The sequence below is a fragment of the Bufo bufo genome, chromosome 1, assembly GCF_905171765.1.
Source record: "Bufo bufo chromosome 1, aBufBuf1.1, whole genome shotgun sequence".
In the NCBI taxonomy this organism is placed as follows: Eukaryota; Metazoa; Chordata; class Amphibia; order Anura; family Bufonidae; genus Bufo; species Bufo bufo.
Genome location: NC_053389.1, coordinates 633,884,960 through 635,038,392, shown reverse-complemented (window position 1 = coordinate 635,038,392; position 1,153,433 = coordinate 633,884,960). Strand labels below are relative to the sequence as shown.

Genomic DNA, 1,153,433 nt, shown 5'->3' with positions numbered 1-1,153,433 from the left:
TCCCGCTTTTGCTACGCTGTTGGCTCGGTCTCACCACTGCCTCTTCCTCTGAACTCTGAAAGCCAGTGGCACGACCTTCATTCCATGTGGGGTCTAGGACCTCATCGTCCCCTGCATCGTCTTCCACCCAGTCTTCCTCCCTGACCTCCTTTTCGGTCTGCACACTGCAGAAAGACGACGCAGTTGGCACCTGTGTTTTGTCATCATCAGAGACGTGCTGAGGTGGTATTCCCATGTCCTCATCAGGAAACATAAGTGGTTGTGCGTCAGTGCATTCTATGTCTTCCATTCCTGGGGAAGGGCTAGGTGGATGCCCTTGGGAAACCCTGCCAGCAGAGTCTTCAAACAGCATAAGAGACTGCTGCATGACTTGAGACTCAGACAGGTTCCCCGATATGCACGGGGCTGATGTGACAGACTGATGGGCATGGGTTTCAGGCGCCACCTGTGCGCTTTCTGCAGAAGACTGGGTGGGAGATAATGTGAACCTGCTGGATCCACTGTCGGCCACCCAATTGACTAGCGCCTGTACTTGCTCAGGCCTTACCATCCTTAGAACGGCATTAGGCCCGACCAAATATCGCTGTCGATTCTGGCGGCTACTGGGACCGGAGGTAGTAGGTTCAGTAGGACGTGTAGCTGTGGCAGAACGGCCACGTCCTCTCTCTGCACCAGAGGCTCCACCAACACCACCACCGCAACCATGACCGCGTCCCTTATTAGATGTTTGCCTCATAGTTAGAGTTCACAAAGCAAAGTAAAAATTGGTTAAGTATGTTAAAAATAATTAACTGCCAATATAAACCCTGATGTAGGGTATTGCACAAAAAAATTTTTTTGAACTCTATATGACAGCAGTATTTGTGGCCTAAATGTGACTGTATTCGGTGTACGTTAAATCCAAAATGATCAGTATATGAACACACGGTTTATTTAAACCGCAGTAAACGAATGGCCGTATTTGTGGCCTAAATGTGACTGTATTCTATGTGCGTTAAATTCAAAATGAGCAGTATATGAACACACTGTTTATTTCAACCGCAGTAAACAAATGGCCGTATTTGTGGCCTAAATGTGACTGTCACCTATGCACGTGTAATCTAAGATGACCAGTATATGAACACACGGTTTATTTCAACCGCAGTAAACGAATGGCCGTATTTGTTGCCTAAATGTGACTGTATTCTATGTACGTTAAATTCAAAATGAGCAGTATATAAACACACGGTTTATTTAAACCGCAGTAAACGAATGTCCGTATTTGTGGCCTAAATGTGACTGTCACCTATGCACGTGTAATCAAAGATGACCAGTATATGAAAAATATATTTTTTTTAAGCACAGTCAGCAAAAAAGCTGTATTTCTGGACTAGCAGACATGCAGATAGATAGTGCTGCACCAGCATGTCTGCATAAAATGGCTGCCGATTAGGTATTCATAGTGACAAACTGAAGTAAAAAAAAAAAGCGTTTTCAACAGAAGTTGGCTCAGTGCGGGCTTAAAAAAACTGTGCACTGCACCCACAAAACACATTGGATTGAGATCGCTGAGTTATAAGGCAGTTCTTCTTAGTATTTATCCCTGATCTGTCCCTGACAGCAGCAGCATCCTCCCCTACACTAAGAATAGCAGAGTGATGTGCAGCGCTACGTGACTCAGCCTTATATAGAGGCTGGGTCACATGCTGCAGTTGGCCAATCACAGCCATGCCAATAGTAGGCATGGCTGTGATGGTTTCTAAGGGCACACAGTTAAACGCTTGTTGATTGGCAGCCTTTCAAAAAGCGCCATAAAAATCGCCGAACACCGAACACGAACCCGAACTTTTATGTAAATGTTCGTGTTCGGGTCCGGGTCCAAAAAAAGCTAAAGTTCGGTACGAACCCGAACTTTACAGTTCGGGTTCGCTCAACTCTAATCTTAAGTGATTCCACCTCCATTTGAATAGTGGTGTCCCGGGGTTGAAATTCACATTGACGGCATCAATGGAAGAGTTACAATTCCTTGATGTACGTGTATACATTGAGAATGGAGAAATCAGGACTGATCTCTTCCAAAAAGTGACCGACAAAAACACATTATTGATATATGACAGTAATCATACCCGACGCATGGTTGATTCTTTACCATGGAGCCAATTGTTACGTGTACGAAGAATAGTATTGGATGATGACAGATTCCTTACCAGAACAGATGAGATGTTCAGGAAGTTTATGAGAAGGGGTTATCCTCGCACCTTACTGCAGAGGACTAGGAGTAAAGTTTTGGCGGTCAATCGTGAAACGGTTTTGAGTGGATCCACACGGACAGGGACTGAGAACAGGATTCCTTTTGTGTCCATCTTCAGTAGCGATAGTGGTGCGATATCTAATATCCTCAGGAAGGATTGGCATATTCTCCATCGAGGAATGCCTGATACGAGGGAATTTGCATCGCCCCCGATGATGGCATACAGAAGGAGTGTCTGTATACGGGACAGAATAGTCAAATCCGATGTGGGCGGAGCTAGGACAGAAAAACAGACTTTATTGGCACCTAGGAAAACTGGTAATTTTCCATGTTTATCATGCTGTAACTGCAGTGGGATCATGAAAGGTGATGTATTTACCCATCCATATAGTGGGAAAACCTTCAAGATTAGGGAATACTACACCTGTAGATCCAGAGATGTAGTCTACATGATACAGTGCCCCTGTAGCTACATTTATGTGGGAGAAACCACTATGGAGCTCAGGGAGCGAATAAATAAACACAAGAGTACCATTAGGAAGGCCATGATAAAAAAAACGGTAGCAAAACACTTCATTGACTCCGGGCACTCCATTAACCAGCTCCGTTTTCGTGCAATAGATTCTGTGGGGCCATTAAGGAGGGGAGGTGATAAAAATAAATTACTCAGGAGGAAGGAATTGAAATGGATCCACACTTTGAGATCGCTACAGCCCTGTGGGCTGAATTTAGAGTTTAATGTAGCCAGTATTGATTAGGTTGGTGGATGATCCTCATCAGTGTTCTGTATGGATAGTGTTTTTATGATATTCTATAGGGGGCTGAGGTCCCACCCATGCTAGGATCCTTTTTTTAAAAAAAAAAGAGCAGATTTGACTATATCATGCATCACCATTTAATATATCCATGCACGATACACCTGTTGCCTGGTGCAGTGTAATATGTTCTATACAGCGCTCAATCTGTATGATAATAGTATAAGATGACAGTTATTTACACTGCATTTATGGTTTGATCAGTATCCACTGTGATACGCTGTGGATATTAAGCATATATGTTGTCCCAGGGTGTTTCAGTTGTGGCCATAAATTATGGTTGCTTCATACGTGGTCCCTACTCACTGACGCGGCTGCATCCCCTATAGGTAACGCGACGCCTAGCTCCATGTCTGCGCGGGCGAGCGGGGCTGAGTCTCTATGATGCTGTGGTCAGCTGTTTCTGACGTCGGCTATCGCGGGACTTTGCTCCGGGCGCGTGTGTGTGACGTGGAGCGGGGCCAGTCGCTACATGGACATGCGCAGTGTGGTTTTGAGGACGCGGACCACAGCTGAAACCATTGCGGATAAGGAGAGGGTAACTACAGGTTATGTGATTAGTATGGGAGTCTGTGTGCAGAGAGGTAATGGGATGGGTGGATGATATGGCTATGATTGGTTCTGACAATTGTGGGTGTTCCTGGGTGTGGGTTTTTATAAGCAATTTTGCCATATGTTTTTTATGCTTGACAAAGGCTGTTGTACAGCCGAAACGTTGCTGATTTTTTGTATGCTGTGAAGCTCTAATAAAGATGGAATGATGGGAGATGCTGCCACCGCTGTTTGATTTTCACGTATTCTCTGGCTCATTAGATCCGCGGCTGGTGCGGGGCCGTTTCAACTCCCTACAACAAGGACGGACCGTTGAGTGCTGCTCCTGCACTTTTGTTTCTACTGTTATGGGGATGTCTGTGGATGACACTGTTGTGGGGATATCTGTGGATGACACACTGTTATGGGCATATCTGTGGATGACACATACTGTATATAGCATCTTATGCTATATATGTGTCATCCACAGATATCTCCATACCAGTGCCATCCACAGATATCCCCCATAAGTGCCCTCCACAGATCCCCTATAACAGTGCCCTCCACAGATCCCCCATAACAGTGCCCTACACAGATCCCCCATAACAGTGCCCTACACAGATCCCCCATAACAGTGCCCTCCACAGATCCCCCCACAACAGTGCCCTCCATAGATATCCCCATAAGTGCCTTCTAGTAATGTATCAGTGGGGAGGGAGGAAGCGGGGACACTTGCGGCGGGGCCAGTGCAGTGCCCGGCGCTATGCACACACCAGGGGCAGCTCCTACCTTCTGAGAGTTCTGCTGCAGGACATTTTGCTCTACGGTCATGGCCCAGCTCCTCCCCACGCTTTTTCTGCTGCTGCTGCTGAGATGCAGAGCACGAGGCAGCGGCTTCGGAGTGAGCGGCTGTCAGGGCAGTGGGGAGGGCACATGGTTCATGCACTGCGGGGGGTCCACGAGCCGGGAAGACGAGCCTCAACCACACCGCAACTGCTGCTACACAAGTCTCCCGAACGGCGGCCACTTCACCACTCCCACTCCTCACATGGCCGGCAGTGGGCAGCCGAACTAGAGCACCGCTCCCCGCCCTGCTGTGCTGCCTGTGCGTGACATCTCTCCCTCCGTCATGCGCCTCCTGCCCTGCCTGCCTGCTTCATTCATAAAGTGGGAGGAGCAGGCAGACGGGGCAGGAGGCACATGACAGACATGTTTTTGACACACTCACTCACTGACTGTTGGGCGCTCGCATTTTGCAAGCAGCTTGAGCGGCCCACCCACGCAGCTTAGTTAGACGGAAGGGAACACTGACTGCAGGGTCCAGGGGGGTCCACAGGCGGCCGGGCCCGCTCGCAACTGCAACCCCTGTATGTACACCACTGCATTCTGGGGCTTTGGAACCAACTATGGTCTCCAGTACCAATTTTTTCAACTTACAATGGTTGTCCCAGAATTAATCTGTGGTGGTGTAGAAACAGGGAGCATATACAGTAATCAATTAACCTGAATTCTGAACACACTTAGCTTTATAGTTTGCTCGTTTATTTTGTTCTTTTGCTTTAAATACACGTATTACTAGTATTAAGTATTAACATTATGGCAATATGCCACCTGCAATGGCAGACCTGTTGTTGAAGTAACACTGTGTAGTTTTTTATTCAAACTCATGGGGATTTTTCATAGCATGAAATTGAATTTTAACTAGTTGGTTTCTGTTGTTCTTTTGCTCTTTTAGCTTTGTTTGTTAGGCTCTGTGTGACATTGCAGGTTGCCTCATGACACGGTATGATTATTGCAAATTTACAATGACTGTTATTTATTTCAAGCAGAATTTCAATGCAGTTGTCCTATGAGCAAACACAACTGTACCAGAAATACATGATCTGTAATTGTCGACCCCCACAACATTTACACTGCTACAATGTGCTTCTCTGTGCGCATAGTATGTCATTTGGAAACCTTGTACAACTGCAAAAAAGGGAACTTTGTACAAACCGGATTCCCAAAAAGTTGGGACACTATACAAATCGTGAATAAAAACTGAATGCAATGATGTGGAGGTGCCAACTTCTAATATTTTATTCAGAATAGAACATAAATCACGGAACAAAAGTTTAAACTGAGAAAATGTACCATTTTAAGGGAGAAATATGTTGAATCAGAATTTCATGGTGTCAACAAATCCCCAAAAATTGGGACAAGGCCGTTTTCACCACTGTGTGGCATCTCCCCTTCTTCTTACAACACTCAACAGACGTCTGGGGACCGAGGAGACCAGTTTCTCAAGTTTAGAAATAGGAATGCTCTCCCATTCTTGTCTAATACAAGCCTCTAACTGTTCAATCGTCTTGGGCCTTCTTTGTTGCACCTTCCTCTTTATGATGCGCCAAACGTTCTCTATAGGTGAAAGATCTGGACTGCAGACTGGCCATTTCAGTACCCGGATCCTTCTCCTACGCAGCCATGATGTTGTGATTGATGCAGAATGTGGTCTGGCATTATCTTGTTGAAAAATGCAGGGTCTTCCCTGAAAGAGATGACGTCTGGATGGGAGCATATGTTGTTCTAGAACCTGAATATATTTTTCTGCATTGATGGTGCCTTTCCAGACATGCAAGCTGCCCATGCCACATGCACTCATGCAACCCCATACCATCAGAGATGCAGGCTTCTGAACTGAGCGTTGATAACAACTTGGGTTGTTCTTGTCCTCTTTGGTCCGGATGACATGGCGTCCCAGATTTCCAAAAAGAACTTCGAATCGTGACTCGTCTGACCACAGAACAGTCATCCATTTTGCCACACTCCATTTTAAATGATCCCTGGCCCAGTGAAAACGCCTGAGCTTGTGGATCTTGCTTAGAAATGGCTTCTTCTTTGCACTGTAGAGTTTCAGCTGGCAACGGCGGATGGCACGGTGGATTGTGTTCACTGACAATGGTTTCTGGAAGTATTCCTGAGCCCATTCTGTGATTTCCTTTACAGTAGCATTCCTGTTTGTGGTGCAGTGTCGTTTAAGGGCCCGGAGATCACGGGCATCCAGTATGGTTTTACGGCCTTGACCCTTACGCACAGAGATTGTTCCAGATTCTCTGAATCTTCGGATGATGTTATGCACAGTTGATGATGATAGATGCAAAGTCTTTGCAATTTTTCACTGGGTAACACCTTTCTGATATTGCTCCACTATCTTTCTGCGCAACATTGTGGGAATTGGTGATCCTCTACCCATCTTGGCTTCTGAGAGACACTGCCACTCTGAGAAGCTCTTTTTATACCCAATCATGTTGCCAATTGACCTAATTAGTGTTAATTGGTCTTCCAGCTCTTCGTTATGCTCAAATTTACTTTTTCCAGCCTCTTATTGCTACTTGTCCCAACTTTTTTGGGATTTGTTGACACCGTGAAAATTGGAATCAACGTATTTTTCCTTTAAAATGATACATTTACTCGGATTAAACGTTTGATCTGTCATCTACGTTCTATTACAAATAAAATATTGACATTTGCCATCACCACATCATTGCATTCAGTTTTTATTCACAATTTGTTTAGTGTCCCAACTTTTTTGGAATCCGGTTTGTATCAGTGTTTAGCATTTTTATATATCCTATTCATAAAGAAGTTACTTAGGAATATGAATTCTGTTAAAGGAGTTGTTCAGGATTTTACAAGTGGTGACTTAGCCTACTACTATCTGATTGGCAGGATTCAACACCCTGCACCCCGCCGATCAGCTGCTACCATGTAGGACCAGTGCTAGAAGTTGGCGCCGGAACTACATAGCTCTGTCCACTGTGTCCTGGATAGGGCTGGGTACTGCAATACTACTCCTATTTACTTCAGAGGGAGAAGTCCTGCAGTAACCAGGTCTACCCAATACACAGTGGATGGAGCTGTGTAGTTCTGACTTCTGTCACTAGTAGATATTGTGGAACATCTGAATCTTTCTCTGGTTTTGGGGATTAAAATTTCCTGCAAGCCAGGAGTTTCAGTAGATTAGGAAATGTTGTGGAACATCCCAACTAGTGGTTTAATATAGACTTAAAATACCTAACAATTGGCTGCATAAAAAAAAAAGGGGGGGGGGGGAGTTAACACAGAGAAAAAAAATACCCCAAAACTGTTTGTGCAACTACTTTTACAAGTAAAAAACCTAAAATTCATAAGCAAATCCCCAAAAATGCACAAGCAAAAAACACCCAATGAAAATTATGTGTTACCTGTTTTTATGTGTATTTGGCCCAGATTGTACCCTTTACATTGCAAAGGGTAAAATCTTCAATAATAATTAAGCACAAAGAATTAATAAGCTGCATATCTTAAAATCTGAACTGCAGGTCAGTTTACTCACGTCTGTGTAGATAAGAATAAATAAAAAATCTACTTAGGCTATTTTCACACTCGCGTTTTGGGCGGATCCGTCATGGATCTGCAAAAACGGATCCGTTACAAAAATACAACCGCATGCATCCGTCATGAATGGATCCGTTTGTATTATTTATAAAATAACTAAGACGGATCCGTCATGAACTCCATTGAAAGTCAATGGGAGAAGAATCCGTTTTCTTTTGTGCCAGATTGTGTCAGTGGAAACGGATCCGTCCCCATTGACTTACATTGTGTGCCAGGAAGGATCCATTTGGCTCTGTTTCGTCAAGCGGACAGCAAAACGCTGCAGGCAATGTTTTGGTGTCTGCCTCCAGAGCGGAATGGAGACTGAACGGAGGCAAACTGATGCATTCTGAGTGGATCCTTTTTCATTCAGAATGCTTTAGGGCAAAACTGATTCATTTTGGACCTCTTGTGAGAGCCCATGACGGATCTAACAAACGGAAAGCAAAAACGCGAGTTTGAAAGTAGCCTTAGCTTGTACTGAGGATAGGTCATCAATATCAAATTCTTGGATAACCCTTTTAAATAAAGAAGCGATGACAAATCAATGATGAAGTTGTAAACTGAGATATGGAACCCAGAGGAATATATATATATTACACTATGCTTGATATGGGAGTTCAGTTATATAGTGAGTATACCTAAGGCATTTCGTAATTTCAGAATTGCTTTGCTACATTCATAATCTTGGCTGGAACAAATGATAACTATAATTTTCAACAGACTGTCTCTTCCATTCCCAGTGGTATACATTCTAGCAGTAAGAAAGGACAATGAACACTGCTGATTTATCTCACGCAGTCATATTAGTCATACTGAACAATAGCCATAGTATAATCTCTCAGAATTAAAAGCCTACTGGTCAACCACACAATGAATGAAAATAAGAAAAATAGGAGTCTACGATAAATCTACAATGCATATCCCAATGCTATCTCCTTACAGACACCTTTGTATTTAAAGAATAACTAACCTTTTATATAACTCCTGCACCAACCTGCTATGCAGAGTTTTAGCTGAGTAGAGTGGAAGTGAAAGTCTCCTCTGTGGGGCAATTGTGGTAGCTTTGGCCCTTTTGATGGATCTGAGGCTACCACAACAATAGTTCCAATGCAGAACTGCCTATTGCAGGGCTCCATAGGAGTGTACTGAATGTCCCATAGGCTGCAATGGTAATTCATTGCAGTCTATGGGAGAAGCGTTCTAACTAGAGATGAGCGACAGAGTGTGGATGGTGGCGGCAGTAGTGGCCCCATGAAAGAGTCTGGAAGGTGGTGGTGACAGTAGTGGCCCCATGACAGAGTGGGGATGGTGGCAGCAGCAGTAGTGACCCCATGACAGAGTAGGGATGTGGGAGCAGCAGTAGTGGCCCCGTGACAAAGTGGGAAAGGTGGTTGCAGTAGCAGCAGTGGCAGTAGTGGTCCTATAACAGAGTGGGGAAGGTGGCAGAGACAGTGACAGTAGTGGCCACACAACAGATTGGGGAGGCAGCCGGAGTGGCAGTAATCTGTTAACATTACTGTTTATTTTTCAGTTCTTCTGATTTGTCAGAAGAACTGAAAACTAAAAACAAAAAACAAAAATGAATCCTGTATTTTGAGCATCCATAATGCCTCTTTTAGATGGTCAGTCTTTGGTCATTGTTTTGCATCAGTATTAGATCAGTATGTGTAAGCCAAAAACAGGAGTGGGTCCAAAACAGAGATAAAATGTAGTAGAATTATTTTCATCTCATCTGTGTTTTGCACCCACTCCTGCTTTTGAATTTCTAATTTTGATCAAATATTGATGCAAAACACTGACCAAATAATGACCTTCTGAAAGAGGCCATATGCTCAATTTGCATCCGTTTTGACCATTTACATCTGAAATTAGGTTTTTCTTTTAACAATGGCCTTTTTCAGATGGTCAGTATTTGGTCAGTGTTTTGCATCAGTAATTGTAAGCCAAAAACAAGAGTGGGTCCAAAACAAATAAAATGTAATGAAATTATTTGCTTCTCTTGTGTGTTTTGGACCCACTCCTGCTTTTGGCTTACAAATTCTGATCAAATACTGACCGCCTGAAAGAAGCCATATGGATGCTCAAAATACAGGATCCTTTTTTCTGTTCTTCTGACAGTTTCAGTCCATATTGTATTGCTTCCAGCTCACTCTTAATTGACCACCAGCGTGCACCGAACTAAACAGGTGAGACCTCAATGAATTGTATGACAGTTTAGAAGAAGGGAAAAATAAACTATGATGTTATCAAGGACAAACAGGGACAATAGTGGCCCCATAACAGAGTGGGTATATGGGCCAACAGAAGTGGCAGTAACAGGGACGATAGTGGCCACAATAGTGGAGGGGGGCAACAGCAGTGGCATACAGCATACGATGGTGGCAGGTCACAGTAATAGCAGAACCCAGCAACAGCAGTGTAATAGAAAGGTCTGGTGGCATGCATATCCTTTTTAAAGAATGGAACATGTACATATGAGTGGGTCAAGAAGCCCCTTTGTACAAATGGCAGTAAAGGCAGCAGATGGGTGGTTATCAGACAGGTGGCAGCAGCACATGGCCAGAAGTAACGGCCCATTTTCCAGTGTGGTAGCACACTACAGTATGATCATCAGAATGATCTATTCTATTGCATCAGGCATCGGTGTCTGGAAACCATGGTAGATCCATGCCTGATTCATCTTTATGAAGATTAGTCACTCAACATTTTAAGAGGATGGGCGAGTTCTCTTAGGGGTAAATGTTCTGTCTTTATACACGTTCGCACAGTGTGCAGACTGACATTCAGCATAAACCATTCCTGTCTTCCAAATAAGAGGACTGTTCTTTGCAGTCTAACTTGTTTATTGGTCGACAGATTGTATTCCCTGCGCGATGCACGTGAGTGAGAGATTGTACAAGTGTGCGGTAAAACTACAAGAATACAAATAAAATGTATAAGTATAACATATAGAATAGCATGTACTGTAACATTTGCATTAACACTGAAGCACATGGTAAAATGGCTGCCTGTACATAAGATTACATGTCTAGCTAACAGTAGCAAGAACTCCCAGAGTAACAATTACAACTGACTGAACAGCTCTGCATAACATAATATCCCTGAAACAAAGGTAGATTTCTCACCATATATGCTTTTACAAGGATGGTGGAGTTTGAGAAGGAGATATGCAGAAAGACAGCTCTGATGATGTCTCCTGATGACTGGAGACTTCCCAGGATGCTTTGCACTCCCACAATGCTTTGCACCACTCACAATGCAGCAGTCTTTGTAATAGAAAAAACTAAGTGTAATACAACTTAACACTGCTAGATGGTGCTATAACCACACTAATCATTACAGAAATACTAAAACTAAAGAAGATGTGATCTGTAATCATTCTCTAACTCTGCTGGGCAGAACACTCCCCGTCTGGTGTCAACAGACACCACTACTGAATCCTTCTTTCTTAGCAACCCATTTTGGTCAATGGTGGGATTAACTTCATCAAAGTGCTATTCTTGGAGACTGTTTAACCTTTGCTGCGGTAGTCTATTCCTTAGCATGACATTCGCATTGTATCGTGTAAATTATTATGTTCTTGGACCTTTCAGTGGTAAAGGCGTGTTTGCAGTGATGCCAACTTTTGCAGGGCTTCTGGCTCACAGGTAATGCCGACTTGTAAGATTGAGCTATATGAACTACACAGGCTATAGCACAAACGAGCAACGTCCAGGTGGAGAACCTGTCGAAACTATGGGATTTGAGTTGGTAGTCCGAAGTCACTGTACGTAGAACAGATACTTCAGGTCGGACTTCTTCATCTGCATCTAGATCTACCAATTCGAATGTGTCGGATCCGATGCTGTAAGACGTTGAACGGTACAGGAATGCAGGACCCGTAAACCATGTTGTGTCCTTAACCCCTTTGTGACCATTAATACACCTTTTTAATGACATAAACAAAGGGGGTTTTAGCTAAACAACTGGCTTTAATCAATCATTATATGTACTTAAAATGGTGCATTAAAAACTATAACTTGTCCTGCAAAAAATAAGACTTCATACAAGTACATTGATGAAAAAACAAAAAAGGTCTAGATCTTGGAATGCAATAAAAAAAAAATTAACATGGTCACTAAGGGGTTAAGGTGGCTTGGTGCGACGGATCTAGTCGCGCGGTCCGCAGGATTATGCTGTGTAGGCACGTAGTGCCACTGTTTAGGACAAGGGAATCTCAGGTTCCTTAGGACCCGATTGCAGACGTAGACGTAAAAGCTAGTAAAAAAATATGGATGGGCACTCGTATGTGGAAATATAGGACACTATTTATTCATATAACATATAATATAATAAAATCACAATATAATAAAACAGCAATGTATTAAAACACAGTTGGAGAAATTGGTATAGAAACCGTTTGGGCAGGGGCTGGTATACTCTATTTGCAGTTTTGTATCTATAATTTAATCCATTTACAATTACTCATGTAAAACATTCCATTCTTGTATTAAAATCCTTAATGCAGGAAGTCCTTTGTGTTTTTTTCTCAATATGTACTACTGCTGCCATTTATTCGATAAAAACAATACATGTCATTCAATACCATATATAGATAAAATTTAGACAATATAAAATCTAATTTTATATTTTTTATACATTTTTTATAGTCTAAATTTTATCTATATATGGTATTGAATGACATGTATTGTTTTTATCGAATAAATGGCAGCAGTAGTACATATTGAGAAAAAAACACAAAGGACTTCCTGCATTAAGGATTTTAATACAAGAATGGAATGTTTTACATGAGTAATTGTAAATTGATTAAATTATAGATACAAAACTGCAAATAGAGTAGAAAAAAACGCACCTTTATGGAAAATATGGCACTGAAACCGCAAACAAGCTGCAGGGATCTGATCCAGACCGTTTTTTTGGATACAATTAAGATCCAGATCGGATCGTTTGAGAGACCAACAATCAGTATAAATCACACTGACCTATGGAATTGGGGTATGCCACTGAGGAAGGGGAAAGCGTCTCCCCGAAACGCGTTTGGCGTAAAACCTTGGATGAATACCCTGCTTTTTTATGGAATCTAGTGCACTATAAAGAAAAAGAAATCTTACCACCATACAACAAAAGACCTCAACACGTCATCTACCAGCGCCTGGAATCGAAAGTCCGTGATCCTCACATTGGACTAAGCTCTTAGAATCAGCTGTTAGAGACACGTGGGACGCGAGCAACTCCATAGCCGGGACGCCAGCGTATAGAACGGAGTAAAGACTTACCCGCAAGTCCCATTAAACTAACAACACAGGCGAAGGTAAGCCCACACGAGTGGGTAAAATTTTATGAGGCATTACATCAGGATACTAGAAGGGGAAGTAACGAACTGTACTTAGTCATGTACTAAGGATTTCTCTTGTCAGCAATTGAACTCTGATAAATTGCAACAGCATACAGCTAATATAACAGGAACTGGATACAGTTTATAAAGAGTGTCAAGTGCGGAAGAAATATCAGACACATGGAGCGCTCTTTGTATATTTATCTTCGGATACACCTTGCATTGACATAGGACAGTACTAATGTCCAGCGGTATATCAGCACAATAGTGCGATTTTTTATGAAATATAGGACTGATTTGTGTCATCACTCTCACAATTGGTGCGTTTTTTTAAGGATTGGTGTGTGTAATTTTGTATGAAGTTTGCAGGAGAAACACTACCCAAGTAAGCGGAGGCTGGTCACGCCATTTTTTTCTCTCCAAATCCAATAGTACTTATCAAACATCCAGGACCTATTGGGCCCACGCTGGGGAAACCAGAGAGAGAGATTTGGAGTTACCAGCCCCTGCCCAAACGGTTTCTATACCAATTTCTCCAACTGTGTTTTAATACATTGCTGTTTTATTATATTGTGATTTTATTATATTATATGTTATATGAATAAATAGTGTCCTATATTTCCACATACGAGTGCCCATCCGTATTTTTTTACTATTTATATCCAACTTTGAGGGGTGTCTCAAATTTTGGTTGGTGCACCTACCCTGAAAGAACAGAGGTGAGCGGATCCCACTTTTTTTCTAGACGTAAAAGCGTCTGGTTTCGTTGCAAAAATATCTTAGGACTACCTTTCTGTCTGTGTAAAACTCAACTTCCTCGATTTCCAGGTTCATTCCTGTTATTATAAGTTCAGCCAACTCCACTGTAAGCACAGCAGCGCAGAGCTCCAGTCTGGGAATCGTGTGTTCGCAGAGTGGTGCTAGTTTCGTCCGGCTCATGACAAACCCTATGTGGCATTGTTCTTTGACATAAATGGTCTTTAGGAATGCTACGGCAGCAATTGCCTTGACTGAAGCATCGCAGAAGATAAACAGTCTTTGCATCTTGAATTCAGTAGATGGCACGGAAGCATATGGTCGTGCCACATGAAGGCTGGACAAAGCTTCGAGAGACTTCCTTCAACCTGTCCACGGGTCTTTTTTCTCAATGGGAAGCAGATCATCCCAATCAGACATCTCTGCGGTGAAGTCTCTTAACATCATTTTGCCTTGGATAGTAACAGGCGGTACGAATCCCAGAGGATCATATAAGCTGTTTATGGTGGACAGAACTCTGTGTGAAGGGCTTTTCTTCCTTGCTGATTTGGAAGGTGAATGTATCTGCCTTTTAAATCCCAGAGCAAACCGAGGCTCCGCTGCATGGGAAGGGAGTCGGTGCTAAGATCCAAGTCTTTTAGATCACTTGAATGGTCTTGGAGTGAGAAGGCCTCCATTAACTCACGGCTGTTGGAGGCGATTTTGGAGCGAGCATCTTTTAAGCTCTTTTTAGGAGTCTGATTGCAGTCTCGTTTGTGGGTGTGGATTTCAAGCAGTCGTCTACGTAGAAATCTTTTTCCACAAACCATCTGACATCTGACCCATACTTTGCTTCACCCTCTCGGGCTGAATGTCTGAGACCGTAGTTGGTGACTGCAAGGGAAGGACTGTTTCCGAAGATGTGCACTCTCATTCGGTACTTTACAATGTCTTCATTGGGGTCGTTGTTGCAGTACCAGAAGAACCTCAAGTAGTTTCTATGTTCTTCCTTGATGAGGAAACAGTGGAACATCTGTTGTATGTCGGCCATTAATGCGACGAAATCTCTGCAGAAGCGGAGAAGTACCTCTAGAAGTCTGTTGTTGGGGTCTCGACCAGACAGTAAGACATAATTTTGCGAGACGCCTTCGCAGCTGGCGCTCGAGTTGAATACTACTCGTATCTGCCCTGTTTTTTTTTTGGATGATACACACCGAATATGGGTAAGTACCAACACTCCTCGGAGTCTTGAAGCGTGGGTGCTTTTTCTGCATGGTTGTTCTGAAATATTCTTTCCATGAAGATAAAGAAATGTTCTCACATCTCTGATGTCCTCTGAAGTTTATATTTGAGTGAGATAAATCGACTGTAGACAAGTTCTTTGTTGTTAGATAAGTGTTGTCTCCGGGGTTTAAACGGTAAAGGTGCGACCCAGCTTTTTGACTTGTCTTTTACTATTCCTTGATCCATGATATCCAAAAACAACCTGTTTTCTCTTGTCCTGTGGAAGACTGTGCACCCTAAGTGATCTTGCTCACCATCGCAGACATGGTCTTCACAGGAGGGATATGTGAAAGGACAAGGCACAGGAGCGCTGTGTGGCAATTCTTTTATCAGGAAACTGCTTTGACATGGCTGGAATAGGGAAGGATGTCCATTTTCAAGTGTGTTGGTGAGCATACTGTTGACTGAGGTCGGCATGTGTGCTCCTCCTAGACAGACATCTCCTATGATGACCCATCCTAAGTCAAGTCTCTGGGCGTATGGAGCGTTTTGGGGTCGTTAATCTGTCCTCTAGCCTTATGAACTCGTAGTATGTCTCTTCCAAGGAATAAGATTATCGGGGCTTTTGGGTCCAGTGCTGATGTCAGGTGAGCTATAAGCCTCAGGTGGCGGTGGTATGCCGCTACCTCTGCTGTAGGTATCTCAGACCGGTTGTCAATGTGATTGCACTCCAGTATGGTTGGCAGGGACAGGCAGGTCTGACAATCTATGGACTCCAACTTGTTCCCAGTTGCCTTCCTTCCTGCCGTCTCAACGGTACCAGCACATGTCCTTAAGGAGTAGGAAGAACCGGGCCCTACGATATTGAAGGTGTCGAAGAAGGTGGATTTAGCTAAAGACCTGTTGCTTTGATCATCTAAGATTACATATACCTTGATCACCTTATCTCGGTGGTCGACCAGATAAACTCTAATAAAAAATAAATATATCACCAGTCCGCAAAAATTGCTATGCAGCAGGTCCGAAAAGTGATGTGGGTTCAATCACGTTATAAACAGGTACAATATATGGGGTTCGGACCGCGCTTCTAGTCCAGGTCAGTGTGCAAGTTCTTAGTCCTTCTTACTTCTTCGTTCACAAAGAGAGCCTGAGGGCTGCAAATATCCCTTAAGTAGATATCCTGCAACCAATGGAATTATAATAGTGTAAGTCCGTATGTGACAGTAACCTGCATTGCACTGATTATACTCACAAGATGTGTATCACACAAAGCGTAAATGTAATCCCTCCGTGGTAAGTGCAACTTACCACGGAGGGATTACATTTACGCTTTGTGTGATACACATCTTGTGAGTATAATCAGTGCAATGCAGGTTACTGTCACATACGGACTTACACTATTATAATTCCATTGGTTGCAGGATATCTACTTAAGGGATATTTGCAGCCCTCAGGCTCTCTTTGTGAACGAAGAAGTAAGAAGGACTAAGAACTTGCACACTGACCTGGACTAGAAGCGCGGTCCGAACCCCATATATTGGACCAGATAAACTCTGACAAGGCAGATTTTTTAGCAGGACTTCCCTTCTATGAGTCCTTTACATTAGATCTCTGTACGGTGAGAAGTGACTACTGCGGTGTCTATGTCAGTGTCTATCTGCTTTTGCTTGGGATGATACCTGAGAGGGTGGTCCAGGGTGTAAAGCCGTGTTGTGTTCCCTGCTACCGCATTCTGTGCATGTCACACTGGCCTTACAGTTCCTAGCGAAGTGCGATGTAGTGCAGCACCTGAAGCAGATGTTGTTTTCTTTGAGGAATTCTTTGCGGTCCTCTAAAGACTTCTCCCTAAAGGCTCTGCATTTTAGTAGAGGATGTTTTCTTGTGCAGGGGGCACTCTTTGGCAAGATCTTTGAGTTTGTTCTCTTCTTGAGAAGACTTAAACGGCCTGTAAGGAGTACCTGTGGAGTACCTGTGGAGGTGTTTTATGAGGTTTGACACCAGGGGTAGTGGAACATGACAATATAAAGTAAAAACTGGGATTGTTTCTGGTCCTCGCCTGTTGAGTAACAAAGTCTACAAACACCACAAAGGGGGCGGGGGGAATGGTACATTATGAAACTGTTTATAATGGGAACCATGCGTGATCCACTTCTCTTGTAGATTATAAGGGAGTTTTTGGACAATCGGATTGACACCTCTGGCGGTGTCCAGGAATGCTAGCTCTGGCAGATCTCCTTCTGCCTGAGCAACCTGTACCTCTGTTAACAAGTCGCTGAGTTCCCTGAGCTTCTGGTGACCCCTACCCACTATTCTGGGAAAATTATCAATTCTCTTATATAAAGCATTTTCTATAGCTTTTATTGACCCATGTGAAGATAAAAGAGAGATAGGAGGCAGCGCCTCATGTGTGGTGTTGTATAATAATTGGTAAAAAAGGTAAGTAGAAACTCTTACCAGACGATGTTGTGAGGAGTCACAACACCTATATGAAGCTTGTGCTGATTTTTCCGAAGGCGTGCGGAGTGCCTGCGCTGCCGCCTAGGTTCCAGCCCGTGCTTTGGAAGCATTCGTCGGGGAGAAATATCGTTGCAGAGGTAAAAAGAAACTGAACCTTTAGGATGGCGCTGTCAGCAGGAGTCAGAAGCAGGTAAGTATTGATAACACAATACTTTTTATTTACAGTCAACGCGTTTCAGGGGCGGAGAGCCCCCTTCATCAGGACAATATACAACATAAAACAGCATTCACATGTAGCAGTTATTTAAACTCAAAAAAGGCGTGTGAGGCCAAGCAAGGTGGAGCAAGGGGAGGGGGCGGGGAGTGGGCGTGTGTCTCCCCGCCCCCCTCCCCTTGCTCCACCTTGCTTGGCCTCACGCGCCTTTTTTGAGTTTAAATAACCGCTACATGTGAATGCTGTTTTATGTTGTATATTGTCCTGATGAAGGGGGCTCTCCGCCCCTGAAACGAGTTGACTGTAAATAAAAAGTATTGTGTTATCAATACTTACCTGCTTCTGACTCCTGCTGACAGCGCCATCCTAAAGGTTCAGTTTCTTTTTACTTCTGCAATTTTATTGACCCATAACACTTATCAAGTCTTTCCCACACCATCTTTAGGCCTTTGCACGGATAGTTTATGCTAATGTCTCTGATTCTTTTGGCATGTTCAGCAGACTCGCTTCCGAGCCACTTTACCAAGAGATCTGACTCCTCACTGTAGGAAAGATCTTAGTCCCTTATGGCGTCCTAGAAGGAGGCTCGCCATGCCCTGTAGTTCTCGGGGAGATCGGTGAACTTTATAAGTCCTTTGGTAGCCAGCTCCTGTTCAGCAAAGAACTTAGCGAAGTCCATGGCGGCCTGTTAGCGCCAATACTACCTTGTGTTTTGTTGTTATGCGGCATGTGTGGTGTATCACCATACCTTTGAGGGGTTTCTGCCTTAGGAAAGTCTGTATAATACCGTTCTGATGGGAAGGTTGTCCTTTTAAGTCAAAGCAAAAAATGTAGCTTTCGTTCTGTACGGCAGTAGTTGCGGTCAGCATCTCTTTGTCGCATAATGTCCTGCTCGAGGTACTGTGGTTCAAAGTAGGATCTTTGACACTCTGTATAAGCTGGCTGATATACTGGATCATAGTTGTCATCTGTCATGGGATGCTGATGGACATATTCTGAGACGCACTATGCTGGATCTTGTTGATTTAGGTCTGGCTCAAGTACTTCGCTGTATTTCTCAGATTCGGGGAACTCCATGGCTTCTAGGAACTCTGCTTTGGCTACTGCACTTGCCGCTTCTTTCTCTGCTGTGTGCTTTTCTAGTGATGCTTGCAGGCATGCTGTTTTTTTCTTTAGTTGCATTTCTTGTGCAGCAAAGATAGACCTTACTTTTGCAGCCATTTCTTTTATTGAGGACTTGCTAGAGCGTCTTGCTTGTGACCTGGTCCTAAATGATGATGCCTGGCTAGTGGATATTGGGTGCCAGTTTGCTGGCTGCAACCATGTACGCAGGACCGTGTGACTTATGGTGGCTCCGTATAGTCAGATCCACTATCGCTGGTGACTAGCATCTGTTTTACTGTTCTGTTTTCATACACGTTCTCACAGTGTGCAGTCTGACATTCAGCATAAACCATTCCTGTCTTCCAAATAAGAGGACTGTTCTTTGTAGTCTAGATATGCAGAAGGACAGCTCTACTGATGTGTCCTGGTGACTGGAGACTACCCAGGATGCTTTGCACTCCCACAATGCTTTGCACCACCCACAATGCAGCAGTCTTTGTAATAGGAAAATCAAAGTGTAATACAACTTACTAACCACATTAATTACTACAGAAATACCAAAACTGAGGCAGACGTGATCTGTAATGATTCTATAACTCTGCTGGGCAGAACAGTAACTATGGCCCCGCAGCACTGGACACCCGATCTGATGCCACACTACTGGCCGGGCAGAAAAGAATGCCCATGGCAAACTTCTCCAGTTGTGGCCACAATTCAAGCTTGCATGCCCAGTAGTTCAGGGGAGCTTGGATCATGGGTTACAGGGTGCAGTACAAGTATGCCACCACCTGCTATTTGAGGTTCTGCTGCATGTCCTGCTGCTGCTGGGTGGTTTGTTCAGTAGGTGGCTGAAGAAAACTGCTCATCATAGACTCCAGACTGGAGTTGCTGCATATGGAGCTGGTGCTGCTCCAGCCTCCCCCTCCCTCATTGCAGTGGAGTGTGAGCGTAGAGGGTCCCCCCTGGTCAGACCTTCGTGAGGATGGGCGATGGTGCTTGTAGGCAATGACCAACTGACCATATAGCAATTCTCTGTAGTAGTCCATTTTTGCATCCCTCTCAGAAGGTCTAAAAAAATGTAGTGGGGTAGTGGTAGACCGGTAGTGGGGATCTAACATTGTCGATAGCTAGTAGTCATCCCTCTGCCGAATCGTGACAATGCGGCTGTCATTAAGCATACAAGAAAGCATGCATCTGGCCATTTGCACAAGGGACTTGGAGGGTCTCCCTTCCTCCATCTCCACTGCATACTGCCATGGTCAGTTGGGGTCATCTGCGCCGTCTTCATTGTCGCCCTCCAGCTCCTCCTGCTTCTTTCCTGTCACTTGGGCAGATAAACCACCTAGTTGTGTATAGAATTCCTGGGCGTTTATGCCCTCCTCCTCATCCTCCTTAGGAATCAGGTGGCCTCGAGATGTGGGTGCCACGTCTTCTGTACCCTCGCCAATCAGATCTGTCAGCATTCTCTCCAGGATGTGAAGGAGTCGAATGACATGATTCATCACGTAGTTCTGCTGACTGACAAATAAAGTGGCCTCTTTAAAGGGCCTGAGCAAATGGCATGTGTCATGCATGAGCTACAACTGAATAATGTGGAAGTCCTCCCTGATGCAGATCAGACAAACTGTTCTTCCTGTTATCAGTAACCATGGTTCATATCTCCAGTTGGCAAAGAGACAGCCAGTGTTTGAGGTCTTTATTGATGATGCTTAGCAGTTCCTCCGTCGGCCAGGCTGACCAGGTGCTGAACCACTTGACAACACCTAGCTTTGCATAGGTGATATGCTGGAGGACCACTGTGAACTGTGCCTACATTGGAGGATGAGGAGGCAAAAGAGGACATTGGCGCAGAAATCCCAGCATTACAATGCGTAGCCAGCATTTCCATCACCTGGTCAAGTTGCTGGTGTTCCTAATCCGGAACCACATTTGCCCAGTGGACTGTGAACCACATTTGTTTGTCCTTGTCCATAATTGCAACTCCATACGTCAGCGCTGGCATGAACTCTACCAGACACTGAGAGGCCCAAGAACTGACCCACCTTCTTGTCGACTTGCATGTGCAGGGCTGGTACAGCTTTTTTGGAGAAGCAATGTCAACTTGGGACTCTCCACCTTGGCTGGGCACAAGCCATCAGTTCTCTGAAATGTGCAGAGTCCACTACATGGAAAGGAAGGGACAGTAGTGCCATCAACTTGGCCAGGTGCATGTTCAGCTTATGAACCGTGGGATGAGTGCACGCATACTGTTGTCTGTTGAAACAAGTGAGGAGGAGGAGGAGCATCAGGAGGTATAGATGACGGTGAAGTTGATGGAAGGACCGGCAGCCTTCTTCTGCTGATGTTGGCAAGCCCTGACAGATGGAGAGGGGGTGCGGGCCGGCGGGAGATGTAGCGATCGCTGCATTAGGCTGTAAGACTAAATGACTGGTACAGTTTTCCCACGACATTTTATGGTGACGCTCCATGTGTTGAAGCTGGGTCGTCGTGCCAACATTAGCACTCTGACCGTGCCTCAACTTCTGCCCACATATCCTACATACCGCATGTCCCCCAGCGACTTGCTGAAAAATTTCCACACTGCCAAGTATGGTATTTTCCCTCCACCACTGCGTGATGCCTGCTAGTGAGTTTCTTACAGGTAGTCTCCTGAGTAGCAGAGAGTGTACCTCTCCTGCGTTTGGCTGCTGATCTCCCACTGCTTTAACCCTGCTGTCTCCTGGGCAAGCTGCCATCCTGCTGTTCCACGGGCACGCTTCCACTTTGCTGTCTCATAGGTACTCTGCCACTCTCTCCCCTTGATGATGGCGATGCCCCCTCTTCACCCGGCTCCCACGTGCATTTCACAACATTGTCATCTACATCGATTTGTTCCTCACTATTGTCGTGCTCACCTGTCACCGCAGCGGACCTCTCATGCTAGTCTATGCTGGCCTGTAACTTCCGACTGTCCTCAAAAAGCTCATCCTCTCTGATGAGCACAGCAGAACCCTCGGCATACCTTACTTGGCTAGCAGAAGGAGCAGAAAAATCATGAGACAGGTTCATGACAGGTGAGAGCACAGAGGCAGTTCCTGGGCCATGCCACCTAAGCATGGAATCAGAGGAACCCACTAATTCCTGGCTGTGTGTATCTGTTTTCACCTGAGATGATGTTGAGTGAGTGAGTGAGTGAACCATTCCAGTACAGCTGGATTTTTGTTCAAAACACGACCAGAGGATGACAGTGGCAACTCTGGCCTATTGCTGCAGCTGCTGCTACTGCAAACCCTTCTTCTGCTGATATTTGTGCCAGCAACAGCTACTACATTTTTGCCACTGCCAATTTCTTTGGATGGCCCAGGCAACTGTCTGTCGGCCAAAGTGTACAGTAACTGTATCAGTAATGTAACAGATTAAAGGGGTTTTGTCATCACATACAATGGCGGCATATTGATAGGATATGACCCCATTGTCTGATAGGTGTGGGTCCTGTCTCTGGGACTCGCACCTACAACTAGAACAGAGTGGGGAAATGAATGAAGCGCGCACTGCGCATGAGCAGCCGCCCTCCATTCATTTCAACAGGGCCGCCGAAAACAGCCAAGCGCTGGCTCGGCTATTTCCGTCTGCCCCATATAAATGAATGAGAGCAGGGGCCGTGCGTGCGTTCCCATTCACTTGTATTGAAGCAGCGGGGAGCAGTGCTTGGTGGTGGATGGACCCCGGGAAACCCAGAGTCCTCCAGCCACAGTTATCCCCGCTTTGTTCTCCTTGTAGGTGCAGGTCCTAGAGGTGGGACCCGCACCTATCAGACAATGGAGGCATATCTTAGCGATACGCCCCCATTATATGTGATGGGAATAGTATGAATCAAATAACCTGACCCAAGAGTGAGTCAAAAAGAGCCACCCCATAAATGCACATCCGACAATAAGGGAGTATTAAAAATGTATATAAAGTTTATTAGACACAACAACAGACACGCATTAAAAATTGTATACAATATAGAACAAAGTGCGGTATGCAATTAAATATATGTAACCGACACACACAGGTCCACTGGATTACCACAAATAGATATATGCGTTATCAACCAGCATATAAAGCAATACAATGGGTCCCATAAAGCAAATGTAAGGTGAGGTAAGACCACTAGAAATGAGGATAAAGACAGACCAACATGAGGTCAGATATCAAGAGCCAAACCTACGTAGCCAGCTGGTACAGTGGACCTGGAAACATGAGAAGCGCCCAACGCGTATCGCCGGAGCAATCCGGCTTCCTCAGGGGTGACACATTTCTAGTGGTCTTACCTCACCTTACATTTGCTTTATGGGACCCATTGTATTGCTTTATATGTGTCACGGCTGGGGATGGGGGAAACCCTCAGCCGGGCGATGTCTCTTTGAAGTATAGCTGTTAGGCCAGGATAGGAATCAGGGAGCTGGTCACCTCCTATCACATCCCTAATTCTGACCCTGTCTCCTAGCCGTATGAGCCGACCCTGATGGTGGGAGGGCTCATACACTGGAACCTATAATTCCTACTAGCCCTCAGGGTGGCCCTGGACTAGGAGAAGGGTAAGACGACCTGTTCCTCCATGACACGGAGCAACAGGAGTATCACTGGCCAAGCTATAAAGGAGAAGGGGAACATATACAGACATATGGCAAGTAGTTGAAACTAGTATCACACCTACCTGCCACAGACACACAGCCTGGAACCCGTGCACAAGTGCTGCAGTCCACAACAACATAGACGGACACAGCACACACCAAACATCACACAGGAACCCAGGAACCATACGCTGCAATAAACATAAAGACACCACTAGACATATAATATAAAAGAACAATAATGTCTAACATAAGTTTATGACCACAAGGGTGGCCCTCACTGGCAGATGGTAAATACAAGGAGGGTGCCTCCAGCTTACAATCAAGGCTGGAGTACCCCTCAGACATCAGCTCTCAACTGAGGCTTTATAGCCCAAAGTAGCCACACCCATACTCAGACACACCCAGTGTTCACACAGAAAGAAGGAAGTTAACCCTTCCTACACCAGGCAAGGTAGTGAAGCTACTTAAAGGGAAAAGCACATAAACACACTCATACTCAGACACACCCAGTGTTCACACAGAAAGAAGGAAGTTAACCCTTCCTACACCAGGCAAGGTAGTGAAGCTACTTAAAGGGAAAAGCACATAAACACACTCACCTGTTACCGCCGGCAACGGCATGCGTGGCAATCATGTCTTAAGGAACAGCCAGCAGGCCGAGACACTGCCACCACATGCACACAACACCAGACGTTGCCGCGGACAACCACAAGAGAAGGGAGGTGTCACAGTGCACACAAACACAACCTCGTGCACAACAAACAGACATACAAAGTGCATACATACACACACACCAAACCAGGTGTAACCGCATGCATTTGACAGCAAGCTGCCCAGCACCAGCTCAGGCTGCTAAACTGCCACATACATTATGTTGCCAGCGGCAACCACAGGGGAGGCAACATACTACAGCCCTCAACCTGTGATTGACGACAAGACAAGACCGCAGGCAACTGCCTGCGGTTCCAGAGTCACGACCATGACCATGGGTCGTGACACTATGCTGGTTGATAACGCATACATCTATTTGTGGTAATCCAGTGGACCTGTGTGTTTCGGTTACATATATTTCATTGCATACCGCACTTTGTTCTATATTGTATACAATTTTTTTATGCGTGTCTGTTGTTGTGTCTAATAAACTTTATATACATTTTTAATACTCCCTTATTGTCAGATGTGCATTTATGGGGTGGCTCTTTTTGACTCACTCTTGGGTCAGGTTATTTGTTATATGCAGCTATACCACCCTTTGCACTCCCTGAATTATTTGGTGTGCCCCCTGTCTCTTTAATCATGGGAATAGTATGAATGCTGCAGCAGCTGAACAAGATAAACGCTGCAATATATTAGACCACCTGTTGAGACTAAGTGTACTTTCACACTAGTGGCAAGGAACTTCGGTAGGCTGTTCCGGCAGGCTGTTCCCATTATAGTAAAAGGTGCCCGGAGTGGTAGTCCTGTAGTCCGGGGGCACGTGTGCACTAGCAGCAGCAAAGATCCAACAGGCTTTTCACCCAGGCTGTTCACCCGCCGGAACAGCCTGCCGGAGTCTTTGTCGCTAGTGTGAAACTAGCCTAATGGTCCATTCACATGTCTGCAAAATGGGTCCGCATCCATTCCGCAAAAAAATAGAACATGTCCAATTCCTGTCCGCAATTGCGGACAAGAAAAGGCATTTTCTATGAGAGTGCCGGCAATGTGCGGGCCGCAAAATGCGGAACGCAAATTTCCGCTGTCCGTGTCTTGCAAAACACATACGGATGTGTGAATGGACCCTAAGTCTAACGCACAGTAACTGTATGTATAAGGCCTCTTTCACACTTGCGTTGTCCGGATCCGGCGTGTACTCCACTTGCCGGAATTACACGCCGGATCCGGAAAAACGCAAGTGTACTGAAAGCATTTGAAGACGGAACCGTCTTCCAAATGCGTTCAGTGTTACTATGGCACCCAGGACGCTATTAAAGAATCCTGATCAGGATTATCCCCATACATTCTGAATGGAGTGAAATCCGTTCAGGATGCATCAGGATGTCTTCAGTTCCGGAACGGAACGTTTTTTGGCCGGAGAAAATACCGCAGCATGCTGCGCTTTTTGCTCCGGCCAAAAATCCGGAACACTTGCCGCAAGGCCGGATCCGGAATTAATGCCCATTGAAAGGCATTGATCCGGATCCGGCCTTAAGCTAAACGTCGTTTCGGCGCATTGCCGGAGCCGACATTTAGCTTTTTCAGAGTGGTTACCATGGCTGCCAAGACGCTAAAGTCCTGGCAGCCATGGTAAAGTGTAGCGGGGAGCGGGGGAGCAGTATACTTACAGTCCGTGCGGCTCCCGGGGCGCTCCAGAGTGACGTCAGAGCGCCCCATGCGCATGGATGACGTGTCCAATGCGATCACATGATCCATGCGCTTGGGGCGCCCTGACGTCACTCTGGAGCGCCCCGGGAGCCGCACGGACGGTAAGTATGCTGCTCCCCCGCTCCCCGCTACACTTTACCATGGCTGCCAGGACTTTAGCGTCTTGGCAGCCATGGTAACCACTCTGAAAAAGCTAAATGTCGGCTCCGGCAATGCGCCGAAACGACGTTTAGCTTAAGGCCGGATCCGGATCAATGCCTTTCAATGGGCAGTAATTCCGGATCCGGCCTTGCGGCAAGTGTTCCGGATTTTTGGCCGGAGCAAAAAGCGCAGCATGCTGCGGTATTTTCTCCGGCCAAAAAACGTTCCGTTCCGGAACTGAAGACATCCTGATGCATCCTGAATGGATTTCACTCCATTCAGAATGTATGGGGATAATCCTGATCAGGATTCTTCCGGCATAGAGCCCCGACGACGGAACTCTATGCCGGAAGACAAGAACGCAAGTGTGAAAGAGCCCTAACAGAACATATTAAGTAAGAATGGTGCAGCAGTTGAACAAGATGCACAGGACAATTATACTTACCCTGTCCATCCCTATGCTCTCCCTACAGTCTCAAAAAAACTCTCCCTATGATCTCTCTGCACTATCCCTTCACTCTCCAATATTCTTTCTTAACTGTTTTCTGCAATACTGTCCCTAGTGCATGAGCGCTTGACATGTCTGTCCCTAAACTCAACTTGAGGCTTTTTATAGGGGTGTGACATCACAGGGGATGGCTATCTGCTGATTAGCTAGCTGCATGGCATTATGGGTCATATTATGTTCCGGGGCTTCTTGCTCTATGTGCAGCAGCCATTTTAGGAAAAAATCTAATTTGTTACCATGAAGTCAGAGGAAATTCGCCTTTGTGGTAAATCTTTCCTAAACTTCGGATCGAATTCTGCTTCAGATGCTTCAATTTGCTCAACACTAGTTCTAACGATCGGATGTTTAAGTCTCCTATTTTAGTTTAATTCAAATCACCCCCTTTACATATGTTAAGACAAATAAACAATAAAAATAAAGATAATATATTTCCGCATCCCAAGATGCCTGTACTATGAAAATTAAATTAAATTTTTCAATTTTTTTTTTTTCAGTATTAAAGCACAAGAAAATCTTTACAAATGTGGTATTGTTGTAATCATATGGACCGAGAGAATGAAGGGATTAGTTTTATTGCATAGGGAAGCCGTAAAAACGAAACCCATAAAACTGTGGTGGGATTGAGTTTTTTCCCCAATTCCATCCCATTTGGATTTTTTTCCAGTCTCTCACAAGATCATATGCAACATAAAATGGTGTCATTAAAAAGTGCAACTTGTCCCACAAAAAACAGGCCCTCATACAGCTGTGTGAATAAAAAAATAAAAAAAGTTATCGCTCCAGGAAGGCAGGGAGTAAAAAATGAAAATGCAAATATGGAAAATGGCCCAATGTTACAATGACAGCTCATGCCGCTGCTGTCCTGTACGAAGTTGGTTGCTTTTGTGTGAATGTGGACTAGTATTCAGTGTAAGGGCTCATGCAGACGAACGTATTTTCTTTCCGTGTCCGTTCCATTTTTTTTTGCGGATCATATACAAATACAGTCCCTGAGGTCACATGACCCCGGCACTCAGCTCCCGGCACTTCCTCCTCCCAGGCCCTCAGATCAGATGGTACATTGTACCTGTCCAGCCTAGTCTGCATACTATGCATCTGGCAACAAAGGAAACCAGACTTCACATGACCCCTACTGCGGTGATGTGATCCAGGTTTGATCATGTGACCCTTCTCACAGATTTTTTTATACTGATTTATTTATTGAGTATAAATAATTCTTAGGTTTGACCATTTGAACGACCAATGTCTTAGTGTATTTTATCTATATGCATGTTTATTTAACTATTTTGGTCTGCATTTGGTGTTTCTTCTTGGGGGACCACACCCCTGGACCACCCCCAAACCCCCCTGACCTTTGACTACTTTTTTTTTTTATTTTTTTTTATGTCTATATACAGTCAGGTACATAAATATTGGGACATCGACACAATTCTAACATTTTTGGCTCTATACACCACCAGAATGGATTCAAAATTCAAAATGAAACGAACAAGATGTGCTTAAGGCTACTTTCACACTTGCGTTATTCTTTTCCGGCATAGAGTTCCGTCACAGGGGCTCTATACCGGAAAAGAACTGATCAGTTTCATCCCCATGCATTCTGAATGGAGAGTAATCCGTTCAGTTTGCATCAGGATGTCTTTAGTTCAGTCGTTTTGACTGATCAGGCAAAAGAGAAAACCGCAGCATGCTACGGTTTTCTCTCCGGCGAAAAAAACTGAAGACTTGCCTGAACGCCGGATCCGGCATTTTTTCCCATAGGAATGAATTAGCGCCGGATACGGCATTCAGAATACCGGAATGCCGGATCCGTCGTTCCAGCATGAGCATGCGCAGATCGGTAAAAATGTGAAAAAATGTACAAGACGGATCCGTCGGTCCGCATGACAAGCGGAGAGACGGATCCGTCCTTGCAATGCATTTGTGAGACGGATCCGCACCCAGATCCGTCTCACAAATGCTTTCAGTCAGCGGCAGATTGGCGGAGCCGGATCACACTGCCGCAAGTGTGAAAGTAGCGTTAACTGCAGACTTTCAGCTTTAATTTGAGGGTATTTACATCCAAATCATGTTAACAGTGTAGGTATTAAAACAGTTTGCATATGTGCCTCCCACTTGTTAAGGGACCAAAAGTAATGGGACAATTGGTTTATCAGCTGTTCCATGGCCAGGTGTGTGTTATTCCCTCATTATCTCAATTACAATGAGCAGATAAAAGCTCTAGAGTTGATTTCAAGTGTGCTATTTGCATTTAGAATCAGATGCTGTCAACTCTCAAGATGAGATCCAAAGAGCTGTCATTATAAGTGAAGCAAGCCATCATTAGGCTGAAAAAAACATAACAAACCCATCAGACAGATAGAAAAAACATTAGGCGTGGCCAAAACAACTGTTTGGAACATTCTTAAAAAGAAGGAACGCATCGGTGAGCTAGGCAACACCAAAAGACCCGGAAGACCGCAAAAAACAACTGTGGTGGATGACTGAAGAACTCTTTCCCTGGTGAAGAAAACACCCTTTACAACAGTTGACCAGATCAACAACACTCCCCAGGAGGTAGGTGTATGTGTGTCAAAGTCAACAATCAAGAGAAGACTTCACTAGAGTGAATACAGAGGGTTCACCACAAGATGTAAACCATTGGTGAGCCTCAAAAACAGGAAGGCCATATTAGAGTTTGCCAAACGACATCTAAAAAAGCCTTCACAGTTCTGGAACAACATCCTATGGACAGATGAGACCAAGATCAACTTGTACCAGAGTGATGGGAAGAGAATAGTATGGAGAAGGAAAGGAACTGCTCATGATCCTAAGCATACCACCTCATCAGTGAAGCATGGTGGTGGTAGTGTCTTGGCGTGGGCATGTATGGCTGCCAATGGAACTGGTTCTCTTGTATTTATTGATGACGTGACTGCTGACAAAAGCAGCAGGATGAATTCTGAAGTGTTTCAGGCAATATTATCTGCTCATATTCAGCCAAATGCTTCCGAACTCATTGGACGGCGCTTCACAGTGCAGATGGACAATGACCCAAAGCATACTGCAAAAGCAACCAAAGAGTTTTTTAAGGGAAAGAAGTGGAAGGTTATGCAATGGCCAAGTCAATCGCCTGACCTGAATCCGATTGAGCATGCATTTCACTTGCTGAAGACAAAACTGAAGGGAAAATGCCCCAAGAACAAGCAGGAACTGAAGACAGTTGGAGTAGAGGCCTGGCAGAGCATCACCAGGGATGAAACCCAGCGTCTGGTGATGTCTATGCATTCCAGACTTCAGGCCGTTATCCACTGCAAAGGATTTGCAACCAAGTATTAAAAAGTGAAAGTTTGATTTATGATTATTATTGTGTCCCATTACTTTTGGTCCCTTAACAAGTGGGAGGCACATATGCAAACTGTTGTAATTCCTACACCGTTCACCTGATTTGGATGTAAATACCCTCAAATTAAAGCTGACAGTCTGCAGTTAAAGCACATCTTCTTTGTTTCATTTCAAAACCATTGTGGTGGTGTGTAGAGCCAAAAATGTTAGAATTGTGTCGATGTCCCAATATTTATGGACCTGACTGTATACCTGCTTTAAGTGTTAATATGTTATACATGCAGTTTTTACCTGATGAAGGGGAGATAACTTCCTGAAACGCATTGCATCTTTCTGCTTAATAAACTACTGACAACCCACATCAATCTGTATCTTCCGGCTGGTTCCTTGCGCCGAGATATGTTTTCATGAATGTGTTTACTAAGATCTGTGGAGGGCATTTCTGTGACTATCCTATTTAGAGGAATAGAACTGGTTTTCAGTCACAAAACTTTGGGCATCAAATCTCCCATATTTGAATCTACCTTTATGTTCTACCTTTTTCTTTCAGCAATTTAGATTATGAAATGTCATCTAGCAACCTCATTCTGCAGCATAGATAACTGAATCAATTCTCATCAAATCGAAATTCACCCAAATTTAGGAATTAACCCAAAGGTGAAACTGCATTTAAAGTAAGAAACAAGAGAGACAAAATATGAGCCCTAGTAGACCTGAGAGTGCTATACACAAATTTTCCAGTCCTTCTACTGGATCCACTTTTGGCTTTGGCTCAAAAAACTACATCGAAAACTAAATTGGTGCTTTTCCAACACAGAAAACTCTTTAAGCATTTGTATTACTGTGCACAAGTGCTGGTAAATTAACCACCTCAGCCCCTAGGGCTTAAACACCCTGAAAGACCAGGCCACTTTTTACACTTCTGACCTACACTACTTTCACCGTTTATTGCTCGGTCATGCAACTTACCACCCAAATGAATTTTACCTCCTTTTCTTCTCACTAATAGAGCTTTCATTTGGTGGTATTTCATTGCTGCTGACATTTTTACTTTTTTGTTATTAATCGAAATTTAACGATTTTTTAGCAAAAAAATGACATTTTTCACTTTCAGTTGTAAAATTTTGCAAAAAAAATGAGATCCATATATAAATTTTGCTCTAAATCTATTGTTCTACATGTCTTTGATAGAAAAAAAATGTTTGGGTAAAAAAAAAATGGTTTGGGTAAAAGTTATAGCGTTTACAAACTTTGGTACAAAAATGTGAATTTCCGCTTTTTGAAGCAGCTCTGACTTTCTGAGCACCTGTCATGTTTCCTGAGGTTCTACAATGGCCAGACAGTACAAACACCCCACAAATGACCCCATTTCGGAAAGTAGACACCCTAAGGTATTCGCTGATGGGCATAGTGAGTTCATAGAACTTTTTATTTTTTGTCACAAGTTTGAAATCAAATTCTGTAAAAAATGACCAGTGAAATCCGAAAGGTGCTCTTTGGAATATGGGCCCCTTTGCCCACCTAGGCTGCAAAAAAGTGTCACACATCTGGTATCTCCGTATTCAGGAGAAGTTGGGGAATGTGTTTTGGGGTGTCTTTTTACATATACCCATGCTGGGTGAGATAAATATCTTGGTCAAATGCCAACTTTGTTTAAAAAAATTGGAAAAGTTGTCTTTTGCCAAGATATTTCTCTCACCCAGCATGGGTATATGTAAAATGACACCCCAAAACACATTGCCCAACTTCTCCTGAATACGGAGATACCAGATGTGTGACACTTTTTTGCAGCCTAGGTGGGCAAAGGGGCCCATATTCCAAAGAGCACCTTTCGGATTTCACTGGTCATTTTTTACAGAATTTGATTTCAAACTCCTTACCACACATTTGGGCCCCTAGAATGCCAGGGCAGTATAACTACCCCACAAGTGACCCCATTTTGGAAAGAAGAGACCCCAAGGTATTCGCTGATGGGCATAGTGAGTTCATGGAAGTTTTTATTTTTTGTCACAAGTTAGTGGAATATGAGACTTTGTATGAAAAAAAAAAAATCATCATTTTCCACTAACTTGTGACAAAAAATAAAAAATTCTAGGAACTTGTCATGCCCCTCACGGAATACCTTGGGGTGTCTTCTTTCCAAAATGGGGTCACTTGTGGGGTAGTTATACTGCCCTGGCATTTTCCAGGGGCCCTAATGTGTAGTAAGTAGGTAAATGACCTGTGAAATCCGAAAGGTGCTCTTTGGAATGGGGGCCCCTTTGCCCACCTAGGCTGCAAAAAAGTGTCACACATGTGGTATCTACGTATTCAGGAGAAGTTGGGGAATGTGTTTTGGGGTGTCATTTTACATATACCCATGCTGGGTGAGAGAAATATCTTGGCAAAAGACAACTTTTCCCATTTTTTTATACAAAGTTGGCATTTGACCAAGATATTTATCTCACCCAGCATGGGTATATGTAAAATGACACCCCAAAACACATTCCCCAACTTCTCCTGAATACGGAGATACCACATGTGTGACACTTTTTTGCAGCCTAGGTGGGCAAAGGTGCCCAAATTCCTTTTAGGAGGGCATTTTTAGACATTTGGATACCAGACTTCTTCTCACGCTTTGGGGCCCCTAAAATGCCAGGGCAGTATAAATACCCCACATGTGACCCCATTTTGGAAAGAAGACACCCCAAGGTATCCAATGAGGGACATGACGAGTTCATAGAAAAAAAAAAATTTGGCACAAGTTAGTGGAAATTTATTTTTTTGATTTTTTTCTCACAAAGTCTCCCTTTCCGCTAACTTGGGACAAAAATTTCAATCTTTCATGGACTCAATATGCCCCTCAGCGAATACCTTGGGGTGTCTTCTTTCCAAAATGGTGTTATTTGTGGGGTGTTTGTACTGCCCTGGCATTTGAGGGTCTCCGCAATCATTACATGTATGCCCAGCATTAGGAGTTTCTGCTATTCTCCTTATATTGAGCATACAGGTAATGAGATTTTTTTTTTTTCCGTTCAGCCTCTGGGCTGAAAGAAAAAAATGAACGGCACAGATTTCTTCATTCGTATCGATCAATGTGGATGAAAAAATCTCTGCCAAAAAAAGAAAAAGCAGGGGAAAGGCGTCTGCCAGGACATAGGAGCTCCGCCCAACATCCATACCCACTTAGCTCGTATGCCCTGGCAAACCAGATTTCTCCATTCACATCAATCGATGTGGATGAATAAATCATTGCCGGGATTTTTTTTTATATATACAAAGTGTTTGCCAAAGTATATGAACACCGCCACCTCCTCAGCTCATATGCCTTGGCAAACGTATCTTTTACTGCAGAGGAGAAATCTCGTCTTGCAGCACCGCATACACCGACTTGCATGTAATCTGACAGCAGCGCAATGCTTCTGTCCAAATGCACATCAGTGCTGCAGCTAGTCGATCGGTTGGTCCACCTGGAAGGTAAAAAAAAAAAAAGAAAAAACCAGGCTGCAACGCAATAAATTTATTAACTTTTGAACAGAACATATTAAACTTTTTTTTAACTTTTTTAACTGAACGTTAACTTTTTTACTTACCGGTATTTTTTTTTTACCTTTATAGAACAAACCTCTCCTTCCCCATGGGACAATGTGCAAAGCGCAAATCGCCCAAAGATGTGGCGAAGTACGTTATGCACTTTATCCCAGGTGAAAGGAGAGGTTTGCAGCAGCTGTGAGTAAAAGGGCCCTAATAGCCCTGTGTGCCTGTCCTGTGAGATGCAATCCCTATGCTAGGTGTACCTGTGTGTGGTACTTCCGGAAACACTCACCAAAGCATAGGGCAGGGTGGTCAGGACAGTCAGGACCGAAATAGCGGGTGTCACGCCTTATTCCACTCCTGCTACAGACACGACATCTTTTTCGGGGTGACGGTTGGGTTGAGGTACCAGGAACGACACTGGGGAAATTTCGCTCGTGTAGACGGCTAACTACACTGGTGGATGGGGCCACGGAACCTCCTGGATACAGGAGGTTCTCGATGATCTCTTCCTGGAATTTGAGGAAGGATCCTGTTCTCCCAGCCTTACTGTAGAGAACAAAACTATTATACAGCGCCAATTGAATTAAATATACAGACACCTTCTTATACCAGCGTCTGGTTCTGCGGGAAACTAAATACGGAGACAACATCTGGTCATTGAAGTCCACCCCTCCCATGAGCGCATTATAGTCGTGGACACAGAGGGGCTTTTCAATGACACGGGTTGCTCGCTCAATTTGTATTGTCGTGTCTGCGTGAATGGAGGAGAGCATGTAAACGTCACGCTTGTCTCTCCATTTCACCGCGAGCAGTTCTTCGTTACACAAGGCAGCCCTCTCCCCCCTTGCAAGACGGGTGGTAACGAGCCGTTTTGGGAAGCCCACGCGACTAGTTCGCGCGGTGCCACAGGCGCAAATCCGTTCTAGAAACAAATGCCTAAAGAGGGCCACACTTGTGTAAAAATTGTCCACATAAAGATGGTACCCCTTGCCGAATAAGGGTGACACCAAGTCCCAGACTGTCTTCCCACTGCTCCCCAGGTAGTCAGGGCAACCGACCGGCTCCAGGGTCTGATCTTTTCCCTCATAGATCCGAAATTTGTGGGTATAGCCTGTGGCCCTTTCACAGAGCTTATACAATTTGACCCCATACCGGGCACGCTTGCTTGGGATGTATTGTTTGAAGCCAAGGCGCCCGGTAAAATGTATTAGGGACTCGTCTACGCAGATGTTTTGCTCGGGGGTATACAAATCTGCAAATTTCTGGTTGAAATGGTCTATGAGGGGCCGAATTTTGTGGAGCCGGTCAAAAGCTGGGTGGCCTCTGGGACGGGAGGTGGTGTTGTCGCTAAAATGCAGGAAACGGAGGATGGCCTCAAATCGTGCCCTGGACATAGCAGCAGAGAACATGGGCATGTGATGAATCGGGTTCGTGGACCAATATGACCGCAATTCATGCTTTTTAGTTAGACCCATGTTGAGGAGAAGGCCCAAAAAAAAATTTATTTCGGAAACTTGGACTGGTTTCCACCGGAAAGGCTGGGCATAAAAGCTTCCCGGGTTGGCGGATATAAATTGTGTGGCATACCGGTTTGTCTCTGCCACGACTAAGTCCAAGAGCTCCGCAGTCAAGAACAGCTCAAAAAATCCCAGGGCCGAACCGATTTGAGCCGTCTCAACCCGAACTCCAGACTGGGCGGTGAAAGGGGGAACTAATGGTGCGGCTGAAGTTGGTGACTGCCAATCAGGGTTTGCCAGCACCTCAGGGATTCTAGGGGCTCTACGGGCCTGTCTGTGCGGTGGCTGCGACGGGGTAACTACTGCACGTGCCACCGTACCAGCTTCAACTGCCCTTCTGGTGCTCGCCACGTCACCATGTTGTACGGCAGTGCTGTTACTAGGTCCAGGGAGGGCTGCGCTGCTGGTGTATGCCTCACCATGTGATCCGGCAGCGACAGCCCCACTCTGCTGCTCTTGAAGCGGATCCTGCATAACCTGTGGTCTAGCGACACGGGGCCTCGTACGCCTGGTGCTATCAGGGACCTCCACCTCCTCGTCCGAACTTTGGGTCAGAGAGCCGCTGCTTTCCACAGGTTCATTCGTCAGATGAGGGTTCCCACTCCTCATCCGACTGGGTCAGAATCCTGTAGGCCTCTTCAGAAGAATACCCCCTGTTTGACATTTTGGACTACTAAATTTAGGGGTATTCCCTGAGACTACCCAAGAAAAAAAGCAAGCCTGTCTTACAAAGGGGAGGCTAGCAAAGTACCGGAGGCCGCTGCGGTTGATAAAAAATATCAAAACTGATTTTTTTATCGCCGCAGTGCGTGTAAAATGAATGTGCAGTGATCAAAAAAATATATATTTTTTGTCACTGCGGTGGGGCGGGCGTGGGTGAACGCACGTGTGGGCGACCGATCAGGCCTGATCGGGCAAACACTGCGTTTTGGGTGGAGGGCGAGCTAAGGTGACACTAATACTATTATAGATCTGACCGTGATCAGTTTTGATCACTTACAGATACTATAAAAGTACAAATGCTGATTAGCGATACGCTAAACAGCGAATAAGTGACTGCGGTGCGGTGGGCTGGGCGCTAACTCACGCTAAACTACCTAACCAAGGGGCCTAAACTATCCCTAAAACCTAACAGCCAATACTAGTGAAAAAAAAAAGTGACAGTTTACACTGATCACTTTTTTTCCTTTCACTAGTGATTGACAGGGGCGATCAAAGGGGTGATTAAAGGGTTAATTGGGGTGCAGGGGGCTGATCTGGGGCTACAGTGAAGTGTTTGGTGTACTCACAGTTCAGTCTGCTCCTCTGCTGGATCCAACCGACGAAAAGGACCAGCAGAGGAGCAGAGAAGCCATATAACAGATCATATTTACTAATATGATCTGTTATATGACTTGTGATTGGATTTTTTGAAAATCGCCAGCCTGCCAGCCAATGATCGTTGCTGGCAGGCTGGTGACGAACTTGTTCTTTAACTTTTGCCGGCCCGCGATGCGCATGCGCGGGCCGGCTTTGAGCGAAATCTCGCGTCTCGTGACGTGTATATGCGTGACTGTGCGCAGCGCTGCCACCTCCGGAACGCGAATCTGTGTTAGGCGGTCCGGAGGTGGTTAAAGAGGTTGTCTCACCTGAGACATTGGTAGCATACCACTAGGATACGCCACCAATGTCAAATAGGTGCGGGTCATTTCTATGGGATTTCCGAAAATAGCCAAGCTTGCTTGCTCTGCTTTTTTCAGAACTTCCACAGAAATAAATGAAGAGCACACTGCGCATGTGCCATGTTGTCTCCTTCATTTCGAGGGCTCGTTTTAGAGATGGGTGCAGGTTTCAGAGGTGAGACCTGGATCTATCTGACTTTGATGGCGTATCCTACTGATATATCATCAAAGTCCCAGATGACATAACTCTTTTTATTGTATATAAGTTCAATGTGCCATTGCCATTATTTTTTTATCTATATGTATATAATTTTTTATTTTAATCTACAGAATAATGTAGACATTTGCAAAAACTGAAAGGATGAAACATATCAAAATGATCATTCTGTATTCTATACTTTAGCTACAAATCTTTTGTATTCGGCGGTAAACTTGAACAGGCAATTTGCCGCTATGAGCACATGCAAATTGAAGGCAAGTGACTGACATTATGAACGACTGATGTTTTCTAGATGAAAGTGATTAGAAAAACTTGAAATGTTTTAGACTACAAACACAGTTTGTATCAAAGCAAAAGCAATGTGTACATGGCCTCTTCAGAACCTGATGTAAGTATGTGTAGTCTTGACATCAGAAAGCTAGTGAGAATTATGCCTTTGCTATCATGTTTTTTTGGAAAGTACACTCAATTCAGTGGTGATATACAGCTGTGCTTGTGGGTTTTATTCGCAATAAATTATTTTAATTCACTGCAGGGGTTGCATGTTATGTGGACAACATTCAACTTTAACCTGTAGATATACAGTCCACCAATACAGTATATAGATTTTTTTAATGATAAGTATTTTATTATTACTTTTAGAGATGAGTGAAGTTTTGAAATTTGATTTGTTCCGAATTAATTTGTCATGAATCGCTACAAATCAGGTATACCCAGGCCTCTCTGCCTTAGCTTATGGCCACACGGAGCGTCCATGCTGCGGACAGGTTGCGGCCATGCTGCTGTGAAGAACCACGCAACAAATTAGCCTGCAGCTGCCTTTCATTTAATAATGAAGACCACACTGTATAGTCCTTCTTCATTGTTAATGACCACGTACCTTTAATATACCTTTAAAAGGGGGCTGTTGCTGTTATGGGGTTTGGCTGTTTATGAGGAGGCACAATATGCAAATTATTGTTGTTTTTGCCTTCATTATCCTGCAGGTTATTTGCAATAGGAAAAAGGTTAATGGTGCACTGATGTAGTACACCAAGTGATACCTTCTGGCGCAAAGACACGACCTCAGTGGATAGATAAAAGGGTCTTTAATTGATGATTGACAACGCGTTTCGGAGTTGGTACACTCCTTTTTCAAGTCTAAGAAATCACAGATATAGAGGGGTTTTTTTTTTTGGGTACAGAAGAAAAAATTGATGAAAAAAATATATATAAATAAAATAAAATGTATACACATAATCATTATATTAAAATGAATTAGGAATAAATGTGCACGTAAAAAATCTGTGCACGTATAAAAGTCTAAATAAAACAAAAAGCAAAAGCACTAAACTTTTTATATAATGATTAATGATTATGTGTATACATTTTATTTTATTTTATTTATATATATATATATATTTTTTATCTATTTTTTCTTCTGTACCAAAAAAAAAACCCCTCTAAATCTGTGATTTCTTAGACTTGAAAAAGGAGTGTACCAACTCCGAAACGCGTTGTCAATCATCAATTAAAGACCCTTTTATCTATCCACTGAGGTCGTGTCTTTTCGCCAGAAGGTATCAATTGGTGTACTACATCAGTGCACCATTAACCTTTTTCCTATTGCAATTCATATCATTCCTCTGGAGACTTGGCTACTCCACCTACGAGGACTGAGAAGATACCCGCTGCACCGACCCCTTTGTCCTCACGAGTGTTGTGCCTACGTATGCACAACACCAGAAGGTGAGCATAACTCTTGATGTTTTGATTTCATATATTGATTATTGAACCTATTACCCTATGAGCGCCTTCCTATCTTTTTTCGCCACAATCACTGCAGGTTATTTGACAGTAAACACTAAATAATTAATCTGGCATACCCACTACTCCAACACCAGCGCTCTCCTGCCCTACAGGTGGGAGTCCTTTTTCTGCCATCTGCTCTTCCTCCTTTTCTACATCATCTAATATTGATAAGAATATGTCATCAGGAACATCCAGCTCCTCCTCCTTCTGCATCTTTCTGATTTTTCTAGGACATGGAGACTTTGACGGCAAAAGATGAAGATGGTCATCATTGAGACTTGGCCCCCCTAAGGGTGCGGATTGGATGGTATTGGTTGGCACGCTAGCACCGGAGAAATAAAGGCTTCCATCTTATTGGAATTGAATTACATATCTTAGTTTACGGCTGATGTAGGAATAAGTAAATGTAGGAATAAATAAATAAGTCTGATGCGGAATAAGTCTCACTGCACTCTCCCTGCACTGTCCCTGCAGTCTCCCTACACTCTCCCTGCAGTCTCCCTCTCCAATATTCTTCTACTAATCGTTTTCAGCAACACTGTCCCTATCGTATGAGTGCTTGCCACCTCTCTTTCTATACTCAGCTCACATGACAATGGCGGAGACTGCGCGGGATGAGGGTTTTATATGGCTGTGACACGGGGATGTCTATCTGCGGATTGGCTGGCTGAACGGCATTATGGTTGATCTTGCATTCCCGGGCTTGTCTTCTCTAAATTTTAGTTTTGCTATGTAACACATGCAACTGCCATTTTAGGAAAACCTGATTCGTTAACATGAAGTGTGAGAAAATTTGGATTCACTTCGAATCTAAGTTTTCCTAAACATTGGACCGAATTCCACTTTGGATGCTTACTTCACTCAACACTAATTACTTTTCAATAAGTAGACATTGGTTAACATATTTTGATATCTTTATTAATTCAAGATCACTTTACAATAATTTTCTGCGTATTTAAGAGCTCTCAAATTACCACAAATAGAAAAACAATAAACTATTATACTTACTTAAATTTTTTTCTGATTCTCCTTTGTACCCTATCCCCAGGGACCCTGCCTCTTTGTTTCTGAAAATTTTCATTGTGATGTGGCATCCACCATATACAATTGACATTATTAAGGCAGGTGACAGAGTGACATCACTAAGCCAGGTGATGTAGTGACATTAATGAGGCAGGCAGACACTAATTGTTGCAGTCATTAGTGTTGATCGAGCACCATAGTGCTCGGGGGCTTGGGCCGAACACATCGGGATGTTCAGGTGCTCGACTGAGCACCCGAGTATAATGGAAGGACCAGAGCAATGGGAGAACCCGAGCATTAAACCAGGTACCCCCTGCTCTTAATAGGGGAGGGTGCCTGGTTCATAGGAAAATGTAAGAAATTGATGGAACCACCACTGAAATGGTTCTGGAATAGCATGGGGAGGATGTATGGAGACATCTTGGACTCCCAGGTCGCTGCTGGGAACGATGTTGTCCGATTAGTACACCACTTTTACAGACTGAAAATAATATGCACAAAACCAAAGATAAAATCGATTTTTGAGGAAAAATTGTTAGGAAACATTTTTTTCCTGTATATTTACTTGTATATAAAGTGCAAGTTCAGCCAAAAATGTTGTTGATTTTCGGAACTGGGGCAATTATTAAGAGGGACGGCCAGTGGCATCCGTATTGCGCCGCTAGAGGTGAAATTCATGGACCGGCGCAAGACAAACCACAGTGAAAGCATTTGCCAAGAATGTTTTCATTAATCAACAACGAAAGTCGGAGGTTTGAAGACGATCCAACAGGTGATCCGGCGGCATTATTCCCATGACTAGAGATGTCCCGAACTATTCGCCGGCGAATAGTTCCCGGCGAACATCGCTTGTTCGCCGCGGCGGGCGAACATATGCGATGTTCGGTCCGCCCCCTATTCGTCATCATTGTGTAAACTTTGACCCTGTACCTTACAGTCAGCAGACACATTCCAGCCAATCAGCAGCATACCCTCCCTCCCAGACCCTCCCACCTCCTGGACAGCATCCATTTTAGATTCATTCGGAAGCTGCAGTGTCACAAATTTGACTTGACTTGCAGTGAGTCACACCCCGTCCCCCTTTACCACGTGACGGCGCGACGTGCTTGCATGCTTGCGATGGGGTGTCACCCGCGGGTCGCGGGTGACACCCCATCAGACTGGTGTCACCCGGTGCGGCCCGTACCCACCACACCCCCCTCGCAACCATTAGTAACTCAGATCTAAGTTGTAATCGCAATGTGATTAATATAACCTGTATTAATAGCATTGTGATTAAAACTTAGATCTGAGTTCCTAATGGTTGTATTGCTAGAATTGACGAATATAGCACTATATTCTCAATCTTTGTTATATTCTAGCAATACAACCATTAGGAACTCAGATCTAAGTTGTAATCGCAATGCGATTAATATAGGTTAAATTAATCGCATTGCAAATTTAACTTACCACACTCTGCGTCAACTACGTAATTTTCCATGGGAGTTTTGCCATGGATCCCCCTCCGGCATGCCACAGTCCAGGTGTTATTCCCATTGAAACAACTTCTCCATCACTATTGTGGCCAGAAAGAGTCCCTGTGGGTTTTAAAATTCGCCTGTCTATTGAAGTCTATGGCGGTTTGCCCGGTTCGCCCGTTCGCGAACATTTGCGGAAAACTGAAAAATTGATGTTTGCGACATCTCTACCCATGACCCGCCGAGCAGTTTCTGGGAAACCAAAGTCTTTGGGTTCCGGGGGGAGTATGGTTGCAAAACTGAAACTTAAACTAATTGACGGAAGGGCACCACCAGGAGTGGAGCCTGCGGCTTAATTTTACTCAACACGGCAAACCTCACCCGGCCTGGACACGGAGAGGATTGACAGATTGATAGCTCTTTCTTAATTCTGTAGATGGTGGTGCTTGGCCATTCTGAGTTGGTGGAGCGATTTGTCTGGTTAATTCCGATAACCAACGAGACCCCTCCGTGCTAATTAGTTACGTGACCCCCGGTGGTGAGGATTGTGTTGACTAGACCCTTATGGGAGAATGCCTTCTGCTTAGCTGACCATCAAAAAAATTATGGTTGAGGGCCTGCAGGTGAGCTGACCATCGCAAACATTATGGGCGAAGGCCTGAAGCCGCTTTGTTGACTCTATATAACTTCTGCCTGATAGCACGTCCCCGTGACATCGAAGATCCATTTGGATGTCTGCCCTATCAACTTTTGATCTTCTTTTATGCGACTAACATGTGACCACGGGTAACGGGGAATCAGTGTTCGATTCCAGAGAGGGAGCCTGAGAAACGTCTATAACATCCAAGAAAGGCAAGAGGGCGGCGCGCAAATTACCCACTCCTGACTGTCAGAAGAGGACACCGTCTATTAAAAAATTAAATTTATGTCACAGAAATTTTTTAGAAGCGCACACGTTACACAGCAGATGTGGGCCTGGTAAGGTCACTGTCAGAAGCGGACACCGTCTACGGAATAAGTGCACTGGATGTCACTGATATTTTAGGGATGCGCATACTTTTAACAGGAGATGTGGCGCGGATAATTAAACTGTCCGCAGCGGACACTGTCTACGGAAAAAGTGTACTAGATGTCACTGATATTTTAGGGATGATCACACTTTAAACAGGAGATGTGGCGCGGATAATTTAACTGTCCACAACGGCCTATTACACGGTATTTTGCGCAGGATGGGCTAAAAATATATATTGCTGCTGTCACACACAATAGTCCTTAAAAGTACTTTTGGGTCTCTAAAATTCTTTTTGTGTACAAATCTTCCTATTACACTTCCTACACTGTCTGTCCCTTCCTATGCACAGCTCTCCCTAACACTGAGCAATTTAGTGCAGGTTGCGCTACAAACATAGAATATGACCCATTGTTTAAATCACATTTTTATGTTTAACATATTTTTAAATAATTTTCTATGTTATTTTTAATTTTATATGAATGTCTATATTTAAACAAAAACACATAAAATCCTGCACTTTTCTCACTGGCCATTAAGTCTAATTCTTGGTCTGTGCAGATCACTTTACTATATTTTAGTGCTTATCTGTCATTCTTATCCTGCCTGTAATGATAGTTCACAATAGTTGAAACGCTTATCTATTCTTTCCTTGTACAATGACCTCTGCACAGGTCAAATAGCATGCCCACAAAAATCTTCCATAGAAGTCAAGGAGGTTCCCTTCAGTCCATTGTGTCTATGGACCATGGGGCTGGTGTAAAGCCAGAATGCTTTCTAAATGCTGCTAAGAACAGCTCAGGGAAAATGGTCACCCCCATAATCATGTTCAGGAAATAGAATAAATGAATCTGCAATCAGAAAATAAAAACTGATTAGAAAAAACAGGATGAGTGTTGCATCTGGTTTTAACTGGCAGGTACATTTTTTTGACACATTTTCTTTAAAAGACTAGAAGAAATGATAATTAAGAGTTCTTGCACGGCAAGACCATTTACTGTTATCTCAGATATACAGTAGGTGAACCCGATTTTGTGTCAATCTCGCTGTATTTCTCGGCGAGATTGAGCACATACGAGCCCCATCGCGGGAGCCAGCGCCGAGCTGGCTTGCCGCGATGGAGACAGAGCCGTCATAGAAGCGACGGGAGATCCGACTTGGATTCCCGCCAATTCTACACGTGTGCGGCGTTTGTTATGAATCCTGAGGGGGAAGTCCCCGCCGGATTTTAAATAAAAATCCGGCCTGGGTCCCGCCCTCAGGAGCATACCGGGCCCTTAGGTCTGTTATGGGTTGTAAGGAGAGCCCCCCCTACGCCGAAAAAAACGGCGTAGGGGGTCCCCCTACAATCCATACCAGACCCGTATCCAAAGCACGCTACCCGGCCAGCCAGGAAGGGAGTGGGGACGAGCGAGCGCCCCCCCCCCCTCCTGAGCCGTACCAGGCTGCATGCCCTCAACATGGGGGGTTGGGTGCTCTGGGGCAGGGGGCGCACTGCGGCCCCCCCACCTCAGAGCACCCTGTCCCCATGTTGATGAGGACAGGGCCCCTTCCCGACAACCCTGGCCGTTGGTTGTCGGGGTATGCGGGCGGGAGGCTTATCGGAATCTGGGAGCCCCCTTTAATAAGGGGGCCCCCAGATACCGGCCCCCCACCCTAAGTGAATGAGTATGGGGTACATCGTACCCCTACCCATTCACCTGCAAGAAAATTGGTAAAAACACAAATAAACCACACAGTGTATTAAAATATTTTATTTTTCTGCTCCGGAGGCCGCCCCCTGTCTTCTTTATTAGCTCTTTTACCAGGGGGGGGCTCTTCTTCTTCCGATATCCCGACGGGTCTTCTCCGCTATCCGGGGGGGTCTTCTCAACTCTCCGGGGTTCTCCTTCTGTCTTCTCCTTCTGTCTTGTTGTCTCCTTCTGTCTTCTGTCTCCGGGGTTCTCCTTCTGTTTTCGCCTCTCTCTGTTGTTGACTCGGCGCACCCCGGTTCTTCGTCTCGCGAGACTCAGCGCACCCCGATTCTTCGTCTCGCGAGACGAAGAACCGGGGTGCGCCGAGTCAACAACAGAGAGAGGCGAAAACAGAAGGAGAACCCCGGAGACAGAAGACAGAAGGAGACAACAAGACAGAAGGAGAAGACAGAAGGAGACAACAAGACAGAAGGAGAAGACAGAAGGAGAACCCCGGAGAGTTGAGAAGACCCCCCCGGATAGCGGAGAAGACCCGTCGGGATATCGGAAGAAGAAGAGCCCCCCCCTGGTAAAAGAGCTAATAAAGAAGACAGGGGGCGGCCTCCGGAGCAGAAAAATAAAATATTTTAATACACTGTGTGGTTTATTTGTGTTTTTACCACTTTTCTTGCAGGTGAATGGGTAGGGGTACGATGTACCCCATACTCATTCACTTAGGGTGGGGGGCCGGTATCTGGGGGCCCCCTTATTAAAGGGGGCTCCCAGATTCCGATAAGCCTCCCGCCCGCATACCCCGACAACCAACGGCCAGGGTTGTCGGGAAGGGGCCCTGTCCTTATCAACATGGGGACAGGGTGCTCTGAGGTGGGGGGGCCGCAGTGCGCCCCCTGCCCCAGAGCACCCAACCCCCCATGTTGAGGGCATGCAGCCTGGTACGGCTCAGGAGGGGGGGGGGGGCGCTCGCTCGTCCCCACTCCCTTCCTGGCTGGCCGGGTAGCGTGCTTTGGATACGGGTCTGGTATGGATTGTAGGGGGACCCCCTACGCCATTTTTTTCGGCGTAGGGGGGGCTCTCCTTACAACCCATAACAGACCTAAGGGCCCGGTATGCTCCTGAGGGCGGGACCCAGGCCGGATATTTATTTAAAATCCGGCGGGGACTTCCCCCTCAGGATTCATAACAAACGCCGCACACGTGTAGAATTGGCGGGAATCCAAGTCGGATCTCCCGTCGCTTCTATGACGCGCTTGCTGGGATGTGCTGTCACTATCCCAGTGAGTGCGAGATCTCGGCACCATGTTGCCGAGTATCAGCGCGACGCTGTCGTGCTAAAAACACAATGTCAGAAACACCTACTGTATATTCTTATTATTATAGCCAAATTTACCACCCTAACTTCTCCCACAGTTTTTACACTACATAGACAGTAATATACCGAAACGTGCGGATTGTTCCCGATTGGTGTGCTATTACTTTGTGGAACGTTTCGCCGAATGGTTCACGAAATATCAGTGTTTTTGTGGCAAAATTGGTCCCATAGGAATGAATGTCGGAATGTTCAAGACTAGAGTGGGAGCTGACAAAAGCTAGAACTGAAAAATCAGGACGTGATTTCTAAACTGCCACCACGCCCTCATTTTCAATCCCACCTACACAAATCGTATATCAAAACGTTCAGCTACCCCTGCTGCCACAAAAAAAATGTCCACGGCTAAGCCATAGTCCTGATAGTTTTCACAATATGACCATTTGTTTGCAACTCACGCCGCCCATTGACATTTATTGAAACTCCACTCTAGCCACCTCAAATTTGAAGGGCAATTTCTAAACTGCGACTGTGCCTTCATTTTGCATCAAAATGTAGGTCTGGGTGCTGTAGGATTTATAATTTTTAAACTACAACCATTTGAAGATGGCAACAGCCAGTGAAGTGAGCAAGTTGGAGCAGTTTGTTTTTAACCGCTCTTCTCTGCCCTTGCTATAGAGTGAGTTGCCATAGTAACCCAGGTGTGTGAGCAGCCACCAGAGTGACAAAAGCTACAGTGTGAGCTGAAAAATCAGGACATGATTTCTAAACTGCCACCACTCCCTCATTTTCCAGCCCACCTACACAAATCAGCTGCTAATGTTTTTATAAATGTATGTTTTAATGTAACTGTGAAGCACTTTGGGCAACAACATTGCAATTAAATGTGCTATATAAATAAATAAAAGTTGAAATGCATTTCCCACTCTATCAAGCTTGCCATGTGCACTTTTTAAATTTGATCAATCAATTTTTTTAGTGTAATGTTTACTCTTTACTCACTCCAAACACTCCACACAGTTATTCTGCCCACTCCATAGTTACTCTGCCCAGTCCAACCTTTCCACAGTTACTCCAGCCACTCCAACTACACAACATTTACTAAAGCAACTCCACCCAGTTACTCCGCCCACTCCAGTTGTAGTCTACTGGTGGAGGCAAGAACACTTCACACAATTTCCCCAGAAATTGTAGCTTTTCTAGATATAGCTGTTCCCTTGTATGAATTGGTCTATGATGTTTCATTTACCTCCAGCTGTTAAATAGGGCTAAACATCAGAACATGAAGATGTGATGGCAGTGTCATATTGAATAATTAATAGTCAGATAGCCTTGTTGTCATTAACCTGAGGGTCTATACCTGTTTTCCATTTGCCAGAGTTGTACATAGTGCCAGGGACCTGGTACTTTTTGGGTGCTACATCTGAAGAGTGTCCAAGGGAGGCAAACTGATACCATGAGGTCATGCGACCACACTGCTGACTAGTGATTGGTCCAAGAGAGTGGAAACTACCTTGTACCAAAACTGACAAAACTGAGCAATGGCATGTAGAGTAGAGTAGTATTGGGCTGGTAACATGCAGTGGAAAAGTGAGGACTGCACCTGCTGGATGTTGTGTCAATTGAAATTTTTTTGCAAAGTAACCATATCCCATCTCACCCTTGTCACTTTCCTATGACATGGACATGGACATCAGAGAGGCTACACTTTTTGCTGTTTGTTTCTAAACAGTGCAGCTGCTGAAGAGACACACTAGATGCTTCTCAATCCAGTGAGCAATTTACATTGTAATTACTTAAAAGAAGACAATTCACTTAGTTGTTGATTGATGTGTCATTTTCTTTAACCCATTCAAGCGACAGCCAGTTTGGACCAAATGCCAGAGCCCCATTTTTCAAATCTCACATGTGTCAGTTTATCTGGTAGTAACTTAGGAACAATTTTACTTATCTAAGCCATTCTGAGATTGTTTTCTTGTGACACATCATACTTAATGTTAGTGGTAAATTTGAATTGAGACGTTTTATCTTTATGCATAAAAAAATCCCAAATTTGCAGAAAATGTGGAAAAATTAGCTATTTTCAAAATTTGAATTTCTTGGCTTTTAGGATTGATAGTGATACTTCATAAAATAGTTATTACTTAACATTCCCCATATGTCTACTTTATGTTTGCATCATTTTGTAAATGTCATTTTATATTTTCAAGAAGTTAGAAGGCTTAGAAATTTAGAAGTGAAATTGATTGTTACTCAGTGTTGCTTCCTAAGTGGACAGTTTGATTTCACAGAAGTGTGATTGACTTGGAGTTACATTGTGTTGTTTAAGTGTTCCCTTTATTTTTTTGAGCAGTGTATATATATATATATATATATATATATATAAAAAAAAAAAAATTTAAGCTTTTATTAAGACAGATAAGCAAACTGTGTTGCTGTCTCATGTCTGGTATCTAAGTAAGGGAGCGTTGGCCAGTCAGAGTCGGAGCACTCATTGATCATGCTGATGTCACAGGTCACATGATGCCAGTCATGTCACATGACCTGGAAGTGTTGCCAGTTTAAACTGGCAATCTGCTGGCCACGGGTTGCCTTGATTGGTTTCTAATACTTGGATTGCCTCACTAGCCTTTATTTGCTGCCCTTATTTCTGGATCCCTGACCACTGTTTTGTACCCCAACCTCCTGCATTTGATCAGATTTTGTGGTTTTAACATATGGCTACCCCTGGTTTGTGTTGCTCGTTCCAATTCCGGTTTGCACTCTCCTGGTATTGACGTCGGCTTGGTACATTTTGGTTCTGATTTATGTCCACTGTGCCATTCTTTTATTAGTCATTTGTTATTTTGTCTCCCTTTGTACCCTTTCCTGACTTGGGCCCTGCATGTATATAGGAAAGGGACTGCCAACCAGTTGTGGGCTGCCATTTAGGGAAAATGAATTGTGCAATTAGGTACGGACAGTGCTAGGCAAGAGTACAGGGCTCAATGTTCCCTACCATGACAATTGTCTCTATATGGAAGCTTTAGAAAAACAGGGATGATTGTAGTTGCCAAAATGCATCTCTCACTTTTAATATTCTGATATGGGTAAAAATTCTTAAGTGGGGGTAATATCACAATGGGGTTGTCATCTTCAGATTAGAGGGCTGCTTAAGGCCAATTTATCATGGAAGTAACTGTTATTGCAGAAGGAAACTGCTGTGCAATAAATTTTCCCGTAAAAGGGTTGTGCCACCATTTAATGTTACTTTAATATCATTTAGTATGAAAACTTGTTACTTTTGGAATTTATTTTCTGCTACAAAAATGCACCAGTTGTGAGATATTCTTTTTACTTCATTATAATGGCAGCTCCTTTATAGTAACATGCACATCCACCTACGGAGGTGGTCGCACATGCTCAGTTCCATCCTTGTCCTTCCACCAGACACAGCTACTGTTAGATGCTTTGACAGTTATAGGGAAAGAGATGGAGCAGAAAGGACACATCCCTTGAGAAAGGATACTCCCACCCTTAGCTGCCAACCTGAAGAGAATCTAGCAAGTTATTGAAACAATGAATGGTTAGCGCTCTGGATCTATGTGAGGTACAGTGCTGGTTCTAGCTTTGTTAGAGATTTTTATGTACAGTATAATTTCTGATTTTTATTTTTAAAAATAATCATGGCATGACCCTTTTAGGAACCTTTGAAGGAAAAATTCTAAGAATTGCCCAGTTAAACCAGCAAACCTCTATCTGATTTGATGGCAGTGGGTTAATAAAATAGTTCTCAATCAGATTTCAACCACTATTACAACCACCAGATTATAAGAGGGCACCAGGTCCTCCATCACTTTGGGGACCTAGAGGGTCTCCACCACCCACTGTTGCTGCCTATAAATTTATTCTATCGGTCCCACTCTCAAATCTATCTGTTAAATGTAATGTTCCTATAAGAAGATATACACAGTACAACTTAGGAATCTGCTAATCTAAAGAAACGTCTATCAAAATTTAAAGATAAACACAATGTTCTAGCTACATCTCTGACCTTCACTAATTCACTAGTGGTGTATACACTGCTCAACTCTGGGACATTAGTGAAACTTGTCATAGTGAAACTGGGCTCCCTTGTGACGTCATTAATCCTATCCAACTCAGAAGAGGCTCCATAACTCCCTTAGACTTCAACATAAAGGGGCCATACACATGCATGGTCACCTCTCTTATATGTGGTTCAGCCAGGTTCTGAGGGTAGGTTGCGTTTCCCCCTCAAAGGCTTTTTCCCATGAACCACCAAACTTAATCCAGCCCTGACTGCACCCCATCATCATTAAAAAAGTATTTGCCATTTCCACAAACAAATTTTGTATTGGAAGCCAAGACAGTTGACAGCCAAGATATTATGAAGCAGAAAAGTACTCTACAGAGGGGAGGACCATGTGTTATCAGGTCACTAGTCTTAAGGAGCACAGCTGATTCAAGCTTACATGGCATTTCTGGCGCTTCGTCTTCACATCCTTTACTGTGTAATGGCTAGAATATCTAAGCAATACAAGGATATAAATCATTGCACCCAGGAAATATAAGTAGTCAACTGCAAGTCAGCACACACCATACATAACGCTTTTCTGTTTTTAAGCAATACATAAGTCCATCAGCAGCTAATGTCAAATTGTTGACAAAAGTACTTAGTGGTTTTTCAGTTTCCCTGGCCAAAAATGAAAGGCTTAAATGTTATGTCATCTTGTATGCTGGTCTATTAATCAGAGAGGGGCAGATTTACTAATCCTATCTAATATTTAGACAGTGTAATCTTAATGTGCCTAACACTTTTGCCTTAGCCAAGCATGTATATGTTTTCAATCAGGAGAGACAAGAAGCCTGCTGTCAGGCACCTCTGTTGGCTGTTCACCTTCCAACATAACAAAAGATTTGGGCATTAACCCCTCCACACAATATGATGGTACATCATAATGTATGAGGGGATATATTGAGCGGACCTCTGCAGCAGGCCCATTGCATACACGGCGGGTGCCGGCTGTATCATACAGCTGGCACCAGTCCGCACTGACAGCGGCAATCGCGCCGCCCCGTTATTTAACCCCTCAGGTGCCATGATTAACACTGATCGTGGCACTTATGAGTGCAGGCAGAGTGCAGGCAGAGTGATGTGGCTTCCTTTGCATTCCGATCGGAGCCCCCGCAGTGAAATTGTGGGGCCCTGTTTGGTTGCCATGGCAGCCTAGACGCTGCTGAAGCGATCCAGGCCTGCCATGGCTTTCTCCATACTGAGCTATGCACGAGGCATAGCTCAGAATGGAGAGTGTAAAAATCCTATTCGCCCTAATAGAGATCTATTAGGGTGAATAGGAGAGGGGATCAAAAAATCCCATGTACTAGGCCCCTAAGGGGTCTAATATTTATCAAAAAAAGTAAAAAAAAACAACAAAAAAACCCACTAGTATATTAAAAGTTTAAATCACCTCCCTTTCCCAATTTTACATATAAAAATATTAGGTATCGCTGCGTCTGAAAATGTCTGAACTATTAAAATATTTTTAAAATCTCCTGTACGGTGAACGCTGTAATGGGAAAAAAATAAAAAACACGCGATTAGCCAATTTTTTTTCATCTTGTCCCCCTCCAAAAATGAACAGTGACCAAAAAGATGTACATATCACAAAAAAGAAAAGTAAGTAATACCAAATAATACCAATTAAAAATATTGTTCATTATGCAAAAACACAAGCCCTCATACAGCTCTGTAGACCGAAATGTAAAAAAGTTATGGCTGTCAGAATATGGTAATGTAAATACATTTTAGATTTTTTTCAAAGGTTTTTATTTTTTTTAAAAGTAGTAAAAAAGAAAGACTATACAAGTCTGGTATTGCCACATTCGTATTGAGCCAAAGAATAAGGATGTCAGGTCATTTGTAGCGTACAGTGAACACTGTGATGTCAAAACCCCAAAAACTTTGTCAGAATTCAATTTTGCCACACAAAGAATTTTGTTCCTGTTTTCCAATACAAGACATGGTAAATTAAATGGTGGCATTAAAAAATGCATTGTGTCCTGCAAAAAAGAAGCCCTCATATAGCTATGTAAATGGAAACTGAAAAAAGTTATGGTTATTGGAACGTGGGGAGGAAATATCCAAAATGGAAAAATGAAAATAGGTCTTGACATTAAGGGGTTAAAATGCTGACATCACCAGGTGTTAACATGCTTATATCATCTGTTTGGAGAGAGATAGTCCAGTCAGTCCCACCAAAATGGCACCAGTTTCAACCAACAATAGCTTAATGTGTTTAGGGGCCTTTGCACCAGATGGTGTTTGCAACTTTTTTACACCAGAAAAGTGGTGTAGGGAAACGATAAGGCGACAGTGAAAAACGGACAAGTGATGTACACAAGTCATTTTTAAGACCAATGGTAGTCTATGGGGTTATTCACACGGCAGTTTTTTTTGACTGTCAGTGAAAAAAGGACCTAAAAAAATAGAACATGTTCTATCTTGTCCGTTTTTAACTGACTGCCGCCATGCAATTGAATGGCTCAATTTTTAACGTCCATTTCTCAGAAAGGCATCGGTGAAATAAACGTCCGTTAAAAATGTCTGTGTGCATGTAGCCTAAATCACCTCCTTGGTTTGTTTTTAGAAATAGTGTGTTTTTTTAATCAAATTGTGCATGTGGCGTGGTGTTTTTCCCCATCATTTTCTGCATTTTCTGTTGGTTTTGTCCCATAGACATCCATTGTTTTATCAGCCCTGCTTGAAAGACTCAAGAGGCAAGGTGTGTTGCAATTTTAATGGTGTTTTTTTTTTACATACTTTCCTATATAAAGAGGCAAGATTTGCAAAATAAGATGCCATTAAAAGCTGCATGTGCTCACACACTAAAATGCCACAGAATCCCTTCCAAAACGGACAAAAGTAGTAAAAAAAATGCAGCATACATTAAGCATTTTATAAAAGAAAATAAGAAAAGAAAAAACACAATGTGCTGTAGCACCCAGAAGGTTTGATTTCCTTAGTGCAGAAAAATACATTTGAAGAATCTTCTTAAAGCATGTTCTTATAGAAAACCTGTTGTAAGAAAATAAATCATCAGATGTTTTTTAACAGTATAAGTAATTTCTTGTAGTATATGTCAATACATCTTTATATAAACTGAATTTTAAGTTGACCAAAAAGAGTAAGAATACAGTAAAATTGCTGTTTGTGTGTAAATTACATGTCACTCAAGCTGTGCCCTAAAGGGACTTTGTGTAATTTAAAAAATCATGCAAGTAATATATTGCTGGAATAAAGTCTGCGGAGACTGTAGACTGCTCTGGTATGCATAGCTTTGAAACTCAATAAGAGCAAATAAAATTCAGAAGCAAGGAATAGTTGGATGCAGAAGGACATGTTTATAATTTGTTAGACCTGTCTGTTCTCTGATGAATATATCTTGCTAGCTGTATAAATTATTTTCTATACGGCGGAGCACTTTAAAACAAGACATATTATTGAGATCTCATGCTGAGTAAAAAAAACTGAATATGGATCAATTCTATCTGGCGTACTAATGCTTCACGCAATAAAATAAAGCCGTAAAGTTGCCTACGTAACTGCAGGCAAAAATGCGGAAATATATTTATTTTCAAACAAACTGTTATACAAAATATACTGTGAATTTCAAAGATATTTATTGTGCATGCTATTTCTAAGACTGTGGATACATGGTGATCATGTCAGTGATTCCAGTGTAGATTTTAAAGTAACATCTGGCCACAAAAAGATGCTGTGAAAACTGTGAACAAAAGCACACCAAATAGCACTATAAAACACCATTTTTGAATTCACTAGATATAGTCAAAGGAGAATATCATGTGCAGTGCCCCAGCAGGACTACTGCAGAGGTTTAACTAATACGAAACAGTTAATGCAGTATTATTGAGATAAATTTTGTGATATGTTGTGTTTCATGTTAATTCAGTAGCATTGTACCAGCAATCTAACTGTTAATCTTTGGCAGACAGTTCGGATTACCAGGTGATGGACTAGGTCCACCCCCTGGTTAGTGAAAGTCTGGTCTGAGGAAAACTACAGGAAAGACTTATATGTGTAGAATTCCTGCAGAACCAAGGCCTAAGCTCAAAGAACCCCTTTCTCTAGGCCTCCAGCTGCCAGAAAAGCTTAATTATCAGAGTACCCCTGAAATGGAAGGAGACTAGACATCTTGGAAAGTCCAGAACTCACAAGGCCATTCAGTGGTCTCAGACAGCAAGGAATCTTGCATGTTTATGTCAGAAAGGCTTTGGTGCTGTGGAGAGGAAATACTGCTAAAGCATTCCCCATAGTTTGAGACATGTTGGCCAGCCGTATCTAAGTTCTTTACCCCTCAGTCCAGGAACTGCAGAACTAGTTAATAAGAACCTCATTGCATGCCTGTGGTTCTGCTGAAAGACTGTAAAGCGTTCTTAGTGAGAAAGAGAATAAAGTAGTGCTACCATCATTCTTCCTTCTACACTGCTACTGAGAGAGGATTGCACTGTGATATACTTTGGAACTGTGCTTTTGCTGCTTTTCGTACTGTCAACTTCAGTAAAGAGAAGCTACATTTATTGCAGTCATGCATTTTTGTTTGCAGCATTTTTGGATTCTTTGGCTGTTCTAGAATTATTTTGCTAAATGCAGCATGCACTAGGTATGGCATTGTTTACCACCCATAGATCTAAAATGTAACCAAAACTTCAACATACGTGAAAAAAACTATATGGGCTGCATTCACAAATACAGTTTTTGAAATAGGTTTTGGTTATTTTTATACACTGCTGAGAGGATGATAATGTTAAACAACTTCAATACAATTCTGACAATTTTACAAACTTATTTTAGGGAGCAACAATACTCTAAAATGAGAAACAAATAATACATACCAAAATAAGTGCTTGGAAATATTACCAATCTCATGACATAATTAAAAAAAGTGTAGTGTTCCACGAAATACACCTGATTTACACACTTATGTGTTGAACAGATCCAAAACAAGAATTAGACTTGGGATACATTAGGAACTCCAAAAGAGATACTGTAAAGGCTGAATGTATGCATAGGTCTCTATACACTGTATAGGTGTGCGCCTAAAATGTTTTCTAGCATTCACACAACTTTGCATAAATCAATAGTGTAAGCCCCTATAAGAACTATCTTAGCAGAGATAAGGGTCTTGTTCTACAGTTACCAGTTGTCCTTCCTACCTCTTCCTAAACTAACTTACTTTCTGAAATTCTGCTGAATCCATCTCAAGATGGACCAACTCACAGAGGTATCAGATTACACTGGTCGATAGAAGTCTATGTAGGTGGGTGGAGCAGTGAGCAGGAGAAAGAAATATAGCCAAAGATCTGGCACCAACTAGACTTCTGTCTCAGCCCAAGTGCTTTATTAATATCCATACAGGTCAGTACTTCTCTAGTATGCCACCCACCCCCATGATTCTGGAGCTGCTTCTGAGTGAGGATAAGAAGTTTAGGCAGGGCTGGGACAAGGCCATTTGGTGCCCAGGGCGAAGATGGCAAACTGCGCCCCCCCCCCCCCGGTTTTAAGAAAAAAATTAGTTTGTTATTTGTATTACATTATTTTCTTACTTTTTACAGTCTGTGTGTGAGTAGCAGCTAGTGAAGGCAGGCTCCTCGTGGCTTGTTCTTCACGCGCCGACACAGCTCCCTGTAGGCTGCGCGAGTCCTCCCTCTCTCACCTCACACCTCGCCTCCGGCGTGAGCCGCGTGACGTCACACGGCGCACGCCGGTGGTATCAACCAAATGAATCCTCCATGGGGGGGGGGGGGGGAGGAAACGCAGAGGAGGAAAGGGAGCCCGAGCCAGGAGCGCAGTCGGCACAAAATTCATAGGGGGAGAGAAGGAGCAGCGCTGACATGGCTGGTGTGGACGGTGTAGGCGGGTGCAGGAGCGCACTCAGCACAGCAAGCACAGCAAGTGGCTAATGTGGTACAGTGAAGCTGTACACTGCTGGCACTTAACCTGCGCCCCCCTCCTGTCCGCAAATGGTAGCGCCCAGGGCACCCGCTCCTTCGGCCCCTGCCTTGTACCGGCCCTGAGTTTAGGAATCAGATTCTCCTCTGCTTTCTATGTGCGGTGGATGGGAGCTAGTCTACACCCACCCGATTTTGAAGAATTGCAAATAAAAAATACAATATACAGAGGAGAAAACTGATAACAAATGCCAGATACAAGTACACACTGTACTATTGATTAATGTAAAGTTTTCTAAAATATTAGGTGCACTTTATTTTAATATTTGGTTTACTCACATTTATACAACAAGCTATCTTTCTATCATAAACTTATTGCGCTATGCCTTAGGAGTGCCATTGTCTCAAGCCAAATCTTTTCACAATGCAATACATTATAGACAGGCACATAAAGCACTTACTCCAAAGGTTCAAGTGTAATTGCCCATAAAGCATATAATCTATATAGATATGTCACATGGGCTGAAACAGTCATGCTAGAGAAACATAACATTATTTCTATCCAGTGCCAAAAATCTATATATAATGAATAGCCTGGGTACTGCTATATGTATATATGACATGCTCAAAATACATACCAATGTAATTCATGTATTTAGAATTATCTCTCCACTGTCTATTGGTAACAATAAAATGATGGTCATTATATTGTTAATAAATGCCCTGAGCATTTGTAAATGGTAGTGGCAGAGCAAGCTTTTATAGAGCTGCACTTGTTCTTCAGAGACAGAGCTATCATTACTGGATAGTGAGATCAATGATAAGCCAATATGCCTCAGTTCCCAGTGAATATTATTAGCGACATCTGAAAAATGCTGCTGTTCAGCTTGGAAATCATGTTGCTTCTGCCTGACTGTAGTTGGTATTAATGAGCACACCAGATTGCCTGAGCGTATCCTAACTTTACCTCTAAAGCAGGAGAATTTTGCTGTACTTTAAGCACATGGATGTTAAGTATTAGTATATAGTAGTATATGATTCAAAGTTCATTACAGTACAATCATACCTGGTAGGATACAAATAATTTTATTACTGTTATTCAGTTTATTACTGCATTATAATTCAGTTGACCAAGACAATCATGGAAAAATTTGCACTTTGTCAAGTACTCCAATATGCAACTTATATGTGTGTTTAAGCACAAGCACACATAATCTAGGGCCTCTTCAATGTCATATTTTCTTATGAAATTAGCATATTTCACATATAACAAACATTGTCCCTGAATGTTTCATTTGATATTATGGCAACCAGACATGAAGTAATAAAATTTTGTGATATGTAATACATTCACATAAACAGTTTTTATAGGCTCCTTTTTCATTGTTCATTGTTGTCTAATTAGAGACTGCATATTCCTTTCTGATATTGGATTGTCAAAGCTGAGCCACGCACATACTTTCTTTATACAGGTATACTCTGATACAGTGCATTCGGAAAGCCTTCAGACCCTTTCAGTGGCGTGCCTAGAGTGTTTGGCACCCGGGGCAGGTCCTTTCTCTGTCACTTTCCCCCAATACTTAAAAAAATTGTACCCCCTCACAGTAGAATTGCCTTCATTGTACAACCTTCACAGTAGTTTTGTACATATGAATGACCCCTCACAGTAGTTATGCCCACATTGTGCCCTCTCACAGTAGTTATGCCCTCTATGCCCCTTTCACAGTAATAATCCCCATTGTGCCCCCTTCACAGTAATAATGCCCATTGTGCCCCCTTCACAGTAATAATGCCCATTGTGCCCCCTTCACAGTAATAATGCCCATTGATCCCCCTTCACAGTAATAATGCCCATTGTTCCCCCTTAATAGTAGTAATGCTCACTGTGTTAGTAATGCCCTCTGTGCCCCCTCTATAGTAGAAATCTCCATTGTGCCCCCTTCACAGTAATAATGCTCTCTCTGCCCCCTTCATTGTAGTAATGCCCTCTGGCTCTGTTCCTCGTCCATAGTAGAAATGGCCATTGTGCCCCTTCACATTAGTAATGCACTCTGTGCCCCCTCCATAGTAGTAATGCCCTCTGTACCCCCTCCATAGTAATAAAGTCCTCTGTGCCCCCTCTGTATAAAAAACAAAACACAGTAACTACTCACCTTGTCCTGTTCCTGAAGCTCACATACCTCTCTTCCCTGCAGGCACAGATATCTCTGAAGCACAAAGTGGGTGGAGCTTATGCATATTTCTGGGCTGCAGGCTAGACCCACACAGCACAGGCAGGCAGTGCGATCTGTGCCTGCAGGCTGAATGGTGGAGCGGGGAGAAGTCTTCCTGTTTCACCATTCTGTGCGCCACTGGCCTGAAGGAGGGCAGGAGCGTGTGGAGCTGAGCAGTGAGTGACATGACCCAGCTCCCAGCGCTCTAGCAATGAGCGCTTCCATCTGTATTGATGGAAGCGCTCATAGCTTCTGGCAGCCCCCTGAGAACCAGCACCTGGGGAGGATCGCCACTGGACCTTTTTACATCTTTCCATTTTTTCATTTTGTTATTTTGTGGCCTTAATGAAAATGTGAATTTTAACATTTTTTGCAAATTTATTAAAAAAGAAAATCTAAAATTTTGCATGTACATAAGCGTTCAGATCCTTTGCTATGACACTTGAAATTCAGCTCTGGAGGTCTCCCATTTCTCTTTAATATCTGTTTCTACACCTTGATTGGAGTCCATTTGTGGTAAATTCAGTTGTTTGGACATTATTTGGAAAGGCACTGCCCTTTCTATATAAGGTCTCATAGCTGACAATTCATATCAGAGCAAAACACAAATTACCTGTAGAGCTCAGAGACATCATTGTTTGGCGATACAGATCCTGAGAATGGTACCATAAAATTTATGCTGCACAGAAAGTGTCCAAGAGTACAATAGCTTCTATTAGTCTTAAATGAAAGAAGTTTGGAACCACCAGGACTCCTCCTAGAGCTATTTGACCCACCAAACTAAGAGGACCTTGGTAAGAGAGGTGACCCAAAACTCAATGGTCACTTTGGCCGAGCTCCAAAGATCCTGACTGCAGATAGGAGAAACTTCTAGAAAGGTCAACCATCAGTGCAGTATTTCTCCAATCTAGACTTTATGGTAGAGTTGCCAGAAAGAAGCCTTTCCTTAGTAAAAACACTAATAAAAGTTTGCAAGAAAGTACCTAAAGGACTCTCAGACTGTAAGAAACAAGAATATCTAGTCTAATGAAACCAAGATTGAACTTTTAGCATCAATTTTAAGCATTGCATCAGGAGGAAACAAGGCATTTCTCATTACTTGCCCAATACCATCCCTATAGTAAAGCACAGTGGTGGCAACTGTGGGGTTTTTTGGCAGCTTGGTCAGGGAAACTGCTCAGAAAAACTGAATGGACCAAAATACATAGACAGTCATAATAAAAACCTGATTCAGAGTGCTCTGGACCTCAGACTGGGCTGTAGTTTTACCTTCCAAAAAGACAATGACCCTAACCACACAGCCAAGACAACACAGGAGTGACTTAGGGTCAACTCTATGAATGTCCTTCAGTGGCCCAGCCAAAGCCCTGACTTGAACCCAATCAAACATCTCTGTAGAGACCTGAAAATGGCTGACCACCGACAGTCCCCATCCAACCTGATAGAGATTGAGAGGATTTGCAGAAAAGAATGGCAAAAAACACCAAAATCACGGTGTGTAGAATGTTGTTTTTTAAATCAAAATACTGATTGTTTCTTTCACCTTTAATTACAATATTCCTTGTGGTGAGTTAGGGATAGTTAGGTAACATATACAAACCCCCACTCTGCTGCGGTGGCTGCATTCCTGAGTGATTATCTAAGAGAAATGCTTACTACACACTGGACATCCTTAGGAGGAGGCACTGAGAATATAATCCAATTAGGACATTGTGTGTCACTATCTCTCTCTTGTACTATGTGGCTTCAGCCATGTGTTACAGGGCTAGTGTGGTGACAGGAGCTCCCCCATTGTGTAGGTCAGGTGATTTATTATTATTTATTCTATATATGATTTGTTTGCTTTACTTTAATTAATCACACTTAGTAAATATGTTATCCCTTAGCCTGTGTAAGCCTATTTTTTCTCAGATCTTCAAATTCACATTAAAACATCAGGTGTCCAAGCAGACTGGAGGTTGTAATGGCTACCAAAGGTGCTTCAACTAAGTATTGAGTAAAGGATGTGAATACTTATGTTAATGCAACATTTTAGTTTTATCTTTTAAATAAATTAACAAAGATTTCTGTTTTCATTTTGTCATTATGGGGTATGAATGAAGAATGATGGGGAAATGTTAAAATTTTTTAGTTTAGCACAAGTTTAGCACATACCAAAATGTGAAACGTTTGTGATTTTTCCTCGGATTAATTACTTAAAATAGTGGCCACCATTTTACAGTTCAAAAGAAAGAGATTAAGGCATCTGCCACCAAAAATGGATAATTTTTGGACATTTTCATAATTTAAAGTCTGACAGTGTGGTATGTTGTCAAATAGGCTATTTGTTACCACCAGCTACCATCCATTTACCCATAACCATATGTGTTACTGTCATTTTAATGCTGTCTTGGCTTTAAAAAGCTTGAAATGGTTTGCATACAGTTCTAGGACACCTAACTTTTCAGGACAATTGGGGTACCTTTTATTAAGACCCAATTTATTCAGACCAAATCAAATCTGACAACCAGACTTGAAACTATTTTTTAGAAATTTGCTCATCTCTATTAAAGAGTATGTAAAATTTGTGCACAATGAACAAGACTGATAAAACTTTTTTGTTGCTTTATGTTTTTTAAAGTGATGTTGCCAACACCGAATACGTAAAGCAAGTCATATTTCAGGGCCCATCGCCCTAACTAGGTACAAAGGAAACAGTAAAATGGCAATGGCAGTTGTGCTATATTTACACATGAACAAAAGAATCAAATATCAGCATCTCTTTACTTGTATATCATTTTATAGACTAGAATTATTCAAGGAGAGCTGAGCCAGAACACAACACTGAAAAGTAAATTGTTGTGGGTATTTTGCTATATTGAAAACTAATTTCACAGGATATAAAGAAAAATATGATGTGTGTATGCAATACCAAGAGTGTAAAATATGCAACCACAAGACAACACTTCATAAACAGGGTCTATGGTTTCAGCAGCACAGACTCTTTTAATATGATGGAATAAAAAGTAAAAATATTTGGACACAAGTAACATTATTACACTTTACTGCTTTGTGTATGTTTTTTATGAGTTACTGCCCCTGTTATTCAAATGTAGTAGCATAATTAGACTCCTGTATTAGACTGATCAGTAATACACAGTAATTGCGTGCCCCACAGTAGTTTCATAATTACTGCATTATGATAACTTTCAGTATTACAACTATGATATCTGATAGGGGTGTTGTGTTTTAATGCATATACACTATTGAAAAGTAGGCGGACAACTAACTATCACGCTTTTTTATGAGCTAAAAAAAATTGCATTAATATGGAATTATCTTACATCTGTAGCTACAACCACTTCCTCTAGTCTGGGATGGATTCTTGACAAGATTTTGGAGTGTGCCTGGGGGAATTTGGACCTTTTCAGACAAATGAGCATTTGTGAAATCTGGTACTGACTTGTATTTGGCATTCCAGTTCATCCCAAAACTGTTTGAGGCAAGGACATTGTGCAAGCCATATTAGTTCTTCCACACCAAAGTTATGAAACCTTGTCTTTATGGATCTTGCTTTGAGCACTTGGAAACAGTCCTGAAATACAAAAAGGGTCATCCCCAAACTGTTCCCACATAGTTGGAAGCAAAAAAAAAATTCTAAAATGTTCTTGTATGCTGTAGTAACATTACTCTTCCCTGGAAAAAAGGAACCAAGCACAAACAGCCTCAAATAATTATACCCTCTCCACCATTTCTTACAGTAGGCACTCTGCATTCTAATAGGTAGCATTTTCCAAGCATCTGCCAAGCACAGATTTATTAATCATAATTTATTGCTGCAGGGAACATACTTCCAATTCTCCAGAGATCAGTAGTTGTGTTTTACACAACTTCATTAGGTTCATTACCTTTAGAAGATAAGTCCTGAGTCTATTTAAACTTTTATACGGGGGCAAAGCAAACGGTTGCTACTGTCTAGTATACATTAGATCATGCAGAATTTAGAATGAGACTTGATTGCACTGTACTGTGTTTTATTGGATCTTCAGCATTAAAATACTTCCGCTGTCTTTTATTATAGCCACACATAATATTTGATAGGAAGTAATTAATTATCATCTGCAATGCAAACTTTTAAGAAGTCAGTTTAATTAGGATCCTAGTTTATTTATATTTATGTCTATCTCTCTTGGAATAACAGTTACTTTTAATTCTCATTAAGCATAGCAGTGTCATGGGACAATTGGTATTAAATCCTTAATTACTTTGAAATTTTATGGTTTATAATATATTCTAAATTATAGTTTTAATCAACCAAAGCTTTGTCGAAGGGGTAGCAGATTGCTGAGTAAAAGCATTCTTAGGATTTGAAAAGTTTATGGACAATTATTTTTACATTTCATTTATTGGATCCAAAACAATATAAATTGGTTTATATTAATGCTATATTGATGTTACTTGGGTGTAAAGCAATGTAAACTATTTAAATATTCATTCTTAGTTTTATTATTTTTCACCTTTCATGGGTAAAAGTTTAGAGATGTTCATGGTTGAGAGCCATGTAGGCCATATGTACTGCAGTTTATGCACAAGTAGACCTCATACACAATGTATGAATTGTGCAGACCTGTAAAATAGCAACCATAGAAGTGCCTTCTTATGCCTCTGATTTCATATGGGGGATAAAGAGTTATTTTGTACCAGCTCCCATTAAAATTAGACATAACATTATGGAGGTATTCTCCACTAAAAGCATTGCTTTGAAGGAATACTATCTGTGAAGTATGATGCCATACATTCTCATATACTGTTTCATATAGGGTGCATGAGTCCATTCACTTATACAATTTGCGGTTCCAAATGACACAATGCTCAGATAATGACTAAAATAAATCAGATAATTTGTAAATGTAGTTAGTTTGATTTCTGCTATTAGTGATCTCATTGCTTGACTTCAGTGTAAAAAAGATCAGATTTTATCCATACTGGCAATAAAATGTGGCATCAGTTTCATTATGTTACAGTTGTGAGTGCAGTCAACCAATTTGCAATGAAATGTCAAAGGTCTAGTCAAACCAATTAATGTATATCACATAATTAGTTGAGTAAGCTCCTCCTATGTTCAAAGTGTCACATTATGTGAGTATAAATAGAGTTGAGCGAACACCTGGATGTTCGGGTTCGACGAGTTCGGCCGAACTTTCGAAAAATGTTCGGGTTCGGGATCCGAACTCGACCCGAACTTCATCCCGAACCCGAACCCCATAGAAGTCAATGGGGACCCGAACTTTTGGGCACTAAAAAGGCTGTAAAACACACCCGGAAAGGGCTAGAGGGCTGCAAAAGGCAGCAAAATGTAGTTAAATCCCCTGCAAACAAATGTAGATAGGGAAATGATGAGTTAACATAAAATAAATAAAAATTAAACAATATTAATTGGAGTGAGGTCCCATAGCACAGAATCAGGCTTCAAGTCACCCACCAATGGAGAAGGTCACTTACTATTATTTTGACCACAGCACCCAGACAAAGGAGAGAGGTCCCACAGCAGAGAACCAGGCATCATATCACCCACCACAGGAGTAGGCCACCATTTAGTTACTTTGACCCCTACACCCAGACGGAGGAGAGAGGTTACACAGCAGAGAATCAGGCATTTAGATCACCGACCACAGGAGTAGGCCACCATTGAATCAGACCCCGGCAACCATGTCAGATGGCACAAGCATAAGCTTTATATCAATCAGCACAGGAGAAGGCGACTTTGACAGACTTTGACCCCTACACCCGGACGGAGGAGAGAGGTTTCAAAGCAGAGAATCAGGCATTTAGATCACCCACCACAGGAGTAGGCCCCAATTTAATGGGACCCCGGCAACCATGTCAGATGGCACAACCATCAGCTTCATATCAATCAGCACAGGAGAAGGCGACTTTGAAAGACTTTGACCCCTACACCCAGACGGAGGAGAGAGGTTTCACAGCAGAGAATCAGGCATTTAGATCACCCACCACAGGAGTAGGCCCCCATTGAATCAGACCCTGGCAACCATGTCAGATGGCACAACCATCAGCTTTATATCAATCAGCACAGGAGAAGGCGACTTTGAAAGACTTTGACCCCTACACCCAGATGGAGGAGAGAGGTTTAACAGCAGAGAATCAGGCATCATATCAACCACCACAGGAGAAGCCACCATTTAGTTACTTTGACCCCTGCACCCAGGAAGAGGAGAGAGGCACCACAGCACATATTCTGGCATCATATCAGCCACCACAGGAGAAGCCACCATTGAGTTACTTTGACCCCCGCACCCAGGAAGAGGAGAGAGGCACCACAGCACATATTCTGGCATCATATCAGCCACCACAGGAGAAGCCACCATTGAGTTACTTTGACCCCCGCACCCAGGAAGAGGAGAGAGGCACCACAGCACATATTCTGGCATCATATCAGCCACCACAGGAGAAGCCACCATTGAGTTACTTTGACCCCTGCACCCAGGAAGAGGAGAGAGGCCCCACAGCACATATTCTGGCATCATATCAGCCACCACAGGAGAAGCCACCATTTAGTTACTTTGACCCCTTCACCCAAACAGAGGAGAGAGGTTCCACATCAGAGAATCAGGCATCATATCAACCACCACAGGAGTAGGCCACAATTTAATGGGACCCCGGCAACCATGTCAGATGGCACAACCATCAGCTTCATATCAATCAGCACTGGAGAAGGCGACTTTGAAAGACTTTGACCCCTACACCCAGACGGAGGAGAGAGGTTTCACAGCAGAGAATCAGGCATTTAGATCACCCACCACAGGAGTAGGCCCCCATTGAATCAGACCCTGGCAACCATGTCAGATGGCACAACCATCAGCTTTATATCAATCAGCACAGGAGAAGCCACCATTGAGTTACTTTGACCCCTGCACCCAGGAAGAGGAGAGAGGCCCCACAGCACATATTCTGGCATCATATCAGCCACCACAGGAGAAGCCACCATTGAGTTACTTTGACCCCCGCACCCAGGAAGAGGAGAGAGGCACCACAGCACATATTCTGGCATCATATCAGCCACCACAGGAGAAGCCACCATTTAGTTACTTTGACCCCTGCACCCAGGAAGAGGAGAGAGGCACCACAGCACATATTCTGGCATCATATCAGCCACCACAGGAGAAGCCACCATTTAGTTACTTTGACCCCTGCACCCAGGAAGAGGAGAGAGGCACCACAGCACATATTCTGGCATCATATCAGCCACCACAGGAGAAGCCACGATTGAGTTACTTTGACCCCTGCACCCAGGAAGAGGAGAGAGGCCCCACAGCACATATTCTGGCATCATACTAACCACCACAGGAGAAGCCACCATTGAGTTACTTTGACCCCTGCACCCAGGAAGAGGAGAGAGGCCCCACAGCACATATTCTGGCATCATATCAGCCACCACAGGAGAAGCCACCATTTAGTTACTTTGACCCCTGCACCCAGGAAGAGGAGAGAGGCCCCACAGCACATATTCTGGCATCATATCAGCCACCACAGGAGAAGCCACCATTTAGTTACTTTGACCCCTGCACCCAGGAAGAGGAGAGAGGCACCACAGCACATATTCTGGCATCATATCAGCCACCACAGGAGAAGCCACCATTGAGTTACTTTGACCCCTGCACCCAGGAAGAGGAGAGAGGCCCCACAGCACATATTCTGGCATCATATCAGCCACCACAGGAGAAGCCACCATTGAGTTACTTTGACCCCCGCACCCAGGAAGAGGAGAGAGGCACCACAGCACATATTCAGGCATCATATCACACACCACAGGAGAAGGCCTCTTTCAGTGATTTAGGCCTTTGGACCCAGACAGAGGAGAGAGGCACCACAGCACATATTCTGGCATCATATCAGCCACCACAGGAGAAGCCACCATTGAGTTACTTTGACCCCTGCACCCAGGAAGAGGAGAGAGGCCCCACAGCACATATTCTGGCATCATATCAGCCACCACAGGAGAAGCCACCATTTAGTTACTTTGACCCCTGCACCCAGGAAGAGGAGAGAGGCACCACAGCACATATTCTGGCATCATATCAGCCACCACAGGAGTAGGCCACAATTTAGTTTATTTGACCCCTGCACCCAGGAAGAGGAGAGAGGCCCCACAGCACATATTCTGGCATCATATCACACACCACAGGAGAAGGCCTCTTTCAGTGATTTAGGCCTTTGGACCCAGACAGAGGAGAGAGGTCAGAGATTAGCTTCATATCCCCCAGCACAGCAGAAGACCGCTTTATTTGACTTAGGCCTCAGCACCCAGACAGAAGACAGAGGTAGCATGGCAGAGGTTATGGCTTCATGTCACCCGTTAGTTTAACCGGCCACTTTCATCTGGTTAGGCCCCGGCGCCCAGACAGAGAAGAGTTTCATTCAACTGTGGGTTTCATAAAATTTGTATCAAATAAAGAAGTGGCCCGTAGCACAACAAGACATGTTTTAGGCAGTTAATAAGGACTACTCTGCACAAGGGAGGGACAGGTCCTGTGGGATCCATGCCTGGTTCATCTTTATGAAGGTCAGCTTGTCCACGTTGGCTGTGGACAGGCGGCTGCGCTTGTCAGTAATGACGCCCCCTGCCGTGCTGAATACGCGTTCAGATAAAACGCTGGCCGCCGGGCAGGAAAGCACCTCCAAGGCATAACATGCTAACTCTGGCCACGTGGACAACTTCGAAACCCAGTAGTTGAATGGGGCCGAACCATCCGTCAGGATGTGGAGGGGTGTGCAGACATACTGTTCAACCATGTTAGTGAAATGCTGCCTCCTGCTAACACGTTCCGTATCAGGTGTCGGTGCAGATAGCTGTGGCGTGGAGACAAAACTTTTCCACATTTCTGCCATGCTAACCCTGCCCTCAGATGAGCTGGCCGTGACACAGCTGCGTTGGCGACCTCTTGCCACTCCTCTGCCTTCACCTTCCACCTGTTCCCCTGTGACATGTGGGAATGCTCTCAAGAGCGCCTCTATCAGCGTGCGCTTGTACTCGCGCATCTTACGGTCGCGCTCCAGTTCAGGAATTAAAGTGGGCACATTGTCTTTATACCGGGGATCCAGCAGGGTGGCCACCCAGTAGTCTGCACACGTTAAAACGTGGGCAACTCTGCTGTCGTTGCGCAGGCATTGGAGCATATATTCGCTCATGTGGGCCAGGCTACCCATGGGTAAGGACAAGCTGTCCTCTGTGGGAGGCGTATCGTCATCGTCCACCGTATCCCCCCAGCCACGCACCAGTGATGGGCCTGGGCTGCCACCCCGCTGTGAACTTGCGTCATCCTCGTCCCCCTCCACCTCCTCCTCCTCATCCTCCTCGTCCTCCAGTACAGTGCCTTGGCTGGCGACTTGTGAACCTGTCCTCTGCTGCTTAAACAAACCTCCCTCTGAGCCACTTCGAACAGACTGGCCCGAAAGTGTTAGAAACGAGCCCTCATCCTCCTCCACCTGGGCCACCTCCTCTAACATCATTGCCCTAAGTGTTTTCTCAAGGAGACATAGAAGTGGTATTGTACCGCTGATAACAGTGTCATCGCCACTGGCCATGTTGGTGGAGTACTCGAAACAGCGCAGCAGGGCACACAGGTCTCGCATGGAGGCCCAATCATTGGTGGTGAAGTGGTGCTGTTCGGCAGTATGACTGACGCGAGCGTGCTGCAGCTGAAACTCCACTATGGCCTGCTGCTGCTCGCACAGTCTCTCCAGCATGTGCAAGGTGGAGTTCCACCGGGTGGGCACGTCGCATATGAGGCGGTGAGCGGGAAGGCCGAAGTTCCGCTGTAGCGCAGACAGGCGAGCAGCGGCAGGATGTGAACGGCGGAAGCGCGCACAGACGGCCCGCACTTTATGCAGCAGCTCTGACATGTTGGGGTAGTGGTGAATGAACCTCTGCACCACCAAGTTCAGCACATGCGCCAGGCAAGGGATGTGCGTCAAACCGGCTAGTCCCAGAGCTGCCACGAGATTTCGCCCATTATCGCATACCACCAGGCCTGGCTTGAGGCCCACCGGCAGAAACCACTCGTCGGTCTGTTGTTCAATACCCCGCCACAACTCCTGTGCGGTGTGGGGCCTGTCCCCCAAACATATGAGTTTCAGAATGGCCTGCTGACGTTTACTCCGGGCTGTGCTGAAGTTGGTGGTGAAGGTGTGTGGCTGACCGGATGAGCTGGTGGAAGCAGTGGAGGAGGAAGCCGAGTAGGAGGAGAAGGCTACAGGAGGCAGAGAATGATGCCCTGCGATCCTAGGGGGCGGAAGGACGTGCGCCAAGGAACTGTCCGCCGGGGGCCCAGCCGCCACTACATTCATCCAGTGTGCAGTTAGTGAGATATAGCGTCCCTGGCCGTGCTTACTGGTCCACGTATCTGTGGTTAGGTGGACCTTGCCACAAATGGCGTTGCGCAGTGCACACTTGATTTTATCGGACACTTGCATGTGCAGGGAAGGCACGGCTGTCTTGGAGAAGTAGTGGCGGCTGGGAACCACATACTGCGGGACAGCCATGGCCATCAGCTTTTTGAAGCTGTCTGTGTCCACCAGCCGGAATGACAGCATTTCAAAGGCCAGCAGTTTAGAAATGCTGGCGTTCAGGCCAAGGGCTCGAGGGTGACTCGGGGGGAATTTGCGCTTCCTCTCTAAGGTTTGAGATATTGAGAGCTGAACGCTGCTGTGTGATATAGTGGAGACGCTAGTTGACGGTGGCGGTGGTGGTGGTGTCGGTGGCACATCCTCTGTTTGCTGCTCGGCAGGTGGCAACATTCCTCTCGAGGCGGAAGCCGAGGCAGCAGCGGTAGAGGGAGCAGGGGGAGCCTCAGCGAGTGCCTGGTTTTTAAGGTGTGTACCCCACTGCAGTTCATGCTTTGCATGTAGATGCCTGGTCATGCAGGTTGTGCTGAGGTTCAGAACGTTAATGCCTCGCCTCAGGCTCTGATGGCAGAGCGTGCAAGTCACTCGGGTCTTGTCGGTAGGACATTGTTTAAAGAAGTGCCATGCCAGGGAACTCTTTGAAGCTGCCTTTGTGGGGCTGGGTCCCTGTTGGCGATGTCCAGTAGCAGGCGAACTCTGGGGGCGGCGGCTCGTCTGCTTTGGCCCCCTGCTCCCTCTTTGGCTTCGCTGTTGTCTCGGTCTCACCACTACCTCTTCCTCTGAACTGTGAAAGTCATCGCCACGACCTTCAGTCCATGTGGGGTCTAAGACCTCATCGTCCTCTGCATCGTCTTCCACCCAGTCTCCCTCCCTGACCTCCTCCTGTTCAGTCTGCACACTGCAAAAAGACGCGGCAGTGGGCACCTGTGTTTCGTCATCATCAGAGAGTCGGTGACTCTGCTGTGGTGGTATTCCCATGTCCTCTTCATCTGGAGACATAAGTGGTTGTGCGTCAGTGCATGGTATGTCTTCCTCCACTGGGGAAGGGCTAGGTGGACGCCCCTGGGAAACCCTGGAAGCAGAGTCTTCAAACAGAAGAAGAGACTGCTGCATAACTTGTGGCTCAGACCGTTTCCCTGATATGCTTGGGGGTGATGTGACAGACTGATGGGCTTGGTTTTCAGGTGCCACCTGTGCGCTTTCCGCAGAAGACTGGGTGGAAGACCATGTGGTGAACGTGCTGGAAGCACTGTCGGCCACCCAATCGATTAATGCCTGTACCTGCTCAGGCCTTACCATCCTAAGAGCGGCATTGTGCCCCACGAGATATTGCGGTACATTCTGCCGGCTAGTTGAGGGAGTTCGTTCCCTACTGTGTGCGCCTGGGGCCGAACGGCCACGTCCTCTACCAGCAACAGAGGCTCCACGGACACCACCACGACCGCGTCCTCGTCCCTTAATAGTATTTTTCTTCATTGTTGCGATTCAACTCGCACCACAATGAAATATATTATTTTTTATAAGCAAAATCCCCTCACTGGAATACTTTCAGTCTTTTGACTGTATGGATTACAGATGGAATGACTGTTATATGTGAGTACCGCTTTCTTTGACAGATTCTAGTATGGGTACATATATGTTTTCCCAACCCCAGCACATTAGTTTGCTAATTCCAGATGTATGAAACGCAGGACTAACTGTATCTAGTATATTGAACGCCAGATAAACTAACTTGGCCTTTTTTAAATAAAAAAAATTCCCTCACTGGAATACTTTCAGTCTTTTGACTGTATGGATTACAGATGGAATGACTGTTATATGTGAGTACCGCTTTCTTTGACAGATTCTAGTATGGGTACATATATGTTTTCCCAACCCCAGCAAATTAGTTTGCTAATTCCAGATGTATGAAACGCAGGCCTAACTGTATCTAGTATATTGAACGCCAGATAAACTAACTTGGCCTTTTTTAAATAAAAAAAATTCCCTCACTGGAATACTTTCAGTCTTTTGACTGTATGGATTACAGATGGAATGACTGTTATATGTGAGTACCGCTTTCTTTGACAGATTCTAGTATGGGTACATATATGTTTTCCCAACCCCAGCACATTAGTTTGCTAATTCCAGATGTATGAAACGCAGGCCTAACTGTATCTAGTATATTGAACGCCAGATAAACTAACTTGGCCTTTTTTAAATAAAAAAAAAATTCCCTCACTGGAATACTTTCAGTCTTTTGACTGTATGGATTACAGATGGAATGACTGTTATATGTGAGTACCGCTTTCTTTGACAGATTCTAGTATGGGTACATATATGTTTTCCCAACCCCAGCAAATTAGTTTGCTAATTCCAGATGTATGAAACGCAGGCCTAACTGTATCTAGTATATTGAACGCCAGATAAACTAACTTGGCCTTTTTTAAATAAAAAAAATTCCCTCACTGGAATACTTTCAGTCTTTTGACTGTATGGATTACAGATGGAATGACTGTTATATGTGAGTACCGCTTTCTTTGACAGATTCTAGTATGGGTACATATATGTTTTCCCAACCCCAGCAAATTAGTTTGCTAATTTCAGATGTATGAAACGCAGGCCTAACTGTATCTAGTATATTGAACGCCAGATAAACTAACTTGGCCTTTTTTAAATAAAAAAAATTCCCTCACTGGAATACTTTCAGTCTTTTGACTGTATGGATTACAGATGGAATGACTGTTATATGTGAGTACCGCTTTCTTTGACAGATTCTAGTATGGGTACATATATGTTTTCCCAACCCCAGCACATTAGTTTGCTAATTCCAGATGTATGAAACGCAGGCCTAACTGTATCTAGTATATTGAACGCCAGATAAACTAACTTGGCCTTTTTTAAATAAAAAAAATTCCCTCACTGGAATACTTTCAGTCTTTTGACTGTATGGATTACAGATGGAATGACTGTTATATGTGAGTACCGCTTTCTTTGACAGATTCTAGTATGGGTACATATATGTTTTCCCAACCCCAGCACATTAGTTTGCTAATTCCAGATGTATGAAACGCAGGCCTAACTGTATCTAGTATATTAAACGCCAGATAAACTAACTTGGCCTTTTTTAAATAAAAAAAAATTCCCTCACTGGAATACTTTCAGTCTTTTGACTGTATGGATTACAGATGGAATGACTGTTATATGTGAGTACCGCTTTCTTTGACAGATTCTAGTATGGGTACATATATGTTTTCCCAACCCCAGCACATTAGTTTGCTAATTCCAGATGTATGAAACGCAGGCCTAACTGTATCTAGTATATTGAACGCCAGATAAACTAACTTGGCCTTTTTTAAATAAAAAAAATTCCCTCACTGGAATACTTTCAGTCTTTTGACTGTATGGATTACAGATGGAATGACTGTTATATGTGAGTACCGCTTTCTTTGACAGATTCTAGTATGGGTACATATATGTTTTCCCAACCCCAGCAAATTAGTTTGCTAATTCCAGATGTATGAAACGCAGGCCTAACTGTATCTAGTATATTGAACGCCAGATAAACTAACTTGGCCTTTTTTAAATAAAAAAAATTCCCTCACTGGAATACTTTCAGTCTTTTGACTGTATGGATTACAGATGGAATGACTGTTATATGTGAGTACCGCTTTCTTTGACAGATTCTAGTATGGGTACATATATGTTTTCCCAACCCCAGCAAATTAGTTTGCTAATTCCAGATGTATGAAACGCAGGCCTAACTGTATCTAGTATATTGAACGCCAGATAAACTAACTTGGCCTTTTTTAAATAAAAAAAATTCCCTCACTGGAATACTTTCAGTCTTTTGACTGTATGGATTACAGATGGAATGACTGTTATATGTGAGTACCGCTTTCTTTGACAGATTCTAGTATGGGTACATATATGTTTTCCCAACCCCAGCACATTAGTTTGCTAATTCCAGATGTATGAAACGCAGGCCTAACTGTATCTAGTATATTGAACGCCAGATAAACTAACTTGGCCTTTTTTAAATAAAAAAAATTCCCTCACTGGAATACTTTCAGTCTTTTGACTGTATGGATTACAGATGGAATGACTGTTATATGTGAGTACCGCTTTCTTTGACAGATTCTAGTATGGGTACATATATGTTTTCCCAACCCCAGCACATTAGTTTGCTAATTCCAGATGTATGAAACGCAGGCCTAACTGTATCTAGTATATTGAACGCCAGATAAACTAACTTGGCCTTTTTTAAATAAAAAAAATTCCCTCACTGGAATACTTTCAGTCTTTTGACTGTATGGATTACAGATGGAATGACTGTTATATGTGAGTACCCGCTTTCTTTGACAGATTCTAGTATGGGTACATATATGTTTTCCCAACCCCAGCACATTAGTTTGCTAATTCCAGATGTATGAAACGCAGGCCTAACTGTATCTAGTATATTGAACGCCAGATAAACTAACTTGGCCTTTTTTAAATAAAAAAAAAATTCCCTCACTGGAATACTTTATGGCTTTTCACTGTATGGATTACAGGTGGACTGGTATTAGTAGGGGTGACACAAGCACACCCAAGTCCCTGATGTAGGATTTCTATGGCACAGACCACTATTACAAGTGATTAATGGACGTTGGGAGAGATTGTGCTGCAGCACTAGTCCCAAGATGGCCGCCGCCTATCAGCCCAGTAACATGTGCCACAAAATGGTCTGCACAACCTTTAAAAAAAATAGCCTTGGACTGTGCTGCTAAATCGCTATTGGTCTGAATCCCAGGTGTAGATGTCTGACTTGTTTGGAGCTTTGGAATGCACACTGTGGCAGCTTCTGCTGCAGCACTACAAGTCGCAAAATGGCGGCCGGCGGTCAGCCCGGGTACATGTGGATGGAAAAATCACTCTGGCCACTCTAAAAATAGCCAATCCCTATCAAAAAAGCAGCTCAGCTGCAGTTGTTCAGATGAATCACAGGTGGAGGAGAGAAATTTGCTTCCAGTTATTCAATTATCCCTGCCTATTCTCGCCCTAGCATCAGCTGCGTCTAACCCTGTTCTATTCACATCGGGAGTGAGCACGTCCCGACGTGCGCACAAGCTTATAAGAGGCTGAGTCACATGCTGCACTTGGCCAATCACAGCCTTGCCAATAGTAGGCATGGCTGCGATGGCATCTTAGGGCAAGTAGTATGATGCATGTTGATTGGCTGCTTTGCAGCCTTTCAAAATGCGCCAAAATACATGCCGAACGACGAACCCGAACCCGAACTTTTACGAAAAAGTTCGGGTTCGGGTCCGTGTCACGAACACCCCAAAATTCGGTACGGACCCGAACTATGCTCGAACTGTTCGCTCAACACTAAGTATAAATACACCTGAGTCTGAAACACTACTAAGCAAGCAACATGAAGATCAAGGAGCTCTCCAGACAAGTTATATAGTGGAGAAGTATAGATTAGGGTTGGCTTAATATATAAAAATATTCCTTTAAACTCCCATGGAGCACTAAAAAAATCCAGCATAATAAAATAGAAAGAATATAGCACAGCTACTAACCTGATAAGAGAAGGCCACCCACCAAAACTCACAGACCAGACATGGAGGGCATTAATCAGAGATTTAACAAAGATACCAATGACAACACTAATGGAGCTCCAAAGATCCGCAGTGGAGATTGAAGTATCTCTCCGTAGGACCACTATAATCCATTCATTCCACAGGGTAAGACTTTATGAAAGTGTAGCCAGAAAAAAGTCATTGCTTAAAGAAAAGCTTTGGAAAACATGTATAGATTTCACCAAACAGCACATGGCAGACTCCCTAAATAGATAGAAGAAAGTTCTGTGGTCAGTTGAGAGTAAAACTGAACTTTTTAGCTTTAATGGGAAACTACGTGTGACGATCCAATTGATAATTTTAGCATCACTTGGAGTCTGCTGTACACCAACACAACCCATCTAAGCTGAGAGAGTTGAAGCGGTTTTGCCTAAAAAAATGGGTAGAAATCCGGGAGTCTTGTGGTGTCAATGTGCTAAGCTAATAGAGACATAGCCCAAGAGAACTTGTACCTGTAAAAGCATATATTAGCATGACAAAGTAATGACTTTCAGGGGGGTGAATACCTGTGCACAAGATTTTTCTTAAATATTGTTTGTGTTACAGTAATAATATTTTGCAACCTAAAAGTGGTAGGAGGTTTTTGTAAATCAAATGGTACAACTCCCCAAAAATTCAATTTTAAGTCTCTGTCTATATTACAGGGAGTGCAGAATTATTAGGCAAGTTGTATTTTTGAGGATTAATTTTATTATTGAACAACAACCATGTTCTCAATGAACCCAAAAAACTCATTAATATCAAAGCTGAATATTTTTGGAAGTAGTTTTTAGTTTGTTTTTAGTATTAGCTATTTTAGGGGGATATCTGTGTGTGCAGGTGACTATTACTGTGCATAATTATTAGGCAACTTAACAAAAAACAAATATATACCCATTTCAATTATTTATTTTTACCAGTGAAACCAATATAACACCTCAACATTCACAAATATACATTTCTGACATTCAAAAACAAAACAAAAACAAATCAGTGACCAATATAGCCACCTTTCTTTGCAAGGACACTCAAAAGCCTGCCATCCATGGATTCTGTCAGTGTTTTGATCTGTTCACCATCAACATTGCGTGCAGCAGCAACCACAGCCTCCCAGACACTGTTCAGAGAGGTGTACTGTTTTCCCTCCTTGTAAATCTCACATTTGATGATGAACCACAGGTTCTCAATGGGGTTCAGATCAGGTGAACAAGGAGGCCATGTCATTAGATTTTCTTCTTTTATACCCTTTCTTGCCAGCCACGCTGTGGAGTACTTGGACACGTGTGATGGTGCATTGTCCTGCATGAAAATCATGTTTTTCTTGAAGGATGCAGACTTCTTCCTGTACCACTGCTTGAAGAAGGTGTCTTCCAGAAACTGGCAGTAGGACTGGGAGTTGAGCTTGACTCCATCCTCAACCCGAAAAGGCCCCACAAGCTCATCTTTGATGATACCAGCCCAAACCAGTACTCCACCTCCACCTTGCTGGCGTCTGAGTCGGACTGGAGCTCTCTGCCCTTTACCAATCCAGCCACGGGCCCATCCATCTGGCCCATCAAGACTCACTCTCATTTCATCAGTCCATAAAACCTTAGAAAAATCAGTCTTGAGATATTTCTTGGCCCAGTCTTGACGTTTCAGCTTGTGTGTCTTGTTCAGTGGTGGTCGTCTTTCAGCCTTTCTTACCTTGGCCATGTCTCTGAGTATTGCACACCTTGTGCTTTTGGGCACTCCAGTGATGTTGCAGCTCTGAAATATGGCCAAACTGGTGGCAAGTGGCATCTTGGCAGCTGCACGCTTGACTTTTCTCAGTTCATGGGCAGTTATTTTGCACCTTGGTTTTTCCACACGCTTCTTGCGACCCTGTTGACTATTTTGAATGAAACGCTTGATTGTTCGATGATCACGCTTCAGAAGCTTTGCAATTTTAAGAGTGCTGCATCCCTCTGCAAGATATCTCACTATTTTTGACTTTTCTGAGCCTGTCAAGTCCTTCTTTTGACCCATTTTGCCAAAGGAAAGGAAGTTGCCTAATAATTATGCACACCTAATATAGGGTGTTGATGTCATTAGACCACACCCCTTCTCATTACAGAGATGCACATCACCTAATATGCTAAATTGGTAGTAGGCTTTCGAGCCTATACAGCTTGGAGTAAGACAACATGCATAAAGAGGATGATGTGGTCAAAATACTCATTTGCCTAATAATTCTGCACACAGTGTATATAGATATTGTTTAGTAGCAGCAACTCTTGCAAACTGCTGATCAGTGAGAGTGTCAAGTGTCAAACCCCCGCGTTTCTGATTTTGATGTCTTATCTTAAAGGGGATTTCCCATCTCAGAAAAAGGGGGCATATCGCTGGGATATGCCCCCATTGTCTGATAGGTGCAGGGAACTCGCACCTACAATGAGAACGGAGCGGGGAAATGAATGTAGGGAGCACTGGACATGCTCAGCTACCCTCCATTCATTTCTATGGGGCCGCCGAAAATAGTTTTGTTTTCCGTCTGCCCCACTATTTCCATCTGCCCCATAGAGATGAATGGGAGCACGGGCCATGCATGCGCGGTGCGCTCCCATTCACTTCTATGGGAGCAGCGATTGGTGGTGGACAGCTGTCCCCGCTCTGTTCTCGTTGTAGGTGCGGGTCCCAGCGGTGGGACCCGCACCTATCAGACAATGGGGGCATATCCTAGCGATATGCCCCCATTGTTTGAGATGGAAATACCCCTTTAAGGATAGGTCATCAATATCTGTAGCCCAGAACACTCCTTTAACATCATCCATAAAATAGAGAAATAAATAGGGCAGCGCTCACCACTGTAGATCCATTAAAATTAATTCTTTATTAGTGCAAAATACTTCAATCCAGCAGACCGGGGCTGCACACATTCCTCCCACACATAGTAGCAGCGACTGCCATTTCGCGCAAGCACGTGCTTCTTCAGGCCACTGACGTCAGCGCGTAATCTCGCGCTGCCTTTAAACACCCAGAGGGGCGGTTGCCATGGGCACACATGATGCCACCGCACCTCAATTTGGCTATTTAGACAACACAGTATTGTGATATTAAAAACAAATAAGCAGTGGTTTCCTATAGAAAGACACTTAGGTCATTTCAGTCATTCAATCCTAGTTGACCAAACGCTCCTGTGCGGAGGATCCACCTGGCTTCCGTTTGTAATAACAAGTTGTGTCTGTCCCGACCTAGTGGTGGGTTAGGAACCATCTCGATACCAGCAAACCTCAGAGTTAAACAACTCCCGCCATGCACTTCTCTCATGTGTTTGATGGACCTAGGACAGCCTTTTCCTGATTGTATAGAGTTAATATGTTCCCAAACCCCAAATCAACAGACACCTGATCATCTTCCCTACATAAAAATGGCCAGTTGGCCACATTGGCATGTGAGTAAGTAAACTACAAATATACTCCTACATATTATAAAGCTATTAACCCTATGATGACCACCTCCAAAATCTAACACTTTCCTTTGTGAGTTAAACTTACAAAAGGAACAGTTCCTGCACTTAAAGTTCCCCTTGGGCCTGCTATCTCGTAGCCAATTATTCCTTGTTTCATCTACAAAGCGATTTTATCCTTAATGGTGTGGCTCCTCCTGAATGTTATTAGTGGTTTCTCCTCCACATACTCAGCAAAAATAGTGTCCCTTCTCAAAATGTCCCAATTGTTGTATATGGCCCTATGTATACAATCTGCCATAGGGCTAAACTTAAAAGGAAAACACGAATCTCTTCTGATGGTTCTCACTAATATTTCTCGTGTGTCCCTTTTTATTATGCTGCTTATTACTACAAGTTAATAAGTCATATTGGGAAAATTCACCAGCCTTTTGCATAGCAGTGTCTAGCATCCTCTCGTGTAGCCTCTGTTCATAAGACGTATTTTTAACTCTAGGGCCTGTTCATGATTACCTTCTAGAGTGCTGTTAATGCATTTAAAGGGAATCTGTCACCTCCAAAAACTATCCCAAGCCGCCAGCAGTACCTGAGAGTAGCCAGCAGCGTCTTTTATCACCTGCCCGCATGATTTTCTAGTCATGCTTGAAGTCAAGGGGGCAGCGGGCCTCCTTGCTTCAAGTCAAGGTAACCGCACCCCCTTCCCTGCCCCTTCACTGTGACTGACAGCTGGCTGTTCGGCAAAGGCAGTCGAACTGTCGTGCATAAGCACTGTCAGTCACATCGAAGGGACAGGGAAGGGGCACGGTTATCTTGACTTGAAGCAAGGAGGCTGCTGCCCCCTTGACTTCAAGCATGACTAGAAAATCACGCGGGCAGGGGATAAAAGAATGTTTTCTGAGCTTTTGCTTCATCTGCCTTCAGGAAGAAAACAATTGTCGTAAACACGCTGCTGGCTACTCTCAGGTACTGCTGGCGGCTTGGGAACATTTTTGGAGGTGACAGGTTCCCTTTAAGTCTGAAGAATTGTCCATAAGGACATCAGGACATCAGGATGCTATCAGGATGAAATCTGTTGTGTAGCAAGGAATTGGTCGCCGTGGGTTTACGATAACCCCTAGTGACCAACTCGTCACCCACAACCACAACAGCCACATCCAAAAATTCTAGGCTAAGGCCACCAAAATTGAGGGTAAAATACATTCCCATGTCATTGCTCTCACTCAAAAATGTCACAAATTCCACCCACTGGGCCTCAGTGCCTGACCACACCATGAAGATGTCATCCACATAAAGCAAAAAAAGGTTTATATCACACAAATAAGGATTGCTAGTAGTGAACACACCTATCCTTAAGTCTAGCGAGATAGATATTGGCAAACGTACAAGATACGAGAGTCCCCATGGCGGTACCATGTTTTTGTTTGTACCACTGATTCCCAAACCTAAGCACATTATTGGTTAAAATAAAAAAAGGGCCTCCTTAATAAAGTCACAAAACAATCCACTTTTGCCAACATTCTCCAGATCGTCGAGAGCAGCTGTAACACCTGCCCCATGTGGAATGCAGGTGTATAGGCTCTCGACATCCAGGGAAACCAAGCTATAACCCTCCAGCCAGTGAAAATCTTTCAATGCCAGGAGGAAGTCATTGGTATCATTTAAATATGCAGGGGCACTAGTGAATAGGGGCCTCAGCAACCAATCAACATATTTAGAAATAGGCTCAGTCACCGAGCCAATCCCCGCCACAATGGAGAGGCCAGGGGGCTTGGCTCAGCGACTTAAGGATTTTTGGTAAAAGATACAGTCCTGATCAATAGTTTAAGACCACTTGAAAAATGGCAAAAAAAATCATATTTAGCATGGCTGGATCTTAACAAGGTTCCAAGTAGAGCTTCAACATGCAACAAGAAGAAATGGGAGTGAGACAAAACATTTTTTGAGCATTCAATTTAATGAAAACAACGAATAAACTGAAACAGGCTGTTTTTCAGCTGATCAAAAGTTTAGGACCACACCTTCCCCAAAAAAACTAAACCCCCCCAAAACAGAAATCCATCTTCCAAACATGAACTCAGTAATGAGTAGCTCCGCCGTTATTGTTTATCACTTACAAAATTCGTTTCGGCATGCTTGATGCAAGCGTTTCCATGAGGTGAGTGGGAACATTTCTCCAAGTGGTGAAGACGGCCGCACGAAGGCCAACTACTCTCTGGAACTGTTGTCCATTTTTGTAAACTTCCCTTGCCATCCATCCCCAAAGGTTCTCAATTGGATTTAGATCAGGGGAACACGCAGGATGGGCCAAAAGAGTGATGTTATTCTCCTGGAAGAAGTCCCTTCTCCTGCGGGCATTGTGTATTGTAGCATTGTCCTGTTGAAAAACCCAGTCGTTACCAGATAGACGAGGGCCCTCAGTCATAAGGAATGCTCTCTGCAACATCTGGACATAGTCAGCGGCCGTTTGACAACCCTGCACTTCCTGAAGCTCCATTGTTCCACTGAAGGAAAAAGCACCCCAGACCATTATGGCGCCCCCTCCACTGTGGCGCATAGAAAACATCTCAGGTGAGATCTGCTTGTCATGCCAGTAACGTTGGAAACCATCAGGACCATCAAGGTAAAAAAAATTCTCATCAGAGAATAAAACTTTTTTCCACCTTTGAATGTCCCATGTTTGGTGCTCTCTTGCAAAGTCCAAACGAGCAGTTCTGTGGCGTTCAAGGAGACGAGGTCTTTGAAGACGTTTTTTGTTTTTAAAGCCCTTCAGTCTCAGATGCCGTCTGATGGTTATTGAGCTGCAGTCAGCACCAGTAAGGGCCCTAATTTGGGTCGAGGATCGTCCAGTGTCTAGACGGACAGCCAATTGGAACCTCCGACTCAGTGCTGATGACATTTTTTTGGGTCTTCCACTTGACTGTTTTGTTCCATAACCCTCAGGATCTTTTAAGAAATTCCAAATGACTGTCTTACTGCGTCCCACCTCAGCAGCGATGGCGCGCTGTGAGAGACCCTGCTTATGCAGTTCAACAACCTGACCACGTTCAAAAAGGGAGAGTTTTTTTGCCTTTGCCATCACAACGTGTGACTACCTGGCAGAAAATGATAATGAATCCACATCTTTTTTACACAGATTTGGCCTTTTAATGGCATGTGGTCCTAAAATTTGGATCAGCTGAAAGACAGCCTGTTTCAGTTTAATCGTTATTTTCAATTAATTGAATGCTCAAAAAATGTTTTGTCTCACTCTCATCTCTTCTTGATGCATGTTGAAGCTCTACTTGGAACCTTGTTAAGATCCAACAATGTAAAATATGATTTTTTGCCATTTTTCAAGTGGTCTTAAACTTTTGATCAGGACTTTACCAACATAATTTAGCGGGAAACAGTGGTACTAACTTCTCGGCCATTTGGCTCGAGATTAAATCTTTTATAGCATATTTCTGGAGTAAACCCCTAAGTTGTTGTTGTATACCTGCCACGAGGTCCTCCCGTATCATCTCATAAGTCTGACCATCTTTTAATTGTCTCAGGGCTTCCATTATATAGTATTCCTTGGTCATCAACACCACATTGCCCCCCTTGTCCGCCGGTTTCACCACTTTGTCCTCATGGGCCCTAATCCAGTCTAACGCAAATTTTTCCTCCTTGTTGATATTATCACAAGCAATAGGGTATAATAATGTTTTTTTGTCTTTTAGGACCTGGTGGCGAAAGATTTCAATACTACTACCGGCGGGAATGGGGGGGGGGGAAATGTGGACCTAATCCCCCGGTCAAATCTACCATATGGGGGTTTGGTAGAACCCCCTTCATTCTAGGACTCAATACTCAAATCTCTACCAGCTAGGAACTCCAAGCATGACACCTCCTCTTCATCTACCTTAGTACAAATGTTAAAACCCAGGGTCTCCCCCTGTCTGTTTTGGACTATCTTCTGTGGTACATCTTTAAACATTTTTATAGGTACATTTTGCGGACTGACTTAAACAAATCAGTTTCAAAACCCACAGGATCGAATTGCTCAACGAGGCTGTATCCAAGCCCCCGATTGAGGTCCGAGATACAGCCCGGAAGCAACTTGTATCCCGTGAGGTTAACCACAACATTTCCTTCTCTATTAATCAGGTCGGACTCCATGGATGACTTCACTGTCTCCATAAGACTTGTTTTTTCCTGCGGGCTGACTTTCTGACCGTCCTTTGCCTTTCTCCGGCCCCTTCTGACACTCCATCTAAAGGGACTGGATCCTTTGTTGTATTGATTGGTAAGATTGTTTAAATCATCAGACAGACTCGAATCTGAGTCCGTGGTCCAATATTCGCTCCTAGTGTGATGTTGTTGTCTCTTCTTATATTGCTTCTTCCTGTTCCAATCAAAGATTCTCCTCATGTCGTAGTCCTGTTCATCCCTCAGGAATTTATCTTTTTTTCTTTCTTTCACTTCCGCCTGTGTAATTACCAACTTCTTGTTCAATTTTTATCAAAACTCTGTACTCCTTTAACATTAGTTTACTGCTAATATATTTCATATTTTTAATTTTTTTTGTGAATATAGCCTAACAGACATCTTAAAAAGGTAGTCCCACAAATTTTTTTATACTCTGACCTGGTAGAAAGGTACATGATGTAAATTTTTGTGAAGATAATTTTATTGGTGACTGTGAGTTATAACCTCCCTTCTGATCCTTAGCTGTGTCATATAACCAACACTCTGCCTTCAGACTGATACAGGACAGGAAGTCAGTTATTTCTCTATTCACTCCTATAATATTGAGCTTCCCATAGGAATACATAGAGAAACTGACTTCCTGTCCACACATAAGATGCTGTGTTATTTGGAAAGTCAGAGTGCAGGTCACATGACACAGTCACTGGTAAGAAAATTACCTTCAATACAGTTTACAACATGTACCTTTCTAACAGGTCAGAGAATAAAAAAATGTGTGGGAGTGAAGTGTATGAAGTGACAGGAATGGATACTGGTGCTAAAAACAAGCACACCTAAAGTTTTAGGATTAACATGGAGTTAGGCCTTAAGCTAAAATTAGGCAAACACTCAATGTCTTTGTTCTTAGAATTCCTATGTTACCTACTGCTATACGAGTGAAAACACCTACGCACTGTGTGCACAATTATTAGCCAAATGAGTATTTTGACCATATCATTTATACCAAGCCGTATAAATTTGCATGCCTATTGGATTGAAGCATATCAGGTGATGTGTATTTGTGTAATGAGGGAGGGTGTGACCTAAGGAGATCAAGACCCTATATCAAGGTGTGCATAATTATTTTACTTTGGCTAAATGGGTCAAAAAAGAGATTTCACTTACTGAAAATTCAAAAAATTGTTAAAAGTCTTTCAGAGAGATGCAGCACTCCTGAAATTGAGACGTGATCACAAAACCACCAAACATTTTGCTGCAAATAGTCAACAGGGTTGCACGAAATATGTTAAGAAAAAAAGACGCAATTTAATTGCCAACCAAAGATTTCAGAAGACTCAAACGTGAAGCGACCAGGAACCCGTTATCCTCCAATGCAGTCATATTCAAGAACTGCAACATCCCTGGAGTGCCCAGAAGTACAAGGTTGTTCAGTGCTCAGAGACATGACCAAGGTAAGAAAGCCTGAAACCCGATCACTACTGAACAAGACAAATAAGCTGAAACATCAAGACTAGGCCAAGAAATATCTGAAGACAGGATTTTTCAAAGGTTTTATTGACAAATGAGATGAGAGTGACTCTTAATAATCAGATGGATGGGCCCCTGGCTGGATCAGTAATGGGCACAGAGCTACACTTCGACTCAGACACCAGCAAAGTGGAGCTAGGATGCTGCTATGGGCTGGTATTATTAAAGATGACCTAGTTGTACCTTTTCATGTTGAAGATGGACTCAAAATGAACCTACTGCCGTTTTTTAGAAGACACTTTCTTCAAGTAGTGGTACAGGAAAAAGTCTCCATCTTTCAAGAAAACCATGATTTTTATGCAGGACAATGCTACATCACATGCATCGAAGTACTGCACTGCATGGCTAGCCAGTAAACGCCTTAAAGAATAATGACATGGCCCCCTTCCTTACCTAACCTAAAGCTTATTGAGAACTTGTGGGCCCTTCCTAAATAGGAGATTTACAGTGAAGAAAAACAGTACACCTCTCTAAACACTGTCTGGAAGGCTGTTGTTGCTGCTGAAAAAAAGATGATCGTCAACAGATTAAGAAACTGAAAGGCTCCACAAATGGAAGGCTTATGACTGTTATTGATAAGAAGGGTGGCTATACTGGTCACAGATTTTTCTGGAAAATGTAAGAAATGTTTATTTGTAAATTTTGAGTTATTATTCTCACTTTAACAGATGGAAAAAAAATATTGAAATGGGAAAATGTTCATTTTTAATTTAGTTATATAATAATTCTTCACACTAATAGTTGCCCAAATTCTGCACACATATACTATATATTCTTCTAAGAAAGCCGAAACCTCACTTTTACTTTCTTAAATATTCAGGTTTGAGTTTTATTAACATTTCAGCACTGTAGTTGTTCAATAATAAAATTAATCCTCAGAAATGCAACTTGCCTAATCGTTTTGCACAGTGTAGAATTGTATTAATAAATAACTGCACTTTATATTTACACTACGTCCAATTGAGCAGATACTTACTATTGAAGATACTGATTCTGTTCTTTCAAATACATCCAGAATGTATTTGGAGAAAACTGATTTTACTTTAAGAAACGTTAATATTATTATTTATCATCTCATGTTTCAACCGTCGATACAGCTTTCTAGAAATGTAAAAAAAAACACTCAAACCATAATATAAGAAAATCATATACCTTAACTATAACTTGAGAGTGGATTGTGGGCCCCTCTTGCACTCTGAGCGCTTGAAAGGTATTAAAAAACCAAACATGGTTAGATTATTGGCTTTATTCCTGCAATGTTTTACAAATTTCTCTCCCATTCAGTTTTCATGATTATCAAGCTACTATATATATATATTTTACAGTTTCAGAGTTTGGTCTATAACAGTGTTATTTCAAGTATGTAATAATTCAAAGCAGAAATTTTCCATGAATCTCAAATCCATCAGGAGTGGTATTTAGAACTAATCTAAAATAGGGTATTTTTGCTTGGGGTGGTGCTTTTATGTGTGCATTATATCTATATCTTTTTCTTTTAACATGTTTTTCTCACTGATAATTTTAATCCAACATTATATAAGCATTTTAATGCTAATTTATTTGAAACAAACACAGGAACGATGTATACATTTGCAGTTCATTGATTAAGTCATAAAATATGGGCTTTGTGTAGCTTATACGAAAAGTGAGAAATTACACTTTTTCCTATTAAAATTACTTTACTTTGAAGTGTTGTATAACCATTTTCAAAAGTGTTTTCCATACTATGGAAGCAAAATGTAGTGTTATATGGAGTGCCTGGTATGGCACCATAGAGACTGTGTGCTTCTCTAAGACCTCTGTGCATTTGGATCTACATATGGAGTTCTGTGCTTCTGTATCTACAAACAGTATGGAGCTTTGTGTACTTGGATTTATATGACACACAAGTCCAATGTAAACCTTCATAGACACACTTCTTCCCACATATCGTAGAACTGTTTCAATGGTGTACAACACAGAGATAACCACAGTTTTCTAGATGTGGTAGTGGTGCAACTTTCTTTCCCTCTACTACTGACTAATGTGAAAGTATTAAAAGTAAAACACAGAATTCACTTTGATTGTAACATATACTGTATTAACTCTAACCAAGTGTAAGGAATCTAGCCTCTTAGATCATGCAAAATAGTTAATGTCATAAAACTGGAGTATGAGCAATAAAACATTTCGCAAGACAAGAGGCCAACTTGTCATAAAGGAAGTCTAAACTGTGAAAGTAGCAGTTTAATATTAGGTCACCTTTTATTAACTACCCGGTCACAGCTGACAAGGTGTATATGGTTGGGTGTATCATCATAGCCGTCGTGTTACTCAGTGATGATGATACACATTTGTATGCCATGGTAGTGGCTCATTTTAGAGTAGATATAGTAAACTCTATTGTCATTGTGTATATAAAATCTTAACCATTGGGGCAGGGTCACTTTGATATTCATATCTAATACTATAGACTATTAAAAATCAGGTACCACCATGTGCTTCATATTGTTAGCTAAAAATCTTACTTTCAACATTGATAGATACCTCCTTAACACTTTCAGGATGATGATGAATATAATTTTTCATGCAAATGTCCTTTTATAATTTATTTTCTTCAACCAAAATGTTTTCTAGCAAACCAATTGTTTCACTATTCTGTGTCTAGAGATACCAGATGTGTCCTTTACTCAGAATGCATAGTTGCTTTACCGCTCAAGAACAAAGGAAGTTTCCTGCATTTTTGTCCCTGCATTGTTGTCCCAGTGCTCCCTACAGGACATCCGCTGTATATGTGTGGGGAATGTCCAGTCTTTAAATATGGCGCCCGCACTGCTTGATTGCAGTGATTGCCTCAAAACCTGAGACTTACTCTGTAGACAGGTACAGAAGTCTTATTGAGAGTAACAGAAATCACTTGATGTAGTGATTTCCTCAAAAGGTTGTGCAACAAATATTAAGTTAAGGCTACCATCATTTTTTGCCCAGGCCAGGTTCATTAGTTTAATTTGTAAATTATTCTGTTGAACCACAATTCAAAAGCAGTGTTTGATTTTCCTTAGATGATTTTCAGTAAATTTTTATTTATGATTACCTTTGTCAGTCTCAGGTTATTTCAGTGACCATTTGGGGTTTTTCTTTCTCTTTAACGGAAGGGTACCAACAATTTTATATATGTGTATGTAAACGGAAAAATAAAAATGTTATGGTTCTGGGAAGGCAGGGAATAAAAAATAAATACACAACAATGGGAAATCACCTGGTCCTGAAGGGGATACAGTCCCTACTTTAAGCACTGCATTTTTTTCTGACATGGAGATCATCATCTCGAGGGAGGTAGACTGACATTGTGTTACTCTGATCGCTTTAATGGCGGCAAGCTATGAAGAGCAATCTGCCTTTAAAGTAAGGATTTAGATTTACGGGCTGCATGGGGCATGGTCATTTAGGACATAAATCTAATAGATTGAAAGGGTTAAAACAGTGTTTGCATAGGACAAGGGTTCTGCTAATAATCAGACCATACTATTACTTTGGAGAAGTTGAATGTTGTATTGAAACAAATGAAATTTATGTTGGTGGATTTCTTACCTGTCCCCCAAATGTTTTCTAACAGCAAATGGGGGGAGGAAGGAGAATTCAACATGCTGGATTTCTATCATCTACAAAATACTAGAAGATTCCCTTTGATTCTGAAGTTACACAATCTTGAAATAAATAAATAAAAATCCATAAGATAGCTAAACTATAAAACAATGACACATTTTAATAATGATTACTATAACAAATCCTTCCCGACCAAAAATTCAGATTCCAGACAAATCTGATTGTTTTGTGGCAGCCTCCATTTACAGTTCAGAAGACAGAGAAGAATGCACCTGCAACCAAAAAGGGATAATTTGTGAATCATGTTTTATTTTCAAAATAAAGGGGGATATTTATCAACCGGGTGTAAAGTAGAACTGGCTTAGTTGCCCATAGCAACCAATCAGATTCCACCTTTAATTTTGCTATGGACAACTAAGCCAGTTCTACTTTACACCAGTTTGATAAGTCTCCCCCAAATCTGACAGTGCAGTGTTATTCATCACATAGTTTTTTACCACCATCCATTTACCCATTGCCATATATGTCACCGTCACTTTGTTATTACTAATGCTGTTTTTGTATTAAAATTGCTTGAAAGGCGCTGTATACAGTCCTAGGAGACCTCAGACTGCCATACACAACTTTTCATGGCATCGTGATCACTTCTGATGTGTGTCAAATGTTTTCATACTCAAATTCGCCAACTGATTTGTTAGAATCAGACCAAAATCAAATGTCTATTACGGAGTGAGTATCCCATGCGTGCCTGTGGTGAGGGGAGTATTTTTTTTTTTGCTTTGTTAGCACTACATGGAGTTAGGTGGGTGGTGGGGATTAAATAAACTAAGGGCACAACGGGATGCATTATATATACTGAGGGCACTTGGGAGGGGAATATATCTAGAGAAGGCACTTTAGGTGGGGCATTATATAAACTAAGGCACACTACAGAGGGGTGTTATTTATGCTTGGAGCACTATGGGGGGCATTATATATACTAGGATTACTATGGAGGTCGTTATGTACAGTCATGGCTAAAAGTTTTGAGAATGATACAAATATTAGTTTTCACAAAGTTTGCTGCTAAACTGCTTTTAGATCTTTGTTTCAGTTGTTTCTGTGATGTAGTGAAATATAATTACATGCACGTTTCAAAGGCTTTTATCGACAATTACATGACATTTATACAAAGAGTCAGTATTTGCAGTGTTGGCCCTTCTTTTTCAGGACCTCTGCAATTCGACTGGGCATGCTCTCAATTAACTTCTGGCCCAATTCCTGACTGATAGCAACCTATTCTTTCATAATCACTTCTTGGAGTTTGACAGAATTAGTGGGTTTTTGTTTGTCCACCCGCCTCTTGAGGATTGACCACAAGTTCTCAATGGGATTAAGATCTGGGGAGTTTCCAGGCCATGGACCCAAAATGTCAACGTTTTGGTCCCCGAGCCACTTAGTTATCACTTTTGCCTTATGGCACGGTGCTCCATCGTGCTGGAAAATGCATTGTTCTTCACCAAACTGTTGTTGGATTGTTGGAAGAAGTTGCTGTTGGAGAGTGTTTTGGTACCATTCTTTATTCTTGGCTGTGTTTTTGGGCAAAATTGTGAGTGAGCCCACTCCCTTGGATGAGAAGCAACCTCACACATGAATGGTCTTAGGATGCTTTACTGTTGGCATGACACAGGACTGATGGTAGCGCTCACCTTTTCTTCTCCGGACAAGCCTTTTTCCAGATGCCCCAAACAATCGGAAAGAGGCTTCATCTGAGAATATGACTTTGCCCCAGTCCTCAGCAGTCCATTCACCATACTTTCTGCAGAAGATCAATCTGTCCCTGATGTTTTTTTTGGAGAGAAGTGGCTTCTTTGCTGCCCTTCTTGACACCAGGCCATCTTCCAAAAGTTTTCGCCTCACTGTGCGTGCAGATGCGCTCACACCTGCCTGCTGCCATTCCTGAGCAAGCTCTGCACTGGTGGCACACCAATCCCGCAGCTGAATCCTCTTTAGGAGACAATCCTGGCGCTTGCTGGACTTTCTTGGATGCCCTGAAGCCTTCTTAACAAGAATTTAACCTCTTACCTTGAAGTTCTTGATGATCCTATAAATTGTTGATTGAGGTGCAATCTTAGTAGCCACAATTTTTATGCAACGCAATTATGGCTGCACGCGTTTCTTTGCAGGTCACCATGGTTAACAATGGAAGAACAATGATTTCAAGCATCACCCTCCTTTTAACATGTCAAGTCTGCCATTTTAACCCAATCAGCCTGACATAATGATCTCCAGTCTTGTGCTCGTCAACATTCTCACCTGAGTTAACAAGACGATTACTGAAATGATCTCAGCAGGTCCTTTAATGACAGCAATGAAATGCAGTGGAAAGTTTTTTTTGGGATTAAGTTAATTTTCATGGCAAAGAAGGACTATGCAATTCATCTGATCACTCTTCATAACATTCTGGTGTATATGCAAATTGCTATTATAAAAACTTAAGCAGCAACTTTTCCAATTTCCAATATTTATGTAATTCTCTAAACTTTTGGCCACGACTGTATACTGAGGGCACTAGAGAGGGGCATTATTTATAATAGGTGCACTATAGGGACCATTATATTTTCTGGGGGCACTACAGAGGGGCATTCTTTATACTGGGGGCACCGTGGGGACATTATATTTACTGTGGGCACTATAGAAGGGCATTTTTAATACTGGGGCTCCATTGGGGCCATTAGAAAAAAATGTATATATCAATTTTCTTTTCAAGTAAATTAACAAGTAAATGATGTCGCCTTGTCTGTTGGACAGATAAAGACATCAAATAAAGATATATCTTACTCTCTTTTTTATGTGCCCAGTGTATTTTTTTTATCACTCCTTTTAGACAAACTGAACCATTTTGGCTAATATTACAGCAGACCTTCCCTTGATGACATACATTATTTGCTTTTTTGTTATTGTCGAGAATGCAGAGCTCAATATGTTGTTTGAGAATACTTCATATTTTACAGTTTAATTCCAACCCTACAGAAATCCACTCACCATGGTGGGTTGTATAGAATAATACACTCATCCCTACTACACCTCTGTATCCTCACTGTTACAGATTAGCTGACAAGAACATGTCTGTGCATCTAATGGATCTTAGAATTCCAATAGGGAGAGACATTAGTTCTCAAACAAGCAGATACAAGCAGTGTAACATGCCCAACATAAATCTATAGCGCTGATACAGACGCTTTCTTTGCTTTCTAATGCTGATGGGTATTAATTTGTGCCAGCAGAAATCATTTTTAAGAAGCCGTAGTAAAGCTGTGTGCCTGATCAGAATGCCAAATTGTTTTTAAGCCCCAGCTGCTAATGAAAACTGTCAGTCATGATTAAACATACAGCTCTTCAGTAAATTATGTCACTTGTAAATCGGTGGCATATTCAAACTACCGCTGAATGGGAGCAGAATACCAAAGTCTTGTGATTACAGGCAGAGACACTAGGAACATCTGCACTGATGAAGAGACTGCTCACACTCCTATTAGAATAAGTGCCCTCTTTTGTGTTGGGTTTTATATTAATAATTGTCTTTTGTTGTTTATATAATTTATTCTAATCCAGCAACACTATATAAATGTAGTCATAAAAAACTGATTCTACGTACATTGAAGCCCTAAGAAACAGACTCACCATACATTAATTATTTCATAGTCATTAGGAAATACATGCTTTTCTTTTATTGGGTTTATTTTATGAATACATTTTTCATTCATGAATTGCTTGTTGGGACATCTGTAGTTGGCTGTGATACACGTGAAAGGGACTGGTTGGCTATCTAGCGTATAAATGCTGATGGCAGACCACAGAATTGTCGGCATTTGGGTGGTGTGTGATTGGAAAGGTATGTGGCTACGGCTATTTGTTATTTTTAGTAGCATGCAACTTTGAGAATGTCATAAAATCTCATTAAATCCCTTTGATATGACATTAAGCATTGTAAAATTCGATTCGGCTGCTTTGCCAAATTTTGCAAAAAAATGTGCATTTCTTTGTAAGTAGTGGGTGCAATGACGTCTGAATGGAGCCCTACAGGGGGGTGATCACCCCATATAGACTCCCTGATCACCCCCCTGTAAGGCTCCATTCAGACGTCCGTATGTGTTTTGCGGATCCGTGGATCCGCGGATCCGCAAAACACATACGGACGTCTGAATGGAGCCTTACAGGGGGGTGATCAATGACAGGGGGGTGATCAGATTGTCTATATGGGGTGATCACCCCCCTGTCATTGATCAACCCCCTGTAAGGCTCCATTCAGACGTCCGTATGTGTTTTGCGGATCCACGGATCCGCAAAACACATACGGACGTCTGAATGGAGCCTTAAAGGGGGGTGATCACCCCATATAGACTCCCTGATCACCCCCCTGTCATTGATCACCCCCCTGTAAGGCTCCATTCAGACGTCCAAACTACTTCTCACGCTTTAGGTCCCCTAAAGTGCCAGGGCAGTATAAAGAAGACACCCCAAGGTATTACGTGATGGGCATAGTGAGTTCATGGAAGGTTTTTTTTTTGTAACAAGTTAGTGGAATATGAGACTTTGTAAGAAAAAAAATAAAAAAAATAAATCATCATTTTCCGCTAACTTGTGCCAAAAATAAATATTCTAGGAACTCGCCATACCCCTCACGGAATACCTTGGGGTGTCTTATTTCCAAAATGGGGTCACTTGTGGGGTATTTATACTGCCCTGGCATTTTAGGGGCCCTAAAGCGTGAGAAATAGTTTGGAATCCAAATGCGTAAAAAATGCCCTGTGAAATCCTAAAGGTGCTCTTTAGAATTTGGGCCCCTTTGCGCACCTAGGCTGCAAAAAAGTGTCACACATGTGGTATCGCCGTACTCAGGAGAAGTTGGGCAATGTGTTTTGGGGTGTCTTTTTACATATACCCATGATGGGTGAGAGAAATATCTCTCTAAAATGACAACTTTGAATAAAAAAATGGGAAAAGTTGACTTTTAGAGAGATATTTCTCTCACCCAGCATGGGTATATGTAAAAATGCACCCCAAAACACATTGCCCTACTTCTTATGAGTACGGCGATACCACATGTGTGACACTTTTTTGCAGCCTAGGTGCCCAAAGGGGCCCAAATTCTAAAGAGCACCTTTAGGATTTCACAGGGCATTTTTTAGGCATTTGGATTCCAGACTTCTTCTCACGCTTTAGGTCCCCTAAAATGCCAGGGCAGTATAAATACCCCACAAGTGACCCCATTTTGGAAAGAAGACACCCCAAGGTATTTTGTGAGGGGCATAGTAAGTTCATGGAATTTTTTTTTTTGTCACAAGTTAATGGAATAGGAGACTTTGTAAGAAAAAAAAAATCATCATTTTCCGCTAACTTGTGACAAAAAATAAAAACTTCTATGAACTCACTATGCCCATCAGCGAATACCTTAGTGTGTCTACTTTCCGAAATAGGGTCATTTGTGGGGTGTTGTTACTGTCTGGGCATTGTAGAACCTCAGGAAACATGACAGGTGCTCAGAAAGTCAGAGCTGCTTCAAAATGCGGAAATTCACATTTTTGTACCATAGTTTGTAAACGCTATAACTTTTGCGCAAACCAATAAATATACACTTATTGCATTTTTTTTTATCAAAGACACGTAGAACAATAAATTTAGAGAAAAAATGATATAGAAATGTAGTTTTATTTGAAAAATTTTACAACTGAAAGTGAAAAATGTCATTTTTTTGCAAATATTTCGGTCAATTTCGATTAATAACAAAAAAAGTAAAAATGTCAGCAGCAATGAAATACCACCAAAAGAAAGCTGTATTTGTGAGAAGAAAAGGAGGTAAAATTAATTTGGGTGGTAAGTTGTATGACCGAGCAATAAACCGTGAAAGTAGTGTAGTGCAGAATTGTAAAAAGTGGTCTGGTCATTAAGGGGGTTTAAGCTAGGGGAGCTGAGGTGGTTAAAGAGTAAAATTGAAAAATTAAAATGCAAATCGTATTTATCTTATCCATTTGATTGCAAAGAGCCAGCCGCCATCTTGATTAAAGATCCAACGCCTGGAGACATCATACGTCACCGCGCATGGCATTTTGCACGAGATCTTCAATCAAGATGGTGGCGACAGGCTCTTTACACTCAAACGGATGAAGTAAGTATGATTTTTTTTACCGCCATTTCAGGGAAAATCGATTCACTACCACAAAGCACGAGGAAATTCAACTTCGCGGCAGATTACATTTCTCGTGAAATTCACAACACTAACTATAATAATAAAATGTTTCAGAAAAAAATCTCAACAAAGATTCAACAAAGAACTCAGTGTCAACCAGTATTCCAATCGACTATATCCCCAGTTTAATATGATGATCCTCCCACTATGTACAAGTCACTAATAAAAATCAAAGCTTGTGCTTTGAACACCCACTGATGCGAAATCCGGTGTAGTGTATCTGCTTGAAGCTTGGAGTGGTGGTCGCGCATGCATGAGGCCGCTCTTTTCACACATTGGGGGAGATTTATCAAATTTTGTGTAAAGGAAAATGGGCTTAGTTGCCCATAGCAACCAATCAGATTCCACCTTTCATTTCCTAAAAAAGCTCTGAAGAATGAAAGGTGGAACCTGATTGGTTGCTATGGGCAACTAAGCCAGTTTTCCTTTACACCAATTTAGATAATTCTCTCACACAATCTTCATATGTTCTATGATCTACAGTATATATATATATATATATATATATATACACACACATTTCATATATATATATTTATATATATATATATATATGGAAACAAAAGGGTTAAAGAGAATCTGTCCCCACGATTTCAGACTACCATCTGCAGTAATATATGAGTGGTACTGCACATAAGAAGCCCTTTCTTCCTCCGCTGGAAGCACTCAAAGCTGCAGTGAAATGCATGGTCCGGACTGCTGTCCTACACTAATATAACGGACTAATGGACAGTGTATTTTAGTGCAGCTTTAAACACTGGCAGTGGGGGAAGGGGAATAGTAGGAAAATAACAAATAGAAATCTGGATTCTTCTGAGCTGTTATAAGGAAAGAGCAGAAGCTGAAGGGACACACTTTCTGATAAAGGACACGGCTCCGGCACTTACCAGTCTGAAATATATCTAGCAGAACCATTGGAGCAACAAATGGAGATCTCTGGACCCATGTGAGGTGCACGGCCAGTTCTAGCTTTGTTAGAAAGAGATTGTCATGTACTACAGTATATGATGTCTGATTTTCATTTCCATCATGGCATAACCCCTTTAAGTATTGAATTTTTTTTGCCTTTTTCCCATCTAAATCATTAAACAATATATATCTATGTATGTATCTTTATATCTAACCAAAAATCTGAAGAACTATGGGGGTCATTCATTAAACAGAAATATGTCTATATTGGGCGTATTTCTGGTGCACAGGACCTTTGCACCACAATCTGTGACTTTTCCCCTCTCACGGCAGGTCTAAAGGGGGCGTGCTATAGGCAGGGAAGGGGACGGGATGATAGGCCTGTCTCATTTACCATTTTCTACGCTTGTTTTAGGCGTAGAAAATGGACTAAATGTAAGACAGCAAGGAAGCTAGCTTACATTTAGACTAGCACGGGATCCTCCGAAGTTATGTATAGGCTGGCACCACGGCCAGCACAGGGCCTTATTAAGACCAGCGTCTAAAACTCCAGTCTTAATAAATGTGTATCTATCTATCTATCTATCTATCTATCTATCTATCTATCTATCTATCTATCTATCTATCTATTTATCTATCTACCTCTCTCTCTGTCTATCTACTATAATACTTGGAAAGAAGACCTGTAAATTGTATCAGTAGAGTGAATTTTGTGGTCTCTGAACATAAAGTGCTCCTATAAGAGCAAAATAACATGCCATGTGGGGACGCTTTTTTTTTCTTACTGAAGAACATATTGATTTTCCAGTACCATTTACTATTACATCAGTAGTTCTGTAGCTAAAGTGCCTAAGTATAGGAAAGATCACAGATTTCAAAGTGCAAATCCACAGCCTTGATAACATTTTTTTCAGCACCTGCCACTATTTTCAGCATTCCCATGGGGTCAAAGATCCGGCATTACATATTTAGTTTGTAATGAATAATTCAGACTTGTCTGATGGTATGCTACCGTATCATCCAAGCCCAGGTATTTCTGCAGAGATTTATTTCATGATCCTGTTTGATATATTCTGTTTTGTAGAAGGTAGAAAGCTGCATAGCACTTCAAAAAATGTTCAACTATAATAATTATAGGACCTGGATTTTTTATATTATAGAAACCGATATTATTGATATATAATGTTAATATGATAACTGTTCTTTCATTTAATAATACCAGAACCAATGAAAACTTCACAACCCTCCTTATAAATCAACTAGATCCATCAGGATTCAGTAAGATCTGTTCAAAAAAGAATCTTAAAAGTCTAAAAAATACAATGTCTTTTCAAATAATTGGGGTCATTTATCAAACGTGTGTAAAGTAGAACTGGCTTAGTCACCCATAGCAACCAATCAGATCCCACCTTTCATTTTTCACAGCTCCTTTGGAAAATGAAAGGTGGAATCTGATTGGTTGCTATGGGCAACTAAGCCAGTTCTACTTTACACCAGTTTGATAAATGACCCCAAATATGTTGTATGTTTCTGAAAATTTGAAGGATCTTTTTACCGTTTCTGCAAAGAAGCAAATGTTTCATCTATGACATCTTATCAATAGTTTTACTTGCAGTGTCATGGTCTATATAAGAATTATTTTCTCTCCTAGATAAATATTAACAGCGACGGAGTCTGCGTTTGTTGTGAAATGCAACATCAGACGTCTGGTTGTAGTAACCCTGGAGAAACCCTGAAACTCAATCCTTTGCAGGAGTGCAGTGCTGTGCGATTGACTCTTAAGGTAAGCCAAACTCAATGCTTGACATGTCTATATAGTACCTCAGCCAACAGTGAAAAGTAGATGGATTTACAGGCACTTATTCCTTTTGGATGGGAGGGTTAACATAGTTAGCAACTTCTGCCAACTTTTGTCAAAGTGGGAAAACTATTTCACCGACTAGCAGCATAGAACTTTTCAGTGCGTTGATGATGACATTAGAGCCTAAAAGGGGAGATCTGCTGGTAGGATACAATTGGTACATTGGTACAATCTGGTAGGATACAATTCTCTAGTATTTCCTATTTTCCAATACAAGTTATGATAAATTAAATTACATTGACCATTGACCAAAAAATACAACTTGTCCTGGAAAAAAAAAATGAATGGAACAGAAAATTAAAAACCTGCAGCTCTTGGAAGGTGGGAAAGAAAAACAAAACCGCAAAAGCAAAAACTGGCTGCGTACCTAAGGGCCTGATAAGGGTTATACAGGTATCTGCAGAAAAACATCTGTTATAGTTTTACTTTACTGCACTAAGACAATACACTGATATAATAGATTGTAAGGTTGTAAGGAGAATAACTTCAAACAATAAAAAAAATATATAAGACGGCAACTTAAGCAATATTTCGATACAGTTGCCAGCCATAAGATCTACTTTGTCTTGAATGACAGAGTTACAGCATGTTAATCACATCCCTGACATCAACGTGGACTCAATACCTATAACTCTTGAAGCTGTTTATAGGATGAGGAATACTGTGTGGACTGCTGTTCAACAGCTGTATTGTGTTTGTATTATTTATGGATGTGTAATGGTAGCTAATCTTATCTTTAAAGTGACAGACAATATATCCTCCACAAAAGATGATACATCTAAATGGAAAATACATGGAGTCAGTTGTGTAATATGTTTTCAATTGAAATGTGTGCTTTTTACTGGTAGCAGAATATGTTTCTTGTACAGAATAGGCTATGTGTATACCAGGGATCAGCAATCTCCTGCACTCCAGCTGTTGTAAAACTACAACTCCCAGCATGCACACTTGCTCAGCCTTTAAAATAAGAAATCAGATTTACTAAACTTGCAGATGGTAAAAACGTTAAATGGCTGTCTACACCTGCAGCAGATTTATCACAGGCGCTCAGGCTGGATGATAGATGTGGTGCAGGGATAGACACTTTTGACGAACTCTATACCAACTATGGTTGGCTTATTTTAAAGGCACAATTTTAGACCACAATCGTGTAGCAATGTGTCGCAATTGATGAAAAATGTTGAATCTTTATTCTTAAGCCACACCCTTCCCCACAAAGCCACATCCTTTTCCTGTTATGCCACATGCATTTTCAGACTAGGCACAGAAATGTGCGTTAAGGTCTCATGCACATGACCGTGTCCCTATTGTGGTCTGTAAACCATGGATACCTTCCATCTGCATTTCACTCCCATCATGAAAAATGAAACAAGACAGACAAGGATAGGATATGTTCTATAATTTACAGGATGGACATACGGATGAGCTGCAAATATTTTTTTTTTCATAGTTTTCACTTTTATTTTTTTAAGTATTAAAACATAAGTAAACGTATACAAAATTGGTATCTCTGTAATCATACTGACCCGGAGGATGAAGGGAACAGGTCACTTTTACTGGATAAAGGAACACTAAAAGCAAAATTCATAAAAAACTATGGCAGATTCACAATTTTGTTTCCAATTTCACCCCATTTGGATTTTTCCAGCTGCCTACTACATCTTGTGCAACATTAAATGGTGCCATAATAAAGTGCAACTTGGCCTGCAAAAGCAAGCCCTGACACGGCTATGTGAACAGAAAAAAATAAAATAAAAAGTTATGGATCCAGGAAGATAGGGACTAAAAACAAAAATGCAAAATCCCAGGGCCTGGAAAAGGGTATACAATGAGAAGTCACAGGTTTGGTACACTTATTAAGAGAATAAACAAATGTATTAATTTTTTGTAATTTTTTTCCATTTAAAGACACCTTTTTTCCATTGAAGAAATGCTTGGAATTTTTTTTTTTTATATATTTTTAGCCATTTAATGGGACTATAACAGACAATCTTTTGTTCATTTCTAAAATACATAGCACTATTCCTGTAGTACAATGTATTTTATTGTCAGTGCTATACTGACATACACCAGCAGGCTGCGCAGGAGAGGCGCAGCCTGCTGGGAAATGCTGGAGGCAAGCCCCGGGCCTTCACTAGGCTCTGGCCTGCCTACATTTACATCAGCATCTGACCACAATCTCATTTGTGGGGTGCTGCTAGGAGACAGACGGAGTCTGCTCCATTTGTAACCGCTTACATGTCACGGGAGCTAATGCTCACAGCATATAAGAAAAACACCCCAGATTGGCGTTCCTGACAGTCTGAGCCATTAGATCAGGAAGGCGGCTTTCATGGGAGAGCCAAGCCCCAACTCTCCGCTGCACAGGAGACCCATGCTGTACTTAGATGGGCCGCTGTAAAAAGGCAGCAGCCCAGCCTAAGGCCTCTCAGTGACCACCGTAAAAAGGCATATTAGTGGTCACTAAAGGGTTGAAGTTGGCTACAATTGTTCATTTAACACTAGTGTTGATCGTAGCCATGTTGGCTACTGACATTACAGTGATTGGCTAGCTGGAACGCGTTTTTGGGGGCTATATAGCACCCGATGACATGTGTTCGGCTCAGTGTTAGTCAGGGAGAGCTGTGCTGAAGAAGGGAAAGATAGTGTAGTGAGCGAATATATATATTTTTTTATTGAAAAATTTGTCAGAGGCCCAAAAGTCCTTTTAAGGACTATTGTTGTGTGTGGCAGCAGCAATATATATTTTTAGCGCAATCTGCGCTAAATTTCTAAAACTTTACAGACCCAAAAGTCATTTTAAGGACTATTGTGTGTGTGTCATGGTCTTACCTTCTTGCTGTTCTCCTTCGTTTGACATGTGCTGGCGGCCATCTTGGTTTCTGGGTTTCTTGTAGCCTTCCACCCTGCGGCTCCTCCTTCCCACTGGGAGGAGCTGGATGCCTAGCTCATATATATAGGAGGTCTGTGGCTTCAGTTCCTTGCTTGGCCCTCCTGTGTTCACATGCTTCTAAGACTGCTGCTGCTTCTGGTTCCTGATCCTGGCTTCGTCTGACTACCCTGCTGGTTCCTGATCCTGGCTTCGTCTGACTACCCTGCTGGTTCCTGATCCTGGCTTCGTCTGACTACCCTTCTGGTTCCTGATCTCTGGCCTCTCAAAGACTCTGCTTCGGTTTCACCATTCGTTTGGACTTTTGCTTTACAGCTTTATTTTCAATAAAGCCTTCTTATTTTCACTTATCTCTTGTTGTACGTCTGGTTCATGGTTCCGTGACAGTGTGGCAGCAATATCTATTTTTAGCACATCCTGCGCTAAATAGTGTGCAATAGTTAGGCCGCTGCAGACAGCGACATTATCTGCGCTACATCTCCTTTGTAACGTGTGCGCATCCCAAAAATATCTGTGACATCCAGTGTACTTTTTCCGTAGAATGTGTCCGCTGCGGACAGTGACATTACATGCATTACATCTCCTGTGTAACGTGTGCGCATCCAAAAAATATCTGTGACATCCAGTGTACTTTTTCCGAAGATGGTGTCCGCTGTGGACAGTGACATTACCTGGGGTACATCTCCTGTGTAATGTTACCACATACCAAATACCTGTGACATTACCTGTAATTTTTTATTAGCCGCTGGTGACATCAGTGAAATTATCTGCAGTATTTTTCCTGTGTAACGTTTCCACATCCCAAATACCTGTGACATTCCCTGTAATTTTATATTAGCCACTGCTGACATCAGCGACATTATCTGCGGTATTTCTCCTGTGCAAAGTTTCCACATCCCAAAAATACCTGTGACATTCCCCGTAATTTTTTATTAGCCGCTGGTGATATCAGTAAAAATATCTGCGTTATTTATCCTGTGTAACATTTCCACATCCCAAATACCTGTGACATTCCCTGCATCTTTATATTAGCCACTGCTGACATTAGCGACATTATCTGCAATATTTCTCCTGTGTAACGTTTCCACATCCCAAATACCTGTAACATTCCCTGTCATTTTTTATTAGTCGCTGCTGACATCAGCGACATTATCCACATCCCAAATACCTTTAAAAAAAAAAATTGTGCATACACTTACAAATCCTACGCTACTGTACGTTTGACATACTTTCAAGCATATATCACATTTAAAATGAAGAAGGCGAGCAGTAAGGGATGGGGAAGTAGCCGTGATGCTGATGGTGCAAACAGAGGCCGTGGCCCTTGGCGCGGAGAAACTGTGCCTGCTGCCAGAGCACAAGAAAAACAGTCATCCACGATACCTTGCTTCATGTCCCAGTTTGCAGGGCGGCGCAGGACACCACTCTTGAAGTCAGACCAGTGCGACCAGGTGGTCAGTTGGATTGCAGCAGATAATGCTTCAGTCAGTTAAGCACCACCCGGTCTTCCTCCAAGTCCAGTCTTGATACTCCTTCCTCCCACCATGGAGAGTCTGTCGAAACAAGTGATGCCACACTCGGATATTCAGAGGTCTTCTTTTCCACGCCATTCCTGGATTTGGCCCTCTCGCCAAGCACGCTTGAAGAGGGACAGATCTTGTGCCCTGATTCCCAAACTCTTGAGCGGTGACGGTGGGGATCGGCAATTACTGTTTAATGAGCTGGATGATGATGAGACACAGTTCCCAATAACTCAACAGCAATTACTGTCTCAAGAGGTTGAGGAAGAGGATGAGACACAGTTGTCAATCACTGAGGTTGTGGTTAGGTCAACAAGTCAGATGGATCACCTGAGTGAGGAAGTGGAAGAGGAGGTGGTGGACGATGAAGTCACTGACCCAACCTGGGAAGGTGGAAAGCCGAGCGAGGACAGCAGTACAGAGGGGGAGGGATCTGCAGCACAGCAACAGGCTGGAAGAGGTAGTGGGGTGGCAAAAGGGAGAAGGCTGGCCACACCAAAAAGGCCCGCAACTGTTCCACGGAGCACCCCCTTGCGGAAATCTCCCTTGCCAAGGGGTAGGTGTTCTGCATTCTGGTGCTTTTTTAAAGGGTTTCTATACTCTGAAATTCTGTTATGTAGCTGACTGACATTAGCGGTGTGCTAATGTCAGCAGTTCATAACAGTGTTCTTCATACTTTTGTCCCTGCTGCCGTTCTCCTAAAAAACACAATTTTAAAATATGCTAATGAGCCTTTAGGTACTATGAGGGCGTTGATTCAGCACCTAGAGGCTCGGTCTACTAACAATTTATCCCGCCCAGGTCCTCCATTTAGCCTACCCCACTCCTCTTGAGTGACTTCCGAGTTAGCTGGATCGCTGAAAAAAGCCGGCACCAGGAGCGCGTCCTTCACTCACTGCGCCTGCACCGAATACAGAAGTGGACGGCGCAGGCGCGGGATTTCTTCAGCGTTCCAGCTAACTCGGACGTCACTCAAGAGGAGTGGGGTAGGCTAAATGGAGGACCTGGGCGGGATAAATTGTTAGTAGACCGAGCCTCTAGGTGCTGAATCAATGCCCTCATAGCACCTAGAGGCTAATTAGCATATTTTAAAAGTTTTTTTTTTTAGGAGAACGGCAGCAGGGAGAAAAGTATAAAGAGCACTGTTATGTACTGTGGATTGTATGTGGCTTACACATGTTAATAGGTTACTTTGGGTGAACTTACAGCTCTTCCATTAGTATGCGGTCTCTATACCCAATGTCTGTGACCCCTTTTCCCTGTTAGTCCGGTATATGTGAGGGTGGTTGATTTCGGCCCCATCACACGGGGCGCCCCACCACCCCCTTTTACCTTGTGCCTTTATGTCATACTTATTGTTATTAAATGTGTCTTTAATAAACTACATATATTTTATATGTGTTCTCTCTTATTCTATATGGGGTTATTGGTCTTTTTTCGTTGGTTGACTTTATATTAGGCTGCCTTTTCCATGACCCACGCATTTTGGACAACACTGATTACTGGTTGTCAACCCTTCTCGACACCCGCTACAAAGAGAACTTCTCATCTCTCATTCCTGTGGTGGAGAGGACGAGTAAAATGGTGCAATACCAGAAGGTCCTTGTGAAAAAATTGCTCCAAAAATTTCCATCTGACAATGCTGGCGGCAGAGTCCGTAGTTCCTTGGCCAACCGAGGAGGGAAAACAAAGGGAACACATAGCAGTTCAAACAGAGGCAGGGCAACACTCTCCAAAGCCTGGGACATTTTTATGACACCCCGCCAGCACCCTCACCCTGATGCGCGGCCTAGTGTCACAAGGAGGGAAAAATTTTGGAAGCTGGTGAAGGAATACATAGCGGACCGTGTTAGCGTCCTCAATGATCCCTCAGTGCCTTACAACTACTGGGTGTCCAAGCTGGACACGTGACACGAACTGGCGCTCTATGCCTTGGAGGTGCTGGCCTGCGCTGCCATCAGCGTTTTGTCTGAGTGGGTATTTAGTGCTGCTGGTGGCATTAAAACAGATAAGTCTATCTGCCTGTCAACTGAAAATGCTGACAGGTTGACTCTTATAAAAATGAACAAGGCCTGGATTGACTATGACTTCTCTACTCCACCAGAGGAAAGCAGCTGAACATAAAGGCACTTTAAATGTGGCTTTTATGGTGTATTGAATACACTGTATTACCATGCACCCCTTCCACCACAAACAAGGGTATATGGTTGAATCTTCCTTTTCTCCTCCTCCTTTTCCATCATATCAATATGCTTATTTGTTGCATATAATGCCCTCACATATATGCCCTTCGCATATAATGTTTTACAGGGTCAGCTCAGCTGCAGGCCCTCGCATATAATTTTTTAGAGGGTATAGGGACTGGGCATCCGCGTTTCCCTGCAACCGGCCTGCCCTGTGTTCCACTGTAAATTTAATGTTCTGTAGGGAAAGGAGCCACTTGAGAGGGGAGTAGTCCGTCACCAGGTGGAATTTTCTCCCCAACAAATGATAACGGAGAGACTCGAGTGCCCACTTGATAGCCAGGCACTCTTTCTCCACTATACTGTACCTGGTCTCGGCTGGGGTGAGCTTACAGCTACGGAAGACAACAGGATGCTCCTTCCCGTTGGCTTCCTGACATAGTACAGCACCGAGGCCTACTTCAGAGGCATCGTTCTGTACTATAAAGTGGTCTAGAGATTCCGGGGTACCTGTTGCACACAGTTTCCTGGCATATAGCCACTGACGGTAACCACAATTAGTGTCCATGGGCTCAACCCGATGAGGACAGTCAGCCCTTACATGGCCAGGTTACTGACACTGCCAGCAGACTAACGGAGCCAGGCCCATAGTGGGTACATCCCAGGTGGGTTTCATCGGCTCAAATCTCCGGGCCTGGGGTGGAGATTTCCGGAGTTTGACTGCCCCCCGCCCTAAACCCCCCCCTGTAGATTCTTAGTAGCTGCATAGCGTTCCACCAGGTTCACCATCTCTAAGGCATTGCCAGGAGACACCTGGCCGATCCAGTGCTGGAAAGTGGGTGGCAAAGCCCTCCAGAACATATCAGCTAATAGTCGATCCAGCATAGCCATGGGACTCAGCACATCAGGCTGTAGCCACTTTTCCAAGAGGTGAAATAAGTCATAATACTGGGGTCTCGTGGGCTCAGCCGTGTTAAACCCCCACTTATGTACCCGCTGGGCCCAGACCAACACATTCACCCCCAGTCTTGCCAGAATTTCATCCTTTACTTTCTGGTAGTCGGCCGCTTGATCGTCCGAAAAGTCAAAATACACCCGCTGACAATCGGATGCCAGGAACGAAGCGACGAACTCAACCCACTGGTCTCGGGGTAGTTTCTCCCTTGTGGCCACCTTCTCGTACATCGCCAGGAAGGTTTCAATGTCATCTAAGGGTGTCATCTTGGTGATTTCCGCACGGACCGCATTCCGGACATCATGGACGCTTTGGGATGTTCCTGCCGTTTGTATAGCCATCACGTGTTGTAACAGCAGCTGGTTTGTTTCTTGCTGCTGCCTGTTAGCCTCCCTTTGTTGCAGGTTGGTTTCTCTCTGCTGCTGGTTAGCCTCCACAAGAGCCTTCATTATGGCCTCCATTTTATCGAGGGTCACGGGTTGAAATATAGTGGGTTTAATTCAAGACATACAACCGAGCCCAGAGCAAAAATGATGCACTTGCCCACATCCTCCACCAATTGGGGGGTTTCGCTCTGGTAGATAGGGTAAACGGACTCAGTACAGAGGCAAAAGACAAGTTCTTAACGCAAACCTTCAGTGTTTTATTCACACATGAGACAAATGCACAAAACAATGCGTTACTTTGCAGTCTTGGCGTTTACTTCACACACAATGGAAAGTACATCTTGGGGTTACTTCACACAAATTGGAAAGTTCATATAAGACAAGTCCTCGGCCCATGGGTCTCAGCCCTCCAACCTGGCACCAAGCCTCAGATCCCAACACAGAGATCCTGCTGCTGAGCCCAGCTGCCTTTTTAAGGACAGCCAGGTGCTGCCAAAATCCCGGAACGGCAAATAAAATCCAGTCTGGTATTTGACCCCACCTGGCAGCAAATCAGCCCAGCTGCACACGCTGAAAGGAAAATACCTGTTCTCCCAGATCATTCCCCTCACTGTGTCACAATATATATATATATATATATATATATATATATATATATATATATATAGAGAGAGAGAGAGAGAGAGAGAAGAAAATAAAAAAAGCAGCACACATTAAACGCGGGTGCAAGTCCTTATAGGGGCCTGTGGCCAAGGTCCCAAGTACATATAGAAGAAAAAAGGCAGCACTCCAGATTAGTGAAAAAAAGTGGATGGTTTATTCACCCATCTAGCAGCAACGTTTCAGCTCTCTCATTGGAGCCTTTGTCTAGCTGAATAACATGTGCATAGTGGCATATATACAGACACTCAGGTCAGCATTTACAATGATAGGCTAGTCAAAGATTTGTATGTGAAACCCACAGACAGAAACACTTTATTACGCTTCGAGAGTCACCACCCTAGACCCATGATTAGGTCACTTCCATTTAGCCAATTGCTCAGAGTCAAGAAAATAGTGCAAGATCCCACTTCAATAGACATTAGGCTGCAAGAAATGGGGTCTAAATTCCGGACGCGTGGATACCCAAAAAAACTGATCCAAGAACATCTAGGCAGAATTAAGCCCCTCACCAAAGAGGCCATTAGGGAGGGATTAGGTGATACTACACGTTCTAAAGCCCGTATTCCCTTTGTGTCAGAGTTTAGCACCAATAGTGATAACATTTCAGCCATTTTAAAAAAGCACTGGAAAATATTGACAAGTAATTTTGAGAATGTTGAAGAATTCTAATCTTTGCCTTTATGTTAATACCGGAGAAGTCGAAGTCTGGGTGACAGACTGGTCAAGTCTGACATAGGCTCATCTAGGGAAACCTGTGAGACATACTTTGGATCCCCCCGTAAAGGGTGTTTCCCATGTTATAATTGTGTAAATTGCAATCTGATGTTACGGGGCGATTCATTTGTTCACCTAATTTCTGGTCAAATGATCAAAATCAAACAATATCTAACATGTGACTCGTCCCATGTTATTTATTTGTTGACTTGCCCTTGTCATCTTCTATATATAGGTGAAACTACTTGGGACGTACTTGACTCAACCAACATAGGTATTCCATTAGGAAACAATAAATGGATCTTCCCGTTTCAAAACATTTCACTGAGGCTAAACATTCAGAAAGGGATTTACAGTTTAGAATTTTGGAACAGATACCTCTTCTGAGACGAGGTGGTGACAGGACCAAATTATTGAAGAGAAGAGAACTTTTTTGGATTTATACTTTAGGGACTCTGAAGCCACAGGGTCTAAATGTAGAATTCAGGGTCATTTAGTCACCAGTTGTGTATGTGCTCTTTACTTGTATTCTTTGTAGGGAAAACAACATGTGCTATATGTTTAACTGTGTTCCCCCTTTTTTTGTAGGACAACAATTTTGTCTCTATTGTCAGGAATGGTCACGTTTGGTGGAGACTGGAGGAACTTTGCAGGCGATCCATTAATACATGTTATAAAATATCCATTTTGGTTGGGATACCACTTTATTGGAATTCATGAATAGTGACAATCCCTGTCTGTGACTCTGTGTCTCTCTAGTCCCAATTGGGACTTGAGTGACACTGACTCCTGACGGATTGGTTTGTCCGTTAGTTATACACTATATTATATCATGTAATGCTCCGATGCAGTCTATCCGTGACTCCCCCCGCCTAGGGAGGGAATCAGGATTACATCATTGTGTTCTCTGATCCCCATACCTAGTGCGGTGGGATTTTGACATGGAGCGGACATGCTGACAGGTCTGGACAGTGAGGTATATACGGTCTGACACTCCGTGATGCCCCCCTGATACAGACATTCCGGTACGGAGACTGGTGGTTTCCCGCCGATCTTCCGTTTGTGGATTTTGTCTGCTGAAAACTGCGGAGCTTTGGACACTTTGAGTGTGTCTTTGCAATTCTGTATAGGGAGCTTGGTGGCCTGTATGGGCATGAGCATGCGCCCTGCTAGAAAGTTAGATAGCGGCCATCTTTAATGTGGTTCCAATATTCTCCTATAGTACTACGTGTCTCGCGAGAGCACATGGAGCGGCGCATGCGCAGACCGCCCTTCCGGACGCCAGCAGGCTCCACTATGTCTCCATGACTTAACGTGACTCATCCAAAGTTTTTTAAGGTTTTAATCAACTTGTGATTGTTATGCACTGTGTACACTTTATACGTTGATTGGTAATCATGTATGTTTATTGATTTTTCCACTGTACGGATCACGTTATGCACTTTATATGACGATGTTCACAATCAATTTAGATATAATCATGATGATAGATGAATTGTACTTTTAATATTGCTATATTTTTGATGCACTTGCACTTTATTACTTAATCATTGATTTGTGATTATGAAATTGTTTGCAATATTTATGTATGACACCGTGCACATGTTATTCAGCTAGACAAAGGCTCCAATGAGAGAGCTGAAACGTTGCTGCTAGATGGGTGAATAAACCATCCACTTTTTTTCACTAATCTGCAGTGCTGCCTTTTTTCTTCTACAGTATATATATATACACTGCTCAACAAAATAAAGGGAACACAAAAATAACACATCCTAGATCTGAATTAATTAAATATTCTTCTGAAATACTTTGTTCTTTACATAGTTAAATGTGCTGACAACAAAATCACACAAAAATAAAAAAATGGAAATCAAATTTTTCAACCCATGGAGGTCTGGATTTGGAGTCACAACAGGCTGATCCAACTTTGATGTAATGTCCTTAAAACAAGTCAAAATGAGGCTCAGTAGTGTGTGTGGCCTCCACGTGCCTGTATGACCTCCCTACAATGCCTGTGCATGCTCCTGTTTAGGTGGCGGACGGTCTCCTGAGGGATCTCCTCCCAGACCTGGACTAAAGCATCTCCCAACTCCTGGACAGTCTGTGGTGCAACGTGGCGTTGGTGGATAGAGCGAGACATGATGTCCCAGATGTGCTCAATTGGATTCAGGTCTGGGGAACGGGCGGGCCAGTCCATAGCATCAATGCCTTCATCTTGCAGGAACTGCTGACACACTCCAGCCACATGAGGTCTAGCATTGTCTTGCATTAGTTGGAACCCAGGGCCAACCGCACCAGCATATGGTCTCACAAGGGGTCTGAGGATCTCATCTCGGTACCTAATGGCAGTCAGGCTACCTCTGGCGAGCACATGGAGGGCTGCCCTCCAAAGAAATGACACCCCACACCATTACTGACCCAATGCCAAACCGGTCATGCTGGAGTATGTTGCAGGCAGCAGAACGTTCTCCACGGCATCTCCAGACTCTGTCACGTATGTCACATGTGCTCAGTGTGAACCTGCTTTCATCTGTGAAGAGCACAGGGCACCAGTGGCGAATTTGCCAATCTTGGTGTTCTCTGGCAAATACCAAACATCCTGCACGGTGTTGGGCTGTAAGCACAACCCCCACCTGTGGACGTCGGGCCCTCATATCACCCTCATGGAGTCTGTTTCTGACCGTTTGAACAGACACATGCACATTTGTGGCCTGCTGGAGGTCATTTTGCAGGGCTCTGGCAGTGCTCCTCCTGTTCCTCCTTGCACAAAGGCAGAGGTAGCGGTCCTGCTGCTGGGTTGTTGCCCTCCTACGGCCTCCTCCACATCTCCTGATGTACTGGCCTGCCTCCTGGTAGCGCCTCCATGCTCTGGACACTACGCTGACAGACACAGCAAACCTTCTTGCCACAGCTCGCATTGATGTGCCATCCTGGATAAGCTGCACTACCTGAGCCACTTGTGTGGGTTGTAGACTCTGTCTCATGCTACCACTAGAGTGAAAGCACCGCCAGCATTCAAAAGTGACCAAAACATCAGCCAGGAAGCATAGGAACTGAGAAGTGGTCTGTGTTCACCACCTGCAGAACTACTCCTTTATTGGGGTTGTCTTGCTAATTGCCTATAATTTCCACCTGTTGTCTATCCCATTTGCACAACAGCATGTGAAATTGATTGTCACTCAGTGTTGCTTCCTAAGTGGACAGTTTGATTTCACAGAAGTGTGATTGACTTGGAGTTACATTGTGTTGTTTAAGTGTTCCCTTTATTTTTTTGAGCAGTGTATATATATATATATATATATATATACACACATCTCTTCAAATAGTGGTGAAAGAAATTGTGGGGGCATAACACACCATAGGTATCTATGGGCTATAGGTGAGGGGCTATTTTCTATTCAGGGAAGAAGTGGTGAACAAAAGCTAAATGCAATGCTTCCTAGGAGATGACAGTACACGATGAGCTGCTGCCCACCCACCGAAAGGAATGATAGTCCTCCAGATGTGTAAGAGAGTGTTAAACTTGGGGGTTAACACATTTAGATTCCCCTTGCCAGTATAGGAAACTGTGTAATGTGTAATCGCGTATATATTGTGGGTTTGCAGTTATCTGTTCATTCCATTGGTGAAGATTAGTTTCCATAATACAAAGATAGGCTGTAAGTCATGAGGATTGTTATTGCTTCAATGTTTCAATTACAAAGAGACAATTAATTTTGTCCATCACAGGGTTCATATCAATAATGCTTGGCTAACAGGTTTTTATTGTTCGCTTTCTTGACATACACGTACCTGAAAGATAAAGACTTGTTTATTCGGTGTGATTTCTCAAGGGCATTTCTTTACGTGAGAGCAAAATCTAATAATGTGAACTTGCTTGACCAGGATATTTGTGTCTGTGGCTTCTATAACAATGGATTGCACACCTGTCCCCAGAAGCAAGGAGAAGATTAATTTTGGCCAGGGCTTTATTCTTTATTCCATTACAACAGCATTTCTAACTAGAATATGATCTGTTTCCTCTTATATGTTAATTAGCTGATTTATTTCCTGTAGACTAATAGCATTTTGGCAAAGTAGTTATTAAAGGAGTTAGGCCAAGATTGATGTGAAAATTAAAATCAGACATCATATAGTATATGATAATCCCTAACAAAGCTAGAACCAGCCCTGTACCCAACATGGATGCAGAGTTCTCCCCATTAATTGCTATTCTACATTTATATTAATCTGGCAGCTCAAGGGGAGTGTCTTTTCTGCTGCAGATCAGGGGGCGTGTCTTTTCTGCTGGGGCTTTCTGCCTATCACAGCTCAGGAGGTGTGTCTTTCATGTACAGATCTCTCCCTATCACAGCTCAGGAGGTGTGTCTTTCATGTGCAGGTCTCTCCCTTTCACAGCTCAGGAGGCAGTTGAAGGATGAAACTGAGCATGTGCTGCCTTCTCAGTGACCAGGTCAAAGAAAAAATATAAAGAACAAACAGCAGGTGGCGCTATACAGATACATTTCATTGAATAACTCAGTGGCTATTTAACATTTTTAATTACTTGCAATTACAAAAGTGTTCAGATCCAGGTGCTGGTTTGAAAAACATAGAATGTTTTTCATGGGAAAACTCCTTTAACATACAAAGGTCTTTCTTCAAGAGATATAAGGAAAGGCTGCTGTTCAGTACAGCAGTACATAGTAGTAAGTACAGTATTTAATATTGAGTGTATAGATTATTCAGGTTATAGTGAACAAAACATTTGTTCTGCATTGTATTAGACAGTACAGTGGTCTTGTATATTGTTTGTGATGCATGGAATAATTCACCATAGATTATATGGGTTTAGGAGACTTTAATACTGTCAGACAACAGCACCAATTGATTTAGGCCCTCAAATAATTCATTAGAAAACTAACATCCGGCTAATTCTTTGTTACAAGAGGATTAACATTTAGTCGCTATTCAGTGAGCTGTCAAGCTCTGGTTGTGCTTATGTTTGTCTTTTATCTCAGCGTCTTCCTGAGTAGTGAACATTTCAGTTGCCATGGTTTAGCTGAAATCTAGGATGAGAAGTGAATTTGTTTGTTGACATGAAGAGGCCTGAGTTACTTTTCATTTTGAAAAATGGAAAGTGTCTCACAGCCAGAATACACCAGATCTTATGTGCATTCACCTACACACGGGTGGGGGTGAATGCACATAAGATTCACACAAATTTCTCTGCGGATTTCTGTGTAATTATGCAGCATATCCACGCCAATAATGTCTAATTGTGGATTTGATGTGGTTTTGCCTAAAATCTCACCTTTCCATTGAAAAGGGTGAAATCAGCATCTAAATCGCAATCATAATTGACATGCTATTTATTTTTAAAAAACGTGGGGAAGGTCAATTTCCACATAAGAAAAATCTGCAAAGAGTACATGATATTAGTGTAATCTCATACACTATGCACAGGAATGCACAGGGAAAAACACACATATTCCGCAGCGTGTAGATGGCCTTATGGGTCTTTTGTGGCAAGGATGCCGTAACCACTTGTGAACAGTGATCAGTGCAACGTTCAGATGTTGCAGTCATAAGCAGCATATACAGTGTATACAGTATACTGTGGATTTTCCCCAGATTTGCATGTAGAAAATCCATAGTAATTGCAGTAGCAGAAAAGAGGAAAGAGACAGTATACTGCTAAAGATGGATCTGGATAGATTGAAGTCTGGGGCAGATGAGGTTTAACACTGAGAAATGTAAGGTTATGCACATTTGATGTTCTGTCTTCATACATGTTCACACAGTGTGCAGTCTGACATTCAGCATAAATCATTCCTGTCTTCCAAATAAGAGGACTGTTAGTCTAACTAACTTTGTAGTCTAACTTATTTATTAGTAAAACAAGAGTATTTGATTGATAAAACTACAAGAATACAAATAGCATGTATCAGTATAAAGTATAGATAGCATGTACTATAACATTAACAGTCATTAGTGAAAGCAAATGGAAAAATGGCTGCCTGTACATAGGATTACATGTCTAGCTAACAGTAGAAACAACTCCCTGAGTAACAATTAAAACTAGCTGAACAGCTCTGCATAACATAATATCCCTGAAACAAAGGTAGATCTCTCACCAGATATGCTTCTACAAGGATGGTGGAGTTAAAGAAGGAGATATGCAGAAGGACAGCTCTGCTGATGTGCCCTGGTGATAGAAGGCTTCTCTTTCCCAGGATGCTTTGCACTCCCACGATGCTTTGCACCACCCACAATGCAGCAGTCTTTTAACAAGAAAAACAAAGTGTAATACAATTTAACACCGCTAGATGGTGCTATAATCACATTAATCACTACAGAAATGCCAAAACCCTGGCAAAGTGAAATAGAATCATATTCTAACCCTGCTGGGCAGAACATTGGAAGTGATGCTAATGTCTGTAAGAGTCCATTCACACGTCCGTAACGTGTTTTGCCGATCCACGGATTCGCAAAACACAGACACGGCAATGTGCGTTCCACATTTTGTGGACCGCACATCTCCGACACTAATAGAATATGCCTATTCTTGTCCGCAATTGCGGACAAGAATAGGACATGTTCTATTTTTTTCGGGAACGGAAATGCGGACCCGAAATGTGGAACTAAATTGTGGACGTGTGAATGGGGGCTTAACTGCTGCAGAATATGTCAGCGCTATATCAATGAGTATAATAAATAAAAAAAATTGGAAGAAAAATACATGGCACCACTACATACTGGAAGAAAAATACATGGCACCACTACATTGTAAATGATAAAACACTGGTTAATAGTGACACTTAAATGGACTTAGGAATTTTAGTGAACTGCAAACTAAACTGTAGAAACCAGTGTCAGGCAGCTGCTGCCAAGGCCAATAAGATTATGGGGTGCATCAAAACCGGCCTAGATGCACGTAATGAGAACATAGGGGTTAATTTTTCAAACTGGTGTAAAGTACAACTGGCTTAGTTGCTCATAAAATCCAATCACATTCCACCTTTCATTTTCCAAAGGAGCTGTCAAAAATGAAAGGTGGAATCTGATTGGTTGCTATAGGCAACTAAGCCAGTTCTACTTTACACCAGTTTGATAAATTACCCCAATAGCCCTGCCACTTGACAAATCACTGGTCAGACCACACATGGAGTACTGTGTACAGTTCTGGGCTCCTGTAAACAAGGCAGACATAGCAGAGCTGGAGATGGTTCAGAGGAAGGCAACTAAAGTAATAACTGGAATGGGTGGACTACAGTACCCAGAAAGATTATCAACATTAGGGTTATTCACTTTAGAAAAAAGACGACTGAGGGGAGATCTAATTACTATGTATAAATATATCAGGGGTCAGTACAGAGATCTATCCCATCATCTATTTATCCCCAGGACTGTGACTGTGATGAGAGGACATCCTCTGCGTCTGGAGGAAAGAAGGTTTGTACACAAACATAGAAAAGGATTCTTTATGGTAAGAGCAGTGAGACTATGGAACTCTCTGCCTGAGGAGGTGGTGATGGTGAGTACAATAAAGGAATTCAAGAGGGGCCTGGATGTATTTCTGGAGTGTAATAATATTACAGGCTATAGCTACTAGAGAGGGGTCGTTGATCCAGGGAGTTATTCTGATTGGAGTCGGGAAGGAATTTCCCCCCCCCCCCCCCCCCTAAAATGAGGAAAATTGGCTTCTACCTTATGGGTTTTTTCCCTTCCTCTGGATCAACTTGCAGGATAACAAGATGAACTAGATGGACGACTGTCTTTTTTCAGCCTTACAAACTATGGTACTAGATTGGGATATATTTTGATATACATATTGCACTTGAAATGATTATAATATGGTGCACATTAAATTGCAGAGAAACACTATAGGCTTAGCACACTGTGATAATACTATGATGTTTCCACTTCATCTCAGGCATGATGATTGATTCTGCTATTGTTGGACTGTTTATATTTTAACAAAATCCAGAAAGCTACATTGCCAACCTGCTCTTCCAATGTTAGCAGTCTGTCACACCTTGCCAGTTTGTATAACCTCAATCAGGGGAGTTATTATGTACACTACATTGTAGTGGTAATCCAATTTCAGGTGATTACAACATCTTAATGTTTCTGCTAATGAGGGAGATTACTAAGGTACTCGAGTAAAAGAAGAATGCCAGTTTTTGGCACAGATTTTGGCAGATGAAATCAATATCGTCTTTACTTGGCTGCCAACCGATTACATTTTAGTCGAACTTAGAAGCATCACAGGGAATCTGTTCCAAATGTCTAAGAAAGTAAGATGTAGTATGCTTACAACAAAGTGGAACAGCTTCTAAGTGTATCCGTACCTTAGAACCAAAGGAGCTACAGTAACTTGTATTTATTTTGTAGTCCTTGGCAAAAATGCTACATTGTTTCCTAAAAAAAAAAATTGATGAGGGTACAACCAAATGAAACAAAAATATAAAAAAACACAAAATAAAATAATAATGGAGAGTGCAAGACCCTCGTCTATGAAGAGAGCAGTGGACCCATGACCACCATTTCACCACAGTTATGCAGCCACTCCCCCTACAGGTGCTATAAATGCAAAACCCTTTATGTACCTACTCCACCAGGGAGTTTCATCTGTGCAGTGTGTTATTAAACAGGCAGTTTGTTACCACTGGCTATCATACGGTTAACCATAGCCATATGTGTCACTGTCACTTTGACATTACTAATCATACTTTGTTGTTAAAGAGCTTATTGGAGTTAAATGCTGTCCTAGGAAACATCAGAGTGTTATAGATGGCATATCAGGGCACCTTCGATTCTGGTAGAATTTATTCTGACCAAATGAAATCTGATGGCCATTTCGATTGAATTGGACCTCAAACGCATTTCACGAAATTTGCTTCTCTCTAGTCTTGACTTGGGATGAACAAACTTGATGTTTTCAAGTTCAGGTTCGCCATTCAGGTTTGGTGGCAATTCCCGTTATGGATTTGGTTATCACAGAATATAATGGAATTCTATGATGGCGCACGATGGAAGCCTTTAAGAAGCATTTCGTTTTGCATTCTGTCCTAATAGAAGTGTATGGGCAGCATAATGAATTCAGACGGTTTTTCGTTATGCAGGAGTCCTAAATGTATTATGACGGAATGCAAAACATAATAATTCTTAAAGCCTTCCATGGTACATTCCGTCATTGAATTCCGTTATATTCCGTGATAACTGAATCCATAACGGAATTGCCACGGAACTCGAACACGGAACACAAACTTGAAAACATCAAGTTCGCTCATCCCTAGTCATGACCACTAACTTACATCAACTCCACCACATAGGCACATGAAAAATGTCTTCTGCAGGTCAATTTTCAACACACCAGTTGTGATTTATGATCATTTGTGCATGTGAAAGATTTTCCTATGGCCTCATGCACATGTCCATGTCTGTAACAAAAGGGTCAGTGGTGAAGGATCTGTGTTTTGGCTGCATATCCATTTTTTGCTTTCCATGTGTCATCTGTATGCCATGGAAATTGCTAGGCTTAAAATTACTTTCCGGAGCATATTCTAGCAACCATTGGTGAAAACTATGGACCAAACACGGATGGCATTCATCTTGTGTCCATTGGCATCATGGACCCATAGACTATAATGTGTTTGATGGATCCATAATCACGGACAAAAATAGGGCATGCTTTCATGATGTCATCGCCTACGTGCAGTCCATGGAATACGACTGATGTGTACATGTGCTATCCATAGAGATCACATACAGCACAAGTCCATGAGTCACTGACATGTAAAAGAAGGACTGGTTCACATCTACAGTACGTGGAGGTTTCCATTCTTCTGATCCATCAGAGGAACTGAAAAATGAAAAATAAGTAATCTGTTTTAATCCCTATTTCTTTGAGTGGGCATCATTGGTGCTCACTTTGCATCCATCAGAAGTACACACACAAAAAATTTTTTTTTTATAAACTCATCTGTTTTAGTTTGAGGATCGGTTGTACTCAGATTACATTCATTTGTGTCAGCTTTGTCAGACATCATTTACTTTTGACGGGAGTAAAAATACCGCAGGCAGGACTTTGTCTCCTGCAAAAACTAACTGATGTCTGACGGAACTGACATCACCTGATGCGAACTGAGCACAACTGATGCTCAAAATAAGACAGATCATTTTTTTTCCATTCTTAACTTCCTCAACTTCACAACAGAAAGCTCAATGCAGATGTGAACTGACCTTTATACTGGCATAATTTAGACAATTTGGGGGTCATTTATTAAGACCGGTGCTTTAGACACTGGTCTTAATAAGCCCTTTAGCTGGTGGTGGATCCGCCGAAGTTATGTAGAGATGCCGGCCTTTAAATAATATAATAATAATATTTATTTATATAGCACCAACATATTCCGCAGCGCTTTACAGTTTAAGGGTTCATGCACAAATAATTATGCAGCTTGGGAGAAGTCTTCAAGCTGGGATTGAGAGATTCCCAGAGGGAGTGATTGGTGACTCTGGCTGCTGCATTAAGAATAAATTGGAGAGGGGGAGGCCAATTAATAGTGAGTTACAGTAATCGAGGTGGGAATGGATCAGGGCAACAATGAGAGTTTTTGTGGTTTCCATAGTGAGAAAAGAGCGGATTTTAGAGATATTTTTGAGGTGCAGGTGACATAAGCAGACGAGAGATTGAATATAGGGGGTGAAGGAAAGATCAGCGTCAAATATAACACCGTGACAGCGGGCATGCTGCCCAGGAGTTCTGGTAGTGCCACACACTGAGGGAGATATCAGGTTTAGGTAGTTTAGTAGGTGAAGAGAAGACAAGAAGTTCAGTTTTTGAAAGATTGTTTCACATAGAGAGAGGACATGATGTTAGAGACAGTGGGCAGACAATAATACAGCAGGGGTGATGTCCGAGGATGAAGTGTATAGTTGGGTGTCATCAGCATAGAGATGGTACTGGAAACTAAATCTGCTGATGGTCTGTCCAGTTGGGGCTACGTAGAGAGAGAACAGGAGAAGTCCAAGGACTGAACCCCTAAATGTAAGCCAGCTTTCTTGCTGGCTTAAATTTAGACCATTTTCTACATGTAAAACAGGTGTAGAAAATTATGAATGAGAAGGGCCTACCAACCCGTTCTCTTTCCCACTCACTTTTTCAGACCTGGCATGAGCGGGAAAAAATTGCAGATTGCGGTGCAAATAACCCTTGCTCCGCAATCTGCCCCAGAAGTAGGCCTAATATAGGAGTATTTCTGATAGTAAACGATCCCCTTTGTGTTTTACATTCCGGGTGTTGGTTCTAGACATGGGCCTAATCCCTGCTGGCTCTAGTTTCCAGAAGTGTACCATTTGTGTTCTTAATCTGGATAGAACTTTGTGGATATGAGAACAATTGATTGCTGTAGTGGTGGTAACTAACGAGAACAAGGTAGAAAGGTAGTTACAATTACTTAATTAGAGACAAAAAGTATGTTTTTTTATTTAGTTTTTAAAAAAAATTCTGGGGCAACCTGTAAATTATATGCATTTTGTGCACATGAATAAAAAGCACAGTCACTCATACATGACCTCACAAAGAATGTCTCTGTTCAGACCTAGGATACCCAGCAAGGTACTGCATATTAAAGACTAACACTATATTGTACCATCTCAGTCTGAATTTCCTGCGACAGCTCTCTCAGCTGGAAGTCTGAAAGAGAAATAGATTTACAGCCTTCCTTCATAACCCCGGTATTATTCAAACTAAAACGTCAACATTTTGTAATTTATTAAAGCTTCCGTAAAGAATTTGTCTTTTGTAGAACAGAAGGAAAACCGTAAGATATATTTCAAGTCCATGTCATATAAAATGAATACAAAAAGTTTCTTTTGTTAAAGAAACAATAGCGTTTGGAGATTTTGCTGCCATCCCAAAAGCCGCTGAAGTTTTAAATCATCCATAAAAAACCCTATCTGTAGGAAAGCTGGTTATTAAGAAAATAGAACTTGAGACAGAAAGCTCACTTGTCTGTGTCACCCACAATGTGTTCTTGGTGAAGGATGATTGTTATCTGCTCATTGTTGCTGTCCTAGATCTGTCTGCAGCTTTCAATGTAGCCTATCCTGGGACTTTTCTAAATTATCCTCTGACCTCAGTGGATGTACTCACTTCGGTAGCAGTATGATAAACTTCTGTCTGTGTAACTGCAGGCATACATTGGTATATGTTTTCATGTCCACAAATGCAGTAATAATATCACCTCTGCTAGTATTCTTTTGTCAGTCATATAGTAGAAAAAAGCTACACATTTTTTCAGTATAGAACATACCTTGTGTCTTGAATCTGAACAGCAGTCATTGATGAGCATCTGTCAGCAGGATCAACCCCATTAAAAAGGCTCTTTTGAGAATACAGATTTTTTTTTTAGCAGCTGTACTCACCTGTAGTTACTGGTATGAAGGACGAAACCGACGCGCTGAGAAGTGTTTGCTAAGAACACACCTTCAACATAGCACCATGTGTCTGGTCCTTCCTTCCAGTGAGTACGGATGAGAGGTGAGCTCCAAGGCAGGCACAGACGACAGCTGTGATCAATAGAATACGTATATACTAATTGACAAGGCTGATAAAGCAGAGAATTCTCGAGGAGGCTCCTGGGGGGCCACACCAGGCGCTTCTCCCAGTCGATCGCCTTGGTGGTGGGGGCGCTGAGGAAGGAGGGCCGGGTGACGGTCTGGAAGAGCTCGTCCGGGCCCGGCAGCTTCTGGGCAGACAGAGGCCTCTTCACCGCCGCTGCCTTCACCTCCTCGGCCTCTTCCGAGCTGCTGTCCGAGCTGGAGCTGCCATAAGCGGCAAAGTAACTGATAAAGCAGAGAGCAGAGCTTCCATACAGCTCCTACTCTCTACTCTGCATTCTAACTCAGGCCATCCTGCTGTCAATAGGACTCCAAGTAAAGGAATCTGACAGCAGCCATTTAAATTTCTCTACTGATCACCCCCTGGACAAAACGAGCCATTATACATTATTAAAGGGAGTCTGTCAGCTACTTAACACGTATTACACTGCCATGACTCACTGTAAGACAGCCCATGGTCCTTCCTTATGTCACCGTCTCTGCTCTCTGAAATCTTGCGCCAGCTCACTTCTCTGCTGGGCCCAGCTGCCCTTTAATGGGTAGTGTACGGCACATGCCTAGGTCCACCACGGACGTGAGCTGGCAAGAGATTTCAGGGAGCAGAGACAGTAACACTTTTTCAATATATTGGCCCTCAGACCTTCTGGAGTCACCACATTCGTGGAATGGATATCTGTCAGAGGACAATAAAACTGTCACACTCCTTACCTATAGCTGCTATAACAATTTACTACTACAGCTTTTTGTTTCCTCCTCCACTTATATTGATCTGCTTTACATCACTTGTCTCATCTACCTCAGTATTCCCATGCACTTTTGTATATAACAATGTGAATCTTCAAATACTTTGTTATGAGATGCTCAATGAAGGGACCTGAGTAGTCTCCAAGTCTAAAATCTTCGAGATTCAAAAATATTGCAAAACTATGGAAAAGAAAATCTCAAATCAGTAATAACCAGAATATTCAATGACATGCTCAGTGTGCTAGCTCATTGCAAATGCAGTGCTCCTGTAAGACTAGAGTAGATACACTCTGTGAACACTGTAGGACAATCACAAAGTACATTTGCTGAAGTATGGCAAGAACCCACCATTACCACTGCCGACAATGTTGAAACCTGCTGAGAATGTAATGGTCGGGTTTCAGAACATTAATTATAGGCTGGCCTTGGTCGCTCCTCATTATATGATATGCCAACAGTTACTCTTTTCTTCTCTAAGCATCCTAACAATACAGAGCAGAGATATACTGTCCAGCCATTTTTCCATTACAGAATAGGAATTTTCCTATGTTCATGTAAAATTATGGTGCTGACCATAACCATTGATAATGATGAAAAATGTATTTAAACTTCAAACAGAGAAGTCTGTTAGTCTGTATACGGTATGTTTCTATTTTATCAAAATGATGTGACTCCATCAGGTTACCTACCCAGCAGTTATGCCCATTGGAGTATGTGATTTACATACTATGTAGCACACCCCATCTTCTGTATGGCATCACATGCCCATTGAGAAACAGGGCACAGTTACTGAACTACACTAGGTTGTACTTAGCCATGATGAGTGCATCTTGACAGCCACACTTCCTTGGTGGAGGTACAATGCCTGATAAATGTGTCATTCCTGCAAACCATCATTCATTTCAATGCTGTTTAGTCAGGAAAATGGGGTAAATGATTTGATAAATTGTCAACAGTTTGCCCACCCTAAAATGTGATAATACTTTAATCACCTGTGCAGACGCAACACAATGTTACTAATGTCTTAAAAGGGGTTGTTGGACTTCAGCAAATGGCATTTATCATGTAGAGTGAGTTAATACAAGACACTAATGTTTTGTGATTGTCCATATTGCTTCCTTTGATGGCTGGATTCATTGAGTGTCTCCAGGAATATATTAAAAATATTTAATGTAAAAGAGATATATATACAGTGGATATAAAAAGTCTACACACCCTGTTTAAATGTCAGGTTTCTGTGATGTAAAAATGTGACCTATAAACTGTGCAACTCAATTGAAAAACAAACTGAAATCTTTTAGGTAGAGGGAAGAAAATATATAAAAATTAAATAATATGGTTGCATAAGTGTGCACACCCTTAAACTAATACTTTGTTTAAGCACCTTTTGATTTTATTACAGCACTCAGTCTTTTTGGGTATGTGTCTATCAGCATGGCACATTTTGACTTGGCAAGATTTGCCCACTCTTCTTTGCAAAAACACTCCAAATCTGTCAGATTGCGAGGGCATCTCCTGTGCACAGCCCTCTTCAGATCACCCCACAGATTTTCAATCGGATTCAGGTCTGGGCTCTGGCTGGGCCATTCCAAAACTTTAATCTTCTTCTGGTGAAGCCATTCCTTTGTTGATTTGGATATATGCTTTGGATCGTTGTCATGCTGAAAGATGAAGTTCCTCTTCATGTTCAGCTTTCTAGCAGAAGCCTGAAGGTTTTGTGCCAATATTGACTGGTATTTGGAACTGTTCATAATTCCCTTTAGCTTAACTAAGGCCCCAGTTCCAGCTGAAGAAAAACAGCCCTTTTCCCACATGCTTTTGGGAGACTTCAGATGTGTTTTTGCAAAATGTAGCCTGGCTTGGATGTTTTTCTTTGTATGAAAAGGCTTTCGTCTTGCCACTCTCATATGATAAATACTGTCTTTGGGCGTGGACTCCCTAATTGTTGAATGGATTAGGCAGTGGCTGAGGGACAGACAACAGAGGGTTGTAAACAATGGAGTATATTCAGACCATGGTCTTGTTACCAGTGGGGTACCTCAGGGATCTGTTCTGGGACCCATATTGTTTAATATCTTTATCAGAGAAATTTCAGAAGGCCTCGATGGTAAGGTGTGTCTTTTTGCTGATGACACAAAGATTTGTAACAGGGTTGATGTTCCTGGAGGGATACATCAAATGGAAAAGGATTTAGGAAAACTAGAGGAATGGTCAAAAATCTGGCAACTAAAATTTTATGTTGATAAGTGCAAGATAATGCACCTGGGGCGTAAAAACCCAAGAGCAGAATATAAAATCAGTGATACAGTCCTAACCTCAGTATCTGAGGAAAGGGATTTAGGGATCATTATTTCAGAAGACTTAAAGGTAGGCAGACAATGTCATAGAGCAGCAGGAAATGCTAGCAGAATGCTTGGGTGTATAGGGAGAGGCATTACCAGTAGAAAGAGGGAGGTGCTCATGCCTCTCTACAGAGCACTAATGAGACCTAATTTGGGGTATTGTGCGCAGTACTGGAGACCATATCTCCAGAAGGATATTGATACTTTGGAAAGAGTTCAGAGAAGAGCTACTAAACTGATACATGGATTGCAGGATAAAACTTACCAGGAAAGATTAAAGGACCTTAACATGTATAGCTTGGAAGAAAGACGAGACAGAGGGGATATGATAGAAACTTTTAAATACATAAAGGGAATCAATAAGGTAAAAGAGGAGAGACTATTTAAAAGAAGAAAAACTGCTAAGAGAGAACATAGTTTTAAATTAGAGGGGCAAAGGGTTAAAAGTAATATCAGGAAGTATTACTTTACTGAGAGAGTAGTGGATGCATGGAATAGCCTTCCTGCAGAAGTGGTAGCTGCAAATACAGTGAAGGAGTTTAAGCATGCATGGGATAGGCATAAGGCCATCCTTCATATAAGATAGGGCCAGGGGCTAGTCATAGTATTCAGTATATTGGGCAGACTAAATGGGCCAAATGGTTCTTATCTGCCGACACAGTCTATATTTCTATGTTTCTATTATTGTTGTCACATGTACCACACAGCCAGTACTTGCCAGATATTCCTGCAGCTCCTTAAATGTTGCTGTAGGCTTCTTGGTAGCCTCCCAGACCAGTTTTCTTCTCGTCTTTTCATCAATTTTGGAGGGATGTCCAGTTCTTGGTAATGTCACTGTTGTGCCATATTTTCTCCACTTGATGATGACTGTCTTCACTGTATTCCATGGTATATCTAATACCTTGGAAATTCTTTTGTACCCTTCTCCTGACTGATACCTTTTAACAATGAGATCCCTCTGATGCTTAGGAAGCTATCTGTGGACCATGGCTTTTGCTGTGGGATGCGGCTAAGAAAATTTCAGAAAAGACCAACTAGAGCAGCTGAACTTTATTTGGGGTTAATCAGAGGCACTTTAAATGATGGCAGGTGTATGCTGACTCCTATTTAACATGATTTTGAATGTGATTGCTTAATTCTGAACACAGCTACATCCCCAGTTATAAGAGGGTGTGCACAATTATGCAACCACATTATTATTATTTTTTTTTTGTTTTCTTCCCTCCACCTAAAAGATTTCAGTATGTTTTTTTAAATTAAGTGGTACAGTTTATAGGTTACATTAAAGGTGGAAAAAGTTCTGAAATGATTAATCTTTGTCTCATTTTTTTACAGCACAGAAACCTGACATTTTAACAGGGGTGTGTAGACTTTTTATGTCCACTGTATATATGGATCCATAGTAAATGCAAGAGACTGTATTAGAGCCTAAAAAATCAATGCAAAAGTTTGATAAACTGCTATAGCAGACAACATGCGCTATAATAAACTCAATCAGCTGGTGTTCACACTATATCATTTCACACACTCCCCGCCAATCAGCTTTTTGAGAAGGCCCCAGTGCTTGCAGTAGCTCCACAGCCTTCTTGCTGCTTTCCCTAGTCCAGTGATGACACCTTCATCGATCACGTGGCCTAGGCGCAGCTCAACCCCATAAAAGTGAATGGGGCTGAGCGCGATACCAAGCACAGCCGCTATACAATGTACGGCACTGTGCTTGGTAAGCTGCGATAAGACCACAGCACTCACAGGAGCAATGCTGCCTTGTCAAAAAGCTGATCACAGGGGTCCCGGGTGTTGGACCCCCACCGATCAGATACTGAGGACCTATCCTGAGGATAGTTCATCAGTGTTAGGATAGTTCATCAGTGTTAAAGTCTCGGAAAACCCTTTTAAATACATTGAATTTTGGAGAAATAATACATTTTAGTAATGTGGTGCAAGGATTTGATATATTTTGTGTATGATGTACATTCCTGTGAATGAATATCTCCTCTCAGGAAAAGAACCATATCAGTGTAATATTCTCACTGTAGGGGATTATGAAATAAAGCAGCATGGTAGATTTAATTAACAGTTTGACTGGGATTTGCACTGGGGAAGGAGCTCTCAGTTTTGTTCCTGTTTGGTTTTGTTTGGCTATTAAATTTTATTCATGAATTATGAGAAACACAGTAGCTGGAAGTATATAGAAGATAAACCAGTTACCATGGTGTATACAATATACTGATATTCTCCAGTCAAACTGCATGAATAGTATATTTGCACTGTATGTGAACACTATTTTATATTTTACATTTGGAATTAATTATGATTTAATTGCATAAATATTAACTTCTGGCAAACTTAACTTATTGCAGTAATCTGATCCAGGAAAACTATCTGTTTTCATAGTAGACGTTCAGCTAAGCTCTGTGGACTGTGGCAGTCTACAAACTTGTCAACAGTTCCAATAACAAACTGCAGAATTCTGAATGCAGCTCTGGGATAAGACAGACATTATACAGGGAGTACATAACTGAGGGTGAGGAAAAAATAACTCAATATCCTGTTGTCCTTCAGAATATTCAGGAATAGTCCGTAACCCATTAATATTCTGATGAAAAATAAGACATGAGCATATTCTACACAAATCAAATTTGTTATGAATTTCTCAGAAGAAATTTTTGTGGATATGAAACTTTTGTGATTCGCCCAGCACAAAGTGTTTAATAGGACAGAGAAGACATCTGCCACCAAAAAGGGATAGTAAAGTGTGTTTATCCATACCCATATATATAGGGGTAGACTGGGAATTTAAAGTGGCCCTTAAAAAAATAATAATTTGCCCCATATTGTAGGGGGGTCTAAATTTACAGAAGGAGTGGCAACACAAGTAGGCAGGGTCAGCAACACCATAGCAGAAAATACCATCCCAGCAGAAACATATACCACAGTGCATCACAGTATATTGCCCAAAAGCCGGCCCTCTGTGGCGGCCAGGCATGTGCGGTCACTGCTCAGGTACTTTGTTAATTCTCACAGTATTAATTACCGCTGACATCTTAATATGTACTTGGCCAGTGACAAAGAAGGGGGATTGGGTGACCCCCTGGACATCAGCCCACCAGGATATTTCCTTGTAAGGTCTATGGCCAATCTGCCCCTGCATGTGTGTCAATATCACTTAGACATTACTTATGCTATCTTGGCGCTCAAGAGTTTCAAAGGGTTTGGCTACACCAGAAGATCTCTCAACTTTTCCAAACAAGTAGGACACTTTTGATTTGAACCAAAATTATTTAGACTGAATCAAATCTGATGACTTAATTGACCGAATCAGACCCAAAACTAATTTTGGGAAATGTGCTTATCTCTAAACATACTATACAGGCATTGCCCTTCAGTTAGAATACAGTAGTGTGTTACAGTAGCCAGCATTCTGATAATTGACTGCATATATAGACTACTGTGTGTTGATAAACCAAGAAGCTTTGCAACTTGTTTGTGGTTACTTATGCAAACATTTTTATGACATTTTGCATTTTTGTACCACTAACTCCAGATTTGAAAGTGGATTGGAAAGTGGGCGTAGTTAGCTATGTTACCGCAACTTTTTTTTAAAAAGTATCAAAGGATGCTCAATCTGACTCCAGCAGGGGCGTGGCATGCAAATACTGGAGTAACATATCTAGGGAAACGTGTCATGTTTAAAGATGTGCCAGATTTATCAATTAATTTGCTGTGTTAGCTAAAAAAGATTTTTTTTTTTAAATTAATAAAACATAATTTAAAGTGTCACTGCAGATTGAAATAAAAGAAAACTTTTGATATGTCATAGCAACATATCAAAGGTATCAAATGCTCACCGAGTGCACGCTCTCCTCTCTGCAGGAGATAGAAGGGAGATGGACTCTATAGAAAGTCTATGGGCCTGTTTCAATTCCATCTCCTGCAACAAAGAGAGATCGCTATGTGAGCGTCTTCTCTCTACTCGTTCTAGCAATCAGTGGGGGTCTCACAACTTGGAGTTCCACATATCAAAACCTGTGATATGTCACTATGACATATCAAATTCTTTTAGTGCAGTGACACTTTAAAGGGAGTCAGCAACTTCAGCCATACAAAACTGTGTGTTGACAGCACTAGTTAGGTGCTGGGGAGAGCTGGACAAACATATCTTTTGTTGAGCTTTTATTACCAGAAGTACTGTGAATATTAATTTAAAGGCCCACTTCACGTACGTCCAGCGATCCGATTCAGTTCCCCTCCGGCTTAAAGTATATAACACCAAGGAGGAATCGAAGCTACAACCAATCCCATACTTGACATCCAGCACATGAGTTGTGATGACAGATGCCAAACAATGCCGGAAAAAGAAATGCTGCATGCTCAGTTTTTCTGTCTGGCATCAGTGGATAGATCTGCCTAAAATAACTTGTGGAACTCAACTTATAAAAATAAAAGTGGGCCTTATTTTGACAGCTTTTGTTGCTGCAAGTGCCCAGGAGGTTGGGCTTCTTTGTGAAGTGCTATTGGCTCTCTACATTGAGCTGCTTGATATCCCTCTAGTGCAGGGGTGCATAAAGTTTTCTGGGTGGAGGCCACATTGCCAGACTGAACCTATGACAAGGGCCGAAAATAAAATTTAAAGGGGTATTACCAACTAAAACATGGTATTTATGGCATATTTAACATACAGTAATGTCTGGTTACACTTCCAGGACTCCCATCTAATGGGAGAATACATGAAAAATACATGTGAGCCACAAGACATAGACATAAATGTATGTCACCAGATGGTTGGGGGCCGCACAGAATGGTAACAAGGGCCGCAGGTTGTGCACCCCTGCTCTAGTGGATAGGAGCTGAGTTGCAGTTTGCCGGTACAGCCACTTCATGATAGACCCTGTCTTCTGCTCCTGGCTGCGTCCACTGTTATGTTTCTGGCACTGACTTGTGCCGCAAACAACTGGTGGTGCCGGATGTCAAATCCCACCGTTCTGATATTGATGACCTGTTCGCATAATAGGAAATCAATATCTAAAAGGCGGACAACCCTTTTAAGGGAAGTATTAATGGTTTTTCATTATAATGAATCCCATCTTGTTGTTGGTTTCACTGTACCTGAATTTTACTTCCATCGTCTAAAATAAAAATCTGTCATAGCCAATTTAACTGCCATTAGGTAATCACAGAAATTACAAGCCAATGGAAAATCAATGTTATTCTTTCTTATTTATCTGTCCTGATAACAGTAGTGTTACACCTCTTTTTGAATCCATCACATGTGATTATGTTTGTTTAATGGACTGCTCTAAACTGAGAACGATTGGTCAATGAATGTATAATTCATACTCAAGGACTCTGTAATTATATTTTCTCAGGATTGTAAAACTAAAGTACATAGAGGTGTGCAGGTCTTTTGTTGTACTTCACAAAGGGTCAAGGATATCATTTTTAGTCTTCTCTTCTATCGGACTGATTTTCACACAATTGTTTAATCAGACACTGATTATTCAGCTATGATAATTCCACCCATAAATTGTTAACATTCATATCTGGAAGGTTGCATCAATAGCTTTTATTATCACAGATGACAATAGCAATTTTATGAATGGGACACGTATGTATTAAACTTTTACTTGAAGCCCGCAGTAACAAAAGTGGAATAGAAAATATCAGAGCAGGTTCTTTGCTTCTTTTGTTTCTCATCCCCTCATGTAAAGTATTTTTAGTTGTACTTTGAGGAGGTACAAAATGAGAGAGACCTACTCTAGGTTTAGGTTCTGGATCTTTTGCAAGTACAGATTCTAAATAAGTGATTCATTTTATAGGGCTCCTCGAATGGGGAGTTTATGGCTACTTTTCACCCACAGTAGCTAAAAGCAGCATAAGTAATGCACTTAAGTAAGCATATCATCTACCCATATGATACAGAGACATTTAACCAATAAAATACAGTGTACTAGCTCTCTATTGCAGTGCATTTTGTCGGTTACAATATGACTGACATAATGTCTATTAGGACCACCATAAATTGTTATTGATAAATGATGATATAGCTATTCAATCTTACTAAGAAAACCACTAAGATGCATTCAGGCAATTTTAACCATATTTTCCTGAAATCAAGAATAATTTTGTAAGGCAGTAATTATACAGCAAAATAATGCCCTTAAACTCATTGTTGTCTTTATAAAATGGATAAACTAGATAGATAAATAAACATGTAGCAATCCGAATCTTGACATTTTAAGGGGTGGCGCAGTGCCTCCTGTCTTCTTTTTACATAACATGGTCAGTGTTGAGCAAGTCTCCACTGCTATGTAAACAGAAGACAGAGGAGCGTTGCTAAGGCTCAAAATGGGCCACTTTGGAGCTATTTTTCTAATAGAAATGTACAATTTCAGTAATTGAAGTATATTACACAAATAAAAATAGAACCGCCGTTACACTTTAATATTGATGACCTATTCTCAGGATAGGTCATCAATATTAGGTTGGCGTTGGTTCGACTCCCGACACCCCTGCCAATCAGCTGTTTGAAGAAGTCACTGTGCTCATGTAATTACAGTGTACTGCTGCTGCAAAGTAGACGGTACACAGGTCATTTTGAAGAAGAACCAGTTCTTGCACAAGTACCATGATCCCTTCAAACTGCTGATTGTGGGGCTGCCAGGACATAACCCCCCTGAGAATAGGTAATCAATATTAAACCCTTGCACAACCCCTTTAATGAGTTAAACAGTTGCAATGGCTTTCAAAGGCTTTTGTGGCATGAGTGGCAGAGTCAAATTAGAGACTGTTCCATCTGTAAATAGTTATAATATACATATAATATACACATACACACTACAATAAAGATGGTTTGCACAAATAATTACATTCAAATTAGTAATATTTAAGGTAAAATAGAAAAACGTATTTTCCATTGTATGAAGTATTCATTATTTGATGCCACTATATTTCTTCAGAGGTGCAGAAGAAGATCACATCCTGTATAGGAAACATCTAACCTGAGTTGATAAAATTGTTTCATAGGATCCTCAGGGGCAGGCTGTATGCCACTGCTGTTTGTTTAGCCAGTTAAAGAGCAAATTAATGCACAGTTACTGCAGTGTATTTGGTAGAGCATTATACATGTAAATTGGATTTACCTATATTACCCTACACTGGAGAAATAGGTATGAATCAGTGTATTCATGAGAGGCATGTGACCCTTTCCTCACTTCTCTTCCCCTTTTCCGTGATGGATCACTTAGTTGCTGTGCATCTGCTTAGGCTTCTTTCACCCTGCTGGCAGGAGTTCCAGCAGAGTATAGTCTACCAGAGCTCTCTGGACCGAATATTGCCAGATGTTACCAGAATGCTCGCCAGCCCCATTGACTACAGTGGGTTCTGGTAAAGATCCAGACACTACTACCGACTAGTGCCGCTGCACTATTTGAAGGCTGATATTACCCAAAATGCACACAATTTTAGGTCCGTTTTGACTATTTGGCGAGTGGACCTGTCCCTTTACTATGCTGCCCTTAATTGTTGCAGCATAAGCTGATAGCAGATTCACTGCAAACAATGTATATAGTTTAATATCTGACCAAGTGAATTCTGTTCAGTTCTCAATATACACATAGTATACACAACTAGTGTTAGAAATATAGAAAAGTACGTGCAATTATTTATACATTTTGTTTTTGCTTTTGATCCAGAATATGGGTTTCCTATTGTTTGAAATAGTTTTGCATGTATTTATTCCTTTATTTTTTCATTAATTATGTTTCTGTGCTTACCAGTATTGTATCTATCAATGCACACAGCCAAAGCTGCAGGAAACCAATAGGTTCTACTTGGCAATTAAAAGCAACACAAGCTATTTCAAGTTATGTGATTTTCCTGTAAGCATACATGCAAAACTTTTAATTTAAAATTCTCTCTTAATTTAAAGGATGCCATGGGATGAAAGTAAATTGACCATGCGGTTATTAGCATCTCAGTACAAGCTGTGATGAAAGATGGAAAACTATAATTTTATTATTTTGCCAGAAGCCTAGATCTCTACATCCCAATATGGTATAAGCAATGGCATGGGAGAGAATGACAGGGCTTAGTGGGAAACAAAAATCTGCTTTAAAATTATATGGGACACACACAGCACATTGTCCTGTTTTGATAATTTATGCCCAAGTTCCTGGACTTAGTAACTAAGCGTACTATAACATATATTTGTACTGAACATTTAAGCAGATTGGCGTGAAAAGTTTGAAAAGAAGCCAATTAGAAAAATGAACTTCTGTGAAAAATGCAGAAAGAATGAAATTAATCATTCTGGTTCTCAGAGGAGTTTCTGGCCCCATCAGCAGTGGAGGAAAGACTTCAGTGGAGCAGAAACTTGTAGTCATTACTGCTGACTCAAGGAATTCAGAATCCCCAGATCCTAACCCTTGTCTTCTTAATCATACTTTTAAACTACTCCAGATAGAAGATGAGGAGCTGTGGGTATTCAAATTAATAGAGGAGTGTGACTTCTGCTATTGTAAAAATGAAACTCTAAGAGCAGATAGATTTGCACCAATTGCATAATGTGTCAGACAACCCCTTTATTGCACACCTGTAGTGCGGTGACATCTCTTTCAGCATCCAATACGCTGCAACTTTGTAATTTTTATGCAGTAGAAATATAGACCTTGAGTTGAAACACCTGGCAGCCAGTGGCGCACATAGAGAAGTAGGGGCCCCATAGCAAGGATCACACCAGGCCCCCACACAGGACAGAAGGGCTTCTGCCTAAACCCTTTTTTAATGACCCTTGGGCCATTCTCTCACTGCCTCATTTGCTAAAAGTTGTTTCTTTAGAGGGTAGAGTCCTGACCAAGTTTTCACCTCTAGTAGAAGAGGAGATGATCCCAACTAAGACTGGGCCCCCTCTTGCCCTGGGCCACATAGCAGTCGCATGGTCTGCCTCTATGGTAGTTACGCCCCTGCTGGCAGCTTATTTTGGGATGACTTGTTTGTTCCATTATTAGGTTATTTTTATTTTTATTAAATGGATTATTAATGGATTTTGGTGGTCTTGCATAGTTTACTTATTGAACTTTATATATAATATATAAAGATTTGTTTCTGTTCTGATTCTATTCATTCGGCCCTCAAATTCCATTCAGTCTGAATAAAGTCAACCCGAACTCAAAGTACCCAATTGACCTGAAAAGCCATGTGTGATACTCTGAACTGAACTAGAACTGTATTCAACCCCTTTTAAGCTCTTTAACACCTAGGGATGGCAACAGCTGGAGATGGCAACAGCTGGAGATGGCAATAGCGGCGCTACTCTCCTGCTAACGTGCAGCACTGTGTCCAGGATGTGCAAGTGAAGAATTGTCTGCAAATGGCAAACATTACTATACATCGAAAAATGTTGTAAGGACTTAACATTTAGCTATTCCATTTCTCAACCCTATGCTGCTCATTGTTTTCCCCAGAGGCCCGGAGTTGACTGTGGCTTTGACACAGACCGGAAGACGTTGAAGACAGACATGAGAATGTAAACTTAAGCAGGGTAGGTGAGTTGGTTTATGGACTGGGCTAGCGAAGCTCACTAGGATACCGCTTCCCAGCCTGCTAGTCACAAATGTTCAATCATCACTCAAGAATAAACTGGACAAACCGAGACTCAGGCTTACAACAGGTCGTCAAATTAAGAACTGTTGAGTTTTTTTTTATTGAAAGCTGGCTTCATAGCAGCGTACTGGACAGTCGGCTATCATGTTATCATGTTACAAGGGCTAACAGTGCAGCATGCATACTGCACAGCCACGTCACTCAAAAGAAAGGACGGGAGACTGTGTGTGTTTGGGAATGACTGATTGTGCACCAATTCAGCTACTGTTAAACACTTATGCTCTCGTGATGTGGAGTTCACGATGGTAAGATTCACACTCCTTGGGAATTTTCTATGGTCAGTATAGCGGCTGTTTACATTCTTCCACAGAGTGATGCTAAGCTAGCCGCTAACTACATCGGTGGATGCTATTAGCAAGCAGCAGTCTCATCACCTCAGACTCTCTGACTGATGTAAATGAATATGCAATATCGGTCACTAGATTCATCAAGATGTGTGTAGTTGATGTGACTGGAATAAAATAAAGTGCACAATCCCAAATAATAATAATAATTTAAAAAAAACGATTGATGAACAGTGACGTCCGCAGTCTGCTGAAAGCACGTACACAACTTTCAAATCTGGGAACAACGAAGAACTTAAGCTGCGAGACGTAACCAGAAGATTGCCATCAAGGTGGCAAAAGATAAGGACAGTACTCAAACAAGGAGAGGGAGAGTAGTGGTAGTGCGTGCTGCAGTGAGCTCTAAACAGTAGATATAGACAGAGTACCAGCATAAGCGATAGGAGTTTTTAAGACACATGTATAGTATAAGAATAAAAGTGAAGTTTTAATGACCACGGATATAGGTTAGACAATATGAAAATAGGTATTATTGTCTGAAGGCTATTGGTATGAAAGTAATTCATACCTCTCAATTGTCAGGGTCATTGTTGTAATAGCACTCACAACTGGTTACAGACAAGGTGAGAAGAGCACAGGGTCTGGATTCAGAAAGCAAGAGGTCCACATGGCATTCCAGGTCAGGTTCTGAAAGTGTGTGCCAGCCAGCTTGCTGCCATCTTCACAGACATGTTTAGCCTTTCCCTAACACAGTCTATCATTGCTACCTGCTTAAAAGCCACAACCACCATCCCTGTCCCAAAGAAACCCATCATCAAATGTATGAATGACTATCATTTTCCAGGGTCAACGTCCCCAGCAAGTAATGGGTGAGGGTGTCTGGAACATGGCCGCCATCTTGAAAGCCACCATATTGGATCAAGGGCAAATTTTTCCAATTGGAATGAGGTCGTGTAGCATATCAAACAAGACCAGAATTTCATTACTGCAATCAGATTTGCAATATCTCTTGTAGTTCAAAAGTTATCATCACAGAAATTTACAACAACGGTAACATCCCTGTGATGCACAACTATATGACGCATTCAATGTGTTGTCCCTGGTGCTGAACACAGACGTTTGAAGTTTTGAACTTTCTGTGTTACTACTGAGGTATTCAGATATTTAATTTTCCCTTTCGTTTTGGAAATTAATGCGTTTCCTGTAACTTTTGACTCACCCTCTATTGCTGTCATACTTATAGTCATGTACCACTTTGAAAGACTGATCGTAGCTCATATAAGAAGTCTTACTAGCACTCTGGACCCCTGTCCGTTCGCCTATTGCACAGATCTACTGATGATGCAGTCTTCTTGATAATGTATACCACACTCAGTCTATATGGAGCAAACACCCTAGTCAGAATGCTGTCTTCAATACCATCATCCAGTTTATACAGATCTCCAAACTGATAATTCATACATTGTGCAACTGCACAATGGACATCCTCACCTGCACACCACAGTCTGTTAGGATGGGTCACCATACCATGCCCACCAGACTGCGTCCTCGCACCCATGCTCTACACATGATACACTTATGATTACATTGCAAAACATTGTTATACCATCATCAATTTGCACATGATATAACTGTAATTGGCAACAATGATTAGGGAGGAAGTAAAGCTTCTTACAGAGTGGTGCACTGACAGCAACCTCTTCTTCAATGTTAGTAAAGCCAGGGAGATGATTGTCGTTGAGACAATGATGGAAAAGGTGAGCTGTTTCAAGTTCTTTGGTGTCCATATGCCTGAGGATCTTACCTGGTCACTTAACACATCACACATTGTCAATAGGCCCAACAATGCCTTCACTTTGTCCAAAGGCTGAGAAGAGTCAACATGCCACAATAGATCTTCTGCAACTTCTACAGATGCACAGGGGAGAGCATTTTGATCAGTTGCATCACAGTCTTGTTATGAAGCGCTATTGCTGCTGGACATAGGGCCCTGCGGGGGAAGGTGAAAACTGGACCTGTATGTTATCACAGCTGCCTACACCCATACTGGACATTTACAATAAGGGATGTTTAAGGAAAGCCCACAACATTTCATCGGATCATACACACTGTAGCCATTTTTTGTTTCAGCCTCTGCCATATGGAAAGCGGTGCCGGAACATCTGTGCCAGAACCATTCTATACTTTTTTTTTTAGCCAGCTGTTAAATTGGTCGCTCCAGCAGTACTAGAACATGAATACACAATGCAGACTGTTACTGATCTAACCTTGATCCTTGCCATTCTGCTTAGCTCATATACACTGAGCTCTATCAGCTCAAGGGAGTGTATGTATATCGCACTTTAACCCCTTCAAGACAGAACAATTTTTCACCTTACGGACCCGGCCAAATTTTTTGAAATCTGACGTGTCGCTTTATGTGGTAATAACTCTGAAATGCTTTTACTTATCCAAGCCATTCTGAGATTTTCTCATGACACATTGTACTTCATGACAGCTGTAAATCTGAGTCAATATATTTCACCTTTATTTACAGTATATAAAAAAAAGTTGGTAGCATGGATGGGAGTCAGCAGGGTGGCGGCATTGGGAGGTCGGGAGCCAAACGTGCCCGCGGAAGACCGCCACCTTTCCTGCCAGAAAAGTAGTGGTGTAGGGGTTCTCGGAGGCAGCAGCGGTAGCAGTCAGTCAGTGCGTAGTTTTGGGGATAAAATCACCTACTCGGCGGAGATGAGCATGGCCATTTGCCGAATCTGTAGGCAGAAGATGAAGCGTGTCCAGGGTGCTAATGTTGGGAGCACAGCCGTGCGTTAACATATGCAGCGTCACCATAAAGTGGCCTGGGAGAACTGTGGCTCCGATGTGGTGGTCCAGCCTTCCAGAGCAACTGCTGCATCACCCAGTGGTACGCTCCCAATTTCAAGCAGTCAAGGCTCCACCTCCTCAGTCGAAGAGAGCTGTCTGTCCTTCCCATCATCTACCGGTTCTGATACTCTTGCTCCTTGCCCTCCTACTCCTAGTAAGTCATTTAGTCAGTAATCGATCACCGAAGCGATTGTCAAGGGACAACAGTATGCATGCACTCCCTCCTTTTCCAAGTAGTGGACTCTGCACCTTTTAGAGAACTGATGGCTTGTGCCGAGCCAAGGTGGAGAGTCCCAAGCCATCATTTCTTTGCCAAAAAGGCAGTACCAGCCCTGCACACACATGTAGAACAGAAGGTGGGCCAGTCCTTGAGCCTGTCGGTGTCCACCAAAGTGCATGGCAGAGCTGACGTGTGGAGCTGTATCTACGGCCAGTGACAATACATGTCCTTTATGGCCTACTGGGTGAATGTGGTTCCTGCACAGCCACACCAGCAACTTGGCTGGGTGATACAGCTTCCGCCTCCACGTTCTCATGCCGTTGGTCCTGCGACAATGTCCGCCTCTGCCTTCTCATCCTCCACCGTGTCCTCAGCCTCCACTACAGGGACAATTCACAGTGCCCCTTCAGCATCCCACATGTGCAGGGCACGGCGGTGTCATGCTGTTCTGCACCTTGTTTTCATGGGCGAACAGAGTCACACAGGGGAAGAACTGCTCCGTGTCCTTCATCAAGAAATCGAATCCTGGCTTTCTCTATGACAACTCAAAATCGGAACCATGGTGACCGACAACGTGAAGAACATGGTGTTGGCGCTGCGTCAAGAAGGCCTGGGCCATGCGCCCTGCATGGCACACGTGTTCAATCTGGTTGTCAAGCGGTTCTTGAAGGCTTCCACCCATCTGAGAGACATCCTAAAAATGGCCAGGAAACTTTGCATGCACTTCAGCCACTCGTACACCGCAAAGCACACCCTCATTGAGCTGCAGCGGCAGAACAGCATCTCCCAACATAAGCTGATATGTGACGCTTACACCCGTTGGAATTCCACCCTCCATTTGTTGGACTGACTATACGAACAAAGAAAGGCCATAAATGACTTATTGATGATCCAAGTGGACAGGAGTACTCCCCTGTGTAACTTTGATGTCAGCCAGTGGCAGCTCATGCATGACACCTTCCGTTTGCTCAGGCCCTTTGAGGAGGCCACATTATTTGTCAGTCGCCAGGACTATGGGATGAACAATGTCATTCCACTGCTTCATGTCCTGGAACAGATGCTGGTAAATCTGGCTGGTCAGGGGATCTCACGGCCACATGAGCCCTGTGGGGGCTGAACTGGAGGAGGAGGAGGACATTGAAGCACAAGCAACAGGAGAGAAGGAGCAGGAGTAGCCAGAGGAGCTACACAGCAATGAAGAAGAGGAGGCAGAGGACCCAGACACACCGTGGCAGTATGCAGTGGAGATGGAGGCAGGGAGTCCCTCTGAGTCACTTGCACAAATGGCCCGATGCATGCTCACTTGCTTGCTTAGTGGCAGCCGAATTGTCAGCATTCGGCAGAGGGATGACTTCTGGCGCTCCACCTTGTTGGACCCTCGCTACCGGTCAAATATGGGGGCCTTTTTTACATCCACTGAGAAGGAGGAGAAACTGAACTACTATAGAGACATAGTATGTAGTCAGTTGGCCGCTGCCTATCTGCGCCATCGTCCATCCTCTCGCAGGTTTTACCGGGGGGGGGGGGAAGCCCTCTGCACTCACATTCCTCTGCCATGGCTGTTGTGGGTGGGTGGGGGGGTGGGGGGTAGGAGCAGTTCCAGCTCTATCAGCAGCAACTTGAGTCTAGAATCGCTGATGAGCAGCTTTCTTAACCCACCTAGTGAAGAAACTACTCCCCACCAGCAGCAGCAGCTACACCCAGAGCAGGACCTGAACCAGCAGGTGGTGGCATACTTGGACAGCACCCTGCCACCCCACATTGAAGATCCGCTGGACTACTGAGCATCCAAACTGGATTTGTGGCCCAACTGGCAGAGTTTGCCCTGGAAAAGTTGTCCTGCCTGGCCAATAGTGTGGCATCAGAGCGGGTGTTTAGTGCGGCAGGGGCCATAGTTACCCCAAGAAAATCTCACCTGTCCACCCAAAATGTGGAGAGACTGACCTTTGTCAAGATGAATCAGGCGTGGATCAGCCAGGATTTCCACCCACTAATGCCTTGATGTATCAGACTAGATCATCGATGGTGCCACACCAACACTTTGACAAAATAGGCCGGTTTCTTCTGGCTACCTGCCTCAGCTACTATTCTGATGCTGCCATCCACCTGATGCCACCTATATCAGTGGTCCTACTTACACCCACGATCATCAGCGGGTACTGTTATTGCCACCCACCTTCCCACTCTGTCACCAGATCACTCTGTGGTCTTCTGATGCTGCTGCCACCTCCACACTATGTCAACTTGCCACTTTGTGGTCTTCTGATGCTGCTGCCACCTCCACACTATGTCACCTTGCCACTCTGTGGTCTCCTCATACTGCTGCCACCTCCACACTATGTCACCTCACCACTATGTGGCCTCCTGAGGCTGCTGCCACCTCCACAGTCTGTCATTGTCCCGCACTGTGGTCTCATTATGCTGCTGCAACCTCCACACTATGTCACCTTGACACTCTGTGGTCTCCTGATGCTGCTGCCACTCCACACTATGTCATCATGCCACTCTGTGGTCTCCTCATGCTGCTGCCACCTCCACACTATGTCACCTTGCCACTCTGTGGTCTCCTCATGCTGCTGCCACCCCCACACTATGTCACCTTGACACTGTGCTTCCTCCTGATGCTGCTACCAACTCCACACTATGTCACCTTGCCACTCTGTGGTCTCCTCACGCTGTTGTCACCTCCACACTATGTCACTTATGTTACTGATGCTTCCACCACCTCCACACCATCATTGTGTCACTCTGTGGCCTCCTCCTGATGCTGCTGCTGCCACCTCCACACTGTCATTGTGCCGGTCTGTGGCCTCCTCATGCTGCTTAAATCTCACCACTATGTCATAGGGCCACTATGTTTACTTCTCATGCTGTTCCCACCCTCTCCACTTTATGATTAGCCCACTATTTTGCCTTTCGGCTTGGCTGACATCATGATTTATTTGACCTTTCTTTTGATTTGTCAGAAGGAAGGAAAAATGAGATGCACAAGGGATCCTGTCTGTCTAGCAGCTGTAAGGCCTTTATGGTCCCATCAGCTTATGATTTGGTACTGAAAAGCAGGAGTGGGTACAAAACACAGAAGACATGCAAATATTCCATTCATGTGTCATCTCTGCTTTGGATCCACTCCTGTTTTTTGGTCTTTAGCAATACTGATGGATTACTGACCAAATGCTGACCAAGTGAAGGTGGATGCTCCACAGACAGGATCCGTTTTTTGGGGGTTATTGTTCTGACGGATCAGAGGAAGGGCAAAATAATCAATGACAATAACACAAACTTACTGCTGACGACGGTGTAAAAGGAGTGCACTTCTTGGCGCTAACATCGACCTGTAAGGCTTAGTTCATATTTGAGTTATTTGGTCAGTTTTGGCCCCGTGACCGCCCAAATAAGTGAAGCGTGCAGTGATTCTAAGAGCGAGGCCTGTCATTTGCATGTCATACTGACTCACAGTATTATTTCACTACCACAGCAGACTCCCTATGCGTGTTACTGCAAGGCACAGTGTTCTAAACCACTATAAAGGCTCTCTGTAGCCAGGAAATAGCAGTTTTTAACGTGATTCGCTGCAAATAAATTCGTATTGAAGCAAATTATTTTTTTTTTAAATTGGCGAACCAGCCGAATCGAATTTTTGAAAAATTCAAGAAGGGTGAACAACCGGTAATCGGTGTTGTCCAAAATGCGTAAAATGCGTGGGTCACGGGAAAGGCAGCCTAACATAAAGTCAGCCACGTGAGCCAGAGTCCGAACAGGCAAGACTTCGGTGTCGTCATCAGGAGGATGACTCTCAATCTCCTCATCCTCTTCCTCCTCTTCCGCCCATCCATGCTGAACAGATGGAATTAAACTTAGATGGGTACTACCCTCTGTAGTGCAGGCAACTGTCTCCTGCTCCTGCTCCTCCTCATCATAATCCAATTTGCGCTAAGAAGACGAACTGAGGGTGGTATGGCTATCACCCTGTGTAATGTCTTCCCCCATTTTCACCTCTTCCACATGCAAAGGGTCGGCATTAATTGTGAGCAGCGAACGTTTGAGTAGAAACAGAAGTGGGATGGTGACGCTGATAATAGCGTTATCGCCGCTCACTATCTGTGTTGATTCCTCAAAGTTTCTTAAAACCTCACAGGGGTCAGACATCCATTCCCACTCCTCGCTTGTGAAAAGCGAAAGCTGACTGGAAATGCGACGACCATGTTGCAGATGGTATTTTTCTACTACCCTCTGCTGCTCACAAAGTCTGGCCAAAATGTGAAACGTTAAGATCCAGTGCGTTCTCACGTCGCACAACAGTCGGTTAACTGGCAATTGTGAGTGCTGCTGCAGCGTTGACAGACCGGCGGAAGCTGTCGATGACTTACGGAAATGGGCACACACGCGGCGCACCTTCACCAGTAGCTCAGGTAAATTGGGGTAGGTTTAGAGAAACCGCTGAACCACTAAGTTGAAGACATGGGCTAGGCATGGGATGTGTGTGAGCTTGCCGAGCTCCAAAGCCGCCACCAAGTTACAGCCATTATCAGACACAACCATGCCTGGTTCTAGGTTGAGTGGCAAGACCCACAGCTCAGTCTGGTCTCTTATCCCGCTCTGTGGCAGTGTGCTGTTTGTCACCTAAGCAGATCAGCTTAAGCACGGCCTGTTGACGCTTCCCCACTGCAGTGCTACACTGCTTCCATCTACCGACTGATTGCTGACTGTTGCTGCAAGAAGATAATTCTGAGGTGGAAGAGGAGAAGTGGGGGTTGGAGACACTAATGTAGGTGGTGGCAGAAACCCTGATGAAATTAGGGCCTGCAATCCTTGGCGTCGGTAGCACCTGTGCCATCCCAGTGTACGACTCCCGGCCTCCACAACGTTCACCCAGTGTGCCGTCAGGGAAATGTAGCGTCCCTGGCAGAAAGAATTGTCCATGTGTCAGTGGTTAAGTGGACCTTCCCAGTAACTGCGTTGGTCAGGGCACTGGTGATGTTATGGGACACATGCTCGTGTAAGGCGGGCATGGCACACCGTGAAAAATAGTCGCGGACGGGACTGTGTAATGACGGATGGCCACTGACATCAGGCTGTGGAAGGCCTCAGTGTCCACAAGCCTAAATGGCAACATTTCCAGGGCCAGTAATTTGGAAATTTGCACACTTAGTGCTATGGCCTGTGGGTGGCTGGGTATTTGTGCTTGCATTCAAATGCCTGGGGTAAGGACATTTGTACGCTGCGCTGGGACACGAAAGTGGATGTGGTCCAGGTGCAGGGCGGGAGGCATCTGGGCCTGTGCCTTCGACAGGGGATTGGCCAGCACATAACACAGGAGAAGAGGAGGCAGTGGTGTGACCCGCAGACACAGATTGTGGACCCAGGCTTTGATGCCATGTGGTGGATCATGCTGGTGGTGGTGAGGTCGCTAGTGTTCACGCCCCTGCTCATTTTTGTATGGCACAGGTTGCAAATTACAATTCTTTTGTCGTCTGCACTTTCCTCCAAAAAGCGCCAGACTGCAGAACACCTAACCCTTTTCAAGGGAGATTTCCGCAACGGTGTGCTCCGGGAAACAGTTGCGGGCCTGTTTGGTGTGGCCCGCCTTCTCTGCGTGCACCATCAGCATCATAGCAACTTCCCTGTCCCATACTGCTCGCCTTCTTCATATTAAATGTTATAGATGCCTGAAAGTATGTCACACGTACAGTAGCGTAGGATTTGTAAGTGAATGCTCAAAAAAATTTAAAAAGGTATTTGGGATGTGGAAACGTCACACAGGAGTTATACCGCAGATAATGTTAATGCTTTCACCACCGGCTAATAAAAAATTACAGGGAATGTCACAGGTAATTGGGATGTGGAAACGATACACAGGAGAAATACCGCAGATAATGTCGCTGATGTCACCAGCGGCTAATAAAAAATTACAGGGAATCTCACAGGTATTTGGAATGTGGAACTGCTACACAGGAGATGTACCGCAAGTAATGTCATTGTTCGCAGCAGACACGTCTACGGAAAAAGTACACTGGATGTCACTGAAATTTTTTGGACATGTTACACAGGAGATGTAGTGTTGATTATGTCGCTGTCTGCAGCGGCCTAACTATTGCACGCTATTTAAAAATAGATATTGCTGCCACACACAATAGTCCTTAAAAGGAATTTTGGGTCTGTAAAGTTTTAGCAATTTACCGCAGGTGTCGCTATAAATATATATTGCTGTTGCCACACACAACAGTAGTCCTTAAAAGGACTTTTGGGTCTGTAAAGTTTTAGCAATTTAGCGCATGTTGCTCTAAAAATATATATTGCTGCTGCCACACACAACAATAGTCCTTAAAAGGACTTTTGGGTCTCTGACAAGTTTTTAAACGTAAAAAAAAAAATTCACTCCCTACACTATCTTTCCCTTCTTCAGCACAGCTCTCTGAGCCGAACACGTGTCATTGGGTGCTATATAGCGTTCCTGCCAGCCAATCATTGTAATGGCAGTAACCAACATGGCTAAGGCATTACAGTGAAGGGCAGTACTTACCTGCACGTGTTTTGTGCCGAGCACTAGTGTTCGGCCGAGCATGCTCGATCAACACTAATATATATATATATATATATATAGAAGATGAAAAAACGGACAGCACTCCAGGTAAAAGTTAATGGTGTTTATTCACCCATGTGGATGGCAACGTTTCAGCTCATACAAGAGCCTTTGTCAAGCAATGAACACAATACAAAAGGGGGTATATATAGGCCAACCCCTATGACATCACAGTGTAATCAATTAACAGCCAAATACAATTAAGTGCAAATAGTACATATGTAATACATAAAAATTTTAATATAGCAGTGTAAAATACAGAGATAAATCAGTAGTATATATCAAATACATTATAAAGTGAATGCATAATCGCAAATAAGTGCATAGAGATAAATTGGTTAATCAATACATATCAGGTGTGTACTAGAATGTATAATAAGTGGGAGGGACAAAACGATGCTGCCAAAGGGAGGAGGAGCGATGACATACCCAATGTCGCCATCCGTGCCACACATGTCGACCACCGCCACGTCCGGCGTTCAGGTGGATGCAGTGCGCAGGCGCCAAGTCGCGTGAGGGGTAAGATGTAACTTCCTCACATGACGTAACCGGAGCATGCGCATAAGTGTAAAAAGCTATGTCGGCCATCTTGGAAGTGGTAAAAACCTCAAATGGGAAAAAAGCGCAGACAATAGACCGCATCAAAGACGCGATGTAGTGTGATAAGTAACGGTGAAAATATGCGCAAGATGACAATAAAGGAACACTTAAATCAAACAGGAAAAAGGTAACTAATGTTGATCACTGTGTGTGCGCATAGCCTGATAATGAACAGAGTAGCGCAAAACGGAATAAATACCGTTTTCCCTTATTGTGTATCCATAAGGGACAGAGAAAAAAGAGTGCATACATAAGATGCAACCCGTTTCCCAAATGCGCCATTTGAAGCAATGCACCAAGCAACAAAAATGCTGCGGGCATGCCACAAAAAGGCCCACAGTTCCCAATGGACACACATTCAATATAGGACACACATTATACAGCGCAATGCACCAAGTATGAAAAAAGTATGAAGAAAGTGTGACCAAAGCAAAAAACAACATAAACACTGCATGGAAACATGTAGGCAAATACGGAACATATCGGGTACGTCTCACTTCTCCAACCCGCAGCATCATTCTTGTCTGTGCAAAAAAGAAGAGAATAAAATTAAGAAACTGGCTTAATAGTGTTCATAATACACTAAATACCCTCAAAAAGTAGACACATATCGCACACATAACAATTGTGGGGCAAACCGCTCCTCTAAACATATAACCCCGGATTGTAATCCGCATTAAGACCATTGGGTCTCAAGCTGTTGAGGGTATAGATCCAAAAAAGCTCTCTTTTCCTAAGGATCAACACCCTGTTGCCCCCACGTCTAGGCATGGGAATGTGGTCAATAGCCCAAGATTTAAGATCTCTTTCGGAGTGTTGAAGCTCCGTGAAATGTTTGGCAACAGGGAGGTCCTTTCTTTTTTTGCGTATGGACAATCGATGATTGTTCAACCGCGTTCTGAGATCCGTCGACGTTTCACCCACATACAATAATTTACACGGACAAATCAAGACGTAAATTACATAGTTTGAATTGCATGTAAGGTGAAATCGAATAGGGTAAGAAACTCCAGTGGTGGGATGGACAAAGGTAGAACCCCTACCCATATATTTGCAGTCAATACAACATAAACAGGGGAAACTACCCTTGCCATGTGTGATTAAGGAGGTTTGAACAGACTTGGACCTAGGCCCAATGTCTGCTCTGACAAGTTGGTCACGCAGATTCCTAGATCGACAGAAAGAGAAGAGGGGAGGGGATCTAAATTCTAAGATCTCACTGTGACAACCACCCAGGATCCCCCAATGTCGCTTGATAATGCGATTAATGGCCTCACTTTTATATATATACACACATAGGTAGATATATGAGTAAACAGATAGTAGTGGCAGGTAACAAACATCCTTTTTAAAATCACACTGCACTGTTGGATTTTTTAAAATGTTTTTTTTTTTTTAAATGATCCCTTTGTGGTTTCAAATATCTGCTAGTGTTTATACACATAATGGTGCCGGAAGAAGCAATGGCTTGCAGCCCAAAAATGATCCTGCCCATGTTTATACACAAAATGGCATTAGACGATATAGCTTATATACACTGATCAAAAAAATTAAGGGAACACAAAAATAACACATCCTAGATCTGAATTAATTAAATATTCTTCTGAAATACTTTGTTCTTTACATAGTTGAATGTGCTGACAACAAAATCACACAAAAAAATAAATAAAATGGAAATAAAATTTTTCAACCCATGGAGGTCTGGATTTGGAGTCACACTCAAAATTTAAGTGGAAAAACACACTACAGGCTGATCTAACTTTGATGTAATGTCCTTAAAACAAGTCAAAATGAGGCTCAGTAGTGTGTGTGGCCTCCACGTGCCTGTATGACCTCCCTACAATGCCTGTGCATGCTCCTGATGAGGTGGCGGACGGTCTCCTGAGGGATCTCCTCCCAGACCTGGACTAAAGCATCTGCCAACTCCTGGACAGTCTGTGGTGCAACATGACATTGGTGGATAGAGCGAGACATGATGTCCCAGATGTGCTCAATTGGATTCAGGTCTGGGGAACGGGCGGGCCAGTCCATAGCATCAATGCCTTTGTTTTGCAGGAACTACTGACACACTCCAGCCACATGAGGTCTAGCATTGTCTTGCATTAGGAGGAACCCAGGGCCAACCGCACCAGCATATGGTCTCAAAAGGGGTCTGAGGATCTCATCTCGGTACCTAATGGCAGTCAGGCTACCTCTAGCGAGCACATGGAGGGCTGTGCGGCCCTCCAAAGAAATGCCACCCCACACCATTACTGACCCAATGCCAAACCGTTCATGCTGGAGGATGTTGCAGGCAGCAGAACGTTCTCCACGGCATCTCCAGACTCTGTCACGTCTGTCACATGTGCTCAGTGTGAACCTGCTTTCATCTGTGAAGAGCACAGGGCGCCAGTTGCGAATTTGCAAATCTTTGTGTTCTCTGGCAAATGCCAAACGTCCTGCACGGTGTTGGGCTGTAAGCACAACCCCCACTTGTGGACGTCGGGCCCTCATATCACCCTCATGGAGTCTGTTTCTGACCGTTTGAGCAGACACATGCACATTTGTGGCCTGCTGGAGGTCATTTTGCAGGGCTCTGGCAGTGCTCCTCCTGTTCCTTCTTGCACAAAGGCGGAGGTAGCGGTCCTGCTGCTGGGTTGTTGCTCTCCTACAGCCTCCTCCACGTCTCCTGATGTACTGGCCTGTCTCCTGGTAGCGCCTCCATGCTCTGGACACTACGCTGACAGACACAGCAAACCTTCTTGCCACAGCTCGCATTGATGTGCCATCCTGGATAAGCTGCACTACCTGAGCCACTTGTGTGGGTTGTAGACTCCGTCTCATGCTACCACTAGAGTGAAAGCACCGCCAGCATTCAAAAGTGACCAAAACATCAGCCAGGAAGCATAGGAACTGAGAAGTGGTCAGGTCACCACCTGCAGAACCACTCCTTTATTGGGGGTGTCTTGCTAATTGCCTAAAATTTCCACCTGTTGTCTATCCCATTTGCACAACAGCATGTGAAATTGATTGTCACTCAGTGTTGCTTCCTAAGTGGACAGTTTGATTTCACAGAAGTGTGATTGACTTGGAGTTACATTGTGTTGTTTAAGTGTTCCCTTTATTTTTTTGAGCAGTGTATATTCACTATACTGTGCAGGGTAGGGTTCCCAGCATAATAAACAAGGCAGGAGACGTGCAGGAGTAGTAGATGTTGCACCAACTGCAGCACAGTATGAAACATGATGGACAGGCAGACAGCTTCAGTGGCATCATTGAGCCAGTGATAAATGGCCAGACCGCATTGTGAGGAATGGCAGAGATGTATGAAAAAGAAAATCCTCATGGTCGTTTTTTGATTCATTTTTACAAATGTAATGCTTTCCATGCTGTCTCTCTTTCTAACTCTCTATCTGATAGAAAAGGTATTTAAAAATATGTGTTTTCCAACTATCTAGCAATATCTTCTGGCTATTTAGTCATTTCTCATGAATTAGTCTAAAGGCCCCTCTACATGGACAAATGATTAGGGCAATTATTGAGAAGTAAAATTCCTAAAAACGTTCCATACCTGGTAACTGTCCTGTGTCATGGTGCCGCTTATTACCTGATAACCGAGCAAACACTTGTTTAGCGGGTGTAAGCATTGTTTATTTGGACACCAAAATCATTATTTCTGGGCAGCAGATTGTTTCATGTAAACAGTGATCCGTTATCCAGAAAGCTGTATGGAGATGTAGCGATCACATACAGCAAGTGATCCTTCAACTCCATACAGAGGAGATGATTGCTGCATGTCACTGCAGCTCTGACGTCCTCTGATGAGCATGTACTTCTCAGGAACAAAGGGTTCATTCCTGATAATCACCTGTTGACTCAGTCTATGGAAAGGGGCTTTAAGTTATATAACCAGCCCTTTCTGTGTCTTTGAAACTGTTCTGAAGAATTATATCTGCTCTGACTTCTTAATGGAAAAGACACTGTAAAGCATACGTTTCAGTACCACGGACAGCTAATTTTCACTCAGATAAAGTGTGATTGAAACAGATTCATATCAAAGGCACAAAACAGTTTTAAAAATCTGGTGTATGCTTTTCCCCCCCTATCTTTAGTTTGACTAATATACAGTAGATAGAGTCTATAGCACCAAAGAAAGAGTGGCGCAATGCAGTTCTATTAAAATAAATAATTAGCATCACATTAAGGCTACTTTCACACTCGCGTTTGGTGCGGATCCGTCATGGATCTGCACAAACCCATCCGTTCAGATAATACAACCGCATGCATACGTTCAGAACGGATCCGTTTGTATTATCTTTAACATAACCAAAATTGTTCTGTCTTGAACACCATTGAAAGTCAATGGGGGATGGATCCGTTTTCTATTGTGCCATATTGTGTCAGTGAAAGCGGATCCGTCTCCATTTACTTACATTGTGTGTCAGGGCGGATCCGTTTGACATCGTTTTGTCAGACAGACACCAAAACGCTGCAAGCAGCATTTTGGTGTCCGCCCCCAAAGTGGATTGGAGGCAGAATGGAGCCAAACTGAGCCAAACTGATGCATTCTGAGCGGACCCTAGTGTTGAGCGCGAATATTCGAATAGCAAATATTTATCGCGAAAATAGCAACTTTGCTAATTCGTGAATATTTCGAATATAGTGCTATATATTTGCTATATCGAATATTCGTCATTTTTAAACATCTGAAAACATTATTCCTCCCTGCTTCTTTCTTGTGGGTCAATGAGTCATTGGCCCACAAGCAACTTAAGCAGGAAGGAATAATGTTTTCATATGGACAAAAATGATGAATATTCTAAAATATGAATATATACCAATATAGCGAATATATTCGTTATTTAGAATATTTGTTTTTTATTATTTTAAATGTGTACTGTTATTCTACTTCAGCATACTCCTCCTGACAAGCGTCCCCATCACCATGGGAATGCCTGTGGGTTAGAAAATACCATCGGATCTGAGTTTTCCCTGAGATAGTGAAAACTCCGATCCGATGGTATATTCTAACCCACAGGCGTTCCCATGGTGACGGGGACGCTTGTCGGGGAGGAGTATGCCAAAGTGGAATAACAGTACACATTGAAAAAAAAAAGATGAATATTCTAAATAACGAATATATTCGCAATATTGCTATAAGTTCGTTTTTTAGAATATTCGTCATATTCTAAAACAAGAATATATAGCAATATAGTATATATTCGTAAAATACACATATAGACTGCAATTTAGGTAATATAGTGCTATAAATGTTTTTTCATAGTCGTAATTTTTTTTCTTTTATGAACTTCAGATTTGAAGAAAAATTACAACTTTGAAAAAAAAGGTTATAGCATTATATTAGCTAAATTGCAGTCTATATGTGTATGTTACGAATATTCGCTATATTGCTATATATTAATTTTTTTGAATATTCGTCATATTCTAAAACAAGAATATATAGCAATATAGTGAATATTCGCTAAATACAAATATAGAGCAATTTAGCTAATATAGTGCTATAATCAAATTTTTTTTATAGTCTTATTTTTTTTCTCTCTTCTGAACTTCAGATTTGGAAAAAGTTTACACTATTAAAAGAAAATATTATAGAACTATATTAGCTAAGGGCTCTTTCACACCTGCGTTATTGTCTTCCGGCATAGAGTTCCGTCGTCGGGGCTCTATGCCGGAAGAATCCTGATCAGGATTATCCTAATGCATTCTGAATGGAGAGAAATCCGTTCAGGATGCATCAGGATGTCTTCAGTTCCGGTACGGAACGTTTTTTGGCCGGAGAAAATACCGCAGCATGCTGCGCTTTTTGCTCCGGCCAAAAATCCGGAACACTTGCCGCAAGGCCGGATCCGGGATTAATGCCCATTGAAAGGCATTGATCCGGATCCGCCCTTAAGCTAAACGTTGTTTCGGCGCATTGCCGGAGCCGACATTTAGCTTTTTCAGAGTGGTTACCATGGCTGCCGGGACGCTAAAGTCCTGACAGCCATGGTAAGTGTAGTGGGGAGCGGGGGAGCAGTGTACTTACCTTCCGTGCGGCTCCCCGGGCGCTCCAGAGTGACGTCAGGGCGCCCCAAGCGCATGGATCACGTGATCACATGGATCACGTCATCCATGCGCATGGGGCGCTCTGACGTCATTCTGGAGCGCCCCGGGAGCCGCACGGACTGTAAGTATACCGCTCCCCCGCTCCCCGCTCCTACTATGGCAACCAGGACTTTAATAGCGTCCTGGGTGCCATAGTAACACTGAAAGCATTTGGAAGACGGCTCCGTCTTCAAATGCTTTCAGTACACTTGCGTTGTTACGGATCCAGCAGGCACCTCCGGCAATGGAAGTGCATGCCGGATCCCAACAACGCAAGTGTGAAAGAGGCCTTAGCTAAATTGATCTGTTTGTATTTTCTCGAATATTCGCTATATTGCTATATATTCTTGTTTTAGAATATGACGAATATTCTTAAAACGAATATATAGCACTATATTTACTGCTATATATTCTTTTTTGATCAACTTCGCATTACTCTATTTTTACAATTTAGATTAATCGCAATCGCGAAAATAATCTCGAATACGAATATTCGCGAATATGAATCAAATATGAAACGAATATTCTAGCAAATATTCGCGAAATATTGCGAATTAGAATATGGGACCTGCCGCTCATCACTAGCAGATCCTTATCCATTCAGAATGCATTAAGGGCAAAACTGATCCATTTTGGACCGCTTGTGAGATCCCTGAACGGATCTCACAAACAGAAACCAAAACGCCAGTGTGAAAGTAGTCTAAGATAGTTACAGCTTTGCATACAGTATATTATCACACTCTTACTTACGCTAATTTCACACTAGCGTTTTTGATGGATCCGGCAGGGCTCAGTAAAAACTCTTCCATTACTGATAATTAGAGATGAGCAACTTGAAGCTGACAAAGTGGAATTGGTTTAGAATTTCAGAAAAATTTTGATTCACAACGAATGCGAATTTCCTCACGCTCCGTGGTAACGAATCACTATTTTCCTAAAATGGCTACACGTGTGAGGACTGAGGACATGGGGCATGGAAATCTGGGAAGGAGGGATCACCCAGATTGACATGCCTGCATGCAGCCAATTAGCAGGCAGCCAGCCTACAAATACGGCAGCCATTTTAGATTCTGCCATTGTCCAGCGTTCAGTGTGCAGGGACAGACGTGTGAAGGCACTAGGGGCAGCAATTGGAGAAACATCATTGTGAAAAAAAAAAAGACAGAAAAAACGATTTATAAGTGCAGGGAAAGGATAGGGAGGAATCATTTCAAAGCATCTTAGTGCAGGGAGAGACGACAGAAGGCGCTAGGGACATTGATAGTAAAGTGATTTACAAGTGCAGGGAATGATTATTTGGGTATCCAAATAATCCTTAGTGGCTTATATCTTAGTATATTATTCAGTACGACAAGAAAAATATATATGCATTTCACTTCTGCAGTTATTTCTGGTGAAAGAGTATAGTGGCGTATTTCAGTAACAAAGAAAAATATATACGCACTGCACTGTTGCAGTTATTTCTGGTGAAAGCATATAGGGGCGTATTTCAGTAAAAAAAATATAAATATATATGTAATGCACTGTTGCAGTTATTTCAGGTGAAAGCGTATAAGGGAATATTTCCGTACGACAAGAAAAATATTTACTCACTTCACTCTTTATTTTTTTACTTGTCAAAGCGTATAGTGGCCAATTTCAGTCCAACAAGAAAAATATATTCTCAGGTCACTTCTGAAGTTATTTCTGGTGAACGCGTATAGGGGCGTATTTCAGTTAAACAAGAAAAATATATTCTCACTTCACAGTTGCAGTTATATCTGGTAAAGCCTTTACTGCCGTATTGCAGTAGAAAAAGAAATATACATTCGTCATTCGCTGGTGCACCTACATCTTGAAAAACTTTTAGTGACGTATATCAGTAGAAAATAAAATATGCATTCTCCATTCGCTGCTGCACTAATATCTTGAAAAACCTTTATTGACGTATATCAGTAGAAAAATAAAAATATATTCAGCGTTCACTGTTGAAGTTATATATTATGTGGTAAAGCCTTTAGTGGCATATTTCAGTAGAAAAATAAAGATATATTCAGCGCTGCAGTTATATGTGGGAAAGTCCTTTTTGCGGTATGGAAACCTCATGAGGACCGTACCTCACTCTTCCAGCACAGAGCTACTTCCTCTGCTACATTCAGATTACTCCGCCTCAGGTGCCGTTGTTTTTTTTAAACTGACAGCCTATAACCCTCTGCTGAAAAGCCTTTACAAAAAATCTTGTATTCCGCATTAACCGCTGCACTTATATGCGGTAAAATATTTTTTTTTATTATTATTTCGGTGGACCAAAAATCTTGTATTCAGCATTAAGCGCTGCACTTATATGCCGTAAACTATTTTTTTAATTATTTCGGTGGACAAAAAATATTGTATTCAGCATTAAGCGCTGCAGTTATATGCAGTAAAATATTTTTTTAATTATTTCGGTGGACAATAAATTTTGTATTCAGCATTAAGCGCTGCACTTATATACGGTAAAATCTTTTTTGAATTATTTGGGTGGACAAAAAAATCTTATATTCAGCATTAAGCACTGCATTTATATGCGGTAAAATCTCTTTTGAATTATTTGGGTGGACAAAAAATCTTGCATTCTGCGTTAAGTGCTGCACTTATATGCGTTAAAATCTTTTTTTCATTATTTTGGTGGAAATACAAATTTCCACCTCCTCGATTAACTTCCTCATCTCTTCATTAGCATCGGACACACTAACTTTACACCCCCCTTCCCCCCAGCTATATAGATAAGTTGTGCAAGCACCACCTAGGGGCAAAAAAAGGTAAATGACACTGACAGTCTGTTAAAGGGAATTACAGCTTGATACCACAATACATTTGATATGACATTTAGCAAGAGTTTAAAGTGCCCACATATAGCACATAGTGGGACACTGCATCAAGATGAATCAGGCGTGGATCAGCCAGGATTTCCACACACCAATGCCTGATGCATCAGACTAGATCATCCATGGTCCCACACCAACAATTTGACAAAAGATACCAGTTTCTTCTGGCTACCTGCTTCAGCTACTATTCTGATGCTGTTACCCGCCTGATGCCACATATCTGATGCCAAGTGCTCCTTCTTTCACCCACCATCTTCAGTGGGTACTGTTATTGCCACCTACCTCCACAGTATGTCACCTTGCCACTCTGTGGCCTCCTGATGCTGCCGCCACCTCCAGATTCTGTCATTGTGCCGCTCTGTGATCTCCTCATGCTGCTGCCATCTTCAGACTCTGTCATTGTGCCACTCTGTGGCCTCCTGATGCTGCCGCCACCTTCAGACTCTGTCATTGTGCCGCTCTGTGGTCTCCTCATGCTGCTTTCACCTCACCACTATGTCATAGGTCCACTCTCATGCTGTTCCCACCCTCCCCACTTCATGACTGGTCCACTATTTTGGTTTTTGGCCTGGCTTACATCATCCTTTATTTGACACTTCTTCTGATCTGTCAGAAGAAAGGAAAAACGAGACGCACAACTGATCTTGTCTGTGTAGCAGCTTTAAGGCCTGTATGGACCCATCAGTATTGGCTTATGATTTGGTAGCCAAAAGCAGAAGTGGGTAGAAAACACAGAAGACATGCAAATATTCCATTCACGTGTCATTGTCATCTCTGTTTTAGATCCACTCCGATTTTTTTTTGCTTTTAGCAATACTGATGGATTATTGAGCAAATGCTGATTGAGTGAAGGCGTATGCTCCACAGACAGGATCCGTTTTTTCTGGGTAATTGTTCTGACGGATTAGAGAATGGGGAAAATTAATCAGTGACGTCAACACTAACTTACTGCTGACACCCTCTCGACTCTGCAGGGGAGCTCTACTTGTATAAGCGTTTAATAGAACAGGTTCTGTAGACATCTATGTGGAATCAGCTGACAAGGGTGTAAAAGGACTGCACTTCTTCTTGGCGCTAACATCGACCTGTAAGGCTGAGTTGATATTTTAGTTATTTGGTCAGTTTTGGCCCCGTGACCGCCCAAATAAGTGAAGTGTGCAGTGATTCTAAGAGCGACGTCTGTCATCTGCATGTCATGCTGACTCACAGTATTGTTTCACTACCAAAGCAGACTCCCTATGTGTGTTACTGCAAGGCACAGTGCTCTACACCACTATAAAGGCTCTCAGCAGCCAGGAAATAGCTGTTTTTTAACGTAATTCGATGCAAATTTATTTGGATCGAACCAAAAATTCGGCCAACTGGTGAATCAAATTTTTGAAAAATTCGCTCATCTCTACTGATAATATAACCATCTGCATCCGTTATGAATGTATCCGGTTGTATTATCTTTAACATATCCAAGATGGATCCGTCATGAACTCCATTGAAAGTCAATGGGGGACAGATCCGTTTTCTATTGTGTCAGAGAAAACGGATCCCTCCCCATTGACTTGCATGGTGGGTCATGACGTTTTGCTCCGCATCTCATGATGGGAAGCAAAATGCAGCATGCTGCTTTTTGCTCTCCGGTATGAGAATGGAACGGAATGCATTTTGGAGCATTCTGTTCTGTTCAGTTACGTTTTATCTCCATTGACAATGAATGGGGACAAAACTGAAGCGTTTTTTTTCCAGTATTTAGACCCTATGACTAGGGATGAGCGAACCTGAACTGTATAGACAGGTTCGGGTTCGGTGTTCGGCGCTTTCTTGGCGCTTTTTGAAAGGCTGCAAAGCAGCCAATCAACAAGCGTCATACTACTTGGCCCAAGAGGCCATCACAGCCATGCCCACTATTGGCATGGCTGTGATTGGCCAGTGCACCATGTGACCCAGCCTCTATTTAAGCTGGAGTCACGTAGCGCCGCACGTCACTCTGCTATGATCAGTATAGGGAGAGGTTGCAGCTGCAACGTTAGGGCGAGATTAGGCAGATTAACTCCTCCAAAAGACTTCATTCTGTGATCGATCTGCAGCTGTGGATCATTGAAGTGCTATTATTGACTTGTTCACTTATTTGAGGCTGCCCAGAGCGTTTTTAGATCACTTATTTTCTGGGGTGATCGGCGGCCATTTTGTGACTTGTGGTGCGCCAGCACGAGCTATCACCAAGTGTATTTAACCATCGATAGTGTGGTTATTTTGTGCTATATCCTACATCAGCTGCAGGCTGAGCCTGTGTCACCAAAGTGCATTTAACCATCAACAGTCTGGTTATTTTTTGGCCATATACTACATCAGCTGCAGGCTGAGCCTGTGTCACCCAAGTGCATTTAACCATCAACAGTCTGATTATTTTTTGGCCATATACTACATCAGCTGCAGGCTGAGCCTGTGTCGCCCAAGTGTATTTAACCATCGATAGTGTGGTTATTTTGTGCTATATCCTACATCAGCTGCAGGCTGAGCCTGTGTCACCCAAGTGCATTTAACCATCAACAGTCTGATTATTTTTTGGCCATATACTACATCAGCTGCAGGCTGAGCCTGTGTCACCCAAGTGCATTTAACCATCAACAGTCTGATTATTTTTTGGCCATATACTACATCTGGTGCAGGCTGAGCCTGTCACCCAAGTGCATTTAACCATCAACAGTGTGGTTATTTTTTGGCCATATATTACATCAGGGGCAAGTTGAGCCTGTCACCCAGCGCCTAAAAAATAGACCTGACATTTCTATTCAACCAAATCTGCACAGTTTTAGCTGGTCAAGTTATTTGTAGTGACCGTAAAAGCAGACTTTTTCTTCTGGGTTGAAAAAGCATTCCCAAATTTGCCATTCTGAAAATAACTAGTTTGTGGTATTTGAGGCCTACTTGAAATCTATCCCAAAAAGAAAATCTTACATTGAAGGTATTGATAGTGTCATTCAGAAAAACCTAAGACACACGCTAGCGTGCTGATAGAAGTGTCATTCTGTGATTAAACCTATAACTGTCACACAGCGCAAAAAAAAACAGGTCTCACATCTCTATTCAACCAAATCTGCACAGTTTTAGCTGGTCAAGTTATTTGTAGTGACCGTAAAAGCAGACTTTTTGTTCTGGGTTGAAAAAGCATTCCCAAATTTGCCATTCTCAAAATAACTAGTTTGTGGTATTTGAGGCCTACTTGAAATCTATCCCAAAAAGAAAATCTTACATTGAAGGTATTGATAGTGTCATTCAGAAAAACCTAAGACACACGCTAGCGTGCTGATAGAAGTGTCATTCTGTGATTAAACCTATAACTGTCACACAGCGCAAAAAAAAACAGGTCTCACATCTCTATTCAACCAAATCTGCACAGTTTTAGCTGGTCAAGTTATTTGTACTGACCGTAAAAGCAGACTTTTTTTTCTGGGTTGAAAAAGCATTCCCAAATTTGCCATTCTGAAAATAACTAGTTTGTGGTATTTGAGGCCTACTTGAAATCTATCCCAAAATGAAAATCTTACATTGAAGGTATTGATAGTGTCATTCAGAAAAACCTAAGACACACGCTAGCGTGCTGATAGAAGTGTCATTCTGTGATTAAACCTATAACTGTCACACAGCGCAAAAAAAAACAGGTCTCACATCTCTATTCAACCAAATCTGACATTTAGGCCCCGGCACCCAGACAGAGGAGAGCGGTCCCGTAACAGAGAATCTGGCCTTATGTCAGCGCTCTCCTCTGTCTGGGTGCCGGGGCCTAAATGTGTGACAGTGGCCTGTTCCAGTGGTGGGTGACGTGAAGCCTGATTCTCTGCTATGACATGAAGACTGATTCTGCGCTGACATGAAGCCAGATTCTCTGCTATGGCATGAAGAGACTGATTCTCTGCTGACATGAAGCCAGATTCTTTGCTATGGCATGAAGAGACTGATTCTCTGCTGACGTGAAGCCAGATTCTCTGCTATGGGACCTCTGTCCAATTGATATTGGTTCATTTTAATTTTTTTAATTTTAATTTTAATTCATTTCCCTATCCACATTTGTTTGCAGGGGATTTACCTACATGTTGCTGCCTTTTGCAGCCCTCTAGCTCTTTCCTGGGCTGTTTTACAGCCTTTTTAGTGCCCAAAAGTTCGGGTCCCCATTGACTTCAATGGGGTTCGGGTTCGGGACGAAGTTCCGAACATTTACGGGAAGTTCGGCCGAACTTCTCGAACCCGAACATCCAGGTGTTCGCTCAACTCTACCTATGACGGATCTCAATACCAGAAAGAACCATTTTTCTTTAAGATATATTCCAATGTTTCTTATAGTCACTTGCATTGTTGATCTCTGTGGTGTGTAGAAATGACAGCCTGACCATTTAATGGATCTGTCAGGTGTTATTTTTTAATGGAAGTGAAGGAGGAGGCAGCATGGAGGCAGCATGGTCAGAATTAACATATATACAGCATATAATTTATCTATATCTATCTATCTATCTATCTATTTATCTATCTATCTATTGTATATATATAAAATGCCGCACCGGGAAAGTAAAACAAAAAAAGGAAAAAAGTGGGTGCACAGCCCAAACGGGATACAGCTTACCCAATATGAAAAATCCAAAAAGCAGGCAGCACTCCAAGGTAAAGGTGAGAAAATTTGCAAGACTTTATTCACCCATGTGACAAGGCAACGTTTCAGCTCAGTATGAGCCTTTCTCAGGCAAAATTACAAAACCAAGTGAGCAGTATATATAGGGTGAAAAACACGTGACACACAATTGGATCAACCTGTGTTCAATTATGCAAATGAGATAAATCACTCCCAAAATAAAAATCTAGACCTTGCTCATACATACTGTATATGCACATACATAGTGGTAATACATGCAGTAAAAATAAGATTTTATTTTTACAATTTATATAAAACAATAAATATCCAATAGATGTATACATTGCTGTGTAAAGTGCATCAGTGCAAATAAACATGATTAGGTATCATAAAGTGTCAAATGTGATCAATAAAAACAAGGAAGGGGGAGGGATCAGGGATGCAATATAGACCTGCTGATCAGATGGGATGCGGCCTCATGTAAACAAAACCACCGTTCCCGGCGTACCTGTGATTGCATCACGCATGCCCAGAGTCGCGTGTATGACAACCGGAGTCATCTGATCTTAATGAGCCCACCGCGCATGCGCCATAGTGTATTTTTCACTCCAGTGGCCACATTGGAAGAGGGCTACAGGTAACATGTCACCCGGCACGCACGTTGGTCTTCGACACACCCAATAGCCCCACAGAACATCCAGGCCGAGCAACCATGCATATCCTAACAGGAAAAAAACAAGGACTACATGGACATAACGGTAAAAGAGCACACCGCCAGGTGTGGCCCATTCACCACCCGAGAAAAAAGGGGCAGAGCCGCGCATGACAGTGCGACAGCCCTACCGCTACATCCGGATGTCCAGTCCCATAGCACCCCAGAGGGTTCTCCTCAAATTAATCATACTATGACGTATGTCAACTCATAATAAGATTGTACTAATATATTCATAACACAACTTGGGCATGCTATACAGTAAACAAATAATACATAACTAAAGGGTGTCACATTCACTATCTGTCAGCATAAAACACTGATTATTCCTGATCTCCATCCAGGTGCGGATTAAGTGCATGATAGGCCTAGGGCTGTCTACCCAACTTGGTCCCCTCCCTCCATTTTAGTTTCTTTTTTTTTTTTTTGTATGAAGAGGCTGCGGTGCTTCGTGAGCGCCACAGACTCTTCCTAGGCCATATGACATCTTCAGACTAAAAAAAATACCCCAAATTGAGTCCTAAACTGAAAAATTTGGTCACCAAATTTAAAATACATATTATTATAATAAAAAAGACATGGGGGAGAATACAGCACCACATACCTCTTACATCCAGTGACATCTCCTGTCATGTAGACCTTCTCTTTCCTCTTCTCCTCCATTTGACCCAGACCACCATGGCAAATTATTTCAGCCACATCTCGTCTCTACAGTTTGTAACACAGACACGTTAGATTTCTAAATTTTTCCATCAACCTCCCCATCCTGTTGTCCCCACAGTGTCATCCTGCTGCCACCCCCAATACCTGTGCCTGTTGTGCCCCCCAATGCCCCAGGTACTATACTGCTGAAAAAATAGTGACCCTAATAGACATAATTGGAGTCATTTATCAAACTGGTGTAAAGTAGAACTGGATTTCCAAAAGAGCTGTCAAAAATGAATGGTGGAACCTGATTGGCTGCTATGGGCAACTAAGCCAGTTCTGCTTTACACCAGTTTAATAAATTACCCCAAGTGTTCCTATAGTGCCCACAGCAGCTATAATGTCCCCTAGAGTGCCCCGAGTGATAATAACACCCTCTATTGTGCTCCAGGCAATAATCCCTGTATAGTGTCCCCAAAAATAATAGAATTGCCCCTACAGTGCCTCCCCAATAGCAACACCTCCATATAGTAATTTCCACCACACTGCCCCCCCATAGTAATTTCCCCCCACACAGTAATTTCCCCCAAACTGCCCCCATATAGTAGTTTTCCCCCACACAGTAATTTCCCCTACATAGTAATTTCTACCACACTGTCCCTACATAGTAATTTGCCCCCACACTGCCCCATATAGTAATTTGCCCCCACATAGTAGTCCCTCCCATAATAATTTTCCCCCACATAGTAATTTGCCCCCACACTGCCCCATATAGTAATTTGCCCCCATATAGTATTCCCTCCCATAATAATTTTGCCCCACACTGCCCCCCACATTTCCCCCCCGATGTACTCGATATCTCTTCACTAATATGTCCTCCTATGTGTCCCCCCCCCACATGTTCCCCAAAGTAGGCACATGAAATAAAAAAATGAAAAGCTAAATACTCACCTCTGTCCAGGGCCAGGTGCTTGCTCGCAGAGGAGGGCAGAATGAGGCAGGTGTGCACACGTCACCGGCACAGGCACGCAATGACATCATCACGCCCGCCTGCGCCGGGATTTCACTACTGCATAGGCCTCGGGCCTACTAAGCCTGAAGCCTATGGCGGTGATCGGCGACGGGACAGGGAGCTATGCGCTCCCGTGCCCTGCTGCAGTATGTGGGTGTTCGGGGCGGCGTTGAGCCCCCCAGCGGTGCTGGGCCCGGGGATGCCGACCCGAACGTCACTATTGTAATCCGCCACTGTCTCCATCCCTCTTCCATAGTTCATCTAGGGAAAGAAAGAAAAAAAGTACGAGTATAGCCAATAAATAAAAATCATGTTAAAAACATATACTCCTCCTAATATTACTACCTATACACCAGTGGGCATGTCAATCAAATGCCAGGAGCAAAGGGCAGGCCACACAATCCCTATATCTCTGACAACTAAAATGTAATGTTGATAAGTGCAAGATAATGCACCTGGGGCGTAAAAACCCAAGAGCAGAATATAAAATCTGTGATACAGTCCTAACCTTAGTATCTGAGGAAAGGGATTTAGGGGTCATTATTTCAGAAGACTTAAAGGTAGGCAGACAATGTCATAGAGCAGCAGGAAGTGCTAGCAGAATGCTTGGGTGTATAGGGAGAGGAATTACCAGTAGAAAGAGGGAGGTGCTCCTGCCGCTCTACAGAGCACTAGTGAGACCTCATTTGGAGTATTGTGCGCAGTACTGGAGACCATATCTCCAGAAGGATATTGATACTTTGGAAAGAGTTCAGAGAAGAGCTACTAAACTGGTACATGGATTGCAGGATAAAACTTACCAGGAAAGATTAAAGGACCATAACATGTATAGCTTGGAAGAAAGACGAGACAGAGGGGATATGATAGAAACTTTTAAATACATAAAGGGAATCAACAAGGTAAAAGAGGAGAGAATATTTAAAAGAAGAAAAACTGCTACAAGAGGACATAGTTTTAAATTAGAGGGGCAAAGGTTTAAAAGTAATATCAGGAAGTATTACTTTACTGAGAGAGTAGTGGATGCATGGAATAGCCTTCCTGCAGAAGTGGTAGCTGCAAATACAGTGAAGGAGTTTAAGCATGCATGGGATAGGCATAAGGCCATCCTTCATATAAGATAGGGCCAGCGGCTATTCATAGTATTCAGTATATTGGGCAGACTAGATGGGCCAAATGGTTCTTATCTGCCGACACAGTCTATGTTTCTATATGCTTGTGATCCTAAAATTCACATTGAGGCCATTAGGCCTAAGGCTGTTTAGTTTATAAATCCATTGTAACTATTCTCTCTGGAGGAGATAAATCCTAATGCCCCCTCTTCTGGGCATGGGGACATGATCCACTATCCAGCATCTAAGATCTTTCTCTTTGTGTTTTAATTCCAAAAAATGTCTGGATACTGGTAAATCAAGGTGATTTTTTCTGATGGTATTGCGGTGATTGTTCAACCGTGTTTTTAAATCAGTGGAGGTCTCGCCAACATAAAGTAGATTGTGTATATATATATACACTGCTCAAAAAAATAAAGGGAACACAAAAATAACACATCCTAGATCTGAATTAATTAAATATTCTTCAGAAATACTTTGTTCGTTACATAGTTGAATGTGCTGACAACAAAATCACACAAAAAAAAAAAATGGAAATCAAATTTTTTAACCCATGGAGGTCTGGATTTGGAGTCAGCCTCAAAATTAAAGTGGAAAAACACACTACAGGCTGATCCAACTTTGATGTAATGTGCTTAAAACAAGTCAAAATGAGGCTCAGTAGTGTGTGTGGCCTCCACATGCCTGTATGACCTCCCTACAATGCCTGTGCATGCTCCTGATGAGGTGGCGGACGGTCTCCTGAGGGATCTCCTCTCAGACCTGGACTAAAGCATCTGCCAACTCCTGGACAGTCTGTGGTGCAACGTGATGTTGGTGGATAGAGCGAGACATGATGTCCCAGATGTGCTCAATTGGATTCAGGTCTGGGGAACGGGCGGGCCAGTCCATAGCATCAATGCCTTTGTCTTGCAGGAACTGCTGACACACTCCAGCCACATGAGGTCTAGCATTGTCTTGCATTAGGAGGAACTCAGGGCCAACCGCACCAGCATATGGTCTCACAAGGGGTCTGAGGATCTCATCTCGGTACCTAATGGCAGTCAGGCTACCTCTCGCGAGCACATGGAGGGCTGTGCGGCCCTCCAAAGAAATGCCACCCCACACCATTACTGACCCAATGCCAAACCGGTCATGCTGGAGGATGTTGCAGGCAGCAGAACGTTCTCCACGGCGTCTCCAGACTCTGTCACGTCTGTCACATGTGCTCAGTGTGAACCTGCTTTCATCTGTGAAGAGCACAGGGCGCCAGTGGCGAATTTGCCAATCTTGGTGTTTTCTGGCAAATGCCAAACGTCCTGCACGGTGTTGGGCTGTAAGCACAACCCCCACCTGTGGACGTCGGGCCCTCATATCACCCTCATGGAGTCTGTTTCTGACCGTTTGAGCAGACAAATGCACATTGTGGCCTGCTGGAGGTCATTTTGCAGGTCTCTGGCAGTGCTCCTCCTGTTCCTCCTTGCACAAAGGCGGAGGTAGCGGTCCTGCTGCTGGGTTGTTGCCCTCCTACGGCCTATTCCACGTCTCCTGATGTACTGGCCTGTCTCCTGGTAGCGCCTCCATGCTCTGGACACTACGCTACGCTGACAGACACAGCAAACCTTCTTGCCACAGCTCGCATTGATGTGCCATCCTGGATAAGCTGCACTACCTAAGCCACTTGTGTGGGTTGTAGACTCCGTCTCATGCTACCACTAGAGTGAAAGCACCGGCAGCATTCAAAAGTGACCAAAACATCAGCCAGGGAGCATAGGAACTGAGAAGTGGTAAGGTCACCACCTGCAGAACCACTTCTTTATTGGGGGTGTCTTGCTAATTGCCTATAATTTCCACCTGTTGTCTATCCCATTTGCACAACAGCATGTGAAATTGATTGTCACTCAGTGTTGCTTCCTAAGTGGACAGTTTGATTTTACAGAAGTGTGATTGACTTGGAGTTACATTGTGTTGTTTAAGTGTTCCCTTTATTTTTTTGAGCAGTGTGTATATATATATATATATATATATATAAATCTAATAAAAAATATATATTTCTGATTTACAAATTTTTGAAACTCTTGGCTATGCAGCTTCAGAAACAAAAAACTGTCATAAATGTTAAGTTAAATACGGTATGTTAAATAAAATAATGCAGAGTGATCTCCCCAGTCTCTTTTACAAGCATCCAGCACGTGACCACTGCAGCCAGTCAAATACTATAGCAGTCTTGTGCCGAACTACAGGCTTCAATGCTCAACGATTGAAGCCAGTATTACAGCAAATGACCAGTGAGGCGACTGATTGTCAGCAGCAGTCACATGATAGATATTTGGGAATAAAGACATATAAAACGGCTGGGGCATCCATGCTGAATCAATGGGTGATGGAAGAGGTAATCAGTATTTCTCTTTTTAATATTTTAGGACATTTGGGATTTTTATGAGAAGTTGGAAAACCCCTTTGAGCAGCAAGCGCTGATGCTCTTTTTGCATTACTTACAAGTTAATATAATATATTTGCATTTTTTTTACCAAGACATTTATGTAGCGAAAGTTTTCCTTAGTTAAAAAATAAATGTTAACTAAAACTAAATGAAGACACAAATACACTAAATTATAGATATGTAGTCGGTTCTCTATGAGAAGTATGTTGAACATATGAAGCAAAAACATGCATAAATGGCAGCAAATATACAAAAAAAATTTTATGAAATGTTCCTAAGAGATGCCAGTATTTTACTCATTTCTAGTTAATACAACTTGATAACTACATGCAACTCAGAGTACGCAGCTCGCATGTCCTGTACTTAAGTAGCCCTATTTAGAGAATCCTTTCAAACTTCTTAAACCAGTGGCACAGCATCTCTCACAAGTGTTACAACAATTAACATCGGCTCAAAGGAGCAAGTGCTGCAATTATAATTCCTTAAGAAAAATTTAAGTTGAAACACATCTGTCCTTGAATGCCAAGTGAAAGGTGTGTGTAGTAATTTCATGGGTGGAAAAGCTTTACAGCTCATTATCTTGGTTCAGATTATTGTGATGTTAGAAATGAGTCTCTGTAATTGAAGTCAACCAAGGATAAAAGTTGTTTTCAAACTCTAAAGATGGAAGCCGCTCAGCCAATCAATAGCCATAGTTAAGCAGAATCATTTTACTGATCAATTGCTGCAATGGCTTTATAGCTGTATAACCATTAGATTGCTATTATTCTAATTAACTCCTATAGCACTGTAGAGTGAAGAAGACATTTCTCTGTAGTAATTAAACATGGAATTGTGAAGTTTTATCTGTGCCTTGTGAGCTTATTATGGATTTTATTATGTGTCCAGCATCAGAACCATGTTTATGGATGATATGAGTGGTGACTTCTCAGAGAAGTGTGGAAAGTGCTGTTTAATGCATGTTATTAGATACTGATTTAGCTAGTTTCACATCTGTGGCACAGCTATCCGGCAGGCTGCTCCAGCAGAGAACAGCCTGCTGGAGTATTCCGGATCTGGCATTGTGTCCGGATAGTGTCGTCTGCCCGCAGGATCCCATTATAGCCAGATCCAGCTGCTTCCTACATTCGGGCATACAAAAAAAACCTGCAAGCAGCAGTTTTTGTCTGGCCAATTGCTGGATTTCCCTGCCGAAACAGCCTACCGGAGAGCTGTGCTGCAGATGTAAGTCTAGCCTTACATCAAGGTCTGGCCTCAAAGCTTCTTACTAATGATAATTATTTAATGAACGCAAATAGCTTTAAACATCTAATAAAACAATGCAATCCTACAAATGACATTCACTAACAGTGAAGAAGACAAATCAAACCAAATATCACTTGGTTTGGTTCAAAAGCCATTTTTGCAATTCTATTAATTAAGACTTCTGTCTATTTTATTATTTCTAAATTTTAAAAATGTTCTGCGCTGTACCTCATGGATGAAATTGCTACTTGTTCTACGTTGTTTCTAGGATTCAAAAAAATCCCAAAATAGACTATTGATTAACTTGTGTTTTTATTTTTTAACGTATTTTTAAAGAATTTTTGATTGCTATTTTTAATTTTCAATGTGAATATATATATAAAAAAAAACATAAAACCCTACAGTTTTCATACTGGCCAGTAAGGCCTTGTTCACTCATCAATTTTTGATCAGTTATTGTGAGCCAAAACCAGGTGCGGGTCAAAAACACAGAGCAGTTGCAGATCTTTTCATTATACACTCACCTAAAGAATTATTAGGAACACCTGTTCTATTTCTCATTAATGCAATTATCTAGTCAACCAATCACATGGCAGTTGCTTCAATGCATTTAGGGGGGTGCTCCTGGTCAAGACAATCTCCTGAACTCCAAACTGAATGTCAGAATGGGAAAGAAAGGTGATTTAAGCAATTTTGAGCGTGGCATGGTTGTTGGTGCCAGACGGGCCGGTCGGAGTATTTCACAATCTGCTCAGTTACTGGGATTTTCACGCACAACCATTTCTAGGGTTTACAAAGAATGGTGTGAAAAGGGAAAAACATCCAGTATGCGGCAGTCCTGTAGGCAAAAATGCCTTGTGGATGCTAGAGGTCAGAGGAGAATGGGCCGACTAATTCAAGCTGATAGAAGAGCAACGTTGACTGAAATAACCACTCGTTACAACCGAGGTATGCAGCAAAGCATTTGTGAAGCCACAACACGCACAACCTTGAGGCGGATGGGCTACAACAGCAGAAGACCCCACTGGGTACCACTCATCTCCACTGCAAATAGGAAAAAGAGGCTACAATTTGCAAGAGCTCACCAAAATTGGACTGTTGAAGACTGGAAAAATGTTGCCTGGTCTGATGAGTCTCGATTTCTGTTGAGACATTCAAATGGTAGAGTCCGAATTTGGCGTAAACAGAATGAGAACATGTATCCATCCTCTGATGGCTACTTCCAGCAGGATAATGCACCATGTCACAAAGCTCGAATCATTTCAAATTGGTTTCTTGAACATGGCAATGAGTTCACTGTACTAAAATGGCACCCACAGTCACCAGATCTCAACCCAATAGAGCATCTTTGGGATGTGGTGGAACGGGAGCTTCGTGCCCTGGATGTGCATCCCTCAAATCTCCATCAACTGCAAGATGCTATCCTATCAATATGGGCCAACCTTTCTAAAGAATGCTATCAGCACCTTGTTGAATCAATGCCACGTAGAATTAAGGCAGTTCTGAAGGCAAAAGGGGGTCCAACACCGTATTAGTATGGTGTTCCTAATAATTCTTTAGGTGAGTGTATGTTATCTCTGTGTAGCCTCCACTCTTGGATTTGGCTCTCAAAAACTGAAGGAAATAACTGATAAACTAACTGACATGTGGACAAGGCCTAAGCCTAATAATAGGCGCCACTTCTTGGTGTGTACAGAATACTTTACTGCAGTTAACTGCTTATCTGTAATTCTAATCCTACCTGTAATAATATCACCTCTTTGTATAGATAATACAGGATCCACCGTTCACAGTAGGTGATTCTCAAAGCTTCTCTATTCTTTCCATATATGACCTCTGCACAGGTCACAGAGCAAGCCTAGAAAACTCTCCTATAGAAGTCAATGAGGTCCCCTCCTGACCATTGTGTCTATGGCTTATGTAACTGTTGTAAAGCAAATTTTTTAATGCTTTGGAAATGCTGTTAAGAACAGCTAAGGGAAGATGCCAGTCCCTATAATTATGCTCAGGAAATAGAATCGGAAAATCCATAATCGGAAAATAAAATCAAACTAGAAAAAAGGGATGTGTGTTGCTTTCTGGTTTTAACTGGCAGATAAAAATTTTGGTGACACATTTCCTTTAAATAAATTGTTCCTATAATTTACTGATATTGTATGTTGTATGTTCTGAGTGAATTACTTGGGGCCCATAAAATATGTTTTCTTGTTGATACTCTTTCCCCATGCAAAGTCCTAATTAAGAGGATCCCAAACATCTGTGTCTAGGGAACCATTCTTTTTTCTCCTTCTGCCCCATACAGAGAATAATACACAAGAATACATCCATAGCAAATCAATAGTGCTGTCTGATGTAGTATTTACCATAGATGTACTCAGAGGGCATCAATTCTGAGAACCAACTTTGAAGCAAAATGTAACGTTTTGAATGATACCATTAGAGTCTAGGTTTTTAGCGCTTTCAGTTTGGTAAAATAATTTGAAATGATTCACCAAAAAGCTTGCCAAAAATAAATGGAACTGAATGCTTATACAAACGATAGGTCTCACATTGACTTCCACTGAAAACAATTTACATTTTTGACTGAACTTTTTAATATATTTGAGTCAAATGTATACTAATATATTTGTCAACCATACAGTATGTCAAGGGCTCTCTTTGGTATACATATGGCTAATGATAGTCTAGCGCAGGGATGCTCAACCTGCAGCCCTGCAGCTGTTGCAAAACTACAACTCCCAGCATGCCATAATAGCTTTAGACTGTCCAGGCATGCTGGTAGTTGTAGTTTTGCAAGAGATGGAGGGCCGCAGGTTGGGCGCCCCTGGTCTAGAGCCCAAACCTGATGTGTATCTAGCCCAATGATGGTTATGTAAATCTAAGATGTAACATGCATGATACATTTAAGGAAATCAGAAGGCATGAGAGATGAGCACGAACTAGACATTCGTTTGAACTACAGTGAATCCTCACCAGTCCTTATCCAGACCAGTTGCATCATTGTCCTCTTTTCTGAGAAGACCACGATTCAATGCAATTATAGGTGGTTGTTAGAGATAAGAAAATTGATTCTTAACTAATCGGATTTGACCCAAAGTGTGAACTTTGGAGAGAGAGCATTTTGGTGGGTTTACACAGGCCAAATAGCAGACAATTATTATAAAGGAAGTATTTTTTCCCGACAACTGTCTGCTCCTTCAGTGGGGATGAAACTCTACATTTACATGCAGCGATCTCCTCCACAGTATGAGGACAAGTGGTTGCTATTGCCATCACCCGTCTTTATACAGCTGCATTGTATCTGAGCAGCAGGGTGCTGTTTAAACAGATTATCGGGAACGAGCGCTTTCAGGAATGTTTATCCCCTATAATCTCCCTCACTATCAGGCAATGTAAACCCACCATTAGAGAGAGGGAGTGATAGAGAGAAAACATTAATAAAAGGAGACTTCAGAGTATCACACACAAATATTTAATAGTTTAAAATAGATACAGATAGTTGTGGTGCTTAATGGTAGGGGTCGATCTATAAGTAATACATAGTAACATAGTTTATAAGGCTGAAAAAAGACTTCTGTCCATCCAGTTCAGCCTGTACTAGTAGTAAGTAAGTAACCACAGCACTCAGGTAGATGTGATGCAAAAGGGATTTTTTTTATTAGAAACCTTCCAGTATGACTATAGTGTAGGCCAACACAAATGTTTCAGTCCATTCCTGGACCTTGTTCATGGCCAAAGATGAAAGCACAAAATGCGGGGAGTCTGTTGGCAGATACTTCAGCACGCTCCCCACACTATTCACCGAAACACTAGTGTCGGCCTAAAGGAGTTCATGTGCCGTGGTTACTTACTATTATATACAAATATTCAGGTCAATATGAACACTTTTGATTCAGGTAGAATTGATTTAGATCCAATTTGAACTTTAATCAAATTTTTTCGGTCATCTCAAGTGGTTTTAATAAAGAGGTTTCTCTTAGTTACCTATTATTCAGTTTGACTTCAGTGGCTAGTAAAAACATTTACTATGAAAACTTTTTCAACATCCATACAAGACATGCTTTAATTAATACTTGTACTTTCTCCAGAGATTATTCTATATTTGCTCAGTTAATACCATGGGATGAGCCCCCCCCCCCCCCATCAATCCTGTTAAAAGGATCATCCCATGAAAAGTATTACTATGTAGTGAATAGAGCATTCCAAATGAAGCAACACTGCAACATACATGTAAGGCTACATGCGCACGAACGTTGTTTGTTTCCGTGTCCGTTCCATTTTTTATGTCCGTTCCGTGGCCCAGCAAAAAAATAGAACATGTCCTATTCTTGTCCGTTTTAGGCATTGTTACAATGGATCCGCAAAAAAAAAAAACGGATGGCATAAGTTTTTTTTTTTGGAGGATCCGCAATTTGCGGACCACAAAACACATACGATCGTGTGTATGTACCCTAAAAAATGTTTTCTACTTTTTCCTCTCGTTCAGTTGTAGACCAATATGCTTAGCTGGCATAGTGCTCTGATAATAAGGCAGATTAAGTGGTCCCTTTCATTCATTCATACCTACTTCTAAATTCCTAGAAATATATAACTATCTCTCTGTAGATAGTGAAAAAGGAAATTGGGGGTGGCATTACATAACATATGTATCTCTGGGGATATATGCGAGGAACTATTATCTATGCAGTGAAGGAAGGTGTCACGACGGGGAGTGGGGGAAACCCCCCACCGTGCGGTGTCAGAGGGTAAAGGGGATCAGCCTGGCCAAAAGGAGGAATAAGGGAGCAGGTCACCTCCTACTGCGTCCCTAATCCTCTCCCTGACTCCTCACTGTATGAGTGGACCCCGATGGTAGGACGACTCATACTCAGGATACCTAGAAACCCTAAGTCGCCCTGGTAATCCGCAGGGGGAGAGACAACCTGTTCATCCCAGTCATGGAGGAACAGGAGTCTCTATCTGAGGCCAGGCTGCAAGGAATGGGGAACACATACAGCATATGGAGATGGCAGGTAAGCGAAACCAGCAACACACTTACCTGCCACAGACACACTGACTGGAACCCGTGCACAAGTGCTGATGTCCACACAAACATTAAGGACACAGCACACACCACAAACCACACAGGGACCCAGGACACCCATAGCTGCAATAAACATAAGACACCATAAAAAAATCTTCTATCTTCTGTCACCACAAGGGTGGCCCTCACTGGACAGATGCCATATGAAGACCAGGAGGATAACTCCAGCATACACCATAGCTGGAGTACCCCTCAGCTTCAGGCATCCAGCAGAGGCCAAATAGCCCAAGCAGCCATACCCACACACATATAAACCCAGTGTTAAAACACTAGGAAGGGAGTTAACCCTTTCAACACCAGACAAGGGGAGGAAGCCACATAAAGGGGAAGTGCACATACAAGCATAGAAAAGCTACACGTTGCCGCAGGCAACAACATGCGTGGCAACCATGTCACAGCAATCACCCAGAAGGCCGAGACACTGCCACCACATGCACACACAGCAACACGTTGCCGCGGGCAACTGCAAGTGTAGCAACAGTGTCACAGCGCACACCATAGGCCGTGACAGAAGGGGTTAGAAAGAGCAAACTGCAATACATACTGGGAGATTTAGGTTTGTCACATGCATTTGCCTCATATAATAAGCTGATGCCTGCCCACGGAAAGGGAAGAAAGTTTTCGAGATCAACAGTTAGTTGTTAAAAATGAGTGGGTTAAAAATCTGTTTTAAAATTGTGGAATAATGCATTTAAATATGTAGAGCATATGTGAGTGAACAAGATCATTGCACTTATGCTGTAATCATAAATGCAGATTTAAAAGTGAAGAATTTTAACATCATTCACCAACATATGCTTTATGATTAGATACGTTTACATACGGTCTTAAGAAGACAGCTAAAGTTAGGTACTTAGTCAAGCAGAAAATCAAGATATAAGCTAATAAAGTAGACACTATGCTCTGCACAAAATCTTGCAGGAATCGACTAGGCACGAAAAAATGTTTTTCCTAATTAAATTGAGCTAACTGAGAGATTATGCAAATAGTCTCTTTGCAGCTGAAAATTATGTTTGAGGAAATGTACAGTGAATAAACAAATTTGATTCCAAAAATGACTAATTTGCACTACTTCTCAAGTCAGACAGACTTTTCTCTTGTATATTGAGCAAGGAGGGATGCAAATTTGTTTGAAACTATGTAAATTGACATAAATTTGTGCTTATTCTGTCTAAAAAAATCTCTAATCAAGCAATCTTTCTGCATAAGTTATTTATAAGCTCCCTTTACGTTTTGTTGGATTGAGAGCATTTCTAAGTAGTGGTAGGTCACTATTTAGCTCTAATAGCAAGGTAACTAACAACTGGGATCAGAAGGTTTATATCTTGAAGCTTTTGTTTTGGTCATAGTATACTCTGTTTAATTATATTAATCATAGTTGGCATCCATCAAAATTTGAATGGGCGTAATGTGACACTCTATGGATCAGTACAATTATTATACCAATAACAAATATGTTTTATTTACGTTTTTTCTATTTTTGCATAATAGGACATTTTTTGGAAAAAAAAATAGATTTTATGACGCATTTTAAGAGCCATAACTTTTACATCTTTACGCCATATGTGGGCATATTTTTTGCTAGACAAGTGATCTTTACAAAATCTTTTTGGGGTACATATAAATTATTGATGGGGTTGGGCAAATAGAATAAAACACAGCATACTCCCACAGCGCCATTAAGATCCCATAGTATGGAATAGCATACCTCCCCAGCAGTGCCAAACAAATCCCACAGTGCAACATGAAATACTATCTCTACAGCACCAAATATTAAACAATTTAGACAGCACTCCAAATTTGGTTAATTGATTTATATTTTTATTACCCGGAAATAGTGGTCCTTTTTGAAATAAACAAGATACATGATTCTAATGAGAAAACGGATCCCATTTACTCCTTGGGATAAAAAATTCTGGCTATATAAATTCATAATAGCAAGGATTATAATGAAGAAAACATGCATAAGCATTAAATACATCAATTGCATCAGACATCAGAACAAGCTGGACCACTAGATGAAATGTACAACAGATTGAGTAAGAGAGGGGAGATAGTATAAAGACAAGGGCACTAGATATATACACTAGCTTACCTAGTTATGCTCTCATATGAATAATTGAAGCACGCTAGTCCGCTCTTTAAATAGGCGGATTCGCGCCATGTAACCGGTGCTCGAAGTCTCGCGATATTGCGAGTGTGTCACTATCGGGCGCCGGCCTAGTCAAGTGATGTGTGGTTTGGTTTGTCTGTGCGCGCATGCGCACAAGAACCGGATGGCAGTCGACGGCCATTTTGGAGTAGGGAAAATCGCTCTATCCACGCATGCGCATAAGAGCCGGATAACAGGCAGCGGCCATCTTGGGGTAGGGAAAATCGCTAATGTATTGAAAAGTAATATGGATCTATTGCCTTAAAAAAATTGGCATAATAAGCACAAATTGCTTGTGTGGCATGGCTTAAATTGGGAATAACTTTATAGGAATAAGAATATGTGATGGGTCAATTGATTTTTGACCACATAGCCCAAGGGGAGCAATATTACATGATTTGGAATATCATGGTGTGAGGACACCATGATATAAAGTTTGTAACTCTATGAGTAATGTTAGCTCCTGAAGCTAGATGTGATCGCAAAAAGTTATAATATGGCCGCGTGGGTTAGGTGGTGCTGAAGCATATTTCTGCATATACGTATACAGGTACTTGTATGTATGAGAGCCCTAGTAAAGAGTCGGTGAGCATATGTCAGTCAAACCGTAAGGGAAATGTGAAGTTAGAGGAGTAAAAGTAAGACCTCAGTGGTACAGTTGTTCAACATGGTTAGAGTGTGAACACAGGCATCACATAAGACATACACCAACAACAGGGTCGGGTATACAAACCCAACAGGCTAGGGCGTGCTTCACGGGTGTCGCAACCCGTTATTAGACGGCTTTGGCCCTAGAATAAAATATAAGAAAAAAATGTTAGCATTAACGAAGAGGATGAATTTTTCAATACTCTAAAACATAATCTCTATAAAGACCATTGGGTTCAAGGGTGTTGAGACGTCGGATCCACGACATCTCTCTCTCCTGTAATTGCAGCTCATGTTTGCCCCCTCGTCTTAGAGGGGGTATCCAGTCAATAACCTGGAATCGAAGTTGACTGACTGCGTGGTTGTGTGTAATGAAATGTTGTACCAAGGGGGCCTCTAACTTGACAGTGCGTATGTTTGATTTGTGTTGAGATATGCGTTCTTTGATTTTTTGAATTGTTTCTCCGACGTATCCTAGGCCACATGGGCATTTGATTAGGTACACTACATCGTTAGAAAGGCAGGAATAGTGTCCATTAATGTTGTATGCCTTTCTGATAGATGGATGTATGAAGGTAGGGCCCTTTGTGATGTTACCACATTGTGCACAAGACAGGCAAGGTTATGTTCCTTTGATAACAGAGCCAGTGATTGTGCTTTGTATGCTGTGTATCTTATTGGAACCAAGGTCAGATCGCACAATTCTGTCTTTGATATTTTTTGCCCTCTTGTATGACATTAGATGTTTGTTTTGAAATATATTGAGAAAGTTATTTGATAATACGGACCAATGTTTGTATATGATCCGTTTAATATCAGGGCTTAGATGAGAAACGCATGGGATACGTGTCTGTGGGTGGTCAAGTCTGGGAGGTCTGGGTTTGAGTAGATCAGTTCTGGAAAGATGAGTCGTTCTCTCAATGTCGTCTTCTAAAACGTGTTGTGGAAATCCTCTGTTGAGGAATTTATTGGACATTTCTAGAAGTCGGGAATTGGCGATATTTGGATCCGGCACAATACGTTTGACTCGCATGAGTTGTGAACGTGGCAAAGAGCGGATGAGTCTAGGAGGGTGAAATGAATTGTGCCTTAGAAGGCTGTTCCTATCTGTGGGTTTAGTATAAAGATCTGTATGTAATGTGTTATTTCTTACCTTGAGTAGAACGTCCAGAAAAGAGATCTCGGTGTCGCTGCAAGCCAAGGAGAGAGAGATGGAATCTGTGGCCGAGTCAATGGTTCTGTAGAATGTATACAAATCTTCTGATGGACCCTGCCAAATACAGAAGATATCGTCGATATATCTGTACCAACATTTCACATGTTTGCAAAACAGCTCATTAGATTCTAAATTCTACCTGTACTGTTTGCGGAGGATATGGACGGCACATGTCTATGCGCTCAGTTTACACAGAGTTGGATCAGTGATTTCCATCAGTGATTGTGAGCCAAAACCAAGAGCGGAGGCTACACAGATATAAGGTATAATGGAAATATTTGCTTCTGTTCTGTGTTTTTGACCCGCACCTGGTTTTAACTCACAATAACTGATCAAAATCACAGAACACTGATGTGTGAACTATGCCTTACAAGATTGTATTTCTGTAAAGCTGGGTTTACATGGTGTTTTGTGTTACTTTTTAAAAACACATAAAAAATGCATTAGAAGAAATAAGTGCATGTTTCTTCATATGCATTTATTATTTTATTTGTGGGTAAAACATGTTAAATCAATGTGTTTCACCTGTAAATATTGCATAGGCAATTACCATATTTATTCAACATGTTCCAATTGTTAAAATAAATGTAACTGCAGTAAAAACACATAAGTTTTTGGTGCGTCTCTAAAGGGATCCTGTCATCAACTTTACGCTGCCCAAATTAATGGCAGTATAAAGGAGAGACAGGTGAGTTGATTTCAGCGTTCTGTCATTTAAAAGTTAAAAGTAAGTGGTTGCCGAGAACCAACATCACAATCATTGCAGACTGGGCCATAAAAAGAGTCACGGCCACCTGAGAAGAGTCCTGGTTATTCATGAGCTCCTGCTCTCCTGCCCACCTGCTGATGATGACAGTCTTCTACCTAGTTTTCTCCCTTTCTCTCTAGGAGAGAACTGCCAATCATCAGCAGATGGGTGAGAGAGCAGGAGATTAGGATTAACCAGGACTCTTCTCAAGTAGATTTGACTCTTTTCAAGGCCTGGGCTGCAATGATTATGATGCTATTTCTAAGCAACCACTTACTTTTAGCTCATGAGTGACACACCGCTCAAATCAGCATTTCTGTCACTATTTTATGCTGCCCTCAGTGAGATCAGCATAAAGTTGATGATAGGTTCACTTTAAAAGGCACCAAAACAGCAATGTGAAAACTCACCCTAAAAAAATGAAATGCACAATTGTCTGGCAAGATATCACTTTTGTGAGAGAATACAATCCACAAACACAATCTAGATATATACATGTACCTTCATTTTATGAGTGCCTGAAAACGGAATATTTTTTCTCCATAACGATCCTAATGATTACACTTTGAAGTAAGGTCAGTCATTAAAACACATTTCCACATTTGACATTTCAATTCAATTATCCAGATACTCTGTGTCTTTCGAGAGGCAATGTTTTCCCCCTCTAAATAGCAGTTGCTGATGCTTTGCAAACTTGATTGCATGATAATAATTTAAATTTAAGAAATGCATTTGCTCAATAAGAGTTTTTCAAGCAGAAAGCATTGTATTAAATTGTTGTAAGTGTTTGAAATTGATCATGTTTTGCTTGGTGGAGAGTGAAAATAGTAAACCGCATACAATATCCCAGCATAGTAAATTATATCCTGAAGGAGTTCGTGGGAGGCTGGATAATACAAAGCTGCTGTTCCACTCATTATTTCCACTGTTTGCCAAAATGTTTTCCCACTAGGTGAGATGGAGGACCAGGAGGACTTTTAACCTTTAAAAACGTAGATGCTTTAAAACCTGCTGAGCTAAATGGATCTGTTTCACATCACAACACACTTGTGCATTTCACTTCTGGCTCATAAGAGGCAGCTAGACCAGTCAGGTAAACTGTTTTTCTCATGACGTGTACAGATCTGTCCAATGTCACACTTAGTGGTCATGATTAGGCTTTATATAGTATTAAATCCTCCACATTCTTGTCACGAAACTCTCTAGTTTATATAATTGGGTCCTTTCATTCAGTATAATGATTAAGTTTTGTATTATAAGCTTTTTTTATTATTAAAAACATTTATAAAACAAATATTATTAAATATTATTATTTAGTATTACTATTATATTATTAGCATTATCATTATTTTTAAACCTTTATTTTAAACCTTTAAGGCTACTCTCTCACGTTTTGGGCAGATCCGTCATGGATCTGCAAAAACGGATCCGTTACAATAATACAACCACATGCATCCGTCATGAATGGATCCATATGTATTATCTGTAACTGTCACGCCGGTGACAGGTTTAAGAAGGTCTGAAAGAATATCTGCACATTAGTTATCTGAAAGCCTCTTTTGGTTTCACTTTGTCTGTGTGTTGCTGGTATGTCCACACCCCCTGTTCAGGTATGGATCATGTGACCTTCACCTCCCCCTATTTAGTCTGACTTTACCCATCACTCCTTGCTCTGGATAGCTTCATTTGGTTTTTGGAAGAGCTGGAGTGTGGTTCGTGGTGAAGTCCTGTTCGTCCATCATCCATCAGCCTCAGAAGTTAAGTGTTCCGCTTGTTGTGTTTTGTATTCCCCCCCACCTTTGTTGTTTACTAGGCCTCGGCGAGACGCTGGTTCCTTCACCAGGGAAGGAGCGGGTTGTCTCTGCCCTGTCATTACTATTAGGGCATCTGAGGGCCACCAGGGTTTTCTAGGTTCCTGTGTATGGACATCTCTACCATCGAGAGGTGCCCATACGGATAGGAGTTAGGGCCAGGAGCAGGGTTTTATAGGTGGTGACCCTTTTCCTTCCCTAGCGGTGAGGCCTAGTGTCTTTTCCCTTCCTTCTTGTTGTTTTTTGGTGTTCTCCCCTACAACATCCGTGACAGTAACATAGCCAAGACGGATCCGTCATGAACTCCATTGAAAGTCAACGGGAAAAGGATCCATCTTCTAGTGTGCCAGATTGTGTCAGAGAAAACGGATCTGTCCCCATTGACTTACATTGTGTGCCAGGACGGATCCGTTTGGCTCAGTTTCGTGAAGCGGACAGCAAAACGCTGCAGGTCTCAGCTCTCTAGCACGTACCGTTCCTGAGCTATTCCCAAAATATGCATTACCCAATAGAAGCTTGTCACATGACCCTTATCAGCCAATTGAAGCTTGCAGGCCCTTAAGTCTCCATATATACACAGTTTTACACCAGGTTTCCATAACAACCTAGCCATTTTTCTTCAGTGCTGTAGGTCAGCTTTAAAGGAGCAGGGTGATGTGGATGACACTGTTAAGGGAGCGGAGTGCTGTGCAGATCACAGTCGAGGGGGCAGGTAGGGTGGCCATTCAGGCCATCCTCAAAAGACAGGTCCAGCTAAGCCATGCCCCCAACCCGGTTAGGCCATCCCTGCTCCCACTCCTCAGCCGACGGGGATTGAAAAAATGAAGGTGAAAATCAACTTCTGTAATCTGCAACAGTGGGAGGGAGGGTGACTCCCTGTTCAAAAGGACATCCCTGTGTCCGTCTAGGCTCTGTGCTGGACGGAGGACAGGGAGTCTGAAAGCCAGAATGTCAGGCCTAAAACCAGACCTCTGGCCACCCTAGGGGCAGGCTGCTGTGGAGGTCACAGTTAAGGGGACGGTTTGCTATGGAGGTCAGTATTAAGGGGCAGATTGCTGTAGAGGCCACCGTTAAGGGGGCGGGGTACTGTGGAGAACACGAATAAAGGGGCGGCCACTGTGGAGAACACAGTTAAGGGAGTGGGGTGCTGTAAAGTTCACTGTTTTGGGGGTGGGGCCCTGTGGAGGTCACATTTTTAAGGAGGGTGGGGCACCATGAAGGTCACTGTTATGGGAAACAGTTAATAAAAGCCCCTTTGTAACAAATCCAATAAACACAAAAACAGACCAACAATTCATACTCAGGAAGCACTGGGTACTTTCTCTAGTAATGATAGATATATATATATATATATATATATATATATACAGTACAGACCAAAAGTTTGGACACACCTTCTCATTCAAAGAGTTTTCTTTATTTTCATGACTATGAAGGCATCAAAACTATGAATTAACACATGTACATAGCAAACAAGTGTGAAACAACTGAAAATATGTCATATTCTAGGTTCTTCAAAGTAGCCACCTTTTGCTTTGATTACTGCTTTGCACACTCTTGGCATTCTCTTGATGAGCTTCAAGAGGTAGTCACCTGAAATGGTCTTCCAACAGTCTTAAAGGAGTTCCCACTGATGCTTAGCATTTGTTGGCCCTTTTGCCTTCACTCTGCGGTCCAGCTCACCCCAAACCATCTCGATTGGGTTCAGGTCCGGTGACTGTGGTCAAATAGCCCTTACTTTCAAAGTTTTCCCAATTTTTTGGCTGACTGACTGACCTTCATTTCTTAAAGTAATGATGGCCACTCGTTTTTATTTACCTAGCTGCTTTTTTCTTGCCATAATACAAATTATAACAGTCTATTCAGTAGGACTATCATCTGTGTATCCACCTGACTTCTCCTCAACGCAACTGATGGTCCCAACCCCATTTATTTGGCAAGAATTCCCACTTATTAAACCTGACAGGGCACACCTGTGAAGTAAAAACCATTTCAGGGGACTACCTCTTGAAGCTTATCAAGAGAATGCCAAGAGTGTGCAAAGCAGTAATCAAAGCAAAAGGTGGCTACTTTGAAGAACCTAGAATATGACATATTTTCAGTTGTTTCACACTTGTTTGTTATGTATATAATTCCACATGTGTTAATTCATAGTTTTGATGCCTTCAGTGTAAATCTACAATTTTCATAGTCATGAAAATAAAGAAAACTCTTTGAATGAGAAGGTGTGTCCAAACTTTTGGTCTGTAATGTATATATATATATATACACTCACCTAAAGAATTATTAGGAACACCATACTAATACGGTGTTGGACCCTCTTTTGCCTTTAGAACTGCCTTAATTCTACGTGGCATTGATTCCACAAGGTGCTGATAGCATTCTTTAGAAATGTTGGCCCATATTGATAGGATATCATCTTGCAGTTGATGGAGATTTGAGGGATGCACATCCAGGGCACGAAGCTCCCGTTCCACCACATCCCAAAGATGCTCTATTGGGTTGAGATCTGGTGACTGTGGGGGCTATTTTAGTACAGTGAACTCATTGTCATGTTCAAGAAACCAATTTGAAATGATTCGAGCTTTGTGACATGGTGCATTATCCTGCTGGAAGTAGCCATCAGAGGATGGATACATGTTCTCATTCTGTTTACGCCAAATTCGGACTCTACCATTTGAATGTCTCAACAGAAATCGAGACTCATCAGACCAGGCAAAATTTTTCCAGTCTTCAACAGTCCAATTTTGGTGAGCTCGTGCAAATTGTAGCCTCTTTTTCCTATTTGTAGTGGAGATGAGTGGTACCCGGTGGGGTCTTCTGCTGTTGTAGCCCATCTGCCTCAAGGTTGTGCGTGTTGTGGCTTCACAAATGCTTTGCTGCATACCTCGGTTGTAACGAGTGGTTATTTCAGTCAACGTTGCTCTTCTATCAGCTTGAATCAGTCGGCCCATTCTCCTCTGACCTCTAGCATCCACAAGGCATTTTCGCCCACACGACTGCCGCATACTGGATGTTTTTTCCCTTTTCACACCATTCTTTGTAAACCCTAGAAATGGTTGTGCGTGAAAATCCCAGTAACTGAGCAGATTGTGAAATACTCCGACCGGCCCGTCTGGCACCAACAACCATGCCACGCTCAAAATTGCTTAACCACCTCCGGACCGCCTAACGCAGGATCGCGTTCCGGAGGTGGCAGCCCTGCGCAGAGTCACGCATATATGCGTCATCTCGCGATGGCCGAGATTTCCTGTGAACGCGCGCACACAGGCGCGCGCGCTCACAGGAACGGAAGGTAAGAGAGTTGATCTCCAGCCTGCCAGCGGCGATCGTTCGCTGGCAGGCTGGAGATGTGTTTTTTTTAATCCCTAACAGGTATATTAGACGCTGTTTTGATAACAGCGTCTAATATACCTGCTACCTGGTCCTCTGGTGGTCCCCTTTGTTTGGATCGACCACCAGAGGATACAGGTAGCTCAGTAAAGTAGCACCAAGCACCACTACACTACACTACACCCCCCCCCCGTCACTTATTAACCCCTTATTAGCCCCTGATCACCCCTGATCACCCCATATAGACTCCCTGATCACCCCCCGGTCATTGATTACCCCCCTGTCATTGATCAACCCCCTGTAAAGCTCCATTCAGACGTCCGCATGATTTTTACGGATCCACTGATAGATGGATCGGATCCGCAAAACGCATCCGGACGTCTGAATGAAGCCTTACACGGGCGTGATCAATGACTGTGGTGATCACCCCATATAGACTCCCTGATCACCCCCCTGTCATTGATTACCCCCCTGTAAAGCTCCATTCAGATGTCCGCATGATTTTTACGGATGCACTGATAGATGGATCGGATCCGCAAAACGCATCCGGACGTCTGAATGAAGCCTTACAGGGGCATGATCAATGACTGTGGTTATCACCCCATACAGGGAGTGCAGAATTATTAGGCAAGTTGTATTTTTGAGGATTAATTTTATTATTAAACAACAACCATGTTCTCAATGAACCCAAAAAACTCATTAATATCAAAGCTGAATATTTTTGGAAGTAGTTTTTAGTTTGTTTTTAGTTTTAGCTATTTTAGGGGGATATCTGTGTGTGCAGGTGACTATTACTGTGCATAATTAGTAGGCAACTTAACAAAAAACAAATATATACCCATTTCAATTATTTATTTTTACCAGTGAAACCAATATAACATCTCAACATTCACAAATATACATTTCTGACATTCAAAAACAAAACAAAAACAAATCAGTGACCAATATAGGCACCTTTCTTTGCAAGGACACTCAAAAGCCTGCCATCCATGGATTCTGTCAGTGTTTTGATCTGTTCACCATCAACATTGCGTGCAGCAGCAACCACAGCCTCCCAGACACTGTTCAGAGAGGTGTACTGTTTTCCCTCCTTGTAAATCTCACATTTGATGATGGACCACAGGTTCTCAATGGGGTTCAGATCAGGTGAACAAGGAGGCCATGTCATTAGATTTTCTTCTTTTATACCCTTTCTTGCCAGCCACGCTGTGGAGTACTTGGACGCGTGTGATGGAGCATTGTCCTGCATGAAAATCATGCATTCCTGTACCACTGCTTGAAGAAGGTGTCTTCCAGAAACTGGCAGTAGGACTGGGAGTTGAGCTTGACTCCATCCTCAACCCGAAAAGGCTCCACAAGCTCATCTTTGATGATACCAGCCCAAACCAGTACTCCACCTCCACCTTGCTGGCGTCTGAGTCGGACTGGAGCTCTCTGCCCTTTACCAATCCAGCCACGGGCCCATCCATCTGGCCCATCAAGACTCACTTTCATTTCATCAGTCCATAAAACCTTAGAAAAATCAGTCTTGAGATATTTCTTGGCCCAGTCTTGACGTTTCAGCTTGTGTGTCTTGTTCAGTGGTGGTCGTCTTTCAGCCTTTCTTACCTTGGCCATGTCTCTGAGTATTGCACACCTTGTGCTTTTGGGCACTCCAGTGATGTTGCAGCTCTGAAATATGGCCAAACTGGTGGCAAGTGGCATCTTGGCAGCTGCACGCTTGACTTTTCTCAGTTCATGGGCAGTTATTTTGCACCTTGGTTTTTCCACACGCTTCTTGCGACCCTGTTGACTATTTTGAATGAAACGCTTGATTGTTCGATGATCACGCTTCAGAAGCTTTGCAATTTTAAGAGTGCTGCATCCCTCTGCAAGATATCTCACTATTTTTGACTTTTCTGAGCCTGTCAAGTCCTTCTTTTGACCCATTTTGCCAAAGGAAAGGAAGTTGCCCTAATAATTATGCACACCTAATATAGGGTGTTGATGTCATTAGACCACACCCCTTCTCATTACAGAGATGCACATCACCTAATATGCTTAATTGGTAGTAGGCTTTCGAGCCTATACAGCTTGGAGTAAGACAACATGCATAAAGAGGATGATGTGGTCAAAATACTCATTTGCCTAATAATTCTGCACGCAGTGTATAGACTCCCTGATCACCCCCCTGTCATTGATTACCCCCCTGTAAAGCTCCATTCAGATGTCCGCATGATTTTTACGGATGCACTGATAGATGGATCGGATCCGCAAAACGCATCCGGACGTCTGAATGAAGCCTTACAGGGGCATGATCAATGACTGTGGTTATCACCCCATATAGACTCCCTGATCACCCCCCTGTCATTGATCACCCCCCCTGTCATTGATTACCCCCCTGTAAAGCTCCATTCAGATGTCCGCATGATTTTTACGGATGCACTGATAGATGGATCGGATCCGCAAAACGCATCCGGACGTCTGAATGAAGCCTTACAGGGGCATGATCAATGACTGTGGTTATCACCCCATATAGACTCCCTGATCACCCCCCTGTCATTGATTACCCCCCTGTAAAGCTCCATTCAGATGTCCGCATGATTTTTACGGATGCACTGATAGATGGATCGGATCCGCAAAACGCATCCGGACGTCTGAATGAAGCCTTACAGGGGCATGATCAATGACTGTGGTTATCACCCCATATAGACTCCCTGATCACCCCCCTGTCATTGATCACCCCCCCTGTCATTGATTACCCCCCTGTAAAGCTCCATTCAGATGTCCGCATGATTTTTACGGATGCACTGATAGATGGATCGGATCCGCAAAACGCATACGGACGTCTGAATGAAGCCTTACACGGGCGTGATCAATGACTGTGGTTATCACCCCATATAGACTCCGAGGAAAAAAGGAGACAATGCGGCAGCACTCTGCAAATCAGACAAAGTACAACAATGCTTACAAAAATTATGGTGCTAATACTACGCTTAAAAAGCGAGATGCTTGGTCAATGCATTTTGTACAAAACCATCTAAGCCCGTATGCCAAACGTCAAGGCGATCTCTGTTACACGGGTCCTAACACTAAATACTACCTGTTATGCGCCATAATGACCGCCATAAAATTCAGGGAGTGTTGGACCCACATGTGGGTCCAACACTCCCTGAATTTTATGGCGGTCATTATGGCGCATAACAGGTAGTATTTAGTGTTAGGACCCGTGTAACAGAGATCGCCTTGACGTTTGGCATACGGGCTTAGATGGTTTTGTACAAAATGCATTGACCAAGCATCTCGCTTTTTAAGCGTAGTATTAGCACCATAATTTTTGTAAGCATTGTTGTACTTTGTCTGATTTGCAGAGTGCTGCCGCATTGTCTCCTTTTTTCCTCTAGGTCTTTGCCATGGCGGCGTGCACCTGCGCACTGGGAGGTGCTGACTAACCCTCTTTTTTTGCCCATATAGACTCCCTGATCACCCCCCTGTCATTGATCACCCCCCTGTCATTGATCACCCCCCTGTCATTGATCACCCCCCCTGTCATTGATCACCCTCTGTAAGGCTCCATTCAGACATTTTTTTGGCCCAAGTTAGCGGAATTATTATTTTTTTTCTTACAAAGTCTCATATTCCACTAACTTGTGTCAAAAAATAAAATCTCACATGAACTCACCATACCCCTCACGGAATCCAAATGCTAAAATTTTTTTAGACATTTATATTCCAGACTTCTTCTCACGCTTTAGGGCCCCTAGAATGCCAGGGCAGTATAAATACCCCACATGTGACCCCATTTCGGAAAGAAGACACCCCCAGGTATTCCGTGAGGGGCATATTGAGTCCATGAAAGATTGAAATTTGTGTCCCAAGTTAGCGGAACGGGAGACTTTGTGAGAAAAAAATTAAAAATATCAATTTCCGCTAATTTGTGCCAAAAAAAATAAATTTCTATGAACTCGCCATGCCCCTCATTGAATACCTTGGGGTGTCTTCTTTCCAAAATGGGGTCACATGTGGGGTATTTATACTGCCCTGGCATTCTAGGGGCCCCAAAGCGTGAGAAGAATTCTGGTATCCAAATGTCTAAAAATGCCCTCCTAAAAGGAATTTGGGCACCTTTGCGCATCTAGGCTGCAAAAAAGTGTCACACATCTGGTATCGCCGTACTCAGGAGAAGTTGGGGAATGTGTTTGGGGTGTCATTTTACATATACCCATGCTGGGTGAGATAAATATCTTGGTCAAATGCCAACTTTGTATAAAAAAATGGGAAAAGTTGTCTTTTGCCAAGATATTTCTCTCACCCAGCAAGGGTATATGTAAAATGACACCCCAAAACACATTCCCCAACTTCTTCTGAATACGGCGATGCCACATGTGTGACACTTTTTTGCAGCCTAGGTGGGCAAAGGGGCCCATATTCCAAAGAGCACCTTTAGGATTTCACAGGTCATTTACCTACTTACCACACATTAGGGCCCCTGGAAAATGCCAGGGCAGTATAACTACCCCACAAATGACCCCATTTTGGAAAGAAGACACCCCAAGGTATTCCGTGAGGGGCATGGCGAGTTCCTAGAATTTTTTATTTTTTGTCACAAGTTAGTGGAAAATGCTGATTTTTTTATTTATTTATTTTTTTCATACAAAGTCTCATATTCCACTAACTTGTGACAAAAAATAAAAACTTCCATGAACTCACTATGCCCATCAGCGAATACCTTGGGGTCTCTTCTTTCCAAAATGGGGTCACTTGTGGGGTAGTTATACTGGGTATATGTAAAAAGACACCTGAGTACGGAGATACCAGATGTGTGACACTTTTTGCAGCCTAGGTGGGCAAAGGGGCCCATATTCCAAAGAGCACCTTTCGGATTTCTCAGGTCATTTTTTACAGAATTTGATTTCAAACTCCTTAACACACATTTGGGCCCCTAGAATGCCAGGGCAGTATAACTACCCCACAAGTGACCCCATTTTGGAAAGAAGAGACCCCAAGGTATTCGCTGATGGGCATAGTGAGTTCATGGAAGTTTTTATTTTTTGTCACAAGTTAGTGGAATATGAGACTTTGTATGAAAAAAAAATAAAAATAAAAAAATCATCATATTCCACTAACTTGTGACAAAAAATAAAAAATTCTAGGAACTTGCCATGCCCCTCACGGAATAACTTGGGGTGTCTTCTTTCCAAAATGGGGTCACTTGTGGGGTAGTTATACTGCCCTGGCATTCTAGGGGCCCAAATGTGTGGTAAGGAGTTTGAAATCAAATTCTGTAAAAAATGACCTGTGAAATCCGAAAGGTGCTCTTTGGAATATGGGCCCCTTTGCCCACCTAGGCTGCAAAAAAGTGTCACACATCTGGTATATCCGTACTCAGGAGAAGTTGGGGAATGTGTTTTGGGGTGTCATTTTTCATATACCCATGCTGGGTGAGAGAAATATCTTGGCAAAAGACAACTTTTCCCATTTTTTTATACAAAGTTGGCATTTGACCAAGATATTTATCTCACCCAGCATGGGTATATGTAAAAAGACACCCCAAAACACATTCCTCAACTTCTCCTGAATACAGAGATACCAGATGTGTGACACTTTTTTGCAGCCTAGGTGGGCAAAGGGGCCCATATTCCAAAGAGCACCTTTCGGATTTCACTCGTCATTTTTTACAGAATTTGATTTCAAACTCCTTACCACACATTTGGGCCCCTAGAATGCCAGGGCAGTATAACTACCCCACAAGTGACCCCATTTTGGAAAGAAGAGACCCCAAGGTATTCGCTGATGGGCATAGTGAGTTCATGGAAGTTTTTATTTTTTGTCACAAGCTAGTGGAATATGAGACTTTGTATGGAAAAAATAAAATAAAAAAAATCATCATTTTCCACTAACTTGTGACAAAAAATAAAAAATTCTAGGAACTTGCCATGCCCCTCACGGAATACCTTGGGGTGTCTTCTTTCCAAAATGGGGTCACTTGTGGGGTAGTTATACTGCCCTGGCATTCTAGGGGCCCAAATGTGTGGTAAGGAGTTTGAAATCAAATTCTGTAAAAAATGACCTGTGAAATCCGAAAGGTGCTCTTTGGAATATGGGCCCCTTTGCCCACCTAGGCTGCAAAAAAGTGTCACACATCTGGTATCTCCGTACTCAGGAGAAGTTGGGGAATGTGTTTTGGGGTGTCATTTTACATATACCCATGCTGGGTGAGAGAAATATCTTGGCAAAAGACAACTTTTCCCATTTTTTTGTACAAAGTTGGCATTTGACCAAGATATTTATCTCACCCAGCATGGGTATATGTAAAAAGACACCCCAAAACACATTCCTCAACTTCTCCTGAATACAGAGATACCAGATGTGTGACACTTTTTTGCAGCCTAGGTGGGCAAAGGGGCCCATATTCCAAAGAGCACCTTTCGGATTTCACTGGTCATTTTTTACAGAATTTGATTTCAAACTCCTTACCACACATTTGGGCCCCTAGAATGCCAGGGCAGTATAACTACCCCACAAGTGACCCCATTTTGGAAAGAAGAGACCCCAAGGTATTCGCTGATGGGCATAGTGAGTTCATAGAACTTTTTATTTTTTGTCACAAGTTAGTGGAATATGAGACTTTGTAAGAAAAAAAAAAAAATCATCATTTTCCGCTAACTTGTGACAAAAAATAAAAAGTTCTATGAACTCACTATGCCCATCAGCGAATACCTTAGGGTGTGTACTTTCCTAAATGGGGTCATTTGTGGGGTGTTTGTACTGTCTGGGCATTGTAGAACCTCAGGAAACATGACAGGTGCTCAGAAAGTCAGAGCTGCTTCAAAAAGCGGAAATTCACATTTTTGTACCATAGTTTGTAAACGCTATAACTTTTACCCAAACCATTTTTTTTTTACCCAAACATTTTTTTTTTATCAAAGACATGTAGAACAATAAATTTAGAGCAAAATTTATATATGGATGTAGTTTTTTTTGCAAAATTTTACAACTGAAAGTGAAAAATGTCATTTTTTTGCAAAAAAATCGTTAAATTTCGATTAATAACAAAAAAAGTAAAAATGTCAGCAGCAATGAAATACCACCAAATGAAAGCTCTATTAGTGAAAAGAAAAGGAGGTAAAATTCATTTGGGTGGTAAGTTGCATGACCGAGCAATAAATGGTGAAATTAGTGTAGGTCAGAAGTGTAAAAAGTGGCCTGGTCTTTCAGGGTGTTTAAGCACTGGGGGCTGAAGTGGTTAAATCACCTTTCTTTCCCATTCTGACATTCAGTTTGGAGTTCAGGAAATTGTCTTGACCAGGACCACACCCCTAAATGCATTGAAGCAACTGCCATGTGATTGGTTGACTAGATAATTGCATTAATGAGAAATAGAACAGGTGTTCCTAATAATTCTTTAGGTGAGTGTATATATATAGTTTAATAAGGCTTAAAGGGTTTCTGTCACCCCGCAAAACTCATATTTTTTTTTTTGGATAGTTAGATTCCTCATAGTGCGATATAGGAGAATATAATGCTCTTACTTACTTTCATGCGGCCGATTCTTTATAAAACGAACTTTTATAATATGTAAATGAGGGCTCTACCAGCAAGTAGGGCGTCTACTTGCTGGTAGCTGCTGCAGAAATCCGCCCCCTCGCCGTGTTGATTGACAGGGCCAGCCGTGATCTCCTCCTCCGGCCGGCCCTGTCAGTAATTCAAAAATCGCGCGCCTCGCGTCATTCGGCGCAGGCGCTCTGAGATGAGGAGGCTCGTATCCTCAGCACTCCCTCAGTGCGCCTGCGCCGATGACGTCTTCTCTTTCGGTGATGTCATCGGCGCAGGCGCACTGAGGGAGTGCTGAGGATACGAGCCTCCTCATCTCAGAGCGCCTGCGCCGAATGACGCGAGGCGCGCGATTTTTGAATTACTGACAGGGCCGGCCGGAGGAGGAGATCACGGCTGGCCCTGTCAATCAACACGGCGAGGGGGCGGATTTCTGCAGCAGCTACCAGCAAGTAGACGCCCTACTTGCTAGTAGAGCCCTCATTTACATATTATAAAAGTTCGTTTTATAAAGAATCGGCCGCATGAAAGTAAGTAAGAGCATTATATTCTCCTATATCGCACTATGAGGAATCTAACTATCCAAAAAAAAAATAATGAGTTTTGCGGGGTGACAGAAACCCTTTAATAGAAACTGTTTATATATATATATTTATTACCCAGGTGTATATTTATCTACAGTATATAAATATTTTCTAAAGCTATTTCTTACCTAGAAATACTCCATTGTCTTTGGTCCAATTTCCAATTACAGAGGAGAAAACATTCAGAATATTAAGGAAAGCATGAAAAGCAGGGCCAGCAATACCATACTGTGGCACATTATACCACCCTAACAGAGCCAAATACCACAGTCCATCACAAAAAACTGCAAGCTGCACAAAATACATCCCCAAAAACCTCCACTGGCCGGCCCCCTGGGTATCGACCCACCGTGAAATTTCCCTATAAGGTCTATGGCCTATCTGTCCCTGGACCCAGAACGAGAATACTTGTCCTAAAGGGCCGTTACTTTGTGTCCCAGAAAGAGCAGTCTCGTCCTGCGGTCTTTCCCCTGCCCCAAGTATGGTGCCACGATCAATCAGCAGGGGCCTGACAGTAGAACCCCTGCTGCATCCACCAGCATCTGTGATAACGCCAATGCCGGTGGATTAACTCCTTATAAGCCATGGTCAGCGCTGACCGCGGCATATGGAAGGTTCAGGCTCCCTCTTCTGATCCATTGGGTCCCCATCACCGCAGCAGTTGCCATGACAGTCCCAAGCCTTTCAAAGGCCTTGGGGGCCAGCAGCTACAGAGGCCTATGCAGCCCAGCCCCCAGGCTGGGTCTCATAGGCAAACTATCAGTGTATTACACTGTGTAATACATTGATAATTAATGCAGTACAATACAGATGTATTGTTCTGCTTTGAAACAGGGATCAGACCCTGAAATGTTGGACAAAAATAAAAATTTCAAAAGTGAAATAAAGGTGTTTTTAGCCATAAGAAAAAATGTACGTTTCAAGTGAAAAAAAAAATACCTTTCCCATAAAATGAGACATATAAAATAGTAAAAAATAAAAAAACACAAAACAGACATATTAGGTATCACCGTGTCCGTGACAACCCGCTCTATAAAAAAAATCACATGATCCACCCCATACCATAAATACTGTAAAAAAGCTATTTTTGGTCATCTTATATCACAAAAAGTGTAATACCAAGCGATCAAAAAGTCATATGTACCCAAAATAATACCAATCAAACCATCATCTCATCCCGAAAAAATCACCCAAAAAATGAAAAGATATGGTTTTTAGAAAATGGAGACACTAAAACATCATGTTTAGGTTTCAAAAATGTTCTTATTCTGTAAAACCAACGTATATTAGAAAATACATATTCGATTTTGCCACGTCTGTAACAACCTGCTCTATAAAAATATAACGTGATCCAACCCGTCAGGTGAACACCGTGAAAAAATTAAAACTGTGCCAAAAATATCTGTTTGTCACCTTACATCACAAAAAGTGTAATACCAAATGATCAAAAAGTCATATGTGTCCCCAAATGGTACCATTCAAACCGTCATCTCATCATGCAAAAAATGAAACCCTACCTACTGCAATCTCCCAAAACATAAAAAAAAATATGGCTTTCAGAAAATGGAGACACAAAAACATGATTGTTTTACTTTCAAAAAACTTTTATTGTATACAACCAAAATAAATATAAACAAAGAGACAAATTAGGTATCGCCGCATCTGTAACAACCTACTCTATAAAAAATATCACATTAATTACCCTGTCAGGTGAAAACCTTGAAAAAATAAAATAAAAACCATGCCAAAATAAATACGTTTTTTGTTACCTTGCATCACAAAAAGTGTAATACCAAACAATTAAAAAGTCATATGTACCCCAAAATAGTACTAATCAAACTACAACCTTATGCCAGGATAACATAAGATAATCACCCCTGAAAAAAATATATAGCTTTCAGAAAAAGGAGACACAAAATATGATTTTTTCCCCCAAAATGCTTTATAATGTAAAACTAAAAAATTTAAAATAAAATAAAACGTTGACATATTTGATATTGTTGCGTCCATAACAACCTGCTCTATAAAAATTGCACATGATCTAACCTGTCAGGTAAACGCCTTAAAAAAATATTAGAATTGTGCCAGAACAGCCATTTTTTGGTTTCCTTGCCTCACAAAAAGTGTAACAGAGCAATTAAAAATCATATGTACCCCAAAATTTTGTCAATAAAACTGTCACCCTATCCCGCAATTTCCAAAATGAGGTTACTTTTTTGGAGTTTGTACTCTAGGGTGCATCAGGGGGTCTTTAAATGTCATATGCCAAATTAAAATTATCACAGTGAAATCTGCCCTCCAAAATCCATTTCATGCTCCTTTCCTTCTGCTCCCTGCCGTGTGCCCATACAGCAGTTTACGACCATCTGGGGTCTTTCTGTAAATTGCAGAATCAGGGTAATGAATATTGAGTTTTGTTTGGCTGTTAACCCTTGATGTGTTACAGAAAAAAAATGAATTACAAAGGAAAATCTGCCAAAAAAGTGAAATTTACAAATGTCATCTCCTTTTTCCTTAAATTTTTGTGGAACACCTACAGTAAAAGGTTAACAACATTTGTAAAATCAGTTTTAAATAGCTTGAGGGGTTTAGTTTCAATGTGGTCATTTATGGATGGTTTCCACTATGATAGCTCCACACAGTGACTTCATAACTGAAGTGGTCCTTAAAAAAGTGGGTTTTGGAAATTTCTTAAAAATTAAAAAAATTTGCTTCTAAAATTCTAAGCCTTATAAGATCCTAAAAAATAAAATGACAAAATGATGCAAACATGAAAGTGGACATATTGAAAATGTAAAGTATCACTATCTGCCTTAAAAGCAGAGAAATAGAAAATTCTTCCTGATTTTCACAAAATTTCGGATTTGTTAATAAATAAAGTTTAATTATATTGAGTAAAATTTTTCACTATCATGAAGTACAATGTATAATGAGAAAACAATCTCAGAATGGTTTGGATAAGTACAGTAAAAGCATTTTGAAGTTATTACCATATAAAGTAACACATTCCAAAAAACAACCTGGTCCTTTAGGTGAAAAATAGCAAGGTCCTTAAGATGTTAAAGGCCCCCATACATCAATGTATTGTTGTCTGAACCCACAGTTGAATTTCATTAAAATTCACGTTTTCCTCCATCATTCCGCACTCAATATAAAAAGTATAAGAAAGTGAAAACAGAATGTAAGAAATTTTTGCATATTTATTCAAAAGGAAAAACTAAAAGGGAAATGGGAGGCCCCCAGAGCTAAATTTCAATTGTCATAGAAAAGGGTCTGAATAATTATATCCATATTGACATGGATATAATTATTCAGACCCTTTTCTATGACAATTGAAATTTAGCTCTGGGGGCCTCCCATTTCCCTTGATCATCTTTGACATGCATCTACACTAGAGATGAGCGAATTTCTCAAAGATTCGATTCAGCCGATTCGCAAAATTTTCCAAAAAATATTCTGTTCGATCCGAATTTATTCGTGGCAAATCGCGATAAAAAATGCTATTTTCTGGCTGCAGAGAGCCTTTATAGTGGTGTAGAACACTGTGCCTTGCAGTAACATGCATAGGGAGTCTGCTGTGGTAGTGAAACAATACTGTGAGTCAGTATGACATGCAGATGACAGGCGTCGCTCTTTGAATCATTGCACACTTCACTTATTTGGGCAGTTACGGTGCCAAAACTGACCAAATATCTCAAGTGTGAACTCAGCCTTACAGGTAGATGTTAGCGTCAAGAAGAAGTGCGCTCCTTTTACGCCGTCGGCAGCTGATTCCACATAGATGTCTACAGAACCTGCTCTATTAAACGCTTAAGTAAAGCCCCCCCGACAGAGTGGAGAGGATCTCAGCAGAAAGTCTGTGTTGACGTCACTGATTATTTTGCCCTTCCTCTGATCTGTCAGAACAATAACCCCCAAAAAACGAATCCTGTCTGTGGAGCATCCGCCTTCACTCGGTCAGCCTTTGTTCAGTAATCCATCAGTATTGCTAAAGCCAAAATAAACAGGAGTAGATCCAAAACAGAGATGACACGTGAATGGAATATTTGCATGTCTTCTGTGTTTTGTACCCACTCCTGCTTTTGGCTACCGAATCATAAGCCAATTCTGATGCAAAATAGGGACCATGTCATGCAGGCCTTACAGCTGTTACATAAACAGGATCCATTGTGCGTCTAATTTTTCCTTCCTTCTGACAGATCAGAAGAAGGGTCAAATAAATGATGATGTCAACCAGGCCGAAAGGCAAAATAGTGGCCCAGTCATGTAGTGGGGAGGGTGGGACCAGCATGAGAAGTCCACATAGTGCCCCTATTACATAGTGGTGAGGTGGACGCAGCATGAGGAGACCACAGAGAGGCCCAATGACAGAGTCTCGAGGAGGCAGCAGCATCAGGATGAGGCCACAGAGTGGTAAATATATATTTTTTACTAACCCTGTAGATGTGGTAAACTTAGACAGGCTGTCTAGACCTACACCAGATTTATCACAGGGGATTAGGCTGGATGCTAAATGTGGTGCAGAGATAGACACCTTTGACTAATTATATACCAACTATTGTTTGGCTTGCTTTGAGACCAAATTTTACGCCAGAAATGTGGTGCAATTTTGGCTGAGTGGGGGAAAAAGGGGTTATGTACGGGTTCAGCTCTGAAACCAGACAACCCCATTAACGCAGACAGAATTAAACTTTTCCAATTTGCAATTTGAGAATGCATACAATTACAGTGTTGTTCAGATAATATGGAGAATGTGAGAAGGGATGGAAGAAGACTATGAAGGAGTTTTGGTGTATTTTGAATTGCAGGAAAGAGTATAATTTGCCTTTCAGTCTTTCATAATGGATTTGTGCTTTGTGCATGCTTTTTATGATATCACACACATTTCAGCAAGGTAAAAAACTATTTACAATCTTTAGGTTATATCTGCCGCTGAGTGCTATATTTGTAAACCCATCAACATCTTTTTAAACGTCAGCAAGTTCCATTGTTACTTCCATACACATCCTGGCTTTGTTCATCTGAGGCAATGAAACATTCTATTGATCTGTGAAGAGAAAGACTTGGTGACAATTTAGAAAATAAGCAAAAATACAGTCACAGAGTAATCAAGCACTCTGGTCATCTTCACCGAATCCAGCTTGGTTAAGTGGAGCAAAATTGTTAAAATTGAAGACCAAGCTTTTCCAATGTAACATTTTCTTTAAAATCTAAAAGCGTTTGTGAAGTGCCCCCTGAAAAACAACTGACCTTTGCTGTGTTGTATTCAATGGTAGGTAGCTGGGAGAGGCATTGACACATCCTTATAATGGGAATTCTGTAGGATTTTTTTGGTTCCTTATACAATTACAATGGTCATGTATTAAATCCTCTTCAAAAATATATATTACTTAGATGTAGCAAGACTTTACAATAAGGTTCAGTTCACACTATCCTTGTGGCTTCCTTTCTAAACAAAGTCATGATAGGTAGAATGGATTAGTTTTCAAATGGAATTCTGCTAATCTTTACAGAGCTTGTTGGATCTTAATGGGGTTGTTAAAGAGAACCATGAAAATGTAGTGCAATGTGCAGGCAGCATGTTATAGAGCAGGAAGAACTGATATATAGTTTTATGGTGATAGATCAGCATAACTTGTATTTTATTCATCTAAATATTTGCTCATTCTGAACTAATTAGTGTTCATCAAGCATGCTCGGCCGAACACCAGTTCGACTCCAGCATTGCATTGCTCGGCACATCGCGGTGTTCGGCCGAATACCATGTGTGCTAGAGCACTATGCTCGAGTCTCCTTCCCGCACGTTTGTTGGCTGTCACTCACTGTAATGCCGTAGCCATGTTGGTTACTGGCTTTAGAGTGATTGGCTGTCCGGAATGCGTCATCGGGTACTATAAAGCACCCGATGACAGGTGGTTCGGCCAGTCTTAGTCAGGGAGAGCTGTGCTGTAGAAGGGACAGATAGTGTAGGGAATTTAATAAAAAATTTTTGTTAGGCAGGGTTGGTGTTAGAGACCCAAAAGTCCTTTTAAGAACTATTGTTGTGTCTGGCAGCAATATATATTTTTAGCGCAACCTGTGCTAAATTGCATGCAATTGTTTGGCTGTTGCATTATCGCCACATTACCTGCGCTACATCTCCTGTATAACGTTAGCCCATCCTAAATATCAGTGACATTCAGTCAAATTTTTTCATTGCTGGTGGCAGCGATATTTCCTGTGCTACATCTCCTGTATAACATTAGCTCATCCTAAATATTAGTGACATTCAGTAAAAAAATGTCGTTGCTGGATGCAGCGACATTACCTGCACTACATCTCCAGTATAACGTTAGTGCATCCTAAATATTAGTGACATTCAGTAAATAAATGTCGTTGCTGGATGCAGCGACATTTCCTGTGCTACATCTCCTGTATAACATTTGCCCATCCTAAATATCAGTGACATTCAGTCTAATTTATTTGTGCATACACTTACAAAACCTGCGCTTATGTACGTGTGACATACTTGCAAGCATATATACCATTTAATATGCGGAAGGCGAGCAGTAAGGGACGGGGAAATGGCCGTGCTGCTGATGGTGCACGCAGAGGCTGTGACCTTGTGCGCAGTGAAACTGTGCCTGCTGCCAGAGCACAAGAAACACACTCATACACGATACCTAGCTTCATGTCCCAGTTTGCAGTGCGGCGTAGGACACCACTCTCGACATCACAGCAGTGCGATCAGGTGGTCGGTTGGATTGCAGCAGATAATGCTTCCAGTCAGTTAAGCACCACCCTGTCTTCCACAAAGTCCAGTCTCAGTAGCCAACAGAATCCTCTCTCTGATTCTCCTTCCTCCCACCATGGAGAGTCTTTGCAAACAAGTGATCCTACACTCGGATATTCCGAGGAGCTCTTTTCATCGCCATTCATTAATTTGGGCCTCTCGCCAAGCCCGCTTGAAGAGGGACATGAGGAGATCTTGTGCCCTGATTCCTAAACTCTTGAGCATCCACAGTCAAAAGAAGATGGCGGTGGGGAATGGCAATTAGTGTTTCACGATGGATGATGAGGATGAGACACAGTTGTCAATAAGTGAGGTTGTTGTTAGCTCAACAAGTCAGGAGGATGACCAGAGTGAGGAAGTGGAAGAGGAGGTGGTGGACGATTAAATCACTGACCCAGCCTGGGAAGGTGGCAAGCCGAGCAAGGATGGCAGTACAGAGGTGGAGGGATCCGCAGCACCGCAACGCCTTCTCCGTTATGCCACCCCACTGCCTTTTCCAGCTTATACAAAACAAACTTTATACACTAAAACTAGAGTTAATTTCTCATGCTAGGTTTTTAGCTGCAGTCCTAAAAGCAGGAAGATAGGTCCACTCTTCCTATAGTTCAAACATGTAAAAAGGAATATAAAGTATTAGGTCCATGCTATGCACTTAAGTAGAAACTTGCAAAAAAACTACAGATTTTTCAGGTGGCTCCTTCACTTGATCTTCAGTTTATTTTGTCTTTTCTTACCACCTTTTCAATCTCTGTGCCGACAAGTAACGAGCATATTCATTTCCTCCACAGTATATAGACTGACCTGCGGCCACCGCTTTCATACACTCCTTTAAAGAGGAAACCAACCTAAGAGAAGACCCATAGGTAAAAGCATTCGGTATACTTCATTATATTATATATTATATTATTTCTCTCAGACAAAGCAGGAGCGAAACCCGGGTCGGGCAGCTTTTTTTTATTGTATATGCGATGTTGAAAGAGAAAGCTCTGTGAGTATAATAAAGTATACCGAATGCTTTTACCTACGAGTCTTCTCTATGTTGGTTTCCTCTTTAAAGGAGTGTATGAAAGTGGTCGCCGCAGGTCAATCTATATACTGTAGAGGAAATAAATATGCTCACTGCTGGTCGTGGTCGGTACAGAGATTAAAAAGGTGATCAGAAAAGACAAAATAAACAGAAGATCAAGTGAAGGACCCACCTGAAAAATCAGTCATTTTTGTGCAAGTTTCTACTTAAGTGCATAGCATGGACCTAATACTTTATATTCCTTTTTACATGTTTAAACTATAGGAAGTGTGGACCTATCTTCCTGCTTTTAGGACTGCAGCTAAAAACGTAGCACGAGAAATTAACACCAGTTTTAGTGTATAAAGTTTGTTTTGTATAGGCTGGAAGAGGCAGTGGGGGTGGCAAAACGGAGATGTTTCCCAAAGCACCCCCTTGCTGAAATCTCCCTTGCCAAGGGGTAGGTGTTCCGCAGTCTGATGCTTTTTTGATGAAAGTGCGTACGATAAAAGAATTGTCATTTGCAACCTGTTCCATGCCAAAATGAGCAGAGGCGTGAACACTAGCAACCTCACCACCACCAGCATGATCTGCCACATGGCATCAAAGCACCATAATAGGTGGGCCGAACGTCTGGGTCCACAATCGGTGTCTGCGGGTCACACCACTGCCTCCTCTTCCCCTGTGTTACGTGCATTTAAGCCTGCTAGTTACACCTGATGTTCGCGCATGATTAAGGGGCTGTGACCCCCGAAACGTCGCGCATGAACTAGTGTGGTACAGCTCAGCGCCCTTTGAACAAAAAGTTCCTGCGAGCCATATACAGTATGTCTTTTATCAAGAAGAATAAAGCTTCAAATATATTGAAGATACTTCTGAAGCGTGAGTAACTTTTTCCTCATACGCTTGATCATAATACCAATGAATGGTGGCTGAATTGTATGTGAGAAACTGCAAGTATAGAGTCAAAAAGAGACTTGTTTGTCAGCCTATTATTTGCACACAGGGGCTTTGATTGAATTTATTTGCTGACCAATCCCCTGTCCATCCTTCTGTGTCCCAGCGCAGCGTCCAAATGTCCTTACCCCAGGCCTTTGAACTCAAGTGAAAATACCCAGCGACCAACCCATAGGCCACAGCATTAAATGCGCACCTCTCCAAATTGCTGGCCCTGGAAATGTTGCTATTTAGGCTTGTGGACACTGAAGCTTTTCGGAGAATGATGGCGACGGCCATCCCTCGTTACTCAGTCCTCAGCCGCCACTATTTTTACTGGTGTCCCGTCCCTGCCTTACCAGCATGTGTCCCATAACATCACCCGTGCCATGACCAAAGCAGTTATTGGGAAAGTCCACTTAACGACTGACACATTGACAAGTACGCCAGGGACTCTACATTTCCCTGACGGCACACTGGGTGAAAGTTGTGGAGGCTGGGAGCGAGTCGTACCCTGGGATGGCACAGGTGCTACCAACGCCAAGGATTGCGGGCCCTACTTCCATCAGGATTTCCTCCACCACTTACATTAGTGGCTGCAACCCCCCCTTCTCCTCCTCAACCTCCTCCTCCACCTCCTCCTCCACTTCCACCTCTGACTTGTCATCTTGCAGCACCAGTCAGCCATCAGTCAGTAGCTGGAAGCAGTGTAGCACTGCAGTGGGGAAGCGGCAACAGGCTTCGCTGAAACTTATTTGCTTAGGTGACAAACAGCAAACTCACTCCGTCACACGCCTGCTGCTCCCACTTTATTAATGAAGCAGGCGGAGCAGGCGCGTGATGGAGTGAATGACGTTATGCTGCCGGCCGGCCTGCTACGCTAGGTTGATAGTGAGTACTACTTCAGAGGATTGCGCTACTTTAACAAAGATAACCCACTGGTTAAAAGGATTAAATGACTACACTTGTGGGGCCCGGTGTAATAGAGTACAGTGACTGCACCGGGACCTGCCACGATTGCAACATCAAGCCCCAACCCCTCCTCCCTGCTAATACATCGCAGGCCGCTCTGTGCAGCATAGCGACCGGCGATGTATCAGTGTCAGCGCACCATTCGCTTAATAAAAATTGTTAATTTTGTAAATGTTAAAATTAAATTGTCTAAAGACAGGAACCCATTTCCATGCCCTATTAGGACCTCCTAGAGACAGTTTTTCACTTGGTATCTTCTTTTATGAACCAGAACACACAACATAGTGGACTTTGTTCATATATTTCATAGCTGACCAGATATGTCTTCCAATAGAGCTGATTGCTAGGGCATTAGAGGAGTTGAACCAATAAGGTTCAGCTAATTACCACTCCGGTTTCTGTTTAAGAACAGAATTTTTCTATGCGACAACCTCTTCAATGGTCTATAATTTCGTCATTTTAATAACTTAAACCTGACAAATCAGTGCATGGAAGAGAATCCGACAGGAAATAGCAAATATCCAAACAGCAAGAAAGAAAAAAAAGAAAGCATTTCTTCCACACTTAAATAACAATGAAGCCTTTATTGTCACAAGTTACAGACGCTCACGCCTTTCAAACAATAAAATCCATGCTCTGACTGAATCACTATTGAAGTGAAGTATTAGGCTCAGTTCACACTTCACTTATTTGGTCAGTTATTCTCATCAGTTATTGTCAGCACAAAGCAGGTGCAGGTCAAAACCACAGAACAGGTGCAGATCTATTAATGATACCTAATCCGAGAGTAGGCTTCACTCCTGAATTTACCTCATAATAAATTATGGAAATAGCTGACCAAATAACAGAAGTGTGAACTCCGCCTAACAGGTCAATGTTAGCGTCAACTCTAATTTATTGGTGTGGACATAACTGTGCAGTGGCCCAAGATTCAAGTAGTGGTCCAGTGACAGTGGGGAGGGTGTCAGCAGTAAGGCTGTGTTCACATTACTGTTTATTTTTCCATTTTTCTTATCCATCAGAACAGCCCCAAAAAAGCAGATCCTGCAGTTTGAGCATCTGCCTTCAAACCGTCAGTATTTGGTCAGTATTTCATCAGTATTGCTAAGACATAAACAGGAGTGGGTCCAAAACAGAGATAACATGTGATGGAAATATTTGCATGTCTTCTGCGTTTTGGACCCATTCCTGCTTTTGGCTTCAAAATAATGATCAAATCCTGATGCAAAATACTGACCGTGTGATAGAATGGATGCCCAAACATCAGGACGGTTTATTTATTTATTTATTTTCAGTTTTTCTGACGGATCAGGCTGCAAGCATGTGGCATCAGATGAGTGACAGCAACAGAATAGTGTCAGGGGCACGTGGGTGTAAGTAATGGGCCATTTTTCACAGTGTTCCAGTGTGGCAGCACACTACAGTCAGATCATTACTGCCAGAATGATCTAGTCTGTTGTATCAGACACCGGTGTCTGTGCTTTGCATAGGTGGTATGCTGGAGGAACTCTCTGAGCCTACAGTGGTTGCTGAGGACAAGCTGCAGGATGAGGAGGCAGAGGAGTACATAGGGGCAGAAATCCCATGATTACAACACAGAGGCGCATTGCCATCACCTGGCCACAGTTGCTGGTGTGCCTGGGCCAGAACCACATTTACCCAGTGGGCTGTAAAGTACATATATAGTCCTTGACCATAGTTACAGCTCCACACTTCAGCACTGGCATGAACTGTACCAAATGCCGACAGGCTCAAGGACTGGCCCACCTTTTGATTAACATATGTGTGCAGGGCTGGTACAGCTTCTTTAGAGAAGTAATGACTGCATGGCACTCTCCACTTTGTGAGTCCACAATATGGAAATGGAGAGACTGTAGTACCAACAACATGGGCAGGTGCACGTTCAGCTTCTGCAACGTTGAAAAAGTCTACGCATACTGTTATCTTATTGTCATTGTCTTGTTGATCGATTGCTGGCTAAACATGTGATGCGGAGTAGGAGCATCAGGAGCAATAGACGAAGGGAAGGAACGACAGCTCGAGGTTGAGGAGCCCTGACTGTGGGGAAGGCGGTTGCTTTGTTAGGCTGTACCATTACATTCATGCCATGGTTTTCCAGGGCCACTTTATGGTGACGCTACATGTGTTGATGCAGGGCTTTAGTGTCAACATTAGCACTCTGACCGCGTTTCACCTTATGCCCACAAATCCTGCATACCACCACGCTAATGTCCTCCAGCGACTTGAGAAAAAAATTACCACACGGCCGAGTATGGCATTTTACCCTCACCACTCCTTGTTGACTGCCTGCTGCTGTGTTTATGAACCCATGCACCGCTAGTTCTTTCCAGACGGGTTGGCTCCTGAGTAGCAGTCCACCCCGGGTGACTCATCGGCATGCTGCTATACTGCTGCTGTCTCATGGGCCTGCTGCTACCCTCACCCAATGATGATGATGCCCCCTCTTCACCCGGCTCCCACGTACGATCGGCTACATCATCATCCAGTACTGTCTGGTCGCCACTTATGTCACCCTCACCAGTCTGATCGCAACGTCTCTGACAGCATGCAACACGTTCTCCCACCCAACTGTCATGATCGGTAGTTGCACGCCTAAGGGAGGACTCAGCAGACCTATCCTCCAAGTCTGTGCTGGACTGTAGCTGCTGCCTGAAAAGTGGAGCAGAGCCGGCAGCATGCATTAGTTCCCGAGCAGAAGGAGCAGCAAAAGAAAGAGGCAGTTGCAGGACAGGTGAGGGCACAAAGGTTGTTCCTGGGCCACGCCAACTAAGTGTGGTGTTAGAGTAACCCATTGATTCTTTGCTGCGTGTATCTGTTGTCCCCAGAGATGATGTTGAAGAGCGAGTCAATAGTGTTGAGCATAAATATTCGAATATCGAATATTATTCGTGAATATCACCACTTCGAGAATTTGCAAATATTTAGAATATAGTGCTATATATTCGTTATATCGAATATTCTGCATTTTTTTTCCATCTGAACACGATTCCTCTCTGCTTCTTGCTTGTGGGCCAATGAGAAGGAAGCAATTTCAAGTTCACAACAATACTTAGTGCACCAATCAGTAATCTATAGTCAGACCTGCTAAAATGTGAAGTTGCACGTAGTGCGATAAAATATTCTAATCACTGCTGATTAGCGCAATCGCGAATATATTTGAGCACTTGACTCTATCTGCATATAAAGCTATTCTAATTTTCTGCCGTGCCAACCATTTTCTCCATTCTCAGGAGAAACTCATGAAACTTCTAGCAGCTTGAAAAACGTAGCCAAAGTGACCCACGCCTGTATTTCATGTTACGAATTCGCATTACGTGATTTTTACATTACCGATTTTTCGCATTCAATAAAATAATCTCAAATTCGCGGAATTCGCGAATATATGATGAATATTCTACAAAATATTTGTGAAATATCGCAAATTTGAATATAGCCCCTGCCGCTCATCACTACGAGTAAACCATTCCAGTACAGCTGGATTGCAGTGGTAGCTGTGGCCTGCTGCTGCTGCTAGCACCACCCCTTCTTCTGCTGCTACTTGTGCTGGCTACAGCAACATTTTTGCCACTGCCCATTTCTTTTGAGCGACAGGCAACTGTCTGTTAGCCATAGTGTGAGATTAAGTATGAGTGGTGCAGCACATGGAATAGAAAAACACACCTATATATTAGACCGCCTGTTGGCAATGAGTCTGATGCACAGTAAATCTATGGATAACAGAACAGATTAAGATGAAGCAGATGAACAAGATGCACAGGGTGATTACACTTAGTCTGCACTGTCCCTGCAGTCTCCCCATGATCTCCTTATGCTCCTGCTACAGTGTATAAAAACTCTCCGTATGATCTCCCTACACTGTCCCTGCACTGTCCTTATCCAATATTCTACAATTAAAAGCTCTGTTGACCACTGTCCATAGCATTTGGCATGTCTGTCCTTATGCTCAGATCACAGTAAAATGGCACAGACCAAGTGGGATGAGGCTTTCATAGGGCTGTGACGTCACAGGGGATGGCTATCGGCTGATTGATCGGCTGCACTGCATTATGGTTCATAACGTGTTCTAACATTTGCAAAGACAGGTGCACTCTGCGGTCTTACTAAACTCTCATACTGATGTTAAAATTGAGAGATTGTAACTCCAATTTAAATGTGCCTGTTTTCCATCCACAGGCTACATTTAGGTGCACCTGCGAGGCCTGGGCCATATCAGCCTGTCTTTAGTGGGACTCGCAGACTCCTCCCTCCTCCCATTGCAAGCATGGCTACATGCTGGAGGTAACTGGTGAGTTGGCTATGAGTTGGACCTTACACTCCTGAAATTTGCCCACTGGCTCCTGGTATTGCCCATACGGCACAGGTAAGTGAGTGTTAGGTCCGAAGCTACTTGATAAACTTTGGCGCGGTGCTCAGGCTCAGACATGTCCTCCACAGTAGGATATGTTGGCTAATCTCTCAATTTTACCATTAGTATGAGGGTTTAGTAAACCGCAGAGTGCACCTGTCTTTGTAAATGTTATTATATTATTATATTGGTTATCACATCCACATAATTGATATCTTGTGTAGGATGTCTATTGTGGTACTTGTGGTCCGCTGCGGGCATCCTCCACTGTTTGCATTTTTGCTGGGGATCGCCGTTAGCAATGGGCTACAAGTGCAGGATTTGCTCCCCTGTACACACATGCACAACTGCATATGGGTTTGATCACTTCCTGCCTGTTTAACACCACGCCATTTTTTCTGTTGGTTCATAACGTGTTCCTGGGCTTCTTACTTTACTTTGTAACACATGTAGCCGCCATTTTAGGAAAAAAGTGTGAGGAAATTTGGATTTGTGGCGAATTGAATTTTTCCAGAAATTGGAATCGAATTCAATTCGTTTCACTAGATATAAATATGATTTAAACTTTTTAAATGTTTTTTTCTTGGTTTTTATCATTTTGATATTTTTAGTTGGGTAATTATGTGTAAACTATGCATGTTTAGAAGTATGTAATTCTGCATATGCTTTGCCTCATTTTTTAATTTTCATTCTTTTGAGACTGCAAATAATGTGTGTTACACTGAAGTTATGGTTTATAAGCCTAGGTCTAGAAGTAAGGATGCTACCTATAACAGTTCATGGATCATAATTTAGAGAAGGTCTCTTATAATTCTAATACTTGCTCCTTTAATTTATCATCATAAGAAATCACTTTATTAAATATTCAGCGCAGGAACTATAACTATAAAAGAGCATGGTGGGTGGTATGAAAGTGGGAGTCGATGAGCCATAATCACTACATTAAGAGAGCATTTGTTGAGAGAGGCTTACCACTATTCCATTTTTCCTTTTATCTTGAAATAATTATCTAATTTATTCCTATGACCTTTTTTTAACATGGTTTAATATTTAAAGTAGGGTCATAAATCAGACAACATCCAAGCACAGATATTCTTTGTTTTCTACTTTCATTCTAAGTACAATATGTATTGTGTATACATACAGGAAGAAGGCATTGTTTTTAACAGGTCCAGTGGCGGTTTGAAAACTTAAAAATCTAAAAGTGGCTTCATATTGTAGGTGGATTTAAAGAGGACCTTTCATCTGTTTAACCCTAGTCTAATTAGGGTCTTACCTTATAGGGCGGCCCCCACTGATGTCATCTCACTTTTTTTTCTTTTTTTTTTCAAAGACCCCCGTTTGTCCGCTGTTGTCCCCCATTGATTTCGGCACCTTATATTCTAATTAGCCGACTTGGTTATACTAAGCGGAGACTGGAGTGGTTCTCTTCTCCCTGTCTGTGAGTGCATCTAATCAGAGTGCACCGCTCATAGCCAGGGAGGAGCTCATTCTCCCTGGCTATGAGTGGTGTGCTCTGATTGGATGCACTCACAGCCAGGGAGAAGAGAACTGCTCCAGTCTCCGCCTGGTATAACCAAGTTGGCTAATTAGAATATAAGGTGCCGAAATCAAGAGGGGACAACAGCGGACTAATGGGTGGTCTGGTGGTCTTTGAAAAAAAAAAAGATGACATCGGTAGGGACCGCCCTATAAGGTAAGACCCTAATTAGACTAGGGCTAAACAGATGAAAGGTCCTCTTTAAATTGGCAGAAGGTGCACCATTTTATATAGAGCCCTATAATGATATGTGGAGTCTGATCATATAGTCTCATAGTGAGAAAAAGATCACCATAACTATGTATAGAGACTAGTGAGATATGGAGCACCAGAATTATGCACGCAACTGTGTCCGTTTTGTGGTCCACAAACTGAGGATCCGCAAAATATAGATGTGGTCTGTGTCCTTTCCACATCTGTATGTCCATTCTGTAAAAGGATAGAACATGTCCTATACTTGTCCAGAAAATGTAGACCACGGACCCATTGAAGTCAATGGGTCTTCAAAAAATGCGGATGCAACACAAACGGTATCCATATTTTGCAGGTCTGCAATTTGTAGACCGCAAAATACATCCGGTTGTGTACATGAGGCTTTATAGTAACATGGAGCATTTTTATTATACATAGACCCCTATAGAAGGACTGTATATAGCACCCTATCTGAAAACCTCTTCACCAAAAAAAGGAGCACTATTAGATCATGTGATCAGGCAGAGGTTGTGGCTTGTATGTAAACTCTGCACTTCTTATTAAAATTGTAAAAAAATAGTGCAATGTCTGCACTACTATTGATGCCACATACTGTAGCGCACTGGCTCATGAGTCTTCAAATAACACACAGACAGGAAATGCTGAGCTACTCAATCATTTGTTGGGGTAGATGGCCTTCTGACATCAAAAACCGATTGGTAAAGTCAGTGGTCAGTCTGCCAATCACTTGTAATCCAAAGGAATTTTCATTGGACTTTTTGATGTGGTATATGTATACATAATCATGCATGTCACAGCACAGTGACCTCTCTTCAGAGGTTTCATTGTAATCTGGTGGTCTCATTGTTATTAGGAATAAGTCTACAATCAATTAATGCACAGATGTAGTAGTATTGCTGTAGATCAGTCATTGGGTGCACATTCACCAGACTCTTCTATGTACAAACAGCAAGAATAGAATAAAGACAACAGCCCACTTCCACAGGATGCATATGTTCACCCATGCTAGTTCAAATTTATTTTATAAGTGCAATATTACAGGAATATAATGTTATGACTACGTCGACAGTTCTTCTAAACCTAGCATAGATCATCATGGGATTCCATGGTGATCTCAGGTTCCCTGGAACAATCAAGTATGGGGTTTGGAGGCTATTATATGGACATCTTGAAATCAGCCTATTACACATGCCATCTGGCACAAAAAAATGTAATGAAATAAGGCTAAATGCATATTAAAGGGGTTCTTCGGGCTACACATACTAATGATCTATCCTCTGGATAGGTCATCAATGTCATAATGATGGGGGTCCAACACCCAGCACCCCCACCTGTCAGTGTATTGACCTGAAAGCAGACAGCTCTGTTCACTGTGTAGTGGCCATGTCGGATACTACAGTTCAGCCTCCATGAAAGTGGTGGGGGTCTGACTGTTACCTGCAGCCATGGTTCCAGGGAATAATGAGTGTATGGAGCTGGAAAACCACACTGTGTAGTAGCCATTCTAGGGTACTGCAGCTCAGCCTCCATTTACTTGAATAGGAGCATCAGCTGAGTGGTGGAGATGTAGAGTATCGAAACCCCATGATCTGACATTGATGACCTATCCTGAGGACAGATCATCAATATCTATAGCCTAGAAAATCCCTTTAATGTTGTTATATGAGACCATTATTTGAAGGAAGACATTCTCCCTACGAACTTAATAGTGTTATTCTATCACATCAAGCAAATATCACACTAACCACAAGTGTCTCTTTCTCCACTTCTGGACAGCCTCTTAAATTACTACCTATTTATCCCATCAATATAAAAATACAGATTTGTTTAGCACAGTTTGCAGTCTCAACTTTCTTGTCTTGATTCTGATGACCGAAATCAGAGCGTCTTAATCATCCACTTAAAGTAAAGTGAGATGTAAGTTATGCGGTTTTATTAAACTGATTTTAAATCACTTCATGAAATTGCCAAGATATTTATGTTGTGTCAAGTGGATTGGCTTATTATAGCACCGTAGTATGCTATACATGAATAATCACACCAGTTATACCGAGTCCTGAATGTTCTTCCAGCTTAATCACAACGTTTAAGAATATGCATTGGTGACATTCATGCTTAAAGTTGTTTTATTGTGTCTTAGATTGTGTATTCTGCATTCTATTTTTTAATTAATTTGAGATCAAATTTCCCCAGTAACTGGGCATAGGATGGATGTTTTTTAATTATCTGAAAGATCATAAAAGAAAGGGAATAGAAAAGTATTCACGCTGGGGAAGAGATGCCAAGTGCTGAAGCCAGGTTTCAATGAACATTACAAATTCTATGAGCTTTTCAATCCAGCAGAGGGTAAAATGAGTCACAGTTTCAATGTGGATGATCTGAGCGTGTTTTGCATTATTATTCTAACTCTTATCGAAATAAACAGATTAAATGACTTTAGAAAAAAAAAAAAGAAATTTATTTAGAATGGATCTTGTATTAACTCTATTTTTTCCAGCCAAGGCAAAAGCAGAGGAGTGAAGATACTGATATCGATTTTATAGTAATTTTCATTTAGGCTTTGGCATTTGAGATTACACTAGTCATATAATTTATAATTAAAATAATATAACTGAATAACTAAAAATACCATTAGTATTCAACACTAAAGGTATGGTTTTCCGAAATACTACCTGTACCATGAGCCACACAAGAAAGGCGGCGAGAGATTACAGAGGTTAACAAGTGGCTAAAAAACTGGTGTAAGAAAGAGGGGTTTGGGGTCCTGGAGAACTGGGCCGACTTCTCTGTCGGCTACATGCTCTATTGTTGGGATGCTTGAAAAATAAGGAAGAAGTCCAGCTTCCAAAAAAATGACGTTCTTTATTCCAATACACACAAAGACATAGAAAGTCCAACATAGCAAACAGGTCTACGCATTTTGGATCCTCTGATACTGATCCTTACTCATGACAAATTTGTTGCTGACTGGCTAGGATCTTACATAGCGGAAATCCTGCGGATCACAGGTGACTGCGATCAGCAAGAATGAGCACACATATCACGCCCCCTGTTCAGATGCCAAATATAGATAGAAATAAAAATTTGGATGCACTGACTGTACATGTTAAATCTAAAATACTTTATGGAAAGGAATCAGTAATGCAGGATTAAATCGTGTTTACGGTTTAATCCTGTTGGAACACGGGAACCCATACAAAAAATCCAATAGATTCCCTGTTCAAAAGTTTCCGCTTATAATCCCTACCTCTGGTGGGAGGATTAACCCTCTCCAGGGCTTGAACCTGGAATCCTGCAGTGTTGCCCTGATGTGAAACCGCAAACTGAAGACTGACCGCTGAGACATTTCTAACTTTTGTATGTGGAATGTCAGAAAGGTGTTTGCATAGTCTCACTTTTAAACTCTTAGTAGTACAGCCAACATATTGAAGACCGCATATAGAACAAGTGATGCAATACACCACATAACTAGTGTTACAATTAACATATTGTTTTAAATCAAAAGTGTTATGTGTGGCCGTAGAATATATCGAGAAGCCCATTTGTATGAAATTGCAACATGTACAAATGCAATGACCGCACTTAAAAGTACCCTTGTGTCTCAACCAAGTAAACTTGTTGTTAGTATTTTTGTCGCTGTCAGAAAAAAGACTAGGACTGATCTTTTGTGCTAAGGTAGGCGCACGGCGAGCAATGCATTTGACACCAATAGAGGTGATGCCAGACCATTGCTCGTCCCAATTAAGGACAGATAAATACTTTCTGACAATGCGACAAATCTGCGGGAATTCAATACTGTAATTGGTGACAAATGAAGGAATACTCTGAGCAGTCTTATCATAATGTTTGTACTGACATGATTTATTATCGGATCGTGTGGTCTCCGGAAAAACCAGACTATCTCTAGACTTAGTGAATATGTTTGCCTTTGCACAATTGAGGGTCCAAGGGGGATATTTGCGTTCTATGAGTCTATTGGCCACGACCTCCATCTCCTTTTTAAATATATCATATTTGAAGCAATTTTGTTTGGCCCGAATAAACTCTCCTTTAGGAACATTGTGCACTACATGCGGGGGATGGCAAGATGTAGCCATAAGAGTGGTATTGCCAGCCGTATCCTTGTGGAACGTGCTGGAAAAAACCTGCTGTGTGACGAAATCACCCTCAAGAGACAAATCAAGAAAAGCAGTGGTGGAGGTACAATGTGAAATAGAAAACTTCAAATGGCACAGATTATTATTGAGAAAGCTCCCAAAAGAGGGCACGGCCGCACAATCGCCCGACCATACAAACAGCAGGTCGTCGATGTAACGGTCGTACCATCTCAGGGAGCCACTCCAAGGATTCTCTGGCGAAAATAATGAATGGCACTCCCACCACGCCAAATAAATATTTGCCATAGAGGGAGAAAATTTCGCCCCCATGGAAACTCCTGTCAATTGCAGAAAATAATATTGGGCAAACATAAAGACATTGTGTTTTAGCAGAAACCACACGACCGGACAAATATAATCCTGAAAAGCTGGAGAAAAATCAAATAAATATTTAAAAACCAGCTGATGGAGACAATGGCTAAATCATGGGGAATCACAGTATATAAAGATGTAACGTCTGCTGTAATCCAAGAAAAATGCTGTTCCCATTTGAAATAAAAAAACGCTTGTAATACCGCTCGGGTATCCTTCAAGTAACCAGGTATAGATTGGACCAAAGGCTGCAGGATGCTATCTACCCAAGCGGACAGCCTCTAAGAAAAGGAGCCAATGCCTGCGACTATTGGCCTCATGGCTGGTGGAAAGCCACCCTTATGAATTTTAGGTAAGGAATGGAAAATTGAAATAACTGGGTGTTGAATAAACATAAAATCCAGTTGTTTTTGATTAATAAAACCATTGTTGGGATGGGCTGCACCTCAAAGGGGGAGAGGCAGCAGTTTTGAGGAAGAAGATGGGTAGAAGGTTGGAGGAGTGTTTAAACTAGGGATTGGGGGGGAGGGTATTTACGTTATTGGAGGGGAAGATAGTGCAGATAGAGACCTGGGGCAAGGTAATGGAACTGGGGGGAGAATGGAAGGAGGGACTAGAACAGTTCTTAAGGAAAGGTGTAGGGTAAAAAATATACCTAAACCTCTTAATTGTATGTATACTAATGCTCCAAAGTCATTCTGTTATGCATTCGGTCATAGAATTGTGTTATGGTCCGTGGTAACGGAATCCATAACACAATTCACCTTTTATCACCAAACGAAGTGTGAATGAATTTCATAAGCGTAAATTCGCTCATCTCTAGCACTCACCTTCTGGAGTTGTGTGTAATAGGCACAACACATTTAAAGGAGCTTTTTTTAAAAGCTATCCCCTTACCACTGGGTAACTGTTAGATCGATGGAGGTCCTACTGTCAGGCATGAAAACTACTGCTCCATTCATCTCTATGGGAGTCCCAAAAGTAGCCAAGCACTATACTCATCTGTCCTTGGAATGCTTGTAGAAATGAATGGAGTTGTAGTTCGTTTACCAAAACTGCTGCTCCTTTCATGTTGGGGGGATCCAAGTGGTATGAGGTACCCATCCTCATGATCAGTCAGGGCCCAAGAAGTAGGTCGCCCACTGATCTAATAGTTATCCCTTATCTCATGGATAGGAATTGACTTTCAGCAGTTGGAATACCCCTTTAAACAACTGTATTGCAACAGTCAAGTAGTGGGATATGCGTCTGTATCCATGAGCTGGTATAATGATAGTGCAGCAATTGGTTCCTTGGAAGTCATGATCTGTACTGCTGGCACTACAATAGTTGTAATCAAACAACTTTTGACTTTATTGGATGTTCAGACAACCTGTTTTATATGCAGGCTGCCTATTTCAACAGGTTAGGTCAAGATTGCAGTATCACATTACAAAGCTCCATATTCAAGAAAATAAATAGAATTAACAACAGTATATATTTCATATAATGGCCTGGAGGGTAAAAACATTACATTCACGAAACAGTAAAAAGTGCTAAAAGTACCAATTTGGTAGCGATGACAAAGGAACACACTTCTGTTGCTTGGCACTCATGGGATTCACTGGTTCATACAATATCTGGTCCAGATGTCAAGTTTATTAAATATATGAATAATTTGTTTCTAGAAGCCTGGACTGAAACCAAGTGGAAAAACTGAGGATGTCCAAGGAAAGGTCTCTCAGATAATAAAAATTAGGGCTTCTTAAGGCAGCTTTTTGTAGAATAATTGTGTAAGATTATGTAGCTTAATCAAAGGGTCTTTCAGATTGTTCCATGGTAGTGTGTTGTATGGCAAGAGACAAGCAAGATTAAGACATGCAGTATATGTATATATGTATGTGCTTGAATACCAATTACTTAAATAGAGATTGGGACATGTGGTATATTTAGAGACATATTTTTTGCCAGAGTAATTGCTAATTACTTGAAATTAATCACAGCATGTTATGTGTCAGAACCATTGCTCATTTGACTACGACTCTAAATTCACATGGATGATAATTAGTTATTGATGGTTTGGATATGTTTGTAATGACTGCAATACTGTATAAAGACTGGAATATATAACTAATGAGTAGGAGATAAATGGTTTACTCTGGGCGACAAACTCTGGCTAGTGCCTACTGCTAATCACAAGCAGTAAATGTTAGAAACTGACTGGAGATTAGTTGACAAGTGAATTAATGCCCAAAGTGACCTCTCAATAGCCTTGGCAAAGTGGACTAGTTTAGTCATGACTTTTGCACAAGGTCCTTAAAAACTCCTGAACACACTTAGGTTGATTCCTATGGTCCCATTTACAGCTGATGGGAGCAATGGAAATAGCTTAGTGAACAAAGGATGGTACATGCTGGTCTTGCTCAACAGTTTATAATTTGGGACTCTTGTTTGTCTGCAATGGTAGGAGGTAAGACCATAACATTACTACTGTTTGATTGATAGTTTATAAAGTAATGTGATACTACAGGGAGTGCAGAATTATTAGGCAAGTTGTATTTTTGAGGATTAATTTTATTATTGAACAACAACCATGTTCTCAATGAACCCAAAAAACTCATTAATATCAAAGCTGAATATTTTTGGAAGTAGTTTTTAGTTTGTTTTTAGTTTTAGCTATTTTAGGGGGATATCTGTGTGTGCAGGTGACTATTACTGTGCATAATTATTAGGCAACTTAACAAAAAACAAATATATACCCATTTCAATTATTTATTTTTACCAGTGAAACCAATATAACATCTCAACATTCACAAATATACATTTCTGACATTCAAAAACAAAACAAAAACAAATCAGTGACCAATATAGCCACCTTTCTTTGCAAGGACACTCAAAAGCCTGCCATCCATGGATTCTGTCAGTGTTTTGATCTGTTCACCATCAACATTGCGTGCAGCAGCAACCACAGCCTCCCAGACACTGTTCAGAGAGGTGTACTGTTTTCCCTCCTTGTAAATCTCACATTTGATGATGGACCACAGGTTCTCAATGGGGTTCAGATCAGGTGAACAAGGAGGCCATGTCATTAGATTTTCTTCTTTTATACCCTTTCTTGCCAGCCACGCTGTGGAGTACTTGGACGCGTGTGATGGAGCATTGTCCTGCATGAAAATCATGTTTTTCTTGAAGGATGCAGACTTCTTCCTGTACCACTGCTTGAAGAAGGTGTCTTCCAGAAACTGGCAGTAGGACTGGGAGTTGAGCTTGACTCCATCCTCAACCCGAAAAGGCCCCACAAGCTCATCTTTGATGATACCAGCCCAAACCAGTACTCCACCTTCACCTTGCTGGCGTCTGAGTCGGACTGGAGCTCTCTGCCCTTTACCAATCCAGCTACGGGCCCATCCATCTGGCCCATCAAGACTCACTCTCATTTCATCAGTCCATAAAACCTTAGAAAAATCAGTCTTGAGATATTTCTTGGCCCAGTCTTGACGTTTCAGCTTGTGTGTCTTGTTCAGTGGTGGTCGTCTTTCAGCCTTACTTACCTTGGCCATGTCTCTGAGTATTGCACACCTTGTGCTTTTGGGCACTCCAGTGATGTTGCAGCTCTGAAATATGGCCAAACTGGTGGCAAGTGGCATCTTGGCAGCTGCACGCTTGACTTTTCTCAGTTCATGGGCAGTTATTTTGCGCCTTGGTTTTTCCACACGCTTCTTGCGACCCTGTTGACTATTTTGAATGAAACGCTTGATTGTTCGATGATCACGCTTCAGAAGCTTTGCAATTTTAAGAGTGCTGCATCCCTCTGCAAGATATCTCACTATTTTTGACTTTTCTGAGCCTGTCAAGTCCTTCTTTTGACCCATTTTGCCAAAGGAAAGGAAGTTGCCTAATAATTATGCACACCTAATATAGGGTGTTGATGTCATTAGACCACACCCCTTCTCATTACAGAGATGCACATCACCTAATATGCTTAATTAGTAGTAGGCTTTCGAGCCTATACAGCTTGGAGTAAGACAACATGCATAAAGAGGATGATGTGGTCAAAATACTCATTTGCCTAATAATTCTGCACGCAGTGTATATTACATAGTTGAGTCACTTTATTATGACCACTTCCTACTTTCGTTATCATCAGCACATATGTCATGAAGGAAGTCACATGTAGTGAGCTGGCTTGGGGTGTTTGATAGGCTGTCTGCACACATATCCCTTGTTGCTGTCATTGGTAAAAGGGAAAATTTATCAGAGTTGCTTAAAGGGATGCTTATTGGCATTCAAGCCAAGCATGGCAGTGTTTAGGAAACTATGCTGTTTGTGAACTGCTCACATGCTGCTGTGGGAAAGTGTATCATGAGAGAAAAAAATGGCACCACTGTGAGTAAACAGCATTGAAACTGTGGAGCACCACGTGCCATTGATGTGAGAGGCAACGTCGGCTATGAAGGAGCCCGATGACAGACCAACACACTACAGTGAAGCAACCCACCACCAAAATGAACCAGGGAGCTATCAAATGTTCAAATGTGTGTCTGAAACAACAGTTCAGCAAACCCTACTGTGTATGGGGCTCTGAAGCAGCCTGATGGTCACTGCACCTCTGCTATTAAAGTTTGATGAGTCCCATTTTCTACTTCATCAAACAAATGGATGTTGACGTGTATGGGCCCACTCATCCATGTGGAAGACACTCTCAACCGATTTGGGTATGAATCTATTCTTGCAAATCACATATGACCATACTTGCTGATTGTCTTCTCTGGAACAGATGGGAACTTCCAGCAAGACAATGCAAAGTGTCACATGGCTAGTAATGTCTGACATTGGTCGGAAGAGCATGACCAACACATCCAAGTACTACCCTGACCCACTTATTCCCCAGAATTGAACCCAATTAAGCATCTGTGGGACCATCTCAATCGTTCGCGCTATGGATCTTCACCCACACACCCTCCAGCAGCTGTGGGAAGCACTGTAGTCAGCATGGCTCCAGATACCTGTGAAAACCTACCAGGAACTATTTGATTCACTAATGCCCATCTAGCTGCTGTCCATGCTGCACACGGGGATTACTCTGGATATCAGGTCATAATAATGTGACTCGACTGTGTATTTTCCCCTTATACCCTGCACCAACATGCTATGCCAGGCCTTATCGACAGGCAGGAGTAGAGATATGTGCTCACTTCAGGGTATATTGTGGAAATCGGAATCTGTACACCCCGTACAGTCAGGGAAAAAAGGCGATAAGGCATTCTTCAGATACATAAATGAAAAAAGGAAACTAAAACAAGGAATTACCAAATTAAAAACAAAAGAAGGAAGGTATATGGAAGAAGATAAAGAACTAGCTGACTGCCTCAATGAATACTTCTGTTCAGTTTTTACAAAGGAAAATGAAGGAAAAGGACCTCAGTTAGGAAAGAAGACTAATTAATATTTTTATGCATGTGTCTTTACAGAGGAAGAGGTTCTAAGTCAGCTGTCTAAAATTAGTACAAATAAGTCACAGGGGCCTTATGGGATACACCCAAAGCTATTAAAAGAGCTCAGCGGTGAACTAGCAAAACCATTAACAGATTTATTTAACCAATCACTGGCAACAGGAGTCGTCCCAGAAGATTGGAAATTAGCAAATGTTGTGCCCATTCACAAGAAAGGTAGTAGGGAGGAATCGGGCAACTATAGACCAGTAAGCCTGACATCAATAGTGGGGAAATTAATGGAAACCATACTTAAGGAGAGGATTGTGGAATATCTAAAATCCCATGGATTGAAAGATGAAAAACAGCATGGGTTTACTTCAGGGAGATCATGTCAAACTAATCTTGTTGATTTTTTTGATTGGGTGACTAAAATAATAGATGGAGGAGGTGCAGTAGACATCGCTTATCTAGACTTTAGTAAGGCTTGGGATACTGTCCCACATAGAAGGCTTATCAATAAATTGCAGTCTTTGGGCTTGGACTCCCATATTGTTGAATGGATTAGGCAGTGGCTGAGGGACAGGCAACAGAGGGTTCTAGTCAATGGAGTATATTCAGACCAAGGTCTTGTTACCAGTGGGGTACCTCAGGGATCTGTTCTGGGACCCATATTGTTTAATATCTTTATCAGCGAAATTGCAGAAGGCCTCAATGGTAAGGTGTGTCTTTTTGCTGATGACACAAAGATTTGTAACAGGGTTGATGTTCCTGGAGGGATACACCAAATGGAAAAGGATTTAGGAAAACTAGAGGAATGGTCAAAAATCTGGCAACTAAAATTTAATGTTGATAAGTGCAAGATAATGCACCTGGGGCGTAAAAACCCAAGAGCAGAATATAAAATCAGTGATACAGTCCTAACCTCAGTATCTGAGGAAAGAGATTTAGGGGTCATTATTTCAGAAGACTTAAAGGTAGGAAGACAATGTCATAGAGCAGCAGGAAATGCTAGCAGAATGCTTGGGTGTATAGGGAGAGGCATTACCAGTAGAAAAAGGGAGGTGCTCATGCCGCTCTACAGAGCACTAGTGATACCTCATTTGGAGTATTGTGCTCAGTACTGGAGACCTTGGGCCAGATTTATCATTAGCTCAGGTCAGAATAATGGAGTGAAAAAGTCCCAAAAAAAGTCCTAAACGTTAAAACTGCGCACAAATTTGTGACTTTTTTCTGCTCTGCACTATGCTCGCCAGTTTTCTGAAAGTGGGCGTGTTTTCTTATGTAAATGAATCTCTAGACAGATTTACTATTGTGACTATTTAAAAAGTCGCAATTTCACTCCAGTGAGGACCATGCTTATCTTATGAGACGTTTTAATAGAACATGCGACTTTTTCATAAAAACGTGCGACTTTTTCGTAAAGATGTACGACTTTTGTAAAGCTGCTTACTGGCGGATAAACTGCTACCGTCAAACCACATTTATTACAGTCTTAAAGGGCCGATCATAAATCTGACTTGGCTAAAACTGACTTTAGCCATATGTTAAAGTGGAGTGAGCTGTCAGAGTAATGATAAATCTGGCCCCATATCTCCAGAAGGATATTGTTACTTTGGAGAGAGTTCAGAGAAGAGCTACTAAACTGGTACATGGATTGCAGGATAAAACTTACCAGGAAAGATTAAAGGACCTTAACATGTATAGCTTGGAAGAAAGATGAGACAGGGGGGATATGATAGAAACGTTTAAATACATAAATGGAATCAACAAGGTAAAAGAGGAGAGAATATTTAAAAGAAGAAAAACTGCTACAAGAGGACATCGTTTTAAATTAGAGGGGCAAAGGTTTAAAAGTAATATTAGGAAGTATTACTTTACTGAGAGAGTAGTGGATGCATGGAATAGCCTTCCTGCAGAAGTGATAGCTGCTAATATAGTGAAGGAGTTTAAGCATGCATGGGATAGGCATAAGGCCATCCTTCATATAAGATAGGGCCAGGGGCTATCCATAGTATTCAGTATATTGGGCAGACTAGATGGGCCAAATGGTTCTTATCTGCCGACACATTCTATGTTTCTATATATGGCTACAGTGTACGGATTCTGTGTGCTCTGCAGTAAAATGCTCTTCAGAAAGTCCTGAACTTCGGGGTCTGATTTGCTAGTAAAACAATAAAATCAATTAATAGAATATATTACCAAAATATTTTTAGAGCATTTGTAACAGTTTACAATTTTTTAAAATGTCTAGGTAACACAGGATAGCTACTTTATAGGGCTGTGTTCACACTACCATCAAGAGTTACGTTTGGAGCCTCCATTTGCAGTTCAGTCAGACTTGAAGGGAAGAATAGTGCTGCATGCAACTCTGTTCTTTCCATCAAAATTACAGACAACATGACAGAGCCTGAATTACCTTATTATAAGTTATTTGGGTCTGTCAGGCATTGTTGAGTCCTGTCTAGTGTTGATCTAGCACCAAAGTGCTCGGGTGCTCTGGCCGAACAGATCGGGATGCTCTACTGAGCACCCGAGCACAATGGAAGAACCCAAGCATTAAACAAGGCACCCACTGCTCTGAAGAGGAGTGAGTGTCTGATTTACAGAAAAAGGTTAGAAATTGATGGAAACACCACCAAAATGGTTTGGAAACAGCATGTTTCTACAGTTTCTACAGCATGTTTCTACAGATGACATACAATAGACAACCACGCAAAGGCTATATGCCAAAAGCCAGGTATATGCAAGCCAACAATCTATCCATGAGACAGATACAGTCAGTATACCTTACAATGGCAGCCTTGTGCACTATGAGAGATTCAAAACCACCTTTTTATTTTTTTCCTCAGATAGGAATATTTACGATCTATCACTCATAAACGTTCAATCCCATCATCATCAGATTTTATTGCATACTTTCTTATCAAGTTCTATAATTCCTAAACGTTCCATCCTGAATGATGCATTCCAAACCAGCTCTCATCTGACTGAGAGCCAGTAAGCCTCAAAGTTGCTTCATATCCGTTGGATGGCTCGGGTGGACCTGCGCACCTAGATCATTATCATTAGGGTGACAAAAAGTTTTCTGATTGTCCTAACATAATATTATTCAATAACCTTTCTATACAGTTTTGTCATGTAAACTCATTTGCATAAACATGAGCATATGGGAAAGACATGCAACTGAGCAGAATCTGCCTTGTTTTTCAGCTGAAAAACCATTTGCATGAAAAATTTGCAATAAAAATTTGCGATTACAATATTCGAGATCTACACTACTCATGAACAGCACCATCTATTGGATTCATAGTCTTGTCATAAGACTATGAAACTAATAGATGTTGCTGTTCATAAGTCATGAACAACGCCATCTATTGGATTCATAGTCTTATGATAAGACTATGAATCCACTAGATGGCACTGTTCATGAGTCATGAACAGCACCATCTATTGGATTCATAGTCTTGTCATAAGACTATGAAACCAATTGATAGCGATGTTCATAACTTGTAATTTGATCTAATATGTACCTTTGAATGTAAATGTGCAAATTATATTAAAACCTAATAAAACATATAAAAAAAAAAGACTATGAAACTAATAGATGGCGCTGTTCATAAGTCATCAACAGCACCATCTATTGGATTCATAGTCTATTCATAAGACTATAAATCCAATAAATGGCGCTGTTCATGAGTAGTGTTGATCGCGAATATTCTAATCGCGAATTTTTATCGTGAATTTTCCATGTAAATGGTGTTTCAGCTGAAAAAAAAAGGCAGATTCATCTAATTTGCATATACCCGGGATTATGCAAATGAGTTTAAGTTACAAAACTGTATAGAAAGGTTATTGACTATTATGTTAGGAATCAGAAAACTTTTTGTCACCCTAATGATGATAATCTAGGTGCGCAGGTCCACTCAAGCCATCCAACAGTTGTCACGGATGGTGTACAGGAAACAAGACAATGCAATACAATAATGACTCACTGGATCCACAACTAAGGAACAAAAGGGAGACCCCTACATGAGACCTGCCACTCTCCCTAATTGCTCAGCCTATGCGAACACCCCAAAGGTGGATGGGCGCATATCCACGTACCTCGGCTATCTAATACCTGAAGACCCTACAATAGTGAGGGGACACGACCACCGGCTCCCTAAACAGACACGGAGGGAGCCAGGGTCACCTGAAAATCCAGCAGACAGAAAATCACAAATAAAGGAACAGCACTTATCTTGCAGAGGACTGGGAAATAGAAACAGCAAGCACACACACTCCAGGAAGTTGTATAAGCCACAACCTAATGCATCATGGGGAGGAACTTAAAGGGAAGCAATCAGTCCAACTGCATGACAGCTGAGATAGACTAACGAGATAAGGAACTTAACCAAAACAAAGAAACTCAAGGAGGAGGATCTGGAAAGCTCCTGTCAGAGCTTCTCAACTGTCTGGTTGTGACAGTACCCCTCCCTCTACGAGTGGACTCCGGACACTCAGGGCCCACCTTCTCAGGATGGGACCTATGGAAAGCCCTGATGAGACGAGTGGCCTTAATGTCCGTCACTGGGACCCACATCCTCTCCTCAGGACCATAACCCTCCCAATGAACGAGGTACTGGAGGGAACCGCGGACAAGACGAGAATCCACAATCCTAGAGACCTGAAATTCAAGATTTCCATCAACCATAATTGGAGGAGGAGGCAAAGGCGAGGGTACAATAGGTTGAACATAAGGTTTCAATAAGGACTTATGAAAAACATTATGGATCTTCCAAGTCTGAGGAAGATCAAGACGGTAGGCAACAGGATTGATGACAGACAGGATCTTGTAAGGCCCAATAAACCTAGGACCCAACTTCCAAGAGGGAACCTTCAATTTGATATTCTTGGTAGACAACCACACCAGATCACCAACATTCAGGTCCGGACCAGGCACACGTCTCTTATCTGCCACACGCTTATATCTCTCACTCATGCTCTTTAGATTATCCTGAATCTTTTGCCAAATAGATGACAAAGACGAGGAGAATCTGTCCTCATCAGGTAAACCAGAAGACCCCTCTCCCGAGAAAGTCCCAAACTGCGGATGAAACCCATATGCACCAAAAAATGGTGACTTATCAGAGGACTCCTGACGACGGTTATTTAAAGCAAACTCAGCAAGGGACAAAAAAGAACACCAATCCTCCTGATTCTCCGCCACAAAAAAACAGCGCAGATATGTCTCCAGATTCTGATTGACGCGCTCTGTCTGGCCATTCGACCGCGGGTGGAAAGCAGAAGAGGACAACCGAACCCCCAAGCGAGAACAGAAAGCCTTCCAGAATCTGGAAACAAACTGCGTGCCCCTATCAGAGACTATGTCTGAAGGAATACCATGCAATTTGACAATGTGGTCAATAAATGCCTGCGCCAGCGTCTTAGCATTGGGCAAACCAGGAAAAGGGATGAAATGCACCATTTTGCTAAAACGGTCCACCACCACCAGAATCACAGTCTTCCCCGAGGAACGAGGCAAGTCCGTTATGAAGTCCATGGACAGATGTGTCCAAGGACAGGAAGGAATGGGTAAGGGAAGGAGAGGACCTGATGGCCGTGAATGAGGGACTTTGGCACGAGCGCAAGTCTCGCAAGCTGCCACAAAACCCTCAACCGACTTACGAAGCGCAGGCCACCAGAATCTCCGAGCGATGAGATCCAGTGTGGCTCTTGCCCCCGGGTGCCCAGCAAGGACCGTATCGTGGTGTTCCTTAAAAATCTTGTGTCTCAAAGCGAGAGGCACAAACAACCTCCCAGGAGGACAAAGATCAGGAGCCTCTGATTGGGCTGCCTGCACCTCTGCCTCTAATTCAGGAAAAAGAGCAGAGACCACCACACCTTCAGCCAAAATGGGACCCGGGTCTTCAAAATTCACACCTCCCGGAAAACAACGTGACAGGGCATCTGCCTTCACATTCTTAACCCCAGGGCGGAACGTGACAACAAAATTAAACCTTGAAAAGAACAAAGACCATCTGGCCTGTCTCGGGTTCAGATGCTTGGCTGACTCCAAGTAGGCCAGATTTTTATGGTCAGTAAACACGGTAATAGGGTGTCTGGCTCCCTCTAGCCAATGGCATCATTCCTCAAAAGCCAACTTGATGGCCAACAATTCCCTATCTCCCACATCATAATTTCTCTCTGCGGAGGAGAGTTTCTTCGAGAAAAAGGCACATGGTTGCCATTTGGCAGGAGAGGAACCCTGAGACAAGACCGCACCCCCCCCCCCCTACCTCAGAAGTATCAACCTCAACTATGAAGGGTAACGAAATATCAGGTTGTACCAGGATGGGAGCGGAAGCAAAACTCTCCTTGATATTAGAAAAGGCCTTACGCGCCTCTACCGACCAGGAAGAAAAATCTTCCCCCTTTCTGGTCATATCAGTGAGTGGTTTAACAACAGAGGAATAATTCAAAATAAATTTCCTGTAATAATTGGCAAAGCCCAAAAAACGCATCAGCGCCTTCTGATTCTCAGAAAGCTCCCACTCAAGCACAGCGCGGACCTTCTCGGGGTCCATGCGAAAACCAGAAGCGAAGAGAAGAAACCCCAGAAATTGAATTTCTGGAACCGCAAACATACATTTTTCCAGTTTCGCGTATAATTTATTCTCCCGCAGGATGAGCAAGACCTGACGTAAATGTTCCTTATGAGTCTTGAAATCAGGAGAAAAAATCAAAATGTCATCCAAATACACTAATACAAATTTTCCCATTAAATGATAAAAAATGCTGTTGACGAAATGCTGAAAAACGGCTGGGGCATTCATCAAACCAAAAGGCATAACCAAATTCTCAAAATGGCCCTCAGGGGTATTGAAAGCCGTCTTCCATTCGTCTCCTTCTCTGACCCTGACCAGGTTGTATGCCCCTCTTAGGTCTAATTTGGAAAAGACTTTAGCCCCAACAACCTGGTTAAACAGGTCCGGGATCAGAGGAAGCGGATAAGGGTCACGAATAGTGATACTGTTCAGCTCACTGAAATCCAGACAAGGTCTTAAAGAACCATCTTTTTTCTTAACAAAGAAAAAACCAGCGGCAACAGGTGACTTCGAGGGTCGTATGTATCCTTTTCTCAGACTCTCAGAGATATAAGCACGCATAGCGACCCTCTCAGGTTGGGAAAGATTGTATAAACGAGATTTAGGCAGCTTGGCGCCTGGGATGAGATTAATAGGGCAATCGTACTCCCTGTGCGGGGGCAAATCCTGAACTCCACTCTCAGAGAAGACATCCGAAAATTCAGAGAGGAAAGGTGGTACAGTCTTAGTAGAAACCTCAGAAACAGATGTCATGAGGCAATTCTCTCTGCAAAAGTCACTCCAACCATTTATTTGCCTCGCTTGCCAATCAATGGTGGGGTAATGTTTAGTGAGCCAGGGTAGCCCCAACACTAGAGGAGTAGGCAAACCGCTAAGGACGAAACATGACACATCCTCAACATAAGCATCACTCACAATTAAACGGATATTGTGAACTATGCCCTTTAATGATCTCTGAGAAAGTGGAGCTGAATCAATAGCAAAAACAGGAATATCCTTTCCCAAAGTGCATACCTGGAAACCATGAGTTATTGCAAATTGATTATCAATGAGGTTGACAGCTGCTCCACTATCCACAAAAATCTCACAAAAAATGCTCTTGCTCTCTAGCGCCACCCTAGCAGGCAGGACAAAACGGGAACTACAAGCAAACGGAAAACCTTCAATTTCCGCCTCAACCCTGCCAATAGTAACAGACGGAACATTGTTAAAATATTTTTTCCTTTTTGTTTCTTTATTACTCCCAGACGACTGCCTGAATCTCCTAGAGGGACAAACATTTGCCAAATGATTTATACCTCCACAACAAAAACAAACCCTCCCATGCGGGCTGAATCTTCTATTGTCAGAGGCAATCAACCCCAGTTGCATGGGCTCCTGCTCAGAAGGGGCTGACAGCGACTGAGACCCCTGCGCACAGAAAGAGACCGCTGCACTGTCCCGAGACTGTCACGAGGGTATCAAGAGCCACGTCTGACTCCGTTATACCCGGGGTCAGGAGGTCGCAGCGGGTGGCTGCGCGCTCTATATCTAAAGATCACGTTGTTTCTTAGTGATTGTTTTCTGTGTTTGCCTTGCTATCCTTTTTGTCTCAATCAGGGATCCGTAGCTTCTCCTCCTCAGCTGTTTCTTGTCTGCCACTCCCAACCTCCTTATATTCTCCCCTCACACTTCTCTAGTTGCCAGTTATAGAGCTTCCTGCCTGGACATCTATACTGACCCACTGGAGTTGTGAATCCTGGTTGTCGTTCCAGAGTGCTACCCTCCGGATCCCTGTTGGGCTTCTTGTTGTCTCCTGTTGTCGCCCACCTGGGATTATATGTTGAGTTTGTATGGTCTGTCCTTCCCTTGGTGTTTTCCTTTAGAGCTAGTGGTGCGGACTAGTGTTCCCACCGCCCTGTTCACTATCTAGGGCTCAGCTTAGGGAAAGCCAGGGCTTTAGGCACGTGATCGGCGTACGGGTGAGGAACCCGTCTAGGGACGTCAGGGCAGCCAGGTGCCAGCCGCTAGGTGAGTCAGGGGTCACCACCTTCCCTCTCACTTGGGCAGGGCCTTCCTTGTTCCCTCCCTCTGCGTCACGTATGTGATAGTCACGCCGACCGTGATAGGGACTGAGTATGACAGGAAGGAGAGATCTCTCCTCTCTCTCTAAGACGCCTGTCAATACGAACGGCCTGAGACATAGCAGAATCCAAGGAGGTAGGTCTCTCATGAAAGGCAAATGCATCTTTCAATCCCTCTGAAAGACCATGGCAAAATTGACTTCGGAGTGCAGCATCATTCCAACCAGTATCAGCTGCCCATCTCCGAAATTCTGAGCAGTATATCTCTGCGGAATGTTTACCCTGGCATAACAGATGTAGTCTAGACTCAGCCAGAGCAATACGATCCGGATCATCATATATCTGACCTAGGGCTAAAAAGAATTCATCCACTGAACGGAGGGGCCGTGCCCCCTCCGGCAGCGAAAAGGCCCAGGATTGAGCTCGAATAACCAAGTCAGGGGGCACACCACATAATAAACGGAGTGCAAAAGGCGGTGAAAGGGAACATATAAGGTGGTTCTAGTGACTCTCTCTTGGGTCAATACCGTTTAATGCCCAGGATTGAGCGTTACCCCTGAGCAGCGATATAATGATCCCCACCCTCCGTTCTTCATCACCAGAGGAATGGGGAAGAAGGCGAAAATGGAGTTTGCAAGCCTCTCTAAAACGCACAAAATACTCACTACCCCCGGAGAACGTATCCAGGAGCGAGATCTTAGGCTCAGAACAAACTCCATGAACGCAAGCTGAACCGGTCACTTGAAACTGAGAAAAAGTCTTACGGAGATCAGCTACCTCCAATGAAAGACCCTGGAAGCGCTCAGCCAAAAGTGAAACCGGATCCATGCTTGAGACGGTTTAGGCGGCTTATAATGTCACGGATGGTGTACAGGAAACAAGACAATGCAATACAATAATGACTCACTGGATCCACAACTAAGGAACAAAAGGGAGACCCCTACATGAGACCTGCCACTCTCCCTAATTGCTCAGCCTATGCGAACACCCCAAAGGTGGATGGGCGCATATCCACGTACCTCGGCTATCTAATACCTGAAGACCCTACAATAGTGAGGGGACACGACCACCGGCTCCCTACACAGACACAGAGGGAGCCAGGGTCACCTGAAAATCCAGCAGACAGAAAATCACAAATAAAGGAACAGCACTTATCTTGCAGAGGACTGGGAAATAGAAACAGCAAGCACACACACTCCAGGAAGTTGTATAAGCCGCAACCTAATGCATCATGGGGAGGAACTTAAAGGGAAGCAATCAGTCCAACTGCATGACAGCTGAGATAGACTAACGAGATAAGGAACTTAACCAAAACAAAGAAACTCAAGGAGGAGGATCTGGAAAGCTCCTGTCAGAGCTTCTCAACTGTCTGGTTGTGACAACAGTTATGAAGCAACTTTGAGGCTTAATAGCTCTCAGTCAGATGAAAGCTGGTTTGGAATGCCTCAGACAGGATGGAACGTTTAGGAGTGATAGAACTTGATAAGAAAGTATGCAATAAAGTCTGATGATGATGGGATGGAACGTTTATGAGTGATAGATCGTAAATATTCCAATCTGAGAAAAAGAAAGAAAAAGAAAGCTGGTTTTGAATGTCTCATAGTGCACAAGGCTGCCATTGTAAGATATGCTGACTTACTTTTGAGCGCGAATATTTGAATCGCGAATATCGCCACTTCGAGAATATTTAGAATATAGTGCTATATATTCGTATTCGCAAATAGTGTTTAATATTCTAATCGCGAATTTATTGCGAATATATTACATTGCTGATTTTCGCAATGAAGTAAACAATGACTGGAGATCATGAATTCTCGAATTTGCTAATTTATGGTGAATATTCAGCTAAAAATTTGTAAAATATTGCAAATTCGAATATTGCCTATGCCTCTCATCACTATGCTAACTGTATCTGTTATGGATAGATTGTTGGCTTGCACATACCTGGCTTTTGGCATATAGCCTCTGTGTGGTTGTCTATTGTATGTCATAGGTAATGGGAGTCCAAGATGCATCCAGACATCCTCTTAATGCTGTTTTCAAACCATTTCGGTGGTGTTTCCATCAATTTCTAACCTTTTTCTGTGAACCAGACACCCTCTCTTCTTCAGAGCAAGGGGTTCCTGGCTTAATGCTCAGTCTCCCATTGATTTTCATTGTGTTCAATTGTGTTCGAGCATAAACAGTATTCGGCCGAACACTGCGATGTGCCGAGCATAGCGATGCTCGAGCCGAACTACTGTTCAGCCGAGCATCCTCGCTCAACATTAATCCTGTTGTATGATTGATCTCGCTCTACATAGTGTTCCTTTTTATAATCGAAACCATGACTGAAGTGTGAATACACTCTAATTAGTTACATAACACATCTACTCTTTGAGGTTTTGAGGACTAGAAGCACCTCTGAAAACCGAAATGTGTAACTCAATGATACAAAAGTAAGTAGTCAGAAAATGAAATGGCACAAACATGACAAATATTCTTCTTATGCTGTTGTTAATAACATATAGCAAAATACCATGCAGAAGGTTGAATGGGCATAGATTTCAAAGTGATTTTTTCCCCCAACATCCTAAGTAGAGATGAGCAATTTGCCGAATTTTACAAAAAAATTTGCTTTGTGATGAACTACTTCGTCATGAAGCGTATTTTTTTGTAAGTAGTAGGTGCAATGACAGGGAGCTGCGATAGCGCTCCCCCCGTTATTGTACCCCTCAGATTCGGCTTTAATACATGATCGCTGCATCTGAGTGTAAAAACAGTGGGAAATTAATTTTTATCAAACTTACCACGTCTATTTGCTCGCAAGGGGCTGGCCGCCACCATCTTGCTTGAAGACCTACTGCGAAATCTCACGCGGTGCGAGATTACGTCATCATGCCGGCGGACGTGGTGACGTATAACGGGATTTCGGCCAAGATCTTCAATCAAGATGGCGACTGGCGGCCCATCGATTTAACTTCAGGTTAAATCGATTCGCTTACACGAAGCACGAGGAATTTTGGCTTTGAGGCGAATCGAATTTATCCTGAAATTCAAATCGAATTCTACTTCATGGGATTCGATTCGCTCATCTCTAATCCTAAGCATAAAACTATTTTTTATGACTGTATTGTGCCACATATAGTTGTATTATGAAGAAATTAAGCCTTTAATTCAGTTTTAATGTTCATTGGGATTATCTTGATCCTGTAAATATTAGTGTGATCCATCACTGTTTTCTTCCCATCCTGTTGTTTATTAATATAATAACTGAAGTGAGAGGGAACTAAGCTTTATTATCTGTTCTAAGAGATGCAAATAAATCCTCAACAACCTTATGACCCTTAACCAGGAATCACGTTCCTAGCAACCAGCATATGATTAACGGATTACTCATCACAAGGAATAATAGCTCTTTAATAACACTCATGTCACAACAGATTATCTTGAATCTGTATGAATGTTTAAAGAGTTGAATGAATATAAAATTTAATCTTTAGATATCCTCAAAAATGTTGATATTACCTTCAAATTACCCTGCGTGGACATATGCTTTGAAAAGAAAGTTGTGTACTTCCTTAAATTTTCCGCATTCTGATACTGTCCATGCTGATAGGACAGCATCAGAACACTGAAAAAGACTCTTGAGGGTTAGAACTTGAGGTTAGAGATGAGCAAATCGATTCTATACTATTCAAATTCATTACGAATTTGTCCAAAGATTCTAGTTTCTGCAATTCTGAAAGTTTTGTGACTCTTCCCACAGGGCTGTCATCATTTTACAGATCAGAAGATAGAAAAAAGTATCTGCCACCAACAAGTGATCATTTTAAACTGTTTATTAATTTAAAGCAAAATGTGACAATGCAGCCTGTTTGTGAACACCATCTACCATGTTTACCCATAGCCATTCATGTTGCTGTCACTTTGAAAGTACTAATGCTGTCTTGGCGATAAAGAACCTAACAAGGGTTGGATATAGTCCTAGGAGACCTCAAAGTGTCAGAAACAAGTTTTCAGGTCAATTGGAGCTGTTATCAACAATATTAGTAGAACCACTTTGCCAACCAACCAACCAACCAGTTTGACTTTAGGCCAGACCTAAGGGTGTTATTCTGGCAGTCCCCTGGTTTTCTCCCTTTAGGCCCGATGCAGAGATCTGGACTTCCCTACATGGGATCCCCCAGGCTGCTACCTCTTGAAACAGTCTCGGTATGGTTGGCTCCTGACCCATGGGGATGAGAGACACAGGTGAGTGGCATCGGGGGAATAGGCAATACATGTAGTCAGGAATCAGGCTGAGATTAAAGCAAGAAGAGTTTGTGCGAATCCATGAAACAATCCAAAAAATAGGGCAGGCAGAAGAGGATCAGTACAGTGTAGAGGCACAAGGTCAGGTACCAGACAGACAAACAAACAAACAGATAAAGCTCTTTTACAGGCTTTAATTTACACACAGGAAGCCAGCACCTGTGCTCACAGGACAGAGGTGACCATGAATTGTTCATTGTAATAAGAGTACTTTTGAAATGGGTTGAATTTATTTAGATTGAATCTAATCTGATGGCAAATTCATTTGAATGTGACCTGAAATGAATAGAAGGAATGATTAAGAATAGAGGAATGATTTGTAAGGCCTGAAAAACCTTTCATTAATTACTGAAGCACAGTGACAATTTAATCAAATGGTTTATGATTCCAGCAAGTAAGTTATTTATATTTTAAAAGCAAGTTATTCAGATTTCTAATATACTTTCTGTATCAACTCTTTATGGTTCACAAGATCTATGCTTGCTATCATTTAATAAGAACCTTCTCTGTTAAATGGGTTTTCAGGGTGTTTGATATTGATGACCTATCCTCAGGGTAGAGAAAAATAACAAAATGAAAGCAGCATCAATATCCCTCAAGACCTCCAAAATCAGCTGTAGATCCAAAACAGCCGCTCCAATTCAATAGTGTAAAAACGAAGAAGTCGGCAGCATATCCTCCAAGATTTTTTTTTATAAAAAAAAGGGTCCAATGCAGGTATAATATGCAAAAATAGTACAACGATTCGACTAATCCATAGTCTTTTCTTGAAAAAGACTATGGATTAGTCGAAATGTTGCACTATTCTCAGGATAGGTCATCAATATCAGATCGGTGGGGATCCAACTCCCAGCACCCCTGCCGATTAGCTGTTTGAAGAGGCCGCGGTGCTGCAGTGAGTGCTGCATCCTCTTCCTAGACAAGTGACATTAGGTTCATCAGTCACTCGACCTATGTTAAAATCCATCCCATTCAATGAGGCCGAGTAGCAATACCAAGCATAGCGGCTATACAGGGAGTGCAGAATTATTAGGCAAGTTGTATTTTTGAGGATTCATTTTATTATTGAACAACAACCATGTTCTCAATGAACCCAAAAAACTCATTAATATCAAAGCTGAATATTTTTGGAAGTAGTTTTTAGTTTGTTTTTAGTTTTAGCTATTTTAGGGGGATATCTGTGTGTACAGGTGACTATTACTGTGCATAATTATTAGGCAACTTAACAAAAAACAAATATATACCCATTTCAATTATTTATTTTTACCAGTAAAACCAATATAACTTCTCAACATTCACAAATATACATTTTTGACATTCAAAAACAAAACAAAAACAAATCAGTGACCAATATAGCCACCTTTCTTTGCAAGGACACTCAAAAGCCTGCCATCCATGGATTCTGTCAGTGTTTTGATCTGTTCACCATCAACATTGCGTGCAGCAGCAACCACAGCCTCCCAGACACTGTTCAGAGAGGTGTACTGTTTTCCCTCCTTGTAAATCTCACATTTGATGATGGACCACAGGTTCTCAATGGGGTTCAGATCAGGTGAACAAGGAGGCCATGTCATTAGATTTTCTTCTTTTATACCCTTTCTTGCCAGCCACGCTGTGGAGTACTTGGACGCGTGTGATGGAGCATTGTCCTGCATGAAAATCATGTTTTTCTTGAAGGATGCAGACTTCTTCCTGTACCACTGCTTGAAGAAGGTGTCTTCCAGAAACTGGCAGTAGGACTGGGAGTTGAGCTTGACTCCATCCTCAACCCGAAAAGGCCCCACAAGCTCATCTTTGATGATACCAGCCCAAACCAGTACTCCACCTCCACCTTGCTGGCGTCTGAGTCGGACTGGAGCTCTCTGCCCTTTACCAATCCAGCCACGGGCCCATCCATCTGGCCCATCAAGACTCACTCTCATTTCATCAGTCCATAAAACCTTAGAAAAATCAGTCTTGAGATATTTCTTGGCCCAGTCTTGACGTTTCAGCTTGTGTGTCTTGTTCAGGTGGTGGTCGTCTTTCAGCCTTTCTTACCTTGGGCATGTCTCTGAGTATTGCACACCTTGTGCTTTTGGGCACTCCAGTGATGTTGCAGCTCTGAAATATGGCCAAACTGGTGGCAAGTGGCATCTTGGCAGCTGCACGCTTGACTTTTCTCAGTTTATGGGCAGTTATTTTGCGCCTTGGTTTTTCCACACGCTTCTTGCGACCCTGTTGACTATTTTGAATGAAACGCTTGATTGTTCGATGATCACGCTTCAGAAGCTTTGCAATTTTAGGAGTGCTGCATCCCTCTGCAAGATATCTCACTATTTTTGACTTTTCTGAGCCTGTCAAGTCCTTCTTTTGACCCATTTTGCCAAAGGAAAGGAAGTTGCCTAATAATTATGCACACCTAATATAGGGTGTTGATGTCATTAGACCACACCCCTTCTCATTACAGAGATGCACATCACCTAATATGCTTAATTGGTAGTAGGCTTTCGAGCCTATACAGCTTGGAGTAAGACAACGTGCATAAAGAGGATGATGTGGTCAAAATACTCATTTGCCTAATAATTCTGCACGCAGTGTACAATGGATAGCTGCTTTGTAAGCTGGTCTCCTCAAACAGCTGATCAGCCAGGGTGCAGGGTGTCAGACCTCCGCCGTTCTGATACTGCTCATGCACAAGACTGTATGTATTTTGCGTTTCACAAAAAACGGATCAGCAAAAAATAGGGATGACGTTCGTGTGCATTTCGCATTTTGTGGAACGGAACAGGTGGCCCCTAATAGAACAGTATTATCCTTGTCCATAATGCGGACAATAATAGGACATGTTCTATTTTTTTGCGAAACGGAAATACGGACATACGGAAACGGAATGCACACGGAGTACCTTCCATTTTTTTCGGACCCATTGAAATGAATGGTTCAGTTTACGGGGCACAAAAAAAACGGAACGGACGCAGAAAGAAAATACATTTGTTTGCTTGAGCCCTAAGGGATAGTTCATCAATATCAAACCCCTTTAACTTCCAGAAGATAAATAATGATCCAAGTCAAGTAATTACATAGGTGCACCACTTGATATAGCACACTTATCATAGCTCTGTTATGTACCTAGGGGAGTAGTACATGGTCTGAACAGCATTGCTAATTAGGAGCACCATGGTGGCTCAGTGATAGCATTGTTTTCTTGTAGTGTTGGGTGCCAGGGTTCTGATGAAGGACAGCAGCATGGGCTTTGTCACACACTCCATAATGCCACCACCTTCATACAGGTTGATTCAGAATTTAGATTGTGACCTTCAATGGACAGGAACTGATGTAAGTGATACTCTCTTTACAGCACTGCAGATATGTCAGTAAAATGTACGTAAGCACACTACAAATTAATTATAAATAAAAAATATATAGTTATTAGTGTTGGGCAAGCATACTCGGCCGAACACTTTTTTACTCTAGCACCGCGTGTGCTCGAGCGCGATGCTTGAGTCTCTTCGCCGCACGTTTGTTGGCTGCTACGCAGCCAATAAACGTGCGCGGAGGTATTGGCACTCACTTTAATGCCGTAGCCCCCCGTTGACACCTGGTTCGGCTCAGTCGTAGTCAGGGAGAGCTGCAGCAGAAGGGACAGATAGTGTAGGGACAGGAATTTTTTTTTTTTTTTAGGCAGGTTTTACTGGTGAAAGGTGTTCGAGACCCAAAAGTAATTTTAAGAACTATTGTTTTATATCGCTGCCATATATATTATTAGCGCAACCGGCGCTAAATTGTGTGCAATTATTTGGCTGCTGCTGACAGTGGCACAATCTCTGCTACATCTGTTGTGTTACATTTGCGCTGTGAAATTCAGCGCAATTGTTTGGCCGCTGGTGACAGAGACATTACCTGCGCTACATCTCCTGTATAACATTTGCCCATCCTAAATATCAGTGACATTAAGTCTCATTTTTTCGCCGCTGTTAACAGCGACATTATTAAACAAAAAAGGGATCCAAGAAGATTCAGCAGAATCACGTTTCTGAATCAAATCAAGTAAAGTATAAAGAATAAACGTGACTTAAAAAATACCTTTAATGATAGAGTAATGGGTATTGGTACGGCGGTACCTAATAACTAATAGTGAGTGATGTAATCCTCCAGCGGAGAAAAAAATTGAATGGCAACGGGAGAAAGAAAAATCAAAAAGAGGATGATCAGGGGACCACAGGGGATACTAACCCTGTAAAACCCTAGTCTATCCTCAGCCCAGGGTTGCCCCCTAGTGGTGGAGGTTCCCTGTTCCCATGCCTACTCCTAGAGTATCCCTGTTAAAACCCTATAGATATGGGATATAACAAATACCAAAAAGATAGAAAATCAACAAAAATAGTGATATATACACTCACCTATAGAATTATTAGGAACACCATACTAATACGGTGTTGGACCCCCTTTTGCCTTCAGAACTGCCTTAATTCTACGTGGCATTGATTCAACAAGGTGCTGATAGCATTCCTTAGAAATGTTGGCCCACATTGATAGGATAGCATCTTGCAGTTGATGGAGATTTAAGGAATGCACATCCAGGGCACGAAGCTCCCGTTCCACCACATCCCAAAGATGCTCTATTGGGTTGAGATCTGGTGACTGTGGGGGCCATTTTAGTACAGTGAACTCATTGTCATGTTCACGAAACCAATTTGAAATGATTCGAGCTTTGTGACATGGTGCATCATCCTGCTGGAAGTAGCCATCAGAGGATGGATACATGTTCTCATTCTGTTTACGGCAAATTCGGACTCCACCATTTGAATGTCTCAACAGAAATCGAGACTCATCAGACCAGGCAACATTTTTCCAGTCTTCAACAGTCCAATTTTGGTGAGCTCGTGCAAATTGTAGCCTCTTTTTCCTATTTGTAGTGGAGACGAGTGGTACCTGGTGGGGTCTTCTGCTGTTGTAGCCCATCCGCCTCAAGGTTGTGTGTGTTGTGGCTTCACAAATGCTTTGCTGCATACCTCGGTTGTAACGAGTGGTTATTTCAGTCAACGTTGCTCTTCTATCAGCTTGAATCAGTCGGCCCATTCTCCTCTGACCTCTAGCATCCACAAGGCATTTTTGCCCACAGGACTGCCGCATACTGGATGTTTTTCCCTTTTCACACCATTCTTTGTAAACCCTAGAAATGGTTGTGCGTGAAAATCCCAGTAACTGAGCAGATTGTGAAATACTCAGACCGGCCCGTCTGGCACCAACAACCATGCCACGCTCAAAATTGCTTAAATCACCTTTCTTTCCCATTCTGACATTCAGTTTGGAGTTCAGGAGATTGCCTTGACCAGGACCACACCCCTAAATGCATTGAAGCAACTGCCAAGTGATTGGTTGACTAGATAATTGCATTAATGAGAAATAGAACAGGTGTTCCTAATAATTCTTTAGGTCAGTGTAGATATAACATTACCTGCGCTACATCTCCTGTATAAAGTTTGCGCATCCTAAATATCAGTGACATTCAGTTTAATTTTTTAAGCGCTGGTGACAGCGATATTACCTGCGCTACATCTCCTGTATAACATTTGCCCATCCTAAATATCAGTGACATTAAGTCTAATTTTTCGCCGCTGTTAACAGTGACATTATCTGCGCTACATCTCCTGTATAAAGTTTGCCCATCCTAAATATCAGTGACATTCAGTTAAATTTTTTCGGCACTGGTGACAGCGACATTACCTGCACTACATCTCCTCTATAACGTTTGCACATCCTAAATATCAGTGACATTCAGTTTAATATTTTTGCTGCTATTGACAGCGACATTACCTGCGCTACATGTCCTGTATAACGTTTGCGCATCCTAAATATCAGTGATATTCAGTTTAATTTCTCGCCGCTGGTGACAGCAAAATTACCTGCGCTACATCTCCTGTATAACGTTTGCGCATCCTAAATATCTGTGACATTCAGTCTAATTTATTTGCGCATACACTTACAAAACCTGCGCTACTGTACGTGTGAAATACTTGCAATCATATATACCATTTAATATGCAGAAGGTGAGCAGTAAGGGACGAGGAAGTGGTCGTGCTGCGGATGGTGCACGCAGAGGTCATGGCCAAGGGCGCGGTGAAACTGTGCCTGCTGCCAGAGCATAAGAAACACACTCATTCACGATACCTAGCTTCATGTCCCAGTTTGCAGGGTGGCACAGGACACCACTCTCGAAGTCACAGCAGTGCGACCAGGTGGTTGGTTGGATTACAGCAGATAATGCTTCCAGTCGGTTGAGTACCACCCTGTCTACCACAAAGTCCAGTCTCAGTAGCCAAAAGTCTGGTCAACAGAATCCTCACCCTTCCTCCCACCATGGAGAGTCTTGGCAAACAAGTGACTCCACACTCGGATATTCCAAGGAGCTGTTTTCATCGCCATCCCTTGATTTGGCCCTCTCGCCAAGCCCGCTTGAAGAGGGACATGAGGAGATATTGTGCACTGATTCCCAAACTCTTCAGCATCCACAGTCAGAAAAAGATGACGTGGGGAACGGCAATTAGTGTTTCACGAGGTGGATGATGATGATGAGACACAGTTGCCAATAAGTCAACCACAATTAGTGTCTCAAGAGGTTCATGATGAGGATAAGACACAGTTGTCAATAAGTGAGGTTCTTGTTAGGTCAACAAGTCAGGAGGATGACCAGAGTGAGGAAGTGGAAGAGGAGGTGGTGGACGATGAAATCACTGAACCAACCTGGGAAGGGTGCAAGTCGAGCCAGGACAGCAGTACAGAGGGCGAGGGATCTGCAGCACCGCAACAGGCTTGAAGAGGCAGTGGGGTGGCAAAAGGGAGAAAACAGGCCACACCAAACAGTCCCACAACTGTTCCGAGGAGCACCCCCTTGCAGAAATCTCTTTTGCCAAGGGGTAGGTGTTCCACAGTCTGGCGCTTTTTTGAGGAAAGTGCGGACGATAAAAGAATTCTCATTTGCAACCTGTGCCGTACCAAAATGAGCAGGGGCGTGAACACTAGCAACCTCACCACCACCAGCATGATCCGCCACATGGCATCAAAGCACCCTAATAGGTGGGCCGAACGCTTGGTTCCACAATCAGTGTCTGCGGGTCACACACTTCCTCCTCTTTCCCTGTGTTACGTGCTGGCCAATCCCCTGTCCAAGACGCAGGCCCGGATGCCTGGCGCCCTGCACCTGGAACTTCACAAGCACCATCAGCTAGCACATCCACTTCTGTGTCCCAGCGCAGAGTACAGATGTCCATACCCCAGGCCTTTGAAAAAAAGCGCAAATACCCAGCCACCCAGCCACCCACCCACAGGCCATAGCACTAAATGCGCACCTTTCCAAATTGCTGGCCCTGGAAATTTTGCCATTTAGGCTTGTAGACTCTGAGGCTTTCCGCAGCCTGATGGCGGCGGCGGTCCCTCGTTACTCAGGCCCCAGCAGCCACTATTTTTCCCGTTGTGCCATCCCCGCCTTACACCAACATGTGTCATGTAGCCTCACCCGTGCCCTGACCAACGCAGTTATTGGGAAGGTCCACTTAACTACTGACACATGGACAAGTACTTTTGACCAGGGACGCTACATTTCCCTGACGACACACTGGGTGAATGTTGTGGAGGCTGGGAGCAAGTTGTACCCTGGGATAGCACAGGTTCTACCGACGCCAAGGATTGCGGGCCCTACTTCCATCAGGATTTCCACAACCACCTACATTAGTGGCTGCAACCTCCCCTTCTCCTCCTCCACCTTCTCCTAAACTTCCACCTCTGAATTGTCATCTTGCAGCACCAGTCAGCCATCAGTCAGTAGCTGGAAGCAGTGTAGCACTGCAGTGGGGAAGCGGCGACAGGCTTCGCTGAAACTAATTTGATTAGGTGACAAACAGCACACTGCCGCAGAGCTGTGGCAGGGTATAAGGGACCAGACTGAGCTGTGGCTCTCACTACTCAACCTACAACCAGGCATGGTTGTGTATAATAATGGCCGCAACTTGGTGGCGGCTTTGGAGCTTGGCAAGCTCACACACATACCATGCCTAGCCCACGTGTTAAACTTAGTGGTTCAGCGGTTTCTCAAAACCTACCCCAATTTGCCTGAGCTACTGCTGAAGGTGCGCTGCGTGTGTGCCCATTTCTGAAAGCCATCTACAGCTGCCGCCCATCTAGCAATGCTGCAGCAGCTCTTGCAATTGCCAGCCCACCGACTGTTGTGCGATGTGAGCTCGTGCTAGAACTCGACATTCCATATGTTGGCCAGGCTTTGTGAGCAAAAGAGCGCATTAGTGGAATACCAGCGTCGCCTTTCCAGTCAGCTTCCGCTCTTTAAAAGCAACGAGTGGTCATGGATGTCTGACCTCTGTGAGGTTTTACGCAACTTTGAGGAATCAACACAGATGGTGAGCAGAGATGCCGCTATTATCAGCGTAACCATCCCACTTCTGTGTCTACTGAAACACTCGCTGCTCACAATGAAGGCGGATGCTTTGCATGTGGAAGAGGTGGAAATGGGTGAAGACAGTACACAGGGTGACAGGGAGACCACCCTCCGTTCGTCTTCTCAGCACAAATTGGATGATGATGATGAGAAGGAGCAGGAGACAGTTGTCTCCCCTACAGTGGGTAGTACCCATAGCAGGTTTATTCCATCTGTTCAGAGTGGATGGGCCGAAGAGGAGGAAGAGGATGAGGAGATTGAGAGTCATCCTCCTGATGGGGACAGCGAAGTTTTGTCTGTTGGGACTCTTGCACACATGGCTGACTTTGTTATGTTGCCATTCCCATGACCCTCGAATTATATGCATTTTGGCCAACAACGATTACTGGTTGTTCACCCTTCTTGACCCCTGCTACAAAGAGAACTTCTCATTTCTCATTCCTGTGGTGGAGAGGACTAGCAAAATAGTGCAATACCAGAAGGTCCTTGTGGAAAAATTGCTCAAAAAATGTGGCTTTTATGGTGTATTGAATACACTGTATTCCCATGCACCCCTTCCAACACAAAAAAGGGTATATAATTCAATCTTACTTTTCTCGTCCTCCTCCATCATATCAACATGCTTATTAGGCTTCCCTCGCTCGTAATGTTTTAGAGCGTCAGCTCAGCAGCACACCCTCACCCCTAATGTTTTAGAGGGTCACCAGCAGGCCCTCGTCCATAATGTTTTAGATGGTCAGATCAGCAGCAGGCCCTCGCCCCAAATGTTTTAGAGGGTCAGCTCAGCAGCAGACCCTCACCCCTAATTTTTTAGATGATCATAGCAGCAGCAAGCAGGCCCTCACCCCTAATGTTTTTTATGATCCCCTCAGCAGCAGACCCTTACCCCTAATGTTTTAGATGGTCAGATCAGCATCAGACCCTCACCCCTAATGTTTTAGATGGTCAGATCAGCAGCAGACCCTCACCCCAAATTTTTTAGATGGTCAGCTCAGCAGCAGGCCTTCGTTCCTAATGTTTTAGATGGGCAGCTCATCAGAATACCCTCCCCCTAATGTTTTAGAAGGTCAGATCAGCATCAGACCCTCATCCCAAATTTTTTAGATGGTCAGCTCGGCAGCAGACTGTAACGGCATGCAAGGGTATGCTCCAAACTACGAACGGAACCTCGCGAATAGCTGCTAGCAGACGAATAGGAAACGCACCCAAGCGGCTTACACTCCTAGCAATCAGTCTCTAACAGCATACAGTAAATCCCCCCAAGAACTAGACCAAGCTCCGTGTTGAGGGTAAAGCAGTGGACAGCCAGAGTTGTGTGTTTATTGTTCTTATATAACATTGTTACACACTAGTACCACCCACAGGGTTTTGTAAAAACAACCAATAAACACGTACAATACAGTAAAACACTCCCACACAAAATCCTCCCCTCTGCCTATGATACAATTACCTTACACAATGGGTTGATGTAATTATCACAGGCAGGAGAATACACAATGTCTTCTGTCCTGGAGACAACCGAGGAGTAATTCAATTATCTCTCGGGACAAAAGGAAGTCGCCAATACACACGTGGAGACAATAGGACAGACATCACTACTCAAATATACAATGTCACAATCATTACAGTAAACACAGACATTTAGCATATCCCAAAATGGCACGAATTAGACCAGGGGTTCAAAAGTTAGTAAAAGTCCTTTGTGAACATAGGAAGCATGGCTTTTCTGCCAAAAAAAAACAGTTTTTACAGAGTTAGGCTGTGTGAGATAATTGGCTTAACTCAGTGTGGTAAGCCAACTAGGTACAGAAAATACCTCTATTTACAACAGAAAAACTACACAAAAAAACATAACTCCTATCAAACTGAACAGAACCCCCACATTCAACTTATCCCCAGATGGCTTGGATATGAGCGCTCAATATATCCGAACAGAGCTCAGATGCCACAAACACAGTCAACTCGCCATGGGGTTTAATTTTAGCATGGGCTGATGAGAGGGCCCATAATCCTGGGGCAAGAGGCTGGCAACCAGGCTTCTCCAGCACCCAGTGGTGAGGTTAGTTTCGCCACATTTCTTCCATTTTCCAAACAGACTAACAGGGTATCTGACTTTCTGCCGGTCAGTGCCCTTGTTAGTTCCGCAGCCCACCCACAAAATAGAAACAGCAGTACAGCCCACCCACAATAAATGGTTACTACATCTGAGCAAGGGATAAACTTGTCCATGTCCATGTGCCTCACTACGGCTGTGTGGGGGACTGGAAGACTGCCTTGGTGGGTTGCTGAGTGGGCAGAGACCAGCGGTACCACGGAAGAAGTCTGGTTGTAGCCTGGTTGTTGGAGGGGGAGACCGACTGTCTCCCCTTTAGATAAACCACCATGCTGCTGTGGCGGGGGACCGACTGTCTCCCCTTTGGCTAAACAGCCCTGTTGCTGGGGGACAGGACCGACTGTCCCTACCCCCTGTGCTGTGAGTGCAGAGACCACGGTCTCATCTGCACGGTTGTGGGGCTTACTGTCTCCCCCTGGTACGTTAAGCTGCCGCTGGGGAATGGAGACTGGGCTCCCAATTCCCAACAAATCCTTCTGTTGCTGTGGGATGGAGACTGGGCTCCCAATTCCCAACAACTCAATCTGCTGCTGGTGGACAGGACCGATTATCTCTGCCCCCTGTAACTCAGCCTGCCGCTCGGGAATGGAGACTGGGCTCCCAATTCCCAATAAATCACACGGCCGCTGGGGAATGGAGACTGGGCTCCCAATTCCCTGTAAATCACCCGGCCGCTGGGGAATGGAGACTGGGCTCCCAATTCCCTGCAATTCACACTGCCAATAGGGAGAGGGGGTAACAAGCTCCTCTCCCATACATACTTCCAGCCTCTGGGGAGGGAGACCGACTGTCTCCGCTCCCAATACAGTATCCTGTTGCTGGGGAAAGGAGACTGGGCTCTCTATTCCCTGTAGGACACTTTGCCGCTGAGGAATGGAGACTGGCTCCCAATTCCCTGCAATTCACACTGCCAATAGGGAGAGGGGGTAACAAGCTCCTCTCCCATACATACTTTCAGCCTCTGGGGAGAGAGACCAACTGTCTCCGCTCCCAATACAGTGTCCTGTTGCTGGGGAATGGAGACTGGGCACCCAATTCCCTGCAGGACCGTTGGATAGACCTCGGTCCCACCTCCACCGGCCACCTGGGGTTCTTCCCAGTAAATCTCCACAATATCTGCCCAGCTGAATGGGTCTGGATCAGGGTCTGTCATCTTGCTGTCCTGCTGAGCCTTCCCAATGGAGTGGAAGAGATCTCGGTAGTCCTGCTCCAGTTCCCACTCCAGGGTTGCTAGGTGAGCCAGGTCTTTCTCTACCTCATGGGCGTCATCCCAATCCTGCCTAGCCTCCCTCTCATAGAAAATGTCCTGAAGTCTGGACTGTGCAGGGCTCCCGAAGTCAGGCTCTGCAAAGGACTCCCATAACAAGCCAGGACCATCAAACTCCTCTCCCTCTGGCTTGTCATGCTCAGCTGTCCAGGGTATATACTGTGCCATATACCACCAGAGTGCCTGGTAGGCATCCTCCTGCCATAGCTCCTGCCAAACCCGGTGCTCTAGTTCCTTTACCCATTCCTTCGGGGGCTGCTCTCCCAGGAAGGGCATCCGCAGGGCCACTTGCTTCTGCAATCGCTGCTCTTCACTGGGGAGACACTCGCCTCGCTGGTATTGTACATTATCCTGGGCCTGGTACCAGATGCCTTTCCTTAATGCATCCCGGCCATCCAGGTCTTCCTCATCGTATGCCACTGTTGGTTCCATCCTGCTGCTATCAGGGTAACTGGACTGGGACATGCGTTGCCCTCAAATTGTAATTCCAGGGAATAATGTTACTTTGTAGCTGTCCTTCTGGGCTGTGAGAACGATCCAGCCACTTGCCACCAATTGTAACGGCATACAAGGGTATGCTCGAAACTATGAACGGAACCTCACGAATAGCTGCTAGCAGACGAATAGGAAATGCACCCAAGCGGCCTACATTCCTAGCAATCAGTCTCTAACAGCATACAGTAAATCCCCCCCAAGAACGATACCAAGCTCCGTGTTGAGGGTAAGGGCTCATTCAGACGGCCGTATGCTGTCCGCAAAAATACTGAATGCTATCCGTTTTTTTGCGGATCCGTAAAAAAAATGAAACATGTCCTATACTTGTCCGTGAAAATCAGGACATGGCCCCATTGAAGTCTATGGGTCCGCAAAAATACTGAATGCTATCCGTTTTTTTGCAGATCCGTTTTTTTGCGTATAATAGAGTATAACACTCCCACACAAAATCCTCCCCTCTGCCTGTTATACAATTACCTTACACAATGGGTTGATATAATTATCACAGGCAAGAGAATACACAATGTCTTCTGTCCTGGAGACAACTGAGGAGTAATTCAATTATCTCTCAGGACAAAAGGAAATCGCCAATACACACGTGGAGACAATAGGACAGACATCACTACTCAAATATACAATGTCACAACCATTACAGTAAACACAGACATTTAACATATCCCAAAATGGCACGAATTAGACCAGGGGTTCAAAAGTTAGTAAAAATCCTTTGTGAACAAAGGAAGCATGGCTTTTCTGCCCAAAACCAGTTTTTACAGAGTTAGGCTGTGTGAGATAATTGGCTTAACTGGGTGTGGTAAGCCAACTAGGTACAGAAAATACCTCTATTCACAACAGCAAAACTACACAAAAATACATAACTCCTATCAAACTGAACAGAAACCCCACATTCAACTTATCCCCAGATGGCTTGCATCTGAGCGCTCAATATATCCGAACAGCGCTCAGATGCCACAAACACAGTCAACTCGCTATGGGGTTTAAGTTTAGCATGGGCTGATGAGATGGCCCATAATCCTGGGGCAAGAGGCTGGCAACCAGGCTTCTCCAGCACCCAGTGGTGAGGTTGGTTTCGCCACACAGACCCTCACCCCTAATTTTTTAAATGGTCATATCAGCAGCAGGCCCTCGTCCCTAATGTTTTAGAAGGTCTGCTCAGCAGCAGACCCTCACCCCTAATGTTTTAGAAGGTCAGATCAGCAGTAGACCCTCACCCCTAATGTTTTAGATGGTCAGATTAGCAGAAGACCCTCACCCCTAATTTTTTAGATGGTTAGCTAAGCAGCAGACCCTCACCCCTAATTTTTTAGATGGTCAGATCAGCAGCAGGCCCTCGCCCCTAATGTTTTAGGGGGTCACCAGCAGGCCCTTGCTCCTAATGTTTTTGAGGGTCACCAGCAGGCCATCAATCATAATTTATCAAGGGTGTGTATAATGCCCTCATTTATATGTAATAAAAGGTGGATTTGTGTGCCGGTTCCTTGCAATTTTTGGCAGCCCTTTCACTTAGCGGATATGCTTTATACACTCACCTAAAGAATTATTAGGAACACCTGTTCTATTTCTCATTAATGCAATTATCTAGTCAACCAATCACATGGCAGTTGCTTCAATGCATTTAGGTATGTGGTCCTGGTCAAGACAATCTCCTGAACTCCAAACTGTATGTCAGAATGGGAAAGAAAGGTGATTTAAGCAATTTTGAGCGTGGCATGGTTGTTGGTGCCAGACGGGCCGGTCTGAGTATTTCACAATCTGCTCAGTTACTGGGATTTTCACGCACAACCATTTCTAGGGTTTACAAAGAATGGTGTGAAAAGGGAAAAACATCCAGTATGCGGCAGTACTGTGGGCAAAAATGCCTTGTGGATGCTAGAGGTCAGAGGAGAATGGGCCGACTGATTCAAGCTGATAGAAGAGCAACGTTGACTGAAATAACCATTCGTTACAACCGAGGTATGCAGCAAAGCATTTGTGAAGCCACAACATGCACAACCTTGAGGCGGATGGGCTACAACAGCAGAAGACCCCACCGGGTACCACTCACCTCCACTACAAATAGGAAAAAGAGGCTACAATTTGCACGAGCTCACCAAAATTGGACTGTTGAAGACTGGAAAAATGTTGCCTGGTCTGATGAGTCTCGATTTCTGTTGAGACATTCAAATGGTAGAGTCCGAATTTGGCGTAAACAGAATGAGAACATGTATCCAACATGCCTTGTTACCACTGTGCAGGCTGGTGGTGGTGGTGTAATGGTGTGGGGGATGTTTTCTCGGCACACTTTAGGCCCCTTAGTGCCAATTGGGCATCGTTTAAATGCCACAGGCTACCTGAGCATTGTTTCTGACCATGTCCATCCCTTCATGACCACCATGTACCCATCCTCTGATGGCTACTTCCAGCAGGATAATGCACCATGTCACAAAGCTCAAATCATTTCAAATTGGTTTCTTGAACATGACAATGAGTTCACTGTACTAAATTGGCCCCCACAGTGACCAGATCCTAACCCAATAGAGCATCTTTGGGATGTGGTGGAACAGGAGCTTCGTGCCCTGGATGTGCATCCCTCAAATCTCCATCAACTGCAAGATGCTATCCTATCAATATGGGCCAACATTTCTAAAGAATGCTATCAGCACCTTGTGGAATCAATGCCACGTAGAATTAAGGCAGTTCTGAAGGCAAAAGGGGGTCCAACACCGTATTAGTATGGTGTTCCTAATAATTCTTTAGGTGAGTGTAAGTGTAGGAGTCCCACTACATGAACAATTGTACCACAATGTGAATGAGGCCCTCCTTTATGTGATATACAGGTTGTATCGGAGTGCCTCTTCCTTGTAATTTTTGGCAGCACTTGCACTTTATATACAAGTAAATATACAGGAAAGAATGTTTCCTAACAATTCTTCCTCTAAAATCGATTTTATCTTCAGTTTGGTGTGTATTATTGTCAGTCTGTAAAAGTGGCTTACTACTCGGACAACATCATTCCCAGCAGCGACTTGGGAGTCCAAGATGCATCCAGACATCCTCCCCATGCTGTTCCCGAACCATTTCAGTGGTGTTTCCATCAATTTATTACCTTTTCCTATGAACCAGACACCCTCCCCTCTTCAGAGCAGGGAGTGCCTGGTTTAATGCTCGGGTTCTCCCATTGACTTCCATTGTGCTCGGGTGCTCGGTAGAGCACCTGAGCATCCCGAGGTGTTCTACTCGAGCATCCGAGCACTTTGGTGTTAAATTGGTTCTGTGTAGAGATGAACTAATTGGAATTATCCAACCCAAATGTTGTAAAAATTCAAGATGGATCCAAATCCAAAATTTTGGTGATTTGATTAAAGAGAATTTTGGAGGGGAGAGAGAAATGTTTTTTTTGTGTAAGAGACAAGAGAGAAAAAATTAGCCCTAGGAGACCTGAGGGTGTCAGACACCCATTCTCAGGCCAATTGAAGTACTTTTTGATTCAGATAGAATTGATTTGTACCCGAATCAAATCAGTCGACTGGTTCAGCCAAATCATACTCAAATCGAATTTCAAGAGATTGGCAGATCTCTAGTAGTATAGAAAAGATCCAGCAGCTCAAAAGCAAGAAGTGCCTGTAAACCGCAACCAAATGTGCCATAAAATAGTTGTCCATATATTTTTTATCTCCATTGAATTTTTTTCGCATAAGTTTTAAAGGCCATCACGCTACATAGGAATATGTCTTGACATTCTGTTACATAATACAGTAAGATACTGTATGGTTTGCAAAAGAGAAGTAGGAAGGAAGCAATCCTGTTACTAGCAGATTGGGAGCATGCAATCTTCTGTGCCCTTACCGTAATATCCATGACTAGTAGAGAGACAAGTCTACACCGCTATGCTTCATTACATATAATGTATTCGAAGGTGTCCTTTGCTTCTAAACCTGTCCTGCATGCCGCTCTCTGGGACACATTGAGTGCAGTCAAGCAAGAGTTTATCATCTGCAGGTTACATCATGATACTGAGCAGTACAGTGCATTTCAAGTCATCTTGCCCTTCAGAGAGTTGTATAATTCCTTGCACAGCAAATTGTTTCATGATATGCTTAAAATGAAGTAAGTAAGCCCTTGAGGCAGCTATTAAGCATACTGAGAAGCTGGTCTGGTCCACATTACTGCTCTGCATTCAGTTCAGGTCATAATTATATGTGTGTCTGCTTTAGAAAAATCATCTGCGATGTTCACGCATAAAGAACATAGTTGTCTTTTCATTCTGTTGTCTTTAAATGCAATTATATACAGTATCTGTCCTTATGTGACTGATCAGCCCTGAAGAAAAATGATAGAACCACTCTCTATATCAGTTATCTCCTGCTATTGTAGAACCTCTCTATTGTATCATTACAGTCTGATTTTTTTTTCTACCATTCCCTGCATCTTTGGCGACCCCATGTCTTCATCCTGGATACCCCAGTAAGATCAGGGTAACACAGAGAGAACAAAGAAGACAAGGGGGTCACTCTTGTCAGGGTGGCAGTTCCACTTCTAGGCCAGGGAAAGAGGAGGGATACTGTAGGGTGTTTTACTGGGGTTGTTTTCAATTGGAAGTTTTATAACGACAAATAAAAGTTACGTTTTATGGGGTAATGTTGTTTTTGCTCTGATGATATTTACAGGATATTTACAATGCCTCTTACTTGATATCCTGACTTTGCTGATAAGTGACTGGTCGGATCTGTGATTCCCATGTGCGACCTCAGCAAGATGGACGTAGAAATAAGGAAAAGAACAAACAGCAGGTGGTGGCATATAGATAGATTTTTATTGAATAATTCAGTGGCGACACTAATTAAAAATAAAAAAAAGTAGAATATTTCTAGTGGGACAACCCCTTTAAGGGTGGTGTCTTACACAGTTTTTTTGTGCAGTTTTCAAAGCAGTTTTTTTCAGCTAAAGCCAGCTGAAAACACCCCAGATTGGTAATAAATATTGGATTCCAGGGCCTCCCTGAGACCCCTTTCTGAATGAATGGAGTAGTAGTGCACACGCTGTTCACTTCTTCATTCATTTCTATGGGACTGACATAAACAGTGCTCAGTCCGATAGAAGTGAATGGAGCAGTGGAGTGACGTACGCACTGCCACTTTATTCAGACAGGAGACTCAGTAAGCCTCCATTTTCAGTATCTCTGGCAGGAGGAAGGGGAAGGGGTTTCACCAGTTGGACCCCGAGCGATTCAATATTTATCGCCTGTTATGCGGGCAGGATATAAAAACATTTTATGGGATACCCCCTTTAATTGATTGCAGTTCTTTCAGGACACTTCCACATGACAATATTTTGGCCAGTATCTAGCATCTGAATAGAAACACAATCAGATAGAAAATATAGACAGATTCATGTCTCTTCTGTGTTTTACACTCGTATTGGTTTATATATATATATACTGATGACCAATCCTGACCAAATACTGACCATGGAAGGCGTGGTCTTTCTGTGGTACCCTTTTTATCTAAAGCAGTATAGAAAACCTCAGATAATAAATACAAAATTATCTGCTACGCTTATGTTCATGTCATCTTGCATAAAACACAATTCATAAATGAATAAATAAAATGAATAAAAGACAGCGATAAATATGGACTATTAGTTAAAACATAATAGATAGCTGCCTGGTGACCAATTATTAAAATACATTAATAAAGCAATGCTGTAAAATACAGTCAAAACATCATCAATTTAATGATGCAGCACTCCCTTGAAACAACAATTTTTCTGTAGAAACTATTAGAATCTTTTATTTTCATTTTCTCAACTATGTGAGACTCTATATTATGTCAAATCAGTTGTGTCTTTATACATTTGTATGGTATATTTATATACTGTGTGTGTATATATATATATATATATATATATACCGTATATATATATACTGTATTGAAAATCAGTAAAGCTGCAGTGATGATCACAGTTTGTTTTGTTGGAATTCTGAAAGCTGATTAGCATCGCCATGGTAACCATAAACATAATACTTATGGCTGATTAGCATGATCTTTTGCAGCAATTATGTCGCATAATTCATGTCTTCAAAGTGAAATGCTAATTGTTTTCTCTTGTGTTATTGCAGTGTAACCTTTCACTGCAGGAAAGGCAGGTGTGTCCTACTTCTGTACGTGAGAGAGCGCTCTTGTCATTAGCAGCCAAGAGTCTCATGTCGGTATACAGTCTGCCAAGTAATATGACAGAACCGTCTAGAAATGCTAGCGTAATAGTTCAGTGTTCAGAGTTTAAAAAACTAACAAAAAAAAAATTTCTCCAGCAGAGATGAGTAAATCCATTATAAAATTTGGACATTCAACCAACTTAAATGTTACAAAAAGTTCGAGTTTGAAGTAATTCATATTTTTGTCAGACAGAGAGACAGTTTTCCTGACAATCGGGCACTTGCGATTTGGACCGAATTTATTCATGCCCAAATTGAATCAGACAACTGATTCTCCTGATTAAATCGAATGTGAAGACATTTGCTCATCTTTATTTTGCAGCCATGAAAAATAAATTGGATTGTGCTCTAGATATCTTATATGCAATAGCTGTGTGCTCTTGTTCTTGTAAATGCCATCAAGGAGAGGAGGGGAGTGGTGGTGGAAATGGGAATAGTAGTAGCTTAATGAATGTTCTTCACTAATAGAGGTAGACACAGACTGGCAAGTAACAGTAAATGCTTCTGTCTGTATTACACAGGAACAAAGAATAATGCATGTTGGAGTCTACCATGCCGATACTTTTTTCTGTAAAATCGGTTGACAGTTGTGCTTATCCTATGCAGATTCATCTGACTGCAGATATCACCAGCACGGCCACATTGAGTCCAACATAAATGTAATCTATGTATATGGCCAGGTTAGCATTAGCAAGAAGGTGTTATGTATTTACATGTAGAATATATTTGGTTAGGCTACTTTCACACTCGCGTTTGATGCGGATCAGTCATGGATCTGCACAGACGGTTCCGTTCAGATAATACAACCATCTGCATCCGTTCAGAACAGATCCATTTGTATTATCTTTAACATAGCCAAGACGGATCCGTCTTGAACACCATTGAAAGTCATTGGAGGACGGATCAGTTTTCTAATGTGCCAGAATGTGTCATTGGCTCAGTTTCTTCAGACGGACACCAAAGCGGAATGGAGACGGAACGGAGGCAAACTGATGCATTCTGAGCGGATCCTTGTCCATTCAGAATGCATTAGGGCAAAACTGATCTGTTTTGGACCGCTTGTGAGAGCCCTGAATGGATCTCACTAATGGAAAGCCAAAACGCCAGTGTGAAAGTAGCCTCAAAGCCAATCACTATCAGATCAGTGAGGGTTGATCACACGGTTCAGCTGTTTGAAGAGACTCTTCATTGTTTATGTCGAATTCACTTGAACGGGACAAAGTTGCAATATGCCGCACCACCGCTACTAAGTGGATAACATGCAGGTAGGTGGTCCCATGTAAACAATAGGACTCTTCAAACTGCTGATTGCTGGGATGCCAAGAATCAGACCTCAACCAGTCTCTTAGACAATCAATATCCTAAGCCCAGGAAATTCCATTTAAATACTTATATAAACTCAGAAATGTTGAAATGAACTATAAGGCAGCCAAATCATAGGAATTGGATGAAATGTAAAGTCATGTGTGATACACAACGCAGTTTAGCTTTCCACACATGACTTCACATCTTTGTTTTGTGTGAAATGAATGGACAGTAGTGGTAAAAACAACTTAAAGCAACAATCTCCAGGAATAAATATTTTTAGGAGGCTCTTGTCAGACTATTGTTGTGATGGAAATCCTTTACTTTTGCAGGATGGAATGAAAGGAAAAAATAATAATGGTAAAACTGTCATATTTTTCCTCATAATAAATAATGTCTGTACGGAGGCATACATGCTCGGTTAACTTGAGTCGATCATATTTGTTTATTTGCTGTGGTAAAAAGAAATACCTGACTCTAGGTAGGCCTCCTCTCTGATGCTGGGGACTAGAGTGATTGTAACTGAGTTGCATTTGTCCAAAATTCTACAAACTTAATATTTTGTCAAATCAGAGACAAGAGGGTAGACCGCAGAGTACAGACATTTTCAGGCCAAGTGCAGCACTTTCAATCTGGGTAGAATCAATTTTGACCTGAATCAAATCAATAAACCAGTTCAGCCAAATCGAATTTTGAATGATTCACTACTCATCTCTACTGGAGACCTCAGCTGCTATGAGACTGTGCTCAGGAGGCTTCATGTAGGTGCTGATCTCTGTATCTCTGCTGCTTTTAAATGTGTTTGTCAGGACAATCGTGGATATACTGTATATCAGTGTTATACAATACATTCCAGAACATAGCATCTTAAATTACTACAATGCAATGCGATCCTATCAGTGCTAAGTAAATCAGGACGGGAGCTCTCGCAGACGCACGCTGCGAGTTCAACGCATTGAACTCGCTCGTGTGAAACCAGTCTTAATAAAGCTATTATAAAGGTGCATGATCCTTCCACTGCATCTTCATATTTTGTTGATTATGTTTGGATAGGGCTACATTAGTCAGATAGAGCTCAAAAGAGTATAATTGAATCTTTGAAAAGGGTCATGCAGAAACGGACACTGCCAGAAGAGGTGCAAAGGTGTTTCCTTAGTGAATGGACACTTCAGGCAGTACCTAGTTTTGCATAGTCCATGGGCATGCATGAAGGCTCTTAGGGGCATGCCCTCTGAATGGCCATCCATACCAAGTCTTTGTGCACATTGATTTAATTTGTTAGACATTGGCATGGTAACTAGAGATGAGCAAAGTTATTGAGAATTTGATTTGGATGGTTTGCCGAATTTCACCAAGAAATTCGCTCTATGACAAATTATGTCGTCATGAAGCTCATTTCTTTGTATGCAGGGAAACGCAACTCTGTCCCCCGTCATTAAACCCCTCAGATACCGCTTTCATCGCTGATCGCAGCATCTAAGATTAACATTAAGGGCTTTTAAGGGTTAATCCAGTAAAAATAAATGGGGAAAAAAAATACTCCCCTTATCCATTTGATAATGTAGCAGCCATCTTGATTGAAGACACCATGAGAGATTTTGCGCAGTATCTTTAATCAAGATGGCCGTGGCTGCCTCTTCATGCTCAAATGGATGAAGTGAGTATGAATTTTTTTTTGTTTTTACCGCCATTTCAGGGAAAATTATTTGGTACCACGAAGCACGAGGAAATCCGGCTTTGTGGCGAATCAAATTTGTCCTGAAATTCAAATCAAATTCCACTTCTGATACTTCGATTCGCTCAACACTAATGGTAACCTTATCAATAGCATGTTGGGGCTGTTGTCTCTGTTTGGGTGGAAAGGGCCTCTCTGCACTCTCACAACCATCATTTCTTTCCATGTAGAGAGTCAGTTTCCCAGTAAAGCTGAATTCACAGAGAAAAATGAATAAAATTTTTATGATAATATGCTGTCATTGTCTTGTACAGAACCGTGATATGTCAGTGTCTGGAGGTCAGTGGTAAGGGGTTAAGATCTGAATAAGCGACAGTGCAAACTAATTAATCCCTCACTGAATAGATAGCAAGTGACAGCTGCTATTATCAGACCAATTAAATATGTTTGCAGTCCCGTCACATGCATTAGTAAGATAAAACCTGATGGTTTTCCTTGCATCTTTTACAGGACCTGTTGTTCAGCGTGTGTGCTTTGAATATCATCTCTACAATTGTCTGTGCCTTGGCTACAGCGATGTGCTGCATGCAGATGGTTTCTGCTGATGTTCTACAACTGGTGAGTGATATAGATACACAGAACCATTGCTGAGCTTAACCTTTTAATGACTAGGCCTGAAAAGGCCTTATTTATTTTTCACACCGTTTGTGTTTCACACTAAATATCCTGATAAATGAATTCTTCAGATTATTACAGCCATGTGGATGCCTAATATGTGTAGTTTTTTTTTAATTATTATTATTATTATTTAATGTGTGCACGATAACATTTATTTTATGCTAAATAATGTTAAATAAAGTTTTAGCTTTTTTGTGTTTTTTAATTTTTTATTTACTGTTACAATTTTTTATAATATTTTTTCAGCATCCCATTTTAGGATTACTATTTTATAACCTTATTTCTAACATAATGTATTAGCATAATCCTGCATGCTAATATATTATGTAATGTGTCATTGTGACACAGGCTGCTATTAGGGTTACACTATGTAGCTTAAGACTGAGGCCCTGCATTGTACTTATTTACAATGTATATGTGAATATTCTATGTAATTTTATTTGCTATACGTTTCGAGGTCACTGTATGTATTCTAGTTCCTATCCTAAACTGTAACAGTGATGTTACTGGGAGAGGGAGCTGTAGGGCTGCAATGATTACTCGATTAAATTGAGTAACTCGACACAAAAAATTCTCGATGCAAATTTTTTGCATCGCAGATTTGTTTGTCATGTGACCACAGAGCGTGAGTGAAGCGCTGCACTGGATCCTGACACATCATCAGGACTGTGTGACGTCAGGACAACAGTGCAGAGCGCGAAGAAGAAGAGGCTAAGGAGCTGAGGAGTGTTGGCGGTGCCCCTACAGGAGAGGTAAGTATTAAAGTGGCACTGGGGACTGATGGCTAGAAGCAGAGGGCACAGAGGACTGATGGCATGGGGGGCTGATGGCACAAAGTACTAAAGGCATGGGGGTGGTGGCACAGAAGACTGACGGCACAGAGTACTGATGTCTGGCATGGGGGGGTGATGGCACAGAGTACAGCTGGCATGGGGGGACTGATGGCACAGTACTCACTGCATGGGGGTGATGGCACAGAGTACTGCTTCCATGAGGGGGCTGATGGCACAGTACTTATGGCATAGGGGGCGATGGCACAGAGTACTGCTGGCATTGGGGGTGATGGCACAGAGTACTGATGGCATGGGGAAGCTGATGGTACAGAGGACTGATGGCATGGGGAAGCTGATGGCACAGAGGACTGATGGCATTGGGGGTGATGGCACAGAGTACTGATGGCATGGGGGAAGCTGATGGCACAGAGGACTGATGACACTTGGGGGGAGCTTATGTCATGGGGGGGCTGATGGTGCTGAGGACTGATGGGGGTGTCTGATGATGGCACGGGGGGGCTGATGAGTTTTTATAAAGAAAAATGTTCTTTTAATTAGTTTTTTTTTCTTATTAGATACTCGATTAATCATTGGATTAATCAATAGAATAGTTTATTACTAAAATGATCAATAGCTGCAGCCCTACGGAGCTGAAAATTGGAGCTGTTAAAATGGAATGTGTGCAATGTGCAAGTTGCTCTAGTTGCTCTAGCTGCTACAGTATAACTGCTGCTGATTTGGTAGGGCCCTGGTTGAGGAATGTACTTGAGAGTCCACCAAAGCTTCGAACAATAGGTCCGGTAGAGAGAGTGGCATATTGGTCTACAGTGTGAGGCCTGAAGGACCTGCTATTACCTGCACTCAGCACCCTACACATTCACAGTGAATTTCATTCAACATAGAGTTTGTCACTTATTAGAAAATAAACTACTCACTGTTCATACATATTCAGTAGCTCTTGGCCAAAAGCTTGTTTGGCTGGCAGCTATCTCTCCCAACCCTGTACACATGCCCATTCAGCCATAGCTTTTGTCTTTGATAACATAAAGATCAGGCATATTGAAATTTAACAGCCCAGTCATTATGTTCCCTGACATCTACCATTAAGTGGAGATCAAAGAGGTTCCATATGTTACCAAGATCGCCAGGTCCACCAGAGGTATATAAGTGAGTAAAATAAATAAATAGGTACATCTAATGTGTATGGTCAACTTTAGGGCCCATTGACACATCCACAAATTGCGGATCTGTAAAACACGGACACCTGCCATGTGCGTTCCGTATTTTGTGGACCGAACATGGCCGGCACTATGATAGAAATACCTTTTCTTGTCTGTGGCTACGAACAAGAATAGGATATGTTCTATTTTTTTTGAGGGGCCACAGAACAGAATTGCGAAACGGATGCGGACCCATTTTGCGGACGTGTGAATAGACCCTTACTCAGCATTGTTACCATTTCTAAATATCCTGTATCAACATCCTGAGGGTTAAGATGGCCTTAGTGTTATATTATTTCTACAATTTAATATCACAACATCAAATGGCATTGCATCATAGCTTTAATAAAACCCAATTCTCTCTGTCTCAAGGAGAGAGAGAAATTTCTGCAACATATTCTGCTTTGTGCAGAAGTCACCCTCTGGAGCTATTACATGTATGGTTGGAATCATGAGTATCATACTAAACCTAAAACTACTTACCAGGCCTCACCTGGACTTGCCACTTGAAACATAGGTTCAGTCCAGGTGCAGCCCAGCAATTATCAGTAACAAGGGTGCCGTACCCATGGCTCCAACAACTCATGTAATAGCACACTTAAAAGAATAAAACAATTGATTTAGTTGAAATGAAGGTTCTAGGTAGGGCTGATTACTTTGAGACTAAAGGTGGATTTAGACGAACCAATAATCATCCAAATTATTGGGAACGACCAATCACCCGATGAACTAGCAAAATGCTTGTGCTACCCTCCCAACCAGGGACAGATTAGCCATAGACCTTACAGGGAAATTTCCTGATGGGCCGATGCCCAGGGGGCCGCCTAAGCCCTCCTCACGGCAGGCCTGTGGAAGTTTTTGGGGATGTATTTTGTGCTGCTGGCATAATTATTTTGTGATGGACAGTGGTATTTGGCTCTGTTGGGGTGGTATAATGTGCCACAATATGGTATTGCTAGCCCTGCCTACACTTGTGTTGGCCCTGCCTTCCATCAATTTGGACCCGACTACAAAACAGGGCCACTTTTAGTATTTTTTCCAGGGCCACTTTGAATTCCCAGTCCGCTCCTGTTCCCAATTCCATCAGCCCGTCTATACCCACCTGCAAAATCAGCAGCAGAAAATTATAATTTAGTGGTGGTTTTTTAGAGATAGAGTATTAACAGTTTTTGGTTGAGGTTTCTCTGCTTCTATGAAATCCACAATCAAATTTGCTTCCAAGAAGTAACATGTCACTTCTCAAGCGTTTTTCAAATCAGCTGTTAAATAAACCTCTGCCATTTTACATTGTATGCACAAGGTGGAGTTTTTAACATTAAAGTCAATGGGCGAACTGTTTCTGAGTTTGGGATTTGGATTTAGCAGTGGAATATGTCAATTTTCTGCTGCTGAATCAGTGGCAGATTTTCGCCTCGTGAACATACCCTGAAAGTTCTAAGCAAAGCATAAAAATTTAAGTAAAACAAAACATAAGAGTATTAGTTACTGGTTCTAAGTGAGAGAATTAAAGAAAACATAATAAAGAGAAAATAAAATCTTGGTTACTGCTCTGTATGTTCTTGTAAGCTAATTACTTCCTCTAAATTGCATAACCAGGCAGCAGTTGGTTGATGTGCGCTCAGATGCATTGCTGTTCCTTCTGCCCATGGTAATTTTAAACATCAAGAGAGCACTTTGGTCTGCAAAAGAACCATTTACATATGTGATGTTTGTTTAGTCTCTTGCTTAAGAATTCTTATTGTCCAGCATCTGCTGGTATTGTCTTCCCAATTATTGTAATTCTTTCCTAATCCCCAAGCACAGTTTACCGGAATCTAAATGAGGGCTTCTCTTCTTGGTTGCCGGCAATTTTTCTTATTCCAGTGCATGTTGCCTTCCCAGTGGATCATGTGTTCACCAGTTGTTGCATCTGTTATGAGACCACATAGCACACACTACAGATTTTTAAGCAGCAGACAATAAGAATGGTTTAGAAATTAATATTTTCTGTCTGCGTGTCAACATTTTATTAGAATTTTGTGTTTTCAAATATTCTTGCTAAAAAATTCTGATACCACCACTGTGTAGATAATTTTCAATCAATATGGATATTAAGAACAATTTATTCATTTTTCAGTGGGAAAAAAGCAAAAACATAAATAAGAAAAACATATTGACATATTTTTCATGTATTTGTCTTCCTATATAATACACAGAGAATGCTATGATTTGAAAAAATGGTATGAGTTCGTCCTGAATTTCCCAAAACAAACCCAAATATTTTTTTTGAGGGGGGGGAGTGAGCACCTAGTATGCCACTGTTGGGTTTCTTGGCAATATATATGCATTATCTGGGGGGTACTCTTTCTTGTTATGGAAGTGGCTAGTATATGTGTAAAGTATTGTCAGGTTTCTGTGAAAGATATTCAAATTCGCTTTCTCAAAAAAATAAATAAAACAAACAAACAATAATCTTATCTCATGCCAGCTGAATTAAGATATGTGAATTTGCATATATTCTTTCTAGAAAACAAGAGTAATGTCACCTGCATACAATACTCATCATGGTTATTTTTTGGTCTCCCTCAAAGAGTACCCCAGCTCAAGATCATTCAGCCAAGCAAGGCAGGTTTTCCTTGATGCATTCTGGTTTTCTCAATTCGGTGTACCTGAAGTGAATCTTAAAAGTTTTATATTATGGATCCGAACAATGCATCGAAAGTAAAAAAAAAAAAAAGAATGTTTCAAAAATGTTTATCATAATTCCCTATTTATTTTTATACAAAAACTGTGTGACATTATGTGTGACATTTTTGTGTTTTCATTTTCATGTTTTTTTTTTTTTCAAACAGTTCATTTGTCCATTTGTACCTTTCATATTTCTCATAGACCTTTGGCTAACATCTGGATCTGACATTTTTACCACAAAAAACTCACCAAAAACTCAATTAGAAAAATCGTCCCTAAAAATGCAAAAATTATTTTTTGTGTGAATCCAACCTCATATTGACATTGAATTTACACTCCTGTACCATTCATCAAAATGGAGCCTGCAGAAATCCATTTGCTTGCCGCCTAAACAACCCCATTAAGATAAATTGAAATGAAGGTGCAGAAATAGGGGCAACAAATCTGCTGTGTGAATTTACAGTCAGGTCCATAAATATTGGGACATCGACACAATTGTAACATTTTTGGCTCTATACACCACCACAATGGATTTGAAATGAAACAAACAAGATGTGCTTTAACTGCAGACTGTCAGCTTTAATTTGAGGGTATTTACATTCATATCAGGTGAACAGTGTAGGAATTACAACAGTTTGCATATGTGTCTCCCACTTCTTAAGGAACCAAAAGTAATGGGACAGAATAATAATCAAAAATCAAACTTTCACTTTTGAATACTTGGTTGCAAATTCTTTGCAGTCAATTACAGCCTGAAGTCTGGAACGCATAGACATCACCAGATGCTGGGTTTCATCACTGGTGATGCTCTGCCAGGCCTCTACTGCAACTGTCTTCAGTTCCTGCTTGTTCTTGGGGCATTTTCCCTTCAGTTTTTTCTTCAGCAAGTGATTGACTTGGCCATTGCATAACATTCCACTTCTTTCCCTTAAAAAAACTCTTTGGTTGCTTTTGCAGTATGCTTTGGGTCATTGTCCATCTGCACTGTGAAGCGCCGTCCAATGAGTTCTGAAGCATTTGGCTGAATATGAGCAGATAATATTGCCGGAAACACTTCAGAATTCATCCTGCTGCTTTTGTCAGCAGGCACATCATCAATAAATACAAGAGAACCAGTTCCATTGGCAGCCATACATGCCACGCCATGACACTACCACCACCATGCTTCACTGATGAGGTGGTATGCTTAGGATCATGAGCAGTTCCTTTCCTTCTCCATACTCTTCTCTTCCCATCACTCTAGTACAAGTTGATCTTGGTCTCATCTGTCCATAGGATATTGTTCCAGAACTGTGAAGGCTTTTTGAGATGTTATTTGACAAACTCAAATCTGACCTTCCTGTTTTTGAGGATCACCAATGGTTTAAATCTTGTGGTGAACCCTCTGTATTCACTCTGGTGAAGTCTTCTCTTGATTGTTGACTTTGACACACATACACCTACCTCCTGGAGAGTGTTCTTGATCTGGCCAACTGTTGTGAAGGGTGTTTTCTTCACCAGGGAAAGAATTCTTCAGTCATCCACCACAGTTGTTTTCCGTGGTCTTCCGGGTCTTTTGGTGTTGCTGAGCTCACCGGTGCGTTCCTTCTTTTTAAGAATGTTCCAAACAGTTGTTTTGGCCACGCCTAATGTTTTTGCTATCTCTCTGATGGGTTTGTTTTGGTTTTTTCAGCCTAATGATGGCTTGCTTCACTGATAGTGACAGCTCTTTGGATCTCATCTTGAGAGTTGACAGCAACAGATTCCAAATGCAAATAGCACACTTGAAATGAACTCTGGACCTTTTATCTGCTCATTGTAATTGGAATAATAAGGGAATAACACACACCTGGCCGTGGAACAGCTGAGAAGCCAATTGTCCCATTACTTTTGGTCCCTTAACAAGTGGGAGGCACATATGCAAACTGTTATAATTCCTAAACCGTTCACCTGATTTGGATGTAAATACCCTCAAATTAAAGCTGACAGTCTGCAGTTAAAGCACATCTTGTTTGTTTCATTTCAAATCCATTGTGGTGGTGTATAGAGCCAAAAATGTTACAATTGTGTCGATGTCCCAATATTTATGGACCTGACTGTATATCCAGTCAATGGCAATTAGTGTCTCAAGAGGTTGATGATGAGGATGAGACACAGTTTTCAATAAGTGAGGTTCTTGTTAGGTCAACAAGTCAGGAGGATGAGCAGAGTGAGGAAGTGGAAGAGGATGTGGTGGACGATGAAGTCACTGACCTAACCTGGGAAGGTTGCAAGCCGATCAAGGACAGCAGTACAGAGGGGGAGGGATCCGCAGCACCGCAACAGGCTGGAAGAGGCAGTGGGGTGGCAAAAGGGAGAAGGCGGGCCACACAAAATAGGCTCGCAACTGTTCCCTGGAGCAAACCCTTGTGGAAATCACCCTTGCCAAGGGCTAGGTGTTCCCGCAGTCTGTCGCTTTTTTGAGAAACCTGTGCCGAACCAAAATGAGCAGAGGCGTGAAAACTAGCAACCTAACCACCACCAGCATGATCCGCCACCTGGCATCAAAGCACCCTAATAGGTGGGCCACAATCAGTGTCTGCGGGTCACACCACTGCCTCCTCTTCCCCTGTGTTACGTGCTGGCCAATCCCCTGTCCAAGACGCAGGCCCGGATGTCTCCCCCCCCCCTGCACCTGGACCTTTGCAAGCACCATCAGCTAGCACATCCACTTCTGTGTCCCATCGCAGTGTACAGATGTCCATACCCCAGGCCTTTGAACGAGAGCACAAACACCCAGCCACCCACCCACAGGCTATAGCACTAAATGCGCACCTTTCCAAATTGCTGGCCCCTTTAAATGTTGCCATTTAGGCTTGCGGACACTGAGGCTTTCCACAGCCTGATGGTGGCGGCGGCCCCTCGATACTCAGTCACCAGCAGCCACTATTTTCCCAGTGTGCCGTCCCCGCCTTACACCAGCATGTGTCCTGTAACATCACCCGTGCCCTGACCAATGCAGTTATTGGGAAAGTCCACTTAACGACTGACACATGGACAAGTGCTTGTGGCCAGGGACGCTACATTTCCCTGATGGCACACTGGGTGAACGTTGTGGAGGCCGGGAGCGAGTCATACCCTGGCATGGCACAGGTGCTACAGACATCAAGGATTGCGGGCCCCCTTCTCCTCCTCCACTTCCACCTCTGAATTATCATCTTGCAGCACCAGTCACCCATCAGTTAGCAGCTATAAGCAGTGTAGCACTGCAGTGGGGAAGCAGCAATAGGACGTGCCTAAACTAATATGTTTAGGTGACAAACAGCACACCACTGCAGAGCTATGGCAGGGTATAAGGGACCAGACTGAGCTGTGGCTCTCGCCACTTAACCTACAACCAGGCTTGGTTGTGTCTGATAATGGCTGTAACTTGGTGGCGGGTTTGGAGCTCGGCAAGCTCACACACATACCATGCCTAGCCCACGTGTTCAACTTAGTGGTTCAGCGGTTTCTCAAAACCTGCCCCTATTTGCTTGAGCTACTGGTGAAGGTGCGCCGCATGTATGCCCATTTCCGAAAGTCATCTACAGCTGCTGCTGGTCTGGCAACGCTGCAGCAGCGCTTTTAATTGCTAGCTCAGCGACTGCTGTGCGACGTGAGCACGCGGTGGAACTCCACGTTACACATGTTGACCAGACTTCATGAGCAGCAGAGGGCAGTAGTGGAATACCAGCTGCAACATGGTCGTTGCCTTTCCAGTCAGCTTCCTCTCTTCACAAGCGACGAGTGGGCATGGATGTCTGACCTCTGTAAGGTTTTACGCAACTTTGAGGAATCAACACAGATGATAAGCGGCGATGCCGCTATCATCAGCGTAACCATCCCACTTCTGTGTCTACTAAAATGCTCGCTGCTCACAATGAAGGAGGACGCTTTGCATGTGGAAGAGGCAGAAACGGGGTCAGACCGTACACAGGGTAATTGCCAGACCACCCTCCGATCGTCTTTTCAGCGTGAATTGTATGATGAGGAGGAGGAGGAGCAGGAGACGGTGGCCTCGGCTGCAAAGGGTAGTACCCACAGCAGGTTTATTCCATCTGTTCAGTGTGGATGGGCTGAAGAGGAGGAAGAGGATGAGGATATTGAGAGTCATCCTCCTGATGAGGACAGCAAAGTCATCTCTGTTGGGATTCTGGCAGACAGGGCTGACTTTGTTATGCTGCCTTTCCCGTGACCCTCGCATAATACGCATTTTGGCCAACACCGATTGCTGGTTGTTCACCCTTCTTGACCCCCGCTACAAAGAAAACTTCTCATTTCTCATTCCTGTGGTGGGGAGGCCTAGCAAAATGGTGCAATACCAGAAGGTCCTTGTGGAAAAATTGCTCCACAAATTTCCAGCTGACAACACTGGCAGCAGAGTACGTAGTTCCTTGGGCAACCGAGGAGGGGAGACAAGGGGAACACACAGAAGTTCCAAGAGAGGCAATGACACCCCACAGCAACCTCACCCTGATGTGCGGCCTAGTGTCACAAGGAGATAAAAGTTTTGGAAGATGGTGAAGGAGTACGTAGCCGACCGTCTAAGCGTCCTCAATAATTCCTCTGTGCCTTACAACTTTTGGGTGTCCAAGCTGGACATGTGGCACTAAAACTTGCGCTCTATGCCTTGGAGGTGCTGGCCTGCTCTGCCACCAGCGTTTTGTCAGTGCAGGTATTTTGTTCTGCCGAGTGCATTATAACTGATAAGTGCATCCGACTGTCAACTGAAAATGCTGACATGTTGACTATTATCAAAATGAACAAGGCCTGGATTGCCCCTAACTTCTCTACTCCACCAGACGAAAGCCGCTGAACATAAAGGCACTTTAAATGTGGCTTTTATGGTGTATTGGCAAAAAAGGTTATATGGCTCAATCTTCCTTTTCTCATCCTCCTCCTCCTCTTACATCATATCAACATACTTATTAGGTTGCCCTCGCTCCTAATGTTTTAGAGGGTCAGCTCAGCAGCAGGCCCTCAACCATAATTTTTTTGATGGTCAGCTCAGCAGGAGGCCCTCAATAATTTTTTTTGATGGTCAGCTCAGCAGTAGGCTCTCAACCATATTTTTTTTCTATGGTCTGCTCAGCAGCAGTCTGTCACGGTAGATGGGGATAAGAGGAACACCAAGAAAACAGGAAACAGGAAAACAGACTAGGCCCCAAAGCTAGGGAGGAGGGAATGGTAACATCCTAACAATCCCTGAGCCTCTCCCTGACTGCTGACAGTATGAGCAAGTCCTGATGGTGAACAAACTCATACGCTGGATCCTAAACCCTGCTGACACTGTAGAAAACTCTAACTTCAGGATCCACAAACAACCAGTATAGAGCTCCAGAAGGAAAATATCAACCGCAAAGTCAGCAGTAAGAGGCGGACTTAAATAGAGCCTCTTAAACAGCTAATGCGCAGAACCTGTGGAGAGGTGAAATCCTGCCCACAACAACAAACAGAAAGGAAACACAGATAGACTCACGTGCTGCAAGTCTATCCAATCTTCTCAGATCCCTCACAGGACAGGCAGTTACAATACCTCCCTTCTACAGGTGACCTCCGGGCACCCAGGGCCGACCTTTTGCGGGTGCGCCCTGTGAAAAGCCTTCAGAAGGCGACTAACACTGACATCAGTCGCCGGAACCCACATTCTTTCTTCAGGACTTTAACCCTTCCAATGTACGAGGTACTGAAGGGAACAACGAAAAAATACGCAAGTTAACTATTCTGGAGATCTGAAACTCCACATAACCATCTAACAAGACAGGAGGAGGTGGCAAGGGAGATGGTTCAGCAGGTTCCACATAGTTTTTCAGCAAACACCTGTGAAAAATATTATGGATCTTCCAAGCCTGCGGAAGTTCGAGACAAAACGCAACCGGATTAATAATGGCAGAGATCTTGTAAGGACCAATAAATCTTGGGCCCAACTTCCAAGAGGGTACCTTCAGCTTAATGTTCTTAGTGGACAACCACACCAAATCACCCACACACAGGTCTGGACCAGTCATATGTCTCTAGTGAGCAATAGGAGGTACTGAAGAACGTCTATCAGAACTTCTCAAAGATCTGGCGGTGACAATACCGCTGCAGAGCTTTGGCAGAGGATAAGAGACCAGACTGAGCTGTGGCTCTCGCCACTCAACCTAGAACCAGGCATGGTTGTATCTGATAATGGCTGTAACTTGGTGGCGGCTTTGGAGCTCAGCAAGTTCACACACATACCATGCCTAGCCCACGTCTTCAACTTAGTGGTTCAGCGGTTTCTCAAAACCTACCCAAATTTGCTTGAGCTACTGGTGAAGGTGTGCCGTGTGTGTGCCCATTTCCGCAAGTCATCTACAGCTTCCCCCGGTCTGTCAACGCTGCAGCAGCTCTTGCAATTGCCAGCTCACCGACTGTTGTGCAACGTGAGCACGCGCTGAAACTCGACGTTCCACATGTTGGTCAGGCTTTGTGAGCAGCATAGGGCAGTAGTGGAATACCAGCTTCAACATGGTCGTCGCCTTTCCAGTCAGCTTCCGCTCTTCACAAGCGAGGAGTGGGCATGGATGTCTGACCTCTGTGAGGTTTTAAGAAACTTTGAGGAATCAACAAAGATAGTGAACGGCGATAACGCTATTATCAGCGTCACCATCCCACTTCTGTGTCTACTCAAACAGTTAAACTCATGATGATGACAACAAAGTCATGCCTGTTGGGACTTTGGCACACATGGCTGACTTTATGTTAGGCTGCATTTCCCGTGACCCACGCGTTTTACGCATTTTGGACAACACCGATTACTGGTTGTTCACCCTTCTCGACCTCAACAACAAAGAGAACTTCTTATCTCTCATTCCTGTGGTGAAGAGGACGAGCAAAATGGTGCAATACCAGAAGGTCCTTGTGGAAAAATTGCTCCAACAATTTCCAGCTGGCAATGCTGGCGGCAGAATAAGTAGTTCCTTGGGCAACCGAGGAGGGGAGGGGAGGGGAACACAACAGCAGTTCCAACAGAGGCATGGCAACACTCTTCAAAGCCTGGGACAGTTTCATGACACCCCGTCAGCACCTTTACCCTGATGTGTGGCCTAATGTCACAAGGAGGGCAAAGGATGGTAAAGGCATAAGTAGCAGACCGTGTCAGCGTCCTTAATGATCCCATCCCTCTGTGCCTTACAACTACTGGGTGTGCAAGCTGGACATGTGGCACAAACTGTTGCTCTACGCCTTGGAGGTGCTGGCCTGCCCTGCCACCAGCGTTTTGTCAGAGCAGGTATTTTGTGCTGCTGGGGGCATAAAATGCTGACAGGTTGCCTCTTATCAAAATGAACAAGGCCTGGATTGCCCGTGACTTCTCTACTCCACCAGAGGAAAGCGGCTGAACATAAAGGCACTTTAAATGTGTTTTTTATAATGTACTGAATACACTATATTCCCATACACCCCTTTCACCACAAAAAAGGGTATATGGTTCAATCTTCCTTTTCTCATCCTCCTCCTCTTCATATCAACATGCTTATTAGTCTGCCGTCGCTCCTAATTGTTGTAGAGGGCCAGCTCACCTGCAGGCCCTCACCTACAATCTTTTTGATGGCCATCTTACCTGCAGGCCCTCGCATATAATATTTTAGAGGGTCAGCTCACCAGCAGGCCCTCACCTACAATCTTTTAGAGGGTTAGCTCACCAGCAGGCCCTCACCTACAATCTTTTAGAGGGTCAGCTCACCTGCAGGCCCCCTCATATAATGTTTTTGAGGGTCAGCTCACCAGCAGGCCCTCAACCATAATGTTTTACAGGGTCAGCTCACTAGCAGACCCTTACCTACAATCTTTTAGAGGGTCAGCTCACCAGCAGGCCCTCACCTACAATCTTTAAGAGGGTCAGCTCACCTGCAGGCCCTCACATATAAAGTTTTTGAGGGTCAGCTCACCAGCAGGCCCTCAATCATAATGTTTTACAGGGTCAGCTCACCAGCAGGTCCTCGCCCATAATTTTTTTAATGGTCAGCTCAGCAGCAGGCACTCGCCCATAATTTTTTCGATGCTTAGATCAGCAGCAGGCACTCGCCCCTAATGTTTTAGAGAGTCAGCTCTGCAGCAGAACCTCACCCCTAATGTTTTAGATGGTCAGCTCAGCAGCAGACCCTTCCCCGTATTGTTTGAGAGGGTCACCAGCAGGCCATAAATTATTATTTTTCAAGGGTGTATGATTCCCTCCTTTATGTGTAATAAAGGGTGTATTGGAGTGCCGGTTCCTTGTAATTTCTGGAAGCCCTTTCACTTAGTGCATAGGCTTTATGAGTGTAGGAGTCCCACTACCTGAATGATTGTACCACAATGTGAATGAGGCCTTCCATTATGTGATATACAGGTTGTTTTGGAGGGCCTCTTCCTTGTAATTTTTGGCAGCACTTGCACTTTATATACAAGTAATACACAGGAAAGAATGTTTCCTAACAATTTTTCCTCTAAAATCGATTATTGTCAGTCTGTAAAAGTGGCGTACTACTCGGTCAACATCGTTCCCATCGGAGACCTGGGAGTCCAAGATGCATCCAGACATCCTCCCCTTGCTGTTCCTGAACCATTTCTGTGGTGTTTCCATCAATTTCTGACCTTTTCCTATGAACCAGACACCCTCCCCTCTTCAGAGCTGGGTGTGCCTGGTTTAATGCTCGGGTTCTCCCATTGACTTCCATTGTGCTTGGGTGCTCTGTAGAGCACCCGAGCATCCCGTGTTGTTTGACCCGAGCACCTGAACACCCGAGCACTTTGGTGCTCGATCAACACTATCAGTTAGCCTTCTGCCAATTGACAAGATACGCAGCCTGTGACAGATTAGTATTGTACTCAGCAGCTCTAAAGACCTTCCTACTCATCAATGTATTTTACCCTTTTCCCTATCACGTCTTTGAGGAAAGCAGCCTCAAAAATGTTTCAATGTAGTAACATGCTACTTCTGGAGCATTTTTTAAATCTGAGTAAAAATATACGCCCATGTGCAATAGGGCATCATTTGGAAGCTGTTTGGTATCATTTTAAACATTTAATACTCAGCGTAAAAAGCCCATTTTACAGGACCAAATCCACAGCGTTTTTTGGCCATGTGAGCATAGCCTTATTCTTTGTACTGCAGACACAGCAGGAATAACACAAGAATAGCAGTGTGGACTTATTACTGGACTACCATGCTGTGTAATTGTCAAAGCTCACCTATGTGGAGGTACAGAAAATCAATAACACTTATCGACTATCTCTTGGTTAAATAGGACTTTCTCATTTACTTAACTCAGTCTCAGTGTTATAATGGTGCAGTGTTCCTAAACAGACATAAATTGTTTACCTTCTTAATATTCATTGATTTCCAGTGGAGTAAACCCTCCAAAGCATTGATAATAAAAGTGATTTACATTGCTAAATAAGATGCTTCAAATACAGGGCTGTAGTTATAGCTGGTGCCGCCCTAGGCATCAAGTCTGAATACTTTCTATCAGGGTCCAAATTGACAGAAGGTGGTCCTACGCAAGTAGCCGGGTCAACTCAGGTATGTGGGGCTACCATAAAAGGGCAGTATATTGTGCAGCATAACCAAATAATAATAATAATAATAATAATATTTATTTCTATAGCGCCACCATATTCCGCAGCGCTTTACAATTTCATAGGGTTCATGTACAAAACAAAAGTAACTGACTAATATACAACTGAAACACTAAGAGTCAGGGCCCTTCTCGCAAGAGCTTACAATCTATACAATATACTGTCCAACCAGCACCACATACCGCAGCGCAGCATGATAACCTGCCCCAACAGAACCAAATACCACAGGGCAGTACAATATACTGCCCCAGCAAAATCAAATATTAAAGCGCAGCACAATATACTGCCCCAGAAGTACTATATACAACAGCGCAGCACGATAAACTGCACCAGCAGCACCAAATACCACAGGACAGGACAAATACTGTCCCAGCAGAACCAAATACCACAATGCAGCACAATATACTGCCCCAGCAGTAGAAGATACCTCCCCAGAAGCTGCCCTCCTGTGGTGGCCTATGCCAGCTGCCACGTTCTGTCCTCCTCCTCCTCCAGTATTCTCTAAGATATGGAGCAGGTGGCTGAAGAGGTTGGACCTTGGTCACAGAAGCGAGAAAAGTTGCAGATTGCGGTGGAACTAACCATTGCACAGCAATCTGTGCCTGAAATACGCCTAATGTAGGCGTATTTCAGCTTCATAAATGACCCCCAAAGTTCTCAGATTTGGCACCTAATTGTGTATGTTTAATATTGATCAATACACGTCTTGTCTGGTTTCAGATTGCAAGATTTTAGAACACAATAGAAATTAGGAAGTAAGAAGTTATGGATATTTCACCCAACCCTATATTTCTTGACACATAGATGCTAAATAAATGTAAAGCTATGTGCATTGCTGAAAATATAAATCCATTTAACCGTGCCTTTTTAACAAAACAAAAGAATGAACAAGATATCAGTATATAAGCATATAAAATATCAGTTATACATTCTCTGCTGAACTTTGCAATTACTAAAAAGGTGCACTTTATAAGTCACAGATGAGGGGTTTAAAATGACAGTGTTTCATATTCATAATCTTTCAAATGAGGTTGAACTTTGGGAATATGTAAATATATCCTACAGATATCTGCATACAGAACATATGTATGATACTTCATCATGAAGATTAAAAGCATCCTTAGCAATAATGTCTCCTGCACAAACCCTCTGTGGGGGTATAAATCAGTCAGATCTCTTCAGGGCGTTTGCAGGTTTTTAGTAAGATCATTCCTCTTCTCAAAGTCATCTTATTATTATTAAAACCACACTATGAACTTTTGACTTTACGCATTACATGGAAAACAATTTACCTTTTGCTCAGAATTTATTACGATAAATTAAGTTGAACATTTTTGAGTGTAGTGCACAGTAAATACAACGGTAATGTGGGATGTGCTGGTCTTTCTAATAGTTCATAATCCAAATGTTTTTCAAAGTCAAAGGACAGGTTTTTCTACATATAGTAAACCCTTTTATGACTCAAGGTCTAGAGGTTAATTAACCAGTAGTGTTGATCACGAATATTCGAATTTAGAATTTTTATTGCGAATATAGGTACTTCGAAAATTTGCGATTATTTCGAATATAGTTATATATATTCGTAATTTCGAATATTAAATTTTTTTTTTATTTTTCTTTTTTTTTCCAGATTTTTTATATAATTGTTTCGTTTTTTTTATCAGTACACATGATCCCTCACTGCTTCTAGCTTGTGGGCCAATAAGAAGGCTGCAATATACTTGACTTTAGGAGTAGTAGTGTTTGCAAATTTTGCTCTATATTAGTTTTTTTTGAATATTCGCTATATTGCTAAATATTCTTGTTTTAGAATATTACGAATATTCGAAAAAACAAAGTTATAGCAATATAGAGAATATTCGAAAATAATTGAATATAGAGCAATTTAGCTAATATAGTGCTATAATCTTCTTTGTCTAATAGTTGTAAATTGAAAAATTCGCAATAAAAAATTAGAATCCGAAAATTCGAATTCAAAAAATTCGCATATTACACAATCATTACCTTTCCAATTTTTTGAGTAAAAAAAAAATTGTGCATTTTCGAATTTGCGAATTTTTGACGAATATTCTACAAAATATTTGCGAAATATCGCGAATTCGAATATGACCCCTGCCGCTCATCACTATTAACCAGTGAGTCATTCTAGTGCAAGGGTACAATTAGCTGTCCAGTGCTTAACCATCATACTGTATATTGCTTTACGGCAGACACAAGATTAGTGAAAGTCCTATTGTACAAGAGCTGATGGAAAGTGGATGGTTTCTTTAACAATTGACCAAAGGTTACATAGAAAGAGCCTCATAATCAAATTAAAACACTGTAAGCGCTTCACTAATGGTGCTTGCTCTTGATATCTTAGGTCAGGTGGGTCTTGCGTTCTCCTTCCCAGTATCCATCTCTTTGAAAGGAGATATCAGCTTGTCCTTTGACCTTGTGCATCCTCCGTTTAAAGTGTGCTGTTTGCAGAGATTAAAACCATTGGGATGAAACTATCCATAAAGTAGGGACATGGTACTTATCGGGGTTGGGAGCCAACATGTTCACCAGCTCCATGAGCTTTATCGGAGATGCCAGTGTAGTGGGAACTGATTTCTAGTTGACCATATTTATAATAAGTGGCTAAAAAAGCCACCACAGCCATTTTAAGTGTAGTGAATGAGAAGGATTTACAACTAAACGTTTTAGAATGTATCTGCCATTCTTACAAAAAGGTGGAAAAGTGATCTAATTTTATAAAGTGGTTCTGCCCTAGAGCCTCCCTTACTCTATCACAGTAGGGCACCTCCATCACAGATTCCATCATATTTGATGAAAATAATAGCACTGCATGCAGCCCTATTTTTTCTGGTAGTGGTACAATGACAAACACCATGAAGGGACCAGACAGACCCCATTGTAAGTCAGGGGGGTTCTTTGGACTCCATTGGTGATCATTGTGTGACAGATCCATCCATAAATTCAGTTTTTCTGCTCCTATGATGAAACAGAAAAATGAAATTTAAAATGCAGATGGGAACTCTTTGTGGACAAACACTTTGAACCTGAAATCCAATAGTGCCACAGAAGAAAATGACAAATGAAGATAAGTGTGAAGAATAAAACTAGTCATTAAACTAGTCTACTAGCTAGATTATATTTTTTTAGAAATTATTGAAAGCCACAAATGAAAAATGTATTGTGGTAAAGTGCACGGTAAAGTAATGGAAGGGGTATATGTCCCACCGAGGTAAGGGAGGTAAATAAAATCCAGATGGAACTGGCTTCAGAAAACGTAGTTGCTAGAGCTATTTTTGTTAAAGTTCATGGGCTGGATTTTTTTTGGAATGGGAAGGTAGGTTTGGTAGTGGGTAGTGTTGGTTGAGCACCAAAGTGCTTGTGTGCTCTGGTGCTCGAGTAGAACACTTCCCGATGCTTGGGTGCTCTACAGAGCACCCGAGCACAATGGAAGTCAATGGGAGAACCCGAGCATTAAACTGTAGTTCGGCTTAGGAGTCCCTGCTCTGAGTCCATATATAGCTACATTATAGCCAAGAATCTTAACCACTACACTATACAGCTGCATGGGCAGTTATAAAAAAAAAAAAAAGAGACTTCTGCTATTACTAGTAGTAAGTATTCCTATACAGCAGTCTCATTTAAAATGAGAAGTCTCATTTAAAAAAAAAATTGTTGTAACTGGCCATGCAGCTGTATAGTGTAGTGGTTAATATTCTGGGCTGTAATGTAGAAGGTTATGAGTTTGAATTCTGTGATAAACTTTTCAGAAATTGCTTTATTATAAATATATTCCCAAATACCTTTCATTAGTTATGATGGCTCATTTTGTCTAGGGAGCAATCTTCAGGAGAAATAAAATGGCCGCCCTCCTATTAGTACACAGAAAACCTAATCACACAGGAGGACATGCTACTTCAGAGCAGTGAGCCAAAGAGCTGCCTCATATTTTTCTATGATCCTGAATACAGTTTTTTTTTTAATTCAGATAATTTTTATTGGTTTTTCAAGAAAAATTGTAATACAATTACAATATAAACCCTCCATTCCCACCCAACCCCCCCCCCCCCCCCCCCCCCCAAGTGCACGACCATCAGCAGGCAACAGTATTAAGTCTATAATTGCAATTGGAAAGTCCATCTGGAGGCATCTTAGTCCATTCTCTTCTAAACGAATCCGCTGTTTCACAGAGCTTCTGCACTGCCAAATAAGCAACCATGTATTATATCAGCACCGACATCCTATCACAGTTCACTTACACATATCTGACCATTCACACATCATTCACTTCCATCCCTACCATTTCTCTCACCAGGCTCGGACTGGCCCACAGGGGTACAGGGGAATCCCCCGGTGGGCCCCTGAGCAAGGTGGGCCCCTAGTCTCCCACCCCCTGCACAAGTGGCACCTTACACAGTAGCCTTACTGCACTACAGACATCTATTCTATGTACAGCTCCTCCACCAGCCGGTGTTCATATAAAAAACTTGTTAGATTATTTATTGTATTTGAATGTGCCCGTACGGTGGGCCCTAGGTACCCCAGTCCAACACTGTCTCTCACACCCTACTGACAAATCTTCTGACAGATTGTAATGCATAATCCACGAGGACCATATTTCCTCAAATATTTTCCCCGAATTTCTTTTCAAGTAAACATATTCTTCTAATTTAACCAATGTATGCACCCTCCCTACCACTTCCTGAATCGTAGGAGCTGTTTCATCAATCCAGTGGAATGCTATACACTTTCTTGCTTGGTACAATACCTTCATGACAGCAACCTTTTTTTTAAGCATGTTTCTAGGCACTGTCACATAGCCCAGCAAACATGTCAACGGTTTAATTTCCAGATTGATTTTAAAGATCTTACTTATAAGTTCCACTATTTCAACCCAATACCTTATCCTGAATACAGTTTAATATGATCTTTAGCTACAGTAAATCTCTGTAGAAATGGAGTTCATGAGAAGGCATGAAGTACAGAGAGGAGGGTGGGTGTGATGTGGATAATAAGCAGCAGCACTTGTATGCAGTCTCCATTACCACAGTCTGTCCTGTTCGTCCTCTCGATACTTCATGTCTCCTTGTGAGCTCCATTCCTACATAGATTCAGTTAAAGTTCTTATAATATGTATTCAGGATCATAAACCCCTGACAAGTAGGAAAAGAGGATGAGGCAGCTCTATACCCCAGTGCTCGGAAGTAACTTTTCCTGCAGTGAAATTAGGACAGGTGCTATGTGTATTAATAGGACAGCAACCATTTTGTTTCTCCTAATGATTGTCCCTAAACAAAATGAGCCATTACAGCTAATGAAAGGTATTTGGGAATATATTTACAATAAAGTCATATTTAAGTATTTTAATTTTCTAAATTCTCAGAGAACCCCTTTAATGATCACAAAAAATTTCCATCAACTGTTTCAGTAAAAAGTGCTGCAACAATTAGAAAACAGTGTAAGTATAACTTAGGCTTAATTTGAATGAAATTTTTTTTATATTACAGGCATCATGGAAATTATAGCAAATATGTTTTTTCTCAAAACTCTACATGACTTCTATCTTCTCATTTTTTTTGCACAATGGTAATTCATAGATGAAAAGTAGATCAACCATGTCTTTCTCAGATAGGTCTTACATTTTCTGCGTATCTCCTTAAATTAAATCCTATTATTTCAAATTACAGGGTATTATGAGGAAACAGAACAGCCTTAACCTTTTCCTAGCAACCTTAATTATAGTCATCATCATAGATAATTGCTGTAGGAAAAGGGAAGATAAAAGCAGTTACTGTGTTGGGTAACAACACATTATTTTTTTGTTACTTGAAGACATATTGATGGATTTAGGTCCAGGTTTATTTTAAAACAAGTGCTACTTGAGTTGCATTACAAAATAACATTTGATTGCAGACTGTGCATAGCAATAGTGTTGAAACTGTACGCCTACACTCCTGCAGTCCCAGGTATCTGATGCTTTACGTTTTGACTGAAAACACTAAGGGATATGCATATAATTTTCTCTGCTTGTGTTACAATATCCTGCCAAGAGTTAATATTGCTGCTTACAATTAAAATGCCTTGACTACACTATACAATATACTGTATATATACCACATTGTGCTTTTTTTGTGTGTTTTAGACTTATTTTTGTAGTTTGCTTCCTGCAATGTCTAAATGAAAAGTACAAAAATATATTTTCTGTTTTAAAATAAACTTTTATATGCTGTACTTACACAATGTTAAGCTTAGGTAATATTAATAATTTCATTAAATTTATATTAAAATATATTAACTAGGAAACGTGAAAAAAGGAGCATTAAATTTTTTTATTCTTTCACATGCGTTTCTTTCCATCCTCCATCCTGTAGTTGCCCAAATCACTCTAATTAGTACTAAGTTAGAATAAGTCGAAATGTAAGTTTACAAAAACCTTTGTAAAAGGGTAACACTCATCCATTGGGGGACAAGTGCAGAAGCGCCCAAATCAGGGTTTTCCTGCATATCCCACTTCCTAGCTTTCAAATTGGTTATACAAATGTAAAGGAAGAACAGTGGAGCAGATTTATTAACACTAATAGTAAATAGTGTAAACTTAGGGGGTCATTTATTATCCACTGCGGATATAACTTTGGCAGATCCACCGCCAGATATAGGGGTTATTAAAGCCATTATTTTAAACGCCTGTCTTAATAAATGACCCCCTTAGTCTAAAACTGTGATAGGTCTATCACAGTGGCTCATGCTGGTTGATAAATCTGGTACCTTTTCCCGATGGCTAGTCCAACTTTAAACAATTTATTTGTTGGCTTAGTTTTACCCCAAAAATTGCCCAAAATATTGGTATTTTTGTTTGGCATATTTAAACCATGTCCCTTTTCCCCGCCAAGTCACATCCTATTTTCCTTAAATCAAGTCCCCTTGACAGACAAGGTGTAAAACAAGTGTTATCTTGTTTAAACACTTCATAAATGCAGTGTAGGTCACATACACCAGTTTTTGGCCTACAGTACATCTCACACTAATAGATCACTCGTTGCACATTTGATCACTCCAGTCTCTGCTCTGTAGACATTCAAAGACTTGAGCTATCTTGCTGTAGACTGTAACCAGCCTTTGAGTGGGATACTTGTTCAGTCTTGATAAACATGAGAGTAGGTCCTGACAGTCCATTTTTTCAGCATTTTGTACATTTTTCCAGGGATTCTTGAAGTTTCATAGAAAAGACTATGGAGAAAATGCCACAAAATAACACCATGCCTAGAGCAACCTGCATTTTACCAAAACCTCAAAAATGTAAAAAAAACGAAATCTTGTGTATGTAGACCTTTTTCAAATTTTGCTATAGACTTTAACATTTAGTCAAAAAAGGTGCAAAAATGTAGTGAAAAATGCCACTCATCAAAATACTATGGCGAAGATTTATCAAATCTGGTGCAAAATGAAAATGTAGTTGCCCATAGCAACCAATCAGAGTGATCCTTTCATTTTCCAAAAGAGCTCTTAAAATGTAAGGTGGAATCTGATTGGTTGCTATGAGCAACTAAGCCAGTTTTCCTTTGCACCAGTTTTGATAAATCTCCCCTATGTGTGTGATTCCAACCAAAGGCTATGTTCACGAGTAGTACATACAGTGGCTTGCCTAAGGTGTTTGGCACCCAAGGCAGGTCCTTTCTTTGGCACTCCCCATTGTGCCCCTCTCACAGTAGTTATCCTTTAATTGTGCCCTCCTCACAATAATCATGTCCTCTCTATGCCCCTTCACAGTAGTTAGGGCCACATGTGCCCCCCCCCCCCTCACATTAGGTATCCCTTTATTTTGCCCCTTCACAGTAGTTATGCCCTCATTATGTCCCCCTCACTGTAGTTCCACCCTCTCTTTGCACCCTTCAGAGTAGTTATGCCCTCATTGTGTCCCTTCACAGTAGTTATGCCCACATTGTGCCCCCTCACAGTAATGTCCTCATTGTGCCCCCTCGCAGTAGTTATGCCCTCATTGTGCCCCCTCACAGTAGATGTGCCCTCTCTGTGCCCCCCTCACAGTAGATGTGCCCTCTCTGTGCCCCTTCACAGTAGTAATGCCATCACTGTGCCCCCACTCATAGTAGATATGCCCTCTCTGTGCCCCTTCACAGTAGTAATGACCTCTCTGCACCCCTCAATGTTAATTAAAAAAAAAAACTGTAAGTACTCACCTTGTCCCGTTTCTGATGATCAGATCCCCTCCAGCACTCGCCTGCAGGCACAGATCGTGCTGCAACACTGTTTTGGAGGAGTGCACAGGCAGATTTGCGGGCTCCTGCTAACAGTCCAGTAGTGCAATCTGTGCCTGCAGGGCTGAATGGTGAAGCAGCCGGCCTTGAGGTGGGAAGGAGCTCAGGGAGATGAGCAGTCAGTAAGGGAAAGGACCGCCAGCCCCCTGGCCTTCAAGCAATGAGCACTTCATGCACCCCCTGATAGATGGCATCCGGGGCGGACCACCCTCCCCTCCCTATTGGCACGCCTCTGAGTATATCTTTTGCAGAAATTTCTGCTAATGTCATTCATCCAGTTGCAGAGATTTCTGAGATGCATCTGCCATGTGTCAACATACCTGCAAACCAAATTCACAGGTCAGTATTTTGCATCAGTATATGTAAGCCGAAACCACTAGTGTGTCCAAAACACAGAAGAGGTACAAATATTACTCATATCCATATGAAATTAAGAATTTTTAAATGTGTTGTCCCACTAAAAATATTCTACAATTTTCAAGCCATCACCTAGATCTGAATACTTTTGTATTGTATGCAATTAAGTAAAAATTTAGTATAGCCATTGAGTTATTCAATGCTGTTTGCTCTTTATCTATATTCTCTATTAGTGTTGATCACGAATATTTGAATTTCGAATATTTATCGTGAATATAGGTACTTCGAAAATTCGCAAATATATCGAATATAGTGATATATATTCTTAATTTCGAATATTCAATTTTTTTTACACATGATCCCTCCCTGCTTCTAGCTTGTGGGCCAATGAGAAGGCTGCAGTATATTTGACTTTAGGAGTAGTGTTGTTTGCGAATTTTCATAATGCGAATTTTCGTAATGCGAATTTTTATTGCGATTTTTTCAACTTACAACTATTAGACAAAGAAGATTATAGCACTATATTAGCTAAATTGCTCTATATTAGTTATTTTTTTCGAATATTCGCTATATTGCTATAACTTCGTTTTTTTGAATATTCTAAAACAAGAATGTATAGCAATATAGCGAATATTCGAAAAAAAACTAATATAGAGCAATTTAGCTAGCTAATATAGTGCTATAATCTTCTTTTTCTAATAGTTGTAATTTTTTTCCAATCTGAACTTCAGATGAGAAAAAAATTACAACTATTAGACAAAGAAGATTATAGCACTATATTAGCTAAATTGCTCTATATTCGTTTTTTTTCGAATATTCGCTATATATTGCTATATATTCTTGTTTTAGAATATTACGAATATTCAAAAAAATGAAGTTATAGCAATATAGCGAATATTCAAAAAAAAACTAATATAGAGCAATTTAGCTAATATAGTGAAATAATCTTCTTTGTCTAATAGTTGTAAGTTGAAAAATTTGCAATAAAATTCGCATTACTAAAATTCGCATTACGAAAATATGCATATTACACGATCATTACCTTGTCTATTTTTGGAGTAAAAAAAATCGTAGAATATAACGAATATTCGAATTTACGAATATTATACAAAATATTTGCGAAATATCGCGAATTCGAATATGACCCCTGCCGCTCATCACTATTCTCTATCTAGTTCACTGAGGTGGATGCACATGCTCCGTTCCATCCTTCAACTGCCATCAGGTGGAGCAGACAGGACACCCCCAGAGAAAGTACACACACCCTCAGCTGCCAGTTTGAAATAAATCTATCAGAGCAAATCTATCAGAGCAATGAATTAGGGACAGCTCTGGATCCATGTGAGATACAGGACTGGTTCTAGCTTTGTTAGAAAGAGATTATAATGTACTATATGATGTCGGATTTTCACATTAATCATGAGATAATCCCTTTAACTGCCTACATACATACATTCTTAATTACAAGTGAAAAATTTGTTTAACCCCTTTATGGATATATCAAGGTTCCATTATAAACAGTTTTGGCCATGATTTTCTGATTTTTTTTAGCTAGAAACTGAGAGGATACTCTTAAGAGTAGGTCATGGTGCTGACAATAAAGCTGGCAGCATTCATTTTACTCTGACAGCCATATGTCACACTTACAACCTCACTTTACTTTATTTTTATTATAGTTACTTTATTAAATTCTGGCCCCTCCACCTCATAGTTGTCACAATGTTAAAGAAATGTCCAGGGAAACTTTGCTGTAGATTCAGTGTATAAAAGTCAATTATATGTAATACTAGCTTTATTAAATACAAACATATAAAGCCAACTGCATACATTTTTATAAAATTCTAAACATGGGTATTGGTTCAAGATTAATGACAAAGTAGCCTTTCCAACCCAAAACTATACCTGATCTGCCCCATTAAAAATATTAAACCATTAATGAATTTAATAGGTCATGTGGTATTCCTAAGTATAAAATAATGCAATATTTTATTGTACATTCTGTCTAGGATTGGATATAGGGAGAGTGAAAAATTCACTTATTTTGGAGCTGTCCCAAGTTGCATGTTTACTGGTATGAAATTGTAGAAATAATAGAAACAATTTTTAATGTTAGATTGGAATTGGACCCATTGTTTGGTATTTTTTGCTATATTGGTAAAAGGATACTAGAAATGAAAAAGAAAAAAGCAATAATGTTTTTGTTATTTGTAGCCAGGAAGGCTATATGAAAGAATTGGATTACAAAGGAACCCCCTAATGTGATGACTTGGAAATCCTTGGTAAATTATTTTCTAAAAAGTGAAAAAGATTGGTGTAGAAAAAATTGAAAGGTTGATTGGAGGCATGATTGAAACATGATAGATAAAAAGATGTTTCCACATTTATTTAATTATTTATTTTTTATTTATTTTGGGTGAATCCTCTCCCATCTTTAATCCCTTAATGACCGGGCCATTTTGCACCTTCGTGACCAGGCTTATTTTTGAAAATCTGACATATATCACTTTATGTGGTAATAACTTTGGAACACTTTTACTTATCCAGGCCATTCCGAGACTGTTTTCTCGTGACACATTGTACTTCTTGACAGTCATAAGTTTGAGTACATTTATTTCACCTTAAATAAAAGTTGAGACTACTGAGCTAACAGATAGTCTGTCAAGAAAAGACTTTAGAATTTATTTCACCTTATTTCACCTTTATTAATGTGACAATATCTTTTCTTATTTATTTAAGTTTTACACAATAATAGCATTTTTGAAACAAAAAAAAATGTTTTAGTGTCTCCATAGTCTGAGAGCCATAGCTTTTTTATTTTTTCGACGATTGTCTTAGGTAGGGTATAATTTTTTCGTCAGATGAGGTGACGGTTTGATTGGTACTATTTTGGGGGGCATACGCCCTTTTGATCACTTGGTTTTGCACCTTTTGTGATGGTAGGTGACATAAAATGGCACTGTTTTTATTTTATTTATTTTATACGGTGTTCACTTGAGGGGTTAGGTCATGTGATATTTTTATAGAGCTGGTTGTTATGGACGCTGCGATACCAAACATGTTTAGTGTATTTTCTTTTCTTCATGTTTTCCCAATTATAAATGTGCATATATGGGAAAATGTTAGATTTTTTTTGGTACTTTTTTCATTTTTTTTACACTTTTTTTTTATACTTTTTTGACTCAGACCCACTTGGTTCTTGAAGATCCAGTGGGTCTGATGGCTCTACAATACACTGCAGTACACTGTATGGTGTACTGCAGTGTATTTTCATTCACAGTAAGGCCTCTTGCACAAGACCATATGTATTTTGCAGTCTGCAAAAAACGGATCCGCAAAAACTACAGATGACATCCATGTACATTCCGTATTATCCTTGTCTGTAATGCGGACAATAATAGGACATGTTCTATTTTTTTGCGGAACGGAAATACGGAAATGGAATGCACACAAAGTACCTTCCGTTTTTTTTGTGGACCCATTGAAATGAACAGTTCCGTATTAGGTCCGCAAAAAAAAATGAACGGACACGGAATGAAATTACATTCGTGTGCAAGAGGCATAAGCCTGATCAGACTTCTGCCTCTGGCAGGACCCTGTCAGGCTTGCATACCATGACAAGTCTGGATGCCTGTGTAAGGCGTCCAGTTGCCATGGCAACCATCGGGACGCTGCCACAGCAGAGCAGCATCCCGATGAGAGGGGGGAAGAAGGGAGCTTCCTCCCTGTTAACCCCCTCCATACAGCGGTCCCTACGGACCGCGGCATTGAAGGGGATAAACGACCGACATCAATGCCAGCACCAATGTCCGCTGTTACAGTAGATTGTCAGCTGTATGTTACAGCTGACAATCTACTACCGCTCAGCCATCCTGAATAATTGTGGGGGGCAGGGAGGGGTGGTGGGGTTGGCCCCCTAATTTTTACCTCGTCCCACTCGGCCATCCTGAAGGGGGGGGTGATTGGGGCACAGTAAACACAGCAGCGCAGCCTCGATCTCCTCAACACTCACTGAGGAGATCGGAGCTGCACTGCTGAACGCTGCGATTGGTCAGGCAAATCTGACTGACCAATTTACAGCGATCCAAAGGCAGGGATCTCTGTGATTGATCCCCTGCTGGGTGCCCGGACAGCTCAGCTGGCCATAGTACCCATTTTGATGCCAGTGTCACCGCAAGTACACTTGGGGTGACACTTTGATCTCATGACGTACTGTGCATGTCATGATGCGGTAACTAACACCACATCATGATGTACACAGTACGTCATTAGTCACTAAGGGGTTAACCCCTTCCCGACTGCAATCCGTTTATATACGTGATATTTGCACATGCCCCGTGCAGCTATCACGTCTATAAACATCAAGCCAGTTCTTTAATCCAAGCGCTGCAAAGCGCTTGGATTAAAGCTTCTGCCCCTGCCCTGCTGCTGTCACGGACAGCACACAGTTCAGTAATGCCGGCGAGGGACCAATCAGAGTGGCCCCTTGCTGGCAATTAATCCGAGGGGTTAGTCTGTGCAGACTAACCAATCGGATCGCGGCAGTAAAAAAATGCCGGTTTCAGGCTCTGATCTGCGCTCTGCACAAAGGGGCCCCGATCTGTGCCCCTCCAAGCCCTTGCTGCCCCTTTATGCCCCCGATCTGTGCCCCCCCGATCTGTGCCCCTCTCCTGCCTCCTGCACTCATCTCCTGCCTCCTGCCATGATGCGGTCCGCCCCCTCCCCGCCCCATACATTCCTCCTGCCCCAGCCTCCCTCAATGTCCCTCAATTTTGGCGGCCGAACACCCCCCCCTTTCCAGCGCTGCCCCCCGGTCCCCCTGCTGTGTTTGATGGCGGCGGCTCCATTCCTGAGCCGCCGCCATCAGCAGAGAGTGTCAGCTCTATGCTGACACTCTGCTGTAACCCCATAGATGCCGCGGCAGCAGCATTCATGGGGTTAATAGAGGGAGGGGGCTCCCTCTCTCCACCATCGGGGCTGCTGCGCTTGCCATGGCAACCGGACGCTTTGCAAAAGCATCCGCTGTTGCCACCTACAGGGCATCTGATTGTATTATACTTTGCAATGCAAGAGCATTTCAAAGTATAGTACAGCCATCAGCCCCACTGGATCTTCAAGATCCAAGAGGGACTCTCTAAAAAAATTTTTGAAAATAATAAAAGTAAAAATAAATTAATAAATAAAAATGTAAAATACACATTTTAGGTATCACCGCGTCCGTAACGACCGTCTCTATAAATATATCACATGATAGACCCCATCCGATAAACACCATAAAAAAATAAATACAAAAAATGTGTAAAAAAAGCCATTTTTGTCACCTTACATCACAAAAAGTGCAACAGTAAGCGATCAAAAAGGCTTATGACCCCCAAAATAGTACCAATCAAACCGTCACCTCATCCTGCGAAAAATTATACCCTATTTAAGACAATCGCCCAAAAAATAAAAGAGCTATGGCTCTCAGACTATGGAGAAACTAAAACATCATTTTTTTGGTTTCAGAAATGCTATTATATAAAACTTAAATAAATAAAAAAGAGTATACATATTAGGTTTTGCCATGTCCGTAACGATCTGCTCTATAAAACTGTCACATGAGCCAACCCCTCAGATAAACGCTGTAAAAATAAATAAATAAAAACTGTTCCAAAACAGCCAATTTTATGGTCACCTTGCCCCATAAAGTGTAATAATGAATGATCAAAAAATCCTATGTACCCAAAAATGGTACCAATAAAACCTCAACTCTTTCTGCAAAAAAAGAGCCCCTGCACAAGACGATCGGCAGAAACATAAAAAAAATATGGCGTTCAGAATATGGACACACAAAAACATAATTTATTTTTCAAAAATGCTTCATTATGCAAAACTGAAACAAACCAACAAAGAAAGTAGACATATTTGATATCATTGCGTCCGTAACAACCTGCTCTATAAAAATAGCACATGATCTACCCTGTCAGATGAATCTTGTAAAAAAAAACTAAAAAAAAAAGGTGCCAAAACAGCCATTTTTCAGTTACCTTGTCTCACAAAAAACTTAATATAGGGCAATTAAAAATCATATGTGCAAAAATTGCATACACAGAAGAAGGAAGATAGGTGGCATGGTAGGGGGGGAGGGAGGGGGAGTTCTTTCAATAGTTAGAGTACAACAGTTCATCAAAAAGGTTTACTAAGCATAAACAATTTAAAGATGCCTTGCAACTGATCAATAAAGTTCACTCAGAGGGGGCATCATGGTAATGGTACTGCAGATATAACTGTACAATGTACTTGAAAAGGTTATATATATGGATAATTGGAAATATGGAAATATGTAATGGAATTTTATGATGTACCAATGTAACAATTTTTGGAAAAACCGAAATAAAACTATTTGGTTTAAAAAAAAAATCATATGTACCCCAAAATGGTACCAATAAAACTGGCACCTTATCCCCTAGTTTCCAAAATAGGGTCACTTTTTGGGAGTTTCTACTGTATCAGGGGGGCTTTAAATGGGACAAGACATCTAAAACCAGTCCAGCAAAATCTGCCTTCCAAAAACCATGTGGCGCTCCTTTCCTTCTGCGCCCTGCCGTGCGCCCTTACATCAGTTTACGACCACATGTGGGGTGTTTCTGTAAACCGCAGAATCAGGGTAATAAATATTGAGTTTTGTTTGGCTGTTAACCCTCAATGTGTTAAAGAAAAAAATTTAATAAAATGGAAAATCTGCCAAAAAAGTGAAATTTAGAAATTTCATCTCCATTTTCCTTTAATTCTTGTGGAACACCTAAAGGGTTAACAAAGTTTGTAAAATCAGTTTTGAGTTACTTGAGGGGTGTAGTTTCTACAATGAGGTCATTTATGGGTGGTTTCCACTTTGTAAGCCCCACAAAGTGACTTCAGACCTGAACTGGTCCTTAAAAAGTGGGTTTTGGAAATTTTCTTAAAAATTGGAAGAATTGCTTCTAAACTTCTAAGCCTTCTAACGTCGCCAAAAAATAAAATGACATTTCCAAAATGATGCCAACATAAAGTAGACATATGGGAAATGTTAAGTAATAAATATTTTATTAAGTATGACTTTCTGTTTTAGAAGCAGAGAAATGTAAATTTAGAAAATTGTGAATTTTTCAAAAATTTTGGTAAATTTGGGATTTTTTCATAAATAAAGGTGAAATATATTGACTCTAATTTTTGACTATCATGAAGTACAATATGTCACGAGAAAACAATCTCAAAATGGCTTGGATAAATAAAAGTGTTCCAAAGTTATTACCACATAAAGTGACGCATGTCAGATTTGTAAATTTTGACCTGGACACTGGGGCATCAATGACCCTTGGTCATGAAAGGGTTAATATAGTGGGGTAAGGGGTGTTAAGTATATGTATAATTGTATTGGTGGTACTTTGTATAATTAAGAGAAAAAATTCTAAACATAAGTGTTGGTTCATGATTAATCACAAAGTAGTCCTTCCAACCCAAAACTATACTTCATCTGTATGTTTAAAGATATTAGACTATTACTGAATTTAACTGTTTGTGTGGTATTTTTGGTAAAGATACAGTTATCAAATAAGTTCATAAAACAGTGTGTATATATATATATACACTCACCTAAAGAATTATTAGGAACACCTGTTCTATCTCTCATTAATGCAATTATCTAGTCAACCAATCACATGGCAGTTGCTTCAATGCATTTAGGGGTGTGGTCCTGGTCAAGACAATCTCCTGAACTCCAAACTGAATGTCAGAATGGGAAAGAAAGGTGATTTAAGCAATTTTGAGCGTGGCATGGTTGTTGGTGCCAGACGGGCCAGTCTGAGTATTTCACAATCTGCTCAGTTACTGGGATTTTCACGCACAACCATTTCTAGGGTTTACAAGGAATGGTGTGAAAAGGGAAAAACATCCAGTATGCGGCAGTCCTGTGGGCGAAAATGCCTTGTTGATGCTAGAGGTCAGAGGAGAATGGGCCGACTGATTCAAGCTGATAGAAGAGCAACGTTGACTGAAATAACCACTCGTTACAACCGAGGTATGCAGCAAAGAATTTGTGAAGCCACAATACGCACAACCTTGAGGCGGATGGGCTACAACAACAGAAGACCCCACCGGGTACCACTCATCTCAGGAAAAAGAGGCTACAATTTACACGAACTCACCAAAATTGGACTGTTGGAGACTGGAAAAATGTTGCCTGGTCTGATGAGTCTCGATTTCTGTTGAGACATTCAAATGGTAGAGTCCGAATTTGGCATAAACAGAATGAGAACATGTATCCATCATGCCTTGTTACCACTGTGCAGGCTGGTGGTGGTGGTGTAATCGTGTGGGGGATGTTTTCTGGGCACACTTTAGGCCCCTTAGTGCCAATTGGGCATCGTTTAAATGCCATGGGCTACCTGAGCATTGTCTCTGACCATGTCCATCCCTTCATGACCACCATGTACCCATCCTCTGATGGCTACTTCCAGCAGGATAATGCACCATGTCAACCCAATAGAGCATCTTTGGGATGTGGTGGAACGGGAGCTTCGTGCCCTGGATGTGCATCCCTCAAATCTCCATCAACTGCAAGATGCTATCCCATTAATATGGGCTAACATTTCTAAAGAATGCTATCAGCACCTTGTTGAATCAATGCCACGTAGAATTAAGGCAGTTCTGAAGGCAAAAGGGGGTCCAACACCGTATTAGTATGGTGTTCCTAATAATTCTTTAGGTGAGTGTATATATATATATATATATATATATATATACATATAGTGACACAGTGAGGGGAATGGTCTGAAAAAAATGGTATTTTCCTCCAAGCATATGCTGCTGGACTGATTTGCAACCAGGTGGGGTCAAATATCGGACTGGATTTTAATTGCCGATCCGGGTTTTTGGCAACACCTGGCTGTCCTTAAATAGGCAGGTGGGCTCAGCAGCAGGATCTCTGTGTTGGGATCTGAGGCTTGGTGCCAGGTTGGAGGTCTGAGACCCATGGGCCGAGGAAACAGGCCCCCTAAAGCCTGCCGTGGACTGCTGGAGGCAGAACTGACATCAAGGTGACTTGTCTTATATGAACTTTCCAATTTGTGTGAAGTAACACCAAGATGCATTTTCCAGTGTGTGTGAAGTAAACACCAAGACTGCAAAGTAACGCATTGTTTTGTGCATTTGCCTCAAGTGTGAATAAACACTGAAGTTTTGCGTTAAGAACTTGTCTTTTGCCTCTGTACTGCGTTCGCTTACCCTATCTACCAGAACGAAACCACACAATATATATATATATATATATATATATAAAGAAATAAGTACACCGCAGCACATCCGTCTGGTGAAAAGTGGTGGGATCCTTTATTCACCCAGGTAGCGACGTTTCGGTCCGCTTACTGGGACCATTTTCAAGCAATGCATACATTACAATTGTGGGTTTTTATGTGGTCATCTCAATTTACATACATAAGTGGTACTTAAACAAAATAGTGCAAATAAAATACAATACATTTTGAGTACATACATCCGAACATCATATAAGAGAGACAATGCAGTCAAATGCATGAATACATGTAGTTCAGATATAGGAAACCATCAGTGCATAAAATATATACTTATAACACTAAAGTGATGATCAGAATTAAATAATTGTCACCTGTAAATGTGACGTTGTAGGAGGGCCTGGTATGGAATCGGGCAAGCTCAGGTTACAGGTGGACACAGGGTTCCATGCTGTGTCTCGTGGATGCGGCGTCCCGGAACTAGATTTGCGCATGTCCGTGACGTCGTTGAAAAGGCGGTCACGTGTTCACAATGGTGTGTCACATGATCGCCGCGTCACCGGCACCATAAACAAGGTGTTACGATATCAATACAAAGTAGCATCTAAGGTCAAATGTCATTCAGGAGGCTTTTCCCAGGGTACAGGATCGGGTGATGTGCTATCAAACGATGCACTATCACTCGGGTTATGTAAATGAGGGAGGAGGGGACAGCATCTGCTGATGCCCTAACATTCCCTACATTAACCCTTACCGGGCAAAAGACTTCCAGAATTGACCATAACAAAAGAGGAAAACGCATACAAGAGACGCATTAATGTGATTACAAAAGAAAATGCAATGTAGTCCGGGATGAACCGCGCATATCCAGAACATCTGTCCTCCTGCTGAGCTGAACCCTTCCATCCATAGGTCCTATATGTGGAATAAAAAAGTGAAGAATGTGAATAATAAAAAAATATATATTATCCAAATATATTTTGGTTAAAAACATAACAAATTTCTCATTACTGGGATCGACAAGGATACAAGAACGTGTCATCATATGAATAACCAAGGTTTGTACTCTACATTTAGGCCGTTCGGCTTAATAGATTGTAATTTAAAGATCCACTCGGATTCACGCTTTTTAAGCATTTTAATGCGGTTACCTCCTGTGCGTGGCAATGGGACATGGTCTAGGATCATGAACTTGAGATCGCTTTCCCCATGTCCCATATTCGCAAAGTGATAGGAGACTGGCAAATCTTTTCGCTTTTTTCGTATCGAAAAGCGATGCTGATTAAAGCGGGATTTGAAGTCACATGTAGTTTCACCTACATATAAAAGCTTGCAGGGACACCATAGAACATATATAACGTAACAAGAATCACAAGTCAAATAAAATTTAAGTGGATATGAGACTCCAGTGTCCGGATGGATGAAATCACGTCCCTTCACCATGTACTTACAATTTACACAGTGAAGGCACGGATAACTGCCACACTTTTTGGGAACTAAAAATGACTGATGTACACCTTTTTGCGAGCCTATGTCATTTTTGACTAGTTTATCCTTAAGATTACTAGCCCTCTTATATGACATTATAGGTCTATTATTAAGTTCAGGGATATTTTTGTGTTCGGTGCCTAAAATTGGCCAGTGTTTATTGATAATTTTACCTACATGTGTACTGGCTTCACAAAAGGTGGAAACGAAGGGTATTTTTTGGGATTGGTCCCTCTTTGTACCATGAAAAAGATCCCTTCTTTCTCTCTGGTTGATGCGGCTTAATTGTTGTTGTAGGACTGATACTGGATAATGTCTCTGTCTGAATGATTGTGTCATTTTGTTTAAAGTGCTGTCAAGCGTATTAGTATCACTTACTATCCTCTTGACTCTAGTAAATTGGCTATACGGTAGTGACCGCACCATCGTCCGCGGATGAGCACTGTCATACCTCAGGACGGTGTTGCGGTCAGTAGGCTTCGTATAGACCTCGGTTTTTAGCAATGTCCCAATACGTTTGATATTAACATCCAGAAAATGCAGCTCACTAGTGGAACTTTCCAAAGTGAACTGTATATCCGGAACCAAACTGTTCAAGTATGTATGAAACATGTGTAGTTCGGCAGCTGTGCCCGTCCAGATGACAAAAATATCATCTATGTATCTCCACCACCTCAGCACATGGCTGAAGTGGTGGGACACATAGACGTACTGTTCCTCCAAATGAGAGACGACCATGTTGGCGTACGTGGGGGCCACATTCGTCCCCATGGCCGTCCCCCTGACCTGCATATAATAATCATCACCAAAAAGGAAATAATTATTATACAGGATCAGCCGTAACAATCCAAGAAAAAAAGTTTGAGCCTCAGTAGAATAGTTAGAATGTGCTAGGGCCGATTCTACCACTGCTAAACCGATGTTATGCTGTATAGAGGTATACAGACTGACGATGTCGAAGGAGGCCAATATGGCGTCCTCCGGCATCTTCACGTCTGCTAACCTGCTAAGAAAATCCGTAGTATCCTTAATGTAAGATTTAGATGTAATTACATATTCCTGAAGAATTTTGTCTAGAAAAATAGATGCGTTGCTTAAGAGAGAACCACGGCCAGAAACAATAGGTCTGCCGGGTGGGCACTGTAAACTTTTATGGATCTTAGGTAACAGGTAAAATAAAGGAGTAACTGGAAAATCTATAAGCAAAAACTCGTTCAGCTGTTCGTCAATCAGGCCTGTTTGTGTGTATGTATGTAACAGCAATTTTAATTCCCGTTGGATATCAAATTTGGGGTCTCTTTGGAGTTTGACATATACTGCAGGATCAGACAATTGGCGGGCTACCTCTGCCATGTACATAGAAGTGTCCATGACCACTACCGCACCACCCTTGTCAGCAGATTTGATGGTGAGGGAGTGGTCATGGATCAACTGATTTAATGCTTGCAATTCCTGTCTGGTCATATTCGGATGCTGAATGCGGTCACAGAGCCCTGATTGTTTTAGCTCCTGTATGTCTCGCAGTACTGCATCCAAAAATACATCAAAGGCTTTAGAGGATATTTGGGGGGAAAATTTAATTTATTTAAAGTGATCCTCATGTTCAAAAATCTCATTAAATGGGGAGTGAACAGAACTCTATTTCATTTCTGCAACTGCAGATCCACCGATTCCCAACCTCCTGTTCTGTCACCCATGATGGTCACACCACTTCTCACAGTACCTTATGTACAATGTGCATTTTGCAGTCTGACATTTCCTGCTTGTCCAGCCTGCCATTGAATTGTCCAGCGCTGCTCACGTGACCATCCTGGCTAATCTGAGGGCAGCGGGAACTATGAAATGCACAGTGTGCATTAGGTAGTGTGAGAAGTGGTACAGCCATCTTGGATGGCACAACAGGAGTGTGGGAATCGACTGATCTGCAGCTAAAAAGATGAAAAGGAGGGCAAAGGAGGGCTATTTTTTCTTGAACCAGAGGGCCAATTGAAAGTTTTCACAACACAATTTTATCAATAATAGGTCATTCAAGCAAAATATTAAATATCTTAACCTTTTACATCTCTAGTCATAATGTGTCAGCTTTGAATATCCAATACATTGAGAAAGGATCTTTTACAAATGTTTAAATATTCAAAGCAGGGACTAAAATATTTTTGAAAATATGACAAACAATATGCACACAATGCTCCACATAGACTAGGAGGCCATATCGGAGATTGCATAAATTGGGCTGTTACTAATTTTAAGAATCCCCACTTGGTTAAACTGCTATGAATACTGACTTCCCTTAACACTACTTACTAAAAATTAAAGGGTTTGTCCAAAATGTATCTTTTTTTTTTTTTATAACACCCCCCCACCTCCTGCAGTAGGACTTGTGAAGGGAGCTATATTTACCTTCTCTCCGCTGCTTGGTTCTGTCTCTGTTGGTCCTGAGCTGTCTTCATTGCACTTCTGGTCCCCGCATGTAAACTTTCAGTTCTTTGGCTGCAACCATGCAGTTTGCAGTTGACCCCATCCATGTGGAAGCTGACAGACAGAGGCTGGAAGTTCAGTGAAGAGACCCTGGTAACCAAGGAATAAAAAAAAATGATAAATATTGAATAGCCCCTTTAACCACCTCCGGACCGCTGTACGCACAGACGCGTCCTGGAGGTGGTTGTTTCATTCCGAGTGGACGCGCCGGCGCGTCTTCTCGCGAGACGCGAGATTTCGGTCACAGCCGGCCCGCGCATGCGCATCGCGGGCCGGCAAAAGTTCGAGGAGAGTTGCATCAGCAACCTGCCAGCCAATGATCGTCGCTGGCAGGTTGCTGATTTTTAAAAAATCGAATCACAAACCAGATAACAGATCATATTAGTAAATATGATCTGTTATATGGCTTCTCTGCTCCTGTGCTGGTCCTTTTCGTCGGTTGGATCCAGCACAGGAGCAGACTTCACAGTGAGTACACCAAACAGCACACCTTAGCCCCAGATCACCCCCTTGCACCCCAATTAACCCTTTGATCACCCCTTTGATCGCCCCTGTCAATCACTAGTGAAAGGAAAAAAAGTGATCAGTGTAAACTGTCACTTTTTTTTTTTCACTGGTATTGGCTGTTAGGTTTTAGGGATAGTTTAGGCCCCTTGGTTAGGTAGTTAGCGTCAGTTAGCGCCCACCCCACCACACCGCAGTCACTTTTATTCGCTGATTAGCGTATCGCTAATCAGCATTTGTACTTTTATAGTATCTGTAAGTGATCAAAACTGATCACGGTCAGATCTATAATAGTATTAGTGTCACTTTAGTTCGCCCTCCACCCAAAACGCAGTGTTTGCCCGATCAGGCCTGATCGGTCGCCCACACGTGCGTTCACCCACGCCCGCCCCACCGCAGTGACAAAAAATTATTATTTTTTGATCACTGCACATTCACTTTACACGCACTGCGGCGATAAAAAAATCAGTTTTGATATTTTTTATCAACCGCAGCGGCCTCCGGTACTTCGCTAGCCTCCCCTTTGTAAGACAGGTTTGCTTTTTTTCTTGGGTAGTCTCAGGGAATACCCCTAAATTTAGTAGTCCAAAATGTCAAACAGGGGGTATTCTTCTGAAGAGGCCTACAGGATTCTGACCCAGTCGGATGAGGAGTGGGAACCCTCATCTGACGAATCTAGCGGGTCAGAATATGAACCTGTAGAAAGCAGTGGCTCTCTGACCCAAAGTTCGGACGAGGAGGTTGAGGTCCCTGGCAGCACCAGGCGTACCCGGCCCCGTGTCGCTAGACCACAGGTTACGCAGGATCCGCTTCAAGAGCAGCAGAGTGGGGCTGTCGCTGCCGGATCACGTGGTGAGGCATACACCAGCAGCGCAGCCCTTCCTGGACCTAGTACCAGCACTGCCGTACAACCTGGTGAAGTAGCGAGCACCAGAAGGGCAGTTGAAGCTGGTACGGTGGCACGTGCAGTAGTTACCCCGTCGCAGCCACCGCGCAGACAGGCCCGTAGACCCCCTAGAGTCCCTGAGGTGCTGGCAAACCCTGATTGGCAGTCACCAACTTCAGCCGCACCTGTAGTTCCCCCTTTCACCGCCCAGTCTGGAGTTCGGGTTGAGACGGCTCAAATCGCTTCGGCCCTGGGATTTTTTGAGCTGTTCTTGACTGCGGAGCTCTTGGACTTAGTCGTGGCAGAGACCAACCAATATGCCACACAATTTATAACCGCAAACCCGGAAAGCTATTATGCCCAGCCTTTCCGGTGGAAACCAGTCCAAGTTTCCGAACTTAAAATTTTTCTGGGCCTTCTCCTCAACATGGGCCTGACAAAAAAGCATGAATTGCGGTCATATTGGTCCACGAACCCAATTCATCACATGCCCATGTTCTCTGCTGCTATGTCCAGGACACGATTTGAGACCATCCTGCGTTTTCTGCATTTTAGCGACAACACCACCTCCCGTCCCAGAGGCCACCCAGCTTTTGACCGGCTCCACAAAATTCGGCCCCTCATAGACCATTTCAACCAGAAATTTGCAGATTTGTATACCCCTGAGCAAAACATCTGCGTAGACGAGTCCCTAATACATTTTACCGGGCGCCTTGGCTTCAAACAATACATCCCAAGCAAGCGTGCCCGGTATGGGGTCAAATTGTATAAGCTCTGTGAAAGGGCCACAGGCTATACCCACAAATTTCGGATCTATGAGGGAAAAGATCAGACCCTGGAGCCGGTCGGTTGCCCTGACTACCTGGGGAGCAGTGGGAAGACAGTCTGGGACTTGGTGTCACCCTTATTCGGCAAGGGGTACCATCTTTATGTGGACAATTTTTACACAAGTGTGGCCCTCTTTAGGCATTTGTTTCTAGAACGGATTTGCGCCTGTGGCACCGCGCGAACTAGTCGCGTGGGCTTCCCCCAACGGCTTGTAACCACCCGTCTTGCAAGGGGGGAGAGGGCTGCCTTGTGTAACGAAGAACTGCTCGCGGTGAAATGGAGAGACAAGCGTGACGTTTACATGCTCTCCTCCATTCACGCAGACACGACAATCCAAATTGAAAGGGCAACCCGTGTCATTGAAAAGCCCCTCTCAGTCCACGACTATAATGCGCTCATGGGAGGGGTGGACTTCAATGACCAGATGTTGGCTCCCTATTTAGTTTCCCGCAGAACCAGACGCTGGTATAAGAAGGTGTCTGTATATTTAATTCAATTGGCGCTGTACAATAGTTTTGTTCTCTACAGTAAGGCTGGGAGAACAGGATCCTTCCTCAAATTCCAGGAAGAGATCATCGCGAACCTCCTTTACCCAGGAGGTTCCGTGGCCCCATCCACCAGTGTAGTTAGCCGTCTACACGAGCGACATTTCCCCAGTGTCGTTGCTGGTACCTCAACCCAACCGCCACCCCGAAAAAAATGTCGTGTCTGTAGCAGGAGTGGAATAAGGCGTGACACCCGCTATTTCTGTCCTGACTGCCCTGACCACCCTGCCCTATGCTTAGGTGAGTGTTTCCGGAAGTACCACACACAGGTACACCTAGCATAGGGATTGCATCTCACAGGACAGGCACACAGGGCTATTAGGGCCCTTTTACTCACAGCTGCTGCAAACCTCTCCTTTCACCTGGGATAAAGTGCATAACGTACTTCGCCACATCTTTGGGCGATTTGCGCTTTGCACATTGTCCCATGGGGAAGGAGAGGTTTGTTCTATAAAGGTAAAAAAAACTAAACAAAAAAAAAATTACCGGTAAGTAAAAAAGTTACAAAAGTTAAAAAAAGTTAATATGTTCTGTTCTAAAGTTAATAAAGTTATTGCTTTGCGGCCTGGTTTTTTCTTTTTTGTTTTGTTTTTTTTTACCTTTCAGGTGGACCAACCGATCGACCAGCTGCAGCACTGATGTGCATTCGGACAGAAGCATTGTGCTGCTGTCAGATTACACGCAAGTCGGTGTATGCGGCGCTGCAAGACGAGATTTCTCCTCTGCAGTAAAAGATACGTTTGCCGAGGCATATGAGCTGAGGAGGTGGCGGTGTTCATATACTTTGGCAAACACTTTGTATATATAAAAAAAAAAATCCCGGCAATGATTTATTCATCCACATCGATTGATGTGAATGGAGAAATCGGGTTTGCCAGGGCATACGAGCTAAGTGGGCATGGATGTTGGGCGGAGCTCCTATGTCCTGGCAGACGCCTTTCCCCTCCTTTTTCTTTTTTTGGCAGAGATTTTTTCATCCACATTGATTGATGCGAATGAAGAAATCTGTGCCGTTCATTTTTTTCTTTCAGCCCAGAGGCTGAACGGAAAAAAAAAATCTCATTACCCGTATGCTCAATATAAGGAGAATAGCAGAAACTCCTAATGCTGGGCATACATGTAATGATTGCGGAGACCCTCAAATGCCAGGGCAGTACAAACACCCCACAAATAACACCATTTTGGAAAGAAGACACCCCAAGGTATTCGCTGAGGGGCATATTGAGTCCATGAAAGATTGAAATTTTTGTCCCAAGTTAGCGGAAAGGGAGACTTTGTGAGAAAAAAAATAAAAAAATCAATTTCCGCTAACTTGTGCCAAAATTTTTTTTTTTCTATGAACTCGCCATGCCCCTCATTGAATACCTTGGGGTGTCTTCTTTCCAAAATGGGGTCACATGTGGGGTATTTATACTGCCCTGGCATTTTAGGGGCCCCAAAGCGTGAGAAGAAGTCTGGTATCCAAATGTCTAAAAATGCCCTCCTAAAAGGAATTTGGGCCCCTTTGCCCACCTAGGCTGCAAAAAAGTGTCACACATGTGGTATCTCCGTATTCAGTAGAAGTTGGTGAATGTGTTTTGGGGTGTCATTTTACATATACCCATGCTGGGTGAGATAAATATCTTGGTCAAATGCCAACTTTGTATAAAAAAATGGGAAAAGTTGTCTTTTGCCAAGATATTTCTCTCACCCAGCATGGGTATATGTAAAATGACACCACAAAACACATTCCCCAACTTCTCCCGAGTACGGCGATACCAGATGTGTGACACTTTTTTGCAGCCTAGGTGGGCAAAGGGGCCCACATTCCAAAGAGCACCTTTCGGATTTCACAGGTCATTTACCTACTTACCACACATTAGGGCCCCTGGAAAATGCCAGGGCAGTATAACTACCCCACAAGTGACCCTATTTTGGAAAGAAGACACCCCAAGGTATTCCGTGAGGGGCATGGCGAGTTCCTAGAATTTTTTATTTTTTGTCACAAGTTAGTGGAAAATTATGATTTTTTTTTTTTTTTTTTTTTTACATACAAAGTCTCATATTCCACTAACTTGTGACAAAAAATAAAAACTTCCATGAACTCACTATGCCCATCAGCGAATACCTTGGGATGTCTTCTTTCCAAAATGGGGTCACTTGTGGGGTAGTTATACTGCCCTGGCATTCTAGGGGCCCAAATGTGTGGTAAGGAGTTTGAAATCAAATTCTGTAAGAAATGACGAGTGAAATCCGAAAGGTGCTCTTTGGAATATGGGCCCCTTTGCCCACCTAGGCTGCAAAAAAGTGTCACACATCTGGTATCTCCGTACTCAGTAGAAGTTGGGGAATGTGTTTTGGGGTGTCATTTTACATATACCCATGCTGGGTGAGAGAAATATCTTGGCAAAAGACAACTTTTCCCATTTTTTTATACAAAGTTGGCATTTGACCAAGATATTTATCTCACCCAGCATGGGTATATGTAAAAAGACACCCCAAAACACATTCCCCAACTTCTACTGAATAAGGAGATACCAGATGTGTGACACTTTTTTGCAGCCTAGGTGGGCAAAGGGGCCCATATTCCAAAGAGCACCTTTCGGATTTCACTCGTCATTTTTTACAGAATTTGATTTCAAACTCCTTACCACACATTTGGGCCCCTAGAATGCCAGGGCAGTATAACTACCCCACAAGTGACCCCATTTTGGAAAGAAGACACCCCAAGGTATTTCGTGAGGGGCATGGCGAGTTCCTAGAATTTTTTATTTTTTGTCACAAGTTAGTGGAAAATGATGATTTTTTTTTTTTTTTTTTTTTTCATACAAAGTCTCATATTCCACTAACTTGTGACAAAAAATAAAAACTTCCATGAACTCGCCATGCCCATCAGTGAATACCTTGGGGTGTCTTCTTTCCAAAATGGGGTCACTTGTGGGGTAGTTATACTGCCCTGGCATTCTAGGGGCCCAAATGTGTGGTAAGGAGTTTGAAATCAAATTCTGTAAAAAATGACGAGTGAAATCCGAAAGGTGCTCTTTGGAATATGGGCCCCTTTGCCCACCTAGGCTGCAAAAAAGTGTCACACATCTGGTATCTCCGTACTCAGTAGAAGTTGGGGAATGTGTTTTGGGGTGTCATTTTACATATACCCATGCTGGGTGAGAGAAATATCTTGGCAAAAGACAACTTTTCCCATTTTTTTATACAAAGTTGGCATTTGACCAAGATATTTCTCTCACCCAGCATGGGTATATGTAAAATGACACCCCAAAACACATTCCCCAACTTCTACTGAATACGGAGATACCAGATGTGTGACACTTTTTTGCAGCCTAGGTGGGCAAAGGGGCCCATATTCCAAAGAGCACCTTTCGGATTTCACTCGTCATTTTTTACAGAATTTGATTTCAAACTCCTTACCACACATTTGGGCCCCTAGAATACCAGGGCAGTAGAACTACCCCACAAGTGACCCCATTTTGGAAAGAAGAGACCCCAAGGTATTCGCTGATGGGCATAGTGAGTTCATAGAACTTTTTATTTTTTGTCACAAGTTAGTGGAATATGAGACTTTGTAATAAAAAAAAAAAAAAAAAAAAAAATCATCATTTTCCGCTAACTTGTGACAAAAAATAAAAAGTTCTATGAACTCACTATGCCCATCAGTGAATACCTTAGGGTGTGTACTTTCCGAAATGGGGTCATTTGTGGGGTGTTTGTACTGTCTGGCCATTGTAGAACCTCAGGAAACATGACAGGTGCTCAGAAAGTCAGAGCTGCTTCAAAAAGCGGAAATTCACATTTTTGTACCATAGTTTGTAAACGCTATAACTTTTACCCAAACCATTTTTTTTTTACCCAAACATTTTTTTTTTATCAAAGACATGTAGGACAATAAATTTAGAGCAAAATTTATATATGGATCTTGTTTTTTTTGCAAAATTTTACAACTGAAAGTGAAAAATGTCATTTTTTTGCAAAAAAATCGTTAAATTTCGATTAATAACAAAAAAAGTAAAAATGTCAGCAGCAATGAAATACCACCAAATGAAAGCTCTATTAGTGAGAAGAAAAGGAGGCAAAATTCATTTGGGTGGTAAGTTGCATGACCGAGCAATAAATGGTGAAAGTAGTGTAGGTCAGAAGTGTAAAAAGTGGCCTGGTCTTTCAGGGTGTTTAAGCACTGGGGGCTGAGGTGGTTAAACTGAGATGTGATGCCTTTATGCTTCTGTTAAACCACTTCACTATCCTCCCTCAATTCCACCTTCCCCCAAGGACACTTTCACATGATCAATATTTGGTCAGTATTTTTTATCAGTATTTGTAAAGGCTCATGCACACGAATGTATTTTCTTTCCGTGTCCGTTCCATTTTTTTTGCAGACCGTATGCAGAACCATTCATTTCAATGGGTCTGCAAAAAAATTGGAAGTTACTTCGTGTGCATTCCGTTTCCGTATGTCCGTATTTCCAAAAAAATAGAACATGTCCTATTATTGTCCGCATTAGGCCTCTTGTACACGACCGTATGGATTTTGCGTATGCAAGAGGCCTTATGGACAAGGATAGGACTGTTGTATTAGGGGCCAGCTGTTCTGTTCCACAAAATACGGAATGCACACGGATATCATCCGTATTTTTTGGGGACCTCAAAATACATACAGTCATGTGCATGAGGCCTAAGATTGAGTTCACACTTTAGTTATTTGATCAGTTATTTCCATCAGTTATTATGAACCAAAACCAGTTGCGGGTCAAAGACACAGAACAGGTGCAAATTTTTCCATTATACCTTATCTCTGAGTAGGCTTCACTCCTGGTTTTGGCTCACAATAAGGGCTCGTTTACACGACCGTATGGCTTTTTCAGTGTTTTGCGGGCCGTTTTTAACGGATCAATTTTTCCTTTTTTTGTTTCAGTAGTGTTTCCGGTTCCGTTTCGTTTTTCCGTTCCATTTTTCTATATGACCTATACAGTATACAGTAATTACATAGAAAAAATTAGGCTGGGCATAACATTTTTAATAGATGGTTCCGCAAAAACGGAACGGATACGGAAGACATACGGAGTACATTCCGTATGCGTTATATTTTTTTGTGGACCCATTGACCTGAATAGAGCCACGGAATGTGATTTGCGGGCAATAATAGGACATGTTCTATCTTTGAATGGAATGGAAAAACGGAATGCATACAGAGTACATTCCATTTTTTTGCGGAGCCATTGAAATGAATGGTTCTGTATACGGAACGCAAAAAACGGCCCGTATACGGAACGCAAAAAACGTTTGTGTGAACAAGCCCTAACTGATGGAAATAACTGATCATATAACTGAAGTGTGAACTCAGCCCACGGATGCCTGATAACACATGGTAATAAAGTACCAGAAAAGTGTATGACATTAGACAAATCTCATGTACACTTAGTTTTTTTCTGAAGTTGACCTGCTGGGCAGATTTCGATATCTGCAGCATGTCAATTGTCGTTGCATTTTTTTTGTGTGGATTTCACCCTTCTCAATGGAAGTGTGAGATCTGTGGCAAAACTGCACCAAAAAGCACATGAAAACCACATAAACAACGCACCAATGCTGTGATTAATAGTCCCGATTTATGTGCATTTTATTGTGCCGTTTTGGTGCAGATTTCTTGCAGATTTTTCGTGCAGATTATGTACAGTATGTTTTTTTTCTGCCCGGATTTTTGTGTGGAAAAACTCCAGCATAATACAGCACCAGCAACGTCTATGAGATTAGACAAATTGCATGTACACTTTGCTTCTTTCTTCTGAGTGGAAATTGACTTAACGTTTGGATTTAGAAATTGGCAGCATGTCATGTTGGCAGTTTAGTGCAGATTTAACCCTTTTCAATGAATGGTGAGATCTGTGACAAAACAACATCAAATATACACCAAAAACTCAAAGTAAGGCCTCATGCACACGACAGTTGTTTTTTGCGCCTGCAAATTGTGCGTCTGCTAAAAAAACGGATGCGGCATCCGTTTTTTTGGGAGGATCCGTTTTTTTTCCACAGATCCCTTGTAATAAATGCCTATCCTTGTCCGCAAATGTGAAAAAAGTAGGACATGCACTATTTTTTTTGCTGAAGTGAAACACGGACAACGGACGCGGAACACAAACGGATGAACTATCAGCATTTTTTGGCTGACCCATTGAAATGAATGGGTCCCAATCCTATCCGCAAAAAAAACGGAACGGAGGCCGAGAAAAACAACTGTTGTGTGCATGAGGCCTAACACACAGAAAACCACACAAAAAATGGCATAATCTGCACTTTATGCAGGAGCACTAAATGCTTGATCCTTCTACCAACTCACACCCTTCCATGCTCTGTCCATACCATTTAGGACAGGTTGAGAAAAAATGCCTTATAATTTGGTAGCTAGACTACAGTACCAAGAGTTGAGTTGATTAGTAGAAAACAACTCAAAAAATCTGGACACCAAATATTGACTACCCGGCTCCAGAGATCTATTGAGCCTTTAGGGTGTACATAAAAATGTGGATTAGATGTAAGAAATAGAAACACTTCTAGATTCTAAAGTTCATGGTTTCTAGAAGTAAACTAGACCCCATTTTCTTGTAATGCACCGCTTCTCGTTCTTTCTTTTTGATCTAGTTCTTTGCTGTCCATAATTTCCTCTTTACCATAAATACTCATGATCACCTTCCACTAATTCATGTTAAAAATGTAATGTATCTTCATGGCAATGGTGTTATAGAACGCTCAGAACAGCTGAAATCTCATAAAAGGTGCAGGTGGTATTAGATGGGAAATGGTCTGCTTATGCCTTCTTACTGTGACTGTAGATCACAGTTATGCAAGCGACCAACAGCACAAACATGAATGCAACAGTTCAAACACACTACTCAGTTTTGCCTATAGCAAATATTATTAGCTCACTTCTTTCTTGAGGCAAGAGTTAAAGATCCAGCCTGCAAGAATCCACTGAAAGTGACATGACAACAGAACCTTGCCTACGGGAGAAGCTGTGAAACCATGTTTTTCGATTGACTTCAGCTGTGATTTTTTTTCTCCACTGCTGAGCATGAGAAGCGGGGTCAGAGGGTTCACACTTCATTTGATCTTCAGATCTTCCGTGCAGTACTGTGTACTACTGTGGTTACATTTGCCAACAGGCTCATTAGGCTTCTGTTTTCTCATATAATTGAAAGTGTTTGCATTACTGTCTTTACCCCTCAACTTCTGATATTCTCACGTTCCAGAGCCTATTGCAAAACATAAATGGTATGGATCGAGACCAGTGGAGCATGGATAATGAAGTTACACTGATAATGGCTAATAGAAACAATTTTAATTTGCAATATTAGCTACAAGAATGATAAGATTTGTGTAAATGACTGTGGATTAAATTAACACTGAGAGCACGAAACACACGTTCTATAGTAAATAGATAATTCCTTTTCTGAAAGTATTAATAGAGTGGAATAAGTATTTTTCAGGCTCCTTAGAAAATAAGAACGTTAATTTGTTGGCTGTTTTATTCGCAGTGCTATGGTTGTTGCTATAGACAATGTATGGTACAATGTATGTTATTTCCATTAGATTTCAAATTTGGCAGCAGAAGTAGTGGTGAATGTCCAAATTATGTCTCTTATATAAATCTAAAAGGTCTACCTTGTTTTTTTTCCAGTTTTTACCGCACAGAGGACACTCCACCAACATGGACTGTATGATGGCACATGGGACAATTCTTCATCAAACCTTGGATTTTGATGAGTTTATTCCACCAATTCCACCTCCTCCATACTATCCACCAGAGTATACTTGCACACCAGTCATGGAAGTACAAAGGTGAATTGAGATTTATTCATTTTTTTTGTCTATTCATTTGTTGCCCTGTAGATTAGATTTATGCATCTGTCAGGAGTTTTATGTTTCTCATTTATTTATTTTTTATCAGCCTTAGCCTTTTATTAGCCTCATTCAGATGGCTGCATTGTCTTAGTTCCATATTTAAGCTGTAAATCCTGATAAGATGCTGGTTTAGTGACCAAACCTTGCAGTGTCATAGTTCTCTGTTAGTTTGGATCATTCAACAAGTGGATAAGGTTCACGCACAACCTTATCAATGTTCCACAACTTATTGTTTTCAGCTTAATGGAGTCTAAATTGTAACTAGAGATGAGCGAATTTCTCAAAAATTCGAATCGGCCGGGTTGCCGAATTTACCGAAAAAATTTGGTTCGATCCAAATTTATTTGTGGCGAATTGGTTAAAAAATGCCTACTTCCTGGCTGCAGAGAGCCTTTATAGTATATAACACTGTGCCCTGCAGTAACACACATAGGGAGTCTGCTGTGGTAGTGAAACAATACTGTGAGTCAGTATGACATATAGAGACAGGCGTCGCTTTTAGAATCACTGCACACTTCACTTATTTGGGCAGTTACGGGGCCAAAACTGACTAAATAACTCAAGTATGAACTCAGCCTTACAGGTAGATATTAGCGCCAGGTATAAAGAACCGTGCAGGGGCCCAAGATCCATGAAAGAGCGCACTCCTTTTACACCAATTCACTGATTCCACATAGATGTCTGCAGAACCTGTTCTATTAAACACTTATACAAGTAGAGCCCCCCCGACAAAGTGAAGTGGGTGTCAGCAGTAAGTTTGTGTTGATGTCCCTGATTATTTTGCCCTTCCTCTGATTCCTCAGAACAATAACCCCCAAAAAACATATCCTGTCTGTGGAACATCCGCCTTCACTCAGCATTTGTCAGTAATCCATCAGTATTGCTAAAGCTAAAAAAAACAGGAGTGGATCCAAAACAGAGATGACACGTGAATGTAATATTTGCATGTCTTCTGTGTTTTGTACCCACTCCTGCTTTTGGCTACCAAATCATAAGCCAATTCTGATGCAAAATAGGGACCATGTCATGCAGGCCTTACAGCTGTTACATAGACAGGATCCGTTGTGTGTCTCATTTTTCCTTCCTTCTGACAGATCAGAAAAAGGGTCAAATAAATGATGATGTCAGCCAGGCCGAAAGGCAAAATAGTGGCCCAGTCATGAAGTGGGGAGGGTGGGAACAGCATGAGAAGTCTACAGAGTTGCACTATGACATAGTGGTGAGGTGGAAGCAGCATAAGGAGACCACAGTGTGGCCCAATGACAGAGTCTGGAGGTGGCAGCAGCATCAGAAGGAAGCCACAGAGTGGCACAATGACAGTGGGGAGGTGGCAGCAGCAGCATCAGGAGGCCACAGAGTGGCACAATGTAACGGTCACTCCCAGGCTAGGTGTTAGAAGGTCGGAGAGGCTGTCTGCAGGTGATGTCATCTGACAGCCTCTTTTAATTTCACTTTGTTGTTGATGGTAATGACCACACCTCTAGTCAGGTGCAGAATAGTGGTCATTACTATTTAAGTCTGGCTACTCTCTTCACTCCTTGCGGTGTATAGCTTTATTTGCAAGTGGAAGAGCTGGTGTGTGTTGTCTCCTCTGGTGTTCCTGCTCTTTCTTCTACTTCAGGAGTTAAGTGTCTCAATCCTTTGTATTTGTTTTGTGTTGTTTACCCTTCCTTCTGGTATCTGGTCTGAGTCAAGAGCCCTGTTCCTTCAGCTTAAGGAACGGGTCATCTTTGGGCCCTATCACTACCTCAGGGCATTACAGGGTAGTCAGGCTTTAGGTTCCAGTGAATGAACGGTCCTACCACTGAGGTTCGTTCATTCGGTTAGCAGTCAGGGATAGGATTAGGATTTATTAGGTGGTGACCCTTTTCCTCTCCCTAGCTTCTAGGCCAGATACCTTCCCCCATCCCCCTCTTGTGTTTGGTGTGGTGTTCCCTCCCACACCTCGTCGTTACACACAATGACAGAGTGTGGAGGTGGCGGCAGCAGCATCAGGAGGAGGCCACAGAATGGCACAATGACAGTGTGGAAGTGGCAGCAGAAGCAGCATCAGGAGGAGGCCACAGGGTAGCACAATGACAGTGTGGAGGTGGCAGCAGCAGCATCAGGAGGCCACAGAGTGGCACAATGAGAGAATGGGGAGGTGGGTGACAATACCAGTACCAGCTGAAGATGGTGGTGAAAGAAGAAGCACTTGATATCAGATGTGTGGCATCAGGCTGGTGGCAGCATCAGAATAGTAGCTGAGGCAGGGAGCCAGAAGAAACCAGTCTCTTTTGTCAAAGTATATAAATGTAGTATAGTTCGAACACTCACATACGGGCATATGGAACGAAAATCATTAATAAAACATTTAATAAACATCTAAATGCAATACAATAAAAACATCAGAATGCAAATAAAACTGAAAATAAAGATGGAAATATAAATATCTGGATGTTGGTGTGGCCCCATGCACGATCTAGTCTGATGCATTAGGCATTGGGGGGTGGAAATCTTGGCTGATCCACACCTGATTCATCTTGACTAGGGTCAGTCTCTCCACATTTTGGGTGGACAGACGAGTGGGGTAACTATGGGGTAACTACTAACTTCTTGGGGTAACTATGGCCCCCGTCGCACTAAACACCCGCTCTGATGCTATACTACTGGCCAGGCAGGAAAGCTTTTCCAGGGCAAACTCTGCCAATTGCGGCCACAAATCCAGTTTGGCTGCCCAGTAGTCCAGCGGATCTTCAATGTGGGGTGGCAGGGTGCTGTCCAAGTATGCCACCACCTGCTGGTTCAGGTCCTGCTCCAGGTCTAGCTGATGCTGCTGGTAAGTAGTTTCTTCACTAGGCAGGAGAAGAAAGTTGCTCATCAGCAACTCTAGATTCAAGTTGCAGCTGATGGAGCCATGGCAGAGGAACGTGAGTGCAGAGACCTGCGAGAGGATGGACGATGGCGCAGATAAGCAGGGGCCAACTGTAAAAAAAGGCCCCCATTTTGGACCTGTAGCAAGGGTCCAACAAGGTGGACAGCCAGAAGTCATCCCTCTGCCGAATGCTGACAATTCGCTGTCCCTACGCAAGCAAGTGAGCATGCATCGGGCCATTTTTGCAAGGGACTCGCAGTGACTCCCTGCCTCCATCTCCACTGCATACTGCCACGGTGTGTCTGGGTCCTCTGCCTCGTCTTTCTCATTGCCCTGTAGCTCTTCTGGATGCTCCTGCTCCTTCTCTCCTGTCACCTGTGTATAAAAACCACCCATTTCGCTACACAATGCTTGTGCTCCAATGTCCTTTTCCTCCTCCAGTTCAGGCCCCACAGGGCTCATGTGGCCGTGAGATCTAGGCGCCACGTCTCCAGTCCCCTGACCAGCCAGATTTACTAGCATCTGTTCCACGACATGAAGCAGTGGAATGAAGTTGTTCATCCCATAGTCCTGGCAACTGACAAATAACGTGGCCTCCTCAAAGGGCCTGAGCAGACGGCAGGTGTCACGTATGAGCTGCCACTGACTGACATAGTTAAACAGGGGAGTACTCCTGTCCGCTTGGATGATCAAGAAATCGTTTATGGCCTTTCTTTGTTCTTATAGTCGGTCCAACATATGGAGGGTGGAATTCCAATGGGTGGAAACGTCGCACATCAGCCTATGTAGGGGGATGCCGTTCTGCCGCTGCAGCCCAAGGAGGGTGTACGAGTGGCTGAAGTGCATGCAAAGTTTCCTGGCCATTTTTAGGATGTCTTGCAGATGGGTGGAAGACTTCAGCAACTGCTTGACAACCAGATGTGTTCCATGCAGGGCGCATGGATCATCCCACCTTGACGCACCCCCGACCCCATGTTCTTCCTGTTGTCGGTCACAATGGTTCCGATTTTGAGTTGTCGCAAAGAAAGCCAGGATTCGATTTCTTGATGAAGGACATGGAGCAGTTCCTCCCCTGTGTGACTCCGTTCGAGGTGCAGAACAGCGTGACACTACCGTGCCCTGCACATGTGGTATGCTAGAGGAGCACTGTGAATTGTTCCTGCAGTGGAGGCTGAGGACACGGTGGTGGATGAGGAGGCAGAGGCGGACATTGTCGCAGGACCAACGGCATGAAAAGCTGCGTCACCTGGCAAAGTTGCTGGTGTGGCTGTGCAGGAACCACATTCATCCAGTGGGCCGTAAAGGCCATGTATTGTCCCTGACCGTAGTTACAGCCCCACACATCGGCTCTGCCATGAACTTTGGCAGACACCGACAGGCTCAAGAACTGGCCCACCTTCTGTGTGCAGGGCTGGTACTGCCTTTTTGGCAAATAAATGACAGCTGGGGACTCTCCACCTCGGCTTGGTACAAGCTATCAGTTCTCTGAAAGGTGCAGAGTCCACCACTTGAAAAGGGAGGGACTGCAGCACCAGCAACTCGGCCAGGAGCACATTTAGCTTCTACTCCGTTGGATGAGTGCACGCATACTGTTCTCTCTTGGCAATCACTTCGGTGATCGATTGCTGACGGAATGACTGACAAGGAGTAGGAGGAGGAGCAGGTGCATCAGGACCAGCAGATGATGGGAAAGACAGACAGCAACCTTTGGCTGAGGTGGTAGAGCCCTGACTGCCTAAAATCTGTTTTGTGCCACTAGGTGATGGAGCAGTTGCTGTGGCAGGCTGGACCACCACATTGGAGCCACTGTTCTCCCAGGCCACTTTCTGATGACGGTGCATATGTTGACACAGGGCCGTGGTGCCAACATTGGCACCCTGGCCACGCTTCACCTTCTGCCCACAGATTCTACAAATGGCCATGTTCACCTCCTTTGGTGGCTTAACAAAATACTGCCACACCGCCAAGTAGGTGATTTTACCCCTAACACTCCGCACTGACTTCCTGCTACCGCCGCTGCTTCCGTCAACCCCTGCACCACTATTTTCTGGGCAGGTAGGCTCCTGCGAAGTGGTTGGTCTGCCCCAGGCAAGTTTGGCTCCCGACCTCCCACTGCTGCCACCCTGCTGACTCCTAGCCACGCTAGCGACTTGCTGGCTCCGCCACTGCCTCACGGGCAAGCTGCCACCCTCTTCTCCCGATGATGATGAAGCCCCTAATTCACCCGGCTCCCAAGTGCGATCAGCTACATCATCATCAGTACTGTCTGCACGTCACTGATGTCTTCCTCAACGGTCTCTGGGTCAGGAGCCTGACCGCTCACAACACCATCTCCCATGCCAGTCTCCTCATCACTACTTGCCCGCCTACCGGAGGAAGCGGCGGATGTCTCCTCCACATCTTGGCTGGCCAGTAGCTGCTGACTGTCCTCTAGTAGCTTGTCCTTGCTGTATAGTGGAGCTGAGCCCACAGCATATAATACTTGTCTGACTGAGGAAACAGAAAAGGACAGAGCCAGGTTGAGGACAGGTGAGGGCACAGGGCCTGCTCCTGGGCCATGCCAACTAAGGGTTGTGTCTGACGAACCCACCGACTCTTGGCTAGTGGTGTCTGATGTCACTTGGGAAGAAGTGGATGACCGAGTCAACCATTCAAGAACCGCTGGGTTGCTGGTCAAGACACAACTGCTAGATGACACCAGGAGCTCAGGCCTCTTGCTGCGACTCCTGCTGCCATGCCCCCTTACTCTGCTGCGACCTGTGCCTGCGCCAGAAACATTTAGGCCCGTGCCACTCCCCTGTGCAGAGCCTGGCACTTCTCTGCCTAACATACTGTTAGATCAAAAAAATAAATAAAAAGGAAATTAAAACACCCCAAAAGAGTCAGTTATTTTCTCACCTCACCACACGACAGCTAATAAGCCCTTTTTTTCACTAATACACGCCAAAGGAGGCTTTAGAAGTAGAGTTGAGCGAACACCTGGATGTTCGAGAAGTTCGGCCGAACTTCCCGGAAATGTTCGGGTTCGGGATCCGAATCCGACCCGAACTTCGTCCCGAACCCGAACCCCATTGAAGTCAATGGGGACCCGAACTTTTGGGCACTAAAAAGGCTGTAAAACAGCCCAGGAAAGAGCTAGAGGGCTGCAAAAGGCAGCAACATGTAGGTAAATCCCCTGCAAACAAATGTGGATAGGGAAATGAATTAAAATTAAAATTAAAAAAATAAAAATTAACCAATATCAATTGGACAGAGGTCCCATAGCAGAGAATCTGGCTTCACGTCAGCAGAGAATCAGTCTCTTCATGCCATAGCAAAGAATCTGGCTTCATGTCAGCAGAGAATCAGTCTCTTCATGCCATAGCAGAGAATCTGGCTTCATGTCAGCACAGAATCAGTCTTCATGTCATAGCAGAGAATCAGGCTTCACGTCACCCACCACTGGAACAGGCCACTGTCACATATTTAGGCCCTGGCACCCAGACAGAGGAGAGAGGTCCCGTAACAGAGAATCTGGCCTTATGTCAGCACAGAATCAGTCTTCATGTCATAGCAGAGAATCAGGCTTCACGTCACCCACCACTGGAACAGGCCACTGTAACATATTTAGGCCCAGGCACCCAGGCAGAGGAGAGAAGTCCCGTAACAGAGAATCTGGCCTTATGTCAGCACAGAATCAGTCTTCATGTCATAGCAGAGAATCAGGCTTCACGTCACCCACCACTGGAACAGGCCACTGTCACATATTTAGGCCCCGGCACCCAGACAGAGGAGAGAGGTCCCGTAACAGATAATCTGGCCTTATGTCAGCGCAGAATCAGTCTTCATGTCATAGCAGAGAATCAGGCTTCACGTCACCCACCACTGGAACAGGTCACTGTCACACATTTAGGCCCCGGCACCCAGACAGAGGAGAGAGGTCCCGTAACAGAGAATCTGGCCTTATGTCAGCGCAGAATCAGTCTTCATGTCATAGCAGAGAATCAGGCTTCACGTCACCCACCACTGGAACAGGCCACTGTCACACATTTAGGCCCCGGCACCCAGACAGAGGAGAGAGGTCCCGTAACAGAGAATCTGGCCTTATTTCAGCACAGAATCAGTCTTCATGTCATAGCAGAGAATCAGGCTTCACGTCACCCACCACTGGAACAGGCCACTGTCACATATTTAGGCCCCGGCACCCAGACAGAGGAGAGAGGTCCCGTAACAGAGAATCTGGCCTTATGTCAGCACAGAATCAGTCTTCATGTCATAGCAGAGAATCAGGCTTCACGTCACCCACCACTGGAACAGGCCACTGTAACATATTTAGGCCCAGGCACCCAGGCAGAGGAGAGAGGTCCCGTAACAGAGAATCTGGCCTTATGTCAGCACAGAATCAGTCTTAATGTCATAGCAGAGAATCAGGCTTCACGTCACCCACCACTGGAACATGCCACTGTCACATATTTAGGCCCCGGCACCCAGACAGAGGAGAGAGGTCCCGTAACAGAGAATCTGGCCTTATGTCAGTGCAGAATCAGTCTTCATGTCATAGCAGAGAATCAGGCTTCACGTCACCCACCACTGGAACAGGTCACTGTCACACATTTAGGCCCCGGCACCCAGACAGAGGAGAGAGGTCCCGTAACAGAGAATCTGGCCTTATGTCAGCGCAGAATCAGTCTTCATGTCATAGCAGAGAATCAGGCTTCACGTCACCCACCACTGGAACAGGCCACTGTCACATATTTAGGCCCCGGCACCCAGACAGAGGAGAGAGGTCCCGTAACAGAGAATCTGGCCTTATTTCAGCACAGAATCAGTCTTCATGTCATAGCAGAGAATCAGGCTTCACGTCACCCACCACTGAAACAGGCCACTGTCACATATTTAGGCCCCGGCACCCAGACAGAGGAGAGAGGTCCCGTAACAGAGAATCTGGCCTTATGTCAGCACAGAATCAGTCTTCATGTCATAGCAGAGAATCAGGCTTCACGTCACCCACCACTGGAACAGGCCACTGTAACATATTTAGGCCCAGGCACCCAGGCAGAGGAGAGAGGTCCCGTAACAGAGAATCTGGCCTTATGTCAGCACAGAATCAGTCTTCACGTCACCCACCACTGGAACAGGCCACTGTCACATATTTAGGCCCCGGCACCCAGACAGAGGAGAGAGGACCCGTAACAGAGAATCTGGCCTTATGTCAGCACAGAATCAGTCTTCATGTCATAGCAGAGAATCAGGCTTCACGTCACCCACCACTGGAACAGGCCACTGTCACATATTTAGGCCCAGGCACCCAGGCAGAGGAGAGAGGTCCCGTAACAGAGAATCTGGCCTTATGTCAGCACAGAATCAGTCTTCATGTCATAGCAGAGAATCAGGCTTCACATTACCCACCACTGGAACAGGCCACTGTCACATATTTAGGCCCCGGCACCCAGACAGAGGAGAGAGGTCCCGTAACAGAGAATCTGGCCTTATGTCAGCGCAGAATCAGTCTTCATGTCATAGCAGAGAATCAGGCTTCATGTCACCCACCACTGGAACAGGCCACTGTCACATATTTAGGCCCAGGCACCCAGGCAGAGGAGAGAGGTCCCGTAACAGAGAATCTGGCCTTATGTCAGCACAGAATCAGTCTTCATGTCATAGCAGAGAAGCAGGCTTCACGTCACCCACCACTGGAACAGGCCACTGTCACACATTTAGGCCCAGGCACCCAGGCAGAGGAGAGAGGTCCCATAACAGAGAATCTGGCCTTATGTCAGCACAGAATCAGTCTTCATGTCATAGCAGAGAATCAGGCTTCACGTCACCCACCACTGGAACAGGCCACTGTCACACATTTAGGCCCCGGCACCCAGACAGAGGAGAGGTTCATTCAACTTTGGGTTGCCCCGCAATATAATGGTAAAATGAAAATAAAAATAGGATTGAATGAGGAAGTGCCCTGGAGTAGAATAATATATTGTTAAGGGGAGGTAGTTAATATCTAATCTGCACAAGGGATGGACAGGTCCCGTGGGATCCATGCCTGGTTCATTTTTATGAACGTCAGCTTGTCCACATTGGCTGTAGACAGGCGGCTGCGTTTGTCTGTAATGACGCCCCCTGCCGTGCTGAATACACGTTCAGACAAAACGCTGGCCGCCGGGCAGGCCAGCACCTCCAAGGCATAAAAGGCTAGCTCTGGCCACGTGGACAATTTGGAGACCCAGAAGTTGAATGGGGCCGAACCATCAGTCAGTACGTGGAGGGGTGTGCACAGGTACTGTTCCACCGTGTTAGTGAAATGTTGCCTCCTGCTAACACGTTCCGTATCAGGTGGTGGTGCAGTTAGCTGTGGCGTGGTGACAAAACTTTTCCACATCTCTGCCATGCTAACCCTGCCCTCAGAGGAGCTGGCCGTGACACAGATGCCTTGGTGACCTCTTGCTCCTCCTCTGCCTTCGCCTTGGGCTTCCACTGGTTCCCTTGTGACATTTGGGAATGCTCTCAGTAGCGCGTCTACCAACGTGCGCTTGTACTCGCGCATCTTCCTATCACGCTCCAGTGTAGGAAGTAAGGTGGGCACATTGTCTTTGTACCGGGGATCAAGCAGGGTGGCAACCCAGTAGTCCGCACACGTTAAAATGTGGGCAACTCTGCTGTCGTTGCGCAGGCACTGCAGCATGTAGTCGCTCATGTGTGCCAGGCTGCCCAGAGGTAAGGACAAGCTGTCCTCTGTGGGAGGCGTATCGTCATCGTCCTGAGTTTCCCCCCAGCCACGCACCAGTGATGGGCCCGAGCTGCTTTGGGTGCCACCCCGCTGTGAACATGCTTCATCCTCATCCTCCTCCACCTCCTCCTCATCCTCGTCCTCCTCGTCCTCCAGTAGTGGGCCCTGTCTGGCCACATTTGTACCTGGCCTCTGGTGTTGCAAAAAACCTCCCTCTGAGTCACTTTGAAGAGACTGGCCTGAAAGTGCTAAAAATGACCCCTCTTCCTCCTCTTCCTCCTGGGCCACCTCCTCTTCCATCATCGCCCCAAGTGTTTTCTCAAGGAGACATAGAAGTGGTATTGTAACGCTGATAACGGCGTCATCGCCACTGGCCATGTTGGTGGAGTACTCGAAACAGCGCAACAGGGCACACAGGTCTCGCATGGAGGCCCAGTCATTGGTGGTGAAGTGGTGCTGTTCCGCAGTGCGACTGACCCGTGCGTGCAGCAGCTGAAACTCCACTATGGCCTGCTGCTGCTCGTACAGTCTGTCCAGCATGTGCAAGGTGGAGTTCCACCTGGTGGGCACATCGCATATGAGGCGGTGAGCGGGAAGGCCGAAGTTACGCTGTAGCACAGACAGGCGTGCAGCAGCAGGGTGTGAACGCCGGAAGCGCGAACAGACGGCCCGCACTTTATGCAGCAGCTCTGACATGTCGGGGTAGTTGCGAATGAACTTCTGCACCACCAAATTCAGCACATGCGCCAGGCAAGGGATGTGCGTCAAACCGGCTAGTCCCAGAGCTGCAACGAGATTTCGCCCATTATCGCACACCACCAGGCCGGGCTTGAGGCTCACCGGCAGCAACCACTCGTCGGTCTGTTGTTCTATACCCCGCCACAACTCCTGTGCGGTGTGGGGCCTGTCCCCCAAACATATGAGTTTCAGAACGGCCTGCTGACGTTTACCCCGGGCTGTGCTGAAGTTGGTGGTGAAGGTGTGTGGCTGACTGGATGAGCAGGTGGAAGAAGAGGAGGAGGAAGCTGAGTAGGAGGAGGAGGAGACAGGAGGCAAAGAATGTTGCCCTGCGATCCTTGGCGGCGGAAGGACGTGCGCCAAACAGCTCTCCGCCTGGGGCCCAGCCGATACTACATTTACCCAGTGTGCAGTTAGGGAGATATAGCATCCCTGGCCGTGCTTACTGGTCCACGTATCTGTGGTTAGGTGCACCTTGCCACAGATGGCGTTGCACAGTGCACACTTGATTTTATCTGACACTTGGTTGTGCAGGGAAGGCACGGCTCTCTTGGAGAAGTAGTGGCGGCTTGGAACAACATACTGTGGACAGCAAGCGACATGAGCTGTTTGAAGCTGTCTGTGTCCACCAGCCTAAATGACAGCATTTCATAGGCCAGTAGTTTAGAAATGCTGGCATTCAGGGCCAGGGATCGAGGGTGGCTAGGTGGGAATTTACGCTTTCTCTCAAATGTTTGTGAGATGGAGAGCTGAACGCTGCCATGTGACATGGTTGAGATGCTTGGTGACACAGGTGGTGGTGTTGGTGGTACATCCCATGTTTGCTGGGCGGCAGGTGCCAACGTTTCTCCAGAGGCGGAGGAAGAGGCCGAGGCGGCGGCAGCAGCAGAAGAGGCCGAGGTGGCAGCAGCAGAAGCGGTAGCAGGGGGAGCCTGAGTGACTTCTTTGTTTTTAAGGTGTTTACTCCACTGCAGTTCATGCTTTGCATGCAGGTGCCTGGTCATGCAGGTTGTGCTAAGGTTCAGAACATTAATGCCTCGCTTCAGGCTCTGATGGCACAGCTTGCAAACCACTCGGGTCTTGTCGTCAGCACATTGTTTAAAGAAGTGCCATGCCAGGGAACTCCGTGAAGCTGCCTTTGGGGTGCTCGGTCCCAGATGGCGGCGGTCAGTAGCAGGCGGAGTCTCTTGGCGGCGGGTATTCTGATTTTGCCCACTGCTCCCTCTTTTGCTACGCTGTTGGCTCGGTCTCACCACTGCCTCTTCCTCCGAACTCTGAAAGTCAGTGGCACGACCTTCATTCCATGTGGGGTCTAGGACCTCATCATCCCCTGCATCGTCTTCCACCCAGTCTTGATCCCTGACCTCCTGTTCAGTCTGCACACTTCAGAAAGACGCAGCAGTTGGCACCTGTGTTTCGTCATCATCAGAGACGTGCTGAGGTGGTATTCCCATGTCCTCATCATCAAGAAACATAAGTGGTTGTGCGTTAGTGCATTCTATCTCTTCCACCCCTGGGGAAGGGCTAGGTGAATGCCCTTGGGAAACCCTGGCAGCAGAGTCTTCAAACAGCATAAGAGACTGCTGCATAACTTGAGGCTCAGACAGTTTCCCTGATATGCATGGGGGTGATGTGACAGACTGATGGGCTTGGTTTTCATGCCCCATCTGTGCGCTTTCTGCAGAAGACTGGGTGGGAGATAATGTGAACGTGCTGGATGCACTGTCGGCCACCCAATTGACTAATGCCTGTACCTGCTCAGGCCTTACCATCCTTAGAACGGCATTGGGCCCCACCAAATATCACTGTAAATTCTTCTGGCTGGTGGGACCTGAGGTAGTTGGTTCACTAGGACGTGTGGCTGTGGCAGAACGGCCACGTCCTCTCCCAGCACCAGAAGGTCCACTAACACCACCACGAACATGTCCACGTCCGCGTCCCTTATTAGATGTTTTCATCATTGTTCCCGTTCACCACAATTTTGAAAATGGCAAATTTGGGAATAGTTTTTCAACCCAGAACAAAAACTGTGCTTTTACGGTCACTACAAATAATTTGACCAGCTTAAACTGTTTTTTACGTTTAATCACAGAATTAGACTTGTATCTGCACGGTAGCATGTGGGTGTTAAGTTTTTCTGAATGACACTATCAGCACCTTGAATCTAAGATATCCTTTTTGGGATAGATTTCAAGTAGGCCTCATATAGCATAAACTACTTATTTTGAGAATGTCAAATTTGGGAATAGTTTTTCAACCCAGAACAAAAACTGTGCTATTACGGTCACTACAAATAACTTGACCAGCTTAAACAGTACAGATTTGTTTGAATAGAAATGTGAGGCCTATTTTTTTTTGCGCTGTGTGACAGGTATAGGTTTAATCACAGAATTAGAATTGTATCTGCACGGTAGCGTGTGTGTTAAGTTTTTCTGAATGACACTATCAGCACCTTGAATCTAAGATATCCTTTTTGGGATAGATTTCAAGTAGGCCTGATATAGCATAAACTACTTATTTTGAGAATGTCAAATTTGGGAATAGTTTTTCAACCCAGAACAAAAACTGTGCTTTTACGGTCACTACAAATAATTTGACCAGCTCAAACAGTACAGATTTGGTTGAATAGAAATGTGAGGCCTATTTTTTTTTGCGCTGTGTGACAGGTATACGTTTAATCACAGAATTAGACTTGTATCTGCACGGTAGCGTGTGTGTTAAGTTTTTCTGAATGACACTATAAGCACCTTGAATCTAAGATATCCTTTTTGGGATAGATTTCAAGTAGGCCTGATATAGCATAAACTACTTATTTTGAGAATGTCAAATTTGGGAATAGTTTTTCAACCCAGAACAAAAACTGTGCTTTTACGGTCACTACAAATAACTTGACCAGCTCAAACAGTACAGATTTGGTTGAATAGAAATGTGAGACCTATTTTTTTTTGCGCTGTGTGACAGGTATACGTTTAATCACAGAATTAGACTTGTATCTGCACGGTAGCGTGTGTGTTAAGTTTTTCTGAATGACACTATCAGCACCTTGAATCTAAGATATCCTTTTTGGGATAGATTTCAAGTAGGCCTCATATAGCATAAACTACTTAGTTATTTTGAGAATGTCAAATTTGGGAATAGTTTTTCACCCCAGAACAAAAACTGTGCTTTTACGGTCACTACAAATAACTTGACCAGCTCAAACAGTACAGATTTGGTTGAATAGAAATGTGAGGCCTATTTTTTTTTGCGCTGTGTGACAGGTATACGTTTAATCACAGAATTAGACTTGTATCTGCACGGTAGCGTGTGTGTTAAGTTTTTCTGAATGACACTATCAGCACCTTGAATCTAAGATATCCTTTTTGGGATAGATTTCAAGTAGGCCTCATATAGCATAAACTACTTAGTTATTTTGAGAATGTCAAATTTGGGAATAGTTTTTCAACCCAGAACAAAATCTGTGCTTTTACAGTCACTACAAATAACTTGACCAGCTAAAACAGTACAGATTTGGTTGAATAGAAATGTCAGGTCTATTTTTTAGGCGCTGGGTGACAGGCTCAACTTGCCCCTGATGTAGTATATGGCCAAAAAATAACCGCACTATTGATGGTTAAATGCACTTGGGTGACACAGGCTCAGCCTGCACCTGATGTAGTATATGGCCAAAAATTAACCACACTGTTGATGGTTAAATGCACTTGGGTGACACAGGCTCAGCCTGCACCTGATGTAGTATATGGCCAAAAATTAACCACACTGTTGATGGTTAAATGCACTTGGGTGACACAGGCTCAGCCTGCACCTGATGTAGTATATGGCCAAAAAATAACCACACTGTTGATGGTTAAATGCACTTGGGTGACACAGGCTCAGCCTGCACCTAATGTAGTATATGGCCAAAAAATAACCAGACTGTTTATGGTTAAATGCACTTCGGTGACATAGGCTCAGCCTGCAGCTGATGTAGGATATAGCAAAAAATAACCACACTATTGATGGTTAAAAGCACTTGGTGGTAGCTTGTGCTGGCGCACCACAAGCCACAAAATGGCCGCCGATCACCCCAGAAAAAAGTGATCTAAAAACGCTCTGGGCAAAAAGTGATCTAAAAACGCTCTGGGCAATTCAATATTAGCACTTCAATGATCCACAGCTGGAGATCGATCACAGAATGAAGTCTTTTGGAGGAGTTAATCTGCCTAATCTCGCCCTAACGTCGCAGCAGCAACCTCTCCCTATGCTTGAATCAGCAGAGTGACGTGCAGCGCTACGTGACCCAAGCTTATATAGAGGCTGGGTCACATGCTGCACTGGCCAATCACAGCCATGCCAATAGTAGGCAAGGCTGTGATGGCCTCTTGGGGCAAGTAGTATGACGCTTGTTGATTGGCTGCTTTGCAGCCTTTCAAAAAGCGCCAAGAAAGCGCCGAACACCGAACCCGGACTTTTACGAAAATGTATATACATAGTGTGCTGTCTGCATCCGCATTTCCGGATGTCCTATTATTTTCCGCAAAAGCGGATAAGAATAGGCAGTTCTATGGGGGTGTATTACGGACATGTGAATGGACCCTAATACTGATCCTGATGTTCTTACAACCAAATAACAAAACCACTTAACCATTGCCAGGCCTACAATTAACAGTGTAGCTTATGCTAAATTCTGCATAAGGACTTATGCACACGAATGTGTGCACCCCCTGCCCATGCTATGGACTACAAATAGCGTTCCACAATGCACGGCCACCAGCTGTGTGCCCACCATTTGTGGATGCGGACCTATTTACTAGAATGGGTCCTCAATCCGCAAGATTCAGTCCTAACCGCAAAAAAATAGTGCCTCCTCTCTGCAGCAGTCTCTATCTGGCGGATTGCGGACCCATTCAAGTGAGTGCGTCCACATCAGTGATACGGAGTGCACATGGGCCAGAATACTGGCACAGGCCGAATATGTTCGTGTGCATGAGCTCTGAGGCTGATTTTACACTCTGGGGGATATTTACAGTATCATAAGGGGAATTTCCAAAGTCAATTTTGCAGGAGTCCATATTGATGTAATTTAGTTTAATAAATTTGGTGCATCTTTAAGTCTAACACTTCTTTGTGAGATGTTAATACCTTTTTCCATGCCCCCCCTTTTACTGGAGTAAGATTGTAACAATTTTTGCAACTTGAAAAGTTGCAGTGGATACATATGGTTTAACTCAGTTTCACATGCTAACTACAGCCACTGTACCACCATTTTCCCCCAATTGAAACTAAACTCAAGCGGTGAAAACAAAATGCAAATTGGTGAAAAATCTTTGTGCTAATAAGAGGATTTTCCCTTTTTTAACAAGATAAGACATTTTTTCTGACATTTTCCCATTAGGCATCTCTATGGAAGTTGAAAACGGCCAGAATAAAATGCCTATTTAACATTTTACAAAAAAAAAAAGCTGCGGAAAACACCATACAAATTCATTTTTTTTAACCACCGAATAAAAACTGTCCAACTCATATAACGCATTCAAAATTGAATTTCATCCGAATTTTAGGAAACATTTCCTCAAACTTCATTGTAACAAATCTTTTTTTTTTTCAGTGTAGGGAGATCATAGGGAGAGTTTTTACACACAGTAGGGAGAGAATAGGGAGATTTCAGCGATAGTGCAGGGAATAATCTGAAGCTGAAGTGATCTATATGAGACAGCACAGTTTGAATCAATCCCTGTGCAGGGCACAGAGTTATCTACTTGAACAGTGTCCACCTTGTTTAATAGATAATCAATTATATTAGACCTTGATTCTCAAATTCGGGTTAATATACTGTCTTGTTCTACTGTTAGTGGTGTGTCTACATTGTCTAATAGATAAACAATTCTATTATGCCTTAAATCTAAAATTGGGGTGAATAAGTTGTCTATTTCTACTGTTATTGGGGTGTCCACCTGTCACAGTAACTGTTTCACTACCAGAAAGGACTAGCTATGCGTGTTTCCGTGATGTACACCAAGATACACTCTTCTTGCAGGCCGGGATATAGCTGAATTAATGTACTTTGTGATTAATTAATTGATTCAGAACAAAGAGAATTTCTTGAATAAATTTGGTGAAGCATCCAAATCGAAATTTGGAAAACTTCGCTCATCTCTAATAACAAGCTCTATTGCAGTCAGTTTTCAGGAAAATGACCAAATACACTGCATAATGTGTCTATCCATAGATCATCTTCAACCCAAACTCTTGACACTGGAAATTGTTCCTCATATTTTATAAGCAGCCATCCATCTTGCACGTGCTTGGATTCCCCAGGTGGTATTTTACAGTTAAGGAAATTAGGAAGAACGTTCTTCTGCTTCACAGAGAGAAGATAAACAATTATTTATCTGGAATTTATTAGGGCACAATTTATTGGTGCATAACTAAAAAACCAATAACTATAACTGCAGTCATCTAGAGATGAAAGACGTTAAACCTGTATTTATGGGAAAACATTTCTTCCTTAATGACAGTCCAATTCCTTTATAGTTGGGATAAATTAAAGAGTGCTGGATACATTGAGATAGTGATGAAGTGATAAATACAGTCATTGAGCACACAGGTAAATCTGCTTTATTAGCAGTCATCACACATGCAGACAAAGTAACTGCTTGAATCAATTTTTAAGTGTATTAATGGAAGTTTTCCTCCCTAGAGGGCTTCACCTGGACTTCCCACATTCACCTTTCAGTGCTTTGTATGAAGTGTCCATAAACAGTCCGGGTATTCTGTATCCATCTGAGCTGCCACCTCCATATGAAGCTGTGGTTGGACAAACTCCTGCAAGTCAGGTAAGAAACTCATGTAATATTGTTTAATTAAGTACAACTCCCTAGTAAAGCAGTTTTATCACTGTATAGAAAACACTTAAGGGGCCATTTATTAAGACCGGCATTTTAGACACCGGTCTTAATAAGCCCTTTAGCTGGCGGTGGATCTGATGAAGTTAAAGAGACGCCGGCCTATACATAACTTCGGCGCATCCACCGCTGGGCTAAATGCAAGCCAGCTTCCTTAAATTTAGGTCATTTTTTATGCCTAAAACAGGCATAGAAAATGATGAATGAGCTAGGCCTGCCAGCCCGATCCCTTCCCTGCCCATGCCACACCCACTTTTTAAGACCTGGCGTCAGCGGGGAATAGTCACAGATTGCGGCAATCTGCACCAGAAATACACCCAATATAGGAGTATTTCTTATAGTAAATGACCCCCTTAGTGGAGATTAGAACATTTACATGTAATACTATGTAATGATCCTGTCTATAGTCCACTGAAGAAAAAGAAAGAGCACATGCCTGCTTGAAGCAAAAAGTTCTCATTTCATAACAGTAAAATCCAGAGATGCAACGTTTCACGTTTACATAAGCCTTTTTAAAGCATGCAAACACAATGACCAATGTGATTCTGTAGCCACTTCCTCTTCTCTGTGAGTCACTTATATTCTTCACATGCCCCACTCTGCGAAGTGTACAATTTCATCTCAATTTTTATTTAAATCTAGTGCGTCTAGAAATAACTCTGTTTTTATGATATTACAAAAGCTTGAGTCAGATTACTAATTTCTGCCCAACTTGGAGGACATGATACCTGGGACCTAGGTGATAAGTGCTGGGGGCTTACTCCTCTCAATAGAACTGTCCTGTACTGAACATTAAAAGAATCTGTGAATCCAAGACTTGCTACATTACTTGGATTATCACAGAAAATTGAACTGTAGAGTTCGATGGACTATGTTGCACACTTTCGAAGCGGAGCATGATCTTCTTTATTTGAGGATATACATTAAACAAGAGGAACACCTTAGGTATTTTAGCATTAGTTTTAGATGTGCAAGATCATATGCCCAAAATCGCCCTTTATCTCCATTCTCCCCATGAAGCCTTGGGTAAGAACAGCCTGGAAAACTGAAGCATTAAAACATCTAAGGACACTTCAATAACTTTTTTGTTGCTGACTTCTCCCTTCTTAAAACCACAGAGCACATTCCTTTTACCATGAAATCTTTTCTTCTATATATTTAATATATGGGATGCCACAGTAGAGGATTTATCATTTCATCTCCTGTCTCATGAGAGAATCTTTAAACTGAATATGTGACAAAGCTTCCAATTAGGGATGACCGAATCACTTGGAACCAAAACCGATTTCGGTAAAATGTTTTTAACAGTAAAAATTAATTATTGAAGTTATTACCCGAAGTCTCGCGAGACTTTGCAAAGTAATAACTTCTGCTCATCGGAGCCAATACATTCTAATACTGTACAGAACGCTCGCTCCGTACAGTATTCTAACGAAGTTTTATGCAAATCGACTTCAGATGTTTCATCCGAAGTCGATTCGCTCATCCCTACTTCCAATACTGTAATGCTATATATGCTACACAATATTACTTTCTGTATTCCTATTCAATATATAGACTATGCCAATCATAATTACCTTAACCCCTTAATGATCGGGCCATTTCGGACCTTCATGACCAGGCTGATTTTTGGAAATCTGACATGTCACTTTATGTGGTAATAACAAGGGATGAGCGAATCGACTTCAGATGAAACATCCGAAGTTGATTCACATAAAACTTCGTTTCAATACTGTACGGAGCGAGCTCATCCCTAGTAATAACTTATGCATGCTTTTACTTATTCAAGCCATTCTGAGACAGTTTTTGTGACACATTTTACTTCATGTTAATGGTAAATTTGAGTTGATATAAACCACCTTTATTTATAAAAACATCCTAAATTTACAGAAAAAAAAATAAATTCAAAACTTTAATTTCTCAGCTTTTAAGGCAGATCACAAAATAGTTATTACTTTACATTTCCCATATGTCTACCTTATGTTGGCATCATTTTGAAAATGCCATTTACATGTTTTAGGACATTAGAAGGTTAAGGATTTTATAAGCAATTCTTAAAATTTTTAAGACATTTTCCTAAACCCACTTTTTTAGGGCTCATTCAGGCGGCCGTATGTTTTGTTCCGCACCTGTTGCGCATTTTTACGGAACTGTGTGGATCCATTCATTTCAACGGGGCCGCAAAAGATGTGGACAGCACACCGTGTGCTGTCCGCATCCTTTGCTCCGTTTCGCGGCCCCGCAACAAATATGGAGCATATCCTATTCTTGTCTGCAATTGCGGACAAGAATAGGTATTTTCTATGAGAGTGAAGGCCATGTGCGGTCCACAAATTGCAGTTGTAAAGCTAAAATGTTATTGTGTAAAGATTGTTACAAAATACCATTTTTGTTAAGGAAATGGTAGAAAAGAGTCTGTAGTTAAAGATCCAAAGCAACAACAAATATCACATTAGTTGTGCCATCATTTATTAACCTATTCAAGTCAATTTTTATGTTAAACGTGTTTTTTTAACTTTTTTATGTTTTGTTTTTTTCATCTATCATGTCTATAATCTACAGTACCAAAAAATCCTGAAAACTATCTTTTTTCACTGTGGCCACTGAGCTTCAAATTAAGCTGACACCCATGTTCTGTAGAGATCACTTTTCAGCAGTCATCTCATCATACTCACAGTCAGGATCACAATGATAGATGCTATCTATATATGGATAACACTACATCACACAATTTACAATACGTGATCATCACCGCTAATCTCCTCCCCCTCCCTGCACAATGACCTCTGTACAGATCACAAAGCGTGCCTGGAAAAAAAGTCCCATAGAAATCAATGTTGCTGCTCTAAAGCATATTTCTAACTCCTGTTAGTGCAGGGTCAGGCAAGATGGCTACCCCACAATCATCTCCCAAAAAAATAGTATAAAAAATCTCCAATTAGAAAGTAAAAATCGATTGCAGATAAAGAATGTTTATTTTTGTCTGATTTAAATGGTAAAACCCTATAGCAATGTGATATGATGATACCTTCCCTTTACTCTCTCTAATAAACACATGGAGATCTGCAAAAAATATGGATAACATCCGTGTGATGTCCGTGTGGAATCCGTATTTTTTTTGCTGACCCATTGTAACAATGCCTATTCTTGTCTGCAAGACGGACAAGGATAGGACTTGTCCTATCTTTTTTGTTGGACATACGGATCCAGATAGCACACAGAGTGCTATCCGTTTTTTTGCGGACCCATTGAAATAAATGTGTTCGTGTGCATTCCACAAAAAATGCAGATTGGATGTGGAGCAAAAATACGGTTGTGTGAGTGGGGCCGGACAATTTGCTAGTATTAGATGCAATAGGGAGTGGAGTTTTAGGGTAGCAGTGAAGAGCCAGCTCTAAAGGTATGAAGCCAGTTTTACTGTTCTGAGGACCCAATGAATCAGATAACATGCATTTGTTTTTATTCATCAATGAACAAAGGATTATTTTCAACCAATGGAAATATTTTTGGATGAAGTAAAGATAATTTCCCCCCGGATTATACATTTTTATTTATTTCACTACATTTCTTAACACCCGCCAATAATTTTTGTGATAATTAATGATTGATGTACATGATTTATTGCTAGTTTTATATTTCATTGTGAAATGACGTGAAATTAAATAACCCAGGGGGGCATAATCTTCACTTGATCCATGGTTCTCAGCATTGAAAAAATATTCCATCCTTTTATCTTAACCGCCTCACGACCGCCTAACGCAGGGATGCGTCCTGCGGGCGGTCGTTTTGTTCCTCTTCGACGCATCGGCTAGTCATCTCGCGAGACGCGAGATTTCATGTGAACGCGCGCACGCAGGACAGCACGTTCACGGGATCGGAAGGTAAACGAGCTGATTTACAGCCTGCCAGCGGCGATCATTCGCTGGCGGGCTGTAGATCCGATTTTTTTAACCCCAGAAAGGTATATTAGACGCTGTTTTGTTAACAGCGTCTGATATACCTGCTACCTGGTCCTCTGGTGGTCCCCTTTTGCTTGGATCGACCACCAGAGGACACAGGCAGCTCTGTAAGTAGCAGCAATCACCACACTACACTACACCCCCCCCCTGTCACTTATTAACCCCTTATTAACCCCTGATCACCCCATATAGACTCCCTGATCACCCCCCTGTCATTGATCACCCCCCTGTAAGGCTCCATTCAGACGTCCGTATGTGTTTTGCAGATACGGATCCGCAAAACACGGACACCGGCAATGTGCTTTCCGCATTTTGCGGATCCGCACATTGCCAGAACTATATAGAAAATGCCTTTTCTTGTCTGCAATTGCAGACAAGAATAGGACATGTTCTATAGGCTCTACAAAAAATGCAGTGTTCGCCCAATCAGGCCTGATCTTGTGCGCACACTTGTGTTCAGTCCGCCCCACCGCAGTGACAGAATAAAAAAATTTCTGATCACTGCAAAAACACCGTAAAATCGCTGCGGCGCTATAAAGATCACTTTTAAGGGGCATGGCGAGTTCATAGAAGATTTTTTTTTTTTGCCACAAGTTAGCGGAAATTTATTTATTTATTTATTTTTTCTTACAAAGTCTCATATTCCACTAACTTGTGACAAAAAATAAAATCTCACATGAACTCACCATACCCCTCACGGAATCCAAATGCCTAAAAATGTTTAGACTTTATATTCCAGACTTCTTCTCACGCTTTAGGGCCCCTAAAATGCCAGGGCAGTATAAATACCCCACATGTGACCCTATTTTGGAAAGAAGACAGCCTAAGGTATTTCGTGAGGGGCATGGCGAGTTCATGTAAAATTTAATTTTTTGTGACAAGTTAGCTGAAAGGGAGAATTTGTGAGAAAAAATATATATATCAATTTCCCCTAACTTGTGCCAAAAAAAAAAAAACTTCTATGAACTCGCCATGCCCCTCACAGAATACCTTGGGGTGTCTTCTTTCCAAAATGGGGTCACATGTGGGGTATTTATACTGCACTGGCATTTTAGGGGCCCTAAAGCGTGAGAAGAAGTCTGGAATCCAAATGCTTAAAAATGCCCTCCTAAAAGGTACTCATTGGAATTTGGGCCCCTTTGCGCACCTAGGCTGCAAAAAAGTGTCACACATGTGGTATCGCCGTACTCAGGAGAAGTAGGGCAATGTTTTTTGGGGTGTATTTTTACATATACCCATGCTGGGTGAGAGAAATATCTCTGTAAAATGACAACTTTGTATAAAAAAAATGGGAAAAGTTGTCTTTTACAGAGATATTTCTCTCACCCAGCATGGGTATATGTAAAAATACACGCCAAAACACATTGCCCTACTTCTCCTGAGTACGGCAATACCACATGTGTGACACTTTTTTGCAGCCTAGGTGCGCAAAGGGGCCCAAATTCCAAAGAGTATCTTTACGATTTCACAGAGCATTTTTTACGCATTTGGATTCCAAACTACTTCTCACCCTTTAGGGCCCCTAAAATGCCAGGGCAGTATAAATACCCCACAAGTGACCCCATTTTGGAAAGAAGACACCCCAAGGTATTCTGTGAGGGGTATGGTGAGTTCATGTAAAATTTTATTTTTTGTCACAAGTTAATGGAATATGAGACTTTGTAAGAAAAAATAAATAAATAAATAAATCATTTTCCGCTAACTTGTGACAAAAAATAAAAACTTCCATGAACTCACTATGCCCATCAGCGAATACCTTAGGGTGTCTACTTTCCGAAATGGGGTCATTTGTGGGGTGTTTCTACTGTCTGGGCATTGTAGGACCTCAGGAAGCATGACAGGTGCTCAGAAAGTCAAAGTGCGTAAATTCACATTTTTTGCACCATAGTTGTAAACGCTATAACTTTTACCCAAACCAATAAATATACACTTATTGCATTTTTTTTTATCAAAGACATGTAGAACAATAAAGTTTGAGAAAAATTTATATAGAAATGTAGTTATATTTGAAAAATTTTACAACAGAAAGTGAAAAATGTCATTTTTTTGCAAAAATTCGGTCAATTTCGATTAATAACAAAAAAATGTAAAAATGTCAGCAGCAATGAAATACCACCAAATGAAAGCTCTATTAGTGAGAAGAAAAGGAGGTAAAATTCATTTGGGTGGTAAGTTGTATGACCGAGCAATAAACCGTGAAAGTAGCGTAGTGCAGAATTGTTAAAAGTGGTCTGGTCATTAAGGGGGTTTAAGCTAGGGGGGCTGAAGTAGTTAATAAATATTACTGCTGCCTTTAGCACATACACGATTTTTATCCTTTATGGGATAATACTCCAATATACACTCACCTAAAGAATTATTAGTAACACCTGTTCTATTTCTCATTAATGCAATTATCTAGTCAACCAATCACATGGCAGTTGCTTCAATGCATTTAGGGGGGTGGTCCTGGTCAAGACAATCTCCTGAACTCCAAACTGAATGTCAGGATGGTAAAGAAAGGTGATTTAAGCAATTTTGAGCGTGGCATGGTTGTTGGTGCCAGACAGGCCGGTCTGAGTATTTCACAATCTGCTCAGTTACTTACAAAGGATGGTGTGAAAAGGGAAAAACATCCAGTATGCGGCAGTCCTGTGGGCAAAAATGCCTTGTGGATGCTAGAGGTCAGAGGAGAATGGGCCGACTGATTCAAGCTGATAGAAGAGCAACGTTGACTGAAATAACCACTCGTTACAACTGAGGTATGCAGCAAAGCATTTGTGAAGCCACAACACGCACAACCTTGAGGCGGATGGGCTACAACAGCAGAAGATCCCACCGGGTGCCACTCATCTCCACTACAAATAGGAAAAAGAGGCTACAATTTGCACGAACTCGCCAAAATTGGACTGTTGAAGACTGGAAAAATGTTGCCTGGTCTGATGAGTCTCGATTTCTGTTGAGACATTCAAATGGTAGAGTCCGAATTTGGCGTAAACAGAATGAGAACATGTATCCATCCTCTGATGGCTACTTCCAGCAGGATAATGCACCATGTCACAAAGCTCGAATCATTTCAAATTGGTTTCTTGAACATGGCAATGAGTTCACTGTACTAAAATGGCCCCCACAGTCACCAGATCTCAACCCAATAGAGCATCTTTGGGATGTGGTGGAACGGGAGCTTCGTGCCCTGGATGTGCATCCCTTAAATCTCCATCATCTGCAAGATGCTATCCTATCAATATGGGCCAACATTTCTAAAGAATGCTATCAGCACCTTGTTGAATCAATGCCACGTAGAATTAAGGCAGTTCTGAAGGAAAAAGGGGGGCCAACTCCGTATTAGTATGGTGGTCCTAATAATTCTTTAGGTGAGTGTAGATACTACTATCAACAAACTGTACCAAAATAGTCTGACCATACAGTGACCAAGTAATACTACCACAGCCCAAATCACAGTTCAGGGAAGGCAGGTTGACATTTGGGGCACAAATCCCTGACGTCCAAAGCTCATGATGACAAATGTAGACACCTGAATGATAGATAAAAACATTTTATCAGAACATTTTGTATTCTGTTTGTTATCATGAGAATTTATCTTTCTCACAAATGCACATTAAATTTTTTATTTTTTTACTGATTGGGCTATTTATAAAATGTTTTAGTTAATTTGGTATTTAGCTATACTGGATGTACGGTAGATTGAGAGTTCTATAAATGCTTCATTCACTCATTTGAAGTGTCATGCAAACAACAGCAGAAAACACATTGAGTGTGAATTATCATGTCAGATTAGCTTCATGAATATTCTGAAGATAAACATTTTTGTTCTGTACATCAATGCAGCAATGTTTTAATGCTCCCTGTTAATTTTCCTCCTTATATCGACTCTCACTGTCCTCACCTGACAGAACGATGATGTAGCATATCAGTCTTAAGGCTACATTCACACATCCGTGGAACATGGTCCGTGGGATACCGGACTGGCATCCTCTTTAGTGCAGGAGCGCACGGCTTCATTGGTTGCTATGACGCCGTGCACTTTGTGCTGCCGCCGCAGTACAGTATGATCTATGCGAGTGTATTACAGTACTGCAGTAGCGGCACGAAGTGCACGGCGTCATAGCAACCAATGACGCCGTGCGCTCATGCACTAAGCAGGATGCCAGTCCGGTATCTCACGGACCGTGTTCCACGGACATGTGAATGAAGCCTACTGTGCTCTCTCCGAAGCCAGGACCCAGACTCCCATTGCTTCATCCAGTCACAGCACCACACACACACAGTACATTCTACTTTCCTGTGAGCAGCCGGATCCCCTATCACTCCATGTGGTTTCTCCTGCACTCCCTCTCTATTTCATTATGCTAACCCTTTTATAAGATTTGCTACAGTGACACCTACTGTCCAGTGTGAACATTGCAGCATTAACAACACCATATACAGTTTTTTTTCTTAAGTGAGAAATACATATACAATAAAAGAACTCGATCTACAAATGGTTGTACTAAGCTCACCCCTCTTACAGGCCCACTCATCTCTGCTCAACAAGGCACTTAACTTTGGTCTTTTGTTTCCACTCAACAATGTGCCACTGCATGACCAATACAGGATAATTCTTTGAAATGATCACTACTCGTGGTGGACCGGGAACTTAAAGTCGTCCTGGAAAAAAATTAAATGTGGTCCCACATGTTAAGTGGGTTCAAACTGACAAAAGGTGGGGCAACACAAGTAGGCAGGGCACACACAAACCACAAGTAGGAGAGTACTAGCAAAACCATAGTGCAGCACAAAATGCCACCCCAGCAAAACTGAATACCACAGTGCAGCACAAAATAATATCTCTGCAAAACTAAATGCCACGGAGCAGCATAAAATACTGCCTCCACAGGACCAAACACCACAGTCCAACACAAAATGCTGCCTCTGCAGAACCAAATTCCACAGTGCAGCACAAAATACTGCTTCCATAGGACCAAATACCACAGCCCAACACAAAATACTGCCTCCACAGGACCAAATACCACAGTGCAGCATAAAATACTGCCTTAACAGGACCAAATACCATAGTGCAACACAAAATACTGCCTTAACAGAACCAAATACCATAGTGCAGCACAAAATACTGCCTCCACAGGACCAAATACCACAGGCCAACACAAAATACTGCCTCCACAGGACCAAATACCACAGTCCAACACAAAATAATGCCTCCACAGGACCAAATACCACAGTGCAGCATAAAATACTGCCTCCACAGGACCAAATACCACAGGCCAACACAAAATACTGCCTCTGCAGAACCAAATACCACAGTGCAGCACAAAATACTGCCTCCACAGGACCAAATACCACAGTGCAGCATAAAATACTGCCTCCACAGGACCAAATACCACAGTGCAGCATAAAATACTGCCTCCACAGGACCAAATACCATGGCCCAACACAAAATACTGCCTCCACAGGACCAAACACCACAGTCCAACACAAAATGCTGCCTCTGCAGAACCAAATTCCACAGTGCAGCACAAAATACTGCTTCCATAGGACCAAATACCACAGCCCAACACAAAATACTGCCTCCACAGGACCAAATACCACAGTGCAACACAAAATGCTGCCTTAACAGAACCAAATACCATAGTGCAGCACAAAATACTGCCTCCACAGGACCAAATACCACAGTGCAGCATAAAATACTGCCTTAACAGGACCAAATACCATAGTGCAACACAAAATACTGCCTTAACAGAACCAAATACCATAGTGCAGCACAAAATACTGCCTCCACAGGACCAAATACCACAGGCCAACACAAAATACTGCCTCCACAGGACCAAATACCACAGTCCAACACAAAATAATGCCTCCACAGGACCAAATACCACAGTGCAGCATAAAATACTGCCTCCACAGGACCAAATACCACAGGCCAACACAAAATACTGCCTCTGCAGAACCAAATACCACAGTGCAGCACAAAATACTGCCTCCACAGGACCAAATACCACAGTGCAGCATAAAATACTGCCTCCACAGGACCAAATACCACAGTGCAGCATAAAATACTGCCTCCACAGGACCAAATACCATGGCCCAACACAAAATACTGCCTCCACAGGACCAAACACCACAGTCCAACACAAAATGCTGCCTCTGCAGAACCAAATTCCACAGTGCAGCACAAAATACTGCTTCCATAGGACCAAATACCACAGCCCAACACAAAATACTGCCTCCACAGGACCAAATACCACAGTGCAACACAAAATACTGCCTTAACAGAACCAAATACCATAGTGCAGCACAAAATACTGCCTCCACAGGACCAAATACCACAGTGCAGCATAAAATACCGCCTTAACAGGACCAAATACCATAGTGCAACACAAAATACTGCCTTAACAGAACCAAATACCATAGTGCAGCACAAAATACTGCCTCCACAGGACCAAATACCACAGTGCAGCATAAAATACTGCCTTAACAGGACCAAATACCATAGTGCAACACAAAATACTGCCTTAACAGAACCAAATACCATAGTGCAGCACAAAATACTGCCTCCACAGGACCAAATACCACAGGCCAACACAAAATACTGCCTCCACAGGACCAAATACCACAGTCCAACACAAAATAATGCCTCCACAGGACCAAATACCACAGTGCAGCATAAAATACTGCCTCCACAGGACCAAATACCACAGGCCAACACAAAATACTGCCTCTGCAGAACCAAATACCACAGTGCAGCACAAAATACTGCCTCCACAGGACCAAATACCACAGTGCAGCATAAAATACTGCCTCCACAGGACCAAATACCACAGTGCAGCATAAAATACTGCCTCCACAGGACCAAATACCACGGCCCAACACAAAATACTGCCTACACAGTACCAAATACCATAGTGCAGCATAAAATACTGCCTCCACAGGACCAAATACCATAGTGCAGCACAAAATACTGTATCCACAGGACTAAATACCACAGTGCAGCATAAGATACTGCCTCCACAGGACCCAATACCACAGCCTAACACAAAATACTGCCTCTGCAGAACCAAATACCACAGTGCAGCACAAAATGCTGCCTCCACAGGACCAAATACCAGGCCCAACACAAAATACTGCCTCTGCAGAACCAAATACCACAGTGCATCACAAATACTGCCTCCACAAGACCAAATACCACAGTGCAGCACAAAATGATGACTCCACAGGACCAAATACCACTGTGCAACCCAAAATACTGCCTCCAGAAGACCAAATACCACAGTGCAGCATAAAATACTGCCTCCACAGGACCAAATACCACAGTGCAACACAAAATACTGCCTCCACAGGACCAAATACCACAGTCCAACACAAAATACTGCCTCCACAGGACCAAATACCACAGTCCAACACAAAATACTGCCTCCACAGGACCAAATACCACAGTGCAGCATAAAATACTGCCTCCACAGGACCAAATACCACAGCCCAACACAAAATACTGCCTCTGCAGAACCAAATACCACAGTGCAGCACAAAATACTGCCTCCACAGGACCAAATACCACAGTGCAGCACAAAATACTGCCTCCATAGGACCAAATACCATAGTGCAGCCCAAAACACTGCCTCCAGAAGACCAAATACCACAGTGCAGCATAAAATACTGCCTCCACAGAACCAAATACCATAGTGCAGCACAAAATACTGTATCCACAGGACTAAATACCACAGTGCAGCATAAAATACTGCCTCCACAGGACCCAATACCACAGCCTAACACATAATACTGCCTCTGCAGAACCAAATACCACAGTGCAGCACAAAATGCTGCCTCCACAGGACCAAATACCAGGCCCAACACAAAATACTGCCTCTGCAGAACCAAATACCACAGTGCATCACAAATACTGCCTCCACAGGACCAAATACCACAGTGCAGCACAAAATACTGCCTCCAGAAGACCAAATACCACAGTGCAGCATAAAATACTGCCTCCACAGGACCAAATACCATAGTGCAGCACAAAATACTGCCTCCACAGGACCAAATTCCACCGTGCACACCAAAATACTGCCACTACAAGACAAAAAACCCACAGTGCAGCACATAATTCTGCCTCCACAGGACCAAATACTACAGCCCAACACAAAATACTGCCTCTGCAGAACCAATTACCACCGTGCAGCCCAAAATACTGCCTCCACAGGACCAAATACCACAGTGCAGCACAAAATACTGCCTCCACAGGACCAAATACCACAGCGCAGCACAAAATACTACCTCCAGAGGACCAAATACCACAGCCCAACACAAATTACTGCCTCTGCAGAACCAAATACCACAGTGCAGCACAAAATACTGGCTCCACAGGACCAAATACCACAGTGCAGCACAAAATAATATCTCTGCAAAACTAAATGTCACGGAGCAGCATAAAATACTGCCTCCACAGGACCAAACACCACAGTCCAACACAAAATGCTGCCTCTGCAGAACCAAATTCCACAGTGCAGCACAAAATACTGCTTCCATAGGACCAAATACCACAGCCCAACACAAAATACTGCCTCCACAGGACCAAATACCACAGTGCAACACAAAATACTGCCTTAACAGAACCAAATACCATAGTGCAGCACAAAATACTGCCTCCACAGGACCAAATACCACAGTGCAGCATAAAATACTGCCTTAACAGGACCAAATACCATAGTGCAACACAAAATACTGCCTTAACAGAACCAAATACCATAGTGCAGCACAAAATACTGCCTCCACAGGACCAAATACCACAGTGCAGCATAAAATACTGCCTTAACAGGACCAAATACCATAGTGCAACACAAAATACTGCCTTAACAGAACCAAATACCATAGTGCAGCACAAAATACTGCCTCCACAGGACCAAATACCACAGGCCAACACAAAATACTGCCTCCACAGGACCAAATACCACAGTCCAACACAAAATAATGCCTCCACAGGACCAAATACCACAGTGCAGCATAAAATACTGCCTCCACAGGACCAAATACCACAGGCCAACACAAAATACTGCCTCTGCAGAACCAAATACCACAGTGCAGCACAAAATACTGCCTCCACAGGACCAAATACCACGGCCCAACACAAAATACTGCCTACACAGTACCAAATACCATAGTGCAGCATAAAATACTGCCTCCACAGGACCAAATACCATAGTGCAGCACAAAATACTGTATCCACAGGACTAAATACCACAGTGCAGCATAAGATACTGCCTCCACAGGACCCAATACCACAGCCTAACACAAAATACTGCCTCTGCAGAACCAAATACCACAGTGCAGCACAAAATGCTGCCTCCACAGGACCAAATACCAGGCCCAACACAAAATACTGCCTCTGCAGAACCAAATACCACAGTGCATCACAAATACTGCCTCCACAAGACCAAATACCACAGTGCAGCACAAAATGCTGCCTCCACAGGACCAAATACCAGGCCCAACACAAAATACTGCCTCTGCAGAACCAAATACCACAGTGCATCACAAATACTGCCTCCACAAGACCAAATACCACAGTGCAGCACAAAATGATGGCTCCACAGGACCAAATACCACTGTGCAACCCAAAATACTGCCTCCAGAAGACCAAATACCACAGTGCAGCATAAAATACTGCCTCCACAGGACCAAATACCACAGTGCAACACAAAATACTGCCTCCACAGGACCAAATACCACAGTCCAACACAAAATACTGCCTCCACAGGACCAAATACCACAGTCCAACACAAAATACTGCCTCCACAGGACCAAATACCACAGTGCAGCATAAAATACTGCCTCCACAGGACCAAATACCACAGCCCAACACAAAATACTGCCTCTGCAGAACCAAATACCGCAGTGCAGCACAAAATACTGCCTACAAAGGACCAAATACCACAGTGCAGCACAAAATACTGCCTCCATAGGACCAAATACCATAGTGCAGCCCAAAACACTGCCTCCAGAAGACCAAATACCACAGTGCAGCATAAAATACTGCCTCCACAGGGCCAAATACCATAGTGCAGCACAAAATACTGTATCCACAGGACTAAATACCACAGTGCAGCATAAAATACTGCCTCCACAGGACCCAATACCACAGCCTAACACACAATACTGCCTCTGCAGAACCAAATACCACAGTGCAGCACAAAATGCTGCCTCCACAGGACCAAATACCAGGCCCAACACAAAATACTGCCTCTGCAGAACCAAATACCACAGTGCATCACAAATACTGCCTCCACAGGACCAAATACCACAGTGCAGCACAAAATACTGCCTCCAGAAGACCAAATACCACAGTGCAGCATAAAATACTGCCTCCACAGGACCAAATACCATAGTGCAGCACAAAATACTGCCTCCGCAGGACCAAATTCCACCGTGCACACCAAAATACTGCCACTACAAGACAAAAAAAACACAGTGCAGCACATAATTCTGCCTCCACAGGACCAAATACTACAGCCCAACACAAAATACTGCCTCTGCAGAACCAATTACCACCGTGCAGCCCAAAATACTGCCTCCACAGGACCAAATACCACAGTGCAGCACAAAATACTGCCTCCACAGGACCAAATACCACAGCGCAGCACAAAATACTACCTCCAGAGGACCAAATACCACAGCCCAACACAAATTACTGCCTCTGCAGAACCAAATACCAAAGTGCAGCACAAAATACTGGCTCCACAGGACCAAATACCATAGTGCAGCACAAAATACTGGCTCCACAGGACCAAATACCATAGTGCAGCACAAAATTCTGCCTCCACAGGACCAAATACCACTGTGCAGCCCAAAATACTGCCTCCACAGGACCAAATACCACAGTGCAGCACAAAATACTACCTCTGCAGAACCAAATACCACAGTGCAGCACAAAATACTGCCTCCACAGGACCAAATACCACTGTGCAGCACAAAATACTGCCTCTGCAGCACAAAATATTTTTAAAACCATATACCATAGTACAGCACAAAATACTGCCACCTGCGCCACAGTATGAAACTGTATCATCATCCTGAGGATGAATTAATATTCACAGCATCAGATCGTTATGTACCTGTCTGGTGGCCATGAGGAGGCCGTAGCTGGCCCCCTGGCATCGGCCCACCAGGAAATTGCAAATTGCACTGCAAATTACTATAACCTATATCATGTCATACTTGAAAAGGTGACATATTTTCTATATTTGCAAATTTATGTGTATGCAATCAAGAAATCTCTGAAAAGGTTTTCTGGATAATCACATAATATTGGTTTATCATACATAATTGGAATTGATGAACAGAATCCGATGAATTAGCCCAGTATTACACATTAATGTAAAGGCCCCTTTACACATATCGATAATCGTTTAAAAAAACATAATTTTGTGATTATACGTTCCCTCTAATTAAACAATCAAGTGGTAGCAGCTTGACGCATAAAAGCATTGCTGGTATGAGAAAGATTTGAGCAGACCATGCAGTGATTGCTCGTGCCAGGCAGATTGGTTTCTGTGTCTCTGAAACTGCTGATTTTCTGAGATTTGAGAATTGAAATGATAGATTCTAGCTGGCAGGACTCTCGACAGCAACTCACAAAACCAAGCAGAATTCTAAATGTGCACCTGGATGAGAGTGCCAGTAAAACCCAAAAAACTTTATACACATTATCAGGGCATGTTTTAGACAAAGTGTGGCCCTGGGCAAAATTTTAAGTGGGGCCCTAAATTAAATATTGCACAAGCACACAGTGATATATAGCCTGCCTGCGCAGATTGCAGATAAGTATGGCTTTTCCACGCAGATTCTCGTGCAGCGAAACTCTAGCGTAATACAGTACCAGCAAGACATTAGACAAATCTCATGTACATTTTGCTTCTTTGTTCGTTGTGCAAAGTGACCTGTCATGTGGATTTAGAAATCCGCAGAATGTCATGTATATATTGTAATTATCAATTATTATCAAATAATACTACTACAGTATACCAGGACCAAATGTTCCCACTATAAATTGATTAAATATAAATTAATAAGTTGTGAAGTTGATAGAATTGAAAAAGAAGGTTTATCTAGTCCAACTTCCACACTAAAAATGAAAACTAATTGTACAAAGGCCAGTATTACCAATAATACCACTATATGGGGCATCATAACCACTACCATACCACTACTAAATAGTATACTGCAAGGGGGTGCAGATGATCAACACTCTTTAATGCTCTGACACCTCTGGGCGCAAATACGACCAAAATAGGATGGAATAGATTTTTCTATATTGGTAACAAAATAAAAAAATAAGAAAAATCTATTCCTTCCTATTGTGGTCGTGTTTGCGCTTAGAGGTGTCAGAACATTGCACAGTGTCGACCGTTTGCACCCCCTTGCTTATACTATTCACTTTCCTCCGGAGGGTTAGCTACCCCTTGTTTTGAGGACCTAACGACACTGGCAGCACCGACCAATTGCACCTACATACCTTTCACTAGGTGTTGTGCCAATGATTGCACAACACCTAAAGGTGAGCATAATAATCTAGTTTTTATCCTAATTTATCATACATATCACCCGATAAGGGCCTTTCCCCTTTTTATTTTGCCACAGTTTGCATTACCACTACTGAGTAACTGAATAATATTAACATAGTCTTACTGAACAAAAATCACTACACAAAGACCAATATTACCACCATACAGTGACTATAAAGTGTAGATACTAGTGTTGATCGAGCACCAAAGTGCTCGGGTGCTTGAGTAGAACACTTTGGGATGCTCGAGTTCTCTACAGAGCACCCAAGCACAATGGGAGAACCCGAGCATTAAAGGGTTTCTACCATCAGAATTACTGTTATGTAGCTGACTGACAGTAGCGATGTGCCAATGTCAGCACTGCATAACAGTATGTTTTTTACATTTCTCCCTGCAGCCGTTCTGATAAAACAAGCACTTTTATAATATGCTAATGAGCCTCTAGGTGCTATGTGGGCGTAGAATCAGCACCTAGAGGCTCCGTCTACTCACTCTATATCCCGCCCAGGTCCCCTGTTCTGCCTGCCCCTCTTGATTGATGTCACGGTTCGCAGCATTGCTGATGAAATCCCGCGCCTGCGCTGTTCACTTCTGTAATCAGAGCAGGCGCAGTGAGTCAAGGCCGCTCCCCTGGTGCCGGCTTCCTCACTGTGACATAGTCAGCGCAGGGGCAGTGAGGAATCCGGCACCAGGAGCGCATTATTCACTCACTGCGCCTGCGCCGAATACAGAAGTGAACGGCACAGGCGCGGGATTTCGTCAGCAATGCTGCCAACCGTGACATCAATCAACCAGCTGATTGGCTCATTAGCATATTATAAAAGTGCTTGTTTTAGCAGAACGGCTGCAGGGGGGAATGTAAAAAACATACTGTTATGTAGTGCTGACATTAGCACATCGCTACTGTCAGTCAGCTACATAACAATAATTCTGATGGTAGAAACCCTTTAAACCAGGCACTCCCTGCTCTGAAAGGGGAGGGTATCTGGTTCATAGGAAAAGGTCAGAAATTGATGGAAACACCACTGAAATGGTTCAGGAACAGCATGGGGAGGATGTCTTGACGCATCTTGGACTCCCAGGTCGCTGCTGGGAACGATGTTGTCCGAGTAGTACGTCACTTTTACAGACTGACAATAATACACACAAAACTGAAGATAAAATCGATTTTAGAGGAAAAAATTTTAGGAAACATTCTTTCTTGTATATCTACTTGTATATAAAGTGCAAGTGAAAGGGCTTCCAAAAATTACAAGGAACTGGCACTACAATACACCCTTTATTACACATAAAGGAGGGCATCATACACACCCTTGAAAAATTATTATTGCTGGACTGCTGGTGACCCTCAAAAACATTAGGAGCAAGGGCCTGCTGGTGACCCTCTAAAACATTAGGGACGAAGGCCTGCTGCTGATCTAACCATCTGAAACATTAGGGGCGAGGGCCTGCTGCTGATCTGACCATCTAAAACATTATGGGCGAGGGCCTGCTGTTGACTCTCTAAAACATTAGGGGTGAGAGTCTGCTGCTGAGCTGACCCTCTAAAACATTCGGAGCGAGGGCAGCCTAATAAGCATCTTGATATGATGGAGGAGGAGGATGAGAAAAGGAAGATTGAACCATATACCCTTTTTAGTGATGGAAGGGGTGCATGGGAATACCATGTATTCAATACACCATAAAAGCCACATTTAAAGTGCCTTTATGTTCAGCGCTTTCCTCTGGTGGAGTAGAGAAGTCAGGGGCAATCCAGGCCTTGTTTATTTTGAGAAGAGTCAACTTGTCAGCATTTTCAGTTGACAGGCGGATGCGCTTATCATTTATTATGCCCCCAGCAGCACTAAATACCCGCTCTGACAAAACGCTGGCGGCAGGGCAGGCCAGCAGCTTCAAGGCTCAGAGGTGTAGAGCGCCAGTTCATGCCAAGTGTCCAGCTTGGACACCCAGTAGTTGTAAGGCACAGAGAGATCACTGAGGACGCTGACTTGGTCTGCTACATACTCCACCATCTTCCAAAACTTTTTCCTCCTTGTGACACTAGGCCATGCATCAGGGTGAGGGTGCTGACAGGGTGTCATGAAACTATCTCATGCCTTGGAGAATGTTGCCCTGCCTCTGTTGGAAATGCTGTGTGTTCCTCTCATCTTCCCTCCTGGGTTGCCCAAGGAACTATGTATTCTGCCGCCAGTGTTGTCAGCTGGAAATATTTGGAGCAATTTTTCCACAAGGACCTTCTGGTATTGCACCATTTTGCTAGTCCTCTCCACCACAGGAATGAGAGATGAGAAGTTCTCTTTATAGCGGGGGTTGAGAAGGGTGAAGAAATCGGTGTTGGCCAAAATGCGTATAACGCGAGGGTCACGGGAAAGGCAGCATAACATAAAGTCAGCCATGTGTGCCATAGTCCCAACAGACAAGACTTCACTGTCCTCATCGGGAGGATGACTCTCAATCTCCTCATTCTATTCCTCCTCTTTGGCCTATCCACGCTGAACAGATGGAATAAATCTGCTATGGGTACTACCCTCTGTAGCGGAGGCAACCAAATCCTGCTCCTCTTCCTCCTCCTCATCATCATCCAATTTGCGCTGAGAAGACGAACTGAGGGTGGTCTGGCTATCAACCTGTGTACTGTCTTCCCCTATTTTCCACCTCATCCACATGCAAAGCGTCCGCCTTCATTGTGAGCAGAGAGCGTTTCAGTTGACACAGGGGAAGGGGAGGAGAAGGGGGGGTTGCAGCCACTAATGTAGGTGGTGGTGGAAATCCTGATGGAAGTAGGGCCCGCCATCCTTGGCGTCAGTAGCACCTGTGCCATCCCAGGGTACGACTCGCTCGCGGCCTCCACAAGGTTCAGCCAGTGTTCCGACAGTGTGCCCCAGTGTGCCGGGAAAAATAGTGGCGGCTGGGGACTGAGTAATGAGGGACGGCTACCGCCATCAGGCTGCGGAAAGCCTGTGTCCACAAGTCTAAATGGCAACATTTCCAGGGCCAGCAATTTGGAAAGGTGTGCATTTAGTGCTATGGCCTGTGGGTGGGTGGCTGGGTATTTGCACTTTGGTTCAAAGGCCTGGGGTATAGACATCTGTACGCTGCACTGGGACACAGAAGTGGATGTGCTAGATGATGGTGCTTGCAAAGATCCAGATGCAGGGCGGTATGCATACGGGCCTGCGTCTTGGACAGGGGATTGGCCAGTATGTAACACAGGGAAAGAGGAGGCAGTGGTGTGACCCACAGACACTGATTTTTGACCCAGGAAATTGATCCACCTATTAGGGTGCTTTAATGCCATGTTGCGGATCATGCTGGTGGTGGTGAGATTGCTAGTGTTCACAAAACCCCTACTCATTTTTGTACGGCACATGTTGCAAATGACAATTCATTTATAGTCCGCACTTTCCTCAAAAAAGCGCCAGACTGCGGAACAACTAGCCCTTGACAAGGGAGATTGGGGTGGGCTCCCAGGAACAGTTGCAAGCCTGTTTGGTGTGGCCCACCTTCTCCCTTTTGCTACCCCACTGCCTCTTCCAGCCTGTTGCGGGGCTGCGTATCCCTCCCCCTCTGTACTGTTGTCCTCGCTCGGCTTGCCACCTTCCCAGGTTGGGTCAGTGATTTTTTCATCCACCACCTCCTCTTCCACTTCCTCACTCTGGTCATCCTCCTGACTTGTTTACCTAACAACAACCTCACTTATTGACAACTGTGTCTCATCCTCATCATCAACCTCTTGAAACACTAATTGTCGTTGACTTATTGGCAACAGTGTCTCATCATCATCATCCACCTCATGAAACACTAATTGCCGCTCCCCACCGTCATCTTTTTCTGACTGTTGATGCTCAAGAGTTTGGGAATCAGTGCACAAGATCCCCTCATGTCTCTCTTGAAGCGGGCTTGGCGAGAGGGCCAAATCAAGAAATGGCGATGAAAAGAGCTCCTCGGAATATCTGAGTGTGGAATCAGTTGTTTGCCAAGACTCTCCATTGTGGGATGAAGGAGGATCAGGGTGAGGACTCTGTTAACCAGACTTTTGGCTACCGAGACTGGATTTTGTGGAAGACAGAGTGGTGCTTAACCAACTGGAAGCATTACCTGTGCAATTCAACCAACCACCTGGTCGCACTGGTGTGACTTCGAGAGTGGTGTCCTGCACCGCCCTGCAAACTCGGACATGAAGCTAGGTATCGTGAATGAGTGTGTTTCTTGTGCTCTGGCAGCAGGAACAGTTTCACCGCGCCCAGGGCGATGTCCTCTGCATGCACCATCAGCAGAACGGCCACTTCCTCGTCCCTTACTGCTCGCCTTGAGCATATTAAATGGTATATATGAGAAGAACATACAAACTCCATGCAGATCTTATCCCTGGTTGAATTCAAACCTATGACCCTAGTGCTGCAGGGCACTAGTGCTAACCACTGAGCCACTGTTCTGCTCCATATTACAGATGTAGCTGAGCTAAACTTGGTTACGTGTTAAGTAAAAAATGGCACAAAAAAGTTAACTAACTCTTTTAATGTACAGTACAGACCAAAAGTTTGGACACACCTTCTCATTCAAAGAGTTTTCTTTATTTTCATGACTATGAAAATTGTAGATTCACACTGAAGGCATCAAAACTATGAATTAACACATGTGGAATTATATATATAACAAACAGGTGTGAAAAAACTGAAAATATGTCATATTCTAGGTTCTTCAAATAGCCACCTTTTGCTTTGATTATTGCTTTGCACACTCTTGGCATTCTCTTGATGAGCTTCAAGAGGTAGTCCCCTGAAATGGTTTTCACTTCACAGGTGTGCCCTGTCAGGTTTAATAAGTGGAATTTCTTGCCTTATAAATGGGGTTGGGACCATCATTTGCGTTGAGGAGAAGTCAGGTGGATACACAGCTGATAGTCCTACTGAAAAGACTGTTAGAATTTGTATTATGGCAAGAAAAAAGCAGCTAAGTAAAGAAAAACGAGTGGCCATCATTACTTTAAGAAATGAAGGTCAGTCAGTCATCCAAAAAATGGTGAAAACTTTGAAAGTAAGGGTTATTTGACCATGAAGGAGAGTGATGGGGTGCTGTGCCAGATGACCTGGCCTCCACAGTCACCGGACCTGAACCCAATCGAGATGGTTTGGGGTGAGCTGGACTGCAGAGTGAAGGCAAAAGGGCCAACAAGTGCTAAGCATCACTGGGAACTCCTTCAAGACTGTTGGAAGACCATTTCAGGGGACTACCTCTTGAAGCTCATCAAGAGAATGCCAAGAGTGTGCAAAGCAGTAATCAAAGCAAAAGGTGGCTACTTTGAAGAACCTAGAATATGACATATTTTCAGTTGTTTCACATTTGTTTGTTATGTATATAATTCCACATGTGTTAATTCATAGTTTTGATGCCTTCATAGTCATGAAAATAAAGAAAACTCTTTGAATGAGAAGGTGTGTCCAAACTTTTGGTCTATACTGCATTTCAATGGCTTTTGTCACAAGATAGGACAGAGTCAATTTTAGCTTGGCTACATCTGTATATTATTGTATTATATAAAATTGTGCCCATATGCACTTACATTTATTTTAAAGCTATAGATCATAGGTTTTACATAGTCTAAATATATATCTATATCAAAATCTAGTTGAACATTTAAAAGAAATTGTCTCGGTGTATAATATTGATGATCTATCCTCAGGATCGGTGGGGGTCCAACACCAGGAATCCCTGCTGATTAGCTGTTTGAGGAGGCTGTGGCGCTCTGGTCAGTTCCATGACCTCTTTGCATCTTATCAAACACAGCGCCGTCCATTGGATAGGGCTGTGCTTGGTATTGCAGTACAGTCCCATTCATTTGAATGTGAATGAGCTGCACCTAGGCCACATGACAGATGAATGTGACATCACAGTCCTAAAAACAGGCTGCAGCACTCACCAGAGCGTCACAGCTTCTTTAAACAGCTGATTGGCAGCATGCTGGGAGTTGGACCCCCACCAATCAACTATTGATGGCCCATCTTGAGGTTAGGCCACCAATATGAAAATCTCTGACCACCCCTTTAATTTCAGACTTCTGTTAAAGTAATTTCTATGATTCAGAGCATGTATATTACTAGATTATAACTAGTTTACATTTAAAGTAGGCTTCAGTAATAAATAAACTATTCCCCAAATTAACACAGCTCAGTTTAATATCCCACTATCCTCTGCACCAAAATATTCAATTTTCAGCTTCATGTTCCTCAGAAATGTGGAGCGCAACGTCTGCTTAATAGAATTGGTCATGCGTGGTATCACATCAGACATCTTGTCCAAACTTGTACAACACGTTTCAGTGTCCATATTTCGATATGCAGACAGTGACTGTTGATTATACCGTATTTGTAGAAATTGTCATTACTGATTTAGAATGAGTTGTAAAACCATTTTCTCTCCCTTCTGACTTTGTGGGAAGACACGTATTGGTGTAGAATTCCACAGGAACTGGAAGCTCTCTTCCTAATAGCTTTAAAATAGCATGTCACATTTAGTTTTATGAAAGGCCAAATTTAAATTAAGTCCTGGACACAAGTGCTGGCTGGGAAGTGATTGATGACTTTTCGTGGGATCTGCCACCGGTTTTATGAGATGTCGGATGCTTAAGTGTGCTCAGACTGAGCTGGGATGATGCTTTCTGCCAAACATGACATCTTCTGTGTTTCCTTTTGACCTTGTAACGGCGCATTTTGTGTTTTATTTATAACTGCTCTATAGAGTGAGAATAGTTGAGGACCTATTTTAGTTTTATGTCACTGTCATGAAGCTTTCATTGTTTTCCTATATAATTTTAAGCAGGTTAGTAATTGTTGTACCATAAATGCCTAAGATAGTTAAAGGGGTATTCCCATGGCAGTCAGTTATGGCATAAACTGTTTATATTCCATACATATCTAAGGTGGGAATATCCCTTTAAAACATGCAGAGCTTTACAATGTGTATAAAGGGTTAATCCAATGCACCATTGTTGATTCTATTACTACTGGTTAAAATAAGTCTCAATGACTTATTAGAAAGAATAATACATGGCTATGATTATTACCTGCTTTAACACATTTCTCAAATAAGGAAAAAAATTATGGGGGAAATTTATCAAACTGGTGTAAAGTAAAACTGGCTTAGTTGCCCATAGCAACAAATCAGATTCCATCTTTCATTTTTCAAAGCTCCTTTGGAAAATGAAAGATGGAATCTGATTGGTTGCTATGGGCAACTAAGCCAATTATACTTTACACCAGATTGATAAATGACCCCTATGTTTATATTGATTTGTCTACATTCAATCTCCATACACATGTTACCCTCAGTTTTACGAGGCAGGGTTATTGTTTGGGTTGAAAAGCTATACCTAGCCTTTCACTTAAATGGGTGTCTCACTAGATACAGTATGCTGAACATTTTTTTCAAACAGCACGCAGTAGCCACTGAGTTATTTAAAAAAAAAATCTATGTGTAATTCAATATAATGTATAGCTCCACCTGCTGTTTGTTCTTTTCTTTATTTTTCTGTCCACCTTGCTGAGGTGGATGCATATGCTGACTTCCATCCTTCAACTGCCACCAGTTCTATCTACTGTTAGAAGCTGTGACAGTTACAGGAGAAAGCTGCAGCAGAAAGGACATGCCCCCCTGAGAAAGAACAACAACCCCCTGAGCTGTGATAGGGAGATAACTGCAGAAAAAAGGACATGCCTCCTGAGATAGGACACACCCCTTAATAAGGGCAAGGCCCTCTAAACTGCCAGCCTGAAATAAATCTAGCAGAGCAAGTGGAGCAATTACGCTGGCCCTTCTCAGGCAGCAATAATTAGTGAAAAACATACAGATTTTAGCGCTGTTCCACTTGCTTTATTAGGTGCAGCACAAGCCAAAATAGAAGTCCTCTCAATGATGTGCACACACTCTGGAGTCCTCGGTATTCATTAGCTGCCATTAAATAATATGGTGGACATGTAAAACATAAAATTCAGATGCTTTTGAAAATGTCTTTGGTTAAACATAGTTAATTAAAAAAAACTACAGTACTGGTCACAACAATAATACATTGAATGAAAAAGACTCCTGCATTCAACCCAGTAGGAGGTTTTTAGGGTTAGATTTTGCTTTCAGTTTAATTTTGTTTTAAAAATCTTTTTATTGTTTTGTCGGCAAATAAATTTAGAATGCTGGAGTTTCCTGAATATATCAATTGAAACTTCAAGCTATTTGTTATTTGATGTCTTTTGGCATTTATCATAGTTTATTTCTTTATTTATCAATGTAATCATTTATGTAATGCAAGGCACCAACGAAACAGACCAGTGAGGATGAAGTCAAAAGGGTCTATTAACAAAATAAACAAAGTCCAGGTAAACTTCACTGGGCAAATATCAGGCAAACAAAAAACGAAGGAAAGCCAGGAGTAGCCCCGATCCGTGCATAAGTCTCTGTGCAACTTGCCAGGTAAACGGATGCGTCACGGAAAGTCCCGGGTGCTGGGTCCCACTGGAACGGACGGAGTCCCAGCAATCTTCAGTCAGTAGCTAGCAGTACTGATCTGCACCTGGATAAGGAAGGATAACAGTGGGCACTGACCGACCTGGGAGGCACTGCCTGCTAACAAATCCCAGGGCGCCAAGTGTCTACTCCCCATAGGTCATGATCCTGCCCTACACCTGTGTACAAGGCTTTGGTCGGTCATTAGTCAATTAGACCAATGCCGGCCCCTCTAATCTACTTTGAACTTGCGGCCAGGTGCTATTCCCTTCGCTGGTCGGCGAAGCGCATAAGAAGCGGGTACGCGCAACCGCGTATCCCCTTGCGAACCCGTTTTTGAACGTACACGCGGATGCACGTCAGGCTCTGCGAGAGTGCGCAAGCGTGTCAACATGGACAGCGGAATGGAATCCGCAACAGGCACCGGAGACGAGCTCGACTGCAGCGCACTGCCACTAGCCCGGCCAAGCTGTCCCCGAAAGTCATGCGGTCTTCCCCTCCGGCGCACATGCGAACGCATCCCCGCGTCGGTTCACAAAGGGGTCGGAGCTGGTGTATCAATTGGGACACGCGTAACCTGTCCCGCAGCTCCATGAGGACCCTTTTTGGTCACACCGGTGTGCGAGACAGGTGAGGATCTTACAATTTATACCTATGCATTATTGTGATCACCAGTGTTATATAATAATTAAAGGGGTTATCAAACACTATAAAAGTGTCCCCCAATATGCCGGGCCCCTCACAATGAATATACTTACCTGGCTCCCCGCTCCCTGCGTTGGTCTCCACACCGTTGCTGCAGTTTCTCCCCGCGATGCTAGGGAGGCTTGTCCCCGTCGCAGCCTGCCATTGGCTGCTCCCCCCGACACTGGATGTTTTCATCTGTGCACGGGGAGTAAACTACAACAACAAAACAAAAACATCAAGAACTCTCATTGTTCCCCTGATCCATTCCTACCTCGACTCCTGTAACTTAATATTAATTGGCATCTGGTTGTAGCAGGGTTTAGCTAGACTACAAGCACCCTCATTGCCACCGTCACTAATCTCATGCCCACTGCCCTCACGCTTCCCCCTGTAGGGCGGCGCCACCAGAATATGACCACATAATCCATGGACACCAGGGTTGTGCTACAGTACTTTACTAAGAAACCTGAATAAAAGTGATTGCCTAATAATAATTTTCACAGTGTAATGCAGTAATACCTTTGGTATGTTGTCAAAAAGTACTGAAGACAACTTCAAATTGTTCATAACTAGCAATGCTTCTACTGTATAAGAAATAATTTTGCTTTATTGATTAGAATTGGTTGATCTGAGAATATTGCAGCATTCATCAAAAAAATCTCAAAGTTAATTATAATTTGGAGCCATGTAATAGGGATCAAGTTTCTGAGTGCTACCATATAGAAAAGGAAGGAAAATTCATCTGAACTGAAGATACAAATTGTGTAAATGAGAGCAGAATCTAAGTAGACAGCAACTATGTTTCTTTTTGGATGATTTATGAGGCCAGTAGGGTGCAATATCTGATTATCTAGTACACATCAGTGCCTGCAGCGGCTTAATTTTTCAGATTTTTCTCCTTTTAACACTCCTTACATTTCCAGTGTTGCCAAAGTTTTAATTTCCATAAAATCTAAATAGGAAATGCTGCACATAATGTCACATTGATGTTAGATGCAGGGAGCTCTGACATTCAAGTTCTATGTGCTTGTAGCACTGAGCTCAAATTATGCAAATTCATATCATGCTAGTATAAATCCACAGTAATATAGCAGAACACTCACAGTCTAGTCAAAATTACCAGCAAGTGCACAAAATTAATCAGGGATAAATGCCAAATGAGACAGTCTATAGCCATGGGTAAGGGCCTGTTGTTCTACAAAATATGCCATACACCATACATGTCTAATCGGTCCAACTCATGTAACCCTGATTCCATCAGGTGAACCATTAACTGCATCCAGAAGGAGAAATGAGTACAATATTTCTGCACATATACATAGCTCTTTTCATTGAAGTCTCTGGGAGTTACGAAAACTGTTGTGTAAACTTGTTTCAAATATAACTTAAGAAGAAGCATAAAGCCCCATTAGGTAGATAAAACAACTGGTTCCATTGATAAAGGCTCCTCCAATGATGTAATAATTCATCACTACTCAACTGTTGTCTACCCATCCCCATCTGCCTTTTTATAACCTTTTCCTTACCTTTCTTCTCCTATCTTTTCTCTCAATGGTAGAAAAATGTTATTTATAGCACTTATACTCATTTTTTAGGGGGAGTACTCAGTCTGTCTTTAAAGATAACATACACAAAATTGCTGTTGTGCTTTATTTCTTTATTATACAGTAATACTACATTCATGGTCTAAGTCATTCAGTGACTTTTTTTAATTTCAGAAGGACATCATATACTGGAACAAGATAGGCAGTCTTAAGATCTGATACCACAACTGAAATGTAACTGCTCCTAGGCCTTAAGTCTATCTCTGTATTTACAGTATATCCACTAACTATTTGGGTGCAAGTGAAATTCTTCAATAGAGAAACTATTGATCTTTACATTGCATTGATGAGAGTTCACAAGTATCTACTGTAAGGTAGATAATGCTAAGCATCCATTAAGGTGTTGCTTTCGAGAGAAACTAGCATCACGGTTGATTTTTGGCACTATGTCTTTGCTATGTAAATCCTTCCAGCTCATAGTGGATAATAAATTGTATAAACCATGTAAAGTCCCTTTCTGAATAGAAACTGGTTGACTGTACCCACCTGTAGCTTGTTTTCCCCTTTTCCACCAGGCTAAATTTGAAAAGTATGTGGAGGTTCAGAGCGAGCCAAACAAGTACCAAGTGGCCACACTGCTGATTAGTGATTGGTCCGAGAGATTCTTAATTACACAGCTACCAGTTACATTGACGGGGGTTCCATGTCTAACCAAATAGAGGCGAGTAGAGTAAGGTAGAGCCAGTACCCTGAAGTGGAAAAGTGTCTTATATTTCTTCAAGTCCTCCTCTGTAGCATCTATTAAAAGGGGACTGTGATGGTGTAGCGGTCAGATGAGGAAAAGACTGCAGGGCAGGGTTCAAATACAGAACAGCAGACAAGGAGGCTGAAGTAGATACCGGCTTTATTAAAGGACAAAATATAATGGCCGGAAAATTGGATTAACAGTATTGTGCCGATGCACCAGAGGCGCAATCGACAAATTACAGGAACAGTGTTAACAGGTTTACATAAATTTTCAGGAAGGATAACTGAACTTGGCATCTACAAAAATGAGCTCCAAACAGCAAACACATAAAAATGCAGGCTACTCTCCTCTAATATTTTCCTGTCTGCCCCTGCTACCCAGGGCACGTTTATACAACGCACTGACTAAAGTTTCCTGCTGTATGCCCTACCACAGATTAGCACCGGTGCACACTCACAGTTCTGCAGGTTAGCTGCTTGTCTTGGTCTGGTATGTGTAGGCAGGTGCAGTCTGGCTCCTGATTTGGTCGCTTACTTGTCCCAGCACGGTCTTTTCCTCGCTCTGTCTGGACTGCAGGTACATCCAGTATTCACTAAGTGAAGTACCGCACTCCGTATTGGCTGGTCCCCGCAAGGACTTTGTAGTCGTAACTCAATAGTAGAAAATTGCGGCACACAGCTTCTTAGACTTGCAATTATTCAAGGTTTTATTATATAGTATCACTTTACATCGTTAACATGATCCAGTTACAATCCCCATGTCATAATGGTAGTCACAATCGGTGAGTATAATGACCGAGCGTTTTGGCCAGAGTGGCCTTCTTCAGCGGTCAAAATCTATAATTAAAGTTACTATAAAGATAATGAGTGACCTAATTGCAAATGGGAAATATATATATATAAAAAAATTTCATGGAAAAAATGGTTACAAAAGCATGTATAATTAGAGGATGCAGAAGATACACTTGTCAAATTATCATACATGTATGTAGCTCCCAATATATTGTGCTAAATATCAGTGAGAAACATAAAAAAACTGCAAAAATAATGCAAGGGGCGAATGAATGTAAAAAAAAAGGGTGGGCGGAGGAAAGAACAGGTAATTGAGTAATATGAGGATACAGTGGTCAGCATGTGGAGGCACGGTGATCAAAAAGGGCACCATGAAGAGTTACGGAGATAATATGGCAGGGTCATAGAAGTGCAGATCAATGTCATGGTCAAAAGCACTACAAGAGGAAGTTATAGGAGCAATATAGCGGGGTCACAGAAGTGCAAGAAAGGTCATGCTGACCACTATATCCTCATATTACTTAATTACCTGTTCTTTCCTCCGCCCACCCTTTTTTTACATTCATTCGCCCCTTGCAGTTTTTTTGCAGTTTTTTTATGTTTCTCACTGATATTTAGCACAATATATTGGGAGCTACATACATGTATGATAGTTTGACAAGTGTATCTTCATTTTTTATCGCGCGGGTGCAATGTGTTTTGCACGCGAGTGATAAAAATCTGAATGTGGTACCCAGACCCGTAGATTGTATTATTTTCCCTTATAACATGGTTATAAGGGAAAATAATAGCATTCTGAATGCAGAATGCATAGTACAATAGGGCTGGAGGAGTTAAAAATAAAATTAAAATAATTTAACTCACCTTAAACCACTTGTTCGCGCAGCCAGCATCTCTTCTGTCTTCTTCTTTGATGAATAGGACCTTTGATGACGTTACTGCTCTCATCACATGGTCCATCACATGATCTTTTACCATGGTGATGGATCATGTGACGGACCATGTGATGAGCGTAGTGACGTCATCAAAGGTCCTATTCCTCAAAGAAGAAGACAGAAGAGATGCCGGCTGCGCGAACAAGTGGATTAAGGTGAGTTAAATGGAGAAAAAAAATATTTTAACCCCTCCAGCCCTATTGTACTATGCATTCTGTATTCAGATTGCTATTATTTTCCCTTATAACCATGTTATAAGGGAAAATAATAAAGATCGGGTCCCCATCCTGATCGTCTCCTAGCAACCGTGCGTGAAAATCGCACCGCATCCGCACTTGCTTGCGGATGCTTGCGATTTTCACGCAGCCCCATTCACTTCTATGGGGCCTGCGTTGCGTGAAAAACGCACAATATAGAACATGCTGCGATTTTCACGTAACGCAAAAGTGATGCGTGAAAATCACCGCTTATGTGCACAGCCCCATAGAAATGAATGGGTCCGGATTCAGTGCGAGTGCAATGCGTTCACCTCACGCATTGCACCCACGCGGAAATCTCGCCCGTGTGAAAGAGGCCTTACAGTCTGTGTGAAACCTTATCACTAGCAATACAGCGTCATCTAACTTGGTGTTTCTAAGAGCTGACCCTTACAATGGCATAATGATGTGTCTCTACTACCACATGGAGACTCTAATGGCATCAGAGCACAAATGTGATGGTTGCAAATTGTCTTGTCGGTAACCCTGCTCATAAACCTGAATGATTTCAGTGATAGTCACACAACACTATTTACTGCATAGCATAGGCCATAAAAGAAAATTATTCTAAAGTCTTGTTCATCCACCAATTTATGCAATGTGAACCGAAACGCGACAACACACAACGTTTCCAAGGCAGAAATCTAGTATTAAGACCAGTTAAAGCAACCCCAAGGCAGTTATGTTTCATTACATGCCAACAAGAGGAAATAGACAACTATATATTGTGTAAGATTTCGGCAACCACAGATTATTCCCCAGACGCAGTTTAAGGACATTGCCTGCAGAAAGCTATTTGAGTTGGCGGGAGTCCAGTTTCCTATACTACAGACAGTAGTCCATTTCCATACGCAATATATGGGCTGATTGCTTGCACTTCTGGCTCCAGAACAATTCTCAGCTTTCCTTCATTTTATTTTTTGCCGGCTTCTATTTTTTCATGATGACATTTTTAACAGCACTTCTTCAATCTCGACAATTCATATGCCACATCTGCTGATTTCCTCTGATGTGTTCAAATCAATACCACTTTCTTGATTGAGAACACAGGGGCTATTTCCTACATTCACACTGCAAAATTTAAATAGGATTGCCTATGAAGTGATCCTATACTTAACCTGCATCAGTGTCTAGCTGAAGGACTGGATGAGACCTATTTACAATAAGTAGTTCAAAATGCTTTATGTCTTTCTTTTCAGCTTTTCATGACTCCCTTCTTTTATAATCTGAGCAGAGCTGTTGTAAATGACCTTGTAAAGGAACACATTCACTGCCTGTTTTAGGTTTTATTTAACCTCCTGCTGCTCAGGGATGCTTCTCACCAACAATTTCTATTCCTATCTAGTGAATGTTACTTTTACGATAATGAGATATCTGTCTAAGGGTAAGATTAGTCACAGTTTTGCCTTTTCTTGCTCTGTCCCAATGACATGGTTATACAACTCGATAGTAAAGTTAGATTCCATTTTCCATGTCACCATATAACAGTACCCCCCTATTTGAAGCAAGACTGCATAGAAAGTGATACAATTTACTGAACTCCTGTGTTCGTATGTTGAATATAATGTGTAATATTCATTTTATTCAAGGGTAGGTCTGATCCCTAAATAATCATGCATCACTGTGTCAAAGACACTGTACTCTCTTCTTTCTTAATCAAAATTCCTATTTAACATGGTTAATAATACAGAATCTGTAGGGGATCCTATGATATGTCCCTCTATATTGGAGCCAAAGATTTACATAGGTTGAAAAACGACACAGGCTCTTCAAGTTCAATCTTTCTCAGATCAATTATACATTAACTGTTAAATTAATTATAATCCTCAATGCTGTTTGCTATTAGATAAGCATCTATCCTATCCCTTTTTTTAAATGCTGACATAAGCCTGCATTACACTGGCCAGTAGTCGGCCAGATAATTGCTAACGAGCCCTGCAGGTACAGATCAGGAGGAGGAGCCCGGGAATCTGCCTGTGCCCTCCTCCCACACAGGGCTGCAGCATGATCTGTGCCTGCAGGGGAGTTCTGGAAAGGATCTGATCATCAGGAATGGGACAAGGTGAGTAGTTACTGTTTTTTTGTTGTTTTTTTAAAAATTAACATTAAGGGGTCATATTGAAGGAATTACTACTGTGAAGGGGGCACAGAGAGGGCATAACTACTGTGAGGTGCAAAAAACAAAGGGGGGTCCAAAGTGAGGGGGGGCCCAGTCAGTTCTAGCTACTCTTAGGTGTTTTTTTTCCAAGCTGAACAAGTCCAATTTATTCTATTTAAAAATCTAGTCACCCATCTCTGAACCCTTTCTAACTCTATTACATCCTTTATAATATTCAAGGTTTGGCCTCACAAGGTATTTATAAAGGGGTAATATTACATTGCGATCACAGGTTTTTATCTCTGTTTTTATACAACATAAAATCTTATTTGCTTTTGCAGTTGCTGCCTGACTTAGTTTACTTGTAACCAGAGTACACAAGTCTTTTTATTGTTCTATTGTCCCCAGTTGTATCCCATGTAATGTGTATACAGCCATACAATTACTGTGGTCCAGGTGCACTACTTTATATTTATCAATATACTGGTACAGCATCGGACCGCCTCCTGTCCTGTTACAAAAGAGTCTAAGAAGATGAGATGAGCCTTAGACAGAGTATGTTTGAAAAAATGCACATTCTTCTGGAAGGCAAAATGGTCCAGGTCGACCTCAGCGTCAGACAAACTTGAAGTCCAAGTCCCTTTAAGAGCCCCTTAAAGAAGTACTTAGATATTCATGGACTATCCTCAGGATAGGTCATCAATATCAAATTGGTGGGGGTTTGATAACCAGCACTGATTAGTTATTTAGGGCATCCACCAGGAGATGAAAGGCTCCATCTGCTGTGTAGTTTCCAGTGTTATCATACTTATAGAAACAGAGAAACATAGAATGTGTCGGCAGATAAGAACCATTTGGCCCATCTAGTCTGCCCAATATACTGAATACTGCAGTTCAGCTCCTATCACTTGAATAGGAATAAGCAGCCATACCCCAGCACAGCCAACACACTGTGGATGGAACCTTTTGCTTCCACTTTTATCCACTGTATAGTTTCCAGCACTGGTGGCTGCCCAAAACAACCAATAAATAGGGGGTCTTGGGTCTTGGACAGCCACCAATCTGAAGATAGTCCATCAGAAAGTACTGGAAAACTCTTTTAAGAAATGTGCTTTCTGATTGTCAAGCTGAGAGTGGAGTAGAATTGGAGAGCTATTGGGGTTCTCCTGAAGTCAAAGAGTAGAAAAGGTGTGGTAAGATATCTATCAAGAGTCGACCATTCTTAATATATAGCACTTAAGGCTGATTTGCCACATAAACCACTGTCACTAATCTATCCAACAGAATCAATTCATGTGTACACTAAGTGTTGTCATCAGTCGTGGACCTGGATGGGCATCCGGCTCCTATTTCATGACAGACACTTGTGCGACCTTCCTTGAATTTCTGTTTCCATTCATACACACTTCTTCATGACAAAACACTTTCTCCATACTGTGCCCAAAATCTTCAATAAATATATAATCGGCTCCAGACACACCCTCAGACCACAAAAATAAATCAATGCATGCTGCTCTTCTTTCGTGCATATCAGAAGTGGGGCAGCCATTACATCTTGCACTGCAGTCACAAATGAACTGACATAGAAAATTCAAACCCGCATAGCAGTAACTAGGGAGATTATGTTGAAAAACGATAGATTTATCTTTTATGAGAGTTGTTTAAAATAAATTCTAGAGATAGGGTGCTGATAATTCTTGACTCACCCTTGTGTGTGGGTGTATAAATATATTTTAGCGTAACATAGAAATTGATATACGTGTATGTTAAACTATCTTATTGTGGCGTGGTGTGGTCTTTGGTGCACTGTGGAGACCTTTAGGGGAGGTGGTTGACATGCTAATATATAACATTTGGGTAAGATGGAACATATTGAAAGGCAGGATGGAGGAGGGGGATTGAACTTTCAAGGGAGAGGAACTTACAACTCAGCGTTGAACTGGGGGATTGTAGCAGCCAATCTCCATAGCTGGTTGTCCCGCACTGCTGATGCTGCTTTTAAAAACTACTATTAGCAACATCACTAGTGCGCTTGTACAGCTACCAGCTATACCAATAACACAGGAGGTTCCTTCCCCCAGCAGAAGCAGGAAGTAGGGAGCAACTGTGTTGTGAAAGAGCAAGATGTACAAGCCCTTTAATTTTTATTGCTGATTTAACTACTCGAAGACTTGGCCAGAATAGTTCCCGTAATGTACTTATATAAGTCCTTTTGGAGTATATTCATTAGAGGTGTGCTTAGTTCTACTGTACATTCCACCCCCCCCCCCCCCCAAAAAAAAAAGAGATAAATTTGTTTTTGCAAACATTGCCTGTGTAAGATAAACTTCAATTTGCATATAGAAAATATTTTTTTTTCTAAAATGAGTTAGTTTTTTTATGAAAAGCATCAGTACTTCTCACATAAAAAAGAAAAACATCTCTCTGAGAATGTTACATAATTACATAGTTAATACAGTTGAAAAAAGACATAAGTCCATCAATTTTAACCAAGGGATAGGTGGGGACGCGAATCCCAGAAGGAAGTGAGACTCAGATTTCTACACATTTTTATAAGCATTAATGTTGTTTACTTTTAAGAATTAATCTAAACCCTTTTTAAAACTGTCCACTGTTCCTGCTGTGACCACGTCCTGAGGAAGTCTATTCCACAGATTCACAGTTCTTACAGTAAAGTAGCTTTGACGCTTCCAGAGACTGAACTTTTTCCTCTCCAATCGGAGGCAGTGCCCCCTTGTCTTTTGAGCGCATTTTATATGGAACAGTTTTTCCATGGAACAGTATTTTTGTATGGCTCATTTATATATTTGTATAGGTTAATCATGTCCCCCCTTAGACATCTCTTCTCAAGACTAAATAAATTAAATTCTTTTAATCTTTTTTCATAACTAAGACCCTCCATGCCCCTTATCAGTTTAGTCGCTCTCCTCTGTACTTTTTCCAGCTGTAGTGCGTCCTTTTTATGGACTGGTGCCCAGAACTGAACTGCATATTCCAGATGAGGCAGCACCAACGCTTTGTAAAGTGGTAATATTAGATCCCTGCCCCGCGAGTCCATGCCTCGTTTAATTCATGACAATATCCTGGTGGCCTTAGAAGCAGCTGATTGACATTGTATGCTGTAATTTAATCTACCATCCACAAGGACACCCAAATCTTTCTCTATAAGTGACTCTCCCAGTGTTACATCACCTAGGACATATGAAGCACAGAGATTATTACTACCAAGATGCATAACTTTACATTTGTCCACATTGAACCTCATTTGCCAAGTTGATGCCCAATCACTCAGTATTCAAGTCAGCTTGTAGTATATGGACATCTTCCATAGACTGTACAGTTCTACATAGCTTAGTATCATCTGCAAAAATAGAAATAGTGCTATTAATCTCGTCCTCGATATAATATCATATCATATCATTAAATAATAAAGGGCTCAGCACTGAACCTTGGGGTACACCACTTATAACCTGGGACCATTCTGAATAGGAATCGTTGACCACAACTCTCTGGACACGGTCCTTCAGCCAGTTTTCAATCCAATTACAAACTATACTTTCCAAGCCTATAGACCTTACTTTACATATTAAACGTCTAGGAGGGACAGTATCAAAAGCCTTTGCAAAATCCAGAAACACTACATCTAGGGATGAGCGAACCTGAACTGTATAGTTCGGGTTCGTACCGAATTTTGGGGTGTCCGTGACACGGACCCGAACCCGAACATTTTCGTAAAAGTCCGGGTTCGGTGTTCGGCGCTTTCTTGGCGCTTTTTGAAAGGCTGCAAAGCAGCCAATCAACAAGCGTCATACTACTTGCCCCAAGAGGCCATCACAGCCTTGCCTACTATTGGCATGGCTGTGATTGGCCAGTGCAGCATGTAACCCAGCCTCTATATAAGCTTGGGTCACGTAGCGCTGCACGTCACTCTGCTGATTCAAGCATAGGTAGAGGTTGCTGCTGCGACGTTAGGGCGAGATTAGGCAGATTAACTCCTCCAAAAGACTTAATTCAGTGATCGATCTCCAGCTGTGGATCATTGAAGTGCTGATATTGAATTGCTCACTTTTTTTAGGCTGCCCAGAGCTTTTTTATATCACTTTTTTTCTGGGGTGATCGGCGGCCATTTTCTGGCTTGTGGTGCGTCAGCACAAGCTACCACCAAGTGCATTTAACCATCAATAGTGTGGTTATTTTTTGCTATATCCTACATCAGCAGCAGCTTGAGCCTGTGTCACCCAAGTGCATTTAACCATCAACAGTGTGGTTATTTTTTGGCCATATACTACATCAGGTGCAGGCTGAGCCTGTGTCACCCAAGTGCATTTAACCATCAATAGTGTGGTTATTTTTTGTCCATATACTACATCAGGGGCAAGTTGAGCTTGTCACCCAGCGCCTAAAAAATAGCCCTGACATTTATATTCCTCCAAATCAGTACTGTTTTAGCTGGTCAAGTTATTTGTAGTGACCGTAAAAGCACAGTTTTTGTTCTGGGTTGAAAAACTATTCCCAAATTTGCCATTCTCAAAATTAGTAGTTTCTGCTATATCAGGCCTACTTTAAATCTATCCCAAAAAGGGTATATTAGATTCAAGGTGCTGATAGTGTCATTCTGAAAAACTTAACACACACGCTACAGTGCAGATACAAGTCTAATTCTGTGATTAAAGGTATACCTGTCACCCAGGGCCTAAAAAATAGCCCTGACATTTATATTCCTCCAAATCAGTACTGTTTTAGCTGGTCAAGTTATTTGTAGTGACCGTAAAAGCACAGTTTTTGTTCTGGGTTGAAAAACTATTCCCAAATTTGCCATTCTCAAAATTAGTAGTTTCTGCTATATCAGGCCTACTTTAAATCTATCCCAAAAAGGGTATATTAGATTCAAGGTGCTGATAGTGTCATTCTGAAAAACTTAACACACACGCTACAGTGCAGATACAAGTCTAATTCTGTGATTAAAGGTATACCTGTCACACAGCGCCTAAAAAATAGCCCTGACATTTATATTCCTCCAAATCAGTACTGTTTTAGATGGTCAAATTATTTGTAGTGACCGTAAAAGCACAGTTTTTGTTCTGGGTTGAAAAAGTATTCCCAAATTTGCCATTTTCTAAATTGGTAGTTTCTGCTATATCAGGCCTACCTTAAATCTATCCCAAAAAGGGTATATTAGATTCAAGGTGCTGATAGTGTCATTCTGAAAAACTTAACACACACGCTACAGTGCAGATACAAGTCTAATTCTGTGATTAAAGGTATACCTGTCACACAGCGCCTAAAAAATAGCCCTGACATTTATATTCCTCCAAATCAGTACTGTTTTAGATGGTCAAATTATTTGTAGTGACCGTAAAAGCACAGTTTTTGTTCTGGGTTGAAAAAGTATTCCCAAATTTGCCATTTTCAAAATTGTGGTGAACCGGAACAATGAGGAAAACATCTAGTAAGGGACACGGACGTGGACATGGTCGTGGTGGTGTTAGTGGACCCTCTGGTGCTGGGAGAGGACGTGGCCGTTCTGCCACAGCCACACGTGCTAGTGTACCAACTACCTCAGGTCCCAGTAGCCGCCAGAATTTACAGGGATATTTGGTGGGGCCCAATGCCATTCTAAGGATGGTAAGGCCTGAGCAGGTACAGGCATTAGTCAATTGGGTGGCCGACAGTGCATCCAGCACGTTCACATTATCTCCCACCCAGTCTTCTGCAGAAAGCGCACAGATGGCGCATGAAAACCAAGCCCATCAGTCTGTCACATCACCCCCATGCATATCAGGGAAACTGTCTGAGCCTCAAGTTATGCAGCAGTCTCTTATGCTGTTTGAAGACTCTGCTGCCAGGGTTTCCCAAGGGCATCCACCTAGCCCTTCCCCAGGGGTGGAAGAGATAGAATGCACTAACGCACAACCACTTATGTTTCCTGATGATGAGGACATGGGAATACCACCTCAGCACGTCTCTGATGATGACGAAACACAGGTGCTAACTGCTGCGTCTTTCTGCTGTGTGCAGACTGAACAGGAGGTCAGGGATCAAGACTGGGTGGAAGACGATGCAGGGGACAATGAGGTCCTAGACCCCACATGGAATGAAGGTCGTGCCACTGACTTTCACAGTTCGGAGGAAATGGCAGTGGTGAGACCGAGCCAACAGCGTATCAAAAGAGGGAGCAGTGGGCAAAATCAGAACACCCGCCGCCAAGAGACTCCGCCTGCTACTGACCGCCGCCATCTGGGACCGAGCACCCCAAAGGCAGCTTCAAGGAGTTCCCTGGCATGGCACTTCTTCAAACAATGTGCTGACGACAAGACCCAAGTGGTTTTCACGCTGTGCCATCAGAGCCTGAAGCGAGGCATTAACGTTCTGAACCTTAGCACAACCTGCATGACCAGGCACCTGCATGCAAAGCATGAACTGCAGTGGAGTAAACACCTTAAAAACAAGGAAGTCACTCAGGCTCCCCCTGCTACCTCTTCTGCTGCTGCCGCCTCGGCCTCTTCTGCTGCTGCAGCCTCGGCCTCTTCCTCCGCCTCTGGAGGAACGTTGGCACCTGCCGCCCAGCAAACATGGGATGTACCACCAACACCACCACCTGCGTCACCAAGCATCTCAACCATGTCACACGGCAGCGTTCAGCTCTCCATCTCACAAACATTTGAGAGAAAGCGTAAATTCCCACCTAGCCACCCTCGATCCCTGGCCCTGAATGCCAGCATTTCTAAACTACTGGCCTATGAAATGCTGTCATTTAGGCTGGTGGACACAGACAGCTTCAAACAGCTCATGTCGCTTGCTGTCCCACAGTATGTTGTTCCCAGCCGCCACTACTTCTCCAAGAGAGCCGTGCCTTCCCTGCACAACCAAGTGTCCGATAAAATCAAGTGTGCACTGCGCAACGCCATCTGTGGCAAGGTCCACCTAACCACAGATACGTGGACCAGTAAGCACGGCCAGGGACGCTATATCTCCCTAACTGCACACTGGGTAAATGTAGTGGTGGCTGGGCCCCAGGCGGAGAGCTGTTTGGCGCACGTCCTTCCGCCGCCAAGGATCGCAGGGCAACATTCTTTGCCTCCTGTCTCCTCCTCCTCCTACTCAGCTTCCTCCTCCTCTTCTTCCACCTGCTCATCCAGTCAGCCACACACCTTCACCACCAACTTCAGCACAGCTCGGGGTAAACGTCAGCAGGCCGTTCTAAAACTCATATGTTTTGGGGGACAGGCCCCACACCGCACAGGAGCTGTGGCGGGGTATAGAACAACAGACCGACGAGTGGTTGCTGCCGGTGAGCCTCAAGCCCGGCCTGGTGGTGTGCGATAATGGGCGAAATCTCGTTGCAGCTCTGGGACTAGCCGGTTTGACGCACATCCCTTGCCTGGCGCATGTGCTGAATTTGGTGGTGCAGAAGTTCATTCGCAACTACCCCGACATGTCAGAGCTGCTGCATAAAGTGCGGGCCGTCTGTTCGCGCTTCCGGCATTCACACCCTGCCGCTGCTCGCCTGTCTGCGCTACAGCGTAACTTCGGCCTTCCCGGTCACCGCCTCATATGCGACGTGCCCACCAGGTGGAACTCCACCTTGCACATGCTGGACAGACTGTGCGAGCAGCAGCAGGCCATAGTGGAGTTTCAGCTGCAGCACGCACGGGTCAGTCGCACTGCGGAACAGCACCACTTCACCACCAATGACTGGGCCTCCATGCGAGACCTGTGTGCCCTGTTGCGCTGTTTCGAGTACTCCACCAACATGGCCAGTGGCGATGACGCCGTTATCAGCGTTACAATACCACTTCTATGTCTCCTTGAGAAAACACTTAGGGCGATGATGGAAGAAGAGGTGGCCCAGGAGGAAGAGGAGGAAGAGGGGTCATTTTTAGCACTTTCAGGCCAGTCTCTTCGAAGTGACTCAGAGGGAGGTTTTTTGCAACAGCAGAGGCCAGGTACAAATGTGGCCAGACAGGGCCCACTACTGGAGGACGAGGAGGACGAGGATGAGGAGGAGGTGGAGGAGGATGAGGATGAGGATGAAGCATGTTCACAGCGGGGTGGCACCCAAAGCAGCTCGGGCCCATCACTGGTGCGTGGCTGGGGGGAAACACAGGACGATGACGATACGCCTCCCACAGAGGACAGCTTGTCCTTACATCTGGGCAGCCTGGCACACATGAGCGACTACATGCTGCAGTGCCTGCGCAACGACAGCAGAGTTGCCCACATTTTAACGTGTGCGGACTACTCGGTTGCCACCCTGCTGGATCCCCGGTACAAAGACAATGTGCCCACCTTACCTCCTACACTAGAGCGTGATAGGAAGATGCGCGAGTACAAGCGCACGTTGGTAGACGCGCTACTGAGAGCATTCCCAAATGTCACAGGGGAACCAGTGGAAGCCCAAGGCGAAGGCAGAGGAGGAGCAAGAGGTCGCCAACGCAGCTGTGTCACGGCTAGCTCCTCTGAGGGCAGGGTTAGCATGGCAGAGATGTGGAAAAGTTTTATCACCACGCCACAGCTAACTGCACCACCACCTGATACGGAACGTGTTAGCAGGAGGCAACATTTCACTAACATGGTGGAACAGTACCTGTGCACACCCCTCCACGTACTGACTGATGGTTCAGCCCCATTCAACTTCTGGGTCTCCAAATTGTCCACGTGGCCAGAGCTAGCCTTTTATGCCTTGGAGGTGCTGGCCTGCCCGGCAGCCAGCGTTTTGTCTGAACGTGTATTCAGCACGGCAGGGGGCGTCATTACAGACAAACGCAGCCGCCTGTCTACAGCCAATGTGGACAAGCTGACGTTCATAAAAAGGAACCAGGCATGGATCCCACAGGACCTGTCCATCCCTTGTGCAGATTAGACATTAACTACCTCCCCTTAACAATATATTATTGTACTCCAGGGCACTTCCTCATTCAATCCTATTTTTATTTTTATTTTACCATTATATTGCGGGGCAACCCAAAGTTGAATGAACCTCTCCTCTGTCTGGGTGCCGGGGCCTAAATATGTGACAGTGGCCTGTTCCAGTGGTGGGTGACGTGAAGCCTGATTTTCTGCTATAACATGAAGACTGATTCTGTGCTGACATGAAGCCAGATTCTCTGTCACGGGACCTCTCTCCTCTGCCTGGGTGCCTGGGCCTAAATATGTGACAGTGGCCTGTTCCAGTGGTGGATGACGTGAAGTCTGATTCTCTGCTATGACATGAAGACTGATTCTGTGCTGACATGAAGGCTGTCACTACCCGAGCTTTGAGACGTTCTCACAGCTCTGTTTCTCCACCCCTGTGATGATGTCACTACTAGAGCTTGGAGGAGTTCTCACTGCTCTGTTTCTCCGCCCCTGTGATGAAGTCTTTACTTTCTGTTTCCTTCCTCCCAGTTGTTCCTCCTGCGTTTGATTTCCCTGCCTTTAAATCACCCCTCCTCCTATTGTAGGGCGTGGATTATATTTCTCATTTCAGTTGTAGCTCTTGCTTGAGTATTTTCACTTGTAAGGTATCAGTTCACTGGACCTGTGTTCTGCTGCAGCAAGCACTCCGGATATTGCCAGCTGTCCTTGGATCCGTCTTCTCTGCGGCTGCAGCTCCTTCAGCTAAGTGTGCAGACATTGTTGTGTACCTGGTTATTTTCTGACTGGATCTGAGGTGGCCACGGTTCCCTCCATATACTGAGCAGGGCACCGGTGGCCGTGCCCCTTCCACTATTGTAGGGGTTACAGTGGTCATCAGTCTTAGGTACGCGGGCATGCCTCGTTCCGCCATTTGGATCCGGGCATGTGCTTTAGCAGCATAGGGAGAGCTTTGAGGGTCTGACAGGGGTCACCCTTTATCCTCCCTAGTTTGGGTCCGGTCAGTAGCTCTTTTTACTGTGTATACTCTTGTTGCTCACATACAGCCGTGACAAAGGCAGATTCTCTGTTACGGGACCTCTCTCCTCTGCCTGGGTGCCTGGGCCTAAATATGTGACAGTGGCCTGTTCCAGTGGTGGGTGACGTGAAGCCTGATTCTCTGCTATGACATGAAGACTGATTCTCTGCTGACATGAAGCCTGAATCTCTGTTACGGGACCTCTCTCCTCTGTCTGGGTGCCAGGGCCTAAATGTGTGACAGTGGCCTCTTCCAGTGGTGGGTGACGTAAAGCCTAATTCTCTGCTATAACATGAAGACTGATTCTGTGCTGACATGAAGCCAGATTCTCTGTTACGGGACCTCTCTCCTCTGCCTGGGTGCCTGGGCCTAAATATGTGACAGTGGCCTGTTCCAGTGGTGGGTGACGTGAAGCCTGATTCTCTGCTATGACATGAAGACTGATTCTCTGCTGACATGAAGCCTGAATCTCTGTTACGGGACCTCTCTCCTCTGTCTGGGTGAAAGGGCCTAAATGTGTGACAGTGGCCTCTTCCAGTGGTGGGTGACGTGAAGCCTGATTCTCTGCTATGACATGAAGACTGATTCTGTGCTGACATGAAACCAGATTCTCTGTTACGGGACCTCTCTCCTCTGCCTGGGTGCCTGGGCCTAAATATGTGACAGTGGCCTGTTCCAGTGGTGGGTGACGTGAAGCCTGATTCTCTGCTATGACATGAAGACTGATTCTCTGCTGACATGAAGCCTGAATCTCTGTTACGGGACCTCTCTCCTCTGTCTGGGTGCCAGGGCCTAAATGTGTGACAGTGGCCTCTTCCAGTGGTGGGTGACGTGAAGCCTGATTCTCTGCTATAACATGAAGACTGATTCTGTGCTGACATGAAGCCAGATTCTCTGTTACGGGACCTCTCTCCTCTGCCTGGGTGCCTGGGCCTAAATATGTGACAGTGGCCTGTTCCAGTGGTGGGTGACGTGAAGCCTGATTCTCTGCTATAACATGAAGACTGATTCTGTGCTGACATGAAGCCAGATTCTCTGTTACGGGACCTCTCTCCTCTGCCTGGGTGCCTGGGCCTAAATATGTGACAGTGGCCTGTTCCAGTGGTGGGTGACGTGAAGCCTGATTCTCTGCTATGACATGAAGACTTATTCTCTGCTGACATGAAGCCTGAATCTCTGTTACGGGACCTCTCTCCTCTGCCTGGGTGCCTGGGCCTAAATATGTGACAGTGGCCTGTTCCAGTGGTGGGTGACGTGAAGCCTGATTCTCTGCTATGACATGAAGACTGATTCTCTGCTGACATGAAGCCAGATTCTCTGCTATGGCATGAAGAGACTGATTCTCTGCTGACATGAAGCCAGATTCTCTGCTATGGCATGAAGAGACTGATTCTCTGCTGATGTGAAGCCAGATTCTCTGCTATGGGACCTCTGTCCAATTGATTTTGGTTAATTTTTTTATTTTTTATTTTTATTTTAATTCATTTCCCTATCCACATTTGTTTGCAGGGGATTTACCTACATGTTGCTGGGCTATTTTACAGCCTTTTTAGTGCCGAAAAGTTTGGGTTCCCATTGACTTCAATGGGGTTCGGGTTCGGGACGAAGTTCGGGTCGGGTTCGGATCCCGAACCCGAAAATTTCCGGGAAGTTCGGCCGAACTTCTCGAACCCGAACATCCAGGTGTTCGCTCAACTCTAACTACATCCACAACCGCCCCTTTGTCCAGGCTACTACTCACCTCCTCATAAAAACAAATCAGGTTAGTCTGACAACTTCTGTCCTTGGTAAACCCATGTTGGTTATCACTTATAATATTATTTACAGTCACATACTCCTGTATATAGTCCCTTAAGAGTCATTCAAGCATTTTTCCCACAACAGAAGTTAAGCTAACTAGTCTATAATTACCTGTGAAGGACCTAGATCCTTTTTTTAATATGGGCACCACGTGTGCCTTGCGCCAATCACTGTACCAGTACCTAGAGAATCTTTAAAAATTATAAACTGGGGCACAGCAATGACTGAACTGAGCTCTTTAAGCACTCTTGGGTGTAATCCATCTGGACCCGGAGCCTTGTTCACATTTACCCTATTTAACTTGCCTTGGACCATATCTATAGTTAGCCAATTGAGTATATTACTGGATGTTCTAACAGCACCAGCACCACAGATATCAGCTACTTTCTCTTCCTTTGTATATACAGAGCTAAAAGACCCATTTAGTAACCCTGCATTTTCCTTATCTTCAGTGACTACCCCCCCCCCCTCCTTTACCATTATTTAGTGGACCTACCTGCTCAGACGTAGGTTTTTTAGCATTTATGTATTTAAAGATTTTTTGGGGATTTGTTTTGCTCTTTTTTGTTACCTGCTGTTTGTTTTGTATTTTTGCTAATTTTATCTCCTTTTTACAGATTTTATTAAGCCCTTTGTAATCTTCAAACGCTCCAGCTAACCCCTCAGATTTGTATTTTTAAATCCCCTTTTTTGTCTTTTATTGCCCTTTTTACAGTAGCTATAAGCCATGGGGGGTTTAATTTTAGCTGTTTATACTTGTTACCTAAAGGAAATTTTTTTTTTTGTGCAATTACTCAATGTGGATTTAAAGCTCTCCCATTTATCCTCAGTATTATTATGTGACAGTAGCTGCTCCCAGTCTATGCCCTGAAATGCAGCCCTCAACGCAGGGAAATTAGCCTTTTTCAAATTAAGTGTCTTTGCTCTGTCTGACAGAGTTTGCTTCTTATAGTTTAGGGGGAATATAATTATATTGTGGTCACTATTACCTAGTGTTTCTCGAACAGTAACATTACCAACAAGTTCTGCATCATTAGAGATTACCAGATCCAACAGAGCATTGCCCCTAGAGGGAGCTTCTACAAACTGGCCCATAAAGTGGTCCTGCAGCAAGTTGAGGAATCTTCTCCCCTTTGCGGTTGAGACAGAATCATGTCCCCAATCAATGTCTGGGAATATCTCCGATTATAACCACTGTACCAGCCTGTGCAGCCCACTCTATTTGGTTATACAGTTGCGTTTCTATCTCCTCTGTGATGTTTTGGGGACTATAGATTACACCAAGTATTATTTTTTCGGTGTTTATATCCCTTTGAACTTCCACCCATAAGGTTTCCACATCCTCACCATCCTCACACACAATTGCCTCTTTCATACTTGTTTTCAGATCACTCCTCACATACAGGCACACACCACCTCCTTTTCTATTGACCCTATCTTTCCTAAATAGTGTAAAACCCTTAATATTTACAGCCCAGTCATGCGAAGAATCCAACCATGTCTCAGCCACACCAACGAGATCTGTGTGTTCTTCTAGTACCATAGCCTCCAGCTTCCCCATTTTGCTAGCTAGACTTCTGGCACTTGTGAAAATATATTTCAAATTACTATTACCTGTAAAGTTAATATCCATGATTTTTGGGTTAACTTGGTTGATGTTTGTATGTAACAGGTTCTTGTTACCAGCAGTTCTATTTTTCATAAGTGTATTGTTATGCCCAGTCTTCTCCCTACTTCCCTTGCTAACCCCAGCCCCCACTAAATCCGCACTGTCCCCTTCTGTATCCCACTCTCTATCTACCCTATCTACCCCCTTATTAGTATGATACCCCACCCTCCCCCCAGATCCTAGTTTAAAAGCTCCTCCAGCCGTCTAACCATTTTTTCCCCCAGGGCAGTTGTACCCTCCCCATTAAGGTGCAGCCCGTCCCTACTGTAGAGCCTGTAACCGGCAGAGAAGTCAGCCCAGTTCTCCATGAACCCAAACCTTTCCTTCCTGCACCAGCTACTGAGCCACTTATTTAACTCCCTAAGCTCCCATTGTCTCTCTGGTGACGCTCGTGGCACTGGTAGTATTTCTGAAAACACTACCTTGGAGGTCCTGGACTTGAGCTTCTCTCCTAGTTCCCTAAAATCATTTTTAAGGACCTTCCATCTCCCCCTGACTTTGTCATTGGTGCCTATATGTACCATGACCGCCGGGTCTTCCCCAGCCCCACCCAGAAATCTGTCAATCCGATCCGCAATATGCCAAACCCGAGCACCCAGCAGACAACACACTGTTTGAAATTCACGGTCTCGGTGACAGATGACCCTGTCTGTCCTCCTAATAATAGAGTCCCCTAGTGTCATAAATCATGGACACTTCTTTCCTGTCTAAAACCAACCAGGCATAGTAACCATCAACACCTTTGGTCATTGAGATATTTCCACATTCTCATGACTTCAGCAGTCAGTCTTCCTTGTTCTATGAGAAGATAGAAAGACTGATAAATCAGCACAAAGAGATTTTCCAACTTGTTAGAAATATTGAGTGTTTTTCATTGGCAGATGCACTCTGTCTCCTCAAAACTGATTTTAGAGAACCCATCTGCAGATGTATTTGTGTTCTATTTGTTCTTTGTTTTTCACTTTTTTCTTTTAATTTGGATCAGCTTATTGTTCAGTAATACAAATAGGTTAGTGTGCCATATTTTAAATCTGGCACATCCCCTTTAAAGGAGACTGCTTATTGTTTTTTAATGTGTAGAGAGCTTAAAGTGTGACTGTCATTTAATTTTTTTAATGTGTAGAGGCAGTGTGTATTTTTCTAATACAATTTATTTAGGAAATATGTTAATTTTTATTAGCAAACTTTACTGTATGTAAAATTAGCAAGACTAACATAATATGTCTTCGGCATTCTAGGAAGACATACTAGGAAAACATACAAACTTTATAGCAAAACATACAGTATAAAGCAGGGTAACACATTTCAGAATATGCTCTGTAGACAATCTCGATTTTTATTTAAAATAACATTCCTCTATAACTTGTTATATGAAAGGATGGCAGATGTATTCTAACTAACCTTATAGAAAGCTATAAAAAAGTATTATTTTCCTGTTCTCACAGGATGATCTGTTCTGCGCCATCAGACCACCCGTGAAGTTAATCTTTCTTGTTACATAAAGCTGCAGTAGTTATATCCTACTAAGTTCCTACTCATCTACTCAGAATTATAGTATTTTCATACTTAGATGTTACTTTTTTTCTTTTGTTGCAAGCAGTGAGAATTCTTTAGAATGAAAATTATCAGAATTAAAGTTACAGTTCCAAATTCTTAAATGCATGTATGTGTTACATATGGAAACTGGACATGTTTGAAATAAGATGAAAAATATTGATGTTCAGGAACTTAGACCCTATTTCTTCCACATGCAGAGTTGCCTGAACAAGTACAGCACTGCTCAGAGATTTATTTTAAAGCTGATATCCATTTAAAACATAAAACTGGATGTAGTTTAGAAAATTTATTGTTAGAACCGCAGCCAGTGTTTACTTGCCATTTTCTGTTATTTTCTGGTGGCCATCTTTGCAGTAGACACCATGGGAAATTCAGCCATATTATTTTTATTATTACGCTCAGAAGAAAAGTAGAAGACTGTTTTGTAGTGTAATATTGTTGGTGTAACAGAACTGAAAATAGATGTATGAGTGTGCTCCTACAGTATGGGTGTTACACTCAGGGTGCATCACCCTCTGTGCTACATCTGTATTCAACTGCAACTGTCACTTTTCCCCAGACATCAGTTTGTAGTGGCCATACTTACTTTGTATGTAAAGACCTCTTTAAGATAGTCCAGTCCCAAAACAGGTTGGTTTTATGAAGTCCATGCCACTAGCGCCTCCAAAACAAAATCCCACTGGTTCTTCTAGTATCCAGTCCTATTGGTTGTCAACTTTAAATTAGCTTCTTAGAAATGTACATAACTGTTCCTGTTAGTTGTCCTAAAAAAGCCACAGCAACAACATAAAAAAAATCTGTAAAATAAATAAAATACTAAAATACATCAAACTGTGGCTGGTGCTCTAACTTAAATCCCCCTTAACTTTCATAACTGTCCTACTTCAGAAGTGCCACTGATTTCAATGGTACATTGTTCTACTGGCATGAAATCAATGGAAAGTCCCCAAAACAGCATTGAAGTTGAATGTGAATGTCAATGGTACGGGCAGTGGTTGTGGACCTACTGTGCCAATTAGTCCAAAGTCAGGCAGGCAGCAGTAGGACAATCCGACAAAAAAAGCTAAGGTCAGAGCAGACTTCTGGGAGACATCTGATTATCAGGTTGGAGTTCAGTGCAGAGACTGATATCTTTGCTGTTAAATAAAGAGAGAGACTAAGTAGACTAAATATCAGGCACCCTCCTAATGGTGGGGGCTCCTAAAATATATAAGAACAGCAAAGCATTGGCTGAGAACGCACTTGGATGTGCACTTACTCGCTTTCTGCCTCTTAAAGGGTCAGCATGTGCATGTCCAAATGCTCCGTAAGGAGTAGGTCAGGAGGCCTACCAGAAGATGTGCAAACAGCATTTTGAAAAGGATGCTGGCAGCTGGGAATGTTGTCGGCAGGAGAGAAAGGCAGGATCGTGGCAGGGCAGGAAGCAAGGCCATGGTGGGCACTGCCACCATAAGTCGTACAATTATAGTGCAATAAGAATATAAAAATAGAACCCAATAAGTGTATGTACCTAAATAGAGTTACCTCTTCCTACGAGTGAGTGCTCTGTTCTTATGTTCCTTTTTTTCATAGTAAATTGAAAATATTGGAGAGTACTCTGTTAACACAACTATCAACTACTATGTTACACATAGTTGGGCTGCTTTCCTGTCTTTAATATAATATTCCCTCTTAGGATGGTTTAAAGGGGCTGTATAGGATTGGAAAAACATGGCTGCTTTCTTGCAGTAACAGCACCACACTTGTCTATGGATTGTGTCTGGTATTGCAGATCAGGTTCATTAAAGGGGTTGTGTCACCTCAGACTTTGATGTCAATCATTAGGATATACCATTAAAGTCAGATAGATGCCAGTCACACCTTTGAAACCCGCACCTATCTCCAGAATGGGCTCCTGAAAGTGAAGGAGAGCACACCATGCATGCACGGCATGCTCTTCATTTATATCAGTCCTGCCATGTTGGCTTGAAACAATAAATGAATATAGAAGTCTTATACCCCTCCCATACGTATGAACCATCCCTGAGCGACCTCCAAGAAACTCTCAATTAAATATTTAAAGCGTTCAACAGTAAAACACTTGACATACTGTAACCATTTACAATCAGTCAATTTTATGTATTATAGACTATATATTATCTAATCAAAGTACAACAGCAGGAGACTTTTACTACTCCCCGGAGGAAAGGGCCATTTATTCAATTTTGCTGTTCTTGACAATACCTTAGCAATGGTTAAAAATAGAAAAGCCATAATATACGGTAGATTAGGAAATGCCACCAAATGAAAATGATTAATGCACATTTAAATGTCACCATATTTTAAAACTGCATAATGTGCAGAAAGTTCTCAGGAAGCTCAGAGGAATTGACCGTCTGTCACAAGAACGGTTCATGCACATCTACAGAAAATAACTTAAACATAAAAAATATTTAAAAGATGAATGAAAACAGTTAATTCATAAAACTCATTGAGACACATGTCAATGCACACATGTACGGTAGATGTTCACATTCCAGATGAAAGTTATGCCTGTAAAACTGTCCTTTGATACATTAGGCTACTTTTACATCTGCATTTTTAATTCAGGTTTTGAGATCCGGCAGAAGATCACACTGGCTTTAAGCTTTTCCCCTGCCAGATCCTTACTACCGTCTGAAGACACACGCCCGGCTCCATTCACAATGATGGGGAGCGGTAGAGATACGGCCGTAGCACGGCAAATATGCAGAGAAAAATACCGCTGCATGTATCATTTCAACTTTGGAAGGAAATATTATACAAATGATGATTTATTATGGCCAGCAGCCCCCAAAAGTTAAAAAAAGATTTTTATCAATGGAATTTTGAATTACTTGGTACATATAAAACGACTGTTAACATATGTACTTTTATTGCAGGATCTACAGTATCATGCTAGATATTAGCAGATATTAACCCTTTAGTGACCAGCCTGTTTGGGGCTTTAGTGACCAAGTAATTTTTTTCATTTTTTTTTTCATTGGCACATTCCAAGGAATGGAAGTCAAAGCAGGCTTCATATCTTCAATAGATATGTCTAGTCCAGGCCAGACTTGACATTTACAATCTGCTTACATATACAGAAAAGCAGAAGGGATGCAAGTGCATAATGTAGGCTACAGACAGTAAAAGGACATGTGCAGCATGTAACAGCTGCAGCAGACCATAATCAGAACCAGGGAATCCCCACAACCTACAGAATGCTGTACAGACTGGGTAGAACAAGATTCACCCTGATTTGACAACTGTATTTACCGTAAGGCTTCAGATTTAGGGAGACACTTCCACTTCAAGAAAACTTGATAGATTTATTCTCTATGTCAGCATGATTACAACAATACCAAATACATATAGTTTTTGTAAAAAAGTTTTACTACTTTTGTACCATAATTAACAGGGGGGTGTAGCTAAAGGCTCATGGGCCCTGGCGCAAGAATTCAGCTTGGGACCCCCTTCCCTCAGTGTTTTGTGGCAAGGGGCAGAATGGACCTAGCCTTTCTGCTGCCTGAGACAAAAATTTAAACGGCACCCCCCGCCCCCCATGCCCAATTCTCAAACTAACCCATTCCGTCAAGTCCGACTGTTAGACCAGACACACAAGCAAGTTGAATGTGATATACTCTCAGCATGTATCAGTGTGAGGTCCCGTTCTGGCCTCCTTCCTCTGACAGGATCGCATAGCATTATACTGATTTATAATCCTGTATAACCCTTAGTCCTGAAATCTACTGAATTACACTAACACAATGCTGTCAGTGTAATACAATAGATTTCAGGACTCTAAGGGTTGCACAGGATAATAATCAGTATAATGCTCTGCCAGAGGCCAGAACAGTACTGCTTACTGACACATGCTGCGAGTTTATCGTATTCAGCAATATGTGTGTCTGGCCTTAAAAAAAATACTTGGCAAACAAAACATACAGTGCTACATAATATAAAGGGTAATACATTGCCACATACCTCTTACATCCTGTGATGTCTCTTCTGATGTACAGTAGACATTCTCTTTCATTATCATCTCCATTCAGACCAGAACGCCATGTTGATTTCTTTCAGCCATCTCATCTCTTCAGAGTTTGACAAACAGACATCTTAGTTTCCTCCCACCTTCTGAACATCCCATCTTGTGCCTGCTGTGCTCCCCAATCCTATACTGCAGAAACAATGCCCCTGAAAATACTACAACACACAGATAGTGCCCCTTTAATAATTATTGGCACACAAAACCCTAAAAAATAACTGCGCCCAGCAAATAGTGTCCCTGACACTAATAGTGTAAATATAATTTCCCCTAAAAATAATTGTTTTAAGCGGATAATGTACCAGGGTGCAACCCACAGTAATAGTGCCCCCAAAAGTTCCACAAATAGAAATAATTATTATTATAGTGCAATTAGTGTTAACAGTGCCCCCAATAGAAATAATGCCCTCATTGTGCCAATGTTAGTAATCATGTTCCCCATAGTCCCCCAGTAGTAATAATTCTCCTTATAATGTGTGCCAGTAGAAAAATGACCACTAATGTATTCCAGTTCAAAAATACCCCCTTATAATGTGCACAAGTACAAAAAAAATCCCCTTATTATGTGCGTCATCACAAAAAATACCCCTATAATGTGCACCCCCTTATAATGTGCGCCAGTGCAAATACCCCTTAAAATGTGCCAGTACAAAAAATACCCCCTTATAATGCACATGAGTAGAAAAATACCCCTTTACAATGTGTTCTAGGACAAAAAATACCCCCTTATAATGTGTGCCAGTGCAAAAAATACCCCCTTATAATGTGTACCAGTACAAAAGATACCCCCTTATAATGTGTGCCAGTACAAAAAATACTCCTTTATATTGTGCACTAGTATAAAAAATACCCCTTTATAATGTGTGCTACCACAAAAAATACCCGTATAATGTGCACCTCCTTATAATGTGAAACAGTGCTAATACCCCCTTACAATGTGCATCAGTACAAAATATACCCCCTTATAATCTTCACCAGTACAAAAAAGCCCCTTTATAATGTGTGCCAGCGCAAACAATACCCCCTTATATTGTGTGCTAGTGCAATAAATACCACTTTACAATGTGGACTAGTACAAAAAATACCCACTTATAACGTGAGCCAGTGCAAAAAAAAATGCCCATTTATAATGTGTGCCCGTGCAAAAAATACCCCCTTATAATGTGCGCCAGTACATAAACTACCCCATTATAATGTGCGCTAGTACAAAAAATACCCCCTTATAATGTGCGCCAGTACATAAACTACCCCATTATAATGTGCGCTAGTACAAAAAATACCCCCTTATAATGTGCGCCAGTACATAAACTACCCCATTATAATGTGCACTAGTACAAAAAATACCCCCTTATAATGTGCGCCAGTACATAAACTACCCCATTATAATGTGCACTAGTACAAAAAATACCCCCTTATAATGTGCACCCAGCACAAAAAATACCCCCTGATAAGGCATGCCAGTGCAAAAAATACTCCCATGTAATGCCCCTATTGAGTGCCCCCAGTAGATGTCCTCATAGTGCTCCCCCCCCCCCACATGGTGGCCCAACATCATGGTGCAAAATAAATAAATAAATATATAAACTCAAATACTCACATCTGCTGTCAGTGATGCGTTGCAGGCCTGGCTTGTTTCCTAAGCTGTATGTTGCCAGGCTCAGGTGTCGCGATGATTATTACATACGTCATTGCGCCGCCTTTGTGACCTGTAGGCCTGAAGCCTATCAAAGGTAACGGTGGGGTAGGGAGACATTGCTTCCATGCCCTGCGACAGTATCTAATATAATCAACGCTGTGCTACTGGCAAGGGAGTCCCTGTGGAACCCCTGGCTTAGGGGCCTGGTCACAGATGCAACCACTGTGACCCCAAAAGCTACACCACTTACTAAACCTTTTTACATATACTATGTTACATTTTCAGATTCTTTGTTGGCTGCTGCTAAGCAAAGAACTGAAAATATGCTCCTTGTAATGTTTTAAACTGAAATAACCACTTACCTTCTCTGATCCCATTAATGGGAAAATCCTCTGATGTGTCATGGATATATCAGAAGAAGTTTTAGATGGATTTAGCATTGCCTATAGCCTTCAATCCACTTTGGAGCTAGCAGAGATTTCCACCACTGGGAAAAAAAATGTTTAATGACTACAATGACATTTGTGGTTTGAAAACCAATGATAATTCAAAAAGGCTTCTAACATTGAAATCTTCTGATATGCTGCTATCAATGTCAGAAGATGTTTTTAGTGGGAATTTGTTCTATCAAAGCATACACTATCTACACCATTCTGATTGCTAAATAAAAACCTGTATATAATGATGCACACCTTTAAATAATAAATATATATATATATATATATATATATATAAAGGAAGAAAAATGGCGGCACTGGCACAAGTAGGAGAAAACGGGTGCACGTCTCAGGGGGATTAGACTTACAGCCCCAATCAATGGATCCAGAAAAAAGAGCGGCACTCCGGTAGATAAAAGCAAAGTGAACCCTTTATTCACACAGGTGGTGCAACGTTTCGGCTCCAAGCATGAGCCTTCTTCAAGCAAAGACACAACTCAAATGGTGACAAATATATAGGGGAATCAATCATCATACAAAGCATGTGATCACAGACCACCCAGTGGGTGTGTTACAAATCATGTCAAAATAAATGGTAAGTAAATACAGTGTATAATAATGAAAAAGATGAATCATCAATTAAGAAGCATGTCCATGCATGCTATATACATCAAAATACAAATATGTGCATTGAGTACAGTGAATAAAATCATGAAATATATCCATACAATTCATAAACGTAGATAGTGCAGGGGGAGGAGCAAAGCGGTGGGGCCGCACACATACCAAGCCAGCAGGGAGACCCATTCAGTGTCGCCATGTCGGCGTTGTTGACATCCTATTGCGCAGGCGTGGTCAGGCACCAATAGCGGGTATAGGGCATACAGGGAGCGCGACGCATCATCACAGAAGGACGGCACCCCTACGTCATGTAGACGTCATTCCTGGTCTGCCGGGATGTTGCGCATGCTCAGTAGAGATCATAGTCACAAAGCGCCATCTTGGTGACTGGAAACTCATCAATAATCATACCCCTGTATTTCGCATCAAACCTAAACCAAATTAGGGCATCAGAGGCCTCAAAAGGTCACAAGGCTCCCAAATAAACGGGTGCCAACATGTCCAACCCTGTGAGAGATCCACCACAACTGCGGGATCCGCAGTATCTGCAGGGCTCTCTCCACAGGTATCAAGCCATCATTACAGCCCAGGAGGGATCTCCTCATATAGGTACTCATATGCTACAGGGTGATAGAAGAACAATAAATATTTTAACCAACAAGGGCTGTCATGTCACAAATACCCGTCCCGCGGTGCCTGCCAAGACCGGCAAAAACCTAAATCAAAGATGTCATTAAAAGAACGACAACAAAAATACAAAATGCAGTCGAGTGGTCCCCTCCTGAGGTATACTGCACGCACACCATCCGTATGATCCATCCCCCACAGTGTAAGGTGTGAGTGATCTGGAACGAAAAAAAGAAAATGTTAGGGCGAGAATAAATAGAGTTATGTAACTCTTCAAGTATGTACACTGATGACAGAACAACATCCCATAAAACAAAAAGGGGGCAAACCTACCCTTACAGAGCATCCCCAAAGTTATAGTCGACATTCAGGCCCTTAGGTTTCAGGCTGTCCAACTTGTGGATCCAGCTGAGCTCTCTAAGCTTTAGTGTCCTGGACCTGTCACCACCCCGCCTAGGTTGGGGTATGTGATCAAGGATCCAGCACCTCAAGTCACCTTCTCTATGCTTGGCCTCAGTAAAGTGCTTGGATACCGGTAGATCCAACCGTTTTTTCCGGATACTGAGGCGGTGATTGTTGAGGCGAGTCTTCAATTCAGTTGTCGTCTCGCCCACGTAAAGCAAATTACATGGGCAAGATAAAACATAGACGACATGGTTTGAATCACAGGTCAGATGAAAAAAAATACTGTGAATCGCACCAGTGGTGGGGTGTACGAAATTCCTCCCTTTGCGAATGTACTTGCAATTGACGCAGTTCAGACAGGGAAAACACCCCTGGCCGGACTGCGTCAACTTGGTTTGTCTCAAGGATCCCTTGGGGCCAAGATCGGCTTTGACCAATTGATCCCGTAGATTTCTAGACCTACGGTAGGATAATAATGGCGGACTTGAAAATTCAGGGATGTCCCTAAAGCATGAGCCAAGCAGACCCCAATGTTTATTGAGGATCCTGTTAATAGAGGGGCTAAGTTCAGTATACACTGAAACAAACGGAATCCTTTCCTTGTTGCGGACGGTGCTCCGCTGTGTCAATACTTCAGTCCTACCTAGGGTGCGAACCCTGTCCATGTGTTCCCTTAGTAGTCGTTTGGGGTAACCCCTAGCCTGGAACCTATTGGCCATGGAATCCAGGGTCGCATCAAGTTTAGCCTCATCTGATACCACACGTTTGACCCGGAGAAATTGGGAGAAAGGCAATGACTGGATCATTCTCCTAGGATGGGAACTGTTATAGCACAGAAAGGTGTTAGTGTCGGTGGGTTTCGTGTATAATTCAGTATACAATCTACCCTCGCTGAAAACCACCCGGGTGTCCAAAAACTGGATCTCAGTTCTGGAATGAACGAGGGTAAATTGTAAATCAGGATCATGACTGTTCAGAAAACCATGAAAATTCAATAAGTCAGTCTCAGAACCTGTCCATATGAGGAAGATGTCGTCAATGTATCTCCACCACCTCAGCACATGGCCGAAGTGGTGGGACACATAGACGACATCCTCCTCATAGCACCGCATGAAAATATTTGCATACGTGGGGGCCACGTGAGACCCCATGGCCACGCCTCTTTCTTGTAAGTAGAATGTATCCCTGAAAAGAAAATAGTTGTACTGTAAAACAATCCTGAGCAAATCGATTATAAACTCAGAAGCTTGAGGAGTATAGGTTGATGTCCTCAACATTCGTTCAACCGCTTTGATGCCCCTTTCATGCACAATGGATGTGTATAATGAGGTCACATCAAAGGATGCAAGTACAGCCTGAGACACCTGTGTCAGATCAACATCCTGAAGTTTTAACAAAAAGTCAGATGTGTCACGTATATAGGATGATCCCCCTGTGGAGAAATCCCGCAAGACCTTATCCAAAAAGATCGCTATGCCGCTGAAGATAGAGTCAGAACCCGAGACAATGGGTCGTCCCGGGGGATCGATGAGGGTCTTGTGGATCTTCGGCAGCACATAAATCACAGGAGTGACCGGATGTGCTACCTCAAGAAACTCACAAAGACCCCCATCGATGACACCAGCGGTCATAGCTTCCCTGAGACATCTGCGGATAATATCCGCTATCATGAATTTGGGATCAGAATCCAGAATCCTATATACCTGTGGGTCACTCAGTTGTCGTGTAATTTCCTGTACATATTTGGAAGTGTCCATAACCACGACCGCACCCCCCTTGTCAGCTGGTTTTAGGGTAAGGGTGGGGTCGGATCTAAGGGACTCCAAAGCCTCAATCTCAGTGGTAGTCAGATTAGGGCGTCTGAAGTCACGGTCTCCCTGAGAGGAGAACCGCAGCTCAGAAATACCCTGTCTGACAGCACTGATGTAGGCATCCACTGAGGGTTCATTAATCATAGGTACAAAATTACTTTTAGGAAATAGATTGAGGGATCCAAGAGTGAAATCACTCATCTGAGATCTCACAATTGTGTTCTTTTTGTGAAACCATATTTTCAACTTAATACGGCGAAAGAAAGAGAATAAACTGGATTCTAGTTCAAACCAGTTCACAGGTGCACTGGGACAAAATGAAAATCCCTTGGACAGGACACTCACTTGAGCTGGAGTCAGTTCCTTGGAAGATAAATTGACGACTGTCACTTCCTCCTCCCTGTGGTCATCTTGGTTGCCATTGATCGAGTTTTGCTGTTGCGTACTCGCCCTTGACTTTCCGTGTCTACGGCCACCTCTTCTGATGCGTCGCCGCGTCTCTCCGGCATCTGTGGACCCTGGTCTAAAAAAGACTGTCCAACGTTGGAGGATGCCTGGGCTGTTTTCCTACGTCTTCTGTTGTCTTTTTGTTGCGTGTTGTATTGTCTGTCGGCCTGCCAGTTGTAGACATTGCCCTTTTTGTAGTCATCCGTATCCCTACACCATTTGACCCTTTTGTTCTCCTCAGAGTCCAATTGAAACTGCTTCATGTGAGAAGAAAAGTCATCCATATATTTGGTGAGGTCTTCAGGGGACAAAAGAGACTGTAAACAAGCTTCAATATCACCCAATTCACAATTCAGAGTGGATAGTTCATGTTGCAAATACTCAATGTTGAGCAAAATAAAGTCCAAAGAATACCTATTTGATAAAGCTTCAAACTTTTTGCAAAACATGGAATTGCCAAAAAACAAATTGGGTCGAATATTGGATCGCATCCCTCTGGGGATCTTCTCCGTTCTGTGATACTCGCCAAGTGTCGTCATATGAAGGCGAAGAGACAATATGCGTTTAGAGAGATTCTCATACTTGCGTTTTAATTCCTTGGTCGAGGGGGTGTTCAGAAAGGCGGCATCTCCCCCTATGCCTTGCAGGATGCGTTCAGTGTCCTCCACAGTGTACATACAACCACTGGATGAAGCGGGTTCAGATGTAGACATAGTAAACAGCAGTAAGTCAGGAAAAACGAAGCAAAAAAAAATGCAAAAAGATAAGCCGTGCTCAGCCAATAAGCCAAGTTATAAAGGAAGAAAAATGGCGGCACTGGCACAAGTAGGAGAAAACGGGTGCACGTCTCAGGGGGATTAGACTTACAGCCCCAATCAATGGATCCAGAAAAAAGAGCGGCACTCCGGTAGATAAAAGCAAAGTGAACCCTTTATTCACACAGGTGGTGCAACGTTTCGGCTCCAAGCATGAGCCTTCTTCAAGCAAAGACACAACTCAAATGGTGACAAATATATAGGGGAATCAATCATCATACAAAGCATGTGATCACAGACCACCCAGTGGGTGTGTTACAAATCATGTCAAAATAAATGGTAAGTAAATACAGTGTATAATAATGAAAAAGATGAATCATCAATTAAGAAGCATGTCCATGCATGCTATATACATCAAAATACAAATATGTGCATTGAGTACAGTGAATAAAATCATGAAATATATCCATACAATTCATAAACGTAGATAGTGCAGGGGGAGGAGCAAAGCGGTGGGGCCGCACACATACCAAGCCAGCAGGGAGACCCATTCAGTGTCGCCATGTCGGCGTTGTTGACATCCTATTGCGCAGGCGTGGTCAGGCACCAATAGCGGGTATAGGGCATACAGGGAGCGCGACGCATCATCACAGAAGGACGGCACCCCTACGTCATGTAGACGTCATTCCTGGTCTGCCGGGATGTTGCGCATGCTCAGTAGAGATCATAGTCACAAAGCGCCATCTTGGTGACTGGAAACTCATCAATAATCATACCCCTGTATTTCGCATCAAACCTAAACCAAATTAGGGCATCAGAGGCCTCAAAAGGTCACAAGGCTCCCAAATAAACGGGTGCCAACATGTCCAACCCTGTGAGAGATCCACCACAACTGCGGGATCCGCAGTATCTGCAGGGCTCTCTCCACAGGTATCAAGCCATCATTACAGCCCAGGAGGGATCTCCTCATATAGGTACTCATATGCTACAGGGTGATAGAAGAACAATAAATATTTTAACCAACAAGGGCTGTCATGTCACAAATACCCGTCCCGCGGTGCCTGCCAAGACCGGCAAAAACCTAAATCAAAGATGTCATTAAAAGAACGACAACAAAAATACAAAATGCAGTCGAGTGGTCCCCTCCTGAGGTATACTGCACGCACACCATCCGTATGATCCATCCCCCACAGTGTAAGGTGTGAGTGATCTGGAACGAAAAAAAGAAAATGTTAGGGCGAGAATAAATAGAGTTATGTAACTCTTCAAGTATGTACACTGATGACAGAACAACATCCCATAAAACAAAAAGGGGGCAAACCTACCCTTACAGAGCATCCCCAAAGTTATAGTCGACATTCAGGCCCTTTATTAGGCCCTTTCTAGTCCGCCATTATTATCCTACCGTAGGTCTAGAAATCTACGGGATCAATTGGTCAAAGCCGATCTTGGCCCCAAGGGATCCTTGAGACAAACCAAGTTGACGCAGTCCGGCCAGGGGTGTTTTCCCTGTCTGAACTGCGTCAATTGCAAGTACATTCGCAAAGGGAGGAATTTCGTACACCCCACCACTGGTGCGATTCACAGTATTTTATTTCATCTGACCTGTGATTCAAACCATGTCGTCTATGTTTTATCTTGCCCATGTAATTTGCTTTACGTGGGCGAGACGACAACTGAATTGAAGACTCGCCTCAACAATCACCGCCTCAGTATCCGGAAAAAACGGTTGGATCTACCGGTATCCAAGCACTTTACTGAGGCCAAGCATAGAGAAGGTGACTTGAGGTGCTGGATCCTTGATCACATACCCCAACCTAGGCGGGGTGGTGACAGGTCCAGGACACTAAAGCTTAGAGAGCTCAGCTGGATCCACAAGTTGGACAGCCTGAAACCTAAGGGCCTGAATGTCGACTATAACTTTGGGGATGCTCTGTAAGGGTAGGTTTGCCCCCTTTTTGTTTTATGGGATGTTGTTCTGTCATCAGTGTACATACTTGAAGAGTTACATAACTCTATTTATTCTCGCCCTAACATTTTCTTTTTTTCGTTCCAGATCACTCACACCTTACACTGTGGGGGATGGATCATACGGATGGTGTGCGTGCAGTATACCTCAGGAGGGGACCACTCGACTGCATTTTGTATTTTTGTTGTCGTTCTTTTAATGACATCTTTGATTTAGGTTTTTGCCGGTCTTGGCAGGCACCGCGGGACGGGTATTTGTGACATGACAGCCCTTGTTGGTTAAAATATTTATTGTTCTTCTATCACCCTGTAGCATATGAGTACCTATATGAGGAGATCCCTCCTGGGCTGTAATGATGGCTTGATACCTGTGGAGAGAGCCCTGCAGATACTGCGGATCCCGCAGTTGTGGTGGATCTCTCACAGGGTTGGACATGTTGGCACCCGTTTATTTGGGAGCCTTGTGACCTTTTGAGGCCTCTGATGCCCTAATTTGGTTTAGGTTTGATGCGAAATACAGGGGTATGATTATTGATGAGTTTCCAGTCACCAAGATGGCGCTTTGTGACTATGATCTCTACTGAGCATGCGCAACATCCCGGCAGACCAGGAATGACGTCTACATGACGTAGGGGTGCCGTCCTTCTGTGATGATGCGTCGCGCTCCCTGTATGCCCTATACCCGCTATTGGTGCCTGACCACGCCTGCGCAATAGGATGTCAACAACGCCGACATGGCGACACTGAATGGGTCTCCCTGCTGGCTTGGTATGTGTGCGGCCCCACCGCTTTGCTCCTCCCCCTGCACTATCTACGTTTATGAATTGTATGGATATATTTCATGATTTTATTCACTGTACTCAATGCACATATTTGTATTTTGATGTATATAGCATGCATGGACATGCTTCTTAATTGATGATTCATCTTTTTCATTATTATACACTGTATTTACTTACCATTTATTTTGACATGATTTGTAACACACCCACTGGGTGGTCTGTGATCACATGCTTTGTATGATGATTGATTCCCCTATATATTTGTCACCATTTGAGTTGTGTCTTTGCTTGAAGAAGGCTCATGCTTGGAGCCGAAACGTTGCACCACCTGTGTGAATAAAGGGTTCACTTTGCTTTTATCTACCGGAGTGCCGCTCTTTTTTCTGGATCTATATATATATATATATATATAGCAATATTTAGAAATATATAAAGACTTGTATACAGTATATGAAAGCACTGCATAAATTCAAATCCCAATGAATGATATCTGGTCCTTGGATCACCTTTCATTTATATGCAGTTTTTTTGCTGGCCTGAGGCACGTACTGTAAGATGACTTTTGCACTATGCTGTCTTATCCAGTTTTATTGTACCATTAAATAAAATAAAAGATTGATATCCATGGGTGCTGGACTTCTCTATTCTGAGACGTTTTCTAGTACTGATGGTATGGTATCTGTCTCCTATTATACAATAAATTGCTAATAGATTGAGAAAACTTCCCTAAACAAAAGTAACTCACATATATCTGCAGGCTAGTTATTTGAAATTACCGTACTTGAAATTACATGGATAAAAATGTATTTGTGATGTATTTATCCTGTGTTGCTGCAGGGGACCAGTATAGACCAGCAGGTGACAGAATCCAGCATTGGGGACAGGAACACTACAGCCGGCTTCAGCACACAAGGTTGGTAGCATATCAGTTTATGTTAAAAGTTCCATCTTGAACTGATTTACTGAATATTGCTCTTTACTCAGTATTGAACTTTTTTCTGTTGCATTGTATTTCTATGCATTTACATTAGAGTATACTGTGGCAGAAAACCAAATTACTTTTGTACATGATATATTTAAATACACAGTTTCGGATCTATGTACTTTATGGTTTATGTTAATGTGTCTGGAAAAGTATCCATTAATCTCGGGATACTTACCGTGAGACTATTATAATGCAGTAAGGCCTTTAATATGTTTTAACAACCCTGATCACTTAATTAAATTTTTTTCACAAATATAGAAGTAGACTTAAATATATATTGTTTTTAACAATTGCATTTAAGTCTTTTTATACTTGTTTTTGCAGAGTAACTTTATACAGCTATTTATTAAATGCCGTATTTGATGATTACCTTCCAATATTTAAATATAAACCATTCATTAACTATTCTGTAATTATGTAATCAAATAGAATAATATACAATACACTTTTTTATTTTTGTATTGTACATAAAAATAAATTCTGGGTGAATATTATGGTTTTAATGGAACCCTAGGCATGATGCCCATATACAAAGCTAAAAAATGGAAAGCAGGTTTCTACATAGCCCTATACATCTCAAAGAGAGAAATGTGTTCCTTAGACGGGGAAGCCAATGTCACTGTAGTGTGAGAAAATGTTTGCTTGGGAACAAATGTTACTGCAGTAGGCCCAGGACCTAGTACATACAGGGAGTGCAGAATTATTAGGCAAGTTGTATTTTTGAGGATTAATTTTATTATTGAACAACAACCATGTTCTCAATGAACCCAAAAAACTCATTAATATCAAAGCTGAATATTTTTGGAAGTAGTTTTTAGTTTGTTTTTGGTTTTAGCTATTTTAGGGGGATATCTGTGTGTGCAGGTGACTATTACTGTGCATAATTATTAGGCAACTTAACAAAAAACAAATATATACCCATTTCAATTATTTATTTTTACCAGTGAAACCAATATAACATCTCAACATTCACAAATATACATTTCTGACATTCAAAAACAAAACAAAAACAAATCAGTGACCAATATAGCCACCTTTCTTTGCAAGGACACTCAAAAGCCTGCCATCCATGGATTCTGTCAGTGTTTTGATCTGTTCACCATCAACATTGCGTGCAGCAGCAACCACAGCCTCCCAGACACTGTTCAGAGAGGTGTACTGTTTTCTCTCCTTGTAAATCTCACATTTGATGATGGACCACAGGTTCTCAATGGGGTTCAGATCAGGTGAAAAAGGAGGCCATGTCATTAGATTTTCTTCTTTTATACCCTTTCTTGCCAGCCACGCTGTGGAGTACTTGGACGCATGTGATGGAGCATTGTCCTGCATGAACATCATGTTTTTCTTGAAGGATGCAGACTTCTTCCTGTACCACTGCTTGAAGAAGGTGTCTTCCAGAAACTGGCAGTAGGACTGGGAGTTGAGCTTGACTCCATCCTCAACCTGAAAAGGCCCCACAAGCTCATCTTTGATGATACCAGCCCAAACCAGTACTCCACCTCCACCTTGCTGGCGTCTGAGTCGGACTGGAGCTCTCTGCCCTTTACCAATCCAGCCACGGGCCCATCCATCTGGCCCATCAAGACTCACTCTCATTTCATCAGTCCATATAACCTTAGAAAAATCAGTCTTGAGATATTTCTTGGCCCAGTCTTGACGTTTCAGCTTGTGTGTCTTGTTCAGTGGTGGTCGTCTTTCAGCCTTTCTTACCTTGGCCATGTCTCTGAGTATTGCACACCTTGTGCTTTTGGGCACTCCAGTGATGTAAATATGGCCAAATATGGCCAAACTGGTGGCAAGTGGCATCTTGGCAGCTGCACGCTTGACTTTTCTCAGTTCATGGGCAGTTATTTTGCGCCTTGGTTTTTCCACACGCTTCTTGCGACCCTGTTGACTATTTTGAATGAAACGCTTGATTGTTCGATGATCACGCTTCAGAAGCTTTGCAATTTTAAGAGTGCTGCATCCCTCTGCAAGATATCTCACTATTTTTTACTTTTCTGAGCCTGTCAAGTCCTTCTTTTGACCCATTTTGCCAAAGGAAAGGAAGTTTCCTAATAATTATGCACACCTAATATAGGGTGTTGATGTCATTAGACCACACCCCTTCTCATTACAGAGATGCACATCACCTAATATGCTTAATTGGTAGTAGGCTTTCGAGCCTTTACAGTTTAGAGTAAGACAACATGCATAAAGAGGATGATGTGGTCAAAATACTCATTTGCCTAATAATTCTGCACGCAGTGTAGTTGCGTACTGTAGTTGATAAGGTTAAAAAAATAGCTTCACGTAGGCAGATACTTTCCTTTGTAAGCCTTGAAATGAAAGAAGCTGCCAGCTTGACCTCTTTCCAAGATAGCATTTCATGTCAAGAACTTATGATACTTATACTAGACCCTGGAAGGTACTCTGGGAAAATGTGCCTATCTTAGAGAAGCAATATACTTTTTATTTATTGTTCTCCCCCAGAAAATATTCTTCCATAAGAATCCTGCACTTTTTTGTGTACAGGACATAAAACCCTGTCTAAAAAAACAACAACCTAAAAATGTGTCAAGGGATCAGCTGAAGGCACCCTTGAGTGTTGTAGGCTGTAATATTCAAGGGTTAATGTCAAAAGATCCTTTGCTTTATCTTTTTTTTTTATGCATGGCATATGAAGCCTCATTTTACAACATGACTCTCTCCCTGGAAGGGAAGCACCACAACAACATAGAGGCTCCCACAGTAACTCACGTCTCATTACATACCTCTCTTTGCATTCACAAGCAGAGCCCTTGTAGCACTCAGTGGATATTTTACCAGAGTAGGGTTCCCACCCCTTTATACAAAAACTCCAGTTAGATCGTATTAGATGCAACTTGTTTATTTAGGAATTCAAAGTCGGTTGCTGCGGCGAGGTGGTAACGTTTCGGCAACTCTGTGCCTTCATCAGACTGCAGCAAAAAAAATATTAAATATGATATCTATATCATTTGATATGACAGCGGATGTTCAATGTACATTTGTATATCAGAACATTACATAAGCAAATTAGTAAAAAGTAAATAAAGGCAAAAATAATGCAAAAGTAATAAAGACATAGGAAAAATAATAAATTTGATTTCCGCTGGAGTTCAAAATAAAAGAACCTGTTGCGGCAAGGACACAGTCAACTAGTGTCATCCTCTATGAAACAAAATCAGCTGTGTTGTTAAGGTTAAGAAAATCGACCAGATAAAACCAAACTAGTATCTATCTGCAGTGTTATACTCATAGCTATATTGTACTCATAGGCATTAATAATACTGAACATGAGCCTAGGAGCTGGCTTACCTATACCTCTATTAGGTCTATTTCTTTTCATAGTACATTCAGTTAGTTCCAGGTTAGTAGCAGTTAATTATGGATATAGTGATACTGGGCCCAGTGTCACCGGAGCAACTTACCTAATGCCGCTGTTATGAGTATAACACTGCAGATAGATACTAGTTTGGTTTTATCTGGGCGATTTCCTTACCAACCTTACCAACACAGCTGATTTTGTTTCATAGAGGATGACTGTGTCCTTGCCGCAACAGGTAGATATCATATAGATATCATATAAAATATTTTTTTTTTTGCTGCAGTCTGATGAAGGCACAGAGTTGCCGAAACGTTACCACCTCGCCGCAGCAACCGACTTTGAATTTCTAAATAAACAAGTTGCATCTAATATGATCTAACTGGAGTTTTTGTATTAAATACCTCTCTTTGCTTGATAAAGAGGCCCTAACTGAGAACAACATAAACTGGTCACATTTTGCTTAAGGTCATTGTCAAGTCAGTATTGAGCAGCTCCAATACATGCTGAGCACTGGAGTCCACTCAATAGAGAGCATGTGTCAAGACATCCTCATATTCATGAGGTACCAGCTTCCCTTTCCACCCCTCCACTGCTGATTTCTGTAGGAAGAGAGCTGTACATCAGTGGCGTTGGAAGCTATGAAGGCTCCTAAATGTGTGCAGTGTATTGATTGGGCTCAAGTGCTCCATTCTGGAAGAAGCTGTTTGATAGGAATTTTAGGAAAAAAACTGGGTCAATTCCAGTAAGCGATCCAGCATTTCCCTCACAGTCTCTGTCAAAGGTTTAAAGGGCAGCATGAAATTAATTATACATTTCCTTTAAGTAAATGTAATAAGGTTGACAACTTCATATATTTAAAAAAATAGTAATAAACAATGTGACTACACTTGTTCTCTTTGTGTTTTACATTATAGTGTCTGTGGACAGTACTTCCATTCTGGTGTCAGAAGTAGCTGATATTCCTGCACTTAGCTGCTCATCAGAAGATCTTTGTTCTTTAGAAGTTCAAGGTTCTTTGCGTTCTGCAGATTTTTCTCCATATAGCACTATTCGTACAGCAGCTACAGGGAGTAGCTGTGCCAGCTTGGAACATAGTCTTCGCTGTGGCCTTCATCTCACCCATTCGCAGTGTTCACCAGATGATGATGGAAGCAGAGCATCAACAGATAGATCTCAGTGGCAAGATCTGTCCTTGGACTCTTCATCTGAGAATTTCAGCACCCCAGAAAGAGATTCTCAACTATCTACAAAGGAAAAGAAATTGTCTCAGTCATTGAAACCTATAAAAATGTGCTGTGGTGTGTTCAGCCAACCACCTGGACAATGCCAGCCATCACCAAGCACATTACCAATAAACCCAACATCTCACTCAGGACCGAAGGAAAAGACAGCCCAGCAGCATCATACTAGGAGATATCGGATTGCCAATATAGTCCGATCTACCAGTGACCCTGTTTCCTGCTCCTCTAGTACAGAAGGTAATCAAATACATCTAACAGTGCATCAGTGACGTGGGCTGAAATAATGTGGTTGCCGAACCCGAATAGTGCATGGGGTGTGCATGTTACCTATGACATTATCCGAATCTGGTAAAGTATTTATTATTGGACTGAAACAGTGTAGAAACTGATAACATGTATCTTATAAATTTACTGTAGATGTTAAATTCCTTACAGAGCATTTACTGCTAAATTCAAGACATCACAGTGTTAGTTTTTATATATAGTGGTGTTTAAAACTTAATGATAACCATCTCTGCCACGTTGTTAGCCATTCTACTTAGCTTTTTCTTAGATATATCTGTTTCTGAAAGGATCAGTTCATTTAAACTGGGATCGAAATCCACTCACGTGACACAGAGAAAAGCCTTACTAAAACGAAGATAAAAGGCAGATATAACCGTTTCGTTGTTGTAAGCTGACATTATCTGCATGCTATATAGGGGAATGCAACATACATTACTGACAATGAGCCATTCACAGAACTAAAATGGCCAATAAGTATTTTAAATGAAAAAAATATATACCATTTTGCAATTGGAAATGTCTCATCAAAAATGGACAGCTGTAAAAGCCTGGTTTTCATCTTAATTTTGCATTTCATCTGTTATCCTAAAATCTAGCAGTTCTCACTCTAGCCACTGAGCCTAATGATAGGTACTGATGCTTCATGTACTTCAGTCATTTCATCATCATCACAGGCAGGATTACAGCGAAATATATCATTTATATATAGATAATTAAGGATCCACCATTCTCAATAGGTAATGGTCATAGCTCACCTCTTTTCCCGTCCCTGCACAGATCACGGAACATGCCTACAACACTCTCCATGGGAGTCAATGAGTCATTGCTGGTCTACCAGTTCCTATGGTCCACATGTCTGCTGTAAAGCAGACATCTAAATGCCATTAACATCGGCTCAGGCAAGATGGCTGCCCTCATAATCATGTACAGAAAATGTAATTAAAAGTCAACAATCAGAAAATAGAAAAAAGATTGTCCATATCTGTGTTTTAATGAATAAAAAATATACAAGCCCAGGGAGCTTAAAGTGGACCATGCTGGTACATGGCATAGGAATTCTATGGTTGGTTGTCAGGTCTCTGCGTTATGCCACACTCTTGCACTAGGCACACACCATGTATTAGTTAAAGAAGAACTCCCGCAAAAAATGTTATTCTCTGATCTGCTAGAAAGGTACATGATGTAATCTGTAGTGAATGTAATCTTCTTACCAGTGTCTGTATTTGTGACCTATCTCCTACCTTCTGCTTCTCTATGACCAGCAATCATACTTTCCAAATCACACAGCATCTTATGTGTGGACAGGAAGTCAGTTTCTCTATGTATTCCTATGGGAGCCTCATTCTCAGTCTCGTAGGAATGAATAGAGAAGTAACGGACTTTCTGTCCTGTGTCATTTGGAGATCAGAGAGTTAGTCACATGACATAGCTAAAAATTAGAAGGGAAGTTATAACTCACAAATACAGTCACTGATAAGAAGGTCACCATCACTACAGATTACATCAAGTACCTTTCTAACAGGTCAGAGAATAAACATTTTAGCGGGAGGTCTACTTCAAGCCTAGAGTGTTACACAAACAAGTTGATAGAAGAAGACAATTGAAGGACATACTAGTAAATGCTCCCTAGCCCCAAACATCTCCATAATGTATATGTTTCATCACCAAATGTCAAAAAACATTCTTTGAAGAAGAGATCTAGCTTGAAAAATTGTCATAATATAATGTGTATTGGGGAGTGATAAGGCGAGACAGATAGAATGGATAACCCCGTTAGAAACCAATTACCTTTGATCAATATAGAACCCATTCGAAAATAAAACTCTGACAAAATATATCAGCAGACATAACAAGCAGTTTGACTTTAGCACTTCGAATGGATTCTGTATTTTATAGCAGGCAGTTACTAGAAGGAAAAGTTTTGTGTTTCAGGCAGCCCCAGTAGCTCTGCAGTACAATTGGTAGATTAATTAGGAAAGACATTTGGAAGCCTGAGCTGAATTGAGAATTAAAGGCACTTTTACACATCAGAAAATTACCAGGCAAGTAATATGGTTTGTATCTCCAACTGAGAAAATGAAGCTGAACTTTAACACACTTACAGAATGATCCGACTAGTTTAATGGTTTGCATTTCCAGCTGCGATTTCACAGTATGAGGCTATATGACTTTTAGAAAGTCTTGTTTGCAAATAGTTTCTTGTTGACATGTGTTTGGTAAATTGCTGCCTAAGTAGATCCGGTTTGAATCAGTTCAGAGACCTTTACAAATCTCAGCAAAATGACTGAATTTGTACATAAATGTATCTTGTTGGAGTTTCTAAAATGTAGGGATATGAGAGTAATCATTTTCTAGCTGAACAGTGCTAACAGGGCAACTGTTTAATATATGATAATAGTATTGTGCGAAATTAAATAGGTTGAAGTGAGAACATTGCAAGCTTGACTTCTTTGCCTCACTTACTATGTATTTCCTCTCTTCTGTATTTGTTAATAAGAAATGTTAAAAAGAATGTTTCATCAATGACATACTGTATTTAAAAAAAAAATGGCTGATGCTCTTTATTCTTTCATTTTAATAACTAATTTCCTTTCCTTTTTATTTTTTTACCCAATTTACCCAATCACAACAGGTGCAGTCATAGTCACCTGTCACTTGTTTTCTGCTACCTACTTGTCTGCTTTGTTGTTCAGACTGGGGCAGAGCGAGCAGGGTGTAGGGGATGAAAGGGAATCAGTCCCCGCAATCTTGGACTACTATTTGAAGTAATATATTATTAGTACTGAAGATAAGGAGTGCAGATTGTGAATTTTTATTTTCTTGCTGCCCCAATATCAGGCTTTAGGTCTGCTCTGGAATAAATTGTCAGGACTGCTGTGCATGCACACATAACTCCTCTCCATTGTGTTAGCATGGCATAGCAGTCCGGACTATGTATTTCAGTGCATGTATTTCAGTGCTACTCCTGGATTACTGCAGATAGTCAAGAATCGTGGTGACAGTGTCCCTTTAACCCCTTAAGGACCCATGACGTAGCTGTACATCATGGGTCCGATCCCTAAACATGGTGACTGCTCGTGCGTGCAGCGGGCACCTTAGCCGCGGGGTCTCTGCTATTTTAAATAGCATAGACCCACGGCACATGTATGCGATTCCCTGGCTGAGATCAGGGGACTTGTTACTGCGATCTAATTGACCGAAGCCCCAAGCTGGCTTCCGAGTCAATTAGATGTATATATTAATACAGGCCACTAGGTGGCAGCCTTGTATTGATATAGTGCAATTAAAGTCTTCAATGATGGCTATTTAGCCATCACTGAATACTATGAGCAATAAAATGATTGCCAGCTATTGTCACCCAAGGTGACTTAAAAAAAAAGTAAAAAAAAGTTTTTACAAATATAAAAAAAAAACAAAAACGAAAAGTTCAACTCACCCCCCTTTCCTTAAAATAAAAATAAAAATACTTAACCAATAAACAAAACTCAAGAAAAATTATTCAAGTGTGGTATCGTTGGAACCGTACTGACCTGGAGAATGAAGATAACAGGTCAATTTTACCACATAGTGTACAGTGTAAAAAATAAAAACCTTTATCAGAATTGTGTTTTTCTCCCAGTTCTACCCCATTTGGAATTTTTTTCCCGCTCCCTACTACATGGTATGCAACCGTAAATGGTGCCATTAGAAAGTACAACCTGTCCCGCAAAAATAAGCCCTCATAAGGCTATGTGAATGGAAAAATAAAAAAGTTAGGACTATTGGAAGGCGGGGAGTGAAACCTGCAGCGCTCCCCTGAATAATCCTTCAAAGGAAGCACGGAAGAAAGACCTGGACGTAGTCAAGCATAGATTCCAAAAATCAAACCGATCCAGCTTCCCATAAAAGGTGATCTTTATTGGTTAGGAATAAAATCCAGACATAAAAAATGTGCAATTATGCAGTCTACGCCTTTCGGACCTCCAGAATATTGTTTATTATGGAGGTCAGAAACGCGTAGACTGCATAATTGCACATTTTTGATGTCTGGATTTTATTTCTAATGAATAAAAATCACCTTTTATGGAAAGCTGGAACGGTTTGATTGGAGAGTCCCTTTAATGGCAACTCTTTTGTTCAGGTGTAGGCCTAAATAAGGCAAGATAGTAACACTATACACACACAGATAAAGCTATGTGTGCATCATCCCTCTCACTCTTTGGTGTCTGGGGGGGGGGGTGATTCTCCCCCACTCCCTGAAGACTGTAATGATCCATGATATTTCTCTGTCAATTTACCTTCATTTATTTCATCTGCCATAAAGCATACATCCCCAGCTGTATTGTCTATGCAGGCAATAGAGGATGGAAATATGTGTCTAAAATAAGAATTTTTTGAAAAAAGCAGTATGCCATCACATTTGGGGAGATTTATCAAAACTGGTGCATAGGAAAACTGGCTTAGTAGCCCATAACAACCAGTCAGATTCCACCTTTCATTTTCCAAAAGAGCTCTGAAAAATGGAAGGAGGAATCGGATTGGTTACTGTGGGAAACTAAACCAGTTTTATTTTACACCAGTTTCAATAAACCTCCCCATTATTTCTCTTCTACTGTATTAGGGTGGGTTCACATCACATTTTATGCCTCCATTTGACATATACATTAGGGGGGAAAAAATGATTCAAAAACTCAGCACACCACGTTCCTTGTATCCTGCAGAGTCCAGTTAAAAAAAAAAACATATACAGTGGATATAAAAAGTCTACACACCCCTGTTAAAATGTCAGGTTTCTGTGATGTAAAAAAATGTGACAAAAATAAATCATTTCAGAACTTTTTCCACCTTTAACGTGACCTATAAACTGTACAACTCAGTTGAAAAACAAACTGAAATCTTTTAGATAGAGGGAAGAAAAAATATAAAAATTCAATAATATGGTTGCATAAGTGTGCACACCCTTAAACTAATACTTTGTTGAAGCACCTTTTGATTTTATTACAACACTCAGTCTTTTTGGGTATCAGCATGGCACATTTTGACTTGGCAAGATTTGCCCACTCTTCTTTGCAAAAACACTCCAAATCTGTCAGGTTGCGAGGGCATCTCCTGGGCACAGCCCTCTTCAGATCACCCCACAGATTTTCAATCGAACTCTGGCTGGGCCATTCCAAAACTTTAATCTTCTTCTGGTGAAGCCATTCCTTTGTTGATTTGGATGTATGCTTTGGGCCGTTGTCATGCTGAAAGATGAAGTTCCTCTTCATGTTCAGCTTTCTAGCAGAAGCCAGAAGGTTTTGTGCCAATATTGATATGGATGTTTTTCTTCGTAAGAAAAGGCTTTTGTCTTGCCCCTCTACCCCATAGCCCAGACATATGAAGAATATGGGAGATTGTTGTCACATGTACCACAAAGCCAGTACTTGCCAGATATTCCTGCAGCTCCTTTAATGTTGCTGTAGGCCTCTTGGTAGCCTCCCAGACCAGTTTTCTTCTCGTCTTTTCATTAATTTTGGAGGGACGTCCAGTTCTTGGTAATGTCACTGTTGTGCCATATTTTCACCACTTGATGATGACTGTCTTCACTGTGTTCAATGGTATAACTAATGCCTAGGAAATTCTTTTGTACCCTTCTCCTGACTGATACCTTTTAACAATGAGATCCCTCTGATGCTTTGGAAGCTTTCTGTGGACCATTGCTTTTGCTGTAAGATGCGACTAAGAAAATTTCAGGAAAGACCAACTAGAGCAGCTGAACATTATTTGGGGTTAATCAGAGGCATAGGAATTATCTGGTATGAGTGATCAAAATTTTGTAGATATTAAATCGTAACTTTTAATTATAACTCTTAGAAAATAGCCCCTTACTTAGATATATAAATAGAACCTTAGACAAATAAATGTATAGCTTAAATCGGATCACATCTCATATGAAACTAGAGTATTGGTGACTCCAAACGAAATTGAAGCATATACGTCATAAACTTTAGGTAGAACAAAAGGAAAAAATGGTGCACGGCGGCACCTGTATGATGATAACCCGTTTGTCCTACCGCGTAGTTGGGCGACTCCAATTGTGCCGCAGTTACCTCTCGGATCAGTGATGGGTCCTGGTATTGGTGTTGCTGCACACGGATAGGAGTCCGAATATGAGATGTGATACGATTTAAGCTATACATTTATTTGTCTAAGGTTCTATTTATATATCTAAGTAAGGGGCTATTTTCTTAGAGTTATAATTAAAAGTTACGTTTTAATATCTACAAAATTTTGATCACTCATACCAGATAATTCTCATTAATATAGGTGGTCCTCTAAAATATATCATATACTCGATTTATATTCTTTTGCTAGTTAATCAGAGGCACTTTAAAGGATGGCAGGTATATGCTGACTCCTATTTAACATGATTTTGAATGTGATTGCTTAATTCTGAACACAGCTACATCCCCAGTTATAAGAGGCTGTGCACACTTATGCAACCACATTATTTTAGTTTGGGGTTTTTTCTCCCCTCCACCTAAAAGATTTCAGTTTGTTTTTCAATTGAGTGGTACAGTTTATAGGTCACATTTAAGGTGGAAAAAGTTCTGAAATGATTTAAATGATTTATCTTTGTGTAATTTTTTTACAGCACAGAAACCTGACATTTTAACAGGGGTGTGTAGACTTTTTATATCCACTGTACTTTTTTTTATAATGGTAAAAAAAAAGTATACTTTTTTTTTAACAATGGAACTCTATGGTGAATGGATGCCTCTTTTGTATATGTTAAACGGATAGGAAAAACGTGATGTGAACCGCACCACATCATCTAGTTTTGGAAACTAAAATAACTTTAGATACACAACACATTCCAGTTAGAGGAAGTTACAGTATTTTTGGTTGTTTATTTTTAATGGGATGTGGCCTAAAAACTAACATATTTTGAACCTTAAATCGTAAAGCACTTTCTGGCTACTGTTGAAAATGGGTTTGTAAGATGATTATATGGAACCTACCAATTTATCCTCTGTTGATATTTTGCACCATTTACTATATTTTGTAATATATGCCCCCTTGTTGGCTAAGTCCTTTGTGCTGCTCACATGGAGATCCTGTACATAAAATGGCTGCAGATGGATGGTCAGGCAACCAGGCAAATTAATCAAATTCCTTTATTCAAATTGACTGCAATTGTCATCTGCACTATTGGGAGTTTAGTGCAGGTTCAGTGCATTAGAATGAAGAAGACTGAGTGATGTGTCTGGTCATATGACCTTCGATCAGAGGCCATTTTATGGACAGCAGCTTTATGCGGACAGCACAACAGATTTGCCCAAAAAAAGACATGTCTTGAGATCCATAAAATGGCACAGATTATCAACAAAGGATAAATTAGCAAGTGCCATATTGCCATCTTACATATACATTGGTCAACAGTAGCCAGAAAGTGGCCAACCCATTTAAAGACCAAGCAATTTTTTTTTTTAATTTTTTCATTTCAAAAGCTATAAAAAAACTAAAAAAATTCTGTCGATATAACAACATGGTGGCTTCTGTTGATAAATGAAGATTTATCTTCCTAGGATATTAATAACCAGGGGGTGGAGCTTTATTTATCAAGACCACCTTTTTCTGCCGGTCTTTGACAGGGGGAAGCGCCTAATTTTTATGAGATGTGGGCCTTGTCACAAACTAGGCCCACCTCCTGCAATCTGTGCACCAGGAGTAAAAACTACTCAAGCCTCTGGCTGAATTAGTTTTTTTAAGCACTAATATGCTACTAAAAGGTTTTTTGGAAATATATGCATAGTCTGGGGGTACTCTTTCTCATTAAGGAAAGTGCCTAACACACATAGTACATGTGCAGAGTATTGTAGGCCAGGCAATGTCCATCTGGGTTTCTGGGAAAGATATTCAAATTAGCTTTCCTAAGCCTATCTGATGCCAGAAAGTGTTCTAATTGTCATATATTTTACCAGAAACCCAGCGGAACATTGACTGGCTTAAAATACACATGTAGCCAATGTAAAATTGACTTTGATAATACATTACACAGTGTTATCTCATGTCAAAAGCCATTGAAATCCTTTGGAAAAGTCAATTAACGTTTTCTTGCCATTGTTTACTTAACATGTAAACCATTAAGTTTGATTATGGAAAAGCCATGATTGAAAAATTTGAGGCTACCTCCATGGTAGTAGTATGTCTAACAGCTGGCATCAGAAAAAAATTACTTTATCTTTTTTTATTTGTCAGGGAAGCTTTTTTGCATAGCTTTGGGCTTATGTGAAAATATTCAAATTAGCTTTTCTTGCAACAAGGATAAGAAAGATAATTCTTTCTGATGCAAATTGATGTTAGACATGCTATTTTGCATACATTTTTCCCACAAACCAAGTTGATTATTGTATATGCCGCAATAGTCATCACGTATACTAAGTGGTTTTCATAATAGAAATAGTACCCACTCAGAGTTCCCCCTAAAGCCTCTCAACTAGAAAAGCTAGATTCTATTTTCTCTGCTCTGACAAAGGTTTTTGTACTAAAAGAGTTAGTTGCAGATGTGAGGCTGGCTTAGCTATGACTTTGTTAATCCTTAATGGAAAGAATACTGAATTGCATTCCACGTGTGGGTCTCTCTCTTGTTGTTTTTGTTCAATTCAACACATAATCTAGTCTCTCTCTTTTCCTTTGTCTCTCTTTCTCTCTCTCACTCGCTATATATATATATATATAGTCCACTTTTGGCTAAGACAGTGATGGATGGTGCGATCTGACACTGGTGTACCCTGACTATGGAATGCACCTCTAATCTTTTTGGATGTTGTTCTGGGCTCTTTGGTTACAATTTGTATTATCCATCTCTTCAGTCCAGGGAGGTTGGCTACAGTGATGCTAATTACAGGACACACCTTAGTTTAAGATTTCCCTGTGGTCTTTTCTCGGGGTACCATTATTATTGTCCAGGCCCATTTCAAAATGGCAGTGGGTCTTATAAAGTGAATACTAGTGAGCGCTTCCACTAGTATGCAGTAGGTGTGGGTAGCGGTGTGCAAGGTTCTGCTGGTACTTACCATTCCTGGTATTCCTCCTTGGGGCTGCACTGCACTATCCTGACTGCCTACAGTGTCAGGACGTAGTGCGCCATTATGACCTGATGCTATATGCAGTCAGGTGGCAGTGCAGTGCGTGCCAAGAGAAGATCAGGGAGCGTGACTGCAATATGGACCACTGGACCTGGAGAGTAGTGGCAGAGCAGGAAAGGTAAGCAAATTTATTTATTTTAAGGTGTGATCTGAGGTCTGATATAGGGTTCTGGCCTGGAGGTCTGATGTGGTTTGATCTCAATCTGAAGTCTCATATGGGGGTCTGACACGGAGCTCTGATGGGGCTTTGATCTAAGGTCTGATACAGGGGTCTAACATGGAGGTCTGATGGGGCCTGATCTGATCTCATGATATGGGGATATGATTTGAGGTCCTAATATGGGAGTCGGTCTGATGTAAGGAACTAATATGGGGGTCTGATTTGAAGATCTGATATGAGGGTCTGATATAAGGAACTGATATGGGGGTCTGATGTGAGGATCTGATATAGGGTCTGATTTGAGGTCTGATCTGAGGTCTAAGACCTCCTCTAAAACCTGATTGGCTGTGAGGCTGAATGTAAGGCATTATAGGCAAGCCCACTTGCCAACGCCCTGCCCAGAGTCCTGTGATCCTCCATCCTCCCTGCCCTGAATGAATTTGATTAGTTTAAAATCGATTTACTTATCTCTACTTCAAGCTGTTAAATTTATGACACTGAATTATTCATGAAAATCCCTTCTAAATCTGTATGAATATGATATATGTGTCAGGCAGTCATGTCAACCCTTCATTTTCTATTTGGGAAACCTGAATGCAAATCCCTGGTGAATGTTGCAGAGAGAAAGTGTCTATGTATAGGCATCTTTAGCCTTTCAGAACATGTGGAAGTGAGACCTGTGGCGTGCTAGAGGGCAAGTCATGTCATTTCTGCCATCAGTATTCTTCACCTCCATTGGGCTCTTGTACAATTCTCATAGCTGCCAATATACCGTAGTTGTCTGAGAGATGTATAATGAAATACATAAAACACAAAACAATCTTCTCTATAGCACATCAATCATAAACCCTTTACTTCATATAAAGTGATATAAGCATACACCCAAAACATATCAGAAAAGAAAGTTGTGGAAATTAAATGATTACTCTCACTTTGGATGGGCATACATAAAACGGTGAATGTTTTGAAAGGAACATTTAATCACTAAGTGACCTATTTTTAAAATCATGTTTTTATGTTAAACATATTGTTTTTTAGAATTTTTGGCAATTTTTGTTTTCATTTCATCTAAAGAAAAAAAAGAAAAAAATACTAAAGACCGTGCATTTTTCACACTGATCTCTATGTGTAATCATTTATTGAAACTTCTTGATAACATTTCCGTAGCCTCACATTATTATCATAGGCTGAATTACAATTGCCGCTATCACCTTCGTATAGATAACACAAGATCCATCTTTCACAATAGGTGATATCACACCTGAACTGATACCTTCTAACCTCTGTATAGGTCACAGAGCATGTCTCGAAAAATCTCCCATAGTTGTCAATGAGGTCCCCTCCAGTCTATTGTGTCTGTTGCCCATGTGGCTGCTCTCAAAAAACATAAAGTCTTGAATTTTATGCCCAGTTTCCAGTGTGAAAACCCCATGGTTTTAGGATATATATACCAGTATATATTTTTTTTTACTGTAAAAAAAGTCACCAAAATTCTACAAAAAAATGTTTAAACATAAAATCTTGTTTTAAACAAAATATAATTTTCTGATGCTTTTAATGTCAAGCATTTTTTTAATGTCATGTATTTATCTAGCACAAATATATACCGTATTTTTCGCTCTTTAAAATACACATTTTTTCCCCCAAAAGTAGGGGAAAATGGCAATGCGTCTTATAAAACGAATACTAATAAAAGCTTCCATTACGGAAGCACTCATTAGTACACAATAGGACTGGGAAGTGGTGAATATAGTACTCCTGGTGCTGGCTATACTCTCCGCTCCCTGTTCTTCTGCAGATGCCGCTCTGAGCTGTGTCCTGGTTGCATATAGCATCAGGACATAGTGCACGTAAGTTATAGCTGCAGGAAGAGCATAACGTATGGTGGTGCTGTCCAGAGCAGTAGAGGTAAGCTATTTTAATAATTTTGTGTTTGATCTGAGGTCTTATGAAGATAGGGGCTGATTTGGGGGACTGATCTAATGTCTGATGAGGATTGGGAGTCTGATTTGGGGTCTGATCTGAGGTTTCCTCTCCCTCTTTACATCCAGGTGTCAATTTTTGTTCAATTTTGGTTTATCATTTTTGAGTTTATATGCATTACCTGCTTAACCACCTCAGCCCCCAGTGCTTAAACACCCTGAAAGACCAGGCCACTTTTTACACTTCTGACCTACACTACTTTCACCGTTTATTGCTCGGTCATGCAACTTACCACCCAAATGAATTTTACCTCCTTTTCTTCTCACTAATAGAGCTTTCATTTGGGTGTCATTTTACATATACCCATGCTGGGTGAGAGAAATATCTTGGCAAAATACAACTTTTCCCATTTTTTTATACAAAGTTGGCATTTGACCAAGATATTTATCTCACCCAGCATGGGTATATGTAAAAAGACACCCCAAAACACATTCCTCAACTTCTCCTGAATACAGAGATACCAGATGTGTGACACTTTTTTGCAGCCTAGGTGGGCAAAGGGGCCCATATTCCAAACAGCACCTTTCGGATTTCACAGGTCATTTTTTACAGAATTTGATTTCAAACTCCTTACCACACATTTGGGCCCCTAGAATGCCAGGGCAGTATAACTACCCCACAAGTGACCCCATTTTGGAAAGAAGACACCCCAAGGTATTCCGTGAGGGGCATGGCGAGTTCCTAGAATTTTTTATTTTTTGTCGCAAGTTAGTGGAAAATGCTGATTTATTTTTATTTTTATTTTTTTCATACAAAGTCTCATATTCCACTAACTTATGACAAAAAATAAAAACTTCCATGAACTTACTATGCCCATCAGCGAATACCTTGGGGTCTCTTCTTTCCAAAATGGGGTCACTTGTGGGGTAGTTATACTGCCCTGGCATTCTAGGGGCCCAAATGTGTGGTAAGGAGTTTGAAATCAAATTCTGTAAAAAATGACGAGTGAAATCCGAAAGGTGCTCTTTGGAATGTGGGCCCCTTTGCCCACCTAGGCTGCAAAAAAGTGTCACACATCTGGTATCTCCGTATTCAGTAGAAGTTGGGGAATGTGTTTTGGGGTGTCTTTTTACATATACCCATGCTGGGTGAGATAAATATCTTGGTCAAATGCCAACTTTGTATAAAAAAATGGGAAAAGTTGTCTTTTGCCAAGATATTTCTCTCACCCAGCATGGGTATATGTAAAATGACACCCCAAAACACATTCCCCACCTTCTCCTGAGTACGGAGATACCAGATGTGTGACACTTTTTTGCAGCCTAGGTGGGCAAAGGGGCCCATATTCCAAAGAGCACCTTTCGGATTTCACTCGTCATTTTTTACAGAATTTGATTTCAAACTCCTTACCACACATTTGGGCCCCTAGAATGCCAGGGCAGTATAACTACCCCACAAGTGACCCCATTTTGGAAAGAAGAGACCCCAAGGTATTCGCTGATGGGCATAGTGAGTTCATGGAAGTTTTTATTTTTTGTCACAAGTTAGTGGAATATGAGACTTTGTATGAAAAAAAAAAAAAAAAAAAAAAATCATCATTTTCCACTAACTTGTGACAAAAAATAAAAAATTCTAGGAACTCGCCATGCCCCTCACGGAATACCTTGGGGTGTCTTCTTTCCAAAATGTGGTCACTTGTGGGGTAGTTATACTGCCCTGGCATTTTCCAGGGGCCCTAATGTGTGGTAAGTAGGTAAATGACCAGTGAAATCCGAAAGGTGCTCTTTGGAATGTGGGCCCCTTTGCCCACCTAGGCTGCAAAAAAGTGTCACACATCTGGTATCGCCGTATTCAGGAGACGTTGGGGAATGTGTTTTGGGGTGTCTTTTTACATATACCCATGCTGGGTGAGAGAAATATCTTGGCAAAAGACAACTTTTTCCATTTTTTTATACAAAGTTGGCATTTGACCAAGATATTTATCTCACCCAGCGTGGGTATATGTAAAATGACACCCCAAAACACATTGCCCAACTTCTCCTGAGTACGGCGATACCAGATGTGTGACACTTTTTTGCAGCCTAGATGCGCAAAGGGGCCCAAATTCCTTTTAGGAGGGCATTTTTAGACATTTGGATACCAGACTTCTTCTCACGCTTTGGGGCCCCTAGAATGCCAGGGCAGTATAAATACCCCACATGTGACCCCATTTTGGAAAGAAGACACCCCAAGGTATTCAATGAGGGGCATGGCGAGTTCATAGAAATTATTTTTTTTTGGCACAAGTTAGCGGAAATTGATATTTTTTATTTTTTTCTCACAAAGTCTCCCGTTCCGCTAACTTGGGACAAAAATTTCAATCTTTCATGGACTCAATATGCCCCTCACGGAATACCTGGGGGTGTCTTCTTTCCGAAATGGGGTCACATGTGGGGTATTTATACTGCCCTGGCATTCTAGGGGCCCTAAAGCGTGAGAAGAAGTCTGGAATATAAATGTCTAAAAAATTTTACGCATTTGGATTCCGTGAGGGGTATGGTGAGTTCATGTGAGATTTTATTTTTTGTCACAAGTTAGCGGAATATGTGACTTTGTAAGAAAAAAAAAAAAATTCCGCTAACTTGGGCCAAAAAAAAGACTGAATGCAGCCTTACAGGGGGGGGGGGGATCAATGACAGGGGGGTGATCAATGACAGGGGGGTGATCAGGGAGTCTATATGGGGTGATCACCCAACTGTCATTGATCACTCCCCTGTAAGGCTGCATTCAGACGTCCGTCTGATTTTTACGGATCCGATCAGTCTATCAGTGGATCCGTAAAAATCATGCGGACATCTGAATGGAGCTTTACAGGGGGGTGATCAATGACAGAGGGGTAATCAATGACAGGGGGGTGATCAGGGAGTCTATATGGGGTGATCACCACAGTCATTGATCACTCCCCTGTAAGGCTGCATTCAGACGTCCGTCTGATTTTTACGGATCCGATCAGTCTATCAGTGGATCCGTAAAAATCATGCGGACATCTGAATGGAGCTTTACAGGGGGGTGATCAATGACAGAGGGGTAATCAATGACAGGGGGGTGATCAGGGAGTCTATATGGGGTGATCACCACAGTCATTGATCACGCCCCTGTAAGGCTGCATTCAGACGTCCGTATGATTTTTACGGATCCGATCAGTCTATCAGTGGATCCGTAAAAATCATGCGGACATCTGAATGGACCTTTACAGGGGGGTGATCAATGACAGAGGGGTAATCAATGACAGGGGGGTGATCAGGGAGTCTATATGGGGTGATCACCACAGTCATTGATCACTCCCCTGTAAGGCTGCATTCAGACGTCCGTATGATTTTTACGGATCCGATCAGTCTATCAGTGGATCCGTAAAAATCATGCGGACATCTGAATGGAGCTTTACAGGGGGGTGATCAATGACAGAGGGGTAATCAATGACAGGGGGGTGATCAGGGAGTCTATATGGGGTGATCACCACAGTCATTGATCACTCCCCTGTAAGGCTGCATTCAGACGTCCGTATGATTTTTACGGATCCGATCAGTCTATCAGTGGATCCGTAAAAATCATGCGGACATCTGAATGGAGCTTTACAGGGGGGTGATCAATGACAGAGGGGTAATCAATGACAGGGGGGTGATCAGGGAGTCTATATGGGGTGATCACCACAGTCATTGATCACTCCCCTGTAAGGCTGCATTCAGACGTCCGTATGATTTTTACGGATCCGATCAGTCTATCAGTGGATCCGTAAAAATCATGCGGACATCTGAATGGAGCTTTACAGGGGGGTGATCAATGACAGAGGGGTAATCAATGACAGGGGGGTGATCAGGGAGTCTATATGGGGTGATCACCACAGTCATTGATCACTCCCCTGTAAGGCTGCATTCAGACGTCCGTATGATTTTTACGGATCCGATCAGTCTATCAGTGGATCCGTAAAAATCATGCGGACATCTGAATGGAGCTTTACAGGGGGGTGATCAATGACAGAGGGGTAATCAATGACAGGGGGGTGATCAGGGAGTCTATATGGGGTGATCACCACAGTCATTGATCACTCCCCTGTAAGGCTGCATTCAGACGTCCGTATGATTTTTACGGATCCGATCAGTCTATCAGTGGATCCGTAAAAATCATGCGGACATCTGAATGGAGCTTTACAGGGGGGTGATCAATGACAGGGGGGTAATCAATGACAGGGGGGTGATCAGGGAGTCTATATGGGGTGATCAGGGGTGATCAAGGGCTAATAAGGGGTTAATAAGTGACGGGGGGGGGGTGTAGTGTAGTGGTGCTTGGTGCAACATATTACTGAGCTGCCTGTGTCCTCTGGTGGTCGATCCAAACAAAGGGGACCACCAGAGGACCAGGTAGCAGGTATATTAGACGCTGTTATCAAAACAGCGTCTAATATACCTGTTAGGGGTTAAAAAAATCACATCTCCAGCCTGCCAGCGAACGATCGCCGCTGGCAGGCTGGAGATCCACTCGCTTACCTTCCGATCCTGTGAACGCGCGCGCCTGTGTGCGCGCGTTTACAGGAAATCTCGCGTCTCGCGAGAGGACGCACCGGCGCGTCCACCCAGAACAACAGGACCGCCACAAAGACGCAATCCTGCGTACGGCGGTCCTGAGGAGGTTAAATACTTTTATTATTATAATGATTTTTTGTTAAAATTTATTAATTCTCACTAATTTCCTATTACTTCCCCTATACAGGGAGTGCAGAATTATTAGGCAAGTTGTATTTTTGAGGATTAATTTTATTATTGAACAACAACCATGTTCTCAATGAACCCAAAAAACTCATTAACATCAAAGCTGAATATTTTTGGAAGTAGTTTTTAGTTTGTTTTTAGTTTTAGCTATTTTAGGGGGATATCTGTGTGTGCAGGTGACTATTACTGTGCATAATTATTAGGCAACTTAACAAAAAACAAATATATACCCATTTCAATTATTTATTTTTACCAGTGAAACCAATATAACATCTCAACATTCACAAATATACATTTCTAACATTCAAAAACAAAACAAAAACAAATCAGTGACCAATATAGCCACCTTTCTTTGCAAGGACACTCAAAAGCCTGCCATCCATGGATTCTGTCAGTGTTTTGATCTGTTCACCATCAACATTGCGTGCAGCAGCAACCTCAGCCTCCCAGACACTGTTCAGAGAGGTGTACTGTTTTCCCTCCTTGTAAATCTCACATTTGATGATGGACCACAGGTTCTCAATGGGGTTCAGATCAGGTGAACAAGGAGGCCATGTCATTAGATTTTCTTCTTTTATACCCTTTCTTGCCAGCCACGCTGTGGAGTACTTGGACGCGTGTGATGGAGCATTGTCCTGCATGAAAATCATGTTTTTCTTGAAGGATGCAGACTTCTTCCTGTACCACTGCTTGAAGAAGGTGTCTTCCAGAAACTGGCAGTAGGACTGGGAGTTGAGCTTGACTCCATCCTCAACCCGAAAAGGCCCCACAAGCTCATCTTTGATGATACCAGCCCAAACCAGTACTCCACCTCCACCTTGCTGGCGTCTGAGTCGGACTGGAGCTCTCTGCCCTTTACCAATCCAGCCACGGGCCCATCCATCTGGCCCATCAAGACTCACTCTCATTTCATCAGTCCATAAAACCTTAGAAATATCAGTCTTGAGATATTTCTTGGCCCAGTCTTGACGTTTCAGCTTGTGTGTCTTGTTCAGTGGTGGTCGTCTTTCAGCCTTTCTTACCTTGGCCATGTCTCTGAGTATTGCACACCTTGTGCTTTTGGGCACTCCAGTGATGTTGCAGCTCTGAAATATGGCCAAACTGGTGGCAAGTGGCATCTTGGCAGCTGCACGCTTGACTTTTCTCAGTTCATGGGCAGTTATTTTGCGCCTTGGTTTTTCCACACGCTTCTTGCGACCCTGTTGACTATTTTGAATGAAACGCTTGATTGTTCGATGATCACGCTTCAGAAGCTTTGCAATTTTAAGAGTGCTGCATCCCTCTGCAAGATATCTCACTATTTTTGACTTTTCTGAGCCTGTCAAGTCCTTCTTTTGACCCATTTTGCCAAAGGAAAGGAAGTTGCCTAATAATTATGCACACCTAATATAGGGTGTTGATGTCATTAGACCACACCCCTTCTCATTACAGAGATGCACATCACCTAATATGCTTAATTGGTAGTAGGCTTTCGAGCCTATACAGCTTGGAGTAAGACAACATGCATAAAGAGGATGATGTGGTCAAAATACTCATTTGCCTAATAATTCTGCAATCCCTGTAATATCTGGTTCAGATCTACTAATGTAGTAATTTACATTAATATTTCAGGTGCATATCTTACTACCACTTGATTATCTTCATACAGTTATATATTTCTTTTCTCATCATCCATATCAAACATTTCCACACACCACCATCACCCATCCATAATTTATTCACCGCACAACACATCGCCATTAGTGATGAGCAAGCATGCTCGGCTGAATACCTGTTCGGCTCGAGCCGAGTACCACATGTGCTTGAGCGCCATGCTCGAGTCTCCTCCCCGCATGTTTCACAGCTGCTAAGCAGCCAATAAACGTGCAGGTAAGTACTGCCATCACTGTAATGCTTGTCGGAAGGCGTCATCGGTGCTATATAGCACCCGATCACGTGGGTTTAGCTCATTGCGAGTCAGGAAGAGCTGTGCTTAGGAAGGGACAGATTGTGATTGCAATATATTCCAGTGAATAACGTTTCAAAGACCCAAAAGTCCTTTTAAGGACTATTGTGTGTGGTGGCAGCTATTTAATTGTGCAAAGTAGTACTCGATTTATTTTTTTATACATTGCGAAATAGCGATTCTTCTGCTATATAGAAGGTGTCTGCAGTAACTTGTAACTTCTGTGCAGCAATACCTTCTGTGTGTCAAGGGCAGAAATAAGAAGAATATTAGTAAAAACACTATTTTGTTTCCCATAATCTATCCACATTTCTGCTGTCAAATGTGTAATCCGTGAATTGTGTGATCTGCGCTTCAATACCTTGTGTGGTTGCCAGGCCCAGATATAAGGAAAAAATTATAATGCAGAAAACACTATTTTTCTCCCATAATCTATCCACATTTTTGCTGTCAACGGTGTATTCCGTGAATTGCGTGATCTGTGCTTCAATCCTACACCTCCTATATCCTAAAACTTAACCTTTATTGGTAATACTCATAATACTAATAATATCTATCTATGGAATATTTTAAAATTACCAGTACATCGCAACCAATAGAAGTATATATCATTTTCCTTCGTAATCTCCTATCTAGGATTGCCTGTCTAGGATGAAACACTGTTACCTTTCTGGCTGCGCGCTGCCAGTATAGTGCGGGCACTGTGTTTCAATTATCCCTATATTTATTGGCTGCAAAACTGTACTGCGTTAAAACATGAAGTTCATGCTGCCCCCCAACATGTTTCGCTGAGTACCGGCGTCTTCAGGGGTTAGGGCAAAGTGTGAGCGTGTCTTCTCTCGGGTTGATTATAAGACCTCTGTTTGTGATGTCATCACTTCGAGGCTGACTTGTGGGAGTGATTACCATCCACATCCCAGAGAGTAATAGGTGGCGTCCCAAGGTGCCGCCCTCTAGTATTTCCGCCCACATAGGCTTTGCCTTCTGATTGTCGTTCGCCATGTTTTGTCATTGGGCTGCGCCGTGCATTTCCTGTGGACTTAGACATTTTTCCTATGATCCATCCTACTGCGCATGTCACGCGACTTAGTTACCGGCGCTTCCACTGTCTGGTTCTGCGTCTGCGCGTGCATCGATTCTTCGTTGCCAGCCTATGTCTAGTGATGTAAGCCCTCTCAACGCGCATGTCATAGGACTTAGCCACAGGCGCTTCCATCATCGAGTTCTACGCATGCATCAGAACTTTTCTGCCTATATTGGTTGTCAACGCCAGGGTGCATGTCAACTGACATAGTCTGCCCTGTGGTCAAGACCTACATCTGCGCATGTCAAGGTACTTAGATGTTTTAGTGGGTCATCAGCATCAGGACGTATAGTCGCCAGGCTAGTCACCTTGCTCTTATAACATCTCAAGAACTTTACTACATATTCGGCACGTGTATGAGGGTTGTATTCACTATGTGCTCCTTCATAATGGATATATCTGGCCATAAGAATAAGTTAGTGATGGTGGTCCTTAATTTCTAGCTAGTATTTGCTAGTTGTTTTAGTAAGGCTATTAGGTTTAATATCCCTGGTGACACTTCTCATGTCTCCAGGTTCCGTTCTCTTTCCCACCTCTATGTGCTTCTCAGGGTCTATACTAAATCTTCTGCACATATATTTCGATTTGTTCACAATGTGATCCTTCATAATGGTTATATCTAGCCATGAGTGTGGAGTCATGGGGTCCTTCCTTAGCTCCTATCTTATATTAGACCCCCATCAGTGTGTACTAAGGCCTTAGTTCAGATTGTGAAGTTTAATGATGGAATTGTACCTACATATCCATTTTTATATTTTTATTTATTTTTTGATGACTATACTGTCTGCCAGTTCTCATGCTATTAATCCCCCACTATAATTCCATGTGCCGCCTTATTTGCCTACATGTAGTGTACATTGTTATTGTCCTGGCTATTCCACTGTTCACAGGACCTTAATCTCCAGGTAGGATGGTTTTGTTCCCACAGTTACTCTTATTGCCTATCATCAGTGGTGTATCTTGGTTTTGTGCTGCCCTAGGCGACACTAAACTCGGGCACCCCCCCTAATATAAATTTGACCCACCCCTTCCTGTCATGGCCAAACCCCTTCCTTTGTAAACCCCACCCCTTCCTCTTTAGGCTCCACCCTTTCCTGTTTTGCATAACAATATTAAGAAATTTATTGCGATAACGATATATATTGCGATAAATACCCGTTTAAAAGAAAAAAAAACAAGGAGACATTATACTGTATGGGGCAGCCTCAAGGAGACGTTATACTGTATGGGGCAGCCTCAAGGAGACGTTATACTGTATGGGGCAGCCACAAGGAGATGTTGTACTGCATGGGGCATCCTCAAGGAGACGTTGTACTGCATGGGGCAGCCTCAAGGAGACCTTATACCGTATGGGGGCAGCCACAAGGAGATGTTATACTGTATGGGGCAGCCTCAAGGAGACCTTATACTGTATGGGGCAGCCTCAAGGAGACCTTATACTGTATGGGGGCAGCCTCAAGGAGACCTTATACCGTATGGGGGCAGCCTCAAGGAGATGTTATACTGTATGGGGCAGCCTCAAGGAGACCTTATACTGTATGGGGCAGCCTCAAGGAGACCTTATACTGTATGGGGGCAGCCACAAGGAGACGTTATACTGTATGGGGAAGCCTCAGGGAGACGTTATACTGTATAGGGCAGCCTCAAGGAGACATTATACCGTATGGGGCAGCCTCAAGGAGACCTTATACTGTATGGGGCAGCCTCAAGGAGACCTTATACTGTATGGGGAAGCCTCAGGGAGACGTTATACTGTATAGGGCAGCCTCAAGGAGACGTTATACCGTATGGGGCAGCCTCAAGGAGACGTTATACCGTATGGGGGCAGCCACAAGGAGACGTTATACTGTATGGGGGGCAGGGGCAGCCACAAGGAGACACTAAACTGTATGGGGGATTGGGGGCTGCCCGGCTGCCACAAGCAAATAGTGCACTGTGTCTGTGTCATAAATAAAGGTGGGATGTCACATGTCAGACTGTCTATGGTGACCCTGGCCTCTCCTCGAGGCTGCCCCAGGCCATACAGTCTGTATGGGGCAGCCTCAAGGAGAGGCCAGGGCCACTATAGACAGTCTGACATGTGACATCCCACCTTTATTTATGAGTCTCACTCTCACTGTGCACGTGCACTATATGCTTTTTAACTCTCTTGTCTCACTCACTCCTGTTTGTTCCTCTGCCTGGACCTGGTCCTGGACACTCCTCGCAGGGTAGGTAGGCCAGGAGTCAGGCAAAGTGGCCAACTGTGTGAGGAGGGAGCCGGTCGACCGTCTAGGCAGACTTTTCCCGGCTGGCTGTGGCTGCCGCTTGTGTTGTGAATATTCTGACCCACTGCGCATGCGCAAATAAGACGACTCGGCGCAGGCGCAGTAGGAGCCGGAATTTTCTGCTACTACGGCTCCTACTGCGCTTGGGGCATGCGCACTGGGCCGGAATATTATGCTACGGGGCCTGCGCCGACAAACCCCCAGCAGAGCCAGTCAGGAGCGGAGGGAAAAGACGCACCTCCCACGTCACTACTGGAAGTGACGTGGGTAGCAAGGCCGGGTAGGTAAAAATTCCGGAAACACCTGGGGTTGGGAGGAGGAGGGAGGAGGAGGGAGGAGGAGGTAGGAGGAGGTAGGAGGAGGTAAGTGGTAAGTGGTAAGTCACTCCTTCACTATGCGGCACCGGCGATGCTGCCGCTCGCACTGGCATAGTAAAGGATCGGATCGATCGGCAAGTATTTGTGTACGTTAACTAACTAGGCAAACAAGGCATTTTGCCGCCCTATTGGCAAGTGCCGCCCCAGGCAAATGCCTTGTTTGCCTCGCGATAGATACACCTCTGCCTATCATATTTCTCTTTTACTAGGTCACTGCCGAGTAGATTACTCAGTTTTCTTTATTTTTGTTTATTAAATCATTTCTCACTCCTTACTAATATTTTGTAATTTTCAATTTTTTTTTAGGAGGGGGTCCAGACTACAGGAAGGACGAGTATGTGAACCCTTCATTGAGACCTCTCGGGGACAAGCTGTTAAGCAGGTAAATCCATTTTGTCTCTTCCTGTTGAAGTTTTTTGTCTATGTCTCCTTTCCGTGGGCCTGATTTTACCTTCATCAGTCCCCAAAACTTAAAGTCTGTGCTTTTTCCTCTATGCTTTTCTCTCATATGTCTGGCTATGACACTGAAGCACAATTTCATGAATTTGTCTGTCACTTGAATGACAACCAAATTGAAATGAAATTTACAGCTGAAATACACAAGAGCACCCTCAATTCCTTGGACCTCAAACTAACATTACAACCTGACGGCAGTATCCAAACAGAAATATACCGCAAACCAACTTCAACTAACAATCTGCTACACTGGCAAAGCTTCCACCCTGATCCCCTCAAAAAGGGAATTCCTGTGGGGCAATACTTAAGAGCCAGGCGGAATTTCTCCACAGAGGAGGCATTTCAAAAAGAATGCAATATACTCTACTCACGATTCTACGATAGAGGGTATTCCAAAAAATGCCTACATAGAGCATATAATAAAGCAAGAAAGATAGGAAGGCTTGAGCTGCTGGCAGGAAGAACCCAAAAAGGAGTTGAAAAAATTATACGTTGCATAGGCACTTATGACACGGAACATAGTGTCATACAACAAATTCTGAGACGACATTGGCACATCTTGCAAGCTGACACTGACATACAGAAAGTGATACCAAGTTATCCAGCGATAACTTACAGAAGAGGACGGAATTTGAGAGAAATGCTAGTCCACAGCCACTATCAACCTCATAAAATAACTAATAAAACGACCTGGCTGAACCATAAAGGATCATACCCATGTGGGGACTGTATATTCTGTGGCCGGATGAAGGTCACAAAGACATTTGTGAATCCAGTGGATGGAAAAAATTATGAAATAAGAGATTATATCAATTGCAAAATGAAAGGAGTCGTGTATGTCATCAAATGTGACTGTCCCAAACTGTATGTATGGAAGACCACCCAGGAACTGAGCAGCATCAACACGGGAGAAGATACCAGCCTAGCCAGACATTTGAGAGAAAAGCATAGAGGAAAAAGCACAGACTTTAAGTTTTGGGGACTGATGAAGGTAAAATCAGGCCCACGGAAAGGAGACATAGACAAAAAACTTCAACAGGAGGAGACAAAATGGATTTACCTGCTTAACAGCTTGTCCCCGAGAGGTCTCAATGAAGGGTTCACATACTCGTCCTTCCTGTAGTCTGGACCCCCTCCTAAAAAAAATATAAAAAAATAAATAAATACAAAATATTAGTAAGGAGTGAGAAATGATTTAATAAACAAAAATAAAGAAAACTGAGTAATCTACTCGGCAGTGACCTAGTAACAGAGAAATATGATAGGAAATAAGAGTAACTATGGGAACAAAACCATCCTACCTGGAGATTAAGGTCCTGTGAATGCAGACGCAGAACCAGACAGTGGAAGCGCCGGTAACTAAGTCGCGTGACATGCGCAGTAGGATGGATCATAGGAAAAATGTCTAAGTCCACAGGACATGCGCGGCGCAGCCCAATGACAAAACATGGCGAAAGACAATCAGAAGGCAAAGCCTATGTGGGCGGAAATACTAGAGGGCGGCACCTTGGGACGCCACCTATCACTCTCCGGGATGTGGATGGTAATCACTCCCACAAGTCAGCCTCGAAGTGATGACATCACAAACAGAGGTCTTATAATCAACCCGAGAGAAGACACGCTCACACTTTGCCCTAACCCCTGAAGACGCCGGTACTCGGCGAAACATGTCGGGGGGCAGCGTGAACTTTATGTTTTAACACAGTACAGTTTTGCAGCCAATAAATATAGGGATAATTGAAACACAGTGCCCGCACTATACTGGCAGCGCGCAGCCAGAAAGGTAACAGTGTTTCCTCCTAGACAGGCAATCCTAGATAGGAGATTACGAAGGAAAATGATATATACTTCTATTGGTTGCGATGTACTGGTAATTTTAAAATATTCCATAGATAGATATTATTAGTATTATGAGTATTACCAATAAAGGTTAAGTTTTAGGATATAGGAGGTGTAGGATTAACAGGTGTAAGGTAGTCCTAGGGACATTAGCTACTATGATTTATTGTATAAAACACCGTATCCGAACACCAGAAGTGAAAGTTTAGGTACTTGAAATCTGTGCTTCAACACCTTATGTGGTTGTCAGGCCCATATAGGGAAAAATTTATTTCTCCCGTAATCTATCCACATTTTTGCTGTCAACGGTGTAATCCGTGAATTGTGTGATCTGCGCTTCAATATCTTGTGTGGTTCTCCGGCCCAGATATAGGAAAAAAATTATAATACAGAAAACACAATTTTTTGCCCCATAATCTATCCACATTTTTGCTGTCAACGTTGTAATCCGTGAATTGCGTGATCTGTGCTTCAACACCTTGTATGGTTGTCAGGCCCAGATATAGTGAAAAATATAAATATAAACTTCATCAGAAAACAGTGTCTGTACTGCAGATTCCAATAATCTGGGCCTAAAAGTGTCCATATTCTGTGGTGTTCTGTGACATATACTGTCCTGCATCCGAAAACGGTGTATTTAGCGTACAGTAAAAAAATCTGCGCCACATCTAGTGACAAAACCATTAATATGAAGAAGGCAAGCACTAAGGGATGGGGAAGTGGGTGTGATGCTGATGGTGCACGCAGAGGCCGTGGCCCTGGGCGCAATGAAACTGTGCCTGCTGCCAGTGCACCAGAAAAAGAAAAAAATCGACCGTACCCAGCTTCATGTCCAACTTAGCTGGGCAGCACAGGACAACACTGTCTATGTCGGACCAGTGCGGACAGCTGGTCGGTTGGATTGCTGAAGATAATGCTTCCAGTCGGTTAAGCACCACCCGCTCTTCCACCAAGTCCAGTCTCTGTAGGCAAGAGTCTGGTCAACCGAATCCTCACTCTGATCATCCTTCCTCCCCCCATGGAGAGGCTTGCCAAACGAGTGATCCAACACTCGGATATTCCAAGGAGTTCTTTCCAGCTCCACTATTACATTTGGCCCAGCACGCTTGAAGAGTGACCTGAGATATTGTGCCCTTATTCCCAACCTCTTGAGCCTTCACAGTCTCAAGAAGATGACGGTGGTGAATGGCAATCATTCGTTCACGAGGTGGATGATGATGAGACACAGTTGTCAATCACTGAGGTTGTGGTTAGGTCAAGTTACGAGGATGAGCAGTGTGAGGAAGTGGAAGAGGAGGTGGTTGACGATGAGGTCAATGATCCAACATGGGAAGGTGAAAAGCTGAGCGAGGACAGCAGTACAGAGGGGGAGGGATCCGCTGCACCGCAACAGGCTGAAAGAGGCAGTGGGGTTGCAAAAGGAAGAAGTCATAGAAACATAGAATGTGTCGGCAGATAAGAACCATTTGGCCCATCTAGTCTGCACAATATACTGAATACTATGAATAGCCCCTGGCCCTATCTTATATGAAGGATGGCCTTATGCCTATCCCATGCATGCTTAAACGCCTTCACTGTATTTGCAGCTACCACTTCTGCAGGAAGGCTATTCCATGCATCCACTACTCTCTCAATAAAGTAATACTTCCTAATATTACTTTTCGGCCCCGCAACCGTTACACCGAGCACCCCCCTGCGTAAATCTACCTTGCCAAGGGGTAGGTGTTCCGTAGTATGGCGCTTTTTTGAGGAAAGTGCACACGACAAAAGAGTGGTAGTTTGCAACCTGTGCCGTACCAAAATGAGCCGGGGCGTGAACACTTGCATCCTCCCCACCACCAGCATGATCCACCACATGGCATCCAAGCACCCTAACAAGTGGGCCGAACGCCTGGGTTCACAATCTGGGTCTGCGAGTCACACCACTGCCTCCTTTTTCCCTGTGTTATGCAATGCTGGCCAATACCCTGTCGAAGGCGCAGACCCAGTTGCCCCACACCTTGCACCTGGACCTTCGCATGAACTATCAGCAACAAAATCCACTTCTCTGTCCCAGCGCAGCATCCAAATGTCCATAACACAGTCATTTGAACGCAAGCGCAAATACCCACCCACCCGCCCACAGGCCATAGCACTAAATCCGCAACTTTCGAAATTACTGGCCCTTGAAATGTTGCCATGTAGGCTTGTGGACACTGAGGCCTTCTGCAGCCTGATGTCGGCGGCAGTCCCTCGGTACACAGTCCCCAGCCTCCACTTTTTTTCACGGTGTGCCGTGCCCGCCTTACACCAACATGTGTCCCAGAACATCACCCATGCCCTGACCAACACAGTTACTGGGAAGGTCCACTTAACCACGGACACATGGACAAGTGCTGGTGGCCAGGGACGCTACATTTCCCTGACTGCACACTGGGTGAATGTTGTGGAGGCCGGGAGTGTGTCGTACCCTGGGATGGCACAGGTGCTACCCACGCCCAGGATTGTGGGCTTTACGTCCATCAGGGTCTCTGCCAGCAGCTATGTTACTGGCTCCAACCCCCACTCCTCCTCCTCCTCCACCTCCTCCTTCACTTCCAACTCCAGCAGCAGTCAGCCATCAGTCGCTAGCTGGAAGCAGTTTAGCACTGCTGTGGGTAAGCATCAACAGGCTGAAGCTGATCTGCTTAGGGGACAAGCAGCACACCGCCGCAGAGCTTTGGCAGGGTATAAGGGACCAGACCGAGCTGTGACTCTCGCCACTCAACCTACAACCAGGCATGGTTGTGTCTGACAATGGCCGTAACTTAGTGGTGGCTTTGGAGCTTGGCAAACTGACACACATCCCATGCCTAGCCCACGTCTTAAACTTAGTGGTTCAGCAGTTTATCAAAACCTACCCCAATTTGCCAGAGGTACTAGTGAAGATGAATCCACACAGATGGTTAGTGGCGATAACGCTATTATCAGCGTAACCATCCCACTGCTGTGTCTACTCAAACGATCGCTGCTCACAATTAAGGACGACGCTCTGATTGTGGCAGACGAGGAAATGTGGGATGACATTACACAGGGTGATAGCCAGCCCACCCTCAGTTCGTCTTCTCAGTGTGAATTGGACCATGAAGAGGAGGAAGAGGAGGAGGAGGAGCTGGAGAGTCATCCTGATGTCAACATCGACGTCTTCCCTGTTGGTACTCTGGCACACATGGCTGACTTCATGTTAGCTGCCTTTCCCACGACCCTCGCGTTATACGCATTTTAGATAACACGGATTACTGGGTGTTCACCCTTCTCGACCCCTGCTACAAAGAGAACTTCTCATCTCTCATTTCTGTGTTGGACAGGACGAGTAAAACGGTGCAATAGCAGAAGGTACTTGTTGAGAGATTGCTCCAAAATTTTCAAACTCATAACACTGGCGGCAGAGTCCGTACTTCCTTAGGCAACCGAGGAAGGGAGACAAGGGGAACACACAGCAGTTTCAACAAAGGCAAGGCAATACTCTTCAAGGCATGGGACACTTTCATAACACCCCGCCAGCAACCTCAAGCGCGGCCTAGTGGTACCTCTATGCGTGTATTTAGTGCTGCTGTTGGCATTATAACAGATAAGCGTATCCGCTTGTCCACTGGCAATGCTGACAAGTTGACTCAGATAAAAATGAACAAGGCCTGGATTGCCCCTGACTTCTCAACTCCACCAGAGGAGAGCTGAGCTGATGATGAAAATAAAGGCAATTTCAATCTATCATTTATAATGTACTCAATCTACTGTAGTGTATTCCCATGCACATTTTCCACCACAAAAAAAAGAGTATATGGTTGAATCTTGTTTTTCCCTCCTCCTCCTCATCCAGATTGTATATATTCCCTCCGCTCAAATTTTTTTAATAGAGTCAGCTCAACTGCAGGCCCTCAACTCAAATTATTTTATAGGGTCAGCTCAACTGCAGGCCCTCAACTCAAATTTTTTTATAGGGTCAGCTCAACTGCAGGCCCTCAACTCAAATTTTTTTATAGGGTCAGCTGAACAACATGCACTTGCATATAATGTTTCAGAGCGTCAGATCACCTGCAGGCACTCACATATAATGTTTTACAGCGTCTGCTCACCTGCAGGCCCTAGCATATAATGTTTTAGAGCATCAACTCTTCAGCAGGCATTCGCATATAATGTTTTAGAGCGTCAGCTCACCAGCAGGCACTCACATATAATGTTTTAGAGCGTCAGCTCACCAGTATGCACTCGCATATAATGTTTTAGAGCGTCAGCTCACCAGCAGGCACTCGCATATAATGTTTTAGAGGGTCAGCTCAGCATTAGGCCCTCGCATATAATGTTTTACAGGGTCCGCTCAACTGCAGGCCCTCACCTAAAATCTTTTACAGGGTCAGCTCACCTTCTGATGATGACAGTGAAGTCTTGCCTGTTAGTACTCTGGCAAACATGGCTGACTTCATGTTAGGCTGCCTTTCCCGCGACCCGCGCGTTATATGCATTTTAGACAACACGAATTACTGGTTGTTCACCCTTCTCGACCCCCGCTACAAAGATAACTTTTCATATCTCATTCCTCTGGTGGAGAGGACAAGCAAAACGGTGCTATACCAGAAGGTCCTTGTTGAAAAATTGCTCCAAAGTTGATAGGGCAGACATCGAAATGGATCATCGCCGTCACGGGGACGTGCAATAACCTAGAGGTTATCTAGAGTCAACAAAGCGGCAGCAGGCTCTCACCTACAAGTCCAGTCTCAGTAGCCAAGAGTCTGGTCAACACAATCCTCACCATGATGGCACACTGGGTGAACGTTGTGGAGGTCGGGAGCAAGTTGGCTGCTGGCACCAGACTTGCCCTCCAATAGATCATCATTAACAGAAAGTGTACTCATTCCAAAAACAGGGCCGTTTAGGAGTGCTGTATTGTTATTTATCTTCACTACCTCCCCGAGTCGGGAGTGGGTAATTGCTGCGCGCCTGCCGCCTTCCTTGGATGCTTGTGCTTTAATAACTTGACCCTCTCTGGGTGGTTCACAATTAGGAAAAAAAAGGGGCAAAGCAACAACAGCCGATCAGATTTCAGCCATTGACCTCCCTTGGATGTTGGTATCCCTTTCTCAAGCTCCCTCTCTGGCATCGAACCCTGATTACCCATTACCCGTGATGATCATAGTAGGCGCAGAAAAGAACATCGAAAGTTGATAGGGCAGACATCCAATTGGATCGTTGCCGTCACGGGGACTAGCGATCGCCCAGAGGTTATCTAGAGTCACCATTGTGGCAGCAGGCCCTCGCCCCTAAGGTTTTAGATGGTCAGATCAGCAGGTCCTTGCTCCAAATGTTTTTGAGGGTCACCAGCAGGTCATTAATCATAATTTTTCAAGGGTGTGTATGATTCCCTCCTTTATGTGTAACAAAGGGTGTTTTGGAGTGTCGGCTCCTTGTAATTTTTGGCAGCCCTTTCACTTAGTGCATAGGCTTTATGAGTGTAGGAGTCCCACTACCTGAACAATTGTACCACAATGTGAATGAGGCCCTCCTTTATGTGATATACAGGCTGTTTCAGAGTGCCTCTTGCTTGTAATTTTTTGCAGCACTTGCACTTTATAAATGATTGAATATACAGGAAAGAATGTTTCCTAACAATTTTTCCTGTAAAATTTATTTTTTTAGAGGGTTTTGTGCGTATTTTTGTCAGTCTGTAAAAGGGAGTCCAAGATGCATCCAGACATCGTCCCCATGCTGTTCCAGATCCATTTCGGTGGTGTTTCTGTCACTTTCTGACTTTTTCCAATGGACCAGACACCCTCCCCTCTTCAGAGCAGGGGGTGCCTGGTTGTCTCCCATTGACTTCCATTATACTGGGGTGCTTGGCCGAGCACACGAATATAGCAATGTGTTCGGGCCGAACACCCGAATACTTTAGTGCTTGATCATCACTAATCCCCATCCATTTTTATTATTTTCATTAATTATCATTAAGTTTCCCTCTGCATTTGCCTCCTCAATGTGTGGAACGCATAGCGCTACTTCCTATGTCACGTGACACCTCTGTGGAATGAACGCCCACGCCACTGGTCACGTGACGCCTTGATCACGTGATCGGCGCTCGGCACAGCTGATACTAGAAGAAAATGGCTGTGATCACAGGCTAGCATCCTGTGATCCAGCCCATCACCTCTCCACCACACAAACAAGGTAAAAATTCTCTCCAACAATGACCACCATATAATTTATGGATTATGTAAGCATTATCTTTTTCCAGCCTCCTTATTCAACCATGTAGTCTACCATGCCCTGTAAACATCCCAGTGGCTATTCCCATATGCATTCCTCTTGCATTACACAGTCCCCTTATTACCTAGGAACTATACACTCCCCTCCTATCTTAATTTTTATTGTATATCCTTATCAACATCTGTTTCACCTATATGCTGTATCTCTATAATTTTTCCATAATTTTCTAGAATTTTCTTTGAGATTCTTAATCATGTCCCTCTAGTTACATCATTAATGGGATTTATGTTATTATATATAAAAAGGACGTATGTATGTATGTATGTTCCACGAAAATTCAAAAACGCAACCATCCATTTCAACGAAACTTGGTATACACATACCTTGCTACCTGGAAAGAAATCTTGTGGGGGTCTCAGCTCTCTAGGACGTGCTGTTTCTGAGATATTCCGCAAAAATTACCTGCATTGTCCAATACAAGCCTGCCAGCCTTTCACTTAAATCCTAACTCCCATACACATGGTCACATGTCCCTTATTAGCCAATAGAAGCTCACAGGTCCTACTTCAGGTTGCCATAACAACTGATCACAGGTTCGCAGGTCCTGAAATATTCAGTCATATGACGTATGACGGTACAACTACACTGCTACATGCATGGGGGCCAGGGGCCACTATTAAACGGATGGGCGCTGTGGAGTTCACTGTTAAAGGGGCGAGCACCGTGGAGTTCACTGTTAAAGGGGTGGTCACTGTGAAATTTTTCGCATAATATTCGCAATAAATTTGCAGATTCTAGAATTCGTGATCTCCAGTCATTATTTTCGCGATTGCGCAAATCGGCACTAATGATGAACATATTTTTTGCGCAATACATGCAATTTCACATTTTATCAGGTCTGAGTAGATATTACTGATTGGTGCACTAAGTATTGTTGTGACATCACAGCACTATGTCTGTAGCATGTATGTATGGACAGCAGAGAAACAGTAATTCCTATCACACTACCTAACACCCTGCACTGGAGGAACCTATCAGCTACATTATATCACTATCTAACCTACACTGACTATCTCCCACTAACTATCTGTATTATATATATGAGCTAACTACTGTAACTAACTAATGTAATTGGATAAGGAATAGGATCCATATGAAAGCACATAGCACAGCAATGTGACTGCTCTCTCTATCAGAACTGCAAAAAAAAATGCAGAAAATGGCTGCTGGGGAGGGTCTTATATAGTAAGGGGTAGGCAACTTTCCTATTGGTGGCTAGGGATGTTGCTAAGCTCTGACTATTGCAGCCTTCTCATTGGCCCACAAGCAAAAAGGGAGGTTACTGATGGAAAAAAAAAAATCTAGAATATTCGAGATTACAAATATATAGCACTATATTCCACATCTTCGCAAATTCTCGAAGTTCCGCCGATATTCGCGATAAAAATTTGCAATTAAAATATTGGCGATCAACACTAATCTTGTGTGCTGCAATTTACATATTATTGATCTGAGGTCTGATGAAGATTGGCGGTCTGATTTGGAATTTTGATCTGAGGTAAGATTGGAGTCTGATCTGAGGTTTGATGAAAATTGGGGGTCTGATGAGGAATGGGGGTATGATTTTGGGGTCAGATAAAGATTAAGGTTCTGATTTGGGATCTGATGAAGATTAGAGGATTGATCCGAGGACTGATGAAAAATATTTTTTTCTTGTTTTCCTCCTCTAAAGCGTCTTATGGTCATGTGCGTCTTATAGAGCAAAAAATACAGTAATACAACAATACCTACAGTATTATAACAGACTATAATCACATTATAACTACCTAATCAATCAGCTTTGTTTGTTTTTATTCATATCAACAATCAGGCAAACAATATTACCTGGATTCGAGATTACAAAATCGTATTTGCTTCTATTCATGTTATTTTTTTATCATTTCTATTATGCCCTGATGTGAAAAATCATCTATACACATTTTTTCTTTATGTACTACTATTATGTATTACATCACAGTTATTATTGATAAAGTGCATGTGAAGTTTGTTCAAGTTACAAAGAAAGTTGTAAAATATATAGCACAAAAGAAATCAAAATCAAAAATATTTATGGTATACAGTAAACAGTAAATAAAAAGAAATATACACTTGACTTTGCACTAACCCCCAAATTTGAACAAATCCATGTAATGGATAACACTAACAGCACCTGTCCTTATAATGTCTGTAGTTTTCAGAAAAAGCTGCACTCAAGGTTTCACTGTGTTTATGTTATTTAGAATCCACTATTATAATGGAAGCAATTTCAGATGCATAGAAGGATACGACAGGATAATGCACTCTTGATTCTGGAACAAACAGCATCAGCCCCACTTTAGTCACTGTGTACTGCCAGGAGGCCATTATCATAATACTTTTCTAGTGATACCTAATAATCACCTTGCCCATACAATTATATAATGGTGGAACATGTCCAAGATAATACATAAAAAAGAGAGATGTTGCGGAGCTTCAAGATATACCATCAATATCTCCACTTAAATCCCCTTGTAGCTGAAGAAGACGGTCAATATTCAAGAGACAATTTCCCCAGTGACTGGACGACACACAGTTTGGGAGTCAACTGACTTTACTAGGCATAGCACACATGGTTTCAAACCGCCAACAGCCTCATTTACATACAATACATAGATTACTATGGTACAAGGAAAGGTGGGGTCAGACAATAGCAAGGGCTGATGGGAGGTTGAGGGGGGACACTGCAGCTAGTTTAAACAGGTTTGGCAGTGTCCCTGGGACACCGCCCTGATCTTGGGAAACAATGGAACAGGAAAGTGGGGAAGGGGAAAGGGGGTATACAGACAGCGGAACATAAAATAATATAAAAGGGTCCATCTGTTACACTAATTATTAGAATTAGTGTCTGTATGAGGCAAATGAAGAACTCAGGGGGAGATTTTATCATTAGGGGAGTTTTTAAAGCAAGTTTTGCCGATGCCATAATTTTTTTTCAAATTTACCAAATGTCTGGGCAGGCTAACCATGATCACTTTTCCCACCCACTTTTTTAAACTGTAGTGGTGTAAAAATGCAAAATGTTGAACATTTTTTATTCAAATAAGCCCAAAAAGTTGCTAAGTCTATTTTGCGACTTTTTGAAACCAGAATTCTAGAGAGCAGAGTTTAATAGATTCCCATCATTGCATTTTATCCCTTGTTCAAAATCCAGTGATGTTGATATGTTCTGATGAGAAGCACTAACTGACTTGACAACTATAATTTTTAATATGCAACCTAGATGTTCAAAAAAGGGGTTGTTCACTTTTTTTTTTAATATTGATGACATATCCTCAGGATTTTTTTTTATTTCATAAAACTTTATTTAAAATTTTTAACTATTCACTAGTCCCATAAGGGTACTTTAATAAGCAATTTTTTGATCACTTTTATAATACACTGTACAGTGTATTATACTGTCAGTGCTATACCGAAAGGCGCCATCAGGCTGCGCCTATCTGGGAAATTATAGCAGGAGAAGAGCCTCCGTTGCATGAGAGACCCGTGCAGAGCTTAGACTAGGCCGCCATAAACAGGCAATGGTAACAGTTTAATATGCTCAAACTAGGTGACAGATTCCTTTTAAAAAGGGTTATCCGGGTTTTAAAAAATGATGGTCTATCCTTAGAATAGGTCAATAATATTAGATTAAATATCTGACTGTCACCACCCCCTTGATCAGCTGTTTGTAAAGGCCACGGTGCTTTTAACCTCTTGCTTTGCAACCTCTTCATTGTTTACATTGGTCTGTAAAGTTTTCTAGCAGCATTGTGAATGGGACAACGCTACAGTACCAAGCATGGGAACTACAAAAAGTATGGCACTATGCAGTATAGACCAATGTAAACAATGAAGAGACTGGCAGTAGGACTCTACCAACCTAATATTGAGGGCCTATCCCCAGGATAGGCAATTAATTTTTACAATCTGGATAACCATTTAAAAGGAATGTGTCATCAGTGCATGCAGTTTTTGCACTGGCCACTAAGCCTAAAAATAGGTGCCATTTCTTGGTCTGCACAGATCAATTTCCTGCAGTTATCTATTTATCATTATAGGCAGGATTACAATGACAAATATCACCTCTATGTGTAGCTAACACAGGTTCCACCATTCACAATATGCGAGATCACAGCTTATCTTCAGCCTCATGATGTCTGTACAAGTCACAGAGCATGTCTAGAAAAGTCTCCTATAGAGGTCAATGAGGTCCCCTCCAGACAATTGGTGGCTGTATTAAGTATATTAAGTATATCTCTACATGCTGTGTACAGGTCAAACAAGATGGCAGCCCCCATAATCATTTTCTTGACGAAATTGAGCCAAACGTCATGAACTGCATTGAAAGTCAATGGGAAACGGATCCATTTTCTTTTGTGCCAGATTGTGTCAGAGAAAACGGATCCGTCCCCATTGACTTACATTGTGTGCCAGGACGGATCAGTTTTCTCTGACACAATCTGACACAATAGAAAACTGATCCGTCTCCCATTGACTTTCAATGGAGTTCATGACGGATCCGTCTGGGCTATGTTACAGATAATACAAACGGATCCGTTCATGACGGATGCATGCGATTGTATTTTTGTAACGGATACGTTTTTGCAGATCCATGACGCGAATCCGCCCAAAACGCGAGTGTGAAAGTAGCCTTAGAAAAAAGGATGTGTGTCACTATCTGTTTTTAAATGGCAGAAAATCATTTTGATGACAAATTCCCTTTAGGCAATGGGCTTTAGAAATTCTAATGTGGATGTGCGCACAATCCTCTATGATAATTGCTCCTACTTATCCACTATACAAAGTGGACCTGTCAAGTAGAAACATCTTGGTGTGTAAGAAAATGTTCCTGTACATGCGCTTGGTAGACAAGCTTCTGAGGGGGTTGGGAGCAGTGGTTACATCGAGGAGCTCACTGGTTATGTTTAATACTATGAATTGCACAGTATAATACTGGGTAAACAGTAGGAAACTTACATTTATAACAATATTCATGTTGCAAGCCCTCATTATATTGAATGTGATATTTATCTTTGGTATACCATCATCATTAAAGGAAATATAGCAGAAGAAAGTTGAATAAAGTCCCTTTAGTGTTAATTAAAAATATGGACAAAACCAGAACAATAAATGTTTTCTCACTAAAAGGTCTTTTATACATTTCTTCTGGTAGGTCCTCTTTAAAATGATGGGGTGTATCACACTTTTGTTGCTTTTAGTTTGTTTGCTCGTCACCTGTCACTCTTGTGACATTACCGGTAAAAGAAAATGGGCATAACTATGGGCAGTAAACAGCTCCCTAACATTGAATATCCTCTACCCTCTTTGTGACATACATAGCTTTGCTTCAGTGCTGAGATTTTCAAGTGACATTCCTTAGAAGTTTATTGAAACAGAAGTTTTAAAGAAACCCTTAATGGGAATATGTCACAAGGTTTAGGGCCACTATAACACCGTCTTGTCCTTATACAATTGGGTTTTAGTATTCTAAGGATACATCTGTCACAGCCAGCCTACTCTAAGAACAATATGCAAGATGAGCTTGATGTCTTTGGGTGTATTACCCAGATGAGGTCAAGATCAGTCCACCTCACTTTATTGCATATGCTGGTAGTTTATTGGCTCCAAACTTAGAGACAGGTTCCTTTAAATGTCCTGATTGAACAGTCTGTGCTGAGCAAGTTATCCTAATGACTAGTGATGAGCGGCTGGGGCAATATTCGAATTTGCGATATTTCGCGAATATTTTGTAGAATATTCATCATATATTCGCAAATTCGAGATTATATTCTTGATTGCGAAAATCGGCAATGTATTATTCGCGTAATGCGAGCGAAATACCGGCGTGGGGTAGGCAACTTTTCTATTGGTTGCTAGGGATGTTGCTAAGCTGTGACAAAGCCTTCTCATTGGCCCACAAGCTAGAAGAAGGGAGGGATGATCACCTGATGTGTACTGTGTTAAAAAAAAAAATGAATATTCGTCCTTACGAATTTATAGCACTATATTCTAAATATTTGCGAATTCTCGAAGTGCCAATATTTGCGATAAAAATTTTATTTTCAAATATTTGCGCTCAACACTACTAGTGACCAAGTCCTGTAGTTTTAACTTCTAGAATATGTGATATAATACTCAGGCAATACTATATAGTAAATGCAAAGGCACAATTCTGTATTAATATAGCATCAGCACAGTGGTCTAATTTAAAAGTAGTTATCTACATCTATATATTATATATATATGTCCTTTGATTGCTATGTGAAAGGAATTGCCATCTGGTTCTGAACATGTGTGTAAGTCATCATTTATCCTGGATAGGCAGGCATGTGATTAAGCCATTTCCCTTCAGTTCTCCAGATCCAGTTGTTAAAATAACAACTGGATCAGAGAACTGAAGCCCGATCCGGTGCTCTGGCAGTGGCAGGGCAGCTGGAGATGTTCACTTCCATTGCTTTGTGCACCGCTGATAGTTTAGCCCCTTAGTTTGGTGATATGTGTGTGTAGTGCATATATGGTATATTTATGTATGAGTACCATGTATATCGTGTATTTACGTGTATGTGTGTTGCATATAATGTATATGGCGTACGTACATGTAAACATGTTGTGACGCCACGTGTCGCCGTGGAGTAGGGAACCTGTTGTTAAAAATTTGAATCCCACTCCTGTGGATAGGCCAGAAGTCTCAGCTAGTTACAGGTTCTCTTGAAAAACAATTCTCTTTTAATGTATGCTATGTTTCTGTTCTGAAGACCCTCCGTTCCAGATACTTTTGTAAAACGGGGACAATGGAAAATGTCTGGTCAAAATGAAATGCTTCCACAGGGAATTGATGTACCGATTGCACATCTCCCTGTTATTTCAGTAGTCCTTGAGTTTATGATTTTCATGGTTAGGTCCAAAATAGTATTAAAAATTTGAAGACCAGCGAATCTTAATGCAGACAGGGAATTATTCGGCTGATATTGACATTTGTCCTCCTGTTTTTATGTAATAATTTGATGCGTGCCCTAGCGGACATTTTGCAGTCACTGTGGAGATTTTCATTAGCGAGGACATGGAATCTCTATTGCACAGGAGATTCCTTTGTTGCTTGTCTTTTCGCTACAATCAGTCACACTAAAAGCTTGACAGATCACCCAATTGGATTTTCAGAGCTTTAAAATAGAGTCTCAGGAATAGAGTAGGACAGAAGCATTTATCAATGGGGAGACTCACATGATGTATGCCCTAAGAAACTGCTCAGGCATTTACCTTTTTTCATTCCAAAAATATCTACAGCACACAGTATTTATTCATCTCACATCAGGTCGAAATAAAAAAAAAATGTCATCACTCTCCTGGGATGTGTCTTCACAAACACGTCTGAGCTCACAAATAATGGTAATAAGCTGTGAGTTTTACATCATTATTAAATGCATGGATCTATAGAAAGGTAGAAGTAGAACATTTATATAACATAGTGGCAGGAAGGATTGTTGCATGAATGCGCTGCTCTTACTATTATAGTGATGTCCAACCCTGGGGAATTGTCAGGAGGTCCTGCACATTATCATGTCATGAAGAGGAAAGGTTCCTGCGATTATGGTGCAGAAACATACAGTAAAGTCACTGGTTTCTTCACACTGGACTATCTAGATATCTTAAGTAGTGATCGACGAACATCGGCCGGGACGGTTCACGTTCGCGATCAAATGTTCATGAACCGCGCGTTCGCGGCGGGCCCCATTGACTTTAATGGCAGGAGAACCTGAAAAACCTTCAGATCATATTTGTAGCCACCAAATACTTACTAGAAGTGCACAAATAGTCCCACAACATGGACAGTGACATACCAGAGGGGGATCATTGGTAAAAATTTCCACAAAAAATATGTATTTTAATCAGGGGCCATTTTTATGCGTCTTAAAGGGAAACTCTCAAAAATGTGCTCTGCCTAGAAAAATATTATTTTAGGCCACTGGAGTAGAGGCCCCAAACATTAGGCATTCACCTGAACACAAAAGAACTTGTGATGATGTGGCTGGAGGTACATTAGGCGGTCACTGAATAAAATTTTTACTGTAGGCCAGTACAGGCCCCAAAAATTAAGCATTCACCTAACACAAAAAATCTTGTGATGATGTGACTGGAGGTACATTAGGCGGTCACTGGATAAAATTTTTACTGTAGACCACTGGAGAAGAGGCCCCAAAAATTAGGCATTCACCTGACAAAAAAGGCCTTTTATGCCGCTGTATATACATAAGACAAGGACCATTCTTTGTTCTGGGTAGTGGCGGATATGTGTGGGCTGGCATGAGGAAATTCAATTACACGTGGTTGTCACAGGTGTTGAATTCCTCCGAGATCCATGCCTCATTCATTTTTAGAAATGTGATGTAGTCCACACTGTCGTGAGCTAGGCTAGTGCACTTATCGGTCACAATCCCACCTGCTGCGCTAAACGTCCTTTCGGACAGGACACTCGACAAAGGGCAAGTCAAGAGTTCCATGGAAAATTTTGCCAGCTCTGGCCACAGGTCAAGCCTGCACACCAAGTAGTCTAGGGGTTCCTTGCTTCTCAGAGCCTCCACATCGGCCGTTAAGCCTATGTATTAAGACACCGGTCGGTCTAGGCGTTCCCTGAGACTGGATCCGGAGGGTCGCTGTCGATGGGTTGGCTGCAAGAATGATCTCATATCCGAAGTGACCAACACATCTTCAAACTGCCTTCTTCTTGTAGGCGCAGTAGGATTGGTACCCGCACCTGTTTCGCTGTAGGTGGAAATTCCTCTGCCAGCGCCCGCAGCAGCAGAATGCAGCATCTCTCGCAGCAAGGCCTGGAAGTGCTGCATTCTGACAGCCCTCTGTGATGTTGGTAACATATCTGCCATTTTGTGTTTGTACCGGGGGTCTATGTACGTTGCCACCCAGTCCTGGTCCTTGCCCTTTATGCTTTTTATACGGGGGTCCCTCTTCAAACACTGGAGCATGAAGGCCCCCATTTGCACTAAATTGGAAGCGGTGGAGCGCCCTGGCTCTTGCTCATTGCCCAGGAGAATGTCGTCCTCTGTCTCCTTCCCCCCAGCCACGGACAACACCAGGGATCCCCAAAAAGTTTAAAGTCCCCCTCAAAGCATGCCATTCTTGCTCCTCCTCCTCCCACCAGCTACCATCCTCCTCTAACTCCTCTTCAGACTCTTGCTGACTTGTCTCAGATGGAGTAGCCCACCTGGGAATTCATTCAGCATTGAGACTTCCTCATCTTTCAGTTCCTGCTCCTCGAGGGCTTGATCAATGACACAACACAATGCACGCTCCATAAAGAAGGCATAAGGTACGATGGCGCTGATGGCGCCCTGGCTGCGACTGACCAGTTTGGTGATCTCATCAAATGGTCGCAGAAGTCTGCATGTGTAGCGCATGAGCAGCCACTGGCGCAGTGAAAAGAAACCAAGCTCCCCAGAACCTGTCCTGCTGCAGAGTTCATACAGGTAGTCATTAACGGCACGTTGCTGCTGAAGCAACCTATCAAACATATACAAGGTGGAGTTCTAGCGTGTCGGGCGGTCACAAATCAGACGTCTGACGGGCAAGTGGTGTAGCCGCTGAACGTCAGCAAGGCGAGCCACGGCCGTGTAAGATCTAAAATGGCCAGAGATTTTCCTGGCCTGCCGCAAGACATCCTGGACCCCGGGGTATTTGGCAACGAATCACTGCACGACTAAGTTTAGGACGTGTGCCATGCATGGCACGTGTGTCATTTTTCCCTGTTTCAGCTCGCTCAGCAGATTGGCACCGTTGTCGCACACCACTTTACCAACTGTCAAATTGAGCGGGGTTAGCCACTGATCAGTCTGTGACCGCAAAGCTGAAAGGAGTGCAGGACCAGTGTGGCTCTTGGCTTCCAGGCACAACAGCTGCAGCACAGTATGGCAATGTCTCATCTGGCTCATCAAATAGGTTCTGGGGAGCTTGGGGGGGCGCAGCTGAAGAGGCGGTAGCAGTGGAAAAGGAGGAGTCAGCCGAGGAGGAGACGGAGGATGGAGTAGGAGGAGGAGAAGAAGAGGCAGGCCTGCAAGCAATCCTTGGTGGTAACACCAAATCAACATGGGAGCCACTAATTACATGCTTGACGGCCGTCAGAAGGTTCACCCAGTGGGCAGTAAAAGTTATGTACCTTCCCTGCCCGTGCTTGCTAGACCACGTGTCTGTGGTCAAATGTATCTTGGCACCGACACTGTGTGCCAGAGAAATATTTACTTGCTGCTGAACGTGGCCATATAGCTCTGGAATGCCCTTCTGGAAGAAATATTTCCTTCTGGGGACCTTCCATTGCGATGTGCCAATGGCCAGAAATTTTCTAAAGGCCTCTGAGTCTACCAGTTTATATGCCAGTAGTTGGGGGGCTAGCAGTTCTGACAAGCCAGCGGTCAGCCTTTGGGCAAGAGGGTTATCCGGTGTCATCATTTTATGCTCGAACATTTGAGCCACGGAAGCCTGCCTTCTGCCTGATGAACGCGACAACGGCACGGTGGAAGGTGGAGTGGAGGACAAATGGGAGGAGAGAGAAGATGGAGAAGAGGTAGGACACGGAGCGCCGGGAGTGTGGCTTTGTGGGTTCTGACGGTCTTGCTCGCACTGGGCTCGGTGGTGGGAGGCCAAGTGCCTTCTTAAGCCGGTCATCCCTAGGTGAGTGTTGGGCTTACCGTGACTTATGCGTTGACAGCACAGGCTGCAGATGGCAACACTATTGTTAGCAGCTGACACATAAAAAAAAGCCCACAGTGCGGAGCCATGTGACTGTGCATGGTGGATGGCTCGCTCCAGATACATTTGCAGTCTGCTTTTTTCCTCCTGTGCCCTGCAAGCTCTGCCTGCTTCTCCCCCTTCTCCTCCCTCTCTGCTGCTCCTTCTCTCCCTCTGAACTCCCCTCCTCTTCCTCTCTTGTGGGCACCTGCGTGCCGTCCAATGACACATCATCATCGTCACCTTCACCAACACTGACATTTGAGATCTCAGAATAGGTAGCATCAGCGGGGTACTCCCTCCTTGTGCTAATCTGGGTACTGTCGTCAGTCCGCTGTGTGGCGGCCGTTGCTACTTCCTCTTCCTCATCCGATGTCAAGAATGGCTGCGCATCGGTAAGGTCTGGGAATGAATGGGAAAATAATTCCTCTGACTCAAGTGCAGGGGCTATGGTGTTGGTGTTGGTGGTGGAGTATTTGGGGGTGCACATAGCACAGAGTGAGGAGGGTGCAGATACAGAGGATGAGGAGAGTGCAGAAGCGGAAGGGTAAGTGAGCCACTTAATCAACTCTGGTGCGCCCTTTGAAGTAATCGCACGGGCCTTATCCAACTTCCCACTTAGGCTACGGTCTGGTGCACCTGCCTGACCTCTACAACCCCTGCGGAACGGCCTGCCTCTTCCTCTGCCTGTCATTTTCACAATAACCCTGTGCCTCAGTCCCTAAGCAGGTATATCGCAGGCATCAATCAATATTTGGTGAAAACAGGTATATCAAGCCCCTCAATCAGTATTTCGTGGAAGCAGGTATAGCGCAGCCCTCAATCAGTATTTTGTGGAAGCAGGTATATCAATCCCCTTATTCAGTATTTTGTGGAAGCAGGTATATCTCAGCCTTCAATCAGTATTTTGTGGAAGCAGGTATATTGCAGCCCTCAATCAATATTTGGTGGAAACATTTATATCCAACCCCTTAATCAGTATTTTGTGGAAGCAGGTATATCGCAGCACTCAATCAGTATTTTTTGGAAGCAGGTATATAGAACCCTTTAATCTGTATATTGTGGAAGCAGGTATATCACAGGCCTCAATCAATATTTGTTGGAAACAGGTATATCAAAGCCCTTAATCAGTATTTTGTGGAAGAGGGTATATCGCAGCCCTCAATCAGTACTTTGTGGAAGCAGGTATATCAAACCCCTAAATCAGTATTTTGTGGAAGCAGGTATATTGCAGACCTCAATCAGCATTTTGTGGAAGCAGGTATATCAAACTCCTTAATCAGTATTTTGTGGAAGCAGGTATATCCCAGCCCTTAATCAGTATTTTTTGGAAGTAGGTATATCAAACCCCTTAATCAGTATTTTGTGGAAGCAAGTATATCACAGCCCTCAATTATTTTTCTTTGCCACAACAGTTATGTACAATATAACTCTTTGCCACAACAGTTATGTACAACATGGTATATCACACCACCCTGTTTATTTGCGGCAACAGGTATATCGCAGCCCTCAATCAGTATTTTGTGGAAGAAGGTATATCACACCCCTCAATCAGTTTTTTGGGGGGCAAAGGTATATCACACCCGTTGCAAATAGTTGTTCTAATAGCGCTTGTCCCTCTATATAGCTGCGGTATCGCAGCAGAACCGCACCCAACTGCTGCACAATCCAAATGCACTATATACTTTCTATTTTTAGAAAGTATATTATAGGTATATCACATCCCTCAATCAGTTTTTTGGGGGGCAAAAACTATACAATTGTAGTTTAGGATATATGGAATTGACAGTGTGGAACATCAGTAGTCTTTCAGTTGTGCCCCCCCATACACAAAAGATATTGTCGATATATCTTTTCCAAACCACTATGTGTGCCTGGAATAACTCATTCGTGTAGATATATGTCTACTCAAAATCTGCCATGTAGCAGTTCACATAAGGCGGAGCTACGTTTTATCCCATTGCGGTACCCTTTTTTTGCAAGTAAAAGTCATCCTGGAACATAAAGTAATTGTTCTTGAGTACTATCTGGAGTAAATCTAAGCAAAATGTGACCACTTCTCTATGCGATTCTGTATTTTGTAAAAAAATTTGTACTGCTCGGATGCCCTTGTCGTGTTCTATGGAGGTGTATAAGCTAGTTACATCCCATGTTACTAAGATGTGTCTATCTGTTTGATCATCTCCAGAAATGAGGTAGTGTCAAGGAGGAATGATTTAGTTTTTTTCACCTCAAGTGAGGTGAGTGCAGAGGGTGTCAGCAGTAAGTTTGTGTTGACATCACTGATTATTTTGCCCTTCCTCTGATCCGTCAGAACAATAACCCCCAAAAAACGGATCTTGCCTGTTGAGCATCCGCCTTCACTCGGTCACCATTTGGTCAGTAATCCATCAGTATTGCTAATACAAAAAAAACAGGAGTGGATCCAAAACAGAGATGACACGTGAATAGAATATTTGCATGTCGTCTGTGTTTTGTACCCACTCCTGCTTTTGGCTACCAAATCATAAGCCAATTCTGATGGAACAATACAGGCCTTAGAGCTGCTACACAGACAGGATCTGTTGTGCGTCTCATTTTTCATTCCTTCTGACAGATCAGAAGAAGGGTCAAATAAATGATGATGTCAGCCAGGCCGAAAGGCAAAATAGTAACCCAGTCATGAAGTGGGGAGGGTGGGAACAGCATGAAAAGTCCACAGAGTGGCCCTATGACACAGTGGGGAGGTGGCAGCAGCATCAGGAGACCACAGAGTGGCACAATGAAAGTGTGGAGGTGGCAGCAGCAGCATCCGGAGGATACAGAGTAGCACAATGACAGAGTGTGGAGGTGGCGGCAGCAGCAGTATGAGGAGGAGGCCACAGGGTGGCACAATGACAGTGTGGAGGTGTCAGCATCAGGAGGCCACAGAGTGGCACAAGAACAGTATGGAGGTGGCAGCAGCAGCATCAGGAGACCACAGAGTGGCAAGGTGACACAGTGTGGAGGAGGCAGCAGCTTAAGGAGACCACAGAGTGACCCAGTGACAAAGTGGGGAGGTGGCAGCAGCATCTGGAGACCACAGAGTGGCAAGGTGACATAGTATGGAGGTGGCAGCAGCATCAGGAGACCACAGAGTGACCCGGTGACAGAGTGGGGAGGTGTGTGGCAATACGAGTACCAGCTGCAGATTGTGGCTCAAAGAAGGAGCACTTGGCATCAGATGTGTGGCATCAGGCGGTGGCAGCATCAGAATAGTAGCTGAGGCAGGCAGCGAGAAGAAACCAGTCTCTTTTGTCAAAGTGTTGGTGTGACACCATGAATGATCTAGTCTGATGCATCAGGCATTGGTGGGTGGAAATCGTGGCTGATCCACGCCTGATTCATCTTGACAAAGGTCAGTCACTCCACATTTTGGGTGGACAGGCGAGTACTTATTGGGGTAACTATGGCCCCCGCTGCACAAAACACCCACTCTGATGCCATACTACTGGCCGGGCAGGACAACTTTTCCAGGGCAAACTCTGCTAGTTGCGGCCACAAATCCAGTTTGGCTGCCCAGTTGTCCAGCGGATTTGTGTGGGGTGGCAAGGTGCTGTCCAAGTATGCCACCACCTGCTGGTTCAGGTCCTGCTCCAGGTATAACTGCTGCTGCTGGTGAGTAGTTTCTTCACTAGGCGGGTGAAGAAAGCTGCTCATCAGCAACTCTAGACTCAAGTTGCTGCTGATGGAGCTGGAACTGCTCCTACCCCCCACCCTGCCACAGCAGAGGAACATGAGCACAGAGGGGCCCCCTGTCAGACCTGCCAGAGGATGGACGATAGTGCAGATAGTCAGCGGCCAACTGACTACATAGGATGTCCCTATAGTAGTTCACTTTGTCCTCCATCTCATCGGGTGTAAAAAAAAAGCCCCCATTTTGGACTGGTAGCGAGGGTCTAACAAGGTGGAGAGTCAGAAGTCATCACTCTGCCAAATGGTGACAATTCGGCTGTCACTACGTAAGCAATTGAGCATGCATCGGGCCATTTGTGCAAGTGACTCGGAGGGAATCCCTGCCTCCATCTCCACTGCATACTGGTGTGTCTGGATCCTCTGCCTCGTCTTCCTCAATGCCCTGTAGCTCTTCTGGCTGCTCCTTCTCTCCTGTCACCTGTGTGTAAAAGCCACCTATTTTGCTACACATTGCTTGTGCTCCAATGTCCTCCTCCTCGTCCAATTCAGCCCCCACAGGGCACACGTGGCCGTGAGATCTAGGCGCCACGTCTCCATTCCCCTGACCATCCAGATTTAGCATCATCTATACCAGGACATGAATCAGTGGAATGACGACGTTCATCCCGTATTCCTGGTGACTGACAAATATCGTGGCCTCCTCAAAGGGCTTGAGCAAAGGGCAGGTGTCATGCATGAGCTGCCACTGGCTGACATCGAAGTTACACAGGGGAGTACTCCTGTCCACTTGGATCATCAAGAAATTGTTGATGGCCTTTCTCTGTTCGTATAGTCGGTCCAACATATGGAGGGTGGAATTCCAACGGTTGGAAATGTCCCGTATCAGCCTATGTTGGCGTATGCCGTTCTGCCGCTGCAGCTCAAGGAGGGTGTGCTTTGCAGTGTACGAGTGGCTGAAGTGCATGCAAAGTTTCCTGGCTATTTTTAGGATGTCTTGCAGATGGGTGGAAGACTTCAGGAACCGCTTTACAACCAGATTAAACATGTGTACCATGCAGGGCTCAGCCCTCCTTGATGCAGAGCCGACACCATTTTCTTCCCATTGTTAGTCACCATGGTTACGATTTTGAGTTGTCGCGGAGAAAGCCAGGATTCGATTTCTTAATGAAGGACATGGAGCAATTCCTCCCCTGAGTGACTCCACACCCAGGCAAATGAGGTGCAGAACAGCGTGACACCGCCGTGCCCTGCACATGTGGTATGCTGGAGAGACAATGTGAATTGTCCCTGCAGTGGAGGCTGAGGACATTGTGGAGGATGAGGAGGCAGAGGCAGACATTGTTGCAGTACCAACGGCGTGACAATGTGGAGGCGGAAGCGACGTCACCTGGCCAAGTTGCTGGTGTGGTTGTGCAGGAACCACATTCACCCAGTGGGCCTTAAAGGACATGTATTGTCCCTGACAATAGTTACAGCTCCACATGTTGGCGCTGCCGTGCACTTTGGCAGACACCGACAGGCTCAAGGACTGGCCCTCCTCCTGTTTTACATACGTGTGCAGGTCTGGTACTGCTTTCTGGCAAAGAAATGATGGCTTGGAAAAGGAGGGACTGCAGCACCAGCAACTTGGGCAGGAGCACATTCAGCTTCTGCACCGTTGGATGAGTGCACGCATAATGTTGTCTCTTGGCAATCGCTTCGGTGATCGATTGCTTCTGGAATGACTGACGAGGAGTAGGAGGAGCAGGAGCATCAGGACCAGCAGATGAAGGGAAGAACAGACAGCTCCTTTCGGCTGAGGTGGTGGAGCCTTGACTGCCTGAACCGGGTGTGTGCCACTGGGTGATGCAGCGGTTGCTGCAGCAGGCTGGACCACCACATCTGAGCCATGGTTCTCCCAGGCCACTTTATGGTGACGCTGCATATGTTGACACAGGGCTGTGGTGCCAACATTGGCACCCTGGCCACGCTTCACATTCTGCCAACAGATTCTACATATGGCCATGTTCACCTCCTCAGGGGTCTTATCAAAAAACTGCCCTACCGCAGAGTAGGTGATTTTATCCCCAACACTACGCACTGACTGACTGCTACCATCGCTACTTCGGTCAACCAATGCACCACTACTTTTCGGGCTGGTAGGCTCCTGCGAAGCGGGTGGTCTGCCCCGGGCACGTTTGGCTGCAAACCTCCCACTGCTGCCACCCTGCTGACTCCCGGCCACGCTAACAACTTGCTGGCTCCACCGCTGCCTCACCGGCAAGCTGCTACCCTCTTCTCCCAATGATGATGAAGCCCCCAAGTGCGATCAGCTACATTATCATCATCGAGTACTGTCTGCACGTCACTGCTGTCCTCTTCAATGGTCTCTGGGTCAGGAGCCTCACCGCTTGCAACACCAGCTCCCACGCTACTCTTCTCATCACTACTTGCCCGCCCAGCAGAGGAAGCGGCGGATGTCTCCTCCACATCTTGGCTGGCCAGTAGTTGTCCTCTAGTAGGTCGTCCTTGCTGTATAGTGGGGCTGAGCCCACAGCATATAATACTTCTCTGGCTGAGGGAACAGAAAAGGACAGAGGCAGGTTGAGGACAGGTGAGGGCACAGGGCCTACTCCCGGGCCATGCCATCTAAGGGTTGTATCTGACGACCCCACCGACTCTTGGCTGGGGGTGTCGGATGTCACTTGGGACGAAGTGAAAGACACAACCGCTAGATGACATCGGGAGCTCGGGCCTCTCGCTGTGACTCCTGCTGCCACGCCCCCTTACTCTGCTGCGATCTGTGCCTGCTCCAGTAACATTTAGACCTCTGCCACTCCCCTCTGCAGGGCCTAACACTTCTCTGTCTGACATACTGTTAGATCAGATAAATAAATAAAAAGGAAATTAAAACACCTGAAAAAAGTCTGTAATTTTCTCACTTCACCACACAACGGCTAATAAGCCCTTTTTTCCCACTAATACATGCCAAAAAGGGATGTAATGTTCTCTCTTCACCACACAACGGCAAATACTTTTTTTGTGCCACTAATACATGCAAAAAAGGGCTTTAGAACATATAACTGTACCGCTGAACGGCAAATATATTTTTCTTTTGCCACTAATACACGACAAAAAGGGCTTTAGAACATATGACTGCACCACTGAATGGCAAATAGGCCCTTATTTTTTCCATTTATACATTCTACAGAAGGCTTTAGAACATATAACTGTACCGCTGAACAGCAAATATATGGATGTAGCAGAGTCAACACTCATGATTTATGAGACGTGTTATCTAAACTAAATGTAAAACAACACCTTCAATTGCTTTTCAATGGCTTTTGTCTCAAGATAACGCGACGAGTTAAGAAATTTGAGTTAAGAGCTTGAGTGCTAACCCTGCTATATCTGTATTTTTCTTTTGCCACTAATACATGCCAAAAAGAGCTTTAGAACATAAAACTGCACCGCTGAATTGCAAATAGGCCCTTATTTCTTTCCACTTATACACTCCATAAAAGGCTTTAGAACATATAACTGCACCGCTGAACGGCAAATATATATTTCTTCTTTCCACTTATACACTCCGTAAAAGGCTTTAGAATGTATAATTGCACCGTTGAATGGCAAATATATTTTTCTTTTGCCACTAATACATGACAAAAAAATACGGCAAATAAAAAAAAAATTGTGCCACTAATACACGCGAAATAGGGCTGTAATTTTCGCACTTTTCCCCACTAATACAAGCTAAAAAATGCTTTAGAACATATAACTGCACCGCACAAGGGCAAATAAGTTCTATGAATATTTCCTTGTAATAAACCCTGTTAATTGCTGTATCAAACAGTATTTGCACCCCAATAATAAGAACCGTTTGCTGGACTTACAGAGCTGTATAATGGCAATTTGGATCCCCAGTCAGTGCAGCAAGGTGTAATATGATTGTTTCTATTACCCAGACTGTAGCCTCCCCTACTGAACCCTGTTCTACATAAATGCTGTGTAATGATTCCTCCCCATCCTTTCCTTACACCTTGAATAATCTTTCCCTAACTTGTAAATCATTTTTTTTAGCACAATGAAGTCTTTCCTAGCACTGTCCCTGGCGTCTGCTGATGTCTGTCCCTGCACTAAGTACACATGAAAATGCTAGAATCCAAGGTGGCTGAGGCTATTTATAGGGCTATGACATCACAGGGCTGGCTGCTGATTGGCTGCATACATGGCATTATGGGTGATCCCGCGTTCTCAGAGTTCCTTGCTCCATGTTCTCACACGTGAAGCAGCCATTTTAGGAAAAAATTTGATTCATTACCACGAAGCCTGAGTAAATTCAGATTCTGTGTGAATTGAATTTTTCCTGAAATTCGGATCAAATTCCACTTGGTCAACTTCGATTCGCTCATCTCTAAATAATTGTAAATCGTTTTTTTAGCACAATGAAGTCTTTCCTAGCACTGTCCCTGGCGTCTGCTGATGTCTGTCCCTGCACTAAGTACACATGAAAATGCTAGAATCCAAGGTGGCTGAGGCTATTTATAGGGCTATGACATCACAGGGCTGGCTGCTGATTGGCTGCATACATGGCATTATGGGTGATCCCGCGTTCTCAGAGTTCCTTGCTCCATGTTCTCACACGTGAAGCAGCCATTTTAGGAAAAAATTAGATTCATTACCACGAAGCCTGAGTAAATTCAGATTTTGTGTGAATTGAATTTTTCCTGAAATTCGGATCAAATTCCACTTGGTCAACTTCGATTCGCTCATCTCTAATATTCTCAGTGCAAAGTACGAAAATATTCATAGATCTTCCCCATAGTGGATACTGCCTAGCCTGGAAATAGGGAAGGTATTGGGCTGTCCCCTTGGAACTTTGCAGTGTTGCCACATCATTTGTTGCAGATCTATCCTGCACCTAATAGACCAATCCAGTCCATGAGGGCTGGGTCTTTTGTTTTAGCTCCCAGTTTAAGTGCTCCGAAATGCAGTGGTCACATTTGAGTTAAATAACTGCCAATCGCAAACATTAGCTTTTGGCCTCTGCTGTGTAAAACAGCAGAAACATGGCAGTTATGGTGCCCGCTTTACTCACGAGCAGGTATCATCTTTAAAGACTGAACTTGTTTAGCCCTGTACAGCGGAGGTCTGCAAAGGTTTAGGCAGGCCTTGAGACATGGATAATAATTAAGCCAATATTATTATAAGTCAAATCATGTTTCAAGGCCTGTTTAAAAGGTCAAACATTGACTTGTAGAATAGCTACCTTACATCTGATGGCATTCGAGGTACAGGTTGCTAAGAGCTCATTTGCATTCCTTTATCTTAATTTTCTCCATATACTCTTCTTATAGTGTACCTGTCAAACCACATTAGTGCCTTCTGTATATCATAGCTTTTTGTCAGACACTGCCAAATGAATACCCTTCCAGGTCACAAGCTGAAAACAGAATGCCTTTCTATGACGTTCTCAGCAAAGGACTTTCCTCAATTATGTCCCTAATTGGCTTATTCAGGCTGTTTGAGCCAATCAGGGCAAGCACCCCCCTTCCCAATTCCAGCTAGTGTCATGTGATCTTCCATCTTCTTCTTTGATGGTTTTCCCTGATAATATTCCCAGTAAAATGGCACTGGGCACCGTTTTTACACGATTCGTCCAAAACAAATAAAAAAAACTTCAGATTAGTTTTGCTGACAAATTTTTGTGAAATTCATAGGAAATCCAATTCATTTAACTCCTTTTACCCCAGGCCAGTTATCACATTCCTACCCAGGCCATTTTTTGCTAATCTGACGTGTCACTTTATGTAGTAATAACTTTGGAACGCTTTTACTTATCCAAGCCATTCTGAGTTTCTTTTCTCGTGACACATTGTACTTCATGACAGTGGTAAATTTGAGTCAATATAGTTCACCTTTATTTATAAAAAAAAATCCCAAATTTACCAAAAATTTAGAAAAATTAGCAATTTTCAAAATTTCTATTTCTCTGCTATTCCCCATATACTTTATGTTTGCATCATTTTGTAAATGTCATTTTATTTTTCGGGGGATGTTAGAAGGCTTAGAATTAAAAAAAAAAATTCTAAAAAAATTTAAGAACATTTCCAAAACCCACTTTTTAAGGACCAGTTCAGGTTTGAAGTCACTTTGTGGGGCTTACATAATAGAAATCCCCTATAAATGACCCCATTGTAGAAACTACACCCCTCAAGTTACTCAAAACGTATTTAACAAACTTTGTTAACCCTTTAGGTGTTCCACAAGAATAAAAGGAAAATAAAGATAAAATGTCTAAATTTCCCTTTTTTGGCAGGTTTTCCATTTTTATCCATTTTTTTCTTTAACCCATCGAGGGTTAACAGCCAAACAAAACTCAACATTTATTTCCCTTATTCTGAGGTTTACAGATACACCCAAAATTTGGTCGTAAACTGATGTAAGGCCACACGGCAGGGCGCAGAAGTAAATGACTGCCGCATGGCTTTTTGGAAGGTAGATTTTGCTTGACTGGTTTTTAGACCCCATGTCCCATTTGAAGCCCCCCTGATTCACCCCTACAGTAGAAACTCCCAAAAGTGACCCCATTTTGGAAACTAGGGGATAAGATGACAGTTTTATTGGTACTATTTTGGGGTACATATGATTTATAATCGCTCTATATTAAGTTTTTTTGTGAGGCAAGGTAACCAAAAAATGGCTGTTTTGGCACAGTTTTTAATTTTTATTTTTTATAACGTTCATCTGACAGGTTAGATCATGCGCTATTTTTATAGAGCAGGTTGTTACGGATGCGGTGATATCAAATATGTCTACTTTCTTTGTTTCAGTTTTACAAAACAAAGCATTTTTGAAAATAAAATGTTTTTGCGTCTCCATTTTCTGAACGCCATATTTTTCTGCCAATCGCCTTGCGCAGGGGCTAATTTTTTGCAAGAAGAGTTGACATTTTTATTGGTACCATTTTTAGGTACATATGATTTTTTGATCATTCATTATTACACTTTATGAGGCAAGGTGACCAAAAAAATTGGTTGTTTTGGCACAGTTTTTATTTATTTATTTTTACAGAATTCACCTGAGGGGTTAGGTCATGTGATGTTTTTATAGACCAGGTCGTTACAGACGTGGCAATACCAAATATGTATACTTTTTCTTATTTATTTAAGTTTTACACAATAATAGCATTTTTGAAACAAAAAAAAATATGTTTTAGTGTCTCCATAGTCTGAAAGCTATAGCTTTTTTATTTTCTGACCAATTGTCTTAGGTAGGGGCTCATTTTTTGCGGGCTGAGATGACGGTTGGATTGGTTCTATTTTGGGGGGCATACACCCTTTTGATCGCTTAGTGTTGCACTTTAAATGATGTTAGGTGACAAAAGTTTTTATTTAAAATTTTTTACGGTGTTCACATCAGGGGTTAGTTCATGTAATATTTTTATAGAGCTGGTTGTTACGCACACGACGATACCTAATATGTATACTTTTTTTTTTCACTTTAACACAATATTTGCATTTTTGAAACCCAAAAAATTATGTTTTAGTGTCTCCATGTTCTGAGAGGTATAGTTTTTGTTTTTTTGTGATATCATGTGATATATCATGTGGTATATTTATAGGGCCGGTCGTTACGGATGCGGCGATACCTAATATGTGTGTAAAAAATGACCTGACCCAAGAGTGAGTCAAAAGAAGCCACCCCATAAATGCACATCCGACCATAAAGACATATAAAAAATATATATAAAGTTTATTAGACACGACAACAAACACGCATTAAAATTTTTTGTATACAATATTGAACAAAGTGCGGTATGCAATAAGATATATATAACTGACACACACAGGTCCACTGAATTACCACAAAATAGATGTATGCGTTATCAACCATCTTATAAAGCAATGTAATAAATACCATGAAGCAAATGTAAGGTAAGGTAAGACCACTAGAGATAAAAATAAAGACAGACCAACATGAGGTCGAATATCAAGAGCCAAACCTACGTAGCCAGCTGGTGCAGTGGACCTGGAAAATGACAAGCGCCCAACGCGTATCGCCGGAGCAATCTGGCTTCCTCAGGGGTAAAGAACTGTGTGTTGGGGTGTCACATTATAAAGGGTATTAGACAAGATGTAATTTCATTCACCTGTGCAGTAGAAAGAGCTGTGGACGGTATGTGAGCATATCCAATCATCAAACCGGAAGTGTGGAAGTCACATGATCGGCTGGTGGAACGCATATGCGTTCCACCAGCCAAAACACAGCCATATGATAAGCAAGGGAAAAGGGCACTAAAGTAATGGATTGGCATAGATACATGCAGCCAATTATGATGACAGTAACGATACCAGACAAGCTGGTCAGCAGAGGAGGCGGTGTTCCCGAACCGGAAGTGAGTCATCACATAACCGGAAGTCGGGTGCCGCAGTGAAACGCATGGTGGAACGCATAGTGCGCTTTACTGTGACTGTTGGAGCGCACGATGCGGTCAGCACCCGTTTAGAGGCATCGGAGGCATCTCAGCACACTGGAGGGGATAGAAGGAGCAAACACATATAGATGGGGGCAATATAATGATATAATATAATATAATATAATAATCATGGGCAGGCCATAACCTAATCTGTGTACCTGTCTCTACATGTAGCTGGGGCAGATGTTCTTGTGCACCAATGATATAATAGATAAGTGCAAGTTTGAATACCAATATTTACATAAATCATATAATATAGCAAATGCATAGAAATATGGGCACAGATGGACAAACAAACATGTATATATATGCATAAGATACAGAATATATACCAATTCATGTGTATAATACATAAAAGAAAGACACAGATATGTATTATATATGACACTGTCAGCGCATATAACAGCGTACACATATATATATAAAATATACATATCCAAACACTTATACTCATGGCATTGCCAGTAATCACAATATACATCTCTACAAGGACATATAAGTGGTTAAAGGTGAACAATGATGCACATAATTATTATGCAGTATGCGTGCACAATAATGGATGACCCTAATGTAAGATCCAGAACCTGTGGAGGACCTAAAAAGGGAAGGAGAAAAAATGATAATAATAATTATTAAGTGATAAAAACGTGGGAAAGACCACGAGTGTGGAAGTGAAAAGAATGGTGGATAAAAGTGAGGTGTGTGTGAAAGAGTGAGTGAGAGTGAATAGGTGAAAGAGACCTGTGAGAAATGGAATTAATAAGTCAATACAAATACGAAATATGATCGTTATAACAGCGAAGCACCGATAATGGTGATAGACGCAAGCCATATATGTGCTTTATCCCATCTGCAACCCCCAGCTTGAGCCCCTATACAAACGATGGATGCCCAATGCCCAATATATGCCACAATTTGTGGCTAATGCCAGCCTCAATGAGATGCCTAAACAACGCGCTATGGAAATAAATGCATGCGCATAGAGCAGAGACCCCCTAATCTACCCCCACTGTTGGTACTCTGGTGGCCAACAGCAAGGTTGACCAATATGATATGAACCCTGCTGCACCTGTTCTCCCAGCATACTTTTTGTCATGGACCCCAAATACCAGGATAAGAGAGTAACGACATAAATCGATGGCCCCACCACAGGGTTCAGAAGCGAGCCCCGTATCAAGTATGGTAAAAGCCAGTAAACGTAAGTTCCTCTTTTTTTTACTTTATTTCTGTCCCACTCTAGGACTTTACTTTTGGGGGTCTGATCCCCTCTGCAATGCATTACAATACATCTGTATTGTAATGCATTGCCTGTTAGTATATTACACTGAGTAATACTAACAGGTTGCCTAGGAGACCAAGCCTGAGGCTGGATCTCCTAGGCACCCATAGGTAGAAGGCATCGGGCTGCCTTCTCACCCATCGAGTCCGCGCCACAGCAGCGCGGGGACTCGATGGGCTCCCTCACCCACCTCAAATCCCTTCTATGTCACGGTCAGCGCTGATCGCGGCATAGAAGGGGTTAATCTGCCGACATCGGCTTGTACAGTGATGCCGGCGGATACAGCAGGGGCCCGGCTATCAGGGACTAATAGCACGTAAAAATGCTGAAACGCACCTGCCGCCATGACGTACTATTATGCCATGTCAGGAAGGGGTTAAAATTGATTTGCTCATCCCTAAAACAAATACATCATAACCAAGTTTCAGTTCCTACAAACCCAACATTTTCCATCATGCTGTGTCAGATATTAATAATTCCTGTTGATTTGCACATAGTGGGAAACATTATTGCTTTAATGTGGCCCCTTTTGAACACAAAGGATGAAACATATAAACTTGTCTAAATAATTTTAGGGAACTTCCTCCATCAAGAGTGCACAAGAAATATACTGTATAAATGGTTGTCCCAACAAGGCATCAGAAAGTCCTTTTGTAGGCCCTACACCAGTGCTCAAGAGGTCCAGCAGTAGACAGCCCCACCTGAAGGTGACGATAGTACTGGATCATAAAGTATATAAAATCTGCTACAGAGTAAACAGGTGAGAAAACTGTAGATTAATGTTAAAGGCAAATGTTTTGTTCTGTATAGCCTGGGGACAGACTTGGACCAGAGAAACAGATGAATTTCCCAGTGGGCACCTGAGCAAGGTTGAGACCCCAGTTCATCAACCCCTGCACAAGTGGCACATTATATTGACTGCACTATATACAAATCTGAGGAAGGGGCAGGTTCCCTGAAATGCATCATTTGGACTTTTATGTTACTTGATTTATTTAAATTAAAGAAGCACCATTGGGACAGCACTGGTTTCTTTCCTTCTCTTCCTCATACAAAAAGGCAGCTTGCAGATTCTCCACTAGCCTATGCATCTACGGTATATAAAAAACTGTGTAGATTATTTAAGAGACTACCCACTTATTATAGATGCATTGGGTAGAGGAGAAGATTTCTAGGCATAGAGCTATGCCAGACAGCCAGCATCCTTTTTCTTCAGGGACCTGCTTTCTTGACGTCGCAGCAGGGATCCTATAATTAATCATCTTGAGTGTCTTGCTGCTGCCTGCTGCTGTGTGATCAGGTAGTATCTGCAAGAATGAATTTTATTGGTGAGCCCTAGGCACCCCAGTCCAACAATGCCTGGACAAAGTCCCCAAACATTTTACTATATATATATATATATATATATATATATATATATATATACTAGCAGAAGCCCCCGGCTTCACACGGGTATATTTCATCTATTTCATTTAATGTTTGTGTGTGTCGTTAAAAGACATTGACAGTATCCCCATAACAGTGACCTTTACAGCACGCCGCCCCTTTAACAGTGAACTCCACAGTCCCCCACCCATTAACACTGACCCCCCCCCCACAGTGCCCCGCTACTTTAAAATGGGACCTCCACAGCAGCCCATCCCCTTAACTTTGACCTTCACAGCAGCCCGCCCATTTAACAGTGAGTTTCACAGCACCCCACTCCCTTGACAGTGATCTCCTCAGGAGCCTGTCCCCTTAACAGTGACCTCCACAATACCCCGCTGCCTTAACAGTGACCTCACAGTACCCTACTGCCTTAACAGTGACCTCCACAGCAGTTGCCCCTTTAATAGTAGCCCCTGCCCCCTTAACAGTGACCTCCACAATGTCCACCCCTTTAACAGTGATCTCCACAGCGGCCTGCCCCCTTAACAGTAACATCCACAGTGAACGCCTCTTTAACAGTGACCTCCATGGTGCCTGCCCTTTTAACAGTGACCTCCACAGTGCCCTGCCCCTTTAATGCTAGGGCTACACGACAACACATCATTTTTTTAATAATGATAGGCTACGATGGATTTTTCTGCGACTGTCGCGTCACAGTCGCAGCATGTCACATGTCGCAGTGCAACACCATAGACTATCATTAAAAAAATTGTCGCGCGACATTGGTGCAGTGTAATTGTGGCCTATGTGTCGTGATACTGATTGTCGCGCGACACATGTTGTCGTGTAGCCCTAGCCTAAAGCTGACCTACAGCAGTAAGGAAAAATGTCTGCGTTTTCATGGAAACCTGGAGTAAAACTGTGTGTATGTGGAGACTAAGGGCCTGCGAGCTTCTATTGGCTGATAAGGGACATGTGACCGTGTGTATGGCAGTTGGGATATGAAGATAAAGACTTGCAGGCTTGTATTGGCTAATGCAGGTCATTTTTTGGGAATATCTCAGGAATGGTACATCCTAGAGAGCTGTGACCCCCACAGGATTTCTTTCCAGGTATCAAGGGATGTGTATACCAAGTTTCGTTGGATTTCTTTCCAGGTATCAAGGGATGTGTATACCAAGTTTCGTTGAAATTGATGACTGCGTTTTTGAGTGATTGCGGAACATACACACATACACATACATATATACGTCCTTCTTTATATATCTAGATTGGGTTCCTAAGAAATGTAGGTCTGTTTTTACTGTGAAGAAAATTCAACAAATGAGGTCCAAACTACACCACATTAATTTGAATTATGGTTGTATAGAATTAATGGCTCATTATCAGAAAAACAGCCATAGTATACAGTATCACTGGGAGTATAGCGAAAAATTATTATGCACTCCTTTCATTAAGCGTCATTATCTGTCTCGCACTACTCACCGAGACAAGAGCTAACATTTGCTGATCACTGGTATTATATGCATTTGAGGCTAAAATTGCAAGCGGATGAGAGACTGAGCTCTGGATGAAAAAGAACAACTGACAAAACACAGCTGGCGTGTGCATTTGGCCCTTCATAATACATCCCGACTAATGGTATATGATCACAGTTAGAATATTAGCATCGTTGTAATAGAGGAGTCACATCTTCACTTGTTGTAATAGATGTTCTCTCCTTGCACTAATTCTGCATCTGTGGCAGCCGTTCTCCTCCAATTTTCTCTCTCAGGATGTATTGTATGTTCCATCCAGACGTTCCCTTACAATGTCGAACACAACTGTATGATTTTGGTGATTGAATTTGTTAAGCTTGTGCAATATATCTAACGCTGGCAATTTGGAGATAGGAAGAGTGTCAATACTTTGGAAAGGTTTGCTAGCACACCATGTAGTAAATCTCTTTGGCTGCCTTTGTGTTAAAATGCAACCATATCTCAAAGATGATTTAAGATCCGCTCTGTCTGTGCATTTAGAAAGGATGGTTGTATTGCAAATGAAGCACATACATCAGTGCAATGGCTCGGCCTGGCCTGAACCAAATTGAGAGAGACAGAAAGTGCTTCAGTGATTCTTCCATCTCGCAGGGGGTTTTGCGGTGGAGAGCTTCTTAAATCAATAGCAATTACATTAATTACTACACGGGGAATCAATTACCCATTTGCCAAGGCAAATAGTATTCTTAAATATAATGAAAAACCCAGCAGGTGAAGGGTTTCTTGCAGGCAGAGAGATTGTGGATCGCAGCTGGCTGGAGGAAGGGACTGGTTCCCCGACAAGAAAACCATTCTTCTAATCATTATTATTTCCCATATAAAAAGCAAAGATTCCATTATTTTTATTTCTGGCACTGTAAACGAGTCTCTTTATACTTTGCTATATTCTATATATCATTCTTCATGACCTTCCCTTTTGATCTGCCACCTCTAACACTGGGTGCAGCTGTTTTTTATTGCTTTTGTTACTTACTATGGTCTGGTAGGTTTTATATCAATTAGGACCACACCAGCTGACTCCTCCACCATAATAACAGTAGCTCATAATCCAGTACAGCCTCCAGCCTTCACCAGGAACCCAAAGGTCATTCACTTCACCTCAAGGTGGATAAAAGAAGTAGAATGAGGAAACAGTATAGTGCAGTTCATAATCCACTTCTCTTTCAGTTTAATACAGCATGTCTCACCACTGCCATCATTGTATTACGGTACTGGTTTTTGAGGTTAGACAAAAAGTTATACGGGGGATTTTATCAACCCTTGTTTTATGCTGCTCTAGCATCCTCTCACTACTGACTGTAGTGTTTCCCCACCTTTACCCTACTTGGCTGCAGTATTTTCCCCATATATTGCAGTATGCCCTTACCTCTCCCCTACCAGTAGCGGTAATTATTTCTCTCTCCTCCACTGGTTTCAGAATTCTACCTCTCCCCTAGTGGTTGCTGCATTCCCCCAGACCCACTGGAAATAGGATTCTCCACAACTTCTCCCCCACTTGCTGCAGTAATCCTTTACCACTCCACCACAGTTTGCAGGATTTCCCAACTGGCTGCAAACAGCATTTTTCCCTATTTTTCCTCATCTGGCAGCATTTTCCCCTTCATACCTCTCTTCCACTGGTAGCAGCATTCAGCCCCTTACCACTCCTCCACCAGTAACAGCAACATTGTTCCTCTATCTCTTAGCATTATGATAGTATTCTCCACCTTTCTGCCTTTACCCATAGAAGCAGCAATCTCCGCAGTCATCAGGGAAAGTGGTCATGGTAATCTGGGCCTGATGAAGAAGAAAAGGAAAATGATCAGCTTCAATCAGAAATTACATCACCAGTCCATGGCTATAAGAGTTATTTATTCTGTTTGTGTGTGCATCTAAACAATACTATATTCACTTGTGTACTGCAGGCTGCCTGTGTAGAATTGCCATCTGACCTGATATGGTCACTGTATTGTGGTATAGTATATGTTATACGAGAATAGTCATTGTCATTTTCTGGGGTATTTTTCTTACTTTTGCAATGCTTTTGTTGTCCATATGTCTACATTATATATTGTTAAGCACATAAGTAATGTAAAATTGTGGAGAACAAATACATTTTTACACAAATTAACTTAAATATAAAAGATTTACCCTACTTCACCCCTTTATGCAGCTCTGCTGGTTGTATGTATATGTAAAATATGTGAATGAAAATTTTCAAAACTGGTGTACATGCTCTGCAGCACATTTATCACATAAACATTTTTTGGCCATTTATGACAATTAAGGCTACAATACAGTTTACTGAAAGAGTTTCTTAGTGGTTTAAAGATGTAAAAGGCATAGAAAATGTAGCAGAAGATACAAAAAAGTAGAAATCACTTTCCAGCACTGAGCTTTTAACACAAATATGCCTAATAGCAATACTTCTGAAATATTATACCATGGAACCAAGACTGTGGACATTTTTGAAACATATTTACACATTGTATTCTATAAAATCCAATGTGTTTAAATAGTATTACTTGTTAGTACCTATATAATAACTTTTGTATGTTATTTACAAAAGATTCTTGGAATCATTCACTTTGCATTATGATACATAAATGCTTCTCTGCACACTAGTTGGCAGGAACTATAGTGGAAGTCTTACTTGGAACAATATCCAGAACAGCTAAGGCTGAGTTCACATCAGCGTTCAGCATTTCCATTCTCCTGTTCCGTTATAGGAGTAGGAGAACGGAAAGGACGGATTCGGCACATAACTGAGCCGAACGGAGCCTACGGACCCCATAGACTATAATGGGGTCTGTTAAGTTTCGGCTCAGAAGATGATTTTGGATCGGAGACAAAAGTTGTGCGTGCAGGACTTTTTTTTTCGCTTCAAAAATCTTTCTCTGAGCGGAAACCTAATGGACCCCATTATAGTCTATGAGGTCCGTAGGCTCCGTTCGGCTCAGTTATGTGCCGAATCCATCCTTTCCGTTCTCCTGCTCCTATAACGGAAAAGGAATAGAAAGAAAGCAAATATGTGAAAAATACACCCAGCTTTTCTTCGTAAAAGTAAAGAATGCTGCACATCTCTCACCAGCCCATGTAACATAGTCATCTAGAAGTCATGCTTGACCCTTTAAACAGGCCACCAGTGATAGCAGCTAAACCATCTATCAAATTTAATTTTTTCATGCAAATGTCCATTTCCTTTTTTATAGGAGATTCCATGAGGGGCCTTTGGGTAAATAGTATTTCTATTATGGAGACCATATAGTATACATAATGAGTATTAGGCTAGACAATGCTTCTCTTGGTTTCTAGGAACAATATATGCAAATTAGCATTTCTAACATCTGTTGGCATGAGAAAGGCTCAGCTTTTTTTCCTTTTTGTCAGGAAAGGAAATTGGAATATTTTTTTCAGAACTCCAAAGATATGCACATTACCTTTCAAACAGAATTAAGGTATGCTAATATGGATATATTTTTTCTCGAAACCAGGAGTGGCGCTGCCTGCCCTACAAAACTCCTCACACAAACACTCTCCATAAGGAGAAGGCAAGGCATATATATTTCCCTAAAACAAAAAGAAAAATATTAGTCCCCCTCTCTCTTGCTTTTCTTACTGTCTTCAGACTTCATGCATAAATTGCCATTATGCTTGAAAACATCTGTGTTCTCCAAGAGAACATAAATGACTGTGGTAAACCCGTCCAAAATATATAGTATAAGAATTTGACCTGCATGGAATAGTAGCAACATTTCATGGACGATGATTAGATAGATACTGGGGATAGATAGATAGATAGATATATTACAAATTAGACTACAGCAGTCGCTTCCTAGTACCATGTTTTACAGAATCCCCATGACCACTGAATTATTAATTGCAATGATTTTATTACAAATGTATGATTTAATCTGATTGCTACCAACATTACAAGTTGTGCTTCTTATAGAAAATCATGTCATTGTAAATAATTAAGTTCATGGTAAATATGCATTTTGACTTCAGTCTGCAGGAGCAGATGTTGGGGACCCATGGTATAGTTCTGTAGAGGCAATATTGTACTCCATGTATGATCATCCGTTTGGGCTGCCTTGTATAGATCTTATATATGCATTGCTTACTGGGAAACCATGTAGACACCCCATATATGTAAATAGCTTATTACTTAATCCATGTCAGAGAACCCCTTTGCATTGTATTAAACAAAGATTTTTTGGGACAAGATCAAATTAAATAAAATGTTGGCTCAGTGGTTAGCCCTGTTGCCCTGCAGGCCTGGAGTCCTAGGTTCATAACAAACCAAAGCAGCACTTCCTTCTATACATTTGTTTGTAGTGTGTGTGAGAGGCTCTGTTCAGACCTTGTTTTTTTCACGTTCACCATATACCCCTAGTAATGTTCTCATATGCTCTGAATTATGGCCAATGATTTCCACTTTAAAAATGAAAAATATGCCCCATATTTTGTTAGGAATCCCCATCTTGAAAAGCATAGTACATATACTACACTTTGGGGCACATTTATTAATACTGTCTAAAAGTAGGAGAGTGTAACCTTTCTGATGCTGGAATAAATCTGGCTAGACTGTCTGGTCTAAGTTTACATAAAGAAATTGGCTTAATTTTACTAAAAATCTGCCCCAAAATTTAGGAGCACTTTTTTTTCACATGGAGATCATGCCCCTTTTCCGTTAACCCACGCCCCATTTGCTGGATGAAGCATAAAAAAGTTAGAAAAGTGTCTAAAACACTTGATAAAGTGCAAAGCATGAGCTCAGTTTTTTGGGAGAAAATTGCACCAAAGAACTTGCACATTTTCAATAGTTATTTTGCCATTTGATTGTACATTAGTAAGTGTTAAATAAGCAGAGGCAAAAAAAAATATTCTCCATTATGTTTATCCAAACATTGGGAAAGTGAAATGCATCAGAATTAGTGTTGATTGAGCACCAAAGTGCTCGGGTGCTCGAGTAGAACACTTTGGGATGCTCAGGTGCTCTGTAGAAGTCAATGGGAGAACCCGAGCATTAAACCAGGCACCCCCTGCTCTGAGGGGAGGGTGTCTGGTTCATAGGAAAAGGTCAGAAATTTATGGAAACACCACTGAAATGGTTCAGGAACATCATGGGGAGGATGTCTGGATGCATCTTGGACTCCCGGGTCTCTGCTAGGAACGATGTTGTCCGAGTAGTACGTCACTTTTACAGACTGACAATAATACGCACAAAACCTAGATAAGATAAAATCTATTTTAGCAGAACAATTGTTAGAAACCATTCTTTCCTGTATATTTACTTGTATATAAAGTGCAAGTGCTGCCAAAAATTACAATTAAAAGGCACTCCGATACAACCTGCATATCACATAAAGTAGGGCCTGATTCACATTGTGGTACAATTGTTCAGGTAGTGGGACTCCTACACTCATAAAGTCTATGCACTAAGTGAAAGGGCTGCCAAAAATTACAAGGAACCGACACTCCAATACCCCCTTTATTACACATAAAGGAGGGCATCATACACACCCTTGAAAAATTATGATTGATGGCCTGCTAGTGACCCTCAAAAACATTAGGAGCAAGGGCCTGCTGGTGATCCTCTAAAACATTAGGGGCGAGGGCCTGCTGCTGATCTGACCATCTAAAAAAATAGGTGAGGGTCTACTGCTGAGCTGACAATCTAAAAAAATAGGGGTGAGGGTCTGCTGCTGATCTAAACATCTAAAACATTAGGGGTGAGGGTCTGCTGCTGATCTGACCATCTAAAACATTAGGGAATAGGGCCTGCTGCTGATCTGACCATCTAAAAAAATTAGGGGTGAGGATCTGCTGCTGAGCTCACCATCTAATAAATAAGGGGTAAGGGTCTGCTGCTGATCTGACCATCTAAGACATTAGGGGTGAGGGTCTGATGCTGATCTGGCCATTTAAAACATTAGAGGTGAGGGTCTGCTGCTGAGCTGACCATCTAAAACATTAGAGGCGAGCGCCTGCTGCTGATCTGACCATCTAAAAAATTAATGGTGAGGGTCTGCTGCTGAGCTGACCATCTAAAACATTAGGGGTGAGGGCCTCCTGCTGATCTGACCGTCTAAAGAATTTATGGTGAGGGTCTGCTGCTGATCTGACCATCTAAAAATTAGGGCTGAGGGTCTGCTGCTGAGCTGACCATCTAAAACATTAGGGGTGAGGGTCTGCTGCTGAGCTGATCATCTAACATTATGGGCGAGGACCTGCTGCTGATCTGACCATCTAAAACATTAGGGGTGAGGGTCTGATGCTGAGCTGACCATCTAAAACATTAGGGGTGAGGGCCTGCTGCTGATCTGACCATCTAATAAATTAGGGGTGAGGGTCTGCTGCTGAGCTGACCCTCTAAAACATTTGGGGCGAGCGCCTGCTGCTGATCTGACCATCTACAACATTATGGGCGAGGGCCTGCTGCTGATCTGACCATCTAAAACATTATGGGCGACGGCGTGCTGCTGAGCTGACCCTCTAAAAAATTAGGGGTGAGGGAAACCTAATAAGCATGTTGATATGATGGAGAAGGAGGGGGAGGACGAGAAAAGGAAGATTGAACCATATACCCTTTTTTGTGCTGGAAGGGGTGCATGGGAATGCAGTGTATTCAATACACCATAAAAGCCACATTTAAAGTGCCTTTATGTTCAGCTGCTTTCCTCTGGTGGAGTAGAGAAGCCAGGGGCAATCCAGGCCTTGTTTATTTTGATAAGAGTCAACCAGTCAGCATTTTCAGGTGACAGGCGGATGCGCTTGTCAGTTATTATGCCCCTAGCAGCACTAAATACCCGCTCTGACAAAACACTGGCAGGAGGGCAAGCCAGCACCTTTAAGACGTAGGGCACCAATTCGTGCCACGTGTCCAGCTTGGACACCCAATAGTTGTAATGCACAGAGGGATCACTGAGGACGCTGACACGGTCTGCTACATACTCCTTCACCATCTTCGAAAACTTTTCCCTCCTTGTGACACTAGGCCGTACATCAGGGTGAGGGTGCTGGCGGGGTGTCATGAAACTGTCCCAGGCCTTGGAGAGTGTTGCCCTGCCTCTGTTGGAACTGCTGTGTGTTCCCCTCATCTCTCCTCCTCATTTTCCCAAGGAACTACGTACTCTGCTTCCAGCGTTGTCAGCTGGGAATTTTTGGAGCAATTTTTCCACAAGGACCTTCTGGAATTGCACCATTTTGCTAGTCCTCTCCACCACAGGAATGAGAGATGAGAAGTTCTCTTTGTAGGGGGGTCGAGAAGGGTGAACAACCAGTAATCGATGTTGGCCAAAATGCGTATAATGCAAGGGTCACGGGAAAGGCAGCATAACATAAAGTCAGCCATGTGTGCAAGAGTCCGAACAGACAAGACTTCGCTGTCCTCGTCAGGAGGATGACTCTCAATCCTCTTCAGCCCATCCACGCTGAACAGATGGAATAAACCTGCTATGGGTACTACCCTCTGTAGCGGAGGCAATGGTCTCCAGCTCCTCCTCTTCCTCATCATCCAATTCACACTGAGAATACGAACTGAGGGTGGTCTGGCTATCACCCTGTGTCTTCCCTCCATTTCCACTTCTTCCACATGCAAAGTGTCTGCCTTCATTGTGAGCAGCAGTAGACACAGAAGTGGTCTGGTTACGCTGATAATAGCGGCATCGCCGCTTACCATCTGTGTTGATTCCTCAAAGTTGCATAAAACTTCACAGAGGTCAGACATCCATGCCCACTCGTCGCTTGTGAAAAGCGGAAGCTGACTGGACAGGCGACGACCATGTTGCAGCTGGATTTCCACTACTGCCCTCTGCTGCTCACAAAGCCTGGCCAACATGTGGAACGTGGAGTTCCAGCGTGTGCTCAGACCGACAATCGGTGAGCTGGCAATTGAAAGCGCTGCTGCAGCGTTGCCAGACCGGCGGCAGCTGTCGATGACTTTCAAAATTGGGCACTCACGCGGCGCACCTTCACCAGTAGCTCAGGCAAATTGGGGTAGGTTTTGAGAAACTGCTGAACCACTAAGTTGAACACGTGGGCTAGGCATGGTATGTGTGTAAGCTTGCTGAGCTCCAAAGCCGCCACCAAGTTACGTCCTTTATCAGACACAACCATGCCTGGTTGTAGGTTGAGCGGCGAGAGCCACAGCTCAATCTGGTCCCTTATACACTGCCACAGCTTTTGCGGCGGTGTGCCTTTTGTCACTTAAGCAAATTAGTTTCAGCACAGCCTGTTGCCACTTCCCCACTGCTTTGCTACACTGCTTCCAGCTGACTGGTGCTTCAATATGATAATTCAGAGGTGGAGGTGGAGGTGGAGGAGGAGAAGGGGGGGTTGCAGCCACTAATGTAGGTGGTGGCGGAAATCCTGATGGAAGTAGGGCCCGCAATCCTTGGCGTCGGTAGCACCTGTGCCATCCCAGGGTACGACTCGCTCCCGGCCTCCACAACGTTCACCCAGTGTGCCGCCAGAGACATGTAGCGTCCCTGGCCACAAGCACTTGTCCATATGTCAGTCGTTAAGTGGACCTTCCCAATAACTGCGTTGGTCAGGGCACGGGTGATGTTACGGGACACATGCTGGTGTAAGGCGGGGATGGCACACCTGGAAAAATAGTGGCAGCTGGGGACTGAGTAACGAGGGACCGCTGCCGCCATCAGGCTACGGAAAGCCTCAGTGTCCACAAGCCTAAATGGCAACATTTCTAGGGCCAGTAATTTGGAAAGGTGCACATTTATTGCTATGGCCTGTGGGTGGCTGGCTAGGTATTTGCGCTTTCGTTCAAAGGCCTGGGGTATGGACATCTGTACGCTGCGCTGGGACACAGAAGTGGATGTGCTAGCTGATGGTGCATGCGAAGGTCCAGGTGCAGGGCAGGAGGCATCCGGGCCTGCGTCTTGGACAGGGGATTGGCCAGCACATAACACATGGGAAGAGGAGGCAGTGGTGTGACCCGCAGATATTAATTGTGGATCCAGGCGTTCGGCCCTCCTATTAGAGTGCTTTGATGCCATGTGGCGGATCATGCTGGTGGTGGTGAGGTTGCTAGTGTTCACGACCCTGCTCATTTTGGTACGGCACAGGTTGCAAATGACAATTCTTTTATCGACCGCACTTTCCTCAAAAAAGCGCCAGACTGCGGAACACTTAGCCCTTGGCAAGGGAGATTGCTGCAAGGGGGTTCTCCAGGGAACAGTTGCAGGCCTGTTTGGTGTGGCCCGCCTTCTCCATTTTGCCACCCCACTGCCTCTTTCAGCCTGTTGCAGTGCTGCGGATCCCTCCCCCTCTGTACTGCTGTCCTCACTCAGCTTGCCACCTTCCCAGGTTGGGTCAGTGATTTCATCGTCCACCACCTCCTCTTCCACTTCCTCACTCTGATCATCCTCCTGACTTGTTGACCTAACAAAAACCTCACTTATTGACAACTGTGTCTCATCCTCATCATGAACCTCTTGAGACACTAATTGCGATTGACTTATTGGCAACTGTGTCTCATTATCATCATCCACCTCGTGAAACACTAATTGCCGTTACTCACCGTCATCTTTTTCTGACTGTGGATGCTCAAGAGTTTGTGAATCAGTTCACAAGATCTCCTCATGTCCCTCTTCAAGCGGGCTTGACGGGAGGGCAAAATCAAGGAATGGCGATGAAAAGAGCTCCTCGGATTATCCGAGTGTGGGATCACTTGTTTCCAAGACTCTCCATGGTGGGAGGAAGGAGGATCAGGGTGAGGATTCTGTTGACCAGACTCTTGGCTACTGAGACTGGACTTGTGGAAGACAGGGTGCTTAACCGACCACCTGGTCGCACTGGTGTGACTTCGAGAGTGGTGTCCTGCGCCGCCCTGCAAACTGGGACATGAAGCTAGGTATGGTGGATGAGTGTGTTTCTTGTGCTCTGGCAGCAGGCACAGTTTCACCGCGCCCAGGGCAACGGCTTCTGCATGCACCATCAGCAGCATGGTCACTTCCCCGTCCCTTACTGCTCGCCTTAAGCGTATTAAATAGTATATATGCTTGCAAGTATGTCACACGTACAATAGCGCAGGTTTTGTAAGTGTATGCGCAAAAAAATTTAACTGTCACAGATATTTAGGATGCTCAAACTTTATACAGGAGATGTAGCGCAGGTAATGTCGCTGCTGTCACCAGCGGCTAACGTTATACAGGAGATGTAGCACAGGTAATGTCGCTGCTGTCACCAGCGGCTAAAGTTATACAGGAGATGTAGCGCACTTAATGTCGCTGCTGTCTACAGCAGCCAAACAATTGCGCGCAATTTAGCGCACTATTAACCTTTAAAACTCCACACAATTCCTCTCCCTACACTTTCTGTTCCTTCTGCTACAGCTCGCCCTGACTAAGTCTGAGCCGAACCACGTGTCATCGGTTACTATATAGCACCCGATGACCAATCACTGTAATGCCAGTAACCAATATGTGAGTGGTACTAAATCACCGCATGTTTATTGGCTGCATAGCAGCCAACAAACGTGCGGGGCGGAGACTCGATCATTGCGCTCGAGCACACGCGGTGTGCCGAGCATCGCGATGCTCGAGTGAAAAAGGTGTTCGGCCGAGCATGCTTGCCCAACACTAGTGTACATGCCTTGCCCTAGATTTATTAAGTGTTTTAGAGACTTTGGGGGAGATTTATTATCCACTTCACCATTTTTCTGGTGAAAAAAGTCACAAACCCCGGGGGGAGATTGATCAAAACGGGTGTAAAGGAACTGGCTTAGTTGCCCATAGCAAACAGTTAGATTCTATCTTTCATTTTCCAAAGGAGCTCTGAATAAAAGGTGAAATCTGATTGGTTTCTATGGGCAACTAAGCCAGTTTTACTTTACAGCATTCCCCCCCCCACCCCCCTACCCAGTGTTTGAGACTTTTTAAATGCTACTGTGACTAAATTGCCGTTTTTACCCTGCCCTCACCACTTTCTGAAAAGTGGGCATGGTAAGAGTGGAAAGGAGGTGGGGCCAGCAGACATAGCAAATTTTGTGTATCTTCTGCACAAGTTTTCTAGCATAAATGAAGACTGAAATCTATTGCTGCTACAAACTGCCGTAAATTTCAGTTTAGGCACACTGACTGCCAGAGGATGTGCTTAATTTTTGATGAGGTCTGCACCTCCTCCATAAGTTAAGTGTATCCTCCGGAAGCACAAGAGATGTTAAGACCGGAACATGCCAGTCTTGATAAATCTCCCACTTTGTTTCTAGATAAGGAGGTGTAGCTTATGATAAGAGGCATGGCCTAAAATGTGTTAATGTGAGTCAAAATTTTAGGGTAAAATAAGCCAGACAAGATATGGCAAAAGGAAGAGTGTCTAACATGTCTAGCAATGTGATACATTTGGCACATCATCTGACATTCTAGTGTAGTTTAAAGAGGACCTTTCATTACGATAAAAAATCTAAACTAAGTATACAGACTTAGTTTCCTTCTCCCAGGCTGGAGTGCTGGCCAATCGCAGCGCTCAGCTCATAGCCTGCGATTGGCCAGCGCTACAGCCTGGGAGAAGGAGATGCCCAGGAGAACAAGAGCAGGCTCCTCCCGGTTGAGCCGAAAATCTGAAGAGAACGGAGCGGCGCCCAGGGATAATAGTAAGTGCAGAGAGATCCGTGGGTGCCGCTCTCCATGTCTGTATACTTAGTTTAGATTTTTTATCGTAATGAAAGGTCCTCTTTAACATAAGTTTATAGAAGCACACACATGAAAAAATTTATTCTATATTAGAAAGGTGCATGATTTAAACTGTAGGGAAAGTATTCTTCTTATCAGTGACTGTGTTTGTGAGTTATAACCTCCCTTCTGATCCTTAGCTGTGTCATCTGACCAACTCTCTGATCTCAGACTGACACAGGACAGGAGGTCAGTTACTTCTCTATACATTTCTATGAGACTGACATTGAGGGTGCCATAGGAATACATAGAGAAACCGGTTTCAAGTCCACAAATAACGTGTTATTTCAAGAGTCAGAGTGTAGGTCACATGACACAGCTGAAGGGAGAGGGTATCTGACAAATACACTCAGTTTACTTCACTACAGTTTACATCATCCTCCTTTCTGTCAGAGAATAAAAGTTTTTGTGGAAGTGCTTCTTTAAGACAGTAATAATAAATCTGTACCATGTAACCCCTAGTAGCATTATAAAGAGCCTTTCCTGTGATGTCACATCAGTATCTTGCATGCCTGGCTCCATGTGCTTTGGTGAATGCACCAGATAGGGGTAAATACATGGGGGGCACATTTATTAAGATTTTCTTTTTAGACACCATTTTGTATAAGGCCCTGCAGTGGCAGTGGATCTGCAACAGGTATGTAGAGGTGCAGGCCTCTACATAACTTCAATGGATCCACTGCCGTTTCTAAATGTGAGACAGCTTCCTATCTGTCTGACATTTAGACCATTTTTTATGCCTACCGGCCTGTCCCCTTCCCCGTTCATACCACGGACACTTTTTTAGACCTGTCGTGAATAAGGAAAAGTTGCAGATTGCGGCGCAAAGGACCTGTGAGCAGTGATGGTCAGTTCGCAGTGTTCGCCAACGAACACATGCAGGCTGCCATCTTGACTCACCCGTCCGGCGATGCACAGGTAAGCCCTTACCTGTGCCGGGAGCTATTCTGAAATCAAAAGCAGTCACCGGGAGCAGGCAGTTCCGAGAACAGCCCGATGAAGGCCCCCGGCAGCTGTTCTTGGAACTGCCTGCTCCCGGTGACCGCATTTGATTTCAGACCGGCTCCCGGCACAGGTAAGGGCTTACCTGTGCATCGCCGGACGGGTGAGTAAAGATGTCAGCCCGCATGTGTTCGTTGGCGAACACTGTGAACTGACCATCACTGCCTGTGAGCCGCAATCTGCACCAGAAATATGCCAAATATAGGTGTATTTATGTTTAATAATGACCCCCATGGTGAGTAAATTCCTTAGTTATTATTTTTACTAGTTTTTTTGTAAGCATGTTCAGATTTAAGTAACAAATGGTAAATTTTGAGCTACTTACAAATCATATGTCGTACGTTGCCTTTTGATTTGCTTCCAGATGGATTATACAGTACATCAGCGAGCTTGACTGAACTAGAATTCATTTATTTAAAACGTGCGCTGAATATTTCTAATCTACTAAATACACACTTGGGAGAATCTTATTTATTAATTATTTATGCTTTGCATCTTGATGCTAGATTATGCTTTTTATCCAGTCAGACAATTTAGTCTTGATATCATGTTTCAATCTGTTCAGCTGTTTACCTTATCCCTCTCTCTCTTCAGCTCCTTGCTCGTACCCGCACGTGACTGCCTCCGCCTGCCAGGAGACTGGAAACCATTGTTTACTGGGAAGACAAAAAGACAACAAGAAAGGAAGTAATCGAATCAAGCCTAAGGCCCTAAAAAATATCTCAAAAGAGAGACCCAACTCTCTGGTGGACCTGAAAACATACAAGGACACAAAGATTTTAGTGGCTAAATTTCTGGAACATTCAAATTGTCGCCTGTCACCAGAAGTGCAACATGTTGTGAATAGTATTAAGTCTGTCATCAAATCAGATGAGCGGCACATGGAGGAAGCCATCTTTAGTGCCAACATTATAGATCAGGTAAATAAAATCGGCAAAGCATAGCTTGGAATACATGAATACAGCAGAACTAGACCTACCTCTCAGTCCTGCCTACAACCATCTAATCATCATAACTAGTACAATATACGCATATTGATTTTGTCAATTGAAAAAGTTGGCTTTGTCATTTGATATGAGGTGCCTTAGAGAGGACCTGTCACCACTCCTGACATGCCTGTTTTAACAGCTTCATGCATTCCCCATGTAATAACAATTCTGGAGTATCTATTCTTATGGCTCTATGTTGTGCCATTCCTTTATTATTTCTATTAGAAGTTAGGAATGAATTTCTAGCAGTCTGCAGTAAGGGTACAGAGGTGTAACCAGTTGGGAAAGGGGGGGGGGGGGGGGGGGGGGTACCTGCACAATCCCAAAATAGTAGCATTGATTGGAGTGAGTCTGTGAAGGTACACTCCCCCAAATGGTTACCGCCCCTCTGTATCCTTACTGCAGACTGCTAGCAATTCATTTATAGCTTCTAGAAGAAATAATAAAGGAATGACACAACATAGAGCCATAAGAATAGATGCTCCAGAATTGTTATTACATGGGGAATTCATGACTCTGTTAAACTAGGCATGTCAGGAGTGGTGAAAGGTCCTCTTTAAAGGAGTTTTCCAGGCTCCTGATATTGATGACCTATTCTCAGGATAGTTCATTAATATCCAATAGATGAGGCTCTGACATGCTGCCCACCTCCCCACATACACACAAATCAGCTGTCCCTGCAGCCTGCGGTGCTGAAGTTAACACTTTGAATGGAACAGGAAGCAAAGTGTAGGGGCCGTGCTGGATTACTACAGCTCAGCTCCTATTCACTTCAATAGTTCACCAATCGGATATTAATGACCTATACTGAGGATAGGTCATCAATATCAGGAGTCTAGAAAACCCCTTTAATATTAACAAACAAATTATCTTTAAAATAACCTATTGAAGAGTTGTCTTTTTTTGTAAACACTTATATTCCCTATTTTTTTAAAAACATTGGAGCACATTTTCTTACAATTCTACTAGGGATGAGTGAATCAACTTCGGATGGTACATCCGAAGTCAATTCACAAAGACCTTTGTTGTAATACTGCATGGAGTTCCTGCTTCGTACAGTATTAGAATGTATTGGCTCTGATGAGCCGAAGTTATTACTTTGCGAAGTCGAGCAAGACTTCCTGTAATAACTTCGGGAATTAATTAGTACTGTAAAAAACCTTGGTACCGAACTTGAGTTCAGTTCCAAGTTACCACTAGGAACTGAACCAGAGTTTGGTACCAAGGTTTTTTATAGTAAGAATTAATTCCCGAAAATATTACTAGAGATGTCGCGAACATAAAATTTTCCATTCACGAACGGCGAACGCGAATTTCCGCAAATGTTCGTGAACGGGCGAACCGCCATAGACTTCAATAGGCAGGCGAATTTTAAAACCCACAGAGACTCTTTCTGGCCACAATAGTGATGGAAAAGTTGTTTCAAGGGGACTAACACCTGGACTGTGGCATGCCGGAGGGGGATCCATGGCAAAACTCCCATGGAAAATTACGTAGTTGACGCAGTGTCGGGTTTTAATCCATAAAGGGCATAAATCACCTAACATTCCTAAATTGTTTGGAATAAGGTGCTTTAAAACATCCAGTGTGTGTATACGATCAGGTATGATGTTGTATCGATCAGGTAGTGTAAGGGTTACGCCCGCTTCACAGTGACAGACCAAACTCTGACAGACCAAACTCCCTGTTTAACGCACCGCAAACAGTCCATTTGCACAACCGCAAACTCCCCATTTGCACAAGGTTGGATACCAAGCTAGCCATGTCCCGTTCCTTGTCCTCACTGACGTCATTGAAGGTCTCTTCCTCCACCTAGCCACGTACAACACCAAGGGTCCCCAAAAGGTGACAACAAGCCCCCTGGGACGCCTGCTGTGGTTGGTCTTCCACCTCCTCAAAGCCACCTTCCTCCTCTGACTCCTCTTCTTCAGACTCCTCTCTCTGCGTTGCCGCAGGTCCAGCAATCGATGACAACAAGGCTGCTTCTGGTGGTCATGGTGACCACAACTCTTCCTCTTCATGCTCATCTACGGCCTGATCCAGCACTCTTCGCAGGGCACACTCCAGAAAAACCGCATATGGGATGAGGTCGATGATGTTGCCTTGGGTTTGACTGACCAGGTTTGTCACCTCCGCAAAAGGACGCATGAGCCTACAGCCATTGTTCATGAGCGTTCAGTAACGCGGCCCAAAAATACCAAGCATAGCAGAGACTGTCCTCTTTTTTTTTTATAAAAAAAATCTGTTCTTACCAGCTTAATCTCTGTTTTGTCCCCTATCAGGGGCCGGTGTATGAAATAGATTTTAGGAACCGGGAGATGGAAAAAGATGGTTGGTCGGTCCTCTTACTTCCAATTTGGGGCACTACGCATGCGCTGTGCAATGTACTGTGCCACCCTATATGAGTGGTGTGTTAAGTAGTACTATTCCTATCAGTTTAATCCCTGTTACTTCCTCTATCAGGGGCCGGTGTATGGAATAGATTTTAGGAACTGGGAGATGGAAAAAGTTGGTTGGTCGGTCCTCTTACTTCCAATTTGGGGCACTGCGCGTGCGCCGTGCAATGTACTGTGCCACCCTATATGAGTGGTGTGTTAAGTAGTACTATTCTTATCAGTTTAATCCCTGTTACGTCCCCTATTAGGGGACGTGTATCGAATAGATTTTAGACAACCGCAAAGAGCTGTCAATAGTTGGCACACTCATTACATACATTTTATTCCTCTATGCGTCAATCTTGGTGTAGTGATGACTGTGCTCGTGCGCACGTTTGGGAGATTGCAGGCGATGGCGGTTTTTCAAAGCCTATGGTCGTGCTGAGGTAGTTCAGTGACAGTTAAGTGACCCAGAAAACAATGATTCTGCAGTGTGGGCCGATTGTTGGCCTAGTAGGCTTTAATGATCACCTTAGATGATCACAAAGAAAATTAATGTTTTTTCTATGCAAAATTATCCAGCTTTTGGTCTGTTCACAATGAAGCAACGACCTTATCATCTGGGGTGTGCCAACATTGCCATCATAGAGGTGATCGCTTCATTGTGAAACGCAAGCCCCTTCACCACGACAAGGTAACGATCACGAAGGGGAATTGACACATGTATGTGCCTTTTTTTTGTTTTGTTTTTGCAGCCACAGTGCAGCACCACAGGCCAGAAAAATTAGGCATGTACACATGCCTGAAAAATTAGGTATTGTTGCAGCTGCTGCAGTAGCAGCGGCCGGAAAAATTGATGTTTTCCAGGCAGAAAGTGCACTAAAACATTGCGGCTTGAACCCTAGTTGGTGGTGGAGAAGTCACGCAAGTCATCCGGCATGCAGAGATTAAATACAGCAGCGTGTGGACCATTTTTAGCCCAAGACATCTCATCAGGCCTTCTTCAGTCAAATGCATCCCCCACTGTCAGTCCCTTCGGGATCCATGCCTCATTCATCTTAATAAAGGTGAGGTAATCTAGACTTTTTTGACCTAGGCGACTTCTCTTCTCAGTGACAATACCTCCTGCTGCGCTGAAGGTTCTTTCTGACAGGACACTTGAAGCGGGGCAGGCCAGAAGTTCTATCGCAAATTGGGATAGCTCAGGCCACAGGTCAAGCCTGCACACCCAGTAGTCAAGGGGTTCATCGCTCCTCAGAATGTCGATATCTGCAGTTAAGGTGAGGTAGTCTGCTACCTGTCGGTCGAGTCGTTCTCTGAGGGTGGACCCCGAAGGGCTGTGGCGATGCGTAGGACTTAAAAAGCTCTGCATGTCCTCCATCAACAACACGTCTGTAAAGCGTCCTGTCCTTGCCCGCGTGGTCATGGTAGGAGGAGGATTACTTTCACCACTTAGATTCCCGTTATGCTGTGACATCACCCATATACGCTGTGTAAAGCATACTTTTTAACTTGTTTTGGAACTGCTGCATCCTTTCCGACTTCTGTTAATTTGGTAACATTTCAGCCACTTTCTGCTTATACCGGGGGTCTAGTAGCGTGGACACCCAGTACAGGTCGTTCTCCTTCAGCCTTTTTATACGAGGGTCCCTCAACAGGCATGACAGCATGAAAGACCCCATTTGCACAAGGTTGGATGCCGAGCTACTCATGTCCCGTTCCTCATCCTCATTGATCTCATTGAAGGTCTGTTCTTCCCCCCAGCCACGTTCAACACCACGGGTACCAGATAGGTGACAACGAGCACCCTGGGTTGGTCTTCCTCCTCCTCAAAGCCAAATTCCTCCTCTGACTCCTCTTCCTCAGACTCCTCTTCCAGCGTGATGATAAGGCTGTTTCTGGTGGTGATGGTGACCACAACTCTTCCTCTTCACGCTCATCTATGGCCTGATGCAGCACTCTTCGCAGGGCAGGCTCCAGGAAGAAAACAAATGTGATGATGTCGCTGATGGTGCCTTCGGTGCGACTGACTAGGTTTGTCACCTCCTCAAAAGGACGCATGAGCCTACAGGCATTGCGCATGAGCGTCCAGTAACGTAGCAAACAAATACCCAGCTCTGCAGAGGCTATCCTAGCACCCCGGTCATACAACTACTCGTTGACGGCTTTTTCTTGTTGGATCAGGCGGTCGAACATTAGGAGTGTTGAATTCCAACGTGTCAGGCTGCCGCAAATCAAGCGCCTCACTGGCATGTTGTTTCGCCGCTGAATATCGGAAAAGTGCGCCATGGCCGTGTAGGGACGCCTGAAATGGCCACACACCTTCCTGGCCTGCTTGAGGACGTCCTGTAAGCCTGGGTACTTATGCACAAAGCGTTGTACGATCAGATTCAACACATGTGCCATGCACGGCACATGTGTCAACTTGCCCAAATTCAATGGCGCCAATAAATTGCTTCCGTTGTCACACACCACTTTGCACTCCAGTTGATGTGGGGTCAGCCACTGATCCACCTGTGCATTCAGGGCGGACAGGAGTGCTGGTCCGGTGTGACTCTCTGCTTTCAGGCAAGTCAACCCCAAGACAGCGTGACACTGTCGTATCCGGGATGTGGAATAGCCCCTGGGGAGCTGGGGGGGTGCAGTTGATGTGGAGCAAGACGCAGCAGCAGAAGAGGACTCAGCCGAGGAAGTTAGTGAAGAGGATGGAGTAGGAGGAGTAGAGGAGGTGGCAGCAGGCCTGCCTGCAGGTCGTGGCGGTGTCACCAACTCCTCTGCAGAGCCACGCATTCCATGCTTGGCAGCCGTCAGCAGGTTTACCCAATGCGCAGTGTGCCCTGACCGTTCTTTGCAGACCAGGTATCAGTGGTCAGATGGACCCTTGCCCCAACACTGTGTGCCAGACATGCCATGACTTCCTTTTCCACAATCGAGTACAGGTTGGGGATTGCCTTTTGTGAAAAAATATTTCGGCCGGCCCATTAGCTACAAATTTTTGTAAGGCCCCAGACTCCACCAGCTTGTATGGTAAAAGCTGGCGGGCTAAGACTAGTTCCGACAAGCCAGCTGTCAGACGCCGGGCAAGGGGGTGACTCTGTGACATTGGCTTCTTACTCTCAAACATTTCCTTGACAGACACCTGACTGTGGGCAGATGAGCAGGAACTGCTGAAGGTGAGAGGCGGAGTTGCGGGTGGTTGAGAGGGGGCAAGGAGGACAGCAGTGGTTGACATGTCTGAAGATGCTGGACCAGGAGGAGGATGGTGGCTTTGAGTTTGTGTGCTGCTTGTACTCATCATGTGTTGATCCCATAGGCATTTGTGATGTGAGATCATGTGCCTTTGCAAAGCAGTTGTACCTAGGTGGGTGTTGGACTTCCCACGACGTTTTTTTTGGCACAGGTTGCAAATGGCATCGCTGTTATCAGAGGCAGACACACAAAAAAAAATGGCACACTGCTGAGCTTTGCAATGACGGCATTCTGGTGGTGGCAACAGCATGCGTTGATTGGCGTGCTGTCTGGCTGACCCCGGGTGCCGATACATGCTGTCTGACTGTGCCAATAGCTCCTTGCGACGACCTCTCCCTGCTTCCAACTTGTCTCCTCCTCCTCTCTGTCTCCCCATCTGAACTTTCCCCCTGTTCTTCTTCTCTTCGAGCGGGCACCCACGTGACATCCACGGACACATCGTCATCATCAACCGCTTCACTTGTATCTGACAACTCAGCAAAGGAAGCAGCAGCGAGTACAACATCATCATCATCACACCGTACGTCCATGTGTGTAATGCTGCCTGACTGAGACATATCCCTGCTATCTACATCCTCTGGCAATAATGGTTGCGCATCACTCATTTCTTCCAACTGATGTGTAAATAACTCCTCTGACAGATCAAGCGAAGCGGCTGTGGTGCTAGTGTTGGTGGTGGCGGCGGGCGGGCGAGTGGTAACTTGAGAGGTGCCCTCGAGTTCAGGGTACGTGGCCTCTGAACACTGGGCATTATTCTAGGGCCAAAGGAAATCACAGCACCACGACGGCCCCTGCGGTGTGGCCTGCTTCTGCCTATCATTTTTTTTTAGATTAGTGGTACTATGCGAGCAAGGTACTGTGCCACCCGATATGAGTGGTGGGCACTGGCAGTGGGCACAGTACAGTCAGTGGGCCTGACACACACTGGCAGGCAACTGCAATTATATTAAAGGGTAAAAATTAAATTACTTTTTTATCTGCAAGGTACTGTGCCACCCGATATGAGTGGTGGGCACTGGGCACAGTATAGTCTGTGGGCCTGACACTCACTGGCAGGCAACTGCAATTATATTACAGAGAAAAAATTCAATGAATTTTTTATCTGCAAGGTACTGTGCCACCCGATATGAGTGGTGGGCAGTGGGCACAGTACAGTCTGTGGGCCTGACACTCACTGGCAGGTAACTGCAATTATATTACAGAGACAAAATTAAATGACTTTTTTATCTGCAAGCTACTGTGCCACCCTATATGAGTGGTGGGCACTGGCAGTGGGCACAGTACTGTCAGTGGGCCTGACACACACTGGCAGGCAACTGCAATTATATTACAGAGAAAAAATTAAATTACTTTTTTTATCTGCAAGGTACTGTGCCACCCGATATGAGTGGTGGGCACTGGCAGTGGGCACAGTACAGTCAGTGGGCCTGACACTCACTGGCAGGCAACTGCAATTATATTACAGAGAAAAAATTGAATGACTGTTTTATCTGCAAGGTACTGTGCCACCCAATATGAGTGGTGGGCACTGGCAGTGGGCACAGTACAGTCAGTGGGCCTGACACACACTGGCAGGCAACTCCAATTATATTACAGAGAAAAAATTAAATGACTTTTTTATCTGCAAGGTACTGTGCCACCCGATATGAGTGGTGGGCACTGGCAGTGGGCACAGTACAGTCAGTGGGCCTGACACACACTGGCAGGCAACTGCAATTATATTAAAGGGTAAAAATTAAATGACTTTTTTATCTGCAAGGTACTGTGCCAACCGATATGAGTGGTGGGCACTGGCAGTGGGCACAGTACAGTCTGTGGGCCTGACACACACTGGCAGGCAACTGCAATTATATTACAGAGAAAAAATTAAATTACTTTTTTATCTGCAAGGTACTGTGCCACCCGATATGAGTGGTGGGCACTGGCAGTGGGCACAGTACAGTCAGTGGGCCTGACACTCACTGGCAGGCAACTGCAATTATATTAAAGGGTAAAAATTAAATGACTTTTCTATCTGCAAGGTACTGTGCCACCCGATATGAGTGGTGGGCACTGGCAGTGGGCACAGTACAGTCTGTGGGCCTGACACTCACTGGCAGGCAACTGCAATTATATTACAGAGAAAAAATTAAATTAATTTTTTATCTGCAAGGTACTGTGCCACCCGATATGAGTGGTGGGCAGTGGGCACAGTACAGTCAGTGGGCCTGACACACACTGGCAGGCAACTGCAATTATATTACAGAGAAAAATTAAATAACTTTTTTATCTGCAAGGTACTGTGCCACCAGATATGAGTGGTGTGCACACAGTACAGTCTGTGGGCCTGTGGCCTCTCACACACGGGCAGGCAACTGCAATATATATATAGGTAAATAAAATAAAAAGCAGACTGATGTACCAGCCCTAAAAAGGGCTTTTTGGGGTGCTGTCAGGACGCTGTCCTTACAGCAGATGAGTATTTAAGGACTGGAGTGGTCACAGAACACTGGCCTAGCTAACGATTTCCCTATTAATTCAGCAGCAGCACTCTCCCTGCTCTAACTAACACTGCAGCTTCAGAATGAATCTAAGATGGATGCTGTCCTTGCTTTTTGATAGGAGGTGGGAGGGTCTGGGAGGGAGGGTATGCTGATTGGCTGGAATGTGTCTGCTGACTGTGAGGTACACCGTCAAAGTTTGCTCAATGATGATGTATAGGGGGCGGACCGAACATTGCATATGTTCGCCCGCCACGGCAAACGCGAACAAGCGATGTTCGCTGGGAACTGTTTGCCAGTGAATAGTTCGGGACATCTCTAGTTATTACAGGAAGTCTTGTGTGACTTTGCGAAGTAATAACTTTTGCTCATCGGAGCCAATACATTCTAATACTGTACGGAGCGGGAACATCCGAAGTTGATTCACTCATCCCTAGTAGAATTGTAAGATAATGTGCTCGAATGTTTTAAAAAAAAAGTGTTTACTAAAAAAGACAACTCTTAAGTAGGTTATTTTAAAGATAAAAAATCTTGCGTGAGTTTGTAAAGTAATAACTTCATCTCATCGAAGCCAATACATTCTAATACTGTACGGAGCTGGAACTCTTTACAATATTACAACAAAGTTTTTTGCAAATCGACTTTGGATGTACCATCTGAAGTTGATTTGCTCTTCCCTAAATTCTACATTGTACTATTCCTCTGTAATTCCTCCCAGAAATGTATGAATAGATTGACAACTGTAGTTACCAATTGAGAGTGCAATCCTATACAGTCTGATACTGTACAATCAGTGCTGACTGTACAGGAACACACTTCTTCGACAAGGGGCATAGAAATTCCCAGTTATCAATTTATTCATCAATTTATAGGAGTGATAACCAAGATGCCATAAAAAAAAGAATTTTAAGAAAATAATTTATAAGAATTATTTTATACAAGTGTTTACCAATACAGACAAGTCAGTAGGGCTGCAAGTTATAGACAGTAGGATCTGAGCAGATTAATATATACAGTTTTATGGGAAAAGATTCAATAAAACTTGTAATTTACTCATTGAAATCTCTGCTCTTTTTCTGTTTAGGAGTCATGTGGGTGGTGCCACATTGATTGACAGCTAATTCTTTATGCCTTAGAATACACATTAAAAGTTATTTAAACCACCTCCCAAGTATATTAAGGCAGTGTTCTTATTATGCACATCATATACAGTATATGATGTTTTAGGCTTTTTTAACTTTATAAAAACACTTTTACAATAAAGACAATAATCACATGCATTATTTATCAAGAAAGAAGAGGCTTACAAAGCAACTTTTCTTAGTAATTGGAAAATATTCTGTACAATGCCTTTTTGAATTATTAACTTTCAGTTAAATTATCAAAATCCAATAATAAATGAAAGATAATTACTCACTCCAAGTCCTGGCAGGCGAGCTGCTATTCATCTTATGTTCTTGATTCTTTTAAATAATTACGTCTCCTGGAACATTTTCCTTTAGTGTAATGTGTAGCATGCTAGAACAGCTTATGATATTTGGAATATTGCTGATACGGCGATACTGTCAATATTGCAGCTCATTTAGTACTATGAGTTTTTTATTGCTGAGGCATGGGTTCTGAGCACCATTGCATAAACCGTTACAGGAAATATCACCTAGTGTGTGCCTTTATAATACTGAGGGACAGAGGGAACTTTGGGCTGTCTCAGGCATCAGGGCTCAGTTGTGCCTTCTATCTCTGCACCCCTATATCTATACCCCTCATAGGAAGAATGTAAAGATATACTCAGAATGTGAATATATACTCAGAGTTCATAAATCAATGTAACAATTACTATATGAGAGAGTTGAGACTGTTCTAGTTATTTGACTAATTAATTTCTGTTCAGTCAGTCTTACAAATCTGAACATCAGTAATTATAGTATTCAGGTTTTAAAGGGTTTCTATCACTTCGTTTCACCTATTTAGCTTTCAGACACTAGCGATCCGCTAGTGTCTGCTTTATCTAACCATCCTAATATAAGAGCTTATTGTCCTGCCGTTTAGCTAAAAAAATAACTTATATAGATATGCAAATGAGCCTCTAGGTGCTATGGGGGCGTGATTAGCACCTAGAGGCTCCGTCTACCTTAACAAACTGCCGCCGCCCAGCGCGTCCCTCCAGCCCGCCCATCTCCAGCTGAAGCGATCCTCTCCGTGCGCGTCTCTGTTTTGCGCATGCGCAGTGAATGTCTGATGCTTCCCTGCTCAGACATCTCCACTGCGCCTGTTCCTCGGAGCACTATGACGTCATCGGCGCAGGCGCAGTGGAGATGTCTGAGCAGGGAAGCGATCAGACATTCACTGCGCATGCGCCGAATACGAGGAGCATCGCATTCCGGAGGAGATGGGCGGGCTGGAAAGGGGACGCGCTGGGCGGCGGCAGTTTGTTAAGGTAGACGGAGCCTCTAGGTGCTAATCACGCCCCCATAGCACCTAGAGGCTCATTTGCATATCTATATAAGTTATTTTTTTAGCTAAACGGCAGGACAATAAGCTCTTATATTAGGATGGTTAGATAAAGCAGACACTAGCGGATCGCTAGTGTCTGAAAGCTAAATAGGTGAAACGAAGTGATAGAAACCCTTTAAGATGACAATTAGGGATGAGCAAATTTCATATTTTGAAGTCCGTGTGCAGGTTCGTGTAGTGATATTTACTGAATTGCCTTATGGAATCCGTTAACACGTACCATGGGTAACAGAATCCATAACGCAATTCAGTAAATAACACAACACGAACCCGTACACAAACTTCAAAATATGAAATTCGCTCATCCCTAATGACAAAATTAAAGTGTACCTTACATTTCAAATATACATTATTAAAAGTGATTCTAAATTTCACAAAATGTTTTTTTTTATATATATATAATTTATTTATGTATTTATTTATTAGTTTTCCAACCGAAGTAAGCACCTGAAGTTTAGGTGCCTATCTTACTTTGCAATCTGTCCACTCGGACAGATTGCATTTAGCTTTTGGACTATGTATTTTGCTGAAATTATTTTATATCAGTGGAGTTGTGATGGCTTGTTTTTGTGGGATGAGCTGTTTCTTTCATGTTTTGGAAATTGAGGCAGTCAAATAGTAGCAATACTGCAACAAGAGACTGCATTAGGGCTTGATTTCCGTGGAACGAGCTGTCATTTTTACTGTTACAATTTTATACATAGCTTTTAGATAGCATATTATACTGTACAGGGGCGGATTGGCCATAGACCCTACAGGGAAATTTCCCAGTGGTTCGATGCCCAGGGGGCTGCTCAAGCCTTCCTCTCTGCCCCTGGCAGGGTACATAATGAGATGTCAGTGGTAATTAACCCAGTGAAAATAAGCTACTCATGTACCCGGCCAGTGACCTTACTTACCTCTTGAATTCAACTTCTGTGGCCTGCACCTCACCTCCTAAGCCCCCTGATCATATGTTAATCAGAGACAACTGGAGAAGGACAGAAAATGGCATCTGTTGATGGCCACCACAGAGGGAAAACTTTTGGGGCAGTATTATTCTGCACTTTGGTATTTGGTTCTGCTGGGATGGTATTTCGCACTATGGTATTGTTGACTCCACCTACATGTGTTGCCCCACCTTCTTTTAAGTTGGGCCTACCTACAACATGGGGCCACTTTTAGTTTTTGTTTTCAGGGCCACTTTAAGTTCCTAGTCCGCCCCTGATACTGTACCATTTTGTTAAGGTGAGGTTACCAAAAGCAGCATTACCAGCACAGTTTTTTTGTTTTGTTTACATATACCATGTGGGATAAGTAACATTGTAATTTTATGGATACATACATAGGCTTAGAGGTCAGAGGGAACATTGGCACAATTACCAACAGATTGTGACTGGACGCTTTGAAGTGAAGTGGCATAGACGGGGGGGGGGGGGAACAAGCTGTTTCCCACTAGGGCTCATGAGCCTTTATCTATGCCCCTGGAAATAACCCATATTAGATCATTGACAATTGCCCTTGTTAGGTGAAATAATTTCTCATACCAATAAAACACCCACTTCAAGGTGTCTAATAAAGATAACTTGTAATGCAGTTTATTATTTTAAATTCATGTATCAAATCATCCAACTCAACACCTTGCAGCATAGAGTCCAATAGTCTCTACTCCAGGCAGTAAAGAAAATCCTTCTTTGCTTACAAGGAAACCTTCTTTCTTGAGACATACTGGATGCCACTGTAATGAACATAAACCATAGTTATCTTTTATAGTGGCCATATTTATGCAATTTTTATGCAAATGTTTGTATAGAGAGAGAAGGTCATCAGCCTCTTCAGTCATCTTATTGGTTTTATCCAAGTGTTAACCATGGTTATTTTATTAACAGGTAATCACAAGCTCTCAGCACAGTGTCAGTATGTCTAGAAAACGACTGCAAGAAGACCTTCACCTACGAAGCTGTGGTGCTCTCAGTTCTCCAGTGACATTTCTACACAGGATACATCTAATACGAGAAATGGACCATGACAGACAACAGAATGTTATTGGAGTCTGTAGAGAAACCATCCTTTGACAACCGCTTTTTAAAAGATTGCATGCAAAGACTGAGGACATTGAAATCCAATTCATTCACCAACACCCACCAACAACATGGCATCTCCGATCTGAACATGGTCATGCATGGGACAATAGACTCCTGTTCAAAGAGGTCCCTGAATGTATTATGTTCTGCACCAACAATGCAAGCTTTATTTCCTCAAAAAAAGCCTTTTCTGGAATACTCACCTAAACTTTAATCTATTTTTTCATTTAAAATAGAGATTTGGATATTGCTGCCATGTAGCTTCATGAAATGTATACCATCTTCCCAACAGTTGCCGCTTCCCAGAAAAGGGAGCCATTATCTGGTCCTGCAAACTTGCAGATCACATTTAAGGTATATCCTGTCTGTACCATCATTGAAAGGTAGCATAACATATAAATGGAGAAAAATCTTCGGAAAAAGAAGAATCTTGCAACCTCAGCGTTGTATTACTTTATGTACCTCAAGGTGTTTTCACAAAGTGGTTTAATAAAAAAAAAAAAATATCTTGTTTTTTTATTTATAGTAAATTCTATATAGGTTGTGTAAGGCTTGTTTTTGGTAGAGGCTAATATGACATGTCATAAAAGTAAAACTGGTGGCAGCTGAGAGAACCCAAATTCAAAACAAACATACAATAAGTCCTCAGTTTTAGGCTACATTCACACGACCGTATGAATGGATCCCCATCCACTCCACAAATTTGCGGAACGAGTGCGGACCCATTCATTTCAATGGGCCTGCAAAAGATGCGGGCAGCACATTGTGTGCTGTCCACATCCGTAGTTCCGTTTCACGGCCCCGCAAAAATATAAAGCCTGTCCTATTCTTCTCCGCAATCACAGACAAAAATAGGCATTTTCTATATAGTGCCGGCTATGTGCAGTACGCAGATGAAGACATTCAGGGCTATATATGTTTAACTAATGTGATTGCTCCTAGAATCTGATGCATAATGCCACATTAAGTTTTAGACCTATTTATGAAGCAATGTCTTGGTAGGCAAGGGTGCATAGCTTGGTTGAAAATGGAGTGGCTTAGCTCAATAGGACTTGGCTTAAGGGGTTATCATGGAAAAGATAATTATGACTTATCCTCAGGATAGGTCATCATTATTACATCGGCAAGTGTCCAAGTCCCTGCACCCCCGCCAATCAGCTGTTTCAGGAAGCTGCTGCATTTACCTGAGCTTTGGTGAGCTATGCAGGGTCCCTGTAGCTTTCCAAGGAGAGTGCTGTACATCGTATAGTGGCAGTGCCTGGTATTGTAGCTCAGCCCCATTGACTTGAATGGGATTGAGCTGCAACTAGGCCTGTTGTTTTTGACTTTTCAGAAACTCTAGTTTCTGAAATTCTAGTTTCACACTAGCATTAAAGAGATCTGGCAGGCTGTTCCGATAGGGAATAATCTGCTGGAGGTCTCTGGATCCGACATTGCCGGACACTGCCTGAGTACCCGCTGGCCCCATTAGAGGGGTTGTCCGGGCTCAGAGCTGAACCCGGACATATCCCCATTTTCACCCAGGCAGCCCGCCTGACTTGAGCATTGGAGCAGTTCATGCTCCGATGCTCTCCTTTGCCCTGCATTGAATTGCGCAGGGCAAATGCATTTTCAGGAGTTCCGGTGACGAACCGTGCTCTCCATGGGGCTCCCAGGCGGTAAAATGGCTAGGGCAGCGCTAATGCCCGCCCATCAGAGCCAGTGACATCACCGAACAAACTTCTGGGCGGAAGCCTCCGCCCAGCAGTGTGTTATTGTAAATAAAAGAGGCCTTGCTCTGCGCGATCCAGCACAGGGAAAGGGAGCGCATCGGAGCATGAAATGCTAACACCAGGGGGGCTGCCTGGGTGAAATTATGGGTATGTCCGGGTTCAGCTCTGAACCCGGACAACCCCTTTAAATGTAATGGGGACTGGCGAAGATTCGTTCACAACCCGCAAAATATGCTGAGAATCGGCCAGACAAATGCAGCTGCTTGCAGTGATTTGCCCGACTAATTCTCGGCATGATTGCTGGGTTGTGGCCAGATCTCTGCCAGTACCCGTTATATTTAATGGGGTCAGTGGGTATTACAATGCTGGATCCAGAGAACTCTGGCCATAACAGCCTGTTGGATCTCTTTAACGCTATGAAACTAGCCTAACAGAAGTAATAATATGGTAAGTAGCAACAAAAATCCAGATGATTGTCTTTTTCTCTACCATTTTTTATCACATCTATTCCTTACAGTTTTAATTGTTTTTTTTAATGATTCCAGCTGCACAAACCAATTTACCAGTAGAAAGAATTGCATTATCTTTCTTACTATTCAGCACAAAGAGAAAGTTCAGCCTCATAGGCTTTTTTCATTCCCCCCCCCTTTTTTTTTTATTCCCCCTGCCCCTTTTCCTTCTTTCTCATCCCCTCCCCTCTACAAATTAAATAAAATCTCAATCCTCCAAATGAGGTTAAATGAGGTTAAGAACAATGGGGAAAGGGAAATATAGAAAAAGAAAGAAACAAAAAGAGGAAAAAAGAAAACCAAAAAATAATCTCAGTGTAAGCGATTCTCAATGGTTTTTCCATATAAATTAAAGAAATTCGACCACAGTTCATCCGAATCAATCCCAGTGCATATGTGAAACAGCATTAAAACTATCACAAAAATACAAAATATAAAAGTTCATGCACACATGTGTAACAGTATCCTGTAGGCTTTAGAGGGGTCCAACAGACACATTCAGAACTCATGGGAAAATGGCTCATTCATAGAATCTGGAGGTGGCTTTTTCAAATAGACCAGGAGGCAGGAGATATAATAAAACAGATGGGAGCTGAGAGAGAACAGACAGTCAAACCTTCCAATCCCCTCGAGGTTAGAATGGAGGCAGGAGATGGCTCGTTCGGGAACCTAGGCAGCAGAGGCAACATCGCTCCAGGCTGAGACAGGGATGAAAAGAGCACACAAGCACCCAAGTGCGGGAGTCACCATGGGGAACACACTCAGCGATGCGTGGCCTCCAGTGTTCAGAGCGGCATCGCTACATGCGGTCACAGAAGTACATCACAGGCATGGAAGGAGGAGAGGAGAGGGCACGACGTAGCTCTGCCCTACGTTATCGCGTCACGCTGGTCCTAGGACTCTCATAGTCTTTTTTCAAACCAATAAAAATAGCCTCCAATACATTATCTAGGGTCATGTACATATTGCAGACACAGGAAAAAGATCTATGAAGACCTACCACAGAGGAATACAGATATGTATTCAACTATTTGGATGTCTTTTATACATTGTTGTGGTGGGTTGTTTTTATTGGCTTGACAAAGGCCATATGAGACCAAATAATTTCCTATTTATTTGCAGTTTTTTTTGTGTTCTGGGAATTCTGCCAGATGAGGTCAGTTAAGCTTCTATCCAAGATAGCACAGGCGACAAAGAAATAGAGACAGTAACTTCTTTTTTAGCTTTTCTTAAACTTTATTAAAATCCCAATAAATATGTTTGCAAATAATTGAATTTTAAAGTGTTTCTGACCATGTTCTGCTTTATAGTCATGCTCTACCTACTATTTCTATCATATGGATTTACAAAAAACCTAATTCTAAAGCTTTGAAAAAATATATATTAAAATGCATTAATTATAAATATATTGGGGCCCTTGTAATAACTCATTCCCATACAGTGAAACCCGGACACTGTCAAGGTGTCACCACGTGTTGATGCTCTCTGGAAGTGATGGTATGGCGTGGTGCACCCCAAAGGAAATTAAGTCCAGAGAGTCAGGGTCTGCAGTTAACCAGTGTGCTTCTTTACTGGAGGAACTCAAGTGCAAAACAACAAGGCAAGGCACTTGGATGGCTTCTCCAGTCTCCTTCCAGGCAGAACAAGGGTTTGATGCAGAGGAAAGACCTGAGCTAGCTGTTCCTCTCTCTCTCTCTCTCTCAGAAGGTTGGTACCCAGGCCAAAGTTTAGTGATCCAAAGTCTGTAGTAGAGTATCCCTGTCTCATCGTCTTCTTTTGGTCACTCAAGTAGTCTGGCAAAGTCTCTTCCTCTAAGCACTGATACCTAACTGCCGAACACTAGGGTCTCTGACTGCTCTCCTTATATACAGTTTGTAGCTGAACTAGAACCTTCTAGTGGGAGGGGTGGAGTGGAGAAACACAGCCCAAACAAATACAATGTTACACCTTTCGTCTCTCATAGACTTGCATTAGAACTTTAACCCCTTCCAGACTGCCATACAGCTATATACGTCCTATCTGCACATACCCCATGCAGCTAGCACTTGTATAGAAGCTCTTTAATCCAAGCTTCTGCCTCTGCCCTGCTGATGTCACAGACAGCATACAGTTTAATAATGCCGGCAAGGGACTAATCTTAAGGGTGGTCCCTTGCCGGCAATCGATCCAATTGGTTAGTCTGTGCAGACTAACCAATCGGATCGCGGCAGTGTAAAAGTGCCTGTTCAGGGTCTGATCTGCACTCTGCAGGTCAGAGCCTGAAATCAGGTAATGTGTCCTTGTGCTGGCCCCATCTGTGCCCCCCCCGTGCACCTCCAACTTCCCCCCTGTGAGCCCTTTTTGCCGGGCAGGCGCTCTCCTGTTCCACCATCTGCCCCTGATGTGGTCCCCCCCATCCATGTATCCTGCCCCCAACTGTGCCCCTGATGCGGTCCCGCTGCACACCCATGTATCCTGCCCGCATCTGTGCCGCCTGCCCCTGATGCGGTCCACCTGCTGTATATGATGGCGGTGGCTCCGTTCCTGAGCCGCTGCCATCAGCAGCGAGTGTCAGCTGTATGCTGACACTCTGCTGTAACCCTTTAGATGCCACAGCAGCGGCATCCATGGGGCTAATAGAGGGAGGGGGCTCCCTCTCTCAACCATCGGTGCTGCTGCACTGCGATGGCAGCACCCGATGGCTGCCATGGCAACCGGACACTTTGCAAAGGCATCTGGTGTTGCCATCTACAGGACATCTGATAGTACTATACTTTGCAATGCAATAGCATTTCAAAGTATAGTACAGCCATCAGCCCCACTGGATCTTCAAGATTCAAGTGAGACTTGATAAAAACAAAGTGAAAATAATAAAAGTAAAAATAAAAAAATAAAAATGTAAATTAAAAATAAATTGTCTTTTCCTATAAAAAAAATGTAAACATATATTTTTGAGATATTAGGTATCACCCCGTCCGATAAACATAAAAAAAAATAGAAATAACAACTGTGTCAAAAAAGCCATTTTTGTCACCTTACATCACAAAAAGTGCAACACAGAGCGATCAAAAAGGCGTATGTCAAACAAAATGGCACCAATAAAACCGTCACCTCATCCCGCAAAAAATAAGACCCTACATAAGAAAATCACTCAAAAAATAAAACAACTGTAGCTCTCAGAACATGGAGACACTAAAACATCATTTTTTTATTTCAAATATGCTATTATTGTGTTAAAGTGAAATAAATAAAAAAAAGTGTACATATTAGGTATCGCCGCGTCCATAACAACATGCTCGATAAAAATATCACATGACCTAACCCCTCAGGTGAACACTGTAAAAAAATAAAAATAAAAACAGTGCCAAAAAAGCCATTTTTGTCACCTTACATCACAAAAAGTGCAACACCAAGCGATCAAAAAGGCGTATGCCCCCCAAAATAATAGCAATCAAACCGTCACCTCATCCTGCAAAAAATGGTATACATATTAGGTATTGCCACATCCGAAACGATCTGCTCTATAAAACTTTCACATGACCTAACCCCTCAGATGAACGCTGTAAAAATAAATAAATAAAAACTGTTCCAAAACAACAATTTTTTTTGGTCACTTTGCCCCATAAAGTGTAATAATGAATGATCAAAAGATCCTATGTACCCAAAAATGGTACCAATAAAAACCTCAACTCTTTCTGCAAAATATGAGCCCCTGCATAAGATGATCGGCAGAAAAATAAAAAAAATATGGCGTTCAGAAAATGGACACACAAAAACATAATTTATTTTTCAAAAATGCTTTATTATGTAAAACTGAAACAAACAAACAAAGTAGACATATTTGATATCATTGCGTCTGTAACAACCTGCTCTATAAAAATAGCAACATATCCTGTCAGATGAATCTTGCAACAAAAAAAACTGTGCCAAAACAGCAATTTTTTGGTTACCTTGCCTCACAAAAAACTTAATATAGAGCAATTAAAAATCATATGTACCCCAAAATAGTACTAATAAAACTGGCACCTTATCCCCTAGTTTTCAAAATGGGGTCACTTTTTGGGAGTTTCTACTGTAAGGTTGCATCAGGGGGGCTTCAAATGGGACATGGCATCTAAAAACTAGACCAGCAAAATCTGCCTCCTAAAAACCATATGGCGCTCCTTTTCTTCTGTGCCCTGCTATGTGCCCTTACATCAGTTTACGACCACATGTGGTGTTTATGTAAACCGCGGAATCAGGGTAATAAATGTTGAGTTTTGTTCGGCTGTTAACCCTCGATGTGTTAAAGAAAAAAATGGATTAAAATAGAAAATCTGCCAAAAAAGTGAAATTTATAAATTTCATCTCCATTGTCCTTTAATTCTTGTGCAACACCTAAAGGGTTAACAAAGTTTGTAAAATCAGTTTTGAGTTACTTGAGGGGTGTAGTTTCTACAATGGGGTCATTTATGGGGGGTTTCCACTATGTAAGCCCCACAAAGTGACTTCAGAACTGAACTGGTACTTAAAAAGTGGGTTTTGGAAATTTTCTTAAAAATTTTAAGAATTGCTTCTAAACTTCTAAGCCTTCTAACGTCTTAAAAAAATCTAATGACATTTACTAAATGATGCCAACATAAAGTAGACATATGAGGAATGTTAAGTAATAAATATTTTATGAGGTATCACTTCCTGTTTTAAAAGCAGAGAAATAGAAATTTTTAAAATTGCGAATTTTTAACAATTTTTCATAAATAAAGGTGAAATATATTGACTCAAATTTATGACTATCATGAAGTACAATGTGTCACGAGAAAACAATCTCAGAATGGCTTGGATAAATAAAAGTTTTCCAAAGCTATTACCACATAAAGTGACACATGTCAGATTTGCAAATTTTGACCTGGACACTGGGGCATCAATGACCCTTGGTCATGAAATGGTTAATGATACGTAATGGGAATGACAAAGCATTTTTTGCAGACAAAAACATGTCTTCAGACATAAAAACATTGCTAAACCAAACATTTTGGTGGTAAACAAGTCTGGCTTTTTTCTTCCAAAACATAATTTTCTTCAACCCCTTCAGGACACAGCCATTTTTCACCTTCCTGTCAGATCCTATTTTTGCTAATCTGACGTGTCACTTTATGTGGTAATAACTTTGGGATGCTTTTACTTATCCAAGTGATTCTGAGATTTAGAAGCAAATTTTAACATTTTGAAGGAAATTTCCAAAATCCACTTTTTTTAAGTACCAATTAAGTTTTGAAGTCACTTTGTGGGGCTTACATAGTAGAAACTACCCATAAATGAACCTATTTTAGAACCTATACCCCTCAATTTAAAACTGATTTTACAAACGATGTTAACCCTTTACATGTTTCACAAGAGTTAAAAGAATATGGAGGCAAAATTTCACTTCTTTGCAGATTTTACATTTTAATAAATGTTTTCCTGTAAGGCAGCAAGGGTTAACAGCCAAACAAATTCCAATATTTATTACCCTTATTTTGCAGTTTACAGAAACAACACATATGTGGTCATAAACTGCTGTATGTACACACGGTAGGGCTTAGAATGAAAGGGGAGCCATGTGGTTTTTGTAGGGCGGATTTTGCTGGAACGGTTTTTGGGCGTCATGTTACATTTGAAGGCACAGTAAGGTACCCCTTCAGTAGAATCCCCTACAAAGATATCAATTTTATATAGTGTTTTTGCGTTTTACCACTCTTAGGCCTCATGTACATGACCGTTGTGTGCATCCGTGTCCGTTGTTCCGTTTTCCGTGATTTTCTGCGGATCCATTGACTTTCAATGGGTGCGTTGAAAACGTGGAAAATGCACCGCTTGTCTTCCGCGTCCGTGATCCGTGTTTCCTGTCCGTCCAAAAAATATGACCTGTCCTATTTTTTTGACGGACAATGGTTCGCGGACCAATTCAAGTCAATGGGTCCGTGAAAAAACACGGAGGCACACAAGATTGTCATCCGCGTCCGTGATCCGTGTCCGTTTTTTTCTTATCATTTTCAAGGCAAACTTGACTTTTTTTTTCACTTTTCTTGTCTGGTGATCCTCCAAAAATCAAGGAAGACACACGGAAGAAAAAACGGACAGGGATCACGGAACCCCGTTTTGCGGACCGTGAAAAAATACTGTCGTGTGCATGAGGCCTTTTACACAAAGCATTTTTTTTAAATCCTGTTTTTGTGTCGCCATATTCTTAGAGCCATATTTTTTTTTCCTGCTGATTGTCTTGTGGGGAAGAGCTAATTTTTTGAGTAAAAGCTTTCATTGGTACCATTTTGGGGTACATAGTACTTTTTGATTATCGCTATTACGCTTTTTGTAAGGCAACAACACAAAAATTGACAATTTTTTTTATTTTTTTTATAGCATTCACCAGAAGGGGTAGACCATTTGATATTTTATAGAACAGATCATTACATATGAAGCCATACCTAATATTTCTGTTTTTTTATTTTTGTTTACAATCACGCAATAAAAGCATTTTTGGAAAAAAAATGCTGTTTTTATTTTGCCAATTTTTTTTATTTTCTTACAATAGTCTTATGTAAGGGTCATTTTTTTGTGGGATTAAGTGATGTTTTTAGTGGTACCATTGTTAGTTACATAGTACCTTTTGATTGCTTGCTACTACACTTTTTGTAAGGCAAAGTGACTTAAAAAAGTCTATGTTAAAGCCGTTTTTATTTCATCTGATGGAGTAGATCATATGATATTTTTATAGGTCTGTCATTGTGGACATGGCAATACCTAATATGTCTGTTTTTTTATTGTATATGGCTTGATGAGGGGAAAGGGCGTGTGTTTTTTTTTTTTAAACTTGATTTATTTATTTATTTTACTATGTTTTGACGTACATTTTTTCCCCTCTACATGAAAATGTAGTCTGCTGCACTAAAGTGCATATCACATGGTATACTTTTTATTTACAATTATGGGCGACATATCCCTATATAGTGGCATATAGAGATGGCCTTGCGGTTCGCCCGGTGGTCGTTTTGTTGCGAATTTTGCTCATTCGCGGTTTGCCGAACGGTTCGCGGTTTGCCATTCTTTTACATTGTGAAGAACTTTGACCCATGACACATCTATCAGGTGGCACAGGACAGCCAATTAAGACGTTTCAGCACATGGACATACCCCCTACCTTATAAATAAACCTGATCTGGCCGCCATTTTACATTCAGTCTTTTGCCAGTGTAGGGAGAGGTTGCTGTGTGGAGCAGGGACAGACTGTTAGGGACACCAAACGCTAGCTAATAGGGCCACAAAAGTCCTTTTAAGGACTGGTATAGGTTTGCTATCGATAGGTGTGACTTACTGAGGGGTGTTATATACTTATAATTTCCTTTCAGAGAACAAAGAAAGTATATTATAGTGCATTTGTATTGTGCAGCAGTTGTGTGCCAAACGTTATTGGAACAAATAATTTCTACTGGTGTGATATACCATTCCCCCCCCCCAAAAAAAAAACTGATTGAAGCAGGGGTGTGATATACTAATAATATACTTTCTATATAGTGCATTTAGGTAGTGCAGCATTTGCTTGCGGTTTTGTTTTGCTACGTTACCGCAGCTACAGATAGTGACAAACGCCATTGGAACAAATAATTTCTACTGGTGTGATTAACCAGTTGCCCCACAAAAAAACTGATTGAAGCAGGGGTGCTATATACCAATAGTAAGGCTGGTTACAGCCTGGATTTGTGGGTGGGGCTGCCCTCTATATAATCCCAAGCAGCCTCACCCTGGGGGCGGTCGCTTCGTGCTTCTGCCTCTGTCATTCTGGCGTGGGTTCTCAGGTGCACAGCTGCCGCTGGGTGTCATTAGCAAACTAGCTTCTCTGGTGGTAGGATTTTTCTTTGCAGCATGGAGCCAGAATAGAGCTTGTTATTTTGTTCTCTGCTACCGTGGTATGCACGCGCCATACTACGTAAGTAGGTTGGGCCGGGGCCGTCTCTCCTGGCGGTCGGAACCGGCTTTGCTAGTGAACAGGAGGCTTTGCCTCAGAATCTGCTACCTCAGGTTGCTCGTTGGGGCTAAATACTTCTATTTCTCTTCAACTTTGTTTGTTGGTAATAGGAGTTAGTTCCTATAAATCTTACAAGTTTCACTTTGCTTCGTTCGTCTCGAATGAAAAGTTACTTCAGCCGGTTTGCTGTAAAGGAAGAGTTACCCGCGCTGCACGTGACGTCACGTTTGGACATCGGACGCAGCTGTTATTATTTAGGCCTCTTGCTGTAGCTGTTCCTTGCCACGTGTCTCCCCCTCCCCCCGCTACCACCATCCTTAGACTTCATGTATTTCACTGCTCCATGTACTTAAAAACCCTGCCGCACTTTTATGCTCTTATCCTGAGCGGCACTTACACTTCCGGCTTTTATTTCATGTCTTATGCTGCATCCGCACCTCTTTACTGTCCAGCACTTTCCTACTCTTGGTTCGTATTCACTCAGATTGGTCTCACATTCAAGCTGTGGTCACCTGTTGGCTGTTACATCTCATTCTGTACCCAGCCGACAGCTGGATCCGTATTACACGCCTGTTATTTCATGTTGTGTACACGGCTTACAGCTGCTACTGTTACTCCATTTTATTCTCGGGACGCACCACCCTGGTGTTCACACCTTGCTCCACTCACAACCAGAGCTGCGTTCATGCGTCGACTGTTATTCCATGTTTGCTCTGCTCACCGTGAGAGCTGTGTTTGCACGTCCGCTGTGACAACATGTTCATACTAGGCTTGTTTCAGAGCTGCATTTACTTTGACTGTTACATCATGTTTATGCTCCACTCACATTTAGAGCTTCTGTTCTACCAATTTCATTCTCGGCCACACCCAGAGGTGCATTCACACTACGCTGTCAAATAATTTTTTGCACTCCACCCTCGACCAGAGTTTCATTCATCCGTCTATCGATATATCAGGTTTACTCTACTCGCACCCAGAGCTGCGTTCACACGTCCTATGCTACTTCAGGTTCTTTCCATGTCTGCTGTCACATCAAGTTAATATTCCTTTCACATCCAAAGCTGCGTCCGCATGTCTGCTTTTACATCTTGTCCTACACTCCATTCCCATACTCAGAGCTGCGCCCATACCATGTTTTTTAGGTACCACTCACATCCAAAGCCCCATTTGTTGTTACATCATGTGTTGTACTCTGCTTCCACTCAAAGCTGCATTCTCCTGTTCATTGCTACGTCATGGTTTTACTCAATCTCACCGGGGCAGTCTGCACCACTCTGGTACCTCTCTCCCAACAAACATAACTGCGTTCTTTTAAGGCTTACGTTCCTTTCCTCGGTGGTCTGTTACATTCCATAGGCCTACTTTTCTGTTCACCTCAGGGAGATCCTGGTTCATATTCACTCAGACTGGTCTCCTTTAAAAAAAAAAAAAAAACTTTCATTACTGCAGTCCGAGTCGTCCGCCGCTTGTACGCGTCTCCAGGACGGGTAAGCTTCTTCCCTCAGTCCATCCCCTCCACAGGGCTCCTCCGATCAGCGCTTATGTGTTTCCCTGTTTCCGGTGGCGGGGTCGGCGTGCGTTCCAGCGTGGAATGCATGTTGAGAACCACTGCCGAACTTGTGTGTTTTGAATCACAGGTGGTGTCCTGGTTAGTACTGTGGCATTGCTGCCCAAACTTACCGGTGCTCGCTCCTCTCGGTTCCTCTATGCTTCCTACAGCGGCATTTTGCAGATCAGGTTCACACACACTGACATCGCTCTTGATAGTGGCTTGCAGCTAAACCAGCTCCTCTATTCCTTGTTGTGGTTGCTAGGAGCTGGTCATACAGTGCAGAATCCTCACGTTGGAGCGCATGCTGGGCTGTGTTTTACATGAATACGACTCACCTGGGTTGGCAATACACAGCTTCAGCCTAAACTCTATGTGCGGTCACTGCATGCTGACCATTTGCCTGCCGTCATCTGTACTGATATGTAGTGGTAGCAGGGCCGTTCTGTATGTGTATGTTCATTTATTCATATGTTTCCCTGTTTCCCACTGGATCGCCCAGGCTCGTACCTACCTCTGTCTCCTGGATCGCCCAGGCTCATACCCACCTCTGTCTCCTGGATCGCCCAGGCCGTCATCTCCTCAGTTATTCCTCCTTCTGACCCGACTAGATTTTGTTCTCCTGGGAACGAAAAAACGGGGAGTTTTCCAGTCATCTGGAGATCGGCAGTCTCCGCTTGGCTGACACACTTGATGGGGGGCAAGATTTCCCTTAACCGGGTTCTTCCCTTCCCAGGTTAGGTGGAGGTGCTATTTTCTGGTTCCTAATGTACCATTTTGGGCACATTTTTCTAAAACAAACAGGGCTGTAGTACCGTCTGATATCCAGTCTCCCCGATCAGCCAAGTAGCTGCTCAACAGCTTCCTGAATTCTTCAGGTATCACGCATACGTCTTTTTTCTGTCTTCCCTGCTTCTTGTCTCGCTCTCACACATCATCTGATGTCTCCCTGGATCGCCCAGGCCCACGCTGCCTCTGTCATCCTGGATCGCCCAGGCTCGCTCTGTCATCTTGGATCGCCCAGGCTCGCTCTGCCTCTCTCAACCTGGATCGCCAAGGCCCGCTTTGTTTCCTGTCATCCTGGATCGCCCAGGCTCGCTCTGCCTCTGTCATCCTGGATCGCACAGGCTCATACCTACCTCTGTCTCCTGGATCGCCCAGGCCGTCATCTCCTCAGTTATTCCTCCTTCTGACCCGACTAGATTTTGTTCTCCTGGGAACGAAAAAACGGGGAGTTCTCCAGTCATCGGGAGATCGGCAGTCTCCGCTTGGCTGACACACTTGATGGGGGGCAGGATTTCCCTTAACCGGGTTCTTCCCTTCCCAGGTTAGATGGAGGTGCTATTTTCCGGTTTCCTAATGTACCATTTTGGGCACATTTTCTAAAACAAACAGGGCTGCAGTACCGTCTGATATCCAGTCCTCCCGATCAGCCAAGTAGCCGCTCAACAGCTTCCTGAATTCTTCAGGTATCACGCATACGTCTTTTGTCTGTCTTCCCTGCTTCTTGTCTCGCTCTCACACATCATCTGATGTCTCCCTGGATTGCCCAGGCCCACGCTGCCTCTGTCATCCTGGATTGCCCAGGCTCGCTCTGTCATCCTGGATCGCCCAGGCTCGCTCTGTTTCCTGTCATCCTGGATCGCCCAGGCTCGCTCTGTTTCCTGTCATCCTGGATCGCCCAGGCTCGCTCTGTTTCCTGTCATCCTGGATCGCCCAGGCTCGCTCTGTCTCTATCATCCTGGATCGCCCAGGCTCGCTCCGCCTCTGTCATCCTGGATCGCCCAGGCTCGCTCCGCCTCTGTCATCCTGGTGGATCGCCCAGGCTCGCTCCGCCTCTGTCATCCTGGATCGCCCAGGCTCACTCTGCCTCTGTCATCCTGGATCGCCCAGGCTCGCTCTGCCTCTGTCATCCTGGATCGTCCAGGCTCGCTCTGCCTCTGTCATCCTGGATCGCCCAGGCTCGCTCTGCCTCTGTCATCCTGGATCGCCCAGGCTCACTCTGCCTCTGTCATCCTGGATCGCCCAGGTTCGCTCTGCCTCTGTCATCCTGGATCGCCCAGGCTCGCTCTGCCTCTGTCATCCTGGATTATCACGTTTTGCCACAAATGTCCATCGCCGACTCATTTTATTAGCTAGTGGCCGTCGCCTGTTCCGTCTGTTTTATAGCTGTCTAGGCCTTCCTGAACACGTCAGGTCCACTTAGCCGGATACTTTCACCAGACTGTCTTCTACCTGCGCCTCCAGGGTTAACTTTTCTGCCTGATTCGCTCGGGTTTTCTTGTCGGCCAGTGTCCACCTGAATCACTCAGGTCCGCGTACTGGCTGTCTCTTTCCTAAAATAACTCAGACGCCAGCCACTATTAGGGTCCATCTTAGTTTCCACCTCATAACTATCCGGTGCCTTCCTGAATCGCTCAGGACATTTAACAGCCCGGCACCTGCCTGAATCGCTCAGGCTCATGTTACCTCCTGTGTCGCTCGGGACATCGTTTCTGTTATGGCCACGTACAACCACCTGAATCGCGCAGTTTAGGTTCTTCGTCCTAAATCATTCAGGACGTCACTCGATTCACTCAGGTTCATTCGGCATTGCCACCGGAATCGTTCAAGTTCCTCTAGTCGCCAAAACTAGTCAGGTAGGTCCTCCCGTCGAGATCAAGTTCTTCCCCATGTCAAACAGTTGGTGTCCTGTCAAGGTGCTGGGAGACCTTGCCGAGTTTCTTCTTCCTCTTTCTCCAGAGGACCCGCTTCTTCCCCTCCAGGGCAGGCCCCTCACCGCGTCTCAGGTCATTTCCCACATCAGCACGTTAGCAGCAGGTTTGGGGTATAATCCAGATACAATTTCAGGGCACTCGTTCCGCATAGGAGCCGCCTCCTCGGCCTCCAAGCTCCAGGTGCCCGCGCATGTTATCCGCAAGATGGGGTGCTGGAAGTCCTCGTGCTTTGCTAGGTATATTCCCAATCCGCAGGTTGAGATTTCCAGGGCTTTCATTCGTTGGCATTGTGACTTGTCCTGTTTGGTTTCAAATACATATTTCGCACCTAGCAGTGTTGGTAGACTTTTTGCCCACATATTCAGGCCTACCCCGCACTGGCTCCGGGCACAGTTCAGCCAGATAGATTATGGAGGGCTGGTAGGCATCCCTCCCAACTCCACGTTCTTGCACACCTCAGCCCAGACCACAAATAGTAAGGCTGGTTACAGTCTGGATTTGTGGGTGGGGCTGCCCTCTATATAATCCCAAGCATCCTCACCCTGGGGGCGGTCGCTTCGTGCCCCACCCTCCCGACCCTTCTTTCTTTCATTTCACTCTCCTGGGTGGCCCACATATTCAGGCCTACCCCGCACTGGCTCCGGGCACAGTTCAGCCAGATAGATCATGGAGGGCTGGTAGGCATCCCTTCCAACTCCACGTTCTTGCACACCTCAGCCCACACATTATATATACTTTCTATATAGTGCATTGGGGTAGTGAAGCATTTGTTTGTGGTTTTGCTGCGTTACCTCAGCTCACAGAGTGACAAACGCTGTTGGAACAAATAATTTCTACTGGTGTGAAATACCAGTTGCCCCCCAAAAAATCTGATTGAAACAGGGGTGTGATATACCAATAATATACTTTCTATATAGTGCATTTAGGTAGTGCGCCATTTGTTTGCGGTTTTGCTGCAGTATCTCAGCTACAGATAGTGACAAACGCCATTGGAACAAATAATTTCTACTGGTGTTATTAACCAGTTTCCCCCCAAAAAAACTGATGAAGCAGGGGTGTTATATACCAATAATATACTTTCTATATTGTGCATTTTGGTAGTGCAGCATTTGTTTGCGGTTTTGCTGAGTTACCTCAGCTACAGATAGTGACAAACAACATTGGAACAAATAATTTCTACTGTTGTGAAATACCAGTTGCCCCCCCAAAAAACTGATTAAAGCAGGGGTGTTATATACTAATTATATACTTTCTATAGGCATCATGCACACGACCGTAACATTTTTTGCGGAAGACGCCAGTGTGCCTTCCGCAATTTGCGGAATGGAACGGGCGGCCCATTGTAGAAATGCCTATTCAATGCCTATTCAATGCCTATTCTTGTCCGCAAAACGGACAAGAATAGGACATGTTCTATTTTTTTTTGCAGGGCCACGGAACGGAGCAACGGATGCGGACAGCACACGGAGTGCTGTCCGCATCTTTTGCGGCCCCATTGAAGTGAATAGGTCTGCATCCGAGCCGCCAAAACGGCGGCTCGGATGCGGACCCAAACAACGGCCATGTGCATGAGGCCTATAGTGCAGTTGGGTAGTGCAGCATTTGTTTGCGGTTTTGCTGTGTTACCTCAGCTAAAGATAGTGACAAATGACATTGGAACATATAATTTCTACTGGTGTGATATACCAGTTGCCCCCCAAAAAAACTGATTGAAGCAGGAGTGTGATATACCTATAATATACTTTCTATATAGTGCATTTTTGGTAGTGCAGCATTTGTGTTATCAAATTTCAACCATTATCATTAGTTTTCTTTCAAGAGGGCGGATTTCGTTAGCCATATTTTTTAATCCAATTTGATATTTTTAGTTCTTATGTATTTGACCTACATGTATTTGTACTGGCCTGCAGTAAAATTGATATCCATTGACTGTGTAATATACCTCCAGCCACATAATCACTTGATTTTTTTCTGTCTTTTGAATGCCTAATGTTTGGGGCCTTTAGTCCAGTGGCCTACAGTACAATTTTTATCCATTGACCGCATAATGTACCTCAAGCCACATAATCAAAATTTCTTTTATGTCAGGTGAATGCCTAATTTTTAAGGCCCGTACTCCCGTGGCCTAAAATAAAAATTTTCTAGGCTCCAACAGGACACATTTAAGAGAACTTCCCTTTAAGACGCATAAAAATGTCCTCTAATTAAGATACATATTTTAGGTTTGAATTTCTGTCATTGATGCCCCTCTAGTATGTCACTGTCCATGTTGTGGGACTATTTGTACACGTCTACTAAGTATTTGGTGGCTGCAAATATGAGCTAAAGGTTTTTCAGGTTCGCCTGCAATTAAAGTGAAAGGGGCCCGCCGCAAACTTGCGGTTCGTGAACATTTGATTGCGTTTGTGAACCGTCTCGGACGATGTTCGTCCATCACTAGTGGCATACAGCATAGCCTTTTGAGAATACTGATTGCAAAAAAAAAAAAGCCAATTGTTAACTGAGCCTAATGCTTTTGTGTTATTTTTATTATTGTTTTTGCTTGTACTATAAGTAATAAAATCCTGTGTACACCTACACATTGTCACTAAGAATGAGCGAACTTGTGTTTTACAAGTTTGGGTTTTAGTACAATTCGATATGGATTATGTTACCAGGATTATGTCATTGTAATTTTGCCTGTGTTGATAATGATAATAGCTACTTAAAAAGTTACCTGAACAGAACAGGAAATTATGACCTATTATTAAACCTAGTGGCCAGTGTGAAAATTGCAGGATTATATTCAGGTACTAGTAATGGGCGAGCATGCTCGGCCAAACACCAGTTCACCTCGAGTATAGCTATGCTCGGATCAGTGTATTTAAATCTAATTTAGCCTCTATTTCTGAAAAGTTGCTGGTGGGGTTCGAACTCATAACCTTCTACATTACAGCCAAGAATGTTAACCACTACACTATAGAGCTGCATGGCCAGTTCCTAAAAAAAAAAAAAAAATAAAAAATGAAAAATATGTGAGACTTCTGCTGTATAGGACTACATACTACTCTTTTTTTTTTTTATAACTGGTCATGCAGCTTTATAGTGTAGTGGTTAACACTCTGGGCTGTAATGTAGAATGTTGTGAGTTTGAATGTGTAATTGAATTTGAATGTGTAATTACTAAAAAAATAAAAATTATATATATATATATATATATATATATATATTAATCATGCTTCTGATACACTGCCTGTCCAAAAAAAAACTCGCCAACTGGATTTAACTAAGCAAATAGTTATGAGCATCCTATTGGATAATTACTGCATGGGCGATTATCTTTAAGCTGGCAACAAGTTATTTAACCCCAACTGGTGCAGTTGCTTCCCATTTCTTGAACAACCATGTCGAAAGACACATCTCGTGGTCGTGGAAAAGATGTTAGTCTGTTTGAGAAGGGTCAAATCATTGGCATGCATCAAGCAGAGAAAACATCTAAGGAGATTGCAGAAACGACTAAAATTGGGTTAAGAACTGTCCAACGCATTATTAAAAACTGGAAGGATAGTGGAGACCCATCGTATTCGAGGAAGAAATGTGGCGGGAAGAAAATCCTGAATAATCGTGATCGGCGATCACTTAAACATTTGGTGAAATCAAATCGAAGAAAAACAACAGTAGAACTCAGGGCTATGTTTAATAGTGAAAGTAAGAGCATTTCCACACGCACAATGCAAAAGGAACTCAAGGGATTGGGACTGAGCAGCTGTGTAGCCGTAAGAAAATCACTAATCAGTGAGGCAAAGCAGAAAAAATAGCCTTCAATTTGCTAGGGAGAATAAAGATTAGACTCTGAAGCAATGGAAGAAGGTCATGTGGTCTTATGAGTCCAGATTTACCCTGTTCCAGAGTGATTGGCGCATCATGGTAAGAAGAGATGCAGATTAAGTGATGCACCCAACATGCCTAGTGCCTACTGTGCAAGCCTGTGGGGGCAGTGCTATGATCTGGGGTTGCTGCAGTTGGTCAAGTCTAGGTTTAGCAACAGTATGTGCTCCAAGAATGAGGTCAGCTGACTACCTGAACATACTGAATGACCAGGTTATTCAATCAATGGATTTTTTCTTCACTGATGGCACGGCAATATTCCAAGATGACAATGCCAGGATTCATCGGGCTCAAATTGTGAAAGAGTGGTTCAGGGAGCATGAGACATCATTTTCACACATGGATTGGCCACCACAGAGTCCAGACCTTAACCACATTGAGAATCTTTGGGATGTGCTGGAGAAGGCTTTGTGCAGCAGTCAGACTCTACCATCATCGATGCAAGATCTTGGTGAAAAATTAATGCAACACTGGATGGAATAAATCTTGTGACATTGCAGAAGCCTATCAAAACAATGCCACAGCGAATGCGTGCTGTAATCAAAGCTAAAGGCGGTCCAATGAAATATTTTTGGTGGCGACTTTTTTTTGGACGGGCAGTGTATATGAATGAATAATATGTGGGAAACTACTACTGATGTTTTAGCCATAAAATATTTACATATATTATAATATATAATAATACATTTAAATATATTATGGCTAAAAACTTATATATATGTTTAAATTAAATTTAGCCAGGACGGGATTCAAACTCACCACCTTCTACATTACAGTCAAGAATCTTAACCACTACACTATAGAGCTGCATGACAAGTTACTTAAAAAAAATTATATATATATGAGACTTCTGCTATATAGGAATACTTACTAATAGTAAGTATTCCTATATAGCAGAAGTCTCTTTTTTTTTTTTTTTTTTTTTTAATGTAACTGCCCATTCAGCTCTATAGTGTAGTGGTTAGGATTCTTGACTGTAATGTAGAAGGTTGTGAGTTCAAATCCTGCCAGAAACTTTTCAGAAATAGAGGCTAAATTAGATTTAATTACACTGGGGTGTCCCCCAAGCACTAACTCCATATATGGACATAGCTATATATGGAGTCAGAGCAAGGGACTCCTAATCCAAACTAGAGTCCCGACACCCTCCCCTCTTCAGAGCAGGGGGTGCCTGGTTTAATGCTTGGGTTCTCCCACTGACTTCCATTGTGCTCGGGTGCTCTGTAGATGGGGAAAAAAAATAAAAAATCAACAAAATTGGATTTTTTTTTTTTGTTAACAAAAAAAAAAATTATTTAAACAATAGGTCATTTTCTGATGACACATTCCCTTTAAATATTCTTTCATGGGTTACTTTGCATACATACTGCCTTTTGTTGACTTCCAGAATCTCAAATGTAGCCTTAGCAGTGTAAAGCCTTCTTCACATCTCTTGTGTCCAGTTCTGGTGTTCTAGTGGCCATTTTAGGTTGGAGTCATACGTAATTTTGGTGGTAGTTTTTGGTACAGTGTTTTGATGTGGCATTTTTGAGGCAAAGCCAGCAGTGTATTGGAAAGGAAAGAAAATATAAAGGAAGGTCACTTCCGGCTTTGGATGAAAGCACTGTATTAAAAACTGCACGTATGTTTCAAACCTTACAGCTTCATATACTTTCAAACCTATAGAGTTGTCCTTTAGTGGAAACATGAACAGAAAAACTTGAATTTTTTTTTCAAACGTAAAATAAGAGTGACGTTTCGTTTTCCCCTACTGTATCTATACAAAATAGCAGCTCTAATCACTTGTTATACAACGGTAACATTTGGATGATCTAGTAACATAGTAACATGGTTTATAAGGCTGAAAAAAAGACATCTGTCCATCCAGTTCGGCCTGTTATCCTGCAAGTTGATCCAGAGGAAGGCAAAAAAAAACTGTGAGGTAGAAGACAATTTTCCCCACTTTAGGGGAAAAAAAATTCCTTCCCAACTCCAATCAGGCAATCAGAATAACTCCCTGGATCAATGACCCATCTCTAGTAGCTATATCCTGTAATATTATTACACTCCAGAAATGCATCCAGGCCCCTCTTGAACTATTTTAGTGAACTCACCACCACTGCTCTTACCGTAAAGAATCCTCTTCTATTTTTGTGTACAAACCTTCTTTCCTCCAGACGCAGAGGATGTCCCCTCGTCACAGTCACAGTCCTGGGGATAAATAGATGATGGGAGTTCTCTGTACTGACCCTTGTTATATTTATACATAGTTATACATCTCCCCTCAGTTGTCTTCTTTCTAAAGTGAATAACCCTAATGTTGATAATCTTTCAGGGTACTGTAGTCCACCCATTCCAGTTTTTACTTTAGTTGCCCTCCTCTGAACCCTCTCCAGCTATGCTATGTCTGTACTCCATGTGTGGTCTGACTAGTGATTTGTAAAGTGGCAGGACTATGTTCTCATCACGGGCTTCTATGCCCCTTTTGATGCAACCCATTATCTTATTTGTCTTGGCAGCAGCTGCCTGACACTGCTTTCTACAGCTTAGTTTGCAGTTCACTAAAATTCCCAGTGTTACCCAGTGTTTTATCATTTAGTATGTACGGGTGACTTGCATTATTCCTTCCCATGTGCATAACCTTACATAACCTTCAATCTATCTACATCCATCTGTAGCAGTATACTGTCCTCTTCCGTATGAATTATTTGACACAGTTTAGTGTCATCTGCAAAAAGTAATATTTTACTGTGCAAGCCTTCTACAAGACCATTAATAAATATATAAGAGAATAGGGCCCAATTTACTATGGGGGAACTTATTATCTCCATTGTGCCTGAAAAATGGTGTTAAAAAGTCACAAACTAGAGATTTATTAAACTGGTACAAAGGAAAACTGGCTTAGTTGCCCAAAGAAACCAATCAAATTCCACCTTTCAATTTCCAAGGGAGCTCGGAAAAATGAAAAGTGAAATCTGATTGGTTGCTATGGGCAACTAAGCCAGTTTTCCTTTGCACCAGTTTTGATAAAGCTCCCCTCTTGTGTTTGCGACTTTTTCACTGTGACTTTTTAAAAAATTGTTGCATCTCTCGCTTTTTATGTAACCCTTGCAACTGTCCTTAAAGGGGGCTTGTCAAGGGAGGGAAGAGAACATGGTCAGCCACCCCTACAAATTTATCTTCATTTAGGCCAGTTTTCAGGTAGAAATGAAGCCAGAAATCAACAACAGCTATGAGCTGTCGTAGATTTAGAGTTTAGGTGCATGGATTGCTGGAGAATGAGCTTAATTGATAACGAGGTGTGCGCCTTGTCATAAATTAGGCATGTCCTCCAGCAGCATTGGGGCATATCAAGACCAGCAGAGAAAGCGCTGGTTTTGCTAAATCTCCCCCTATATCTTTTAAAATTTTGGTTGTTTTATTTCTAGTTTGCAAACTCCACTTTGGCACACATTTTTTATGACTTTGTAATCTCTTATGCAAGTAGATTAGATCATTTCTAATCCCCTTAAGATACTTTAGATACACAGAGTGCATGGGTGCCAAACCACATGTGTAATACTGCTTTGGTTCCAGGGTGCAAGTGTAGGTTCAGTTTAACAATTAGCAATAGTTACCATGCTGCAATGTATACAGAGGACACCCTTTGAGTCATCGCTTGTGAGTCCCAGCGTGTGCGAGCCCCCTTTGGGTATTAATTTATGGCCTCAACATGTACAGACACCTTTTAGTAGTCACTTGTGGACCTCAATGTGAATGGCAGCAGTTCATGGTGGGCCTTAAGGTTTTCATGCACCCACTGACTAGTCGCTTGTGGACCTCATTGTGGACAGGCACACTTTGTGTAGTCGCGTGTTGAGTAGCTGCTTGGGGGCCTGTTTACCAGGTTAAGATAATGCCTGGGACAACTATGGGAACACAATTAGTTGGGGTGCACAGCTGAAACTTAATGGCCTTAAATTGCAAACATAAAGTGACAGGACTATACAAAAGTACTGAGAGGAGAAATTCGAATTAGTATTGCAATCTTTTCTGTAAATTTTTTATTTTCTGACACCAATAAAGGAATAACTTCTTCTCCTGTTTGTTGTGACAAGAAATGAAAGATATAACAGGGTGGTCTCTGACTGTCTACATATTACCGTACGTATAGCATTACTTTTTAATTCTCTAAATGTAATAAAACCAGACAGCATCTAATGAAATTCTCAGTCAATTTTATGGCCTAACAAGAGTAATGAGTCTCTTAGGTTTAGGAGTGGAAAACGGGAACTAGGACTATACATTATACATGATTATACAGTAGAACTCTGCAGCCATCTCCCAAACAATACAGCTGGGGTAAAATGCTGATTTATCACTTTGTGTTGAGATTGCAGAATATTAGGATACATGCACACAACTGTATGTATTTTGCGGAGCCACAAAATACGGATACCAGCTGTGTAGAATTGCCTATTCTTGTCCACAAAATGGACAAGAATAGGACATGTTTTTAATTTGCAGAACTGCCGCACCGACATGGACAACACACGGATGACATCCGTGTGCTGACTGCATTTTTTTACGAACCTGTAGAAATGAATGGGTCCATATGCAGTCCTCAAAGGCAGATCGGAAATGAACCAAAACAACAGTTGTGCGCATGAGGACTTAGGAAAAATATAGACTGATGGGGTAATTTATTAAGGCTGGCATTTTAGATGTCAGTCTTAATACCCTTTACACTGGTGCATGATGCGTCTAAGTTATGTAGAGGCACCGGCATCTACATAACTTAGGTGTTCTCTTGCTGGCGTAGATTTAGACAATTTTCTATGCCTAAAACAGGCATAGAAAATAACAAATGAGACGGGCCGACTGGCCCACCCGCATGCCACAACCCCATTTTTAGACTTGGAGCGAGCGGGAAAAAGTTGTAGAGTCGGACGCAAATCCCCTTTGCGACCAACTCTGAAACAGATATACTAAAAAATTGGCATAAATCTAATAATAAATGACCCCCTGAATATCTGCCACAGGTAAGACAATGCAGAGTGGTATGACTTAGCACAGGACACAAACTGATATGGTGCTTGTTCACATGGGGTAAATAAGAGACAAACCTCTCCTCGTTTGTATTAAATTTATTAACAGCGATATTTTTCTACAATTGGCTGCTGCATGCAACGTATATGTTAGTCCTCAAAATACAGTACATTAGTGTTACTGTATGGTAAGGCTTCTTAAATCACAGTGTATGCTATTCAAGGTCTAAGCCAAAATGTAGAACACAGATTAACATTTATTTTGTTAATGTACAAGATCACTATGCACACAATACTAATTACTGGAGATGGTCATGGATTTTCATTGACTGAACAAAACAAGGAAGTCAAGCCGTGTTCGACCTCCCTTGTTTACTTAGAAAAAATAAAAGAATAATTCATTTACAGACGCTGCCCCTAAAGAAGAGACGTCTCCGCAAGATCTTGAGAACAGCCAGCATATCAAGATCCAGAGGCTGAGCAGTACAGTACATGTATAGACCCAATGAACAATCACGCCATTACCATACTGTCCAGATGGTACAATCAGCTTCTACAGTAGGATATATTCTGAATCTCTTTCCTCTTGTAGTTTCTGTTATTATCCTTGAAATGATCAAACACTACTTTAGGATCTGTAAATCAGACTGTTGGACACTAGACATCAGGCTACACAAAAAGTACCATGACTGAAACAAAGATTTGGTAGGTTTCTAAATGGCATCATGAAATATTATATATGCTGCAATTCATAATTAGTTTACCAACATTTTCTTTCATAAATTAAGCCCTGCCCCGGAAATCCAAAACTTGATGGGAAATCCCACTACTGGGGAGGACTTACATAATTCCCATCCATTTTTGGCCTGTGACAGCCTAAATTTGGAGAAACTTTCTCTGAAAATAAGTGACAATGCCCTTAAATTTGGGATTGTTGTCAACTATGATTGTTTCTCATCACTTTCTAACAGTAAAATGCTGTATTGTACATCGTCAGTACACACCTCAGTGCTTAAGTTCTGCCGAAGAAGTAGACATCATAATCATTAACATGATCTTACAATCCTCACCACCCAGGATCTAATACAGTATAGCACTAAATACATCACTGAAGACCTTCCCTTTAAGCTGGTCACACACAATATATAATTGGCCAAATGTTTCTTCAGATAACAAATATTCTATTTTGACTCCCTGATTTCAGTAAGAAGAGGAGGATAAGTTGCTGCCAGACAACTCTAGTGGCAGCTTAGGCAACACATTTCTGGTGCGTAAATCTGGTAGTCTGTTACAGTCTAGTTCCCGCACAGTTACCATATCGGCATAGCCGAACACTGCCACACGCTGGCGGATCTCCATTGACTATAATGGGATCCAAAGGGGAACGGGTGGATTTCTGGTTTTTGTCCAGTCTAAAGCCGCCTGATCCCTGTTGGATCCAATTATAGTCAATGAGGATTCAGCAGTGCCCAGCAGTGTGAGGCAATGTCCAACTATACCAGTCTATTCCTCTGCTGGAACAGCCTAACAGAGTTCACTAGTGCAGATGTGAACCTACCATTATCTGCCTTGAGAACAAAAGGATCGGCCACACAGAAATCCAACACATTCCTCCATTTGCGTTCACCATAAACATTACATGGTTGCTGGCCACCTTTAAGCAAGGTGTCTCATGAAGACAACCGCTGTTCATATGCTCAGTACCGCCATCTATGAGCCAGAATAGAGAGGAGCTCTGTAAGGGAAGCTCCTACTCCTGCTGGCTTGAGCCTTCCCATAGAATGAGTACCCTGTAATACTATATTTTATCTGACTGACCATGATTGCCCATGAAAAAATTGCAATTTTACGAGGATGTCACAAGGAGGATCCTCAGCAGGATCATCTGATTGCCATGCCAGGTGAGGTCTGTGGTGTGCTTATACTTTACAGAACAATAAAGTTTAAACTTGTTCAATACACTTTAGTACTTGTACAATAACAGTATATTATGCAGTGCAGCATACAGTTTAAATTTTAGGTGTTGAGTCTTACGCTAATTCATCAATTAGCTAATAAGAAAGCAACAAAAAGTATCATTTGCAAAGACACAGGGGGACATTTATCAAGACTGGCATTCCCATATGCCAGTCTTTATCCTTGTATGGGGAAGTGAGATGCCCATAATTTATTAAGAGGCAGATGTCTCTTAATAAATTAGTCATATGTTAAGCAGTCCTAGAGCCACAAACTGAAGTCTACGCCAGGTAGGGACTGGAATAAACGTTAGTTATAACTAACCAGTTTGTGGCATGTTATAGTAAATCTGGCAGGCTCTGCAAAGCCTGGTCCCCTTGCGCTAGGCCCCACCCCCTTTTAAGTCACTTTTGAAAAATGGCAAGAAGCTTCAAAAGTTGCAAATTATGCCGCAATTCTGTGTGCACCAAAATTTTCAACTTTTTATACCACGATAGTGGGGTAAACCTTTAGTAAGTGTCCCCCATAGTGTTCTAATAATGATATTCTCACTCCTTAAAGGGATTGTCCGGAGTCAGAGCTGAACCCTGACATACCCCCATTTTGACCCAAGCAGTCCCCCTGACTTAAGCATCGGAGTACTTTATGCTCCGATGCTCTCCTCTGCCCTGCTCTGAATCGCGCCGGGCAAAGGCATTTTCTGGAGTTCCGGTGGCGTACCAGGCTCTCCTTAGGGCTGCCAGGAGGAGGCTTCCACCCATCAGTGAGCCCGGTGACTTCACCGACACTGATGGGCGGGCTTTAGCACTGCCCTAGCCTGTAAAACGGATAGGACAGCTCTAAAGCCAGCCCATCAGAGCCAGTGATGTCACCAAACACACTGCTGGGTGGAAGCCTCTGCCTGGCAGTGTGTTATGGTAAATAAAAGAGCCCTTGCCCTGCGCAATCCTGCGCAGGGAAAAGGAGAGCATCGGAGCATGAAAGCTCCGATGCTAACATCAGGACAGCTCTGAACCCAGACAACCCCTTTAAATGTATCTTCCCAGACATCACCTAACTTCATAATAAAGGTGTGTATTAGATCTTCAGTCCCTTGTTATAAAATACAGCTTCTCTTTGTAATGACAGTCCTAAAATATCGCTGGCCATACAAATAAGATAAAAGTCAATTGGATGATTTTGACGCTTTCATCATTTGAAGATTATACGTAAACAATGCAAAAAAAAAATGTTATGTTGGACTTCTTCGGTCGCTGTTGAAAGTGGACATATATAGCACGATTCACAACTACAACCGATAATTTACCAACCCATACAAGCCTACGCTATTTACACCTTTTTAAAAATATTTCCCTGATCTGTCAGTTTAGTATGGCATGTTGATGGTGGAATTGTTTGTAGAAATGATCTGATGTATATTTTAATGGCCACCTTCTGGCTGACACTAATCTTACATGTATGGTCAGCTACATTAAAGGGATTGGTTGGTTTACACTGGCCATAGACATGACATGTTTGGAAACCACAATATAATGTCTATAGATATAGGCCGACTTTACACAGATATCTAAAATCATGTTCATTCATCACATGCATGACCCATTTATATATATAGCCATACTGCCTATAATGACATGTTGGGCTAATAGCGCAAGACCTCTACAGGAGGTAACTTCAACTTCTGGGAACTTTAGGTATCCATGCAAAGAAAGTTGCATCCCTCAAGTTCATTGTTGGGTTTGGCAACAGTTTGGGTTTCTATTTAATTGCATGTTAGTCATACAACAACGATTCCTTATCTGTAAGCCAGCCATGCACGTAAGATGAATGTTGGCAGAACCCGCTGATTTTGGAATGGCCATTGAATGTGTATGAGAGTATTCTGACTCTCCTCTGATGTTGATGGAAAGAAGGATAAGGTGTGTTGGATAGTTTGTTGGGGAGGAATATCTGTTAAATATCTTTAGTGTACGACCATATGTTCAGGTTTCTTGATGCAGTTCTGAAAGCCAAAACCAGGTGTGAATTAAAAAACAGAAGTTGTATCTGTCCTTTATGCTTTCTCTCCATAGGCCATACCCCTAGACAAATAATGCACTGTTAGACAAAGAAACCCTGAAAAGGGGTTTATTCACATCTTGCTTTTTTTTACATTGTTCTGATCCATTATAGGAGCAGAACAAATAAAAATAAAGAGCCAGTTCTGTTGCACGATGGACATGAACAGCGCCAGATGGACCTCATTGTCCATACCACGGTCTGTTGGGTTTCCATCAGGTAGCTCAAAATTTAATTGGACAAAATAGCAAAGAATCTCAGAACATTATGCAAGCCTCTGTGGTGTCAGAAAAGCTTAATATTTGTGACACCAAAACATTGGGTTTTATGTGGGAGCAGCAAGGCAGACACTGCTCACATCCAAGACGAATCACAATGACTTTGTTTAAAAATAAATAAATAGATAATTCCTGTCCTATGCCAAAGTGGGACTTATTGAAGAACACAAATCCCTGTATATCTGATGTAAAGCAAATGCAGATTTCTCCAAACCGGGCATCATGAAAACAACATAACAAGGTGGTGGAAACCTGAAAAACATTAATTGTATACTACTATAAAAAATTTTAAGGAGAAAGCCTGGTCAACTGTAAGCTGAAGTATAAAGACTAGATTACTTACTAGGGTGAAAGTTGTGGTAGAACATTTTTTTTCCATACTGTACATTCAGTAATACTGTCATTCACAAGTTTTGTTGTGTGTTTGTTTAAGTTCCTTTTGTCTAACTTTGAATTTTGTTTAAAGAACAGAAAGAATTCAGTATGACTGTCATGAGAATGGACACCTTAACCACCTAACTATTTTGCCAGTCCAGCTCGGGCTGTGGGAAAAGTACTTAACTGGGCTCGGACAAAAGTGGAAGGAGGGGGCTATCTGATTGGTAGTAGCTAGAAGCATGGGCCTGGCATTCCAAGCTTTCATAAAGACCAAAATGACATCATAAGCCCAAGAAAAGCAGGAGATATCAATGTTAGAAATCGAGTCGGGAATAATTGGGGGTAAAACCTGCTTTTACTTTCACTTTCAGCTGCATTCACTGCATCCCGATTTCTAACACTGATATCTTCCCATGTACTGAAGATAATGCTGTGGAATGCCAGCTTTCAAAGAACACAAAGCCCATATCTCTAGCTGCTACCAGACAAGAGATATGAGTAGCTAAAGCAGCTGCCCCCACCCCCCCTGCCTGTCTGGAGGAGGAGAGGGAGCAGTTGCAGAGCTGACAGGCTGCAGGAGGAGAGGAAAAGTAGAAAAAAATATATAGAAATGTGGCATTATCATTATTGTACTCACCCACATAATAACATTATGTTAGTTACACCAGACAGTGAACGCCGTAAATAAATTCCACAAAATAATGCTAAAATAGCTTTTTTTTTATTGATCGCCCTAAAAATATAAATAATAAAAGTTATTTAATACACTATATATACCCCAAAATGGTTCCTATAAACCAAAAACTTATCGCGCAAAATAAAATAAAAGATTTGAAGAAATTTTTTTAAAGTTAGGATTGCTGGAACACAAAGAGGGACAATATTATTGATCCTTAAGGCTACAATTAATTATGTCACTAATGGGTTAAAAATTCAATTGTGCGCCAACAAGATTTATTGCAGACACACATTAAGGTTAAAGGGGCAAATACTTTTCTGTAGCCCATTGTCTGACAAATTAATGACTAAATTTCTTATTGATTTCATTATATTATACTATTTTAAACTGTCATTTGGAGGACCAAAATCTTCTTAAAGGGATATTGCATTTCGACCGAATCTGTATTTTGAGGATCTGCGATTTGCAGACCACAAAACTGATACAGTCGTGTGCATGGGGCCTTAAAGGGACTTTTTACAGTTCTATGAAATTAATACAGTTGTATGCTGCCCTAAATATAGGTCTTAACAGCTCCAGTTGACGCCAATCTGTCCTGTCCTCATATTCATGAGCTCCCAGCTCTCCCCACCCAGCAGCCACTCATTGACAACTTTTCCTATTTCAATCAGTGGTAGCTTGGTGGAGACAGACAAGAGCTTATGAATTCCGCCATGCATTGGAGTAGTTCAATACAAGATTTTAGCAAAGCAACTTGGAAAATGAAAGAAAGTCACCCAGCATTTTGCTAAGGGAATCTTCTCACAGTACACAATTTAGGCAATCTTCTTTGAGCTAAATGCAACTCTCGTGTGTCTGATAGTTTGCTGCAATGTATCGGTGCAAGTAAAATGTAGCACACAGAGCATTGCCTTGATTGAATAGAATTGTTTCCACTTTTCATCTGAAAGTTCTCAGCCCCTAGATACAAACAAGAGCAAGCAGAGATCTTAAAAATATTGAATCAAAAATAGTACACGATCATTTAAAAAAAAATAGGAAGTTCTGGCTCACAGCCAAATGTAAAGACTAGCGATAGTTTTCAAAAATTCAATTCAGCTGATTCGCCGAACTTCGTCAAGAAATTTCATTTGTTATGAAATAGTTCATAAAGAATCGCATTCCACTGTATGGAGCAGGCACAATGACGGGGAACTGCAATTGTGCCTCCCCCATCATTTAACCCCTCAGATTCAATGCTGATCGCGGCATCTGAGAGTTACATTCAGCCTATCAGGTTAATCAGGGGTTGAAACTAAAAAAGATATGCTCACCTCATCCAAAACTGCCAATGTGCACAAAGCTTTGGTGAAATGATATCTGTTTCAGCTTCCAACAGTTAACTGGTTTCCAGGACTGAGATACTGATGATGTATCCATAGGGTAGGTCATCAATATCTGATCACTTGGAATTTGACACACGACACCCCCACTGATGAGCTGATGCTCCTATTTAAGTGAATGGGCGCTGATCTGCAGTACCCTAGAATAGCCACTACACAGTGTACGGAGCTCTGGTGTTCTGATTCCCACCAATTTGATATGGATAGGTCATCAATATCTTAGACCCAAGAAAACCCCTTTAAGTGCCCCTTTTCTTGACTACAGGCTCAGTTCACTATAATGGTAGGCTCACATGGAGTTTCTTCCGTGCTGAGATTTTTTTATGAGGAATCCTCTGTATTGCTCATGGTTTTTTAGGATGCAGCTTTTAGTCCAACACAGTTTTTCATGTTTTCTTTTTATGTGGTTTTGATGTGGTTTTTCATCCTGCCCATTTCAATGGGAACTCTGGGCACAGATTCTGTGCAGAATCCACATCATGTGTGGTTTAAAACTGCAAGTGGAAAACAAAGCACCCTGGGAAATAACAAATGTTTTTTGGGTGCAGAATCCACGCTGGAAAGAAGAAGAGGCCACACCTGAGTCTCTCCTTTAGGGTGAAAGAAGAAACAATTTTTTTAGGACAGTTAGGACTGCAGCGGTCACATAGCGTACATCAGCATGTCACCGTAACAAGCAGAGGCAGCAAGACCAGACCAGCGCCACAGAGAAATATGATGGAGAAAGAGATAAAACTTTTTTTTAAGAATTTTAGGACTTATCAGAGATTTTTAATTATCAAGGGCAATCCCTTTAAGGGCTCATTCAGATGAGTGTTTAGTTGATTGTTAAGAAAAAATTTATGAACGGTTACCAAGAGGAGAGAGAAGGACCTATTTACCTGATATCCAATCTTGTTTTTGCTTAAAAAAATGAAAATACGCTTTGTAAAAGTGAAATATTGTTCACATAATAAACATAGACCTAAAGGACAATAAGCGAAACAACCGACAGTATTCTTACACTTCCCAATGAATTCATAGACATAAAACACTAGAAAACAGGACTCTACAGTGAGTTGTTAAATCAATGGCTTATACTCTGTTCCAGCACCTGATATTTCTTTGGCTCACACACGTTATTTGTTTTACAGATGATTATGTTACTCCTCTTCTTATCTTCTATCAGAACTATGTATTGGCCTGACACCTGCCCTTCTACCCAGCCATTCATATTTGTTCCTCCAAGATATGGAAAGTGTCACCTACAGAACCCCTCGTGGAACAATATATTATGAGGTGACCATTTAGGGTCCATTCAAACGTCCGTAGTGTAATACACCCGGCAGGCACCACCATAGAAATGCCTATTCTTGCGGACATAGGACATGCTCTATTTTTTTCCGAAGCTGCGGACCGTAAGATCGGGGCTCTGTGTGCTCTCCGCATCCATTCCTGCCCCTTTGAGAATGAATAGGTCAGCACCCGTTCTGGATATTGCGGAACGGATGCAGACCCATTCCACGGACGTGTGAATGGAGCCTAAGTCTTGAAAGTCTGATGTTCGCCTAATGGCGCTACATATGCTGAAGTATGGAAGCCATGACCATGAAAAATTAGTCCTATAATACAGGAAACAAATCAGCCTACTCTGTTTGAATTGCTCTTTAGATCTGTTTTAAGCTTACTTTTCAGTTTACATTGATAACATGGATCATTTCCATTAAAGAGAACCTGTCGCCAGTGTCTGACTGAAGTTCATTGGGCCCGCCAGAGGAAATAATTCTGAGGGCTCACCTTCTGTGTATCCAGGAACTTAAAGGCCTTGTTTTATTAGGGGTACATTATTGTGAGAGCTTGGGCCCACCAGAGGATCCTCTGTTACTCTGGTAGGCCAGTCCGATCCTTCTTGTCACCATGAAAATCCAGTGTAATCAGCCAGAAGCATGTTATAGAGCAGGAGATGCGGAGCAGATTGATATATAGTTATTGCACTTGTATTTTATTCATTTATATTCCTGCTCATTCTGGGCTATGAAGTCTAGGAGATGGTTCTATCAGTGATGACAGCCTGTCCTCAAACTCAATATACAGAGATCAATCACTGATAGGACGGTCTCCTTGACTTCAAAGCCCAGAATGAGGAGGAATTTAATTTAATAAATTACAAGTTATACTGACTTTTTCCCCACAAAACTACACATCAGTCTGCTTAGCTCCTCCTGCTCTATAACGTGCTGCCTGATGCTCAGACACCATGTTCAATGTGACAGGTTTCCTTTAATGTACTCATCATGACTGATATTCTTGTAGCACCTGGCAATACAATGCATTGAAATCAGTGGAATGTACTATGATTGAACATTACAGTGAACAGTCGATTATTAATGCAGGTTTATTGCTGCAGTCAGAATCTGAAGCCCTGACTTTTTAACCCAGAAGGAGGTAGAACAATGCATGTTACAGAACCGAGTCAATGCTCCTGTCATCTGTGTCTTCTTCTTGAATCAATACCGCCCTTTGCTTTATCTAATGTAGATAGAGTTTCAGAAGCTACTGTATATGGATATGACATTCTGCGAGACTTTACATAGGATAACAACCTGCAATAAACATGAAAGACCTGGACTCGGCTGAAAATGATGGTGTAGACTATATTGGCTTAGAAAGACTTTCTTTAATGGGACCTCTTAAGCAATGTATTTCCACATGAGCAATGCTTAAAATGTTTTTAATTGGTATCCACAGTGTATTGTATCCATTAGAGATGAGTGAATTTCCGGTTATGAAATTCGTTTGCGACTCGTTTACTGGTAAAAGGTGAATTGCGTTATGGATTCCATTACCATGGACAATAACGCAATTCTATGTAGAGAGAGGACTCCCCTGCATAACGGAAACGGGACGGGTCCGTTATGCAGCCCATAGACTTCTATTATGACACAATGAATAACGGAATGCCTCTAAAGGCATTCCGTCATAGAATTGCTTTATGGTCCGTGGTAACGGAATCCATAACGCAACTCACCTTTTACCAGTAAACAAATGGCAAATTAATTTCATAACCGGAAATTCGCTCATCTCTAATGGATACAATACACTGTGGATACCATTATACACTGTGGATGCCTTTAGAGGCATTCCGTTATGCATTCCGTCATAGAATTGCGTTATGGTCCATGGTAACGGAATCCATAACGCAATTCACCTTTTACCAGTAAACGAAGCGTGAACGAATTTCAAAATATGAAATTTGCGTATCTATAGTAAACCATCTCGGTCTGTCATTAATTGCACACATTTACCAATGTAACACAGAGCACATACACCTTAACACTACATGTACGATACCAAATAAATATCCTCATTTCTAGTCATGAAGAGCAAGCAGTCCGGAATGACTACGATGTACAAATTGTTCTCATTGGTCATGGACTTGCTTAGAACTGCCAATGCCTCTGGCAAAAAATGAGAAGCAAGTGAAAAAAACTGAAAAGTAAAAGCCTCTGTCCATTGATAACTGGTGTTCTTTTGTTCGAAATACAAAATATCTGCCCAGTGTCTCTGTCGATATGCGGATGTATATTGATCTGAGCTTGAAGTACAATTTCTTTTATGGCTGCTTGTTATTAGATGTAGAGAGGTGTCTCCTGTCCAGTAAGAAGCCTGAACATCGCTGCTGGCATAGTCTTCATGTGGATCTGTGGCACAGAAAAGGAAAGTCATTTAAAATTGAAGCTGGCAGGACATGACTCACTCGTTACTACTGTACATCAGTTTCAGCTCAGTGACTTTTTTTTTTCAATATAAAATATGCTTCTTGTATTATACATGTTCCTAACATTAAACTAATGGGCCTATCCAAGGGATCTTGTATTACAAGTAGATCCATAAAGGATCTACAAAAACACAGAATGAATATCGCCATATGTCACACAGTAGATTTTACTATTAGAGTTCCGTAAATAATACAGTTATAAAGCTCTACATAATGAGTTGACACCTTATAAAACATAATAATATTAATAATAATACCGTCCCAAGGCAACATTTAGAATCTAAAGTGGGCACACACATTGGGGAGAAGTAGGTGTAACCAACAGACACCTGGTGAATGATTATTTCACAGACATGGCCATGCACATTTCAGTCCATATTGGCAGCTACAGTTGTTCAAATTGCCCACACATGTTCAATGAAACCGGGCCAATCTTTCTGGGAACATTCTTTCAAACAAAAAATCTTTTGTCTGACTATTGGATGAGCATTTCAAACACGGTTGACTTCTATTGAGATAATGGAGGTCTATCTTCTGTTGGCTAACCATTCATTGTTAAATTTCACCTAACAAACAACAGTTTTTTGATCAACTTTTAGACTAATATATATGTATGGCAACCTTAACCACTTCAGGACACAGCCTTATTTCACCTTAAGGACCAGGCCATTTTTTGCAAATCTGACCAGTGTCACTTTAAGTGGTGATAACTTTAAAACACTTTCACTTAGCCAGGCCATTCTGAGATTGTTTTTTCGTCACATATTGTACTTCATGACACTGGTAAAATGGAGTCAAAAAAATTCACTTTTATTTATAAAAAATACCAAATTTGCCAAAAATTGGGGAAAATTAGCAAATTTCCAAGTTTCAATTTCTCTACTTCTATAATACATAGTAATACATACAAAAATAGTTATTACTTTACATTTCCCATATGTCTACTTCATGTTAGGATCATTTTGGGAATGACATTTTATTCTTGGGGGACATTACAAGGCTTAGAAGTTTAGAAGTAAATATTGAAATTTCTCAGAAATTCAAAAAACAACTTTTTAAGGACCAGTTCAGGTCTGAAGTCACTTTGTGAGGCTTACATAATAGAAACCACCCAAAAAAAAAACATTCTAGAAACTACACCCCTCAAGGTATTCAAAACTGATTTTACTAACTTTGTTAACCCTTTAGGTGTTCGACAAGAATTAATGGAAAATAGACATACAATTTCAAAATTTCCCTTTTTTGGCAGATTTTCCATTTTAATATTTTTTTCCAGTTACAAAGCAAGGGTTAACAGCCAAACAAAACTCAATATTTATGGCCCTGATTCTGTAGTTTACAGAAACACCCCATATGTGGTCGTAAACTGCTGTACGGGCACACGGCAGGGCGCAGAAGGAAAGGAATGATATACGTTTTTTGGAAGGCAGATTTTGCTGGACTGGTTTTTTTGACACCATGTCCCACTTGAAGCCCCCCTGATGTACCCCTAGAGTAGAAACTCCATAAAAGTGACCCCATCTAAGAAACTACACCCTCAAGGTATTCAAAACTGATTTTACAAACGTCGTTAACCCTTTAGGTGTTCCACAAGAATGAATAGAAAATAGAGATACAATTTCAAAATTTCACTTTTTTGGCAGATTTTCGTTTTTAATATTTTTTTTCCAGTTACAAAGCAAGGGTTAACAGCCAAACAAAACTCAATATTTATGGCCCTGATTCTGTAGTTCACAGAAACACCCCATATGTGGTCGTAAACTGCTGTACGGGCACACGGCAGGGCGAAGAAGGGAAGGAATGCCATACGTTTTTTTTGAAGGCAGATTTTGCTGGACTGGTTTTTTTACACCATGTCCCATTTGAAGCCCCCCTGATGCACCCCAAGAGTAGAAACTCTAAAAAAGTGACCCCATTTTAGAAACTACGGGATAGGGTGGAAGTTTTGTTGGTACTAGTTTAGGGTACATATGATTTTTGGTTGCTCTATATTACACTTTTTGTGAGGCAAGGTAACAAGAAATAGCTGTTTTGGCACGTTTTTTTTGTTATATACAACATTCATCTGACAGGTTAGATCATGTGGTATTTTTATAGAGCAGGTTGTCACGGACGTGGCGATACCTAATATGTATACAATTTTTTTATTTATGTAAGTTTTACACAATGATTTCAATTTTGAAACAAAAAATATAATGTTTTAGTGTCTCCATAGTCTGACAGCCATAGTTTTTTAAGTTTTTGGGCGATAATCTTAGGTAGGGTCTCCTTTTTTGCGGGATGAGATGATGGTTTGATTGGCACTATTTTGGGGTGCATATGACTTTTTCATCGCTTGCTATTACACTATTTGTGACGTAAGATGACAAAAAATAGCTTTTTTTACAGCGTTTAAAAAAAAAAAATTTTTTACGGTGTTCACCTGAGGGGTTAGGTCATGTTATATTTTTATAGAGCCGGTCGATACGGACGCGGAGATACCTAATATGTATACTTTTTTTTTATTTATGTAAGTTTTACACAATGATTTCATTTTTGAAACAAAAAAAATCATGTTTTAGTGTCTCCATAGTCTGAGAGCCATAGTTTTTTCAGTTTTTGGGCGATAATCTTAGGTAGGGTCTCCTTTTTTGCGGGATGAGATGATGGTTTGATTGGCACTATTTTGGGGTGCATATGACTTTTTCATCGCTTGCTATTACACTATTTGTGATGTAAGATGACAAAAAATAGCTTTTTTTAAAGCGTTAAAAAAAAAAAAGTTTTACACAATGATTTCATTTTTGAAACAAAAAAAATCATGTTTTAGTGTCTCCATAGTCTGAGAGCCATAGTTTTTTCAGTTTTTGGGCGATTATCTTGGGTAAGGTATGATTTTTGCGGGATGAGATGACGGTTTGATTGGCACCATGTTGGGGTGCGTATGACTTTTTGATCGCTTGCTATTACACTTTTTGAGATGTAAGATGACAAAAAATGGCTTTTTTTACACCGTTTTTTTTTATAGAGCCGGTCGATACGGACACGGCGATACCTAATATGTATACTTTTTTTAATTTACTTGTTTTACACAATAACAGCTTTTTTAAAACAAAAAAAAATGATGTTTTAGTGTCTCTATATTCTGAGCCATAGTTTTTTTTTTTTTTGGCGATTGACTTAGGTAGGGTCTCATTTTTTGCGGGATGAGGTGACGGTTAGATTGGTACTATTTTGGTGGGCATACGCCTTTTTGATCGCTTACTGTTGTACTTTTTGTGATGTAAGGTGACAAACAAATTGTTTATTTAGCACAGTTTTTATTTGTTATTTTTTACGGTGTTCATCTGAGGGGTTAGGTCATGTGATATGTTTATAGAGCCGGTCGATACGGACGCGGCGATGCCTAATATGTCAACTTTTTTTTTTCCCCCTATTTTTTACCAATTTTATTTTACTTTATTTGGGGAAAATGACGTTTTTGTTTATTTTTAATTGAAACTTTTTATTTTTTGGGGGAAACTTTATTTTTTCAACTTTTATTTTAATTTCATTTTTGTCCCACTTTGGGATTTCAACTTTTGGTGGTCTAATCCCTTTTACAATGCATTCCAATACTTCTGTATTGAATTTACCTGCTGTGTGCGGCGATCGCCGACACGGGGGGGGGGGGGCACGGGACCCCCCCTTGCATTTAGCCAAGGTGCCTGCTCAATGATTTGAGCAGGCACCGGGTTCCGATCACCGCCCGCTGAGCGGCAGTGATCGGAAATACACAGGACGTACCCGTATGCCCTGTGTCCTGAACAGGTTAAAAAGGGTTGTCTCGCTTAAGCAAATGGCATTTATCATGTAAACAAAGTTAATACAAGACACTTTCTAATGTATTGCTATTCTCCATATTGCCTCCTTTGCTGGCTTGATTCATTTTTCCATCACATTATACACTGCTCGTATCCAGGGTTTGAGAGAGAGATGAGCGAATCGAAACTGACGAAGTGGAATTCGGTCCGAATTTCAAGAATTATTTGATTTGCACCGAATCCGAATTTCCTAACGCTTCATGGTAACGAATCACATTTTATCTTAAAATGGCTGCTGCACGTGTGAGGACATGGAGCAAAGAACTTTGGGAAAACGGGATCACCCACAATGCCATGCATGCAGCCAATCAGCAGCCAGCCAGCCCTGTGATGTCACAGCCCTTTAAATAGCCTCAACCATCTTGAATTTAGCCATTTTCCAGTGTAATTAGTGCAGGGAGAGATGTCAGCAGGCGCTAGGGACAGTGATAGGAAAGACTTGAAAACGTATATTTTGCTGAATAGAAGTTCAGGGAAAGAGCATTAGACGTGTAGGGAAAGGATAGGGAGGAATTATACCACACTATAGAAGGAGAACAGGGTTCAGTAGGGGAGTTTACAGCCTGGGTAATAGGAAAATTCTATTACACCTTGCTGCACTGACTGTGGATCCAAATTGCCATTATACTGCTGCTCATTTCAGGTTTGCAATAACTCTGTAATTCTAGCAAACCGTTCTGGTTATTGGGGTCTTATTAGCCCTTGTGCGGTGCAGTTATATATACTGTATGTTCTAAAGCCTTTTTTTGTCATGTATTAGTGGGGGAAAAAAGGTGGCTTATTACCCATTGTGTGGTGAAGTGAGAAAATTACAGCCCTTTTTGGCGTGTATTAGTGGCAAAAAAAAAGGATTATTTGCCATTCACGGCCGCAGTTATAAGTTCTAAAGCTTTTTTTGTTGTGTATTAGTGGGGGGGGGAGGGGCCTATTAGCTGTTGTGTGGTGAAGTGAGAAAATTACAGCCCTTTTTGGCGTGTATTACTGGCAAAAAAATAAATATTTTTGGCCGTTAACGGCCCCAGTGATATCTTCTAAAACCTTTTTTTGGCGTGTATTAGAGGGGAAAAAGAAAAAGTGCCATTGTGTGGCAAGGTGGGAAAATTAAAGCCCTTTTTGGTGTGTATTAGTGGCAAAGAAAGTATTATTTGCGGTTCACCGCCGCAGTTATATGTTCTAAATCCCTTTTTGGTGTGTATTAGTGGGAAAAAAGAAAAAGGGCTTATTAGCCGTTGTGTGTTGAAGTGAGAAAATTACAGCCCTTTTTGGCGTGTATTAGTGGCAAAAAAAATATATTATTTGCCGTTTAGCGGTGAAGTTACATTGTACTACAGCCATTTACGGGGTGTATTAATAGGATAGGTACGTACGTCCTATTAGCCGTTCTGCGGTGAATTGTGATTGCTACTAGTGTTGGACGAGCATGCTCGGCCGAACATCAGTTCGGCTTGCGCATCACTATGCTCGGCACATCGCGGTGTTCGGCCGAATATCGCGTGTGCTCGAGTCAGTGTATTTAAATCTTCTGCTGTATAGAAATACTTACTTTTTCAGTAGGCACAACACAAGCAAAATTACAATGACAAATAAAAAAATTAAAAAAGAGACTTCTGCTGTATAGGAATGCTTAAGTATTCCTATACAGCAGAAGTCTCCTTTTTTTTAAATTTTTTTATTTATTCTTTCTAAGTAACTGGCCATGCAGCTTTATAGTGTAGTGGTTAACATTCTGGGCTGTAATGTAGAAGGTTGTGAATTCGAATCCTGCAAGAAACTTTTCAGGAATAGATGCTAAATTAGATTTAAATACAATGGGTGTCCCCAAGCACTGTCTCCATATATGGACATAGCTATATATGAAGTCAGAGCAGGGACTCCTAAGCTAAACTAGAGTCCCGACACCCTCCCCTCTTCAGAGAAAGGGGTGCCTGGTTTAATGCTCAGGTCAGGTTCTCCCATTGACTTCCATTGTGCTCGGGTGCTCTGTAGAGCCAATCTGTGGCCTCCTCATGCTGCTGCTGCCACCTCCACACTCTGTCATTGTGCCACTCTGTGGACTCCTAATGCTGCTGCTGCCACCTCACCACTATGTCACTGGGCCACTCTGTGGACTTCTCAAGCTGTTCTCTCACCCTCCCCACTCCATGACTGGGCCATTCCTTTTTGGCCTGGATGACATCACCATTTATTTGACCCTTCTTCTGATCTGTCAGAAGCAAGGAAAAATGAGACGCACAACGGATCCTGTCTGTGTAGCAACTGTAAGGCCTGTATGGTCCCATCAGAATTGGCTTATGATTTAGTAGCTGGAGTGGGTACAAAACACAGAAGACATGCAAATATTCCATTCACGTGTCATCTCCATTTTGGATCTACTCCTGTATTTTTTGGCTTTAGCAATAGTGATGGATTACCGACCAAATGCTGACCGAGAGAAGGTGGATGCTCAACAGACAGGATCCGTTTTTTTGGGGTTATTGTTCTGACAGATCAGAGGAAGGGCAAAATAATCAGTGAAGTCAACACAAACTTACTGCTGAGACCCTCTCCACTCTGTCGGGGGGGTCTACTTGTATAAGCGTTTAATAGAACAGGTTCTGTAGACATTTATGTGGAATCATCTGACGACGGTGTAAAAGGAGTGCGCTTCTTTTTGGAGCTAACATTAAGGTTGAGTTCATACTTGAGTTATTTGGCCAGTTTTGGCCCCATAACTTCCCAAATAAGTGAAGTGTGCAGTGACTCTAAGAGTGACACTTGTATAAAGTATTGTTTCACAGAAGACTCCCTATGCATGTTACTGCAAGGCACAGTGTTCTACACCACTATACAGGCTCTCTGCAGCCAGGAAATAGCTGCTTTTTAACGCGATTCACAGCGAGTGAATTCGGATCTAATCAAATCGTTTAGGAAAATTTGGCGAACTGGCCAAATCGAATATTTGAAAAATTCGCTCATCTCTAGTTCCGACCACCCTGCAGTGCAGACAAGTGGTAGCTAGGACGAGAGCTGCTAAACATGCGTGCCTGTGCCTATTGCAGCAGGGCCGTAACCCCTGTAAACTCACAGTGTATAATGTGATGAAAAAATGAATGAAGCCAAGCAAAGGAAGCAATATGAAAAATCACAATACATTAGTAAGTGCCTTGCATTAACTTTCTCTAAATGATAAATGCCATTTGCGGAAATGAGACAATCCCTTTAACAGCTGATGATTCCATTTTATTAAATTTAAACTTAAAATAAATTGCAATAATAACTATAAACTATAATAATTTTTTGTAGGCAGCCCTATTAATATAATGTAGTTCCTATCTGGTCTTCTACATACTGTACTCACACACCACTAGTGAGAGTTCATAGAGGTTCATGAAGAGTGCATGAGTAGTAAACATTTTTCTACCCTTTTGCTCAGTGTAAAATAAGACTATGCCCTTGGTTTGTACTCCACTGACATTTACCAAATGGATACAAACAAGATACAAATCTGTATCTGTATCTGTGGTCTCTTTATTTATGATTCCTACAAGGACCAGTTCATTTTAGAATGTGTAATTGGCCATAAACTATATATCCACCATGTGAACTGCATATTCACCATACTGACTTCACTGCTATGAACATACTGTGGAGCTAAAAATGCAATATCCTAATGACTAGGGATGAGCGAACCCGAACTGTATAGTTACATATATAGTATATATAGTTACATTTTCGTAAAAGTCCAGGTTCGGGTTCGGTGTTCGGCGCTTTCTTGGCGCTTTTTGAAAGGCTGCAAAGCAGCCAATCAACAAGCGTCATACTACTTGCCCCAAGAGGCCATCACAGCCATGCCTACTATTGGCATGGCTGTGATTGGCCAGTGCAGCATGTGACCCAGCCTCTATTTAAGCTGGAGTCACGTAGCGCCGCAAGTCACTCTGCTATGATCAGTTTAGGGAGAGGATGCTGCTGCTGTTAGGGAGAGATTAGGCAGGAATTTACTCAGCAAAAACACTTAATTCAGTGATCGATCTACAGCTGTGGATCATTGAACTGCTGCTATTTAGTTGCTCACTGTTTTTAGGCTGCCCAGAGCGTTTTTATGTCACTTTTTTCTTGGGTGATCGGTGGCCATTTTGTGGTGGGCCAGCACAAGCTTCCACCAAGTCCATTTAACCATCAATAGTGTGGTTATTTTTTTGCTATATCCTACATCAGGGGCTTGGCTGTGCTTGCTATTTTATTGAGGGGTAAAATACAATTGGCCAAAATAGCAGTACCCTAAATCTGGTGTTTCAGCTGTGGCTAGCCAATTGTAATACTGTCTGCTGTCTGCCAAAGCACAGTTTTTGTTCTGGGTTGAATACAATTCCCAACTTAGCAATCCCCTAAATATTTTTTTTCTGCTGTATCAGGCCAAGTTTAAATTGATCCATAAAAGGGTATATTAGATTGAAGGTGCGGATAGTGTCATCCTCAATAACTTCACACGCTACCGTGCATTTCCTAGTTTAAATAATTCTGTACGTAAATGTATACCTGTCACCCAGCGCCTAAATAATAGGCCTAAAATTTATATTCAGCTCAATCTGTGTTTATTGCTGAGGCTGGTCAATTTATTTAGTGTCCGCCAAAGCACAGTTTTTGTTCTGGGTTGAATACAATTCCCAACTTAGCAATCCCCTAAATATATTTTTTCTGCTGTATCAGGCCAAGTTTAAATTGATCCATAAAAGGGTATATTAGATTGAAGGTGCGGATAGTGTCATCCTCAATAAATTCACACGCAACCGTGCATTTCCAAGTTTAATTCTGTCCGCAAACGTATACCTGTCACCCAGCGCCTAAATAATAGGCCTCAAATTTATATTCAGCTCAATCTGTGTTTATTGCTGAGGCTGGTCAATTTATTTAGTGTCCGCCAAAGCACAGTTTTTGTTCTGGGTTGAATACAATTCCCAACTTAGCAATCCCCTAAATATATTTTTTCTGCTGTATCAGGCCAAGTTTAAATTGATCCATAAAAGGGTATATTAGATTGAAGGTGCGGATAGTGTCATCCTCAATAACTTCACACGCTACCGTGCATTTCCAAGTTTAAATAATTCTGTTCGTAAACGTATACCTGTCACCCAGCGCCTAAATAATAGGCCTCAAATTTATATTCAGCTAAATCTATGTTTATTGCTGAGGCTGGTCAATTTATTTAGTGTCCGCCAAAGCACAGTTTTTGTTCTGGGTTGAATACAATTCCCAACTTAGCAATTCCCTAAATCAGTGGTTTCTGCTGTATCAGGCCTACTTTAAATCTATCCATAAAAGGGTATATTAGATTGAATGTGCGGATAGTGTCATCCTCAATAACTTCACACGCTACCGTGCATTTCCAAGTCTAATTCTGTCCGTAAACGTATACCTGTCACCCAGCGCCTAAATAATAGGCCTCAAATTTATATTCAGCTAAATCTGTTGATACTGCTGTGGCTGGTCAATCTATTTAGTGTCTGCCAAAGCACAGTTTTTGTTCTGGGTTGAAATACAATTCCCAACTTGGAGCAGAAACCACAAATTTTAAGAATTACTATCAGGCCAAGTTTAAATCGATCCATAAAAGGGTATATTAGATTGAAGGTGCGGATAGTGTCATCCTCAATAACTTCACACGCTACCGTGCATTTCCAAGTTTAAATAATTCTGTCCGTAAACGTATACCTGTCACCCAGCGCCTAAATAATAGGCCTAAAATTAATATTCAGCTAAATCTATGTTTATTGCTGAGGCTGGTCAATTTATTTAGTGTCCGCCAAAGCACAGTTTTTGTTCTGGGTTGAAAACAATTCCAACTTTAGCAATTCCCTAAATCAGTGGTTTCTGCTGTATCAGGCCTACTTTAAATCTATCCATAAAAGGGTATATTAGATTGAAGGTGCAGAGAGGGTCATTCTCAATAACTTCACACACATGCTACCGTGCATTTCCAAGTCTAATTCTGTCCGTAAACGTATACCTGTCACCCAGCGCCTAAATAATAGGCCTAAAATTTATATTCAGCTAAATCTATGTTTATTGCTGAGGCTGGTCAATTTATTTAGTGTCCACCAAAGCACAGTTTTTGTTCTGGGTTGAATACAATTCCCAACTTAGCAATTTCCTAAATATATTTTTTCTGCTTTATCAGGCCAAGTTTAAATTGATCCATAAAAGGGTATATTAGATTGAAGGTGCGGATAGTGTCATCCTAAATAACTTCACATGCTACCGTGCATTTCCAAGTTTAAATAATTCTGTCCGTAAACGTATACCTGTCACCCAGCGCCTAAATAATAGGCCTAAAATTTATATTCAGCTAAATCTGTGTTTATTGCTGAGGCTGGTCAATTTATTTAGTGTCCGCCAAAGCACAGTTTTTGTTCTGGGTTGAATACAATTCCCAACTTAGCAATTCCCTAAATCAGTGGTTTCTGCTGTATCAGGCCTACTTTAAATCTATCCATAAAAGGGTATATTAGATTGAAGGTGCAGAGAGGGTCATTCTCAATAACTTCACACACATGCTACCGTGCATTTCCAAGTCTAATTCTGTCCGTAAACGTATACCTGTCACCCAGCGCCTAAATAATAGGCCTAAAATTTATATTCAGCTAAATCTATGTTTATTGCTGAGGCTGGTCAATTTATTTAGTGTCCACCAAAGCACAGTTTTTGTTCTGGGTTGAATACAATTCCCAACTTAGCAATTTCCTAAATATATTTTTTCTGCTTTATCAGGCCAAGTTTAAATTGATCCATAAAAGGGTATATTAGATTGAAGGTGCGGATAGTGTCATCCTAAATAACTTCACATGCTACCGTGCATTTCCAAGTTTAAATAATTCTGTCCGTAAACGTATACCTGTCACCCAGCGCCTAAATAATAGGCCTAAAATTTATATTCAGCTAAATCTGTGTTTATTGCTGAGGCTGGTCAATTTATTTAGTGTCCGCCAAAGCACAGTTTTTGTTCTGGGTTGAATACAATTCCCAACTTAGCAATCCCCTAAATATATTTTTTCTGCTGTATCAGGCCAAGTTTAAATTGATCCATAAAAGGGTATATTAGATTGAAGGTGCGGATAGTGTCATCCTCAATAACTTCACACGCAACCGTGCATTTCCAAGTTTAATTCTGTCCGCAAACGTATACCTGTCACCCAGCGCCTAAATAATAGGCCTCAAATTTATATTCAGCTCAATCTGTGTTTATTGCTGAGGCTGGTCAATTTATTTAGTGTCCGCCAAAGCACAGTTTTTGTTCTGGGTTGAATACAATTCCCAACTTAGCAATCCCCTAAATATATTTTTTCTGCTGTATCAGGCCAAGTTTAAATTGATCCATAAAAGGGTATATTAGATTGAAGGTGCGGATAGTGTCATCCTCAATAACTTCACACGCTACCGTGCATTTCCAAGTTTAAATAATTCTGTTCGTAAACGTATACCTGTCACCCAGCGCCTAAATAATAGGCCTCAAATTTATATTCAGCTAAATCTATGTTTATTGCTGAGGCTGGTCAATTTATTTAGTGTCCGCCAAAGCACAGTTTTTGTTCTGGGTTGAATACAATTCCCAACTTAGCAATTCCCTAAATCAGTGGTTTCTGCTGTATCAGGCCTACTTTAAATCTATCCATAAAAGGGTATATTAGATTGAATGTGCGGATAGTGTCATCCTCAATAACTTCACACGCTACCGTGCATTTCCAAGTCTAATTCTGTCCGTAAACGTATACCTGTCACCCAGCGCCTAAATAATAGGCCTCAAATTTATATTCAGCTAAATCTGTTGATACTGCTGTGGCTGGTCAATCTATTTAGTGTCTGCCAAAGCACAGTTTTTGTTCTGGGTTGAAATACAATTCCCAACTTGGAGCAGAAACCACAAATTTTAAGAATTACTATCAGGCCAAGTTTAAATCGATCCATAAAAGGGTATATTAGATTGAAGGTGCGGATAGTGTCATCCTCAATAACTTCACACGCTACCGTGCATTTCCAAGTTTAAATAATTCTGTCCGTAAACGTATACCTGTCACCCAGCGCCTAAATAATAGGCCTAAAATTAATATTCAGCTAAATCTATGTTTATTGCTGAGGCTGGTCAATTTATTTAGTGTCCGCCAAAGCACAGTTTTTGTTCTGGGTTGAAAACAATTCCAACTTTAGCAATTCCCTAAATCAGTGGTTTCTGCTGTATCAGGCCTACTTTAAATCTATCCATAAAAGGGTATATTAGATTGAAGGTGCAGAGAGGGTCATTCTCAATAACTTCACACACATGCTACCGTGCATTTCCAAGTCTAATTCTGTCCGTAAACGTATACCTGTCACCCAGCGCCTAAATAATAGGCCTAAAATTTATATTCAGCTAAATCTATGTTTATTGCTGAGGCTGGTCAATTTATTTAGTGTCCACCAAAGCACAGTTTTTGTTCTGGGTTGAATACAATTCCCAACTTAGCAATTTCCTAAATATATTTTTTCTGCTTTATCAGGCCAAGTTTAAATTGATCCATAAAAGGGTATATTAGATTGAAGGTGCGGATAGTGTCATCCTAAATAACTTCACATGCTACCGTGCATTTCCAAGTTTAAATAATTCTGTCCGTAAACGTATACCTGTCACCCAGCGCCTAAATAATAGGCCTAAAATTAATATTCAGCTAAATCTATGTTTATTGCTGAGGCTGGTCAATTTATTTAGTGTCCGCCAAAGCACAGTTTTTGTTCTGGGTTGAAAACAATTCCAACTTTAGCAATTCCCTAAATCAGTGGTTTCTGCTGTATCAGGCCTACTTTAAATCTATCCATAAAAGGGTATATTAGATTGAAGGTGCAGAGAGGGTCATTCTCAATAACTTCACACACATGCTACCGTGCATTTCCAAGTCTAATTCTGCCCGTAAACGTATACCTGTCACCCAGCGCCTAAATAATAGGCCTCAAATTTATATTCAGCTAAATCTATGTTTATTGCTGAGGCTGGTCAATTTATTTAGTGTCCACCAAAGCACAGTTTTTGTTCTGGGTTGAATACAATTCCCAACTTAGCAATTTCCTAAATATATTTTTTCTGCTCTATCAGGCCAAGTTTAAATTGATCCATAAAAGGGTATATTAGATTGAAGGTGCGGATAGTGTCATCCTAAATAACTTCACATGCTACCGTGCATTTCCAAGTTTAAATAATTCTGTCCGTAAACGTATACCTGTCACCCAGCGCCTAAATAATAGGCCTAAAATTTATATTCAGCTAAATCTGTGTTTATTGCTGAGGCTGGTCAATTTATTTAGTGTCCGCCAAAGCACAGTTTTTGTTCTGGGTTGAATACAATTCCCAACTTAGCAATTCCCTAAATCAGTGGTTTCTGCTGTATCAGGCCTACTTTAAATCTATCCATAAAAGGGTATATTAGATTGAAGGTGCAGAGAGGGTCATTCTCAATAACTTCACACACATGCTACCGTGCATTTCCAAGTCTAATTCTGTCCGTAAACGTATACCTGTCACCCAGCGCCTAAATAATAGGCCTAAAATTTATATTCAGCTAAATCTATGTTTATTGCTGAGGCTGGTCAATTTATTTAGTGTCCACCAAAGCACAGTTTTTGTTCTGGGTTGAATACAATTCCCAACTTAGCAATTTCCTAAATATATTTTTTCTGCTTTATCAGGCCAAGTTTAAATTGATCCATAAAAGGGTATATTAGATTGAAGGTGCGGATAGTGTCATCCTAAATAACTTCACATGCTACCGTGCATTTCCAAGTTTAAATAATTCTGTCCGTAAACGTATACCTGTCACCCAGCGCCTAAATAATAGGCCTAAAATTTATATTCAGCTAAATCTGTGTTTATTGCTGAGGCTGGTCAATTTATTTAGTGTCCGCCAAAGCACAGTTTTTGTTCTGGGTTGAATACAATTCCCAACTTAGCAATTCCCTAAATCAGTGGTTTCTGCTGTATCAGGCCTACTTTAAATCTATCCATAAAAGGGTATATTAGATTGAAGGTGCAGAGAGGGTCATTCTCAATAACTTCACACACACGCTACCGTGCATTTCCAAGTCTAATTCTGTCCGTAAATGTATACCTGTCACCCAGCGCCTAAATAATAGGCCTCAAATTTATATTCAGCTAAATCTATGTTTATTGCTGAGGCTGGTCAATTTATTTAGTGTCCACCAAAGCACAGTTTTTGTTCTGGGTTGAATACAATTCCCAACTTAGCAATTCCCTAAATATATTTTTTCTGCTTTATCAGGCCAAGTTTAAATTGATCCATAAAAGGGTATATTAGATTGAAGGTGCGGATAGTGTCATCCTCAATAACTTCATACGCTACCGTGCATTTCCAAGTTTAAATAATTCTGTCCGTAAACGTATACCTGTCAACCAGCGCCTAAATACTAGGCCTACAATTTATATTCAGCTAAATCTGTCGTTACTGTTGTGCCTGTATTAGTGTAATACGGTACCTAAATAGATAGCCAGATAGTGTTAGGTGCCTGTAAAAAAAGGCCTGAATTTGAATTCAATACATTGGGCCAAATAATTTTTTTCTTATTGTGGTGAACGGTAACAATGAGGAAAACATCTAGTAAGGGACGCGGACGCAGACATGGTCGTGGTGGTGTTTGTGGACCCTCTGGTGCTGGGAGAGGACGTGGCCGTTCTGTCACAGCCACACGTCCTAGTGAACCAACTACCTCAGGTCCCAGTAGCCAGCAGAATTTACAGCAATATTTCGTGGGGCCCAATGCCGTTCTAAGGATGGTAAGGCCTGAGCAGGTACAGGCATTAGTCAATTGGGTGGCCGACAGTGGATCCAGCACGTTCACATTATCTCCCACCCAGTCTTCTGCAGAAAGCGCACAGATGGCGCATGAAAACCAAGCCCATCAGTCTGTCACATCACCCCCATGCATATCAGGGAAACTGTCTGAGCCTCAAGTTATGCAGCAGTCTCTTATTCTGTTTGAAGACTCTGCTGGCAGGGTTTCCCAAGGGCATCCACCTAGCCCTTCCCCAGGGGTGGAAGAGATAGAATGCACTAACGCACAACCACTTATGTTTCCTAATGATGAGGACATGGGAATACCACCTCAGCACGTCTCTGATGATGACGAAACACAGGTGCCAACTGCTGCGTCTTTCTGCATTGTGCAGACTGAACAGGGGGTCAGGGAGGAAGACTAGGTGGAAAATGATGCAGGGGACGATGAGGTCCTAGACCCCACATGGAATGAAGGTCGTGCCACTGACTTTCAGAATTCGGAGGAAGAGGCAGTGGTGAGACCGAGCCAACAGCGTAGCAAAAGAGGGAGCAGTGGGCAAAAGCAGAACACCCGCCGCCAAGAGAGTCCGTCTGCTACTGGCCACCGCCATCTGGGACTCAGCACCCCAAAGGCAGCTTCAAGGAGTTCCCTGGCATGGCAGTTCTGCAAACAATGTGCTGACGACAAGACCCGAGTGGTTTGCACGCTGTGCCATCAGAGCCTGAAGCGAGGCATTAACGTTCTGAACCTTAGCACAACCTGCATGACCAGGCACCTGCATGCAAAGCATGAACTGCAGTGGAGTAAACACCTTAAAAACAAGGAACTCATTCAGGCTCCCCCTGCTACCTCTTCTGCTGCTGCCGCCTTGGCCTCTTCCTCCGCCTCTGGAGGAACGTTGGCACCTGCCGCCCAGCAAACAGAGGATGTACCACCAACACCACCACCACCTCCGTCACCAAGCATCTCAACCATGTCACACAGCAGCGTTCAGCTCTCCATCTCACAAACATTTGAGAGAAAGCGTAAATTCCCACCTAGCCACCCTCGATCCCTGGCCCTGAATGCCAGCATTTCTAAACTACTGGCCTATGAAATGCTGTCATTCAGGCTGGTGGACACAGACAGCTTCAAACCGCTCATGTCGCTTGCTGTCCCACAGTATGTTGTACCCACTACTTCTCCAAGAGAGCCGTGCCTTCCCTGCACAACCAAGTATCCGATAAAATCAAGTGTGCACTGCGCAACGCCATCTGTGGCAAGGTCCACCTAACCACAGATACGTGGACCAGTAAGCACGGCCAGGGACGCTATATCTCCCTAACTGCAGACTGGGTAAATGTAGTGGCGGCTGGGCCCCAGGCGAAGAGCTGTTTGGCGCATGTCCTTCCGCCGCCAAGGATCGCAGGGCAACATTCTTTGCCTCCTGTTGCCTCCTCCTCCGACTCGGCTTCCTCCTCCTCTTCTCCCACCTGCTCATCCAGTCAGCCACACACCTTCACCACCAACTTCAGCACAGTCCGGGGTAAACGTCAGCAGGCCATTCTGAAACTCATATGTTTGGGGGACAGGCCCCACACCGCGCAGGAGTTGTGGCGGGGTATAGAACAACAGACCGACGAGTGGTTGCTGCCGGTGAGCCTCAAGCCCGGCCTGGTGGTGTGCGATAATGGGCAAAGCCGGTTTGACGCACATCCCTTGCCTGGCGCATGTGCTGAATTTGGTGGTGCAGAAGTTCATTCACAACTACCCCGACATGTCAGAGCTGCTGCATAAAGTGCGGGCCGTCTGTGTGCGCTTCCGGCGTTCTCATCCTGCCGCTGCTCGCCTGTCTGCGCTACAGCGTAACTTCGGCCTTCCCTCTCACCGCCTCATATGCGACGTGCCCACCAGGTGGAACTCAACCTTGCACATGCTGGACAGACTGTGCGAGCAGCAGCAGGCCATAGTGGAGTTTCAGCTGCAGCACGCACGGGTCAGTCGCACTGCGGAACAGCACTACTTCACCACCAATGACTGAGCCTCCATGCGAGAACTGTGTGCCCTGTTGCGCTGTTTCGAGTACTCCACCAACATGGCCAGTGGCGATGACGCTGTTATCAGCGGTACAATACCACTTCTATGTCTCCTTGAGAAAACACTTAGGGCGATGATGGAAGAGGAGGTGGCCCAGGAGGAGGAGGAGGAGGAAGAGGGGTCATTTTTAGCACTTTCAGGCAGTCTCTTAGAAGTGACTCAGAGGGAGGTTTTTTGCAACAGCAGAGGCCAGGTACAAATGTGGCCAGGCAGGGCCCACTACTGGAGGATGAGGAGGACGAGGAGGAGGTGGAGGAGGATGAGGATGAAGCATGTTCACAGCGGGGTGGCACCCAACGCAGCTCGGGCCCATCACTGGTGCGTGGCTGGGGGGAAACGCAGGACGATGACGATACGCCTCCCACAGAGGACAGCTTGTCCTTACCTCTGGGCAGCTTGGCACACATGAGCGACTACATGCTGCAGTGCCTGCGCAAAGACAGCAGAGTTGCCCACATTTTAACGTGTGCGGACTACTGGGTTGCCACCCTGCTGGATCCACGGTACAAAGACAATGTGCCCACCTTACTTCCTGCACTGGAGCGTGATAGGAAGATGCGCGAGTACAAGCGCACATTGGTAGACACGCTACTGAGAGCATTCCCAAATGTCACAGGGGAACAAGTGGAAGCCCAAGGCGAAGGCAGAGGAGGAGCAAGAGGTCGCCAACGCAGCTGTGTCACGGCCAGCTCCTCTGAGGGCAGGGTTAGCATGGCAGAGATGCTGAAAAGTTTTGTCAACACGCCACAGCTAACTGCACCACCACCTGATACGGAACGTGTTAGCAGGAGGCAACATTTCACTAACATGGTGGAACAGTACGTGTGCACACCCCTCCACGTACTGACTGATGGTTCGGCCCCATTCAACTTCTGGGTCTCCAAATTGTCCACGTGGCCAGAGCTAGCCTTTTATGCCTTGGAGGTGCTGGCCTGCACGGCGGCCAGCGTTTTGTCTGAACGTGTATTCAGGGGGCGTCATTACAGACAAACGCAGCCGCCTGTCTACAGCCAATGTGGACAAGCTGACGTTCATAAAAATGAACCAGGCATGGATCCCACAGGACCTGTCCATCCCTTGTGCAGATTAGATATTAACTACCTCCCCTTAACAATATATTATTCTACTCCAGGGCACTTCCTCATTCAATACTATTTTTAATTTCATTTTACCATTATATTGCGGGGCAACCCAAAGTTGAATGAACCTCTCCTCTGTTTGGGTGCCGGGGCCTAAAAATATCTGACAGTGGCCTGTTCCAGTGTTGGGTGACGTGAAGCATGATTCTCTGCTATGACATGAAGACTGATTCTCTGCTGAGTCGCTGACATGAAGCCTGAATCTCTGTTATGGGACCTCTCTCCTCTGTCTGGGTGCCGGGTCCTAAATTATATGACAATGGACTGTTCCAATGTTGGGTGACGTGAAGCATGATTCTCTGCTATGACATGAAGACTAATTCTGTGCTGACATGAAGCCTGAATCTCTGTAATGGGACCTCTCTCCTCTGCCTGGGTGCCGGGGCCTAAATATCTGACAATGGACTGTTCCAGTGTTGGGTGACGTGAAGCCTGATTCTCTGCTATGACATGAAGACTGATTCTCTGCTGACATGAAGCCAGATTCTCTGCTATGGGACCTCTCTCCTCTGCCTGGGTGCCTGGGCCTAAATATCTGACAATGGACTGTTCCAGTGGTTGGTGACGTGAAGCATGATTCTCTGTTATGACATGAAGACTGATTCTCTGCTGACATGAAGCCTGAATCTCTGTTATGGGACCTCTCTCCTCTGCCTGGGTGCCGGGGCCTAAATATCTGACAATGGACTGTTCCAGTGGTGGGTGACGTGAAGCATGATTCTCTGCTATGACATGAAGACTGATTCTCTGCTGACATGAAGCCAGATTCTATGTTATGGGACCTCTCTCCTCTGCCTGGGTGCCGGGGCCTAAATATCTGACAATGGACTGTTACAGTGGTGGGTGACGTGAAGCCTGATTCTCTGCTATGACATGAAGACTGATTCTCTGCTGACATGAAGCCAGATTCTCTGCTATGGGACCTCTCTCCAATTGATATTGGTTAATTTTTATTTATTTAATTTTTATTTTTATTAATTTCCCTATCCACATTTGTTTGCAGGGGATTTAACTACATTTTGCTGCCTTTTGCAGCCCTCTAGCCCTTTCCTGGGCTGTTTACAGCCTTTTTAGTGCCGAAAAGTTCTGGCCCCCATTGACTTCAATGGGGTTCGGGACGAAGTTCGGGTCGGGTTTGGATCCCAAACCCGAACATTTCCAGGAAGTTCGGCCGAACTTCTCGAACCCGAACATCCAGGTGTTCGCTCAACTCTACTAATGACCAAAGGGTCTTAACCTTTACTTTATGGACATAGGAAAGTAGATTTAATAATAAATAATAGCTATGAAAAGTTGGTTCCTCGATTAACACGACAAATAGGAAATCAGCCCTGGCAATGGAAAATTGCTTTTTAATGTAAACTTGAATATTATAATATAATACTTAAGTCTGGTTCACATTGTGTGGTTGCACCAAATTTATGAAATGGTGCACAGCTTTCATGTAATTAATGCAACGCACTGTGTTAATGTGTCAGTTATTTCCATCAGTGATTGTAAGCCAAAACCAGTGGTGAAGTCTACTCAGATATAACGTATAATGGAAAGATCTGCACCTGTTCTGTCTTTTTAAACCTGCACCTGGTTTTGGCTCACAATAACAGATGGAAATAACTGACCAAATAACTGGTGTGAACTCAGCTTTGGTCCTAAAAAATAAACCAGGGGGCTGCCTGATGTAGGATCTGACTTTATTGTGACTTTTCTGTGAAATTTCAAGTGCCACAGACAGTAAATGAGCCATAATCCAGGTATAATCTCACTTTTAGCTCTTAAACAAAGACCACTGTGAAAGGTGGCGAGGATCGTGAAATGTTGCAAAAATATTGCAGTTGCCATGAAAATTTAGCAATTGCCCCAACTTTTTTTTTTGGGCTACTTAAATTCCTTATACTGCGATATATCAATCTATAATGCTCTTACTAATTTTCGTTCAGTAGTTTAATCAAAAAACGGACTTTTATAATATGTAAATTACCTCTCTACCAGCAAGTAGGGCGGCTACTTGCTGGTAGCAGCCGCATCCTCCTCTCATAAAGACGCCCCCTCTTCATGTTGATTGACAGGGCCAGCGAACGCGCTCGTCCTCTGACTGGCCCTGTCTGCAATTCAAATCCCGCGCCTGTCTTCATTGGGCGCAGGCGCTCTGAGAGAAGGAGGCTCGCCTCCTCAGCACTCCCTCAGTGCGCCTGCGCCGATGACGTCACTGAAAGAGAAGACGTCATCGGCGCAGGCGCACTGAGGAGGCAAGCATCCTTCTCTCAGAGCGCCTGCGCCGAATGAAGACAGGCGCGGGATTTGAATTGCTGACAGGGCCAGTCAGAGGACGAGCGCGTTCGCTGGCCCTGTCAATCAACATGAGGAGGGGGCGTCTTTATGAGAGGAGGATGCGGCTGCTACCAGCAAGTAGCCGCCCTACTTGCTGGTAGAGAGGTAATTTACATATTATAGAAGTCAATTTTTTTAATTAAACTACTGAACGAAAATGAGTAAGAGCATTATAAATTGATATATCTAAGTATAAGGAATTTAAGTAGCCAAAAAAATAATAATGACTTTACTGGGTAGTGGGGTGACAGAAGCCCTTTAAACCCAGTGCAGAATACATAGAGCTGGGCTGCCACTGACAGTACTTGGTGCAATCTCTCCCACCTAAGGCAGTCAGAGATCCATCCTGCTGGACAGAGAAGGTGCACAATGTCCATTATCAATCTTTAGTAATTGAAATCAATTTAGGAGCAGGGAGATGACAGACCACTTCCTGGTAGCAGAGGACATATTGGATGAACATTTGAGAGGTACGTATAGGAAGGGGAAAAGGCAGGTTCTTACTGGACTTCTAGAGGGAGTAGAAAAGCATTGCTGTGACAACTGGGGATGGTGCCTAGTTGTCACTACTGGGGACAAGGGTAGACCTGTCAATTGGGGGGGGGGGGATAAGAAATCTTGTGACTACTGAGCTCTGGTGACTGTTGTATGGAGGCACTGCTGCAACTACAGTTTTTTTTTATACAATATTCAGATGGGCTTGGGCTGCTATTGTCTTCTTTGTCTTTTTCCTTTTTGGTTCAAAGTTGAAATATTTGTAAAATAAAAACAACTCAAATACAGTACACGTACATACCATTACAATTAATATGTGATGACCTTTATAAGAATTACATGTGCAGTCTCTCCTTTTCTCATTTCCTCTGCTTATAAATCACACAGATGGCCCTGCCAGGCCACCTATTGATTTCATAGCATCTATATGACCACACATGAATAAAAAATGATAGCAACCTCATCTGTCCTCCCTTATCACAATGAGCCACACAGAACAGAGCTGTAGAAAAATAACTGAGCAGTGGAATAAATGGGTTTTATACATTTTTTAGCCTAAAATCCTTTCTTCTTTACTGCTTTTGAATATCAATTTATCTCATCAATGAAACATCTAAAATAAAATGTTCAAAGCCTTGGGCTGCACAATGAAGCTGAACACAGGATATCAGGGCTGTGGGGACCGACTTGTACATCTAATGTTTTCGTATCTGTCTAAAGCAGTTCACAAATGAAAAAATAGATTCATAGGACTGAACATCTCAATTCATTGCAGCGGATAGTTAATTCTTATGTCTGTTGCCCCTCAAACCAAGATGGGAATAATACAGTCACATTAACAATAGCCAAGCAGCATGTACTGTGCAGTGCGAATGGGATCCATTATATCTCCTTGAAAAGAGAATGCTTCCAGCAAAATTGCAAACAATAAAAGCTTTACACATTCCGGTAACCTCACATTCTCAAAAAAAGACAAATATAAAATGTGTATTTAAAGATTCGCCATTGACTGGCAAGCCTTGGTCAGCAATGAATGCTTGCTGTCTGTGCACCACACAGAGAAAATGCTTACCTCTCCTACGGAATTGGAAAGCGCTTGGACTATTTTTTCATGAGCTGTGGCCACCACACTTTGGCCATTGATCTCAATAATGCGATGTCCGACTCTTACTCCACCTCTCTCGGCAATCCCTCCTCTCATGAGGCTACAGATCTACGATGAGAGATCAAAGGCAAAATAAATCAATGTCTCGCATTCAATATAACTATTATGGTATATTTTCCATGATTAGGCCTCATGTACACAACTGTAGGCATTTTGCAATACGCTAACGGTGGATCTGCAAAATACAGAAGCGGCCCATGTGCTGTCTGCATTTTTTCATGGACCCACTGACTTCAATCAGTCTTCAGTACACTTTTTTGGGGACTAGTATAGGACATGTTCTATCTTTTGTCTAACAGCCATATGAATGCAGAAAGTACATGGATGACTTCTGTGTGTTTTCTGCATCCGTATGTCCATTTCACATAAGGTACAGTAGAACATTTCCTATGCTTGTCTGCAAACTGAGGACAGAGTATGGACGGCTTCCATATTTTTTGGATCAGTGGTTTATTAATCACAAAATGCTTACAGTTGTGTGCATGAAGCCTTAAGTTGCACAGAGATCAAGACTACTGTTTTATGCAAAATCAATTTATTTGTTAAATACGCACAAACAAGGAATGTGCAAATGTGGCCATACACCTTAAATAGCAGTTGGCCATAGGGTTGTTTATCCAAAAACTATTCCCCCTGCAACCCTCCATATGCCTGCGTGCTCGACTTGGCCGCACAAACATCTATTCTCAGTGGGTAGAAATGAGCCACCAATAAGCCCTTCTACAGCAGCTTATATTACGTAAAAATAAATTGGGCAGGTTTACATGCCCTATCTTTTTTTCCCCTCCAAACCAGAAAATGTTTCGGTCCCGCTAAATGCACGGGAGCAGTCTTTGTAATAAGCGGGGCACGGGGAGTAGTCTATGAGAGTGGGGGAATGACAAGCAGCCTGCATGAGAGCAGGGGCATGGGGTATACTATGTGAGAGAGGGGAATTCGGAGCAGTCTGTGTGAGAAAGAGATGGCATTGGGAGAAGTCTGTGTCAAAGATTTTATGGGTTTCATTAAGCAACAAGGACACACATAGCCTCAAATGCACTGCCCTATTTACTTTGTTAAGAAACTGACCCTTACTGGGGTTGATGACCCTAGGATTCTCACAGCACATGAAATGTCACTGTACTGTAGGTCGATTTGTGGTCTGAGGTCTAAATTTATTTCAGGATCTGGCTAGGAGGTCCGAATTTGTGCTGCTACTGTATAATTGTTGGAAATGGCTGCAGGAGCAAGAGGTCAAAGATATCTTGGTACAGTTAACTCTGCAGTCAGCAGGAGAAGTTGCGATGCTGTTTGGAGAAGAAAACCAACAAGAACAATCAGAGAAGACTTCACCCCTGACTCACTGGATTTAATTGTATTAGAATCATTTTTATGGTCTGCAGGGTGTATAGAATTGGCATCTACCACTATACGGTCACAGAGGTAAGATATCAAACAGTACCGTATCACGGTCCCAAGTTGAATAACCACAACCTTTAACATGCTAGCCCTCCCTATACTGCTAGCCACTTATGCTGCTAGCTCTACCTATGCTGCATTAGACTCTTCTTTTTTACTTATACACTTCTAAAAGCAAAGATAACATTTTTAGAAGATGTCTGCTTGAAATAAAGGAAACAAACTAATAAAATATATACAGTCGTGGCCAAAAGTTTTGAGAATTACATAAATATTGGAAATTGGAAAAGTTGCTGCTTAAGTTTTTATAATAGCAATTTGCATATACTCCAGAATGTTATGAAGAGTGATCAGATGAATTGCATAGTCCTTCTTTGCCATGAAAATTAACTTAATCCCGAAAAAAACTTTCCACTGCATTTCATTGCTCTCATTAAAGGACCTGCTGAGATCATTTCAGTAATCGTCTTGTTAACTCAGGTGAGAATGTTGACGAGCACAAGGCTGGAGATCATTATGGCAGGCTGATTGGGTTAAAATGGCAGACTTGACATGTTAAAAGGAGGGTGATGCTTGAAATCATTGTTCTTCCATCGTTAACCATGGTGACCTGCAAAGAAACGCGTGCAGCCATCATTGCGTTGCATAAAAATGGCTTCACAGGCAAGGATATTGTGGTTACTAAGATTGCACCTCAATCAACAATTTATAGGATCATCAAGAACTTCAAGGAAAGAGGTTCAATTCTTGTTAAGAAGGCTTCAGGGCATCCAAGAAAGTCCAGCAAGCGCCAAGATCGTCTCCTAAAGAGGATTCAGCTGTGGGATCGGAGTGCCACCAGTGCAGAGCTTGCTCAGGAATAGCAGCAGGCAGGTGTGAGCGCATCTGCACACACAGTGAGGCGAAGACTTTTGGAAGATGGCCTGGTGTCAAGAAGGGCAGCAAAGAAGCCACTTCTCTCCAAAAAAAACATCAGGGACAGATTGATCTTCTGCAGAAAGTATGGTGAATGGACTGCTGACGACTGGGGCAAAGTCATATTCTCTGATGAAGCCTATTTCCTGATTGTTTGGGGCATCTGGAAAAAGGCTTGTCCGGAGAAGAAAAGGTGAGCACTACCATCAGTCCTGTGTCATGCCAACAGTAAAGCATCCTGAGACCATTCATGTGTGGGGTTGCTTCTCATCCAAGTGAGTGGGCTCACTCACAATTTTGCCCAAAAACACAGCCATGAATAAAGAATGGTACCAAAACACCCTCCAACAGCAACTTCTTCCAACAATCCAACAACAGTTTGGTGAAGAACAATGCATTTTCCAGCACGATGGAGCACCGTGCCATAAGGCAAAAGTGATAACTAAGTGGCTCGGGGACCAAAACGTTGACATTTTGGGTCCATGGCCTGGAAACTCCCCAGATCTTAATCCCATTGAGAACTTGTGGTCAATCCTCAAGAGGCGGGTGGACAAACAAAAACCCACTAATTCTGACAAACTCCAAGAAGTGATTATGAAAGAATGGGTTGCTATCAGTCAGAAATTGGCCCAGAAGTTGATTGAGAGCATGCCCAGTCGAATTGCAGAGGTCCTGAAAAAGAAGGGCCAACACTGCAAATACTGACTCTTTGCATAAATGTCATGTAATTGTCGATAAAAGCCTTTGAAACGTATGAAGTGCGTGTAATTATATTTCACTACATCACAGAAACAACTGAAACAAAGAACTAAAAGCAGTTTAGCAGCAAACTTTGTGAAAAATTATATTTGTGTCATTCTCAAAACTTTTGGCCACGACTGTATATACACACCTTATGCATAAGAGTTACATTGGCAGGAATTGTTTAATACATGCATAGAACCATATTTCTAATTTTCAAATAAGTATTGGATAAAAAATTAAGTGTGGAAAAGTTAACTGTGTACTTAATCTGCACACGATTTTCAAAGAAGTCATCAAAGATCAAATATCTTATAATCAGTGATAACTATCTCAAAAATCTTTTGTAAGGAAATAAAATAATAAATTTCCTGAAATCTGAAACATTTTCTTAAAAATGCCGTACATTACATTTCAGTCTGATTGAGTCTCCTACCATTGTCAAAGTGGTAAAAAGCACTTAATTAAGGAAAAATCTGTGAAAACATTTATATTTTTAACTAATTTCTCGTAGAATATAAATCCTTTCTCTCAGAATATAAAATTAAAGGTTAGAAAGTAATTGTAGTTCAAATGAACACTTGTGAAATATGTTCTTTTGCAGAGTAGTAATTTAACGACCATCAGGCACTCACTATTCCCAAGATCACTGTCAAGTTGAAGTGATGTGTTCGTCAAAAATTGAAAGGGGTTGTCTCAAGACTGCTCTTTCCATCTGTGGCTCTCCCACCCACAGTTATAATATATCCACCACCACCACCAGAGAAAATACGATATGTATTACGATACATATGTACGACATGTATATATTCCGATAATAAGATGGTCCCTGTTAGAGGCTTGATACTGGCTCTCTCGCCAATAAATACATTGATAAGAGCATTATGTCAGAAACCTGCTGTTTTTTTCTTTTCCTTGTGAAAAAAAATGGATAAGTGTGCTCATGCCATGGATCCTGGCTTCTGAATTTGCATAAAGCATACAAAAGAAGAACAATTGCAAGGAACTGCACCAAAAAAAAGTCAAGAAACAAATCCTTTACTTTTTATGTTTTAGACTCAAGAATGGTTAGAAAGGTTACTCAGGGCTGAAGAGAAGTTCTATGTCGCATAAGCCTGAATGGATAGAATTGAACTCTTTAGTTCTGCATTATTTACTATAAAAAGGCTTTCTATACTGACATTTCCCATTTAGACTGAGGCAGCTGGAAAGTCTCATTGGGCTTAATCTCTCACATCTAAAGATAAGATCAGAAACAAAAAAGGATCTATAATATTTTGAAAGGTCACAAGAATCTTAACTATAGTATGAATTACCCAATAAAAGCTACTTTTAAATACAATCATTTTATTAATAAGAATTGCTCTCAGTGATAGAAGGAAATCTACAAACCATGAAAAGTAAAGTAAAAAGCAAACACAAAATTTTATACTAACTATTTGACAAACTATTAAAAAAAAATAATAATAACACTGGTAAAAATATGTAGAACCTCTTTAGACTTTCTGGTCATCAAACATAAGACTTCTCCATGTTAGTGTGTACAAATTCATACACTAAGTATCTATTATGTTCATAGTGTGTTATTTCCAGCTTGCTTATATCTCAGGACCTCGTGTGCGTGAAACAAACAGGTGAGACCTCGATGCATAAAGTGAAAAAAAGGAAGTTCTAGCACTCACTTTCAAGATGTGTCGTTTTTATCTTTATTCATTGCTTCAATACATCAGACAAGGACAATCCATCCACGCGTCCATGTTTATGCGTTTCGAACAAATAGTTCTTAATCGTAACAAAGATGTATGCCCAAATGAGGAAATATAAAGTCGAGGAACTCTCTCCTCCCCCACTGGAGGGGAGGGGGCAATGCTCATATGCTCCAATCCTCTACCTAGGCATTTGTTAACCTCTTGTTTGTTTCTCATGTGTGTTAAAACCACCACACCCAATGAAAAAATCACCTAACACAGTATAAAAACGCAGAGGATGTATGGTGTGAACAAAGTTGCCATACACATACAGTTTTTTTGCTTTCTTCTGTATACATTGAAAATAAATATACCCAAACAAAACAAACAATGACAACTTAAAACTCTCCAGTATAAAAAATGAACAAGCAATATATCAAGTATACATTTTTTTTAAAAAAGTGCATAATCTCCTTTTTCAGGTTCAAGCCTGAGGGATATCTCGCATTTAATCTAAAAATCCAGAAGGCTTCTTGCAAAAGGATAAATTTTTTATGATCCTCTCCTCTCGGGGGAAGCCTCACCTTTTATATTCCAAATGCCCGGAAAGTTCCCACTGCACGATTATGTGTTTGAATAAAGTGTTTAGCTGGGTTGGAGATATTAGTGAGAGAGGGATTGGCAATATAATTGAGAGGCTCCAAAATCCTATTTTTAAACTTCCTCGATGTGCTGCCAACATACATTAGATCACATGCAACACACTGAATGATATACACTATACCCATAGTGTTGCAGTTGATATAGGTTTTGATGGCAAAAGAAGCAGAGTGGTCCGCATTATGAAATGTCTTAGTACATAACACATAGCTACAGGCTTTACACGGGTGACCAGCAAACCTTGTGAAGCCTTGATATTTAAGCTTCAGTGAAGGTGACAGGATATTTCCCAGAGTGGCCGGTCTTCTGGATACAATCCTGCATCCATCTCTAAGTTATTTTCATATAATAAAGGCAAATATTTTTTAATTGTCTTCTGTATTTGGTCAAATTGTCGACTATATGTTAAAACCAGAATTGGCAATCCTTTGTCTGCCACCCTGGATTTAACCCTTCCCTTTGGGACAACTTGTCTGGGGGGCTCCACATCTCTGTGTTCACATGATTTTTCTCTAGAACCCCGCATATCGCGAGCAAATCCAGGAATAATTCCTCCATTGTGTATATTTTTCCTAAATAATAAATCCTCCTGGGATTTGTTTGACGCTATATGCAAGGCTCTACAAAGCATCCAATGGGGATAACCTCTGTTATGGAGTAGTGTTTGAATAATCTGACTCGCTCTACGCAGCTAACGTGCTGCAGTTCCTGCATGCCTGTATGAATTCACCCACAGGTATCGCTTTAATGGTGTGAATGGGGTGATGTCTGTTTGCACGTAGAATGATGTTACCCGTGACCTCTTTACGATAGGTTTCAGTGAGAATCAATTGAGCAGGAAAGCCTGTAAGTTTAAGATCAAGAAAACTGATGTTATGTGAATCCTGGGACAGAGTGAAACGTAAATTGTATGAATTGTCATTAATATAATGCTGTAAATCGGATATGGCAGATACATCGCCGCTCCAAATAAGGAGCAAGTCGTCGATGTACCTGCCATATCAATATATGCATTGTTGAAAAGAATTATCATGACTGAAAATGTAACGCTCCTCCCAGTACAACATCGCGAGGTTTGCCAATGAGGGCGTCCTGCGCGCTTGACTCGTTTTTTTGTGACAGTTCCAGTGCTATATTTGTTTTTGTTTTTGTTATTCTTGTAGTATGAAGCTTTCGGTGTCATGTTCACTTGTTCTGATTCTCCTTTAGGTAAATACTGTACAAAGTCCTGAGAAACCTCAATCGGATCCGGATTGTCCTTGTCTGATGTATGGAAGCAATGAATAAAGATAAAAATGACACATCTTGAAAGTGAGTGCTGGAACTTCCTTTTTTTCACTAAGTATCTATTCCGTACACAAAAGAATATATATACACTACTTACAAAAAAGTTAGGGTTATTTATAGAGATGAGTGAATCGAAGTTGAAGAAGTGGAATTTGATCTGAATTTCAGGAAAAGTTTGATTCGCACCGAATCCGAATTCCCTCACGCTTTGTGGTAACGAATCGCCTAAAATGGCTTCTGCACGTGTTAGGACAGGGAGCAAAGAACTCTGGGAAAAAAGGATCACCAACAATGCCATGCATGCAGCCAATCAGCAGCCAGCCCTGTGATGTCACAGACCTATAAATAGCCTCAGCCATCTTGGATTCAGCCATTTTCCAGTGTACTTACCGCAGGGAGAGACATTAGCAGGCGCTAGGGAAAGTGCTAGGAAAGACTTAAAAACTTATTCAGGGAAAGTTGAGGGAAAGATCAAAATTCCCCAATTGCGAGACATGTGAATGATACTCACGCCAACGATCAATCTGTGATCAAATTTCAAGGGATTGAAAAGGTCAGACAATCACCAAGGGGAGGTGATCGGGATGAGAGACTTTTAAGAAAAGAGCTTGAATGGATTTTCCGCCTAAACACGGAGGCACCTAGAGGACTTAATGAGAGGAGCAGTTTTACCTGCTTCATTGATAAATCTATTCAGGTCATCATGAATCCACACATCTCCACCTATTAAATCGACACTATCCAATGTAATTTGCATACAGAATGAGACATGCCTTCTGTAGCCAACTTATGAGGTTGACAGATATAGCTTAGGGATATCCTGTTATATTAGTTTACAGTATCCTCTGGAGTAACAGGATACCCACACTTACAATTGATGGAGGTGACACAGCGGGACTCGGGGTGCCAAGGTCTCCTCAACATACTTCCCTCTCGCGATTAGTCACCTCATATTAGTGATCCTGTTAAATGGAGACAGATCGGGCAGGCGCGCACAGCCATATGAGCGCTGGTTAGCACACGTGCAGCACAGCTCGATTCATTTTAACTAGCTACAGTAACAATAGTGCCTATCTGTGTAATGCCTCTCTCTACCCCAGACTTTTTCAGAAAGAGTACAGACGTGATTGACCAGGTCTCTGACAAGTATTACCCGGTCAATATACAGAGTGCTGCAAGGGAGGGAGATGCATTAGCTCTAGAGTATCTATCTGTCTAGCATCAGGGACTATAGTGGTGAACATAGCTATTAGTTCCCGTTACGAATATATCTATACACTTCCATATCCACGTTTTATCTGGGTTTATTGGAAGGGGGCAAAGGCAGATCAAGTTCGCCCCTAATAGATATACACTATTGCCAGTAATAGAAAGAGTGCTCCTCTTTCTTTTTTTAGCACCTAATTGCTGCTATAGGTAGTAGTCCTCCTTTTTGCCTGTTTCCTACTAACGGGATGAATTGCATAATGTTTTAACAACAAAGCTATTATGATTTTCTATTTTTAACCGTCTAATGATTCATCCCGAAATTTTACCCACAAGCCAAATATCCCAAACTTTTTGTGAGTAGTGTATATGTATATACACAATACATCTTATTGTGCAGAAAATCCATAGCTTCTTGGTATGGATGTATATATAATAAGAATAGTGTAATCAAATAAGTGCATCTTCTCACAGCCTGGCCTCCATCAGCTTAGCCAGGGGACTGCATGGAGGATACATTACAAAGTGCCAGTGCTCTACTTGATGAAGGTAGATAAACCTAACCTTAGATTCTCTGTAGGTGGTATGGTCTTTTTTTTCTTCAAATTGTTAGATGAGATTTTTAGGATATCTAGCAAAGACTTTAAAGTCTTTAAAGTTAGAAAATAGTTTCTGATATACATATTTACAATGATTTTGCTAATAGTGCCTTTTGGGTCTATGTAGTCACACACAGGACTATGTGGTCACAACATCAGGCTCCTCAGGGTCTAAATTTGAGGGATGAAAGAATGATTTTTGTATGTACTTTTCAAAGTTTAGTTTTTTCATTTTTACATGTTTCAGTTCCACTAAAGAATAAAATTGTAAGTACAGTACAAAGCCACTAAACAGTATTAACAAGTAAAACACCAAAAAATTACGATATACAAACAACTTGAAACTGAAACTAATTCAGGCATGATAAAGCTAGCCACCTATGTATTGTATAATCTCCAGCTTCTGTTCACCAGTAATAAAGAATAATAATATGATATACTTTCGGTTAATATTTCACAGAACAAATCTTTCTAAAACTAAAACATTTAAAAAAGATTTCCTGAGTTTTCCTGTAAGTGCTGAAACCTCCAGCGGTCAGTTTCATTTAGCTGAAATATGTAGGTAGATGCAGTGTTATTCTGATTAATGTCGTCCCCACACTGGACTGCTTCGTGCGTATAAAGCTCTCAAGGGGGTGTTAGCAATAAAATAATGTTAAAACTGTACATCTTGAGCTTTACGAGCCTTCAGGAGCTCTTATATAGAGAGGACAATTTAACGCTATTTAACCTCTACTCTTTTGCTCCCTGTGGAATGACTTGTATGTACAGATAAGCTACATGCATTAAGTAGTTGTGCATTAATTTAACACAGATTAGTGCCTTATCCTATAAATATTGCCTCACAATCATAGAAGGCCATCCTCATGGTATACTATTGCCTGAAGCAGCATCTTCAATAAAACACTCAATATATTTTAATTTTATTTCTTCATGATGATTTACCCTGCAGCTATAATTTTACGTATCTAGATTTCTTTTCCAGGTAATCCTGCAGTTCAAGTACCATGACTTTATTTTAGCCGATTCCAAGGAATATAATATTTTGCAATTATTCACTTGATATAGGCAGATATATACTTTATACATATATATATATATACACATGTTCAAAAGATGAGGCAGCACTCCAGAGGTAAAGTGGAAAACGATGGACCCTTTATTGACCCCTCTGCAATGTTTCAACCGCTCAATGCAGTCTTTATCAAGCATAAAAAATGGTGTCTCACAGGGGAATATATACCCAGAATACATAGCAGCAAATAAAGTGCCAATCAATTAATAAATAATACAATCATAAAAATAAGTGTTAAAATACATAAGATATAATCATACAGTGATCAGTATATCCTCAATATGGTTTACATGATTGTGTTCAAATGTGCAAATCAACAATATTCATGATTAATAGAGACATATACTATAAACTGTGTAAATTGGACACAATAAAGCAGTGTTACATCACCTGTGCATTAGTGTCAGCAATAGCTATAATTAATAAAAACTCACTCAGCGGAGACAGACCAGCGGCGCCAAAATCTATGTCCAGAAGCCTAGCAACCTCATCTCAAATGAACGGATCCAAGAGACGCCACCAGAGTCACATGATTGATCACCTGACCATCCACATGACTCGTGCAGCCATCGCGAGACTACGCCGAGAGCAGCGCTTGGATTCGTCACGCCAGCGGGGAGGGGCAAGCGTACACAGGCCAACAACACCAGTAATACTGGCGTTGTTGCCCCAGCAACAGCTGGCCGCACACCGCAGGCAAAGCGAATACCAGCCAGACAAAGAGGGCAGCGCAGTCACAACTATAAGGAGAAGGGGAAACAGAAGGCACAAAAAAGAAAGAAAGGAGGAAAAAAGGTCAAAAGACCAATAGAATGGATGTCTAATATGATAGGTAAAGATATCCATCTAGCCGCTGTACTCAGGATATATGCTGGAGCGATCATGGCACTTTTTGTATTGGAGCATACAAGGGGAAAGAACCCCCATAAAATAGATACCAAACATCTTGAGGGTAGATAGAGGGGGACCAGTAGTTATATCATTTCCACGATCATCACTACGGGCCTATAACGGAAAGGAGGCCCAAGACACGTCCATGCCCAGAACCTTCTAGCCCAAAATCTCCCCCAAACCCTGGGGGACGTGTCCTGGGCCTCCTTCCCATTATAGGCCTGTAGTGATGATTGTGAAAATCATATAACTACTGGTCCCCCTCTATCTACCCTATATATATATGACTCTCTTCTCCCACTCTCTACCATCTGTTCCCTCCAAGACCCAGATGCTGCTACCACCCTATATAACACCACAATAAGTACAGCTCTGGACACTGTTGCCCCCCTCACACACAACAAAACCCGAAAAATTAACAGACAACCCTGGCACACCAACCTGACCAAAAAACTCAGACAAGCTTCCAGGGCTGCTGAGCGGCGATGGAAGAAATCCCATTCAAAAGATCATTTCACTGCATACAAGCAATCCCTCCTCATATTCAAATCCTCACTCGCTGATGCAAAACAGGCCTACTTCTCATCTCTCATATGTTCCCTGGCCAACAGCCCTAAACAAATTTTTAGCACTTTTAACTCCCTTCTCCGTCCCCCAGCGCCCCCACCCTCTCCTCTCTTCTCAGCTGAAGATAATCAACATCAGAAAAAGCTTCACTGCACAGTCCCCACAGACCCTCTACACAACTGCTCGGTCCTCTTCTCCCAAAACCCGCTTCTCCACCATTACCGAAGAAAAACTCTCCACTTTACTCTCCAGATCACATTTCACCACCTGTGCACTTGACCCAATTCCATCCCACCTCATCCCTAACCTCACCACAGTGTTTATCCCAGCCCTAACTCATCTCTTCAACCTATCACTAACCTCTGGTGTCTTCCCCTCTGCTTTTAAACACGCTACCATTACACCCATCCTCAAAAAGCCTTCACTTGACCCATCTTCTTTGTCCAGTTATTGCCCCATATCACTGCTTCCGTATGCCTCAAAGCTACTTGAACAACATGTCCATTCTGAACTGTCCACTCACCTTTCCTCCTGCTCCTTCTTTGACCACCTACAATCTGGCTTCCGACCCCACCATTCCACTGAGACTGCCCTCACCAAAGTCACCAATGACTTACTGACAGCCAAAACCACGAAACAATACTCTGTCCTCCTTCTCCTTGACCTGTCCTCTGCCTTCGACACTGTTGACCACTCCCTTCTGTTGCAAACTGTTGCAGACTGCCTTCTCCTGGATCACATCATACCTCACAGACCGGACGTTTAGCGTCTCCCACTCCCGCACCACCTCCTCGTCTCATTCCCTCTCTGTTGGTGTCCCGCAAGGCTCTGTCCTAGGACCCCTGCTCTTCTCTATCAACACTTTTGGCCTGGGACAGCTCATAGAGTCCCATGGCTTTCAGTATCACTCCTACACTGACGACACACAAATCTACCTCTCTGGTCCAGACATCACCAACTTACTATCCAGAATCCCACAATGTCTATCTTTTATATCATCCTTCTTCTCCTCTCGCTCTAAAAAACTTAACATGGATAAAACAGAATTCATCCTCTTTCCCCCATCTTGCTCAAACCCCCCAACAGACCTATCTATCATGATCAATGGCTGCACACTCTCCCCGGTCAACCAAGTCTGCTGCCTTGGAGTGACCTTGGATTCTGCCCTCTCCTTCAGACCGCACATCCAAGCACTTTCCACCACCTGCCGCCTTCAACTCAAAAACATCTCCCGCATCCGTGCTTTCCTTAACTTTTAATCTGCGAAAATGCTTGTACATGCCCTCATCATTTCCCGCCTAGACTACTGCAACACTCTCCTCTGTGGCCTTCCATCTAGCACTCTCGCACCCCTCCAATCTATCCTCAACTCTGCTGCCCGAATAATCCATCTCTCACCCTATTACTCCTCTTCCTCTCCCCTTTGCCAATCCCTTCACTGGCTCCCCATTGCCCAGCGAATTCACTTCAAAGTACTAACAAATACATACAAGGCCGTCCATAACCTGTCCCCTTCCCTACATCTCTGAGCTACTTTCCCGATACACCCCCACACGCACTCTCCGATCCTCATAAGACCTCCTTCTCTCCTCTCCTATCGCCTCTTCCCACAATCGCCTCCAAGATTTCTCCCGTTCATCCCCATACTCTGGAACTCGCTATCCCAACATATCAGACTCTCACCTACAGTGGAATCCTTCAAAAGAAACCTGAAAACCCACCTCTTCAGACAAGTCTACAACCAGTGACCCTGCTGCCTCCATACCGCCATGACCAACTTCACCCACACCTACTGTGTCCTTCTCCCATACCATGTAGATTGTAAGCCCTCACGGGCAGGGCCCTCTCTCCTTCTGTACCAGTTTGTAACTCGTCTTGTTTATGATTAGTGCAATTGTCTGTATTATGTATGCATACCTCTTCTCATATGCACAGCGCTATGGAATGAATGGCGCTTTAATAATAAATATTAATAATAATATATACACTGCCTGTCCCAAATAAAAGTCACCACCAAAAAAAAAAAAAGGTCACACACTCTAATATTTCGTTAGACCGCCTTTAGCTTTGATTATGGCATGCATTCACTGTGGCATTGTTTCAATAAGCTTCTGCAATGTCACAAGATTTATTTCCATCCAGTGTTGCATTAATTTTTCACCAAGATCTTGCATTGATGGTAGAGTCTGACTGCTGTGCAAAGCCTTCTCCAGCACATCCCAAAGATTCTCAATGGGGTTAAGGTCTGGACTTTGTGGTGGCCAATCCATGTGTGAAAATGATGTCTCATGCTCCCTGAACCACTCTTTCACAATTTGAGCCCTGGCATTGTCATCTTGGAATATGCCCGTGCCATCAGGGAAGAAAAAAATCCATTGATGGAATAACCTGGTCATTCAGTATGTTCAGGTAGTCAGCTGACCTCATTCCTGCAGCACATACTGTTGCTGAACCTAGACCTGACCAACTGCAGCAACCCCAGATCATAGCACTGCCCCCACAGGCTTGTACAGTAGGCACTAGGCATGATGGGTGCATCACTTCATCTGCCTCTCTTCTTACCCTGATGTGCCCATTACTCTGGAACAGGGTAAATCTGGACTCATCAGACCACATGACCTTCTTCCATTGCTCCAGAGTCCAATCTTTATGCTCCCTAGCAAATTAAAGCATTTTTTCTGGTTTGCCTCATTGATTAGTGGTTTTCTTATGGCTACACAGCTGTTCAGTCCCAATCCCTTGAGTTCCCTTTGCATTGTGCGTGTAGAAATGCTCTTACTTTCACTATTAAACATAGCCTTGAGTTCTACTGTTGTTTTTCTTCGATTTGATTTCACCAAACGTTTAAGTGATCACCGATCACGATCATTCAGGATTTTTTTCCTGCCACATTTCTTCCTTGAATACGATGGGTCCCCACTATCCTTCCAGTTTTTAATAATGTGTTGGACAGTTTTAAACCCAATAATAGTAGTTTCTACTATCTGCTTAGATGTTTTCTCTGCTTGATACATGCCAATGATTTGACCCTTCTCAAACAGACTAACATCTTTTCCACGACAACGAGATGTGTCTTTTGACATGGTTGTTTAGGAAATGAGAAGCGACTCATTGCACCAATTGGGGTTAAATAACTTATTGCCAGCTGAAAGATAATCGCCCATGTAATAATTATCCAAAAGGAGGCTCATAACTATTTGCTTAGTTAAATCCAGGTGGCGACTTTTTTTTTGGACAGGCAGTATATATATATATATTTATTATATAGTAGATATAACTTTATACAGTTATGTGTTTGTTTGCCTTCTAACATGAGTAGAACTATCTATGGTGTAAATTACCAGTATCAGGGGCGCAGCTATAGGGGGTGCAGAGGCAGCAGTCGCTAGCGGGCCCATGAGCCTAAGGGGGCCCAAAAAGACTTGTACCACATAAGAAGACACCAGTATTATAGAAAATGCATGCTGGTCAAGTTACACCTCTGGCTAGAAGGAAGGGGTTAGGTCAAGAATTTGGCATGGGGGGGTGGCATTTCAATTTTTGCCTCAGGAAGCACAAAGCCTAAGTGCTTCCCTGTCCCTGGCCACAAAGCACTGACGGAAGGGGGGCCCAAGCTAAACTCTTGCACCAGGGCCCATGAGCCTTTAGCTACGCCCCTGACAAGTATTTAAGACCCACTGCATAATAAAAGTCACTAAAGTTCAGATTGATGTAAATAATAGAAAAACTATTGTTTTTGGTACCATTAGCATGGATCTACTCAATAAAACTTAAAACCCTATGGTGACCTTAGATCAGTCACATAAAACTGTGAATGATTTAGACATTAATATGCACATGTATTATTATCCTCTGCAACTATCCTTATCTCTTTTTGACTGGAGCTATGCATAGACTTTTGCAGCACTATAGATCAGATCAGAAGTTCAACTTTCACATAATTGGATACATGACTATTATTTTCTCATTTATATATTTTTTGCACAGCATCAAAATCTCATGAATTAAATACATTGAAATTCAGGCAGTTGCAGACCAAAAGGTATTAGGTCTGCTTTCCGCATCTGTATGTCCGTTCCGCAAAAGATAGAACATGTTCTATACCTGGCTAAAAAATGTGGACCATGGATTCATTGAAATCAATGGGTCTGTAAAAAAAACTGATGCTACACAGATGTCTCATGGAAGTCATCCATTTTGTGGATCCATGTGTGAATGCACCCTTACAGAATCTATATGACCATCACCTTCACATACATTACCATGTAAAGTCCAGCATGTTGACTATACCAACATAGAAGAACACAAAGAACCAATACAACAACACAAGGTAGATCACCAATAAGATGAGCATAAGGTCAACCTGCCTTGATAAGGTCTACCGCTGAGGACAGTGATTGACTGCATATCATTGTACACGTCAGTGACGTGTGCAGACTTGTGCTGGGATATGGCACCTGACCACTGAAGTCAATCACTATCCTCAGCAGTAGACCACTGAGGACAGTGATTAGCTGCAGCAGTCACATGCCTTATTCAGAATTTTGTCCACCAGCATTTTAGGACTAAAAAGATTTTTAGCATAAAATACATTTTGTATATGCCTGATGAAGGAACCTCTGTGTTCTGAAAGCTTGCAAATTTTTTTCTGGTTAGCCAATAATGGTATCACTGCTATAATATGTTAGTCTTTTTTAACATAAAAATATTTAACGTCAAATAGATTTTTCTGGCTAACACGGTACCACGCTATTTTTGTTATACATCAGCATTATATAATTTACATAGAATTAATCTCCATCTGAGTAAAGTTATCGCCTATTGACAGGATAACTGATTGGTGAGTATCCAACCACTAGGGACATCCACCAATTTCGAGGTGGGGGTTCCCATTCCCCAGATCTGATAGAGTGGCAGATCAAACATGCTCCCTGCTGATCTATTCATTCTCTATGGAACCACCTATCTCTGGCTGTCCCATAGAAAATTTATGGAGCAGCAAGGCACATGCTCGACCTGCCTCTCCATCAGATGGGTAAATGGAACCTCATGAATGCTGAGGGCCCCAGTGGTCGGCCCCCCATCGATCAGTTAGTTATCCACTATTCTGTGCCAAAACTTGGCACAACCCCTTACATTACATATCTGACTACTCATGCTAATTCTGTATTACAGCCTGTATTATAGCCCAGAGCTAATTACAGTTCTTACTATTGTTAATGGAAAAAGTCGACAGACAGCTTAGCTAAGGTCCTATAATGTAACACTTCCTGCTGCACTGCATTCAGGAAGAACTAGCCTTTCATTTATCAGGTTACTGTATATTGCCAGCTAAAAAGACTACATTTCCCAGAAGGCAGACTGCACCAGAGCAAGCGAAACAAGCCAGATCTCTGGTCATGAATAAGGATCAGTATTAGAGTATCCAAAACGCGTAGACCTGTATGCTATGTTGGATTTTTAACTACTTTGTGTGTATTGGAATAAAGAACATTATCTTTTTTTGGAAGCTGGACCTCCTTCTTTATTTTTTACAAGCCAGATCTCTGTAACATACGATGCTATAAAATTGTAAAATTGTTACTGATGCTATTAATGAGGAGCAGTACACAGTGAATACTGTCTATACTGTAAGTTGGAGAAAAATATTAATATTAAAAATCATGTCCATTTTGGGTGAAGGTGGGGGTCTTATGATACTGGAGATGAATATCTGAGCAATGCCTCCTAAGTCATCTTGAGGCAAGGACACATGAATATAAAAAATGGGTGGAGATCTCATAAATATAAATTGAAAATATGTATTGAAGCATTGCGATACACAGACCTGACTCGCGTATAGTTCTGCAAATGTTTCCAGTTTCTTATTTCATTAGTATCACTATACTAATAGTACTTAATCGAGTTGACCATATTTCTATATTTGTTTATTAGATAACACTTAATATGAAATTATCACTGGAATAGGTGTTAGGTGTTCCATGGGGGATTGACCATCAGGGCCTCCACTGGTTACAAGAACAGAGGTCCCTCAGTCCCAGGACTGAATGAAGTGTACAGCAGATCCGTCACCCCATTCAATCTAGGGACTTGAGGACGTGTATTCACGACTAGTGAGGGTCCCAACATTGGACCCCCGCTAATCTTTCAATTTTCATATAGTCTGTGGATAGGTGGGAGTGCTGGAACAAACCCTTTAAGTGCTAAATAAAGGGTCACATCTAGATATAACTCTCTTGCTTGGATTAAACACTTATACTGAAACTGTCCATAGTAAACTATTTAGTGTCCACTTTCTAGGTATGTAGCCATTAGTCTACTGGAATAAGGGTCACCTTGACTGAGGTGCTAGGGTATTTTATATATAGACAATGACAACTCCTTTGGGAACATGAAGTGCTATGAACGGTATTTTACACCCTATAAAATGAACCTACCCATAAAATGCACCTAGGTTTCAGAGGAGGAAAATAAGAAAAGATAAAATGTTATTAGACCTCACATCAGACTCCTAATGTTAATCAGACCTAAGCTCTGAGCCCCAATGTTAAAAAACAAACAGACCTCAGCTCAGACCCCCAATATTTATAAGACCAGCAATTAGACCTCAGATCAGACCCCCATTGTTAATAGGACCCCATTCACACCTCACATCAGACCCCCCCCCCAATGTTTATAAGACCCCCAAATCAGACCTCGGATCAGACTGCCAATGCTCATAAGACTCCAAATCAAACCTCACATCAGACCCCCAATGTTAATAAGACCCCCAATGTTAATAAGACCCCCATTCAGACCTCAGATCAGAGGTCTCATCTTATGGGGCGAATACTAATGTAAGCGCTCATAATTATTCGCCCCATAAGATGCACTGAAAAAGTGTGTCTTCTAGGGTGAAAAATACTGTATACGGGATTGTTTGGTGGTCAACCAGCAATACACGAAATTTATTAGACTAGTTTAAATAAAAAAACTGATATGCTGTATTACACTGTGTGTAAACCCAGACAGAAGTCATGCACTGCCCCTTCAGGCCCGGCACTATTTATTATACCATGTAGCAGGTGTTTGTTCAAAAGCTTGACATTGTATTTTAATATTTTTGTGTATAATCAAGTTGGGTAGCATTTTGCAGTTTAACATCAGAAATTTTACCATGTTACCTCTTTTTATAATTATGAAGCGCATTATTTCTAAAGCCCTTTCCTTCTGCTTCAGATCAGAAAAGAGCAGCACTTGGGCACTTTTGTCACAAACAAAAGATATTATTTGCTTTTATAAATCAGGAACAAAATTACCTAAAAGATCTGTACAGAGAAAACGACTTCAGTAGTCTTTATAAGTGGAAGGTAAAATGTATTTTGTGCTGCAATGTAGGATTCTCCAGGGCTAATGAGGCTGAAAATAGAGAGCACTGGAGCACAACTAACTCAAACATCAGCAAAGTTTTCCAAGAGATTTAGGTATGTTCACTTGGAAAAACAATTACGCGCAAATGACTTCTGCTTCTTGTGAAGGGATTTAAATACATTCAAATTAAAGAAAGCAAAAAATATACTGATTCGAGATAAAAGACGATGTGGGAGTGAACATATTTAATCAGAAAAGTCCATGCTCTATGCTTTTCTTGTCTTATTCCATTTATTCCAGGGAGTGGGATCCTTGGCACAACTGCATAAGGAGAAAAGACTTTCCCCATGCGTACCCTATATTTTACATTTTTAGTAACTTTTTTTTTTTTTTGCAAATGTGTGGATGGTGTTTTTTGTTCAGGCTTTTTTTGTCTAAAGGGTACAACCACACAGTGCGGTCATGTGGGTTTTGGGACATGCCCATGCTGCGATCAAGAACCTCTTGGCTGAACAAGCTGCAGCAGACACTAAGTAAACTAAGGAGACTGCACTGTTTAAGCTGGCCTGCATTGTTAATGGATGCATGGTATTGCAGGTATTGCCATTAACAAATGCACTAGCTAAACAGTGTAGTCTCATTAGTTTAATTAGGGCCCGATGCAGCTCATTTGGCCACAGGGTTCTTGATCTCGGCACGTGACTGTGTGACTGAGTCACGTGCAAAAAAAAGTAGAACTAGAACTATATATACTGTATATAATACACATATACCAAAATAATGAGTCTAGGGGCACTACTTTTATATCACTTTACAGGCACGATTCCAGAATGAAAGCAATAACCTAAAAATACATTTGTGGTGTCCTTTGTAGGGTTGTTTATTGTCTTTTATCAGTATGGGTAATAACTGTTGTATTATAGCCAAAGAATATACTGTAAAAGAATATAATAGGTTGCTTAATAAATTAATGGGGTTCTGCCAAGTGCCACACGATAGGGGATAACTAATTGATCGCTAAGGGTCTGACTACAGGGCATCCTATGTCAGTCCCATAGAGAATGAATGGTTTGACTCCCTATTCTCGAGGTCGACCCCCCGCGATTGGGATAGGGGAAAACGTGCAAACTTGTCACAACCCTTTTAACTAGTGCCACAATAAATTATGACAAATCATTTACTTTACCCCTTTCGCTACCAGGATGAATAGCATGGCAGTCTGCTATTTTTAGTAGCATACCAATGTACGTATATATCGACCAGATAGAGACCAAAAGAACACTATTTTAGCATCCATTGGGCAAATTGAGCCCAATGAACATGCTTAATATATACACTGTGAGCTTTTTCAGCGGACCCCGCAAACATGATGTAAATACTGCCTTAGCTTCTATTGCACATTGGAATATTTGATGCAGACTTTCTGCAAAGATTTTGATGCAGACTTTGCTATATATCCAAAATGAATCTGCAGCAGATTTTGTTGCAGATTTTCCACAGATTTCACCCTGTGCGTTGCAAAGAGTGTAATCTGCAATAAGAAAAAAAAACAGGTCCTGTAGATGCCGCAGATTTCCCAGGTGCATCAGCATGCCAAATCCACATCTAGCACGTACAAAATTCCAGCGTGATGGCGCCTAAATAATATTTGGTGTTGAGACACACACACACAAAAAAAGAAAAGATCTGATCATCGTGAACAGACCCAAAACACTTTTAGGTGATTGAAAATTGCAGGGGTCAGAATACAGATTAGCCCTTGGTCTTTCTATTGAGCCTATCTCCTTCAACAAGGAGAGAGAACATGATATGTGAGCACCTTTCCCTCCTTGTTCTAGTGATGTCTGCGAGCGTTAGCAATCTGTCCCCTGCCAATCAAAACTTTTGATATGAATGCCTCAAACCCACTGGGAATGCCCACTTTTTGCCAGGATTATCTGAAAATTAGAGGCAGTCTCTGCAAATTCTGTATTGTACACAACTCTGTTGTTGGCTGTCTTGTCTGTCTGTACAGTGTCACATTGTGATAGGCTTTAGGCCTCATGCACACGACCGTTGTTTTGGTCCGCATCCGTTGCTCCGTTCCGTGGTCTGAAAAAAAAATATAACCTGTCCTATTCTTGTCTGTTTTGCAGACAAGAATAGGCAGTTATATCAATGGTTCCGCAAATTGTGGAACTCACACGGACACCATCCGTGTTTTGCGGATCCGCAATTTGTGGGCAGCAAAACACACAACGGTTGTGTGCATGAGGCCTTAGACCGAATACTTTTGTCTAGAGAAGCTCCTCCAGTTTTCCTACTCCACCATCCTACTGGAGAGAGATTGTGACTTTTTTGCGACTTTAAAAAGAAAAAATTCCAGAAGATAGATCATCAGTAAAAAAAAACGCTGCAGAACCCCTTTAAGATATCTGATATGTGTTTTCAACCTTCTCTTAGTTTCTGATTTTTCTCATTCCTTTAAGATATGTTGCATGTGAGGTCTGTATATCTAGAATGCTTCAGCAGCTGTCATGTGTGGCATACCTTGCATGGAGGCCATTAGGGAAGCTCACAGCATCGATATTAATACAGTTCCTATTGAGTTCTATTGTAACTATATAAATTTATATGTACTGAGCTCCTCTAATGAATAATACTAATAAAACTGTGAATATGTAGTGCAAGTAAAGCTGCTTTCACACATAGGTTTTTGATGGTGTTTTTCTGCACTTCTACATTTTTAGTTTTTAATATGTATTTCTCGCACTTGTGGTTTTTGTTGTATTTTTTGCAGTAAAAACACTGTCTCTAGATGTCAGTTGAATTTCTATGGGAAATATGAAATGCAGAACACGCAAGCATCATTTTTGATATGAATGCCTCAAACCCACTGGGAATGCCCACTTTTTGCCAGGATTGTCTGAAAATTAGAGGCAGTCTCTGCAAATTCTGTATTGTACACAACTCTGTTGTTGGCTGTCTTGTCTGTCTGTACAGTGTCACATTGTGATAGGCTTTAGGCCTCATGCACACGACCGTTGTTTTGGTCCGCATCCGTTGCTCCGTTCCGTGGTCTGAAAAAAAAATATAACCTGTCCTATTCTTGTCTGTTTTGCAGACAAGAATAGGCAGTTATATCAATGGTTCCGCAAATTGTGGAACTCACACGGACACCATCCGTGTTTTGCGGATCCGCAATTTGTGGGCACTTGTGGTTTTTGTTGTATTTTTTGCAGTAAAAACACTGTCTCTAGATGTCAGTTGAATTTCTATGGGAAATATGAAATGCAGAACACGCAAGCATCATTTGCTACTAGTGATTTTGTTCATTTGGTAGCCGTTTTTGTCTTTCTGCCTTCTATTCTGGAGCTCTTGGCATTTGGAGCTTGGCATTCTGGAGCTCTTGGCATTTTTCAGGGTTTTTGACACCTCTAAAGGGGAAAACACCATGAATAAAGTGCAAATGGGCAAACACACTGTTTACAAAACATAACAGAAAACTGGCACTAAATAAGAAACACGCCAAAAAATGCAGCTGGCCAAAAACACTGCTTATACTGGCGATTTCTTACTGATAAAAAACAGCAGAGCCAAATTTACACTAATGGAGTTAGGTTTTACATGCTTCAAGTGAGAAAACTACAAGCTATGAATTTTTGTTTTACAATATGGTGCGAGAATATTTTATGGTGCTGCATTTTTTTAAATCAGTAAGACAATAACTTGACTTACTGTACCAGAATTTGAGAACTTTGAGACGAAGGAAATTGTGACACGTGCAGTTTCTGTAAGGCGTACTTTGCATTCCATTTTAACTGAAGCAGTGTGGGACAAATAACTCTGACTGTGCACCCTGGCGTAACTGCAGACATAGGAAATCACATTGACAATCATCTCTGCTTTCAGACTCTCGGGCACTGAGCTAAAAGCGCTCTGCTGTAACCAAAGATAACCTGGAGCCTTTTCTATCACTTTTATGTATTTTAGGAACAATCGCTATGAAATAAATTATCCTTGGCTAAATGTCAGTAAGGTCCTTATGCCATGAAAACACTAATAAATATGCACAATACTCTGCAAATGTGTAGAAATCTAGGGATTCTTTTAAAGAGTTACTAAATATGTTGATATTCTGTAGTTGGTAAAAGTAATATATACATATATGTTTATATATGTTACTCACTTTAAAGTGGTTTTCCGAGGTAATAAAAAAAACTGAATATTAGGGCATACTTCGCTCTTCCTCCAGTGCAGTTCTTCGCGCACCAGTGCTGACATGCGGGAATATGGCATGTAACCACCGCAGCCAGTCACAGTGCACTGCAAACAGTAAAATGGGCAGCACAAATGGAGCATAAAAGCAGCGAATTTAAAGCTGCCTCACAGATCAATTTCCATTGCAGATATTTTACACAGCGTATGGATGAGACTTTTTAAAATATCATGCACTTTGCTGCTACTGTAAAACTCAATACTGCTGTGGAATATTTGCAGCATTTTTGGCATGTGTGGCTGTACCCTGTTGGTGATGACATGACAAACTGAACAAACTGAGGAGCAGATTTGTCAATACTTTATCAAATATGCTGCTTTTTACACTTCCTGCCTCTTTAAAAAAAAAAAAAAGGAGAAGACTTATTGGCAGGCGCCTGGGCTCCCTGCAGTCTGACAGATTCACTATAAATACAGGTGAAACTCGAAAAATTAGAATATCGTGGAATGTTCATTTATTTCAGTAATCCAACTTAAAAGGTGAAACTAACATATAAGATAGACTCATTACATGCAAAGCGAGATATTTCAAGCCTTTATTTGTTATAATTGGATGATTATGGCTTATAGCTTATGAAACCCCAAAGTCACAATCTCAGGTCCCCTTTGCTCAGTGGGTATGGATTAATTAGATGACTAGAGTGTGACACTTTGAGCCTAGAATATTGAACCTTTTCACAATATACTAATTTTAAGTTGCATTACTGAAATAAATTAACTTTTGCACAACAGACTAATTTTTCGAGTTTCACCTGTATGCCAGAAACTAGTGCAGATCTGCTTTTTTGGAGCACAGGCTGCCAGAAAATGTAGCAAGTTATTAAAAAAAGTTTTTCTTCACTAACACCAGTCTCAGTGACCCTGCCACATAGACTTTCAGTGCAAATAGAATTTTTCTTAAAAATTCGGATGCAATTATGTTCTCTGTGTTATAATCTTCCTCTTGCAAGCGTTTCTTTCTTTGCATTACCATGCTTTTATAAGAACATTCAATGTGAGGAACAGTATCTGGCAGCGAAGTGACCTTCATCACTGTTCACACTGGAGGTTGCAGCGTTAGGTGGTAGTTACCTTGGCAGCATTACAACTGTTCCACTGTAAAATTATGTAAAAGTACTACTGCTTCCCTGTGATAATGTAGATACATAAAGTTGTCTTTGTAGGCATACATAGTGCGTCCTATAATGTAGTACTGCCTGTCTCTCTGTGTAAATGATGTAGGCACAGACACTCCCTCCATGCCATTGGGGTAAGCTCCCCCTGGGCCTGTCTGAGTGATGCTATGTCATGATGCACACTCTTTAATTCATATGCACATTTCTAAGCAAACAAAGCAGAAGCTTCCTAATGGATATGTCGCAGGGAAATTATGAAAATGGAGATTTGATCAAATCCCTAAAATGAAAATGGAGATTTGATCAAATCCCTAAGGGAGATGATCAATTCACGGAAGATGACGTTCCCTAAAGAAAGTAAGTGATTTAATCATCAAATCCCTGAATTGTTTTAGTGAAAAGTTTAATATTTTTGATAATATAATAATAATATTAAATAATATTGTTTAGATATTAAAAGTATTTATTTAGTAAACCATGCATTAATAAATGTAGAGTAGGTAATACAACAATAGTCATTGAAACACAAATTATTAAAGAATGTAAGTGATTTGATCATCAAATCCCTTAGCTGTTTTAGTGAAAAGTTTAATATTTTTGATAATATAATAATAATATGAAATAATATTGTAAGAAATAGGTACTTAAGCTGATATTTTTAAAAACAAAAAGGATATTTTTAGTGAAATTTTAAACATTTTTAGTGAATGTAATTAATAAATAATAATGTTCATTCATTTTTTATTAAAACACGTTGTTGATTTGTGGCATCTCGAGTTACAAAGTACATAACTTTTTTTTACAGGCACATCTTTTTGTTTTACATTGTATTGGATTGTTCACAAGAACACTTCTTAAATCCTTGACCTCCAAATAAGGATAATTTTCCTGCAATCTCACGCAGACTTAGGTTAGTTCGGAGAACTGTTTCGGTAAATGTTGTAGTAGTTATTTGAAGAGCGTCTCCAAGGTAGCCAATGTTTTATAATTCCAACTGAGGTACCAATTTGGTATAAATAATTTTTTATATCTAATACGATCCCCACAATGTTATTTCCACCTAATGGGCCTCTATCTACCTTAGGTACATCCATTTACATAATTTCCCTTAGGGATTTGATCAAATCTCCATTTTCATAATTTCCCTGCGACAGATATACTATACCAGAGATGCTCAACCTGCAGCCTTCCAGCTGTTGCAAAACTACAACTCCCAGCATGCCCAGACAGTCTACAGCAAGGCATGGTGGGAGTTGTAGTTTTACAACAGCTGAAGGTCCGCAGGTTGAGCATCCCTATACTATACCATTGTGAAAAACATGGCTGCTGGCCTCAGAAAATGAAAGAAGAACATCTCAGAAAAAGAAGATCATAAGATTGAATATCAATATTCAACTCTAAGTGGAAAGGATTATTGAAGCTTTTCTTTAATGTATAATATTTTCATTTTAAAGATTTCCAATGGTTTGTATGGTCCGGACAGAAAGACAGACGTTTCCCATATTGTAGGTTCCCCTCAGACATACTGTTCAGTCCCAGGAGCTTCAGTGTTTAGCTTTGTTGTATTTATTGCATATCTTAATTTCAGAAACACCAGCTGTCCTCAAATGCAGAGGACATAAAGGAAGTGGAAAACCTGGCTCTATTAGCTAAACCTTCCCATAAAATCCCACTGTAGGCAGCTTCTACGTGGTGTCCTACAGAAAGAGTACACATTATGGTAATAACAAAAATTCACATAAAGGTCTCATCTGAAAGACCCTTTCTATTGTGTTTCCATTTCCATTCTTTCATATTCATTTCACAATAACACTGAAAACAAAAATATAGGGCATACAATAAAAATGAGAATTTCTAAAAAAAAAAAAAAAAAAGGAGGGGAGGGTGAGAAGGTGTTTTTAGTCCATGTGACTCCCCACTCAAGGATGGTGGAAGGTTTTACTGAACTCATGTGGGGTAAAAAGCTTAGGGTTACAAGAATCTGTAAAAAGGCAATAGGTTTGGTAATCTTAACTGGTGGCAACAGGAATATGTGCACCCTTAGAGATGAGCTTTGGTCCTGGCATTGGACCCTCTCAGTGACTGTGATGAAGATAGCTATGCTGCTAGTTAGAGACCATGGGTACCCTCTATGTGGCAAACCCTCTGCACAGGTATTTCCACAGGCTTCAGCTTCTCTCCACATGGCACACACATAATCCTCAGGTGTAAATATATTCTCTCAGCCACCTCTGTCATTACTCATTACAGTGATGTACGCCATTGTCTACAGAAGCAGATCTCTTTGTGGTAAGCTGGTTAGTGTGTTCTTCCTGACCTGGCCTACCATAGGTCCTCTGGATACTCCTGGTAGAAAGAGTTATTACGTGCTACTTTCAGGTGCCTCTGCTCATCATTTCCCTCTGCTGTGGGTGTTTAGGTCCCTAGGGCAATGTACCAACTGACAAGCATCACTCACCCCTCCCTCACTTGCTAGATAATGCACATTTAGTGCAACTGGTTCTCTCTATATTTCTGTATGCTCTCTTTGAACCATTAAACTGAACCCATAACAGCCCACTTTTGTGGTCTGCATGACATTTAACCCTTTACTTCAGTGCATGTGTCAACAATTTCACACACATATTTATAGCATCCATTTACATCCTGTCTGAGGGGATATGGTTCTCACAGGCGTTATCCTAGTTTCACAGGCAGGCCACATTGTGAAGTCACCACACAATATTTATTCATTTAACCCATGGTGGTGTATACAATACTTAAAGGGATTTTGTAATGAAAGATATTCTACATTTTTCAAACCAGCACCTGAATACTTGGGGGAAAAATTGGGGGTCAGTCAGCACATCCAGTGCGCAGGTTTGGCAGACGGGCCCAAATAATTTTGTACAAAATGATTTGCCAAGCATCTCAAATTTATTAGCGTAGCATTTGCACCAGAATACTTTCTATTATTTTGGCATTATTGTACTTTATTTGGTTTGCAGAGTGCTGTTGCATTGTATATTATTTTTGCCATAAGTGCTTAGGCCTCTTCCTAGACCAGTGACGTCAAGGTACAACGTTTACATGACCTAGGTGCAGCTCAGTGCCATTCAAGTGAAAGGGGCTGATCTGCAATACCAGGCACAGCCACTATGCAATGTACGGCACTGCACTTGGTAACCTGTGAGGAGGCCGCAGCACTCATCAGAGTTTCGGTGAGAGCTGCAGCCTCTTTAACCAGCTACAGGGATGACAGGAGTCGCATGACCACCATTCTGATACTGACGACTGATCCTCAGGATGGGTAATCTATATCTCCTGACATGTCTGGTTTTGTAACTACTGGGATTCCACATGTAATATTAATTCTTGAACATCTGTTTTTTGCAATTTCTCTACTATTCCAAATAGAAGTTTATCGACTTGCCAGTAATAAAGGTCCATCTGGGTGTTAGCAGTTGGGTGTGGGTTCCTGCACAGTCTAACACTATCCAATCAGTGCTGCTAGTGCCAGACTGTGCAAGGACACCCACCCAACTGGTAACAGTCAGATGGACCTTTATTACAGACTGCTGGTATTTCATTCATAAAGCTCTAGAAGAAATAACAGGAATTGCACATCATGCCTTATATGAAAAGATGTTCCAGAATTGTTATTAAATGGTGAATTCAAACCGTTTCTAAAACATATAAGTCAGGAGAGGAGACAGGTCCTCTTTAAACTCATTTTCTTTTGTGCTCAGCATGACAAACAGCACTGTCAATTGTACACTTTCTGTCATGTGAGATCAAGTGGTAGCATGGTGGACCTCACATGCTGAAACTTGTACTAAAGGCATGATTGTATCTCACATCTGCAATACAAGTTAAAGAGGTTGTGCAGTGGCTTAATATACTGTAGATGACTTATCCACAGGTTAAGTCATCAATATCAGAACGCAAGGGGTCCAACCCCCAACACCGTTGCCAAACAGCTATCTGAAAGGCTCGCGGCACTCGTGCGAGTACTGCATCCTCTTCAAAATTACCTGCATGAAGTGCAGTGTATTTTCAACTGCTCGCCCCTTTCAAGTGACACACAGGTAAACTTTGAAGAGGAAGCAGCGCTTGCACAAGTGCCACAACCCCTTCAAACAGCTGACTGGCAGTGGGTGCCCAGAGTGGGATCCTAGCCAATCTGTGATTGATGGCCAATCCTTAGAATAGGTCATTAAAATTAAGCCACTGCACAACCCCTTTAAGTTTTATTGATCAGTGATTTTATAGTAAAATAGGTATCATGACAACACCATATGACTGTATCTATTACGAATTGTTACATAGTTACATAGTTGATAAGGTTGAAAAAAGACATAAGTCCTTCAAGTTCAACCAAGGGATAGGTGGGGACGTGAATCCCTGAAGGAAGTGATACTCAGATTTCTACATGTTTTCATAAGCATTAATGTTGTTTACTTTTAAGAATTCCTCTAAACCCTTTTTAAAACTGTCCAGTGTTCCTGCTGTGACCACGTCCTGAGGAAGTCTATTCCACAGCTTTACAGTTCTTACAGTAAAGAAGCTTCTGGAGACTGAACTTTTTCTTCTTCAGTCGGAGGCAGTGCCCCCTTGTCTTTTGAGGGCATTTTACATGGAACAGTTTTTCACCGTATTTTTTATACGGCCCATTTATATATTTGTATAGGTTAATAATGTCCCCCCTTAGACGTCTCTTCTCAACGCTAAATAAATTCAATTCTTTTAATCTTTCTTCATAACTAAGACCCTCCATTCCCCTTATCAGTTTAGTCGCTCTCCTCTGTACTTTTTCCAGCTGCAGTGCATCCTTTCTATGGACTGGTGCCCAGTACTGAACTGCATATTCCAGATGAGGCCGCACCAACACTTTGTAAAGTGGTAATATTACATCCCTGCCCCGCGAGTCCATGCCTCGTTTAATGAATGACTATCCTGGTGGCCTTAGAAGCAGCTGATTGACATTGTATGCTGGTATTTAATCTACCATCTACAAGGACACCCAAATCCTTCTCTATAAGTGACTCTCACAGTGTTACATCACCTAGGACGGAGATTATTACTACCAAAATGCATAACTTTACATTTATCCACATTGAGCCTCATTTGCCAAGTTGATGCCCAATCACTCAGCTTGTAGTTTATGGACATCTTCCATAGACTGTACAGTATTACATAGCTTAGCGATTAATCCCGTCCTCGATATCATTAATAAATAAATTAAATAATAGAGGGCCAGCACTGTACCCGATTTGCCTGCCAAAGATTACATAGTTACAAAGTAAAGGTACCTTTACACCAGTAGATGATTGGTACAACTCAGCGATGAACAAGTTGTTTCTTGGTGTAGTGAATGTTTCATCAATGGCCTTTTAAACGCGCAGATTATAGTTCACAAAATTTTAATTTTGTGAACGATATTCCATCGTTTGTAAAGCAGACTGTTGCGTTTGCAAAAGACGAAATTTGAGTGGCACACAGAGAACAATTCCTGTTTACACCTATGAAATTGTGAACGTCCAATTTTTGTGCCCACACAAACGATCAAACCAACGAGAAATCTGCCAATTGTCGTGGTCAAATCCTTCATTGCTTTTATACTGCTCGATAATAATTTTCACAATAATCGGCTTGTGTAAAGGTACCTTAAGGGCTGCCTGTGCCGCCTGTGCCAGTATTGCGGCCTGCAAATAGCATTCACTTGAATGGGTCTGCTGTCTGGAAGATACGGAGCGGAGGCACTGAGTGGAAGGCCACAGAAGGACTATGGAGTGCTTGCGTGGCATTTTGGTCCATGCCTCCACACTGCAAAAAAATAGAACATGTTCTATTTTTTTGCAGTGCAATGGGTCTGCATCCATCAGCGCAGGCCCACACAGACAGTGCCCGTGCATTGCGGTCCCCAGTACACAGCACGGGCAGCACACGTTCGTGAGCATGAACTCTAAGGGAGATTGTCTGATGTCTTTAGGTTTTGCTCATCAAATAGGACGCACCATAAGTCATGTATGGCAGCACACTGCAGTGCACATCTCAACCTCTAGCACAGCCAGCAGCCTTCCTCTTGCTCCTCCTTAGCCTCTTACTCCCTAATCACAATGATCACCTAATTAATGTGTTATTACACAGACTTTATGTACAAATACACACCATTCACATGTCCATTTTCCCTGTAGCAAGAACACTTCTCCTAGAATCACCTATGGCCACAGGCTTACTGTACCTATAGAATAAATCCATCCTTGTGTAGCAGTAATTTTATCCCCCTCGCTCTTGTGCCAAGCAGTCACTTCATTGATAAACACAAGACGAAATTAACCGTTCTTTTTTCTGCAGTTAAAGTTTCTTAGTTCCCAGTTACAGAATGGCTTTATGTTCTGCATTATGCAGGTTAAAGCACAAAAAAAATCTGCCATATGGTGAGCCAAGTAAATAACTAGCAGCCGCATGCATAATGAGAAAATGACATGTAGGTGGAGGATGTTTAATTACACCCATTCTGGCAAATTATCCGTTCTGTAGAGTGCCACACATCAAGTGAAGAGACGTCTGCTATAGGGCGATGTGTACATTTCCAGTTTAATAATCTGCAGTCTTCAATGCAGTACTGCCACCTAAGTGTGTAACGTCAGCAGGAGGCTTTGTATGGAATTATTCTCAGATATACTGGAAACCGGCAAAACGTGATGCCTACTCTCACATAGTACAAGATGAAGCTCAATCTCAACCCATATAGTTTACAGTATAGTGGCAGATAAATATCACAGCAGTCTTCTATTTCATACTTTACGTCATTTCAGTTGTCCGGGCTGTGCTCTGTGTGAGTAGATTAGACTGCCTCATACACATACTGTATATTCAATATGGTCAGGTTGATAGGAAGAGTATTCAACCGGAGGAGCTCCACATATCACCATGTAGAGTCTATGCATATGGCTTTGCTATGCATGTGGGGCTTTAGAGTACATTCACATGTAGAAGATACATGGCAGCTTTTCCATCTGAATTTGCAGGGGGGAGGGGGAATCTACAGAAGATAAGACTACCGTAGTTTCACACTTGTGTCCTGCTCTCCTGCAGGCTGTTCGGCAGAGAGAACCGTCTGTCGGAGCTCTCTGGATCTGCCATGGCCACAAAAAAAATTGAAATAGCCAATTTACAAAAAGTTGCACATACACCAAAATGGTACATATAAAAATTACTGCTCATCCTGTAAAAAAAAAAGGCATCTCACAGCTCTGTAGATGAAAATATAAAAAAGATAATGGGTGTCAGAATATGGCTAGGCAAGGACATTTTCGTTCAAAGGCCCTTATTAGTAGGAACACAAAGTATTAAAAATAAAAAACATATTCACCCTCACCAATAACCTGCCCAGTTTGGCATGCCTTTTCTGGTTTTTCTGGCACGTCAAGCTGGGACTAGTACTGTAAGTGAATAACATCAGGGACCAGACAAGAATCAGAATGGCACCATTGGATTGGTGAATACATTTGTTTTTAAATTCCCTTTAAATGGTCCCACCAAATGTAAACCCAAAATGACGTTTTCATTTAGCCTTTAGTCCATTTATCACTTGCCGAAAATTTGAAAAATGGTAAAAGTATTAATTGGGAGGGAGGGTAGATTATTTGGTGATGGAAACATGTTTCGAAGCTATTTTGAAATCCACCATATTGTATTCAGCTCAGGTTTTTCCAATGGAGAGGGGGTCATGTAATATATTAGTATAGGCTAGAATTTACTTAGAAGCACACTACAACCATCAGTTTATACCTATATTTACGTGTTTAGGAGTTAAGTGAGGTCAAATCTTCCTGAAGTGCTTTACATGAAGTGTTCTATGTATCCACCATTCTGCTGGATATACATTGTTTATTTATTTATTTTATTTTACTGACTTTTATAGCGCTGACATATTCTGCAGCGCTTTATAGTCATTATCATCACTTGTTGTCCCCAATGGGACTCACAAATTGTTCCCTATCAGTATGTCTTTGGAGTGTGGGAGGAAACTGGAGTACACAGAGGAAACCCAGGCAAACACATACAATTCCATGTAGATTTTGTCATTGGTTGGATTTGAAACCACGACCCCAGCGCAGCAAGGCAACAGTGCTAACCACTGAGCCACCATCCTGCCTCACGTTTAAAGCTTAATCCAGTTGCAGTGAATGGGGGGAGCAGCCACTTCCTCCATTGGACTTGGCTATCATATGATGCTCGGGCAGAGCAGAGTTGCTGGATCTTAGCAGACCCTGATCAGCTCTTTGTGTGTACAATGCCCCCACAGGTGGCAGTTTTCTCATGTAGCTGGGGTTTCCTTGGATGCCCCAGTTATAGGAGAGAAGCGTAAATATAAGAAAAAAAAGTTTAAGCGTCTCCCTGAGGTCTCATAATGATAATATTATATGCGACGCGAGAAAGCCTGAGACACAGGTTGACTGATGGGGCCAGAAAACAGTGGCGGGGATAAGGCAAGTATGATAACCACCGCTGATCTGATCATGCTGTGGGGCCTGCAGAAAAGGTCTTCAGGGGTGAGCAACCCGTTTAAAGGGTTAAAATACACATGTCAGAAGTGGTGACAGGTCCTCATTAAAGACTGGTCTTCAGATTGAGTTCTTTATAATAATCCATTTATATAAACTCACATCTTTTCAATGTTCTTAGCAAACTGAGTATCTGACTTAATTGCCCATGGCAACCAATCATATTGAACTTTTCATTTTCCAAAGGAGCTCTGAAAAATGAAAGGTGGAATCTGATAGGCTGCTATAAACAACAGTCTCAAGGACAACTGATATGAATTTGTGATAATTCATACCTAACGTGACCCCAGGCATAAAAGTGGCATATGCTGATTATATTTAGAACTGGTGGGAGAAGCATTCTGTGTGTCAGACAGAAGGTTATACAAATGGCTGCAATCAGGTTTGCTTGTACTGATTTTTCTTAATGATCTTTTATAATATGAAATGTATAATACTTTATGCTGTCAGATAAAACTGATGCAAATAAAATCATGGTCCAATTTACTAATGCTAAAATGGTTTTGTGATTACTGTAGGAAATAGCTTTTATGGTATTGTTTCCTTTGGAGGGGGAAGAAATATTCATAGTAGAGGGAAGTCTGCCATCTAGGGGTACATTGTGGTTAGGAACTTTAATATAACAATATGCAGAGAGGTTTACTCCATAGTGTTCTAGGAATTTATATTCTAAGCCGCTTATCATAACTGAAAACACAAAAACCTAGTGGAGGTCTTGGTTTATTTTTAAGAAAATATATTTGAGACTTAGTGAGGGTGAATGCAGACCGAACATATATAGCAGCTCTTGCATAGATTGTGAGGCTTTTGTGACCTGTTAACCAGCACCTGTAAGCTTTTTACTAATTCCCTACAGCATGAACAGGGTCACTACAGACTCTGAATGTAATAAACAGATGGCTCAATGTGGACAATCACGACTGGTGCTCAGGTCAGAAAGAACCACCCCTTGCTCTCGACAATGGTAAAATAAGATAGTTGGACCGGCACTCAAAACACTCAGAGAGCAATGTGGAACCAAACAGATTTATTCAATCACAATGTATCTAGGTATTGACCATCTAATATATAAAATATACAATCTATCGAATATAAAATATTGACTATATAAAATAAATCGATTATGACATAAATCGAATAGATAAAATCAAATGCATAAAATAAAAAATAGGACATCAATAAAACATTCTGAATCGGTTGTTATTTCAGTTTCCTATGAAGACTTGTATGTATAAGTAAGAGTCCCAGTATAAAGACTTGTATATGTAGGTGAGTCCCAGTAGCAGATATCTGATGTCAATCTGTATATATAGGACCTCTAATCTTTGTATAAGAAGGACACAGTTTCGCATTAGTTTTAAGCTTTCATAGTCAATCGGTTTTACCCACTTTAGAGGGTGAATGTACACATTTATTACTCACGACTCGTTGCGCTGATCACAAGGTTTTTTTCTTACGTGTGGAGATTTTTCCAGTGGCGTCCCACCGCTCACACCACGCTCCAGTAATGTTGGTTTCTCTTTGCAGCGTCTTTAGGAACCTCGTCCCAATTCTCGTGAGACTTAGTTTCAATAAATAAGTAAGTTTCGATAAATAAAGCGATATTTTGCTCCTTGATAATAGGATTTAATACATGGCCATATATAGTTTGCGATCAAATTAACGCACAGGTATTCTCTCTCTCTTCCTCAGTGGGTCACCTGTGGTCTGAACGCCTCGACTTTTATACTCTCCTCATCCATCCTTGATTATTCACATCGGGTTTCAACATGTGTTAGTGATTTGATTGATGGTTGGAATACACAATTTTTTCAAAGAGAGGGTATCCGAATTTTTAAGGGTATCCGATTTTTTATACTTCATAGTTACAGGTCTTATACCAAACTTCTCAGGTACAAAAGGAAAAAGAATATATCATATCTACAGTGAGAGTGATGGTTTTGGATAATTTCCACAGTATACAGTTCTACATTCAAATAGTATGTTATTCTTGCGTTATTCATGCTTCTCGATAAATCATTTCTCGGCCGATATTTTTGCAGTTAATCGACCACATACATGTTCTTCGATTTTCTCGATCTTTTATTTTTATTTTCCGGCTCCTTTCTTTATAATGGTGCGTTCTTACTGCGTTTTTTTCGGTGTATCTGCGTTTTTTGTACTATATGTGTAGAGATTATTACTTGGTGTTCTATATGTAAGATTTTTCAAAACAACATAAAGTGAATCTATTTAATCCCATTTTCATTTGGGGTGAATAAGTGATATGAAATACATGAAAAGATATATCAAAAAAAGATATATCATAAAATCCTTTATCAAAAAAAAGGTTTTTTATCGAGAAACATGCACGCTTCTCGATGGATCATTTCTAAGCCAATATTTTTTCAATTAATCGACCACATGCATGTTTCTTGATTTTTTGTCTCATGTATTTGCAGTAGTGCGTTTGTACTGTGTTTTTTCAATGTGTCTGCGTTTTTTATAATATATGTGCAGGAATTATTGTTTCGTGTTCTGTATGTGAGATTTTTCCAAAAACACGAAGTGTGTCTATTTAATCCCATTTGCATTTAAGTGATTAAGTGACATGAGATATACACTCACCTAAAGAATTATTAGGAACACCATACTAATACGGTGTTGGACCCCCTTTTGCCTTCAGAACTGCCTTAATTCTACGTGGCATTGATTCAACAAGGTGCTGATAGCATTCTTTACAAATGTTGGCCCATATTGATAGGATAGCATCTTGCAGTTGATGGAGATTTGAGGGATGCACATCCAGGACACGAAGCTCCCGTTCCACCACATCCCAAAGATGCTCTATTGGGTTGAGATCTGGTGATTGTGGGGGCCATTTTAGTACAGTGAACTCATTGTCATGTTCAAGAAACCAATTTGAAATGATTCGAGCTTTGTGACATGGTGCATTATCCTGCTGGAAGTAGCCATCAGAGGATGGATACATGTTCTCATTCTGTTTACGCCAAATTCGGACTCTACTATTTGAATGTCTCAACAGAAATCGAGACTCATCAGACCAGGCAACATTTTTCCAGTCTTCAACAGTCCAATTTTGGTGAGCTCGTGCAAATTGTAGCCTCTTTTTCCTATTTGTAGTGAAGATGAGTGGTACCCGGTGGGGTCTTCTGCTGTTGTAGCCCATCCGCCTCAAGGTTGTGCGTATTGTGGCTTCACAAATGCTTTGCTGCATACCTCGGTTGTAACGAGTGGTTATTTCCATCAACGTTTCTCTTCTATCAGCTTGAATCAGTTGGCCCATTCTCCTCTGACCTCTAGCATCCAAAAGGCATTTTTGCCCACAGGACTGCCGCATACTGGATGTTTTTCCCTTTTCACACCATTCTTTGTAAACCCTAGAAATGGTTGTGCGTGAAAATCCCAGCAACTGAGCAGATTGTGAAATACTCAGACCGGCCCGTCAGCACCAACAACCTATCACGGTCGGCGTGGCTATCACATATGTGACACAGAGGGAGGGAACGAGGAAGGCCCTGCCCAAGTGAGAGGGAAGATGGTGACCCCTGACTCACCTGGCGGCTGGCACCTGGCTGCCCTGACGTCCCTAGACGGGTTCCTCACCCGTACGCCGATCACGTGCCTAAAGCCCTGGCTTTCCCTGAGCTGAGCCCTAGGTAGTGAACAGGGTGATGGGAACACTAGTCCGCACCACTAACTCTAAGGGAAAACACCAAGGGGAGGACAGACAACACAGACTCAACATATATTCCCAGGTGGGCGACAACAGGAGACAACAATAAGCCAAACAGGGATCCGGAGGGTAGCACACAGGAACAACAACCAGGATTAACCACTCCAGTGGGTCAGTATAGATGTCCAGGCAGGAAGCTCTATAACTGGCAACTAGAGAAGTGTGAGGGGAGAATATAAGGAGGTAGGGGAGTGGCAGACAAGAAACAGCTGAGGAGGAGAAGCTACGGATCCCTGAGAGAGACAAAAAGGATAGCAAGGCAAACACAGAAAACAATAACTAAGAAACACCATGATCTTTAGATATAGAGCGCGCAGCCACCCGGTGCGACTTCCTGACCCCGGGTATAACGGAGTCAGACGTGGCTCTTGATACCCTCGTGACACAACCATGCCACGCTCAAAATTGCTTAAATCACCTTTCTTTCCCATTCTGACATTCAGTTTGGAGTTCAGGAAATTGTCTTGACCAGGACCACACCCCTAAATGCATTGAAGCAACTACCATGTGATTGGTTGACTAGATAATTGCATTAATGAGAAATAGAACAGGTGTTCCTAATAATTCTTTAGGTGAGTGTATATGAAAAAATATATATAAAAAAATATATATATATATATATCTCAAGGAATATGTGTATCAAAAGGTGCTCTCTTTGTATTCTAAAGTATGTGTTTGTACGTGACGGTGTCACTCATAGGTGATATTTTTGAACCCTAAGTGGTTTGCTATCAATAATCGTGTAAGGGTGAATTATACCCTATCTACAGTGATGAGACAAAAATTCAATTGAACCCAAAGATCTCTAATTCTGAATTCAGACCAGCTAGGAGAAGGCTACCAAAGTCATAGATTCTCCTAGACTCGGCTCGTGACATTTTCATAATATGGTTGCCTCCTCTCCAGTGTACTTCTACCTTCTCCAGGCATAGGAGATACCCCTGAAGTTACTATTGTGCGCAATCTTGAAGTGCTTCGACAGAGCATGGTTTTCGAACCCCTTCTTTATATCATTCAGATGTTCTGAGATCCTTACTTTCAGGGGTCTCTTAGTTCTGCCAATATACTGTTTCTGGCAGGGGCACTGGACAAGGTAGACGACACTGGAGGAATCACATTTAAGACAACCCTTGATGTCTAAAGCAAAGTCATTCTGAGTGGATTGGACCCTAGTGTTTTTTTTCGGGAATGTTGTATTCCTACATCCCAAACATTTCCCACACCTATAAAAACCGTTCATGTTTAACCATTTCTGGAGTGTGGTACCATCCTTCTTTGTGTGGTTTTTAATGGAGGGTGCGATCTTTAACCCTAAGTTGGGTACCTTGGTAAATGTAATGAGGGGTGAGGTATGGAGCATAGGGCCGATAGTCTTATCCCTCAATAAAAAATGCCAATGTTGGTTGATGATGTGGCGTACTTGTTTGGCTTGTGTACTATATGGTAGGATCACTCTGAGTTGTCCTTCTTTTGTCTCTCCCTTTTGAATCTGTGGTTGAAAGTATGCCTTCCTTTCAGTTTTCCTTGTCTTTTCTAAGGCCCCCTCTACAACTTTTTCTGGGTAATCTTTACATCTGAATTGTTCCTTAATTTTCGAGGCTTCCGCCTCAAAACTCGTCACCTCGGTGCAGTTCTGCTTGATCCGCTGGAACTGTCCCGAGGGAATATTCAAGAGCCACTGTGGTAAGTGGCAACTTGTGAAGGGTATAAAACAGTTTTTTGCAGTTGGGTTATTGTAGGTGTTACAGATGTATTTATTATCCCGTCATGAGATCTTTATATCCAAACATTCCGTATACTCCTGCCCCACCTTGGGCACAAAATTTAGATACATATTGTTGAGGTTTACATTGTCCAAAAAGGGCTGTAACTGATGTGCATCTCCACCCCACACGAAGAGGACATCATCGATGTAGCGACGCCAGAGGACCAGGTCCGTCCCCAGTCTGGGACTGATAGTGTCATGCTCCCATTGTGCCAAGAATAGGTTGGCGTAACTGGGGGCGAACCTGGTCCCCATGGCTGTCCCACAGAGCTGCAAAAAATAACTGCCCTCAAAGAAAAAATAATTGTGGTGTAGTATAAATTTTATAAATCCCAGCAGAAAATCTATCTGTTGGGTGCACATAGTACTATTTATGTCAAGCTGGGACTTTACAGCTGACATTCCCAGGTCATGTCTGATACTGGTAAAGATGGACTGGACGTTTTCCCATGGTCCAATTGGGCTGGATGTCCAGGCTCACCAAAATGCCGATAATCTCCGTGGTATCTTTAATGTATGAACCGGTTCTCCTCACCACAGGTTGTAATAGGGTACCGATATACTGGGAGAGATTCGATGTGAGTGACCCTATTCCAGATATCATCAAACGACCTGGAGGGTTTTCCAGGCATTTGTGTATCTTGGGAAGACAGTAGAAGATGGGTAGTCTTCCCTGTGTGCCCAAGATAAAATCACGTTCTTGTTCCGATAAGATATTATCTTTCAAGCCAACGTCACAATAGTTGGTCAGGATTTTTTTAAATTCCTGTTCTGGATTTCCCTTTAATCTCTGGTAAGTGGTGGTGTCCATCAGCTGTCTCAGACATTCCCGATTGTATTGTGTGGTATCTAAGACCACTATTGCCCCCCCCCCCCCTTATCTGCAGGTCTTATTGTTAAGTTCTCTTGTTTTTGTAATTCTTTTATGGCCGTGATTTCTCTCCCTGTCAAATTATTTTTTTGGTTATCTTTATCTCTCATTTTTCTAAGGTTATTCTCAACTGATCTTTGAAATGTGACCATATCATGGCTGATCTCATTCTTTGGGAATTTTTTCGATTTGTTTCTTAACCCTGTATGTTTTATTATTCCATTTTCCTCTATTTGAGGTTCTAATCTTATGGGATTCTTTTGGTAGTACTTTCTCAGACATAGTTTCCTCATAAATATTTGTAACCCAATGTATGTATCAAATTTGTTTAACTTCATTGTTGGCGCAAACTTTAGCCCCCTATCTAAAAGTTTGATCTGTGCCTCTGTTAATGTGGTGGAGCTCAAGTTGACTATAGAGTCAGATCCAATCCCTAATATCTCCTTCTGTTTCTCTCCCTTCTTCCTCTGTCCTCTTCTTGTCTGACTACGTCTTGATTTAGGTGTTGGTGAGATTGTTTCACATGTGCTCGTTTGTGGGACTGGTGGTATTGTGTCGGGAAAGGGTTACTTTGTCTTAGGTTGTATGAATGTGTTAGAGGAGTGTGGTATACATGGTCTTTCGATGGGGTCCGTACATATTGTATCGATCTCGGTGAGGGGGGTGATCTGTGTTGTATCCATGTTCTTGTAGGATTTCATATCTATTCTGTACTGGTATACTGTATCCATCATTTCCACTTTTTCCATTGACACCCACAGTCTCTCTTTGTAGGGGTTCTTCCCTATCTACAGGTGATGGCAGTTGTTTGGTCTGTGTGTGGTTGGACCCCAATCTAGGATGGTTTTTATATTTTTTAGTTTTCTTATTCATTATTTCCAATTGCTATTGCTTTACTATGAAAGCTTAAAACTAAGGCGAAACTGTGTCCTTCTTATACAAAGATTAGAGGTCCTATATATACAGATTGACATCAGATATCTGCTACTGGGACTCACCTACATATACAAGTCTTTATACTGGGACTCTTACTTATACATACAAGTCTTCATAGGAAACTGAAATAACAACCGATTCAAAATGTTTTATTGATGTCCACTACAGACTCTGGTTTGTGGATCAGTCTTTAACCGCCTCCGGACCGCCTAACGCAGGATCGCGTTCCGGAGGCGGCAGCCCTGCGCAGAGTCACTCATATATGCGTCATCTCGCGAGACGCGAGATTTCCTGTGAACGCGCACACACAGGCGCGCGCGTTCACAGGATCGGAAGGTAAGCGAGTGGATCTCCAGCCTGCCAGCAGCGATCGTTCGCTGGCAGGCTGGAGATGTGATTTTTTTTAACCCCTAACAGGTATATTAGACGCTGTTTTGATAACAGCGTCTAATATACCTGCTACCTGGTCCTCTGGTGGTCCCGTTTGTTTGGATCGACCACCAGAGGACACAGGTAGCTCAGTAATAAGTAGCACCAAGCACCACACTACACCCCCCCGTCACTTATTAACCCCTTATTCACCCCTGATCACCCCTGATCACCCCATATAGACTCCCTGATCACCCCCTGTCATTGATCACCTCCCTGTCATTGATCACCCCCCTGTAAGGCTCCATTCAGACGTCCGTATGATTTTTACGGATCCACTGATACATGGATCGGATCCGCAAAACACATACGGACGTCTGAATGGAGCCTTATAGGGGAGTGATCAATGACGGGGGTGATCACCCCATATAGACTCCCTGATCACCCCCCTGTCATTGATCACCCCCCTGTCATTGATCACCCCCCCTGTAAGGCTGCATTCAGATGTCCGTATGTTTTTTACGGATCCACGGATACATGGATCGGATCCACAAAACACATACAGACGTCTGAATGGAGCCTTACAGGGGGGTGATAACCCCATATAGACTCCCTGATCACCCCCCTGTCATTGATCACCCCCTTGTAAGGCTCCATTCAGACGTCCGTATGATTTTTACGGATCCACTGATACATGGATCAGATCCGCAAAACACATACGGACGTCTGAATGGAGCCTTACAGGGGGGTGATCAATGACAGGGGGTGATCACCCCATATAGACTCCCTGATCACCCCCCTGTCATTGATCACCCCCCTGTAAGGCTGCATTCAGATGTCCGTATGTTTTTTACGGATCCACGGATCGGATCCACAAAACACATACGGACATCTGAATGGAGCCTTACAGGGGGGTGATCAATGACAGGGGGGTGATCACCCCATATAGACTCCCTGATCACCCCGCTGTCATTGATCACCCCCCTGTCATTGATCACCCCCTTGTAAGGCTTCATTCAGACGTCCGTATGATTTTACGGATCCACGGATACATGGATCGGATCCGCAAAACACATACGGACATCTGAATGGAGCCTTACAAGGGAGTGATCAATGACGGGGGTGATCACCCCATATAGACTCCCTGATCACCCCCCTGTCATTGATCACCCCCCTGTCATTGATCACCCCCCCTGTAAGGCTGCATTCAGATGTCCGTATGTTTTTTACGGATCCACGGATACATGGATCGGATCCACAAAACACATACAGACGTCTGAATGGAGCCTTACAGGGGGGTGATAACCCCATATAGACTCCCTGATCACCCCCCTGTCATTGATCACCCCCTTGTAAGGCTCCATTCAGACGTCCGTATGATTTTTACGGATCCACTGATACATGGATCAGATCCGCAAAACACATACGGACGTCTGAATGGAGCCTTACAGGGGGGTGATCAATGACAGGGGGTGATCACCCCATATAGACTCCCTGATCACCCCCCTGTCATTGATCACCCCCCTGTAAGGCTGCATTCAGATGTCCGTATGTTTTTTACGGATCCACGGATCGGATCCACAAAACACATACGGACATCTGAATGGAGCCTTACAGGGGGGTGATCAATGACAGGGGGGTGATCACCCCATATAGACTCCCTGATCACCCCGCTGTCATTGATCACCCCCCTGTCATTGATCACCCCCTTGTAAGGCTTCATTCAGACGTCCGTATGATTTTACGGATCCACGGATACATGGATCGGATCCGCAAAACACATACGGACATCTGAATGGAGCCTTATAGGGGGGTGATCAATGACAGGGGGGTGATCACCCCATATAGACTCCCTGATCACCCCCCTGTCATTGATCACCCCCTGTCATTGATCACCCCCCTGTAAGGCTGCATTCAGATGTCCGTATGTTTTTTACGGATCCACGGATACATGGATCGGATCCGCAAAGCACATACGGACATCTGAATGGAGCCTTATAGGGGGGTGATCAATGACAGGGGGGTGATCACCCCATATAGACTCCCTGATCACCCCCCTGTCATTGATCACCCCCCTGTCATTGATCACCCCCCTGTAAGGCTCCATTCAGACATTTTTTCGGCCCAAGTTAGCGGAAATATTTTTTTTTTCTTACAAAGTCCCATATTCCACTAACTTGTGTCAAAAAATAAAATATCACATGAACTCCCCATACCCCTCACGGGATCCAAATGCGTAAAAATTTTTAGACATTTATATTCCAGACTTCTTCTCACGCTTTAGGGCCCCTAGAATGCCAGGGCAGTATAAATTCCCCACATGTGACCCCAATTCGGAAAGAAGACACCCCAAGGTATTCGCTGAGGGGCATATTGAGTCCATGAAAGATTGAAATTTTTGTCCCAAGTTAGCGGAAAGGGAGACTTTGTGAGGAAAAAAAAAAAAAAATCAATTTCCGCTAACTTGTGCCAAAAAAAAAATAATTCTATGAACTCGCTATGCCCCTCATTGAATACCTTGGGGTGTCATCTTTCCAAAATGGGGTCACATGTGGGGTATTTATACTGCCCTGGCATTTTAGGGGCCCTAAAGCGTGAGAAGAAGTCTGGGATCCAAATGTCTAAAAATGCCCTCATAAAAGGAATGTGGGCCCCTTTGCGCATCTAGGCTGCAAAAAAGTGTCACACATCTGGTATCGCTGTACTCAGGAGAAGTTGGGCAATGTGTTTTGGGGTGTCATTTTACATATACCCATGCTGGGTGAGATAAATATCTTGGTCAAATGCCAACTTTGTATAAAAAATGGGAAAAGTTGTCTTTTGCCGAAATATTTATCTCACCCAGCATGGGTATATGTAAAAAGACACCCCAAAACACATTGCCCAACTTCTCCTGAATACGGCGATACCACAAGTGTGACACTTTTTTGCAGCCTAGGTGGGCAAAGGGGTCCACATTCCAAAGAGCACCTTTCGGATTTCACAGGTCATTTACCTACTTACCACACATTAGGAGAAATATCTTGGCAAAAGACAACTTTTCCCATTTTTTTATACAAAGTTGGCATTTGACCAAGATATTTATCTCACCCAGCATGGGTATATGTAAAATGACACCCCAAAACACATTGCCCAACTTCTCCTGAGTACGGAGATACCACGTGTGACACTTTTTTGCAGCCTAGGTGGGCAAAGGGGCCCACATTCCAAAGAGCACCTTTCGAATTTCACCGGCCATTTTTTACAGATTTTGATTTCAAACTATTTACCACACATTAGGGCCCCTAGAATGCCAGAATGCTAGAATGGGCATTGTAGAACCTCAGGAAACATGACAGGTGCTCAGAAAGTCAGAGCTGCTTCAAAAAGCGGAAATTCACATTTTTGTGCCATAGTTTGTAAACGCTATAACTTTTACCCAAACCATTTTTTTTTACCCAAACATTTTTATCAAAGACATGTAGAACAATAAATTTAGAGAAAAATTTATATATGGATGTCGTTTTTTTTTGCAAAATTTTACAGCTGAAAGTGAAAAATCATTAAATTTCAATTAATAACAAAAAAAGTAAAAATGTCAGCAGCAATGAAATACCACCAAATGAAAGCTCTATTAGTGAGAAGAAAAGGAGGTAAAATTCATTTGGGTGGTAAGTTGCATGACCGAGCAATAAACGGTGAAGTGTAAAAAGTGGCCTGGTCATTAAGGGTGTTTAAGCTAGGGGGGCTGAAGTGGTTAAAGGGGTTGTCCTCAAATTATTTTTATTTTAAAGCTAGAAAAGAAAAAAAAAATTCTCTAAAATAACATACTGTCACCGCCACTTCTGTGAGAAGGTCTGACAGACGTCCTTCTCTACCTCTTGCATGATGTTCTTTGTTTTGGTTTCACTTTCTCATCTCATTTTCTTCTCCCAGGTGTCACCTATTTAGACTAATCCTCTTTCCTTTATATTCCCTCCCATACTGCCTCACTTTGCGGTTTATACTACTTCCTGGATTGAAGTGTTCACTGCTAGAGTCTTCTGCTGCTGCTTGTTCAGATAAGTCCTTTCATGTATTGTGTTTCCTTGCTGGCTTGATTCTAGGTGACCCTGACTCCCTCCGTATGAAGTGCAGGGAGCCGGTGGTCGTGTCCCCTCACTATTATAGGGTTTTCAGGTGTCACAAACTCTTAGGTACGGGGGCATACAATAGTCTACCTTTGAGACCCTTGTATGTGCTTAGCAGTCAGGGTGAGCTCTTAGGGTTTTATAGGGGTCACCTATATGCTCCTTAGTTTTGGGATCAAGCCAGTCGGACGTTTATTCATTACTTCCAGCTATCTGCAACTTCATCCGTGACATTATAAACCGCCATTACCGTCTTAAGCATGGATCCGGTTTCAGCCTTGATTGACCGCATGCAGGGTCTTTCACTGGAGGTAGCAGATCTCTGTAAAACTGTGTCTCAGTTTCAGGTGACCGGTTCTGCTTGCGTTCATGGAGTTTGTTCCGAGCCTAAGATCTCGCTTCTGGATACGTTCTCCGGGGTGAGATTTTGTTCGCTTTAGAGAGGCTTGCAAACTCCATTTTCGCCTACTTCCCCATTCCTCTGGTGATGAGGAGCAGAGGGTGGGGATCATCATATCGCTGCTCAGGGATAACGCTCAGTCTTGGGCCTCTTCGCTGCCGGTGGGGGCACGGCCCCTCCGATCGGTGGATGAATTCTTTGTAGCCCTGGGGCAGATATATGATGACCCGGATCGTATTGCTCTGGCTGAATCTAAACTGCGTCTTTTATGCCAGGGTAAACAGTCCGCAGAGATATATTGTTCTGATTTTCGGAGATGGGCAGCTGATACTGGTTGGAACGATGCTGCACTCCGAAGTCAATTTTGCCATGGTCTTTCGGAGGGATTGAAAGATGCATTTGCTTTTTATGAGAGACCTGCCTTGTTGGAGTCTGCCATGTCTCTAGCTGTTCGTATTGACAGGCGTCTTAGAGAGAGAGGAGAGACCACTCTTTCCTGTCATATTCAGCCCAAGGACAGTGGGGCTGTCTCATTTAGTACGCAGGGGTCTCAGTCTCTCCCAATCCCCTCTGAGCAGGAGGCCATGCAGCTGGGTTTGCTTGCCTCTGATAGTAGAGGATTCAGCTCTCAGCGGAGGGTTTGTTTCTATTGTGGGGGTATAAATCATTTGGCTAATGTTTGCCCCTCTAGCAGATTCATGGAGTTTTCTGAGGGTAATAAAAAAGAAAAACAAAAAGAAAAAACCCTCTAAAAACTTTCCATTTGCTACTATTGGCAAGGTTGATGCGGAAATTGAAGGTTTGCCGTTTGCTTGTAGTTCCCGTTTTCTCCTACCTGCCAGGGTGGCGCTAGACAGCAAGAACATTGTTTGTGAGATTTTGTAGATAGTGGAGCAGTTGTTAATTTCATTGATAATCAATTTGCAATAACGCATGGTTTCCAGGTATGCACTTTGGAAAAGGATATACCTGTTTTTGCTATCAATTCCGCTCCACTTTCTCAAAGATCGTTAAAGGGCATAGTTCACAATATCCGTTTGTCTGTGGGTGATGCTCATGTTGAGGATATGTCATGTTTTGTCCTAAGCGGATTACCTACTCCTCTAGTGTTGGGGCTACCCTGGCTCACTAAACATAACCCCACCATTGATTGGCAAGCAAGGCAAATAAATGGTTGGAGTGACTTTTGCAGAGAGAATTGCCTCACGGCGTCTCTTTCAGAGGTTTCTACCAAGACTTTACCATCTTTACTCTCTCTGAATTTTCGGATGTGTTTTCCGAGAGTGGTGTCCAGGAGTTGCCCCCTCACCGGGAGTACGATTGCCCTATTAATCTCATCCCAGGCGCCAAGCTGCCAAAATCACGTTTATACAATCTCTCCCAACCTGAAAGAGTCGCTATGCGTACTTATATCTCTGAGAGCCTGAGAAAGGGACACATCCGACCCTCGAAGTCACCTGTTGCCGCTGGGTTTTTTTTTTGTTAAGAAAAAAGATGGTTCTTTAAGACCTTGTCTGGATTTCAGGGAGCTGAACTGTATCACAATTCGTGACCCATATCCGCTTCCTCGGAACCCGGACCTGTTTAACCAGATTGTTGGGGTCAGGGAAGGGGACGAATGGAAGACGGCCTTCAATACCCCTGAGGGTCATTTCGAGAATTTGGTTATGCTCTTTCAACATTTTGTGAACAGCATTTTTTATCATTTAATGGGGAAATTTGTACTGGTGTATCTAGATGATATTTAGATTTTTTCTCCTGATTTCAAAACTCATAGGGACCACCTACGTCAGGTTTTGCTCATTCTGCGGGAGAATAAATTGTACGCTAGGGCGTGGCCTGGCTGCTGACCGAGATGGCTGCATGAAAGAGGAGCTCCTGCACCGCAGCGACATTTACACAGCAGGCCCAGCTCCAAAACTACTGGGTGGAAGATTTAATTGCCTCTTGCCTTCTCTACTGTCCCCAGCTACTATGGGGAAGTCTAAGAGATCCCTACCCAAGCTACAATACGGGCCTGTGGACTCCTTCTTCACCAGAGGCAGAGGGAAAGATAGCGCCGGCCTCATCACTGAATCCCCGCCGGCTTCTCCTCTCAGCGCTCCATCGCCTGCACCTGTGGCCCGCTCTCCGTCCCCACCGGACCATCTGGGACTCACTTACCTCCTCCATGGACCTCAGCCGTCCCTCCCTCCGACCCCTGCCGAAATAGCAGATCTTGCACATGCGGATCCAGATGGCGCCCGATCTCCCATAGACAGCGCTGGTCTCCTCACGTGGCCGCAACTCAGTGACTCCCACCGATTAACCCTGGATCCCTTCGGTTCCTCTGGAAAACAGGTCAGTGACTTGCCCAGCAAATCATTCACTGTTGTGCAGCCTGATGACCCTTTCCATAAGCTCCCTACCTCTGATAAAATAGTCACTGAAGACTCTCTAAAAGCAATGCTGCTGGCCCTGAAATTCTCCCTTAATACAGATATGGAGAAACTGCTTAACCCTGTTCTCACAAGGATGCAGTCAGCCGAAGGCAAAATTAGCCATATTGATACAAAAATGAGTGAATTTGTGTCATCCCAAAATGAGATCATAGACGCACACAATGACATGGCTGACCAGCTTGAGGCCATCAATTTAAAGTTGGCAGATATGGAGGATCGCTCTAGGCGAAATAACTTAACGTTTAGAGGCATTCCTGAAGAAGTGGCCCCTGAGGAACTGCAACCATACTTGAAAGGCCTCATGAAAATGCTTCTACCGCAGATCCCAGTACCTGACATGATTATTGATCGGGCCCACAGAATACCAAAACCCCCTCAATTAGGGCCACACATCCCGCGCGACACCCTTGCGCGGATCCATTTCTTTCACACCAAGGAAGCTATGATGTCAGCCGCGCGAAAGAAGCAACCGCTTCCTGCTCCTTACCAGAAGATCAAGCTCTTCACTGATCTTTCAAGATTCACGCTTCGACGGCGCAGAGAGCTAATGCCTATTACTACAGCTCTCCAAGATAATGACGTCCCTTATAAGTGGGGCTACCCCCTGAAATTGCTCATCCGTAGAAACTGACAAATTCATGCGATCAAAAACATCGATGAAGGAAAGCAACTCCTCCAACTTTGGGGTATCCCTCTTTCCTCAAAATCCACTGGGAGTGATCCCCCTGCTTTACATACGTCTCAGCCATCCTCTTCAGCAACCTGAATGTAAAATCTCCCCCTGTCTGCAGCATTCCTATACGGGACGGACTTTCTGAGATCATTGTGCTACACCTGATGGCAGAACTGCTAAAGGATATGATTTTCACTACTGGGCCACTTCTCTGCAGCCCTCATGAGTCCGATGCAACCTCCTGCCTGTTTCTACTTGTCCTTCTATCTCGTTGGCACTGGCGTTGGACTTTCGCCCCTAATCCATCTGGGTGACGTGATTTGTTGCCTTAAACATCTTGGCTTTCCCTCTCAGTCCTAGCTGTCCCTCTTTCATCTCACAGCTTTAGGCTCCATTCACACGTCCGCAAAATGGGTCCGCATGCTTTCCGCAATTTTGCGGAAAGGGCGCGGACCCATTCATTCTCTATGGGGACGGAATGTGCTGTCCGCATCCACATTTGCGGATCCGCACTTCCGCATCCGTGCTTCCGTTTCCGCAAAAAAATAGAACATGTCCTATTCTTGTCCGCAATTGCAGACAAGAACAGGCATATTCTATTATGTCGGCAATGTGCGGTCCGCAAAATGCGGAACGCACATTGCCGCTTTCCGTGTTTTGCGGATCCGTGGCTCCGTGTATCCGCAAAACACATTGCGGACGTGTGAATGGAGCCTTAACTTTACCTCCCCTATTTTCCCCTGTGTATGTGATACCTGTCCAGTAATTCAGGGTACAACCTGCCTGATATTGTATATTTGTGATATATTGATCTAACGTTGCATCTCCATTGTTCTCCTGACCTGTAGGTTATCTCTTTTATACAGTGATGGGTCTCAAGATTATGAGCCTTAATGTCAAAGGCCTCAATTGCCCCCAGAAGCGAGCGTATCTCTGGTCTGAAGCTTTAACCTCTCATGCTGATGTGCTGTGTGTGCAGGAATCCCACCTACTCCAGGCTGACGCTTTTCGAATCCACCACCGCCTCTTTTCGAACATATTCCATTCACACTTCTCCAGGAAAAAACGAGGTACTTTCATTGCAGTTAAAAACACAGTAGCGTTTACCCCAATTACCTCCAAATCGGCCCCTTCTGGCCGTTATGTCATTTTAGTTTGCTCCATAAACAATGTAGTGTACACTCTAGTCAATGTATACGCCCCTAATTCACATCAATTAGCATTTTTACATAAAGTAATGCGGCAAGTTAACTCACTTAAGCAAGGTAAATTGATTATTTGTGGGGACTTTAATTCTGTCCTCCAAACTGCCCTTGATTCTACCTCCTCTTCCCGTAGGGCGGACACAGGAATAGCCTCTTTTTTACAGTCAGAGGGATTGACTGACATATGGAGAGCCCAACATAGCATGGAGAGAGATTATACTTTCTTCTCCGCCCCACATCTCTCATATTCCCGGATAGACTTATTCCTAGTTGACCACACCTCTCTACTCCACACACTCTCCACGGATATAGGCCTAATAAAGTGGTCTGATCATGCCCCCATCACGATCACTTTGGATGAACAATTTCAATCTTATAGGGCTCCAGTGTGGAGAAATAACACTTTTCTCTTTAATAACCCTAAACACACTGCAGAACTATCTGCACACCTTCACGAGTTCTTTCAATTTAATATTGGCTCCGTCTCGAACAATTTTATATTATGGCAAGCCCATAAGGCTTTTATGAGAGGTTCCCTGATTAAGTTAAACATTAACTTAAAGAAGCAAAGAGAGAGGGAAATAACGTTAACCTTGAGAGAGATTGCTAATCTAGAGAGTATTAACAAAACCTCCCCTACATTACAGGGCTCCAATTCCCTCCGAACTGCGCGAAATAAACTGAGTGCTTTACTCCTTCAAAATTACAACAAGTCTCTCCTTAGAATGAAATCCAAATTCTATTCCCAAGGAAATAAAGCGGGTCGTCTCTTAGCCCAGCAGCTTAAAAAGCAACAGTCCAAATCAAAAATCCCGTATTTGCTCCACCCGGTTACTAAAGCAAAATTACTAGACCCAAGAGACATCGCTAATCAATTTAAACTATATTACCAATCCCTATATAACTTAAAAGATCATACCCCACTTCCACAAAACTATTCGGCTCTAATAGACAAATTTCTTTCCAAAGCTTCCCTGCCCGTCCTTACTGATTCACAGCTCCAGTCCCTTAATGCCCCTATCTCCTCTCAGGAACTGACTAAAGTAGTCTCGTCTCTGCCGCTGGGAAAGTCTCCAGGCCCTGACGGCTTGTCAAATGAATACTTTCGTCACTTTCTACCTGATCTCCTCCCTCACCTATTAGAACTTTTCAACCGCGTCATGGAAGGCGGTCCCTTCCCTGCAGATATGCTCGAGGCACTAGTAGTCACTATACCCAAGCCTGGTAAGACACCTGATATACCCCAAAATTTTAGGCCGATCTCATTGTTAAATTCTGATATGAAACCTTTTGCCAAGCTCATTGCAAGCAGACTCTCTCCTTTGCTCCCCTCCCTGATCCACTCAGACCAGACCGGCTTTGTGGCAGGTAGACAAGCTTCTGACAACACCAGGCGCATAGTAGACTTGGTCAATTTTGCAGAAGTGCATACCCTTCCTATGCTTGTAGTGACCCTGGACGCTGAAAAAGCATTTGATCGCTTACACTGGGAATACGCTTTTTCTACTCTCAAATGGATGGGTTTTTCGGGACAGATAATTAGTGCTATTAACAGCTTATATTCCCATCCATCGGCGAAAGTGTGGATCAATGGAATCCTTTCAGACCCCTTCATAATAACGAATGGATCAAGGCAGGGATGTCCCTTATCCCCGCTCCTATTTATCCTTGCGCTAGAACCATTGGCACAACATATTAGAGCCTTAACCACCATTTCTGGAGTTGTGGTTGGTAACAGATCCCATACTATTACCCTATACGCAGATGACATCATACTTACTCTGACAAATCCCTTACAATCCCTATCAGCCGCACTCAATGTTATCTCCCATTATGGATCCCTTTCATATTATAAGATTAATGGTTCAAAATCGCAGGCCCTTCCCATAAACATTTCACCCTCTGATCAAGCCACTTTAAAAGCCTCTTTTGACCTCAACTGGCAGTCTTCGGAGATTTCTTATTTAGGAGTTAAGATCACCTCGCCCTGTTCTCTACTTTACACGCGGAATTACGTTCCTATTCTAACCACCATGTCCACGGACTTCGCGAGCTTCTCTATGCAAATGGTCTCTTGGGTGGGTAGGATAGCATCTTTCCAGATGATGACCCTACCGAAAATTATTTATATCTTTCGGGCCCTCCCAATCCCGATCCCTGCTGCATTCTTTCAAAGAGCTCAAGCTTTGCTGGGCAAATATATTTGGGGAAATTCTAAACCTAGAGTGGCTCGAGAACTCCTGACTAGGAGAAAACGTGCCGGTGGGGCGGGTCGCCCTGACAGAGAAAGATTATTTTGTAACGATAGGCCTTTCCTTTATTAGGGAATGGTGGGCGTCTAATAACGGAAAAGCGTGGCAGCAGATTGAATTTCACGCACTAAAACAAGTTCCTGTTAGAGATTACCTGATTCATCTGTTATGGGGCCCTGCCTCCCCTGCGCATCCTTTTCTTACAATATCACATGCTGGTACCCTTTGGACCAACATTCATAACACATCGAGAGATACGTCGACACAATTGTTTAAAATCACTTCCACTCACGCGATTGAACTGTCTGTACGCGACATTAGCCTAGCGTCTTGGCGAGATAAAGGGATTGACACTATTTCCCAAATGATAGAAGACCATTCCCTTCTTCCCTTCGCCACTCTTCAAAGCGCTTTCGCTCTACCTCATTCTGAACTCTATACATATCTGAGACTCCAACACTTCCTTTCAAAGATCTTACAATCCCCCCCACAGGTCAACTTGTCCATCCTGCGACTATTTCAATTTCCCTCCCTATTTAAGCGACATTCCACGAGGCACCTATATGATTTACTGGGAGATAAAGCCACCTTCATTAAACTCCCTCCCATCCATAGATGGGAAAAGGAACTAAATAAGACCTTCCCTGATGAATCCTGTTAGCTGCCATAGGATTTATCGTATCAAACTTTAAATGCGTAACTCATTATGAAGCAGGTCTAAAAACCATTCTCCACTGGTACTTTACCCCCCAGAGACTTCATATAATTTACCCCTCCACCTCCCCTTACTGTTGGAGGGATTGTGGCGGAGGTGGATCCTTGCTCCATATTCTTTGGTCCTGCCCCATCCTTACTGAGTACTGGAAAAACATCTTCCAACTTGTTTCTACCCTAATAGACCACAGGGTGGACCCTTGCCCAGAGTTAGCCTTGCTGTTTCTAGGTATTAATGAGATCCCTCCTCCCCACAAACACATTACAGGCCATATTCTACTCAGCGCTAAACTGGTCATTACCAGACATTGGAAAAACCCGGCCCCTCCTTCTGTTTCCGAAGTCCTACAAGAGATCAATCAGACTTGCAGATACGAACACTCCTTACCCTCATCAATTATTCCTATCAAATTCGGACAGGCGGCCTGGAGTGGGTGGACCCGTAGCACTTTCTACTCTTCCTGATATATGTTACCCTGGTTGTCCGTTGAGACGACGAAAATGCAACTAGAAGCTCCCCAAGTCTTTCCCTCTTGTTTTTCCCCTTCCTCTTCTTTTCATCTGCTCTCACTCCTCTCTTCTTAGGTGTCACTGTGCCTATTTTGTTCTGTGGCCTTCCACAGCTCCTAGTTATGATTTGACTTGTTCGGCGGTCACCAAATTAGTGACTGCTATGTTCTGTTTTATTGTTCGAATCCGCTGCATGATTGCGCTGGGTAAGCAGCATCTATGTAGATACCTTAGTGCTACACCTGCTTTATAAATAGCATGTGCCATTACTGTGTCCAATATGTTTATTGTACCATTAGCTCACGCTATTACTAGAATTGTGGCTGCGTCCACTGAACTGCTAATTTGTTCATATATTCATATATATCATGTGGCTGCGTCCACACTTAATTGCTTCTTTATCTTTTGTGCTATAGTGCTGATAAAATAAAAAACTATTGAAACTAAATTGTACGCTAAACTGGAAAAATATGTGTTTGCGGTTCCGGAGATTCAATTTCTTGGTTTTCTTCTCTCCGCTTCTGGTTTTCGCATGGACCCTGAGAAGGTCCGCCCTGTGCTTGATTGGGAGCTTCCTGAGAATCAGAAGGCGCTGATGCGGTTTTTGGGTTTTGCCAATTATTACAGAAAGTTCATTTTGAATTATTCCTCTGTTGTTAAGCCACTCACTGATATGACTAAAAAGGGGCTAGATTTTTCCTCATGGTCTGTAGATGCGCTTAAGGCCTTTTCTAGTATCAAAGAGAGTTTTGCTTCCGCTCCCATTTTGGTACAACCTGATGTCTCTCTACCTTTTATTGTTGAGGTGGACACTTCTGAGGTGGGTGTGGGTGCGGTCTTATCTCAGTGTCCCTCTCCTGCCAAATGGCGACCGTGTGCCTTTTTCTCAAGGAAACTCTCCTCTGCAGAGAGAAATTACGATGTGGGAGATAGGGAGTTGTTGGCCATCAAATTAGCTTTTGAGGAATGGCGCCATTGGTTAGAGGGAGCCAGACACCCTATTACCGTGTTTACCAACCATAAGAATCTGGCCTACTTGGAATCAGCCAAGCGTCTGAACCCGAGACAGGCCAGATGGTCTTTGTTCTTTTCTAGGTTTAATTTTGTTGTCACGTTCCGCCCTGGGGTTAAAAATGTGAAGGCAGATGCCCTGTCACGTTGTTTTCCGGGAGGGGGGAACTTTGAAGACCCGGGTCCCATTTTGGCTGAAGGGGTGGTCGTCTCTGCTCTTTATCCTGATTTGGAGGCAGAGATTCAGGCAGCCCAGGCAGAGGCTCCTGATCTTTGTCCCCCTGGGAGGTTGTTTGTGCCTCTCGCTTTATGACACAAGGTTTTTAAGGAGCACCACGATACTGTCCTTGCTGGGCACCCGGGGAGTAGAGCCACAGTAGATCTCATTGCTCTGAGATTTTGGTGGCCGGCTCTTTGTAAGACGGTTGAGGGTTTTGTGGCAGCCTGCGAGACCTGCGCTCGTGCCAAGGTCACTCATTCACAGCCCTCGGGTTCTCTCCTCCCATTACCCATTCCTTCCCGTCCTTGGACGCATCTGTCCATGGACTTCATTACGGACCTGCCTCGTTCCTCAGGGAGGACTGTGATTCTGGTAGTAGTGGACCGTTTTAGCAAAATGGCACATTTCATTCCCTTTCCTGGGTTACCCAATACTAAGACGTTGGCGCAAGCGTTTGTTGATCACATTGTTAAATTGCATGGCATTCCTTCAGACATCGTTTCTGATAGGGGCACACAATTTGTTTCCAGATTCTGTAAGGCCTTCGGTTCTCGCTTGGGGATTCAGTTGTCATTTTCTTCAGCTTTTCATCCGCAGTCGAATGGTCAGACCGAACGCATCAATCAGAATCTGGAGACATATCTGCGCTGTTTTGTGGCGGAGAATCAGGAGTATTGGTATTCTTTTTTGTCCCTTGCTGAGTTTGCTTTAAATAACCGTCGCCAGGAGTCCTCTGATAAGTCACAATTTTTTGGTGCATATGGGTTTCATCCGCAGTTTGGGACATTCTTTGGAGAGGGGTCTTCTGGTTTACCTGATGAGGAGAGATTTTCTGCGTCTTTGTCATTTATTTGGCAAAAGATTCAGGGTAATCTGAAGAGGATGAGTGAGAGATATAAGCGTGTGGCGGATAAGAGACGTGTGCCTGGTCCGGACCTGAATGTGGGTGATCTGGTGTGGTTGTCTACAAAGAATATCAAACTGAAGGTTCCCTCCTGGAAGTTGTGTCCTAAGTTTATTGGGCCTTACAAGATCTTGTCCGTCATCAATCCCGTTGCCTTCCGTCTTGATCTTCCTCAGACTTGGAAGATCCATAATGTTTTTCACAGGTCCCTATTAAAACCTTATGTCCAACCCACTGTCCCCTCCTCTTTGCCTCCTCCTCCGATTTTTGTTGATGGTAATATTGAATTCCAGGTCTTTAGGATTGTGGATTCTCGCATTGTCTGCGGTTCTCTCCAGTACCTTGTTCATTGGGAGGGTTATGGTCCTGAGGAGAGGATGTGGGTCCCAGTGGCAGACATTAAGGCCACTCGTCTCATCAAGGCTTTCCATAGGTCTCATCCTGAGAAGGTGGGTTCTGAGTGTCCGGAGTCCACCCGTAGAGGGAGGGGTACTGTCACTGCCACTTCTGTGAGAAGGTCTGACAGACGTCCTTCTCTACCTCTTGCATGATGTTCTTTGTTTTGGTTTCACTTTCTCATCTCATTTTCTTCTCCCAGGTGTCACCTATTTAGACTAATCCTCTTTCCTTTATATTCCCTCCCATACTGCCTCACTTTGCGGTTTATACTACTTCCTGGATTGAAGTGTTCACTGCTAGAGTCTTCTGCTGCTGCTTGTTCAGATAAGTCCTTTCATGTATTATGTTTCCTTGCTGGCTTGATTCTAGGTGACCCCGACTCCCTCCGTATGAAGTGCAGGGAGCCGGTGGTCGTGTCCCCTCACTATTATAGGGTTTTCAGGTGTCACAAAGTCTTAGGTACGGGGGCATACAATCATCTACCTTTGAGACCCTTGTATGTGCTTAGCAGTCAGGGTGAGCTCTTAGAGTTTTATAGGGGTCACCTATATGCTCCTTAGTTTTGGGATCAAGCCAGTCGGACGTTTATTCATAACTTCCAGCTATCTGCAACTTCATCCGTGACACATACAGTACTAATAAAAAGCACTATGTGTCACATAAAGTATACTGAATGGCACCACTTCAGTCAAACAATACGTCACCAGCTGCAGCACAGGAAGATGACAGAGCAGTTGCGCTGGATTGAAATTGGCATTTCATTGAGTTTACCACACCCCTCATCATTTCAGTAAACTAAAGAAAAGAAAAAAAAAAGTAACTCTTCTTCTTGTTCCTGTTGTTCCTCACTACACACTTTCATGATCCTCAGCCACCAGCAACTCAGCATTCTGGCTCCCACGCTCCCAAATACTATGGTCTTTCTTTCAGATCCATAAGCTTGCTGGCTTCTTGCAGAGACGTCTCTGAGAACCCCAATGAATTCTCTCTCAGTCGCTTTCTCTCTGGATCTACAAGACTGAAGGACAGCATACACCACACTCTACTACAACTGCTATTTTGGACCTTGACTGTTCACAGCTTTCCACAGGCTTTCCTCCACTCTCTATGAGCCAACCAACATGCTCCTCAATGTTTAGCTCAGGCCTAGACCTCAGTACTCTGTCACTGCAGGTCTCTCTACTAGTAGTAATGACAGAAGTTCTTGAAATTCAATTTGGATTTCACCAGTACAAGCCTATTACATGAATACGGCACCAGAACCAAGCCCATTACATAGATACAGTATCAGGAGAATCAGAGAATCAGCCAGATACAAACAGCTGCATGCTGCAGTTTGTTTCAGCTGATTCCCAGCATTCTCTGCCAGATTAGGTGGCTGGATCTCTGTGCCGAGGGTGTGAACCTAGCCTAAGACAGACAGTGTACAGATCTGCCAAATTTATCATAGTGGCTCATGCTAGACGATAAATTTGGTGGTTTATCTTGGCTTACTTTGTGACAAAATGTTGTGGCAAAAGTGTAGAGCAATTGTAATGCCAAATGTCTCCTCTTAGGCCGCACACTCTTTGCTGCACTAAATCCCTGTGTTGTAAGGGTATTTTACATAATAAAGAACTGATTGGTTCTGTCCCCTTTAAATATCACCTTCTTGTTCTGTGTAATGATATTCCTTGTAATGTAGTGAGGTAGGGATAGTTAGATAACATACCCAACCCCCCTTCTGTACTGAGAAGGTCACATTCCTGAGTGCTAATCTCAGAGACAAACTTCTGCACACTGGACATTCTTGGGAGGAGGGGCTAAAAAGGTATACACTTTGCTGCAAACGGACAGTTAATTTGAACTCCATAGAGGAACACCATCCAGGTAAGATGTTGTAAGGGCTATCCCTATCTCTTGTATCAACATGGTGTGTAGGAGTCCCCCCATATTGTATTGTGTTGTAGGCCAGTGATGTTATTTACTTTTATGACTCTGTATTTGATTTGTCTGTTTTATATTTTTATCACAATAAGTAATTATATTCACTTAGCCTGCGTAAGCTAATTTATTCTCAAATCTTTTGAATTCATGTTAAATCAGTCCCAACACCTTTTCACTAAGCCATGCCACCTTGCTGAGCTAGGTGCAGTGGATATTTTCTTGAAAACTTGATGCTCCATTAATTGCACTAAATGACTCCAGTATGCATCAAATGTTGACCCCTTTTATGACAATAACACAATTAAAAAAACAATAGTAGTATCTAAAGATCATCTGTCGACAGCACATAGCCCAAATATACACACTAGAAATTTTATTGTGTATACTGCACAGTACATGGCCCACAGCAAACAACAGAAATAGCAAATGATGTTACAGATATGTTAGATTTTCCGTTTGTTTACTGTACGACGATCTTATGCTAAAGTGGATCTTTACAAAATGCAGTAACATATTTCAAAATTTGTTATATCTTTACTCAAATTTCTATAAAAATCTGAAAGCAATTAGTTTGTCAAATGTTCAATCATCTGACATGTGAAAAGGGGTAAATACATTTTCCTGTCGCTACAGATACAATGATTGAATCATTTTGTTCTATTATTTTGTTTTCTGCACTTCCCACCTAAGGCCTCTTTCACACTTGCGTTGTTGGGATCCGGCATGCACTTCCGTTGCCGGAGGTGCCTGCCGGATCCGTAACAACGCAAGTGTACTGAAAGCATTTGAAGACGGAACCATCTTCCAAATGCTTTCAGTGTTACTATGGCACCCAGGACGCTATTAAAGTCCTGGTTGCCATAGTAGGAGCGGGGAGCGGGGGAGCGGTATACTTACAGTCCGTGCGGCTCCCCGGGCGCTCCAGAATGACGTCAGAGCGCCCCATGCGCATGGATGACGTGATCCATGCGATCACGTGATCCATGCGCTTGGGGCGCCCTGACGTCACTCTGGAGCGCCCGGGGAGCCGCACGGACGGTAAGTATGCTGCTCCCCTGCTCCCCGCTACACTTACCATGGCTGTCAGGACTTTAGCGTCCCGGTAGCCATGGTAACTATTCAGAAAAAGCTAAACGTCGGGTCCAGCAATGCGCCGAAACGACGTTTAGCTTAAGGCCGGATCCGGATCAATGCCTTTCAATGGGCATTGATCCCGGATCCGGCCTTGCGGCAAGTCTTCAGGATTTTTGGCCGGAGCAAAAAGCGCAGCATGCTGCGGTATTTTCTCCGGCCAAAAAACGTTCCGTACCGGAACTGAAGACATCCTGATGCATCCTGAACGGATTACTCTCCATTCAGAATGCATTAGGATAATCCTGATCAGTATTCTTCCGGCATAGAGTCCCGACGACGGAACTCTATGCCGGAAGACAATAACGCAAGTGTGAAAGAGCCCTAAACTATCAAAACATTGCAAAGGTTATGCAAATAATACAGCCCAAAGTGCACAAAAAGAGCAATAATGTGCGAATGGAATATTTAGCTCCTATTGGTATGATTTCCAACAATTGAAAACTATTTTCAAGGACACTTTCGCTGATGGTAAATTAAATCCCATTATGTTGTATGTTACATGAAACAATGATTCTAAATTTCATGCTTTAAAGAAACTTAGATATTAAAAAGTCATGTTAAAGGTTTAAACAGGCAGCAGAATTGCAATGTTAAAGGGAACCTGTCACCGAGATTTTGTGTATAGAGCTGAGGACATGGGTTTGCTAGATGGCCGCTAGCACATCCGCAATACCCAGTCCCCATAGATCTGTGTGCTTTTATTGTGTATAAAAACCGATTTGATACACATGCAAATTAACCTGAGATGAGTCAGAGCTTGAAAATATGACTTTTCTCTGGTCACACAAGTAAGATATGACTCTTTTATGTTAATTTGCATATGTATCAAATCGTTTTTTTACACAATAAAAGCACACAGAGCTATGGGGACTGGGTATTGCGGATGTGCTAGCGGCCATCTAGCAACCCATGTCCTCAGCTCTATACCCCAAATCCTGGTGACAGGTTCCCTTTAAATCAGTGAGCAGGCAAAGCAATGTTTGCTGATTGGAGCATAGCAGACACATAGTATACATAGAAACTTGTGCTTAAAGGTGTTGTCCCACTACAAACACGGGCTGATTTATTAAGACTGCCGATTTACACATTGGGCTTAAGTGTCTCTGTACTGATGGAGGAAGAGCCAAAGTTATGTGGAGGTACAGGCCTCTACATAACGTAGACACTTCCTCCAGTAGGCCATGCGACAAACTTAAATCTACACCAGCTCCCTTGCTGGCGTACATTTAAGCCATTTTCTGCGCCAAAAACTGGCGTTGAAAATGATGAATGTGACAGGCCTGCAGGCCCACCCTCTTCCCTATGCATACCACACCTCCTTTTCTCGGCAAAAGTGGGGTGAGTGGGGAAAAGTTGCAGATTTTGTCACATGCCAAAAAAGTGACAGATATCAGTTAATAAATGAGCTCCTTATACTTAATCCACAGGATAGGTGATAATTGGCAGATGTGCAACCGCTGTGGCCCCTGCCAATCACACAAATGGGGCTGTGTGTTCCCCCATTTGAATGGTGCAATGGTCACACATGTGCACTGCTGCTCCATTAATCTCTATAAGTTTGCCATAGACTGATGAGCACACTGTCATAGACAACTGTGCAAATATCAATTTGAGGCTATGTAAAATATAAGAGTGAAACTGGATCACACATCCTCAATACTGTGATAAGGTGAGCTTTGACAACTGTTCACATGGTGCGGTGCTGTGCGGCGGCCATTATTGCTCTGGTGCTGTGCCAGTGGGTTGGTGGGGCCCAGTGCCAGGGTGGCTCTGCCAGACAGCGGGGGCGTTGTTTGGCTGCTGGGTCGCGCTGCCTATTGGTTTCAGTGCTGCAGCGCCGGTGGTCGCCACACAGCACCGCGCCAAATTTAGAGTAGGTTCCCACTCGATGAGGCAACCTTGTCGTGGTGAGTGGGCCTATGCTTTTTGATCAAATTGTATACCAATGCCTCATGTACAGTATGCAACATAGGGGTAGGTATACTATAAATTGCGCTGAGAAGCGATGTTAATTATGCCGAGAAGCAGTTATTAGATAAAAGCATAGTATTGAGGATGTGCGATCCAGTTTCACTCTTATATTTTACATGTCCTGTAGAATCTATTCTTTTTTCCCCCTCTGGTATCAGCACTCCTTCCCATTTTAATTAGCAGGGGTCCGCATAAGGGTGTATAAATTCCTACCACCTCTCAGTTGGACATCCTGAGAGTATGTGATAAAGTGAGCTTTGACAACTGTTCACATGGTGCGGTGCTGTGCGGCAGCCATTGTTGCTCTGGTGCTGTGCTGGCGGGTTGGTGGGGCCCAGTGCCAGGGTGGCTCTGCCAGACAGCAGGGGCGTTGTTTGGCTGCTTGGTCCCGCTACCTATTGGTGCAGTGCTGCAGCGCCGGTGGTCGCTGCACAGGTCGTGCCAATTTTAGAGTAGGTTCCCACTCGAGGAGGCAACCTTGTTGTGGTGAGTGGGCCTATGCTTTTTGATCACACTGTATATCAATGCCTCATGTACAGTATGCAACATAGGGGTAGGTATACTATAAATTTACTTTCACACCTGCGTTCGGTGAGGATCCATCTTGTATCTACACAGACAGATCCGCACCAATAATGCAAACATTTGTATCCGTTCAGAACGGATCCGTTTGCATTATTCTTTCAAAAAAATATCTAAGTCAAAACGGATCCTTTCTGATTTACATTGAAAGTCAATGGGGGACGGATCCGTTTTCAACTGCACAATATTGTGTCAGTGAAAACGGATCCATCCCCATTGACTTACATTGTAAGTCAGGACGGATCCATTTGGCTCTGCACCGCCAGGCGGACACCAAAACGCTGCTAGCAGCGTTTTGGTGTCCGCCTCCAGAGCGGAATAGAGACGCAACGGAGCCAAACTGATGCATTCTGAACAGATCCTTATCCATTCAGAATGCATTGGGGCTGAACTGATCCGTTTTGGGCCGCTTGTGAGAGCCCTGAAACAGATCTCACAAGCGGACCCAGAAACACCAGTGTGAAAGTAGCCTAAATTGCGCTGAGAAGCAATATTAACTATGCTGAGAAGCAGTTATTAGATAAAAGCATAGTATTGAGGATGTGCGATCCAGTTTCACTCTTATATTTTACGTCAATTTGAGGCTAGCATCCAGAATACTGCCCTAACACTTACCAACAACAATAAATTGCCAAATGTCTGACCGGTTTTGCCATTTCTGCAGCAACGCAATCTATATACAGTTGCAAGAAAAAGTATGGGAACCCTTTGGAATGATATGGATTTCTGCACAAATTGGTCATAAAATGTGATCTGATCTTCATCTAAGTCACGACAATAGACAATCACAGTCTGCTTAAACTAATAACACACAAAGAATTAAATGTTACCATGTTTTTATTGAACACACCATGTAAACATTCACAGTGCAGGTGGAAAAAGTATGTGAACCCCTAGACTAATGACATCTTCAAGAGCTAATTGGACTGAGGTGTCAGCCAACTGGAGTCCAGTCAATGAGATGAGATTGGGGGTGTTGGTTACAGCTGCCCTGCCCTATAAAAAACACACACCAGTTCTGGGTTTGCTTTTCACAAGAAGCATTGCCTGATGTGAATGATGCCTCGCACAAAAGAGCTCTCAGAAGACCTACGATTAAGAATTGTTGACTTGCATAAAGCTGGAAAGGGTTATAAAAGTATCTCCAAAAGCCTTGCTGTTCATCAGTCCACGGTAAGACAAATTGTCTATAAATGGAGAAAGTTCAGCACTGCTGCTACTCTCCCTAGGAGTGGCCGTCCTGTAAACATGACTGCAAGAGCACAGCGCAGACTGCTCAATGAGGTGAAGAAGAATCCTAGAGTGTCCACTAAAGACTTACAAAAGTCTCTGGCATATGCTAACATCCCTGCGAATCTACGATATGTAAAACACTAAACAAGAATGGATTTCATGGGAGGATACCACAGAGGAAGCCACTGCTGTCCCAAAAAAACATTGCTGCACGTTTACAGTTTGCACAAGAGCACCTGGATGTTCCACAGCAGTACTGGCAAAATATTCTGTGGACAGATGAAACCAAAGTTGAGTTGTTTGGAAGAAACACACAACACTATGTGTGGAGAAAAAAAGCCACAGCACACCAACATCAAAACCTCATCCCAACTGTGAAGTATGGTGGTGGGGGCATCATGGTTTGGGGCTGCTTTGCTGCGTCAGGGCCTGGACGGATTGCTATCATCGATGGAAAAATTAATTTCCCAAGTTTATCAAGACATTTTGCAGGAGAACTTAAGGCCATCTGTCCCCCAGCTGAAGCTCAACAGAAGATGGGTGTTGCAACAGGACAACGACCCAAAGCATAGAAGTAAATCAACAACAGAATGGCTTAAACAGAAGAAAACACGCCTTCTGGAGCGGCCCAGTCATAGTCCTGACCTCAACCCAATTGAGATGCTGTGGCATGACCTCAAGAAAGCGATTCACATCAGTCATCCCAAGAATATTGCTGAACTGAAACAGTTCTGTAAAGAGGAATAGTCAAGAATTACTCCTGACCGTTGTGCACGTCTGATCTGCAACTATGTTTGGTTGAAGTTATTGCTGCCAAAGGAGGTTCAACCAGTTATTAAATCCAAGGGTTCACATACTTTTTCCACCTGCACTGTGAATGTTTACATGGTGTGTTCAATAAAAACATGGTAACATTTAATTCTTTGTGTGTTATTAGTTTAAGCAGACTGTGATTGTCTATTGTTGTGACTTGAAGATCAGATCACATTTTATGACCAATTTGTGCAGAAATCCATATCATTCCAAAGGGTTCACATACTTTTTCTTGCAACTGTATATCAGTCGTGGCCTCACAACCTCTCTATATCTGCTGGTGATGATGCCACAGAAGCAGTGAAACATATCGGGGGGCATTAGTATTTCATTTTAGCCCTAGTATGATTTCTTTTGTGTAGCATTACGCTGGCTAGTATCCTGCTCCACTGTATATAAATGTATACAGTGTTACTAATCTAGTTTTAATAAAATATAGACTAGATTAGGATAAATAAATGATAGATAGGCAGACAGACAGATAGATTGAAAGATAAATCATTCGGTTTTGTGATTTTCTATCACTCTGGAGTAATGTAGTTCTTTTTTCCAGTAGATGGCACCAAACTGCTACTAAAGCAACATAAACAGAAAAATAGATTTTCTGAAAAGCTATATTTGGCCAGACAGGTTAGCATGAAACTTTGCATGTGTATATATAATAAATATACAATCTATATGATTATCAAAGTAGTGGACGATGTATAGTAAGATAGTTATATAGACAGATATGGGATAGATAGATAGATAGATAAATAGATTTGCGTATAACACAATAACAACGTTGTCAAATTTTATGTCCTAAAAAAACTATAGTTTTTGATTAAAGTCAGGGATGTCCAGAATAAGAAGGATACATCTGTAATAAAAAAAATAAACTTGAAGGTGCTTTTGCAGTTGCCCATACTATCTCCTTTTTTTTCTTGAGAACTACGCATGCTCTGCGGCACCTGGTATATTTTAATGGAACCTACTGATTGTAATATCTTAAATAAATAAGTTAAAGGGAATCTGTCGGCAGCTTTGACCATGCTAAACTGCTGACAGTACCAGTAGGGGCCGGGGAGAGCAGGACAAACATATTTTTTATAGACCTTTTCTCATCAGGAGTGGTGGGAATGTGAACTTTTATTCTGACATATTCTGCTCTTGTAGGGTGAAGCATCACTGTAAAGTGCTCCTTGCACTGAGATGCTTCTCAGTCAGGGCCGTCTTAAACGCAGAGCAAAAGGGGAAGCTGCCCTGGGCCCAGTTGCTTCTGAGGGGCCCAAGGCAGCTGCCTCTTGAGCCCCGCTGGCCAGTGGCGTATCATGGGGGGGCCATGCAAAAATTCCAGGGGGCGCTAGCAGGGCCGCATCGCCAATTAGGCAAAGTGAGGTGATGGCCCCAGGCGGCGCGGCCCTGGTGACAAGTGGGGGCGGCGGAAGGGCACAGGGAGATGAGAGCTTCCATTGTGGAAGCGCTCATCTCCATAGTCATCCATATCGCTGTCCTCAGGGCAGGGGAAGAAGAGGGAACCTGCGACAAAACTGCTCTGACTTCTGACGCGTCAACCTCCACAATGAAGGGTTGAGACACCTCGGGTTGCATCAGAATGGGAGCGGAAGCAAAACATTCCTTTATAGCAGAAAAAGCCTGTAATGCTTCTTCCGTCCAGATTGAGAAGTCCACACCCTTCCCAGTCATATCAGTCAAAGGCTTGACAATAGTGGAATAATTCAGGATACATTTTCTGTAGTAATTAGTAAAACCCAAAAACCGCATCAGAGCTTTCTGATTCTCCGGACGATCCCATTCTAGTACCGCACAGGTTTTTTCAGGATCCATGCGAAAACCTGAGGCAGAAAGTAAGTAACCCAGACACTGAAGCTCCTGGACAGCAAACACACATTCCTCCAATTTAGCATACAATTTATTCTCCCGAAGGATTAATAATACTTGTCTTAAATGATCCTGATGAGTCTCCATATCGGGTGAGTAAATTAGCATGTCATCGAGGTAAATAACATCAAACCTCCCCACCAAATTATGAAAAATGTCATTGATAAAGTGCTGGAAGACTGCCGGGGCATTAGTCAAACCAAAGGGCATGACCAGGCTCAAGAAGTGGCCCTCAGGGGTATTGAAGGCCATCTTCCGTTCATGCCCTTCCCTGATTCTTATCATATTATAAGCCCCTCTCAAATCCAACTTAGAAAACACCTTGGCTCTGACAATCTGATCAAATAAATACGGGATCAAGGGAGGAGGATAAGGATCATGGACAGTAATGAGATTCAGTTCCTGGAAATCTAGACATGGTCTAAGGGTCCTGTCTTTTTTTTTTTACAAAAAAGAAGCCAACTGCCATAGGTGACTTAGATGGCCTAATATGCCCCTTTTGTCAAACTCTCGGCAATATACTCCCGCATAGCTACTCTTTCGGGTTGTGAAAAATTATATAGTCAAGATTTGGGCAATTTAGCTCCGGGAAGAAGATTGATCAGACAATCATACTCTCGGTGATCTCCACCCTCAGAGAACACATCAGCAAAATCAGAATGAAACGAAGGTAACACCTTAGTGGAAACCACAGAAATAGATGCGCCGAGACAGTTGTCCATACAAAAATCACTCCAATTACTGATTTGTCTAGCTTGCCAATCAATTATTATATATACTGGGTTATGTTTGATCAACCATGGTAAACCCAGTACCAGAGGAGCAGGCAAACCTTTCAGAACAAAACAAAAAATGGACTCAACATGAGAATCACCCACCCTCAAATAAATATCCTGCACAATATGAGTTAGATACTTTTGCGAGAGAGGAGCGGAATCAATAGCAAATGCTGATATCCCTTTGCTTAATGCGCTTGTTATAAAACCATGACTCTGAACAAATTGATAATCAACAAGGTTAACCCCTGCACCACTGTCCGCAAATACTTCTAACTCAATATTTTCAGATTCAAGCGCCACCATGGCAGGCAAGAGAAATCGGGTACTGCAGGTAGAATACAAATATACCTTTTCTGACTCCCCATTCACGCTACCAAGGGCAATGGAACTCGTTTTATTAGAAAGAACCCCCTTTTTTATTTCACTTTGAGGCTTCCTCAAAGGACACACATTAATAAAATGTCCTTCTTTACCACAGAAGAAACAGTATCTTCTCTGGCCTCCAGGGTTCCTATTACCAGGGCAAGAAGAGACCTGACCTAGCTGCATATGTTCATCCTCAAGCACTGGTTCAAGTGTCACAGTGCCCCGAGGGACAGGAGGAACAGTTTCCCCAAATGATAGTGCATCCTGGTTGAGGGGAACCTTGCACCTCTCCCTCAGGCGTCTTTCAATCCGTACGGCTAGGGACATGGCCGCCTCAAAAGAATCTGGGTTTTCATGAAATGCAAGGGCGTCTTTTAGTCTCTCAGACAGCCCCTGACAGAGCTGACTATGGAGAGCTTGGTCATTCCACTCCGAGTCAGTCGCCCATATTCTAAATTCAGCACAATATGACTCAGCAGAACATACTCCCTGACTCAAGCTATGCAGCTTAGATTCAGCCAGAGAGACCCGGTCTGGATCATCATAAATCAGGCCCAGGGCTCTAAAAAATTCATCCACCGATCGGAGGGACTGAGAACCAATCGGTAGAGAAAAGGCCCAAGACTGAGCATCACCTTTTAGCAGAGAATGATAATCCCCACTCTTTGTTTTTCGTCTCCAGATGAGATGAAAATACAATCTACAGGATTCCCTGAACAGAACAAAGTTATCACTTCCACCAGAAAACCTATCTGGGAGAGCGACCTTAGGTTCAAGGCTGGCCTGGTTCCCACCAGCGGAGCCAGACGCCAGGAATCTCTGACAAAGTACAACATAATTATCGAGGTCCCAAGATAATTCCTGCATGCGATCCACCAGTGCATCAACAGCTTCCATTTTGCACAGAGCAAGGGAAAAAATAATACGGTATGGGCGGTTTATAATGTCATGGTAGGTGAGGGAAGGAAAGCAAACAAATACAACAAAAGCAACAAAACACCAGGCTACGCCACAAAGGTCACCAGCTGACAATCCCTGAGCCTTTCCCTGACTGCTGACAACATGAGCAAATCCTTAACGTGGAAGTGCTCATGTGCTGGAACCTAAGCCTAGCTGACCTCCTGCGGCAGGCTAGGCCACAGATTCACAGATCTTACTGTAAAGAATGCTTGTTGCCTCTTATGACTGAATCTTTTTTTCTCCAGTCATTGGGAGTGGCCCTTGTTTTTTGAGGGGGTTTAACACAGAATATCTTCCCTTGATATTTTTTGTATGGCCCGTTTATATATTTGTACAGGTTAATCATGTTCCCCCTTAGACGTCCTTTTCCAAAGCTAAACAAATTCAGTTCATTTAATATTTGCTCGTAACTAAGATCTTCCAGGCCCTTTATGAGTTTAGTTGCTCTCCTATGTACTTTTTCTAACTCCAGGGCTTCCTTTTTATAGACTGGTACCCAGAACTGAACTGCGTATTCCAGTTGAGGCCACACCAACACTTTATATAGTGGCAATATTACATCCCTGTCCCGAGAGTCCATACCTCTTTTAATACAAGACAAAATTTTGTTGGCCTTAGAGGCAGCCGACTGGCATTGCATGCTGTTATTTAGTCAATGATCTACTAATACACACAGATCCTTCTCAACAAGTGACTCTCCCAGTTTTACTTCCCCTAGGGCATATGCTGCATGCAGATTATTAGCCCCCAATTGCAAAACGTTACATTTATCTATGTTGAACCTCATTTGCCAAGTGGAGGCCCATACAGTAAGTTTGTCAACGTATTAAGTAATATAGTAGGTCAGCTTGTAACTTATTAACATCTTCCAAAGACTGTACCATATTACAAAGTTTGGTGTCATCTGCAAAAATAGAAACAGTACTATTAATCCCATGCTCTATGTCATTAATAAATAAGTTAAATAATAGCAGACGGGCCGCTCTTTTCAGGGCGATGACTCCATATTAGGAGGTCATCAGGGTATACTAGCCTTGTTAGGGCATACTAGGGTCAGTTGTACGGCTTTGGCCCCCTCTATTCTATTCTGCCAGGTGTGAAATTTATTGATTAACTTTGCATGGTGAAAACCACATCGAGCGACTGTCCATCAAGCTCTGTCCACCTCCATTCCCACCTTGTGCAGATTCATCTTACCGGTAACTTGATCCATTTATATAATACTGGTTATTTTTATCCCAGCTTTGGGGTGATTTGATTTTTGTTTGTTTTGTTTTGGATTGGGGCTGTTCTTTAGGGAGTTTGCACTTCACTCCTTTTTTATCTATGATGAATTAAAAGTTATGTTTTACAATAGAGTACTGCTCTCCCCTTTAAGACATTAAAGGGAACCTGTCATCAACTTTATGCTGCCCATACTAACGGCAGTATAAAGTAGAGACAGGTGAGTTGATTTCATTTATAAGTAAAAAGTAAGTGATTGCCGAGAACCAACATCACAATTATTGCAGACTGGGCCTGGATAAGAGTCACGGCCACCTGAGAAGAGTCCTGGTTATTTATGAGCTCCTGCTCTCCTGCCCACCTGCTGATGATTGACAGTCTTCTACCTAGTTTTCTCCCTTTCTCTCTAGGAGAGAACTGCCATTTATCAGCAGATGGGTGAGTGCAGGAGATTAGGAATAACCAGGACTCTTCTTAAGTAGATTTGGGCTGCAATGATTATCATGCTGGTTCTCAGCAAGCACTTACTTTTAGCTCATGAGTGACACAGCGCTGAAATCAGCATTTCTGTCACTATTTTATGCTGCCCTCAGTAAGGTCAGCATAAAGTTGATGACAGGTTGCCTTTAAATAATAGCGGACCCAGCACAGAACCTTGGGGTACACTACTTATAACCGGGGACCATTCACAGTAGTAATCATTGACCACAACTCTTTGGATACGATAATGAATCCAATTTTCAATCCAATTACAAATTATATTTTTTAAACCAATAGACCTCAAATTATGTAGTCTGATCAGCAATAGTGGTTAACTGACTTTTGTTCAGTTTTTGAGGTAAATTAGACTATAACTTGATTGTTTTTCTAATTCTTGATTCATTAGGGTTAAAGGGGTATTTTTCAAAGTTGTTTTTCTTTCTTGTGATGTACGTGAAGAATATGTCACACATTGCACTCAATAATAACACAATATTCTTCCTCTAGTGGCAGCTCCAGGTACCAAACATGTTATCTTTCATATCTATATCTGTGCAAGGGATTTGGAGCTCCAAGCTATAGCTTCTATAGAGATATATTTAGAAATTAATAAGCGCACAGGGGGAATTTACTATCTATTTGAAACTGAATTCTGGTGAAAAAAGTGGCAAATTTTAGCTCACACCAACCTTTTGTGGCTTTTTGTGATTTTACGCTACTCTTGGCACCCTTTAAACAATGGGTGGGAAGGTGGGCATGGGTTACTATGTACATTAGATGCATGCCAGATTTACAAACTGTGACTTTTTTAATAGTAGAAAAAGAAGACACAAAACTGACTCAAAGCAAAAACTGACTTAAAAAATTCCACTCAAGATAAATTGCCCCCAGAAGTTTATACCTAAAAGCATGATGATAAAATATCAATATAAAGCTTCACCATAACACGATTTTCCAGGGTATGGATATTTGTGGCCTATCCTTAGAATAGGTTATCAATAACAAATTGGGGGGTGGGGGGGTGCAACACCTGGAACCTATGCCAATCAGCTGTTCGCATTCACTTGAATGGGAGCTCTGCTTCAGCTCCATTCTGTCTGTTCTTCCAGTGGCTGCTGCAAACTGCTGATAGGTAGGGGTGATGGCTGGGTATGTGACCCATACCAAATTGATATCGAAGACCTACACTTTAAGGAAAACTACTGCTTTAGATATGATCTAGTAAGATCACATATTTTCTGCCTTTATCATTTGCAGCTCATGTTATCTCATGTAATATGTATCTGCATAGTAGATATATAAACTTCTTGACTAAGGTGAGGGAGAAAGCAAAATGTAACAGTAATACCAAATTGTATGTTAATACTAAACAAAGAAAATATATTCAAAAGCCAGTACAAAGTAATTATTGCAAATTCAGCTTACAATTCCATTCTGCACACTGAAGCCCAATTGGTATTTCAGATCGGGTCTCTTGATAAGGACAGTGGTGACAGGTGGGCAGCTGACAATATTTAGTTTCAGTTGCGTTTGATTCTTAAGACCCTGCAAAAGACATGACCAAAGTAAGCTGCCATCAAACATGTATTACAATCTGCTAAAGTCTTGACACATAAAAACGAAGAAAACAAGAGTCATCATAAGCTCATGAAAAGATAAAGCTATATAAAAAAAATATTAAATAAAAGTTTAACATAACACTTACTGTAGAGTAAAGAATATCTTTTTTATTTATAGGAGAGCAATGTTATTTTGGATAAACCCTTTAACAAAGATCTTTCTCAGCATAATCTAAGAATAAAGGGGTCGGATAAGTACCATTTCTGTCTGTGGGTAGAGGTTGCTTTCGGCTGAGCTGCAATACCAGGCACAGCCTACGGACAGGAGTGGTGGTTTTGATAGACATAAACAGTGGATACTGTTTTATAATCTGATACATACAAAGCCAGAACATTGGGTAGACTACTCAGCAATCTCCACATCTTCATATGTTAAAATCTGAAAATCTCCTACAGAGCTTATATCAATGTTCTCTTATGCTGTCTGCTAGCCCATAATAACTCATGGGGAAAAATCCAGGTGAGTCTTGCAAACATTTCTAAGGAAGACATAGCTAACATCTGATTTACTCATGCTGTGGATGAGAGAGCTAATGATGGAAAACTTCACACATGACTTTCAGCTGAAGTTCTCTTTGGTAAGGTGTGTTGACCTTCAGTTGTTTCCTCATAGAGTTGAGGTAAACAAGCTGATTCCCCTTATATAGTATGGGCCACATTTACTAATGTAATTAACTAATGCACCTAGAAACAATTCGGTGCATCCAGTTTTTGAAAGATCCATGGTGCCTAGCTCACCTAGGGAGTATTGCTTAAGGAGAAAGGGTTGTGACTTAGTGGCAAAGGGGTGTAGCCCCTATAACATTTTGTGTCGTTCATAGTGTGAAAATGTTGTTAGCGCTTGCCGATAAATGATGGTTTCTGGGCAGCAGATCGTGCTGCCCAGAGACAATGCAGCTGTATGAGGTTGAGCGATGGCAATAGCAATCCTTTGTCCTCACACTGTGAAGGAGAATGCTGTATGTAAGTGCAGTGCTTCACCTCCACTGAATAAGCAGCTGACTGTCGTGAATGAAGACTTCTTTCCCCACAATCGGCTTCTAGTGGCCCTGTGTAAATCCACCTTGAGTCACTGTGAAAGATCTGGTGCAGGTCCAGACAGCCTATCTAAGGTTATTGCCCCTATGTGTCCAAACACAGGAACTTCTGCACCTACATAGGGATTTTAGCACTGTGGAAGATTTTAAAGAATAACTAAGGCTACTTTCACACTAGCATTTCTATTTTTTATTGAGATCCGTCATAGGGTTTTAATACCAGAAAAATGCTTCCGTTTTGTCCCCATTCATTGTCAATAGGGACAAAACGTACCTGAACAGAACAGAATGCTCCAAAATGCATCCCGTTCCGTTTGGTTGCATTCTCATGTCGGAGAGAAAACCGCAGCATGCTGACGTTTTCTTTCCGTCATGGGATGCGGAGCAAAACACAATCTGACACAACAGAAAACGTATCCGTCCCCCATTGACTTTCAATGGAGTTCATGACGGATCCGTCTTGGCTATGTAAAAGATAATACAACCAGATCCATTCAGAATCGATGTAGATGGTTGTATTATCAGTAACGGAAGCGTTTTTGCTGCCACTGAGGAAGGGGTAAGAGGCTCCCGAAACGCGTCTGGCGTGAAAGCTTACAACTCCCATCGGACCAACAACAACAAAAAGAGGCCTCTATACAGAGTCTGGCTAAAAACATCTGAACAATTGGAGCGCTCCAAATATAATAAGAACTTTCATCAGACTTACGGCATCAGTTCCCGCGATATCTCGCTGTGAGACACAAGCTGAAATCCCTTTACAAATCACGTGACACGCCGGCATTTGCACGAGCGTGTTGGGACAACAAGTATAGCAGCGAGTTTAACATCGGGTATGTAACTAAGCTGTAATCCGAAAGGAGAAGGTAAGACCTATCCACCTATTTACATCTAGTGTGATAGCACTTTACCTATAACCATTGGTGGAAATCAGGTCCGGACATTTAGTACCAACAAACTGTGACTATCTACCCTCACTAAGGATCCGTCTGGAGAGACGGCACCTATAACCATACGCCAACAAATGGTCTTTTCACTTATAGGAACTGCATTTTTTATCTCTATTCCTATAAAGACAATATAGATATCTATATTACTACAAATATAATTTCAAGGAATTTTATATACATCATCTTAAAGAACTTCACATGTATGCTTTTTGAGTGTCTTTTTTACTCAAACCATAGACTATTGCATGCTCATTTTACTGTGGTTCTTCAATTCCATTTTTTATTGTGTTTTCTATTGTGTTTTTAATTCAACGGTTATTAAATATTGGTGATTACTTAATCCACTATACTATTGCAGTATTCATCCACACATTTAGAGTGCCAGTCCGTATTTCCAATTTATTTCACAGCAAAACTAACTCTAAAGCATTTTTCATTAAAAAAAAGTACAGTGAAATCTCTTTGAGACGTCCACTTAAGACTTCATTGAACAGTGATCTTCTATGGCTGTGGTCTTCTCAAAGAAGTTGTGTAATATATACAGTATATATAATACTGTAGAAGGTGAAACTGGTAATCTATCACAAGAGAACTGGTTTGAATAACAGGGTGTTCTTAAATATTGTAAAAATTCATTGAAGAAAATAAATAAAGGGTAAAATGTGTGATTCAGTGTGACTTCAACACTACAACTATAATCACTCATCAATTCCTCATGACTTTGCTGACTACTCAACCTACTTTTTTCTTGCCATGCAATCATGGGCATAACTATAGCCATGGCAGGCATAGCACTTGCTATGGGGTCCAAGGGTTGGGGAAGTAGGAACAGAATTAGATGCAAGTACATTGTAGCTTTTTTTTTGGGAAATACTAATATCGAAGCTTTTTGCTATAACGTGGGTTTTCTGATATATGGTGCTATTATACATATCTTTAATTATTACTACTTATGCTACCCTTTTAATTTTCTTACACTAGGTAGTGGGTCCCATTTTTTGAATTTGGGGTCCTATGAATGATACTTAAGCCTCTGCATGAAAACTACCATATTTTATAACTACTGTGGGGTTTCGCTCTGGTAGATAGGGTAAGCGGAGGCAGTACAGAGGCAAAAGACAAGTTCTTAACGCAAAACTTCAGTGTTTATTCACACTTGAGGCAGTCTTGGTGTTTACTTCACACACACTGGAAAGTACATCTTGGTGTTACTTCACACAAATTGGAAAGTTCGTATAAGACAAGTAACCTGGATGACAGGCAGGCTTTAGGGGGCCTGTTTCCTCGGCCCATGGGTCTCAGCCCTCCAACCTGGCACCAAGGCTCTGATCCCAAAACAGAGATCCTGCTGCTGAGCCCAGCTGCCTATTTAAGGACAGCCAGGTGCTGCCTAAAACCCGGACCGGCAATTAAAATCAAGTCCAGTATTTGACCCCACCTGGCTGCAAATCAGCCCAGCAGCACACACTGGGAGGAAAATACCTGTTTTCCCAGACCATTCCCCTCACTGTGTCACACTATGTATTCATGTATTTTGTCATCCAAGTATTCTTTTATTACATCATTATTTGTAACTAGGAATCGTATTGTGATTTTTCATTCTTTATACAGTATATGAATGGAAAGCCATTCTACTGGGAATCCTGAGCAGATATATCAAATAGCCATTTAGGTCAGCCTCTGTTTCTCACTAATCTTATGTATCAGGCTGCAGAGAGCATTTTATCAATGTTCCAATCTTCCATGGCTGTACTTCCTGCTTAATTCAAAGAGCAGATAAGGCAAAGGGATGGTACAGCATGATATATCACTTTTATTATAGCGGAATAAATGGAAGCAACAACAAGTTTATATAGAAACTACCTACTTCCTATTATTGACCTGAGCCATATTTTTGCAGTACCCCATTAACTTAGCTCCAGTTTGGTTAAGGACTCTAACTACTCATGAAACAAGCTTAATACAACTTTGCAACATGTTAGCAAAACCCTTGAGAGGCTGCAATTCACATCACAGCCACTGGGTGGCCGCAACTAGATTTATATAGTGTAGATATCTCGTGACAGAATATCTGGAAATCGTGTTTAAAAAAAAAAAAAAGGTAATCGCGTGCCACACGTCTCCTGATATGTTGAGCCAAGAAGAAAGGTAAGGAAGGACACAGGTGTCTAGAGCTGGGCATCTCTGTGTACAATGCTACACAAAAAATTTAATGATAGCAGGCTTGCCCAATGTGCTGGGAAATTTCCATATAGCAGCTACAGTAATCAAATGAAACAGTACAGAAATGAAACGATGCACCGTGTTAATAGACTCTCAATGAACATTTGCTGTGTGCACTTATTTCCATTGAATGTGAGTAGATCCATATAGAAAATAGCCTTTGCACGTGACATACCTTAATTATACCTTGACAAGTTGCTAGAGGAAGGCCAACCAAGCTTGTTCCGTTTATAGACATAATCTGATCTCCAATGCTGAGTTTTCCAGAGCGTGCAGCTGGTCCCCCATTCATCATATTGGCTAGTATTACAGTAGGAAGTATTGAGCCCCATCCAGATTCCACAACAACCACTCCCAATATCTCTCCCTTGAGCTTTTCCACCTGAAGCTGATAACAAGCAAATCAAAACCATGATAATTCACTAATAAAAGTCCATAAAAGTGTTCATTAATCGTGATAAAAGGATATTGCTTACCTCTTTGCAGTTTTCAGAGTTTGAAAAGTGTATGAGGTCATCATTATACATCTCTTGTGTATTAATTATATCACTATATTCTTTTTGACTGAGGTCTTCTGGGTTGATACCATTGGCTCGTAAGAATTCCTGGTAAGCAACACTGAAAGCTTGGCCAATTGACTGTGCAATGAGCTGGGCCTGTGAAAAAAAGAAGATATGGACCAGTCTAGTAGTATTCCGGCACACGGTGATATTCTATATTACTAATACTTTCATATATTAATGACTATATTAATATTGCTACCTACACTACAAAGATTATTGGTAATAAATAATAATGTCTTGGGGAAAAATATTTTCCTTCCACTAGGTGTCACTATGTACTGTAATAAATGTTAGTTGATAATATAAAAAACTCCTAAAGAGTAATATCTCTGTGAAAATACTTCAAATACAGGTAAATATGTGTTTTTTATTTTACAGAAATCTGATGTGTAACTGTTATTAATCAATAGCAGATGGAGATTCCATTGTCTCACCTTTCTGCAGGTGCACTCTGAATTGAGGTCATTTGAAAGTCATACTAGTCATACTGTGATACTGCAGGCCATATGACTGCTATTGCTATGGGGCAGTTATTATAAAGTATGTGGTTCACATTACCATATTTGTAAAAGAATCCATTTTGTTGAGAAAGATAAGCAGTATGCTCTGTTCACACCAGCATCATGACTTCTACAATAATGTTGAGACTTCCACACTAGTGTCAAGGTTTGTAATGTGCCAGAAAAAAAAACATTTACTGCTGCATATCACTGACCTAGGATGCAGTCAATGGATTTTAGGTACTTTTGAAGGCGAGAATGTGCTATTCTTACATCTGTAATGCGTCCTTGACAGCGGATGAACCTAGTGTTAGCTGTGATTTAGTAAATGAACCCACATCTTCTCCTACAATCATTCAATCATGCAAGGCGTGTAAAACCAACGTTATTTTTACAGTTGTTACTTAATTTATTGTCTGCTATAACAGTTTTTTTTTATCTTGAAGGGTTCAAATAAAGTAACTGATTCATTAAGAATTGTATCTGGTATACAGCTAAGGCTACTTTCACACTGGCGTTTTGGTTTCTGTTTGTGAGATCCGTTCAGGGATCTCACAAGCGGTCCAAAACAGATCAGTTTTGCCCCAATGCATTCTGAATGGAAAAGGATCTGCTCAGAATGCTTCAGTTTGCCTCCGCTCAGCCTCCATTCCGCTCTAGGGGAGGACACCAAAACGTTGCTTGCAGCGTTTTGGTGTCCGCCTGATGATGCGGAGGCAAATGGATCCGTCCTGACACACAATGAAAGTCAATGGGGACGGATCCGTTTTCACTGACACAATATGACACAATAGAAAACGGATCCGTCCCCCATTGACTTTCAATGGTGTTAAAGACGGATCCGTCTTGGCTATGTTAAAGATAATACAAATGGATTGGTTCTGAATTGATGCATGCGGTTGTATTATCGGTGTGGATCTGTCTGTGCAGATCCATGACGGATCTGCACCAAACGCGAGTGTGAAAGTAGCCTAATGAGAAATATATAGCATAAAATCACTTCTCTTCTGTTGGCTAAGGCCTCAGATACTGAAGGGCTGCTTGGCTGGGCCCCCTTGACACCGTGGGCCCCGTAGTAACCACTAAGGCTGCTAAACTGTAGTTATACCCTGTTGAGGACAAGTATTGCTCATAGTACTTTAAGCGCTTTAAAGGTTCTCTATGCTTTTCTGGGCCATTACAATCACAATATTGGGTCTTTTGTTATCTTCGCTGTCTGAATAGTGAGTACAATACTGGAAAACCGAGTTTGAACCCTTAAAGGGATTGTCAGATTTTTTTATATTGATGGCCTCTACTCAGGATAGGTCATCAATATCAGATCGGCAGGAGGGCTACTTCAAGAACTCCTGCCAATCAGCTGTTTGAAGAGACTTCATCAGTGGTTACCTGCTCACCATCACAACTGCAGCGGCAAGCAGGTGTAATTACATCTCCACCTTCCCCACTCACTTCAATGGGACGGCTCCTTCCTATTCACTTGAAGCCAGAGCTGTCCCACTGAAGTGAATGGGACGTAGGAGTTTTAATTACACCTGCCTGCAGCTGTAGTTCTGATGGCGAGTAGGTAAAAAATGAAGAGAAGACTATTAAAAAAAAAGCTATTTGAAAGTTCTTTTGGTTATTTTTTACATCACTCATGTTTCATAAATGAATTGCTCAGGTTATTATGGTCATGTGGATACTTAATATGGTTATTATTTTATTTTTATTAAATGTGTATGCAATACATTGTATTTTACACTAAATTATGGCAATATTCTTTTGGTGGGGTTGTGATTTTTATTTTTTACTACATTAAATATAGAGATAAGCGAATTTCTTAAACGTTCGATTTGGCTGAATTTCACAAAAAAATTTGCTTTGTGATGAATTACTTCGTCACAAAGCGCATTTTTTTGTAAGTAGCGGGTGCAATGACAGGGAGCTGCGATAGCGTCGCCCCCGTCATTGTACCCCTTCAGATGCCGCGTTCATACATGATTGCAGCATCTGAGTGTAAAATTAACAATAAAATTTTTTTTAATCAAACTTACCGTTTGCTCACGACGGGCCGGCCTCCATCTTGCTTGAAGATCTTGGCCGAAATCCGGTGCAGTGCAAGATTATGTCATCACACCGGCTGACGATAAAGGCTGGAGGCCCCTCGCGAGCAAATGGAGGATTTCAGGTTGGTTATGTCCATCAGTTATTGTTAGCTAAAATCAAGTGTGGGTCAAAATCACAGAACAGGTGCAGATCTTTCCATTATACCTTATCTCTGTGTAGGATTCACTACTGGTTTTGGCTCACAATAAGGCCTCTTTCACATGAGCGTGTCCGGATTAGGTCCGGATGCGTCCCGGTGCATTGCGGCAAACCCGCGCGAGTAGGTACGCAATTGCAGTCAGTTTTGACTGCGATTGCGTTCCGTTGTTCAGTTTTTATCGCGCGGGTGCAATGTGTTTTGCACGCGCGTGATAAAAAACCGACTGTGGTACCCAGACCCGAACTTCTTCACAGAAATTCAGGTTTGGGTTCAAGGTTGTGTAGATTGTATTATTTTCCCTTATAACATGATTATAAGGGAAAATAATATCATTCTGAATACAGAATGCATAGTAAAATAGGGCTGGAGGGGTTAAAAAAAAAAAAAAAAAAATTTAACTCACCTTAATCCACTTGTTCGCGCAGCCGGCATCTCTTCTGTCTTCATCTGTGAGGAAAAAGACCTTTGATGACGTCACTACGCTCATCACATGGTCATTCACATGATCCACCACTATGGTGATGGATCATGTGATGAGCGTAGTGACGTCACCACAGGTCCTTTACCCAGGTCCTGAAGAAAGAAGACAGAAGAGATGCCGGCTGCGCGAACAAGTGGATTAAGGTGAGTTAAAATATTTTTTAAAATTTTTTAACCCCTCCATCCCTATTTTACTATGCATTCTGTATTCAGAATGCTATTATTTTCCCTTATAACTATGTTATAAGGAAAAATAATAATGATCGGGTCCCCATCCCGATCGTCACCTAGCAACCGTGCGTGAAAATTGCACCACATCCGCACATCACGCAACGTGAAAAAACGTACAAAGAGGAGCATGCTGCGATTTTCATGCAACGCACAGGTGATGCGTGAAAATCACCGCTCATGTGCACAGCCCCATAGAAATGAATGGGTCAGGAGTGCAGGTGCAATGCGTTCAACTCACGCATTGCACCAGCGCGGAAATCTCTCCCGTGTGAAAGGGGCCTAAGGCTACATGCACACGACCGTATGTATTTTGCGGTCTGCAAATTGCAGATCTGCAAAAAAACGGATGACGTTCCGTATGGCATGGATCCATTGTAATAATGCCTATCCTTGTCCGCAAACTAGAAAAAAATAGGACATGCACTATTTTTTTTGCGGGGCAACGGAACGGACATACTCATGCGGACAGCACACTGTGTGCTGTCCGCGTTTTTTGTGGACCCATTGAAATGAATGGGTCCGCATCCTATCCGCAAAAAAAATGGAACGGACACAGAAACAAACAACGTTAGTGTGCATGCAGCCTTAGGATTGCAAAACACATACGGTCGTGTGCATGTAGCCTTACTGTTAACATGTCTTTTAAAATTTCATTCTGCTGGTATTAAAAGGTATGTACTGGGATTTATACCGTTGCTCTGAATTGAAGCATTAATTTTTGTGCAGAAAGGTTTTCTAAAGGTTAAATTGAATGTATTATAGTTATCCCAATATCAATATGTTTCTCAGCATAGTAAAAAAAAATGAACACAAGCTTCACATTAACTTCTGTAGCCTACAAAGTCACAGCGACTGCAGGATTCTGCAAATAATGTGGCACAGCCTTATTATTCTTATTGATGTAATGTGTTCCTTCTATGGCAAAGCCGATTCGTCCCCTGGGGTATGGAGATTATCTCCACACAACACATTTTATGACTGCAGGCAATAGGAATATATCCAACGTGAGAAAACAAAAATATAATTGGTATATTGCAGAGACTAGAGAGAGTGTGTTCTAATAGAGTTCGTTTTATTAAATATAATCTTTGGGCACAAAGAGTGGTGGGAGATTTCACAATGGCAATTATAGCTTACTCAAACATTGTCTATCTGAAGAAGGTATTTAATCAGAATTAGGGCACGCCGCATGTCCTGGTCTGTCGAGAACAATAAATCCATGAATGGAAATTTTCTTCAATGAAAATTCAGTGCTCAGTCTTACTGCGTAACTACAAAAATAAATAGGTCAAAAGCTTTTAGATAAACCATTGAAGACACAGAACTGAGTGAACCAAATGCAGTCAAAAGTACAACTGAAGAGCCTTAACCACTGTGGGGATTCGCTTTGGTAGACAGGACAAGCGGACGCAGTATAGAGGCAAAGACAAGTTTGTAACTTAAAAACTTCAGTGTTTTATTCACACTTATGGCAACAAAACAGTATGACAGTCCATTTGCAGTTTTCGTGTTCGTTCACACCTAGACAGTTCAAACAGCAAAACAGTCACCTGTTATCCTAGGTGTTAGTTCACACCCGATCGGCATTGCGCAGGATGTAGCAGACCTCCCAAACAGGCCTCCAGCCTAGCACACGGCTCAGATCCCAATCCAGCGATAGCCAGAGCTCCTCTGTCAGAGAGAGGTAATTACCACCAGCTGACACTGCTGTCTATTTTTTTTTTATATAGGCCAGTCAAGACCCGGCCTGGAATGTGGGGAGTAGTCACCCACCCAGCACTTTGACTACTCCCAGTAAAAGCCGTCCCGGATCAGCTATTACAGCTATACTAAATAGCGAGGTGTCAAGCAGCAACTGCTGCTGACACATGAAAACTGGCTCTTACTGCACCGAGGCTAGGAACCTCGGTGACACATTCCTACCGTCAACGACGATCTCTTGCACCTTCCTACATACTTCCCCCCTTTGTTCAACCCTGAGGGGGTGAACACTTGCCAGACAGTGTACCCGGGACAGGGCACCTGCGTTTCCCTGCAATCGGTCTGCCCTGTGTTCCACTGAGAACTTGAAGTTCTGTAATGACAAGAACCATCTGATGACCCGAGCATTCCTCTCTTTGACCTGGCTCATCCACTTGAGAGGGGAGTGGTCGGTCACCAGACGGAACTTTTTCCCAACAAAAAACAGCGGAGAGACTCGAGTGCCCACTTGATGGTGAGGCACTCTCTCTCCACTATACTGTACCTGGTCTCGGCTGGGGTGAGTTTGCAGCTCAGGAAAACAACGGCATGTTCCTTCCCATTGATTTCCTGAAAGAGTACAGCTCCGAGGCCTACTTCAGAGGCATCGGTCTGTACCACAAACTCCCTCTTGAAGTCTAGCGTCACCAAAATAGGTGACTCGCACAGGACCGACTTCAACGCGGAAAAAGCCTCTTCCGCCTGGTCATTCCAGCGGACCATCACAGACTTCCGTCACTTCAAGAGCCCTGTCAACGGAGCCGCTAAAGTGGCAAAATGGGGAACGAACCCTTATAATAGCCCACCATTCCCAGGAACGACTTTACTTGCCTTGTGATGACAGGACGGGGCCAATTCCGAATCGCCTCTATTTTATTCACTTTGGGTTTGATAACTCCACATTCCCAGGTACCTAGTCTCCTCTAACTCTATCGCACATTTCTTTGGGTTAGCAGTCAGTCCAGCCTTCCTAAGCGAGTCCACTACAGCCTGCACTTTGGGTAGATGACTTTCCCAGTTGGTACTGTGGATGAAAATATCGTCCAGGTAAGGCTACTTTCACACTCGTGTTTGGTGCGGATCCATCTTGTATCTACACAGACGGATCCACACCAATAATGCAAACGCTTGTATCCGTTAATAAGGGATCCGTTCGCATTTTCTCGATCATAAAAAAAAGTCTAAGTCAAAACGGATCCGTCTTGACTTACATGGAAAGTCAAAGGGGGACGGATCCATTTTCAATTGCACCATATTGTGTCAGTGAAAAACGGATCCGTCCCCATTGACATACATTGTAAGTCAGGACGGATCCGCATAGTCAGACGGTCACCAAAACGCTGCAAGCTGCGTTTTAGTGACCGTCTAAAAAACGCAAGGGAGACCAAACGCAGCCAAATTGATGCATTCTGAACGGATCCTTATCCATTCAGAATGCATTGGGGCTGAACTGATCAGTTTTGGGCCGCTTGTGAGAGGCCTAAAACTGATCTCACAAGCGGACCCAGAAATGCCAGTGTGGAAGTAGCTTTAGTCGAAGCGTATCGACGATGTGGACGCAGCACAATGACCATTAGCCATTAAAAAGTGGCAGGGGCGCCATGCAGACCAAAGAGTAACACCAGTACAGCCCCTCTGGTGTGATGAAGGCAGTTTTTTATTTGGCAGCCTCCATCATGGGTACCTGCCAGTACCCTTTGGTGAGGTCCAAAACAGAAAATCACCGGGCTTGGCCTAACCTCTCAATAAGCTCATCCACCCGAGGCATAGGATATGCATCAAACTTAGAGATCTCATTTAGTTTTCGGAAATCGTTACAAAATCAGAGTGTCCCGTCCGGCTTGTGTATTAACACTATAGGACTAGCCCACTCACTTTTAGACTCCACAATGACGTCTATCCTCAGCATCATCTACACTTCCTCTGAGATGGCTTGTCGCCGAGCCTCGGGTATCTGGTATGATTTTAGCCGGACTTTTGCATGAGGCTCAGTGACAATGTCATGCCAAATTGTGAAAGTGCACCCAGGGAGATCTGAAAACATATCCGTGTTCCAGCTAATAAACTCCCTGGCCCCCTGAGCCTGCTTAGAGGAGAGGCTGTCAGGAATTCTTACTGTGGCAGTGTCTCTTCCCTTGCTTCAGACAGAGGGGCCAAAACCGCTTCCCCTAGAAAACCTGGCCGCGGGCTGTCTTCAGTACAGGTTTCCCTATCTTTCCACAGTTTGAGTAGATTCACATGGTACACTTGCTCCAGCTTTCGCCTTCCTGGCTGGTGTACCTTGTAATTTACCTCATAGGGCCCCTGCCACCTGGCCAGGAACTTACTGTCCACGGTCGGCACCAGAACCAAAACCCGATCACCCGGGTTAAAGATCCGGACCCAAGCCTGCCGATTATAGATCCGACTCTGGGCTCTCTGAGCGGCCTCCATATGCTCCCTGACAAGAGGCAAAACAGTCTCTATCCGCTGTTGCATCTTGGTAACATACTCAAGAACAATTTTATGCGGAGAGGGTTGCTATTCCCACGCCTCTTTGGCTACGTCCAACAAACCACGAGGGTGTCTGCCATACAGCAATTGGAAGAGCGAGAACCCAGTAGAGGCCTGGGGTACCTCTCGCACTGCGAACATGAGATAGGGCAGAAGAAGATCCCAGTCCTTTCCATCTTTAGACACTACCCTTTTTAACATGGTTTTCAGTGTTTTGTTAAACCTTTCAACCAGACCGTCCATTTGCGGATGGTACACGGACGTCCGTAACTGTTTAATATGCAGCAACTTACAGAGTTCCCTCATGACCTTGGACGTAAAAGGGGTCCCCTGGTCAGTCAGAACCTCTTTAGGTAGCCCCACGCAGGAGAACATCTCCATTAGCTCCTTAGATATAAGTTTAGCCGATGTATGTCGCAGTGGCACCGCCTCCGGGTACCGAGTGGCGTAGTCTAGGACAACCAAGATGTGTTGGTGTCCTCTAGCGGACTTCGGTACTTGGCCTACAAGGTCCATAGCGATTCACTCAAACGGTACCTCGATGATCGGTAGAGGTACCAAGGGACTACGGAAAAGGTGCCGGGGGCTAGTTGCCTGGCAGGTCGGGCAAGACTTACAGAATTCGTCCACCTCCCTAAACACACTGGGCCAATAAAACCGTTGTAGTATCCGGTCCTGTGTTTTCTGCATTCCCAGATGACCCCCAAGAACATGTTGGTAAGATAACTCTAACATGAGTTTGCGATAAGCCTGGGGCACCACCAACTGTTCAATGGGTTCATCCCGCAGCTGGTTTACCCGATACAACATATCCTGATGAACCACAAAACGGGGGAACACCGACTCTGCCCCAGCTTGTTGTAGTTCACCATCTACTATTAATACATTTTCCCAGGTTCGAGAAAGGGTTGGGTCCCGGTGTTGTGCAGTACCAAAGTTATCCCCGGAGACATTGAGGTCTGCAAGCTCAGGCCCCGGCAGCAAGTCCTCCACGTCTCCCATCATTACACTCAGTGGGGTTGTCTCCCCCTCTTCCACTGAAGTGGCGGTCACCCCTACAGCTGGCCCTTTGTCCTCGGCTTCCCAGGGTTCTGGGCTCCCCCCGGAGCAAGGCCACTCTGCTGGGGTTACCCCTGCCTCATGGGCATCAGTCACTTCCGTAGCAGGCCACAGTGCCAGGAACCCGGGAAGTCTCTCCCGATTATAAGTTCGTAGTGTAAGTTTGTGGCAACTGCCATTTCGTGAGTCCACCTGCTGGCCCCAGTGGTTATAGACACCAGGGCGGTGGGATAGTCTTTTAAGTCCTCATGAATGCACATGACCCCAAATTTCCGGCCTGTATACTCAGCGGACCATACCAGGGGAGCCCTTACTAGAGACACCAGACTCCCTGAGTCCAGCAGGGCCTCCCACTTCCACCTGGCACAAGTGATTTTGAGTTTCTGGGGTACCCGCTGTACAAAGCTTCCTGGCATATAACGACTGACGGAAGCCATAGTTCGTGTCCATAGGTTCCACCTGATGTGGACTGTCACCTTATACATGGCCAGGCTCCCGACACCGTTAGCAGACTATCGGAGCCAGGTTCACAGGGGGTACATCCCAGGCGGGTTTGGTTGGCACAAGTCGCCGGGTCAGGGGTTCAGATTTATGGGATTTGACTGCCACCTCCCAAAAGAACCCCCCTGTAGATTCCGGGTAGCCTCATAGCGTTCCACCAGGTCGACCATCTCAAGGGCATTACCTGGAGAGACCTGGCCGATCCATTGCTGCAGAGGGGGTGGCAAATCCCTCCAGAACATATCAGCCAATATTCTGTCCAGCATAGCCATGGGACTCAGCACATCAGGCTGTAGCCACTTTTGCAAAAGGTGGAGTAAGTCATAATACTGGGGTCTCACGGATGCCAGAAACAGAGCGACGACCTCAGCCCACTGGTCTCGGGGTAGCTTCTCCCTTGTTGCCACTTTCTCGTACATTGGCAGGTAGGTTTCGATGTCATCTGCGGGTGCCATCTTAGGAATCGCCGCACGGACTGCCTTCCGGCATCGTGGACGCTCTGGGTTGCTCCTGCTGTCTGCAAAGCCATCATGTGTTGTAGCAGCAAGTGGCTGGTCTCTTGCTGCTGCTTGTTAGCCTCCCGTTGTTGCAGGTTTGTCTCTCGCTGCTGCAGATTAGCCTCCATAAGGACTTCGCAACAGCCTCCATTTTGTCGTGGGACACGGGTTGTAATACCGCTCGTATGATGTATGACATACAACCGTGACCAAAAATGCAAACCAAAAAATATTTCGGCATTCACACCAGCCTCACGGCTCTTGTCCGCATCCTCCACCAATTGTGGGGATTCGCTTTGGTAGACAGGACAAACCGATGCAGTATAGAGGCAAAGACAAGTTTGTAACTTAAAAAGTCAGTGTTTTATTCACACTTATGGCAACAAAACAGTATGACAGTCCATTTGCAGTTTTCGTGTTCGTTCACACCTAGACAGTTCAAACAGCAAAACAGTCACCTGTTATCCTAGGTCAGGGATGGCCAACCTGTGGCTCTCCAGCTGTTGCAAAGCTACAACTCCCAGCATGCCCAGACAGCCTACAGCTATCAGCCTACAGCAGGGAATTGTGTGAGTTGTAGTTTTACAACAGCTGGAGAGCCGCAGGTTGGCCAGCCCTGTCCTAGGTGTTAGTTCACACCCGATCTGCATTGTGCAGGACGGAGCAGACCTCCCAAACTCAGGCCTCCAGCCTAGCACACGGCTCAGATACCAATCCAGCAATTGCCAGAGCTCCTCTGTCAGAGAGAGGTAATTACCACCAGCTGACACTGCTGGCTAGGTTTTTTATATAGGCCAGTCAAGACCCGGCCTGGAACGTGGGGAGTAGTCACCCACCCAGCACTTTGACTACTCCCAGTAAAATCCGTCCCGGATCAGCTATTACAGCTATACTAAAAAGCAAGGTGTCAAACAGCAACTGCTGCTGACACATGAAAACTGGCTCTTATTCCACCAAGGCTAGGAACCTTGGTGACACATACCTTCCATCAACGACGGTCCCTTGCTCCTTCCTACACCACCTCTACCACTACCTCTTAAAACAGATGATCGGCTGCGGTGCTGGAAGTCAGACCCCCACCAATCTGATATTGATGACTGAGGATTAGTCATCAATAAAGTAGAACTGCACAAACCCCTTAAATATAAAAAAGGCATCATTATGAAAAAATATTTTCTGCCTAAACATTTTCATGATGCCTACTTGTTCTCACTGGATGGAAACATACCAGTATGCAGTAAGGATATGTTCACACAGCAGATTTTTGATGCCGTCAAAATACAGCACATACTGCACATCAGAAATTGCAACAGTTTCTGACGGTGTTGTTCACTTTAAATGTTGTGGACCTACTCAGGGCTTAGCTCCATTATATAGAGTTAAACTACGACTGCACATCAAGAGTAATCCATGTAGACACTGCACCAAGAAGGGACATGTGAACTGTAGCGCTGCCTTCCATTGAAAACAATGGAAGGCAGATGGCACTTAGTGTCCACCGGAATTCTGGTGCAGTGGCCATGCCAGAATTCAGGTGACATAAACCACAGCATGAACAGACCCTTAGGCCTCCTCATACATTTGAGAGTTGGTTACAATATAAAAGCTAGAGTTCAATACAAGGGAGAGATGTGTGCTGCTGCTAATGGTGTACAATCAATGGAGGAAGACCACATAGGTTCTATGGAACCTAAAGGGTTGAGGGTCCCAACAGGGCCAAACAGCCCTTCCCCCTTTTCAGTGCTATAAGGAGTACCTGCTCTTTGATATAGAGTCATGGTTCAGCCTCTCCTCCTTTTGGAGGCTGCTCTCAGTTGAGCGGGGTTAGCCACTGATCGGCCTGTGACCACAGAGCTGAAAGCAGTGCAGAAACGATGTGGTTCTTGGCTTCCAGGCACAACATCCGCAGCACAGCATGGCAACGTCTTACCTGGGACGTAGAATAGGTTCTGGGGAGCTTGGGTGGCGCAGCAGAAGAGGCGGTAGCAGTGGAAAAGGAGGACTCAGCTGAGGAGGAGATGGAGGATGGAGTAGGAGGAGGAGAAGAAGAGGCAGGCTTGCATGCAATCCGTGGCGGTAACACCAACACATGGAAGCCACAGGTTACATGGTTGACGGCTGTCAGAAGGTTCACCCAGTGGGCAGTAAAAGTTATGTAACTTCCCAGTGGTCATATGTATCTTGGCACCGACACTGTGTGCCAGAGATATATTCACTTGCCGCTGAACGTGGCAATATATATCTGGGATGCCCTTCTGGGAGAAATATTTCCTTCCGGGTAACTTCCATTGCGGTGTGCCAATGGCCACAAATTTTCTAAAGGCCTCCGAGTCCACCCGTTTATATGGCAGTAGTTGGTGGGCTAGCAGTTCTGACAAGCCAGCGGTCAGCCATTGAGCAAGAGCGTTATCCGGCGTCATCAACTTTTTACGCTCGAACATTTGGGCAATGGAAGCCAGCCTTCTGCCAGATGAACGCGATGATGGCATGATGGAAGGTGGAGTGGAGGACAAATGGGAGGAGAGAGGCAAAGGAGTAGGAGAAGAGGCAGAACGTGGAGCGCCGGGAGTGTGGCTTTGTGGGTTCTGACGATGTTGCTCCCACTGGGCTCGGTGATGGGAGGCCAGGTGCCTTCTTAAGGCGGTCGTCCCTAGGTGAGTGTTGGGCTTACCGCGACTTATGCGTTGACAGCAAAGGCTGCAGATGGCAACACTATTGTCAGCAGCTAACACGTTAAAAAAAGCTCACACTGCGGAGCCATGTGTCAGCGTCCTGGAAGCGCCAGAAGTGGCCATGCATGGTGGATGGCTAGCTCTAGATACATTTGCAGTCTGCTTTTTGCCTCCTGTGCCCTGCGAGCTGTGCCTGCTTCTCCTCCTTCTCCTCCCTCTCTGTTGCTCCGTCTATCCCTCTGAACTCCTCTCTTCTTCCTCTCTTGTGGGCACCCACGTGACGTCCATCGACACGTCATCATCCTCACCTTCACCACCACGGACATTTGAGATCTCGGAGTAGGCAGCAACAGTGGGGACCTCTCTCCTTGGGATGAACTGGGTACTGTCGTCAGACTGCTGGGTGGCGGCCGTTGCTACCTCCTCTTCCTCATCCGATGTCAAGATTGGCTGTGCATTGGTAATGTCTGGGAATGGATGGGAAAAAAATTCCTCTGACTCGTGTGGAGGGGCTATGGTGGTGGTGGTGGATTTAGGGGTGCACACAGCTAAGAGTGAGGAGGGTGCAGATACAGAGGATAAGGAGGGTGCAGAAGCGGAAGGGTGAGTGAGCCACTCAACCAACTCTGGTGCATCCTTTTAAGTAATCGCATGCGCCTTCTCCAACTTCCCACTTAGGCTCCGGCCTGGTGCACCTGCCCAACCCCTACCACCCCTGTGGAATGGCCTGCCGCAGTCTTTTGTGGAAGCAGGTATAACACACCCCTCAATCATTTTTTTGGGGGGGGCAACTGGTATATCACACCCGTTGCAATTAGTTGTTCCGATACCGTTTGAACCTCTATATAATTGCGGTATTGCAGCAAATGCACTGTATAGAATGTATATTATAGGTATATCACACCCCTGCCTCAATCAGTTTTTTGGGGTGGGCAACTGGTATAGGGTGGGGGTGTGTCCATGTGCTGAAACGTCTCAATTGGCTGTCCTGTCCCACCTGATGGAGGTGTCATGGGTCAAAGTTCGGCGCAATGCAAAAGAATATGGCACGCAACCATCACCATCTGTTCGCATGTTCGGCGGATCGCGAACACTCAAAGTTCGCCGCGAACTGACTGCCGGGCAAACTGCAGGGCCATCACTAATTATAATCTCCATCGGTTGTTCGTTAACATTCAGTCCCCCCCGGGGGGTCTCTCGTAGTGTTGAGTGCGAATATTTGAAAAGCAAATTTTTATTGCGAATATCGGCACTTCGAACCTAGTCTAACTGTCATATTCTTAATTTATCCTGTTTCCTGGACATCCACCACTGCATACTGTGTCATGATTATATAAATGAAAGATTAAGCATCTAAACTTTCATTTAAAATTTTCCTTGTATCCTACACCGATTAAAATCATTGCTTTCATCCTGTATGATATGAATGATCCCAATGTCTTATTACAGCTGACACAAGTCTACATGGAGGACAACCTCTGGTGATAGCACTCAGCTGGGACACACTAGGTAGCAGACATTAAAGAAATGTATCAAGGACACTGATGTATCATGAGTTTCTATTGTAAGGGCCTTTGATGTCCACCAGTGTAAAAAAGTGCAGCTTGACAGCAGAAAAGCCTTCACTATAGCTGATTTCCCAGAATATCTTGTACCCTTTAAAATTCAAGAAGAAAAAAGCTTCAGATCTGGTGATGGCAACATTTCAGTTATGTGTATGAGAACACTTCAAACTGAAAAGTAGCTGCTATAAAAGAATTCCTTCTCTGCTCAAATGAACGCGTTGTCCAACTACGTGTAAAGAAAGATTTACATTTCAGGGATGGGATGAAAGTACGTTTATCATTCATAATAGTTCTCTCAGTCTCTCCAATGATCTGTGGCTATATGAATATTTAGAAGAAGTGTAAGGAAGGACAGAGAAGTGCAATTTGATCTCAGTTTAATATGATCTGCACTCAATATCTAAAAGGTGGCCACTGTCGATGTGATAGTCTATAAGGAACCAAAGGTCCTAGTCAGGAACCAAACCAATCTAAGCTAAGATGGTTTTCCAGGTGGTGATAGCTATAAAAATAAACATGGCCTACTGGCACCAGGGATGTCATCATTATTCCTTTGGACATTTGACACTAGAGTTAAAGTGTGCCTCCAGTTATACAGAAAAAATATTATTGTAGGACTGTGCACAATAATCAACTTGTAAAGACGATTTGGCTTCTAAATTGTAGAATGTACCAGGCATATACTTATTTTTTCTTTTCTCCTCAGCCACAAAATACAATTATATTTTTATTGGTTACCTTAGGGAGAATACTTTATGTAAAAAAATTCTCATTATCATTACTGCAAGAGTTATGCTACATTAAATGCAATTGCATTTAAGTCATCCAATTTATATTACAATGATCTCTATACTGTGGGGTCCTTACATGGCTGTAGGTGGATGTACATTTCATGGTGCATTTGGTGTACAGTTTTAAAGGGGTTCTCCGGTAATTAAGAAAATGAAAATACTTAGATATTACCTTATTATAAATACACTGCTCAAAAAAATAAAGGGAGACTTAAACAACACAATGTAACTCCAAGTCAATCACACTTCTGTGAAATCAAACTGTCCACTTAGGAAGCAACACTGAGTGACAATCAATTTCACATGCTGTTGTGCAAATGGGATAGACAACAGGTGAAAATTATAGGCAATTAGCAAGACACCCCCAATAAAGGAGTGGTTCTGCAGGTGGTGACCACAGACCACTTCTCAGTTCCTATGCTTCCTGGCTGATATTTTGGTCACTTTTGAATGCTGGCGGTGCTTTCACTCTAGTGGTAGCATGAGACGGAGTCTACAACCCACACAAGTGGCTCAGGTAGTGCAGCTTATCCAGGATGGCACATCAATGCGAGCTGTGGCAAGAAGGTTTGCTGTGTCTGTCAGCGTAGTGTCCAGAGCATGGAGGCGCTACCAGGAGACAAGCCAGTGGAGGGCAACAACCCAGCAGCAGGACCGCTACCTCTGCCTTTGTGCAAGGAGGAACAGGAGGAGCACTGCCAGAGCCCTGCAAAATGACCTCCAGCAGGCCACAAATGTGCATGTGTCTGCTCAAACGGTCAGAAACAGACTCCATGAGGGTGGTATGAGGGCCCGACGTCCACAGGTGGGGGTTGTGCTTACAGCCCAACACCGTGCAGGACGTTTGGCATTTGCCAGAGAACATCAAGATTGGCAAATTCGCCACTGGCGCCCTGTGCTCTTCACAGATGAAAGCAGGTTCACACTGAGCACATGTGACAGACGTGACAGAGTCTGGAGACGCCGTGGAGAACGTTCTGCTGCCTGCAACATCCTCCAGCATGACCGGTTTGGCATTGGGTCAGTAATGGTGTGGGGTGGCATTTCTTTGGAGGGTCGCACAGCCCTCCATGTGCTCGCCAGAGGTAGCCTGACTGCCATTAGGTACCGAGATGAGATCCTCAGACCCCTTGTGAGACCATATGCTGGTGCGGTTGGCCCTGGGTTCCTCCTAATGCAAGACAATGCTAGACCTCATGTGGCTGGAGTGTGTCAGCAGTTACTGCAAGACAAAGGCATTGATGCTATGGACTGGCCCACCCGTTCCCCAGACCTGAATCCAATTGAGCACATCTGGGACATCATGTCTCGCTCTATCCACCAACGTCTCTATCAACGTCTCTATCCACCAACGTCACGTTGCACCACAGACTGTCCAGGAGTTGGCAGATGCTTTAGTCCAGGTCTGGGAGGAGATCCCTCAGGAGACCGTCCGCCACCTCATCAGGAGCATGCACAGGCGTTGTAGGGAGGTCATACAGACACGTGGAGGCCACACACACTACTGAGCCTCATTTTGACTTGTTTTAAGGACATTACATCAAAGTTGGATCAGCCTGTAGTGTGTTTTTCCACTTTAATTTTGAGTGTGACTCCAAATCCAGACCTCCATGGGTTGAAAAATTTGATTTCCATTTTTTTATTTTTGTGTGATTTTGTTGTCAGCACATTCAACTATGTAAAGAACAAAGTATATCAGAAGAATATTTAATTAACTCAGATCTAGGATGTGTTATTTTTGTGTTCCCTTTATTTTTTTGAGCAGTGTATATTCTCAAATACATTTTATTAGTTATTATGGCTTGTTTTGTCTGGGGAGCAATGATAAGGAGAAATAAAACCTGTTCTAATCACACAGCAGGACAAATTACTTCACAACACTAAGCTAAAGAACTGCCTCATCCTCCTCTCTGCTCTGCCTGTCAGGGATTATGATCCTGCATACAGCTGATAAGATCTTTAGCTAAATCTCTGTAGGAATGGAGTTCATGAGGAGACATGAAATACAGAGAGGAGGTGGTGATGTGGCTGATGAGCAGCAGCACTTGTATTCGGTCTCCATTACCAGAGCCCCACATCACCACAGTCTGTCCTGTCCATCCTCTCTGTACTTTATGTCTCCTCATGAACTCCATTCCCACAGAGATTCAGCTGAAGATCATATTAAACTGTATTCAGGATCATAATACCTGCCAAGTAGGAGAGGAGGATGAGGCAGCTCTTTACCTCAGTGTTGTGATGTAACTTGTGTTGATTAGGACAGGTTTTGTGTGTACTAATAGGACGGTGGCCATTTTATTTTTCATAATGATTGCTCCCTAGAAAAAATGAGCCATTATAACTAATGAAAGGTATTTGAGAATATATTTATAATAAATGATATAATAAATAATATTTAAATTTTTTCATTTTCTTAATTCCCGGAGAACCACTTTAAGAAACACTGACCTAAAAAAAAAATATATTTTTGACAATTGCCTAACAAACTATCAAACATCTTTCTATATCTCCCGGGTCAAACTGTATAGCATGGTCAAACTGACCCTCCTTTCCAAACAGATTAGCAAAGGCTATGTAGTGCTAGACCAAAGGCAATGGACAATAGTGGCATCAAGAATCAACACATCTCCAGAAACTGCTCAGTACTTGGTGTCCTGTATGCCGGGAGGGCCTGTGAATATGTGTCATGAGGGTGTCACGACCTATCGCTGACACTGTTGTGCATTGGGTCAGAAGGTCGCAGTGGGTGGCTATTCGCTCGGTTTCAAGAGATCGTTCCATGACTTAGTGGTGGGAAAAGGATCGCAAACCTAAGCAGGAAAACCTGGTCCAGGTTTTCCTGCTTGGGTGTGCGATCCTTTTTGTCCAATTTAGGAATCTGTAGCTTTTCCTTTCAGCTGTTCTCTGTCAGCCACTCACAGCTACTATATATTCTCCCTTTCTGCTTCCCTTGTTGCCAGATATAGACCTTCTTTCCAGATCTTCTATTCTGACCTCTGGTGGAGTTGGAGTTGCTGTGGAGCTGTTCGAACTGGTGCTGACAGATCTCCGATTCTCTTCTCTTTGTCTTCCTTCTGGGATTGTTTGTGGTGTTTGTCCTTTCCCTGTTGTTACCCTAGGTGTCAGTGGTGAGGACTAGTGCTCCCATCGCCCTACTCACTACCTAGGGCTTTTTTCAGGGTAAGCCAGGGACAAGGCACGTGATCGGTGTATGGGTTAGCAGCCCGTTTAGGGACGTCAGGGCAGCCAGGTGCCAGTGCTAGGTTAGTTAGGGGTCACCACTTTTTCCTCTCCTTAGTGAAAGGGTACTACCCTTCCCTCCTCTCTGCACCGCACATCTGTTACCTGCTATATCAGACGTGATAATATGAGTGAAACAGGTAAAGGTGGGACTTTACAGAACATTATATTATAGGAGGAATAACAGTAGTGAAAACTGCTGCTATTTTTATGTGTTGGTTTTTCCATAATATTACTGCAGATGCTGTCACAGAATATATCAAAAACCTCTGTGCACAAATTCATACAAACAATATTTAACTTAAATAGGTTTTCTAGGATTTACTATGGTTTCTAACAGTTATGTAATCCACACAGCAGGCAAAATACCGGCACTACCTTTTGTGTTCCGCTTAACTGCAACTGCAAAAGGGCTCAGCAGGACTTCATCTGGTTCATCAGGAACAAGATGTTCACGATGCAATCTTCAATAAGATGAAAGGGCAGCATTCACCATCCTTAAAATATTCTCTTTATTAGTACACTAATACAGTTGCAAGGAAAAGTATGTGAACCCTTTGGAATGATATGGATTTCTGTACAAATTGGTCATTGTGATCTGATCTTCACAACAATAGACAATCACAGTCTGCTTAAACTAATAACACACAAAGAATTAAATGTTACCATGTTTTTATTGAACACACCATGTAAACATTCACAGTGCAGGTGGAAAAAGTATGTGAACCCCTAGACTAATGACATCTCCAAGAGCTAATTGGAGTGAGGTGTCAGCCAACTGGAGTCCAATCAATGAGATGAGATTTGAGGTGTTGGTTACAGCTGCCATGCCCTATAAAAAACACATACCAGTTCTGGGTTTGCTTTTCGCAAGAAGCATTGCCTGATGTGAATGATGACTCGCACAAAAGAGCTCTCAGAAGACCTACGATTAAGAATTGTTGACTTGCATAAAGCTGGAAAGGGTTATAATAGTATCTCCAAAAGCCTTGCTGTTCATCAGTCCACGGTAAGACAAATTGTCTATCAATTGAGAAAGTTCAGCACTGCTGCTACTCTCCCTAGGGGTGGCCGTCCTGTAAAGATGACTGCAAGAGCACAGCGCAGACAGCTCAATGAGGTGAAAAAGAATCCTAGTGTGTCAGCTAAAGACTTACAAAAGTCTCTGGCATATGCTAACATCCCTGTTAGCGAATCTACGATACGTAAAACACTAAACAAGAATGGATTTCATGGGAGGATACCACAGAGGAAGCCACTGCTGTCCAAAAAAAACATTGCTGCACGTTTACAGTTTGCACAAGAGCACCTGGATGTTCCACAGCAGTACTGGCAAAATATTTTGTGGAAAGATGAAACCAAAGTTGAGTTGTTTGGATGAAACACACAACACTATGTGTGGAGAAAAAGAGGCACGGCACACCAACATCAAAAACTCATCCCAACTGTAAAGTATGGTGGTGGGGGCATCATGGTTTGGGGCTGCTTTGCTGCATCAGGGCCTGGACGGATTGCTATCATCGAAGGAAAAATGAATTCCCAAGTTTATTAAGACATTTTGCAGGAGAACTTAAGGCCATCTGTCCACCAGCTGAATCTCAACAAAAGATGGGTGTTGCAACAGGAAGTCAATCAACAACAGAATGGCTTAAACAGAAGAAAATATGCCTTCTGGAGTGGCCCAGTCAGAGTCCTGACCTCAACCCGATTGAGATGCTGTGGCATGACCTCAAAAAAGTGATTCACACCAGACATCCGAAGAATATTGCTGAACTGAAACAGTTCTGTAAAGAGGAATGGTCAAGAATTACTCCTGACCGTTGTGCATGTCTGATCTACAACTACAGGAAACGTTTGGTTGAAGTTATTGCTGCCAAAGGAGGTTCAACCAGTTATTAAATCCAAGGGTTCACATACTTTTTCCACCTGCACTGTGAATGCTTACATGGTGTGTTCAATAAAAACATGGTAACATTTAATTCTTTGTGTGTTATTAGTTTAAGCAGACTGATTGTCTATTGTTGTCACTTAGATGAAGATCATATCACATTTTATGACCAATTTGTGCAGAAATCCATATCATTCCAAAGGGTTCACATACTTTTTCTTGCAACTGTATGTCATAAAATGCACTGGAAAAGGATGCTGTATTCGGGAAAGAGGCGGCGACCGTTTCATGCTGACTGCGCTTCCACAGGCCTCTAGGTAGCCTGTGGAAGTGCAGGCTTGCTCAAGGCCTGTATAAGCACAATAAGCACAAAACGGCCGTTGTCTCGTGCCTGCATTCACCATTCTTGAGCCACTCTGTTTTATGGAGTATTAATGCACTAATAAAAATAATATTTTAGGGATGGTGAGTGCCACATATGATCTCATTGAAGATGCTCATGTAATAGTTTTCTTCATGTACATCTTCCCCATCCTTTTTTTTTTTTCGATTTGGACTCTCCTGACCCATTTTCACCATGTAAACACATCACTCTGGTTCATCTACATCCTGTAAGTAGCACTTCCTGTTGTATGTAACCAAACTCATGATGCACTTTCGCTTTCTCTGGCACACCTCCTGCACTATCCCTGACAAGGCCCAGCTAATTTGTAGCCCCTCCCACCCAGCTATTTACATAGACACTCCCCTATCACTGACACGCTCATGGACAAAAACATCACAAGAAATAAGAAAGAGCTGCATGGACAAGGTCATTTCACCACAGCTCAGAACAGAAGACGGGAGCAATAAAGGTAAAAGAAATTCATTTAAAAAATAAAGCTACCTTTATAAATGATTATGTTAAAGGGTGTTAATGTGGAAAAGTCCTTTAAGGCCTCTTTCACACAACCGTTTTTTTTTCCGTTTATGGGCTGTTTTTTGTGTTCCGTATACGGAGCCATTCATTTCAATGGTTCTGCAAAAAAACGGAATGTACTCCGTATGCATTCCATTTCCGTTTTTCTGTTCCGTTGAAAGATAGAACATGTCCTATTATTACCCGCAAATCACGTTCCATGGCTCCATTTAAGTCAATGGGTCCGCAAAAAAACGGAACACATACGGAAATGCATCCGTTTGTCTTCCGTATCCGTTCCGTTTTTGCGGAACCATCTATTGAAAATTTTATGCCCAGCCCAATTTTTTCTATGTAATTACTGTATATTGCATATGCCATACGGAAAAACGGAATGGAAAAACGGAACGGAAACGGAAACAAAAAATGGGACAACGGATCCGTGAAACACGGACCGCAAAACACTGTAAAAGCCATACGGTTGTGTGAAAGAGGCCGAATGGGATATATAATTTAGGACACGTTAAATAAAAGCGCTATGTATTTAAAACCAACTGTCAAACTTACATCTTCCGACTCAAACACGTGACAGATCATCTTGTACTGCTTCTTTCCTTCCTGAGCACCTGGAGTAGTTTCTATACAATCTTGAGAAGCAGATCTAGGCATCCGACGTCTTGCCATCAAGACAACAATATTCCCAATGTCAGCAATGTATGAGATTGTCCTTAGGGCATGGTCCATCATCGTTTCCTGTTTATAATTAGAAAAAGAGGCCTTAGAAATGTAATTATACAAGCATGCAGTGACTCAAACCAACAACATATACAGCGGTCAGGGGCGTAGCTAAAAGCTCATGGGCCCTGGTGCAAGAGTTCAGCTTGGGCCCCCATCCCTCAGTGCTTGTTGGCAAGGGGCAGGGGAGCACATAGCCTTCCTGCTGCCTGAGGCAAACATTGAAAGGGCACCCCCTCATGCCAAATTCTTAACCTAACCCCTTCCCTCCAGCCAGAGGTGTAAATTGACCACTATGCACTTTCTATAATGCCAGTGTCTTATGTGGCACAAGGGTCTTTGGGCTTTCTCAGGCTCCTGGGCCCGGTAGCGACTGCTACCTCTGCACCCCCTATAGCTACGCCCCTGACAGCAGTCTATTAATGTCACGGACATACCGAGACATACGGACGTTTCCATGACAAGTCGCAGGAGATCTGTGAGACAGGCAACATGTGGTTTGATCTGACATGTTTTCCTTTTGGACAAATCACATCTGTGTTGTCTCTCCTTGCCACACCTTCTTTCCCCAGGTGTGGCTATTGTGGTAATTTTACCTTCTCTATTTATTGTTGTTTCTACCACTATGGTATGCAGTTTATAGCTTCTGTTGGACTTGTAGTTAGTTTGTAGTGCTTGGTTCTCAGCTGAGTTCTTGGTGCTACCAAAGCTTTATTGAAGATAAGTGTTTCCTTTCCATTTTGTATTTTGTTTATATATATGAGTGTGTGTTGCCTTTCCCTGTTGTTTGAGATTTGGCCTGAGGGAGACTCCTGTTCGTCCTTCCCTTTGGAGGAACAGGTAGACTCAGTCCTGACATTAGTTCCAGGTAGTGTTGATCACGAATATTCTAATTGCGAATTTTTATCCCGAATATTGACATTTCGAGAATTCGCGAATATCTAGAATATAGTGCTATATATTCATATTCGCGAATATTCTAGATTTTTTTTCATCTGAACCCATGATCCCTCACTGCTTCTTGCTTGTGGGCCAATGAGAAGGCTTCAATATCTTTGACTTTAGGAGTAGTGTTGATCGCAAATTTTCGTATAGCTAATTTTTATCGTGAATTTTCCGATTGCCGATTTTCACAATCAAGAAAATAATGACTGGAGATCACAAATTCTCGAATTCGCGATTATATGACGAATATTCGCCCAAATATTCAGGAAATATCACAAATTCGAATATTGCCCCTGCCGCTCATCACTGGTTCCAGGGTCCTATAGGGTGAGATATGATTCTAGGTATACGGTGTATGAACTTGCCTATATTTGGGGCCTGTTCAAACTGGTAGTCTGTCTGGACTGGGGTTAGGGTTTTCTCTAGGAGGTGTCCACCTTCCTTCCCTAGTCTCCAGGCCTTTTCCCAGTATCCCCTTTCCCTTCTATGCTCGGTATGGTGTTTTCCTCCCACACATGAGTGTGACAATTAAGTTACAATATTAATTGGCTCCAGGATGACTATAAGTTGAAAATATAGTAATATGAGACCATAAGTCTATGGAAAACTAGTAATTCGATCTGAAGCCCCAAAATGTCAACCCTCAAAAGATGAAAATTAAATAAAATAATAAAATAATAATAATCTGATTAATAATATAGATACAGGTTTACAATATAAAACCAGAAATCACTTTCTATATTGAGGACAGGAACTTCTTCAGGTTCTAGTACAGTACACACATGTATCAGAAAATAAAAGGGAGCTACCTTCGCCTGATGTCCTGAGAGGACCTCCCCTAAAAGGAGCAGCTCATCCTGTCAGAGGTAAAAGCCATTACGTGCAATACACTAGAGGGCGCTACTATAGTCAACCATTGCATGTACTTCAGTAATAATACTCATTTAATGGCTCTTCCAGCCAATCACACGTTAAAAGGTTGACTGTATAATTGTATGCTGAATGTGGTTTTCTATGCTGTAAAATAGAAAACACTCCATACCGCAGCAAAAAAATTAAAAATTCTAAGAGTTGTGCAAGCCAAGGCCCAGATAGGGGGGTACTGCTAAAATACTGCTTACTAAGTGTTGAGAGAATCGAAGTTAAAGAAGTGGGATTTCTGAATTCGGAATTCAGAAAAAATTTGATTTGCTGCAAAGCCAAATTTCCTCGAGCTTTGTGGTAACAAATCTATTTTTCCTGAAATGGCTGGAAAAAAAACATACCTCATCCGTTTGCACGCAAAGAGGCCATCGCGGCCGTCTTGATTACAGAAACTACGCGCTGCCCAGGCGCAGTGATGTCAAAAGTGATGACATCACCACACCCAGCCAGCATGATGATGTGATGACGTCACCACGCAAGATTTCGCACAGTGACTTCAATCAAGATGGCCGTGACACCCTCTATGAGAGAAAATGGATAATGTATTTATTCATTTATTTATTTACCCTGATTAACCCCTGAAAGGGCTAAATTGTAGACTCAACGATGAACACAGCATCTGAGAGGTTCAATGGCGGGGGTGGGGTGGGGGGGAGGCGGGGCGGCGTCATCGCCGTTCCTCATCATACGCGCATGCTACATACGAAGGAATGTCACAAATCGAATTTTTTTGTGAAGCAGCCAAATCAGATTTTTCATAGCTTCGCTCATCTCTACTGTTTACATTGTCCTGACATACATACAGTGGATATAAAAAGTCTACACACCCCTGTTAAAATGTCAGGTGTCACTTTAAGTGCTGATAACTTATCCAGGCCATTCTGAGATAGTTTTTTCGTCCCATAGTGTACTTCATGACACTGGTAAAATGAAGTAAAAAATATTCATTTTTATTTATAAAAAAATACCAAATGTACCCAAAAATTTTTAAAAATTGCAAATTTCCAAGTTTCAATTTCTCTACTTCTATAATACATAGTAATACCTCCAAAATAGTTATTACTTTACATTCCCCATATGTCTACTTCATGTTTGGATCATTTTGGGAATGATATTTTATTTTTTGGGGATGTTACAAGGCTTAGAAGTTTAGAAGCAAATCTTGAAATTTTTCTGAAATTTGGCAGATTTTCCATTTTAATAATTTTTTTCCAGTTACAAAGCAAGGGTTAACAGCCAAACCAAACTCAATATTTATGGCTCTGATTCTGTAGTTTACAGAAACACCCCATATGTGGTCGTAAACTACTGTACGGGCACACGGCAGGGCGCAGAAGGAAAGGAAGGCAGATTTTGATGGACAGTTTTTTTTGACACCATGTCCCATTTGAAGCCCCCATGATGCACCCCTAGAATAGAAACTCCATAAAAGTGACCCCATCTAAGAAGCTACACCCCTCAAGGTATTCAAAACTGATTTTACAAACGTTGTTAACCCTTTGGGTGTTCCACCAGAATTAATGGAATATAGAGATACAATTTCAAAATTTCACTTTTTTGGAAGATTTTCAATTTTAATAATTTTCTTCCAGTTACAAAGCAAGGGTTAACAGCCAAACCAAAGTCAATATTTATGGCCCTGATTCTGTAGTTTACAGAAACACCCCATATGTGATCATAAACTACTGTACGGGCACACGGCAGGGCGCAAAAGGAAAGGAATGCCATACGGTTTTTGGAAGGCAGATTTTGCTGGACTGTTTTTTTGACACCAAGTCCCATTTGAAGCCCCCCTGATGCAACCCTAGAGTAGAAACTCCATAAAAGTGACCCCATTTAAGAAACTACACCCCTCAAGGTATTCAAAACAGATTTTACAAACGTTGTTAACCCTTTAGGTGTTCCACAAGAGTTATTGGCAAATGAAGATGAAATTTCAGAATTTCAATTTTTTGGCAAATTTTCCATTTTAATCCATTTTTCCCAGTAACAAAGCAAGGGTTAACAGCCAAACAAAACTCAATATTTATGGTCCTGATTCTGTAGTTTACAGAAACACCCCATATGTGGTCGTAAACAGCTGTACGGGCACACGGCAGGGCGCAGAAGGAAAGAAATGCCATACGGTTTTTGGAAGGCAGATTTTGCTGGACTGTTTTTTATGACACCATGCCCCCCTGATGCACCCCTAGAGTAGAAACTCCAAAAAAGTGGCCCCATTTTAGAAACTACGGGATAGGGTGGCAGTATTGTTGGAACTAGTTTAGGGTACATATGATTTTTGGTTGCTCTATATTACACTTTTTGTGAGTCAAGATAACAAGAAATAGCTGTTTTGGCACCGTTTTTATTTTTTGTTATTTACAAAATTCATCTGACAGGTTAGATCATGTGATATTTGTATAGACCAGGTTGTCACGGATGCGGCGATACCTAATATGTATACTTTTTTTTATTTATGTAAGTTTTACACAATGATTTCTTTTTTGAAGCAAAAAAAATCATGTTTTAGTGTTTCCATAGTCTGAGAGCCATATTTTTTTCAGTTTTTGGGCGATTACCTTGGGTAGGGTATGATTTTTGTGGGATGAGATGACGGTTTTATTGGCACTATTTTGGGGTGCGTGTGACTTTTTGAACGCTTGCTATTACACTTTTTGTGATGTAAGGTGACAAAAAATGGTTTATTTAGCACAGTTTTTATTTTAAATTTTTTACGGTGTTCATCTAAGGGGTTAGGTCATGTGATATTTTTATAGAGCCGGTCCATGCGGACGCGGCGATACCTAATCTGTATACTTTTTTTTTATTTATGTAAGTTTTACACAATAATATCATTTTTGAAACAAAAAAAAATCATGTTTTAGTGTCTCCATATTCTGAGAGCCATGGTATTTCAGTTTTTGGGCGATTACCTTGGGTAGGGTATGATTTTTGTGGGATGAGATGACGGTTTTATTGGCACTATTTTGGGGTGCGTGTGACTTTTTGATCGCTTGCTATTACACTTTTTGTGATGTAAGGTGACAAAAAATGGTTTATTTAGCACAGTTTTTATTTTTTATTTTTTACGATGTTCATCTGAGGGGTTAGGTCATGTGATATATTTATAGAGCCGGTCGATACGGACGTGGCGATACCTAATATGTATACTTTTTTCCCCTATTTTTCACCAATTTTTTTAAACTTTATTTAGGGAAAATGACGTTTTTGTTTATTTTTACTTGAAACTTTAAATTTTTTGGGGGGAAAACTTTATTTTTTCAACTTTTTTTTGTCCCACTTTGGGAGTTGAACTTTTGGGGGTCTAATCCTTTACAATGCATTCCAATACTTCTGTATTGGAATGCATTGGCTGTATGAGTAATACTGTGTGTATTACTCATACAGCTTCCGGCCTGTGAGATCCACGGGGCTGGATCTCACAGGCTCTTCACCATAAGGCATCGCGCTGCCTTCCATGCCATCGGGTCCCCCCTACAGCCCCATGGGGACCAGATGGCACCACCGCCGCCGCCCCCGGTAAAAGCCGCAAACCGCAGGTATGAATCGACGGGACCCCCCCCGCGCATTTAGCCAAGGTGCCTGCTCAATGATTTGAGGAGCCACCGGGTTCCGATCACCGCCCGCCGGGCGGCGGTGATCGGAACTATACATGACGTACCGGTACGTCATGGGTCCTTAAGGACTCGGGAACCATGCCGTACCGGTACGTCATTGGTCCCTAAGGGGTTAATGTGACCTATAAAATGTAGCACTCAATTGAAAAACAAACTGAAATCTTTTAGGTGGAGGGAAGAAAACAAAAAAACTAAAATAATGTGGTGCATAAGTGTGCACCCCTTATAACTGGGGATGTAGCTGTGTTCAGAATAAAGCAATTACATTTAAAATCATGTTAAATAGGAGTCAGCATACACCTGTCATCATTTAAAGTGCCTCTGATTAACCCCAAATAAAGTTCAGCTGCTCTAGTTGGTCTTTCCTGAAATTTTCTTAGTCGCAACACACAGCAAAAGCCATGGTCCACAGAGAGCTTCCAAAGCATCAGAGGGATCTCATTGTTAAAAGGTATCAGTCAGGAGAAAGGTACAAAAGAATTTCCAAGGCATTAGATATACCATGGAACACAGTGAAGACAGTCATCATTAAGTGGAGAAAATATGGCACAACAGTGACATTACCAAGAACTGGACGTCATTCGAAAAAATTGCTGAAAAGACGAGAAGAAAACTGGTCTGGGAGGCTACCAAGTGGCCTACAGCAACACTAAAGGAGCTGCAGGAATATCTGGCAAGTACTGGCTGTGTGGTACATGTGACAACAATCTCCCGTATTCTTCATATGTCTGGGCTATGGGGTAGAGTGGCAAGACGAAAGCCTTTTCTTACGAAGAAAAACATCCAAGCCAGGCTACATTTTGCAAAAACACATCTGAAGTCTCCCAAAAGCATGTGGGAAAAGGTGTTATGGTCTGATGAAACCAAGGTTGATTTTTTTGGCCATAATTCCAAAAGATATGTTTGATGCAAAAACAACACTGCACATCACCAAAAGAACACCATGCCCACAGTGAAGCATGGTGATGGCAGCATCATGCTTTGGGGCTGTTTTTCTTCAGCTGGAACTGGGGCCTTAGCTAAGCTAGAGGGAATTATAAACAGTTCAAAATACCAGTCACTATTGGCACAAAACCTTCAGGCTTCTGCTAGAAAGCTGAACATGAAGAGGAACTTCTTCTTTCAGCATGACAACGACCCAAAGCATACATCCAAATCAACAAAGGAATGGCTTCACCAGAAGAAGATTAAAGTTTTGGAATGGCCCAGCCAGAGCCCAGACCTGAATCAGATTGAAAATCTGTGGGGTGATCTGAAGAGGGTTGTGCACAGGAGATGCCCTTGCAATCTGACAGATTTGGAGTGTTTTTGCAAAGAAGAGTAGGCAAATCTTGCCAAGTCAAAATGTGCCATGCTGATAGACTCATACCCAAAAAGACTGAGTTCTGTAATAAAATCAAAAGGTGCTTCAACAAAGTATTCAACCATATTATTTTATATTTTTTCTTCCCTTTACCTAAAAGATTTCAGTTTGTTTTTCAATTCAGTTGTACAGTTTATAGGTCACATTAAAGGTGGAAAAAGTTCTGAAATGATTTATCTTTGTCTCTTTTTTTTTGCAACCATATTATTTTATATTTTTTCTTCCCTTTACCTAAAAGATTTCAGTTTGTTTTTCAATTCAGTTGTACAGTTTATAGGTCACATTAAAGGTGGAAAAAGTTCTGAAATGATTTATCTTTGTCTCTTTTTTTTTACAGCACAGAAACCTGACATTATAACAGGGGTGTGTAGACTTTTTATATCCACTGAGCATGAGGACTTTGTAATTAGATCTAGGGGGCCACAATATACGGATGTGAGTACATTTATTTAACAATGTATCTCCATAGAGAAGGTCCTCCATGATGGTTCACACGCACACATCCATACAGGATGCCACTCCAATCTGAGCTTTTGGCCCATATTGGAACCAGGGTATATACAAGTCTACATGAGTTGCAGTGCAGTCATTGGTAATTAAATTAAAAAACATTTTAAATCCTGAAGAACTTATTGAAACTTCAACTGTTCTCTGAATACTGTAGATGTGGCCACAAATACAGTAATGTAAATTACAGACATGCATATTGTCTCCCATTCATTTCAGTGGAGAGGTGAATGTACATGCTGTACTGACTCTTCGCACTTATACACTGTGTGTGAGGATTTCAGCTGTCTGTCTGTCTGTCTGACACATAATAAAACAGTATGTGACAAAAGCCTGTTCCAGGCATTTACCTGCCCATTTTATTTTATCAGTCATCATTATATACTTTCTAATGTAACACTCAGTGCACTCGTCACCAGTATGCTTTCTACAAAGAAGCTTTGATTTACATATTTTCACCAAGGCTCTTTAAAAATGGCTTCTGGTATAATAAGATTAGCAAGACAACTTACATCTCAAAACCAATCTTCCTAGTACAGAAAACTGCTATGTAATCACTGAGATTGCCTACAGGTACTGGCAGTGAAATTCAAGTGGGTTAGCCCTGGTTATTTAAAAAAAAGTATGTACAAGGTCTGACAATAAAGTTTGCAAACTCCCCAACGGGAGCTTGTCGGGGCACCACTATACAGAAACAGAATATGGTTTCATAACCTTATCATATCAGCATTTTACAGCTGTGTTTTTGTAGACCCACAACAATCTCATTCTGATTGACGTCTAATAATGTCTGGTCTTGTTTCTGTATCTCTTGGAAGAATATCGGAGCTTGAACTAGAGGCAGGGATCAGCAACCTTCGGCACACCAGCTGTGAAACTACAACTCCCAGCATACAACCTTGATTGGCTGTCCTCAGAACATGGAGCATGCTGGAAGATGTATTTTCACAACAGCTGGATTGCCAGAGGTTGCTGACCCCTGAACTTGGTAATATGGGACATCATGGAGATGTTATTGCAAGTTTATGGGGATAATGCTATAAAGAAAACAGCAATTTATACAGTGCCTTGAAAAAGTATTCATACCCCTTGAACTTTTCCAAATTTTTTCACTTTACACACAAACTTAAATGTATTTTATTGGGATTTTATGTGATAGAGCAACACAAAGTAACAAGTATGTGTAAAGTGAAAAGAACATGATGCGTGGTTTTCAACATTTTTAATAAATAAAATTCTGGAAAGTGTGGCATCAATTTGTATTCATCCCCCCTGAGTCAATACTTTGTAGGACCACCTTTCGCTGCAATTACAGCTACAAGTATTTGGGGGCCATGTCTCTTCCAGCTTTACTTGTCAAGAGGCTGAAATTGTTTCCCATTCTTCTTTGCAAAATAACTCGAGCTCAGATAGATTCCATGGAGAGCGTCTGTGAACAGCAATTTTTAAGTCTTGCCACAGATTCTCAATAGGATTTAGGTCTGGACTTTGACTGGGTAATTCTAATACATGAAGACACTTTGATCTAACCCATTCCATTCTAGCTCTGGCTGTATGTTTAGAGTGGTTGTCCTGCTGGAAGGTGAATTCCTGACCTAGTCTCAAGTCTTTTGCAGCCTCTACGAGGTTTTCCTCCAGGATTTCCCTGTATTTAGCTCCATCCATCTTCTCATCAACTCAGACCAGCTTCTCTGTCTCTGCTGAAGAAAAGCATCTCCACAGCATGATGCTGCCACCACAATGTTTCACAGTGTGGATGGTGTGTACAGAGTAATGTGCAGTTAGTTTTCCACCACACATAGCATTTTGCATTTAGGCCAAAAAGTTCAACTTTGGTCTCATGGGACCATGTCACCTTCTTTCACATGTTTGCTGTGTTCCCAACATGGCTTGCGGCAAACTGCAAACTGGACTTCTCATAGCTTGCTATGAAAAATGGCTTTCTTCTTGCCACTCTTCTATAAAGGTCAGATTTGTGGAGTACATGACTAATAATGTACCAGGGGTGTTCAATAAGTTATCTGCACCAGCATGTTCTGTCAGTGTTAGAGAGCTGAGATTGTCTATGCAGATTGAGACATGTCTCAACATGCAACACACACAGTAGCAGTACAGTCTGATGAAAGCACTGGAAGTGACAGGATAGCAAGTGTAGTACATTGCTGGTCTACAAAGAAAGTGAGGGATTTGGAGCCTGGTTGCGTGATTAACTACCTTATAAAGTAAGAAAAGAAGCCTAAAGAAATCCATGAAAGGATGATTGCTGTATATAGTGATGGTGCACCTACCTACTGCCAAGTAAGTTTTTGGGCCATTGACTATAATGGGTGTGGGCCGCAGTTCCAGCGGCAGCACGGCAAACATGCAAAAAGGTGGCTGGAATAAAACTACATGTCAAAGTTTTATTCCGGCCGCCTCTCTGCATGTTTGCCATGCTGCCGCCGGAACTTCCGGCCTGCACCCATTATAGTCAATAGGGCTGGAGCGGACCTCCGGCGGCACGCGTGCACTAGGGGCAGTACGGATCCGGAAGACTGTTCACCCGCCGGAACAGCCTGCCAGAGAAGGCTGCCGCTAGTGTGAAACTAGCCTTAATGGTATAGAGAATCACCTGAAGTTGATTTAATTGGCGTAAAGTAAAGGCCATTTAGGAAGATCATCAGGTCAAAATTACTGATGATCTGATTGTGCGCTCCCGTCGTGATCACATGATGACATCATCATGCTCGCTGCAAAGTGCACAATTGAAGACTGACAATTCTCCCTGATCATAAAAGTTCAAATCTAAAGTCAAAACAATTGGGGTTATTTATCAAGCTTGTGTAAATTAGAACTGGCTTAGTTGCCCATAGCAACCAATCAGATTTCACCTTTCATTTTTGACCTTAGGAAAATGTAAGGAAAAAACTGGTTGGTTGCTATGGACAACTTAGCAAGTTCTACTTTACACCAGTTTGATAAATTACCCCAAATGTTGGTAACTTTCTTTGACATTAGAATGTTCACTTTGAATCAGAACCAAGTGGACAAACAGTAGAGCAAGTGTATTATTTGGAAATGCTAAAAAGGTTGTATAAATGGAAATTATCTGAATTTTTTGCTAACAACTCATCATTCTTGCAATGTACTGTATAATATGATGGAAAAAGGAATTCAGCCAGGAAAGGAAGACATATGGACATTCACAATACATTAGTAAGTGAAAAAATAGGGGGTTGAGTCAGCACAACCTGCCTGTAGGTGCAGATCACTATGGCGAAATACATATACAAACGGAAAATGCAAATGTGATCGCACACTACATCCAGCACTCTGCCCTCCATGCTGGATGAGACATTGGTTTATATTTTGGCCAAAGCATAGTAAGCCACTCACCGCGTCAAGGTCGTCTCAATTGAGTGGTCCCTAACTCTTGTTCCTACCTGTTTATGGGCCATGACAGCCACATAAAATCCAGGGAATGCAGGTCAGCATGCAAGCCAAGTACACTTTGCTTGTAACCCCGTCCGGTGCCATTACAGCTTTCATCGGATCCAGGGATGCAAGTACCAACATGCATGCTGAACCCACCATATACTTCTCCTGGAGCCAGATGGCTAATGGTAGGTTCTATATAAGCAGACTCAGTTTTATACTGACTTTAAAACCAGCCTCCAGGACAGATTAACTGGTCAGGTGTGCAATGACTCCAAGGAGATCGCCACGCCTCCAATATATACTACAAAGAAAAAAATAGGGGGTTGAGTCAGCACAACCTGCCTGTAGGTGCAGATCACTATGGCGAAATACATATACAAACGGAAAATGCAAATGTGATCGCACACTACATCCAGCACTCTGCCCTCCATGCTGGATGAGACATTGGTTTATATTTTGGCCAAAGCATAGTAAGCCACTCACCGCGTCAAGGTCGTCTCAATTGAGTGGTCCCTAACTCTTGTTCCTACCTGTTTATGGGCCATGACAGCCACATAAAATCAAGGGAATGCAGGTCAGCATGCAAGCCAAGCACACTTTGCTTGTAACCCCGTCCGGTGCCATTACAGCTTTCATCGGATCCAGGGATGCAAGTACCAACATGCATGCTGAACCCACCATATACTTCTCCTGGAGCCAGATGGCTAATGGTAGGTTCTATATAAGCAGACTCCCCTGGATTTTATGTGGCTGTCATGGCCCATAAACAGGTAGGAACAAGAGTTAGGGACCACTCAATTGAGACGACCTTGACGCGGTGAGTGGCTTACTATGCTTTGGCCAAAATATAAACCAATGTCTCATCCAGCATGGAGGGCAGAGTGCTGGATGTAGTGTGCGATCACATTTGCATTTTCCGTTTGTATATGTATTTCGCCATAGTGATCTGCACCTACAGGCAGGTTGTGCTGACTCAACCCCCTATTTTTTTCTTTGTAGTATATATTGGAGGCGTGGCGATCTCCTTGGAGTCATTGCACACCTGACCAGTTAATCTGTCCTGGAGGCTGGTTTTAAAGTCAGTATAAAACTGAGTCTGCTTATATAGAACCTACCATTAGCCATCTGGCTCCAGGAGAAGTATATGGTGGGTTCAGCATGCATGTTGGTACTTGCATCCCTGGATCCGATGAAAGCTGTAATGGCACCGGACGGGGTTACAAGCAAAGTGTACTTGGCTTGCATGCTGACCTGCATTCCCTGGATTTTATGTGGCTGTCATGGCCCATAAACAGGTAGGAACAAGAGTTAGGGACCACTTAATTGAGACGACCTTGACGCGGTGAGTGGCTTACTATGCTTTGGCCAAAATATAAACCAATGTCTCATCCAGCATGGAGGGCAGAGTGCTGGATGTAGTGTGCGATCACATTTGCATTTTCCGTTTGTATATGTATTTCGCCATAGTGATCTGCACCTACAGGCCGGTTGTGCTGACTCAACCCCCTATTTTTTTCTTTGTAGTATATATTGGAGGCGTGGCGATCTCCTTGGAGTCATTGCACACCTGACCAGTTAATCTGTCCTGGAGGCTGGTTTTAAAGTCAGTATAAAACTGAGTCTGCTTATATAGAACCTACCATTAGCCATCTGGCTCCAGGAGAAGTATATGGTGGGTTCAGCATGCATGTTGGTACTTGCATCCCTGGATCCGATGAAAGCTGTAATGGCACCGGACGGGGTTACAAGCAAAGTGTACTTGGCTTGCATGCTGACCTGCATTCCCTGGATTTTATGTGGCTGTCATGGCCCATAAACAGGTAGGAACAAGAGTTAGGGACCACTCAATTGAGACGGCCTTGACGCGGTGAGTGGCTTACTATGCTTTGGCCAAAATATAAACCAATGTCTCATCCAGCATGGAGGGCAGAGTGCTGGATGTAGTGTGCGATCACATTTGCATTTTACATTAGTAAGTGGCTTGAATTAACTTCCACTACATAATAAATGCTATTTGCTAAAGTGAGACAACGCCTTTAATTATATCATAGGTAATATGACACTAGCGCTGAAGGCCATTCCTTAAAACCAGTTCCAAAATTGCTTTAAAGGGAGTCTTTCACCAAATCTGAGCGATTTAGACGGCTCAGATCAGGTTATAGACTCTTTGACCCTCATTACAATGGTACCTTTCTTTTCCGTGTCCCTCGTCCAGATCATGAAAAAAACACTTTTTAAACGTATGCAAATGAGTTTCTGAAGGTGTCCAGGGGCGGCGTTACTGGGCGATGTGCCCAGAAAAACACACCTCTTTCAGCCCTCTGGCCCGCCCTTCTGTCCTATTATTACCTCTTCCTCTGCCTCCAGCCGGCCGGACGTCACGAGCGGCAAAAGTCAGGCTGGGAACTGGCCCGCACCTGCGCACTGCTCTGCCCATTATGGGCAGAGGAACAGCTGTTCATATTGCTCATGCGCCGGCCAACTAAAGACAGCCGGCCCGCCTTCATCTGGTGCCGTTCGTGACTTTCGCTGGCTGGAGGCGGAGGAGGTAATAGGAAAGAAGGGCAGGCTAGAGGGCTGAAAGAGGTGTGCTTTTCTGGGCACATCGCTCAGTAACGCCGCCCCTGGGCACCTTCAGAAGCTCATTTGCATACGTTTAAAAAGTGTTTTTTTTCATGATCTGGATGAGGGACAGAGAAAAGAAAGGTACTATTGTAATGAGGGTCAAAGAGTCTATAACCTGATCTGAGCGGTCTAAAACGCTCAGATTAGGTGAAAGGCTCCCTTTAACATGGACGAGGTTCTGGCACCAGTTCATAGCTTTTCAAGGGGACTACTTTGAAGGCAACCAGTGTAAAATTCAACAATGAGGCATGTAGCAATTTTATCGTGATGAGATACTGTATTGTCAGACCTCGAATATACAGTGTGGGAATATATATATATATATATATATATATATATATATATATATACACACACACACACTTCATTTATATTCATACATTCTCACAATTTCACAATTAATTTAACAGTAGCTTTATTTTGAATGAGACTCAATTTCTAACTTGACTTACATGAAACATAGCATACCCAAGTGCCCTGAATTTCTATATAGAAATAATTTCAGCAAGCACCATAATGATTTAAGCTACTCTCTTGCCTTGGACCTCAGTGAAAGAGTAACGGGAGGTGAGCAGTACATGCTGGGAGTTGCAATTTTACCGATAATAGAACTGTTATAAAGAAACAAGATCACAACAAGGAATCACATCCACTACAGTGTGGCAGCCTCTTTCACTGGTCTGATTAAGTATAGGGTGTGGTTTGATTAAGTTACTGAGTCTGATCTAGTAATTAATTCAGAGGGTATGGTCTGGAGTCTTAGGTAACTTAAAGGGGTTGTCTCATTTCAGCAAATGGCATTTATAATTTTTTCCCCTAAAGAGAGAAAAATTGGCTTCTACCTCACAGGTTTTTTTTTTTTGCCTTCCTCTGGATCAAACTTGCAAGATAACAGGCTGAACCGGATGGACAGATGTCTTTTTTCAGCCTTATAAACTACAGTGGATATAAAAAGTCTACACACCCCTGTAAAAATGTCAGATTTCTGTGATGTAAAAAAATTCAAAACAAACTGAAATCTTTTAGGTGGAGGGAAGAAAACAACAAAAAAAAACTAAAATAATGTGGTTGCATAAGTGTGCACGCCCTCTTATAACTGGGGATGAAGCTGTGTTCAGAATAAAGCAATCACATTCAAAATCATGTTAAATAGGAGTCAGCATACGCTTGCCATCATTTAAAGTGCCTCTGATTAACCCCAAATAAAGTTCAGCTGCTCTAGTTGGTCTTTCCTGAAATGTTCTTAGTCGCATCCCACAGCAAAAGCCATGGTCCACAGAGAGCTTCCAAAGCATCAGAGGGATCTCATTGTTAAAAGGTATCAGTCAGGAGAAGGGTACAAAATAATTTCCTAGGCATTAGATATACCATGGAATATAGTGAAGACAGTCATCATCAAGTGGAGAAAATATGGCACAACAGTGACATTGCCAAGAACTGGACGTCCCTCCAGAATTGCTGAAAAGACGAGAAGAAAACTGGTCTGGGAGGCTACCAAGTGGCCTACAGCAACATTGAAGGAGCTGCAGGAATATCTGGCAAGTACTGGCTATGTGGTACATGTGACAACAATCTCCGGTATTCTTCATATGTCTGGGCTATGGGGTAGAGTGGCAAGACGAAAGCCTTTTCTTACGAAGAAAAACATCCAAGCCAGGCTACATTTTGCAAAAACACTTCTGAAGTCTCCCAAAAGCATGTGGGAAAAGGTGTTATGGTCTGATGAAACCAAGGTTGAACTTTTTGGCCAAAATTCTAAAAGATATGTTTGGGTCAAAAACAACACTGCACATCACCAAAAGAACACCATACCCACAGTGAAGCATGGTGGTGGCAGCATCATGCTTTGGGGGCTGTTTTTCTTCAGCTGGAACTGGGGCCTTGGTTAAGCTAGAGGGAATTATGAACAGTTCCAAATACCAGTCAATATTGGCACAAAACCTTCAGACTTCTGCTAGAAAGCTGAACAGGAAGAGGAACTTCATCTTTCAGCATGACAACGACCCAAAGCATACATCCAAATCAACAAAGGAATGGCTTCACCAGAAGAAGATTAAAGTTTTGGAATGGCCCAGCCAGAGCCCAGACCTAAATCCGATTGAAAATCTGTGGGATGATCTGAAGAGGGCTGTGCCCAGGAGATGCCCTCGCAATCTGACAGATTTGGAGTGTTTTTGCAAAGAAGAGTGGGCAAATCTTGCCAAGTCAAAATGTGCCATGCTGATAGACTCATACCCAAAAAGACTGAGTGCTGTAATAAAATCAAAAGGTGCTTCAACAATGTTTTAGTTTAAGGGTGTGTACACTTATGCAACCATATTATTTTATTTTTATATTTTTTCTTCCCTCTACCTAAAAGATTTCAGTTTGTTTTTCAATTCAGTTGTACAGTTTATAGGTCACATTAAAGGTGGAAAAAGTTCTGAAATGATTTATCTTTGTCTCTTTTTATTACATCACAGAAATTTTAACAGGGGTGTGTAGAATTTTTATATCCACTGTATGTTACTAAACTATCATATAGACAAAGTTAATACAAGACACTTACTAATGTATTGTGATTGTCCATATTGATTTCTTTGCTGGCTGGGTTAATTTTTCCATCACATTATACTCTGCTCGTTTCCATGGTTATGACCACCCTGAAATCCAGCAGCAGTGCCAGTGCTTGCACAGTATAGGAAAAAGTGCTGTACTATACATACTCCCACCAGAGAGGCTGGTGCTTTTTTTTAGATTGTGCAAGCACGACCACCGCTCCTGAATTTCAGGGTGGTCATAACCATGAAAACGAGAAGTGTATAATGGGATGGAAAAATGAATCAAGACAGCATAGGAGGCGATATGGACAATCAAAATACATTAGTAAGAGCCTCGTATTAACTTTCTTACATTATTAATGCCATTTGCTGAAGTGAGAGAACCTATTTAAGCATCTGGTATAGGGTCAAAATTTAGGGGGTTTAAAGGTTTTCTATGGGGCCCACCATTTTCTAGATATGCCCTACTGTCATCTCCTATGTCCTCAAGCACTAATATAATAATAATATAAGAATTAGAGCAGTGGAAAACATAGCACTGAGGGTAGAACAGGTTGTTAGTGTAGAGGGTGAGAATGGTTGAGGGTTGTGCACTGCTGCAGAGGGTGAGGGACCAAAGATGTCATTAGAAGAAGTCGTCAAGGTGGTCTGGTCCAGATGGAGCAGACAGAAAAGGCAAGGGAATACACTCATCCATATACATACAATTAATTTAACTGCAAAAGGGGTGATGCAATATCTTTAGAGATCACTGTACGTTATTTAATTAGGGAAATTTAATGTGGCGATAAAAGATAAGGCACAACACCCTATTGACCCATAAGTCAAGAAGTAAGCAGGTTTCCTGAAATGTGTGTACATATACTTTGCCATATGCTTTATTTTGAATGAGGCTCAATTTCTAACTTCCCTTAGACAAAGTATAGTAGAGCAAGTGCCTGGAATTTCTCTATAAAAGTAATTTTTAGCAAGAACCGAAATGATTTTAGCTACTCTCTTGCCTTGGACCTTTGTGACTGTGTAATAGGAGGAGAGCAGTACATGCTGGGAGTTGTAATTCCACAGATTTATAGCGCTGCTATAAGGAAATAACATTGCTAAAGGGAAGCACGTCTGGTGTGGTGTGGGAGATTCTTCCACAGCGAAATAGTTTGCTTTCTCATTAAAACTTCAGCACTATTTTACCAGAGCCCAGTTTACTTTTTACCCATAAAGATGTGACATCTTTTTATTTATGGCAGGCTCCCTGCCACCGTGTAGATGAGGAGATTATGCAGCTGTGAAATGTCCTATCCTTCTGCCCATGCAGGTAGTAGGTATAAATCACTGTGTTATCACGCTGGCAGCCCCTACTGCTCTTATTTTCTCTTGGTTTGCTGACTGCGGCCTTCGTGTCACTTTGATGTGTGCTGCTTCAGTATTAAGAAATGGCAAGAACAGTGATATTCATGGGCTAGCAAATATGTACAGATAAACTGACTATTGTACGGAGAAAATTGTATTTCTTCTACTTAATGTGAAGAGATAAGCCGCATTATGAATGACTGGGTGAAGGTAAAATACAGTATGGAAATGGTGACATTTTACCATGACAAAGAAAAAGTATATTAAATCAGACTTTCCTACAGAGAACTAAATCCACAGAGAGAACTGTTACTGTACCTGCTTCCTTAACACATACAGTTATGAGTGAGTAGATAGATAGACATGTGATAGATAGATAGATAGATAGATAGATAGATAGATAGATAGATAGATAGATAGAATATATGATAGCTAGCTAGTAGTGTTGAGCGAACTTCTGTTTTAAGTTCGGCGTCTAAAGTTCGGCTTCCGGTTAGCGGAGAATCCCGATATGGATTCCGAATTCCGTTGTGGTCCGTGGTAGCGGAATCAATAATTGCCGATTATTGATTCCGCTACCACGGACCACAACGGAATTCTGAATCCATATCGGGATTCTCCGCTAACCGGAAGCCGAACTTTAGACGCCGAACTTAAAACAGAAGTTCGCTCAACACTACTAGCTAGACATATAGACAGATAGATAATAGATAGATAGATAGATAGATAGATAGATATTAGATAGATTGATATATTAGATGATAGATAATAGATAGATATATTAGATAGATAGATAGATATTAGATAGATCGATATATTATATAGATAATAGATAGATAGATAATAGATGATAGATAGATAGATATTAGATAGATTGATATATTAGATAGATAATAGATAGATAGATATTAGATTGATAATAGATAGATAGATATTAGATAGATCGATATATTAGATAGATGATAGATAGATATTAGATAGATCGATAGATAGATAATGGATAGATTGATTAATTAGATAATAGATGATAGATAGATCGATAGATATAAGATAGATAGATAGATAGATATTAGATAGATCGATAGATAATAGATGATAGATAGATAGATATTAGATAGATAATAGATAGATCGATAGATAATAGATGATAGATAGATAATAGATAGATCGATAGATCGATAGATAGATAGATATTAGATAGTTAATAGATAGATAGATAATAGATAAATCGATATATTAGATAGATGATAGATAGATCGATAGATAGATAATAGATAGATTAATTAGATAATAGATGATAGATAGATAGATAATAGATGATAGATAGATAGATATTAGATAGATCGATATATTAGATAGATAATAGATAGATAGATTAATTAGATAATAGATGATAGATAGATAGAATATGGGATAGCTAGCTAGACATATATAGATAGATAGATAGATAATAGATAGATAGATAGATATGAGATGGATAGATAGATAGACTGTACATTAAACTGGTGTATAGTACGATTGGATGATGATGATACTGTGCATGAAGTGCTGTACATTTCAAATCTCAAGACTCTCTACTTTATATTCTCCAGTCATGCTAAAATGCTGGAAATATTTTTTTTACTTGAAGTACGGCAGAGCACTATCTGCCACCTGCTTCATACCAGAAAATGCTGCCACTGAAGCAACGCAAGGTTACTGCCTAGGCTACCGAAAAGGCACATGGATTATACACCCTTTTGTCTGAATACACAACCACAACATATGAGGCCGAATGCACACGGCTGTGGAAAACGGACGTGAGCGGTCCGTGGTATCCCGGCCTGGCATCCTGCTGACAGCAGGAGCGCACGGCGTCATTGGTTGCTATGACGCCGTGCGCTTCATGCCCCCGCTGCACTACAGTAATACACTCGTATATATCATACGTGTATTACTGTTGTGCAGCGGCGGCATGAAGCGCACGGCGTCATAGCAACCAATGATGCCGTGCGCTCCTGCTGTCAGCGTCCCACGGACACCACGGACCGCTGCATTCGGCCTAAGGCTAATTTTACACTAGCAAGTTTTTTGTCTGGATATGATCCGTTTTGCAAATTGACAGCATCCAGATCGAATCCTGACCCATTCATTTCAATGGGTCTGTGCACATGAGCATCATTTGTCGCTGACCATCTCTGCATCCAGGAAAAATTGCAGCATGTTCTATATTGCACGTTTTCCAAGCAGCCCTTGCCCCGTAGAAATGAATGGTGCTGTGTGAAAAAACAAAAGGCATGTGAATGCAATGCGTTTTTCAATGACGTTGGCGTAAAAAAACCGGATACGATCTGGATCGAAAAATCTGAAACACTGAAGGCAATCGCAGACACAAGTGATTCAACTTCCATGTAAAGCCATCAGGTTTTTGCTAAACAGACCCTGAGACATTCCACATCGCTCCTGCAGAAAAGGCTCTACACTCCCACTTAGGCCTATTGCACACGACCGTATGGCTTTTTCAGTGTTTTGCAGTCCGTTTTTCACGGATCCGTTGTTCCGTTTTTTGTTTCCGTTGTGTTTCCGTTTCTGTTCTGTTTTTCCGGTCCGTTTTTTCCGTATATACAGTATACAGTAATTACATAGATAAAATTGGGCTGGGCATAACATTTTTTTAATAGATGGTTCAGCAAAAAACGGAACGGAAACGGAAGACATACGGATGCATTTCTGCATGTGTTCCGTTTTTTTTTTGCGGACCCATTGACTTGAATGGAGCCACGGAACGTGATTTGCGGGCAATAATAGGACATGTTCTATGTTAGAACGGAACGGAAATACGGAAACGGAATGCATACGGAGTACATTCCGTTTTTTTTGCAGAACCATTGAAATGAATGGTTCCGTATACGTACCGTATACGGAACGCAAAAAACGGCCAGTAAACGGGATAAAAAAAAACGTCCGTGTGCAGGAGGCCTTACATGGAAATATCAGGGAAGTATTTCAAATTCTTCTTCATGTAGTATCCTCTTGTATTTCTGTAATATATCCTGCCACAGAGCAAGTAATAATTCATCTGAACTGAGCCTAGTGTTCCCACAGTCCCTCCCTAAGTGCCCCTATTTCTGTGGATGCCATGACAAGGCACAGAAAAGGCGCATTGTCCTAAAATAAACACCTCTGCCCTGCATGCTGGTACACAAATATCTTCTACACTGCATTTGCATCATACGGGGAAGGGAGACGAATGAGTCACAACAAGGCACAAGAGCGGAGACTGAAGGGCTGCAATTAAGGTCATACTTTGTTTAATAATTCACCCTTTTTTTTACTACGATGTCAGGATATGGGAACGACAGAAATAAAAAAAAACATTTCCATCCCCAGCACTGCGGGTTTAATAATAAGGAGTGCTGACAAATCTGTTTGAGCAGCGCTAGGGATTGTGGGAGGAAATCACAAAGATCGCAATCAAGGCAAGAAATACAGATGAATAACCCAAAACACATAGCTTCTTATCTTAATAAGGTCTCATGTGCACAGCCATATTTGCTGGTAATGTATTCCTATGGTGACATACGCACCATGACTTTTTTTTTAATTCTTGCAGCTTATGCACCATCAGATGCTTTGGATTTGACCATATTTTTCCGTTGATGCAGTGCTTCAGGAATATGATTGAATTTACATCACACTCAATATTGAAGAATATGGGCAGGAATGTGTTCAGCTATGGAGCAGTAGTATAACATACAAGAAAGAGGGCGCTCACATCGAAACGGGCTTCTTATTAGGCCTCCTGCACACGTCCGTATGGCTTTTTCAGGATTTTGCGGTCCATTTTTAACGGATCAGTTGTTCCGATTTTTGTTTCCGTTGTGTTTCCGTTTCTGTTCCGTTTTTTCGTATGGCATATACAGTATACAGTAATTACATAGATAAAATTGGGCTGGGCATAACATTTTCAATAGATGGTTCCGCAAAAAACGGAACGGAAACGGAAGACATACAAATGCATTTCCGTATGTGTTTCGTTTTTTTTGCGGACCCATTGACTTGAATGGAGCCACGGAACGTGATTTGCGGGCAATAAAAGAACATGTTCTACCTTTAAGGCTACATTCACACGTCCGTGGTGTGTTGCGGACACGCAACACACCAACCCGTCACCCCCATAGAAATGCCTATTCTTGTCCGCAAGCTGCGGACAAGAATAGGACATGCTCTATCTTTTTGCGGAGCTGCGGACCCAAAATCGGGGCCGCGCTCCGCAATTGCGGCTGCAGACAGCACACTGTGTGCTGTCCGCATCCATTCCGTCCCCATAGAGAATGAATGGGTCCGCACCCGTTCCGCAAAATTGCGGAACGGATGCGGACACATTTTGCGAACGTGTGAATGGAGCCTTAACGGAATGGAAATACGGAAACGGAATGCATACGGAGTACATTCCGTTTTTTTTGCGGAACCATTGAATGAATGGTTCCGTATACGGACCATATGCGGAACGCAAAAAACGGCCAGTAAACGGGTGGAAAAAAAACGGTCATGTGCAGGAGGCCTTATGGTGAGAGGTGTTGACACTCCGCAGAGAAGGGCCTTGTGTTTTCTTCCGGGCCCTTTCCGTGACTGTTGTTTGCAATGCAGATCCTCTGGGAGGGAAGTCCTGCACAGGTCAGGAAAGTCCATCAGGACTGTTCATGTGGCCCATGGCAGTCAATGGTACATATATCCTTGCTAAGGCCTCCTGCACACGACCGTTTTTTTTTTTTTAAGGGCCGCAAAAAAGGGGTCCGTAGGTCCGTGATCCGTGACCGTTTTTTCGTCTGTGGGTCTTCCTTGATTTTTGGAGGATCCACGGACATGAAAAAAAAAGTCGTTTGGTGTCCGCCTGGCCATGCGGAGCCAAACGGATCCGTCCTGAATTACAATGCAAGTCAATGGGGACGGATCAGTTTGACGTTGACACAATATGGTGCAATTGCAAACGGATCCGTCCCCCATTGACTTTCAATGTAGTCAGGAGTCCCTTTTATACCATCGGATCGGAGTTTTCTCCAATCCGATGGTATATTTTAACTTGAAGCGTCCCCATCACCATGGGAACGCCTCTATGTTAGAATATACCATCGGATTTGAGTTAGATCGTGAAACTCAGATCCGACAGTATGTTCTAACACAGAGGCGTTCCCATGGTGATGGGGACGCTTCAGGTTAGAATATACTAAAAGAACTGTGTACATAACTGCCCCCTGCTGCCTGGCAGGTGCTGCCAGGCAGCATGGGGCAGACTCCCCCCCTGTATTTAACTCATTGGTGGCCAGTGCGGCCCCCCTCCCTCCCCTGTATTTAGCTCATTGGTGGCCAGTGCGGCCCCCCCTCCCTCCCTTGTATTTAACACATTGGTGGCCAGTGCAGCTGGCCCCCCCTCCCTCCCCTGTAGTACTGTAGATTCATTGGTGGCCAGTGGGCCCCCCCTCCCTCCCCCTCCTAATTAAAATCTCCCCCCCTATCATTGGTGGCAGCGGAGAGTACCGATCGGAGTCCCAGTTTAATCGCTGGGGCTCCGATCGGTAACCATGGCAACTGGTTGCCATGGTTACTTAGCAATTTTTAGAAGCATTATACTTACCTGCGTGCTGCGATGTCTTTGACCGGCCGGGCGCTCCTCCTACTGGTAAGTGAAAGGTCTGTGCGGCGCATTGCTTATAGCACAGACCTGTCACTTACCAGTAGGAGGAGCGCCCGGCCGGCCACAGACATCGCAGGTCGCAGGTAAGTATAATGCTTCTAAAAATTGCGATTAAACTGAGAATCCGATCGGTGCTCTCCGCTGCCACCAATGATAGGGGGGGAGATTTTAATTAGGAGGGGGAGGGAGGGGGGGGCCACTGGCCACCAATGAATCTACAGTACTAAAGGGGAGGGAGGGGGGGGCGGCCGCACTGGCCACCAATGTGATAACTACAGGGGAGGGAGGGGGGCCGGCCGCACTGGCCACCAATTTGTTAAATACAAGGGAGGGAGGGGGGGCCCACTGGCCACCAATGAATTTAAAACTGGGGAGGGAGGGGGGTATGCTCCCTCCTGCCTGGCAGCACATGATCTCTTACAGGGGGCTATGATACGCACAATTAACCCCTCAGGTGCAGCACATGAGGGGTTAATTGTGCGGATCACAGCCCCCTGTAAGAGATCGGGTGCTGCCAGGCAGCAGGGGGCAGTCATGTACACAGTTTAAAGTATATTCTAACTAGAAGCGTCCCCATCACTATGGGAACGCCTCTGTGTTAGAATATACTGTCGGATCTGAGTTTTCACGAAGTGAAAACTCAGCTCTGAAAAAGCTTTTATGCCGACGCATCTGCGGATCCGACTGTGTGAAAGTAGCCTACGGCCACGGAAGCGGATGCCAATCTTGTGTGCATCCGTGTTTTTTCACGGACCCATTGACTTGAATGGGTCCGTGAACCGTTGTCCTTAAAAAAAATAGGACAGGTCATATTTTTTTGACGGACAGGAAACACGGATCACGGATGCGGCTGCAAAACTGTGCATTTTCCGATTTTTCCACGGAACCATTGAAAGTCAATGGGTCCGCGAAAAAAACAACGGCCACGGATGCACACAACGGTCGTGTGCAGGAGGCCTAAGGAGGATAAGATACCCCATTTACTAACAGCACCAGTCATGTAATTCATGTGCAAAAATGTTCCTTAGGCCTCATGCACACGACCGTATTTTTTTGCGGTCCGCAAAACGGGGTTCCGTTTTCCCGTGATCCGTGACCGTTTTTTCGTCCGTGGGTCTTCCTTGATTTTTGGAGGATCCACGGACATGAAAAAAAAGTCGTTTTGGTGTCCGCCTGGCCGTGCGGAGCCAAACGGATCCGTCCTGAATTACAATGCAAGTCAATGGGGACGGATCCGTTTGACGTTGACACAATATGGTGCCATTTCAAACGGATCCGTCCCCATTGACTTTCAATGTAAAGTCTGGAGTCCCTTTTATACCATCAGATCGGAGTTTTCTCCAATCCGATGGTATATTTTAACTTGAAGCGTCCCCATCACCATGGGAACGCCTCTATGTTAGAATATACTGTCGGATATGAGTGAGATCGTGAAACCTCATTTCCGACAGTATATTCTAACACAGAGGCGTTCCCATGGTGATGGGGACGCTTCTAGTTAGAATATACTACAAACTGTGTACATGACTGCCCCCTGCTGCCTAGCAGCATCCGATCTCTTACAGGGGGCAGTGATCAGCACAATTAACCCCTTAGGTGCCGCACCTGAAGGGGTTAATTGTACTATCATATCCCCCTGTAAGAGATCAGGGCTGCCAGGCAGCAGGGGGCAGACCCCCCCCTCCCCAGTTTGAATATCATTGGTGGCCAGTGCGGCCCCCCCCCCCCTTCCTCCCTCTATTGTAATAATTCGTTGGTGGCACAGTGTGCCCCCCCCCCTTCCTCCCTCTATTGTAATAAATCGTTGGTGGCACAGTGTGCTCCCCCCATTGGCCCCCCCTCCCTCTATAGCATTAACAACATTGGTGGCTAGTGTGCGGCCTCCCATCTTCCCCCCCCCCCCCGGTCATTGGTGGCAGCGGGTTACTAGCAATAGTACAATAGTAAAGATTCATACTTACCTGGGAGCTGCGAGGTTCGTGTCCGGCCGGGAGCTCCTCCTACTAGTAAGTGACAGTTCATTTAGCAATGCGCCGCACAGACCTGTCACTTACCAGTAGGTGGAGCTCCCGGCCGGACACGAACATCGCAGCAGCAGCCTGGAGCAGGTAATTATGAATCTTCTACTATTGTACTATTGCTAAGTAACCATGGCAACCAGGACTGTAGTAGCGTCCCGGTTGCCATGGTTACCGATCGGAGCCCCAGCGATTAAACTGGGACTCCGATCGGAACTCCGCTGCCACCAATGATGGGGGGGGGGGGGGAGAGATGGGAGGCCGCACACTGGCCACCAATGTTGTTAATGCTATAGAGGGAGGGGGGGCCGATGGGGGGCGCACACTGTGCCACCAACGAATTATTACAATAGCGGGAGGGAGGGAGGGGGGGGGGCGCACACTGTGCCACCAACGAATTATTACAATAGAGGGAGGGGGGGGGGCCGCACTGGCCACCAATGATATTCAAACTTGGGAGGGGGGGGGAGGGTCTGCCCCCTGCTGCCTGGCAGCCCTGATCTCTTACAGGGGGCCGTGATCAGCACAATTAACCCCTTCAGGTGCCGCACCTGAAGGGGTTAATTGTGCTGATCACGGCCCCCTGTAAGAGATCGGGTGCTGCCAGGCAGCAGGGGGCAGTCTTGTACACAGTTTGTAGTGTATTCTAACTAGAAGCGTCCCCATCACCATGGGAACGCTTCTGTGTTAGATAATACTGTCGGTTCTGAGTTTTCACGAAGTGAAAACTCAGCTTTGAAAAAGCTTTTATGCAGACGGATCTTCGGATCCGTCTGTATAAAAACTAACCTACGGACACGGATCACGGACACGGATGCCAATCTTGTGTGCATCCGTGTTCTTTCACGGACCCATTGACTTGAATGGGTCCGTGAACCGTTGGCCGTGAAAAAAATAGGACAGGTCATATTTTTTTCACGGCCAGGAAACACGGCTCACGGATGCGGCTGCCAAACGGTGCATGTTCCGTTTTTTCCACGGACCCATTGAAAGTCAATGGGTCCGCGAAAAAAAACGGAAAACGGCACAACGGCCACGGATGCACACAACGGTCGTGTGCATGAGGCCTAAGGCCTAGTTCACACGAACGTTTTTTTTGCGGGTGTACGGGCCGTTTTTTTGTGTTCCGTATACGGTCCGTATACGGAACCATTCTTTTCAATGGTTCCGCAAAAAAAACATAATGTGTTCCGTATGCATTCCGTTTCCGTATTTCCGTTTTTCCGTTCAAAGATAGAGCTTGTCCTATATTTGGCCGTAAATCACGGGTCGTGGCTCCATTCAAGTCAATGGGTCCGCAAAAAAAACGGAACACATACGGAAATGCATCCGTATGTCTTCCGTTTCCGTTCCGTTTTTTGCTGAATAACTATTGAAAATGTTATGCCCAGCCCAATTTTTTCTATGTAATTACTGTACACTGTATATGCCATACGGAAAAACGGAACGGAAAAACGGAACAGAAACGGAAACACAACGGAACTCAAAAACGGAACAACGGATCCGTGAAAAACGGACCGCAAAAAACTATAAAAGCCATACGTTCGTGTGAACTTGGCCTTAGGAACACCTTCAGATTAGGTTCACATCTGCGGCAGAGGTTCTGGCAGGATCCTTCATGGCAGATTCTGGCATTAAAAGGATGAAATACCACTGCACATGCAGCAGTGTCCATCAAAATGCCCAAATTCATCCCGGACAACCGATGGATCCGCTTATAGTGGATGGAATCCGCCATGTTCCAGCAGGGTCCGGCACGTGCAGATCCGGAGATTCTGGTATTCTGTTCCTATGGCAGAACAGAGTACTGATATCTAAGAGTAGATGGCCCTCCACATCTTCAGAGATTTTCAACAATATTCAATTCGAACTGTGAAAAATACTCCAAAAGCTAATTTTTGTGTTTTAGCTTTTTTTGCCATTTAAGATTGATTTTAAAGTATATTTCGGACAAATGTCTTGTAATATTCAAACCCTTTTAAGCTTCAGTTTTTACCCTGACTGAGAAATATTGGATGGAATTTATAGTACTAAGCTATTTACATCCCTCTAATGCAGGGGTGCACAACCTGCAGCCCTTGATACCATTCTGTGCGGCCCCCAACCCTCTGGTAACAGACATGTATTCTTCATGTATTTCTCCCATTAGATGGGAGTCCTGGAAGTGTAACTAGACATTCATGGTATATAATGTGTGTTCAATATGCCATAAGTACAATATTTCAGTTGTGGTCATGGCTACGGCCAAGAGATATCCGAAGAACCCTAGGGAGAGAAACAACGGGAACAACCTAACCGAGCTAGGCGTGTCTTAGCTAATCTGACTAAATGGCTTGTTGTGTGCCCTAAGCCATGATCGTGGGTAGGCCTGTAAGTGGGCAAAAACCAAGCCAAGTAGGGTAGAAAAGGAACTCTAATGGCATGTGCAAACTAATCCCCAAGCCAACTGCAAGGCGTCAGGGATCTAGAGCGAAAAATTCGGGGTGTATGAGGCAAGGCCAGAAGGAGACCTACAACCCATCTTGTGGATGACAAGGCCAGAGACATGATGCTCAATATTGCGGATACTGCCCCAAAGCGGCAGGATACGTTGTGAAATGGATCATGAAAACCAACTGAACCTTGTAAAGTTTTGGTTCTAGGGAGTACTGGCAATGCCCTAGCCTCAGGAGATTGTGGGACCGAAACCTAACTGCCTAGACTATGCAGGAATGAGGGCCAAAAATAACTATGTAGATAGGAAGAGAATCCTTGAATAGTTCCCCAGACAACAGCTATCTGCTAGCTGTGGTCCGCGCGTTGTTCTACTGTGTGCCCCTGAGAATTGTTTTAACGCTTGAGACGAGAAGACCGACCTACCATCTGAATCTTCTACTGTGAGGAAATGCTGAACCTTGTCCAAAACACGATTTACCCGGGTTGTAGAGAGTCTGAGGTTAGTGCGGCAAGAAGCTACGAAGCCATAATATACAAGATTCTGTCTATGACCTCCCATGAGTGGCGAGTCCCTTATGGCGGGAGCCATGCGTGCGAGTCCCTTATGGCGGGAGCCATGCGTGCGAGTCCCTTATGGCGGGAGCCATGCGTGCGAGTCCCTTATGGCGGGAGCCATGCGTGCGAGTCCCTTATGGCGGGAGCCATGCGTGCGAGTCCCTTATGGCAGAAGTCATGCGTGCGAGACTCTTATGGCGGAAAAAAGTATCAGATGGCCGTGCGAACTACAAGTGTCGGTGCTAATCGTGAGGTCCTATAAGCGAAGAGCCACTCGGGTGAGCCTCTTATGTTTTTTTTTTTTTTTAAACCACCTATGCAGCACCAGAATGCCTTGGGGACTTGCATAACCATGACCCCCTCCAACAGCAAACCTGGGACACTAACCAGCCTACAACCATGTCGTACCCCTAACAAACAAAACAAAACATGAAAACTGTCAAGGGGCCCCCGGAGCCATGAGGCCGGATCAATCATAGGGCCCCTGAAGCCAGAGGGATAACGTTGCGGTGATGATAAGTAATTAAAACGTAAGCCGGACCTGATAGGATATGCAGAGGCTTGAATGATTGGATTGGCTAGAAGGTGGCCTAAGGAACATAACTGCCAACAGGCGTTGAAAAAATAGACATTAGAAATCCGAAGCACGTGCATACATAACACTAACCACTGCGAACCATAAACGTAAACATGAAATTGAAACAGAGATGGGAGAAAAACAAGAGCCTGAGTCATTGCAAGTTCGCTAAGAGAAGTCTCTTATCGTGACAAGCAAATGAACAGCTTGTGAAAACATAGCAGGAAACTTACTCCTATTGGCCGACTGACCTCTGCTGAGGAGCTCTTTGGTGAACTGAGGCAGGAGACCAATCTAAGTAAATACGAACCAGAAGTAAAAGGAGACCAGTCTGAGTGAATATGAACCAGGATTAAAGAACCAGAGCGGTGGGTGCAGACTGCCCCGGTGAGACTATTGAGTAAAACCATGACGTAGCAATGAACAGGAGAATGCAGCTTTGAGTGGAAGCAGAGTACAACACATGATGTAACAACAAATGGGTGAATGGAGCTTTGGATGTGAGTGGTACCTAAAAAACATGGTATGGGCGCAGCCCTGAGTATGGGTAGCGCATGAAAAGCATGGTATAAGCAGACGTATGAATGCAATTTGAAAGTGAGCAGAGTATTGACGTGATGCGAAAGCAGACACGTGAACGCAGCTCTAGTAGTGAATGGAGTATAGGACAAGATGTAAAAGCAGACATGCGGACGCAGCTTTGGATGTGCACGGAATATTAACTTGATGTGACAGCAGACATGGAAAGCGGCTTTGGTGAGTGGGGTATACGACCTGGTGTAGCAGTATAAGTGTGAACACAACTCTGGGTATAAGCAGAGCATGAAATTTGGTATGACAGCAGCTCTGGTTGTGAACGGAGCATAACATAGATGTAACAGCGACATGAATGCAGTTCTTGAAATGGGCCTGGAAAGAACCTGTAGTAGTATAGGACGTGTGAACGCAGCTCTGGGTGCGAGTAGAGTAAACCCGATATACCGATAGAGTGGGGTATGGCAGAGACTTATTCTAACAACAAAACATGACATATAGCGTAGTATCAGCAGCGGCTGAACCTGACGGTCCAGTAGTCACCCAACATTTAGCTTTTCCTGGGCGATCCAGGTAACAAGACAAATGACATAGCATGGTATCTGCAGTAGCTGAACCTGGGCGATCCAGGTAACATACAACATTTAACGTGGCCTGGACGATCCAGGTGACATACAACATTTAACTCGGCCTGGACGATCCAGGTGACATACAACATTTAACTCGGCCTGGACGATCCAGGTGACATACAACATGTAACTCGGCCTGGGCGATCCAGGTAACACATAACATGTAACTGGGCCTGGGCGATCCAGGTAACACATAACATGTAACTGGGCCTGGGCGATCCAGGTGACATACAACATTTAACGTGGCCTGGGCGATCCAGGTAACACATAACATGTAACTCGGCCTGGGCGATCCAGGTAACACATAACATGTAACTGGGCCTGGGCGATCCAGGTAACACATAACATGTAACTGGGCCTGGGCGATCCAGGTAACACATAACATGTAACTGGGCCTGGGCGATCCAGGTAACACATAACATGTAACTCGGCCTGGGCGATCCAGGTAACACATAACATGTAACTCGGCCTGGACGATCCAGGTAACACATAACATGTAACTCGGCCTGGACGATCCAGGTAACACATAACATGTAACTCGGCCTGGGCGATCCAGGTAACACATAACATGTAACTCGGCCTGGGCGATCCAGGTAACACATAACATGTAACTCGGCCTGGGCGATCCAGGTAACACATAACATGTAACTCGGCCTGGACGATCCAGGTAACACATAACATGTAACTCGGCCTGGGCGATCCAGGTAACACATAACATGTAACTCGGCCTGGGCGATCCAGGTAACACATAACATGTAACTCGGCCTGGACGATCCAGGTAACAAGACAAATGACATAGCCGTGATCTGCAGTGGCTGAACCTGGGAGATCCAGGTGACATACAACATTTAACGTGGCCTGGGCGATCCAGGTGACATACAACATTTAACGTGGCCTGGACGATCCAGGTGACATACAACATTTAACTCGGCCTGGGCGATCCAGGTAACAAGACAAAAACATATAGTATCAGCCGTGGCTGAACCTCGACGGACAAGGTAACATGCGGCCTGTGCACCTGAGAACACACGCCTGTGAGTGAGGCTGTGGCTCGTATATGAAGAGCCTCCGTCCCTCCCACAAATGCAGGCTGACTAATCAGCCTTACCAACTTGTTAATACACCTTTAAATTCGGCCCTAGTCATTGCTTCAGTCTAGCAATGTGGCCCCCAACCAGGAAACGTTGTGCACCCCTGCTCTAATGGAATGTAAAAGTTGAGCATATAGGTGTCCGCTACAGCTGCACAAAAATGTGTGACTTCACTGATCACTATTTAAGGGCCCATGCACACGACTGTATGTATTTTGCGGTCCGCAAAACACGGATCCGCAGAAAATACAGATACAGATACAATATTTTGTTAAATGGACCCAGCCGGACCCTAATAGAACAGTCCTATCCTTGTCCGTAATGCGGATTATAATAGGACATGTTCAGTTTTTTTTTTGCGGAATGGACATACGGAAACGGAATGCACACGGAGGCAAAGAAACAGAATGGACACGGAAACAAAATACGTTCGTGTGCGTGCGCCATTCCCCGTCGTGCCAATATTGCAGCCCGCAAACAACGGGTCCACAATATATGGGCACCAGCCGTTTGTGCACTGCATCACGGATGTGGACCCATTCACTTGGGTCCGCAATCTGGAAAGTGCGGTGCGGAATGTGTTCTATTTTTTTTTTGCTGTGTGGATGGATCACAGACCCATTCAAGTTAAATGGGTTTACATCCGTCTGCGACAGCTGCACGGATGATGACCGTGCATTGGGGACCGCAAATTGCGGTCCCCAATGCACAGAACGGCCGGGCAATGGCCGTGTGCATGAGCCCTAAGGCCTCTTCCACACGAACGTATTTTCTTTCCGTGTTCGTTCCATTTTTTTGCAGACCGTATACGGAACCATTCATTTCAATGGGTCCACAAAAAAAATGGAAGGTACTTCGTGTGCATTCCGTTTCCGTATTTCTGTTCCGCAAAAAAATAGAACGTGTCCTATTCTTTTCCTTTTATGTCCTATTCTTGTCCGCATTACGGATAAGGATAGTACTGTTCTATTAGGGGCCAGCTGTTCCATTCCGCAAAATACAGAATGTATTTTTTGAGGATCCGTTTTTTTTGCAGATAGAAAAATACATACGGTCGTGTGCAAGAGGCCTAACAGTGATGAAAAACTTGGCAGGGTTTGGGGGGAGAGTTGTGGCTTCCACTCATCAACAGATTTACCGTATCTAACCCCAAATTATGGCAGAAAAATTACACCTGCTCAGGCGCATAAACCCGAAGATGTGCCATATTTATTGAGAGGCAGGCATCTCTTAAAGCGGTTATCCCATGAAAAGTATCACTACGCCATAAATAGTGCATTTTAAATGAAGTACTATTGAAATATACAACTGTACATCCAATAAAAATATTATTAGGTTTTTTATGTACAATACATTTTGCTCTTTGGTGGTTCCTGTTGTTCTTTATACTTCTGGTCCACCTTCTCCTGCATTCAGTGGTGGACAGCATGCTTAACAGCTTTCCTGGTCCCTTCCCTGAGTAGTGATCTGATAGTGAAGCAGTCCAGACAACTTTCATTTATTTACCTCTACTACTAAATTCATAGAAATATCTAAACACATCTCTCTAGACAGTGAAGAACGAAATTGTGGGGCATTACATAGCATATATATCTCTTTTACTCAGGGACTATTTTCTATGCTGTGGAGGAGAAGCTTACTCCTTTGATAAATTTGGCACATTTTAAGGGCTCGTTCACACGAACATGTGAATCCCGTGCCCGTGCTGTGCACCGCAAATTGCGGTCCGCAATGCACGGATACCTTCCGTGGGGCAGGAGCATGTAGTGAGCACAGTGACGTCATCGCAGGTCCTTTTGCAGGTTCTGCAGAAAGAAGAAAGAAGGGGATACTGGCTGCGCGATCCAGTTGAGTTATTTTTTATTTATTTTTAACCCCTCAATGGCCTTTTTATTTAGCATTCTGTCTTAAGAATGCTATTATTTTCCGTTATAACCATGTTATAATGGAAAATAATAAAATCACCCAAACAACGAACCCGAGCCCCAACTTCAGTGAAAAAGTCTGGGTTTTGAGTCCGGGTACCCAAACTCGCAAAGTTCGGTACGAACCTGAACTTTGCAGTTCGGGTTCGCTCAACCCTACTCACAGACCATTAACTATAAGCACATAGATAAATTTTAAGAAAACTTCAAATTTTCCCGTTGATAAATCAGGTCCACTGATTTTTGTAAACAGATTGCACGGTTTCCTTATGACTAGGCGTATCACTCCACCACCTTAGGCCTCATGCACACGACCGTTGTGTTCCGTTCCGCAAAATGGGGTTCCGTTGTTCCGTGATCCGTTTCCGTGTGTCTTCCTTTATTTTTGGAGGACCACCAGACATAATGGAAAGTAAAAAAATGTCTAAGTCAAGTTAGCCATGCAAATGATAAGAAAAAAACGGATGCGGACGACAATCTTGTGTGCCCTCCGCTTTTTTTAGCGGTCCCATTGACTTGAATGGGTCCGCGAACCGTTTTCCGCGAAAATAATAGGACAGGTTATATTTTTTTGACAGACTGGAACCACGGATCACGGACGTGGATGGCAAACGGTGCATTAGCCGAGTTTTCAACGGACCCATTGAAAGTCAATGGATCCGCAGAAAATCACGAAAAACGGCACAACGGACACGGAATAAAACAACGGCCGTGTGCATGAGGCCTTACAGGAGTCTTCTCAGCCATATTACCAAATGACTGCAGAGGCCTTATGTTCCTAGTATTGACCTTACATTAAAGAATAAATTGCAATTCCAGCTCACCTTGTGCATAAATACTCCGCGTGCATGGAAGGACCAGGGGATCCAAAACGTGATAAGAAGAAGAGAAATCCGGCACAATAGATGCTTTGCAGTAAAATCTTCCGTTTATTTCAGCAACATAACTCCATGTACGCTTACGACTAAGGACTTCGTCCGAAACGCGTCAATCAGAATAACGCTTATGTTTTCACTGTCTGTACATGGAGTTATGTTGCTGAAATAAACGGAAGATTTTACTGCAAAGCATCTATTGTGCTGGATTTCTCTTCTTATTGACCTTACATTGTCTTCATTCAGTTATACCACATTAGTCCTCTGTAACTGCTTTGAGCACCTGCCATATATAAAGGTTCTATCTACAAATCCCGCAGCTTAGTCCATCTATAAAAAAACGCTATGAAAACCTACCTGTGTGTCAGCATTTAAAACTTTGATCCTCTGTGTCGATATAAAAAGATCCACTTCTGTTAACGTCTGAGAATCTCCTTCAGAGTTCTGGATTGAGAATGAAATGATAAGTGATATTATTAACAAATAAATAGTGGGATAAATAGGACTTCATGGTTTCTGATGGTGGATTTCTATATAGTGTTTTATTGTAAACCAGATCACAATTAATCAGCACATTTTAATTATCATAATGAAAACCCGATGAAAAGACTCCAATTGTTGTATGTTTTGCGTAATTCATCCATTAAAAGTCTGATCTTTGTGGTACATACGAATATTTGTTAAGAAAGGGATCCTGCTTAATTTTTCCTATGGGTGTTTTCACACCATGGGGAACATTTATCAAAACTGGTGTAAAAGAAAACTGTCTTAGTTGCCCATAGCAACCAATCAGATTCCACCTTTCATTTTTGAGAGTTTCTTTGGAAAATGAGAACTAAGCAAGTTTTCCTTTACATCAGTTTGATAAATCTCACCCCATGTTTTTTTTTTTTTCAGCAGTGAATCTGTTTTTTGTGGAAAACTGTATCCGTTCGAAAAATGTACGCAAACTGATGTACATTTTTACGACAATTGTTTCCATTTTAACCTGGCACATGTAACAAAACAGGTAGAGCTGTGTGAGCTGTGAATTTGCAGCTTTTTTGGGGACAAATAACATACAATATTAAAGCAGATAGATAAACAGATAACATTGTATGCCACTTTCAGATGATTTTTGTGATTGAAAGCCCTGCATCTGATTTTTTTTATTTTTTTATGTCTTTATTTATTTTTTTGCTGGATGGAATAGTGCTTTCCCATCCAGTTACAACCCAGACAGGAATGCAAACTTAACAAAATGTATGCACCCTTGGAACATGTTTTTTGCCACATCTATTTCTATTTTCTGTTTAGAAAAACAAATGTTTAATGGAAAATAAAAAAAATTTATACTTGACTTTTTGACATTTTGGTGTGACTTTGTTCTTATAATAAGGGAAGGGATCATTCAGACAGCCGTATGAATGGGTCCACATCTGTACCCCAATTTTCCGGAATGGGTGTGGACCCATTCATTTCAATGTCCTCTGTCCGCATCTGTAGTTCCGTTCCATGGCCCCGCAAAAAGATAGAGCATGTCCTATTCTTGTCCGCAATTGCAGACAAGAATAGGCATTTATATCTTAGTGCCGGCTGTGTGCAGTCTGCAAATTACAGAACACACACGGGCCGGTACCTGTGTTTTGCGGATCCACAATTTGTAGACCACAAAACACTACGGTCGTCTGAATGAGGGACCTTTGCACAGAAGGGAATGGATAATCAGGTAGCCATATAAATTTTCCAACTCACTCTTCCTGGTACGTGTGTGACTCACATAGCACAGGCCCAAGAGAAGGGAGTCCACTAATGCACAGGCTTAGGGCTCATGCACACGACTGTGCCGTTTTTGCGGTCCGCAAATTGCGTATATACGCAAAAAACGAATGCCGCCCGTGTGCCTTCCGCAATTTGCGCAACGGAACAGAAGGCCCATTATAGAAATGCCTATTCTTGTCCGCAAAACGGACAAGAATTGGACATGCCTCATAATTTTTGCGGAGCCACGGAACGGAGCAACGGATGCGGACAGCATACGGAGTGCTGTCCGCATCTATTGCGGACCCATTCAAATGAATGGTTCCGTATACGGATCGTATATGGAATCAAAATACGGCCCGTATACGGAACACAAAAAACTTTCATGTGCATGAGCCCTTAAAAGGGTTTTCCAAGACTTTAAGGACTCATGCACATGACTGTTGGCTGTTTAACGGACTGCAAATTGCGGAACCGAAAAACACGGATACCAGCTGTGTGCATTCCACATTTTGTGGAAATGAACTGCCGGCCCCTAATAGAACAGTCCTGTCTTTTCTGGACAATAATTGGACATGTTCTGTTTTTTTTTGCAGAACGGCCATGTGGACATACGGACATAGAATATACACTCGGAGTCATTTCCGTTTTTTTGTGGCCCCACTGAAGTGAATGGTTCCACATACAGGCAGCAAAAAAAAAAAAATGACATGGAAAAAAATATGTTTGTGTACATGAGCCCTAATACTGATGACCTATCCTCATGAGAAGCCACCGGCGTTCCTGTGAGCACCGCTGCCTTCTTTGTGCTTACCAAGCACAGTGCTGTACATTTTATAGCGGCGGTGCTTGGTATCATTTCAGCCTCATTCACTATGGGGTTGAACTGTGCCTAGGCCACGTGACCGAGGAACGTGTTGTCACTGGACTAGGAAAAGCTGAGAGAAGGCTGCACTGCTACTGTGATCGCTGCTGCCTTCTCAAACAGCTGATCGTCGGGGTCCCAGGTTTCGGACCCCCACTGATCAGACACTGATGACCTATTCTGAGGATAGTTCATCAGTATTAAAGTCTCAGATAACCCCTTTAATACTTAGTGTAGGGACCCATCTAAATCACGTTGCCTTAAAGTGCACTATGAATCTCAGATTTAAAGTATAGTTGGGGTACAAGCACACAGTCGGGTTTTCTGATGCAGTTTGGGAAGCCAACATCAAGTGTGGATTATAAAAAGATTGATAATATGAAGGACAGATAATATATCTCTTCTTTTTTTAATTCACTTCAAATTTGGGATTCCAAAACTGCATCATGAAGTCTGAACGTGTGGCTGTACCCTAAATATAAAAGTATTCTTTGCATCATGGCTGGAATTACAAAAGTGAAGTTATAAACCCAAGCTGGCCCATGGCCACATTCACACTGGATGCTTTAGCTGTTTTGCTGCTATATTTTACTGCTCTTTAAAGCATTAGACTGGGGTTGGCTGGGCCCACCAGGAGTGCACACACTACACACTCTATACACAACATGAGCTTGTCCACTTTTAGTTACATTATAAACTTAAAGGTGTATTCATTTCCAGACCTCCAAGACTGGTGGGACCTGCGTTGGTGATGATGCTTACCTGATCCCTGGTGTTAGGCCCCGACAAGTTCACTCCCCGACCTACGCTGCTTGTCTTAGGTCCCTCCATGTAAGCTTCCTTTTTGACGCAGATGCAGCCAATAACCAGCCACTGCTCTGCTTGTGTCATGTGACTTTAGGGGAGCAGATCACTGCTGCGACCATTGATTGGCTGCAGCAGCGTAAAACTTGAAGTTTACATGGAGGGACCTAAGACAAGCACTGGAGGTCGGGGAGTGAAAGAGGTCTGAGTGGGCTGGAAGTTGACCATGCACCAGATGTTGGCTGAAACCACAGATTTTGCCGTCCATCTAAAGTGTATGAGGGCATTCGATTCTTCTCTGTCAGCAGATGCCAGATCATTTGCTTTCACAAGAGATAAACTGCCAATAGGTGTCTGGCACAGCTTATTCCCCTCTTATACTTAATTTGGAGGCCTTGTGTGAGCAAGTATATTGTTAGCCTATGATTCTACACACAGTATGTAAGTGAGTGCTATTTTTTAAACCATTAACCAGATTCATGTAATTTTTTGTCAAAAATAGTCAGTCAAAATAAGAAAAATACTTTCTGGCTTTGGGAAATATTTAAAAAAAGCCCTGTTAGCCAGCATATTGTTCTCAAGAGAAAAGATCTGCCTTGGCACATTTTCCATAATTATCACATCTTCTCATGATAAATGCCATGAGGCATAAAAACAAAGCTGCAGAGGAGATTTTTGGAACTGTTTTCTAGTAAATTACATCTCATCAGTCAAGGCACTTATCATTATGTACTGTGAATGAGTCCAAGTATAGATGAAGAATACCAGAGAGGCAGCACAATACTAGAAATTGTAAGAATTTCTTAGCAGCAGGATGTAAATTTTAAGGGTATGGGATGATGGGAGGTTTTAGGTTATTATTTTGAATAGTACTCACGTCCAAATAACACTTGGAATTTAAAAATATAAAAAAATTGGCATGCAACAATATACATACTGCACAATAACAGCTTAAAGGCCATGAACATGAACATGAATTTTACTCATTTTGGGCTAGAAATTAGAAAAGATATTGTAAGGACTAAACACAAAAACATCAGAGCAGCTCCCTGACGGTAAAGCAGAAAAAGAGGTCTGCAGATACACTGAAAATAAAAGCTGTAAGACAAAAACTGTTGAAAAGTTTTAATAAAGACCAATTGTAAAAATGAGTCCAAAAAGAGTAAAATGCAATGATAAAAAACAGAACTATTGAAAAACAGAACAATAGTGGAGCAGAGAATACATACATCAGATGACTATACTCTATGCTGTGTACCACAAGAGCCTGCTACAATGATGGAGGTTCCTCAGAACCCAATGTTTCATCTATGAAAGGAGATGACCAAGTAAACCGTTTTGATTTAAGCTATACTTCCTCTATATTTCAGTCCCTAGTTTTTCCCCATCCCCTTTTATCTCACCCAACCCTTTATCTCAACTGACCCCTTTTCATTGAAAGTCAACCCCCCCCCCCCAGATATTAGGCTATTAGATGTGTTAGAGCATGCTCAGACAGTTAAAATACACCTGTAGAAAAGTCCATGCCATATGAAATAAAGTCTGGATTCCCCATGGAAAACAATGGGAGTTGGATTTCATGCAAATTCTTCAGTGAAAAACGGACGCAACAAGGACACAACACGGATGTGTGTCAGTGATTTTCACGGACCCATAGAGTTCAATGGGCGTGCTTGGTCCACATCATGGATCAAAGTAGTGGATGTGAACAAATACATTTAAATCAATGGGTACGTCTGCTGTCCATGGAAAATGCAGACAACACATGTCAGTGAAACACGGAAATGTGGACGAAGCCTTAGAGGTGTGGTTTAGTGTAAAGAAAAGTTTTCACTCTTTGTGTACATTTGGGTGTGAATTGCGAGGTGGTGGTGGAGGGGTGGGGGGGTTGAGGATGTCGCAATGCTAAATCCTTGCCCTGGGTGTAACGCCTAGCTACACCTCTGCCGCTATGGGACTTCCAGTGCTTGGCTATTTTTTTAGAAGTCCAATAGCAGTGAATGGATAAAGGCATGCATGTGCAGTTTGCTCTCTATTCATGTCAGGGCCCATATTCTTCAGATAGGACCTACACCTATTTATGGTATATCCTATCAATATGCCATAAATGTCCCAATAGCATTATTTAGATTGGTAAGGTGATTTACTCGGTTGATACACACAAAAATGATCAGTTCAAACTTAAATGAAATGGTTTGGATGCTGATGGAATGAAAAAAGACAATGACATGGATGTCATTAAAAATAGGAAACATTCCACGCACCGCTTTTTTCTTGATTTTAGCAGCCTTCTGCATCCTCTGAGTAGATGACGTGAGAGGAAAAGGGAGTATGAACACACAGAGAAAGAAACAGAGAAAAGGTTAATCTATGAGTGTACAATGCTGGGAATATGACAGAGACTAGCTGTAATGTGTAGTGTAATGTCAGCATAATCTTATCACATGTTCAGCCATTAAGTCACTGGCAAAGAAATATAACAGTTGTTTCAGAACCATATTTCTGCAAATAAGAAAAGCATTATTCAAGTGTCCTGGACTGTAATTTATTTCCTCAGGTCAGCTTCTCATTCACTGATGTAGATTTCATTCTAGCTGCAGGGACTTCACCTGGTCATAAATGGAACTCTTTCTCCAGAAGCTCAGGGGGCTATAAAGATCGGCATAGAAAACATCGTTCTTGATAAATCTCCCCCACTGCATATAGGAAAAGGCCAATATTAATTCATGCTAATTAAAGGGGTTGTCCCATGAAACATATTCTTTAGTGTTCAAACCGGTACCTGGATCTGAGTACTTTTGTAATTGGATGTAATTAAACATTTAGTATCGCTACTAAAATGTGTCTGTATAGCGCCACCTGCTGTTTGTTTTTTATTATCTCCTTGTCCTGCTCACTGAGATGGCCGCACATGCTCAGTTTAATCCTACAACTGCCTCCTGAGCTGTGATTGGGAGAGAGCTACAGAAGAAAGACACGCCCTCTGAGAACGTACATTCCCCTTGAGCTGTCAGTTTGAAATAAATCTAGCAGAGAAATTGGAGCAATTTATAGGAAGATCTCTGGATCCATGTGAGGTACAGGGCTGGTTCTAGCTTTGTTAGAAAGGGCTCATTTTCACATGAATCATGGGATAACCCCTTTAAAGAGGGATTCCCATCTGATGACAGTATGGAATATTGCTACAATCAGTGAAAGTTCAACCTCTAGGACAAGTGCTGATCCAAAGCACAGTGAGGCCAAAATCTCTCTAGCTTTCCTCACAGCCACATTAACATAACTCTCTTAGAAAATCAATATGCAGTCCAATACTAGGAAGGACATACAGAATGTTCTGTAGTCCTCTCATTGTAAGAATTGTGGTGGTCTGACTCCTGGCAGTAAGATCCCCATGATCAGTAAGTGATGGCTTATCCTAACAGTATGCCACCCCTTTCTGTGATAGGAAAATTTCTTGAAGGTTATGTTCACCGTCATAGCCCAAATGTAGAGGGAGGGGAGTATAACTGCCGGATTGGACAACACAGGATTTGCTTGTTAATAGGAAAGCATACACTGTAGGATCCAAATTTCAGAAAAAAATTGATTCGCCATGAAGACAAATTTCCTTGTGCTTCATTGTAACAATTCAATCTTCCCTGAAATGGCGGTAAAAACAACAAAAAAAATCATACTCACTCCATCAATTTGAGCGCGAAGAGGCCGCCGCAGCCATCTTGATTGAAGATAACACACAAAATCTCACGCGCAGTGATGTATGACATCACTACCTTGGCCAGCATGATGACATCATCACATTACCAAGCGAGATTTCGCGCACTGCCTACAAACAAAATGGCCGCGGCAGCCTCTACAAATAGGGCAAATAGATAAGGTGAGGTTTTTTTTACTGGATTAATCCCTGAAAGCCCTCAATGTTAATCTCCAAAGCCGCGATCAGCGATGAACACGACATCTGAGGAGTTCAATGATGGGGGGCGGCGCCATCGCTGTTCCATATCATTGTGCCTGCTACATACAAAGAAATGCGCTCTGTGACAAATTCATTTGTCACAAAGTAAATTTCTTTGTGAAATTTGGCGAAGCAGCTGAATCAAAGTTTCAGTTTCAATTACTTCGCTCATCTCTACTCAGGCGATAACCTAATGTTCAGTACCCAATGGTGTGGAAATCTTTGTCTTAGGCCTCTTTCACACGGCCGTTTTTTTTTTTCCCGTTTACTGGCCGTTTTTTGCGGTCCGTATACGGTCCGTATACGGAACCATTGATTTCAATGGGTCCGCAAAAAAAACGGAATGTGTTCCGTATGCATTCCGTTTCCGTTTTTCCGTTCCGTTTTAACATAGAACATGTCCTATATTTGGCCGCAAATCACGTTCCGTTGCTCCATTAAAGTCTATGGGTCCGCAAAAAAACGGAATGCATACGGAAGTGCATCCGTATGTCTTCCGTATCCGTTCCGTTTTTTGCGGATCCATCTATTGAAAATGTTATGCCCAGCCCAATTTTTTCTATGAAATTACTGTATACTGTATTTGCCATACGGAAAAACGGAAACGGACAAACGGAACGGAAACGGAAACACAACGGAAACAAAAAACGGAACAACGGATCCGTTTAAAACGGACCGCAAAACACTGGAAAAGACATACTGTCGTGTGAAAGAGGCCTAAAGCACTGCTAAGGCGTTAACCCAAGGGATCTAGATGGTTAAACAGACAGAAAGAACTTCTTCTGTTACCTATGAGCTGCCCATGATGCGATCCTTGGGTGCTGATGGTTGCTGTGGTGGCCAAGGCCATGTAAAGGCATGGGAATCTGACAAGTACAGAAGCCTATTAGGTCGTGCCAGAGGCATTTTCTGATAGGCCATGGGACAGGCAGGCATAATACACTCTACTATATAAGTATTAGACTGTGTAATCAATCAAGTACAGGGCCCTTTGTGGGACTAATACAGTAAAAAAAAAATAATAATAATAATGATTTGAGTAAAAAAAAAAAAAGAAAACACGAACACATTTAAAAAAAAAAAAAAAACTAAAAGACATTATTATGTAACAAAAATATACAAAATTGGTTTCACTGGTCTGTAAAAATGTAAACTATAAAGTCATCATCATATTATTTACCCAAACAATGAACACTATAAAAAAATCTGTGCCTTTATAGTTGCATTTTGATCATCCCAACAACCAAAAAAAGGACAAAAAGAGATTAAAAAAAGTGGTATATACTCAAATATATAACTGAAAAACATAGGAGGTAGTAGCTTACTAAAACTTAACGTTCAATCAATTGAATAAAATACTAGGATGCTTTCAATTTACATCACAATAATGATAACAATGAAAGGTGTGTGCACACACCACATGTGCCACAAACACGAAACAATAACAAAAAATGTCAAATGGCCTCTTAGTGAGCAAATATCAAGGCCAAAATAACACGAAAGCCGTCCACTCTTCATTATAAAAATTGCCAGAAATAAAAAGAACAGTCTTGCCGGTAGGCGGAAGATATCTAAAATCACACTTGGGGTATGGTTTGAAAATCACTTCACGGAAGATGACGAGCAGGGTCCTGGTGATGAACACCGTTCCTAAACCACCCTGTCAGAACTAGTATGCCCTGATGTCCTCCTAATACTGAGTCATCGCCCTGACAAGGGCAGCCCCGTCCGGAACCTTGCCCTGAAATAGGAGGCCCTAGAAGTCCCTACCCTAGAGGAAAGATGATAGACCACAGGGAAGGGAGAATGTCCCTACGCGTTTCGTCATATTATTATTATTACCCCAGACTCATCAGGGGATAAGGGGCAACAGTTTAGCTGATAATGTGGTAAAACAGCTAAACTGTAAGGGAGTATACAGGAATCAATAATGCTCCCAGTGTTACTGAAAATTCATTCTGAAAATATAGTATTATACTGTAGTGACACAAAATCTATTAAAGAAAAAGGGGGGGGTAGTTAAATGCCCACCCTAGATGGTAAAGGACATATGGTCCAGAGTGCTACCATATACAAAGGGCCGGGGTATTGCCAGACATGAGTAAAAGAGCATCATACGGGCAGTCAGGGGAAGCCGTGGAGGGGGCATGTCCAGGTGGAACGAAGTGGCATCAGCGCAGCTGAATAACCGCAGCGCAAGTGGTCCACCCTGCTCAGATAGAGCAGATCGCTCATAATAGAATAAGAGGCAAGAAAAAGCTGGAACATTTTGGGCTGGAATAAATAATAAGTTTTTATATTAAACTGCCAGAGACTATTATGAACTCCTAAGAGTAATTTAATGATGATAGAGATAAAAAACTAAATTCAGTTGTTTGTTGAGACCGTTGGAGCTTGGTGTGTTAAGTTTATAGATCCACCAGGTCTCTCTTTGCAGAATATGTCTTTCCCAATCACCACCTCTGGGTGACCGGTTGACCCGTTCAATTCCCGTAAACTTAATCGCATTTGGTCTTCCCTGATTAAATTCATTCACGTGTCTGGCTACTGACATGTCCTTATTATTCCGCACATCATTGAGATATTCCCCAATACGTCGGCAGAACTCCCTCCATGTTTTCCCCACATATTGTGTTCCACACTCGCAGGTGATTAGGTACACTACTCCTGTAGTACGACAATTGATAGGTAGTGTCAGTTTCTCTCCCGGTAAAGGTCTTACACACTTGTACACACTTACAGAAGCTACAATTTCCGCAACAGTAGCAGCCCTTTAGTGGATTGTCTAGCCAGGTTTTTGGGCTGTGCGATGGTGTAAAGCAGGGATGCTCAACCTGCGGCCCTCCAGCTGTTGTAAAACTACAACTCCCATCATGCCCTGTTGTAAGCTCATAGGCGTAGGCTGTCCAAGCATGCTGGGAGTTGTAGTTTTGCAACAGCTGGAGGGCCGCAGGTTGGGCATCCCTGGTGTAAAGTGACTGTGCACAAGGCGGTTTCTTAGACTTTTAACCTGCCTGTATGTAATTGTGGGATGGGGACTAAGAGCATCTTTCAAATCCGGATCCATCAGTAAAGTGTCCCAATGTCGATATATAATGCCTCTAACATGTCCAGATCAGTGATAGCCAATTCGCATTGTTCGCCCGCGAACACATGCAGGCTGCCATCTTTTCTCACAAGTCCAGCGATGCACAGGTAAGTCCTTACCTGTGCCTGTGCCGCAAGCCGGTCTGAAATCACATGGAGTCACCGGGAGCAGGCAGTTCCTAGAACAGCCCGATGAAGGCCCCCGGCGGCTGTTCTCAGAACTGCCTGCTCCCGGTGACTCCATGTGATTTCAGACCGGCTCGCGGCACAGGCACAGGTAAGGCCTTACCTGTGCATCGCCGGACTTGTGAGAAAAGATGTCAGCCCGCATGTGTTCGCAGGCGAACAATGCGAACTGGCCATCACTGGACCAGATGCTGTGTCAAAGGTCCATATTAGTCGTATAATGCCCTGCGTCATCTGAAGGGGAATGGTAGTGGGATGTAATAATGTAGTACGATCCTGTTTAAGTGCCCTCTGATATGCTGTACGAAGTACCCTGTCGGGATAACCACGTTCCTGGAACCTGGTCCTTAGGTCACCTGCCTGTTGGATAAATGTTTTCTGTTCAGAGCAGTTACATCTTAGTCTCACGTATTGACCGGTAGGTATTCCACGTTTGAGGGGTGCAGGATGATTGCTCTCCCATCTCAAAAGGGAATTGGTAGAGGTGGGTTTATGGTAGATGCTTGTTTCTAAGTGTCCCCATTCTGTTTTCTGGATAGAAATATCCAAAAAAGGTAAACACTCCATTTCAATGACCAATGTGAATCTAATATTTATAGAATTCACATTTAGATGTGTCACAAACTCAGTGAAGTCAGCCCTGGTACCGCTCCAGACGACATAAATGTCATCTATGAAGCGTGCCCAGAGTGCCACATGAGTTGTACCTGGTATTGGTGCATCCCCAAATACCATTGTCTCTTCCCACCAGCCCAGGAGCAAATTTGCATAGAAAGGCGCACAGGAGCTGCCCATAGCGGTGCCCCTGAGCTGGTGGTAGAAGTGGTTGTCAAAGAGGAAGAAGTTCCTAGTCAGCACAAAATGCAAAAGTTCCAAAACAAAGGCATTATGTACAGAGAATTGTTGACCCCTGGCTCTCAAAAAATGTTCCAGAGCAGAGATGCCCGCCTCCTGCAGAATTGATGAGTAAAGGGCCTCAACGTATATTGATGCTAGGAACCAATCTTTTTCTACTGTGATACCATCCAATTTGGTCAATAAGTTCCCAGTGTCTCTAATGTAAGAGGGGAGACACTGAACAAATGGTCTCAATATTTGATCAACATATACAGGTACTCCACACTTTTGTGAGAGGCTGCCCGCCCCAGATACAATAGGGCAGCCTTTTAGCGGCGCGATTCCCTTGTGTATATTGGGTAGGCAGTAAAAATTTGCAATAATTGGATGTAGGGGATACAAATAATTAAATTCATCTTCCCCTATCAGATGAATCGTTTTAACAAAACATCCCAAAGTTCCAATTGGTATTGGGTAGTGGGATCCAGGGGGATGCGTTCGTAAGTGTCCTTATCTTTAAGGATATTCAGACACATTTCTTTGTATTGCATGGTGTCCATCACTATCACATTCCCCCCTTTGTCTGAGGGCTTGATGGGGATGGATTTATCCTTTTCAAGATTTACAATTGCTCTCCGTTCGTTAGAACTGCAATTGAATCTGAATAGGTTGGTCTAAGTCTTTGCTAGTTCTGTAGTGGGATGTTTCAGAAAGACACCTATGCAGGATAAATCCCCTTGTGGTGGCATTTTGCAACTTTTGTTTTTAAGGTCTGTGAATGGACCCAATCCTCTCAGATTTGCTGGTTCGTTCTCAAGGTTATACAAAGTTTTGACATCCTCCAAACTGCTGCACCAATGATAATTGGTGATCACGTTGGGAATAACCCCATCTGAGAGTTTGAAGTTTGTCCCTAACGTGGTCATCCAATAATTCGATGACAATTCTCTTGATTTCCTGCTGTCTCTTTATAAATAACCCTATAACTAGTGATGATCGAGCATGCTCGGCCGAACACCAGTTCGGCTGGAGCATCTTGATGATCGGCACATGGCCGTATTCGGCCAAATACCGCATGTGCTCAAGCTCAATGCTCGAGTATCTGCCCCGCCCCGCAAGTACTGCCCTTACTGTAATGCCGTAGCCATGTTGGCTGCTGCCATTACAGTGATTGGCTGGCCGGACGTGTCATCGGGTTCTATATACCACCCGATGACGCATGTTCAGCTCATTCTTAGTCAGGGAGAGCTGTGCTGAGGAAGGGACAGACAGTGCCGGGAGTGATTTAGAATATTTTTACCACTAAAACTTTAAGGACTATTGTGTGTGGCAGCAGCAATCTATATTTTTAGCGCAACCTGCGCTAAATTGCTAAAACTTTACAGACCCAAAATTTTTCTAAGGGCTATTGTGTGTGTCAGCAATATCTATTTTAGCGCATCCTGCGCTAAATAGCGCACAATAGTTAGGCCGCTGCAGACAGCGAAATTTGCTGCGCCGCATATCCAGTGTAAAGTGTGTGCATCCCAAAAAAAATCTGTGACATCCAGTGTACTTTTTCCGTCAAAGGTGTCCGCTGCAGACAGTGACATTAGCTGTGCCACATCTCCTGTGTAAAGTGTGCGCATCAAAAAATTATCTGTGACATCCAGTGTACTTTTTCCGTAGACTGTGTCCTCTGCGGACAGTGACATTATCTGCCCCGCATCTCCAGTGTAAAGTGTGCGCATCCAAAAAATATCTGTGACATCCAGTGTACTTTTTCCGTCGAAGGTGTCTGCTGCGGACAGTGACATTAGCTGCACCACATCTCCAATGTAAAGTGTGCGCATCCAAAAAATATCTGACATCCAGTGTAATTTTTCTGTAGACGGTGTCTGCTTGTGACAGTGACATTACCAGTGCCACATCTGCAGTGTAATGTGTGCGCTGAAAAAAATTATCTGTGACATACAGTGTACTTTTTCAATAGACCGTGTCCGCTTCTGACAGTGACATAACCAGTGCCACATCTGCATTGTAACGTGTGCGCTGGAAAAATGTATCTGTGACATACAGTGTACTTTTTTGCGTAGACACTGCGGACAGTGACATTACCGGTGGTACCTCTCCTGGATAACGTTTCCTCATCCCAAATACCTGTGACATTCCCTGTAATTCTTCATTAGCCGCTGGTGACAGCATTGACATTATCTGTGCTACATCTCCTCCACATCCCAAATACCTTTTTTAATGTATTTACGCATACACTTCCAAATCCTACGCTAATGTACGTGTGACAGACTTTCAATCATATATAACATGTATTATGAAGAAGGCGAGCAGTAAGGGACGGGGCAGTGGCCATGATGGCCCTGGGCGCAGTGAATCTGTGCCTGCTGCCAGAGCACAAGAAAAACAATTATCCACAATACCTAGCTTCATGTCCCAGTTTGCAGGGCGGCATAGGACACCACTCTTGAAGTCAGACCGGTGCGACCAGGTGGTCGGTTGGTTTGCAGCAGATAATGCCTCCAGTCGGTTAAGCACCAACCTGTCTTCCACAAAGTCTAGTCTCTAGGCGCAAGAGTCTGCTCAACCAAATCCTCACCCTCATCATCCTTCCTCCCACCATGGAGAGTCTGGGCAAACAAGTGATCCCACACTCGGATATTCTGAGGAGCTCTTTTCAGTGCCATTCCTTGATTTGGCCCCTCTCGCCAAACACGCTTGAAGAGGGACAGATCTTGTGCCCTGATTCCCAAACTCTTGAGCATCCACAATCAAAAGAAGATGACGGTGGGGAACAGCAATTACTGTTTAATGAGGTGGATGATGATGAGACACAGTTGCCAATAACTCAACGGCAATTGCTCTCTCAAGAGGTTTATGAAGAGGATGAGACACAGTTATCAGTCACTGAGGTAGTGGTTAGGTCAACAAGTCAGGAGGATGAGCAGAGTGAGGAAGTGGAAGAGGATGTGGTGGACGATGAAGTCACTGACCCAACCTGGAAATGTTAGCACAGACTTACAGTATCCGTAGTTTCAGGTGCTGCACATCTTGTATCTTCACAGCATAGACAATTGCCTTCAGATGACCCCAAAGATAAAAGTCTAAGGGGGTCAGATCGGGAGACCTTAGGGGCCATTCAACTGGCCCACGACGACCAATCCATTTTCCAGGAAACTGTTCATCTAGCTGGCATGTTCCCTGAGTTTTTCCAGCAAGATGGTGCACCACCACATTATGGGTGTCAGGTCCGAGCATTCCTAGATGAACAGTTTCCTGGAAAGTGGATTGGTCGTCGTGGGCCACTCTTCACACAATGATAGCAACACCGCAGGAGAAATGCTAGCACAGGCTTCCAGTATCCGTAGTTTCAGGTGCTGCACATCTCGTATCTTCACAGCATAGACAATTGCCTTCAGATGACCCCAAAGATAAAAGTCTAAGGGGGTCAGATCGGGAGACCTTAGGGGCCATTCAACTGGCCCACGACGACCAATCCACTTTCCAGGAAACTGTTCATCTAGGAATGCTCGGACCTGACACCCATAATGTGGTGGTGCACCATCTTGCTGGAAAAACTCAGGGAACATGCCAGCTAGATGAACAGTTTCCTGGAAAATGGATTGGTCATTGTGGGTCAGTTGAATGGCCCCTAAGGTCTCCCGATCTGACCCCCTTAGACTTTTATCTTTGGGGTCATCTGAAGGCAATTGTCTATGCTGTGAAGATACGAGATGTGCAGCACCTGAAACTACGGATAATGGAAGCCTGTGCTAGCATTTCTCCTGCGGTGTTGCTATCAGTGTGTGAAGAGTGGGAGAAGAGGGTTGTATTGACAATCCAACACAATGGGCAGCACATTGAACACATTTTATAAGTGGTCAGAAACTTGTAAATAACTCATGAAAGAATAAAGTTACGTTAAAACCAAGCACACCATTATTTTTCTTGTGAAATTCCCAATAAGTTTTATGAGACAACCCCTTTAAGGCATCCTCCCCAGTAGGAGTGTGCCTGAGCTTTAGGTTTCCCAGTCTGCAGTAACTAGCAAAGATGTGATTCTCTGTCTAACTACCTGTGTACTTGGTAATGAAGAGGGAAGCCCCCTGACTACCAACTACCTACTATGACTTCTAGCCACTTGCCATGACCTTAGCCTGGTTTTTCAATTGCCCTAAAGCTGCCTGCCCTGGATATGCTAGTACACTGCTTGACCTGATCTCGGCCTGTTTCCAGCCTGATCCTTTGGTGCTTTGCATCAGTGTCTCTGACCCACTAGGTCAGCCTGCAACCACACCAGGACTATCTCAAGAGGTAGCGGCATGGTGGCAACTCTGTAGCAAGGTCTAGATCTCTGTATAGGAGTTAAAGGGTGAATACTGGAGGACTGTCAGGATAATGCCCTTTAGTCCTAAGTCAAACCATTAGTTTGTACAGTGGATCCACACACATTGCCTGTAACACTGGGAATTACTATTCAGCTTGTTTATAAGGTGTGTCCCAAAACACTCTAACAATGTTAGCACTGATTGGACAGTGTAAAACTGTGTAGGGACACACACCTAAAGCCTCATTCACATGTCAGTGTTTTGGTCAGTGATTGTGAGCCAAAACCAGGACTGGAGCCTCCACCGACATAAGGTATAAGAAAAAGTTCTGTGTTTAAAGTCGCACTTGGTTTGGGCTCAAAATCACTGATGGAAATCAAACACTGACATGTGAATGAGGCATAACAGTTGTCAATTTATTGATGCATTTCTAATAATAGATGCTCCAGTATTGTTATTTCAAGGGAAATACAAGTATTCATTACAGCAGACATGTCAGGAGAACTGATAGCAGGTCCTGTTTAAAGTCATGAGCCAAGTCATGAGTCAAGTGTGTGTTCACTACATAAATACAGCCTCCATGATTTTCAGTTCTTATCACATATCTAAGAACTGAAAATAGCCATATCTTGATTTTGCATTTAATTTTTACATATGGTTTTCAAAATGTTAGTTTTTGACAGTGATCTTGATTGTGCGCTCCGAAGGTTGAGTTCACAGTTCAGTTATATGGTCAGTTGTTTCCATAAGTTATTGTGAAACAAAACCACAGATCAGGTCTAATGATTTGATTTGCACCTATTCTGTGTTTTTGACCTGCATCTGATTTTGGCTCACATGGCTCATGGAAATAACTGACCAAAAAACTAAAGTGTGAACTCAGCCTAACTTGTCCATCCTTACCACATATAGCTGTAGTCTGCTGGCATAGAGAGAGGTAACATATACAGCAAACACAGTATACACATGGAACCTGCTCTCCCTAAATTAACTTGAGGCCGGTTGGCACAGAGACAGGTATCATATAGAGTAGATTCCCATCCAGAAAGAGATCACTTTGCCGTGGTGGATGGGCAGAAATTATTTTGATCAAAATATATTTACTGAGTACCTTATATTCTTTTATATAGTGAATTATTATGCATTATTTCAAATATTCTAAGTTTGCAGAGTGCTGGTGCATTGTGTTTGATTTTGTTTTCATCAGTGAAGTCAATATGCCTACAGCAGGAAATAAAAAACAAAACTGAAGTATAGGGTAAGGGTTGTCAACCATCCATAAATAGTCAGGACTTTTCTCCAGTGTATGTAAAAATATATTTATGCATGTACAGGTTATTGTGATTATCAATACATTGAAATCACAATAAATGTTTCTAATGTACTCATCTGAGCTATAAACAAATATATATTTTTTTGTTTCATTATGGTTTTCCATTTTATTTCCGATTTTTAAATAAGGGGATATACAATTCTGCCATAAAATTCTGTTGCAAAGTAAGCCAACCAATAGTTGGTGTAAAGTTAGACAAAAGTGTCTGTACCTGCACCACATCTCTTACCCAGCCTGAGCCCTTGTGATATATATATATTCGTGTAAGGGGCTTACGGTAGTACAGTGAAGAGCCCTGGGAAAGCAGGGAATGAGTGCAGTCGGTTGTGGTGTGCCGAAACCGAGGATGAGGTAGGCCTGAGAAAGAAGAAGGCCTACCCAAGGAAAAGATATGGAAGAAATGAGTTGTAAATGAGTGGAGTGGTGGGAGGGTCAAAAGCTCAGACCTCAATGATGCAGGAGCCAGGTAAGGGGAGTGCCCTAAATAGGCTGGAGGCGGACCTCAGCCCCTCCCACAAATCCAGGCAATCTGCCTTAATACTCGTGTAAGGGGCTTACGGTAGAACAGTGAAGAGCCCTGGGAAAGCAGGGAATGAGTGCAGTCGGTTGTGGTGTGCCGAAACCGAGGATGAGGTAGGCCTGAGAAAGAAGAGGGCAAAAATGGAAATAAACCAGTTTATTGTAGCCAAGTGATGTATCAATAGCTTGACCCGACATGTTTTGGAAAGCCACTCTTAACTCTTGTGTTGGATTGGGAATGTATTGCGCGTAAGCGGATGACTCCCAGCGCCCCAATTCCCTGATGACATGAGTGAGGATGTTGGCACTGGAGGCCGTGAACGTGGCTCCAATGCGAAAAGAGTGCCCTGAGTAGTTGGCTGCGTTGAGGCCTAGTTGTGTGAGGGATGACCCGGCATGGGTCATGAAGGTGGTGGTGGTGAGTACCGAACCATGTAGTGAAGTAGCGGTTGAGAGGGTAGAACTTGTGACGCTGATTGTAAGCATCCAGGACCCTGACTGGACACCATCTGTTGTGCGTGGGGTAATATGAAATGTTGACGGGTAAGTGCTGACTATTCTTGGAGTGAGGTAAGGACAGGATGTAGTGAACCATGTGTTTTGACACGTGGGCGACAAGAAGACAAGGTGAGGTTCGGGTCGTGGAGGCTGTAGTGAATTTCCCGGAACTCAGGAATCCGTAGAAGGCCAAGTAAATTGCCGTTTTGATGATTGAGTTGGTATCTGTTTCAAGAGGCGTGGCGTCCAGTAAGTCGGATAATGCTTTGAAGATATGATTGATTATGGGTAGCCTCTGGGCTGGACGTGCGGGTTCCGTTTCCTGAATCCTCTGAGTATGGATTTGATCTGGTGCGAGGACATGAAGCTGATGTTATTGGGGTGTATGATTAGCATATGATGTTGAAATGCCGGTGAGATAGTTTGATGGTGTTGTATGACATTTGAGTTTGAGGTGGCAAAAGAAGCCAACCCCGGAAGAGACGTCATGACAAAAGGGGTGCGTGATGTTGTGTTCCAACAGGAACCTGTTGAATAGTGTGAATGCTCTGTCGTATGTTCTATGTGTATTGTCTGATGGTGCCAAGTGGGACAGAGACTGGCTATGCCGCATGATGCCTTCTAATCCAGAATGAGCTGTTTGAAATGATGGATTGATGGAGGCCGTGGGTGACGCTGATGGGAGAGCTTGATGAAATGCCTGAAATTTGACGTGAGACAGATTGTCAGCTGCCGTATTGCACACCCCCTGGACATGGAAACAATGTAAGAAGAAATTATTGCAAGTGGCCAACCAAGGAAGTCTCCGCAGAAACCTCACGATTGTGAGAGATTTGGAACGATCCTGTTGATGAACTGGCAGGTCGTATGGTTGTCTGAATAGCACCGGACCGACATGTTTGCCCATGAATGACCCCACGCTACGGCAGCCGCCATGATGGGGTAGATCTTGAAAAGCGCTGAGGCAGTGGAGAATCTCTCCAACCCCGGACCGCAGGAGGCCAGCTGCCCCACAGCCAATCGTTCCCAAAAATGGCCGCGAAGCCTGTGGTAGATGCCGCATCTGACCAGATAGAGGGGGAAGAGTCCGACGGCTGAGGGAGAAACAAGCTACCGCCACTCCAGGTGGACAGAAATCTCCCCCACATGCCCAGACCTGCCGCAGCGTGGGCATCCAGGGACAACCCGTGCGAGTCGTGTAGGAAAAAAGGGGAGAGGTGCAGGAGCCGTGATATAAATGAGCGACCCTGAGGTGGATGCGCATGGCAAAGATCAGGGAGCCCAGCAGGGACTGCCGTTCTTTGCGGCTGCCGGTGCTGAGTTGAAGGTAGTTGTCTATGTGGGCGAGAATGTCCTGGATCTTCCCGGATGGCAAACTGGCTTGCATTGAGGCTGAATCCAACTGGGTACCCAGGAAAGGTGATGACTGTGTCTGGCCCTTCTGTCTTCTTGGTGGCGACGGGTACCCCAGGTTCCTCCTCCGGTATTATGTGCGCCGGGCTGACTTCTTGGTCCTCCAGGCTAACGGTCGACGTGATCACTGGCAATCCGGCCGGCGCCGGTGACGCTGCCGGTGGTGGCCCTGCCAGGGAGAGGGTCGCGGTGACCGATTCCAGCCTCTCCAACCTGGCGTTGACTTTAGACATGGATGACATTTAGAGAGGACAGCATGGTATGTATATCCCCTGTGCTGGACTGGCTAGGTCCTTCCCCTGCCTCCCTGTTATCGATTGGCGTGCGCAGCAGCCGGAAAAGCTCTGCTCTCCTCGCCGTGGCGGGGAAGGGAACAAGCCGTCACTTTAACTCCGTCGTTATGCGCGGGATTGTCCAGGATCTGATGGGTGCTGTACTGGCTAGACCGTCTCCCTGGGTAGCAGTGACGGATCTAGCAGGGGTGCCAGGTAGGGAGAAGTTCTCTATCCCTTCCAGAGACATGGTAAAACAAAACAGTTGATTAGCTTGGGGAAACACAGGATCGTGCTGGCAAGCTAGCTAGGCCGGATGGCGAAAAAATTATACTTGCATGGTGACAGATGAGGCCCTGCTAATTTGCCAAGCGGCCTCTCGGTGACTGTAAGACAGGACTAGGGGAAGGGAGTGACAGGTGAGGCCCTCTCTATGCAACACGCGAGGCGGCTTACTAACGAGGTGGCGCGTTGGGCGGGTGCCTCTGTACGTTTGAGGCGGGGTGTCGGCCTCGCGGGACCACTAACTGCTGGCGAAGCCAAGAAGGGGGTAACCTAGTGGGATGATGGTGCCCCTAAAGCCAGCACGCTGACCCTAACGGGATCATTCGCAATGTAATGAAGACTTTTGTTAAATGAGTAGGTGAACGTACCTGGTGGTAAGAAAAAATTCTCCGGATACACGGTAGTGCAAAATACAATATAGGTTGACCGCCTGAAAAAGGGGGAGGGTAGACATAAAATAGTGTGATGAAATGTGACAATGTACATGGTACATATGCATGACCCGGAGGATCATGACGGTTGTTCATGAAATGATAGCTTGCGCCTGGTGTGAGAAGAGACCAGCGCGTGGCGCATGGCCATGCACAAGTGGGAATGCGCGTTTTGCAATCCAATGGAACGTATTGGTCTGTGTCCTTTAATTCTTTTTTTTTAATTTTCCTTATTAGTAACCAGACGATAACTCCTCCCCCCTGTTTTTTTTTTTTTTATTTTTTTTCCTTTATTAGTAACGGGACCATCCGAAATGTAAGGAGAAAATCGTTTAAGAGCAGGTGTACGTACCTGGTAACAGAAAGTAGTATGACGAGAGTGGACTGTGGTATAAACATTAGCATGACCCGAGAGGATCATAACGTGAATATGCGATAATGCAGCGCCTGTGCGGGTGATGTGCGAAATGAGGCCTGTGATTTATTACGTGGCGGAGCGTGTGATCGTGCGGCCTGTATGGATTTCCCGTTTTTTTTTATTTTTTTATTTTTTTATTTTTTATGGTGGAACGTGTGGCCAAGGACTATATGGCGGGTTTCCCTTTATATATATATTTTTTTATTATTTTTTATTTTATTTATTTATTTATTTATTTATTTTTTCATTTATTTATTTATTTATTTTTTTATTTTTTTGACCATGGGGCAAAGTGGTGGGTTTATGTTTATGTGTGGGGGCTGTTTGACCTAATGGCGGTGGGGTGTTTTAACAAGGAGGGTTTGTGTGCAAGGCAAAACAGGCTGGATGCCCCCTGGACTGTGCAGCCTGTGTGGGTGGGGGCATGACGCTGAACTACTGGCCCAGGGCTCCGCCGGCCAGTCAGGAGGTCGGACAGACCCGGCGGCGGCACCCTGCACCAGCCACAACGGCGGACGGCCGCCGGGACACCGCGCACGCGCCGACGGCACCACCGCGCATGCGCAGTACCCCGGCACAGACCAAACGCAGAGACGCGGCCGGCCGCCATCGGCAGCACGGCAGGAGGAGCGGCGGAATGGGACCGGAGGCAGTGGGGGGGGGGGGTCGCCTTGAAGCAGCGTGCGTGCCCGGCGGTGCTGACCATGAGGGAGGGTGTGAGCAGTGTGGCCTTTTCAGCTGCGCAAGGTCATGTGAGCAAGTGTGTGATTTTTTGGCCCTGCTGTGACATGAAACGGGGGGGGGGGGGGCCATGAATGTAAGTGAGTGCAGGGTGGTTTGTTGAACTGGAATGGGAGGAAAACCCAGGAACAATAACCTGGCTGGCTTGCTGCAGGGTGGTGACTGGAGTGGGGCTGCTGTGTGGTCGTATCCCTTGCCTCATAGAAGGCATGACAGACATGAAATGCCAAGTGACTTGTGAGCGAAAAACCGTGTCATGGGTGCAATGATTGTGAAATGGAATGGTACAGGGGCAGGCACCGGGACGCGGCCGGGCGCCATCGGCCGCGCGGCAGGAGGAGCGGCCAAACAGGCAGGAGGCGGTGGGGAGGGGATGTCTGTGCAGCGGTAAGCCCAGTGGAGGTTGAAATGAATGGGGGGTGTGCCGGGTGTACCGCAGCTGGCCCCTGTGCTGTGTACATGAATACGAGGAGGGGAGGGAGGAGGGCATGAATGTTGGATGTTGAGGGGTGAAATGAAATAAACCAGAAATGGGGAATGGGGCTAGAACCATCAGGGAGCTGACCGGAGTGACGGTCCTGTGGGGAGACGCCAGAATAGGCATGAGCAATGAGCTGCCGGTGATTGCTGCGAGCAGCTGTGACATGGGTGCAGTGTGTGTGAAAAGAACAACAGAAAAGGGGGATTTAATCCAGGAACCATTGGCCGCATGCTGCCAGAGCTGTTGACCGGAATGGTGGTGCGGTTTGTGAATAAATACGCATGAAACAGGTGTGACAGAAATGAATGCTGGTGACTTGTATGAAAACCGTGATATTGGTGCGCATTGATGAAATGAAATGAACCGGTACAGGGGCAACCGTGAGGCCCTGCTGTACCGTATGAATGACTCATACGCATTTGTGCTCCTGCAGCCGTGCACATGAACATGAGGAGGGGGGGGGGGCATGAATGTGGGTGATTGTGGGGTGATATGGACTGAAAAAGAAATGGGGAACGAGCCTGGAACCACAGGGGTGCTGACCGCAGTGTTGTTTCTGTGGGATTGCTTGAACAAGACATGACAAAATGAGATGCTGGTGACTGTGAGAAATCCGTGATATTAGCGCAGCGTCCATGAAATGAAATGAAACAGAAATGGGGGTTTAGGCCAGAACCATTGCCGCATGTGCAGAGGTGTTAACCAGAATCGTAGTACGGTGTGGACAAATTGCGCATGAACAAGGCGTGACAGAAATGAAAACTGGTGACTTGTATGAGAAACCGTGACATTGGTGCAGCGTATGATGAAATGAAATGAACCGGTACAGGGGGCAACCGTGAGGCCCCGGCTGTCCCGTATGGATGACTCAGAAAACCACTGCCTGCATGCCGCAGGGGTGTTGACCGGAGTGGTGATACGGTGCAGATAAATTTATGTATGAACGAGACATGACAGAAATGAAATGCTGGTGACCTGGGCGAGAAAGCTGTGACATTAGTGCAGCGTTTGGTGAAATGAAATGAACAGAAATGGGGGATTGCCCAGGAACGACTGCATGCCTGCCGCAGGGGTGCTGACCGGAATAGTGGTACGGTGTAGACAAATTGTGCATGAACAAGGCGTGACAGAAATGAAATACTGGTGACTTGTACGAGAAAACAGTGACATTGGTGCAGCGTATGATGAAATGAAATGAACCAGTACAGGGGGCAACCGTGAGGCCCCGGCTGCACCGTATGGATGACTCGCAGTTTAACGGGCAAACGTGACCCACAGTGAACCTGAGTAAAGCTGGAAAAATAGAACCGAAATGCTCCAAATACAGAACTGATGGCAACGAAAAACTCCCAGAAATTCAGCGACTCGCAGGCAACTCTCCAGACCCTCCACAAGCGACCTCCTCTCTCAAAAGCTCAGACCTCAATGATGCAGGAGCCAGGTAAGGGGAGTGCCCTAAATAGGCTGGAGGCGGACCTCAGCCCCTCCCACAAATCCAGGCAATCTGCCTTAATACATATTGTATGTCTAGACAGCCTGTCTAAACAGCTGACAGTGGAGTGGGCATTTTCACCACATTTATGACATAGTTTCAACATTTCTAGGGTGGTTTGTGATAGTTTGTATTTACTAAGGGCCATGTATTTTGTGGGAGGTGCTCCATTTTTAGGCTACTTTCACATTAGCGGCAGCCTTCTCTGGCAGGCAGTTCCGGCGGGTGAACATGTCGTAGTTTTATTCCGGCCGACTCTCTGCATGTTTGCGGTGCTGTCAATGGGGCCGGAACAGACCTCCGGCGGCACGCGTGTACTAGCGGCAGCACAGATCCGGCAGGCTGTTCACCCGCCGGAACAGCCTTCCGGAGAAGGCTGCCGCTAGTGTGAAAGTAGCCTTAGCTAGATTTATTAACTTTATAAAAAAAAATTGGGGGGGGGGGGGAAATCACATGTGATTCAGTCCCCTGTTATGGTACAAACAGACAGAACAAAATCCATAGGTATTTTGTGTAATGCATTTAAAAGATTGCCAGGAGCCATTTAGTAAATTTGTTTAAAAAACTGGCTTCAAACTAAGCAGACACTTAAAAAAAGAACAAAAGTTGCATATTGATACATTATCCTCTAAGTTTACACCATCCACTGACTTAGTAAATCTGCCCCTATGTAAATAATGAAAAATAGTGGTAAATTACTGTAGCAGCCACATGTGAACATGTCAGACTTTGTGAATGGACCATAAGGGCAGTTAAAAGTACAGTAAATCCAGCAGTAGATACTGTAAACTGTAGCATTTGAACACATGTAGAGATTTCACAGAGGCCTCACTATAAAATCTATAAACCCCTCACCTTCACACGGCTGACAGCTTCTTGAGCTTGCATCATTCGGATATTTTTCGATGGATTGCGTTCTGACAACAGCTGTGTAGAGCCCAAGAAATTGGCTGCAAAGATGATTCCATCAATAAGATCTTCTGGCTCACAAGGGCCAGGCACTAGAATGAGAGATACCAGATGGTTAGCAGAGTCTAATTATTATATACTCACAAACACAGAAAGAATACTGGAAAAACATGAAATTACAGATTGACTAATTCAGCATGTTTATATAACAATCTCAATTATTTCTTCTCATAATGTATAGATGTCACTTTAGATGTCACCTGTTGACAAATATGCATTATAACCCCTTCCCGACTTGCAGTGTACATATACGCCACAGCGGGAAGTATATGTTTAAAAAATGTTTGAAGGACTCTTAAGGGACTATATACAGGAGTATGTGACGGTAAATCTTTTATATATATAAAAATTAGTTTCTGTCTGTCTATCTGTCTGTCTAGACATCTGTCTGGACGTTTTTTATGCGCGACCAAACGAATGGACCGATCTTCACCAAATTTGGTCCACAGGTACATCAGGTGTTCGGGAAGGTTTTAGACTGGTTCTTAGCTCTCTAGGACGTACCGTTCCTGAGATATTTCCAAAAAATTAGCCCCCCACCCCAAATACAAGCTTGCAAGTCTTTCTCTTCAAATCCCAACTGCCATAAACACAGTTTTACTCCAGGTTTCCATAACAACCCAGCCATTTTTCTTTACTGCTTAAAGGGGCGGGTACTGTGGAGGTCAATGTTTTTAAAGGGGCGGGCACAGTGAAGGTCACTGTCTTTAAGGGGGGCGGGCACAGTGGAGGTCACGGTTATTAAAGGGGCGGGCACACTGGAGGTCACTGTTATTAAAAGGGCAGGCACTGTGGAGGTCACTGTTATTAAAGGGGCGAGCTCTATGAAGGTCCCTGTTAAAGGGGCGGTCACTGTGAAAGTCACTGTTAAAGGGGCTGTCCCTTTGAAAGTCACTGTTAAAGGGGCAGCACTGTGAAAGTCACTGTTAAAGGGGTGGTCACTGTTAAAGGGGCGGTCACTGAAAGTCCCTGTTAAAGGGGCGGTCACTATAAAAGTCACTTATAAAAGGGCGGTCACTGTGAAAGTCACTGTTAAAGGGGCGGTCACTGTAAAAGTCACTGTTAAAGAAGCAGTCACTGTAAAAGTCACTGTTAAAGGGGCAGTCACTGTGAAAGTCAAAGGGGTGGTCACTGTGAAAGTCACTTTTAAAGGGGCGGTCATTGTTAAAGGGGCGTCACTGTTAAAGTCACTGTTTAAGGGGCGGTCATTATGAAAGTGACTGTTAAAGGGGCGGGCACTGTGAAGGTCACTGTTAAATGGGCAGGCACTATTAAAGAAGTGGGCACTGTGAAGTTCATTGTTAAAGGGGAAGGCACTGTGGAGGTCAATGTTAAAGGGGCGACCACTGTGGAAGTCAATGTTAAAGGGGCAGACACTGTGGAGGTCATTGTCAAAGGGGCGGGTACTGTAGAGGTCACTGTTATGGGGGAAACTCAATATCTTTTTACAACACACTGAAACATAAATTGAAATAGATTAAATATACCCGTGCGAAGCCGGGTCCTTCTGCTAGTAATATTATAAGTGAACACCAACATGGGTTTACCAAGGACATAAGTTGTCAGACTTAGGCTACTTTTATACTAGCATTTTTGCTGGATCTGGCAGGGTCCAGCAAAAACGCTTCCGTTACTGATAAAACAACCATCTGCATCTGTTTATGAATGGATCCGGTTGTATTATCTTTAAAATATTTTTTGCATTGCCAAAACGAATCCGTCATTAGCTCCAATGAAAGTCAATGGCGGATCCGTTTTCTATTGTGGCAGATTGTGCCAGATCCATTGACTTGCATTCGGGTCATACACAGATCCGTTTTGCTCCGCATCTCCAGGACGGAAAGCAAAATACAACATGTTGCGGTTTGCTCTCTGGTGTGGGAACGCAACTAAACGGAACGGAGTGCATTTTGGAGCATTCTGTTCAGTTTAGTTTTGTCCCCATTGACAATGAATGGGGACAAAACTGGAGATTTTTTTCCAGTATTGAGCCCTTATGACGGAACTCAATACCGGAAAACTTTAACACTAGTGTGAAAGTACCCTAACCTGATTTGTTTTTATGAGGAGGTGAGTAGTAGCCTGGACAGAGGGCCGGCTGTGGATGTAGTGTTTCCGGTGTGACACAGTAAATGGAATTGTATGCGGAGGCAGGTATTTTCCTCCCAGTGTGTGCTTCTGGACTAATTAGTAGTCAGGTAGGGTCAAACACCGGACTGGATCGCAGGTGCCGGTCCGGGTTTTTGTTAACATCTAGCTGCCTTTAAAAGACAGCTGGGTTCATGCAGAGGGGATCTCTGTATTGGGATCTGAGACTTGTGCCGGGGTGGAGGGCTGAGACCCATGTGAGGGGAAACAGGCTGACTAAAGCCTGCTGATGGACTCTTGTTGGCAGAACAGCTCGCATGGTGTGAACTGACACCAATACTGCAAGGTGACTTTTTTGCTTGAAAGTGTTTTTTTTGTTCTGTGAACTTTCTAACTTGTGAATAAACACAGAACTTTTGGTTTACAAACTGGTTGGTGCCTCTATACTGAGTCCGCTTATCCTGTTTACCAGAGCAAATCCCCACACTGGATTTTGCAAAGGCTTTTGATACTGTCCCTCATAGACATTTAATAGGTAACATAATGTCTATAGGCTTGGAAAGTATAGTTTGTAATTGGATTGAAAACTGGCTGAAGGACCGTGTCCAGAGAGTTGTGGTCAATGATTCCTATTCAGAATGGTCCCGGGTTCTAAGTGGTGTACCCCAAGGTTCAGTGCTGGGTCCTCTGTTATTTAATTTATTTATGAATGATACTGAGGACGGGATTAATAGCACCATTTCTATTTTTGCAGATAACACTAAGCTGTGTAGTACTGTGCAGTCTATGGAAGATGTCCATAAATTACAAGCTGACTTGAATGGTCTGAGTGATTGGGCATCAACTTGGCAAATGGTCAAGGTGGATAAATGTAACGTTTTGCATATTGGTAATAATAATCTCTGTGCTTAAAAACCACCTCCGGACCGCCTAACGCAGATTCGCGTTCCGGAGGTGGCAGCCCTGCGCAGAGTCACGCATATACGCTTCATCTCGCGCGAGCCGAGACTTCCTGTGAACGCGCGCACACAGGCGCGCGCGCTCACAGGAACGTAAGGTAAGAGAGTTGATCTCCAGCCTGCCAGCGGCGATCGTTCGCTGGCAGGCTGGAGATGTGTTTTTATTAACCCCTAACAGGTATATTAGACGCTGTTTTGATAACGGCGTCTAATATACCTGCTACCTGGTCCTCTGGTGGTCCCCTTTGTTTGGATCGACCACCAGAGGACACAGGTAGCTCAGTAAAGTAGCACCAAGCACCACTACACTACACTACACCCCCCCCCCGTCACTTATTAACCCCTTATTAGCCCCTGATCACCCCTGATCACCCCATATAGACTCCCTGATCACCCCCCTGTCATTGATCACCCCCCTGTCATTGATCAACCCCCTGTAAAGCTCCATTCAGATGTCCGCATGATTTTTACGGATCCACTGATAGATGGATCGGATCCGCAAAACGCATACGGACGTCTGAATGAAGCCTTACAGGGGCGTGATCAATGACTGTGGTGATCACCCCATATAGACTCCCTGATCACCCCCCTGTCATTGATTACACCCCTGTCATTGATCAACCCCTTGTAAAGCTCCATTCAGATGTCCGCATGATTTTTACGGATCCACTGATAGATGGATCGGATCCGCAAAACGCATACGGACGTCTGAATGAAGCCTTACAGGGGCGTGATCAATGACTGTGGTGATCACCCCATATAGACTCCCTGATCACCCCCCTGTCATTGATTACACCCCTGTCATTGATCAACCCCTTGTAAAGCTCCATTCAGATGTCCGCATGATTTTTACGGATCCACTGATAGATGGATCGGATCCGCAAAACGCATACGGACGTCTGAATGAAGCCTTACAGGGGCGTGATCAATGACTGTGGTGATCACCCCATATAGACTCCCTGATCACCCCCCTGTCATTGATTACACCCCTGTCATTGATCAACCCCCTGTAAAGCTCCATTCAGATGTCCGCATGATTTTTACGGATCCACTGATAGATGGATCGGATCCGCAAAACGCATACGGACGTCTGAATGAAGCCTTACAGGGGCGTGATCAATGACTGTGGTGATCACCCCATATAGACTCCCTGATCACCCCCCTGTCATTGATTACACCCCTGTCATTGATCAACCCCCTGTAAAGCTCCATTCAGATGTCCGCATGATTTTTACGGATCCACTGATAGATGGATCGGATCCGCAAAACGCATACGGACGTCTGAATGAAGCATTACAGGGGCGTGATCAATGACTGTGGTTATCACCCCATATAGACTCCCTGATCACCCCCCTGTCATTGATTACACCCCTGTCATTGATCAACCCCCTGTAAAGCTCCATTCAGATGTCCGCATGATTTTTACGGATCCACTGATAGATGGATCGGATCCGCAAAACGCATACGGACGTCTGAATGAAGCCTTACAGGGGCGTGATCAATGACTGTGGTGATCACCCCATATAGACTCCCTGATCACCCCCCTCTCATTGATTACACCCCTGTCATTGATCAACCCCCTGTAAAGCTCCATTCAGATGTCCGCATGATTTTTACGGATCCACTGATAGATGGATCGGATCCGCAAAACGCATACGGACGTCTGAATGAAGCCTTACAGGGGCGTGATCAATGACTGTGGTGATCACCCCATATAGACTCCCTGATCACCCCCCTGTCATTGATTACACCCCTGTCATTGATCAACCCCCTGTAAAGCTCCATTCAGATGTCCGCATGATTTTTACGGATCCACTGATAGATGGATCGGATCCGCAAAACGCATACGGACGTCTGAATGAAGCCTTACAGGGGCGTGATCAATGACTGTGGTGATCACCCCATATAGACTCCCTGATCACCCCCCTGTCATTGATTACACCCCTGTCATTGATCAACCCCCTGTAAAGCTCCATTCAGATGTCCGCATGATTTTTACGGATCCACTGATAGATGGATCGGATCCGAAAAAAAAATACGGACGTCTGAATGAAGCCTTACAGGGGCGTGATCAATGACTGTGGTGATCACCCCATATAGACTCCCTGATCACCCCCCTGTCATTGATTACACCCCTGTCATTGATCAACCCCCTGTAAAGCTCCATTCAGATGTCCGCATGATTTTTACGGATCCACTGATAGATGGATCGGATCCGCAAAACGCATACGGACGTCTGAATGAAGCCTTACAGGGGCGTGATCAATGACTGTGGTTATCACCCCATATAGACTCCCTGATCACCCCCCTGTCATTGATTACACCCCTGTCATTGATCAACCCCCTGTAAAGCTCCATTCAGATGTCCGCATGATTTTTACGGATCCACTGATAGATGGATCGGATCCGCAAAACACATACAGGCGTCTCCCTGGAGCCTTCCAGGGGGGGTGATCACCCCATATAGACTCCCTGATCACCCCCCTGTCATTGATCACCCCCCCCTGTCATGCTGCATTCAGATGTCCGTATGATTTTTACGGATCCACGGATACATGGATCGGATCCGCAAAACACATACGGACATCTGAATGGAGCCTTACAGGGGGGTGATCAATGACAGGGGGGTGATCACCCCATATAGACTCTCTGATCACCCCCCTGTCATTGATCACCCCCCTGTCATTGATCACCCCCCTGTCATTGATCACCCCTCTGTAAGGCTCCATTCAGACATTTTTTTGGCCCAAGTTAGCGGAATTATTATTTTTTTTTCTTACAAAGTCTCATATTCCACTAACTTGTGTCAAAAAATAAAATCTCACATGAACTCAGCATACCCCTCACGGAATCCAAATGCGTAAAATTTTTTAGACATTTATATTCCAGACTTCTTCTCACGCTTTAGGGCCCCTAGAATGCCAGGGCAGTATAAATACCCCACATGTGACCCCATTTCGGAAAGAAGACACCCCCAGGTATTCCGTGAGGGGCATATTGAGTCCATGAAAGATTGAAATTGTTGTCCCAAGTTAGCGGAACGGGAGACTTTGTGAGAAAAAAATAAAAAATATCAATTTCCGCTAACTTGTGCCAAAAAAAAAAAATTTCTATGAACTCGCCATGCCCCTCATTGAATACCTTGGGGTGTCTTCTTTCCAAAATGGGGTCACATGTGGGGTATTTATACTGCCCTGGCATTCTAGGGGCCCCAAAGCGTGAGAAGAAGTCTGGTATCCAAATGTCTAAAAATGCCCTCCTAAATGGAATTTGGGCACCTTTGCGCATCTAGGCTGCAAAAAAGTGTCACACATCTGGTATCGCCGTAATCGGGAGAAGTTGGGGAATGTGTTTTGGGGTGTCATTTTACATATACCCATGCTGGGTGAGATAAATATCTTGGTCAAATGCCAACTTTGTATAAAAAAATGGGAAAAGTTGTCTTTTGCCAAGATATTTCTCTCACCCAGCATGGGTATATGTAAAATGACACCCCAAAACACATTCCCCAACTTCTCCTGAATACGGCGATACCACATGTGTGACACTTTTTTGCAGCCTAGGTGGGCAAAGGGGCCCATATTCCAAAGAGCACCTTTAGGATTTCACAGGTCATTTACCTACTTACCACACATTAGGGCCCCTGGAAAATGCCAGGGCAGTATAACTACCCCACAAGTGACCCCATTTTGGAAAGAAGACACCCCAAGGTATTCCGTGAGGGGCATGGCGAGTTCCTAGAATTTTTTATTTTTTGTCACAAGTTAGAGGAAAATGATGGATTTTTTTTTTTTTTTATTCATACAAAGTCTCATATTCCACTAACTTGTGACAAAAAATAAAAACTTCCATGAACTCACTATGCCCATCAGCGAATACCTTGGGGTCTCTTCTTTCCAAAATGGGGTCACTTGTGGGGTAGTTATACTGCCCTGGCATTCTAGGGGCCCAAATGTGTGGTAAGGAGTTTGAAATCAAATTCTGTAAAAAATGACCAGTGAAATCCGAAAGGTGCTCTTTGGAATATGGGCCCCTTTGCCCACCTAGGCTGCAAAAAAGTGTCACACATCTGGTATCGCCGTACTCAGGAGAAGTTGGGGAATGTGTTTTGGGGTGTCATTTTACATATACCCATGCTGGGTGAGAGAAATATCTTGGTCAAATGCCAACTTTGTATAAAAAAATGGGAAAAGTTGTCTTTTGCCAAGATATTTCTCTCACCCAGCATGGGTATATGTAAAATGACACCCCAAAACACATTCCCCAACTTCTCCTGAATACGGCGATACCACATGTGTGACACTTTTTTGCAGCCTAGGTGGGCAAAGGGGCCCATATTCCAAAGAGCACCTTTAGGATTTCACAGGTCATTTACCTACTTACCACACATTAGGGCCCCTGGAAAATGCCAGGGCAGTATAACTACCCCACAAGTGACCCCATTTTGGAAAGAAGACACCCCAAGGTATTTCGTGATGGGCATAGTGAGTTCCTAGAATTTTTTATTTTTTGTCACAAGTTAGTGGAAAATGATGATTTTTATTTTTTTTTTTCATACAAAAATTTCATGTCATTTTACTCAGTCTCATATTCCACTAACTTGTGACAAAAAATAAAAACTTCCATGAACTCACTATGCCCATCAGAGAATACCTTGGGGTCTCTTCTTTCCAAAATGGGGTCACTTGTGGGGTAGTTATACTGCCCTGGTGTCGGGATTCGAACCCGTGACCAGCCACATCCCAGGCGGTAGCCCTGCTTACTAGGCTACCGTCCTCTCTGGACATTCCTCCCTGAAGCCTATTAGTTAACCTCAGTCTTGCCAAGCCTTGCTCATTACCCTTGATTCCCCACACCTGGTACTTCCCTATATAAGTCCAGCCCCTTGCACTCCAGTTTGCTGATTATTGAGCTCCTGAGCCTTGATCAAGCTTTTCCTCATCCGTTGCTCTTACTACTGCTGGAAGTCCACCGCTGACCAGGAATTGCCTACCGACTACTCTTCTGCCTTATCCCTACCTACTGAACTGCTACCACCGTTGCCATCCGGATTGTCTGACCACGCTTACTGCCGCCTGCCCTGACCCACCGCCTGCCTACCGACTACTCTTCTGCCTTATCCCTACCTACTGAACTGCTACCACCGTTGCCATCCCGATTGTCTGACCACGCTTACTACCTGCCTGCGGTCCTTGCCACTGGGCTCCACTCCTACCTCCAGCCAGCGGTCCTCTGACTCAGGTGAGCCTGTAGGACTGTTACAGAATAATCAGCCACACTATGGAGTCCGCAATGGCCACTCTGCGTAAGCAGGTCTCCGAACTTCAAGAATTTGGTACTACATATCAGGAGAAATTTGCCCAGCTCCAAGGCGTAGTCCAAAGCCAGCAAAGGGAGATTATTGAACTACAGAGGCAACACCTGGACGTCCGCGGCGCGGCCGCAGACACCCGCATGCCACTCCCATCAAGATTCAGCGGCGACAGACGCCAGTATCGGGGGTTTCTAAACCAATGCCGCATCTATTTTCAGATGTACCCGGCCCCCTTCACCACCGAGAAAAAGAAGGTGCTATTCATTGTCAATCTCCTGACGGAAGAAGCATTAGCATGGGCATCACCTTACGTGGAGACTAACAGTCGGCTCCTGGACGACCTAAACAACTTCATCACCGCCATGAGCCAAGTCTTCGACGACCCCAACCGCTGTGCGACAGCTGAGGCGCGACTACATGGTCTGCGGCAAGGGAGACGCTCCGTCGCCGAATACACCGCCGAGTTTCGCCGTTGGGTCACGGACACCACCTGGAACCCAGCGGCACAGAGGAGCCAATTCCGGCGAGGCCTGTCAGAATTAATAAAGGACGAACTCGCCAGAGTTGAGGCCCCGGACGATCTGGATGACTTCATTCAGTTATGCATCCGGATAGATCAAAGACTCTCCGAGAGGAAGAGGGAAAGACTCTGGTCCTCGGACCACAGACCCACTTACTCCTTCTCTTCCAACGCCCAGCGCGACCCCCAATCAGCAACTGAACCTATGCAGGTCGATGCTCTACGTAGGTCTCTATCTACAGCTGAGAAGGAGAGACGGCTGGCCGAAAACCTCTGCCTCTACTGTGGGGAGCCGGGTCATTTTGCCATCAAATGTCCTCATAAGATCCGAAAGACTATTGCCGTCACGGAACTAAAGGAGCAACCACAGACTCCAACCCCGTCAGCAGCCCCGGAAAATAACAATACGGCGGCTCATGGATCCCATTTCTTCATTCCCATCCTCATCGACATTGAGGGGCGACAACTCCCCTGTTCAGCGATGTTAGACTCTGGGGCGGGAGGCAACTTCATGGACCTAACCTTCGCCCGCGAAAAGAACATTCCACTGACAATCAAGGCAGCCCCCGTTGACCTGGAAACCGTCGACGGATCCCCACTCTCCTCGGGGCCGGCCACTCACGAGACCACCGAACTACAACTCCTCATAGAACCTGATCACCGCGAAAAGATCCACTTCTCGCTGATCGATTCCCCGAAGTTCCCGGTGATCTTGGGCATCCCTTGGTTGGCCACCCACAACCCCTCGGTGGACTGGGAAACCCGCTGCATACGATTCCCGTCCGAGTTCTGCTCGCTAAATTGCTCCCACAGACCCGTCCTTCCACCCGAAGACACCACCATCTCAAAGCTATCCGTCAAGGCTCTGCTACCCCCTCAATACAGCGAGTTCCAGGATGTCTGCGACAAGAAAAACGCAGACAAGCTGCCACCACACCGACCCTACGACTGCCCTATAGAACTGTTGCCCGGGGCCGAAATACCCTTTGGCAGTATCTACTCCCTCTCAGAGCCTGAACTCAAGGCTCTGAAAGAGTACCTGGACGAGGACCTGAGGAAGGGGTTCATCCGGCCCTCCACCTCCCCCGCGGGAGCCCCCTTTTTCTTCGTAGAGAAAAAAGACTCCTCCCTGCGTCCCTGCATAGACTACAGAAAGCTTAATGACATAACCGTAAAAAACCGGTACCCGCTCCCACTGATTTCCGAACTCCTTGAGAGACTCCGGGAAGCGAAGATCTTCACCAAACTCGACCTTCGAGGGGCCTACAACCTCGTCCGAATCCGCCCTGGGGACGAATGGAAGACCGCCTTCCGGACACGTTATGGTCATTTCGAGTACCTGGTCATGCCTTTCGGACTCTGCAATGCTCCCGCCACCTTCCAGCACTTCATTAACGACGTCCTCAGGGACATGCTGGATCTGTTTGTAGTCGTTTACCTGGACGACATCTTGATCTTCTCTGAAGACCTTGAGCAGCACCGCGAACACGTCCGCAGGGTACTGCAGAGGCTCAGACAGAACTCTCTCTATATCAAGCTAGAGAAATGCGAGTTTGAGCGAACCACCACTCAGTTCCTCGGATACATCATCTCCCCAGCGGGCCTAAGTATGGACCCGGGGAAGGTCCAAGCTGTGATGAACTGGCCCGTTCCGAAAAACGAGAAGGAGATACAAAGATTCATTGGCTTCGCCAACTTCTATCGGAAGTTTATCCGGAACTTCTCCAAGGTCATAGCACCAGTCACCCAACTCACCAAGAAGGCAGTCCCCTTCTCCTGGACACCCGAGGCCCAGGAGGCCTTCACCAAGTTGAAACTCCTCTTCACTTCTGCCCCAATCCTAATCCACCCGAACCCCGAGCTCCCATTTACAGTCGAAGTGGATGCATCAGACTCTGCGGTGGGGGCAGTTTTGTCACAACGGACAGGGGAGAGGATGCTATTACACCCGTGCGCATATTTCTCCCGCCAGATGTCCCCCTCCGAGAAGAACTATGACATCGGGAACAAAGAACTACTGGCGATCAAGGATGCCTTCTCCGAGTGGAGACACCTGCTGGAGGGAGCCACCAACCCCATAATCGTACTAACTGACCACAAGAACCTCGAGTTCATCCGCAGCGCTAAGAGACTCTCAGCCAGACAGGCCAGATGGAGCCTATTCTTTTCCCGCTTCAACTATCTCATCACCTATCGCCCTGGATCAAAAAACGGCAAGGCTGACGCCCTCTCCAGAATGTTTTCCGAGCCCTCACAGAGTAACAAGGGCCAAAAGAACATCTTACCCGAGAGAAGGGTCGTAGGGGCCACCTACTCTAAAGAACTCCTGGGCACAATCAAAGAAGGATATGAAAATGACCCCTTCCTCTCCCACCCCACAGGCAATGTCAGCCTTACGTTTAAGAACGGTCATTGGTTTCATCAGGACCTACAACTATATGTACCAGAAATCGCACGGCTCGAAGTGCTCAAACTCAACCATGACTCCAAGGTGGCCGGCCATTTTGGCACAAGAAAGACCCAGGAGCTTCTCTCCCGCTCCTTCTGGTGGCCAACATACAAGGAGGACATCAAGAGGTACATCTCCTCGTGCACGGTCTGTGCCCGCAATAAGACTCCTCGTTCCTCTCCCGTGGGTCTGTTACAACCCCTCCCGATTCCCTCCCGCCCCTGGGGCTCGATCTCCATGGACTTTGTGGTAGACCTTCCTCCTTCAAAAGGGATGAACACCATCCTGGTCGTGGTCGACCGTCTCACCAAGATGGCCCATTTCATCCCCTACAAAGGCCTACCCACAGCCAAACAGACGGCCGATCTTATTCTCAGAGAGGTCTTCAGGCTGCATGGGATCCCGGACGACGTGGTCTCCGACCGAGGCGTACAATTTGCCTCAAAGTTCTGGAAGAACTTCTGCCTGGCGCTCGGGGTTAAAGTGAACCTGTCCTCTGCTTTCCACCCTCAGTCAAACGGGCAGACGGAGAGAACTAATCAGACCCTAGAGCAATACCTACGCTGTTTCAGCTCCCACCTGCAGGATGACTGGCTTGATCATCTCCCCACGGCCGAGTTCGCCTACAACAATGCTGAGCACAGCTCAACCAAGCACAGCCCCTTCTTTGCTAACACAGGCTCGCACCCGGTGTTCATTCCCCACCTACCCGTCGCCTCCACCCTCCCAGCAGTGGCCGAACGCCTAACAACCCTACAGGAGGCACAAAAGAACATTATAGACAACCTCCAGCTTGCCCAGAGGCGCTTTAAACAGGGAGCAGACAGACGTCGCAAACCCACCCCGGGCTTCCATGTGGGGGACAAGGTGTGGCTGTCCACCAGGAACCTCAGATTGAAGGTCCCCTCCAAAAAATTTGCCCAAAGATACATGGGTCCGTTCCGGATCACCGCACAAATCAACGAGGTCACGTTCCGGCTCGACCTCCCGGACTCCATTAGGGTGCACCCTGTCTTCCATTGCTCTCTCCTCAAGCCATACGTGGAGAACACCTTCACAGGCCGCAACTCTCCCCCTCCACCACCCGTGAGGGTACAGGGTGAAGAAGAATACGTTGTCGCAAAGATTCTCGACTCCAGGATCCACCGGGGAAGACTACAATATCTAATTGGGTGGGAGGGTTACCCTTCTGAGGATAACTCTTGGGAGCGAGAAGAAAATGTCCACGCCCCCAGACTGGTAAAAGAGTTCCACCAACGGCACCCCGGTAAGCCTGCCCCTGCGGTGCCCAGAGGTCACCTTGGAAGGGGGGGAGTACTGTCGGGATTCGAACCCGTGACCAGCCACATCCCAGGCGGTAGCCCTGCTTACTAGGCTACCGTCCTCTCTGGACATTCCTCCCTGAAGCCTATTAGTTAACCTCAGTCTTGCCAAGCCTTGCTCATTACCCTTGATTCCCCACACCTGGTACTTCCCTATATAAGTCCAGCCCCTTGCACTCCAGTTTGCTGATTATTGAGCTCCTGAGCCTTGATCAAGCTTCTCCTCATCCGTTGCTCTTACTACTGCTGGAAGTCCACCGCTGACCAGGAATTGCCTACCGACTACTCTTCTGCCTTATCCCTACCTACTGAACTGCTACCACCGTTGCCATCCGGATTGTCTGACCACGCTTACTGCCGCCTGCCCTGACCCACCGCCTGCCTACCGACTACTCTTCTGCCTTATCCCTACCTACTGAACTGCTACCACCGTTGCCATCCCGATTGTCTGACCACGCTTACTACCTGCCTGCGGTCCTTGCCACTGGGCTCCACTCCTACCTCCAGCCAGCGGTCCTCTGACTCAGGTGAGCCTGTAGGACTGTTACACCTGGCATTCTAGGGGCCCAAATGTGTGGTAAGGAGTTTGAAATCAAATTCTGTAAAAAATGACCAGTGAAATCCGAAAGGTGCTCTTTGGAATATGGGCCCCTTTGCCCACCTAGGCTGCAAAAAAGTGTCACACATCTGGTATCGCCGTACTCAGAAGAAGTTGGGGAATGTGTTTTGGGGTGTCATTTTACATATACCCATGCTGGGTGAGAGAAATATCTTGGCAAAAGACAACTTTTCCCATTTTTTTATACAAAGTTGGCATTTGACCAAGATATTTATCTCACCCAGCATGGGTATATGTAAAAAGACACCCCAAAACACATTCCCCAACTTCTACTGAATACGGAGATACCAGATGTGTGACACTTTTTTGCAGCCTAGGTGGGCAAAGGGGCCCATATTCCAAAGAGCACCTTTCGGATTTCACTCGTCATTTTTTACAGAATTTGATTTCAAACTCCTTACCACACATTTGGGCCCCTAGAATGCCAGGGCAGTATAACTACCCCACAAGTGACCCCATTTTGGAAAGAAGAGACCCCAAGGTATTTCGTGATGGGCATAGTGAGTTCATAGAACTTTTTATTTTTTGTCACAAGTTAGTGGAATATGAGACTTTGTAAGAAAAAAAAAAAAAATAATCATCATTTTCCGCTAACTTGTGACAAAAAAATAAAAAGTTCTATGAACTCACTATGCCCATCAGCGAATACCTTAGGGTGTGTACTTTCCGAAATGGGGTCATTTGTGGGGTGTTTGTACTGTCTGGGCATTGTAGAACCTCAGGAAACATGACAGGTGCTCAGAAAGTCAGAGCTGCTTCAAAAAGCGGAAATTCACATTTTTGTACCATAGTTTGTAAACTTGTAGCAATGGTCTATTGGAGACCTACAATCCCTGTAGGGGTTACTAACAAATGTTAAAATTTTTGTCTTTATTATTTCATGGACAAAACACACTATAAGGAAAAAACAATACACTTTAAAATTATCAGTGTGTCAGCGTATACACGGGGTTGTGTGATTGCACTTGCAAGGTGTGACAGCATATACAGTATATGGGATGGAGTCCCTTGATAGGGTATATCTCCTCCCCCCTAGAGGTATAGGATAGTATTGCTACTGGCAGTTACTGATTAAATTCACTGGTAGTGGGTCAACTGCAGGGGCACTGGTGAGTGTGTCCCTCCTGTCACTGTTCACTGCTATCTGGTCCCTAGATCAGGGTTACCGAGCAGCTAGCATGATTGCTAGTCCCCTATATTGGGTGGCTGTTTCTCTCAGCCACAGGGTATACACAATGTCACCAGGCTCTCTAGCCACTGTTTGACTCCTTTCTAGCACTGATTTACAAACTGCGCTCCTTCCTCTATTGCTGTGTCATAGAGGCTTCAATATTCACTGTAATCAGATACCTATGCTGTCACACTCTCCTTGTCTGCTCGGCTAAATGCCGCCGCATGCTACTAACGCTGTTCACTGGCTAAAAGATGTGCCGCTCTATACCACCCCTCCCGACATGTTTCGCCACTGGATGTGGCTTCGTCAGGGGATGCGGGGTATATGAGCGGGCGCGCTTCATAAGACCTTCCTTTATACTCATTCAAGTCCCGCCCATCTGTCACAGCCATCATCCGATGACCAACCATACTCACTTCCTCCGTCCAGGCCTCCGAATGCCGGCCACGTCACTCCGCCGACGCACATCCTGTGCGCCTTCCTCTGCCGCCTCGTCACCTATACTATCTGGTACGTGCGGCATATCTTATGAATGAGAAGACGTTTACAATCAACCTGGGTGGGTTCGACTGCACGAAGTCTCCGCCCCCATTGTTGATAAACGATGTTTCTTTATTCTTCATTCCATTTAGATCCACTTTATTTTCCCTATCTTTATGCTGTATAAGTCCATCCTGGTCCATCCTGGTTTGATGTTAATATATATTAGTTGTCTATACAGAAAAGAAGATTTATAGTCAGTCCCGATGTGGAAGAAACTATAAACATACTTCAGTTGGTTTATTATCCTGATATATCAAAATGGCTTGATATTATGTTTAGTATTAGTTTTATCAATGTGTGGCATATATCACTACTCAATACTATCCCATAGTAGGGATTTATTATCCCAATATGAGAGTTGCCAGTATGTGATTTGTCCACCATACTTTATACTACCATACTTTATACTGATGTAAAAGTTAATAGTGTGCGAATCATCCACCATACTTGATACCACCATGCTTGTACCATGAATTGGTATATATCTCACAGTGGAAATCAGTCACACAGCTTTTGTATAGTTATTACTTACTTACTATTTTTATATTTGTATTATTCATTTATTAATTGATATTTGTAATTTTTATCAAGGGTATCAAGATATGTTACCATCCACCATGCTCTATATTTTGCTGATGACACCACTGGACTTGATTTCTTCACCATAGGATAGACAAATTGATCGACTATATCTATGAAGGGAGGTGGGATGAAGAAAAATGGGGGGGGGGGGATAAGGAGTAGAGTGGTCTTCATCATCCTATGGTATTGCGGATAGGAGGGAGGAGGATTGATTTGGCTGTCCTAAAATTTTATTTTGCGGCGGTAGTTCTCTGTAGTCCAACTGAGGTCTATTTTGTTATTTCCTATTGTTGTATTATTTTAATATGCAGAATTATCTGTATCATTTCTCATACTTGTCACTATTGCGCTATGTGGCATTTAAATAAAGGCCGTATACGAGAATCCCTCATTTAGGCCACCTGGACTCAAGGTCTGCAGTCGGTGTATCCATCTGGCCTCTTCCTGCAGGAGTTTGGTATCCAAATTTCCCCTCCTTGGTCCCAAAGTTTTTTTCACAAGTCCCCAAAATTTGAGGACCTCAAGATTTCCACCATGTGTGTAGGTTATATGTCTATACAGTGACGTGTCTTTGCCCGTGTTTATGGAACTAATGTGACCAGAGATTCTACGCCTCAATTCCTGTGTGGTTTTACCCACATATAATTTGGGACAATTACATGAGGCGATGTAAATAATACCACTGCTCCGGCAATTAAAGAAATCTCTGATCACATAGTCACGTCCATCCATAGGGTTTCTGAATTTTTTTACCTTGGGTAAGTATTTGCAGAAGGTACACCCTCCACAGGGAAATGAGCCAGTGATGCTGGATTTTAACCAGTTCGTATTTATCATTTCTCTTTCAGGCAGGAAACTGTGGACTAACTTGTCCCTAAGATTTGGCCCTCTCCTGTATGTAACACTGGGATACGATGGCAGAACGGCTCTCAGTTGGTCATCACTGGTAAGTACCTTCCAGTGCTTCTTTAGTATTTTCATCACCTGTTGGTTGCCGCAGTCGAAAGTCCCTATGCACCTGATCCTTTTATCTTTTCCTTTTTGATTCGAATTAACTTAATGATTCGGAGATATTAATTCATCCCTATTTGTCCCCTTGGCACGGTTGTAGGCCTTTTTAAGGCATTTGCTTGGGTATCCCCTGCTCCTAAATCGTTTATAGAGCTCATCAGCCTCTTTCTTGAAAGTCTCTTCCGTGGTGCAGTTCCTTCTGGCCCTTAAGTACTGCCCCACTGGTATTCCTCTTTTCAATGCCACTGGATGCCAACTCGTCCAGTGGAGAAGACTATTGGTCGAGGTAGGTTTTCGAAATATTTCTGTTAGGATCTGCCCATCCGTGTTCTTCTGGATCAGGAGGTCAAGAAAACATATCCGATTGGGATGAATTTCCGAGGTAAAGTGCATACCTATTTCATTCTGATTTAGACAATCAACAAAGGTGACGAACTCATCTTCCCCCCCCCCCTCCCAAAACAACAAAACATCGTCGATGAATCGACCCCAAAATAAAATGTGACTTGTGAATTGTGCCATATTGTCCGTGAAGACAATAGTGTCTTCCCACCACCCTAAAAACAAATTTGCAAAAGTTGGTGCACAAGGAGTCCCCATCGCGGTACCTTTCATCTGTTGATAAAAGGCACCGTTACAGAGGAAATAATTGTGAGTTAAAATAAATCTTAATAGTGATAAGATAAATAAACTGTGCTCGTGAAAATTGGTGCTCTTGGTGTCCAAAAAGTACTTTGTAGCCTGGATGCCCAGCTCATGATCTATATTGCTATAGAGAGCTTCCACATCCAAGCTTGCCAGGAATGTAGATGAGGATAGAGAAATTCCCCTGATTCTTGTTAGTACATCTGTTGTGTCTTTGATGTACGAGGGGAGAGACGACACAAATGGCCTCAATATCTCATCTACATACTCACTTGCAGGTTGGCTTAGAGAATCATTGCCCGACACTATCGGGCGTCCAGGTATCGGATGCTTCCTCTTATGCACTTTTGGCAGTGCATAGAAGGTAGGGATTGTGGGGCTTTTGTTGTATAGAAAATCCAATTCATCTTTAGATATAAGATTATTTCTTCTAGCTGTTCCCAGGATATCTTTAAGATCTTCCAGATATCTATTAGTTGGATTTCCTTGTAGGATCTGGTATACTTCTTTATCCCTCAGCAGTCTATTCACCATACCCTCATAGTCATCCCTGTCCAGGATAACTATGTTGCCCCCCTTATCACTGGGCTTCAATATTATGTCTTTGTTGGCTCCCAATTCATCCAAGGACACAAGTTCTTCCTTGGTTAGATTCCCAGGGGTGGTTTCCCTGTTTATTCTTACTTTATTTATATCCTGGGATACCAGCTGTACAAAGGTGTCAATCTTTTGAAACTGTGAGAAGGGGGGAGTCCACTTGGACCTTGGTTTGAGACCTGTTAGTGGAGGTGTAATTTCTACACTAAAGCCCTCACTTTCCAACTGTAGGCTCTCCAAAATATCCAACGCTACTTGTTCTTTTTGGATAAGTTTGCCAGTCTCATTATTTGTACTGGAAAATTGCTTGTGCAGTGCCAATTTACGTGCAAAAAGATTGATATCTTTTATCCAGCCGAATTTGTCAAAATTCGGTACTGGCGTGAAGGTTAGTCCCTTAATTAATAAGGTGACTTGTGTTTCTGTGAGAGATTGTGATGAGAGGTTTATAATTTGGGTGGATTCAATATTTCCACTAGGGACTATTTCGTGTTGTACCCCCACTTGTCCCTGTCCCTCAATTGGACATTGCTCTGCCCTAAAAAAAGGGGGGCTATGGGTGGTGTACCAAACAAATTTGGTTGTCCTGGTGCTATGGGGCCTTGGTTTTGTAATGCCACCACATTTGCACCACTCATGTTTACAAGTGTGGGTGCTACTGATGTTGTTTCCAGAGGGATCGTTGTAACGGAAGATGTTTTTGGCCTTACTGAGACCACTTGGTCCGTCCTGTTCTGAACCCCCGTATTTACATTGGGAAAAGCAAAGCCACCCAAAAAGGAAGATACCCCACTTGCTTGGGGTTGAGTACATTCTAGAGTATTGGTTTTAGGATTACCAGTTTTTTTCTGGTTTCTGAATCTGCTATATCGCACCTTTCTTTTCGTTCCCCCCCTATTTCTGGGGTCTTGATTGTTTATGCTTTCGGTGCCTGATGTATCAGATTCAGAATAGTCAGTATATCGAGTACTTCTAATTGGGTAGCTCTGCCTATTTTTCCAATTATAGACACGGTTGGTATCAAAATCCAATCTGTCCCGGATGTATTTACGGTGTTTCCTTTCTTTTATTTCCTCTTTTAGAGTTTCCAGATTTTTTTGCAATTTTAATTCCTGATTTTTGAAATCCGGATGTTGCCCGAAGGTGAGTATCTCTTTGACCTCCTGATTTAGTTGCTCTACTGTACGTTCGAAGCTTTGTTTTTCATACTCCACCATAAACCTCATAAGCTTCAATGAGCTCTCTGTCTGAATTTCCTCCCACCCTTTAATATATTCGGGGTCTTCAGTATGGATGTTCGGTCTTAGGGTACTTCTTAGGCCTCTATATACTATTTTCTGATTCAGATAGGTCTCAAGACTAGCAATTTCCCACCAGGATCGGTAATATTGTTTGTAAGTTTTGCTAAGATTTCTAAAACCTGTGATAATATCTGTACTACTCAAAGGAATCGCCTGTTGTGAAAATACCTGTGTGGCCTCCACATTAAATATATCCTTACTTATACCCTGGGCCAGGAATCCTGCCATAGCGCAACTATTGACATGGAATTAATTTTCCAAAAATATAGGGCTCTATTATATCGGGGGGTAACCCCTTTGTGCTGAATATGTTCAATCAAAGTCCCTTTTAGTGACCCTCGGGATATTTATATACTTGTAGCAATGGTCTATTGGAGACCTACAATCCCTGTAGGGGTTACTAACAAATGTTAAAATTTTTGTCTTTATTATTTCATGGACAAAACACACTATAAGGAAAAAACAATACACTTTAAAATTATCAGTGTGTCAGCGTATACACGGGGTTGTGTGATTGCACTTGCAAGGTGTGACAGCATATACAGTATATGGGATGGAGTCCCTTGATAGGGTATATCTTCTCCCCCCTAGAGGTATAGGATAGTATTGCTACTGGCAGTTACTGATTAAATTCACTGGTAGTGGGTCAACTGCAGGGGCACTGGTGTGGTGTGTCCCTCCTGTCACTGTTCACTGCTATCTGGTCCCTAGATCAGGGTTACCGAGCAGCTAGCATGATTGCTAGTCCCCTATATTGGGTGGCTGTTTCTCTCAGCCACAGGGTATACACAATGTCACCAGGCTCTCTAGCCACTGTTTGACTCCTTTCTAGCACTGATTTACAAACTGCGCTCCTTCCTCTATTGCTGTGTCATAGAGGCTTCAATATTCACTGTAATCAGATACCTATGCTGTCACACTCTCCTTGTCTGCTCGGCTAAATGCCGCCGCATGCTACTAACGCTGTTCACTGGCTAAAAGATGTGCCGCTACTATAACTTTTACCCAAACCATTTTTTTTTTACCCAAACATTTTTTTTTATTAAAGACATGTAGAACAATAAATTTAGAGCAAAATTTATATATGGATCTCGTTTTTTTTGCAAAATTTTACAACTGAAAGTGAAAAATGTCATTTTTTTGCAAAAAATCGTTAAATTTCGATTAATAACAAAAAAAGTAAAAATGTCAGCAGCAATGAAATACCACCAAATGAAAGCTCTATTAGTGAGAAGAAAAGGAGGTAAAATTCATTTGGGTGGTAAGTTGCATGACCGAGCAATAAACGGTGAAAGTAGTGTAGGTCAGAAGTGTAAAAAGTGGCCTGGTCTTTCAGGGTGTTTAAGCACTGGGGGCTGAGGTGGTTAATATGTCCTAGGGGAAGTAACACTGGGAGAGTCACTTGTAGAGAAGGATTTGGGTGTCCTAGTAAATCATAGATTAAATAACAGCATACAATGTCAATCGGCTGCTTCTAAGGCCCCCAGGATATTGTCATGCATGTCAGACACGGACTCGCGGGGCAGGTATGTAATACTACCACTCTACAAAGCATTGGTGCGGCCTCATCTGGAATATGCAGTTCAGTTCTGGACACCAGAGCAGAACGACTAAACTGATAAGGTGCATGGAGGATCTTAGTTATGAAGAAAGATTAAAAGAATAACTTGTACAGTGCCTTGCAAAAGTATTCACCCCCCCCTTGACTTTTTTTGTATTTTGGTGCCTCACAACCTGGAATTAACATGGATTGTTTGAGGATTTGCATCATTTAACTTACAGAACATGCCCACAACTTTGAATTTTTTTTTTTTTTTTTTATTGTGCAGCAAACGACAAATAGGACAAAATAGCAGAAAAAGTAACTGTGCATAACTATTCACCCCCCTAAAGTCAATACTTTGTAGAGCCACCTCTTTCAGCAAACACAGCTCCAAGTCGCTTTGAATAAGTCTCTATGAGCTTGCCACATCTTACCACTGGGATTTTTGCCCATTCCTCCTTGCAAAACTGCTCCAGCTCCTTCAAGTTGGATGGTTTGCGCATGCGAACAGCAATCTTTAATTTTGACCACAGATTTTCTATTGGATTGAGATCTGGGCTTTGACTAGGTCATTCCAACACATTTACATGTTCCCCTTAAACCACTCAAGTGTTGCTTTAGCAGTGTGTTTGGGGTCATTGTCCTGCTGGAAGGTGAACCTCCATCCTAGCGTCAAATCACGCACAGAGTGGTACAGGTTTTGTTCAAGAACATCCCTGTATTTAGCACCATCCATCTCTTCCTCTACTCTGACCAGTTTCCCAGTCCCAGATGCTGAAAAACATCCCCACAGCATGATGGTATTCTTTGGGTGATGTGATATGTTGGGTTTGCGCCAGAGGATTTTCTTTGATGGCCGAAAAGTTCAATTTTAGTCTCATCAGACCAGAGCACCTTCCTCCATACATTTTGGGAGTCTCCCACATGCCTTTTTCGCAAACTCACAACGTGCATAATTGTTTTTAGCTGAAAGTAATGGCTTTCTTCTGGCCACTCCGCCATAAAGCCCAACTCTATGGAGCGTACGGCTTATTGTCATCCTATGTACAGATACTCCAGTCTCTGCTGTGGAACTCTGCAGCTCCTCCAGGGTTACCTTAGGTCTCTGTGCTGCTTCTCGGATTAATGCCCTCCTTGCCCGGTCCATGAGTTTTGGTGGACGGCCGTATCTTGGCAGGTTTGCTGCTGTGCCATGTTCTTTCCATTTGGTTATGATAGATTTGATGGTGCTCCTGGGGATCATCAAAGATTTGGATATTTTTTTTATAATCTAACCCTGACTTGTACTTCTTAACAACATTGTCTCTTACTTGTTTGGCGAGTTCCTTGGTCTTCATGGCAGTGTTTGGTTAGTGATGCCTCTTGCTTAGGTGTTGCCTCTGGGACCTTTCAAAAAAGGTGTGTATATGTAATGACAGATCATGTGACTCCATTAATTATGTGACCTCTGAAGGTAATTAGTTGCATCATAGCTTTTTATGGGCTTCCTAACAAAGGAGGTGAATACATACGCACAGGCCAATTTTCTGTTTTCTTTTTCTAAACAATAGTTTTATTTATATATTTTTCTCATTTCACTTCACCAACTTAGACTATTGTGTTCTGATCCATCACATAAAATTCAGATTAACAAAACATTAAATTTAAGGCTGTAATGTAACAAAATACGAAAAAAGTCAAGGGGGGTTAATACTTTTGCAAGGCACTGTATTTAGTCTTGAGAAGATGCGTCTAAGGGGGGACATGATTAACCTATACAAATATATAAATGGGCCATACAAAAAATACTGTGAAAAACGGTTCCATGTAAAATGCCCTCAAAAGACAAGGGGCACTGCCTCCGACTGGAGAAGAAAAAGTTCAGTCTCCAAAAGCGTCAAAGCTTCTTTACTGTAAGAACTGTGAATCTGTGGAATAGACTTCCCCAGAACGTGGTCACAGCAGGAACAGTGGACAGTTTTAAAAAGCGTTTAGATGAATTCTTAAAAGTAAATGACATTAATGCTTATGAAAATGAGTAGAAATCTGAGTCTCACTTCCTTCTGGGATTGACGTCCCCACCTATCCCTTGGTTGAACCTGATGGACTTATGTCTTCTTTCAACCGAATTAACTATGTAACTATGTAACATTCCACTGTACATGTACAGCAAACTGATCAGGCTGGCACAGCAGCTGTGCTTGCCCAATCAGAGATAGGGGAATGACTGTTTCTGATTTAGTGCTGTTACTGATGTTACTGCTGTAACCGCCAGCATCAGTAAAAAATAAATAAAAAATCCTCCAATTTAGTCCAATCAACCCATTAGATGCCATGGTCAACGCTGACCGCGGCATCTAAGGAGCTTACAGAGGAAGGAGGCTCCCTTACTCAACCCATCTGCTCCCCATAATGATGTTGCAGGGTGACAATGGTTGGTATGGCAGCCAGAGTCCATACGGCTTGCCAGCTACGGAAGCCTACAAGACTGAGAACAGCCAAATAAATAAAAACTATGATAGGACAGTCATTTTTTTGGTCACCTCATCTCCAAAAAATCATATCAAGTGATCAAGTTGTATGTACCCAGAAATGGTGTAGATGAAAACATCAACTCATATTACAAAATAGAAGCAGTCATATAACATTGTCAGAAACATTTTTTTAAATGCCTCTCTGAAAATGGCAACACAAAAACATGATTTTTCCCCCCAAAATATGCTTTAATTGTGTAAAAGTAGCAAAGATAAAAATTATGGACACAACATATAGGGCAACGGAATAGCATATTCTGTGTAATAATTGCAAGTTTTACATTCCACCAACTGATGTGCATACATTTTTGCAAAACACCTGTGGGGACAAAATGATCACAATATCCCTTGATAAATTCTGCGAGGGGTGTGGTTTCTAAAATAAGGTTCTTGGGGGTTTCTTTTATTTCACCTCGGAATCTCTGCAGTTCTCAGCCAGTGCTGTATAAATCATAGAAACATAGAAACATAGAATGTGTCGGCAGATAAGAACCATTTGGCCCATCTAGTCTGCCCAATATACTGAGTACTATGGATAGCCCCTGGCCCTATCTTATATGAAGGATGGCCTTATGCCTATCCCATGCATGATTAAACTCCTTCACTGTATTTGCAGCTACCACTTCTGCAGGAAGGCTATTCCATGGATCCACTACTCTCTCAGTAAAATAATACTTCCTGATATTACTTTTAAACCTTTGCCCCTCTAATTTAAAACTATGTCCTCTTGTAGCAGTTTTTCTTCTTTTAAATATTCTCTCCTCTTTTACCGAGTTGATTCCCTTTATGTATTTAAAAGTTTCTATCATATCCCCTCTGTCTCGTCTTTCTTCCAAGCTATACATGTTAAGGTCCTTTAATCTTTCCTGGTAAGTTTTATCCTGCAATCCATGTACCAGTTTAGTAGCTCTTCTCTGAACTCTCTCCAAAGTATCAATATCCTTCTGGAGATATGGTCTCCAGTACTGCACACAACTGTAACTGTAGATACACAGATATCTCTAGTTAGAGGAGCAGATAATGGTATCTATAGAGAAAATAATGTTAATTACAGATTAGACCTGTGAGTAAAACTCTTTCACAAACTTTTTGGTACAGTCCACTGATGGCAGTCATGATTGGTGATTGTCCGTGTTCCCTGCACAGTTACAGGTATGTACTATCACATGTATGGACACTGCATGTATAATTACATTACAGACAAAGACACATTGTCCTTATACGCAGCACAGTCAGTAGTTACCAAAACTAGGCCTCAAATGCACATGGTGCTTTTTCTCTTCTGAACCCTGCATTGTGCCCATACAGCAGTTTATGACCACATATGGGATATTTTTGTAAACTTCAGAATCAGGGTAATAAATATTGAGGTTTGTTATGCTGTTAACCCTTGCCATGTTTAAGTTTAATTAAATGCAAAATCTGCAAACAATTTATTTTTTTAATTTCCCCTCCATTTTGCTTGGAACATCTAAAGAGTTTCTAAAATCAGTTTTGAATAATTTGAGAAGTGCAGTTTCTAAACTGGGGTCATTTATGGGTGGTTTCTATCATGTAAGCCTCTCAAAATCACTCAAAAACTCAGTTTATTAAATTTTCTGCAAAATTAGATGAATTGCTTCTAAAATGCTAAGCCTTCTAAAATCCAAAAAACATTTACAAAATGACAAAAAACATAAAGTAGACATATGGTTATTTAGGAAATATTTTAGAAAACTGCACATTTTTCCAAATATTCTGAAATTTTTAGATTGTTTTAATAAATAAAGGTAAAGCCAAATGTATCACTAATGTGAAGTACAATCTCAGAATGGTTTAGATAAGTAAAAGCATTCCATATGTATTACCACATAAGTGCCACATGTCAGATTAGGAAAACTAGGCTGTGTCAGATTAGGAAAACTAGGCTGTGTCTGGAAGGGGATAATGATGCTTTATTTCTTATTTTTATATTGTTATTATAATTATGCTATATTATTCATGTTTTCTTGACTTTGCCAAAATGTTAACTGTGGGCATTTCTGCTGTAAAGGAGGCACAATGTGGGCATTAGTAATGTGCGGTAGCACTACGGAGAAATGCCCTAGATTACCCTGTCATACATTGGGATGGCTAGGTCTTACAGGGTCAGCAGAGCGCGCCACCTGCTGGGGATTTAAAAGGGGCAGTCACAATTTCTTCTTTATGTGATTATTCTTTTTGCTCTGTCACCACAGAAACCTTGTTCTGGATCAAGTGGACATCACATCGACATGCCTGCGACCCTGGATATGGTAGGACCAGTTGGTGTGGCTTAGTGTAAAAAAAATGTATCCGTTTTTATGTAAATTGGAGTGGCAAGTGCAAGGGGGGGGGGGAGAGGTTGGCGTGGGATGCTGAATCCTTGTCCCGGGTGCTGGAAAGCCTAGCTACACCTCTACTCTATGCCATCTGTATCTATCTATCTATCCTATTTAAAATCGACTTTTATTAGCTGAATTATAAGTTTTACAACTAGAAAGATATCTAAATTGTTTCAATAATATTTAACCACCAGGTAAATGTGTGCAGTACCTCACTGACAAATTCATGGCTTAACTATTGAAATATAATTTCAAGTCATCCTTGCGCACCAAATGGTTATTGTTAATCTAAGTCTGAAAGGTCATTTGTTATATGCAGGAGACATATGCTTGACTGCAGCCATAAAGCCAAAAGCAGCATGCACCCCCTGCATTCAGTAGAGACCTACTGAATCATTTTATCTATTGCCAGTACTGGTTGTAATGCAAAGAAAAATGCTTTACACATTTTATTAATAGATGGATGAAATCTCAACTACACAGTGGTCTAAAAGGGAGAGTTTACAGTTGATTACGTATCCTTGGTAAATATCTGGTCTGCTTGGCATCTGTACAGTCACTTAAGAGATCTCGCTTGTACTGTATTTGATTATAGCTTGTATATCATTTCATTCTACTGTCTTTTTCTGTTACCTCTGAACAGTAACCTGCCCACAGCATATTCTATGTAGTTTACAGTACTAGTTATTCTATCAAGAAAGCAGTAAAAATATACAGTATATACACAATCAATGAAATATTTTTTTTTTTTTTGGACAGGCCATACATGATAAAAGGTGAGCAGTAATAGTGTCTAGCCGACTAATCCCTATTGATAAAAATATTTTTTTTCAACCAAGTAACTAATAATCTATCACTAGGATACAGACATGTCATCAGTATCTGATAGGTGGGGGTCTGACACCCGGCACCCCGGCCAATCAGCAGTTTTTTTTAATATCAAGTCTTTTTTATTTGTACAGACGTGTACATTGCGTATTGTCATTTTGTATATAATATAGCATAGAAAACATACATGAAATACCCCTAACTCCCCCCACCCCTTCACCCTTTGTACTCACTCCGGCCTGCATGCAACACTTTCCCACTCCTAGAATCTAGTGTGGCTATTGGATAACCAGTTACCAGCGGCGTAGCTAAAGGCTCATGGGCCCTGGTGCAAGAGTTCAGCTTGGGCCCCCCTTCTCTCAGTGCTTTGTGGCCAGGGGCATAGCCTTTGTGCTGCCTGAGGCAGAAATAGAAACGGCACCCCCCATGCCAAATTCTTGACCTAACCCCTTCCCTCCAGCCAGAGGTGTAACTTGACCAGCATGCACTTTCTATAATACAGATGTCTTCTTATTCACCACAAGGGTCTTTGGGCCCCCTCAGGCTCCTGGGCCCAGTAGCGACAGCTACCTCTGCATCCCCTATAGCTACGCCCCTGCCAGTTACTCCATAGCTTCTCAAACTTTTGCGGACACCCTCTTTTCAGGAAAATAGCTTTCTCACAGATCAACATGTCATTAACTTTGCCCGTAAATTCTTCCAAGGTCGGGGGGCTAGTCTGTATCCAGTTTCCTGGCTACATACAGCAATCTACCTACTGCGATCTTACTATACTCCTCAGTCCCTATTTCAGAGACATAACCCAGAATACATATTTTGGGGTCCCTGTCAATCCTAACTGCCATGTTTTGGTGTATGATCTCTAGTACACCCGACCAGAAGCTATCCAGACATTGACACTTCCATATCATGTGGATCAAGTCAGCTGGTTCCGTAGAACACCTTGGGCAGCACGCATTCATTCTGACCCCTATAGAAATATTTTACACTGACAGACATGAATAGCCGGATTTTACAGCAGAAATTGGGGAAGAAGGATTTAATGTGGATACTGGAAGGGAAGGGGGAACACACGCTGGCAGATAATATCCCTCTGATAGGCCTTATGAAAAGAGTCTGGATGAAGGTCAAGCAGCTGAGAGGGGTGATGGGCGTCAGTGAGTTGGCCCCAATTTGGAACAACTCTCGGCTTCTGGAATTTCTTTCTCTGTCAGGTTTTCAGGGATGGGAAAATAATGGGATTCATAGGATAGGCGACTTGGTAGAAGATGGGGTGTTTAAAGCATTTACGAATATAAAAGGGAAATTTCAAATTCCTCGAACGAGGTTTTATCAATACCTACAGATACGCCATGCGTATAACACCATGAAGAAAAAAGATACTTGCATTGTAAAATTAGACACAGCTCAAGAATTAATCCTTATAGGGAACGAAAAGAGAGGTTTGATATCTATGCTCTATACATTGTTACTGGACAAGTTTCTGGTCTCTCATCCGTTAACTAGAATAAAAAAGTGGGAGGATGATGTGGGAGGGATAGAAAAGGGACAATGGGAGGATATTTTAGAGGCGACACCCTTGACTTCTTTGAGTGAACAGGGAAAGCTGTCCCAACTCTACATCTACCTCTTCATAGAGTAGCTGTTTTAGAAGGCACCGGCGTTCCTGTGAGCACTGCTGCCTTCACTTGAATGGGGATGAGATGCTCCTAGGCCACGTGACCAATGAACATGTTGTAACTGGCCTAGGAAAAGCTGTGAGAAGGCCGCGGCACCCACAGGACCCCCACCGATCAGATACTGATGACTAGCGTTGAGGGAAGCAAAACATTTAAAGCGGATTTCAGTCCGAAGTTTATGAAAACTTTGAACGAATCTGAATTCTCTCACATTTCATGGTAACAAATCAGTTTTTCCTAAAATGGGGGCTGCACATGTTACAAGGTAAAGTAAGAAGCCCGGGAACGTAAGATCACCCATAATTCAGTGCAGCCAGCCAATTTGCAGATAGCCATCCTCTGTGATGTCACAGCACTATAAAACCCTCATCCTGTGCGGTCTCCACCATTGTCCTGTGAGTTGAGCAGAGGGAGAGACATAACAGGCGCTCATGCTCTAGGGACAGTGTTGCTAAAAATTATTAATAGAATAGTGGAGAGATTAAAGGCATGTGTAATATACCGCTGTGTGCATCACGTTCTAGTGCACTGACATTCAGAGTTAATCTGTTATTTTAGTGATACAGTTAGTGTGCCTCAGCATTAACCCCTTAGTGACCAGCCTGTTTTGGGCCTTACTGACCAAGCGATTTTCTTCCTTTTTTCATCGCCGCATTCCAAGAGCTGTAACGTTTTTTTTTTTTTTCATCTATATAGCTTAATGAGGGCTTGTTTTTTGAGGGACAAATTGTAGTTTTTATTGGCGCCATTTTGGGGTACACATACCTTTCTGATTAACTTTTACTAACTCTTTCTGGGAGGGAGATGGGAAAAACAGCAATACTGCCACTGCGTTTTTACGTTATAAATTTTACGGCGTTAATTTTTTGGTATAAATAATATAATATCTTTATTCTCTGGTTCAGTACGATTACAGTGATGCCAAATACGTATAGTTATTTTTTTAATATTTTGCAACTTTTTTGCAATAAAACCCAATTTTTTTAAAGAAAAATATGTTCTTGCATTGCTGCTTCTCAAGACCTATGGAGTTGTGTAAGGGCTTTATTTTTGTGGGATGACTTGCATTTTCATTGGTATCATGTTGGAGTAAATGGTGCTTTTTGATTGCTTATTATTAAGTTTTTTTCGGTGGCAACTAAGAATAAATTAGCAATTCTGTCTTTTATTTTTTTACGGCGTTTACCATAGGGGATAATTTACATGATATTTATGTAGTCTGGGTCGTTACGGACGCGGCAATACCAAACATATGGGAAAGAATTTTATTTTGCAATTTTTTTCATTGAAAAGCGCAAAAAAAAGCATAATATTTTTTTAATGGGATTTTTTTCAATTGAATAAATGTTTTTTTGTTTTGTTTTTTTTAACTTTTTTTACCACTTAATAGTCCCACAAGGGGACTATAACAGACAGCTTTTTGATTGCTTTTAAAATGCAATGCACTATCCCTATAGTGCATTCCATTTTAATTAGGGGTGCACCGAAATATCGGCAGCCGAAAATATCGGCCGAAAATGCACCTAATCCACTTCGGACGATATTGTTACAGATCGGCCGAAAATATGGGGTGTGGGATTTGTCACCCACCATCTGCGGGCGGGCGGTTTACTTTGTCACTGCATCTTTATTTTACCTTACAATCGTGACGCTCCAGTAACTAACAACTCTGCAGGCAGAGCGGAGGCCGGCGTAACGTCACTTACTCACGTGACGCGCCTGCTCCGCCTCCTTCATTCATAAAGTGGGCGGAGCAGGTGCGTCACGTGAGTAAGTGACGTTACGCCGCCCTTCCGCTCTGCCTGCAGAGTTGTTACTGGAGCGTCACGATTGTAAGGTAAAATAAAGATGCAGTGAGTAGTCTGCTGTGAGCAGCAGGGCCGGGGCTGTTATGGGTAGGGGGATCGGTCTATGGCACTGCTATGGGGAGGGGGGATCTGTGCACTGTTATGGGGAAAGGGATCTGTGCACTGTTATGGGGAAAGGGATCTGTGCACTTTTATGGGGAAAGGGATCTGTGCACTGTTATGAGGAAAGGGATCTGTGCACTGTTATGGGGAAAGGGATCTGTGCACTGTTATGCCCATAACAGTGCACATATCCCCTTTCCCTAACAGTGCACAGATCCCCCTCTCCATAACAGCGCCACCCACAGATCCCCCTCTCCATAACAGCGCCACCCACAGATCCCCCTCTCCATAACAGCGCCACCCACAGAACCCCCTCTCCATAACAGCGCCACCCACAGATCCCCCTCTCCATAACAGCGCCACCCACAGATCCCCCTCTCCATAACAGCGCCACCCACAGATCCCCCTCTCCATAACAGCGCCACCCACAGATCCCCCTCTCCATAACAGCGCCACCCACAGATCCCCCTCTCCATAACAGCGCCACCCACAGATCCCCCTCTCCATAACAGCGCCACCCACAGATCCCCCTCTCCATAACAGCGCCACCCACAGATCCCCCTCTCCATAACAGCGCCACCCACAGATCCCCCTCTCCATAACAGCGCCACCCACAGATCCCCCTCTCCATAACAGCGCCACCCACAGATCCCCCTCTACATAACAGCGCCACCCACAGATCCCCCTCTCCATAACAGCGCCACCCACAGATGAATTTCATTCATGAAAAAGAATTATTAATAAAATCATTAAAAAAAAAGTATTTTAAAAGTATTTGGGCAAAAAGGCAGTTTCGGTTTCGGTTTTCGGTCAAGGGCATCCAGAATTTTCGGTTTCGGACCAGAATTTTCATTTCGGTGCACCCCTAATTTTAATGTCAGTGCTATTCTGACATTGACCAGCAGGCTGCGCCAGAGAGGCGCAGCCTGCTGGAAACTAAACAAGGCAGGCTTGGGGCCTTCATAGACCCCAGCCAGCCTTCACACACATCGGCACCCCGCGATCGCATTTGCGGGGTGCCGATGGGAGACAGAGGGAGCCCGCTCCCTGTGTCAGCACTTTACATGTGGTGGGCGCCATTGTCCGCAGCATAAAGTGTTAAACAGCCCGGATCGGCACTCCTGCCGTTTCGGGCTGTTAGAGCAGGGCCGCCGCTCTCATGTGAGAGCTGGGTCCCCGCTCCCCACTGGAGAATGGGGGGTGGTAGCAGACGCAGCAATAGGCCAATGGAATTCGATCCGAAATTCAGGAAAAATTTGATTAGTAACAAAGTCAAATTTCCTTGCACTTCGTGGTAACGAATCAGACTTTTTCTGCTGCACACATTAGAAAGAGGAAGTAAAAAACCTGGGAACGAGGGATCACCCATAATGCCGTGCAGCCAGCCAGTCAGCAGATAGCCAGCCCCTGTGATGTCACAGCCCTATAAAAACTCTCCTCCTGCCCGGCCATTTTCCAGTGAACTTAGTGCAGCGAGAGATATTACAGGCACTAGGGACAGTGATTAGGAAAGGCTTTAGTCATAAAATATTACTATTGAGCAGTTCAGGGACAGTTTAGATATAGTGTAGGGATATAATAGGGAGGCTTTATCCACACTATAGGGAAGAGAACAGGGGACAATTGAACAGTGTAAAGCCTGGCTAATAGGAGCTATTCTATTACACCTTGCTGCACTAATTGGGGTTAAAAGTGTTCTAATACTACAGATTTTAGGTTATTTGCATTTACTTTTACACATAAGCAATTCCATTAATCCTTGATTCTGTTATTGGGGTGAAATTGTGGTTTGATACTAAAGATTTTAAGGTGTTTACTTTCTTTTATACATAAGTAAATGCATTAATCCCTAATTGGTCAATTGAAGTGAAATTATGGCCTGAAATTACACATCTTAGGGTGCTCACGTTCTTTTTCACATAATTCAATCCTTTTATCCCTAATTGCGTAATTTGGGTGACATTGCAGTCTGATACTACAGATTTTGGGGTGTTTACATTCTTTTATATACAAGTACATCCATTCATCTTTGATTCTGGGGTGAAATTGCGGCCTGATACTACAGATTTTAGGTGTTTATGTTCTTTTATACATAAGTAAATGTGTTAATCCCTAATTGGGTAATTGAAGTGAAATTATGGCCTGAAACTACACATCTTAGGGTGTTCATGTTCTTTTTCACATAATTCAACCCTTTTATCCCTAAATTGTGGCCTGACAAATTTTGGGCTATTTGTTCTTTTATATATAAGTACATCCATTCATCCTTTATTCTGTGGCGAAATTACGGCCTGATACTACAGATTTTAGGGTGTTTACGTTCTTTTATACATAAGTACATCCATTCATCCTTGATTTTAAGGTGAAATTGGGGCCTGGTACTACAGATTTTGGGGTGTTCACGTTCTTTTATACATCAGTACATCCATTCATCCTTGTTTCGGGGGTGAAATTGTTCCCTGACACTACTGCTATTTTACACTTACAGTTAATGTTACAGTACAGTATGCCTGACAGACAGGTGCCAGGCCTTTCTAAGGGACCACGCAGTGGCCAAAATGTTTCTGGAGCTGGCAGAAGTAGCAGCAGAAGAAGAGGGGGGGGGGAATAGCTGACAGTATCATCCAGCGGTCATGTTTTGAACAGCAACCCAGCTATCCTTGAATGGTTGACTTGGTCTTCAACATCATCTCAAGTGACATCAGACTTCCCCAGCCAGGAGTCGGTGGGTTCCTATGACACCACACTTAATTGAACCTGCCTCTTTCATTTTCTGTTCCTTCTGCTCAGGAAGTATTGTATGCCATCGGCTCTGCTCCGCTTTTCTGCGAGGACAAGCTTATTGAGGACAGTCAGGAGCTACTGCCCAGCCAAGATGTGGAGGAGAAATCAGCTACTTCCTCCAGTAGGCGGGCAAGTAGTGACGATGAGAGTCGTGTGGGAGCAGGTGTTGCGAGCGGTCAGGCACGTGGCCCTGAAACCGGTGAGAGTGACATCAGTGACATGCAGACAGTAGTGGATGATGATGTAGCCGATCGCACGTGGGAGCTGGTGTAGAGGGGGCTTCATCATCATCATCATCAGGGGATGAGGATGACAGCTTTTGCATGAGGCAGCGGTTGAGCCAGCAGGGTGCTACCATGGCTGGTATATGTAGTTCAGACCCAGGCACACCAGCAACTTGGCCAGGTGATGGCAATGCCGCCTCCGCGTTGTAATGCTGGGATTTTATGCGCCAATGTCCTCCTCTGCCTCCTCATCCTCTATCTTATCCTCTTTCTCCCCTCTAGGCTCAGTTCACAGTGGTCCTCTAGCATATCACCTATGCAAAGCTAGATATTGCCACGCAGGTCTGCATCTCGTCAGCTTGGCCAAACGGAGTCACAGCGGGGAGGAACTGCTCAGCGTTATCAATAAAGAAATCAAACACTGGCTGTCTTCTCTGTGCAGCCCACTCTATTTGGTTATACAGCTGCACATTCAATCTTCTCCGTGATGTTAGGAGGTCTATAGACTACACCAAGAACAATTTTTTCAGTGTTGATTTCCCTTTGTAATTCCACCCAGAGGATTTCAATAACCTCAACATCTTTATCCACAATTGCCTCTTTGAAACACCCTTTCATATCACTCCTAACATGTAGACACACTACAAAACCTATTCTACTAGACTTGTCTTTTCTGAAGAGTGTAAAACCCTGAATATTAACAGCCCAGTCATGTGAAGAGTCTAGCCATGTCTCAACCACACCAACTACATCTATGTGTTCCTCCAGTACAATGGACTCCAGCTCTTCCATTTTGCTTTGTAGGCTTCTGGCATTTGTGAACATGCATGCTACTTTTTAAAGAGGACTTGTCACCCCTCCTGATATGCCTGTTTTAATAACTATATGCATTCCCTATGTAATAACAATTCTAGAGCATCTATTCTTATGGCCATTCCTTTATTATTTCTACTAGAAGTTATGAATGAATTGCTAGCAGTCTGCAGTAAGGGTACAGAGGGAGGTAACCAGTTGGAGATGTGTCTCTGCTCAGTCTCACTCTTTCCAGTCAGTGCTGCAATTGTCAGACTCTGCACATACACCCCAATTTGAACTGCACAACATAGAGCCATAAGAATAGATGCTCCAGAATTGTTGTTACATGTGGAATGCAGGTAGCAGGAGTGGTAACATTCCCAGAATGTGAATTCTTTAGATTTTGTGGGCACCTTGCCCTTAATTGCAAATTAGTTCCTTCATGCAACAACAGCGTTGTCGTTGCACCTCGTTGCACTTAAAGCTCGACTCAATTTTCCTTCTGGCCGTGCCCCCTGCTCTGAGTGACAGGACCAGGCAGTGGCAACGTAATCACACCTAGCCCTGTATTCTCATGACTTTGCAAAGTGCAAGTGCTTTGCAATTAGCCAACCACACATCTATAAAGTAATTTGGATTAATATGCAATTATGTGGTAATAGATTCTTTTAATTAATGAGGAATCTGTTAATTCAATCCAGATACCGATACAAATCTGATTATGGATATTTTTATTCTATTTTCTAAACATGATCATGGGGCAGACATTGTGTCTGAGCTATTGTTAGCAGTATTAAGAGATATGCTTTACAGCTGCCACATGGGTCATAGACACAATAGACTGAAGGCAACCTCATTGACCTCTATGAGAGTTTTCTAGGCCTGCTCTGTGACCTGTGCAGTGGTCAGGAGGAAGTAGATAAGCTGTGACATCACCTATTGTGAAGGTCGGATCCTGTTACCTGAGGAAAAGTGATCTGTACGGACAAAGAAGTGGTGCCTATTATCAGGCTTAGTGGCCAGTGTAAATATAAATATAATTAACATTTTTATACAGTAGATAGTGATATGGCAAATTAAAAATAACATTATCAAAAATTATTTAAAAATGTTTACCATGACTTGATTTAAACAGTAGGTCATTTTCTGATGACACGTTTATTAAAGAGCTATGGATAGTAATTAGTGTATGAGTTATCTGAAAGACAATAGAACCCTTGAAAAGAATTCAAAAATGGAAGACTGCACTACGGTCATTAGCTACCCATACACATTCAATAGCTGTAGGCCAAATTATCATTTGGCCGACAGCTATCTTTCCCAATTCCCTCCCCATACGCATACATGTTTAGCTCGACCGAACGTGTATGTGTATTCTATTGGAAGAGCAGAGAAAGCTACTTCTGGCAGCAGTTTATCTCTCAGGAGAACAAAAGGATAGGGCGAAAATATCATTTTTCAAGATCTATGTCTCATCTAACATCATCTGTCGGGGGAGAGTCAGGACCTCCCCATACAAGATAGTGTGTCAGCCAGACCCTTCCTCTGTGGATTCGGCCTACAAAAGACTAATGTGTATGGCCAGCTATAGTAAAGTAGTTAAAAAATACATCTGAATCCACACCATTTAATATACAAATTTTAACAGATATTCAGCCTTGAAGTTCAGCTGCAAATGCAAAATATATAATTTATAACCAAACATGAGTTCTTTTTTTCATATTTCACATGCCCTTTGATAATATTCAAGTTACGGTATAAATGTTAAGAAATTATTGCCAGTTCAGAAATTATTATTTCATGAGGATGGAATAGAAATGTTAATAATCTGAAACAAAGTGAGTGGAATGAGGAAATAGCGGCTGGTATAATAACCTGCTTACAAAGTTAGGCACGCATTGTAATTTATATGCTATTGGAAGAGCTCAATCAACATAAATTGCTCTTTATTGTTGCATGCCCTACTGTATTTCATTAGTTTTTCAAACATATGAATTGAAAATCTAGTCACATGAATATGATTAAACATTTAGAGAGGCTGCAGATAGAATTTATCACGCCCCACATTTTTATGCCAGACGGACAGGGTTACATGCGGCATGACTGGCTTCAGCAGTGATGTGCCACTGGGGGACACGCCTCTGCTGAGGTGAGTCATTGGCTGCAGTGGCGCAAGTGACCCTGTCTGTCCAGAAGATTACAGGAAAATGACTTAAAGACCACTGAAGAGAGCTAGGGAGCAGAAATGGAGCAGCGGGGAGTATGATTTTTTTCAACAGGTACACTACAACAGGTTTCTATCAAAAGTTAAAGCTAAACAACCATTTTAAGATGTTGAAATAGGGGATAATATGCATGTTAATTGACAGTCCAATGTGAGGAGAAAGAGGTGTACACCTTGAGATGAGAGGTGGTTACTAGTGATGAGCGGCAGGGGTCATATTCGAATTTGCGATATTTCGCGAATATTTTGTAGAATATTTGGAGAATATTTGCAAATTCGAATATTCGTTATATTCTACTATTTTTTTTACTCGAAAAATCAACAAGGTAATGATCGCGTAATATGCGAATTTTCGTAATGCGAGTTTTTATCGCAAATTTTTCAATTGCCGAGTAAAAACATGATACCTCCCTGCTTCTTGCTTGTGGGTCAATGAGTCATAGCACTATATTGAATATATTAATTTTTTTTCAAATATTCGTAATATTCTAAAACAAGAATATATAGCAATACAGCGAATATTCTAAAAAAAAAAACGAATATAGAGCAATTTAGCTAATATAGTGCTAATATAACTATTAGACAAAGAAGATTATAGCACTATATTAGCTATATTGCTCTATGTTAGTTATTTTTTTCGAATATTCGCTATATTGCTATATATTCTTGTTTTAGAATATTACGAATATTCGAAAAAACTAATATATTCGATATAGAGCTATATATTCGTTTTTTTTTATATCCATAATTTTTCCCATTTAAAGTCATGATTCCTCCCTGCTTCTTGCTTGTGGGCCAATGAGTCATTGGCCCACAAGCAAGAAGCAGGGAGGAATCATGTTTTTACTCGGCAATTAAAAAATTAGCGATAAAAAAATCTCGAAGATTTGAAATTCCGAATATATATCACTATATTCTAAATATTCACGAATTTTCTAAGTAAGCTATATTCGCGCTAAAAATTTGCAATTCGAATATTCGTGATCAACACTAGTGGTTACACACTGGCCTATCTCAGATCACCATTTCAACTGCTGGGTGGGCTCTTCTGCACTTTAAGCCAGTGACATGCTTTCCTACTCTTCCTGTATGGCGGTATTGAGAACTTGCATTTGGGTCCTCAGTAGGCACTTTAATCCTGTATTAAATCTGGGGAAACTACTGTTGCATTGCTTACTTCAAAGGTTAACCTCCACATGACTGATGCATGACATAAACTTTCTTTAGACCATACTGCAGTGTAATACGCTGTTTTCTTAGCAATTTTATGAAACATTACAAAATAATATAGCTTAAGGGGAGTAATAAACAGAATTTATTCAGATGAAATAAAAATATGGAGTATGAGGAAAACACAGGTTTTGTGGGATTTGACCATAACTTTACACACAGTGGAAAAGAGACATTAGCCCAGCTTTACTAATGTGCCTGTGCCAAAAATATGCAAAAAAGTGGTGCATTTTAGCACATCTAGGGTTTCTAAACTTTTTTTCCGATATGCTTGACAAGGGATGGGGCTTAACAGAAAGTGGGTGGAGTTTTAGGGGAAAGGGGACCTAAGATGTGCCATTTTGCTCCAAAAGTTCAGCTCAATTGTGGCGTAAAAAAAATCTGTCATAGTAAGCCAACCAATAGTTGTTATAGAGTCGGTGAAAAGTTTCTATCCCTGCACGACATTTATCAATTGGGCTGAGCCCCTGTGAAACAACTGGGGCAGGTCTACACAGCCTGTCTAAGCTTACGCCATCATTACGATTAGTTAGCCTGGGCCATAGTTTTTTAGAATAATATAATAAATACATGTAATAATATGTGAGGGTTATTTTCTTTAACCTATTAACCACCCTGCAATTTTCTGTTTTTGTCTTATTCTTTTTTACTCCCTGTCTTCCCAAACCCATAACTTTTTATTTTTCCATTCACATTGCCGTAAGAGGGCTTCTTTTTTGTGGGTCAAGTTTTACTTTCTAATTGCACCATTTAATATTGCATACAATGTAGTGGGAATCTGGAAACAAATTCCAAATGGGGTGGCATTGGAAAAAAAAAATTGCAATTCTGCCATCATTTTAGGGGTTTCGTTTTTACGACATTCCCTGTGCAGTAAAACCTTCATTCTCTGGGTTACTACAATTACAATCGTACCACATTTATATATTTTGTTCTGTTTTAATACTACAAGAAAATGAAACTTTGTAAAAAACTTTTTCTTTTCATCACCATACAGGGAGTGCAGAATTATTAGGCAAGTTGTATTTTTGAGGATTAATTTTATTATTGAACAACAACCATGTTCTCAATGAACCCAAAAAACTCATTAATATCAAAGCTGAATATTTTTGGAAGTAGTTTTTAGTTTGTTTTTAGTTTTAGCTATTTTAGGGGGATATCTGTGTGTGCAGGTGACTATTACTGTGCATAATTATTAGGCAACTTAACAAAAAACAAATATATACCCATTTCAATTATTTATTTTTACCAGTGAAACCAATATAACATCTCAACATTCACAAATATACATTTCTGACATTCAAAAACAAAACAAAAACAAATCAGTGACCAATATAGCCACCTTTCTTTGCAAGGACACTCAAAAGCCTGCCATCCATGGATTCTGTCAGTGTTTTGATCTGTTCACCATCAACATTGCGTGCAGCAGCAACCACAGCCTCCCAGACACTGTTCAGAGAGGTGTACTGTTTTCCCTCCTTGTAAATCTCACATTTGATGATGGACCACAGGTTCTCAATGGGGTTCAGATCAGGTGAACAAGGAGGCCATGTCATTAGATTTTCTTCTTTTATACCCTTTCTTGCCAGCCACGCTGTGGAGTACTTGGACGCGTGTGATGGAGCATTGTCCTGCATGAAAATCATGTTTTTCTTGAAGGATGCAGACTTCTTCCTGTACCACTGCTTGAAGAAGGTGTCTTCCAGAAACTGGCAGTAGGACTGGGAGTTGAGCTTGACTCCATCCTCAACCCGAAAAGGCCCCACAAGCTCATCTTTGATGATACCAGCCCAAACCAGTACTCCACCTCCACCTTGCTGGCGTCTGAGTCGGACTGGAGCTCTCTGCCCTTTACCAATCCAGCCACGGGCCCATCCATCTGGCCCATCAAGACTCACTCTCATTTCATCAGTCCATAAATCAGTCTTGAGGTATTTCTTGGCCCAGTCTTGACGTTTCAGCTTGTGTGTCTTGTTCAGTGGTGGTCGTCTTTCAGCCTTTCTTACCTTGGCCATGTCTCTGAGTATTGCACACCTTGTGCTTTTGGGCACTCCAGTGATGTTGCAGCTCTGAAATATGGCCAAACTGGTGGCAAGTGGCATCTTGGCAGCTGCACGCTTGACTTTTCTCAGTTCATGGGCAGTTATTTTGCGCCTTGGTTTTTCCACACGCTTCTTGCGACCCTGTTGACTATTTTGAATGAAACGCTTGATTGTTCGATGATCACGCTTCAGAAGCTTTGCAATTTTAAGAGTGCTGCATCCCTCTGCAAGATATCTCACTATTTTTTACTTTTCTGAGCCTGTCAAGTCCTTCTTTTGACCCATTTTGCCAAAGGAAAGGAAGTTGCCTAATAATTATGCACACCTGATATAGGGTGTTGATGTCATTAGACCACACCCCTTCTCATTACAGAGATGCACATCACCTAATATGCTTAATTGGTAGTAGGCTTTCGAGCCTATACAGCTTGGAGTAAGACAACATGCATAAAGAGGATGATGTGGTCAAAATACTCATTTGCCTAATAATTCTGCACTCCCTGTATTTTGACCCTCATTATCTTTTATAAAGTTTATCTACTGAGCTGTGTAGGGTCTTACTTTTTGCGGTCTGTAGTTTTTATTAATGCCATTTTGGAGTGTGTATAACATTTGATCACTTTTTATGCAATTTCAATTGGAGGTGAAGCATCCAAAAATTGTCGAACCGGACATTTAGATTTTTATCCCCATTACGACATTCACCGTACAGGATAAATACTTTATATTTTAATAGTGCTGGCATTTCAGGATGCGGTGAGGCCTATGATATAAATTTTTTATTATTATTTATTTTTATTTTAATTATGGAGAAAGAGAGGTGATTAGAGTTTAAATATATATATATATATATATATATTTTTTAAATCACTTTTTTTAATTACCCTAGTTAGCTATAACAAGCAAACATTAGACTGCTTCTCCAATACATTTCAATGGATTATCACTGCAATGCATTGCAGATTCACTATGTTCTTATGTAGCCCTGTCACCTGCAGGGCCCCAAGTTGTTATGTAGAAGCAACTGCTTTCCCGATCTCTGCACAAGGAAGCTGTTGAAGCCCCGGGAGCCCTGTCAAAACCACTTCAGTTGTCGTGGTCACAATTAACCATGATATCTGAGATCTGCGTTATTGCCAGTCGCAGACATTAGCCACAGGTATCTGCTGTGGCTAATGTCTGCATCAACCTAACAACTATGGTGCCTGCTGCATTCGCGAGCAGGCTCGGTTTTTAATGACTGGAAAGGGTTAGTGGATATGTCAGCGTAATATGCTGCCTTATGTAAGGACAGTATATTATAGCTATAGGTACAAGCTAGACAAGATGGCACAAAAAATTACTGGGCCACTTTGCTACTACCAGCAAAGGATGCACTTCTCAAGATAGATTGACAGTACATATACAGCAGCCTGTCAATCGTGGCCCCCGGGGGTTAGGACAGGGTTCTGTTCATGAATACAACTGGACTCTTAATATAAGACCAGCATATTCTTTCAGTGCTCTGCTAGTACTTTTTGCGCCATTTTTGCTTCTAAATGCATGAACCTGTAGTTATAACATGCTGCCCTTAAATAAGGCAGCATATTAAGCTGATAGATTCACTTTAACTCACTTATATTATGGTCCTCGTCATCTGCAAGTCTTAGAAAAAAATCACAAATATGTATGAAGTATTTTGTCCCTGGCCAGCCTTCTTAAAATACAAAATTTAGCGCCTTCATCCACATCCTGACAGCTTACTGACCGGTCATGTGACATCACATACCCTGCAGGCAACAATGCATATAATTGGTCAGAGCCGTTCTACAAGCTACACTCAAAATACCTATTAAGAGACCTGAACAGGTGTAGTGGGACAATAAAAAGTAAGACCGAATCGAATTGAATATTCCAACAAGAACATATTATAGGATAAGACTGATTATAGCAAAAAACTGTGACCGATATTTTTCAAATGAGGCAGGCTGTCCAATCATAAATGACTCTTGCTGTTAAACATAGAAATTTTATATGCACATTATTTATAAAAGCTTTAAAAGGAAAATGTCATCATAAAATGACCTAATGTAAAAATCTAGTTTTAATGTTAAACATATTTTAGAATATAGATTTTGTTTAATCTCCCATGTCATCTATATTTTAAAAAATCATATAATCCACTAGGTGTAATAATAGGCTATTCCGGGGAGATTACTTCTCAGCAGTCGTCTCATTGTCATCACAGGCAGAATTACAATGACAGATATTACCTACATACTGATACCACAGAATCCAACATTCACAATACATTATGGCACATCTTATCTACTCCCCTCCCTGTATGACATCCTCTACACAAGTCACAAAGCATGCCTAGAAAGCTATCGCATAGAAGTCAATGTGAAGCATAACTTTAAATGCTGGTAACATGCAAGATGGTTGTCCTCATACCCCCATAATTATGTACAGAAAATAGAATAAAAAAACTACAATCCCAAAACATTAGAAAAAATGAATATGTATTACTATCTGGTTTTAATTAGTTAAAAAATTATAGGTGACACATTGCCTTAAACACATTGAAACAAACACATTAATACAGAAACCATGCAGCAACCCTCCATGAAGTCACAGAAAATGACACCCAAACCAAGGCTTTTAGCTTAATTAAGTCTTTTAGTCACTTGGTTCTTCAAATTACTTCTTAAGAGCTTCTGAAGATTATCACTTAATCAATGCTCGTGGGAGACAATGAGTGATAATTACTTCCACATTCAATACACATCACCCTCAGTTTCTATAATCCTGAGTCCAAGAGGCTACACATTCTTAACATTCACCTTTTTATAAACCACAAATTCTGTAGGTTCTCTATCTGAATTTGTACTAGAAGGAACAAATCTATGCTAAATATAATGTCCAGTACATTAAAGGGGTTGAACAGCCTAAAAAAAAAATCTGTCAGGCAGCAGTGTGTTCAAGAAATAGAAAAAACATTTCTCCACTTTCAAATGCCTTTCCATTCCAGAACTGTGGTTCCTGGAAGTCCTGCAGGACTGGAAGAGATGGGCAGCCGTTCTTGGTCATGAAACTGCTGCAGCCACTCACTGGCTTCTGTGGTTACGTGAGCAAGAATGGTACATCATTGCTAGTGATGTTTCCTTTTGCACGTGTGATTGATTGATTGACTGAAACTCTTGTGAGTAAGAACTGGTCCCCATCACTTCCAAAAGCCAAGATACTGGAAAGGAGGGCATTTTGAAATCCATGCTATCAGAGTAATGTGACTGCTAATACACAAATAAAAGGAAGATAATGAGTACATACAAGCTAAATAGAATTCTACACATGCTAGAGAGAAGCACATACAAGCTAGAGAGGAGTGCATACAAGCTAGAGAGGAGTGCATACAAGCTAGAGAGGAGTCCATGCAAGCTAGAGAGGAGTCCATGCAAGCTAGAGAGGAGTCCATGCAAGCTAGAGAGGAGTCCATACAAGCTAGAGAAAAGTCCATACAAGCTAGAGAGAAGTAAATACTAGCTAGAGAGAAGCACATACAAGCTAGAGAGGAGTGCATACAAGCTAGGGAGGAGTCCACACAAGCTAGAGAGGAACCCACACAAGCTAGAGAGGAGCCCACACAAGCTAGGTAGGAGCCCACACAAGCTAGAGAGGAGCCCATACAAGCTAGAGAGGAGCCCATACAAGCTAGAGAGGAGCTCCTACAAGCTAGAGAGGAGCTCCTACAAGCTAGAGAGGAGTCCCTACAAGCTAGAGAGGAGCCCACACAAGCTAGAGTGGAGCCCACACAAGCTAGAGTGGAGCCCACACAAGCTAGAGTGGAGCCCACACAAGCTAGAGTGGAGCCCACACAAGCTAGAGTGGAGCACACACAAGCTAGAGAGGAGCCCACACAAGCTAGAGTACATAGAAGCTAGAGAGGAGTATGTAAAAGTTAGAGAGGAGTGCATACAAGCTAGAGAGAAGTACATAGAAGCTAGAGAGTAGTGCATACATACCATCCACAAAACTGGGGAAAGTCGCCACTTTCTTTGTTTCCTAAAAAAAAAAAAAAAAAAAAGAAGAAAAAAAGAAACCGTTAACTAACAATAAATACTGCCCGATTAATAATACTTTTCATAGGAATAAAAGACACTTAATATAATAAAAGATTAATGAATTAATCAATTTTTTATATATTTTTTTCCATTCACATAGCCGTATGAGGGCTTAGATTTTGCGGAATATGCTGTACTTTCTAATGGCACCATTTACGGTTGCATAAAATGTGGTGGGTAGTGGGAAAAAATTGGAAAAAAACTACATTTTGCCACAGCATTCACTATGCAGTAAAATTGACCTGCTACTTTCATTCTCCAGGTCAGTACGATTAAAACAATACCACACTCATGTAATGTTTATTGCGGTTTAATTCTGAAAGAATAACTTTTTGGAGTTATGCGTACGGAGCTATATGAGAGCTCATTTTTTGCAGGGTGATTTGTTCTTTTCAGTCATGACATTTTGATCACTTTTTATAAAAAGTTTGACAAAAAATTGTGAATTGGCCATTTTTTTTCTTCCATTAATCCATTTGCCGTATGGGATAAATATTGTTATATTTTAATAGTAGATTTGTTTTCACGTGCGGCGATACCCATCATGTGTATTTTTTTTAAAGTATTTTTATTTTTATTTGGGGCAAAAATGGTGATTTGAATGCTTATATTTAGAGATCAGCGAATCGAAGTTGCCGAAGTGGAATTCGATCCAAATTTCAGGTTTTATTCGATTCGCACGAATCCAAATTTCCTCGCAATTCGTGTTAACGAATAGCATTTTTTCCTAAAATGGCTGCTGCACGTGTGAGGACATGAAGCAAGCAACTCTGGGAAGGCGGGATCACCCATAATGCCATGCATGCAGCCAATCAGCAGCCAGCCAGCCCTGTGATGTCACAGCCCTATAAATAGCGTCAGCCATCTTAGATTCTGCCATTTACCAGTGTACTTAGTGCAGGGAGAGACGTCAGCAGGCGCTAGGGACAGTGTTAGAAAAAACTTTATTGTGCTAAAAAAAACGATTTACAAGTGCAGGGAAAGATTATTCAAGGTGTAGGTAAAGGATAGTGAAGAATCATTGCGCAACATTTATGTTGAACAGGGTTCAGTAGGGAGGTTACAGCCTGGGTAAGGCCTCTTGCACACGACCGTATGGCTTTTTCAGTATTTTGCGGTCCGCAAAAAACAGATCCGCAAAAAGTACAGATGATATCCGTGTGCATTCCGTTCTTGGCGGAACAGAACAGCTGGCACCTGATAGAACAGTACTATCCTTGTCCGTTATGCGGACAATAATAGGACATGTTCTATCTTTGAAAAGAACGGAAAAACGACAATACGGAAACGGACGGCATACGGAGTACCTTCCATTTTTTCGCGGATTCATTGAAATGAATGGTTCCGTATACGGTCAGTATACAGAACACAAAAAACTGAACGTAAACGGGAAAAAAAAGCGTTCATGTGCAAGAGGCCTAGGGGATCCAAATTGCCATTATACAGCTCTGTAATTCCAGCAAACTGTTCTTGTTATTGGAGTGCAAGTGCTGTTTGAAGCATTAACAGGGTTCATCACAAGGAAATATTTCTACGTCTTATTTGCCCTTGTGCTGTGCAGTTATATGTTCTAAATCCTTTTGTGGCGTGTATTAGTGAGGAAAAAAAGGTCTTATTAGCCGTTGTGTGGCAAAGTGAGAAAATTACAGACTCTTTTGGGGTGTTTTAATTTCCTATTTATTTATTTATTTATCTGATCTAACAGTATGTCAGACAGAGAAGTGCCAGGACCTGCACATGGGAGTGGCAGAGGCCTACGTGTTTCTGGTGCAGGCACAGGTCGCAGCAGAGTAAGGGGACGTGGCAGCAGGAGTCGCAGCGAAAGGTCTGAGCTCCCAGTGTTATCTAGTGGTCGTGTCTTGACCAGCAACCCAGTGGTTCTTGAATGGTTGACTCGGTCATCTCTGTTTTTGATCCACTCCTGTTTTTTTTGGCATTAGAAATACTGATGGATTACTGACCAAAGGCTGACCGAGTGAAGGTGGATGCTCCACAGACAGGATCTGTTTTTTGGGGGTTATTGTTCTGACAGATCAGAGGAAGGGCAAAGTAATCCGTGACGTCGACAAAAACTTACTTCTGACAGCCTCTCCATTCTGTCGGGGGGCTCTACTTGTATAAGCGTTTAATAGAACAGGTTCTGTAGACATCTATGTGGAATCAGCTGACGACGTTGTAAAAGGAGTGTGTTTCTTCTTGGCTCTAACATCGACCTGTAAGGCTGAGTTCATACTTGAGTTATTTTGTCCGTTTTGGCCCCGTGACTGCCCAAATAAGTGAAGTGTGCAGTATTATTTCACTACCAGAGCAGATTCCCTATGCGTGTTACTGCAAGGCACAGTGTTCTACACCACTATAAAGTCTCTCTGCAGCCAAGAAATAGCAATTTTTTAACGAAATTCGCCGCAAGTAAATTCAGATCAAACTAAATTTTTTCCCAAAAAATCGCGAACTGGCGAATAGAATTTTTGAAAAATTTGCGCATCTCTACTTTTTTAAATGTTTATTTTTTTAACTTTTTTTTAAGTCACCCTGGGTGAATCATTAGCTAACTGGCAATCATTAGATTGCCATTGTGTTCTGTGATGGTTATACAGCCATCATTGAACACTTCATTTTCAATATAACAATACAGTGCTGCCACCCAGTGGCCTGTATTGGTATATTTTACTAATGGCTACCAAAGCCTGCTTGAAGCTTCTGTCTACTAGTATAGTGTACCAGGTTCCATGATCTCAGCCGGTGATCACTGTTACGGGAGCGGGATCACGCGGCTCCTGTTTCCAGACCACTCAGATTTTACCACGGCATCTGAGGGGTTAAACATATGTGATCAGACTTATGGCTGATCGCATACAGCTGCCACAGGTCTCTGTGTGAGCAGGCGCCATGTTTAAAGACACGACTTCCACCGCACATATACAGCGGCAGTTGTGAAGGTGTTAAAAAAATTAATCAAAAACTGCCACAAGAGCTGTATGTGGGATGGCAGCCTAAGTAGTGTATGGCTGGATTCATATTTATAAGGGCTCATGCACACTAGCGTATGTGCCCTGAGCCCATCTTGCGGACCACATTGACTTGAATGGGTCCGCAATCCTCAAGATACAGAGTGGAGGCAAGACTCGTAAGACCACGGAAGCACTACGATGCATGACTGCTGGCTTTCTGCTGGATAAATACTGGTGTACCTTAAATTTGGCTCTCTATGCCCCAAAATATTGTTGCATTGTTTGGAGTAAATTAAACCAACAAATAGATGGTGTAAAGTTAGACTAGACAGCGTATAGGTGTGCCAGATTTAGCCACTGTGATAAATCTGGCACAGTTTTTAAAGGGGTTTTCCAACCTTTACTACATAAGTGATTTCCTATCCTCAGGATAAGCCATCACTAGCTGACTGGTGAGTGTCAGACAACCCCAACCCACCAGAAGTCAAAGCTGGAACTACACAGCTGACTTCACAGCTTGACTTCAATGAAAGGAGCTCTGTAGTATCAAGCTCCTTTCATTACAAGATTGGCAGAGCTGTGAAGTTCCACTGCCAACATCTGGCGATTGGACCCCTGCTGATCAGCTATTGATGGCCTGTCCTGAGCATTTTTGAATAACATTTGTCGGTTTCAGCATTATTTACAAAAAAATAGCATGTTCTAGGTATCTTGTTTTTCCCTTTTAGACAGGCTGATGATCATCGCGATGCTCAGCCGAATACCTCGTGTGCTCGAGTCAGTGTATTTAAATCCAATTTAGCCTCTATTTCTGAAAAGGTTCTACTGGGATTTAAACTCACAATCTTCTACATTAGAGGCAAGGAATTTAACCACTCAGCTATAAAGCTGAATGATAAACTGTGTCAGAAAAACCTCATAGTAGTATGTCATATAGTAAGTATTCGTATACAGAAGTATAATTTCATATTTCACTGCCAGTTAACATGTAGCTGTATAGCGTAGTGGTTAAGGTTCTTGGCTCTAATGTAGAAGGTTGCGAGTTCAAATCATAGCAGAAACTTTTCAGAAATAGAGGCAAAATTTTATTTAAATACACATATATATATATAAATAAATTTTTAGCCATAATATATTTACATATATTATTATATATTTAGAATATACAACATATTATAATATATGTAAATATATTATGGCTTAAAACATCAGTAGTAGTTTCCCACATATTATGCATTCATATATATCAGAAGTATGATTATATATATATATATATATACACACTGCTCAAAAAAATAAAGGGAACAATTAAACAACACAATGTAACTCCAAGTCAATCACACTTCTGTGAAATCAAACTGTCCACTTAGGAAGCAACACTGAGTGACAATCAATTTCACATGCTGTTGTGCAAATGGGATAGACAACAGGTGGAAATTATAGGCAATTAGCAAGACACCCCCAATAAAGGAGTGGTTCTGCAGGTGGTGACCACAGACCACTTCTCAGTTCCTATGCTTCCTGGCTGATGTTTTGGTCACTTTTGAATGCTGGCAGTGCTTTCACTCTAGTAGTAGCATGAGACGGAGTCTACAACCCACACAAGTGGCTCAGGTAGTGCAGCTTATCCAGGATGGCACATCAATGCGAGCTGAGGCAAGAAGGTTTGCTGTGTCTGTCAGCGTAGTGTCCAGAGCATGGAGGCGCTACCAGGAGACAGGCCAGTACATCAGGAGACATGGAGGAGGCCGTAGGAGGGCAACAACCCAGCAGCAGGACCGCTACCTCCGCCTTTGTGCAAGGAGGAACAGGAGGAGCACTGCCAGAGCCCTGCAAAATGACCTCCAGCAGGCCACAAATGTGCATGTGTCTGCTCAAACGGTCAGAAACAGACTCCATGAGGGTGATATGAGGGCCCGACGTCCACAGGTGGGGGTTGTGCTTACAGCCCAACACCGTGCAGGACGTTTGGCATTTGCCAGAGAACACCAAGATTGGCAAATTCGCCACTGGCGCCCTGTGCTCTTCACAGATGAAAGCAGGTTCACACTGAGCACATGTGACAGACGTGACAGTCTTGAGACGCTGTGGAGAACGTTCTGCTGCCTGCAACATCCTCCAGCATGACTGGTTTGGCATTGGGTCAGTAATGGTGTGGGGTGGCATTTCTTTGGAGGGCCGCACAGCCCTCCATGTGCTCGCCAGAGGTAGCCTGACTGCCATTAGGTACCGAGATGAGATCCTCAGACCCCTTGTGAGACCATATGCTGGTGCAGTTGGCCCTGGGTTCCTCCTAATGCAAGACAATGCTAGACCTCATGTGGCTGGAGTGTGTCAGCAGTTCCTGCAAGACGAAGGCATTGATGCTATGGACTGGCCCGCCCGTTCCCCAGACCTGAATCCAATTGAGCACATCTGGGACATCATGTCTCGCTCTATCCACCAACGTTGCACCACAGACTGTCCAGGAGTTGGCAGATGCTTTAGTCCAGGTCTGGGAGGAGATCCCTCAGGAGACAGTCCGCCACCTCATCAGGAGCATGCACAGGCGTTGTAGGGAGGTCATACAGGCACGTGGAGGCCACACACACTACTGAGCCTCATTTTGACTTGTTTTAAGGACATTACATCAAAGATGGATTAGCCCCGCCCGTTCCCCAGACCTGAATCCAATTGAGCACATCTGGGACATCATGTCTCGCTCTATCCACCAACGTTGCACCACAGACTGTACAGGAGTTGGCAGATGCTTTAGTCCAGGTCTGGGAGGAGATCCCTCAGGAGACCGTCCTCCACCTCATCAGGAGCATGCACAGGCGTTGTAGGGAGGTCATACAGGCACGTGGAGGCCACACACACTACTGAGCCTCATTTTGACTTGTTTTAAGGACATTACATCAAAGTTGGATCAGCCTGTAGTGTGTTTTTCCACTTTAATTTTGAGTGTGACTCCAAATCTAGACCTCCATGGGTTGAAAAATTTGATTTCCAATTTTTTATTTTTGTGTGATTTTGATGTCAGCACATTCAACTATGTAAAGAACAAAGTATTTCACCTGTGTGAAGTTGGCACCCCATGTTCTTAAATTTCAAAAAGAAATACACCATTCGTTTGTGCTGTGTTTGTGCTGGTTTGTGCCGCAAAAATGAACGTTTGTGCCGGTTCGGTTCCTGAGATATTGCGAGTTAGATTTTTATGAAGCCCCGCCCACTTTCCACCCCATGTTATTAAATTTCAAAAAGAAATACACCATTCGTTTGTGCTGCGTTTGTGCCGCAAAAATGAACGTTTGCGCCGCTTTGGTTTCCGAAATATTGCACGCTTGATTTGCTGAAACCCCGCCCACTTTCCACCCCATGTTTTTAAATTTCAAAAAGAAATACACCATTCGTTTGTGCTGCGTTTGTGCTGGTTTGTGCCGCAAAAATGAACGTTTGCGCCGCTTTGGTTTCTGAAATATTGCAAGCTTGATTTGCTAAAACCCCGCCCACTTTCCACCCCATGTTTTTAAATTTCAAAAAGAAATACACCATTTGTTTGTGCTGCATTTGTGCTGGTTTGTGCTGCAAAAATGAACGTTTGCGCCGCTTTGGTTTCCGAGATATTGCGCGCTTAATTTGCTGAAACCCCGCCCACTTTCCACCCCATGTTTTTAAATTTCAAAAAGAAATACACCATTCGTTTGTGCTGCGTTTGTGCTGGTTTGTGCCGCAAAAATGAACGTTTGCGCTGCTTTGTTTTACTGAGATATTGCGCACTTGATTTGCTGAAACCCCGCCCACTTTCCACCCGATGTTTTTAAATTTCAAAAAGAAATACACCATTCGTTTGTGCTGCGTTTGTGCTGGTTTGTGCTGCAAAAATGAACCTTTGCGCCGCTTTGGTTTCCGAGATATTGCACGCTTGATTTGCTGAAACCCCGCCCACTTTCCACCCCATGTTCTTAAATGTCAAAAATAATACACCATTCGTTTGTGCTGCGTTTGTGCTGGTTTGTGCCGCAAAAATAAACGTTTGCGCCGCTTTGGTTTCCGAGATATTGCACGCTTTATTTGCTGAAACCCCGCCCACTTTCCACCCCATGTTTTTAACCCTGACCCTAGACCCCCCAGGTGTGCTGCAGCTTGCCTCCCTCCCACCCCCCCACAATTTTTTTGGGGCACAAGCATATTATTTTATTTTTTTCCGCGTATGCTGACTGTGGCCGGGACTCTTAGCGTTCGGCCACTGTTCGTGCATCGCACACCCCACCGCTGATCAACTTCGGACGGTTGATCAGCGAGTTTGAATTTTCAAAAAAAAAATTTTTTATTTTTATTTTTTTATTTTTTTGTCTGTTAGGTTTAGGATAAGTTTGCAAACACCCGTCCCCCCACACACACGCACACCAAATAAAGTTTATCACGCACACACACTCCCCTATGGCCCGCCGGATGTTCTGGGCTGTGGAGGCATACACCCAGCTTGCCTCCGAGTCCAAGAGCCCCAGTGAGGACGCGGATGACCCCACTTTTCTTTTGTCATCCGTGTCCTCCTCATCATCTAACGATGATGATGATGAGCCCCCAAGGCGGCGGAGACGCTGCCAGGCGGAACAAGGGGACCGCCATGCTAGGGACCCTGTGGCCCACCCTAGTATGAGAAGCTCTGGGGCTCGTACTAGTTTTCCGGCCCACCAGTTAAGTCCACCGGAGCCCCCTACCGGTGAACTTGTCTGGTATACCCCAGAGCGTTTTGAGCCCGTGATTACTGATTTTGTAGGCCAACCAGGAATCCAGATTTCCACAGTGGGCTTCACTGAATACGACTACTTTTTTTCAGTGACCACTTTGTGAATCTGATGTTGGAGCAGGCGAACCTGTACACCCAACAGTTCATTGCTCAACACCCGGGCTCCTTTTTGGCTAGGCCCGGTGGCTCCGGTCTGTGCAGCCAAGATGAGGACATTTTGGGGCCTCGTGCTGCATATGGGCCTAGTCAAGAAACTTAGTGTCAGGCATTACTGGAGTGGGGACGTCCCACTTTACAGTACGGCCATGACACGTACCCGGTTTGAGGCCACCTGGAAATGCCTGCATTATGCCTGCATGTCCTGCCTATGACTGCCTGTACAAAATCAGGCCGGTCATGGATCACTTTGGGGCCAAATTTGTGCAGGCCGATGTACCTGAAAGGGAGGTCGCGGTTGATGAGTCTCTTATTGCTTTCAAGGGGAGACTCATTTTACGCCAGTATGTTCCCTCTAAGCGGGCGAGGTATGGCGTGAAGCTGTACAAACTTTGCAAGAGTACCTCAGGGTAAACTTACAAGTTTCGTGTGTACGAGGGGCGGGATTCCTGTATTCAACCCCCAGAATGTCCTACCACTCTGGGTGTTAGCGGGAAACTTGTGTGGGAACTTATGCACCCACTGCTAGTTAAGGGTTACCACCTGTACGTGGATAACTTTTATACTAGTATCCCCTTGTTCCAGTCCCTCGCCGCCAGATCCACGTCCTCTTGTGGGATCGTGCGGAAAAATCAACGCAGCCTCCCTACCCACCCCCTCCAGGTACCTATCCCCAGGGGTGCGACCCGTGCCCTTACCAGTGAAAACCTGTTGCTGGTCAGATATAAGGACAAGATTGATGTCCTTGTACTGTCCACAATTCACGGTAACGGTATCACCCCTGTCCCTGTGCGAGGTACCGCGGCAACGGTCCTCATGCCCGATTGCATCGTCGACTGCAATCGGTATATGGAGAGTTTATCTATCTGATCAAGTCCTTAAGCCATATAACGCAATGCGCAAATGTTGCGGTCTGCTTGGTGCAGGTTGCCTTGTACAACTCTTTTGTGCTGTCCCGGAGTGCTGGCAACACAGGGACATTCCTTCAGTTTTATGAGGCAGTCCTCAAGGACCTGATCTTTTCTGACCGGGAAAGAGCAGGCCGGAGTACCTCGGGAACTGGAGGCGCCCGGATCGTCCCTGGCCAACACTTTCCAGGTGTGGTCCCCCATACTGGAAAGAAGGAAAGGACCCAAAAAAGGTGCAGAGTGTGCCACAGGAAGGGGATAGGGAAGGACACCACTACTCAGTGTGACACGTGCCCGATCATCCGGGCCTCTGCATTATTGGTTGCTTCAGGGAGTACCACACTTCCATGGAGTACTAAATTTATGTTCCCCTTCCCCAATTTAGCCACTGACAATCGGATAAAAAACTATGGTTCTCAGACTTGAGACACTAAAACAAAAAAACAAAAAATTCAAAAATATTTAGTAAAACTAAAATAAATAAAAAAAGTTGACAAATAGGGTATAGCCGCGTCTGTAAGAATCTGCTCTATAAAAATACCCCATGACCTAACCCCTCAGATGAACATGGTCAAAAAAGAAAATAAAAACGGTACAACAGTGATGTAAGGTGACAAAAAAAACTTTTTTTTGCACCGGTTTTATTTTATTTTTTGACCGTGTTCATCTGAGGGGTTAGGTCATGGGGTATTTTTATAGAGCAGATTCTTACGGACGCGGCGATACCTAATATGTCAACTTTTTATTTTTATTTTAGTTTTACTAAATATTATATATATATTTTTTTTTTCGTTTTAGTGTCTCAAGTCTGAGAACCATAGTTTTTTATCCGATTGTCAGTGGCTAAATTGGGGAAGGGGAACATAAATTTAGTACCCCATGGAAGTGTGGTACTCCCTGAAGCAACCAATAATGCAGAGGTCCGGATGATCGGGGCATGTGTCACACTGAGTAGTGGTGTCCTTCCGTATCCCCTTCCTGTGACACACTCTGCACCTTTTTTGGGTCCTTCCCTTCTTTCCAGTATGGGGGACCACACCTGGAAAGTGTTGGCCAGGGACGATCCGGGCGCCTCCAGTTCCCGAGGTAATCAGGCCTGCTCTTTCCCGGTCAGAAAAGATCAGGTCCTTGAGGACTGCCTCATAGAACTGAAGGAATGTCCCTGTGTTGCCAGCGCTCCATGACAGCACAAAAGAGTTGTACAAGGCAACCTGCACCAAGCAGACTGCAACTTTTTTGTACCATGCCCGGGTTTTGCGCATGGCGTTATATGGCTTGAGGACTTGATCAGATAGATAAACTCCTCCCATATACCGATTGCAGTCGACGATGCAATCGGGCTTGAGGACCGTTGCCGCAGTACCTCGCACAGGGACAGGGGTGATGCCGTTACCGTGAATTGTGGACAGTACAAGGACATCCCTCTTGTCCTTATATCTGACCAGCAGCAGGTTTCCACTGGTAAGGGCACGGGTCGCACCCCTGGGGATAGGTACCTGGAGGGGGTGGGTAGGGAGGCTGCGTTGATTTTTCCGCACGGTCCCACAAGCGGACGTGGATCTGGCGGCGAGGCACTGGAACAAGGGGATACTAGTATAAAAGTTATCCACGTACAGGTGGTAACCCTTATCTAGCAGTGGGTGCATAAGGTCCCACACAAGTTTCCCGCTAACACCCAGAGTGGGGGGACATTCTGGGGGTTGAATACGGGAATCCCGCCCCTCGTACACACGAAACTTGTAAGTGTACCCTGAGGTACTCTTGCAAAGTTTGTACAGCTTCACGCCATACCTCGCCCGCTTAGAGGGAACATACTGGCGGAAAATGAGTCTCCCCTTGAAAGCAATGAGAGACTCATCAACCGCGACCTCCCTTTCAGGTACATCGGCCTGCACAAATTTGGCCCCAAAGTGATCGATGACCGGCCTGATTTTGTACAGGCGGTCATAGGCAGGATCACCTTGGGGGGGGACATGCTGCATTATCTGCATAATGCAGGCATTTCCGGGTGGCCTCAAACCGGGTACGTGTCATGGCCGTACTGTAAAGTGGCTTCTGGTAGAGGACGTCCCCACTCCAGTAATGCCTGACACTAGGTTTCTTGACTAGGCCCATATGCAGCACGAGGCCCCAAAACGTCCTCATCTTGGCTGCACAGACCGGAGTCCAGCCACCGGGCCTAGCCAAAAAGGAGCCCGGGTGTTGAGCAATGAACTGTTGGGTGTACAGGTTAGTTTTCTCCACCATCAGATTTACAAAGTGGTCACTGAAAAAAAGACTAAAGTAGTCATATTCAATGAAACCCACTGTGGAAATCTGGATTCCTGGTTGGCCTACAAAATCAGGAATCACGGGCTCAAAACGCTCTGGGGTATACCAGACAACTTCACCGGCAGGGTGCTCGGGTGGACTTAACTGGTGGGCCGGAAAACTAGTACGAGCCCCAGAGCTTCTCGTACTAGTGTGGGCCACAGGGTCCCTAGCATGGCGGTCCCCTTGCTCCGCCTGGCGGTGTCTCCGCCTCCTTGGGGTCTCTTCATCATCGCTAGATGATGAGGAGGACGCGGATGACAAAAGGAAAGTGGGGTCATCCTCGTCCTCACTGGGGCTCTCGGACTCGGAGGCAAGCTGGGTGTATGCCTCCTCAGCCCAGAACATCCGGCGACCATAGGGGAGTGTGTGTGTGCGTGATAAACTTTATTTGATGCGCGTGTGTGTGGGGGGACGGGTGTTCGCGAACTTATCCTAAACCAAACAGACAAAAAAATAAAAAAAGGCCAAAAAATTTGATTAAAAAAAAAATAATAATTCAAACTCGCTGAACAACCGTCTGAAATTGATCAGCGGTGGGGTGTGCGATGCGCAATCAGTGGCCGGACGCTAAGAGTCCTGGCCCCAGTCAGCGTACGCAGGAAAAAATAAAATAATATGCTTGTGCCCCAAAAATAGTTGTGGGGGGGCGGGAGGGGGGGCAAGCTGCAGCACACCTGGGGGGTCTAGGGTCAGGGTTAAAAACATGGGGTGCAAATCAAGCGTGCAATATCTCGGAAACCAAAGCGGTGCAAACGTTAATTTTTGCAGCACAAACCAGCACAAACGCAGCACAAACGAATGGTGTATTTATTTTTGAAATTTAAAAACATGGGGTGGAAAGTGGGCGGGGTTTCAGCAAATCAAGCGCGCAATATCTCGGAAACCAAAGCGGCGCAAACGTTCATTTTTGCAGCACAAACGCAGCACAAACGAATGATGTATTTCTTTTTGAAATTTAAAAACATGGGGTGGAAAGTGGGCGGGGTTTCAGCAAATCAAGCGTGCAATATTTTGGAAACCAAAGCGGCGCAAACGTTCATTTTTTGCGGCACAAACCAGCACAAACGCAGCACAAACGAATGGTGTATTTCTTTTTGAAATTTAAAAACATGGGGTGGAAAGTGGGCGGGGTTTCAGCAAATCAAGCGCGCAATATCTCGGAAACCAAAGCGGCGCAAATGTTCATTTTTATGGCACAAACCAGCACAAACGCAGCGCAAACGAATGGTGTATTTCTTTTTGAAATTTAAAAACATGGGGTGGAAAGTGGGCGGGGCTTCACAAAAATCTAACTCGCAATATCTCAGGAACCGAACCGGCACAAACGTTCATTTTTGCGGCACAAAGCAGCACAAACGCAGCACAAACGAATGGTGTATTTATTTTTGAAATTTAAGAACATGGGGTGCCAACTTCACACAGGTAAGTATTTCAGAAGAATATTTAATTAATTCAGATCTAGGATGTTATTTTTGTGTTTCCTTTATTTTTTTGAGCAGTGTATATAGTAGTTACACATTTATTTTGTGCCATACATTTTCTACAATTACAAAAAAAATATATAAAATTTAAATACAAACTAAATTTAGCCTCTATTTCTGAAACGTTTCTGTTGGGATTTCAACTCACAACCTTCTACATTAGAGCCAAGAACTTTAACCCCTATGCTATACAGCTACATGTTAACCTGTACTGAAATATAAAAATGATACTTCTGTTGTATAGGAATACTTACTACATGACAAACTACTATGAGGTCTGACATAGTTTATAATTCAGCTTTATAGCTGAGTGGTTAAAGTCCTTGCCTCTAATGTAGAAGGTTGTGAGTTCAAATCTCAAACTTTTCAGAAATAGAGGTTAAATTTGATTTAAACACACTGGGTGTCCCCAAGCACTAACTCCATATATGGACATGTATATATATGGAGTCAAAGCAGGGACTCCTAAGCCGCGGACTCACACTGGGGGATTCCCTGACTGTACAACGGTCTTCTGCATAGACCTCAGTGGGACCCAGCACCCTCTCCTCTTCAGAGCAGGGGGTGCCTAGTTTAATGCTCGGTTTTTCCCATTGACTTCCATTGTGCTTTGTAGAGCACCCGAGCATTGCAAAGTGTTCTACTCGAGCACCTGAGCACTTTGGTGCTCGATCAACACTATTGGAAACCAGTGTTCCTAGGCAAATGCTCATTCATTAGGTAATTGCATCTTTTCTGTGGCACATTAAATTATCATTTGCTGGCAACAGATAGTCCTGTGTAAACAGCAATGTGCTGCCAGCAATGATTTTCTATAGGGTTGAGCAATCGCAGTAGTAGCAAATGTAACTCTCTCCTCTGCCTAACGATAGACAGTTATCAGAAACAAATGGCTCATTTCTGGCAACTGCCTGTTTAGTTGGCACAAGTGCTCTCTATGGGAGTTAAAAAATGTTAGGAAAAAAAATACCTGCTTTAAAATCCTACAATAAAAAATGCTTAGAAAGCTGTGAAAAAAGGTCAGGCGTAGAAAAAGGTCTAAATCTAAGACAGCTCGGAAGCTGTCTTACATTTAGAACTGGCAAAGGATCCGACGAAGTTATGAAGAGACCAGCGCCTCTTCATAATTTCGGGGATCCACCGCCAGCTTAAGAGTTTATTGAGACCGGCGTCTAAAACGCTAGTCTTAATAAATGTGCCCCTAAGTGTGACAGAAACCTTGAAGGGTTGTGAAATAATTTCCAGATATTTCTGACTTGCGGGACCTGCGTTGGTGATCATACTTACCTGATCTCCCGTGCTGGGTTCCGGCTTGATCACTCCATGGCCTTCATTACATTTCTTGGATCTCTCCATGTAAAATTCAAGGTTGACGCCACTGCAGCCAATCACTGGCCGCAGAGGTGATCTGCTTTTCTTGCATCACATGACCATTTGACATCACACAAGGGGAGCAACAGCAAGTGATTGGCTGCTGCGGTGTCAAACAAGAAGTTTACTTGTAGGGGCCAGGGAGCTAACAAGCTTGGACCTAGCACCTGGGATCAGGGAAATATGATCACCAATGCTGGTCCCACCAGTCTGAGAGGTCTATAAATTAGTGCACAATCCTTTTTAGGGTGATTTCACATGTTGCTCTGATGCAGTTTTTCTGAGGTCCTTTTGGTATACATCACAAGTTATTAATAGAGTTTGTCACTTGGCTTGTAAAATTTTTAGTTTTGCAGCAATTACTCTATAATGAACTAAGATAGACACTTTGCACAAAATGTGGTCATAATTCTAAGATCCCTGTAGACAAGAACAGATTTATATTTAACTGAGTGCCTCCCTGGCCTTCATTCTAGAGTTTTAGTGATCTTCTGGGAATGGTATCCTGCCACTTATTTAAAATACAGCATAATTTCTGCTGTGGGGCAGGAATACATAACATATTGCTGCATAAAATGGAATGAAATAAACATATACTATTACATATTTGTATGTTAAGAGAAAATGCACAGTTTCATTCTCCATTTAATATACAATGACACAATATAGAAATTCTAATTATAATCAAACATAGCTTCAATTTATACTTTAAAAGGATTATCCAGCCATTAAATGTTTTAAAAAAACTACTGAATGCTCTAAAATAATAAAAATACATAATACTCACCTTAGTAACCACTGATAAGTACTCGACCGCTTCATGTTCTGGACACTGTTATAGCCAGTTATAGCCAGTGACTGGATGCAGTGGTCACATGTCCAGAGATTGTGGCGGGATTCGGGAAGCATCAGAACGGGAGTGGCAAAGGAATCTATAAGCTGAGTATTCCTGCTTTTGTTATGTTAATGCATCAGCATTTTTTTAAAAATAAATGGCTAGAGAATGGCTTTATTTTGTCATGTATGTCTTCACAATCAAATGTCTTGTTATGTCCTCTCTAAAGTAGAATGAAGTGATTTTTAAAGTTTTCTAGCAGGTCTGTGCATCTCCATGGTAACAGACTACAAACAAGCTTGTGTAGTCTAATCCTGCAATCATGCCTCCTTCCATCTTCCACTAAAATCTTTGCTACCAAATATTAGCAATAAGTAGAGTTTAGTTGGATGGAGGGACGCTAAGCTGCAGTCTGTTTTCAATGTTGCGTCATTGCTTTTATTTTTAGATAAAAAACATTTATTGTGAAGGTGGACATAGTAATTAAAGCGTGTCTTGAGCACTATTAGAAGTGGTGCTACATGTAAGTCTGGATCGCTAATTTTTATGTGTATACCGTACTACACATAAATGGCATTGGAATACACTGAGAGGACTTCTGAATTAGTGCTTAGGAGTCCTGTCCATTATGTGCGCACAGCTGAGAAGTCCTGCTAATGTACTACAGCACTGATTTGCAGGATCACAGCAGGAGAACTGGGGAGTATACACATAAAAATTAGCGATCCAGACTTAGTATTAGTATTGTTCTCGTAGTACTGTTCCTAATAGCGCTTGAGGGAAGTGGCAGAACTCCCTTTAACATACAAATTCATTTACCCTTTCATTACACATTCATTAGCTATATTAGAGTGGTTGCTATGTGCAAGTTTATCACTGGTGTCATGGGGCCACTATTATCACGGTTACTGCCAATGCTACTGCTACCAACACTGTCCACACTTCGTCATATTCTCACTATCGTCATGGTTACTGCCAGTGCTGCTGCTGCCGCCACCGTCCCCGCTCTGTCATGGGGCCACTACTGAAACTGCTGCTGCTGCCACCGTCTCCGCTCTGTCATGGGCCACTACTTGAATCTTGGGGTACTGCACGGTAAAGTCCATTGCGATAAATTAGACCTGACGCTTTTACTGACCTCTAATACTGATGCACAGTAATCCCTCAGCTAACAGAAGGGATTAGCTATGAATCTTGGTGCCCTATACAGTGATATAGAAGGCGATAAATTACAACTGCCTGTAATACTGATGCACAGTATCTACAAAACAGATTAACTGTGAATGTGGGTGCAATAGAACGTAATGCACATGGTGATACCCTCTACCTGCACTTCCCTTGCAGTTAGAGGGTATACCTGATTTATCGCTATTTGCGATGAATTAATTCGGAACGAATCAAATTTCTTGAAGAATTTCTGGCGAATCATCCAAATCGAATTTTTAAAAAACTTCGGTCAATCTCTATTTATCACCCATTATGCAACATGTATTTCTCTTCTGCAGCATTGCTTAGATTCAAATCACTATTTTAATATCAATAATTTCTTACAAAATAATAAAAAATATAATTTGAAAACAGTAATACAGTTCTTACAGTAACACACAAAGCTTAGAACTGAGAGAAGCCTAGCAGTTTTATAAAATCTGTGATAGGAAACTTGTAACTTTTTATCCAGAGTAGTGCCAGCAATTACAATATATTCCTCTTAATTAAAAGACACAATTATCCAGATCTGGTTAATTTATTAGGAGGACAGTAACTGCTGTCTTTATTTGTGTTTAATTACATGAAGGAAGATACAATATAGTGTCAGACAATCACATAAATAGTAAATGAGAACCAAAGCAAGCATGAAAGGCAAACATTCAAAGCCAATGAGCTTAAATACTAATGTTATATTGCACAAGGATAAGAAACCTTACAAATTTTACAGAATTTTTGTGCCATTCTTCTGTGTGTTTTTACAGCGAAAATGAGGGTTTTATAGGCGGGTGACATCACAGGGGATGGTTTACTGCGGATAGGCTGGCTGCACAGCATTACGGGTGATCTTGCGTTCCTGGGCTTATCTCCTCTCCACTTAGGCACCTTGCAGACGAGCGTGTGCGGATTAGGTCCGAATACATTGGGAATGCGTTCAGTGAAACATGCGTGATTTCACAAAGTGATTCAGTTTTGTCCGCGATCGTGTTCAGTTCAGTTTTTATCGCGTGGTTGCAAAGCGATTTAATGCGTTTTGCTCACGCGTGATGAAAAAAACTGAATGTTTACAAACAATATCTCTTAGCAACCATGAGTGAAAAACGCATCACATCCGCAGTTGCTTGCGGATGCGATTTTCACGCAGCCCCATTCACTTCTATGGGGCTAGTGTTGCATGAAAATAGCAGAATATAGAACATGCTGGGATTTTCACGCAACGCACAAGTGATGCGTGAAAACCAACGCTCATGCACACAGACCCATTGAAATGAATGGGTCTGGATTCCGTGCGGGTGCAATGCATTCGCATCACGCATTGCACCCGCGCGGAATACTTGCTCGTGTGAAAGGGGCCTTAGTTTCACTTTCTAACACAAGCAGCCTCTATTTTAGGAAAACATCTGTTAGCATAAAGATCGAGGAAATTCGTATTTGTTTAGAAACGAAGTTTTCCTAAACTTCGGACAGTATTCCGCTTTGGATGCTTTGCTTCGCTCAACACTAATGGTGGCCAATATGAAAATATAAAATGCCCTACAAACATGGTGCGTTTTTGTGTGGTATTTTATGAGTAGGGATGAGCGAACCCGAACTGTATAGTTCGGGTTCGTACCGAATTTTGGGGTGTCCGTGACACGGACCCGAACCCGAACATTTTCGTAAAAGTCCGGGTTCGAGTTCGGTGTTCGGCACTTTCTTGGCGCTTTTTGAAAGGCTGCAAAGCAGCCAATCAACAAGCATCATACTACTTGCCCCAAGAGGCCATCACAGCCATGCCTACTATTGGCATGGCTGTGATTGGCCAGTGCAGCATGTGACCCAGCCTCTATATAAGCTTGGGTCACGTAGCGTTGCACGTCACTCTGCTGATACAAGTGTAGGGAGAGGTTGCAGCTGCGACGTTAGGGCGAGATTAGGCAGTGATTAACTCCTCCAAAAGACTTCATTCAGTGATCGATCTACAGCTGTGGATCATTGAACTGCTGCTATTCAATTGCTCACTGTTTTTAGGCTGCCCAGAGCGTTTTTCAGTCACTTTTTTCTGGGGTGATCGGCGGCCATTTTGTGGCTTGTGGTGCGCAAGCACAAGCTGCCACCAAGTACATTTAACCATCATCAGGGTCAAGCTGTCATCAAGTGCATTTAACCATCAATAGTGTGGTTATTTTTTGGCCATATACTACATCAGGGGCAAGCTGAGCCTGTCACCCAAGTGCATTTAACCATCAATAGTGTGGTTATTTTTGGCCATATACTACATCAGGGGCAAGTTGAGCCTGTCACAAAGTGCATTTAACCATCAATAGTGTGGTTATTTTTTGGCCATATACCACATCAGGGGCAAGCTGAGCCTGTCACCCAAGTGCATTTAACCATCAATAGTGTGGTTATTTTTTGGCTATATCCTACATCAGGGTCAAGCTGTCATCAAGTGCATTTAACCATCAATAGTGTGGTTATTTTTTGGCCATATACTACATCAGGGGCAAGTTGAGCCTGTCACCCAGCGCCTAAAAAATAGGCCTCACATTTATATTCATCCAAATCTGTCATTACTGCTTTAGCTGGTCAAGTTATTTTGTGTCCGTCAAAGCACAGTTTTTGTTCTGGGTTGAAATACAATTCCCAATTTTGCAATTCTCAAAATTAGTGGTTTTTGCTGTATCAGGCCTACTTTAAATCTATCCCTAAAAGGGTATATTAGATTCAAGGTGCTGATAGGGTAATTCTCAAGAACTTCACACACACGCTACAGTGCAGATCCAAGTCTAATTCTGTGATTAAACGTATTCCTGTCACCCAGCGCCTAAAAAATAGGCCTCACATTTATATTCATCCAAATCTGTCATTACTGGGTGCCTGGGCCTAAATATGTGACAATGGACTGTTCCAGTGGTGGGTGACGTGAAGCCTGATTCTCTGCTATGACATGAAGACTGATTCTCTGCTGACATGAAGCCTGAATCTCTGTTATGGGACCTCTCTCCTCTGTCTGGGTGCCGGGGCCTAAAAATATCTGACAGTGGCCTGTTCCAGTGGTGGGTGACATGAAGCCTGATTCTCTGCTCTGACATGAAGACTGATTCTCTGCTGACATGAAGCCTGAATCTCGGTTATGGGACCTCTCTCCTCTGTCTGGGTGCCGGGGCCTAAAAATATCTGACAGTGGCCTGTTCCAGTGGTGGGTGACGTGAAGCCTGATTCTCTGCTATGACATGAAGACTGATTCTCTGCTGTCATGAAGCCTGAATCTCTGTTATGGGAGCTCTCTCCTCTGTCTGGGTGCCGGGGCCTAAAAATATCTGACAGTGGCCTGTTCCAGTGGTGGGTGACGTGAAGCCTGATTCTCTGCTATGACATGAAGACTGATTCTCTGCTGACATGAAGCCTGAATCTCTGCTATGGGACCTCTCTCCTCTGCCTGGGTGCCTGGGCCTAAATATGTGACAATGGACTGTTCCAGTGGTGGGTGACGTGAAGCCTGATTCTCTGTTATGACATGAAGACTGATTCTCTGCTGACATGAAGCCAGATTCTCTGCTATGGGACCTCTCTCCTCTGTCTGGGTGCCGGGGCCTAAATATATGACAATGGACTGTTCCAGTTTTGGGTGACGTGAAGACTGATTCTCTGCTGACATGAAGCCTGATTCTCTGCTATGGGACCTCTCTCCAATTGATATTGGTTAATTTTTATTTATTTTATTTTAATTTTAATTCATTTCCCTATCCACATTTGTTTGCAGGGGATTTAAGTACATTTTGCTGCCTTTTGCAGCCCTCTAGCCCTTTCCTGGGCTGTTTTACAGCCTTTTTAGTGCCGAAAAGTTCGGGTCCCCATTGACTTCAATGGGGTTCGGGACAAATTTCGGGTCTGGTTCGGATCCCGAACCCGAACATTTCCGGGAAGTTCGGCCGAACTTCTCGAACCCGAACATCCAGGTGTTCGCTCAACTCTATTTATGAGCTATTTCTTGTGTTTTGTTTTGTTTTTTTGTTTTTTGTCCCTTGGCATTTTTTTAAATTGCAGCATGTAGTGTGACATTTTTACATGCGTTGTCCCATAGATTTCTCTATAGTAAAGAAAATCTGAAATAATACAAGACAAACATTGTGACTTAAAAGGGTTGTCTCACTTCAACAAATGTAATTTATCATGTAGACAAAGTTACTGCAAGGCACTTACTAATGTATTGTGATTGTCCATATTGCCTTCTTTGCTGGCATCATTCATTTTTTCATCACATTATATGCTGCTCGTATCCAGGAGTTATGACCACCCTGCAATCCAGCAGCGGTGGCCGTGCTTGCACACTATAGAAAAAGTCTCTGGCCTCTATAGTGGCCGAGACCGCGGGAGTGCACATAGGCCGGCGCTTTTTCCTATACTGTGCAAGCACAACCACCACTGCTGGATTGCAGGGTGGTTGTAACCCCTGGATACAAGCATTGTATAATGTAATGGAAAAATGAATCCAGCCAGCAAATGAGGCAATATGGACAATCACAATACATTAGTAAGTGCCTTGTATAAACTTTGTCTATATGATAAATGCCATTTGCTGAAGTTAGACAACCCCATTTAAGTCACACAACCTTTGTCTTGCATTATTTCAGATTTTCTTTACAATAGAGAAATCTATAGGAAAACTCCTGTAAAAATGTCTTACTCGGCGTGACACTCACACACAGCCAACACAACAAGCAATTATAGGGAATGATCCATTTGTTTTTGATAATTGCCTATTTATCAGGGGAGGGGTGCATTTACATGCAGCAATTACCTCCGCTGCATGGGGACAGACAATTGTTCATCCCCACAGAGAAGTATTGCTTCTGGGCAGCAGATCACTTTTTAGACAGCACAATTTGCTGCCCAGAAATCACGATTGAAGTGAGGTCATCAGCATTTGCTGGTTCATCGTGTGAACGGTGGTAACTTTACACAAGGCAATTACTGAGACAAAGCATTCCTAGGAATGCAAGTTGAACAAGAAGCAGCTCAGCTGGTGGATCACTTTTTAGAAAAGCAGTATCTGAAGAAAAATTTAGAAAAATCTTTGCAAAAAGTTTAAACTATGGACAGGACATCCTTCCTTAACACAACAGAAAAAGCTACAAGTCAAAATAGTATAGGAGACAATTCTATGAAGATTCTCTGACCATTCCGTACTCAGCCAGTAGACTTAGGGCTCTTACACACTTGCGTTGTTGTGTTCCGGCATAGAGTTCCGTCGTCGGGGCTCTATGCCGGAAAAAATCCTGATCAGGATTATCCCCATGCATTCTGAATGGAGCGAAATCCGTTCAGGATGCATCGGGATGTCTTCAGTTCAGGACTGGAACGTTTTTTGGCCGGAGAAAATACCGCAGCAAGCTGCGCTTTTTGCTCCAGTCAAAAATCCTGAACACTTGCCGCATCGACGGATTCGGAATAATAGCCAATTGAAATGTAGTATTCCAGATCCGTCCTAACATCTTCAGTTGTTACGACGCAATGACGGATCCGGAAGTTGCGCCTGCGCCTGCGCCAGGAAGAAGGAAGGACTTGGCTGGCGCGAAAAGAGACTGATCCAACGTTTTTTTTCCGTATCCATCGTACGGATCCGGCCCCATACCGGATCCGTACGACGGATCCGGAAAAAAAACGTTGATGTTGGCTTCAGGATTTCCGGATCAGTCTCTTACCAAAAAAGCCGGAAAGACACATCCGGAAAGAAAAAATTATGCGTTCTTACGCGTTTTTCCGGATCCGGCGTGTAATTCCGGCAAATGGAGTACACGACGGATCCGGACAACGCAAGTGTGAAAGAGCCCTTAATGGATTATTAGCAAACATTGGCAACTTGTATGTGGCAATAATGTTATAGGCCGTTTGTTACCAAAATATCCACCTATAGTATACACCCGTGCCTCTAACCTAGCTCTAAAAGTGGCCCTCACTATCAAGAAACCTGCTAGACACACACATGGCTGGAGAATTTGTTTTATACGTAGGTGGCTGATATAGCAATTGCAAAAACTCAGCAGGAGTTCATACAGTTAATTCAATGTCCAATGATTTTAAGTGGGAAATAAATGAGATTCTGACATGCAGTAGCACAGGGATAATTTATTTAACTCAATGTCCCTGTGGGAAGCAGTATATTGGGAGGACTTCCAGGTCTTTGAAGAAACGGATATCAGAATACATTAGGAATATTAGAAATGGGCTTGAGACAAGCTCATTGTCCAAGCATTTTAAAATACATCATAATCAGGGCCCAGAAAGCCTGATATTTACAGCCAAACCATCCATCTAGTTAGATTGGAGGTTGGGAAGGATTTGGTTTCCGGGATGGATCAAGGGCAGAGTCTAGGAAAATGTTTGAATCTGATATTTTGATTCCCAGGGGTTTAAATGCAGATTTTGAGATTTTTGTGTTTCTTTAGTAATTGGTTTGGCTCACATCACTTCTTTGATGCCAGGCAGTTTACATACATGTAACATAATAATTATATATTGTTATATTTGTTATTTTAGCATAATCAGGTCTAGATTTTCTTTCTGATCCTGGTCCTATCTATAACCAACATTTGTATGCAGATATACAGATATATGTTTGCCACTGAATGGGAACAATTGAGCTCTAAAACATTAAAGCATTAACTAGGAAGCCTATTGACAATTAAGATCCACAAGATCTATCATTATCATTATTAATACTACAGCTTCATGCCACGAGATTCCACCATCTTTAAAATTCCAGAAATAGCAATTGGAGTCTATTACAGACACCAAAAGACCTTGACAAGGGACCATCTGAGGAGAAACATTTACATCCTGCTCAACCAGCAGACAGAAATCGTAAGGAGTGTGTTAGCAGTGAAGCTCCTATGAATGCATATTTTAATATCTTTATATAGTAACATAGTAACATGGTATATAGGGCCAAAAAAATACATTTGTCCATCCAGTTCGGCCTGTTATCCTGCTAGTTGATCCAGAGGAAGGCAAAAAAAAATGAGGTACAAGCCAATTTTCCCCACTTAAGGGGAAAAAAATTCCTTCAGGCAATCAGAATAACTCCCTGGATCAACGACCCCTCTCTAGTAGCTATAGCCTGTAAGATTATTACACTCGAGAAATTCATCAAAGTCCCTCTTGAATTATTTTATTGTACTCACCATCACCACCTCCTCAGGCAGAGAGTTCCATAGTCTCACTGCTCTTACCGTAAAGAATTCTCTTCTATGTTTGTGTAGAAACCTTCTCCTCCAGATGCAGAGGGTCTGAATACAATATATCTCTGAATACAATATATCTCATGTGACTACAGTATATCTGAGAAGGATTATGGAAGCACTCACTAGTACACAGTAGTACTGGGGAGTGGTGAATACCATGCTCCTGGTGGTAGCGGTACTCACCGCTCCCGAATCTTCCCCGAGAGCTGTACTCCACTGTCCTGACTGCGTACAGCGTCAGGACATAGTGTGCGCACTATGACCTGATGCTATGCAATGTCAGGTCAGGTGCCTGGAGAAGACCCGGGGGCAGTGAGTGATGGCCTGGTCCAGAGCTGGAGAGGTAAATTAATTTATTTTATGTCTGAAAGGGGTATGATCTAAGGTCTAATGAAAAATGAGAGTCTCATATGAGGCCTGATGGGTGTTTGAGGTATAATAATCAATCAGTTTCTTATTTGTGGGTCCGATCTGAGGTCTGATGGGGTCTGATGAGGAATGGGGGTCTGATCTGAGGGCTGATAAGGAATGAGGGTCTGATTTGAGGTCTGATGAGGATTAGGGATCTGATGAAGATTGGTGGTCTAATTTGGGGATCTGATCTAAAGGTTGATGAGGATTGGGGGTCTGATCTGAGGTCTGATGAAAAATATTTTTTTATTTTTTTCCTCTAAATCCTAAGTGTGTCTTATGATCTGTTGTGCCTTATGGAGGGTAAAATATGGTATATTATCATCTGTGGATCTTGTGTTGATTCGTATTGGATATGCTGTGGATTTTTATGGATTTACATGGACACAGACTATCTTTCTCATTAAGTGTTGTTTGCTTCCTATAATAAGTACCAGTCATTCTATACATAGGCCCCATTATTCAGATTGCTATCAGGACCCGGATTGTCTCTCAATAGCCATTCTTCAACCATTTCTACTGGCAGAATTATTCATTATTTCTTAAACTCTGTACTTCATATCATTTTGTCATCCTTCACCAGTCTCTGTTTCATTTTACTTGTTCCATGTATACAATCATTTCCAAGTATGCTTTTGTACTGTTTATTCAGTTTATTTTAATTTGCAGATGGTGCCGGGATTATTTGAATTGCTTTTTCATTAAGTCACACTGTAGCTGCTTCACTAGTTTCATCCTACCTGCGATAAGCATCTAAATTTATTTTACTTGTCAGCATACATAAATGCTTTGCCGTACAAACATAAAGACTTTGCAGCCACCTTAATACTTTTTTATGCAGACTAGGAACACTGTGTAAGCTACTGAATATATAAACAGAGCAGGTCAGGAAATGAAGGGCTTTGTCGCTATTTATTGCTTTCATACATCTAGCTACAAGTTGGGTTAGCTTGATACTAAATAAATATAAATAACTTTGCAATGATGGTGCTTTAATAAATTATTATAGCAATGCACAAATGTAATTAATAATTATTCTTAATAAATCTAACAATAATTATTAGATTTTTTTTTTTTTTTTTAAGTATGGATAAAACTTCTCCAGTGTCCTTCTGCTACTATCTTATGGATTCTCATCTATCATCTTTGCACTGATTTTTCTTTTCTTTTGAATGTTTTTAATTGTTTGCTTGCTAAATACACTGACAAGCAAAAGGGTAACAATGTTTTGAACTTTTGACTTTCAGGCTCCAAATCTCACCATCCACTAGAGTTTCGAACGTAAGACAATCATCTTGGCTATCTCATACATAATTTGGACTTGCAACTATTTAGCATATGATTAGTTATGCAGAGTCTTGTCATGTAACTGCATTGTTACTGTTTTGCTCCTGGTGGTGGAACAATCTTTTTCTTCTTGTTTACTACAGATTACAAGCTGTTCTCACATTCACTAATAGCTTAGTGTGTTATTAGGTGGATTCCCAAGCGAAAGGTTACTGGTTTGAATCCAGGAGCAGCCATGATCAAGTGTTCCCCAAAAAAAAGAGACATCATCCAGCTCATTGATTGGCCAATAAAATTGCCAAACTGCATCATGTGTGTGCCATGACAGTTGGAAGAATACAAAATTAAGTCTGTCCATCCATTATAAAGCCAAGAGGTGGATGTCCAGGCAAAATATCGGAGTAACATAGTAACATACATAGTATATAAGACCGAAAAAAGACATATGTCCATCCAGTTGGGCCTGTTATCCTGCAAGTTGATCCAGAGGAAGGCAAAAAAACAAATTGTGAGGCCAATTTTCCACTCTTAAGGGGATAAAAATTCCTTCCCGACTCCAATCAGGAAATCAGAATAACTCCCTGGATCAGCGACCCCTCTAGTAGCTATAGCCTGTAATATTATTACACTCCAGAAATACATCCAGGCCCCTCTTGAACTCTTTTAGTGAACTCACCATCACCACCTCCTCAGGCAGAGAGTTTCATAATTGTTTACAGGAGCCCAGAACTGTACACAGTACTCCATGTGTGGTCTGACTAGTGATTTGTAAAGTGTTAGGAATATCTTCTCATCACGGGCATCTATGCCCCTTTTGATGCAACCCATTATCTTATTGGCCTTGGCAGCAGCTGCCTGACACTGGTTTTTACAGCTTAGTTTGCTGTTCACTAAAATTCCTAGGTTCTTTTCCATGTCATTGTTACCCAGTGTTTTACCATTTAGTATGTACGGGTGATTTGCATTATTCCTTCCCATGTACATAACCTTACATTTGTCAGTGTTAATCTTCCACTTCTCTGCCCAAGCCTCTAATCTATCCAGATCGCTCTGTAGTAGTATACTGTCCTCTTCCGTGTTAATTACTTTACACAGAAAAGCGTCATCTGCAAAAATTGATATTTTACTGTGCAAGCCTTCTACAAGATCATTAATAAATATATTGAAGAGAATAGGTCCCAATACTGACCCCTGTGGTACCCCACTAGTGACAGTGACCCAATCTGAGTGTGTACCGTTAATAACCACCCTCTGTTTTCTATCATTGAGCCAGTTACTTACCCACATACAGACGTTTTCTCCCAGTCCGAGCATTCTCATTTTATATACTAACCTTTTATGTGGTACAGTGTCAAATGCTTTGGAGAAGTCCAGATATACGACATCTATTGATTCACGCCGTCAAGTCTAGAACTTACCTCCTCATAGAAACTGATTAAATTAGTTTGACATGACCGATCCCTCATGAAGCCATGCTGATATGGCGTTATTTGTTTATTTTCATTGAGGTACTCCCAAGATAGCATCTCTCAGAAAACCTTCAAACAGTTTACCCACAACGGATGTTAAACTTACCGGCCTATAGTTTCTGGGCTCTGTTTTTGGACCCTTCATGAATATTGGCACCACATTTGCTATGCGCCAATCCTGTGGTACACTCCTGTCAGTATAGAGTCCTTAAATAGCAGAAATAAGGGTCTGGCTATGACATTACTTAATTCTCTTAGGATACGGGGGGTGTATGCCATCCGGTCCTGGCGATTTGTCTATTTTAATCTTTTTAAGATACCGCTGTACTTCTTCCTGGGTCAGACAGGGCACTTTTAATGGGGAATAAACTTTTACATTCTGCATTTCATCTGACAGTTTATTTTCCTCAATGAATACATTAGAGAAAAAAATATTTAATAGCTTTGCTTTCTCCTCGCTTTCTGCAACTGCCCCCTCATCACTCTGTAGAGGGCCGACACCTTCAGATTTATACTTTTTACAATTTATATAATTGAAGAACATTTTAGGGTTAGTTTTGCTCTCTTTGACAATTAATCTCTCGGTCTCTATTTTGGCTGCTTTTATTTTTTGTTTACATATTCTATTTTTTTCCTTATAGTTTTTCAGCGCTTCCTCACTGCCCTCCTGTTTTAGTGATTTAAATGCTTTTTTTTTTGTCATTTATTGCTTTCTTTACAGTTCTATTTATCCACATTGGTTTCTTCTTGTTCCTTAACATTTTATTCCCATACGGTATGTACCTCTCACAATTAGATTTTAGGATGCTTTTAAAAATATCCCATTTTGTGGCTGTATTTTTATTTTTGAGGACTTTGTCCCAGTTAGTTAGACCCATGGCCTCTCTTAGTTGGCTAAATTTAGCTTTTTTGAAGTTTGGTATTTTTGTTAGTCCCTGAAGAAACACTCTTTTGAATGATAATTGGAAGGTTATTACTTTATGGTCACTATTTCCTAGGTGTCCCCCAACCTGCACATCTGTTGTTCTGTCAGGTCTATTGGTTAATACTAAGTCCAGTACGGCCGTCCCTCTAGTCAGATCCTGAACCAGTTGGGAAAGGTAATTGCCTTTGGTTATTGCCAAGAACCTGTTTCCTTTATGAGATATACAGGTTTCAGTTTCCCAGTCTATATCTGGGTAGTTGAAGTCTCCCATAATAATCATCTCATTATGATTTGCTGCCTCATCTATCTCGCTTAGTAGCAGATTTTCTGTGGACTCTGGTATATTAGGTGGTTTATAATAAACTCCTATTAGTATTTTATTATTGTTTTTGCCTCCATGTATTTCTACCCACAGTGACTTCACATGTTAATGTCACTCACTTATATCTTCTCGGACTGTGGGCTTTAGACAGGACTTTACTTCCCCCTGTCCGGTTTTGGCGATCCTTTCTAAACAGACTGTAATCCTGTACAACTGTCCAGTCATAGCTATCATCCAGCCATGTCTCAGTAATTCCCACTATGTCATAGTCCTCCACGCACATCACTAATTCCAGTTCCCCAGTTTTATTAGTCTGGCTTCAGGCATTAGTATACATACATTTAAGAGGTTTATGTATATTTTTTACCCTACACCTTTCCTTCTGAACTGTTCTAGTCCCTCCATCCATTCCTCCCCCAGTCCCATTACCTTGCCCCCAGTCTCTATCTGCACTATCTTCACATCCTATAATGTAATTACCCTTCCCCCCAGTACCTAGTTTAAACACTCCTCCAACCTTCTAGCCATCTTCTCCCCCAACACAGCTGCCCCTTCCCCATTGAGGTGCAGCCCGGCCCTACGATAGAGCCTGTAGCCAAGAGAGAAGTCGGCCCAGTTCTCCAGGAACCCAAACCCCTCCATCCAGTTCTTGTGCCACTTGTTAACCTCCCTAATCTCCCGCTGCCTTTCTTCTGTGGTTTGTGATACCGGTTGTATTTTAGAAAATACTACCTTTTGAGGTCCGTGCCCTAAGCTTTTGACCTAAATCCTTAAAATCATTTTTAAGGATGCTCCACCTGCTTTTAACTTTGTCATTGGTTCCAATATGGACCATGACCGCTGGATCTTCTCAAGCCCCTCCCAGTAATCTGTCAACCCGATCCGCAATGTGTCAAACTCAAGAGCCAGGAAGACACACTGTTCGACGACCCTGGTCTTTGTGAGTGACCGATCGCCCTATCTGTACCCCTAATAATTGAGTCTCTCACTACCAGCACCTGTCTGGCCTGCCCTGCTCTCATGGTTCCCCGCTTACTGGAGTTGACATTCCCCTGACTGGCAGAGGAAGTGTCCGGCTGCAGCAGTGCTCTCCCTGAACTGACATCCCCCTCATCTGCCAATCGTGCAAACTTTGCTGGGGTGTGTCAGATCAGGGCTAGCCTCCCTGGCACTCTTTCCTCTACCCCACTTTCTGTTATCCAATATCCAGCTAGCTACCTCATTTTCCTGAGGCTCCTCACTACCACCCTCCCCCACATCTACCCCATAGAGTGCTTGCTCAGTGAGCGGCAAACTCTTTTCCAAATTGTCAACGCTTCTCAGTGTTGAAATTCGCCTGGTTAGATACTCTATGTACAATTCCAAACGGGCAATTTGCTCACATTTTGAACAAAGATATGCAACCTCAAACAGCTGTTCAAGGACTGCATACATTAGACAAGATGTGCACTAGACTGCGCTGTCAATAATGGAACACATACTAAATGTGGATTACACAAGAAAAGAGAAAAATACAATATAGTACAGTGATAAGGATCTAACTTACTGCAGTCCCCTCCTAAAGTCCCTGAATCTGAAGTCACGTAATCTAAAGTCACACACTTAATACAAACACACACTTAAAAATCAAACACGCGAAAGCTCACAAACTCGCGTTATTTGCCTGTTTGTATAAATGCAGATCTCAAACCAGCCTGCTTTTTTTCCCCCTCTGGATTAAAAGGGAGTCAAAGTCAACAAGTCGGCTCATCACAAGGTCTATAATTTCTGGCACAACAAATACAGTAGTGGAGGTGACTCATATGCTTCTTAATAGTAAGATCACAGATGCCCATGCAAGCACTGTGCGATGCACATTATACAAGTCTGAAATGGTCGACTGACAAAAGGTGTAGAAGCCTCAACTTCAATATTGTCATAAGAAGCGTAGGCTCAAGTTTGCAAAAAAGTACGAACAGTGAACAGTAGAATGGAAATGATTAGGAGTGATGATATGAAAGCCAATAGATTGGGCTATGATGGGTGCAAATGGGTCTGGAAGAAACAAGTGTAAAGGGGGCTAATGGATTGAGAAACTGAAGGATCTGTCAAGTTCGGTGGAGGAAGCCTGATGATATGGGGTTGTTTCACAGACAAAGGCATTGGATACTTGACCAGACTTGATGGTGGTTTCAACGCTGAGCTATATGTGAGTATCCTGCATAACAAGTTACTTAGTACACTTAAGTATTATGGGTATGGACAGGACAACATAGTGTTCTAGCAGGACAGTGACCCGAAGCATACGTTGAGATCGGCGAAGAAATGGTTCAATGAGATAGTCCCCAGACCTCAACCCAATATAACACTTGTGGGTAGAGTTGAAGAACAGTAAGTCGAACAGTATGCACCAACATTGGGAAAGTGCAGAAGAGATCTGGGAACAGATTTTGGTTAAGTTATGCTTGAATCTGATAGAAAGCGCGCCCACAAGAATTCAGGCAGTGTTGAAACCCAAAGGTGGATTTACAAAATACAAACAAAATAATAAAAATTTAAATTTAGAATTTTAGGGGCAAAACAGTAACAAGGCAGTTACATGACAATGATCTGCATAACTTATTATATGCTAAATAGTTGCAAGTCCAATTTATGCATGAGATAGAGAAGAGGACTGTCTATAAAATGATGGTAGACTAACGTTTGAAACTGTAGTGGATGGTGAGATATGGAGCCTGAAAGTCAAAAGTGCAAAGCATGCTCATCAGTGTATATCTTGCTAAAAGCAAAACTAAACAACTTCCTAAATCCTATTCATTAAAAATATCACACCATTTTTCTTTTGCAGAGTATATGTAAATCCTTCACCAAGCTACTAGTGCTAATGAATCTTACATCATCCATTAGAGCACTGCTCTTGTTTCTGATGACTCTCTCTTCTCTCCCTTTTCTCAGAGTTAAAGATACTGTAGCAGCATGGAGGGGGAGGAAGTTGTATATGGCAGATGAGATTGTGGAAAGTGTCAGATAAAATCCCAGGAGGAAAGGTCAAACAGGCTTTACATAGGGAGGAAAACAGTTTGTGTGGGGAAGACACCAGCATGAATGGTATCACTTGGAGGTATATGTCAACATGAGGAAAGTCTGAAACTAGAAGCAGATAGGAAACTGAATATTAGGGAGGGGCTGAAATGAATGAAGTATTGAACATTGCAGACAAATAGTGCAACTAACCACTAATGTGAAAATCATCAAGAATTTCAGGTAAAATAATGATTAGTAATAGGAAGGGGGGTTGGTTGGTTCCAAAATTGATAAATTATTATAAAGCAGCCCAAGTAGTACAGTTAATGAGAACTAGTAGGGTAGGAGGCAGCCCAATTTAGGTGTAATTGGAAGAGGAATTAATGTATCTATTAAAGCGGGAGGCGATTCTTTTGGCATGGGAGAAACCCAAGTGAAGTATTTTAGAAGGGCTTCTGTGGTGGAATTTTCTTTAAAACTATGGGAGTAGATAAATAAGAGGATGAAATTTAAAACAGTAAGATCCATTGTAATGGGATTTTTTTGGGAATCATCTGTTTGATCCGAGGTTAAAAGGAAGAGAATTTTAGCTGGTGGATAGAGAAAGGTATTGCAAGAGCAAAATGCTTTTGAGAGGGAAAACTAGGAAGTTTAGAAAACTATTTATCTAAATGGGATGTTCCATTGGGTGAATTTATTAGGTTAGTACATACTTTTGGCTTTGTGAAAAGGATTTTTGAAAGAGGGAAAGCTGGGGAAACATGACTGGAAAAGTTATATGTTTTAGACCCGACGAGAAAAGGTATGATTGCAGGGCTCTATTTGGATATTAATGACTTACAGACAGTAAATTAGACAACATGCTGAAATGGGAATTTACAGTTGGACAAGAGAAAAATGGAATGAAATTAGTGAAAAATGTAGCAGAGGTAACAAGCAAGCGTCAGTCGTAAAAACATCATTGAAGTTGTATCATAGAGCTTACTTAACTTCAAGCAGAATAGCCAAGAGTTATAATATGAATAATAATAGTTATGTGGGGTACCACAGGGGCCAGTATTGGGCCCTATTCTCTTTAATATATTTATTAATGATCTTGTAGAAGGCTTGGACAGTAAAATATAATTTTTTTAAGATGACTCTAAACTGTGTAAAGTAATTAACACGAAAGAGGAACTTATACGGCTGCAGATGGATCTGGATAGATTGGAGGCTTTGGCAGGGAAGTGGCAGATGAGGTTTAACACTGACAAATGTAAAGTTATGCACATGGGAAGGATTAATGCAAGTCACCCGTACATACTAAATGGTAAAACAGTGGGGAACACTGACATGGAAAAGAACCTAGGAATTTTTGTGAACAGCAAACTAAGCTGCAAAAACCAGTGTCAGGCAGCTGCTGCCAAGGCCAATAAGATAATGGGTTGCATCAAAAGGGGCATAGATGCCCGTGATGAGAACATATTCCTACAACTTTATAAATCGCTAGTCAGACCACACATGGAGTACTGTGTACAGTTCTGGGCTCCTGTGAACAAGGCAGACATAGCAGAGCTGGAGAGGGTCCAGAGGAGGGCAACTAAAGTAATAACTGGAATGGGGCAACTACAGTACCCTGAAAGATTATCAAAATTAGGGTTATTCACTTTAGAAAAAAGACGACTGAGGGGAGATCTAATTACTATGTATAAATATATCAGGGGTCAGTACAGAGATCTATCCCATCATCTATTTATCCCCAGGACTGTGACGAGGGGACATCCTCTGCGTCTGGAGGAAAGAAGGTTTGTACACAAACATAGAAAAGGATTCTTTACGGTAAGAGCAGTGAGACTTTGGAACTCTCTGCCTGAGGAGGTGGTGATGGTGAGTACAATAAAGGAATTCAAGAGGGGCCTGGATGTATTTCTGGAGTGTAATAATATTACAGGCTATAGCTACTAGAGAGGGGTCATTGATCCAGGGAGTTATTCTGATTGCCTGATTGGAGTCGGGAAGGAATTCTCTATTCACCTAAAGTGGGGAAAATTGGCTTCTACCTCAAAGTTTTTTTTTGCCTTCCTCTGGATCAACTTGCAGGATGACAGGCCGAACTGGATGGACAAATGTCTTTTCTCGGCCTTATGTACTATGTTACTATGTTATGTACTATGTTACTAGATGCACAATGTGCATAACTGAGCATAACGGATGTGTAACCTTTTCCCGATGGCCCAGCGTAAATTTATGTTGGCAGCTGGGCATTTAAAAATGAAGATGCTGGTGCGTGTAGCAGGTGCCATAGCTGCACTTATGTCCGCGACCAGTGGTAATGCCAGTTGCAGACTTTTAACCCTTCAGAAGCGCGTGCTTCTGGGTGTGCTCCGGCTCCCCCTGGCGGAAATCAGGGGAGTAGGAGCATGTATGCGGCAGCCCCTTTCCCCCTGTGTGACAAGAAGCTGCTGCATAATACTTTCTATGGAGCCCCAGCCTGTGGCAGGGCTCCATAGAAACATAGTAAAATTCTTATTGACTTTAATGCTAATGAATTGGAGGGAATGAGACAAGCAATCTGATGATTGATTGTTATAGTTTCCTATGGTAGCTATAAAAAAAGTGTCATAAAATGTTTTTAAAAAGAAAACAATTAAAAAGTCAAAAAATTCTAATCACCCCCCTTCCCTGAAAATGTAAATAAAAATATGTTAATAATAAAAACAATACACAAAATGGGCATCGCCGCATATGAAAACGTCCATACTTTTACAGTATAAAAATAATTTTTATATACGGTAAAAGGCGAAACAGAAAAAAAAAGTCAACATGGCCAATTTGCAGTTTTTTGGCCACTTCACCTCCCACAAAAAATGAAATAAAAAGCTATCAAAATGTTGTACACACCCCAAAATGGTATCATTATAAAGTACAGATCGCCACGCAAAAAAATGGTCCCTCACACAACTCCATACACATAACTACAAAAACTTAGACGGGTCAAAATATAGCGATTAGGCTTGAGCGAATCGAACTTCGGTCCATGCTCTTTCGGTACAGCATTAAAATGTATGGGCTCCGTGTAGCAAAACTATATCTTGGTTGAAGTTGCATGAGACTTTGGTGAATGACTCCGGTATTCCTATCTGCAATATTTTAAAAACATTTTAAAATAAGAATCCGAAGTAAAATTTAGATCGGAATACAAAAGTCATTCACTGAAGTCTCGCGCAACTTCGGCCAAGATGAAGTTTTGCTACACGGAACCAATACATTTTAATGTTGTACCGAAACAGCATTACAAACAAAGTTTTTTAACTATTCAACTTCGCATCTATGATCTGAAACTCGATTCGCTCAAGCCTGATGGCGATGAAAAGAAAAAATATTTTTTTCAAATTTTTTATTTTTTCCCCAGTATTAAAACTCTAGAAAAACTATACATATGTGGTATTACTGTAATTGTACTAATCTGGAGAATAAGAGTAACAGGTCAGTTTTACCGCATAGGAAATGGTGTAAAAAAGAAACCCCATAAAACTGTGGTCAGATTGTGTTTTTTTATTTTTTATTCCACCCCATTTGGATTTTTTTCCCCGCTTCCCACCACATTTCCCTGCCATCAGAAAGTGCATCTTGTCCCGCAAAAAAACAAGAGCCCTCATAGGGCTATGTGAATGAAAAAGTAATCAAAAGTTATGGCTTTGAGAGGGATGGGAGTAAAAAACAAAAAATGGAACATTGCTGGTCATTATAGGGTTAAAATACAGCATATGTTACAGGATTATTTTTCAGTTTTTCTGACGGATTAGAAGAATGGAAAAAAAAATTGCCCTTTTAGCCCTTTTAACTAATCTGTTACAGAGGTGATCAGTTAAGGGTACTTTCACACTACTGTTAGAGGAATTGCCTGCTGGATCCGGAAATCCGTGTGCAAACAGATACGATTTGTTTACGGATCCGGATGCGGCTCTGTCTGACAAATGCATTGAAATACCGGATCCGTCTCTCCTGTGTCATCCGGAAAAAAGGATCCGGTATTTATATTTTTCACATTTTTGAAGGTCTACGCATGCTCAGACTGGGAAGCCGGATCCGGTTTTCCGGCATTAATACATTTCAATGGAAATTAATGCCGGATCCGGCAATCAGGCGAGTGTTCCGAAATTTTGGGCGGAGAAAATACCGCAGCATGCTGCGGTATTTTCTCCGCTCAAATATTGTAAAAGTGACTGAACTGAAGACATCCTGATGCATACTGAATGTATTGCTTTCCGTTCAGAATGCATTGGGATAAAACAAATGCATTTTTTTTTACGGTATTGAGCCCTTAGGACGGAACTCAATACCGGAAAACTTTAACGCTAGTGTGAAAGTACCCTAATAAATGCATCATGTTCTTCTGGGAGTGATGTGAAGAACAGCACAAGAACCACTATTAGAAACAAAAGAGGGACCATTAAGCAACCTAATATTGGCAATTTTCATTCATTTAATGAAGGACCAGATGTCCCAACTACTAAATACAGAAAATCTATAAATGTTAAAATTGAGAAGGGAACAGAGGTGTCTTTAGATGAAGAATTCATCAAGGGAAGAAGAGGCAATAAAACTGGAGATTTAATTTTGGTTTGAGTAGCCGTAAGGGACAATGCAATTTTACAAACACACTAGCTCAATCCAGCTAGTTTCATCTAAAGGAAGATCAAGAGGTAAAAAGATTAACTATAAATTTACTGTAACAATCAGTATATATACTATACTAACAATAAATATACTATACTTTTTGATTCAAAAGTCAGCAGCTTATACTGTAACTCTTTATACTTGTTGGCAAGAACATATGGAAATCTAAGATGTTCTGTGTGTCTGTATTAAAGGGCCTTGGAAATCCTATTCTTAAAATCGTCATATTCCGTTTTATAAGATGCAATAACAGCATACCTCAGAAACATTGTTGTTATCAATTGGTCCATTAAGGTCAGAGCGTTGCTGTTTCCTAGGCTGCTCTCCACTGTTACACACCTGGATATAACACATAAGAAAATGGATTATTATAGACTTAAGTCCTTACACAAGTACAAGGCCAGCTGGTAGGCCCATCGCTAGACATAAATAGAGAAGATTATGTGCAGTATCTTGAATACAAGAATAACTCTTGATGTCAGGATATTTATATACTGTACTATAATGTGGCAATGGGAAACCTCAGTTTACACTATGGTAACTTGTGTTCTCCTCTTAATGCTGATTCTGAACAGCAGCTTATCCTCATTCTGCATTAAACCTGAAACTCATTCACCGAGTGATTTATGAATGACAAGATTCACCGTCATAATGGCAGTCAATTTTTTTTAATTATTAGAGTTGTCGGTGGTGGAAAATTGAGTCGTTAGGATGAATCATAAAATTTCAATTTGCCAGTTGGATACAACTGTGAAACCAACAGGATAGGGAGGTGGCTGATTATTTAAGGAAATCTGTCACCAGTTTTATGGTGTTCTCACTAAGGGCAGCATAAACTAGCGACAGATCCCCTTAGCAAAATAGGGGGACACGCTCTTTAAATCATCCAGCTGTTTTGATCAAAGCTCCTGGCTTTCCCTGCCTACTTACTGCTGATTCAGTTGTACGGCATACATATTAGGACATCGTCAGACATCATCCACAACTCCATCCCCCGTCAGGCAAAACTCCCATCTACCTCAGACTTTAGACAAAACTCCGTCCTCCCTCATCCAAAACTCTGTCCTCCATCATCCAAAACTCCGTCCTCCCTCAGACATCAGCCAAAACTCCATCAGACCTCAGACAGCAGCCAAAACTCCGTCCTCCCGCATCCAAAACTCCATCAGATATCAGCCAAAACTCCGTCCTCCCTCAGACATCAGCCAAAACTCCGTCCTCCCTCAGACATCAGTCAAAACTCCGTCCTCCCTCAGACATCAGCCAAAACTCCGTCCTCCCTCAGACATCAGCCAAAACTCCGTCCTCCCTAACTCAAAATATGCCCTACTACACACACTCTTCACCTGACAGAGCTGCTAGCTGCTGGAGAGGCAAAGGACCTGTGATGATGTCATGACCATGTGACGAGGGGTCAGATGTACACAGCAGCTGGTAGAGTGTACAGAACTGTAGCTCTGTACCAGAGATGTGTGTGTAACCTGCATGTAGCAGTGCTGTGTACTGTGTAGCAGAGCTGTGTACTGTGTAGCAGAGCTGTATGTGTAACCTGCATGTAGCAGAGCTGTATGTGTAACCTGTGTGTAGCAGAGCTGTATGTGTAACCTGCATGTAGCAGTGCTGTGTACTGTGTAGCAGAGCTGTATGTGTAACCAGCATGTAGCAGAACTGTGTACTGTGTAGCAGAGCTGTATGTGTAACCTGCATGTAGCAGAGCTGTGTACTGTGTAGCAGAGCTGTATGTGTAACCTGCATGTAGCAGTGCTGTGTACTGTGTAGCAGAGCTGTATGTATAACCTGCATGTAGCAGAGCTGTGTGTGTAACCTGCATGTAGCAGAGCTGTGTACTGTGTAGCAGAGCTGTATGTGTAACCTGCATGTAGCAGTGCTGTGTACTGTGTAGCAGAGCTGTATGTATAACCTGCATGTAGCAGAGCTGTGTACTGTGTAGCAGAGCTGTATGTGTAACCGGCATGTTGCAGTGCTGTGTACTGTGTAGCAGATCTGTATGTGTACCCTGCATGTAGCAGAGCTGTGTACTGTGTAGCAGAGCTGTATGTGTAACCTGCATGTAGCAGAGCTGTGTACTGTGTAGCAGAGCTGTATGTGTAACCTGCATGTAGCAGAGCTGTGTACTGTGTAGCAGAACTGTATGTGTAACCTGCATGTAGCAGAGCTGTATGTGTAACCTGCATGTAGCAGTGCTGTGTACTGTGTAGCAGAGCTGTATGTGTAAACTGCATGTAGCAGAGCTGTATGTGTAACCTGCATGTAGCAGTGCTGTGTACTGTGTAGCAGAGCTGTATGTGTAACCTGCATGTAGCAGAGCTGTGTACTGTGTAGCAGAGCTGTGTGTGTAACCTGCATGTAGCAGAGCTGTGTACTGTGTAGCAGAGCTGTATGTGTAACCTGCATGTAGCAGTGCTGTGTACTGTGTAGCAGAGCTGTATGTGTAACCTGGATGTAGCAGAGCTGTGTACTGTGTAGCAGAGCTGTATGTGTAACCTGCAGGTAGCAGTGCTGTGTACTGTGTAGCAGAGATGTGTACTGTGTTACAAAGATGTGTGTGTAACCTGCATGTAGCAGAGCTGTGTACTGTGTTACAGAGATGTGTGTGTGTGTAACCTGGGAACTATAAAAAAGTGTAAAAAAAAAAACATTAAAATTCTGATCACCCCCCTTTTCCCAAAATGAAAATAAAAGAACAAAAAAAATACACATCATGGGCGTCGCAATGTGTAAAAACACCCATTGTATAAAAATATATTCCCCATACGGCAAACAGCAAAACAGAAAAAAAAAGAATCCAAATATCCGATTCGCCGTTTTGGGCCGCTTCATTTGCTACAAAAATTTAAAAAGTCTTAAACACCCCAGAATGGTATCAGTGAAAAGTTCAGATTGCCCTGCAAAAAATGAGCCCCCACCCAGCTCCGTACACATAATTACAAAAAAGTTATAGGGGTCAAAATATGGCGACAAAAATAAATAAATCAGATTCTGAAAATGTCCTGTCACTCCGAGTTACTCAGAATTGGTAGCCCTAATTAATAAATACTTGCAACATGAATGCATATATGCCGCTTCACACAAAACTAGATCACAAGTGTTAGGCCTCTTGCACATAAACGTTGTTGGTCCATTCCGTGCATTGGGGACAGCAATTTGCAGTCCCCAATGCACGGGCAACGTGCGTGCAGCGGCCGGTTCAGATCCAGACCCATTCAACTTGAATGGGTCCGTGAACTTGTTCTACTTTTTTGCTGTGCGGAGGCACGGCCAGAAACACCACGGAAGCACTCTGTAGTGCTTCTGTGGGGATCCGATAGGTGTTTCCGTTCCGTTCAAGTGAATGGGTCGACATCACGGATGCGGGATGCACACGGCTGGTTCCCTGTGTATTGCGGAACCGCCGTATGTGGTCCACAATACAACCACAGGCACACAGCGGCCATGTGCAAGAGGCCTTACAAAGATGGGATTTATGGTGCACATCCTCTTATGCTTCCCATATTCCACAGATTTATATCACACAGCTACTTACAGTTGTGCTGATAAGTTTACATACCCTTGCAGAATTTATGATTTCTTAAAGGGGTATTCTCATCTTCCCTTTTCATACTTACCTTCCTTGAGCGCGACGTTCACTTCCTGGATTCTTCTTCCGGCCGGGCCGCGCTTGCGCAGAAGACTGAAGATTTTCTCCCGGCCGGGCCGCTCAATGTCCTGAACGCGCACGCCGCCGCGCATGTGCCATGGTGACTTATTCCTGGCCTGTATAGTACAGAGTCGGCGTTCGCGGCTCTGTACTATACTGGCCAGGAAGAAGTCATCATGGCGCATGCGCGGCGGCATGCGCGTTCAGGACATTGCGCGGCCCGGCCGGGAGAGAATCTTCAGTCTTCTGCGCAAGCGCGGCCCGGCAGGATTCGACAAGAAAGGTGGCCGTAACCAGGGGAGACCAAAGACAACATCAGGTAAGAGGTGACTTATTTTCTAAAAAAGGGTGGGAATTGGGTAATAAAATGTATTTAGAAAAATTATCAATGTCTAATCATTAACAGATTTAACAGTGATCATTAAGATGAGAATACCTCTTTAACCATTGTTCAAAGAATATGAATGATAACACGGACACTTTTCTCTCTCGCTCATGGTTAGTGGTCGGCTGAAGCCATTTATGTCAAACAACTGTGTTTACTCTTTATAAATCCTAATCACAACACAAACTCCCCAAATGACCCTGATCAGAAGTTTACACACCCCAGTTCTTAATACCATGTATTGCCCCCTTTAACATCAATGACAGCTTGAAGTCTTTTGTGGTAGTTGTGGATGAGACTCTTTATTTTCTCAGATGGTAAAAATGCCCATTCTTCCCTTTGAAAAAAAAAGAAGCAATTCCACCACAGTTTTACAGGATTTTTATTTACGACATTCGATGTGCGATAAATCTGACAGGTTACTTTTAGTCTACAGGTCAGATCGAATCCGGCGATACCTTATATGTATAGTTTTTCTTGCGTTTTAATAGTGATAAAAAAATAAAAAGAATCAGATTTATTTTTTTGTCGCCATATTTTGAGCCCTATAACTTTTTAGTAATTATGTGTACGGAGCTGGCTGGGGGCTCATTTTTTGCGAGGCAATCTGAACTTTTCACTGATACCATTCTGGGATGTTTAAGACTTTTTGATCACTTTTTATTTAATTTTTGTAGCAAAAGAAATGACCAAAAACGGCGAATCGGACATTTGGACTCTTTTTTTTTTCTGTTTGCCGTATGGGGAATATATTTTTATACAATGGGTGTTTTTACACACCCATGATGTGTATTTTTTTAGTTCTTTTATTTTCATTTTGGGAAAAGGGGGGTGATCTGAATTTTTATGGGTTTTTTTTACACTTTTTTATAGTTCCCAGGTTACACACACATCTCTGTAACACAGTACACAGCTCTGCTACATGCGGTTAGACACACTGCTCTATATACACAGTACACAGCTCTGCTACATGCAGGTTACACATACAGCTCTGCTACACAGTACACAGCTCTGTTACATGCAGGTTACACTTACAGCTCTGCTACACAGTACACAGCACTGCTACATCCAGGTTACACATACAGCTCTGCTACATGCAGGTTACACATACAGCTCTGCTACACAGTACACAGCACTGCTACATGCAGGTTACACATACAGCTCTGCTACACAGTACACAGCCCTGCTATATGCAGGTTACACATACAGCTCTGCTACACAGTACACAGCTCTGCTACATGCAGGTTACACATACAGCTCTGCTACACAGTACACAGCACTGCTACATGCAGGTTACACATACAGCTCTGCTACACAGTACACAGCTCTGCTACATGCAGGTTACACATACAGCTCTGCTACATGCATGTTACACATACAGCTCTGCTACACAGTACACAGCTCTGCTACATGCAGGTTACACATACAGCTCTGCTACATGCAGGTTACACATACAGCTCTGCTACACAGTACACAGCTCTGCTACATGCATGGTACACATACAGAGCTGCTACACAGTACACAGCACTGCTATATGCAGTTTACACATACAGATCTGCTACACAGTACACATCTCTGCTACATGCAGGTTACACATACAGCTCTGCTACACAGTACACAGCACTGCTACATGCAGGTTACACATACAGTCTGCTACACAGTACACAGCTCTTCTACATGCAGGTTACACATACAGCTCCGCTACATGCAGGTTACACATACAGCTCTGCTACACAGTACACAGCTCTTCTACATGCAGGTTACACATACAGCTCTGCTACATGCAGGTTACACATACAGCTCTGCTACACAGTACACAGCTCTGCTACATGCAGGGTACACATACAGCTCTGCTACATGCAGGTTACACATACAGCTCTGCTACACAGTAAACAGCTCTGCTACATGCAGTTTACACATACAGCTCTGCTACACAGTACACAACACTGCTACATGCAGGTTACACATACAGCTCTGCTACACAGTACAAGGCTCTGCTACATGCAGGTTACGCATACAGCTCTGCTACACAGTACACAGCACTGCTACATGCAGGTTACACACACATCTCTAGTACAGAGCTCTATTTGATGGCTACAGTTCTGTACACTCTACCAGCTGCTGTGCACATCTGACCCCTCCCACACACGTGACTCATCACATGGTCATGACATCATCACAGGTGCTTTGCCTCTCCAGCAGCTAGCAGCTCCGTCAGGTGAAGAGTGTGTGTAGTAGGGCATATTTTGAGTTAGGGAGGACAGAGTTTTGGCTGATGTCTGAGGGAGGACGGAGTTTTGGCTGATGTCTGAGGGAGGACGGAGTTTTGTCTGATGTCTGAGGGAGGACGGAGTTTTGTCTGATGTCTGACGGAGTTTTGTCTGATGTCTGACGGAGTTTTGTCTGATGTCTGACGGAGTTTTGTCTGATGTCTGACGGAGTTTTGGATGAGGGAGGACGGAGTTTTGGATGAGGGAGGACGGAGTTTTGGATGAGGGAGGACGGAGTTTTGGATGAGGGAGGACGGAGTTTTGGATGAGGGAGGACGGAGTTTTGGATGAGGGAGGACGGAGTTTTGGCTGATGTCTGAGGGAGGACGGAGTTTTGGCTGATGTCTGACGGAGTTTTGTCTGATGTCTGACGGAGTTTTGTCTGATGTCTGACGGAGTTTTGGATGAGGGAGGACGGAGTTTTAAATGAGGGAGGACGGAGTTTTGGATGATGTCTGACGGAGTTTTGGATGAGGGGGGACGGAGTTTTGGATGAGGGAGGACGGAGTTTTGGCTGATGTCTGAGGGAGGACGGAGTTTTGTCTGATGTCTGACAGAGTTTTGTCTGATGTCTGACGGAGTTTTGGATGAGGGAGGACGGAGTTTTGGATGAGGGAGGACGGAGTTTTGGATGAGGGAGGACGGAGTTTTGGATGAGGGAGGACGGAGTTTTGGATGAGGGAGGACGGAGTTTTGGATGAGGGAGGACGGAGTTTTGGATGAGGGAGGACGGAGTTTTGGATGATGTCTGACAGAGTTTTGGCTGATGTCTGAGGGAGGACGGAGTTTTGGCTGATGTCTGAGGTCTGATGGAGTTTTGGATAAGGGAGGACGAAGTTTTGTCTAAAGTCTGAGGTAGGAGGGAGTTTTGCCCGACGGAGGATGGAGTTGTGGATGATGTATGACGATGTCCTAATATGTATGCCGTACAGTTGTAAAAAACTGTCACTCAGCAATGGGGAGAATAGACAACCCGGAATTCATGAATATGAAGAATCGTCAGAATGTGCGGGAACTGTTAAGACTTTCCAGTCCTGAAACCAATATAATATTATGTTGTTATCCACGTACAATGCAGATACTGCACACATCCCCTGTAAACATCCTCTATTGAAAAACAGATCAGTGTTATAATAAGGGCATAACTAGAAAAGGCTGGGCCTCATAGCGAACTTTTGAATTACCCCTTCACCACATGGCATACAAAGTGTGTTGTTCTCTGAGTTGGTATGATTTTATGAGTACAGCAACACCAAATGCGTTTATTTTTTACATTTTACTGCTTTTGTACAATAATAATCATGCGTAGAAAGGGTGATTACACTGACAAGCATTTATCTTTTCACTCCTTTTCTGAAAAAAAAAACATGTAAAATTCAGAGAGCAAATATGCTTTATGATTGATGGGGGAAGGGGGGCATAATATACTGTACACAGAAGACCATATTACTCTATGGCCATGTACAGCAGTTACACAGGGAGAGGAGGATTTATCTCTTTCCTCTACCTGCAGTCTATCACTGGCTGAGTCCATAGTTGGCTGAAAGGGGATTGCTTCAATCTGCCCTATTTCAGGCTGTATAGCACCTAGAGATATAAGCCAAATTTTGTTTTAAAGAACAGGATTGCAGTGGTGTTCACCACACAGTCAGAAATAGAACCTTTAGAGATCAGGTTGGAAATAAGGTCTGCATATATTACTTGCATATTTCACTCCAGACCCAGTTTCTAAAGGTTCAATCTCTGGCTGCATGGTGGATAGCCCTGTAATCCCAACTTTGTTTTAAAGCTTAGATTATCACTTTTGAAACAAGTTCCCATATCTCTAGCTGCTATACAGACTGAGATATTCCAGGTTGAAGAGGCCTTCCCCCTCAGCCAACTATGGTCTCAACTGCTGAAGGGAAAATGACTGCCTGGCTGGGTCTCCTGGGACCCCTCGGGAAGCCACTGAGAGCATTTTGTATTGTACCGTATTTGCTGATTCATCTACCATTGGAGGTCACCTGGTATACTGCATTACAACGCAGGTATTTTTGCGCATGTATATTGGTCCAGGATGATACTAAGTATAAATATAGGCATTTCTATGTCTTTTTAAAAAGGACCTTTCACCACTCCTGACACGCCTGTTTTAATAGTTATATGCATTCCCCATGTAATAACAATTCTGAAGCATCTATTCTTATGGCTCTATGTTGTGCCATTCCTTTATTATTTTAACTAGAAGTTATGAATGAATTGCAAGCAGTCTGCAGTAAGTGTACATATGGGTTGTGTGGGGATTTGCTCTGGTAGGCACCTTAGCGGACGCAGTATAGAGGCAATCACAAAGTCTTTAACTTAAATAGTTCAGTGTTTATTCACACAAAAGGCAAAACAAAATAACAGTTTGCAGTATTGGTGTATGTTCACACCATGGAAAGTCCACAGAACACAAACGTTTACCTAGTTTGCCGTTTTTCATCAGCCATCTACTGCAGGCTTTAGGGGGCCTGTTTTCCAGCAATGCGGCTCTCAGCACTTTAGCACGGCACACCTCATGCAGATCCCAAAACCACAGCGTCTCCACAACTTCACTGTGAAGTGGAGAATAATCCACTCAGCTGAAACTGCTGGCTGGGTTTTTATATCCCAAACCAAAACCCAGCCTGGAACGTGGGGAGCAGCCACCTACCCTGCACTTTGGCTGCTCCCAGTAAGAGCTGGCTCTTACCTCACCGAGGCCAGGAATCTCGGTGACACATACCTTCCGTCAATGACGGACCCTTGCGCTTTCCTATAGTTGTAGCCAGTTGTTTGTGTTCCTGATAACATTGGATTTTTTATTTATTGCATGTGGTATGTCTTATAATGACATGTAGAAGTCCCACATCCTAGATGTGTGTTGTCTGCCTTCAGTGTATTTTTGGTACATAACATTTAATAAAATGTTCTATAATTAGAAAGTGTTTTCTGGTCTGAAAATATAATAAATAATCAACTTTATTTATATAGCACCACCATATTTTGTACAGGCTAATACACAATTGAAAGACTAGGAGTGAGGGTCCTGCTCTCAAGAGCGTACAATCTATAAGGAAATGAGGGTGACTTGAAAGGAAAAATGTATTGTTTTCTAAAGTGGTCCAGTTGTCTTTTTATTAAATAGATGGTGCAGCATGATCTATTGCATTGAGAGTTGGAAACGGTGTTGAATGATGGTGTTCGGTTGTGAAAAATGTGAAACATATGAGCACATTTAAAGCTATGGAAGTTAGAAGTTAACCTGATTGTCCATGGCAGTGCATTCTTGAGAGCTGGCTCAGCTCGAGAAAACGGGTGTGAAATGTTCGAATTATGGAGAAAGTTAGATCACTGGCAAAACGGACAGCACGATTTGGGTGGTAGACCAAAATGAGAGAGGATACGTAGGGAGGTGTAGCACTGTGGAGAGCTTTGTTAATGAGGGTGAGAAATATAAATTGCATTCTGTGGTGGATGGGCAGCCAGTGATGTACCTGGCACAGGCTAGAGGCATCAATATAGTAGTTGGACAAAAACTTGAGCCTGTTTATGGCATATAGGACAGAGTGAAGAGGGGAGAGCTTAATGAGGGGAATATTAGTAATGAGTTTAGGCCGTTTCCACCGGAAGAAAAGGGCAGATTCTGGAGAAGTTCTTGAGCTGCAGATGACATGAGTGTGCAAGTTATTGAATATGGGAAGCAAAGGAAAAATCTCTGTTAAACATAACTGCAAGACAGCGGGCGTGCTGCCCAGGAGTTATGATAGTATCAAAGATTGAAACTGAAATATCAGGTTTAGGTAGGTAAGTAGATGGGAGAAAGACAAGTTCAGTTTTTGAGAAATTCTGTGTCAGGTAGAGAGAGGGCATGATTCAGAGACCACTGCCATACAATCACTGGTGTTTTGTACTTCTGGAGTGTTGTCATGGGATGAAATATATATATTTTGGTGTTATCAGCATAGAAATGGTATAGAAAACCAAATCTTCTGATGTTCTGTCGGATAGGAGCTCTGTTGAGAGAAAAGAGGAGAAGACCTAGGAATGAACCCAAGAGGAAAAGGAGAAGTAGAGCCAGCAAACTATACACTGAAAGAGTGGCCAGAGAGATAGAAGCAAAACCAAGAGAGAGCAGTGTCCTTGAGGTCAATAAAGTGGAACACACTAAGGGGAGGTTTGTGGTCTACAGTGTCAAATGTTGCAGAGAGATCCAAAAGAATGAGTAGAGAGTAGTTGCCATTCCTTTTTGCTGGGCAGTTTCTGTTGAGTGTAGAGCGTGAAAGCCACATTATGAGGGGTCAAGAAGAGAGTTTGCAGAGCCAGAAGTTCCAGGTGTTTAGAGATGAAGGAGAAATCACAGACATGGTTAATTTATAATTGGCACAAAGCAAAACGCATACCTTATATAATGTGTTTATTTTATATCTGCATCAAATATACTGATTTGCAGCACTGATAACTAGAGTTGAGCGAAGCTTTCAAAAATTCGATTTGGCAGCTTCGCTGAACTCTGTTAAGATATTAAATTCGTTATTAAATACTTCATCACGGATCGCTTTTCATTGTATGGAGCAATGACGAGGAACAGTGGTCATGCCACCCCCCGTCATTTAACCTCTCAGATGCCGTGTTCAATGGCGATCGGTGCTCAGGGGGTTAATCTGGGGTTAAAAGAAATCATACTCATCTCGTCCACTTGATCGTGGAGAGTTGGTGATGTCTCATGCTTGGTGAGGTGAGTATAATTTTTTTTTTTCAGCCACCATGTTAGGATAAATTGATTTTGTTACCACGAAGCGTGAAGAAATTCAGTTTTGCAGCAAATCAAATTTTTACTAAACTTCAGCTACAATTCCGCTTCAGATGCTTCGATTCGCATAACACTACTGATAACAGTGGATTAAATAAGCCTCGATTAGGGCTTTTTCAGAAATAATTTTGGTTTGGCATTTTCTCAATAATAAAAACTCCTAGAAAAAATTCATGTTTTTTGGGGTTTTATGTGACATTCAATTTTTATACGCGTCAAAGTGAAAACTTGAAAAAGACTTTGCTGTCGAAACGTTGCCATTTTTTTTGGGTGTTAATAAACACAAAATTGGATTCAAGACTGGGAGTGCTGCGGTTTTTCATCTATTTTATTGACATTCAATTTTTATAGCCATTTATGCTTTTATTGTTTTATGAATAGTATGTTTTAATACATGCACTTTTGTCATTTTTTTGCAAGCCATGCATTTTTTAAAAGGAGAGTATGTGCACCCCTTTGATATCTTTCACTTCCACGGTAGATTTCTCTGTCTAAAAAAAACACTGGGAAAAAAAAAGTTATGTAAAAACGCCATAAAAAACACAACACACAATGAGACATGTAGTTTTTTTCAAGCAGGATGTAAATACAATAGATGTCTATAGCACATAAATTGCAGAAAATGGGGGAAAAGTGCCGTAACCATGGAACGTGTGTTTGTATGCATTTCCTAAAAACATGGGTAGATGGTATTTTTTCCATAAAAAATGTCACAAAAACGCAGCTAAGGAAACCTTGCAAAAACTGGAAAAGTCTGTGAAACCAGCCATTTTTACAAATTTATGGCTGTTCTTTTTAATTTTGGCAATACTATACCATTGAAAGTTAAATACACAATATTGTCTGTCTTTAGTAGTCAGCACAAAGATATAACTCTTATATAGACAAGTAACCCATTATTAAAGGATATGGATACCTTTGTAAAAAAAATAAAAATAAAAAATTACACTAACTAATTTATTTTGGGGAGAAAATAATTTCTCCAATTGTTTGGAGGCATCCGGCTTGCCATGGTATATCTAAGCCTGATCAGGCCTCTTTCAGATGACCATTTTTTTTCCCGTTTACGGGCCGTTTTTTGCGTTCCGTATACGGTCCGCATATGGAACCATTTATTTCAATTGTTCCGCTAAAAAAATTTAATGTACTCCGTATGCATTCCATTTTCGTAATACCGTTTTTCTGTTCCGTTGAAAGATAGAACATGTCCTATTATTGCCCGCAAATCACGTTCCGTGGCTCCATTCAAGTCAATGGGTCCGCAAAAAAAATGGAACACATACGGAAATGCATCCGTATGTCTTCCGTATCCATTCCGTTTTTGCGCTCATCACATGGTCCGTCACATGATCAATCACCATGGTGATGGATCATGTGACGGACCATGTGATGAGCGCAGTGACGTCATCAAAGGTCCTATTCGATAAAGACAGAAGAGAAGTCGGGCTGCGCAAGCAAGTGGATTAAGGTGAGTTCAATTATTATTTATTTATTTTTTTAACCCCTCCAGCACTATTGTACTATGCATTCTGTATTAAGAATGCTATTATTTTCCCTTATAACCATGTTATAAGGGAAAATAATAATGATCAGGTCCCTATCCCGATCGTCTCCTAGCAACCGTGCGTGAAAATCGCACCGCATTCGCACTTGCTTGCGGATGCTTGCGATTTTCACACAGCCCCATTCACTTCTATGGAGCCTGCATTGCGTCGAAAACGCACAAAGAGGAGCATGCTGCGATTCTCACGCAACGCACAAGTGATGCGTGAAAATCACCGCTCATGTGCACAGCCTCATAGAAATGAATGGGTCTGGATTCAGTGCGGGTGCAATGCGTTCACCTCACGCATCGCACCCGCGCGGAAATCTCGCCCATGTGAAAGGGGCCTTATGCTGGGTTCAGACCTGAGCGTACTGGATGAAGCGCTCTGTATGCGCGATTCTACGGGCGTCTCACATACACGGCTCCTGTGCAAGCGAACACCCATTGTTGTGCGTTCCCGGAAGTCTATGTACGGGAACGCGCGACACTACGCCCCAAAGAAGCTCCTGTACTTCTTGGGGCGTAGGGCATTTTACAGTGCGTTCGTGTCACGAGGGTATCAAGAGCCACGTCTGACTCCGTTATACCCGGGGTCAGGAAGTCGCAGCGGGTGGCTGCGCGCTCTATATCTAAAGATCACGTTGTTTCTTAGTGATTGTTTTCTGTGTTTGCCTTGCTATCCTTTTTGTCTCACTCAGGGATCCGTAGCTTCTCCTCCTCAGCTGTTTCTTGTCTGCCACTCTCTACCTCCTTATATTCTCCCCTCACACTTCTCTAGTTGCCAGTTATAGAGCTTCCTGCCTGGACATCTATACTGACCCACTGGAGTTGTGAATCCTGGTTGTCGTTCCAGAGTGCTACCCTCCGGATCCCTGTTGGGCTTATTGTTGTCTCCTGTTGTCGCCCACCTGGGATTATATGTTGAATCTGTGTTGTCTGTCCTCCCCTTGGTGTTTTCCCTTAGAGCTAGTGGTGCGGACTAGTGTTCCCACCGCCCTGTTCACTATCTAGGGCTCAGCTCAGGGAAAGCCAGGGCTTTAGGCACGTGATCGGCGTACGGGTGAGGAACCCGTCTAGGGACGTCAGGGCAGCCAGGTGCCAGCCGCAAGGTGAGTCAGGGGTCACCACCTTCCCTCTCACTTGGGCAGGGCCTTCCTCGTTCCCTCCCTCTGTGTCACGTATGTGATAGCCACGCCGACCGTGATAGTTCGTACGCGCTGTAAAATGCTCAGGTGAGAACCATTCCCATAGCGAATCATTGGTTCTTGCCTGTTGAGCGTTTTACAGCGCGTAGGAACGCGCTGTAAAACGCTCAGGTGTGAACCCAGCGTCAGTGTGAGTTCAATACACTGCAGTACAATATACAGTGTACTGCAGTGTATTGTAAGCCATAGGACCCACTGGATCTTCAAGAACCAAGTGGGTCTGGGTCCAAAAAATTTAAAAGCAAAAAAAAATTATAAATTTAAAAAACCTTCCTATGTCCACACATAATTGGTTACAAATGTAAAAAATAAAAAAACACTAAACAGGTTTGGTATCGCTGCGTCCGTAAGAACCTGATCTATAAAAGGATCATGTTACTTTTACTGCACGGTGAGCACCATAAACAAAAAAGAAAAACTATGATGGAATTGCAATTTTTCCCACCGCGCTTCCCAAAAAATTGTATAAAAAGTGATCAAAAAAGTCATATGTACCCAAAATTAGTACCAATAAAACTATGACCTCAGCCCGCAAAAAATGAGCACCTACATAAGCCAATCATCCAAAAAATAAAAAAATATTACTTTCAGAAAATGGAGACACAAAAACATGATTTTTTTTCAAACATGCTTTTATTGTATAAAATTAAGTTTAAAAAATGCACATATTAGGTATCGTCATGTCCATAATGACCTGCTCTATAAAAATAGCATGTGATCCAACCTATCTGGTGAACACGATAAAAAGAATAAAATAAAAAATGTGCCAAAAAATCCATATTATATCACCTTGCATCACAAAACGTGTAATACCAAGCGATTAAAAAGTCATATATGCCCCAAAATGGTACCAATCAAACCATTATCTCATCCTGCAAAAAATGAGATCCTACATAAGATAATTGCCCAAAAAAATAATATATAGCTTTCAGAAAAGGGAGACACAAAAACATGATTTTTTTTCAAAAATGCTTTTATTGTGCAAAATAAGATTTTAAAAAATGCACATAATAGGTATCGCTGAGTCCGTCAAAACCTGCTCTATAAAAATATCATGTGATCCAAACTGTCTGGTGTACGCCGTAAAAAAATGTAATAAAAAATGTGCCGAAAAAGCCATTTTATTATCACCTTACATCACAAAAAGTGTAATACCAAGTGATTGAAAAGTCATATGTGCCCGATAATGGTACCAATCAAACCATCATCTCATCCGGCAAAAAAATTAGACCCTACATAAGACAATCGCCCAAAAAAAAAAAAATATTTGGCTTTCAGAAAACGAAAAAAAGAAATTAGATTTTTTTCAAAACATTTTTTATTGTGTAAATCCAAAAAAAAAAAAAAAAATAGACATATTAGGTATCGCCACGTCATTATAACCTGCTCTATAAAAATATCACATTATCTACTCTGTCAGGTGAACATTGTAAAAAACAAAAAATAAAAACTGTGCCAGAACAGCCATTTTTTGGTTACCTTGCCTCATAAAAAGAGTAATATACTCACCTAAAGAATTATTAGGAACACCTGTTCTATTTCTCATTAATGCAATTATCTAGTCAACCAATCACATGGCAGTTGCTTCAATGCATTTAGGGGTGTGGTCCTGGTCAAGACAATCTCCTGAACTCCAAACTGAATGTCAGAATGTGAAAGAAAGGTGATTTAAGCAATTTTGAGCGTGGCATGGTTGTTGGTGCCCAACGGGCTGGTCTGATTATTTCACAATCTGCTCAGTTACTGGGATTTTCACGCACAACCATTTCTAGGGTTTACAAAGAATGGTGTGAAAAGGGAAAAACATCCAGTATGCGGCAGTCCTGTGGGCGAAAATGCCTTGTGGATGCTAGAGGTCAGAGGAGAATGGGCCGACTGATTCAAGCTGATAGAAGAGCAACGTTGACTGAAATAACCACTCGTTACAACCGAGGTATGCAGCAAAGCATTTGTGAAGCTACAACACGCACAACCTTGAGGCGGATGGGATACAACAGCAGAAGACCCCACCGAGTACCACTCATCTCCACTACAAATAGGAAAAAGAGGCTACAATTTGCACGAGCTCACCAAAATTGGACTGTTGAAGACTGGAAAAATGTTGACTGGTCTGATGAGTCTCGATTTCTGTTGAGACATTCAAATGGTAGAGTCCGAATTTGGCGTAAACAGAATGAGAACATGTATCCATCATGCCTTGTTACCACTGTGCAGGCTGGTGGTGGTGGTGTAATGGTGTGGGGGATGTTTTCTGGGCACACTTTAGGCCTCTTAGTGCCAATTGGGCATCGTTGAAATGCCACGGGCTACCTGAGCATTGTTTCTGACCATGTCCATCCGTTCATGACCACCATGTACCCATCCTCTGATGGCTACTTCCAGCAGGATAATGAACCATTTCACAAAGCTCGAATCATTTCAAATTGGTTTCTTGAACATGACAATGAGTTCACTGTACTAAAATGGCCCCCACAGTCACCAGATCTCAACCCAATAGAGCATCTTTGGGATGTGGTGGAACGGGAGCTTCGTGCCCTGGATGTGCATCCCTCAAATCTCCATCAACTGCAAGATGCTATCCTATCAATATGGGCCAACATTTCTAAAGAATGCTATCAGCACCTTGTTGAATCAATGCCACGTAGAATTAAGGCAGTTCTGAAGGCAAAAGGGGGTCCAACACCGTATTAGTATGGTGTTCCTAATAATTCTTTAGGTGAGTGTATATACACACACACACACACACACAATGCACAACTACCTCTAGCAAAAGATTTATACACTGCAGGAATAACCTTAATATAGAACAATGGCAGCTCATCAGGCCAAATATCAATATATCAACACTTTGTTTACACCTGTGGTCACAACTAGGGATGAGCGAACTTGTATTTCAAGTTTGGCGTACAAGGTTCAGGTTCGGGTTATGTAAGAATTTCGTTAAGGATTCTGCTACCACGGACCATAACTAAGGGTCAATTCACACGTGTGCATAATGGCCCGCATATGTTCCGCAATTTTGCAGAAGGGGTGCGACCCATTCATTTTCAATGGGTCCACAAAAGATGCGGACAGCACACCATGTGCTCATACGTTGAAGAAAGACTCTGTGAATGAGCTGAAAACATTGCGACCACAGGAGTGAATAAAGTGTTTGAGAGTGCGGACATTTTTTCTTATATATATATATATATATATATATATATATATACAGTTCCTTGCAAAAGTATTCACCCCCTTAAAGTCAATACTTTGTAGAGCTACTTTTTGTGGCAATCACAGCTTGAAGTCGCTTTAGATAAGTCTCTATGAGCTTGCCACATCTTACCAGTGGGATTTTTGCCCATTCCTCCTTGCAAAACTGCTCCAGCTCCTTCAAGTTGGATGGTTTGCGCTTGTGAACAGCAATCTTTAAGTCTGACCACAGAATTTCTATTGGATTGAGATCTGGGCTTTGACTACTAGGCCATTCCAACACATTTACATGTTTCCCCTTAAACCACTCAAGTGTTGCTTTAGCAGTGTGTTTGGGGTCATTGTCCTGCTGGAAGGTGAACCTACATCCTAGCCTCAAATTACGCACAGAGTGGTACAGGTTTTGCTCAAGAATATCCCTGTATTTAGCACCATCCATCTTTCCCTCAACTCTGACCAGTTTCCCACTCCCGGCTGCGGAAAAACATCCCCACAGCATGATGCTGCCACCACCATGTTTTACTGTGGGGATGGTGTTTTTTGGGTGATGTGAAGTGTTGGGTTTGCGCCAGACATAGCGTTTTCTTTGATGGCTGAAAAGTTAAATTTTAGTCTCATCAGACCAGAGCACCTTCCTCCATGCATTTTGGGAGTCTCCCACATGCCTTTTCGCAAACTCACAACATGCCTTATTGTTTTTAGCTGAAAGTAATGGCTTTCTTCTGGCCACTCTGCATAAAGCCCAACTCTATGGAGCATACGGCTTATTGTCGTCGTATGTACAGATACTCCAGTCTCTGCTGTGGAACTCTACGGCTCCTCCAGGGTTACCTTAGGTCTCTGTGATGCCTCTCTGATTAATGCCCTCCTTGCCCGGTCCGTGAGTTTTGGTGGGTGGCCGTCTCTTGGCAGGTTTGCTGTTGTGCCATGTTCTTTCCGTTTGGTTATGATAGATTTGATGGTGCTCCTGGGGATCATCAAAGATTTGGATATTTTTTTATAACCTAACCCTGACTTGTACTTCTCAACAACATTGTCCCTTACTTGTTTGGAGAGTTCCTTGGTCTTCATGGCAGTGTTTGGTTAGTGATGCCTCTTGCTTAGGTGTTGCAGCCTCTGGCGCCTTTCAAAAAAGGTGTGTATATGTAATGACAGATCATGTGACACTGAGATTGCACACAGGTGGACATCATTTCACTAATTATGTGACTTCTGAAGGTAATTGGTTGCACCAGAGCTTTTTATGGGCTTCCTAACAAAGGGGCGAATACATACGCACATACCAATTTTCTGTTTTCTATTTCTAAACAATAGTTTTTATTATATATATTTTTTTCATTTCACTTCACCAACTTAGACTATTGTGTTCTGATCCATCACATAAAATTCAGATTAACAAAACATTGAACTTAAGGCTGTAATGTAACAAAATACGAAAAAAGTCAAGGGGGGTTGAATACTTTTGCAAGGCACTGTATATATATGTCATTTATCAAACTGGTGTAAAGTAGAATTGGCTTAGTTGCCCATAGCAACCAATCAGATTCCACCTTTCATTTTTCACAGCTCCATTGGAAAATGAAAGGAGGAATCTTATTGGTTGCTATGGGCAACTAAGCCAGTTTTCCTTTGCACCAGTTTTGTTAAATCTTCCCCACTGTGTACTTCTATGTGTACATAGCCAGGGGCGTAGCTATAGGGGGTGCAGAGGTAGCAGTCGCTACCGGGCCCAGGAGCCTGAGGGGGCCCAAAAACCCTTGTGCCACATAAGACACTGGCATCATAGAAAGTGCATGCTGGTCAATTTACACCTCTGGCTGGAGGGAAGGAGTTAGGACAAGAATTTAGATTGAGGGGGTGCCCTTTCAATGTTTGCTTCTGGCAACAGGAAGGCTATGTGCTCCCCTGCTCAAGGGGGGCCCAAGCTGAACTCTTGCACCAGGGCCCATGAGCCTTTAGCTACGCCCCTGTACATAGCATTGTGTGTCGTCACACTGTACTCATTTGTGTGGGAAAAGTGATCGTTCACTGTTCGGACTGCACACACTACTGTATTCAGAACAGAGCACATGTAGTGAGGGCTGTCAGTAATAAGATCTATATCCTGCTTATAACACCATGGTTCTGACTGTAGATCGCTGCACTAATGTTATCAGCAGAAATATCTATTGCTGTCTACAAATAATGGACTTTCTACAATCTTACTACCAAGTTACTTGCAAGTTCCAGCAGCCTATATGTAAGTGGCTGCTAGCTGTGCTGTGTAACAGGATGTCGGGGCGGGGCAGCAGAGTTGTGCTGGTGCATGTGAAATCCACAGGAACGACCATAGAGCCTCACAGGAGAGGACAACAGTGAGCAAAACTCATAGAGCATTTCTGAGTGCATGTGAAGCAAAGCTGATACCAGTAAACAAACAAGTACAATTTTATTATGTGCTGCATTATGGTAAGATATGGGGTTATTGATTTTTAGTGCACAAAGGTGTCTATAGCCTTTAAGTTTACTGCTGCTCTGTGGGGAAGATGTTACCTAAATACAATTAGAATAACAGTTTGATAGCTCTACTGTTCTTTTGACAGGCCCAGATAAAGTTGTCCACAGACATTGTACTAATTGTAATTTGTGATACTATGAGGCCCCTTTCACACAGGCGAGAATTCCATGCAGGTGCAATGTGTGAGGTGAACGCATTGCACCTGCACTGAATCCGTACCCATTCACTTCAATAGGGCTGTTCAGATGAGCGGTGATTTTCAAGCATCATTTGTATCGCAGCATGTTCTATATTTTTTAACGCAATGCAGGCCCCATAGAAATGAATGGGTCTGCGTGAAAATCGCAAGCAAGTGCGGAAGCGGTGCGATTTTCACGCATGGTTGCTAGGAGATGATGTAAGGAAATAAAAGTAAATTTACTGTATTATTTTCCCTTATAACATGATTAGAAGGGGAAAATAATAGCATTCTTAATAGAATGGAAATCTTCTATCTACATTAAGCAGGACCTGCGCTGACGTCACCGCGCTCACCATGTGGTGAGCGCGATTACGTCATCAAAGGTCCTTTGGCAGGTCCTGAAAGAAAAAGAACAACAGGATGAGGTGAACAACAGGATGAGGTGAGTTAATTATTTTTTAACCCCTAAAGCCACATTTTACTAAGCATTCTGTATTAAGAATGCTATGATTTTCCCTTCTAACCATGTTATAAGGGAAAATAATAAAATATCCAGAACACCTAACCCAAACCCGAACTTCAGTGAAGAAGTCCGGGTTCCATAGTCAGTTTTTTATCACGCGCATGCAAAACGCACTGCACCCGCGCGATAAAAACTGAACATCAGAACGCAATCGCAGTCAAAACTGACTGCAATTGCGTACCTACTCGCTCGTACCCTGATCGCAGACGCAACGCATCCGGACCTAATCCGGATACGCTCGTCTGCAAGGGGCCTGAGTTACTCACCCTCTTCCCTTTCTGGTTGGAGTAAATGGTCCTACTGAGAAAGTCAAGTGAGGCTGTTTACTGTGATAAAAGATTAAACAAAGAAGGAAGTTAACAGCCAGGACTGGAAGTAGACTTTGAAAAATTTTATATATTCAGAAAACCATCCACCCAATTTTTCGTAAAAAAAAACTAAAAAATAACCACATAGAATATTCACATATAGCCTGTTAATATTTTTGATGGTAGGGTCCCTTCAAAGAAACCAGAGAAATGTGTTTCACATAATAGTTGCTGGAAAATGTCAAACCTTTCTACAGCTAATGGGAGTGATTGGTTTATTAACATTACAACTTCATTTCTCTTATAACTGCGCCATTCTGCAAAAATACTCTGCAAAGGGAAAACATTCTTAGGCCTCTTGCACACGACCGTGTGTCCCCCGTGGCCATATTGCAGCCCGCATACGGCGGGTCCACAATACACGGGACACCGGCCATGTGCATTCCGCATCACGGATGCAGACCCATTGACTTGAATGGGTCCGCAAATCCGGAGATGCGGTGCGGAACGGAATGGAACCACGGAACGGAAGCACTACGGAGTGCTTTCATGGGGTTCCATTTCATGCTTCCGTTCCACAAAAAGATAGAACTTGTCCTATATTTTTGCGGAACGGACAGATCGCGGTCGGTGCCTGTGCATTGCAGACCGCAAATGTGGGCCGCAGAATGGGCACGGCCAGCACACATTCCTGTGCAAGAGGCCTTATTTGGATCAGAAGGGAAGTTCTAAATCGAGAAACTATAAATTCTGAAATATTTCATACACTTAGGCTGGGTTCACACGGGCGTGACGGATTGGCTCAGGATGCGTTCAGGGTGCGTTCAGTGAAACTCGCACTATTTTGCAAGCAAGTTCAGTCAGTTTTGTCTGCGATTGCGTTTAGTTGTTCAGTTTTTTCCGCGCGGGTGCAATGCGTTTCGATGCGTTTTTCACGCGCGTGATAAAAAACTGAAGGTTTACAAACAACATCTCTTAGCAACCATCAGTGAAAAACGCATCGCACCCGCACTTGCTTGCGGATGCAGTGCGTTTTTCACGCAGCCCCATTCACTTCTATGGGGCCTGTCCTGCGTTACAAACGCAGAATATAGAACATGCTGCGATTTTAAAGCATTGCAGAAGTGATGCGTGAAAAAAAACGCTCATGTACACAGATCCATTGAAATGAATGGTGCCGGATTCAGTGCGGGTGCAATACGTTCACCTACCGCATTGCACCCGCGCGGAAATCTCGCCCGTGTGAACTCAGCCTTAAACATTTACTAAGTGCCTAACTTGTGAATGTGTGGAGGATTAAGTTATGTGATAAATGCATTTTTATAGCTCAGGTTAGTAATTTGTATTTTATGTGGTGTACAGTTTTGAGCAATAAATTGCTTTCTAGTGTTTATACCTTTGCAAAATAAATGTTACTTTATAGTGTTTGTAGCTGTGGAGTTTACTGTGAAATAAAAGTAAAGCACCATCACAGCAAACAATTTATCCTTTATCAGTATAATAAAACCTTTGATCTACAAACATTACCATTTTTGTATTCTACTTCTAGCCTTTCGATTCACTAGTTCACGTGTATCCTGACAACTTAAAGACTAGAAGCTATCTTCCACAACTACTTCTGGTTTCATAAGTTTCTTGCCCTATGCTCTCTCAGGCCCCTAGTTTTTGTCTGTGACTAGTGTTGAGCGAATCGAAGTATCCAAAGTGTACTTCGATCCGAATTTCAGGAAAAATTTGATTTGCAGCGAAGCTGAATTTCCTTGCGCTTCGTGGTAACAAATTAATTTTTCCTGAAATGGCAGTAAAAACAAATACTCCCCTCATCCAGTTGCGAGTGAAGAGGCCGTCTTAATTGCAGAAACCACACAAAATCTCGTCTTCAATCAAGATGGCCATCACGGCCTCTCCGCTTAAAAGTGGATTAGCCCCTGAAAGGCCTTCATTTTAATCTCAGATGCAGCGATCAGAGATGAATGTGACATCTAAAAGGTTCAATGATAAGGGAAGCCGTTCCCCTTCATTTCAGCCACTGCATACAAAGGAATGTGCTTTGTCACAAAGTAATTTGTCATGAATCGAATTTCTTTGTGAAATTCAGCAAAGGAGCCAAATAAAATTTTTCACAATTTTGTTCAACTCTATTTGTAACCCCTACTGTTAGCTCTAGAGATTAGACTACATGAATAATGACACGAAATGATGTCATTTGATTGACATATGCAGACAGGGGTCTTTATGAAACATGCTTGATAAAGACCTTTGGGCAGCCAACACGACTTGACTTGTGAGTACTGCATCCTGCAGACCGGTTGCATATAAAGAATGCTGCAAGAAATTATCATTTGGAATCATATATAGAAAGGAGGACATGATTTGGAACAGAAGGGGGCATAACACAGGAAAAATGATTGTATTCAGGGTTGGCCAATTTCCAGTGCCAACACATTATACACTGATCATTTTCATGGTTACGACTAGAGATGAGCGAATTGAAGCTGACGAAGTGGAATTCGATCCGAATTTCAGGAAAAATTTGATTTGCAACGAATACGAATTTTCTTGCGCTTCGTGGTTAACGAATCACAATTTTTCCTAAACTAGTGGCTACACGTGTGAGGACATGGGGCAAGGAACTCTGGGAATGCAGGCTGACCCATAATGCCATTCATGCAGCCAATCAGCAGCCAGCCAGCCCTGTGATGTAACAGCCCTATAAATACCTGCAGACCTCTTGGATTCAGATATTTTGCAGCTTTCTGAGTGCAGGGACAGACGTTGCAGGCGCTAGGGAGAGTTATACTGAAAACCTCATTGTGAAAAAAAAAGTGATTTATAAGTGCAGGGAAACATTATTCAAATTGCAGGGAAACGATAGGGAGGAATCCTTTCACAGCATCTTAGTGCAGGGAGAGACGTCCGAAGTCGCTAGGGACAGTGCTAGAAAAACCTCATTGTGAAAAAAAAAGTGATTTACAAGTGCAGGGAAACATTATTTGGGGATCCAAATATCCATTATGCAGCTCTGGCATTACAGCAATTTGTTGTTATTGGGGTGCAAGTGCTATGTTGAAAAGCCTTTAGGCTTATATCTGTGGAAAAAGAAAAATATATATGCATTTCACTTCTGCAGTTATTTGTGTTGAAAGACTTTAGTTGCCTATTTCAGTACAACACAAAAAATATATACACATTTCACTTCTGCAGTTATATGTGGTGAAAGCGTTCAGTGTCCTATTTCAGTACAAAAAGGAAAAAACTATACGCACTTCACTGTTGTATTTATTTGTGGTGAAAGAGTTTGGTGGCCTATTTCAATACAAAAAGGAAAAATATATACGCATTTCACTTCTGCAGTTATATGTGGTGAAAGCGTTCAATGTCCTATTTCAGTAGAAAAAGGAAAAAAATATACGCACTTCACTGGTGCAGTTATTTGTGGCAAAAGCGTTTAGTGGACTATTTCAGTACAGAAAGAAAAATATATACGCACTTCACTGGTGCATTTATTTCTGCTAAAGTGTTTACTGGCTTATTTCAGTACAAAAAGAAAAATATATACTCAGTTCACTTCTGCAGGCGTTTAGTGGCCTATAACAGTACAGAAAGAAAAATAATTGCGCACTTTACAGGAGCATTTATTTCTGCTAAAAGCGTTTACTATTTCAGTACAAAAAGAAAAATATATTCTCAGTTCACTTCTGCAGTTATGTGTTGAAAGCGTTTATTGGCCTATTTCAGTACAAAAAGAAAAATATAGTTGCACTTCACTGGTGCATTTATTTCTGCTAAAAGTGTTTACTAGCCTATTTCAGTACAGAAAGAAAAAAATATACGCACTTCACTGGTGCTGCTGTTTCTGCTAAAAGCGTTTAGTGGCTATTTCAGTACAAAAAGAAAAATTCTTTTGTCGCTTTTAGGAATGTATTAATTTGCTTTTAATTTATTTAGTTCAGGTAAAAGTATGTCAGACAGAGAAGTGCCAGGCCATGCACAGAGGAGTGGCAGAGACATAAATGTTTCTGGCGCAGGCAGAGTAAGGGGGCGTGGCAGCAGGAGTTGCAGCGAGAAGCCTGAGCTCCCGGTGTCATCTAGCGGTCGTGTCTTGACCAGCAACCCAGCAGTTCTTGATTGGTTAACTCGATCATCCACTTCATCCGAAGTGACATCAGACACCCGCAGCCAATAGTCGATGGGTTCATCAGACAAAACTCTTAGTTGGCAAGGCCCTGTGCCCTCACCTATCCTCAACCTGCCTCTATCCTTTTCTGTTCCCTCACCCAGAGAAATATTATATGCTGTGGGCTCGGCTCCACTTTTCAGTGAGGATAAGCTACTAGAGGACAGCCAAGATGTGAAGGAGACATCCGCCGCTTCCTCCGCTAGCAAGTAGTGATGAGGATAGTGGCGTGAGAGGTGGTGTTACGAGTGGTCAGGCTCCTGACTCAGAGACCATTGAGGAGGACATCAGTGATGTGCAGACACTACTAGATGATGATGAAGCCGATCGCACTTGGGAGCAGGGTGATAAAGGGGCTTTATCATTATCGGGAGAAGAGGGTGGCAGCTTGCCCGTGAGCCAGCAAGTCGATAGGGAGGTCGGGAGCCAAACATGCCCAGGGTAGACCACCTGCTTCGCAGCAGCCTACCTGCCCGGAAAGTAGTGGTGCAGGGGTTCGCAGAGGCAGCGGCTGTAGCAGTCAGTCAGTGCGGACTGTTGGGGGGAAAATCACCTACTCGGCAGTGTGGAAGTTTTTTCTTAAGCTGCCAGAGGAGGTTAACATGGCCACATGTAGAATATGTGGGCAGAAGGTGAAGCTTGGCCAAGGTGCCAATGTTGGCACTATGGCCCTGCGTCAACATATGCAGCGTCGCCATGCAGTAGCCTGGGAGAACCGTGGCTCCGATGTGGTGGTCCAGCCTGCCACAGCTACTGCTGTATTACTCAGTGGAAAACACCCAGTTTCAGCCAGTCAAGGCTCCACCACCTCAGCCGAAGGGAGCTGTCTGTCATTCCCATCTTCTGCTGGTCCAGATGCTCGTGCTCCTACTCCTCGTCAGTCATTCCATCAGCAATCAATCACCGAAGCGATTGCTAAGAGACAGCAGTATGCGTGCACGCATCCAACGGCACAGAAGCTGAACGTGCTCCTGTCCAAGTTGCTGGTGCTGCAGTCCCTCCATTTCCAAGTGGTGGACCTTTCAGAGAACTGATGGCTTTTGCCGAGCTGAGCTGGAGAGTCCCAAGCCGTCATTTCTTTGCGAAAAAGGCAGTACTAGCCCTGCACAAATATGTAGAACAGAAGGTGGGCCAGTCCTTGAGCCTGTCGGTGTCTGCCAAAGTGCACGGCAGCGCCAACGTGTGGAGCTGTAACTACGGTCAGGGACAGTACATGTCCTTTACGGCCCACTGGGTGAATGTGGTTCCTGCACTGTCACACCAGCAACTTGGCCAGGTCACACCGCTTCCACCTCCACGTTGTCACGTGGAGAATTCACTAATATTTAGAATATAGTGCTATATATTCGTTTTTAGAATAGTCGTCATTTTTTCCATCTCAACACATGATTCCTCCCTGCTTCTTGCTTGTGGGCCAATGAGCCATCAATGAGAAATCATGACTTCAGATGGAAACAAAATGACGAATATTCTAAATTCTCGAAGTTGCGATATTTGAGATACAAATTTGCTTTTCGAATATTCGCGCTCAACACTAGTCACTTTGTGGTCTCCTGATGCAGCTGCTGCTGCCATCTCCACACTATGTCACCTTGCCACTCTGTGGTATCCTAAAGCTGCTGCTGCTGCCATCTCCACATTATGTCACCTTGCCATTCTGTGGTATCCTGATGCTGCTGCTGCCATATCCACACTATGTCACCTTGCCACTCTGTGGTCTCCTGATGCTGTATTTAGTATATTGGGCAGACTGGATGGGCCAAATGGTTCTTATCTGCCGACACATTCTATGTTTCTATGTTTCTATGCTGCTGCTGCCATCTCCACACTATATCATTTTGCCACTCTGTGGTATCCTGATGCTGCTGCTGCCATCTCCACACTATGTCACCTTGCAACGCTGTGGTATCCTGCTGCTGCCATCTCCACACTATGTCACCATGCCGCTCTGTGGTATCCTGATGATGCTGCTGCTGCCATCTCCACACTATGTCACTTTGCCACTCTGTGGTCTCCTGATGCTTCTGCTGCCATCTCCACACTATGTCACCTTGCCATTCTGTGGTAACCTGATGCTGCTGCTGCCATCTACACACTATGTCAACTTGCCACTCTGTGGTATACTGATGCTGCTGCTATCTCCAAAATATGCCACCTTGCCACTCTGTGGTCTCCTGATGCTGCTGCCATCTCCACACTATATTATCTTGCCACTCTGTGGTATCCTGATGCTGCTGCTGCTACTGCCATTTCCACACTATGTCACCTTGCAACTCTGTGGTATCCTGCTGCTGCCATCTCCACACTATGTCACCTTGCCACTCTGTGGTATTCTCCTGATGCTGCTGCTGTCACCACCTCCAGACTCTGTCATTGTGCCACTCTGTGGCCTCCTCCTGATGCTGCTGCTACCGCCACTTCCACACTCTATCTTTGGGCCACTCTGCCGTCTCCTCATGCTGCTGCCAACTCCAGACTCGGTCATTGTGCCACTCGGTGGCCTCCTCATACTGCTGCCAACTCCAGACTCTGCCATTGCTCCACTCTGTGGCCTCCTCCAGATGCTGCCAACTTCAGACTTCGTCATTGTGCCACTCAGTGGCCTCTTCATACTGCTGCAAACTCCAGACTTGGTCATTGTGCACTCGGTGGCCTCCTCATACTGCTGCCAACTACAGACTCTGTCATTGTGCCACTTGGTGGCCTCCTTATACTTCTGCCAACTTCAGACTCTGTCATTGTGTCACTTGGTGGCCTCCTCATACTGCTGCCAACTCCACAATCTCTTGTCGTCGTGCTACTCTGGCCTCCTCATGCAGCTCCCACCTCCACAATCTTTCATTGTCGTGCCAGTCTGTGGCCTTCTGATTCTGCCGCCACCTCCAGACTCTGTCATTGGGCCACTCTGTGGTCTCCTCATGCTGCTTCCACCTCACCACTATGTCAAAGATCCACTCTGTGGACTTCTCATGCTGTTCCCACCCTCCCCACTTCATGACTGGTCCATTATTTTGCCTTTCAGCCTGGCTGACATCATTTATTTGACCTTTCTTCTGATCTGTCAGAAGGAAGGAAAAATGAGATGCACAACGGATCCTGTTTGTGTAGCAGCTGTAAGGCCTTCATGGTTCCAGTAGAATTGGCTTGTAATTTGGAAGCCAAAAGCAGGAGTGGATACAAAACACAGAAGATATGCAAATATTCCATTCACGTGTCATCTCTGTTTTCGATCCACTCCTGTTGTCAGGACTCGAACCTGTGGCCAGTCATGTCCCAGGCGGTAGCTCTACCCACTAGGCTACCGTCTCTCCCTGGACTGTTCTCTAGCTAACTTCTAACTACCTCTCTTGTCCTTGCCTTGACCTGCTGATTATTCCAATCTCTTGCACCTGCTACTTCCCTATAAAACCCAGCCCTTGAACACAGCCCTTTGCTGGTTATTGTGCCTCCAAGCCTGTAGCAAGCTTCCTCTCTGCTCCTCCACCGCTATTGCTGATTTACCATCGTTGCCAACCCGGACCGTTTTTGACCTCGCTGAATTGCCGCCTGCATTGACTTACTGCTTACCACCGACCACGCCTCCGTCTACTCCTGCTGTTACCTCGCTGCCATCTCTGCTGCCGACCCGGACTGATCGACCGCGCTACCTGCCTCCTCCTGCTGTGGGCCTCTGCCACTGGACTCCATACTTCCAGCTCGGGTGTCCTCAGACTCAGGTGAGCCTTGATTGACACTACTCCGTAACAGAATAACCAGCCCAAAAAAAAATGGAGTCCGCAGTCGCCACCCTGCGCAAGCAGGTGTCTGAGCTGCAAGAGTTCGGCACCACCTACCAGGAGAAATTTTCGCAAATCCAAGGCCTGGTACAGAGTCAACAGGGGGAGATCATTGAGCTCCAACGGCAACTCCTGGACATACGCGGCGCGGCTGCAGACACCCGCATGCCACTACCCTCGAAATTCAATGGAGATCGTCGCCAGTACCGGGGCTTTCTCAATCAGTGCCGTATCTACTTCCGGATGCATCCGGCCCCCTTTTCCACTGACGAGAAGAAAGTATTGTTCATTGTTAACCTCCTGACGGATGAGGCCCTGGCATGGGCGTCTCCATACGTGGAAACCAATAGCCGTCTGCTGCACGATCTGGATGTTTTCATCACAGCTATGAGCCAGGTCTTTGATGACCCCAATCGCTGTGCGACAGCTGAGGCAAGACTACACAGTCTTCGACAGGGAAGACGCTCTGTCGCCGAGTACGCCGCCGAGTTCCGCCGCTGGGTCTCAGACACCAACTGGAACCCAGCTGCTCAAAGGAGCCAATTTCGGCGAGGTCTATCGGAGGCGATCAAAGATGAACTTGCCAGACTTGAAGCCCCGGACGATTTGGACGACTTCATTCAGGTGTGTGTCCGTATTGATCAGAGGCTCACCGAGAGAAGGAAAGAAAGGCTCTGGTTCCAAGGCGACAGACCCACTTACTCTACTACCCAGCAGGTCGCCCAACCTCCCATCGAGCCGATGATGGTTGACGCAGTGCGCAAAACTCTGTCCGTAGCAGAAAAAGAACGACGACTGGCCGAAGGCCTCTGCCTCTACTGTGGGGAGCCAGGGCACATTGCCATCAAATGCCCCAACAAATCCCGCAGAACCATTGCCGTCACTAAACTGCGAGAGCAGCGGCAGGCCGCAATCCCACCGGTGACGGCAGAGACAACTGAGTTAGCAGCCACCGGGTCCCACTTCACCATTCCAATTGTCATTACCATCGGGGATCGACAACTTCTCTGTTCTGCAATGCTCGACTCCGGGGCTGGCGACAATTTTATGGATCAAACTTTTGCTCACGAGAACAACATTCCGCTTGTAACCAAGACAGCCCCCATCGATCTGGAAACAGTGGATGGGTCCCCACTCTCCTCGGGACCCGTTACACATCAGACCACAGATTTACAGCTCCACATTAAAACCGACCACCATGAGATGATCCACTTCTCTTTGATTTCCTCCCCCAAGTTTCCGGTGATCTTGGGCATCCCGTGGTTAGCCACTCACAACCCTTCTGTGGACTGGGAAACCCGCTGTCTACGGTTCACATCCGAGTTCTGCTCTTCGAACAGTCTGCATGAACCTGCTTCCCCAACACCCAAAGTATCTATCATCTCGGAACCAACGGTCAAGGAGCTGTTGCCTCCACAATATAGTGAGTTTCAGGATGTCTGTGAAAAAAAGAACGCAGACAAGCTGCCCCCGCATCGACCATACGACTGCCCAATTGAATTATTACCTGGGGCTGAAATACCCTTCGGCAGCATCTACTCCCTCTCTGAGCCTGAACTCAAGGCCCTGAAGGACTACTTGGACGAGGACCTAAAGAAGGGCTTCATTCGACCCTCCACCTCCCCCGCGGGAGCACCCTTCTTCTTCGTGGAGAAAAAAGACTCCTCTCTACGCCCTTGCATTGACTATCGCAAGCTGAATGATGTTACGGTAAAAAACCGTTACCCTCTCCCCTTGATTTCGGAACTTCTCGAGAGACTCCGGGCGGCGAAAGTCTTTACGAAACTCGATCTTCGAGGGGCCTATAATCTGGTTCGCATTCGCCCCGGAGATGAATGGAAGACCGCCTTTCGCACACGATATGGACATTTTGAATATTTAGTTATGCCCTTCGGACTTTGCAATGCCCCAGCCACTTTCCAACATTTCATTAATGACGTCCTTAGGGACATGCTGGATCTGTTCGTAGTGGTATACCTGGACGATATTTTAATTTTCTCGGAAAATCTCGATCAACATCGCGAACATGTCCGCAGGGTGTTACAAAGACTTCGCGAGCAGTCCCTTTACATCAAGCTCGAGAAATGCGAGTTCGAACAGACCACCACCCAGTTTCTCGGTTACATCATCTCCCCGGAAGGGCTTAGTATGGATCCTCGGAAAATTCAGGCTGTAATAGATTGGCCTCCCCCTAAGAACGAAAAAGAAATACAGAGGTTTGTCGGCTTCGCCAACTTTTACCGAAAATTCATTCGGAACTTCTCAAAAATCATTTCTCCAATTACCCACTTAACCAAAAAGACTGTGCCCTTTTCCTGGACACCCGAAGCACAGGAAGCCTTCACCAAGCTTAAATCCCTCTTCACGTCTGCTCCAATTCTGATCCATCCTAATCCCGAACTGCCATTCACAATCGAAGTGGACGCTTCCGACACCGCAGTAGGCGCTGTCCTATCACAACGTACGGGAGAAAAGATGCTTTTACACCCTTGCGCCTTCTTCTCTCGCCAAATGTCCCCCGCAGAGAGGAACTATGACATCGGGAATAAGGAGTTACTGGCAATCAAAGATGCCTTCTCGGAGTGGAGACATCTATTGGAGGGGGCCATCAATCCCATAACTGTGTTCACTGACCACCGAAACCTCGAATTCTTCCGTTCTGCCAAGAGGCTTTCCGCCAGACAAGCCAGATGGAGTTTTTTTTTTTCTCGATTCAATTTCATTATCACATATCGCCCTGGGTCGAAGAATGGCAAAGCAGATGCCCTTTCCAGGATGTTCTCTGAACCTTCACAGGACAACAAGGGCCAAGCCAGCATTCTACCCGAGAAAAATGTCTTAGGAGCTACTTACCCAAAGGAACTCCTGGGGTCAATCAAGAAGGCTTATGAAAAGGACCCCTTCCTCACCCACCCAGCAGAAGACGTCAACCTCACCCTCAAGGGTGGCTTCTGGGTATACCTGGGTCGACAACTGTACGTACCAGAAATGGCACGGCTCGATGTACTAAAATATAACCACGATACCAAGTTGGCTGGCCATCCAGGTACAAGAAAGACCCAGGAACTCCTGTCCCGCTCCTTCTGGTGGCCGACATATAAGAAAGATACTAAAAGGTTTGTCTCCTCATGCACGGTCTGTGCCCGCAACAAGACTCCCCGCTCTTCACCCGTGGGGCTGCTGCGACCACTCCCCATCCCCTCCCGCCCTTGGGGTTCAATTTCTATGGACTTTGTGGTTGACCTACCCCCTTCAAAAGGGATGAACACCATCCTGGTCGTCGTGGACCGCCTTACCAAGATGGCCCATTTCATCCCCTGCAAGGGCCTACCCACCGCCAAACAGACGGCTGACCTAGTATTCCGTGAAATCTTTAGGTTACACGGGGTTCCAGATGATGTGGTCTCTGACCGAGGAGTGCAATTCACCTCTAAATTCTGGAAAGACTTCTGCCTGGCCCTTGGGATCACGGTAAACCTGTCCTCCGCTTTCCATCCCCAGTCTAATGGGCAGACAGAGAGAACAAACCAGACCCTCGAGCAGTACCTACGTTGTTTCATCACTCATTTGCAGGATGACTGGTTGGACCACCTTCCTACGGCCGAGTTTTCCTACAATAATGCGGAACACAGTTCCACCCATTACAGTCCTTTCTACGCCAACACTGGCCTGCATCCAGCTTTCATCCCACGCCTGCCCATCACCTCCACGCTTCCAGCTGTGGCCGAACGCCTGGCAAATTTACAAGAGGCACAAGAGAACATTTCCAATAATCTCCTTGAGGCTCAGAGACGCTTTAAGCGGGCGACAGACAAACGTCGTAAACCCGCTCCGGACTTTCAGATAGGAGATCAAGTGTGGCTCTCCACAAGAAACCTAAGACTGAAGGTACCTGCTCAGAAATTGGGCCAAAAATACTTGGGGCCTTTCCGGATCTCTGGCCGGATTAATGAAGTCACCTTCCGGCTAGACCTCCCACATTCCATCAGGGTGCACCCAGTCTTCCATTGCTCCCTTCTCAAGCCGTTTGTAGAGAACACCTTCCCTGGCCGCCATCCTCCCCCCCCACCACCAGTAAGGGTACAAGGTGAAGAGGAGTACATTGTCTCAAAGATCCTTGACTCCAGACTCCACCGGGGCAAAATCCAATACTTGATTTCCTGGAAGGACAACTCCTGGGAACCGGAGGAGAACATTCATGCCCCCAGACTTGTCAGGGAGTTCCATCTAAGTCACCCAGATAAGCCTTCCCCTGCGGTGCCCGGAGGTCACCTTGGAAGGGGGGGAGTACTGTTAGGACTCGAACCTGTGGCCAGTCATGTCCCAGGCGGTAGCTCTACCCACTAGGCTACCGTCTCTCCCTGGACTGTTCTCTAGCTAACTTCTAACTACCTCTCTTGTCCTTGCCTTGACCTGCTGATTATTCCAATCTCTTGCACCTGCTACTTCCCTATAAAACCCAGCCCTTGAACACAGCCCTTTGCTGGTTATTGTGCCTCCAAGCCTGTAGCAAGCTTCCTCTCTGCTCCTCCACCGCTATTGCTGATTTACCATCGTTGCCAACCCGGACCGTTTTTGACCTCGCTGAATTGCCGCCTGCATTGACTTACTGCTTACCACCGACCACGCCTCCGTCTACTCCTGCTGTTACCTCGCTGCCATCTCTGCTGCCGACCCGGACTGATCGACCGCGCTACCTGCCTCCTCCTGCTGTGGGCCTCTGCCACTGGACTCCATACTTCCAGCTCGGGTGTCCTCAGACTCAGGTGAGCCTTGATTGACACTACTCCGTAACACCTGTTTTTTTTGCATTAGCAATACTGATGGATTATTATCGATTATTAATACTGATGGATTACTGACCGAGTGAAGGCGTATGCTCCACAGACAGGATCCGTTTTTTGTGCGTTATTGTTCTGACTGATCGGATCAGAGGAAGGGCAAATTAATCAGTGACGTCAACACAAACTTAGGCCGAGTTCACACGAACGTGTTTGACCCGTGCCTGTGCTGTGGCCTGCAAATTGCGGGCCGCAATGCACGATCGCCGGCCGTGGGTCAGCCGCATCGGATCATGGACCTATTCACTTTAATGGGTCCGCGATCTGCCCGTACCGCAAAAAGATAGGACCTGTTCTATCTTTTTGCGGAACGGAAGTACGGGACGCAACCCCTCGGAAGCACTCCGTAGTGCTTCCGAGGGGTCCCGTTCTGTGCGGCCGTTCCGCAATTCCGAATTTGCGGACCCATTGAAGTGAATGGGTCCGCATCCGTAATGCGGAATGCACACGGAAGTGTGGCAGTGTATTGCGGCCCGCAATTTGCAGGCCGCAATACGGCCACGGATCACACACGTTCGTGTGAACTAAGCCTTGCGAGTGTACGGGCTGTTTTTTTGTGTTCCGTATACGGAACCATTCATTTCAATGGTTCCGCATTAAAAACGGAATGTGTTCCGTAAGCATTCCGTTTCCGTATTTCCGTTTTTCCGTTCCGTTGAAAGATAGAACATGTCCTATTATTGCCCGCAAATCACGTTCCGTGGCTCCATTCAAGTCAATGGGTCCGCAAAAAAAAAACGGAACACATACGGAAATGCATCCGTATGTCTTCCGTATCCATTCCGTTTTTACTGAACCATCTATTGAAAATGTTATGCCCAGCACAATTTTTTCTATATAATTACTGTATACTGTATATGGCATACGGAAAAACGGAACGGAAAAAACGGAAAGGAAACGGAAACGCAACGGAACTCAAACGGAACAACGGATTCATGAAAAACGGACCGCAAAAAACTATAAAAGCCATACGTTCGTGTGAACTAGGCCTAAGGCCTAGTTCACACGAACGTATGGCTTTTAGACCTAGTTCACACGAACGTATGGCTTTTATAGTTTTTTGCGGTCCGTTTTTCACGGATCCGTTGTTATGTTTTTGAGTTCCGTTGTGTTTCGTTTCCTTTCCGTTTTTCCGTATGCCATATACAGTATACAGTAATTACATAGAAAAAATTGTGCTGGGCATAAAATTTTCAATAGATGGTTCAGTAAAAACGGAACGGATACGGAAGACATACGGGTGCATTTCCGTATGTGTTCCGTTTTTTTTGAAGACCCATTGACTTGAATGGAGCCACGGAACGTGATTTGCAGGCAATAATAGGACATGTTCCATCTTTCAACGGAACGGAAATATGGAAACGGAATGCTTAGGCTACATTCACACGTCCGTGGTGTGTTGCGGACCCGCAAATTGCGGGTCCGCAACACACCAGCCCGTCACCCCCATAGAAATGCCTATTCTTGTCCTCTGGCTGCTCCTGGCTAGCATTTATTCTGTGCACGCGCTGAACAGCAAATGGACACATTTAGCACATGTGCAGTTAAGGCCTCCTGCACACGACCGTTTTTTTTCCCGGATTACTGGCCGTTTTTTGAGTTCCGTATACGGTCCATTCATTTCAATGGTTCCGCAAAAAAAACGGAATGTACTCCGTATGCATTCCGTTTCCATATTTCCGTTTTTTCATTCCGTTGATAGAACATGTCCTATTATTGCCCGCAAATCACGTTCCGTGGCTCCATTCAAGTCAATGGGTCTGCAAAAAAACGCAAATGCATTCGTATGTCTTCCATTTCCTTTCCGTTTTTTGTGGAACCATCTATTGAAAATGTTATGCCCAGCCCAATTTTATCTATGTAATTACTGTATATGGCATACGGAAAAAAGGAATGGAAAAACGGAACAGAAATGGAAACACAACGGAACTCAAAAACGGAACAACGGATCAGTGAAAAACTGACCGCAAAATACAGAAAGACATACGGTCGTGTGAACTAGTCCTAAAGGGAATTATGCTGCCTGTATCTGCACATGTGCCAGACACTTTCATTTGCCATTCAGTGCCTGCAGAAAATAGAAGTTACCCAGGAGCAGCCAGAAGTGGTCTCCGCCATTTTGCCTCTAAAGGAATTCCGTTATGCATTCCATCATAGAATTTCATTATGGTCCGTGGTAACGGAATCCATAACGCAATTCACCTTTAACCAACAAACGAAGTGTGAACGAATTTCATAAGCGGAAATTCGGTCATCTCTAGTGAGTATGTTTCCCTCACTGACACCAGAGTGTGAAGCCAGCCTTACAAATCCTGCAAACATGACAAGCTTCCACTTTTCCGAACTTTAGTTTTATACATCGACCACTCTGAACAGAATTCAGGAGCCTCCTCCTATAGCTTGTAAACCTCAAAAAATAATTTCTTTTATCATCTTCAAACAAACAAAGTATCATTAGGCTTCTATACATATGTATATTGTATATGTATATTCTATACAGTTCATGACCGCTACTAAATACACTTTATGGTCAAACACAGGACAATTACAGTCATTTACTCTCATACATCTGATATTAGCTGTACAGACCAATTAACTTATTTGAGCAGCTTGCTAATTCATGGTGAAAATTAATTAGCAGACCCACTGGCATTGCTCTGCAGATGTCAGCGACATTAGTACAGTGGCATAAAAATCACAACAGCTCTCTAATTGCACAATTATTTCAAGTAATACAACTTGGTGACCAGCCATAGAAACAGTCAATGACATACATGCAACAAAAAAAAAATCAGTGCAGGTTGGGTTTCTTTCTAAAAGTGTAGAAATAATTGGGCAGCACCGCTGTGCTAGCAGGGATACCATTCTGTAGCTCGCAAGATTGACTGAAGAATGAACTGAACTTTCTTTGCTAAAGTTGACAGACATAAATACAGTAAAGTCTTATAGAAAGAGAAGACAGCACGCTGCTAATTATTTGCTTCTTACAAATTATCTTTCAGTCACAGAAACATTAAAGGCTTAAAGGCACATTTCGATCAATAAAATTGCATACCAAGGGACGTGGAGGTTCAATAAGATGGTACAAGCTAGCATTTATCTGCAATGTTCATTCACATCTTCAAGGTCAACAATATAAGTTTTTTTAATGTAATTCCTATGCACTCGCTTTGCACATATTTGTTTCAAATTTCCCAAAAATTTGGCTTCCAAACTAAGCCGAAGTTTTAGAGATTTGATTTGGGTGAATCACGCAAAATTTTACATATCACAAGAGTGAGCACGAGACAGCAGGGTCATGGTCAACAGGCTTGCCCATAATGCGTTGCAGTCAGCCTCACAGCCTATTAAGAGGGACGGTATGGACATGTATCATAGGCACTAAGGTCACAAACTGTGTATTCTCAGTTTGTCCACTGATGTCACAGGGCGTACAGTACCTGCTGTCACACACACAACACAGCAATTTAGAAACAAAATACGTTTAGGATCTGGCAAGGCCAGTGTTAGGGGTTGTGTGAGGGCTCATTTTCTGCACAATGATCTGTAGTTTTTAATAATGCCATTTTAGGGTGTGTATGGCTTTTTGATAACTTTTTATTAAATTGTTTGGGGAAGTGAAGTCATGAAAAACACCCTTTTTGCTGTTGCGCCATTCACTGTTTGAAATAAGTTTTTTTAAATATTTTAATAGTACAAGCATTTTCATGTGGCGATGCCCATGATTTTTTAAAATTGTTTATTTATTTTGATGTTGGGGAAAGGGGGAGGTGACTTGAATTGTTATGTTTTATGTTTTGTATATTTTTTAAAACTTTTTTTAACTTTTTTTTAAACTTTTTGATAGGTCCCCAAATGTACCCCAACTTGCAATCATCCGATTGCAATTTGTATAGACTAATGCCATTTTCTCCATTATTGTATACAGAAATCGCTATATTACAGTTCAGTGCTGTCACCTGCTGGCCTGAACTGTAATATACAAGTAATGAGCCTGGAAGCCTAGTACAAGCTCAGGCTCATTACTATGTATGCACTCCTTCCCAGATCTCTGCCCCGGTGAGATGTTTCTAACCCGGAAATGAAAGATTCCAGGTTTTAGCCCTCTCAGATGCCGTGGTCACATTTGACCACGGCATCTGAGGGGTTAACAGTCCACGGTCAGCATTACTGCGATGACGGACATTAGCCGTGGGTGTCTGCTGTATGAAACATAGCCATCTTTAAAGACCCGACATCCGCTGTACTAAAGCTACCCATTTTTATGTGCAATAGCCAGCTAGCAACCTAATTAATATTAAAAATAAACCAATCAATAAATAAATCTACTGGCTGAAGCATTGCAGTTGAACTGGACACTGTGGAACTGCACTTTTTTTTTTCCAAAAAACTGTTGCAAATTTTTTCCAATTATTATTAAGTGTACAATAAGCATATTTTCCAGCTTCTCCATCAACATATATTTTTGCAGCTGACTATGCCCAATTGCAATTTTTTTTATTTATTTAAAAAAGCATAAGAGATCTGACAGTGCAGTGTGTTTTCAAATAGGCTGTTAACTATGTACCTGTTACTTTAAGGCTACTAATGATGTCTTGGTATTAAAGAGCATGAAAGTAGTTGCATATAGTCCTTGGAGACCACATTGTGTCATTCACAACATTTAAGGGCTATATGAGCACTTGTGATTAGGGTCAAATTTATTCGTACCCAAATAGACTATTTCGACCGATTCCTTAGAATCGGACCTGAAACGAAGTTCAAGAAACTCGTTCATCTTAAATCACTGGTGACTCGCCCAGATTTATGCCATCTCTACAGAATGCTGTAACATTTAGCAACGGGTTCACTTGATGGTTTTCTTATGAGCAGCACTGGATATGACGCCGGTATTATTTTCAACTGTGTGATGTGATCGTGACATGACACCCATGGTGACACCAAATGCTGAATAAAATTAAAAACCAACTCAATGGGGCTACTCCACATGCAGACCTCTGCCACAGTTTCTGGCAGTGTCCTTGAGAAAAACACACAAAGAAAACTCCTCCTTCTTGGCTTGGTCTAAAAAAAAACACACAAGAAAAGTCGGTGGGCTTGTGAACATCAATGCGGATTTCTATTCACAACAATAGGAGGAAATCTGCTGATAAAATCCACTATGTGAAATTAATGGGGACCCGAACTTTTGAGCACTAAAATAGCTCTATAAATGTCATGGAAAGGGCTAGAGGGCTGCAAATGGCATCAAAATTTGGTTAAGAGCATGGCAAGTGCTCTGCAAACAAATGTAGATAGGGAAATGACTTTAAATAACATAAAATACTTAAAATAAATAAATAATAGTCTTGATCTAGGAGGACGAGGTCCATATGGAATAGGAGGTTGAGGAGGCAGTGGATGTGGCGGTGTAGGTGGAAGCGGCGGTGGAGGAGGAGGAGGAGGAGGAGGTAGCCTACACTGGTTTTTGGTTTTCATTTTTAAATGAATTTTTTTAATTAGGGTACACCCCAAAACATTGGGAAATATAACCTGTGATAACCCCCTCCAGTCGTGCTAAACACACGTTCAGACAATACACTGGCTGCAGGGCAGGCCAGCATCTCCAAGACGTAAAGGGCAAGCTCAGGCCATGTGCCCAATTTGGAGACCCAGAAGTTGCAGGGGGCAGACCCATCAGTCAGTTCGTATAGGCGTGTGCACACATACTGCCCCACCATATCACACGTCCCCGTTATGTTCACGATAAAATTGGATATCTACTCTTGGATATCTGATCAACTTTCGATGTTCTTTTACCTACCATGTTGATCACGGTTAGCGGCGAATCATGGTTCCACGCCGGAGAGGGAGTGTGAGAAAGAGAGACCACATCCAAGGGAGATCAATGGATGAAATTTAATTGTGATCGAGTGGAAATGTGGGAAAACTTATTAAAATGGAATTGGGGAGGTAGTGACGATAAATAACAATACAGGACTCTTAAGATGCCCTGTTATTGGAATGATTAATACAAAATTATAGGGAATGTCACTGGGGTATTTAGGATTTGGAAACGTTAGACAGGAGAGGCCCTGCTGCCGCTTTGTTGACTCTAGATAACTTCTGCCTGATCGCACGTCACCGTGACGTCCACGATCCATTTGGATATCTTCTCTATCAACTTTCGATGTTCTTTTCTGAGCCTACCATGTTGATCACGGTTATCGGCGAATCAGGGTTCTACGCCGGAGAGGGAGCGTGAGAAAGAGAGACCACATCCAAGGGAGGTTAATTTTTTTAAATTAAATATGATCGAGCGGAAGTGGGACAAATTATTGAAGTGCAAATGTGGGACAAGTTGTTACAGTTTAAGCATTGAATGAAAGAAGAATTTTTGAAATTTAATTCCCTGTCACCTATGCAGAGCAGGGGTTTGTATACGGCAAAATTGGTAAAATGTCACCTTGTAACAGACGATTTTTTGAAATTTATGACCCTATTACCTATGCAGAGCAGGGGTTTAATCACAGCAAAAATGGTCAAAAGTCACCCAAGAACGTAACAGACAAATTAGTGAAATGTCTTTACCTGTCTACTAGGTACAGCAGGGGTATATCACACCCAAAAATTGGTGAATTTCACCCGAATATGTAACAGACAAATTAATGAATTTTTTTTACCTGTCTACTAGGTATAGCAGTGGTATATCACAGCCAAAAATTGGTGAATTTCACCCGAAAATGTAACAGACAAATTAGTGAAATGTTACCTGTCTACTTGGTAGAGCAGGGGTATATCACACCCAAAAATTGGTGAATTTTACCAGAAGATGTAACAGACAAATTAGTGAAATATTTTTACCTGTCTACTAGGTACGGTCGGGGTATATCACACCCAAAAATTGGTGGATTTCACCCAAATATGTAACAGACAAATTAGTGAATTTTTTTTACCTGTCTACTAGGTATAGCAGTGGTATATCACACCCAAAAATTTGTGAATTTCACCAGAAAATGTAACAGACAAATTAGTGAAATGACATAAAATAAAATACGTACAAAAAAACTAACAAAAAAAAAACTTGATTTATGAGGTGGAGGTCCATATGGAGTAGGAGTTTGAGGAGGCGGTGGATGTATTGGTGTAGGTCGAAGTGACGGTGGAGAAGGACGAGGTAGCCAACACTGGTTTTTGGTTTTAATATTTTTTTTTTTTTTATTAGGGTACACTTCAAAAGAGTGTGAAATATCCAAAATACAACAATGAGCAATTGCGCTGTAGTATAACAATGGCTGGTAAGGCTGGTATACATGTCTATTCTGCACAAGGTAAGGACAAGTCCTGTGGGATCCATGCCTGGTTCATTTTAATGAACGTGAGCTTGTCCACATTGGCTGTGGACAGGCGGCTGCGCTTGTCTGTGATAACGCCCCCTGACATGCTAAACACACGTTCAGACAATACACTGGCTGCAGGGCAGGCCAGCACCTCCAAGGCATAAAGGGCAAGCTCAGGCCATGTGCCCAATTTGGAGACCCAGAAGTTGAAGGGGGCAGACCCATCATTCAGTACGTGTAGGCGTGTGCACACATACTGCCCCACCATGTTGCTAAAATGCTGCCTCCTGCTAAAATGTTCCATATCAGGTGGGAATGCCACCAGCAGCGCGTCTACCAGCGTGCGCTTGTACTCGCGCATCTTACGATCATGCTCCAGTGATGGAATTAAGGACGGTACGTTGTCCTTGTAATGGGGATCCAGCAGTATGGCCACCCAGTAATCAGCACAAGTTAGAATGTGGGCAACTCGGCGGTCGTTGCGGAGACACTGCAGCATATAATCACTCATGTGTGCCAGGCTGCCCAGAGGCAACAAAAAGCTGTACTCTGTGGGAGGTGTGTAGTCTGTGTCCTCTGTATCCCCCCAGCCACGCACCAGTGATGGCCATGAGCTGGTTTGGGTGCCACCCTGCTGTGAACACTGTTCCTCCTCCTCCATCTCTACCTCCTCATCCTCCACCTCCTCATCCTCCAGAACTGTGCCCTGGCTGGACAATTGTGTACCTGGCGTTTGTGGGTGCAGGAACCCACCCTCGGAGGCACTTGTGAATGACTGGCCGGAAACCCCATGAAATGATGCCTCTTCCTCCTTCTCCTCCTGTGCCACATCCTCTTTCATCATCGCCAGCAGCGTTTTTTCAAGGAGGCATAGAAGTGGGATAGTAACGCTGAGAACGGCGTTATCGGCACTGGCCATGTTGGTGGAGAACTCAAAACTGCGCAACAAGCAACACATGGAGGCCCAGTCATTAGTGGTGAAGTGGTGCTGTTCCGCAGAGCAACTCACCCGTGCGTGCTGCAGCTGAAACTCCACTATCGCCTGCTGCTGCTCGCACAGTCTGGCCAGCATGTGCAAGGTGGAGTTCCACCTTGTGGGCACGTCGCATATGAGGCGGTGAGCGGGAAGGCCAAAGTTACACTACAGCGCTGACAGGCGAGCAGCAGCAGGGTGAGAATGCCGAAAGCGCGCACAGACCGCACATTATGCAGGAGCACTGACATATCGGGGTGATTTTTAAGAAACCTCTGCACCACCAAATTCAGCAAATGAGCCAGGCAAGAGATGTGCGTCAAACAGGCTAGTCCCAGAGCTGTTACGAGATTTTGCCCATTATCACAAACCACCAGGCCGGGCTTGAGGCTCAATGGCACCAACCACTCATTGGTCTGTTGTTCAAGGCCCGTCCACAGCTCCTGCGCGGTGTGGGGTTTGTCCCCAAAACTGCCTGCTGCCATTTACCCCTGGCTGTGCTGAAGTTGGTGGTGAAGGTGTTACGCTGACCGGATGAGGAGCCGGTAGAGGACGAGTAAGCGGAGTAGGAGGAGGAAGCAACCAGAGGCAAAATGAAGTGCCCTGCAATAATCGGTGGTGGAAGGACATGCGACAAACTGCTATCCGCCTCAGGCCCAGCCGCCACTGCATTTACCCAGTGTGCTGTTATGGAGATATAACGTCCCTGACCGTGCTTACTGGTCCACGTATCCATAGTTAGGTGGACCTTGCCACAGATGGCGTTGCGCAGTGCACACCTGATTTTGTCCCCCACTTGGTTGTGCAGGGAAGGGATGGCACGCCTGGAGAAGTAGTGGCGGCTGGGCACGACGTACTGTGGGACAGCCACCGCCATAAGGCTTTTAAAACTCTCCGTCTCCACCAGACGGAATGACAGCATTTCAAAGGACAGTAATTTTGAAATGCTGGCATTCAGGGCCAGGGATTGCGGGTGGGTAGGGGGGTACTTCCTCTTCCGCTCCAGTGTTCGGGAGATGGAGATTTGAACGCTTCCATAGAACATTGTGGAGATACTTGGTGACCCAGGTGGTGGTGTTGCTGGCAGATCCTCTGTTTGTGGGGTGGCAGGTGCCACTGTCACTCCAGAGGTGGATGAAGAGGCCGAGACTGCAGCAGAAGCGGAAGCAGGAGGAGCCAGAGACCTTTCTTGGTTTTTGAGGTGTCTATTCCACTGCAGCTTGTGCTTTGCACTTAGATGCCTGGTCATGCAGGTTGTGCTCAGGTTGAGAACGTTTATGCCTCGCTTCAGGCTCTGATTGCACAGCATGCAAACCACTTGTGTCTTGTCGTCAGCACATTGTCTGAAGAACTGCCACGCCAGGGAACTCCTTGGAGCTGGTTTTGGTGTGCTTGGTCCCTTGCTGCGGTGGGCAGTAGCAGGCGTACTGTCTAGGGGACGGCCGCTCCGCTTTTGCACCCTGCTCCCTCTTCTGCTGTGCTGGTGGCTCTGTGCGACCACCGCCTCTTTCTCCGAACTACACAGGTCACTCGAATGACCTTGATTCCATGTGGGGTCAAGGACCTCATCGTCCTCCACATCATCTTCCACCCAGTCTTCACCCCTGCCCTCCTTGTTGGTCTGCACACTTTCGAAATCCACACCAGTTGGCACCTGTGTTTTGTCATCATCCGAGACATGCTGCGGTGGTCCTCCCATGTTCTCATCTTGAAACATAAGTGGTTGGGCATCGGTGCACTCAATATGTTCAACTTCTGGGGCAGGGCTAGGTGGATGGCCCTGGGAAACCCTGCTAGAAGAGTCATCAAAAAGCAGAAGAGACTGCTGCATGACTTTGGGCTCAGACTGCTTGGCTGATTTGCAAGGGGGTGAGGTGAAAGACTGATGGACATCGGCTGCAGGTGCCAACTCTGATCTTTCAGCAGGTGACTGGGTGGGAGACAATGTAAAGGAACTGGAGGCACTGTCAGCAACCCAATCTACTATCGCCTGTACTTGTTCTGGCCTCACCATTCATAAAGCCGCATTAGGCACGACCAAATACCGCTGAAGGTTCTGTCGCCTACTCGCACCTGAGGAAGGTGTTTCACTTGTGCATGTAGCTGGCACAGATCAACCACGTCCTCTCCCTGCAACAGGAGCTCCACCAGCAGCACCACGACCGGGGCCACGTCCCTTATTTGACGCTCTCCTGATATTTCTCAAATTTAGGATCTTGCCCAAAATGGGTGTTTTTTTTATAACCGAATAGAACAACAGTATCTAAAGGGTGTATCTCACAATGACAGATGCAGCAAAGGCTGCAAAATTAAGATTTTTGCCCTAAATAGGTGTTTTTTTAATAGCAGAATAGAACAACAGTATCTAAAGAGTGTATCTCACACTGACAGATGCAGACAAGGACACAAATTAAGTATTTTGCCCAAAATGGGTGTTTTAAAAAAAAACTGAATAGCACAGCAGTATCTAAAGCTAGTATAGCTATATTTCTAGCTTAAATTGCACACTGACTAATGCGGCAAAGGCTGCAATATTAAATACTTTCCCCAAAAAGGGTGTTTTTTTAAATAACAGAATATGACAGCAGTATATAACGCTTGAATTTCACACTGACAAATGCAGACAAGGCCGCAAATTAAGTATTTTGCCCAAAATGGGTGTTTTTTTAATAACAGAATATGACAGCAGTATATAACGCTTGAACTTCACATGTACAGATGCAGCAAAGGCTGCTATATTAAGTACTTTGCCCAAAATGTGTGTTTTTTTTTTATAACGGTATATGACAGCAGTATATAACGCTTGAATTTCACACTGACTGATGCAACAAGGGCTGTAAAATTGAGTATTTTGCCCAAAAAGGGTGTTTTTTAAAACCCAGAAAATTATAGCTGTATTTCTAGCTTAAATTGCACACTGACTAATGCGGCACAGGCCCTAGATGGAGGGTATTGCCAAAAATGGATGTTTTTTAAAACCCAGAAAATTAGAAGTATTTCAAGCTTGTTTTTAACAATCACAGATGCAGCAAAGGCTGCAATATTTCTAGCTTAAATTGCACACTGACTAATGCTGCAAAGGCCACAGATGTAGGGTCTTGCCAAAAATAGGTGTTTTTTTTAAAACCCAGAATATAATTGCAGTAGTTCAAGCTTCTATTTGACTGTCACAAATGCACATATGCTGTGCTGTTGCACAGAACTTGCAAAAAATGGCCGCCACCGCCGCCCACCTAACTAACAGACAGATAAAAGTTATCTTTCTGGGTCACTGGGCTCAGGGCAGGGTAAAAAGATTGTGCACTGCACCCACAAAACAAAAGCTTGTTTTTAACAATCACAGATGCAGCAAAGGCTGCAATATTTCTAGCTTAAATTGCACACTGACTAATGCTGCAAAGGCCACAGATGTAGGGTCTTGCCAAAAATAGGTGTTTTTTTTAAAACCCAGAATATAATTGCAGTAGTTCAAGCTTCTATTTGACTGTCACAAATGCACATATGCTGTGCTGTTGCACAGAACTTGCAAAAAATGGCCGCCACCGCCGCCCACCTAACTAACAGACAGATAAAAGTTATCTTTCTGGGTCACTGGGCTCAGGGCAGGGTAAAAAGATTGTGCACTGCACCCACAAAACAAAATCTAGGTAGATCGCTGAGTTAACAAGCACTTCTGATTAAAGATTCTGTCCTATTCTCTCCCTCACAGCAGCAGCATCCTATGCCTACACTAATCAGAGCAAAGTGACGTGCAGCGCTACGTGACTCCAGCTTATATAGAGGCTGGGTCTCCATGCTGCACTGGCCAATCACAGCCATGTGATGGTTTCTAAGGGCACAGAACACCGAACCCGAACTTTTACTGAAATGTTCAGGTTCTGGTCCAGGGTCCAAAAATCCTAAAGTTCGGTACAAACCCGAACTTTACAGTTCGGGTTCGCTCAACCCTAATGTGAAATAGTTCTTAGCCTGAAGGAAGGAAGGAGGTTTTATGCGAATCGACTTTGGATGTTTCATCCGAAGTCGATTTGCTCATCTCTAATCACAGCTGAGGCCAGTGAATACAATGCACAATATTTCCAGTCCGTTAATTTACGATGGCCAGTGAATGGCTGCAGTGTTCAAAATGTCCAGGGATGAGAGATCATTACTTCCAATCTGCCAGGGACCGGAAGCAGGCTGGACGGAAATCTCGACACTGGAACTGAGTATTTAAAAAGGTGAGTAAGTTCCTTGGGGGGAGAGTTAGAAAACCCCTTTAATACAATATAATATTTATATTTTAAATAATTCAATTTCATGTAATATTGAAATCAGGATTTGCCATGAAACACTGTTCTCTGTAGAAATTTGTAAATTAAAGAGTTTACAATGTATTCCACCTCCTGGATATGAGGCAGACAAAATACAAATGTATGAATGCAAATCAGCATTTCAGATATTTGATACTTGTTCTATAAAAAGGCAGTTTGTGCATCTTTACAAGAATCAACAGGCTGATTAAATATTTACCAGAACACTTTAAAGGCTCCTTCACACTTGTGTATGAAAATATATGTAATATAGATTTTGTTTTGCAATCTGTTCAGTTTTTTGGTTTTGCAATGTATCCTTAGGAACATGGACATTGATGCATTGCACTCATTAAGGGTACTTTCACACTTGCGGCAGTGGATTCCGGCAGGCAGTTCTATCTCCAGAACTGCCTGACAACATCTGGAAATCCGGACGCAAATGGATGGCATTTGTCAGACTGATCCGGATGCGTATCTGTCTGACAAATGCATTGAAATGCCGGAACCGTCTCTCCGGTGTGATCCGGAAAAACTGATCCGGTATTTATTTATTTTTGCATTTTTAAAGGTCGGCGCATGCGCAGACCGGAAAACCGGATCCGTTTTGCCGAAACACCTAATGCCGGACCTGGCACTAATAAATTTCAATGGAATTTATTGCCGAATCTGGCATTCCGGCAAGTGTATTTTCTCCGGCTAAAAAACATAAGAGGGACTGAACTGATGTATCCTGATACATACTGAATGGAATGCACTCCATTCAGAATGCATTAGGATAAAACTGATCAGTTTTTTTACGGTATTGAGCTCCTGTAATAAACTCAACACCGGAAAAGAAAAACTCTAGTGTGAAAGCACCCTAAAACGCTAAGCAAGTTTCTTAGCAGAATGCTATATAGTATAGTCTCAGAAACACTAAATACAAAACGTGTACAATTTTATTTATTTTTTAAACCCAGCCTCCCCCCCTTTATCTCCTCCCTTTTCTCTTCTTTTGTCACATAGTACAATTAAAACTGAGAAATACACTACTCACAAAACGTTAGGAAAATTTTTCTTTCGGGTAAAATTTATGGAAAACTTAAAAAGTTCCCGCTACAGTGCTATTATATCATGAAAGTAGGACATTTAAGTAGAAGCATGCAATGGTGATTTCCTCATCTTAAACAATTTATTGAAACAAAAGCCCACAACAGTGGTGGATATACCCCCACAAAAATGTCAGTGTCTCAATAACTTGTCATGTGGCCTTGAGCATCAATTACAGCTTGACAACAATGTCTCATGCTGTTCACAGGTTGACTTATTGTCTGCTGAGGCATGGCATCCCACTCTTCTTGAAGGACGGCCCTCAGGTCATTGAGGTTTTGGAGTACAGAGTTACAAGCCTCTACACGGTGACTGGGCTAATCCCATAGGTTTTCAAAGGGATTCAGGTCTGGAAAAAGTGCAAGTCACTCCATTTGAGCTACCCCAGTCTCTAGCAGCTGTTCCATAATGATGCGAGGCACAATGACTGGATTAATGATGTTATTCAAGTAGTATGGGCTTGTCACTATACCATTCATAAAGTGTAGGGAAGTTGACTAGACACACCAGCCCATGCTGTAACACCACCACCACCAAAGGCTCGTCTGGTGACAACAGTGGCTGATGCATAGCGCTCTCCTTGACGTCTCCAAAATAGTTGGTGGCCATAATTTTTACTCTGCGCTAATTAACTTTCATCAGTGAACAGCACTGAGGCCCACTGGTCCCTCATTCAGCATAGATGCTCCCTGGCCCATGCAAGACGATGACACCTCTGCCTGGTGGTGTAGTCAGGTACCCTTGCAGATCGTGTAGCACGCAGACCATGCGGATGTAAAGAGTTTTGAATGATCTGATGTGACACTTGGGTGCCTCTCATTTCCCTTAAATGTGCCTGGAGTTCTGTGGCATTCAACATCCGGTTCTGCAGGGCATTGTTCACAATGAAGTGGTCATCAGTGTGGGATGTGGCCAAAGGACGTCCACTTCTATGCCTTTCTGTGACTCTTCCAGTGTCTCTGTATCTCTGTTGCAACCTGCTGATGACACTCTGCGACACTCTAAGGTCAGTGACCACTTCCGTCTGAGAACATCCTACTTGAAGACTCACAATGGCGAGGTACTGTTGATCAATTGTTAGGTGTCGTCTTGGTCTCATGATGTCAAAATGTGAACAGCATGATGAGGAGGACTGTTTAAATACCAATTCTAATTGAACCAGGACATTTATTGGACGATTCATGGATCAAACACCTGTTGTGAATTTTGCCGTTAGCTACTTGTTAGAGAAAAGCAAGTGGTGCAAAAAGTACTGAAACATTGAACAGTTGGACATGTGCATTCAAAAGTTTAGAGAAGGTCATATTAAGTTCACCTGTAAATATCCCTAACTTTTTGTGAGTAGTGTATATAAAGAGATCATGTCCTTGTGTCTTAGTGGATCAGCCATGCCCCTTCATCCTCACAATCCTGTGACTGGCTGTAAGACAAGTGGCTGGAGCAAGAGCATACCTCATCTGCCCTGTTTGCAATAGGTCAAAACAATGGTAAGACCCAGCCCCACAGCCCAAAAACTGAACAGGCCAGCAGGAGATTAACTCAAGTGCTCTCTGCAGGAATTCTCCAAAACTGCTTCAAGACCATGCAGAAAATGCAGTGGGCTGACAAGCAGCGAGGGCAACTATATTTCTTTCCTTTTATCATTTCTTTTTAGTGTTCCTTTAAGGGAGCAAGTTAACAAGAGCAAGTTCCTACGAGCTATGTTAATGAGTCTCTAATATCTCACAAAGGCCCCCAATTAACCCCAATAATTAGGCTGTCTGTAACAAATAAAGGAAGCAGGTAGAAGAGACTAATGAGATTCCTCAGAGCATCCCCTTTCAAGTTGAAGCCAAAATCAGTGACACTTAAAGAGTCTTAAAGAGTGCCTCCAAAAATATAGAAATGGGCATGTATTAGTACATTAAACCTTGCCTACACTGCTGTATATGCTGAGCACTCCTGCCTGGTGCCATGTTTTTTATAATTTTATCCATTTACATTGCTGTTTATGCAATAGCCTAATTATAATATATTGCGAGTAAAACAAAGATGCTTCTAAAGACATGAGAACCATGTATAAATGCTTTATGTCTGATAGACTTTGGAATGAGGCCAAACTCAGTCTGCACAATATTGTGGAGACTTCTTTGCATATGCATCTGCTAGTCTTCTTTCTACTGGGGCTATATGGTGACGTGTTGTCAAACAGCAAGTCTCAGAAAAGTTGCTATGATTTAGAGCGGTGATTTGGCTGTAAGACTGACGCAGCGATCTTGGCTGTGACACCTACTGTACGACCAACCGTTTAGTAATGACAAGGAGATAATATTTAATCACTGTCTGGTAATATTTGTTTGTGGTATAATTTAATAATGTTATTCAAAGCCAAGAAAAATCCAGCTTCCAAGATGCAAAAGGTGGAATCTTTATTGTGCGTTTAAAATCCAATACAAGATATCACAAGTTACAGTAGCGCGTTTCAGACCCTGATTTACTTGAGGTCTGAAATGCGTTACTGTAACCTGTGATGTCTTGTATTGGATTTTAAACGCACAATAAAGATTCCACCTTTTGCATCTTGGAAGCCGGATTTTTCTTGGCTTTGAATATTTACAGCAATCATTCCGGAGGTTGCCATCCGTGCTCAAGCCAGGTGGACGGTGGGTGAGAGCTGCTTTACCTTCCTTGTTTCAATTTAATAATGTTATATGTACATCTTTTTTTCGTGTGGGTGGGGGACATATACCTTGACGCTTTTGCCCCATTATTTTAAGACCCGAGCAATGCCCCTGAAAGCACTAGAAATCACCTCCGCAGCTTTCTGCATACCACCTTCTAAAATGACTGATTGTGACTATATTGTTATAACAACATTTAAGCATTTTGCGCCCGAATTTTTATTTTCCACAGGGTCAGAATGTGTCTTAAATTGGCTCTGCCAAGATGCAGGATGCGCAATGATGACTTCAAGGGGAGGAGGTGAATGCTGTGTTATGTTGTCCGGGTATGGAACCTGTTGTAAGTACCTGCCTGTAGATACTGACCTACATATAATTTTTTATATCCTGGCTAGAAAGTTGCTTTAAACAGACAATTGAATAACCGGAAAGAAAAAAGGTAATGAACAAAAAGTTTTTTGAGATCATATTAAGAAAAAATACTGCCTACTTACAATTGCAAATTAACTGAATTTTCTATACTTATCTTGCTCTCTGAATACGAAAGCATTATGAATGCAATTTAATGTGTCAATTTGATAAAATACTGAGGACATCTATAAACAGAAAACACATACAACTCATACTCGGTCTTTCACTATTTCATATATGTCTATAATAATTAGACAACAGCTTTTAGGAGGTGAAATTGCTAAAGGGAGGACTTTTTTTATCTCAAATTATTATTCAAGTTACAGTGAACAAAAAGATGATTAATACAGCATGATCTGCATAATTTACATAATTACTGCCTCAGGTTATGCTGTCCTCTTACAGTTAAGACTTACATGAACAGAGTTTTCAAATGTCTGAAGAAGAAATCCTACAGGAAATCTCAGCTATTCAACTCCACTACTTAATATTCTCAATCATTATCTCAGAAACTCTGTCGCGCCAAAAAGCTCCAGATTAAACAGAGCCAGTGATGCCCTCTCCTGGTTCATCTCACTGGGGCTGTAACAGAGGTCTTCCTGAGTCGAGATGTAATTTTAAGCTGATTAACTGGTACTGTCACACAAATGTAATGTCACAAAGATGCCACGAAGCCTCATAAAAATGAATTTAGTGACATTAATTTCGTTGCGCGAATAAATCTGAACTGCACTTCTATGCTTTAAAAGGTAAACCTGATATTTCTCGTTCATTGAGTGATTGGTAGCACCTTCACATGTGGCAAATATCCAGAACTACCACGTACAAAAACTCATCCACTATAATTGTCACAAGCAGCAGCAGTAAATAAAACATAATTTTTAATAAATAATAGTAACAGTTGCCAGAAAACTGTAAGCCAGTGACTCTTACTACAATTAGAATCTAGGGCTCACTCACAGTGGTGTGTGAGATATGCTGAGAGTGGCAAGAAATGGCATGGGATAGTGTGACCTGTCTGTAAACGTTCTCATTCAAAGCAAGTAGTCGTGTATCTTTTTTTTATTCTTGAAGACATTTCACTAGTTATCCGACTGGCTATCTCAATTAGAATGGCTTTTACGAGAATTCTCGGGCATTAAGTACTGGTGACTTGTGCTTCGGTCATGGAGATAAGGCTACTTTCAAACGCGCGTTTTGGGCGGATCCGTCATGGATCTGCAAAAAAGGATCTGCTACAATAATACAACCGCATGCATCCATCATGAATGGATGCGTTTGTATTATCTGTAACATTGCCAAGACGAATCCGACATGAACTCCATTGAAAGTCAATGGGAGACAGATCCATTTTCTATTGTGCCAGATTGTGTCAAAGAAAACAGATCCGTCCCCATTGACTTACATTGTGTGCCAGGACGAATCTGTTTGGCTCAGTTTCGTCAAGCGGACAGCAAAACGCTGCAGGCAGCGTTTTGGTGTCCGCCTCAAGAGCGGAATGGAGACTGATCGGAGGTAAACTGATGCATTCTGAGCGGATCCTTTTCCATTCAGAATGCATTGGGGCAAAACTGATCCGTTTTGGACCGCTTGTGAGAGCCCTGAACGAATCTCACAAACGGAAAGCCAAAACGCGAGTGTGAAAGTAGCCTAATATGTTATTGCACTTGCATGACTGAAGCTATTAGGTGTTAGAAAACTGCCTTGGGAGAGGTGTTAGAAAAGCACTGTATATGGCAGATAATAGACGTGAATGTCAAGATTGCCAGTAAAGGTGCGAAACAGGGCAGAAGGAAGAACTTGGTTCTTCTGTATATAACTGGGGCATCTGAAAAGCTCAGAAGAATTTTCTATAAAAATTGTATCCCTGTCTAATTTAAATCTGGCAACACACTGAGGGCAGCAACTGGTTCACCCAAAAGACCCTGCGCCAAAATACAAAAAGAGAAAATTGTATAGGTAGTCCAGTGCAGTGAGGAGTGCAAAGAGTTGTAAAGTGGGGAAACAAAACAGCAGATACATCAGTGTATGGCCCAGCACAAAATAGCCAAAAACTACTGTAAGGATTCAGCTGTGTACTCACATCTTAAGGACAAAGGAGATTTGTTTGATGACAACGAGGTTTGCATCTTTGACACAGAGAAGGACTGGTTCAAAAGAGGAGTGAAAGAACTATTTATGTTAAATTGGAGGAACCAAGCTTGAATAGAGGTGGTGAGGTACAACATTTATTGCCTGCCACTTACAATGCTGCTCTAACATCTAACAGCTAATAAGATGACTAGCAAAATATATGACTCATTACTACTTATAGTATGACATGAACATGACATAGAATACCATTTATTGTTATTGTTTATGGAAGCAGTCAAAAATCTCCCCACATACACTAGAACATTGCCAATGCAAGTTCTAGGAGATAAGTTGACTATGACTTTGCAATACATTCTGCATTTAAAATAAAAGCAAAATAACTACAGGTCTTATAAAAAAAGCACAAAGGCTCATTCCTTTTTTGTTAAAATTGTAAATCCAATGGCTGGTATACATGAAATCGATCTTTTTTTCTAAATACGATTCACTATGTCGTGACAAATTCAAAGGCCAGACACTATCCCAAATAAAACCATTAGCAACTTTAAATTGAATGGATTCAGAATTTCTGAAATTGGCACAGACAGAAATGACTCCATTTGTTGATAAAGCTAGCAGAAGGAATGATGCATTGTGCATTTAGTTTACATCTCCTAGATTTTTTGCCAATGACAGAGCTTTTGTGATAAAAATTACTCAAAGGGCTCTCATAAAGGCCGGCTGCCAAACAGAATCCATCACCCTAACGCAATCTGAACTTCCAAAACAAACAGAACAAGTATTAGCCAAAAGACCAAAATGACAAATACATGCAATGCATCCTTGTGACAAATCCCAGTATGACAACCTGACCTACGCTCTGTAATGGCTACCAGCTGTCATAATACAATGGGCAGTCAGGCCTTTAACCTGGTGTGTGCTACTTATAAACAACGTGGGTTGAGGTCCAGACTCCAGATATCTCAAGGCCTTAGAGAAATGGAAGGGCTTTATTTGTTTGTTTTTACTACCTGAGGACACCAGATAGTAACATATATCCTTTTAGATTTTCTGATTGCAGATTTTTATTAATTCTATTTCCTGAACATGGTTATGAGGGTCGCCATATTGCCAAACCTGTTCTTAACAGTAATTACAGACCAAGAAGAGGTGCCTATTATTATTATAATAATAATATAAATAATAATTATTATTATTATTATTATTACTATTAGTAGTAGCCAGTGGGAAAACGGCAGGATTTTATGATTTTTGTTTAAATATAGATATTAGCATGGAAAATTAAAAATAACTTCATCCAAAATTAGTTACAAATATTTTAAACATAAAAAAGTGATTTAAACAATGTCATTTTCAAAAAATCTGGCAATGTTCTCACCTGTGGAGGCAAGATGGTTTCTTCACTACTTTCCCTTCATCACACACTGAATCCGCCATGTCTGCTGCACTCATGAGACCACATGGATTGGCTGCAGACTCATCCACTCAGGTGCCAACCAGATATGTTCTTGAGTCTACCTGTTCAGCTGCATACTGTAAATATAGTTGAACAGGAGAACTCAGGAACACATACGGTCAGGATCTGAGTGGGAGTTTCCAAAGCCAGTCCTGGCAGATATGTGAGTGCAGTGAAGATGGCAGAATCGGAAGCGTGACGGGGGACACCATTTGGTTTACATTGATCAGAAGGCTGCCAGATTTTTAGAAAAGTATGAGGAACCCCATTAATAAATTTTTCCCATCATGTGATTGCATATCGCTAGGATATGCCATCATTTTTTGACTGGTGAGGGTTCATACCACATGGACCTCAGCGATCCTGAGAATGAAAAGGGTGCTGTTGTACCATTGCATAATATTCTCATTTTTCCCTCCTCAGAGGCTTGGCGGCCACCCAGCTACATAGGGATCTGCAGCTTTTTCATCATATTGTAAAAAGAATTAAATGTGATCTATTTTATTGATTATTCATTGCCATCACCGGGGGAATATGGAAAGGGCTCGTCGAGACGGGACATGACACTTAACATAGTGATGGGACAAGCCACTTAATATACTGATATTGAGTGCTGATCTAAAGATGGACATACACAGTCTAAAGTTGATCAACTGGATGTTTCAACCAAAACAATCATTCCTCTAGTGAAATTTAACAATGAATTATACTTTTAGCCAACCAACAACAGACCATCATCAAATTCTCGCACAATAGTTACTCGTCCACAAATGATCTTTCACTGAAAGAACATTCTCAGAAATATTCTTTAGTGTGGTGTCACCTAATACAATATGAAGTAAGGGTACTAAACATTTACTAAGAGTTTCCACAGGAATCACAATTCCACAGTCTTAAATGACTACACAAATATCAAATGCTGCCATTACAGATAGCGATAATGGTTGAGTAGCTTCCATCTGATTGTTCATATTGCTTAGTGAATATCTTGATTTATTTATGAATGTTTGTGTGAGATTGAAAGGTAATTTATGTGAATATAAAGAATAAATTGGATTTATGGCAAACAGCCCTTCATATTGCTCAGCACACAGTGCTCACCTGACCTTGTGTAGACCCCCATTTCTATTAGCAAACTCATGTTTTTACATGCCCTTATTTAAATGTATATAGGTGCTATCATAACAGACACACATTTACACTTATGATAGGAGGTGATAATTTACATAACACAGACTGACATTTCTGCACCAGATTCTTAGATTAACAAATAATCTGAGCAGAACTAAAATGTCAAACATCTTCCATATTGTAGCCATCATTTTTAAAACGTGTGACAATAGAACTGGTTTTTAAAACTGGTTATAAGAAAGGGGCTTATATTTATAGAGAATCAGGTCAAACTGTAGAATCAAAGAACAAGCAGGATGAAATCTTCACATTTAATGGGAAAATCTAGTGAATATGTCATACATAATAGAGATTCACATTGGTGAAGTCTGTGATGTTGGATCTCTGTTTAAGGATGTTTTAGAATGCTTAACGTGTGCCTATCATTTAAACAAACTTCTGACAGGGCAGACAGACATTTTTGAAGAGGTGATCAGAGATCAGTGTTCAGATTCTGAGGCCCCTAAGGAAGAACAAGGGAGCACAAGTGCTCAGTTTGGTGTGTCCCAATATATTTCAGGGTACTATCAATGAATGTCTTGGTAGACCATTCTGACTAATGGTCTACAATTTTTAATAAAAAATATAAATTAATAAATGCACAAAGAACATCTACAAATATCGGCTAGTTTATCACAGCGGCTTTTACACAAGTGGGGTACTGTTGTTACTGTAAAAAATCATTGGAAAAAGGCGTTTTATAAAAGATAAAAATGAAAAAGTCACAGAGGATACAGTATTTCTAAAGTAAGTAAGACAAACCTGTTCTTGAGACCACTTCTGTCTTTCTTCTGGAGTTCTAACTTTTGTTTTATAACTTCTTTGTATATCACCATGCTTTGAAGCTGAAGGAATATTCAAAGACTTTGGTCGGCTTTCATGCCTGTTTGAAGAGTGTCCTGCATCTGTTTTCTGGCATATTTCCTTATGGTCTTTTGGCACAATTTCTGTTCCACCATGCTCCGGGCTCATGTCTGTACTATTGATACTGCTCATACTCATACTCATTTTGATCTCAGCTACTATCTGGTCAATATCTTCCTCTTGATCCTCTACATTGCCATCGGTTTTCCTTTTCTGAAATGGAGATTGGGGAAGAGAATTACCATTAGCTTCCACAGGATAGTAATCCTGATATAATTCTTCATTTTCACTATACTGGGCTGTTTCCTCCTGGTCTTGAACTTCTAATGAAGATGAATTGTCCTCCTCTAAAATCTGCATCTGGTTCTCCTGCCCTACATCTCCTTCAATACATTCTTGTTGCTGTAGTTTGGATTCTGTCCACTCATCTTCCACTGCTTCAACACATTCATCTGTATCTACGTGATTTTCTTCAGTGTGGACATATTCCTCTCCGTTGCAGTCCATGCCTTCAAGGTAGCTGTCATCTTCAGGACAGTAGCGTATGTAATAAGTGATACCTTCTTCTTCATCTGGAAGGCCTTCATCATACTCCTCATCAGAAGTATTATTCACATAATCAGAACTTGAGTCACCATCACCACTATTATCATTACAGTCTTGTTCCTCTTGATTGCTTGCAGAATGCCTATTATGTAATTGTGTATTTGTGTACTCATGAACAACAGTTTCCTCCTCATATACAGAGTCCTCCTTTTCACGACTTAAGATTTGAGGAGAAGAAGGGCAGGACCTTGGTCTCTGATCCAGCATGCTAGCCCTGGTACTGTGACGTTTCCTGCTTGCCATACTGAGCATTTCATATAACCCTCATTTCATGAAAGATTCTGAAATACATAGAGATAGAAAATTAGGTTTCCAAAAATGCACATATTGTTGAAACTCAAAACGAGATCTACAGTTACACTATTCTGCTTCTGAAGGTCATCAAATTTCTTTAAAACATTCACATACAGCAATGCTTGTTTTATAATGGTCTCTAAGTATATGAAATTATTAACAAGTTTTTTCACAGCTTTGCAAAAATCAATAGTAAATTTGAAATTTTGACTATGAGAACCTTTCCAATATTTCTTAGCAGAAAAATGCCTCTTTCTTTTATCAGGCACTTCCCTCCTAAACTAACATTATCTGTCTGGAAAGACCGCGACAGACCCCTCCCCTTCCCTCTACATAGACTTTTATGGGCAGCATCTGATTTTTTTAGCTGACAGTCCATCTTGGCCGATCAAAACTGAGAATGTTACTTTAGGAGCGGGTAGATTTAGAGAGCACAGTAACCTGGAAAAAGATGCATTCTTCTCTGATAATATATATTATAACTTTTCCTGATCTGCATTATTGATTTGTGCAAAATTTGTCAAAAGGTAAGTGACCATTTAAGTGTCACTTTGATTTCCTCAGTTAATATTATTATATGATATTCTTTGATTTATTTAGGCTAGGGCTACACTGAGACTTTTTATTGATGTAGCCAAGGTCTTACTATGCAACTAAATCAATATATTGTAAACAATTTTAAGGCACTACTTTTGGACTCTGTGTTTATCCAATATGGTTTCTAAAGGGGTATCAGAGAGGAAATAGTGTTAACATTTAATTACTAATCAACCTAATCATAGAGCTGGCAATAAAAAGTGAATGAAAGACCGAGTATAATGATACACAGAAGGATGTCTCTGCTGCAAACCAGGATACTTATATATAAATGTTATTATTTGACATACAATTATACATGAAAAGACACACTAATACTTGATTAACTCATTCAGGCACAGTATTTTCACCTACATTTATATTTAGTGATATCTTAAGTATGATATTATTTGTTTATGCATTGGACATACTGTAGACATGATTTTTTTGTTGTTTTTCTTTATGTAAAATAAAAGACTGATACAATTGCCAAAGAAAAAATTAGACAGTATTCCAAGTACAAATAGTCCATCAAGATACAATGGTCTCAGGATTAAATGCTTTCAACTTACAATGGTCTTTCCTTGGCCACTGTAAGTTGTAACTAGACTTGAAGTCTTGTCAGCATGATTAACCCTATCAAACCAGGCATATTGGTAGGGCTCTTCATGTTGATTAAAACCATACCTTTCTTTTGTCTGTATGCTAAACAGCTGAAACTATATATTCATTTTTATTCATATGCAAATGAGCATGTTGGAGCACCAAGGGGCAGGGCTGAACCCTTGGAGTACTGCTTTGTAACATCCCCTGTGCTCTGCACACTTCATCCTCCCTTTGATTTGCAGAGCTAAAGATTAGCATGCCGAGGGCAGAACTGAGGCTGTGTCCTAGCATGTACATATCATATATCCTACTTACTATAGCATTACCACATTGAGAAAAGTGTATTTCATAGGCACAATATATGATTATAATGAAACCAGTAATATGCGTTAACCTCAGACTCTGATACAAACAATTAACATGGCCATTTCACTGGTAAAACACTTATATTGGTTTTCTAGTAGCTCCTCTTTACAGTACTATATATCCTGTACTGCCATCTGTGTCAGAATGAGCTGCTACTTTGAACACCAGGTAAAGGCTAGTGATGGACGAACATCGGCTGGGAAATTTCGCAAACGCGCGTTAGCGATCAAATGCTTGCGAACTGCGCGTTCGCGGCGGGCTCCATTCACTTTAATGGCAGGCGAACCACCAAATACTTACTAGAAGTGCACAAATAGTCCCACAACATGGACAGTGACATACCAGAGGGGGATCAATGGCAAAAATTCCCACAAAAAATATGTATTTTAATCAGGGGGCATTTTTATGTGTCTTAAAGGGAAACTCTCAAAATTGTGCTCTGCTGGAGCCTAGAAACATTTTATTTTAGGCCATGATAAAATACAGGCCACAAAAATTAGGCATTCATCTGACATAAAAGAACAAGCGATTATGTGGCTGGAGGTATATTAGACGGTCACTAAGAACTATTTTACTGTAGGCCAGTAGAGATGTCGCGAACATAAAATTTTCCGTTCACGAACAGCGAACGCGAATTTCCGCAATTGTTTGCGAACGGGCGAACCGCCATAGACTTCAATAGGCAGGCAAATTTTAAAACCCACTGGGACTCAGTAACGCGGCCAAAAAATACCCAGCTCCGCAGAGGCTGTCCTCTTTTTTTTTTTTTTAATTAAAAAAATCTGTTCTTACCAGTTTAATTTCTGTTTTGTCCACTATCAGGGGCCGGTGTATGGAATAGATTTTAGGAACCGGGAGATGGAAAAAGATGCTTGGTCGGTCCTCTTACTTCCAATTTGGGGCACTGCGCGTGCGCCATGCAATGTACAATGCCACCAGATATGAGTGGTGTGTTAAGTAGTACTATTCTTATCAGTTTAATACCTGTTACATCCCCTATCAGGGGACGTGTATCGAATAGATTTTAGACAACCGCAAAGAGTTGTCAATAGTTGACACACTCATGACATAAATTTTATTCATCTATGCGTCAATCTTGGTGTAGTGATGACTGTGCTCGTGCACACGTTTGGGAGATTGCAAGCGATGGCGGTTTTTCAAAGCCTATGGTCGTGCTGAGGTAGTTCAGTGACAGTTAAGTGACCCAGAAAACAATGATTCTGCAGTGTGGGCCCATTGTTGGCCTAGTAGGCTTTAATGATCACCTTAGATGATCACAAAGAAAATTTATGTTTTTTCTATGCAAAATTATCCAGCAGATCGCTTTTGGTCTGTTCACAATGAAGCAACGACCTTATCATCTGGGGTGTGCCAACATTGCCATTGCCAACACACTCATAGAGGTGATCGCTTCATTGTGATATGCAAGCCCCTTCACCACAACAAGGTAACGATCACAAAGGGGAATTGACACATGTATGTGCCTTTTATTTTGTTTTTGCAGCCACAGTGCAGCACCAGAGGCCAGAAAAATTAGGAATGGACACATGCCTGAAAAATTAGGTATTGTTGCAGCCGCTGCTGTAGCAGCGGCCTGAAATATTGATGTTTTCCAGGCAGAAAGTGCACTAAAACATTGCGGCTTGAACCCTAGTTGGTGGCGGAGAAGTCGCGCAAGTCATTCGGCATGCAGAGATTAAATACAGCAGCGTGTGGACCCTTTTTAGCCCAAGGCATCTCATCAGGCCTTTTTTAGTCGAATGCATCCCCCACTGTCAGTCCCTTCGGGATCCATGCCTCATTCATCTTAATAAAGGTGAGGTTTAGACTTTTTTGACCTAGGCGACTTCTCAGTGACAATACCTCCTGCTGCGCTGAAGGTCCTTTCTGACAGGACACTTGAAGCGGGGCAGGCCAGAAGTTCTATCGCAAATTGTGATAGCTCAGGCCACAGGTCAAGCCTGCACACCCAGTAGTCAAGGGGTTCATCGCTCCTCAGAGTGTCAATATCTGCAGTTAAGGCGAGGTAGTCTGTTACCTGTTGGTCAAGTTGTTCTCTCAGGGTGGACCCCGAAGGGCTGTGGCGATGCGTAGGACTTAAAAAGCTCCGCATGTCCTCCATCAACAACACGTCTGTAAAGTGTCCTGTCCTTGCCGGTGTGGTCGTGGTAGGAGGAGGATTACTTTCACCTCTTCCCCTGTTAGATTCCCGTTGTGCTGTGACATCACCCTTATACGCTGTGTAAAGCATACTTTTTAACTTGTTTTGGAACTGCTGCATCCTTTCCGACTTCCGGTAATTTGGTAACATTTCAGCCACTTTCTGCTTATACCGGGGGTCTAGTAGTGTGGCCACCCAGTACAGGTCGCTCTCCTTCAGCCTTTTTATACGAGGGTCCCTCAACAGGCATGACAGCATGAAAGACCCCATTTGCACAAGAGGAGTTTCAGTTTTAATTTATAGAGGGATTGATTTAGGGTCCATTCACACGTCCGTTTTTTCTTTCCTGATCTGTTCCGTTTTTTCAGGAACAGATCTGGACCCATTCATTTTCAATGGGTCCTGGAAAAAATCAGACATTGAGCTGTCCGTTTTTTTCCAGGACCCATTGAAAATGAATGGGTCCAGATCTGGTCCAGATCTGTTCCTGAAAAAACGGAACAGATCAGGAAAGAAAAAACGGACGTGTGAATAGACCCTAAGTCTGTGAGGCATCCTCTATTGATAAGCAGGGGAGATTCTTGGAAGACTAATTATTTTGGCTTTTATATATATTCCTTCCCTCTTTTCTTTATATGTACTCAATTGTCTACTAACCTTCATGGATCAATGGCCAGAATGCCCCTTGTTAATTAATGGGGACTTTAATAGTGTTATGGATCCAGAGAAAGATAGGATTTCGATGGAGGGAGACATACATATTTCCGGCCAAGGGTCCCCTTTAGCACGCTTCTGTCAGGAATCCGGATTTGTGGATATACAGTCGTGGCCAAAAGTTTTGAGAATTACATAAATATTGGAAATTGGAAAAGTTGCTGCTTAAGTTTTTATAATAGTAATTTGCATATACTCCAGAATGTTATGAAGAGTGATCAGATAAATTGCATAGTCCTTCTTTGCCATGAAAATTAACTTAATCCCCCAAAAAACTTTCCACTGCATTTCATTGCTGTCATTAAAGGACCTGCTGAGATCATTTCAGTAATCTTCTTGTTAACTCAGGTGAGAATGTTGACGAGCACAAGGCTGGAGATCATTATGTCAGGCTGATTGGGTTAAAATGGCAGACTTGACATGTTAAAAGGAGGGTGATGCTTGAAATCATTGTTCTTCCATTGTTAACCATGGTGACCTGCAAAGAAACGCGTGCAGCCCTCATTGCGTTGCATAAAAATGGCTTCACAGGCAAGGATATTGTGGCTACTAAGATTGCACCTCAATCAATAATTTATAGGATCATCAAGAACTTCAAGGAAAGAGGTTCAATTCTTGTTAAGAAGGCTTCAGGGCGTCCAAGAAAGTCCAGCAAGCGCCAGGATCGTCTCCTAAAGAGGATTCAGCTGCGGGATCGGAGTGCCACCAGTGCAGAGCTTGCTCAGGAATGGCAGCAGGCAAATGTGAGCGCATCTGCACACACAGTGAGGCGAAGACTTTTGGAAGATGGCCTGGTGTCAAGAAGGGCAGCAAAGAAGCCACTTCGCTCAAAAAAAAACATCAGGGACAGATTGATCTTCTGCAGAAAGTATGGTGAATGGACTGCTGAGGACTGGGGCAAAGTCATATTCTCCGATGAAGTCTCTTTCCGATTGTTTGGGGCATCTGGAAAAAGGCTTGTCCGGAGAAGAAAAGATGAGCGCTACCATCAGTCCTGTGTCATGCCAACAGTAAAGGATCCTGAGACCATTCATGTGTGGGGTTGCTTCTCATCCAAGGGAGTGGGCTCACTCACAATTTTGCCCAAAAACACAGCCATGAATAAAGAATGGTACCAAAACACCCTCCAACAGCAACTTCTTCCAACAATCCAACAACAGTTTGGTGAAGAACAATGCATTTTCCAGCACGATGGAGCACCGTGCCATAAGGAAAAAGTGATAACTACATGGCTCGGGGACCAAAACTTTGACATTTTGGGTCCATGGCCTGGAAACTCCCCAGATCTTAATCCCATTGAGAACTTGTGGTCAATCCTCAAGAGGCAGGTGGACAAACAAAAACCCACTAATTCTGACAAACTCCAAGAAGTGATTATGAAAGAATGGGTTGCTATCAGTCAGGAATTGGCCCAGAAGTTGATTGAGAGCATGCCCAGTCGAATTGCAGAGGTCCTGAAAAAGAAGGGCCAACACTGCAAATACTGACTCTTTGCATAAATGTCATGTAATTGTCGATAAAAGCCTTTGAAACGTATGAAGTGCGTGTAATTATATTTCCCTACATCACAGAAACAACTGAAACAAATCTAAAAGCAGTTTAGCAGCAAACTTTGTGAAAACTAATATTTGTGTCATTCTCAAAACTTTTGGCCACGACTGTATGGGGATCTTTGGGAAAGGGGAAAAGGGCCTACTCCTGTATAAGTAAGTCTGGAAATTCCATGTCTAGGATAGATTTGGCACTGATAAATAAAAATCATTTGAAATATATAAAACGGATGAAATATGAGGCTAGGTCTTTATCGGACCATGTAACTTTCTCCCTAGAATTAATCATGAGAGATAATGATCATAAGATGAGACCTCCATTTAGATTCAACCTTCACTGGATCTCTATAATGGATAACCATGAATCGGTAAAACAGGAGATGATTTGGTTTTGGGATGATAACTATAACTCTCTGCAAATCCAACTGGTATGGGATGCATTCAAGGCCTTTATGAGGGGAGTATTTCTTAGTAATATCTCTAATTTAAGAAGGGGGTATGGTAGGAAAGAGAGAGAGATCTAAAAGTAGCAGCTCTAGATGGTATGAATTAATTTTCGAGGAATAAAACAGCAGCAAATAGGGAAATTATGCAGAATGCAAGTAAGCTATATTCTGATTTTCTCTTGGAAAAGACCAGGCAAAGGCTCTTTTTCAAGGGACAAAAATACTTCTCAGAATTGGGCAGACCAGGTAAACTTTTGGCGTGGGTGATCTCTAACCAGGAACCAAAAAAAGAGATAGTATTCGTTCACCAGAGGGTATAATTACTGGAGATCTAGATCGCATAATGGAAATCTTTTTGAAGCACTTTTCGGAATTATATGACTCAGATAAGACCATTCGAGACGAAGATATGGACCTATTTTTGGATTCTCTTTCCCTTCCAGCTCTTAGACATCCAAACAAAATTCCTAGATGCAGATTTGTCCCTAGAGGAGCTGGAGGCAGCTCTGAAGGCATGTTCTAGAAACTCCCCCCCCCCGGGTCCGATGGATTCCCATATGAATTTTACCGCAAATACAGGGAGGTGATTTTTCCTAGGCTCTTGGAGGTGTTCATCGGATCAGAATCAATGACAGAGACCGTAATAATATTAATATTGAAAAAGGGCAAGGACCCCTTAGATATGGGATTATATAGGCCAATTTCCCTATTAAACACAGATATGAAGCTTTCCTCAAAGATTCTGACCACTAGGTTATCTAGGGTTATTCCCTCAATTATACATCCCGATAAGAATGGGTTTATTCCTAATAAAGGCACTCATTATAATCTGCATCGGCTATATGAGAACATACAATGTTCCGGGGGGGCTTCCCACTCCATTCTGTCTCTAGACGCCTCTAAGGCATTTGACAGGGTGGAGTGGGAATTCCTCTGGTGGGTCTTAGTGAGAATGGGAATATGCAAATATGATTATACTCTCGTATAAGTCTCCTATGGCCAGACTGAACATTAATGTGTCAATGAGTTTGACAAAGAGTTTCCCTCTGAGCAGGGGCACCCGACAGGGATATCCACTCTCTCCACTACTATTTGATATTTATATTAAACCTCTTGCTGCTAGGGTTAGGCAAGGCTCTAGGATTAAAGAGTTTGGGCTATCAGGAGTAGATGACCGTATTTCTCTCTATGCAGACGATGTACTGTTTTTCATAAATCATACTAATACTGTACTTCCAGAACTTATTCGAATAGTTAACCTCTTTAGTGCTGTCTTGGGCCTGGATATTAATTGGTCAAAGACAACTCTCATGCCGCTAGATAGAGCTGAATATTCTATTGATGGGCCCCTGAGTATGTTAAAAATCACGGGTTCATTTGAATACTTGGGTATGATGATATTTCGCAAGACTGAAGACTTTTTACAACTTAACTGGATCCCATTGATTAGTAAATTGAGGTCAAAAGTTATGGTATGGCTTTGACTTCCCTTATCTAGAGCTGACAGAATATCCCTAGTGAAGATGGTGATATTACCTCAACTCCTTTATGTCCTTAGGAACTCTCCAATGTGGATTGAAGATAAGTTTTTCAAATTAATTTAAAGAATTATTAACGATTTACTTTGGGGAAGAAAGCGGGTAAGGTTAAAGTTGGAATACCTTTACAAACCGATTGAACATGGAGGTTTGAACCTTCCATATTTTAGGAGCTACTTCATAGCTGCACAGTTATGTTTTTTTTGCCAATGGGAGTAAAGTCTACTCTGTCGGACCTTGGTTAGGAATTCATTACATAACAATATTTTTATGCTATTAGAGTCCGGCTGATTATCCATTATCCAACAGGATTATAGAGAGTCTAGGAAGCTATTTATTAAAGTGTGGAACACCATTAAAGGGTGGTTTGGAATAAAGGGATTTCTTTATTGTACGCCCCTTTGGAAAATTTACAGTCAACAGGAACTGAATAATTTAGATGGGGATAAGCATTGGAAAAAAAAAACTATCTTATATGTTGCACAGGTGGTGGGAAATGGGGCAATACTTCCATTCTTGGAACTTGCACAAAGGGCACACATTGATAATCTATCGTGGTTTAGGTATTTTCAGTTACGTTTGGCAATTTCTAGTCTACAGGGAAATTTTTTTGTTTGAGATAGACACCTCTACACCTTTGAATGATCTGATTAGAAATCTGGGGCAGTAGGTCAAGATTTCTCAAGTGTATAAATTGTTAATGGAAGCACTATTTAACAATACACACTCTCCTGGACAAAGGGCTTGGGGAGTGGACTGTTCAACGATTCAATTAGATGGGTGGGAAAATATATTAGCTAATTTAAGACTAGTGTCTCATAATTTCAATCATGTGGTGGTTCAATTTAATATTTTACATAGAATACATGTTATACCAGTATGGCTTAACAAACGTGGTTTGAGAAATACTTTGAATTGTCTATGGTGTGATTCACCTGGAGCTGATTACTTACATATGTTTTGGTCCTTTAGAGAATTATTAGAATATTGGAGGGCAATTAATAAGTACATTACCCAAAAATTTAAAGTAATGATTCCATTTACGGAACAATGTTGGGTTCTTGGCGACCTTTCCCTGGTAAATTGCTATAAGTATAAAAAGATCTTGTTAATTAAATTAATGTTTATGGCCAGACTCTTGATTACAATGGCCTGGTTTTCACGAAATACACCTACCATATCTACTTGGCTAAATTTGATTGATAAGATCAAGAGATAACAAAATATTTTATATAGGCAAAGAAATACCGAGGAGAAATGGAATTGGATATGGGGGAATTGGAAGTCTTAAGATTCCCTGCCTTCACCTCATCGGTATCCTGGTATCATCTTGTTGATGGAGTGGATAGGAGACGCATCGCAATGGGGAGGGGGGCTAGGGGTAAGGGAGAGGGTTTAAGGTTTAATGGGGGTAAAAGAGGGAAAGTAATAATGTTGTTGATTAATTTTTGCATGGTAATAACTGTTCTGGTCTGTTCTTCTTTTCTTCTAATAACATTTTTTGCAAAAAATAATAATAATAAGATAGTTACAGCCATTTGAACCACTTGTGCTAAATCACAAAAAAGTGTCTGGTCATTAAGGCCTTTTCAAGCCTGGTCATTAAAGGGTTAACCAATGAGCTCCTTCCCCACTAGTAAGTTAAAGTGGTTACTGGTTATTGCAGGGCCCCTATAACGGCAGGAGGCGATAAAAACCAGTGAGCGCCGGCCTCTGCAGTGAGCGAAAGTGCTTACTGGTTATCTCAGGGCTCCTATAACTGGGGGCAGGAGGCGGTAATAACCAGTGAGCGCCAGCCTCAGCAGTGAAGGAAAACGCTGATTTATGAATAGGAGGCAGGATGGGTTTGAACGGCTCAGAAAATATAATGAAGGTTTTTTTAAGGTCTATAAAAATACTCAAGTTTTTTTTTACAAAAAATCACTTTAAAATTGGGACTTACGGAGCACATCTGCATACTGAACAGCTGGTAAATGCAGGTATAAATTTACTGTAGCCACATTAACTGCCATTTCATCACAGCACCAGTAAGCGCAGTGATTTAGTTTATCAATCCTTTCTTCCTGATTTAGGAGCACTAGGACAGAAGCTGTGCCCAAGAGTGAGTAATGGCATACTATGACACATTGATAACTTCTTCCTGTTCAGTGTGCTGATTACTTGCAATTTTCTTCTCATCTGCTTTTTGAACACATCATCTTAAAGTATTGAAATCTGTTCTCATTTGCATTGAAGGAATATTTCATGTAATGGCAAAAACTTAGCTAAGACAATGCTTAAGATAATGTAATATGCATAAGATACTGCCAGGTAATATAATGCACACATCTTCAAATTCTATGATGAGCAAAAAGTATATTTCCTAACTTTGTAAACCACCCTCAGCAATTATCAAACCCCTTCCTATTTTTAAGCGCATAATAGCTCTTCTACTGCACCTCCTTTCCATATCTGATTATATATTCATTTCCTAAGAGTAATGTAAAAGACTCCACCATATGTATTATTTAACATGTTAATTGTCATGCTAGTACTTTGTACAAAGATTTGAAAGCTTGTCAGAGGAAACTACTGCATAGGGATGGAAATGTGTAAAAACATCCGTTCATATTTTGGTTACATCCATACAGGGCTGTAGATTTTCCACCACGTAATTATAGGCAGAAAATCCACAGTGTTTTACAGTTGTAGCAAAGTTAATTAAATTGAATTAAATCACATACACACACTGGATAAAAAATCCATGTGGAATCTGTACAGATATTGATAAGTGATACATATTTTAAAACCACAGCATGTCAATTTATGCTGTAAATTTCCACCATGGATTTTACCCTTTGCTATGCATAGGGTGAAATATGATGCGAATCTGCAGCTAAATCCAATGGAATTCATGTAGATTGTGCTATGTTTTTTTTTGTGGATACACAGCAAAATTGCAACAGATATTTCAGCAGCAATTGCATCCCATATTGACGTACCCAAAAGAACAATTTAGCTTACAGTTAGGTATCTAAGTTTCTTAACTGCAGGCATTGCAACAGCTAAGGAAATCATTTTTGGAACCCTTCACAGAGTCTCCCGAGCTCCCAGGTTTCTCTGGGTTAGAGAAACCAAAATTTTGGTAATATCTAAAAACATGATCTTGGTGAACTAAATAATTCTTTTGGCTCAAAATCTAGGACTATGAAAAAGTATATTGGGTAATTTTTTTGGGGTTAAAATCCTCTCTATTGCCCCCTATAAAAACAATGTTAATACAAGGCATTTACTAATGTATTGTGATTGTTCACATTGCCTCCTTTGCTGGCTTTATTCATATTTTCATCACATTGTACACTGCTCATTTCCAGGAGTTACGACCACCCTGCAATCCAGCAGTGGTGGTCATGCTTGCACACTATAGAAAAAAGCACTGACCTCTCTGGTGGCTGGGACTGTCGGGGGTGTGTATGCATAGTAGCTCCTGTCCTGGCCATCTCATATCATGGCTGCGGTGGTGGCTGTAACCCCTGGAAATGAGCAGTGTATAATGTGATGGAAAAATGAATCAAGCCAGCAAAGGAGGCAATATGGACAATCATAATACATTAGTAAGTGCCTTGTATTAACTTTGTCTACATAATATATGTCATTTGCTGAAGTGAGACAATCCTTTAAGTTCCCAATACACAATATGCGTTTAGGTGGACCGCGCAATTTCTGTTGGTAACTTCTCAAGTTCAAACCATCCAATTTTTTGCATATGGGTAAAAGATCAGATTCCACAAGATCTTCCTCTCACAGAGAGCCCTGTGGAGTATCAAAGAACGCACCAATAGTGAAGTACTGTAGACGCTATTCACATGCACTTGTATTTGTTATACTCACAAGCGCAGGAGAAAATGCGGGCACATCAAACACATATAACCGTCTCGTGTGTCTCTCCCGTTCTTAATTAAGCTTAGATAAATATATGCACATAAAATGGGTAAAAAAAAGCCTTGTGCTCATTCCCGACCCGGGTTCCGCTTCAATGCTTCATCAAGGGCGTGTACCTCAATCATTAGGAAAGATCTTTAAATATCCTCCCATTCTCCCTCCCCCACTCTTACTTTTATCCCATGAAAAGTTATTTTAAACTTTAATCTATAATATAGACTTCCATTATATATAAAACTAATCTAACTCCCCTCAAATATACATTTTCATTTACGGGAGATCCAGTTCATAAAGTCCCTTCCACACATCATCGACCTTCACGTATCCACATGGTACATACTGACCAATCATCAGAGAACCTACCGTGAGATGTAGCCGTTTCCATTCATTCATCACTCACAACAGGGTACAGCATAAAGAAAAGTGGGTTACCGTCAAATATGTCTCTCACTATGTGAGGCACAGTTTCACATCACACTTTACATTCAATCCCTGTGGTTGGATCATGTCCAAATCGTACATCCATTTTAACTCTTGTTGATCAATATTTGCAATAGTATCCCCCCCCCCCCCCCCCGCCAATTCCCCTTCACTAATTCCAGCAAACATAAGTCCTCTCAGGGTTTTCTGGTGAGCGGTTTTAAAATGTAGAGAGACCCCATGTGTTTCTAAACCTTTTCTGATGTTCCTTATATGTTCTTGTATTCGTATTTTAACCTTTCTCGTCATGTGGCCCACATACTGGAGGCCACACGGGCACTCCAGCATATAAACCACCCCTGAACTTTCACATGTAATTTCTCCTTCAATTTTATAGTCCATATTTATTTTATTTGAATGGATCATAGACACCATTTTCAACCTCCCTTTCTTGTTCCTATTCCTGCATGGAAGGCAGAACCTACACCATACAAATTTATCTTGCTTTCGTTTTCCAGTATCTATGGTCATCGCACTACTCACTAAATGATTCCTAAGTTTCAGGGCTTTTCCAAAAATACTATCCGGGCGGTCAGGGATTTATTTTCCCAAGACAGGATCATTTTTCAGTAATGTCCAATTTTTTATGATGGCATTCTTGCATGCGTGGTGTACTGCGTAAGAAACGCAAAGCGGAAATCTTTGTTGTTTTTCAATCCTTCCCTACCCATCATTTTTCCTTTCTCCTCTAAACTTCAACTACAAGTTGTTAGTTCTTCCCTCGAATATCCTTTTTCTATGAATCTATCCTGTTTAATCTGGCTTTGTTCTCTATTGTCTGTCACGCCAGTACATTTATCTGTCCCTTAGGGATATTGTGAAGCCATGGGCCATAATGAAAACTATTAATGTCAATATAGCCATTTACATCTGTATCCTTAAAAAAAAGTTTTCGTCTTAACCCCTTAAGGACTCAGCCCTATTTCACCTTAAGGACTTGGCCATTTTTTGCAAATCTGACCAGTGTCACTTTAAGTGCTGATAACTTTAAAATGCTTTTACTTACCCAGGCCTTTCTGAGAGTTTTTTCGTCACATATTGTACTTCATGACACTGCTAAAATTGGGTCAAAAAAGTTAAATTTTTTGCATAAAAAAATACCAAATTTACCAAAAATTTGGAAAAATTTGCAAATTTTCAAGTTTCAATTTTTCTACTTCTATAATACATAGTAATACCTCCAAAAATAGTTATTACTTTACATTCCCCATATGTCTACTTCATGTTTGTATCATTTTAGGAATGATATTTTATTTTTTGGTGATGTTACAAGGCTTAGAAGTTTAGAAGCAAATCAAAAACCCCAATTTTTAGGGACCAGTTCAGGTCTGAAGTCACTTTGCGAGGCTTACATAATAGAAACCACCCAAAAATTACCCCATTCTATAAACTACACCCCTCAAGGTATTCAAAACTGATTTTACAAACTTTGTTAACCCTTTAGGTGTTCCACAAGAATGAATGGAAAATAGAGATGCAATTTCAAAATTTCACTTTTTTGGCAGATTTTCCATTTTAATAATTTTTTTCCAGTTACAAAGCAAGAGTTAACAGCCAAACCAAACTCAATATTTATGGCCCTGATTCTGTAGTTTACAGAAACACCCCATATGTGGTCGTAAACTGCTGTACGAACACACGGCAGGGCGCAGAAGGAAAGGAATGCCATACGGTTTTTGGAAGGCAGATTTTGCTGGACTGGTTTTTTTGACACCATGTCCCATTTGAAACCCCCCTGATGCAACCCTAGAGTAGAAACTCCATAAAAGTGATCCCATCTAAGAAACTACACCCCTCAAGGTATTCAAAACAGATTTTAAAAATGTCGTTAACCCTTTAGGTGTTCCACAAGAGTTATTGGCAAATGGAGATGAAATTTCTGAATTTCAATTTTTGGGCAAATTTTCCATTTTAATCCATTTTTCCCAGTAACAAAGCAAGGGTTAAGGGCCAAACAAAACTCAATATTTATGGCCCTGATTCTGTAGTTTACAGAAACACCCCATATGTTGTCGTAAACAGCTGTACGGGCACACGGCAGGGCGCAGAAGGAAAGGAATGCCATACGGTTTTTAGAAGGCAGATTTTGCTGGACTGTTTTTTTTTGACAACATGTCCCATTTGAAGCCCCCCTGATGCACCCCTAGAGTAGAAACTCCAAAATATTGTTGGTACTAGTTTAGGGTACTATATGATTTTTGGTTGCTCTATATTACACTTTTTGTGAGGCAAGATAACAAGAAATAGCTGTTTTGGCACCGTTTTTTATTTTTTATTTACAACATTCATCTGACAGGTTAGATCATGTAATATTTTTATAGACCAGGTTGTCATGGATGCGGCGATACTTAATTTGTATACTTTTTTTATTTATGTAAGTTTTACACAATGATTTCTTTTTTGACGCAAAAAAAATCATGTTTTAGTGTTTCCATAGTCTGAGAGCCATATTTTTTTCAGTTTTTGGGCGATTACCTTAGGTAGGGTATGATTTTTGCGGGATGAGATGACGGTTTTATTGGCACTATTTTGGGGTGCGTGTGACTTTTTGATCGCTTGCTATTACACTTTTTGTGTTGTAAGGTGACAAAAAATGGTTTATTTAGCACAGTTATTATTTAAAAATTTTTACGGTGTTCATCTGAGGGGTTAGGTCATGTGAAACTTTTATAGAGCCGGTCGATACGGATGCGGCGATACCAAATATGTATACTTTTTTTTTATTTATGTAAGTTTTACACAATAACAGCTTTTTTAAAACAAAAATTTTTTTGTTTTAGTGTCTCCATATTCTGAGCCATAGTTTTTTTTATTTTTTGGGCGATTGTCTCAGGTAGGGGCTAATTTTTTGTGGGATGAGGTGTCGGTTAGATTGGTACTATTTTGGTGGCAAAAAAATGGTTTATTTAGCACAGTTTTTATTTTTTATGGTGTTTATCTGAGGGGTTAGGTCATGTGATATATTTATAGAGCCGGTCGATACGGACGTGGCGATACCTAATATGTTTACTTTCCCCCCCCCCCCCTATTTTTTACCAATTTTTTTTTACTTTATTTGGGGAAAATGACATTTTTGATTATTTTTACTTGAAACTTTTAATTTTTTGGGGGGAAAACTTTATTTTTTAAACTTTTTTTTCATTTTATTTTTTGTCCCACTTTGGGACTTGAACTTTTGGCGGTCTAATCCTTTACAATACATTCCAATACTTCTGTATTGGAATGCATTGGCTGTATGAGTAATACTGTGTGTATTACTCATACAGCTTCCGGCCTGTGAGATCCAGGGGGCTGGATCTCACAGTCTCTTCACCGGAAGGCAGCGCGATGCCTTCCTTAGGCATCGTGCTGCCTTCCATGCCATCGGGTCCACCCTACAGCCCCATGGGGACCCGATGGCACCGCCGACTACCGCAGCCCACACAATAAAAAGCCGCAAACCCCCCCCCCCCCCCGAGCATTTAGCCGTGGTGCCTGCTCAATGATTTGAGGAGGCACCATGTTCCGATCACCGCCCGCTGGGAAACATGCCGTAGCGGTATTGTCAATATATCTCCGCCAGATGATTAGTTTACCAAACTGAGATATTTTGAACAAATGGTTAGGGTAGCTACCCTTAATATGAGGGGAGTTAGATTAATTATATATATATATAAATATAAATATATATATATATGATGTCTATATTATAGATTAAAGTTTAAAATAACTTTTTATGAGATAAAAGTAAGAGTGGGGGAGGGAGAATGGGAGGATAGTTAAAGATCTTTCCTAATGATTGAGGAACACGCCCCTGATGAAGCATTGGAGCGAAACCCGGGTCGGGCATGAGCACAAGGCTTTTTTAACCATTTTATGCGCATATTTATCTAAGCTTAATTAACCACGGGAGAGACACACAAGATGGTTATATGTGTTTGATGTGCCCGCATTTTCTCCTGCGCTTGTGAGTATAACAAATACAAGTGCATGTGAATAGTGTCTACAGTACTTCACTATTAATGCGGTCTTTGATACTCCACAGGGCTCTCTGTGAGAGGAAGATCTTTGTGGAAACTGATGTTTTACCTATATGCAAAAAATTGGATGGTTTGAACTTGAGAAGTTACCAACAGAAATCGCTCGGTCCACTTAAAGAGGTTATCCCATCTTAAACAATGGGGGCATATCGCTAGGATATGCCCCATTGTCTAATAGGTGCGGGTCCCACCTCTGGGACCCGCACCTACAAGAAGAACGGAGGCGGGGAGAGTTGTGTCTGAAGGACACCGGGTTTCCTGGGGTCCGTCCACCACCAGGCGCAGCTCCCCGCCTCTTCCCTTGAAGTGAATAGGAGCGCATTGCGCATGCGCGGCCACCGCTCCCATTAATTTCTATGGGGCCGACGGAAATAGCTGAGCAGAGCTCGGCTATTTTCGGTGGCTCCATAGAAATGAATGGAGGGCGGCTGCGCATGCGCAGTGCGCCCTCCTCAACTTTCTCCGATCCTTTCACCTTCCATTCCAGTGGTGGGACCCGCACCTATCAGACAATGAGGGCATATCCTAGTGATATGCCCCCATTGTCTAAGATGGGAAAACCCCTTTAAACGTATTTGACTGAACATATTTAAAAAACTTTTTATTTGCCCAATACACAATAGACTAATGTTTGCCATTTTGTTTTGTGGATGTTGGGGGATAAAAGGATCAGTCAGGTTGAATTTTAATGACCAGGAGATAAACTGCTGCTAGAGATGTCTGGCAGCAGCTTTCTCCTCTCTCCCAACTGAAAAAACGTACATGTTTAGTATAGCCAAGCTTGTATGTGCATGGGGGAGTGAAGATAGTGAGGATGCAACTGAAAGGTTTCTCTGGGGTTGGAAGGAGGAGGAGCAGGAGAAATGCTCTCATCCCTGGCTCCTAGGCACTGTGTCAGACTCAGAATTTACATCCACATCTTCCTGCTGTGACTGAGAGGAGAAGTGAGCAATCCAGTCCACTATATCATCCTCATTGTCCTCAATAATAATGTGGCACTTATCGGAAGCCAGGAATAACTGTGTCCTAGTACTACTACTACTATAGGCCAGATGGCTGGTGCTGCTACTGCTGCTACTACCCACATCCTAATTCTGGGATGACAAGGCCTCGGTCTTTCGTTTTCCACTCTTCCAGACATTTTGTTTTGAGGCCTATAAATGAAAAGTCATGGATTTCCAATAAATGAAAAGTCATGGGTTTTAGACTATTAAACAGTCCCTTCTACAAACACACTGAACACTGATATTGACAGAATAGTTTGGGAATAAAATGCGCAATTTCTACTGTGATAAACATCTTGTAACTAGGCCTGTAATATCATTTGTTCAACAATTAAATTTTTGCACTACAAAGTCTCTGAATAACAGTATGATACGTCCATTACCATGAATAGAACAATGCAGTGTTTGTGGTGAAGTGTCTTTTAACTAGGCCTGCAATATCACTTCTTCAACAATTACATTTTTTTACTAAAATGTCTATGAAAAACATGGTCTGATCTCTGTGTCCGCTAACATCGATAGAACAATTTAGTGTTTGCAGCTAATTGTTATTCAACTAGGTGTGTAATATGATTTGTTTAACAATTACATTTTTGTACTAAAATGTCTATGAAAATCAAGGTGTGATCTCTGATTCTTCCGCTACCACGGATAGAACAATGCAGTGTTTGTGGAGAAAAAAGTAGGCATGTAATAATACTTTCTCAACAATTATTCTTCTAAAATGTCTATAAAAAACACTGTCTGATGCGTCTGCTAACACGGATAGAACAATGCAGTGTTTGCTGCGAATTGTCTTTAAACTAGGAATGTAATATCACCTGTTCAACAATTAAATTATTGTACTAAAATGTCTATGAAATACATTGTCTGATCTCTGATGCATCCACTAACAAAGATAGAACAGCAATCTCCAATCCTCACAAGACCTCCTTCTCTCTTCTCCTCTTATCACTTCTTCCCACAATCACCTCCAAGATTTTTCCTGTGCATCCCTCACACTCTGGAACTCTCTACCCCAACATATCAGACTCTCACCTACAGTGGAATTCTTCAAAAGAAACCTAAAAACCCACCTCTTCAGACACGCCTACAACCAGTGACCCTGCTGCCTCTATAACGCCATGACCAGCTTCACCCTCACCTACTGTGTCCCTCTCCCATACCATGTAGATTGTAAGCCCTCACGGGCAGGGCCCTCTCTCCTTCTGTACCAGTTTGTAACTCATCTTGTTTATGCTTAGTGCAATTGTCTGTATTATGTATGTATACCCCTTTTCATATGTACAGCGCCATGGAATGAATGGCACTTTAATAATAAATAATAATGTACATTGCTCCATTAGTTTGTATAGAAATCACTATATCACAGTTCAGTGCTGTCACCTAATGAGCCAAACTGGGATATACTAACAATGAGCCTGGAAGCCTAGTACAGGCTGTGGCTTATTTATAGAACATGGCCAGATGAAGCGCTGAGGTGTGAAACGGCCGTTGCCGCAAGTCTTACCACTGCTTTGTATGTATATCCGTCCCAAGCCACTTATGTATTCAGCTTTTATGTATGCAGCTGTGATGTATTCAGCCTTGATGTACTCAGCATTGATGTATCCAGCTTTGGAAGAAATAAAAGAACATTGCACCAATTGGTGAGTGCCGCCTGTATACCTTTTGACTTGTTTGGAGCTTATTTATAGAATATGGTGCTTTTCCCGATCTCCGCTGGGGGAAAGCGCACCTGAAGAGGAATCCTCACACTTCTGGTTTTTAACACTCTCAGATGCCGTGAGTGAGGGGAACTCATTGCTGTGAGGGGAGGGGGCATGTGGCGTATTCTGGGGCCATGAGGGTGAAGAACTGTTGCATTTTGGGGGGCATAATAGGGGTTGGATAACCCTTTTAACCATTAAGATACCGGAGGTTTTTTCATTTTTGCATTTTCATTTTTCTACCATATCTTCCTTGAGCCATAACTTTTTTATTTTTCCTTTCACATATCCATATATATATATATTTTTATTTTTTTTGCGGTACAAGTTGTACTTTAATATGACATACAATGTAGTGGGAAGCAAGCAAAAAATTCCAAATGGGGTGGAATTGAAAAAAAAATTTAAATACCATTTTACAGGTTTTGTTCCTACAGTGTTCACTTTGCGGCAAAACTGACCTGTGCCCTTCATTCTCTGGGTCCGTAGGAATACAAAGGGGGTTTGGCAGGGGAGGAGCCAGGACAGGTGGTGGGATGGGCCAGGGTGGGTAGTGGGCGGAGTTAGGGGGGCCCAATTCAGATTCTTGCTATGGGGCCCAATGATTTTTATGTACGCCCCTGCTCCCAGTCTCATATGACCCTCTGTCTGCTTCATCCTTTGTGGTTGCGAATTGCGCAAAATATTTGGTTTCATTTGGCGGACTCATTTTAGAGTAGTTTGTAAATCTGATTTGCTTAGAATCTATTTGCTCATCTCTAATGGACTCCTTTATTCATTCTGTTAATTTACTATCCTTCAATTAAAACTAATTGCAAAGCCTTAAAAAAGGTAAGAATCACAGAAACTAACATTCTGCTAATACTGGTCCCTAGAAATGCTGGCATACCATTCCAAAAGAAAAAGTATAATTACATTTATTCCAAATGGATGAAGTTCATTAGATCCAGGAGTCACAATTAGCGTGAAGTGACAGATTAAAATCATCAAGTGTTCATTTCTACCTTAATTGTAAACAGTAAGGTCACATTTGGTATTACAAAGGATGGTTGGGTTTTCTATTAACAGGAAAAGCATATATATATATATATATATATATATATATATATATATATATATATATACATTTCCATCTGCTAATGGAAGCAAGATGAATTAATATTATGCACTAAAAACACAACTGTTCTAGATAATTAGCTGATCCGGGAATGAGGTTTTTGTACGCTTTAGCAACTAAGTGCTATAATGTGATTGGTCTCATGAGATTATGGGCTAGTTGCTCCATATCCCCTCATCATAAACGCTGCCAATAAATAGGTCTTGGCATAAACTCGAAGGGTTGGGATGAGGGAATTTAGAAGGGCAGATGGCAAGTGAGTAGAGGAAATCTGTACGTAAATTATCTAAACGTGTGAAGCATGCTGTGGCAGTACAAAAAAAACACAATAAAAGGATTCTGCTTTAGGCATCTTAAGAACCAAAATGTAAATTGTGTTCAAAATACTTGGATGGTTCTCCTGTCTTTCACCGTATATTTTCCCTGTTTATTACAGAAGGGACGAGTAATCAATAGTAATTACGGTTTCCTCTAATTTACAGGAATGACTATCAGGGGAGTCTTTAATCAAAGACAATAATGGAAAATCATAAGGAAGCTAATATGAGGTGGGAGAATAAACTGCTATTGAGTGGGTAAAGGATAATCTCAGTGTTCTTCATAATACTAATTGTCAGTTGCTGCAGAATTTTCTTGGAATGACTATAAACTTGTTTCATCACTGATATGCCCTGCAATTCAGAATTATTTAAAAGCTGTAGTCCCATTCACTGTACATCTTAATTCTGTGCAAGGGCAAGACATGTTTACCTTGACATACTGTGCAACTGTGCACAAAGACAACTGAGGATAATATAAAGGAGAGGGCTTGTGTTTTTAATGTCAGTGATAGTGAGCTACAATTCCATTCTAGAAATAGTCATATGTTTGTTCTATGGATTTTCAATTAGAAATGTTTATTCCATATGAAATGAATTAAAAGAGTTTTCCAGGACTTCAGGATAGGTCATCAGTATCTGACTAGTGGGGGTCCGACTTCTGACAACTCTGGCTACCAGCTTTTGAAAGGGGTCACGGTAAGTGTCATATCCATCAGTTACATAGTCTTTGTGCAGCTCAGTCCCATCCACGTGAATGGTATTGGGCTGCAATACCAAGTACTCCATCAAACTTTTTATTTTCCCAAAGACAGTTCTAGGAGACATCAAGAAGTTGCTTAGCATATCAGGTAAAAAAATAGCAGCCTAATACTCCTGCCCGACCCGGGTTTCGCTCTAAGCTTCATCAGTGTGTGAAAAAGGGGGAGGCTGAGATAGAGGTATATTTACAGACTGCCTTTAAGGATTGACGTATACGCCCCTGATGAAGCTTGGAGCGAAACCCGGGTTGGGCAGGAGTATTAGGCTGCTATTTTTTAACTGATATGCTGATATTTTATCTGTGTTTGTGAGTATAATTAAATACTTGTATATGGTTATTGGTGACAGTGTTTCACTATGGGAGTGACTTCTCGATGTCTCCTAGAACTGTCTGTGGGAAAAGAAAGTTTGATGGAGTACGAGGAGGCTGGATATATCTGATGTGCTTGCATTTTCACTTGCGTTTGTGAGTATAACAATACATGTGCATGTGAATAGTGACAAAAATACTTCCCTATTAGTGCGACCTTTGATATTTCACAGGACCTTCCATATGTAGGAGGATATTTGTGGAACCCGATGTTCTTTCCATATATGCACAAGTGGATGGCCCTGATTTAAAGAGGTTACCTCTGTTACCATTATCGTGCGGTCCCCGAAAACACGTCTATGTCTACTGTAGGTTGCTGCTTGGTTATACCAAGTTCTTCCTGTGGCATAATTAATAATTACAAATCAAAAACAAAGCAGGGAGTAGGGCTTAATGGCTGGATGAGCCAGGAATGTCCAAAGTATCCCTGCAGTGCTGCACCCAACTCTGCTATTTTTAAACACTTTCATGCATGTGAAGCAAACATGATTTCACCATTAAAGCTTAGATACAGAAGATTATTTTGGATAGCTGAATTGACATTGTTCAGAGATACGCAACCTCATTAATAAAACAAATAGCTGATGTATCATTGAAAACATCATTTCATATTCATGTACTGCCTACATTTTAAAGAAGACTACAACAATCAGTCTGAAAAACCATTCATGCTAAGGATAAAATGACACAGAAACATCCTTCGTGACCAGAGGAACAATAACTTCATTGATGGGCAAATGTTTATGGAATTCATTGAAAAAGTTTAGCAACAAAATGAATTCACAAATGTTTTGCAACAGCTGGAGAGCCACAGATTGGACGCCACTGCTGTAGAGCAACCTGCTCCTTATGATACATACTAGTAAAAATCTCTCTCTATATATCATCTTTTGTCTATATATCTATTATCTGTTCTCTATTTATCTATTATCTATCTATTTCTCCATATCTATTTATAGACTTATCTCTCTCTATATCTATGTAATCTATTGATATCTATTTATTGATTGACCTATCATCTATTATCTATCTATCTACATTGATGTAATCTACTTATATCTATCTCCATCCTTGAATAAGCTAAACCTCTGTGTTCTCATTTGAAAAAAAAAAAAAAGAAATATGACACTAAAACTTTAGCTACATTCTTCACACAACTAAAAATATCTATCTATCTATCTATCTATCTATCTATCTATCTGTCTATCCATCTATCTATCTACCGGTAGCTATCTATCCATCCACCCATATTTGTCTGTCTATCTATCTACAGATCTAGCAAGAGCCAACATAAGTGGGTTAACGTGTTAACTCGACAGTGTTACAAATTAACACGATAGTCTAATTCAATTCTAACTTTAAGCTTTAGAAGCTTTGCACATTGTTAAACAAAGCCAGATCTATCTATCTATCTATCTATCTATCTATCTTTCCTGACGTCACAGGCCCAAAGAAGAACAGGGAGCTGAGAATGCAGAAAGAGTAGTTGGATGTGAACAGCATCAGCACAGTTCAGACACGTAAGTTTATTTTGTTAGTTTTTTCATCCGATCTGAGTTCTGATATGGGTGTCTGATACTGGGGTCTGTTATTGGAATCTGATCTGAGGTTTGATATTAGGGTGTACTCTGAGGTCTAATATGAGGGTCTGATCTGAGGTCTGATATGCGGGACTGATCTGATATGGGGCTCTGATATGGGGCTCTGATATGGGAGTCTGATTTGGGGTTTGATATGGTGGTCTGATCTGAGGTCTGATATGCGGGACTGAACTGAGATCTGATATGGGGGTTTGATATGAGGTCTGATATGGGAGTCTGATATGGGGTCCTGATCAAAGGTCTGATATGGGGATCTGATCTGAGGTCTGATATGGGGGTCTGATGAAGATTGGGGTTCTCATTTGAAGGTTGGGGGTCTGATCTGAGGTCTGATTAAATATTTTGTTTCTGATTTTCCTCTTCTAAAACCTAGGTGCATCTTATAATCAGGTGCATCTTATAAAGTGAAAAATATGATATTTGTCATTGCTGGTCAGAGAGTGGTAAAGAATTGCTTCTTACAGCTGACTTCTGACCTGTTTATCAAGCTGCTTGTGCTATTCCATTTAAATGTACTGTCCAGAACGAAAATGACAGATATGACAGCACAATGAAATACCGTGATGTATGTGGCTGACAGGTTCATAGCCAAGAAAAGTCCCTCTAGACATTTCACCCTTCATGCTCCTATAACAACTTAGTGACAGCTGTGAATGAGTTCAGGAAGATGTCTAACATGAATTATAATATAATAATCTTAAACTGGCTTAGTATGTTCATTATTTTATAGTGGTGGAGTGATAATAACAATTCTTAAAGGGATTCTTTAAAGAGGCTGTCCAGCTTTTTTTTTTTACTTTTTAACCATATAACCCCAATTTGCTGTATCTGTTGAAAAATATCATACTCCACTGCTCCCTGCCATTCTGTTCTGGCTCACTAGGTCTCTAGCTCCCTTTAACAGTTTTCCAGTCCCTGTCCTATAAACTCCTTGATGGACAGGGTCCCATTTGCGGCTGTAGCCAATGACTGGGCTCAGCACTGACACATCCCCAAATGACACATGACATAGCCATGATGTGCAGCTTGGGGACGCCTCACTGCTCTGGGCAGTCATTGGCTGCAGTGGGTCACATGACCCCATCCACCTGGGTGTTTACAGGACAAGGACCAGAAGACTGCTGTTGTGAGCCAGGAACCCAGGGAGTCAGAGCGGGGTGGCAGGAAGCAGGCGAGTATGATTTTTTAACAGTTATAGCAGGCTGAGGTTGAAAGTTAAAAAATAAAAAGATGAACAATTCCTTTAAGAGGTTGTTGTTTGAAGCATACCATGACAATAAGCAGGTCACAAAGTATCTCTTTGCCCTTGGGACCCCAACAATTAGCAGTAATCAGTGGGGAAACTTGGTAGTACGTTTTTAGTAGTTAAATTTTCCTGCAGCGCCATCACAGGGAAAATTATGCATTGCACACATAATACATGGCTTTGTAGGATCCTAGAGGGAGGACCTCCCCTCTATAAATTCAGAATCCCCTAATAGACTATATGAACATGGGCTTTCTAACCGGACTACCCTTTCAAGATTAAACAGCATTTTAAGATTCTCTGGTGCATTTTCTTTAATGAGTGTCCTATGAAATCTTAGCACTTTTTAGCTAAGTATTTAATTATTGCTAAACTGCAGGTCTTCTCCATTGGCTGACATCCAACAGAATGCAGCGGACAAGGTCATAAGGGAAAGATGTCTTTATCTGATTGGGGGTTGATGAATGATGGTAGGACTTACAATGACTGTAAAAAAATAAAATCTCCTAGATGCAGGTTAAAATTAGTATTCTGCTCAATTATAATGGCAGCATCTCACATTTTTTCTGTCCTATCAAAATGATTAAGTTTTATATGATTCATTTATATAAATGTGCAAATGACTCATATAAAAATATGGTAAAAAGCTGTTTCACGTTAAATCCTCTAAAAAGACAAGGGGACATTGCCTCTGTCTGGAGTAAACACAGTCCAGTCTCAAGAGCTGTGAATCTGTGAAATAGTCGACCTCAGAACGTGATCACAGCAGAAGAACTGAAACCTTTAAAAAAGGTTAGCTGAATTCTAAAACCTGTATTAGACATTGCAACAATCAAACAAAAAATCATAATATCGTTTAAAAAACAGCAATCGTCGCACTGTGTGTTAGTTTCCAGCAATCGCAAAATTGTCAAATTCTCGCTGATCGGCATGCTTAAAAATTGTTGTCCATCGAGCGCATATCTGAAAGTGTAATAAGTCATCACCCACTTTCTTTTTGTGTAATATATGCATTAACGAATGAAAAGCGTGTTTATAACAATCAAATAACCAATTACTACAGCGACCATTTCTCTGTGTAATGTGAGCACTTTCAGATGCTAACAAGTCGCTAACTATTCGATCGTCAATCATCATCGGTATGAAATCTACTTGTCCAGTACAGCCCTTAGAGATAAATAACATAACACTTATGTAAATTCGTAAAATTCTGGTTTTCCACTCCACTTCCCTTCATTCCTGCCCTCTTCCATCCCCTGGTTGAATTTGATGGACAAACGTCTTTACTTATCCATACTAACTATGCAACTATGCTTTTTTTCTAGTTTCAGTCCTGTCCCTAATTTCAAGCAAATTTGAGCTATTTGCATAGCTATTTCCAAAGTAAAAGTAGTAACACATTATGTAAGGCAGGTAATATATAACATGTACTATATTCTAGGCTATCGAAAACATACCTTCAAGTGGCCACTGTGCTTTTGTACAACACTGTATGAATCAAACAAATCTTTGGAATAAATCTTATAACAGGAAAATGCCTTGTTCTAGAGTTATCTAGTATTCTGCCCCTTCCCTTTCTAAAATTGCTCTGAAATTTGTGAGAAATCCATCTTGTTAGACCAACATGGGGTGCCTGCTAACTGAAAGATCAGATTACATCAGCCTATAAACGGCTATGGAGAGAGGCTGAAAGCAGTGAGAGAGAAACAAGCAGACAGAAGAAAGGCAGAAATAATTCAGCAGCTAATAGTATGTGTTATACAGGTGAAACTCTAAACTTGGGTAAGATACAGGTGAAACTCGAAAAATTAGAATATTGTGCAAAAGTTAATTTATTTCAGTAATGCAACTTAAAATTAGAATTTTGTGAAAAGGTTCAATATTCTAGGCTCAAAGTGTCACACTCTAGTCAGCTAATTAATCCATAACACCTGAGCAAAGGGTACCTGAGATTGTGACTTTGGGGTTTCATAAGCTATAATCATCCAAATTATAACAAATAAAGGCTTGAACTATCTCGCTTTGCATGTAATGAGTCTATCTTATATGTTAGTTTCACTTTTTAGGTTGCATTACTGAAATAAATGAACTTTGCACGATATTCTAATTTTTCGAGTTTCACCTGTATTACAAGTGCATTATTCGCATCTGTACTGCTCAGTACTTCTCTGTAATGTCATATATGGTGCTTATGAGTGATTCTGAGATTGTAAGAGAGATTAGGGAGAAGAATGTGCTATTTCCATGTGTATTCTATGGACATAATACAAGCTAGCCTCCATCCACTAGACCAGGGACAGCCGAGAATTAGAGACCTGTCCTGCACAGGGGATGGCTGTTAAAAATGGCAGATAATATGATATAATAGTAAGATATAATGCTATCACTTGTGTACACAAATGTTAGTTTATTCTTAAAACATAATCTCAAAGTTTAGGTATGCTTTAACTCCTACTAGTCTAGACAAAAACTGTGCACATTGCTGCTTACAGCCATACATAATTGCTTGAAACATCATTAGTAAACCCAGAACATTTTGTATTGTCTTGTCATAAGCTCCCATAATGTGCTGTTCCCTGCTTCTCTAAACAGCCCTTTTCTGTCACTTTACTTCAGCATGGATGCAGGCTAAGTTCCCTGAGTTCTAAATGAATTTTTTATTGTCAGGTTAAAAGATTATGATTTAGTAATGTAAAACATTTTATAAGTGCCCTACTTTTAGCAGTTATAAAGAAAAGTAGTCTCAGATGCTCCAATTTGTTTGAATTCTTAAAGATATCTTTAAGGAAACTCAAAAATGTTGGTTAAAAAAAAGTAGCTTCCCAATGACAATGCTGGATCTCCTTGCTCAAGAACAATCAGCTGCCAGACTTGCTGCCAGCATTGGTGACAAGTATTAATGACATATCGCCGACACTTCTGCTCTTAGGATTTCTCAAAATTGAAAGCTGGTCTCCAAAGTTTGGGCTGGGGAGCGTTATTACAGGTCTTTTTTATTTTAGCAAATGAGATTTTGATGGATTAAAGGGGTTGTCTCACTTCAGCAAATGGCATTTATTATGTAGAGAAAGTTAATACAAACTACTTACTAATGTACTGTGATTGTTCATACTACCTCCTTTGCTGGCTGGATTCATTTTTCCATCACATTATACATTGCTCCTTTCCATGGTTTCGACCACCCTGTAATCCATGCCGTGCTTGCACACTATGGAATAAAGTGGAGGACAATGCGTGCTCCTGTGGTCCCAGCCACCAGAGAAGTCAGATCTTTTTCCTATACTGTACAAGCACGACCACCACAGCTGGATTACAGGGTGGTTGTAACCATGGAAATGAGCAGTGTATAATGTAATGGAAAAATGAATCTAGTGAGCAAAGGAAGCAATATGGACAATCATAATACATTAGTGGCTTGTATTAACTTTCTCTACATGATAAATGCCATTTGCTGAAGTGAGACAAACCCTTTAAGACCGCTTGTTGGTTAGTATGTGTCAGATGACAATACAGGATTGATTTTTATTTACAATATGCTGGATTCCTTTTCTACCTTTTAACCTCTTTTACGGCCTCTTCACACATCAGTACTTGCCATTGGAATTTTGGCGTGGACACAGTGCTAAAATTTCAATGGCAGCCACATGGTGCCTGCCTCCCATTGTTTTCAATGGGAGGCAGCACTGAAATTGGAATTGGTGCTGTACCATATATGACCCCATACATGCTGTGGATTGTGACAGTGTCAAAATCCACCATGTGACTTTACCCTTATTCTCTACATTCTTCTTTAACTCAACACTTTTTATTTCATGGGTGTTCTCATCTACAAGGACCCCCAATGAGGGTAAAAATAAAGGAGACATCATCTTCACAATTCTTTACTGCAAAGATGCACTCATAGTCGCATGATGCGCAGAAAACTGCAGCACTTCTTTATTAAAGGGAAAGGGGCCATGCTGCAGCTCCTTGAACAACTGTTGGCCACAAGCCCTGCTGTGCAGGGAAAAACTTTAAAGGGAACCTGTCACCGGGATCTTGGGTATAGAGCTAAGGACATGGGTTGCTAGATGGCCACTAGCACATCCGCAATACCCAGTCCCCATAGCTCTGCGTGCTTTTATTGTGTAAAAAAAACGATTTGATACACATGCAAATTAACATAAAAGAGTCATATCTTACTTGTGTGACCAGAGAAGAGTCATATTTTCAAGCTCTGACTCATCTCAGGTTAATTTGCATATGTATCAAATCGGTTTTTATACACAATAGAACCACACAGAGCTATGGGGACTGGGTATTGCGGATGTGCTAGCGGCCATCTAGCAGCCCATGTCCTCAGCTCTATACCCAAAATCCAGGTGACAGGTTCCCTTTAACCACCTCAGCCCCCAGTGCTTAAACACCCTGAAAGACCAGGCCACTTTTTACACTTCTGACCTACACTACTTTCACCGTTTATTGCTCGGTCATGCAACTTACCACCCAAATGAATTTTACCTCCTTTTCTTCTCACTAATAGAGCTTTCATTTGGTGGTATTTCATTGCTGCTGACATTTTTACTTTTTTTGTTATTAATCGAAATTTAACGATTTTTTTGCAAAAAAATGACATTTTTCACTTTCAGTTGTAAAATTTTGCAAAAAAAAACGACATCCATATATAAATTTTGCTCTAAATTTATTGTTCTACATGTCTTTGATAAAAAAAAAATGTTTGGGTAAAAAAAAAATGGTTTGGGTAAAAGTTATAGCGTTTACAAACTATAATACAAAAATGTGAATTTCCGCTTTTTGAAGCAGCTCTGACTTTCTGAGCACCTGTCATGTTTCCTGAGGTTCTACAATGCCCAGACAGTACAAACACCCCACAAATGCCCCTATTTCGGAAAGTAGACACCCTAAGGTATTCGCTGATGGGCATAGTGAGTTCATAGAACTTTTTATTTTTTGTCACAAGTTAGCGGAAAATGATGATTTATTTTTATTTTTTTTCTTACAAAGTCTCATATTCCACTAACTTGTGACAAAAAATAAAAAGTTCTATGAACTCACTATGCCCATCACGAAATACCTTGGGGTCTCTTCTTTCCAAAATGGGGTCACTTGTGGGGTAGTTATACTGCCCTGGCATTCTAGGGGCCCAAATGTGTGGTAAGGAGTTTGAAATCAAATTCTGTAAAAAATGACCAGTGAAATCCGAAAGGTGCTCTTTGGAATATGGGCCCCTTTGCCCACCTAGGCTGCAAAAAAGTGTCACACATCTGGTATCGCCGTACTCAGGAGAAGGTGGGGAATGTGTTTTGGGGTGTCTTTTTACATATACCCATGCTGGGTGAGATAAATATCTTGGTCAAATGCCAACTTTGTATAAAAAAATGGGAAAAGTTGTCATTTGCCAAGATATTTCTCTCACCCAGCATGGGTATATGTAAAATGACACCCCAAAACACATTCCCCAACTTCTCCTGAGTACGGAGATACCAGATGTGTGACACTTTTTTGCAGCCTAGGTGGGCAAAGGGGTCCATATTCCAAAGAGCACCTTTCGGATTTCACTGGTCATTTTTTACAGAATTTGATTTCAAACTCCTTACCACACATTTGGGCCCCTAGAATGCCAGGGCAGTATAACTACCCCACAAGTGACCCCATTTTGGAAAGAAGAGACCCCAAGGTATTCGCTGATGGGCATAGTGAGTTCATAGAACTTTTTATTTTTTGTCACAAGTTAGTGGAATATGAGACTTTGTAAGAAAAAAATAAATAAAAAAAAAATCATCATTTTCCACTAACTTGTGACAAAAAATAAAAAATTCTAGGAACTCGCCATGCCCCTCACGGAATACCTTGGGGTGTCTTCTTTCCAAAATGGGGTCACTTGTGGGGTAGTTATACTGCCCTGGCATTTTCCAGGGGCCCTAATGTGTGGTAAGTAGGTAAATGACCTGTGAAATCCGAAAGGTGCTCTTTGGAATGTGGGCCCCTTTGCCCACCTAGGCTGCAAAAAAGTGCCACACATGTGGTATCTCCGTACTCGGGAGAAGTTGGGGAATGTGTTTTGGGGTGTCATTTTACATATACCCATGCTGGGTGAGATAAATATCTTGGTCAAATGCCAACTTTGTATAAAAAAATGGGAAAAGTTGTCTTTTGCCAAGATATTTCTCTCACCCAGCATGGGTATATGTAAAATGACACCCCAAAACACATTCCCCAACTTCTCCTGAGTACGGCGATACCAGATGTGTGACACTTTTTTGCAGCCTAAATGCGCAAAGGGGCCCACATTCCTTTTATGAGGGCATTTTTAGACATTTGGATCCCAGACTTCTTCTCACGCTTTAGGGCCCCTAGAATGCCAGGGCAGTATAAATACCCCACATGTGACCCCATTTTGGAAAGAAGACACCCCAAGGTATTCAATGAGGGGCATGGCGAGTTCATAGAAATATTTTTTTTTTGGCACAAGTTAGCGGAAATTGATTTTATTTATTTTTTTCTCACAAAGTCTCCCTTTCCGCTAACTTGGGACAAAAATTTCAATCTTTCATGGACTCAATATGCCCCTCACGGAATACCTGGGGGTGTCTTCTTTCCGAAATGGGGTCACATGTGGGGTATTTATACTGCCCTGGCATTCTAAGGGCCCTAAAGCGTGAGAAGAAGTCTGGAATATAAATGTCTAAAAATTTTTATGCATTTGGATTCCGTGAGGGGTATGGTGAGTTCATGTGAGATTTAATTTTTTGACACAAGTTAGTGGAATATGAGACTTTGTAAGAAAAAAAAAAAATTTCCGCTAACTTGGGCCAAAAAAATGTCTGAATGGAGCCTTACAGAGGGGTGATCAATGACAGGGGGGGTGATCAATGACAGGGGGGGTGATCAATGACAGGGGGGTGATCAATGACAGGGGGGTGATCAATGACAGGGGGGTGATCAGGGAGTCTATATGGGGTGATCACCACAGTCATTGATCATGCCCCTGTAAGGCTCCATTCAGACGTCCGTGTGCGTTTTGCGGATCCGATCCATCTATCAGTGGATCCGTAAAAATCATGCGGACGTCTGAATGGAGCTTTACAGGGGGGTGATCAATGACAGGGGTGTAATCAATGACAGGGGGGTGATCAGGGAGTCTATATGGGGTGATCACCACAGTCATTGATCATGCCCCTGTAAGGCTCCATTCAGACGTCCGTGTGCATTTTGCGGATCCGATCCATCTATCAGTGGATCCGTAAAAATCATGCGGACGTCTGAATGGAGCTTTACAGGGGTGTGATCAATGACAAGGGTGTAATCAATGACAGGGGGGTGATCAGGGAGTCTATATGGGGTGATCAGGGGTGATCAAGGGTGAATAAGGGGTTAATAAGTGACGGGGGGGTTTGTAGTGTAGTGTGGTGCTTGGTGCAACATATTACTGAGCTACCTGTGTCCTCTGGTGGTCGATCCAAACAAAGGGGACCACCAGAGGACCAGGTAGCAGGTATATTAGACGCTGTTATCATAACAGCGTCTAATATACCTGTTAGGGGTTAAAAAAATCACATCTCCAGCCTGCCAGCGAACGATCGCCGCTGGCAGGCTGGAGATCAACTCTCTTACCTTCCGTTCCTGTGAGCGCGCGCGCCTGTGTGCGCGCATTCACAGGAAATCTCGGCCATCGCGAGAGGACGCGCCGGCGCGTCCAGGAGGAATGAATCAACCACCTCCAGGACGCGTCTGTGCGTACAGCGGTCCGGAGGTGGTTAAAGGCCCTTGAATGAATTCTTAGGATTTGCTTAGTGGTAAATTACTTTGTCACGACGTGCATTTTTTGTAAGTAGCGGGTGCAATGACAAGGAATGGCGATTGCGCCACATCTGAGATCAATATTAAAGCATTTTAGGGGCTACTGCGGCCATCTTGCTTGAAGTGTATTACATTACGGGATTTAGTAAATGAAAACAAGCAGCTCCCTAGTTGTTGGGATTATTCTTTATACAGCACCAACCTAATCTTTAGTACTTTACAAATAGGAATCTATACAAATCTCACACATTAGTCCCTGCCTCCTATGCAGCTAATAATGCCAATTCACTGCACTGTGCGCATAGTATCCAGACAAAAACCAGCATAAGCATGAGTAGAATGTATAACCCCCGTGCGGCTCATGCCTTATCACTTTACTGCACTAAAAAGTTTTTAATGGATGTCATTTAATCTGCCTGAAAGTCAAATTATCTTTTTAAAGCGGTGGTTTTTGCGACCTGTGTAATCATAACTCACAGATCAAGGAGGAGATTTCAATTACATTGGGCCATTTGTAGGTTTGAATCAGTAAAGCAGATCCGATCTATTCATGTTGGATTAGATCAGTATTGAGAAGGTTACAATAGATTTGTATGAGATGCCACTTGAAGGGTGGAGGATGCGGACAACCAATTTGTTTACTGTATAGGGGTGCTAGATATTCGTTCTTTTAAAAGCATCACCTTTAGACTTTAATAAAAAGAGTATAATAATTTACATTATGAAAATATATTTTGACAGTTGTCCTTTAATAAGTAACATGGATTTGGAAAGGATGGCATTGAAATGACAAGAAGTGACTCTAGTTCAACTCCCATCTCATGAAGTGTGTACTTCAGCTTAGAAGCAGTGCATTTGCAGCCAAACGCCCATAGTCCATTTAGTATGTCCTTAAGATTTAATGGCAAAAGGAAGAAATGTTTTCTGAATACAAAAGAACTGATGACAAGGCTTTCAGAAGCAAATCTTTACTCAGACACATTAGCTGAATTTATACAGGTCGAATCAAAAACCCTCCATTCTCTCTTTTATCTTTATTTTCATGTTCCCAGCCAAATAAAGCACTCCTTGTACATAGTTGTTTGAATTTTAATGAGCACATGAGCGCTTTAATAAAAACATTGTTATTCCCTATCATACACTGGTGAAATCCTAAGTACTTCTTGTTCTTTTTTAAAATAAATATGCAAACAAATAACTTTTACAAGTTGTCAGCTAAGGATGCATACATCACGACAAGAAAAAATATAGGGAGTCATTTATTAAGACCAGTGTTTTAGACGCCGGTCTTAATAAAGCCCTGCGCTGGCAGAGGATCCGCTGAAGTTATGAAGAGGTGCCGCCTCTACGTAACTTTGGCATATCCAGCACTGCTTCTAAATGTAAGCCAGCTTCCTAGCTGGCTTACATTTAGACCATATTCTATGGCTGAAACAGTCGTAGAAAATGATGAATGAGATGGGCCTGCTGGCCCGTCCCCTTCCCTGCCCACGCCACACCCACAATTTTAGACCTGGCACAAGCGGGGAAAATTCGCAGATTGCATCGCAACAAACCATCTGCACCTGAAATACATCTAATATAGGCATACTTCAGTAGGTAAAATCCCTTTAAGTGTACATCATATGTGATATGGTTCAGCCATTATGCAGCCAATGATAACCACTGTATGCAAGTACTCACTTTCCCTGCAGCTCCAGCAGTCCAACTAGAGCCGCACAGCTCCATACTTGGAAGTTAGACATGTGTCCTAATGTACCCACCTTGCTACCTATTACTTCCATTTGATCTAGTAGAGCATTTGGAAAGGGATTGTGCAAAACTTTTTAAACATAGGTTAAAGGTGTATTAGACACCCCACTAACACAGACAATTCTTCAGGAACATGGGGAGGAGCGATCACTATGCCATCGCTTGTCCTCATGCTAGTGGTTTGCTGGCAGCAGATCATAAATACACGGCACAAATTGCCGCCAGCAAATCCTGATCTTTCAGCATGCTGAACGATCTCGATTGCCCGATGAATGAGCGTTTGCTCATTCATCGTGCAATCGACGGCAGTATTACACTGCCAGATTATTGCTAACGAGCATTACTACAAACGCTTGTTAGCGACGATTAGGCAGAAAATCTGTCTAATGTACCCTTTTAATCTTTGGCATCCAGGTCAGACTTTAGTTAAAATAATGCTGCTCAAATTTGTCAACTAAAACTTGAATTGGGGTAGAGAAGTAAAAAGTACGTAGCCTAGTTTGGTACTTAAAGGCGTGGCGATTGTTTAAGTTTTTCATCTCCACATTTCAGAAGCTATTACTTTTTTTAATTTTATGAGTGCTTGTTTTTTTGCTGGATGAGTTGTATTTTTTAAGTGAACAATTTTTGGGTACAGCTAACGTATTGAATAATAATATTTGGGGGTGACGTGTGAAAAAACACAGCATTTCTGCCAGTGTTTTTACGGTTTTGTTTTAACCATGTTCACTATGTGGTAAAAATAACACGTTAACGTTATACTGTCTATGAGACTACGGATATACAAAATATATAATCGTTTTGTTATGTTTTACTTACTATGTTTTGTTTTAAAAAAAAAAATAGGGGAAAAAAGTTAACAAAAAATGAATTTCTCTGTGTTGCCACATAAGATTTTTATATTTCTGTTTACAGAGCTGTGTGAGGTACAGGCTGATTTTATTGTGGGCCATTTTTTTCAGTGGGTTCACACATAATGTACGTGTGGTAATTTTTGTTGCTGTTTTTGTGGAAGTTTTTTCAGCCAAAAAATGTTTGGCAGGGGCTGTAATATATAAAGGAAATACATTTCTTCCTGCTGGATCCAATTCTGGATGTCACAAAAACCTATATGTGAACCCAACCAACCTTTATTCAAGTTACTATTAGAGGCGAGGTGACAAAAAAAACCTAAAAACATTCTGGCATTTGGGATTATATAACAAATAATAATTATATCTTATGTTTAGTTTTCTTCTTATTTTTTTTATATATGGGTAATGGGAAAAAAAGATATTTCCGTTTTAAGATTATTTTTTTTTACATTTTTGTATTACAGTGCATAGAGATTTCTACCAGCAATGTATTACATCCCGCCAGAGTTCTAAAGAAGCCCCCAGCTGCCAAAACAAATGATCACCATCTTGACATTACATTAGTGGGGTGCGAACTGAAGGACACTGAAGAGCTCTCCCTCTGTCTAACCATTGAGATCTCGTGGTTGCTATTGATTAATTACTATGATTACTATTGATCAGAGTGGCTAAACATTACTGTGGTCAGTAACAGACATAGACTAAATTTATACCAGGTTCAGGATTTACATCATGTGGGGCTGTTTGAAACAGTCTTACCAAAATAATAGAAAAATGTAGGCAGCTGCCTTCCTTTACAATTCTGGAATTAACTGCAGTTAACTGTATACTTTTTTTTATTTTTCTTATACATTTCAACCAGAAATCAACTGCATTTTTCAATACAGTTGTTACTGTGTGATACCAATGTAAAAACTTTTTGTGCCACCACGCAGGGCTGGGACAAGGTCCACCACCAACAGAGGCTGAGCTGCCCAAGTGCGACCCCCCTTCCCCGCCGCCGCCGCCATTTAGATATGTATGTTTGTTATTAATCATCATCCAGATCCCCCTCCCCTAAACAGTGCCATCCACAGATCCCCCTCTGGTAACAGCAGTAAGTGCGGGCGGGCGACGCTCACTCACTGACGTCACGCGCCTGCGCCGCCTAGTGGGAGGAGCAGGCGCGTAACGTCAGTGAGTGAGCGCCACCCGCACGTACTTACTGCTGTTACCGGAGCTAAGACAGAGTAAGATATTCAAGTAAAGAGATCAGCAATGATTAAAGTTAAAGTTACTGATTAGTTTATAAATGTGCTCCTGGGGGCGGCGTGGCCCTGTACATTCTACCCCTCAGGCAAGCGTCCCTGTCACCATGGGAACGCCTGGGGCTTAGTATATACCATCGGATTTGAGTTTTCACACTCGTGAAAACTCAGATCCGATGGTATATTCTAACCCCCAGGCAAGCTCCCCGTCAGCATGGGAACGCCTGGGGGTTAGAATATACCATCGGATCTTCTGACTCAGTGGCCTGCCTGCTGCCCAGAGGCTGGGGAGCTGGCCTGCACCCTGAGGCTGGAGCCTCCCCAGCCTCTGTGTCGGCCCGGCCCTGCCACCATGTGCTTGGATGCGACGCGTATATAGCCGCATGCCTTGGTTGTCCTTTTATATAAGAGCTGGGAATATTGTTTTACCTACTCGAACAATATTTGGTACATTGAGGAAAAAACCTTTGATTTTAATGACCTACATAAAACAGCGCCCCATTCAAAGAATCCATAATCATCAAAAGTTTTTCAAGTATGACATCTCCCAAGGCTTGTGTGACAAATCAGTCAGTAATTTATTTTCTTACTGTTCAGAAACACATTCCAAAATCTCTGCAAAGTCCCATATGAATTTTCTACCAGGTGCAGAATGAAACACAGAGATACATTAATTGTACTTCATATGCAATCACCGCACTAATTAAAACCCCATGAAAAGTAATTGAAGTTACTTGTTAGCTCGCTGGGGGTTAAGTTTTTGAAAACGCTTATGAAAACACATACAGACCTGGTATTTGCTTCCATTTACCACCCACACATCTATAAGGATACATTTCCATGAAATTCAGGCTGCAGAAATTTGAGTCTTGCAATATGTCTTCAGCGCTTCAGCTAAAGAAAATAAATTTTTCCTTGACTAACTAAAATAATGTATTTTCTATAATTGCTTAACATGAATTCACTCAAATGAGGCATTATGTGCCAATGCAGTCCAATGAATATGATTATGTAATAAGGTCTCTCAAATAAATCCCTCATTCACAGAACACATCATTTACAATAAGTTTTTGGAAATATTAGGAAAAAAAATTATCACAACCCATTGCAAACACCTTAAAGGGAATCCGTTATCAACATTTGGGACTTTTATCTGCAGTAATACATGAGCAATAGTGCAGATAATGAATTCAGATCACAATTTTTTTTTTCTACTGCCTCACATTCTCCCACTTTCAGCTCTGAAGTCTGCCCTGAAATACAGTCTGGATTCCTGTGCCATGCTAACACAACTGAGAGGACACCTGTGCATATGCACAGCAGTCCTGACAATGTGTTTCAGCACAGCTTTAAACTGAATTTGTCACCCCAATTTTGCACTCTTATCTACACTACAACTTGAGTAGTACTGCAGATAAGGAGTCCAGATCACTAATTTTTATTTTCCTCCTGCCCCCTGTCAACACTTAAAGCTGCACTGCAATATACAGTCAGGACTGCTGTGCTAGCCTAACATAATGGAGACGACTTGTGCGCATGCACAGCAGTCATGACAATGTATTTCAGCAGCTCTAAACTCTGACAGTGGGGGAACAGGGGAAAGTAGGAAAATAAAAAATAGTTATCAGGACTGTAGTACTACTCATGTATTACTGTAGATAATGATTCAAAATTGGGGTGACAGAATCCCTTTAAACCCTGAAAGCAGGGGTAATGGTGTACAGTAGAAAAATAAAATAAAAACTGATCTGGACTCCTTATCTACAGTACTTCTTATTTATTACTGCATATAATAGTCCCAGTTCCTGGAGATAGATTCCCTTTAAAATGCAGGTGCGCCTTAACGGTCTATTCACACGTCCGCAATTTTGTTCCGCATTTTGCGGAACGGAATTGCGGACCCATTCATTTCTATGGGGCAGCACGATGTCCGCAATTCCGTTCCCGAAAAAAATAGAACATGTTCTATTCTTGTCCGCAATTGCGGACAAGAACAGGCATATTCTATTAGTGCCGGCAATGTGCAGTCCGCAAAATGCGGAACGCACATTACTGCTGTCCGTGTTTTGCGGATCCGTGGATCCGCAAAACACGTTGCGGACGTGTGAATGGACCCTAAGGGTGAGCTTCAGGATATGTCATCAGTATCTGGCACTTCCATCGATCAGCTGTTTGAAGAGGCCACGCCACCGCAGTCTCGTCACCGCATACAAAGCGCAGCACTGTACATTAGATAATGACTGTGCTAGGTACTAGTGGCATAGCGTGGAGGGCCGTTTTCCCGGGCGCCAAATTATAGCAGGAATTTCAAGGTGGGCCACGGGAGCCTATATCTCCTCCATTCTGGCTTCAGACCAGGCCTGAAGCTAGGTAAAGCCTAGAATGTATTGGCTTCTTTGAGGGCATGACGTCATGAGATCATGTGACTGCTTCCTCCCACCCCTTACAGACTGTGCCAAATGCAGGAAAAGGGCTGTAAGGTGAAGGCGAGCAGCGCCCAGAGCAGGGAGAGTGCAGGCACTTACAGTATGCTGTGGTCATTGATTTCTGGTAAGGGGTCTGGGGGCTGTATTTTTATGTAGTTTGTAGTGGAGTATATAAGGGGTATGAGAGCGGCTAGAAGCTTTTATAAAGTCACCCACAGTTACATTGCTCACCATACAGTACATCCCCTTACATTAGGTATTTTGCCTCCTCTGTACCCCCTCCACACTGTGGGTTTTGTCTCCTTAGTACCCCCTCCAAACGGTGGGTTTTGTCTCCTCTGTGCCCCCTCCACAGTGGTAGAGATCAGCGAATTTCATATTTTGAAATTCGTTTACACTTTATTTGGTGGTAAAAGCAGAATTGTGTTATGGATTCCGTTACCACAGACCATAACGCAATTCTATGACAAGATGCATAACGGAATGCCTTTAGAGGCATTCCATTATTCATTCCATCATAATAGAAGTCTGATTTGAGGTCTGATATAGGTCAAATACCTTGCACTTCACCAATCAGCTGTTTTGTAGTAGCTTGGTGCAGCAGCTACATAGTGCTGCTACCATTGAAATGAATAGAAGCAGTGTGGCAGTAATCAGCTCTGTCCACTACACAGTTCTTGTATTTATTACTGGCACCGGAGTTACTGCAGAATAGGATAGGCCATCAATACAGAAGTACTGGACAACCCCTGGACAAGGTTGTTCATTTTTAGGGATGTTTTGGCAGACCCTCACTCCTAGCTAGAACTGCAAAGGGAAGTATCCTTACCTGTTCCCTGCCACTAGGTCCCGGTTCCTTCGCTCCCCCACAGCTGCTGCCTCGCTCGGGTCTCCCACTGTCAACATCTAGTTTAACATTGCTGAAGTCATTGAATGTCGCAATTGCGACCAAGCCCCTAAGCCAGTGGCACACCATCAATTACCATATTTTTCACTGTATAAAACTCAGTGCATCTTATAAAGCAAGATCTGAGGTCTCATGCAGGTCTAAAGGGGGTCTGACATGGAGGTCTAAAGGGGGTCTGATGTGAGGTCTAAAGAGGGTCTAACATGGAGGTCTAAAGGGGGTCTAATCAGAGTTCTGAAATGGGGGTCTGACATGGAGGTCTAAAAGGGCTCTGATCTGGGGTCTGAATTGGGGGTCTGACATGAGGTCTAAAGGGGGTCTGATGAGGGTCTAACATGGAGGTCTAAAGGAGGTCTGACATGGAGGTTTAAAGGGGGTCTAATCAGAGGTCTGAAATGGCCGTCTGACATGCAGGTCTAAAGGGAGTCTGATCTGAGGTCTGAAATGGGGGTCTGACATGGAGGTCTAAAAGGGCTCTTATCTGAGGTCTGAAATGGGGGTCTGACATGGAGGTCTAAAGGGGATCTGATCAAAGGTCTAAAATGGGGGTCTAACATGGAGGTCTAAAGGGGGTCTCATGTGAGGTCGGATGAGGGTCTAACATGGAGGTCTAAAGGAGGTCTGACATGGAGATTTAAAAGGAAGTCTAATCAGAGGTCTGAAATGGGGGTCTGACATGCAGGTCTAAAGGGGCTCTGATCTGAGGTCTGATATGGTTTCTGACATAGAGGGCTACAGGGAGTCTGTTCCGAGGTCTGAAATGGGGGTCAGACATGGAGGTCTAAAGGGACTCTGATCTGAGATCTGGTATGGGGGTCTGGCATGGTGGTCTAAAGGGGGTCTGATCTGAGGTCTGATATAGGGATCTGACATAGAGGTCTAAAGATTGTCTGATCTGAGGTCTGATATGGGAGGTCTAACATGAAGGTCTGATGGGGGTCTCATCTGAGGTTTGATATGGGGGTCTGATCTGAGGATCTGATATTGGGTTCTGATTTGAGATCTGATATGGAGGTCTAATCTGAGGTTTGATATGGGTTTTTTATCTGAGGATCTGATATGGGGGGTCTGATCTGAAGATCTTATATGGTAGTCTGATTTGAAGTTTTATATGGGGGTCTGATATTGGGTTCTAATTTGAGGTGTGATATGCGGTTCTGAATTGAGGTGTAATATGGGGTTCTGATTTAAAGTGGGATATGGGGTTCTGATTTGAGGTGTGATATGGGGTTCTAATTTGAGGTTTGATATGGGAGTCTGAATTGAGGTCTGATATGGGGTCTGATCTGAAAGGTAGGTACAGTAGGTATGTAAGGGGGTATTTTTGTACTGAGGCACTTTATAAGGGGGTATTTTTTGTACTGTGCACATTGTAAGGGGGTATTTTTTTTGTACTGGTGAACATTATAATGGAGTATTTATTTTACAGGCACACATTATAAGGGGGTATATTTTATATTGGCACACATTATAAGGGGGTATTTTTGTACTGGCACATATTGGGGTCATACTGTATTTCTACTGGCTCATATTATAATAATTATTACTACTGGGGGACTATGGGGAACATGATTACTGGTATGGTCACAATGGGGGCATTATTACTATTGGGGGCACTGTTAACACTATGCACTCTGGCACATAATTATTTCTATTGGTGGGACTTTGGGAAACAAAACTACTGTGGGGAGCACCCTGGCAAAATTATTTTTGGGGCACATTATATTGACAGCACTATTAGTGTCAGGGACAATATTTTCTGGGTGCAGTTATTTTTAGGGCACTGTGTGCCAATAATTATTGATAGGGGCACTACCTGTGTGTTATTAGTATTTTCAGACAGAGTAACTGTTTCTGAAGTACATTATTGGTAGCACAGTGGGCACAGTATTAGGGGTGGCAGGACAGAGTGTTGAGAAGGTGGGAGGATGATGGAAAGGTAGGAAACTAAGATGTCTGTTTGTCAAATAAGAAATGTCTGAAAGAAGTCATCATGACGATCTGGAGATGGAGAAGATGAGGAAATATACATATACACCTACTGTACATCAGAGAAGACGTCACTGATGAAAGAATTATGTGGTCTTCTATATTTTGTAGCACTGTATGTAATGTTGTCTTTAACAGTAGGGCTGGAGGGAAGGGGTTAGGTTGAGAATTTGGCATGGAGGGTGCCATTTCAATGTTTGCCTCAGGCATCAGAAAGGACTAGGACTTCTGCAAGTGAGGTGTGTTTTTCTATATTTCTTATCTATTTATGAGCATTTGAGCTGTGCAAATCTGCTTTTTCAGCTTTGTGACTTTGAGACTTGGCTATCTCATGCAGGAACTGCAGTGCTTAGTGCGAACAGACTAGCAAGGGTTTTTCTTTTTTTTTCCATTTGGTCAAATCGGATGTTGACAGGTGTGGACAGAACGAAGCAACAGCTGCTGCGGCGTGAAGGAGCTGAGACCCATTGGCAGGGAGCAGGCAAGTATGCTTCACTTTACAGGTCTATCCAGAGGAGGGGGTCTTCTCAAAAACCCCCAAAAGGTGAAAAACTCCTTTAAGACCTCATGCACACGGCCGTTGTGCGGCCGTCCCGTGCATTGGGTACCAAAATTTGTGGTCCCCAATGCACGGGCAACATCTGTGCGGCGGCCAGGATGGATCGAGACCCATTCAATTTGAATGGGTCCGTGATCCGTCTGCACGGACAGAAACACCACAGAAGCACTCCGTAGTGCTTCCTTGGGGTTCTGTGCCTCTGTTCTGCACTGCAGCTCCGGATTGTGGACCCATTCAGGTAAATGGGTCCGCATCCGTGATACAGCCACAGCTGGGCAACAGCCGTGTGCATGAGGCCTAAAGCTGGACACGATTATCTTATGACATGGTCCTGAGATATCCAAGTATTGAGATTCTAGAAATGAAATGTTGCAGATATAATACATGGCGGTAGCAACTGCAGCCAGCCCCTGTGTGAGTCAGTGTAGAGGATGGGAGTGGTAGTGGCCCTGATGTAGTGTAGTTGTGTGACGGTGTCCTACCTTAGGAAAGTTATAGCACTGAAGAATGAAGCCAGAGTTGAATGTAACAAAGTCCTTTTTACTAAGTGCAACCTAGAACTTGAAATACATAAAGTAGCAGCAGGCTTTAGTGCAATTCTTCACTTGCACCAGCAAGGATATGGAGGCAGGTTGGTTGATGGCGATTCAGTCCTTAGGTGATACTGGCCTAGTGGTTGTTTGGTAAAGGGTGGCTTCGCTGTAATCCCTCACTTTCCAGCAGTGTCTTTAGAAGCTGAATTTAGTAGTTCATTCTGCTGTCTTTATCTTCTCAAAGCTTTACTCAAGGCAATAAGTAATGGTACTCTCCAGAGAAATCTGTGAGTAGCAGGAGCACTACAATCTGTGTCCTCTACTCTCCGAGGCTACTCAGGAACTCCCCCTCTTGGCACGAAGCAGGACCAGCCCACTCCTAGCAAGAGGGAAGGGACAGGGTGGTTAACCGTGTTCCTGCCAACCTTTGCCACACCTTCTTTGCTGGTAAAAATAGCCCGGAAACAGCAAAATACAATGCCTAAAATTAAACAATTTAGAGTACAACCAGAGGTTGCGCTACATTTTTTTCTGGAAGAGTAAAAAAATACTCCTCTTACCATTTTTGAGTAGTATTTTCAGTCGATGAGGAGTACAGTAATTCAAATAGTTTATATGAAGGCCTATATAACATTAAGGGGTTGCTATTTATGCAGGGAAACCATTACTAGTACTCTAGAACTGTCTTCCATGCATAAATAGCAAATTTAGACAATTTTTAATTTAGCTGAGGTCACTGTTGCTCTGAGGGGGTCGGTACCACTGAGGTCACTGTTGCAGTAATTTTATGAGGTTTAAAGGGTTTGTCCTAAGATCGATATTTATCACCTGTCGTTAAAGAGGACCCCTCACCTCTCTGGATTTGTCTGTTTCGGAAACTACTTGCACCCCCCATGTAATAACAATCCTGGAGCATCTATTCTTATGACTTTATGTTGCACCATTCCTTTTATTTCTGCTATTAGTTATGAATGACTTGCTAGCAGTTTGCAGTGAAGGTCCAGATTGGGGTGTCCCTGCACAGCCTGATATTATTCAATCAGTGCTGTCCACTGGTAACCCCCCGCTGGACCTTTATTGCAGACTACTAGCAATTTGTTCATAAGTTCTAGTAGAAATAATAGAGGAATGGTACAATATAGAGTCACAATAATTGATTCCCTGGAATTGTTATTGCATGGGAAATGCAAGTCGTTACTAAAACAGACATGTCCCCTTCAAGTACATGATCGCTGGGGGTACCACCTTGGTTACCATGTTCTAGTGTTCTCTGGGTTAAGTATGGATAGGTAAATAGTGTTGATCTTGGGACAATCCCTTAAATCTTTGCTGCTGTTTCTGTGCCGCCAGTCACTGGGGTCATCCATCGCATGGTCCAGACATGTTACCCTCAAGCAGAACAGTACCAGCCATATTAGGCCCTGAAGGCCCATCAAGTAACCATGGGGCAGCAGCCTCCTATAGTGCAGGGGACTGAGGAGTACAGTACAGCTGTTACCCATAGCAACCGGAGACGGCCTGTTCTGTAATTAGAGGAAGCAGCCACAGTCTATTCATAAGTCATAACCCCATCAGCCACATTACCCCCAGAACAGTGCCAATCTGCCAGATTGGTCCCTGACAGGGCGCACACCGCTGACGAGCAGCGCTATAGCTCACATATCCATATGTGTTCATAGCCGGATTAGCCTCATACAGCATGTGAGGCTGAACAAGTTAAAACAAGGCGCTGCAGCAAGGCCACTTAACCCGCCAGAGACGATCACGTGCGCCTCCTTCCTTACTTCAGAGCGGTGTGCCATAAGCTCCGGCAACCCGCTCAAACTGACCAATCACGAAGCTCCTTACTGTAAGGAGCTTTGTGATTGGTTGTTTTCAGGCGGCAGCAGCAGTATCGATGCGCTGCCCTTGCCGTTCACAGCGTTCACTGCGCTGATGAATGGCAGGGAAAAGTCTAAGGCGTATCGGTATGCCTTAGACTTTTTCCAGGGAGTAAAATGGCCTGAACAGGCGTCTGACACTTGTACAGGCGTTATTGCGACCTCTGAGTACAACTTCCACTGGATTGCCATAATAAATCATTCCACCTCACGTATACACAATTGTATTGGTAGAGAGAGGAATGGTGCAAATAATAAATGCATACCTCCCAAGTGTCCCTCTTTTGGAGAAACAGTGCCTCTTTTTGACCCAAGTCCCTCTGTCCCTCTTTGCTCCCTAAATGTCCAGATTTTTGATCTGAAGGATAGATTTTCATTATTGCATTTACAATATTGATCCTGAATGTGTTTCCCTCGTTCCTATCTATATATTAAAGCCAGCCTTGCATATTATTTCATCATTTGATGCAATTTGGATTTTAGAAATTTTTATATTCAGATCATTTTTGCGCTATTGAAAAAAAAACACCCTATTGACGTATATAAATAAGCAGGAAAAGTAGATCTTTCACACAATAAACCATAAGTATCCCTTTTTGACTGTCCAAAAAGTTGGGAGGTATGTAAATGCTAGAAAATTCATTTAGGCTACTTTGACACTTGTGGCAGAGTGATCCGGCAAGCAGTTCCGTCCGGCAATCTGCATGCAAATGGACAGCATTTGTAGACGGATCCAGATGTGGATCCATCTTACAAATGCATTGCAAGAACTGATCCGTCCCTCTGGATGTCATGCGGAGAAACAGATCCGTTATATATATTTTTTTCACATTTTTTCCGGGACGGATCCAGTACTAATATATTTCAATGTAAATTAATGCCGGATCCGGCATTCCGGCAACTGATCCGGAATTATGGACGGAGAGAATACCGCAGCATGCTGCGGTATTTCCTCCGTCCAAAACGCTGTTCAGTGACTGAACTGAAGACATCCTGATGCATCCTGAATGGATTTCTCTCCATTCAGAATGCATGGGGATAAGACTGATCAGTTCTTTTCCGGTATTGAGCCCCTATCCTATGACGGAACTCAGTGCCGGAAAAGAAAACTCTAGTGTAAAAGTACCCTTAGCCATTTTAGAGAATTGTTCTGTATATAGAATTTTTAATTCCATGAGTTTTCATTTTAGCTATAAAATAGTACTGTCAGAAAAGGAAAATGGTGTGCATACTTATAGCCTGCAGGGGCGATTTCCTCAAAGGGCCGATTTCCATTCCAAGATAAATACAGTATACATGTTAACCTATATTACTGTTCAGCTGAAGCAATAGCTCTATGGCTGCAGTAAAGCAGTACATGCTGAAATAAATCCTTCCACAGAATAGTCCTTATGCGGAGGAATGTGAGCAGCAATAAATTCACTTGGCCACTTCAGCTTCCGCCATCTCTCTGGATCATTTATTCCGTAGGTGGTGTGAAATTCCGCCACTGATTATGCACTATTAGAACTTACTGCTGTTTTTCTGGCCTAACTTACCATCTGTGCTCACTGTGATTTAAACTTACAATATCAACATGACATGGATGAAAAATTCTATGTCTTAAAATCTTAATTTGCATAGAAAATCTTGAAGTAGGTACACCAAGATAGAAATAGAGCGAGTGAATGAGTGGAGCAATGCTATAAGTAATAATGGTCAGTATTTTAATGCCACAATGTATGGTATAGTACAAGACCTTCACATGTATTTCTTTTATTAAAGAGGTTTTCTGTCATTAGAAAACATGGCTGCTTTCTTCCAGAAACCACACCACCCTGTCGATGGGTTTAGCCTGGTATTGCATCTTTTGAAGCGAATGGGGCTAAGATGTAATACCACACACAACCTGTGTACAGGTGTGGAGCTGTTTTTTTTAAAATCCGCCACATTTCTCTTAGGGCTCATGCACACGACCGTGGGGCAGACGCATGCGGATCGCGGACCCATTCACTTGAATGGGGTCCGCGATCCGCATCCGACGGTCCGCACCGCAAAAAAGTAGTGCATGCACTACTTATTTGCAGTGCAGAGGCATGGCCAGAAACACCACCGTGGTGCTTTCGATCCATGCTTCCGCATCTCTGGGTTTGCGGACTCATTCAAGTGAATGGGTCAGCTTCCGTGATGTGGAGTGCACACGGCCGGTGCCCAGTGTGCATGAGCCCTTACCCAGAACAAATGGTACCTTCAGCTTCAGCGGATCTGTGTTGCATGGATTTAGAATATGGCACGCATACAAATGTAAGGTCCAATGGCACTAATCTCATATATTTCAGCAGGTTTTGTTCTCATGGATTTAGCATTGCTTCTAGGAGAAAATTAAGGTATTATAAACAAATACCATATGACGACACACAAAGTGCCTACAGCTCCATACTACATCTAGAACAGGTTCCTTTAAAGAGAACATGCCTGCTCTCCTGACAAGTCTGTTCTAGTAAATCATTTTATTCCCAATGGAATAACAATTCTAGAGCATCTTTTCTTAGAACTCGGTGTTGTGCCATTCCTTTGTTATGGCAACTAGAAATGTATGAATAAATTGGCATCTGTATCTTTCTAGTTGGGGTGTCACAGCTAGTATACATTATGACACTGGCCAATCAGTACTGGCAATATCAGAAAAATGCAAAGAAACAAGAGGAATGGTAACGCCCAGTTGTCAATTTATTTATAATTTACTAGGAGGAATAACAGAGGAACAACACAGAGTTATGAGAAAACACACTCCAGAAATATCAGTACATGGGAAATACAAGTATTTACTAAAGAAGACAGGTTCTCTGTAAAAGTCCCCACACCATCTTTTAGTAACAAATAGGAAAATAATCCAGCACTTGGGATAAAGATTTTTTGAAATTGATGTCCACATTAAAAATCATCAGTATACATCTTATACACATTGATTTAACATGGTGCAGGCATTGGGAGAGGTTTATCAAAACGAGGGGAAAGGAAAACTGGCTTAGTTGCCCATAGCCACCAATCAGATTCCACCTTTCATTTTTCAGAGCTCCTTTAGAAAAGGAAATGCTCAACCTGATTGGTGGCTATGGGCAACTAAGCCAGTTTTCCTTTACATCAGTTTTAATAAATATCCCTCTTTGTGTTATTTTTTGGCATCTCTCTAAGTAGAAATATTAAGAAATAACTGTCATATTTTCATTAAAAAAAAAATCCATTTTAGCATATGTTACTGCTGCAGCAGCAGCATTATGCATAAAGCAATCTTTAGTTTCTTCACATACCACTGTTTTCCTTGAGTTTTTCCCTTAGTTACGGCTGTTTAAACATTTACAATATGAGGACCTTGTTAAGATGGCTCCTCTGTCAGTTCTCTAAGGCCAAAACTGCTTTCCTTCCTCCTGCTTCCCATACACACTTGCTGTAGCCAGCAGCTCCCTGCCAGCCAATCAGATTGGATTACTTAAAGACACACCTCCTTACTCTGAAGCCTAATGCAGGCATGCAGTGTGAAGGACCGCCCATCTGTCTTCTGTTTACACTGAAGGGAAGACAGACAAGCCATAGCAACTGTCTTTTAAAGGGACCAGTGGAAAGGGACAGGGGAATTTAATGAAAGCTGTTATTATAAGGCAATTACAGATCTTTTGACAATCATTGACAGACTAAGGGCTCATTCAGACGGCCGTATGATGTCAGCAAAAATGCGGATCCGTTTGTTTGCGGATTAGATGCTGTCCCATTCACGTCTATGGGGCCTTTTCTTCCATTGCACAGCTCATCAAAACAAATGAAACATGTCCTATACTTGTCAGTGAAAGTCAGGACATGGCCCCATTGAAGTCTATGGGTCAGCAAAAAAACTGAATGCAATCAGTTTTTTTGCGGACATGCTGAACTGTCCACAAAAAAACTGATCCGCATTACGTATACGGCCGTCTGAATGAGCCCTAATTCGGGTATACATGCCTAGCTGTAATAAACTAGCAAATAAAAAAAAATATGACAGTTACCCTTTAAGAGTAAAATATGTATAAATGAGAAAATACATTAACATGTGCTGGAAAAGGAGCACAGGTGCTGCATATATATGCCAATCGACCTGCTTCCATATGCCATTACATTTTAAATCTTGCTTGTTCAGTGTCCCCTCACTGGTTTGTGTTCAGATGTATTTTTTCTGGAGGAATTTTGCCATAGATACGGCACTGAAATTCTGTCAGCAGTCGCATTGCTTTTCAATCCCATTCTTTTCAATGGGAGTCAGTGCTGAAGATCATGTAGTGGCAGTTTAAAGCCGTGACTGTGCTAGGGTTGCCACCCGACCTGTAACTAACCGGCCAAGCCAGTAATTTAGTACCCCTGTAATTTTCTTCTACCGGTAATAATAATTGCCGGTATTTTCCTATATGGACTCTCACTAATGAGTGCTTCTATTGTAGAGCGCTCATTGGTACAGCCCCCCATCCACACACACATACACACACTTGTGTTGAGGGGGGGAAAAAAGAACTCACCTCATCCATTTGATCGCGCTGCAGTGAACACTCGGTGTTGACTGGAAGCTCAGGATAGGACCTGTGCTCTAGTGTGATGACGTTTTGCAGGTTCTGTCCTGAGCTTCCAGTCAATAGCGAGTGTTCACTGCAGCGCTATCAAATGGATGAGGTGAGTTATTTTTGCAGAGAAGAGGGCATTATTAATTTTGGGGGGCACTAATGGGACATTAGTAATTCTGAGGGGCACTAATGTGGGCATTATTAATTCTGGGAAGTGCTAATGGGGGCATTATTAATTTTGGGGGGCACTAATGCTGGCATTATTAATTCTGTGGGGACCAATGGGAGCATTATTAATTCTGGGGGGCACTAATGGGCCATTACTATTATTGGGGGGCTCTAATGGGGGCACTATAAATTCTGGGGGGTGCTAATGGGGGTACTATTAATTCTGGGGGGGGCGCTAGCGGGGGCATAATTAATTCTGGGGGGCACTAATTGGGTCATTACTTATTCTGGGGGGCACTATTTGGGGCATTATTAATTTTGGGGGGCACTAATTTGGGCATTAATATTACTGAGGGCCACTAATGGGGACATTAATTATTCTGTGGGGCACTAATGGAGGCATTATTAATTCTGAGGGGCACTAAAGGATGCATTACTATTACTGGGGACACTAATGGGGCATTATTAATTCTGGTGGGCACTAATTGGGGCATTCATCCTGCTGGATATACTTCTGGCTTTGGCAAAAAAGAAAAACAACACACAAAAACCTATATGTAAAAGGTACATTAAGGTAGTAATCTGTAGTTTTCCACAGCCTGTCTATAAATGCCTCCCAGTGGCCTCCCAGCAAAATCCCTGATCAGCCATAGCTGAGTAAAACATTGCATCTATCTGCTAAATTATCTGAAGCAAATCTGTAGTTAAAAAAACTAGATGTAGAAAGAAATAAAATAATCCGATGTGCAATAAACTGTTTAGATGGAGGTGGGTGATCCCACTGACCACCTTAATTACTGTTCACTATTCACACTGTCACGACTCATGAACTATAAAATCCCCCCTGAAATGAGGCTAATGAGGAAAAGTGATGTAGATAAGCGGGGTTCTGCTTCACTGGAGGAACAGTATGGATGGTCTGAGACTGTTGTTCGCAGGGCACAAATATACTTCACTGAGTGACAGTCCTGGCCACTGAATTAGAGTTCAACCAAGCTGAAAACAAGTGTCCAGGACTCGGTTGAATTCACTGTGATTTTTTTTACATTTTGCATAATTTCTTCTTTCGTCAAAGCAAATTACATCAAAGAAAACGGATTTGACGTATCCAGATGTAGGCAAGTTAAAATTGACTCTGATAAGGGTCCACTCACATGTCCGCAACTGTTTTGCGGTCCGCAAAACACAGACACCAGCCATGTGCGTTTCGCATTTTGTGGACTGCACATGGTATTTTGTGGACCGATAGAAATGCCTTTTCTTGTCCGTGGTTGCAGACAAGAATAGGACATGTTCTATTTTTTAGCGGGGCCGCGGAACGGAAGTGCAGATGCGGACAGCACACAGTGTGCTATCCGCACCTTTTGAGGCCCCATTGAAAATGAATGGGTCCGCACCCGTTCCGCAAAGTTGAGGAACGGATGAGGACCCATTTTGTGGACGTGTGGCTGGACCCTAACTCTGATAACTTGCCATCTTGTGACAAAAGCCACTGAAATACATTGAAAGAGTTAGTTTATGGTTTGTTTTTGCCATTCATTAACCACCAAGTTTAGCTCGGCTGCATCTGTAGTTTATGTCTATGTCTATTAGTATAAAGAACAAAAATTATGAAAGTTAGCTATGGATTGAACTTGATCTAGGGAATGTCTTTTTTGGGATCAGTAAAAATATTTTTCCCCCATAAGGATAAATTGTCAATAATCAACTATGGGGTTATGTCTTGTTTTCCACTGAATAGAATACGTCGGTGTGAGAAAGATTTAGCTGGACAGATATATGAAAGAAGAAAAAAGACCTGAAGCCTTTTCCAACATGGCTGCTGATGAAGGGCAAGTGACTAGACCCATCCATCAGCATCCTCCCCATGAGTAACACTGCACATGCATTGCGTTACCCACGTTACTTAATCGAGTGCTTTGATGGACAGCTCTAGTCACATGACCATCATTGTCCATGTTGGGACAGAATCGATTTTTATACCCAGGAGCCAGCTGTACCACACAAGGGGCTGGAAGTACACAGCAGGGGACAACCATTCAGATGCCCTTATAACAATACATTTTCAGCACATCTGTAAAGCTACTGTGCCAAAGGAACACATCCAATCTAATGACAATTTTTGGGGAGGGTGGGGAGGTTTTTTGTTTCAGTTGTGTTGTTCTAAAGACTCATGCATAGCCATTGAGTCTATTCCATTTGCATGGAGGCACAGACTCCCAAAGGATTCATACTATGGGGCTGTAGGCCCTTCTTTTGATGTATGCTCCCTCAATATGGCCCCACATTCTCCTTTAGAAGCAATGCTTCTAGAGAGGTATATCTCAATAACACGACATGCAATGAAATATACCATGCAATGCAGTATTTTTCACAGATTCTATATGGGTAGTGATATAGATCCAAACAACTCAAATCAGTAAAATCATAGTGTACATGAGCATTTAGACTTTTCTATTTTCTATTTGTATAAGGCCTCATGCACACGGCCACAATTTGCTGTCCCCAATCCACGGGCAACGTGAATGTGTCCGTGATCCGTCTGCACCGCAAAAAAATAGAACATTTTTTTGACAGAAACACCACGGAAGCACTCCGTAGTGCTTCCGTGGGGTTCCGTGCCTCCGTTCTGCACCGCAGCTCCGGATTGCGGACCCATTCAAGTGAATGGGTCCACATCCTTGATGCGGGGAACACGCGGCCGGTGCCCACATATTGCGGACCCACTGTTTGCGGGCCGCAATATGGCCACGTCCAGGCAACAGTCGTGTGCATGAAGCCTAGTACATTTTGTACACTCATTTTTAGCAATTGCTGAGTTGGAGTTTCTCAGCCAACAAATTGCTATGAATAATTCATATATAACCGAGCACAAATGTGTAGACAGCTCTGTATTTAATATTATCCTGACTGTTTAAACCAGCACACATCTTTAGGGTCATGGACACCATTTTGCTAATTTATTAGTCTTGGTCATTTGCTTTCTGAATGCAAAATTTATAAACTTTCTAAATAGTTTTCATTATAAAAAAATGTCACCCAACCTTTTTATTTACCTTTAAAGCCCCCCCCCTCCTTTTCTTCCCTATTTAATACAATTGCACTGGTTTATACTAATGTTATTTCTATTAGAATACACTGTTTCAATAGTAAGTGGGAGTAACATGTACTATTAGGACTTTATACCTAGAGCACAATAATACTAAATGTATCTTTGTCCAATTGTTGACTGTATTTTCTAACTTGTTACTTACCTGACGTCATTCACCCATGAAAATAACGGCTGTTAAAAAACGAATACCCTGTCAGTGTTTCATGGCCATTTTCAATCAGTATGTGCAGCAATTTTCTGGCCATTTATCAGTTTTTTAACGGCTGTTTTGAATCAGTTTTTAACGGCCATTAAAAACAGCAATTTCAAAGGCTTTTTTTTATAAAATCCCAACCCCTGCAATGCCCAGTATAAATGATGTCCCCCAATAGTGTTCTCAGTATATATATAATCAGTAGTGACCTCAGGACATATAATAGCCCCTTTATTGCCCCCAGGGTATATAATGGTACCATAGTGCCCCCTGTATATATGTCCTCATTGAGCTCCCTGTATGTATGTCATCACAGTGGCCATAATATTGTCCCCCATTAATGTCCAATAATTTCCTCCACACCCCATGCCCATTAATGCCAATAAATAAATTTAAAATAAGTAAATATGCTCCTCATCCACTTGCACACTTTGGAACACTCGCTCCTCACTGGAGACACCAAGATCTGACGCTCCTAGCATTGTGGTGCCAACATGCTATGTTTGTCAGGTCCTGATGCCTCTAGCAGGGATCCTGTGTGTGTAAGTCGAGGAAGTATTATTTTTTAATTATTTTAACACCTTAATGTTGTTTTTTTACACAGTGTACCCATTTTATTGGCCGTTAAATGAGTGCACACCTATCTAAATGGTCATTAAACCATGCCCATTCATTTCAATGGGACCCATCTGGCTGTAAAAATGGCTTTTTATAATCACAAACCCTGCAGTGCCCTCAGAATACATAATGCCCCACATAGTACTCCTGGACATCCAATGACCCCATAATTTCCCCAGTATAAAGAATGTCCTCCATAGTGTCACCCAGTATAAAAATGCCTCCCCAGTGCCTCTAGTATAAGTAATGGCCTCCAGTGCCCCCAATATAAGTAATGGCCCCCTTTCTGCTTTTTCTTTTTACACAGTGTACCCATTTTTAATGGCCATTAGATGGGTTCACTCCCGTCTAAATGATTGTTAAAAACAAACCCATTTATTTCAATAAGCTCTGTCTGGCTGTGAAAACGGGGGGCTGTTAAAAGAACTGTTTCGCTTCAGAGACACAAAACAGAAACACAAAAAGATGTCAAGAAAATGGAGGAAAATTTCACTTTTTTGCAGGTTTTACATTTCAATCAATTTTTCCTGTAATGCAGCAACGGATAACAGCAAATAAAACTCAAAATGTATTACACTGATTTTGCAATTTATAGAAGTTATAACTTGCTTTATGGGCACACGCAGGGCTCAGAAGGAAAGGAGTGTCATATGGTTTTTGGGGGGAAGATTTTGCAGGAATGGTTTTTGGGTACCATGTCATATTCGAAGGCACACTAAGGTACAGTAGAAATCATCAAAAAATTTACCCTATTTTGGAAACTACACCTCTCAATAAATTTATTGAGGAATGTACTGACCACTTTGACCCCACTGGCGTTTCATAGAATTTAGAAACACTAGGTTGTAAAAATGAAAATTTTCATTTCTTCTAACAAAATGTTGCATAAGCTCCCTATTTTTCATTTTCACAAGGGGGAACAGGAAAAAAGAAACCTAAAATTTTGTTAAGCATTTTCTTCTGAATACGGCAATACCCCATATGTGGTCGTAGATTTCTGTTTGGGCACACAGCAGGGATCAGAAGAGTAGGAGCGCCATATGGTTTTTGGAGGGCAGATTTTGGTGGAATCGTTTGAGGGCACGATGTTGCTATTGATTAGCCTCTGGATACCAGTACAGCCATTTTCTGACAACAGGTTGATCCAGAGGAAGGCAAAAAAACGCTGTGAGGTAGAAGCCAATTTTCCTCACTTTAGGGGAAAAGATTCCTTCCTGACTCCAATCAGGCAATCAGAATAACTCCCTGAATTAACAACTCATTTCTAGTAGCTATAGCCTGTAATATTATTACACTATAGAAATACATCCAGGTCCCTCTTGAACTCTTTTAGAAAACTCACCATCACCACCTCCTCAGGCAGAGAGTTCCATAGTCTCACTGCTCTTACCGTAAGGAATCCTCTTCTATGTTTGTGTACAAACCTTCTTTCCTCCAGACGCAGAGGATGTCCCCTCGTCACAGTCACAGTCCTGGGGATAAATAGATGATGGGAGAGATCTCTGTACTGACCTCTGATATATTTATACATTAGATCTTCCCTCAGTCGTCTTTTTTTTTTTTAAAGTGAATAACCCTAATTTTGATAAACTTTCTGGGTACTGTAGTCCACCCATTCCAGTTATTAGTTGCCCTCCTCTGAACCCTCTCCAGCTCTGCTATGTCTGCCTTGTTCACAGGAGCCCAGAACTGTACACAGTACTCCATGTGTGGTCTGACTAATGATTTGTAAAGTGCCAGGACTATGTTCTCATCAAGAGCATCTATGCCCCTTTTGATGCAACCCATTATCTATAGCTGGTTTCTACAGCTTAGTTTGCGATTCACCTAAATTCCTAGGTCCTTTTCCATGTCAGTGTTATCCAGTGTTTTACCATTTAGTATGTACTGGTGACTTGCATTATTTCTTCCCATGTGCATAACCTTACATTTGTCAGTGTTAAACCTCATCTGCCACTTCTCTGCCCAAGTCTCCAATCTATCCAGATCCATCTGTAGCAGTATACTGCCCTCTTCCGTGTTAATTACATTTCACAGTTTAGTGTCATCTGCAAAAATTGATATTTTACTGTGCAAGCCTTCTACAAGATCATTAATAAATATATTGAAGAGCATAGGGCCCACTTTACTATGGGGGAACTTATTATCTCCATTGTGACGGAAAATACTGACCCCTGTGGTACCCCACTAGTGACAGTGACCCAATCTGAGTGTGTACTGTTAATAACCAACCTCTGTTTTCTATCACTGGTCCAGTTACTTACCCACATACAGACATTATCTCCCAGTCCAAGCATTCTCATTTTATATACTAACCTTTTATGTGGTACAGTGTCAAATGCTTTGGAGAAGTCCAGATATATGACATCCATTGATTCGCCGCGGTCAAGTCTAGAGCTTACCTCCTCATAGAAACTGATTAAATTAGACATGACTGATCCCTCATGAAGCCATGCTGATATGGAGTTTTTGCTTACTTTCATTGACCCTTTTTGAATATTGGCACTACATTTGCTATGTGCCAATCCTGTGGAACACTCCCTGTCATTAAATAGTCCTTAAATATCAGAAATAAGGGTCTGGCTATGACATTACTTAATTCTCTTAGGATACGGGGGTGTATGCCATCTGGTGCCGGTGATTTTGTCTATTTTAATCTTTTTAAGGCACCGCTGTACTTCTTTGTGGGTCAGAAAGGGCGCTTTTAATGGAGAATTTACTTTTACATTCTCCATTTCATCTGACAGTTTATTTTCTTCAGTGAATAAAGTTCAGAAAAAAATATTTAATAGCTTTGCTTTCTCCTCATCACTCTCTGCAACTCCCCCCTCATTACTCTGTAAAGGGCCGACACCTTCAGATTTATACCTTCTACATTACAACCCAGAATGTTAACCACTGCACTATAGAGCTCCATCGCCAGTTACTAAAAAAATAAATAAATAGGAGACTTCTGCTGTATAGGAATACTTACAACTAGTAAGTATTCCTATACAGCAGAAGTCTCATATTTATTTTTATTTTTTATTTTTTAGTAACTGGCCATACAGCTCTATAGTGTAGTGGTTAACATTCTTGGCTGTACTGTTGAAGGTTGTGAGTTCGAATACCTCCAGAAAATGTTCAGAAATAGAGGCTAAATTAGATTTAAATACACTGACTCAAGTATTGCGCTCCAGCACACGCTATATTCAGCTGAACTGGTGTTCAGCCGAGCATGCTCGCCCAACATTAGTTAATACTAAATCCAGTGTGGCCGTCCCTCTAGTCGGGCCCTGAAACAGTTGGGAAAGGTAATTGTCTTTGGTTATTGCCAAGAACCTGTTTCCTTTATGAGATATACAAGTTTCAGTTTCCCATTCCATATCTGAGTAGCTGAAGTCCTCCATAATGACGACCTCATTATGATTTGCCGCCTCGTCTATTTCATTTAGAAGTAGATTTTCTGACTCTGGTATATTAGGAGGCTTATAATAAACTCCTATTAGTATTTTATTATTGTTTTTTCCTCCATGTATTTCTAGCCACAGTGACTCGACATGTTCATATCCCTCACTTATATCTTCCCGGAGTGTGGGCTTTAGCTAGTACTTTACATAAAGGCAGACCCCTCCCCCTTTGACGATCCTTTCTAAACAGACTGTAACCCTGTACGTTAACCGCCCAGTCATAGCTATCATCCAGTCATGTCTCAGTTACAGTATTCCCACTATGTCATAGTCCTCCTCACACATCACTAAGTACAGTTAACCAGTTTTATTAGTCAGGCTTCTAGCGTTAGTATACATACAATTAAAAGGTTTATGTATATTTTTTACCCTACACCTTTCCTTCTGAACTGTTCTAGTCCCTCCTTCCATTCCTCCCCCAGTTCCATTAACTTACCCCAGGTCTCTATCTGCACTATCTTCCCCTCCTATAATGTAATTACCCTCCCCCAGTCATTAGTTTAAACACTCCTCCAACCTTCTAGCCATCTTCTCCCCCAAAACAGCTGCCCCTTCCCCATTGAGGTGCAGCCCATCCCTACGATATAGCCTGTAGCTGACATAGAAGTCGTTCCAGTTCTCCAGGAACCCAAACCCCTCCTTCCTACACCAGTTCTTGATCTACTTGTTAACCTCCCTAATCTTCCTCTGCCTTTCTTGTGCGGCTCATAGTACAGGCAGTATTTAGGAAAACACTACCTTTGAGGTCCTTGCCCTAAGCTTGTGACCTAAATCCCTAAAATCATTTTTAAGGACTCTCCAGCTACCTCTAACTTTGTCATTGATTCCTATATGGACCATGACTGCTGGATCTTCTCCAGCCCCTCCCAGCAATCTGTCAATCTGATCCGCCATGTGTCGAACTCGAGCGCCAGGAAGACAACACAGCGTTAGACGATCCCGGTCTTTGTGACAGATTGCCCTATCTGTACCCCTAATAATTGAGTCTCCCACTATCAGCACCTGTCTCGCCTGCTCTGCTCTCCTGGTCCCCTGCTTACTGGAGCTGACATTCCCCTAACTGGCAGAGGAAGTGTACGGCTGCAGCAGTGCTCTCTCTGAACTGACATCCCCCTCATCTGCCAACCGTGCAAACTTGTTGGGGTGTGTCAGATCAAGGCTAGCCTCCCTGGCACTCTTCCCTCTACTCCGCTTTCTAACTGTTATCCAGCTAGCTACCTCACTTTCCTGATACTCCATGCTAGCATCCTCCTCCACATCTACCCCATAGAGTCCCTGCTCAGTGAGCAGCAAACTCTGTTCCAAATTACCAACGCTTCTCAGTGTTGAAACTTACCCAGTTAGGTACACGATGTGCGATTCCAAACAGGTAATTTGCTCACATTTTGAACAAAGATATGCAACATCAAACGGCTGTTCCAGGACTGTATACATTAGACAAGATGTGCACTGGACTGCGCTGTCAATAATAGAACTCATACTAAATGGGGATTACGCAAGAAAAGAGAAAAAATACAGTACAGTGCAGTGATAAGAAACAGATTTACTGTAGTCCCCTCCTAAAGTCCTTGAAACTCAAGTCACGTAATCTAAAGTAACACACTTAATACAAACACACACTTGAAATCACACATGCGACCGCTTACAAACTCGGGTTGTTTGCCTGCTTGTATAAGTGTAGCTCCCAAACAGCTTTAAACCTGCTGCTTTTTCCCTCTGGATTCAAAGGGAATCAGTGCGAGAAAAATGACGTCACCTTTATTCTGCTGGTCAGTATGATCACAGGGATATCGATTTTATATACCGTATTTTTCGCTTTATAAGACGCACTTTTTTCCCCCAAAAGTGGGGGGAAAATGGCCGTGCGTCTTATAAAGCGAATACTTCGCTGGCCGCTATGCTGCACAGCGCGGCCAGCGAAGTATCAGTGACAGTGTGGAGGGAGGAGGCGGGGCCCGGTGCAGTGACTCTACTCTAATACACCGGGCCCCGCAACTGTTAAACATTCAATCTGATCTATATCTAATAGTATATGCTCTGTACAGCTCTTACTGTAGTACCGTAAGTATAGCGCAGACCGGCATCTCCCTCGGTCATGCGCCGCTTGCCGCACCTCCTTCCTCATGCGCCGTCTGCTCCAGCTCCCTCTGTCATGCGCCGCCTGCCCCAGCTCCCTCTGTCATGCGCCGCCTGCCTGTTCATTCATAAAGTGAGATAAGCAGGCAGGCGGCGCATGAGGAGGGAGCTGGGGCAGGCGGCGCATGACAGAGGGAGCTGGGGCAGACGGCGCATGAGGAGGGAGCTGCGGCAGGTGGCGCATGACAGATGGAGATGCCGGTCTGCGCTATACTTACGGTACTACAGTAAGAGCCGTACAGAGCATATACAATTAGATATAGATCAGATTGAATGTTTAACAGTTGCGGGGCCCGGTGTATTAGAGTAGAGTCACTGCACCGGGCCCCGCCATGAGTGTCTCTGCCTCCTCCCTCCACACTGATGCATCTGATGGGGGATCTGTAGATGACACTTATGGGGATCTGTGGATGACATAAGTGTCATCCACAGAGCCCCATAAGTGTCATCCACAGATCCCCCCTCAGTGTCATGCACAGATCCCCCCTCAGTGTCATGCACAGATCCCCCCTCAGTGTCATGCACAGATCTCCCCATCAGTGTCATGCACAGATCCCCCATCAGTGTCATCCACAGATCCCCCATCAGTGTCATCCACAGATCCCCCATCAGTGTCATCCACAGATCCCCCATAACAGTGCGTCATCCACAGATCCCCCCATAACAGTGCGTCATCCACAGATCCCACCATAACAGTGCGTCATCCACAGATCCCCCTATAACAGTGCGTCATCCACAGATCCCCCTATAACAGTGCGTCATCCACAGATCCCCCATAACAGTGCGTCATCCACAGATCCCCCATAACAGTACATCATCCACAGACCACCATTAGTTCAAAAGCTACCAAAAGCACACCTTTTGGTTCAAATATTTTTTTCTTATTTTCCTCCTCAAAAACCTAGGTGCGTCTTATCATCAGGTGCGTCTTATAAAGCGAAAAATACGGTAGTTTTTTTTTATGTTTTGCCACTTTTACACAAAGCATTTTTACTGTATTTGTGTCGCCATTTTCTGAGAGCCATATTTTTTTTTACTTTTCTGTCAATTGTCTTGTGTCTGGCATCATTGGCACCATTTTAGACCAAATAGAGAAATCGCCAGGACCGGATGGCATACACCCCCGTATCCTAAGGGAATTAAGTAATGTCATAGCCAGACCCTTATTTCTGATATTTGCGGACTCTATACTGACAGGGAATGTTCCACAGGATTGGCGCATGGCAAATGTGGTGCCAATATTCAAAAAGGGTCCAAAAAAAGAGCCTGGAAACTATAGGCTGGTAAGTTTAACATCTGTTGTTGGTAAACTGTTTGAAGGTTTTCTGAGAGATGCTATCTTAGAGCATCTCAACGGAAATAAGCAAATAACGCCATATCAGCATGGCTTCGTGAGGGATCGGTCATGCCAAACTAATTTAATCAGTTTCTATGAGGAGGTAAGTTCTAGACTTGACAGCGGTGAATCAATGGATGTCGTATATCTGGACTTCTCCAAAGCATTTGACACTGTACCACATAAAAGGTTAGTATATAAAATGAGAATGCTCGGACTGGGAGAAAACGTCTGTATGTGGGTAAGTAACTGGCTCAATGATAGAAAACAGAGGGTGGTTATTAACGGTACACACTCAGATTGGGTCACTGTCACTAGTGGGGTACCACAGGGGTCAGTATTGGGCCCTATTCTCTTCAATATATTTATTAATGATCTCGTAGAAGGCTTGCATAGTAAAGTATCAATTTTCGCAGATGACACTAAACTGTGTAAAGTAAATTACACTGAAGAGGACAGTATACTACTACAGAGGGATCTGGATAGATTGGATGCTTGGGCAGATAAGTGGCAGATGAGGTTTAACACTGACAAATGTAAAGTTATGCACATGGGAAGGAATAATGCAAGTCACCTGTACATACTAAATGGTAAAACACTCGGTAACACTGACATGGAAAAGGATCTAGGAATTTTAATAAACAGCAAACTAAGCTGCAAGGCCAATAAGATAATGGGTTGCATCAGAAGGGGCATAGATGCCCGTTATAAGAACATAGTCCTACCACTTTACAAATCGCTAGTCAGACTGTGTACAGTTCTGGGCTCCTGTAAACAAGGCAGATATAGCAGAGCTGGAGAGGGTCCAGAGGAGGGCAACTAAAGTAATAACTGGAATGGGGCAACTACAGTACCCTGAAAGATTATCAAAATTAGGGTTATTCACTTTAGAAAAAAGACGACTGAGGGGAGATCTAATTAATATGTATAAATATATCAGGGGTCAGTACAGAGATCTATCCCATCATCTATTTATCCCCAGGACTGTGACTGTGACGAGGGGACATCCTCTGCATCTGGAGGAAAGAAGGTTTGTACACAAACATAGAAGAGGATTCTTTACGGTAAGAGCAGTGAGACTATGGAACTCTCTGTCTGAGGAGGTGGTGATGGTGAGTACAATAAAGGAATTCAAGAGGGGCCTGGATGTATTTCTGGAGCGTAATAATATTACAGGCTATAGCTACTAGAGAGGGGTCGTTGATCCAGGGAGTTATTCTGATTGCCTGATTGGAGTCGGGAAGGAATTTTTTATTCCCCTAAAGTGGGGAAAATTGGCTTCTACCTCACAGGCGTTTTTTTGCCTTCCTCTGGATCAACTTGCAGGATAGCAGGCCGAACTGGATGGACAAATGTCTTTTTTCAGCCTTATGTACTATGTTACTATGTTACTATTTTGGAGTACATAGTACTTTTTGATTACTCGCTACTACACTTTTTGTAAGGCATGGTGACCAAAAATGGCTATCTTGGCATTGTTTTTACTTTTTTTTTTTTTTTACAACGTTCATCTGACAGGGTAGATCATGTGATATTTTCATAGAGCTGGTGATTACAGATGCATTGATAACTAATATGTGTATTTATTCTTTTTTATTGTATAAGGTTTGATGAGGGGAAGGGCACTTCTTTTTATTTTAAAAAAAAACACTTTTTTTTATTTTTTCTTATCTTTATTTTTGTCCCACTTTGAGAAGACAGGTCTCTGAGGAAAGAGGGTGCTGACTGGATCTCTGTGCCTAGAAGTCATCTCAGCCCACTGATGCAGCTATAATAATAAACTGGTTATTTTGCTAAATAATCTACACAGTTTTTTATACGGACACAGGCTGGCTGAAGTGCTGTATGCTGTCCATCTATAGGTAGTACATTCAAAGTACTGTATCATGTACCATTTGACACAGCTGTTTAAGGTGGCATCGGTACTTACATCATGATTTTTATTGTGATTATTACAGTAACTACATGATTGTGTGTGTGATTTGTAGGTGTCTGTAGGTGATTGCCTGTAGGTGATTTTTAAAATGGCTGCCTGTCTCTAAGTGATGTCTCCTTCTCCCTGGCTGTGAGCTGTCCAATCACAGCAGACTGTGTCACAGCCAGGGAGAAGGAGACACCCACTGAGAAATGCTGGTGTCTCCTTCTCCCTCTACAGATGCTATTGATTAGCATACAGGGTGCAAAAACACAATGGGGGGCACAACGGAGCAGCATATCTGAACAAACATTTGCCGTATCACATCTAGTAAACATGCCCTATTGCTGATTTTGTACAGTCAAAAACGGTGAAAGGTGCACTTTAAAAAATTAAAGTGCATAAATAAATAAAACTGTTGCATTACAAGTTAATTTTTCACTGGTATAAAATGCCGCACTGTGCCACCCTAGTAAAATAGAAATGCACTCTGCACAAGCTTTTTGAGCCTATATACAGTATATATATATAGTTGTGTTCTCACTGAAGCATCGAATACTGTACATAATGTATGATAACTATTTGGCCAATCTGCTGTATTTAAGACACATCTAGACAATCCTACGCAAAACTCATCTCTCACAAAGACTTTTACAATTAACCTAAAGAAAAATATTAAAATTAATATTTCCTTTCTGGATTGTACTAAGATGGTTCTCCAGTTTGCATGAAATATATCCATGCTATGTTTTAATTTCTTCAAGCTCTGCACAAAAGATTGATTCTACAGAATTCACTTACTTAGAATCTGCAATGCAAGAAGGATTAAGATAAACAGTGCTGTTGTATTCTTCCCAAGGGCCATACGTCAGTATATTCCCTGGCAATAACCTCTTATCTACAAGGACAGCAGGAACATATGTTTTTAAAAAAACAACAATGTGAGAAATGTTTCCAGACTGTTACTGACCTTGCACGTGCATCTGGCCTCCCTAAGTCTATAGGATTGCAGATTTAGCAGCCCAACGTGTCTCTTGTCAACATGTAAAAGCTAAACACAGGTAAAAAAAAAAAGGAAGGAGATACCCACACATAATAGTGTAGTATTTTACACATAAGGAAGCACAAATTAAAGAGCATCTGTCAGCAGATTTGTACTGGCTATGAAACTGGCTGACCTGTTCCACGTGCACTTGGCAGCTGAAGGCATCTGTGTTGGTCCCATGCTCATATGTGCCAACACTGCTGAGAAAAATGACGTTTTAATATATGCAAATGAACATCTAGGAGCAACAGGGGCGTTGCTGTTAGAGGCTCATCTCTCTCTGCAACTGCTGCACCCTCTCCACTTTGACAGGACCAGGCAGTGAAAACATCATCACACCTGGCCCTGTCAATCAACGTGCAGAGGGTGTGGCATTTGCAGTAACAACAACACCCCAGTTGCTCCTAGAGGGTCATTTGTATATAAAACATAATTTTTCTCAGCAACACGGGCACATATGAACATGGGACCAACACAGATGCCTTCTCCTGCCAAGTGCACATGCAACAGGTCAACCAGTTTCATAGGTACAAATCTCCTGACAGATGCCCTTTAAGTGATTAAGCCTCACCATCTCTTTTTCAAATGAGATGGTCCACAGATTCCAGAATAAAATTCCACGTTTCTACTGTTTATTAATATTTTTTTCTATTCTATGTGATTTAACATTAAAACATGCCTAAACTAGCTTAATGTTTCAAATTATAACATACTGCTTCCAAAGTGATAGTGTAAACTACTGAAATACTAGACCTCTCCTTCCTTTTTGTTTCCCATTAAGATTATTGGTCACATTGGACCATGAAGATTGTATGCTACTTGGGATCACCAAAGTAACCTTCCATTTTGTCCCAGCACTGGTTATGCTTCTTATCTTCTCAAAAAGGAGTTCTGTTTGCCAATGGAAGACAGCGTCCAGAGTCAGGTACTTCCATCTGCATAATCATACTTCTATTGCTCTAATGAGAATCTAATGTACCAAAAGGTAGTCATTCTTTTTTTTTATGTGATGATTTTCAATCACACTGAAACCTCTCAAAGAAGACAACCAGTATGCATGGAATATGATGAAACTGAATATCTGTCACAGAAAATCTGTCACAGAGAATGGTCTTCATAAAGATGTGTTCAGCTGACCCTTAAAGGTGGTTGTCTTAGACCTAAAAAAAAAATTGGGGTTAACCTAGCTTGGTATAAAAATAAAAAAAATCCACTGACCTAGTTGGGTCATTCGAGTTCCTGCGGCATGGCTCCCATCCCTGACGCTTCTGTTGACCACTGGGCCAGAAGTGTAACGTTCCACCTACATGCACGTCATTGCTGACAGCCAAACAATGGCCTCAGCAGTCATGTGCTGTGTCTGGACACATAACCATTGAAGCCTATGATTGTTCGGCAGTGGTGACATTCAGGGATGAGCTGCACCACAGGAACCAAAGCAGGTGATTGTATTATTTTTATTTATTTTTTTCACGCCATGCCTGGCCATATCAATTTCTTGGATGCCCCCTTTAAATTAGCTAAATGTGCATATTTATTTTATTAGGGGGAGATGCTGTCAGGCAATGCTGGCGGAACTTATATCCCATGGAAACTCTCAGATGGTAAACTACCACATACACATTAGATAGCTGGCTATGGTTGTGTTCAGAGTCAGTTTAAAATGTGTTCCCACATAAAACAGTGAAGATACCGTGTATGAGGTTTCCTCAGTCCAGACAGCTGGCAATCATTATAAAGTATCATGTTCTCCAATTTGAACCCACTGCTGGAAGAGAACAAGGTAAACAAACCACATGCACTGCCTCCTATACTTCTAATGCTCCCCTAAAGTGTTCCCTGTAGTTCTATTGCCATCCTGCAGTTATAACTCCCTGTAGTGCCCCTTGTATTATTAAGTCCCTTGTAATGCCAGGCCAGGTGTTTGAGACCCCTGGTGTAGACAGTACATCACACGGATGGTCCAGCTGAGACTGGAAGTGTAGGAAAAGCTAGCTTGGCACTGGAAACAGAGCACTGGTGAGAGATGTATGATATTGTGTGGCAACTGCATGCCAAAATGGGGGGGGGGGTTCGCCCCAGGTGCCAGCTTTTAGAGGGGTGCCGGATACAATGAGCGCTTCCATCAACACAGATGGAAGCGCTCACTGTTCGAGCAGCGAGGAGCTGGAGGTCCTTTCACTTACTGACTGTTCAGCTCCTTGCACTCCTTCCCTCCTCCAGGCTGGCACACTGAATGGTGAAGCAAGGAGCCATCACCATTCAGCCTTTAGGCACAGATCGAGCTGCTGGACTGTGTGGGAGGAGCCTGCAGGCCAGAAATCTACATGTGCAGTCCTCCCACACAGTGCTGCAGCTCGATCTGTAGGGGACTGCTGGATCTGATCATCAGGAACGGGAAAATATGAGGATTTACAGTTTTTTTAATTCAATTAACACAGAGAGGGCATTACTACTGTGATGGGGGCACAGAGAGGGCATTACTCCTGTGAAGGGGGCACAGAGAGGACATTACTACTGTGAGGGGGCAGAGTGAGGGCATAACTACTCTGAAGGGGGCACAAAGAGGGCATTACTACTGTTATGGGGGCACAATGAAGGGATAGCTACTGTGAGGAGGCACAATGTGGGCATAACTACTGTAAAGGGGTACAATGAAGAGAAAACTATTGTGAAGGAGTACATTGTGGGCATAACTACTGTGCGGGGAAACAGTGTGGGCATAACTACAATGAGGGAGCACAATGTGGGCATAACTACTGTGAGGGGGCACAGTGTGGGCATAACAACTGTGTGGGGGCATAATGTGGGCATTACACGGGTGCAATGAGGGCATAACTACTGTGAAGGGGTGCAATTAGGTCATTACTACTCTTAGAAAGGCACAATAGGGGCATACCTACTGTGAGGGGGCACAACATTTTAAAGTTTGGGGGTGTGTGCCAGAACAAGGACCTGCCCTGGGTGCCAAACACCTGATCTGCAGACATGTTGCTACTTCTCATCTTATGGAGAGTCAGATAATTGTACACAAATACGGAGGCTAGGAGTACATGAGGAGATCAGAAAGGACACTAACCGGAACCTTAAATTATATGTGCACTAAAAGTTCACTGCATCAGGCAGATTCAAAGTGAATTTATAAAACAAATATCTGCTGACAACTGAAAAATGTTTTATAGACTTCTAATGAATTAGTGTGCAGAACACACAAAGTCATGGAGATATAAAGTAAGCTGTAAGCAAATCAAGCAGCCGTCATTGCAACAAAAATAATCAAAAATGCAATACTTTATCAAGGGCATAACTTCCCTCTGCACGCCAGGGGATTTAATAAATCACTGACTACATTTGGAGTGACTTCAGGATCCATATCTTTATCATCAAGGAATCAGTCTTATAAGCACATTCTGAACATGTCTACAAAATAAATGCATTCAGTCAAATAACAATAACTCCATTTCATACTGACACTAAAGGACAGTGCATATTGTTTCTTAGTTAAGGAAGACAGTAATTCTATGAGTAAGAGAAAACTTTGAGATCTGAATATCATCAGTTACTAAATACTGTAGATGAAGAATCTCAAGCAGTACTAAACAACCAGATCTGATGCACTGACTTGCAACAAATAAAAAAATGGCTGACTCACAGTAACATACTGTATATCTATTTAATAAGATACAATAACATATACTGTAGTTTAAAAAATCTAAATTCATAAAATATAAATAAGCAGTCTCGGTCACCTTCTTTTTTTAAATTGCATTAACATGCAGAGCTCACGCATGTGACATTAAGGGTACTTTCACACTTGCGGCAGAGGATTCCGGCAGGCAGTTCCGTTGCCGGAACTGCCTGCCGGATCCAGCAATCTGGACGCAAACAGATGCATTTGTGAGACGGATCTAGATGCGGATCCGTCTCACAAATGCATTGCAATACCGGATCCGTCTTTCCGGTTGTCATCTGGAAAAACGGATCCGGTATTTATTTTTTCACGGATTTAATGGTCTGTGCATGCGTGGATGGAAAGAACGGATCCATTTTGCCGGAACACTTGGGTCCGGATCCGGCATTAATGCATTTCAATGGAAATTAATGCCGGATCCGGCATTCCAGGAAGTGTTCAGGATTTTTGGCTGGAGAGAAAACAGCAGCACACTGCAGTATTTTTCTCAGACCAAAAAACGTAAGAGGGACTGAACTGATGCATCCTGATGCATACTGAACAGAATTCTCTCTATTCAGAATGCATTAGGATAAAACTGATCAGTTTTTCCCCCGGTATTGAGCCCCTAGGACGGAATTCAATACCAGAAAACAAAAACGCTAGTGTGAAAGTACCCTACGACAATGAATTAGTGATCCTTTGTCCACACTTTAGATGTTAAGTCCACTCCTGTTGTTTGTTATGATATAGACTAGTATCAATATCACATTACTCACGAGCCATTATATATATATATTACAGAGGCTCTTTCTATTGTATACAACATAGTTCTGCAGTTCACTGAATCGGCCAAATGTATTTTTAGTCTCACGCCGTGACCAAGTGGTATCGATGTTAGTTAACACGCCTTGCCGTGTTATATATTTTACAGTTCAGTGATTATGCCAATATTCCAGGTTGTGGTATCGTCCACTCTTATATATGGTACTTAGAGTTATTTCACTCTTACCAGACTCAGATGTCTTCCTGCGCTTGTAGCGCTTGCTGTAACGGCTGGGATATCTTCACACATGCGCTTTGCAACCTTACCCACACCGGACTTCAGAGATCTTTCAGTGCTCCGTCCTTATGCTTACAGTATACAAGGAGGGTTTTTCAAATGTGTAGGGATCACTGTTCTTATCCTTGCCAGACGCGTTTTGGAACTATTGTTCCTTCCTCAGTGGCAAAAAGAGTATGATTGAGTTGTGACCTATATTTGAATACACTCATTTATATTATTTGCTTTGTACTTCATATATACTTTTATAAATGTACCTTATTTGGACATCCTTATGTGCTAAGCAACCTCATTCATAAACCATAATAATCCTCTTATTAATAATGCATTATAGATAAATAAGAACAATGAAAAATAAAATAAAGATACATAAGGATCTTAGTTGTCCACCTGAAAGACCGATTGTTTCCGGTATAGGTTCTTTAACTTCCAACTTATCTCAATACCTAGATCGATTTTTACAACCATTTGTCAGTGAAACTCCTTTTCATCTAAAAGATACAACATCAATTATTAAAACTCTAGAGACGCTAATATGTCAACTCCATTGGATTATGGCAACATTAGGCAGTCACTGGATACAAATTTTACTGTGGGTCAGTACAGGCCCCTTAAATTAGGCATTCACCTGACAGAAAAGAACTTGTGATGTTGTGGCTGGAGGTACATTAGGCGGTCACTGGATACAAATTTTACTATAGGCCACTGGACTACAGGCCCTAAAAATTAGGCATTCACCTGACAGAAAAGAACTTGTGATGATGTGGCTGGAGGGACATTAGGCGGTCACTGGATAAAAAATTTACTGTAGGCCACTGAAGTACAGGCCCCAAAAATTAGGCATTCACCTGACAGAAAAGTACTTGTGATTATGTGGCTGGAGGTACATTAGGCGGTCACTGGCTAAAAATTTTACTGTAGGCCAGTACAGGCCTAAAAAATTAGGCATTCACCTGACAGAAAAGAGCTTGTGATTATGTGGCTGGAGGTGAATTAGGCGGTCACTGGATACAAATTTTACTGTAGGCCAGTACAGGCCCCAAAAATTTGCCATTCATCTGACAGAAAAGAACTTGTGATGATGTGGCTGGAGGTACATTAGGCAGTCACTGGATACAAATTTTACTGTCGCCAGTACAGGCCCCAAAAATTAGGCATTCACCTGACAGAAGAGAACTTGTGATGATGTGGCTAGAGGTACATTAAGCGGTCACTGGCTAAAAATTATACTTTTGGCCAGTACAGGCTCCAAAAAATAGGCATTCACCTGACAGAAAAGAACTTGTGATGATGTGGCTGTAGGTACATTAGGTGGTCACTGGATACAAATTTTACTGTCGGCCAGTACAGTCCCCAAAAATTAGGCATTCACCTGACAGAAAATAACTTGTGAGGATGTGGCTGTAGGTACATTAGGTGGTCACTGGATACAAATTTTACTGTAGGGCAGTACAGGCCCCAAAAATTAGACATTCACCAGACAGAAAAGGCCTTTTATGCTGCTGAATATACATAAGACAAGGATCATTCTTTGTTCTGGGTGGTGGCGGATATGTGTGGGCTAGCATGAGGAAATTCAATTACATGTGGTCGTCACAGGTGTTGAATTGCTCTGAGATCCATGCCTCATTCATTTTTGGAAATGTGAGGTAGTCCACACTGTCGTGAGCTAGGCAAATGGGCTTATCAGTCACGATCCCCCCTGCTGTGCTGAACGTCCTTTCGGACAAGACACTCGACGAGGGGCAAGCCAAGAATTTCATGGCAAATTGTGCCAGCTCTGGCCACAGGTCAAGCCTGCACACCCAGTAGTCCAGGGGTTCCTTGCTTCCCAAAGCGTCCACATCAGCTATTAACCCAATGTAGTCGGACACCTGTTGGTGTAGGTGTTTCTGAGGGTTGGCTGCAAGAATGATCTCATATCCGAAGTGACCAACACATCTTCAAACCGCCCTCTTCTTGCAGGCGCGGTAGGATTGGTACCCGCATCTGTTTAGCTGTGGGTGGGAATTCCTCTGCCAGCGCCCGCAAAAGCAGAATGCAGCATCTCTCGCAGCAAGGCCTAGAAATGCTGCATTCTGACAGCCCTCTGTGATGCTGGTAACATGTCCGCCATTTTGTGTTTGTATCGGGGTCTAAGTATGTTGTCACCCAGTACTGGTCCCTGCCCTTTATGCTTTTTATATGGGGGTCCCTCTTGAAACAGTGGAGCATGAAGGCCCCCATTTGCAATAAATTGGAAGCAGTGGAGCGGCCTGGCTCCTGCTCATCGCCACCGTGGACGGTCACTTCTGGCACTCCCAGGACACAGGCACATGGCTCCACAATGTGGGGCAACAGGTATATCACACCCGTTGCAAATAGTTGTTCCAATAGCGCTTGTCCCTCTATATAGCTGTGGTATCGCAGCAGAACCGCACACAACTGCTGCACAATACAAATGCACTATAATATACTTTCTATGCTAGAAAGTATATTATAAGTATATCACACCCCTCAGTATATCACACCTATCGATAGAACACCTATACCAGTCCTTAAAAGGACTTTTGTGGTCCTGTTAGTGTTTGGTGTCCCCAACAGCCTTTCCCTGCTCCACAAAGCAACCTCTCCCTACACTGGGAAAACACAGAATGTAAAATGGCTGCCAGATCGGGTTCTTTGATAGGGTGAGGGTGTGTCCATGTGCTGAAACGTCTCAATTGGCTGTCCTGTCCCACCGGATGCATGTGTCAAAGTTCAGAGCAATGCAAAACAATATGGCGCCGGCGGACATCGCCATATGTTCGAATGTTCGGCGAATTGTGAATGCGCAAAGTTCGCCGCGAAAAAACAACCACCAGGCGAGCCGCAAGGCCATCTCTAATTGTGACTATCATATATAGCAATATATTTTCATTATTTATTTTTCATTTTTTATTTCATTTTTATTTTAGTTTTCATTGTTCTTATTTATCTATAATGCATTATTAATAAGATGATTATTATGGTTTATGAATGAGGTTTCTTAGCACATAAGGATGTCGAATATGTCCCAAATAAGGTACATTTATAAAAGTATATATTAAGTATATATGAAGCATAAAGCAAGTAATATAAATGATTGTATTTAATTATAGGGTAGTAAAGGAAAAGTGAATTATACTTTAGACTAGTATCTAACTATATTTCTGAAAATAACGAAAGGTGTGTAAATCAATATAGCAACTATCGCAGTCCGGTCCATGATTTGGTTTAGACCTGAAAAGGTACAGGGAGTGCAGAATTATTAGGCAAGTTGTATTTTTGAGGATTAATTTTATTATTGAACAACAACCATGTTCTCAATGAACCCAAAAAACTCATTAATATCAAAGCTGAATATTTTTGGAAGTAGTTTTTAGATTGTTTTTAGTTTTAGCTATTTTAGGGGGATATCTGTGTGTGCAGGTGACTATTACTGTGCATAATTATTAGGCAACTTAACAAAAAACAAATATATACCCATTTCAATTATTTATTTTTACCAGTGAAACCAATATAACATCTCAACATTCACAAATATACATTTCTGACATTCAAAAACAAAACAAAAACAAATCAGTGACCAATATAGCCACCTTTCTTTGCAAGGACACTCAAAAGCCTGCCATCCATGGATTCTGTCAGTGTTTTGATCTGTTCACCATCAACATTGCGTGCAGCAGCAACCACAGCCTCCCAGACACTGTTCAGAGAGGTGTACTGTTTTCCCTCCTTGTAAATCTCACATTTGATGATGGACCACAGGTTCTCAATGGGGTTCAGATCAGGTGAACAAGGAGGCCATGTCATTAGATTTTCTTCTTTTATACCCTTTCTTGCCAGCCACGCTGTGGAGTACTTGGACGCGTGTGATGGAGCATTGTCCTGCATGAAAATCATGTTTTTCTTGAAGGATGCAGACTTCTTCCTGTACCACTGCTTGAAGAAGGTGTCTTCCAGAAACTGGCAGTAGGACTGGGAGTTGAGCTTGACTCCATCCTCAACCCGAAAAGGCCCCACAAGCTCATCTTTGATGATACCAGCCCAAACCAGTACTCCACCTCCACCTTGCTGGCGTCTGAGTCGGACTGGAGCTCTCTGCCCTTTACCAATCCAGCCACGGGCCCATCCATCTGGCCCATCAAGACTCACTCTCATTTCATCAGTCCATAAAACCTTAGAAAAATCAGTCTTGAGATATTTCTTGGCCCAGTCTTGACGTTTCAGCTTGTGTGTCTTGTTCAGTGGTGGTCGTCTTTCAGCCTTTCTTACCTTGGCCATGTCTCTGAGTATTGCACACCTTGTGCTTTTGGGCACTCCAGTGATGTTGCAGCTCTGAAATATGGCCAAACTGGTGGCAAGTGGCATCTTGGCAGCTGCACGCTTGACTTTTCTCAGTTCATGGGCAGTTATTTTGCGCCTTGGTTTTTCCACACGCTTCTTGCGACCCTGTTGACTATTTTGAATGAAACGTTTGATTGTTCGATGATCACGCTTCAGAAGCTTTGCAATTTTAAGAGTGCTGCATCCCTCTGCAAGATATCTTACTATTTTTGACTTTTCTGAGCCTGTCAAGTCCTTCTTTTGACCCATTTTGCCAAAGGAAAGGAAGTTGCCTAATAATTATGCACACGTAATATAGGGTGTTGATGTCATTAGACCACACCCCTTCTCATTACAGAGATGCACATCACCTAATATGCTTAATTGGTAGTAGGCTTTCGAGCCTAAACAGCTTGGAGTAAGACAACATGCATAAAGAGGATGATGTGGTCAAAATACTCATTTGCCTAATAATTCTGCACGCAGTGTATATATTAGAAATGAGCGAATTTTAAAAAAAATTAAATTTAGCTGGTTCGCAGCAAATTTCGTTAGCTATTTCATGGTTGTAGAGAGCCTTTATAGTGGTGTAGAACACTGTGCCTTGCAGGAACACGCATAGGGAGTCTGCTCTGGTAGTGAAATAATACTCTGAGTCAATATGACATGCAGATGACAGGTGTCGCTCTTAGATTCACTGCACACTTCACTTATTTGGGCAGTCATGGGGCCAAAACTGACCAAATAATTCAAGCATGAACTCAGCCTTACAGGTCGATGTTAGCGTCAAGAAGCGCACTCCTTTTACACCATGGTCAGCTGATTCCACATAGATGTCTACAGAACCTGTTCTATTAAACGCTTATACAAGTAAAGCCCCCCTGACAGAGTGACAAAAGGCTTTAGAACATATAACTGCACAGCTGAACAGAAATATATTTTTTCTTTTTCCACTAATACACACCACAAAAGGCTTTAGAACATATAACTGCACCGCTGAACGGCAAATATATTTTTTCTTTTTCCACTAATACACGCCACAAAAGTCTTTAGAAGATATAACTGCACCGCATAACGGTAAATATATTTTACTTTTGCCACTAATACACATCAAAAAAGAATTGTAATTTTATCACTTCAGCCACACAACGGCTAATAAGCCCTTTTTCCCACTAATACAACCCAAAAATGCTTTAGAACATATAACTGCACAGCACAAGGGCAAATAAGACATAGAAATAATTCCTTGTAATAAACTCTGTTAATGGCTGTAACACCCGAATAACAAAAACGGTTTGCTGGAATTACAGAGCTGTATAATGGCAATTTGGTCCCCAGTCAGTGCAGCAAGGTGTTATAGGATTGTTCCTATTACCCAGGCTGTAACCTGCCCTACTGAACCCTGTTCAACATAAATGCTGTGAATGATTCCTCCCTATCCTTTCCCTACACTTTGAATAATCTTTCCCTGCGTTTTTTTAGCACAATGAAGTTTTTTTCTAGCACTGTCCCTAACGCCTGCTCTCCCTGCACTAAGTACACTGGAAAATGGCAGAATCCAAGATAGCTCAGGCTATTTATAGGGCTGTGACATCACAGGGCTGGGTGCTGATTGGCTGCATGCATGGCATTATGGGTGATCCCTTGCTCCATGTCCTCACACGTGCAGCAACCATATTAGGAAAAAATTTGATTTGTTACCACGAATCGCAAGGAAATTCGGCTTCAGTGCAAATCAAATTTTTCTTGAATTTTGGATCGAATTCCACTTTGTCAGCTTCGATTCGCTCATCTCTAGTATATATAAGATGGAGGTCCCAACTCAATCATACTCTTTTTGCCACTGAGTAAGGAACAATAGTTCCACAACATGTCTGGCGAGGATAAGAACAGTGATCCCTACACATTTGAAAAACCCTCCTTGTATACTGTAAGCATAAGAACGTAGCGCTGAAAGATCTCTGAAGTGCGGCGTGGGTAAGGTTGCAAAGCACATGCACGAAGATATTCCAGCCAGTACAGCAAGCGCTACAAGCGCAGGAAGACATCGGAGTCTGGTAAGAGTGAAATAACTCTATGTATATAAGAGTGGACGATACCACAACCTGGAATATTGGCATAATCACTGAACTGTAAAGTATATAACACGGCAAGGCGTGTTAACTAACATTGATACCACTTGGTCACGGCGTGAGACTAAAAACACATTTGGCCTATTCAGTGAACTGCAGAACTATCTTTATACAATTAAAAGAGCCTCTGTAATAAATAATGGCTTGTGATTAATGTGATATTAACCACTTAAGGACCACAGGTTTATACCCCCCTACTGACCAGGCCCTTTTTTCCAAATCGGCACTCTACAACTTTAACGGTTTATTGCTCGGTCATGCAACTTACCACCCAAATAAATTTTACCTCCTTTTCTTCTCACTAATAGAGCTTTCATTTGGTGGTATTTCATTGCTGCTGACATTTTCCATTTTTTGTTATTCATCGGAATTTAACGATTTTTTTGCAAAAAAAATTAAATTTTTCACTTTGAGTTGTAAAATTTAGCAAAAAAAACGACATCCATATATAAATTTTTCTCTAAATTTATTGTTCTACATGTCTGTGATAAAAAAAAATGTTTGGGTAAAAAAAAAATGGTTTGGGTAAAAGTTATAGCGTTTACAAACTATGGTACAAAAATGTGAATTTCCACTTTTTGAAGCAGCTCTGACTTTCTGAGCACCTGTCATGTTTTCTGAGGTTCTACAATGGCCAGACAGTACAAACACCCCACAAATGACCCCATTTCGGAAAGTAGACACCCTAAGGTATTCGCTGATGGGCATAGTGAGTTCATAGAACTTTTTATTTTTTGTCACAAGTTAGCGGAAAATGATGAATTATTATTATTTTTTTTTTCCTTACAAAGTCTCATATTCCACTAACTTGTGACATTATGAAATACCTTGGGGTGTCTTCTTTCCAAAATGGGGTCACTTGTGGGGTAGTTATACTGCCCTGGCATTTTAGGGGCCCAAATGCGTGCAAAGTAGTTTGAAATCAAAATGTGTAAAAAATGGCCTGTGAAATCCGAAAGGTGCTCTTTGGAATGTGGGCCCCTTTGCCCACCTAGGCTGCAAAAAAGTGTCACACATGTGGTATCGCCGTACTCAGGAGAAGTTGGGGAATGTGTTTTGGGGTGTCATTTTACATATACCCATGCTGGGTGAGATAAATATCTTGGTCAAATGCCAACTTTGTATAAAAAAATGGGAAAAGTTGTCTTTTGCCGAGATATTTCTCTCACCCAGCATGGGTATATGTAAAAAGACACCCCAAAACACATTGCCCAACTTCTCCTGAGTACGGCGATACCACATATGTGACACTTTTTTGCAGCCTAGGTGGGCAAAGGGGCCCACATTCCAAAGAGCACCTTTCGGATTACACAGGCCATTTTTTACACATTTTGATTTCAAACTACTTTGCACGCATTTGGGCCCCTAAAATGCCAGGGCAGTATAACTACCCCACAAGTAACCCCATTTTGGAAAGAAGACACCCCAAGGTATTTCATGATGGGCATAGTGAGTTCATGGAAGTTTTAATTTTTTGTCACAAGTTAGTGGAATATGAGACTTTGTAAGAAAAAAAAAATAATAAAAAAAATCATCATTTTCCGCTAACTTGTGACAAAAAATAAAAAATTCTAGGAACTCGCCACGCCCCTCACGGAATACCTTGGGGTGTCTTCTTTCCAAAATGGGGTCACTTGTGGAGTAGTTATACTGCCCTGGCATTTTAGGGGCCCTAATGCGTGCAAAGTAGTTTGAAATCAAATTCTGTAAAAAATGGCCTGTGAAATCCGAAAGGTGCTCTTTGGAATGTGGGCCCATTTGCCCACCTTGGCTGCAAAAAAGTGTCACACATGTGGTATCGCCGTACTCAGGAGAAGTTGGGCAATGTGTTTTGGGGTGTCTTTTTACATATACCCATGCTGGGTGAGAGAAATATCTTGGGAAAAGACAACTTTTCCCATTTTTTTATACAAAGTTGGCATTTGACCAAGATATTTATCTCACCCAGCATGGGTATATGTAAAATGACACCCCAAAACACATTCCCCAACTTCTCCTGAGTACGGCGATACCACATGTGTGACACTTTTTTGCAGCCTAGATGCGCAAAGGGGCCCAAATTCCTTTTAGGAGGGCATTTTTAGACATTTGGATCCCAGACTTCTTCGCACGCTTTAGGGCCCCTAAAATGCCAGGGCAGTATAAATACCCCACATGTGACCCCATTTTGGAAAGAAGACACCCCAAGGTATTCAATGAGGGGCATGGTGAGTTCATCGATTTTTTTTTTTGGGCACAAGTTAGCGGAAATAGATTTTTTTAGTTTTTTCTCACAAAGTCTCCCTTTCCGCTAACTTGGGATAAAAATTTCAATCTTTCATGGACTCAATATGCCCCTCAGCGAATACCTTGGGGTGTCTTCTTTCCAAAATGGGGTCATTTGTGGGGTGTTTGTACTGCCCTGGCATTTGAGGGTCTCCGCAGTCATTACATGTATGGCCAGCATTTGGAGTTTCTGCTATTCTCCTTATATTGAGCATACGGGTAATGAGATTTTTTTTTTTCGTTCAGCCTCTGGGCTGAAAGAAAAAATGAACGGCACAGATTTCTTCATTCGCATCGATCAATGTGGATGAAAAAATCTCTGCCAAAAAAAAATAAGGAGGGGAAAGGCGTCTGCCAGGACATTGGAGCTCCGCCCAACATCCTTACCCACTTAGCTCGTATGCCCTGGCAAACCAGATTTCTCCATTCACATCAATCGATGTGGATGAATAAATCATTGCCAGTATTTTTTTATTTTTTTTTATATATACAAAGTGTTTGCCAAAGCATATGAACACCGCCGCCTCCTCAGCTCATATGCCTCGGCAAACGTATCTTTTACTGCAGAGGAGAAATCTCGTCTTGCAGCGCCGCATACACCGACTTTTGTGTAATCTGACAGCAGCGCAATGCTTCTGTCAGAATGCACATCAGTGCTGCAGCTGCTTGATCGCTTGGTCCACCTAGAAGGTAAACTTTTGAAACAGAACAAAAGTGATTTTTTTAAATTTTTAATTTTTTTTACCTTTATAGGACAAACCTCTCCTTCCCCATGGGACAATGTGCAAAGCGCAAATCGCCCAGAGATGTGGCGAAGTACATTATGCACTTTGTCCCAGGTGAAAGGAGAGGTTTGTGGCAGCTCTGTGTGAAAGGGCCCTAAGACCCCTGTGTGCCTGTCCTGTGTACGCAATCCCTATGCTAATAGTGTACCTGAGTGTGGAACTTGCGGAAACACTCCCCTATGCATAGGGCAGGCTGGTCAGGACAGTCAGGACAAAAAAAGGTGGTGTCACACCTTATTCCACCCCTGCTACAGACACAACATATTTTTCTTGGGGAACGTTGAGTTGGGGTACCAGGATAGACAGACGGGAAGTGTCTGCCATGTAGCCGGCTCACTACATCAGGGCCTTGGGGCACGGACCCTCCTGGATACAGGATTTCCGAAATGATCTCTTCCTGGAATTTTAGGAAGGATCCTGTTCTCCCAGCCTTACTGTAGAGAACAAAACTATTATACATCGCCAATTGAATTAAATAAACAGACACCTTCTTATACCAGCGTCTGGTGCGTCGGGAAACTAAATAGGGAGCCAACATCTGGTCATTGAAGTCCACCCCTCCCATGTGAAGGTTATAGTCGTGGACAGAGAGAGGTTTCACAATGACTCCGGTTGCCCGTTCAATTTGGACAGTCGTGTCTGCGTGAATGGTGGACAGAAGGTAAACGTCCCTCTTGTCCCTCCACTTCACCGCGAGCAGTTCTTGGTCACACAAGGCAGCCCTCTCCCCCCGTGCAAGTCGGGTACTAACGAGCCGTTGGGGGAAGCCCCGGCAACTAGGTCGCGCGGTGCCACAGCATTGAATTCCAACTAGATGTAAGTGCCGAAAGAGGGCCACGCTTGAGTAAAAATTGTCCACGTATAAGTGGTACCCCTTGTGGAGTAAGGGTGACACCAAGTCCCAGACAATCTTGCCACTGCTCCCCAGGTAGTCAGGACATCCGACCGACTCCAGTTTTGAGTCTTTTCCCTCATAGACCCTAAAACGATATGTATAGCGTGTGGCCCTTTCACAGAGCTTATACAGTTTGACCCCATACCGGGCGCGCTTGCTGGGGATGTACTGTTTTATGCCAAGGCGCCCGGTAAAATGTACTAGGGACTCGTGTATACAGATGTTTTGATTAGGGGTATACGCATCTGCAAATCTGGATGACAAATGGTCTATGAGGGGCCGAATTTTGTGGAGCCAGTCATAAGCAGGGTGGCCTCTTGGATGACAGGTGCTATTGTCAGCGAAATGCATAAAGCACATGATGACCTCAAAACGTGCCCTAGACATTGCAGCAGAGAACATGGGCATGTAATGTATTGGGTCTTTAGACCAATATGACCGCAATACATTTTTTTTAGTTAGATCCATGCTGAGGATAAGGCCCAAAAAAAATTTCAACTCGGAAACTGTGACTGGTTTCCACCGGAAAGGCTGGGCATAGTAGCTTTCCGGATTAGCGGTAATAAACTGGGTGGCGTAGCGGTTGGTTTCTGCCACAACTAGGTCATAGAGATCCGCGGTGAAGAACAGCTCAAAAAACTGAAGGGCCGATCCTAAATGAGCCGTCTCCACGCGAACTCCAGACTGGGCGGTGAAAGGGGGCAATACGGGTGCGGCGGAATCAGGGGATTGCCAATTAGGATTTGCCAGCACCTCTGGGAGACTAGGGGTTCTACGGGCCTGTGAACGCGGTGGCTGCGACAGGGGAGTTATTGCACGTGCCACCGTACCAGCTGGAACTGCCCTTCTGGTGCTCGCAACTTCACCAGGGAATACGGCAGTGCTGGTAGAAGGTCCAGGGTGTGCTGCGCTGCTGGTGTATGCCGCACCATAAACAAGATCAGCGCTAGCACCACTCTGCTGCAAATGAGGATCATCATGCGGGGTAGGCAGAACACTGACATGGGATCGGGTACGTCTGACCGTAGCAGGGACCTCTACCTCGTCATCTTCGCTAGCTGTTAGAGTGCCACTGCTGTCTACAGGTTCATATTCTGAACCACTGGATTCAGCGGATGAGGCGTCCCCATCGCTTTCATCCATCACGGCCAGAATCCTGTAGGCCTCTTCAGCGAAATACCCCTTGTTTGACATTTTGGGTTCACTAAATTTAGGGGGTATTCCTCTGAGACTACCCGGGAAAAAGAGCAAACATACCTAGTAAAAAGGAGTGCTTGCGAAGTAAAGCTGCGATCGCTAATAAAGATCCAAAAAGCTCAAAAGTGATCTTTATAGCGGCGCAGCGATTTTACAGTGTTTTTGCAGTGATCAGAAAAAAAAAATTCTGTCACTGCGGAGGGGCGGACTGAACGCAAGTGTGCGCACAAGATCAGGCCTGATCGGGCAAACACTGCGTTTTGTAGAGCCTAAGGTGACCCTAATGTGCTTATATAGATCTGAATGCGATCAGTATTGATCACTTACAGATACTATATAGTACTAGTGCTGATTAGCGACAGCGATGACGCTAATCAGCGACTAAATAGTGACTGCGGTGCGGTGGGCTGGGCGCTAAACTACCTAGCAAGTAGCTAACTACCTGGCAGGGATGAGGGACCCTTACAGGGGGGGTGATCAGTGACGGGGGGGTGGACAAGGGGGTGATCAGGGTGATCAGGGAGTCTAATATGGGTGATCATGTGCTAAATAAGGGGTTAATAAATGACAGGGTAATGTGTAGTGTGGTGATTTGGTGCTACTTACAGAGCTGCCTGTGTCCTCTGGTGGTCGATCCAAGCGAAAGGGACCACCAGAGGACCAGGCAGCAGTTATATCAGACGCTATTTTCAAAATAGCGTCTGACATAACCATTTCATTGGTCGATTCAAAAATCCACAGCCTGCCAGCCAATGATCGCGGCCGGCAGGCTGTAGATGAACTTGTGCACTACGCGATCCTGTGAACGCGCGCTCCTGTGTGCGTGCGTTCACAGGAAATCTCGGCTCACGCGAGATGACGCCAATCGGCGTTAGTGTGACCTGGGAGCGCCGCAGCAATGACGCCTTTCGGCGTTAGTGTGACGGGAGGTGGTTAATACCAGCGTATATCATAACAAACAATAGGCATGGACTTAACATCTAAAGTGTGGACAAAGGATCACTAATTCATTGTCTTAATGTTACATGCGTGACCATATGGCTGAAAACCAGGTGAGGGGGGTCACCAGGGTGATGGTGTTCCCTTTCGGTTGATAGTAGGCCGGACTATCAACCGAAAGGGGACACCATTTTTTGGACCCCGCTCCTAGGATCACTTTGTAGGGTGAACCAGGCCAAGTAGGACTTTACAGGGTCAGTTTACAACTAAACCCCCCCCTCCCTCTCGGCCTTAATCACCCGTTAGTCCATCATAGGTGCCTGCGTGATATCTTCCTGTAACAATTATTTGGAAACACTGTTTCCATTTAAGGGGGACAACAGTATCTTGTCTTCCCTGGTCCAGTAAACAGTGTGGGCACCTACCCAGCCATCTTGATGGCCATATTTGGCGCTCTTGACGGTCCTATATCCATGACCAGTTGAGCTCCTAGACCATCATTATTTGTTTGTTTGTGTGTAGGGGCCTTTTTACCTTAATATATTAAAAGTGAAGTTTTATGTAGTAACTGCCCCCTTTCTAGTTTCAATTTTCCCAGCTTTGGAGCAGTATTCAGGATAGACTTCATCTGTCTCCCCTGATTGACCAATTTATCTACATGTGATAGGTTCTGTTGTCCATACATACATGCTACAGACATAGTGCTGTGATGTCACAAGTTGCACGTATTGCAAAAAAATATCTGCATATAAAGCTATTCTAATGTTCTGCCATGCCAACCATTTTCGTCCAGTCTCAGAAAACTTATACCAGCTTGAAAAATGTAGCATAAGGGACCCACGCCTGTATTTCACGCACATTACGCGAATATTACATCGCCGATTTTCGCAATCAAGAATATAATTGCGAATTCTCTAATTCGCGAATATATGATGAATATTCTACAAAATATTAGCAAAATATTGCAAATTCGAATATTGCCCCTGCCGCTCATCACTATTGACAGACTGCAATTCATATCAGAAGACCACATAGACACATCTAGGATAGCCATCTTGTGATGGAATATCACAATATCTCAATATTGCCAAAAAGGAGATGTGAAAAATGACACATCTATATTAGGCTACTTTCACATTTGCGTTTTCTATTGTGTCAGAGAAAAGGGATCCGTCCTGACACACAATGTAAGTCAATAGGGACGAATCAGTTTTCTCTGACACAATAGAAAACGCTAATGTGAAAGTAGCCTAATATAAATGTGCCATTTTTCACATCTCCTTTTGGCACCACATCGCGGACAGAAAATGCTGCTTGCAGCGTTTTTTTGTCCGTGATGGGGACGCAACCAAATGGAACGGAATGCATTTTGGTGCATTCCGTTTCGTTCAGTTCAGTTTTGTCCCCATTGGCGATGAATGGGGATAAAACAGAAGCGTTTTCTTCCGCTATTGAGATCCTATGACAGATCTCAATAGAGGAATTGAAAACACTAATGTGAAAGTAGCCTTAACCATACCATTGTGCAATGAAGTTACGATATTTTATACATTACCATTTAAAGCCAAAAAAGGAAAACTCCATTGTAAAGTTTAGATGACAAAACCATCTTGCTAATAGGATGCAATTGAAGAGATACAGATTTATGCTGCTACATCAGACCATTGAAAGTGGCTGATAACATTGTGCCATTCATTAGAATTAAGGCCTCATGCACACGGCCGTGTTCCGCGGCCGAGAGCGGTCCGTGGTAACCCGGCCGGGATTCCTTCTGACAGCAGGAGCGCACGGCGTCATTGGTTGCTATGACGCTGTGCGCTTCATGCCGCCGCTGCTGTACAGTGATACACTCGTATAGATCTTACGCGGAACACGGCCGTGTGCATGAGGCCTAAAGGAAATGCTTAGAAATTTTTTTAATTTCTTTATGGTATATTTTAAAGGGGTTGTCTCATGAAGCATGTGTTTAAATAGTAGCTGTCAAGTAGATCAGCTGCTTTCTGTTGGTGTGGCATCTCTAACCCATGGCAATCAGCTGTGTTTGCTGGGGAAAGTCGTGCCTGACTGTACATTGTGGCCACTGAAGGATAAATGTGGCATTACTAGATGACCATTGAAATAATTAGACAACCATGTAAAATTGGTCATCTGTTCAAGCTCAGAGAAAATGTTCTAAGCAGGAGAAAACCTCCATGACATATCCCCTTATATAGTATAGAAACATGAGGTTTTTGTCTCTAAGATAACCCCTTGAAAGGGTTTTACCAATAAAAAAGCACTTGTGGGCTATCCACAGGATAGAACAATATAATGGATAAGTGCCTGATCACGCATGTTCTCTACCACTCCATTCAAGTCTACAGGCCTTACAGCTGTCCCATAGAGTTGAGTGCAGCAGCAGACATGTGCAACCACATTTTCATTTAATGGGAACATACAGGCCTTCCATTCTTGTGACCAGTGGTGGCCCCAGTGCGTAGATGCCCATATATCAGACACATCCCTATTCCTGTTTTTTTTTTGTAGATAGAGCATCGGGATGGGTACTATTTCTCCTTATGGAGAGCACCTAGTAGGCATAAGGAGTCTTATTGGCCATGCAAATTTAGCTTGCATCGCTGTAACCATAACTTTTTTTATACTTCCATCTTCAGAGCTGTGTGAGGGCTTGTTTTTTGCAAGGTGAACTATAGTTTTTATTGGCACCATTTTGTCATTTTTAAGTCACCCTAGGGGACTTGAACATGCAAACCTCTAATCACTTGTACCATAGAGTGCAAAAGAATATTATTGCAGTCTATGGGATTTTTACTGGATGTCTGTTGAGCCGTGCCACGTACACAGCTTGACATGCAGATTACTATAATAGGCCTGGGAGCCTTCATAAGACCACAGTTTGTCATAGCAATGGATCAAAGTCCCTCAAATTCGCTTCCATGGCTCCAGTCAAAGGACAGACGGAAATCCCTCCCTCTAGCTGCTTAGATGTTCCAGCCATTGCAGACGAGTATCAGCTATATTACAGAGCCAACACCCACAACGTATGGAGTGTGCTCAGCTCGTGAGCCCACTTCACACATTACTTGCATGCAAATATCATACACTTATGACATTTGGTGTTATGGCGTTAATGTTAAGTTGTACAATGCTGTTTTCACTCATGCACTACTCACAAAAAGTTATTGATATTGGCTTGGGATATTTGTCTTGTGGACGAAATTTCAGGATGAATCTAAAATGCACTTTACAGGTGAACTTAATGTGACCTTCTCTAAATATTTGAATAGTTGATCCAGGAATCGCCCAAGAAATTTCCTGGTTCGAAAAGAATTGGGATTTAAACAGTCCTCCTTATCATGCTGTTCACATTTTGACATGAGACAAAGACGACACCTAACAATTGATCAACAGTACCTCGCCATTGCGAGGCTTCAAGCAGGATGTTCATAGATGGAAGTGGCCACTGAGCTTAGAGTGTCACAGAGTGTCATTAGCAGGTTGCAACAGAGATACAGAGAGACTGGAAGAGTCACAGAAAGGCATAGAAGTGGACATCCTTTGGCCACATCCCACACTGATGACCGCTTAATTGTGAACAATGCCCTGTGGAACCAGATGATGAATGCCACACAACTCCAGGCACATTTAAGGGATGTGAAAGGCACCCAAGTGCCACATAACACCATTTGAAACCATTTAAATCAGCGTGGTCTGCATGGTAGACGACCAGAAAGGGTACCTAACCACACCACCAGGCACAGGGGTCATCGTCTTCCATGGACAAGGGAGCATATATGCTAGACGAGGGACCAGTGGGCCCCAGTGTTGTTCACTGATAAAAGTCGATTCACGCTGAACAGAAATGATGGCCACCAACAATGTTGGAGACATCAAAGATAGCGCTAACTGTTGTCACTAGACGAGCCTTTGGTGGTGTTACAGTGTGGGTAGGTGTGTCTAGTCAATACAGAACTGACTTATACTTTGTGAATGGTACAGTGACAAGCCCATACTACTTGAAAAACATCATTAATCCAGTTATTGTGCCTCTGCATGAACAACACCTAATTTTATCTTCATGGACTACAATGCGCCAACTCATGAAGGTCGCATTATTAGGGAACGGTTGCTGGAGACTGGGGTACCTCAAATGGAGTGGCTGAATCCCAATAAAATCCTATGGGATCAGCCGAGTCACCGTGTAGCGGCTCGTAAATCTGTACCCCAGAACCTCAATGGCCTGAGGGCCGCCCTTCAAGAAGAGTGGGATGCCATGCCTCAGCAGACAATAAATCGACTTGTGAACAGCATGAGACATTGTTGTCAAGCTGTAATTGATGCTCAAGGCAACATGACAAGTTATTGAGACATTGACATTTTTTTGTGGGGGTACACCCACCACTGGTGTTGGCTTTTGTTTCAATAAACTGTTTGAGATGAGGAAATCACCATTGCATGCTTCTACTTAAATGCCCTACTTTCATGATATAATATCACTGTAGCGTGAAATTTTTACATTTTCCATAAATTTCACACGAAAGCCAAATATCCCTAACGTTTTGTGAGTAGTGTATTTATCTGTATAATTATTATTAGCTCAAGGGTCTTTTTTTTATCCCAAAATGGCATTTGATTAACAAAATGCAACCATAGCAAAATAGTTATCTACTATATACAATAGTAGATCAATTTCGCAGGGAGGAAACAGAGAACAGTTATTTTACATTTAAATTAAAAAGGATTAAATGGGTTGTCTCACTTCAGCGCATCACATGTATCATTTAGAGAAAGTGAATACAAGGCACTTACTAAAGTATTGTCATTCTCCATATTGCCTCATTTTCTGGCTTCATTCATTTTTCCATCACATTATGCACTGCTTGTTTCCATGGTTACAGCCACCCTGCAATCCATCAGCGGTGGCCATGCTTGCACATTATAGGAAAAAGTGCTGGAATCACTGGTGGCTGGGACCACAGGAGTGCGCATAGTCCGGCACTTTTTTTTTATAGTGTGCAAGCACGACCACCACTGATGGATTGCAGGGTGGTCATAACCATCAAAATGAGCAGTGTATAATGTGATGGAAAAATTTATCTAGCTAGAAATGGAGACAATATGGACAATCACAATCATAAGATTAGAATGCAGTACCAGTACATTTTAAAATGTTCCCTTCTATTTTTCCATGTGCAAACCTTAATTGAAACACATCTCACATTTTTAAGTATTGACGTTTTCATATTTCAGAAGCATATTTTAGCAGGTGACAATTTCACAAGAAACTGAGTTTGATAAATAAAAACTCAATTTTATTCTGACTCACAATTCGAAATGCATTTTAAAGATGCAAAGGTCTATTATCACAGGTCTTAAAAAGATGACATACTCTGGAAGTAAAAAGCAGAATTATCATGTCACTGGATCATTCAATAACCGAAAAACACTATTTGTACCCATGGCAACAGCTTATCCTTTCTGCACTAAGTCATTATATAGAGTAATATACGGCTGGATTCCTAAGAGGTCTACTTTAGGATAAAGGTTTATAATTTTTACACAGAAGTCCTGTATGTTAAGACTAGTGACCTACATTAAATCATAAATGTCCCAATGCGCTCCTCTTCTAAAAAGTAAATTCAAATTCAGTAGCCAGAGAATTTGTCATTTGCGCTGTATCCTCCCTCAAAATGAGGCCATTAACACAATTAATTTTAAAAAGACAACATAATGCAACTAAACTGGACTAAGTTCATTTTGCAACAGTATCCCTGTCCCCCTATTATTGGGAGAATTATTTGAAGAAACTCCACTCCATATTTTAAGGGGTTTTCCATTTGTAAAGGTTATCCACCATTCACAGGTACCCTGTACCCCTTGAAGACTCCTGAAATTAATGTTCTCATGACTAGTGAAAGTCCCAGTGGTAAGGCCCCCACTGATCTAATACTTATCCCGTATCTACAGGAATTTTTAACAACCAGAATAGCCCTTTAAGCTACATAAAAAGTTCTACACTATCAAACATATTTTCAATAAAAATTATACATTTTATTAGCATCAATTAATAACAATAATCTGTAATGGTAATCTAATCAATAATCTAAAATAGAGATATGCAAAATACATAGGCAGTAAGACCAAAAAGTTGTGGAGTAAGATGACAGAAAGCAGGTGCGAGTTTGCAAGCGCAGACCAAATCAAATCAGATGACCAATGGAAAAAATATAGGGTAATCAAACTAGCCAAAGTCAGAACCAGGAGGTACAAATAAAGCCAAATCAGGAGCTAAAAGGTTAATCAGTAGAACAAGCCCAGGTCTAAACTTGGTGAGTACAGATGTATCAAAATCAGTAGATGAGACGTTAATCAGTGGAACTAGCCAAAATTGCTAAGAGAGAGTTAACGAACAGGTCTTGAGTTCAGGCACAAAGCACAGAAGCACTACACCTCTGATTAGATGCCCAGCCAGAGCACTGAATGGCTCGACGTCCCAAGTCTCTGAGTTGCTGACCAGTCACAGCTTGGCAGGTCGGCATAGTAACCATGAGACTATCGCACCTGCTGCACATGATCTCCCCTAGGACCGCCACATAGACTGGAGCAGTGGCTGCTTCAAGGAGGGATGACCCTGCAGGATCATGGTTAGGTAATTTTCTGACAGCTGTCTTAGAACAGAAAGTGCTAAAAATGTTATACACATTGTGTGGGGGCAAATTACTATGAGGGGGAAGTGTGGGGGACGTCACTATTGGGGAGGCACTGTAAGGGCATTTCTGTTACAGGGACATATTAGGGGACATTATTTTTGGGGACACTATACAGGCATTATTACCTGGAGCACAATATAGGGTGTTATTTTTATTATTACTGGGGCACTCTAGGGGACATAATTGCTGTAGACACTATAGAGACATTTGGAGTCATTTTTTAAACTGGTGTTAAGTAGAAATGACTTAGTTCTACTTTAAGAAAATAAGATTTATAGTGGCTCACCCCCCTGTATCCAATGGCTTAAGGTGCACTAACCACTGGTTTACCCACTGCCAAATATTCACTGGACAAAATATAATACTTTTGGATATCACGTGACATCAAAGCCGGCAAGTAGCCACGTGAGACACCGAACAACGTCTTACTAGCGTCAGTGAGCCAACCTGAACAACATCTCAATGAGCTACCATGTGGGACGCCAAGCAACTAAATCACATCAGAGGTAATAAGGCACCACTAAGGAGCCTATACAAAGGACAGATAAGTACAATGGAGGCATACCTCCAGTGTTATAAATACCAGCAAAGTATTGGCCTCAATTTATATGTGGATTGGCTGATTATATCAGCATTTTTATAAACATTTTTAAATATTAACATTTTTTGTAAGAACTTTCATTTTAAATCCCGGGCAACAATCATGGACTAATCATTAACAAAAATTAGAAAAATAATAGGGACTAACAAATCAATCATTGGTATAATTTTGGTCATCTATATCATTGGTTATAAATTATATGTATGATGTAGTGTAACTGTCACTGACCTATGGGAATTTAAACAATAGATGTGGGAACCTCATAGACCACTGACAATTCACGCATAGGTGTATATATACACTTCTAAATCACTGGATCGTCGTCTTCGGTTATAATAGAGTTAGGATTTTTATTGTATATATGTATGAACTGCCTTTTTTAATATTACATTTTTAATAATAAATATATGTATGATGAATATTATGAATTTATAAATTGTGATTTCTGCATGAAAGTGTGCCTACCAACAGTATTATGCTTAGTTATACTTTAGGTCATCAGTATATGATTGGTGGGGGTACGACTCCTGGCACCAATCAGCTGTTTGAGGAGACTGCGATGTTCCAGTGAGCGCCGCAGCCTCTTTGCTCCTTACCAAGCACAGCACTGTCCATTTGACGGCACTGTGCTTAGTATTGAGCTCAGCTCCAATCACTCGGATGGGACTGAGCTGCACCTAGGCCATGTGAACAATGAATGTGATGTCATATGGCCTAGGAAGAGACTGTGGTGCTCACGAAGCACCGCAGCCTCTTCATACAGGAAAAAAACTAAAAACTAAACAAAAATGGGGGGAGGGGTCCGAGTTAGGTAGAAAGCCCCGGGCCTATCATGCACTTAATCCTCCCCTGGATTACTTGTGCCAAACAAAGGACCAGGAAGTGAAGACCAGCAGGACCAACAGTGGCTTGGTAAGTACAGTATCTTAACAGCAGCAGCAAAGCATTGGTGAGGTAATAATTGCGTCTTTTTGTTTTATTTTAAACCATTCTGCCTATTTTCTATTTTTTTAAAAAGTACTCCCCTCTCAGACAACCCATTTAAGTCATTAATGCTTAGTTACATTTTAAGATTTGAAGCTATTGTATTTGTATTAAGTCTAATATTTATTGAAAGAGCTGGATATGAGTTGGAAATGTCAGGAATTTTCATTCTAGCTCTTTTTCTATCCACTTGTCATTACAGATAAAAGTGCCTTTCTTCCGGAAATACAATTTTTTTTCTGTACCTTTACTATGCAGACCAACCAACACAAGCTGGAAATAGAGAGGAACAAAGCGTTTGATGTACTCTACAGCAATGCATGTCATATGAATTTATGCTGCATCTCCACAGGCCTAGACATGTAAACAAGTGTTAAGTACAAGCATTTTTGAAAGCGAGAGCTTCACTTATCTGCAGCTATTGGTAAAGTGAGCAGTTAATTAATCCCCTAGAGAGCAACTTTCTCTTGTATGATTCGCCAAAGAAAAGAAAAATCAATTGCAGGTCATGCCATTCAATAATTCAATACTATGAACTTTTCTTGCCAGGTTGCTATACGGAAATCTGCCACATGCCAAGGTCTTGTTGAGGATATGATGAAGGGCATGGATAATTCCCTTTTTTTTAATGGAATGCTCTGCTGTCAGTGCACCATATATTTTCTTTCATTACTTGCTGTAGTTTTTTTTATTTTATTTCACCACTGAGGCCACTGAACTGCTATTTATCGTCAAGTAAAAGTAAGGGAAATGCAAAAACAAGAGACAGCTTCAAGTTTTTCTCCATTTCAGAAGTGTATTATAGGCTTGATAATTCAGCCTATGGCCGGGGTTGCACCGTGACTTTGGCTGTGTCAAGCATCAGGCGACCAAAGATCACTGTGTAGCAGTGCAGCCTCACAACATTAATTAATGGGGTTGCAGTGCGGAACACCTGCTCTCTACCATATACCCAGCATCGTATTTGACTTATTTGGCTCGGGCGAGCTTAATAAAGATCTGACGGTGTCCATTTAATGGAGTGGTACCTCCTGAGGAGCAGGCTGAAAACACTTTAGACACTGAACAGCGGACGCAGCTTGTACAATCTGAAGCTGACCTAGATGATGATGATGCCCCTCAGCTGAGCAAACCAGCAAGTACAAGGTCTCATTGACATCAAGCAACTGGCAGGGGAGGCCACTTCCCAGCTAGTCTCGGACATTAAACAGTCGCTCATAACTATGGTACAGGCAGTTTTTTCTGGCCTACAAAAAGAAGCTGTGCATTATGCCTCTAGACTTACTAACACTGAGCAAAAGAATCTCACAGCTGTAACAGTACAGCCTGGATCGCAGCGGCTCCCTGTGACTCCGCCCACTTACCTCCGGGCCTTAAATAGAAGACAGGTGCTAAGCAGGGTGTTCCACTAATGGAGTGCGCACCCTGCTAGCTCCATTGCATCTGAGGACTCTGTCCACATATCCAGACCTGGATCCCTAACAACATTGTGAAGGACTGCCTACCTTCTTGCCACTGGCTTCCCCACTGCTGGCTTCCTAGCCAGGACCAACTAACCGCAAGTATATGCCTGTTACCTGCTCTGATTAAGGTCCTGGAACTCAGAGTGGGGTGGTTCCTGCTGGTGTGAGGCGATATTTCCAAACCAACACTGAACTCAGGACATGCTATACAAACTCTGAACCTACTGCATATTATATACTAAACTGAGGACATGCTATACTAACTCTGAACCTACTGCATATTATATACTAACTCTGAACCTGCTGCATATTATATACTAAACTGAGGACATACTATACTAACTCTGAACCTGCTACATATTATATACTAAACTGAGGACATGCTATACTAACTCTGAACCTGCTGCATATTATATACTAAACTGAGGACATACTATACTAACTCTGAACCTACTGCATATTATATACTAAAACTGTGGACATGCTATACTAACTCTGAACCTACTGCATATTATATACTAAAACTGAGGACATGCTATATACTAACCCTGAACCTATGGCATACTATAGACTAAACTGAGGGCATACTATATACTAACTCTGAACTGTGCACAAGCTTATACTAACTTGTGACTCCTGTATTACAGGGGGACCTTCCTTTCCAGCAGTAACTAATTAGATGGATAGCGGTAAATGATTTTGTCACCCCAAACTCTCCGCCCAAGACTGAGAGAGACGCCTGGGGTACATACTGAGTAACCACGAATCCCACAGCCAAAAACAAGGGCAGTGGGATAATAGTGGATGTCCATTGCTTCCGCAGTTGAGATCCTAACTGATCAACTAGGTGCGTTACATATTAGTGGAACCACACATGGATCCAGCGGAGGTTGCAGGTCACCTCGTCACCCTCACTAAGAGGGTGGAGACCCTCAACGTGACTGTACAACATCTCCAGCTAGAAAACCAGGCACTACGGCAACTTGTCACTCAGGGGCCAGGACACCCCCGTGTAGGACCAGAACCCAAGGTCAGCCCACCTGAGATATTCTCGGGTGACCGAAGGCAGTTCAGGGATTTCCTGAACGCGTGCAAATTAATGTTTGAGCTGCAGCCCCGGACTTACCCAACTGACAGAACAAAAGTACTTACCATGATCTCTTACCTCAGGGGGGAGCCCAGAGCATGGGCCAATACTTATTTAGAAGAGGAAGACCCAGTCCTGGATTCCTTCCCTCTGTTCCTTGAAAAAATGGCCCTTCTCTACGAGGACCATAGTAAACAGCTGACCGCTGAGACCGCTATACGCAGCCTTAAACAAGGGAGACGACCTGTAGAGGACTTTATTGCGGAATACACTCGCTGGGCCCGGGAGACTGAATGGAATGACCTCAATCTTAGGAATCAGTTCCGCCTAGGTCTTTCCGAGGCCCTGAAGGACGAATTAGCCCGAGGAGAATTACCACTTACACTTAATGCCTTGATGCAGAAGGCCACCACCATTGACAGACGGCTGAGGGAACGCAGAGCCGAGAGAGTCTCAGGCTTCACACCCAACCCAAGACCGTCCAGCCAGGGTCCTGCTGTAGAGATGATGGAGATTGGGGCGATCCGAGGACCTCTGACCGAGAGAGAGAAAGCCAGGAGACGTAACCTCAACCTCTGTTTATACTGTGCGTCTGCTGACCATACCGTTGACGGATGCCCCGCGATACGTAAGAAGTGCGAAGGTAAGAGCGGCACGTTTTGTACCTTAGGCAGTACAAAAAATAGTACTGGTGGTTACATATACACGTCTCTCACCTTACAGTGGGACCAAAACCGGATTATCGTTGAAGCCATGGTGGACACGGGAGCTTCGGGGAATTTTATCGACATGCATCTGGTTGAGCGAAATAAAATTCCCCACATGAGAAAAAACGTTCCGATATCCGTGAGTTTCATTGACGGTACCACTTCTAGTCCTATCCACAGTCAGACTCAACCCCTCATGGTGACATGTGAAAATAACCACACAGAATTCTTATCCCTTGATATCATACACTCTCCATTGTTTCCCGTGATTCTTGGGTTGCCATGGTTGCAAATACACCAGCCAACCCTCCTATGGAAACAGGGGAGAGTTCAGTTTACGTCACCTTATTGTATGGAGACCTGCTTTCCTCTCAAATCTCTCATGCACGTGGGAGTGAACCAGGTTCCCAGCCAATACGCAGACTTTGCTGAGGTATTCAGCGCAAAGAAGGCGGAATCTCTTCCGCCCCATGGATCTTACGATTGCCCCATAGACTTGCTGCCGGGTAGTGAGATACCCACGGGTAGAATTTATCCATTGGCACAACCAGAACTTGTTCACCTCAAACAGTACCTAGAAGAGAATTTACGAAAAGGTTTTATTCAGCCTTCAACCTCCCCGGCAGCAGCAGGGATGTTCTTCGTGAGAAACAAAGACTCAAGCCTAAGGCCCATCATAGATTACAGAGCCTTGAACAAAGTAACAATCAAAAATCGGTACCCCTTGCCGCTAATATCCGAACTCATAGAAAGATTACAAACAGCAACAATCTACAACAAGCTGGATTTGAGAGGCGCATACAACTTAATTAGGATCAGCAAAGGTGATGAATGGAAGACAGCCTTCCGCACCCGGTATGGACTCTTCGAGTATACAGTGATGCCCTTTGGGTTGTGCAACGCCCCTGCCACATTCCAAAATTTTATTAACGACATCTTTAGGGATCTACTGGACGTATGTGTAATCATCTATCTTGATGATATACTAGTGTATTCCGATAACTTACACGATCACAGGAAACATGTCCGTTGGGTTCTTGCATGGTTAAGTGTTCATCGCTTATACGTCAAACAGGAAAAATGTGTGTTCGAGACTACTTCTCTTCCCTTCCTCGGATACATAATTTCACCCAAGGGTATCCAGATGGATCACTCAAAAATCACTTGCATCCAAAATTGGCCGATCCCGGATTCCAGGAAAGCTCTTCAACGGTTCCTGGGGTTCTCAAACTTCTATAGGAAATTTATTAAAGATTTCTCCGCTACCACTAAACCACTAACCCGCTTAACTAGTGTCAACACGAAGTTCGTTTGGTCCAAGGACGCCCAATCAGCGTTTGAGTTATTAAAGAACAGGTTCACTACGGCACCGATACTGACTCTCCCAAATCCGAACCATCACTACGTGCTGGAAGTAGACGCATCCCAGGCAGCCATAGGAGTCGTTCTGTCCCAGCGAAGCTCTTTTTCAACTCCGTTACATCCTATCGGGTTCTACTCCCGGACGCTAAATACCGCCGAATTCAATTACCCCATAGGCGAAAAGGAACTCCTCGCCATAAAATGCTCCCTGGAAAATTGGAGGCATTTACTTGAAGGATCAATAACCCCAACACGGTGAGACTCACCCTTCCTCCTCGATTACAGGTACATCCCACATTCCACGTGTCACTACTGAAGCCGTTTAGACCTAGGCCGTTCCCATCAAATGATCCTCGACCCTTGCCGCCGATAGAGGTCCAAGGAGAAGAAGAATTTGAAGTTGAGCAGCTCATTGATTCCAGAAGAAGACAGGGGAAGATCCAGTATCTCGTTAGATGGAAGGGGTATGGTCCCCAGGATGACTCTTGGGAAGATGTGCAAAACGTTCATGCTCCCAGACTCCAAAGATTGTTCCATAGAAGATTTCCCAACCGACCCTCTCCTAGTGGGGTACCCCGGAGGGGTCCCTTAAGGGGGGGGTACTGTAACAGTACAGCCTGGATCGCAGCGGCTCCCTGTGACTCCGCCCACTTACCTCCGGGCCTTAAATAGAAGAAAGGTGCTAAGCAGGGTGTTCCACTAATGGAGTGCGCACCCTGCTAGCTCCATTGCATCTGAGGACTCTGTCCACATATCCAGACCTGGATAGCTAACAACATTGTGAAGGACTGCCTACCTTCTTGCCACTGGCTTCCCCACTGCTGGCTTCCTAGCCAGGACCAACTAACCGCAAGTATATGCCTGTTACCTGCTCTGATTAAGGTCCTGGAACTCAGAGCGGGGTGGTTCTTGCTGGTGTGAGGCGATATTCCCAAACCAACACTGAACTCAGGACATGCTATACAAACTCTGAACCTACTGCATATTATATACTAAACTGAGGACATGCTATACTAACTCTGAACCTGCTGCATATTATATACTAAACTGAGGACATGCTATACTAACTCTGAACCTACTGCATATTATATACTAAACTGAGGACATGCTATACTAACTCTGAACCTGCTGCATATTATATACTAAACTGAGGACATGCTATACTAACTCTGAACCTGCTGCATATTATATACTAAACTGAGGACATACTATACTAACTCTGAACCTACTGAATATTATATACTAAAACTGAGGACATGCTATACTAACTCTGAACCTACTGCATATTATATACTAAAACTGAGGACATGCTATATACTAACCCTGAACCTATGGCATACTATAGACTAAACTGAGGGCATACTATATACTAACTCTGAACTGTGCACAAGCTTATACTAACTTGTGACTCCTGTATTACAGGGGGACCTTCCTTTCCAGCAGTAACTAATTAGATGGATAGCGGTAAATGATTTTGTTACCCCAAACTCTCCGCCCAAGACTGAGAGAGACGCCTGGGGTACATACTGAGTAACCGCGAATCCCACAGCCAAAAACAAGGGCGGTGGGATAATAGTGGATGTCCATTGCTTCCGCAGTTGAGATCCTAACTGATCAACTAGGTGCGTTACAACAGCAGGAAGATAGTGACACTACTCTACAGCCTAAAATTGATGAGCTGTTTAAACTGAATGCTCAATTGTGCAACTGTGTTGAAGACCTTGAAAATCAATTACAATTGCATTGTAATAATCTTCGCCTTGCGGGCCTAACAGAAAGTGTTAAACCACAGGTCCTTTAATCCATCTGCGAGGAGGTCCTGTCTTTAGCCCTAGGCCTTGAACCAGGAAGAAAAGTGGAACAGGCCTACCATGTTGGCCCAATGCGAGATACTGGAGGAGCCTCTAATCACAAATCAGTCTCAACACCCACACCAAGTCATTGTGAAATACCTTGAAAAAGATATTGCAGACTTACTGCTCTAGAAACTCACCTTTGCTATTGAAGAACCACAAGGTATTATTATTCTGCTGCGGTGACATCAAAGAGACGTGCTTTTAGTGGGATATGCACAGCCTTTTCGCTTTCAACTTGTCTATCCAGCGATCCTGAGAATACAGCAATCCAATGGTTCTTTTGTAGTATATCGTGATCCAGATGACGCAACCGCTTCACTTACTATGGATGGCCACATTCCTTTTGAGGGCACAGCATCACCGAGATCATCACCTTTACCTTCTGTGTTGGTTTCCACTTGGAGGGAATCTGCATCTGTGGACCTTGATTGGTCAATGAGCTTGCCTGATTCCCAGAAGGGCCCATGTGCAAATCTGGCCATGAGGAATGACTGTAGGTTTAGTGGAATGAGTAACTAGTATCCAGGTGCAGTTTTGAGGTACCAGTCTTGAGGGCTCTTGGTGCCCGATCTCAGGTCTGAGTGAAGATAATATAGGTTACCCTCCTCATTTGCTATTTTCCATATATTACTAACATTTGCTATGGTGTGTGTGTGTGGGAAGGGGGGGGGGGGTTCACTGCTAAGATAGCAGAAAAAAGGAAAGGGAAGTCAATATCTCAGGAATGCTTGCTAGTACACCCTTGTTTTTTTTTTCTTATGTTAATTTTATTTTTATTTTTTGGTCATGTTCTTGCAGGTTCGTCGCCTTAGCTCTGTCCTGTGACCCAAGAGGATTGATAGGGATGCTAGTTCCTATTTACCACCTGGAAGCCTGTAGATACCCCTGCTTGATATCTTACTGCCAACTCCTGCTCATCTATTTCAATATGAGAGTTATGTCATGGAATTTGAATGGGTTTAGATTCCCCAACAAAAGGATGACGATACTTCAACACTTAAAAACAGCTATTGCGTAACTGCTGGAAATTTAAGCACAGAAGACATTTTTAGAATGCAAAAGCTTTGGCTTGGTGTGGTGTATGGCTCCCCGGCAGTGAATGGAAAGGCTGGAGTGTTAACTTTGATCCATAAATCTCTATTATACTGTTGTGGCTCATGAGGTTAACTCTGTTGGATGGCTTTCCAGGTTTCACCTTACTGTAAGTGACCTAGCAGGCAGCTCTCAGTGTACAGTCGTGGCCAAAAGTTTTGAGAATTACATAAATATTAGAAATTGGAAAAGTTGCTGCTTAAGTTTTTATAATAGCAATTTGCATATACTCCAGAATGTTATGAAGAGTGATCAGATGAATTCCATAGTCCTTCTTTGCCATGAAAATTAACTTAATTCCAAAAAAACCTTTCCACTGCATTTCATTGCTGTCATTAAAGGACCTGCTGAGATCATTTCAGTAATCATCTTGTTAACTCAGGTGAGAATGTTGACGAGCACAAGGCTGGAGATCATTATCTCAGGCTGATTGGGTTAAAATGGCAGACTTGACATGTTAAAGGGCTTCTGTCACCCCACGTCACCGAAAGAGAAGACGTCATCGGCGCAGGCGCACTGAGGGAGTGCTGAGGAGGCGAGCCTCCTTCTCTCAGAGCGCCTGTGCCGAATCAACACAGGCGCGCGATTTTTGAAATGCTGACAGGGCCAGTCGGAGGAGGAGATCACGGCTGGCCCTGTCAATCAACAGGAGGAGGGGGCGGTTTTTTGCGGCTGCTACCAGCAAGTAGACGCCCTATTTGCTGGTAGACAAGTAATTAGCATATTATAAAAGTATGTTTTTTGACATATCTACTGAACGAAAATGATTAATAACATAATGTATAGATATATCACAGGATAGGGATTATAAGTACACAAAAAATAAATGAGTTTAGTGGGGTGACAGAAGCCCTTTAAAAGGAGGGTGATGCTTGAAATCATTGTTCTTCCATTGTTTACCATGGTGACCTGCAAAGAAACGCGTGCAGACATCATTGCGTTGCATAAAAATGGCTTCACAGGCAAGGATATTGTGGCTACTAAGATTGCACCTCAATCAACTATTTATAGGATCATCAAGAACTTCAAGGAAAGAGGTTAAATTCTTGTTAAGAAGGCTTCAGGGCGTCCAAGAAAGTCCAGCAAGTGCCAGGATCGTCTCCTAAAGAGGAGTCAGCTGCAGGATCGGAGTACCACCAGTGCAGAGCTTGCTCAGGAATGGCAGCAGGCAGGTGTGAGCGCATCTGCACGCACAGTGAGGCAAAGACTTTTGGAAGATGGCCTTGTGTCAAGAAGGCCAGCAAAGAAGCCACTTCTCTCAAAAAAAATCAGGGACAGATTGATCTTCTACAGAAAGTATGGTGAATGGACTGCTGAGGACTGGGGCAAAGTCATATTCTCCTATGAAGCCTCTTTCCGATTGTTTGGGGCATCTGGACAAAGGCATGTCCGGAGAAGAAAAGGTGAGTGCTACCATCAGTCCTGTGTCATGCCAACAGTAAAGCATCCTGAGACCATTCATGTGTGGGGTTGCTTCTCATCCAAGGGAGTGGGCTCACTCACAATTTTGCCCAAAAACACAGCCATGAATAAAGAATGGTACCAAAACACCCTCCAACAGCAACTTCTTCCAACAATCCAACAACAGTTTGGTGAAGAACAATGCATTTTCCAGCACGATGAAGCACCGTGCCATAAAGTAAAAGTGATAACTAAGTGGCTCGGGGACCAAAACGTTGACATTTTGGGTCCATGGCCTGGAAACTCCCCAGATCTTAATCCCATTGAGAACTTGTGGTCAATCCTCAAGAGGCGGGTGCACAAACAAAAACCCACTAATTCTGACAAACTCCAAGAAGTGATTATGAAAGAATGGGTTGCTATCAGTCAGGAATTGGTTCAGAAGTTGATTGAGAGCATGCCCAGTCGAATTGCAGAGGTCCTGAAAAAGAAGGGCCAACACTGCAAATACTGACTCTGCATAAATGTCATGTAGTTGTCGATAAAAGCCTTTGAAACGTATGAAGTGCTTGTAATTATATTTCACTACATCACAGAAACAACTGAAACAAAGATCTAAAAGCAGTTTAGCAGCAAATTTTGTGAAAACTAATATTTTTGTCATTCTCAAAACTTTTGGCCACGACTGTACAATATATATACTCCTAACCAGGAACCTAAGTCTTTTTTCACAGAGCTAGAATGCAAATTGCTCTTGGATCCCCTCCTTAAGCTTGTCGGGGGAGATTTAAATATGGTAGTCTCAGAGGAGGAGGATAGGCAATCCCCTACCAGTAGGGGCATTAATCTGACTTCATCACAGACCTTATTATCCGTATTCATTGTGTCACTTTTTCTAGTGGATGGATAGAGGTTGAGTCACCCCTCGGACTGAGAATACTCATTTTACTCAGCAGCAAATAACTCCTGGTCAAGGATAGATTACTTTTTTCTTAGTCGGCTATTGGTGTCCTTCCTTTGAGAAGTCATACTAGAAGAAATGGTCATCTCTGATCATGCTCCCCTTTCTATGATCCTGGATGAAACCTATCCTAAGGGCTCTGACTATTTATGCAGATTGCTCTCATTTCTACTTAAGCATGAGTCCTTTTTGGCATTGTTAAGGGGATGGTGGTCTAAACAAACTTCTTATAATGCTATCCATGTGCAAGACCATCTCTTGTTCTGGGAAGCAAATAAAGCTGTTCTCCGAGGTCACATTATTGTTATTTGGTCGGGGACTAAAGAAAGCAACAGCACAGCAATATGTGGCTTCTAGTAAAAAAACTTTGGGAGGCCTATTCCTCCTTTCTTGCATCTTCCTCACCACCAGCCAAGACTACTTGGTATGTAGCCAAGATAGATTTTGACGTTTGGCTAGAGAAGAAAGAGTTATTTTATACCTCAAAAACTGCCCTCAAATTATATATGTTTTGCAATAAATCTGGTAGGTTATTGACGTATTTAGTAAAATTCAGGAGTGCGTTGCAGACCATTAACATATTGAGGAGAGAAAATGGCACTGATCCGAGAGAAATCAATACTTTACTAGGTGACTTTTATAGGTCACTCTATGAGGAAAGGAGAAAGGTAGAGATTTTCTGGAGCGTGGTCATTTGCCTCTTGTGTCTACAGTGCAAATTTGAGAGCTTGGGAGGGTTAAGGCACCTGGGCCTGATGGCTTTAATGCAGACTTTTATAAGGCCCTTTGTACCCAAACTGCCCCTGTGCTGTCTGCCCTTTTCAACTAATTTCTGAGGGGTGAGCCTATACCTTCACATAATACTGCCTATATTAAGCTGCTGCCTAAGGAGGGCAAGAATTTAGAGAAGGTGGCTTCTTATCGACCTATTTCTGTCACGGCCATGGCTATGACCGTGACTCTTCAACCGCATGCGATTGTCAGCGGTTTTGTTTTGTTGTCAATCACAAGTGAGGGCAGTGGTATTTGCCTCACCTGTGGTTGCCGCTGACAACGCTTGCTTGTGGCAGCTTTCCTGCTGTGCATGCGGTTGCACCTAGCAACCCCTATGTTAGGTGTGTGTGTATTGTGTTCACTGTGTTGTTTGTCTGTGTGCACTCTGTGTAGTGTGTTGTGTGCACTGACACTTTTCCTGCACTGTGGTTGCCCGTGGCAACGTTTGGCTGTCTGTACATGTGGTGGCAGTGTCCCGGCCTCCGGGCTATTCCCCAGGACACGGTTGCCACCCATGTCGTGGCCAGCGGCAACAACCACAGTGGCTTGCTACTGTTGGACACTTTCCCTTTAATGTTGTGTTTTCCCTTCCCGGGTGTTGGAAGGGTTAACTTTCTTCCCAGTGTGTGTGTGTGTGTGTGTGTCACTGGGTGTGTCTGACTGTGGGGTGTGGCTTCCTGGTAGAGTTGTTGCGATACCAAATTTTTGATTCGGTTTCGATACCATGAAAAAGTATTGCGATACTCGATACCATTCGATACCACGCGAAAAAAATAAACAAAAAAAGCCACGTGCATTCCTCATTTTTAAAAATGGCGAATCGCGCAGTTTTTATTTTATTTTTTCTGTTCCGGCATTCACCACCTAGATTTTTTTTTTATATTTTAATAGTTTGGACTTTTCTGACGTGGCGATGTAATATGTTTATTTATATATTTTATATGTGAAATTGGGAAAAGGGGGGTGATTTATACTTCATATTTTAGTGGGTTTTTTTTTTTCACTTTTTATTTAATAACTATTTCCCCCCTTAGGGGCTAGAACCTGGGATCTTTCATCCCTTTTCCTATTCACCCTGATAGATCTCTATCAGGGTGAATAGGACTCCACACTGTCCCTGCTGCTCTGTGCTTTGTGCACACAGCATCAGGGATGTTACCATGGCAACCAGGGCTTCTGTAGCGTCCTGGCTGCCATGGTAACCGATCGGAGCCCCAGGCTTACACAGCTGGGGCTCCGATCAGAAGCTGCCACTGCACCACCAATGAGGGGGAGTGGAGAGGACCTTGTGGCCACTGCCACCAATGATTTTAATACTGGAGGGTTGAGAGGGGCCGGCGCACTGTGCCACCAATGATTTTAATGGGATGGGGGGATTGAGGGGGGGGGGCACACTGCACCACCAATGATTTTACCCCTTTATACAGGAGGCGGGTACTAGCAGATCAGCGGCAGTTAACTGCCGCTGATCGCAGCTCCCTGTCAGGGGCAGGGTGCCGGCAATGCGATTCTGCTGCCGGCACCCGCCTCCTGTATGTGTTAAAGACTGACTACTGTATATGAGTCCAGACTTTCACTATTAGGCCACACAGAGCGGCGCCCAGCGATGTCTCAGCACTCACCATTTAGTCCTGGGCGCCGCTCCGTTCGCCCGCAGTGCCCCATTACTGTCTCCTCTCCTGCTCCACATGCTGCTGATTACTATCGGAGCGATGGGAGGAGACATCAGCTTCACTAGTGGGCGTTCCTTCTCCCTGGCTGTAGCGCTGTCCAATCGCAGCGCAGGGAAAAGGAACGCCCACTAGTGAAGCTGATGTCTCCTCCCATCGCTCCGATAGTAATCCTATCATTGGTGGCGCAGTGCGCCCGCCCCTCCTCCGCCCCTCTCTTCTCATTGCCGCCCCTCCTCCACCCCCTCTCTTCTCATTGCCGCCCCTCCTCCGCCCCTCTCTTCTCATTGCCGCCCCTCCTCCGCCCCTCTCTTCTCATTGGTGGCAGCGGCAGCAGCACAGGGGGAGGGAGGACAGCTTCCTTCTCCCCGTGCTGCTGAGAGAGAACATGAGCGCGCTGAGAGCAGCGCGCTCATGTTCAGAGATACTAGACTGCGCAGAAGCGCAGCCCAGTATCGAAAAAACGGAAATCCCGGTATCGTATCGATACCGGGACAAAAGTATCGATTGGGTATCGAAATTTCGATACCCGCAACAACCCTACTTCCTGGTCTATATAGCCTCACTGTTTGCATGGCTCTGTGGGTTGTTTCAGCCATGCTTGCTGGAGCAGCCTCCTGTGTTACTATCTGCCAGTGAGAGTCACCCCTGTGGTCATAAAGATATTATCCTTATGTTTATGTCTGCTGTGTGTTGATGTTGTATGTTATGTTCTGTTGGGACCTTTCTATGTGTTTGGTGCAGCTTACGGTTCTGGATTCCTGTTTGCGCAGGGATCCAGTCAGCAAGGCTGTGACAGGTTGGTGGAACTAATAGTTCGCCTGTCATTCCCGTAAGGCTGTATGAGTTCCCCTTTTCCCAACAGCTTGGCCATTGAGACTCCTGCTCCTCCGTGCCTAGGAGGAGTAGGTTGTCTTACCCTGACTCCTAGCGCAGGGACCGGACGGAGGGTGAGTTAGGGATCCGAGGTTCCTGCGCATGGGTCCTCCTACCTTTAAGGTCGGCCCATGCAGTTAGGAGTTAGGGTCAGGGTAGGGACGCTGTAGGAGGTGACCTGCTCCCTATCCTGTTCTCCTGGCCGAGTAGGCCTACAGCACATGGCAGCGCACGGCTGAGGATTTCCCCCATCCTCAGCCGTGACAATTTCCTTGATTAATCAGGACATTAAATTACTTTCCAATCTCATAGCAAACAGGCTAGCTCTTATATTGTCTTCATTCATATCTCACAGGTGGGCTTCATAAAAGGTAGTTCTGCAGTTACCAATGTCAGGAAGGTTTTGTTAGCTTTGGATAGAACATTGTTAGATGACCCCTTGGGTCCAGTGCCTGCTATGGTAACTATTTATGCTGAAAAAGCTTTTGATTGTGTATGATGGCAGTGGATAATATGGGCTTTTCATGAGCCTTCCATTCATTCTTGAAGATGCTATATGCAACCCCACAGGCATGGGTTTACACTCTGTTTTTTTTTTTTCTCCACCATTCCCATTGCACAGAGGTACTAGATAGGGGTGTCCTCTGTCACCCCTTCTACTTAATATAAACTTAGAACACCTGGCTCGTTACCTAGAGCAACACAAGGTATTTGAATGCATTACCCTGAGAAATAGATCCCTATACACAGTGTTGTTTGTAGATGATATTCCTTTAAGCGCAGGGAGATTTTGGGGACACACTTTGAGTGTTGTCTCATTTTGGCATTTTCTCAGATTTTCATTTTATATTTAGAACCAAAAAGCCATAGAAAGTGCCTAGATTCCTTTTATAAGGGGATCCTAGTGGCTGATTCTCATATTCTTTATTTGGGAATACAGATTGGTTGTACTCATGACCAATTCGACAAGCTAAACGTTCTTCTAATTATCGCTAGAAAAATCTCCTCCTTAATTTCATGGGAAGATATAACCTAGTAAAAATGATGTGTATATCTAAACTATTATACCCCCTTCAGACTATCCCTTTGATATTACGCCACTCTGATGTTTTAAAACTAAAGAAAGCAATCACGTCTTTTATGTGGCAAGGGAAAAGGCCTTGAATATCTATACTAAAACTGTTGGTACTCCTCGGAGAAGTGGGTATGAACCTCCTGGTGTAACCTGGCTTGTTTGTTAAGACATGTTATTGATTGGGTCAAGAGATTGAGTTGTTTCTCTTCTTATGACTTAGAATCAGATCTATGCTCTCCCTGAGACTTTTGTGTTCTCCTGCGTTTGCTGATACCATCTCTCCTGGGATGCTTATGATCCTTTACAGTTTCGAGAGAAACCATACTTGCCTAGAAAGAAATCTGAAAAAAGCTTTGGCTGTCTGTTAGGGTTCCTAAATACCTACAGTATCTCTATGGAGACACCGAGAATTTACACAGGACATGTGTAATACCCTTTTTGCTTAGTGGAGGAGGGAAAGAGTTCAGAAGGCTCACCATCACCAAGAAAGATCTGGAGGGATGTACAATGTCACATTATGCACAGAGCAATTTATGCCTTTGATGTTTCTTGGTCAGCTGGTAGAGCACACACAGTTGCCCTAAGTGCACTACTAAGAATACTGATCTCTATCATGACTTCTGGGATTGTGTGATAATACATGGTTTCTGGACTCACTTTTTTGATAATACTAGTGATGTAACAGCTCAAAAAACACAGTAACCTCATCTTCCCCTTACCATTTGTTTAGTATGTAAAATACATCTTTTGCAGCTTTGGTTACAGCCCACTTCACCTTCAAAGGACTGAAATCCCTAATGATGCTGGAAAGGTTAGGTGTGGAGACAAACAACAGGTTCACAGTTCTATTTTTTAGAAATTGGACGCCCTTTATTGTTAAATACCTCTCAGGTGAGAAGTTAATCCATCTTATCTCTCCATTCACACTTACTGACTGGTATCTTACTAGGAAATTGCAGAGAACTTTGGGTCCTATTACTTCCAAGCTGCCTGCTTAAGGGGGTTGATGGGGCTGTTTAAGTAGCTTGTGATAGATTGGACCTGCTTTAACTTAAGGCCCTATTACACAGGCAGATTATTGTTAAGATGATACTGCCGCCAATCACCCGGTGAACCAGCAAACGCATTTAAAAAAATCCTGGTTTGCCGGCAGCAGATCATGCCGTGTAATAGGCACTCTGCTACCTTCAAACAATGAGATAGTATATGGACGAGCAATGCATTAGCAATTGCTTGTCCCTATACTGAGGAGGAGATTGCTGCATGTAATTGCAGCAGTTTCCTCCTCTAGGAAGCAGGCGATTGACGTGAGGAAGCGCTTCTCTCCTGACAATCGTCTGATCTTCTGCCCATGTAATAGGGCCCTTAGAGTCGATTTGGTGTGTTTTTACAGTGTATGAAAAATAATAAATAATATTAATAAAAAAACAGAACTGCAGAAAACGCAACACTGCTGGATTTTTTGTGATTCTAAGGTTGAGGTCATAGAATTATTAATTTACCCTTTGGACCACCAGTTTTGTGGGAATTCAAAAATTATTGGGCACATCTGCAGATGGTGCACATATTATTTTGGAGTAAATTTGAATTAAAAAAGGGCACATAATTTTGCTCTACATTAGAACATTTATTTTAAAGCCTTCTATTTTATAGCTACCGGTAACTTGCGCACACGCTAATATGGTACTTTCTGTAAATGTGCCTCTGTTTCTGTATAGCTAGTGCAACCCAGCATTACTGCATCAACCATACAAATTAATCCACTGAAAAATCCAGGTTTTTAATTATAAATGATAAACGATGTGCTTAGCTTGAAACAAATGTGGCTCTTAGAAATAAGGAGGTTAAAATTTGATTAGATTTCAAATTAATTAAATAGTTCAAAGACTAGTACCAACAAATTTTTATTAAACTTCATCTTAATTAAAAGTGTTTGGGTAGCTATGTATGCCCCAATGCTAATAACCTCATTTCATGTAACTTTTTTTTGCAGAGCTTAAATAAAATTTTACATTTATAATTGAAGATTCAGCAAAAAAATAAAAAATTCTGTAAAAATACATAAATAACCAGAAAATAGAGAAATCCAGAGTAACTTATATACATAAGAAATTCACCTTGACAACCATATTCATTTCATAAAGATTCAAAAAGAAATGTGTAAATATACCATATTCTCCATAAACATAAGTCACTCTATGCAAAAGGTGTAGAAAGCTGCATTAAAGATAGTATATTATCCAATATCTATGGCAACTAACACACCATAACTACAGTGGTAGCAAACAAATGATAAGATAAGAAGGATTTTTCCTAATTATTGTTCTCATTGAAGACTGGTGGCTCTCGAGGTGACTGGTGGCCACATGCCCAGTCCTTATTCTACTGAAATGGGTCAGGACTCAATTGAATTGCCAATAATTTCTTAAATTCTTCGGTCTTGGAAGTGACCGATCCAATGGTCCATTGTAAAAAAAAATGCACTCAACAGTCTGTGGTAGCACTCCGCCCACCCCGCTACTCCATTCACAGCAGCTTCTATAAAACCAGGACGTAGCTTAGTCCCATGACTATTAACACTGACATGCTATTTAAGCACATGAGATGACTGCTGAGTCTAGTGACCGGCAGCAGCGGTCACAGGACCAAGGCTGGACAACTCCTTTAATATTCTATTAGCCAAATTGGTCTTATTTATAAGTGGGAAGTGACTCTAGTAGTCTATTAGTGCAGAGGCAGAAAAAACTAAATTCTCTGCGGCTGTGGTGTGCAGGGCCGGTGCAAGGATTTTTGCCAACACAAGCGAAGCTACATTTTGGCGCCCACCCGCATCTCATCTGGCCCTGGTCCCGTCTGCAGCAGCTGGCCTCTGTGTGGTCCTGGTATCTTCTCTCTGCTTCAGACAATCGCTGGTTTGAGGACTCTCGCCCTCTAAGACACACCTAGGTTTTAGAGGATCATAATAAGAAAAAAATATTTTCCATTACACCTCAGGTCAGACCAGCAATCAGACCCCCAATGTTAATCAGACCTCAGCTAACAGCCCCAATCAGACCCCCAATGTTAATCAGACCTCAGATCAGACCCCCATGCCAGACATCAGCCCCCATATCAGCCATCATGCCGCCATGTAAGCCATCATGCCCCCATGTAAGCCATCATGCCCCCCATGTAAGCCATCATGCCCCCCATGTAAGCCATAAGCCCCCCATGTCAGCCATCAGCCCCCCATGTCAGCCATCAGCCCCCCATGTCAGCTATCAGACCCCCATGTCACATTTCTCCCCCTCCATGTCAAATCCCCCCCCCTTTGTCACATCAGCCCCCCATGTCACATTTCTCCCCTTCCATGTCACATTTTTCCACCCTCCCCCAGGGTACGCCCTAAGGCAGCCGCTTGGTCTGCCTTATGGTAGCACCGGCCCTGGTGGTGTGTCATTAGTGCCTGTATTCTGTTAAAGGCTAATGCAGAGGGGCTGACAGACATCATCGAGGTCCTCAACATAGCACTGCTATTGCTGTCTATATGCTACAATACACAGCAGTTAGAGAGTGGTGTGCATAAACTACAGGACGCAGTCATTTTTGATCCTGTAATCATTACAGGGATCAAGTGATAGATTACATGTTCCATTAGATGCTAGTTGTAGACTGAAGTTGATCCAAATTAGTTCTGGCTGTGACAAATGTCAAGAACAGTTTATTAGGCTGATAGTTATAGTGAACTGCATTATGAACAAATATAGCTAAAAAATAATAATAATAATAATAATAATAATTAAAAAAAATTAAAAAGGAAGTGCCACAACAATTCTACTACAAAGTGCATTAAAAATAAGGGGAGACACATGGGTACGGTCACATGGTCAGGGGTCTGCATGCAGTTTTGGAAGCCAAACTCAGGAGTGGATCATGAAAAGAGGGGAAGATACGATGTTTCCTCTTTTTTTGAATTCACTCCTGGTTTTGGCTTACAAAACTGCATCAAGAAATCTGACTGTGTGGCCATACGCTAAGACCCCAAACAGAATTAGAGTTCATGTGCTGAAAGTAGACTCTGTAGCATCAGGTTATGTTTAGTCACATGCAATCACAGTCATGATGAAATAAATCTGAGATTCTGTTACCCCGAGGCAGTAAAACTGAGCTATACCAGCAATGTGCATGTATAGACGCTCCACAAGATGTATCTGCTGGAATGTGCTCCCAATGACTTTCTGTTCATTTCAGTGCATGAGCTGGAATGAACAAAACATGAAACAGCGCAGATCAAATTGTTCATGTCTATGTCACTTATCTTGTGTGACTTTCTAGGCATAAATAAGTAAAAACAATAAAATGACACATTTATGCATTTTTTATATTTAATTAAAAACGTACAGGTGAAACTCGAAAAATTTGAGTATCGTGCAAAAGTCCATTTATTTCAGTAATGCAATTAGAATTTTGTGAAAAGGTTCAATATTCTAGGCTCAAAGTGTCACACGCTACTCAGCTAATTAATCCATACCCCCTAAGCAAAGGGTACCTCAAAATTGTGACTTTGGGGTTTCATAAACTATAAGCCATAATCATCCAATTTATAACAAATAAAGGCCTGAAATATCTCGCGTTGCATGTAATGAGTCTATCTCATATGTTAGTTTCACCTTTTAAGTTGGATTACTGAAATAAATGAACTTTGCACGATATTCTAATTTTTCGAGTTTCACCTGTACTGTATCTACAATAGCAACCCAATGTAAGAGGTCCCTCCGGTTCTCAGTATATTGTAATCCTTAGATTTAATTTCTACATCATACTGGATAATATAAATTCATAATAATTACTGAAGATGAAACTTTATGATGAATATATAACAATAATATTGTAACGGGGAGCCTGCTACGCTCTCTCTCCCTGCAGCGTCGCCGGCATCCCGTTCATGAGGGGACGGGGAGGACCTGGCCGCGCACGCCTCCTCAGTGTGGCCGGCATCCTTCATCCCCTAGACAAAAAGCAGGGGGGAACTGAGCGCCGATGTCAATGAGTCGGTGCTCAGGTGTATAGATATGCTGGACATGGGTCACGTGACCCATCAATTAGACCTATTTAAACAGGTAACCTGCTGGCCACAGGTTGCCTGTAATTGGTCTTGTTACCTCACTAGCGTACTCTGCATGTGTGACTTCTGTTTGTTTGACCTCTGCTCGAATTTGACTTCGACCTTGTGATACCCCTTGTACTGACGCGATCTCTGGCTCCTCACCTCGGCTTGTATTGACTTCGATCTTGTATTGCCCCTTAGTGCCTACGTTACCTCCTGGCTCTTAGCCTCGGTTTTCACTGGTTCCGGTTGCGGTTCTTCCCAGCCTGGGAAACTTTTGCTTCTGTGTTTTCTGTCTTTGTCTTTTGTTTTCTCCTTTGTTGTTTCCTTCCTTTAGGCCCCTGCATGTACGTAAGCTAGGGACTGCCGCCAAGTTGTACCCCGTCGGTTAGGACGGACCGTGCAAGTAGGTAGGGATAGGGGCGTGGGTGGAGTTCAGGGCTGCACCTATCCCTACCTTTTCGTGACAAATATATATTTTCAAAGACAGCTGTATTGTGGTCCTTCTGCAACTCATTCTTTCTTACCGTTCCCCTCATCATAGACTTTTATGGGCAGCATTGGTCTGTGTCTCCCAGCACTTCCTCCCTACTCATCCCACACTCCTCTCCATATGCTTATATGGGCAGCATGTAATCTGATCCTTCAGCGACATAATAGTCGATTTTGTTTCTCAAGATGGATTCAGAAGAAACTGTCAGTTTAGGAGGGGGAGGAGAGAGCCACTTTTCTCTGATGATTTATGCAAAGTTTTCTGAATGGACAGGGACCATTTAAAAGGGTTCTCCTATTGTATAAACCCCAATCCATATGCCCAATTGGTATATATGGTCATCATAGAAAGGGGATCCTTGCATAGGACCCCCTGCATTAGCTACATTAGAGAGCTGTTGTAAGGAGTGGCTGCTATTATACAATCATGTATAATGCAATTGACCATTCATTGTCTCCCCTCCTATAATCATAGATGACCACTAGGTGTTTCAGCTGCTGAACCCGCAGCAATCAATTTATCTGACAAAATATGGGTTTTTAGAAAAAGAGGGCTCAAACTAATTTTAATGAAGTGCCTTTATTCAGTTCTCTATGAATTATGTCTACAGATGCATTCACCCATCCATGGATAATCTACTGATAATGTGGACATTCGAGGAATTATGCAGCTTCATGATTTGCAGACAGTATACAGTGCCCCTTGCTATGCTCTTGGGTTCGGAAGGAGAGTACAGATCATTACACAACATAGGCAAACGTTAAAACAGGTGGTGAAAGAGAGATGAATGGGCTGATATGACATACAGTCTAGCAGAACAGCATCTCTTTTTGTAAAGGGTGTTGCAATAGATATTCACGACTGCCGCTGTTCTGTCCACATACAGTTGTGTTCAAAATTATTCAACCCCCAATGCTGTAAGGGGTTTTAGGGAATTTAGTGTACATTTGTAATTGTGTTCAGAATGAAATCTTACAAGGAATTTTTAAAGAACCAAATGCAACTAAAATGACATCAATTGTTTTTGTAATACAGTATTAAATGTTTTTTTTGTGATTTCTTCATTGACACAATTATTCAACCCCTTAAAGACTACCACTCTTAAGAACAGAGGTTCATTCAAGTGTTTTCGATCAGGTATTGAAAACACCTGTGGATGTCAAGGAGCAGCAATCAAGCATAATAAGCACCAATTAGGCAGATTTAAAAGGACTGTGATACTCAGCTCCTTCTAGACATTTACCGGTATGTTTACAAACATGGTGAAGTCAAGAGAATGGTCCAGGAAGACAAGAGAAGAGGTGATTTCTCTTCACAGGAAGGGCAATGGCTATAAGAAGATTGCAAAGATGTTAAACATACCAAGAGACACCATAGGAAGCATCATTCGCAAATTCAAGGCAAAGGGCACTGTTGAAACGCTACCTGGTCATGGCAGAAAGAAGATGCTGACTTCGACTGCTGTGCGCTACCTGAAGCGCAAAGTGGAGAAAAGTCCCCGTGTGACTGCTGAGGAACTGAAAAAAGATTTGTCAGATATGGGTACTGAAGTTTCAGCTAAGACAATAAGGCGCACACTGCGTAATGAAGGCCTCCATGCCAGAACTCCCAGGCGCACCCCCTTGCTGTCTCCAAAGAATAAGAAGAGTCGACTGCAGTATGCCAAAAGTCATGTGGACAAACCACAAAAGTATTCTGTGGACTGATGAAACAAAATTAGAACTGTTTGGGCCCATGGATCATCGCTATGTTTGGAGGAGGAAGAACAAGGCCTATGAGGAAAAGAACACCTTGCCTCTTCTGAAGCATGGCGGGGGGTCAATCATGCTTTGGGGCTGTTTTGCTTCTACAGGTACAGGGAAGCTTCAGCGTGTGCAAGGTATCATGAATTCTCTTCAGTACCAGGAGATATTGGATGAAAATGTGATGCAGTCCGTCACAAACCTGAGGCTTGGGAGATGTTGGACCTTTCAACAGGACAATGATCCCAAGCATACCTCCAAGTCCACTAGAGCATGGTTGCAGATTAAAGGCTGGAACATTTTGAAGTGGCCATCGCAGTCACCAGACTTAAATCCGATTGAGAACCTCTGGTGGGACTTAAAGAAAGCAGTTGCAGTGCGCAAGCCTAAGAATGTGACTGAACTGGAGGCTTTTGCCCATGAAGAATGGGCGAAGATACCCGTAGATCGCTGCAAGACACTTGTGTCAAGCTATGCTTCACGTTTAAAAGCTGTTATAACTGGAAAAGGATGTTGTACTAAGTACTAAGATTGAATGTCACTTGGGGGTTGAATAAAACTGATAATGATGTGAGCACAGAAAAGACATTTGTGGTTATTTCATTATAAATGTTATGTTATATTTGTCTGACTTACAAGTGCCTCTTTGATTTAATTGTAAACAAGATGACTGAAATGATCAAAATCAATGTCAAACTGGCCAAAACACTCAATTTCAGTGGGGGTTGAATAATTTTGAACACAACTGTAGGTGTCAGCTTTCTGTGTGTGCAATAAGGCTTGTATTCATTGTACCTCATTGTGCCTCATTGTCTTCAGCACTGCTAGGGTTAATCTTCTCCTGCTCTGTGAGCTGCTGCAGGGTTGAGTCTATTTTCTAAACAGCTGCTCCTATACATAACTGTTTCCTTCAGTCCTTGCCTGTGTAATTGGTTTCTACTGATTTTAGTAGTTAGAGTATGCAAAAGAGCTATCATTCACTTGTCTGCCTGATTCTTGGTGCCTGACCAGTGCATGTTAACCATACTTTCCCTGTACCACATGTCCTCCCCTTTATATTGTTTCACAGGTTTGAATAAACTCTGATAGCCCTGTCCTCAGCCTGTTTCCTGATTACGTTTATTGTCAGTGTCTCTCATCCTGTAGGTCAGCAACCAACCACACCGGGACTATTCCAAGAGGTAGTGGCCTGGTGGCTCCCCTGCAGCAAAGGCCAGATCTCTGTGCTCGGTGAATACCAGGAGAATGCCAGCATAACACCTTTAGGTGTAGCCACCTTAGGTGGTTGGCACAGTGGATCCATATCCACTGTCTGTAACAAACTGGATGTACACAGGAAGTGTATATATATATATATATATATATATATATATAATTGTGCTCTACATTGGATACTGAATATAGTTATTAAAATAATACTTTGAATATTACAAGTACTTGCTGCGACAAGATGCCACCTTAGCACTACAGACTAAAAAGGGGCTGTAAAAAGGAAGTGATTTAGTTTGTATCTGAGATAGTTTGCTAGGAATGGCATTACATTGGCAGAACCAGCAGGTTGCCAAGCATTGTGCCAAGCAAAATGAGGAGTGACAGGCTGTTGATTGACCAGAGGTATTGTCTGGGCAGAGGCACTGGAATGAGATGTGCTTGAGAGGTATGATAAGGGGCTCTGTGCACACATAGCTTGGGCAGCGTGATAAACGTATGCATATTGACAGCATTTTCTTATTAGAGACCTTATCCATGGGCAGTTATACCATGGTGGCTAACATTAAACCATTTTTTTTTTAATAATGACCTATACTGACCTGATACCCTACGATCAGCTGTTCAAAGGGGCTGTGGCACTTGCACAAGCATTGTAGCCTCTTCCTCAGCCTATGTCCACATGGCCTTTGTGCAGCTCATCCCCATATAATTGAAATGGATTAGAATGAAATGCCAAGCATAGCCAATGCACAATAATGTGCTTGGTATACTATGGAGACTGCTTCAGCCCCTTCAAACAGTGAATTAGCAGGGGTGGCAGGAGTTGGAATCCCATGAGCAACAGGACGGCAATCTCAAAGGATCATCAGGGATGCAGAACTACTTTACCAAAAACCTCCAATCGACCCCATGTACAGGACCATGTACAAGACCATCCATCAACTACATCCACTGTACCCTCATTACCTCTGATTTACTTGCCACATTGCCTTAAAACTATGAAGAAAACAAGGAAATATTCTTGGGAGGTTGGTAATTTAGTGGTGCCTACATTACTATTAGGATACAGATTTTTGTTGCACTACTATTCCCTCTTCTGGTCTCAAAATATATCAGTCGGTAGTATGTGAAATAACACAAAGACAAGGGAAATTGGATTGATGTTAATGAGCCATAATATTGTTTCACTGGGGGTACACAAAGGTCTGAACATCATATTGTCATTTCAGAGCTACAGTAAGTTCATTGTATTCAAATAAGCAAGTTTATTTGTGAAGCCTGGAGGCATAGTGCATGCAAAGATGTCATAGAGAATGCTGAAATTCTATGATATGGATAAAAATAAGGTTAAAACATCACAAGTTACTGACAATGCCATGTGATTGTGATTCTGAACTGTGCCACGGTTGATGTAACAGAATCATTCATGTGCGTTAAGCCAAAGATCCTCTAGTGAGACAGCTCTCCAGGCCAGCTCCCACTCGTTGCAAATAAAAAAGTACCAGGTTCTCAAGTCTCTAAATACTGTATCTCCGTGTCAGCATCTCACTATTCAGGGAAATGATGTACTATGACTGGAAGGAAACTGATAGAAGTATCTGCCTCATGTCTATTACTGTAGTGAAAGAACTTTATTCTTTATGCTATCCTGGCATCATGTCTTCTGACTAAAGTAAAAGAATCCATTCATTTTATGTAACATGTAGTAAGATTAATATACTGTATACATACAGAATTACCAATTACTCCCAAGACACATGTGCTCCAAACACTGCCTATTCCAGATACTGCTTCCATTACAGCATCTCAGAAATGCAGCCATATTTTCACTTAGAAAATGGTTAAGATTAATTTTTACATTTGATTACTCTAGGATATGCCATCAATGTCAGATAGGAGCAGGTTCCAGAAGTGAGACCTGCACCTTTCTCCACAACGGACCCCCTGAAGTGAAGGCCACCCTCCATTCACTGCTAGTTCCAAAAATAGCTAACCACGCTCACAGAAGTGAATGTAAATGCATGCATGGTGTGCTCTCCTTCCTTTTAGAGGCCTCATTCTAGAGATGGGAGAGGATCCCAGAGGTGGCACATGCACTTATCTGACTCTGATGGCATATCCTACCAGAAATAATTAGAACAGAAAAGTCAGCTCACCACTATCTTATTCCAATATCACAGAGAGCACAGAAGGAAATTCTGGGCCGGAACTGGAGCAAATTAGTGTAGAGCGCGATTATTCGAATAACAAATTTTTCTCGCGAATATCGTCACTTCGATATATATTTATTAAAACAAATATTTTTTATTTCTTTTTTTAATCTGAACCCATTAGTGATAGTAAATGTAATGGGTTCAGATAAAAAAAAAAAATATATATATATATTCGTATTATGAATATAGAGCTATACTCTACATATTAAACAATTCTACCAAGCCAACCCAATAGGAAAGTTGCTTACGCGATTCGATTAATGCGCATATTTAATTGCTTATTTTTTGCATAAGATAAATTATATTAAAGAATATTTTAATTCAGTCCTGACTAAGATATTTTAGCCTTCTCACATTGGCCCACAAGCAAAAAGCAGGCCGGTAATGGACCATTACTTGTGGGCCAATGTGAGAAGGCTAAAATATCTTAGTCAGTACTGAATTTGAATATTCTTCATTATTTAATATAGTTTATCTTATGCCAAAAATGTGCATGCGCACACGAATGTTTCAATGACGATTTTTCACAATAGAAATGCATGTTCTTACTCATATCATAGTCTACCGATATGCTGTCATTGTCTGAGATGGGCAAACCCCTTTAAAGGGCATCTGTGAGCAGATTTGTACCTATGAAACTGGCTGACCTGTTACATGTGTGTTTGGCGGCTGAAGGCATTTGTGTTGGTCCCATGTTCATATGTGCCCGCATTGCTGAGAAAAATAATATTTTAATATATGCAAATGAGACTCTAGGAGCAACAGGGGCGTTGTCCTTACTCATAGAAGCCCACTCTCTCGGCAACTGCTGTACTCTCTCCACTTTGATTGACAGGACCAGGAGTGATCACGTTTTCACTGTCTGGCCCTGTCAAAGTGGAGAGGGTACGGCAGTTGCAAAGAGAGCTGAGTCTTAGGAGTAACAGCAACACCCCCATTGCTCCAAGAGGCTCATTTGTATATATTAAAACATTTTTTTCAGCAATGAGGGCACATATGAACATGGGACCAACACAGTGACCTTCAGCTGCCAAGTGCACATGAAACAGGTCAGACAGTGTCATAGATACAAATTTGGTGAAAGATGCCCTCTAAGGACAAGCAGGAACAGCAAAATATTAAGCGGTGCTATCGCCCATAGACGGATGCATATATTTCATGAGCCAAATCAACATTTAGACCACAATGCATGATAAACCAATGCATTATTCTGCCAAATATTGTAGACACTAATTTTATTAAAGATTGATATAATTAGAGAACAATCCAGAACTATCATTCATAAGCTGGAACACAGTGGAAGGAAAAATGAATGAAATGTCCAGCGTTTCTTTCTTTTTTATTTTTTTTCCTTTTTGTTAGTTCTTTTCATGTGCCTCATGCAGAATAAATGGAAAAATAATAACATAAATACCATATATCAAAGACCAGGAATACTTATTGAGGTTATTTAGCCGGAACAGAAATAAAATCACCAGGCAAATTGAAGACTTTAAAAAACAGACATTAAAGCAAGCATGATACAATTTATTTTGCATTATATTGTCATCTTTACCAGGAGCTTGATGGCTTTTAGGATGTAAACAGAATTAAAGGGGTTGAATGGGTCCAAAGCTGTACCCAGACATATCTCTGTTTTCACCCAGGCACCACCTCTGACATGAGCATCAGAGCATGAAATGCTCTCCTTTGTCTTGCGCTGGAATACGCAGGGCAAAGTCTTTTTTTGGAGATCCGGTGACGTACTGGCCTCTTCATGGGTAAAGCTAGACAAAGGCTTTCACCTACCATTGAGCCCAGTAACGTCACCGGCACTAATGGGCTGGTTTTAGTGCTGCCCTACCCTGTAAAACGGCTAGTGCAGTGCTAAAGCCTGCTCATCAGTGCCGGTGACATCACCGGCTACATTGCTAGATGGAAGCCTCCACCTAGCAGTGTTAAAAATATAAACAAACAGCCCTTGCTGTAGCATCAGAGCATGAAATGCTCCGATACTCATGTCATAGGGTCTGCCTGGGTGAAAATAAGGATATGTCCCTTTAATGCAAAGACGTGTCCTTCCTTACCTTTCCTTTTTGCTTAAAGGGGTTGTGTCACATCAAACATTGTTTGCAGATCGCCAGGATGCCATCAATGTCAGATAGCTGCTGGTCCCATCTAGGAGACTCTCTAGAACAGGGCCCCCAAAGTAAACAAGAGCACCCCGTGCATGCGCAACATGATCTCCGTATACATCTATGCAAGTTCCAAAAATAGTTGAGCGAGTATGCTCGGCTATTTTTGGAAGTCCCATATACCGGTAATTAAATGGAGAGTGCACCACACAAGCATGGTCACTGCGCCATTCACCTCTATAGGACTGCCGGAATTAGCCAAGTTAGTACTTGAGTTTTCGGAACTACTATAGAAATGAATGGAGGGAGGTCATGCTTGCACAATGCACTCTCATTAACCCTTTCATGATCGGGCCTAAAAAAGTCCTGAATCTGAATGTTCAGGCAATTTTTTGTGATTTTGTGCACGTGTTGTTTTAATGACACAAATTTTTTTTATTTGTTCGATTACCAAAATAAAAAATTTTGCAATGTTTTTTATGTGACAGTTAGGAATTATTAGCATTTTTTTTTTAGATTTTGTTTTCCTTCTTTTAGGTTTAATTTGGAGAAAACCGCTAATTCTTAATAGAAAGTCTTTTTTTTTTTTTATTATAGCTTTTGAGACATAGCAAGGAAGGCAGGTATTTTCCTCCCAACATGGGCGGCTGGGCTGATTTTCAGCCAGGTGAGATCAAATACCGGACCGGAGTTTAAGTGCCGGTCCGGGTTTTGGCAGCACCTGGCTGACCTTTAACCACCTCCGGACCGCTGTACGCAGATTCACGTTCCGGAGGTGGCAGCGCTGCGCACAATCACGCATATACGCGTCATCTCGCGAGACGCGAGATTTCGCTCCAAGCCGGCCCGCGCATGCGCATCGCGGGCCGGCAAAATTCAAAGAACAAGTTCGTCACCAGCCTGCCAGCAACGATCATTGGCTGGCAGGCTGGCGATTTTCAAAAAATCCAATCAAAAGTCATATAACAGATCATATTAGTAAATATGATCTGTTATATGGCTTGTCTGCTCCTCTGCTGGTCCTTTTCGTCGGTTGGATCCAGCAGAGGAGCAGACTGAACTGTGAGTACACCAACACTACACATTAGCCCCAGATCACCCCCCTGCACCCCAATTAACCCTTTGATCACCCCTTTGATCGCCCCTGTCAATCACTAGTGAAAGGAAAAAAAGTGATCAGTGTAAACTGTCACTTTTTTTTTTTCACTGGTATTGACTGTTAGGTTTTAGGGATAGTTTAGGCCCCTTGGTTAGGTAGTTAGCGTCAGTTAGCGCCCACCCCACCGCACCGCAGTCACTTTTATTCGCTGATTAGCGTATCGCTAATCAGCATTTGTACTTTTATAGTATCTGTAAGTGATCAAAACTGATCACGGTCAGATCTATAATAGTATTAGTGTCACTTTAGTTCGCCCTCCACCCAAAACCCAGTGTTTGCCCGATCAGGCCTGAACGGTCGCCCACACGTGCGTTCACCCACGCCCGCCCCACCGCAGTGACAAAAAATATATATTTTTTGATCACTGCACATTCATTTTACACGCACTGCGGCGATAAAAAAAAACAGTTTTGATATTTTTTATCAACCGCAGCGGCCTCTGGTACTTCGCTAGCCTCCCCTTTGTAAGACAGGTTTGCTTTTTTTCTTGGGTAGTCTCAGGGAATACCCCTAAATTTAGTAGTCCAAAATGTCAAACAGGGGGTATTCTTCTGAAGAGGCCTACAGGATTCTGACCCAGTCGGATGAGGAGTGGGAACCCTCATCTGACGAATCTAGCGGGTCAGAATATGAACCTGTAGAAAGCAGTGGCTCTCTGACCCAAAGTTCGGACGAGGAGGTTGAGGTCCCTGGCAGCACCAGGCGTACCCGGCCCCGTGTCGCTAGACCACAGGTTATGCAGGATCCGCTTCAAGAGCAGCAGAGTGGGGCTGTCGCTGCCGGATCACGTGGTGAGGCATACACCAGCAGCGCAGCCCTCCCTGGACCTAGTACCAGCACTGCCGTACAACATGGTGACGTGGCGAGCACCAGAAGGGCAGTTGAAGCTGGTACGGTGGCACGTGCACTAGTTACCCCGTCGCAGCCACCGCGCAGACAGGCCCGTAGAGCCCCTAGAATCCCTGAGGTGCTGGCAAACCCTGATTGGCAGTCACCAACTTCAGCCGCACCTGTAGTTCCCCCTTTCACCGCCCAGTCTGGAGTTCGGGTTGAGACGGCTCAAATCGGTTCGGCCCTGGGATTTTTTGAGCTGTTCTTGACTGCGGAGCTCTTGGACTTAGTCGTGGCAGAGACAAACCGGTATGCCACACAATTTATATCCGCCAACCCGAGAAGCTTTTATGCCCAACCTTTCCGGTGGAAACCAGTCCAAGTTTCCGAACTTAAATTTTTTTTGGGCCTTCTCCTCAACATGGGCCTGACAAAAAAGCATGAATTGCGGTCATATTGGTCCACACACCCGATTCATCACATGCCCATGTTCTCTGCTGCTATGTCCAGGGCACGATTTGAGGCCATCCTCCGTTTCCTGCATTTTAGCGACAACACCACCTCCCGTCCCAGAGGCCACCCAGCTTTTGACCGGCTCCACAAAATTCGGCCCCTCATAGACCATTTCAACCAGAAATTTGCAGATTTGTATACCCCCGAGCAAAACATCTGCGTAGACGAGTCCCTAATACATTTTAGGCTACTTTCACACTAGCGTTCGGAGCGGATCCGTCTGATGTTTCATCAGACGGATCCGCTCCGATAATGCAGACGTTCGCATCAGTTCAGAACGGATCCGTCTGCATTAAAACTTAGAAAATTTTCTAAGTGTGAAAGTAGCCTGAGCGGATCCGTTCAGACTTTGCATTGTAAGTCAATGGGGAACGGATCCGCTTGAAGATTGAGCCATTTGGTGTCTTCTTCAAGCGGATCCGTCCCCATTGACTTACATTGTAAGTCTGGACGGATCCGCTCGCCTCCGCACGGCCAGGCGGACACCCGAACGCTGCAAGCAGCGTTCAGGTGTCCGCTCACTGAGCGGAGCGGAGGCTGAGCGCTGGCAGGCGGATGCATTCTCAGTGGATCCGCCTCCATTGAGAATGCATTGCGGCCGGGCGGCTGCGTTCAGGACCGCTCGTGAGCTCCTTCAAACGGAGCTCACGAGCGGACACCTGAACGCAGGTGTGAAAGTAGCCTTACCGGGCGCCTTGGCTTCAAACAATACATCCCAAGCAAGCGCGCCCGGTATGGGGTCAAATTGTATAAGCTCTGTGAAAGGGCCACAGGCTATACCCACAAATTTCGGATCTATGAGGGAAAAGATCAGACCCTGGAGCCGGTCGGTTGCCCTGACTACCTGGGGAGCAGTGGGAAGACAGTCTGGGACTTGGTGTCACCCTTGTTCGGCAAGGGGTACCATCTTTATGTGGACAATTTCTACACAAGTGTGGCCCTCTTTAGGCATTTGTTTCTAGAACGGATTTGCGCCTGTGGCACCGCGCGAACTAGTCGCGTGGGCTTCCCCCAACGGCTTGTAACCACCCGTCTTGCAAGGGGGGAGAGGGCTGCCTTGTGTAACGAAGAACTGCTCGCGGTGAAATGGAGAGACAAGCGTGACGTTTACATGCTCTCCTCCATTCACGCAGACACGACAATCCAAATTGAAAGGGCAACCCGTGTCATTGAAAAGCCCCTCTCAGTCCACGACTATAATGCGCTCATGGGAGGGGTGGACTTCAATGACCAGATGTTGGCTCCCTATTTAGTTTCCCGCAGAACCAGACGCTGGTATAAGAAGGTGTCTGTATATTTAATTCAATTGGCGCTGTATAATAGTTTTGTTCTCTACAGTAAGGCTGGGAGAACACGATCCTTCCTCAAATTCCAGGAAGAGATCATCGAGAACCTCCTTTACCCAGGAGGTTCCGTGGCCCCATCCACCAGTGTAGTTAGCCGTCTACACGAGCGACATTTCCCCAGTGTCGTTCCTGGTACCTCAACCCAACCATCACCCCGAAAAAGATGTAGTGTCTGTAGCAGGAGTGGAATAAGGCGTGACACCCGCTATTTCTGTCCTGACTGTCCTGACCACCCTGCCCTATGCTTTGGTGAGTGTTTCCGGAAGTACCACACACAGGTACACCTAGCATAGGGATTGCATCTCACAGGACAGGCACACAGGGCTATTAGGGCCCTTTTACTCACAGCTGCTGCAAACCTCTCCTTTCACCTGGGATAAAGTGCATAACGTACTTCGCCACATCTTTGGGCGATTTGCGCTTTGCACATTGTCCCATGGGGAAGGAGAGGTTTGTTCTATAAAGGTAAAAAAAACTAAACAAAAAAAAAATTTATTAAGTAAAAAAGTTAAAAAAGTTTAAAAAAAAGTTAATATGTTCTGTTCTAAAGTTAATAAAGTTATTGCGTTGCGGCCTGGTTTTTTCTTTTTTGTTTTGTTTTTTTTACCTTTCAGGTGGACCAACCGATCGACTAGCTGCAGCACTGATGTGCATTCTGACAGAAGCATTGCGCTGCTGTCAGATTACACGCAAGTCGGTGTATGCGGCGCTGCAAGACGAGATTTCTCCTCTGCAGTAAAAGATACGTTTGCCGAGGCATATGAGCTGAGGAGGTGGCGGTGTTCATATACTTTGGCAAACACTTTGTATATATAAAAAAAAAAATCCCGGCAATGATTTATTTATCCACATCGATTGATGTGAATGGAGAAATCGGGTTTGCCAGGGCATACGAGCTAAGCGGGTATGGATGTTGGGCGGAGCTCCTATGTCCTGGCAGACGCCTTTCCCCTCCTTTTTCTTTTTTTGGCAGAGATTTTTTCATCCACATTGATCGATGCGAATGAAGAAATCTGTGCCGTTCATTTTTTTCTTTCAGCCCAGAGGCTGAACGGAAAAAAAAAAAATCTCATTACCTGTATGCTCAATATAAGGAGAATAGCAGAAACTCCTAATGCTGGCCATACATGTAATGATTGTGGAGACCCTCAAATGCCAGGGCAGTACAAACACCCCACAAATAACACCATTTTGGAAAGAAGACACCCCAAGGTATTCGCTGAGGGGCATATTGAGTCCATGAAAGATTTAAATTTTTGTCTCAAGTTAGCGGAAAGGGAGACTTTGTGAGAACAAAATCAAAAAAATCAATTTCCGCTAACTTGTGGCAAAAATTTTTTTTTTCTATGAACTCGCCATGCCCCTCATTGAATACCTTGGGGTGTCTTCTTTCCAAAATGGGGTCACATGTGGGGTATTTATACTGCCCTGGCATTTTAGGGGCCCCAAAGCGTGAGAAGAAGTCTGGTATCCAAATGTCTAAAAATGCCCTCCTAAAAGGAATTTGGGCACCTTTGCCCACCTAGGCTGCAAAAAAGTGTCACACATCTGGTATCTCTGTATTCAGGAGAAGTTGAGGAATGTGTTTTGGGGTGTCTTTTTACATATACCCATGCTGGGTGAGATAAATATCTTGGTCAAATGCCAACTTTGTATAAAAAAATGGGAAAAGTTGTCTTTTGCCAAGATATTTCTCTCACCCAGCATGGGTATATGTAAAATGACACCCCAAAACACATTCCCCACCTTCTCCTGAGTACGGAGATACCAGATGTGTGACACTTTTTTGCAGCCTAGGTGGGCAAAGGGGCCCACATTCCAAAGAGCACCTTTCGGACTTTACAGGTCATTTACCTACTTACCACACATTTGGGCCCCTGGAAAATGCCAGGGCAGTATAACTACCCCACAAGTGACCCCATTTTGGAAAGAAGACACCCCAAGGTATTCCGTGAGGGGCATGGCAGGTTCCTAGAATTTTTTATTTTTTGTCACAAGTTAGTGGAAAATGATGATTTTTTTTTTTTTTTTTTTTTCATACAAAGTCTCATATTCCACTAACTTGTGACAAAAAATAAAAACTTCCATGAACTCACTATGCCCATCAGCGAATACCTTGGGGTCTCTTCTTTCCAAAATGGGGTCACTTGTGGGGTAGTTATACTGCCCTGGCATTCTAGGGGCCCAAATGTGTGGTAAGGAGTTTGAAATCAAATTCTGTAAAAAATGACCTGTGAAATCCGAAAGGTGCTCTTTGGAATATGGGCCCCTTTGCCCACCTAGGCTGCAAAAAAGTGTCACACATCTGGTATCTCCGTATTCAGGAGAAGGTGGGGAATGTGTTTTGGGGTGTCATTTTACATATACCCATGCTGGGTGAGAGAAATATCTTGGCAAAAGACAACTTTTCCCATTTTTTTATACAAAGTTGGCATTTGACCAAGATATTTATCTCACCCAGCATGGGTATATGTAAAAAGACACCCCAAAACACATTCCTCAACTTCTCCTGAATACAGAGATACCAGATGTGTGACACTTTTTTGCAGCCTAGGTGGGCAAAGGGGCCCACATTCCAAAGAGCACCTTTCAGATTTCACAGGTCATTTTTTACAGAATTTGATTTCAAACTCCTTACCACACATTTTGGCCCCTAGAATGCCAGGGCAGTATAACTACCCCACAAGTGACCCCATTTTGGAAAGAAGAGACCCCAAGGTATTCGCCGATGGGCATAGTGAGTGCATGGAAGTTTTTATTTTTTGTCACAAGTTAGTGGAATATGAGACTTTGTATGAAAAAAAAAAAAAATCATAATTTTCCACTAACTTGTGACAAAAAATAAAAAATTCTAGGAACTCGCCATGCCCCTCACGGAATACCTTGGGGTGTCTTCTTTCCAAAATGGGGTCACTTGTGGGGTAGTTATACTGCCCTGGCATTCTAGGGGCCCAAATGTGTGGTAAGGAGTTTGAAATCAAATTCTGTAAAAAATGACCTGTGAAATCCGAAAGGTGCTCTTTGGAATATGGGCCCCTTTGCCCACCTAGGCTGCAAAAAAGTGTCACACATCTGGTATCTCTGTATTCAGGAGAAGTTGAGGAATGTGTTTTGGGGTGTCTTTTTACATATACCCATGCTGGGTGAGATAAATATCTTGGTCAAATGCCAACTTTGTATAAAAAAATGGGAAAAGTTGTCTTTTGCCAAGATATTTCTCTTACCCAGCATGGGTATATGTAAAATGACACCCCAAAACACATTCCCCACCTTCTCCTGAGTACGGAGATACCAGATGTGTGACACTTTTTTGCAGCCTAGGTGGGCAAAGGGGCCCATATTCCAAAGAGCACCTTTCGGATTTCACAGGTCATTTTTTACAGAATTTGATTTCAAACTACTTACCACACATTTGGGCCCCTAGAATGCCAGGGCAGTATAACTACCCCACAAGTGACCCCATTTTGGAAAGAAGAGACCCCAAGGTATTCGCTGATGGGCATAGTGAGTTCATAGAACTTTTTATTTTTTGTCACAAGTTAGTGGAATATGAGACTTTGTAAGAAAAAATAAAAAAATAAAATAAAATCATCATTTTCCGCTAACTTGTGACAAAAAATAAAAAGTTCTATGAACTCACTATGCCCATCAGCGAATACCTTAGGGTGTGTACTTTCAGAAATGGGGTCATTTGTGGGGTGTTTGTACTGTCTGGCCATTGTAGAACCTCAGGAAACATGACAGGTGCTCAGAAAGTCAGAGCTGCTTCAAAAAGCGAAAATTCACATTTTTGTACCATAGTTTGTAAACGCTATAACTTTTACCCAAACCATTTTTTTTTTTACCCAAACATTTTTTTTTATCAAAGACATGTAGAACAATAAATTTAGAGCAAAATTTATATATGGATCTCGTTTTTTTTGCAAAATTTTACAACTGAAAGTGAAAAATGACATTTTTTTGCAAAAAAATCGTTAAATTTCGATTAATAACAAAAAAAGTAAAAATGTCAGCAGCAATGAAATACCACCAAATGAAAGCTCTATTAGTGAGAAGAAAAGGAGGTAAAATTCATTTGGGTGGTAAGTTGCATGACCGAGCAATAAACGGTGAAAGTAGTGTAGTGCAGACGTGTAAAAAGTGGCCTGGTCTTTCAGGGTGTTTAAGCACTGGGGGCTGAGGTGGTTAAATAGGTAGCTGGGCTCAGTAGTTGAGTCTCTGTTTTGGGATCTGAAGCATGGTGCTGTGCTGGAAGGTTCAGAGCCGCATGAGGGCTGTATGCTGGGAAACAGGCCCCTAAAGCCTGCTGTGGACTGCTGGGGATAAAACGGCTAGCAAGGTGACGTATCTGTTCTATGGACTTTTCATTGTGTAAAAGACTAATGAGTCGTTTTTCTTTTGCCTTTTGTGTGAATAAACACACACGGGAAGAGGTTATGTTAATGGTCACGCTCTAGCGATAGATGCAAGCCCTAGAGGTGGGACCCGCACCTATCCGACATTGGTGGCATACCCTAGCGATATGTCTCCAATCTCTGAGGTGAGACAACCCCTTTAACATATACAAAGATGTGTGTCACAACATGACCAGATTTTTTTTTTATCTGATTTTGTGATACTGTCAAAAGATGTCTAGGCTACATGTGTCTATGTGTGGCCCCCATTGGTTGTGTTGGGTATTGTAGTCTGTTAAGGGGCTTGCTAGCATGCCATGATACAATGTTTAATTTATTTCATGAGAAATTGGAGTCATTAACTAAATTGGGGGCTAAGGTAAGGGTGTACATATCTGGTATTTAATTATTTTACTGTTTTCAAGAACAATCCATATCTGAACAATTTAGATGCACAACCATTGATGGGCTACAATGTCTATGCATAGATAACGGACCATGAAATGGAAATGTTCATAGAACAGTTTTGTGTAGTTAGCAAATGTTACCATACTGTTAATACTTGTAAACAATACGAATCAGAACAAGCAAAAATGCAATAACGATATAATAGTTACTGCTGATGTCTACTGCACAGTTGAAGTATATAACAACCAATAATCCAATCATTTGTTTGAAAAGGCTGGGGCAATCCCAATCATTGGTAACATGGGCCATTAAGGTGAATGAGCCTGGGCTGCAAAACCAAGTACAGCCACTATACAATGTACAGCACTGTGCTTGGTATGCTGTGACCACTTCAAACAGTTGATCGGCAGGGAAGCCAGGAGTTGGACCCCCACCAATCAGACATTGATAACCTATCCTGAGGATAGGCCATGTATATTGATCTCCCGAAAAACCACTTTAAAGAATGTCACCCAAAAAGTTTTCTGCCAGTTAAAACCAAATAGTGGCACACCCCTAATCTGTTTTTATTTGTTGATTGCAGATTTTTTTAATTCTATTTCCTGAACATGATTATGGGGGCTGTCATCATATTTAGAAAGCATTAAAAAAATTGCTTTATGGCAGACCCATGGTCCATAGACATGGTCTGGAGGGGACCTCATTGACTTCTATGGAAGAGAGTTTTCTAGACATGTTCTGCCACCTGTGCAGAGGTCATTGTGTAGAGAGGTGGAGTAGATAAGCTTTGACAATCATCTACTGTGAATGGTGGGTCCTGATTTATCTGTCATTCTAAGGGTCCATTCACACGTCCATTTTGCGGAACAGATCTGGACCCATTCATTTTCAATGGGTCCTGAAAAAAAATCGGACAGCACAATGTCTGATTTTTTTTCAGGACCCATTGAAAATGAATGGGTCCAGATCTGGTCCAGATCTGTTCCGCAAAAAACGGAACAGATCAGGAAAGAAACAACGGACGTGTGAATGGACCCTAATTCTGCCTGTAATGATATCACCTCTGTGTATAGATAAGCAGATAACTGAAGTAAAGGGGGTGTACAGACCTAGAAGTAAAAATCAAAACACGGTCAACTGACCAAACAATCCTTTTAGTGGTCCTATATATGTGTTAAAACTTCAAACTTTATTATTTACTTTTTTTTTAAATACTTAGAGAGGACAATACTGTGGGGTAGTTAAAAAATATCAGGCTACAGTTACGGGCTTGAGTCAATTACTAAATATCTTTTTGTGGTCGCTGTCACTCGCTCTGCACTCTATTTGAGAGGTAATTTACCTCACAGATACTCTGTAGCCATTTCTGGCACTTCATTAGATATCAAGTGCACAATACTGTTACTCCACTAAGGGAGTGATGGTAGCTATTGGTTTTGCCCTATACTGTAACCTGCCTAAAATATATAAACTGTCACTACCCCACCCGACATGTTTCACCGCAAGGCGGCTTCGTCAAGGGAGTTGGGGTAATAGCGTGACATGCTGTGTTTCGCCTGACTAAATAAACTATCTGTCCCCTCCCAGTTTGTGGATTCCAACAGTGAAGGTATGCCACTGCAATTGACACATACATCCACCCATCATGTGAGCCGCACCAGGATTGACAGGTGGGCGGGGGGAATGCCGCTACTCTCCACCAATGAGGTAAATCACACCGAGGGCACACCCCCATACGTGGCGTCGCATCGCTAGTAGGGTTGCAATTACTGTCCAGCTTAGTAGATACTGTATAAGTGTCTGGAGGCCAGCAGCTCAGTCTCCCTGTGTGTGATATGGTATTAATGAATGATGGATGTCTGTTATATAGGGATATAAGAATATACCTCACCTATTTACAATAGGAATTCTTATATAAATGACCTAAAGGGACACCAACAATTCACCATTGAGAACACACCTGGGAAGCTGTGGTGATATTATATATCCCCCCCCCACCCGCCCCCCGGAGCGATACCATCACTCCCTTTGTGGAGTAACAGTATTGTGCACTTGATATCTAATGAAGTGCCAGAAATGGCTACAGAGTATCTGTGAGGTAAATTACCTCTCAAATAGAGTGCAGAGCGAGTGACAGCGACCACAAAAAGATATTTAGTAATTGACTCAAGCCCGTAACTGTAGCCTGATATTTTTAAACTACCCTACAGTATTGTTTTCTCTCAGTACCGTATTTTAAAAAAAGTAAATAATAAAGTTTGAAGTTTTAACACATATACAGTACAGACCAAAAGTTTGGACACACCTTCTCATTCAAAGAGTTTTCTTTATTTTCATGACTATGAAGGCATCAAAACTATGAATTAACACATGTGGAATTATATACATAACAAACAAGTGTGAAACAACTGAAAATATGTCATACTCTAGGTTCTTCAAAGTAGCCACCTTTTGCTTTGATTACTGCTTTGCACACTCTTGGCATTATCTTCATGAGCTTCAAGAGGTAGTCCCCTGAAATGGTCTTCCAACAGTCTTGAAGGAGTTCCCAGAGATGCTTAGCACTTGTTGGCCCTTTTGCCTTCACTCTGCGGTCCAGCTCACCCCAAACCATCTCGATTGGGTTCAGGTCCGGTGACTGTGGAGGCCAGGTCATCTGGCGCAGCACCCCATCACTCTCCTTCATGGTCAAATAGCCCTTACTTTCAAAGTTTTCCCAATTTTTCGGCTGACTGACTGACCTTCATTTCTTAAAGTAATGATGGCCACTCGTTTTTCTTTACTTAGCTGCTTTTTTCTTGCCATAATACAAAATCTAACAGTCTATTAAGTAGGACTATCAGCTGTGTATCCACCTGACTTCTCCTCAACGCAACTGATGGTCCCAACCCCATTTATAAGGCAAGAAATCCCACTTATTAAACCTGACAGGGCACACCTCTGAAGTGAAAACCATTTCAGGGGACTACCTCTTGAAGCTCATCAAGAGAATGCCAAGTGTGTGAAAAGCAGTAATCAAAGCAAAAGGTGGCTTCTTTGAAAAACCTAGAATATGACATATTTTCAGTTGTTTCACACTTGTTTATTTATATAATTCCTCATGTGTTAATTCATAGTTTTGATGCCTTCAGTGTGAATCTACAATTTTCATAGTCATGAAAATAAAGAAAACTCTTTAAATGAGAAGGTGTGTCCAAACTTTTGGTCTGTACTGTATAGGACCCCTAAAAGGATTGTTTGGTCAGTTGACCATGTTTTGATTTTTGCTAAAGTATCCTGAGGGCCCTATAGGGACAAAACCTGTTTTTTTCAGACCAAGAAGTGGTGCCTATTATTAGGCTTAGTGGCCAGTAAGAAAACTGCAGGATTTAATATTTTTGTTTTGTTTAATTATAGATATTGACATGGAAAATTAAGAATATTAAAGGATTCTTTAAAAATATGCTTAACATAAAAACGTTATTTAAACCAAGGCCATTTTCTGATGCCACATCTCCTTTAACCCTTTCATGACCAGGCAATTTTCTTATTTTTTCATTTTTTTACTCCCATCCCTCCCAAAGCCATGACTTTTTAATTTTTCTGTTCACATAGCTGTATGATGGCTTGTTTTTTGCAGGACAAGATGCCCTTTCTAATGGCACTATTTACGGTTGCATACACTGTGGGGGGGAAAAAATTATAAATAGGGTGAAATTGGAAAAAAATGCAATTCCAAAACAGTTTTTGGGGTTTTGTTTTTATGGAGTTCCCTAAACCATAAAACTGACCAGTTGCTTTCATTCTCCAGGTCAGTACAAATCTGGCAATACCACATATGTATATTTTTTATTATGTTTTTATAGTGAAATAAAAAAAAAATAGAAACCTTGAAAAAAATAAAAAGTTTTAGTCTCCATATTCTGAACCCTATAACTTTTTTGTATTTATGTGTGCGGAGCTGTTTGCAGACAAATTTTTTGCAGGGCGATCTGTACTTTTCAGTGTTACCATTTTGGGGTGTGCACGACTTTTTGATCACTTTTTATTAAATGCATGCAAGCATACATATATATAAAATTGTGGGGATTTGCTTTGGTAGGCAGGGTGAGCGGATGCAGTACAGACGCATAAAAACAGTTCTTTACCAGAATTCAGTGTTTATTCACACTTGGCAGGTATCACAAGAGAAAAAACAACTTCACCTTTGTTTTAAGTCCTGGCGTTCAGTTCACACCGTGTTGCAGGTACCGCGTGTACTGGTCAAGTCCTGGTGTGTTCACACCTTGCCACAGATCCGCTTAAAGGGTTCAAGTCCTGAACAAACTAATAAACTCCCTGGCCTCCTGAGCCTGCTTAGATAAAAGGCTGTCAGCAACACGTACCGTGGCAGCCGCTTCCCTTGCAACAGAGGTGCCGGAACACCTTCTCCTAGATCAGAGGCACTCAGAGCCCTCTCTGTGGGCACCCACACCCTGGAAAAAGTCTATGGTGTACCAATATGTCTTGGACTTCTCCTGACATTCATCAGCGCAGGGAGAGCTATGAGCAGCACAGGCAGCGCCCTGAATGTAGGGAGCTATTATAGCTAAATTATAAAGTACATAGAAAATATACTATACTGGTATTCAGGTTAAATTGCTGTGTTGGCGCTTTGCAATAAATAAGTTGGTTTTGCGTTGACGTTTGGGCACTCTGTCTGTAAAAGGTTCGCCATCACTGTCCTAGGTAAAGAGGCTGTGGGTTGTTCTCAACATCCTTCCAAGGCTTCAGTAAGTTGACATGGTAGACCTGCTCTGGCTTCCGCCGACCTGGCTGGTGTACCTTGTAATTTATGTTGCCTACTTTCTCCAGTATCTCATAGGGCCCCTGCCACCTAGCAAGGAACTTACTGTCCACAGGTGGCACAAAAACCAAGACCCGATCTCCCAGGCTAATGTTTCGAACCCGAGCCGCTTGATTATAGACCCGACTGTGGGCTCGCTGAGCTGCCTTCATATGCTCCCTAACTATCCCATTGGGGTTGTCTCCACCTCATCCACCGGAGTGGCTGTCACCCCTACCGTGGACACCTCTGCTTTGGGTTCCCAGCGTTCTAGCACCCTGACTGAGCCAGGCCTCTGCACTGGAGCTTTCCCTATCTCTTGGGGATCAGTAGGTATAATGGCTGGCCACAGGTCTGGGAACAACGGAAAGTCTCTTCCTAGTATCAACTCATAGTGCAGGCTTGTGGCCACTGCCACCTCATGGATCCGCCAGCCGGCACATGTGTTTACAGACACCAGAGCGGTAGGGTAGTCTTTTAAATCTCCATGTATGCTGACTACGCTGACTTGCCAGCCAGTAAACTCAGTGGCAGTCGCACCAGAGTAGCCATCACAAGGGTCACCAGACTCCCTGAGTCCAGCAGAGCCACCGCGGGAGTGACTCCTACTTCCACCTGACAAATGTTTGATCAAGAGTCTCTGGAGTGTCTGACGCACAGATCCTTCTGGCATACAGTGACTGTTGGTACCCAAAGTTTGTATCCATGGGCTCAACCAAGTGGGGACAGTCGGCCCTTACATGGCCGGGCTCATGACACTGCCATCAGATTATCGGGGTCAGATCCCCAAAGGGCACATCCCGAACGGTCTTTCTCAGCTCTGGCCGCCGGGTCTGGGGTGGAGAATTTATGAATGTTATTGCTGCCTTCACTAGAGCCCCCTCCTGGAGTTCCTTGGTAGCCCCATACTGCTCTACCAGGTCCACCATCTCAAGCGTGCTAGCAGGGGACGCCTGTCCGACTCAGCGCTGTAGGGGCTGTGACAACGCCCTCCAGAACCTGTTAGACACAACACAGTCCAGCATGGCAGTAGGATTCAATACCTAGGGCTGTAGCCATTTCTGCAATAGGTGAACCAAGTCATAATACTGTAACCTCGCTGGCTTGGCCGGGTCAAACTCCCACTAATGCACCCGCTGGGCCTGAACCAACACAGTCACCCCCAGTTGCATCAGGATCTCACCCTTGACTTTGTTGTAGTTAAACACTTGCTCGGCAGACAATTCAAAGTAGAACTGTTGGGATCTGGATGTCAGGAACAAAGCAATAACCTCAGCCCACTGGTCTTGGTGGGAGAGGGGGAGGGTCTACCCTTTCTTGAACACTGCCAGGTAGGTCTCGACGTCAACAGTTGGAGCCATTTTGAGGATCGCCGTGCGGACTGATTTCCGTACATTGTGGACCCCCCACAATTCTCCTGTCCTCTGTAAGGCCATCACGTGTTGCGGTAGCAGCTGGTTCGTTTCTTGCTGTCGCTGATTAGCCTCCTGTTGGTGCTGGTTCATTTCTTGCTGTTGCTCATTAGCCTCTCACAGTTGCTGGTTAGCCTCCAAGAGGGCTTTTTCTACAGCCTCCAGCTTGTCTAGTGACACTGATTGCAATTTAGCGGGCTTGATCCAAGACATAAAACAGTGCCCAGAAAAAAATGAAACACACAAAAGAAAATAATTCCGGTTTTGCGCCAGCCTCGCTTTGTATGCCCGCTCCAAGCCACCAATTGTGAGGATTTGCTCTGGTAGGCAGGGTGAGCGGGTGCAGTACAGAGTCACAAAAACTTATTTTTTTTTACCAGACAAAGACCTTTGTATGAAGTCCTTTTTTTACCAGACAAAGACCTTTGTATGAAGTCCTTTTTTTACCAGACAAAGACCTTTGTATGAAGTCCTGGTGTTCAGTTCACACCATGCTGCAGGTACCACGTATCTAGATCAAGTCCTGGTGTTCAGTTCACACTGTGTTGCAGGTACCGCGTGTACTGGTCAAGTCCTGGTGTGTTTTCACACCTTGCCACAGATCCGCTCAAAGTCCTGAACAAAGTCGACCTGTCCTTCCAGACAGGTTGCAAACATCCACACAGGTACAAACAACTTAACACCCACACCTATCCCACACTCTAGCTGCTTTTAATGAGAGCTGAGCATTCACAAAGCCCGGTCCGGCAAGTGAAATCCAGCATGGTGCTTGACCTCACCTTGCTGCAATCAGTCTCTGCAGCATATGCTGGGAGGAAAATACCTCCCATCTCCTAACAGACCCTTCTTCTACAGGGAGTGCAGAATTATTAGGCAAGTTGTATTTTGGAGGATTAATTTTATTATTGAACAACAACCATGTTCTCAATGAACCCAAAAAACTCATTAATATCAAAGCTGAATATTTTTGGAAGTAGTTTTTAGTTTGTTTTTAGCTTTAGCTATTTTAGGGGGATATCTGTGTGTGCAGGTGACTATTACTGTGCATAATTATTAGGCAACTTAACAAAAAACAAATATATACCCATTTCAATTATTTATTTTTACCAGTGAAACCAATATAACATCTCAACATTCACAAATATACATTTCTGACATTCAAAAACAAAACAAAAACAAATCAGTGACCAATATAGCCACCTTTCTTTGCAAGGACACTCAAAAGCCTGCCATCCATGGATTCTGTCAGTGTTTTGATCTGTTCACCATCAACATTGCGTGCAGCAGCAACCACAGCCTCCCAGACACTGTTCAGAGAGGTGTACTGTTTTCCCTCCTTGTAAATCTCACATTTGATGATGGACCACAGGTTCTCAATGGGGTTCAGATCAGGTGAACAAGGAGGCCATGTCATTAGATTTTCTTCTTTTATACCCTTTCTTGCCAGCCACGCTGTGGAGTACTTGGAGCGTGTGATGGAGCATTGTCCTGCATGAAAATCATGTTTTTCTTGAAGGATGCAGACTTCTTCCTGTACCACTGCTTGAAGAAGGTGTCTTCCAGAAACTGGCAGTAGGACTGGGAGTTGAGCTTGACTCCATCCTCAACCCGAAAAGGCCCCACAAGCTCATCTTTGATGATACCAGCCCAAACCAGTACTCCACCTCCACCTTGCTGGCGTCTGAGTCGGACTGGAGCTCTCTGCCCTTTACCAATCCAGCCACGGGCCCATCCATCTGGCCCATCAAGACTCACTCTCATTTCATCAGTCCATAAAACCTTAGAAAAATCAGTCTTGAGATATTTCTTGGCCCAGTCTTGACGTTTCAGCTTGTGTGTCTTGTTCAGTGGTGGTCGTCTTTCAGCCTTTCTTACCTTGGCCATGTCTCTGAGTATTGCACACCTTGTGCTTTTGGGCACTCCAGTGATGTTGCAGCTCTGAAATATGGCCAAACTGGTGGCAAGTGGCATCTTGGCAGCTGCACGCTTGACTTTTCTCAGTTCATGGGCAGTTATTTTGCGCCTTGGTTTTTCCACACGCTTCTTGCGACCCTGTTGACTATTTTGAATGAAACGCTTGATTGTTCGATGATCACGCTTCAGAAGCTTTGCAATTTTAAGAGTGCTGCATCCCTCTGCAAGATATCTCACTATTTTTGACTTTTCTGAGCCTGTCAAGTCCTTCTTTTGACCCATTTTGCCAAAGGAAAGGAAGTTGCCTAATAATTATGCACACCTAATATAGGGTGTTGATGTCATTAGACCACACCCCTTCTCATTACAGAGATGCACATCACCTAATATGCTTAATTGGTAGTAGGCTTTCGAGCCTATACAGCTTGGAGTAAGACAACATGCATAAAGAGGATGATGTGGTCAAAATACTCATTTGCCTAATAATTCTGTACACAGTGTATATATATATATATATATATATATATATATATACATACACTCACCTAAAGAATTATTAGGAACACCTGTTCTATTTCTCATTAATGCAATTATCTAGTCAACCAATCACATGGCAGTTGCTTCATTGCATTTAGGGGGGTGGTACTGGTCAAGACAATCTCCTGAACTCCAAACTGAATGTCAGAATGAGAAAGAAAGGTGATTTAAGTAATTTTGAGCGTGGCATGGTTGTTGGTGCCAGACGGGCCGGTCTGAGTATTTCACAATCTGCTCAGTTACTGGGATTTTCACACACAAGCATTTCTAGGGTTTACAAAGAATGGTGTGAAAAGGGAAAAACATCCAGTATGCGGCAGTCCTGTGGGCAAAAATGCCTTGTGGATGCTAGAGGTCAGAGGAGAATGGGCCGACTGATTCAAGCTGATAGAAGAGCAACGTTGACTGAAATAACCACTCGTTACAACCGAGGTATGCAGCAAAGCATTTGTGAAGCCACAACATGCACAACCTTGAGGTGGATGGGCTAGAACAGCAGAAGACCCCACCGGGTACCACTCATCTCCACTACAAATAGGAAAAAGAGGCTACAATTTGCACGAGCTCACCAAAATTGGACTGTTGAAGACTGGAAAAATGTTGCCTGGTCTGATGAGTATCGATTTCTGTTGAGACATTCAAATGGTCCAAATTTGGCGTAAACAGAATGAGAACATGTATCCATCCTCTGATGGCTACTTCCAGCAGGATAATGCACCATGTCACAAAGCTCGAATCATTTCAAATTGGTTTCTGAACATGACAATGAGTTCACTGTACTAAAATGGCCCCCACAGTCACCAGATCTCAACCCAATAGAGCATCTTTGGGATGTGGTGGAATGGGAGCTTCGTGCCCTGGATGTGCATCCCTCAAAACTCCATCAACTGCAAGATGCTATCCTATCAATATGGGCCAACATTTCTAAAGAATGCTATCAGCACCTTGTTGAATCAATGCCACGTAGAATTAAAGCGAACCTTTCACCTCATTTTCACTTTATAAACTAGCAACAGTACCTTATAGATCATCTTCAGTGTGTTCTTATACATCCTTGTGCCGCTTTCATGCGCTGTATCTGCCTGAAAAAAATCATCTTATAAAGTTAGCATTTCCTGCTCCAACAGTCACGCTAGAAGTCAAGGGGGTAGCCCTTCCCTCACCTCTGGCTGTACCTCCCCTGCCCTAACCCTGCCTCTAGGCACTGTAATTGACAGCCGGCTCAGTCGCCGGGACCGCGCTTGTCAAGGCTGCGCATGCGCCGTCCTCCTCATTCGCCGCTCGATCCCGTCTTTCGCGCGGACTCCAACAGAAGTGTCCCTTGAGTGCGAAATCCAAGGTCATAGGTGAAGTGCAGACGTGCTCAGTGCATCAAGGGTTAAAATTCCTTATTCGTGATGCAGCTGCATCATATCAAAAGTTAAAAAATAGTGGAGCTTACCGCCCATGGACCCGCCGAGTCAGCCAGCGCTGGCGTCCCCCCATCTGCAATGCGCATGCGCCGGGCCAGACGTCTCTCACCCACCTCCCGACGCCGCTACGCAACCACGCAAACTCCCTGGAACGCACCGTCACCCAGTGGAGCGCATCGCAGGCGCAGCAGCGGAGGGAGGAGGGCAAGACCATGTGACACGGCCGCAATAGCACCGCATCGAGGGGGCGTGTCAGTGGCCATGGCAACACAGGGTAAATTTAATACAGGGTGCTTGAATTTCTCCCCTTTCAGCATATAACTAAAATTCTGTTGAATTGTAGTTATATGCTGAAAGGGGAGAAATTCAAGCACCCTGTAATAAACACGCGGTTTGAAATACGACACTTCCTAACATGTGATAGTTCATTTGTCGTCTATCTTTTGTCTTGCCCCTGCAACCTTTTCTACGTTGGGGAAACTACCTGTGATGTGAAGACGAGAATGAACTATCATAGGTATTCCATTCGTCAAAAACGGAAGGACCTCCCAGTGCCTAAGCATTTTGTTGAAGCTGGGCACAGAGAAAAGGACCTTAAGTTTAGGGTGATAGATCACATTCCTCCACTCAAAAGGGGAGGTAACAGGGAAAGACTGTTGAAGCAGCGTGAGATTATGTGGATCCATAGGTTGCGCTCACTTAAGCCAGACGGCCTTAATGCAGAATGTAGATGGGAACTATTTGGATAGAAAGTGTGTAGTCAGCTTATCGAACGTGGGGGGGGGTCTGAATCGTCTTGTCTGGTGAGGAGAATACACAACAGTGCCAACTTTGAACCTAATGTATTTCCTGTATTCTCATACATCTTTTGTTTGTTTCAGAGACTCTTTGGACAAGCCCAATGACCCTTTGTCTATTTTAGTGGATGGTGCCGCGTGTGGACCCCCTGAGTACGCTAGTGAAGCAGTGACCACCGTATGAAGAACTGGCGGATTTCGGCGGGTGTGTTCTCGGACGAGTCACATGGTGCATACTATGATGTTTTGACCTGATCTGCACAATTACGATGGTGGCTTTGGATGCCATGGTACTGGCCTTGAACCTGGCACACCACAGTTAAATGCATGCAGATGGGAAGGGTTTGTCCCATTGGAGCAGCACGAGTTTGTCTCTCAGTGTGGGGGATGGCTGAAGGGGGCGCCATAGGCATGTCTGGTCATTTGGGAACCGGGTGCCAAATGTCGCCGCCCCTTGGCCCCCCTACACACTGAGATGAAGAATGACATAGTTTTTGTGCACAATGTTTTCGTCCGGATGCCCCTGCCGTTCACCGCACTGGGATATTTACCCTGTGTTACCATGGCCACTGACAAGCCCCTTCGATGCGGTGCATGGTCTTGCCCTCCGCTGCTGCGCCTACGATGCGCTCCACTGGGTGACGGTGCGTTCCAGGGAGTTTGCGTGGTTGCGTAGCGGCGTCGGGAGGTGGGTGAGACGCCAGCGCTGGCTGACTCGGCGGGTCCATGGGCGGTAAGCTCCACTATTTTTTAACTTTTGATATGATGCAGCTGCATCACGAATAAGGAATTTTAACCCTTGATGCACTGAGCACGTCTGCATTTCACCTATGACCTTGGATTTCGCACTCAAGGGACACTTCTGTTGTATATTAAACTGTAATGTATACATGAACCGGATTTATATTGTATAACACTGAGGAATGATCACTGATGATTTGTTTTATAGATTGTGTATATGTTAAATATGGTTTTGACATTAACATGTATTAGATACGGAATGTCATGTGATGATGTTGTTATGGAAGATCATGTGACCTTATTGATAACATGTGGTTTCACTAATTGCACTGAGTGTGTATTGATTTGTGGGTATATATACCCAATAGTCAGCACTGTTGTATAGCTTGACAAAGGCCTCATTGAGTAGGCCGAAACGTTGCTGGGAATAAAGTTTTGGGGTCGTCACCCTGTCACCAAAAGCTGGAAGTGCTGCCTCGTTATTTGCTAAGTACGTATCGTGGAGGAGAAGCCTACCTCTGTGAGGAATTGCACCCAGTGCATGTGGTCTGACTGTGCTGCTGCGATATTTGTGATTTTTTATATATATATATATATATATATATATATATATATAATATATTTATGTTTTTTCTTTCATTTTGCAGATAGGGGGTGATTAGAATTGTTATAATAATTTTTTTTATTTATAAACATTTTTTTTCTATTTCTGCACTTTTTTTTTTATAGTTCCCATATGGAACTTCCACAAGCAATCATTGAATTTTACTGTATTTCTATGGAGCCCTGCCACAGGGAGGGGCTCCACAGAAATTACGAAATTACTAAGCAGCAGCCTCCTGTCACACAGGAGGACAGGGGCTGCTGCTAACACACTCCGGCTCCCCCGATCCCCGAAGGGGGGAGCTAAGGCACACCCGGAAGCGCATGTTTACGGGTTTTCAGCATTCAGCATTGACCACGGCATCTGGAGTGTTAAATGTCCGCAATCGGTATCACAGCTGGTCACAGACATTAGCAGCCGGTGCCTGCTGTATGAAAGAGCAGCACCCCACAGCTATGGTGCCTGCTCCACTGAGCAGGTGCCATCTTTAAAGTCCCAACCGCTGATGTAAATAGCTGTATGGCGGTTAAAAAGGGGTTAAGATTCAACCTAGTTAACTAAGGAAATAATGTTTTGGAAGGTCATTTTCATCATATCATATCTTGTCTCTAAGACTTACAGATTACAAAAAATTATAAATTGGATATATACTGTATCATCATAGTTCAGAAAATCTTGCATAATTTTTACAGCAAGAGGTTTTGTTTTTCACTACTGAGATTTTGATAGATAATGATAGATTCAGGTCTAAAATGTATCTAAAAAACATAACATTGGATGAAGTCAGTTTATATCTCAAACAGAAATTTTTAATAATGTGAAAACTACTATGCAAATATTCTTGTCAGTAAAACTTTGCTAAATATTATTCATTGCAGGAAAGAGCTTTACGCAGGAGAAGTTTTATTAGACATGTTACTGTTGATGAAATCCACATAGATGAAAAGCCTTTGACTGTGCTGACCATCTCCTTTTCCTTATGATGAACCTTTACAATGACCAATCAGGAATGAAAAGATAGATTTGTTCTAGAAGTTAGATGAAGCTACATATTATCATACTTATTTATCCTGTATAGAACATAATATATAAAAATTGTCCAGGCTATGGTCATAGGTGCTAAAGCTACACAGAAACAATTAACACAGGAAACACTCGAATAACATCAGAAGACCCATTGTCAAATGGCCCATTAGTGTTAAAAGAGGGAAGGTCCTCAAATAATGCCTCCATAGATTAGCCAATTAGGATCCCCTATTGATTTATTACTGTTGCTTAGGTTGTGCAAAAATATTCTGCTGCGCTGTACAGAAGCCAGTTTCTGTTCCCAATTTTGCTAACAATCTAATTTTCAGATACACACACAAGGGCCAATTTTATAGGAAGCCAATTAGCTCACTAATATACTTCTTTTGGAGTTTGGAAACTAGAATAGCTAAAGTAAAGTCACACAAAAATGGAAGAACATACCATCTCTACATTACCATTGGTCGGGATCAAGGCAACAGAGCTAACGTAAAGGGAGTATCCAAGTTCTATAATGCACCCCCATATGCCCGGGGCCCTCACAAAGGTTGCACTTACATCGCTCCCCGGGACCAGCGTCGCTTCTCATATGGGCACGGCCAACGCTGCATCTCCCCGTCAGCCGCATGAAAACATCTGGTGTTGGGGGGGGGGGGATTTGGCAGCCAATAGCAGGCCGCAACGGGGATGATCCTCTCAAGCATAGCGGGTGGCGCTAGGAAGACTCATTCCCGTGGCGGCATGCTATTGGCTGCTCCCCCCGTCTCCCAGGGGAGATGCAGCGGCGGCTGTGTCGTATGAGAAGCGACACGGGTGTCGGGGAGCGAAGTAAGTACAACCTCTGTGAGGGGCCTGGGCATATGAGCCATCATTGTTAGTACAGATGGTAACTTAGCATTGCTGCTCTCTAGGAGGGCCCCAACAGATGGCCATCAGAGGTCAAAACTTCCATATATCTTCTAAATCATGACTTATTTTCCACAAGATTAAAATCAACAATAGACAAGGTTTTGCTTCAAAAAGCCTTTTTCAAGCAGAATGCAAATGCACTATACAAATACATATACACTCACCTAAATAATTATTAGGAACACCTGTTCTATTTCTCATTAATGCAATTATCTAGTCAACCAATCACATGGCAGTTGCTTCAATGCATTTAGGGGGGTGGTCCTGGTCAAGACAATCTCCTGAACTCCAAACTGAATGTCAGAATGGTAAAGAAAGGTGATTTAAGCAATTTTGAGCGTGGCATGGTTGTTGGTGCCAGACAGGCCGGTCTGAGTATTTCTCAATCTGCTCAGTTACTGGGATTTTCACGCACAACCATTTCTAGGGTTTACAAAGAATGGTGTGAAAAGGGAAAAACATCCAGTATGCGGCAGTCCTGTGGGCGAAAATGCCTTGTGGATGCTAGAGGTCAGAGGAGAATGGGCCGACTGATTCAAGCTGATAGAAGAGCAACGTTGACTGAAATAACCACTCGTTACAACCGAGGTATGCAGCAAAGCATTTGTGAATCCACAACACGCACAACCTTGAGGCGGATGGGCTACAACAGCAGAAGACCCCACCGGGTACCACTCATCTCCACTACAAATAGGAAAAAGAGGCTACAATTTGCACGAACTCGCCAAAATTGGACTGTTGAAGACTGGAAAAATGTTGCCTGGTCTGATGAGTCTCGATTTCTGTTGAGACATTCAAATGGTAGAGTCCGAATTTGGCGTAAACAGAATGAGAACATGTATCCATCCTCTGATGGCTACTTCCAGCAGGATAATGCACCATGTCACAAAGCTCGAATCATTTCAAATTGGTTTCTTGAACATGACATTGAGTTCACTGTACTAAAATGGCCCCCACAGTCACCAGATCTCAACCCAATAGAACATCTTTGGGATGTGGTGGAATGGGAGCTTCGTGCCCTGGATGTGCATCCCTCAAATCTCCATCAACTGCAAGATGCTATCCTATCAATATGGGCCAACATTTGTTGAATGTTGAATCAATGCCACGTAGAATTAAGGCAGTTCTGAAGGCAAAAGGGGGTCCAACACCGTATTAGTATGGTGTTCCTAATAATTCTTTAGGTGAGTGTATGCTGCTTACACCATACAGTTTACTGTGGAACCTCCCTCTTACTCACATTACACCACTCCTTTTCTTCAAAATGCCAGGCTTCTGGAAAATATTCAAACTATAGCATGATATGCTGCCAACAAACACTTTTAGGCCCACATAGAATATGCAATACGATGGCGAAATAAGCTTTTTATGGTTGTCTAATTGCTTGCATGTTGACATGGGCAATGATCAGGAACAAGCTTCTTATGAATGCTCCTTCAGACGATTATCAGCCCAGGAAAACGAGCTTTTAATCTACATTAGACTTTCCTGACTTTCCCTTACTCAGTCAGTGTGCGGCAATTACCTGACATTCATCATTTTCCCATTGGTGGTTTAATAGTCTGTTCTGTAGACAATCCCTTTAAGAGGTAAATTATGTTCGAAACCAATTTAGTGCTTTCAATCCAAAAGGGCCTCCTTCTATCAGCAACTGGCAATTTACGGTTCATAAACAAACCTAAGGGAGCCATAAAACTTTTCAATCTTATTATTATTTGTTGAGATAATTGTACCCTCTTACTGGTCTGCCCATTTTATTGATATATGTGCAGGAAGCATTGCCTTTAGGCACGGACATCAGGATCAATTCTAAAAATAAATGGAGAAATCATGCATGTAATCAAGGATTAAAGCCTGGCAAATGCATTTATTTTGAAAGTCATTTTATTAGGCTTTTGACATCTGCTCGCTCTCTAATTATAATTGCCAAACCATATTTCATCAGAGTTTCTGTGAAAATTCCATAATACTATTTTTTACTCTAAGGCTATGACCACACGTCAGGTTTCCTGATGCACTTTTGGAAGCTAAAATCAGGAGTGGATCATAAAAGAAGATAAAGTATTAAAGGGGTTTTCCAAGTGTTTTCTACTGATCATCAGTATCTGATCAGTGGGGGTCCAATACCCAGGACTCCCACTCATCAGCTGTTTGAGGAGGTCTTGGTTCTCTAGTGAGTGCTAACGTCTTCTAACAGCTTACCATACGCTAGTGAGATCCCGTTCATTGGTCACATGGCTTAGGCGCACCTCAGTCCCATTCATTCCCTATCCACTGGATGGGGCAATGCTTTGTAAGCTGCAAAGAGGCCGCTGAGCTAACTGGAGCATTGCGGCCTCTTTTAACAGCTGATCAGCAAGGGTACCAGGTGTTGGGCTCCCACCGATCACATACTGATGACCTATTCTGAGGATAGGTCATCAGTATAAAACACTTGGAAAACCCCTTTAAGGACACTTTGTTACAGTAAATGCTGCAGATTTTCTGCACTTAGTTCCATAGTGGAATACAATAATGTATTGTGATTGTCCATATTGCCTCCTTTCTTGGCTTGTTTCATTTTCCATCACATTATACACTGCTCATATCCAGAGGGTTACGAACACCCCTGAAATCCAGCAGCGGTGGTCGTGCTTGCACAATATAGAAAAAAGATACAGGTCTCTCTGGTGGCTTCCCGCTGGAGTGTGCATAGGCCAGCACCTTTTCCTATAGTGTGCAAGCACGGCCACCGCTGCTGGATTGCAGAATGGTCATAACCCCTAGATATGAGCAAAGTATAATGTGATGGAAAAATAAATCAAGCCAGTAAAGGAGACAATATGGACAATCACAAAAAATTAGTACGGTAAGTGCCTTGTATTAACTTTATCTACATGATAAATGCTATTTACTGAAATGAGACAAACTTCAAACGTATTAAAATATGTAGATTATTAAAACCGGAAGGGAGGGAATTGACACTTAAGCATACTCTATAGGGGTTTACAGACATCATAGAATGAGGTCCCCAACTCCATTAGAGCAGAGAGGTGTTGGAAAGAGGCGCACTGTGTGTAATTATTTGAATGGGCGCTGTATAATACAACCTTCATCCTGCAGAATTACCAGAGTCCGCGAAAAAGAGGCACAAACCTTCTTTCTCTTCACTGGTTGTACAGTAGTACACATGTAATATGGCGGTTCATTTTATTTCTGTGCCCGTCTGTTACACAGGAACCTGAAACAAGTCCGATAGCTACTATTAAATGCAAAGGTGTAAGTGTGAGCTTTATCGCCGCCATGCACACTATATCAGGTACAGGAACAGGTTAAATGAGTTTACAGCTCAAGAATTAAAGTGTGCAGTACATCAAATTGGGGAGAAAGTGTAAGAACAGTCATCTATTAATAAACATTTTCTATCACTTGTCAGAGCAGGTAGACAGAAAAAGAAGTAGCTAGTATCATGAACGGCACTGTTACTCAGCTGTCCCCTGCAGAATTTAGATTGCTCTATGAATGGAGGTCTGTTGTTCGGGCTGCAATTCAGCTCAGCTGCTTAATAAGTACAAACTCAGCTCTGCTGCATCACAATTATAAACTCAAGTCGCCTGCTTCACAACTATACACTCAGCTCTGCTGCTTCACAACTACACACTCAGGTCTTCTGCTTCACAACTACACACTCAGCTCCACTACTTCACAACTACAAACTTGGCTCTTGTCATGCCCCGCTCTGACGATGTGCGGAGGTCGGCCAGGATAGCAGCACGAGTTTAGTGTTTGTTTTGGAGCTGTGCTGGATCCGCCTCTCGTCAGGTGCACTGGGTGGAGTCATTAGTTTAAATAGCACACCATCCAAGTGCTCTGAACGGATTATAGGAATCATTGTGGTCTTGGAAGCTAGGAAGAAAGGTTGGCTGTTCCAGCTCAGCAAGCTAAGTGTGATTTCAAGTTTGGTTGTTTTGTGTCTTCTCTCCCATCCAGGTTCTCTGCGAGCAGGCTGCTCCTATTTCCCCTCTTCACCATCTTAGGGAATTTAGGGTGTTTCAGCCCAGGCACGGGGACACATCATACCTACCATTAAGGTCTGCATGTGGGCTGAGCAGTGCAGGGAAAGAGGTCAGGGATTAGCTAGGAGGTGACTCTTCCCCTGTCTCTCGCCCAGAGCCTTGTTGGTGGGTTATCTGTGAGTCTGAGTGCACGCCCGCCGTGACAGCTCTGTGGAATTCCTGAACTGCCCGATCGACTTTCTGTTTTGTGTCTGTTTCTACTCTACAAGTTCCTGCTATGTCGCTGCTGCTGTATTCAGATGTCATATCTTGCACCGTTACAGAGAAGTTATATGCCAAGTCCTCCAGAACAAGACCGATGTCTTACAACAGCTGTCCACCCTGGATGATGGAGGAAATTTGCCCCTAACCTTTGATGGCATCCTAAACTATCAACCCCCAATATTTTTGGATCTACTATGAGGTCTCACATGCAGGTTTTTTTAGCAGCAGTTATTGAGACAAACCCAGAAGCAGATCAAATCTGATGGAGAAGTACAAGTTCCGTTATATTTCTTATTATATCTACAGTATATATATATATATATATATATACACACACACACACATATATTTCACTGTGTGAATACTTATGGCACAGATTACAATTCCTTGTTATGCAGAACAATAAGAAAACAGGACTACAGGCTGCCATATGGGCCATGTGTGCCGGACAAGAGCAAAATACATATACAGAACTCTCTAAAGATTTTAAATTTGGAAGTTATTTATTCAATTAAATATTATAAAAAATTTTACTTTAATGTTGATGTGAAAAAATGTATTTATTGGAAGTTACGTAGCTATCTGTTTGAACGAGACACAAATAACCAGCAATCGCCCCCAAACCTCTTCAGCTGTATCCTCAAGCATAATAAATGTTATTTATACAGTGCCAACATTTTCCACAGCAAGTTACGATTGTAACAGAATTTATAATATCCCATAGAGCACCTTAAAAAAAAACTTTATGTCCTTGTGACTGATGCCGCTTGCTGTTCTTTGACAACCATTAAGATGCAATGCTGCGGCCAAAATACTGTAGACAACTCTCACTGTTGTTTTTTGCACTGGATCTTAACAGATATAACACACATGTATCTAACTTAATTTTCCAGGTATAGTTGTTATAGTAAATATAGTGTAACAATGTCTTTGGTAAAGTACTGGATGGGGTTTATAGCTCACATCTATTGCTCAGGATCCAGAAGGCTGTATGGTTTAGTATAGTTTGCTGGAGTGGGTTTATTCAGACTTGGTAGGTAGGATTGGTAGAGAGACCCACCATTCCACCCCACTCCAGTTCAGCTATCCCCCCTATCTGGAGGTGTTCTATGGTATAGTCACTGAGATGGATACTGTGGAATAAACAGAGGCCTCAGACTGTTAGTCTGGGTTAATGTCTTTGAGCTAGTAGACCTGTCTCCTCTAAAAGCCTGATCTCTTTGTGACCTGCACCTAGCTAAGGTAGATATACTGTTTAGTAAGTGCCCAGATAGGCAAGGTCTTTGATTTTGTGACTTAATGAAATTTATTTTTGGTGCCGTGGCTTCACCCAAGTGACTGCACAACTTAACTGCCCTGTATTCTGCTGGATGACCGATAAACTGAAGTCTGTCACTGCCGGCCCTGTTCACACATGCAGATTTCTGCAATAGTTATACTGCAGTTATTTATTACAATGATTTATTTGTTTAATTCATGTAGTATATAAAAGCTTTGTGCATCCGTTACATCTCCTCCTTTAGAATACATGATTATTTTATATCCAGCAAATGTCATTTAATTTCAATTATTGTACTAAGCACGTACATAGTTCATCATAGGAACAAACTTACTGCTTATAATTACCCTGATGTTACTGCAGGGTTCTCCTCTAATAAAGGAACGGTCAGGTGTCTCAGTGTATGACAAAGTCTAGAAACTGCATTTTGCTCTAAATTAGGCTTGACATGCCCTGCTTCAATCAGGTCCCCACAGGCAGTTATATACCTTTCATCTATCCTTGCTTTCTCCCTGGTCGCTTCAATGGTTCATTTCTCATAAACCACATCTTAAATTTATGTGCTGATTTCTACCAAGTGCTGTCAGGCAGAATTTTAGGTATATTTTGACACTAGATGGAAAGATATGGAAAACAAAGCTGAAATATTATTGTGAAAGGCAGCCAGGAAGTACTCAATTGTGATCATTCAGACAGCGTTTATAGTCATTCTTTGAGACACCTGGATAAATTAGTAACATAGTAACATAGTACATAGGGCGGAAAAAAGACATTTGTCCATCCAGTTCGGCCTGTTATCCTGCAAGTTGATCCAGAGGAAGGCAAAAAAAAAAACTGTGAGCTAGAAGCCAATTTTCCCCACTTTAGGGGAATAAAAAATTCCTTCCCGACTCCAATCAGGCAATCAGAATAACTCCCTGGATCAACGACCCCTCTCTAGTAGCTATAGCCTGTAATATTATTACGCTCCAGAAATACATCCAGGCCCCTCTTGAATTCCTTTATTGTGCTCACCATCACCACCTCCTTGCTGAATAAAATAGGACAAATGCCTAATTTCTTCAAAGTCTCATTGTGATAACCTGTCTGGCTTGATTGGCAACACCAAAATCGCATGCCAGCACTACAAAGCGGGTTGGAGGATGGCTTGGTGTCTCACCGGTCATCAGCCTTTCTGCCCAATAACAGATTTGTCAAAAGCAAGTACCAAACCAGTACCAGTGGTTGGACGCCAGTGATCTGTAAGTCATATACAAGGGTGGGTTTACAAAAAAGTTTTTGTCGTACAGAAAACATATAAGTTAAAGGGGTTCTCCGGGAAACTAAACTAAATTAAAAAAAAGAAATATTATATCATAGTAAAAACATTCATAAGTACCTTTATTTATATAAAAAAAGCTTGTTTTCCCTAGGGAGTTATCATTGTGGGACCCTAAAATGGCTGCCATCAAGTCATTGTGTCCTAGAATACCCAGTATATCACTATGACGGGCTGCAACAACACCGGCAGCTAGAGACACTGTTCAGACTGAGGTAACAGCTACTTCCTGGTTGAGCTGACTGCTAGTGAGGCGTGAAGGCGCATATTAGAGCATGCGCACTGTGCTTGGGCAGTTCCCCACGAAGAGGGAGGGAGAAAACAGTTCCCTGGAGACTGTGTTTGCGATCCGTCTTAGGCACCTGGCAGGGCTCTGAGACGGCAATTTTAAAGGGAATCTACTCTTATCACAGTTTGTGCTGTGCCCTGTAAGCCTGACAGGAGTAATGGAGGCTGGCTACATCATCACAAATCATTTCTCTGCGGCAGAGTTTTCGGCTGTGTGCTGTGATCTGTCAGCCTGACAGGAGTGAGGGAGGGCGACTACATCGTCTGCTGGCTGTGTAAACTAATTTATTAACATATATATATGTTGTCATCAGGTGTGCTGCCCTGATTCCACACAGTCTGCATTATACCGCAGGAGCTGGCACCCATTTTTTACCTCTAGCATTATTATTTCATACCATTGGCAGCTATGGATCCACTGCTCAATCAGTTTTCACCCGCTATTTTTTCATATACTGAGGCCGACAAGGACAGGATCGTGGAGACCTGTGCGGGCGATGTGGACTTCCTTTCTGTTCCCTCACTGCTGGACATTAAAAAGAGGTATGAACGCGATGTCAAAAAATGTCTTACTTTGGAACTGCATTCCGCAACTTTAGTTGAATACGTTAAAACTAATCGTATACCCAGAGGCATGCGCATACAACCAAGATCCTCTATGTACTCTCATGATTTGGAGTTTCGTTCTCAATATGAACGCATCTCCAATAAATATTCTCTAGATCTGATGCTTCTTAACATTGAATTTATGCGCAAAGAATTGACGTCCGTCACAGTGAGTAAGATGGAGGAGGAGGCTTCCCTAAAGGCAACTCTGTCCTCACAGGATTTGGACGAATACTTGAATAAGCTCCAACCCCATTTAAATAAGCTAAAAAGCGAGATTCAGGAAACAAAAAGAGGGAAATGGCAACGGGATACAATGGACTATACGACAGGTCACATATATAACTGGACTGACGGCAATCGACAAAACTTTAATCAAGGCCAAAAGAAAGGGAAGAAGCGCGATGAATCAAACATCTATAACACCAATAATTCCGCCACTTTTTTAGGACCTCAACTCACCAATATAAGAAAGCCACAAGAAGGGGCGGTCGGCATAGAAACCAATACCGTAAAGACAAGAAGTCAGAAAACCTTGCGAAAGACCAACATTTGACCGAACGGACAGTGGTAAATATTTCTTCTCATTTGTTGACTTTGACACAATTACAACTGCTTGAAAAGGGCCTTAATTTCTGTCCAGCTAGTGCAGTTAATTGGTACAAACTGGAAGCTGATCTATTATATTTTTTTAGATTAATCAAACTGAAGATTCACTTTCAGGATGTACAGAGTACTACTACTGTGTCTATGCATGAATTATGTTTGTCTAACTGGGGATTACGTGTGACAAAAGATTTTTCCCACAAATATCCTCTAAAGCTTTTGAGGTATTTTCAGATGCAGTGTTGAAAGACATACAGGAGTTAAAAAATTCGGGCCTTTTTGATCACATTCAACATCCAAATGTGACCAAACAGGATTTAGAGGCACTTGATCAGTTAATCCATGACCACTCTCTCACCATCAAGCCCGCCGACAAGGGCGGTGCTATAGTGGTCATGGATACCTCTATGTATTTAGATGAAGCTACCCGCCAGTTATCTGACACTGCTGTGTACGTAAAACTCCAAAGGGACCCCAAATTTGACATACAGCGAGAATTAAAGTCACTTATTAGCAGATACATACAAATAGGCCTCATAGATGACCAACTTAGTGAGTTCCTATTGATAGATCATCCGGTTACACCATTACTTTATTTATTACCAAAAATCCATAAAAATCTCCAGTGCCCGCCCGGTAGACCAATTGTTTCCGGCCGTGGCTCTTTACTCAGTAATGCTTCTATCTTTCTAGACAAAGTTTTACAGACCTATGTGGTCAATTCCAAATCTTACTTAAAAGACACAACAGATTTTTTGATAAAGTTGGCAGACGTGACGATGCCTGAGGACGCCATATTGGCCTCCTTTGACATCGTCAGTCTGTACACTTCGATACAGCATGACCTGGGCATGACCGTGGTGAAATCTGCCTTGGAAAATTCTGACTACACTATAGAGGCACAAACTTTTTTTCTGGCTCTGTTACAAATGATTTTATATAATAATTTTTTTCTCTTTGGGGATGATTATTATATGCAAATTAGGGGGACGGCCATGGGGACGAATGTGGCCCCCACTTACGCCAACATGGTCGTCTCCTATTTGGAAGACCACTACGTCTATGTGTCCCACCACTTCAGCCATGTGCTGAGGTGGTGGAGATACATAGACGATATTTTTGTTATCTGGACGGGTTCAGCATTGGAGCTACAATTGTTCCACAACTTTCTAAACAGTCTGATTCCCAATATACAATTCACGCTGGAGTATTCTGAAAATACAATACATTTTTTGAATGTCAATGTTCGACGCACGGGTAATGTGTTGAGCACTGAGGTTTATACTAAATCCACTGACCGCAACACCGTCCTAAGGTTTGACAGTGCTCACCCTCGGACGATGGTGCGGTCATTACCGTATAGCCAGTTCACTAGAGCAAAAAGAATTGTCAGTGATCCTTCCTCATTAGACAAAACTCTTGACAGTATGACACAATGTTTCAAACAAAGGCACTATCCAACTTCTACATTACAAAAACAACTGAATCGTATCAACCAAAAAGAAAGAAGCGAATTGTTTCAGGGTACTAAGAGGGATCAAGCCCAGAAAATACCTTTTGTATCTACTTTTAGGGATGTAAGCCCTTACATTAGTAAGATAGTCAACAAACACTGGCCGATTCTGAGCACAGAACATAGAAACATTCCAGAATTCTCTACTCGACCAATCATGTCTTATAAGAGAGCCCGCAATTTAAAAGATAAGCTTGTAAAAAATGACATAGGCCCACAAAAAAGCACACGTCAATCACTTTTGGCTCCTAAAAAAACTGGCAGTTACCCGTGCCTTCACTGTGTAAACTGCAAATACATGGTGAAGGGGCATGACTTCATTCATCCCCGCACAGGGGTCATTTATCCTATCAAATTTTATTTGACCTGTGATTCAAGCTTCATAATTTATGTTTTGTGGTGCCCATGTAAGTTATTGTATGTGGGCGAAACCACTTGTGATTTCAAGTCCCGTTTTAATCAACACCGCTTTTCGATTCGTAAGAAACGAAAGGATTTGCCTGTCTCGCATCACTTTGCGGATATGGGCCATGCTGAAGGTGATTTAAAATTTATGATCCTTGATCATGTCCCATTACCGCGAACTGGTGGAAACCGCATAAAAATGCTAAAAAAGCGTGAATCCGAATGGATTTTTAAACTACAAACGGTCAAACCCGGGGGTTTGAATGTTGAATATAAACCATGGCTATTCATATGATTTTCCGCTGTCTTGTCCTTGCCGATCCATATATTGAAAAACTTGTCCTTCTTTTATCAAATATATTTGGATAATATATTTTTTTTTTATTACTTATAGGACCCATGGAAGACATGGTTCGCTCAACAGGAGGGTGGATACTCTAGAAAATGCACAACTTATCCCGTGACAGCTGCATATCTACTAGATTTTGCTTTTCTTAAAAATATGTTTGCAAGTGCTACTTTATGGCTATATAGGATGTTTTTCACCTGATAGGGTTATCACATAGTGAGAGAGATGGTAGGATAACGGCTGCCGCTGTTCTCCCCCTTCTCTTCTCATAATTTTCGGATGACAGTGCATCGCAAGATAGCATGTCACCCGATATTTTTACCCGGGGTGTTAGATCCTGAGTTAATAGCCTATACTTCTTATGTATATTGATTTAAGACGCTTGCGTTTACATCAGACGTCTTACTATACGCCTTCGTATGGGATCATGTGATGTCTCTGTACGAGATCATGTGATTTCTCGAGGGATGACCTCACGGACATGCGCAGACACAGTCTCATATTTCGCAAGGGATCATGTGATTATCCCTGGAGTGACATCACGGACATGCGCAGCTTTAGTTCCGGGACGCCGTATCCATGCGGTGATGCCGCAATAGTGTATCCGCCTGCCATTGAGCCCACCTGATTCCTTGCCGGTCCTGCCCACACTTATACTTTCACAGGTGATGAGTATAACATTTGTTGATTACCACTTGTAAATTATATTATGTTTTTTGATAAATCACAATACTATGATGTGTTTTATATGAATATCTGGATTGACTATACGGTTTTCCAGACACAATGTTTTTCTCATTTATATATGAGATACTCTGCTGTATATTTTTTATATATGCTGTTAATTACCACTTATTTATATTAATTTGATTTGATCACATAAATACCCACATTGTTGTATGATGCATTGCTTGATAATAGTCCCAGCAAGTGGACTGAAACGTCGCAAGGGTGAATAAAGATCCACTATTTTTCACCTACGGATGTGCTGCGGTGTCCTTCCTTGTTTTATTTCATACACCTTGGTAAGGTGTTTCCACCGCTGGCACCCATCTGTTTGTCATCAGGTGTGCTGCCCTGATTCTACACAGTCTGTATATATATATATATATATATATATATATATATATATATAGTTATTGTGTGTGTGTGTGTGTGTGTGTGTGTATACAGTACAGACCAAAAGTTTGGACACACCTTCTCATTCAAAGAGTTTTCTTTATTTTCATGACTATGAAGGCATCAAAACTATGAATTAACACATGTGGAATTATATACATAACAAACAAGTGTGAAACAACTGAAAATATGTCATATTCTAGGTTCTTCAAAGTAGCCACCTTTTGCTTTGATTACTGCTTTGCACACTCTTGGCATTATCTTGATGAGCTTCAAGAGGTAGTCCCCTGAAATGGTTTTCACTTCACAGGTGTGCCCTATCAGGTTTAATAAGTGGGATTTCTTGCCTCATAAATGGGGTTGGGACCATCAGTGGCGTTGAGGAGAAGTCAGGTGGATACACAGCTGATAGTCCTACTGAATAGACTGTTAGAATTTGTATTATGGCAAGAAAAAAGCAGCTAAGTAAAGAAAAACGAGTGCCCATCATTACTTTAAGAAATGAAGGTCAGTCATTCAGCCGAAGAATTGGGAAAACTTTGTAAGTAAGGGCTATTTGACCATGAAGGAGAGTGATGGGATGCTGCGCCAGATGACCTAGCCTCCACAGTCACTGGACCTGAACCCAATCGAGATGGTTTGGGGTGAGCTGGACCGCAGAGTGAAGGCAAAAGGGCCAACTAGTGCTAAGCATCTCTGAGAACACCTCCAAGACTGTTGGAAGACCATTTCAGGGGACTACCTCTTGAAGTTCATCAAGAGAATGCCAAGAGTGTGCAAAGCAGTAATCAAAGCAAAAGGTGGCTACTTTGAAGAACCTAGAATATGACATATTTTCATAAGAAAATGGTATATCACTCGTGGGTGATATGAGACAGAAACGCTGGTATACACAATCAAAACAGCTAATCCTTCACTATCAGTCAGTGCCAGCCTAGATAACTGGGCGGTTGGTTTTGAAAGTTGGTGCTGCAAGGGTGAATTTATATAATTATTTGGATCTGGGCGTATAATCGGATGATGGGGGTGACGGGAGCATAAAGAAATGCAAGTGTTTGTTCTGGGAGTTCAGAGATAAAGCAGTAAGAGCAAGGTTAGTGTTGATAATAATAATGCCGTAACTACCTTATCTTTCATCCAAAAAATGGTCCCTTGGTTGATGATCCGCTGTATCGCTCACTATTGGTGAGTTCCCGTGTTGTTCTTCTAGTGATGCTGTCCTTTTAAATCGCGGCGTCCTCCTAGCTCACCTACCAGCAGCAGCGCAGCCCCGGCCGGAAGCACGCGCGGCGCGAGGGAGCTTGTGAGTCTGTTGCCCGGGAAACCGCTTGCGGTGACATCACCGTTAAGAGTACAGAGGCCTCCGTAGGGCAAATAACTACCTACGCATTTCGGGGCCTATCGGGCTCCTTCGTCAGGGTTAGTCTGCTGGTTGTACCTCGGAGGTTTAAATAGCTCATCCGGTACCCATGGCAATGTACAAACACAGGTCTTAAAATAACGGAGATGTCAGTATATTTACATATAGTAAGCGCTCTGAATGCGATTTATTTCAACTGATTTTTTTGACTGTTTGATTATTTATTTATTTGTTAATGGGATAACTGTGTGAATTATAATGAAAAGTGGGGGGTGCAGTGTCTTTGATTATCTGAATGTCCATGGAGCACCATAAATACATTGTTTTATTGCTGTTTATTACTGAGATGCGAACAGTTCTATTTCTTGGTTTAGTCCGTTTGGGGCCAGACTATTGCATCTGAATATCCATTTGCTCTCAGTTCTCGACATGGCTTTGATGTAGTCACCTCCCCTCTTATCTTGCTTGACTCTTTCTATGCCCCCAAAATTGGATCTGGAAAATTTTCCTTGATGGAATTCTGTGTAATGACGTGACAGTTGGTGATTGTCTGATTTTTTTTTATTAATGTTGTTGATGTGTTCCCTTATTCTAACCCTAAGTTCTCTTTTGGTTCGTCCCACATACATTTTGTCACATGGGCACTTGATATAATAGATGACTCCTTTTGTGTGGCAGGTGATGTAATCCTTTATTATATGTTTACCTTGTTGAGTGTCTATTTGGAGTGTGGGTTTAACCTGGTGCCTCAGGGTTTTGCAGTTAGAACATAGTCTGCAAGGGTAAGCCCTTTTTGATACATGTTCTGTGGTCCACTGTATCTTTCTTGATAGAGGGGGCCACCAAGTTAGCCAAGTTTGTGGCTTTTTTAAAAATAAATGTGGGGTTATTGGGGATCTTGTTGCCAATGGTCTTATCGTATTTTAAGATATCACAGTGTTTATATACACTCACCTAAAGAATCATTAGGAAAACCATACTAATACGGTGTTGGGCCTCCTTTTGCCTTCCGAACTGCCTTAATTCTACGTGGCATTGATTCAACAAGGTGCTGATAGCATTCTTTAGAAATGTTGGCCCATATTGATAGGATAGCATCTTGCAGTTGATGGAGATTTGAGGGATGCACATCCAGGGCACGAAGCTCCCGTTCCACCACATCCCAAAGATGCTCTATTGGGTTGAGATCTGGTGACTGTGGGGGCCATTTTAGTACAGTGAACTCATTGTCATGTTCAAGAAACCAATTTGAAATGATTTGAGTTTTGTGACATGGTGCATTATCCTGCTGGAAGTAGCCATCAGAGGATGGATACATGTTCTCATTCTGTTGACGCCAAATTCGGACATTTGAATGTCTCAACAGAAATCGAGACTCATCAGACCAGGCAACATTTTTCCAGTCTTCAACAGTCCAATTTTGGTGAGCTCGTGCAAATTGTAGCCTCTTTTTCCTATTTGTAGTGGAGATGAGTGGTACCCGGTGGGGTCTTCTGATGTTGTAGCCCATCCGCCTCAAGGTTGTGCGTGCTGTGGCTTCACAAATGCTTTGCTGCATACCTCGGTTGTAACGAGTGGTTATTTCAGTCAACGTTGTTCTTCTATCAGCTTGAATCAGTCGGCCCATTCTCCTCTGACCTCTAGCATCCACAAGGCATTTTTGCCCACAGGACTGCCGCATAATGGATGTTTTTCCCTTTTCACACCATTCTTTGTAAACCCTAGAAATGGTTGTGCGTGAAAATCCCAGTAACTGAGCAGATTGTGAAATACTCAGACCGGCCCGTCTGGCAACAACAACCATGCCACGCTCAAAATTGCTTAAATCACCTTTCTTTCCCATTCTGACATTCAGTTTGGAGTTCAGGAGATTGTCTTGACCAGGACCACCCCCCTAAATGCATTGAAGCAACTGCCATGTGATTGGTTGACTAGATAATTGCATTAATGAGAAATAGAACAGGTGTTCCTAATAATTCTTTAGGTGAGTGTGTATATATATATATATATATATATATACTTCTAAAACCTTTTTTTTTTATGCACAGATGAAAAAAAAAATCGGGGCCAAAAAGCTGCCAAAACCTGTGCCAAACTACACAGATCGCCAGCTAGAATGGTGGCATGCAGAGGGATTCTTACTGTTCCCTCTAATGTTATAGTGCTGGCATTGGCTTGAGCGTTGACCCAGCCAATCTCAGCCCTGACAGGGAACGCCAAACACTGGAGTCCCCTGCCTGACATCGGGGGAGACAGTTGCTGACTCATTCAGCACCAGTCAACCATGATTGACCCCCCCCTGCAGCACTATAAATGGTTAAAATGCTGCCAGTGCTGCGATGGACCAGTCTTCATCGACCAGCCAATCACAGCGAATGGGGCTGCAGGGGGGTGGAAAGACGACATGGCTGTCTGCCGATGAGATTAGCAATCCCACCCCGATTCGCCGGCGATAACCCCCAGCGACCTTATTACCGTTGCCCCATACATAATACATGTAACACATGTCCTTCATAGGTTAAAAAGATACCTCCGATGGATGTCATACAGTGGCATCCATCACCATAGAGTTCCGCTGTAGAAAAAAACTTACTTTAACATATAGGTTTTTCTTGCCGATTTGTGCAGGATGGAAACACTTAGGCCTCTTTCACACGAGCGTGTCTTGATAAGGTACGGATGCGTTCCGTTGTTCAGTTTTTATCGCGCGGTTGCAATGCGTTTTGCACGCGCGTGATAAAAAACTGAATGTGGTACCCAGACCCGAACTTCTTCACAGAAGTTCAGGTTTGGGTTCAAGGTTGTGTAGATGTAATTATTTTCCCTTATAACATGGTTATAAGGGAAAATCATAGCATTCTGAATAATTTAACTCACCTTAATCCACTTGTTCGCGCAGCCGGCATCTTTTCTGTCTTCTTATATGAGGAATAGGACCTTTGATGACGTCAATACGTTCATCACATGGTCCGTCACATGATCCATGACCATGGTGATGGATCATGTGACGGACCATGTGATGAGCATAGTGACATCATTAAAGGTCCTATTCCTCACAGAACAAGACAGAAGAGATGCCGGCTGCACAAACAAGTGGATTAAGGTGAGTTAAATTATTATATTTTTTTTTTAACCCCTCCAGCCCTATTGTACTATGCATTCTGTATTCAAAATGCTATTATTTTCCCTTATAACCATGTTATAAGGGAAAATAATAAAGATCGGGTCATTTCTATGGGGCCTGCGTTGCGTGAAAAACGCACAAAATAGAGCTTGCTGCGATTTTCACGCAACGCACAAGTGATGCGTGAAAATCACCGCTCATGTGCACAGCCCCATAGAAATGAATGGGTCCGGATTCAGTGCGGGTGCAATGCGTTCAACTCACGCATTGCACCCGCGCGGAAAACTCGCCCGTGTGAAAGGGGCCTTAGTGAACTACACTTTTGCATCCTTTTCTTCCCCAATGTATATGTTATACATAGGGCAAAAGTGTAATGTGAACCCAGCCTAAATGATTTGCTATCATAGAAAGGACCCTTGACACTTTAAAATGTTCATCTTACTGAGTTCAACATATAAACAGTATGCATTAAGATTCATTGCTCTTTTTAGTGGTGAGTACAGACAACCAGAATTTTATCGTATCTTTCTATGGCAGGCAGGGAATTTGGAGCTCTATAACAGAAAAACAGATTCAATCCTTATAAAGATCATAAAATGAATTAGCACAAAGTTTTGGGACCATTTCCTAAAAAATGAAAATTTTTGAAAAGTTAAAAAAGCGAAAATGAGTCCCCTTGCCTGCAGAGCCCCTGTGCAGCTGCGTAACCTGCATATATGGTATGGCCACCCTGGTGTGAATCTACTATAGGCCTCATTTACACGACCGTTGTTTTGGTCCGCATCCAAGCCGCAGTTTTGGCGTCTCGGATGCGGACCCATTCACTTCAATGGGGCCGCAAAAGATGCGGATAGCACTCCGTGTGCTGTCCACATCCGTTGCTCCGTTCCGTGGTCCGCAAAACAAAATTTAACCTGTCCTATTCTTGTCCGTGTCTTGTGGACAAGAATAGGCAGTTATATCAATGGCTGTCCGTGCCGTTCCGCAAATTGCGGAATGCACACGGACGCCATCCGTGTTTTGCGGATCCGCGATTTGCGGACCGCAAAACACACAACGGTCGTGTGCATGAGGTCTTAAAGAGAAACTCTGAAAAAAAAAAAACATCCAGTAGGCCATGATTTATCAATGCCAGCTTGTTCTACTTCGGTCTTGATAGGGCCTTGTCATTAATTACCTGCCTCCTTCAGCTGTCTGTTTGGAGCTGCCGTAGATTTCAGTCATAATTTATGCTAGTTTCAGGCATAAATAATAATGAACTATATGGGGCCAATGGCCCCTCAATTGCTCCACCTCGCAACGCCTCCTTTTTGTAGACTTGGCAAGATCAGATGCAGATTGCTACCACAAAAGTCACAAATCCAGTCGCTTTTCAATGCCAAAAAAGAGGAGTAGAGGCAGGGCCGGATTCAGATTCATGTGGACCCCTGGGCTATGAAGCCTCAGTGGGCCCCCTTGTGGCATTTTGCACAACACACGGCAATAAAACTGCATGTATTATACTGTAGATGTTGCCAAATACAATGGACAGTACACACTACAGAGTGGATATACGTGAATCAATCCTTATGCTTCTACTTTTCTACCCAGTGTTTTAATCCCTCAGGTCTACTCACAGTATTCCGCTTTTACTGTACACCCACTAAAGAGAAACTACAGACACTGAATGTGAAAATAAATATCAATATGAATGCTGATAGCACTATGCTGCTGCCTTCCCCTGTGCCCCCAATGCCCAATAAATATCAATATGATGATATTTTAATTTGGGGCACAGCAGGGCAGTCCAGCAGCCTCATATTTGCACAGGCAGTGTGCAGCAGAATCAGATTACTTTAGTACCTGCACACACAGCTCCTGTACTGGCTGTACTGGCAGAGAGTATGGCAGAGAACTACAAGGCTCAGCATGTCCAGCCTGACATTGATTACCAGAGGATAGTACTGGTAGATAGTATAGCAGAGCCTTGTAGTTCTCAGCTATACTATCTACCAGTACTGTTCTCTGGTAATGAGTGACAGGCTGGACATGCTGAGACTTGTAGTTCTCTGCTATACTATCTACCAGTACTGTCCTCTGGTAATCGGTAATGACAGGCTGGACATGCTGAGCCTTGTAGTTCTCTGCCATACTATCTACCAGTATTGTTCTCTTGTAACCAATAATGACAGGCTGAACATGCTGAGCCTTGTAGTTCTCTGCTATACTATCTACCAGTACTATCCTCTGGTAATCAGTAATGACAGACTGGACATGCTGAGCCTTGTAGTTCTCTGCTATACTATCTACCAGTACTGTCCTCTGGTAATCAGTAATGACAGGCTGGACATGCTGAGCCTTGTAGTTCTTTCAGAGTACTACAAGGCTCGGCATGTCCAGCCAGCCTGTCATTATTGATTACCAGAGGACAGTACTGCGAAGGAGTATAAGGGCAGAGAACTATAAGTCTAGGGCTGCACGACGACATATGTCGAGCAACATTTTGTCGCACCAATGTCGCACAACAATTTTTATAATGATAGTCTATGGTGTCGCTGTGTGAAATGCGACATGCTGCAACACGAGGGTAGCAAAAAATCCATCCAAGATGGATTTTTCTGCGACTGTCGTGTCGCAGTCGCAGCATGTTACATGTCACAGTGCGACACCATAGACTATCATTATAAAAATTGTTGGGCGACACATGTTTCAGTGTAGTTGCACCCTATATATAGCGCTAGCCTAAGGATCAGCAAGGAGAGAACTACAAGTCTGTCTAAAACCAGTTACCCACCACTTCCTTCCCTCACAGCCCAGCTCCACGCCACACACTGCTAAGCCCCGCCCCCTCATGTGACTGGTCACCTGATAATAAAACTCCTGGCTTCTTCGGCTGCTTTGCTGTCTTTTGCTGATAATCTCCGCCTCCGCCCCTGCTGTGATCGGTCCTCCATATGTAATCTGTGCCTTGTAAATTACTGCTGATCCCACCCCACCAGTACAGTACAGGCTGTACTCATGCGCGGACGCACCGCCTGCCTGGATGTCCAGCGCAGTGACATCATGCGCAGGCAGCACAGCATGTCAAGGCCAGGTGATATTTAACCACCTCCGGACCGCCTAACGCAGGATTGCGTTCCGGAGGTGGCAGCGCTGCGCAGAGTCACGCATATACGCGTCATCTCGCGAGACGCGAGATTTCGCTCAAAGCCGGCCCGCGCATGCGCATCGCGGGCCGGCAAAATTAAAAGAAGTATTTCGTCACCAGCCTGCCAGCAACGATCATTGGCTGGCAGGCTGGCGATTTTCAAAAAATCCAATCCAAAGTCATATAACAGATCATATTAGTAAATATGATCTGTTATATGGCTTGTCTGCTCCTGTGCTGGTCCTTTTCGTCGGTTGGATCCAGCACAGGAGCAGACTGAACTGTGAGTACACCAAACACTACACCTTAGCCCCAGATCACCCACCTGCACCCCAATTAACCCTTTGATCACCCCTTTGATCGCCCCTGTCAATCACTAGTGAAAGGAAAAAAAGTGATCAGTGTAAACTGTCACTTTTTTTTTTTCACTGGTATTGGCTGTTAGGTTTTAGGGATAGTTTAGGCCCCTTGGTTAGGTAGTTAGCGTCAGTTAGCGCCCACCCCACCGCACCGCAGTCACTTTTATTCGCTGTTTAGCGTATCGCTAATCAGCATTTGTACTTTTATAGTATCTGTAAGTGATCAAAACTGATCACGGTCAGATCTATAATAGTATTAGTGTCACCTTAGCTCGCCCTCCACCCAAAACGCAGTGTTTGCCCGATCAGGCCTGATCGGTCGCCCACACGTGCGTTCACCCACGCCCGCCCCACCGCAGTGACAAAAAATTATTATTTTTTGATCACTGCACATTCATTTTACACGCACTGCGGCGATAAAAAAATCAGTTTTGATATTTTTTATCAACCGCAGCAGCCTCCGGTACTTCGCTAGCCTCCCCTTTGTAAGACAGGTTTGCTTTTTTTCTTGGGTAGTCTCAGGGAATACCCCTAAATTTAGTAGTCCAAAATGTCAAACAGGGGGTATTCTTCTGAAGAGGCCTACAGGATTCTGACCCAGTCGGATGAGGAGTGGGAACCCTCATCTGACGAATCTAGCGGGTCAGAATATGAACCTGTGGAAAGCAGTGGCTCTCTGACCCAAAGTTCGGACGAGGAGGTGGAGGTCCCTGGCAGCACCAGGCGTACCCGGCCCCATGTCGCTAGACCACAGGTTACGCAGGATCCGCTTCAAGAGCAGCAGAGTGGGGCTGTCGCTGCCGGATCACGTGGTGAGGCATACACCAGCAGCGCAGCCCTTCCTGGACCTAGTACCAGCACTGCCGTACAACCTGGTGAAGTAGCGAGCACCAGAAGGGCAGTTGAAGCTGGTACGGTGGCACGTGCAATAGTTACCCCGTCGCAGCCACCGCAAAGACGGGCCCGTAGAGCCCCTAGAGTCCCTGAGGTGCTGGCAAATCCTGATTGGCAGTCACCAACTTCAGCCGCACCAGTAGTTCCCCCTTTCACCGCCCAGTCTGGAGTTCGGGTTGAGACGGCTCAAATCGGTTCGGCCCTGGGATTTTTTGAGCTGTTCTTGACTGCGGAGCTCTTGGACTTAGTCGTGGCAGAGACCAACCAGTATGCCACACAATTTATAACCGCTAACCCGGGAAGCTATTATGCCCAGCCTTTCCGGTGGAAACCAGTCCAAGTTTCCGAGCTTAAAATTTTTTTGGGCCTTCTCCTCAACATGGGCCTGACAAAAAAGCATGAATTGCGGTCATATTGGTCAACGCACCCAATTCATCACATGCCCATGTTCTCTGCTGCTATGTCCAGGACACGATTTGAGACCATCCTACGTTTTCTGCATTTTAGCGACAATACCACCTCCCGTCCCAGAGGCCACCCTGCTTTTGACCGGCTCCACAAAATTCGGCCCCTCATAGACCATTTCAACCTGAAATTTGCAGATTTGTATACCCCTGAGCAAAACATCTGCGTAGACGAGTCCCTAATACATTTTACCGGGCGCCTTGGCTTCAAACAATACATCCCAAGCAAGCGTGCCCGGTATGGGGTCAAATTGTATAAGCTCTGTGAAAGGGCCACAGGCTATACCCACAAATTTCGGATCTATGAGGGAAAAGATCAGACCCTGGAGCCGGTCGGTTGCCCTGACTACCTGGGGAGCAGTGGGAAGACAGTCTGGGACTTGGTGTCACCCTTATTCGGCAAGGGGTACCATCTTTATGTGGACAATTTCTACACAAGTGTGGCCCTCTTTAGGCATTTGTTTCTAGAACGGATTTGCGCCTGTGGCACCATGCGAACTAGTCGCGTGGGCTTCCCCCAACGGCTTGTAACCACCCGTCTTGCAAGGGGGCAGAGGGCTGCCTTGTGTAACGAAGAACTGCTCGCGGTGAAATGGAGAGACAAGCGTGACGTTTACATGCTCTCCTCCATTCACGCAGACACGACAATCCAAATTGAGCGAGCAACCCGTGTCATTGAAAAGCCCCTCTGTGTCCACGACTATAATGCGCTCATGGGAGGGGTGGACTTCAATGACCAGATGTTGTCTCCGTATTTAGTTTCCCGCAGAACCAGACGCTGGTATAAGAAGGTGTCTGTATATTTAATTCAATTGGCGCTCTACAATAGTTTTGTTCTCTACAGTAAGGCTGGGAGAACAGGATCCTTCCTCAAATTCCAGGAAGAGATCATCGAGAACCTCCTTTACCCAGGAGGTTCCGTGGCCCCATCCACCAGTGTAGTTAGCCGTCTACACGAGCGACATTTCCCCAGTGTCGTTCCTGGTACCTCAACCCAACCGTCACCCCGAAAAAGATGTCGTGTCTGTAGCAGGAGTGGAATAAGGCGTGACACCCGCTATTTCTGTCCTGACTGTGCTGACCACCCTGCCCTATGCTATGGAGAGTGTTTCCGGAAGTACCACACACAGGTACACTTAGCATAGGGATCACATCTCACCAGGACAGGCACACAGGGCTATTAGGGCCCATTCACTCACAGCTGCTGCAAACCTCTCCTTTCACCTGGGATAAAGTGCATAATGTACTTCGCCACATCTTTGGGCGATTTGCGCTTTGCACATTGTCCCATGGGGAAGGAGAGGTTTGTTCTATAAAAGGTAAAAAAAACTAAACAAAAAAAAAAATACCGGTAAGTAAAAAAGTTAAATGTTCAGTTAAAAAAGTTTAAAAAAAGTTTCTATGTTCTGTTCAACAGTTAATAAAGTTATTGCTTTGCGGCCTGGTTTTTTCTTTTTTGTTTTGTTTTTTTTACCTTTCAGGTGGACCAACCGATCGACCAGCTGCAGCACTGATGTGCATTCGGACAGAAGCATTGCGCTGCTGTCAGATTACACGCAAGTCGGTGTATGCGGCGCTGCAAGACGAGATTTCTCCTCTGCAGTAAAAGATACGTTTGCCGAGGCATATGAGCTGAGGAGGTGGCGGTGTTCATATACTTTGGCAAACACTTTGTATATATAAAAAAAAAAATCCCGGCAATGATTTATTCATCCACATCGATTGATGTGAATGGAGAAATCTGGTTTGCCAGGGCATACGAGCTGAAGTGGGTATGGATGTTGGGCGGAGCTCCTATGTCCTGGCAGACGCCTTTCCCCTCCTTTTTCTTTTTTTGGCAGAGATTTTTTCATCCACATTGATCGATGCGAATGAAGAAGTCTGTGCCGTTCATTTTTTTCTTTCAGCCCAGAGGCTGAACGGAAAAAAAAAATCTCATTACCCGTATGCTCAATATAAGGAGAATAGCAGAAACTCCTAATGCTGGGCATACATGTAATGATTGCGGAGACCCTCAAATGCCAGGGCAGTACAAACACCCCACAAATAACACCATTTTGGAAAGAAGACACCCCAAGGTATTCGCTGAGGGGCATATTGAGTCCATGAAAGATTGAAATTTTTGTCCCAAGTTAGCGGAAAGGGAGACTTTGTGAGAACAAAATCAAAAAAATCAATTTCCGCTAACTTGTGCCAAATTTTTTTTTTTTCAATGAACTCGCCATGCCCCTCATTGAATACCTTGGGGTGTCTTCTTTCCAAAATGGGGTCACATGTGGGGTATTTATACTGCCCTGGCATTTTAGGGGCCCCAAAGCGTGAGAAGAAGTCTGGTATCCAAATGTCTAAAAATGCCCTCCTAAAAGGAATTTGGGCACCTTTGCCCACCTAGGCTGCAAAAAAGTGTCACACATGTGGTATCTCCGTATTCAGCAGAAGTTGGGGAATATGTTTTGGGGTGTCATTTTACATATACCCATGCTGGGTGAGATAAATATCTTGGTCAAATGCCAACTTTGTATAAAAAAAATGGGAAAAGTTGTCTTTTGCCAAGATATTTCTCTCACCCAGCATGGGTATATGTAAAAAGACACCCCAAAACACATTCCCCACCTTCTCCTGAGTACGGAGATACCAGATGTGTGACACTTTTTTGCAGCCTAGGTGGGCAAAGGGGCCCACATTCCAAAGAGCACCTTTCGGATTTCACAGGTCATTTACCTACTTACCAGACATTAGGGCCCCTGGAAAATGCCAGGGCAGTATTACTACCCCACAAGTGACCCCATTTTGGAAAGAAGACACCCCAAGGTATTCCGTGAGGGGCATGGCAAGTTCCTAGAATTTTTTATTTTTTGTCACAAGTTAGTGGAAAATGATGATTTTTATTTTTTATTTTTTTTTCATACAAAGTCTCATATTCCACTAACTTGTGACAAAAAATAAAAATTTCCATGAACTCACTATGCCTATCAGCGAATACCTTGGGGTCTCTTCTTTCCAAAATGGGGTCACTTGTGGGGTAGTTATACTGCCCTGGCATTCTAGGGGCCCAAATGTGTGGTAAGGAGTTTGAAATCAAATTCAGTAAAAAATGACCTATGAAATCCAAAAGGTGCTCTTTGGAATGTGGGCCCCTTTGCCCACCTAGGCTGCAAAAAAGTGTCACACATCTGGTATCCCCGTACTCAGGAGAAGTTGAGGAATGTGTTTTGGGGTGTCTTTTTACATATACCCATGCTGGGTGAGATAAATATCTTGGTCAAATGCCAACTTTGTATAAAAAAATGGGAAAAGTTGTCTTTTGCCAAGATATTTCTCTCACCCAGCATGGGTATATGTAAAATGACACCCCAAAACACATTCCCCACCTTCTCCTGAGTACGGAGATACCAGATGTGTGACACTTTTTTGCAGCCTAGGTGGGCAAAGGGGCCCATATTCCAAAGAGCACCTTTCGGATTTGACAGGTCATTTTTTTCAGAATTTGATTTCAAACTCCTTACCACACATTTGGGCCCCTAGAATGCCAGGGCAGTATAACTACCCCACAAGTGACCCCATTTTGGAAAGAAGACACCCCAAGGTATTCCGTGAGGGGCATGGCAAGTTCCTAGAATTTTTTATTTTTTGTCACAAGTTAGTGGAAAATGATGATTTTTTTTTTTTTTTTTTTTTTCATACAAAGTCTCATATTCCACTAACTTGTGACAAAAAATAAAAACTTCCATGAACTCACTATGCCCATCAGCGAATACCTTGGGGTGTCTTCTTTCCAAAATGGGGTCACTTGTGGGGTAGTTATACTGCCCTGGCATTCTAGGGGCCCAAATGTGTGGTAAGGAGTTTGAAATCAAATTCTGAAAAAAATGACCTGTCAAATCCGAAAGGTGCTCTTTGGAATATGGGCCCCTTTGCCCACCTAGGCTGCAAAAAAGTGTCACACATCTGGTATCTCCGTACTCAGGAGAAGGTGGGGAATGTGTTTTGGGGTGTCATTTTACATATACCCATGCTGGGTGAGAGAAATATCTTGGCAAAAGACAACTTTTCCCATTTTTTTATACAAAGTTGGCATTTGACCAAGATATTTATCTCACCCAGCATGGGTATATGTAAAAAGACACCCCAAAACACATTCCTCAACTTCTCCTGAGTACGGGGATACCAGATGTGTGACACTTTTTTGCAGCCTAGGTGGGCAAAGGGGCCCACATTCCAAAGAGCACCTTTTGGATTTCATAGGTCATTTTTTACTGAATTTGATTTCAAACTCCTTACCACACATTTGGGCCCCTAGAATGCCAGGGCAGTATAACTACCCCACAAGTGACCCCATTTTGGAAAGAAGAGACCCCAAGGTATTCGCTGATGGGCATAGTGAGTTCATGGAAGTTTTTATTTTTTGTCACAAGTTAGTGGAATATGAGACTTTGTATGAAAAAAAAAAAAAAAAAAAAAATCATAATTTTCCACTAACTTGTGACAAAAAATAAAAAATTCTAGGAACTCGCCATGCCCCTCACGGAATACCTTGGGGTGTCTTCTTTCCAAAATGGGGTCACTTGTGGGGTAGTTATACTGCCCTGTCATTCTAGGGGCCCAAATGTGTGGTAAGGAGTTTGAAATCAAATTCTGAAAAAAATGACCTGTCAAATCCGAAAGGTGCTCTTTGGAATATGGGCCCCTTTGCCCACCTAGGCTGCAAAAAAGTGTCACACATCTGGTATCTCCGTACTCAGGAGAAGGTGGGGAATGTGTTTTGGGGTGTCATTTTATATATACCCATGCTGGGTGAGATAAATATCTTGGTGAAATGCCAACTTTGTATAAAAAAATGGGAAAAGTTGTCTTTTGCCAAGATATTTCTCTCACCCAGCATGGGTATATATAAAATGACACCCCAAAACACATTCCCCACCTTCTCCTGAGTACGGAGATACCAGATGTGTGACACTTTTTTGCAGCCTAGGTGGGCAAAGGGGCCCATATTCCAAAGAGCACCTTTCGGATTTGACAGGTCATTTTTTTCAGAATTTGATTTCAAACTCCTTACCACACATTTGGGCCCCTAGAATGCCAGGGCAGTATAACTACCCCACAAGTGACCCCATTTTGGAAAGAAGAGACCCCAAGGTATTTCGTTATGGGCATAGTGAGTTCATAGAAGTTTTTATTTTTTGTCACAAGTTAGTGGAATATGAGACTTTGTAAGAAAAAAAAAAAAAAAAAAAAAAAATCATCATTTTCCGCTAACTTGTGACAAAAAATAAAAAGTTCTATGAACTCACTATGCCCATCAGCGAATACCTTAGGGTGTGTACTTTCCGAAATGGGGTCATTTGTGGGGTGTTTGTACTGTCTGGGCATTGCAGAACCTCAGGAAACATGACAGGTGCTCAGAAAGTCAGAGCTGCTTCAAAAAGCGGAAATTCACATTTTTGTACCATAGTTTGTAAACGCTATAACTTTTACCCAAACCATTTTTTTTTTACCCAAACATTTTTTTTTTATCAAAGACATGTAGAACTATAAATTTAGAGCAAAATTTCTATATGGATGTCGTTTTTTTTTGCAAAATTTTACAACTGAAAGTGAAAAATGTCATTTTTTTGCAAAAAAATCGTTAAATTTCGATTAATAACAAAAAAAGTAAAAATGTCAGCAGCAATGAAATACCACCAAATGAAAGCTCTATTAGTGAGAAGAAAAGGAGGTAAAATTCATTTGGGTGGTAAGTTGCATGACCGAGCAATAAACGGTGAAAGTAGTGTAGGTCAGAAGTGTAAAAAGTGGCCTGGTCTTTCAGGGTGTTTAAGCACTGGGGGCTGAGGTGGTTAAAGGGACCAATTTTGAAGTAAGGAAACGAGTGGGCCCCCTAAGGAACAGTGGGCCCCGGCATTTTCCCGGGTATGCCAGGTGCTGATGCCAGCCCTGAGTAGAGGGAATGATGAAGTTCTCCCATCATCCCTTAGACAACCAGACACTCAGGAACCACATGTAGCTCTTTGGCCTACTGTTACTATCTCTCTAGTTGTTGATAGACATTGTGCACTTGTGGCGCCAGCAAGGATGCTGTATTACTTAATGTTGACCCTAGAGTCAAACCACATATCTTTGGAAAACAGTACACTGAGTGGCTCAACGTTGCCTTTCATATCTGAAAGTAAAAAAAGACCATATTACTTTCTATGGCACTCACAGGAGTCATTATCTAGTGGATACAAAAGAGCCATTATTACTGCCTCGATGGCACATAGGTGGTTACTACTAGTGATAAGCAAACTTGTGTTTCAAGTTCGGTGTTATCTAAGAATTCCGTTATGGATTCCGCTACCGCGGACCATAACTTATGGTCCATGGTAGCGGAATCCATAACAGAATTCTTAGATAACCGAACCCGAACCTTGTACACTGAACTTGAAACACAAGTTCGCTCATCCCTAGTTACTACCTAAGGGGAAAAGCAATGAGTGATATGACATTTTTGGACACAAAAGATGGCACTGTTACTGTGTGATGCACTATAAGGCCTCTTTCACACGACGTTTTTTGGGTTTTTTTGCGTTCCGTATACGGTCCGTATACGGAACCATTCATTTCAATAGTTCCGCAAAAAACAGAATGTACTCGTATGCATTCCGTTTCCGTATTTCCGTTGTTCCGTTCTGTTGAAAGATAGAATATGTCCTATTATTGCCAGCAAATCACGTTCCGTGGCTCCATTCAAGTCAATGGGTCTGCAAAAAAAACAGAACACATACGGAAATGCATCCATATGTCTTCCGTATCCGTTCAGTTTTTGCGGAACCATCTATTGAAAATTTTATGTCCAGCCCAATTTTTTCTATGTAATTACTGTATACTGTATATGCCATACAGAAAAACAGAACAGAAATGAAACACGGACCGCAAAACACTGAAAAAGCCATACAGTCGTGTAAAAGAGGCTATGAACTATGAGTCTCAATATGAGGCATCATGTATCTGCAAATAAAAGTTTTGGTTGCTCTGTTTTTTTACAGGTGCTGTCTGTCCATGCTACATGAAGCAGAATATTTGGGGGACACTGTGCCATGCATCAGGTATAATAATAGGGACTGATGGGGCAGCAACAGGTACAGAATTAGGGGTATCATCAAATGAGGCGTTTATGTAAGTTGGAGAAAGGTTGGAAGGATGCAGGAAAAGTGAGGAGCCAAAAATGCTTCAGTCTGCAGACACAAGTTGCACCTGGAAGAAACTGCTGTGTTGATCTGGTTCAGATGGAAAAGACTAGGAAAAGAGATTGTAATAAGAGACATTAACTGTAAGACATTGGATTTTACTGCATTACTATCACATATTCAGTCTACAGGGTACTGGTGTAAGATTGCTATCTACAACTGTATGGTCACTGCATGGGGGTAAGATTGGTTTTGGGCAGTGTTTTGTTCCGTATGATGGTAATATTTAGGCACTTCCTACTGGTATTGCTAGTGGTCATGGTGTGGCATTACATGGGTTGAGGATGGCCACTAAGGCAACAGATGTGTTTTTCATCCCCGTCAATCTCCTCCTCAAATGCTGAATCCCTGGTTATGCCTTTCATATTAACTCTATGCTTATTTTTAATTAAGACTGGGTTAGCATGGTCAAAATATGACTGGACCATGGCACTGCATTAAGGGATCTAGTCCAGTCACCATAGCTAAAAAGTGAAGGGCTGGTGGTCGATACAAAGATATTGAAAAAAACCCTGAATGTAAGTTGTCTATAATGCTGTAGTATGCAATTGTTTGCATGGTCACTTCTGTAATATACTTAGAAATTTCCGAAAAATAGTCATTATTCAAAATGCAATATTTACAATAGAGAGGCATGTTACATTTAAATAGTTCTTCTTTCAGACAATTCAAATATTGTAGAAATGCACAATGGGTCCCAGTGGTATCAACACTAAGTCTCATTCAAATCCACTCTGTCTGCTGCTTAGAATAGAAGCTATTGATACACTGAAGCATGACATCTTCATAAGACAAAACAATGAAAACTGTAAGCATGACCAAACTGCTTACAAACCACTAGCCTTCCCTCTAGGTCTCTTGGGATTATCAAAGTCCAATAGCTGAAAAACCTATTGAAATTCAGTTGTTGTACAGTATATTGAAATTTTAACAATATGCTTTCTTTTCCCAGCTCGATAAAATCACTGTAGAGTTCTTTCACAAAAATATAAATACACTAAATATCCTGAAAGCACTAAATGGTCTTAAATTATAAAAGCCCCAACTCCCAAAATTAATGCAAATACACAATTGAATGAGTAACTAGAATTATAAGTCACTGAAAAAGTTAAGCGAAACTACACTATACTAGATGTACTGTCCAGAGTACCTGGTGTCTCTGTACACAACTACTGTAGCCTGTCAAACTTAAATAGGTCCACCATTCTAAACTGATTAATTTTAATAGATTTTTATAGAACTTTTTTTTTTATGTGGAGCTCTTAATCACCCAAATCTCTTCTCACAGTCACTGAGTTAAAGTAATTTTCTGGAATTTGAATAATAATGGCATATCCTTAGGACACACCATCAATACTGAATGAATGGGAAGGGGGGGGGGGGGGTAGCGACTCTCAACACCCTGACCAATCAGCTGTCTGAAATACTGTGGTGTGTATATACAGTTGCAAGAAAAAGTATATGAACCCTTTGAAATGATATGGATTTCTGCACAAATTGGTCATAAAATGTGATCTGATCTTCATCTAAGTCACAACAATAGACAATCACAGTCTGCTTAAACTAATAACACACAAAGAATTAAATGTTACAATGTTTTTATTGAACACACCATGTAAACATTCACAGTGCAGGTGGAAAAAGTTTGTGAACCCTTGGATTTAATAACTGGTTGAACCTCCTTTGGCAGCAATAACTTCAACCCAACGTTTCCTGTAGTTGCAGATCAGACGTGCACAACGGTCAGGAGTAATTCTTGACTATTCCTCTTTTCAGAACTGTTTCAGTTCAGCAATATTCTTGGGATGTCTGGTGTGAATCGCTTTCTTGAGGTCATGCCACAGCATCTCAATCAAGTTGAGGTCAGGACTCTGACTGGGCCATTCCAGAAGGCGTATTTTCTTCTGTTTAAGCCATTCTGTTGTTGATTTACTTCTATGCTTTGGGTCGTTGTCCTGTTGCAACACCCATCTTCTGTTGAGCTTCAGCTGGTGGACAGATGGCCTTAAGTTCTCCTGCAAAATGTCTTGATAAACTTGGGAATTCATTTTTCCTTTGATGATAGCAATCCGTCCAGGCCCTGACGCAGCAAAGCAGCCCTAAACCATGATGCCCCCACCACCATACTTCACAGTTGGGATGAGGTTTTGATGTTGGTGTGCTGTGCCTCTTTTTCTCCACACATAGTGTTGTGTGTTTCTTCCAAACAACTCAACTTTGGTTTCATCTGTCCACAGAATATTTTGCCAGTACTGCTGTGGAACATCCAGGTGCTCTTGTGCAAACTGTAAACGTGCAGCAATGTTTTTTTTGGACAGCAGTGGCTTGCTCTGTGGTATCCTCCCATGAAATCCATTCTTGTTTAGTGTTTTACGTATCGTAGATTCGCTAACAGGGATGTTAGCATATGCCAGAGACTTTTGTAAGTCTTTAGCTGACACTCTAGCATTCTTTTTCACCTTATTGAGCAGTCTGCGCTGTGCTCTTGCAGTCATCTTTACAAGACGGCCACTCCTAGGGAGAGTAGCAGCAGTGCTGAACTTTCTCCATTTATAGACAATTTGTCTTACCATGGACTGATGAACAGCAAGGCTTTTGGAGATACTTTTTTAACCCTTTCCAGCTTTATGCAAGTCAACAATTCTTAATCGTAGGTCTTCTGAGAGCTCTTTTGTGCGAGGCATCATTCACATCAGGCAATGCTTCTTGTGAAAAGCAAAGCCAGAACTGGTGTGACTTTTTTATAGGGCAGGGCAGCTGTAACCAACACCTCCAATTTCATCTCATTGATTGGACTCCAGTTGGCTGACACCTCACTCCAAACAGCTCTTGGAGATGTAATTAGTCTAGGGGTTCACATACTTTTTACACCTGCACTGTGAATGTTTACATGGTGTGTTCAATAAAAACATGGTAACATTTAATTATTTGTGTGTTATTAGTTTAAGCAGACTGTGATTGTCTATTGTTGTCACTTAGATGAAGATGAGATCACATTTTATGACCAATTTGTGCAAAAATCCATATAATTCCAAAGGGTTCACATACTTTTTCTTGCAACTGTATATATATATATATATATATATATATATATATATGGAGAGAGAGAGAGTGAGAGAGAGAGAGAGACTTCAGTTAGAGCTGTATAAATCTATATGCAGCAAGTTCCCCCTTGCAGGTGAACAGAAATTTATTGTCATGTTTTAATAATTATAGCTTTGTATTAAAACTGAGTTCTAACCTTGAGGAAGTTGCTCAACAGAGAAGTGTAGACCTATTAAGCTTTTAACAAAAAAAACTATAAGGCTGGATTTGTATCATAAATGGAGAACGCATAAAGACTGAACGGGGAACTTATGAGGTGAATATGTGAAGTTAGTTTTGCGCGAGTCTGTGTTGTTGTACTTTATGCCACAGTTATCAAATGTCACATGTTGTTCGATAAATTTGTCTCATCCTTAAACCTACAGTAACACATCTGTCTAGAAAAGCTACTCCAGTTTTCCTACTCCACCCTCCTACTGGAGTGAGACTGCGTCTTTTTTAGTGACTTTTAAAAAAAGTCTCAATGATAAAACTGGAGTGAAATTCATTAACATAGCTAACCACACCTGCTTCCCACCCACACTTCAAAACTGGAGTGAGTGGTGTAAAACTGCAATTTTTGGAAGTGCAAAAAGGCGCAAAAGCCCTGTTTTGTGATTTTTTTTAAGCAAAAATGATGGAGTGAAGGCATGATAAATCAGGGCCTGTGTCTTCTCCACTTTTTGAATCCACTCCTGATTTTGGCTTCAAAAACCATATAAAAAAAATTCAAACACAGAAGCCCAGTCTGAAACAGCTACACTTAGATAATGTTACGGTGAAGCCACCCATACAAGTGGCTGCCAATTACTTGGCTTTATTTTTGCCATTATAAGAATCAAACCTTTTTTAGTACGCTATTTAGACTCATAATTACTTTCCAGATCACACTGCGTAGATCGATGGAGAAATAGCTTTAATAGTTTCTCAGCACCTCTTTTATCAGGACATCCACTTACAAGATACTGCTCTGTAAAGATTGATTAGTCAATTAAAATATTAAATAATGCAAAGCCTAGAAAGGTCCAGAAATTAATTTCAAAATGTGATCGGGCAGACTCTTATTAACTTACTTAGTTCCACCACTGGAAGAACAATTAGAAGCTACATGAAGGTTGACACACTGTGCAATGCTTAATGTATTCTCATTAATTCAGTATTTCCTCAGTTGATGCTACTAAAATCAGGAATGTAGAAACACTATGCATAAGAAATAATTTGCAATAATTGTGCTCAGTAGAACACCAAACTGTAATAAAGCAGAAAATTTCATTTCCTGGATGCTTGTGACTCAGTGTGACAATAGGGTCATACGAGGGGGGTTGCATGACACTACACAGTTAAAGAATAACAGAAATTATCCTCAAACTTGCCACAAGGAAGGGCACACCTGATTTGTGGTGTCACAATCGTTTTACTTAAATTGTTCACACTTGGAAATCTTGTTAATTCCAAACAGAGTAGCTCAATGCACACAGTGTATATGAGCAGGTAGAGTAGTAGAAAATATACGAAAGGTGCTAATGTTTTTTCCTTTGGTGAAAATTACTAAAAGGATTTAGCTTATTCTTTTAAATTGCCAGTATGAATTCTTTGAACAGTGTGTACACTATTCACAAAAAAGTTACGGATATTTGGTTTGTGGGTGAAATTTCAGGATGAACCTAAAATGCACTCTAACCTTTACAGGTGAACTTAACGTGACCAGTGATGGTCAGTTCACAGTGTTCGCCAGCAAAAACATGCGGGCTTTACCTGTGCCTGTGCCGCGAGCTGGTCTGAAATCAAATGCGGTCACTGGGAGCAGGCAGTTCTGAGAACAGCCCGATGAAGGCCCCCGGTGGCTGTTCTCTGAACTGCCTGCTCCCAGTGACCACATTTTATTTCAGACCGGGTCGCGGCACAGGCACAGTTAATGGCTTACCTGTGCATCGCCAGACGGGAGAGTCTACCTTACTAAAGATGGCAGCCCGCATGTGTTCGCTGGTGGACACTGCAAACTGACCATCACTGAACGTGGCCTTCTCTAAACCTTTGAATGCAAATGTCCAACTTTCAATGTTTCAGTACTTTTTGCACAACTTGCTGTTCTCTAACAAGGAGCTTAATGGCAAAGTTCAGAACAGGTGTTTGATCCATGAATCGCCCAATACATTTCCTGGTTCAATTAGAATTGGTATTTAAAGAGTTCTCCTCATCATGCTGTTCACATTTTGACACTGTGAGACCAAGACAACACCTAACAATTGATCAACAGTACTTCGTCATTCCAAGGCTTCAAGCAGGATGTTCTCAGACGGAAATGGGTACTGTGCTTAGAGTATCACAGAGTATCCGCAGCAGGTTGTAACACAGATACGGAGAGACTGGAAGAGTCATAGAAAAACATAGAAGTGGATGTCCTTTGCCCACATCCCACACTGATGACCGCTTCATTGTGAACAATGCCCTGCGGAACCGGATGATGAATGCCACACAACTCTGGGCACATCTAAGGGAGGTGAGAGACACCTAAGTGTCATATCAGACCATTAGAAACCATTTACATCAGCTTGGCCTGCATGCTAGACGACCTTCAAGGGTACCTGACCACAAGCATAATTTGACATGTGAACAGCATGAGACATCGTTGTCAAGCTGTAATTGATGCTCAAGGCCACATGACAAGTTATTGAGACATTGACATTTTTGTGGGGGTATACCCACCACTGTTGTGGGCTTTTGTTTGAATAGATTGTTTGAGATGAGGAAATCACCATTGCATGCTTCTACTTAAATGTCCTACTTTCATGATGTAATATCACTGTAGAGGGGACTTTTTAAGTTTCCATAAATTTCACCTGAAAGCCAAATATCCCTAACTTTTTGTGAGTAGTGCATATATCACAAACCCTCTAAAATGAATACTTTGGAAAAGGGAACATACCCATAATCATTGCTTGCTACACCTAAATTTACACATAATCCTTTTTGGAATGCATCAGATACATGCTCATAGTCACTATCATAGTCAATACTAAAGACAAATTAGCCTAAAATATTAATCAATCTGTGGATAGGTAATACCGTAAAAGGGACTGAACTGAAGACATCCTGAGGCATACTGAACAGATTGCTTTGCATTCAGAATGCATTAGGATAAAACGGATGCGTTTTTTACGGTATTGAGCCCCTATGACGGAACTCAATACCGGAAAACTTTAACGCTAGTGTGAAAGTACCTTAACATTTACATCAGTCCTACTAAACTGAGATGTTAGCACCATTCCTGGAACTTTCCGCCAGTATAAAACACTGAAACGTAATGGTCCAAATAAGCTAAAGGGAATGTGCCAGCAGAAAATGACCTACAGTATTGTTTAGATCAAGTTTTTATTTTAGTCATATTCTAAAGAGTTTTTGGTGATGTTATTTTTAATGTTCCATGTCACTAGCTATACTTAAAAAATCCCAGTAACAGGCACTTTTTCTTGGTCTATGCAGATCACCTTTCAGCAATCATCTAATCATCATTACAGGCAAGATTACAGACAGGTATCCCTCATATTTATATAACAGAGGATTCACCATTCACAATAGCTGAGGTGTACTCCTGTCCATTGTGTCTATGGCCCATGGTGGTTACTGTAAAGCATATCTTTTAACATCAGCTCAGGCAAGATCAGTTAATAGAATAAAACAAATCTACAATCAGAAAAGTAAAAACATTGGAACAAAAAAATGTGTCACAATCTGGTTTTAACTGGCAGAAAAAAAATTATAGGTGACACGTTCCCTTTAATACTGTCTTAAATTTAGACAGTTTAGAACTAGACTAGATGTTTCAAATTTATCACAGTGGCTCATGCTCTAGAAAAAATTTAGAACATATTTAGACACTATTGTCTACTCGCCTGGATGGCTTACCTTAGACTATTTATTTTGTGCAAACATTTTGGCATAATGTGGTGCACTTCAAGCTATGCTCTTTCAGTAAAGTCATATCCCATTTCCCTCTTAAGGCATGCCTCTTGTCAATACATTTGGAGAACGCCTTGTGCTCTGGAACTTGGCCTCAATTTGATTAGTAAATCCACTCCAATGTTATTTTTGTGGAATAAATTGAGTTTTTAATGAACATGAATTGTGCTAATTGTCCTTAATTATTGACCATTCTTCATTTTATGTTTTTATGCTTTTACTGTCTGTTTATCGATCACAGAAATGTGATTTTTACAAACTGCAAGGAAAGAGACAACAGGATTTTAGAGACAAATATATATATAAATCACACACACAGACGTGATGTTCAATTATAACAAATGCATCATTCTGTTGCTATACATCTTTGATTGGTCACTTTGATATACATCCATGATTGGTAATTTTTGATCCGTAGTATGTAAGAGGGTGTGTCCCAGGCTTTATGGTAAATAAATAGCACCTCATGGGACACACCCAGGGAGAGGCCCCATTGCATATACCTGGTGGTGTCTGTCCGTTCTTTGTCTCTCCCTCTGGTGAAGGGTGGGGGAGATACAGTACCAGCCAGTAATACTAAAGAATTTGAACTCCACAGACAACTGTAAATCTTGCAGTGACATTTTCGCACATTCACTTTGTGCTTACTGGTAGAAGACATTTCATTTTAGAGAGATGATAATAGAAGAATAATAGAATGGTTTATGCTGTACTGACAGGCACAATATTATTGGACATTTGATGGAATATTGAAGAGAAAAGAAAAGAAATCTAAGCTAAATTTAAATGGCTGCATTTAGTGAGGGGTGACATTAAACTGTGGGGGCAAAAGAATCTCAATCTGCACTGTTCATAATTAGTGCACTATTGTTAAGCTGCAAAGATGTGTTCAATACTTGGCATTATCTCTCTGTGTTGTAGTTCCGCATCATAAAAACCAGAAAAAAAAAAACTAGAGCTGCGGCAAGGAGCACATGGCAACAGAACAAGCTCATAATCTACTGTATCACCAGCCATCATTTCATTCTTTGTAAGGAAAAAGAAAAAGATACAGAATTAAAGGCAAGAGGAAAAAAAAAGCCGGCACAGCTTGCAAACTATTCCTTTAAATAACATTCAAGTTGTCGTAAAGATGAATTATTTTCTTTTCTATTCTTTGAAGACTTATTTTGACACTATATTATACAAAGAAACTATTTTAAATGAGAACAACGCTAAGACCACAACGGCAAACACACAAAGGCAGAGAGACGATTCGGTTATTAGCGATTATAGAAATGGTTACTTATTATTATCTCTGCAATTGTTGAAATAAATAAGCTATTGAGCTGACAAGTTTATTTTCTTGCGGCTAGAATCTATTGAATACTGGTAAATATGTAATAAAAGCAATTGCGACAATATAACAGTTTGATCCTGTGAATGTGAATAACGAGTGAATTTTAATAAAAAAAAATTGAATTAAAGCAGATGTTTAAGCATGGGGATAGTACAATGGCACTGTGTGCAGACTTTTCTAGAAAGGCTGGGGAAGAAAGGGCAAGGAACTAACAGGACTATGAGATTTTACCTAACCTGTAAATGTATAATATGTAACCTGTAAACATTAAGACTAGGGGATAACAAGGTTGTCTCATCAGAGACAGCACCTTTCTGAATCCAGCAGCCGCAGCAATCTGCATACAGCTGATTTTGTAAGGAAGAGAGACAAACAATCCTTAACCCCTTAAGGACCGGGCTCATTTTCACCTTAAGGACCAGGCCATTTTTTGGAAATCTGACCAGTGTCACTTTAAGTGCTAATAACTTTAAAACGCTTTGACTTATCCAGGCCATTCTGAGATTGTTTTTTCGCCACATATTGTACTATTGTACATGACACTGGTAAAATGAAGTCAAAAAAATTATTTTTTTTGCACAAAAAAATACCTAATTTACCAAAAATTTTGAAAAATTTGCAAATTTCAAAGTTTCAGTTTCTCTACTTCTGTAATACATAGTAATACCCCAAAAAATTGTGATGACTTTACATTCCACATATGTCTACTTCATGCTTGAATTATTTTGGGAATGATATTTTATTTTTTGGGGATGTTATAAGGCTTAGAAGTTTAGAAGCAAATCTTGAAATTTTTCCGAAATTTACAAAAACTCAATTTTTAGGGACCAGTTCAGGTCTGAAGTCACTTTGTGAGGCTTACATAATAGAAACCACCCAAAAATGACCCCATCTAAGAAACTACACCCCTCAAGGTTTTTAAAACTGATTTTGCATACATTGTTAACCCTTTAGGTGTTGCACAAGAGTTATTGGCAAATGGGGAGGAAATTTGAGAATTTAATTTTTTGGTCTAATTTTTCATTTTAACCCATTTTTTCCACTAACAAAGCAAGGGTTAACAGCCAAACAAGACTGTATCTTTATTGCCCTGACTCTGCCGTTTACAAAAACACCCAATATGTGGCCGTAAACTACTGTACGGCCACACAGCTGGGCGTAGAGTGAAAGGTGCGCCGTTTTGTTTTTGGAAGGCTGATTTTTATGGACTGGTTTATTTACACCATGTCCCATTTGAAGCCCCCTGATGCACCCCTAGAGGATAAACTCCCTAAAAGTGACCCCATCTAAGAAACTACACCCCTCAAGGTATTCAAAACTGATTTTACATACGTCGTTAACCCTTTAGGTGTTGCACAAGAGTTATTGGCAAATGGAGATGAAATTTGAGAATTTCATTTTTTTGCCTAATTTTCAATTTTAACCCATTTTTTCCACTAACAAAGCAAGGGTTAACAGCCAAACAAGACTGTATCTTTATTGCCCTGACTCTGCTGTTCACAGAAACACCCCATATGTGGCCGTAAACTACTGTATGGCCACACAGCGGGGCGTAGAGTGAAAGGTGCGCCGTATGGTTTTTGGAGGGCTAATTTTGCTGGACTGTTTTTTTGACACCATGTCCCATTTAAAGCCCCCCTGATGCACCCCTGGAGTAGAAACTCCATAAAAGTGACCCCATCTAAGAAACTACACCCCTCAAGGTATTCAAAACTGATTTTACAAACTTTGTTAACCCTTTAGGTGTTGCACAATATTTAATGGAAAATAGAGACACAATTTCAAAATTTCAAATTTTTGGCAGATTTTCCATTTTAATATTTTTTTTCCAGTTACAAAGCAAGGGTTAACAGCCAAACAAAACTCATTATTTATGGCCCTGATTCTGTAGTTTACAGAAACACCCCATATGTGGTCGTAAACCGCTGTACGGGCACACGGCAGGGCGCAGAAGGAAAGGAATGCCATACGGTTTTTGGAAGGCAGGTTTTGCTGGACTGTTTTTTTTTACACCATGTCCCATTTTAAGCCCCCCTGATGCACCCCTAGAGTAGAAACTCCAAAAAAGTGACCCCATTTTAGAAACTAAGAGATAGGGTGGCAGTTTTGTTGGTACTAGTTTAGGGTACATATGATTTTTGGTTGCTCTATATTACACTTTTTGTGCGGCAAGGTAATAAGAAATAGCTTTTTTGGCACGCTTTCTTTTTTTGTTATTTACAACATTCATCTGGCAGGTTAGATCATGTGGTAATTTTATAGAGCAGGTTGTCACGGACGCGGCGATACCCAATATGTATACAATTTTTTTTTATTTATGTAAGTTTTATACAATAACTTCATTTTTAAAACCAAAAAAATGTTTTAGTGTCTCCATAGTCTAAGAGCCATAGTTTTTTCAGTTTTTGGGCGATTATCTTGAGTAGGATCTCATTTTTTGCGGGATGAGATGACGATTTGATTGCCAGTATTTTGGGGTGCATATGACTTTTTGATCGCTTGCTATTACACTTTTTGTGACGTAAGATGGCAAAAAATTGCTTTTTTTTTTTTTTTTTTTTTTTATGGTGGTCACCTGAGGGGTTAGGTCATGTGATATTTTTATAGAGCCGGTCGATACGGACGCGGCGATACCTAAAATGTATACTTTATTTTTATTTATGTAAGTTTTACACAATGATTTCATTTTTGAAACAAAAAAAAATCATGTTTTAGTGTTTCCATAGTCTAAGAGCCATAGTTTTTTCAGTTTTTGGGCGATTATCTTGACTAGGGTCTCATTTTTTGCGGGATGAGATGACGGTTTGATTGGTACTATTTTGGCGTACATGCGACTTTTTTGATCACTTTTATTACCTTTTTTGGGAAGTAAGGTGGGCAAAATTTCAATTTTCTCATAGTTTTTATTTTTTTATTTTTATGGCGTTCACCATGCGGGGAAAGTAACATGACCGTTTTATAGATCAGGTCGTTACGGACGTGACGATACCTAATATGTGTAGTTTATTTTATTTTTTTAATTTTTATTCAATGATAAATGTTTTTTTTTTATCTTAACTTTTTTCACTTTTTTTTACATTTTTTTGACCCAGACCCACTTGGTTCTTGAAGATCCAGTGGGTCTGATGTCTGTATAATACAGTACAGAACCCTATATAGGGCTCTGCACTGTATTTTACTTACACTGAACAGATCTATGCTTTTAGCATAGATCTGTTCAGCACCATGGACAGCAGGACGCCTGAGCAGGCGTCCTGTTGCCATGGGAACCTTCCCTGTCTGCCACAACTTCGCAGACGTCGAAGGGTAAGCACAGGGCTGAGGGGGGCTCTCTCCCTCTCCATCGGGGGGCTGCAAAGGCACAGCAGCCCCCCGATGGAGAGGGAGGGAACTCCCTGACTGATGACAGTTAACTTTTTCCATACAGCGGTCCATACGGAGCGCGGTATGGAAAGGGTTAAACGGCTGACATCTGCACAGATGTCAGCCGTTTATACCAGGGTGCCAGCAATGTGCTGGCACCCTGGTATACCCACTAGAAGCCAACGATCATTCAAGGGGAGGCGGGCGGGGGATCGCGATCCCGCCTGCCGCACCGCCCGCCTCCCGCAACGCCCCCACCGCCTGCGACAAAATATTGATTTTAGGCACTCTAAAGTTTCTGATCCCCGCGGTCAGGGACCGCGGGGATCAGAAACTGCAAAAAGCGCAGCAAACCGCATTGACCTGCGGTTTGCTGCGATCGCCGACATGGGGGGTCACATGACCCCCCTGGCATTGTGACAGGATGCCGGCTGAATGATTTCAGCCGGCATCCTGTTCAGATTAACCCCTGGGGGGCGGAATGCCTATTTAAAGTTAGGACGTACCGGTACGTCCTGGGTCCTTAAGGACTCGGGAAATAGGGCGTACCGGTACGTCCTATGTCCTTAAGGGGTTAAAGGGGTATTCCAGTTATTTGATGTGATCCCCTATCGACAGGATAACTATTAGATCAGTGGGGCTCCCACCGCTGGGATCCCTACCGATCACAAGAACGGGGCCCCATACCCCCTGCAGCCCCCCTGAAATAAACGGAGCAGACAGTCAGAAATGAATGAAGTGGGCAGTCGCATGTGCGATCGGCCGCTCCGTTCATTTCAGGGGGGCATAAAGGGGTTGTACCACGAAAAATATTTAACAGTTTTCAAACCAGCACCTGGATCTGAATACTTTTGTAATAGCATATAATTAAAAAATGAGTTGTTATTTAATAAAATATATCTGTATAGCGCCACCTGCTGTTTGTTATTTTTCCTATTTCTTTGTCCTGGTCACTGAGAAGGCCGCACATGCTCAGTTTTATCCTTCAATTGCCTCCTGAGCTGTGATAGGGAGAGCTGAGACACGCCCCCTGAGCTGCAGAAGAACAGACACTCCCCTTGATCTGTCAGCTTGATATAAATCTAGCAGAGCAATGAATCCTGGATCCATGTGAGGTACAGGGCTGATTCTAGCTTTGGTAGAAACAGATTGTTATGTACTATATGATGTCTTTTTTTAGTTATGGGATAACCCCATTAGTTATGGGATAGGTTTTCCTGTTTATGACAAATGTGATAAAGTTGCATTGTGTTGCATCAAACAGTGGTACAACACAATGCATTAGTATTAACAGCAAAGGATTCTCTTGGAATTAAGAAAAAAGATTGCTGAAAATACTTAAATATTACATATATATATATATATATATATATATATATATACACTGCTCAAAAAAATAAAGGGAATACAAAAATAACACATCCTAGATCTGAATTAATAAAATATTCTTCTGAAATACTTTGTTCTTTACATAGTTGAATGTGCTGACAACAAAATCACACAAAAATTAAAAATGGAAATCAAATTTTTCAACCCATGGAGGTCTGGATTTGGAGTCACACTCAAAATTAAAGTGGAAAAACACACTACAGGCTGATCCAACTTTGATGTAATGTCCTTAAAACAAGTCAAAATGAGGCTCAGTAGTGTGTGTGGCCTCCACGTGCCTGTATGACCTCCCTACAACGCCTGTGCATGCTCCTGATGAGGTGGCGGACGGTCTCCTGAGGGATCTCCTCCCAGACCTGGACTAAAGCATCTACCAACTCTTGGACAGTCTGTGGTGCAACGTGACGTTGGTGGATAGAGCGAGACATGATGTCCCAGATGTGCTCAATTGGATTCAGGTCTGGGGAACGGGCGGGCTAGTCCATAGCATCAATGCCTTCGTCTTGCAGGAACTGCTGACACACTTCAGCCACATGAGGTCTAGCATTGTCTTGCATTAGGAGGAACCCAGGGCCAACCGCACCAGCATATGGTCTCACAAGGGGTCTGAGGATCTCATCTCGGTACCTAATGGCAGTCAGGCTACCTCTGGCGAGCACATGGAGGGCCGTGCGGCCCTCCAAAGAAATGCCACCCCACACCATTACTGACCCAATGCCAAACCGGTCATGCTGGAGGATGTTGCAGGCAGAAGAACGTTCTCCACGGCGTCTCCAGACTCTGTCACGTCTGTCACATGTGCTCAGTGTGAACCTGCTTTCATCTGTGAAGAGCACAGGGCGCCAGTGGCAAATTTGCCAATCTTGCAAACGTCCTGCACAGTGTTGGGCTGTAAGCACAACCCCCACCTGTGGACGTCGGGCCCTCATATCACCCTCATGGAGTCTGTTTCTGACCGTTTGAGCAGACACATGCACATTTGTGGCCTGCTGGAGGTCATTTTTCAGGGCTCTGACAGTGCTCCTCCTGTTCCTCCTTGCACAAAGGCGGAGGTAGCGGTCCTTCTGCTGGGTTGTTGCCCTCCTACGGCCTCCTCCACGTCTCCTGATGTACTGGCCTGTCTCCTGGTAGCGCCTCCATGCTCTGGACACTACGCTGACAGACACAGCAAACCTTCTTGCCACAGCTCGCATTGATGTGCCATCCTGGATAAGCTGCACTACCTGAGCCACTTGTGTGGGTTGTAGACTCCGTCTCATGCTACCACTAGAGTGAAAGCACCGCCAGCATTCAAAAGTGACCAAAACATCAGCCAGGAAGCATAGGAACTGAGAAGTGGTCTGTGATCACCACCTGCAGAACCACTTCTTTATTGGGGGTGTCTTGCTAATTGCCTATAATTTCCACCTGTTGTCTATCCCATTTTCACAACAGCATGTGAAATTGATTGTCACTCAGTGTTGCTTCCTAAGTGGACAGTTTGATTTCACAGAAGTGTGATTGACTTGGAGTTACATTGTGTTGTTTAAGTGTTCCCTTTATTTTTTTGAGCAGTGTATATATATATAATACCTTTCATTAGTTAGAATGGCTCGTGTTGTCTGGGGAGCAATCATCAGGAGAAATAAATGTCCGCCATCCTATTAGCACACACAAAACCTGCCCTAATCACAAATCAGGATGTGTTATTTCACAACACTGTGCTAAAGAGCGCCTCAGCTCCTCTCTGTTTTACTTGTCAGGAATTATGATCATGAACACAGCTCATAAGGGTACTTTCACACTTGCGGCAGGACGGATCCGACATACAGTTCACCATGTCGGATCCGTCCTGCGGCTATTTCGCCGTGCCACCGGACCGCCGCTCCGTCCCCATTGACTATAATGGGGGCGGAGCTCCAGCGCAGCACGGCGGTGCACAGGGAAAGGCCGCCGGACTAAAATTACTGCATGTCAGGCTTTTTAGTCCGGCGGCTTTCGCCATGCACCGCCGTGCTGCGCCGGAGCTTTACCCCCGTCCCCATTATAGTCAATGGGGACGGAGCGGCGGTCCGGCAGCACGGCGAAATAGCCGCAGGACGGATCCGACATGGTGAACAGCATGTCGGATCCGTCCTGCCGCAAGTGTGAAAGTACCCTAAGATCTTCAGCTGAAACTCTGTAGGAATGAAGTTCATGAGGAAACATGAAGTACGGAGAGGAGGTGGGGATGTGGCTGATGAGCAGCAGCACTTGTATGCGGTCTCCATTACCACAGCCCCCACATTACCGCAGTCTGTCCTGTCTGTCCTCTCTTCATGTCTCCTCATGAACTCCATTCTTACAGAGATTCAGCTGAAGATCATATTAAACTGTGTTCAGGATCATAATCCCTGGCAAGTAGAAGAGGAGGATGAAGCAGCTTTATAGCTCAGTGTTGTGTGTACTAATAAGCCATTTTATTACCCCTGATGATCGCTCCATAGACAATTCAGACATTATAACTAATGAAAGGTATTTGGGAATATATTTATAATAAAGTAATATTTAAGTATTTTCATTTTCGTAATTCCCGGAGAATCCCTTTAAGGTGTACTTAAAGGGGTTCTCCAGGATTAAACAACTGATGACCTATCTCTAGGATAGGTCATCAATATCATACAGGGGGTCCGACTCCCCCTACCGCTGGGATCAGATGTCCAGCAGTAGCTCAGACATCAGAAACAGACATGGGAACTACACAGCTTCGTCCATTGTAATGTACTTTTATTTTTAAAAATGTTCCTTTAAATCAAAATTGTAGATACAAAAGGCTCTCATGTGCAATGGAAACATGCAACAATTACCCTTGGAAATGTGGAAGGCCTGATGTCAGCGCACAGTCAAACCTTAGACTTCAGACAAAAAGATATACTGTATTTCGACCATCCCGACATAGATTATGCTAAACTAAAAGCTCTGATAAGATTACCCTGCAGATGAGACTTGGGAAACAGCAATGCCAGTATGACTTCTGACAAGGCTGTGGTTCATGTATTTCCATTATGACAATGGATGACTAATTTTCTTAAGAAAAACAAGCTACAGTAGTCAATTGATAGTGGTACATATAGTGTTTCATATGCCTGTGTATGATGCTCCAAATTTATTAATAAATTCTTATTTTTATTACATTTGGAGCATCTTCCAGCTGTCCCACCCCCAGAAAGTGAAATTTACTCCACCTATGAGCTGGCACAGATTTCAGCTATAATTCACTACAGTTTCTGGCATAAATCACAGTAAATCTGTTGGGCCCAGAGGCCATGCCTCCTTTCTTCTAAGCCCAATACACTTTTCTCAACACTTATGAAAATTGCCAAGAAGTGTAAAAGCTGGCAAATTATAGCACAAATATAGCATGCACCATAATTTGATAATTTTGTAAATTAATAAATCTGATCCATTATGTTTAGACTGTTTCAAACGTCAGAATCTAGCACGTTTCTTGGAACTGTGCGGTGTGCCGTTCCTGTTTAATTGGGTGTTACTACTCCCCTTACTGTCCCTACACAGACAGCACTGGTTGGGGAGTGTCAGACTGCGGAGAGACATGCCCCAACTGGCAACACCCAGATGTCACTTTATTCATACATTTCTAGGAGGAATATCAGAGAAACAGCACAGCATAGAGATTTTTTTTTCTAGTATTGCTATTTCATGAAGAATACAAGCATTTACTAAAACAAACATTTCAGGAGAGCCAAGACCGGTTAAATGATGCTGATGGATGCTGTAAAGGTTGACCGTGCTCATGGACAGTGATGGTCAGTTTGCATTGTTCGCCCGCGAACACATGCGGGCAGCCATCTTTTCTCACAAGTCCGGCGAGGCACAGGTAAGCCCTTACCTGTGTCTGTGCGCGAGCCGGTCTGAAATCAAATGCGGTCACCGGGAGCAGGCAGTTCCAAGAACAGCCGCCAGGGGCCTTCATCAGGCTGTCCTCGGAACTGCCTGCTCCCGCTGACCGTATTTGTTTCAGACCGTCTCGCGGCACAGGCACAGGTAAGGGCTTACCTGTGCCTCGCCAGACTTGTGAGAAAAGATGGCAGCCCGCATGTGTTCGCTGGCGAACAATGCGAACTGGCCATTACTGCTCATGGACTCTAAATGGAGTGGAGCAAATAAATAACTTGTGTTTAGTGTGCAGAACCAAATAAATAAGTGCTATATCTCAGTCAGTGCTATATCTCATTGGCTAACTGCTGGTCATACCAAGCAGTATGATTATAGAACTCGTGTACTTGTGACATTATCTATAAAACAATGCACCGTGCCACTCATAATGAAAACTTCTCAATGACCACTTTTCCATACAACCGATCATGGAAACCAAATAGGAGGTCATTTACTATGCAGAAATACGCCTATAGTAGTCTAAAACACCGGCCTTAATAAATACCCCCATAGTTTTTAGAAAGTTAATTTTTTTCTTCTTTTTAGTACTAAACCAAACCATATATACAATATGATTACATGGAAGCTCTTAAATCTTAATGAAACTATCCTCTACAAGTAAACATACAAAATTATGATTCTGGTAGAGATAAAAAATTAGCAAAAACTGTACCTGAGTAAGTGCCACAAAATATCCTCTTGGATGCTACAGTGATGTGGTACGCTGAGTACTGTACATTCTTCTACCGCCAGAAGAAATCTGATAACTGCAGAGGAGAAAACATCCATATGGGTAAGTATGACATGTTATCTTCTTATAACACTGCAATATAAGCTGTGTGTATTGTACCCAATCCAAATTTGTTTGCTTTATTGTGTCTGTTAGAAGGTTTTTTACATGCCAGCCCATTACTCTGTGTGAACAATGAATATGCAGTTTGCCTCTTGAATACAACCTACTAACACTGAGCGTGCACATTTTTATCTCTACATGGACAGATTGTACAAGGGCTCATGCACATAATGGTCTGTAAAACCTCTAGATTGCCAGATTACATCCGACTGAAAAATAATTGCATCATGCTTAGGCCTCATGCACACGACCGTTGTGTGCATCCGTGGCCGTTGTTCCGTTTTCCGTGATATTCTGCGGACCCATTGACTTTCAATGGGTCCGCTGAAAACTCGGAAAATGCACCGTTGTTCATCCGCGGCCGTGATCCGTGTTTCCTGTCCGTCAAAAAAATATGACCTGTCCTATTTTTTTGACGGACAACGGTTCACGGACCCATTCAAGTCAATGGGACCGTGAAAAAACACGGATGCACACAAGATTTGCGTCCATGGTCCGTGGCCGTAGGCTACTTTCACACAGACGGATCCGCAGATCCGTCTGCATAAAAGCTTTTTCAGAGCTGAGTTTTCACTTCGTGAAAACTCAGATCCGACAGTATATTCTAACACAGAGGCATTCCCATAGTGATGGGGACACTTCAAGTTAGAATATACTACGAACTGTGTACATGACTGCCCCCTGCTGCCTGGCAGCACCCGATCTCTTACAGGGGGCTGTGATCCGCACAATTAACCCAGGTGCCACACCTGAGGGGTTAATTGTGCGTATCATAGCCCCCTGTAAGAGATCAGGTGCTGCCAGGCAGGAGGGGACAGACCCCCCTCCCCTTTATTTAACTCATTGGTGGCCAGTGCAGCCCCCCTCCCTCCCCAGTATTATATTAATTGGTGGTCAGTGCGGCCTCCCCTCTTCCCCCCCCTAATTAAAATCACCCCCCCATCATTGGTGGCCAGTGCACCCTCCCCTCTCCCCCCCTAATTAAAATCACACACCCCATCATTGGTGGCCAGTGCGGCCTCCCCTCTCCCCCCCCCTAATTAAAATCACCTTCCCCCATGTTTGGTGGCAGTGGAGAGTTCCGATCGGAGTCCCAGTTTAATCGCTGGGGCTCCGATCGGTAACCATGGCAACCAGGACGCTACTGCAGTCCTGGTTGCCATGGTTACTTAGCAATTTTTTGAAGCATTATACTTACCTGCGATGTCTGTGTCCAGCTGGGTGCTCCTCCTTCTGGTAAGTGACAGGTCTGTGCTATAGGCAATGCGCCGCACAGACCTTTCACTTACCAGTAGGAGGAGCGCCCGGCCGGTCACAGACAGCGAAGGTAAGTATAATGCTTCTAAAATTGCTAATTAACCATGGCAACCAGGACTGCAGTAGCGTCCTAGTTGCCATGGTTACCGATCGGAGCCCCAGCGATTAAACTGGGACTCCAATCGGAACTCTCCGCTGCCACCAATGATGGGGAAAGGTGATTTTAATTAGGTGGGGGGAGAGGGGAGGCCGCACTAGCCACCAATGATGGGAGGGTGATTTTAATTAGGGAGGGGGGGGAGAGGGGAGGCCGCACTGTCCACCAATGAGTTAAATATAGGGGAGGGGGGTCTGCCCCCTCCTGCCTGGCAGCACCCGAGGGGTTAATTGTGCGGATCATAGCCCCCTGTAAGAGATCGGGTGCTGCCAGGCAGCAGGGGGCAGTCATGTACAAAGTTCTTAGTATATTCTAACTTGAAGCGTCCCCATCACTATGGGAACGCCTCTGTGTTAGAATATACTGTCGGATATGAGTTTTCACGATCTAACTTAAATACTATGGTATATTCTAACATAGAGGTGTTCCCATGGTAATGGGGACGCTTCAAGTTAAAATATACCACCGGATTGGAGAAAACTCTGATCCTATGGTATATTAACTCCTGACTTTACATTGAAAGTCAATGGGGGACGGATCCGTTTGCAATTGCACCATATTGTGTCAACATCAAACGGATCCGTCCCCATTGACTTGCATTGTAAGCCAGGACGGATCCGTTTGGCTCCGCACGGCCAGGCGGACACCAAAATTACTTTTTTTTCATGTCCGTGGATCCTCCAAAAATCAAGCAAGACCCACGGAAGAAAAAACGGTCACGGATCACTGAACAACGGAAATCCGTTTTGCGGACCACAAAAAAACCCGTCCGTGTGCATGAGGCCTTAACTGAATGTGCTATGTAGATGTAATTCTACTCTTAAAGGGTTTTTTCAGACTTTTTTTTATTCCCCCAACCAATTGAAACTGTGGGGAAACCCATACTTACCTGCTTTTCACCATTCTGTTCCAGTTCCCTGGCTGTCTTCACTGGTCTTCCAATCCCATCTATCAACTTCTGTATGGACAGGGTCATGTGCGCCGCTACCGCCAGTGACTGGCCTCAGCAGTAAAGCATGTCACTACTGGGTCACATGTCGCTCAGGAACACATCACCACTGAGGCCAGTCATTGGCTGCAGCAGTGAAGGTGACCCTGTCTATAAGGAAGTTGACAGATGGGGACCAGAAGATCAGTGAAAAGAGCTAGAGAACCAGAACTGAGCATCGGAGAGTTGGTCAGTATGGATTTCTCTACAGGTAAACTTGGCTGGGGGGGAAGGGTTAGATTTAAAAAAGAAAAAGACAACCATTTTAAGGCATAAGAATAAAAGGAGAAGATGGGAGAAAATACAGTAGCTCTTTAAATGCACCCAGTGGAGTCTTTGCATTAGCAAATGTAGGCTGTATGGCAGCCTCTATGTGCTATATGGAGGCTGCTGTAGGCAGGAAGCCTCAGGCTTAGGACTTGTTCACACGACCGTGGTTTTGGTTCGCATCCGAGACGCATTTTTTGCGGATCGGGTGCGGACCCATTCACTTCCATAGGGCCACAAAAGATGCGGACAGCACTGTGTTGTCTGTATCCGTTGCTCCGTTCCGTGGACTCGCAAAAATGATGAGGCACATCCTATTCTTGTCCGTTTTGCGGACAAGAATAGGCATTTCTATAATGGGCCTCCTGTTCCGTTCCGCAAATTGCGGAAGGCACATGGGCTGCATCCGTGTTTTGCGGATCCGCAATTTGCGGACCGCAAAACACGGCACGGTCGTGTGAACAAGCCCCTAGAATGCATCTACCCTCAATGAATTAGTGCACACAGTATATAGACTTGCACACTCCTGCAACACTTTTATGTGTTCATATGTGACAATTATATGATCTTTTTTTTTCCATAAAATAAAAGATATTCATTGCATTTTTAGTGGAAAAGTAAATATTATCTAAATGTGTTGTATTGCAACTTATTTTGCTATTCTTTGACCTCATTATTTTAAATGGTAGTATGAATAGAGCAATAGCTGTGGCATAAAACACTGCTAATTGGGTCACAAATAAAATAATAGCTGTCTAAAATGATATTTTTTTTTATAAATATACACATTCAGTATACTATTGCTACAAAATGTAATTTTCTCCATCCCTTTAAAGAGGTTACCTCATGAATACAACCTCTGTCCTCTTAGGACACGTGAACATTATAGAAGGGAGGTCCCTCACTCAGAAACCTGCTCTATGAACCAGAAATGAGAGCTGCTGCCTCCCATTCTGATGGTTCCAAGCCTTCCTTGTATGACATGCATGGCCATTCATCTGAACATCCAGCATGAAGGATCTCTGCTTCCCCCAGAAAAATCTGCTATTTTGCCCCACTGGCCACATTTTGCAAGGGGTTCACTCTGATGATTATAATTTACTAATGATAATATTGAAATGTAGTAGAATGTTGATATTCAGCACAGTAGATCATAATTTGGAAAAAAAATGATATCAACCTAAATGTATCAATTAAATCAGGGGTGCACAACCAGTGGCCCACGGGTCGCATGAGGGCCCCAGAGCCATATTTTGCAGCCCCTGTCCTGCTGAGCAGAAACACAGCTGTTCGTACGATCAGCTATGTTTTTGACCGGAGCGCTGCACTGCGCTGGATTACAGTGCATGCTCCTGCACTCTTGCAGGAGCAGGTCGGGCCCCTGGCTGTAAGTGACAGTGGGGGAGCCAAAGAGAAGAGGTTTATCAGCGCTTCTGCCTTCTCTTCAATGAGTGCTCTGCTGTGTGGACCCAGCATCTTGGGGGCAGAGGAGCGCAGAGCTGCAGGGTCAGTAGACCTTGATCAGCCCTGCCTTGTACAACTTCCCGCCAACCGGCAGGCTGGCTTCCCCTGTAACTGGGGCTCCTCTGGGGCCTGTAAAATGACTAGGGCAGTGCTAAGGCCCACTCAGTGCCGGTGACATCACCGGGAACACTGCTAGGCGGAAGCCTCCGCCTAGCAGTGTGAAAATGTAAAAAAGAAAGCCCTTGCCCTGCGCTGTAGAGCTTCGGAGCATGAAATGCTTTGATGCTCATGTCAAGAGGGGCTGAGTGGGGGAAGAAAGGAATATGTCCGGGTTAAGCTCTGAACCCCTTTAAGTAAAAAAAAAAACATCTTCAATATTGCTCTATTCATATGAAACTATATATAATATATAATAAAGCAACCGACACAAAATAGGGAACTAATTATAATAGTTTATTTTGGTGTCAGTTTACATATTTAAAGAATAAGGATCTATATTTAGAAAAAAATGACTTTTTAAAAATGTTTTGTACAGTTTCCCCCAAATAAAACTAAAATGCCCTGTGTGTCACATAAAAAAATGTTGCAAAAATTATTTCAGTACCAACACATGCGCTATGACAAAAAGTGTCTGGTGATTAATTCTTTTTACAGGCCTGGTCATTAAAGTGTTAACCAATGAGTGTTTTCCCTGCTAGTAAAGTAAAGTGCTTACTGGTTATTGCCAGGAGGAGGTAATAACTATTGAGCGCCGGTCTCTGCAGTAAAGGAAAGCGTTGATTTATGAATAGGAGGCAGGATGGAAGGAAGTGTTGCAACTTTTACATGTTTTTCCGGTAAAAAAATTTTTTTTAACAAGTTCCTGCAGCATGGACTCTGAAATAGAAGATTCATACTTATATGCTCCCTGTGGCTCTAGGTCTCCGCGCTGCTCCCCGCCGCTCCATCTTCCAGTCCCTGTGCTTTTCACACCTGCCAGTGCATGAACATAGTCACATACACCACTCCAGTCAATGATTGGCTTCAGCAGTGACATGCTGCTTGTGGCCACATCACCGCTGAATCCAGTCAGTGGATGAAGAGATGCATGTGACTATTCCCATGCACTGCCAGGTGAAAACAGCGCGGGGACCGGAAGATGGAGGCAGTGGGGGCAGTGCGGAGGACTAAAGCGGCAGGCAGCAGGTAAGTATAACTCTTCGGTTTCAGAGGCTATGCTGCAGGAACTTGTTAAAAAATATATTTTTACTGGGAAATTCCTTTAACCCCTTAAGGACCCAGCCTTTTTACACCTTAGGACCAGGCCATTTTTTGCAAATCTGACCAGAGTCCCTTTAAGTGCTGATAACTTTAAAACGCTTTGACTTATCCAGGCCATTCTGAGATTGTTTTTTCGTCACATATTGTACTTCATGACACTGGTAAAATGAAGTCAAAAAAATTATTTTTTTTGCACCAAAAAATACCTAATTTAACAAAAATTTTGAAAAATTAGCAAATTTCAAAGTTTCAGTTTCTCTACTTCTGTAATACATAGTAATACCCCCAAAAATTGTGATGACTTTACATTCCCCATATGTCTACTTCATGTTTGAATTGTTTTGGGAATGATATTTTATTTTTTGGGGATGTTATAAGGCTTAGAAGTTTAGAAGCAAATCTTGAAATTTTTCAGAAATTTACAAAAACTCAATTTTTAGGGACCAGTTCAGGTCTCAAGTCACTTTGCGAGGCTTACATAATAGAAACCACCCAAAAATGACCCCATCTAAGAAACTACACCCCTCAAGGTATTCAAAACTGATTTTGCATACGTTGTTAACCCTTTAGGTGTTGCACAAGAGTTATTGGCAAATGGGGAGGAAATTTGAGAATTTCATTTTTTTGTCTAATTTTTCATTTTAACCGATACCTAATATGTATACTTTTTTTTTATTTATGTAAGTTTTACACAATGATTTCATTTTTGAAACAAAAAAAATCATGTTTTAGTGTTTCCATAGTCTAAGAGCCATAGTTTTTTCAGTTTTTGGGCGATTATCTTGGGTAGGGTATGATTTTTGCGGGATGAGATGACGGTTTGATTGTTACAATTTTGGCGTACATGCGACTTTTTTGATCACTTTTATTACCTTTTTTGGGAAGTAAGCTGGGCAAAATTTCAATTTCATCATAGTTTTTTATTTTTTATTTTTATGGCGTTCACCGTTCGGGTAAAGTAACATAACCGTTTTATAGATCAGGTCGTTACGGACGCGGCGATACCAAACATGTGTAGGGAATTTTATTTTTTTTCATTTTTAATCAGTGATAAATGTGTTTTTTGATTTTTACTTTTTTTTCCACTTTTATTCACTTTTTTTTTTGACCCAGACCCACTTGGTTCTTGAAGATCCAGTGGGTCTGATGTCTGTATAATACAGTACAGTACAATATATATTGTACTGCACTGTATTTTACACTTGTCTGAACAGATCTATGCCTTTTAGCACAGATCTGTTCAGCACCATGGACAGCAGGACGCCTGAGAGGCGTCCTGTTGCCATGGGAACCTTCCCCGTCTGCTCAGTACTGGTCAGAACTGCGCAGACGGGGAAGGGTAAGGAGGGGATCTGTCGGGGGGCTGTTTGGGGGCTCTCTCCCTCCCCATCGGGGGGCTGCAAAGGCACAGCAGCCCCCCGATGGGAGAGGGAGGGAGCTCCCTGCGCTGTTAACCTTTTCCATACAGCGGTCCGTACGGACCGCTGTATGGAAAGGGTTAAACGGCTGACATCGCATCGCAGATGTCAGCCGTTTATACCAGGGTGCCAGCAATGTGCTGGCACCCTGGTATACCCACTAGAAACCAACGATTATACAAGCGGAGGCGGGCGGGGGATCGCGATCCCGCCTGCCGCACCGCCCGCCTCCCGCACCGCCCACAACCCTCCCCCTGCACCTCGGAGGTGCAGGGGGGGTTAATAAAACGTTATTTTAGGCATATAAAGTTTCTGATCCCCGCGCTCAGGGACCGCGGGGACCAGAAACTGCAGAAATCGCAGCAAACCGCAGGTCTGAATTGACCTGCGGTTTGCCGCGATCGCCGACATGGGGGGGTCACGGGACCCCCCCGCGCATTTAGCCTAGGTGCCTGCTCAATGATTTGAGCAGGCACCGGATTCCGATCACTGCCGGCCGGGCGGCAGTGATCGGAACAACACATGACGTACCGGTACGTCATGTGTCCTTAAGTACCAGGACATCATGACGTACCGGTACGTCATGTGTCCTTAAGAGGTTAAGCCCCTATTACACTGCACGATATTCAGGACAATTACTGGGAACAAGTGTTCATAGGAACACTTGAATCCTGTGCTCTAAGGAGTCTTTCCTATTTTCTATGGAGTCCCAGAGTCTGCACTCTGACATGAAGGAGAATTGGCCTTCAGCATTATGACTGTGCTTGGGGACAACCCTGTATATTCAACTTTTATTACACTTTTTTCCAGATTGTCTCAGCCAGGCTAGAATCAAAGACCTGCAGTATGGGAGGCAGTAATCTTACCAGTTTAGCTGCAGGTTCAACTGAAGTCAATGGAAGGATTTTCTCTAACTAAAAACCTCAGTAGTATTCTTCCCATTGTGAGGCAGTGACAGGAGTCATTTATGATGGGAGATATGTGTCACCCAGAATGTTGCAGGAAGCATTCTAAAAGAGGTTTTGTTTGCACCGGGAACGTGTCACCAAGGTGCCCGGCCTTGGTGGAGTAAAGACCCTAGATTAGGTGTCCACTAAGGTAGTTGGTGGACACCATGATAGATAGCATAGCTTTTTCCAGCTAGTCCGGGTCGGGCTTTTACTTGGAACAGGCAATGTGCTGGATGGGTGCCTGTTCCCCATGCTCCAGTCCGGTACTTGGGGCATGTTCATGTCCAGGGATTCTATTTAATCCTGCTGCTGAATTTAGGTGTGTCTCAGTCTGGGGGAAGAAGGTAGACAGTGTGTGGTAACACTGTCAGTGTGTGCTGTGTTTGTTGGACCCGGATGTTGATCCAGATTTATCGGCTGTACGTATTTGGACAAGCCAAAATAAAGAAGACTTTGATGAACTTTGTGGTGTCCCTGCTTCTGTACACTGGTCAAGTGAGTACGGTTCCTTACACCATGCATAATGTACTGGTATCTACAGATACATCTCTATATATACCTGTACACTATATGTTTCTTAATGATAATAGCAAAAGTATCATTTATTAAGTAATTACAAAAAATCCATGTGGGATCGACGATAATGCCATACAGGCGGTCTGAGCCAATCAAGTGGGACTACGGGTGAGAGTCACTGATGACTCACTGGGCAGCTGCTACCAGGAAACAACCAGGAAATGCTGGCATTTTGTGGGGGTAACCATAAGAGAGAGAGGATGTCAGACAGAGACATACATGACATTTCAGAGCAAATGGGGCACTTTTGATTCAGATCAAAGTTACTTGGACTGAATCTAATCTGATGGCCAATTCAATAGAATCAAAACTGAAATAGAATTTGAGTAAATTTGCTCATATCAGCATTTGAAACAGTCCCACCAAATGCGGTCTGAACTTAGTCCTAACTCAGTAAGAGTTGAACAGACTATGAAAATATTTAATGAAAAAGGGGAACTCAAGGACATTTGTATTAGTAATTCAATTTTTTTTAGTAGAAAATGGTCTTTAATTGTGGCTACTTCAACTAAAACCCACTGAAAGAGGTAGAAAATAGCTGTGACAAATTTTTAGGAAGTGTTCTTATAACTATAATACAGAAAGCCTTGGTAACGGTCATTTTATTAAGAAACTCCAGAACTACAACAAGAGAAATGCTATTTTGTGCCTTATGAATCTCCTAAGTGCAGAACTACAGGAGAAATGATGATCTGTGGTGTTATCTGGCTATTTTTTAAGTATACTGACAGCATACCATATGTTGGGTTAGAGTTAGGAGTTAGAGGGAAGAACTAGATGGAAAAAAAGTTTAGATAACTATGTATTGAGAAAACATCTTCTTGTGGAATTGAACCTTAATATACCATTTTACCATTCAGAATTAACATAAAAAATGGAAGACCATTTACACAAGTAAATGAACAGAAACAAGCATTCATATGAATGTTTATCTGGCTGATCACTGGGCCATATAAACACCCCACCAATCAGCCATCTGATTGGTAATTTTATTATAAAGAAGCACGCCCACAAACATTTTTATTCTCTAGCCTGATAGAAAGGTAGATGATGTACATTGTAGTGAAAGTAATCTCTTTACTGGTGACCTTAGTTGTGAGTTATCCTCTCCCTTCTGGTCCTTACTTATGTCATGTGACCAACACTCTGACTCTCCAACTGACACAGCGTCTTATGTGTGGACAGGAAGTCAGTTCCTCTATTCCTTCTTGTGAGACTGACAGTGGTGGACATTTATCAAGACTAGGGGCGACCCCGTCAGAAACCTGTCCCTGAAGCGCTCATATCCCTAAAAATGTCCCTCACTCTTTTCCCGACCTGACATGCTTCATCCAATAGAGCAGGACTCTTCAGGGGGATTAATGCGTGAAAGGTATTGGTATTTAAATCAAAATATACAAAAGGAAAAAAGCAAACAACAAAAAACAGGTATCTGTCCCACTGGTGTTTACTCATTCCCCTAGCGGTCGCGAGAGGGCGGTGAAAAAAGGCACATACCAGCACTATGGGCTCAGCAAACCCTGCTGCATTATTATTAGCGGGGGGCTGTGGATGTCAGTGGTTACCCACAAAGCGGCCCATGATCTGATAAAAAATCTGTAAATACGGGGCAAGGGTCCCCCTGGTCTCACCAGTGTAAGAGAAGTTCGCAACTTCTACACGTCTGATATGGTCAGAGCCACTCTGATTGCTATTTAGGCAATATTTCTTAATTATTTGTCTTTGCTTTTTGCGTCTGTTTGTGTTCTCACCAGTTTGGGTATACATCAAGACCTCTATATATTTTATTGTGATTTAGTGAAAGTTACGTTTTAATTAACACCCAGTGCCAGAAAAGTGGCAAGACGCTCAAAAAGTCACAAAGTATTGTGCAAATATAGCGTGCTACATAAGTTGCGACTTTTTTTACACCATGATAGTGGTGTAAACGCTTTAGTAAAAGTCCCTCACTGCTTCAGATGGAGAGTCAGCGTGTTGATCGTATGACACAGTTGAGGATCAGAAGAGAGATTATAACTCGCAAATGCAGCCACCGGTAAAAAGATTACCTTCACTACAGTTTATACATCATGTATTTTTCTAACAGGTCAAAGAATAAACATTTTTGTGGGAGTGCTTTTTTAACACTGATGTTGTCAGCATCATATCTCTCTGTTTAAACAAGGGATTGCTGCCAAAAATATGCAAACTGTATGGGGTATCGACGAACATCATATAATTGATTTTTCATGCTGCAAAGAAAAAAGGGGGTCAGTCAGCACATCCCAATGCGCAGGGCCACGTTGCTATTGATTGATTTTCCATCCTCCATACAGTTGAATGTGTAAAGGTCCTTTAAATTAGTGCCAATCAACTCGTTCTGAGAGGGCCCATGTTAAAGGACCTTCACTATGAATCACAGTGTGTGCTGGTGCTGTTGTAGAAAGTATCACATTCCCCTTCACAGCTGTATTTAGTGCTGATTCTCTCAGCATTCCTTGTACTCTCGAGTCTACACAGAGAGTCAAGGTCTGCATTCTGGAGATGACAATCTCTACATTGTGCACTGTAGAATAACCTGATGTAAGAAAACGTAATTCTCCCAGAATACAGTGCAGCACAGAGAATGTCATTAAAAGAGCTCAGCCAAACTATCAAGATGTATATTTCAACTAGCAGAACGATGCTAGACTATGATACTAAAGCTGGCCATACATATTAGATAAATCGTAGCAGATCTCACCCATCTAGGTGGGATCAGCCAACAATCGAATGTACTGGAGCAGCTCAAATGTTGAGGCAGGTCAGCATTTTTATGTGTATGACCACCTTTATTCTGGATCAGTACAAGTAATTTAATTTATTTAAAATGTGTCTTTTACGTATTTCATATGTACTGTATTTCTAAAGTAAAATGGCTACTCTAGATAATACACTAAACATTTTTTTTTTTTACAATTTTACAAGCATTTTACACATTATGTAGTTGAGCACTAAGATTAAACAGTTTTGGTGTCTTGCTGCCTGAGATACAGTAACAGAATTGTATTTTCTACAATAAAAAATATTTTCTTGGACAAAAACTACCAATCGCCATTAATCTAGCAGAGACAAGCTCAGTGTATGACAAGTAAATAGACTGGAAAGTATTATCTGCACCACAAACCACACGTATAAGTACATTTCAGCAACTGTCAATAGGGACAGTTTTCTAAACACTTTTAGGTGTGAAGCGGACATGTGAATTTTGGGTTTCTGTGCACAAAAACACAAACTTTTATACTTTATTTCCTGGGCTCTGGATTTTTAGGCTACAACACAAAATGTTGCCCCCTTCTGTTGTGACGGATGCTCCCAGGAATTCAACCCACATGGAGACCTGGGGCCAAGGACATCAATTCAGATGCCCTAGAAAGAAGCTCTTTTGCCATCCCTGAACATTCCCACAAGCATGTAAAACAGGCTTCTCCATTATTTCCCTGTCTGTACTGCGAAAGCAATAGAAAGGTTGGGGAGGACTAAGTCTGGTTCTCAAGAGACTGCCCTTCTATGAAAACATCTTAAAAGACAGAATGAGGTGGAACTGGAGAAGGTTCTTTCACAAAAGACATAGGGGGCCATTTATCAAACTGGTGTAAAGTAAAACTGGCTTAGTTGCCCATATCAACCAATCAGATTCCACCATTCATTTTGGACAGCTCCTTTGGAACATGAAAAGAGGAATCTGATTGGTAGCTATGGGCAAATAAGCCAGTTCTACTTTACACCACTTTGATAAAGGACCCCCATAATTCTTCCAGGCCTTGTGAATTGCTTACATAACCAGTTTTTTTTTTAATTACCATTTCATTACTCTAATTAGTCTAAAATGTTTAAATGGGTTGCCTAATGAAGAAAACGTCTGTCTATAGGCCCAATTAGAGGGTCCCCTGCTCTTGGTAAGACTACAGGAGCAGCGTTGCAGTAACCAGCTCCATCACGATACAGGGGGCGAGCTGTGTAATTACAGTGCTGGGGCCAGGGCCGTCTTTACCGCGGGGCAAAAGGGGCAGCTGCCCCGGGCCCAGTTGCTCCTGGGGGGCCCAAACAGCACTCGGTGACCAACAAGACTTTTTAGCCTTAGCTGCCGAATATTGCGGCGGGGCATGGGCACCCCAGCGCCCCCCCCCACCCCTCCACATCCGGCGCTTTCCCTCAATATGACTGCAGGAGCCCAGGAGTGCAACCGAAAGTCACGTGACTGTCAGAGCTTCCGGTGTGCAGAGCAACGGCTCTCAGCTAGAAGACATGTCTGATGTCTCACCCTGAAGCTTTATAATCTCTTGTGTCATACAATAGAACGAACTGTAATCTGTAACGTCATATAGAGGGATGATGTCAGTGCTGTAATATGTGGAGAGCGGTAATGTCACTGATGTAATATATTACTTATAAGTGATATATTACATCAGTGACATCACTGCTGTCCACATATACCGGTAGATAATATATTACATCAGTGACATCACCGCTCTCCACATATATGTGAAGAGCGGTGATGTCACTGATGTAATATATCGCCTATATGTGGACAGCGGTGATGTCACTGATGTAATATATCACTTATAAGTGGTGAGCGGTGATGTCACTGATGTAAAATATCACTTATATGTGGAGAGCGGTGATGTCACTAATTTAATATATCGCCTATATGTGGACAGCCGTGATGTCACTGATGTAATATATCACTTATATGTGGAGAGCGGTGATGTCACTGATGTAAAATATCACTTATATGTGGAGAACGGTGATGTCACTGATGTAATATATCCCCTATATGTGGAAAGCGGTGATGTCACTGATGTAATATATGACTTATATGTGGAGAGCGGTGATGTCACTGATATAAAATATCACTTATATGTGGAGAGCGATGATGTCACTGATGTAATATAACATTATATGTGGACAGCAGTGATGTCACTGATGTAATATATCACTTATATGTGGAGAGCGGTGATGTCACTGATGTAAAATATCACTTATATGTGGAGAACGGTGATGTCACTGATGTAATATAACATTATATGTGGACAGCAGTGATGTCACTGATGTACTATATCATTATATGTGGAGAGTGGTCATGTCACTGATGCCAGGACGCGGTGAGGTGTGCGCGTCTGCGTTGCACCATCCCTCGCCGTACCAGCAGCTAGTGAGCGCCAGTGAAAGGACACAGGTGAGTATAAGATTTTAGCTTTTTTTTAGGGTGTGGGAAGGGGGATCCAGGGGGCCCAAGTAAATTCTGGCCCAGGGTCCAATCAATATTAAAGACGGCCCTGGCTGGAGCTACTGTAGAACAGCTGATTGGCAGAGTGTCTGGATTTCAGACAATCTGATATTGATGACCTATCCTAAGGAACCCCTTTAAGGAATATACCCATATATGGACTAATCTATTTATTATGGCTAATTTAAATGCATTAATAAGGGACACCACCATCAACATTATTTATCACACATTGACTATGTCAGTGGTCGGCAAAGTGCGGCTCGCGAGCCACAAGCGGCTCTTTAGAACCTTCAATGCGGCTCTTTGGTGCGGGCTGGCGGCCGCGCAGCCATATCGCGCCGCTCAAGCTGCTTGCAAAATGTCCATCATGCGCCTCCTGCCCCGTCTGTCTGCTCCTTCCACTTCATGAATGAAGCAGGCAGGCGGGGCAGGAGGCGCATTACAGAGGGTGAGATGTCACGCTGCGCACAGCAGTAGAAGGGCGGGCAGCGGCGCTCTAGTTCGGCTGCCCACTGCCGGCCATGTGAGGAGTGGTGGAGTGGTGAAGAGGCCGCCGCTCATCTTATGCTATATATGTGTCATCCACAGATATCCCCCATAAGTGCCCTCCACAGATATTCCCCATAAGTGCGTCATCCACAGATATCCCCCATAAGTGCCCTCCACAGATATCCCCCATAAGTGCGTCATCCACAGATATCCCCCATAAGTGCGTCATCCACAGATATCCCCCATAAGTGCGTCATCCACATTACATCCACATCTGCAGACAGTTTAATAAAAGTAAAAAATGATAAAGATAAAATGAAATAATAATCAAGATCCAAATAAAAGAAAGTACATATAAAAGTATGTAAAAACACACTCTGGGCTCATGCCCACGAATGTAAGGGCGCCGTGCCTGTGCTGCGGACCACAATGCACGGACACAGACCATGGGGCAGCTGCATGAGGATCGCGGACCCATTCACTTGAATGGGGTTCGTGATCCGCATCCGACTGCCCGCACCGCAAAAAAGTAAAGCTATCTATCTGGTAGACCATTGCTGCAGAGGAAAAGCCTGCTGGAGTTCACCATATTCAGCCTAGCTGCACACTGCCGTTCACCGCCAAAATCCATTTACTATAATGGGACCAGGTGGGGATCCGGACGGTTTCTCACATGAACATCGGCTTGCGACTGAACAAAAACTGGTTTCCGGCGCCCGCGCCGGAAACCTGCCAAATCACCGTCAGATACCATTATAGTCAATGGGGTCTGGAGGTGAATGGCAGTATAGGGCTAGGCTGTATATTGTAAATAGTGTTGAGTGCGAATATTTGAAAAGCTAATTTTTATCTCGAATATCGCCACTTCGAGAATTCACAAATATTTAGAATATAGTGCTATATATTCGTATTTTAAAATATTCGTCATTTTTTTCCATCTGAAGTCATGATTCCTTGATTCATGGTTGTGCGTCAGTGCATTCTATGTCTTCCACCGCTGGGGAAGGGCTAGGTGGATGCCCTTGGGAAACCCTGCCAGCAGAGTATTCAAACAGCATAAGAGACTGCTGCATAACTTGAGGCTCAGACAGTTTCCCTGATATGCATGGGGGTGATGTGACAGACTAATGGGCTTGGTTTTCAGGCGCCATCTGTGCGCTTTCTGCAGAAGACTGGGTGGGAGATAATGTGAACGTGCTGGATCCACTGTCGGCCACCCAATTGACTAATGCCTGTACCTGCTCAGGCCTTACCATCCTTAGAACGGCATTGGGCCCCACCAAATATCGCTGTAAATTCTGGCGGCTACTGGGACCTGAGGTAGTTGGTTCACTAGGACGTGTGGCTGTGGCAGGACGGCCACGTCCTCACCAAGCACCAGAGGGTCCACTAACTCCACCACGACCATGTCCGCGTCCCTTACTAGATGTTTTCCTCATTGTTACCGTTCATCACAATAAGAAAAAAATTATTTGTCCCAATGTATTGAATTCAAATTCAGGCCTTTTTTTTACAGGCACCTAACACTATCTGGCTATCTATTTAAGTACCGTATTACACTAATACAGACACAGCAGTAACCACAGATTTAGGGGAATATAAATTGCAGGCCTAGTATTTAGGCCCTGGATGAAAGGTATCCTTTTACGGACAGAATTAGACTTGGAGATGCACGGTAGCGTGTGAAGTTATTGAGGATGACCCTATCAGCACTTGAATTTGCACCTTCAATGTAATATACCCTTTTACGGACAGAAATACACTATGTGAGATGCACAATAGTGCGTGCAAATTTAAAGGTTTATGCTTTCAGCAATTGTAATTTAACAGTTTGTGTAATATACTCTTTTACGGAACAAAAATACAATTGGAGATGCACGCTGAGTGTAATATACTCTTTTACGGACAGATTTACACTTGGCCTGCAATAGCAGAAACCACTGATTTAGGGTATTGCTATTTTGGCAATTGAATTTCACCTCAGAAAAAAATATATCCTTTGCCAGACAGCAGACAGTATTACAATTGGCTAGCCACAGCTGAAACACCAGATTTAGGGTATTGCTATTTTGGCAATTGTATTTCACCCCTCAATAAAATAGAAAGCACAGCCAAGCCCCTGATGTAGGATATAGCAAAAAAAAAAAAAAAACACTATTGACGGTTAAATGGACTTGGTGGCAGACACAAAATGGCCGCCGATCACCCCAGAAAAAAGTGACAGAAAAACGCTCTGGGCAGCCTAAAAACAGTGAGCAATTAACTAGCAGAAGTTGAATGATTCACAGCTGTAGATCGATCACTTCATTAAGTGTTTTTGCTGAGTAAATCCCTGCCTAATCTCTCCCTAACAGCAGCTGCATCCTCTCCCTACACTGATCAGAGCAGAGCGACGTGCGGCGCTACGTGACTCCAGCTTAAATAGAGGCTGGGTCACATGCTGCACTGGCCAATCACAGCCATGCCAATAGTAGGCATGGCTGTGATGGCCTCTTGGGGCAAGTAGTATGACGCTTGTTGATTGGCTGCTTTGCAGCCTTTCAAAAAGCGCCAAGAAAGCGCCGAACACCGAAGTCGAACTTTTACGTAAATGTTCGGGTTCGGGTCCATGTCATGAACACCCCAAAATTTGGTACGAACCCGAACTATACAGTTCGGGTTCGCTCATCCCTCAATATAACGAATATTCAAATTCGCGAATATATGACGAATAGTCTACTAAATATTCGTGAAATATCACAAATTCTAATATGATCCCTGCCGCTCATCACTAATTGTAAATTCCAGCAGGTTGTTCCCCTGCCAGAACAGCCTGCCGAATAGCTTTAAAGCAGGTGTGGAACTAGCCTTAGACCACTCACTCTCACTTGAGAAGGAAGGAGGATGAGTGACTCAACCCCCCATTAAACCGAAAAGAGTAATGTTCTTCTTTGAGCATCTTTATTTAGACCTATCAAGAGAACAATTGAGCCAAAATACTGCCATGCCAATTCTATATCTTCTATAAATAATGAGGATTAATTTGCAGATAATATCTTCTCCTCACAGTTTTGTATTTCATTTCAGTAGCAAAGTACTGCCAACATGAAATAGAAAAAAATGGCAAAAATTCAAAAAAAAATATTATATGAATATTGAGTTTAGAAAAAATACACCTTTCTGATGGAAGTTTCCCTTTGAAGGGGTTGTCTACTTTATTGAACTGTATCCAAAAGTGCTGTAAAACTTCAATACATTGGCCAACTCTTTTATATAGCTTACAAATGTACATTTATAAAGCTAACTCAAAAATCTATGAAACCTGAGTAATAAAGTGAATAGGACTGAATCAAAAGACAGAACATTTCTTGCTAAAGGGATGGCGGTACTCCTTAAAGGTATTCTGTCAGCTAGTGTGAGCCTATAGAGCTGAGGACATGTGCTGCTAGATCGCCACTAGCACGTCCACAATATACATTTCCCATAGCTCTGAGTGCTATTATTCTGTCCAAAAAAACAGATTTTATATATATGCAAATGAGGCTAGTAAGAAGCCCAAGGGGCCGTGCCAGTTAGCGCATGCACAGTTCGTTCCCTGAGGCTGATGCCAGCACAGGGAAGGAACACCATTCCGGCACTCACATGCGGCATACTTGCGCAGGCGCTAGATTACAGCGCTTCAACTCTGTGATGTCGGGGGAACAAGGAGGAGATTCGGAGGATGCGGGCGGTGCTGGGCTCCTCCACAGTGGTCGTGGCTGGGCTCCTGAAACGTTGGCAACAGTCCCTTGGGCTCCTTACTAGCCTCATTTGCATATATAGAAAATCATTTTTTTTACTGAATAAAAGCACTCAGAGCTATAGGAGATATATATTGTGGACGTGCTAGTGGCAATCTAGCAGCGCATGTCCTCAGCTCTATAGGCTCAAACTAGCTGACAGAATCCCTTTAAATTCCTTGCTGACATTTTTTCCTACAAATCAGTACTGAAGACATATGTTCTCCTGTGAACTCAAGTTTACAGATAATAGTCAAGCATTTGTAATCTTTGCAGCAACATAAACCAAAATAAATGAAAATGCCATAAATGTCCAAAAGGTGTGAGTTCCATGCGTCGCTGGGGATGGATAGGTGGCTGCACTTGCATGGCTCCCCCCATTCACTTCTTTAAGGCTTCTATAGGTGATTGGCTATTTTGGAAAGTCCTGTATCCTAATTCCTGAGATAGGAGCGGGTCCCACCTGATGTGAATATGCCATAAATGTCCAGATGGAAATGCCTCTTCAAAGACTCACTTGCATTAACTGCCAAAATGAAGGTAGACATGCAACATGACATTTGCTTTGGGAGAAGTTACTATTCCTGTGCTACCTACAGTGGCGGAAATAATTATTTGACCCCTCACTGATTTTGTAAAGTTTGTCCAATGACAAAGAAATGAAAAGTCTCAGAACAGTATCATTTCAATGGTAGGTTTATTGTAACAGTGGCAGATAGCACATCAAAAGGAAAATCGAAAAAATAACTTTAAATAAAAGATAGCAACTGATTTGCATTTCATTGAGTGAAATAAGTATTTGAACCCCTACCAACCATTAAGAGTTCTGGCTCCCACAGAGTGGTTAGACACTTCTACTCAATTAGTCACCCTCATTAAGGACACCTGTCTTAACTAGTCACCTGTATAAAAGACACCTGTCCACAGAATCAATCAATCAAGCAGACTCCAAACTCTCCAACATGGGAAAGACCAAAGAGCTGTCCAAGGATGTCAGAGACAAAATTGTAGACCTGCACAAGGCTGGAATGGGCTACAAAACCATTAGCAAGAAGCTGGGAGAGAAGGTGACAACTGTTGGTGCGATTGTTCGAAAATGGAAGGAGCACAAAATGACCATCAATCGACCTCGCTCTGGGGCTCCACGCAAGATCTCACCTCGTGGGGTGTCAATGGTTCTGAGAAAGGTGAAAAAGCATCCTAGAACTACACGGGAGGAGTTAGTTAATGACCTCAAATTAGCAGGGACCACAGTCACCAAGAAAACCATTGGAAACACATTACACCGCAATGGATTAAAATCCTGCAGGGCTCGCAAGGTCCCCCTGCTCAGGAAGGCACATGTGCAGGCCCGTCTGAAGTTTGCCAATGAACACCTGAATGATTCAGAGAGTGACTGGGAGAAGGTGCTGTGGTCTGATGAGACCAAAATAGAGCTCTTTGGCATTAACTCAACTCGCTGTGTTTGGAGGAAGAAAAATGCTGCCTATGACCCCCAAAACACCGTCCCCACCGTCAAGCATGGGGGTGGAAACATTTTGCTTTGGGGGTGTTTTTCTGCTAAGGGCACAGGACAACTTATTCGCATAAACGGGAAAATGGACGGAGCCATGTATCGTGAAATCCTGAGCGACAACCTCCTTCCCTCTGCCAGGAAACTGAAAATGGGTCGTGGATGGGTGTTCCAGCACGACAATGACCCAAAACATACAGCAAAGGCAACAAAGGAGTGGCTCAAGAAGAAGCACATTAAGGTCATGGAGTGGCCTAGTCAGTCTCCGGACCTTAATCCAATCGAAAACCTATGGAGGGAGCTCAAGCTCAGAGTTGCACAGAGACAGCCTCGAAACCTTAGGGATTTAGAGATGATCTGCAAAGAGGAGTGGACCAACATTCCTCCTAAAATGTGCGCAAACTTGGTCATCAATTACAAGAAACGTTTGACCTCTGTGCTTGCAAACAAGGGTTTTTCCACCAAGTATTAAGTCTTTTTTTGTTAGAGGGTTCAAATACTTATTTCACTCAATGAAATGCAAATCAGTTGCTATCTTTTATTTAAAGTTATTTTTTCGATTTTCCTTTTGATGTGCTATCTGCCACTGTTACAATAAACCTACCATTGAAATGATACTGTTCTGAGACTTTTCATTTCTTTGTCATTGGACAAACTTACAAAATCAGTGAGGGGTCAAATAATTATTTCCGCCACTGTATGTCAGAAAACTTGCTCTGTCATTGAAAAGACAAAACAGCCCAAGGCAGAGAATGGTGTGTTAAAGAGTTTTTTTTTCGGGATTTTGATACTGATGACCTATCCCCAGGATAGGTCATCAGTATCTGATTGGTGTGGGTCCAACACCTGGGAGCTAATCAGCTGTTTTGAGCCTTTTCTCAGCGGCTGTTATAGGTACTTGGCCCCATTCACTTTGTTGGGGTTGAGCGCGATACCAAGCACAGCCGCTATACAATGTACAGCGCTGTACTTGGTAAGCACGGAAAAGGCCGCGACACTCACAGGACCGCCCGTGCTTTATCAAACAGCTGATCATTGGGGGTCCCAGGCGTCAGACCCAAACCAACCAGATACTGATGACCTATCCCGGAAAACCACTTTAAACTGCAGCATGAAATCAATGGGACCGTTTTTAACGGCTGCTTAAACAGGAGTGCACCCGCCTAATGGCTGTTAAAAATGGGTACACTAGAACAATGGAGCCTTTTAGGGCTTAAAAAAACACCTCACTCACTTGCACGTGCAGCGGCAATTACTCCTCTTTTAATTTAAAAGGATCTGCCGAAGGACCTGCGCTCAGTGTGATGATGTCACAATGAGCTCATGCTGGGATCACACGGTGAGCGCAGGTCCTTCAACAGGTCCTTTTCATTAAATAGATGAGGCGACTGTCTCTGTGCATGCAAGTGGATGACAGTATGCGCTCTCGTAAAAATGAATGGAGCAGCGGCGCACATTTCCAATCAGCTGCTCCGTTCATTTCAGGGGGGCTCCACGGGGTATGGGGCTCCTGTTCTTGTGATTGGTAGGGTCCAGGCAGTAGGACCCCCACCGATCTGATAGATCTGTGGATAGGAGATACATTTTTATAACCGGAATACCCATTTAAGCAATATGTTCCTAGTGAATACCGTTCTTCCGCTGTAATGGAAACTTTGTTATACCTTTTGCTCAACACTGACCCTTTTATCCTTTCACAATGCCAAACCAAGTAATTAGCCAAACATTTCACACATACTGTCATTTTTGCCAATAGATCTCTGAAGCCAAAAATGAATGGGCAAGACTGCCCATTGTTGTCAGTGAGAATGTACAGCTCTGCATAGTCACACAAAATGCAGACATTTTCCCAGTCAGGATCACCAGCTTTTACACTTTTACCGGTGCTAGGGGTGCACTGAGCTTCTATATTATGCTTTTTACTTTTACACATGATTTCCAATATACAAATGAAATATAATGTTATAAAACAAAACAAACCTTTCCTATATTTCTGCAGACAACTCGCTGTGTAAAATAAGGAAAATTAAATTATAGAACTACCCAAGAAAATAACATAAAAATTTACAGAACAGGAAATTATGTAAATTGTTTGCAATTTAGGAAAAATGGATGTGAAACAGGAATGGATATTTGAATTTCTCCAAGAAAGGAAGGATATGAATATGTATTACAAGTTGAAGGGAAATTGATATTCACATGGAATAGTATTTTTTGAAAATTTCTTAGTAAACAATGGATATTTTTTTTCTTTCAAACTGGACTTTGATCTGTTGCCTAATAATCACTGAAAACTATTGCTTTACAATAAAGCCCCCATCTCTCCTGATCCTTTTTAGGGCTCAGGCACATGAACATTGCAATTTTTGCGGTCCACAAATTGCGGATCCACAAAACACGGATACTGGCCGTGTGCATTCTGAATTTTAAAAAACAACAGTCAGGTGCATGAGCCATTAATATTATAGACCTATATACATCTACACTGACCAAAAATATAAACGCAACACTTTCAGTTTTGCTCCCATTTTGCATCAGCTGAACTCAAAGATCTGAAACATTTTCTACATACACAAAAGACCCATTACTCTCAAAAATTGTTCACAAATCTGTCTGAATCTGTGTTGGTGAGCACTTCTCCTTTGCCGAAATAATCCATCCCACCTCACAGGTGTGGCATATCGAGTTGCTGATTAGACAGCATGAATATTGCACAGGTGTGCCTTAGACTGCCCACAATAAAAGTCCACTCTGAAATGTGCACAGTTTTGCATTACTGGGGTGGGGGTTCAGAAAACCAGTCAGTATCTGGTGTGGCCACCATTTGCCTCACGCAGTGCAACACATCTCCGTCGCATAGAGTTAATCAGGTTGTTGAGTGTGGCCTGTGGAAAGTTGGTCCACTCCTCTTCAATAGCTGTGCGAAGTTGCAGAATATTGGCAGGAACTGGAACACGCTGTCGTATACGCCAATCCAGAGCATCCCAAACATGCTCAATGGGTGACATGTCCGGTGAGTATGATGTCCATGCAAGAACTGGGATGTTTTCAGCTTCCAGGAATTGTGTACAGATCCTTGCAATATGGGGCCGTGCATTATCATGCTGCAATATGAGGCAATGGGCCTCAGGATCTTGTCACGGTATCTCTGTGGATTCAAAATGCCATCAATACAATGCACCTGTGCTCGTTGTCCATAACATGCGCCTGCCCATACCATAACTCCACCGCCACCATGGGCCACTCGATCCACAGCGTTGACGTCAGCAAACCGCTCACCCACACAACACCACACACGCTGTCTGCCATCTGCCCTGAACAGTGAAAAACGGGACTCATCCGTGAACAGAACACCTCTCCAACGTGCCAGACGCCATCGAATGTGAGCATTTGCCTACTCAAGTCGGTTACGACGAACTGCAGTCAGGTCCAGACCCCGATGAGGACCACAAGCATGCAGATGAGCTTACCTAAGACGGTTTCTGACAGTTTGTGCAGAAATTCTTTGGTTATGCAAACCAATTGTTCCTGAAGCTGCAGCTGTCCAGGTAGCTGGACTCAGACGATCATGTTGGATGTGGAGGTCCTGGGCTGGTGTGTTTACTACACGTGGTCTGCGGTTGTGAGGCCGATTGTATGTACTGTTAAATTCTCTGAAACACCTTTGGAGACGGCTTATGGTAGAGAAATTAACATTCATTGCACGGGCAACAGCTCTGGTAGACATTCCTGCAGTCAGCATGCCAATGCACACTCCCTCAAACGTTGCGACATCTGTGGCATTGTGCTGTGTGTTCAAACTGCACATTTCAGAGTGGCCTTTTATTGTGGGCAGTCTAAGGCACACCTGTGCAATATTCATGTTGTCTAATCAGCACCTTGATATGCCACACCTGTGAGGTGGGATGGATTATCTCGGCAAAGGAGAAGGGCTCACTAACACAGATTTAGACAGATTTGTGAACAATATTTGAGAGTAATGTGTCTTTTGTGTATGTACAAAATGTTTCAGATCTTTGTTGCGGTTATATTTTTGGTCAGTGTATATACTGTATATGTTTGTAACTTTGAAAATGCATTGTTTCAATTATTTTTGTATTGATTCTGAAATACAGTCTCTGTATGATAAGCCCAAAGCACATTTACAATACTGCAGTAATCCGAGCTACAATGTCCTAATATAATGTGTTATAGGAAAATGTATTTTCTTACAGCATTGTAGTTTTGGGGTGTATTTGTCAGCATTTCCAGGATATAGGAAATGATAGGAGGAGCAGGAGGAACTGAGAAGATTAACATATAGTATTATGGGAAAAGATTTAGTAAAACTTGTAATGTATTTATTAAAACCTCTACTCCTTCAGTGGATCATACTGTGGGTTATCCTAATCAGTAATTGACAGCTATCTGTGTATGCATCCTCACCCAGAAAAGACTGCCTGCCACTGAGAAGACCTCCCACATGACTTCTTAGTTCAGAATGAGCAGAAATACTAAATACAGGTGAAACTCGAAAAATTTGAATATCGTGCAAAGTTCATTTATTTCAGTAATGCAACTTAAAAGGTGAAACTAATATATGAGATAGACTCACATGCAAAGCGAGATATTTTATTCCTTTATTTGTTATAATTTGGATGATTATAGCTTACAGCTTATGAAACACCAAAGTCACAATTTTGAGGTCCCCTTTGCTCAGTGGGTATGGATTAATTAGCTGACTAGAGTGTGACACTTTGAGCCTAGAATATTGAACCTTTTCACAAAATTCAAATTTTAAGCTGCATTAATGCAATTCCTTTTAATTTGCATTACTGAAATAAATGGACTTTTGCAGGATATTCTAATTTTTGGAGTTTCACCTGTATATTCCCACATAACTATACATCAATCTGCTCAGCTCCTTTTGCTCTATAAAATGCAGCCTGTAGATTGCACTGTTTCATGGTGACAGGCCCCCTTTAAAAAAAATAGGGCATAGGGCATACATGTCTCTAAAATACTATGCTTGCTTCTGCCATGGATATTTCAACTGCAATCTGTTTCGCTTCAGAAACTGAACCAATATCAGCAGGATAGGTTGGCCTAATTGCCGTTTAGCGGTGCAGTTAAATATAGTGAAGCCCTTTTCGAGGGATGGACCGAATTACGTAGTGGTGAAATTATTTATGTGAGACAGGTTTTTTTGGGGAAAATTGTAGACTTTCTTCTGCATGAACTCAATTCCATTATCCTTTCATGGGTGAATTTTTTTATTTCAACCATGTTTTCTTCGGGAAAATTGATGGGTGGTTGTACACCTTTTGCGGTATGGACCGAATTACGTAGTGGTGAAATTTGCTATGTGAAACTTTTTTGGGGGGGAAATTGATGGGTGATTGTAGACTTTCTTCTGTAGGAGGTTCACTAAGTTAAAAATATTCATGTGTTTTTATCTGATCCGCCTGCATTCGATCTCCATAGCACACAAGACATGACAGGAGAGCCTCTGCTTTGGAGTCCAAGTCCAGTTTCTTAAGATCAGGAGTTCCATCAGAATTGTGCATAACAATCTTGCTCCCTGTGCAAAGCCATAACAAAAGGACTCCCTAGCAATACACATCAGAGGAAGCTGAAGCTGATTGCCCCAATTTTAATTCAGGAGCAGTAAACAGCGGGAGGCAAATAGAGGTGGCTGAACTCCGCTGCTCTCTATCTCTTGTGAAGTCAATGTCTCCAGCAATGCCCCTCTCGCGATTTACAGCAAATACTGTATTTTTTGCATTATAAGACGCACCTGACGATAAGACGCACCTAGGTTTTTGAGGAGGAAAATAAGAAAAAAAATATTTTGAACCAAAAGGTGTGCTTTTGGTGGGTTTTAAACTAATGGTGGTCTGTGGATGACACTATTATGGGAGATCTGTGGATGACACTGTTATGGGGATCTGTGGATGACACTGTTATGGGGATTTGTGGATGACACTGTTATGGGGATCTGTGGATGACACACTGGTATGGGGGCATCTGTGGATGACACACTGTTATGGGGGGATCTGTTGATGACACTGCTATGGGGGATCTGTGGATGACACTGTTATGGGGGGGGATCTGTGGATGACACATATATAGCATCTTATGCTATATATGTGTCATCCACAGATCCCCCCATAACAGTGTCCCTGTGTAAATAGTGACCCCCAATACAGGGAGTGGAGGCTGGCAACTGCTGTTGGAATCGCAGTGGGCACGGTGCAGTCACTATACTCTATTACACTGGTCCCCGCGCACAGCAGTTTTTATATGTAAAGTGTAATCATGGGAGCTTTGCTAAAGTATCACAATCCTCTGAAGTAGTGCAATCCTCTGTAGTACTCACTATCAAAATACTGTAGTAGGCGTGTGACGGAGTGAGTGATTTTACGCTGCCGGCCTGCCTGCTACAGTAGTTTGATAGTGAGTACTACAGAGGGATGCGCTACTGCAGAGGATTGAGATACTTTAACAAAGCTCCCAAGACTACACTTTACATATAAAGACTGCTGTGAGCAGGGCCCAGTGTAATAGTGTACAGTGACTGCACCGGGCCCTGCCACGATTCCAATTCTAGTTGCCGGCCTCCAGCCCCTCCTCCCTCCCCGCTGATACATAGCAGGCCGTGCTGTGCAGCATAGTGGCCAGCGATGTATCAGCGTCACCAGAGTAAAAATGGCAGCATTCGCTTTATAAGATGCACTGCCATTTTTGGGGGGGAAGGTGCGTCTTATAAAGCAAAAAATACGGTACATTATTTTCATGTAGAGATCCAAGAATTATGTTGGAGGCATGTAGTGTATGCAAGCCATGTGCAACCCCTCTCAATTAAGGGCCTTTTTGCCATTCAGCAGTGCAGTTATATGTGGTAAAGCCCTTTTTGCTGTGAAATGTTTTATGTGACACTGGCTTTTTTTCGGAAAATGTATGGGTGAATGTACACCTCCTTTTGCGGTATAGACTCAAGTACTTAGTGGTGAAATTCTTTATGTGACACAGGCTATTTTTTGGAAAATATATGGGTGAATGTACACCTCTTTTTGCGGTATGGACCGACTTACATAGTGGTGAAATTCTTTATGTGACACTGGCTTTTTTCGGAATATGTATGGGTGAATGTACACCTCCTTTTGCGATATGTAACGACTTACTTAATGGTGAAATTCTTTATGTGACACTGGCTTTTTTTCGGAAAATGTATGGATGAATGTACACCTCCTTTTGCGGTACGGACTGAAGTACTTAGTGGTGAAATTCTTTAAGTGACCCTGGCTTTTTTTTTTTTTTTTTATGTATTGGTAAATGTACACCTTCTTTTGCTGTATGGACTGAAGTACTTAATGGTGAAATTCTTTATGTAACACAGATTTTTTTCGGGAAAATGTATGGGTGAATGTACACCTCCTTTTGCGGTATGGACTGAAGTACTTAGTGGTGAAATTCTTTATGTGACACTGGCTTTTTTTTTGGAAAATGTATGGGTGAATGTACACCTCCTTTTTGCGGTATAGACCGACTTATTTAGTGGTGAAATTCTTTATGTGACACTGGCTTCTTTTCGGAAAATGTATGGGTGAATGTACACCTTTTGCTGTATGGACTGAAGTACTTAGTGGTGAAATTCTTTATGTGACACTGGCTTTTTTCAGGAAAATGTATGGGTGAATGTACACCTCCTTTTACGGTATGGACCGACGTACTTAATGGTGAAATTCTTTATGTGACACAGGATTTATTTCGGAAAATGTATGGGTGAATGTACACCTCCTTTTGCGTTATGGACTGAAGTACTTAGTGGTGAAATTCTTTATGTGACACTGGCTTTTTTTTCAGAAAATGTGTGGGTGAATGTACACCTCCTTTTGTGGTATGGACTGACTTACTTAGGGTACTTTCACACTTGCGTTAAACTTTTCCGGTATTGAGATCCGTCCTTGCGGCTCAATACCGGAAAAAAACTGATCAGTTATATCCTAATGCATTCTGAATGGAGAGCAATCCGTTCAGTATGCATCAGGATGTCTTCAGTTAAGTCACTGTACGGTTTTTGGACGGAGAAAATACTGCAGCATTCTGCAGTATTTTCTCCGTCCAAAATTCCGGAACACTTGCCGGAATGCCGGAATCGGCATTATTTTCCATTGAACTGCATTAATGCTGGATCCGACACAAAGTGTTCCAGCAAAATAGGTCCAGTTTTCCGGTCTACGCGCAGACCTTTAACAATATGAAAAAGATAAATACCGGATCCGTTATTGCAGATGACAACCAGAGAGACAGATTCGGTATTGCAATGCATTTGTGAAATGGATCCGCATCTGGATCCGTCTACAAATGGTATCCGTTTGCATACAGATTGCTGAATCCGGCAGGGAGTTCCGGCAACGGAACTGCTGCCGGAATCCAACAACGCAAGTGTGAAAGTACCCTTAGTGGTGAAATTCTTTATGTGACACTGGCTTTTTTCCGGAAAATGTATGGGTGAATGTATACCTCCTTTTGCGGTATGGAACGACTTACCTAGTGGTGAAATTCTTTATGTGACACAGGGTTTTTTTGGTAAAATTTATGGGTGATTGTACGCCTCCTTTTGTGGTATGGGCCGAATTACGTAGTGGTGAAATGCGTTATGTGAAACTGTCTTTTTGGGGGAAAATTGATGGGTGACTGTACACCTCCTTTTGCTGTATGGGCTGAATTACGCAGTGTTGAAATTTTTAATTTCAAAGTAGACTCTGCTGCTCTGTATCTCTTGTGAAGTCAATGTTTCCAAATATGCCCCTCTCGCAATTTACACCAAATACATTATTTTCATGTAGAGATCCAAGAATTATGTTGGAGGCATATGTGTGTTACTGCAAGGTACAGTGCTCTACCCCACTATAAAGGCTCTCTGAAGCCAGGAAATAGCCGTTTTTTAACATAATTCACCACAAATTTATTCGGATCAAACTGAATTTTTCCCCAAAAATTGGGCAAACTGGCGAATCGAATTTTTGAAAAATTTGCTAATCTCTGAATGTGAAGTAATATTCAGAAAACTGAAGGCCATGGAGTGGCACCGGGTGCGGGGAGCAGGGTAAGTATATTCCCTGTAAGGGGCATGGCATATGGGGGGGCAGTTTATGGTATTGGATAAATCCCTATAATATATTTTAAAGAATTTTTTATGATGTAATTTTTTATTTATAATTAAACAAAAAACATAAAATCCTGGAGTTTCCTAACTAGCCACCAGGCCTAATAATATACGCCACTTCTTGGTCTGGACAGATCATTTTACTGCAGTTACCTGCTTATCTGTCATTCTTATCCTGCCTGTAATGATATCACCTCTGTGTATAGATAATATAGTATCCACCATCCACAATAGGTGATTGTCAAAGCTTATCTATTCTTTCCTTGTACAATGACCTCTGCACAGGTCACAGAGCAGGCCCAGAAAAACTCTCCCATAGAGGTCAATAGGGTCAGCTCCTGTCCATTGTGTCTATGGCCCATGGGGCTGCCATAAAGCAATTTTGTTAATGCTTTTTAAACACTGTTAAAAACAGCCCAGGCAAGATGGCCGCCACCATAATTATGTCCATGAAAAAGAATAAAAATTTGCAATCAGAAAATAAAAACTGAATAGAAAAAAAGGATATGTGTTGTTATTAGTGATGAGCGGCAGAGGCAATATTAATTTTCGCATAATATTCACAATAAATTAGCGAATTCTAGAATTCGTGATCTCCAGTCATTTCTGCAATTACGCAAATCGGCACTAATGATGTGCACATTTTTTGCGCAATACATGCAACTTTACATTTTATCAGGTCTGAGTAGATATTAATGATTGGTGCACTAAGTATTGTTGTGACATCACAGCACTATGTCTGTAGCATGTATGTATGGACAGCAGAGAAGCAGTAATTCCTATCACACAACCTAACACCCTGCACTGGAATCTATCAGCTACACTATATCACTATCTAACCTACACTGACTATCTCCCACTAACTATCTGTATTATATATATGAACTAACTACTGTAACTATCTAATGTAATTGGATAAGGAATAGGATCCAGATGAAAGCACATAGCACAGCAATGTCACTGCTCTCTCTATCAGAACTGCAAAAAAACTGCAGAAAATGGCTGCTGGGGAGGTTCTTATATAGGCTCATCAAACAATCAAAGGAAACCCACGCTGCCTTATTAAGTAGAACAGGGTGTAATGTTAAATGCACTGAATAACACTCAGGCGAGTGTGTCGCTGCTGGTCTATGACAGGGAATAAATTGCCTAAACCCTAAACAAAATGAATCAAAGAAACCGACGTAATAGATAGACCGAGCTGGCTAAACAGTGTCAAATGATAGATGTCATGGTAGGTACCACATCAAATAATGTCCCCTACTATATGTCCACCGCTATTGATTAAAACCGTGTCCGGTGTCAGTCCAAACTGATCAACCTGGTGAGTGATCAGCTTACATAGATAATTTGCAAGGGATGGATCACCAGCTAGGGGATCCCTCACGCGCACGAGTCACCGGCTGGGACCGCGCACGCTTGCAGAGGAAACCTGAAGATCTAGACATCACAGTTATTCTCCAGTACGAGTACCAGGAAGGACAGTGAGGACCTCGCAGGTCAGTTCGCTACAGGCAAGTCACCATCCCTTGCAAATTATCTATGTAAGCTGATCACTCACCAGGTTGATCAGTTTGGACTGACACCGGACACGGTTTTAATCAATAGCGGTGGACATATAGTAGGGGACATTATTAGATGTGGTACCTACCATGACATCTATCATTTGACACTGTTTAGTCAGCGTGATCCATCTATTACGTGAGGTTCTTATATAGTAAAAGGTAGTCAACTTTTCTATTGGTTGCTAGGGATGTTGCTAAGCTCAGACAAAGACATTGCAGCCTTCTCATTGGCCCACAAGCAAGAAGGGAGGTTACTGATGAAAAAAAATCTACAATATTCGCGATTACGAATATATAGCACTATATTCTACATCTTCGGGAATTCTCAAAGTGCCGATATTCTCGATAAAAATTAGCGATTAGAATATTTGCGATCAACACTAGTTGTTATCTGGTTTTTTGTCACTTGTGCCAACATTTGGTGCATGAAGCCTACTCAGGGTTAAGCTATAATGGAAATATCTCCTCCTGTTCTGTGTTTTAGCTCACAATAAGGGCTCATGCACACAAACGTATTTTCTTTCCGTGTCTGTTGCGTTTCTTTGTGGATCGTATGCGGAACCATTCATTTCAATGGGTCTGCAAAAAAAACTGAAGTTATTCCATGTGCATTCCGTTTCCTTATGTCCGTATTTCCGTTCCGCAAAAAAATAGAACATGTCCTATTATTGTCTGTATTATGGACAAGGATAGTACTGTTCTATTAGGGGCCAGCTGTTCTGTTTCAGCGAAATACGGAATGCACACAGGCGTCATCCGTATTTTTTGCGGATGCATTTTTTGCGGACTGCAAAATACATATGGTTGTGTGCAATGAGCCCTTACTGACGGAAATCACTCAGCCTAAGGGCTCATGCACATCCGCAAACAGCCAGTCCACTGTGTGCACCCTGCATCATGTATGCAGACCCATTCACTTGAATGGAGGTCCAGTGCAGAACTCCGTAGTGCTTCCGTGGGGTTTCTCTCCGTGCCTCCGCACCGCAAAAAAAATAGAACATGTTCTATTTTTTTGCGGTGTGGACGGATCACGGCCCCATTCAAGTTGAATGGGTCTGGATCTGTCTGTGGAATCCGCATGAATGTTGTCCGTGTATTGGGGACCGCAACCAGTGGCCGTGTGCATGAGCCCTAAGACAGAATGTATTTTGTGGTACGCAAAACACGGATCCCCAAAAAACACGGATGATGTCCGTGTCCATTCCGTATTTTGCAGAACATCTGGCCCCTAATAGAACAGTACTATCCTTGTCCGTTATGCGGACAATAATAGGACATGTTCTATTTTTTTTATGGAATGGACATGCGGACATACGGAAACAGAATGCACTTCCATTTTTTTTTTTGCAGACCCATTGAAATGAATGGTTGGGCATACGGTCCGCAAAAAAAACGGAACGGATTCAGAAAGAAACTTTGCTTGTGTGCATGAGCCCTAAGCCAAAAAGAACAATCCACTATGCCTTGTCTGTAAACTGGGTGTGGCTTAATGAGAAAGGGTTGTGGCTTCATTGGAAAATGGCTATGTCTCAAAATGCAACATGGAGACTGAGGTACAGTTTGTGTTATAGTCCAGAGCTTCATTCACAATTCTGCAATATTGAGAGCTGAAATTATTAGCACAGAGTTTACGCTAGCAAATTTCTAGGAAGTCACATCTTTACACCAGATGTAGTAGAGTCATTTTATACAGAAGAAATGATTCTTCCACTGAATTTGTGTCTGTGTATGTGTGCTCTTGTCGACTGTTTCCAGTAACAAGCAATACATCCTAGCGATATGCCCCCATTGTATGTGATGGTAAAACCCCTTTAAGTATAAAGTGTGATATGTTGTTCTGTAAACCCTAAGGCTGGGTTCACACTTGAGGCTGGGTTCACACTTGAGCGTTTTACAGCGCGTTCAAACGCGCTGTAAAACGCTCAACACATGAAAGCCAATGCTTCCCTATGGCCCTGGTTCTCACTTGAGCGTTTTACAGCGCTGAAAAACGCGCTGTAAAACGCCCTACGCTCAAACAAGTACTTGAGCTTCTTTGGGGCGTTTTGACGCGCGTTTGTGGCCATAGGACATTGCAGTCAATCACACAAACGCGCGTCAAACGCGCGTTTACTATTGCAAAAAACGCTCGTCAAAAACGCGCGTCAAAAACGCGCGTTAAACGCGCATATCAGGCTCAATTCACACCTGAGCGTTTAACAGCGCGTTCCTACGCGCTGTAAAACGCTCAACAAGGAGAAACCAATGCTTCCCTATGGGAATGGTTCTCACCTGGGCGTTTTACAGCGCGTACGATCGCGCTGTAAAACGCCCGACGCTCACACAAGTACAGGAGCGTTTTTTTGGGCGCTTGTCGCGCGTTCCCGTACATAGACTTTCGGGAACGCGCGACACTGTGTGCACACTTGTCTCTGTATGCGCGCTTGTAAACGTCCGTACAATCGCGCATACAGAGCGCTCCTTTCAGAACGCTCAGGTGTGAATTGAGCCTTAAAGACGCTCAGGTCTGAACCCAGCCTGAGCGTTTTACAGCGCGTTCAAACGCGCTGTAAAACGCTCAACACATGAAAACCAATGCTTCCCTATGGCCCTGGTTCTCACTTGAGCGTTTTACAGCGCGTTTGAACGCGCTGAAAAACGCCCTACGCTCAAACAAGTTCTTGAGCTTCTTTGGGGCGTTTTGACGCGCGTTTATGGCCATAGGACACTGCAGTCAATCACACAAACGCGCGTCAAACGCGCGTTTACTATTGCAAAAAACGCGCAAAAAAACGCGCAACAAAAACGCGCGTTAAGTGCGCATATCAAATACGCTCAGGTCTGAACCCAGCCTTAGGCTCAATTCACACCTGAGCGTTTTACAGCGCGTTCCTACGCGCTGTAAAACGCTCAACAAGGAGAAACCAATGCTTCCCTATGGGAATGGTTCTCACCTGGGCGTTTTACAGCGCGTACGATCGCGCTGTAAAACGCCCGACGCTCACACAAGTACAGAAGCGTTTTTTTGGGCGCTTGTCGCGCGTTCCCGTACATAGACTTTCGGGAACGCGCGACACTGTGTGCACACTTGTCTCTGTATGCGCGCTTGTAAACGTCCGTACAATCGCGCATACAGAGCGCTCCTTTCAGAACGCTCAGGTGTGAATTGAGCCTTAAGGCTGGGTTCAGACCTGAGCGTCTTTGATATGCGCGTTTAACGCGCGTTTTTGACGCGCGTTTTTGACGAGCGTTTTTTGCAATAGTAAACGCGCGTTTGTGTGATTGACTGCAATGTCCTATGGCCACAAACGCGCTGTAAAACGCCCCAAAGAAGCTCAAGTACTTGTTTGAGCGTAGGGCGTTTTACAGCGCGTTTTTCAGCGCTGTAAAACGCTCAAGTGAGAACCAGGGCCATAGGGATGCATTGGTTTTCATGTGTTAAGCGTTTTAGGCTCAATTCACACCTGAGCGTTTTACCGCGCGTTCCTACGCGCTGTAAAACGCTCAACAAGGAGAAACCAATGCTTCCCTATGGGAATGGTTCTCACCTGGGCATTTTACAGCGCGTACGATCGCGCTGTAAAACGCCCGACGCTCACACAAGTACAGGAGCGTTTTTTTGGGCGCTTGTCGCGCGTTCCCGTACATAGACTTTCGGGAACGCGCGACACTGTGTGCACACTTGTCTCTGTATGCGCGCTTGTAAACGTCCGTACAATCGCGCATACAGAGCGCTCCTTTCAGAACGCTCAGGTGTGAATTGAGCCTTACAGCGCGTTTGAACGCGCTGTAAAACGCTCAAGTGTGAACCCAGCCTTAAGCACAAACAAACTTTCCAAAGAAGTAACTGTGCTGCATATTAGCCATTAGAAGCTTTAGGCTGGGTTCACACTTGAGCGTTTTACAGCGCGTTTGAACGCGCTGTAAAACGCTCAACACATGAAAACCAATGCTTCCCTATGGCCCTGGTTCTCACTTGAGCGTTTTACAGCGCGTTTGAACGCGCTGAAAAACGCCCTACGCTCAAACAAGTTCTTGAGCTTCTTTGGGGCGTTTTGACGCGCGTTTGTGGCCATAGGACACTGCAGTCAATCACACAAACGTGCGTCAAACGCGCGTTTACTATTGTAAAAAACGCGCATAAAAACGCGCGACAAAAACGCACGTTAGACGCGCATATCAAAGACGCTCAGGTCTGAACCCAGCCTTAGGCTGGGTTCAGACCTGAGCATCTTTGATATGTGCGTTTAACGCGCGTTTTTGACGCGCGTTTTTGACGAGCGTTTTTTGCAATAGTAAACGCGCGTTTGACGCGCGTTTGTGTGATTGACTGCAATGTCCTATGGCCACAAACGCGCGTCAAAACGCCCCAAAGAAGCTCAAGTACTTGTTTGAGCGTAGGGCGTTTTACAGCGCGTTTTTCAGCGCTGTAAAACGCTCAAGTGAGAACCAGGGCCATAGGGAAGCATTGGTTTTCATGTGTTGAGCGTTTTACAGCGCGTTTGAACGCGCTGTAAAACGCTCAAGTGTGAACCCAGCCTTATAGTCAAGTGAAGCCAGAAGGTATCTACTAGAGATGAGCAAACGGATTCTAAATTAATCAAATTTGTTACAAATTTCCCCCCAAAATTATAACCAAATTAGCCAAATATTAAAAAAAGGTTAGAAGACAGAGCTGAAGGTATCTGTTCCCAAAAATATTTTTGGACTGCTGTTAATTTGTTTTTTTAAATCTGTGCAGTGTGTTATTAAACAGGCTGTTACCACCGTCTACCATGCATTTACCCATACCTATATACTGGATTTTGCTGTCATTTTGACATTACTAATGCTGTATCGGAGTTAAAGGGTTGTGCAGCACAAGTTTATTGATGACCTGTCCTCGGAATAGGTAATCAATATTAGATCACCGGGGAAGGGGGGTGGGGGATTGTGCAAAGACTCCTGGGACCCCTGGCGCTTAGCTGTTTCAAGAGGTCACAATGCTCAGCGCCTAGATTATAGCAGTGCAATTCAAGACAGCATGATGTAGATGGTGTACAATTAAACAATGAAGAGGCACTGCACTGCCCTTACGATCTAGATCAGGCATCCTCCAACTGTGGCCCTCCAGCTGTTGCAAAACTACAACTCCCAGCATGCCTGAACAGCCTACAGGTATCAGCCTACAGCAGGGCATTGTGGGAGTTGTAGTTTTACAACAGCTGGAGGGCCGCAGTTTGAGGATGCCTGATCTAGATGGTTTGCAGCTTAAGGGCTCATGCACACAAACGTATTTTCTTTCCGCTTCCGTTCCGTTTTTTTTTGCGGACTGTATGTGGAACCAATCACTTCAATGGGTCCACAAAAACAACGGAAGGTACTCCATTTCCGTATTTTCATTCCACAAAAAAGCAGTGCATGTCCTATTATCGTCCGCAAATCACGGTCCGAGGCCCTATTCAAGTCAATGGGTCCGCAAAAAATACAGAACGCGCACAGAACACATCCGTATGTCATCCGTATTTCATCCGTATTTTGTGGATCCATACTGTAGAAATGCTATGCCCCCCAGCCCATATTGCTCAAGTGTTTGGTGATTAATAAGTTACTGTTTCCGATACGCAAAAAATGGATCGCATACGGAAACCATATGGATATGTTTTGTGGAATAACGGAACGGAAGAGGACTTAAATCAGAGAGAAAAAAAACTCTGATATGGCACAACGGATCCATGAAAAACGGACCGCAAAACACCAACGGTCGTGTGCATGAGCCCTAACAGTGAAAAGCGCAGTGGCCACTTCAAACAATCTGATACTGATGACCTGTCCTGAGGATAGTAATGAAAAGTAGTTGTAGAGCAGCACAAAATGGACCTTCTGACCTATCCGGAATGCATCAGCCGTGATGCAACCGCCAATCCAACGCCACCCCATATATACGAGTAGATAAGAGAAGATTTCACAGCAGCATATCCAGTGTGACTTTTATTGGGGACCAAGAGTGCACACACAAATACGACGTTTCGGCTACGTAGTAGCCTTTCCCATACTTGAGAAAGGCTACTGCGTAGCCGAAACATCGTATTTGTGTGTGCACTCTTGGTCCCCAATAAAAGTCACACTGGATATGCTGCTGTGAAATCTTCTCTTATTTACTCTGTCCTGAGGATAGGTCATCAATATACAAGCGCTGCAAAAAGGCTGAAAGGGTCCGATATAGTCCCAGGAGATCGCAAAGCATCATATACAAAATGTTTCAGGGCGACTGAGGCACTTTTGATTTGGGTCAAATTTATTTGGTCAAATATTCGAATATGCCGGTTGATATGTGCAAATTGGATCCAAGATGAATTTCAAGAAATTTGCACATCTCTCTCTAGTGCCTACAGAAAGGTTAAAGTTGCCGTCCAGGCTTTTACTATTGATGACCTATCCTCAGGATAAGTAATCTATATCAGATAGGCGGAGGACTACATCCAGCACCCCTGCCGATCAGCTGTATGAGGAGACGGCGCGTGCAGTGCGCGTGTGCCATCTCCCTGCTTTCTTCCTGTCCACTGCTGCGGTCTATGATCCTTGCCCACCCTCTCCTCATAAGCTGATCGTCGGGGATGTCGGGTGTTGGACCCCCGCCGATATGATCCCCAGGATCGGTTATTAATAGTAAAAGCTCGGACAACCCCTTTAATATTCAGATTTTTTTTTTTTTTATCCACATATAGAGAAGCCCTTTCTTCACTTTGTAGCTTAATATTTCCCATGTGTGCTAGGATAATGCTGATGCTGGCCACATTTGTATCTCATTCAGTATATCATTATGCCTCTAATATCCAAGGATGTGTTACACTACTTGTAAAGCTGGCTGAAGATAAAGAACTAAGCGGCATTCACTGCTCTTTCCCTTCTAATAAAAGTTGGCCTCACATGGCAGGTCAGCGCCTCTGAGAGAATGCTAGGGATCATCAATCTGTATAATTCTCTGTCTGCTCAGTCGAATCCAAGGTTACCCGCCCATAAGAAGAATGAAATGGTTATATACATGTTGTATTTCAAGCACTGTTACCTGAGAAATATAAAGTATGCTGCGTTCCTACAGTATGCTATATAAACAGTAGCGTCTCATGATATATAATATCTTCTTAAAATAAAACCAGAGTTATTTCATGGATATCAATAAGATATAGAATTATTTGCCATGATGGTGAATTTACAAAACGTTCATTTTCAAGTGAGCTCTAGTGACACTACAAGCTGTTGCCTTGCCCTTTTCTATGATTTGCACAGTTGAGCAGATTTACTAATCTTGTCTAAAATGTAGATGGCGTAAATGTAGACTAGACAGTCTAAAGATGGGTCAAGTTAATTCCAATGACTCAAGGCTAGATGATAAATGTGGTGCATGACTAGACACTTTGAGGGAGATTTATCAAAACTGGTGCAAAGTAGAACTGGCTTGGTTGCCCATAAAAAACACTCAGATTCCACCTTTCATTTTAATGAAACTGAGAATCTGAGTAGTTGCTCTGGGCAACTAAGCCACTTTTCCTTTGCACCAGCTTTGATCAATTCCCACCTTTGTCTAACTTTATACCAATTAAGGCCTCCTGCACACGAACCGCATTTTGCAGGCCGCAGCACGACCACAGGGCGCACACGTTCGTGTGCAGGAGGCCTATTGGTTGCATTACTTTGAGATAGTATTTTGTGCCAAAGTAGTAGCACAAAATGGGGCATATGAAGCTATGAATCCTTTCTGACTAAGGGCTCTTTCACACTTGTTGTTCTTTTCCGGCATAGAGTTCCGTCGTCGGGGCTCTATGCCGGAAGAATCCTGAATGGAGAGAAATCCGTTCAGGATGCATCAAGATGTCTTCAGTTCCAGACCGGAACGTTTTTTGGCCGGAGAAAATACCGCAGCATGCTGCGCTTTTTGCTCCTGTCAAAAATCCTGAACACTTGCCGCAAGACCGGATCCGGAATTAATGCCCATTGAAAGGCATTAATCAGGATCCGGCCTTAAGCTAAACGTCGTTTCGGCGCATTACCGGATCCAACGTTTAGCTTTTTCTGAATGGTTACCATGGCTGCCAGGACGCTAAAGTCCTGTTTGCCATGGTAAAGTGTAGTGGGGAGCGGGGGAGCAGTATACTTACCGTCCGTGCGGCTCCCAGGGCGCTTCAGAGTGACGTCAGGGCGCCCCACGCGCATGGATGACGTGATCGCATGGATCACGTCATCCATGCGCATGGGGCGCTCTGACGTCATTCTGGAGCGCCCTGGGAGCCGCACGGACGGTAAGTATACTGCTCCCCCGCTCCCCACTACTACTATGGCAGCCAGGACTTTAATAGCGTCCTGGGTGCCATAGTAACACTGAACGCATTTTGAAGAACGCATTTTGAAGAGTCTTCAAATGCTTTCAGTTCACTTGCAGTGTTACGGATCCGGCAGGCACCTCCGGCAAATGGAGTGCACGACGGATCCAGACAACGCAAGTGTGAAAGAGGCCTTAGTCTGGCCCACACAGTTGGAAGGTCTAGTAGATTAGTCTATTTGACTTAAGTGCCTAAAAATATCTCTCGAATGACAAAAAGGCACCAAAATATTATACTAAATTTCAGGCAATGCCACGAAAGTAATGGTGGACCATTGTTTAGTGAAAGTTATGTTGGGACTATCCTTTCATTAATAAGCTCTCTAATTAGCTGGGTGATTCAGAACGTTAAAGGGGTTATCCCATGACTATTCTAAAAAAAATTAATCGGACATCATATAGAACATGACAATATATTTCTAACAAAGCTAGAACCAGCCCTGTAATTGAAATGGATCCAGAGATCTACCCATTCATAGTTCTGCTAGATTTATATCAAGCTGACAGATCAAGGGGAGTGTATTTTCTGATGCAGCTCAGGGGGCGTGTCTCAGCTCTCCCTATCACAGCTCAGGAGGCAGCTGAAGGATGAAACTGAGCATGTGCGACCTTCTCAGTGAGCAGGTCAAAGAAGTAAGAAAAAAACAAAGAGTAGGTGGTGCCATACAGATACATTTTATTGAATAACTCAGTGGCTATACAAAATTTTAAATTACATGCAACTCCAAAAGTATTTATATCCAGGTGCTGGTTTAAAAACTGACGAATATTTTTCGTGGGACAACCCCTTTAAGTAAAGAATCGTAATTGGAAATAAAAAAAAAAGTTCTACATTTTAAGGCCTCCTGCACACAACCGTAGGTGTCCTGTTGCCGTATTGCAGACCGCATTTGCGGATCCGCAATTCACGGGCACCGTTCCTACTACGGAGTGCTTCCATGCGGCTTTGTCCCGTACTTCCATTCCGCAAAAAGATAGAAAATGTCCTATGTTTTTGCGGAGCGGCCGGATCGCGGACCCATTAAAGTGAATTGGTCCGTGATCCGCTGCGGTTGACCGCGGTCGGTATTCGTGCATGGGGCGTGCGTTTGTGTGCAGGAGGCCTAAGAGGCATGTGAACTCTTTCTGCATCCACATCTGATTGATATGTCAACTATGGATATTTGTTATTGAGAACTTTACATGTTGGGGGTTGTAGTTTCACCACTACATACATTCTATGCTTTTCAATACTGATGCTTTTCTGTCAAACATTTTTGTGAAAATGACACTCTTTTCCTGCATATTATTGGTCCACAAAAATCCAAGGCTAAATTGCTATATACCGGTGGATACTTGTGACATAGCCGCTATACATTATGTGCACCATTATCATAGCAAAACAATTAACAAAAACCTCATAATTGTGACTGGAGGAAACAAAATAGATCAAAATAACCTCTCTCTCTCTCTATAATATCTACTATATATATATTCAATATATACATATATATATATATATATATATATATATATATATATATATATATATATACACTCACCTAAAGAATTATTAGGAACACCTGTTATATTTCTCATTAATGCAACTATCTAGTCAACCAATCACATGGCAGTTGCTTCAATGCATTTAGGGGGGTGGTCCTGGTCAAGACAATCTCCTGAATTTTCAGCGTGGCATGGTTGTTGGTGCCAGACGGGCCGGTCTGAGTATTTCACAATCTGCTCAGTTACTGGGATTTTCAAGCACAACCATTTCTAGGGTTTACAAAGAATGGTGTGAAAAGGGAAAAACATCCAGTATGCGGCAGTCCTGTGGGCAAAAATGCCTTGTGGATGCTAGAGGTCAGAGGAGAATGGGCCGACTGATTCAAGCTGATAGAAGAGCAACGTTGACTGAAATAACCACTCGTTACAACCGAGGTATGCAACAAAGCATTTGTGAAGCCACAACATGCACAACCTTGAGGCGGATGGGCTACAACAGCAGAAGACCCCACTGGGTACCACTCATCTCCACTACAAATAGGAAAAAGAGGCTACAATTTGCACGAGCTCACCAAAATTGGACTGTTGAAGACTGGAAAAATGTTGCCAGGTCTGATGAGTCTCGATTTCTGTTGAGACATTCAAATGGTAGAGTCCGAATTTGGCGTAAACAGAATGAGAACATGAATCTATCCTCTGATGGCTACTCCCAGAAGGATAATGCACCATGTCACAAAGCTCGAATCATTTCAGATTGGTTTCTTGAACATGACAATGAGTTCACTGTACTAAAATGGCCCCCACAGTCACCAGATCTCAACCCAATAGAGCATCTTTGGGATGTGGTGGAACGGGAGCATCGTGCCCTGGATGTGCATCCCTCAAATCTCCATCAACTGCAAGATGCTATCCTATCAATATGGGCCAACATTTCTAAAGAATGCTATCAGCACCTTGTTGAATCAATGCCACGTAGAATTAAGGCAGTTCTGAAGGCAAAAGGGTGTCCAACACCATATTAGTATGGTGTTCCTAATAATTCTTTAGGTGAGTGTATATATATATCTACATTCATTAGATTCAATTTTGCAAACCACGTTAGTGTTTGATGCAGATTTTCCATGTGGATTCTGCAAAGAAAATCTGCAGGAGAGTGTAGTGCAGCTAAGGCACCTTTCACACCTCTATTTTACATTTTCATTGTTCTGCTTCGTTATAGGAGCAGAACAAAAATAACTGTTTTTACTTGCCCTACCATGGGTAAAATAACTAAACAGAAAACATCTTTAAAATTTCAAAAGTGAAGAACATTATAATTTAATGATTTATTTTTTTTTTTTACACAGTTGTTTTCATCTTTAAATGCAACTACCATAGAAGCCCTAATTACAGGGAAAAACAGCCCCGTTGTCTGATATTTGTCTGCTCTGGGGCTAATAACACCTAGCAGCACAGATTCAGTGAGGGATCCCCCTGATCCTATAACCAGTCACATTTGGAAATTAAGTGTTCTTGCATAGAAAGACCACTTACTGTTATCTCACATATATATTCTTATTATTATAGCCGAGTTTACCACCCTAACTCCTCCCACAGTTTTTACACTACATAGACAGTAATAAACCGAAACGTGCGGATTGTTCCCGATTGGTGTGCTATTACTTTGTGGAAAGTTTTGCCGAATGGTTTATGAAATATTGGCGTTTTTGTGGCAAAATTGGTCCCATAGGAATGAATGACGGAATGTTCAAAACTCGATTGGGAGCTGAAAAAAGCTAGAGTGTGAGCTGAAAAATCAGGACATGATTTCTAAACTGCCACCACTCCCTAATTTTCAAGCCCACCTACACAAATCTTATATCAAAACGTTCAGCTATCCCTGCCGCCACTAAAAATCTCCATGGCTAAGCCATAGTCCTGATATATTCCACAATATGACCATTTGTTTGCAACTCACACCGCCTATTGACATTTATTAAAACTCCACTCTAGCCACCTCAAATTTGAAGGGCAATTTCTAAACTGCGACTGTTCCTTCATTTTTTATATTTCAGAGACATACTATGCATCATGCAAATGTAGGTCTGGGTCTTGTGATTCTCACAATATAAAGCTCTTCGCTGTAGGATTTATAATTTTTAAACTACAACCGTTTGAAGATGGCAACCGCCAGTGAAGTTAGCAAGTTGGAGCAGTTTGTTTTTAACCGCTCTTCTCTGCCCTTGCTGTAGAGTGAGTTGCCATAGGAACCCAGGTGTGTGAGCAGCCAGCAGAGTGACAAAAGCTAGAGTGTGAGCTGAAAAAACAGGACATGATTTTTAAACTGCCACCACTCCCTCATTTTCAAGCCCACCTACACAAATATTATATCAAGACGTTCAGCTATCCCTGCTGATTGCCAACCTATAATACTCTGTGGAGATTTCAATGAAGATTTTCTGTCCAGAGCAAAGAAGCCAATATCTGACCTTCTTTACTCAAGAGGATATACCCAACACGCTTAGAGCCTGCATAAATGGGGCATGAGCGTTGCCAGGAAACAGTGGTTGTGAACACTGATTATCATCAAACAGATAGCACACCTTCACCTCCATTCTACGTCAAGATGCTGAGACCCCTCAAATGCATGTGGTCATACCTTCAGCTGCTAGGCTTGATAATGCTGCTAATGTTTTTATAAATGTATGTTTTAATGTAACTGTGAAGCACTTTGGGCAACAACATTGCAATTAAATGTGCTATATAAATAAATAAAATTTGAAATGCATTTCCCACTCTATCAAGCTTGTCATGTGTTTTTTTAAATTTGATCAATCAATTGGTTAGTGTAATGTTTACTATCTTTACTCACTCCAAACACTCCACACAGTTACTCTGCCCACTCCATAAAGTTACTCTGCCCAGTCCAACCTTTCCACAGTTACTCCAGCCACTCCAACCACACAACAGTTACTCCGCCCACTCCATTTGTAGTCTACTGGTGGAGGCAATAAAACTTCACACAATTTCCCCAGAAATTGTAGCTTTTCTAGTTCATTATGATTTTTGACTATTGCCCGTTGTTCTTTCGGCAGTCCAAGTGTCACTCTGTGTATTGCTGTCAATTTTGAAACCAGTGGACATACATGATTGCCTGTTTATTCCCAATAGAATGACAAAACTAAAAACATCAAAGAAAATGTGCCTGGGTGGACTTTTTATCAGACCGATGCATTTGTTATTTAGACAGATCTCCACATATGTATAGTAACAGTTTATAAGGCTGAAAAAAGACATCCGTCCATCCAGTTCAGCCTGTTCTCCTGCAAGTATGCCTATCTACTGTACTCTTGGCTTGTTTGTCATTGAACATCAGTTCTACCTTCTTTATAGCTATTCGTTGGTCTCTGCCTCTCTCTTTGATCTCTATCTAGAGCAAAATGTGCCCTTCTATTGATTGAAGTACACAATTCCTCCTGAAGGGCATGAAAACCCTCTACAGAAATGCAATTTCTACCCACTGATTCCAGAGTGATATAGTCATTCCTGTTAATGACACCATCCGCTATAATCTTTCATGCTTTTAATGCACTCATGTACACCATAAATGATTAGACATCCCTGTAACATGTAGAATATAATTGATCTAGCGCTTCAGCTGATTTTTTTTTATCACAGGTCATAATGTCAGATGTTCACAAATGGTATATTATTATGGTAATGAAACCAATTTATACAGGTTATGAGTCACATAAAGGCATGCACAGTACCTAATGCAGCGTTATCTTCTACAGTCCACGAGACCCAGCTATTATTTTCGATCCTATATATGGATAGAACTAGAGCCTGGTGACCTGTTCGCTTATCACAGCACAACATACTGATAAAACCTCAGTGAACAGATGTTTAATGAAACACAAGACTTGGGTTAGAGATATTAAGTGACAAATGGCTGTATGTGCTTTACACCGGCTCAGGGACACAACTGATGACATCTTCTGATATGATTTTACAGGGAATTTACAAATTAAGATTTGCTGAAGGCTACTTTCACACTAGCGCTTTTCTTTTCCGGCACTGAGTTCCATCCTAGGGGCTCAATACCGGAAAATAACTGATCAGCTTCATCCCCATGCATTCTGAATGGAGAGCAATTAGTTCAGGATGCATCAGGATGTCTTCAGTTTAGTCACTGAATGGTATTTTGGACAGAGGAAATACCACAGCATGCTGCGGTATTATCTTCGTCCAACATTCCGGATCAGTTGCATTAATTTACATTGAAATGTATTAGTGCCGGATCTGGCATTAAAAATACTGCAATGCCAGACCTTTAAAAATGTAAAAAAATATATATATAACTGGTCCGTTTCTCCGGATGACATACGGAGAGACGGATCCGTTCTTGCAATGCATTTGTAAGACGGATCCGATTCAGTCTTACAAATGCTGTCCGTTTGCATGCAGATTGCCGACATGTGCAAGCTCTGGGTGCGTGGATGCTAATCGGCACCAGCCTATGGCTGGGCTGTCCACCTTGGGGTACTTAAGGCACCTTTCCATATGGGAGGATGTCTGAACAATAGGTTCTAGTCCACTAGTATCCTGCAAAGATGTCCTGATTAGATTTGTTTGCCCATTTACCAACTTCTCGCCTGTTTCCTGGTTTTGACCCTTTGCTAGCTGACCTGACATCTGCTTGATTTCTGTACCGACCCTGAACTGATTGCCCAGACTGTTTATTGGATTGCATGTACAGTGCATGCCCTGACCTCAACCTGTCCCTCACCATAGTTTTGCCTGATCATTTAGTGCTCCGCACCTGTGACTATTTTTCAGTGTGGATCAGGGTACTTTCACACTTGCGTTGTTTGATTCCGGCGGGCAGTTCTGTTGCCTGAATGCAAACGCATACAGTTTTTCTGACTGATCAGGCATTTTTCAGACTGATCAGGATCCTGATCAGTCTGAAAAATGCCTGATCAGTCAGAAAAATACATTGCAATACCGGGTCCGTTTTTCCGGTGTCATCAGGAAAAATGGATCCGGTATTTATTTTTTTCACATTTTTAAAGGTCTGCGCATGCGGCAATTTGAATGCCGGATCTGGCACTAATACATTCTTATGGGAAAAAAAGACATTCAGGCAAGTGTTCAGTTTTTTTTGGCCGGAGATGAAACCGCTGCATGCTGCGGTATTATCTCCGTCCTGAAAAGTCAAAAAGACTGAACTAAAGACATCCTGATGCATCCTGAACGGATCACTCTCCATTCAGAATACACAGGGATAAAACTGATCAGTTATTTTCCGGTATTGAGCCCCTAGGACGGAACTCTATGCCGGAAAAGAAAAACTCTACTGTGAAAGTACCCTCAGCTGTCAACCAAACAGAGACTAGTCCAGGAGGTAGCGGCCTGGTGGTTCCCCTGAAGCGAAGTCCAGATCCTTGTATAAGAGTTAAAGGGTGAAGACCAGGGGACAGCCAGTTGACCTAGCAGTTCCACACCCCCTGCATAAAAGTCAGGAGTTCAGAGATAAGGGCTACTGATCCAGCTGTAAGTGCAGCCCCCGAGGTTGCCTCTTAGGCTGTAAATACACTGAAACTGAAAGCTGTATAATAAAAATAGTTGAAAATGTTTAATAAAGAAAACAGAATAAATGTGTAGAATACAATAATAAAAAAATGCCCCCAAAAGTTTCCATAGCGGTTAGACAGCTACATATACAGTATAGCCACATTCATAATTTGATGTTTACGTTGGATAAAAAAAATCCTACACTGTATTGCTGCCATAATCTGCTAGCATTTCCATTATTGTGACTTGAAATAAGTGGTGGGGTTTCATGTTACTTCTACTATCAGGCAACAGTACAGATAGTATAAAATTCTTTTTAAAACCACAATCAACTGGTTCTTTGCAGTTTCAGCAACTCATAATTTTTATCGGCCTAATAAATATGATTACCCTGTATATGTTGGCAATATGATTTGAAAGGAACCATTTTAAGAAGCTTAGCTAGCACAGATGGAAGCTGGTGTGTCTCATATTTGAATATAAAGAGAAAATGCAATTAGCTGCAATATGACAAGAAAGCATCTGTTACACACAAAGAAGAATCTAGTAGGAATCCCACAGCAATATGGTTTCTAATGGGATGAGAGAGAGCCATTTGGTTGAGTTTAAATAGCAAATCTGAAGACACATTTGAAAGAACTACAATAATTACAATCCACTTAGAAGGGCGGATTTTCTTACAAACTGAAAATGGTTTTTTTTATGCGTAATTGACGTTAAAGGGAAACAGAAATTTTTTCAGTCCCTAAAGAATGATCTTTGTAAAATGTAAGGGATATTTCCATCTTATAACGTGATATGTCACTAGGATATGCTTTATGATTGGTGGTTGACCTCTAGAACCACCTCGATTTCTAGAAAAAAGGACACAAAGCTCTGATACTATGTTTTTCATGCACAGTGGCATTCCCAGCTGTGCAGCGAATTGCAGCCAGTCGCCCCGCACAGCGGGTGCAAAGAACAGTGAACACAGCACATCCTTAAATCAGTACAGCAGTCCCTTCAGTCACAGCATCAGGGGTGTTTCCAAAGGTCGGACTTCCACTAATAATAATGTGATGGCATATCCTTGTGATATACCAGCTCTTTATAATATCGGAGTACCCCTTTAAGGCCTCTTTCACACGGGCGTGTCCGGATTAGGTCCGGATGCGTCCCCGTGCATTGCGGCAAACCCGCGCGAGTAGGAACGCAATTGCAGTCAGTTTTGACTGTGATTGCGTTCCGATGTTCATTTTTTATCGAGCAGGTGCAATGTGTTTTGCGCGCGCGTGATAAAAAAACGACTGTGGTACCCAGACCCGAACTTCTTCACAGAATTTCAGGTTTGGGTTAGTTGTAGTGTAGCTTGTATTATTTCTCTTATAACATGGTTATAAGGGAAAATAATAGCATTCTGAATACAGAGTGCATAGTAAAATAGGGCTGGAGGGGTTAGAAAAAAAATAAAATAAATTTAACTCACCTTAATCCACTTGTTCGCGCAGCCGGCATCTCTTCTGTCTTCATCTGTGAGCAATAGGACCTTTGATGACGTCACTGCGTTCATCACATGGTCCATCACATGATCCATCACCATGGTGATGGATCATGTGATGAGCGTAGTGACGTCATCAAAGGTCCTATTGCTCACAGCACAGATGAAGACAGAAGAGATGCCGGCTGCGCGAACAAGTGGATTAAGGTGAGTTAATTTTTTTAATTTTTTTTTTTAACCCCGCCAGCCCTATTGTACTATGCACTCTGTATTCAGAATGCTATTATTTTCCCTTATAACCATGTTATAAGGGGAAATAATAATGATCGGGTCCCCATCCCGATCGTCACCTAGCAACCATGCGTGAAAATCGCACCGCATCCGCACTTGCTTGCAGATGCTTGCGATTTTCACGCAGCCCCATTCACTTCTATGGGGCCTGCGTTGCGTGAAAAACGCACAATATAGAGCTTGCTGCGATTTTCACGCAATGCACAAGTGATGCGTGAAAATCACCGCTCATGTGCACAGCCCCATTGGAGTGAATGGGTCCGGATTCAGTGCAATGCGTTCACCTCACATATTGCACCCGCGTGGAATTCTCACCTGTGTGAAAGGGGCCTAAGGCTACATAAACAAACACGACCGTATGTGTTTTGTGGTCCGCAAAAAAAAACGGATGACGTCTGTATGGCAATGCCTATCCATGTCCGTAAAATGAACAAAAATTGGACATATTCTATATTTTTTTGCGAGGCTACGGTACGGACATACGGATGAGGATAGCACATGGTGTGCTGTCCGCATTTTTTGCGGACCCATTAAAATGAATGGGTCTGCATCCTATCCGCAAATAAAAACGGAACGGACACAGAAACAAAATACATTTGTGTGAGCGTGACGGATTGGCTCTGGATGCGTTCAGGGTGCGTTCAGTGAAACTCGCACCATTTTGCAAGTTCAGTCAGTTTTGTCTGTGATTGCGTTCAGTTGTTCAGTTTTTTCCATACGGGTGCAATGCGTTTTGATGCATTTTTCCCGTGCGTGATAAAAAACTGAAGGTTTACAAACAAAATCTCTTAGCAACTATCAGTGAAAAACGCATTGCATCTGCACTTGCTTGCGGATACAATGCGTTTTTCACTGAAGCCCCATTCACTTCGATAGAGCCAGGGCTACGTGAAAAAAGAAGAATATGGCCTCATGCACACGGCCGTTGTTTTGGTCCACATCCGAGCCGCAGTTTTGGCGGCTCGGATGCGGACCCATTCACTTCAATGGGGCCGCAAAAGATGTGGACAGCACTCCATGTGCTGTCCGCATCCGTTGCTTCGTTCTGTGATCCGCAAAAAAAATATAACCTGTTCTATTCTTGTCCGCGCTTTGCAGACAAGAATAGGCAGTTATATTAAAGGCTGTCCGTGCCGTTCTGCAAATTGCGGAACGCACACGGACGCCATCCATGTTTTACAGATCCACGATTTGCGGACCGCAAAACACACAACGGTCATGTGCATGTAGCATTTAGAACATGCTGCGTTTTTCACGCAACGCAGAACTGATGCGTGAAAAAAAACGCTCTTGTACACAGACATATTGAAATAAATGGGTCAGGACTCAGTGCTGGTGCTATGCGTTCACGTCACGCATTGCACCTGCGCGGAAAACTCGCTTCTGTGAAAGGGGCCTAGAAGCCAGTTATGAATTTATCTAGCTCTTGCTCTTAGGCCTCTTGCACACGTATGGCTTTTTCAGTGTTTTGCGGTACGTTTTTAACTGATCCGTTTTTCATTTATTTGTTTCAGTAGTGTTTCCGTTTCCATTCCACTTCCGTTCTATTTTGCTGTTCCGTTTGTCCATTTGGTTTCCATTTTTCAATAGATGGTTCTGCAAAAATGGAACGGATATGGAATACATGGAGTACATTCCGTATGTGTTTGATTTTTTTTGCGGACCCATTGACTTGAATGGAGCCACAGAATGTGATTTTCGGGCAATAATAGGACATGTTCTATCTTTGAATGGAAAAACGGAAATACGGAAACTGAATGCATATGGAGTACATTCAGTTTTTTTGGCGGACTCATTGAAATGAATGGTTCCGTATACGGAATGCAAAAAACGGAACGTAAACGAAAAAAAAAAACTTTGTGTGCAAGAGGCCTTATCCTGCATTATCTTTTGATGTTGCTCGTGGGCAAAACATTTTCACCTCCATGTCAGGATCTTCAATTTTTTAACTCAGAATAGAAGAGTAGCTTAGAATATGGCTTCCTGCTTCAACTCCAAAGTCATTAATAAAAGTATTATGGCTGGTATGAACGATGAGATGAAAGACAATAATTTGCAGAAAGAGCTGGAGTTTAATTATTTCAAATAATGGATGTAGGTAGCTGCATTATCGCTGCTCTGCAGGTGTTGTTACACTATGTGTCTTGATAGTGTAGCGTTAGCAATTCTAATGCGATACATAAAAAAAACAAGAGCGCATCGCGTGTGCAGCATTTCAGAGCCGACTATCTTGTTTATTCAGCAGCCGGGTCTAAATGCAAAACAAGCTGATTATTTCTGCTGTGGAAGTGGATGGTAGAGTTGTGACGGTATCTCTGTATCTCACCGCCTTGTAATTCCTTAGTTCCAATTAGTTGAAGAATCCCCCATTCGCCAAATAAGAAATCGCTGGTAGCGCTGAATAATTCCACATATGAGCCAAAGCTGGATACTGGAACAAGACTTTACTGGAAGCACTTCACATTCAAAAATACAATTGCTTTTATTCCCTGCTCCCATGGAAGGGAGACACCCACAACAAACATACATTAACCCATAACACAAAGGTTACAACCCACATAACATCCTCCCTTATGGTTAACATAATCATCACAGGCAGGACAATACACAAAGTCCTCTGTCCTGGAGACAACCGAGTTGTAATTCAATTATCTCTCAGGACAGAGGGCAATCGCCAATACACACAGACAATAGAACAGACATCACTACTCAACTTATACAATGTCCCACCCTTTACTATACACATAGACATGTAACATATCCCAGGCACGAATTAGACCAGGGTTCAAAAGTTAGTGAAAGTCTTTTAAGCAGGGAGAGGAAAACATGCGAACCACCATAGAAGGGCATCCTTTACAAGAGTATTGCCTTATCGCACCATCTAACCCCTTCTCTAAATAATCAGCCGCTGTACAAGCTAAGCAAGCAGCCGGGCATTAATGCTTCCCTTTTTTTGTTTCCAGCTGCACAGCATGATGTATAAAACATAATATGAGACTTAGTTATTACATATAAAAATCAGCCAAACCTGAAATTAAAATCCTATAAATGAAGACAAAGGTAAACAAAAATAACCAGCATTGGGGTGCTACATAAGAAATAAAGGAGTACATTTAGCTCCCTAAATTTGTAATATAGCCTGTGTTAAGGTTTTTTATTACATGGGCTGATGCTTGGCCATATGATCATGGAAAGTGCTTGTTTAAATGGCTTTTTGCACTGCCCCATGCAAGCTGAGATCATTCAATCCCCAAAAAGTTTAGAAATTGGTGGCAGCACATACCATGGCAAGAGTGGCCCAGATTTATTAATGTTTCTGCTCCTAGAATCTGTCTAAAAAGCGACTCGTATTGTCCAAAATTTGACGTAGTTAGGGTTTCTACATTTTTTATGGGGGTGGAGCTTAGCGGGAGGGGCTTTGGGTTCACAGGAAAGGGACGTGACCTAATGTGCAACATTTAGTGTCACGATTCTGGTGAAAAAAAATTGAATGTTCACACTACCATATAGTTAGTACCACGGCACTCATCAGCCTATATTAAGCAGAGATTGGTGCGTATAGTCACAATAAATCCGGGCAAAAGTAAAATATCTGATTGCCAGAAATAATCCTTACAATTGGATGTTTCGGTTGTAAGACTTCGTCAGCACAATGAGTCTGGAGCAAGGAGGCGAGTGGAGTTGTGAATGTTTGGGCATTTGCCTGGTAGCAGCCAGATCTCCACCAGACTCCATTATAGTCAATGGTGCCGTGGGCATTCTGGTACGGATGGCAGACTGTTCTCTGCTGGCAGTGTGAAACTAGACTAAGAAAAAGGTGGCCGCAATGTGGTGCACAATACAATTATGAGTTGCGTGCCATATTATAAATCGAAATGTGCTCACTTTCTGCAAATAAAGCTTATTCAATGCATAATGAAAGAGAGTGCACGGCTGAACTTGCGCCGGAGGCTGTCACCACGACGGTGGTGCAGCAGTACTCAGCAACTTAGTACACCTTAGTACACCTACAGGCAGACAGGATAGCGCCTGATAATTCAAAATTGAAGAAACGCGTTGAGCCTTACAGTGCTGCTTGATGTCTATGAAGCTGATCTAGTGTTATAGCTCTCCGAGCCTTATAGTAGCGAGGACTGATATCCCTGCATATGAGTTCCAAACTGATTAACTCATTGATGCATCGGGACTCTCTCCTTTTATTCCACGTGCAGGGTTACTTTTCAAATCCCCCAGTGCATGTGGGGTACCCATGTGGACCTCTACTACTGGCTCGTTTGTTTACCGTGCCAGTCTAAGTTTTAGGTGTATGTGTTCATCTATACACCTTTACTTTGTTTCCCCTAATACAGAGAGGGGGTTAATTAGTTCTGGTTACGGTGATTATCTTTTTGTTCACCTGTGTGTCGATTTTCCAATCATTGGGACCCCATATGGGGTGTTCTATATGTATTATTCACCCCGGGCTCAGTGTATTTAAATCGACAATCAGTGTGTAAGAAACCCCCTGTGGCACCAACAGGTGGGAGTGATTCACATTCATCACATATGGTTCACCCCTTTCGCTCTAGATCTATTTATTAAAGTCTTCTGAGCGCAGGTTAAGTTGTTTTCGCCTCCTGACAGGGGTTCCCCTTAGTATTTCATTCCCTCCCCCTTTTTAGCATATATCTAATAAAATTTTAGTTTTTAGCGTCTCAACTTTCTTATATGCTTCAATATGCTTATATGTTTTCAATCCCTCCTCTTTTAACGCATCTTTGCTGTCTGTGAATGGAAACATTTAGGGGGAGATTTATCAAAACCGATGTAAAGGAAAACTGGCTTAGTTGCTCATAGCAACCAATCAGATCCTTTCATTTTCTAAAGGAGCTATGAAAAATGAAAGGAGGAATCTGATTGGTTGTTATGGGCACCAGTGATGGTCAGTCCGCAGCATGCGGGCTGCCATCTTTAGTAATGTAGACTCACCCCTTCGGCAATGCACAGGTAAGCCCTTACCTGTGCCTGTGACGGGAGCCGGACTGAAAACAAATGCAGTCACTGGGAGCGGGCAGGTCCGAGAACAACCGCCGGGGGCCTTCATCGGGCTGTTCTCGGAACTGCCTGCTCCCGGTGACTGCATTTGATGTCAGACCGGCTCCTGGCACAGGTAAGGGCTTACCTGTGCATCGCCGGACGGGTGAGTCTACCTTACTAAAGATGGCAGCCCGCATGTGTTCGCTGGCGAACACTGCAAACTGACCATCACTTGGGCACAACTAAGCCAGTTTTCCTTTACACAACTTTAGATAAATCTTACATTCAGAGGCTGAAGACATGTCATGGTCATGTACAAGATGCAGATACAGTGCTTGTTAACGGTATCAGAGCTCCGTTGCAATGAGTGATGAATTGTAGGGTGCCCATACTGTACGGGTAGCAGTTGTGCCACAGTAAGTACTGCTTGGCAAAAAATGCATGCAGTTTACCCACAGTGTAGGGAACAGATAATTTACAGAATTTATATTCATTCTTCTTAAGAAATGTCACTGATTATCTCATTCACCTGAAGGAGTTTTGCATAAATCTATGCACTTGCCCCATTTAAATGTATGGTAAGAATTTTGGTATAGCTGAAATTTGTGTAACAAATCTGGCACATGTGATTTCACCCTTACACAGGCAGTGGCAAAAACCATGCAGTAGAATTGTTTGTGTTTTACAATCACTGGGGATAGCCAGTAACTGGCTGATCGGACATTTCCTGTTTGTGGAGAGGTGCACAAAACCCATTGAGAAGCAGGAGACTTGGAAACCATCAGAATGGGAGCAGCAGGGATCGGTGAGAGTGCCATTTTTTTTTTTTAACAACATTGTAAGGATAGGTTCACATCATCGTTCCGTTTTTCGTTCTTCTGATCTGTCAGAAGAACTGAAAAAAAAAATATGTATTGCATTTTAGTTATGCACATTTTGCATCCGTTTTAGCCATATCCGTCTGAGATCCATTATTTTAGACAGGAAAAAAAGTCCTGCATGAATGCGTGAACCCGGCCTCAGCTGGGCAACCTCTATTAATCGAGGGTTCACACTAGTGTTAGGGATTCCGTTATGGCTTGCGTTTTGCATTCCGTCATAATACAAGTCTATGGGCAGCATAACGGATCCATCCTTCCGTCTTATGGATTCCGTTATTTTCTGTTATAACCATTTTATAACGGAAAGCCATAACGGAATCCAGAACGCAGATGTGAACCCACCCTAAGACTGGTTCAATTCGCTAAAAGGATCTTAAAAATGCAAGGGATAAAAAGAACAAAGGCCCTGATTTATCAAACGGGTGCAAAGAAAAACTGGCTTAGTTGCCCATAGCAAAAAAGGAGCGCTGAAAATGAAAGGTGGAATCTGATTGGATACTATGGGCAACTAACTTTTGACAAATCTACTCCACAGTAAAGTAGAAAGTTGCAGAGATGTTCACTTATACAATTAATACACTTACTGTAATTTACAAGCACCTGAAGAATCCTTTTAAGCGACAACTATGAAAAATACAAACATAAGTGTAAAGGCATAAGGCAGAGTTTTGCTCATCTAAGTTGTCATTATCTTTAATAGCGCATATACCATAATTTCTTGCTATCGTAACACAAAATATTGCACATACCAAAAAATATAATTGAAGAAAAATAAGAAAGTTAGTTGCACAAACCAAATCCCATGAAAGTATATTATAAGCTGAATTTTCTTCTCCTGACAAATACCGGTAGCTAATTTCATCCAGCTCTAACTGCACAGGAGAGATTGACAGAGAAATGACCATGAAATGTATTTTTCTACCACTATATAAAAGTAGCAGGAGACGTGCTTATTATTGTGCCCATCACAATCTGTCCCTTTACCTACTGCTCTCTCACCTGTTACTTTCCTGCAAAGAGTTATCATTTTTACTGGTAATGTATTAGTCTTTTTTCTCAACTGGAACCAATAAAACCAGGCACATTTTTGGCTGTTTGGCCCCAAAGTGATAGCAGTAGCAATTACAGACTCAGGGTAAATGCAAACATTGCAATGTATTCTTATGACTGAAGGACCTGCCACCTGAGGTGGCCAATGGCCGCACAATTTTGCAAGTAGACCTGAGGAATTACCTTCAAGATTGTGCTTCTATTGGCCACCGCATGTTGGGTCACCAATAAATGCCGCAACGTCTGCCCATGCCAGCTACGGTTTAAAGATGTGTCTAAGTAATACAATGGTAAAGTTCAAACTGTTTAATTCCCAACATAAACGGAAAACCTGGAAACTTTTTGTTTTAGTTTTCAGCTAAGCCAAGGTTTTGTGTGAGCAGCTTATCAAATAATATGTACACCAACTGGATGCCCCTGAGTTATGGAGTTCAGAAGTGGAAGGCAGGAGAGAAAACTGAGCTCTGATCTGGAAGAATAAGCAAAGAAAAAGAGTGGAGAACCTTTCAAACTGTCTCCTCTAATGAATAAATTAATTAAATAGTTTCCCCGAGAATATAAAATGTTCTTTTTATCTTTTGCAAAATGAAATTATTTAAGCTTAATAATAAACTTTAATTATGAAATCGGCACCAACGTCCCGCTATCAGACACCCTGTCTTGGTCCATGAAGTTCTACCTCTGCAGTTGTTTCAACATCAATGTTGGGACATCTTCCTCCTCTCAATGTCAATGATGTGCCTGAATGGGGCTGGTTGTTTGGCTCAGTTCATTAGCTTAACCAGCCCTTTCATCATGTCACTGTCATGGGATAGGGGGCGGGTCACAACAATAGCAGATATGGAACTTCTCAGTCCAAGGTGGGGTTGAAATTGGGGATTAGTGGCAATTTCATAATTAAAGGGATTGCTCAAGTATTTATTTTATTTTACTAAATTGTACTGTGTCTGGTAATTAAGAAATACCGGTGCTTTTTGTACCTTCTCCGATCCAATGCTGTGTTGCAGCCAGAGACGTATTGTTTACAGCGGGGACGTTCTATATACTGCTGTAGCCATACACCGCTGAGGGCAGTATTTGGTTATAGTGGTATACAGAAGATCACCACTACAGCCAAACAATAAGTCACTGGCTGGAGCCTGGGGAAGATAAGAGAGCAGTGGCGCAGGATGGGAAGGGACGTTTTTTACTATTTTACCCATCTCCTGGCAATTTATTTGAACTAGAAAACAAACTTGGAGAACCCCTTTAAAGTAAATTCCTATATTTTAAGTAATTTCTCACTGTAGAAGATCCAAATACATTTTTAGCACTGCAAACATAAACCAAAATGAGTTAAAGAAATGCTGGATACCCAAAGTGCCAAACACTTATGACCACCATCAAAGTACTCATAAGATTGCCATGCAGCCATAATAGGGCACACATGGTCTTCTATCAGTCTTCCAATTTCATGAAGAGGAATACAGAGCTTTTTTTTATGCTGCAGTCTTAAAATAAAGGTGGCATGCTCCACTGAGGGCTGTGGTAAAGAGTTAGGGCTCATGCCGTGGCCGTATTGCGGCCTGCATACAGGGGGTCCGCAATACACGGGCATCGGCCGTGTGCACCCCACACAACGGATCGCGGACGCATTCACTTCAATGGGTCCACAATCACGGAGATGCGGAACGGAGGCATGGATCGGAACCCCATGGAAGCACTACAGAGTGCTTCCTTGGTGTTTCTGGCCTTGCCTCCGCACCGCAAAAAAGTAGTGCATGCAGATCGGATGCGGATCGCGGACTCCATTCAAGTGAATTTGCGACTGTGGGCCTGAACCCTAAACCTCCCCTAGAAGCAGCGCCAGAACTTTAACATTGCGCAATAATTCTGTTACATGGTGGTATTAGCTCTGAAATGTTGATCCAAAGAGATGTCAGGATAATAACACCTCTGCTTGCCTGACTGCTGGCAGACTTGACATATCTCATAAGTCTGACATATGAATAATTATATCCACATCACATTTCCCAGAAAGTAATGTAACATCCAAGATCTTTTACAGAACAACCTGGTTGTCTGTAGAAAGTATCCTAAGCGTTTAGGATAAAAGTGCTTTTTAAATATTTGTTACACAGCTTCAAAATATTATTAATATATAATATTATATTATATTAATATAATATATTAATATAATAATTGATTATCATTCATTACTTGATTCATTCTAACACTTGATAAAAGGGATTTTCCAGGAGTAGAATATTGATGACCTACACTCAGGATAGGTCATCAATATCTGATCAGTGGGGGTCTCACCCCCAGCACTGTCGCTGATCATCTGTTTTAAGAGGCTGTGGTGCTCCTGTGCACACTACGGCCTCCTCACAGCCTACCAAAGCGCCATACATTGTATAATGGCTGTGCTTGGTATTGCAGCCCAGGCCCATTCTCTTGAATGGGACTGAGCTGCCCATAGGCCATGTGACCGATGAATGGGATGCCATTGGCCTAGGAAGTGGCCGCCATGTGCACCAGAATGCAGCAGCCTCTTCAAACAGTTGATACTCAGTGACTCTTGATTGATTTTGAGTATTCAGAATATAGTAGGTTGTCATATCAGCAAGTTGTTGTATAAAGCATGTGTGTAGTTTTGTACCTTTCCATTGTATTGAAACGCAACAATGTCAATGAGGTGTTAGGCGTGAACAGGATATGATATATAACCCGTACCTTCTGTGTGCAAAGACTATGACTAAGAACCAACCTAATGGCTCGAAAGATGTCATAAACATTATTTTGTGTACAATGAAATTTTAACATAATTTAATAAACTTCAGTTTTAATATTTTCCCAGCAAGAATACTGTATGTATGTGTGCACACATAGGCAGCTGTTGATCACCGATAAGACCCTGGACCCTGAAGCCCACAATGAGCAAAGGTTTAAAAATGCATTAACTAGTTCTACTGTATCTATTCCCACAATGCTACAGTGTATATCACTCGCTCAGCTCAATTTTCTCTAAAGCATGCTGCCTATAAATTGGACTGCATTTTCCAAGTGACAGGCTTCCTTTGAAAGGGATAGTCCACTATCAACTGATACTGCGCATCCGTGACAACTGTTCTATTAACTGGTCAATGGGACCGCTAAATACAGTGCTTGGTTATCTCTTGCAGTCCCACAGAAGCGAATGGAGTAGCGGTATTGGCAAGGTTATTTTTCGTTAGTCTTATTGGTTCTTTCCACTTACTACCTTTCATTTTTACCTTTACTTATTACTTGTTTAATGTAATGAGTTAGTAAGCTAGGGAGCACATACAAAGTCCTATTACTAGATGTCAGAGTACCACTAGACCACATTTCTGTATGTATTTTATCACTACGTAAACTTTTATTCACTTAACCTGTGCAAAGCTTATCTTATTCCCAGATCTCAGAATTTATGATAAAGCAAGCGGTCATGCAGATGCATTTTCATAGGAGACTCTGACTCTGAACCCGTTTTTATGTGATCAGTAGGGGAGTCACAGTGGTCAGACCCCCATTAATCATAGATTCTGCGGAAAGGTGATACATGTGTGTGAGCCAATCCCTTTAACGTATGTATAACTGTAGATAGACCGCTAAATAAAAGTGTTAAAATGGAAAATAAACTGCTTATTAGAAGGCTTCCCTATTAGCTTCCCCCATCTTTTCCAGATGTGCAATGTATTCAGTATACATCTAATACCTTAGTGAACAGACAGAAGCTGCTGTGATGAGAGAACCTTTCTCGTAAGTAAGCAGCTCTATATGTTTACTCCCTATTAGCACTTTGTATGAATCAGTAGCACATGTGTGGAGTTAATTAGCACTGAGACATGAGACATGATTATCGGCTCACTTTTCCCGTGACACTCTCGCCCTTCTCCCATTATATATCTTCATCATTACCCCTGGAAAGAAAGCACTTGAGGTGTTTTTGCCATTCCAGCCATCTCATTTTGTGTGGCATGCTTGTCAGGTGACGATGATGTGGTCGTAAAGCTTTGATCTCCCAGCCCTCGCCCCTCATCCTGTGCATGGAGGATGGATGTGTGTGCCCGGTATTAAAAATCCTCTCTTTCATTACATGATATGATAGAGCAGTGGATGAGAGATTTTTATACCCACTAACAAAACGAAAAATAGCGCCACAGTCACCAGCTCTTTATGTATTATGTACATGGCAATGTTGTAGCCGCTGGCTTATTAGGGTTATGATGTTTTCACACGTGTTCGATGACTATACATTAACCTTGATGTTTCCAAGAAAGCATTTAGTGCATCAAAGACTTCTGCACAGCCTCCTGCTTCGGGCTTATACAGGTTTCTAGTTTATATTAATTTAATTTGCAAATGTACCAAAGACAGAAACTGCGGGAATAGCACCAAATCCAGCCTGGAACATCAGTGCTCTGAATACAAAAAACTACAGTGCACATATACATCACATCTTTTTGTCAATTGTTTGTTTAACATATAACTCCGAATAAAATCGAGTAAAATTAGAAGCAACTTCAGTTTTTATAGCCCCTAGACATATATGTCTGGGTTCCTCTTTGTTCGGCTGTAACAATGTAACATTACTGCCTATAGTAATGAGAAATGACTGGCAGGTGACATTCTCTACAATTTAGAATTCACAAGGCTGTATTTTGTTCCGATGCTGTCTCTTTCTGGAATAATGCCTCGGTAATTATGCTTATGAAGAAAAGTGATGCCTGCTTGACACAAAATGCCATGCTCTACTTACAGAGAGATGCAAACCATTTGCCTACGTTAAAAAAAAATGCAGAGAGATACAATTCGAGACATACAATCTAGAGCAAGGATTTTTTGAAAATGTTGCCTAGAGCAACCATTCAGGGGTGGGTGGTAGTGAAGAAAAACTTCACAGATTGTATGGTTTCACTGTAGTCTAGCTTCCTACATAACAATGGCATCTTCATTACTGAGACAGGCCCCTTTCAGACCAGCGTGTTCAGTGTGGAAAACATCCTCCGCGTGGGAGCGTGATTTCCCGTTATGGAATCTGCTGGTTTCATAGGCATGCATGGCTTTATAATTAGAGATGAGCGAATTTTTCAAAAATTCGATTTGGCTGGTTCATCAATTTTTTGGGAAAAACTTGCTAGGATCCAAATTTATTCACGGCGAAAAAACAGCTATTTCCTGCCTGCAGAGAACCTTTATAGTAGTGTAGAACACTGTGCCTTGCAGTAACACACATAGGGAGTCTGCTGTGGTAGTGTAATAATACTGTGAGTCAGTATGACATGCAGATGACAGGTGTCGCTCTTAGAATCACTGCATACTTCACTTATTTGGGCAGTCACGGGGCCAAAACTGGCCAAATAACTCAAGTATCAACTCAGCCTTACAGGTCAATGTTAGCGCCAAGAAGAAGCGCACTCCTTTTACACCGTTGTCAGATGATTCCACATAGATGTCTACAGAACCTGTTCTATTAAACTCTTATACAAGTAGAGCCCCCGACAGAGTGGAGAGGGTGTCAGCAGTAAGTTAGTGTTGACGTCACTGATTCATTTTCCCCATTCCTCTGATCCGTCAGAACAATTACCTAGAAAAAATGGATCCTGTCTGTGGAGCATACGCCTTCACTCAATCAGCATTTGCTCAATAATCCATCAGTATTGCAAAAGGCAAAAAAAAACAGAGTGGATCTAAAACAGAGATGACGCGTGAATGGAATATTTGTATGTCTTCTGTGTTTTCTACCCACTCCTGCTTTTGGCTACCAAATCATAAGCCAATTCCCGATGGGACCATACAGAACTTAAAGCTGATACAAAGACAGGATCCGTTGTGCGTCTTATTTTTCCTTCCTTCTGACAGATCAGAAGAAAGGTCAAATAAGTCATGATGTCAGCCAGGCCGAAAGGCAAAATAGTGGCCCAGTCATTAAGTGTGTGTGGAGGGGGGGGCAGCATGAGAAGTCCACAGAGTGGACCTATAACATAGTGGTGAAGTGAAAGCAGCATGAGGAGATCTCAGAGTGGCCCAATTACAGGGTCTGGAGGTGGAAGCAGTATGAGGAGGCCACCGAGTGGCACAATGATAGAGTCTGTAGATGGCGGCAGCAGCAGTATTAGGAGAAGGCCACCGAGTTACACAATGACAGAGACTGCAGGTGGCGGCAGCATGAGGAGACCACAGAGCGGCACAATGACAGAGTCTGGAGGTGGCAGCAGCATAAGGAGACCAAAGAGAGGCACAATGACAGAGTCTGGAGGTGGCGGCAGCATCAGGAGGCCACAGAGTGGCAAGGTAACATACTGTGGAGGAGGGTGGCAATACCAGTACCCGCTGAAGATGCAGTGCTCCAGATGGCAACCAAAATGGTCGCCAATGCTACTTAGAATTTACAAATGGCGACAGGACATAAATAAAAAAATTAACTCACCTCCTCAATAGCTGTCGGTCTCTGCTCTTTCTTCAGGACCTGTGGTGATGTCACTGAGCTCATCACATGGTCCAATCACATGGTCCTTCACCACGGTGATGGACCATGTGATTGGACCATGTGATGTGACGTCACCACAGGTCCTTTAGCCGGCAGCTCATGATTAAAGAAGTAAGAAGAGATCGGCAACTACGCGATCAAGAGGAGGAGGTGAATTATTTTATTTTTATTTTTAATCCCTCAATCCACATTTATCTAAGCATTCTGTATTGAGAATGCTATTATTTTCCCTTATAACAATGTTATAAGGGAAAATAATAAAGATCGGGTCCCCATCCCAATCGTCACCTAGCAACCATGCGTGAAAATCGCACCGCATCCGCACTTGCTTGCGGATGCTTGCGATTTTCACGCAGCCCCATTCACTTGTATGGGGCCTGCGTTGCATGAAAAACGCACAAAATAGAGCATGCTGCGATTTTCACGCAACGCACAAGTGATGCATGAAAATCACCGCTCATGTACAAACCGGATTCCAAAAAAGTTGGGACACTAAATAAATTGTGAATAAAAACTGAATGCAATGATGTGGAGATGGCAAATGTCAATATTTTATTTGTAATAGAACGTAGATGACAGATCAAACGTTTAATCCGAGTAAATGTATCATTTTAAAGGAAAAATACGTTGATTCCAATTTTCACGGTGTCAACAAATCCCCAAAAAGTTGGGACAAGTAGCAATAAGAGGCTGGAAAAAGTAAATTTGAGCATAACGAAGAGCTGGAAGACCAATTAACACTAATTAGGTCAATTGGCAACATGATTGGGTATAAAAAGAGCTTCTCAGAGTGGCAGTGTCTCTCAGAAGCCAAGATGGGTAGAGGATCACCAATTCCCACAATGTTGCGCAGAAAGATAGTGGAGCAATATCAGAAAGGTGTTACCCAGCAAAAAATTGCAAAGACTTTGCATCTATCATCATCAACTGTGCATAACATCATCCGAAGATTCAGAGAATCTGGAACAATCTCTGTGCGTAAGGGTCAAGGCCGTAAAACCATAATGGATGCCCGTGATCTCCGGGCCCTTAAACGACACTGCACCACAAACAGGAATGCTACTGTAAAGGAAATCACAGAATGGGCTCCGGAATACTTCCAGAAACCATTGTCAGTGAACACAATCCACAGTGCCAATCGCCGTTGCCAGCTGAAACTCTACAGTGCAAAGAAGAAGCCATTTCTAAGCAAGATCCACAAGCTCATGTGTTTTCACTGGGCCAGGGATCATTTAAAATGGAGTGTGGCAAAATGGAAGACTGTTCTGTGGTCAGACGAGTCACGATTCAAAGTTCTTTTTGGAAATCTGGGACGCCATGTCATCCGGACCAAAGAGGACAAGGACAACCCAAGTTGTTATCAACGCTCAGTTCAGAAGCCTGCATCTCTGATGGTATGGGGTTGCATGAGTGCGTGTGGCATGGGCAACTTGCATGTCTGGAAAGGCACCATCAATGCAGAAAAATATATTCAGGTTCTAGAACAACATATGCTCCCATCCAGACGTCATCTCTTTCAGGGAAGACCCTGCATTTTTCAACAAGATAATGCCAGACCACATTCTGCATCAATCACAACATCATGGCTGCGTAGGAGAAGGATCCGGGTACTGAAATGGCCAGTCTGCAGTCCAGATCTTTCCCCTATAGAGAACATTTGGCGCATCATAAAGAGGAAGGTGCAACAAAGAAGGCCCAAGACGATTGAACAGTCTGTATTAGACAAGAATGGGAGAGCATTCCTATTTCTAAACTTGAGAAACTGGTCTCCTCGATCCCCAGACATCTGTTGAGTGTTGTAAGAAGAAGGGGAGATGCCACACAGTGGTGAAAATGGCCTTGTCCCAACTTTTTGGGGATTTGTTGACACCATGAAATTCTGATTCAACATATTTTTCCCTTAAATGGTACATTTTCTCAGTTTAAACTTTTGTTCCGTGATTTATGTTCTATTCTGAATAAAATATTAGAAGTTGGCACCTCCACATCATTGCGTTCAGTTTTTATTCACGATTTGTATAGTGTCCCAACTTTTTTGGAATCCGGTTTGTACACAGCCCCATAGAAGTGAATGGGTCCGGATTCAGCGCGGAAATCTCGCCCGTGTGAAAGAGGCCTTAGTTGTGTCATGTGACCAGCAATCAGACTTTCAAAATAACACAGCATCTTATATGTGGACAGGAAAGCAGTTTCTCTATGTATTTCTATGGGAGCCTCACCCTCAGTCTCATAGGAATGAATACAAAATGTAACTGACTTCCTGTCCTGTGTCAGTTGTAAATTAAAGTGCTGATAACATGACCCAGCTGAGGATCAGAAGGGAGGTTATAACTAGAGATGAGCGAATTTCTCAAAAATTCGATTCGGCCGGTTCGCCGAATTCTCCCGAAAAATTCGGTTCTATCCGAATTTATTTGCGGCGAATCGCGTAAAAAAAAAAGCAAAACAAAAAAACAGGAGTGGATCCAAAACAGAGATGAGATGTGAATGGAATATTTGCATGTCTTCTGTGTTTTGTAATGACTCCTGCTTTTGGCTACCAAATCATAAGCCAATTCTGATGGGAACATACAGGCCTTACAGCTGCTACACAGACAGGATCCATTGTGCGTCTCATTTTTCCTTCCTTCTGATAGATCAGAAGGGTCAAATAAATGATGACATCAGCCAGGCCGAAAGGCAAAATGGTGGCCCAGTCATAAAGTGGAGAGGGTGGGAACAGCATGAGAAGTCCACAGAGTGGCCCTATGACATAGTGGTGAGGTGGAGGCAGCTTGAGAAGACTACAGAGTGGCCCAATGACAGAGTCTGGAGGTGGCAGCAGCATCAGGAGGAGGCCACAGAGTGGCACAATGACAGTGTGAAGGTGGCAGCAGCAGCATCAGGAGGCCACAGAGTGGCACAATGACAGAGTGTGGAAGTGGCCGCAGCAGCAGCATCAGGAGGAGGCCATAGGGTGGCACAATGACAGTGTGAAGGTGGCAGCAGCAGCATCAGGAGGCCACAGAGTGGCACAATGACAGAGTGTGGAAGTGGCCGCAGCAGCAGCATCAGGAGGAGGCCATAGGGTGGCACAATGACAGTATGGAGGTGGCAGCAGCAGCATCAGGAAGCCACAGAGTGGCACAATGACAGAGTGTGGAGGTGGTGGCAGCAGCAGTATCAGTAGGAGGCCACAGGGTGGCACAATGACAGTGTGAAGGTGGCAGCAGCAGCATCAGGAGGCCACAGAGTGGCAAGGTGACAAAGTGTTGAGGTAGCAGCAGAATCATGAGACCACACAGTGGCAAGGTGACATAGTGTTGAGGTGGCAGCAGCATCAGGAGACCACACAGTGGCAAGCTGACATAGTGTGAAGGTGGCAGCAGCATCAGGAGACCACAGAGTAGCAAGGTGACATAGTGTGGAGGTGGTAGCAGCATCAGGAGACAACATAGTGACCCAGTGATAGAGTGGGGAGGTGGATGGCAATACCAGTACCAGCTGTGTGGCATCAGGCGGGTAGCAGTATTAGAATAGTAGCTGAGGCAGCTAGCCAGAAAAAAACGGTCTCTTTTGTCAAAGTGTTGGTGTGGCACCATGGATGATCTAGCCTGATGCATCAGGCATTGGTGGGTGGAAATCCTGGCTGATCCACACCTGATTCATCTTGACAAAGGTCAGTCTCTCCACATTTTGGGTGGACAGGAGAGTTCTTCTTGGGGAAACTATGCTATAACACCTGCTCTGCCACACTACTGGCAGGGCAGGACAGCTTTTCTAGGGCAAACTCTGCCAGTTGCGGCCACAAATCCAGTTTGGCTGCCCAGTAGTCCAGTGGATCTTCATTGTGGGGTGGCAGGGTGCTGTCCCAATATGCCACCACCTGCTGGTTCAGGTCCTGCTCCAGGTCTAGCTGCTGGTGAGTAGTTTCTTCACTAGGCGGGTGAAGAAAGCAGCTCATCAGTGACTCTAGACTCATGTTGCTGCTGATGGAATTGGTCCTACCCCCCCCCCCCCCCCCACCCTACCACAGCAGCCATGGCAGAGGAATGTGAGAGCAGAGGACCCCCCGGTCAGACCTGCGAGAGGATGGACGATGGCGCAGATAGGCAGCGGCCAACTGACTACATAGGTGTCACGGACATTCCCGTGACAGGTGGCAGTGAGACTGGCAAAACGTGGTTTGATCTGACATGTTTTCTGTTTGGATCAAATGACGTCTGTATTGTTTCCGGTGCTTGCCACACCTTCTTTCACCAGGTGTGGCTATTATGGTCATTTAACCTTCTCTATTTATTGTTGTTTCTCCCACTATGCTATGCGGTTTATAGCTTCAGTTTGAGTTGTGGATAGCTGGTGTGTGGATCTCGGCTGAGTTCCTGGTGCTGCCATAGCCACTTGAAGTTAAGTGTTTACTTTCCCTTTTGTATTTTGTTTGGGTTATTTTGTGTGTTGCATATCCCTGTCATTTGTATTAAGGCCTGAGGGAGACTCCTGTTCGTCCTTCCTTTTGGAGGAACAGGTTGTCTCAGTCCTGATATTAGTCCTATAGGGTGAGTTAGGACATTAGCTATTCCTGTGTATGAACTCACCTACCTCTGGGGTCTGTTCATACTGGTAGTTAGTCAGGACTTTGATTAGGGTTTTACTAGGAGGTGTCCATCTCCTTTCCCTAGTTTCCAGGCCTTATTCCCTCACCCCTTTCCCTTATATGTTCGGTGTGGTGTTTCCTTCCCACACCTGAACGTGACATTATAAACCGCCAAAACTGTCATTTTTTTGCTTGTTTCAGTACAGCCATAGATCCTATTGCTGGACTGGCCGAACAGCTGCCGTGTCTGTCTTTGGAGGTAGCTGACCTCCGCACGACCGTCTCGCAGATCCAGAGACCACAGGCTGCTGGTCCTAGTGGTGGTTACCAGGCCTGTCTTGAACCTAAATTTATAATTTCCTTTTGTTTAGGGAGGCGTGCAAATTATATTTTAGGCTATGTTCACAATCATCTGGAGATGAGATTTAGAGAGTTGGTGTGTTTATTTCATTGCTTAAAGGAGACACTCAGTCATGGGCTTTTTCTTTGTCGAACAGATCACAGTCTCTCCGATCGGTTGATGAATTTTTCAAAGCTCTGGGTCTCATCTATGATAACCTGGATCGGACCTCCCTGGCTGAGACCAAGCTACGTGGCCTTAGTCAGGGAGAGCGTTCTGCTGAGATCTATTGCTCTGAGTTTAGGAGGTAGGCTACGGATACTGAGTGTAACGATCAGTCTCTACGTAGTCAGCTCTGTCATGGATTATCAGAGAGGCTAAAGGATGCTTTGGCCTTTCATGAGAATCCTGAGTGTCTGGAGGCCGCTATGTCTCACATAAAGTATCGTCTCCCTCTGACACTTTGGGTGAAGATACTCCTAGGTTTATGTCTGGGGACAAACCCATGCAATTCGGGGGAGCTACTCCTGGGTCTGCTTTTAGGCGTATTGGTCGTAGGAAGGGAGTGTGTTTTTTCTGCAGACAAAAGGGACATTTTAGCGATGTATGTCCATGCATTCAGCGTCAAAAAGAAAAAAAAGGGGGATGTCTAATTCCCATTTGACTCTGGGAGGGATGAGAGGGGAGTCATAGAAAATGCATTTGTCTTTGACTGGTTGTACCCAATTTCTCCTGACTGCCGAGGTGGTCCTAAAGTCCAAGACTGTCGGGATTAAGGTGTTTATCGACAGTGGGGCAGCGGTGAACCTAGCTCCGGGAATAAGGTTGATAGGACAATCATATTGATGCTCAGTCTGTTCGTATGCACGGGTTGTCTTCAAGTGCATTTAAGAAAAACATTTCCATTTTTGCTATTGATTCTGCACCTCTAACTCAGAAGTGCTTATCTCAGATGGTGCATGACACCCGATTAAGAGTGGGTGACTTTTATCAGGATTTAATCTCGTGTTTTGTGTTGGAGGGTCTCCCTGCTCCATTGGTTCTGGGTTTACCGTGGTTAAGCAAGCACAATCCAACAATCGATTGGCAAGCTAGACAGATTCTGGATTGGGGTGATTATTGCGTTGACAATTGTCTGAATACATCTTTTTCTGCTTTGACCACTGAAACATTACCCTCTTTTATATCGGATTTTGCCGATGTATTTTCTGAAAGTGGATGCCAGGATTTACCTCCGCATCAGGAATATGATTGTCCTATCAACCTTATTCCCGGAGCTAAGTTGCCCAAATCTAGGTTGTATAACCTTTCTGGACCCGAAAGAACGGCCATGAGAGAGTGTATTACTGAGAGTTTGGCTAAAGGATACACATAAGACCTTCCAGATCTCCAGTGGCAGCAGGGTTTTTCTTTGTTAAAAAGGACTAACCTCTTAGGCCATGTCTGGATTTCCGTGAGCTCAATCGGATTACTGTCCATGATCCTTACCCCCTTCCTTTGATTCCTGATTTGTTTAACCAGATTGTTGATGCCAAGGTGTTCTCAAGTTGGACTTAAGGGGGGCATATAATCTGATCAGGATCAAGGAAGGGGATGAATGGAAGATGGCTTTTAATACCCCAGAGAGTCACTTTGAGTACCTGGTCATGCCTTTTGGGTTGACCAATGCTACTGCGGTTTTCCAGCATTTTGTGAATGCCATTTTTCATCACCTGGTGGGGAGGTTTGTTGTGTATTTGGATGACATACTAATTTATTCTCCAGACTCATCAGAATCATGTTAGACAGGTGTTACAGATCCTAAGAGATAATAAATTGTACGCAAAATTAGAGAAGTGTGTTTTTGCTGTACATGAGGTACAATTCTTGTGCTACCTGCTGTCATCTTCAGGTTTTCGAATGGATCCAGAGAAAGTCTGTGCTGTATTAGACTGGGAAAGAACCGAAAATCTGAAAGCTCTTATGCGGTTTTTGGGGTTCACCAACTATTACCGAAAATTTATTCTGAACTATTCGACAGTGGTGAAACCCTTAACTGACATGACCAAGAAAGGGACGGATGAATCAGTGTGGTCTGATTCGACGTTGCGAGCCTTTTCTGCGGTTAAGGAGTGCTTCGCTTCTGCCCCTATATTGGTGCAGCCAGATGTATCACAACCTTTCAGTGTGAAAGTTGACGCGTCCAAGGTGGTGGTAGGAGCAGTCTTATCGCAGGGCCCGTCACCTGGTAGATGTCTTATCACAGGGCCCATGTGCATTTTTCTCTAAAAAACTCTCTGCCGAAGAGAGAAATTATGATGTGGGTAACAGAGAGTTGCTGCCCATTAAGGTTGGAAGGGGCGATTCATCTGATCACGGTGTTCACAGATCAGAGAAATCTGGCTTACCTGGAGTCGGCTAAATGACTGAACCCGAGGCAGGCAAGATGGTCTTTTTTTTTCACCAGATTCAATTTCATTGTCCTGGGGATAAGAACGTCAAGGCATATGCCTTGTCACCTAGTTTTCCTGGAGGTGGTGATTTTGAAAATCTGAGTCCAATACTGTCGGAGGGGGTGGTGATATCCGCTCTATACCCTGACCTAGAGGTGAAAATGTTAGAGACTCAGGAAGATGCACCGGAGTCCTGCCCCTCTGGGAAATTGTTTGTTCCATTAGAATTGCGTCATAAGGTGTTTGAGGAACATCACTGTATGGTTCTTACGGGACATCCTAGAAGTAGATCCACTGCCGACCTCATCTCTCATAGATTCGGGTAGCCGGTGTTGCGTATGTGTGTTGAGGACTATATGTCGCCTGTAGTATCTCTGCACGCGCTAAGTTGACACATATTCGACCTTCTGGATCTCTACTTCAATTGCCCATACCGTCCAGACCATGAACTCACTTGTCTATGGATTTTATTACTGATCTGCATAATTCATCTGGAAAGACAGTTATTCTGGTGGTAGTTCATTGTTTTAGTAAAATGGTACACTTTATAGAATTGCCTGGCCTACCTAATGCTAAAACACTGGTGCAAGTGTTTGTTGACAACATTGTGAAACTTCATGGCATTGCCTCTGATGTGATTTCGGATCGTAGGACTCAGTTTGTGTCCAGATTCTGGAAGGCGTTTTATACACTGCTCAAAAAAATAAAGGGAACACAAAAATAACACATCCTAGATCTGAATTAATTAAATATTCTTCTGAAATACTTTGTTCTTTACATAGTTGAATGTGCTGACAACAAAATCACACAAAAATAAAAGAATGGAAATCAAATTTTTCAACCCATGGAGGTCTGGATTTGGAGTCACACTCAAAATTTAAGTGGAAAAACACACTACAGGCTGATCCAATTTTGATGTAATGTCCTTAAAACAAGTCAAAATGAGGCTCAGTAGTGTGTGTGGCCTCCACGTGCCTGTATGACCTCCCTATAACACCTGTGCATGCTCCTGATGAGGTGGCGGACGGTCTCCTGAGGGATCTCCTCCCAGACCTGGACTAAAGCATCTGCCAACTCCTGGACAGTCTGTGGTGCAACGTGACGTTGGTGGATAGAGCGAGACATGATGTCCCAGATGTGCTCAATTGGATTCAGGTCTGGGGAACGGGCGGGCCAGTCCATAGCATCAATGCCTTCGTCTTGCAGGAACTGCTGACACACTCCAGCCACATGAGGTCTAGCATTGTCTTGCATTAGGAGGAACCCAGGGCCAACCGCACCAGCATATGGTCTCACAAGGGGTCTGAGGATCTCATCTCGGTACCTAATGGCAGTCAGGCTACCTCTGGCGAGCACATGGAGGGCTGTGCGGCCCTCCAAAGAAATGCCACCCCACACCATTACTGACACAATGCCAAACTGGTCATGCTGGAGGATGTTGCAGGCAGCAGAACGTTCTCCACGGCGTCTCCAGACTCTGTCACGTCTGTCACATGTGCTCAGTGTGAACCTGCTTTCATCTGTGAAGAGCACAGGGCGCCAGTGGCGAATTTGCCAATCTTGGTGTTCTCTGGCAAATGCCAAACGTCCTGCACGGTGTTGGGCTGTAAGCAGAACCCCCACCTGTGGACGTCGGGCCCTCCTATCACCCTCATGGAGTCTGTTTCTGACCGTTTGAGCAGACACATGCACATTTGTGGCCTGCTGGAGGTCATTTTGCAGGGCTCTGGCAGTGCTCCTCCTGTTCCTCCTTGCACAAAGGCGGAGGTAGCGGTCCTGCTGCTGGGTTGTTGCCCTCCTAAGGCCTCCTCCACGTCTCCTGATGTACTGGCCTGTCTCCTGGTAGCGCCTCCATGCTCTGGACACTACGCTGACAGACACAGCAAACCTTCTTGCCACAGCTCGCATTGATGTGCCATCCTGGATAAGCTGCACTACCTGAGCCACTTGTGTGGGTTGTAGACTCCGTCTCATGCTACCAACAGAGTGAAAGCACCGCCAGCATTCAAAAGTGACCAAAACATCAGCCAGGAAGCATAGGAACTGAGAAGTGATCTGTGGTCACCACCTGCAGAACCACTCCTTTATTGGGGGTGTCTTGCTAATTGCCTATAATTTCCACCTGTTGTCTATCCCATTTGCACAACAGCATGTGAAATTGATTGTCACTCAGTGTTGCTTCCTAAGTGGACAGTTTGATTTCACAGAAGTATGATTGACTTGGAGTTACATTGTGTTGTTTAAGTGTTCCCTTTATTTTTTTGAGCAGTGTACTTGGTTGGGGGTACAACTGTCTTTTTCTTCTGCTTTTCATACTCAGACAAATGGACAGACGGAGTGCACTAATAAGAGTCTGGAGACTTACTTAAAATGTTTTGTCTCTGAGAACCAGGAGAAATGATTCTCGTTTTTGTCTTTGGAATAGTTTGCCATAAACAATCGTAGACAGGAGTCCACTGGTAAGTTACAATTTTTTGGGGCATATGGGTTTCACCTGCAATTTGGCACATTCTCTGGTTCGGATACTTCCGATATCCCTAAAGAAGAATTTTTTTCATCATCATTGTCTTTTATATGGCGGAAAATTCTAAATAACTTGATGAATATGGGCAACAAGTATAAAATGTGTGGCTGACAGGAAACTTATGAATGGTCTGGACCTAAGTGTGGGTGACTTTGCGTGGCTGTCCACAAGAAATATTAAGTTGAAGGTTCCTTCTTGGAAGTTGGGTCCAAGGTTTATTGGTCCATATAAGATCACTGCCATTATCAATCCTGTAGCTTTTCGTCTTAAACTTCCCCAGGCTCTGGAAATTCATAATGTGTTTCACAAATCTTTGTTGAAGAGATATGTTGAACCTTTGGAGTCGTCCCCCTTGCCACCAGCTCCTGTCATGGTGCACGGTAGTTTGGAATTCCAGATTGCCAAGATTATTGACTCTCGAGTTCTCCGTAGATCTCTTCAGTATCTTGTTCACTGGAAGGGTTATGGACCAGAGGAGTGGATGTGGGTACCGGCATCCGATGTGAATGCCAGCCGTTTGGTGAAAGCCTTTCACAGGTCTCATCCGGATAAGGTCAGTCCTAGGTGCCCGGAGGTAATTCGTAGAAGGGGGGTACTGTTACGGACGTTCCCGCGACAGGTGGCAGGAGATCGGTGAGACTGACAACGCGTAGTTTGATCTGACATGTTTTCTGTTTGGATCAAATGACGTCTGTGTTGTTTCTGGTGCTATCCACACCTTCTTTCCCCAGGTGTGGCTATTATGGTCATTTAACCTTCTCTATTTATTGTTGTTTCTCCCACTATGCTATGCGGTTTATAGCTTCAGTTTGAGTTGTGGATAGCTGGTGTGTGGATCTCGTGTGTGTGTGGATAGCTGGTGTGTGGAGTTCCTGGTGCTGCCATAGCCACTTGAAGTTAAGTGTTTACTTTCCCTTTTGTATTTTGTTTCGGTTATTTTGTGTGCTGCATTTACCTGTCATTTGTATTAAGGCCCGAGGGAAACTCCTGTTCGTCCTTCCTTTTGGAGGAACAGGTTGTCTCAGTCCTGACATTAGTACCAGGGTCCTATAGGGTGAGTTAGGACATTAGCTATTCCTGTGTATGAACTCACCTACTTCTAGGGTCTGTTCATACTGGTAGTTAGTCAGGACTTTGATTACGGTTTTACTAGGAGGTGTCCATCTCCTTTCCCTAGTTTCCAGGCCTTATTCCCTCACCCCTTTCCCTTCTATGTTCGGTGTGGTGATTCCATCCCACACCCAAATGTGATAATAGGATGTCTCTATAGTAGTTCAGTTTGTCCTCCCTCTCAGTGGGTGTAAAAAAGGCCCCTATTTTGGACCAGTAGCAAGGGTCCAACAAGGTGGAGAGCCAGAAGTCATCCCTCTGCCAAATGCTGACAATTTGGCTGTCACTATGCAAGCAAGTGAGCATGCATCGGGCCATTTGTGCAAGTGACTCAGAGGGACTCCCTGCCTCCATCTCAAATGCATACTGCCACGGTGTGTCTGGGTCCCCTGCCTCGTCTTCCTCATCGCCCTGTAGCTCCTCTGGCTGCTCCTGCTCCTCCTCTCCTGTCACCTCTGTATAAAAACCATCCATTTCGCTACACATTGTTTGTGCTCCAATGTCGTCCTCCTCTTCCAGTTCAGCCCCCACAGGCTCATGTGGGCATGAGATCTAGGCCCCACGTCTCTAGTCCCCTGACCAGCCAGATTTACCAGCATCTGTTCCAGGACATGAAGCAGTGGAATGACGTTATTCATCCTTTAGTCCTGGCAACTGACAAATAACGTGGCGTCCTCAAAGGGCCTGAGCAAACGGCAGGTGTCACGCATGAGCTGCCACTGGCTGACTTCGAAGTTACACAGGGGAGTACTTCTGTCTGCTTGGATCATCAAGAAATCGTTTATGGCCTTTCTCTGTTCGTATTGTCGGTCCAACATAAGGAGGGTGGAATTCCAACGGGTGGAAACGTTGCATATCAGCCTATGTTGGGGGATTCTGTTTTGCCGCTGAAGCTGAAGGAGGGTGTAAGAGTGGCTGAAGTGCATGCAAAGTTTTCTGGACATTTTTAGGATGTCTTGCAAATAGGTGGAAGACTTCAAGAACCGCTTGACATCCAGATTGAAAATGTATGCCATACATGGCTCAGCCCTCCTTAACGCAGTGCCAACACCATGTTCTTCTTGTTGTCGGTCACCATGGTTGCCATTTAGAGTTGTCGCGGAGAAAGCCAGGATTCAATTTCTTGATGAAGGACACGGAGCAGTTCCTCCCTTGTGTGACTCCATTCGCCCAGGAAAACGAGGTGCAGAACAGTGTGACACCGCAGTGCCCTGCACATTTGGTATGCTGGAGGGGCACTGTGTCCCTGCAGTGGAAGCTGAGGACACGGTGGAGGATGAGGAGGCAGAGGCGGACATTGTCGTATGACCAACAGCGTGAGAACGTGGAGGCTGAAGCTGCGTCACCTGGCCAAGTTGCTGATGTGGCTGTGCAGGAACCACATTCACCCAGTGGACTGTTAAGGACATGTATTGTCCCTGACAGTAGTTACAGCTCCACACGTTGGTGCTGCCGTGCAATTTGGCAGACACTGACAGGCTCAAGAAGTGGCCCACCTTCTGTTCTACATACGTGTGCAGGGCTGGTACTGTCTTTTTAGCAAATAAATGATGGTTTGGAACTCTCCACCTCGGCAACTTGGCCAGGAGCACATTAAGCTTCTGCGCCGTTGGATGAGTGCACGCATACTGTTGTCTCTTGGCAATCTCTTCGGTGATCGATTGCTGACAGAATGACTGAGGTGGAGGAGCAGGAGCATCAGGACCAGCAGATGATGGTAAGGACAGATAGCTCCCTTCGGCTGAGGTGGTGGAGCCTTGAATGCCTGAAATTGGGTGCGTGCCACTGGGTGATGCAGCGGTTGCTACGGCAGGCTGGACCACCACATCGGAGGCACGGTTCTTCCATGCAACTTTATAATGATACTGCATATGTTGGCATCCTGGCCACGCTTCATCTTATGCCCACAGATTCTACAAATGGCCATGTTCACCTCCTTCAGCGGCCTAACAAAAAACTGTCACACTGCCGAGTAGGTGATTTTACCCCCAACACTCCACACTGACTGCTACCGCCGCTGCTCCTGTGAACCCCTGCACCACTATTTTCCGGGCAATAAGGCTCCTGCGAAGCGGGTGGTCTACCCCGGGCATGTTTGGCTTCTGACCTCCCACTGCTGACACCCTCTTCTCCCGATGATGATGAAGCCCCTAATTCACTCGGTTCCCAAGTGCGATCAGCTACATCATCATCATCGAGTACTGTCTGCACGTCTCTGATGTCCTCCTCAACGGTCTCTGGGTCAGGAGCCTGATGGCTCACAATACCAGCTCCCACGCCACTCTCACTACTTGCCTGCCTACGGGAGGAAGCGGCGGATGTCTGCTCCACATCTTGGCTGGCCATTAACTGCTGACTGTCCTCTAGTAGCTCGCTATATAGTGGAGCTGAGCCCACAGCATATAATACTTGTCTGGCTTAGGGAACAGGAAAGGACAGAGGCAGGTTGAGGGCACAGGGCCTGCTCCTGGGCCATGCCAACTAAAGGTTGTGTCTGACTAACCCCCCGACTCTTGGCTGGGGGTGTCTGATGTCACTTGGGATGAAGTGGATGACCTAGTCAACCATGCAAGAACCACTGGGTTGCTGGTCAAGACACGACCGCTAGATGACAAACGGGAGCTCAGGCCTCTCGTTGCGACTCCTGCTGCCACGTCCCCTTACTCTGCTACGACCTGTGCCTGCGCCTGAAACATTTAGGCCTCTGCCAATCCCCTGTGCAGGGCCTGGCACTTCTCTGTCTGACATACTGTTAGATCAAATAAATAAATTAAAAGAAAATTAAAACACCCCAAAAAAGCCTGTAATTTTCTCACTTCACCACACAACGGCTAATAAGCCCTTTTTTCCCCCACTAACACACGCCAAAGAAGGCTTTAGAACATATAACTGCACCAATGATTGGCAAATAGGCCCTTATTTTTTTAAACTTATGCACGCCACAAAAGGCTTTAGAACATACAGTCTTGATCAAAAGTTTAAGACCACTTGAAAAATGGCAAAAAATCATATTTTACATTGTTGGATCTTAACATGGTTCCAAGTAGAGCTTCAACATGCAACAAGAAGAAATGAGAGTGAGACAAAACATATTTTGAGCATTCAATTAATTGAAAATAACGATTAAACTGATACAGGCTGTTTTTCAGCTAATCCAAATTTTAGGACCACATGCCTTTAAAAGGCCAAATCTGTGCAAAGATGTGGATTCATTGTCATTTTCTGTCAGGTAGTCACACGTTGTGATGGCAAAGGCAAAAAAACTCTCCCTTTTTGAACGTGGTCGGGTTGTTGAACTGCATAAGCAGGGTCTCTCACAGCGCGCCATCGCTTCTGAGGTGGGACGCAGTAAGACTGGATTACAATGCAGAATTTCTTAAATGATCCTGAGGGTTATGGAACAAAAAAGTCAAGTGGAAGACCCAAAAAAATTTCATCAGCACTGAGCCGGAAAATCCAATTGGCTGTCCGTCAAGACACTGGACGATCGTCGACCCATATTAAGGCCCTTACTGGTGCTGACTGCAGCCCCATAACCATCAGACGGCATCTGAGACTGAAAAACTGAAAAACAAAAAACGTCTTCAAACACTTCATCTCCTTGAACGCCACAGAACTGCTCGTTTGGACTTTGCAAGAGAGCACCAAACATGGGACATTCAAAGGTGAAAGAAAGTTTTATTCTCTGATGAGATGTAACCTTGACGGTCCTGATGGTTTCCAACATTACTGGCATGACAAGCAGATCCCACCTGAGATGTTTTCTACGCGCCACAGTGGAGGGGGCGCCATAATGGTCTGGGGTGATTTTTCCTTCAGTGGAACAATGGAGCTTCAGGAAGTGCAGGGGCGTCAAACGGCCGCTGGCTATGTCCAGATGTTGCAGAGAGCATTCCTCATGACTGAGGGCCCTCGTCTGTGTGGTAACGACTGGGTTTTTCAACAGGACAACGCTACAGTACAAAATGCCCGCAGGACAAGGGACTTCTTCCAGGAGAATAACATCACTCTTTTGGCCCATCCTGCGTGTTCCCCTGATCTAAATCCAATTGAGAACCTTTGGGGATGGATGGCAAGGGAAGTGTACAAAAATGGACAACAGTTCCAGACAGTAGATGGCCTTCGTGCGGCCGTCTTCACCACTTGGAGAAATGTTCCCACTCACCTCATGGAAACGCTTGCATCAAGCATGCCGAAACTAATTTTGGAAGTGGTAAACAATAACGGCAGAGCTACTCATTACTGAGTTCATGTTTGGAAGTTGGATTTCTGTTTTGGGGGGGGGGGTTAGTTTTTTTTGGAGGTGTGGTCCTAAACTTTTGATCAGCTGAAAAACAGCCTGTTTCAGTTTATTCGTTGTTTTCATTAAATTGAATGCTCAAAAAATGTTTTGTCTCACTCCCATTTCTTCTTGTTACATGTTGAAGCTCTACTTGGAACCTTGTTAAGATCCAGCCATGCTAAATTTGATTTTTTGCCATTTTTCAAGTGGTCTTAAACTTTTGATCAGGACTGTATAACTGCACCACTGAACGGCAAATAATATATCTTTTTTTGCCACTAATACACTCCAAAAAGGGCTTTAGAACATATAACTGCACCGCTGAACGGAAAACAGGCCCTTACTTTTTTCTACTTATACACGCCACAAAAGGCTTTAGAACATATAACTGCACCGCTGAACGGCAAATATATATTTGTTTGCCCCTAAAAAAGGGCTGTAATTTTCTCACTTCACCACACCACGGCAGATACTTATTTTTGTGCCACTAATACACGCCAAAAAGGGCTTTAGAACATAGAAATGCACCACTGAATGGCAAATATATATATTTTTTGCCACTAGTACATGCCAAAAAGGGCTATAATTTTCTCACATCACCACTCAACGGCAAATACTTTTTTTTTGTGCCACTAATACACGCCAAAAAGGGCTTTAGAACATAGAACTGCACTGCTGAACGGCAAATAGGCCCTTACTTTTTTCCACTAATACACACCAAAAAAGGCTTTAGAACTCATAACTGGACCACTGAACGGCAAATAGGCCCTTACTTTTTTCCATTTATACATGCCACAAAAGACTTTAGAACATATAACTGCACCGCTAAGCGGCAAATAATATATATTTTTTGCCACTAATACGCGCCAAAAAGGCTTTAGAACATATAACTGCACCACTGAACGGCAAATAAGGCCTCATGCATCTGCGGCCGTTGTTCCGTTTTTTTTCGCGGACCCATTGACTTTCAATGGGTCCGTGGAAAAATCGGAAAATGCACCGTTTTGTAGCCGCATCCGTGATCCGTGTTTCCTGTCCGTCCAAAAAATATGACCTGTCCTATTTTTTTGACGGACAATGGTTCACGGACCCATTCAAGTCAATGGGTCCGTGAAAAAACACGGATGCACACAAGATTGGCATCCGCGTCCGTGGTCCGTGGCCGCAGATCCATCTGCATAAAAGCTTTTTCAGAGCTGAGTTTTTACTTCGTGAAAACTCAGATCCGACAGTATATTCTAACACAGAGGCGTTCCCATAGTGATGGGGACGCTTCTAGTTAGAATATACTTTGAACTGTGTACATGACTGCCCCCTGCTGCCTGGCAGCACCCGATTTCTTACAGGGGGCTGTGATCCGCACAATTAACCCCTCAGGTGCTGCACCTGAGGGGTTAATTGTGCGTATCATAGCCCCCTATAAGAGATCATGTGCTGCCAGGCAGGAGGGGGCACACCCCCCTCCCTCCCCAGTTTTAAATTCATTGGTGGCCAGTGCGGCCCCCCCTCCCTCCCCTGAAGTACTGTAGATTCATTGGTGGCCAGTGCGGCCCCCCTCCCTCCCCTGTAGTATTGTAGATTCATTGGTGGCCAGTGGGCCCCCCTCCCTCCCCCTCCTAATTAAAATCTCCCCCCCCTATCACTGGTGCTCCGATCGGTAACCATGGCAACCAGGACGCTACTGCAGTCCTGGTTGCCATGGTTACTTAGCAATTTTTAGAAGCATTATACTTACCTGCGAGGCTGCGATGTCTGTGTCCGGCCGGGTGCTCCTCCTACTGGTAAGTGACAGGTCTGTGCTATAAGCAATGCGCCGCACAGACCTTTCACTTACCAGTAGGAGGAGCGCCCGGCCGGTCACAGACATCGCAGCTCTCAGGTAAGTATAATGATTCTAAAAATTGCTAAGTAACCATGGCAACCAGGACTGCAGTAGCGTCCTGGTTGCCATGGTTACCGATCGGAGCCCCAGCGATTAAACTGGGACTCCGATCGGAACTCTCCGCTGCCACCAATGATAGGGGGGGAGATTTTAATTAGGAGGGGGAGGGAGGGGGGGCCCACTGGCCACCAATGAATCTACAGTGCTACAGGGGAGGGGGGGGCCCACTGGCCACCAATGAATCTACAGTACTACAGGGGAGGGAGGGGGCCCACTGGCCACCAATGAATCTACAGTACTACAGGGGAGGGAGGGGGGGCCCACTGGCCACCAATGAATTTAAAACTGGGGAGGGAGGGGGGGTGCCCCCTCCTGCCTTGCAGCACATGATCTCTTACAGGGGGCTATGATACGCACAATTAACCCCTCAGGACCTGACGGGTTAATTGTGCGTATCATAGCCCCCTGTAAGAGATCGGGTGCTGCCAGGCAGCAGGGGGCAGTCATGTACACAGTTCAAAGTATATTCTAACTTGAAGCGTCCCCATCACTATGGGAACGCCTCTGTGTTAGAATATACTGTCGGATATGAGTTTTAACGATCTAACTCAAATCCGATGGTATATTCTAACATAGAGGCGTTCCCATGGTGATGGGGACGCTTGAAGTTAAAATATACCATCGGATTGGAGAAAACTCTGATCCGATGGTATAATAGGGACTCCTGACTTTACATTGAAAGTCAATGGGGGACAGATCCGTTTGCAATTGCACCATATTGTGTCAACGTCAAACGGATCCATCCCCATTGACTTGCATTGTAATTCAGGATGGATCCGTTTGGCTCCGCACGGCCAGGCGGACACCAAAATGACTTTTTTTCATGTCCGTGGATCATCCAAAAATCAAGGAAAAACGGTCACGGATCACGGACCTACAGACCCCGTTTTTGCGGACCTTAAAAAAAAGGTTGCGTGCATGAGGCCTAATATATATTTTTTTGACACTTATACATGCCAAAAATGGCTTTAGAACATATAACTGCACCGCTGAATGGCAAATAATATTTATTTTTTTGCCACTAATACATGCCAAAAAAGACTTTAGAACATATAACTGCACCGCTGAACGGCAAATAGGCCCTTACGTTTTTCCACTAATACATGCCAAAAAGGTCTTAAGAGCATATAACTGGACCACTGAACGGCAAATAGGCCCTAACTTTTTTTCCACTTATACACGCCACAAAAGGCTTTAGAACATATAACAGCACCACTGAGTGGCAAATAATATTTTTTTTTTTGCCACTAATACACGTCAAAAAGGGCTTGTTTATTTAGTGCAGCGCCATTTTTTTGCACAGCGCAGCGATATGGGCTATGCACTGGGGATGCCGACTCGCCATCACGTTACTCTCCTGCCCGCTTTCAAAGGTATTTCTTAACAGGTGATTATTATTTTCTTTGAATGATTCACATTTATATTCTGGACACAATAGCATTAACTCAGAGATCCGGCAATACGCGTGGGGCGTAGGACCTTTGTACCATGCCTGCCTATACTTATATCTGATGAGTATTTGCATTATTCTGATGTCATATTTATTGTATATTATGAATCCTGTACTCTTCTGGAGGCCTACATTTGCCCATATTTAGGACTTGGTTTTCATAGGTATGTGGATTGGACATATTGTTTTGTCCTAACACATGGTTGTTATTGTATACAATGTATACTTTTAACTTTTGCTTTGTGTTGCTTAATAAATTATAGATTTTAATATTGAGATGTGCAGCTTTTGTATGTGATTTTCCTTTTTCTCACTTTACAGAATCACGCTATATATATATATATATATATATATATATATATATATATAAATCTCAAAATAGCAGTGGCATATATAATAAAAATTAGTATTTACTTTTTTATGTAAAAAATAATAGCCAAATGCGGTATTTGCTGATGTTGTTTTGTTCACAGAATCCGGTCTTTGTTGGTATTCTCAAGATGCGGTATTCATATAGTATCAAGTAGTTCAGACTAGTGCTAATAGTGTAGATTATAGGTGGCTTAAAAACCATCATTTACCACTCCAACCGTGCTGGGTCACAGAAATAGGAACCCCATACTGTAGTGATTGGTAACTAATAAGCCCGCTGTAAAGTCACTGTGTCCTCCATTTTAAAGTAGTGGCTGCCGATCACTGCTATGTTATATTGTACTGGTTCTCCAACATCAGTAAGTGCGGCCTCACTAGAAACGGTACACCTGCAATAGGTCCGCAATTAAGCTGCACGTAGAAGTGTCTGCTGAGATTTGCAGTGCCAAAGGCTGTCTTTTCTGGATCAGCTGATCCTCAGTTTTAGTTCTATGACCAGTTTTGTTTTTAATAAATAGCACGAATACAGAAATAAAAAATATAAAATATGCTTGCCATACAAGGCTATACGTGTTTTAGAGCTCCTGTCTCCCCCCTCAGTAGCAATAAATTACATTTTATTATATATGCCACTGCTATTTTGATATAAATAGTGAGGATCCACATTAGGGCTCCAGCTATTGACTATTTTAGCATTTTTCAAGTATTTTACAGATTAATCCAACGATTAATCAAGTACTGTAATAAAAAAAACTAGTTAAAAGAATGTTTTCTAAAAACTCCATGCCATTATTAACCCCCCATGCCATTAGCCCCCCTCCATGCCATCAGCTGTCCAGTGCCATTAGTTCCTACCTCAGTGCCATCAGCTACCCTCAGTGCCACTAGCTCCCCCCACTGCCATGAACTCCCCCGTACCATCAGTGCGCAGCCACAGCACCAGTGATATCAAATACTTTACCTATACTGCTAGGGGCACCAGCGACACTCCACAGCTCTTCCATCCTCTTCTTCATGGGATGCACTGGGACCTGACGTCACACAGCGTCAAGTCATCCTGACGTGTGTACGTTAGGATACACTTCAGCGCGGCGAGTAATAGCAAGCGCTTCACTCACGCTCCGTGGTCACATGGTACAAATGAATCATTGATGCAAAAAATTTGCATTGAGGATTTTTTGTTGTTGAGTTATTCGATTGATTTGAGTAATTGTTTTAGCCCTAACCCACATCATTTACAGGTAAAACTTGAAAAATTTGAATATTGTGCAAAAGTTCATTTATTTCAGTAATGCAACTTAAAAGGTGAAACTAATATATGAGACTTTGTGTGGCTGTCATGGCCCATAACAGGTAGTTACTAGTGTTAGGGACCACTCATAGAGGCGACCTTGACGTGGTGAGTGGCTTATTACGCTTTGGCTAAAATGTACACCAATGCCTCATTCAACATCCAGCATAGAGGCAGGGCAGAATGCTGGTTGCAGAGTGCTATTGCATTTGTGTTTTTGCGTTTGTATATGTATTTCGCCATAGCGATGTGCACCTGCATACAGGGTTGTGCTGACTGAATCCCCCACATTTTTTCTTTGTAATATATGAGATAGACTTATTACATGCAAAGCGAGATAGTTCAAGCCTTTATTTGTTATAATTTGGATGATTATGGCTTACAGCTTATAAAACCCCAAAGTCACAATCTCCGAAAACTAGATTACATGAAATCAATAAAAAAAAGGATGTTAAATATAAAAATATAGGACCTTTGAAACGTATAATCATGCATATGTACTCTGTACGTGGTTTGGGGGGCCCCTTTTGCATCAATTACTGCCTCAATGCGGCGTGGCATGGATGCTATCAGCCTATGGCACTGCTTTAATAGCAGCCTTCAGCTCTTCTGCATTGTTCGGTCTCATGTCTCTCATCTTTCTCTTGGCAATGCCCCATAGATTCTCTATGGCGTTCAGGTCAGGCGAGTTTGCTGCCCAATCAAGCACAGTAATCCCATGGTCATTGAACCAGGTTTTGGTACTTTTGGCAGTGTGGGTAGGTGCCAAGTCCTGCTGGAAAATGATGTCACCATCTCCATAAAGCTCGTCTGCGGAAGGAAGCATGAACGGCTGCGTTGACTCTGGACTTAATGAAGCACAGTGGACCAACACCAGCAGATGACATGGCTCCCCAAATCAACACAGACTGTGGAAACTTCACACTGGACTTCAAGCAACTTGCATTGTGTGCCTCTCCATTGTTCCTCCAGACTCTGGGTCCTTGGTTTCCAAATGAGATGCAAAAGTTGCTCTCATTAGAAAAGAGGACTTTGGACCACTGAGCAACAGACCAGTTCTTTATTTCTTTAGCCCAGGTAAGACGCTTCTGATGTTGTTTGTTGTTCAGGAGAGGCTTGACAAGAGGAATACGACATTTGAAGCCCATGTCCAGGATCCGTCTGTGTGTGGTGGCACTTGATGCACTAACTCCAGCCTCAGTCCACTCCTTGTGAAAGTCCCCAATACTTTTGAATGGCCTTTGGCCTCATGCATACGACAGTTGTTTTTTGCGTCCGCAAATTGTGCGTCCGCCCAAAAAAACGGATGCGGCATCCATTTTTTTGGAGGATCCGTTTTTTTCCACAGATCCCTTGTAATAAATGCCTATCCTTGTCCGCAAATGTGAAAAAAGTAGGACATGCACTATTTTATTTGCTGAAGGGAAACACGGACAACGGACGCGGAACACAAACGGATGAACTATCAGCATTTTTTTGCTGACCCATTGAAATGAATGGGTCCCCATCCTATCCGCAAAAAAAACGGAACGGAGGCCGAGAAAAACAACTGTCGTGTGCATGAGGCCTTTTCCTGACAATCCTCTCCGCGCTGCGGTCATCCCTGGCTTGTGCACCTTTTTCTTCCACACTTGTCCCTTCCACATACAGTAACTTTCTATTAATGTGCTTTGATACAGCACTTTGGGAACATCCAACTTCTTTTGCAATTACTTTTTGGGGCTTTCCCTCCTTATGGAAGGTGTCAATGATGGTTTTCTGCACAACTGTCAGGTCAGCAGTCTTTGGCTACTTTCACACTGGCATTTTGGTTTCCGTTTGTGAGATCTGTTCAGGGCTCTCACAAGCGGTCCAAACCGGATCAGTTTTGCCCCAATGCATTGTGAATGGAAAAGGATCCGCTCAGAACGCATCAGTTTGCCTCCCATCAGTCTCCATTTCGCTTTGGAGGCTGCTTGCAGCGTTTTGGTGTCCTTCTGACGAAACTGTGCCAAACTGATCCGTTCTGACACACAATGTAAGTCAATGAGGACGGATCTGTTTTCTATGACACAATCTGGCACAATAGAAAACGGATCCGTCCTCCATTGACTTTTAATGGTGTTCAAGATGGATCCGTCTTGGCTATGTTAAAGATGATACAAACGGACCCGTTTTGAACGGATGCAGACGGTTTTATTATCTGAACAGATTCGTCTGTGCAGATCCATGACGGATCCGCACCAAATGCGAGTGTGAAAGTAGCCTTTCCCATGATTATGATTCTTAGGCCCCCTGCACACAAACGTGTGCTTCCCGTTGCCGCATTTGCGGATCCGCAATACACGGGTGCCGTTCCGTGGGTATTCCGCATCACGGATGCGGACCCCTTCACTTGAACGGGTCCGCAAATCCGGAGATGCAGAATGGTGCGGAACGGAAGTATGGGGCGAAACCCCACGGAAGCACTTCTTTTTGCAGAACGGCCGGATCGCGGACCCATTGAGCCGTCTATTGTTGTTTCTTATGGGGATACAGGGTATGTTTCCAGCTATGAGGGCCCATGCATCAGGCACATATTGATAAGGATTCATCAAGCATTTAAACCCCCATTTTTTGCCTTTTTCTATTGGCATAGCTAAAAAACTTGACAGTGCAGTTTCTGTCAATGACAAGCATAATATTGTCTAGGATATCCACGTGAAGCAACGGTTTCTATTTTCCCCAGCCACAAATATCTGCGGAATGTATTAAATATCACCTAAATATCCCTTTTTTTGAACCTACAGAAAATAACACAGTCCCTGTAGCGCTATTCACAATTTGGCATTGTGGGGCAGGTTACAGTACGTTCTTATGGAATAAAAGGAATGAGAGTCTGCGTGCTGTGTCCGCTTCGTTGCTTTCACTCAAACGGGGGGTTAAGTAACAAGTGAACCTAAAGGTTATGAAAACCAGGCATCCGTGGCTTCCAATGCGCTGTTCAGCATCCTGCGTGTTACCTAACGACCTGCAGATGCTCTTAGCTCCAACGTCTTAGGCTACTTTCACACTAGCGTTTTTGCTGGATCCAGCAGGGTTTTGCAAAAACGCTTCCGTTACTGATAATACAACCATCTGCATCTGTTATGAACGGATCCGGTTGTATTATCTTTAACATTGCCAAGACGGATCCGTCATTAACTCCATTGAAAGTCGATAGGAGACGGATCCATTTTCTATTGTGTCAGAGACTTGCATGGTGGGTCATGACGTCTTGCTCCGCATCCCAGGACGGAAAGCAAACCGCAGCATGCTGCGGTTTTCTCTCCAGTATGAGAACGGAACGTAATGCATTTTGGAGCATTCTGTTATGTTCAGTTACGTTTTGTCCCCAATGACAATGAATGGGGACAAAATGGAAGCGTTTTTTTTTTACGGTATTGAGACCCTATGACGGATCGCAATACCAGAAAATATTAACGCTAGTGTGAAAGTAGCCTAAGGCTGCTTCTATGATCCAATGTCCGATTATCACTGTGCAACAGCTGGCAAAATGATCCATCAGCTGTCATCCTGAGCTGATCTGACCACATCATTGCTGCAGTCGTAGCATGTGTCTTCATGAAAAATCCCATTATGGGGAATAGCAGGGATTTTGTTTGCCTCCTAGCTAATAAACCTGTGAGTGAATGGCCAGCTCAGGCAGACAGGCTGATAATGAACTATCGAGATGTCGATATCTGTGGGCAGATACATAAGGATACATAAAGCAGATGTGACCAAGATGTTGGTAAACCTTGATCTCATCAAATAGTAATGGAGCCACGCATTCCCATCTGCTTTATGTGATATTTTATGTGACGTTGCAGGTTATGTGTAGAAAAACCGCAGCGTAATACGGCACCAGCAACGTGTATGAGATTAGACAAATCTCATGTACACTTTACTTTCTCATTCCGTGCGGATATTGACCTGCCGTGTGGATACAGAAATCCACCGCATGTCAGTTATATTTGCAGTGTTTTTGTGCGGACTTCACCGTTTTCAGTGGAAGGATGAGATCTGCGGCAAAATCACATCAAATCCAAGAAACATGCGTTGTTGGTGTGGAAACGCACAGAAGTCCGAATGGAAAGTCATGCGGATCTGTGTACAGGTACAGTGGATGGATTTATGAGGGTATGGACAGTAGGCCAGTTTTCTGGACCCCAATGTGAGGCCGAAGATCCTAATGAAACTGGCGAACACTCCAGCTACTATACCTCTAGAAACCGCTCTTATCTTCAGATCGGGGCCCGCAGAGTGAAGAAGAGCACACCGCTCATGCACGGCATGCTCTTCATTCGCTGCAATGGGAATTTTGGAAAGAGCTTAGTGGGTGCACTCAGGTATTTTTGGAAGTCCCACAATGGTGACTAGAGAACAAGCCCTGCAAGCGGGTCACCTCTCCATTCACTGTTATTGGACTGCTGGAAATTGTTGTGCCAATGCTCGGCTATATTTGGAGCTACCATGGTGGTGAACAGATGGCAGCCATGCATGCACTGCTGCACTCTCATCACTAGGAGGGCCCCAGAGGTGGCACCTGCACCTATCTGACATTGATGGCTTATTATAGTGGTATGCCGTCACTGTCCCAGATAGGAATACCCCTTGATAGGGTTTGTCCGGGAAAAAATGTACGTTTTTCAAACCAGCACCTGGATCCAAATACTTTTGTAATTGCATGCAATTAAAAAATTGTTCTGCCACTAAGCTATTCAATAAAATGTAATCTGTATAGCTCCACTGTTTGTTCTTTTTATTTTTTTGTCCATCTTGCTGAGGTGGACGCACATGCTTAGTTACACCCTTCGAATACCAGGAGCCAGATTTTCTTTTAGAAGAAAATCTGGCTCTTGCACACGAACACCGTCCGTGGGGAAGCCGCATCGGATAAAGTTAAATGGATTAAAGTGAATGGGTCCGCGATCCGGCCGTTCTGCAAAAAGATAGGACATGTTCTATCTTTTTGCGGAACGGAAGTATGGGACGAAACCCCAAGGAAGCACTCCGTAGTGCTTCCGTAGGGTTCTGTTCCGCACCATTCCGCATCTCCGGATTTGCGGACCCGTTGAAGTGAATGGGTCCGCATCTGTGATGCGGAATGCACACGGAACGGTGCCCGTGTGTTGCGGATCCGCAAATGCGGTCCGCTATATGGCCACGGAGCGCACACGTTTGCGTGCAATAGGCCTAAAGGGAAGGCCCTCTGAGATGCCAGACTGAAATAAATCTAGCAGACCAATTCGAGCAATCCTCTGGATCCATGTAAAGTACATGGCTGAGCTTTGTTAGAAAGGTATTGTCATGTACAATGTGATTTTCATTACTTACATTAATCATGGGGTAACCCTTTTAATAACGAATGTGTTGGAGTAAGCTGAGACAAATTTATTAAGAAGTGCAACGAGTGTCTATACAAAAATGTGCACTTTTCTGGCAGACGGGGCTTGATAAATAACCCCCCCCCAGGATAATCACACACTATTTTTCATTAGTCATTCAATATCATTGTAGTCCATTTACAAAGAGTAAGTGCACTATATGGTCATAACCATGAATAGTTGGACCTTTCCATAGGTGGGAGCAGTATCTTGATTCAGTCCACCAGTTCTAGGTATGTAATGATTTTTGTTCCAACATCCTGCACTTTATCTTTAGCTAATGATGTTTTATCTCTGAATGGTGGTGAGTCAGATAGTGACTGAATTGGAAAGCTAGTGATTGCCAGTAAAGGGCCACTAAGGTCTCCTCTATGTGCTGTCTGACATAGTGTTCTACAATTACTGACAGAACGAACAGAAAATGCCCCTCTTTTCCCACTGTAAGACTCCCATCACTTTCTATGCAGTGTAGTCCTGCATTCTCGGGGACTTGCGGTCCCTTATTGTCAGTAATAACTGGTGTCCCAAGGGCCAGACCTCCACCCATCATACTGCTATGACCTGTATAACTGATTAACACAGTATTAAATATGACATACAGGGCCAACTCCATGATTGGGGGTGACTACACGACGGCACGCAGAGTGCACTACGGTTCTGCATTGCATCTACACAGTGCAGTTCTTCGCAACGTACACTACGATCCTTACACATATATTACTCAGTGGAAGTGACAGATATATCCTTCAATGGACATACCTAGTACTCAGGTAAAACACGTGCGGTTTTGCCACATGGTTTTCGGCAATGCTACACTCTACTTGTCAGCTCAATCTTACAGGGGCTGTCCACTCCTTTTATATTGATGGCCTACCCTCAGGCTAGGCCCTCAATACCTGATCGGTGGGGGTCTGACACCTCGTACCTTTCTCCCCAGATAGGTGCTCTGCAGTAGCTAGAAGTCAGCGCCAGAGCCACTCAGCACCGTCCATTGTGTATTGGATGGAGATGGTTACTGCAGAACTGCTCCCACTAAAATCAATGTGAGCAGCACGGCAGTAACTAGCTGATCAGCCGGCGTGTGGGGTGTCACACAACCACCGATCAGATATCGATGTAATATAAAAGAAATGGACAACCCCTTTAAGACTTACATGTAATGTATAGCATTGTCTAGATAGAGACTTGTGGGGTCATTTATCAAACTGATGTACAGTAGAACTGGCTGAGTCGCCCATAGCAACCAATCAGATTCCACCTTTCATTTTCCAAAGGAGCTGTCAAAAATGAAAGGTGGAATCTGATTGGTTGCTATGGGCAGCTAAGTCAGGTCTACTTTACACCAGTTTGATAAATTACCCCATTGGACTCATAAAATACTCAAAATTGTCAATAGTAGAGCACTTTCACAATACAAACATTACTAGCAAAAAACGGTTAGCATCAAATAATAAAATCACAATCCACTTATAAACCATATAGGATTAGGAAAACATATACTAAATAAAATCTAGTAAATACGGTATGAAAAAAGATACTGTATTAAAAACAGCACACTCAAGAGAAGAACATCCCTGATGTGATCCAAAGCTTTGGCACAGGCACAAGCACTCTACTATGCCTAGGGCATCTTACCACGGTGTCAGCCAGTGTTATGTGCGGCCTAGTATACTACTCTATATATGTAGACTTGTTATCAGATCTTGAAGAGGTAGAAACAACCCTGGTAAACGCCAGTTATCACCAGTAACAGGTTACAGCCATACCATCACTCATTGAGGACTATTTGAAGCCCCAAATGACTACAGGATAGTACCACAATATGAGAAAGTCCTTCTAGGTGACTATCTAAAGCTAGCCCCAAGCTAATGATTTAGGAAAACCTTTGTGATCAGTCTACAATATCTGATACCGAATAAAGACAGATAAAAACTGAATATGAAGTATAGGAAATTTTCCTCAGCTGTTGGGTTTAGTCTTCATAACATTTGCAAAATCTATTAGGCCTCTTTCACACGGGCGTTGCGGAAAAATGTGCGGGTGCGTTGCGGGAACACCCGCGATTTTTCCGCGCGAGTGCAAAACATTGTAATGGGTTTTGCACTCGCGTGAGAAAAATCGCGCGTGTTTGGAACCCAAACCCGAACTTCTTCACAGAAGTTCGGGCTTGGGATCGGTGTTCTGTAAATAGTATTATTTTCCCTTATAACATGGTTATAAGGGAAAATAATAGCATTCTGAATACAGAATACATAGTAAAACAGGGCTGGAGGGGTTGAAAAAAAATAAAAATCATTTAACTCACCTTAAAGGGACACTGACAGGCCAAAACAGCATATATAGTTAGATATATTACATTACAGGTCTTATACAGTCTTTTAAAAGCATATAAGCATCCCCCCTGTCCACCTTATAAAGAGCGAAATATAAGGTTTTATAACCTGCTTCTCCTGTCAGCAATCTGCCCAAGGGGCGGCGTTTCATGTGAAAATGCGCCCAGCCAGCCTTCCCAACTGCCGTTCTTAAGCCCCGCCCAGCTCATCATTATTCACTCGAAGACGCAGGCTGGTGTGTGTACGCAGGCGCGATCTAACGGCACGGCGGGGCGCAGGCGCAGAAGATTGGGCATGAACGATGCCCGGAGGATTGAATTGCGCAGGCGCAGGATCGGGACTGGGGAGAGTTTTAGCCCCGCCCAGCGAAGTGAATAATGATGAGCTGGGCGGGGCTTAAGAACGGCAGTTGGGAAGGCTGGCTGGGCGCATTTTCACATGAAACGCCGCCCCTTGGGCAGATTGCTGACCGCAGATGCAGGTTATAAAACTTTATATTTCGCTCTTTATAAGGTGGACAGGGGGGATACTTATATGCTTTTAAAAGACTGTATAAGACCTGCAATGTGATATATCTAACTATATATGCTGTTTTGGCCTGTCAGTGTCCCTTTAATCCACTTGCTCGCGATGCCCGGCATCTCCGTCTGACTCTTTTACTGTATAGGACCTGTGGAGAGCATTAACTATAGTTTAAGGACCTGGGATGACGTCACTCTGGTCATCACATGGTACGTCACATGATCTTTTACCATGGTGAATCACCATGGTAAAAGATCATGTGACGTACCATGTGATGACCGGAGTGACGTCATCCCAGGTCCTTAAACTATAGTTAATGCTCTCCACAGGTCCTATACAGTAAAAGAGTCAGACGGAGATGCCGGGCATCGCGAGCAAGTGGATTAAGGTGAGTTAAATGATTTTTTTTTTTTTTAACCCCTCCAGCCCTGTTTTACTATGCATTCTGTATTCAGAATGCTATTATTTTCCCTTATAACCATGTTATAAGGGAAAATAATAAGGTTCGGGTCTCCATCCCGATCGTCTCCTAGCAACCGTGCGTGAAAATCGCACAGCATCCGCACTTGCTTGCGGATGCTTGCGATTTTCACACAGCCTCATTCATTTCTATGGGGCCTGCGTTACGTGAAAAACGCACAAAGAGGAGCATGCTGCGATTTTCACGCAACGCAAAAGTGATGCGTGAAAATCACTGCTCGTGTGCACAGCCCCATAGAAATGAATGGGTCAGTATTCAGTGCGGGTGCAATGCGTTCACCTCCCGCATCGCATCCGCGCGGAATACTCGCTCGTGTGAAAGGGGCCTTAGAGAATGGAGGCAATTGGCTTGTGCCTTCCTCAAAAAATAAGTGGAATCCTTGGACAGCCATACACACTTACAGAGCGAACGTTTCCTGTAGTAGCTTCCTAAAACCTCCTTTAAATTTTACCCAACCGTATAAAGTTTAAAAAAAAATCTGTGATGAACAGATCACACACAGCATTTTGGATTAAACCATTTTGGCCATGAATTAAAAATGACTGGAGTCTAATCTCAGTGTTCACCTATACAGCCTGGTAACAAACCTGCACAGAGATCGATCAATTTTTGGCTGTTGCAACGAGTGGCACTGTTATCCAAATTTAGGCTAGTTTCAAACTAGCGGCAGGGGAGTCTGGCAGGCTGTTCTGGCGGATGAACAGCGATCCATCCGGCCGCTAGTTCACGTGTGCCCCCGGACTGCCGCTCCGTCCCCATTGACTATAATGGGAGCGGGGGCGGAGTTCCAGTGGCAGCACGACAGCGCACAGCAAGAGGCAGCCGTGGATGTCGTACTTTTAGTCCGGCTGTCTCTCACAGTGCGCTGCCATGCTGCCGTCGGAACTCCGCTCTTGCCCCCATTATAGTCAATGGGGACGGAGTGGCAGCCCGGAGGCAAACGTGAACTAGCGGCAAGACGGATCCGACAGGCTGTTTACCCGCCGGAACAGCCTGCCGGACTCCCCTGCTGCTAATGTGAAAGTACCCTTAATTAGATCATTTACCAACGACCAGTTTTTCATTGTTCTGCAGCACTAAAACAGTAGTGTAAAGCATGGCTATGATATAAAGAGGGCCTGTCAGCTCTCCTAACGTGACTATGTGAATTAATGAAAAACTCCCAGAAACGTTTACTCTCTGACCTGTTAGACAAGTACATGATGCGGATTGTAGTGAAGGTAATCTTATTACCATAGGCTGTATTTGTGAGTTATAACCTCCCTTCTGATCCTCAGCTGTGTCATGTGACTGATGTGAGTCTCATAGGAATGAATGGAAAAACTGATTTCCTGTCCACACATAAGATATTGTGTTAATTGGAGACTCAGATTATCGGTCACATGACACAGCTGAGGACAAGAAGGGAGGGGATAACTCGCAACTACAGTCACTGTTAAGATTACCTTCCCTTTAATTTTCATCATGTACCTTTCTAAGGCTAGGGTGACAATGGCCACACGACACCTGTCACTCCAGGATCTCTGAGCAGCGGTGATCCCATAGAAATTAATGGGACCATCGCAGAATGAGTGATGACAGTGTCAGTCTGTGTAGACAAGGTGAAAGGCAACACCCAGTTGTGAGGTTACTTATAACTAATTAGGAGGAATAACAGAGGAACAGCACAACACAGACTTATGAGAAAAGATGCACCAGAAGTGCTACACCTAGGTAAGGAATGGTGACAGGTCATCTTTAAAAGAGTAATGATATTAGGGGGCGAACCTGCGATCCTAGAGACATCTAGGGCAGCCTTACCATAGCCAAAACAGATTCAATCTTCATACAGATGAAAAGTGGAAATATGTCATTCGGTCAGCAGAAACCAATGAGCCTCCATATATAAAGTTGTGATTAAAGGGTAAAGAGCAGTAAAAATGAGGTCTTGCCTCTAAGGACTGTGAGACTGAACATAATGCTATTCACGTCAATGCCCCCCAACCACTGACACTTGAAAAATATTGAACTCCTTGGTAAATCCCTCTGATAATACACGTCTTCCAAATCCCACAGCGAAATCAATATCCGGCAGGGCACAGGTTAATGCCTACTGAATCCAATTATTTGTTTCCCCTGTTTACACGTCCAGGCAGAATGAAGGGAAACGACGTCCTTACATGGAGCACTATTGCAGAGCAAATGTATATAATGCTGCAACAGTTCTCAATGACACAGCAAGGTATAGAGAGCGAATGCCCTATAATGGAGGGAAACGTGCAGCAGCTTTCACAGCACCAAACACATCATAATAGAAAATGATGATGGCACTCTGCGTATTAAGGCTGCAACAGAGTTAATAAGAGCAAGGCACTATACTGAGGCATTAGCTATGGAAATGTGCCATAAACTGTGCACAACTGCCCAGCAGAACAAGTGGGTGAAGTATGGAGGCTGCTGACCTGAAGATGACAGTTTAATGGAATCGTTTGTCATCTCAGAGGCCAGCCTCCACCGAGAGCCATAAAGCTAAAAACCTGAGCAGCAAGGCTTACTAGCAGTGACAGAGACTTACTAGATTAACACTTGTCTTGTATGACCAGGACAGCCATCATCTTCTCTCATGCCAGCGGGCACTCATTCATAACAGGGGCACAATGCCAATATCTTTGGCTCTAAGTACACAGATTTCTTTTCTTTTAAGCTAATAAAATTATTCAGCAAAGTTTATTTTGCAGTTTATATGTTTAATAAATAGTAGTTCATGAAAAGATACATTATTTCATAGCTGATCTAGAATGACAGGTCACCAATAACATGTACTGCACTAGGACCATGGCTGGGACTTCACAGGGACCACAGGGGAGGGAAGTTACCATCATCTTCAGGGCTTGTGCTGGTCCTCACCCCATACAAATAGGCAGTCATGGGCTTCCATTATATGATAGATAGATAGATAGATAGATAGATAGATAGATAGATAGATAGATAGATAGATTAATAGATAGATAGATATTAGATAGATAGATAGATGATAGATAGATAGATAGATAGATAGATAGATAGATAGATAGATAGATTAATAGATAGATAGATATTAGATAGATAGATAGATAGATAGATGATAGATAGATAGATAGATAGATAGATAGATAGATAGATAGATAGATAGATTAATAGATAGATAGATAGATAGATTAATAGATAGATAGATATTAGATAGATAGATAGATTAATAGATAGATGGATAATAGATAGATAGATAGATAGATAGATATTAGATAGATAGATATTAGATAGATAGATAGATAGATAGATAGATAGATAGATATTAGATAGATAGATGATAGATAGATAGATAGATAGATAGATAGATAGATAGATAGATATTAGATAGATATATTAGATAGATAGATAGATAGATAGATAGATAGATAGATAGATATATTAGATAGATAGATAGATAGATAGATAGATAGATAGATAGATAGATATTGGATAATAGATAGATAGATAGATAGATAGATAGATAATAGATAGATAGAATATGATTGATAGATAGATAGATAGATAGATAGATAGATAGATAGATAGATAGATAGATAGATAGATGATAGATAGATATTAGATAATAGATAGATAGATAGATAGATAGATAGATAGATAGATGATAGATAGATAGATGATAGATAGATAGATAGATAGATAGATAGATAGATATATTAGATAGATAGATAGATAGATAGATAGATATTAGATAATAGATAGATAGATAGATAGATAGATAGATAGATAGATAGATAGATAATAGATAGATAGAATATGATTGATAGATAGATAGATAGATAGATAGATAGATAGATAGATAGATAGATAGATAGATAGATGATAGATAGATATTAGATAATAGATAGATAGATAGATAGATAGATAGATAGATAGATAGATAGATGATAGATAGATATTAGATAATAAATAGATAGATAGATAGATAGATAGATAGATAGATAGATAGATAGATAGATAGATAGATAGATAGATAGATAGATAGATAGATAGATAGATGATAGATAGATATTAGATAATAAATAGATAGATAGATAGATAGATAGATAGATAGATAGATAATAGATAGATAGATAGATAGATAGATAGATAGATAGATAGATAGATAGATAGATGACAGATAGATAGATACATATAAAAGGTATCCCGCTGAACTCTGGCAACAAACACCTGATTGTCAGCTCTTCGGGACAGGGTGTGACTGCACCCTGTGCGCTCTGCTACATCAGTTAGCACACAGCAGATGCTCAGGACCTGGCACAGCACCTCACATGACTCCTGTCAGGGAGGTCCTGCATGTACAATCACTGGCATCCTCGGTGCCCGGCAGCTGCACCAATCCATCATGCCCAGTCTCCCTATAGCAACAGATTAGGAGCAGCCAACATCGCGGAGCACTCTGGGCAGAGGACACCCCTCATCGCCCACATACATTGCAGTGTGGTGGGACCGTCCCCAGCCGCCAGTGCCAGGATGGTCGTCCTCTACTTTCATGCCACTTCCACCCCCCCTCTGGAAACCTCTCTCCACCACAAGTAGCCCCTCAGCGAAGTGCAGGTGCCAAGTGTCCTACCTACCTGTGCCCGCAGCGCCCTGGTGCGTCTCCCGGATTCTCAGGCAGCAGCAGCTCTTTTGTGTTCCTGCTTCCCAGCCACACGCTGAGACTACTAATGAACCCGGGAAGCTGCATGCACAAGCGCCTACAATGGTCGCCCTGGAACCTGTGTGAGGAAGACCACGGTCCCTGGCTGAGAAAGGAGAAGAATGCACGGGAGAGAGTGGAGGGAGGGGATGAGACTGTTACCACGGCGACGGCTGCTGCCCCATCCTTCTCTTCCTCCTCCTCCTCCTCTAGGCCTGTGCCTTGTAGTAAAGACACTCAGTGTGAGGAGAAATACACTGGAGGGGAAGCTTCGCCTGTTCAGCCACATCTACTCCACTTCACCCTGGCATGGCTGATACAGTAGCACTCTCTACCTGGAGGGGTTACCACAGGGCATAGAAATCCATCCAAGGTGGCAAAGTGCCCACTGTATTATCTGTTCTAATGCGGCCCTCTCTTTAGATGCCATATATATATGTCATATATCCCCTAATGCAAAGGCACGGAAAGCCCATGGCTGAGGGAGAGTGCTATGGAAGCCATTTCCTGAGGCACGTTACCTGAAGGGCTGTGCATTAGGGCACTACTGTTCCCAGCAGTTCTGAATTGATCCACATCCAATTTGTATATACTTTTGTATGTCCTGACCAGGCCACCGTCTCCTGTTCACACCTGGTATCATTCATTAGCAGATCTTGGGTTACCGTTCTCCTATGTTTAACATGTACGCTGGGAAAAAAGGATGCGAAAGCGTAGTTCACCGCTTTTCCATCCCGCAGAGACCAGCAAAAAAAAAAAAACGTATGCATTAAAGTCCTATGTCACAGTGAAAATTGTGAGATGGGACATACCTTTTAAGGCCACGTGAAAGAGACCTAATGCTATGGAAGCACTCTAGTTCTTAGGCTACTTTCACACTAGCGTTTTTGCTGGATCTGGCAGGGCTCAACAAAATCGCTTCCGTTACTGATAATACAACCGTCTGCATCCGTTATGAACGGATCCGGTTGTATTATCTTTAACATTGCCAAGACGGATCCGTCATGAACTCCATTGAAAGTCAATGGGGGACGGATCCGTATTCTATTGTTTCAGATTGTGTCAGAGAAAACGGATCCCTCCCCATTGACTTTCATTGTGGGTTATGATGGATCCGTCTTTCTCCGCATCTCAGGATGGAAAGAAAACCGCAGCATGCTGCTTTTTGCTCCCCGGTATGAGAACGGAACGGAATGCATTTTGGAGCATTCCGTTCTGTTCAGTTGCGTTTTGTCCCCATTGACAAAATGGGGACAAAACAGAGGCGTTTTTTTCCCGGTATTTAGACCCTATGACGGATCTCAATACCGGAAAATATTAACGCTAGTATGAAAGTAGACTTCTTTGGGGGCTGGGGGGGGTATTTTTGGTGATACATTTCCTTTAACGTGCCATGCGTATGCAGAGACTGAAATACTGACTGGATCTGAAGTCCAGCACCCTCTAGCACCAATGATTATAGAGACAGGCAGTTTAGGGTTAATTCTGCTTTATCCGTACAGCCGGACATCAGTCATTACGCTGTTTTAGGGGATTCACAGCAAAGAATTTATAATTTTCACCAAAGAGGACCTTTCACCAAAAAACATGTATAGAAACAGTTACATTACCTAACAGTGCGGCCCCCAGTGATGTATTTCCGATTATTATTTTTTCAGAGGGCCCCCCCCCCCCCCTTTTGTCTGCTGTGGTCTCCGGTAGTTCTGGCGCCTCATATACTAATGAGGCGATTCGGTTAGAGTAGGTGGTGACTAGAATTTGAACAGGGCGCGGTTTTCTTCTCCCTGGCTAAGAGCGCATCCAATCAGAGCGCCGCACTCTTAGCCAGCAAAAAAACGAGATGTGAACAGAGCTACAAGTCTGTGCAGTCTCGGCAGTCTGATGCTGCCTCAGTCTCTGTTTCGCTCAAAGATTCGTGCTACACAACCGGTGGACTGGCCATAGGCCCTGCCAGGAACATTCCCAGTAGGCCAATGCCCAGGGACAGGGGTCTAGCTAAAGGCTTATGGGCCCTGGTGCAAGAGTTCAGCTTGGGCCCCCCTTCCCTCATTGTGTTGTGGCTAAGGGCAGCAGGAAGTCTATGTGCACCCCGCACATAGCCTTCCTGCTGCCTGAGGCAAAAATTGAAACAACACCGCCCCCACCATGCCAGATTCTTGACCTAATCCCTTCCCTCCAGCCAGAGGTGTAACTTGACCAGCATGCACTCCCCCCCCCCACACCTCAGTGTACAGTCCCCCCACATCTTAGTGTACAGTCCCCCCACATCTCAGTGTACAGTCCCCCCCCACATCTCAGTGTACATTTCCCCCACATCTCAGTGTACAGTCCCCCCATACCTCAGTGTACAGTCCACCCACATCTCAGTGTACAGTCCCCCGATACCTCAATGTACAGTCCCCCCACATCTCAGTGTACAGTCCCCCCATACCTCAATGTACAGTCCCCCCACATCTCAGTGTACAGTCCCCCCCATACCTCAGTGTACAGTCCCCCCACATCTCAGTGTACAGTCCCCCCCATACCTCAGTGTACAGTCCCCCCCATACCTCAATGTACAGTTCCCCCACATCTCAGTGTACAGTCCCCCATACCTCAATGTACAGTCCCCCCACATCTCAGTGTACAGTCCCCCCCCATACCTCAGTGTACAGTCCCCCCACATCTCAGTGTACAGTCCCCCCATACCTTAGTGTACAGTCCCCCCCCCCATCTCAGCGTACAGTCCCCCTCACATCTCAGTGTACAGTCCTCCCACATCTCAGTGTACAGTCCCCTCCATACCTCAGTGTACAGTCCCCCCCACATCTCAGCGTACAGTCCCCCCCACACCTCAGTGTACAGTCCCCCCCATATCTCAGCGTACAGTCCCCCCCACATCTCAGTTCAAAATAAGTTACATGAATAGGTTCCGCATACTTCTCCCGCGCTGCTGACACTCGCAAACTCCATGATCCATGTGAAAAAGCACGCTACTCTCCTGTTTCTGATCCAGCAATACAGGGAGTGCAGAATTATTAGGCAAGTTGTATTTTTGAGGATTAATTTTATTATTGAACAACAACCTCAATGAACCCAAAAAACTCATTAATATCAAAGCTGAATATTTTTGGAAGTAGTTTTTAGTTTGTTTTTAGTTTTAGCTATTTTAGGGGGATATCTGTGTGTGCAGGTGACTATTACTGTGCATAATTATTAGGCAACTTAACAAAAAACAAATATATACCCATTACAATTATTTATTTTTACCAGTGAAACCAATATAACATCTCAACATTCACAAATATACATTTCTGACATTCAAAAACAAAACAAAAACCAATTAGTGACCAATATAGCCACCTTTCTTTGCAAGGACACTCAAAAGCCTGCCATCCATGGATTCTGTCAGTGTTTTGATCTGTTCACAATCAACATTGCGTGCAGCAGCAACCACAGCCTCCCAGACACTGTTCAGAGAGGTGTACTGTTTTCCCTCCTTGTGAATCTCACATTTGATTATGGACCACAGGTTCTCAATGGGGTTCAGATCAGGTGAACAAGGAGGCCATGTCATTAGATTTTCTTCTTTTATACCCTTTCTTGCCAGCCACGCTGTGGAGTACTTGGACGCGTGTGATGGAGCATTGTCCTGCATGAAAATCATGTTTTTCTTGAAGGATGCAGACTTCTTCCTGTACCACTGCTTGAAGAAGGTGTCTTCCAGAAACTGGCAGTAGGACTGGGAGTTGAGCTTGACTCCATCCTCAACCCGAAAAGGCCCCACAAGCTCATCTTTGATGATACCAGCCCAAACCAGTACTCCACCTCCACCTTGCTGGCGTCTGAGTCGGACTGGAGCTCTCTGCCCTTTACCAATCCAGCCACGGGCCCATCCATCTGGCCCATCAAGACTCACTCTCATTTCATCAGTCCATAAAACATTAGAAAAATCAGTCTTGAGATATTTCTTGGCCCAGTCTTGACGTTTCAGTTTGTGTGTCTTGTTCAGTGGTGGTCGTCTTTCAGCCTTTCTTACCTTGGCCATGTCTCTGAGTATTGCACACCTTGTGCTTTTGGGCACTCCAGTGATGTTGCAGCTCTGAAATATGGCCAAACTGGTGGCAAGTGGCATCTTGGCAGCTGCACGCTTGACTTTTCTCAGTTCATGGGCAGTTATTTTGCGCCTTGGTTTTTCCACACGCTTCTTGCGACCCTGTTGACTATTTTGAATGAAACGCTTGATTGTTCGATGATCACGCTTCAGAAGCTTTGCAATTTTAACCCCTTAAGGACGCAGGGCGTATCGGTACGCCCTATTTCCCGAGTCCTTAAGGACTCAGGGCGTACCGGTACGTCCTAACTTGAAATCAGTATTCCGGCGCCCGAGGGGTTAAACGGAACGGGATTTCGGCTGAAATCCTTCAGCCGGCATCCTGTGACAACGCCAGGGGGGGTCATGTGACCCCCCCGTGTCGGCGATCGCAGCAAACCGCAGGTCAATTCAGACCTGCGGTTTGCTGCGCTTTTTGCAGTTTCTGATGCCCGCGGTCCCTGACCGCGGGGATCAGAAACTTTTGAGTGCCTATAATCTATATTTTTCACCCCCCCCTGCACCCCTGCACGATTTTATGCCGGCGGGTGGTGCGGGGGGGGGTGTCGCATGCGGTGGGGGCGTTGCGGGAGGCGGGCGGTGCGGCAGGCGGGATCGCGATCCCCCGCCCGCCTCCCCATGAATGATCGTTGGTGTCTAGTGGTTATTCCAGGGTGCCAGCACATTGCTGGCACCCTGGTATAAACGGCTGACATCTGTGCAGATGTCAGCCGTTTAACCCTTTCCATACCGCGGTCCGTACGGACCGCTGTATGGAAAAAGTTAACTGTCGTCGGTCAGGGAGCTCCCTCCCTCTCCATCGGGGGGCTGCTGTGCCTTTGCAGCCCCCCGATGGAGAGGGAGAGAGCCCCCAGAGAGCCCCCCTCAGCCCTGTGCTTACCCTTCCCCGTCTGCGAAGTTCTGAGCAGACGGGGAGGGTTCCCATGGCAACAGGACGCCTGCTCAGGCGTCCTGCTGTCCATGGTGCTGAACAGATCTGTGCTGAAAGCATAGATCTGTTCAGTGTAAGTAAAATACAGTACAGAACAATATATATTGTTCTGTACTGTATTATACAGACATCAGACCCACTGGATCTTCCAGAACCAAGTGGGTCTAGGTCAAAAAAAAAGTGAAAAAAAGTGAAAAAAGTTAAGATAAAAAAAAAAACATTCATCACTGAATAAAAATTAAAAAAATTAAATACACTACACATATTAGGTATCGCCGCGTCCGTAACGACCTGATCTATAAAACGGTCATGTTACTTTCCCCGCACGGTGAACGCCATAAAAATAAAAAAATAAAAACTATGAGAAAATTAAAATTTTGCCCACCTTACTTCCCAAAAAAGGTAATAAAAGTGATCAAAAAAGTCATATGTACGCCAAAATAGTACCAATCAAACCGTCATCTCATCCCGCAAAAATCATACCCTACCCAAGATAATCGCCCAAAAACTGAAAAAACTATGGCTCTCAGACTAAAGAAACACTAAAACATGATTTTTTTTGTTTCAAAAATGAAATCATTGTGTAAAACTTACATAAATAAAAATAAAGTATACATATTAGGTATCGCCGCGTCCGTATCAACCGGCTCTATAAGAATATCACATGATCTAACCCCTCAGGTGACCACCGTAAAAAATAAAAAATAAAAACGGTGTAAAAAAAGCCATTTTTTGTCATCTTACGTCACAAAAAGTGTAATAACAAGCGATCAAAAAGTCATATGCACCCCAAAATAGTGCCAATTAAACCGTCATCTCATCCCGCAAAAAATGAGACCCTACTCAAGATAATCGCCCAAAAACTGAAAAAACTATGGCTCTTAGACTATGGAGACACTAAAACTTTTTTTGGTTTTAAAAAGGAAGTTATTGTATAAAACTTATATAAATAAAAAAAATTGTATACATATTAGGTATCGCCGCGTCCGTGACAACCTGCTCTATGAAATTACCACATGATCTAACCTGTCAGATGAATGTTGTAAATAACAAAAAAAAAAAAAAAGTGCCAAAAAAGCTATTTCTTGTTACCTTGCCGCACAAAAAGTGTAATATAGAGCAACCAAAAATCATATGTACCCTAAACTAGTACCAACAAAGCTGCCACCTTATTCCGTACTTTCTAAAATGGGGTCACTTTTTTGGAGTTTCTACTCTAGGGGTGCATCAGGGGGGCTTCAAATGGGACATGGTGTCAAAAAAACCAGTCCAGCAAAACCTGCCTTCCAAAAACCGTATGGCATTCCTTTCCTTCTGCGCCCTGCCGTGTGCCCGTACAGCGGTTTACGAACACATATTAGGTGTTTCTGTAAACTACAGAATCAGGGCCATAAATAATGAGTTTTGTTTGGCTGTTAACCCTTGCTTTGTTACTGGAAAAAAAATATTAAAATGGAAAATCTGCCAAAAAAGTGAAATTTTGAAATTGTATCTCTATTTTCCATTAAATCTTGTGCAACACCTAAAGGGTTAACAAAGTTTGTAAAATCAGTTTTGAATACCTTGAGGGGTGTAGTTTCTTAGATGGGGTCACTTTTATGGAGTTTCTACTCTAGGGGTGCATCAGGGGGGGCTTCAAATGGGACATGGTGTCAAAAAAACAGTCCAGCAAAATCTGGCTTCCAAAAACCAAACGGCGCACCTTTCACTCTACGCCCCGCTGTGTGGCCGTACAGTAGTTTACGGCCACATATGGGGTGTTTCTGTAAACGGCAGAGTCAGGGCAATAAAGATACAGTCTTGTTTGGCTGTTAACCCTTGCTTTGTTAGTGGAAAAAATGGGTTAAAATGGAAAATTAGGCAAAAAAATGAAATTCTCAAATTTCATCCCCATTTGCCAATAACTCTTGTGCAACACCTAAAGGGTTAACAAAGTTTGTAAAATCAGTTTTGAATACCTTGAGGGGTGTAGTTTCTTAGATGGGATCACTTTTATGGAGTTTCTACTCTAGGGGTGCATCAGGGGGCTTCAAATGGGACATGGTGTCAAAAAAACAGTCCAGCAAAATCAGCCCTCCAAAAACCAAACGGCGCACCTTTCCCTCTACGCCCTACTGTGTGCCCGTACAGTAGTTTACGGCCACATATGGGGTGTTTCTGTAAACGGCAGAGTCAGGGCAATAAAGATACAGTCTTGTTTAGCTGTTAACCCTTGCTTTGTTAGTGGAAAAAATGGGTTAAAATGGAAAATTAGGCAAAAAAATGAAATTCTCAAATTTCATCCCCATTTGCCAATAACTCTTGTGCAATACCTAAAGGGTTAACGAAGCTTGTAAAATCAGTTTTGAATACCTTGAGGGGTGTAGTTTATAGAATGGGGTCATTTTTGGGCGGTTTCTATTATGTATGCCTCGCAAAGTGACTTCAGACCTGTAGTGGTCCCTAAAAATTTGTTTTTTGTAAATTTCTGAAAAATTTCAAGATTTGCTTCTAAACTTCTAAGCCTTATAACATCCCCAAAAAATAAAATATCAATCCCAAAATGCTACAAACATGAAGTAGACATATGGGGAATGTAAAGTCATCAAAATTTTTGGGGGTATTACTATGTATTACAGAAGTAGAGAAACTGAAACTTTGAAATTTTGCAAATTTTTCAAAATTTTTGGTAAATATGGTATTTTTTTATGCAAAAAAATTTACTTTTTTGACCCAATTTTAGCAGTGTCATGAAGTACAATATGTGACGAAAAAACAATCTCAGAACGGCCTGGATAAGTCAAAGCGTTTTAAAGTTATCAGCACTTAAAGTGACACTGGTCAGATTTGCAAAAAATGGCCAAGTCCTTAAGGTGAAATAGGGCTGAGTCCTTAAGGGGTTAAGAGTGCTGCATCCCTCTGCAAGATATCTCACTATTTTTGACTTTTCTGAGCCTGTCAAGTCCTTCTTTTGACCCATTTTGCCAAAGGAAAGGAAGTTGCCTAATAATTATGCACACCTAATATAGGGTGTTGATGTCATTAGACCACACCCCTTCTCATTACAGAGATGCACATCACCTAACATGCTTAATTGGTAGTAGGCTTTCGAGCCTATACAGCTTGGAGTAAGACAACATGCATAAAGAGGATGATGTGGTCAAAATACTCATTTGCCTAATAATTCTGCACTCCCTGTATAGCAATACATAGAATGGGCACCTATCCTACAGCAGGGGTCATACTGTGCTGTACATACAATGTAGTGTGACGTCATATTCACCTCTTCGGTTATATTACACAGGAAAGAACAATTCTACAGAAACCCCCCCCCTTCCCCCAGCCCTTGTCTATGCTGCCCTGGTCTGTGCCCCCCTGGCACCTGAGTTGCGAAGTGCGCCCCATACAAAAAATTGCTGTGGGGCCCAGTCACTTCTAGTTACGCCCCTGACGTTATCCAACAGCCTACACTGGGATGCAGGTGACACAGTGACATCATTCAACTGCCTGCGCTGGGATGCAGGCAGCGCTATGACAAAATTAAGACCACCTTCACCAGGAGTCGACACCGCATATAGCAACGTGGAACAGGATATGCCACTTTGGGAGCATATAAGGCATTATTGGAGGCATTACTGGGGACACTAGGAGCATTTTTAATACCACTATAGGGGACACAATACAGGAAATTGTGGAGGCATTGTGAGGGCATTATTATTATTGACGGCACAATACAGGGCATCACTAGGGGGAATTATTTTTAATATTGAGGCACTATAGGGGGCATTACTGGGGGCACTATGGGGAAATGTTTAACCCCTTAGTGACCACCCATACACCATTTTACGGCGGTCACTTAGGGGTCTTAGGCTGGGCCGCCGCTTTTTTTACGGCAGCCGAGTTTAAGCGCTGCACGGGGCCCCCGTGCAGCGGGGAGTGGGGACCCGACTCTCACATGAGAACCTCGGCCCTGCTCTAACAGCCCGGACCGGCAGGAGTGCTGATCCGGCTGTTTAACACTTTACATGCTGCGGGCAATGGCGCCCGACGCATGTTAATGTGCTGACAGGAGAAGCGAACTCCCTCTGTCTCCCATCGGCACCCTGCAAATGCGATCGCGGGGTGCTGATGTGTGTGAAGGCTGGAAGGGGTCTTATGTAGGCCCCAGACCAGCCTTCTGTAATTTCCAGCAGGCTGTGCCTCTTTGGCGCAGCCTGCTGGTCAATGTCAGAATAGCACTGACATTAAAATGTAATGCACTATAGGGAAAGTGCATTGCATTTTAAAAGCAATCAAAATATTGTCTGTTATAGTCACCTTGTGGGACTATTAAGTGGTAAAAAAAAAGATTAAAAAAAAAAAACATTTATTAAATAAAAAAATTCCATTAAAAAACACTCTTTTCAATGAAAAAAAAAATCTCCCCCATATGTTTGGTATTTTCACGAACGTAACAACCCAGACTACATAAATATCACATGAATTATCCCCTACGATGAACGCCGTAAAAAAAAAAAAAAAAAGACAGAATTGCTAATTTATTCTTAGTTGCCACCGAAAAAACGTAATAACAAGTGATCAAAAAGCACCATTTATTCCAAAATTATACCAATGAAAAATACAAGTCATCCCACAAAATTCAAGCCCTCACACAACTCCATAGAAAAATAAAAAAGTTATGGGTCTTGGGAAGCGGCAATGCTAAAACAAATTTTTCTTTAAAAAAGTAGTAAAACGTAAAAAAAAAACTATATGTATTTGGTATCACTGTATTCGTTCTGTTCCAGAGAATAAAGATAATATGTTATTTATACCGAAAAATTAATGCCATAAAATATATAACATTAAAAAAAGTGGCAGTATTGCTTTTTTTCCCATCTCCCTCCCAGAAAGAGTCAATAAAAGTTAATCAGAAAGTTATGTGTACCCCAAAATGGCGCCATTAAAAACTACAACTTGTCCCACAAAAAACAAGCCCTCATAAAGCTATATAGACGGAAAAAAAAGTTATAACTCTTGGAATGCAACGATGAAAAAAGGAAGAAAAACGCTTGGTCAGTAAGGCCCAAAACAGGCTGGTCACTAAGGGGTTACTGGAGGCATTATTATTGCTGGAGGCACTACAATGGGAATTAGTAATACTGGTAAACTATTATAGCATTATTATTACTGAGGGCATTATTTTTGCTGGGGGCAATATGGGGACCATTAATGAGGCACTGGGGACATTTTTAATATGTGGGGCACTATGGGGGGCATTACTTGAGGCACTCGGGCAGCAGTAGTATACGGGCATTTTTACCACTGGGGACACAATAGAGGGCATTATTATTCCTGGAAACATTATAGGGGGTATTAATATGGACACTACAGGGGAGTTATTATTACTAGGGGCATTTTAGAAAACATTCTTATGACTGGGGCACTATAGGGGTGTCTTAATGGGACATTATGGGGAAATTATTATTACTGGGGCAATATTGGGGACATTATTGCTACACTACTGGGGGTACTATATTTTTCTGCAGTATAGTATCTGAAAGCATTGGGGAGATCAGTGGGCACAGTATTAGGAGTGGTAACTGGAAGGGAAGTTGGTTTTGAGAAGTGGTAGGATGATGGAAGAGTAAAGAACCTATGATGTCTGCATGGCAATCTATGCAGAGATGAGATGTAGTTGAAAGAAGCTGTCATGGCGTTCTGAAGAAAATGAGGAGAGACGTCACTGTATATAAGAGGCACATATAGCTGTATTCTCCTATGTGTTTGGTAGAGCTCAAACAATAGGCAGCCCACTGAAGGTAGGGCTGGCTTCATACTGTGGCCTATGTCTGCCCCCCCCCATGCGTATATCTTAGTTAGAGACAACTGGCAGCAGGCATTGCCCACACAGGGGGGCAGCTTCTGCTGTGGTATTTGGTTCTGCTGGGTAGTATATTGTGCTGCCCTGTGGTATTTGGTTCTGCTGGGGCAGTATCTTGTGCTGCACTGTGGTATTTGGTTCTGCTGGGGCAGTATATTGTGCTGCACCGTGGTATTTGGTTCTGCTGGGGCAGTATACTGTGCTGTACTGTGGTATTTGGTTCTGGTGGGACAGTATTTCGTGCTGCTCTGTGGTATTTGGTTCTGCTGGGCAGTATATTGTGCTGCACTTTGATATTTGCTTCTGCTGGGACAGTATATTGTGCTGCACTTTGATATTTGTTTCTGCTGGGACAGTATTTGTGTGCTGCACAGTAGTATTTCGTTCTGCTGGGTCTTATATTGTGCTGTACTGTGATATTTGGTTCAGCTGGGACAATATTTTGTTAAGCACTGTAATATTTCATTTTGCTGGGGCAAAATTTTGTGCTGCACTATGGTATTGTTGTCCCTGAACTAAATTGTTTATTTGCTTTTGTGGGTTACTCTGCAGCTATTAACAATGAACATCAAATAAAGAATTTGGCTCTAATTAATTATGATCTCACTGTGGCTTGTATGGCCACATGGTACTACTCGGCCACAAGTTGCCAGCATCCCAAACATAGTACAGCCGAGTTGTGTGGCCATACATGCTGTTTAGCCATGACTAGCGACATTATTTTTCCTAAAAGGGGTATTTCGAATGGTACAAGTTATCCCCTATCCTAACGAACCATTGAGCCGACATCAGCACAATGGTTGGTTGCGCTGCTATCTGCAACTCTTCCCCACTCACGCCAAGTCTAAAATTTTGGGCTTGGTGTGGGCGGGGATGGAGACAGCCCTGTTTTAGGCATAGAAAATTATCTAAATGTAAGACAGCTCGGAAGCTGTGTTACATTTAGAACTGGCGCTGGATGTGCCAAAGTTATGGAGAGGCCTGTGTCTCTTCATAACTCTGATGGATCCAACGCCAGCTATGGTCCTTTATTAAGACCGGCGTTTTTATCGGTGCATCATGTGTCATCCTATGTATTTATCGCCATGTCCTGCAATGTGTGTATTCATATTTCCTTATAAAATGTTGTTAATATGTAATGTGCCTGGTTCACAAGCAGGTGGCGGCGATCTGTGCAGAGTTATTTTCTCTGAGAGGAACCTTGTAGTTCCCTTCCAGCCCTCTCTAGAGAGGGAGTAGTTAGTTAGTTAGTTAGTGGGTCAGTTCAGAGTAGCCCCTGTATGGGTAGGAAGCAGCAGGCCTTGTCCCTGCAGGACAGGCCTTGCCTGTGAAGTCTACATGGTTGCTTGTCCCCTTCTGGGCTTGCATTGCCTAAAAGTCAAGCTAAAGTGAGCTTGAAGCCAGAAAGAAGTTCCTAGGATTAAAGTAAGAGACAGACTACCACTTAGCTAAGTTCCAGCAGAAGAGGAGAAATTTCCTACTTAACCCAGGTAGCATATTAGAGCTGAGAAAGCTACAGCATAGTAGAGCTGAGATTGTTGCAGAAGTGTTTGCCTGCCAGAGTTAAGCCAATACCTGCTGATAACCAAGATAAAGTCTGGAAACTGTTTAGATTGCCGTTTATGCCAAGCAAAGCTGTGATCAACGTTAATGCAAAGTCTGGACTCCATTTATTTAACTTATTCATCACCCAAGTTCAACAACCCCTTTTGCACTTGCTTCGGACTACCATGTCTGGGATCTACGAATATCCAGGTAGGAGCACCGTGACACGTGCATACAACACCTTCAGAGAGATTGTAGGCCACGCTACACTACTCTGCCAATCCTACATCTGGGTACCCACACTACCATCTACAAAGGGGACTTCATATCCTCGTTGCTTAACTGCAACTGGCATTAGACTACTTGCTCTTTAACCACCTCCGGACCGCCTAACGCAGGATCGCGTTCCGGAGGTGGCAGCCCTGCGCACAGTCACGCATATATGCGTCATCTCGCGAGACGCGAGATTTCCTGTGAACGCGCGCACACAGGCGCGCGCGCTCACAGGAACGTAAGGTAAGAGAGTGGATCTCCAGCCTGCCAGCGGCGATCGTTCGCTGGCAGGCTGGAGATGTGATTTTTTTAACCCCTAACAGGTATATTAGACGCTGTTTTGATAACAGCGTCTAATATACCTGCTACCTGGTCCTCTGGTGGTCCCCTTGTTTGGATCGACCACCAGAGGACACAGGTAGCTCAGTAATATGTTGCACCAAGCACCACTACACTACACTCCCCCCCCCTGTCACTTATTAATCCCTTATTCACCCTTGATCACCCCTGATCACCCCATATAGACTCCCTGATCACCCCCCTGTCATTGATTACCCCCCTGTCATTGATCACCCTCCTGTAAAGCTCCATTCAGATGTCCGCATGATTTTTACGGATCCACTGATAGATGGATCGTATCCGCAAAACGCATACGGACGTCTGAATGGAGCCTTACAGGGGCGTGATCAATGACTGTGGTGATCACCCCATATAGACTCCCTGATCACCCCCCTGTCATTGATTACCCCCCTGTCATTGATCACCCCCCTGTAAAGCTCCATTCAGACGTCCGCATGATTTTTACGGATCCACTGGTAGATGGGTCGGATCCGCAAAACGCATACGGACATCTGAATGGAGCCTTACAGGGGCGTGATCAATGACTGTGGTGATCACCCCATATAGACTCCCTGATCACCCCCCTGTCATTGATTACCCCCCTGTCATTGATCACCCCCCTGTAAAGCTCCATTCAGACGTCCGCATGATTTTTACGGATCCACTGATAGATGGATCGGATCCCCAAAACGCATACGGACGTCTGAATGGAGCCTTACAGGGGCGTGATCAATGACTGTGGTGATCACCCCATATAGACTCCCTGATCACCCCCCTGTCATTGATTACCCCCCTGTCATTGATCACCCCCCTGTAAAGCTCCATTCAGATGTCCGCATGATTTTTACGGATCCACTGATAGATGGATCGGATCCGCAAAACACATACAGGCGTCTCCCTGGAGCCTTCCGGGGGGGTGATCACCCCATATAGACTCCCTGATCACCCCCCTGTCATTGATCACCCCCCCTGTCATTGATCACCCCCCCCCTGTCAGGCTGCATTCAGATGTCCGTATGATTTTTACGGATCCACGGATACATGGATCGGATCCGCAAAACACATACGGACATCTGAATGGAGCCTTATAGGGAGGTGATCAATGACAGGGGGGTGATCACCCCATATAGACTCCATGATCACCCCCCTGTCATTGATCACCCCCCTGTCATTGATCACCCCCCTGTCATTGATCACCCCCCTGTCATTGATCACCCCCTGTCATTGATCACCCCTCTGTAAGGCTCCATTCAGACATTTTTTTGGCCCAAGTTAGCGGAAATTATTATTTTTTTCTTACAAAGTCTCATATTCCACTAACTTGTGTCAAAAAATTAAATCTTACATGAACTCCCCATACCCCTCACGGAATCCAAATGCGTAAAATTTTTTAGACATTTATATTCCAGACTACTTCTCACGCTTTAGGGCCCCTAGAATGCCAGGGCAGTATAAATACCCCACATGTGACCCCATTTCGGAAAGAAGACACCCCCAGGTATTCCGTGAGGGGCATATTGAGTCCATGAAAGATTGAAATCTTTGTCCCAAGTTAGCGGAAAGGGAGACTTTGTGAGAAAAAAATAAATAAAATCAATTTCCGCTAACTTGTGCCAAAAAAAATAAATTTCTATGAACTCGCCATGCCCCTCATTGAATACCTTGGGGTGTCTTCTTTCCAAAATGGGGTCACATGTGGGGTATTTATACTGCCCTGGCATTTTAGGGGCCCCAAAGCGTGAGAAGAAGTCTGGGATCCAAATGTCTAAAAATGCCCTCATAAAAGGAATGTGGGCCCCTTTGCCCACCTAGGCTGCAAAAAAGTGCCACACATGTGGTATCGCCGTATTCAGGAGAAGTTGGGGAATGTGTTTTGGGGTGTCATTTTACATATACCCATGCTGGGTGAGATAAATATCTTGGTCAAATGCCAACTTTGTATAAAAAAATGGGAAAAGTTGTCTTTTGCCAAGATATTTCTCTCACCCAGCATGAGTATATGTAAAAAGACACCCCAAAACACATTGCCCAACTTCTCCTGAATACGGCGATACCACATGTGTGACACTTTTTTGCAGCCTAGGTGGGCAAAGGGGCCCACATTCCAAAGAGCACCTTTAGGATTTCACAGGTCATTTACCTACTTACCACACATTAGGGCCCCTGGAAAATGCCAGGGCAGTATAACTACCCCACAAGTGACCCCATTTTGTAAAGAAGACACCCCAAGGTATTCCGTGAGGGGCATGGCGAGTTCCTAGAATTTTTTATTTTTGTCACAAGTTAGTGGAAAATGCTGATTTTTAATTTTTTTCTTCTTACAAAGTCTCATATTCCACTAACTTGTGACAAAAAATAAAAACTTCCATGAACTCACTATGCCCATCAACGAATACCTTGGGGTGTCTTCTTTCCAAAATGGGGTCACTTGTGGGGTAGTTATACTGCCCTGGCATTCTAGGGGCCCAAATGTGTGGTAAGGAGTTTGAAATCAAATTCTGTAAAAAATGACCAGTGAAATCCGAAATGTGCTCTTTGGAATATAGGCCCCTTTGCCCACCTAGGCTGCAAAAAAGTGTCACACATGTGGTATCTCCGTATTCAGGAGAAGTTGGGGAATGTGTTTTGGGGTGTCATTTTACATATACCCATGCTGGGTGAGAGAAATATCTTGGCAAAAGACAACTTTTCCCATTTTTTTATACAAAGTTGGCATTTGACCAAGATATTTATCTCACCCAGCATGGGTATATGTAAAATGACACCCCAAAACACATTCCACAACTTCTCCTGAATACGGAGATACCACATGTGTGACACTTTTTTGCAGCCTAGGTGGGCAAAGGGGCCCACATTCCAAAGAGCACCTTTCGGATTTCACCGGCCATTTATTACAGAATTTGATTTCAAACTCCTTACCACACATTTGGGCCCCTGGAATGCCAGGGCAGTATAACTACCCCACAAGTGACCCCATTTTGGAAAGAAGACACCCCAAGGTATTCGCTGATGGGCATAGTGAGTTCATGGAAGTTTTTATTTTTTGTCACAAGTTAGTGGAATATGAGACTTTGTAAGAAAAAATAAATAAATAAAAAATCATCATTTTCCGCTAACTTGTGACAAAAAATAAAAAGTTCTATGAACTCACTATACCCATCAGCGAATACCTTAGGGTGTCTACTTTCCGAAATGGGGTCATTTGTGGGGTGTTTGTACTGTCTGGCCATTGTAGAACCTCAGGAAACATGACAGGTGCTCAGAAAGTCAGAGCTGCTTCAAAAAGCGGAAATTCACATTTTTGTACCATAGTTTGTAAACGCTATAACTTTTACCCAAACCATTTTTTTTACCCAAACATTTTTTTTTTATCAAAGACATGTAGAACAATAAATTTAGAGCAAAATTTCTATATGGATCTCGTTTTTTTTGCAAAATTTTACAACTGAAAGTGAAAAATGTCATTTTTTTGCAAAAAAATCGTTAAATTTCGATTAATAACAAAAAAAGTAAAAATGTCAGCAGCAATGAAATACCACCAAATGAAAGCTCTATTAGTGAGAAGAAAAGGAGGTAAAATTCATTTGGGTGGTAAGTTGCATGACCGAGCAATAAACGGTGAAAGTAGTGTAGGTCAGAAGTGTAAAAAGTGGCCTGGTCTTTCAGGGTGTTTAAGCCATAGGGACTGAGGTGGTTAAGAGGGACGTATTTCGTAGAAACATCCTAACGGGCAAGGGATAAACCAGATGCCTGGGAGTAGTCCGCTGTATAAGCAGCATCCCACTACTACGGGAGTGGTACGCTGCAAAAGGGTTAGATATGTGCTGTTATGTGCTATATGTACTTATAGCATAAAAAGAGTTATGGAGGTGGCGTTTGGACTTAGACAGGAGCATTCAGTGTAGAGACAGTAGAAGTCTAGACAGTGAAGTAAAAGGAGTGAAGATATAGTCCTATGTGGTGAACCAGCCAGATAGAAAGGATAATGCTGCTGCAGCAGTAACATATGGTAAAATTGATTTTTTTAAATGAAAACATGACAGTTACCCTTAAAAACTAACAAGCGGAGAAAAGAGAAAAAAGAAAAGTCTGTCTTTATTAAGTGCAAAATACAGGGTGGCCCACGAAAAAGAAGCCCACCTCCAATATCTCCAAATCAAACTTCCTAATAGTAAAGCTGTCTTAGTTGTCCATAGCAAACAATCCGAACTCGGCTTATATTTTCTTCAGAGCCCTGTTGGAACTAAAAGCTGAGCTCTGATTGGTTGCTATGGACAACTATGACAGATGTACTAATAGGCAGTTTGATTTGGAGATATACATACCGCCTACATAACACCTTATTAACTACAAGTACAGCAACCTGTGAAAAAGGTGCAGAACTAAGGGTCCATTCACAAGTCCGCAATTTGGGTCCGCATTAGTTCCGCAATTTGCGGACCCATTCACTTTTAATGGGGCTGGAACGGATGCGAATTCGCATTTCCGGGATACGCATTCGCATTTTCGGGATCTGTTTTTTCAGGATCCGCAATTCCGTTCCTGAAAAAAATAGAACATGTCCTATTCTTGTCCGCGGACCAGAAAAGGCATTTTATGTTATAGTGTCTGTGATCTGCTGTTAACTTGGTATCATTATTGCTTGTGCCATAACACTGCACCTCCATACCATCATTGGCTGCCAAGAGAACCTGCCTTAGGCCTCTTTCACACTTGCGTTGTTGGGATCCGGCATGCACTTCCGTTGCCGGAGGTGCCTGCCGGATCCGGAAAAACGCAAGTGTACTGAAAGCATTTGAAGACGGAACCGTCTTCAAAATGCGTTCAGTGTTACTATGGCACCCAGGACGCTATTAAGGTCCTGGTTGCCATAGTAGTAGTGGGGAGCGGGGGAGCGGTATACTTACAGTCCGTGCGGCTCCCGGGGCGCTCCAGAATGACGTCAGAGCGCCCCATGCGCATGGATGACGTGATCCATGCGATCACGTGATCCATGCGCTTGGGGCGCCCTGACGTCACTCTGGAGCGCCCGGGGAGCCGCACGGACGGTAAGTACACTGCTCCCCCGCTCCCCACTACACTTACCATGGCTGTCAGGACTTTAGCGTCCCGGCAGCCATGGTAACCACTCTGAAAAAGCTAAATGTCGGCTCCGGCAATGCGCCGAAACGACGTTTAGCTTAAGGCCGGATCCGGATCAATGCCTTCCAATGGGCATTAATTCCGGATCCGGCCTTGCGGCAAGTGTTCCGGATTTTTGGCCGGAGCAAAAAGCGCAGCATGCTGCGGTATTTTCTCCGGCCAACAAACGTTCCGTACCGGAACTGAAGACATCCTGATGCATCCTGAACGGATTACTCTCCATTCAGAATGCATTAGGATAATCCTGATCAGGATTCTTCCGGCATAGAGCCCCGACGACGGAACTCTATGCCGGAAGACAAGAACGCAGGTGTGAAAGAGCCCTTATACCTCACAATTTATCGCTATCAAGAGCATCCCAAACCACACTCAGGCAGGAGAACCCCAAGACCAGGGTGTGTCCCAAAGGGAAGAAAGATGCACCCTTCTCATCACTGCACGGCCTAGGGGAGCATCAGAATGAGTAATGACTGCTACCACCATTCTTGCTGCGGTAACTCCTAGCCTCTCCCTTCCCCTGTGGCTCTCTGCACATACCCCTTTGTAATAAGAATTCTGGGGCATCTATTCTTCTAGCTCTAAGTTGTGCTATTTCTCTATTATTCCTGCAATTGGGTTTGAATAAAATGCTATCAGTTTGCAATGCAGGTCCAGATGGGTGTTACTAGTTAGGGGTGTGTCCCTGCACAGTCTGAAACTGGCAAATGTAATTGGATAGTGTCAGACTGTGCAGGGACACAGTCCACAGCTACTGCTTTGGAGCCCAAGGGGAGAGGGGGCACAATCCTCAACTTCTCCTGTTCCTGATATTAATCCACTGAATATTCCTGTAGCTTCCAGGGGGGGGGCTCAGTCCAAAGACATTTTTATAGCTTTTATTGATTTCAATAGTAAATGTCTAAATAGGGAACATGGTTGTAAGCAACATAAGTGTAAGCGATAGCACAAACTATACTCCTATACTCAACTATAAAAAAAGTCTAATCATCCTCCCAACAAATGAAGAGAAAAACAAGATATTATACCGCACCTAAACCTACACTACATTGCCTTAACATTTCTAATGTGAATATGACATGATATTTCTGCATTTCTATTAACGGCCTCTCTATAACAAGAAGTACAGTAAATGAGTCAATGAACTAACAGAACTCAAGGTCATCGTTACCGACTGATGAGAATATGTACGTTTGTTTGTGATGTTGATTATTCAGTGTGAAAATCTGAAAAAAAATGTAAATATGTGAATTTCCGATATTTGGCCACTAGGGGGACATTTTATTATCCTATCCATGAGGCTTTTACTTACTGCACATGTACTAACATATATACAGTATATACTTTCCATCTTTGAACTGTCTAATTACAATTCAACATAATTAATTGAAAGAGTAAGTAAACTTTTATTCCTTTTATTTAAATGTCCCCAAATTTTTTTTTTAAATATACTTTATTTATTGATTTTAACTTTTTATAAAAAAATTTCCACTAGCTCTCTTTAAATTCACTATTCTGGCACATTCTGACTTGTCAGTGGTGTACAGAGTATGGACTCTGCATTGTATCAATGGGGCTGCAGAGCCTGTGCCCCCTGAGATTGGCTAAATGCTGGCATAGCAAATGGGTATCTTGTAACAATGTGCTATGCCAGGATTAGCAGAGCAGAGCGGGCCTACTTCGCTAAGCTAAAAGCTTACATGCAGGACTTTAGGTGGAAATTTCTTTAGTAAAAAGTCAAAATCAATAAATTATATTAGAAAAATTATTGTTAGGGCATTTGAGACATTTTTTTTTTCATAACTTGAATAAAAGTTTAGTTACTCTTTAAACTCATTCAAAATTCAGTTCACTAAAGAATTAGTAACATCACAAAGTGTCAAGTTCTGCAGGAAAGACATCAGTACTATCTTAAAGTGCCAATGTCATGAGGAAACAAGCAAGGGCATCTATCCAATGTTCGTTCAGGTGTCTTGATGCACTTCTGGAACCCAAAATCAGGAGGCCAAACACACTGTCACCATGCTATATCCTGGTGCAGGCGGGCGCAATGACGTCATCACACCCACCTGCACCAGAAGTTACTACCCGATTAGGCCTCACGCCTACTCCTGCGCCGACGGTTCATTTACCTAAATTATGTAGAGGCTATTTTCTACTTCTGTTTTAGGCCTCATGGTCTACATCCGAGCCGCAGTTTTTGCGTCTCGGATGCGGACCCATTCACTTCAATGGGGCCGCAACAGATGCGGACAGCACTCCATGTGCTGTCCGCATCCGTTACTCCGTTCCGAGGCCCCTCAAAAAAATATAGCATGTCCTATTCTTGTCCATTTTGCAGACAAGAATAGGCATGTCTACAATGGGCCGCCCGTTCCGTTCCGCAAATTGCGGAAAGCACACGGGCAGCTTTAGTTTTTTGCGGATCCGCGGTTTGCGGACCGCAAAAAACAGCATGGTCGTGTGCATGTAGCCTTAGGGGCCATTCACACGTCCGTAAGTGTTCTGCGGATCTGCAAATTTCGGATCCGCAAAACACGGACACTGGCAATGTGCATTGTGCAATTTGCGGACCGCACATCGCCGGCACTATAATAGAAAATGCCTAATCTTGTCCGCAATTGCGGACAAGAATAGGACATGTTCTATTTTTTTTTGCGGAAACGGAAGAACGGATGCGGATGCGGACAGCACATTCCGGCCCCATTGAAAATGAATGGGTCTGCACCCGTTCTGCAAAATTGCGGAACGGATGCGGACCCATTTTGCGGACGTGTGAATGGACACTTACGCGTATAAAATGGTCTGAATATATGCCAGCAAGGGCGTAGATTTAGACAAGTGTAAAGTCATACCAGCCCATTTTCCCTGCGCACACCACGCCCCCTTTTATAGACCTGACGTAAAATGGGTGGCGTATATCTGTATGTAAGGCCTATTGCACACGACCGTATGACTTTTTCAGTATTTTGCGATCCGCAAAAAATACGAATGACTTCCTTGTGCATTCCGTTTTTTGCGGAATGGAACAGCTGGCCCCTGATAGAACAGTACTAGCCTTGTCCGTTATGCGGACAATAATAGGACATGTTCTATCTTTGAACGGAGCGGAAAAATGAAAATACGGAAACGGAAGGCATACGGAGTACCTTCCGTTTTTTTTGCAGATCCATTGAAATGAATGGTTCCGTATGCGGAACGCAAAAAACGGAACGTAAACGGGGGAAAAAAAACGTTTGTGTGCAAGAGGCCTAAATGATCTCCTATGTTTATGTATATGCAAGGAAAATGTCTGACATACATGCTCGGTGCAGAGCCTTGATGTACGGTACTGCATACCATGCTGCATGATGCTTTTTTTTTTTGCAGTAACCAACAGTATAGTAAAGCGCTGTAGGATTCACTTTCCTATCAGCAGCAGAATACAGTAGCAGCAAAGTTTTGACAAATCTCATCCTCTGGCCTCATGCACACGACCGTTTTTTTTTTGCGGTCTGCAAAAACGTGTTCCGTAGTTCCGTGATCCGTGTCCGTTATTTCTTCCGTGGGTCTTCCTTGATTTTTGGAGGATCCACGGACATGAAGGAAAGTAAAAAAAAGTCATTTTGGTGTCCGCCTGGCCGTGCCGAGCCAAACGGATCCGTCCTGAATTACAATGCAAGTCAATGGGGACGGATCCGTTTAACGTTGACACAATATGGTGCAATTGCAAACGGATCCGTCCCCCTTTGACTTTCAATGTAAAGTCAGGAGTCCCTATTATACCATCGGATCGGAGTTTTCTCCAATCCGATGGTATATTTTAACTTGAAGCGTCCCCATCACCATGGGAACGCCTCTATGTTCAAATATACCATCGGATTTGAGTTATATCGTGAAAACTCAGATCCGACAGTATATTCTAACACATAGGCGTTCCCATAGTGATGGGGACGCTTTAAGTCAGAATATACTAAGAACTGTGTACATGACTGCTGCCTGGCAGCACCCGATCTCTTATAGGGGGCTGTGATCTGCACAATTAACCCCATTGAAAGTCAACAGACCCATTGAAAGTCAATGGGTCCGCAGAAAATCACGGAAAATGGAACAACGGACACGGATGCACACAACGGTCGTGTGCATGAGGCCTCTTTCTGTAGAATATCTGTGCACAGTGCAGATTTTTACAGATTTGTAACCAGATTTGAAAATACAATCTGAGCTGGAGTCATAAAATGCTCTTTTTAATATCAGATGGAAAAACTTTCAAAAAGGATTATACACTCTGACATGGATTTTCGAAGCCATTATACCAGCCTTATCAGGTCTAAGAGAGCTATTTAATAATGCGTGCAGTTTAAATCTTAAAATCCGGTGACAGATCCTCTTTAAATCCTTAGCGTGTCAATTTCTGATGTGGATTTTCATTGTAGATTTCACCCCTTATAATGCATTAGTGGGATCTGCAGTGAAATCTGCCACAAATCCTCAGCTAAATCCAAATTTGGAAGATGTACTGGATTTCTGCCAGATTTTTGCTCCGCATTCAGACATAGTCTTTCAGATAACAGCCCTGATTTATCAAGACCAGAGTCTGCTACTCCGACCTTGATGGGGCGTGCGCTGCCAGTGGACCCATGTAATTTATGATGAGATGCAGGCTTTGGCCTCATGCACATGACCGTTGTCTTGGTCCGCATCCGAGCCGCAGTTTGCGACTTGGATGCGGACCCATTCACTTCAATGGGGCCTCAAAAGATGCGGACAGCCCTCCGTGTGCTTTCCGCATCCGTTACTCTGTTCCGTGGTCCGCAAAAAAATATAACCTGTCCTATTCTTGTCCGTTTTGCGGACAAGAATAGGCAGTTATATCAATGGCTGTCCGTGCCGTTCCCCAAATGGCGGAAGGCACATGGACACCATCCGTGTTTTGCGGATCCGCAATTTGCAGACCGCAAAACACACAACGGTCGTGTGCATGTAGCCTTTGTCATATATTACATGATTCTTCTGGCAGTCCATGCACTGGAATGAAAGCTAGGGCCACTTGCATACAAACGTTTTTTGTTTTCCGTTTCCGTTCCGTTTATTGCGTCCAGTATACGGACCGTATATGGAGCCATTCATTTCAATGGGTCCTCAAAAAAAACTGAATGTACTCCATATGCATTACGTATTTCCGTTTTTTTGTTCAGTTCAAAGATAGAACATGTCCTATTATTGTCCGCATTACGGACAAGGATAGTACTGTTCTATTAGGGGCCAGATGTTCCGTTCCGCAAAAAACGGAATGCACACAGATATCCGTATTTTTTGCAGATACGTTTTTGCGGACCGCAAAACACTGAAAAAGCCATACGGTCGTGTGCAATAGGCCTAAGGAAGCGCGGAACTTCCGTAGATTTCAGCAATTATTTACACTAGTTTTTGGTGAATGAGCTGGAACCAATGGCCCTGCTGATGCCACGCCTCGTTTTCATAAAATTGGCGAGGGCGATGTAAAATGCCAATTGCAATTAAAGAAATCGCAATGGCATTGAGAAGTCACGAATCCGGTGGATTTTCGACTTTTGCGCGGTAAAAACAGGTGTAAGGGGGGTAATGAATTTCCCACAAGGTGTTTCCTTTGTTTGCTCATTACAGGGCAATTGGTTCGCATTCATAGGGTTCAGAGCAATTGCTGAGTTTCATCACTGGTCTGTCCTATGATAATGTCTGGTAGGGTATATTTGTGTACGCCTGAACAGGTTCTTGTGCATATTATTATGCACAGTCAAGTACCAGCATGCAGAGATGTGTGATTACATTACAATTTAAAAATAAATAAAATTACTGGTTAAAAATACCATTATTATTTTATAAAAACAAAAACAAAGCATCTAGGTAGGCATAAAAATGCAAATGACAAATACACATACATTTTTCATGAGTCTTACACATTTCTTTAATGACAGTTTAATTGATTTCAGGTAATTTCAGAGAGATCTATCTCCATATTCCTTTCATAATGTCAAATATTCATAAAAAAAATAGATATAGCTATATTTGGGTGACTGATTTTTTTGAACTTGATGTTCTCTACAAGGAACACTGGGCTTTTAAAGCAAAGGAACAGAAAATTAGTAATTACCAGGTCCGGAACATCAGGTCTCATTCACACATTTCAGATTTGGACAGGGTTTACATGAGTATTTGTAAGCCAAAACCTGGAGTAATATCTATACACAAAGGAAATATAATGCTCAGCTTTAGGGCTCATGCACACGAACATGTGCGGCCTGTGTCCGTGCTGCGGACCGCAAATAGAGCGGTCTGCAATGCACAGGCACCGGCCATATGGCCGTTATTTGCGGCTGCGGACACATTCACTTGAATGGGTCTGTGATCCGCAAGATTCAGTCCGCACCACAAAAAACAGAACTTGTTCTATTTTTTTGCAGTCAGGAGGCACGGACCAAAATCCCACGGAAGGGCTGCGTAGTGCTGCCGTGGGCTTCCACTCTGTGCCTCTACTCCATGCCTTGTGGATTGCTGACCCATTAAAGTGGCATGGGCTGCACACGTTATACATATTTTCTTCTTTACACCCACTTCCGATTTTGGCTTCAAATAATATGCAATGTGTAACTGATGCTTTAGGGCTCATGCACACTAACGTATTTTCTTTCTGTGTCCGTTCCGTTTTTTTGGCAGACCATATGCTGAACCATTCATTTCAACGGGTCTGCAAAAAAAACGGAAGTTACTCCGTGTGCATTCTGTTTCCGTATGTCCGTATTTCCGTTCCGCAAAAAAATAGAACATGTCCTATTATTGTCCGCATTACGGACAAGGATAGTACTGTTCTATTAGGGGCCAGCTGTTCTGTTCCGCAAAACACGGAATGCACACCGTCATCCGTAGTTTTTGCGGATCCGTTTTCTGCTGACCGCAACATGCATACGGTCGTGTGCAAGAGCCCTTATTGTGTGAGCACATTTCTACAGTTTTTTAAAGGGTAGTAAATCACACATGTAGGAAAATAAGTCATCATTTCGTCTACCTAAAAAAGAAATCTTTGTATTGACTGAAATGTTGGGGGGATTGGACAGAGGCTTTCTAGAAGAAAACTAACATCCAGTACTGCTGATCAAGGAAGAATGGCAGACATCCAATTGAGACACATGGTACTACTTTCCTCAAATATAATATTTTATTTTACCGTACTACATTTTATTTTATTAACCATCAACGACCCCCATTAATGTCCTTAAAAGTCACCTGGCAGGAATAGTACGTTCAGATGTGGTCTGTACTGCTGGGAAGTCCTAAGCAATCAGACTTGAAAACAAAAGACGGAGGTGCCTGGGATTTGTGTAATCCCCCAATTCCAATGTGGACAATCTAGGTTAGAAAATGTTGATTACGGTCTTTTAAAAGGACAGCTAGTATAGTGTCTTGGGACCTCAGAACCACTGTCTGGCCCACTATTTTAATTAATAGGGAAAGTGAACCCTCTTATACTGTATATAGGAGAATCCAATTTTTCCTCAGAGTTTCAAGAGCTGTTCTCTTTGCCCACCCTGTGAGATCCAGGAGATTAATCTACATACTGTTGTAGTCCAGGTTGAGGGCAATTTTCAAGGACCTCAGTAAATATGGACAGTCAGAGACACTGGCATGAAGAGAAAAAGGGAGAGAAGTCTGATTTCTCACAATGCCCTAGAATGGGCTTCTCAGGTAAGCAAGTTTCAACTTTGGTCCCATGGGCAGGTCAAGACTTGACCCCTTGGCCATGCCTTTGATATCTAGGCTATTATTTTATTTTCAGGGCCATCCTACACTTGTGGAAACAAGTTGTGGGCCTGTGTTACAGTATAAAAATAGATTCAGTCCTGTTCCATTACATATATTCATGCCTTTCATTTGAACTAGCTCCTTTATCTGCCTTAAAATTCTACCTTAAAGGTGTTTTTCCACAAAAATGTTCTACAGTTTTCTAACCTGCACTTGGACCTGAATAATTTTGTAATTTCATGTAATAAAAAATGTAGGATAGCAGTTGAGTTATTCAATAAAATATGTTTATAGCACCGCCGCATGTTTGTTATTTTCCTTATTTCTCTGTCCAGCTCAGTAACATCGCTTAGGTGGTCATACGTGCTCATTTCCATCCTTCAACTGCCACTAGCCATATCTACTGTTAGATGCTGTGACAGTTACAAGGAGAGAGCAGCAGCAGAAAGTACACACACCCTGAGAAAGGACATACCCCAGAGCTGTCATAGGGAGAAATCTGTAGGAGAAAAGACCGGTGGCGTCGCCAAGGGGGGGCCAGAGGGGGCCACGGCCCCCCCTACATCACGCTGTGCCCCCCCCATGTGCCCCCCCAACTAAAATGCCCCCCCCAACTGAGCGACCGCAGCCGGGCACAGGGAGATGAGCGCTTCCATTGCGCTCAACTCCATAGTCATCTGCCTGTGCTAGTGCGGCAGGGGAGGGAGAGGCGTGTCCCTTCCCCTTCCTCTGATAGGCTGCAGGCACATTAGGGTTGCTCTTGTTACTGGCACATTGGGGGGGCTCTAAGCTCTTGTTACTGGGTTGGCACATGATGGGGGGCTCTTACTGGCACATGGGGGGGGCTCTTGTTACTGGCACATGGGGGGCTCTTGTTACTGGCACATGATGGGGGGCTATTACTGGCACACGATGGGGGGGCTTATTACTGGCACATGATGGAGGGTTCTTATTACTGGCACATGGGGGGGCTCTTGTTACTGGCACATGATGTGGGGCTCTTGTTACTGGCACATGATGGGGGGGCTTATTACTGGCACATGATGGGGGGCTTATTACTGGCACATGGGGGGGCTATTATTACTGGAACATGGGGGGGCTCTTGTTACTGGCACATGGGGGGGCTCTTGTTACTGGCACAGGATGGGGGGCTCTTGTTACTGGCACATGATGGGGGGCTCTTATTACTGGCACATGGGGGGGCTCTCATTACTGGCACATGATGGGGGGCTTATTACTGGCACATGATGGGGGGGCTTATTACTGGCACATGATGGGGGGGCTTATTACTGGCACATGATGGGGGGGCTTATTACTGGCAGATTATGGGGGGCTTATAACTGGCACATGATGGGGGGCTTATTACTGGCACATGATGGGGGGCTTATTACTGGCACATGATGGGGGGCTCTTGTTACTGGCACATTGGCGGGCTCTTATTACTGGCACATGATGGGGGGCTGGGCTCTTATTACTGGTACATTGGGGGGCTCTTATTACTGGCACGTGATGGGGGCTCTTATTACTGGCACATGATGGGGGGCAATTATTACTGGCACATGATTGGGGGCACTTATTACTGGCACATGATTGGGGGCACTTATTACTGGCACATTATTGGGGGCACTTATTACTGCCACATGATTGGGGGCACTTATTACTGGCACATGATTGGGGGCACTTATTACTGGCACATTATTGGGGGCACTTATTACTGGCACATTATTGGGGGCACCTATTACTGGCACATTATTGGTGGACACTATAGGGGCATCTACTGAGGCCACAAAGAAGGGGTACAGTAGCATTTTATACTGGGACACATTATGGTGGGTACTATGGGGAACGGGGGAGAAGAGTACTATGGAGTCATTTACGGGGGCACTAAGAAGGGGTATTTTATACTTGCAAATTATGGGGGACACTGAGGGCATCTACTGGGGCACGATATATGGGGCATTTTATATTGGCACATTATGGGGGGCACTAGGAGGAAGGGGGAGAGGAGCACTATGGGGGCATTTACTGGGGGCACTATATAGGGGTATTTTATACTGGCACATTATGGGAGCACTATGGGGACATTAGCTCAACTGGAGGCATTACAAGGGGGTATTTTTTGCACTGTCACATTATAAGGAGAATAATTTCTACTGGGGGGGTGGCATTATGGTGGGCTTTATTACTCCCCCATGGTAAGACCCCCTAGTAGCAGCACCAGCCTTTCTCTGCTCTGCTATCCTTCTGCCCCTTCTCCAAATCCTTATTAGGAAATCTTTCTCATTAGGATAAAACACAACATCAGCTCCACCGAGCCCCCGGCCAAAGTGTTGAAGTGGTGTCTGAGATCCCCAAGGGCCAAGCCAAGTAATTGTAAATTTTCATGTGAAATATGTTTGTTATACACATATAGCATACACTGTGCCACACAATATACAGTATACCTCTACACTGTGTAGTCTATTCGATAAGCACCATTGTTTTGTGGCGGCGGACAGAAAATAATCTGGAAGTGCCCCTCCCGAGACCAGTCTCTGGATCCGCCACTGTGTACATTTCTTCTAAACTGTAATCTGTATCCTCTGACCTGCAGAAATCAGCACTCGCTCGGTAACAACTAACAGGCAGTGCCTGTAGCCTGGCCCTATTACCGAAGCTAGATGAGTGGTGTAAGGTTAAGGTACTAGTAGAGATGAGTGGCCGCTTAATCCTGCAGGATATGGATTACAGTTTAGAAATGTCAAATGTACACTCCTGTGAGAGGCGGGGAGGGAGATCTGTGGATGACACTGTTATAGGGAGGGGGATCTGTGGATGACACTGTTATAGGGAGGGGGATCTGTGGAGGACACTGTAATGGAGGGGGAAATGGGGATGACACTGTCATGGGATGGATCTGTGGATGACACATAGCATAAGATGCTATATACGGTATGTGTCATCCACAGATCCCCCTCCATAACAGTGTCATCCACAGATCTCCCTCCATAACAGTGTCATCCACAGATCCCCCCCATAGCAGTGTCATCCACAGATCCCCCTCCCTATAAAAGTGTCATCCACAGGCAACTAGGACATGTTGAAATCTGAGTGATTATATATATATTTTTTAAACCACAGACAGCAGGACTTTTCTTCCCTGTAGTGGTTTTAGGTATTGGGTAAAGTATCGCAGCATTTCTAAGCATACTTGTGTAAATGTATAGTTGTTTTTTAAAGCTAGAGACGCCACTGGAAAGGACATGCTTCCTGAGCTGTTAGCTTGAAACAAATCTAGCAGAGCAATTGGAGCAATGAATGGGGGGAGCTCTGGATTTATGTGCCATACAGGGCTGGTTCCAGCTTTATTAGAGATAGTTTGTTATGTACTAGAGATGCCTGATTTTCATTTCTTACATTAATCATGAGACAACCCCTTTAAGGTCTCCAGAGCTCTTTTAAAATGCCCTGCTGTCTTATGAATTGTAAACACCTGTCAGAAAAGATGACTGCTTGATCTACAGATCATTTGGGTGGTATGGCTGTTTTTTTCAGACGGTTGTTTCTTATAGTTGTCGGTCTTGATGAAGGCTGTCATTGTTGTATACAAATTGAGAAGGCCCTGGTATTAGACAGGATCATGGATTTATTCAGCCCATCAGTGTGCTTTGTGCTGTATGCGTAGCATTCCAGAACAGGGTTACTGCAAAAGGATAACTGCTGTAATGTTATATTGTTAAGTGAAATGTGATTTACTATATTTGTATACCTGATGGCATTGAATGAACAGTCAAGGAATAACCACCTTGCCTCATAGGTTGCCAGGAGATGGACCTAAGTCCACCCCTTTGTTAGTAAAGTAGAGGTAGTCTAACTGCTACAGAGAGGACCAATATGTGCAGGTTTCTGAGAGCTGTAGAAGTCTTATCTCGGAGACTTCTACTCCAAGGAAGCTACTTTATCATCAAAAGTGCTCCAGAGAGAAAAAAATCTGAAGGTCCCGAATCTACAATGTCGTACGCTGGAGTCAGTCAGCAAGGTATTGTGCACTTTTATGGCAGAGAGACCTTATTGTGGTGAGAGGGAACATTGGTAATGCACCCTTCCATACTTGGAGACAGTTTGGCCAAATGTATCTTAAATCTGCACCCCTCAGCCTGAGAATTTCCAGAAGTATTAGACTTTAGAGACAGATAGAGAGAAGGAGTACTACAACATCCATCATGCTGTCCATAGGTTGCTATTGGGAGGAATTGCACTGTGATCCACTTGGAACTGTTCCTTTTTATTGTCAGATGTACTACTGCTCCTATCCTGCACTTTAGTACAGACTTTTTATTGATATTAACTGGCTTGGTTACTGACCCCACCATTTTCAAACCCCTGCTTCCCTGCCTTGAACCCAAATCAAAACTTAACATTAAGGTCACCCCAACTACCACCAGGCAGGAGCCCCAACACCAAGGTGTTCCCCTAGGGAGGAAAGGGTGAGCCCTCCAGTCACTGCACAGCCTCAAGGAACATCAGCGGGAGAGTCTGCTACTGTGAACTGTGAGTACTACTATTACCCTCAAGGCCACAGCTACCACTACCTTCCTTCTCACCTCCCCTTTGGGTGGCTGCACATGTACCATTATGTCAGCATGTTCATTCAGAGTGACAGTGTTTTTTTCAATGTAAACCAATAATGCCTCAACTCAACAGAAAACGGCCAATACCATGTCCCATGGATTACCATGTCCCAATGAAGAAAAACACATAAGCGGCACTCACCAGAGATGGGTTTCTTTATCCCCAAATTCTCACATTACATCAATATAGGCATGGGGCGGCCGTTTCGCGCCTCAGCGCTTCCTCAGGTCGCTGACGTTCTGACGTACATACGCCTCCGTGTGGCGCACATTTGAATTCCATTAATACAGGGAGAGGTTGTCCACATCTAATAGAACATGTAAGATCTGAACATAATGGTGATAGCAAGGTTCTAAGGTTTGCAAGGATTGAGCTAGTACGTAACCCACCACAAGGGGGAGATAGACATCGAGAGCTCTTGAGAAGGGAAGCAAGATGGATACTATGATCCCGAGCTATGGGCCAGTTGGGTTCAAATGACAGAAATTATTTGGGAGCATTCTTGTAAATAGCATACCCTTTTGATAATTTATTTTTCTTTTTTGTTTTATTTTATATATTTATGATGTGTTTTTATGTATTGGGCCGACTCTTCCGTGCCAAAATTCATATGTGCCGAACGGAGGCGCTGGTACATAAAGTCAGTGGCCAGAGGAAGCGCTGAGGCGCGAAACGGCCGTCACCACAAGTTACATGCCTGTGTTATGCTGACCCGCCCCATGCCTATATTGATGTAAAGTGAGAATTTTAGAATAAAGAAACCCATCTCTGGTGAGTGCCGTTTATGTGTTTTTCTTCCATGGGACATTTGCAAAAGGATTAGAGGCAGAGCACCACCTATAGTGGGAACAAGGACTCGACTTGGGAGAGCTGTTATTCTGAAATTGTAACTTGGGCAGTGTCACCCCGTCTGTTCTCTAAAGGTTGTTTAAACAGCATTACCATACTCTTCCCATTTACTAATATGTGGCTAATTTATACATTTTGGATGGATATGAAAGCATTCGTAGTACTGACAGTTCACACTGGCAATCTCACCTCCAGCTATCCCTGAGGCTCAGCAGTGACAACAGGGCGCACCTTTTATTCCTGTTGGTAGTTGGGTTGCCCCTGATGTTAGGTGTAATGGAGAAGAGTAGGTAAAAAGGCCGGAGAATGGTAGAGTCAGTAACCAGGCCAGTTGGCATCAATAAATGTCTCTCTTTAGTGCAGAATGGGAGTAGTAGGTCACTTCTCAGCCTTTTGGCTAAGATCAAGTGCAGTCTGCTCTTTCAGTCTGCCTTGACTTGCCGGCCCAGGTCCTTTGGGTACCCCCTACACTCTGCCTTTGAGCATAGCTGATTAAATTCAGCTTCAGCTCACTGCTGCTATTTGGTGTAGGGCTATTCCCCTAGGAACAAGAGTGTTCTGGTCCCTGACCTCCTCTTGGCCTGTGGCCTAATAGTCTTGGTGTACGACGTTAGACAGTGCTTACTTGGATCTCGACAGCCGAAGACGACGACTGGAAGATTTTATCCGACTGGGATCAAGGAGAAGATCTTTGTGAAGACTCGACGAGGAACCCCAACGACAAAGATCTCAGGCTTCGGGGATCCCCGGCGAGGAAAAGAAGCTCGGCAAAGACCTTCCCTGGAAGAGCTCCGCCCAGCAAGAAGGGGAAGATTTGCATATCCCCGCCCACCTGTGGCAAGGGCTGCTTTGCGAAGACTCTCCAGGAAGAGGAAGGCAAGAAGGTGGAAGCCATGGCCTCAACCTCCATGCCTCCCAAGATTAAGACCAACAAGAAGAAAACTGAGGAACCAAGACAAGCCACTGAAGAACGCCACCTGGACCCTTCAGCCTCCACCTCATGGGCCTCTGACCCAGCGGCACCCATCCCCCTGAAGCAGCAGAGAGGCAAGAGCCCCAGCCCCGGTTCCCCACCCCTGGAGCCATGGATGAGGCAGACGGTCGTCCTGAAGCTGAAGGAGGTGGCCTGGAGAGTACCGGACATGAGCCAGGAAGTGTTTGGCAAGAAGAATGTCCTGGAACAGGGATACTCCAAGCCAGAAGTAGTGAGCATCCACTCCTTCATCACAAGGATGTTCTACATCATCTTTGCCTCCATGGCCATTTGCAAACGGTACTGGGAGATAGTGAAAGCTGCGAGACTGGACTCCCCTTTCAAGAGCTTTGTGGGCAGCTGCCCAGTCCAGAGGGAAGAGAGGAGAGTGATCGTCTCCATGTGGAACCCACATATCCCAGGCAAGGACATCGTCACCGTCCTAAAGCGCTAAATCGCTTCTGCACCGTGGTTAGGGATCCCACCCACATCTTGGATGGAAACAGCTTCTGGACCAGCAAGTGGTCCGTCATCGTATGCTTGAATAAAAACCCTACAAACCCAAATGGCGTACAGCACCTTCCCCAGTCATTCTCCTTGGGCAACTCCTCAGCACTCATCTATTACCCGGATATGTCGCATATATGCAGGAAATGCAGCAAGAAGGGCCAACAGATGAAGGACTGCAAGGAAGACACCTGCAGGAGTTGTGATGTGGCAGGGCACAAATTCAAGGACTGCCCCAAGAAGACGGTATGCAATCTGTGCGGTCTGTCAGCCAACGTCTACAAAGACTGCCCGAAGAGGGAATGCACCTGGGCAGCTGTCGCAGACAGAGCTCTGGGCAGCGGGAACCCCACCCAAGCCTCAACTCTGGCAGCAGCAAAGCCCAAGGTGAAACCATCAAAGAAGGAGGGTAAGCAGACATCTGCCCCCGGCCATGCTCACATGCCCACCCTCACCAGCCCCCCCGTCCCTCCCCGTCACCACCACTACTGAGGCTATCCAAGTTCACCTGCCCATCCTTACCACAGTGGCACCTCCCCATGCCCACAGCCCAACCCGCCCCATTTCCACCGCTGCAGCACCAATAAGTGCTCCTCCAGCTGCTGCAGTTTCCTACGAGGAGGAATATCCTGCTCTCTCATCCCCAGGTGTCAGACAGCGAAGGAGAAAGGAGAGGGACAGCCACATTGTTGACCACTCCAAAAAGATGATCGAGGTGGAGGAAGACCCCCTGCCTGACAAAGAAGAAATGGAGCAGCAAGTGGATGAACTGGTGGCCGTCAACAAAGCCCCCGTGCAGCAAAACCTGGGGGCCACCGAAAGCCTCGACAAAATCAACGTGGAGGAAATAGTGGCCAGCAGGGAAACCACCGAACTGGAAGACCTACGGACTGCTTAAGTCGTCGCCAAGCTCAAAGCCCAGTGCCAGCTGTTGCCGAGTCCACTCACAGACAGCGGGCAAGGAATAGAAAAGTCGCCGGACGACCGGAGTAGTAATTAAGCTGTATCGTTCCCACTAACGTGTTTCTTCCTCTTACATGATGGCAAATTTTAACCTTTTTTCCATTAACGTTAGGAGCATTAGGGATAGGTCTAGGTGTAAGACGGTGCTAAACTTTCTTGCTTCTCAGGTTGCCGATATTTACATGTAGCAGGAGTGTGCTTTGCCCTCCTCTAGGTCTCACAACCATCTGGCCAGGCAGTGGTCCCATGGCCCGTCCTACTGGTCCGGTGGTGGCAGCTGTAAGTCGGCTGGGGTTGCCATCCTCCTTTAGGGGAAGCGCTTTTACACTTGACTCTGTCCAGAAGCTCGTCTGTGGCAGGCTACTTGTCGTAGACGGTTCCTGGGCGGGATAGCCGGTTAGGCTCATCAATGTGTATGCTTCCCCTGACAAGGGTGAGCGACTGGAGCTTTTCCAGGCCCCACGACTGCAGCTCGCTACCACTAGGGCCATAGTGATGGCCTGGGACTTCAACTGTCCGATCGAGGAGGACGGACGCAGCTCTAGCACTTTAGCACTTCTTTGGCTGTTGGAAGTCTCAGAGACTCATATTCTTTGACCTCTAGCTCTGAGGAGCATGCACATGTACAGTGCTGCCCATAATTATTCATACCCCTGGAAAATTTTTACTTAAAGTTACTTTTATTCAACCAGCAAGTAATTTTTTGACGGGAAATGACAAATAGCTGTAATAGCCAATAAAGGCTTTTCTATTGATTATTAAGAAGGGTATGAATAATTTTGGACTGGACACTTTTTGCTCAAATGTAAATAAAAGCTGAGAAATGTTTTTTTTCCCCCACAATAATGCCTCTTGTACATTGTCTTATCTTTTGGGAGACACCTATGTCATTTCCCGTCAAAAAATTACTTGCTGGTTGAATAAAAGTATCTAAGTCAAAATGTGCCAGGGGTATGAATAATTATGGGCAGCACTTTAGGTCTTCACTGCAGCTCAGCCAAAGCTAGACTACTCTAACCAAGAACTGTCCCAGGTCCATCGCCCTGGAAACATGACACAGGGAGCCAAGGTGTTAAGCCCAAGTTGTTCACACAGTGCCATTAAGTACACAAACATAATAAATCACAACATTTAACTTAAAAACATGATATTACAGCAATTAATCCTTTGCAGTAGTCTCTGGAAGGTACTGCAAATGTAATACTGAACAACTTGAATTTCCACTTAGTAATATGGCAAACAACTACACTACTGATTGTATATCTCCAGAAATTCTATGTTGAACTGTTGACTGGAAACTGGAAACTTGACTGGAAACTGGAACTTTGTGCAATGGCTGGTACATGGAATCACCAAAGCATAATTTGTATTAGTAGCAAATAAGGCATAGTATTGTACCATATATTGACAGTGTAAGATTTTGCAAAGAATCAATTGGAAGCAACAAAAATAGGTAGTACATACAAAAAATCCCAATTGTTTTTCTGCCAATAAACTCTACAGGGAAGATTTATCAAAACTAATGTAAAGGAAAACTGACTTAGTTGTCCACAGCAACCAATAATATTCCACCTTTCATTTTCCAAAGGAGATCTGAATGAAAGGTGGCATCTGATTGGTTGCTATGGGCCAGTTATCCTTTACACTAGTTTCTAGGTTCCATAGAAGAAAATGCTATTTTTACAAAGCTGTGTCATTTTATTTTTCGTGTTTCAGCTCCAAAGCTAACTTTTAGGCAGTAAACAATAATGGTGACAGCTGGTGCCTATGAAAAACAGCACTGAAATGCTAATCTTGTAAAAAAAATGCATTTATTTTGAAGGTTGTTTTGCTTCTATGGCAGCAAGAAGAAAATGTGGATGTTTCAACACATTGATTTTTAGCAGTATGGCTTCCAAGCACAAATCACTGATCATGGTGAATTTTATCTCACAAATCCACTTAGTTACAAACCACAATACATGCAATGTTCTCCATATGTCCATCATAGCTCCAGCAGGTAAACATAAGTATTGATGAACCTACTGTAATAAGTCGTGGATACTGAATTAATATTTAGGTTGTTTGTAGGTGTATCATGATTTATTTTTAAATTAATAGTATAGATGCCAAACACCATTTATCTACTCACTGTTGTAATCTAGTCCAGAGTAGCCTACATATATGTGTATAAGTAACCACATACTGTAGATATGTCCAATATACAAACTCTTGGGAGATCAAACTATAAGGGTACGTTAACTTAGATTTGATGCAGAAATTTCTGTGACTGAAAGTTCCATTCATCTGAATTGAGTTGTTTTAGTGAAAAATACACTGCTCAAAAAAATAAAGGGAACACAAAAATAACACATCCTAGATCTGAATTAATTAAATATTTTTCTGAAATACTTTGTTCTTTACATAGTTGAATGTGCTGACAACAAAATCACACAAAAATGTAAAAATGGAAATCAAACTTTTCAACCCATGGAGGTCTGGATTTGGAGTCACACTCAAAATTAAAGTGGAAAAACACACTACAGGCTGATCCAACTTTGATGTAATGTCCTTAAAACAAGTCAAAATGAGGCTCAGTAGTGTGTGTGGCCTCCACGTGCCTGTATGACCTCCCTACAATGCCTGTGCATGCTCCTGATGAGGTGGCGGACGGTCTCCTGAGGGATCTCCTCCCAGACCTGGACTAAAGCATCTGCCAACTCCTGGACAGTGTGTGGTGCAACGTGACGTTGGTGGATAGAGCGAGACATAATGTCCCAGATGTGCTCAATTGGATTCAGGTCTGGGGAACGGGCGGGCCAGTCCATAGCATCAATGCCTTCGTCTTGCAGGAACTGCTGACACACTCCAGCCACATGAGGTCTAGCATTGTCTTGCATTAGGAGGAACCCAGGGCCAACCGCACTAGCATATGGTCTCACAAGGGGTCTGAGGATCTCATCTCGGTACCTAATGGCAGTCAGGCTACCTCTGGCGAGCACATGGAGGGCTGTGCGGCCCTCCAAAGAAATGCCACCCCACACCATTACTGACCCAATGCCAAACCGGTCATGTTGGAGGATGTTGCAGGCAGCAGAACGTTCTCCACGGCGTCTCAAGACTCTGTCACGTCTGTCACATGTGCTCAGTGTGAACCTGCTTTCATCTGTGAAGAGCACAGGGCGCCAATCTTGGTGTTCTCTGGCAAATGCCAAACATCCTGCACGGTGTTGGGCTGTAAGGACATGCACGGTGTTGGGCTGTAAGGACAACCCCCACCTGTGGACGTCGGGCCCTCATATCACCCGCATGGAGTCTGTTTCTGACCGTTTGAGCAGACACATGCACATTTGTGGCCTGCTGGAGGTCATTTTGCAGGGCTCTGGCAGTGCTCCTCCTGTTCCTCCTTGCACAAAGGCGGAGGTAGCGGTCCTGCTGCTGGGTTGTTGCCCTCTTACGGCCTCCTCCACGTCTCCTGATGTACTGGCCTGTCTCCTGGTAGCGCCTCCATGCTCTGGACACTACGCTGACAGACACAGCAAACCTTCTTGGCACAGCTCGCATTGATGTGCCATCCTGGATGAGCTGCACTACCTGAGCCACTTGTGTGGGTTGTGGACTCCGTCTCATGCTACCACTAGAGTGAAAGCACCGCCAGCATTCAAAAGTGACCAAAACATCAGCCAGGAAGCATAGGAACTGAGAAGTGGTCTGTGGTCACCACCTGCAGAACCACTCCTTTATTGGGGGTGTCTTGCTAATTGCCTATAATTTCCACCTGTTGTCTATCCCATTTGCACAACAGCATGTGAAATTGATTGGCACTCAGTGTTGCTTCCTAAGTGGACAGTTTGATTTCACAGAAGTGTGGCATTTATCATGTAGAGAAAGTTAATACAAGCCACTTACTAATGTATTGTAATTGTCCATATTGCTTCTTTTGCTGGCTTGATTAATTTTTTTCATCACATTATACACTGTTCCTTTCCATGGTTACGACCACCCTTTAATCCATCAGTGGTGGTCGTGCTTGCACACTGTAAGAAAAAGTGCCGGCCTCTCTGGTGGCCGGGACCACGGAAGCGCACATAGGGTAGTGCTTTCTCCTAACGTGTGCAAGCACGGCCACCGTTGCTGGATTATACGGTGGTCACTACCCCAGGATAGAAAAAGTGTATAATGTGATGGAAAGATGAATCAAGCCAGCAAAGGAGGCAGTATGGACAATCACACAACATTAGGCTCCATTCAGACATCCGTAGTACATTGCATCCGGCCGGCACCCCCTTAGAAATGCCTATTCTTATCCGCAATTGCGGACAAGAATAGGACATGCTCTATTTTCTTGCGGAGCTGCGAACCGGAAGATCGGCAGCGGTCTGGATACGGAGAGCACATAGTGTGCTCTCTGCATCTCTTCCGGACCCATACAGAATGAATGGGTCCGCACCCGTTCTGCATAATTGCTTTTATCTGGCTGCACAATGGAACATTTTTTCAGACACACAGTATCTATTGGAACAAAGAATATTTACAATTGTGTTCAAAATAATAGCAGTGTGTTTAAAAAGTGAATAAAGCTCAAATTCCTTCTAATAGCTTCTATTTCCATACACACAATTGCATTGGGAACACTACACATTATATTCCAAATCAAAACATGAAGAAAAATATATCAAATTTGTGTTGTTCCTCTAAAAAAATTGAAGAAAAGTGAATATTAGACTGTTCAAAAGAATTGCAGTGTTTGTATTCTTCTTTACAAACTCAAACATTCGCTATAGAAACTGAAAAATGTTTGAAGATTTTGCTTTCCTTTGAATCACTTAACTAATATTTAGTTGTATATCCACTGTTTCTGAGAACTGCTGTACATCTGTGTTGCATGGAGTCAACCAACTTCTCATTGGACCACATTCCACAGTTCTTCTCTATTTCTTGGTTTTGCCTCAGAAACTGCATTTTTGATGTCACCCCACAAGTTTTCTATTGGATTAAGATCCAGGAATTGGGCTGGTGTCACGGATGGTGTTGCAGAAAACAAGAAGTAACAAATAAAGATCCGACTGACTTGATCCCAAACTAAGGAACAAAAGGGTGAGCCCTATTAAAGCCCTAGAGGAAGCAAAACTCTCTTTGATACTAGAAAAGACCTTACGCACCTCTACCGACCAGGAGGAAAAATCTACCCCCTTTCTAGTCATATCAGTCAGTGGCTTAACAACAGAGGAATAATTCAAAATAAACTTCCTGTAATAATTGGCAAAACCTAAAAAGCGCATCAGCTCCTTCTGATTCTCAGGAAGCTCCCAATCAAGCACAGCGCAGACCTTCTCGGGGTCCATGCGAAAACCAGAAGCGGAGAGAAGAAAACCCAGAAATTGAACTTCTGGAACCGCAAACACACATTTCTCCAGTTTAGCGTACTATTTATTCTCCCGCAGAATGAGCAAGACCTGACGTAGGTGGTCCCTATGAGTTTTGAAATCAGGAGAAAAAATCAAAATGTCATCTAGATACACTAGTACAAATCTCCCCATTAAATGATAAAAAATGCTGTTCACAAAATGTTGGAAGACGGCTGGAGCATTCATCAAACCAAAAGGCATAACCAAATTCTCAAAATGGCCCTCAGGGGTATTGAAGGCCGTCTTCCATTCGTCCCCTTCTCTGACCCTGACCAGGTTGTATGCCCCTCTTAAATTCGACTTGGAAAAAACTTTAGCCCCAACAATCTGGTTAATCAGGTCCGGGATCAGAGGATGCAGATAAGGGTCACGAATTGTGATACTGTTCAGCTCCCTGAAATCCAGACATGGTCTTAAAGAACCATCTTTTTTCTTAACAAAAAAGAAACCAGCAGCAACAGGTGACTTCGAGGGTCGTATGTGTCCCTTTCTCAGGCTCTCAGAGATATAAGAACGCATAGCGAGCCTTTCAGGTTGGGAGAGATTGTATAAACGAGATTTAGGCAGCTTGGCGCCTGGGATGAGATTTGTCGTACTCCAGGTGAGGGGGGAGCTCCTGAACACCACTCTCAGAAAACACATCCGAAAATTCAGAAAGAAAAGATGGTACAGTCTTAGTAGAAACCTCTGAAAGAGACGTCGAGAGGCAATTCTCTCTGCAAAAGTCACTCCAACCATTTATTTGCCTCGCTTGCCAATCAATGGTGGGGTTATGTTTAGTGAGCCAGGGTAGCCCCAACACTAGAGGAGTAGGTAACCCACCTAGGACGAAACATGACACATCCTCAACATGAGCATCACCCACAGTCAAACGGATATTGTGAACTATGCCCTTTAATGATTTTTGAGAAAGTGGAGCGGAATCAATAGCAAAAACAGGTATGTCCTTTCCCAAAGTGCATACCTGGAAGCCATGTGTTATAGCAAATTGATTATCAATGAGATTAACAGCTGCTCCACTATCTACAAAAATCTCACAAACAATGTTCTTGCTCTCTAGCGCCACCCTGGCAGGTAGGACAAAACAGGAACTACAAGCAAACGGAAAACCTTCAATTTCCGCATCAACCTTGCCAATAGTAACAGATGGAACGTTTTTAGAGGACTTTTTTCTTTTTGTTTCTTTATTATTCTCTAAAAACTCCCTGAATCTCCTAGAGGGACAAACATTTGCCAAATGATTTATACCTCCACAACAGAAACAAACCCTCCTCTGAGAGCTGAATCCTCTATTGTTAGAGGCAAGCAAACCCAGCTGCATGGGCTCCTGCTCAAAGGGGATTGAGAGAGACTGAGGCTCTTGCGCACTGAATGAGACCACCCCACTGTCCTTGGACTGAGTATGACAGGAAGGAGTGATCTCTCCTCTCTCTCTAAGACGCCTGTCAATACGAACAGCCCGAGACATGGCAGACTCCAAAGAGGTAGGTCTCTCATGAAAGGCAAATACATCTTTCAATCCCTCTGAAAGACCATGGCAAAATTGACTTCGGAGTGCAGCATCATTCCAACCAGTATCAGCTGCCCATCTCCGAAATTCTGAACAGTATATTTCTGCGGACTGTTTACCCTGGCACAAAAGACGCAGTTTAGACTCAGCCAGAGCAATACGATCCGGATCATCATATATCTGACCCAGGGCTACAAAAAATTCATCCACTGAACAGAGAGGCCGTGCCCCCACCGGCAGCGAAAAGGCCCAGGACTGAGCGTTATCCCTGAGCAGCGAGATGATGATCCCCACCCTCCGCTCCTCATCACCAGAGGAATGGGGAAGTAGGCCAAAATGGAGTTTGCAAGCCTTTCTAAAATGAACAAAATTCTCACTACCCCCGGAGAACGTATCCGGAAGCGAGATTTTAGGCTCAGAACAAATTCCATCAACGCAAGCAGAAACGGTCACCTGAAACTGAGAGACAGTTTTACGGAGATCTGCTACCTCCAGTGAAAGACCCTGCATGTGGTCAATCAAGGCTGAAACCGGATTCATGCTTAAGACGGTTTCGGCGGTTTATAATGTTACGGATGGTGTTGCAGAAAACAAGAAGTAACAAATAAAGATCCGACTGACTTGATCCCAAACTAAGGAACAAAAGGGTGAGCCCTATTAAAGCCCTAGAGCTCTCCCTGGCTGCTCAGCCCATGAAAAGATCTCAATGATAGAAAGTTGCATGTCCACGTACCTCGATTGTGTGACACCTGAACACCCTATAATAGTGAGGGGACACGACCACCGGCTCCCTACACTTAATACGGAGGGAGTCAGGGTCACCTAGGATCAAGCCAACAGGAAAACACAAATAAAAAAAACTACACTTATCTGAGGAACCAGCAATAGCAACTTCAAGCAGTGAACAGAATCCAGGAAGTAGTATAAACCGCAAAGTGAAGCAGTATGGAAGGAGATATGTAGGGAGGCAATCACTGCTAATAGATGACAGCTGGGAAAGGGAGAAGAGATGTCAAAGCGAAACCAAAACAAAAGAACATCATGCAGGAGGTACTAAAGAACGTCTATCAGAACTTCTCAGAGATCTGGCGGTGACAGCTGGCCACTCCATAACGTCAATCTTGTTGGTCTGGAACCAAGATGTTGCACGTTTACTGGTGTGTTTGGAGTCGTTGTCTTGTTGGAACACCCATTTCAAGGGCATAATGCAGCATGACCTCTTCAAGTATTCTGATGTATTCAAACTGATCCATGATCCCTGGTATGTGATAAATAGGCCCAACACCGTAGTATGAGAAACATCCCCATATCATGATGCTGGCGCCAACATGCTTCACTGTCTTCACAGTGTACTGTGGCTTTAATTCAGTGTTTGGGGGTCGTCTGTCAAACTGTCTCCGGCCACTAGACCCAAAAAGAACAATCTTACCTTCATCAGTCCACAAAATGTCTCTTTAGGCCAGTCAATGTGCTCTTTGGCAAATTGTAACCTTTTCAGCACATGTCTTTTTTTCAACAGTGGGACATTGCGGGGGCTTCTTTCAGATAGCTCGGCTTTACATAGGCTTATTCTAATTGTAACTGTACTCACAGGTAACTTTAGACCTTCTTTGATCTTCCTGTTGCTGATTGTTGGCTGAGTCCTTGCCATTTTGGCTATTCTTCTATCCATTCGAATGGTAGTTTTTCGCTTTCTTCCATGTCTTTCAGGTTTTGGTTGCCATTTTAAAGTATTTGCGATCATTTTAGCTGAGCAGCCTATAATTTTCTGCACTTCTTTATATGTTTCCCTTCTCCAATCAACTTTTTAATCAAGGTACGCTGTTCTTCTGAACAATATCTGGAACGACCCATTTTCCTCAGAATTTCAGAGAGAAATGCACTGTAACCAGCATGTACAATATTTGTTGCCTTCCTTCCCTAAATAAGGGCAATAATTGCCACCTGTTTTTCAAAGAATGAATGACCTCACTTATTGAACTCCACATTGCTATCATTTTGAACATGCCCCTTTCAATTAGTGATTCATTACACAGAATCAGCAGCATGCATGTTGGGTCTGTTGGATTTCTATTACTCTACTACACCTGCTAGTAAATTATTTGCCATGTAGAAATATCATTTCTACCGAAAACAGTGATTGATCAGGTTAGTGATGTCTGACTGCTATTATTTTGAACACAACTGTACATCTATCACAGCATTATTATTGTTTGCTGTCTCTAATGGTGCTCACAAGTCACAATCTAAGGTCCCTATCAGTATGTCTTTGGATTGTGGGAGGAAACCGTAATACCCAGAGGAAACCCACGCAAACACAGAGAAAACATGCAAACCCCATGCAGATGTTGTCCTTGGTCAGACTCAAACCTAGGACCCCAGTGCTGCAAAGCACCAGTGCTAACCACTGAGCCACCCAGCTTTTTTTTTTCTGTGCACTTTGGATGTTTATTCAATATGCACAATAAAGACATGAGTGGTACAACTGTTTGTGTGTTAAGGCAGGTTCACATCTGCAGCAGGTATCTAAAGGTATGTTCTCTGACAGACTATCGGGAACAAACATTAATGTGAACATTCGTTCCCTGCCTTGTAAAAGTGCTGCCGATAACCTGATGAACGAGCGAAATGCTTATTCATCGGGTGATCCTGTCGTTTGTGCACGCACCTAAATTATCGTTTTTGGGCAGCAGATCGTGCAGTCTAAAACAGCAATCTGCAGCCCAGAAACAATGCAGCTCTATGAGGATGAGCGATCGCAATAGATTTCCCTTGTTCTTGTACTTTGGAGGTGATCGCTGCATGTAAATGCAGCACTTCGACCCCACTGAATGAGCAGCCGACTGTTGGGAAGGACGCTTCCTTCCTGACAATTGGCTGCTCCTTGGCGGGTCTAAATGGTCCTTAAAGTAGTCTGTTCCAACAGAAGAACCAAATACCAGATCTACAGTATCTGGCATAGTCAGACACCGCCTTGTGGCACTAAGTGCAACCAGGTCCCAGATTCCCAGTGGTGAGAGGTGGTGTCCGGCTATACCAGATACTGTACCTCTGGGAGTCCGCTCCTCTGCCTGAAAGTACTACCGGAGTTACCTGCTGCATATGTGAATCTACCCCTAGTAGTTTAGTTAGATTGTGTTTTTTTGCAACTGTGACTTAGACAACAGTCAGACCACATTTTATTAGTAATCAATCCAGAAATTCAGGTAATTTCAAGGGGTTCACTTACTTTTTCATACAGCTGCATAGCTCTAGGAAATAGTTATACATAAAATTATAAAATATCTATGTGTGTTGGACCAAAAATATAAATCTGATCTATCTTCAACAAATAGCATAAAATCCAGCCCTGATTTTGAGTTTAGAGACCATGGCAATAAGACCTCTTTCACACGGGCGTCCTGGATTTTCTCCGGATGCGTCGCGTGTGCATTGCGGGAAAACAGCACGAGTAGGCACGCAATTGCAGTCAGTTTTGACTGTGATTGCATTCCGATGTTTTTCCGCGCGAGTGCAATGCGTTTTGCACGCGCGTTAATAAAAACTGAATGTGGTACCCAGACCCGAACCCGGACTTCTTCACTGAAGTTCGGGTTTAGGTTAGGTGTTCTATTCATTTTATTATTTTCCCTTATAACATGGTTATAAAGGAAAATAATAGCATTCTGAATACAGAATGCTTAGTAAAATGTTGCTTGAGGGGTTAAAAAATAAAAAATAAATTTATTTTTTATTTTTTAACCCCTCAAGCAACATTTTACTAAGCATTCTGTATTAAGAATGCTATTATTTTCCTTTATAACCATGTTATAAGGGAAAATAATACAGTAAATTGACTTTTATCAATTTACTAACATCATCTCCTAGCAACCATGCGTGAAAATCGCATTGCATCCTCACTTGCTTGCGGATGCTATGCGATTTTCACGCATCCCCATTCATTTCTATAGGGCCTGCGTTGCTTGAAAAATGCAGAAAATAGAACATGCTGAGATTTTTACGCAACGCACAAGTGATATAATCGTGAAAATAATCGCTCATCTGCACAGCCCCATTGAAGTGAATAGGTCCGGATTTAGTGCGGGTGCAATGCGTTCACTTCACGCATTGCACCCGCACGAAATTCTCGCCCGTGTGAAAGGGGCCTAACTGCTATTGTTTGACTAACTACACAGAAATATTCTAGAAGAAGGAAGTATAATACTGGTACATACAGAAACCTAGCTTATTCTCTCCAAAAAAGAAATCCCCCACACAAAGAGTAAGGGTCATCATCGTGACACTTATTGAATCTTGACATTAACTGCTACATATACAGTATACAGACACAGCTGCAGCTTACGTATTACCTTCTGCTCTTGAGAAAACATTCTGACATTCCACATTTGTTCTGAAGTGATGACTGCCACTGAAAAACTCAAGAGCTCAAGAGCTAAAGGCCATTCTGATGGTTTTGATAGTGGTATGAACTAATATACCAAGATATCATCATGAAAGATCTAACCTCCACAAAGAATGATTCTCTAAACATAATAAAATAGTGAAAACATAAAATAAATTGTTAAAGAAAGAACCATGAAAATGCAGTTCGAACTACAGGCAACATATTATAGAGTAGGTGGAGCTCAGCAGATTAAAAAAAAAGTATAGCAAAATGTACCCAAAAAAATTGAAAAAAAATCTACTGTTTCAAAATCCTTGAAGAGTTTTATTTGTAGAAAATATCCTAAATATAAACTAAGCATCAGGTGCACAGGTTAAGACATACACAGAAGTTGCTTATGCATTTCGCACAGGCTCTTGGCTCCTTCACTGTCTGCCATTGGCTGATCCCACCCATCCCATCCCCCTCCCCCGACACCGGATGTTTTCATCCGCGCACGGGGAGAAGCAGGGGACCAGGAGCGACGTGGGGAGCAAGTAGAATCAGTGAGAGGGGTCCGGCATATGGGGGATGATTTGTTAGTGTCGGATAACCCCTTTAAGTTAGGAAAAATACATTAAGTTATTCTTTAAATACATACCATTTGGGAATCTGGTCCAGAATGTGTATCCAAAAGGCTTCTCTCCTATACAGCAAACGCTGCCAATATCCACCTCTACTTGGCCTATTAACACTCTCAATGTCAAAGTAACTAGAGAAATGCAATCTACCTTGATGTTTCAGTAATGTTTTGCTACGTCTGAAGCTTCAATTTGATTTTTGTTTATATATTGTTTACATATATATTTATATGATTAGCTATGCATCTTTTGCATCTGGTGGTGCAGCCTATATACAATCGGCTGCAACTATTACAACATACAGCATATACCACATAAACGGTATTGCACTTAATAAAAGATAGAATAGAAAACACTCTTGGTAGATGCAGATGTAAGAGAGGGCTGTGTGGAGTCCAGTAGAGATAACCTGTCAAAAAACACTAATTGACTCTACAGTATATGTTTGCCTCCAGTGCCTGAATATGCAATATTCAAGCAGATTGATCACCTGTGTAATAATAATCATATCCCAGAATCGATTTTGTGGACATGTACTGTAAGTACAACAACTCATGAATGCCCCGTAGCATGCTGTATGTACAGAAATAAGTGCCAACTGCCCGGAGATATATAGTAGAGATGGCCTTGCGGTTCGCCTGGTGGTTGTTTCGCAGCAAACTTTGCTCTTTGAGATTCGCCGAACATGCGAACATATGGCGATGTTTGCATGCGCCATATTCTTTTGCATTGCACCGAACTTTGACCCATGACACATCCATCAAGCGGGACAGGACAGCCAATTGAGACGTTTCAGCACATGGACACACCCCCATCCTATAACAGAACCAGATCTAGCAGCCATTTTACATTTTGTGTTTTGCCAGTGTAGGGAGAGGTTGCTTTTTGGAACAGGGACAGACTGTTAGGAACACCAAATGAAAGCTAATAGGGCCACAAATGTTCTTTTAAGGACTGGTATAGGTGTGCTATCGATAGGAGTGATATACTAAGGGGTGTGATATACTTATAATATACTTTCTAACATAAAAAGTACAGTCGTGGCCAAAAGTTTTGAGAATTACATAAATATTGGAAATTGGAAAAGTTGCTGCTTAAGTTTTTATAATAGCAATTTGCATATACTCCAGAATGTTATGAAGAGTGATCAGATGAATTGCATAGTGCTTCTTTGCCATGAAAATTAACTTAATCCCAAAAAAAACTTTCCACTGCATTTCATTGCTGTCATTAAAGGACCTGCTGAGATCATTTCAGTAATTGTCTTGTTAATTCAGGTGAGAATGTTGACGATCACAAGGCTGGAGATCATTATGTCAGGCTGATTGGGTCAAAATGGCAGACTTGACATGTTAAAAGGAGGGTGATGCTTGAAATCATTGTTTCTCCATTGTTAACCATGGTGACCTGCAAAAAAACGCGTGCAGCCATCATTGCGTTGCATAAAAATGGCTTCACAGGCAAGGATATTGTGGCTACTAAGATTGCACCTCAATCAACAATTTATAGGATCATCAAGAACTTCAAGGAAAGAGGTTCAATTCTTGTTAAGAAGGCTTCAGGGCGTCCAAGAAAGTCCAGCAAGCGCCAGGATCGTCTCCTAAAGAGGATTCAGCTGCGGGATCGGAGTGCCACTAGTGCAGAGCTTGCTCAGGAATGGCAGCAGGCAGGTGTGAGCGCATCTGCACGCACGGTGAGGCAAAGACTTTTGGAAGATGGCCTGGTGTCAAGAAGGCCAGCAAAGAAGCCACTTCTCTCCAAAAAAAACATCAGGGACAGATTGATCTTCTGCAGAAAGTATGGTGAATGGACTGCTGAGGACTGGGGCAAAGTCATATTCTCCGATGAAGCCTCTTTCCGATTGTTTGGGGCATCTTGCTTCCACAAAATACTGATTGAGGGGTGCAATATACCTGCTTCTGCAAAATACCAATTATGGTATTTGATATACCTGCTTCCACAAAATGCAGATTGAGGGGTGCGATATACTTGCTTCCACCAAATATTGATTCAGGGGTTCTATATACCTGCTTCCACAAAATACTGATTGAGGGGTGCGATATAACTGCTTCCACAAAATACTGATTGAAGGGTGCGATATACCTGCTTCTACAAAATACTGATTAAGGGGTTTGATATACCTGCTTCCGCAAAATACAGATTGAGCAGTGCGATATATCTGCTTCCACAAAATAATGATTAAGGGGTTTGATATACCTGCTTCCATAAAATACTGATTGAGGGGTGCGATATAACTGCTTCCACTAAATATTGATTCAGGTGTTCTATATACCTGTTTCCACAAAATACTGATTCAGGTGTTCTATATACCTGTTTCCACAAAATACTGATTGAGAGTGCGATATAACTGCTTCCACCCAAATATTTACTGAGGCCTGCGATACACCAGCTTCCACAAAATACTGATTGAGGGGTGCAATATACCTGCTCCTAGAAAATACTGATTAAGGGGTTCTATATACCTGCTTCCACAAAATACTGATTGAGGGGTGCGATATACCTGCTTCCACAAAATACAGATTAAGGGATTTGATATACCTGATTCCACAAAAGACAGATTGAGGGGTTCGATATACCTGCTTCCACCAAATATTGATTCAGGTGTTCTATATACCTGTTTCCACAAAATACTGATTGAAAGGTTTGATATACCTGCTTCTACAAAATAATGATTAAGGTGTTCTATATACCTGTTTCCACAAAATACTGATTGAGGGGTGCGATATACCTGCTTCTACAAAATAATGATTAAGGGGTTCTATATACCTTATTCCACAAAATACTGATTGAGGGGTGCGATATACCAGCTTTCACCAAATACTAATTGAGGCCTGCGATATACCTGCTTCCACAAATACTGCTCTTCTCTAGGGACTTTGGCACAGGGTCATTTTGAAAATTACAGGCAGAGGAAGAGGCAGGCTGTTCCGCAGGGGTGGTAGGGGTCAGGCAGGTGCACCAGACCGGAGCCTTAGTGGGAAGTTGGAGAAGGTGAGTGCGATTACGTCAAAGGACGCACCAGAGTTGGTTGAGTGGCTCACTCAGCCTTCCTCTTCTGCACCCTCCTCATCCTCTGTATTTGCACCCTCAACCAACTCTCTACTGTGTGCACCCCCAAAGACACCACCACCACCATAGCCCCTCCACTTGAGTCAGAGGAATTATTTTCCCATCCATTTCCAGATCTTACCGATGCGCAGCCATTCTTGGCATCGGATGAGGAAGAGGAGGGAGCAATGGCCGCCACCCAGCGGTCTGATGACAGTACCCAGATCAGCCCAAGGAGGGTGGTCCCCGCTGTTGCTGCCAACTCCGAGATCTCTAATGTCAGTGGTGGTGAAGGTAATGATGATGACGTGTTGATGGATGTCACGTTGGAGCCCACAGGAGAGGAAGAGGAGGGGAGTTAAGAGGGAGAGACGGAGCAGCAGATAGGGAGGAGAAGGAGGAGAAGCAGGCAGAACTCGCAGTGCACAGGAGGCAAAAAGAAGACTGCAAATGTATCTGGAGCGAGCCATCCACCATGTACGGTCACATCTTGTTCTCCCAGGATGCTGGCAAATGGCTCTGCAGTGTGGGCTTTTTTTTAACATGTCAGCTGCTGACAATAGTGTTGCCATCTGCAGTCTGTGCTGTCAACACATAAGTCGCGGTAAGCCCAACACTCACCTAGGGACGACCACCTTAAGAAGGCACTTGGCCTCCCATCACCGAGCCCAGTGGAAGCAACGCCGTCAGAACCCACAAAGCCACACTCCTGGCGCTCCATGTCCTGCCTCTCCTCCTCTCTCCTCCCATTTGTCCTCCACCTTCCACCATGCCGTCGTCGCGTTCATCTGGCAGAAGACAGGCATCTGTGGCCCAAATGTTTGAGCGTAAAAAGTTGATGACGCCGGATAACCCTCTTGCCCAACGGCTGACCGCTGGCATATCGGAACGGCTAGCCCGCCAACTACTGTCATATAAACTGGTGTACGTGGAGGTCTTTAGAAAATTTGTGGCCATTGGCACACAACAATGGAAGGTCCCCAGAAGGAAATATTTCTCCCAGAAGGGCATCCCAGAGCTATATGGCCATGTTCAGTGGCAAGTGAATATACTGTATCTCTGGCACACAGTGTTGGTGCCAAGATATATCTGACTTAAAAAAAGTGGTATAGCAAACAGGGGCAGGGAAGGTACATAACTTTTACTGCTTACTGGGTGAACGGCCGTCAAGCATGTAACCCGTGGCACCTGTGTGGATTTGGTGTTACCAGCACTGATTGCATAGCAATACCTTTGAATGTGCACCTTTGTGATTATATATATGCTTTTATCAAGATTTTGTTTGTGAGTATAATAAACCTTTTTGGAATTCACAGAGGAAGTCAGTGATTCACTATGGTTGCGATTCTTTGATTACCTGCAGGAAGGTGGGGTAAAGAATAGACACCTATATGTGGAGCTTGATGGTCCATTCCATGCCAGATATTTGCTCTGTACCGAAAAAAGAGGAGCCTCAGAGGAGTGAGCAGCAGAGTTGTCTTCTTATATAACAATTAACTGATTGCATGCAGGCCTTCCTCTTCTTCTCCTCCTCCTACTCCATCCTCCGTCTCCTCCTCGGCTGACTCCTCCTTTTCCACTGCTACCGCCTCTTCCGCTGCACTCCCCAAGCTCCCCAGAACCTATTCGACGTGCCAGGTGAGACGTTGCCATGCTGTGCTGTGGCTGTTGTGCCTGGAAGCCAAGAGCCACACCGGTCCTGCACTGCTTTCAGCTCTGTGGTCACAGGCCGATCAGTGGCTAACCCTGCTCAATTAGACAGTTGGTAAAGTGGTGTGCGACAACGGTGCCAATCTGCTGAGCGTGCTGAAACAGGGCAAAATGACACACATGCTGTGCATGGCACACGTCCTGAAGTTAGTCGTGCAGCGATTCATTGCCAAATACCCTGGGGACCAGGATGTCTTGCGGCAGGCCAGGAAAATCTCTGGCCATTTAAAAAGATCTTAAATGCTGACGTTCAGTGGCGACACCACCTGCCCGTCAGATGTCTGATTTGTGACAGCCCAACTCGCTGGAACTCTACCTTGTATATGCTTGATAGGCTGCTTCAGAAACAATGTGCCGTTAAGGACTACCTGTACGAACTCTGCAGCAGGACAGGTTCTGGGAGCTTGGTTTCTTTTACCGCATCAGTGGCTTGCTCATGCGCGACACATGCAGACTTCTGCGGCCATTTGATGAGATCACCAAACTCGTCAGTCGCAGTCAGGGCGCCATCAGTGACATCGTACCTTACGCCTTCTTTTCTAGAGCGTGCATTGCGTCGTGACATTGATCAAGCCTTCGAGGAGCAGGAGCTGGAAGATGAGGAAGTCGCAATGCTGAATGAATTCCCAATCTGAGACAAGTCAGCAGGAGTCTGAAGAGGAGTCAGAAGAGGATGGTGGCTGGGGGGAGGAGGAGGAGGAGCAAGAAGAGCAGGCTTTGAGGGGGACTTTAAACTTTTCGGGGATCCCTGGTGTTGTCTGTGGCTGGAGGGAGGAGACCAAGGACGACATTCTCATGGGCGATGAGCAGGAGCCAGGGCACTCCACCGCTTCCAATTTAGTCCAAATGGTGGCCTTCATGCTCCAGTGTTTGAAGAGGGACCCTCGTATAACGGCAACGTACTTAGACCCCCGGTACAAACACAAAATGGCCTGACATGTTACCAGCATCACAGAGGGCTGTCAGAATGCAGCATTTTCAGGCATTGCTGCGAGTGATGCTGCATTATGCTGTTGCGGGTGCTGGCAGAGGAATTTCCACCCACAGCGAAACAGGTGCGGGTACCAATCCTACCGTGCCTGCAAGAAGAAGACGGTTTGAAGATGTGTTGGTCAATTCGGATATGATATCACCCATCGAGAGCTGTCCTCTGGATTCAGCCTCAGGGAACGCCTAGTCCGACAGGTGTCCGACTACATCGGGTTAACTTTCAGCGCAGCAGAAGGGATTGTGACCGTTAAGCGCACTCACCTAGCTCAGAGCAGTGTGGACTACCTCACATTTCTATAAATGAATGAGGCATGGATCTCGGAGGAATTGAACACCTGTGATGACCACTTGTAATTGAATTTCCTCATGCCAGCCCACACATATCCGCCACCACTCAGTGGGCTCCGCTCCAGTTGCCTACAGTTAAATTGTTATCCAGTGACCGCCTAATGTACCTCCAGACACATAATCACTAGTTTTTTTCTGTCAGGTTAATGCCTAATTTTTGGGGCCTGTTCTGGACTACAGTAAAATTTTTAGTCGGCGACCGCCTATTGTACCTCCATGTACTGGCCTACAGTAAAATTGTTATCCACTGACCGCCGAATATACCTCCAGCCACCTAATCACTTGTTCTTTTCTGTCACGTGAATGCCTAATGTTTGGGGCCTGTACTCCACTGGCCTGCAGTAAAATTGTTATCCACTGACCACCTAATATACCTCCAGCCACATAATCACTTGTTCTTTTCTGTCCGGTAAATGCCTAATTTTTGGGGTCTGTACTCCACTGGCCTACATTAAAATTGTTATGCACTGACCGTCTAATATACCTCCAGCCACATAATCACTTGTTTTTTTCTGTCAGGTGAATGCATAATATTTGGGGCCTGTACTCCACTGGCCTGCATTAAAATTGTTATCCACTGACAGCCTAATATACCTCCAGTCACATAATCACTTGTTCTGTCAGATAAATGCCTAGTTTTTGGGGCCCGTACTCCCGTGGCCTTAAATAAAAAATTTCTAGGCTCCAGCAGGGCACATTTTTGAGAGTTTCCCTTTAAGACGCATAAAAATGGCCCCTGATTAAAATACATATTTTTTGTGGGAATTTTTGACATTGATCACCCTCTGGTATGTCACTGTCTATGTTGTGGGACTATTTGTGCACTTCTAGTAAATATTTGGTGGCTGAAAATATGACCTGAAGGTTTTTCAGGTTCGCCTGCCATTAAAGTGAATGGAGCCCGCTGCAAATGTGCGGTTCGCAAACATTTGATCGCGAACGCGCATTCGCGTTCGCAAAACGTCCCGGCCGATGTTCATCCATCACTAAATATAGTCAACAGGCATGAGTTAAGCGGGTTGTCCAACATAAAAAAAAATAATTACTGCTTTCTTCCAGAAACAGCACCACATCTATCCACAGGTTGTGTGTGGTATTGCAGCTCGGCTCCATTCACATAAATGACGCTCTGCTGCAATACCACACACAACCTATAGACAGGTATGTCATTTTTTTTAGTAAGACAGCAGCTATGTTTTTCTAATCCTGGACAACTACTTTAAGGAAGTGCCTCTTAAAACATTTGGTGCATTCTGTGCCGATGGACTTTATATTTTTGTTTGTAACACAATTCTAAGTATATTTGCCTCACTGTATCGAATATTTATCTGCAAACAGAGTTTCATGATTTAGATTTTCTGAACATATGACTATAAATATTTAAAAGGGGTTCTCCAGGACGGAAAAAAATGTTTTAATGAAGACAGGGTACGATCAGAATAAATAAATTTTCCTCACTCACCACCTGAATCTCCACCATTCCAGCGTCAGCACTCTTGTAGATGCAGTAGTTTCCTACGCTACTCAAGGTTATTGTTGTTACCAGTCACTGGTCTCAGCGGTTATGTGTCATCAATGATGTACCTGACTATCCCAGATGACTGCTGAGGGCCAGGGCCGGTGCTATAATAAGGCAGACCAAGAGGCTGCCTTAGGGCGCAGAGACAGGGGGCGGAAAAAATTAAACTTTTTTATTTTTTTATTTATAAATACCCTGTATTTTCGCCCCTGGGTCTCTTATGGGGCGAATACTAATGAAGCGCTTCATTAGTACCGGAGGACCGGGAAGCGGTGAAGGATCTGTACTCACCGCTTCCTGGTCCTCCGCTCGGCAGTCTGCTGTAAAGGGCTGCTCACCATGTGACCTCACTGTGCGCACCCTTCACAGCAGACAGCCGAGAACCAGGAAGAAGAGAGAGAGCCCTGGTGGTGAGGAGAGGTGGCGTCCAGGAGCAGGAGAGGTAAGTTATTTTTTTTTATTTTATTTGCGCTGATGGCTGACATGGGGGGCATGATGGCTGACATGGGGGCATGATCTGAGGTCTGATTAACATTGGGGGTCTGATTGCTGGTCTGACCTGAGGTGCAATGGAAAATATACCAGGTGCAGAGAGAAGATACCAGGACCACACAGAGGACAAGCCAGCTGCTGCCGGCGGGACCAGGGCCAGGTGAGCTGCGGGGGTGGGGTGGGGGGGCGTCAAAATGTAGCTTCGCTTGTGTTGGCAAAAATCCTTGCCCCGGCCCTGCTGAGGGCAATCATTGGCTGCAGTGATCACATGCACTAGTCTTTGAAGCCATTGCTGTAGTGACAGAAACAAAGACCGCCGGGACCATCAGAGCAGCAGCGCTGGCAAGTGAATAAGGCTTATTTTTCAAGTTAGATTATTCCCAGCCTTCATTAAAATATTTTAGAATCCAAGAAAACCCTTTTGACATTTTTAAATTTAATGTGTCTAAAAGATTGGAGACATCCGGTCTGCATTGATTCATATGCGACAGAACTTACTGTGCTAAAGAAAAATGACTTCTTCAGTCTAGGAGATGCACCTGATCATTCATGTAAACTGATGGATGTGCTAAATAATCAATGCACTATTGCTCAAACCTAGATTTCATCAGTCTAGGAGTTGCACTTGATGATCCATTCATGTTAGGCTAGGTCTACACGACGACATTTGTCGCGCGACAGATAGGGCACAACTACACTGCAACATTTGTAGCGCAACATTTTGTTGCACTAATGTCGCGCGACAATTTTTATAATGGCAGTCTATGGTGTCGCACTGCAACATGCAACATGCTGCGACTGCGGCGCAACAGTCGCAGAAAAATCCATCTCGAATGGATTTTCTGCGACTGTTGCATCGCAGTCGCAGCATGTTGCATGTTGCAGTGCGACACCATAGACTGCCATTATAAAAATTGTCGCGCGACATTAGTGCGACAAATGTCGTCGTGTAGACGTAGCCTAAAGTGAGCTAAATCAATGCACTGTTCCTCAAACCTTATCTTATAACTCACACATTTAGGCCTCATGCGCACGACAGTATTTATTCACGGTCCGCAAAACGGGGTTCCGTTGTTCCGTGATCCGTTTCCGTTTTTGTTTCCGTGTGTCTTTTTGGAGGATCACCAGACATGAAAAGTGAAAAAAAAATCAAAGTCAAGTTTGCCTTGAAAATGATAGGAAAAAAACGGACACGGATCACGGACGCGGATTGACATTCTTGTGTGCCTCCGTGTTTTTTCACGGACCCATTGACTTGAATGGGTCCGCGAACCATTGTCCGTGAAAAAAATAGGACAGGTCCTATTTTTTTTACGGACTGGAAACACAGATCACGGACGCGGATGACAAATGGTGCATTTTCCGAGTTTTCAACGGACCCATTGAAAGTCAATGGGTCCGCAGAAAATCACGGAAAACGGAACAACGGACACGGAACACAACAACGATCGTGTGCATGAGGCCTTATCTGGATGTAGATATTTTAAGAAATGTAATGTGTTCCAAGGGTTGCTACTATAAGTAACACATTACATTTAATTAATAATATCTTACAAAACCTTTGGCAAAATGCCGAAAGGTTAAGGCCTATTATTGCCAGATTATGCCTCAACCACTAAATTAAAACTCCTACAGCATTTCATATCAGTATTGATCAGTGGAATTCACTTCTTTAGGCCCCCTGCTCATGAACGTGTGCACCCTGTAGCTGTGTTTGGGGCAGCCGCATCGGATCGCGGACCAGTTCAGTTTAATGGGTCCGCCTTCCGGCCATTCCGCAAAAAGATAGGACATGTTCTATCTTTTTGCGGAACGGAAGTACAGGACGAAACCCCACGGAAGCACCCCGTAGTTCTTCCGTAGGGTTCCGTTCCGTGCTTTTGTCCCGCACCATTCCGCATCTCCGGATTTGCGGACCCATTTAAGTGAATAGGTCTGCATCCATGATGCGGAATGCCCATGGAACGGCACCCGTGTATTGCGGATCCACAAATGCGGTCCGCAATACGCAACGGGGTGCACATGTTCGTGTGCAGGAGGCCTTATGGGAACTTCAATTACTACCTTAACCATCTTTTGCAGAATGTATCTCTGGCTTTGCGGCATAGAGCAAATTGCTCTATAGTGGATCCCATATGCTGTTGTCTCATTATTACATATACTGTGGTGTTGAACAGTTCCATATACTGCAGTAAAAATGTTTAGACCCAGCATTAATTTTCTTCATTAGGTGGTCAGCGGTGTATGTTGTTGTATAATGTGCTTACATTAAAGAAAAAGGACACTCACCTCTTCCAAGTGGCTCTGTCCCGGCACCAATGGTCCCATTCCTGCTGCTTCCAGCCCTCTGTGGACCAGAAGCATGATTGGTCTGTCCTCACATGCATGGTCTCAGCAGTGACATGTATTCAAAAGGCCTATGACTGTTGAGGCCAGTGAATGGCTGCAGCAGTGCACATGACAGTAGATGGAATATTGCACTTCCATCCACAGGGGACCAGAAGTAGTGGGATAGTGCCATCGGAACTGGAACAGAGCTGCTTGGAAGAAGTACGGTAAGTTCCATTTTTCTTCTTCTTTATTCTTCTATTTATTATTTCTTCTGGCCCTTAATTAATTTTGAGTTAACCATCAGACAACCCCTTTAAGTCTCCATGTAGCTAGGGCCTAAGATTACTAGAACAACAAAGAAAAATTGCATAGCTCTTGCTACACAGAACTTGCTCTTATCTTTCCTGTGCGTAAACACAGCATTTTCACACAGCGGCCTCTGAGGGGGCTTAATACAAAGAGAATATTACAGCTTCCATGGTAGTGCATAAATTCCTATTCCCCAAGCTCCCCCCTAGTGGTGGCTGCAGGCAGCCAGGTATCTTTGTAATAGAAGAGAAGCAGGAGATTTATCATTTTATTGTTGCTGGTTTTCTGGTGTAAATACATTTAGAAATATGCTCTTCAGAATGAGTGCCGTATATTTGAAGCACCTGTTCCACTTTATCCGACATAAAAGTCAGATAAAGTGGGTGAGGCCAAATGCAACTTTTTTTTATTGCAATTGGTGTTTAATTAAAATTTCTTCCACTTGATGAAAAAAAAAAATTGGCAGAAATCTGGGGCATTGCACATGTTCTGCATTGCCTGGGGGTAATTTACACACAGACACTGGGAAACTAGGTGCAGGAGGGGGGCCCTATAAGATCTGTGAACGTCCCTGATCCCAGGATAGGGCCTCATGCACACGACCGTTGTTTTATTCCATAGAAACATAGAAACATAGAATGTGTCGGCAGATAAGAACCATTTGGCCCATCTAGTCTGCCCAATATACTGAATACTATGGATAGCCCCTGGCCCTATCTTATATGAAGGATGGCCTTATGCCTATCCCATGCATGCTTAAACTCCTTCACTGTATTTGCAACTACCACTCCTGCAGGAAGGCTATTCCATGCATCCACTACTCTCTCAGTAAAGTAATACTTCCTGATATTACTTTTAAACCTTTGCCCCTCTAATTTAAAACTATGTCCTCTTGTAGCAGTTTTTCTTCTTTTAAATATTCTCTCCTCTTTTACCTTGTTGATTCCCTTTATGTATTTAAAAGTTTCTATCATATCCCCTCTGTCTCGTCTTTCTTCCAAGCTATACATGTTAAGGTCCTTTAAACTTTCCTGGTAAGTTTTATCCTGCAATCCATGTACTAGTTTAGTAGCTCTTCTCTGAACTCTCTCCAAAGTATCAATATCCTTCTGGAGATATGGTCTCCAGTACTGAGCACAATACTCCAAATGAGGTCTCACTAGTGCTCTGTAGAGCGGCATGAGCACCTCCCTCTTTCTACTAGTAATGCCTCTCCCTATACACCCAAGCATTCTGCTAGCATTTCCTGCTGCTCTATGACATTGTCTGCCTACCTTTAAGTCTTCTGAAATAATGACCCCTAAATACCTTTCCTCAGATACTGAGGTTAGGACTGTATCTCTGATTTTATATTCTGCTCTTGGGTTTTTACGCCCCAGGTGCATTATCTTGCACTTATCAACATTACATTTTAGTTGCCAGATTTTTGACCATTCCTCTAGTTTTCCTAAATCCTTTTCCATTTGGTGTATCCCTCCAGGAACATCAACCCTGTTACAAATCTTTGTGTCATCAGCAAAAACCCAAACTTTAGACGCCGAACTTAAAACACAAGTTCGCTCAACACTATTTATATTCTAAACAAAGCTAACAATGATGCCATAGTGTTGCATTACTGTTGAGCAAAAGTAGATATCCAAAGTAGATGTCGATCTGAATTTCAGGAAAATTTTTATTTGTCACGAAGCCAAATTTCTTTGAATCAAAATGCAAGTTCAACTGTACAATCAGAATATGCACATTTACTAATACTACCAAGCAGTATGCCGCTATAGTACAGTGTAATATTAACTGTATTTCCCATCATTGACAAATAGAGCACACATACTTTAGGTTGTACAGAAACGTGTGAAAAATATTTTTATATCAATTGTACACTGTAATTTCAAACCTTCACCCATTTCCTTACAGAAACAAAAATGTTGTGGGCATCAAAAAAGTTAGATCAGCGCTTCATTAATATGGTGTTTAGTATAAATGTGCATCAATTACACCATTGCGGCAATACCACAAAGTGTATATATTTACATTAATATACAGTCCTGATCAAAAGTTTAAGACCACTTGAAAAATGGCAAAAAATCATATTTAGCATGGCTGGATCTTAACAAGGTTCCAAGTAGAGCTTCAACATGCAACAAGAAGAAATAGGAGTGAGACAAAACATTTTTTGATCATTCAATTTAATGAAAACAACGAATAAACTGAAACAGGCTGTTTTTCAGCTGATCAAAAGTTTAGGACCACATGTCTTCAAAAAGCCAAATCTGTGCAAAGATGTGGATTCATTGTCATTTTCTGTCAGGTAGTCACATGTTGTGATGGCAAAGGCAAAAAAACTCTCCCTTTTTGAATGTGGTCGGGTTGTTGAACTGCATAAGCAGGGTCTCTCACAGCGCGCCATCGCTGCTGAGGTGGGACGCAGTAAGAATTTCTTAAATTCTTAAATGGTCCTGAGGGTTATGGAACAAAAAAGTCAAGTGGAAGACCCAAAAAAATTTCATCAGCACTGAGCCGGAGGATCCAATTGGCTGTCCGTCAAGACACTGGACGATCCTCGACCCAAATGAAAACCCTTACTGGTGCTGACTGCAGCCCCCTAACCATCAGACGGCATCTGAAAGGCTTCAAAAACAAAAAACGTCTTCAAAGACCTCGTCTCCTTGAACGCCACAGAACTGCTCGTTTGGACTTTGCAAGAGAGCACCAAACATGGGACATTCAAAGGTGGAAGAAAGTTTTATTCTCTGATGAGAAAAAATTTAACCTTGATGGTCCTGATGGTTTCCAACATTACTGGCATGACAAGCAGATCCCACCTGAGATGTTTTCTACGCGCCACAGTGGAGGGGGCGCCATAATGGTCTGGGGTGCTTTTTCCTTCAGTGGAACAATGGAGCTTCAGGAAGTGCAGGGGTGTCAAACGGCCGCTGGCTATGTCCAGATGTTGCAGAGAGCATTCCTCATGACTGAGGGCCCTCGTCTATGTGGTAACGACTGGGTTTTTCAACAGGACAACGCTACAGTACACAATGCCCGCAGGACAAGGGACTTCTTCCAGGAGAATAACATCACTCTTTTGGCCCATCCTGCGTGTTCCCCTGATCTAAATCCAATTGAGAACCTTTGGGGATGGATGGCAAGGGAAGTTTACAAAAATGGACATCAGTTCCAGACAGTAGATGGCCTTTGTGCGGCCGTCTTCACCACTTGGAGAAATGTTCCCACTCACCTCATGGAAACGCTTGCATCAAGCATGCCGAAACTAATTTTTGAAGTGATAAACAATAACGGCGGAGCTACTCATTACTGAATTCATGTTTGGAGGTTGGATTTCTGTTTTGGGGGGGTTTAGTTTTTTTTTGGAGGTGTGGTCCTAAACTTTTGATCAGCTGAAAAACAGCCTGTTTCAGTTTATTCGTTGTTTTCATTAAATTGAATGCTCAAAAAATGTTTTGTCTCACTCACATTTCTTCTTGTTGCATGTTGAAGCTCTACTTGGAACCTTGTTAAGATCCAGCCAGGCTAAATATAATTTTTTGCCATTTTTCAAGTGGTCTTAAACTTTTGATCAGGACTGTATATGGAACAAATATAAGTGAAATTGGGACGCTAAAACAAAATAATAAATCTTTATTAATTTATTTTGTAAGAATAAGGGGTAATTACTGTGTCACTGCATCCGCAGCGAAAACAATCAAGACTCATATGTGGGGCCTCACCTAGAGCAGCCGTGCAGGCGGCAAGGCAGCCACCGTATGGCGAACGGTGGGTCCCTCACAATAAACCCACCAACACTGAGGGGGCTAGGTAACCACAGGTGCAGGGTGTTGAACCTGGGTACCAGGTACTAACAAGGTAGATGCCTAGTGCAAAACACTAGGTATCTCACCTAACAGTGAATGTCAGCGCGCAGACATTCACTGCACTAATATAGTACAGGTGCAAAATAGGGTGCGGGCAAGCACAGTGGGCTCCACAGGATGTGTATGGAGCTGTGAAAAGCCTTCCCCTATGCAGGTGGTCTAAGCTCTACGCGTTTCCATGCATTGGGTATGCATTTCATCAGGAGCACAAGCACCATAAGTAGTACATGCCACCCCCTCTCAGTTGTATATTTAACCGAGGTTGTGAGCGTATACTATAAATGATATAGCCCAGACCTCTGACATGGGTATCTGGCAGAGGCCATGAACATAGACACCACAGCTAGTGCAGCCCAATCTAACCAGGTTGTATGTTTAACCAAGGTTAAGGGCTTGCACCACCGGTGATGTAATCAGAATCTCTGACACAAGTATATCGCCAGAAACTGAGAGCACTAGGCAGCGACAGAGTGATTGTATCTAGCACCACAGATCCTCTAGTGTGAGGTATGATGTTTCACTCTTGGTATATTGCCCTGCTTAGGCTGACAACCTCTAGATTGAGGCGCAGCGTGCTGGTGTGCAGACTAACCGGCGTTGTAATGGCCGCGAAGCGGCTCCCAGAACGCCGAGATTTACAAAGCAAACCCCGCCCTGCTAGACACACCCCCTATCTGCCAGCCAATCCGGCCAGGAGGCTAGGTACAGGAAACTCCATTGACAAAGCAGTAGGAGGGATTATGTCGGTCTTCAGGGAAAACGCAAAGCGCCGCATTATAACCAGGGACATTCATAGCGGTTCGGTATATATTGTCGCCGCAGATTACAAACCTAATAGTAAGTATCCAGTGGAATGAAAACCACAGACGAGGGTCCTCTTCAAATGGGCCGAGGCACAGTTATATATGAAAACATGGGCTCATATGTATCTATAATGTATCCCCCTGATAACAGCTATGTGCACACACACATTGCTGATGTTTGATCATATAAAAGGGACATAGGAAATGGCATCATTGAGGCCAGATGGTTTGATGGTTCTCAAGAAAAAGATCCACCTGGCTTCTTTCTGTAGTAAAATGCGGTCATAATTGCCGCCTCTGGATGACATCTTGACAGAGTCAATCACCTGGAATTTGACTGATGCTGCATTTCCTTTATGAAATTCTGATACATGGCGTGCAATCGGTGTGTCTTTTGCATTTTTAATATCCAAGACATGTTCCCCAATACGACGCCTGAGCTCTCTGATGATTTTCCCAACGTATTTAATGCCGCACGCACATGTCATGAGATAAACAACCCCGACCGACTTACAATTGTAAAATGATCTAATGAAGAAGGTTTTCTCTAAAGTGCTGCTGGCAAAACTCTTGGTTCCTCCAACAAAGAGGCGAGCAGTGCAAGAACCACAACATTTTTGTTATGGAGCTGCTCAGCTTCATTCTCAAACATAATGTGTTTTTGTTTGACGGCCGGATCTTCCACCAGCTCAGGGGGGTCGCGATGGGCAGTCCCTGTGCCCCTACCTTCGCGAACCTTTACCTGGGCTGGTGGGAGAGAGAGGTGGTGTTCTGTGATGATATGGAACATTTCAGCTCTGTCATCCCCCTCTGGATCAGATATATTGATGATGTGCTGATCCTATGGGGGGGTGGCAGAGAATTGTTCCAGGATTTTGTTGCAGCCCTGAATGTTAACACACTGGGGCTATTTTTTACGTCGGAGATTGACTCCGCCGTCATTTCTTTCTTAGACCTCACCATTTCACTTGGTGCTGATGGGCGCATCAGCACCAATGTCTTCAGGAAGCCCACGGCTACCAACAACCTGTTGAAATGGGAGAGTGGGCACCCTTTGGCCCTCAAAAGAGGGATTCCAAAGGGTCAATACCTTAGGGTGAGGAGGAATTGTTCGGATTTGGGAGACTTCAAGGTGGCTGCAAGGGATCTTCAGCATAGGTTCCAATGCCGCGGGTATCCTCAGCGATATCTGAAACAGGCATACCAACACTCTTTGAGTACAAACAGGGACCTTCTGCTATCCCCTAAAAAGAAAGACACGAGTGACAGTACGGTCAGGATCATCGGCACATATGACAGTGCCCATGAGGCTGTGCGTCAAGTACTCGATGAACACTGGGATATACTCAAATCGGATCCCGACATTGGGAGCATAATTCCATCTAGACCCTCAGTCACCTACCGGCGCAGCAACAATTTACGGGATATGCTGACGCACAGTTTATATACGGGTCCCAAACCGCAGTCTTGGTTACAGAGTTCGCTCACAGGGACATTTCCCTATAGACAAAACCAAGAGTTTTGCCAGCAGCACTTTAGAGAAAACCTTCTTCATTAGATCATTTTACAATTGTAAGTCGGTCGGGGTTGTTTATCTCATGACATGTGCGTGCGGCATTAAATACGTTGGGAAAACCATCAGAGAGCTCAGGCGTCGTATTGGGGAACATGTCTTGGATATTAAAAATGCAAAAGACACCCCGATTGCACGCCATATATCAGAATTTCATAAAGGAAATGCAGCATCAGTCAAATTCCAGGTGATTGACTCTGTCAAGATGTCATCCAGAGGTGGCAATTATGACCGCATTTTACTACAGAAAGAAGCCAGGTGGATCTTTTTCTTGAGAACCATCAAACCATCTGGCCTCAATGATGCCATTTCCTATGTCCCTTTTATATGATCAAACATCAGCAATGTGTGTGTGCACATAGCTGTTATCAGGGGGATACATTATAGATGCATATGAGTCCATGTTTTCATATATAACTGTGCCTCGGCCCGTTTGAAGAGGACCCTCGTCTGTGGTTTTCATTCCACTGGATACTTACTATTAGGTTTGTATTCTGCGGCGACAATATATACCGAACCGCTATGAATGTCCCTGGTTATAATGCGGTGCTTTGCGTTTTCCCTGAAGACCGACATAATCCCTCCTACTGCTTTGTCAATGGAGTTTCCTGTACCGAGCCTCCTGGCCGGATTGGCTGGCAGATAGGGGGTGTGTCTAGCAGGGCGGGGTTTGCTTTGTAAATCTCGGCGTTCTGGGAGCCGCTTTGCGGCCATTACAACGCCGGTTAGTCTGCACACCAGCACGCTGCGCCTCAATCTAGAGGTTGTCAGCCTAGGCAGGGCAATATACCAAGAGTGAAACATCCTACCTCACACTAGAGGATCTGTGGTGCTAGATACAATCACTCTGTCGCTGCCTAGTGCTCTCAGTTTCTGGCGATATACTTGTGTCAGAGATTCTGATTACATCACCGGTGGTGCAAGCCCTTAACCTTGGTTAAACATACAACCTGGTTAGATTGGGCTGCACTAGCTGTGGTGTCTATGTTCATGGCCTCTGCCAGATACCCATGTCAGAGGTCTGGGCTATATCATTTATAGTATACGCTCACAACCTCGGTTAAATATACAACTGAGAGGTGGTGGCATGTACTACTTATGGTGCTTGTGCTCCTGATGAAATGCATACCCAATGCATGGAAACGCGTAGAGCTTAGACCACCTGCATAGGGGAAGGCTTTTCACAGCTCCATACACATCCTGTGGAGCCCACTGTGCTTGCCCGCACCCTATTTTGCACCTGTACTATATTAGTGCAGTGAATGTCTGCGCGCTGACATTCACTGTTAGGTGAGATACCTAGTGTTTTGCACTAGGCATCTACCTTGTTAGTACCTGGTACCCAAGTTCAACACCCTGCACCTGTGGTTACCTAGCCCCCTCAGTGTTGGTTGGTTTATTGTGAGGGACCCACCGTTCGCCATACGGTGGCTGCCTTGCCGCCTGCACGGCTGCTCTAGGTGAGGCCCCACATATGAGTCTTGATTGTTTTCGCTGCGGATGCAGTGACACAGTAATTACCCCTTATTCTTACAAAATAAATTAATAAAGATTTATTATTTTGTTTTAGCGTCCCAATTTCACTTATATTTGTTCCATTGTGGTTAAGGACGCATACCCTACACACTCCATTTAGTTTTTTGCAGGACTGTATATGGCCCAATATTACAAAACCCATAAAAATAGATTTGGTAGCTATACAATATACACTCCATCTATTTACTATATATTCACTTCTAGGTGAAAAGGAAACTATATCACTTTAACTGAAACCATTTTAGTTTAAATGGATTTTCTATGAGAAAGTATTTTTTATTCAGAAAGAGGCAGAATAAGTAAAAAAAAATAATTATCTTTATTTATATAGCGCCAACATATTCCGCAGCGCTTTACAATTTCATGCAAAAACAGAATCATAAATAACATAGCAACACACAGGAATAGATATAAAGCTGCATGAGCCAGCCACCAGCCTATGGCCTCATGAGCACGACTGTTGTGTGCATCCGTGGCCGTTGTTCCGTTTTCCGTTTTTTTTTTCGCTGACCCATTGACTTTCAATGGGTCAATGGAAAAATCGGAAAATGCACCGTTTGGCTTTCGCGTCCGTGATCCGTTTTTCCAGTCCGTGAAAAAAATATGACCTGTCCTATTTTTTTCACGGACAACGGTTCATGGACCCATTCAAGTCAATGGGTCAGTGAAAAATCACGGATGCACACAAGGTAGTCTTCCGCGTCTGTGATCCGTGTCCATTTTTCCTATCATTTTCAATGCAAACTTGACTTAGTTTTTTTTTCACTTTTCATGTCCGTGGATCCTCCAAAAATCAAGGAAGACCCACGGATAAAAAAAAACAGACACGGATCACGGAACAACGAAAACCGTTTTTGCGGACCGCAAAAAAAAACATCCGTGTGCATGAGGTCTAAAAATTTATTTGTGCATAGTGCATTTGAGTGCAAGGGGTGTGGATATTTAACAGTGCATCGGGTTCAGAAGAATTATGCTGAAGGACTGGGGAAAGGGGGGGGAGGGGTGAATGGAATGGACGAGAGTTAGATGAGGGGATGTGATAGGCTTATCTAAAAAGATATGTTTTTAGGGAATGTCTAGAACTAGTTATGCTGTAAATTAACCTACTTGCTTGGGGTAGGGCATTCCAGAGAACTGGTGCAACTCAGGAGAAGTCTAGAAGGTGGGAGTGAGAGGTTTGGATCATGATGGATGTCAGTTGTAATTTGTTGGCTGAACAAAGCATGGGTAGCTATTTTGTTAGACTACCCTTTTCAATATCCATAAGTTCCTCTGCTTATTTACTGAGTGTACTAGAAAACAGTGAAATTCAGTTGCTCTGTATTGGCAACATTGTTTCTTATTATATGAGAAAGTTTGCTATATTATTAATCTCACTTGATAAAGCACACGTTAGGCTACTTTCACACTAGCGTTCGGGGCTCCGCTTGTGAGCTCCGTTTGAAGGGTCTCACAAGCGGCCCCGAACGCATCCGTACTGCCCCAATGCATTCTGAGTGGATGCGGATCCGCTCAGAATGCATCAGTCTGGCAGCGTTCAACCTCCGCTCAGCAAGCGGACACCTGAACGCTGCTTGCAGCGTTCGGGTGTCCGCCTGGCCGTGCGGAGGCAAACGGATCCGTCCAGACTTACAATGCAAGTCAATGGGGACGGATCCGTTTGAAGTTGACACAATATGGCTCAATTTTCAAACGGATCCGTCCCCCATTGACTTTCAATGTAAAGTCTGGACGAATCCGTCTGAACTACTTTCACACTTAGAATTTTTTCTAAACTATAATGCAGACGGATCCGTTCTGAACGGATCCAAACGTCTGCATTATAGGAGAGGATCCATCTGTGCAGACACCAGACGGATCCTCTCTGAACGCTAGTGTGAAAGTAGCCTTAACTATCTTTACCGCTGTTCTAGTAAGGCTACTTTCACACTAGCGGCACGGACCTACGGCAGGCTGTTCCGTCGGGTGAACAGCCTGTCGGATCCGTCCTGCCGCTAGTGAACGTGTGCCCTCGGACTGCCGCTCTGTCCCCATTGACTATAATGGGGGTGGGGTGGAGTTCCGGCGGAGGTACGGCAGCGCACAGCGAGAGGTTGCCGGAATAAATGTCAGAAATGTCGTAGTTTTATTCCGGCAGCCTCTCACCGTGAGCTGCAGTGCCTCCTCCGGAACTCAGCCCCTGCCCCCATTATAGTCAATGGGGACGGAGCGGCAGTTCGGGGGCACACGTTCACTAGCGGCAGGACTGATCCGACAGGCTGTTCACCTGACGGAACAGCCTGCCAGAGGTCCGTGCAGCTAGTGTGAAAGTAGCCTAATAGTTTCTTGCTCTGTTTGAGCTGGCTTTTCTCAGTCTATTCCCTAAATGTCCCCCATCTCAGTTCTCAGTTTCTTTGTTTAGCTCCTTATTTTTTAGAATCAGTTAGTACAGGGGGAAGCCTGCAGTTCAGCCCCCTTGTTTCACAGCACTAATGTATTTGCATTTATAAAATCAAGATCAGAGCTCCCCCGACATGTTTCACCACGTGTGTGGCGTTTTCAGGGGTTAGGAGATTCTAACTAGTGATGAGCGGGAGGTGCCATATTCGATTTCGCGATATTTTGTGAATATTCAATTGAATATTCGTCTTATATTCGCCGAAATTGAATATTCGTCATTATTCTATTTATCACGAATAATATGCGATTTAATTATTCGCGTATTGTGATTATTTTTTTTTAACTGTATAAGGCAACTTTTCTATTGGTTGGCTAATATGTGTATTTTATGAATATTCGCTATATTGCTATATATTCTTGTTTTAGAATATGACGAATATTCTAAAAAATGAAGTTATAGAAATATAGCGAATATTCGTAAAATACACAAGTTTTAGCTAATATAGTGCTATAATCTTTTTTTATAGTCAAATTTTTTTTGGTCTCTTCTGAACTTCAGATTTGGAAAAAATTTACACTTAAAAAAATATATAATAGCACTATATTAGCTAAATTGCAGTCTATGTGTGTATTTTACTAATATTCGCTATATTGCTAGAACTTCGTTTTTTAGAGTATGACGAATATTCTAAAAAAGGAAGTTATAGCAATATAGCAAATATATTCGTTATTTAGAATATTCATCTTTTTTTTTCAATATGTGTTATTCCACTTTGGCATACTCCTCCCCGACAAGCGTCCCTGTCACCATGGGAACGCCTGTGGGTTAGAATATACCATCGGAGTTTTCACGGTCTCAGGGAAAACTCAGATCCGATGGTATTTTCTAACCCAGAGGCGTTCCCATGGTGACGGGGACGCTTGTCGGGGAGGAGTATGCGAAGTTGATTAACATTAACAGTACACTGAAAAAAAAAATATTCTAAATAACGAATATATTCGCTATAATGCTATATATTCGTTTTATCGAATATGGGTGCAATAATCTAAATCGTGATTTTATTTTTCTAAAGAAGCTTTGGAGGATGGATAAGAGGAACCGTCAAATAATGAAAGATATAGTTGTTTTCCATTAAAAAAAAAAAAAAAGCCAGAAAGGACAGTTATTGTTAAAATGTTGTAAATTGTTATTGTTAAAATGTTATTAAAAATATTTATCTGCCACAGACTCGATATGCCCGATCTTGAAAGTTCTCGCAGGAAGGAACACGTCGTGTTGTGTGTAGCTAATTTTGTATTTCTTTTTCTTGTTGTTTAAAAAAAGAATTATTTATTTAAACAAAAATTTTAGAATGTCAAATAGTGTATATTTTTTTTATGTTAGCCCATTCCTGCTGCACACTTACAACATGATGCTGTCAGAGGTGTCTTGGTTTAATTTTGATGCTGTCCTGGTCTGGTGGGGGCCCATTCCTGGGAACAAATTCCTGCTGCACACTTCGAACCTGCTGCTGGCTGTCGTGTTGAGTTAGGCCGAACTATGTGTAGGCCTTATACTGGACCCTTAAAATCTACCTGCTGCTGATGCTGTCCTGACCCTGATGACTTATGTGTGGGCCTTATACTCCACCGTTACTGATACTTGCTGTTGTAGGTCCTGACACTGCTGAGTTATGTGTGGGCCTTATACTCCACCGTTACCGATACTTGCTGTTGTAGGTCCTGACACTGCTGAGTTATTGTGTGAGCCGTATACTACAGTGTTACCATGTACCTACTGCTGTCTGTTCTGCTGTCTGTCCTGATCAAGATGAGTTTGACCCTGGAATAAAGTGGCCTTACAACTAACTTATAAAATTACACCGTAACATTACATTATAAAAAACTAAAGCACGCTGTCTTAAACTGAAAAATTGTATTTATAACAAATATAATAACAAAACATGCCTCTAGGGCAACTTTTGGAGCTCCGATAATAGCTCGTCCATTTCTTGAAATCTGGCAAGGTAATTTTGCTCCATTTCCCTCTCTTTCTTAATGACTTGCTGACGCAGCATTTTCATTTCCATCATGTCTTTTTTTAAATCTTTTTTAAGTTCTTCAAAGTGCTTTCTGCACTTTTTCACTACTGAAAAAAAAACAGAAAAAATATATATATTTCAATTACGGTTACTTACGAGACAATTAGTGCACTGTGTGTAGTATGTGTTTAAACACTGCCTATTTACATCTAAATACAATAACTATAGATATTTACGTTAATTATATTTTGGTTTTCTTAGTGATAGTTCGGATAGAGTATCATGTTATTTATTTGGTTAGATAATAGTTTTTAGGTAGTTTACAGAGTATGGTGCATTTTTTTAAATTTTCCTATTACACTAGTTTATGTTGTCCCCTCATTGTTGCCACTTTTAACCACTTCACGGCCGGCCATTAAGAGTAGGCCTCAGCGGGACGTGACTTGACGCGGAGGAACAGTCTATTATGGACCAACAGACACCCTGCCCCCAGGCATAAACGTTTGTGAACCGGGGTGCAAATGCAGCTCAGCTAAACAGGCAGCCATATTAACTAAGGCCTGCTATTTTTCAGATTCATTACACATGTGCATTAAAGCTCCGGAGATGCAGGGTGGTGGGGGGATCGTGGGATTCTTGTGAATATGTTATGTATACCAAATTATAGTAATGTGTGCACATATTTACCCTCATGGTGGGGGTGTAGACTACCTCTTCCTCCTCTTCTGGAGCTGGGGGGGGGGGGGGGAATCTGGTGGCTGGGAAGGTCCGGCCTCCTCCTGAGTCGCCTCTGTCTCGCCAACATCTTGGGGGAAAGTGGCCTCCACATTTTCGCCCTCCTCCTGCTCCTCACACTCCTCCTCCATTACTCTGCCTGCCCTCCTAAGAGCCTCATCTAACATTCTCAAAGGATACTCCCTCTTTAATAAGCGATTTTTGAGCTCTGTAGCCTGTCTCATATATCCCTCATCCTGGCTGTTAATGCGTCTTAGTCGCGTGAATTGTCCACAAGGTATGGCGTCCTTCACGCTCCGTTGATGGAAACTCTCATGGTGTAGAAGGGAATTCGAAGCAGCAGGTTTACGAAACCCCTCTGTTATTATTTTGCCATCTCGAATAGTGACACGAACATCAAGAAACTCCAGAGTTTCACCCCCGAAATTCAGGGTGAAATACATGTTCATGTCATTCTCGCGATTTAAATAGGCCACGAAATTTTCGCATGCTGCTTGACTTACCCTCCACACCATGAAGACGTCATCCACGTAGCGCAAAAACATCTGGATGTTGGCTAAAAAGGGGTTTCTTGTGCTGAATACATACTTATTTTCCAGGTTGTTGAGGTATATATTGGCAAAGGTGCACGACACTGGCGTCCCCATCGCCGTGCCTTGCACCTGCCGATATCACTGTTGACCAAACCTGAAGGTATTATTGCTTAACACAAAAAACAGCGCTTCCTCTACAAACTGGACATAAGTCCCTCCTTTGTCAGTGGACAACAACATATCCACGACAGCCCCTACTCTCGCTCGCTCTAGGATTCGGGTATACAGGCTCTCTACATCTAATGACACCAGGTTCTAGTCTCCCTGCCACTGGAGACCCTCCAGTGCCAGAAGAAAGTCCTTGGTGTCCTTCAGATAGGTAACCGATTTCTTCAGGGCTGGTCTCAAGAGCCAATCCAGGTACTTCGACAAAGGTTCAGTTACCGACCCGATCCCCGCCACTATGGGGCGGCCGGGGGGTTGGGTGGGTGACTTG

The 1,153,433-nt window shown here is 42.9% G+C and overlaps 2 protein-coding genes across 3 annotated transcripts in view; one reads left to right on the top strand and one right to left on the bottom strand.

Moving 5' to 3' along the window:
- Nucleotides 1-458,684, top strand: part of FAM189A1 (family with sequence similarity 189 member A1) — a 489,297-nt gene extending 30,613 nt beyond the window's left edge. Inside the window, exons 2-9 of the mRNA XM_040413849.1 lie at nucleotides 94,839-94,970; nucleotides 244,703-244,810; nucleotides 291,389-291,549; nucleotides 308,593-308,728; nucleotides 370,135-370,210; nucleotides 374,525-375,088; nucleotides 445,618-445,943; nucleotides 458,499-458,684. Of these exons, the coding sequence (XP_040269783.1) occupies nucleotides 94,839-94,970; nucleotides 244,703-244,810; nucleotides 291,389-291,549; nucleotides 308,593-308,728; nucleotides 370,135-370,210; nucleotides 374,525-375,088; nucleotides 445,618-445,943; nucleotides 458,499-458,684 (1,689 nt within the window). The remainder of the gene's footprint in view (nucleotides 1-94,838; nucleotides 94,971-244,702; nucleotides 244,811-291,388; nucleotides 291,550-308,592; nucleotides 308,729-370,134; nucleotides 370,211-374,524; nucleotides 375,089-445,617; nucleotides 445,944-458,498) is intronic.
- A 33,248-nt stretch (nucleotides 458,685-491,932) lies between these two features.
- APBA2 (amyloid beta precursor protein binding family A member 2) lies at nucleotides 491,933-988,534 on the bottom strand. Of its 2 annotated transcripts, XM_040413847.1 has the most exons (12): nucleotides 988,443-988,534; nucleotides 802,877-803,865; nucleotides 747,528-747,608; nucleotides 711,916-711,955; nucleotides 668,563-668,708; nucleotides 644,392-644,478; nucleotides 610,268-610,453; nucleotides 588,811-588,990; nucleotides 588,510-588,722; nucleotides 583,931-584,050; nucleotides 514,248-514,388; nucleotides 491,933-492,424 (listed from the first exon to the last, which is right to left on the bottom strand). In XM_040413847.1, exons 2-12 carry the CDS (start codon nucleotides 803,834-803,836, stop codon nucleotides 492,353-492,355), a joined length of 2,226 nt encoding a protein of 741 aa, XP_040269781.1. In that variant the 5' UTR covers nucleotides 803,837-803,865; nucleotides 988,443-988,534; the 3' UTR covers nucleotides 491,933-492,352. The 2 variants fall into 2 exon arrangements, with proteins under 2 accessions (XP_040269781.1, XP_040269782.1); XM_040413848.1 differs by lacking the exon at nucleotides 747,528-747,608.
- Nucleotides 988,535-1,153,433: the final 164,899 nt, after the last annotated feature.

Excerpts from the sequence above, each read along its gene's own strand:
- APBA2 (XM_040413847.1), bottom strand. The coding sequence starts at position 803,836 with ATGCTCAGTATGGCAAGCAGGAAACGTCACAGTACCAGGGCTAGCATG. Across the intron at positions 711,956-747,527 it reads ATAACAACAATGTTTCTGAG|GAAACAAAGAAAGTGGCGAC; the intron begins GTATGCTGTTAT and ends TTTTTTTTTTAG. Across the intron at positions 644,479-668,562 it reads AAGCTGTCAGCCGTGTGAAG|AACTCTGAAGGAGATTCTCA; the intron begins GTGAGGGGTTTA and ends TTCTCAATCCAG.